This window comes from Geotrypetes seraphini, chromosome 1 (genome assembly GCF_902459505.1).
Source record: "Geotrypetes seraphini chromosome 1, aGeoSer1.1, whole genome shotgun sequence".
Classification (NCBI taxonomy): Eukaryota; Metazoa; Chordata; class Amphibia; order Gymnophiona; family Dermophiidae; genus Geotrypetes; species Geotrypetes seraphini.
In genome coordinates, this window is record NC_047084.1 from 44,900,052 (window position 1) to 45,853,060 (window position 953,009).

The following is a 953,009-nucleotide window of genomic DNA, read 5'->3' on the forward strand; positions in this document are numbered from 1 at the left end:
CAGGCCAGAAGGGAGCCCAAGCCCTCCTGGCCCCGGCGACCCCCCCCCCCCCCTCCGACACGAACGGGCTAGGAGAGAGCCCAAGCCCTCCTAGCCCCGGCAATCCCCCCTCTGACACAAACGGGCCAGGAGAGAGCCCAAGCTCTCCTGGCCCCGGTGACCCCCCCCCCCCCCCGCCGATGTTCTCTGTGTGTGTGGGGGGGGGGGGGTTGATGTATCGCGGCAGGAGAGATGCCTCATCTCCCCTACCGCGATGCATATTCAACGTGCATTAAAATAATAACATTGTTTCCAGTGCAATAGGTGAGACATTCTAGACATGTCAGAATGTTTCTGTTCTGTCTGCATAGAGAACATGTAGACTCCGGTCTATAGCTGACAGGCCGATCCCTGGTGGTACCTGTTAGCCAGCCTGCATTTGTTTCTTTGGAGTTTGGTGCCATCTATGCTTTTTCCTCATCTTCTGTTTGGCAGGGGTTTGAGCGCAGGCTGTTAGGCCTCGTTTGGAGGCTCAGCAGTGTCTTGCAGGACACTGGCTGTGTTTTTGCCTCCACCCTTTCCCATAATGCGTCCGTGTGTTCTCTACGCAGGCAGAGAAGAAACACTTCGACGTGTCTAGAATATCTCACCTATCTACTGGAAAAGATATTATCAAGGCATATAATCTTCCAATATGACAGCCATTATTTCAGGTGTAATTAATATTAAATTATCTGCTTCTATTTAACCTTTCTTCATAAATTGTCTTATTTATGATACTCAAAAATAGCTGATGAGTAAGACTGATAATCTATCAAATTGTCTAAATTTCACTCAACTGCTAACTTGTATTTTAAGCATTCAATTTTACTTGCATACTGATTGGATTAATAGATTGCAATTTTTAAAATCTGTTTAATGCAAACAGCTTTTAAATACTTGAAAATGTTACACACTGGAGTCTTTCTTTATTTTGAAACAAAATATTAATTTCTTATCTCATTACCTTGTAAAATTATATCCTTGTCTCCTTTATTTTGTGTAAAATAAAAATGTTACAAAACTATACTATTTTCAGCTCACTTATAGTTATGTTTAGAGTGTTTAGGATGTTTATATTCTAGTTAAGTCTTAACAAACTCAACTAATCAGATACCCTCATTCCACATCCAATAAGATAAAAAAGTCCATCCAATTTGCTAACACCTGTCCTGCCACTTAAATAAAAATTCCTTGGAACCTAGCAGCTCCCCACCCCCCAATCTCCTAACACTCCTCTCCCCCTTTACAGGGTATACCTTCAAGAGGCAGGAATGATGTCCATTTACTCTGGCCTCAGTGCTGCCATCTGAAAAGTGCTGCCATCTGAAAAAAGGAGATTCAACTGACTAATACAATTGTTCTGATTTCACATGCTAGCAAGATCATTCCATGGAGACTATAGCCGTATCTGAATCATGAACTGCCTGAAGTTGAAGCAGGGTTCACGAAAGGGCAAAGAACAAGAGACACACAGATGTGATATGGATCCTTGAAAATACAAAAGAATAACAAAGTATATCTATGTGTTTGACTACAGTAATACCTTTGACTGAATAAATCATGAAAAATCTGGGCCACAGAACACCTGAGTTGTCATACACAACCTTTACATTGATAAAAATACAACAATTTGAGCAGAATAAGGAGAAATAGAATGGATCAAAATTGTCTAAGGTATATGACAAGGTTGCATACATTCTTACCTATTTACTGTATTACCGAGATTTTTGGAAACCAAAAATGGGGGTCACTGCTTATATTCCGATCATCACCCACCCGCACCCTTCCTGGACTTGATGCAGGCTGCCGCCAGGCCTGTCGTATAGCCTGGTGAGGTTGACCAAGACAGGAGGGAATCCTTCCTATCTCCTGTCCTGGCCAACTCTGCCAATTTTTTTATTTCCCACCTCCCTCCACATACCTTTTTGAATCCCTGATGGCCATTAATGTACTGGGCAGGAGCAAACTTTCTGCAGTCCTGCCCTGTGCTGTGCCCCTCCCTGAATGGCCGCCTCAAGTTCTCCCGGCCCAGCGGTGTGCTGTGCATGAGAGCTCTCCTTACTCCTGCCCGGCGCTGAGCCATACGCTGAATGGCTGCACTGAGATTTCACGATTTTTGTATATATTCCCAATAAGGAAATAGGTCTATAACTGGCACAGAGTGTATTGTCTTTCCCTGCTTTAGGTTGGATTGTAATTCCTGCTAGTCTCATAAAATATGGTAACTGTTCCCTATCTGTTAGATTATTAAACAATCTTGCCAAAAGATGAGTTACAAAGGATATAAACTTTTTATAAAACAGTCCCGTAAATCCATCCATTCCTGATGATTTACCTGTCTTAATATGACGTATTACTCCTCGTATCTCATCCTCTGTTATATCCTCATCCAATCCTTGGGTTTCTGATTCTTGCAACTTCTTCAATTTTATTTGAGACAAGTAATTTGATAGAGAAGCGTCCTTTCGCTGGTATTCTGATGTATAGAATTCCAAAAACCTATCGTAAATATCCTTCTCTTTTGTCAAAATATCTCCATATTTAGATTGTATACTCATAATATTACCTTGCATATATTGTAAACTAAAACTAAACTAAACTAAACCTTAAGTTTGTATACCACATCATCTCCATAAAAATAGAGCTCGGCACGGTTTACAGGTAAATTCAATAAATGAGGGAAAGACATAATAAGAAATTAGAGGTTACATTTTAAATAGTTAGCTTTACATCTTGGAGAAAAGCCAGGTTTTCAGATGCTTTCAGAATAATTGGAATGAGCCTAGGTTCAGCCGCGGGGCAGGGAGGTTATTCCAAATCTCAGTGAATTTGAAGAAAAGGGATTGCCCTAATTTACAAGCATACATGACACCTTTTAACGAAGGGAAAGATAGTTTGAGTTTGTGGGCGGATCTGGTAGTGTCAGGTCTCGAAGAATTCCAGGATAGTGGAATTAGGGGAGGAAGAATGCCATGTAGGATCTTGAATATTAGGCATGTTGTACCTTAATATGATGTGCTACTAAATTCCCTGCCCGGTTACCAGATTTATAATGTTTAAGTCTAAGGCGGTTTAAATTAAATTGAATAGCTTTGTCTTCCATTTTTCCCCAAACCATATGAATCTCTTTTATTTGAATCCTAAGCTGTTCCCCTCCCCCCTTCCCTTCTTGTGTTGCGTTACTAATCCCATCAATTTCTCTCTCAATTTTTTTTCCTCCCTTTCTTGGATCTTTTTCTTATGTGAGGCTATAGAAATTAGTTATCCCCTTAAAAGAGTTTTTAGGGATTCCCAAATCGTAATATGTGAATAATGATCAATACTATTATTATTCAAAAAAGTTCTGATAATCTGTTCTATCTTCTGAACTACCTTAGGATCTTTTAATAGATTATCATTTAATTTCCAATACCATGTCCCAATCTTAAAATATCCCCATGTTAAATCATATTGGGGCATGATCTGCCCAGCTGGATTCCTCTATTTTAACATCTATTAGTTTACCTCCCAACACTTTATCCAAACAGATCAAATCAATACAGGAATAAACTTTATGAGGGGAAGAGTAATAAGAATAATCTTTTCCTAGTGTATGTAATCTGCCATCCATCTAATAAATTTAATACTTCTAAAAAAAATTTTCAGTTGTTTCCTATCTTTTTTTGTTCCAACGAGGATCCAAAACCTAATTAAAATCCCCTCCCACCAATAGTAATCCTTGATTTTTCAAAATTATGCTCAGAATTTTTCAAAGAATTAGGATCATACAAATTCACCAGCGTCACCTTTTCCCCATTCAACTCCTCCACTCATATAATCCATCTCCCTTTATCATCCTTGTATTCAGCCTTTGTAAGGACTTTCAATTTTTTGTCAAATAGTATCCCCAGTCCTGCTTTCTTTTTCTCCTTCTTATTAGAAGCCCAAATTTGCACTGGAGAGTCTTTAAAATTAATCATCTTTTCTCCCAATTTTTGTAAATGTGTTTCTTGTACATAACAAATATCATAATTCAACCTTTTCATCTCCTTTAAAAACAATTGATGTTTTTGAGGTATATTAAGACCGTTCACATTTAAACTTCCCAATCTTATCTTTTTCCCATTCATTCCTTCAGTGACCTTTTTATCCTCTTAGCTTCCCTATCCTTATCCTGCCCAGCTCCAGTTCCTCCTGTTGCCTTTTTTTGGATCCAGCAGTAGTCTCCTGCCAATAATACCTTTCCAATTTTTGTAATGCTGTTGAACAAGTATTCGGCCTAGTTGATTCCATCAAACCCTTTTTATTTAAATAGTCCTCTGCTTCAGTCACAGTAACAACTTTCTTATGAGTACCATTAATTGTAATCAAAAGGCCAAATGGAAACAGTCATTTATAACGCAAATTCTTCTGTTTCAAAACTGTAAGAATTGGATGAAATTCCCTCCTCTTTTGTAGAGTAATAGCAGATAAATCCTGAAATATCTCGATGTTATGTCTGCCGGGTTACCGTACCCAGTTCTCTGGCTTTACGGATCAATCGCTCTTTATCCAAAAAATTATGCAAGCTCACACTTATATCCCAAGGCTTTTCAAACATTCTAGAACTTGCCAACCTGTGGGCCCTGTCTATTTTCACTGTGGCTAAGGAAACAACTTCTACGCTCTCGGATGTTAACATAAAGGCAAATAATTCCTGCGCCACTTTCGCAGCGTCTTTATATACCTCAGTGTCAGGAACCCCTCGTAGTCTCAGATTCTGCTGCCGGGATCTATTTTCCAAATCTTCTATATGATTTACACAGTCTTTCAGTTGTTTTTGGGTGCCCCCCACCTGGCCACCTATGGTTTTCAACAATGTCTCTTGCTCACCAACTCGCTGCTCAGTTTCCTCTACTTGCCCCAACAGGTCCGCCAAATCTTGCCTTATTTCTTTTACAGCATCTTTAATTTTCCCTTTCACTGCAGCAACATCGTTCTTTATTTCCAGAGCCCACTGCTGAAGTTCTTCCATTATGGCCGAAACCACTAGATCATCATGTCTACTCCGGGGCAGAACCGCTAGTTCTATCTCCTCTGATGCACTCTCTCCCAACTCACATGGCGTCTCATGGGCAGCTCCCGGTCCATGTCAGAGGCCACCTCTCTCCTGCTCTTCTTCCCAGGGGCAACTCTCCTCGGGGGATTTTTTTTGCTGGCATTTTTTCTCACAGTTCTCTTCAAATACTGTTTTTCTTTATTTTTTGCTTTCTGTATCGCTTAAGCTTCACATAGAGGGGGGGGGGGTTTGGAAACGCAGAGGTCAGCACTCCCTCCTCAACCCGCCATCGAGGTTGGTGACATCACCAGAGAAAAGATAAAATGTTAAGTAAAACTTGGTCCACTGCAGCCTCTAAACTAGGGGTGTCCAACCTTTTGACTTCCCTGGGCCACATTGGAAGAAAAAAATTTGTCTGGGGCTGAACAAATACTAACGCTAGCTGAAAAGAAATACGAGTGTATCTAATAATAAACCTTCATTAAAGGGACACTGTAGAGAGGAACCCAAAAATGCAGTAGTACCCTGACTGAGTGATCCTCCACGTGTGCCGCTAATAGTAGAAGCCTAGTTCTCCCATTTACTTCTATTACAGCTACAGTGAGACTCTTCATAGGCGAGCCTCATCAGAGTGGGGGTCTCCTGCCAATTTGATGTTTTCTTCTTTGTGCTCACCATTCATCTTTCATTTCTGTACCATCCCTTCCACTGCCATATCCAACATTTCATTTTCCTTCCCACTGTCTACCATCTCTCTCTCCCTGCCTTGTGCCATGTGTCAAATCTCTCTATCCCTTCCATGCACCATCTCTCCCTTCCTCCCCTCCATTATTTGCAATTTCATCCTCTCCCCTCACCATACATGTCTCCCTCCCCGCCCCCTGTGCCACCAACTTTCCTTCCTCATATCCCTTCCCTCTCTCTGTGCCACCAGCTTTCCTTCCTGAAGTTCTTTTCACCTCTTCCCTTCCCCTGTGCCACCAACATTTCTTCCTTTCCTCCCCTTCCAAGGTTTGTGTCTTCGGGTCGCAGTATCGACAGTGACTCTCACATGCTGCCTGCCTCTAACCTGTAAAATTCCCCCCTGCTGTGAAGAGACTTCCAGGTCAGTGACAGGCAGCATGTAGGAATTACTGCCAATACCGCAACCTGAAGCAAACCTTGGAGTACAGGGGAGGAGAGGAAGAAAAGTTGGTGGCACAGGGGAAGGGAAGAGGTGAAAGGTACGACGAGACTGTGACACGGTCGGCATGGCAAGATTGGTGGCTGAAAAGGGAATTCCATTCCTTCCTCTCTCCTTATCCCCCTGTGCAGAAGTTTTTCATCTCTCCCTCCCTTACCCCACCTCCACCCCCGTGAGACTGCAACTTTTGGGCCTCCTTAAATAGCAGCGGTAAACAGGCTGTTCTCGGCCTGCCCACCAGGGCTTCCCTCTGCAGCATCATCAGTGATATGGCAGAAGGAAAGCCCCGGCTGGCAAGCCAAGAGCAGCCTGTTCACCACCACTGCTGCTTTAGGAGAAGAGACTCACTGAATCAGTGAGTCTGATTTTATAAGGAAACAAATTGATTTGAATCAATTCACCAAAGTGAATCAGGCAGCATTAATTTCAAACCAGTCCGCACAAAACATCTTGCTGGGCTACGGGTTGGACACTCCTGCTCTAAACAGTTGGTAGCTTTCTGATATTATCCATAAAACCCAACTGTGTTTCAGTAATTGGTAGTTTAGGGACATCTAAATAAGCAACAGCAAATATAATATTCACCAAGTTCTCCTTCTACACCATTCAGTTTTATGAACTTCTATTATGTTATCTGTCACTTCTCTAAGCTGAAGAGTGTTTCCTCATAAGGTAGCTGTTGATAATCTTTGTCATGTTTCGTTTCTCTAGACCAAGGCTGCCCAAGTCCGGTCCTTGAGATCTACTGGCAGGCCAGGTTTTCAGGATATCTACAATGAACATGCATGAAAAAGATTTGCATACCAAGAAGGCAGTGCAGGCAAATCTCTCTCATGCATATTCATTGTGGATATCCTGAAAACCTGGCCTGCCAGTATATCTCGAGGACTGGACTTGGGCAGCCCTGCTCTAGATCTTTTCTACTTCTGCTATCATTTTTATAATACAGCAAACAGATCTGCAAACAGTACTTAAGGTGTGGTCATTTATAGAGTTATTATAATGATCTGTTTATTCTGTTATGAGTGACTACTATGTAAAGGTTGTATATGAGAACTCAGGTGTTCTGTTTCTTTAACCAGTGCTGAACACTTCAGCTGAAGTTATCAAAATACTGCTTGCAGTGATTCCAAGAGTTTTTTTTTTAATTAACAGCAATGTATAATCTAGGATCCAGTATTTGCTGATGTTTGTATTAAAATGTTTCTGCCATTTAGATTTCCCAGTCTCACATGGTCTTTCAAGTTTCCAAGTTTTATTTAAAATGTGATAAAACGCTTACAAAAACTTTCAAAGTGATTTGCATTAATAAAATAGATATATAGAAACATATAAAGAGACAGATGTAAACCATGATTAACTTGAAATTTGGGTAAAAGGGCAGAACTTTGTTAAAAAAGAGAAACGGGAAAAACATTAAGGAGAGGAATAACGGATTGCCTAAAAAGGCTAATTTATAAACATCACAGAATAATGATCGTGTTTACTCTAAATAACACTCTGTAAATTTTATTATGTCACTCCTTGCTTCCTTCTTCAGATCATTAATGGGTAAGTAAGAACATAAGAATTGCCGCTGCTGGGTCAGACCAGTGGTCCATCCTGCCTAGTAGTCCGCTCCCGCGATGGCTTCCAGGTCAAAGACCAGTGCCCTAACTGAAACCAGCCCTACCTGCTTATGTTCCGGTTCAGCAGGAACTTGTCTAACTTTGTCTTGAATCCCTATAGGCAGTTTTCCCCTATAACAGCCTCTGGAAGAGCGTTCCAGTGTTCCACCACTCTCTGGGTGAAGAAGAACTTCCTTAAATTTGTACGGAATCTATTCCCTTTTAACTTTAGATATGCCCTCTCGTTCTCCCTACCTTGGAGAGGGTGAACAACCTGTCTTTATCTACTAAGTCTATTCCCTTCAGTATCTTGAATGTTTCTATCATGCCCCCTCTGTCTCCTCTTTTCAACTACTTGTTTTTCTTCATTGGGAGAACAGACCAGCTCTACTCTGTTTTCTATGCTTTAAATCAGTTACCACTTCACAATAGAACATGCCAGCACATTCTTTGACTTTTTAATTTCCTCATTCTCTCTAAAAGACATCTGAAAATCATGTTATACTTTTTCAGTTGGTGCAACATTTTCTCCATACTGATTTACAACCTTAAAGATCATTAATAAATGCTGTCTTTGCTAAACCCATACTGGCTATTCCTCTTTAACTAATGTTTATATGTCTAACGATCTTGCAATACATTAAGGACTAGATTCACTATGCAAACTGATCATGTACTGATCGGTTTGCAAGCTCTTGAAAACAGAGAAACATAGAAGATGATGGCAGAAAAGGGCTACAGCCCATCAAGTCTGCCCACTCTGCTTACCCACCCCCTGTCTATGCCCTAATGACCCAATTTCCTTATCTTGACCCTCGTAGGGATCCCACATGGGTATCCCATTTATTCTTAAAGTCTGGCATGCTGTCTGCCTCGATCACCTGCGCTTGAAGCTTGTTCCAATGATCAACCACTCTCTCTATGAAGAAATACTTTCTGGTGTCGCCATGAAATTTTCCGCCCCTGAGTTTGAGCGGGTGCCCTCTTGTGGCCGAGGGTCCCTTGAGAAAGAAAATATCATCTTCCACTTTGACATGTCCTGTGAGGTACTTAAATGTTTCGATCATGTCTCCCCTCTCCCTACGTTCCTCGAGAGTGTAGAGCTGCAATTTGTTCAGTCTCTCTTTGTACGAGAGACCCTTGAACCCCGAGATCATCCTGGTGGCTGTCCGCTGAACCGATTCAATTCTGCGCACATCTTTACTGTAATGTGGCCTCCAGAATTGCACACAGTACTCCAGATGAGGTCTCACCATGGCCCTGTACAACGGCATTATGACTTCAGGCTTTCGGCTGACAAAACTTCTATTGATACAACCCAATATCTGCCTTGCCTTAGATGAAGCCTTCTCCACTTGATTGGCAGTTTTCATGTCTGCACTGATGATTACTCCTAAATCTCGTTCTGCTGAAGTCCTAGTTAAAGTTTCTCCGTTCAAGAAGTACGTCCTGCATGGATTTCCGCTTCCGAGTTGCATGACCTTACATTTCTTAGCATTGAAGACTAGCTGCCAGGTTGAGGACCAACTTTCCAATGTAAGCAGGTCCTGCGCCACATAATTCTGTAAACTGCATTCACTTACTATATTACATAATTTGGTGTCATCGGCGAATAGTGTTATTTTACCTTGAAGCCCTTGAGTCAGATCCCCTATGAATATGTTGAAAATGAGTGGACCCAGGACCGAGCCCTGCGGCACTCCACTGGTCACCTCCGATATTTTAGAAAGGGTACCATTAACCACCACCCTCTGAAGTCTGCCACTTTACGACCAGATTTCCCTCCAACCCGATTCACTAATGCCTGTAGCAATCTGATCCCGATCGTCCCATGCAAATTAGTAAAACCCCATGCAAAATAGCCAAGCAGGAGGACCCGGGCACCTCTCCTGCTCCAACGTATTTTACAGGTACCAGTTGGGTGGGCCGGGCACCTCTCCTGCTCCAAAGTATTTTACAGGTACCAGTTGGGTGGGCCGAGCCCGACCGCCTGGGCCGACCAGGGGTGGGCCGGGGGGTGGTTGGCCTAGGAGCAGACTGAGCACCCCTCCTGCCCCCAATATTTTGGTGCCGGGGGGTGTGGGGAGGGGGCAAGGGAGGGCCGTGCCGGTCGGGGGGGGGGGGGGAGGCACAGCAGAGCAGGGCAGGCAGGAGAGATCGGGGCCTGGGGGGGTGTCGGGCAGATCTCTCTTGCCTGCTCCCAGACTCTTCTGCTTTCTGTCGCCATTCTCCACAGTGCGGGCCCACTTTAAAACCACGGGCTTGCACTGCAGGGAACAGCAGGAGAGTCCGGGAGCAGGCAAGAGAGATCTAGGCTGGGCTGAGCCCTGACAGCAGTGATAAGAGGCTGCTTCTCCTGTCATTACTATCAGGGGTGTGTGCATGAGCGGGGATCGCTCTGGCCGTGTGTAGGGGGCATGCTAACGGAAACAGATTGTGTGCGGTTTGGAGGTTCAGTGAATCCTGCCCTAAGTTGTTACCAGTACAATTGTTGAAGTAAAATTTGTGAGCTTTTTCACTTCACTTTTTATCTTTGTCGTGTAGGAAATAGGTTTAGGTTCTGGAAACCAAATTTAGGGCTCCTTTTACTAAGCTGCGTTAAGGCATAAACGCGTGGAATAGCTCACGCTAAATTGCCCCATGCGCTAGACCTTAACGCCAGCTGGCATTAATTTTCCGCGTAGCGCACGGTAATTTTCTGTGTGCGCTAAAAATGCTAGCGCGCCTTAGTAAAAAGAGACCTTAGGCTTTCAGGTAGAAAGCTGAAATTTAGAATCTCCAATGTAGTGCCCTTAGAAATGCTGCTTATTTCATGCATAGGACCCAGAGAATGCAAGATTTGGTAGAAGCATGGAGACCACTTGACAAGAAATCATAACACAATCAAATTTGACTTGACTTAAGAGGAAATACTCTAAAGCAGGGGTGTCCAATGTCGGTCCTCGAGGGCCGCAATCCAGTCGGGTTTTCAGGATTTCCCCAATGAATATGCATGAGATCTATTAGCATACAATGAAAGCAGTGCATGCAAATAGACCTCATGTATATTCATTGGGGAAATCCTGAAAATCCTACTGGACTGCGGCCCTCGAGGACTGACATTGGACACCCCTGCTCTAAAGAAAATTACTGTGCTAGCATTTAACTTTCAAAAGGGAGGCTATGATTTAAAAAAAAATAAGAAAAAAGGTTAGGAAACAAAATTAAAAAGAGTAGCTGCAGTGGTTAAGAATGTTTCTGTGAGGACAAGCAGGCATTTATGCTCTCACATGTAGGCGACATCATCCATGGAACCTGATTTGGACATTACCAAGTGTACTGTCACTTTAAATTTTTTAAGGCAGTGCCCATACCACAAGCATGCCAGTGTCTGTGCCTTCCTTCCCAACTTTGGCTCCCAGGACCATTAGTTCTTGGTGATTTCTGCAGAGCTGAGAAGCTGTGTCTTTAGCATGTTAAGCTTTTCAAAAAAATTTTTTTGTGCCTTCCCATCTTTTTTTTAGTACTTTTGGTCATACATCTTTGTTTTTACTGTGTTCTGTTTTCATACTGATTTTGGTTTAATTTTGTAAACTTTTTCATTTTTGGCCTTCGGGCCACTTTGGGCCCTTTTTTCTTCCCAGGAGCATCATTTGTTTTGGGGAAACTATTTTACTTGAGCTCCCTGGGCCACTAAATATTTTAAGTGTAGTTATCAATCTGGGTCATTGTTAAGATGAGTTATTTTATCACTATTGTGTCCAATTTGATCATAGACCCTATATTATGCAATGAGACCTAGTTACTAATGTCGCACTGTTAATTCCAGTTATATCTTAACAATAGTCCACATTGATAAATTCTACCCTCCCCTTACATGTATGATGCATATAAATGTGGCACCAAAGTTATAGGATTGCCCTGTAAACGTTTTGTTACCTTTAAAAGTTATTGCATGGTCCTACTTTTCTTCAAAATTAACATTTTCCTAAAATATTACAAATACACAGGAAATACTAGTGTTTCTTCCGAACAGACAATTGTGCAAGGTTGACATGAATCAGGAAAAGTATCTTGATGCAGCAGAACAAGCACAAGGAGATTTGCTTGCTCTATCCTTTATGACTCAGGAATGGTTGGTGGCATTTCATTTCTTGGCAACAAAGGCTTTCCTATATCTGCCTGAAAGTAAACAAACATTCAAAATCAGGCATATACATAAATAAATTTATACATTGTAACTTAAAAATCTACTGGTAGCAGCAGCGTTGTGCTAATAGTATTTGTGCAATCCCATAATCATATACTGTATTTTCATGCATATAAGCTATGGCTTATTCTTGCTTTTACACTTTACCTAGAGGGGTTGTGGCTAAAATACATGTTCCTGTTTACATAAATGAGCGGTAGACTATGCAATGTGCATATCAAATTTAATGTGTGGTTAAATTGTGCTATTAAACCAAAAAGGGGGGGGGGAGGGGGATAGACACATGCCTGGCACATGCGCATAAAGGTTTTGTAGTAAGTGCGGCTCTTGTGTGCAAGCCCAGACAAAAAACAGAAGTGTCACCACATATCAGCACCTGATCTGTGCCTAAATATGTGTGCTTTCATTTTCAGTTTTGTTCAGACATACGTACATGGGTTTTTTGCTTACTATTTGCAGCTCTCTGTACTGCACATGTTAACACCTGCACTCCAGCATTTGGCACACAATAACACGTGCACACCCAAGCAGTGGCTAATACATAGCTGTACCCTATGCAGAGGTTTATACAGAAAGGCAGATAATCCACAGCTTATAGTTAAATTTGGTATTTAAACTTAGGCTGTGTAACATTTTTAGGAGCCTTCTAATAGAACACTACAGAATATAGGCCTAGACAACATCCCATAGGAAAACCCTCCATAGAAAGGCTCCACACAGGAAAATACAAGGGCCAGATTCCAACGACAGTAATAAATTTTGTTTGGTGGACCGATGTTAAAGGATAAAGTGGATGAGACTTGATATATCGCTTTTTCTGTGTGGTGACAATCAAAGCAGTTGGTGTATTTTAGACAGGTTCTTATTTTGTACCTTGGATTATGAAGTGTTATGTGACTTGCCCAGAGTTGCAAGGTGTGGCAGCTGCTCTAACCACTCGGCCACTCCATCTATTCCATCTGGCATTGACATTTTCCATTCCATTTTCTGTCTTCATCTTGATATAATACCAGATTACAAATCACTAACCCTTGAAAAAGGTTCTATGGTGGGTTAGTTATCTACTTAAATTGGATTTGTTTTGATATTGTACTCAGGTGTGCGGTCATCTCTTTTTTTTTTCAATTTTGGATGATAATGGGCTCCTTTTACTAAGGTGCGCTAGTGTTTTTAGCGCACGCTGAAGATTAGCGTGTGCAAACCACGTGCTAAATGAAAAATACTAACGCAAGCTCTATGGAGACATTAGCGTCTAGCATGCGGCATTGTAGCGCGAGCTAAGCACGCACTAAAACCGCTAGCACACCTTAGTAAAAGGAGCCCTATATGTAGGAATTGCTTGATTTTTGGTTTATTGGTGCTTGATATATCATATTTTCCATCTTATGGATCAATGTACATTTAAAATAAAACACTTTTTTCTACCTTTGTCGTCTTGATATTAATTCCCTTTCCAGTGGTTGCTGTCCATATGTCTTTTCTTTCCTGTTTTGTTTCATTCCTTCACTACTTCTCTCTTTGATATATAGATTTTTCTTTTTAGCTCTTCCTGCTCATTTTTACTTTTCTGCCTCTCTGTCCACTCAAATTTCACCCTTGTCCTCCTTTTTACTTTTCAGCTACTTACCAACTTTCTATCTCCCTTTCTCATGCTGTAGCTCTCCCATTTCCCATCTCATGCCTTCACCAGCCTATTTCCTTATCTTTCATCTTTGCCTCTGTATTTAATATCCTCCTCTCATCCATCTCTTTGTCACTCCCTCAGTCTCTCCCACATGATTCCCTAATTTCCAGTATATCCCCTCCCTCCATTCTTGTAACCCAGTATCTCCTGTTCCTCTCCACTTCATGGTCTGACATCTTCCTGTTCTTTTTCCTCCACCATCTTCCTATCCTATCTCTCTTCCCTTCTGGCCCTTCCCCCGTCCATCATCTCACATCCTCCCTCTCTCCCTCATGGTCCAACATTGCTCTTGCTCTCTTTCCTGATGTTCTTCCCTCCTCTTGCCCATGATAGAACATCGCTCCCACCACACCACACCACTGAACATTTGTCCTTCTCATCCTCTGCTCCAACACAATTCATGTTCTTCCCAACAGCCCTTGCATCCAGCCTGCTTTTCCTGGGTCCAGCGTCTCTGCTATTCTCTTTTCTTTCCAAGGGAAGGTCTCAGGGACCCAGCCTCCCATTCATAGCTAAGGCTCCCCCAAAGGCAGTGCATATACTATTCAGCATTCCCCCCACCCTACAGACTATGCAGTCCAGTTACTCTCTCTTTTTTATTCCCTCCTCCCTGTGGTGTGATGTCTCTTTCCCCTCCCCCACACGTTGCCACTTCTCCAGAATCAGCTCTTTCAAGGCAGCCTCACCTCTTGACAACCTAAAAGCTTTTTGCAGCACTGTACAGAGAGATAGCTTCCGGGTCAGCAAGAGGTAGGTTATCTTGAAAGAGATGATGCTGTAGAACTAAAGCACCAGCATGTGGGGTAGGGGAAAGAGATGTTGGGCCGAGGGAGAGGAGGAAAGAAGAGAGACACAGGGCCATAGGAAGTGTGAGAGAGAAAAAATGCATGACCACCTGTGGGAGAGGGAGTGGAGGAGAGAGGAGGAATGTTCTGCCCCACACACAGTCTACCATTGGGGCCCCTGCCCATCCCCCAAATTTGGAGGGCTGCCTAAGTCTCTATAAAATCTCTCCCTCCATCTCATTGCCCACCATCTCTTGGCCTCTCTCTCTCTCTCCCTCACCCCATCCCCCTTTCATAATTTGGTTTTTTTCTAGTCCCTCCCTACCTGTGATCCACATTTTCCCCTCTCTTTTTCTCATCCCCTGAGCTAATTTAAAATAGCTCCAGAGTAGGATTACCATATGGCTCCAGAAAAAGGAAGACGGATTGAGACATCCAGGTTTTACTTCCAGTGCTTTCAATGGAATTAAACCCAAATGTCTCAGTCTGTCCTTTTTTCCATAGCTTTCAATGAAAGTTAAACCCGGCTGTTTCAATCTGTCCTCCTTTTTCTGGAGCCATATGGCAACCCTAATCCAGGGGAACCCACGGTCTGGGCATCTCCTCCCCTTGTTGGTCCAGCTCCCTCTCTTCCCTTTACCTTTGTGGTCGTCTTTGAAGATCAAGCTTTTCCTTTTCAGAGGTGAGCTGGTGCAGCAGACACTCTCACAAGCAGCTGGTGGCTGCTCCAAAGCTTTCCCTCTACTGCGATCCATCCAAGTGGAAACATGAAGTTGCATCAGAGGGAAAGCTTCAGCACAGTGATCGGCTGCTTGTGAGAGTGTCTGCTGTGTTGATGCACTTGTGAAAAGAAAAAGTTTGATCTTTAAAGATGACTGTGAAAGTGAGGGGGGGGGGAGGGAGGGAGCTGAACCAACAAGGCAGAGAGATGCCCGGACCATGCAACTCCCTGGAACGGTGGGGCCCAGAGCAGCTGCCCTCTTTGCCCTCCCCTAACGCCGGCCTTGGCTTCCAGGCTGCTGCTCTGTTACCTGTCCGAAGGCTTTTTCCCAAGGTTCATTTAGCTAACCCCTTCCCCTTCCAGCCTCTCTTTGGCTCTAGAAATATATTACTTAGTCACCTAGGGAAACTGAGCCTCATTTGAACTCCTCCCCCTGCTCAAAGACTGACAGCTAAGGTTTGGGGGAGTCCTGGAGTGCTGCACCTGAATTCTTTCCTTGAACAGGCCAGATCTTTCAGTCTGCCTTGGATACTACTCTGTGTTTGGGGCAACTTAATGCACTCTCTGCTGGGTAAAGATTCTATATTCTGAGAGCTACCCCTCTGGTTATTACATTGAGCAGGTGCATGCTATCAGGGCTGAGAGTCTACTTAATAAAGGCAGATGCATGCCTATGTTATCTTTTATAAAATAGACACCTTTAAAATCTTTCAATATACTGTAAGTGTCCAAGATTAGTAAGAATCACAGAACAAATGATGCACAGCAGAATCTATATGCAGTTCTTTTTGACAGACACCGGTTACAGAATCCAGCTTTTAGGTGAAGGACTGGCTCCTCCTTCACCTAAAATCTTTTGTGTTGGGCGTTAGGCTTTTTTTTGTTGATTATATGTTATAAGTGTAGACGTAGTGGTGGTCTGGGCATTTAAACAGCTGAACGTAGAGGCAGGCCATTATAAAAAAAACCTCCTTTTGGAAGTTTTTTTTTATTTTTTTGAGAATGGACATTTTCCCTGCTTCTACTTTCAGCGTTTAGGGCCTAGGCCAAAAGGGGACGTATTTTTTTTTATTATGCCCCTCCACATGTTCATAAATAAGCCAAATCTTATATGGTTCATATATACCTTCATACCCTTATTTTGTATTATGAACACCTAAAATCCTATTGTACCTAACTATACACTACAGAAGCCCTTAAGTCCTCAGGTGTCTCCTATCTATAGGTGCAGTTGTATTTTGTGGGTTTTAGATGGCTCATGATTTCCACTACAAATATACTTGTTAGAGTGGTAAATGTTCCTGGGCCCACCACCCCCTTCCGATTTAGATAAACTGCAAAAAAAACTGTCTCAAATCTGAGCCAGAATTGAAATTGTGAGCTGTTGGTCCTGAGCACCTTTGCTTCCTAGCCAAATAAGAGCTCAGATTTTAGGAACTATCCAAAACTGCATGATTATGTGCATAATTGCATTATTTCCTGGGGTACAGCTTATGGAGGATGTAATGAAGTCACTTAACATAGAACAAAGGCATAGCTTACCTGCTTTCTATTTGTTCGGTTGCCTTTCCTGGCTGTTCTTCCTCTTATTCCCAATAACGGTATATTTATTCTTGTGTGCTTTGTTAAATCCTGTGAAATGATATAATTAAAATGCAGTTAAACTTAAGGTATATAATACTAGAATTTACATGAGGAAGTGTACATTTTCACGTACTAGGTGAGCACTCAGTACTATTTTATAAATGAGGCTTTGAACCCATTTAGATGGTAGCTTAGTGAGGGTGAATGATGCCCTTCACCTGCCCACTTCTCTGTTCCCCCCACTTCTTCCACCCCCCATGCCGCACGCACCCCCTTCCCTTCCCCCATACCTGTTGGATTTTCCCGGCGCGAGCAACATCATGAACTTGCTGCCTGCGTTGTCGGCTGTCCCTCTGACATCACTTCCTAGGCACATGACCCGGAAGTGACATCAGAACTGACGTGGGCAGCAAGTTTGAGATGCTGCTCGAGCCAGGAAAATTAAAAAGGTATGGGGGAAAGGAAGGGGTGCATGCATGTGGCAGGAGGGGGGTGGGGTGGATGGGTGCCAGTGCCCTCCCACCTCCCCTCCCCTTTATTACGCCACTGCATTTAGCATATAAGTGCAAGGGAGTGTTCATAGTAGAGGAGCATTTACTTCTGCTGTTGAGATGGTGTAAGTGCGAGTACCTAAATATAGGCATGTAGAGGCTGACTTAAGCTAGCATTTGGTGATGGAATCTTGGCATTCAAATGTTTTGGGTTTCGCCCAGGTACTAGTGGCCTGGATTGGCCACCATGAGAACAGGCTACTGGCCTTGATGGGCCATTGGTCTGACCCAGTAAGGCTATTATATTGTTTATTTATTTATTTAAAAGATTTCTTAACCGCCTATTCCTAGGCGGCATTACAAATAATAACACATAAAATAAAGCAAACAAGACTTGTGCAAACAAAGATTACAGATCATTCAATATAGCTCTCCATAATATATTAATCCAAAAACCAGAATTAGTCAGAAACATCATTCATTGGAATGCTTCTATAAAAAGAGTAGTTGTAAGCATTTTCTTAAACTTCTGAATATCAGTCAGCGCTCTTTGCGGTCCACTTAATTTGTTGTTATAGAATTAGCATACATTGCACTGCCTTATTTGTGATAGTCATTTATGGAATTGCCACCTTTAGTTTTAAAAAGGGGGGAAGGAAGGCCAAATGGTAGCCAGTATGATTAAAAAGTGAGGTAAAGGAAGCTATTAGATCTAAAAGAAAATCCTTCAAAATGTGGAAAAAGGATCCAACTGAAAATAATAAGAAACAGCTTAAGCAGTAGTGTACCAAGGGGGGGGGGGCCGGTCCGCACTGGGTGCACCCTTAGGGAGAGTGCATAGCCGGCCTGGTCCCTATCACGCTCCCACCCTCCCAGTGAGAGCAGCAAACCTCCCTGCAGTATCGTCGGCTGCTTCGCGGCTCTCTCCTCCCTCTGCTGCATCACTGATGATGTCATCAGTGACGCTTCACCGGCAGGAGAAAGCCGCGAAGCAGCCAACGCTACTGGAGGGAGGTTTGCTGCTCTCGCTGGGAGGGTCGGAAAGGTTCACTTGGGGGGGGAGAGATAGGAGGGTCAGCGGGGGTTCGGCTGGGAGGAGGGAGAAGCAGTCTGCCTCAGTGCTCCAAGGCCTGGCGCCATTACCTTCTTCGGGCAGCAGCAGCTTTTACAATTCGCTGCTGTTGCTGGCTTCAGGCCTTCCTCTCTGCCGGGTCCTGCCTACATCCTGTTTTCATGAAGACAGAACCCGACAGAGAGGAAGGCCTGAAGCCAGCAACAGCAGTGAATTGTGAATGCTGCTGCTGCCCGATGAAGTTCAGGACACCAGGCCTTGGGTGACAGAAAGAGGAAAAGGAGCAGAGGGGGAGAGAATTGGGGAGAGTGTTGCTGTACCCAACTGGAGGGATGAAAGGAGATGCCAGGGCTTGGAGGGAAGAAGAGACGCAAGGGCATGGAGGGAAGGAGGAAGGTATGCCAGATCATGGGAAAAGGAAGGAGGAGATGTCAGAGCATGGAGGGGGAGGGAGAGATGGAAGAAAAGGAAAGGAGAGAGATGCCAGGAATCAGGGAAGGGATGATGCCAGACCGTGAGATGGGAAGGAAAGAAAGGGCAAGAGGGAGATGCCAGAGCATAGGGGAGGGGGTAGTGACAGAGAGAGAAAAATGGAGAGGTGACAGAGTTGAAATCAATCATGTACAAAGGAGAGAAGGGGCACGGGATAGATAGTTTATGGAAGGAGCATAGAAAGAGGGAAGATGCCATATGGAAGAGAGAGAGAGAGAGAGGGTGCACACTGGATAGAAAGAGCACAGAGGGCAGTGTATGGAAGGGGCGAGATAGAGGGTGAGCAGTAGATGGAAGGGGAAGAGAGAGGGAAACAGACACTGAATGGAAGTGTGGGGGGAGGAAGGACAGCTGCTGAATGGAAGTGTGAGGGAAATGGGGAGCAGATGCTGGAAGGAAGTGGGGAGGAGAAAGAAAAAAAGGGCACATGCAGGATTGAGGGAAGAGGATAGAGTTAGTTACTGGAAGGGGTGAGGGAAAGAGGTGGTAAGCTATAGGTAGACACAGTGAAAGAGGGAAATTGAGGACTGAATAGTTAAAAAGAATTTAGACAGAGGCAGAAAATAAATTGAGAAGGAAGACCAGGGAAGAACAGGAGGAAGGGAGCGGAGAGAGAGATGCCAGAGCAGGGGGGACGGAGAGGAGACAGATACCAGATCAATGGGGATGGAAGGGGAAGGCGTACAGTTTCTGGAAGGGGCATAGAAGGAGAGAAGATGCCATATAGGGGAAGAGAGATGGCAGACAGTGGATGGAAGGAAGAGAGTAACAAGAAGATGAGGAAAGCAGAAACCAGAGAAGACAAAGGTAGAACAAAAATTTTCTATTTATTTATTGCTTTAGGAGACATGTGTCACTGTTTCTGTGGTATTGCATTGTATGCAGAGTCCAGCTTCTTGCTGGTTCAATTTAACCTTTGTCTATGTATTTCTATTTTATCCTCCCTTTTACAAAACTGTGGAGCGTTTTTTAGCACCAGCCGTGGTGGTAGCAGCTCTGATGCTCAGAATTCTATGGTTAAAATCCACACTACAGTTTTGTAAAAGGGGGAGGGGTAAGTTTGTGATGACATTCCATACTAGGCGAAGGTGTTTTCTGTGTCTTCGAAAGACATGGTTTTCTGTTAGACTGCAGGATTGATCTGTACTAGTCTGGCTTTAGTTTTACAATGGGTGTATTGCTGTTGTACTTCTCACTGCAGTATGTAAGAGTCTGCCTTTTCCTAGGTACTCATGTGTGACGTGTAGCTTGTTACTAAAAATCAGTATAGAAACCAAACCAGGTTGTGCATGTGCAAGACCGGAAGGTTAGGACTTAGATAGGAAGACAGGACTTAAATGAGAAACCAAGGTGGCAAGGGAGCCTCTTCTGGTGATACAGACAGGTCGTGACCAGTTTGGGCCGCCGCGGGAGCGGACTGCTGGGCAGGATGGACCTATGGTCTGACCCGGCAGAGGCACTGCTTATGTTCTTATGTTCATACAGATGGAGAGGGGGGAATGCCAAAAAATGATGGGCCCCGGGTGTCACACATGCTAGGTACGCCACTGAGCATAAGGAATGATAAATCAAATGCAGGCAATACTTTTCCTGCCAGTAGGGGTTGCTGTTTCACTATCATATTTTTAGTAGTGAGAGACATGCAAAATTTGCAGAAATCCAGGGTATCTTCTCAACCCGAGCAATTGAGAACAAAATATTGAAGCACCACCACCCACTGGCAGTAATACAGTTAGAGGACTTCCTCTCAGCTTAGAGGATCAATGGTTGTGGCACAGGGCTTTTTACTTATGGAGATTGGATACTTTTTAAACCTCTTTAAATATTTAATTATTAGGATTTCTTTACTGCTTTTTTTCAAGGAGCTCACTCAAGGTGGTGTACAGCAAGAATAAGTCAAACATAAGCAATAGACAATTACAACAATAATAAAAAATTTTTTTAAAAATTCAGATTATAATACATAGTATGCTCCTCTCTTCCCAGTACTCTAATTAGCTTGGAGGATTTCTTGTTCTGTGCACACTCTGGGGTTTTAACTTCCTCTCTGCCCAAGTCCTGCCTTCCTAAGTAGGTAAGTTAGCTTTCTTCCCTTAATGTGACCCCGTGAAGGAATGCAATTAAGGAAATCCAGGCTTATTCAAGGCACTCCATCATAGTATGCTTATGGTAGAAAGCAGAATCCCAGCTGGGGTTGTTTTTTTTGGGGGGGGTTTCATATTTTTACTCCTTGTATAAGTTAATCTATAAAACTATAGAATAAATAACCATGCATGAGCTATATGTATAGCAGGGATGCCCAAATGGTCGATCGCAAAGTCAACGTGAGTCAATCACATTGCCTTTGTGATCTTGTTCTTCCTGCCTCTAAGCACGTACAAGCACCAGACCCACAAGCCTTCACCTCTGACGTCAGAATTGACGTTGGAGGTAAAGGCTTCTGGGTCTGGCGCTTGTACGCGCAGGCCTGGCTCGGGGAAGCAGGGAGACATCGGAGTGGTAGCTTGAGGAGGGGCAGGGGGAGGGAAAGAATCAGGGAAGTAGAGAAATCAGCGCAAAGGCTTAGGGGGCAGGGGGAAAGAGAAAGACAGGCAGGCAGGGGAAGAGAGAAAGAAAGACAGAAATAAAGAGGGGGCAGGGGGAGAGAAAAAGAAAGACAGACAGAAAAAGTGGGGGGGGGGGGGGCAGAAAGAAAGATATATTGGATTTACAGTCAGAAGAAGAAAGTGCAAACAGAGACTCATGAAATCACCAGACAAAAAGATAGGAAAATTGATTTTATTTTTAATTTAGTGATCAAAATGTGTCCGTTTTGAGAATTTGTGCCTGCTGTCTATATTTTGCACTTTGGCCCCCTTTTACTTAACTGTAATAGTGGTTTTTAGCGCAGGGAGCCTATGAGCGTTGGGAGCTGAAAGGGGCATTCTGCAGAGCTCCCTGCACAAAAAACCGCTATCGAGGTTTAGTAAAAGGGGAGGGGGTATATTTGTCTATTTTTGTATAGTTGTTACTGAGGTGACATTGCATATTTTGAAGTCATCTGCCTTGACCTCTGAAAAAAACCCCGAATACAAATGATAATTAACATTTTCTCTGTGTACAGTGTACTTTGTGTTTTTTAAAAAATTTTATTGTTGGTAGATCATTTTGACTTGGTCATTTTAAAAGTAGCTCGCAAGCCAAAAAAGTGTGGGCACCCCTGATGTATAGAGTTTAAAACCTTACCTTTTTTTTATCTGGCTCATCCACCAGGTTATTCAAGGCCTCATAAATGTCATTCCTATCTATTGACCTTACAGCTCTCTTTAACTGGTCGAGACTAGCATTTTCTTCCCATTGTGTCCAAAGTCGAAGTGCTTCTAAGGCTTGATTGTATATGCCTCTATGTTCTTCTCTCAATGTTCTCCAATCTTTGGTATATCCAAGTTCTCCAAGTAGTTTTGACCAGTCACTGCCAATCCTGTTAGCTATCTCATGTAAAGCATTCTGTTTTACTCCTGAGGAAAACAAATTATACACACCATTTTGTAAAAATATCAGAATTATGAAATATGGGTTTATTTCAGGTATGTATACAGGGTACTGCAAAAAAAAGAAAAGAAAAATCTCTCCTAGAGTTTTTAAAAAAAATGTTTTCTCAGCAACCACTTGGAATTTCATCATTAAATTTCACAGCTTTATTTGTTGATGGACGGAAGATAGCAAATGGGACACTGTGATACCAGGGTACAAATTATATTGCAGGGATAGGGTGGATTGACTAGGTGGAGATGTAGCATTATATGTTAATGAGGCCTACAAATTCTACAAGAATCAAAATCACATCTTGGAGTCAATATGGGTAGAAATTTCATGTGTAAAGGGGAAAAGGCAAACATTACGGTAACCATGAAAATATTCACAACCATGAGAAAACTGAAACAAATTTGATATTGCTTCAAAGAAAATTTTCAGATCTTGGTTCAGTCACTGGTACTATCCCAACTAGTGTACTGCCATCTGCTTGACCAAAATAAACAGACATGCTGAAATGTTATCAGAAATTAGGGAGGCTAATGAACTAGATAACACAATAATAATGGGTGATTTAAATGACCCCTATATTGACTGGGTACATGTAACATCAGGGCATGCTAAGGAGGCAAAATTCCTTGTTGAAATCAAGGACTTCTTTATGGAGCAGCTGGTTCAGGAATCGACAAGAAGTGAAACAATTCTAGATCTAGTTCTTAGTGAAGCGCATGAATTAGGGAAGGTAATAGTGCTGGGACCACTTGATATCAGTGATCATAACATGATCAGATTTTATATAATCTCCAGGAAATCCAGTACAATAGCCTTTAACTTTAAAAAAGAGATCCATGAGCACAAAGGTTAAAAAGAAACTTAGAGGAGCAGTTGCAAAGGCCAAAAATTTACATTAGCTGTGGATGTTATACAAAATACCATCCTGGAAGCTCAGATCAGATATATTCTATGCTTTAAAAATGGAGGAAGGAAGTCCAAATGGTAGCCAGCATAATTAAAAAGTGAGGTAAAGGAAGCTATTAGAGCTAAAAGAAAATCCTTCAAAAAGTGGAAAAAGAATCTGACTGAAAATAATAAGAAACAACATAAGGAATGACAAATCAAATGCAAGGCAGCGATAAAAAAGGCAAAGAGACCTTGAAAAGAAGTCTAGGGGACACTTGGTGAGGATACAAATAAATACTTTTAAAACCAATAGGAGGAAATTTTTTTTCACTCAGAGAATAGTTAAACTCTGGAATGCATTGCCAGAGGTTGTGGAAAGAGCAGATAGCGTAGCTGGTTTTAAGAAAGGTTTAGGCAATTTCCTGGAGGAAAAGTCCATAGTCTGTTATTGAGAGACATGGGAGAAGCCACTGCTTGTCCTGGAGTGGTAGCATGGATTGTTGCTATTCTTTGGGTTTTGGCCAGGTACTAGTGACCTGGATTGGCCACCATGAGAACGGGCTACTGGGCTTGATGGACCATTGGTCTGATCCAGTAAGGCTATTCTTATGTTCTTATTGTGTTGGAGGCAAAAACACTTAATAAAAACTTTGTTAGATATATTAAAAGCAAGAAGCTGAGAAAATAATTATTTGGAACACTAGATGACCAAGGGATAAAAGGGGTGCTCAGGGAAGGCAAGGCCTTAGCAGAGAGATTAAATTAATTCTTTGCTTTGTTCTTCACTGAGGAAGATGTGGTGGAGATACTGGTGCCAGATGTGGTGGAGATACTGGTGCCAGAAATGGTGTTCAGTGCTGATGAATCAGAGAAACTTAAACAAATCTCTATAACACAAGAAAATGGAATGGGGCAATTTAACAAACTGAACAGTAACAAATCACCTGGAGAAGATGGTATACACTTTTAAGAAAAAATCTTAAAATTTATGTCTTTCAGAGATTCTTACCTGATCTAATTTATTGAAAATTTTTCTATTACCTTCATTATTGTTTTATATTATATTCTTTTAAATCTTTGTTAACTGGCTCGAGTCCTTGTTGAAATGATCCGGTATATAAGATGGAAATTAGATTACATTACATCCCACAGTACTGAAAAAATTGAAAAATTAACTTGCAGAGCTATTGTTAGTAATTTGTAATTTATCTTTAAAATCCAGCATGGAACCGGAAGATTGGAGGGTAGCAAATGTGCCGTTGATTTTTTTAAAAGGGTTCCAGAGCTGATCCGGGAAATTCTAGACTAGTAAGTCTGACATTATAAAGAACAAAATTACAGAGCATATACATAAGACATAAGCATGGATTAATGAGATAAAGCCAACATGAATTTAGTCAAGGGAATTCCTCCCTCACCAATCTACTACATTTCTTTGAAGGAGTGGATAAAGGTGAGACAGTCAATTTTGTATATTTTGATTTTCAGAAGGCATTTGACAAAGTACCTCATTAAAGACTTCTGAGGAAATCAGAAAGTCATGGGATAGGAGGTAATGTCCTATTATGAATTAAGAACTGTCTATAAGATAGAAAACAGAGTAGGGTTAAATGGTCAATATTCTCAATGGAAAAGAGTAAATAGTGGCGTTCCCCAGGGATCTATGCTGGGATTGCTGATTTTCAACATATTTATCAATGATCTAGAGATGAGAATAACTAGGAAGATAATGAAATTTGCCAATGACACAAAGTTGTTAAATCACAACAGGACTGTGAAAAATTGCAAGAGGACCTTGGGAGACTGGGCATCAAAATGGTAGATGACATTTAAAGTAATGCATGTGGGAAAGAAGAACCCAAACTATAGCTACATGATGCAGGGTTCCATATTAGGAGTCACCACCCTGGAAAAGAATCAAGGTGTAACAAACACGAACATTAACCAAGAAAATATGCACAACACTGAGAAAACTGAGACAAATTCAGCATTGCTTCATCAAAGAAAACTTTCAGATCTTGGTTCATTGCTACTATCCCAACTAGATTATTGCAAAGTTCTTTATGTAGGACACCAGACTACATATTGAATTTAATTGAAATATCACCCAAAGACAAATACAACCTGATCAGCAACCATATGAGCATGATTCCCAAATCCTAGAAGAATCAAATACAAAACTATTACCATACCATATTGTTTCTTATACCCAGCAAATATCAACTGGGAATCATTGTGGCTTACAAAGGGTTAATAAGGTTAGCAACATAGACATTATGAATCATAGCAAGACTTTAATAAAAACACCTATCAAGTACGTTTTTAATTACGATCTCTCTGATACCTGGAACAATCCATCTGGCATGCTGCAGGGGTCACCATTATCCCCATTGCTTTTCAATGTTTACATGACTTCATTAGGTGCATAATTGACCCAGCTGGGGATAAAACGATTTAGTTACGCAGATGACTTTATGATCATTATCCCATTCGCTACCTCTCTCTCGGAAGTTACTCCTAAGGCAACAGAAGTACTAAATTTGATGGAACAATGGATGACTGAATTCAGACTAAAACTTAATTCAGAAAAAACAAAAATTTTTTTAGCTTCGTTACACCCACTTGACACTAAAACATCACTGTGCATCAATAAACTTAGTTATCCTATTCAATCTACTATGAAGTTATTGGGTGTAACATTGGACCAGAGCCTAACCATGAAAGACCAGGTGGACTGCTTGGTTAGAAAGGGTTTTTTCACTCTCTGGAAGCTTCGGTCCATTAGAGCATATTTTGATGCTTTATCATTTAGAATTCTGATAGAATCCCTTATACTGAGTCAACTTGATTACTGTAATATTGCCTACTTGGCAATTTCCCAGAAGAATATGCGACAATTACAACTGGTGCAAAATACGGTGGCCAAGCTAATTTTGGGGTTGAAGAAGTTCGATCATGTAACACCTTCCTACCGACTTCTGCATTGGCTGCTGATGGAGGCACGTGTTAAGTTTAAGTTTGGATGTTTTTGCTTTAAGGTACTATTCGGTTTAGCCCCTAAAATATTTAACTGACCTTTTATTTTTCTCAACCAACAGACATAAGAGAAGCTCACACATGAATTTTGTTTCTCCACCGGTTAGAGGATGTACATTTAAAAAACATCATCAGCATCTTTTCTCATATCAGGCAGCATTATAGGGTAAAGATCTGGAACAATTACTTATGCTCAATAATACTTATGGGGAATTTAGGAGACACCTAAAAACATATCTATTCCTGAAGTATTTAGGTAACTGATCTATACTATCTTATTCCATAATAACTGATCTCTAGAGCTGTTAATCACTAGCTTTTAACTTTGTTAACTCTACTCAATTTGTAGTACCTTTTAATCATTGTAAATCGCATAGAACTTCATGGTCCTGCGGTATATAAACTTTTATTATTATTATTATTTTTTAGCACCTTCCTATTCACGCCACAACCTTCCCATAGCTGGCAGAAATCTGGTTGAATCCTTTACCAGCACAATTAAGGAACACCCCCTCCTATCAAAACTTTTGTAAAGACCTAAAAATCTATTTGGAAAATACCTTACCCCCCCCCAAAAAAAAAACAACAACAAAAAACAGGCTATGACCACCAGAAACCAAAAAAATCTATCTCAATAGATGACTAAGCTCCATACAAACTGGGAAAGTAAAACCCACACCAGAACCTGTAATAGCAAGACTACAACACCAGATATAGGCTATCTTCTCTCCAAACCATACATCATAATCTTATGTCTACATGAGCACAAACCAAGTTATCTGTGTCATGAACCCTAATGATATAATGGAATCCCTGTATATGACCAGGTTCTTTTAAATTGTAAATCACATTGAACTTTTTCTGGAGCATATTAGTGATCCATAAATACTAATGAAACCGAGTAGCCAGAATCCTATCTAAAGTATTAAAGACTGACTGTGATGGGCTGTCTGATGATTCCCTAATTAGAAGATTTTTAAGAAGGGGGGGGGAACCATTCATAAAGAAGTGGTTGATGGGAGTCAAGTGTATTTTCTTTTTGTGGTAAAGTCTAAACTGTCAAGCTTGACCCAATGGCGAAATATGTTTGATATATGCAGGGGAGTCAAAGTCCCTCCTCGAGGGCTGCAATCCAGTTGGGTTTTCAGGATTTCCTCAATGAATATGCATGAGATCTATTAGCATAAAATGAAAGCAGTGCATGCAAATAGATCCCGTGCATATTCATTGGGAAAATCCTGAAAATCCGATTGGATTGCGGCCCTTGAGGAGGGACTTTGACACTCCTGATAAATGACAATGAAACTGAAAATAAGAAAAAATGCATCTGGACAATGAGTGATGTTCCAGAAAGTTTGGAAGCCCTTTTATTGGCCTCCAACAGAAAGCCTGGAGTGTGGTTTTAAATTATGAAATGATGTAACTGAGAATATAGGAAAACAGTAAGAGGACTGGTACAAGACTGCTAAGGGTTAGAGAAGGAAGGGTTTGATGACTAGTGATGACCTAGAATAGGGGGAGGGACTATGTTAGTGGAACTAGGCTTACATTAGTCCAACACAACAGAGACTGCTTTCAGTGCTACTTCTAAGACTAATACTTGATTGGACAGAAAGTGTCACTTAAATACTTCTTTCTCTTCCTCATTGCTTTCTAATTCCCAGGATGCTGGTGATACTTTAGCAATATCAGTTGCAGCCAGCATAATAGACAGGGCCTGAAGGTCTCTTGGGTCTCTATTTTAGGTAGTACAGAAAAACATTTAAATTGTACTCTAAGTAGCTAATGTTAAGAGTTTGGAAATGGATCTTTTGACTCACAAGATATACTGTACATTCCACATATAATCGATGTCCTTCCCCTTCAGAACCCAACACAACTTAGTGAATCATCTGTCTTGAGTGCAAACAGCGTAGATTGAATCTCATCTTAGTTAGCCTGCAGAAGCCATTACTGATCATTGACACAGAGACTTGCTTATTTAAATTTTGACTGCTTTACCAATCAGCAGATTACAAATATAAGCTGGACAGTGCTAGATGGTTCTGTGGTTTGAAACACTGAAAATGTACATGCTTACCTGTTCCTCGAATGTTAAATTTCCAGTCCTTATCAACTGATTGCAAGGCAGATAAGTATTTACTCATGTTCTTTGTCTTTTTAAAAAACATGCACCATCCAAAGCTGGAGATCAGTAGAATGGTAACCATCCACACAAGATCTTTTGTGGTTAAGCAGTAAATGAACTCTCTGGAGCATCCTGTGCAATGGTGGCCAACATTATCTGTAGTCTTGGAGAGGGTTGTTTTGAAAGTAAATGGTTCACTTTTCATTTGAGTAGTAGGTTCTTGATGATGGCCTGAAAATATAAAATTCTGTTTACTATTTTGTTATGTCTAAAGTCTAGGTGTGAAACAGGGGCCTGGTTCAATTTCTTTTTTCTTCCACCAAACTTTTAAAAACATTTTCAGTCTCTGTGGCTTGTCCTTAGTTAGGGTTTAGGCCTTGGAATAAACAAAACCTTGGCTATTTTTTTTTTGGGGGGGGGGGGTTCTGAGCACATTTAGAATGAAGGAGAGAAATAATCATTGAAAAATACATTTTTATTGGTCTTGTGGCCCAAAACATCCTATTAGAATATTAAAATCACAGAATTCTGACAGGATCTAGTTTATGTGGTTTCTGTAAGGATAATTTGGAACAGTCCTGTCATTTTAAATTTTGCTTTTTTAGGCCTAATATTTTTTCACCTCTACCTATGGATAATTAATGTCTTTTTGAAATACCAGAGAGTTTTTTCTCTCTTTTATATCCTGTCCAAATTCACTTATCATAGTTATTACAGTAATAATCCTTGGCTGAGAGTTGGGTATCAGAGTACCTTCTGAAGACCAGCAATCAGTCTGTTGGCTATTACTGTTGCACAAGGTCTGGGACTACATTTCCCTAGGAACTATAAACAGGGCTTTGCAATATCCCCAGCCCAGAGCTCAGTATTCTAGTTTGGGACTCCAGTCCAGGTTCTCTACATGACAGTACCACACAATGAGCTACTAGGCTGACCCTAATCCCAATTCTATGTCGGTTCCCTCCTCATATCATGAGGCTGACAATGATGATTCCAAATCGACAAAGCAGGGCTGCAATTACTACAGTACATTAGGCTGGATGTTCAAATCCAGGCAAAGCAGAAGGTTTCTCAGCCAAAACTGGGTTATATTCCAGTCGAGTAAATTTTTGATAAGGAAATAACTTTCATATAATGTAATCCTATAACGTCTCCTCCTAAAAGGCTCAGCAGAACATTAAGAACATAAGAATAGCTTTACTGGGTCAGACCAATGGTCCATCTAGCCCAGTAGGTGGCTAAGCCAGGTCACTAGTATATGGCAAAAACCAAAATAGTAGCAACATTCCATGCTACTGATCCAGGGCAAGCAATGGCTTCCCCCATATCTGCCTCAATAACAGACTATGGACTTTTATTCCAGGAAATTATCCAAACTTTTCTTAAAACTAGTTACATTAACCGTTCTTACCACAACACCTGGCAACATGTTCTAGAGCTTAACTATTCTCTGAGTGAAAAAATATTTCCTCCTATTGGTTTTAAAAGTATGTTCCTGTAAATTCATTGAGTGTTCCCTAGTCTTTGTAATTTTTGGCGGAGTAAAAAATTGATCCGCTTGTACCTGTTCTATGCCACTCAGAATTTTGTAGACTTTAATTATATCTCCCCTCAGCTGTCTCTTTTCCAAGCTGAAGAACCCTAACTTTTTAGTCTTTCCTCATATGCAAGGAGTACCATCTTGGTCGCTCTTCTTTGAACCTTTTCTAGTTCCGCTATATCTTTCTTGAGATAAGGCAACCAGAACTGAACACAATACTCCAGGTCAGGTCGCACCATGGAGTGATACAGCGGCATTATAACATTCTTAGTCTTGTTAATCATCCCTTTTTTAATAATTCCTAGCATCTTGTTTGTTTTTTTGGCCGTTGCTGCACATTGAGCAGAAGGTTTTACCTAGGAAAATCCTGCAGCCTGTTAAACATTACTGTATTCTGTTCTTAGGTTAATAGGTTTATATTTTAACTTTCTCCCAGGGGATTAAAAGTAATTTATAATAATACTAGTCTTTAAGCCCGTTACATTAACGGGTGCTAGAACATATGTGTGTGTGTCTGTCTTTATTTCTTTCTCTCTCTCTCCTTAGCCGCTTTTTTTCTTTCTGCCTTTCTTTTTCCTTGGCTGTCCATCACCACCCCTTGCCTGCTCCCCCTGTCCATTTTCCCTTCCTTTTACCTCCCCTGTGTCCACCACCACCCCTTCACTGCTCTCCTTATGCAGCAGCAGCCCTTCTCCCTTTGTTTTACCTCCCCCCTGTCCAGCAGCACCTCTTTCCTTCTCCCCCTGTCCAATATTAGTCCTCCATTCCTTTTTCTTCACCCTCCCTGTCCATCAGCATCTCTTTCCTTCTCCCCCTGTCCAACAGGTGCTAGAGTAGACAATTGTTTTTTTTTCCTTTCTCTCTCTGTGCTTGGATGCTGTCTGTCTGTCATTCTTTCTGTCTGTGTCTCTCCCTTGCCCCCTGCCTGCCTGTATTTCTCCATTGCGCCATGCCTGCCTATCTCTCTGTGGCCCCCTTCTCCTCCCCGCCATGATTGGTGTGTGCCCCCAGCACACCCTTCCCCTCAAAGCAGCCCCGTTTCCCAATGCCCCTGCCCCCTTTTGTGCCATGCCTGCCTGCTCCGTGGTCCCCTTCTGTTTCCCCCCTATGATTGCTGTGTGGCCCAGCAAACTCCTTACCCCAACGCAGCCCCCTTTCCCTCTCCCCTTGTTGAGCCATGCCTGCCTGCTCTGTGATCCCCTACCCATGATTGCTGTGTGCCCCCAGCACACCCCTACCCCCAAAGCAGCCCCTTTCCCTCTCCCCCTGCTTGCCTGCCATGCCTGCCTGCTCCCTGTGCATCAGCATTTCCCTCCCCCTCACCTGTTCCTTCGTAGCAGCATGCAGGTAAAATGGTTCCCTTACTTCTTTGCTGGATTTTTATTTTAAGTTTAAAGACGCCGACGCGGCTCCTCTCACGATCCTGCCTGCGTCAGAAGCCTTCTCCGACACAGGCCGGGATCATGAGAGGAGCCACGGCGGCAGCTTTAAACTTAAAAAAAAAATCCAGCAAAGAACTAAGGGAGCCGTTTCAAAGCCGCCGCCGCGGCTCCTCTCATGAGCTGCACTTATATTATGTCGGAAGATGAGAGAGGAGTCACGGCGACGGTGGCAGATTTCAAATTAAAATAACTTAGGCCAGGGAGTTTAAGGGACAGGATTGTACAGCTTGTGCAGCTTAGAGGGACTGAAGGGGACGGAGAAAAAGAAAAGAAAGGTGGCGCGAGCTGGAGCAAGTCCGTCCTGGGCCCGCGTCTGCCCTCCACCGACAGCCGGCTCCCTCGAAGCCCTCCTCCCCCCCTTTCCCTTCCCAAGGTCCGGACTACAAACGTGGTGATTCCCCCACCCCCCATGATTGCTGTCTGCACTGAGCACAACCCTCCCACCAAAACAGCCCCCTTTCCTGCCTGCTCCAAAGCTCTTCTTTTTTCGCTTCCCCTCCCGTTCTGCGAGGTTCGCTACAGCCGGCGGCGAACCTCAGCAGGCCGTTTCAAACAGGAGCGGGAGGGGGGGAGTCGTCGACGTGTTCCGTACCGGACACTGCCGCCGCCAGCGCTGCTCCACACCGCCTTCATCCTGCTGTGGCAGCCGCCCCCTCCCCTGGAGCGACTCCGACCTCTACCGGGCCCTCCAGTAGCTCACACTCCCACTCCCAAAGCAGCGGCGCGAGGTGGAGAGCAGGGAGGCTGTGGTGATGTAAAACGCGCGCATGCGCACTCGTGTTTCCGTGACGGATCAGGGAACATGACTTTTGAGTGCGCATGCGCGGCCTAGAATTTTATTATATTAGATACTAATAAATTACAAAAGATATAGAGATGCTAATATAAAAAACAACTAAGCTCGCATTCCTAAGTGCCTAAATTTGTTACCTAGTTTCAAACAAATTTAGAATCTTAAGCTTTCAGCTAAAATTTATCTAAATTTAGGATTGCCATTCATTAATTTAGATTTAAGCTCCTAACTACCCCCCCCCCCACACACACACACACAGAAAGAAAAAAAGCAGCTAAGGAGAGAGAGAGAAAGAAATAAAGACAGACACACCTTTCTGAAGCCAGCTTAGGGTGTTTTATTGCTGGCCGCAACTTCATAAAAGGGGAGGGAGGGGGTTTAGGTATTTCATGTTGAAAATCAGTGCCAGGCTTCATTTTTTCCCTGCCCTACATCTTTCTGTTGCTATCCATTTTTAGGCTCCTAAATTTAGGAGCAGGTCAACCTTATCGCTAGTAGGACTAGGCTTCTGCCTAGCATGAAAACATTTGGAAGGTGGTGCAGTGGCAGTAGAATGATATCTCATTTTCTCCTCATCTCTTTCCCCTAAGTTTCCAAGTTTATTGTAAATTTGATTAAACACATCAAAATACTAAGCGTATTACAACAATACCTTTTCTTTGCTGAGCCAAAGGTAATAAGTACCGGCATGGAATCTTTCAGGAGAGGCCCTTGCTCAAGTGCTGTCACATTTTGTCCTCCCCAGTGTTCAGGCCTCCCTCCATATTCGCAGGTTCAGCATTCGCGAGTGCCCTGAGCACTAGTCTAAACTCTCTCTCCTGGAATGGACAGCAATATCCAGTCCTGGTTTATATTTTACTGCTTTGCTCCTGTTCTGGTTTCCTTTTATTAAGTTAGATGAGGTCAGCTTGGGTTAAGTAAGAGGTCAGATATAGTAGCTGTACAAAGTTGACTTGAAGAAACAGAAGTTTTGCTACTCTAATCCAAGCTAGATGCTTGTCCCGTAGCTTGCACCTATCAGCCAGCAGAGGGCAGACCAACTCAGGAGCTTCAAAGAAAGGAAGGGGGTACCAAGCCCCTCCCCCAATGGCTGGGCTTGCGCTCTGTGCCCACAAGGTGCAGCAACAGTGAAAAGGAATGCATGCATGAGGGGGCGGCAGCACTCATGGCTATGGCGCTGCTGGAGTTGCTCTTTCACCAGGCAGGAGGGAATTAAGGTTTAGGGACCCTAAAGTTATTTGTGAATTTATGGTATTCATGAGGGGGCTGTGCCCCTAATCCCCGTGAATATGGAGGGTGACCTACTTCCTTTTGGGGGAGAGGGCAGCATGTTGTACTGCTTGAGCATGGACCTCCATTGCGAAGTCCCACACCAGCAGTAACTACTTTTGGGGCAGAGGGGAAGGTTGGTGGGGGGGGGGGGGGGGGCAGTGGTGACAATGAAGAGATGTTTGGGGAGTGGGAAGATGCTGGACATGAGGTTAGGTTAGAGAAGGGGAGATGAGATATTGTGTCTAGGAAGAGAGGTAAGGATGAGAATGGGAAATTCTGGACCAGAAGCTGGTTGAGATAGGACCTTGCGATACTTATGGGGGCATGGGTGTGTTGAAGGTTTGACTACAGCTGTGCTTCTCAACCCCCTTCTGGAGGCACACCTTGCCAGTCAAGTTTTCAGGATCACTATAATTTATGTGCATGAGAGTGATTTGCACATAATAGGTCTATACTTTATGTACATTTGTCATGTATATTCATTCTTGTGGTCCTGAAAACTAGAATAGCAAGCTGTGACTCCATGAGAGGGTTGAGAAGCACTAGGCCTATGGCAATAAATTCTCTTAGGTCTGGCCTATGATTAGGAGACTAATTAAACTAGGAGTATAAATTCTAATATTTTTATATAGGTCATCATTTGCTCATTTCTGAATTTCTGATCTGAAGAAGGAGGGTTATCTTTGAAAGCTCATCACAAAATGGATATCATCTTTTTTTTCTTTTTTTTCTACTTATTACATACCCTTCCAAATGTGCCTATGCATCTTTATTAAATCTCCTGCCTAACAGCTGCTGCACAAAGTTATAGCAAACACTTGAATAAGGTCAAAATCAAAACTTATTGAAGAATAAATTAATCCGTGTTCAAATATAAGAATTCTTCATGAATCACCAAATATATTTGGAGATTTGCACCGAATCCCCAAAAGAAGGGAACAATAATGAAATAACAACTTAACTATAGTGCAAGGTCCTTAGTTAACAAGCTCAATTTATCAGTACAAGCCCTGTGAAATGAGTTGTAAGCTGTTTAAACTCAAAAGGGTTAATCAAGCATGTTACATCCCCGGGCCTTTGTGCTCACGTGTTCAAAATTTAAAGTTTAAAGTTATATTCTACTATTCCACAAACAACAGCTTTGGAGCTGGTTAAAACTATTTTCAGGAGTCAAGTGCTTGAATATCCGCTGACTTTCTTATTACCTTTTCTGATTTGGGGTTAAATCACAATTATTTTTGTTTTGAGAAAAGGTTTTTTCTTCAAAAACATGGGGTTGCAATGGGCACTGCTATGACCCCTAGTGTGGCCAACTTATACGTCGCCAATTTTGAGGAACAACATCTTTATCCTTCTCAGTGGTTTAGCTACATACAAATTTGACCACGTTTCATTGACAATGTCTTTTTCATTTGGTCTGGCACTGAGACAGCTTTGCATGATTTTTTGCAATGGATAAACACCTTGGATATGCATCTGAAATTCATCCTGACAGCTGACTTGAACCAAATTGCTTTTTGGATGTACTTGTGATTAAACACCCCCCTGGATTGTTCACTACGGTCTATAGGAAAGAGGTGGATACAACTACCTCAAATTTAACAGTTGCCATCCTTCTTATCTCAAGAAATCTCTTCCCATAGGTCAATTTCTCCGTATTCAGAGACTGTGCACTACAAAACAAGAATGCAAGAGACAGGCTCAAATCTTATATGACCGTTATATCCAACGGGGGTATTCCCATTCTGTCCTTCAAAAGGCTTAGCTGAGGGCTTTATATGCAAATCGGGAGTTACTTTTATATCCAGTTAACAGAGAACCTCAGGAGAAACCAGTTTGCATTATTACTTTTTCAGAACAAGCTCCAGTTATAGCCAACAGCATTAGACAACATTGGCATGTGATGCAGTTGACTGAGCTGTTTATGGACCTACCATGCATTGCATATACCAGACCCAGGAACATTGTGAATCATGCTGTGCATTCCACTTTTTCTGGTGGGGAAAACAGTATCATACCACCTTGTGGAAGCTGTGAGATGTGTAACTACACTTAATCCTGTAGTCAGTGGACTAATCCAGGTACAGGAAAATCCTACACACTACGGGCAGTAACAAATTGCAAGCCCAGCTGGGTGGTGTATGTCATCATCTGCCCGTGTGCCCTGGTGTATGTGGGGCATACAAAACACTAAGTATGCATCTGTTTAATTGAACATAAAAGTAGAAATAGCACAGGGTCGCTTATATCTCCTATGATACCTAACTGCCAACAATTTCAACATACATTTTGAGATATGAGATGGTTTATTATTGAGCAGATTCTAGAGGACTATCAGGGAGATAAGATGCAACGATTAGCCCTCCGAGAACAATTTTGGATTTTTCATCTGAAATCTGTTCACCCTATGGGACTGAATGACTCTATAGAATGGCATTCTATTATTTAACTGAGTTCTTTTGCTTTACAAGCTCCACTTGACAGACTGATTTTAATGACATCACGTTCTGATGACATCATCACATTGCCTCTTGGTCAGCAGCAGTTTCAGTGGGCATTTCCACGCCAGAGTGCAATTTTCCTTTGGGACTCTACTCAGCTTTCCTTGTTGCTACGCTTCCCTCTTCAAAATTTGGAGAAGTTTAGTGCCGCTGCTCTTGAGGAAAGAGGTTCGCTGCCTCCGAAACAGAGCTCTGTTGAGCCTTATCATCGTTGCACGAACTATGGACTGCTCATTTACCTTGATTTGCTGTCATTTCGTGAGATAAGTACACAGCTTTTCCATTTTAAAGTCTGTTTGCCATCGTTGAGAAAAAGCGTTGTGGAGGGGAGAACATTGTGGGAAGCTAACCCCCAAATTAAGAAAATAACATAGCAATTTATATTGCACAACTAATATATTGGAGAGATTATAGCACCTTTTTAATTGTTGTGTGTGTTTTTGCACTTTAAATTTTGAACACGTGAGCACAAAGATCCAGAGATGTAACATGCTTGATTAACCCTTTTGAGTTTAAACAGCTTACAACTCATTTCACAGGATTTGTACCGATAAATTGAGCTTGTTAACTGAGGACCTTGCACTATATTTAAGTTGTTATTTCATTATTGTTCCCTTCTTTTGGGGATTCGGTGCAAATCTCCCAATATATTTGGTGATTCATGAAGAATCCTTATATTTGAGCACAAAGTTATAGAGCAGAAGCTAGCAACCAGCGATTGTTCCTGCCCTGCCATTATACCACCATGGAAATCTCCAATAAGTGCCAGTGAAATGGTTGGCTACTTCTTCTGTGAGGGTAGGGGAATGATAATGAAATTTGGGGGGGATTGAAGGGTAAAGGGGTATTGATGGTAATTGAGGTGGGGATCTGATGAATTTGTTAAATTTTGTAGCACATGGCCACATTTGGTTATTTTTGATGCATTAAATTACCTTGGATTTGGAGACCTGGACTGCTCTGCTTCATTTATTTAGATGCCATATAAAATGCAACAGCAGGCAGCACAGAAGCGCATACTGTGCTATCTGCCAATGTACTTACCACATGGTAGGTGTCTGCCCTGTGCAGTCAAAACAGGGCATACACTGGACTTACTCCCAATATTTAGTGCACACGCTTTGCGCTCATCATGGATTGAGTGTTACACTCCCAGGAACACATACACATATATCACATACAATAGGTATCCGAATCACTTTTAAAATAGCACTACTAATCTTTAAGACTATGGCATCTAATGAACCACAATTTATTTCCAAAATGATTATTCCTTATCATTCTTCTCGCTCCCTTCGATCTATATCCCAAGATTTATTATCAGTCCCTTCTCTAAAAATAGTAGGCACAAGAAGAAACGAAATGTTCTCTGTTTTAGCACCTCAAACTTGGAATTCCTTGCCCCTCTATATAAGAAAAGAAAAAGACCTCAATTCCTTTAAAAAATCTTTGAAAACTTTTTTATTTAAAGACGCTTTTACTATTTAATAATTTAAATTCTGTTTAAAAAATTTTTGTTTTTCAAGCTCAAATTTTTAATCTTCTAAATTTATTTTTGCCCCTTCCCTATGTGTTTACCTTTAATGTTTCTTCCATCTTAGATTGAGAAAATTGTAACTGTTCCCCTTTTTCCCTAATGTACCTAGTTAGTGATGTAACCCCTTAAGTTCTAACATTGTATGTCATAAATTTTTGCTTTTCAAAAATTTGTTAAGAAGTTTTGTTTTTAATACTGTTTGTTATCATATATGATATTTTAAAATGTACATCGCTTAGAAAGTGTTATAGGTGATTCATCAAATAAAATTGAACTTGAACTTGAACTTGTTCCCAATGCTATTTTAGGGCCCCTTTTACAAAGCCATGGTAGTGATTCTTCTGTGGCAAGTGCACTGAAGCCCTCAGGAATCGAATGGGCTTCGGTGGACCTGCTGCGAGTGAATTGTTACTGAGGCTTTGAAAAGGGGCTCTTAATGCATGTACATCTTGGGGCAACTTTATAAGCACCAATTTGAATGCATGTGATACTGTCCTATGCACAGAAGTCACCTATAAAATTACTCTCTGAAAACCTATACAAAAGATTAGCATACAATTAAAAGTAACTGGTCTATCATAATACTGTATTTATATAATAAGGACTAGAAAACAATAACAGCCACAATGATAGGAATAAAATTAACTGCCTGTTAACAACAGCCAAATACATCGACCCCAAAAATAAGGTTCCATGCACTGTTTGATAAACCTGAGCTACATACCTGGCTTGTAGGTCATAGTTTGTCGTTTCTTACCACAGATGGTGTCATGTGTAGTATTTCCTGGCACGTTTACATGAAAACCTTTCAGGATGCAGTTCTGATGTCTTTTGCATGATACAGTACTGGAAATTTCATCAGAGAAAAAGCCAGGCAGACATCGAACACATATAACATTATGTGTTGCAGTTCCATGTATCCGCACACCGTATCCTAGGCTACATTTTTTGTGCAGTTCACAATGACCATCCAGTTCATAGGTATTGTTTTCACAAACACAAACTGTGTTCCGAATTCTTTCACATGGGGTGACCTCTCTAGCATAATTTCCACATTCAAGACAGGGAAAACAGCGTGATAGCCCATTGGGATGGTCCATGTAAGTATCATCTTCACATACAACACATGTTGTGTTGATGTCTTTTGTGCATTCTCTCTCCACTCTTGTTCCAGCTGGGCACATCTGGCAGTCAAGTTTATCTCCATCACGGATCACTGTGTAAAAGGATTCCCGAACTGCTGAACTGCAGAGCCATCTACTGCAGAGCACACAAAACAGCATGACAGAAAACTTCTCCATCTAGGATACAAAAAAAAAAAAATACCTAAAAAAAACTTTGCCAAGAATTGCAAATTAAACTGGTTATTTATTTATTTTAAAAATTTCTTGTCCGACTATCAACTAGTTCACACGTTCACACATTCAAATACATAATGAAAATGACATACTTTTTTTTTTTTAATCTTTATTCATTTCAAATCTTAAATCAAGTACAATATTGACATTTATCAATTAAGCATTAAAATACACTTGAAATCCTATAATTGATCATCATAATATAAAATATTACCCCCTTCCCTTATTTATTTATGACAATGATTTGTTTCAATAATAATCAAAAATACCCACCCCCCTACCCCCTTAATGTCTTAAAATTTTATACAGGGAAGAATATTTTTAATCTTTACAATAATCTATTAATGGCCTCCACACATCTTGAAATTTGTTATAATTTCCTTTTTGGACAGCTAGTGTCCTTTCCATTTTATATATAAAGGGCGGTAGGGTAAACAGTATATAATGGAAAGTCAGGAAACTGCACATGCTAGTACAGAGAATTGGCAGTATCATCTAAGCATCCAGATCCAAAATCAGGAGCCAGAGGGAACAATAAGTCTTCCAGTGATCTTGTGGGCGAGATGCATAAGTGTCCAGCTCAAAGCGGGCTTGCTGTTTCATCATGGTGACCCACAAGGTGTAGGAAGGTGCCTCTTCGGAAGTCCAATACTTCAGGATAAGCTTTTTCCTTACAAGTATCGCATGGAGAACAAATTTCTGAGAGGGAAAATCCAAGCCATGGTGTTGCAGGTCATGGACATCCCCCAACAACAGAGCAGGTGCATTCCAGGGCAACGCACAATGTAGGAGAGCAGCCAGACAACTTTTCACCGAGTCTCAAAAAATCAGTTTTAAACAGTCAAAAAATGAATGAATAAAATTACCCCTGTGGGACTTACATTTAAGACATTTATCATCGGGCCATAGCCCCATAACATGTCCCCGAGCTTGTGTGAGATAAGAGCGATGCAATATTTTATATTGGGCCTCCTGCAGGGTTGCCGCTTTCACATTAAGGTAAAGCATTTGGAAGAGGAGTCGTATATCGTGGATGGAAACATCCAACTCAAGTTCGGCGGTCCATTCATCGACCAGAACATGGAGACAACTCTCCCCAAGGCTATCCCTCCCCTCCCTATACCAAGTGGAAATTTTATTAGTCGCAGCGGGGGTGGAGAGGAAAATCATGTCCAAAGTGCCATAACCCCATCCCTCCCCGTGAGAGCGCACCAAGGAATGATAGTAGTGATGAATTTGGAGGCAGGTGTAAATATTGGCAGGAGGTAAAGACCACGAGGCCTGCATTTGAGCAAAGGAAGGAAACAATCCGCCCCCCAGAGCCAGCGCAGAACCCAGAGTCGTGTCACGCTCTGGACGTCCCAGCAGACCCATCATACCCCCCAGCCCGGGAACAAAATCAGGGTTACGGAGTAGAGAAAGAAAAGGGGAAACAGCGGGCAACTTACCCTGTTGCATGCGCCACCAACACCAAGCTCTTCGAAAAGGAAGAAGGAATGGGAGAACAGGAGTACCCGACCCCCCGCTTCCCGCCCCATGAATGAAGGAAGAAAAAGACCAGGGTAAAGCAGCAGTCTGCAAGTAAAGCTGCAGGAGAATAACGACGCGATGAGACCAGTTGTTCATGAATCCAGCGGAGAAGCGCTGCAACGTTATAAACACGAAGAGCGGATAGGCCTAACCCCCCCCCTGTATATATATATTAATTTTAAGAGAGGAGATACAGTATAGCAAAATTCAGCAATCTTAAGTTACGAGCTCTAGAGAGATTCTTCTGAGCTTCTAATTGTAAATGAATCAATAAACAGTCCTTTGTAGTTGCTGACTGACAATGGGATGACTACTAACTTTTTCCAATTGTTTATCCATTTGAGAAATCTTTAAATCCTGATCCATTGACAAGCTCTCTAAGAGAGAAGGGCAGAGTGGCTGAAGACACGTGGGATGCGTGTGTGTCTGAGAGGAGGGCAAAGTGGCTGGGGGAAAATGGGGTGTGACAGAGAGATGGGCAGATGGCACATGGGGGTGGGTGGGTGGCTGTCTGAGAGAGCGAAGGCCAGAGGGCACATATGTGTAAGTGTGAAAGAGAGAGAGAGGCAGAGTGGCTCAGAGCAGTTGGGATGTGTGTGTAAGAACTTGCCCATAATGACTAATCAGATTTCATATTTCATTTTCCCACAGAAAAGACGAAACTATATTGGTCACTAATGGCAACTTTTGTTGAGGTCTTCCTTTTCCCTTGTTCATTTTCACTCATTTTGTAAGAATGACACACTATCTGTCAAGGGGACAGTTTATATGAGACTGAAATATAACAAATCGTGCCAAGAATGCCTTGGTCTGTATGCCAGTTTCAGTGACCTATATTTGTTACATATGTTGCCTAGTTAGTTACTATTTAAAAATAAAATGTCTATTTCAAAATTTCTGCTGCTCAGAGCTACTCAATTGAAAATATTTTGATCTAGGGGGTACCTGGCTAGAAGAAGTTGACAAATACTGCTCTGTGGCCCCTCCATTCATTCTAGCCCCCCTCCCCAATGCTTTCCTCTACAGCCCCACCCCCTGTTCGCCAGTCCATTCTCCGATATTCTCCCAAAGAAGCCCATAGCCCAATAAAATCTTCTCAACGGTGCGGCCTGCAGAGACCCTGCACTGGAACCACCGTCCCAATGCGGCTTTCCTATTAGCTGCTGAAAGCACCCATGGTCCCATCACTTATCTGGGAGATCCAGAAGCTGCCTCATATTATTGATTGCCGAAAATGCTGGGGTGCAGCCAAATTGAGGTGGAAAGGCACTTCCCTCCCCTGCCAGAGAAAATCAGAACCCTGAGGGGAGGGAGCCAAAGGAATCTTCTGCTGCCATGCTAGTGCTGAAACTTTATTCGCTGCCCTCCACTGCCGGAACCGAAGCTGGGCCCTGAGGGGAGGGAGACAAAGTACCTGCTGCTTAGCCGGTATTCACTCCGTGCAGGCGCAAAGCTTTTTATTTTTTCCTTTTTGTAATAGATGAGTCGCTGCCAGTGCTAGGGTGTTGTTATCGACCCATCTACTTCCCTCCCCTGCTGGATCGAAGCAGAGACCTGAGGGGAGGGAGCCAAAAATAACTTTTGTTTGCCGGTGTGCTCTCCATTCCGGCGTGAAGCTTCTTCATATGAGTTGCCGCCGGTGCTGGGACCTTGTTATCAGCCCAGCTGAGGCAGAACAGCACTTCCCACCCCCGTCGAACCGAGTCAGAGCCCTGAGGGGAGGGAGCCAAAGGAATCTTCTGCTACCTTGCTGGTGCTGAAACATTTTTGTCAGCATTAGCAGATATACGCTGCCCTCCCCCGCCGGCCAAAGAGGGGCCCTGAGGGGAGGGAGCCAAAGGAATCTTCTGCTGCCTCACCGGAGCTGAAACTTTTTTGTTAGCATTGGTGGATGTACGTTGCCCTCCTCCGCTGGACCGAAGCAGCTTTTTCTTCGCAGGCATTTTCTCCTTGCCGGTTTATAGCAACATCGGAGGTGTAGGCATCTTAACTTCCAAAGTCACCATGGTAATAGCAGCCGCTATGTGAGAAAGTGGGGCTCACTATGTGAGAAAGCGGGACTGGCAAGTCAGTAGTGAGAAAGCGGGGCTGGCGCTTGTTCTGAAGAATGGTTTGTTAGGTTTTCATTCTGTCTTTTTTTTTTTTTTTTAGCGATTGTTGTTCTAGCCAAAAATACTTGCGATTAGTTGTCACAGTCAAAAAACTGGCAGTTGAAGAAATCAGTTTCCCTGTCACTGAAGAACTGTAAGAAACAGGTCAGAATTTCACACTTTTTTTTTTTTAATTACTGCCCTAAGGGCTAGAAAGCCAAGGCTTTCCTGACTAAAAACTACTTTTTCTTTTTCCTATTAATATTTTTCTCTGAGAAAGGGGAGAGCCATGATTGTACAGGAACGGGTCAGAATAAAACTGACAGACAGAGGGGAGGGGCTCGAGTAGTAGGGCAATCCTGCACATGCTCAGTAAGCTCAAAGGACTACTATAGCTAGGGGAGAGTACCAATGTCATTAGGCTCAGTCAGAGACTTCACCATCAAGTGGGGTTGCATATCCCCTACCTGTCTCCAGAGAAATGTGCAGACTTTTGTTTTTGGAAATGAGTCCCTTTCTCATGGTTTCAAAACATGCTGAAGTGTTAATGGCCTGCTGCTCTCCAGTGAAATACCTCTGACTGTTTAACTGCTTCCTTGAAGGTAAAGTTACTAGGATTAGCTGGGGTCTGTCCCGTCCACGTCATGCTCCATACTGTCCCAAAGACAGAAACTTTCTCTCTGTCCCAACAATTAGGGATCAAAAATCATCCCCCTCCCCAAAAAACAAAACATAAAAAACAAAACTCTACTGACCCACGGTGTGTTCTGGCAGCCTGCAGTCCCGAGGAATGGAATACTTTTCCTTTCGTCTTCATTTGTCCAGAGTCATTGGCTCCTGTATTCTTTTATATGTACCTGCCTCTGTGTCATAGGCATGAGTCACTCTGTTGGAACGCACCCTGGCTCTACAGTATCTCTCCCTAAAGTTTAATAACCTGAGTGATATAAATAACCAGTATAATGCAATATTCTATAATCCACTCAGTTGGAAAGGTGCATATACAGTATCTCTACCACAGGTTCAATCAGCTGAATAGCACCTGTTAAACCAGTGTTCCTCCAGAACCTTTTTAATGGGCAGACCATCTGGTTGATTTTACTAATTATCTGAGGATGCATTTAAAAATAATAGAAAAATTTGAAATACTGTGCATTCCTGCCCTTCCCCCACCCGACTGGCAAACGTTCCTTGGGAGAATACTGCAAATGTTAGTATAATCATGAGTTGGCAAAGACTTTACATTACTCAGGTAAGTATTTATTAGAGCAGATCAAATAGATGATATAGTGGGTTGCTGCATTGGCTGACGTTTGGGGCCAGAGGTTTTTTTTTTTTATTTGGGTGTCTTTGTTACAAGGCTCTTTTTGGACTATTACCCTCTTATCTGGTATCATATCTGAAACTGTTTAATTCAAAAAAACATACCAGAAATTCGGGTATGTTTATCTTCCCTACCCCATGGGCATGTCGTTATAAAACATTCTATGACAGGACTCTAGAATATCAGGCGAGGAAAGTGAATTCCTGGATAAGCCTAATGATTGCTCTGGCTCATTCTTACCCTATATTTAGGAAATTATTAAAAACTCATTTATTTGATAAACAAGAATGTTGATTTTTATTATAAGTTTACAAATATATTTTTATGTTTAAATCATTTTTATTAAACACCACAAAGGCAATACAAAGCCAACAGAAAATATTGTCATAAACATAATACAACTCCAATCCCTACCCTCCCACCCTCCACCCCACCCAGGCAGCAGCGGCAGCAAGCAAGTCAAATAGAAGTAAAGAAATAATGCAAAAGGTAGACTCATTAGATTTTCCAAATTTGGTTTTGAACATAGGGAGTAAAAGTCAAACTAAAAGGATGCCAGCATTGATAGAACAATCGTCCAGCTTTGGTTGACATGTCCACAATATCTCGGCGCTCCAATAATATTTGTTGTAACATTAATGCTCTCCATTGGGGGATAGTTGGAGGCTGCGGCGAGAGCCACTGTAACAGAATACATTTCCGTCCCAGCAACACAGTTTTTCGAAGGAAGGCTGCGCAACCTGGTCTAGACGGGTGAAAACGAATTTGTAAGGTGAAGAGGAAACTTGGGTGCAACCTTCAAGAACAGCTCCAAAGCCGCGCCACCAAAGACACCAATTGTATCCAAAAGGAAGATACCAAGGGGCAAGTCCAAAACATGTGTCCAAAGGATGCCATGGGGTATGCACACTTACCACAGCAATGTCCCGTACTGATCCCCATCACATGTGCTCTCTTAGGTGTGTAAAAAGCACGTAACAAGAACTTGTAATTTCTCTCTCTCTCTAACGCTGACATGGTAGAGGCATTTCCCAGACGGATACCTTTATGAATCATATCAGCTGAAATAGGTATCTGGAGATCCATCGACCACTTCTGGGCCAAGGTAAGAAAATCCAAGTCGCCAGCACGTTCTTGCAAAAAATTATGATAGAATCTTAGCAGTATTGGCTCCTGAGCTGTGAGGCAAAGCGCCTCCTGTAATCTGTCCTGAACTTCATCCCGCAGCATTGCCGGAGTCAAGGTCTGTAAATAATGTTGAAGTTGTCGATACGCAAACCAATCCGTAGGCAATAGACGAAACTTCGTCTGCAGTTCAGTGAAAGAGACAGGAAGACCAGTATGTTGCACAGCCTGAGACACATATTGAAGGCCCACACTGGACCAACGCTGGAAAACTGTAGAATCCAAGCCAGGTAAGAAGTCTTCATTACCAACTATAGAAAGGCAAGGTGTTCTGTGTGGAGAAATCTGCAACATCTTACACAACAGCTTCCAGGCTTTGCGCATAGCAGGTAAAAGCGGGTGGTAATGAAATCTCAGGTAATGAAAAATTAGTAGTATTACAAAACCAATCATGGATATGACGTAATTGACATGCAAGGTTAAACCTAAATGATATCCCCACGTAATACTGCTTTGGCTGCGTCCCAGAACAAGATAGGTTGGTCTACGTGTTGGGCGTTGTAAGAGCAATAAGCCTCCCACTTCTCAATCAAAAATTTCTGGAAATGTACATCCTTATGTAAATAGGAGGGGAATCTCCAACCAGACCCCGGGCCTACTGGACCACCCATCGCTACATCAATCCAAATCATGTTGTGATCTGATATTTCAAGGGGGCCTATTGTGGCTTCAGAGACCCGAGCAAACAATGTTTCTGAAATTAAAGTGTAATCAAGCCTAGAAAAGGAACCATGTGCTCTAGACTGGTGGGTATAATCTCGTTCAGTAGAGTGAAGCAATCTCCAGGGGTCCACCAACCCCAAAGCTCGACAAAGATAAGGAATACCCTTAGTTTGCTTTATCGTCGCCACTCCAGAAGTCCCAGAGCGGTCCATACTGGAGTCCAAGACTTGATTCAGATCGCCCACCAAGATTAATGGGCAATCAGAGTCTTGCAAGCAAATATTAACCAAATTCTGAAAGAAAGAGTGCTGATAACCATTAGGGCCATATCCCACCAACAATCGAAACGTCCCGCCAGGTCCAACCACCTTCACCAAAAGGTAACGGCCCTGGGGATCACATCGTAAGACCTGTATCTCGCATGGGAAGCCCTTTCGAATCAGTATGGCCACCCCCGCCTTCTTCCCCGGTGATGAGGCATAGTATAGCTCCCCCACCCAACCTCTCCGAAGTTTCTGATGTTCAAGATCAGTAAGCCTAGTCTCCTGGAGGCAAGCTATATCTGCAGAGTGATGTTTTAATTGAGATAGGATTTTTGTGCGTTTAATAGGGGACGTGATTCCCGACACATTCCAGGAGAGTATATGTATCTTCCGATCACCCATAAGGAGCCTCACCATAAACGCTAAAGCAATTGATCTGTAGAATAGGAAGTGTCCCAGGGCGCCCAGCCTCACCTCAAGACTCCACATGCATACTCCAGTCATACCAATCAATCAGCTCTATATAGAGATACCTCAAACAAAAAGCAAAATAGAACACAACATACCAATACCATACCGCTGCTGCCCCCCAGAAATCAACCCCCTCCCAATGTCCCCCAACTTCTCCCAATGTCCCCCAACTAACCCAGAAACCCCCATCCTATGGGAGAAATGCAGGTCACGAAAGACATCTCTCCCAGGGCCACCCTGACCAGCAAGAAATAAAGCCTCATAAGGCTGATTAGACAAATTTCCCATCAAATATATACCACAGAACTGTCATGTCCCACCAATTAACCCCTCAAAATAAGAAAAAGTCCCGTCAGTCAATGTGCCCCAGAACCGGAGCCGGCAAGCTGTTTAATGTATTCAGCTGCTGCCTCAGGGGTTTGAAAGGATTTCCAAACTCCATTACATTGAATCCGTAGCAGGGCCGGGTAATTAAATTGATAGTTCAGATAGTTGTGCACAGATGGGGTAGTATGGTCTCCTCCGCTCCTGCAACGCCACGGAAAAGTCCTGGCTCATACGGATCAAATTTCCATCATATTTTAATCCATCTTTCCTGGCTCGGTATTGTTGTAATAATTCCACTTTGTGCCTGAAGTTTAAAAGCTTCAGGATGACCACTCGCGGCCGCGATTCCAAACCAAGGAGGGGGCCCAAGCGATGCGCCCGTTCCAGGCACAAAGGCCCCACTGAGGTCGAAAGAGGGAACTCATCCTGCAGCCAGCGTTCCAATATCTCCAACAACAGCCGGTCAGCAATCGTTTCGGGGATACCCATCAAGCGCAGGTTAGAGCGTCTTGATCTATTCTCCAAATCGTCCAGCTTTTCAGCCTGAGCTCGTACCTGCGCCTGTAGTGTGCTGAGGTCTGTGCCACGTGTCGTAGAAGAGTCTTCTAAATCAGATACCCGTTGTTCTAACTCCGCCGTGCGAGCTGTAGCAGCAGCTAGCAATAGCTCGATGTTTGATATTTGTGCTGTAAGTGATTCCATTTTAGGTCCCAGCACTTGCGCCAGCGCCTCTTTGATGTCACTCAGCGCGGTCTCGGTGAGATGGGAGACTGCCGCTGCGGGGCTCGTCGCCATCTTAGATTCAAGAGGCCGCGCTCGCTCGCGATATTTCCGTGCCGATTTTGCCAGCATGGAGTCTTGTGACCTAGTTAAATATCTTTCAATAAAGTTAGGGTATCTCACGGTAGATCACGCTCTCGTTAAAGGTAGGGAAATGGTCTTGAATGAGCAAAAATAGGCAGGGTAGCCCCGGAGCGAACGAGGAGACGTCTTTACTCGTTCATGACATCACGTGACCTCTGACAAATATATTTTTATTAAGTTGTGCTTGTAACCTTTCCCTCTAATTAGGTTGTATTTAACTTAGGTATTAACAGCTGTATGTCTGAAATTGTATTTTAACCATGATATATTAATGTGCTCATAGTAGTGTGTATGTGATTGTATTTATTAATTGAAATGTTTTTTAATATCACTGTTGTGAACCGCCTAGAACTACTGGCGGGGCGGTATACAATAAATAAATTATTATTATTATTTATATCCAGTCTATTTTGCTGTATCTAAGTGGGTTACAGTCAACAAACGCAATAAAATATCATAAACAAATAGAAATAAACAAACCAAATAGATGAATACAATCAAAATGAATTAATGTGCATTTATTTTAACTTTAAAACAAAGTTACTACAATTACATTGTTGTCTTCAAAAACTCATACATCAAACTTCCAGACATATGAACCTGAACAGATCAGTTTTTAATCTCCTCTTCTGGAAACACATCAAATAAGTTTCCTTTCTAATCATAATTGGCAGATCATTCCATAACTGAGGACCTAGTACAGAGAAAATCTTATATGGTGTCATAGCTTTCCTAACCAAATGCACAGCTGATCTCACCAAGATTTCTGTATTGAATGCTTATCATGCTTCCTTCAACTCAGACAGTGCCAACATTAGAGGAGGGCAGCTGTCCTGGGCCCCACAGCTCCAGGGGGGCCCTTGGACCAGGCATCTCTTCCCTTTGTCAGGCTATCTCCATCCCTTCCACTCACCTTTGTGGACATTTTTCAAAACCAAAGTTTTCTCTCTCAGAAGCTCCCTGTCTGAAACTGGCTTTATCTGAAGGCAATGACATAGGCTGAACAGAAAATAAGAAATCACTGGAGGGAGGTATCCTGAGAGGAAGCATTAATCTGATAATGTTTAAAGCATGGGCATCTTTGGTAGGCAGAACTCTCCAAGCAAGTGTAGGAGAAATAACACCCATATGTGATGCCATATGTGAGGTTTTTATCTGCCATCATCTACTTTTACTATGCAATAATTTATTCCAAAGAAAGTATATTATTTTTGTTAGCTCCAGGGCTGGCCCAACCATTAGGCAAACTAGGTGGTCGCCTAGGGCAGCAACTTCTGAAGGCAGCAAAGAGCAAATGTAGTCAAAGTAAAATAACATTTTTTAACAGCCACGCAAAGAATCATCAGAGATTACCTGCAGGAAGAACAAGCAATTTTCAAATAGCCTATTTGTCCTTTAGTATTTATAGGTATGATATCCAAATATGCTTTTCATAGGGCTGTGGATTATTCATGTTAACTAATATGATCAACATGTTAAAATTTTCTGTAATCAAACATTTTGGACCCAATATTCAGCCATCACTAGTGTTAAACCCGGAAATCCAATGCTAAGCCATATATTCAGTATTTAACCAACTATGGGTTACTGCATAAAGATAGGACTGACTTATGTGGTTAAACTGACGGGTTAAGTTCTGAATATCAGCACTTAAGTAGCCAAGTGTTGACTCCACCCCAGAACATCCCCAAAATAGACAATTTTGTGTTTGTTGATAACTAGTTATTTTCAGCAGCACTAACTAGTTCAGTCTGATTGAAATGACTGGTTAGTGTGAATACATGGTTTTTACAGTGGCTGACGTCTTAATTTTTTAAAGATATATTTCTGACATATGATTTCTTTGTCATTGTAATCCCTCAATGGAAAAACTCTCTTGCACGCTGAAAACCAGTATAACTGCAGATAGCCTAATTACCGTATTTTCTCGCATATAACGCATGCGTTATACGTGTTTTTTACGTACCACGCATACCCTTGCATGTTATACGCATGAGCGCGTTGTACAAAATTTTTTTTACATAGTTTCCCCCCCCTGACGTCCGATTCACCCCCCCCCCCGCAGGACCGCTCGCACCCCCACCCCGAAGGACCGCTCGCACGCACCCGCACCTCTACCCCGAAGGACCGCTCGCACGCACTCCCACCCGCACCCGCACCCCCACCCTGAAGGACTGCTCGCACCCCCACAGCCTCCCGACCCCCCCCCATCAAGTAGAAGCTCCTACCGGTATACTGCTGCTTCCTCTTGGCGGTCCCAACACCCGACACGATCGGGGCAAGAGGGAGCTCAAGCCCTCTTGCCCCAGCCAACCGCGGCACCCCCGACACGATCGGGGCAAGAGGAAGCTCAAGCACTCTTGCCTCCCCGACTCCCCGACACGATCGTGGCAAAAGGGAGCCCAAGCCCTCTTGCCCCGCCGACTCCCCAACTCCCCGATAATATCGGGCCAGGAGGGAGCCCAAGTCCTCCTGGCCCTGACGACCCCCCCCTTAGTTGTTCGGGCCAGGAGGGAGCCCAAACCCTCCTGGCCACGGCGACCCCCTACCCCCACCCCGCACTACATTACGGGCAGGAGGGATCCTATGGCCCTCCTGCCCTCGACGCAAACCCCTCTCCCCCCAACGACCGCCCCCCCAAGAACCTCTGACCGCCCCCCCAGCCGACCCGCAACCCCCCTGGCCGACCCCCATGACACCCCCACCCCCCTTCCCCGTACCTTTGTGTAGTTGGCCGGACAGACAGGAGTCAAACTCGCCTGTCCGGCAGGCAGCCAACGATGGAATGAGGCCGGATTGGCCCATCCGTCCCAAAGCTCCGCCTACTGGTGGGGCCTAAGGCGCCTGGGCCAATCAGACTAGGCCCGGGAGCCTTAGGTCCCACCTGGGGGCGGGGCCTGAGGCACATGGGAGTTGGCGGGGCAAGAGGGCTTGGGCTCCCTTTTGCCCCGATCGTGTCGGGGAGTCGGGGGGGCAAGAGGGCTTGAGCTCCCTCTTGCCCCGATCGTGTCGGGGAGTCGGGACCGCCAAGAGGAAGCAGCAGGACATCGGTAGGAGCTTCTACATGATGGGGGGAGGTCAGGAGGCTGTAGGGGTGCAAGCAGTCCTTCAGGATGGGGGTGCGGGTGCGGTTGGGAGTGCGTGCGAGCGGTCCTTCGGGGTGGGGGTGCGGGTGTGTGCGAGCGGTCCTTCGGGGTGGGGGTGCGAGCGGTCCTGCGGGGGGGGGGGGGTGAATCGGACATCGAGGGGGTGGGCATCAGGCTTTCAGGGTGGGGACAGGACTTCAAGGGGGAGAGGAGAGTCGGTGCGGGCGAAAGGAGAGTCAGGGTGGCCAGAGGAGAGTCGGGGCGGGCAAAAAGAGAGTCGGGCAGCATGCGCGGTATACGGGTGTTCGCGGTATATAAAAATTTCTGTACATAAATTTGTGTTTTTCGCGTGCTATACCCGTGTGCGCGTTTTACACGGGTGCGCGTTATCTACGTGAAAATACGGTAATGGGGAATGCAGGATGTGTGTTTGTTATCAGGGCCTCAGGGGAACTGAATCTTAGAAGAGAGAGATCACAAGATTAGACTTGAAGAATGGTATAATAAAACAAGCATGTTTATCCTTCCCTTTTCTTATAAATCCTTTTCTTATAAATCTTTCTTTGTCTTTATCAAGCTGATATTCTTTCATAGCTACAATCAATAATTACCTAAAGCTACCAGTTTCTGGATTAAGGTCTCTTCCTCCCTCCCACTTCTTTTTCTACTTTCTTTCATTCTGATATTTTTTTTTCCTGATAAGACACTGCACACAGGGTTCACTGGAAGTGCAGGGGTAGGGTTACCAGATTTTGAGTCCAAATATCCCTGACACATGGCCACTTCTCATTCCATCCCCAGCCACACCTTGTTCCGCCCCCGTTTTGCCTCTAGTCCCGCCCTGTTCTGCCTGTAACCCCACCCCATTCTGCCAATAGCCGCATTCCCAGCAAGTCTCTTCTTTTAATCCCTGACCTCCGGGCCGCATCCAAGGGTCTCAGAGTATGAACGGAGAAGTGTTCCAGCGCTAAACACGATGGAACAATGGACCTCAGAGTTCAAATTGAAGCTCAATCCGGATAAAACTAAACTCTTTATAGCCTCGCCACACGCACATAAAACGACAAAATCACTACACATAAACAATCTCAACTACCCCATTCAACCAACGATGAAGATCCTAGGAGTAGTACTAGACCAAGGTCTAACCATGAAAGACCATATAGACTCCCTAATCAAAAGAGAGTTTTTCACTCTCTGGAAACTTAGGTCCATCAAGGCGTACTTCCACACTTCAGCTTTCAGAATTCTAGTACAATCCCTAATACTAAGCCATCTGGATTACTGCAACATCACCCATCTGACAATCACCCAGAAGCAAATGCATAGACTACAACTGATACAAAATACAGCAGTCAGGATGATTTTCGGGCTGAAGAAGTCCGACCACATAACCCCTTCCTACAAACTCCTACACTGGCTGCCGATGGGGGCACGCAACAAGTTCAAGCTAGGATGTCTCTGCTTCAAGGTATTAAATGGACTAGCCCCCAAATACATTACAGACCTCTTCTCATTCCCAACCAACAGACATGAAAGAAAAACACACCTGAAATTTGTCTCCCCTCCGGCCAGAGGGTGCAAATATAAGAAATACCATCAACAACTGCTATCGTACCAAGCAGCCACATGGGGTAAAGAATTAGAAAAACTAATTGCACACACAAACAACTATGGAGAATTTAGGAAACACCTAAAAACCTACCTGTTCTTAAAATATCTAGATAACGAACCAGGACAGCAACCCTTGTAACACCATCACAAACCTGATCTTGTAAACTGCTAACCCTAACCCCTAATCACCAACTACGATCACTCCATTCAATTCATGGAATATTTCTACTTCTCTGTAAGCAGCATGGCACTTCTTGGCCTTGCAGCCCACAAACTGTTGTTACTACTATTAATGTTGATACTATCAAATGTACACAGCAATACTCCTTAATTCGTTGTATGTACAGCTTCTATTTATTGTATTTACAGTTTCCCTTTATTGTTAACCGCCTAGAAGTCGCAAGATTGTTGGCGGTATATAAGAATAAAGTTATTATTATTATTATTATTATAAGTGTGACTTCCTCCATGCATGCTTAGAGCTCCTGGAATAGTGTTAGGGGAATGCAACTAGGGCAATTACCCCTGGTCAGAGAGAGCCCTAAGCCAGCTGGAAGCTAAAGCAGCACAGCCAGGACTTACAGTCCCCAGTTATGCCTAACACCAGCTCTAGCAGAATACATATTTCAAATCTAATATATTCTAATCATAAAATACAAAATAATTTTTTTTCTAACTTTTGTTGTCTGGTCATCTTATTTTTCACATCATATTGGTCTCACGGCTCTGGTTTCTGTTTCCATCTGTCTACTCTTAACTCACTTACCAGGGTCTCCTAACCATTTGACATTTTTTCTTTCTCCATGCTCACCATTCATCTTCCATCTCTGTGTATGTTTTTTCCCTTCTCTTTCTCCAATACTTCCCTTTCTAGTATTTCCTCTGTGCCCATCTCCTTGCCTTCATCATCTCACCATTCTATGATCCCCTCCTCCTGTGTATAGTATCACTCTTCTATATCCCTATGCCCTGCCTGTCCAGCATCTTCCTTTTACGTTCTTATTCTCCCCATGTCTAGCCATCTTCTGTGTCCATATACCCTCCATGTCTACCATTAACCCTCTGTTTCCATATACCACCCCCATGCAGATGCAGCATTCCCCTTTTTGTCCCTGTTCTTATGCTCCCATTCATGCCCACCAACTTCCCTCTTTTCGTATATTGTAGCGGAGCCGGTACCTGTGGTTTCACGCTAGTCCGGCCACGCTCACATATGCGCTGCTCCGACGTGCCTCCCTAGCCGGAGGGAGGTCCTGCTGGATAATATGCACTGTCTTGTCAGCAAATCAAAAAAAAAACAAAAAGAAAAGTCACTTCCTTAATCCTTAAATTTCCCCTTTATTAGGTGGTATGATTAAGGTGCATTCTCCAATAGAGTGACACACTCACAGTCTTATAACACAATCCTTTATGTCAGAAAACTCAGGCTAGGGTAGCCCAAAACAAAAGAGGCCAACCTGGACCTTTAGTCAGGTAAGTAATCACCAAAACAAATCTTCAATCGAAAAGAAAAAACATTCACCAGTTCTCTTTTGTGGCACACAAAGTCCATAAGCACAGCGGTGCTCAAAAGAACCAATGCACAAGCCTTAAACTTGTTCTGGCTTGTTTCCCAGCCAGATCAACAGGAGCTGCTGGGGGAGGGGAAGGAAGACAGCGAATCCACTAATTAACTAATCTGATTTTCAGACTTGCCACTAATGGCCCCACTAACCCAACCTGATGTACAGTGGATTCTCCCCTTCTGCCTTCCCTCAAGACTTTCACCATTTGACAGCCCCAGCCAGGCTTAACTGTAGCTGAGACCATTACACTTGCAAACACAAAAAGGAAAAACGTTTTTTTTTTTCTTCTTCCTGCTTCTCCCAAGCAGGACAGGTACAGCCAGCACAAGTCCCTCAAGGGCATACAGGAATCAAACACCCTTTTCCCACACAGTGCAAACTCAAACCCAGGAGGATTATAAACTTTACAACTCCCAGCCCTGCCACTTAGCTGATTTCCATTTGCACATCTTCAGGCAGACTGAAAGTTTCTCCAAACTCCATAGCTTCCTCACTGGGTAACTGGTTGGCCAAAGGGTCAGTGTCAGGCTCCTGCATTTGAGACTCAGGAACACCTTCAACAGGAGAGACCCTTTCCAGGGCTGGCCCCGGATAGACTGCCTTCCTCCTTCTCAGAGCAGTCTCTAAAGTACACAGGGGAATCTGACCTGCCCTTTGAGGGGGTGGAGCTTTCTGCCGATTTCCCCTAGCTGTCTTTGGGAGCCTAATCATTCCCTTCAGCTGGGAGAAGCCAGGGGGAGGGAGATCTCTCTGGGGCTGTTGTAAGCTGTTCTCAACCTCCTCCTCTCCTCCCTGGAGCTCAGCCCCGACTGAATTAAAGGGCAAGCTAGGTTTTTCCTTAGGCTTGGTCACAATCCTATCCCCATGGTTGGCCCTCTGAATCCCTGGGACAGGTTTAATTAGCTCCTGCCCTGGTGCAAGATGCACTTTAGGGATAGGATTGTGACAATATCTCCATGTGTCCAGCTTCTCTCCTCTCTTACTCCCTTACACCAATGTCTCTCACATTCTCTCTTTCCTCTCACCTTCTGCTATGTTCAATATGTCACTCACTCTTCCTTCATCCCCCTTGGTTCAGCTTTTCTCTTTCCCTTTCCTTCTCTTTCTTCCTCCCTGCAGGTCCTGCACCTCTCCCCTTTCCCTCTAGCCCCCTTCCCATGGGTCTACCACATCTATCCTCTCCCTTCAGCGCACAGGTATAGATTTTGCATCTCTCCCTTCCCTCCAGCTGCACTCCAGAGCACTGGTCTTTGACCTAGGGGCCGCCACATGAGTGGACTGCTGGGCACGATGGACCACTGGTCTGACCCAGCAGCGGCAATTCTTATCTTCCACCCCACTCATCGCATGGGCCCAGCACCTGTTTCCCTTCCCCCCCAATCCCCAGACTAGACCAGCAACTGTCTCCTTTCCCTTCAGCTCCAGCCGGTCCATGTCCAGCAGCCCAAGAAACTTTCTCCCCCCTTCACACCCCTCGCACCTTCCCTCCTGATGGTGGACAGCAAAATTTTTTTCATATTTTCATTCATAAAAGGCAACAGATGAATCACAATTAACATGTATTGAAGTTATACAAAGATGACCACAGAAGATTTAGATGTGAGTAGTTTTTTTGAGATTTGCAATTATATTGTACATCACTTTCATGCATCAGCCAGCAGATGTAGACTCCCATCATGTTCTCATTATATTGTCTTTAGTAGTGACGTTCAAAGTCAAGTATATCCTGGTGGAAGCGCTCACCTTGCTCCTCTGACTATGCTCTCATTCTCTCTTTGAATGCCTCAAGATGAGCATCCAAAACATGGACTTTGAGAGACATCCTACAGCCCATTTTACTGTAATTCCCCTGAGCCACTGCAACAAAGCTTTCCCAAGCCACTTTCTCCTTCCTAGTTAGCTTCTTGGGAAATTCTTTGCACTACAGAATCTTCTTTAACTGTGGTCTGATGAAGACACTAGCTTTGATCTTTACCTCAGACAGATTAGTGAAGCTGTCTTGAAGATACTTGAAGGCTGCCGACTCCTTATCTAGAGCTCTGACAAATTGTTTCATTAGGCTCAATATGATGTGCAGTGTGACATCAGCACCTTCCGGGGGTCCACCAGTGGTTTCCATTTGATATTGTTTCCCCCACAGAGAACTCGGTCTGCTGTGGCCAGTCCCACCTTTAGCAGTGCACCTTTGTGTCCCTGCTGTCCCAAAGGCAGAGATATCAGAGAAAATTGGTAAAATCACCTTGGAGATCCATTAGGCTTGCCACAATTTTGAAGTCTCTGATGACTTCTCATCATACTTCAAGGTGCCTAGTAAGGTCTTGATGCTGTTGTAATCCTCTTTGAGGTGCACTAAGTGAGCCAGTGGAAGAGACGGGTATTTGTATCTGTTATGGAGCAGCACAGCTTTGATGCTTCTTGATGAGCTGTCAATGAAGAGATGCCAATCTTTCAGGTTACAGGCAATTCTAATTGCCTCAAACAGACTTATCACATTGTGGCAGAAACAGAGTCCATCTTGATGGGTGAAGAAGGTGGAAAAAGCTTGGTGACACTTCTGTGACTTGCACACTTTCATCCAACAAGTTCCGCTGCTTAAGCCTAGATGTCAAAAGCTCAGCATTGGACTTGGTGAGACCATGATCTCTGATCAAGTCATTGAAGTCTTTTGGTTTGGATAGTATGAGTTTCTTTCATCAGCTACACCACTGATATTGTACACTGGATCTACATCTGCCTCACTCTCTGACTTGCTGCTCTCTTCTGAAGATAGTTGCTCTTTCTCTAAGGGAGTGGGTATGGGGAGCTCATGACAATGGAATATCCGGATATATGACTGCAGATGCATGCTTGTCAGTTCGATATTCGGAAGGGTCCGCCATGCAGAAGTAGCAGTTGCTTGAGTGGTCAGTGGGTTTCTGCCAAATTCTTGGGAAAGCAAACTTAATGGCTCTGTTTTCCCCTCTATACCATCCTGTAGATGAACAAAATTTATTTCACCTATAACTAATGGGGCTCATAATCAAAAAAATAAAGACGTCCAAAAACCGTCATAAGTTGACATTTGGATGTCCGAATCACTGGGGTGTGTTATGGGTGGGCTTTGGACAGGTTAGACTTGGATGTCTCGTGGTGATAATCAAACCTTTCCCAGGATGTCTGAGTTGGAACTTAGCCATTTAGAAACATCTAAGTGTCATAAAGGTACCCAAACTTACCAGATAACCACTGGAGCACAATTCTATATATAGTGGGAGCCTTTATAAAATCACACTACATGCTATTCTGATTGATGCCAATTTTTTTTTTTTTTTTTCACTATATATAGAATCTGGTTCTAACTGCAGTTAAAGTACAGTTTGAATTACTGTATAGAGGCCATTGGACTCCAATTAGGGATTTTAAAATAGAATTCCTGACTAAACTCTATGCAAAAAAATGCAAGAATAGTTGGGTACCATTAAACAATGCTTCTAAGACTGTGAGTTCATCCAGTAGTTTTGGGCCTACGTGGAGAAATTCATGGCTAACAGGTAAGGCCCTTACTTACTCTTTGAAAGGATATTTTTATTCCTAGTCTTCATTTAGAAAGGGCAAAGAGCAAGTTGGAAGTACATTTTATTCTTTTGTGAGTAAAAAGAAGCATTCTTATCAAGTAATTAGAAGATAGAGCTCTGTCTTTTAAACATGTGGGTCCTTCAAATGAAGCAACTAATGCATTTGGATAGAATGCCAATATACATATCTATAGAAAAGAAACAAGTTAATTTCCTGTTCAAGCAGAGATTTTTTATTCAGACCCCAGCAGATACAGATAGAATCTCCCTAGAAGCTACCAGAAGAAATAATAATTTGAAATTAATCCAGACATGGTGGGAATGACTAATTTTTTTTTTTTTTCAAATGATCTGTCATGTTTCCAAAGTAATATTGCCATTATTTCAGTCAGAACAAAAGTTAACTATAGAGATTTAGATTTAGAGATTTGTTGCTTTTGGTTTAGGCCATTTAAAAAAAGAACAAAATCAAAGCCAAAGGCACACTTCAGGGCGTTTGTGTTCCTAAAATGCATTAGGCAGTTAAGAAATGAATTAGCACCTGGTAATCTCTTAAGGCTGGATTTACTAAATGGTGCCATTGTCAACGGCCACCTTAAAAGTAGCCACCGATCACATGTCAATCACGCGACAGCACTGTTTAATGAATTACGCCTCTGGCAAAGATAGGCGCTGGAAATGTAGGCTAGGGTTTACAAGACCTACATTTCCGGTGCCTATCTTTGATGTGAATTAGGCCTAATGCTACTTCCAGCATTAGTCACACCTACAGTGGTATTAGGCACGATTCTGGCACTTTCTTTTAAGTGCCAGTAGGCGCCTTGAATTTTTTTTCAAGTAGCGATTTAAATGGCATTTTTTCACTTAGGCACCTACCGATGCCTAAGTTAAGGCACCATTTAGAGAATCCGAACCTTAGTGCCTCTTGCAACTATGCCACAAAAGGCCCCTTCCCCATATAACCATCCCATAAACTTACACAACTCCCCACAGATGCAATATATACAAACACATGCACATCATGCACAATAGAAATGCAGACATAAGCATCACACACACATGGATTGAAAATAATTCCCTAGCTGTGATGTGCTGCTTTTTAAGTTATTCAAATATATATATGGGGGTCGATATTTAAAGTGATTTAACCAGTCAGGAAAGGCTCTTGGGCAGTTAAATCGCTTGTGTGGGCTTATTTGCTGATATTTAGTGGCTTTTAACTAGTTAGTGCTACTGAATATCAGCACTAAACACTAAGGGGAAAATTCTGTAAAGGACATCTAACTTTAAGCATCCATCGACTTAGGCGTCCAAATAAAGTGGATAATAAGCCCAATTAATGATTTTAACAAGCATTAATTGGAACACTGGACGCAGTTCTCAAAATAGACGTCCACAATTTTGTGGATGTCTATGAGAAAAAGTCACGCCTACCAGGATGAGCGTGGGCGTGGCTTCAAAATAGACATCCATTTACAGAATCACATGTTGCTTAACATGCTAACATGTCTACCTAACGCCTAAAATGTAGGCATTGCAAAAACAGGTCTACTTTTGAGTATGAGCTGGGCACTAGGTAGATGCGAGTTAGGTGGACGTCACTTAGGTGTCACTTAGGCATGCCGGAGATATCCACATATAGATGAATAGGGCTTTATTTTTGGGGCAAAAGAGGACTCCAGTTTGCTATAAAGGTCAACATATGTTTAATAATGCATTACTTAAGCAAAATACATTAAAAATATATATATATATATTGCATACTAGATGGCACAATGTTACTAAAAAAATAATAGGAACCCCTGCCTAAATGAAAGCTCCTGTAGCTCAGTGGTTAAAGGCACTTCTTCCATCTTCCACAGGTCATGGGTTTTAATTCCCCCTCCCCCGCCCAATACCTTAACAGTTTCTTTTTGGTCTCATAAGAGAGTAAGGATTGTGGATTTTGCCATTTACATTTGTATTTTGCCCTTTCCTGCGTCCAGAGGGAAACTTATTTTTATCTTGAGATGGCTATGATCTCCTAAGGTACCATCTCACATGGCATAAACCTCTGCCTAAAAGAAATCTCCTGTGGCTCAGTAGTTAAAAATTATTCCATCTTCCACAGGTCATGGGTTCTAATCCCCCTCCCCTGGTACCTTGACAGCTTTTATTTGGTCTCATAAGCAGGACAGGATTAATTCATCGAGGGCCCCTAGGCACACAAGTACACTAGGCCCCCTGCCCCGCCCCGCCCCACCCCACCATGCGCCCAGGCAGAAACAGGAAGCTGCGTCAGAGGGAAGCTTTGGGCAAGCAGCATCGCTTGCAAAATTACAGTTCCCATTACCTTTCTTACCTGCGTTGCTTACTTGTCTTACTTTCCGTCGATGGGGGGGCCATGTTGCCGATCGGGGGGGGGGGGCTGCATTAACAATCGGGGTGGGGGTGCCTGCATTGCCAATCGATGCTGGAGGGGCCCATCGCCATTTGGAAAAAAAAATGTTGATGCCCTCCTTCATCGGGCCCCCCCTGACCATTTCGGGCCCTAGGCACGTGCCTACTTGGCCTACTGGTTAATCCTGCCCTGCTCATTAGAGAATATGGATTGTGGACTTTGCCATGTACATTTGTTCTATCTCATTTCCAGGATGCAGAGGGAAACTTATTTTTTCATGAGATGGCTATGATCTCCAAGGGTTCCTTTTACTAAGGTGCACTAGTGTTTTTAGTGCGCTAACCATGCGTTAAATGAAAAATACTAACGCAAGCTCTATGGAGGCATTAGCGTTTAGCACGTGCGGTATTGTAGCGCATGCTAAAACCGCTAGCACACCTTAGTAAAAGGAGCCCTAAGTTATTATCTCACAATGCAGGAACCCCTACCTAAAAGAAATCTCCTGTGGCCCAGTAGTTAAGGGCACTTCCTCCATCTTCCCAAAGTGGTGGGTTCAAATCAATAGTTTGGTTAGGAACCCCAACACATATTCCTATTATTTCTTTGTGACTTTCTGCCATCTAGATGTATATTGATAATGTCACAATGATGTCAAAATTGTGCATCAGACATGTCCACTTGCTCTGAACCACATCCATTGTGACTAGGGATTCTCTTCTTATTTTCTTAGCCTTTTGGGAATGAGGATTAGTATGCAATATATATATATATTTTTTTTTCATGTGCTTTGCTTAAGTAATGCATTATTAAATATAAAAAATAGAAGCCCTATTCACCTGTATGCAGATGCCTCAAGCATGCCTAAGTGATTTAGGAGTGATCATTAGCGACGATATGAAGGCTGCCAATCAAGTAGAGAAGGCTTCGTCCAAGGCAAGACAAATGATGGGCTGTATCCGTAGGGGTTTTGTCAGCAGAAAACCTGAAGTCATAATGCCACTGTACAGATCCATGATGAGACCTCATCTCGAGTATTGTGTTCAATTCTGGAGACCACACTACCGAAAAGATGTGTTGAGAATTGAGTCGGTTCAGCGAATGGCTACCAGGATGGTTTTGGGGCTCAGGGAACTCACGTATGAAGAAAGGTTAAAAAAACTGCGGATGTACTCACTGGAGGAGCGAAGAGAGAGAGGGGACATGATTGAGACCTTTAAGTATATTACTGGGCGTATAGAGGTGAAAGATGATATCTTCAGTCTTACAGGGCCCTTGGTAACCAGAGGACACTCGCTGAAAATCAGGGGAGGGAAATTTCAGGGTGATGCTAGGAAGTACTTCTTCACTGAAAGGGTGGTAGATCATTGGAACGAGCTGCCTCAGCGGGTGATTGAGGCCAGCAGCGTGTTAGATTTCAAGAGAAAATGGGATATTCATGTGGGATCTCTAGGAGAGTAAGAATCAGGGAGTGGGTCATTGGTATGGGCAGACTCGATGGGCTATGGCCCTTTTCTGCCGTCAATTTCTATGTTTCTATGCCTAAGTCACATCCACCTAACTGAAGCCTATCTAGTGCCCAACTCACGCTCAATAATAGACCTGCTTTTGCAAGCAGTCCTTTTACTAAAAAAATAGAGGATTTAGTATGCAATATATATATTTTGTTTTTTTCATGTACTTTGAGGAACATAGAGGCCATAAGAGGAATTGGACAAGTGTTGAAGATACATGTTTGATATTTATCCTAGAGAAATGACTGTTTCTAAATCAAGAGGTTATAAACTTGGCTTTGGAATTAATATGAAGTTTACTACCTGAGTATGTATGGTGCAATGCTTAGAGCTACAACCTTAGCACGTTGTTGGTTTGAATCCCCCTCTTCTCCTTGTGACAGTAGCAAAATAATAATAAAAAATAAGGATTAAAAGATAAATAAAATATAATAGTAGTGCCAATATTTCACTGCATACAATTTTAATGAAAAGCAGCAATAAAATCGTCATTCTATTGATCTCATAATAATGAGACGTGATAATGTTACAGACTATGTGATGCCTAAAAGGCGATTCTGTAAAGGACGTCTAATTATATAGATGTGTCTAGACTTGCTGAGCGCAATTCTCTATAGTACGTCTATGCATTATAGAATCGCGTTCAGCATTTTCCTACTGGACATCTAAATGATGCCTAATTTTCAGACATCTTTGTACAGAATTTAGCCTATTTAATACCTGAAGAAAAACTAGTAAAACATAGAGAGGGACTTGACCTTTTCAAAGCACCGTTTGTACAAGAATGTTTGTCTGATTTAAAAAAACAGAAATTTATGGTTTATAGAAGAAAAAAGAAGATTGTGTTGTAGGAAAGGTTTAAAAAAAAAATAATCTTTATTAATTTTCCAATCTTACAACAGTGCTTGAAATTAATACAGAAATAATTTAGTAAACAACACTTGTATCTTTCCATCAATACTTGAAAAAACATTTTCTCCCTCCCTCCCACCCATTTCCACAAACTCAAGAAAAACATATAATACATACATTCCTTTCTTAAAACCTTCTCAATATAGTATCTTAAATATCTAATATATCCCCCTCCCTCCCATCCCCCACCCTGGATGTGTAAGTTATACCTATTAGTATATTACTAAACCATTCAATTATTATTATTATTATTATTAAAATTAGTTAACGGACTCCCACATTAGCTGAAATGTCTTAGTGTCACCCTTTTGGTCAGAAATCATTTTCTCCATCCTATAACCATACATAATGAGTGCCACCAAAAAGTAAAGTTCAAACGATCAAAATTTTTCTAATTTTTTGTGATCATTTGAATGGTTATCCCAATCATAATACTCAACAGTCTATTTTTATGCCTATCAATTGGAGGCTTAGTAGATAATAAAGTTCCACAAATTACCGTATCATAGGATAACAGAACCATAGTCTCCATAATCAGATTAATATGTCCCCAAATAGATCTCCAGAAGTTGAGTATCAAAGGACAATAGAATAGTAAATGATCCAGTGTCCCTATATCAAGATGACAGTGCCAGCATCTATTAGACTTAGAACAATCCAACTTTTGTAAATGAACAGAGGTCCAAAAACGTCTATGTAACAAAAAAACCCAACATGTTTGTCTCATAGATACTGATGCTGTACATCTCATCCTCCAAGTCCAAATACGTGGCCATTGAGACGCAGAAATCTGCTGTTTAATCTCAATGTTCCAAATATCCTGAAGGTTCATTTTTGGTTTCTTATTCATATAGCCAGATATTAATTTATACCACTGGGCGGCCTGATGCCATAGGGAATCCGTCTGGAAGCACAGGACCGGCAAGCTATATTGAGTTTTTAAATTACGCCAATCAGGAAACCCCTTCTGAATGGCCTGCTTCAACTGCAATCACTTATAAATTTGAGACTTTGAGATACTGAATGATTGTTGCAGTTGTGAAAAATCAAGCATTCTCCCATTTGATAAAATATCATATAGTGTACGTATACCTGCCTACATCCAATGCTTCCAGAAGATCTTAGAATCGCCAATTTGAATCTTGGAGTTTAGCCATATAGATTGACACATGGATTTTTCTACTGGGATATCTGTTAAGTTGTTAATAAATTTCAAGGTTTTCCAGGTGTCAAATAAAATACTGTTGTCCTTAACATATCTGGACAACTTGATACTCAACGCATGAAACAACCGTAATGGGGACATGAGCTGACATTCTAAATAAAGCCAGTCAGGAAGATGTTCCATGAGCTCACGGAGGATCCAATACACACCCTGACGCAGTATATAGGCCTGATGGTACCTATAAAAGTTTGGGAAATTTACCCCACCCGCTGAAATTGGTTTTTGTAAAGATACTAAAGCAATACGAGCAGTTTTACCCAGCCAAATAAATTTGGTGAGAATACTATTCAATTTCTTATAAAAGAACCCCTGAAAATAAACTGGCAACATACCCATTTGATAGCTAACCACAGGCAAAATCATCATTTTAACCGTTTGGACTCTCCCCCACCATGACAGATGTAATGGGTTCCATTGTTCACACATTTCTGAGACCTTTAGCAATAAGGATTTTTCATTTACTCTCATTGTGTCTTCCAATGTTTTTTGAATCCAAATACCTAATTTTTTTTTTTAATGTTTAAAATTTTTATTGGTTTTTCAAGCATAAAGAAACAACCATATATCCACATACAAATTTCAACAATAAAGCTGAGAACCACAAACAGTACCATGGCACAAAAATAAGCAAAACAACAATATTCCTAACAAACAACTCTACAATACCCCCTCCCCCCAGACAGCAGAGGTAAATCCTACCAATCCCTCCCCCAACCCAACCAACATCCTAGACAAGAGACAACCTAAATATTTTATACCCTCTTCCTTCCAGAGAAAAGGGAATGAGTCACATAATCCGTTTGGACAATGTACATTTAGCGGTAGAACCTCAGATTTACTCCAATTTATTTTATATCCAGAAAATGTTCCAAATCTGTCAATGAAATCTAGTAAATGCGGTATGGTAGATTCAGGATTCCTCAAATGAAACAAAATATCATCCGCATAAGCAGAGACCTTATATTCCCAACCTGCTTAAGGAATACCCTGTATTTCCTCTACCTGTTGAATAGCCAATAACAAGGGTTCCAGTACAATATAAAAAAGCAAAGGGGATAATGGACACCCTTGTCTAATTCCCCTCTCCAGACAAAAATGTTTTAAAAAGTATTATTAATATATAATCTGGCAGAAGGGGAAGCTATACAAGGTTTGAATCATTTGTATAAATCCAGAACCAATACCAAACCAATCCATTGCTTTATACATAAAGATTCACTCCACATGATCAAAGGCCTTCTCTGCATCCAAAGATACAGAGAAGGCCTGATCCTCAATGGCTTATGTTAAATTTAACATAGGTAAGCCAGTCTTGTGTTGTTTGAAGAATGTCTTTGAGCAACGAAACCCGTTTGATGCATACCAATAATATAAAGGAGAGCCTTGGCCAAGCGTAAAGCCAATAACTAGCCAGAGGTTTTCCATCTACATTAATCAAAGAAATAGCCTGTAATTTGAAACCAACATGGGATCTTTATTTGGCTTTGGTAAAACAATAGTTAAAGATTCTGCCATAGTACCTGAAATGCAACCTTTATTTAGTTGAATCTGATATAAATTTAAAGATGAGGTAATAATGTAATTTGGAATGATTTGTAAAACTCTACAGTGAACCCATCACCACCTGGAGCAGATCCAATTCTAAGGGACTTCAACGCTGCCTGAAGCTCTTTCAGCTATATAGGTGCTTCAAGATTTCCTTTTATATGCTCAGGAATTTTTGGCCTCTTAATTAACTTTAAAAATTCTAAACCTTCAAGTTCTTCAGGGCCGTTAGCACAGAGAAGCCGTTAGCGCAGAGCAGTAGCTAGCGCTGCTTTGTAAAAGAGGCTGTAAGCCTGCTAAGCAAATTTCCTGAATCAAATACATTGCATAAAACAGGCAACATACAAATTTTTCCCTCTAAGATCTAACATAGTTACAATGATTACATAATAATGAAATTGACATAGAATTATTCTAGCACCAAGGCCCTACAATCAATTACCTCTAAACAATTCATAAAATTAGATTACCCTATCTAAATTAAGAATATATCATCTACATTTGATTATTAATAACCTAACCTATAAATTTCTACCTAGAGGGGTAAAGTTTTTAAAACCAAATAGAATAGCTTAATTCATCTTCCCCTTATTAAGTTCAATAATATATTAAAATATTAAATTATAAATTTAAACCAGAATTCATAACTTCAATAATGGGATATGATAGTCCATTGAACATATATAGACACGTGGAGGGGCATAATCAAAAAAAGCGTCAAGTCCCCATTTGGCCTAAGTCCTTAAACATTCAACGCAGAAGCAGGGAAAGTGTCCATAACCAAAACAAACGTCCTTGTTTTGATTATGGCCTTCCTCTGCCTAAATGCCCAATCTCCACTACGTCTACAAGTACACCTACATGACTTCTACACTTTTTAGCCATAATGAAACAAAAAAACGCCTAAGCCCCAAACAGCCAGTCCTTCGCCTAAAAGCTGGATTCTGTAACCGGTGTCTGTCAAAAACAACACCGGTTACAGAATCACCCCCCCCCCCCCCACAAACATCCAGGCAGGAGGGTGCCCAAGCCCTCATGCCATGTCGAACCGCGACCCCCCCTCCCGACAACATCAGGGCAAGAGGGAGCTCAAGCCCTCTTGCCCCGCCGATTAACATCGGGCCAGGAGAGAGCCCAAGCTCTCCTGGCCCCAGCGACACCCCCCCCTGTGACTGGCTTAGGCCAGGAGGGAGCCCAAGCCCTCCTGGCCCAGGCGACTCCCCTACCCCCACCCCGCACTACATTACGGGCGGGAGGAATCCCAGACCCTCCTGCCCTTGATGCAACCCTCCCTTCTCCCCAACGACCGCCCATCCAGAATCCCCGATCGTCCCCCACAGCTGACCCGTGACCCCCCCGGCCAACCCCACGACCAACCCCTATCCCCCCTTCCCCATACCTTTTTTCAAGTTGGCCGGACAGACGGGTGCCAAACCCGCCTGTCCGGCAGGCAGCCAATGGCAGAATGAGGCCGGATTGGCCCAGCCGTCCCAAAGCCCTGCCCACAGGTGGGGCCTAAGGCGCCTGGGCCAATCAGAATAGGCCCGGGAGCCTTAGGCCCCACCTGTGGGTGGGGCCTGAGGCACATGCGCCCAATCTCCTGCCGTGATGGTTGCGGTGGATAGGTTGCCGTGCCGCTGAACTGATGGCGCCAACGGCCATCAGCTCAGTGGCCCCTTTTTCAGCACTTAGACCTGGTTTGATTACGTCTAAGTCAAAAAGGTCTAAGTGCCGACTAGGCAACCTGTAAATGTTTTGCTTATACCTGTTGTACGCCTAGGTGTAAGTCGGCCCACCTCCCGCCCACTGCCCGCCCTTTCCCCTCCTCTAAACACACCTCTTTTCTCTCTATGTGTCTAGAGGCAGGGGAAAGGCCTAAGCTGTTTTTAGATATGTCTAAAAACCAGCTTTGGTTATGGGTACTTGGACGATCAGGCTTTTTGATCATCCAAGTAGCCATTTAGGACACTTTTTAGACTTTTTTAAAATTATTATTACCCCCATACGTATTAGTATGAGCACATAAATAAAATCCTATACTGACATATTAAGTACTATTATGATACATGGAGCTTAGGCCCCTTGCATAGACACCGCTTTTACTCAACTTTACAACTTTGAGGAATTCAGACTGCCATTATCTATCCTTCCAACTGAGAGGAAAACAGACTCATTAAGGGCTCATTTTACTAAGCTGCGATAGCATTTTTAGCACGTGCAGAATTTTAGCATACACTAAACCCACGCTACGTGGCTAGAACTAACGCCAGCTCAATGCTGGTGTTAGCGTCTAGCGTGCATGGCAATTCTGCATGTGCTAAGTGCGTGCTAAAACCGCTATCACAACTTAGTAAAAGGAGCCCTAAATATCATCCTATCATTCTCACATTTTCCTTGACACACAATTTCCGGAATTTTACGCCTTCATTATCCAGATATTATCTTCATTATGTCTTTTTAAAAGAAAATAAGATAAAATAAATTATAGATCTTCTACATCATTCAACCCTTTTCCTTTCTGGGGGGTGCTAGAGGGCGCAATAAGAAATAGTAGCGTAGTCCTTGTGCTCCGGTCAGTGATCAATCAATCGAAAATTCATCAGTGTTTTTCTCAACGGAAAAAATTTTGCTTTAGATACTTATCTTTCTAAATCCTAATGGCTGCTTCCAAAGGTGGGCAAATGCAACAAACCCGAGCCCACATCCCCCCAAAAGACGATGGAAGACAAAGTGGACCCCGATTCCATACAGACCCTCCTAACAGAGAAACGGGCCATGAGAGATACTATCAACGAAATGAAAGAAGACACCTCTGAAATCTGAAGCGAGTTAGCTTCTTTAAAACAGGAACTGAGTCAATTGTCTAACCGTATGGATGGGGTAGAGGCTGAGCAAGCTGCTTCTCAAGCCGTCATCAAGTCTCTCCAGACTCAATCTAAGAAAGTGGCCCAACTAGAAAAGGACCTCGAAGATTTTAACCTCCACTCGAGACGTAACAACTTACGAATCCTTGGGGTCCCGGAGGGCAAGGAAGGAGTGGATGTATGGAAAAGCTTATCCCCAAAATCCTGAACTTACAATTCACATGCGAATTTGAACTGGAGTGGGTCCAAAGAGTACCAGCGTTCAGACCAGCTAATTCAAGATATCCCAGAGCCATCATAGTTCGTTTCCTTCGCTACACACAATTGACAGAGGTGATGCAAAAAGCGAAGCTTAAGGCTCCAATCAAGCTGGACACCCACACTATATTATTTATGCCAGACCTCAGCAAAAATGCGGCTCAACGGCAAAAACAACTATTTGCCTTTCGGCCTAAACTCCAAGAGATTAAAGCGCAATTTGGTATGTTTTACCCGGCCACGATGAGGATCACTTTCAACAATCAGACCTGGAATTTCATAGATCCTAAGCTACTTTAGGACTACCTAGAAGAGCTACAGCCAACAAGCATTGACAGGGTTTAATCTTCCAAGCACCACCCGGCTGGGCTGCTGAGAGGTTCACAGCGTTCCTGTTACACGAAATAGTATGGCGGCCATAACTCTGGAGCCACGTGGAGTCCAAGCTTCTCCCTCCGCCATTCTCGTCCAGCCAATAGTTGACAATATTCAGTTCCTTTTTATACTCACTTGATAAGTTCTAGCTGTACTGATCTATTTGTTCTGTAACCAGTACTGTGGTCCGACCGGGACTCCACAGCACCACCAGTGGTTACAAGAACAAATAACACTAGCATGTGACCCGGTCTGGAGTCACCCTGCAGGCCTGAACTGACACCAATCAGAACACAAAATCAAAATCCTCCCAAAAAGGGTGTAAATGAAAATGCTTCACTTTTATTCCTTTCAAAGCATAAAAGTCAGGGTATTATGAGTCAAAACGAAGCAGGTAGGTAGACAATAAAACTTCAATAAGTCCAAACTCAAAAGAGAGAGAAACAAACAGTTCAAAAAAAAAAAAACAAATGAAGTCTCAACTGCTTTCTTCTTATTTTCCTCAATTTCTCATACCCTGAGTATTGGCTCACCTCAGAGCTTAATGCAGCCTGCTCCCAAACAGGTTGTTCAGTTCATCAACAACAATAGGGTTCGGGGCACTGGATACCCTATACACAATGTTCAAAAATAAAGCCTCTGGCAGCCATTCATTATACTGCCAGGCAAAGGAGAGTACCTCAGGTTTGCTTTAATTTAGCTATTACATAGCCTACAAAATTCCCTCCCAGGTAACTGCAAACCTCTCCCTACTGACACTTCCAGCTTCATAAAAGGAGGAAAAAAAAGAAGTCCCAAAAGATTCAGCTCAAGCAAACAGTTTCTTCAAACAAACAGAGCTCAAAACACACTCACAGTGTTAGGATTAGTGCTTGCAGCTGGTGCAAAAACCAACCTCCATTGCTTCTTCACAAGGGCTCATTTCTTCTGGCAGGTTGTCCAGTTCCATCGGGAGTTTTAGCTCTGACACTGCTTCATCCAGAATGTCTCCAGCCTCCTGCACCTCCATAGGTGAGGCTGGATTGCTCCTGTTTGGCCCAAGGAGATTCTCAGGGAGAAAAGGTTTCAACCTTTTCCCTAGCCTGCCTGCCTGCTTGTTCCCCACTGCTGGCTTTTGTATTCAAGGGCCACGCCCTAACCTAGCTGACTCATCAGGGAACAAGTTAGCTCTTGGGCTCCTCCTGTGGTGACCTGAATACTGCTTGTCTAGGAGGTTCTTGGTGATTTCAGGCTCCCCCTGGTGGTCAGCCTGGAAATCATCCAGATCCACACTGGGACAGCCTTTATACACTCCCTTCCTGGGTTTACTATGTGTCTTGGCTTTGGTCTTAGCTGGAACCTTGGCAGGCACGATGCTTGGTTGGTTACAGTTCGTAATATCTCAGCACTCTCTCTGAATGCTGTTCGTTCTTGTTGTTTGACCAGCACCATCGTTGCAGTGCTATGACCTAGGATTCTGCTTTATTTAGTGCAATCAATACATGTAGCTGTTAACAAACCATTAACTATGCTTATCTAATAGTGTAGGCAAATCCGACTCAAACTCCCGTTACTATCATGCACTTTATTATTAGTTTTTTTTTTAACCTATGACACAGGAATTAATTTCTTCTATGATTGTTCTTTCCCCCTAGCTTAGAACTTGAATGCAGCTTTAAATTAACACCTTTTTTTATGTCTTGCTATGAATTGTTATATGAATTGTTATTTCTAGTTTGCGCTCACTAATTTTTACTTTCCAAGACCAACAATTTATATATGTTATACCTTTACTCCCATATTTACTGACTGCTTGTTTAATTTTATCGCACTGGATGCAGTTTTATGGCATAATTATTTTATTGTTATTAACTGTTCTCTTTCATCTTCGCTACGTCGTAGACTGATCAATTCATCACATGTATCCCCTAGCGTACTATTATCAACATTACATTTCTAACATGATTTATAGCGTCCATTAGTAACATTCCTTCTTCCACATTATTTGATGGTTTGACAACTTTTGAGTTAGTGGATTTTTGGTGTGCCTCTATTATTTATTAACTATCTCCAATCGCTTTCCCGTTTAACAATCTGCTCAAATTAAATCCATGTTGCACCCAGCTTCTGCTTATCAATTTCACACATTATTATTAGATCTATTTGTGGCAAAATGTGCACTGCACCGTCATTCGCATTAATAGTGCGCAGGTCGCAGCTTCATGAAGTGATGATAATATTTAACTAACTGTCCTCAATCACTTATACTGTTTCGCTGTCTGCTTAAATCAATTATTTGTCTCATACAGTGCACGCTCTCCGTTTTGGTATTCTAATGTGGCTGCTAGTGGTGTTATGTAATGTAATGCACCTTTTTTTTTATTTGATGGAGTGATTGATTAATTTTTGTGCACTGGAAGCAGTTTTATGAAGAGATCGCACTATTTTATTAACTGTCTTCATCCATCTCTGTTGTTTAACAGCCTGCTCAAATCAACTCCGTATCTTACTCAGTGCATGCTTATCAATTCTGCATTCTATTGAATTTACCGGCAGCCCTATGTAATTAACTCAATGCTACACAATTTTAAATGTTGGTCGCAATTTTATGCTTTGTCTGTATTAATCTACTTTATTCATGGAGTAATTTGAACCCAGTGGTGCACAATCATCATTAATTAATTTCACTGTTTTGGAAGTGTGATACTTTCACTTACGTATCATATGCATTTTAGTATAAGTACAGCTATGCAAATGGTTACTTAAGTGCATTATCTTTATAGTGGATGAATAACTTTATCTGAATGCCTACCTTCTCTTTAATTTTTATTTGTAGTACAAGCTGTGGATCTCTCCAAATTTGAGTATAATTAAGTTTATCTGTTAGGATGGCTTATGCCATCTTACACCCACTTTGTTCCTTGGATATTTGGACTATTTGGACACCATTCTTGGTCATACACATGCAATTGTCACATTACATAGGCAGCACTCATAATATGCGTCTTTCCAAATGCAGCTGTCTTGTTATTTAGATGTTCCTATAGTTCACATCTTGTTGTTCTTATGTATTATGTCATCTTGTTCTAGAGGGATTTATACCATATTTTGCACATGTTTTGCTCATCTGTTTGCACACTGATTCTGATGATGAAAGATATTTAATTATACATTGCCGGCCATATGACTATGCTACCCTTATGCACTCTCTACCCATGGGGGTTCTCTGTTCACTGTCTTTGTTAAGACTGAACAGTGTACAGGTACATCTATATGTTGTATTACATTTGTTGGGTATTGTTTGTTACTTCTTGTTCCTTTGTGCTCATGTTGAGGTTCTAACATTATCCACTATCACATATGTATGCTACTCCAAACATTATAGATGGTGAAAATATTGTCTTTAAATGTCAAGGGGTTTAATAATCCTATCAAATGCAAGAAGATTCTGGAATATATCTCTAAGAAATCCCCTGACATAGTTTGTTTTCAGGAAACCTACTTAAATATGGTGGGATCGGCCAAACTAAAGACAAAGTGGTCCTTGCCAGTTACTGTTTCTCCTGCAATGCAAAAGAAAAACGGCACAGACGTTCTAATCAGAAAATGTGATAACATTCAACTGATATCTCAAACAACAGATTCAGAAGGTTGTTGGATCAAAATCAATATTCTCATTAATCAGATGGAGCTGTCTCTGGTTAATATTTACGCCCCTAATCAGGACAAACCAGAGTTCTTCAATGGCCTATTGGCTTCTATACTAGAAGACAAAGCGAAAGCCTACATCTTAGTTGGTGATTTTAACCTAATATTAGATCCAGTCATAGACAGAAAATCGACTGTACAATACAAACCTATTCATGCATGGAAAAGTTAGATAATATGATCATGCAATTAAAATTGGTAGATGTCTGGAGACTTATGCATAAGAAACATAGAAACATAGAAACTGATGGCAGAAAAGGGCCAAGGCCCATCTAGTCTGCCCATACCAATGTCCCACCCCCTAACTCCCTCCCCGAAGAGATCCCACATGCCAATCCCATTTTTTCTTAAAATCTGACACGCTGCTGGCCTCAATCACCTCCAGTGGAAGACTATTCCAATGATCAACCACTCTTTCAGTGAAGAAATATTTTCTGGTGTCACCATGAAATTTCCCACCCCTGAGTTTCAACGGATGCCCTCTTGTTGCCATGGGATCTTTTAGAAAAAATATATTTTCCTCCACCTGGATACGGCCCATGACATATTTGAACGTCTCGATCATGTCCCCCCTCTCTCTGCGTTCCTCGAGTGAATATAGATGCAACTTATCCAGCCGTTCCCCATACGGGAGATCCTTGAGTCCTGAGACCATCCGGGTGGCCATTCTCTGAACCGACTCAACTCTTCGCACATCTTTGTGGTAATGTGGCCTCCAGAATTGTACACAGTATTCCAGATGGGGTCTCACCATGGATCTGTACAAAGGCATTATGACCTCGGGTTTACGGCTGACGAAGCTCCTACGGATACAACCCATGATTTGTCTAGCTTTGGATGAAGCTTTCTCCACTTGATTGGCAGACTTCATGTCTTCACTAATGATCACCCCCAAGTCTCGTTCTGCTATAGTCCTTGCTAGGGTCTCACCATTCAGGGTGTAAGGCGTGCATGGATTTTTGCTGCCAAGGTGCATGACCTTGCATTTCTTGGCATTGAAACTTAGTTGCCAGGTCCTTGACCAATGCTCCAGTAGGAGCAGATCATGAGTCATACTGTCAGATATTGAGCCTTTGTCAGGCACTGTGCTTTTGTCTGTTGTGCTCTCGCCCACTATGTTGCATAGTTTGGCATCATCGGCGAATAACGTAATTTTACCTCAAAGACCCTTAGCCAAGTCACTTACGAAGATGTTGAATAGGATCAGGCCCAAGACTGAGCCCTGCGGCACTCCGCTGATCACCTCCATTGTTTCTGAGGGGGTGCCATTTACTACCACCCTTTGAAGTCTACCTCTAAGCCAGTCCTTAACCCATGCAGTTAATGTGTCGCCTAATCCCATCGAACTCATCTTGTTCAATAACCTGCGGTGTGGGACGCTATCAAATGCTTTGCTGAAGTCCAAGAACACGATGTCTAGGGATTCCCCCATGTCCAGCTTTCTTGTTACCCAGTCAAAGAAGCTGATCAGATTGGATTGGCAGGACCTTCCCTTTGTAAATTCGTGTTGACGGGGATCTCGTAGATACTCCTCGGACAGGATCGTGTCCAATTGACGTTTGATTAGAGTTTCCATTAGTTTGCTCACTATCGATGTTAGACTCACCAGTCTGTAGTTCGCAGCCTCCGCCTTGCATCCCTTTTTGTGGAGCGGGATGACGTTAGCCATTTTCCAGTCCAATGGGACTCTTCCGTTACTTAGGGAAAGATTGAAGAGTGCGGATAACGGTTTTGCCAGGACATCGCCCAACTCCCTGAGCACCCTGGGGTGTAGTTTGTCTGGTCCCATAGCTTTGTTCACTTTGAGTCTTGATAGCTCATAGTAGACACTGCTGGGCATAAACAAGAAATTTCGAAATGGGTCTTCCATGCTTTCCCTTGTCTGCAGCTGATGGCCGGATCACAATGTCTCGCAAGTGAAGACTGAGCAGAAGTATTCATTTAAGATTTTGGCTTTATCGGAGTCCAATTCTACATAGTTCCCGTCAGGTTTCTTAAGGCGTACTATCCCACCTGTGTTTCTGTTTCTATCACTAATATACCTGAAGAAGGATTTATCGCCCTTTTTGATGTTCTTCGTTAGATTCTCTTCCATTTGAAATTTGGCCTCTCTGACTGCTGTTTTGACCGCTTTTGACTTGGCCAGATAGTCTTCCCTAGATTCCTACTTACCTGATTGTTTGTAGGAGATGAATGCTCTTTTCTTCTTTTTTATGAGGTCTGAGATCTCTGCAGAGAACCATTGTGGTTTATTGTTTCTGCGCCGTTTACTAACTGATTTTATATAACGGTTGGTTGCTTCGTGTATGGTTGTTTTCAGAGTTGACCACATTACCTCTACATTGTCTGTTTCTACTTGGTTTTGCAGCGCCTGATGGACGAAGTCTCCCATGCTTTCGAAGTTTGTGCCCTTAAAGTTGAGGACCTTGGTTAGTGTGGTTGATTTAGTGAAACCTTTCCTGAGGTTGAACCATACCATGTTGTGGTCACTGGAGGCCAACGTGTCTCCTACCGAGACTTCCTTGACGCTTTCTCCATTGGTAAGTATCAGGTCCAGTATCGCCTGATCCCTAATGGGCTCCAGTACCATTTGCCTAAGTCTTGCTCCCTTTATAGAGTTTAGTAGCCATCTGCTGCTGCCGGTTGCAGAGGTAAGATTGTTCCAATTCACATTAGGCATATTGAAGTCTCCTAATAATACTGTGTCCCCACGAAGAGTGATATTCTCTATGTCTTCGATTAATTCAATATCTAGGTCATCCTGTTGTCTTGGAGGTCTGTATATTACGCCAAGATACAGGCATTTGTCCTTCCCCCTGGCCAAATTCACCCAGAGGGATTCCCCGGTGTACCTGATATCCGCAATTCTTGTAACTTTAATGTCTTCTTTAGTATAAAGAGCTACTCCTCCTCCCATTTTGCCCTCTCTATCCCGACGGAGTAAGTTGTAACCCGGTATGACCATGTCCCATCCATGGGAGTCCGTGAGCCAGGTCTCGGATATCGCCACTACATCTAGGTCAGCGTTCCTTATTTCTGTCTCTAATTCTAGAATCTTGTTGCTCAAACTGTGGGCATTGACGTACATAGCCCTCCATACCCTATGTTTGTTATGTCCTTGTCTAAATATTCCTGCCTGAGCTAACTTGCCCCCTTCAGTACCGTTTGCAAGGTGTGTACCCTCCCTAGAACCAAAATTACAATGTGTACATACCCTAGACTCAGAAATGTGTGTACTCACCTCAGACCTAGAGTTGCAATGAGTACTTACCCCAGACTTGGGAATGCAATGAGTACTTACCCCAGACTTGGAAATGCAATGTGTACTTACCTCAGACTCAGAAATGGATTGGCAGCTTACCTCGCCAGGTTGGTTGTTTGTGCCAGTACCCTCCCCCAACTTACCTAGTTTAAAGCCCTATGTAGTAGGTGGGCTAGTCGGTGTCCAAAGACATGCTTACCTCTTCTGGTCAGGTGTAGTCCATCCGGTCGTTGTAGTCCTTGCAATGCCTCTCCATGGTTCAGGAACCCGAAGTTCATCTCCTTGCACCATCCGTGCAGCCAGTCATTTGTTCTCTGGATATGATCTTCCCTGGCTCTTCCCTTGCCCCTCACCGGGAGGATTGAGGAGAAGACCACCTGCGCATCCATCCTCCTCAGCTTCTCACCCAGGGCTCCAAAGTCTCTTTATACTCTGCCCCACATAATTCTTATTCGAGAATTGATTTTTTCTTGGTAAGCAACAATCTCATTAATAGTATATCACAATCTGCAATAAATGAGATTTCAGTCTCTGATCACGCCTCCATTGAACTTACTTTTGATGATTCTACACTTACCAAGAAAGGGTCGACATGGAGGTTCAACAATATGCTACTACAGGATCCTGACTTTGTAGAGACTATACGCAAAGCCATCGTTGAATATTTTGAATTTAATAAGATTGAATTACAGGTTGGCCAACCTTGTGGGATGCCTTCAAGGCCTACATAAGAGGGGTTATTATTTCATATTAAGCTTGTAAAACAAGTGCACTAAACAAACAATTGTTTGATTGTGAAAAATCCATCAAGGAACTAGAAACATGTCATCAAATCAACTCAGCTGATATGATTACTTTAAAGAAATTACATCAAGCAAGAATTGATTACAACTTATTACTTAGTAGGAAGGTGGGTAATGCCATCTTCATGCAAAAAGCAAATTACTATTGTGACAACAATAAAGCTGGGAGTGCGTTAGCAAGATACCTGAAAATTCAGGAGGAAAGACTAAATATATCAGCAATTGTTGCGTCTGATGGCCAACTCACTTCTGATCTAGGTAAAATATCCCAATCATTTCATAAGTTTTATGAAGACCTATATACATCTGAAATTTCAACTCCAGACACTTTCTCAATATTGACTTATATGCCGCATCCCATGCTTTCAATGGATGATAATGCTACTCTATCCTCGAGCATTAATGATGGTGACATTCGCCTAGTCTTGAAAAAGATGCCTCACCGGAAAGCGCCTGGACCAGATGGTCTCACGTCTGAATTTTATTCAACCTTCCAGGATCTACTATCTCACCATCTTATCTCATTATACAATTACTTCATTCAGACCGGAAAAGTAAGGGGCTCATTTACGGAGACTAGTATCATAGTTTTACCCAAACCTGGGAAAGATCCCCTTCATGTTTCCAATTATCATCCGCTATCACTCATCAATGTGGATGCGAAAATATACACAAAAATAATAGCTATTCGCCTTCAGAATGTGCTCCCCAAACTTATTGAATTAGAACAAAATGGTTTTATGATGAACAGGCTTTTCAGTGATAATACACGAATGTTTGACAATATAATATACCATGCAAACAACTGCAAAACCCCTCTACTAGTGTTAGCTCTAGATGCTGAAAAGGCATTTGACCGAGTTAAATGGGAATATCTTTTCTTGGTTTTGAAGTGGTTTGGATTTGATGAATCGTCTATGTCCATGATCAAAGTTCTGTATACAGCACCCACTACTGTCAGGATCAATGATATGGCGTCAACTCCCTTCAACCCTACCAGAGGCACGAGGCAAGGATGTCCGCTATCACCACTCCTCTTCAATCTGGCTCTTGAGCCCTTTCTACATTCCATCCGCACAAACCCTAGCATTCAGGATGCTCAATGTGGAAGCAAAGTGGTTAAGTTCTCAGCCTATGTGGATGATGTACTTATCTATCTACCCCAGAGACCGAACTCATGCCTTTGAATTCACTGGTTCATCATTTTGAGGTCAAGCACCATAATTTCAAATGGTCTGATAATATTTGGGTATATACTTTGGAAATACCATTGAGTCCACCATAGAATCCTGCTCTTCTCACATACTACAGCTCATCAAGGACCAAATTAGTAAATGGACTCCATTAAACCTCTCCTGGTGGGGAAGGCTAGAATCCATCAAAATGGTGCTATCACCCAAGATAATATACACTCTGAGCATGTTGCCAATACTGCTTCATCCTTCTTTATATAAAAAAAATAGACAAGGCTTTGTCTCGCTACTTGTGGAATAACACTCCCAGAATTGCACTTCATAAACTAAAACAAAGCAAAAAAGATGGAGGTGTCAATTTCCCAGACTATTTTGATTATCACTACGCATTTCTACTCAGACAGGGCTCACGCTGGATTCTTTGTGATACCCCCCTCCTGATCGATAATGTCTGATTACCTTTTGGAAAAGAACGGCTCTACCTTTATCTTCTACAATATCTGCCCTTCATGGACCCACCTGGTCATAATCATGTCCGAGACCATTTACTTTTAACAATGAAAATGGTTTTCTAACAGATAGAAAGCTTACTTGGTCTCCACTGGCTTGATACATTATACTCTCCTATATGGCGTAACAACCTGATTAGAATTCAAAAAAACATAGTTGATTGGAAACTTTGGCAAGAAGCAGGAGTCTGGCAGATAGGTCAACTATACAAAGGGTCTGAATGGGTCGCATTTGAACAGCTGTGCAGGACCACTGGTTTGCCATGCACCCAACAATTTCAATGGATTCAACTCAAACATGTCATACAGGACCTGCTCCGCTCTAAATCAATAGTGGACGACACACCGGATATACTTTCTTTATGTCTCTCTATTGCTTGCAACAAGAATGAAGCGTCTAAGTGGTACAAGCTTATAAGACTCAAAAAATCACTGAGACCGCAAGAGTGGTCTGACGAATTACAGCTGAAACTAACTGAGGAAGATTGGTGGTCTCTATGGTCTCGCACAGCCTCAGTATGTAAAGCTGCGTCTTTTCTTCAAACCTCCTTTTTTCTTCTGCACAGGGCCTACTGGACTCTCAGCAGACTTGCCAAGTTAAATCACAATCTGAGTGACAAATGCTGGTCATGCGGTAACTCAAGTGGCACTCTACGTCACATGCTATTTGATTGCCCACTGCTTCACTTCTTTTGGTACAAGGTATGGTCGGACATCTGTTCCTTGCTTCAGGTGTCCACCCCCTCGACTTTTAACATTATCATTGTGGGTAGTATAGGATCATCGGAGCCACTTCCAAAGGAAACTGATAGCCTGCTGCATATACTCGTCCTCACAGCTATAAAACTCATTCTCTCTAATTGGAAGAATTTAGAGGCGGTGGATTATAATATGTGGTGGAACATTGTTAGTATGATAGTTAAATTTGAACACATTGTGGCGGAACGATCTTGCTCGTTGAAAAAATTTGAGCGCATCTGGGCTCCTTTGTTGGAACTTGCTAAACTTCCCTACTCATCTACATACTGATTCCTCATGTCCTTGCGTTTTTTGTACATAAATGAGCATGAAATATTGTCTGTTCACCAATATGTTAGAACTTACTGTTATTCTTGTACTTTTGTTGGAAGTAACAACCTGATTCTTACCTCTATTTGACTTATAGATGTTGCCTGCTTACTTTTGATTTACACTCAGGACTGCATGTTCTTCCTATTTTCCATCTATTTTCATCTTCCTTTCCTTCCCTCTCCTCTTATTCCTTTTTATTTCTTCGCATTATGAGCTTCAGAGAGGCATTGTACGATTTTTCTATTCCATAACCTGATTTGTATCTTTCATTATGATGCCAAATGTATCCGTATGTTTTGTACCAAATTTTAATAAAACTTTACTGAACTTAAAAAAAAATCCTTGTCCTTTCTCATTCAAATGAAGGACTGAGGTACAGTGTGAACTAAAATTATTATATAGACATCTGTTCTATTTGCTGAGATATATATTCACTCAGTTTATCCGGGTCTTCAAAGTTTATAATTTTGTTCCCATGTGTAATCCACATTACTGCAGGATAAAAGAGACCATATTTGATGTCCAGATCCCTCAGCTTTGGTCTTAGTAGCAGGAATTGTCTCCTCAGGCTTGCTGTCATCTTAGCAAAGTCTGCAAAAATTAATTTAGAGTCTTTATACCTTAAATTCCTGTCTGCCTTTGCCAATTTCAGTATTTAAAGCGCCTGTTGGAACCGCAGTACTCTACATATCATTGGTCTTGGGCCCACTTGACTGTTGGTTCTCCTCGCTGGAATTCTGTGGAAGTGTTCAATTTCCAATGGAAATTTTGAAGTCAATGGCAGCAATTTTGGCAAAATCTGCTCTAAAAAGGCAACAGCATCAGACCCTTCCAAACCCTTTTTAAGTCCTAGTATCTGTACATTGTTTCTTCTAGCCCGGTTCTCATATTCCTCCAGTTGTTTTGCAACACCGTTTAAAATTTTATGATCTTTCCTGCATTGTATGATCCCATCTTCCACTTTCTACATACTATCTTCTAGTTGTGTTACCCAAACGTTTGCAATTTCCATTTGTTTAGCCAGATTAACAACTTCTTCTTATACTTCGGACAGCATCTGTTGAATGCTTCACAGTTCCGACAGGAGCTCAGAGCTGTCAAAGGCATTGTCTCCAGCTTCTTTGGGTAGTGGGACTTTTGAGGGAGTCAATGGATCTGCTTTCAACCTTTTAGCATTGCCTCCTGCCATAAAAGCCGCTTCTAGTTTTGATTGTCTGGTAGAAGCCATCATACCACTTACAGTTTACACTTGAAAGAAGAGAAAAAGCTTCGAGTGACTGAAAAAAGTTCATTTAAAACACCCGGAGCTGAGGAGTTTAATGATCAGCTGTCCATTACAGTGCACTGCCAAGCCAAGGAAAGGTTTTATAAGTGTTCAGTCACAGTAATGGTTGTTGCACCAGCCTCAAAGAAAACTGCCTCAGCCTTTAGCAGGGTTAAATATTTTCAGAGCAAAGAATTCCAGAAGACGAGTAAAAGATGGTGTGTGTTTGGGCATGTCTGTGAGCATTAACAGATGATCTAGCTTAGCTCCTCCTGCACTAACTTTGAGCTATACAGGTCATTTTTCGTTTTCTGTTAAGTATCTTATGAAATTTCTTCTTTCATGACAGTTGCTATTCAGCAGAACCAATGCATCTCTCACTATATGCTCCTTAGGGGCCAATAGGAGTTTGGATGAACTGACTCAATTCAATGAAATATCTTACACTGCCATAAAATCCAAAGGATGAGTGCAGTCTAGTTTTATTAAAGTCATAAACAAAATCATTTTGCTCCAGCAAAAGAGAAAGAAAGAAAGAACATAAGAACATAAGCAATGCCTCCGCTGGGTCAGACCTGAGGTCCATCGTGCCCAGCAGTCCGCTCACGTCGCGGCCCAACAGGTCCAGGACCTGTGCAGTAATCCTCTATCTATACCCCTCTATCCCCTTTTCCAGCAGGAAATTGTCCAATCCAATGCTATAATTGTGGTATACTTGGTCAAATACTCATAACACTCAAAATTAGTTGCTGCTTCCAGTTCCTTTCCTCCTTTCTAAATGGACTCTCAGGTGGCAAACCTGGCAGGTACAGTGCATTCCCTGCTGGCTCAATCCTGAGTTGTACAGAATGGGTACAAGTGGATCAATTTTTTTACTCCATTGAAAATTACAAACATAACATAAAATTTTATTTCTATCCCATAGTACTTTGTAGTTCAATACAGATAACAAACAATAAAAGAAACCGTTTATTTACTGTACAGTGAATTACAAGTATAACTCACACTATTAATAAATCAACAATCATAAATGAATATTTAAATACTGTACATCTAAAAAATTTCATAAACAAGTAGGTTTTAAGCAATTTTATAAACTGGAGATAAGATGCAGAATTTAATAAAACAGCATGAATTTCTGATTTCCAGCTTGCAGCCTGGTCAGAAAGCAATCTACTCTGAAATTTCTTAAACATGCATCCTCTGGCCAGGGCAAAGACAAAGAATGCCAGATTTCATGAAGAGGGAAGAGAATTATTAAATACAAAGTAATCTAGTAAATAACCAGGCAGCAAACCATGAAGTGCCTTATAACAAAACCAACCTAAATTAAACATAATGGGCCTGATTCTGTATAGGACGCCTGGTCTCGGAAGCTGCCTAACAGACAGACGCCTAACTACCCTGATTCTCTAACCAGTGTCCATGTCATAGGCGCCATTTAGAGAATCGCGTTGCCGCTGAGCTGATTGCTGCAAGGGAGTCTCCCTGCTGCGATCAGATGAGTGGCGGCAGGAGGGATGCCTACTCCCTTCCACTGCCACCCCTGAAACCCCCACCACCACCATACTCTCTGTGGCATGAGGAATGCCTACTCCCTCCTGATGGAACCCCTGAAACAAGCCCCGACAGGAAGGATGCCCAATCCCTCCTTCCTCAAACCCTGAAACAATCCCCGACAGGAGGGATGCCAACAGCACCCCCTGAATACATGACCCCCAGTACAAACCTTTATCAGCAAGGCAGGACAGAGGGATGTCTACTCCCTCTGGCCAGCAGGCTCTCCTCTTCAGAATGGTGGGCCTTCCTCTTCCTGGTGGATCCTGGGATGCAACAGGGAGGGGCCTAAGGTCCTGATTGCCCAAGCACCTAATCTCACTAGAATCTTTATTAGAAAACTGAATCAAATAAACCCAAATGATTTGGATTGCTTGAGCTCTAAGTTCCCAAAGGATTTTCTTTCATTTCCTCTGGTTGATCAATCTGCGGTCTGGGTCTCTACTCTCAAAAGACAAATTGATATGATAGCCCCTCTTGTGTAGATAGATCTAACACATAATAGAAGTAATAAATGGTATCACTCGGGGTTGACATTACTTAAGCGCCAAATTCGTCATCTTTAACATGCATGGCAGAAATCAAAATCATCTGATTTATATGCACAATTAAAATCCAGTAGGTTGTACTATAATGGACAACATAAGAAGGCAAAGCATGAGTTTTTAAATTGAATTGTAAATGAATGTGGCAACAAACCAAAGGCATTGTTTAGACTTTATCATTCTGTTGTTCATTAAGGTGATGTTTCTTCAACTGTTATGCTCTCTGCAAGAGCTTTAGCATCTTTTTTTTGGACAGAAAGTAAATGATTTGAGAAAATCATTTACAGAGGATTTATATGAACATGATCTTGTTCCAGAAATGACTGAAGCCTCTTTGCAGTCAAAATTTAATAAATTTGATTCCTGTTCATTAATTCAGTTTACTAAAGTATTGAACAGTACTAAAAAGATTTATAAACTACATGATCCAATACCTAAAGATTGGTTAAATAGGGATAAGCATTGTTTGTTACCATATATGCTGCATATGGTTAATCAGAGCTTGGAACAATGGTTAGTTCCAATTGCTTGGAAACATGCATTTATCTCATCAGTGTCAAACTCTAATAAATTAGATCCATCTGTAGTGGAGATTTACATCCAATTTCTAATATGGGGAGTGTGTGGTGCAGTGGTTAAAGCTATAGCCTCAGCATCCTGGGGTTGTATGTTCAAACCCATGCTGCTCCTTGTGACCCTGGGCAAGTCACTTAATCCCCCCCATTTCCCCAGGTACATTAGATAGATTGTGAGCCCACCAGGACAGACAAGGAAAATGCTTGAGTACCTGAATAAATTAATGTAAATCATTCTGAGCTCCCTTGGGAGAATTGTATTGAATAAATAAATAAATCTTTGTCTTATGATGAAGATAACTGAACAGATTGTATTAGGGCAGCTTACAGACTTTATAGAGAAAACTAACGTTCTACATACCAAACAAGCAGGCTTTAGAACTGGACATAGCACAGAAACTATCGTATGTAGGTTTATAAGTGATGTTCATGAAATATTGGATAATGGCTTCCTTGCATTTGCGTTGTCATTGGATATCACAGCAGTCTGTGATCTTGTAGATTATCAATTGTTACTTAATAGATTACCTACATTAGGACTAGGAGCTACAGTATTTAAATGGTTTGAGTCATTCTTAAGAGATAGATCATATTCAATTGTTCTATAGAGTGTTCGAATAAGTTAGGATTACAATATGGTGTCCCACAGAATTCTGCGCTATTGCAGAATGGGCACAAATTCCATCTTAACACATTCAAAAATGCATGGTGGAGTGCTAAGAACCTGGGTTCCCCTTATCTGCTGACTTCGGTGGTGTACACGCATTCCGGAATCAACAGAAATGGGGAGAGGACCTGTTGATGAACAATCAGACAATGCTCTATAATATGGAATAGGCTTTAAGCCGCTCAAAGGTCTAACTGCATAATAATAAACAAATAAATTTGACAGAAGCACCCATAACACCCCAAAGAGTGAACCAGCTCATACAGAGCAACAACACTTTACAAAGCTCCATTTCTATCCTCTAGATAGAATTTACCAAAAGGGGACAAAATTACAACTCCTACACCCTACTACTAGAGAGTAGTACATGGGCTTGTCATGCCACTGGGGATTGTGTACATCTGTGAAGCTGAAAACTATTCAAATGCCTTCTATAATCACAGCTCAAAAATGAAATAATATTGTATTTAATTTAGAATTGTGAAAACCTCAGACCCTAAACCCGTGACTGGTGATAACACCAAACTGGGGTTCATTGGGGGACCATCATCGTTTTCACTGTCCCCTTTATCATCCAATAGATATTGTGTGAAAAATAAGAATAAAAGTAAAAAAATAAAAAAACTTATCTGTATCGGATGGTATGATCTCTTTAATGATCCTCAGCGGTGACGGTGAATAAATTAACTCGTGCTTATAGTGAACTAAAAACGCCCACTTATTACTCCTCCATAATATGTCCTTGTCCCCCCGACTCGAGTTTCGAGGATTGTCTTCTTCAGGGAAGGACTCTATCGGATCAAACATATAGTGAAGTAAATCAGTGTGGAATTGTCAAATGTATTTAATCTTAAAACCAGTATAAACGGGAACCTACTACTGTATCCATAACATCAATATATACCATACTATATCTGTCCTTAATTACCAATCTCATACCTGTTACAGGCTCCACATGTGGAGTCAATATACAGGACTGATGAGATTCAGAATGGTTTTAAAATAAATTGAGTGTGATATTCAGAACCTAACTGGAAAAAGATAAGACTGTTTTATGCTGTCCTGTTTATCCAATTAATTGCTGAATATCAGAACTTAACTTGATAAGCGCCAACTAGGCCTCCAGAGCTACAAAATAGCTGGTTTCAGCTTAGATGTTAATCAGGTATATTCAGCAGTTAAGTCCTACTGGATATACCCAGTTAGCATAAACAAGTGATTTCAATGACCAGGAGTATCAACCACAAAGTTTATTGGAGACTTGACATGGCCTATGTTTTGGCACAGTGCCTTCATCAGAAGTCAGTCAATGATCTCACTGTGGATTTTTCTCCTGGATTCAATATTACTGATATGTTGAAATGTAAAAAAAATATGCAAAACACAATGTTGCACTTGACAAATGTTTTGCAAGAGTAACACAAATATGTTTTGCATATATTTTGTCTTCATTTCCTCTTCTTGTGGCCAAAAACATTTCTTTGGTATGGAAATACATTTGTGCTGGTGTTGCCCCTCTATCTTGATCTTCCGTTGTGCATTTGAAAGAAAAGGGTAATGGTCAATGGAGATTACTCTGAGGAAAGGGATGTAACTGGTGGTGTGCTTCAAGGTTCTGTTCGTGGGCCTGTTCTTTTTAACATTTTTATAAGTGATATTGCTGAAAGGCTGTCAGGTAAGATTTGCCTCTTTGCAGATGATACCAAAATCTGCAATAGAATAGTCTTAAATTTGGCAGCTAAAATTTTATGCTAAGAAATGCATTTGGGCTACAAAAAACCCGAGGGAACGGTGCAGTTTAGGGGTGAAGAATTTTAGTGTATGACAGAGAAACGGGACTTGGGTATGGTTGTATGTGATGATCTTAAGGTGGTCAAACAGGTTGAAAAGGTGACGGCGAAAGCTTGAAAGATGCTAGGATGCATAGGGAGAGGTATAGCCAGTAGGAAAAAGATGGTATGATGCCCCTGTATAAGACCCTGGTGAGACATCATTTAGAATATTGTGTACAATTATGGAGACCGCACCTTGAAAAAGATATAAACAGGATGGAGTCGGTCCAGAGGAAAGCTACTAAAATGGTCGGTGGTCTATGTCATAAGAATCTCTTCATAAAGGCAGTTAATAAATCCCAATAAATAATTGTACTAGATGCCTCCTCATATCTCAACTTTAGAAAGCAGATCAAAACTCAACTCTTCAACAAACCAAATCCTTAACGCACCCCCTCCCTTAACTTCCTCTTCCCCTTCCCTTCCCTTTCTTTTAAGATTGTTACTCCCCACCTCCTTAAAGCTTGTATGAATCTTCTCTTAAATGCATGTATATACTGCATGTACTGTATATAATCTTTTCCCTCACTTAAATTGTAAACGTATAACTAGTATGCATCTGCCTCCTTCTCTTAAATTCATTGTATATACTCACTGTATGTAATGTACTTAATCTTTTCCCTCACTTAAATTGTAAACGTATAACTAGTTTGACTTCATGATTGCTTTGTTATGTTCCTCAAATTCAACCGCATTGTCTGTATTTCATCTAACTGTTGTGAACCGCCTAGAACTCCCTGGGTATGGCGGTATTATTAAATAAGGCATATGGGAACAGACTCAGAAATCTCAATATGTATACTTTGGAGGAAAGGTAGGAGAGGGGAGATACGATAGATACGTTTAAACACTGACCTGAACTTTGAGAACACTGGAAGCATAAATATGCATGTGAGTCTCAGTTGAAAGGAAACTCCAGAGTGAGAGGGTATGGGGTGAAATTGATATGATAGGCTCAGAAGTAATCTAAGAAAATACTTTTTTTTACAAAAAGGGTGGTAGATAAGTGGAATAGTCTCCAGGTAGAGTTGGTGGAGACAAAGACTGAATTCAAGAAAGTGTGGGACTGGCACATGGTATCTCTTAGGGAGAGGAGGAGGTAGTAGATGCTGCGGGTGGGCAGACTGGATGGACCATTTGGTCTTTATCTGCCATCAAGTTTCTAGGTTTCTCCTTACTGGCTGGCTAGTACTCCCCTACTAACACCTGGACATCCCCTGAATAAAAACTCCAACTCCCTTTCACCTTGGTTTCCTCTTCTCCCCCTTCAAGTACCTGAAGGTCCTCCCCACTGGAACTTCCAATAGCAAGAGCATCCCTCCTACTGCCTCACCCTTGAGTCCAAAATGGAACATATTACACTAAAACTAAATGAGACCATTATAGCATTTTTGATTAGGAAGCCTTAATTTAACATGCACTAGGTTAACAGTAACACACAAGGAGGGCAATTATCATATCTCTAGCTTAGCTGCAAAATACATAGGTACTTTTTATCCCAACCCTATAGAGAGAAGTGTGTCAATGACACTCACATCCCCTTTCCCTTACCTAAAAGAGAGGGCTGGGTTTAATCACTGGGAGGCTGTGTAGCTCTTCTGCTTTCATCACACATTCAGAGCTCCCAGGGGCACTCTGAGCAACCACTCTACTTGTTCTATCCTAAAGTCTGCAGAGATCTGTGGATACTTCTTTGACCAAACAATGGCAACACTTTGACTCTCAACACAGGTAAAATAAGGCATCTTAGAAAATCACAGGCAATTTCTGGGCTATTTTAAAACTAACTCTTTGGGTACTAGCCTCTGTAATAGGGCTTTAGTACATTGTCAACTGCTAGCATACACATTATACTGGGTTTGATATATGCATTAGCAATAACACTTATTAATTCACAGACCTTTTAGCTTCCAGTTACTGCATGTGATTCATTTTGCTTGGTTGCCTAAGGAACATATTCCGTGTTCCAAATTCAAAGAATAATTCTACACTTTGATACAAAGGTTGCAGCCTGGGAAACTGGAAATCATAACTTTCAGCTCTTTTGAGCTTTTCTGAAGCTGTCTAGAAGTTAAACAGACTCCGTAAGAAAGTATTAAACTACAAGCAGCTTTCAGTACTGATATTTGTTGATTCATTTCTGTCTACATGTCCTATGAAATGCTCTCACCCCTCTTGTTGCTCTTCTCTGCTAGCAGATGGATTATAATCAATTGATCTGTCAAAGGGAAAATAGCCTTTTGCTTAAAAGGAGACTTTTAGTGACAACCTGAATATAAGGTTTGTTTTGTATGTTCCTTTTCAAAAGAATACACACTGCCCAAGGCAAGTTTAATAAACCCTTTCCAATCTGGCAAGCTTGTTTGGACTGTTTAGGGATTTAAGAGGCATCACAGAGGACTTTACTAAGGTTTCATTGTATTTGAAACCAGAATCCAGGGGTTGATATAACTTTTTAAGATTTCTTTCTTTTTGTAATTATTATTATTATTATTATTTTTGTTTGTAAGGGCAATTTATTGAAAAGTATTTACTCAAATATGCAGATATGGAGGTAAAGAAGCCAAACTCTTCCAGTGACATCGCTGGTAAAAGGAGTGATGCAGTCAGTACTCATCCCAAAGCAAGAATAAATACAAAGTATACACAGCACTTATAACAATGAAAAACCCTTAGGCCTACTGGAAAACTTAGAAGTCGGAAATGAAGGAGCCATGGATAACACAGGCTGATGACTCCATGATGGTTATCCAATTTGCATTTTTCCAGGTGGGCCCTGGAATGGTCTAGCAGGACTAAAAAAAAAAGAAGGAAATTATTATATAAGACAAAATTCCATCTTCCTTTTCATGCTGCTAGACCAATCCAGATTAATGGGATGTACAAAAGTTTTATCTCTATGGGTGGAAGGAAGACAAGGCCTCCTTCATCACTATTCTACCAAAGGCACTTCCATCTGGCCAACACATCCATCTTGTAGTGTATGACAAAGATATGCAGTGATAACCATGTTGCTGCCTTACAGGTATCTTTTGGAGTGACCACCCAGTCTTCTACTCAGGAAGTCACTTGAGATCATGTGGAAGGAGCCTGAAGATCTTCAAGAACTACTCTAATATTGAAAATATATGCGCCCTCAATTACTGCTTTAATCCAATGTGCCAAGGATAGTAGCTGTTTCAAGCTTGCGCAGGCCCATGAACAGGACAAAAAATCTGATCAATTTCCTGAAGGTATTTGTTACCTTTAGATAGTCAAAAAGAACTTTGTGAACATCCAGCTTATGCAAGACCAAACTGACACTGACCTGAACTTTGAGAATGCTGGAAGCAAAATTGCCTGATTCACATGGAAAGAAGAAACCACCTTTAGAAGACAGAAAGAAACCATCTGACTTTTGTCTGAGTCAGATATAAAGAACAAGTAAGGATCCCTACATTAGAAGGCCTGCACGTCCACACCAACACTGCCAGAGAGCTATTAGGAAAACTAATTAAAATGTAAGGCCATTAAAAGAGGCTTGACTCAAGGTCTTCAAGAAGGATTCAGTGGACATAAGAACAGCTATATTGAGTCAGACCGATAATTCATCTAGCCCAGTATTCTGCTTCCATCCCAGTCACCGTGTTGGTAAGGGTGCCAACACCCCTTCTCTTCCCATTCCTCCCCTCCATGTGCGTACCCCCTTTCCTTCCCCCATACCTTTAGTTGAAGTTGTTGTTTGCAGCAGTCAACAATGTGCCCTTTGTGACCCCATTGGCTCTCCTGCTAACTTTACTTCCGGATGCCGCTCATAGGAAGTGACATCTTGAGCTCTTCCTGAAGAAAGGCTAAGATGGTCCCTGAGTCCATCTGTCAAGGTAGCACACTATGAACTGAACACTAACACCCAGTCTTCATGCTCAGACTTAAGCAAAGGATGTAAACATCTGAGGAGCTTACAGTACAGTGGCAATAACTTACGCTGAGTCCCATTTAGGAATCAGAAGCTACTTCTCAAGAACTGAGCCATAAGCCAAATGAGATACATGTCTTCGATCACCACTGGAACCTGACACAGAATATCTGGACTTCTTGGAAATAGCAAGGGGGCACCATAGCAGATGCACTAGGTGTGCATAATAAGGACATAATAAGGTGTGACCAGTACAGAGAATAGATAACAAGAAATGGATACCTGGTCACTTTCTGGTAAATTCTATATACCGTATATATTCAAATATAAACTGATCTGAATATAAACCGAGGTTCCTCCAAACCTTTTTTCCTCCAAAAAGGAGGAAAAAAGGTTGAGTCGAATATAAACAGATTAGAAATTTAGGTGATCTTGCTGTACATCATGCCAGTTCCTGGGGAAAATAGGAAAATTGGGTTGTTCTATTTTGATAGTCATTCAGTATTTCACAGCACAGGATCTTTAAGTTTGGACTTCTTTTAAAGACTATTTTGTGTATGTGTGTGTAAATGTAATCAGTTCTACTCCACTTTTCTCTTTGTCCTTTCACTCATAAACAAGTTCCTTTTTATTATAAAACCATTCTGGCATTTACATAGACGTGGAATTGGAAATGAGATAGTCTCCCCCCAGAAAATTTAGAGAAGGAAAGAATAGAAATATAATAAAAATACAAAAAGTTCACTCTCTTCTGGTGTCAGGAAGGTAGTTCAGGACCAAACATATAACAGTTTAAACAAGTGGAGAAAAAAGAGCTCAGTTAAAGCCAGAAATGGCTAGGGAAACACTAAAGCAGCAAGCACTTAGTCGTACAAGCACAACAAGTGATCCCATAACAGTCACAGGTCACAAAAAAATTCCATTTGCAATCCGTTATATCAGTATAATGATCCCCTCCTCACCTGACATCAAGAACTGCAGTCTTTCATATAATCTTGAATAGATCCACACAGACATTAATAACATCCAACAGCACAGAAAAATCACTACTTATCTTGTGCTAGTCTTCAAAATGGCGATGCTAGGCATGATTCTATGTGTACCTAACTTTTATAGAATCACACTTACAGGATCTTTTACTAAGGTGCACTAGCCAATTTAGCGCATGCTAAAGGCTAATGTGTCCCTAGAATATAATGGGCGCATTAGCAATTAACGCGCACTAAATTGGCTAGCGTGCCTTAGTAAAAGACCCCATTAGTGCCATACTAATTGGCACTGATTATACAGAATCAGGTCCTCTTTGAAGGGAAAAGACATAGAAGGGCTCTTGCTTAGGCCAAGGTTATACCAGTGCATTTAATTCTACCAACCCCAACTCCTTTCTGTGGCTGAAAATTCCAGATATTTCACATTATGTCTTATCACTATGAGATAAAACTGAAGGGTTCCCCTTCAGATCAGTAGGAGATGAAAGGCTGACATATTCAGTTCCAGTTTTTATCTGTACATTCTGCAATTCCATACTGACATCATGTGAGATTCAGTTCTACCCAGCTGCATTGCTTGCTGATCTCCTAAGACATATGAGTAGTAAGGCTTTTAGGGCCAAATTCTATAAACAGCATCAGCAGGTTCTACTGCTGTCTAACCAGCCAATTGGGATACACATTAAAAAACAAACAAACACCCCAAAGCAGGCCACTTACACTGTAGGCTTCTGTCATGGTTGAGGAAGATGTGTATGGACGCTTAAGCTCACCACCAAGGCTGGACGTGAGCATGGTTTCACCTGGAAGTGACCTTGGGTGAGCTTAAGCGGCCCTAGGCATCTCCCTAGGGCCGCAATAGATGCTGGCCTACATTTCAATTAGACGTGGATACAAAACTGTGGCAAGGAAATCTCCCTCACTACAACTGGAGTATTACTTCATAATACCTAATTCTTTCAAAAACTTTCTAAACTTTCTACAAAAAAAGAATTAATATTTTTCAAACAATGCTTTAATTTAAATATTGATTAAAAACATCACAGTCAATATACTATACAAACTCATAAACACAGGATGCCTAGAATTCTCCAGCAGTTGAAATAAGCAATCAGATAAGAGTTCTAACAGTCCATCACAATGAAGGAGTACTTATCTCTTAAAAGTTCTTATCCAAAATTCTTGTTTTCTGAAGTCATCAGATCATCCTGGGCTCAGCTGCATCTTCCAAAGTGCTCAGTGCTCTCTCACAAAATTGCAAATGAAAAAAACACAAGTGAAAAAAGTTCATTCAAAAAAGCTCAATTTTAAAACAGTCATAATCCAAAATCATCAATTCAAGGTTTTTGAATTATATTGACTTCCTGGATTTATGAATAAGATGTGTTGGAATGATGCAAAGGGTTTGAGTTTGAGACCAGTGATCTAGATCTATGGATAGAGTGAATAATAAGTATTTTAAATAATAAGAACAATAAAAAAAAAAAATCAATGCCTTTTTTGTATGCCACTTTTTACCAAATTCTGCATCAGTTCTGCCATCTAGTGCCATCCTTGCCATCTATTATCTCTTCTTTCTCTTAAGAAATTCAGCGTACTTGTCCCAAGTTTTCTTGAATTCAGATACAGTTTTCATCTCCACCAGGAGGCCATTCCATGAATTCACCACCCTTTCCATGAAGTATTTGCCCACGTTACTTCCATCTGTCCCCTTTCACCTTTATCTTATGCCCCCTCATTTGCCTTCTGTGCATTTATTCCACATACAGCATTATATTTTAGCACACTGAGAGAAAAGCCTTCTTTAGGGTACACTAGGAAAAGTTTGATTGTGTGCACTAATTAATTTGATGCACATGAGAGAAGAGAACTCAGGGGTCCTTTTATCAAGCCGTGCTAGCGGGGTTAGCGTGTCAGACATTTCATCATGCATTATGTGGTACGCAGCCTATGCCTGCTAGGCGTGTCCCCAGAACAGAGTCTAGTTTAAAGGTAAACCCTTTCCCCAGTGAGTCAAGTAAACCTCTTTTTGATCCTCCTGATGCTGTTTCTTCCTTGAACTCTAGAGGGAGTCAGAGAGCACGAGTGCAGAGCGCCCATCCCCCTCTCATCTCTAGGGTTACTGACAGGAAATCCTTCTCACCTGAGGGTTGGGGGCAGGGCTGCAAACTGTTTGCTCAGAGAACAAAGCTCCTGAAGAGTCAGTTAAAAGGAGGAGAGGCACAGAACAGGCAGCAGTGCCCAGGGCTGGGAGATCCTGATAGTGGTCAACCACCGGAATGTATGGACCTGGTGGAAGCTGGAGAAGAAGTACCTTTCAGTGTGAATGAGGAACCTCTGGCTATGGAAATTGACCTGGATCCAACTGCTGCACCAGTGATGGAGATTCTTCCCATGGAAGTTTGCTTCATGGAAGGCAAGCCGCTCGTGGAATCTGAGTGAGTAGCTGTGACCTTACTGTAGGAAGGACTTCCAAGTTTATGTTAAGCCCTGTAGGAGCTTTAGGAAACTAAGAGCTCCAGAAGATTTAAAGGACTTATTTGAATGTGGTTTTTTTGTGTTTCTCTTTTGAGAGAAAAGGACTGTAGCCAGCCCAGGTAGTGGGGGTTCGCCTCACGTAATTTAGTGGTGGGATAGTGGGCCTTTTTGGCAGTTTGTCACCACGTGAAGCGCACTGCCTGACCAGTATTCAAGCTGCTGGAATAGTCACAGCCGTAGCTGCAATAGTCAAATTCAAAGACTGTTTGTGTTTTGAATGTTCTTTTTCATTGCATGGAAACAAATATGGGCTGAAACCAATAGCCTAAGTTTTGGAGAACGACTTGAACTTTGGGACATTTCCACTTTGGAGCAGTTTGCTGTTTTGGTTTTTTTTCTTTTTACTGTTGTTTTGAAACTATTTGCAAACGCAGAAATCATCCTGTCAAAACTTTAATGTTTATTGCAAGTGCAAGAATAAATCCTGAGTTTTTGTTTAAAACCTGTACTTACCTGGTGTGACAGTATTTCTCTTCCGCCCTTTTCCCTTGTGCAGCTCATCACGGCTCACAAGAGCACAATTTTCTTGTCCCAGCAGCTCAATGCAGGTGTTAGCGGCTAGCGCGGCAGGCAGTTTAACGCACGGTATTACATTAGATAGATTGATAGCCCACCGGGACAGATAGGAAAAATGCTTGAGTACCTGATTGTAAAACCGCTTAGATAACCTTGATAAGTGGTATATAAAATCTTAATAAAACTTGAAACTTAAACCCCTACCGCAGATTGATACAAGGACCCCTCAGTATTGGATTCTGGGACTACGAGCACTGCTGAGTCTCATGTACTTAACACACTCTTATTGTTTGATCTTCTTTTTATATTTTCCTACTCATGTTTGTAAATATTTACTTTTATGGAAATTACCTATGAAAGTTATTTTTCATAATTTGAGAGTCCATGTGATTTTTGGCTTGCCCAGTGGTTTTCTTAACGAACTTAGTGTAACCCCATCCCCCAGGGAGAGTACTGTCCTATCTTTACCTCAAGTTTGTAATTGTTTTTTTAGGCCGATGCCTTGCACAGCACTTCCCCTGAAGGATAGGATACAATAACATAGGGAAGGGGAATAGGGAACACAGCAAACAAATCTTATAATAAATTACCAGATCAAACACAATGAATTTTAAATTTTCTTATAGATATATTTTTTCTTTCTAGCAATCCTAACTGGATCCAGTTTACAGATCTAACAGACAAAATACAGGGGTCCTTTTATCAAGCTGTGGTAGGGGTTTAACGCATGTAATACCGCGCGTTAAACCACCTGCCGTACTAGCCGCTAACGCCTCAATTGAGCAGGTGTTAGTTTTTTAGCCGGCCGCAGGGGTTAGCGCGTGATGAAATGTCCGACGTGCTAACCCCGCTAGTGCAGCTTGATAAAAGGACCCCACAATATCAGATAAGTATTATAATTTTTTAATACATCAGCAATTCTAATCTTCCAGTGTCTTCCTTTAAAATCCTATTTTCTAATAAAAGGTGATGCTTTGTGATTTTTTTTCTTTCAGTTTAGGAGTGGCAAAGGAATACCAAATATAGGTAAGTATGTGGAGGGGCATAATAAAAAAAAATGTCTAAGTCCCCTTTTGGCCAAAGGCCTTAAACGTTGAAATTAGAAGCAGGGAAAATGTCCATTATCAAAAAAAGTCCAAAAGGAGGTTTTTTTTTATAATGGCCTGCCTCTACATTCAGCTGTTTCAACGCCCAGACAACCATTACGTCTAAACTTATACCATATAATCAACCTAAAAAAAGCCTAAGCCCCAAACGTCCAAAACAAGGGCTTTTAGGCGAAGGAGGAGCCAGTCCTTCGCCTAAAAGCTGGATTCTGTAACCGGTGTCTGTCAAAACTAACACCGGTTACAGAATCCACCCCCTCTCCCCCCGACGACATCGGGGCAAGAGGGAGCCCAAGCCCTCTTGCCCCGTGGCACCCCTGACCTCCCCGACACTATCGGGGCAGGAGGGAGCCCAAGCCCTCCTGCCCTTGACGCATGGGCCCCCGTGAACCCCGATCACCCCCCGCTGACCCTTGACCCCCCCGCCGACCCCCACGACCCCCCCATCCCAAACCCCCCTCCCCATACCTTCAATAACGTTGGTCGGATGGACGGATGCCAAGCCCGTCTGTCCGACAGGCCAGCCATCCGTTGAATGGCTGGCCTTAGGACCTGATTGGCCAGGCGGCTCAAATCCTGCCCACAGGTGGGGCCTGAGACACCTGGGCCAACGGGAATAGGCCCAGTAGGCTTAGGCCCCTCCTGTAGATGGGGCCTTAGGCACATGGGCCCAACCCGGCACTTGGAAGAACATTGTCAAAATACGTCCAAGTGCCGATAATGAAAACGGGTTTTGGACGTATTTCTAAATGACCTAGGCCTTCATAGTGCCTCTGAACGACCAAAGCTTAACGGGGCGTTTCAGGAGGAGGGTCGAGGGCGGGAGTTGGGCGGGACGTGGGCTGGCTTAGACTTAGGGCTCCTTTTACGAAGCTGCGTTAGCGGTTTAATGCATGTAATAGCGCGTGCTAAACTGCCGGCCGCGCTAGACACTAACGCAATCTCAATGCTGGCGTTAGTTCTAGCCATGTAGCACAGGTTTAGCGCGTGCTAAAAAGCTGCATGCACTAAAACCACTAACACAGCTTCGTAAAAGGTGCCCTTAGTCGTATAGCATGTATAACTGAAAATTATACAGCCTTGCATAGACGAAACTTGGATGTTGTGACTTAGACCATTTAAAACATGGTCTAAGTCACAAAACCCCACCTAAAGTCACCAGATAAGCACTGAAAACACATAATACAGACCCCCACACACTACCCCAGTGATCACCGACCCCCCTCAACCACATAAAAATCGTAATCACACCTTTAAAATTCAGCCTCCAGACCATCATCACCTGGCAGCCCGGTATAGGAAAGCTTAGTCGTCCAGCACAGAGGCGGCTTGAGCCATCTTGGGGGGGGTGTTAGGGACCCATGGAGCGGAGGACCCATGCCCATAAGCTCCTGTAATCACTGAATTGATACTTAAACATGTGCACTCCCCTATACACCCCCAAAATCCTTTTGTACTGCCATATAAGTGGCTCCTGCAGCCATAAGGGCTATTGGGGTGGTAGATAAGTGGGTCTAGGGGGTTCTGGAGGTGGTTTGGGGGGCTCACCATAACCTATAAGGGAGCTGTAGTGAGAAGAAGACATGGCACCCTTTTTGTGAAGTTTATAGCAGTGCCCTGTAAGGTACCCCACTATTTAGTTGCCATGTCTGGGTGTTCAGTCCATCAATTTGCAGACCCCTCCCACATCCAACAGGACTTGTTCTAGGCGTTTTTGACTTGGACGAAAATGTGGTATAAAGATTTAGTAACTTGGATGATCAGATCAGCAGGATGTATAGTTAGATGATTTTCGAAACAAAAAATTTTGGACGTATTTTTCAAAAATGTGTCCTAAGGTGTTTTTTTTTTACTTTGGATGACTTGTGACTTAGTCGAAAACAGACTTAGACGTTCCTTTCGATTATGTCCCTCCACATGTTCTTCCCAATTAATATTTCCAAATTAATAAAGTGTCTTTGCTTTTTTGTAAATGGGTCTCTACCAGAGCCTCTAATTCAGTAGCATAATTAAATCAAATAACTACCTCTGGTTTATGGTGATGGTTGGGGACGGATTCAATTACTTATGGGGATGGATTTAATTCCAGTGGGATAGGTTTGATTCCATTAAGGATGAGCGGGGACAGGTTTAATTAATTTTTCTACGCAAAGAAAAGAACAGTGTTACTTCATTTATTAGGAATATAAGAATGATTGTTGGGGTCTGCAGTTTTTTGTTGGTTTAGACAGAACAGACCACAATTAAATATATTTTGACCAGTTTAAAGTGATTCATTACATATTGTGGTCGTTCCTGGATTGGCTATCATGGCTCAGCTTGAATTAGAAGTGTTTGGTTATTCGGATGACCAAATGGCTACATTAGTACAGTACAAAGAACTGCTTTATTCAGTCCAGATGGGGAAGGTTCTTCACAAGCCTCCTGGCAGCTAAAAAGTGAAGAGAAGAGAGAAAGCCTTGTGACCCTGGGCAAGTCACTTAATCCCACAAAAATACCTCTCCTATGTAATTATTTATGTAATTCTTTTAGATGAAACAGTAATGAATGCTCTTCTCTCAAATCTCAGATTTGTTATTAATATAGTTTAATTCAAAGGGGAAGGGGCCTCAGATCCCTGTGCGTTGCAAGTATGTTAACTGGACAACCGCACTGGAAAGGGAAGATACCTCGTTGGCCCCACACCCCCTCCTGCCAAGTTGAAATAGTTCAGTGCTAACTTAAACTTTAGCTATTGTTCGTTTGAAAAACACTTCACTTTTCGAAAAACAAAGCAAAGAACTTACAACCTACTTGGAAGGAAGGAAAGAAGCTAAGCAAACCTATACCTGCCCCAAAGACTAGCCAACTGAAAGAGCTAGGAGTCCATTGCCCTGACGCAGCTATACAATGAAGTACCTGCTAGCTCACGTTGGCAAAAGCGGACTGGCAAAGCCAGCAGGAGATTTATTACACCGGCAGCACAACTGAAGCCATGCCTAAGCTAAGTTCTTTGCTTTGTTTTTCGAAAAGTGAAGTGTTTTTCAAACGAACAGTAACTACAGTTTAAGTTAGCACTGAACTATTTCAACTTGGCAGGAGGGAGTGTGGGGCCAATGAGGTATCTTCCCTTTCCAGTGCGGTTGTCCAGTTAACATACTTACAATGCACGGGGATCTGAGGGCCTTTCCCCTTTGAATTAAACTATATTAATAATAAATCTGAGACAAGTTTTGAGAGAAGAGCATTCATCGCTGTTTCCTCTAAAAGAATTACATATATAATTACTTAGGAGAGGTATTTTTGCGGAATTAGATTATTTCTCTTATTCCTGTATACATTTGTATTGATACAAGTCACTTAGGGCTCCTTTTACAAAGGCGCGCTAGTGGTTTTAGCACGCACTTAACACATGCTAAAATGCCACATGCGCTAGCCGCTATACTGCCTCCTTTTAAGCAGGCGGTAGTATTTTAGCTAGCGCGCACTATAGCACGCGCTAATATTGTGCGTGCACTAAAAACACTAGCGCACCTTAGTAAAAGGAGCCCTTAATCCCCCCAGTGCCCCAAGTACATTAGATAGTGTGTGAGCCCGCTGGGACAGATAGGGAAAAAATGCTTGAGTACCTGAATAATTTGTAATTTGCATAGAATTGTAGGATATGCGGAATATAAATAATTAAAATAAATAATGTTCCACAAAACTTTCCAGTTCTATGCGTTACACTTGGGACTGGTGAAAGCAGAGTTACATGCTGATACATTGGCACAATATATCAAAAACCATATGATTCCTTGGGGGTTATGTATGAATAATGCCCCCAAGATTTACTCATTGGACTTTATAACTTAGTGGAATGATATTTATATCTAAGTGGAATGATATTTTAAATCGATGCAATAGAGATCCGATGTTGTTAATTATAGAAACGACTGCACAAGTTGAGAAAGATCTGAAAACGGAAATTGATGCTAATTTGAGTCAATTACAACAAATTTTTCCTGCAGAGGAGATTTAATAAACAACTTAAGCATGATGAAAAAGATTATGCATCTAATCAAGTTTATTCTTGGATGTACACTGACACCACACGCTCGTATAATATGGCTCTCATTCAACTACATGACAACAGAGATCTTGTGATATTGAAAGTCGATAAAGGTGTTGGTACGACAGTTCAAGGGGTTGGATTATATATGCAGGAAGCCCGGCGTCAATTGAATGACTAATCAGCATATTGCCTATTATCACATAACTCTCTCAGAAGCTTACAATCTTAGATTAAGAAAAAGGTAGAAAAGCATTTCGTATGGGGATGGTAACATCAAGAGAAAAATCTTTTCTTTGTCCTCCTTATCTAACTATGTCTCAAATCTATTTTCTTCCAAAGGTACAGAAGGACTTGTTAACACCTCCTGGGAGACCCGTGGTCTCAATGAGAAATTCAGTTCTTGAACCCTTAGCTCAATTTATAGATGTATTTTTACAACCTAGAGCAAAGCAAGTAAAATCTTTCCTACAAGATACTACTCATTTATTACAGCTAATTGGTGATAGTGTACTTCCACATCAAGCGATTTTGGTGTCCTTTATTATTGTTTCCTTATACCCCAAAATACCTCAGTAGGCAGCACTAGGGGTGATCTATAAAATTTAAATGGGAAGACCGGCCCCTCAACACATTTCAGCGGTGTTTACATGGAGAGTGCTAGAGGAAATTACAGTTGGGTGGGAGGGTGGTGACATAGAGTCACTTTTGAATTATAAAGAGCAGGGATGGATTTTTGAGCATTGAACCGCATGGGTTAAATGCTGAATTAGATTGGATGTCACTTACTTGATTCAGCAGTTCAGTTTTGAAGGTTTTTTTTTCTAAATTCATTTACTAGCAAGTTTTCCCCTTTAAATCCATTCAGCAGTGAGTCTTTTGGGGAGCCAATCAGGTTTGCCCGTGTCTTTTATGTCGCGGTAGTGGCAGTGGCTGCCTTCAAAAAGTTCCTTTAGGAAACGAGGGTTTAACAAATTTTCAGCTAAGCAGGTAAAAGTCAGTACATTTTCTTAGATTAGGAAGTAGTTTTGAATGTCAGGTGAGGTAATGCGTTCTTTTCTTCTTTTTTTTAGATAACCACACCCTGAAGCAATGATGTGCATTACGAAACATGCGTCTTGGTGGGCACGCCATCACCTCTCCACCCCAATGCCTCACTCCATGCCTCCCTTCCCCATTTCTCTTTAAATCTTCATCAGTGCGAGCAACTTCTCCGGCCTGCTGCTCGCAATGACCTGCCTGTTCTCTGAAATCACTTCTGGGTTGTGGGGCCAGGAAGGGACATCAGAGGGAAGGCCAACTCCAGCATGTGCAGCAGGTCGGAGAAGCTGCTCCCTCTGGCGAAGATTTAAAGAGGTACGGGGAGGGGGGCACAAGTGTGGCATGGGGGAACACGGAAGTAGCAGGGGGTGGAGAGGATGGCATGGGGCGGGGGTGCTACCACCACAGGTGCGTCCTACCTTCACTACACCACTGCACCTAACTGTAAACAAATAAGTAGATAAATGCTAGCTCCTTCTTGTGACCCTGGGCAAGTCACTTAAGCCTGGATGCACTAAAGATACCGAGTGGATCGCTGTTGGCCGATTCTCTAGCCAATTGTGGACCAGTGATTGATGCGCTACCAAGTTTGCATGTAAATAATTTGAATGCAAACCCAACAGATCAATCGCTTAGTGAGCAATTGACACATGCGCAGAGCCCTAACAGCAGTGACAGGGGAAGCAGCCAACTGTCACTGCTGTTAGGGCTTCTTTTTTTTTTAATGGCACACATACAATCTGCCCTATTTAAAAAAAAAGAAAAAAGCCCCCCATGCTGATGGCCTTCTCCAATGACGCCCCTACGAACCAGCACCGTGACCCCCCACGGGTGCACCAGGGAGTTGAAGGCCCGTCATTTTCGACGGGCTGGCCTTGGAGCTGAAGGGATTGTATTTCCCTCCAGCTCCCATCTACCAAATGTACGGTGGAGGGGGTTGGGGTTCGGGGGAGCATCTGGTGGCAGGAGTGAGTAGACATCCCTCTTGCCTCTTTTTTGGGGAGAGGGTAGGGGATGGTTTTGGGGGGATGGCTCCATTGGCAGTGGTCATCCCTCCTGCCAATTTTCTCTTGTGGGAGGGTGTGGGGTTGGCATGGTAGGAAGGAGTGAGCATCCCTCCTGCCAATTTTTCTCTCGTGGGGGAAGGATTATTGGTGCTGCGTTCTTCAGAGGTTGTTAGGGAGGGCTGTTATTGCTGGTAGGGGACTTTTTTTTCATTTTTTTTAATGGGACAGATATTCTGCTTGTGTAACATACAAAATATCTGTGCCATTGGAAAAAAAAAAAGAAGAAACCAGGCAGACCTGTCGTTTTTTCCCAATAGCTAAAATGCCTGGTATTTTTTTTTTTTTTTTTGGCATAGCCAAGCAATGTTAGTGCATTAATCGCTTGGCTACTTTGCATGGGGTTGTAGCTAATTTGTATGGCCAGATCGTAAAATGGGTGATGAAGGAGAAAAACACATGGTGAGCCATTTTTTTTGCATCGGGTCGATAAAAGCAATCGTCGCTAAAGCAGTGAAAACAGGTTTAGCGATGATCGCTGACTTTAGTGCATCTAGCCCTTAATCCTCCATTGTCTCAGGTACAAAAACTTAGATTGTGAGCCCACTAGGGACGGAGAAAGAACCTGCATATAATGTGTACAGCGCTGCCTATGTCTAGTAGCACTATACGAGGGGGTGCTGAAAAGTTTTCAGCCCTGAGATTTCTCTTGGGCCTGATACCACTCTCTGCCCGGAGATCAGAGCACCGCCTCCTCCACCAGTCAGCCAGTTCTCCTAGGGGTAAGGAAATCCCGAAGGAAGGGGCGGTCCTATCCCCAGAGGCAGACGATACAACAGCAGAGAGTCTGGAAATGGAGATCCTGGTTCGGGGAATCTCTGAAGAGGACTCTGTGGTAATTACAGCAGTAGGAGGAGATTTGATCCAGAAGGAACAAAGCCACGGACATTCCAAAGAAGGTGAGAGACTATGCACTTCAATACAAGCTTCTTTTTGGGATAATAATAATAATAATTTATTTCTTATATACTGCCAAAGCCATGGTAGTTCGAGGCAGTTTACAATAAGAGGAGCTGGACAGTCAGCAATATAGTTACAATATAGAATTAATGAATACAAGTACATTGAATGCAAGAACAAATAAGGAAGGCTGGACAGTCAGCGACAAGTTACAGTGTAGAAGCAATGAATTCAGTATACAGAGTATGAGAGATAATGAACAACAAATTCTAGGTGACAAAATCGGTTGAACAGCTTCGTTTTTACTAATTTTCTAAAACCTAGATAGGATGAGGAGAGCATGATAATGTTACCCAGCCAGTCGTTCAGTTTACCTGCCTGGGAGGCTAGAGTTCTGTCCAGGAATCTTTTGTAATGGCAGGCCTTTATTGTTGGGTGTGTAAATATGTGGAATTTACGTGTGGGCCTAATAGTGCAATCCAAATTGAAGTGGGAGACCAGGTACATAGGGGCCAAACCAAAGATTGATTTGATAGGCCTGCTGAAGTGATCTTAGAAGCCCTTTGGGACCTGATAGCAAACTTTGGGAAGACAATTAGCACCAATTTCCAGCAAATTGAAAATAAATTGCTTCAGCACTCAGAAGAGTTAGAAAAATTAAAGTTGGACATGACTTCTTCCAAAAACTCATTTCAAAAGACTCAGCAGGATATGGTTTCAGTAAAACAAATCCAATTAATAATTAAAGATAATTTGAATCTTAGAAGAAAAGTAGAGTCGTTAGAAAACCAGGTGCATATTAATAACTTGAGATTGATAAATTTCCCAAGAGTAACTATGGTTACACCTAGAGACATGCTTAGGAGATACTTATTAGAAATTTTGGAAGTCCCGGAGGGAAATCTTTCACCATTCTCTCAAGTGTATTATCTCCCTAGCAAAACTCTGCATCAACAGCAACCTGAACCTACTGAAGGACAAGCATTGAATATCACTGAGATTCTGGAGAAGTCAGACACGGAGGTGGCAACACCAGCAACATTAGTTATTACATTGGCTCTTTCTATTGACAAATCATGATTATTGAGACTGTTTCTTAAGAATAAACAGAAGGAATTCCTTGGTTGTAAAATTCAAATTTCCCTGATGTTTCAAGGGAAACACAAAAATGCAGGCGTGACTTTCTTCTTTTAAAACCAGGGGTTATCTCACTAGGGGCTACATTTTATTTAAGACACCCCTGCAAGTGCATTGTTCGCTATCACTCAACTAAATATGTATTTTTTTGAGCCTCAACAATTGATTAATTTTGTGGCTATGTCCCGTTTGGACAGGGATAAATCTAAATCTTGAGCTCTAAAAGTAAAATGGTAGCTCCGTTCCCGATGTATAGAAAACAGCATTACTTTGTTGTATTGACTACATTTTTTCCTTAGTTCCCCAATCTAACTTCTTGGATCCAAAGAGGACTTGAGTTAATTTCACCATAATAATTCTTCCTTTACTTTTGCTTAACTTTTGTTAAGTATGGATTTATTATCTAATGGTTGTAAACCTGCTTTGGTTAAATTTGCCTTCTGTACAAGTTATACTTGATACTGTATTTGAAATCAATAAAAAAAAAAAAAAAAAAAGAAGAAAAGTTCTCAGCCCAACCAACTTCCTAAATTCTGATCTTTTTTGCCACGGTAGCTGAAAAGGAGTTATCTTATTTCGTTAAGTGCAAATTTGCAGAAATGAAATTCTATGTCTTGACATTGTTTATGATCATTGATTGAACCATATCCAGGTGATTCTCGGTCGAGCTGAGAACTTTTCAGCACCCCATTGTAAATGATCTGTAGTAGTAGTAGTAGTAGTAATCTATAACCCATGAGCATAACTGCCTTACATGTCCCTGACATGCTTATGCCCCTCTCAGGTTCACGCCCCTTTAAAGATGCATGTTCACAAATTTGAGCGTTCAATTTATAGAATACTAAGGACAGTTATCTGCAATGGCGTAGTGAGGGTGAGTGGCACATTATCCAGAAAACTTAACATTATCCAGAAAACTTAACTTTTCCTCTAAAAAATAGGGAAAAGTTAAGTTTTGTCTATAATTTGGGGTTCTAACCCCCCACCCCCACCCCCAACGGCAGCATGAACACTATTAAGTAAACTGGGGGGTTCCCGCCTCACACCTCCCCCTCGGAGCTCTTTACCATAAAGTTTTACAGCGGCACACTGAAGGCTTGCACTCAATTGTCTGCTCTCTGCGCGCTTATGACTGTGAACCATGGTGCCCCTCCCCTGCCCCCTCCCACCCCCACCCCCTGCCGCACACGTGCCCACTTCCCTTCCCCTGTACCTCTTTAATCTTCCCATCGCAAGCAGTATTACAAGCTTGCTGCCCGTGTCATGTCGTCTCTTCCTCTGACATACTTCATAGGTGTGGGATCTGGAAGTGATCCAAGAGAGAGCTGACACAGATGTGGGCAAGTTCGTGATACTGCTCACGCATGCGAAAATGAAAGAACTACAAGGGAAGAGGCGCACGTGTGTGGCGGGGAGGAGGACGGGTGCCCCACCTCCTCTTACTATGCCACTGGTTTTGTGTGTTAACTGGTGCCAATTATAGCGTATTATTGCTCATTATTAAATTGTAACATGCACAACTGACCTTATTCTATAACTTGTACATGCAAATCTGGGTGCACACTTTCTATTCTAGGGAGTTTGTGGAAGTTGGCAATTAAAATCCTTTTTTCTACTGCTTGTCTACATCAGAACAGTTAGTGATCTTCCCCCACCAAGGAAGTTGCTTTTGTCTAATTGAATTTGGGGATATTGTATGATGGTTTCTGCTGTATTCCTGTCATTCTTATGGGCTGTGCACTTTTCTCTGCCACTAGCTGCCCTGGCAGTTGGAGCAGGCTTAGAGCTCATATATATTACAATAACACACGAAACTACCAGGCTACTGGCCAGGAAAAAAATTATACCAAACACTACCATAAATGTCAGTAAGATGCAGTTTGAGCAAATAAATGTGTGTGATGTCTGTAAATATTTGCATGGCTTACTCAGTGAGAAACCTGAAGACATAACAGAAAGGGAGACACAGTACAAGTACAGACTCTTGCTTTGTTGAGAAAAAACATTTTGAAAACCCCTCAAACAAATCATGTATAAGTTCATTTGTCCTTGTCCAGGTATCTCTTCAGTCATTCAGCCTAAAGCAGTCATACTGTAGGTGTTATATCTGAAGCTGAATTTGTAATTCTGGTGACATGATTTCTTTAGATCAGTTCTAATTGTTAATCCACTTTGAATCTAATTATTGGGAGTTGGCAGATCACGTTGCATCTATATAAAGCTAGAAACTAAAATTAACATTTCTCCACAAAACGTATAGATATAGGAAACAGGTTGTAATGTTATCCAGAGAAGATATGTGGCGGTAGGGGAGACTGGGGTGATGGAATGAACACTCGTCTGGAGGGGTAGGGGTGTTAATGCTGGTTATGCTATTTGTTAAGGAAGATAAAGGTCTGTGTAATTGGGGCTTGACTTGTTCTGGGGAAATGACGGAGTTGATACTGTTTTCGATCGGCAGGCTCTTAAAAATAAATTGTCGAAAAAAATTAAAGACACCTAATTGCACACATTTTTTTGGTGGGGAGGGGGGAGATCTCTCCTATGAATTGCCCAGGAATTAGTCTTTGGAAGTCATTCTATAAAACTTAAAATATAGCAGCGTGATGGCTCCCGTTTTAACTCTGTCAGCATTGAACTTACGGTGTTAATACTGTAACACCTCGACACAGACTCTTGGCACCTTAAACGTATTTCGTTTTTTTTAATTAGTCTTCATTTGTTGTGATTATAAGGTATTTTGAGGAAAAAAAACAAAACATTGTGACAAAATTCCTGTGACTCCAGGAACTTGTGTTGCCTACAACACAGCAGGCCAAAGAAACCCCCGTCACGGCACAGGTGCCACAGGCACGCTTTGCATGCTCAGTTGGGTTCCTGCAGGCTGTGCCCAGGTGCTGCTCACACAGATCACCTGCTCTTCCTCCTTTAAACAATGCAGTAGTGTGATCCCTGTCGGTGCCGGTGCTGCGGGAAGCGATCCCAGATAAGCCGCTCGACGGCTGGGATAGCTTTGCCTTTTGGTGATTTCCCCGCCGCCGCCGGACTCGCAGCTTTCTCGAGCCACTTTTGTCGGGGGAGCGAGCTGATTGGCCGAGCCCCGCTCTCACTTTCACACAGCGCAGCTCGGCGCGAGGCCTGGCGCTGCTTCGACTCCTGGTTGGGCTGTTACCCCCCCACCCTCGTCTTCCCCAGCCGGTTACTGCGTTTCCAAGACGGTGAGTAAATTCTGGCTTGCTTTTTATTTTTTATTTTTTTTAAACTTGGCAAAAAACAAAAAAAAACAAACGAAAGGCACGAGGCAGTCGCGGGGAAAGCTGGTAATTAGGGAGGAATGCAGCTGCCACTGATTAATGCTAAGAGGTAAAACGTTCAGCCGCTGTCAAGATCTCGCCCGCGATTAAGCACTTTAGCGAGGGCATTAGACGGGTTTGTGTGGAGAAGGTGGCGTGCGTTTTCTCACGGGAAGTTGAAGTTGATTGTTCGAGCCTTGTTGACTTTTCCTGACTTTGAGGCTTATAATAGGGCTATCCGGGACAAAAAGACTTTCTAGTGTCTGGCTACCACAGCAGTGCCCACGCTGAGTAAATGCGCTGTTTCGAGGAAAAAGGCGCGCTTACATTTTTTTAAAAGAGTACAAGTGCGTTACTCATGTATCTATCCTATTGCTGTAACTTTGGATTAGGTAGTTTGGTGCCAAATGTACATAAGAACAGCCTTACTGGGTCAGACCAATGGTCCATCAAGCCCAGTAGCCCGTTTTCAAGGTGGCCAATTCAGGTCACTAGTACCTGGTCAAAACCCAAGGAGTCCAATATTCCTTGCTTCCAATCCAGGGCAAGCAGTGGTGGGAAGGGGTAAAACACGGACCTCACGGATCTAAAACCGCACGTCCTTAAAAATCTGAGGTCCGTGTCCATGCCACTTGTAGCTTCTGTCTTTGACAGACCTCTATGAGATTTTAGCGCTGACGGATCCTAATACTTTTCCCTCCCTATGCTGAGACGGTAGAGAGGGACAAATTTTTCAAACTTTCAAAACATAAAAGAACAAGAGGACATTCGGAAAAGTTGGAAGGAGACAGATTCAAAACGAATGCTAGGAAGTTTTTCTTTACCCACCTGGAATGCGCTTCCAGAGGACGTAATAGGACAGAGTACGGTACTGGAGTTCAAGAAAGGATTGGACAATTTCCTGCTAGAAAAAGGGATAGAGGGGCATAGATAGAGAGCTACTGCACAGGTCCTGGACCTGTTGGGCCGCCGCAAGAGCAGACTGCTGGGCAAGATGGACCTCGGGTCTGACCCAGTGGAGGCATTGCTTATGTTCTTATGAATCCATCAGCGCTAAAATCTCATAGAGGTCTATCAGAGACAGAAACTACAAGTGGCCCGGACACGGACCTCAGATTTTTAAGGATGTGCGGTTTTAGATCCGTGAGGTCCGCGTTTTACCCCTTCCCAGCAGTGGCTTCCCCTATGTCTTTCTCAATAACAGCCTATGGACTTTCTTCCAGTAACTCGGAGGAGAGTGAGGCAGAGTGGTTAGAAATACAGCCTCAGCACCCTGAGGTTGTGGGTTCAAACCCTGTGCTGCTCCCTGTGACCCTGGGCAAGTCACTTAATCCTCCACTGCCCCAGATACATTAGATAGACTGTGAGCCCACTGGGACAGACAGGAAAAATGCTTGAAGTATCTGTATGTAAACTGCTTTGAGTGTGGTTGTATCACTACAAAAAGGCGGTATGCAAGTCCCAAACCTTTCTTAAAACCAGCTGGTATCCTCTCTTACCACATCCTCAGGCAATGCATTCCAGAGCTTAGCTATTCTCTTAGTGAAAAAAAATCCTCCTATTGGTTTTAAAAGTATTTCCCTTTAACTTCATCGAATGTCCCCTAGTCTTTGTAATTTTTGACGGAGTGAAAAATCGATCCACTTGTACTCGTTCTACTCCACTCAGGATTTTGTAGACTTCAATCATATCTCCCCTTAGCCGTCTCTTTTCCAAGCTGAAGAGCCCTAACCGTTTTAGTTTTTCCTCATACGAGCGGAGTTCCATCCCCTCTACCATCTTGGTTGCTCTTCTTTGATCCTTTTCTAGTGCCACTATATCTTTCTTGAGATAAGGAGACCAAAATTGAACGCAATACTCCAGATGAAGTCGCACCATGGAGCGATACAGGGGCATTGTAACATTCTTAGTCTTGTTAACCATGATCCCTTTTTTAATAATTCCTAGCATCCTGTTTGATTTTTTTGGCCACCGCTGCACATTGGGCGGAAGGTTTCTTCATATTGTCTACTATGATACCCTTAAAATCTTGGGCGTTAATCCCCAAGGTGGACCCTAGCATCCGGTAACTGTGATTCAGGTTATTCTTCCCAATGTGCATCACTTGGCATTTGCCCACATTAAATTTCATCTGCCATTTGGATGCCCATTCTTCCAAATTTCCTAAATTTCGCCTGCAAATTTTCACAATCCACAGACGTCTTAACAACTTTGAACAGTTTAGTGTCATCTGTAAATTTAATCACCTCACTAGTTGTTCTAATTTTCAGATCATTTATAAATAAGTTAAATAGCACCAGTCCCAGTACATACCCCTGTGGCACTCCACGGTTTATTCTCCTCCATTGAAAAAAATAACCATTTAACCCTACCCTCTGTTTTCTATCCGATAACCAATTCCTAATCCACAACTGAACTTTGCCACCTATCCCATGATTCTAATTTTTTCAGGAGCCTCTTGTGAGGAACTTTAACAAAAGCTTTCTGAAAATCTAGATACACTATATCAACCGGCTCACTTTTATCCACATGTTTATTCACACCTTCAAAGAAGTCAAGCAAATTGGTGAGGCAAGATCTCCCTCAGCTGAACCCATGCTGACCCCCATCTCATTAAATCATGTTTGTCTATGTGTTCCACAATTTTATTTTTTATAATCGTTTCTACTATTTTGCCTGGCCCTGAAGTGAGGCTTACCGGTCTGTAATTTCCCGGATCTCCCCTGGAGCCCTTTTAAAAAATCGGCGTAACATTGGCCACCCTCCAATTTTCAGATACTACAGACGATTTTAGCGACAGGTTACAGATCATTAACAGCAGGTCAGCAATTTCATGTTTGGATTCTTTTAGTACCCTGGGATGTATACCATCCGGTCCTGGCAATTAATACAGCTTCCAGATTCACTGAAATTTCTTTCACTTCCTCCGCATCATCACCCTTGAAAACCATTTCTGATTCAGGTAGATCTCTTGCATCTTCTTCCCTAAACACAGAAGCAAATAATTCATTCAGTCTTTCCTCTATGGCCTTATCCTCCCTGAGCGTCCCTTTTGCTCCTTGATCATCCAATGATCCCATAGATTCCCTCACAGGTTTTCTGCTTCTTATGTACCTAAAAAAGTTGCTATGAGTTTTTGCCTCTTTTGCAAGTTTCTCTTCTTATTCTTTCTTAGTTGTCTTTATCAATGCTTTGCATCTAACTTGCCAGTGCTTGTGTAACAAAACAGCTCTAGCACTATGTTAAAAATTATGCTGGAGTTGTTGGTTAAGGACCGCTGCTGGTTTCTTTGTGTGTGCTCTTGTTTGATTTCCTTCTAATAAAATCGGAGAACCCCCTCCTCCCCCATGTATTTAGTTTAGAGTAGACTCTGCTGTCTGGTCAGAAGAGGTTGTCTAGTGGAATCTACAGTATATTTGCTTCATATAGTTCAGTATAAAATGACTCGGCAATTTATGAATAGATAATGCCAAGAGCAAAACCCTCTTATCAAAGACCAGCAAACCCTCAGGCAATGTGAAACCAGATTGCTGTCAATAGACCTAAAGGTATTCTGGGGGTCGGTTTAATAACTTGGTTCTGAACTAAAGTTACTATATGACCAGCCAAAATCTTAACATTAGAGGTATTTAGAGCAGTTTACCGTTCAATTGAGCTTTTTATGGGTTTGGTTTTTTTTTTTTTTTTTTATATATTAAGTTTAAGGGTGTAGGCCCTACCCTTTAAAAATTTTTTTTTAACCTCTTTTGCTAAAGTGTAAAAATAATAGTAAAAATAGTTGTCTCCTCATATTGTTTTGTTAAACTTTTATTTAACAAAAAATGCTTTGTTAGTCAAAACCCCCTGTCCAAAGGTCAAGACAGAGTGAGCAAAAAGATAACACTATTAAATATATAATTTATTTATTTAAAAAACATATATTCCGCTTAGACCTAAGTAGATTACAAAAAAAAAAGCATAATCAGAAGATAAAACAATTAAGTGTTCTGATGATAATTTGGTCCTTTCAATACACTAATTTCATTTTACCCTTCAGAGAAACTGCTAGGCACCATGCTGAACTGTGTCAATTCCCATTTTGACAGCTTAGTAAATAGGGTCCTATGTGATGCATGTGTACACATACACCATTTAGGGCCTGTTTTACAAAGCCACACTAGCGGCTGCAGGGCGGTAACGGGCCCAAAGCACATAGAGATTTAAAAGGCGTCAGGGCTGTTGCTGTGCGGCTTTGTAAAACAGGCCCTTAGAAATATTTTGTCTATTCTATGAGGAAATGTATGCTTACTAATCCATAAATGAAAATTGTAATAATAAGCTATTTTTGCTTTAGAGTTGTACAGTTATCCTGTGTTCAAGAACTATTTATGAACATTCAGATAATTGCTTTTACAGAGTTTTTGTGTTTTTATTTTTGCATTTCTTTCAATTTTTGTGTGCGCTTAGAAGTTTAGACACTCTTTTTTTTATACAATTTTTTTTATATATACCACTTATATCCCAAGTGGTTTAAAAACTAAAACACTGCTTTTTCAGTTTTTCCTATCTTGAGCTACCAAAACTACTGTAATTAGAAACATCTACTGCAGTGTCACCCAAACTTTTTTTTTAGTTACGGCGCACTAACCCTCTCTTCTTCGAAACTGCGATGGCGGTTTTTAGCGCAGTGAGCGGTGCTGAATGGCCCGTTCTGCTTCCAACACTCATAGAGTTCCTATGAGCATCGGGAGCAGCGCGGGCAATTCAGTGTGGCTCTCTGCACTAAAAACTGCTAGCACAGTTTAATAGAAGAGGGGGGGGGGGTAAATGGAGCAAATGTTTTTCATGGGACATTATTATAAAATTACAAAACCAACAAAAAATGAAAATTGAGAGTTAATTATTTAAAGTTCTTTAAGTTGTATGGCAGTGTTCCACAAACTTTTCTGGCCGGACGGCCAGAAGGCACCTGGAAGTCAACGTGATAACATCACATGCATGCGTGACATCATCGCATCACCGTCCATGTATATGTGGAGGTCTGTCTTGTCACATCCCCACCATTAGGGATCTGGGAGGTACAGGGAGAAGAGGAGAGACGCTGGCCAAGAGGAGAGTCGTCCACGCTGGCTGACTTCCTATAGGACATGCCTCTCACCGTGGCAGACTAGAAATCTCAGGAGGCACATGGGTGTGTGTATTACTATTTAAAAAGGCAATAGAAGACCTTCAATCACTATCCTCACTGGAAGAATACCAGGAGATCAAAATAGTATACAAATTAAGTTTTATTACATATATATACAAATATTTCTAGCCATAATCATTGATTAAGTACAGAGTTTGAATCAATACGTTACCGGTTATTGCATCACTCCGATGGGGGACCACAATCAGGAGGCTTATTCAATATGTCATCACACAGCTCGTCAGCAATGGAAAAAAATGTCCCTGCTTTACAGGTAACTTTCCTCCCTTAAATTGTACTTTTTCCCCATCCCCTTTTTCCAGATTGGATTTACAAACGCGTGCTTACCTCATGTTGAGAGGGTAATCCCCAATCAGCATGTCTTGAAAACAACTAGCTTAGCTCGTGGGTTGTATACCCAGCCCCTCTTTATGGATTGGATACTTTTTCCCTCATCCCCTCTAGCCAGATTGGATTTACAAACGCATGCTTATCTCGTGCAGGGAGGGTGTGATTCTGTCAAGCACCTATCATCAAGTGCTGAAGACTCCTGGCTTTGCTCGTGTGCTGACAGTGACCTGCTCTCATAATAGGAAACTTATCAGCAGGTGCTGAAAAATTTCTGGCCTTGCTCGTTCTCATAATACTTGTGTTTCCCTGTAACAGCTATCATGGATCCTAGGCAATGTCATTCAATATTAATAATCCTTTCATACCATACGTTTCACATTCGTATCACAGTGTGCCACAGCACACAGTTTGCGATACACTGTTGTAAGGATAATTGTAACAACGGTGAAACTAAAGTAGATAGAATAGAATTGCTACTCAATGTGATGAATGTGTTTGTTCTTGAGGGCAAATTAGCTCAAAACATTTCATCATCCACCATTTGTAGCCATTCTCTTTTTTTATCAATTTAATTTCTATCAGAGCTGAAAATCCAAGTTTGCAAAGATAAGAAGATCCAAATGGTAACAAAGTCTTGATTGTTTTGTTGTTCAAGTTAGGATAACTACTGCGCAAAAAATAAAAATAGAGCTAAAATTACTTGCCGTTAGTTTTCAAGGACCAATCACATCAAAGAAGAATGATACTTGTCTGGGTGGTTGTATCCTTATGCACACACATGCTCATAACACTGACAGGTTCTTGTATACGCAATGCATCTATTTTAGTGTATATTTATGAAGGGGATTTTTAAAAATAAAGTAAAATTCTGGAATCTCTAGTGGCACACCTGGAATCTCTTCAGGGTACACCACTGTGCTGTGGTACGCAGTTTGAGAGACGCTGATCTACTGTAACTATTGCATTGTGGATCAGCCACAGATGTCGTCTTTAGGATCTTTGTTTTATGTCCTCTGCTGTAGTGGAATACAGGAGTGTTTTGTTAACTGCATGAGTTATGGAAAGACAATGCACACCTGTATGGGCACTCCTTCAGAAGTTAAATCTTGCGTAGCCTGTAACCTTAGATGCCAGCAACGCACATTATTCAGTATTTTATTTTTTTTTGTAAGGTAATATATGCTTAACAAAATTGTTGTGAGAGTAAGTGCTACAGAAAGAGCTTATCTACCCTAATCTGAGTAAAGGGAGCATTGTTCCATATCGTACGTCACAACAATCTTAGTAAACACAGGTAGCGCTTTCAGTGGATTTATGCAATGTGAACATAACAGAACTTTTTTTTTCTTTTTTTGCCCTGTTTGGATTTGTCACCACTTCCTATATTTTATGGTTCATTTAAATGCCATTTGAAACAGCATGTACTTTGACTTTGAATTTTGTTGCTGAAGATTTGTCTTTAGTCACAATAATTATATTACTTAAATATATCCCTCTTGATGATTTGTGGGAAAATGAAGTTCATCCTCCACTGAAAGTAGAAAGTTTATTTAGATTATTAAAAACTTTTGGTGATGTAAATCATCTTTCAATATCATGATAGAAAAACTATAAGCACAAAAAGGGTTGCAGAGCGGAGGCTGCGAATTACAGACCAGTAAGTCTCACATCAATAGTGTGTAATAGAGAATGACACGGTGAAAAAATTGGTCCCCGTCACCGCCCCGTCCCCGTCTCACCATCCTCTGCACCGCCCCGTCACCGCCATTCCCTTCACCGCCCCGTCACCGCCACTGCCACCCCATTCACCGCCCCATCACCGCCGCTGCAACCCCATTCACCGCCCCGTCACCGTCACCGCTGCATACATAAAAGCCTCAAACGGGTACGATTTTATATACTTTTCTTTATTTACATATAAAGGAAACATTCTTTAAAACTTTAAAACTTAGTTAAATATTAGTTAATAACTATACAAAAACAAAACACACAGAGAAAAAAATTAATTAATATAAATTCTCAAAACTGACACATTTTGATCACTAAATTTAAAATAGTTATTTTTCATACAGTTTTTCAATCACTAATCTTCCACCACCCCTGGGGCTAGCAATGCAAAAACAAACACGACATGTACTTTAAATGCTTACAATGTTAGCCTACATGGTAAGTAGACGCGGCCGCTGTACCTAATCGCGGAAAAGATCTCCCTGCCGTGATTAGCATAGTGACCGCGGCTACGGCTGCAAGTCTCCCCTCCCCTCAGCGATCACGGCAGGAGGGCACCCAACCCCTCCTGTAGACCCCCCCCAACGGCCCTCCCGACAATCGCAGCAGAAGGGTACCCAACCCCTCCTGCCGGTCCTCCCAATGGCCTCCCCTAAGATCGCCGGCAGGAGGGTACCCAACCCCTCCTGCTGGACCCCCCCCCAACGAACCCTCCCACCCCGGAACCCCCTTAGTCTTACTTTCCAAGTTGGACCGGACGGCTCCTCACACGTATGGCCAGCAGGCTTGCCTCCGTCCAAATGAGGCGGGCCCGCCCCTACCCTGCCCAACCCACAGGATCCTAGGGCCTGATTGGTCTAGGCACCTAAAGCCACTCCCGCTATAGGAGGGGCCTTAGGTGCTTGGGCCAATCAGGCCCTAGGATCCTGTGGGTTAGGCAGGGGAGGGGAGGGGCGGGCCCGCCTCATTTGGACGGAGGCAGGCCTGCTGGCCAGACGAGCGAGGAGCTGTCCGGTCCAACTTGGAAAGTAAGACTAAGGGTGGTGTTTCGGGATGGCGGGGTTTGTTGGGGGAGGGTCCGGCAGGAGGGGTTGGGCACCCTCCTATTGGCGATATAGGGGGCCGTTGGGGGTGCCGGCAGGAGGGGTTGGGCACCCTCCTACCAGTGATCATAGGGGGGCTGTTGGGGAGCTGGCAGGAGGGGTTGGATATCCTCCTGCTGCGATCGTCGGGGGGGCTGTTGGGGTAGGCAGGAGGGGATGGGTACCCTCCTGCCGCGATCGTTGGGGAGGGCTGGTTCTGTCGGCATGAAGGGCTGAGGGCGATCGTCGGGGGGGGGGGGCGAGTTCTATTGGCAGGAAGGGTTGATCTGACAAATGAGGAGCACGGTGAAACACAAGTAAATAGCGGTTCCTAGAAGGGGGGACATTGGCCTGCGGGGACAAATCTATTCACCGTTTTTGCGGGCGGTGAAAGGATTTGTCCCCGCGTCTGCGGCGATTTGCTAATGAGGTCACCATAACCCGCAGCCACGCAGCGGTTCGCTGCGGGGATCGCTCCCCGTGTCATTCTCTAGTGTGTAAACTCATGGAAACTCTACTTAAAGGGAAATTAGACACGATATTGGATGAGGGGAAACTGAGGGATCCCTGTCAACATGGATTCACTAGGGGCAGGTCATGCCAATCCAATCTTATCAGCTTCTTTGACTGGGTGACAGGAAAGCTAGACTCGGGAGAGTCTCTGGACATAGTGTACTTGGATTTCAGTAAAGCGTTTGACAGTGTCCCACACCGTAGACTATTAAACAAGATGAAATCGATGGGGTTAGGTGAGAAACTAACGGCGTGGGTCAATGATTGGCTGAGTGGAAGACTTCAGAGGGTGGTGGTCAATGGCACCCTCTCTAAGACATCAGAGGTGACTAGCAGAGTCCCTTTTTAACATATTCATAAGGGACTTGACCCGAGGACTTCAGGGAAAAGTAGCGCTGTTTGCCGATGCCGCCAAACTGTGTAATATAGTAGGTGAAAGCGATCTCACGGATGGTATGGCGCAGGATCTGATCAAGTTGGAAAATTGGTCCTCAACATGGCAGCTGGGCTTCAACGCAAAGAAGTGTAAGGTGATGCATCTCGGCAGCAGAAATCCATGCAGAACATACACCTTGAATGGAGAAACACTAGCTACGACCTCAGAAGAACGGGACTTGGGAGTAATCATCAGTGCAGACATGAAGGCTGCCAAACAAGTAGAGAAGGCCTCATCCAAGGCAAGGCGGATGATGGGATGTATCAATAGAAGCTTCGTCAGCCGTAAACCTGAAGTCATAATGCCACTGTACAGAACCATGGTGAGACCTTATCTGGAGTACTGTGTGCAATTCTGGAGGCCACATTACCGTAAAGATGTACTTCGAGTTGAGTCAGTCCAGCGAATGGCCACTAGGATGGTCTCCGGACTCAAGGGTCTCTCGTACGAGGAAAGACTGGGCAAGTTGCAGCTCTACTCTCTAGAGGAGCGCAGGGAGAGGGGTGACATGATTGAGACATTTAAGTACGTCACAAGTCGTGTCGAGGTGGAAAACGACATATTCTTTCCTAAGGGACCTTCAGTCACAAGGGGGCACCCGCTCAAACTCAGAGGAGGGAGATTTGGTGGTGACACCAGGAAGTATTTCTTCACAGAAAGGGTGGTGGATCACTGGAACAAACTACCGGTGCAGGTGATCAAGGCCACTAGTGTGCTCGACTTTAAGAATAAATGGGACATCCACGTGGGATCTCTACGTGGGTCGAGCAGCACTCTGACTTAATGGGGTGGGACAGTAGAGTGGGCAGACTTGATGGGCTATAGTCCTTTTCTGCCGTCATCTTTCTATGTTTCTATGTTTCTAGGAAGGATTTATGGTTTATTAGGTACTTAATAAACACCTTTAGTATACTATACAAGAAAGTGGTAAACATTTAAAATTTAACAGTAAAAGAAAGGAATATGCCTTATTTTGATAGGAAACCAGACCCAAGAACAGAGAGAAAAATATATCCGCACACACAGAATAAGAGAGAAAACTGCTAATTATAAACTCTACTCAGATAAGCATGGCCACTGTTAGACACATTCTCTTATGCATGTCCTACTAAGTGCCATTTTAAACTTTATGAAAAGAAAGGTCCCCTCTTAGATCCTGTAATAAAGAACTCCCTAAATGCAGGGTCAAAAAGAACATTGGCACATAGAATCCAGCAGAGCTCGATTAAAGCAGTGGCAGTCAGAGGGGTGTAACTGATGAAAAGGCCTATGAGTTATAAGGGCAAAAGAAGGAAGGTAGATAGTGGAACTCCTAAGTGAAATGCTTTCTGAGCTAAGAAATTTTGTGTTGAAACCAATATTGCACTGGGAGTCAGTGCTATTGAAAAAGCAAAGGGGACACCTGATTATGATAATGTGCATGACAGAAAATTCTAATTGCTGTTGTCTTTTGACCTGTTGTAATTGTTTTAAGGAAGTCTGAGGCAATCTTGACAAAATGACATTGTAGTAGTCATACCCCAGGAGTAGCCAAAAGTTCATGGGGAGGGGAAACATTTCTTCTCAGCAACCCCCCACCCCCACCACTACCATTACTGCCATTCCCACATGTGCTCCAACCTACCCCCCATCCTAGCTTTGGTAGGATTTCTCAAGCCCTGCAGACAGTTTTTCGCTGCTGGAACCTTGCAGGTGCTGCCTGGGAAGCAGGCAGGGTTCTCCAGCCTCCAATGCCAGGACTTGTGCATTTTCAGTTCACAGTATCTGGCAGTGGAAGAATTTTGTTTTGCTGATACTGAGGTGACACCAGAATTTGTTTGAGAGATTTGAATATATATTTTGCTTTGTTGTATGATGAATGAGAAATCTGGGACTGATGTGTTGCATACAGGAGGAGAGTGTGGCCCAGTGGTTAGAGCTAAAACCTCAGCACTCTGAGATTGTGAGTTCAAACCCCGCACTGCTCCGTGTGAGTCAGGGCAAATTAGTTAATCCTCCATTGCCCCAGGCATATTAGACAGAGTATGAGCCCATTGGGACAGATAGGGAAAATGCTTGACGTGCCTGTATGTAAACCACTCTTGAGTGTGGTTGTATGACAAAAGGTGGTACACAAGTTCCAATCCCTTCCCCCCCTTTTTGTTATGGGATGAAATATTTAGGTGTGCTTTGTTCAGCTATATTCATAAATTTTAATGTTCAGTGTGTCATAGACAATGTGCGTGTATATCAGGTGTGTCGCAACAGAAGAAAGATTGAGAACTACTGGTCTAGAGATCGGTCCTACAAGACTTTACCTGTTGAAGAGAATCTTTGAAGCGGTAGCTTCAGTGGCGTACCTAGCATATGTGACACCCGGGGCCCATCATTTTTTTGACACCCCCCCATCTATATGAAAAATATGATTTTTAGTAACAATCTACATATTGCACAACAAGAGTGTACCTAGGAAAAGGCAGCATCTTAAACACTGCAGTGAGCACTAGAACACCAACACATGCATTGTAAAACTAAACAAACCAGATCCTGCACAGTCAATTGACCCAGTACAGTCGATGCTATCAGAAAGCCATGTACCTTTCATACACACAGACAGATACACCTTTGCCCAATATGGAATATGTAGACAAAAGTTAAACTGAACTGCCAAGAAACCAGACTCTGCATACAATGCAATACCACAAAAACAGTAATACATGTCCTCTAATACTGTGCAAAATATAAAGACAGTAGATGTAAATTTGAAAATCTGATACATAACAATCACCACTTTACAAATTAACAAATAAAAATAAAACACATAATGAGAAATATGAAAATACCATTTTATTGGACTAATCCCCATAAGCTTGGTCCTCATCCCCACAAACCACCTGATTCCATCCACACAAGCCTTGAATTGTTTTATATTGAACTTATTATATTAAAGTATAAAAAGAAACAATATTCTGTACAATTGTCAATTTATAAATCAGCGTCTTCTCCCCACTCTCTGTTTCCCATTTCCCTTCAGCGTCCTCAGCCCACTCTCTCTCCACTTTCCTTCAGCGCACACACATAAAAACAAGCAAGTAATTTTATATCATTTTCATTCTATTCATTCATAGAAATTAAAGTCTAAATAATGCCAGTCACATAACAAAACATGATTTTACCAAAATAATTCCCTGCAGTCAAGCCTGCAAGGATTACTAGATGTCTTTCAGCAGCTCCCCTCCCTCCCTCCCCGTTACCTTCGTGGCCAAGTCAAAATGATCTACCAACAATAAAATTTTAAAAACACAAAGCACATTGTACGCAGAGAAAATGTTAATTATCATTTATATTCCGCGGGTTTTCAAAGAGGTCAAGGCAGATGACTTTATGCAATGTCACCTCAGTAACAACTATACAAAAATAGACAAATATACCCCTCCCTTTTTATTAAACCGCGATAGAGTTTTTTAGCGCAGGGAGCTGCACTGAATGCCCCACGCTGCTCTTGACGCTCCCTGCGCTAAAAACTGCTATTGCAGTTTAGTAAAAGGGGCCCATAGTGCAAAATATAGACAGCATATATAAATTCTCAAAACGGACACACTTTGATCACTAAATTGAAAATAAAATCATTTTTCCTACCTTTGTTTGGTAATTTCATCAGTCTCTGGTTGCACTTTATTCTTCTGACTGTGCATCCAATATTTCTTCCTTTCTTTCAGCCTCCTGTATGCTTCCTCTCCTCCAGACTTCATTCCCTCCTCCAACTTTTTCTTTGTTTCATTCTGTCCCTTCTTTCTTTTCTCTCCGTACCCCCTTTCTTTCTGTATGTCTGTCTTTCTCTCTCTTTCCATGCCCCATTTCTTTCTTTCACCCTGCCCCCTTCTTTCTTTCTCTCTCCATGTTCCCTTTCTTTCTTTCTGGATCCCTGTCCCCCCCCTTGCTTTCTTTCTGGCTCCCCCCTTTCTTTCTTTCTCCCTTCCCTCCCCCATGCCACCGCCGCTACCACCACCATGCTGCCACCACCGCCAGGGAAAGGCTGCCACTTGCCATTGGAAACAGGCCGGCGCCGAATTCTCCCTCCTTCTTTTTCCGTGGGCCGACCAACTCTGGCTGCCCGACGTCAATTCTAATGTCAGAGAGGACGTTCCGGGCCAGCCAGGCAGCGATTGGCTGGCCCAGAACGTCCTCTCCGAAGTCAGAATTGACGTCGGACGGCTAGAGTTGCTCAGCTCGGGGAAGAGATGCAGCAAGGAGGGAGAATTCGGCGCCGGCTTCTTTCTGATGACGGCAATGGCAGCCTTTCCCCAGCGGCAGCCTATTGCCCGGTAAGTGGCCAGCTGTACACCCCCTCGGGCCTTGCACCCGGGCGGACCGCCCCCCCCTTGGTACACCACTGGGTAGCTTGTTTTTTGTTTTTTTTTCCAATTATTTCCCCTGATGCATCAATAATGTGAAACAGGGCCTTGTCGGAAATTCGATGTTTATCATTCTTCTCCCGTGCGTTACAGTTATAGCAGCACTGGGAGATTAGGATCGTAAACTGCTGAGATTTTTTTACCAATACCAGAGGCAAGAGTGTCTCTAAAAAAGATAAGTGCTGGTTTCCTATTTCTATATGAAAGTTTATAGCAATAAGTTTTTGAGAAATGGTCAGAGAAATTTAAAGTATTAAAATGGAGTTTTTGTGGCCAAAGAATGTTTTTCCTATGACAGCTGCAAAGTAGTCATAGAGTTTTTCCAGGCAATAAGAATCCCCAGAAAGAACTGAGGTCTTTTCTCCGTAAGTGATAGGAAGCCCTATCTAATTAGTCCCTGGTTTGGTCAACTTTTGTGAATATCTTTTTGGTGGTTTAATTTAGGTTTGATAGACAGCAAAGTACAGTAATTGCTTACATACTGTGACCAGTCAGGCTCTGTGCCTGCGCTGGTCCCAGCGAAGTGGCATAGAAAAGGTGGAAGTAAAGACAGAAAGCAAGCTTCACAGGCTAAACCACAGGGCCAGAGAGAACAGCCTGGTGATTGGTTGGACCCTGAATGGGAGGAGATGGAAACCCTCCCCAGTCAGGGCCCTGCTGTAAACCTACCTAGCAACATAGGTTATACAGTAAATCTAGTCCTTTTTCTAGGAAGGCAGGCATTCTCCCTAACAGCCACCGAGGGAGCCCATGAAAGCCACAGGCTAGAGCAAGCAGGTTAGGGTGTGGCTCCACTACAGTACTGAAAAGCCTGCAGAGTGGACTAGGTTGTTGGAGAGGATCAGGAAGAGGAATAGGCAGGTTCCTCTACTGAAATTTCAGCTCCAGCCCTGGAGGAGCACATGGAAACCCAGGAAATGCTGATTCCACCAGAGCTGTTTCAGGAGCCAGGAACTGATGGATATAGGTTTGGCTATCAGGCCAATGATTGTTTATAAGTGATGTATTTATTGTTAATGTGAAGGAATATATTTTACACTTAATGTAATTTTGAAAATGAATAAAGAATTTACAAAAAAACAAACAAACAGTGTTTGTTTTTGAGCTGGCTAATTTTAGGTCATGTTATTCTTTTTGAAAGACTGTTTTTTTTTTTTTTTTTTTTAAATTTAATATTTTATTGAACAAAATGAAAACAATACACAGGCAGCATGCCAACAGCAAAAGTACATTGCCCATATGAAATAACATAACCCCCCCACCCCCCCACCGAGTGATACAATATAGTATAGGCCTGAAACAAAGGAAGATGAAAATGAAAATAAGAATAGTTCAAAGAAAACCCCGCCAGGAGCCATAACGAGACCACTGACGATGAAACGTACCACAGGAATCATTATTTAAAGCAGTCAGTTTAGACATCAGGTAAATTTGGTCAATCTTATGTAACAGTTCAGTACGAGAAGGCAAAGAGACACGCTTCCAATATGTAGCCACAGTGAGTCTAGCTGCCGTAGCAACTAGGGCCACAAAATGATTCTGATCCACATCCAAACTCCCCAAAGGATAGTTAAGTAAAAATATTTCCATACGCAATAGAATGGGTAGGTGTAATACATCAATCATCAGTTGTTGAACCATCTTCCAAAAAGGTACAATCTTAACACAATCCCACCAGATATGCCCAAAAGTGCCCAGACACCCACAGTTACGCCAGCAGTGTCCATCTCCACAGTGATAGAAACGGTGCACCTTTTCCGGCGTAAGGTACCACTGAAATAGCATCTTATACCCTTGCTCAACTAAGGGGGATGCTAAAGAGACTCTCAGCAATGTACCATAAAGGCAGTCCCATTGCTGATAATCAAAGGCCTTCCCCAGCAAGAGTTCCCAACGATGTTCATATGTGCGGGCCTGTGGTCTAGTGTATAAAAGAGCCCTATAAAGACGTGAAATAAGGCCCACCCCAAATCCCATCCTAAAAACTTGAAGAAAAGCAGAGTCTGCCCCTTCCCACTCAGGGATCACCCTCTTCACCATAAAATCTCGAAGTTGGACATAGGCGAAAAAATCCGTCGAGGGGAGGTCATATATAGATTGCAAGGCAGCAAAGGGTACCAGTTGTCCACCCACTATCAGCTGACCTAGGACCCTAAGTCCCTCCATTTCCCAATGCCGAAAAATCACAGTATCTCTAGCAGGCAGAAAATCAGGGGCAAATCTAATGGGAGTAGCATAGAAATAGCGCTGACGTGGGAACCAAGCTCGTCGAACCCGGCTCCACGCATGCAAAGTACACTCCATCCCATAAGATGTCCCAGTCTGCAGATCCCGAAGGATATCAAAAGACAGCCAGGGCACTGCTGCCAATGGGTAGGTAGGTTGTAAAGCCTGTTCCAGAGAGACCCAGCGCTGGGAGGGATATGCCCAATGAAACAGTCCTTGCAGTTGGGATGCATAATAATATGTAGAAAAATCAGGGACACCCATTCCCCCGTGTAACCTGTCCCAATACATACGTTCCCTCCGCACCCTAGGGGGTTTACGTGTCCAGATATAAGCAAAGGCCCGCCGTTGTAGCCTAAGCAAGAACCGTTTAGGAATTGAGAGAGGCAGGCAGGAGAACAGATACAAAAAACGAGGCAGCACATTCATACGCAAAGCACTAATCCTACCCATCCAAGACAATCTCAATCCCTCCCATCGATCCAGATCAGCAAACACAGTTCGTAGCAACGGAGGGTAATTCAATTCAAAAAGGTCAGAAAGTCTTCGAGATATACGCACACCGAGGTATTTAATGGATTTAGCCGCCCATCGAAACGAAAACGTAGCACGTAAGTCCGTTACCAACAATTCCGGAAGGGAAACATTAAGCAATTCAGATTTTTCAATGTTAATTTTAAAGCCAGCCACCACACCAAACATAGTCAAAACACGAAGCACTTCCGTCAAAGAATGATGTGGGTGGGTCAAGGTAAATAAAATATCATCAGCATACAGTAAGATCTTATGTTCCTCGTCACCCACCACAATCCCTTGAATATCAGCATTCGCACGTATAGCAGCTGCTAAAGGTTCCATAACCAACGCGAAAATCAGCGGTGACAAAGGGCACCCTTGCCTAGTTCCTCTACGAATCATAAAATTAGCAGTATATCTTCCATTAACCCTTAAACAAGCCTCCGGAGCAGCATATAATAAGGTCACCCAATGTAGAAAAGCACCCGAAATGCCCATCTTCTTCAAAGCTGCTAGCATAAACGGCCAATAAACCCTATCAAAGGCTTTTTCAGCGTCAACTGATAACAAGACAGCTGGAACAGAATTTTGATGGGCCACTCCAATAAGATCTAACACCCTTCGAATATTATCACCAGGCTGCCTCCCTGAAATGAAACCACACTGATCTCCATGAACTAGGAAAGGCAAAAAGCGTTGCAACCGGACTGCCAAAATACGGGTAAACAGCTTATAATCAACTCCTAACAACGAAATAGGGCGGTAAGACCCACAAAGGAGGGGATCTCTCCCAGGTTTAAGAAGAAGAGAGACCGCAGCCTGACGAAACGAGTACGGCAAACAATCCCCCTCCAAAAAAGAATTAAACAATCTAGTCAAAGGAGCGACTATATGGGCCTCCATTTTCTTATAAAACAGGGGCGAAAAACCATCAACACCCGGTGCTTTGGAAGCAGCCAAATGATGTATAGCCGCCACCACCTCAGCGGGTTGAATAGGGGAAGAGAGCCACTCCGCATCAACTTCCGCCAAACAAGGCAAGGTGACGTTAGATAGAAAAGCATCTATCTCCCCCCCCGTGGTTTCAATTTCCGGAGTGTACAGAGTCCGGTAGAAGGATAAAAAAGCCTGATGGATGGCCCCGTCATCTGCACAAAGCTGTCCCGATTCATTACGAATCCGAGTTATGGAATGTTGTGCCTGAGTTTGCTTGATCTGTGCAGCTAACAAGCGACCCGCCCTACCACCCCATTCGAAAAACCGTTGTTTCCGTCTCTGTAGGGCCCAAGCCATGCCCTCTAAATCAAGTTCCTGTAAATCCCTCCGGCACTCCGTCAGCGCTACCCCCCCAGCCACCGACGGAGCTCTCTTATGAGCATTCTCCAGGCGTCGAAGGCGGGACACCAGCTCTAATCTACGAGCCACTCGACATTGGTTACGATACGACCCTCTCGAAATACAACAACCCCGAAGGGTGGCTTTAAAACTTTCCCATAGAATCGCAACATTAATACCAGCCACGTCGTTAAAAACAAAAAATTCCTTGACATCGGCCTCTAATAGAGTCAAGGTATTGGGATCTTTCAACAAAGAGTCATTCATACGCCACAAACGACGACCACCTCTAACCTGTCCAACCTGTAACTCCAGAGTCAAGGGAGCATGATCTGACCACACCCGGGGTTCAATACTGGAGGCCAGGGCTCGAGGCAGAGCAATACGAGGCAGCAGCCACATATCAATTCTAGTATATGAATCATGTTTCGATGAATAAAAGGTGTAATCCCGCGTACCAGGGTGTAAATAACGCCACACATCTATCAAATCCTGCCTACGCAGGAAGCGCAGAAAAGCCCTTCTGTCGCTTCTAGCATAGCGGATGGAAGAATTGGAATTATCCTCCTGAGGATAGCAGGTAAGATTAAAGTCTCCACCTACAAGGAGAGTACCTTCTACATGATCTAACAGCACACGTTCTAACAACGTAAAGAAGGCCCCCTGACCAACGTTTGGGGCATAGACATTCAGTAAACTATATAAGGTGCCATCCAACTCAGCCTTGACCAGTATGTAGCGGCCCTCAACATCCCGCACCACCTCTCTCAATACCACCTGGACACGTTTATGAATTAAAATACCCACCCCCTGGGTCTTTTTCCGGACCTTATTAGAAGAAAGGAAAACATGTGGATAGCTATGGTGTGTAAGCAATTTCTCATAGTGAGATTGAAAATGGGTCTCCTGAATAAATCCAACCGCACTATTCAGGCGGCTCATTTCTTTAAATAACAAGCGTCGCTTTTGTGGAGAATTCAGACCATGTACATTATAAGACAGCAAAGTAAGTTTATCCATTTATACTAGAGAAGAAAAAGCACTTCATCACCAAATCAATATCCTGTTCCAAAGCAGCCAAATCAACCAACCCCAGCAATCGCAACCCTAAGAGAAACAATATACAAACATACTTCCATACAAACATACAAAAAAGCACTCGGTCACAACCCTTCCCAACACCAACACCCCCTCCTCCCCCCAACCCCCCAACAATACCCCACATGGTCCAGCTACCAAAGCACCTGGTAACCACGGTACAGGAAGTGTAGAGAAACAGATCACAAAGGGACCCCCAGAACAAGCCCTATAAACAACCTTCGCGACAGAAGCCGCTCAGCAAAAAGAAGAAGAAACATACACAGCACAAAATTTCAGGAACACATCTCATAAATACAAATGTTCAAATGGATGAGGACGTGGCCGCTTCCAAAGGGCGACGGGCTGCAGCCGACCTAGCCACTCTCTGCCATCCCAACCCTCTTCCTGATTTGGGTATAGGTGACCTCTGAGGAAGTGGAGCCATTTCTGAAGCCGTCATCAAACCTGCTTCCACCAGTCGAGACTGAACATCCGCCACAGATATTGCAGTGTAGTTCTTGCCTGCATGTGTAAAAGCCAGTCCGATAGGATAAATCCATCTATACCGAACACTGCGCTCCTGCAGTATACGGGTACAGTCTCTGTACGTGCGGCGGCGGGCCAGGGTTGCTGGAGCTACATCAGGATAAACATCAATGTCCGCTTCTTCCTATTTAACAGTTCCCCCAGAACGCCTTACCGCCCTAAGCACATGTTCTTTATCCATATAACGATGGAAACAGGCCACAACATCACGAGGGCGGTTCACATCACGAGGGCCAGGGATGCGGTGAGCCCTATCCAGCAATGGTTTCCCCACTTCCACAGGTAAACCAGCGGACTCTAGTGCCTGTATGCATATATGATCAATCACCTCCATACAGCGAGAGTCAGAAACAGTGTCAGGCACACCCCGAAAGCGAAGGTTGCACCGTCTGGAGCGATTCTCCAGATCTTCCAGCTTTAGGGTGCTCACATCAGCTTTTTCCTCCAGCGCTGCAATCTTGTCTCTTAACTGTGTTAGTTCAGAGCCATGTGCCTCCACTGCAACCTCTGTCTCTCCCACTCGATTCCCGATTTCACCCACCTCACGTTTTAGCTCAGCAACAACAGCATGGATATCAGCTCGAACTGCAGAGATTTCAGATTTCAATTCCTGGAACCAGCCACGCATCTCCAGCTGTAAAGTCGGCAACGTTGCATCAGCATGTGAGCCCTCCGCAGCCGCGGTCGGGTCGGGCGCCATTTTAGAGCCAGTCTTAGGAGGCCCATTCGGGATCGGGGAAGAAAACGCTTTTATATCGGTTTGTTTTTTTCGCGTCGCCATCGAGACGCAGCAAAGCAGCTACACAAACAAGCTGAGGGAAGTAGACAGTGCAGGCACGCGAAATCGCGCGAAGATAGCCGAAATCAACACGGGGGTCCGCGGAGCTATCGCTCTAGGCTGCCATCAGCCACGATGACGTCACTTCCCTCTCGGTCTTGAAAGACTGTTTTTATGGGTTTTTTTGCTGCAAATGTGCTGTTTCCCTATGAGAGAATGTTTTGGGGCTTTTGCATTTGCTGTCTGAACTGGGTTAAAGATACTGCATTTAAAACCTTAGCTGTTTTTCTGTTTGGACTTTGTGTTGGGGTTGGGCTCTAGTTGGTGCCTGGAAGAGAAACTGTGTTGGTTTTTTCTTCTGGTTTTTTTGTGCACTTTGGAGCTTAAGCCCATAGGAAGCTAAATTTTGCCATGAACTTTGGGGAGAAGTTTGCTGTTATCCTGGGAGGGAATTTTGAAAGTGATTGATGAAGCTTTGAAAGCAAACTTGTGGCAAACTCCCTGTCCCCAGCTGTACTTATTAGCAGCTGGAGGCTTCTACACTTTTAGCTGTAGTGTAACCAAGGTTTAATTTATAGATATATATTTTTTTATTTACCTGGATGGATTTTATTTTAGTTTGATATTTGGCTGGTTTAACCTTTTCCTATCGTGTATCCCGGATGACGGGACATTCCAAAAATGACATAGACAGTGGATAAACAGTCTGTATGGACTAATAAAGAGCCAGGAACACAAAATATTTGAATTTACAGACTTATGACTTATTTACATTATGTTTACAATAGCCGTAAAGGTGAATAATACAAAACTTTGCTAAAATAATTATGATTGGAACCAGCGTAACGTAAAATTTAATTTGATAGGAAAAGGTTAATGTTGTTTTTGCATGAGTGATTGTTGGAATTCCAGACTGCTGATGTCTGCAACAGGTCTGATGACCTCATGTAGAAGTCAGCAGTGCCAGAGAGAGCAGTTGAGGGGTTGAGTTGGTTTGTGGCAGAGACAGGTGTCTGTTTTGTGTTGTCTCTGTGGAATTGGTTTTTAAGGATAAATTTGATGTTTATTAGATATTGGAAATTGGCTATTGATTGGATATTGGATGTTTATTGATATTTGGATATTTATTGATTATTAATTAAACCTTGGTTTACTAAAAAGTGGTTGGGATTAGTTTTTAGGGAAATTTAAATTATCCTTTGATTTATTTGGGTAGCTAGTGATTACAGTGTTTATTATTTTTTAGCCATCAAATAGGGATATAGGGTTTTGTTTCCTTTGGGTTTTTTAGTTAGGGAGTAGGTACACCATTTGTTGAAGCTGAATCTCCTGGAAAGAAGAAGCGCTGGTACCCAACAGCCCTGCAGAGAAAAAAAGGAAGAACAGCTGAACCCTGTGAGGAAAAAGAACATAAACAGTGCCTCTGCTGGGTCAGACCAGAAGTCCATCACGCCCAGCAGTCCGCTCACGCAGCGGCCCATCAGGTCCAGGACCTGTATAGTAATCCTCTGTTTATACCCTTCTATCCCCTTTTCCTTTCCTTGAACCCCAAAATCGTACTCTGTCCTATCACACCCTCTGGAAGCGCATTCCAGGTGTCCACCTGGACACTGTGAGAAAAAAAATTATTACAAAGAACTAAATTCTTTGAGAAAGATTTTATTTGGAAACTTAGTCTAAAGCTGTATAGATATATGCATTTTATTAGACTTGTATAAATAAACTAACAAAAATTTTTAAAATTAGTATTTGTTTAAAAGGTTTCACTTATTGTTCACCCGGTATCTTTTATTTAGGGTGAAATATTATATTTTATGCTAACTTTTCCCTCTCTTTAGAAACATTCTCACTTTGACTTGTAAGGTAACCTAACTACAGAAGGTGAAGTAAGTGAGAATTGATAATCAAAGAGGGAGGGGTTACAGTAAGAAAGGTTTAAAGTTGGACCGCTACAGCTGAAGGAAGCTGGACTTACCTGTAATCTGCATTAGGCAGGCTAGGGAAGAAACTTTGGAAAAGACACTGTGTATAAGAAAAAGTAAAGGTTTTTTTTTTTTTTTTTTAGAAAATCCTGAAGGCTGTTCAGGAATGTTCTCTAGTGTTTATTTTTGATGAACCTGAATTTATTGAAGGGCTCAGGCTTATTCGGACCATTAAAACCTTTGTAAGAGTTTTCTGGAAAACCAGGGTTTTGTGTTTTACTTTATTTTAGTCCCTACAGGGTTGACTCCATTTTGAGTCATGCGCCCGAATCGTTTTTGCTGTGGACACTAGGGGCACTGTTAAAACCTGCTTGGAAGCTCTGGTTTTGGCTACATAACATAACTGCCTAATGTTTAAGTAGCTGTCTTAATGCTAAGATGAAATCTGGGAAAGGCAATATTGAAGTGATAACATATAAGGAGCAAATGAGTCTGCATATTGAACCAAAAGAATGTTTGCCAGCATAGAAATAGGCATTTGATGCTTGTATACTGATTTATAGAAGCCAATGGACTAATGAGAATACTGAACAGGAGAGGTGATAACGCTGATCCTTAAGAGACACTGGAGAAAAAGTTAACAAGAGTGATTTTGTAGAAATGATGAAAACCAATTCCAAACTTGGCTTTTGAAGCTAATAGATGTATCTCTATCAAGAAGGAGATGTGATGAACTAGATCAAAGCCTGCTGAAAAGTCAATTGATACTGTGGAAATAAATAAACAGTAGCCTGTGCTCAGTTTAACAATTGTTTATTAATATGCATTTAAGACTTGTATGCTCTGGTCAAAAGCCAGCTCCTAAAATAGGGACATGGGTATCTAAAACAAAAGGCATCATATGAATACATAAAAATAGATTCATTATTACAGCTACATAGGCTAGTTTACTTTTCTATGATACTCTCCTTCACACTTTGACCATCTGGATGCCTAGTATTAGGGTTATTAACTGGTCATGACCCAATATACGAATGACTTAAAATGTTTGCTTTTTCAAAAGGGCAATAAGGTTAATGCATATTCAGCTAAGGGATCATACATAGTGTAGTTCCAGATGAATCCTAGTCTAATACTAGTGCCAGAATAATTATTTGTAAGATAATTTTTTTTCCAGTTCCTCAGTACCATTAGTGCAACTTTTCTTGAATCTAAGACACTGTGGACTTCTCTAAGCAGAGAAGTAAGAACAGTTTCAGTGCTGAAGTATTTCCTGATTGTTGTGGGTAAATAATAATCAAAAAACAAAGCTGAATGTCAAACTTAATGTTGCAAGTTCCAGAGCCAACAACTTAATCCAATATTTATTAAATGGACCTCAAAATCCAAAGGATGCCGCTCCCTAAAGCACCAAGACTTAGAAAAGGGAGACTTACGGATTGTCACTGGTCTGCTCCAGGTAAACAACCAACCAGGGAGAAAACCCAAAATGGGAAAAAAACTACCCTAGGTTTCTAAAAACCAAAAAAGGCTCAGGAACTGCTGCCATTAAGGGAAGTAGTATCAGGAGATAAGTTGGAAAAAGCTCAGAGAGACAGCTTATGAGCAGCGTTCTATAAATACAAATGTAAAGCAGCCAGTAGACACAAGAATATGCACTTAACTTGACTGCAGACTTCACGTTGCTGTCATATATAGCACGCTACACGGCTCTCCAACCATAGTTTAAAAAAATGCCCTGAGCTTCTGGGCGTGGTTCCTGGCAGGAAGTCCAAAGAACGCTGTCAGCTGCTAACAGCCCAGGTTCTCACATCTTCAACAAGAGAGTCCTTGTTTTGCCATATGTTTGCTGCTTCAGGAAAAAAACTGACTTCTCTGCTAACAACTGTTGTGGGTAAATGGCATGAACCCGCCTGTAAAACTGAATGTTTTTGAAACACTATTTTCTCAAATATTTTATATTTAAAGTAGTAGATTAGATATAGGATGATAATTGTCGCAAATAGATGCTTCATGATTTGGCCTCTTAAGTGGATAGACATGGGCATGCTTTCCACATGTCTGGAAAAACCCTTATGTTTTTGATCAGGAAAACAAGGTTGGGCTTGCTGATCCAGGCAGATAGCCCAAAGTATATGTGATGGCTCTCTTGACCCTGCTGCCCACAAACAGAAAGCCATGAATGGCTTATCGAGCCTGCCTCTGAAACTGTCACTTGTGGCAACCTTAAGCAGGTGGTTGGCACCATCCCAAGGTAATTGGGGGAGTTAAGAGGCTCGCTCAAGACTACAAAGAACTGCTAGTTTCTAACCAGCTGCTCTAACCATTAGGTTACTCTTCCACCCATATAACTTGGCTCTAGAAAAGTAACAAGGTTTTAAAGAACATAGATTGAAGGAAGACCATTTAACACTCAAATTATCACTTATCAAAAATCCAAATAAACCTAAAGGTAAATCTATAGTAGAAATGATATTAACTATTATCCCAGGACAAGCAGGCAGCCTATTCTCACATATGGGTGATGTCATTGATGGAGCTCGGATGCAGAAGCCTCGCAAGCAGACTTGCTTGAAAAACTAAAAGTTTTGAGTCGACTGCACCGCGCATGCACAAGTGCCTTCCCGCCCAGCGTAGGGCGCGTCTCCTCAGTTCTCAGTTTTCCGCGGAGCCGAGAAGTCAGTCTTTGACTCTCTGCATTTAACTTTGTTACTTCGTGCCTTCTCTGAACTGCAGTTTGTATTTTTTTCTTCACGAATCGCTGTTCTTGTTTTATTTCTTTTATTTCTAGTTTAAAAAAAAATAAAAATTTTTCAATCTTCTGTCCATCTGCCGGGGCAGGCCACTCGGCCGCAGCCCAAGGGCTTTGATCTTGCGGTGGCTATTTTTCCTTCTGTGTCCCAGCCTGTCACGGGCTTCAAGAAGTGTAGCCAGTGCCAGCGTGCGATTTCCCTTATGGACCCACACTGTTGGTGCCTCAAGTGCCTTGGGCCGGAACATCACCCGAAGTCGTGCGAGCGCTGTGCTACTCTTTAATCTCGAGCCCTTAAACGTCATCATCTTTTGGTGAGAAGCTGTTCGGAATGGATTCTTCCTCCGATCCCTTGACATCGAAGGTGCCCTCGGCCTTGCCTTCGACCGAGACTCCTCCTGCTTCTACCGCTTCCACCTCGAGCCTCATCAGACCTTCGTTGTTTGCAGTGGCTCTCTCTTCGACGACACCTGCTGTATTTTCCCCTGTTTCCTCAGGTCAGATAGCTCAGCAGAAAGTTCTAGCGGTGGTGCTTAAAATGCCTAAGACTTCTAAGTCGAAGCACATTTACACTGCCTTAGTGGAACCTCCAGCCAAAGCAGGTGGTCTGGTTTCAGAAGCTGATCCATCCTTGCCGGCTTCTTTCCAGATCCAGAGAAGCAATTCATTTAGTTCCTTACTAATATGGGACCGAAGCTTCTTCCTCTCATCCAGCCTGGGCATTCAGCAGACTCCCGTGAGGTTGAGCCGCTTCCTTTGCCTCAGTCTGAGCTTACACACTCTTTGCAGGGAGCAGAGTCTCTGCGAGTGTCTGGTCTGGCATCCAAGCACATGAAGCAAGGAGCAGAATCTTTGCAAGTGCCTCGGCAGGAATCCTCACACTCTATCCAAGGAGCAGAGTCTTTGGGAGTGCATCGAGGTTCCTCCATCAAGCCTCTGGAGCTTTGATCTACAGCCTCCAGTCCTATCCATTCTTTGGTGGCATCAGCTGTTTCTGTCTATGAGGCGAAGTCTCCTCGATCTTCAAGATCTGCTTCCAAGCACCGTTCTCAACGACGATCGAGGCCTTCATCGAGGCATACTTCCAGGCATAGTTTTTCTTCTAAAGAACGTCCCTCTTCAACTAAGCCTCGCTCTATTCCTACTTCGACTAGACCGCCGACTCCTCGCTTGAGGTCTCCACTTCCGAACCTCGAGGATGCAGTGGTTTCATTGGCCCTAGGGAGTGGAACAACCTTCCAGGATACATTCACCAACAGCAAAATTTACAAAACTTTAGGAAAATGCTGAAAAGACACCTGTTCTGTTAGATGAAATATAGGGTCTAAGTTAGGCTGAGGGAGGAGTGATGACTGTTGGGTGCTGAGTGCTGGTCACGGAGGTGTTTGATGGTCTGGTCTGTTTTATCTGGCATAATGATGTCTGCCATTGAGGCATCTTGTATGCTTTATGTAATTTTATATTTTGATGTATAATAGGGTTTTGCTAGTTTTTGCCTTAAATGATATTCGGGTATGTCATATGCAATTTGATTTTATATGTAAATTTGTAATTTGTTATAGTGTGTCTTGTATTGATTTATATGACAAAGTTAATGTCTTATTTTGTATGTTCATATATAATTTGCCCTGGATAAGGGTGGGGAGAAACAAGTAAACAAACACTGTCATATAGCTCACACCAAAAAAGCGCTCAAATAATAGTTTTCACCTCCTTTCTAAAATACCAGAGCATATCAGACGGGTGCAGAAACAAAGTTAAAGCATTCCATAAGCCTCACCACAGCTAAAGATTGAACTTTTAAACTCGAGCTATTTGAAGACCGTAACTCGCACAAAGGACAATACCACTGCAGAAGCGAGTGGACACTTGACGGGCAATTATGCTGAACAACCTTAAATTCGACCCGCATGCCAATTGGCAACCAGTGAAGCTCTTGAAGTATCTGTGTAATATGATCAAATTTTGAAGCATGACCATTAAGGCGTGCCGCAGCGTTTTGTGCCAGCTGCAATGCTTGTAAGACATATTTCGGCAGACCTAAATAAATGGAATTACAATAGTCGAGCAAAGGCGTTATTAACGTGATGACTGTTCGAAAGTTATCATCTGAAAGATAGTCGCGCAACCTCTGTAATAAATGCAACTTGAAAAACATGGCAGATATAACAGCCTTAATTTGAAGTTTAAAGGTCTGCATGGAATGAACACAACTCCGAGGTTTCTACACTGCTTTTGTACAGGAACAACTTCACCTGCAAGTGAAATCTTTGAAGGACAAGCTTCCAAGTTCTTTCCACGGCCAATATATAACACCTTGGTCTTATCAATATTTAGTTTTAATTGATTTTTGAGCCATCCATTCCTGAATAGCAGAAAAATAGTCATTCAGGTGTGATAAAGCTTCAGCCTGTGATTTTTTCATAGGAACAAGGATTTGAATGTCGTCAGCGTAAAGATGAAACATGACAACCAACGAACGTAACACCTTACACAAAGGGAGCATGTAGATATTAAATAAGTTCACTGACAGGGCAGGTCCCTGAGGAACCCCACAGGACAAAGGAACCCAATCACAAAATGAACAGTTTCCCAAAAAAGACCCAAACCAATCCAACACCGTACCTGAAATGCCTGTGGCCCATAATCTTGTTAACAAAATTTGATGATTAGCGATATCAAAGGCAGCAGATATGTCCAATAACACCATAAAGTATGAAACCCCATAATCCAACCCACCCCCTAAGGTGTCAAGCACAGAAAAGACAAGAAGCTCGGTGGACTGTTTTGGTCTAAAACCAAACTGATAATCATCTAAGATTACGTTCTTGTCCAAAAAAAGTTGTAGCTGCTTTAACACAGCTTTTTCAAGAACCTTGACCAAGAATCCTAGAGATGAAATTGGTCAAAAATGTTCCAAAGCAGTCCTGGTCATACAATTTTCAATAAAGAGAAGACTAAAGCCTTCTTTAAAGAATGTGGAACGCACCCTTCACCTAACGATTTTGAAACTAACCAAGAAATTCAAGGCGAGATCAAATCCATCATAGAAACTAAAACCCCAGGAGAACAAGCGGCCTTACTCAACCCTGACTCGGGCACAACTTCAAATTCCGTCCATCTCTTAACACACTGTATCTCAACTGTTTCCAGAAAACAACATGGCAACTTTCTGAACTTTATTAATAAAATAGCACAAAAAATCTTGACAATCAAAGGCAGCTTCAATATCCCCAAAGGGAGTAGCCGTAAGTCGATGAACAACCTGAAACAGTTCCTTAGAGGAATTCCTTGCTCCACCGATTTTACAATTGTAAAATGTTTTCTTGTTGTCCAGTGTCAAACTTTTATATACTTTAGCAGTTAGCATGCACTATTGTGGCTGTGTGTGCAAAATGTGCTTATTGCCTTTTGATAAATCATCCCCTCTCCTCAAACTGGCATTAATGAGGCAAAAGCATCGGAGGCACATCTAGATTTGAATTCATGTGATAATCATTGCTAACAAGGAAGGAAACTAAGGACTCAATGAAGCGAATGTTGATGAATCCACCTGACAGGTTCCTAGATATAGTGGAAATAGAAGATAAGTAACTAATTAACTGCAAGACTGAATAACAGTAGAAAATGATCAGATCAAGAAACTGGTGACACTGTAACATAGAAAAATGTAAAACTAAAATAGGAACTACTAAAACTAAGTTAAGTTTGTATTGGTTGAAGTAGGAACTGAAACATGTTGACACAAGTCTAGGTTAGTGTTTCTCAAATTGGTCCTGGAGTACCCCCCCCCCCCTTGCCAGTCTGGTTTTTGGTGTTTCTCAAATTGGTCCTGGAGTTCCCCCTTTTGCCAGTCAGGTTTTAGTGTTTCTCAAATTTGTCCTGGAGTTCCCCCCTTGCCAGTCAGGGTTTTAGTGTTTCTCAAATTGGTCCTGGAGTATCCCCCCTTGCCAGTCAGGTTTTTAGTGTTTCTCAAATTGGTCCTGGAGTAACCCCCCCCCCTTGCCAGTCTGGTTTTTAGTGATTCTCAAATTGGTTCTGGAGTTCCCCCCCTTGCCAGTCAGGTTTTTAGTGTTTCTCAAATTGGTCCTGGAGTAACCCCCCTTGCCGGTCAGATTTTTAGTGTTCCTCAAATTGGTCCTGGAGTACCCCCCCCCCCCCCACTTGCCGTCAGGTTTTTTAGTGTTTCTCAAATTGGTCCTGGAGTACCCCCCCTTGCCAGTCAGGTTTTTAGTGTTTCTCAAATTGGTCCTGGAGTACCCCCCCCTTGCCAGTCTGTTTTTTAGTGTTTCTCAAATTGGTCCTGGAGTACCCCTCCCTTGCCAGTCAGGTTTTTAGTGTTTCTCAAGTTGGTCCTGGAGTACCCCTCCCTTGCCAGTCAGGTTTTTAGTGTTTCTCAAGTTGGTCCTGGAGTACCCCTCCCTTGCCAGTCAGGTTTTCAGAATATCCACAATGAATAAGCATGAAAGAAATTTGTTTATAATAAAGGCAATGTATACAAATTGAGTTTATGCATATTCTGAAAACCTGACTGGCAAGGGGGGTACTCCAGGACCGAGTTGAGAAACACTGATCTAGGTCATTAGATATAAAAATAAATGCTTATGTTTCAGACTAGTGAAAAAATCCTCAACACAAGTGGTTCTTAAACCTGTCCTGGGGTCCCGCAGCTAGTTGGGTTTTTCAGATACAGTACAATGGAACTCCTGAAAATTTTGAAAAAACACGAATATGGTTTTCAGCAGGGGAGTCAAGAGAGGGCAGCTGGAGAGGCAGGAGAGAGCAACCGGAGCACCAACGAGTGAAGGAAATCACTCACGGTATGCTCCGACCGCCTCTTCCTGCACTAATATCAGGCCTCACCAATCAGGAGCTGCTTTGACATGCAGCTCCTAATTGGTGAGGCCCGACTTTAGTGCTGGAAGAGGCGGCCAGAGCATACCGTGAGTGATTTCCTTCACTCGCCGGCACTCTGGCTGCTCTCTCCTGCCTCTCCGGCTGCCCGGTCATTCGCGGTCAGACAATACTGCGAATGACTGGGACCGCGAATGACCGAGGGAGCACTGTATTGCTAATGATTACGTATGTGAGAAAATAGGTAGCAAGCATGCAAACTTTTAGGCAAATCTCACTTGTGCATATTCATTAGGGATATCTTGAAATCCCAATTGACTGGGGGTCCCCCAGGACAGGTTTAAGAACCACTGTTCTACGCAATACGGTGACATGATTAGTTTTTGGAGTCAATTGTTCTGACAAGGTAACTCCCTTTTGCTAGAACTTCAATGGCTCCCTTTTGAAGCCCATTTTTTATTTAAATAGATAACTTTTGCTTTTAGAGCAATACATGACTTTTAGCCCCTAGTTCTATTCCAATGTTTTCTTGATCTAATTGTTCATGTATTAGAGACTTTATTACTTTTTTCCCTCATTGTGTAATGTTATAAAGATTTTCATACTTCTTTTTCTTATCAGATTGTGTGTTGAAATTCATTGCTATTAGCATTAAGACAGGAATTTTCATACCTGACATTTAGGAAAATGCTAAAGATTTACTTGTTTAAGAAATATTTGCTAGGCTGAAAATGTCCATTTTTTTTCTGTACCTGTATTATGTTAAAGTGATTACTTTTTATTCATTTTTTAGTATATTGATTGGAGATGACCGTTTTCTTATCTCTTAAATTTTATAATCCACACTAGACCTTTGGGTAAGCTGCAGAATATACTGTAAAATTCTATATTGTCAAATCTGCCACGGCACTTGTTGCTCCTGCCCCGACTACAAGATACACATAGTATGACACGGACTCAACTACTCATCAACAAGTGTGGATTTATTAGTGGCCACAGCCATAAATGCACATTACAAGAGATCTTTTGATCTTATACAACCAACATTTCAATGTCAATATTGAACATTTGAACAGAACTGAAGACTTCTTATACATGCATCAATTACTACCTTACATCAGTACCAGCCAACATATCAGTAAGTTGCACAGCATATTCCGCCCTGTCAGCTCTCATTTGGGGGTGCTGTACAAGTTGCTCTCTTCAATCCTTACCTAACACAGTAAATGCAGTAAATGCCAGATGGCCTGGCCTCCCCACCGTTCAAGCAGGGAGACATGCCTGTTGAATGATCACCTCATCTGCTATGCTGCTATATCTATCCTTTTAATTTTCTTCACCAACAGCAAATGTAACGGTATTTTCTCTCTTATGCTGTGCATGTGACCTCCATATAGTACCTCTCACTACCCGGGATAGCGACACCTTGCTTATCACGGGTTTCCCATCGAAGGATTATGGCTGCGGCCCACGCCTAATAACAGGGCCTCTATGCAATCTTGGGGTGTGTTAATGAATATGGCTGACAAATGAATGCCATCGGGCCGATATATGCACGGGCAACTATCTTCTAGCAATTCGTGTGGGAGGGACACCCCCCTGATTTTTAACAAGAACTTACTCATCCATTTGTTAATCTTTTTCCTGATTCTTCTACTGCTTGATACAATCTGGCACCCTTCAAAACTAACCTGGGAATGATGTGGGGCCATACTAGAGTTGTACTATGTAGCATGTTGACTAGTGCAACACAGTCGTTCTGCATTTTCTTGACCAGTAAATACACTTTGTGGAAGTAAGGTCATTATCACCCAAAAGTATAATGATGGCCCTAGGGGGCGGGTGTATCCTCTGCGCCCACATGATGGACCGTATCAGTTGCTTCCATCCCATCCCCCTCAACCCGAACCAAGTAACAGTCACTTCTGATCTTGGCATTCCTAAATTCACACCCACTGCTCTTTCATGAGTTCTTCTCTGTGCCCAATGAATAAATGTGTATCCACATATCCGGACCTGTGTCTGTCTCCCATGGGCACCTGCAGTACATACAAGGAAGAAAGTTAATTAAAGAGGAGTGTGATATATTTGCTCAAGCCTGATGCCTGATGTATTTCCTATATGCATTGGACTTCTATCTTCTGAGTGCCTTGATCTGCTGCTCAGATAGGGGCAGCCACTTCGGTGGCGCAGGGCCTATCCTGAATGAACGTGTACTGAAATACATATTATTCTGCATCCCCAACTTGATCAGTGACAGGTATAGGACCTTGGTGAATTGAAACCGCGTAACCAAAGTGTCATTTCGGTGTATCAACAGATGTAGGTGGCCAGTGGGCCTGTGCCTCATGTAATCCCAGTGATTACACCTACACTATGCAAGCCAGGACTACTCCACAAACATTTAAAATGAACAAGGTACCCCTGGCCAAATGGTCCATCTTGGATCGGGGTATTGCTATTTCCAGGGTGATTTCGGTGAGCAGTCCATTAGAAAGGCCCGATGTTTGCGAACCAAGATGGCGACAGTATAGGCTGGCTGTGCGTTTACTCCTGACAACCCTCTTGGAGAAGTTACTGTTTTTGAAGTCAATAATTTCCTACTTCAGGATGCCGAAGCGGAGAGGGAGAAGAGTCGTTGGTGCCTCGCGGCGCTCCGGGACTCCCATGGTCGGCGGTATAGAGGAGCTTATCCGGCGCATGCAGGGCATGTCGGATGAGTTGGGGCTGCCCCTGCTGGAGATGCTGCAGGGGAACGGCACGCAGCAGTCCTCCTTGGGCTTGAGATGACCTTCAGCCCCGACACTCGAGCACTGCCCCCGCAACCTCGAACAACCAGTTCCCCGAGGGGGTGGGGGGAGTTTGCAGGAGCCAGAGTGCTTCCTCCCCCAGAGGCAGTCGAGATCAGTTCAGGGAATGGAGATTCAGGCTCCCAGCTTTCCATGGGGAGCCTGAACGTGGAGTTGTAGATATTAACAGCTGGGGGAGTGGGTTTGCTCCAGCCTGAACAGCAGCCAGAAGACTTGCCAGTGGGTGAGCATAAAACTATACATTTTCAATTTCCCCAACTTAATAAACCCCAGGAAGTAACACTGGACGCTCTGTGGGACTTGGTAGCCACTATTCCTAAAACTTTAGCCTCTCAACTTCATCAAGTAGAAGAACGATTTAAAGAGCATGATAAGGACATATCTGGACTGCAGAAAATCACTAATGATTTTAAATCACAAATAGAAACCCAACAACAAAATATTAAATCCTCTAGAGTAATACAAGAGGCACTAATTAAGGGCAATACAAATCTAAGAAGAAAGCTTGAATCGCTCAAAAAGTTCTCAAGAAGTAATAATCTCAGATTAATTAACTTTCCTAAGATCCCTACAACTCCTAGAAATGGTGAACCGATATCTCACGGAGATACTGGAAATCCCTGAGTCTTCCATTCCACCTTCTACACAGGTTTATTATCTTCCTATTAAAGACATTAAAAACATCAAAGACCAAAAGAACTCTCAAGAAGTGATTCAAAAACCATTGGATATATCAGCCTTATTAGAATCTTCTGATAGAGAAGTAGCCACCCCGGCTACTCTGCTTCTCTCAGTTGCTCTTACTTTGGATAAAACATGACTTTTGAAACTATACTTTAAAAATAAACATAAAGAATTTTTGGGCCTAAAAGTTCAAATGTTTCCTGATTTGGCCAGGGACACACAGAGGCGTAGAAAATAATTTTTATTGTTAAGATCAGCAATTACTGCCTTGGGAGCGACCTTTTTTCGTCGATATCCCTGCAAATGTATTGTGCATTATAAGTTACATAAATTTGTTTTCTTTGAACCCTCACAACTGACAGCATTCCTGTCTCTGTCAAGGCTGGAGAAAGCTCATGATGGATAGATGACAGCCTTAGCACAGTTTAACCTATAATTGTTTTTTCTTTCTTTAATTGATTGCTTAACTCTGTTTTAATTCAATCATGGATCCCATATGAGGACTTGAGCGAGATTGTAAGATAGAAATTATCTCTTGAAACTTTATGTATTATGTTAGATGTTATTTATTTATTTCTTGAATCTTGCTTCTCTGTACAAGTTTTAACTTGATCGTTTATATTTGAAAATCAATCAATAAATAATAATAAAAAAAGAAAGGCCCAAACCCCCTTTTGCACTAGGCCACTTAGAATTTGGGACCAGTTCACCTATGTGCAAGTGCCTGTGGAAAACCTGTGAGTAAGCGCATCGGAATAGCCTAACTTCACACCCATCCTAGCATATTTCGGGCAGAATGTTGAGAATTCTCAGAAGATGATCCAATGTGATAGGGAGCCTACGGTCAGGTAGGGATGCTTGCAGATGTTCCCAACCCTTCATCATGTGTCTGGTGACAAAATCCTTAGTGGGGTTTAGAAGGCCTAGTGCTTCTGTGAAAAAACTTATACTGGAAAGCGTGGCTGCCACTCTGCTCTTCTTCATTCCTATCCATTTGCATTGAAGAATGAACTGAACAATGGATGGGACTGTAAAATCTGCCACTGTGCATCCCTTGGCTGAAGCTTGCTGGTAGTCGTTTAACAATGGCAGAAGTGAAGGTTTCTACCAACTTACAATTGAAGGAAAAGTGTTTGCTTACTAGGAAAATAGAAAATTTGGAGAATGCAAACAGAAGTTTGAACTTGAGACTTTTAAATTTTCCTGTCTCTAAATTTCAAACACCTAGAGATTTATTTCATTCCTTCTCAAACTCAGTTTTGAAATTTCTTGAAAATAATATGCCACCGCTACAAAAGTTATACTATTTGAACCTTCCAAAAGAGGATAAAGAAAAAAAAGGAGAAACATTACCAGGAGATTTGGATCTCACTGGTATTTTGGAGACATCTCAAGAAGAAATAATTACTAGAGCCACTTTATTGGTGACTTTTGTTTTTCTTCAAGATAAGTAGGCAATTCTTCATCTATTTTATAGGACTGATAATGTGGAATTTCATGGATTCAAAATTTCAATATTTGCTGATGTATTGAAGTGGACGCAAGCCAGACGTAAGAAATTTCTGGCTTATCATCAGTCGGTTTTGAGTATAGGAGCAACTTTTCAGTTAAGTTTTCCTTGCAAATGCTGCATTACTTATCAGAGTAATATATATATTTTTATGAACCTGATCAGTTGAACTTTTTCCTTGAGGGTAAAGCAACTAAAAGAACTTCAGAGGCTTCCATGGAATCTTCCAATTAGGCCATTAATTAATTGACTCCAACTGCACTCTGTAATGTGATTTGATTTTAAATTATTTCCTGAAAACCAACTTCCCTTGGAGGTGATGGATTCTCTCTCCTCATATTGTGGACTTTGATTAGTTACTAATGTGGAATTATTTTATAATTTGATTTGTTTCCTATTTCAATTGTTGTTTAACAATTTGTAAAAGAATATAAATAAATTTTTTAAAAAAGAGAGCATCAGCAATGGAGTTTTAGACCCCTGCTATATGTTGTACCCTGACCGTAATGTTGTACTGCAGGCAGTGACATGATTTCTCTAAGGAGGTTGATTGTGGGCAGGGTGTTGACTGATAGCCTATTGATAGCATTTACTACTGCCTAATTATCGGATCTGAATAAAATGGACCTACCTGCTAACCTGTTTCCCCATATGCGCAATGCTGCCATAATGGGGAATAATTTGAGGACGTAATGTTCTTCATTACCCCAGCCTGAACCCATATATCTGGCTACCTGGCTGCACACCATGCCCCCCCTTGAAATAAATTCCCATACCTACACTCCCTGCTGCATCCATAAACAATTGCATTGTGTCAGAATTCAGAAATATGTGGAATAAAAAGAGGATTTCTAAATAGAAAGAAGATGGTATCAAATCAAAACTTTAAAAACTTGAATGACGTCATCACTGTTATGATGGGTAGGATGGTGCTTTGTTGGCAACTTCAACAGCGGAGAAATAAAACCAGTGCCAGGAAAACTTCTACAGTCTGTGTCCTGAAACTGACAGAGAAGAGGACAAACTTCATATTTTAAACTACAGCACATATGGAGCATCTGTACTCTTGTCATATGATAAATCTCAATGAGGGAAGGAAAGAAACCCTACAATTGAATTTAGTGAATAAAATTTTAGTAATATTGTTGGTTTAATCATGAATTGATAATGAACATGACTATTGAGCTGCCTGAATGAACCATAGAGGCCTTATCTGTGGTAATTTACTATGTTACTCTAGCACTATCCTGTTATTTCAGCATTTAAGTGCTCGTGTTGTCTAATGCAGTGTTCTTCAACCTTTTGACACTTATGGTGGAAATAAAAGAATTATTTTGTGGACCAGCACTGGTCTGCGGACCAGCGGTTGAAAAACACTGGGCTAAGTTGTAGACCAAACTCCGCCCAATCTCCGTCCCAGACCCTGCCCCCATAATAGTACTTATTGTAACACCATTTTTTCCATTCATTTTTCATATGTACATACAATATAATCTTATTAACACGTTATGGTTAATCACAAAATTAAACTAGACCAGTGGTCGGTAAACAGTGGCTCGCGAGCCGCATGTGGTTCTTTAGCCACTTGAGTGCGGCTCTGCCAGTAGCCAAAATTTTCCTGCACAGAAGAGCCCCGACACAGCAGCTGTTCTCACAAGCTGCTGGCAGCTGCCCTAAAGTTTTCCCTCTGCCGCAACTTCCCATTTCTGACAGGGCAGATCACCGCAGAGGGAAAGCTTCGGGACAGCCACCGGCAGTTTGTGAGAATGGCTCCATCAGAGCCAGATTAAAGGATAAGGCCCCAAATGGTCAGGGGAGCCCGCTGGATTCACAGCAGAGTCATTGCCTGGCCCCCCCCTAGCATCATCGTCCCGGGCCCTCCTTGTCGACCCTCCCACTGCAAGAAGACCGACAAACCTCCCTCCAGTACCTGTCGGCAGCTGCAGCATTCTAAACAGGCTGCTTCACACTTCTTGGCCTTCTGCTGGTGATTCCCTCTACAGCGTCACTGATGACATCATCAGTGACGCGTCAAAAGGAATCATTTGTAGAAGGCTGTGAACTGCAGAGCAGCAGGTTTAGAGTGCTGCGGCTACCAACAAGTGCTTGAGGGAGGTTTGTCGGTCGTTTCGTGGTGGGTCGGCGGGGTTCGCATGAGAGGGAGAGCTAAATGTTCCTTTTCAGAGGGGCCCCGGCTACAGGGAAAGAAGTGGTCTGCCCTGGGTGCTCCAAGGCCTGGCATCTTTAACTTCTTTGGGCAGCAACAGCGTTTACAATTAGCTGCTGTTGCTGGCTTCGGGCCTTTCTCTCTGCTGAGTCCTGCTTACTTCCTGTTTCCATGAAGGCAGGACTCAACAGAGAAGAAGGCTCGAAGCTGGCAACAGCAACAAATTGTGAATGCTGCTGCTGCTGCCTGAAGAAGTTCATGACGCCAGACCTTGGAGCACCTGCTTAGGGGCTGCACTGCTGACCAGGGACAGGGTGACAGAAGGAGGAAAGGGAGCAGAGGGGGAGAGAATTGCTACACCCAACTGGAGGGAAAAGAGGGAATGAAAGGAGATACCAGGGCATGGAGGGAAGAGAGGGAGGGAGGAAGAGATACCAGGGCATGAAGGGAAGAGAGGAAGGGAGGAAGAGATGCCAGGGCATGAAGGGAAGAGAGGAAGGGAGGGAAGAAGAGATGCCAGGGCATAGAGAGAAGAAAGGGAGGGAGGAAGAGATGCCAGGGCATGGGGGAAGAGAGGGAGGGAGATATGCTAAGACATGGAGGGAAGGAGGAAGGTATGCCAGACCAAGGGAAAAGGAAGGAGGAGATGTCAGAGCATGGATGGAGAGGGAAAGATGAAAGGAAAGGAGAGAGATACCAGGGAATCAGGGAAGGGAAGGAGAGAGATGCCAGACCATGGGGTGAGAAGGAAAGGGGAAAAGAGATGCCAGAAAAATGGAGAGGTGGCAGAGCTGAAATGAATCATGTACAAAAGAGAGAAGGGGCACAAGATAGACAATTTATGAGAGGAGCATAGAAAGAAGGAAGAGGCCCTATGGAATGGGGGGAGGGCGGACAGTGGATGGCAGGGGCAGAGAGAGAGGGCAGACATGGAAAAGGCTGATGCTGCATGGAAGACAGAGAGAGGACTGATGCTCGCTAGAAAGAAGTGAGTGACGAAGACAAGATGATTAAAGCAGAAACGACAAAAGGTAGAAAAATATATTTTTTTCAATAAATAAAATTTTTATTATTATGATATCTGGTTTTATTTAATGTTAGTAGCTAGTTTAAACTGACTCCTAAAAACATGATTCTTGAAAAGAAATGTAGCTCTAAAAAGAAATCTTAATCGTTGTACTGCTGATCTTTGGCTCTTTTGACCGAGTTTGCCTACCACTGAACTAGACGAAGCACACTGTATGCTTCTCAACATTCATTCCTACCAGAATACAGATAAACCCTATGCAAATACGGGACCAAAAACTAAAAGTACTAATATACTGTATACAAACAAACCCTAAGATGCAAGACTCTGTGTGCAGTTACAATCCCATAGAAAAAGAAACAAATGCATTACTTCCTGAACAGTGCAAAATACAGACAGCAGATGTAAATTCTCAAAATTGACACAATTCAATCACTAAATTTAAAAGTAAAATAATTCCCCCTATCTTTGTTGTCTCCCTCCATCCCACCTTCTGGCCTGCTCCCGCCTGGCCGTTTTATGCCACCCCTGGTATTATCTTCATGCTGGCTCCCTCTTCCTCACTGACGCAGTGCACAAAGCCGCGGGCAGCGGCTCCTCGCGTGTGTCCCGCGCCTCATCTGGAAGCCTTCCCTCTGATGTTGTGACATCAGAGAGAAGGCTTCTGGTTCAGGTGCAAGACGCACTTAGGAGTTACTGCCCGTGACTTTGTGCACTGCAGCACTGAGGAAGAAGGAGCCGGCCTAAAGATTACGCCGTATCGATTGCACTGCGGACCGGCGATTGAAGAACACTGTCTTGGGCCCGATGCACATGCCGGTCCTGCGGACCAGCACCGGTCCGCAGACCGGCAGTTCTAGAACACTGGTCTAATGCATATTTTTGACCTATTAAGAGGCCAAAGCCCTGCCATCCATGAATAACGGTTGCTTTACTTCTTGAAAATCCTTATTTCTGTCTTTGGGGAAACTGATTAGTAAATACTTTGACATAAAATGAATAAAGCATAAAAGTCTTTAGTTCAGGTCAGCATTAGAGTCTCAAAGAAAAAGCTAAGCACTGCATTTTTAATGTTAGATCTAGAAGACTTAAGAGTTGGAACAAAATATCCTTAGGGACATTTAATAGAGCATTTTGAAGAGGTACCTTCATTCCAGAATGGTGTTGTACCAGAGGGATGTAGGTGTGACACTTCATAAATTTGTGTATTGCATTCTTTTCTGTACAATGAAGTGTTCAAAGCCAGCCTGGCAGTAAGGGTAAACTTTAAACAGGAAGTCCCAGGACACTAGGTCCTGTAACTGTCGCACCTAGATTCTGAGCCAATTAAATCAAAAGCCCTAGTCAAATGCTTAAGGCACAAATGGTCTGAAAAACCTTTTAGAGTCGTGTTTAACTTTAATCTATTCTTGTGACTGTCTGGACGTCTAAACAGAGGTTCTGGTCCAGTCAGAAACTGCCACAGCCCTGCTCAGTGAAGCAGCTTATTTTAATTGATGATGTGTGGGTTTTTTTTTTAAATGTTTAAAGTCCACCTGTTTCATCTGTCATTTTGTGCAGATGTGTGCTTTTTTTGTTGTTTTTTGTTTGTTTGGGTTTAAAAAAAAAAAAAAAGATGGTAGAGATAGTGAGGTAATTTGAATAACAGATTACCTAGTTTTATGTACATGTATTCTTCTTGAAGATTCTCCAACTACCCACACACATTCTTACACTTGGCCCATCTCCCCACACCTTATGTACTGGGTAGTTTTTTAGTGACGTTTTTTCCCCCTTTCTTTTAGCATTTATTTATAAATTTTTCAACACATATACAAAAGAATAAATATAAGAAACAGATACAGAGCTCAGATTATAGTAAAATTGAGAGCACTATGTATCTAAAATATGCCAACCTTTAGTAAATGAAGATAAATGATTACGTTTTAGTGCTATAATTTCTTCTTATTTTCAGTGGGCACATATAAAGTATTTCACCATTCATGATATGAACTTTTAAATTATTTTTCTAGTAAAGAACAATAATATGTAAGGCTAAAGCATCATAAAATAAAATAATCTAGAATAGGTGGGGCCTATAGTAATATTGGGATCGGATGACCGGAGTATAACAATTCTGTAAATAATGGGACTAGATTCAGCAAATACATTTGGTGGGGGATCCAAAATAGCTGCCACAAATTAGGATGCTGCCATGGTCTCCCTTTCTACTTTGGTTTTCTTTGGAGTTACATTTATTAGAAAATGCAGCTGTACTATCAGTCAAAGCTGGAAAAATCTTTGAATGGTAATGCAGCTGCTGCCAAAATTAGGTACAGTGGTTCTCCTTGCCATCTAGTCCCATTCCACCCCCCCACAGACTCCCCCCCCAACCTTAAGAAATCTGTCCCTGGGACCTTCCCAGAGTTATTCAGCTGAAATCAGGCAAAGAAGCACTTGTTCTGCTCCTGCCCAGAACTGTGGCAGGCTCCAATAATAATAATAATAATTTATTTTCTTATATACCGCCCCACCAGCAGTTCTGGGCAGTTCACAACAAGAATAAAACTGAACAGTTCAGCGAATAATATACAATTCCACAATGGTAATGCATTGTAAACAATCAATACAGCAGTAGCTAATATACAATTTAAAATCTTATAAACTAATAGAATAGATGCATAATATAAAAAACAGCCTACAAGTTCTACTAAAGACTGGTTCAATTCTAGTTAAAAAAAACAGTTTAAAAAATTTTTTAAATTTGAAGGTAAAAAAATACTAATTAAAACATCGTAGTTAAAATCATCATTCTAGTTTATCAAATAAATACATTTAAACAAATTTTCTAAATATAAAATAGGAATAAGTTTGAGCAATCAGTGGGTGTAAGCAGGAATTCAACTTCCTAGCCTGATACTATCTAAAAAAAAGTTTTATAATGGCAGGACCTTGGGGCAGTGAAAACGAAAATGCCTGAATTTCTGGTATCTTTTACTGAGTGAGACAATTTCAGGTATGATACCAAATAAAATGGCAATGTTCCAAAAAGTGCCTTATAACATATACACCCAAACAATATGGTGCTAATGCCCTTTAGTGATAGATGGTATTACCACCAAGAGAGGGATATTTCTTTTGGGGGAGCTTCTGGAAGGGGTGATGTATTTGAATGGGATGGAATGAGACTGATGGGACTTTGGAAAGGAATCACTTTGGAGATGATTGGACAAATGAGGTCACCACAGCTGTCCAGATAGTATGGGTGATGTGTGGTAAGTGTCTGCTCAGTGCATCAAAAGCAGGGCAGATCCTTAGCATGACTCCTGCATTTATTACACAGGCTTTGCACTCATTTTTATAACTGAAGCATGCTAAATGCAAAAACTTACTGCACTGTGGTAAGAGACCTTTGTGTGCAGAAAAGTAACTTCAAAAGTAAATGCTAAGCCACCTACAGAAACAGAACAGGCTGCTTGGCAGCGCAGCTTTATTAAAGGATCCATAAACCTATACCTCCACTTGCAAGTATACATAAGTTTATCACATTAAGCAGATTCTGTGACCAAGAGGTGTGTAAAGGACAGAGCATTGAATCCATTATTTCCTTGTCATCAACAGCAGATGAATCTAGAGACTAGTGGGATTAGGTCCACCAACCAGCAGGGGCGATAGAAAGCACTGAATTGACCTTGGGTATATCTTGGATACCCATCCTCCTGGCCAATCAGTATACTCTATTTCCAGCAGGTTGAGGATGGCTTACTTACTGCTCCTGAATTCTGTAGTGGATTTCAGCCAGACTTGGCTGCAGCTACCAGCACCAGTCTCCTAGATCTGAAAAATGGATGCTTGGCTTAGGCCTTAGTAGAGAGAAATGTTCCTGTGGCTTAGGCCACATATCTCAGTTGAGAAATGTTGCTGCGTATGTTCTGGGGCTTTAGGCTTCAGTTGAGAAATGCTCCTGGGGCTGTAGGCTTCAGTTGAGAAATGTTCCTGGGGATTAAGGCCTCAGTTGAGCAATGCTCCTGGGGCTTTAGGCCTCAGTTGAGTTGTAGTCCTGGAGCTTCAGACTCAGATGTGAAATCTTCTTGTGAACTCAGTGAAAATTTCGATGGCTTAGGCCTCAGTTTAAAAAAGCTTAAGCCTAGGATGGGACATGGCACTATGGCGTAGGCCTCAGTGGAGGTCGATTTCTGGGGCTGGCCTCAGTTGAGAGCCCTTCCTCTGTGGCCTCAGAGGTTAAGATCTTCCTGTGCCTTTAGGCCTCAGAGGTACTATCTTCCTGTGGTTTTCGACCTCAGAGGTGAGATCTTCCTGTGGCTGTAGGCCTCAGTGGTGAGATCCGGTGGTTTGGGGTCTCAGAGGTAGGATATTCCTGTGCATCCAGGCCTATTCTGCATGTATGTGGGGGTGGGGGGAGGGGGGCATGAAATTTGCATAATCTCAGTTGGAGTGAGGGGGGGATTGGAGTCCTGTGACTGGGAGAGGGGGGGCGGAGAACTGAAGGGATTTAGCAATTCTATTTTCCTTAGCAACAGCAGCAGATAAATCTAGAGACTAGTGGGATAGCACACATCTACCAGCAGGTGGAGATAGAGAAACTGATTAACAGGTGGTCCTATTGGCTGGCATGCCTCCTGTATGCTCAGTATGCTCTATCTCCCAGCAGGTGATGGTCGCTATTCAACTAGCTCCTGGATTCTGGCTATGACTGGGCAATTATTTTCTCCTGTTGAGGTTTTCTCTTCAGTGAGACAGTGGTGTCCGGCTGAACAGTGACGGCTTTAGGGGTTACACCTGGGCCCCCCCCCCGGGTCCCTGCCTCACCTCCATCCACTTTTGCAGCGGCCTATTTTGGCACGGGAGTGAATGTTTGCTGAGGGGAGCTCCAGGTATGTAATTCCCAGAGCATGGAAGGAACTGCTATTTCACGTGCAAGGGAGCCATGCGCTTCTTTTCATACGCTGTCAGCAGTACCGCAGCGTTCAAGCAGTTCTCCCCCAGGCTGTTTTTCCTCCACTTTTGAAGTGGCCTATTTGTTAGTGTTAGACGCGTTGATGATATTACAGTAGTTGTCAAGTATAAGGCAGTCAGGTTTGTTTTCTCCCGAGTTGCTGATTTTCATATCATACACGTTCTACTGGCATGGGGCCCATCTTAAATGGCCTGAGGGCCGTTTTAGGGGGTGTTTTAGCTCTGTGCTCATCTGCCCAGTTTCGGATGGTATCTGAATTGGAGCGGCAGGAGGCACATTGCAACACAGTTTTATCAATGCCAGCAGAGTACCCTGTGATTAGTCCGGGTTTATCCTAGTTCCTATCTCACTTTTTCAATGGTGGTGAAAGTTTCCTTATTACTTCTCCCTCTGTACAGCGCTAAGTTTGTTTGGTAGCGTTATAGAAATAATTTCTAGTAGTAGGAGTGCTGTTTCTTGAGTTCGGGGAGACTAGTGGCAGTCCTTGGTGGCCTGGGGACACTTCATTTTTTCGTGTGGACAGCACGGTATTCACTTTTAGGGTGGAAGTGTCTCCATGTTGTTCAGGCTGTAGCACAGGATTCTGAAGCTGGCATCTTCTCCTACCGCGTGCATGACAGTTCCCTAACTTAACAGTAAGAGCAGTACAGTTACTTTTAACCTTGGACAAGACACCTTTTTTGAATATCAAAGGCAATGAATAAGTCAGTATACAAGTCCCCTTTCCCAAGTTGGTGCCTCTTCACATTACTATGCTAGTTCTCTTTGAGGCTCCGAGCCACGCTTTAGACAGGTTTCAGGGAGGTGAAGGCTATGTGTCACCTGAGTCATCCCTGAAATTCTCTTTCAGGATGTGAACCTTATCTTATAGGTATCAGGATGAATATAGCTTCTCATTTGCGCCTAGGGCATCTTCCCTTTAAGGGCAGTTTGTTTTTTGGAGAAGCTTGGGTGACGTTGGTAGTGGATTTTAAGGATTCCGGATAACAGAGATTAGTATAAGTTAATCCTAGGAGTTCATCTTATTTCCTTCCCGTCACATCCCTCTTTTTTAGAATTCTCAGAGATTGGCACTCCTTATTATGTTCCTTGGATTTTTCACAGGTGAGATCCGTTATTTCATCCAGGACTTACAACTCTCATCCAATCTGTACTCTGACCTCCCATGCTTCACTCGGAAAGGGTCTTATCTCCCTCTCGCAGCTCTTTAGGCTTTCTCACACAGGGGTGGAGGTGATGATGTCCGGTCAATAGGCTTGGCATATTCAGGATGATTGCAGCTTTGAATCCTCCTCTCTTATTCCAGATTCTTTCATGGGGTCACCGAGTATTGAGCAGCCAAAAGGTGGAACTTGGGGCAGTAGTTCCAGTTCCTGTGGAACAAAGGGGCATGGGATGTTATTCTATTTCCTTTATGGTACCCAAGAAGAGGGGATTGGTCAGAAAACTGTGATATTGGTCATTGCAGCGGTTCAACTGGGGGAGTTCCTTTCACCGCTTGTTCTAGAAGAAGATTGCTTACATATTGACTTATAGCCACTGCATCAGCAGTATCTTCCTATGCTGTCCTTGGGCAGCACTACCAGTTTAGGCAGATGCCATTTGGCCTAGCCACGACTAAACACACTTTTTCAAAGGTAATGACAGTAGTGGTGCCGTTTCAATGCAAAAAGGGGTTTCAGGTACATCCTACCTTGGATGACTGCTTGATTTGACCATTTTACAGACAGGACAGTTTCAAAGTGAAACAAATTGGTGACTTCTCTTCTTCAATCTTTGGAGTGGATCTTCAAATTTCCAAAGAGTTCTCTTATCCCAACCCAATCATTGGAACATCTGAGGGAGGTGTTCAACACGAAGGTGGGGAATGTGTTTCTTCCCAGATATAGAGGCAATAAGTTCCAGGGTCAGGTTCGCCGCCTTCTCCTTCAGTCACCCAGACCGATAGTATGGGATTATCTATCTGGTTCTAAAATCCAGAGTGGTGACTCTAGAAGTGGGACCGCGGCAGCATTCACTTCTGTCCTAGTGGTTTCCGCTAACTCAAGGCTGTAATCGTAGTCTCCAGTGGTCTCCTCAAACATTGATCAGCATGAATTGGTTACTCAGCAAAAGTATGCACACGTTGCTGTACCTCATTGTTTCCAAGAATGCCATCTGTTGGGTTGGGGAGTTTAGTGCCTTCAATCTTCAGCGCAGCAAGTCTGGTCTCAGGAGGAGACTCAGTGCTCGCTCAATCTTCTGGAGTTGTGGACAATCAGGCTAGCACTTCAGGCGATGCTTCAGGGATGGCCGATGAAGATCTTTTATTCAGTGTCACGGCGATGGCATTTCTCAATAGCCAGGGAGGTATGCAAAGTCCTTTTGAGCAAGGCAATAGTCCTGCTTCGGTAAATGGTACCTCATCTTCTATCGGCGGCTCACATTTCGGGACAGGAGAAGTGTTTAAACCCACTTATTCAGCAAAACTCTTATACATCCTGGAAATTCGGAACTGTTAGCTCAGCTCTTCCAGCTCATTGTGTAGAGGTGAGATCTCCTAGACTTAGACCTCATGGCCTAGTTCAAAATGCAAGCTTCCTCCAGCAGATGCAGGGAGTAGGAGTCAGAGGGAGTTGACGCATTTGCTCTTTACTGGCCTCTGGGTCGTCTTCTTTAACTGTTTCCCCTTGGTCGATAATTGGGTGTGTGTTACATCTCATGGCTTGCTTTAATGACATGGTGATTCTGGTTGCTCCTGTTTTGTTGCGCTGTCCAAGATAATGCAGATCTGAGGAGTAGGTGATTCCCGGTTCCTCCGGATTTGATCACCTAGGGGTCGATCAACAAAGAACTTTGTTCCACATGGTATTAAGGCCTAGCTCTTCAAAAAGTAATGGCTGAGCCAGGAGGCTTATTCAGAACAGGTTATTTCTACTCTTCTCCAGGCAACTCAGACATCTACATCTGTGGCTTATGCTAGCATCTGAAGGGTTTTAGATTCTGGGCTATTTCTCGGAGTATTTCGCCCTTTCAGACTTCTCTGTCTGGTATTCTTGCTTTCTCCAAGAAGGGGTAGCTAAGGGCTTAACATATGCTTCACTTCATCTTCAAGTGGCAACCATTGATTGTTACAGGGGCCAAGTATCTCGTTTTTCACTTGATTCTCGGTCTGCTGTAGTTTGGTTCCTGAATGGACTACAGCATATTTGTCCATCTGTTAAGAAATCCTGTAAAGACTCGAGTCTTAAGAGAGTTCTTGAGAGTTTACAAAAAGCTCCATTTGAACCTTTCTCTAATGAGGCTCTAAGGATGTCAGGTTGAAGACGGGGTTACTTGGGAACATACCTTCAGCTCGGCAGACTTCTGAGTTGCAGGCCTTGTCCTGCAGGGATTCTTTTTTGGTGAATTACAAATTCTGGTAGTGTCAGTTCGGACAGTATCAAAGTTTCTTCCTAAGGTGGTGTCATCCTTTCTTCATTGCCACTCTCACTTTTCGTTCCTGCTTTGTGAGAAGAGGAATGGGGAGGCGAGCTTTTCTTCACTGCATTTCTTAAAAGTGCGTAGACTAGTGCTGCCCAATTCATGATTCAAATCAATTCACTGATTCATTTCGGGTGAATCGATTTGAATCGATTCAAAACACAAAAAAATCAGCCTCCCAATTCACTGTCTGACCCTCCCCCCTCCCCCCCTAAAGCAGGATTGGCAGTGCTGGTCGGCGCTGCTGCTCCTGCTTTAAAGGGCGAGGGGGAGGGTCAGTCGGGGGAGAGTCAGTTGGGTCAGTGCTGTAGTATCCGGCTTCCCCCCTTGCCTCCCCCACCTCCCTTTACCTGATTGCAGCAGAGAGCAGCCTGCAGAAAGGATCCCAGATACTTTAGCGATCCTTGCAGGTTTCCATAGGCCTCCGGAGTTGTCGTCCCTCTGCCGCGATCCTGCCTCTGATGTCAGAGGAGGGATGAGACCACAGCAGAAGGACGACAGCTCCGGAGGCCTATGGCAACCTGCAATGATCACTAAAGTACCCGTGATCCTTTCTATAGGCTGCTCTCTGCTGCAATCTGGTAAAGAGAGGCGCGGGAGGCCAGAGGGGAACACACAGACCTTCCAGGGGGGGGAGGTACAGTCCTTTGGGGGAGGCACAGGCCTTCAGGGGTGGAGTGTAGGCCTTCGGGGGGAGGAACAGGCCTTCAAGGGGGAACAGGCCTTCATGGGGGACAGACCTTTGGGGGGAGGTACAGGCCTGTGGGGGGTGGGGTGCAGGCAGGCCTTCAGGGGTGGGGTGCAGGCTTTCAGGGGGGGATCAGACCTTCAAGAGAGGGGGCCCTGGTGTAGAAGTACACAGAGGGAGGGAGGGAAGGAAGGGGGGTTGTTCAAAGAGATGTACATAAGCCGGACTTTGGGGGAAAGAAATAATGGGTCTAAAAACAGAGGAGTGGGAGAGAGATGGTGGATAATGGGATTTAGGGAGGGAAGGAACAGAAAGGGAGAGAAGTTGAACACAAAGGATGGTGTGGAGGGGGGATAGAGATACTGGATAGGAGGGTAGTTGGGAACAGAAAGGGAGAGATGGTGGACCCTGGGATGTTGGGGAAGAAGGGAGAGATGCTGGATGAAAGGGTAGTTAAGAAAAAGTTGATCTGTGGAGGGAGACAAACAAAAGGAAAGATGCCAGACTTCCGGGGGACGGAAAGGAAACGGAAGGGGAGGACAGAGATGGCAGATGGATGGTTAGCACGGAGAAAGAAAGAGACCCTGGCAAGCAAGTTATCAGAAGACAACCAGAGCCTGGGACCAACAAGATTTGAATATTGACCAGACAACAAAAGGTAGAAAAAATAATTTTATTTTCTGTTTTGTGATTACAATATGTCAGATTTGAAACGTGTATCCTGCCAGAGCATTTGTTAGACCACAAACGTGAGCTAGAATGTATCAGAGAGAGGAAAAGTCTTTTTTGTTTGTTTATTTTGTTTACACCACAGCACCAGTGTGTTTAGGAGAAGGCAAAGTGGGTAAAGAGGCTATAAAATAAACCCACCAGGATGTTTTATAAAAACACCCAATTGAGCAGGAAAATTGAATTGAAAAATCGATTCAATAGGCTGAATCGAATGAAAATTTTTTTTCCTGAATTGGGTAGCACTAGCGTAGACTGCTTCTACACTATCCGTAGGTTTCTAACGACTTTAGTCGCTAGAGTCATCTCTTTGTATTATTCAAGGGACGTGACAAAGCCTCTAGCGCTTGAGGGGTTATGGAGGACATTCTTTCCGCTTGATGGAAGGGAAGCAGTTGGTGTAAGAACTTCATCACCATTCTGCCAGTGCGATGGCTACTTCTTGGACTCAATCCAGATGTTTTTTCCTTGGAGGAGATTGTCATGCAGCTACTTGGTCTTCCAAGAATACCTTCTCTAAGCCTTACAGGTTAGCTGTGGTTGCACGCGTGGAGGCTGCGTTTTGGTTCTTCGGTTATTGTGGAGGCGGCGTTTGCTTCCCACCGAGATTGAGGATTGCTTTGCTACATCCCACTAGTCTCTGGATTCATCTGCTGCTGTTGCTAAAGAAGGAAAAATTATGTTCTTACCTTTAATTTTCTTTCCATTAGACGCAACAGATGAATCCAGAGCCCCACCCTTTCTGGATGTTTCTGTTGGTTTCTGTTTCGAGATTTCAGAAGTTTTCTTATGGTTGGTGGTTGTGTTCTGTATTATTATCTTTGAAATTTGTTATGGGAAAGAAGTTTTTTACATGCTAAGCATATTACTGGTTCTTGGGCAAGGAGCAATACTGAGGATACAGGAGGCATGCCAGCCAATAGGACCACTTGTTAAATCAGTTTTTCTGTTTCCATCTGCTAATAGATGTGTGCTATCCCACTAGTGTCTGGATTCATCTGCTGCGTCTAAAGGAAAGAAAATTAACAGGTAAGAACATAATTTTTTCTTATATTTTTTATGTGGTGGCCAGTATAACTATTTTAGGCGGGCCCCAGCTAAATAACATGTGATGGTTTTTAGTGCTCTAGCACACTGTTCTTCAACTGCCGGTCCGCGGACTGGTGCCGGTCCGTAGAAAATTTCTGCTGGTCCGCATAGGGCCGGTGAGATCAAGTTGGCAGTTAAATTTCCTGCCGACTGCGGTTCCTCCCGACTGCGGTTCCTCCCAGCCTCAGGCGATCAAGACAGACTGCCGACGTCGGGGCCTTCCCTCTGTGAGTCTCGCCTGTTAGGAAACAGGAAGTTGAAACAAAATAGGCGGGACTCAGAGAGTGAAGGTCCTGACGTCGGCAGCCTGTCTTGATCGGTGCCCCTGCCGAGTTGTTGAAGAGGGCCGCGGGGAAGTTGCAAGTAGAACGGAGAGAGCTGCAGATACAAGTGCAGGTGGAGGGAGATGGTCAGCGGTGCGAGCAAGATCCTGAGGAGCCTTCACAGTGGCTGTCTCCCCTCCCACCAGCTCTCCTACTTGCCAGGGCAGTGATTTACCGGCAACTTCCTGCAGGCAAGTACTGAGAGCTGCTGGAAGGGGAGGAAGCCACTGTAGGAGGCTGGGAAGCTGGGATAAAGGGAGAGCTGTTACTGGACTTGGAGGGAGTTAGAAGGAGAGATGCTGCTGGGAGGGGAGGAGGGAAAGGAATGGGAAGAGAGTTAATGTTGGATAGAGGGAGGAGGGAAGGGAGAAGGAAAAAAGGAAGGAGGGAAGGGTGAAAGAAAAAAGGAAGGAGGGAAGGGAGAAAGAAAAAAGGAAGGAAACAGCTGGCAGGGAGATAACAGGAGGGGAAGGGGGTCAGGGTGGAATGGAGAGATCAGATGAGGGAAAGGGGAGAGAGAGGAATGAGAAAGTAGAGAGACATTGATGCTAGAAATGGGGTCAGCAGAGAAATGAGAGAGGAATAAAGATGCTAGATCTGGTGTAGGAGAGATAAAAATGAAGAAGGTAGTGAAGCTGGAATGAATGATGTAAAAAGGAGAGAGGAGGCACAGGCTGGATGAACAGGGGAGAGGGACATAGAAAGAAGTCAGATACATATGGAAGGGGGAGAGGGCAGACATTGAATGGAACTCGCAGATGCTGGATTGAAGAGACAGGGCAGACGCTGGAAGGAAAAGAGTGAAAAGAAGATGAAAGCAGAAACCAGAGACAACAAAAGGTAGAAAAAAATAATTTTATTTCTATTTTGTCATTAGATTATATCAGATTTGAAATATATATCTGCTATAGACATAACTGGGGGACTGCAATATTCTGTTAACATGATATTTCTATGTAGCATTCAATAATAATTTGGCTTGTTCAGTTTTCTTGATAGTAGAGGGGATATATGTGACGGGGAGGGGAGACAGGGGTTTTGTTGGTCCGTGCTCTGTATATTTGTATTTATAAAATCACAATTGTTCAGAATATTTTTTCTTTTTATACTTTAATAAAATACGTTCAATATAAAATCATAACTGCGTCTTGTGCAGATGGGATCAGATGGTTTGTGGGGACCGAGCTCACGGAGATGGGGCGTAAACGGGGTTTTTAAATTTTAGTCCTAGTAGTTTGTCGGTCCACAAAATAATTTTTTTTATTTCTGTCGGTCCACGGGTATAAAAAAGTTGAAAAACACTGCTCTAGCACTTTAGTTTGAGCAGTAAATCAAGTATTAAAATCAAATCAAACCCCCATAAGCTCCAGTGGACACCACTGGAACAGCTGAGCTTTGCATATTCAGTGCCAGTGCCTGCACATGGCTTGACACTAAATATTTAGGACTAATTTTAATGGTCAGCGTTTACAAAAATGGTAATGTATAGAATAACTATTAACTACCCATGTCACTTGGTGCAGCAGTGCACGCTTACAAATGGGCATATCAATGCTGACTGTATGCTAGTACAGTATTCTATAATAGAATCTTGCCAATAAGATGTCATGTTTGGAATTTAAGAGCTAAGTGCATGGCATTGGGGCCTGTAGACTGAGGTGCCAATTTATAGAATTACCCTTTATGTAAATGGGAAGCACAATTACTTCAGTGAATGTTGGCCATGATCATTGTAATAGTAACAGCAGATGACATATCTTTATGGCTCACAAAGGATTTGGCAGCAAAGGAACACCTTTTTTCCCACTTATTATTATTATTTTTTTCAAGAGGACTTAATCAGAACAGAAAGAAACAAGGAAGATTACGGAAGCAGTAAATAATTAGTTGGTAATCAGTAGAAAACATACTGCCTGTCTTTCTCTTTTTAATTTTCTTTAATATACATTTCAAAATGTAGGTAAAAGTGGGAACAATTTTTTTTTCCTGCAGCTGGAGAGTTGTTGATTCATTATTTTTAAAAGATAAATCCTCTCGTTTTTTCCTTAGGAAATCACCTTTCCACATAACCATGATACTTAAAACAACCTGCATTACCTCATTTATCATGGAAAGGTCATCTGTGGTTTGGGTCAAAACACCAGGTGCAGCTTAGTATGAGCAAATGAGGGTCTGAATCAGCTTCAGAGATGTTTATAACATACAGTGGAATGACATAACCTGTGATGTGTATGAGTAGACTTTTTTTTCATGTTTTCTATTTTTATTTGACTTGAAGATATTTTGCTTTTCAGATTACAGTGGAACCTTGGTTTACGAGCATAATTCGTTCCAGAAGCATGCTCGTAAACCACATTGCTTGTATATCAAAGCGAGTTTCCCCATAGGAAGTAAGGGAAACTCGCTTGATATGTTCCACCTCCTCCTCACCCCCCCCGAGGCTACCGGCGCTGCTCCATCACCCCCCCCTCCCGCTCAAACAGGCATCGCACCCCCCGCTCGTGAACGCCTCCCCTGAGAACCGAATCGCACCCCCATGCTGGAAGCGGCATCCACCTGCCCTCCCAAACAAGCTCCTTACCCCATCTCTGCTTGCCGGTGCCAATTAAGGAAAGATCCCGCCTCTTGCCTGGGCTGGGCCTTGAGCATCTGCGCATGCTCAAGGCCCAGCCCAGGCAAGAGGCGGGATCTCTCCTTAACTGGCACCGGCAAGCAGCAGATGGGGTAAGGAGCTTGTTTGGGTGGGCGGGCGGGCGGATGCCTCTTCTGGCACGGGAGTTTGATGCCGGTTCTGGGGGAGGGGGGGTGTGATGCCGGTTAGAGCAGAGGGTTGCTCGTTTATCGGGACATGCTCGTTTTGCGAGTTAAGGTTTGCGGGAGTATTTTGCTCGTCTTGCAAAACACTCGTAAACCTCGTTACTCGCAAACCGAGGTTCCACTGTATATGGCTAATCCCCAGTTTTGAAATGTTCCCTTAAGTTTATCAGCCTTTATTAAGGTTAATCCTAGACAGGTTTTTAAGAAGCATGCAATAGAACCTTATGAAAGATGCCTGTCATTTTAGTTCATTTCCTTGACATTAGTCTCCCACAGATTTGCCCAAGCCAGTGAGAATAGAAATAATATCAACACGATTCCACAAACTTATCTGTGCCTCTGGATGCCACATACGTATGCTGTTCTCAATTTGAAAAAATTAAGGTGCCTGTTAAGATCTGGCTCTTTGCCAGAGCATTCCAGTGAGCAGATGCAAACACAATGGCTCTCGCTGCCTATTTTCATTGTGTCCTTCCTGCCAACTCCTTTATTCGCATGGTTATGAGCTGATCGTGTTCTACTTGCTACCCTTCCTTCTTTAATTTGTCTAAAAGCTTGTCTTGGATTATTTGACTTTAGTATGTTTGATTTTGGTGATTTTAATCTCCTTGGTGCCTTTGCGGAGTAGTATATCAAATACCAAAATAAATAAATAAATTGGCTTCTGTTATCTGTTACAAAAGGTTGTATGACAGTTTTAATTCTTCTTGGTGCAGGGGGTCAGTTAAATTATTGATATGAGAACATTTATGGATTTGCCTAATTAGCTATTTGCCAAGTCGGTAATAAATCTTTATTGGTAAGGAAGTTTTCATATTGTGTATGTGGTACAGTGGTTAGAGCTATAGTCCCACACCCTGGGGTTGTGGGTTCAAATCCCGCACTGCTCCTTGTGACCCTGTGCAAGTCACTTAATCCCCCAGTGCCCCAGGTACTTTAGATAGAGTGTGAGCCTGCTGGGACAGATAGGGAAAAATGCTTGAGTACCTGAATAATTTGTAATCTGCACAGAATTCTAGGATATATGGAATATAAATAAATAAAATAAATAATGCCAGCCTAAGAGAGTGAATATGGAACCTGGTATTTGTGGATAGTACATTTCCCTACATGGGAAGTGGGGAGAAAAGGCGAAAGTCAAGAGAAATAAGGTAGACAAAAAGGAAGATAACATATTAAAATATCAATTGGTGAAGAAAGCTGAAACAGAAAAGAAAAAAATTAGGATGATACCAATTAGAGAACCAAAAAAGAAATAGAGACTAGAGAATGACACGGGGACAAATTTTTCCCTGTCCCCACAGGAGCTCATTTTCCTGTCCCGTCCCCGCAAGTTCTTTTCCTGTCCTTGCCCCATTCCTGCAAACTCAATCTTCATCTGCACAAGCCTCAAACACTTTAAAATTATAAGTGTTTGAGGTTTGTACAGTTAGAATCGAGCTTACAGAATGGGGCAGGGACAGGGACAAATCTCACAGGGACGGGGAAATGAGTTCCTCCGGGGATGGGGCCAAATCTATCTCCTTGTCATTCTCTAATAGAGAATACCAGAGAGAGAGTGTGTGTGTGTGGGTGGGGTTGGGGGCTGGGGGGTGTTAGAAGATAGAAAGGAACAGAGCTATAATATCAAGCCAATGATATAAAAAAAATTGGGAATTTTTGTCTAATAGAGATTGGCATTAAGTCTGATCCCTAGCCCTCTGTATATAATGTACCTATATATAATAAAAGTATACTGCTTAGGTTGTAATACAGAAAAGCAGTTCATGACTCTCTCTAAAATGTTTTTGGGGTCCCAATTCAGAGGCTCAGGACCTGAACACTGGGTTTTGTCAGCTTTTCTGCTGCATGATTCTTTTCTTCTACTTGCCATCCTAAAATTCTATTTTTTAATGTTAAATATTTGTGACTTGTACTTTGATATTAAAAAACCGACTATTTTGAGTACATATGTGATAAATTATGAGGAAGGTCAGCTAAAGGAGATGTCTCCTCTGCCCTGCTCTGGTGTCCAGATTCGCACCAAGAGTCTGGTAACTTTACCTCAGACTTACCATGTCATTAGTTTTGAACCATTTAACCTCCATTATGTAAAGTGAAAAGTCTTGAATTCAAGTGGTGGTATGTACAGTCATTAGGATCAATCTTAAAAACATGGCCTGTCTGCAGTCCTTGGTCCCTGGTATAGAATCTGTAGAACAGGGTTGTCCAACCTCGGTCCTAGAGGGTCACAGTTCAGTTAGATTTTCAGGATTTCCCTAATTAATTTGCATGAGATCTATTTGCATATAATGGAAGTAGTACATGCAAATAGATATCATGCATATTCATTGAGGAAATCCTGAAAACCTGACCTGGCGAGGGATAAGGTTGGACACACCTGCTGTAGAACCTTCACAGACAGTAGCAGTAGGCAGTGGTGGATATGTTTTTAAGTGTGAGGAACTGATATAAAACCATTTATAAATGGGACACAAGATCATCCCTCTGTCCCCTCTTGGGCGTGGCCAGGGCTCAGGAGCTGCTGGACTCCATGGAGTGAACCCAGTTCACAGAGAATGTCAGGCCAGCCTGATTTTCAAGATATCCATAATGAATCTGCATGAGAGAGATTTGCATGCACTTCTCCATTGTATGCAAATGTCTCTCTTGTCTATTTATTGAGGATATCTTGAAACCCAGACTGGCTTGAAGTTCCCTGAGGACTGGGCTGAGAAACTCTGCAATGGAGTGGAGTTTTTGGGCTGCCCAGAAGGGGAGGTGCAGGAAACGTTTAATTCAACTTATTTTACAAGCATCATGGGGTTTTTATTTGTCAGAAGTGCAACATGTTGTTTTGCAAGTTTTTATTTTTTCTTCTTATGTGTGCTTTTATATTCTCTATGTACACTATAATGCCTACTGTTATGAGGCTTAAGAAGTGGATAAACAAGACAAGTTTTTCAGAAATCCTGGCCCTATTCCATTTTAGAAGAGAGGTTTATTTTTCTTTTATGCCATTTTAATTAGAACAATAGCCTTATACTTAGAAGACAGATAGGGAAAATATCCTGGTTTTAACCCCTTTCTGTTTTTAACCCTTTTCTTTACTGCATGGATGAAATTTCAGTTTCAATCTTTCACTTAGTAATTTAGCTATGTATTCACCTGTATGATTAGGATTTGGTAGCAACAGCTTTCAGGAAGATTGGTTCAGGTGCTACAAATATACAAGGAAATCTTTGACTAAATGTTTACATCTGTCTGATATCAGTTCATGATTCTGTTTGGCTAATCCTTTGAATAAACATTCACAAGAGTTTTAAGCATGCATTTTATTGCCACAGAAATTGCTCAACAAGAAGAAAAGTAATGTCTGTGGCAAGACTTGAAGACTGGAGTTCACAGCAGATCCCTAGCCAGCTGAAAAAAGCTTGAGCAACTATGAAAATGAGTCAAAATTACACATTTTCATAGTAGCTCAAGCTTTTACACAGTTCCACTGTTCAAAATTGGTAGACACTTAAAAGTGCAACAAAAGGGGTTGCCACCAAATATTATTACATCAAGGGATGTAAAGACTTGTGCAATCAACAATTTGTTGGTTTTTGGTTAATAACTATTTAATAAATTTTTATAATCTTTACAATAACAGTGGAACCTGGAGTGACCTGCTTCCCCATAACAATCTACCTCCCACCCAACATACCTCTAACCCTTCCCAAGGAGACAAATACTCTTTAGTTGGTAAAACCTGGCCGCAGCCCTGTTTATTGAACAGTAAACATATTCATATAACATTTAACATATATTAAATATATATTAATTAACAGCCATAAATAACACATTAACCAATTACCCAGAACAATGGTATCACCATTGTGACCTTGATCCCGAGCTACCTTAACAGATGTAACTGGCCCCCGACCCCGACATCTAAGCAAGGGTCCGAGGGGTGCATGTCCCACACATGACCCATTATCCAGGGTCATCCGACCCACCAGGCACAGCTCCCTTGATGAGCCCAGTAGCCAGTAGCCCGGGATACCACCACAGGCCTGTAACCAGTTACAGCCCCCCCCCCCAAGAAACAGAGCTGCGGCTAAGGGACCAACACACGCTCGCAACAGGATGCGAAGTCGTCCAGCAACAGATCCCACCCAATATCGGAAAGATGCACCTGATCCCTGTAGTATAACCCTGAACAAGATACATCCACCCAGTCGTGTCTAATCTGCATACCACCCCGAGCCACCACCCATCGTCCCATCTGGCGAGTAACCTTAGCTAGCCCCCTGGTACACCGCCGAGACACCAACTGGCTTGGCCGAGGAATAATATCCGACCAAGCCAGCCGCGCCCCGTGGAACCAACCCTGAACCACCCCTAAATCACTAATGATCATATCAATGAGATGTTTGCCGCTAAGGGCATCGACATCATTGCCACCTAGGTGAAGTAGCAACAAGTCCGGCGACGAGGACGCCGCCGAAGATCCTCCATAAGAGGTAGCAACTGATGCCAGTGCATGCCCCTCTGTCCCCACCAAGAGACAAACACTCCATGACGCCCGAGGCTCAAGTGCTTACTGCCTGGCCGGACAACGGCATGCTCCCCAGCCCAATGTATGAAGGAGTGCCCGATAATCCAAACAGACAGGACCCGCTGCACGGCATCTGCAAAGCAAAATCCCGCAAGTAAGTCACAGTCCCCAAAACCGGAATGTTAGTAAGGAGGGAGCCATGCAGTGACCCCCACCCCACCCACCACCACAGAAACAATCCCTCTACTGGAAAGCCCATCCCATCCACCGCCCAGTACAGACACTCACCCCAGAACTCGCCACTAATCCAACCCACCCGACCGAGAATCACCACGAGCATAACCCGATGGACGAATATAGCCACGATAAGCATCTGACGACCACCGACTGAGTTGTCGAATGTCCGCCTCGGGAACCCCTACCGCAAACGCACTGGTAGCCGCCCCGATGCAAAAGGAATGAGTGTCATAACGTTCCGGCTCCTCACCACACTGACCCAGGGCAAGACGCAACACTGCCAGGAACTGATAACGCAAGAGAAGAGCGCCATTCTCGTGCACCAACAATGCCAAGGCAGAGTGAGGACAGACTGCCATATAGGCATCCAGAGAGCGGACGTGGCACGACGCACAACCCTCCACCTGATGCAGGATCAACGTGCGCCCCCTGCCCAGCTGGTCCGACTTAGACCGAGCAATGAACAATCGCAACGTGTTCCCAGCTATACACACCTGGTTACGCAGCAGACCTCGCAGACCTCGAACGTCCGACGGATGGACAAGCAGCTCGCCCACCCACAGCGCTCCAAAAAAGGACAAGGAGAAAGCTGCCCGAAACAAGCATGCCTCAAAACTAGAACTCGTCACCCTTGGCAAAACACCGACGAGACGGACCAACAGAAGTAAGGATCCATCCTGGAGAAACAAATAAAACCCACACTTCTGAGCCTAAGGTAAGTACCCATAGCATACACAAAAAAACAAGTGCCACACTAACGGGGATAGGCATATCATCACAAATTTGGAGAGCAATGTATGTTAATGCACACAGCTTGGGCAACAAAATCCTGGAACTAGAAACAGAAATAAGGGATGCTGACCTTGACATAGTAGCGATATCCGAGACCTGGTTCACAGACTCACATGGGTGGGATATGGTTATACCAGGATACAATCTACTTCGTCGGGACAGAGAGGGCAAATTAGGAGGGGGGGTAGCACTATACACTAAGGATAATATCAAAACTACCAGGATCACAGAGGTTAGATACACAGGGGAATCACTTTGGGTAAACCTTGCCAGAGGGAATGAAAAATGCCTTTACCTCGGTGTGGTGTACAGGCCTCCGAGACAAAAGGAAGACAAAGACAAAGAATTGATTGAGGACATAGAGAACATCACTTTGCGTGGTGACACAGTACTGTTAGGCGACTTCAACATGCCAGATGCTGACTGGAACACCCTCTCAGCAACTACGAGCGGTAGCAAAAGAATAGTAACCTCCATTAAGGGTGCACAACTAAAACAAATGGTATTAGAGCCCACCAGAGAAAAAGCAATACTGGACCTGGTACTCACAAATGGAGACAGTGTCTCGGAAGTATCAGTGGGAGACACGCTGGCCTCCAGTGACCACAACATGGTATGGCTCAACCTCAGAAAAGGCTTCTCTAAATCAAACACAGCAACGAGGGTCCTCAACTTTAGGGAGGCAGATTTCAACCACATGAGAGACTTTGTCCATCAAGAGCTGCAAAACCATGCAGAAACTGACAATCCGGAAACTATGTGGTCAAATCTAAAATCCATCCTGAACGAAGCATCTAGCCGATACGTAAAAACAGTAGGCAAAAGCCGGAGAAACAAAAAACCACAATGGTTCAACAAGGAAATTTCGGACCTCATTAAAATGAAAAAAGAAACATTTATCAACTACAAACATCTTGGGAAAAGGGAGGCAAAAGAAGACTATCTGGCCAGATCTAAGGCTGTCAAAAAGGCAGTCAGGGAAGCCAAACTTCAAACAGAGGAAGATCTAGCACGGAACATTAAAAAAGGGGACAAATCCTTCTTTAGGTACATTAGCGACAGGAAGAGAAACAAAAATGGAATAGAACGCCTTAGGCAATCAGATGGAAACTACGCAGAATCTGATACTACCAAGGCAGAACTGCTAAACGAATACTTCTGCTCAGTATTCACCTGTGAAGCGCCAGGAGATGGTCCACAACTACAAATAAGAGACAGCCAAAATGACCTGTTTCGCGATTACGAATTTACACCTAGTAGCGTCTACCACGAACTTTCAAGACTCAAAGTTGACAAAGCCATGGGGCCAGACAATCTACACCCCAGGGTACTCAGAGAGCTGAGTGAAGTTCTGGCTGAACCACTATCTGTACTCTTCAATCTTTCCATGCGCACGGGAAAAGTACCCCTAGACTGGAAAACAGCTAACGTAATTCCACTCCACAAAAAGGGATGCAGAACAGAGACAGGAAATTACAGACCGGTGAGTCTTACATCCATAGTGTGCAAACTCATGGAAACACTGATCAAACAGGAACTTGACAAAATTCTAGACGAAGAAAGTTTACGTGATCCACATCAACACGGATTTACCAGGGGAAGGTCCTGCCAATCTAATCTGATTGACTTCTTTGATTGGGTGACCAGACATCTGGATGCCGGTGAGTCCCTTGACGTGATATATTTGGACTTCAGCAAAGCTTTTGATAGCGTCCCACACCGCAGGCTGTTGAACAAACTAAAATCAATGGGATTAGGGGATACATTCACTACATGGGTAAAGGATTGGCTAGATGGTAGGCTTCAAAGGGTGATGGTAAACGGTACCCCCTCCAAAACGTCAGCAGTGATGAGTGGAGTACCTCAGGGCTCCGTCTTAGGGCCGATTCTATTTAATTTATTCATAGGAGATTTAACCCAAGGACTTAGAGGAAAAGTATCACTGTTTGCCGACGATGCCAAACTATGCAACATAGTTGGCAAAAGCAGTGTGCCTGACTTTATGACGCAGGACCTAAGACAGCTCGAGCAGTGGTCATCAACTTGGCAGCTAGGCTTCAATGCTAAAAAATGTAAAATAATGCATCTAGGCAAAAAAAATCCACACAGAACTTACACACTAAATGGTGAAACCTTGTCCAGGACCACGATGGAACGTGATTTAGGAGTGATCATTAGCGACGATATGAAGGCTGCCAATCAAGTAGAGAAGGCTTCGTCCAAGGCAAGACAAATGATGGGCTGTATCCGTAGGGGTTTTGTCAGCAGAAAACCTGAAGTAATAATGCCACTGTACAGATCCATGGTGAGACCTCATCTCGAGTATTGTGTTCAATTCTGGAGACCACACTACCGAAAAGATGTGTTGAGAATTGAGTCGGTTCAGCGAATGGCTACCAGGATGGTTTTGGGGCTCAGGGATCTCACGTATGAAGAAAGGTTAAAAAAACTGCGGATGTACTCATTGGAGGAGCGAAGACAGAGAGGAGACATGATTGAAACCTTCAAGTATATTACTGGGCGTATAGTGGTGAAAGATGATATCTTCAGTCTTACGGGGCCCTCGGTAACCAGAGGACATTCGCTGAAAATCAGAGGAGGGAAATTTCAGGGTGATGCTAGGAAGTACTTCTTCACCGAGAGGGTGGTCGATCATTGGAACGAGCTGCCTCAGCGGGTGATTGAGGCCAGCAGCGTGTTAGATTTCAAGAGGAAATGGGATATTCATGTGGGATCTCTAGGAGAGTAAGAATCAGGGAGAGGGTCACTGGTATGGGCAGACTCGATGGGCTATGGCCCTTTTCTGCCGTCAATTTCTATGTTTCTATGTTTCTATGTTTCTATGCATGGGTAATCAGCTGCCGGGAGTCCGGCGGCCGCGGAGCCACCCGCCCCCAGGCCGCCAGCATCCGGCGCGGCAAAAACCCCGACGAAGGGCATGTCCAACCGAAGGCCTTACAAAAGAACACAAATGCCAAATGCCAAATGCCAAATGCCCCGCCGCCGCACTCTGGGAACAACCCCAAAGCTGAGCTGATGCTAAGAAGTCCGCTAGCAGGATCTCAGCTACGGGTCCGGGAGTCCTACCCCGAGACTGAAGAAATACGGACACCGTAACAAAACCCCGATTGTACTGGGTCCATGTAGACGGAGCTACGGATCATTGCAATAAGCACCAGATCTGTTCTCCACCAGGCTCCACAAATGCTCTGGCATTGGCGATCCCACCATCTTCGCTGTCGGTGCCAGATGCCGAAACTACAAAAAGTGGAAACGAGAAAGAGCATCAGCAAGTCTGTTCTGAACCCCAGGAACGTGACGTGCCCGAATGAACAAGCTGAGACGCAAACAGCGCACGACAAGTTCACGCATCAACGCAGTCACCTGTAAACATTTTGCAGCCTGCCTATTGGCCACCTCAACCACGCCCATGTTGTCACACCAAAACACGACATGCCTATTCCGTAACCTATCCGTCCACAACTCACAAGCCACCAGCAACGAAAAAAGCTCCAGAAGTGTTACATTACGGGTAAGCCCGGCATGCCGCCAAGACTCCGGCCAAGCCGCTGCGCACCAATCACCCTGGAAATAGAGACCAAAACCCACACCATCTGCCGCGTCCAATTGCAGCTCAAGATCCAAATTAGAAACTTCCGGTTGTTGAATTGGAAGCGATCCATTGAAGCGTTCAAGAAAAAGGGACCACATATGCATATCTGCGCGAATCCCAGCCGAAATTCGCACAAAGTGTCTGCGGTCTCGGACACCCGCCATCACTACCGCCAATCTATGAGAAAAGGGACGACCCATAGGCAACATAAGAACATAAGAACATAAGCATTGCCTCCGCCGGGTCAGACCATAGGTCCATCCTGCCCAGCAGTCCGCTCCCGCGGCGGCCCAAACAGGTCACGACCTGTCTGAATCACCAGAAGGGGCCGCCTTGCCACCTTGGTTTCCAATTGAGTCCTATCTTCCCATCGAAGTCCTAACCCTCCGGTCTTGCACATGCATGACCTGGTTGGGTTTCTATACTTATTACCTGGTTAGCTTTCTCAGTATCCCACGATCCCTTTATCCCTCAGGAATCTGTCCAGTCCCTGTTTGAATCCTTGTACCGTACTCTGCCTGATCACTTCCTCCGGTAGCGCATTCCAAGTGTCCACGACCCTTTGGGTGAAAAAAAACTTCCTTGCATTTGTTTTGAACCTATCTCCCTTCAGTTTCTCCGAATGCCCCCTCGTACCTGTTGTCCCCTTCAGCCTGAAGAATCTGTCCCTATCCACCCTCTCTATGCCCCTCATGATCTTGAAGGTCTCTATCATATCTCCCCTGAGCCTCCTTTTTTCCAGAGAGAAGAGCCCTAGCCTATCCAACCTCTCGGAGTATGGGCAGTGTTCCAGCCCTCTTACCAGTTTCGTTGCTCTCCTTTGGACTCTCTCAAGTACTGCCATGTCCTTCTTGAGGTACGGCGACCAATATTGAACGCAGTATTCCAGATGTGGACGCATCATCGCTCGATACAATGGCATGATGACTTCCCGTGTCCTGGTTGTTATGCCCCTCTTTATGATGCCCAGCATCCTGTTGGCTTTTTTCGAGGCTGCTGCGCACTGTGCAGATGGCTTCAGTGATGCATCCACCAGCACACCCAAGTCTCTCTCAAGACTGCTGTCTCCCAACAATGCCCCCCCCCCATTTGTAGTTGAACAACGGGTTCTTTTTCCCTATATGCATGACCTTGCATTTTTCCACGTTAAAGCGCATTTGCCATTTGTTTGCCCAGTCTTCCAGCTTGTCTAGGTCCCTTTTCAGGTCCTCACACTCCTCCCTGGACCTAACTCTGCCGCACAGTTTGGTATCGTCTGCAAATTTTATAACCTCGCACTTTGCTTCCTTTTCCAGGTCATTGATAAATATGTTGAAGAGTAACGGCCCCAGCACCGATCCCTGTGGCACACCGCTCGTGACTCCCCGCCAGTCAGAATATTGGCCCTTTACTTCGACCCTCTGCAGTCTACCCGACAACCAGTGCTCGATCCATCTGTGCACATCCCCTCCCACCCCGTGGTTCCACAGCTTCCTAAGCAGCCTTTCATGTGGCACCTTGTCGAAAGCCTTTTGAAAATCGAGGTAAATGATGTCTATGGGTTCCCCATTGTCCACCCGACTGCTTATTCCCTCAAAGAAGTACAGAAGGTTCGTTAGGCACGACCTTCCCTTACAGAATCCGTGCTGGCTTGTTCTCAGTAGGCCATTTCTCTCGATGTGCTCGCAAATGCCGTCCTTGATCATAGCTTCCACCATCTTCCCTATAATTGAAGTCAGGCTCACCGGCCTGTAGTTCCCGGGGTCACCCCTTGATCCCTTCTTGAAGATAGGTGTGACATTCGCCAATTTCCAGTCCTCTGGTACCTCTCCAGTTTTCAAGGATAGGTTGCAAACATGCTGGATTGTGCCCGCTATTTCTTGTCTTAGTTCCTTCAGAACCCTTGGGTGGATCCCGTCCGGGCCTGGTGATTTGCCGCATTTTAACCTGTCTATCTGTTTGAGGACATCCTCCTTACTTACCTCTATGTGCTCCAATTTTTCAGCCTGTTCCCCACTCATGAGCTCATCTGAGTCCGGTATATTAGATGTGTCTTCTCTCGTGAAAACCGACGAGAAGAACATGTTCAACCTCTCAGCTACCTCTTTATCCTCCTTAATCACTCCCTTCCTATCCCCATCGTCCAACGGCCCCACCTCCTCTCTCGCTGGTCGCTTCCCCTTTACGTAACTGAAGAATGCCTTGAAGTTTTTCGCCTCCCTGGCCAGCCCCTCTTCGTATTTCCCTTTTGCTTTTCTAACCTCTCGGTGGCATTCCTTTTGGCATTTCCTGTGCGCCTGGTGATTTTCCTCCGTTGGGTCCTTTTTCCATCTCCGGAAGGATACTTTTTTGTCATTTATTGCCCTCTTTACTTCTGTTGAGATCCAAACCGGGTCCTTTGACCGCTTGTTCTTGCAGCCTTTCCTGAAACTGGGGACGTACATTCTTTGTGCTTCCTGCAGGGTGTCCCTGAATAGGGTCCAGGCGCTTCCTACAGTCTCCATCCTAAAGATGTTTCTGAGCTTCCTCCCCACCATTTCCCTCATAGCAACATAGTTCCCTTTCCTGAAGTTGAGCGCAGTTGTTGCGGTCCTCCTTACTATGGGTGTCCCCCTTTCTAATGTGAATCTGATCGCATTGTGGTCATTGTTGCCTAGTGGTCCTCCCACTTCTACCCCTCTTGCAGGCCCCCCTAATCCGTTTAGGATGAGGTCAAGAGTAGCACTCCCTCGCGTCGGTTCCCTGACTAGTTGCTCCATGAAGCAGTCCCTTACAGCTTCTACAAATCCTGTTTCCCTAGTGCAGTTGGAGTGACCAGTACTCCAGTCTATCCCCGGGTAGTTGAAGTCTCCCATCACTGTTACACTTCCAGTCCTACACTCCTGTCTCAGTTCAGCTTCCAAGTCGTGTCCGACTCCTTCCGGCGTACCAGGTGGGCGATAGTACAGCCCCAGTTTTATGCCTGCACCCTTGTTTCCCGGCAATTTGACCCATAGCGATTCCAGCCCCTTTGCCTTCGTTGCCATATCCATCCCGACCGAGTAGATAGAGTCCTTTATATATAGTGCTATGCCTCCCCCCTTCTTGTGGGTCCTGTCCCTCCTGTAGAGCTTGTACCCCGGCAGCGCCACATCCCATTGATTCTCCTCTGTTCACCATGTTTCTGTAATTCCAATTATATCCAGGTGTTCCCCCTTGGCCACGACCTCTAGTTCACCCATCTTGGCCATGAGGCTTCTTGCATTTGCGTATAAGCACCGCAGGTCCCGTCGTTTTTCCTCCACCTCTGCATTTACCTGGGCCGCCTCTCCTGTTCCCTGTGCTTCTGCTTTGCCCTCAGCCTTAACCCTCATAGCTTTCGGCTTCCCCACATTCCTGCCACCCCACTTCCCCGCTTTTCCTCTGGGTTTTCTAGCCCCCTCCTGGGCCCTGGCCTCTGTTCGATCCCCTTCGCCTTGTGGCACCCCTATATTGCCCTCAGCTTTCGCCCTCGTGCCACCCAGTCCCCCTGTGTCTCCATGCCCCTTAGTCTCCTCCCAGCAAGCTCCCTTTACCTGATGTTTCCCTCGCTGTCTGATCATAAGATCCACCGGTCTCTCTACTTCCTCCTTGCTGTCAGCCCGTTCAGCATCTGTTCTGGATACTGTTGTCCGAAGCGTCAACATCAGATCAGCTGTCGGCTTTCCCCCTCTCCTCAGTTTAAAGCCCTCTCGATCTCCTTCCTCACAATGGCTGCCAGTAGTCTAGTTCCCGCTGTGCTCAGATGCAGGCCGTCCCGCCGGTAGAGCTTACTCTTTCCCCAGAAGGACATCCAGTTCCTCACAAAGTGGAAGCCCTCCTCCTGGCACCATCTCCTCAACCATGCATTCACAGCCTGGAGGTCTGCCTGCCTCTTTGCATCTGCTCTCGGTACAGGCAGGATCTCTGAGAATGCTATCCCCCGGGTACTCCGCTTCAGCTTTCGTCCCAGGACCCTGAACTGGTCAGTCAGTGTGGCCATGCTGAATTTCCTCCGGCTCACATCATTCGTTCCGACGTGGATTATCACCGCAGTCTCCTCTGTCTCTGCTCCGTCCAGAATCCTCTCGATCCTATCAGTGACGTCTCGTGTATTGGCCCCTGGGAGACAAGTCACTAGCCGGTCCTCCCTTCCTCCAGCTACGTGACTATCTACCTCTCTCAAGATCGAGTCACCCACCACAATAGCAGACTTCTCTTTCCTCAGCAATCTCCTCTGTCTCAGGTCCGTGTCCTCGGTGTAGTGCGGTGTCTCTCCCTCGGGGTCCCGGTGAGTCACGGTCTCCTCCTCTTGCGTGGTTCCTCCGCTAGGTCCTTCCCCGGTGTCGCCTTGTGGATCCTGGGTCTCGTCTGCCGACATCTGTCTGTACAGCTGCTGGTCTTGTCCCTCCACCTTCCTATAGGCCTCCTCGATGAATCTCTCGAGGTCCCTCACCTGGTCCACAATGGGGCCTGCTCCGTCTGTGTCCTTGGTAGACCAGCTCGTCTCCTCTGTGGTGCGCAGTCCCTCCAGTTCCTGGACCCTCTACTTCACCCCAATTTGATATTGTGGTAATTGAAATCACCCATTATTATACTGTTGCCCAATTCTCCAGCTTTCCTAATTTCTGAAAACATTTCTTCATCTGTCTGCTCATTTTGTCCCGAGGGACGGTAGTATAACCCTGCCTTTATATTCCTTCCCTTCACACATGGAATTTTTAGCCATAAGGATTCCACACTGCTATGTCATGCAGAATGTTTATTTTATTTGATTCATTCCCTCTTTAACATATAGTGCAACCCCCCTCCTTGCAAATTGATCTACTCTATCCTTGCAATATAATTTGTACCCAGATAAGTGTCCCATTGATTGTCCTCCTCCCACCAGGTCTCTGAGATGCCTAGTATATCTACCTCATCATTCAGTACTACATACTCTAACTATCCTATTTTATTTTTTAGGCTTCTAGCATTTGTGTACAGACACTTCAAATTGTGTTTTTTCCTTATAACTACAGGCTGCTGAGAAGACTGAGAAAATCTGAGTCTTTTACTCTGCCTTCCTTTTAAACCCTCCTGGCTTTCTTTCACCATTATTGGAACCTATCTACTGGGACTCCCTAAATATCCTATTTCAATAGTATCCTCCAAGGATACCTTACACCGAACCATCCGCTCCTGGGCCACTGCCTGCTTTCTTCCGAATCTCAGTTTAAAAGCTGCTCTAGCTCCTTTTTAAACTTTAGCGTCAGCAGCCTGGTTCCATCCCAGTTGAGGTGGAGTCTATCCTTTTGGAACAAGCTCCCCCTTTCCCAGAAGGTTGCCCAGTTCCTAACAAATTTAAATCCCTCATCTCTGCACCATCGTCTCAAGCACACATTGAGACTTTGGAGCTCTGCCTGCCTCTTGGGTCCTGCGCGTGGAATTGGGCGTGTTTCTTAAAATCTTACCATGGAGGATCTGGATTTCAGCTTTCTACCTAAGAGCCTAAATTTGGCTTCCAGAATATCGCTCCCACATTTTCCTATGTCATTGGTACCTATATGTACCAAGACAGCTGGCTCCTCCTCAGCACTATCAAAAATCCTATCTAAGGTCCGCCACCTTCACACCAGGCAGGCAAGTGACCAGGCGATCCTCACATCTACCAGCCACCCAGCTATCTATATCCTTTCAACCCTTTTGTTCTGTAAATGTTTATGGTATGTTGTAGTGGAAGCCCAATCTAAGAGTTTGTATAAGGTGTTAGGGAACAGGTACTTGCGGAGAGGCATGGGAGAAATAATTATGCTGAGGGGTGGGAGAGGTAAGGATTCATCATAGAACAAATTTGCATGTTGGGGATTGTAGTGTGTGGTAGAGGTAGCAGATGACCACTGGAAGGTGTCTGCACTGAGGCTAATTAGAGGGTTTACTGAGAAATTGGGAATGACTTTGGGAGTATTGCAGCTTAATTTTTTAAATTTGTTATTTCCCCGTTAATGGAGTAGTCTCATTAAATATGAGAGAATTAGGGAGAGATGGGAGAAGGGGTGGTTGGGATAAACAAGATGGTAAGAGGGACAATGGTATTCCTACATTTGTTAAGTTTCAATAATAGCACATGCTGTATGCGGAGACCTGAACGCATTCTTCAGTTTTCGCTTTGTTTCTGCCTCCCCCACCCCCCAATTATGTATGTTTCCATAATGTGCTGAATAAAACAAGTCTTGGGCATGATAATGGCTATAATGTTTTGTCCTTCAACTGTTCCACCTGATATTTTTCAGTCTGCATGCGTTTTGTCCAGTTGATCAACTTGGCTCGCACTTCCTGGATGGGGAAGTTTTATAATCAGTAACATGATTTGTTGTGATTCTTGTTCTGTGCATCATGCTGCACCGCTCTTTTCACTTTAACCCCTTATTTGGCATTGTTGCTCAGAAGCAACATGTGTTTTCTGTGGCTCTTATGGGAAATTTGCATCGACAAATGCCTGTTATTTGGCACTGTGACTCTCGTTCAACAGCTGCCAATTAAAGGGTTAACAAGTTTCTTCCTTTTCCCTGTTAGCTGTGGATTTTTTTATACCTTGTAAAAAAATGTTTGGACTTCTAGCTGTCATGTCTTTGTCGGTGGTATGAGCTAGTGATGTCATACTGCTTGAACAAGTGAGCGATCCGTGCAAACTGCTGCTTGTTAACCTGGAGCAGCCGCTTACATTTTTTAATTTGTTGGTGTGTAATGTTCATGCCCTCTTGCTTTATGTGAGAACGAGAATGTCAAGAAGTTTTATAGGGTACTTTTTGTAAACCAGAATAGCTTAATGCAGAGTTTTATAGCTTCAAAACAAAGATGCCAGTTTCTGTTTTTTTATTAATATAAAATCAATACAGAAGAACTGTTTTGGTGAATGGAAGGTGTTTTCTAGTAAAGTAAATTGATACATTTGCCTGTTTGTGAGCTCTTATTCTTCAGGGAAACTACCACCAATTGGCAACATATAAAATATTTGTTAATTACTGCTCTGTAATTTCAGGAAAGCTTGTTTAGAAATAGCCTGTTCCTGATCAGGCTATTTGATTTCTTCAGTTGTAACTTGAGTTCCCTCAACTGGGAAACCTGTTTCTTTGCTACTTTTAAGAGAATGAGTGTTTACAGAAACCTGTTTCTTTGCTACTTTTAAGAGAATGAGGCCCTGATTCTCCAAAGTGTGTCCCGATTTTAGGCAGCTGTAGGCATCCTACAGCTGTCAAATTGGCCAATCAGACCTTAGACTTAGTAGGGATGGGTGGACCCGCTATGCCTAAGGCCTGATTGGTCCAGGCTTCTAGAGCCTGGGCCAATCAGGCCTTAGATTTAGCGGGGATGGGCCGGGAAGGGGCGTGCCCATCTCATTTCCACAAGGCGGGCCCGTCGGCTGGACGGCAGCAAGACCCGTCCAGCCGACCAACATGCAAAGGTTAGTTGGGGGAGGGAGGTTAGTTTTTTTTGGGGGGGTCGTCGGGTCATCAGGCTTTCCGGCAGGAGGATTGGGTATCCTCCTGCCAGCGATTACCAGTTTGGGGGGAGGGGGGTTCCAGGGGGGTTCCGGCAGGAGGATTGGGCATCCTCCTGTCGGTGATGGGACAGGCGGCCTCAACTGCGGCCGCTATACATATTGCGGCAAGGAGATCCCTTGCTGCCATAAGTATAGCGGTAGCGTCTAATTTAACCCGATTCTCTAACTGGCGTCTGTACCATGGACGCCGGTTCTCCTGGGCATCCTATACAGAATCAGGGCCTGAGTGTTTAGCATATTTGGTATGTGTGTTTATTTGAGAGGTATCTTGCATTTGGCTGGTTTTCCTGTAAGATTTATTGTGTTGTCATGACTTCTATAATTGTTCTTTACTGACCAGCAGCAAAAACATATATTTGTAAGGGTGTTTATTTGTTTTGGACAAGTTCCTGGAGGAAAAGTCTATAGTCTGCTATTGAGACAGATATGGAGGAAGCCACTGCTTACCCTGGATTGGTATCATAGAATGCTGCTCTCTTTTTGGGTTTTTACTAGGTAATTGTGACCTGGATGGGCCACTTTGAAGAAGGGATACTGGGCTAGATGGACCTCTGATAAGAACATAATTGCCATACTGGGACAGACTGAAGGTCCATCAAGCCCAGTATCCTGTTTCCAACAGTGACCAACCCAGGTCCCAAGTACCTAGCTAGATCCCAAGTAGCAAAACAGATTCTATTCTACTTATCCTAGGAATAAGCAGTGAATTTCCCTCAAGCCATCTCAATAATGGCCTATGGACTTCTCTTGTAGGAAATTAGCTTAGCGGGGTTTAAAAAAGGTTTAGATAACTGATATGCTATAGATCTTAGAATATGAGGGCTATTTGTGCATAAATTGGCACTTAAATATTTATCTTGCCTAAATGTCAAGTCTTCATTTTAAAAAGGCAGGATATGCACGTATGAAACCCAAATGGCAAGGGGGCATGATATGGGTGTGTCTTGGGCAGGGGACTAAACATCTATGTCTTAAAAGATCTCAATGTTGGGAGTTACACCTGCTACCAAGCATGTTCATGATTTTGGGAAAAAGCTACTATTGAGCAGCACTCCACTGGAGGGATTAGGGAAGGAGTTCACCCTTAATTTTCCCCCTCCCTGTGGATTTTGTCCTTTCAAATGCCAAACTGGCAAAAGAAACTGATCAATGTGACATGTTGGGGATAATAACTGATTATATTTCCAAGGTGCGAGGATAATTAGTTTGTGCTGGCCTTGAACCCATCAAATTTTTTATACATTTGATTTTCTAAAATGGATGACACCTGGTACATAAATGTTCATTTCTCTTGTATTTTAGAACAAGCTCTACATCAGCAGATTCTGTTCTAAATGCTGGTGAAACTTGAGATGCATTGACCTGCACATCTGAATTTCTGCTTCTATGAGTTATCTAAAGTGGTGATGTTCTGCTGCCCTGCCTTCGCATCACTTCATGTGGTTCCCCTCCCTCCCAAACAAAATGTAAAGACAGTTTCTCCCATGTGAGGTTCTAATATAGGGGCAGTGTAGGAGTAGGTCAAGTGAGTAAATAAAGTAAATGCTTGAGACAAGACCTGATGGGTTTAAAAAATCTGCTTTTTAAAGCAGGCTAAATAAGGATGCTGAAGAGGCAATCACGTATGTGGTAAGCCACCAAGCCCTATTTTGCCCTATCTCAAGCCATCTTCTGACTATTAAACTCATTGGATAAGATCCTTTTCCTGACTCTATTAATAGTTTGTTACTGGAAGCGTTTACTGAGGTATATTGACAAACATTTTTCTAATAACAGTGGGATCTGGATAACCCTGCTGTCTGCCTATATACTCACATACACCCTTACCATCATAACCTTCCCTCACCCACTTTTACCACAAACACACTAGTCTTTATGATGGTAAAAATTAGCTGCAGCTCAGTTTATTAATCCATAACACATAAAACATATCTTAACTTCAATTAACATCATAACCAATAGAGTTCCTCCCGAGCTACCAAAAAATACATAGCCCCTCTTCTATGAAACTGCGCTAGCAGTTTCTAGTGCGGGGAGCCGTGCTGAATGGCCCCTGCTGCTCCCAACGCTCAGAGGAACTTTATGAGCTTCGGGAGCAGCACGGGTCATTCAGCGCAGCTCCCCGTGCTAGAAACTGCTAGCGCAGTTTTGTAGAAGAAGGGGATAGTTTCAGTGCCCTCGACTCCACCACCACAGCAAGAGTCACCTGACCCACCAGGAACGGCTTCCCTGATGAGCCCCATGACCCAGTAGCTCGGGAGATCCACACCCCTGAGCTACCAACATCTGCCAAAAAATAATGGGTGGGCGGGTGGGAAAAAGCTGCCCTATAGGACCCTGGAAGGAGCCGAGTCCTCCAGGGTCCTGGCTTTATGACTTCACCCCTGTGCCATTCCCTGTCTCCCACCAATCAATCTCAAATTCCTAATGTGACAGACCCTCTATCCAATCATACCCAATTACTCTCCCCCCCACACAACTAACCTAACAAACCTCGGCCGATGGGTGACACGAGGCTCTACCAGCCCCGTGTTACATTCTGCCCATTGACACGGAGGTCTCAGGCTCCCATGTACAGAGCAGGAATGGTGCAAAAGAAGTGAAAAAGGATAGAAAAAAGCTCTGCTCTTTGACCACTGGCAATCCCATGATAGTGTAGTTGTATGGAGATGGCTCTGCAGTGAACGAAGACTTGATCCACAAGCTCAGTGAGGTGGTTGTCAGTGCATTAGGCACTAAGTTTGATACAAAGTTTGATATTATTAATGCAAATCTGCAATTGTTGCATTCTGTAGCTGATTTTAATGGCTGAGTTGAGGAGCTGGAAGGCCAAGTCAGAGAAATAGAAGATCAGATCTTCCATCTCTTTGAGCTAATCAAGATATGTAAAAGTGGTGGCACCTTACACAAACTAGATGATTAGGAAAACATATTGTGGCAAAATAATACTGGAATACTAGGCCTGCTGAAAGCCCTGAAAGACAATGTTGGTGGATTTCTTGGAAAACTGATTAGCTGTTGAATTTCTCCACAACTCTCATCTTAGGCCCATTGAGAATCGAGTGAGCCCACTGCATGGGTTTGGTTCCACCAGACCTCAAGCGGTGAAAGCATGAATTCTAAATTGTGCACTGGCTGTTTAAATATTAGAGTAAAAGACCTAATATCAGAACAAAAGACCAAAAATATGAGAACATGAAGGTTTTACCTTCTTCAAGAATATTCCCATTGAATTTCTAATTTAAGATGCAGCTGGTGGGAATGCAAGATGCATTTAACCTTGTAGTATCCATTGAGACTATGGGCTTTTCATAAAGGCAAACCATTCTTTTTGATAAGCCAAGAAGCTTAAAACAGATAGTGGAGTGTAGGAATGCAAACACACACACGCAGTCTAAGAGTCGGAATGGAGACGCTGCCAGAGGCTAGCTCCGAGTCCCTTTTATTATGCTTCTAAGCTAATGACATCATAGTAACTCCCTCGTTTACACATCGAATGATTGGTAGGTACAAAGGTACATGCTTTTACACAGGTACATGCTTTTACATCGTGATCACCCTCCCTTTACCTCGTGCTTTGCCTCGTGATCATCCTCCAACTCGGCACTTAGACAAGGGCCTGATTAACACGTAGACAGAGCCTGAGTCTTTACACATATGCAATGCTTGTCAGCTGATGTCCTTTCCAAATAAGGACAGCTCAAATAAGATAAGAGTTAATATGTGACAGGGGTCTTGTGACAAAAAAGGAGGGGGGATTGCCTCAGCATTCTGTCACAAGGTGCTAGCACCTTTTCCTTTCTGTAGAATGTGTACGTGGCAGGAGGGGAGAGAGAATGAGAAAGGATTCATAGTTCCACAGGACCTCAGATCCTTACACAGGGCCTGAGATCAGTGTGCTGACCTTGCCCTGGTTCATAGCTGCATCCCTTCAGTGGAGTAGTCTTTGAAGACTGCCAATGAATCTACAAGAGCAGAGCAGGGCTGGAATTGATTTTTCTGCTTGAAAATTGGTGCATACCATGTTAAATTTTAACTGCCAAGAAAACTGCACATCTACATAAAAATGGTCACTGCAATCTGCTTTGCTTAAGAATGCAGGTTAAAATTTTACCCATCTGAGAAGCAGCTGCAGGACTGCTATGCCCTGACTACTCCACAATCTGTTTTTTTTATACTTGTTTATTTTAGATGGTGGAACCTTGGCGTGGGCCAGACCGTCTTCAGGGTCCTGCCATGGTTTGCAAGCAGGACTGAGCTGGGAGTAGGGCCTGAGACGAATGCACAGGATATCTCCCAGCAGCAGCAGCATTGATTTAAGCACCAGCTGCTGGGAAGGAAGAGGAGGCCTGTAGGCACACATGTGGCAGAGGAGGCAGCCTGAATGGCGCGCTGGTAACGCACGCTGATAATGGGGCAAGGCCGGTGCACCAAAGTTTAGGCCGCAGGCCTGTAACAGGGCATGGAAGAGCAGAATTAGGCCCAGACCAGCACCAGTGTGTCGACGGGGACATGGCCCTGGCTCTGTAGTGGCCAGGTCCTGAATATTAAGGTGGGCCAAATAAGGTTTAAGCCAGCTAAGAGGGAGTTTTAAATGGGCACAGGGATGCATTGGAATGCATGGGAGTGTGCCAAAGAATGCGGTGGTGCCCACGGGTTTGCCCCAAAGTATGGCCACATCGGAACCCTAGGAGGAGCCAGGGTCCAGAAAATTGTTTTTGAAGGTCACAGAGCCTACATTAAGGCTTCATGCACGTACACAGTTAGTGTGTACATGCATGCAGGGAGAGAAAACAGAGGCGCAAATTTTGTGGGCCCACGCCTAGGAAGTGACATCAGAGGAAGAGCAGATGCTAACGCGAGCAGTAGTTTGGGGTTGCTGCTTGTGCTGGGAAGGTGCACACGGCAGGAGGGGTGGGAAAGGAGTGGATGGGGGGCGGAGAAGAAGGCGGGGAGGGGCGCCATTGCCATGGGTGCCTCCCACCCTAGCTATGACACTGAGTGTGACCATAAGAGAGACATGGACAGGTCAGGGAGTTCACTAAAGATATAGATGGTATTATAGAATTTGAAGAATCCACATCTAACTTAGGTGCGTTGATTTACACCAGGTTTTAGTTGGTGTGAATCCTCATGCCCACAGTGGGGTGAGTATCTCAGCACTACATGCTATTCTATAAGCAGCACCCAACTTGGAGTGTGCTTTTTTTTTTTCAGTTCCATTTACTGATTTGGTTCATTATGTTCTAACGTTGCATTTTTAAATATGGTCATTAAGGTGTATGGGTGATTATTGAGGACAACTCCCAGTAGGTGTTCATGTTTGTGGGTATGGAAAGCTGTGGCTGGGGAGATTTGTTTGAGAAAGTCAGAGACTTAAAAAAAAAAAAAAAAAGAAGGGGCGTGTGTGTAGGTCGAGCGGTGCTAGAGTTCTATGAAAGGTGAATGCATATGAATGTGTAGGAAGATTGTTTTACTATGCCAGGAGAAGACTGCACAAAATCTGTTGGCTAAATTCTTTATAAACCCTTCTTCAATAATTTGGATGTAAATTAAAACCTCATAATAAAGAAATCTAATATACAACAGTCAATTTATTCATTTTTTTAGTTTTTTTAAATTTTTTAACGGATCTCAGCAGTGTGACCCAGATCCGACTTTCATACACACAGAACACAGAAAATACCTCCGCCCAATATGGAATATGTAATCACAAACTACCCCCCTTTTTTTTTTTTTTTTTTACAAACTTGTAGCACGTTTTTTAGCACTGGCCACAGCGTAACATCTTTGAAGCTCATAGAATTCCTATGAGAGTTAGAGCTAATATCACAGCAGTGTTTTCCCTAGGGCCTTTTATCCGGGCGGTCCGCCTGAGTATTTAGATGACTGCCCAGCTAAATTCTGCTGCTGCCACCGCTGCTCAACATTTAAAAAAAAACCAAAAAAAACCCGTCTTGGAGATTTCAGCCTTAGCCCGTAGCGAACTTATGCTCCGGGGCTCTAACGTGTGTGTTCTGGCTTCCCTTCTCTTCCCTCTGAAATTGGAAATTATGTCCGGGGGGTGGGGGGAAGAGAAGGGAAGCCGGCACGCACATATTAGAGCCCCGAAGCATGCGTTCGCTACGGGCTAAGGCGGGAGACAGGTCAGTGAAGCTTACAATTTGCTCTTCTTGCTGCCGGGTCCTGCCTACTTTCTGTTTCCAAAAAAAGCAAACAGGATGCTGGGAATTATTAAAAAAGGGATGGTTAACAAGACTAAGGATGTTGTTATGCCCCTGTATCGCTCCATGGTGTGACCTCATTTGGAGTATTGCATTCAATTCTGGTCTTCTTATCTCAAGAAAGTTATAGTGGCACTAGAAAAGGTTCAAAGAAGAGCAACCAAGATGGTAAAGGGGATGGAATTCCTCTCGTATGAGGAAAGACTAAAATGGTTAGGGCTCTTCATCTTGGAAAAGAGACGGCTGAGGGGAGATATGATTGAAGTCTACAAAATCCTGAGTGCAGTAGAATGGGTACAAGTGGATTGATTTTTCACTCCATCAAAAATTACAAAGACTAGGGGACACTCGATGAAGTTACAGGGATGTGGTAAGAATGGATAGCGTAGCTGGTTTTAAGAAATGTTTGGACAAGTTCCTTGAGGAAAAGTCTATAGTCTGTTATTGAGAAAGTGGCTTCCCCTTTGTCTGCTTGCCCTGTATTGGTAGCATGGAATATTGCTACACTTTGGGTTTTGGCTAAGTACTAGTGACCTGGATTGGCCACCGTCGTTCCAATTTCCACCCTTCCCCTCCCTGCCCCAGAGGTCTGGCATCTTTCTTTTTTCCCTTTCCATCCCCTTGGTCCAGCATTTCTCTTCTGGGCCGCCAAAGGCAGTGTGTGTTCACTCACGCTGCCGGCTGCCTGAAGGATGAGAGAGCTGCAGCGATGGATCCCATGGAAGGGGGTGGGGATGGATGGAACCCTGGACTGCTGTAAAACATAGTCATTGTGGGACTTTGCTATATTTCCCCGCGGCTGCTGGCTCTGCTCCAGAACAAGGAAGTGACATTGGAAGGGGGTGGACTGGCTGCCATGGGGAGGTGCAGAAAGGTCCTGCAATAACTCCTGCTGTTGGTGGTTCAAGAAAGCAGCAGTGGCAGAGTAGGGAGGGTGGTTCCGGGCCCAGTGGGCCGGCTGTCACCCCCTTAAGGCGTGCACCCAGGGTGGTTCGTCCCCCACCCCCCTCTTGGTACAGCACTGAAACCATGCCCAGCCTTGGGTGAACTTAAGCGTCCCTACGTGTCTCCCTCAACCGCAACAGACACCTACAGTGGAGGCGCCTGCCTCGGGTTGTATTTGTTTGTTTTTTTAGAAAATGTGTGTCCCGATTGGCTGGTTAGACAGCAGTAGGACGCTTACAATTGGGACACCGTTTATAGAATATGGTCCTTAGTGACTATGCAATGGAAGTTGAAGTCACTACTGTTGTTAGAATGCAACATTGAGGATTTCAATGGCCAATCAAGAAGAAACAACCAACAAATTGTTCCTGAAGATAATAGATTTGTGAAGAAGCAGCTCCCAAAATAGCCAGATCTATCCTTTCGACTGCCTGTTTGAAGAAAAGCAAGACCCATAAGGGAAACCCCTCCAAGTATCCTTAATCTATAGTGCTTAATCATCTGAGATGTACCGTATGCAGGCATTGAAGACTTTACAAGTATCCTGAATGAAGGTCCCAGTCAAATACCAAAGATATACCATACTCATAATTCCAAATACTCATAGCAGCATAAGTAAGTGCTGGAAGCAGTTGCTGAAGAGACGACAAAACAACTTAATGCCAGATATGGGGTTTCTAGCCATAATGAGAGATCACAGTAAATGTTGTCTCTGCTTCAAGGATCAAGCTGTATTAATCAGCAGGCCTGAACTAAATCAGCAGTCACACTGATGGAAACCAAGTGAGAAGGATTTGTATTTTCAAGACAGTCCTGGAATGCATTTAATTAGACTCAGAATGGGCAAGTGTTAGTATGATGGAAGATAACTAGGCATGCTTGTCCTCTGGATTTAATACTGACCAGCAATAGTCAATTCTTGTACCCCAAAGTATTTTCACTTAATTGTTTCAGACTCATGAGATATGATTAAAAAGGTGGCATAGCAGCTTTGAATTGATATCTGTTAGTTATTTAAAATCCTATGTGCTTCTAGCTGGAGAACAAGTGAGTTGTTATCCTTGGAACTAGAGTGAACAGCTTCACTTTTGATTAGCATTGCAACTTAAGTACTGGTGCAAAATAAAATTTAGCTGTTTACATATTTGGCTCCAAGTGAACCTAAAGATGTCTATTCTGCAAGATTTACTGCACCATTTTTTATCCCTTTGTTTTACTTTCTTTGCAAACCATTGATCACTCCACTCTAGTTCCAATCTGTGATCAGGAAGGATGCAATTATGTGAAAGTCCTTGTGTTTTTTTTTGTTCATTGAGTTATCTAATAAAAGTTTAGAGGTAATATATTGCCTACATGACAAAAGTGAGAACCTAAGTGTTGGGGGGGGGAGAAGGGAGGGGGATAATTAGAAAACAAATTGCTTTAAGTGGGCAGAATATTTCTACATCTGGCTCAGGCATGCTCTCCTTAGCACAATTATCTTGTTCAGAGTTGCAAATGTTACTGTCTGTATCAAGCCACTGCCCATAATCCCCCATCACATCATCTATATTCCACTTATTTCTGGCTGCAGTCTTCCCCATTTTATTTTTGTAAGACATTTGTTCACTCCAGTGTAACATTAACTTGTCTTTTGAAACCCAGAATTATTTCTTCCATTTCAGACAATGATTGATTGATTGATTACCTTTTAAAAAATTTATTTTAGCAGATCTTTTTATCTGCACCAGTTCTACAGTCAGCGACTGCAGCATGACAGCCAACTTTTTAGCTCTCGGCATCTTAACTAGGGAGAGGTGGTTAAGTTTCTTTGACTGTAGATTTGGTGGAGGACATTGTCCAAATCTTTTCGGCTCACAAGTAGGATCCTACTGCTGCTCAGTTAAGAGTAGAATTTGCTGGATAATACCTGGATTAAATGGAGCACATGCTCCAAGCATTCATCTTGGGCTGTGCTCAACAGCACCTCTCACAAAGTCTGTATTTGAGACATGTACATCTCTGTGGACTTGGATGCACAACTGAATATCCTTGAAAATGTATCCCCTATATAGAACAAGCAAGCAATACTGATATTGGTAAAACAAAGAGAAACAATAGTTCCAGAGCAAATAGGGAAGAAAAAAAGGAAGGATTTTCTTTTCTGAAACATACCTGTGTTTATCCCAAAACATTATGACACACATCAGATTCTGGTAGGTGCCCTTATGAAATCAAATACTTGTTTAGACATAGCACAACCAGCAGTGTTTGGACTGCATCTGGTTTTGCTGAGTTATGGAGATCACTGCCACACTTTTGTAAGCACACCTGTATTTCTTGAATACTCTACTGCTTCATTACTAAAAAGCGCTAACAATTCATTTTAATGAGGGATCTGCTTTTAATTTTCTTTTTCTAAATAGTGATGTTTATCAATATGTATCAAAAAATAATCACGGAAATTACCCTCCATGCTTGCCTTCATTTTTCAAACAGTTTTACCATCGGTTGCAGCTAGAAAACATGGTATGCAGGAAAATTTGGAAAGATTTACAAACAGAAGCGTTTATTCCCATATCTTTCTTTCAAGACTTCACATCTAGTCCCCCCCCGCACACACTTGCGCTCTAGTTTAAATATTGTCATGGGAGTGTCAAACAGTATACAGCATAACTTGGAATATACTATATATAAATTTGCTGCTCCTTATGAAGGAGGTGTCTTTTGGCCATCTTCACCACAGTATGTATTGTGCATCACCAAGTTAACTTCTATACCCTATTATTCTTAAATCAGAAATTGACAGTTGCAATGTTTTTCCATTTGGTATATCTAGAGAGTTTGCAACGGTGTCTCACAAACTTTTTTGAAGCAGCGGCACACTAAACTTGGGTACCAAAGCTGGAGGGCCTCCGGGCATGTGCAGATGTCAACGTGATGATGTCGTGCACATGTGTGCTGTCATCAAGTCGATGTCCTCGCATGCGCAAATACCCTCCAGATGGGGTTCTGAGCTTGCTAACCATGAAATTGGTAAGCCAGTGGAGAGGTGTGGAGAGGAGGAGAGGTACTGGTAATGGCTGACTTCCTATAGGACGTTCCTCTAGCCGTGAGAGGCACACCCTGTAGGCAGACAGCCGGTGCCTCTCCTCCCCACCAGTGTTTTGCTGTACACCTGGAATCTCGTCATGGCACACAGTGTACGAAACACTGGTTTACAATAATCAACTAGAGCAGGGATGTCAAAGTCCCTCCTCGAGGGCCGCAATCCAGTCAGGTTTTCAGGAATTCCTCAATGAATATGCATGAGATCTATTAGCATACCATGAGAGCAGTGCATGCAAATAGATCCTATGCATATTCATTGGGGAAATCCTGAAAACCCGACTGGATTGTAGCCCTCGAGAAGGGACTGACACCCCTGAACTAGAGTAAAAAAGACACAGAAAGGGGAAAACAAATACAAAGAGAGTCAAAATTAGTCTCAGTTTTGCTGAAGACTGTCATTTCTTGGAGTCTCTTCTTATCCTGTACCATGAGTTGATTGTTTTTGAACCCTTATGATTTTTTGTTTGAAATAATTTTTATTAAACAGAAAAACACTGAACAGCCAAGGAAAACATTGCATTACAGACAGGACTAGGAGTGAGCAAAACATCAAAGCAAACAGGGGAGCACCCCCCCCAAAGGAGGGGGAAAACCAACCCCACAAGGTCCCGAAAAGGGCAAGTCAATTCAAAAGCCACCCCGACTCAGTCCGCATAAGCAAGAAGCACAAAGTGCATGCAAGCTGAGCAGTACAATTCAACGTTTTGTAATGAACAGAACCCCCAAGTGAAACACATGGAAAGAAAACCCCAATATCCAGCCAGCTCACACGCACCACATCTTCCATACTCCAGTCATACCCCAGTCACACCGACCCGCACACTCACACACCATCAACCATCCACGCAAGCGAGGAAACAGATATCCCCCCCACCCCCCCAGTCCAGTGAAAGTGAATGTGGGCAAGACACACATCCAGTCACAGAGAGCCAACCTCCAATATGGTAGCATCCCATAGAGAGCGGTACAGGCGCCGGGACGCTGACAGCGGCTCCGGTCTAATGCGAAGCTCCCAGCAAGCCACCTCGAGTAAGGAGCGCTTCCATCCTAGCACCTCAGGCGCATTGACATCCATCCAGAGAAGGAGCACTCCACGCTTGGCCACCAACAAAGTGGTAACAGAAAGCGCCAGTGCTCCGAACTAAGGCCCTGGTCTAACACCTCCCCCTCACACCCCAGTAGAATAAGTAAATAGGACCACTGAAAAGGCAACTGCACAACCCGAGCCAAGAAATCCAACACCCCATTCCAGTAAGTTTCCAGCTGCGGACATTCCAATAACATGTGTACAAGGGTGCCACGCATAAGCTGACATTTAACACATAGATCAGATCCCCAAAGGCCCGCTCTCCTGCCCCGTACCCTAGTAAAGTATGTGCGGTGTAGTATTTTAAATTGTATTTCCTGCAGGGAAACGTTCCGCGCCCCTCTAGGGATGCTGGAAAAGCAGGCAACCAACATCTCAACCCCGACCGGCTCCCCTAACTCCTCAGTCCATTGGGAAGCCAAACCAAGGAGCCGAGGGTCCGGTCGTTCCACCCGGGCCATCCTATACCAAGTAGAGAGAGAATTCATAGAGGCAGGAAGAGAGAGAAAGATGTGGTCAACCTTCAAGAAACGATAGCCAGTAGGGGCGCATTTCCGAGAGGCCTCATAAAAATGACGCAACTGCAAATAAGCAAAGAAAGGCATATCAGGGAGAGACCAGTGACGGCGGAGGTCAGCAAGGGGAGGGAAAATCCCATCCGCAGATGGCGATGATTCAACATGCCCCAAGCAGAAGCAAGTGCCAAAGCTGGCCTCCAGGCCTCGTGCTCCACCGACACCTGGTGGGAACGCAGGGTTACCCCTAACAAATTGAAAAGCCCAGTGGTCCCGCGATCCCCCCCTATCCGGCGCCGCCACCAGAGCAGCGCACGCCTCAGCGGATCCATCCAAAGAGAATTACAACCCGTCCTGGGGCGCCGCCACCTAGGGACGTCAAGACAAGCCAGCGCACAGTGCGGGGCCACCCAAGAATCGAACAATATCGGGGGAGCAAATCGGGAACCTAGCGTGTAGAGTTCATGCACCCAGCATATCAGGGCCGCCACATTATATAACCAGAGATCCGGGAGCGCTAAACCACCCCGGTCTCTGCTCTGCGTGAGTCTCCAAAACCCGACACGGGCCCTCCGGTTCCGCCAGATAAAAGAACCAACAAAGGACCTGTAGGCCCTCTCCTCAGTCGTTCGCAACCACAGGGGAATCATCTGTAAAGGGTAAAGAATCTTGGGCAACAGAACCATTTTTACTAAGGCAATACGGCCAAAGAGCGACAGGGGGAGGTCCCCCCATCGATGACAAGCATCCCGAAGTTGGGCAAGGCGATTCACAATGTTGCTTCGATAAACCACGGCCCAATCAGCGCTAAGAAAGATCCCAAGATATTTAAGCTCTCCCACCGCCCACCTAAAAGGGAAAGAGGGCAGAGCTCGCGATGCGCAAGGCAAAGTGACAGGGAGCGCCTCAGACTTACTGAAATTAATACACAGTCTGGAGAAAGCCCCAAAAGAGTCAATGAAGGTAGTTATGCAAGGGATAGAAACCCGGGCATTGCCGACAAAGAGCAGCATATCATCCGCAAACATGGTAATCTTGCATACCTCCGCCCCCATTCGGATGCCCTCTACACCCGGGGCATCTCGTATCTTAGCCGCCAGCGGTTCAAGCGAAAGTATAAACAACAACGGCGACAAGGGGCACCCCTGCCGGGTCCCTCTCCGCAAAGGAAAGCCGTGCGCTGGCGGTTAATAAGGAGCTGAGCGGTAGGAGCCGTATACAAACGGACCACCCATTCAAGAAAAGAGCCTGTAATGCCAAAGCGGCGCAAGACCCAGAAAAGGTAAGGCCAAACAACCTTATCGAAGGCTTTTTCTGCATCTAAACTAGCCAGCAAGTCGTCCCCAGGGCGTCCCCTGCCCTCCCTCAAAGCCACCAGTGCCTTGAGAATGTTAGCCGAGGAAAAACGACCAGGCACAAAACCCACCTGGTTAGGATGTACAAGCCAAGATAGCCGTAAGGAGTTTCATATCCTGATTAAGCAGGGATATGGGTCTATAAGAGCCCACCAAGGTGGGATCCTTGCCCGGTTTAGGAAGCACCACGACATGAGCATGGTTCTGCTCCGGGAGAATTCTATCCGAGGCTTGCATATCACCAAACATGGCGCATAAGGCAGGGCCCACATGATGTTGTAAAATCTTATAAAACTCGGACCCCATGCCGTCCGGTCCTGCAGCCTTAGCAAGTTTCAAACGACCAATGGCCATGGAGATCTCCCGACAAGTAATAGGAGCATTGAGTAAGTCACGGTGTGCCTCCGAGGCAGATGGGAGGTTCAAGTCTCGAAAGAAAAGGTCTCGAGCCTCAGTATCATACACGCCCGCGCTATATAAATCGCTATAAAAACGTACAAATTGGGTCTGGATAGCCGTCTCCGTCCGATGCGACACATTCGAGGAGTCCTGAATATGGGAAATGCACGCTGCGCGACGGTGTGGGCGAACCAGGTTGGCCAGGAGCTTCCCCGCCCGGTTAACCCACCTATAAAGTTGAAACTTGTACACATCAAGATGAGTTAAAGCCCGCGCAGAAAGAATGGCATCAATTTGTTTACGTAGACGGAGATACGACTGTCGAGCTTCCTCAGAACTGTGCCGCAGATGATATAACCGACATTCCCTCATCTGTTTTGCCAACGACGTAAGTTCAGCATCCCGGAGCTTGCGCTTGCGAATAGAGTAGGCTATTATGCAACCGTGGAGAAAAGCCTTCGCCGCTTCCCAGAATATGGTGTCCGAGACCTCGGTCCCTTCATTCGTCTGCTTATACTTAGACCATTCCTCGATGAGATAGGTGTGAAATTCCTCATCTAGATACAAGGAGGGATTAAAACGCCAAATGCGATCAACCAGAGAGCCACTTCCCCACTTGAGAGTCAATGTCACAGCAGCGTGATCACTGAAAGGGACATCCAATATGTGGGTGTGCACCGTCCGCCCAATGGAACGAGAGGGGAGTAAGAAGTAGTCCAGACGGGAATGACAGTGGTGAACCCCTGAAAAAAAGATAAAGTCCACCTCCCCAGGGTGGTAAACCCTCCACACATCCTGGAGGTCCAACTCTCCCATCAGGAAGTTCACCCCCCTACGCTCATTATCCGCCGCCACTGGTCTCGGAGGCTTACAATCAATGGAAGGATCGCTAGTGATGTTGAAATCCCCGCCCACCAGGAGTTCATAATTCGGTAATGCTATCAAGTGGGCCACTAGAGTAGAGAAGAAAGAGGGAGTGTAGACATTAGGAGTGTAAACATTGCAGAGCACCACAGGTCTATCATTCAAAGTCCCCGCCCAGATGATAAAGCGGCCCTGAGGGTCCCGGATAACCCTGTGTGTGACCGCTACCACCGCCTTATGGATGAGAATAGCCACCCCCCTCTGCCTAGATGAAAAAGAGGACGCCACTACTTCCCCCACCCAGTCACGCTGCAACTTCTGATGTTCGCAGGCCGTGAGGTGAGTCTCCTGTAGAAAAGCCACAGAGACTTTTTCCTTCTTCAAGAACGACAGGACCTTCGTGCGCTTCATTGGAGAGTTGATGCCTACCACGTTCAACGTAAGACACACCAAGTCAGCCATAGCCATGGGAAGTACCCAGCACCAATGCACCGTCCCAAAGATACATCACAGAATCCCTGAGGGTCTCCCAGCCAAACCCCCAAGAACAAGCAATTGAGCCCCAAACCCTCCACTGAACTAGAGAATCGCCCCCCCACAGCCAAACCCCTCCTCCCCGCCCCATGTCCACAGCACGCAAACATGCACACCCAAGCACACCCCACACAAACAGTCCACAGCCCACCAGACATACAATACCCCATCCGTTCACCCTCCCGCTCCTCCCACCCACGCCCATCCAACACCCCAGCCATTCCCTCCCCCCCACACTAAAAACATATTTCTGAAAGCCCCCCCAACCCCCTCACGCAAAAAGACCCAGAAAGCCTCAAAAACCACCCCACCCCCAATAGCAAACCTCCCAGCACAAGCATGTCCAAAGGCAACAAATAAACAAAGCAAACAAAAACAAGGGGCACAGTTTGGAATACCAGACACCCTAAGTCCAGAGTCCAGGATCCCTGTGTGCAAAATAAGAAAACAGCAACCTAGTCCAGGGATCCGGATGGGCATGTCCTGAGCAGGTGTCAAAGCTGAAGTAGCAGCAGGTGCAGCAGGATATTACACCCCGAAAACAGCCATCAGGGCAGCCATGTTTCCTAATGTGTTTTCCTATGTTTAATCTTTTATATAACGAATGTATTTCACAACCCTATTTTTACCCAATGTAGTTTAATAAGTTTTAACCTCTGTAAGAATTGTAAATCCCTATGTTTGGTTTGTTTGTTTGTTTGCTCTCTTTTAACTAAATTTGGATTTGTACATCGCTTTGAATTAGAGAAAGCGATTAATCAAGAATAAATAAAAAACTTGAAACTTGAATGAACCTGACAGAAAAGAAAAACAATGTTGGCCCCAGAGCCCCCCCAAAAGTGAAACACAGGGCAAAGGTTCAAGACTATCCAGCCCCGGGTTCAGTCACCAGAGAGACAGGATCTGGAGAAAGTCTTAGGGAAACAAAGCAAATCTTCTCAGGGGTCCGGAGGTATAGGCGCCAAAGATCTTATATAAGCCTGTAACGCCTCCACGTCCTCGCAGGTCTTCGGTCCCCCGGCCTCAAAGACCCGGACCCGTGCAGGATATTGCACCACGAAGAGTAGGCCTCTGTTGCGGAGCTCGGTGCAATAAGGCGCCAGGGCACACCGGCGAGCAGCCACTTCAGCGGAGTAGTCGTTGAACAGTAGGATCTTTACGCCCTCACGCTCCAGCTCACCCTTTTTTCTGTACAGAGCCATGACCTGGGCCTTGTCAGCAAAGTTCAGATACCTGGCAATAACAGGTCGAGGCCTGCCCGCGCCCTCTCGGCGCTGGCCCAGACGATGCACCCTCTCCACCAAGGTGCGCGATCCTTCTGGGGTAAAACTCACCGCGCCAGGCAGCCACCTCTCCACCAACTCACGCAGCTCAGCATCTCAGATGTTTTCCGCCAGGCCCACCAGTCGAATATTGTTGCGGCGGCCGCGGTTCTCCTGGTCTTCCAGCCGCTCGTGGAGGGTCACGCACTGAGCCTGCAGGGCCCGAACCTGTGTCTCCAGCGCCCCAGAACGATCCTCCTGGGCAGCTATGCGGGACTCCGCGGTCTGAAGTCGCTGACCATGTCGCTCCAGGCAATCCCGCACATCCTCCACAGTTGCCTGGAGCTTAGTGAGCCGTTCATCTATTGCCGCAGAGATGGTCCGGGTCAATTCCTTGACCGCGTCGTCCTGGAGTAGCACTCTCGGCGGGGTCGTAGTTCCGGACGCCATCTTGGGAGCTCCGTGCACACGCTGAGCCCGAATCGGCCGCGGGGTCTTAACGGGCATAACTTGCCCGAAAACTGCTGCAGAGAGCCGCCGAAGCAGCTGCTAGCTCCCCACAGCGTTCCGCTCCGCCCTGCACCGAAGAAATGATAGGAGCAAAGCAGGAAGGCTTTAAAAAGCGAAGATTTAAGCGCGAGAGGGTCGGAGCACGAGCAAGGAGCCGCCGCTCAGCTCAACGTCATCACGTGACCCCCACCCTTATGATTTTAAATAGGGAGACAAGTGCAGAAGAAAAGTCTTCCTGTATAGAAACCATTATAACTGTTTGCCCCATTATGTTAAGGATATTCAAAGTCTAGATCCCTTTTAATGAGTGTAGGATAAAGCAGAATTTGTCAACCAGTGTGTACCTTCAGACCTGTATATGTGGTCTATTTGTTTAAAAAAATAAATAAATATTGGAATTCTGCACTCACTAACTGGAAGAAACACGATATCAATGGTTACTCTTAAACGTGCACAATTTGTTTTCTGATAACAGCATGCTATAGAATGATTGCCAGGCTTTGCTTACATGCATTCTCTTAGCACTACCTCCAGCCTCTTTAAGTCCTTATAGACTTTGATAAGACTCGGTGTTTCCCTTGCATTTCTTCAGGTAATTTGAGGTCTCTTCCATGTCCAAACAGTGTACAGTATGCCGCAGCCTCAAAGAAAGCAAACAGAATGTAGGGTATTATTAGGAAGGACATTACAACCAGGACGAAGGAAGTCAACATGCCGTTGTATCGTGCGATGGGTGCGCCCGCATCTGGAGTACTGTGTCCAGTATTGGTCGCTGTACCTCAAGAAGGACATGGCGATACTTGAAAGGGTCCAGAGAAGAGCGACGAAAATGATAAAAGGTATGGAAAACCTTTCATACGCAGATAGGTTAGAAAGGCTGGGGCTCTTCTCCCTGGAAAAGCAAAGACTCAGAGGAGACATGATAGAGACTTTCAAGATCATGAAAGGCATAGAGAAGGTAGAAAGGGACAGATTCTTCAGACTATTGGATACCACAAGTACAAGGGGGCACTCGGAGAAACTGAAATGGGAAAATTTTAGAACCAATGCTCGGACTCCTGGAATACGCTTCCTGAGGTTGTGATAGGACAGAGTACACTACGGGGGTTCAAAGAAGGATTGGATAAATTCCTGAAGGATAGGGGGATTGAGGGATACAGATAGGGGTAGAGATATGTTATAGAAAGAGTATAGACAGAAGATAGGAGGGATTAAAAGGCTTAGGAAAGGATTACCGTACAGGTCATGGGCCTGTTGGGCCGCTGCGGGTGCGGACTGCTGGGCGCGATGGACCTCTGGTCTGACCCAGCGGAGGCAATTTCTTATGTTCTTATGTTTGTCATTTCTGGAGAGGTAAAGAGTAGGTCATGTAGTTTCTGTGTGGCGGGAAAAGGGAGGGAGGAAGGACGGTAAGTTTGATGTTAGGACTGTTTCAGAATTTCTTGAAGAGTATAGTTTTTATTTCTTTTCTGAACATCTTGTAGTCTGGGGTCGTTATCAGTAGATTGGAGATTTGGTTATCTAGTTTAGCTGCCTGAGTGGCTAGGAGGCCATCGTATAGTTTTTTCCGTTTTACTTCTTTAATCGAGGAGTGTGTGAATGGTGTGTGTTTTTCTATGTCTGACTGAGGTAGTTTGGATGAAGCGGTTGTTTAGGTAGGTTGGGCTGTCTCTGTTTAAGTTTTTAAATAACATACAGTAAAATTAAAATAGTATTCTTTCTTGGATTGGTAGCCAATGTGAGTTGATGTATGCTTCTGTAATATGGTCATGTTTCCTCAATGAGTAGATGAGTCTTAGAGCAGTATTTTGGATTGTTTGTAGTTGTTTAGTCATTGTAGCAGGGCAGGGGAGGTAGAGGATGTTGCAGTAATCTAGTAGACTTAGGATTAGGGATTGTACTATAAGCTGGAATTGTGTTCTTTCAAAGAATTTCCTGACTTGTCTTAGGTTTCTCATAACTGCGAATGATTTCTGTATTGTTTTATTTATTTGTGGTTGCATGGTACAGCAACGGTCTATAGTCATTCCTAATAGTTTTATGGTAGTTTGAATGGGATAGTTGATTGAGTTGATTTCTATATTGATTATGGTTGGAACTTTGTCGTTTTCGAGGAGGATGAATTTAGTTTTGTCTGTGTTGAGTTTCAGTTTGTGATCTTTCATCCAGGTCGCTACTGTTTCTAGTGTTCGGTGTAGTATATTTGTCATGGCGGTCTTTGGCTGATCAAAAGGTATGAGAATGGTGATGTCATCTGCATAACTATAGGTGGTTATGCCTAGGTTATCCAAGTATGTTCCGAGAGAGGCAGTGTATAGGTTGAAGAGAGTAGGGGATAGTGGGGATCCTTGTGGAATGCCGCAGGGGTTGGACCAAGGTTCAGAGATTTCTTTATCTGATTTTACTCTGTATGTTCTGGATTTTAGGAAACCTTCGAACCAAGAGTATACTTTATCTCAGATACCTATTGCATCCAAAATTTGCAGTAGGATGTTATGGTGTACCAGGTCAAATGCTGCGATCAGGTCCAGTTGTATGAGGAACATTTTTTTTCCTTTGCTAAGGTGTTGTCTGGCTGTGTCAATGAGGGAGCTTAGTAATGTCTCTGTGCTGAAGTTGGATCTGAAGCCAGATTGCGTGGGGTGAAGTATATTATGGACTTCAAGATAGTTGGTGAGGAGTTTGGCTACTAGTCCTTCTGTCAGTTTGACATATAGAGGTATTAAGGCAATGGGTATGTAGTTGGATGGTATGTCTGTTGCTCCTTTTGGAAGTTTTTGGATTGGGGTGATGATGATTTTGCTGAGGTCAGTTGGGAAGAGGCAGTCTGTGAGCATGGTTTGTAACCATTGTAGAAGTAGAGTACGGAATTATGTGCTGGAAGTTGTAAGGAGATATGATGGGCAGTGGTTGAGGTCACAGGATACGTGGCTGTACTTTTTGTAGAGTTTATTGAGTTCAGACCATTGTATGTTGGGGAATTGAGACCATGTTCTGTCTGCTGCAGTTGATTCTTTATCTGTGGGATGAATTGTGATTTCATTTAGGTGGGATGAGGTACAATTGAGGGTGGCTCTGGCATTTGTAATTTTGTTCTTGAAGTGTTCTGCTAAGAGGGTGGCTGAGGGGAAGGGGTATTGTTAGTGGTCATGTAGGGTTTGGTGTCTGTTAGGTCTTTTAATATTTGGAATAGTTTTTTAGTATCTTGGGTTTCTGTGCCTATTAGTGTAGTGTGTTTTTCTCTTGTCCTTTAGTAGTAGTTTGTATTGTTTGTTAATTTTTTTCCAGGCGGTTTTTATGTGATCTAGTATAGTTTTTCTCCATTTTCTTTCTAGTTGTTTGCATTGTCTTTTAAGTATGAGTAGTTCATTGTCAAACCATTGATCTGATCTTCTGCTGATTCTAGTTTTGGTTTGTAGTGGGGCTAGTTCATCAATGATGTTAGTGGTCAGATTGTTCCACTGTGAGATGAAGTCCTTGGGGTCACAGTCTTGGATTGTTTCATCTATTTTTGTCCAGAATTTGGAGGGGTCAATGTGTTTGCCTGAGGTGTAAGTTATTTTTTTGTGTTTAGGTATGGTTTCGTTCTTGGTCCAGTTGATGTTGAAGGTGTATATGTAGTGATCTGACCAGAGGGATTGGGACCAGGTTCCGTTAGGTGTTTTAATTTATGGGTTGGATGGTTGATGGGTCATGAAGACTGCGATGTCAAATTGGTGTCCTTTTTCATGCATGGTTTGTGGATTTAGGATTTCGAAGGATAGGGCATTGAGAAATGATAGACAGTTTTCTGCTGGTTTGGATGCTTGGTCTTCAAGGTGAATGTTTAGATCTCCTAGGATGAGGTTGTATTCTGCTGTTAATGAGTTTTGGTATATGAAGTTTTCAAATTCAGGTCTTACTGTGGTCCAGTTTCCTGGTATTATGTAGCAGAGCATGCAGTTTAGTGAGTTTTTAGAGTGGTGCTTGAGAGATGGAAGGCAAGGAAGTCAATTTGTGGGGTGGATGTTTTTCGAGTAAATTTAGGGTTAGAGAATCCTTGATTAAGATTGCTAGTCCTCCTCCTCTTTTTTTCTCTCTGAAGGTCACTGTTATTTTGTATCCTTGAGGGCAGACTTCTGTTATTCTAAGATCTGCGTCTGAGGTTAACCAGGTTTCTGTGAGGAAAAGACAGTCTAGGTTTTCGTTTTTTATCCAGTTTTTTGTGTGTTCTGTTTTAGGTCCTAAGGCTCTGTTGTTTAAGTAGGCACAAGTTAGAGTGGTGATATCTGTTTGGAAATTGTGAGTCGTTTCAGGGTAGATGTGTGTTTTAGGAGGAGGTTGAGGTTTGGTTTTGGGAAGTGTTGATCTTCTTCTCCAGGCTAAGGTGATGGGATGTTGAGCGCTAGTTTGGTGGTTTGAGCTTCTAACTGTTAGGGTTCTCCTGTTGTGGTGTTGGATTTTGTTTGCAATGGAGCTTGTGGGTGGGGTTGTTAAGTTGTTTGCTATTGCTTTCCAACTGGTAATGAGGAGGATTATCAGTAGGGTGGCCAGGGTGTGTGTTTGTGGGATTAGCTTCATTTTGGTGTGGGGGTAATGGAGAACGAGTGGTTGGCTGTGAGAAAGTTGTTGTTCTTGTGTTGTACCTGGATGGGTAGGAGTAAGAATTACTTTAGTGTAGATGCTGTAGAGAGGCTTGGTGGTGTGAGAGGATATGTTGGGAGTGAAAACTGGTTGAGAGTAACAGTTGAGAGAGATCCGACGGTGTAGCGTCGAGGGGGTGGGACGGAGCTTGCTTCCAAGCCCTGGGTGCCTTCTGCACTGCTCCCGCTCTGCCTCTACTGCTGCTCCCGGTCCAAGTCAGGAGGTGGAGAGATGAAATTGAAACAGTTGAGCAGAGATCCGACGGTGTAGCGTTGAGGGGTAGGGACGGAGCTTGCTCCCACGCCCTGAGTGCCTTCTGCACTGCTCCTGCTCTGCCTCTGCCTCTTTTGAAACCTTTTATGTTAGTAATGCCACATCTTTAGCAACTGATTTCATGGCTTAGTTGTGCATTGTGCAAAAACTTCCTATAATTTTGTGTTCATTTAGTTTCATGGAGTATCTACTTGTTTTTAATATTTGAAAGGTTAGCAACTATTAACTGTTTAGCAGTTCCACTCCCACTTATGTTTTTATAAATTTCTATCCTATTTCCTCTTAGGGCTCTTCAAGCTGGAAAAGAGATGACTACAGTGGTACCTTGGTTTACGAGCATAATTTGTTCCAGAAGCATGCTCGTAAACCAAAATACTTGTATATCAAAGCGAGTTTCCCCATAGGAAATAATGGAAACTCGCTTTGATATGTTCCCTCCCCTAGGCCAGCGGCGCTGCTCCCCCCCCCAAGAACCGGCGTTGCTCCCCCTGTTCATGAATGCCCCCCGCGTGATCCGCCATTCCCCCGCTCATTTCGCCCCCCCCGCAATCCGGCGACACCCCCTGCGATCCTGTGACCCCCCCGCCCGCATCGCATACCTCCCCGCCGGGATCCGGCAACCCCCAGGCATCCACTCATCCACCCGATCACATTTCTTACCCCTGTTTGGCACCGGCACCAACGCACAGGACTTGCCGGTGCCGGTGCCTGAAGATCTGCCTCCTTCACGCTTGGCCTTGAGCATCTGCGCATGCTCAAGGCCTTTGGGTTCCCGTTCTCTCCGATGCTCAAGGCCCAGCGCGAAGGAGGCAGATCTTCGGGCACCGGCATGTCCTGTGCATTGGTGCCGGTGCTGGTGCCAAACGGAGGTAAGAAATGTGATCGGGTGGTTGGGTGGATGCCGAATCGTGGCGGGGAGGGGGTGCGATGCGAGTGGAGGGTGCCGGATCGCGGGGGGGGGGAGGGTGCTGGATCGTGGGGGGGGGGGGGTGCGCTCGTATATCGAGGCACGCTCGATTTCCGAGGTGCCGATTTTGCAAATGTTTTGCTCGGCTTGCAAAACACTCGCAAACCGGTGCACTCGCAAACTGAGGTACCACTGTATTTTGCTTTCTATGTTCACATAGAAAGGCTCAACAACTTTTCAAAATGATTGGGGTGCTAAACTCCATAGAAATTACTTCTCCGTGGAAACAATTAAGATGTTTTGTTCAATATTGAACGAAACAATTAAGATGTTTTGTTCAATATTGAACGTGCTCAGTCACCCACAGAACTAGCTCCTAATTCTGTAAGGAAGGTGTTTTCATCCCCTTAATCATTTTTGTTGCCCCTCTCTGAACCTTTACTAGCTCTGCTGTATCCTTTTTTTTAGTTAACAAAACCAAAGACAAAAAAACTCCACAAAGAAAGTCCAAAAATGACAAACTGCAAAAATGTGGAGTGAATAATTGTTATTAGTAAAAATCACAGTATCTTATTCATCATTATGGAAAAAGGAGGTATGACTAAACCTTCTTGTTGTTGTTCTTCTACACATTAATGGGTTGAATGGTGGTGAGACCTCAGATATTTTTAATCCAGCTCATTACAGAACAACAAAAGCTGAGCTACTTGGCAGGTATCACTATAATCATTGGTCTATCACCACCTCCAATCAGATGTTGACTTCTTTTTCATACTAAAATAATAAACATCATAAATATTGTAAATGTGGAACTTAACTTCAAATAATAAAAAGGCTTCAGATCGACCACGATCCCAAAGGGGCTGTTTCGCCCTTGGCTTCCTCAGGAGATCATGTAAAACAATTGTATACAACCATATTCCAACAATGTTTGACATGCAACCACTATCTGCAGAACTCCATTTTAATCTCTTATTTTTTTTATTTTTCATACGATATTCCTTCTAGGCGGTTTACACTAAAAAGAGCTGGACAATCAGCAAAATACAATAAAAAAAATACAAATATTTGTAAAATAGAATTTCAATAATAAAACTCATTAAGTAATAAACTTATCGAACAAAGTGGTCTTAATTAATTTCCAAAAACTGCAATAGGATAACATAGCTTGCTGAATACATTTACCTAACCAAGATTGTTTGTTGCCTACCAGCTTGAAATGCTAGGGTCCTATCTAAGAAGGTCTTATATCTACACCCATTAATTTTTGGATAAGCAAATAAGTAGAAGTTTCTAGTTTCTCTTGCTGGTCTATGCAATGAGGAAAAAGTTAAGCTGGAGACAATCCCGATATCAGTTTAAAGCAGATACCGGAAAATTTGAATAATACTCTTGCCTCCAAAGGCAGCCAATGAAGTAAACGATAATATGGACTAATATTAGTTGTTCTTTTTTTAAACCAAAAATCAATCGAACAGCTGTATTCTGAATTATCCTTAATTTCCTTAGAATTTTTTTGGGTGCTCCTAAATAGATGATGTTACAATAGTCTAAAATAGATAAAACTAATGCCTGCACCAATAGTCTGAACGATAAAGGATCAAAATATTTTTGCATGGTTCTTAATTTCCACAATGTAAAAAAGCATTTTTGTACCACTAAGTTTGTGTGTTCTGCTAGTGTTAAATGTCGGTCTAGTGTGACTCCCAGAATTTTGATAGATTTAATAATCGGGTAGCCATGACCATTAAGATGAAGCAATGAGTTTGTTATTTTGTCATTAGGACTAGCCAAGAAAAGTTTGGTCTTTTCCGTATTGAGTTTCAGTTTGAAATTAATTGTCCATTGTTCTATCTGAGTCATAATAACTGCTTGCTAAAATGTTTTATTTTTATAGGATGACTCACTATAAACTTCAGTCATACATTCATGGATCTCCTTTGGCTTTTCCTCTTCTTTTGTGAGAAATTTTATTACTGAACAGTGCTCCAAATCTAGCAGTTTCGTACTTTATTTGCATGAGGACTCTCTTGACATACTTTCTCTTGGAATGCTAGACTCACACTGAGCCACAGCTGTTAATGAATAACCTTGAGACATGTGACAACATGTACAAACTTGTTTTAACATGCTTACTACTTTCTTTTGTACTCGGGTAGATAAATTATTGAATGCCCCTCATAGATAAGTAGTTTTAGCATGTGTGCTAAACTATCACCTGTGTTCTGAGGCAAGTACTGAATTGCATGTTTGTGAGTATTCAATGAGTAGTGTGTAGGGAAAACATATAAGGTTTTCAAGGGTGGTAAGGTGGAGAAATTGAAAGAAATCTCGGTGGACCTGGAAGACATACTAAGCCAAATCTACAAATTAAGAGTGATAAATCACCTGAACCAGATGGTATACATCCCAGGGTACTGAAAGAACTCAAACATGAAATTGCTGATGTGTTAGTGATCTATAACCTGGCCAATCAGGGACTTCCTTAGGCTCCTTCTAAGGAAGTCCCTGATTGGCTCAGACGCCTCAGGCCCCTTCCAAGGGAGGAGCCCGAGGCGTCTGAGCCAAATCAGGGCTTTAGGCCCCTTCCTATGCATCACGTGATGTACCGGGGAAGGGCCTAAGGCAAATTGTTGTCGCAGAGGAGCCGGATGTGTTTTCAGTATTTCCTGCTCCCAACATCAAAGGTACGGGAGCCTGGAGGCTTCCGGTGTCAGAAAGGAGTAAGTGAGCATCCCTTCTGTCTTTTTCTTCAGGGGGCGAGGGAGGTATTTCCAGGCAGGAGGGAGTAGGCATTCCTCCTGCCTTTTTCTTTGGGGAGAGGGAGGTATTTCCGGGCAGAAGAGAATGGCATCCCTCTTGCCATTTTGGGGGTTCGGGGGGGGAGGGGGAAACGATGGCTCGGGAGTGCTTGCACTGGGGGATTGGCTTTTTTAATGGGACAGATGGTGCGCAGAACATCTGTTCCATTAAAAAAAAAGCAGAAGCCCTGACAGCAGGGACAGGAGGCTACTTCCCCTGTCACTACTGTTAGGGCTCTCCATTGTGTCAAACGCTCACTGAGCAGTTGAGTCGGTGAGTTTCCATGCAAATGATTTGCCCCTCCGTGCAAATCATTTGCATGTAAACCTTATAGTGAATCAATCGCTGTTGGAAAATCAGCCAGCGAATCGGCCAACAGCAATTGAGTCATTATTATTAGTGAATCTAGCCCTTTGTACCTGAGGCTTTTTCTCCACCTTTGTTGTATCTGGTTCTCCTTGGTTGGGATTTTTTGAGTGTTAGTGTGTCTGTAATTTTGCCCCAATATGGAATCCTTATTGGGTTTAAGAATTACAGTAATTATTGCTTTTGCAAAGAGACTGTTCTCTATAGTTTCAGGAGTCATTACAAAAAAAAAAAAAAAAAAAGAATGGAACAGAGGCAAAAAGTCCAAAAGAACTCTAAATTTTTTTAAAATTCCAGCTATGCTTTTTTTAAAACCTAACTATGCTTTCAAAAAAAAAAAAAAAGGTTTAGAGAAGTCCCTGGAGGGAAAGTTCATAGTCTGCTATTGAGACAGATGGTATTTTTAAAACTTCCATACAATACTTCATAACCATATCTCCAGGAGCATATATTCTACTTTCTTATGTAGAAAAAAATTATCTCTAACAAGTCTGAGATAATGATTAAGCTCCTCATCTTTAGATTCAACAGAATGTATTTGGGTTCTTGAGTATGTTCCACAACAGTTTGGGAAACAAGCCTAACTTCATGTTCCTTAACCAAAAGCTTCTGCACTGAAGAATTCAGTTCATAGAGTTCTAAAGTAAAGGATGCAGGTTTTGCCAATCTTTTCAGCATTCCTCTGGAGGATCCTTGTTCCATATCTGGGCCCAATGTTTTCTCCCAAGGCTGGTTTTTCCCAAGTAGAACTTTCCACTCTACTCTCTTGGAAATAGCCCCTTCTCTTAGGGTAGAGTCTGCAGGTAGCAGACTCTCCAGCAAAAGCCCTGGCACCCTTTGGATCACAGCTATTGCTCTGACTCCATGGTTTCACTTCCAGGCTGATGAGAGGCAGTTCTCTGCTCAGGGCTAAGTAATGCTTTGTCTTCTCTACTTACTGAACACAATAGTCCTGGCTGAGCAGAAGAAATCATGGGGTTGTGTTCTGTCTGAGCCTGAAAACTCCCCAGTGTCATTTGATGGCATGGCAGTAGTAACCTCAATTTATTTGGAGCCACCTGGGGTAACCTTTTTCTCTTCCCCATTCTGAGAAAACCGGAACATACCATCAGCAGCAGAGAAGAGTGAAAGGGTGTCTGATAAAATCCACAATGATGTCGTCTTGAAACCAAAGCTGACTCAGTCTTTGAAATATACCTTCATGATGTGAAACATAAATATAATTTTGTCTGTTCTGAAAAATATTAAATAATGCCCTGTACAAATGGTAGAAGACTAAATTTAGTAAAAACGTTCTCAGGTGTTCTAAGGTCAGAAGATTTAGACTTTGTTTCTCATGCTTAACAGCCAATTATCCCAGGACAAGCAGGCAGGTATTCCCACATATGGGTGATGACATCGACGGAGCCTGGATGCGGACGCCTCACAAGCAGACTTGTTTGAAGAAACTCAAAGTTTCGAGTTGCCCGCACTGCGCATGCGCAAGTGCCTGCCTGCCCAGCACAGGGCGCGTCTCCTCAGTTCTCAGTTTACCGCAGAGCTGAGAAGTCCGTCTTTGATTCTCTGCGTTTAACTTCGTTCACTTTGTGCCTTCTCTCAACCGCGGTTTGTGGGGGTTTTTTTCTTCACGAATCGCTGTTTTATTTTATTTCTTTTATTTTAGTTTAGTTAAAAAAAAAAAAAAATTTCTTCTTCCGTTCGTTTTCTGGGACAGGCTGCTCGGCCACAGCCCGAGGGCTTCAACTTTGCGGCGGCTATTTTTCCATCTATGTCCCAGCCTGCTACAGGCTTCAAGAGGTGCAGCAAGTGTCAGCGCGCGATCTCTCTTAAGGACCCTCACGGACGCTGCCTCAAGTGCCTTGGGCTGAAACATCATCCTAGATCATGCCTGCCTTGCCAAACACTTCAGCCTCATGCTTTCAAGCGTCGTTGCATTCTGGTGGACAAGCTTTTCGAGATGGAGTCTCCTACTAATCCCTCAACTTCAAGGCGTCTTCGGCCTCGACTTCCATCAAGGCTCCTTCTGCGTCTACTGCTTCCACCTTGAGCCTCATCAGACCTTCTTTGTTTGCAGCGGCTCTTGCTTTGACATCATTTGCTGTATCCCCTGTTTCCTCAGGTCAGGTAGCTCAGCAGTCGGTTCTGCGGGTGGTGATTAAAGTGTACAAGACTCCTAAGTCGAAACACACTCACACTACCTCGAAGGAACCTCCAGCCAAAGCAGGTGGTCTGGTTTCAGACGCGGATCAATCCTTGCCGGCTTCTTTTCAGACTATGTTAGAGAAGCAGTTTAATCAGATCCTTACTAACATGGGACCCAAACTGCTTCCTCTTATCCAGCCTGGGCATTCAGCAGCCTCCCGCGAGGTCGAGCCGCTTTCTTTGCCCCAGTCTGAACTTACACACACTTTGCAGGGAGCAGAGTCTCTGCGAGTGTCTGGTCTGCCATCCAAGCACAAAAAGCAAGGAGCAGATTCTTTGCGAGTGCCTCAACGAGAATCCTCACACTCTAAACAAGGAGCAGAGTCTTTGAGAGTGCATCGAGGTTCCTCCACCAAGCCTCTGGAGCTTCGACCTACATCCTCTAGTCCTATTCATACATCGGCATCGGCTGCCTACGTCTCCGAGGCGAAATCTCCTTGATCCTCGAGATCTGGTTCCAGACACAGTTCTCACCGACATTCGAGGCCTTCATCGAGGCATCCTTCCAGGCATCATTCTTCTAATGACAGATCATCTTCCTCGAAGCCTCGATCTACTACAACTTAGACCAGACCACCAACTCCTCGTTCGAGGTCTCCGATGCCGGACCTCGAGGATGTTCCGGTCTCGATTGCCTCGTCCAAGTCACCAGGTTTCTTTGATGCCTTTTTCCCTGCTGAAGCTTCTTCTACACAGGCTGCCTCAATGTTCTTGAGTCCTTCTCGAGGCAAAGCATTGGCAGATCAGCTATCTTTCTTGTCTTTTCTGCGACAGATGGCTGTAGACTTGGATATTCAATTGGATACTGGCTCCAAGTATTCTATGGAGTATCTAGAAGTCATGCATCTTCCTCAACCTCCGGCACAGTGTCTTAAGCTTCCACTTCATAAGCTTTTGAATCAGACTTTTGGTCGATGTATGGAAACACCTTTTTCCATACCGGCTGTTCCAGGAAAATTGGACTCTAGGTATAAAACTGTGCATCGAAAGGGGTTGACAACTCAAGTTATCTCATCAATCTCTGCTTGTTGAATCCTCCTTGAAGAGGTCCCATCCTTCCAAGGTTTATGCCACAGTTCCTCCTGAAGGGAAGGGAAAACTATGGACAAATTCAGATGTCGCATCTACCAGAATGCTATGATGTCCTCTAAAGTCCTCAATTATAATTTTTATTTCATCACTTACTTTGAATTTCTTCTTTCTCTTCTACCAAAGTTTTTGGCTTATTTGGATAACCAAATGCATTTTGAGTTTCAGGAAGTCATTGCTTCTTTCTCTCAATTATGTCTGCATCTCCTCCAATCATCTTATGATGCCTTTGAGTTGTCTGCCTGAGCGGCTGCTTGCTCTGTAGCTAGGTGTCATCTTACCTGGCTTTGTACCATTGACATGGACTCTAACCTTCAAGATCGCTTAGCTAACATTCCTTGTGAGGGCAACGACCTCTTTGATGAATCCATTGAGGCAGCCACCAAGAAATTATCTGACCATGAAAAATAATTTGCTTCTATAGTCAGACCTAAACCAAAGCCAGCTCCTGCCAAGCCTGCATGCCCTGCTCTTATCTATCAAAGGCGTTTTGCTTCAAAGCCGGCTCCTTATACTCACCCTCCTCTGAAAAAACAACAACCTCAGAAGCAACAGAAACCCCAACCTGCTGCACCTAAGGCTTCTCAGCCTTTTTGACTGTTTACAATAGAGCATAACCTCCACTGTTCTGTCTCTGTCTCCTTTTCCCCCTATAGGAGGTCATCTCCATCATTTTTACAACCAATGAACAATAATTACATCTGACCTCTGGGTGCTTACCATCATCAGGGAAGGATACTCTCTTCATTTCACTCAGGTTCCACCAGAGCTTCCTCTAAGAGAGTATCCTTCCAATCCATCCCAGACCACCCTTCTTCTTCAGGAAGCTCAAGCTCTGCTTTCTCTCCATACCATTGAACCAGTTCCCTTGGAATAGCAGAACAGGGGGTTACTTCCTTGTTCCGAAGAAGACGGCATCTGCGGTCCATTCTGGATCTCAGGACTCTCAACAAATTTCTAGTCAAAGAAAAGTTTTGAATGTTGTCCCTGGCATCTCTTTATCCTCTTCTCGAGCAGAACGACTGGTTATGCTCTCTGGATCTCAAGGAGGCCTACACTCATATCCCCATTCATCCGGCCTCCCACCAATACCTCAGATTTCGGGTGGGGAATCTGCATTATCAATACTGAGTACTACCCTTCGGCCTGACCTCGTCTCCCAGAGTGTTCACCAAGTGCCTGGTAGTGGTAACAGCAGCTCTAAGGAATCATGGTCTTCAGGTATTTCCCTATATCAACGACTGGCTCATCAAAGATTCAACATCTCAACGGACTACCTGGTTCCTACAAAGTTTGGGATTCGAAATCAACTTTCCCAAATCTCAACTTCAGCCCTCACAGAATCTACAATTCATTGGAGCTGTTCTGGACACTGTCCAACTCAGAGCATTCCTTCCACAGCAACGTCTGGAAGATCTTCTTCAACTCTGTCATACAGTGTCTTCCCGTTCTTCCATCTCAGCGAGACACATGATGGTACTTCTGGGTCACATAGCCTTTACAGTACACGTGACTCCTTTTGCCAGTCTTCACCTCAGAATTCCTCAGTGGACCCTGGCATCTCAATGGACGCAAGTTTGCGACCCTCCTTCTCGACACATGTCAGTCACTCCTTCCTTGAAGAAGTCTCTCCGTTGGTAGATGCTCTCTTCCAATCTTTCCAGAGGCTTGCTTTTTCAAACGCCCCCTCATCAGAAGATCCTCACGACAGACTCTTTGACCTACGCTTGGGGCGCTCATCTCGATGGTCTCCGTACTCAAGGCCTCTGGACCAGTACGGATCGTCAGTGTCATATCAATCAGTTGGAACTCAGAGCGATCCTCAAAGCTCTTCATGCTTTTCAACATCTACTTCACGACACAGTAGTCCTCGTTTGGACGGACAACCAAGTCGCCATGTATTATGTCAACAAACAAGGAGGGACAGGGTCTGCCTCCCTTTGTCAAGAAGCTCTGGAGGTTTGGGACTGGGCAATCCGCCACAACACTTTCCTCAAAGCTGTCTATATTCAAGGGGCAAAAAATTGCTTGGCGGACAACTTGAGTCATCTACTGGAACCTCACGAATGGACTCTCCATTCTTCGCCTCTTCGTCACATTTTTTTCAGAGTGGGGAACGCCACAGATAGACCTCTTTGCAGCTTCCCACAACTACAAACTGCCTCAGTTCTGCTCCAGGATATACTCTCCTCACCGCCTCAAGGCAGATGCTTTTTTTTTGGAATGGATGAATCTTTTCCTCTACGCATTTCCTCCATTCCCTCTCATTCTCAAGACTCTGGTCAAATTGAAGAACGATCATGCCACCATGTTTCTAATCGCTCCTTGGTGGCCGAGACAACCCTGGAACTCCCTTCTACTTCAACTCAGCAGCAGGGAGCCATACCTTCTACCAGTTTTTCCTTCTCTGCTTACACAGAGTCAAGGATCTCTGCTTCATCCCAACCTGCAGTCTCTACACCTGACAGCCTGGTCCCTCTCAACATAACCCTTCTTCAGTTTTCTCAATCTGTAAGAGACGTTTTACAAGCTTCTAGAAAGCTTACAACTAGACAATGCTATCACCAAAAATGGACTAGATTTTCTACATGGTGTTTTTCTCATCATAAGGAGCCTCAGCATTGCTCCTTATCTTCTGTTTTGGACTATCTTTTGCACTTATCCAATTCTGGCCTCAAGTCTACATCTATACGAGTCCATCTCAGTGCAATTGTGGCTTTCCATCAGCCTATTGAAGGGAAACCCCTCTCTGCTCATCCAGTGGTTTCCAGATTCATGAAAGGACTTTTCAATGTCAAACCTCCTCTCAAACCGCCTCCTGTGGTTTGGGACCTCAATGTTGTCCTTACTCAACTCATGAATCCTCCATTTGAACCAATTGATAAGACTCATCTGAAGTATCTCACTTGGAAAGTGGTGTTTCTCATTGCCCTCACTTCTGCTCGACGAGTCAATGAGCTGCATGTTTTAGTTATTAACCCACCAGTGTTCCATCATGACAAAGTTGTTCTTCATACTCATCCAAAATTCCTACCTAAAGTAGTCTCAGAATTTCATCTCAACCAATCCATCGTACTTCCAGTGTTTTTTCCAAAGCCTCATTCTCACCCTGGAGAATCAGCTCTTCATACTCTGGACTGTAAACGTGCTTTGGCCTTCTACTTGGAACGCACCAAACCACACAGAACTGCTCCTCAACATTTTGTTTCCTTCAATCCAAATAAGTTGGGCCATCCTATTTCGAAGCGTACCATCTCCAACTGGATGGCGGCTTGTATCTCTTTCTGCTATGCCCAGGCTGGATTACCCCTTCTGAGTTCTCCTCAGGTCAGTTACCTAAGCAGAAGGTTCCGGCGGTGGTTCTCAAGATAGCCAATCACTTTAAACCGAAACATCCTCTGCCACCTCGGAGCCTTTAGCCTCAGCAAGTGGTCCAGTTTCAGATTCGGATCCACAATTGCAGGCTACTATCCAGACCATTTTAGAGCGGGAATTTGTTCAGTTACTGAGCAAATACAGTCCTGCCTCAACTCTGCTTCCTGCAGTCCAGCCTGGGCACTCAGCAGTCTCACAAGAGGTCAAGCCCTTGCCTGTGCCTCGAGCTGAATCTACACACTCTATGCAAGGAGTGCAGTCTTTGCGAGTGTCTCGACTGGAATCCTCATACTCCATACAAGGAGCCGATTCCTTGGGAGTGCTTCGAGATTCCTCGATCCAAACCACTGAATCTATGGGGTTTTGATGTACAGCTTCCAGCCCTATACCCTCTACAAAGGCATTGCCTGTTTCGAGGCACAGGGCAAAGTCTCCTCAACCTTGCACGAGACCTGCTTCCAGGCAGCACTCTCATCGCCGGTCGAGGCCCACATTGAGGCATTCATCGAGGCACAGATCCTCTTCCAGAGAGAAGCCTACCTCGTCCAGACCTTGCAGCTCTTTGAGGCCTCCAACTCCTCGATCAAGAACACTGATTGCAGAACCCGAGGACTCAGCTGATTCCAATGCTTCGTCTATCTGTCTATTTGTTGGGATACAATATTCCAGAGAGGCCTCACCTTTGTTTTCCACTTGAGGCGCCTCGAGGTGATCGAGTCCCTCTCGAGGCCATGCTCTGGCAGATCAATTGTCTTTTTCCTCCTTTCTCCGTCAGATGGCTGAGGACCTGGACATTAAATTGGACACTGGATCTAAATACTCTAAGGAGTATTTAGAGGAAATGAGTATGCCTCGGCCTCCTGCAGAATCTCTCAAGCTTCCTCTTAACAGACTTCTGTCTCAAACTTTCAAATGAAATCTCGAGACTCCTTATGCTATTCCTGCTGTTCCAGGCAAGTTGGAATCGAGGTACAGAACTCTACATTGCAAGGGCTTTGAGAATTCACAGCTATCTCACCAATCCCTTCTTGTGGAATCTTCATTAAAGAGGACCCATCCTTACAGGGTCTATGCCACCATACCTCCTGGAATAGAGGGTAGGACCATGGATAAGTTTGGCTGTTGTCTTTATCAAAATTTGATGATGGCCTCCAGGATCCTCAATTATAATTTTATTTTCATTACTTATTTAAAATACTTGATTGATATACTGCCTGGTTTTTCTAAAGACCTTGGTCAGCATAGACATTTGGAGTTTCAGCAAGTCATTGCTACCTTGGCAGTTCAGGTTGCATCTTCTCCAGTCATATTATGCCTTTGAACTTTCCTCCATGGTCACTGCATTCTCAGTAGTGATGTGCCGCCTGGCCTGGCTTCACACCATCGATATGGATCCCAATATTCAAGATCATCTAGCTAATATTCCTTGTGACGGCAATGACCTCCTTGATGAATCCATAGAGGCTGCCACCAAGAAGTTGTCTGAACATGAAAAAGCTTTTGCTTCTATTGTCAGACCAAAGCCTAAGCCAGCTCCTGCAAAGCCTCCTCGACCTCTTCCATCCTACCAGAGGCATTATCCTCCAAGGGCAGCTCCTTATACTCGAGCAACCCCCAAGAAACCACCACAGCAGAAGCAACAGAAACCTCAGCCTTCTGCTACACCTAAGGCTTCTCAGCCTTTGACTGTCTCATACAGAGCTTAACCTTCATCGTTCTGCCTCTGCCCTCCCCTCTCCCCATTGGAGGTCGTCTCCATCATTTTTACCATCGATGGGAGACCATTACATCCGACCTCTAGGTTCTGTCAATAATCAGAGAAGGATACTCTCTTCATTTCACTCAGATTCCACCAGAGCTTCCTCCAACAGAGTATCCTTCCAATCCATCCCAGACCGCCCTTCTTCTTCAGGAAGCTCAAGCTCTGCTTCATCTCCGTGCCATTGAGGAAGTTCCTCTGGAACAGCAGAACAGGGGTTTTTACTCCTATTACTTCCTAGTTCCAAAGAAGATGGGCGATCAGTGACCCATTCTGGATCTCGGGGCTCTCAACAAATTTTTGGTCAAAGAAAATTTTGCATGCTGTCCCTGGCATCCCTTTATCCTCTTCTAGATCAGAACAATTGGTTATGCTCTCTAGATCTCAAGGAGGCTTACACTCACATTCCCATTCATCCAGCCTCTCGTCAGTACTTCAGATTTCGGGTGGGGAATCTGCATTTTCGGGTGGGGAATCTGCTACCCTTCGGCCTGGCATCATCTTCCAAAGTGTTCACCAAGGGCCTGATTCTCTAAAAGTGCGCCCCGATTTTAGGCAGCTGGAGGCGTCCTACAGCTGTCTAATCAGCCAATCGGGATGCACGTTTAAAAAAAAAATGCTCCCCAGGCAGGCCGCCTATATTGAAGGCGAGGCCCGCAAGACACCTAGGCCCTGATTCTGTATAGGACACCCGGGAGAGGCGTCCTATTCAGAATCGGCCTAAACTAAACCCCGATTCTGTAACCGGCGTCCATGTTTACAGACGCGGGTTAGATTAGACATGGCCCGCTACACTTATCGCGGCAAGGGATCTCTCTGCCGCTATAAGTATAGCGGGCCGTGGCCCCCTGACCGATGTTGGCAGGAGGGTGCCCAAACCCTCCTGCCCGAAGACGCACCCCCCTCCCCGACACTACCGACCGCCCCCCCGACACTACCGACCGCCCCCCCCGACATTACCGATCTCCACCCCCCCGACAATATCAGTCGCTGGCAGGAGGGTGCCCAATCCCTCCTGCCCGAAGACGCACCCCCCCCCGGCACTAACAACCCCCACTCCACCAAACCTGTTCTTACAGATGGGTCTTGCACGTCGAGCAAGCAGGCACGCCTCGTCGAAATGAGGCGGGCCCGCCCCTTCCTGGCCCATCCCTCCGAAGCCTAAGGCCTGATTGGCCCAGGCTCTAGAAGCCTGGACCAATCAGGCCTTAGGCATAGCGGGTCCGCCCATCCCTACTAAGTCTAAGGTCTGATTAGCCAATCAGACCTTAAGTTTATCAAGAAAAGTTTGATTTTAAAGACAAGCATTAAAGTTTTATAGGTGATGCAGTGGGTGATGGATAGCCAGTGAGCTTCTCGCAGAAGAGGAGTAACATGATCATATTTACCAATCTTATAGATAAATTTGATTGCCGTATTTTGAATGAGCTGCAGATGACATAATTCTTTTTGAGTAATTCCATTGTATAGGGAGTTGCAGTAATCTAAATGAGAAATGACCAGTGAGTGATTGAGGGTTGTGATAGCATTAGTTTCAAGAACTGAGGTTAAAGAATGAATGAGCCGAAGTTTGTGGAAACATATTTTTACGACGGAGCTTATCTGGTCATGGAAGGTTAAATCTTTGTCTAGAATAACTCAGAGCAATTTCTTCACTCTCAGCGAGACACATGATGGTACTACTCGGTCACATGGCCTCGACCGTTCATGTAACTCCTTTTGCCAGACTTCACCTCAGAATTCCTCAGTGGACCCTGGCATCTCAGTGGACGCAGGCTTGCAAACCACTCTCTCAACACATTACAGTCACTCCTTCGTTGAGGCAGTCTCTCCACTGGTGGATGCTATCTTCCAATCTCTAAAGAGGTTTACTGTTTCAGACACCCCTTCATCAGAAGGTCCTCACGACAGATTCCTCGACCTATGCTTGGGGGGCTCACCTCGACGGTCTCCGTACTCAAGGCCATTGGTCCAGCATGGATTGTCAGTGTCATATCAATCTGTTGGAACTCAGAGCGATCTTCAGTGCTCTCAAAGCTTTTCAACATCTTCTTCACGACCAAGTAGTCCTTATTCGAACGGACAACCAAGTCGCCATGTACTATGTCAACAAGCAGGAAGGAACAGGATCTCTCCCTCTTTGCCAAGAAGCTCTGAAGGTTAGGGATTGGGCAATCCTTCACAACACCTTCCTGAAAGCTGTCTACATTCAAGGAGAGAAAAACTGTCTGGCGGACAAGTTGAGTTGTCTTCTGCAAACTCACGAATGGACACTCAATTCCTCGCCTCTTCACATTTTTTCTCAGTGGGGAACTCCTCAGAGAGATCTCTTTGCATCTCCCCACAACCACAAACTGCCTCAGTTCTGCTCCAGGATATACTCTCCGCATCGCCTCGAGGCTGATGGTTTTCTGTTGAAATGGACAAATCTCTTCCTGTATGCATCTCCTCCATTCCCTCTCATTCTCAAGACTCTTGTCAAACTCAAGAACGATCATGCCACCATGATTCTAATAGCTCCTCGGTGGCCCAGGCACCTTGGTACTCCCTTCTACTTAAACTTAGCAATAGGGAGCCATACCTTCTACCAGTTTTTCTGTCTCTGCTTAAACAGAGTCAAAGATCTCTACTTCATCCCAACCTGCAGTCATTTGACAGGTTGGTACCTCTCAACGTAACTCCTCTTCAGTTTTCTCAACCTGTACAAGACATTTTAGAGGCTTCCAGAAAGCCTGCCACTAGACAATGCTACCACCAAAAATGGACCAGATTTTCTACGTGGTGCATCTCTCACAACAAGAAGCCTCAAGATGCCTCCTTGTCTTCCGTTTTGGATTATCTTTTGCACTTATCTACCTCTGGCCTCAAGTCGACATCCATTTAAGTCCATCTCAGTGCAATTGCTGCTTTCCATCAGCCTATCGAAGGGAACCCCTTTCTGCTCATCCTGTGGTTTCCAAATTTATGAAAGGACTTTTCAATGTCAAACTTCCTCTCGAACCACCTCCAGTGGTTGGGATCTCAATGTTGTTCTTGTTCAATTGATGAAGCCTCCTATTGAATCCAATGGCTTCGGCTCATCTGAAATATCTCACTTGGAAAGTAGTGTTTCTCATTGCTCTCACATCTGCTCGAAGAGTCAGTGAGCTGCAAGCTTTAGTTGCTGATCCACCTTTCACAGTTTACCATCATGACAAGGTGGTTCTCTGTACTCATCCTAAATTCTTACTTAAAGTGGTTTCAGAATTTCATCTTAATTAATCCATTGTACTTCCAGTGTTTTTTCCAAGACCTCATTCTCATCCTGGAGAATCAGCTCTTCATACTCTGGACTGTAAACATGCTCTGGCCTTCTATCTGGAACGCACCAAACCACACAGATCTGCTCCTCAACTTTTTGTCTTCTTCGATCCAAACAAGTTGGGACATCCAATTTCTAAGCGTACCATCTCCAACTGGATGACTGCTTGTATCTCTTTCTGCTATGCTCAGGCTGGACTGCATCTACAGAGCCGAGTTACAGCCCACAAAGTCAGAGCCATAGCAGCTTCTGTAGCTTTCCTCATATCCACTCCTATTGAGGAAATTTGCAAAGCTGCCACCTAGTCCTCGGTTCATACTTTCACCTCTCATTATAGTCTGGATGTTTTCTCCAGACAGGATGGCCATTTTGGCCAGAGAGTATTACAAAATTTATTCTAAGTTGCCAACACTCCCACCATCATATTCTGGTTAGCTTGGAGGCCACCCACATGTGAGAATAGGCTGCCTGCTTGTCCTGGGATAAAGCACAGTTACTTACCCTAACAGTTGTTATCCAGAGATAGCAGGCAGCTATTCTCACAACCCACCCACCTTCCCTGGTTGGCTTCTCTGCTAGCTATCTGAATTGAGGAGACGCGTCCTGTGCTGGGCGGGAAGGCACTCGCGCATGCACCGTGCGGCAGATTCAAAACTTCCAAGTTTTCTACAAGCAACTCTGCTTGCGAGGCTGTCTGCATCTAGGCTCCGTGGATGACGTCACCCACATGTGAGTATAGCTACCTGCTGTCCCTGGATAACAACTGTTACTGTAAATAACTGTGCTTTTCAGAAAAATGAAGAAAGAAAATCTTATGATGAGGATCAAATATAGCAGAAGTGATATGATGATGGAATAGATAGACCAACAGTGCAGACACTGCAGGCTTAAAGACTTACTTTTTAGACATTATGTCTCTGAACAAGGCTTGACTATTTTGTTGTATATGTAATGCATGATGCTCTTTCAACAATGATTGTACAGTGCAGGCTCCTTTTTAGCTGCCTCCAATATGGAAGGCAAGTTGCCATGGTAACCCATCGCAGTTCCATTGATTTCAATATTGCTAACTGTGGATTGTCTTGACAAACTACAATGCCATAAATTGCAAATACTTTTTAACCACCATCAATGTATGTTCAATACAAATCAGAAAGCCAGTAGTTGGTCTAAACTTTATTGCAAACTCAGCTAGAATGCTTTGTTTTTCAACTCAATAAATTGAACATTTGTGTTATTCCTAATGCTGGTTCTCAGATTTCCAAAGTACAAATAGGGTTTCTAAAATAATACCAGTGTGTCCTAAACTTTTCAAGCCCAAGGCACATCTACAGTACATTAACAAAACTATTGTGTGGCAAATAAGCTCCATGGAGCAGGTAATGGGGACATGGAAGTGATTCATGAGGCAGGGGTTGAGAATAAGAGACTGGAAGGACTTCAAGAAGAGTCTGTAGAGGAAGGGGAGGAAGTGCTACTTCACAAAGTATGGCCCATCTATCCCTTCCCTGCATTCTGAAATTCTTGCACTGGAGGCTGTAGCAATAAAGGTGAGGCATACATGACAATATGTGTTCAAAAAGGAGCTTCTGCATATGTGAAAGCCTGTATTAGTCTGGTTTTTTTTTTTTGTTGTTGCTATGAGATGTTAAGATCAGAGACCAAGTATTGGCCTGAACATGAAGATCAGGCAGTGGTCACAGTTTTTGGTTTTTTTTTCCTCCATAGCATATTTTTGTCAGGTCTCAAGGCACACCAGCATACCATGGCCTAGGACCATAACTTAGTGTAGAGAAATGGTGTATACAATTCTGTTACAACATCCCCTGCTGGGATGGCTGCAGTGCTTCAGCCTGACCTTAAGTAAGGTAGAAGACCCTAGTGTGTGATATGGAGAGTAAGTAGATCTTCTGTGTAAAACAGTGTTCAAGGCTTGGCCTTTTTTGATTAGTTTAGTTTGTGTGTTGTGTGAAATCTCTCGAGTTTAAAGTTTCTCTTATGTGAAAGTAGATACGGAATTTAGAGGTTTGGCTAAGGTGACCATATGTGCTGTTTTGAACGGGACGGTCCCGTTTTCAGACCTCCTGTCCCATTGTCCCCACAGATAGCTTCAGGTTGCCGAAATGTCCCGTTTTCAGGGACAGCGTCCCGAAGCTGTGCTCGGGGACAACGGGACAGGCGATCACTTCCTGTCCCTCCCTGCTGCAAAAAAATAAAAAAGCTTCCCCATCTTTCCCCTTGTCTGCTGCTCTTACTGCCACTAGAGCTGCTAAACCCGACAGAAAGTCTTCTTTCTGACGTCAATTCTGACGTCGGAGAGGACGTTCTGGGCCAGCCAATCGCTGCCTGGCTGGCCCAGAATGTCCTCTCTGACGTCAGAATTGACGTCGGAAAGAAGACTTCCTGTCAGGTTTAGCAGCTGTAGCGGCAGGGCAGTAAGAGCAGCAGACAGGGGGAAAGATGGGGAGGCTTTTTTATTTTTTTTTGCGGCAGGGAGGGAAGGAGATAGGTAGGCAGGCAAGCAGGCTGGCTTTGGCCAGGGAGGGAGGGAGAGAGGTAGACAGGCAGGCAGGCAGGCAGCCTGGCTTTGGCCAGGGAGGGAGGGAGAGAGGTAGACAGGCAGGCAGGCTGGCTTGGGGGGTGGGGGTGGGTCAAAGTGTGGAAGGCAGTGAGAGGGATATAGGAAGGGGGCACTAAAGACATGGGAAGGAGGCACTGGGGGCACTAAGGACGAGAAGGAGGCACTGGGGGCACTAAAGACATGGGAAGGGGCACTAAGGACTTGGGAAGGAGGCACTGGGGGCACTAAAGACATGGGAAGGAAGCACTGGGGGCACTAAAGACATGGGAAGGGGCACTAAGGACTTGGGAAGGAGGCACTGGGGTACTAAAGACATGGGAAGGAATTACTGGGGGAACTAAGGACAGGAAGGGGCACTAAGGACACAGGATGGAGGCACTGGGGACACTAAGGACACAGGATGGGTGGGGGCACTAAGGACATGGGAAGGAGGCTCTGAGGGCACTAAGGACATGGGAAGGAAGAAGGGAGGAAATAGAAAGGGACAATTGTTGAGCCTGAGTGCAGAAAGAAAGAAACAAAAGAAAGGATACACAGACAGAAGGAAACGCAACCAGAGACTCATGAAATCACAAAACAACAAAGGTAGGAAAATCATTTTTCCTACCTTTGTTGTTTTGTGATTTCATGTCTATTTTTCTTTAGTTTCTGAGGTGACATTGCATATTTGAAAGTCATTTGCCTTGACATCTTTGAAAACCCTCCCAAATATAAATGATAATTAATATTTTCTCTGCGTATAGTGTGCTTTGTAGTTTTTAAAAATTGTATGGATACCATTATGAATTAATAAGATATGTGTACATGAAAAATGAATAGAAGAAATTGGGGGCGGGATTGGGGGGGGTGGGGCTAGGGCAGGGTTGGGGTGGGGCTAGGGTGGGATTGGGGGCGGGACTGACAATTAATAGATGTCCTCTTTTGATGAAAAAATAAATGGTCACGTTAGGTTTGACCCATACTGCTGACTGAAGGGAACGGGGACTTGAATACTGCCTTTTTGTGGCGTTGGCATTCAAAGCCAACATTCAAAGCAATGAGCACTAGAGGATTAAATGACTTACCCAGGGTCACATAGGAGTAGCACTGGGATTTAATCTCGCAACCTCTGGGTGCAGAGGCAGCAGCTCTACCAGAGAGCTTGAACCATAAGATAGAGAGAGAGGGAGAGAAGCACCAAGCAGGAGCTAAACTACAGGAGAAGGTACTGTGGGTACAAGATTCTTATGCATAGAGAGTCTGTGCAGAAGGTGATTTCATAGTGGAGGGAAAAGCCCTGTGAAGTTTCAGTGAGAAGGGACTAGGTGTTGTTCAGCATTCAAGGGAAGCCATTATCCCACAAGAACTGACAAACAAAGGAATCAGACATCGACATTGGTATATGATGTGTGACTAAATAGCTGGGGAGTGTACTGGGCAGACTTTTACAGTTTGTGCCCTACTACTACTATTAATTATTTCTATAATGCTACCAGACATACGCACCCATGAAAATGGAAGGATAGATCAAGACCAAGAATATATGTTTTATTGCAACACTGGATGGACTGTGAATGTCTCTACTATGTTTAGTGCTTGTACAGTATTAGATAATCTCAGGACAGAAAGATGACCTCAAAGCAGGTGTAGGGCAGTTCTGTAACAGGGCACCTGGTAGGAGCCCATTCTTTTAAAATAGGCGTCTACTTTCTTTTATAGAATAATAACTTAACTGGGCACCTGTATGTGTAGTATTTAGGTATGACCACATGCCAGCCATGAAACTGATATAAATGCTTGATTTGATTTAGATTTATTAAATTTGATATACCGCTTGTACAAGAGTATTAAGCGTTTACAATACTAATACATTAAAAATGAAGTAATCCTCACTGTCCCAGCGGGCTCACAATCTAAATTATAGTAAGTGTGGAAGTAAGAGAGAAGAAAAAGAGAAGTATTAGATACAAGAGGCATGCAAAAAGGTCGAAGAGAAGCACTGCAAAATGCAATATCAAAACATAAATAAGAGAAATAAAAACAGAAGAGAAGGAAAATAGCAGTGGTGGATACATGGAACGCGCTACCAGAAGAAATGATAAACAGGAGCACGCTACAGGGCTTCAAAGAAGGTTTGGATAGGTACCTAGAGGACAAAGGGATTGAGGGATGCAGATAGGAGTAGAGGTAGGTTATAAGGATAGACTTAGAGGATTAGAGGTAAGTTACAAAATTAGTCTGGGACCACTGTTCAGGCGATAGGCCTGATGGGCCACCGCGTGAGCGGACCGCTGGGCAGGATGGACTTCTGGTCTGTCCCAGCGGAGGCACCTTCTTATGTTCTTAAAATAAAATGGATTATTTAAAAAATAAACCTCAGTCAATCACAGACTTCCCAAGATCAGTATTCACAGACCAGTGTGATTAAACTAAACAGCTCAGCTCATCTCTTATCTCAGATGGTGAAGAATGTGCATTGACTGAAAGCATAGACCATCTGAACTGGTGCTGTCAGTCTCCCATTCCAGACCAGACCACATCAGATGAAGCAGAAATCGGAAGACGATGGTTGGAGCCAAACACAAAAGCTTGTGTCCAAATGCTGGAGATATGCCTGCAACTTTTATAGTACTCTATAAATTGTGTGTGTGAGTCCCGCCCAGGCTCTGCCCCTTTGTACTTGCCTCTTACATACGCATTATGCAAGATATTCATATATGTACAGACTAGTGCTTAAGCGGAACATTGGCTTATGCATACATGTTTATGTACAAGTATTCCAAACATGTACACAAATAAATTGTAGCACCTGTTTTATAGACTTGCTTATCAACACTTTTTAAAAATATTTATCCAGAGAAATTTAAAAGCTGAAAATATGCATAAAAGCAAAACTGGATGCTCTTTTGATACAAAATTACTGCCAGAAGTCGAAGGTAGATGTTAAACAGGTGAGGCAAAATTGCTGATTCTTGAGATAGCCCAGATACCAAAAATCTCCAGACAGAGGCACTCTCCCCAATCAACATCCTCTGTTGCCTATTTACCTAAAAAAAGAAGTAAACCATCTCGAAACAAAAGCACCAACATCCAGAGATTGTAGCTGTGTGGTCAGTCTACAGAATCAAATGCAGCGGTTCTGTTCCACAGTACCACTAACATCAAACCCCCTGAAGTCTACATCCTGATGTAAAATATCAAACACCAAAATAAGTAAAGTTTTCAGTCCCTTCACCTTTCCTGAATCTGCTCTGAAAATCATTGGTTAGGGCGGAATGGGAGCGGTGGGTCTTGGGAAGGGAATAAAAGGCCTGGACCTCCGAGGCTTAGTACCTGTTCCTGATCCTTGGAGGCAGCTTTCCCTCCCTCCCACCCTTCTTTCTATTTGGTGTGGTGTATATGGACACCAGGGCCTGACATGTCACAGTGGTGGTGATCTCAAGCTACTGGGTACTGGGCTCACCCAGCGATGAGTGGCTGTCTGGCTGGCAGTAAGCTATGGAGCTTATGCCATTGGATCGGGTAACCCAGAAATAGGGCATGAAGGTCCATTCCATCCCCAGGCCCCTGCTGACTTGGTGGGGCCAGGGGTTTATATATTTTGGTTTCATATGGCACATATGTGGTAGCTCACGAGTTATTATTCTACTGTCAATGTTTGTACCAATTTTGGTTTCCAATACACAGAGCTGCAGCCGGCTTTTCCCAACAGAAAGTGTCTGTGTTTGTATTGCTGCGCGTATATTGTCAAGTGGCACATGTTTATCATGTAGGAGGGGAAGGGAGAAGAGGCATATTGCTGATAAGAGTTCAAAGGGGGTGTATGGGGACTGAGGTTGAGATGCCAAACAGGGCCTTTCCAGATCCCAGTGTTAATATTTTGCAACATTTGGAGGGCCTAAACATGTGCTGTCATATTGTACAACATGTTTCATCAAATAGTGACAAAATAGAACGGTGCCTTGGCCCCTCTCCAGTCTTACCTACGCACACTCAATTTTTTCTTTCTCTCGTACACCCTCACTCTGTCTTCACCCAGTCTCTTTCCTCTCACCTGGTTTCAGATGAAGGAGAAATGGCAAGATTCCTGCTCCCCCCACTGTGAGAGCTCTCTGCAACCTAGAAATATGGGGTGCCAGGAATTGGGGTTGGTCTTGTGGTTTCAAGTCTCTTTGAAAAAAGAGGACACCTGGCCTCGCCCCATTCCTCCCCAGCCCCCCCCGAACCTCCCCAAGCTTGAAGGCTAAATTTGGAAGCCTTTGCGCATGTGCGGACGTCGACACAATGATGTCAAACGCTTGCGTGCATATGACATCATCACAGTGACAACTGCACATGCGCAAAGGTATCCAGATGTGACCTTTGAGCTCAAGATTTCTAAAACCTGGACAAGCTGCCAGGTTTTGGAAATTTCTAGGCGCCTGGATAGTCCTCTAAAAAGAGGACATGTCTGGGTTTTCCCAGATGTATGGTAATCCTATGCAAGACCAATTTGAACTACCAGCACTGCATGGCTCAACCTTACAAAGAACTGAATTGTGGTAGGGAGCAGGAATCTAGCTGTAAGCACCACAAGAATTGTTAAGCATCTGAGGGCCAGGAGAAAAGCACTTGAGCTGGATTCTGGCCCATGGATGTGGGTTGGACAAGCCTGGCTGGTCTAGTACCTCCCTTTTTTTTTTCTTCTCAAGACTAGGTGAATCACAATCTGTTTTCATGTTACATGGAGTAAATCACAAATAAGGAACACATAAAAAGCCATGAGAGAGACTAATGAAATTTTAGTTTTTAGTAGTGACTATGATTGGACGTTTTTACCATCCTATTTGATACTGGTGGTCATTTTTTTTTTACTGTAAATATTTTATGTATATTTGTTAAAATTTTATATACCTCTTGGTTTCTGATGGTCACAGCGGTTTAACAATCAATACATTTACAAGAAGCAATATATAAGAAAAAGATTACAATAAAACTAGGGAAGACTACCAAAAAAATTATAGTAAAACAATTAAAACATTGTTTAGACTTTATTTTAGATTTGGTGGAATAGGAAGACTGTAATAATAAGCCATAAATTATAATGCAAGAATCAATGCTTTAAAACAAAGCAAATAGTACTGCAAATATTTTAAATCATATTTTATGCAGTATATGCACAAAGCCCAAACATGATTGCACAAAATTTTATCTCTAAAGGAGCAATAAGGAAACTATGTAATATTGATGTAGTTTTTCATATTTTTTTCTGTGACCACAGGATAGCACTGTTGCAACATAAGTTCATGATCTACACTATTTTTCTATTTTTAGCAAATGTACAACTGATTAAGTTTCCCTTCATGTAGCTCTCTTCTTTTATTTTTATGGGTCACTTAGCTGTCAAAGAAATGTTGATTGCGCGTATGCTCAAGTATTTGCAGCTTCTTTCAGGTAGTTGAATTGCAATTTAAGGATTTCTTAAGAACATAAGAATTGCCATTGCTGGGTCAGACCAGTGGTCCATCCTGCTCAGCAGTCCGCTCCTGCGGCGGCCCCCAGGTCAAGTACCAGTGCCCTAACTGAGACCAGCCCTACCTGCATGTGTCCGGCTCAGCAGGAATTTGTCTAACTTTGTCTTGAATCCCTGGAGGGTGTTTTCCCCTATAACAGCCTCCGGAAGAGTGTTCCACCACTCTTTGGGTGAAGAAGAATTTCCTTACGTTTGTACGGAATCTATCCCCTTTTAACTTTAGAGAGTGCCCTCTTGTTCTCCCTACCTTGGAGAGGGTGAACAACCTGTCTTTATCTACTAAGTCTATCTACTGAATGTTTCTATCATGTCCCCTCTCAGTCTCGTACGGCAACTCCTCCAGCCCCTTAACCATTTTAGTCGCCCTTCTCTGGACCCTTTCAAGTAGTACTGTGTCCTTCTTCATCTACAGCGACCAGTACTGGACACAGTATTCCAGATGAGGATGTACCATGGCCCGGTACAGCGGCATGATAACTCTCTCTGATCTGTTCGTGATCCCCTTCTTAATCAGTCCTAGCATTCTGTTTGCCCTTTTCGCCGCCGCCGTGCATTACGCGGATGGCCCCATCTACTTGTTGACCAGTACTCCCAAGTTTCTTTCTTGGGGGTCTTCTGGATTAAGTGGTCTGTAGAAAGTGTAGTTTGATTTGAGGTGTGTTTGAATAGCAGATTGTGCCTTTATCATCTTTGCTCCTGGGACCTAGCACAGAGGTTTGGAACCCTTGCTGTTGCTGTTATATGATAAACTAAAGGATCAAAGATGCAGTAGTTCTTGAAAGCCTAAAGCGGTCACAGCTCCTGATGATGCTGATTCAGCGAAACGCAGTTCTGTGTTGGGTTGGCTGAGTAAAGTACATTCAAAGATCAATAGTGAAATATGTGAGCGAGGACATTGCTCAATCTCAGCAATACAGGGACCATCATATCATCTTGTAATACAGCAAGTGAAACTTGAATAAGGAACTGGTTGTGATATATTGGAAGGTCTAGAATTTCAAGATCTTTTTTTATTCCAGGTTTTCTTTTTCACTGGAGAAATACTCCATTGGATTTTTATTAGAAGTTGTTTAGATTCATAGCATGTGGTTCATTGAAGCAATATTTATGATCGTGTGGTATATGATAAATTGACTTTTGTTAATAAAATATTTATTGTTACACAGGAGGCTTCTTATACGTATTGAGAATTGATTAAATTTAGCAGAAGCTAATTTAAGTTTCTTTAAAGCCCTGAATGACATGGTGACAAAATTCATCACCATCCCCATCCCTGCGGATAACCGCGGGAAATAATCCCATGTTATTTTCTAGTGTCTATTTCAACCTCAGTCCTTCTACACCAGCATTCTTCAAAGCAAAGCATGTGGGTCAGTGGTTGTGGCCATTAATACTCTGATTCTTCCCTCTCTCCTTAAAGAATGACATGAAGATGGTTTCCCGCGGTTATCTGCGGGGACGGGGACGGGAACGGTGATGAATTTTGTTACCGTGTCATTCTCTAGCCCTGAATTGTATTGATTGGTAAATAATGAATATGCATGAGGTAGATTTGCATGCCTGTCACCTCTATTATGTGCAAATCTGTCTCATGCATATTCATTAGGGATATCTTGAAAACCCGATTGGCTGGGGGTCCCCAAGGACAGGTTTAAGAACCATTGTTATAGAATACTGTCATTTAGGAAAAGGGGAATGGGGACTTGTATACTGTCTTTTTGTGGCTTTGATGTTTCAAAGCTTATATTCAAAGCGGTGGGCATTTGAGGATTAAGTGATTTGCCCAGGGTCACAAGGAGCAGCACCAAGATTTGATATCACAACCTCTGAGTGCAGAGGAAGCAGCTCAACCAATTATCCAAAGCCCTTCCTCATTTAGATGCCTAACTGCCAGTACGTTGGTGTGGACATTTACACCACCCCGCCCTTTCTGCAGGTATAAATTCTCACACCTATATTTAGGCATGTAAATGCACTCTTGCCAGTATTATAGAATAGATGTTTTTGAGCACCATTTACTGAATCTAGCTCCATATGCAAAATGAAACTGTAAGCCTAATGGAATAATTAGACTTTTGTAAGAGTTACAGCTGGCAAGTCTGGTCTTGTGGATTGTAGCAGAAATTATTCAATTGCAAATCAAAGGTCTGCTGTGAAGTGGGCTTCTAAGATTTTCTTGAATTTTAAAAAGGATTGTTTCATACATATGAATGGGGTTAAATCATAAATAATAAAAGGCGGAGTGTCTGGTACGTTCATTGTGTGCCAACCTTGGTCCGGGTAAAACTTAATCAATGGGCATGAAGTAAGCGAATTGCTCTAGTGTTGTATATGGAATAGTTAGAGGCAAGATATGGTAGTTGACGCAGTTAATATGCCTTGTGTGTCAGAGGATTTTAAGAAGAATACGAGGTGCTACCCAAACGTTCAGGGAATGTGAACAGTGCACATGAACTGGATATGATGCACGACCTACTACTACTGGAGCGCTGGTCTAGGTCTTGGCAACTCAGTTTCAGTGCCAAAAAATGCAAAGTCATGCACCTGGGCAGCCAAAATCCATGCAAAACTTACACCCTTAATGGTGAGATCCTAACAAGAACTGAAGCAGAACGAGACTTAGGGGTGATCGTCAGTGAGAACATGAAGACTGCCAATCAAGTGGAGCAAGCTTCATCCAAGGCAAGGCAAATCATAGGTTGCATACGCAGGAGTTTCATCAGCCGTAAGCCTGAAGTCATTATGCCATTATATAGATCCATGGTGAGGCCTCACCTGGAGTACTATGAACAGTTCTGGAGGCCGCATTACCGTAAGGATGTGCGGAGACTTGAGTCGGTCCAGAGAATGGCTACCAGGATGGTCTCGGGACTCAAGGATCTCCCGTATGAGGAACGGCTGGATAAATTAAAGCTATACTCACTCGAGGAACGCAGAGAGAGGGGTGACATGATCGAGACATTCAAGTATCTCACGGGCCGCATCGAGGTGAAAGAAGATATCTTCTTTTTCAAGGGTCCAGCGGCAACAAGGGGGCATCCATGGAAAATCAGGGGTGGGAAACTGCACGGGGACACCAGGAAATTCTTTTTTACTGAAAGGGTGGTTGATCGCTGGAATAGTCTTCCATTCAGATTATTGAGGCCAGCAGCGTGCCTGATTTTAAGGCCAAATGGGACAGACACGTGGGATCTATTCACAGAGAAAGGTAGGGGAGGGTCTTTGGGGTGGGCAGACTAGATGGGCCGTGGCCCTTATCTGCCATCTATTTCTATGTTTCTATGCTTTGTGAATCAGTGTGCCAATGGGCGTGCAGCTGAGTGGTCGTGTTCTGTGCGATTTTGTAAGGTTGTGTTTTAGTGACTCGGCGGATTTTGATATGACAGATTTTACCGAGCAAAGAATCTGCATCAAATTTTGTTTCAAACTTTAAAAACTGCTGCAGAAACCCATTGTATGCTCCAGGAAGCCTTTGGAGATAATGCCATGTGCCGAAGCCTTTGGAGATAATGCTATGTGCCAAAACCTTTTTTTGGTACAAACGCTTCAAGGACAGATGAACATCTGTCCACGACGATGACCGTTCCAGATGACCATCAACAAGCACAACACCGGAAATCATAGCAAAGGTTTGTGAGACTATCCTTGCAGATCGTAGGCAAACCTATCCACGATGTTTGTGAGATAGAATAGTCATAAAGGACAGTTCAATGAATTTTGTTGGATGAATTGAACATGAGATGCATTTCTGCAAAATTTGTGCCAAGATTGCTCCATTGTGACAACACGCCTGCTCACACATTGCTCATTGTTCGACAATTCCTGACTTCCAGAAACATTACAGTGATTATGCACCCTCCCTATTTGCCTGAGCTTGCCCCCTATGATTTTTTTTCCTATTCCCCAAAATGAAATTACGATTGAAAGGGTGCCGTTTTAGCACGATTGAAGAGATCTAGGCAGAATCGTAGGAGGTCCTCAAGGTACTCACCCAAGATGACTACATAGATGCATGGACTCATTGGAAAAACGCTGGGATCGCTGTATATATTCTCAAGGGGACTACTTCGAATGAGACAGTGAAAACTAGGAGTTTCAGTAAGCAATTTTTTTTTTTTTACAATTGAATTCTCCGAATTTTTGGGTAGCACCTCGTACAGTAGTAAATCAGCTACCAGTGTAATTTTTAAAAATTTTTTATTTTATTGAAATTTAACAAATTCAACAAGATAAACTCTTGCACAAGAAATGCAGAAAGAAAATCGAAGTAGTGAAGGAAATCTTCAATTAACATGAAAATTGCTATCTTCCTTAGACTCCAATAATAGGAGGACAGATCTTGGTAAAGAGAAGAGAATTGCATTTAAGACCCCAAAAGAATAGGAAAAAGGCTTAACGGAAGGTCCCAGTATCCATATGAGCAGTTCTTAATCTCTCCCAAACATTCACGTCACCAACTTCTTCACAGTTGTTCAGGTGCATAGAAGATGTATTTCACTCCCAAGTACTTAATCATACACTTGCATGGGTATGCCAGAAGGAATGAGGCACCAATACTCAATGCCTCGGGTCTCATTACAAGAAATAGTTTTCAAATTCTTTCTTGTGTTTGGCGGGTTAAGTCCGGAAACATCCAAACTTTTTATCATAGAACAATACTTGTGAATTACGATAATACAATTTGAATATAGCGTTAACATCTTGCTTGAATACATGAGAAACCAATAAAGTAGCTTTTTCATTTGTTTCCAATACCATTGTACTTTTAACAAACATGTGTAATATGGTCACTTTTATTGGCTCTGTGTAGTAGCCAAAGAGCAGTATTGTGCACTGTCCAAGATAGATTTCTTGTGAATATGGAATGCCAGCATAAGACTACATTATAGTAAACAAGCTGGGATATAAAAAAAAGGTTTTTAAAGTGTAAAAACAAAAAGACCAAAGAGAATTAAGTCGGTGTTAGGCTGTGGTAAAGAACCCATTATTCAACAAGTTATTGTCTTTTCTTGGTTAAGTAACAGCCATTGCTTAAGGGAATCCAAATATTGCTGAAGCAGTGTAAGTATAACTTTGTCAGTTGATGCTGGAAAAACTGGGAGAATGTCTGTGTAGAAATACACTTAATATTAAATGATTGTATGAATAATGCTAATGATTGTATGAACAATGCTAAAGGACTGAGGGACAAAATAATAAAGGGGAGAGGATTGAGCCCTGCAGGACACCTTGGATAAATGGGTAAGAGTTAGAAGCCTGAGAATGAAATGAGTAACCTACTAAAAAAGGAAAAAGAAGGAAACCAGTTTAGTCCAATTTGCGATAGGCAAGTTAACAGAAGATCATGGTGAAATAAGCCAAAAGCTGCAGAGAGACCCAATGATACTGTGAGAGCAACATTACCAGCACCATGTATTCTACCTAGTCTATTCAGAAGAGCTGAGATCAGTTTCTGTGCTATGCAATGGGTGAAAAACTCCTTGAAAAGGGAATTGTCTACAAGCAGGGAAAGCTGCTCAAAAATCAACTTTTTGAGAAGCTTAGAGATAAATCATTAGTCAGAAACTAGATGATAGTTTAAAGGATTTGTAACATCAAGGGAAATTCTGGTCTCCTTATCTCAAGAAAGATATAGTGGTGCTAGAAAAGGTTCAAAGAAGAGTGACCAAGATGAAAAAGGGGATGGAACTCCTCTCATATGAGGAAAGACTAAAACGGTTAGGGCTCTTCAGCTTGGAAAAGAGACGGCTGAGGGGAGATATGATTGAAGTCTACAAAATCCTGAGTGGAATAGAACGGGTACAAGTGGATCGATTTTTCACTCCGTCAAAAATTACAAAGACTAGGGGACACTCGAAGTTACAGGGAAATACTTTTAAAACCAATTAGAGGAAATTTTTTTTTTCACTCAGAGAATAGTTAAGCTCTGGAACGCATTGCCAGAGGATGTGGTATGAGCAGATAGCGTAGCTGGTTTTAAGAAAAGTTTTTACAAGTTCCTTCAGGAAAAGTCCATAATCTGTTATTGAAAAAGACATGGGGAAAACCACTGCTTGCCTTGGATCGGTAGCATGGAATATTACTCCTTGGGTTTTGGCCAGGTACTAGTGACCTGGATTGGCCACTGTGAGAATGGACTACTGCGCTTGATGGACTATCAGTCTGACCCAGTAAAGCTATTCTTATGTTCTTATGACAAGATTCAATTTGAGACAATGTCTATTCTGCTTATTCTTCTTGACTTACTACTGCTTTCTCTTATTAAATTGAAATATCTGAGTGTCTGGATTGACTCAAACTTAACCTTCTCTGTCCAAATTTCTTCTGTGTTTAAGGCTAGTTTTAATGCACTTCAAAAAATGAAATCTGCTTGTACAAATTTGGATTTCAGTTCACTTCATACTCTGATATACTCTTATGGGATCCGACATTGACTTTTGTAATATAATCCTACTCTGGAATTTAAAACAAAGCAGAACTAAAAAGACTCAAACAATTCAGAAGACCTCAGCGAGATTGCTTTGTAGTGCAGGTAGACGCATGTGATCATCTATCTCCATTATTGATTTAAGCTTTATTGGTTGCCCATCAAATACTAGGTGTAGTTTAAAATTCTGATATTAGCATTTAAAGCACACTACCAGTATCCCAGCTTACCTGGTTTATTTAACCGTTTCTTATACTCCATCATTCTCCTTCTGTTCCATTAATGATTACAGGTTAGTACTATCCATTCCCAAAAAGTCTATTAGAAATCTGCTCATAAGAGTGCTTTTTATTTTACAAACCCATTTCTCTAGAAATCACTGCCAGGTTACTTTAGGACAGAGATGCATACTGACAATTTAAAACCAGAATTAAAACTTATTTCTTTGGCTTGGCATTTGGAGAACCCCTAAGCAATTATCTTTTCTTAGGAGTTGTGTGGATTTGGCCTGTACAGGAATTTAGAAGAGCTAGACTATTTTGTTAAAATGTTGGCATATGTTTGAAAGGTCTTTTGATTGCTGATTATTTCCAATTTAGGGCTCCTTTTACGAAGCTGCGTTAGCGTTTTAACGCACAAAATAGCGCATGCTAAACTGCCGGCCGCGCTAGACACTAACGCCAGCATTGGGCTGGCGTTAGTTCTAGCCACATAACGCGGGTTTAGCGCACACTTAAAAGCTGCATGTGCTAAAACCGCTAATGCGGCTTTGTAAAAGGAGCCTTTAGACTTTGGCATTCCTTTACATTAATTTTGTCTTATTTTAGTATATTTTACTAAAGTTAACCTTGACTCTTGATTCTTTCAAAAAATCAAAACTCATGTATCCAAAAAAATTGTGAATAGAGGTAGTTAAGGAAAAATAATCTGAACATCAGCATAAATAAAATAAGACAAACCTAATGCTTTTTACTCTTTTCCAAAAGAACTAAAGAAAAATACATTAAATAAAATCTGAAACAGAGATGAGCTTTAGGGCACTCTACAACTAGGTGCCCTTACTGATGAACATTTCCCATTATTAATGACTTTATAACTTTTTCTATTTTTTATGAATGCTGAAACCTCCTAACTGTTCCTGAAATTCCAATCAAGTCTAATTTGTCCAAGAGCAGATCATGATCAACAAGATCAAATGCTGCAAAAAGATCCACCTGGATTAAGATAGAAAAGGGATATTCAGTTATCACTACTCTTAACTTCAGTGACTAATGATATTGTGTTTCAATGCTATGTTTTAACCAGTACCGTATTTTCGCGGATATAACGCGCACCATTGTAAAACGCGCACAGGGGTATAGCGCGCAGAAATCACGATGATATGTACAAAAACTTTTCTATACCGCGCTCAGGCATATAACGCGCATGCTGCCCGACTCTCCTCTGGCCACCCCGACTCTCCTTTCGCTCTCCCCGACTCTCCTCTGGCCACCCCGACTCTCCTTTCGCCCTCCCCGACTCTCATCTGGTTGCCCCGACTCACCCTGACTTTCGGTGCACTGCCCCGACTCTCCTCTGGTTGCCCCGACTCACCGTTCACCCGCCCTGACTTTCGGTGCACTGCCCCGCCTCTCCGTGCCTGTCCCCCTTGAAGTCCTGTCCCCCCTTGAAGGTCTGCCTGTCCCCCCTTGAAGGTCTGCCTGTCCCCCCTTGAAGTCCTGTCCCCCTTGAAGGTCTGCCTGTCCCCCTTGAAGATCTGCCTGTCCCCCCTTGAAGTCCTGTCCCCATCCTGAAAGCCTGATGCCCCCCCTCGACGTCCGATTCTTCTCCCCCCTCGGCAGGACCACTCGCACCCCCACCCCGAAGGACCGCCGACTCCCCGACAATATTGGGCCAGGAGGGAGCCCAAATCCTCCTGGCCACGGCGACCCCCTAACCCCACCCCGCACTACATTACGGGCAGGAGGGATCCCAGGCCCTCCTGCCCTCGACGCAAACCCCCCTCCCTCCAACGACCGCCCCCCCCCCAAGAACCTCCGACCGACCCGCGACCCCCCTGGCCGACCCCCCCACCCCCCTTCCCCGTACCTTTGGAAGTTGGCCGGACAGACGGGAGCCAAACCCGCCTGTCCGGCAGGCAGCCAACGAAGGAATGAGGCCGGATTGGCCCATCCGTCCTAAAGCTCCGCCTACTGGTGGGGCCTAAGGCGCGTGGGCCAATCAGAATAGGCCCTGGAGCCTTAGGTCCCACCTGGGGGCGCGGCCTGAGACACATGGTCGGGTTTGGCCCATGTGCCTCAGGCCGCGCCCCCAGGTGGGACCTAAGGCTCCAGGGCCTATTCTGATTGGCCCACGCGCCTTAGGCCCCACCAGTAGGCGGAGCTTTAGGACGGATGGGCCAATCCGGCCTCATTCCTTTGTTGGCTGCCTGCCGGACAGGCGGGTTTGGCTCCCGTCTGTCCGGCCAACTTCCAAAGGTACGGGGAAGGGGGGTGGTGGGGTCGGCCAGGGGGGTCGCGGGTCGGTCGGGGGTTCTTGGGGGGGGCGGTCGTTGGAGGGAGGGGGGTTTGCGTCGAGGGCAGGAGGGCCTGGGATCCCTCCTGCCCGTAATGTAGTGCGGGGTGGGGTTAGGGGGTCGCCGTGGCCAGGAGGGTTTGGGCTCCCTCCTGGCCCGATATTGTTGGGGAGTCGGCGGTCCTTCGGGGTGAGGGTGCGAGTGGTCCTGCCGGGGGAGGGATGTATCGGACGTCGGGGAGTCGGCCGGGCAAGAGGGCTTGGGCTCCCTCTTGCTCCGATCGTGGATGCGGGTGCGGGTGGGAGCGCGTGCGAGCGGTCGTTCGGGGTGGGGGTGCGAGCGGTCCTGCTGGGGGGGTGAATCGAGCGTCGGGCGGGGTGGGAACTATGTTTAAAAACTTTTGTATACCGCGCTCAGGCATATAACGCGCGAGGGGTATGCGCGGTACGTAAAATCACGTATAACGCGCGCGTTATATCCGCGAAAATACGGTAATTGGGTTACTTGGTATACAAAATTGCAGAAACTATTTGGGTCAGTAGTGATACCCACTCACGTGACTTTGCTGGTGAACACTGGTTTCCATTTCAGTCAGAACACAGCAAGTTTTATTGGATATTTATGGACAACTGGTTACGTAGAAGGCAACAGAGGGTAGTAGTCAATGGAGATTGCTCTGAGGAAAGGGATGTTACCAGTACGGTGTTTCAAGGTTCCATTTATGGGCCTGTTAGTGGTATTGCTAAAGGGCTGTCTGGTAAGATTTTCCGCTTTTTGGCTGATACCAAAATCAGCAATAGAGTAGATATCCCTGATGGTATGAATAACATGAGAAAAGACCTAGTGAAGCTTGGCAGCAAAGATTTAATGCTAAGAAAGGCAAGGTCATGCGTTTGGGCTGCAAAACTCTGAGAGAGTCGTACAGTTTAGGGGGTGAACTTTTATGCATGAAAGAGGAGCAGGATTTGGGTGTGATAGTATGTGATGATCATAAGGTGCCAAGCAGATTGAAAAGGCGACAGTGAAAGCTAGAAGGATGCTTGGGTGTATAGGGAGAGAAATGGCCAGTAGGAAAAAGAAGGTATTGATGCCCCTGTATAAGACTATGGTGAGACCTCATTTAGAATATTGTGTACAATTCTGGAGACCTTCAAAAAGATATAAACAGGATGGAGCTGGTCCAGAGAAAGGCTATTAAAATGGTCAGTAGTCTTCAGCATAAGCCCCATGGAGGCAGAGAAAAGATCTCAATATGTATACTTTGGAGGAAAGGCGGAAGAGGGGAAGAAATATGGTAGAGATATTTATGTACCTATATGGCATAAATGTGCATGAGGTGAGTCAATTGAAAGGAAGCTCTGGAATGAGAGCACATAGAATGAAGGTAACCTCAGAAAATACTTTTTCATGGAGGGTGGTAGATGCTTGGAATAGCCTCCTGGTGGAGGTGGTAGAGATGAAGAGTGTATCTGAATTAGAGAATGACATGGGGAAAAATTTTTCCTTGTCCCCTGCGGGAACTCATTTTCCCATTCCGTCCCAGTGAGTTCTTTTCCTGTCTCTGCCCCATTCCTGAAAGCTCCATCCTCATCTGCACAAGCCTCAAACAATTTAAAATCATAAGTGTTTGAGGCTTGTGTGGATAGGGACAGCGACAAAACTCACGGGGACGGGGAAATTGAGTTCCCTTTGGGGACGGGGAAAAATTGTCTTTATCTGCTTTCATTTTTCTCTGTTTTTAACCCCCTTTATAGTTTAATTGTAGTTTCCTAGCAGGATTATGAACCTGTACAGAAACACTGTGAAATTATTGTGTTATAGAATCTTCTAGCTACCACCTGTGGCTACAGTTGCATGTTTTTCTTATTTCATCATTGCAAAAACATGTCTTTCGAAAATATTTTACAATTATAATTACTTATGAAGACACTTTAAAAATTATAAAATGGTGTTACAAAGTGGATTGTGCATTGGTCAGACTGAAAGGACCGTACAGATCTTTATCTGCTATGTTGTGTGTTGATGATGTCAAGGCTTGTTTCATAACCTATAGAGGTGTATTTCCTACAAAAAGTGTCTTGCTATGTCTAAATAAAGATCCACACATTATGGGGCATTCTGAAAATGAATCACAGGTTTGATGTCTTTTGTCTGTTACAAAGTATTTTATTAAAAACAGTTAATATTACACTTTTGTTCATCTGTGTCTGTTGAAAGTTTTATTTTTTTTAATTTTTTTAAGGTAAGTGCTTTAGTTTTCATAAGTATTTTTCTTTTCCTCCCAAGAGGAATGGTGCTTTATTTAGATTTTAGGTTCTTATTGCTGACCACAGGAGGGCATAATGAGTTCAGCCAAGAATTGTATGAACTTTTCCAACCCTCTAGGTTTCCTCTGTTGGGAAGAAGTGTGGGTCTGAATAGTTCTGCAAACCAGAAATAGCAGGTTACAATCACTGACTGGGTATCCTTTGTGTACAACATTCCTGTTGGTATCCTAGGACACCATAACCTTGTGCTTAGATTGCTTATTGAGCAGCATTTCTGCACTTTTCCTGTAACTAATGCTGATTCCTTATAGCTCTGCTTGAAGAATTAGGTTGGGCTGCATTTATCTAGTGATGCTGTTGTCTATATCCTTGTTTAAGCAGGTACAGGCTTTATATTTCTTTTTTTCATTTCACCTTGTCTGGTGAGAAGTAGCTTTTGTAACACAGTACAACAAAATCTGGTACTTTCATAGTAGGTCAGGCTGAAGAATTGAATACCTCATTTCTTAATCTATTGTTTGAATGGCATCTGTTCTAATATTTTCTTGGGGTCAAGAGGGCCTCTGAAATGATCCAAGTTGTTGCCTAGGGACCAAGTACATCTTTTCAGTGTATTGTATGACTGAATAAACTCATAATCAGTGGCAAGGCAAAGCATAACAGGTGTCTGATAAAACTCACAGATTGCATCACGAACCTCTTTGTTTTAAAAGATACCATTATTATAGTATCAGATCAGCAGGGATGAAAGGGTATGCTATCTTTCAGAGTGTTTAGGGCAATCTTGGCTACTGCCACTAATAAGTTGTCCAACAATGATGCTGTAGATAACCTTTCTTTGCTGGAGTGAGACCTGAAATAAAATTGGTCCAGGGAAGAGTTGGTGTGAAAGGTGTTAGCGCTCAGGCTAGTTGGGGTGTCCTTGAAACAGCAATCTGCCCTGAATTGGTAGCATGGAATATTGTTGCACCTTGGGTTTTGGACAGGTACTAGTGACCTGGATTGGCCACTGTGAAAATGGGCTACTGGGCTTGATGGACGATTGGTCTGACCCAGTAAGGCTATTCTTATGTTGGATTAATTAACCCCTGACCAAGCGATTCAAACTGATAAGTGCTTATTTCTTATAAATATGGCATGTTAGCTGGTTTTGGTAGAAGGAACCTAAAAGCTAAGCAAGTGTTAATCTAAAATGAGTCAAAGAATATATGGACCAGTGACGATGAAAGCTCTAGGACTATGAGAGTAATCGAGCCCTGAGTGGTATCGCTGAGGTCCTGGAAAGTTGATCTATATGAGCTCTTATACTTATTAAATTGCTGATAAAACTATTAAAAGCACAATTTTTCTCTTAAGGTAACTAGATATGTTGCTACCTGAGGCAGAGGCACTGTGATTGTTTATGAGGGAAAAGGGTGTCGGGTCAAAACTGCGGAAGATAAAGGCGCGCGCCGACAACTGAGCGCAGCGCGGAGGCGCGCGCCAAAGAAAATAACTTTTTAGGGGCTCCAACGGGGGTGTGTGTGGGGGAACCCCCCACTATACTTTATACAGATCGTGCCGCGTTGTGGGGGCGTTGTGGGGGGTTGTAACCCCCCACATTTTACTGAAAACTTCATTTTTTCCCTAAAAACAGGGAAAAAGTTAAGTTTACAGTATAATGAGGGGGGTTACAACCCCCCAAACCCCCCACAACGCCGCCGTGATCTGTATTAAGTAAAGTGGGGGGGCTCCCCAACAAAACCCCCCGTCGGAGCCCCTAAAAACTGTCATTTTCTTTGGCGCGTGCCTCCGTCTTGCGCTTAGTTGTCGGCGCGCGCCTTTGTCTTCCGCGATTTTGTCTATGAACCAGGGAAAAGTGGTAACTAGTCATGTCCTTTTTATAGGTTGTCTCTGCTTTCTCATAATACTTGACCATCAACATGAAGGGAAGGATGTCCATCTTCAATATAAGCTTCAGGTGCCAAAGTATTCAAATCCATGAATAACAATCCTTGAATGCCTTGAGAAGAAATGACTTACTAGGGTAAATTTGATTGAGAACCACTGCTTGTTTCCAGAAGTCTTAAAAGTACCACATATTTGGTATTTGAGATGATAGTGTCTTGCTCTCCCTTGGCAAAAATGATCTGGATAATTTAGCTTCTTTACAAGTCAAATTTAAATATAAAAAAATAACATAAACATATAAGTACAGTTCTGATTAATTTTGTGATACTGGTGAGGAGGTGCCTGTCTATATAAGGGGTCATTCAGTGCAATCCATACAAGATTAGTCAAAGAAGATACACCAAAACATGGACCATGTCGGGTCCTTTAATAGATTTTTTGCTCAGAACTTGAAGGCCCTTTGTGCTTCTTTTTTGTGCTTCCTGTTTGGTCTGTACTTCGACCCCCCCTCTCTATTTTGATTGTGCTATTATATATGATCATATCATGTTGTATTATAGTTGCTTGTAATCTTAGTATAAAGAATGGCGAAAATGAAAAGTGCACAAATGCGTACTCAATTTAATACTTTGTGTGTTTTGTAATCTGCCTAAAAATTTGTATAGTGTGGAATATTAATAAATAAATAATGTGAATGACCTGAAAGACTGGAGAGAGGATGAAAGGCATTGAAAAGGGATGGAGGTAGTGGGGAGGGGTATGGGAGAAAGAGGATGGGTCTGAAGAGGCTGAGTAAGGGTGGAAATGGGGTTGAAAAGACTTGGCAAGGGAAAGAAGGAGAGAGACAGGGATGGAGCTGCAGCGTATTGTATGATGAGATTCAGCAGAGGGTAGATGAGGGATAAGAGGGCAAGTACAGAGCAGGGCTGTGGAGTTGGTACACCAAACCTTTGACAAATTTATTTTTCTACTGTCCGATTCCAGCACTGACTCCTACTGATACTAAGTTTTAAATTTTTTGTTCTGGATCTAAATCCAGAATACACACATATGATACATTATAATATATGTCAAATTTAAGTTTATGCACATTTTATTAACTATTGACTCCACCCAAAATTGCTTCTGACTCTGACTTCACAGCCCTGCCTCAGAGGATGAGAATGGGGGACTATGGAAGTGGGTGAAAAATGAAGGTGGGTAGGAGACTGGGGATGGGAGAGTTAGAAGGGGAAATGGAAAAGCTGGCGAGGGAATGAGAGAGAGAAGGAGAAAAGCCAGTAGATGAGAAGTGAAATGAAGACTTAAGGTCTAGAGGGTGTGAGAAAAGGAGATAAACACAGAAAAGAGAAGAAAAAATGGGGAAAAAGAACATAAAACAAAAAGTTGATGCCAGACAGATTTAGAGAAGGAAAGGAAGATGACAGGAGAGAAAAGAAATGGAAAAAAATTTAGAAGACTGACACATTGGAAGGGACTGGGACCAGCCCAATCAGAAAAATAAAGTTCTCTGACAACAAAGGTAGAATTTATTTTATTTTTAAATTTAATACTTTTTAATGACTTTTTAATGATGTGCTGCTTTGTGACATGTACATTTTTCTAGTTTTGTATTTTGCAGAGTACAGGAGAAAATACAGTTCTGTTTCACTTTTACCAATATTGCCCTACTTATAAAGTCTCGCTTTCTTGGTTGGAGGGGAGGAGGGTCATAAATTCAGTTTTTGTACTTTTTTTGTGGTCACCTATTTTGTATCAGGTGAGGATCTGTCCATGTTCTGCATGTGCAACTAAGGTAAAGGATTCTGCTGGTATGTAGTGCATGTGTAGGAACATGCAGCAGTCCAGCTTGTTCCAGTTTCCTAGTAGCACGTATAGTCTCACATCTGGTTAACATCATGGAACCCGGTATGGATAGTCAAAAAGTGTACTGTCACTTTAAAACATTTTTTAGGACCACCTGTAACACACATTTTCCAGTGCCTTCTTATGTTATTTTTTTTCTTCAGTTTTGTCATAATTTGTATTTTTATATTCCCTCATTTTTTGTTTAAAAATTCATTTTTATCCAAACTGGGTTTTTGGGTCTTCATAAGAATAGCCATACTGGGTCAGATCAATGGTCAATCCAGGTCACAGGTACCTGGCAAAAACTCAAATAGTAGAAATATTCTATGCTACCAATTCCCATGCTTGTCTCAATAGCAGACTATGGATTTCTCTTCCTGGAACTTGTCCAATACTTTTTTTAAAATCAGCTATGTTTAATCACTGTTATCTTTTGGCAGTGTGTTCCAGAGCTTAACCATTCTTTGAGTGAACAAATATTTCCTCCTATTGGTTTTAAAAGTATTACCCTGAAATTTCATTGAGTGCCCCCTAGTCTTGTCTTTTTTGATGGAGTAAAAAATAGATTCATTTGTACACCACTCAGTATTTTGTAGACTTCAATCATATTTCCCCTCAGCTGTCTCTTTTCCAAGCTGAAGATCTAATTAAATGGAAAAAGCCTGTTTCCTCTATAATGGGGGTTCCCCCCCAACCCTCTCCCCCCCCAATGACAGTGCCAACACTACTAAGTTAAGTGTGGTGGTTCCCCCTACAACTCCCCTCGGAGCCCTTTCAAATTGAGTTTAAATCTGGCGTCCTGATGTCCTGTGCGCAATTGTCGGCCTGGCTTTGTCTGCGCATGATTGTCTCATGTGGTTTTAACTATGAACCCAGTAATATACTTCCAAATGCGATCACTCACAGACACTCCCAAAATTATACCCCTCAGCTTCTGAAGGTGACCCTCTCATCCCATAGAACATAAGCCATATGGAATACTGTATCCTGAAAACTCCCAGAAAACATTCTGTACATACAATAAAATGCAAAGAGTAATAAACCCCCTTTAAAATCCCTCTCCCCCAAAACCATTGCCATTATATAATAAAGTAAGTAAATGTAAAAATAACTTTACGCACACAGCACATCTCCAGCTGGACAGAAAAGGGCCCCACAATGTATAACAGAATATCAAAATCTGACAGAAACGCGTATGCATTCAACTCGTATTACATCAACTCACTAGAAGTAATGACAAGGTAGCTAAATCGTTACAAAAACCCTGAAAAGCTATATGCTGACATATTAAAAATTAGTTTAACAAAAAGTGAAGAATAGAGACCTCCACCAAAGTCAGCATGTTCTTGGTTTCAACTATTGCCACACCTCATCAAATTTTTACCTTCCCTCTTAGCATCCAAGTCAGCTTATCATATGTAATCATTTCCTGCTTAATCACTTCTCAGTGTCTCAGTTGTGGGCCTTTAGCTGAACACCATTGGCTTGAAATATTAAGTCTAACTGCCAACAATAAATTCAGCAGAAATTATTTTTGACCTCCCAGCAAGCTATCACTTATACCCAACCCCAAAAGACAGAGCTGAGCCCCCCAAGAGAACCTCCCAGAGATACAAGATGTAAGAAAGCCTTGTATGGTGGACCAAAATCTCTGTATCACGTCGCAAGACCACCACATATGTTCAAATAACGAAGCTCACCACATCCTCTCCAGTAGCCCCCTGTAGGCTGCTTCCCCATATGAAACAGCTGCAAAGAACAAGTGTAAACTCTATGAATTACCTTATACGAAACTGTATTTAGTAGCCTATGAACATTTGTGTATATGCTACTTCCCATTCAGGCTTTGCCAACGGAATCTCCCATAATTCATTCCATTGAACTTCATGGGTCCTGTCTGTTTGCTTGCCTTCCTCCAACAATGATCAATATACACTTGAGAGCAAATTCCAGGAGCATAAGTCCATAAAAAGAGATTTCTCAAGTGATATAGCAGGATGGGTCAAATTCCTAACCTGTGTTTGGGAAATAAAATACCTGAGCTAAAAAAAGGAATTGAAACCTTAACAATCTCCTCTTACTTTTTGTAATCATTATCCAGTCTTCCAACAAATGTTTGAACTTGTCCACCCCGCCCTCTGCATCTGAGGTCTCAGTAACTCCTATTCCAGCCTGGAAAAGGGGGAATATGCAAAAATGTTACTATCTGGAAAAACCTGATCTTATCCCCACGCTTTTCCTCTGCAACCCCCATTCTTTCAATAATGGGCCCAAAAAAAGTTGCTCCCAATCCACACTAGATCTAATTTTACTAGACATCAATTGACCCCCTGCTTCAAAAATGCTCCTAGGGTGCAAAATCATTTGTTCTACAATTTTGTAGAATTTTCAGAAAGCTGGTGTCAAATTTTTGCAGTGATTAGTCACTGTTGATAAAACATACCACTGTGATCCTGACCCCAAATCTGGAACTCCCTGCCCTCTTATCTGAGGGAAGAATCAAATATTGATAAATTTAAAGGAGCATTAAAAAGCTTCCTCTACAGCAGTGGTCTCAAACTCGCGGCCCGCCAGGTACTATTTTGAGGCCCTCGGTATGTTTATCATAATCACATAAGTAAAATAAAACCATCTCTAAAATAAAACCAATCTCCAAAACCATAAAAATACTGGGTATCACTCTAGATAGTCACTTAACCATGGCTGACCACACAAACCTACTGGTGAAGAAATGCTTTTACACACTGTGGAAGCTAAGGACTATTAAAAAATACTTTGACACAACATCCTTTAGATTACTGGTGCAGTCGGTGATCCTATCTACCCTAGATTACTGCAACATCACCTACCTGGGTTTCGCCCCAAAAAACAGTACAAAGATTAAGATTAGTGCAAAACACTGCAGTTCGCTGAATCTTCGGACTGAGAAAAAAGACCACATTAGCCCCTATTACAAAAAATTGCACTGGCTACCAGTGGAGGCGCAAATACTGTTCAAATTTGCATGTATCTGTTTCAAAGAAGTCTGGGGCCTAGCACCTTCCTACTTGCAAACACACTTCACTCTATACAACCCTACACGAACAACCAGAAACAAAAACATCTTTACATACCCAAAGATCACAGGCTGCAAATACAAATCATTCCTAGACAGAACCTTCATGTTCCAAGCAAACAGACAGCAATCCTGGCTGGGAAACCACATAAATAAAACCAGACAGACCTACAACACATTCCGAAAATCAATTAAAACCGCTCTATTTGACAAATTCCTTGCCTAATCAGATGACCTCTCTCGGGTATTCTTTCCCCTTATAACCCCAATGTATCATGTAACATCTTTCTTCTCTCATGTATTCTTTCTCCATATTTCTCCAATTATTATGTAACATCCTTCTTCTTGCATTTTGTAATTCGCTGATTGTCCAGCCTTCTTTCTATGTGAACCGCCTAGAAGTCACTTTGACTATGGCGGTATAGAAAAATAAAGTTATTATTATTATAATAAAATAAAATATTTCTTGATCATATGTCTCTTTAGCTATAAATTACAATATTATTATTAAGACTTAGCCAAAAGGAAAGATTTATAACTATAGAGAGTTTCACCTCATGCAAAATTGTCATTTCTTTAATAAGACATTAACTATTTTTTTCTGAGGCCCTCCAAGTACCTACAAATCCAAAATGTGGCCCTGCATAGGGTTTGAGTTTGAGACCACTGCTCTACAGAGACGCTTTTACTCCATAATTCAGGACTCTTTTACAATCTATGAAAAGGCAGCTCTCAACTAAATTTCCCCTACCCCTTTGTGTTATCCTTAACTGTTTTCTTTTCTAAAATATTGTATTTCACCCTCTACCCTCTTGTTTTCCGTTTGTCTGTGGGTCTTGTCCTTGTTTTGGTTCTCGTTAGTTATTTTAATTTTGATCTCAATTTAATTGTATTTTATATTGCCTAGAACACACATGTCAAACACAAGACCCGAGGGCTAAATCTGGCCCGCCTGGCTATTTTATGCAGCCCGCGGTGACTGTGCTGCACCTAAGTGATTGACTGTGCAGCCCTAGTCCCAGCGGCGCTCCAAGCGCCTGAACGCACTGCCCCACTCCCAGCAGCGCTCCAAGTTCCTTACCACGCTGCCTCAGTACCCATTTGCAGGCAGAAGGACCCAGTCCCAGTGTAACAGCTAGGTTGGAGCAGGGCGCTCCACACAAGTGCCTGACCGCGGCACAGGTGTCTAAGGTTAAGGAAGGATCTACAGTATACCTCTACTAAGACTAGCCCCCTCTTTTACGAAACTGCGATAGCAATTTCTACAGCGGGGAGCCGCGCTGCTCCCAACACTCATAGGAACTCGGTGAGCGTCTGGAGCAGCGCAGCTTCCCACACTAGAAACTGCTATCGCAGTTTCATAGAAGGAGGCCTAAGTATCTTAATAAAAAATTTGGCCCTCGACTTAGCCTGTGTGTTAGATTTTGGCCCCTTATGTGATTGTGTTTGATACCCCTAGCCTAGAATGTTAATAGGTGATTAATCAAATTTTTAATGAAACCTTGAAACATACCACTATGATCCTAAGACAAAACAGTCTATGCAATGGTGGCACTCAGGATCTCCAAGGCCAGGGAAATTGAAGACCCAAAAGTCATCAGTGTTTGACAAAAAGGAATATGTTGTAATGACTGATTATATCTTCCAAGGGGCCAAACAGATAATGAGGGGGAGCAGAATATGAGGGGGTGCTGAAAAGTTGTCAGCCCGCCCAAGAAGGAAATGATGCGGAACAATGAAACTTACAAATTATTCTACACATTCACCCCTAAGTTCAACACACTTGGCACATTATGTCTGAAGTTTCTGTAACTCTTCCAAAAAATACTCTGATGTCTTGTCATTGAAATACTGCTCCATTGCTGTAATTACCTCCTGAATCATTCAAAAATTTTCTCGCTTTCAAACTGTTTTTAAGATTTAGAAACAGAAAATAGTCAGATAGAGCAAGATCTAGTGAGTTAAGGTGGATGGTCTATGCATTGAAACCTCAACTGCATCAAAACATCCATTGTTTTGCCAAACTTGTGAGCAGGTGCACTGTCTTGCAAAAAGAGAACTCCTTTCCGCAGCTTCCCTCTCCTTTTTTTTTTTTTTTTTTAATTTCAATGCAAATTGGCACTCTTTTTAGCTGTAGTAGAAATATATTGTTCAGAATTTAGGAAGTTGGATAGGCTGAGAACTTTTCAGCACCCCCTCGTATTCTGCATTAATGTTTGGTCCCTTGTAATTCTCTGTGAATGTAAAGTTCTCTTTATGTTAATTTCATAGAACTGTGAGGTGTTTGCAGAGCTGGTTTTAGACATGCTGGGGCTCAGGGAGGGGACCCCTGTTCTACCTGGCCCCTCTCCCAATTTCCCCACCTGCCATCACTACCACGTATAATATCAACTTTGAATGACTTTTTCAGGAACAAAATACACACAGACTATCAACATATACAGAATATAAGAATTGCTTCTGCTGGGTCACACCAGTGGTCTATAGTGCCCAGCAGTCCACTCCCGCAGCGACTCTTAGCTCAAAGACCAGTGCCCTAACTGAGTCTAGCCTTACCTGCGTACGTTCTGGTTCAGCAGGAACTTGTCTAACTTTGTCTTGAATCCCAGGAGGGTGTTTTCCCCTATAACAGCTTCCAGAAGAGCGTTCCAGATTTCTACCACTCTGTGGGTGAAGAAGAGCTTTCTTACGTTTGTATGGAATCTATCCCCTTTTAACTTTAGAGAGTGCCCTCTCTTTCTCCCTACCTTGGAGAGGGTGAACAATCTGTTTTTATCTACTAAGTCTTTTCCCTTCATTATCTTGAATGCTTCGATTTTGTCCCCTAGAAGTCTCCTCTTTTCAAGGGAGAAGAGGCCCAGTTTCTCTAATCTCTCACTATACGGCAACTCCTCCAGCCACTTAACCATTTTAGTCACTCTTCTCTGGACCCTTTCGAGTAGTACTATGTCATTCTTCATGTATGGCGACTAGTACTGGAAGCAGTATTTCAGGTGGGGGCGTACCATGGCCCCGTACAGCAGCATGATAACCTTCTCCGATCTGTTTGTGATCCCCTTCTTAATCATTCCTAGCATTCTGTTTGCCCTTTTTGCCGCCGCTGCGCATTGCGTGGACGGCTTCATTCACTTGTCTACTAGTACTCCCAAGTCTCTTTCCTGGGGGGTATCTCCGAGTATTGTATCGGACATCCTGTATCACAAATTAGAAATAGAAATATGAATACCGAAACTGAACTGGAGACCCCAAAAAGTTAAACTCAGCAAGTACTTCATTTTGTACTGAACATATTTAGTGGCACCATGAGAGGGGGGCTGGGCCCCCTACTTTGAGCTTAGGCCCCCTCACAATGAACATCTTCCTTGCTGTAGCTGGTGAGGATCCCCAAGCCTCATCAGCTGATGACCACCACCTCTCCCTCCTCAGGTCCAGTGATCAGAACTTCCTAAGTTTTGCAGCTGCTATCAGTATTTCAGAGCTGTTGCTGCTTCTCTCCAGCCCCCCACCCCATCCCCTGCTGCTTGGCTTTCATGCATGAAAGCAGTGGCATCTTGAGAATACTTCCACTAGCTGCAAAGTTTGGAGATTTCTGATTGCCAGACTGGAGGTCTTCAATTAGCAGGGCCACTGAATACATTACAAATATATTTGTGAAACACATATCCCAAAGCTAAAATATTCCAGTTAATAAATTCAAAATAAAACACTTTTCTTCCTTGTTGACTGGACATTTTGTTTTTCCATCATCTTGGTCCCAGTTTTTCTTTCTTCTTTTTGTGTGTCTTCTACTAATTCTCTTTCCAAGTTTCAAGTTTCAAGTTTCAAGTTTGTTTATTATTTGATTAATCGCTTATCATAATTACTAAGCGATTTACATTAATAAAAAATACAGAATAAAATAATTAACAATTATATAAAAATCATTTTAAAAAATAGACAGATTTGATTTGAACAGGACACATTGGGAAAACAGGGGAAGAAATACAATTTAAATAGGAAAGGAGGGGTCTATAAGGATAAAACATAAAGGACAGGGGAAACAATATTATTGATTAAAGTTAGTATAGATATATATATTTATATATATATATATATATAGCTGACTAAAATGAAACAGAGTTGTAAAATAGCAATTATCGTTTTGATTAAAGATTGAAGGCATCTTTAAACAAAAAACTTTTGAGTTGGCTTTTGAATTTATCTAAATTTTTCTCCTCCCTTAAATAAAGTGGGAGAGTATTCCATGTTTGTGGCGCCGTGACGGAAAAGATAAACTGTCTACGGGTATTTATAATTTTTAGAGAGGGAATGACCAATAACAATTGTTGATTGGATCGTAAAGTTTTTTGAGAGGTGTATGGAATTAAATCTTTATAAATGAAAGATGGAGTTTTGGATAGTAATGATTTAAAGTGTCTGCTGTTCATTTTTTCTCCTCTCTTTCTTCATTCCCTCACTATGCCTATTTCCAACATATTGATTTTTCCCTTTCTGCTTTCCTTCCTTTTTTCTGCCCTCTTTCTCACTCTTCTTTTTAAGTTTACAGCTAGATTATTGTAACTCAGTTTATCTGGGCATTAAGCAGAGCAGTCTAAAATGACTTCAGTTAATACAGAATACTGCAGCTAAGCTCATTTTTGGGAAACAAAAGTATGATCATGTTTCCCCTTTGTTGATAAAGCTTCACTGGCTCCCAGTTCGCTTTAGGATCCAGTTTAAATGCACATTCATAATCTTCAAGCTTCTCTATGGAATATTTGATCCTTTTGTCCCCTTATGTTGGAATACCCTTAGACTTTGCCATTTGAGAAACACACAAAGATATAAGTTAGCCTTCCCTTCTTTTAAGGCAGGGGTAGGCAATTCCGGTCCTCGAGAGATGGAGCCAGGTCACGTTTTCAGGATATCCACAATGAATATGTATGAGATGGATTTACATGAATTGCCTCTTTGAGATGCAAATCTATCTTATCCATATTTATTGTGGATATCCTAAAAACCTGACCTGGCTCTGGATCTCGAGGACCGGAATTGCCTACCCCTGCTTTAAGGGAATTAAATCTGCTGGGAAGCTCAGTCGATCTTTTGTTTTCAAGTTTGTAGAGATCCGGAATGAACTTCCTGACTCCATTAGGCTTTTAGGCCAGCTGCAATTATTTCGTAAATTCCTGAAAACTTTGTTATCGCAATTTTAAATGGTCTTAACTACAGCTTCAATGAAATGATAATATTATTGTTATTTTTCTTATGTTTTCTTATGTACTTTAGTTTTTAATTAGTTCTTCCTTCTCCTATGTTTTCTGCTATGTACTCTAGTCTTAATTATATGTGAACCGAGTCAAGCTCCACTAAACCAAAGATTAGATTAGAATTTTTCATCTTTTCTCTGTCCTTAGCTCTCCCATTTCCTATCTCGCTAATTTTCCAGTCTCCTATTTCCTTCTATCTACTCCCCATTACCACATTCCTACGACTGTACTCATTGTTCTCACTCATCTTACATATCTTACAATCTTATACATTCCTACCACTGTACTCACTGTTCTCACTCATCTTATATATATGCAGACAACATCACAATCATCATCCCCATCTCCACCCTATTGACCGAAACCAGAACCTTAATCTCTTCAGTCATCAACCAGGTATCACAATGGACAAAAAACTTCAAACTTAAACTAAACCCAGATAAAACCAAATTCTTCATGGCAACCCTGTCAAACAAAACTATCAACCAACAACTCACCCTTGATGCCCATACCAACATCTTAATAAATGTTTTGGCCTAATGTGGAAATTATGCATGCTTAAACCTTACTTTGACTTTGCTGCGTTTAGGCTGCTAGTTCTAAGCTCACTGGACTACTGCAACATAATCTACCTAGGATCTCACAAAAAAACCATTAAGAGACTAAGATCGATCCAAAACACGGTGGTAAGACTGATGTTGGGCCTGAAAAAGTCCGACCACATCTCCCCATACTTCAAAAAACTGCATTGGCTACCAATCGAGGCCAGAATTCTCTTCAAATTCACTTGCCTCTGCTATAAGACACTATTCGCCATCTTGCCCACCTACCTCATGAAACACTTCATTCTACAAGACAATCCCTGCCCCTCCCACAAAACACTCCTAAGGGATGTCGATACAAAAAATTCCTTGACAGGACATTATCTTTTCAGGCAGGCATCTGGAAAAACCTAAGCGCCCTTCTCCTGAATTCTCCATCATACCAATCCTTCAGAAAAACTCTGAAAACCCATTTATTTGACAAGTTTATCTGATCCTTCAAACTCCCATGCAGCCTGAAACTTCAAACTCCCATCCAATCTAACTACACTCCCAACACGCCCCTCCTCCTTCCTTGCATCCCACCCTCTTCTCACCCTCCCCTGCTAAACTAATGCGGTTATCTCCCTGTTCTCTACACTTGTATCGATACCTGAGATATCCACATTGTATTTCTACTTTACTGTTTATCGTCTTGAACTGAAAAGGTATGACAGGATATAAAAAAAGCTATTATTATCTTCTTGTCATCACCCTTTTGACCACTTCCAGAATCCTCCTTCCTCTCTCTGCTCTTGTCAAGCTAGATCTCCCTGTCCCTTTCTCTCCATCTTCTTATCCCACCTCTCTTCCCTCCTGCCCTCCCATGGGGTCCATCTGTCATCCTCTCTCCCCTCCTCCCTTGATGCTGAACAATGAGAGGGAGGGAGGGAAAAAGATGCTTTATCTCTCTCTCCCTTCCACCCCCAGATCTAACATTTCTCCCTCCCATCTTCAGATCCAGCTTCTCTCCCTTTCTCTTACCAACTGCCCTTCCATCCCATATTTCTTCCTGCGTGTCTTCATCCCCAAGGTCCACCATCTCTCCTTTTCTCTTCCCAACTCCCCTTACCTTATTCTCTCTCCCTCCCAGATCTACCATCTTTCCCTTTCTCTTTTCAACTACCCTCCCATCCCATCCTATCTCTCCCTCCCTCTGCACCATCCCCAGGTCCACCATTTCTCTCTTTCTCTTCTAATTCCACTACAGCAGGGAAGAATTGCCTGTATATTGTAACATTCATAAAGATAGAGCGTGAAAAAAGACTTATCTTCAAGCAGTCTGTCTGAGGCAATCCATTTCTGAATTCTTCAAAGATCGCCTCTTGCTTTTAAGGAGAGAGGGAAGAATCAGAGCATGAATAGGCACATCCACTAACCCGCAAGCCTTGCATTGAAGAATGCTGGTGTAGAGGAACTGAGGTTGAGATAAACACTTAAGAATGACACGGGATGGTTTCTCACGGTTATCCATAGGGACGGAGACGGTGGCAAATTCTGTCACCGTGTCATTCTTTACTCTTCTTTGCATTGAATTATAGTTGCCATTAGACCATTCTTCCAACTTTTGCAGATCCTTTTTCATTTGGGGTGTCCACTCTGTAGCTGAGCCTTTGGGTGGTTTGGGTTTTAAATATTGGATTTGAGTAATCTCTAAGTAGAACAAAAAGAATAAAAAACAAACCACTTTTGTGCTATCCATAGACTTAAAAAAACAACAATCTATATAGTTGATGTTGGCTAAAAATATATCTATAGCAGGGGTTCTCAACACAGTCCTGGGGATATAAGTAGCCAGTGTGGTATTCAAGATATCACCAGTGGATATGCATGAGAGAGAGATTTGCATGCACTGCCTTCATTGTATACAAATCTATCTCATGTTCACTGGGGATATCCTGAACATCAGACTGGCTAAGCGTTTCCCTAGTAGAGAATGACATGGGGATAGAATTTGTCCCTGTCTCCTCAGGAAACCATTCCATGCCATTCTTTAGTGTCTATCTCAAACTTGATCCTTCAACACCAGCATTCTTCAATGCAAGGCTTGAGGGTCAGTGGCTGTGCCCAATCATACTCTTGATTCTTCCCTCCTTAAAGAATAACCCGGAGATGGTTTCCTACGGGGACGGTTTAACCATGTTATGGGGACAAATTCTGTTCCTGTGTCGGTCTCTATGATTGGGTTGAAAATCCCTGCTATATAGAGAAGGGGAAGAGCTAGGGTGACAATTGAGGATATTCAGTTTCTGTAAAGGTAATTTTAAAAAGCTACACCCAGTGAATATACATTTCATAAGCCTCTCATTGTGTCTGTAACATTAAGTACACACCTACTTGAGATGATAAAATACTAAAGTAGGTACAAATGGACATATTTATAGTGTTGGTGACAGTACTGAAAGGTCACTTTGGTCAGCCACAAAACGTAGAGACTTGAAGAAAGCACAGATGTTTTATTCAGCATATGCGACTCCTGAGCCCCTAAGCTGGCAGCTTCAGAAGTGCCAAAACCAGGAAGTTACAGTGATATTTATACAATTTTCTGGCTATACAACTGAATTCTAGAAAAAACTTCTCACGTGTTACTTTTCTTAACAATCATTGGTCCTAAGCTCACACTAGCAGGTCACTAGCAGGTCACTTATCTAAGCCCTGCAGTCTTTCTGTTACATGTCCAAGAGGGTGGAATACAATATCGTGTATGCTGAGATAACCATAAGAAGCTAAAACGCCTAACTTAAACACCCAGTGTAGGCAGGCTAGAACATGAGATAAGTTAGGTCTGCAATTAAACATAATTCAGCATTTTATTAAGGAGAAAACTTAGTTCAACACTTAGGAAAACCAGTCCCAGATTCCTTCAGTACTAGTGTGTACTTTATGCACATGCAAATTGAGGATTTTTGTAATCCATGTGCAGGAGTGCAGACAGTGAAAGTAGGAACATTAAACTTTTGCATGTACTTTGCACAGTAGTTGCTATTTTGTAAGAGGTCATTTAAGCATGAAGTGACCACCTGTGTACTCATAAGTGACTAAAATGTCCATGCTTTCCTAGTATAATTACCCCTTTTAGGATAAGCTATATGTTTTAGTTTAGGCTTTCCAAATAGCAAACTTAAATTTAAATGGATGATGGAGGCAGCAGTGCTGACTGCAGTGTATGTATATTCAGTACTGCTGAATATATTTATTTAAACACCATTACTTTCATTTAAATTATTACATTTATTGCCACAGCAGCAGAAAATTACCCCCATATTGTGTAATAAATTACCAAGCTGTACTATATATGAGCATATTGGTATAAAACAGTATATCTGAACTTTAACATAGAATTGTTCTATATTAGACCAGACATATTTGCATAGAAATGCATTCTTATTGCATCATTAATCAAGCTTTAATATAAGACATGTCTGTGGAAAGAGTTCTATGGTAATGATACACATCAACCATGCAGCACTTTTTTCTTAGGATGAAGTTCTCATTTTAACTAAAAGGGAAAAGTACAAGGTTACATTTAAGTGACTGTCAGTATCATTTATCATGCAGCTTTCTCATTGTCTGACTATGATTGACCCAGTCTTTACTGCCTATCTGCAGTTCATGTTCTGCAGATGTGAGTGCCTATTTGTGCAGCCAATACTATCTTAGATAAGATATAAACAAGATAATATGTTCCTGCAAAAGGTTTGAAACTTGAACCAATCAAGTTGTGACTCTAAATGATATTACTGCAGACTTACTGGGACACTTGACATTGCATATTTCTAACCAGCAAAGCATGATTAATTTTGCTTTTATAGGGAACCAACAGCCTCCACCCTTCCCAATACCACTGCATGTTCCACGTTTTTGCACATAGGGCCTGATTCTCTAAAAGTGCGTCCCGATTTTAGGCAGCTGTAGGCGTCCTACAACTGTCTAATCAGCCAATCGGGATGCACATTTAAAAAAAAAAAAAAATGCTCCCCAGGCAGGCCGCCTATATTGAAGGTGAGGCCCGCAAGACACCTAGGCCCTGATTCTGTATAGAACGCCCGGGAGAGGCGTCCTATTCAGAATCGGCCTAAACTAGACACGGCCCGCTACACTTATCGCGGCAAGGGATCTCTCTGCCGCTATAAGTATAGCGGGCCGTGGCCCCCTGACTGATCGCTGGCAGGAGGGTGCCCAAACCTCCTGCCCGAAGACGCACCCCCCTCCTCGACACTACCGACCGCCCCCCCCGACACTACCGACCGCCCCCCCACCTCCGACATTACCGATCGCTGGCAGGAGGGTGCCCAATCCCTCCTGCCCGAAGACGCACCCTCCCGACACTACCGACCCCCCCCCCCCGACATTACCGATCTCCCCCCCCCCGACAATATCGGTCGCTGGCAGGAGGGTGCCCAATCCCTCCTGCCCGAAGACGCACCCCCCCCCGGCGCTAACAACCCCCACTCCACCAAACCTGTTCTTACAGATGGGTCTTGCACGTCGAGCAAGCAGGCACGCCTCGTCGAAATGAGGCGGGCCCGCCCCTTCCCGGCCCATCTCGCCGAAGCCTAAGGCCTGATTGGCCCAGGCTCTAGAAGCCTGGACCAATCAGGCCTTAGGCATAGCGGGTCCGCCCATCCCTACTAAGTCTAAGGTCTGATTGGCCTTCTAGAGCCTGGGCCTTCTAGAGCCTGGGCCAATCAGGCCTTAGGCTTCGGCGGGATGGGCTGGGAAGGGGCTGGGCCGCTTCATTTCGACGAGGCGTGCCTGCCGGCTCAAGACGTGCAAGACCCTTCTAAGAACAGGTTTGGTGGAGTGGAGGTTTGGGGGGGGTTAGCACCGGGGGGGGTGCGTCTTCGGGCAGGAGGGATTGGGCACCCTCCTGCCAGCTATCGATATTGTCGGGGGGGGGGGATCGGTAGTGTCGGGGGGGGGTGCGTCTTCGGGCAGAGGGTTTGGGCACCCTCCTGGTCAGGGGGCCGCGGCCCGCTATACTTATAGCGGCAGAGAGATCCCTTGCCGCGATAAGTATAGCGTCCGCGTCTACTTACAATGTAGGCCAGCATTTTGCTGGCCTACATTTTAAGCTTCTCCTCTACTAGGGAGACGCGTAGGGCCGCCTAGGTTCAGCCTAAGGCCCTTAGACGAGCTTAGGCATCTTGCGGGTCTCCCTAGGATCCGGGAGGTGCCTTCAGGCTTGCCTGGGGAGCATTTTTTTTTTAAAAACGTGCATCCCGATTGGCTGATTAGACAGCTGTAGGACGCCTAAAATCGGGATGCACTTTAGAGAATCAGGGCCATATTGTCCAAATGAAAAAGATCTGCCTGATCTTCTGGGGCTTTGTTTTGAAGAGTCTGTTCAGAGAGAAAGACAAGGGCATCCTGTGGTAATGCTGTGGTGTAGATTGTGAAAGACTAGTTCTGACGGGACCAGTGAGAGCCAAGCATATAATTTTAATGGTATTTTTTTACCTGACAGAGTTATAATTGTAGCACAATAATAAATGGATTTCTTGACTATAAACTTGAATGTTAGGGAAAAATGGGCAAATAAATTGTACAGTAATTCTGCCTTTGTAGGATCAAGGGAATTTGATAGACTTTAGAGAAGAAAGCCCCCTAGTCTACTTAGTTTTAGCAATTCTGAATTTCGTCACCAGCTTTGGATGGGTGCTCCAGAATCCTTTTCTGTCCTCATAGAAAAACATGTACACTTCAGTGGAATACTTCCTTGAATCAAATAAGATAGCAAGTCTTCACTAGAGCTGCCTGATTAAGGGAAAAAAAAATTTCGATTTGATTCGATGTGGCCTATTGAATCGATTTTTTGATTCACTTTCACTGACACAGCTTTTTAAGTTTAAAGTTGAATCAATTTTTATTGTAAAATTAAACAAGCCAGATTAATAAAGATTGATCCAGCACAGTCAATGCTAACAGAAAACCATGCCCTTTTCATATATACAGAACACAGATATATCCTCATCTGGTATGGAATAAGTAATCACAAACTAGAAAGATAGAAATATGTAGACAAGTTAAACTAAACAGCTAAGAAACCAGACTCTGCATACAATGCAATGCCTCAGAAACAGTTAACTCATGTCCCCTAATACTGTACAAAATTAAAAGATAGCAGATGTAAATTTAAAAAAACCTGACAAATAACAATCACCACTTTTTATAAATTAACAGATAGAAATAAAACAAAAATGGAAAATAAGAACATAACTTTTTATTGGACTAATCCATTAGCTTTTAGGGGTCAAACCTCATTTTTCAGATCAGTACAGTATACTGCTGTTACGGTATCCTGTCCTAACCCAGTTAGTAAAAAAAAAAAAAAGGTATTAAAATTAGTCTAATAAAAAGATTAAAAAGATTACTTTATTTCAATTTTCTATTTAAAAACATTTATCAATACAGCTACAATAAAGCAACAGAAATCTTTTTCTACCTTTTGTTGTTTCTGCTTTAATCATCCTCTTCACTCTTTTTTTCCATCCAGCGTCTTTTTCCATCCTCTCTGCCATGTCCTGCCTACTTCCTTTTTCTGCAAAGGCAGGATCTGGCAGAGAGGAAGGCCTGATGCTTGCAAGAGCAGTATGCTGTGAAGGTTATTGCTGTGGAGAAGTTCCCAGACCATGACACTGGGCCTGCACTGAATCTGTGAGGCCAGTTTTTTTCCTATATCAAATCGATTCAACTGAAGTGAATTGGTAAATCAATTTGAATTGGACAGCTCTAGTCCTCACATCTGACTGCACTATCACTCTGCATAGGAGAATATATCACAGTTTTGCTGCACTTTTTGAGGGTTTTCTTAAACACACTGTACTTGCTCTGCATTTAACACACTTGTATCATTATGCAGGACCTCCTTCAGTCTTGCTTCTGTGGAGCCAAATGGATGCTTAATTTTCTGATTTATCATTTTTTTTTTGTCAAGTCTCAACTTCACATGTTTTAGGTTCATATTATCTGTCTTCTGTACTTCACCTAAAGTAATCATAGTTTAGTTTCAGTTTACTCAACAGGTGTAGTTTAAAATAAGAATTCTTTATCACTGTTTGAATTATACACTTGTTCCGATATCTTGATTAAATTGCCAAAAAAATTCCAAAAGTACAAGTCTAATCATGAGTAACCAACAAAAGTTTTAATTTAGAGGTATTCAATAATAATTTATTTCTACTCATCCAAACAGAGATCCCACCAAATATCTCCTGCAGATGAGCAACCATAACTGGAATAGATGACTAATGGAAGGATAAACTGAATATCTTCTGTATAAACACAATATGAAGCCACAAAATAACTTTACTAAATGACATAATGGTACCAGATAAAAATTTAAAAGGACTGCTGACAGAGAGGAGCCTTGTGGTACTCCATTTCTTAATTTAGGTACAGGCCTACATATACTTCTTGTCATCCAGTTACGAAACACAAGGAACACAACATATTTCAGAACCAGACATATACGGCAACAAGAAGAACAAAGATTGAAGATTGATTTTAAAAGTAAATTATTCACCCCCTATTCATGTTTTATTGTTGTGTGGAACTCCTTTCTTCTCTTTGGATTCCTAGTTAGTTTTTGTGGCTGAATTTATTGACTGTCTTTCATCTCCTTTAGTATCATTCATAGAGAGGCCTTTCGGAATGGACATCAACTGATCTCTGCCCTAAGCAGCAAGTGATTCAGGAGGATGTGGCCTTGCCTCGACATTTATAGTCTTTTAAGGATTGACCGGACAAGCGAATCGATAAGGTTTGCAGGATACTTTACTCAACACTATGCTTCAGCGGCACTGATATTGATGCAAAGATTGAATGGCTGGGTATTGATCCTGAAGATTGAATGGCTCTTGGGTTTAGATGTCCACCAACAAGTCCTACTCTTGCTGAGGTTTTGATCTTTAGCCAGTCACAAACCTAGACTTCTCCTCTGAAGTATTTCTCGTGAGTCCAAGTTGGAGCATGTTTGAGTTCGAGTGTGAGCTAGTGGAACTTTATAAAAGGAGATCTCCACTGGCTTACCCTTGGATCCATCTCAACCATGGGAAATGAAAAAGTTTCCTGCAGAAGACCTCTCCCTCATTGGTTATTTTCAGGGAAATAATTTGTACTGTTCCATTTAGGTTAGAGATGGAGAAGGAACCTAATGTAAAAATATTGGATATTCAATTCCATAAACCCTTCCTTCCCTTGATGAAGGTATTACAATTCTATTCACAAGATTCTTAGAGATGTACAAATAAGAATTTGGGAGTTCTTCCCCCCCCCCTTCTACTATATGTTCCGGTAATAAGAAAGTGGACTTCCGTGTACAGAGTCCAGAAGACTCTTAGATTCAAAAAGCAATAGCTTCTTTACCATTTAGCAGTAGTTAAATCTGCTCTCAATTGATCCAAAAGCTCCAAGTTGCAACTTCTTTGCCCCAATGAGAAATTCTAAGTACTTTGTGGGTTCTCTTGAGAAAAAATATTTTTCAGAATGCTCTGCTTTCTTTCCACAAATGTTCCTCTCCATTGTTGAGATGTTGAGAAGATAACCATATGTATCTTTTATCTGATTCATAACTTACCACAGTCTCTTCTGGCTTCTAGGAGATACTCCACTAGACAATCCTGTGGTTTTAAATGGAAGAGATTTGCTATGTGGTATTTTGAAAAAACCTTAGATCCTTTGTTTCTCTCCCACATAAAGCTTCTTGAATGCCTTCTATATCACTTTCTGGTTTGAAAACCAACTCTGTTGGGGTTCACCATCATGCAAAAGGGTAACCCATCTCTGACAGTCACTACTTTGATTTCTATGGGGCTTGGCTTCTACTTAAATAGGATGAATATACAGTACACATTACTAGAGCTATTTAGGATGCATGTAAATATAGAGTACTTAGTTGCAATGGTTAACCTATTTAGGAGGATGTAAATATAGCATACTTAGAATGGTTAACTGTAATCTTGTGTGAACATAGCATACATATAAAATGTAACAGTGCAAATGCAAACATGATACCCTAGTCAAGCAGCTAGGGGGCCGATATCAATCGCAGTGAAATCCATCTAAATCTGTATTTAAAATCCATTACAGATGTCTTTAAAAACTGCTCTGAATTGACTCCCCAGTCATTAGTAGTGGTATAGAAGCTTCCAATAAGAACATAAGAAATGCCTGCACCGGATCAGACCAAGGGTCCATCTAGTCCGGCGATCCGCACACGCGGAGGCCCAGCCAGGTCTACCCTGGCAAATACCTTAATTACTCAGTGTGTCTTTCAAGAAGATATGTATCCAACTTGCCCTTAAATCATGGAATGGTGGTTTCCTCCACAACCTCTTCCGGGAGAGCGTTCCAGGCATTCACCACTCGCTGTGTGAAGCAGAACTTTCTGACATTTGTCCTGGCCCTGTCTCCCCACAGCTTCAGTCCATGACCTCTTGTCCGAGTCACCTTCGACAATGTGAATAAAGGTGTTTCCTGTTCTATTTTGTCGAATCCTTTCAGTATTTTAAAAGTCTCGATCAGATCCCCTCGCAGTCTCCTCTTCTCGAGGGTGAAAAGTCCCAGTTTTGTGAGGCGATTTTTGTAGCTCAAATTTTCCATACCTTTTATTAGTTTCGTCGCTCACCTCTGCACCCTCTCCAGTAGTAGTATATCCTTCTTTAGATAGGGAGACCAATGTTGGACACAGTATTCCAAGTGTGGTCTCACCATCGCTCTGTATAACGGCATTATTACATCCTCTGATCTACTCTTGATACCCTTCTTTATCATGCCCAACATCCTGTTTGCTTTTTTTGCCACCACTGCGCATTGAGCCGACGGTTTCAGGGTCCTGTCTATCATTACCCCAGGTCCCTTTCTTGTTCGCTTTTGCCCAAAGTTACGTCAAATAAGGTATACTGGTGCTCCTTGTTTTTCCTGCCTAGGTGCATCACTTTGCATTTTTCTACGTTAAACTTCATTTGCCACTTCTCTGCCCATTTCTCCAGTTGTCTCAGATCTTTCTGGAGTTCCTCGCAATCTGTCTGTGACCTGATTGCCCGACTCAGTTTTGTGTCATCTGCAAACTTGATGATTTCACTTGTTGTTTCTTCTTCCAGGTCATTTATGTAAATATTGAACAAGATGGGCCCAAGAACCGAGCCCTGAGGCACTCCACTAGTTACTTTCTCTCAGTCCGAGAACTTTCCATTTACGCTCACCCTCTGTCTTCTCTCTTCCAGCCATTTTCCTATCCATCTTAGTATGTCCCCTTCTATTCCATGACTTTGAAGTTTTCTGAGAAGTCGCTCATATGGAATTTTGTCAAAAGCCTTCTGGAAGTCCAAGTATATTATATCCACCGGTTCTCCGCTATCAATATGTTTGTTCACCGTTTCAAAAAACTGAAGTAAATTTGTTTGTCCTCTTTGATGTATCCTTTTCTTCCTTGATCGTCGAAAGGGCCCACTACCTCCTTGGCTGGTTTCTTCCCTTTTACGTATCTAAAGAAAGGCATTCCAAAGTGCCGATCCCTGCACAGAGAACATGGATTTGCGGTTCCCTGTAAGCCTTACAGCTACTAGTGATGGAATTTCTAGTTTCAAACTGTCTTGAAGGCTATAGCTCACGAGAGGGGCAATGCTACTGCAAAAGAGAGTGGACATTTGATGGGCAATTATGCTGAAGCACCTTAAATATCACACAAAGAACCTTAAATTCGACCCACATACCAACAGGTAGCCAATGAAGCTCTCGAAGCATCGGAATAATGTGATCGAATTTTGAAGCATGTACAATAAAGCATGCAGCGGCATTTTGTGTCAACTGCAGTGGTGCAAGACACATTTAGGCAAACCTATTTAGGAGGGTGTAAATATACTCTTAATATCTCATTGCTGTTTGGAAAGGGATTTCCTATGTAAGAATAAGTTTGATCAACGTATCATCTGGAATCTCTTTGAGGTTTTACTTCAACCCTCCTAGAGTACATTATTTTCCTTTCTAGGTTAGGTTTGAAACAAAACAAGTTAAAAATTCACAACCTGAAAATAACTTGTTAACAGCAAAGAGACTGTTGTCCACCCATTGGACAAGACTGATTAAGGGGATGGAAAGCCTTTCATATGCTGAGAGATTGGATAAACTGGGACTCTTTTCCCTGGAAAAGAGAAGATTAAGAGGGGATATGATAGAGACTTACAAGATCATGAAGGGCATAGAGAGAGTAGAGAGGGACAGATTCTTCAAACTTTCAAAAAATAAAAGAACAAGAGGGCATTCGGAAAAGTTGAAAGGGGGCAAATTCAAAACGAATGCTAGGAAGTTCTTCTTTACACAACGTGTGGTGGACACTTGGAATGCAATTCCAGAGGACGTTATAGGGCAGAGTACGGTACTGGGGTTTAAGAAAGGATTGGACAAATTCCTGCTGGAAAAGGGGATAGAGGGGTATAGATAGAAATATACTGCACAGGTCCTGGACCTGTTGGGCCGCCGCGTGAGCGGACTGCTGGGCGCGATGGACCTCAGGTCTGACCCAGCGGAGGCATTTCTTATGTTCTTATGTTCTTATGTTCATTGGCAGGCTCTCTTCCATTTCTCCTCTTTTTTTGTGTTAAAGGAATCATATAGCTAGGATGTAGCAGATTTTAGGAAACATAGAAACATGATGGCAGAAAAGTCCAAATGGCCCATCCAGTCTGCCCAATGGGCAATCTCCTCCTCTAAGAGATCTCACGTGCCTGTTCCATGCTTTCTTGTATTTAGACAGTCTTTGTTACCATCACCTCTACTGGAAGACTATTCCATATATCTGTCACTTTTTCTGTAAAAATGTATTTCATTAGATTACTCCTGAGTCTATCACCTCTTAACTTCATCCTGTGCCCTCTCACTGTGGAGTTCCCTTTCAAATGAAAGAGACTCACCTCGTGAACATTTATGCCAAATAGGTATTTAAACATCTCTCAAGAATCCAAATCGCAATAACAAAATATAAATACAATCAGCAAAAAAATTATTAGCCTAGTGGTGGAGATACCCCATGAAAGTACATTGATAATAGGTGGAGAAAAAGCCTCAACTTATCAACAATATACGGACGGCAACCCAATGAGTTCTTAAGCCAGTCCTGCTCTGTATCATAGGCAAAAAACTCCACACATTTCAAAATGTAACTTTTCAAAACGGGACCAAAGCCACCATTGTGCACAGGGAGCCAGAAAAAGAACAAAAAAGTTCACTTATCTTCTGATAGATCTTCCTGCTATAGCACTTCTCACGCTGAAAGAAGACAAGAAACTGGATGTCACCAACAAGGCTCTTGTTTCCCCGAACAACGGCTGCGTCAGGGCAATCACATTCTCACCTGCTCCATCCACACATGGCTCAGAAAGGCGCTGGAATTTATACTTCCGGGTTCATAGGGGTCACTGTTAAAAAACTTTATTTACTGGAACAAACGATCTCACCATCAGTAGAAGGCACACCATTCTACTTTCTGATTAAGTCCATTAGGCCAGATAGTTTTCAAAAAGAAAATAGACCGCTGTTCAATTTGATATAACAATCTTTTCACATCCCCACGATGAGCTGTAAGGGGAATATGATGTAATACAAAGCACCTAAATTCCTCAAAAGAGTGATTTTTTTCAACACAATGTCGTGTGAGTATGAAATGTTAGAACGATGTTCAAACAGCCTTGTTTTAAGACTGCGTGTCCTATGTAGCACAGATCACAAGGGCAGAGTATTGCATAAACTACTCCAGTGCTTTCACAAGTAACAAACTGGGTCATCCTGAAATATTTTCTTCTGGGTATGCAAATTTGGTCTCCCTCATTTAATAAAGAACAAGCAGTGCACTGGTTATACTGAAAAATCATACAGGATAATGGTAGATTTGTAACATCTGTCTTTACGAAAACTTCAGACAGGAAAACCTTGTTACAGTACACTAGTATGCACCCTATCACGCTGAAGAACAACTTGCCGGTGTCACAATTCTTCCAGTATAGAAGAATATGTCATTCTGCTGAAGATTTTGTGAATAATGCACAATTGTTACACAGTAAATATGAACAGTGAGGATACCCAAAGTCTGTCATCTCTAAAGCCTATAAAAGGGCGAGGTTTAGTGCTCAGGAACAATTGTTACAATATAGACCAAAGAATGACAAGAGTGATTCTACAGCATGTGTTATATGATATTCTGGCATATCACTGTGGCTTGGTAGAAAGATGAAATCTTTATGGCCCATGCTGCAAACTAAGCAAAACTGTCAGGATTTGGATTGTAAAATTGCTTTCGCTCGGAATAGAAATTTGAAAGATTTGCTATGCCCTGCGGATGTTTGGACAAAGAAGGAAAGAGGGAGGGTTGGACTTTTTTGGTGTAACCAGTGCCCTGACGCAGCCGTTGTTCAGCGAAACAAGAGCCTTGTTGGTGACATCCATTTCCTTGTCTTCGTTCAGCGTGAGAAGTGCTATAGCAGGAAGATCTATCAGAAGATAAGTGAACTGTTTTGGTTTTTTTCTGGCTCCCTGTGCACAGTGGTGGCTTTGGTCCCGTTTTGAAAAGTTACATTTTGAAACGTGTGGAGTTTTTTGCCTATGATACAGAGCAGGACTGGCTTAAGAACTCATTGGGTTGCCGTCCGTATATTGTTGTTAAGTTGAGGCTTTTTCTTCACCTATTATAAATGTACTTTCATGGGGTATCTCCACCACTAGGCTAATAACAATTTTTTTGCTGATTGTATTTAAACATCTCTATCATATCTTTCCTCTCCCACCTTTTCTCAAGCATACATATTGATATTTTTAAGTCTATCCCCTTACACCTTATGACAAAGACTTTCAACAATTTTAGTAGCCTTCCTCTGTACCGACTCCGTCCTGTTTTTATCTTTTTGATGGTGCAGTCTTCAGAATTGTATACTTCCCCCTTTTCTACAAAGCCACGCTAGCGGCTGCCGTGCAGAAACGGCCCTGAAGTCCATAGAGATTTAAAGGGCTTCGGGGCTGTTGCCATGTGGCAGTAGCTAGCGCGGCTTTGTAGAAGAGGAGATTTATGTCCTGCTTGTCTTTAGCGAAAACCATGTCCTCCTGTTTTCTTGGAGCTTAATACAAACTGAAAATAGTCCTGCTTGATGATACAGTGGGAAGTGTAGCACATGCACGGTATGTGCAAGAAAAGCTTCTAGAAGTACAGTAAAACTCTGTAACCATTTCCCATTTGGGCTCTGTCAGATGATGTCAACCTGATGTGAGGAGATGTATCCTTCTTTCCAAGGAATGTTTTTTAAACATTGCAAAAACTATCATATTTAAATTTCTTCAAACAAATGCTAGTTATGTCAAGTGGATGTGCATTACTGTCTGCTTAGAAACTCAGTTAATGAAACACATCTATGATTTTATCCTGATATATTTTTAAATACTGCACAAGACTTTCTTTGTAAACAAATTAAACAAAATGCAATTCTGATTAGTCAAATGGGATGTTGAGCCATGAGACATAAGTTAATTTAACCCGATTATCTTAATTATAAAAGAACATCCTGGGACATTAATGCAAAATCAACCACTGAGAATGCATTTCAATATATTGTACATCTCATGTTTAATTCAACAAGGATTTAATGTCCCTTCTATAAGAGGGTTGAGGCTGGTAAATACTACAGAGTTCTCCTCTACTTGGGAGAAGCTTAGTTAGAGGACAATTTTCACCCTTTAGATCCCTGTTTAAAAACTTGGCTTTTTGGAAAATGCATTTTATTTATTTAAATATAACAATTATAATACATACAGTATTCTAAAGCAATATGAGTCTACATCAAGGAAAAGAAAGAGGTCATTCTTGAACATACATAACCAACAAATAAAATAAAAAAAGCCTGTATATCTCTAAAGTTTTAGTTTGAACACCCGTTTCCCTATCTATCAGGAATCTTTCCAACTGATCAGGTTCAAAAAAGGCATGACATATTTGAATAAGTAATCATGCATTTAGCAGGAAATTTTAAGAAAAAAATTTGCTCCCAATGATAATACACGAGATTTGTATTGAAAAAATTTTTTCCGCCTAAACTGAGTAGCTCTACAAACGTCTGGAAAAATTTGCAGTTTCTGCCCACAAAAAAGGAAATCTTTTTTCAAGAAATAATTTTTCAACACCATACTTTTACAATTCTCTGAGGGAAAGGTAACCAAGAGGGTGGCACGATCTGAAATATCATTGTAACTTGTTTCAAGAAATAATGTTAAATTTTCCAATGGATCTTTCCTCTGGTTAGATTCATCGGATGCACCATCCTTTTGGTTAACCGATCCCCTCATTCGGAGATAGAAACATCTATTCAAAATAATAGTTTCAGCATTGTCTAATTCTAGAACCTCTTTAAAATATTTTCTAAGTAGTATCTCAGGAGAGAGCAATGAACATTTTGGGAAATTCAAAATTCTTAGATTAGAAGCTGTCATATGATTTTCCATAATCTCACACTGTCTGTGCAACCAAAGACTATTCTTGATTGTAGAGGTACTAGTTTGTTGTAGAGTACCCATCTGAGATTCAAATTTTTTAACTGCTCCTTCCAACTGAATAATTTTTTCATCCGTTTTTTCCAATTTAGACACTACTTGATCTGAAAAAAACACAAAGATTTTGTACTTGATCCTGTAGTAAAGCTTCAGACCTTTTAACCACTGTCCATATATCTTTTAAAGTTATATTCTGAGGAATTTCCTCATTAGACAAGTTTCCAATAGGAAACTCAACTGGTTGGATTTTATTACACTCTAATGGGGATTTTATCTGTGGTTGTTGTACCAATAGGTCTGAAGCTGTGTTTTCTCCTAAAGGAAGACTACCATTAGATCAAGTCTTCTCTGGAGAAAAACAGGAAACAGGTGGACCCGGGGAAATTCTTTCCCCAGAACTTAATGAAGCACCCGATACATTTCCTATGATAGGAGATGAAGGAGTAGGCTTAGATGCCAAAACTAAGTGTCTCTCAATAGGGCCTGGGAGAATTGAAGTACTAGTTGGTAATAATTTAGGCTTTATCTTACGCTTCCCCATACTCACAACAGGAACAAAAAATAGGCAAATTTCTCAAACCATTTTCTCTACTGCAATGGAACTCCACCAGGACTCCAAAGGGGCATGCCCCTTTGTCCATGCCCTGCGGCCGTGCCACAGAAAGTGGCAAGTTCTTAACTCTGATGTAGCCCCGCCTCTTGAAATAAGCATGGGGAAGTCAGGAACAGCTGACAGGATGAAAAAAGCTGCAAAGCCACTGGGTCTCTCCTCTCTCTCAGGCAAAAGGGCCTCCTCACTCTCCGGAAAATGCATTTTATTAAACTAGTTTTGCTTGTTTTGTTTTGCTTTCCTTTTTATTTCTGTTCTCTTGATATTCATTTATGGACTTAAGTACTTGTCTTCTATGCATGTAAGAAAAAATATAAGGCACATTTCATATATGTGATTGTAAGTTGGCAAGGGATAAAGGTAGGAACACTCAAAGTAAAAGTATGTTGAGTAATAGGAAAGTTAGACCCCGCTCCTTGAACACTAGGGGGAAAATAGAGTTGGTGCAGTGACAGAAGAAATAAAGGAGCTGTAGCTTTGGGCAAGGACGTGGCCAGGCTGCCACTGGGGACTCAACTCACAGCAGTAGGTAAAATGAAACCATTCACAATCAGTTGTATTGCCTTCCACTCTACTATGTGTATTTTGCTAATTGGGCTTCATATGCTAGATTCTGATATCTTATAAAGATTTAAAGGGTCCTTTACAAAGGTGCGCTAATGGATTTAGTATGCACTAAATGCTAATAAGCCCATTTATACCTATGGGCTTCTGACTATTTAGCATGCACTAACCATTAGTGTGCACTAAATCTTTTAGCGCACCTTAGTAAAAGGACTCATGGATCACTGAAGATAGATGCTGAGATAGACGGTTGGCCAAAATTTTAGAAAGAATCTTGAGATCTACATTGATTAAAGAATGGGCCTAAAAGCTGCTGGAGTGTCCAGGAGATGCTATATACCAGGGGTGTCCAACCAGCGGCCCCGTGAAGTATTTTGTGTGGCCTCGGTTGAGGGCAATGATGTAGGATTACTTGTTGCAGTTTTTATTTATTTATTTATTTATTTATTTTGATTTATATCCCGTTCTCCCAGTAGCTCAGAACGGCCTACAAGCAAACATGCACAGTGGTGTAAATTTGGACAGTACAAAGATTATACAGTAGTTCAAGTACAAGGATTATAAAGCAATTTAGGTACAGGTTAAGAATGGACTATACAGCAGTTTAAGTATAGGTTAAGAGAGGACTATAAAGTAATTTAAGTAGAGGTTCAGGATGGAGAGGGGAGAAGGATGGGGGAGCTTAAGGGGTAGATCACAGTTGTTATTTTAGTTGAAGAGGAGGGTCTTTACCGCATTCCGGAAGGTCATCAATGAGTTCTGTGATCTGAGTTGCGGGGGGAGTTGGGGGATAAAGTGGCTGTAGGAGCGTTTGCGGACGGTTTGTGACAGGAGAGACCTTCCTGGGGGGATGCATAGGCGTGTCTCCATTTCCGAGTGGAGGGGGTGGGTGTGAAATATTCTGTTTGTTATATTGTAATCCGCCTAGGTTGTAGGTGGAAAAAAATGTTTAAAATAAAAATAAATAAATAAGTGCATTTTGTGTACATTTCTTCTTTGCCTTGTATCACAAACAGAAGGTAACTGAAGTTTAATCTAAAATTTTAATGACTCTGGGCACATTCATTTTTGAAGAACCGCTTAGAAGATCAGACAGCATAACAGCATCCATTAAGATTCAATTAGTAAAAATGAAAGAATCATAAAATTCCTAATAAAATTAGAGCATGCAAAGTGTTTAGTGTTGTTAAAAGGAATGTTTAGAATACTGACGGTTCATAATAGGCAAGGGGGAAATGTTTTCAATTACAAACATTTGCATTTCTCTCTTTGTTCCTAATATAGTGGAACCTTGGTTTGCGAGTATAAGTATGCTCGTAAACCCAAGTGTTCATATATCAAAGCGAGTTTCCCCATAGAAAGTAAGGGAAACTCGGATGATTCATTCCACATCTCAAAAAGACCCCCCCCCCCCAAGGCCACTGGCGCGCTTCCACCCCACTCCCGGGAACTGGCTTCACCTCGCCCACCCCAGGAACTGGCTTCTCCCCCCCCCCCGTGCCCCCCTAACCCTTACCTCGAGCGGACACTGGCATTCAATACCAACCCATAAGAAGTGCTGGTGCCAAAAGAGCCTGCAGCTGATCTCTGCTGGGCTGCTGCGGGGCATTGAGCATCTGTGCATGCTCAAGGCCTTCTAGCTCCTACTCTCTCTGAGATTTTCGAGAATGCATAGATGCTCAAGGCCCTGCAGCAGCCCAGCAGAGATCAGTGGCAGGCCCTTTTGGCACCGGCACTTCCTTCATCCTTTGTCCGAAGTTTGTACTCCCTGCCTTTCTTCTGTTTCAACGTGACCCTATTTCCCTCTCTTCTGGTCCAAATGAGACCCTCCTCCTCCCTTCCATGTCCTAATGTGCCCCTAGTCATCTCCCCACCCCTCTGGTTCTCTGTCCCAGATTTGTGCCTCCTACGGGTGTTTACCTCCTCTGGCTGGCTCCTTTCTCCCATCGCAGTTCTCTTTACAAAACTGGGGCCACAGTTCCTGCATGTGACTGACCCGGCAGCCTGACGCTTCGTGCCTCCTGCAGGTGTTTACCTCCTCTGGCTAGCTTTCTCCTCCCAGTGGTACTTCTCTTCGCGAAGGCACAACCCGCTGGTTACTGCATGCAGCTTGAGACTGACCCCGGAAGCCTTCTTTCTGATGTGAGGGAAATGGATCTCATTGAACCTAAATCTATAGTTCATACAGATACAGACACAACAATCATTGGAAAATGATGGGAAATACTTTAGGAGATATCAAATGGCGTATTATTGATACTATACAAGTAGGGTGGGAGGGAGGTAATGCTGAATATTTTTTAAATGTAAAGGAACAATGTTGGATTTTTTTGACTTAATTATTCGACCCTGGAGAGCCTAAATTTAAGAGACTGATTGGAAGCCTAGAGTGTAAGGATTGGTCCAATGATCGAGTCCCACCTCAGAGTGACGTTTTTCCTTTGATAAGAGCTGACATCAGACGCTAAGAGCAACCGTGAAAGGAACACAGCTGTGATTGAATTGAGTTAAAATGCAAGGATGCTTTTTGAAATATGGTAATGTAGAAGGTTTTAATCTCTGTTCTGTTTGTAACAGTCTTGTGTGTGGCTATACATCTAAGAATGAATTAAGATGATACTCTCTGTGCTGATTTCTTATAATGTAGATTCTTATTGTGCGATGCCTTTTCCCTGAAGAAGAATTCATGTCAGGAGAGGTAGTTCTTAAAGCATTCTAAAAACAGATAAGTGCATATGGAATAAATATATCAAGAAGGTTATAGTATGAGAAAAGTAATATGAAACAAAAATAGTTTGGACCAAAGAAGTTGGATATGAATTGATTATATTTTGTTTATAAATCTTTATTGATTTTTAAAGCATACACAAAGTGCAACAATTATACATTCAAGATACCAAAAAACAGCACTTACATACTTTCCTATAACTGAAACAAATTATCCATCCCCTCCCCCCACCTCTCCCTCCCTCCCCACCTGGATGTGTGTGTAGATCAAATGAATTCTGTTAACTGAGTTATTGTTTAACAAACGATTCCCATGGATTCCAAATAACTTTAAAAATTTTACTATTCCTAGATTGTTTCGCTATCATCCTTTCATATCGATAATATAAACAAAGTGTTTCCCACCAAAAAGAAAAATTCAATCTATTTCAATTTTTCTAATTCTTAGTTATTAATTGTATGGCTACCCCAGTAATTATAAGAAGAAGTCTATCTTTATGTCTGTCAGTTGGACTTTTAGGTTTCAACGATGTTCCAAATAAAATCACGTCATATGACAATGGGATAGAGACACCTAAAACTAAATTAATTTTGCCCCAAATTGACTTCGAAAAGTTAAGTATCAACGGACAATAAAATAAAAGATGACCCAAAGTCCCTACTTCAAGTTGACAGTGCCAGCATCTAATAGACTTGGTGTTATCCAATTTTTGCAAACGAACAGGAGTCCAAAATATTCTATATAACAAAAAAAAAACAAGTTTGTCTTATGGATGCTGACGCTGTACATCTTATTCTCCAAGTCCAAATCCGTAGCCATTGCATAACTGAAATATGCTGCTTTGTTTCTATATTCCAAATATCTCTTAAGCTTGTTTTAGTTTTTTCTCTAAATATTCAGATAATAATTTGTACCACTTGGTGGCCTGATGTCCTTGGAAATCTACCTGGAAACATAAGCCAGGCAAACTATACTGACTTTTAAAATTATGCCATTCAGGGAACCCCTTCTGAATGGCCTGTTCCAACTACAACCATTTATAACTTTGAGACTTTGAAATATCAAATGCTTGTTGTAACTGCAATAAAGAGACCATTTTTCCATTCAAAATTACATCATTTAGGGCTCCTTTTACTTGCGTTTTTAGTGCACACTAGCCAAAAAATTACCACCTGCTTAAAAGGAGGCGGTAGCGGCTAGCGCGCGTTATTCCGTGCATTAAGGCCCTAACACACCTTTGTAAAAGGAGACCTTAGAGTTCAAAAGCCTGCCATCAACCAATGTTTCCAGAGGATTTTAGAATCACTGATTTGTACCTTGGAGTTCAACCATATGGATTGACATTTTGTTTGCTGTATTGGGACAGGAGATAAACAATCTATAAATTTTAACGTAGTCCAAGTTGAATGAAAAATAATATTGTCCTTGTAAATTCTAGGAAGCTTGATACTCAAAATATGGCTAAGATGAAGTAGGACTAAAAGAATTCAGGAATACAATCGTAAATAATAGATAAATATTTATGATGAAGATGAAGTGGGGCCATAAGATGACTTTCAAGAATCAACCAGTCCGGTAGATTTTCCATGAGTTCAGAAAGGATCCAATACATATCCTGACGCAAAATAAACACTTGATATCTGTAAAAATTTACCCCTCCCATCGATTGAGATTTTTATAAAGATACTAAGTCTATTCTAGGAGTTTTACCAAGCCAAATAAATTTTGAAAGAATCCCATTTTATTTTTTATAAAAAGATAACTGAAAATAAACTGGTAACATACTCATTTGGTAACAAACTCCAGGCGAAATCATCATTGTGATGGTTTGGACTCTCCACCACCAAGAAAGATGTAATGGATTCCAATGCTCACACATTTCTTTGACTTTCAACAATAAGGATTTTTCATTTACTGTAACTGTATCTTCCAATGTCTCTTGAATCATTATACCTAAGTATTTTATTCCTTCTTCCTTCCAAAGGAATGGGAATGGATCAAATATTCCTTTTACACAATGAACTTCAATGGAAGAACCTCTGATTTACTCCAATTTATCTTATATCCGGAAAATTTACCAAAACGATCAATCAATTCCAGTAAATAAGGGATGGTTAATTCAGGATTTTTCAAATGAAGCAATATATCATCTGCATAAACCGAAACTTTATCATCTTGACCTGCATATGGAATTCCCTGTATTAGATAATGACACGGGGACCGTTTACCACGGTATACCATGGTCACTGCAGTAAATCCACAGGAATGGGGACATTTACAACTGGTTTACCGCAGGGACGGGGACAAGATCTTTTACCGCCTCGTGGAAGCGGTGAAAAGTCTTGCTCCTGTGGTAAAACAAATTGCACCTTTGTCAGACTCTACATCACCTCCCCAGCTCCTCTTGGGCCTATTTTACCTTCAGGAGCCAGCCATGCCGCGATGAAGACAGAAGGAACCCCAAACCATGTGATTTGAAGAATAAAATTACCAGACAACAAAAGGTAGGAAAAAAAATTATTTTATATTTTGTGATTAGTATATTTCAGATGTGAAATATGTATCCTGCTAGAGCTGGTATTAGACATAACTAGGGACCGCAAAGCCCAGACTTTACTTCTTTAGCTTCCAGCTGGCTTAGGGCTCTCTGACCAGGGGGCAGTTGCCCTAGTTGCTCTCCCCTAACACTATTCCTGCCTTGTGTGACTGAAGTATTCTGTTAGCTTGATTTTTCTATGTAGCATTCTGTAGTAATTTGATTTGTTCAGTTTTCACAATAGTGGAGGGGATATTTGTGAAAGGGAGGAGGAGACAGGGGTTTTGTTGATCCTTGCTCTGTATTGTTTGTGTTTATAAAATGACAATTGTACAGAATACTCTCTTTTTATACTTTAATATAATAAGTTCAGTATAAAATTATAACTATTCAAGGCTTGTGTGGGTGGGATATGACAGTTTGCAGGATGGGGACTGAGCTCGCGGGGACGGAACGGGGACTGAGCTCATGGAGACGGAGGGGGGGAACGGTGATAATTTTTTCCCCATGTCATTCTCTACCCTGTATCTCCTCTGCCTGCTGGATAGCTAACAACAAGGGTTCTAAAACAATATCAAAAAGCAAAGGAGACAAGGGACATCTTTGTCTAACCCCCCCTCTTTAAACAAAAATGTTCCGAGAATGTATTATTGATGTATATTCCTGCTAAGGGGGAACTGTACAAGGCTTGAATCATTTTAATAAACCCAGAGCCAATCCCAAACCATTCCATTGCTTGGTACATGAAAGTCCATTCTACTTGTTCAAAGGCCTTCTCTGCATCCAATGATACAGAGAAAGCCAGATCATCCATATTTTTTTTTTGCTAAATTAAGCATATGAAGTGCCAATCTAGTGTTATTTGCAGATTGTGAGCAACAAAATCCATTTGGTGCATTCCAATAATATAAGGGAGAGCTTTAGCTAACCTCAAAGCCAATAGCTTACCCCCAAAATTTTCCACCCACATTAAAGAAATGGGTCTATAGTTTAAAACCAACATGGGATCTCTGTTTGGCTTTCGTAAAACAATGGTAAGGGCTTCTGCCATAGTACCTGATACTTGACCTTTCGCCAACTATGATTGATATAATTGAAAAAGATAAGGTAACGGTATACTTTGAAAAGATTTGAAAAACTCCACTGTAAATCCATCACCACCCAGAGCAGACCCAGCTCTGAGAGACTTCAATGCTGACTAGAGCTCCAAAAAAGATAAAGGTGCCTCAAGATTTTCTTTTATATACTCTGGAATTTTGGGTCCAAGAATAGATTTCAAGAAATCTCTTCCTTCATTCTCTTTATTCAAATTGAACTCAGAAAAGTATAAGGCTTTATAATAATCCAAAAATTGAGATAAAACATCAGATATATGGGTATAAATCTTACCCTTTTCATCTTTAATGGCTGCAATCTTTTCTCTTCTCTTTTTAGCTTTAAGATAATTAGCCAATACTCTTTCCGCTTTATTCAAATTTCCATAATACACTGCTTGCAGAAGAAACAAATCTTTCTTGCCAATTTTGAGCTTATCTCATTATATTGGTATTTAACCTTCATCAGGGCAGTTCAAGTTTTTTGCTCCCTTTTTAAAGCCAATTTTGATTCTAAATCCAAAATAATGTTTTCTAAATTGGAAAACTACATTCTAAGTAATTTTCTAACATGAGCCAAATAGGATATAATTTGCCCTCTTAAAGTTGCCTTGAAGGTATCCCATAGAGTTTCCAAAGATATTTCCTCCGAGGTATTAAACTGGAAAAACTCATTCATATTTATCTGAATTTCCTCAAGATATTTTGAGTCAGCAAGCAGTGTATTATTAAACCTCCAAACAGGTCTCTGAGAATCTTCTCTATTAAATTGATATGTAATCCAAATTCCAGCATGATCCGTCAAAATGATAGGATCTATTTTAGCCTTTGTAACCTGTTGAATTAGATGATTTGAAATTAAAAAAATAATCAATTCTTGAAAATGATTTGTTAACTTGGGAGCAAAATATAAACTCGAGCATTAAAATTTAAAATACGCCATACATCTTTTAACCCACAATTATTCATAAGATTATCCAGACCTAAAGATTTAAATTGTCTGCTTGGTTGTTTATCCATAATTGGATCTACTACTGCATTAAAGTCTCGTGCTACAATTAAATTAGGCATAGCAAGTGAAAGAATTACTTGGAGTTTCTTGAAGAATTCTGCCTGATTTGTATTAGGTACAAAATCAATTTCCTTCAGGAATCGTAGGGATGATACTAGTTGAAAAACTAGTAGAAGTCAGAAAAATGCTTAGATTCAAAAATATATAAACTGACCTCACATTCAAACAAGTAACCTAAATATGGATCGTGGCCAACAATTTATGAGTCACTCAGAAACGTGAAACTCTTCAAGGAAGGAACGCTCCCCCCTAGAGATGAACCAGAGTTTGCCTTCCAGTCATTGCAATTGTTTCAATGCTGGTCACGCTCCATGTTTGGTTACAAAAATAAATAAATAAAGGTTACAATTTTGCAACTTCTTGTGTAAGAGTTCTTTCTTTTTTCTTTTTTGTCAAACAAACATCACTCTATAAGTTGTAATGTAATGACTTAGCTTCATAACGGGTTAGGGGTCACTAAACGAAGCACGCCTCGATGAACTGGCGGCCAAGCGCCGATCCTCCTTAAAGAGGCAGTCTGTTTAGCGAAGTCCAGAAGAAAAAGGAGTTTTCCGTTTTGCCACTTTACAGTTTTTGCCAGCTTTGCTGCCTCAAGGACTTCCATTACTTGCTGAAAATGCAAAATCTTAAAAATGAGTGGTCTAGGTCCATTTTGTTTACTGAGGATATGAGAAGGCACGCAGGGTGCTCTCTCTGTTTCAAATGGCAGTACAAATTTCAGAGAGAGGACTTTTGGGCCAAACATAGTAAGGAATTCAATTGGGTTTGTACCTTCTAATCCTTCTGGGAGTCCCAGAAGACAAATATTGTTACATCTGCTGTGGTTGTTAGCCTCCTCTAACTCTCTAGAAAGCCAGGAAATAGTGGTATGAGTGTGACATTGATTCAGATTGTCTTCAACAGCTGAAACCCACTGCTCTAACTGCTCAGTATGAGCATTACTCACTGTCATTTGTTGTGTTAAATTAGAGACCTCCATCTAAACAACATTAAGTTTTGTTGTATTTTCTTTAAGCATATCTTTAATCGTATGCAGATCTGCTATTATTTGTTCAAGCAGTTCTGCTGAATCCTTCAGTAACGGAACTTTTGATGGTGTAGGAGGATCTGGCTTAGGTCTTTTGGCAGTTCCCATTGCCACAAATGTAGCATCCAACCTGGTTTGTCTTCCTAAAGACATAATTAAACTATTAATCTGAGCTTCGTTAAAAATCAAAAGTAAAAATGCTTTTTAAACACTTTCAAAGTAATCGATATTGCAAGGCAGGGGAAAGCAGTGAATTCACGCATTCATCTTCCTATGTGGCCAAGCTCTGCCCTCATGAATTGAGTATAGAAACATTCAACTCATGGTCACCATCTGAGGATCCATGTTATAAATCTGTTTGAGTTGACTGACATTAGGTATTCATAATTTGGACAGCTCAATTTATTTTTGTAAAATGAATGTTCACCAGCACATGGACAACCATTTCTCATATATTTTAGAACAGGCTGTATGTTGAGAAATAGACATGATGTACAGGCTTGGATGTCCATATTCTGAGTTGGACATCCTTTCTAATATACCTCTTTTAGTACCAAGGGCAACATGGTGGTTAGGGTAACTGAGCAGCTTTTTGAAGTGATACTCAAATGGTCCAAACATTTCAAAATCACTTTTTTTATTTTTTTATTTTTATTTATAAGTTTCATAATTTACAAACCAAGTAAATAAGCACTTGTACAGAAAGTGAATTAGTGAAAATAATACTACATACATTGTAAATCATACCTTAATGCCATTTACAAAGAAGATTTAAAATTAAGAAAAAGAAAGATTAACTAAGTCACTCAAGTCCTCAACCTAGGATTTCAAGATTACACATAGATGAAAAATAAAGGAAAATATATTATAACTAGTCTTTAAGCCCGTTACATTAACGGGTGCTAGAAAGCAGCCCCCTTTCCCCCTCCAGTTCCTCCCTGTCTCTCCGTAGCCCCCCTTCTGTCTTCCCCCCCTAAGCAAAATGATCTGCCTCCCAGCACACCCCTCCCCCCGAAGCAGCTCCCTTTCCCTCTACCCTGCCAATTCCTCCCTGACAGTGTCTCCGTGGTCCCCCTTCTGTCTCCCCTCCCAAGCAAAGCTGTCTGCCTCCCAGCACACCCCTCCCCCCCAAAGCAGACCCCTTTCCCTCTACCCCTCTAATTCCTCCCTGACTGTCTCTCCGTGGCCCCCCATTTTTTCTCCCCCCAAGCAAAGCTATCTACCTCCCAGCACACCCCTCCCCCAAAGCAGACCCCTTTCCCTCTGGCCCTCCAGTTCCTCCCTGACTGTGTCTCCGTGGCCCCCCCCTTCTGTCTCCCCCCCCAGCAAAGCTGTCTGCCTCCAAGCACACCCCTCCCCCAAAGCAGGCCCCTTTCCCTCTCCCGCTCCAGTTCCTCCCTGTCTCTCTGTGGTCCCCCTTCTGTCTCCCCCCCAAGCAAAGCTGTCTGCCTCCAAGCACAGCCCTTCCCCAAAGCAGGCCCCTTTCCCTCTCCAGCTCCAGTTCCTCCCTGTCTCTCCGTGGCCCCCCTTCTGTCTCCCCCCCAAGCAAAGCTGTGTGCCTCCAAGCACACCCTTACCCCAAAGCAGGCCCCTTTCCCTCTTCCTTCTTCCCAGTTCCTCCCTGTCTCTTCGTGGCCCACGCGATTTTCTCTTCTCGCGGTCTGGCCAGCTCCCCTAGTCCTTTGCTGCCGCCGCCACCCCCTTCCCTTCCCTACCCGCGGTCGACAAAACTCTTGCCTCCAGCAGCCGCCGCAGCACTGTAAACACGCTGCTTCGCGGCCTCTACTGCCCCGATTTGCTCTTCCATGTCCCTGATTACGTCATCAGAGAAACGGAAGAGCAAATGAAGGCAGTAGAGGCCGCGAAGCAGCGTGTTTACAGTGCTGCGGCGGCTGCTGGAGGCAAGAGTTTTGTCGACCGCGGGTAGGGAAGGGAAGGGGGTGGCGGTGGCGGCAAAGGACTAAGGTAGCCGGCCAGACCGCGAGAAGGGTAGGCTGAGAGGAGCCCGGGACCGTGGCAGAGGCTCGTTGCACAGTGTAAATACAGTTGCTCAGTGTGAGGCTTCCTTCGCTCTTCCGGGTCTGCATTCCGACTCCTCAACGCGCCAGCCTGAGCCTGCATAGGCGGTTGAGGGTGGAAGGTTGTGGTCGGAGTTGCTAGGCTGCAGCGGATGTGTGAGTTGCGAGTGTGGGGCCTGCAGCGGCGCGAGGTGGAGACGGAGAGCAGGCTGTGGTGACGTTGTAGGCGCGCATGCGCACTCGTATTTTCCCGACGGACCAGGGAACACGTTTTTTTTAGTGCGCATGCGCGGCCTATCATTTTATTATATTAGATTAGCAAGATATCTACAGATAGTGCTGAGGTAGGAGCATCTCTATAACTGTTGAGCACTTGATTTTCCTTCATCCAGCCGAGATATTGCCAAGAAAGCACTTAATTGTTGAGGTTCAAAGAAAACATATTTAACTGAACGGTGGCAAATAATACACTTGCAAGGGTGTCTCAAGTAGAATGTTGCCCTCAGTGAAGTGGCTCCTGGTCTCAGGAGAAGAAATTCTCTATGACGCCTTTGAGTTTCCCTTGAAAGATTGGGAAACATTTGAATTTTACACCCAAGAAATTCTTTCTGTTTATTTTTGAAGAAAAGCCTCAATTACCACATTTTATCAATCGAAAGAGCTAATGTTAATATCATTGTAGATGGTGTAGCAATATCACTGTCTGATGTTTCCAAGATTCCCGATATATTTAATGGTGCTTGATTAGTTACTTTAATCTGTAATTTATTCCCTCCTTTATGAGGTAAATAGTAAACTTGGGAAAAAGGTGGCAATGTTTCCTCTGGAATTTGTAGAATTTCCACCAGGTATCTCCTAAGCATCTCCCTAGGAGTTACCATAGTTAATCTTGGAAAGTTAATTAATCTCAAATTATTATTCCTTGTGCTGTTTTCTAATTTTTCTAACTTCTTCCTAAGATTCGCTTGATCTTCAACAAGGGTCTGTTGTATTTGTTTAGTTAATGATAGGTCCTGGTCAAGCTTCTGGACAGAAGATTTTGAAACCGTTAGATCCTCTTTTAACGCCTTGAGCTCTTTAGTATGTTGAATCAATTTTGCTTCAACATACTGAAAATTAGGGCTAATAGTCTTTGTAAAGTTAGTAATTAGATCCCATAAGGACTCAAGAGTCACTTGTGCTGGTTTTTCCAAAATTAAAAGCTTTTGCTGAGTATAGAAATGTTCACTGTCTGTAGAAGCTGATTCTTGACTTTGTTCCAGCTGATTTTCTTCACCTCCGATAGCTGACTCTCTCACAGTTTCTCCTACAGAAACTCCCTGAACTAGGAGTTCTGTTCCCAAGCTCTCCAACAGTGGACTTTTCTCCTCTGGGGAGAGTTCTCCCCCTATCTCTGGGGTTCTCTCTACCCCTGGTGAGCTGGTAACTCGGGGTTGCAGGGGTAGAGAGGCTAAGTGTGGGGCTAAGTGTGGTGTCTTGCCCAGGAGAGGCGACTCTGGTTTCATCTAAACCAGGCGTCCTCAGTGGGCTGGCTTCCAGCGTCAAAACAACCGTTCCCTGCATCCTCCGCAGACATTCTTCAATGCTGCCGAAGGTCGGGATACAGTGCTTAAATAAAGGATTTGCCACCACCATTCTGGTTCTTCTGTGTGATCTTTCTCAGTGCTTCTTATTTGCCCTGATTTCCTTGTGGGAGTGTTTGTTCTCTCTGTATGCATATTTTGTATCTACTCCTATATAGATGCACAGAGTACCTAGGTATACATGTACTTGCACTGTGGCTGCAGGTAGCATTTTTAATTTATTTAAAATATTTCTATACACTTCCATTGGCAAGGAGAAAGTTTCCTTTGTAGGGGTGGCAAGAATCACAATTGCTCTCCCCATGGACTGAGATAAACATTAATATCATGGATAGTTAGCATTGGTGATCTAAAAAAAATAAAAATAATGCAAGTCTGATATAGAAAGTCTAAGATAACAAGCAGAGATGTCTAACTAGCAGAAGAAAGGAAGTGTTGATGCATTTGTACAAATTCTCAGTGAGACCCCCATTTGGAATATTGTATTCAATTTTGGAGCCTGTATCTTGCCAATGACATAAGACTTGAATTAGTTCAGAGAAGAGCAACAAAGATAATATGGAGTTTGTACCAAAAGATTGTGGGAAAAGGCTTGAGGATCTGAATATGTATACCCTAGATTCAAGGAGGAATAGGGGTGATATGATAGAGGTTTTAATATGCAAACAGATCTTTTCCAGAGAAGGACTCACTTTTGCTATCTCGGTCTTCAATGACTCGAGGACAGTTCAACACTGGAAGCTACTACTCCCTTCCCCATGCCAGGTCCAGAGAAAAACTCTCTTCGAGACCACCTTTGAATTCCAAGGACCCAAAGTCTGGAATGAACTCCCAAGCAACTTACGATGACTTACCACATACTTTCAATTCTGGAAGGCACTGAAAACGCATCTATTCTCTTCACTGCACTGAGCTGTTATAATGTATTCAATATGTGGTCTATACCTCTGTATCATTTCTAATATTATATAAGCCACAATGATTCCTAGTTGACATTTGCCGGATACAAGAATCAGTATGGTATGATAAGCAATGGAACCAAAGGATATGAATTGAGGATACAGGAGGGGGAGAGGGGCGGGACTTGTTTACAGAGAGGGTGGTAGCTGCCAGGAATAAGCTCCTGTGTAAGATGGTAGACATAAAAACGGTAATGGATTTCAAGAATATGAAGGGATGCTGAAAAGTTCTTGGCCCACCCAACAAAGTTGGGGCAGTCTTCATTGAGGGCTATACATTTAATGCAGCGATCTTCCACTTTTTTTGTTCCATATTTTTCCAATGTAACAAAAATAAGTGGACAATCACTGGACCAAGTTTATAGCCCTCAATGGAGACAGCCTCAACTTTGTTGGTTGGGCTGAGAACTTTTCAGCGGACCCTTGTACATGAGATAAGCACAAAGGATTCCTAAATGGAAAAAGAAAAAAAAACAACACAACCATACTTAAGTGGCAAATCCCCATAGGTGTAAAGTAAGGTTAAGATTAATGCAAGAGGAACTTGTGAGACTGGAAGGCTGGGCATCAAAATGGCAGATGACTTTTAATGCAAGCAAGTGCAAGCTGATGCAGTGGGAAAGAAGAACCTGAACTATAACTACCGTATTTTCACGCATATAATGCGCGCGTTATACGTGTTTTTACAAACCGTGCATAACCTTGCGCGGTATACGCGTGAGCGCGTTGTACAAAAGTTTTTTTACATAGTTCCCCCCCCTGACGTCCGATTCACCCCCCCCCCGCAGGACCGCTCGCACCCCCACCCCGAAGGACCGCTCGCACGCACCCGCACCCCCACCCCGAAGGACCGCTCGCACGCACTCCCACCCGCACCCGCATCCCCACCCTGAAGGACCGCTCGCACGCACTCCCACCCGCACCCGCACCACCACCCTGAAGAAACGCTCGCACGCACTCCTGTCCTCTTGCCCCAGTCAACCGCGGCACCCCTGACACGATCGGGGCAAAAGGGAGCCCAAGCCCTCTTGCCCTGCCGACTCCCCAACTCCCCGACAATATCGGGCCAGGAGGGAGCCCAAACCCTCCTGGCCACGACGACCACCTACCCCCACCCCGCACTACATTACGGGCAGGAGGGATCCCAGGCCCTCCTGCCCTCGACGCATACCCCCCTCCCCCAACGCCCGCCCTCCCCCAAGAACCTCCGACCGCCCCCCCAGCCGACCCTCGACCCCCCTGGCCGACCCCCACGACACCCCCACCCGCCTTCCCCGTACCTTTATGTAGTTGGCCGGACAGACGGGAGCCAAACCCGCCTGTCTGGCAGGCAGCCAACGACGGAATGAGGCCGGATTGGCCCATCCGTCCCAAAGCTCCGCCTACTGGTGGGGCCTAAGGCACCTGAGCCAATCAGAATAGGCCCGGGAGCCTTAGGTCCCTCCTGGGGGCGGGGCCTTGGGCACATGGTCGGGTTGGGCCCATGTGCCTCAGGCCCCGCCCCCAGGAGGGACCTAAGGCTCCCGGGCCTATTCTGATGGGCCCAGGCGCCTTAGGCCCCACCAGTAGGCGGAGCTTTGGGACGGATGGGCCAATCCGGCCTCATTCCGTCGTTGGCTGCCTGCCGGACAGGCGGGTTTGGCTCCCGTCTGTCCGGCCAACTACACAAAGGTACGGGGAAGGCGGGTGGGGGTGTCGTGGGGGTCGGCCAGGGGGGTCGCGGGTCGGTTGGGGGGGCGGTCGAAGGTTCTTTGGGGGGGCAGTCGTTGGGGGGAGGGGCGGTTTGCGTCGAGGGCAGGAGGGCCTGGGATCCCTCCTGCCCGTAATGTAGTGCGGGGTGGGGGTAGGGGGTCGCTGTGGCCAGGAGGGTTTGGGCTCCCTCCTGGCCTGATATTGTCGGGGAGTTGGGGAGTCGGCGGGGCAAGAGGGCTTGGGCTCCCTTTTGCCGCGATCGTGTCGGGGGGGGGGCAAGAGGGCTTGAGCTCCCTCTTGCCCTGATCGTGTCGGGGGTGCCGCGGTTGGCTGGGGCAAGAGGACGGGAGTGCTTGCGAGTGGTCCTTCGGGGTGGGGGTGCGAGCGGTCCTGCGTTGGGGTGAATCGGACGTCGGGGGGGGATCAGGTTTTCAGGGTGGGGACAGGACTTCAAGGGGGAGAGGAGAGTTGGGGCAGGCGAAAGGAGAGTCGGGGAGGCCAGAGGAGAGTCGGGGCGGGCAAAAGGAGAGTCGGGCGGCGACGGGAGAGTCGGGCAGCATGCGCGGTATATGGGTATACGCGGTATATAAAAATTTCTATACATAGGTTTGTGTTTTCCGCACGCTATACCCGTGTGTGCGTTTTACACGGGTGCACATTATCTACGTGAAAATACGGTATGTGATGCTAGGTTCTATGTTAGGAGTCACTCCTCAGGAAAAGGATCTAGGTGTCATTGCTGAGGATATGTTGAAACCCTCAGCGCAATTTGTGGCTGCTAAGAAAGCAAATAGAATGTTAGATAGGTTTTATTAGGAAAGGAATGGAAAACAAAGATGAAAATGTTATATTGCCCTTGTATCTCTGTATGGTACGGCCGCAACTTGAATACTGTGTGAAATTCTGGTCGCCATATCTCAGAAAAAAGATAGAGCAGAATTAGAAAAAAGTACAGAGAAGGGCGACAAAGATGTTAAAATTTTTGGGATAACTTCCCTATAAGAAGAGGCTAAAGTGGTTAGGGCTTTCCATCTTGGAGATGACACGGCTCAGGGATGATATAATGGAAGTCTATAAAATACTGAGGGGAGTGGAAAGGGTAAATGTGAATTGCTTGCCCTGAAAATGGCAAAGGCAGCTCAAAAGATTCAAGTATGCATATGAGCGGTATACAAAAAATAAAATTATTATTATTGTCTACCATGCTGCTATGATTTTCTTAAAATTGGCTTTGCATTTATGAACCACTTGTTCAGGTTCTCACTCTGTTCATGGCAGCAAACAATCAACAATAAAATCAATGAAACAAGTTATGGAGAATAAAAGAATAATGTTTCTGGGATCCTGAGTAATAATTTGGAATACTGCAGTCAACTTCTCCAAACATCTACTGTCAGAATGGATCTTAACATTTGACAGTTTGTTTATTATCAAGATGTCTGTACTTGAGATTTTTATAAGGAAGCTAGGTCTGTATAATATGTGTAACTGAGCCTGTGAGTGAGTGAGTGAGCACATAGTTGTTTATGGAACTCAAATTCAGAGCATTAGGCAGACACATTGAATGATTTTTCAAAAGCAGCTAATATTAACTTCAGGCTGTACCAAGTAAACACGTAGAGGAAAAAACTTGAACATGTACGTATAATGTTAAAAGGCATTTTCTAACTACAAAAAGGAAGTGTAGGTTGGGAGTGGGTATAGAGAATAACTTCATCGAAGAACATAAGAAGTTGCCACCACTGGGTCAGACCAGAGGTCCATCGCGCCCAGCGGTCTGCTCCCGCGGGGGCCCATCAGGTCTGTGACCTGTGAAGTGGTTCCTGACCATTTCTGTAACCTACCTCTACATCTATCTGTAACCCTCAATCCCCTCATCCTTTAGGAACCTATCTAAACCTTCCTTGAAACCCTGTAGTGTGCTCTGGCCTATCACAACCTCCGGAAGCGCGTTCCATATGTCCACCACCCTCTGGGTAAAAAAGAACTTCCTCGCATTTGTTCTAAACCTGTCCCCTCTCAAGAAACCTTTTTATTTTTATAGCAGAAATGTGATGGAGTTATTTGGCATCATTATCCTTAGCAGTAGTGACACAAGACTACCACTAAGGGATCAGAGGAGCCACTATGAACCTGGCCACCAACCAAGCATGAGCATTAAGAGATTTCTCCTTCCTCTCCCTCCTCCCTTCCCACTAGTCACCAGGGACTACCAGGTAAGAGCCAAGGAGAATGCATAATTGGGGTGGGAGGGTAAAGATGTTTTGGACCTGCTCCATGATTGTTGCTTGTAGAGTCCAGGTCTAAACAGACAATAGGCAGTTGTTTGTGCTTTGGATTGGTATAAAGACCAATTGGGAGATTTTTTTTCACATAAACATGTTGCAACACTCAAATCACATTTGCTTTTAATCTCTGCATCTTGAGGAAATAGAGACTTTCACGTGTTTGTGATCTGGACTTGTGAATGCCTCTATTTACCATTCTAGATGCTTCTAAAATGACCTTGTTTAAAGATGTGTGCTGTCCCTTGACATTAATTGGTTGCTTGACTTTTTCTCTTTTCATGTACTACATACTAGGAATGTTCTAATGGTCTGGCAAATATGTTCTCTGTCATATGCTAATATCAGTCAAAGATACGGTATTCAAACTTTAAAATCCACAAACTTTGTACATTTATACATTTTAAAAACAACTTTAATGACAATTGACACCTTTTTTAAAAAAAAAAATAAAAATTTATTTTATGGCAGACATAGCAACAACAATAACCAGAACAATACAGTGCAAAACAGCAACTATAAACAAAAGCAACTAGTAATCAGAAGGAGGGTGGCCCCCTCAGCAGATGACATGTTGCTCAGAAAATTTTTTTACAAACATAACCATTGCATTAGTACATTCATCAAGGCAACATTAGCGAGAAGGATTAAGACCCGGGGACCTTAGTCAATAAGCCAGGCTAAGAAAATAGGGATAAGCAGAACTATCCACAACTGCCCATTGTAAGTTTTTTCAATTTCCATAATTTTTAACTGGATTCCTTTCTATCTTATAAAACTGCATCTAGAAATAAATGGTCACATCACCCTCCACAATTCATGGAAATAATGCCAAAATACTTAGGAGACAGCTTTTCATAGGAACACAAAGCTCTATGGTACAATCGAGACCACATATAGACCTGGTATTTTAGACCTTGAATAGCGCTCAAGATGTTCTCCTGAAATATGTTCTCAGAAGAGCTGGTTGTTGTGGAAACGAAAGATGCAATTTTCTTCTTTGCATTCATTTCCAATGTCATAATTGTGAATCACACTGAGAGCAGGGTTAAAATTAATTGGAGAGTACAGGAGTATGAATTTTCAGAAATAAATATGGTATTTTTCCTCTGCCTTTCTGTGACTCATAAGCATTTGGAGTTGTGCTACAAATGCTGTTTGCATGTACTAAATTTGCACATAGGGAGCGTAGTTTTTAAAAACATTCTCGTGGGTGAAGCTGCCCTACCCATGGAATGGGCGTTTATGAAAAACTGCCCTTCCTTTGTTACACATATGTAAGTTGAGCAAGTGGAAGTGTATGTTTTATTGGACTGCATGAAGTTGTTTCTTAAGATAGGGACAGTATTACGGAGGGGGGTTTCATTACTACTACTACTACTACTATTATTTCTATAGTGCTACCAGATGTACACAGTATTGTACAGAGTCACAAAGAAGAAGAAAAAAGTCCCTGCTCGAAAGAGCTTACAATCTAAACAGACAAGACAGACAAACAGGATGTCATGGGTACAGTTAAGGGGAACAGTTAGTCAGCTGGCTGGGTTGGTGGGCAGAGGAGTAGGGTTAAGGATTGAAGGCTATGTCAAAAAGGTGGTTTTTCAGTCTTAAACAAGGTAAGGGACAGGGCTTGGCAGAAAAACTTGGGTAATTTATTCCAGGCACAGGGGGCAGCTAGATGAAAGGAATGAAGTCTGAAATTGGCAGTGGAGGAGAACATAAGAACAAAAGAATAGCCTTACTGGGTCAGACCAATGGTCCATCAAGCCCAGTAGCCCGTTCTCATGGTGGCCAATCCAGGTCCCTAGTAGGTGGCCTAGTACCTGGCCAAAACCCAAGGAGCAGCAATATTCCATGCTACCAATCCAGGGCAAGGAGAAAGCAGTGGCTTTCCCACTTCTTTCTCAATAACAGACTATGGACTTTTCCTCCAGGAAATTGTCCAAACCTTTCTTAAAATCAGCTACACTATCCACTCTTACCACAACCTCTGGCAATACATTCCAGAGCTTAACTATTCAACGAGTGAAAAAATATTTCCTCCTATTGATTTTAAAAGTATTTCCCTGTAACTTCAAGTGTCCCCTAGTCTTTGAAATTTTTGATGGTATGAAAAATCGATCCACTTGTACCAGTTCTATTCCACTCAGAATTTTGTAGACTTCAATCATATCTCCCCTCAGCTGTCTCTTTTCCAAACTGAAGAACCCTAACCTTTTTAGTCTTTCCTCATATGAGAGGAGTTCCATTCCCTTTTTATCATGGTCACTAAGAGCAGCTTATCTGAGGAACAGAGTTCTCTGGGAGGTGTATAAGAAGAGAGGAGAGATATTGAGGGGCAGCAGAATGAACACTTAGAAATTTGAAGAATATGCACATAATTTGATGGGAGATGAGTGATTTGGGTGGGGTTAAGTTTGTTTATTTCTCTTTATGACAGTGCAGTCATTTACACCAGTTATAGGGCTGGTATAAATAATTTTGTCTTAAAGCATGTTTTGCATCTACCCTAATGAAAGGTAGATGTTTACTACTCTTTATAATGCAGGCTTGAAGCCTTGAAATAGGTGTACTTTTGCCGCCTTAAATTATGCTTCCAGTTATAAAATTACTCTCCTTGGAGTAAATTCAAGAAAGCGTGCCAAAAGTTAGGCACACCAAAGATATGAATACTAAAGGCCTGATTTCTTTATAGGATGCCCAGTCTCAGCAGCTGCCTAAGTGGTTTTTGAAAATCGCACATGGGCATCCTATACAAAATTGAGTCTGTATTAATGGACAGGCGCCTAACCCTGCCTAACCACCTCAATTCTCTAACCAGTGTCCATGTCACAGGTGCCATTTAGAGAATCATGTTGCCATTGAGCTGATTGCGGCGAGGGAATCTCCCTGCCGAGATTAGCTGAGTGACAATGACAAGGAACCCCTCCACAAGCTGGCTGGCAGGAGGGATGCTCACTCCCTCCCGCCACCACCCCTCAACATGCCCGGCAGGAAGGATGCCTACTCCTTTCTGCTGGCTCCCCCTCAAGCACATGACTCCCCCACCCGGACCCTTATAAGCAAGGCCAGCTGGAAGGATGCCTACTTCCTCCGGCCAACAGGCCCACTTCTTCAGAATGGTGGGCTTTCCCCTTCCTGATGCATCCTGGGATACACCACGGAGGGGCCTAAGGCCCTGATTGGCCCAGGCGCCTAAGGCCCCTTCCATAGGAGGGGCTTTAGGCGCCTGGACCAATCAGGGTCTTAGACCTCTTTCCCAGTGCATTCTGGGATGCACTGGGATTGGCCAGATTCCTAAGCCAGATTCCGATTGGCCAGATTCCTAAGCCACGCATCCCTCCTGCTGCTCTTAATTTAAAGGTGTGTGCGGGGGGGGGGGGGGGATCTAGGTTACTGAGGCAGAAAGGAGGGGTTCCCTCCTTACCATTTTTTTTTTAAAGTTTGGGGTGTGGGCTTTCGGGGGGGCAGTCTCAGCACAATTTTTAAAAATATGGACACACATATGTTATGCATGTGTAACACACGCATATCTGTGCCCATTAAAAAAAACCCTACTCTTCGTGCACCGATCAGCTGAGTGGCAGGAGGCTTAGAGAATGACATGGGAAAAATTTGTTCCCGTTCCTGCAGGAACTCAATTTCCCCATCCCATCCCCATGAGTTTTGTCCCTGTCCCTGCCCTTACCCCATTCCTATAAACTCTGCCTTAACTGCACAAGTCTCAGACACTTGTGATTTTAAAGTGTTTGAGGCTTGTGCAGATGATGACAGAGCTTGCAAGAATGGGACAGGAACAGGTAAAGAACTCGCCGGGATGGAATGGGAAAACCAGTTCCCATGGGGCTGTGGAAAAATTTGACCCCGTGTCATTCTCTGGGAGGCTACTTCAGGGCTTCCCCTGTCGGCTTTGTGCATGTCTGTCGCTTTCTCCACCGTCTGATCATGTGGGATTGAGGTGGAACTCTGAGAAACTCATTTGCAATCAAAATTGATTGAACATCAATTGCCATTTTCAATTTATTGGCCCCTAGAGCAACACACAGGATTTTAACGATGATTGCTGTGCATCCGGGCCTGAGTGGAATGGAAAGAGTAGATATGAATTGCTTGTTTATTCATTCCAAAAATACTAGGACTAGGGGGCATGCAAAGAAGCTACTAAATAGTAGATTTAAAACAGACCAGAGAAAATATTTCTTCACACAGTGTGTAATTAAACTCTAGAATTTGTTACCAGAGAATGTGGTGAAATCAGTTAGCTTAGCAGGGTATATATGGCTAATAGTGTCAATAAAATACTGGCTTATACATAAGATTGCTTTCTCTTCCCTGCACCCCACGAACATGATCCTCGGCTCCATATGCACTCAGGGCAGGATTAATTCGTCGAGGTCCCCTAGGCACACAAGTACACCCTGCCCCCAAACCTACTCTGCCCCGCCCCCATGTATTTACCCATTTTCTTATCTACTTTATCTACTTCTTTTATTTTAAAATTCAAAACAAACAACAAAGATTACCATACCAGTGCCAGTGTACAGTTTTTCTTCTATGCAACCTCCAAACATCTCTCAACAAATCCCCCCTTCCTTCCTAGATGAAGAGATCTTCAGCTGGCAGGGCTTTGGGAAGCCCACAAATTTATATTTTGCATATGGGTAGGAGGCATGGGGCATGGCGGGAAGAAAATTTAGTGCCCATCATTTTATTGGACAAATACATTTCTCACTTAGCTTTCAGAGGTTAAAACCTCTTTTTTCAGATCAGTAAACTATACTGCTGTTACAGTATCCCTGTCCTGACCTGAGGAAAGAAGTTATGGTCTCTGAATTAGTAAAAAAGTATTAAAATTAGTTCAATAAACAGTATCATCTTATTTTCATTTTCTATTAATAAACGATTATCAATACAGCTACAATAATACCTTATCCTAAAGCAAAAATAAATAAATAAAAAATAGAAATTTTTTCTACCTTTGTTGTCTGGTTTCTGCTTTCCTCATCTTCTCATCATTCTCTTCCTTCCATCCACTGTCTGCCCTCTCTCTGCCTCTTCCATATGGCATCTTTCTATGCCTGTTCCAGAAATTGTCTGCCTCTCCCTTCCAGCTCTCTCTCCCTCCCCCCCATTGGTGTGGCATCCATCTTCTTCCCTTCCCTCCTCCAGTGGTCTGGCATCTCTCTCCTCTCCTTCCCTTTCCATCTCCCACACCCCAATGGTCTGGCATTTCACTCTCTCTTCTCCCTACCCCTCCCCCTTCCATCAGCATCTGCCCCCTTTCTTTCCTTCCAACCCAGTTCCATCCAGTATCCTTTCCCATTATGTTTCTCTTCCCTTTCCTTGCACACCAATTCCATCAGTATCTGCCCCCTTTCTCTCCCTCCACCATCCTTCCATACCATCCTTCTCATAACCCTTCCATACCAACCTGCCCCCTTTCTCTTCCTCCACCACCGTTCCATATCATCCTTCTCACAACCCTTCCATACCACCCTGCCCCCTTTCTCTCCCTATACCACCCTTCCATTCTCCTTTCTCTCTCCTCCTCTAAACATTGCAGCTGCCAGCTCTGCCCTCTGAGCTCCTTTGCAAAAGGCAGCCCAAAAGCAGAATTAGAACAGCTGATGTCAATGGGTTACCCCCCGCATCAACGGCAATGGGCCCCACCCGCATCAACGGCAATGGCTCCCCCTGCATCAACGACAATAGGCCCCCCCCACATCAATGGCAACGCCCCCCCTTGCATCAACGGCAATGGGCCTCCCCCCCCTGCATCAATGGTAACATGGCTGAATCTGTTACAGGAAGGTACTGCGATGACTGCGTCTGCCGGTCCATCCCCCTCTGACGTCACTTCTTCCGGAGCAAGTAAGTGACGTTGGAGGGGAAATGACTGGCAGACGCAGTCATCATGGGACCTTCCTGTAACAGAGCCAGCCGCATTGCCGTCGACAGGGACTGGGGGGGGGGGGTCCGTTACCACTGATGCCGGGAGGAGGCTGTTGCTGTTTTAAAAAAAATGGCAAGGTGAGTCGTCCTCCTTCAGCGGGCCCCCCTCACAGTTTCAGGCCCTAGGCACGTGCCTACTCAGCTTATTGATTAATCCGGCCCTGTATGCACTCTTTCTCTCCCTTTCTATTCCTCTTAACCAGGGCTACTCAGTTCTGGTTCTCAAGGTCCACAGTAGTGCTGCCCGATTCAGGGAAAAATGTTTTGATTCGTTTCAGCCTATTGAATCGATTTTTTGATTCGATTTTCCTGCCCAATTGGGTGTTTTTTTGTTTTTTTAAAACATCCTGGTGGGTTTATTTTATAGCCTCTTCACCCCCTTTGCTTTCTCTTACCCACACTGACGCTGTGGTGGAAACAAAATAAACAAACAAAAAAGACTTTTCCTCTCTGTTAAATCCTAGCTCACATTCGCAGTCTAACACTAGCTCTGGCAAGATACACATTTCAAATCTGACATATTGTAATCACTGAACAAAAAATAAAATTATTTTTTCTACCTCTTGTTGTCTGGTCATTATTCAAATCATGTTGGTCTCATGCTCTGGTTGTCTTCTGATAACTTGCTTGCCAGGGTCTCATGCTCATTTGTCGTTTTCTTCATTTCTAAGTTTCAAGTTTATTAAAAAAAATTTTTAGACCGCTTATTCAGGTTTCTAAGCGGTTTACAATGTAAAATTACATAAAAACACATAAAAACAAGGGATATTAAATAACATCCAAATATAACAAAAGGTTTTGATGGAACGAATAGAACTACCTCAAACAATAGGGTAGTGGGGAAGAACTACAATTATTATAGAGAAGGAGCGACATAAAAGTAAAAAACAATAGGTTAGGGTAAAAAAAACCAGTTGTTTTAAATTTTGCCCTTAAAAGGACAGTTGTTATCCAAAAGCGTCTTGGAACAAGAATGTTTTTAGTTTTGCTTTAAATTGTTTTAAATCGGATTCACAGCACAAGTGGTTAGGCAGCGAATTCCATAGGGTAGGGGCAGTAACCGCAGTGTCCTCCCCTTCCATTTCCTTTCCCTCCTCCAGAGGTCTGGCATCTTTCCTTTTTTTTGTTTCCATCCCTGCAGCTGAAGTGATTGATCCCACCATCCCCAGATCTCTCCTTTTCTTAACTACCCTTTCATCCGGCATCTCTCCCTCCTTCCCCACCACCCCAGGGTTCACCATTACATTACATTAGTGATTTCTATTCCGCTTGTGCCTTGCGGTTCTAAGCGGATTACAAATTAGAAGATATCTGGACATTACCGAGAGAATTATATAACAGTGATTCTTGTACATTACATAATATAGTTGAGAAATTACATATAAAGATTCAAGTAGTTATAGGATACAGTGGAGAAAAACAATATGTTCGGGTAATAGAAGAAGAATACCTAACATTGAAGGAAAAAGTTTATTGGATACTTGTGGTAGATGCTTTTTAAGGAATCTGAATGTTTGTTTTTTTGTTTGTTTTTTTTTGTAGGTGAGGTTCGAGGGAATGACTGAAGTGCTATTCGCAGGGGAGAAAGCATGTGCGAGTGGGAGGAGATTAGTGAGTGAGGACGTGTTTTTTGAAAAGGACTGTTTTGATTTCTTTTCGAAACACTTTTATGTCTGTTGTTTTGATCATCAGTTTGGTGATGGTGGGGTCAATTTTCGCTGCCTGTGTCGCCAGAAGGCTGTCGTAAAGTTTCTTACGTCGGGTACCATTATGAGGGGGGAAGGTTCTGAGTTCTCCTTGATCTGGGTGAGTGGTAGCGGTGTAGGCGGTTGCTTAAGTAGCTGGGGGCAGTGCCATGGGTTACTTTAAATAGTAAACAATAGAATTTGAATTGAGTTCTTGCTTTTATTGGAAGCCAGTGAGAGACTACATAGGCGGGAGTGATGTGGTCAAATTTTCTAAGAGCGTAGATGAGTCTGATGGCTGTGTTTTGAACGGTCTGCAGTTGTTTTATCATGTTGTTTGGGCAAGGTAGGTAGAGGCTGTTGCAGTAATCTAAGGTACTAAGTATGAGGGATTGTACAATGAGTTTGTAGTGTTCTTTGGTAAAGAATTTTCTTATTTTTCTTAGGTTTCGCATGGTGAAGAATGCTTTTTGTATGATTTTGTGGATTTGTGTTTGCATTGTGTAGCATCTGTCTAGTTGTATTCCCAGAATTTTGAGAGTGCTCTGAATTGGATATTTGGTTGCGTTTACTTCGAGTTCTGTTAGGGATGATTTTTGTTCCTTCTCTAGTAGTAGGAATTTGGTTTTCTCTGCATTCAGTTTCAGCTTATGGTTCTTCATCCATTTTTCTACAGTTTCCAGTGTTGTTTTTAGGCGTCCGTTGGAGATGGGGTCTTGGATGTCGTAGGGGAGGAGGATGGTTATGTCATCCACGTAGCTGAAAGATGTTATGTTTAGGGCATCTAGGGCAGTGCCTAAGGAAGCTATGAAGAGGTTGAAAAGTATGGGCGATAGAGGGGATCCTTGTGGTACTCCGCATGGGTTTGTCCAGGGATCGGATAGATGATCTTTTGACTTAACTCTATATGATCTCTCTATATGATCTCTCCCATTCTCTTCCCAACTACCCTCCTATCCAGTATCTCTATCCTCCCCCTTCTACACCTTCCCTTGTGTCCAACTTCTCTTCCTTTCTGTTCCTTCCCTCCCTAAATTCCATTGTCCACCATCTCTCTCCCTCTCCTCTGTTTTTAGACTCATTACACAAGAACTGTTTTGGTTATTCCACGTAATCTTTATGTTTTTTGGTGTGCTAAATCCGAAAATGACCTCTATTTTGTCATAGGACATGATGTTTCCTGACAATTTAGGTAACTATATTAAATAAGGCAATACCTCAAAATAAATGGAAAAGACTTCTAAAATTAAAGTTTTATTACAATTTTTTTCATGAAAATCCTTTTTTGAACTGAAATGAGCTCATCTACACACTAAACTTGATTCTTCTTCCCTGTGAGGCTCCTCTTGGTGCATCTACGCTTGTAAGTATTATCTGGAATCTCTCTCTGAAGCATCCTCATATACACTGTAAAGAGATTATTGGTCTAGTACTAACATATACTTCATAATATATGTACATGTATATATATATTAATTCTTTATTTTTTCATTTGTATGGATCTTCGGATATCAACTGGACCATGAATAATGCCCAGCAATCTCTTGTCTTCATCAGTCCACTTTATTGTTTATTTACTCAAAACTCTAAAATTCATTTAGTTTCATGCTTATTCTTAATTTCATAATTCCATAACTATTTCTTCATTGTATTTCATTTTAATTTCCTTCATTTCCTTACTTAATGTCTTTTTCTTTTAATTTAATCATATTACTTAGCTACTTAGCTTCGAGGTTAGCTCTCAAATGTTCATCAATGCCACCTCTCCCGACATACATGTTTCAAACAATGTTTTTCTTCAGGGTCGAGGGGAACTGCAAAACATACAAAACTTTTAAAATCCAACTCTCTTCTCAGTTTTTCCTTTTTTAAAAATTCATTCAAACCTTGCAAACACTGGTGACCTCTCAAATGTAAACACATTATACTCTGCTTAAATTATGTTATTCATGGTCCAGTTGATATCCGAAGGTCCATACAAATGAAAAAATAAAGAATTAATATATATATACATATACATATATTATGAAGTAAATGTTAGTACTAGACCAATAATCTCTTTACAATGTATATGAGGGCGCAATATATAAACAGGCAACATATAGTTTTACAATATTAGAGATTTAAAAAGAGTACAGAGAATAGTTAGTGATTTAGAGAGAAGTGAATAAGGACTACACTAACAATTGGTTAAGATTTATCAAGTCTCTGAAGCATCCAACAGTAGTCTGCCATCATTGTAATGATCCATTTTCCCTGGTATCTCCTTTCCATCTCTTTAATGTCTTGATGGAATTGTTCACCTTGTTCCTCACTCACAGCTCCCAAATTTTCAGGAAAGTAGTCAAGGTGGGACTGGAGGAAATGCACTTTCAAACTCATCAGGCAACCTAAAGCTTGAAATGCTTTCAGCATTCGTCCGATCTTTTTGTAGTGAGATCTTTGTTATTGCCTAAAAATTTCTGTATGACTTCTTTAAATGCAATCCACCCTTCTTTTTGAGGATCTGTCATGGTATTGACAAACTCTTGATCAACTATAAGCCTTCTAACGTCTGGTCCGACGAATACACCTTCTTTCAATTTTGCCTCTGACAGGCATGGAAACTTGGTGACCAAGTATTTGAAGCATTCTCCATCTCTTGGAAGATTTACGAATTGCTTCATCAATCCCAATTTTATGTGGAGAGATGGTAGAAGAACTTTATGGGAAGGTACCAAAGTTTCTCGGAGGATATTTTTTTCACCGACTGTTAGCACCCTCGACTGCCAACTCTTCTTGGTCCAGTGATTTTGTCGGTCTCAACTGTCCCATAGACACAGAAAACAAGGGTATTTGGTATACCCAGCTTGTTGCCCAAGCAGCATGCACAAGACCTTCAAGTTCCCACACACTTGCCAACCATGGTCTTCATATTTAAGTTTACGAAGAACCAATTCCAAGTTCTTGTAGGTTTCCTTCAAGTGTATGGAATAACCTACAGGTATGGAAGTGTAAAAGCCACTGTTATGGAGTAAAACTGCTTTGAGACTTCTTTTTGAAGAATCTATAAAAAGTCGCCATTGCTCTGAATCGTATTGGATTTTAAATTGACTCATCAGACTTTTTTTCATCGATGCAATAAACCAACTTGTCTTCCTGGACGAAGTAAGGAACGAACTCCATTTCACGATGACTGAACCATGAAGATGACATTCCTGGCAACAATAAATTCCTGCTTTTCAGCCTTGATCTGAGTAAGTCAGCGGCATCTTTGGGAAGATTCAAGTCTCTTACCAAATCATTCATCTCCTCCCGAGAAAACAATTTTGGTCTTGTATCATCTTCAAAGTAAGAACTTGATTCATCTGGTTCAGGTATGACTTCACCTTCATCGGAGCTAGGTATCTCTTCTAAGGTAGCAGGGGACTTGGGTACTGGTATATCTGTGCCATGGGGGATGGGACGAATTGCTGAGTGAAGATTGGGGTATGAAATGGAATGCTTCCATTTGGAATTAAACTCTTTCACATCGCATGAACAAAAGTAACAGTCGTCACTATGGTTCTTTTGCTCTCTCCATATCATAGGAATCCCATAACGGAAAGATTTTTTCTTACCCTTGAACCAGTTTCGGAGGTTCTCAACACACCATTTGCACACTTTATGAGGCGCCCAAACTTTATCTTCATCTCCAATTTTTAGTCCAAAGTATGCGAAGTATTCTTTTTTCACAAAGTCTGTAATATTCTGCTGTTGCTTCAACACTGTATATTCACCACAGATGAAACAAAAACTGGCGAATTAATACACTTTCGTGGAGCCATAACATAACGGTTGAAGAATGACGAGCTAACTAGAGAGTTGCGCGGGGACAGAAATCCCACCCATCCCCACCCGTCCCCACCAAAGTCCCACCCGTCCCCGTGAGGAATCACACCCGTCCCCACCCGTCCCCGTGAGGAATCACACCCGTCCCCACCCGTCCCCGTGAGGAATCCCCTCCGTCCCCATGAGGAATCCCCTCCATCCCCGCCCATCCCTATAAACTTCAGAAATAGTTATTTCATTTAATTATGCTACTGAATTAAAGGCTCTGGTAGAAACCCATTTACAAATAAGTAAAAATACTTTATTAATTTGGAAATATTAATTGGGAAGAATACATACTTTGTAAACGGGTTTCTACCAGAGCCTCTAATGTTTATACATTTTTATAAACACAACTAATATACTATTTTATCCTGAAGCAAAAAAAAAAAAAAAAAAAAAAGAAATAGAATTATTTTCCTACCTTTGTTGCCTGGTTTCTGCTTTCCTCATGTTCTCATTCAATTCCTTCCATCCACTGTCTCTCTTCCTTCTGCGTCTTCCATTTACTGTGCCTCTCCCTTTCTCCCCCCTTCCAAATTGGTCTGGCACCCATCTTCTTCCCTCCACTTCCCCAAAGTCTGACATCTCTGTCTTCTTCCCTGCCAGCGTCTTCTTCCCACTCTCTCTTCCCCATTCCTTTTCAGCGTCCTTCTCTCCCCCCATCTTCCCCATGTCCTGTCAGCGTCCTTCTCCCCCCTCTGTCTTCCACATGTGCTTTCAGTGTCCTTCTCCCCCCTCTGTCTTCCCCATGGCCTTTCAGGGTCCTTCTCCCTCTCTGTCTTCCCCATGGCCTTTCAGCGTCCTTCCACCCCCCCCCCCGTCTTCCCCATGGCCTTTCAGCGTCCTTCCACCCCCCGGTCTTCCCCATGTCCTGTCAGCATCCCTCTGTCTTCCACAAGTGCTTTCAGTGTCCTTCCCCCCCCCCTCCTTCTCTCCTGCCCCGGGTGCAGCACAGCCGGCCAGGTCCCCTTACTTTTGTGGCGCTTCCCCGACCGACCGACAAAGCCCCGGTCCGACAAACCTCCCTGCCCTTAACCGCGAATCTAAATTACCTTCTTACAGCTGCTGTAAGAAGGTAATTTAGATTCGCGGTTAAGGGCAGGGAGGTTTGTCGGACCGGGGCTGTTGTCGGTCGGTCGGTCGGGGAAGCGCCATAAAAGTAAGGGGACCTGGCCGGCTGTGCTTCACCCGGGGTGGGGCAGGGCGGACCGCCCCCCTCCCTTGGTAGCCATTCGAGCCGCGAGGCTATTCTCCTTCTCCTTACTTGCCCTGCCTGCAGCACAGAGCCGAACGGAAGTCTTCCTGACGTCAGAGCTGGACGTCGGAGGGAGGGAGGGCTCAGGCTTTCAACCCACTCTTTCAACACATCAGAGTGATTCCGTTGAGACAGTCTCTCCACTGGTGGATGCTCTCTTCCAATTTCTCCAGAGGTTAACTGTTTCAAACACCACCTCATCAGAAGGTCCTCACAATAGATTCTTTGACCTACACTTGAGTGGCTCATCTCAATGGTCTCCATACTCAAGGCCATTGATCCAGCATGGATTGTCAGTGTCACATCAATATGTTGGAACTCAGAGCGATCTTCAATGCTCTCAAAGCTTTTCAGCATCTTCTTCACGACCAGGTAGTCCTCATTCGGACAGAGAATCAAGTTACTATGTCAACAAGCAAGGTGGAACAGGATCTCTCCCTCTTTGCCAGGAAGCTCTGAAAGTTTGGAATTGGGCAATCCTTCACAACACCTTCCTGAAAGCTGTCTACATTCAAGGAGAGAAAAACTGGTGGATAAATTGAGTCGTCTTCTACAACCTCCCGAATGGACACTCAATTCCTTGCATCTTCATCGCATTTTTTCTCAGTGGGGAACTCCTCAAATAGATCTCTTCGCATCTCCCCACAACAACAAACTGCCTCAGTTATAATGTATTTTTTGTCTTTTTTCTGCATTTATTTTAGTTGATATTATGTTATCCTTATTCATTAGTTTTAATGCTTATATTAGTTACTCAGATTTTATTATGTATGATGTTACTATTATGTTGTATGCTGAATACCTAATTGTGTAAACCTCTATGAACTGCTGGTTAGGTGGTATATAAAAATAAATTATTATTATTACCGACTGGAGGCAGATGCTTTTCTCCTGAAATGGACGATTCGGTTTCTCTATGTGTTCCCTCCATTCCCTCTCATACTCAAGACACTTGTCAAGCTCAAACAGGAACATGTCACCATGAGTCTGATTTCTCCTCGGTGGCCCAGGCAACCTTTGTTCTCCCTTCTACTTCAACTCAGCAGCAGGAAGCCACTACTTTTACCAGTTCCCCCCCCTCCTCTGCTTACACGGTCTCTACTTCATCCCAACCTGCAGTCTCTACACCTGACAGCTTGGTACCTCTCAATCTAACAGTTTTCTCAATCTGTACAGGACATTTTAGAGGCTTCTAGGAAGCCTACCACTAGACAATGGTACAATCAGAAATGCACCATTCATCACAAGGAGCCTCAATCTACCTCCTTGTCTTCAGTTTTGGATTACCTGTTCCATTTGTCTCAATCAGGCCTCAAATCCACATCCATTTGAGTCCATCTCAGTGCAATTGTTGCTTTTCATCAGCCTATCAAAGGGAAACCCCTTTCTGCTCATCCTGTGGTTTCCAGATTTATGAAAGGTCTTTTCAATGTCAAACCACCTCTCAAACCTCCTCCAGTGGTTTGGGATCTCAATGTTGTTCTTGCTCAACTGATGAAGCCTCCTTTTGAACCAATGGCTTTGGCTCATCTTAACTATCTCACTTGGAAAGTGATTTTTGTCATTTCTCTCACGTCTGCTCGCAGGGTCAGTGAGCTACAAGTTTTAGTTGCAGACCCACCTTTCACAGTTTTCCATCATGATAAGGTGGTCCTCCATACTCATCCTAAATTCTTACCTAAAGTGGTTTCAGAATTTCATCTCAGTCAATCCATTGTACTTTCAGTGTTTTTTTTCCATAGCCTCATTCTTATCCTGGAGAAACAGCTCTTCATACTTCTGGACTGTAAGCGTGCTTTGGCTTTCTACTTGCAAAGAACTAAGCCACACAGATCTACACCTCAACTTTTTGTCTCCTTTGATCCAAACAAGTTGGGATATCCGATTTCCAAGCGCACCATCTCCAACTGGTTAGCTGCATGCATCTCTTTCTGCTATGCTCAGCCTGGACTGCATCTACAGAGTCGAGTCACAGCCCATAAAGTCAGAGCCATGGCAGCTTCTCCTATTGAGGAAATCTGTAAAGCTGCCACTTGATCCTCGGTTAATACCTTCACTTCTCAATATTGCCTGGATGCTTTTTCCAGACGGGATGACCATTTCGGTCTGGCAGTATTACAAAATATATTCTCCTGAATTGCTAACACTCCCACCATCCCATTCTGGTTAGCTTGGAGGTCACCCACATGTTGAGAATAGGCTGTACTGGGATAAAGTACTTACCATAATAGTTGTTATCCAGGGACAGCAGGCAGCTATTCTCACAATTCACCCACCTCCCCTGGTTGGCTTCTCTGCTAGCTATCTGAATTGAGGAGATGCGTCCTGTGCTGGGCGGGAAGGCACTCGTGCATGCGCGATGCGGCAGTTGCAAACTTTCTAAAGTTCTTCAAGTAAGTCTGCTTGCGAAGCTGTCCGCATCTGGGCTCCGTGGATGATGTCACCCACATGTTGAGAATAGCTGCCTGCTGTCTGTGGATAACACCTGTTATGGTAAGTAACTGTGCTATCTGGCCTGCCTATAGATCTTGAGGACTGACATTGAGTAACCCTACTCTAGTCTATGTGCATCTTTCTCCTCACAGGCTCTAGGGAAGCAACTGAGCAGTTTGTACATATACTACTCTCCCCTGGGATCTTCTGGCTCCACATTCAATCTTTTTTTCCCAGCCATATGGAACTGAGTCTGCAATGCTTTTATTCAATCTGCATTCATGTGGCAGTCCCAACATCACTTAATAGCATTTCCCACTACATAAAGCAATACATATACAGATTCTGTAAGCAAGAAATATGAGTTATACAGCTTCTCATATCTGTAGAAAAATTTAAGCTTTTGATACTTTTCAAGTTTTATTTCTCAGATGCATTAAATCCACACAATCTATGTTAAACCCACTTAAAACATTAATGCTGTTATCTAAAATCTATTTATGAAAAAAAAAAAAAAAAGCCTTAGTATTGCATTCAGTTAACCTTGATCCAAAACTCTGATCCAAGATTAGAGAGCAAGTTTATGCATCTCGTAGTTTTTCTGAGAAAGTAAAACTGAATTAGACTACTCGATCAGTCTAATGGGGCCCTTATAATTCATGAATTCAGTGAGTTTAATCAGGCAATTTTTTTCAACTGATCCACAATTTTCCATTGTTAGTTTAATAAACATATAAGTGATTGGCCATACTGAGGAACTGAAAAGCGTTAATTCCAGGAAAATACAATGAGAGATGATTGAACATTTTAGGATAATGATGTCAAATCATTCATTAAAAAGAACTACTGTACCTTCTTCCAAGGGAGATCTGTCACTGTGCACCTCATAGTTTGTCTTCTGTCATTTCAATCCTTTTAATATAAAATTAGTTATGAGCAAGATGCTTTTATTATAATTTCAGTCTTGATGACTACTCTACATGGGATTTGTAATATAGACCTGACCTCAGTCTGGCCCTCATCAACGGCCTATTTGTTCCCATATTGCTGAAGTTTCACACAGAGATCCACATGGAAATAAATGAAAATCTAATTATAATTCAGAGCTTTGAATTCTTAACTAAATTTGGCAGTATACTCTTGGCCTTTTAGAACAATTACTTGTACAGTCCCTGCAAGTGTTAATTTACATTTTAATTGAGTTTCAAATCTCTTTTCACAGATGGCACATTGCAAAACTCTAAAACCATATCACTACTCATATACTAAGGGAATTCCTTTTACGTGAGGCATAGCCAGTCCTAATACAACTGATACTTGCTTTTTCTCAATATAATTGCACTTTTCAAATTACATATAAAGGGATAAGCCATGTTGCCAAAAATGCATATCTTTAAAATACCAGGCCCTGGGAGAACATAATATAGTTTTAACAACATGGGCATAGGAAACCAAAATATTAAATACAGTATTGTGATAACTTTATCCTATAATATTTTAAGAATACATAGCACAAATTTTATATCTTTTTAAGGAAAACTTTATTCTATAAGTCTATTGAGCAGACAAGTTTTATTTTAGGAGAATATGAAGTCATAAAAGAACTGGTAGGTTGTAGAGATGGGCCTAACCTTTGAAAATATATTTTAGCCAATTGGGTACATAAAGAATCAGATTTAAATTAATTTTCTGGAAGGATAGATTTCTAGAAACATTGTTTCCTATGTTTCTCTGTATTGAATGCTTTATAACGGTATCTTGAATTTGCTCCTTGAACGCCATAAAACAGTCTAATTTTCATAATTTTCAGTATAAATATTGTGAAGGCCTGAATCCTTGAGGTCTCTAAACTTTCCTCTTTACACTATTTGATTATTTAACTTATCAAAAACAACCTGAATTTTCTTAATTTAAGAATTTACACATGAAATAGACCTCAATAAAATTTCCAACCTAAAAATTAATCTTACTTGGGTCCCCTTTTATCAAGCCCCATTAGGGTTTTTTTAAAAATCAAAAGCCACTGTGGTAAAAGCTACGACGCTCATAGAATTCCTCTGAGCATCAGAGCTTTTACTGCAGCAGCTGTTGATAAAAAACCCTAACATGGCTTGATAAAAGAGGGCATTCATCTTTAAACTAAGTTTTTTAAACCTTTTAAATTCCTATAGTATTGAATCTGATGACGGTCTGAAGGTAGGGTATTTGACAATTTTGGATCTTGTACGCCAAAAGACCTTTCTACAAGTAATTAGCACTTTAACATTGTTTGATACTTCAAGAAATGAAGCTGAGATGGCCTAAGTTGTCTAATAGGCTTGTAAATCTTTATTAATTCCTGTAAATATAAAGGTTCCTTTTGATTGTAAAGTGGGACTCTGCATTATCTTATAAGTCCACAGATCACTCAAAATTGAGATCCCCAAAAGTTAACCACAGTTAGTGCTTGTTCTTCTAGCTTAACCCTGAAGAATTCTACTTTCTTGGTAAATATTGGTTCTTCCTGCTTGTTCAGCACACTAACCCCCTCTTTTACGAAACCGCGCTAGCGTTTTTAGCGCAGAGAGCCGCTCAATGAGCGTCAGGAGCAGCGCGGGCCATTCAGCCTGGCTCTCTGCGCTAAAAAACGCTAGCGCGGTTTCCTAGAAGAGGGGGTAAGTTTATTAGCCCAACATGATGAACAAACAAGCAAACCCTTCTGTGTTTATAATCTTCTCTTGATAACAGATGTTTTTTGTTAACATTGGGGCCTAGATGCACTAAAGTCAGCAATCCTCAAACAATCATCGCTGAATTGTATTAAATACAATGCTTAGATTTGTGTGCAAATGCTTAGGTACCCTCTAAGTGATACAACATAGTAACTTAGTAAATGACAGTAGATAAAAACCTGCGTGGTCCATCCAGTCTGCCCAACAGTCACATTCATTATGAAGTCAACGTTGAACCAATAATCCAACAATTGTTCATTTTACTTGCTAAGTTTCCCCTATAAGATGTTTTCCCCGCTCCCCGAGATAGCAAAACCAGATGATGATAATTAATGTGGTATAAAATATGCATACTCATTCCACATTCAGGACACAGACCATAGAAGTCTGTCCAGCGTTGGCTACAGTGCCCCCACACCTGGGGTTGCCATCAAAGCTAACTCCAGCCCATCTGGGTATGGCGGTATACAAAATAAAGTTATTATTATTATTAAAGCTAACTCCAGCCCATCCTGATCCATCTTGCCATATATGGGACACACACTGTAGTTTTGTCTGGCATTGACTTCACTTCTCCACTGCTGGGGCTTCCATTTAAGCACCACTCCTGCGCCTCATAAACAAAGTTATAGTTGCTGATCTGCTGAGTTTTGTGTCAATACTTATCCTCTTCCTATTTAGGGCTTCTTTATGTCTATCCCACACGTTTTTGAACTTTGTCAATGTTTTGCCTCTACAGGGAGGGCATTCCAGGCATCCACAAAAGTATTTCCTGATGTTACTCCTAAGTAATTTCATATTATGTCTTCTAGTTTTATTGCTTCTCTGTTTCTGAAAAAGATTCAAGTACCATTCAAGTATTTAAACTTGTGCATCATATATTTTCTATTCCTTCTATGCTCTGGGTATTCAGTACATAGGTATTTAAACCTCTTCTCATATGTGTCTCGACCAGTGGCGTACCAAGGGGGGAGTGGGGGGGAGGTGCGCCCCGGGTGCCAGCCCTGAGGAGGTGCTCCCGGCCTTGCCGTTCAGTCCCCCCCTCCCCCCCCGAAGGACCGCTCGCCCCACTGACCTTCCAGAACCACCTTTGAAGCAGCCCGCAGCAGGATCGCTACGTCAGCGATCTCTGAGCTGCTTGGGCACTGCTTCCTGCGCCGCGGTCCCGCCCCTCCTCTGACGTCAGTGGAGGGGCGGGACTGCGGCGCAGGAAGCAGCGCCTAAGCAGCGCAGGGGTCGCTGACGTCACAATTCTGCTGTGGCTGCTTCATAGGTGGTGCAGGGAGGCCAGGGGGGCGAGCGGTCCTTCGGGATGGGTCGGGCGGGCAGGCAGGCAGGCTTTCAAGGGGGAGGGGGGTGACAGGCAGGCAGGCAGGCAGGCCTTCAAGGGGGGATGTAGGCCTTCGGGGGGGGGTGCAGACCTTCAAGGGGGTGCAGGCCTTCAAGGGGGGGGACAAGCCTTAAAGGGGGGGGGACAGGCCTTCGGGGGGGTGCAGGCCTTCGGGGGGGTGCCGACCTTCAAGGTGGTGCAGGCCTTCAAGGGGGGGACAGGCCTTCGGGGGGGGGGGTGCAGACCTTCAAGGGGGTGCAGGCCTTCAGGGGGGGGGGACAGGCCTTCAAGGGGGGGACAGGCAGGCAGGCCTTCAAGGGGGGACAGGCCTTCAGTGGGGGTGCAGGCCTTCAAGGGGGTGCAGGCCTTCAAGGGGGGGACAGGCCTTCAAGGGGGGGACAGGCAGGCAGGCCTTCAAGGGGGGACAGGACTTCGGGGGGTGCAGGCCTTCAAGGGGGTGCAGGCCTTCAAGGGGGGGACAGGCCTTCAAGGGGGGGACAGGCAGGCAGGCCTTCAAGGGGGGGACAGGCCTTCAAGGGGGGACAGGCAGGCAGGCCTTCAAGGGGGGGACAGGCCTACAAGGGTGTGGGACAGGCCTTCAAGGGGGGTGCAGGCCTTCAAGGGGGGACAGGCAGACCTTTAAGGGGGACAGGCCTTTGGGGGGGACCCTGGTTTAGAAGTACACAGAGGGAAGGGGGTGTTCAAAGAGACGTGCATATGCCAAACTTTGGGGGGGGGGGAAATAATGGGTCTGAAAATAGAGGAGAGGGAGAGAGATGATGGACCATGGGATTTAGGGAGGGAAGGAACAGAAAGGGAGAGAAATTGGACACAAGGGATGGTATGGAGGAGGGATAGAGATACTGGATAGGAGGGTAATTGGGAAAAGAAAGGGAGAGATGGTGGACTCTGGGGTGGTGGGGAAGGAGGGAGAGATGCCGGATGAAAGGGTAGTTAAGAAAAGGTGGATCTGTGGAGGGAGATGAAAAAAGGAAAGATACCAGACTTTCTGGGGAGGGAAGGGAAATGGAAAGGGAGGACAGAGTTGGCAGATGGATGGTTAGCATGCAGAAAGAAGGAGACCCTGGCAAGCAAGTTATCGGAAGAAAACCAGAACCTTGGACCAACAAGATTTGAAATATAACCAGACAACAAAAGGTAGAAAAATTAATTTTATTTTCTGTTTTGTGATTATAATATGTCAGATTTGAAATGTGTATCCTGCCAGAGCTGGTGTTGGACTGCAAACGTGAGCTAGGATTTAACAGAGAGAGGAAAAGTCCTTTTTGTTTCTTTATTTTATTTACACCACAGCGCCAGTGTGGTTAGGAGAAGCCAAAGGGGGTGAAAAAGCTATAAAACCCACCAGGAGTTTTGAAAAAAATCACCCAACTGGGCAGGAAAATCGAATTGAAAAACCAATTCAATAGGCTGAATCGAATCGAAATTTTTTTTCCTGAATCTGGCAGCATTAGTTTGCGCTACTGTCTTAGACTTTAGGACCTGGGATTGGGGAGAGATGGCATACTCAGTACTTTATAATGCAAGTGAAACGAGGATTTGGTCAGACTTTTGAAGGGTCTGCAGAAAAAAAATATTGTATAGGCCGGGGACATGAGACAGCAGGAAATGGGAACTTTTCTTCCTTCTATTTTTGTGAATGGAAAGGCTGAGGATGTCAGAGAGTTCAGTTAAAATATGTGCTTTATAAGAAAATATAATAATGTGTTTTATAAAGTTTATAGCATAGCTGGCCTACCCAGTGAGGTGTTCCTAGTGGTGGTGGTGACAGCGTGTCAATGTGTTGAGAGGAAGAGGTGGTCTGGGAAATTCTGCTGAGCAAACTCCGGGCCCATTTCCACCCCCCCAGTTAGTCCACTCCACTCCACTCAACTGGTTCACACACTGAGTGGGTCTTTGGGTGTTGTTTTGGGATCTCTTCCAGTGGTTATCAGTATCTCCTTCTGGTCCAAGGAAGGAAACTTTGTTATCCTTAGCATTGACCTACAGAATATGTTTGTAACAGCGCTGCTTGTGTGGCATTAGGCTATGCAGTGATCGAAAGAAAAAAACAGACCTTTGCACATTTTTGCACTATATGGTGGGTTTATGAGGAGATTCACATTTCCTGCACAGCTAAGTCCATGTGAAGTTACCTTGTGCTGTATTTGACATCTAGCAAGGTCTCTGTTTGAAAGGAAAGATCTAAACTTAAAAATGAAGTGGCCAGAAGTTATGGTAAAAGCAGATAGTGTAGCTGGTTTTAAGAAAGATGTGGACAAATTCCTGGAAGAAAAGTCCATAATCTGTTATTAAGACATGGGGGAAGTGTCTGCTTGCCCTGGATCAGTAGCATGGAATGTTGCTACTCTTTGGGTTTTGACCAGGTATTAGTGTCCTGGATTGGCTACCATGAGAATGGGCTACTGGGCATGATGGACCATTGGTCTGACCCAGTTAGGCTATTCTTATGTTATGTTCTCATCTGTAGGGGCCTTTGTTTTCACTTTTTATTTTAATGTATTTTTTTTTCTGGGAACTTATCAATGTTTTTTTTATAATGGAAGAGAATTAATGTGTGTGGGATGAGGGGGTAACTAATTTCTTCAGCTAAATAATTCAATCCACCTCAAACAGACATAGGAGAACTCACGCACCATTCACACACCCTCCAACCAAAAACGTCAAAAGAAAAAAACTGTTCGACAACCTCCTAGCCATTCCAGCTGCAACACTCGACCCCCAACTCTACAACCTATTGACCTCGACCACAAACTACAAAACCTTCAAAAATGAAATAAAAACCCTTCTATTCAAAAAACACATAAAACCGAACTAACACAATCAGAACTGTCCCAAGCATCACCTGCAACTACTCCATATATACTTCTGATGTCATGACAATTCAAACATAATTTATGTTATGTTATGTTATGTTTGGAATATAAGAAAATTTTCACTGCCTGTTTCTATTCTGACCATTTATTCCGTTTCATGGTCATTACAAAAACTATTTTTTTTACATGGGGGGGGGTGTCAAAAAATGATGGGCCCCGGGTGCCACATACCCTAGGTACGCCACTGGTCTCGACAATCCAGATATCAATTTTGTTGCCTTCCTCTGGACTTTTCAAGTCTTCTTACATCTTTAGCATGATAAAGCCTCCAGAACTGAACACAGTATTCCAAGTTGGACCTCACCAATGACTTGTACATTAACGCCTGGCGATTCCTCTCTCTATACAGCCCAATATCTTTCTGGTCATGATCACTGCTTTGTCACATTGTTTTGCAGCCTTGAGATCCTTAGACACTATCTCGCCAAGGTCCCTCTCCTGGTCCATGCATATCAGCTTCTCAACCACTAGCATATACAGCTCCTTTGGGGTTTTACTCCCCAAGTGCATCACTCTGCACTTCTTCGCTTTAAATTTTAACTGCCAAACATTAGAACATAAGAATTGCCGCTGCTGGGCCATCGCGCCCAGCAGTCCGCTCACGCGGTGGCCCCTAGGTCGAAGACCTGTGTCCTAAACGAGACCAGCCCTACCTGCGTTCATTCCGGTTCAGCAGGAACTTGTCCAACCTTGTCTTGAATCCCAAACCTCCAAATAACTCTTACTATCCACAGTTACATATTACATAAAAACATTTAATTCCCCAACCCTACTCCCCACTATAAAACTCCTAGCAAACCTCCAACTGTACATCCAAACTAGAAACAATGGCTTCAAAGCCCCAAAAGATTAGCAACAATCTTTAATCTTTCATACACTTGTTGGAATAAAACCCCCAAACCAGTCCTTACCACTTGTTTAAACTTCCAATAATCTTTCACCCAAGCTATTCTATAACAAAGAGCCATTAAAGAAAAAAAGCTGGTTTCCTAATTGATGCCAATAGCTGCTATCAGCCCTAGCAATTGTTCTTTTTGACTCATGTGCAACATTCAATCTGGAACATACTTCATTAACATAAGACCCCTTTTTACAAAGCCATGGTAGCGAGTACCAGTGCAGCAAATATGAAGCAGCCCATAAAATCTGAAAGGGCTGCTTCCATTTGCCTCATGGGATTCGCTATTTATTCTTTCTTTACTTTAATTATTTTATTTTGTATTTTTTGTTGTTTTTTCATTTTCTATATATTATATAATTAGCCCCTTTTTTAGAAAATAAAAAAAAAATACAAAATAAAATAATTAAAGTAAAGAAAGAATAAATATTCTGAAGGAGATTTTGCCTATGATCAGATCAAAAGCTGGGTGAATACATCACCTTTTGTGACCTGTATGGGTTACTGGCTTAAAAACTCTGAGGCTTTTTTCCCCTGAAGAATATTAATATATATAGGGGAGGTGAGATGATAAAATAAAGTTAATTGACATTTGCTGACTAAATAGATTATTATAGTGGATTATATTAGTGTCACCTATACATTGCCATACAAACTTTTCAGGTAGCTGTTTGTAGTGATCTGTGGCTTCTCTTTTGCAGAGCTGGTGGTTTCTGGGCAGTCTTAACATTTTATTTGGTCTTCCAGATCTTAGAAACATAGAGAAATGAAGGAGGATAAAGATCACATATATAGCCTATCTAGTCTATCCATGCTATCCTTTCCTTTCACTTATAGGAGAGTGTGGTGCAGTGATTGGAGCTACAGCCTCAGCACCCTGAGGTTGTGGGTTCAAACCCCGTGCTGCTCCTTGTGACCCTGGGCAAGTCACTCAGTCCTCCCTAGCCCCAGGTATGTTAGATAGATTGTGAGCCTACCGGGACAGGTAGGGAAAATGCTTTGAGTACCTGATTGTAAAACCGCTTAGATAACCTTGATAGGTGGTATATAAAAAACTTAATAAATTTGAAACTATACTTGTCTTAAGCTTTCTTGAATTCAGATAGCCTTTGTCTCTACCACCCAAATTTGGGCACCATAAAAATCAGTGTCCAGTGCTATTTTGTAAAAGTTACTCCGGGATGAGAACTCTTTATAGAATAGTGTTGAGTGCCAAATTCTTCTCCCAGCTTTGGGTGTAAGGACTTAAAACAGCTGAAACCCAGTGTAAATCCTGATGTGCAAGTTAAGTATGCATCCGCAATATTCCATAAAACTGGGTGCAGTTTTCCGGAACCTTCCTGACCTATCCATGTCCTTTTATGGGCATGTCCCTTTGCAGTTACATGCAAAAACACTTAGGGCTCCTTTTAGTAAGCTGTGCTAGTGGTTTTAACGCGTGCTGAATTGCCGCACGCGCTAGATGCTAACGCCACCACTGAGCTGGCATTAGTTTTTGGCGCATAGCGCGGGGGCAGCATGCACTAATCTGCAGTGCGCGATAACGCTAGCAGCTTAGTAAAAGGATCCCTTAGGCACTATCCTTTAAATTGGCACATAAGTGTATTTGTGCACCGATCTGTCGTTTCAGTCCTGTTTCGGCACCTTGCATTGCTTAGAACTCATTTCCAATGCAAAATGGGTGTCCAATTAGCATTTAACTTAAAGCACTATTTATAGAATTCCTCTGGTGATACAGTCAAAGAAATTAGATTAGTCTGACAAGACCTGCCTCCTGTGAAAGCAGGAAGTGTGAGTGTTTTTATGGAAAGCATCCATAACATGAGAAATGAGGAGCTTATATCAGTAAATGTGTTCATTAACTCCAGTGGTAAAATAAGATCTATTACAGTATTTCTGTGCGCTATCAGTAAAATTCAATACAGATATCAATGGTAATTAAACAATTAGAAGTGCTATTTGCAGTTTAGATGTACATATGATGCTGGGATATACATTACATATCTAAAATTTTAAAAAAATATGCATATGTTTTGGGCAGGACTAGGACGGGCCTAAAAAAGTGTATGCCCCCATTTCAGATGGCACATACACGCCTATGACCAAAAAGATCGATATCGGGACATCCATGTTCTGCCCCCTGTCAGCCTTGCAATATTTTTTATAGTGCAGCTCTAAAATGTATCTAACTCTTTAATTGGCAGATGGTGAAACATCTGCTTTGTGTAACTTGATGTTGAACGAGAGTCACAGTGCCAAGTAACAGTAAGTTAAGTGCAGACCCTCCCATAAGAGCCATAGAAAACACATGTTGCTTCTGAGCAACAATGCCAAATAAAGGGTTAATATTTTTACTACTTAGGATTTAATTGCTGCAGTTACTTCCTGTCATAGTATGTGAGAAATGAATTGTGTGTATTGTAATCCCATATATACTGCAGCCACTCCTGCTAAGTGTTTAAGCTTTGCTCCTAGTGGTCTTTTCTTCTGCAAGGATCTCCTCTTTCCCTTGGTCTACCTGCTATTTCCTGATCACTTTTACTATTTTTGTTCTGATGGGTCAGCCAGGGTATGGCCTTCTCTGTGACCTGGTCTCAGGCTCTGTTTTTATTGGTTCCTTCAACTTGTGGATGATGATCTTGTGCTCTACTGATCCTGTGAGTTAGTCACACCCATCTTGCTTCTTTTTACCTACTATTGCACTACCCAGTACCTTACCCCCAAAACTACTTCCATCTGTCTGCCAACTTTCCCACCTCTGCCATGAAGCCTTTTTCTCTTCAGAATTCCACTTCACCTCCCTGAGGCAAGAGAGTTCACAGTACTGAAAGCTACAATTGGAGGTAAGCTTCTGAATTCCTTACTACAAACTGTGAGTAAATTAGCTACATTTATTCAATATAGTACATTTCAGAAAAGAACAGGAACTTGTGTGTGCTGATATGCAAGGTTTATCTGCCTGGATATTAGAACATGTGTGCATTCTAAGATAAGAAAAAGAAATCCCTGAAGGGTATATACCACAGAACAATGCTATAATATCAGAGCAATGTACTCAAATTGCAAAGTTAGAAATATTGTACAAATTTATTAATTTAAAATTTGCAAAAATGTCACAAAATTTTCATAGAATAGCATACACAGAACACCATACAAACACTACAAACAAACCAAATAAACCAGACAAGGTATAACAAAATATAACATATAACAAACACTATCAAACCAAGCTGGAAAAGGCCACACAAAAAATCATACAATGATATATAAATATAGCTGTGTTCAAAAGTTCATAAATCACTTAGCTTGAGAATTTGAAGTCTTCCTGGAACAATGTCCACGAGGAATAAAGCAAGCAAGATAATTGTGGGCCATCCAGAAAGGAAAAAATAAAAAAAACAACATCCCAAACAGATTAGAGTTCAAATCCAACCTCCATATCACAAAGTGCAGGTGCTAGTGCAAACGTGCTGTCAGTAAACAGTATAATAAGTTAGATAATCAAAAAAGTCTCAAACCAAGAGGACAGAGAGCATTTTCAAAGTCTTCACAAGCAGAGGTGAAATGCCATAACAGGCAACCGATCTTCTAACATCTCCTCACACTACCTCACTTCCTCAACACAGGCCGTGTTTCAATGAAATCTTTGTCAAGAGGAAGAAAGCAACAGGCAGGGAGCCAAAACCAAATGCAAAGGGCAACGCTGAGTACACAGCTCTCCGTTTTATTTTTTGCATTTTAAGAAGGCCACGAACAATCCAGGTTTCAGGAAAATGCTTATTGTGAGCAGCTTTTCACTGGATGAATTAGGGAAGCTTACTACCTTAGTGGTGGTGGTTCCCTCTGAATGCAGAGCTTGCAAGGGATAATGAACTCTGATAGTTTATGAAAAAATTTATTTGTTTCTAAAATGTTTGACATTAAAACAGTTATATTCTACCACCTAAATATATATGTTAGTATTTCAGTGTAGCCTGGGGGTAGATTTATGCATCAGGATGGAAGTGTTGGTAAATAAATCTCCCCAGACTATGTAAGGAGTATTAGCAGTCAGCAGTCTCTGGGTGTAGGGCTGCCTATGTAGTAAAGGTGGTAAGAGTGAATGTGAAATCTGATATACAGTATACTGGTAAGGCAGTATAAACATTGTTCAGGAGGCAATTGGAAACCCAGCCTTTGGGTTTCCAGCAACTTCTGGAAGCCTGCAGTGAATGAGCCCCAGGCAGGGCTTGGATCTTACTGAATGGTGAATTCAAAGAAATACATGAGTGACATCATCAGAGATTTCTTAAGCTCCTGCCTTCAGCGGGAGTATGTATTTTGGATGATCTCCACCTTAAGATCAGGATCCTTAGGAGATATTTACAGGATCCTTAGGAGATATTTACAGGCTCTTCAGGAGATATTTACAGGCTCTTTAGGAGATATTTACAACTATCATGCCAAATCTACTGAGATGAACTTTGTACATAGTTTGTTGATTTATTATGCAACTTTTCTGTCAAAGAAGTGCCTCTGTCCCATTTGGAGAGAAGGAATAAAGGGCCAAGTTCAGTTTGTGCAGAACGTCTATGTGTGATCTTAAATTCTTCAGATGAGTGACTGATGGGAGAGAATTGCTTGCTACGGCCTGCAAGAGGCATCTGGTCCCAGCAAGGCAGGATTAATTTGTTGAGGGCCCCTAGGCACACGTCCACTGGACCCCCTGCCCCACCCCACCATGCCCCGCCTCCTGCCCACCCTACCCCTCCCGTCCCCAGTCCACCATGCCCTGCCTCCATTTATTTACCCAATTTCTTATTTACTTCTTTATTTCCACTTTATTTCTTTTTTTTTCTTTTATTTTAGAACTCAAAACAAACAACAAAAATTACCATACCAGTGCCAGTGTACAGTTTTTCTTCTATGCAACCTCCAGACATCTCTGAACAAATCCCCCCTTCCTTCATAGAGGAAGAGATCTTCAGCTGGCAGGGCTTTGGGAAGCCCACCAATTTATATTTTGCATTTGAGTAGGAGGCATGGGGCATGGCGAGAAGAAAATGTAGTGTTCATCATTTTATTGGACTAATACATTTCTCACTTAACTTTCAGAGGATAACACCTCTTTCTTCAGGTCAGTCAATTATATTGCTTTTACAGTATCCGTGTCCTGACCTGAGGAAAGGAGTTATGGTCTCTGAATTAGTAAAAAAAAAATGTATTACAATTAGTCCAATAAACAGGATCTCCTTATTTCCATTTTCTATTAATAAATGATTATCAACACAGCTAACAATAATAATTTATCCTAAAGCAAAAATAAATAAATAAAACAAAAAAAAATTTTTTCTACCTTTGTTGTCTGGTTTCTGCTTTCCTCATCATTCTCGTCCTTCCATCCACTGGCTGTCATCTCTTTGCCTCTTCCATATGGCATCTGCTCTCTTTCTATGCCTCTTCCAGAAACTGTCTGCTTTTCCCTTCCATCTCTCCCTCCCCCCCCATTGGTGTGGCATCCATCTACTTCTCTCCACTCCCCCCATGGTGTGGCATCTGTCTTCTTCCCTTCCATCTCTCCCTCCCTCCCAGCAGATTTTAGCATCTCTCTATCTCCTCCTTTCCTCCCTTCAGATCTGGTATCTGTCTCCTTAGTTTCCCTTCCCTCCCCCTATGTCCTGGAATATTTCTTCTCTCCTTCTCTTCTATCTCTCCTTCCACCTCCATTATCTGACATTTTCTTTCCTTCCTTGCCCCTGGCCTTGCATCTGTCTCTTTCCCTTCCCTCCCCCTCAATGGTCTGGTATCTCCTTTCCTCCTCCTCTCCCTCTCTCCCATGGTCTTAGCATCTCTCTTTCTTCTCCTCTCCCTTCCTTGGTCTTCCTTCTCCCTCCTTCCCTCTCTCTCCTTAATTGGGTGCAGCAACATGCCACCCCCACCGACTGTCTGGTGAGGTCAGCTTCCCTCCCTCTCACTCCCTTGCTGCCCTCTTGCCCGCCATCTGTAAGCAAACTGAACCCAGGTCTCGGGGCTCTAACACTGTGCATGCGGGCTTCCCTTCTCGTCTGAAACAGGAATTTACATCATGAGGGAGAGGGAGGAGAAGAGAAGCTGGTGCGCAGTGTTAGAGCCCCACAGTCTGGGTTCATTGTGCTCTAACATTGTGTGGCCCTGAGATCCCTCACTATCCTGCCCAGATGAGGGGCCACCTTGTGCTGGACAGAAGAAATGAACCCTCTATCCTCTTGGCTGTCGACCAAATGTATGGGAATTGTAGACGGAGGACCAAATGCACAAGGCAGCATGAATGAGAAGCCTGACAGCTACCGTAGCGTTAGCGAATCGATTCCCTCTAGCAGCCTCGAGGCCTGTCTCTGAGGAAAAAGGAAGTTGCATCATCAGAGGTGGGCTGGCCTAGGAAAGGCACTGATGCTACTGGAAGGAATCGATTTCCTAACATTACAGAAGCTGTTGGGCAAATTGCAATAAAGGGAGAGAGCCTGCTAGTTGGGGTGGGCAGTAGGGAGAGATGCCGCTGCTAGACTGGAGCACAGAAGAGACAAAATTATGACAATGGCGGCAGGAATGTGGAAATACATATAAAAAGAGGCAAGTGAGATGTCTGAAAGCAATCGAATGAGACACATTTATTAGTCCAACAAAAGAAACACTCATTTGTAGTGGTCCCAACTAGGATCCCAGTTTCGGCACAAGCTTTCCTCAGGGGACTAGTGAGATACTAAAAATCATAAACAATAAAATAACATAAACAATCATATCTCATATACACGGCTTAATACATTTATAATAAGAATGATGACATCAGAACAATCCATAAAACAATCTTGTATTGAAAAGTAATAATAAGTCAAAATGCAAAATACATATTGAATAAAAAAAATGCATATTGGATAAAAAAGAAAAAAAATGAAAATAGAAATGAAAGTAGAGAAACAACAGACAAAATGAAATAAAAGATAAAATGGAAAATAAAAACTTTGAAAGCATACCTCTATGAGTGCAAGTGTAGATTTATTTATTTAACTTGCAGCAAAATGCAGACTGAAAACCCAAAAAGGTTAAGAAATGTGCAGGCAACACTATACTACTGTATATACCTTGTTAATTAGTTGTATGCAAATAGCCTATGTCATAAAAGATATGTGTATCTTTAAATAATGAAAGTTAAAACATCTGGGCTATAAAATAGGAGACCAATTAAAAAATGAATTGAAAAGGATTCAGGTTCCAATTCCTGCCCCATACTTTCTCTGTCTCTGTCATATGTAAGTCAGGTACCTGGGGACACATCTTAAAGACCAGAAACCATCTTTCAAATATGTCCGTCTTTTATTATGAGTTTCACATATTTATACGAATCAGGTTTGCCAGCATGTGTCAGCATGTGACGTAAGGTCACATGAAACTTTAAACACATCAGCATTTTTCCTATCTAGAGATTGAAGTCCAAAAGGTAAGAAAAAGCCTTGACCAGCAGAGCTTCTTAACTAAAGCTGTCTGTAAATACGGCTTAACAAAACAATTGAATTCACTTCACATTATCTCTGTTTAAACACACCTGTCCATATACCGTCTTCAAAGAAGGGAAAGATAAACAGGGCCTACCTTTGCATCTTTAAACAACATATGCCTAAGGACACTTACTAAAGTTCTGATACGTGTCCGTTCAATTCCCCTCTTACGTCATGTAAATGACGTCACAAATACACAGCATGAGCTGGAAGGGAGTGATACCCTAGGTATGTCTCTCAAGGAGGGGTTTTTTAGGAGCTGTAATACGAATAACACAGTACATGAGCAGTCAAGACAAGAGTGCAAATAATAAGAGATTATGCATTCAACTAAAGTGCTGATCCCAAAAATTAGATAAATCAGAGTTACATTTGAACTCAGCAAAGAGGTCTGCTAATTTCTGAATGTCCATAGGAGGACCTATATTGTCAGAAAGAAAAGTACAACAGCTTAAAGTACTGAGGAGAATTTTTCAGAATTCTCAGCTAGAATCATATCTAGGGCCATATGATTTTGAGAACCATCTGAGAAGTGGAGCCTAATTGATCAGTAATACTTTGCAAGGCGTTCCTAGAATAGTTCACAAAGCGTTGCTGATTATAATAATTTTAACTAATCCGATCAACATTCTTATTAATAGTAATAAAGGGAATAAGGAACTCAAACCCAGCCTTAACCTGAGCTCGGGCCTTAAATTCATCTGGGACCCCTCTTGGGACCCCTATAGCATCTATGTATACATGTGATCAGATTTATATCAAGACAAATAAAAGGAAAAACCATGTGAATAGGAAGGATGCCTTTCAGAAACAATATGCAGAAGCATAGTAACCTTAACTAAAGTGCACTGGCCTATCCACTGGCTGGGTAGCTTAACAGGGAGCCAAAAGTCTCCATAAAGCCAGTAAATATCAAATCTGATGCAGCAACAATAGGGCATACCTATGAGCCAAGACAGAACAATAACCTGGGGGTAAATTACCTACAAAACTACTCTGTGTCAGATTAGAAACATGACATATGTAATTGCCCTTATAGATGATAACGGCAATATCAAGCTTTTGCTGTCCTGGCAACAAAGGGTATTTAGAACACTGCAGTGCACAAAGAGGATAGGTAAATAACCCAAAAAGGCATGGTTGGATACCAGGAGGGAGGTCCAGATGTACGGTTCCTAGATGGGGTCTAGCTTGAGCACATATGTAACAATTACTCTTATTATGTTGATCAGCAGTGAATTTCATCCATTCTAACCAAAGGTTACGTTCTGAAAACCCTACCTCAACAGCCACAATATCTTCAAAAGTGGGATTGGCAATAGCCATCATGTCAGTAAGTTTATTGAATGTAGGGGCCAGTGGGTTAGTATTTTTTGAGGCCCCCTCAAGATGGCGGGAGAGGATGAGTGGAGGTAGATAGATCCCGTAAGAAAACTGATGATAGCTAGACCCACCCTTAAACCACATGTTCATAATGTACATACCTTCATCAGTAGGTCTAGGGTTGTCAATAGTAAGAGAAAGCTTAATAATTTGTACAGGAACACTTTTCCTATAACAGTGTCCAACCTTATGAAAGGTCATACAAGTAAGCAGTGATTTACCATTTTGGTCCACTGTTTTTTCAGAGTATTTTCTAGTTTATAAGCCCAGTCAGTATCAATATTCCACCCTACCACTCCCCAGAATGCACACTTATCCCCCCAACGTAAGTTAGTAACATATATATATATATGTCCTTAGTTTTAGGAATCTCTGAGGACCAATGGCACAGCCTTGGGATATCAATTGATGAACAGTCCACAATGTCACAATACTCAAAGGAGAAGGTGGCAACTTGCACACTGTTGGAATTATACCAAAGGGTAGCATACTATCGGTCTTTTCTGGATTCCAATTGAAGGACAGCCTTTGCGAGGGAGTAGTCCAGCTTGACGTCGTGTTCGCAAAGAGGTGTCGGGGGTGCTGTTTACAGCAGGAATGTCATTTACAGATGGGTATGGGCAGAAAGTGTCGTGGACCCAGAACACATCATCCCTGTAGACCCAGTTAGAAATGATCCATACAGGGAGAAAAACTAGCAGCAGCAGTGCCAGTAAGAGAATGATAAAGTTGGTAGAATGCTGCAATGAGATCATTATGTTGTTCCACTGGAGGAGGTGAAATCTGCGCAGGGAAGACTTGCTTCTGGGGTTTTAGGTTAACCCTCTTCAAGCGACTTGCGTGGATCCAAACAGGAAACTCCTCAGTGAGTGCAGCGGGCCTGGGCACAGCGATCACAGTAGTGGGAAGGCCAAAGGGGAAATCCGTCTGCTTCCGATCCTTGGAAAGCTGCTGGATAATCACCAGGCTGGAAAAAATGGGTAGGAATCTGTGGAGAGAAAGGAGAAGTGCAAGACACGTTTCTTTGAACAAGCCCTAATATTTCAATTAGCTTTTGGACGTATTCCTCCTGTATCAAGGGAAAATCTACCCATGGGGCGGGGAAAGGTCATCCCGTGAGAACCTCAAAGGGAGAACAGCCAGATGTCTGTGCATACAGAAAGAGATACTTGAAAAGAAATGCTTGGAAAGCATTCCAAATATCATTCAGCAGCTGTACTCCAATGTGATCCAAATAAGAGATAGAAAACAAGAGAAACCATGTTGCCTGTACTGAATGTGGCAACATGCACAATACCAATTCATTCACTTAGCATAGCCATGGCAAAAGAGAGACAATACTCACTTACTTAAGGTTCTTAATTGAACAATCCAAAAGGATATGTTTTTTCGTGCTTCATATAACTATTATGCACTTCAGAGAGACCATACTGATGTACTGAATGTATTCAGAAATGTATATTGAATGGATCATATGTAGGGAACACCACGAAATAAATGCTGTATAAAATAAAGCTTTTTCTTATAACCCCTAACTAAACTATATTCAGAATATAAAAGCTATAAGTAAAAGAACATTGCGCAGTTAGGCTAGTAAGAAGTGGAAAAAGAGCTCTAGAAATGGCCAATATTATGTATCCTGGGGTACCCACTAAACTAAAACAAGTAAACATGACACAGACAAAACATAAAGTTTTAAGCGTGGAGCTATTACTCCATCTGTCAAGTGTGCAGGGCTGAATTTAACTCTGCAAATAAACACATTGATATAAAAAAACCAAAACAACAAATAATGTATATCATAACCATCTCATATTTGGAAAAAGGCATAAAGCCAATGTCTCTTTGGAGCGTCTCTATCTCTGCAGTGATAAAGAGGACCCGTGGAAAACATTAGAAATATCTGTGCCAAAATGGATCTGGGATGGCTATGTATAAATCCGGAAAAAACCATTTTAAATTAGCAACATCCTAATTTCAGCTAAAACAATAGAAAGGAATTGTATTTTCCAATTTATTTTCAATTCACAACCGTGCCAGCTGTAATTATTGAGCTATATATCTCTGTATCAAGGAACAAAAGGTCAAGAATGAAGATATCACTAGCAAGAAATTAAAATGTCGAGCGAGCACTACGATAACCAATACCATGATATTGGGCAATGAATAAGGGAGAGCTAGCAGCTGGTATCCAGGGTTTCCCCTCTTTGCACCAAAGTCCGTCCAAAAGGGCGGCTTTGGGCACCTGCCAAACGCCAGGCATCAAATTCAGAGGAGGGGGTGGTAACAAAGGACTGAAGCTGTGAAAAAAGAGAGGAAGAGAATCCTGTTCACCCTTGAGACCCAGAAGCCTATTTAAAAGAAGGGCTTGGACATCGTGAAAAGTATGAAGGGTAATGGGGTGACCTAGGATCAGAAAAGTAACCATCTCTACCACCATAGCACAAGCAGCCAGGGAACTTGAACAGGAGTGACTATAAAAAAAGGCAACAGAGCGTAATTTACCGCCATGTTCTCCCTTCATGGTGTTACAATAGTCCCAAACAAAGAGATAAAACATGTGGGCATAAGCAGGAAAACCCAAACTTGAGCTAGAAACCAAAGCACATCTTAAATGTCCAACATTTCATAAGTCCATCTGATAAGAGCAGTCATTTCAGAAACCAGGGTCTGTCTCAAAATCTGGTCATAGAAGGAACAAGCAGAGATCCATTGGCGGCAGTGACCAATCATAGCAAGAAAAGTAAGCATGTCTTTCTTGGTAACTGGGAGGGGCCGACCCAGAATAGCAGCAATGCAGAAAGTGCAGATTTTCCTTTGACCATGAGACAGGACAAAACCCAGGTATTTCACTTCAGATGTACACCAGTGCAGTTTATTTCATGACACCGTGTGACCACACACAGACAATCATTATAAAAGGTACAAACTATCAGCCTGACAGGTCTCCTGGATTATGGAACACAAAAAGTTGTACAAAATGAGAATAGGACCATGAGGGGCAGTGCATGACTTTGTAGAATAGCCCGAAGGACATTCCACACTAGGTATACTGTTGCTTAAAGGTGAAGGCAAAAAAAGAGCTGAAAAGCCTCACCAAAGGGACTAAAAATAAAACATTCTTTAGGACAATGATAGAAAAAAAAATCATTGGCTGCCGGTGGAATGGTGGAAGAAACATAAGTGCAATGAGAATTACCAAAACTCTAACAGCCCTAATAATGCCATCAGCTTTGGCAACAAGAGCGATGGGCGTATTATAAGAAGAGATGGTGGTTTTGATAATGCCGGAGAAAAGTCAAGAGACGAGCAGTGGAATCTCACCTTACTGCTTTATAAAACCAAGAATGAGTAACTTCAAAGAAGCACTATAGGGGGTCAGTGGAAGCCCAAACAGAGAAGTCTGGGGGAAGGGACAAAAACATTCATGCACAGACCCTGATAATGAAAGCAAAGAACAGATTAGCTTTGCTCTGCACAAGAAAGAAAACCTTTAAAACGGAATTTTTTCTTTTTCTTTTTTTAACTACAAGGGAAAGATCTTAGACTGATTCAAACAGCGCATTCAATTCATTCCACATAACAGCCTGTCCTACCTCAGTATTAAACATTGGTGACACAGAAAGATGGGAGCTGAAGGAAAAATGTCATACACACACACAGCCGTACAAGTCTCATTTGTCTAGGAGTAAGTGCCTTTATGACTCATTACAAAAGCAATATAACAATGCAAAAATATTCGCTTATCTTACCTTATAAGCGAGGTACAGTAATAAGAGACAATGAAATCTTATACTCTATAAAAGTTTTAACCTTACAAATGACAGAGTGGGCAGGGGGGTTCTATAAATAATTTCATTCTTTCCGAAAGAATGGCAGCTGCTTATATATATGAGGGGTGCTTACCAAAAGTACCCCGAGATTTTTCCCAAAAAAACTCCATAATAGAACCCAAAGCTTGAACTTAAAATAAAGGGTGGGTACAGGTCACCACTACCCAGTGAGTATTAAAGAACAGAAAAAATTCAGAAATACTCACAAAATACCGGTGATATCATCTGCCCATCGCGGACGTGCCCCCAACTGAAAAGGATTCAGGTTCCAATTCCTGCCCCATACTTTCTCTGTCTCTGTCATATGTAAGTCAGGTACCTGGGGACACATCTTAAAGACCAGAAACCATCTTTCAAATATGTCCGTCTTTTATTATGAGTTTCACATATTTATACGAATCAGGTTTGCCAGCATGTGTCAGCATGTGACGTAAGGTCACATGAAACTTTAAACACATCAGCATTTTTCCTATCTAGAGATTGAAGTCCAAAAGGTAAGAAAAAGCCTTGACCAGCAGAGCTTCTTAACTAAAGCTGTCTGTAAATACGGCTTAACAAAACAATTGAATTCACTTCACATTATCTCTGTTTAAACACACCTGTCCATATACCGTCTTCAAAGAAGGGAAAGATAAACAGGGCCTACCTTTGCATCTTTAAACAACATATGCCTAAGGACACTTACTAAAGTTCTGATACGTGTCCGTTCATGAATTAATCAAAATTATGAAAGTCAATAGGAACCTATAAGCATAAGAAAACAATAATAACGCTTAAATAATAATAACGCTTAAAACATACATTAAAACATTAAAATAGTATAATGAAAGATTAAGAAAGTAAACAGCTGACATCATGGAAAGGTAAAAATAATGAACTGCAAAACTCCAAAATAACTTTAAAAGAAGATAAAAACACAAATTGAAATAAATATGTACAAAGTTGCAGGAGTTGCAAGGATGTAAAGTGGCGTGTGAGCGTTTGAATGGCCATGGGAGCCACGCAAATGGCAGGCATACTAGAAAAAACTCCAACCAATATAAAAAGCTTTCAAGCATACAAACAAAAGGGGGCTCAAAACCACCCTATAAAAGTAAAGCAAATAAATATAAGATAAAAATGTATATCCACCTCAGAAACAAATACAATTAAACAAACTTTGAACCTTGGACAGTGTAATATACTTGTGCAGAAAAATTAAGACACTAATAGAACTGAAGCCCAGGAACTTCAAAGCTTCAGCTTGAAGACTGCCGTTACAAAGAAAATATTCTACACCAAATGGAAGCATTAAAAGTCAAACCTTACCTTGTCGGCATGTTGTACTCTGGAGCAAAACCAAAGTGAAACTAAAAAGCCGCGCTTGTACACATGTTTATGAAGGAAGGAGGAGAGAGCCAATAGGTTACTATTTGGAACTGTGCATGTGCAGGGTGAAAAAACAGGATTTAAAGGAATGAAGTAAAACACAAAAAAACCATAAGATCTCTATCAGCCAACTGAGAAACAAAACCTTGACATACAATTTTATGATATTAGAGAAGCTTTTAAATTGCAGAATAACAAATATCCATAGAGCTTTAAAACAGCTACGGAACCAAATAGAAAGTGAAAGACAGCTGGTTACATAACATTAGCGAGCTTTACATCTTGAATGTGGAAGGCATTGCTTGGTTGTGCATTCCTGCGTGTTGGGAATCTCTGCAGTAGACAATGTGACGTCATCGTAGCAGTGTATCGGGCCCCCCTGAACTCATTGGGTCCGAAGCACATGCCTACTGGGCCTACCCTTTAATCCAGCCCTGGGTCTCGGTTCACAGCCCAAATCTACAAGTGAATTGTTAGGGCTCCCTACCCAGCAGCCGGGTAAAGAAAGGAATCATCCTTACATCAGAAAAATCACACAAGTGAATAAAGCTTTAGCAACTGATTCTGCACCAAAAGTTATTTTGGTTATCGCGAAGGAAGCGGTGGGACTTTTGGATGACCATGGAATAAAGGGAGTGCTAAAGGAGGACAAAGAAATCACAGACAAACTGAACATATTTTTTGCGTCTGTATTTACTAAAGAAGATATACACAGCATACCGGAACCCATCAGACTATACGCTGGAAACAAAGATGGGAAACTGACAGGGTTGATAGTCAGTCTAGAAGAGTTATGCAGGCAGGTTGATAGACTTAAGAGTGATAAATCCCCGGGACCGGATGACATCCATCCGAGAATCATGAAGGAACTGAAAGGGATTATAGCTGAACTGTTTCAGCTAATAGCCAATCTGTCGATCAAATCGGGAAAGATTCCGGAGGACTGAAAGGTGGCGAATGTTACACCGATCTTCAAAAAAGGTTCGAAGGGCGATCCGGGAAACTACAGACCGGTGAGTCTGACTTCAGTACCGGGAAAGATGGTACAGGCCCTGATAAAGGACTCTGCATCATTGATCACCTTGATGGACACGGTGTAATAAGGACCAGCCAGCACGGTTTCAGCAAAGGCAGATCTTGCCTGACAAACTTGCTGCACTTCTTCAAGGGAGTAAACAGATGGATAGACAAGGGCGATTGAGGCCAGCAGCATGCCTGATTTTAAGGCCAAATGGGATCGACACGTGGGATCTATTCACTAGGCAAAGGTAGGGGAGGGTCATTAGGGTGGGCAGACTAGATGGGCCGTGGCCTTATCTGCCATCTATTTCTATGTTTCTATGTTTCTATGACATTGTATATCTGGATTTTCAGAAGGTGTTCGACAAGGTTCCACATGAACGACTACTTTGTAAAATTGCAAACCGTGGAATCAAGGGTGAAATACTCACATGGATTAAAAAGTGGCTGGAGCATAGGAAACAGAGAGTGGGGGTAAATGGACAATACTCGGACTGGAAGAGTGTCACTAGCGGGGTGCCACAGGGCTCAGTGTTTGGACCCGTGCTCTTCAACATTTTTATAAATGATCTGGACATTGGTATGACGAGTAAGGTGATTAAATTTGCGGACGATACAAAGTTATTCAGAGTAGTGAAGACGCAGGGGGATTGCGAAGATCTACAGAGTGACATAATCAAGCTCGAGAAATGGGCATCGACATGGCAAATGAGGCTTAGCGTGGATAAATGCAAAGCGATGCATGTCGGTAGCAAAAATCTCATACACGATTACAGGATGTCCGGGGGCGGTACTTGGAGAGACCTCCCAGGAAAGAGACTTGGGAGTTTTGATGAAGTCGTCTTCACAATGCGCGGTGGTGGCAAAAAGGGCGAACAGAATGCTAGGAATAATAAAGAAGGGGATCACGAATAGATCGGAGAAGGTTATCATGCCTCTGTACCGGGCCATGGTGCGCCCTCACCTGGAGTACTGCGTCCAGCACTGGTCGCCGTATATGAAGAAGGACACGGTACTACTCGAAAGGGTCCAGAGAAGAGCGACTAAAATTTAATAAGGGGTGACTAAAATGTAAGAAGGGGCTGGAGGAGTTGCTGTACAGTGAGAGATTGGAGAAACTGGGCCTCTTCTCCCTTGAAAAGAGAAGACTGAGAGGAGACATGATTGAAACATTCAAAATACTGAAGGAAATAGACTTAGTAGATAAAGACAGACTGTTCACACTCTCCAAGGTAGGGAGAATGAGAGGGCACTCTCTAAAGTTGAAAGGGGATAGATTCCGTACAAACGTAAGGAAGTTCTTTTTCACCCAGAGAGTGGTGGAGAGCTGGAACGCTTTTCCGGAGTCTGTTTTAGGGGAAAACACCCTCCAGGGTTTCAAGACTAAGCTGGACAAGTTCCTGCTAAACTGGGACGTACGCAGGTGAGGCTGGACTCATTTAGAGCACTGGTCTTTGACCTGGGGGCCGCCGCGTGAGCGGACTGTTGGACAGGATGGACCACCGGTCTGACCCAGCAGTGGCAACTCTTATGTTCTTATTCTTTATCATTGGCAAAAGAAAAAAAAGAAACCTTCCTTAGAAACTTTAAAGTTCTTAGCTTTTTTAATATAAAATTCTTTATACATTGTGTTCACTTGAGTATCTTCTTATATTATATACTCATTTAAATATTTTCTTTTCAGAAACACTTCATCGGTCAGTGATTAAAAACAAATCACTTGTCTGAACAGCTTTCCTCATCAGGGAGCAACTTCAAGGCTTGTCTGAAGCTTTTTTAATGACCATATTCAAACTGTAAAGAAACATAGAAAAATGAAGACAGATAAAGACCATATGGTGTATCTAATCTGCCTATCTATGCCATTTATTATCCCTTTCTTTTCCTTAAAGATTCAGTGTATTTAAAAAGGGGATGGGACTTGATATACTGTTTTTTTCTGTGTGGTTACAATCAAAGCAGTTTACATATTTTAGACAGGTACTTGTGTACCTGGGGCAATTAAGTGTTAAGTGACTTGCTCAGAGTCACAGGCAGCTGCAGTGGGAATCAAACTTACAATCTTAGGCTGCTGAGGCAGCTTCTCTAATCACTAGGCCACTCCTCTATTCCAAGCTTTCTTGAATTCAGATACATTTTAAATTTCCACCAACTCCACCGGAAGGCCATTCCATTCATTCACCATCCTTTCTGTAAAAAAGTATTTCCCGAGGTTACTTCTTAGTTTACCCCCTTTTACCTTCATTCTATGCCCCTTTATTCCAGAGATTTTCGTAATCTGAGTCCAGCTGTCTTCTTTCAGCACAGCCTCTTCTTCCCCACTGCTGGAAATCTTTGATGGCTCGTGAACCATTTCATTGATGTACTTCTCATTCTCTTAGATATTTTGCAATCTTACCATCTCCTCTCTCAGTTCCTTCCTTAATGAGGGATTCAAGCTGAAGACAGCTCGCACATGGAACCACTCCCTCTGCCTGCACAGAGACAGAAGCTGTAAACTGAACAACAGCTTCGGTGGCACAATGCTTTCCAGCCATATTGTGTACTTACACCTGTAAGAAAAAAGAGAGAGCAGAAAAATCCTACCAAAGCAATGCCCTATCCTGATTGGCTGAAGAGCCAAAAAAACTCTGCCTTGGGGTGGGCAGTGTGACAAACCCAAGTCCATTTTGGGTTTTGTCCATAACAAACCCAAATCCGTCCCGGGTTTTGCCCCAAGAATCAGGAGAAAACACAGTGAGCCTAGATGCAGGAGAGCTGATCAGGTGACAGACCTATTAACAGATCAAGCTGACTTCTGCTCAGACAATGATATGGAGTTAGAAGAGGCAGGGCAGGAAAAGGTTAGGGTGAAAAGCTGCACCCAGTGCAAACCTGTCCCTGCCACTGTCAGAAGTTTGATACCGTTTGAGCAACCTGTGCCTATGAGAATTAGGACTAGCAAGAATCCTGCCTCTAGTAATAGGGAGCAGGCTGGTGTGTGGAAAACCCTTCCCCCACCTACTCAGAGGGGGAGTGGCTCTCCACAGGATATAACGTGGCTCCTCAGAACAGGAAGAGGAAGGAGGCACACTGGAGAGGAGCAGCCAAGAAGGAGACAAACAGCAGGGGAGGATAAGTTCCTCTCTACCCTAAATGCAGTAGCTGGTGACAGACTGGCAAATGTCCGATGCAGAGGAGGTGTGTTCTGCCTCTGAAGTTTTGAAGCAGCAGGAAGAAGAAGCCATGGAGACTCAAGAAAGCTGGGTAGGAATTGAGGCTTACCCCATAGCAATGGAGGTGCAGTGAATCTTTGTAGTGGTGTTTGCCTACATATTCGAGTGCCCAGTTAAGCTATACCTTTTTTGTGCAAAAGGTTAGGTTCTCTATTGAGCATAAACTTTGCATTGTTCCTTAAAGCCTTAAGGTTTGCTGCCTACAAGTGTGTGCATGTTTTCTCAGCTACTTACCAAGCTAGGAAATCATGTTTCTCCTTCACAGATATGCATGATTACTGCAGCAACGTTTCAGAGAGAAACATATGCATGATACTAGGATTTGATCAGTACAGTGATTTTGTTTGGTATGGACTGTGTGATAAAACATTTCATGCCTAAAGTGTATCTGCTCTGGTGAAGAGGTCTTAGTTATATTATACTGTTAAAGCCCAGAAGCAGGGGACTACACTTAAGCCATTGCTGGCGGACTTGAACACTTTGGTTTTTTGGGGGATTTTGATGTTTTTGTTTCTTATGATTTCATGTAATGAATGTTTTCTGTAACTACCAGGCAGAAGCCTGCATTTTTGTTTATTTGGCCAGTGGCTGAAATAAAGCTATTTTGTTTTGCCATTTCTGACTTGGATTCTTTACCTTGCATGCTCATGAAGCAGATACTGTGCCTGAATTAAGACCTGAAGGATCCCTTGGTAGTATGGGACATGCTGGATCTGAGGTTCTGGTCACGTCCCCGTGGGCTCGCTGCACCTTACAGGAGCGCAGGTGTGACAGCAGGAAGAAATTAACCTCAAAGTTTACCTGTAAAGTCTGATCTCTAAGAAAGCCCTCAGAGTTTAGTCTCAAACTGAGAAGCTGAAACCAGCCAGAGGTCTCTCCTCAAGGAGCATTTTTTAGTTAGAGTGAGAGGTTTCAAACCCCCATGAAGTATAGCACGCTTGGTCTGACATAACAGTTTTCCAGGCCTCTCTTCCACTTACTACTCCCCAAAATCTTTAAAAGGTCCTAAACTGATCCAAAGAAGCCTTTTAGTCAATAGCTCTCTACTCTTGCAAATATATGCAAACTAGCTGATGCCCCGGCGTTGCACGGGTATTTAATTATAGCAATAACACTGTAAATGGATTCAAATAAAGATACTTTATAGTGGTGAATGAAATTATTTTTTTACAGCTTAATAAAAAGTACAATATTCAAATTATAATGTGAAATATTTGACAAAATGAATACAATACAACTAACGCAAAACGTGATTATAAACAACAATTTTAGTTTCACCTCCTGGAGCAAGAACATATAAATTACTAGCTGATTACCCGGCGTTGCCCGGCTATTTATTTATCCCAAAATGTCCAACCCCCTACATGTCCCACCCCACTATGTCCCACATGTCCCACCCCCCACGTTACCCCCCCACATGTCCCATATGCCCCACCCCCATGTCCCAACCCCCTACCCTCCACATGTCCCAAAGGAATGTCCCTCTCTATGGGGCTGAACTTAGACTTAAACGGCATCGGGAGTGTCGGTATTCATCTCTGCGAGCCCGAAAACTATGGATTGGACATTAATATCTGTCGCTTTTGATAATTTTAACATATCACCCCCTTCCCACCCCCCACAGTATTTTACCCCATCCCACCTGCACAATATTTTTCCCCAGATAGTAAGTCATATGTGTACCAAGTTTGGTTGAAATCTCTCCATGCGTTTCAGAGTTATGCTGAGTATTCATCTGTGAGCCCGAAAACACTATGGGGTAGATACTAAAATCTGTCATTTTCAATCATTTTTACATATCCCCCCCTTCCCACCCCCACAGTGTTTGTCCTCAGATAGTAAGTAATGTGTATGTCAAGTTTGGTTGAAATCTGTCCATGCATTGAAGAGTTATGCTGGAACATACATACATACACACACACACATATATTCAACTTATAATGTGAAATATTTGACAAAATGAATACAATACAACTAACGCAAAAGTTGATTATAAACAACATTTTTAGTTTCACCTCCAGGAGCAAGAACATATAAATTCTTGGGTGAACCCACCCTTGAGCAAGCAACATAGAGTTGTGGGCCGCGAGACCCCCAGAACATATCACCCCAGGTAGTGAGGGATCTGCATACCAAGTTTCGTTCAAATCGGTCAAGCCGTTTTTGATTTACTGTGAGAATGGCAGCTGTTTACATTTTTTCCATTGACATGAATGGGTGAAATCTGATTTTCTGTTTGTAGCTCCGCCCATGTGTGCAGGTGGGCCGCGAGACCCCCAGAACTTATCACACCAGGTAGTGAGGGATCTGCATACCAAGTATCGTTCAAATCGGTCAAGCCGTTTTTGAATTACTGTGAGAATGGCAGCTTTTTACATTTTTTCCATTGACATGAATGGGTGAAATCTGATTTTCTGTTTGTAGCTCCGCCCATGTGTGCAGGTGGGCGACGAGACCCCCAGAACATATCACCCCAGGTTGTGAGGGATCTGCATACCAAGTTTCGTTCAAATCGGTCAAGCCGTTTTTGCGTGATCGCGGCACATACACACACACACACATACATACATACATATACACATACATACCTCCGATTTTATATATATAGAAGAAGATAGATTAATTATATATGCAGTTCACAGGTTGCTGTGAAAACTATCATTAATGCTGAGCCTCTACATCCTCTCTCTTAGAACCAGGCTTACTGAGGGTTAGGCACTAGGCCAGTATTGAATACTTGTTGGCCTGATTTCTCCTCTGCTCTCTCCTCCCTCCCTCCAAAACAGGTGTGAACTCCTTTTCTGGTCTCTTCACCCAATGTCTTCCCCCCAGAGGGACCACATCAACCTTTCTCAAATCCTGTAGAATGACCCATTTCCAAGGATAAATTAAACACATTCTTTAGAGGACCAGACAGTATCTCTGAGATGTATTCAATTGGGTCCCATGGCTTTGTTCAGTTTGTTTTTCAAGCTGTTCATAAATAGTCTTCCATGAAGTGTGGTATCTACACCGTCTCTATGCACATCTTTGTCGATCTGTAGAACTTATCCATGTTATTCCTTAAATACTGCAAAAAAGTATTTGCTGAGCATTTCCATTTTTCTCTCATCACTTTCCATACACACTCAACATCTTTGAGTCACAATTTCTTCTCTGGGTTTCCTCCTTTCCCCAATATACATACAAATTGTCTTGTCACCTTGCTTTTAGTACAGAGTATTCTATTTGAGATTCGCTCTTTCATAGCCTATGCCACTAGACCACCAGACCCTTAAAAGGTAGGCTTGGAGCCTACAGGAATGACAGATGGAGCTGGTGGTCAGGCTGGGTTTTCTTTTGGGAGTGGGAGGCTGGCATGGGGGGTGTCTTGCAATAGCAGCAGGGGAAGGTCACAGTTTTGATTTTGGTTCTGATTCAGGCTAAAACCAATTTGAGGAGTTTAGGTCCGTCTCCATCAGAAGCTAATTAATTGAAAGGCAACAGAGTGGTAACCAGAATCCACTTGAAAGAAAGAAAAGTGAGTAGTGGAGTGGCTGAGAGATCTATCCTGGGTTTTATTCTATTCAGTATTTTTGAGAGCAAAGATTAGCAACAGCGTTGATACTTCAGAGGGAGTAGAAAGCACAAGAAGAGATCTATGAAAATTAAAAGCATGGGAAAATGCTTGGCACTTAAGCTTTAATTCAGTGTATTGCAAACTATGTGCCGTGGCACACTAGTGTGCCTCCTGAGATTTCAGGTGTGCTGTGAGAGGCTAGAGAGGTGACAGCTGACTGTCTACAGGAGGCTGTTGTGTATGGACTTGGAAAGGTACATTGAAGTAATAGTGTATGAGGATCTCAATGTGAGAAAATAATGCAAAAAGGTGGTGGCCAAGGTCAGAAGAATGCTTGGCTGCATGGAGAGGGGCATGACCAAAATAAATAAGTAATTCATGAGACTACATTTGGAATACTATGTTTAGTTTTAGGAGCTGTACCTTGCAAGGATATAAGATTCAAAGCAGTTCAGAGAAAAGTGACCAAAATAGTATGGGGTGTTCATCAGAAAATGTATTAGAAGAGTCTTGAAGGCTTGAATATTCCCCGGAGGAGATGAGGGACAAGAGAGATGACTTAGAGGTTTTTAAATACATGAAAGATATAACTCATGGGTGCCCACACTTTTTGGGCATGTGAGCTACTTTTAAAATGACCAAGTCAAAATGATCTACCAACAATAAAATTTAAAAAAGCACAAAGCACACTGTATGCAGAGAAAATGTTAATTATCATTTATATTCTGGGTTTTTTTTCAAAGAGATCAAGGCAGATGAATTTATGCAATGTCACTTCAGTAACAACTATACAAAAATAGACAAATATATCCCCTCCCTTTTTACAATACTGCAATAGCGGTTTTTAGCACAGGGAGCTGTGCTGAATGCCCTGCGCTGCTCTTGATGCTCATAGGCTCCCTGTGCTAAAAACCGCTGTTGCGGTTTAGTAAAAGGGGGCCATAGTGCAAAATATAGACAGCAGATATAAATTCTCAAAACGGCCACATTTTGATCACTAAATTGAAAATAAAATAATTGTTCTTACCTTTTGTTGTCTGGTCATTATTCAAATCTTGTTAGTCCTAGGCTCTGATTGTCTTCTGATAAGTTGCTTGCCAGGGTCTCCTCCTTTCTTCTTTCTCCGTGCTAACCATCCATCTTCTATTTCTGTCCTCCCCTTCCGTTTCCCTTCCCTCCGCTGGAAGTCTTGCATCTTTCCTTTTTTTCATCTCCATCCACAGATCCACCTTTTCTCAACTACCCTTTCATCCAGCATCTCTCCCTCCTTCCCCACCACCCCAGGGTCCACTATCTCTCCCTTTCTTTTCCCAACTACCCTCCTATCCAGTATCTCTTCCCCCCCCCCACACCATCCTTTGTGTCCAACTTCTCTCCCTTTCTGTTCCTTCCCTTTCTAAATCCACCATCTCTCTCCCACTCCTGTTTTTAGACCCATTATTTCTTTGCCCCAAAGTCCGGCATATGCATGTCTCTTTGAACCCCCCTTCCCTCCCTTCCTCCGTGTACTTCTACACTAGGGCCCCCTCCCCCAAAGGCTTGCATCCCACCCCTGAAGGCCTGCACTACCCCTTGAAGGCCTGCCTGTCCCCCCGAAGGTCTGTACCCCCCATTAAGGCCTGCCCCTGCCCCCAGGAAGGCCTGCGTGTTCCTCCTTGCCCTCCCACATCCATTTACCTAATTCCTGCAGGGAGCAGCCTGCAGAGAGGATCGCTGGTACTTTAGCAATCCTTGCAGGTTGCCATAGGCCTCAGGAGCTGTCTTCCCTCTGCAGCGGTTCTGCCCCTCCTCTGAGTCAGAGGCAGGATAGGGGCAAAGGGAAGACAGGTCCTGAGGCCTATGGCAAACTGCAAGAATGCTAAAGTACCGGGAGGCCAGGGAGAAAGCCAAATGTCACCCAGCGGCAGCTGCTTCCCCGACGGCTATGGCAAGATGTGGACCAACGGGGCCAACCCCAAACTCTCCATTTAGAGCAACGAGGGCAAGCTGCCCTGCACCGACTACATCAACATGTCCCCAGACAGTGGCTACACGACCAGCACCTCTCCCGATTGCTACCTAAACCCGACCGACGACCCGCACAAACCCATCTACTCCTACTTCTCCCTTCCCCGCTTTTTCAAGCACGTCCACCGCCAGAAGGACGAGAGCACGTTAAGCCCCTCCACCACCCTCTCCGGCCGCCTGTTCTGCTCCGAGGACTCCTCTTCCTCCTCCACCAGCAGCGACAGCCTGGGGGGCCCGGAGGGCGGTGGGGCACAGCGGGGACTGAACGAGCTGACTTCCTGACTGACCCTCCCCCCTCGCCCTCTAAAGCAGGAGCAGCGGCGGCCAGCCAGCAAGAGGCAGCACTGCTGATCCTACTTTAGGGGGCAAGGGGGGAGGATCAATCACAGAATAGGGAGAAAGATTTTTTTGGTGGAGGGGTTAAATCGTATCGATTCACCCGATGTGAATGAATTCGAATCGTGCAGCGCTAAGAAGTCCTCGGCTCTAACCTCAACAAGCTTCTTTCTCCTGTAGTGTGCTAAGCTTCATCCCCCACCAATCTTCACCCTGCCCTGCCAGCACTCTGATTGGCCGGCGTACTTCAAGAGGTGAGCCAGTCAGGAGGGGAAAAAAAAAGAAGGGAAGGGAACCCGGCTCTGCGATCGACTAGGGTTGCCTGAGCGATCGACCGGTTGATCGGGATCGACATATTGGGCACCCCTGATATAACTGAATAAACCTTTTTTCCCCAAATACAGAGAGGTTATAGAACTAGGGAACATGAAATGAAATTGCAAGGAGTGAAAGTTAAAAGCAAAATCAGTATGCCTGGCATGCTGTTTCACAGGTTATGGTGGGGATTAAAATGACGAAATTCATAAACATGAGATATACACAGAGGATCTCTAGGAAGAAGATGGAATAAAAGTAGAGTTATTTCCAAGCAAGGTAAAACATACCAATTAAAAAAAGAGAGATAATGAGCATAGAGGAGGATAAACTGCACAGAGTGGCAGATACAAGCCTAACAATAAAAGGAAGAAGGTAATGTGCTTGGAATGGCAGGTGCAACCTTGGTCACCTTTCTAGGCAGTCTGGATCAAGCTGTTTTTAATCTGTCATAATGTACTATGTAACTTTATAAATAAAGAGCCTCACACATGTTTAACAAAACTGGTTACATGGTACATGCTGGAGAGGGGGGTAGTATGCCTAGTTCAAAGATGGCAGTCTTGGAAAGGCTGTCCAAAATGTAGGCAACGAGTAAGCAAATCCATTTTTTTCAGAATTTTTTTCTAACTGTAAAACTTGGGCTGACTCATGTTAAGCAAAAAAAAAAGTGTGCCTAGTTTTAGAAAGCCGTGATCCCATATCCAGTGCCACCAAGCACTAAGATTGCTATATGTAACTTGAAGAAATAAGATGTTTTCTTTAGTTTTAGGAACTCAAGGCACTGAATGATTTCCTTCTGCATGCTGCTAAATATACTTTTGGTAAAATGCTATATATCACACTAAGAATTCTCGTTCAATTTAAGCTCAAGCTGTTCAAACTTGACACTTAGTCAATACATAGGGACTGTTCAGGAGGCTTCTTATTTTTCTCAGCTGTAAACTCAATTACCTTCTAAATGATTTTATAGCTGAAGCTAAATGGTTCGTGAAGCATAAGAATGAAAATGAGTGCAAACATTTCATGCTTTAATGGCTATAATAGTAGTCTGTGCTGTGGTCTGGAGCTTCAAAAATAACCTGTGACTAATTGCTTTGTGGCTGCATCGGTGTGCTACAAATATCCCAAAAGAGAGCATTTCCAGAGTGGCCTACCAGGGCAAGCTTATCAAGTTAGGGTACTGAAGGTTCATGATTACTCCCTCATTATATGCAAGCAAGTGGCTTGCTTTGGAGCAAAAGCCTCTGTGGAAACAGAGTAAAAAATAACTAATGTGTTTCCTCTTATTTATAAATGGTCCTCAGGTTGCCGTTATTTCCTGGGAAAACATGATTTGAAACTGAATTATTGTAGCATGCCAGATAAGATGAAAAATGTTCTTTCATGATGTGAATGGCTTCCAACTAATTTTCTCATCCCTAGAGGTAGCAAAGGACTTGATTTTAATTAAATAAGAGAATGAATATGGCGAGGTATTTCACTGCTTTTGGAAAGGTTTCTTAAAATGCAGATCTTTGTAAATATACAAACCAAACTGAGGGCACTATAATCCAGTGGTCTCCAACATGCAGCCCCTGACATTCTCCATTGCAGCCCTCAAACAGCTGAAATGCATTAATTTCAAACTTACCCACTTGATATAGTAGCTTCAAACAATCTCTTAAGTGTGTTACTCAGGGTCTCGATTATGGAATTTGCTACTCTCGACAATCCAAAATAAAGTGAGTTTTTAAAATATATCCTTGAAGTGTTGTAGAATCATTAGTAGCATTAATTTTTAATGTTTAATACCTAGTCTAAACAAGCAGGTCAAGGCAGTTTACAAAATTAATAGTTTGTGTAAGTTTGAAATCTTTTGATGGCCCTCAGAGCTTTTTTGTATTCACACTATGACCCTTTACATAAGAAAGGTTGGAAACCACTGCTATAATTCATTTTAATTCCTATGATAGAGGGTTTTTTTGGGAAAAAATTTTCAGCAAGAGAACGCAAATGGCCTAAGAATTTTATTATTTTGTACAAATGATATTTTAAAAAATGAAATTAATATTGTCATGGTGTTGGTAACTTCAAGAGGGCTGTAGCATGATATATGAAGTACCCTGAGGAATGGCTCCAGAGACATATAAATGCATATAATTTCCCACAAAAATTAATAAAAACTATTGGGTAAATTTTCAGTGGCAGCATACCTGATTAAAGAGATGTGGATAAATTATCCATATATCTTTATGTAAATATTGTGTGGGAGATATCACTGCTGCTGAAAACACATAAATAAGAGAGATCTGAACAACTTATCCATATGTAACCCAAGTTTACCTGGTGAGCCCAGGATGGGCTTCTATTAGTATTTTTTGGGGGGACTGTTGTATGAGATCAGGGCTAGGACCAGAAAACTGGGAAGATGAGACATTCCAATCTCCTTTCATCCAATGTCAGTCCAGGATCATTTGCAAAGGTTAGGACTGTAAACCAGGCGTAAATGTTAATTTTCCGATAGCTAGGTTTATGTCGCCACTGGAATTTTTTAAGAACTTTATGTTAACATTCTTAAAGGTTTCAGAATCAAGTTTCTCACCAATACAGAGAATTTACTATTTAAAACAAATGCAAAAGGAAAAAGCTTTAGTAGCTGAAAGTACACAATTGGACGTTTCTGCTATATTGCAATCTTCTGATATTGAAATTCAGGGGCGGGTGACATTGTTAGTCTCTCTTGTATTTCTACAGGATAAAGAAATGCTGTTGAAATTATATTTTAATTTAAAACAAGTCACCTCTTTAGGCACAAGGATATGTATATTCTCAGATGTCTCAAAATGGACGCAAGCCAGGAGGAAAGAGTTTCTTTTATTTGGTTCAAAAGTGATTTCCTTGGGGGCAGTTTTTCAATTGAGATTTCCTTGTAAATGTTTTGTTTCCTATCAAGGGAATCATTTTTTTTTTTTTTAACCTGCCCAATTAGGTTTCTTCTTAGAGGTTAAAGGAGTCATGACGCAGCCAGAATGAAACATGCTATTTAGTGTGGTGTTTAATTAAATGAGCAGGTTAAACAACTAATTTACTGCTCTATTTCTTATCTTTATTATTGTATTTGAATCCCCTTTTTCCCTGAGGGGTTTTCTTTATTTTTGCTTCCTTCTCCTCAGATTGTGGACTATATAAGATACATATTGCATAGTACTGTTTTCTTGTCCTTAGCTTGATTGACTAAGTTATGTTATATTTTCTATTTCTTTTATCATCTATGTATATTGGATGCACTGAAATGATAAATAAAGAAATAAAAACTAAATAGATTTAGTAGTAGAATAAAGAAGTATTAACACACAACATTATTAGGTTTCCTTATTAAAATATGTACCTTACCCAAATGTAACTTGCTTTGGAGAAAGACATAAGTTAAATGCTTAGGACACCAGCCATTCAGAGTTTTCATGACAATTTTTTAAATAAATCTATTTTTACCTATTTTTGTCAGTCATAGCTATGGTTTGAGACCATTTGATTCCTTTTAAATTTGATTTATATGGTGCCTTTTATATATATTTTTGTATTCTTATGATTTAATATGATTTTTGTTCTGTCGGTTTTCAGGCACCTAATATAGCCCAGTGGCAAGGGTGAAATATGGTCATGTTGGGCACTATTTTGTAAGCCTCCACATGTTGTAGTTATTTTATAAAATCATCAGCAGAACCATCTTTCTCTAATCTGCTTCTTTTTTCCTACACTATACATTGATATTGGGGAACTGGTGTAAATGTTGGCATGTTGTGTACATGTTAATGGTGACTCAGCCCAGATTCTGCCCTAGAACATGGCTGCATGTGGGTTGCATAACTATATGCCTTCTACTTTCAGTGTAACCTATTGGGTAATTTTATAAAAGCCCTTTTACTTGTGTAAAAACAGAGTTGTTTATAGATGAGAACAATTTCTAGAAGTATTCCCTTACTGACTACTTTTTAAGAGTTTTGGCTGGTAATTCAAGAAGGGAATGCAGCTCTCAAATCTTATAAAGTTGTTCATAATAAATTAGTGATGGTCAGTGGTTTTTAAGTTGCTGATGGACATGGGCAGAACTAAGCCTGGATATTTAATGCCAAGGCCATGTCCAGCATTGGGAGTGAAAATAGGGGGAGAGTGTGACGCAGTGGTTAAAGGTACAGCCTCAGCACCCTGAGGTTGTAGGTTCAAACCCATGCTGTTCCTTGTGACCCTGGGCAAGACACTTAATTTCCCCATTGCCCCAGGTACATTAGAAAGATTGGGAGCCCACCAGGACAGACAGGGAAAAATGTTTGATTACCTGAATAAATTAATGTGAACCGTTCTGAGCACCTCTGGGAGAATGGTATAGAAAATAAATATATGGGTTGGCCATTGAACCTATGTAGGTGCTAGCTGATATAGAACACCAACAGCTGCATAGCTAAATGTACAAAAATAGTACTGCTTTTTTGCTATATGAGTACTGGCATTGATTATGGCCAGTATCCACATAACTAGTGGCTCTTTCTCTATTCCACCCACAGACCATGCCAGCACTAATCAAGCAGGCAATAGGGATCAGAGCTAGAGAATGACACAGGGACAAATTTTTCCCTGTCCCTGCCCCATTCCTGTAAGCTCTGCCTTAACACAAGACTCGAACACTTATGATTTTAAAGTGTTTGAGGCTTGTGCAGATAAGGACAAAGCTTGCAGGAAAGAAGCAAGCTAAATGCAGTCAGGTCCATGGTGAATTTTCTGCTAAGAGAAGTTAATTGTAGGCTGCAGCATGGTTACATCACAATAAGCAATACAGTAGTTATCACTAGCTCACAAAACTTAATTCCTCAATAGGCATAACAATTCTTAGTACTAGCAATAACTACTTATCTATCACTAATTTCTACCCTGGCTATTAGCTGTCCTAATATAGACCCGGGAGGCCACACCATCAGATGAAGAAAGGGGAACTGTTGCCATTTACATTAATCATTTCAAAACGTGTAGCTGATTGTGTAAGAGTAGGCACTGCTGTTCAAGCCGTGCTCTCCTCCCATTTGACCCGAGCCGCAGTCCAAGCTTTTTGGGTCCTGCTGACTGCTCATACCCCCTTGCGCCATTCAAGCGAGTGGGTACCGCTGTTTACTTCTTGGGTGTGCCCCTCCATCTAAGAGGGGTTTATCATTTGCCATCAAGGGGTAGGAGCCCTCACTTTTAGAGTGGCACAAATCATAGTCCCCCTTCTTCTTACATGGACCCCCCTGGGTCATCAATCCTGCCTGCTGCAACGAGCTTGGCCACTGCCTTGCCGGTTACACTGTCAGTGCGCTGATATGTAGGTCATTGGGTGGGAGAGCGGGTGTTCTCTTCTTCCTGATGTTCTGCTGAGAATATGGCTGCGGCGGGAGAGAATGCCCGCTGCTCATCTTGCCCCACCCCTTTGTCCCCCCTTTTGCTGCTCCTTCCTTCCTGTCTGCCCTGACCTGCAAGGCCCCCCCTTTTGTGGCAGGCCTCGTGAGTTACTCCAGCCTGCTTCTCAAAATTAGGAAGGCCTCAGCCAGTTCACCTTGGGAGGCAGGGTAGGGGCAAGATCAAGGTGACCCGGCTGAGGCCTCCCCAATTTTGTTGGGCAGGGACAGGAAAATGAGTTCCCACGGGAACGGGGAAAAATTTGTCTCCATGTCATTCTCTAATACATACCATCCAGTCCAGGCTATTTGCTACTGTTCAATTTGTCAAACTGATCCATTACATTTTGGAGAGCATTAGCCCCCAAACACCTGGAACTGCAAACAGTAGTAATGATTTTTAACCCACTATAACCTGGTGTTAACTAAATACTTAGCAGATAAAGAAACACATGCACCTACTTTCCACTCTCCTGGTGTATGATATTTTTGTCCAGCTACATCCTCCCCCCCCACCTGTGCACCAACAAATTGTTTCCAAATTATTGGTTTCTATTTGGGGTGTCCTCTCCCTTAATTTCCACCAAATCCATAACTGAACACACTATCCCATAAAGGCAAATATGCAAAAATTGGACCGGGGTCCCAGCTAACCGCAGTGGATGGCTAGTCCACTACAGTATATGGGAAACCAGTAGATGGAAAATTTTGTACTATTAAGTGGTGGTGAGTTGCAAAACACTAAAAAAAATTCTCAGGCAGTGGCACTGGGCTGCTGACCACTAAAATTTCTCTACGATGCTGCACATACACCATAGTAAAAAAAAACACTGAAAAGTTCAGGTGAACTAAACCATTCACATGCTAGAGTCAAACATTTCAGATTAACTCAATGTTTCTTTTTTTATTATTTTTATTAATTAAACAATTCCTTTTCACACCTTCCATGGAGTTACAATATACGTGACTAGCAGTTTCAAGTGATATCCACAATAATCACTCTAGTAAACCAACTGTATGGTGTACCCCAGAATGGAGAGACACAAAAAAATTAAACAAAGTAGGTATTTTCATCTTCATGCTTGGCATCATCTACAAAACATTCCTCATACTTCACAAAATGTTTGGTTGCATATGTAAATACAAGAAAGAGGAAAGCAAAATAAAAGGAAAAAAGAAGAGAAGAAAAAACAGATAATCTAGGACCTGGGACCTCCAAGTCCTGTTTATATGGAATACCACTTCAGGTCAGGCTTTTTGGCACTTTGCCTCCAATCAACATCTCATTTACTGAAAAATGTTGAGCTTTTCTCATGCTGTTCACCAACCTTACTGAGTTCTTTAACATGGAGTAGCCCAGGTTCCACTCTGAATGGCAACATAAGATGGAACTTTGAACACCAGCCTCCTGATCTGTTGGGAGGTGCCAACAAATCTCATCTCTCACCCAGATATCCTGATATGTCTTCACCACGGCCATCACCGACAAAGGCATATAGGGGTAATTTAGACACCACAGTTCATACACTACTTCCTTTACATACATGTCTGCCTGGCTTGAGGCTGGCAGATGTGATTGGCCCCCTTGACCAGGTGGCACCCAGGGATCCCTCACATAAATGTCAGGCCCAGGTGACTTAATTCTTGGTAGCAATCGTCAGGGGATTCCTTCTGCTCTTTCCTGACAAGCCTGCTGCTGTGTTCAGCTCCCTCAATCACCAAGTCATCTTGTCTGAAACCAAATATGAGATACATTTTCATAAGGCCCAGTTGTTCTCCCTTGGGATCATGTACTACATCTCACCCCAGGCCAAACAATTAAACTGATACAAATTGGCTGGGACTGGAATGCTCGTGATGGGATCCTGGGCTATATGTACATTGTATCCCCACGCCACCCTAGGTATGCTAACAAGGTTTCAAGTTTCAAGTTTATTAGGATTTTATATACCGCCTATCAAGGTTATCTAAGCAGTTTTTACAATCAAGGAATTAATTATTGGGTTTCCAAAATTGTACCTGAGCTTGCAATCTCAGTGGCACCAGTGCAGCTGCATGGGACTGCCATCCATACCTTGCTGACGAATGATGCTGGAGATGCAGTTCCCATACTACTCGGGAACTATGTTAAAATTCCTGCCGAAGAGGGCCAGACCGCACTCTCTGCTTTCTCCCTTGTTGAAATGGTGGAAATTACAGGGTCTGAGCTGCTCTGCAACTGCAAAATGGCTGCAGTCCATGGGTGGCAGTCCACCTCAACCCTTTTCATGTCCTTTCGGTTTTACTGCTTGATCACATTCAAGAAATGGTGAGCATTCTCTCATGCTGTATCCAGCTATCTATGGAACTCCAGAGGGTGAACCTCGAGAGGTGGTGCTGGTGTGCTTCCCACTGCTTTGTCTGTCTTTGGCTTTGAATAAACTTTTGGAGCAGCTGTGCACTTGGTGACAATTGGCACAGGCATGTGACAATATTTACATCACTTGCTGCATCACATCTGACCCATCAACTGGCCTTTGACTTTTGCAAGAACAAACTTGCCCTTTAAGCAATAGGCCCCCCTTGTTCTTCATGCCAAATTTGAGGGCAGCAATAGTGGTCTGCTGAGAATTATGACCAATGTTTGAACCCTCTGGGGGGCACAGCAGCCTCTTGGTCCTTGTCTGTGCTTACTCTTGACACCGCTTAAATAGGCCACTCTCCTGCCACGCATAGTATGTTTCTCCTTAAGTTGGATGTAATTTCCATTGGCACACTCTTCTCTCAAGCATACAAAATTCCCTTCCTCCTAGAGCCTATTGGTCTGGCATGGAATAGCTCTGCTGCCGAATCTTTACTATTAAATAATCCTGTGGTCCATTGGTAACACTCAGCATTTGTATATCATATTGTTCTAAAGTATCGGCACTCAAGGTTCATCTATCACTGCTCCACCTGCTCTTGGCCAGGAACTATAGTCCAACACAAGCCAAATGCCTCTGTTAAAGTCCACCAGATGGTCAGGAAGGGTCTTAAATTTTTCCTATTTAGAGATGCATTTGAATTGCACTGAAAAGCATGGTAGCAGAAGGAGATTGACAAGACCAGCTGAAGTCCTGGGATACATAATATGATTACTGTTACAAGTCATCTTTAGAGTATGATAGAAATATAATTTTATTTTCTGTGTGTTCTTTTCTCTGAATTTTTATTTTTTTAATTACAATATTCATTTTAATTTATTCAGGTAGTAAGCTATGTTGGTATGCTCTATATAGCAGAATATAAAATTACTTAACACAGAGACCAATCTGGTTTAATGGGACAGGGTCAGCAAGGACTCAGCCAAGGGAAATCTTGCCTCATCAATTTACTTCATTTCTTTGAAGGTGAGCTGGTGAATGTAGCATAGCTAGATTTTCAGAAAGCTTTGGAGTTATAGGATAGGAGACTATATTCACTTGTGGACTAAGAATTGGTTATTGGACAGAAAACAGAGGGTAGGGCTAAATGGCTATTTTTTTTCAGTGGAGAAGAGCGAATAGAAGAGTGCTGCAGGGATCTGTGCTGGGATCGGTGCCATTTTAACATATTTATAAATAATCTGGAAATAGGAGCGACAAATGAGGAGATTAAATTAGCAAATTACACAAAACTATTCAAAATTGTTGGCGCACACACACAAACTGTGAAAAATGGCAGGAAGGCCTTAGGAAATTGGAAGATCGGGCATCCAAATGGCAGATGGAATTTAATGTGGGCAAATGCAAAGTAATGCTTATTGGAAAGAATAATCCAAATCATAGTTACTAGATGAGTTAGGAGTCAGCACCCAAGAAAAAGATCTAGGTGTCATAGACAATATGCTGAAATTTTCTGCTCAGTGTGTGGCGGGTGAGGCCAAAAAAGCAACAGGATGCTAGGAATATTTAGGAAAGGAATGGTAAATAAGACCAAAAACAATATTATAATGCCTCTGTATCACTCTATGGCTGTGACCTGACCTTGAGTATTGTGTTCAATTCTTGTTGCTATATCTCAAAAAAGATATAGCAAATTTAGAAAAGATTCAAAAAAGAGCTACCAAAATGATAAAGGGGATGGAACTCCTCTCAAATGACAAAAGGCTAAAGAGGTTAGGGCTGTTCCGGTTGGAAAAGAAATGGCTGAGGGGAAATATGATTGAGGTCTACAAAATTCTGAGTGGCATAGTGTGAGTAGAAGTAAATTAGAAACATAGAAACATAGAAACTGACGGCAGAAAAGGGCCATAGCCCATCGAGTCTGCCCATACCAATGACCCACTCCCTGTTCTTACTCTTTCAAAAATTACAAAGACTAGGGGACACTCAATGAAGTTACATTGAAATGCATTTAAAAAGAATAGGAGGAAATATTTTTGAATTCAATGAATAATTAAGTTCTGGAACTCATTGCCAGAGGATGTGGTAACAGCAGTTAGCATAGCTGGGTTTAAAAAAGATTTGGACAAGCCCATGGTTTGCTATTGAGACAGACATGGGGGAAGCCACTGCTTGCCCTGGGATCAGTACAATGGAATGTTGCTACTATTTGGGTTTCTGCCAGGTACTTATAACCTGGATTGTCCATGGACTGGAAACAGAATGCCGTGCTAGATGGACCATTGGTCTAACCCAGTATGGCTATTCTTATGATGAATAAACTGTAATAGGTCATAAGATAAATGCTATTCATTCCCGAAACTCTCATTTTAATTGACAAAATAATAATAAAAAAAAGTAACCAAAAGCAAAATACCATTATGCATACGCATTTCACAGTAAAAATACAAATTTTCCAAGATTCTCTCATTTGGTGGGAGTCCATGTTCTGCGCTCCTGCACATGAGTGGGGATTTTCATGCAACGTGGGAAACTGAGGAGGCAAATGGTAGGAATTTGGGAGTGGTTGTTTTATAAGGTAAATGAGCTCACAGGTGGAGCCTATTGAATGGCAGCCCGCTGTTCCTATATCCTTTGTGGCACTGCTCCTACAAGTAAATGTAAATCTATTAAGAGGAAGTATTGATGCTAGATTTTGAAGTTGCTCACTGTGGTGGTTTTCCCAAGAAAAACTGAGGGTTGTTGAGAGGGTCTCTGATCATTCAGCAAGTGGATAAAGAATATGTTGATCAAGCAGTGGAAGGAACAACTTGTATACTGAATAGTCTCCCATTTCATAAGTTTTCTCCCTTTGCTAGCTCTGGCAACAGGCAGTGGGTATTGGATGGCTCTGATGCCAGCTCTTTATTTTTCGTCTGTAAATTCAGACCACTTTTCCTTTAAGTTAAGTGGGAGTCCTCCACCTACAATCCTGCTAATGGGGGATGCTACTTCACTATTACATTTTCAAAAGTGAGGCATAGACGAGCTTTGCAGGGCTTTAGGGAATCTGCCTGTCCCTAGCTGTTGAAAACATAATATTGAAGCAGCGCCCTCCACTGGCAGCAATACAGTTGGAGGGCTTTACACACAGGGAATAGTGATTCATCCTCTATATAAGGTACACATGCATAGCTGTAGATTGTAGGTGAAACTTAATTCTGTCAGATTGCTTTCTTCTTTATAATCCTTCTTGAACTAGAACAGAAGCATGAACTGAAGTGCTTTTCAGTATGAGTCATCTGGTCCAAGAGGGATTAGAGGTGAGAAGGTGTTGCAAAGAACAAAAAACAGTTGCACATTTCCCATAGCTTTTGGGTTTAGTTTCAGGAAAATGTAACCTGCGGCAGAACTGATTTACTGTGTAGATAGTGTGATAGCTTAAGCACAGAACAGACAGCTCTGAGCAGTCTATTACCACTTTCCTTTGGCTTTGACAGATTTTGTGCTAAATACTAAGATGACATAGTGCGGAATATAAATAAATATCCATATAGTGTTTACGTTTTCTGTAGCAACACAAAATGTGGATTGTAGAAATAGGGAAAGCCATTACTGTTGCAAAGCTTTCCTATTTCACTTGAACTAGAGCTAGAATAAAAGTATAGTGAACCACTTGTTACATAAAGGCATTATGGTTGCAGAAACTTTGTAGAGCAAAATTTTACTAGTTGTTCATGATACCTTTTTATCTAGTTTTGAGACATGTCATATCTTGGAATGCCTTCTTGTTCAGGTGCTCTTTATAGAGGAAGAAGACCAGATCCAAAGGCTTTTTCAAGGTATTCTGAAAACTGCTGCCAGTTGTTTCTCTTTCCTTTATGTATACAAGGATTTAAAAGTATATCTCATCATGTTAAAAAACAAACAAACAAAACCCAAAAGATTTCAAAAAGGGTGAGTTGCCTTTCACATCCAAAGCTGCTTAGTCTTAAGGCCTTTTGAATTGCAGCACATAATCTGTAATTGTCCTACTTTTGAGTAGCAATGCTTTAAATCAGTGTTCTTCAACTGCTGGTAAGGGAACTGGTGCTGGTCCGCAGAAATTTTCTGCCGATCTACAGTGCCGGCATGTTCATCGGGCCCAAGACAGTGTTCTTCAGCCGCTAGTCCACAGTGTGATCAACTCGGCATCTTCAGGCTGGCTCCCTGAGTGCTGCAGTGCACAAAGCCATGGGAAAAGGCTCCTACGCGCATCCTGCGCCTGAACCTGGAAGCCTTCTCTCTGACGTTGCAACATCAGAGGGAAGACTTCCAGATGAGGCGCGGGACGCTCATGAGGAGCCGCTGCCCACAGCTTTGTGCACTGCAGCACTCAGGGAGCTGGCCTGAGGACACCGCGTTGATCGCGCTGTGGACCGGCCTGAAGATAACACCGGAGGGCAGGCCAGAAGGCAAGGTACAGCATAGAGGAAGAGAGACAACAACGATAGGGAGAATGCTTTAATTTTTTAATTTAGTGATTGATTTACATCTGCTGTCTGTTCAGGAAGAAATGCATTTGTTTCTTTTCCTCTGGGGTTTTACTGCTTGCAGAGTCTTGCATCTTAGGGTTTGTTTGTAAATATTAGTACTTTTAGTTTTTGGTCCTGCATTTGCATGGGGTTATCTGTTTTCTGGTAGGAATGAATGTTGAAAAGCATACAGTGTGCTTTGTGTATTTTAATTTTGTGGTTAACCATTATGTGTTGTTAATATGATTATATTGTGTGTGTGTGTGTGTGTGTGTGTATATATATGGAAAAAAAATGGGAAAAATAGTGTTACAATTAGTACTATTATGGGGGCGGGGTCTGGGGCAGAGATTGGGTGAAGATGGGCATGACTTAGCCCAGTGCTCTTCAACTGGCGGTCCGCAGACCGGTGCCGATCCACAAAATAATAATTTTTTTTTGCCAGTCCATAGGTGTCAGAAGGTTGAAGAACACTGCTTTAAATCATGGGGCACGAATATTTTATAATAATAATAATAACAGTTTATATACCGCAGGACCGTGAAGTTCTAAGCGGTTTACGATGATTAGAAATGTTACAGATTGAATGGAATAAACAAAGTACAGACTTAGTGATTGATAGTTCTAGCGATAGTTTGTTGAGGACTAGGATTGTATAGGTTGGTTTCCCAAGTATTTCAGGAACAGATCACAAATCTTTGAAACCATCATCCAGGACCTATTTATTAAAAAGCATTAATGCATCCTAAATTATTGTTTTAGTATATTAATGTAAAGAAAACAGAAAACCACAAGGGGCCCTTTTACTGAAGTTTAGTGTGCACTAATGGAATTAGCATGTGCTAAATGCTAAAAAGCCCATAGGTATAAAATGGACTTCTTAGTGTTTAGTGCATGCTTAGCTTTAGTAAAAGAACCCTTAAATGAATAGAGGTAAAGAGAAAAGACCTCAGAACTTCACCATGACGGAACATAATATTACCATTGCTCATACAGCCCTGTTTTCTTTATATCATTTTATTTCCCAGTAATATCTTATATATTTCTGAATAAATACAAATTCCTGTTTCACCTGGCGTGCAGTGTGATCTGGCACATTTCACGTGAAACCCAGCCTCTAACCTGAGCCCTAAAATAATGGACCATTCTACATTCACATGCAAAGAAATCAGATTCCAAACAGAATGCTCCAAAACATAGTAATCCAACCATCCCGTTTGTAGGATATCTATTCTAAAGTCTGCCCAGTAACATCCTCATGTTACAAGTTAGTGGAGTTCCCATTGATGCCCTCCCCAGCCCATCCTACACCGAATCGCCATATATGGGACACAAACCATACAAGTCTGCCTTAGTTCTTTAATTTATACCATTTGTTTTCTAATTAGAGATCATCTTGTGTTTATCCCACACTTTTTTGAATTCCATCACCATTTTCCTCTCCACCACCTCCCTCGGGAAGGCAATCCAAGCATCCACCACCCTCTTCGTGAAAAAGAATTTCCTAATATTACTCCTATGTCTTCCTCCCTACAACCTCAAGTTATACCCTCTAGTTTTACCATTTTCCCTTCTCTGGAAAAAATATGGTTCTGTATTAATACCTTTCAAGTATTTAAATGTCTGTATCATAAACACATCAGGTGTTTTAAGAAATATATTTTGTTTTGGAGCATTCTGTTTGGAATCTGCTTTCTCTGCATCACTCTGGTGCAGATCTGAAGATCCTTTCTGTTTCCATGTTAGATTTGGTTAGAGGTTAGATTTGCTCTTATTAGTGAGGATTTACATCTTCTTTGAAGTAGTGCAGTGCCTCACTTCTCTGCATTTTGGTCTAGAATCTGCATTAATATTTTAACACTTGTTAAAAACCTCCAGACTGCATTAAATTATGTTAAAACTCTGACTTTAGAATCCTATTTATGTTTTACATGTGTAAATATCAGAATTTAAATATAAATGTAGAAAATCCAAATTTAGAAAGCTGAGATTTATAGTTATGCATCTTCACTTCATGCTTGTAGCAAGAGGGTGAAGTTTGGGTGGGATAAGGCAGCACCAAAATCTACGTCTGTTCCCAATTTCAGAAGAGGAATGCATGACTGATTATAGAGCTCAGTCAAGATTTTCAGCTGTTCTAGGCACCTATTTTTGTAAAACTGCTAGAGCGATTGGCCCCAAGGCGGACCTAATAAAGGACTGGATAGTGAAAGAGTAGCTAGGATGCCTGTTCCTTGCAAAAACCTGGCTAACCTCCAACTCAGACCCCCACATAACAGAATTCTGTGCTAGGGGATACAAACTAGAGGTGGTCTGCCAAGAGAAAAAGCGAGGGGGAATACTGGCCATCTTAGTCAAAAACAACCTAAACATAAAAATACTGGAAAACACTCCATACCTCACATGGATCTTCTTGCCTGCCAACTATCAAATGACACACTAAAAGGCTCTGTGACCTGCATTCTCTGCTACATAACACCAGGAAAATGGAGCGCCACTAAACAGGAACTCGAAGACTTAATATTCCAAAACTCATTAGCGTCAACACATAACCTGCTCCTTGGAGACTTAAACCTTCACCTCGATGACCACTCCTCCAAACAAAGTTAAAAGCCTACTCTCATACCTCAAAGCCCTATCCTACCTGATACTTGACCCCAAACCACTCACAAAAAAGGCCACCAACTTGAAATTGCTACATACATGACCCAACTCCCCACACACCCTAAATCCACATCTCAAACAGGGCTTGGCATTGTTCCCTCTGGTCAGACCACTACATGTACACCTTCAACATCAATTTGGCTCAAGGCAAAAAACTACCTTCAAAATTCGACAAAAAAATCGAGCCCGCCACATTCTGGATCAAAGCAGACTCCGGGATCGAATCCATAGACTCCCAAAGAATTCGTAACCCAATGGCGCTCTCTAAGCGAAGCATTCCAGGATGAGCTAGCACCAGTACACATGAAGAACAGAGTCTGCAGGCCATTCAACAAATGGTTCGATACTGAACTTCTCCAACTCAAAAGGCAATGCAGACAACTGGAAAGAGACTGGAGGAAAAAAGAACCAAGAACATACCAAAGTAGCTTGGAGAAGCCTAATAAATACATGCAGCTCCTGATTGGTAAGGCCCGACTTTAGTGCAGGAAGAGGCAGTTGGAGCATTCAGCGAGTGATTTCCTTCACTTGCTGGCGCTCCGGCTGCTCTCTCCTGACTCTCCCACTGCCCTTTCCTGTCTCACCACAAAAAAACGTATTTGCGGTTTTTCAAGATTCGCGGGGGTTCCTGGAACGGAATCCCCTTGAATTTCGGGGGAGTACTGTATATCATTCTTTTAGACTATTTTTAGAAGTTCTTTTAGTATATATCTGGTGCATTCGTTGCTATACACCTCTTGCTGTAGTTTAGACCAGTGTTCTTCAACCGCTGGTCCACGCAGGGCCGGCGAGATAGGATTGGGGCCATCAGTGTCTGGGCTGCAATGGCGATGGGCGGCATTGGCATCGGGCCCTCCCCCCCCCCCCCCCGCGATGCAATTCAAGATCGGCAACGGGCCTCCTTCTCTCCCCGGCATCAATAGCACTTCAGATCGGCAACGCGGTGCTCAACCCAAAGCTTCCTCTCTGGCACAGCTTCCTATTTCTGCCCAGGCAGTTCAAGTCAGAGGGAAGCTTTGGACTGAGCACCGCATTCCAATCTGAAGTGCTGTTGATGCCAAAGGGAGAAGGAGGCCCATTGCCGATCTTGAGTGTCATCGCAGGCGGTGGGGGAGGGGGGGCGTTGCCAATCTTGTTGCCAAAATTGGAAAGAAAGGTGAGAGGAAGGGGGAGAGATGGGCCTGTGGTGGATGGAGAGATTGAGAGAAGGGGCAGATGATGGAAGTGGGGGGAAAGAGAGAGAAGGGGCAGATGATGGAAGGGGGAGAGAGAAGAGGGCATATGATGGAAGTGGGGAGAAGGGGCAGATGATGGAAGTGGGGAGAAGGGGAGAGAGAAGTGGGGAGAAGGGAGAGCAAATGCTGAATGGAAGTGGAGAAAGAAAGCACATACTGGTTGGAAGGAGGGATAAAGAAAAAGGACATATGCTGAATGGGGGAGAAGATAGAGTTAGTGAGATAGTGGAGGGGTGACGGAAAGGGATGGCATGCTGTGAGAAGACACAGTGAAAAGAGGGAAACTGAGGACTGCATAGTAAGAAAGAATTTAATTTAGACGGAGGCAGAAAATAAAGAAGGAAGACCAGAGAAGAAAAGGAAAGGGGAGAGAGAGATACTAGAGAACGGGAAAGGAGACAGAGATATCAGATCTGAGCAGAGGAAATGAGAAGAGAGAGATGCTAAAAACCACAGTGGGGAGGGAAAGAGAGATGAAAGGAGAAAGATGCCAGACCATGAGGGAACAGAGGGAAGATGATGATGCCAGGGGAGGGCCTAGAGGAGAGATGGCAGGGGGAGACAGACAGTTTCTGGAAGGGGCAGACAGTGGATAGAACGGGCAGATGCCAGATTGAAGAGACGGGGCAGACGGTGGAAGGAAAAGAGTGAAAAGAAGATGAAAGCAGAAACCAGAGACAACAAAAGGCAGAAAAAAATCATTTTATTTCTATTTTGTCAGAACATATCAGATTTGTAATATATATCCTGCTAGAGACATAACTGGGGACTGCAAAGCCCAGGAAGTGCTTCTTTAGCTTCCAGTTGGCTTAAGGCTCTCTCTGACCAGGGGGCACTGCCCTAACACTATTCCTGTCATGTGTGATTGCAGTATTCTGTTAGCATGATATTTCTGTGTAGCATTCTGTAATAATTTGGCTTGTTCAGTTTTCTTGATAGTAGAGGGGATATATGTGAAGGGGAGGGGAGACAGGGGTTTTGTTGGTCCTTGCTCTGTATATTTGTATTTATAAAATGACAATTGTACAGAATATTGTTTCTTTTTATACTTTAATAAAATACGTTCAATATAAAATCATAACTGAGACTTGTACGGATGGGATCAGATGGTTTGCGGGGACCGAGCTCGCGGAGATGGGGCGGCAATGTTTTTTTAAATTTCAGTCTTAGTAGTTTGCCGGTCCACAAAATAATTCTTTTATTTCTGCCGGTCCACTGATGTAAAAAGGTTGAAGAACACTGGTTTAGACCATACATCTGAATAAACTAGTTTTCCTTCTATTCAAAATAGTACTAAATGGTACTTAGCTTGGGTGTAAGTTTTCTACCCAGCTATCCGGAAGTGATATTAGGTTTTTCAAAAGGCAGATTGCAGCATTTTGCACCCTTTGGAGGCGGGAGAGAGTTTTGGTAGGCGGGCCCACTAATAGAGTGTTACAATGGTCTATGCGGGATAGTACAAAAGCGTAGAGCAGTTGGGCAAATTCAGGTTCTGAGAAGTATGCTCATATGGTTTTTAGGTGGCATAGATGTAGTAGAAGGAGGATGATACTAGTTTGGACATGTGATCTATCATTGATAAGTTAGAGTCCAGAGTTACTCCTAGGTTGCGGACGTTGTCTTTTGGTGTAAGAGTGTTTGTGCCCCAGGAAAAGGATGGACGGGGTATACACGTGGAGGGGCATAATCAAAAAAACTATCCAAGTCCCTTTTTGGCCTAAGTCCTTAAACGTTCAAAGCAGAAGCAGGGAAAGTGTCCATAACCAAAACAAACATTCTTGTTTTGATTATAGCCTGCCTCTACTAAACACCCAGATCACCACTACGTCTACAAGTACACCCCCACGATGTCTACACTTTTTGCCCATAATGAACCAAAAAACGCCTAAGTCCCAAACGTCCAACACAAGGGCTTTTAGGCGAAGGAGGAGCCAGTCCTTCACCTAAAAGCTGGATTCTGTAACCGGTGTCTGTCAAAAACAACACCGGTTACAGAATCCCCCCCCACAACGATCCAGGCAGGAGGGTACCCAAGCCCTCCTGGCCTGTCGAACCGTGAAACCCCCCCCCCCCCCCCGACAACATCGGGGCAAGAGGGAGCTCAAGCCCTCTTGCCCCGGCAATTCATCTGCTGCGTCAAAAGGAAAGAAAATTAACAGGTAAGAACATAATTTTTCCTTTTAAAAAAATTCTCCATCCCCGTGGTCCAGCATCTTTCTAATAACCAACATCGCTGCAGTACCCCTCCACAGAGCCCCTGCATTCCTCCCCTCCACAGGATCCAGTAAGGCAGGCGCTCTTTCACTCTTTGGGCTGATGGCAGCGTGAGTAAAGTAAACATGCAGCTTTTGGCGGCTTGGAAGCTTTTCTTCAGCTACTGCTTCCTGCCTTTGTGGGGACAGGAAACAGTAGCAGAGAGAGAGCTTCCAGGCCACTGAAGGCAGCGTGTTTACCTCACTCATGCTGCTGGTGGCCTGAAGAATGAAAGAGTGGCTGCAGTGATGGATCCTGCAAGGAGGGGGGATGGTACCCCAGACTGTAGCATGAACTACACAACAGATCTTTGTGGGCAGCCATTGGCTCGTGCGCCTTGCAATGAAGGTAACTGCCCTAGTGATTAAAAAATGGCCATAACATGCAGGAGTAACCCCTGTAAGGGCGTTCTAAGACCACTTTTTACTGCTGTTTGCTAAAAGGTCCCCCTAGGCTCCTAAGTTTGGCTGAAAATAGTGCACACATTTGGGAACTTAATATAGGAACATATATTTAGAAGCTCACCTTTTTTGTGTATTGGACCTTCTTTATGTACTTTTTAGATGTAGCCGAGGAAATCAGTTTTCTGACATATTTCTGTATCTCTCATATATAACATATTCATGAAAGTTAAAACTAAAATACAATTTATGGTCTGTTCTTTAAAGGAAAATGCTTTGTGTCATAATACCAGATATTCTTTTTGATTCTCACAAGTCTTTTTGTCAACTGGAGATACAAAGAGATATTTTCTTTTCTTCATAGGAGAATTAGACAGGATGACTGTAATCTAATTTGCATCTTCTAATAGGGAAATCATGGCCAGTAGACCTCTGTAAGCAGCATTAAATATAATGAGGCATTTCATTCTAGTAAAAGAAGCTAGATGGGCTTAGTGAGGTAATGTTTTTTTCAGAAGAAATTTAATCTTCTGCTCCGAGAACAGGCTTGATCGTTCCCCTGCAATGAAAAATACAGATCCGTGAATGGAAATTGTTTGGAATAACATCTGTGGATGATGGTAGAGAACAAGGTGATCGTTAAGCTCTTTATGCCCGTATGGGGAGGTTTTGTGTGATTTTATAAAGATATACTTTATGGACAATATTTACATGACTGTACTGGCAATAGATTTTATAGCAATGCAGAAAGGTTTTACTGTAAATAGAGGCAGCATGTTCTTTAGTAAATAAAAGCTTTCATCAATGCTAGTGAGTATTATATTAACTGAAATAACATTTCAGGTAGTTTTACATTCTGTTCATTCAAACATGCAGAACTCCTCATTGTACTTGTTCCATCTGAAACAGGGAGACCTATATAGTCCTGAAAACATTTGTCAAGGTTCTGTTTTCTGTTCTTTCCCAATAAATTGTCATGAATTAGTTATGGTGATTTCCCTCGTATATATAAAAATATGCAGGATCTCTGACAAAAGATATTGTGTTTGGGAGCATTATCCTACTGGATGGGAAGCCCACACAATAAAAAAACAAAACCTCAAGAAGGCATTACTGCATCAGAAATGAGAAGATTAGCTGGGTTTTGTGGTCTTGTATGCCACCATAATATGTTTCTCCACTTCATTGAATGTAAATCCAGATAAAACTGCACAATTTCACACTGTGATGGTCAGCATCAAGGAGTTGGAGAACCCGAAGCATAATTGTAAGGAGTTAGAATTATGGATATTTTGCAGCGTGATACGAATTTTGATATAGGGGAAACAGAGGGAAAGCCATGAAATTGTTATAGCCCTGAGGGGAGCTCATTAATTTTGTATTGATTTACCCTCTATGTAGAGTCTAAGGAAACTATTTTGCACCAAATGCTATTTTGACTCAACTGCTCAGGGCAAACAACGGTATTGGGTAGAAACACCTTTACTCACTATATTATCCAATTGAATATGCAAATTATTGGCTCAAAATTTAACAGTATCTGTGATATGTATTATCAAATCAAAATTATATTCAGTTTGTTTTGGAAGGTGTAAGCAGATTTAAAAAAATAGCAACAAAAAATAAATTTAGGAAAAGTGTACATTTGGGGGAGGGAGAGGAGAACCTAACTGGGGCTTAATCCTGGGAGCAGTAGGAACCAGGCCCACTTAACAGAGAGGCAGTTTTGTATTTTGGCGGCGGCAGCAGCACTTATTTGTGCCATGTACTGGCGATGAGGGAGAAGAGACATTGGTGTTTGGAAAATGCATGAAAATTGTACATGTGCAAAGTGAGGCGCTGACATGTAGGACAGGTACCAGTAGTGTGCAGAGTATGCTAAAATTGATAGTGTGGCCCTAGGAGTGCATTGGCAGCAAAAGAGCAGAGAGAGGCTGCCAGAGGTTGTGGTGAGAGTGGATAGCGTGGCTGGTTTTAAGGTAGGTTTGTACAATTTCCAGGAGGAAAAGTCCATAGTCTGTTATTGAGAGAGAAATAGGGGAGGCCACTGCTTGCCCTGGATCGGGCAAGTCCAATTAAAGCCGATTGTGAGGTGTTAAGTACCAATATTGGTACCCATTAAGCCTAATCAGCGCCTATGTAAATTTCAGTGACATGAGTTAAACTGCATACGTATAGAGGATTTCTGAAGGCAAGAAAGAGTGTGGCGCTGTGGTTAGAACTACAGCCACAGCACCCTGAGTTTGTGAGTTCAAACCCTGCACTGCTCCCTGTGACCCTGGGCAAGTCACTTAATACTTCACTGCCCTAGGTACATTAAATAGATTGTGAGCCCACCAGAAAGGATAAGGAAAATGCTTGAAGTACCTGTGTGTAAATCGCTTTGAGTGTGGTTGTAAAACTACAAAAAGGTGGTATACAGGTCCCGATTCCTTTCCCTTTCCCATTTTAGAGCTGCCAAGGGGGTGTTGTGGGTGTGTTGCTTGGTGGCGGGAGAGAGTGAGTATCTTGCCCACTGCCCAGGGGGTGCTGCTTGGTGGCAGGAGAGAGTAGGCATCTCTCCCACTGCTGAGAAGATGTTGTGTGTGTGTGTGTGTGGGGGGGGGGGGGTTGCTTGGCGGCGGGAGGGGAGATGCAGCTTTTAACAAGCACGCATAAGACATGCCTTTTCTTCTACAAAAACAACTATAATTCATAAGGCACGGCTATAATACGTACACACGCTCAAGAAGCTTGCTTTTACCACTCCCCCTAAAAAAGAAAAAGACTATAATTTATGTGAATCATGTAATTTTTTTATTTTGTTTCATTAGCCACAGTCAAAATACACGTCATGAGATGCACTTTTCACAATGCTGGCACTGTACCAGCACTCCCAGACCAGTCGTTGATTTTTTTGTCACCAAAAGCCGACGCCGCACTTGGAGAATGACTTGGCGATGTTTAAGAATCCACAGGCGTGCTTGTTTATATTCAAGAGCCCATTTGCATGGCAGTGTCAGAGACTGCTAGAAAGCTCACAATAAGCTGTTTTGGTAATCTGCTGCTAAAATGCATACAGGCTAATCTGGCTGGAACCAGTTTAGCGACTGCGTTAAAGGCAACCTTAAGTTTTGAGAATCTGGCTTTCAGTCCTTATACTTACAAATTTCCTCCTGCAGGGCCACAGTATATATTACTGTCTCTCAGAAAACATTATGCTCAGCTTGACTCTGAATTGAATCCAGAGTTCAGTTCAGTTTTACACAAGATAGCATCCCACAGCTAACCTCCAGCCGGATTGTCATACAAAGTTTGCAAGATTAAAGATGAATTTGGCCTATTTGAAGGTAGCATCTGTCTCTGGGAGTTTCGTACACGTGGTGGAGGCATGGGCCATAAGGCTCTGCTTCTTCCCTCTGGGCCTCCTCAACCCAGCTGTACCCTGAGCTTTTATACTTCCTGGGCCATGTCCTCCTGGTTCTGGCTTTCCTGTGTCGTCTGCCCCCTCCCCCAGACAGGGGTCTGAGGTTTAAGATGATTCTGTAACTGTGAGGGAAGTACCATTAAGGAGGAGTGACAGCTTCCCTCACTTTATCATTTATGTTTGAATATTTTTATTAATGCTAAATCTTCATAGAGTCATACAGTATCATGTGACATCACGTATTGTAATAACTCTATTACATTTAACATAAAATATGAAAACATCCCCCTTCCCCTCCCATTTTTGTCCCACAAATTGCATATTTCAACATTCTTTTGCCTTACACATTCAGTATTCTACTGTAAGCCAAGTGTGGGAGTGTGCTCCAAAAAAACCTCCATACTTGCTTCCTTCCATTTATCCAGTCTTTTAGTTTAACTTGGCCCCATCCCCCAGAATGCCACCTGGCCATTGGAATGCCTTGCCAAAAGTTATTTTCAGCTGAAATAATTAAAGTAGCTAATGCTAAAATAAGCTGCATAAATAGTTTTGAAATTAACCTCTATGAAACTGTTACTTTAATCATGAATCTAGCATTTTTTAACCAAAACTCTGCTCTGCTTTGTTTTTTTCACTTTCCTGAAACTGAATGAAATGCTATTGATGGGAAAGAATAAGAAGCAATATTTCTGAGGAAATCAAAGTTGTATGAGTGACAGTTTGAAGATAACGCTTAATTAAAGCTGTGTGCTTAAAAATGTTAGTATACTCAAAATTGACTGTAGGCACATAAACCTCTGAATTAATATGCATACAATTGCTTTGAATATGTAAAAACATTTCAGTGCCCATCCATAAGAGTAATTAAAATGAATGTATAAAATGAATTAAAAAAAAAATTACCTAAAATTTAGGAAAATATATGAAAGTGACCCCCCCAAAAAAAATTTTGGGACTTGCACACCTCTAGTAATTAGGCAATTTTTAGTATCACAGGTGGGCAAGCAAATTTTTGTCCCTGATCCTCCCTTCTCAGTCTCTCAACTCTCTGAGCTCATGTTTTACTGTAGAAATTAGAAAAGGATTTAGGCATTTTAAGCATGCCTCTGGCTGCTAAGATAACCATAAAAAGAATACTTACAGTAATTTCAGAGAAAGCTCTGTGGGATATCACTGTGTATTTCCAGTATTGTGGTTTGACTCAGTGTGGCAGTACTGAGCATGAATGAAACAGGCAAGTGGGTTTTGGTCAGATATAAAGTAAATGATGTGATATCTTAGCATTTAGGTAATGAATAAATGTCCTGATAAGAGTACTTGCTGGCAGAGAGGTGCAAATGTTTAAGTTCACATCCATCAATCCTGAGCTACTCAGCAAGTCTTCAGATTCCTAATCCCCTGGAGGACTATTAAATGTTGAAATTGCCACCATCAATGGAAAAAGGATATAAAGCTGCCTGTAATTTTCCAGGAATGATAAGAAAGATGGACTCCCTTCAGACGCTTTCGAGGTATGATGTGCAGAACATTGCCTCATGCCTAATTTTCTTTTTAAGATGTGTAGAACAGTTCCTATATAACTGTTTTATTGTGAGAGAGGTACAGGGAGGCATGCTAAGGGTGCTGTCATGTTCACAAAAGATCCTTTTGAACAAAACCATAGAGAATAACTGCCTTCTCAGGAAAAAAAATTGCAATAATCACAGGTTATAGACTAGAGCACATTGAGAGAGAAGACCTTTTCTGGCTTGGCAAAGTTGAGATGAAAGCACTCCCCCCTCCCAACCATGACATGAAAAACCACTGGTAAAAGTGGATTTGTGTTGAGGCAACAATTTATATAAGTGTATATATGGGTTAGATTTAACACAAATAATTATTTATGACATATCTTAAGTCCCATCCTTTTCCCCTCGGCAGTCAGTAACCTGGGTAATATTTTCAAATGATCTCAAATTTGGTAGAATTAAAAATAAATACAAACCAAGGAATGGGAAATGCAGATGTTGATGTGCCATGATTGAGAGCAGGTTCCAAATAACATTGCAGTATTGCAAAGACACTACAAGTTCCAGCATCAAATAGAGATCTATCCACTAAGCTCCCAAAAGTAACATAGAAACATAGAAAATGATGGCAGAAAAGGGCCACAGCCCATCAACTCTTCCCACTCTAATGACCCACGCCCTAACTTCCTCCATGCCTATCCCATTTTTTCTTAAAATCTGGCACGCTGCTGGCCTTAGTTACCTGTAGTGGAAGATCATTCCAGTGATCAACCACCCTTTCGGTGAAGAAGTACTTCTTGGTGTCGCCATGAAATTTCCCACCCCTGATTTTCAACGGATGCCCTCTTGTTGCCATGGGTCCTATAAGAGAAAAGATATCTTCTTCCACCTCGATACGGCCCATGACATATTTGAACGTCTCAATCATGTCTCCCCTCTCTCTGCGTTCCTCGAGTGAGTACAGCTGCAACTTACCCAGTCATTCCTTATACGGAAGATCCTTGAGTCCTGAGACCATCCTGGTGGCCATTCGCTGAACCGACTCAACTCTCAGCACATCTTTTTGGTAATGTGGCTCAGAATTGTACACAATATTCCAGATGAGGTCTCACCATGGACCTGTACAACGGCATTATGACTTCGGGCTTTCGGCTGACGAAACTTCTACGGATACAACCCATGATTTGTCTAGCCTTGGATGAAGCTTTCTCCACTTGATTGGCAGCCTTCATGTCTTCACTAATGATCACTCCCAAGTCTCGTTCTGCTGCAGTCCTTGCTAAGGTTTCACCGTTTAGGGTGTAAGTTCTGCATGGATTTCTGCTGCCAAGGTGCATGACCTTACATTTTTTGGCATTGAAACTTAGTTGATCAAAATAAAGAATCCTCTATAGGAAAAACATTCTCATTATAATCAAATACAAAATTGATGTACTGCAATACAATAATCTAATTTATAAATAATTTAAACATTTTATTGATTTCATTCTTATCATCAAAATTTCATCAGAGCACATACATATAGAAAAACTAGACAAACAATAAGCTAAAAGTCATAAATAAGTGCAAATACCAAGACAGCTAAAGGTGTTCACACTGTTCATAAGTTAGATATTCAAAAAGTCACTTAGCTTAAAAGCAGTAGAGCCAAGGCAACGGGTGAACTCCCAGGCCGTCCAAGAGTCAGGTGAAGCAAATCCAAATCCAAATTAAATCCAAATCCAAAACAGGATAAAGTGCTGAAGTGCAGGTGCAAATGCAATGAATGAACAACAGTATCTCGATATAGTGCAAAAACAAATAGCTCAAGAGGAATAGAGGAATAGAGCAAGCTTTAAACTGAGAGGAAGGGGAAAGCCGACAGTCAACCAGATGTTGATGATTCGGAAGACAGTATCCCAAAAGGATACTGAGTGGGGAAAGTGCAGGGAAGACACCAACAACGTCAAACAAGCAATGGAATACCAGCAGAGCCAGACAAATCAGGAAAGGGATAGGAGGAATCTACTACATGGGGAAGTCAACAAGGGGCAAGAAGAAGAAAATGAACGTAATGAAGAAACACACCACGCCCCACAGGAGGAAGACAAGAGAGACAATAAACAAAAGTCTGCAGAACAAGAAGGGGACGGAAAGGAAAATGGATCGCAAGGGAAACCAACAAGAAAACAAATCCATCGAGACTTAAACTGTATGTACACTAATGCAAGAAGCCTGACAAACAAAATGGGGGAACTAGAAACCAGGGCCAAAGATGAGAACCTAGACATCATAGCAATCACGGAAACATGGTGGAACGAGGACAACAAATGGGACACAGCACTACCAGGGTACAAGCTCTACCGAAGAGACAGGACACATCAGAAAGGAGGAGGAATAGCACTTTATGTAACGGATACAATTCAATCGATCAGAGTGGACACACCAACAATAAATGAACAACTGGAATCAATATGGGTTAAAATACCAGGAAGAAAGGGAACCGAGATAAAGATGGGGCTGTACTACCGCCCGCCCGGACAAACAGAAGCAATAGATGAAGAACTGAGAGCTGAGTTGAGGCGAGAATGTAAAAACGCTAACACCATAGTTATGGGAGATTTCAACTACCCAGGGATAGACTGGAGCCATGGAGTTTCCAATTGTTCAAAGGAATTGGAGTTCCTAGAGGCTGTAGGGGACTGTTACTTGGAACAGCTCGTCAAAGAACCAACGAGAGGGGCAGCTATTCTGGATTTAATCCTTAATGGGCTGAGAGGACCTGCCCAAGAAGTGGAAGTAGCGGGACCTTTAGGGAACAGTGACCACAACACGATCCAATTCAAAGTGGAACTAAGTATGCCAAAGGGGAAGAGAACCACTGTAACAACGTTCAACTTCAAGAAAGGGAACTATGATGCCATGAGACACATGGTAAAGAGAAAACTCAAGAACAGCACCAGAAAGGCACTGACGGTGGACCAAGCCTGGACCCTTTTTAAGGACACAGTGAACGAGGCGCAAAGCCGATATATACCCAGATTTAGAAAAGGGGGCAGAAAGAATCAAGCAAAGGACCCAGCATGGTTAACAAGAGAAGTTAAGAATGTGGTAGGAGATAAGAAAAAATCCTTCAGGACATGGAAAAAGGATAAAACTGAGGAAAATTGGAAAAAGCACAGGAAGCACCAAAAAGAATGCCACCGCGTAGTCAGAACAGCAAAGAGAGAATATGAAGAGAAACTTGCAAAAGAGGCACGGAACTTTAAACCTTTCTTTCGATATGTGAAAGGGAAACAGCCGGCGAGGGAGGAAGTGGGACCCCTGGATGAGGGGGATAGGAAAGGAGTGGTAAAGGAGGAAAAGGAAGTGGCGGACAGATTAAACACGTTCTTCTCGTCGGTCTTCACAAAAGAGGACACATCCAATGTTCCGGAACCGGAAAAATTCTTCAAGGGGGACCAAGAGGAAATATTATCGTGCATGGAGGTAAGCCTCGAAGACGTACTCAAACAGATAGATAGGCTAAAAACTGACAAATCGCCAGGCCCGGACGGAATTCACCCAAGAATACTAAGAGAACTTAGAAACGAAATAGCGGAGTTACTGCAACAGATTTGTAACCTATCCCTGAAAACAGGGGTAATACCGGAAGACTGGAGGATAGCAAATGTTACACCTATCTTCAAGAAAGGAACCAGAGGCGACCCGGGGAATTATAGACCGGTCAGCTTGACCTCAGTTCCGGGGAAGATGGCCGAATCATTGATCAAGAACAGTATCAGTGAGCACATAGAAAAAAATAAGCTGATGAGAACAAGCCAGCATGGTTTCTGTACTGGAAGATCCTGCCAAACGAACCTACTGCACTTCTTCGAGGGGATAAGCGGACATTTGGACAAAGGTGACCCCATAGATATAGTATACCTAGACTTCCAGAAAGCCTTCGACAAGGTACCTCATGAGCGCCTTCTAAGGAAACTGTGGAACCACGGGGTGGAAGGGGACATACACAGATGGATCAAGAACTGGTTGGCAAACAGGAAACAGAGGGTAGGAGTAAAGGGACATTATTCTGACTGGAAAGGGGTCACAAGTGGCGTCCCACAAGGGTCAGTGCTGGGACCGCTGCTATTCAATATATTTATTAATGACTTGGAAACAGGGACAAAGTGTGAAGTTATAAAATTTGCGGATGACACAAAACTCTCCGGTAAGGTTAGATCTGTAGAGGAATGTAAAAAACTCCAAAGGGATCTGGACAAACTGAGTGAGTGGGCAGATAAATGGCAGATGAGTTTTAATGTGGAGAAATGTAAAGTTATGCACATAGGGAAAGGGAACCTGATGTACAACTACATAATGGGGGGGATGACATTGGGAAAAGGCAACCTAGAAAAGGACTTGGGGGTTTTGGTGGATAAAACAATGAAACCGGCAGCACAATGCGCAGCGGCCTCAAAAAAGGCGAACAGAATGTTGGGCATTATCAAAAAAGGTATCACTACCAGAACCAAGGAAGTTATCCTCCCGCTGTACAGGGCAATGGTGCGACCGCATCTGGAGTACTGCGTCCAGTACTGGTCGCCGTACCTAAAGAAAGATATGGCGATACTCGAGAGGGTCCAGAGAAGAGCGACAAAAATGATAAAGGGCATGGAAAACCTCTCGTATGCTGAGAGGCTGGAGAAGTTGGGGCTCTTTTCCCTAGAAAAGAGGAGACTTAGAGGGGATATGATAGAAACTTATAAGATCATGAAGGGTATAGTGAAGGTAGAGAGAGACAGATTTTTCAGACTGGCGGGGGCAACAAGAACTAGAGGACACTCAAAAAAATTGAAGGGAGATAGTTTTAGAACAAATGCTAGGAAGTTCTTCTTTACCCAGAGGGTGGTGGACACCTGGAATGCGCTTCCAGAGGGGGTGGTTGAGCAGAGTACGGTTTTGGGTTTCAAAAAGGGATTGGACGAATTCCTGAGGGGTAAGGGAATCCAGGGGTACAATTAGAGGGTTACTATACAAGACAAAATGCTCTTGAGTAATAGATCACTACAGGTCATTGACCTGGGGGGCCGCCGCGGGAGCGGACTGCTGGGCATGATGGACCTATGGTCTGACTCGGCAGAGGCCATGCTTATGTGCTTATGTGCTTATAATAGGGTGCAAAAACAGGCTCAATAAAGAATCCACAATATTTTCCAAGCACAGGATAAGAACCGGAAAGGCAACCAATCTTCTCACCCTTCCTCGACACAGGCCGTGTTTCGATGGTATCTTTGTCAAGAGGAAGAACATAGCCCTCCATACCTTATGTTTGCTAGGTCTCTATGGAGATTTTCCCGCCTGAGTTAGTTTGACTCCTATAGTACTGTTTGCAATATGTTTACTTACCTCACACTCAGAAATGGAGTGGCAACTTACCTCGCCAGGATGGTTACTTACCACGCCAGTACGTGAGTGGGTACCCTCCCCCAACTTACCTAGTTTAAAGCCCTACGAAGCAGGCGGGCTAGTCGGTGTCCAAAGACACCCTTCTGGTCAGGTGGAGCCCATCTGGTCCCTGTAGTCCTTGCAGTGTCTCTCCATGGTTCAGGAATCCGAAGTTCATCTCCTTGCACCATCCTCTGGATACGATCCTCCCTGGCTCTTCCCCTCACTGGGAGGATCGAGGAGAAGACCACTTGCGCTTCCATCCGCCTTAGCTTCTCACCTAGGGCTCCAAAGTCTTCAGGTATATTCTCCGGGGTTTTGCTGGCAGTGTCTTTCGTTCCAACGTGGATGAGAAGCCTGGGGAAGTGGTCTTGGGGCTTGATAAGTCTTTCTAGACAGGTGGTTACATCTCGGATCCTGGCTCCTGGTAGACAGCAAACCTCTCTTGATTGCATATCTGGTCTGCAAATTGGTCCCTCGGTGCCCCTCAGCAGGAAGTCCCCAATGATTACCACTCTGTGTTTCTTTGGGGGGAGCTGGTCTGTTGTCCCCGAGACCAGAGCCATCTGCTGGACAACTTCCTGTACCTCATTGGCAGTTCCTTCCTGTAACAGCTGGAATCTGTTCCTCAAGGTGATTTGTGGGGTTGATGTAAAACTGCCCTGTTTGCAAGAAAAAGAGACAGAAAAAGAGGAAGGTCTTCTGTGTTTGCCTGTGGAGGAGGTTACCAGCTGCCAGGAGTCAGCGTCTCTAGCCTCTTCTTGTACCCCAATCGTTGGTTCTAAGGCTATAGGTTTGGTCAGTTTGGGCGTCTCGAGGATGGTCTTATCTGGCGCCTGCTCGGTGATCTAGGACAGCTCCTAGATGACTCCGTCGATGAAGGCCTCATCTTCCTGGATGCTTCTCAAGCGCTTCACCTCTTCTCTTAGGCTTCTCAGCTCCTGCAAGATGTCTCCGTCTAGCTGATCCACCTCTTCTGTCTGTGTGGAGACTGTAGTCTTCTGCTGAACAAGGATTTTTGATGGGAAGAAACATCCATATCTAAAAAGAAGGGTCATTTTTATTTAGACCTCTTTTAGTCATGTCCAAGTTAAAAAAAAAAAAAAAAGTTGCTGTAATTGAGCAGCTGACCACTGGAGGGATTAAGACATAATCCCTCCTCTCATTAATCCTCCAGTGGATGCTGTCCCCCTCCTTCATCCCTGAAAGTGAAACTGGAAAGGAAAACAGGATCTGTGCCAACTGCAGGTACTATATCCATTCTGAGTAAAACAGCAAGCAGGTCAGAGAAATAGCCTAATGGCTAGTATAAGTAGAGTTACCAGTCATATGGATTTACCAGGAACATGTCCTCTTTTTAGAGGACTGTCAAGGTGTCTAGATGGCTTTTCAAAACCCAGCATTTTGTCCGGATTTTGAAAAGCATTGAGATTGGGGCCGTGTCTGGAGGGCATCTGCGTATGCGCAGTTGTGACACGGTGATGTCACATGCATGTGATGTCATTATATTGCATGCTTTGAAAATCAGTATTCTGATTTTATGGCAATATTTTTAAAATACTTTTAAAATAAATAAAAGGAATGTTAACCCTTACAGAATGTGCTTAAGAATTACAAAGAGGCCTGAAAATAAATCACACAATTTCTACACAATGCCCAAAAGTCTATGTGCGAGTCCAAAAAATTAGAGTTCTCTATTACTGTTACCATATTGGGAGGAAAAAGACTTCAGTGGATTCAACAGCACTTTAATACTAGATTCACTTACATTAAACACACATCGGTCTTAAAAAACCCTCCCTTCTAATTTTTCTTTTTCTTTCACTTTTTCAATCTTATATTGATTCCAGCATTATTCATACAGCCAACAAAAAGCACAGTACGGGTATAATTGCAATCCAAAACAACTTGTCTTATGAAACTTTTCTAAGGGAACTCTCTATTTTCATATACATCTTGCCAGAATGTCCTGAAATTGTATTTCCCATACACTCTGCTAATCTGCTAATGTGCGGTGAATTGGCACTGGTGTTAAGATGCTTTTGAAGCACTGAAGTCTTTTTCTTTCCAGTAGGTTAATAATGATAAAGGACTCAGATTTTGTTTGGACACGCGCACACACTTTTGGGCATTTGGCATTGGTGTATGGTCACAAGTCATATTTAAGCATAGCAATTTCTCCACAAGCTGTTATTTTCCCAATGTGCTAGTTTTCTTTCATATTGTATTGAATTACTAATAGGGCTAGTTGGACACCAGTATAATTTCCAAATAAATTACTCCAGAAAACAATAAATTTTGGTTCAGCTATGTAGTGCAATGAATATGGACTGCTGAAAAAGCCAGAGGTGAGATAATTTGGAGGCCTTTAAGAGGGAAGTTATGGAAGTGTGGCATTTACCATACCTTGATGTATCTGTCACCTTGATGTTAGTTCATAGGCCTAAAAGCTTCGGACTGTCAAGCCAGTGGCCCAATGTATCCAGGCTTTCTAAGGATGAACAACATATTAAGTTCAAAATACTGAAGGGAATAGACTTAGTAGATAAAGACAGACTGTTCACTCTCTCCAAGGTAGGGAGAACGAGAGGGCACTCTTTAAAGTTGAAAGGGGATAGATTCTGTACAAACCTAAGGAAGTTCTTCTTCACCCAGAGAGTGGTAGAAAACTGGAACGCTCTTCCAGAGTCTGTTATAGGGGAAAACACCCTCCAGGAATTCAAGACAAAGTTGGACAAGTTTCTGCTAAACTGGAACATATGCAGGTGAGGCTGGACTCATTTAGAGCACTGGTCTTTGACCTGGGGGGCCGCCACTTGAGCGGACTGCTGGGTACGATGGACCACTGGTCTGACCCAGCAGCTGCAATTCTTATGTTTTTATGTTCTTAGACTTATACATGCCTCCCCAAGATTACTTTCTAACCATCCACACCTGCCTGATGCCCCCCCCCCCCCAAGTACAAACCATTCCCCATCTGGAAGCCCTTATACCTATGGTTTCCTCTCTCAAAGAATCCCCCCCACCTTTAAATTACCTGATATATAATGGGCAGGCAAGAGCAATCCCTAGTTGTCCTGCCCTCAGCAGCACCAGGATCCAAAATGGCACTAGTGACCCCTACCAGTAGTCTCACAATATTACAATTAAGGGAGTTTTGTGGGGCAAGTAGGAATCTACATTGTAACATGTTACTGGCCCCTTTAAGAGATGGCCTGGAAGCATCAGGCTGTGGCTTGGTGGCTCAGTACTCCTGGGCAGTGAAATAATCCTAGCCTTTAGTTTGGATGTGGCCTTGGAGGACTATTATTTGCTTAGAGGTGGGCTTCCAGGTGGGTAGATTGTACTTTGAGGGGGGGGCTCTTCAGGTGCGATAATCTTGCAGGGTACACACTGCAAGACACAGTATTGGATTTATATACTGAGCAGCTTTAAAGGCATTTGCATGTTTTGAATCTCATTACTGTTGGTGTGAGGTGACTTGTTTAACACAGTCTTAGGACACTGCATCCAGCCCTAGAGCATTAAGGGGCAAATAACAAGGGTTAGCACCTTAATGCAGCTTGATAACTCCCCCCCCCCTTAGAAATGTGGATTGATAATGTAGAAGATTCCTTGCTGGATCCTTTAAATACATATTTAAGGGGCATAAGAAGTCATACTTGGTCAGACCAATGTTCCATTTTGCCCAGTTTCCTGTTTTCAATACTGGCAGGTCACAGTACCTGGCAAAACCCCAAATAGTAGCAACATTCCTTTCAATCAATCCAATGCAAGCAGTGGCTTCCCCTATGTCTGTTTCAATAAGAGTATGGATTTTCCCTCCAGGAACTTGCCAAACCCTTCATAAACCCAGCTATGATAATCACTGTAACCACATTCTCCGGCAGCGAGTTACAGAACTTAACTTTTCTTTGAGTATAACATATTTTCTCTTATTTGTTTTAAAAGTATTGCCATGTAATTTCATTGAGTATCCCCCTGGTTTTTGTTCTTTTTGAAAGGGTGAAAAATTGATTCACTTTTAGCTGTTTTATGCCACTCAGGATTTTGTAGCACTCAATCATATCCCCCTCGTCAACTCTCTCTATTCCCAGATGAAGAGCCCCCAACCTCATATGAGAGGAGTTTCATCCCCTTTATCTGTTGGCAAATTTTGGTCGCAAATGTGGCACAACGAGGTTAGAGAATCACTTGTTGATTATAGAGAATTGCTCAGAGTGCTCATTTTAATATTAATGACCTCGTTGTACTACATTTGCATGGCAGTATCAGAGATGGCTAGAAAACTTGGAAAAGACCTTGGTAAGCCATATTGCTAATCCGCCACTCAAATACATGCACACTAAACCAGCTGGAACTGGTTTAGTGAGCACGTTAAAAGCAGATTTTTAGTTTTGAGAATCTGCCCCTCAGTCTCTCTGCTATTGCCTTATTCTTCCTGAGTGCCCTTTCCTTGTCATCAACAGCAGATGAATCCAGAGACTAGTGGGATTACGTCTATCAACCAGCAGGGGGAGATATAGAGCACTGAATTGACCTTGGTATATCTAGGATGTACATCCTCCTGGCCAATCAGAATACTCTTATCTCCAGCAGGTTGAGAATGGGTTTCTTACAAATCCTAGATTCTGCAATGGATTTCAGCCAGGCTTGGCTGCAGCTACCAGTACCAGTTTCCTAGATCTGAAAAATAGCTGCCATTGTTCTGGTTCCTGGTTTCGGCTCCTGAGGACAGAAAGCTATTTGCTCCTGTTGCTGAGGCTTCAGTAGAGCCTAGGGGTGTTGGCCATATTGAGCCAACTTTAGGGGAAACAGCTGGGCCCACCCAAGTCCCTTCCCCAGCCACCCAGCCGGTGGAGAGAAGAAGAAGCTGATGTGGTCGTTGGGTCCTTTTCCATAAGAAGAAAAGCCCGACCACAGGTGCCAGTACAGTTCCGTGTGTGCTGCAGCACTAACACATCTCCCTTTGCCGTCCGGTAGTGCAGGAGCATGTGAGTACATGGCTTAGGCCTCAGTAAAGAGAAATGTTCCTGTAGCTTAGGCCTCAGTAGAGAGAAATGTTTCTGTGGCTTAGGCCTCAGTAGCGAGAAATGTACCTGTGGCTTAGGCCTCAGTAGCGAGAAATGTTCCTGTGCGTTTTCCTGGGGCTTTAGGCCTCAGTTGTGAAATGTTCATATGTATGTTCCTGGGGCTTTAGGCCTTAAGTGAGAAATGTTCCTGCACATGTTCCTGGGGCTTTAGGCCTCAGTTGAGAAATGTTCCTGGGGCTTTTGGCCTCAGTTGAGAAATGTTCCTGTGCATGTTCCTGGGGCTTAGGCCCCAGTTGAGTTTTAGTCCTGGGGCTTCAGACTCAGATGTGGAAATTTTGGTGGCTTAGGCCTCAGTTTATATATATAAAAAAGATTCTGGTGGCTTAAGCCTAGGATGGGACATGGCCCTATGGCTTAGGCCTCAGTGGAGGTTGATTTCTGGGGCTGGCCTCAGTTGAGAGCCCTTCCTGGGGCCTCAGAGGTTAAGATCTTCCTGTGGCTTTAGGCCTCAGAGGTATGATCATCCTGTGGTTTTAGACCTCAGAGGTGAGATCTGGTGGCTTGGGGTTTCAGAGGTAGGATATTCCTGTGGATTAGGCCTTAGATGTATGATATTCCTATGGCTTTGGCCTCAGTGGTGAGATAGTCTTGTGGCTTAGGCCTCAGAGGTACGATATTACTATCGCTTCGGCCTCGGTGGTGAAATATTCCTGTGACTTAGGCCTCAGCAAGAAAAATATTCCTGTGGCTGAGGCCTCAGATAACACGATATTCCTGCGGCTTAGGCCTCAGATAACACGATATTCCTGCGGCTTAAGGCCTCAGATGAGATGTGTTCCTTTGGCTTGGGCCTCAGTAGAGGAAGATTCCTGAGGCCTCAGTTGAGAATTATTCTGGTGGCCTAGGCCTCAGAGGTGAGTTTTTCTGGTGGCCTAGGCCTCAGAGGTGACATCTGCCTGTGGCTGAGGCCACCGATGAGTAATATTCCTGTGCTTTAGGTCTCGGAGGTGAGATCTTCCTATGGCTTAGGCCTCGGAGGTGAGATCTTCCTGTGGCTTAGGCTGCAGATGAGTAAGTTTCATGCAGCTCAGGCTTCATTGAAGAAAATTTCCTGCGGTTTAGGCCTCAGATGGGAAATGCTCCTGTGACTTGGTCCTCAGTTCAGCAATTTTCCTGTGGCTTAGGCCTCAGTTGAGTGATATTCAAATGGCTCAGACCTCAGTGGAAGGAGGATTCCTAGGGCTTAGGCCTCAGTGGAAAGAGAATTCCTGGGGGCTTAGGCCTCAGTGGAAGGAAGATTCCTGGGGGCTTAGGCCTCAGTGGAAGGAAGATTCCTGGGGGCTTAGGCCTCAGTGGAAGGAAGATTCCTGGGGGCTGAGGCCTCAGTGGAAAGAAGATTCCTGGGGCTCTGGCCTCAGGGCAAGAAGGTTTCCTGGGGCTTAGGCCTCAGGGCAAGACATATTCCTGGGGCTCAGGCCTCAGAGCAAGACATATTCCTGGCTCCTGTGACATGGACCTCAGTTGAGAAATTCTCCTATGCTCAGGCCACAGTGGAAGGTCGATTCCTGTGGCTCAGGCTGCAGTGGAAGGCCGATTCCTGTGGCTCAGGCCACAGTGGAAGGCCAATTCCTGTGGCTCAGTCCGCTGTGGAAGGCTGATTCCTGGGGCTCAGGCATTGGTGGAGAAAGATTCCTGAGTGAGCTGCAGGATATGAGCTGTACGGTGCCTACCTTGGGTGTGTGTGTGTGTGGGGGGGGGGGGCATCACCTGGGCTCCCAGGTCCCCTTTTCCCCTCTCGCCCTGAAGGATTTGGATACTTCAGTTCCATAAGCTCACTTGGACTATGGGCGTGGAGTTACAGGGGTTGCTGTTCTCTTCAGGGAGGCACCGGTATGGGGAGTGTTTTTACTCCTTTCTCGCTTAGGGAAGCAGAAGCTGCTTCAGCTGTAGTAGCAGATGCCCATTGGCTTGCAGCCAGGTCAGGCAGCAGCAGGCGATAGGAGGCCCTAAGGGCAGTCACTCGAGGCCCTTCCCTCCCACCATGGATCGGGGGTCACTGCAGTTGCATCTGACGTCGGCGCCGCTGTCAGTATTTCTACTCTCGGAGTAGGGACGCCGCTTCCGGCAGTACTGCCTTTGCCAAAACTAACCGGCTGACCCTAGTTGCTGCCACAAGGGCAGTGGGTTGGCCTTGGCTGAGGAGCCATTTCACTTGCAGCCTGGTATACCGTGTTTGGTCCCAGCTGGATGGCAATTAAGCTATGGCTAGGCTAATTATGGGCTAGTTGATAGCTTTCGCTATTGTTCTGAGTTATTCTTTCCACTTCTAGGTTCATTCATGTGGAGGAATGGACAGGCGGTTGAATAAGCTACCTCAGTGACTGAGGCTGTTACTCCTTGGGACATTGGGACAAGCACTTGTCACTTCGTGGCTCAGGTACAGAGTAGTGTCTGGTTACAAGGGGATACCTTGCCTCTCCTCTGGCATTATTCTTGACTGGGGTCAACAGTGTGGCCTCCTGTGTCCTAGGGACTTGGTACTTGAGAGGGCTTCAGTCAGATAGAGAATCTTCATTTGTCACGAGTCCAGGATGGCTCCCCTAGAACCTTCCGAGGGAAGTAGGTCTGGTTTACAACGAGGCTCATAGGGTTTGCCATCAGCCGAGGACCATTGCCAGACATGTTGGTTGCATTCAACAGGAGGTTATTTGAAGCCTGGTGATCGCATTAGCAGGCTGCTTTGCACTCATACTTTTCGTGGAGGGACAATATAGCTGGGGTTTTCTGCAGCATGGTGCTCTTAGGCAAGGATTGCTTCTGCTCACATGGGCTAGAGGGGTTACCCTCTGTATGTTCATAGGATACATACTTTCTGGGTGTCATATCAACTTAGACATGTGCTGCAGGGCAGGTTTTCAGTTCACTTGTTTATTTCCCTCCCTAAGTTTGGACTGCTTTTGTACATCCCACTAGTCTCTGGATTCATCTGCTGTTGTTGACAAGGAAGGTAAAATTATGTCCTTACCTGATAATTTTCTTTCCTTTAGTCACAGCAGAAGAATTCAGAGCCCCACCCTGGTGCGGGGTTTGTCACTTTCAGGAGCCGTTTGGGCTTGCCTTTAGACTGAAGTTGAAGTCTTGATTTTGATGTATCAATGATTCGGGTAGTGCATGTGACGGAAGAAGTTCCATAGGTGTCTTATGTCTCATATGTTTACTGCGGTTGATGTGATTTACTTTTATATGATTTGCTTCAACTGCTTTGAGATGACCAGGAGGATGCGCATCCAAGATATACCGAGGTTAATTCATTGTTCTCTATTTCCCCCTGCTGGTTGATGGACATAATCCTACTAGTCTCTGGATTCATCTGCTGTGACTAAAGGAAAGAAAATTATCAGTTAAGGATATAATTTTACGTTTTGCTCCTTGTTCCAACGGTCCCACTGATTCCCTCCAGGGTTTTTACTTCTGATGTACGTGAAAGAGTTGTTACTATGAATTTTTGCCTCGTTGGCAAGTTTCTCTTCATATTCTTATTTAGCTGCCCTTATCAATGCTTTGCATCTAACTTGCCAGTGCTTATGTTGCTTCTTATTTCCTTCATTTGCATCCATTTTCCATTCTTCAAAGGATTCTCTTTTGGCTTTAATAGCTTCTTTTACTTTACCTTTTAAACATGCCAGCTCTCATTTTCCCTTCTTTCCACTTTTGTTAATACATGGAATACATTTGGTCTGGCTTTCATGAAAGCATTTTAAAATAACATTCATCCTGATTTAAAGTCCTAATCTTTGCTACTGATCCATTTAGCTTCTTTAACCATTTTCACCATTTTATTGTAGTCGTCCTTTTGAAAATTTAAATGTTGTTAAAAGAGATTTTTTTTATTGATGTTTAGGGCAGCTTATAGAATGTTAACATTTACTCAGGTATGTGTATCCATGCACACATATATATTAGGTCACTGGAGCCATTTGCAGAAAGCAGTCAGGAGGCAGGAGTGAGTTTTACTCCTGCCCCATCACCCCTCCCCCACTGGACCACCAGGGCTTACAGGTAGGCCTGGGAGTGATCTGTCTATACTACTGTGGGGTTTGGATGTTAGGGGTATGTTCGGACAGTTGGGTGGTTAAAATGGCAGTGAGCTGGGGGAAGGAAAGGATGCAGGCTTTGAGAGACTTGATGGATTTGGAAATTAACTTTTTTTTTCCTTTTTTTAAAAGTGGGTCCTGGCTGATATACCATAAAACTGTCTTATGGGGTCGGGATCTGCATAAGTTCTAGAAACCAGTTCAGGACCATTTAGCCCTGGATATTCAGTGCCGAGGCACTCATATCACACATATTATATAGTTCAATATTGAATATCCAGGGCTAATTTAACTGGCTATGATCAGCGTTTAAAAAAGCGCTGACCACCGCCAGCTGAGAATCTACTCCATTGTATACAATTCTGATCATGACATCTCAAAAAAGCTAATTAGTAAAAGTGCAGAGAAGGGCTATCAACATGATAAAGGGGATTGAATGATTCCTGTAGAAAGAAAGGCTAAAGAGATTAGGGCTCTTCATCTTACAGAAGATTACAGCTAAAGGAAGAATGATAGAGATCTATAAAATGAGTGGAAAGGAACAGATAGATGTGAATCATTTGTTTATATATATTCTTTCCAAATGTACAAGGTCTAGGGGACATGTAATGAAATTACTAACTAGTACATTTAAAACAAATCAGAGAAAATATTTCTTCACTCAATGTATAGTTAATCTCTGAAATTTGTTGCCAGAGAATGTGGTAGAAGCCATTAATGTAATAGGTTTAAAACAGGTTTGACATGTTTCTGGAAGAAAATTCCATAAACTGTTAGACAGATTGCACGAGGACAATCTGTTTCTTATTCCTGGGATAGACAGTAAGAAATCTATTTTCTCTTTTGGGATCCTGCATTGGCCACTGTTAGAAAAAGGATACTGGACTTGATGGACCTTTTGGTTGTCCCAGTTCAGTAATATGTACATACTTGTGTACTTATTTAGCCTTTTCTTATAAAAGAAGCCTGAAGAAGAGAAGATTAAGCAGAGACGGGACATAAGTCTATAAAATCTTGAGTTGAATGGAAAGTTTAACTGAAAATCGATTGTTTACTTCTTCAAAGAAAACAAAGATTAGGGGAGGATGTTGTAAAATCATTTTAGCATGGACGAGTTTAGAGAAGGTTTAGGCAAGTCCCTGGAGAAGGTCAATAGATTGTTACTAAGATAGACATGGGGAAAGTTAATACTTATAATTGGAGGTATGTAGCTTGGATTCTTGCTCCTTTTTGGGATCCTGCCAGATGCTTGTAATCCAGGTTAGCCAATATATAATTGTATTGGAAATGTCAACAAAAGAGCCTGTGAGAAACAGCATTCATCAAAATATATAGAGAAATAAGATGATTCCTATTATTTGTGTGTGTTATGTTGGATTCTTTTCTATTTGGTGTTCAAAGAAGTGCACAGAACATGGTTTTACTTGCACTACTGGTTTAATTAATAGTGTGGTAACTGAAAAGAGCACAGAAGGTTGCTCTTATCATAGAGGTGGTGCTCTTGCATGGTTCTGTCCTTATTTTAGATTGATATACCAACTGATAGGGAGATATACAATGTTATTCTGTGATGATTATTAAATCTCTATTTATTATTATCACAGCTCTATAAATAATAATTAAATTTAATTATAATTTGTGAAGTGTTCAGACCAATACCCGTGTATTCTGTGATCTCACCGAACTGGGGTACATTTGGGACCATCATCACACTTCTAATGTCCCATTGCCAGCCTCCTTCTTCTATATAATTGGTAAGACTCTTTAATACTCATTATATATGTTTGTAGATAGTTTTTTTAAAACCACACTTATCTTGATGGCTGTTCCAATAGGCTTAGCATTAATCTCTTTAACTTCCAGCTCCAGCGAGGTAAAGTGCTTAAATCATAAAGTGCTTGTGCATATAGTGTTAACTATTAACCTCCGTGTTCGCTAAAATTTATTCTTAAGCCCGGCCCCCCCGACTCGAGTTTCGGGTCCTTCATCAGGAGGGGTCCCTATATGGCTTACTTCTGTGTTCATTTTGAGGTGATAACCCAGCAGAAGTAAGCCATATAGGGACCCCTCCTGATGAAGGACCCGAAACTCGAGTCGGGGGGCCGGGCTTAAGAATAAATTTTAGCGAACACGGAGGTTAATAGTTAACACTATATGCACAAGCACTTTATGATTTAAGCACTTTACCTCGCTGGAGCTGGAAGTTAAAGAGATTAATGCCAAGCCTATTGGAACAGCCATCAAGATAAGTGTGGTTTTAAAAAAACTTTCTACAAACATATATAATGAGTATTAAAGAGTCTTACCAATTATATAGAAGAAGGAGGCTGGCAATGGGACATTAGAAGTGTGATGATGGTCCCAAATGTACCCCAGTTCGGTGAGATCACAGAATACACGGGTATTGGTCTGAACACTTCACAAATTATAATTAAATTTAATTATTATTTATAGAGCTGTGATAATAATAAATAGAGACTTATTTTAGATTGGCCAGCCAACACTGTGTTGTAAGGGGTCTGCTCCAGGCCTTCATTCTTCATATCAGTGTGGAACCCCCCCTCCTCTGCACAACTTGTTCCAATGCTTATGAAGCTTGAGAGTTAAATCCACTTGTGGTCACAGCTCTTTATATGACTTTGGGTCATGAAGGACAAAAAATGAAATATGGTTGACTTATGTAATAAGTATGTTGCACTAATAAAAAGCATAAATAATTATGATACATAAAATAAAGGTACATGGGCTTGTCATGCCACTGGGGCTTGCACATATCTGTAAAGCTGAAAGCTATGCCAACGGTAGTTTCACTACCAGCAGGGCTTCTCAAGGCAGACAGGTTTCAGCTGAGATGTTAGACTAATGATATACCACCCATATTTTTGTAAGTGGAACAGAATTTTCCAGATTAAGGATATGTTAGCTTCTGAATTTTCCCCCTTTAATTCATTCCATAATAAGAAAATATTAGAATCATCTTTTTCCTATCAAGCAGTTCAGATGAGCTTATCACCATTGATCAAACAATCATCCTCTTATTCTGTGTTTCAAAAATACTTAAAAACTTATTTGTTTCAAAAATATCTGTTCAGTTCTGACAATTGTTAACATTTATGGAATTTATTTGTACATTTATTTTTAATCTGTATTATTCTAAACTACATTGGACCTACATTGTTGAAGATAAGACAGTCTAGAAATGTTGAGATTAGATTAGGATCCACCTATCTATTTTCAAAACCCAGGCAATGCTGAGGGTCATCTATTTCACCCTGGAAAGAAGGCTAATTGAAAAGGGTCAACCAGCTCTACAAGGTTCATTAGGAAATAGAGTTAAACAGGATAGCAAAATTTGAAACAGTATGACTACTGATGTCTACAGGCTTGGAGTTGCAAGGCACTCAATGAAGGAGTGCTGCCACTAATACAGAGATACCAAGCAGAAGCTTAAGTCTAGGTAGAAAGGAGCTGCTTTCTGTGCATTTCATTAACTTTGAGGAAAGGCTGTAGGATGTCATTGGATAAGAAATATTTGAAGCACTGAAAGATGATTTAGGGCTGAAGTATAAACAGTATGGGGCCCATAATAATTTTTTAAAAAAGTCTACAAAGTGGCCTAAAAGAGTACTTGGATGATCAAAAAGCCTGATCGTCCAAATACCCATAACCAAAGCTGGTTTTAGATGTATCTAAAACCTGTTTAGGCCTTTCCCCTACCTCTAAATGCATAGAGTGAAAAGAGGCATTTTTAGAGGAGGGGAAAGGGCGGGAGGTGAGTCGACTTAGACATAGGCGTACAGCAGGTATAACCAAAGATTTTGACATGTGCCTAGATGGCACTTATACGTTTTGACTTAGACCAAGTCAAAACAGGTATAAGTGCCGAAAATGGGGCCACTGAGCTGATCGCAGCTGTTGCGATCAATTCAGCGGCACTGGCAACCTGCCCACCCCCCACCACAACTATCATGGCAGGAGAGATGCCTCATCTCCCCTGCCTCGATAATGATTTCCCGAAGTGCCACCAACCGCGGAAGTTTGGATCGCTATCGCGGCAGGAGAGATAGTCAATCTCTCATGCCGTGATCCACACCCCTGATCGGATCAGGCAAGAGGGAGTCTAACCCCTCCTACCCCGGTGACCCAAGACCCCCCTACACGATCGGGGCAGGAGGGAGCCCAACCCCTCCTGCCCCAGCGACCCAATAACCCCCCGACATGTTCGGGGAAGAAGGGAGCCCAACCCCTCCTGCCCGGCGACTCCCCACCCCCAACCCCCCGCGACAAGATACGGCAGGAGGGATCCTAGGCCCTCCTGCTCTGATGCAGCCCCCCCCCTCGACTACCCCTCCCACGAACCCCCGATCGTCCCCCCCGAACCACCACCCCCACCTGCTGACCCAGCGACAGCCTACCCCACCCCCCTAACACTCCCTCTTTACCTTACAAAAGTTGGCCGGACAGACAGGTCCCAAGCCGTCCATCTGGCAAGCCCAATCAGGCCCTAAGGCCCTCCATTCTGCGGATGGCGGGCCTTCCGGATGGATGGGCTTGGTGTCCATCCATCCGTCCAACTTTTGTAAAATTAAGGGGGGTGTCAGGGGGTGGGCTGTTGCGGTGTCGGCGGGGGGTGTCGTGGGTCGGCGGGTGGGGGTGGTGTTCAGGGGGCCGATTGGGGGTTCGGGGCTGTGTCTGGGCAGGAGGGTCTGGGATCCCTCCTGCCCGTATCTTAGTGGGGGTGGGAGGTAGGAGGGTCGTCGGGGCAGGAGGGGTTGGCCACCCTCCTGCCCGGATCTTGTCGCCGGGGCAGGAGAGGTTGGGCTCCCTCCTGCCCTGATCGTGTCATGGGGGTGGGAGGTCGAAGGGCAGGAGGGGTTGGCAGGAGGGCCTGGCCTTCCTCCTGCCCATATCGGATCGGGCGGGTGTGGGGCTGCGTCGGGGCAGAAGGGTTGGGTTCCCTCCTGCCCGCATCGATTCAGTGTGTGTGTGTGTGTGTGTGTGGGGGGGGGGGGTGATGGATCGCGGCAGGAGAGATTGGCTATCTCTCCTGCTGCGATAGCGATCCGAAGTGCTGCCGTTGGCAGCACTTTGGGATCGTTATCGCGGCAGGGGACATGAGCCATCTTTCCTGCCGTGATCATTGCTGGGGGGGGGGGGGGTTGTGTATGGATTCTGTAACCTGTGTTGTTTTTGACAGACACCGGTTACAGAATCCAGCTTTTAGGCAATGGTCTAGCTCCTCCTTCGCCTAAAAGGTCTGGTTTTGGGCGTTTGGGACTTAGGCTTTTTTTTAGTTTATTATATGTTTTTAGTGTAGATGTAGTGGTGGTCTGGGCGTTTAAACAGCTGAACCTAGAGGCAGGCTATTATCAAAAAAAACCTCCTTTTGGACTTTTTTTTTTGAGAATGCATATTTTCCCTGCTTCTACTTTCAGCGTTTAGGGCCTAGGCTAAAAGGGGACTTAGATGTTTTTTTTTATTATGCCCCTACATGTGTATTCCCCATTTCAGAAAGGAAATGCATGTCCAAGCTCACTGTTCTGAACATTGGGATTTACAGTTGCTCCCAGGGATTTAAAAATGCTAATTTATGGCAGTGTTCTAAAAGAGTTTGCTAGCTTAATCTCCCTCCCCTAAAAAATTCAATTATGTTTAATGCATATGTAATTAGTTTTAAATGGATCACATGAACAGTGGTATGCAAAAGTCTGGAACCACTTGTAAATGTTGCATTCTTTCAACTTTCTGATCTTTTTATTTTAATTTCTTTGTTGATCCAATAGATCTATCTGTGTACCATGTTATAAGGAATACATTTGGCTATTAGAATCAACTTTTTATGATCACAGGTTTCTAATTTTACAATTTTGTTGATACTGGAACACTATAACTTTTACAGATCATGCTTCTAAACTGGATTGAGACTGTCCAATCAGCACACGTTATTTCTGACCAATCAGGAGGCTGCTTTCATCAACCAATCACAGTTGAGACATCTAGGTAACAGGGCTGCTATATAAAGCGCTGGCTCTTTGTGTTTAAAACATTTTCTGCATCAACCATGAACAGGACTCGGATCCTGACGTTGGTGGAGCGTGTTTGTGTCGGTGATGAGTGAGGAAAGATCTTCATGCTGCCAGATCACCAGCAAAGTCAGCTGCAGTCACAGTGTGATCGTAAAGATTATACAAAAGAAGAAAGCGATGGGTTCAGTGATAGACAAGTCTCAGTATGGTCATCCACATGCATCAACATCATGCCAAGATTTTGCACTTAGATGCATTTAATAGGCCAATTGCAAGTTGACCTCACCTCAGCTACTTCATGAGTGATCAGATAAGTGTTAGGTCAGTGTCAGCTCATCAGCAGTTCATTGCCAATGCCTGAAGTTTGATCTGCAAGACTGCAAACATGGAAAAAGCAACTGATGACTGATGTCCAAAGGCACAACCGGATTGAATGCCTACTATATTACATTATGTAGATAATATTTTGTGATTCTTTGCATTGGTACGGCATGCATGTTTCTTGCCTTGTTAACATTTATTGTACTTCATCTACTAAACTCAATAAAAAAATTTTTGAACTAAAAAAAGCTGGACATATGATGTGAAATGTGGGAAAAGGTACTTTTCAGTGATGAAAGCACCTTCTCCCTGTTTGGTAACCAGGCCCATACCTACATGAGGAGGTTTCCTGGAAAGAAGTTCAAGCCTGAGTGGCTCAACCTCACTGTTACGCATCCTTTGAAGGTCATGGTCTGGGGATGCATGGCTGCCAGTGGCGCTGAATGTCTGCACATCATTGATGGAATGGCCAATGGGACCAAGTATATCACAATACTGTAAAAGTTCAGCAGCTATTTCCGGGCCAGTTCCTGTTCCAAGGTAACAATGCACGTTGCCGTTGCTCCAAACAGGTGATCAACTGGAACCGTCAGAGCAACATCGAATCAATTGACTGGCCTGCCCAATCTCTGGCTCTAAATCCAATCGAGAACTTATGGCACAAGATAGCCTGGGAGATATCCAAGAGACATCCAACATTAAAACGTGAGTTGATTGAGTCACTCATTAAAGCCTGGAACCATGTCATCACCCATGATCACCTCATCATATTGGTTCACTCAATGCCAACACGATGCAGAAAGATCAAGAACAGAGGGTGGCCCACCAAATACTGAGCTATCACCGACATACAAAATAGCCACCTCCATGAATATGAAGGATAGATTACGCTCAAATGTACTTTTTTGCCAGCGAGGTACTTTACTTGATTTACGCAGGAAAACAATTAACATGGTAACCTTAAATTCAGAAATTTAAGGTCAAGCTAGAATAAAAAGTTGATTCTAACAGCCAAATGTATCCCTTATAATGTGGTACACAAATGTGGATCAACAAAAATATTAAAAGGTCCGAAAATTTGAAAAAAATGCAAAATTCACAAGTGTTTCCAGAGTTATGCACACCACTGTAGGTGTGTAGTTTTCTAAAATGGCACACATACACATCTTATGTGTCAATATACTGACAAGACATGTTAAGCATCGACACGTTGGTGTGTATTTTGCTGTGTAAGCCTTATTGGTATTTTAGACATTGAAAATTGAACATAAGAATTTCCATACTGGGAGAGATCTAAGCTTCATCAAACCCAGTATCCTGTTTCCAGCAGTGCCAAACCCAGGTCACACGTACTTTACAAGATCCCAAAGACTAAAACAGATTTTATGCTATTTATCCTAGAAATAAGCAGTGGATTTTCCCAAGTCCATCTTAATAATGGCTTATGGACTTTTCCTTTAGGAAGTTAGCCAAACCTTTTTTAAACCCTACTAAGCTGTTTTCACCACGTTCTTTGGAAAAGAATTCCATAATTTAATTACACATTGAGTGAAAAATATTTTCTCCAGTTTGTTCTAAATTTGCTTGTATGCCCCCCCTAGTACTTTTGAAAAGAGTAAACAGTGATTCACACCTACCTGTTCCACTCCACTCAGTATTTTGCAGACCTCTATCCTATCTCCTCTGTGGTGTCTCTTCTCCAGATTGAAGAGCCCTAGCTGCTTTAGCCTTTCCTTGTAGGGAAGTTGTCCCATCCCTTTTATCATTTTTGTTGCCCTTCTCTGTACCTCTTCTAATTCTACTATATATTTGTAAAATGAATACTGCTGCCAGACATAGCCAGCGCATACACAGTCATACCTGTTTGAATTTGAGAAAAGACTCTTCATTGACAGATCCTTTTCTAAAATACTATGGAACTTGACATGTCTTGACCGGGATGTCTTAATTTGTTTCTACTTTCAGTCTAAAATGGGTCCTCAAGACATGGAGAATGTTTTATTGAGTTTAAGCCTAAGGGGATGGAAGTCAATCCCTCCCCTTTCCATTCATGCACGTGGGGGTAGGTGGGAGGTATTAACACATGATTGCATATATCTGTATTATATCATACCTTCACATCTAAACAGAAGAGTCCCAGGTCCAATATTCAAAGTCATGTATATGTTCACCACTTACTAGTAAATGTATTATTAGCTATCTCTCTGTTTGAATAGCCCAGTATTAGCCATGGTAGAGGAAGGGTTAAACAAGAAATTATCCGGATAAGTGATATGCAGCCTGAAAAACAGACCTTGCCTAAACGGATAGTGCTAGCCCAGTGACTATATTACCAGATATTTAGTACAGCTACATATCTCTATCTAATCTATAGATATCACTGGCAATTCTGAAAAGCTGAGGTAAATTAAATGCTGGTTCCATTGCTTAAATTAAGAACTGGCTAAATATTGATCTTCTGGTTATGTTTAGCTTTTCTATGTATGGAAATTGAATCATATCTTTGCTCATTTCTGTTATGCTTCTTTGCACTATTTCTAGAATTTATAGTTTCTTGTTGAAATGAGCTGATTAGAACCACACACTATTCAAGGATATGAATGAGATTTATCAAGACAAAGAATAACAATTGGGCTGACTCAGTTTGTTATCAGGGCAGACTGAATAAACTAGTTATGTTATCTGTGTGTGTCTTTTTAAAATAAAAAATAGTAGCTGACTCATGAGCACTCTTCATTGTATCAATGATAGAGTGGCTCTAAAGTGAAAATGCTAATGATTTGAAATCCATGTTTAATTGATTTCTCAAAAAGCAAGAAGAATGAATACTTCTGAAATATGATTAATATTTCAGTGACAATGTTATTATATATGAGGTTCTTCAAAAAAGTTTCTGCACATTCATATTTTTTGTGGAAAATGGTAGGAACATGAGAAGAGTTAAGAGGACATGTCATAGCATGCCATGTGACTAGTCAGGCAATGGTGATTATGTAGAAAAGTGATATAATTTGCTTATGAGATATTTAATAAATAGTGTTTAAAAAAATAAATGCAGAAATGTTTTGAAGATCCCTCATATGTTGAGTATGAGATTTTAATCTTTTACATAAACATGATTTTGTAGGAAAAAATTATTAGAAAAGAAAACCTGTATAAATGATTTAGTTTATCATCTCAATAACTTGCAATGAGACTAACTTTATAAATTATTTTTTTAAATAATCTCTGTTTTTGGACTAGTATGCTAAAATTGTTTTAGTTAGTACATAGATATTTGTAGGCTGACATATGACAATGCAGGAAGAAATGGCTCCTCACAGAATAGAAACTATGAAAAATAAAAAAATTTTGTACAAAAACATTGAAAAATGAAGGCAGATAAGAGCAATGTGGGCCCATCCAGTTTGTCCATCCATTCTGTCTACTATTCCTAATTCTCCCTTAGAGATTCTATGTGTGTATATTAAGCTTGCTTGAATTCAGACAGATTTCCATCTCCACCACCTCCACTGGGAAGCCATTCCACAAATTCAGTACCACAGTAACAAATTCAGTAGAACATAAATCTTATCTCATATTTGTGTCATTGTAAATCTGTCGTCTTAGCAATTTTGCACTCAGAGATGAAGTGGATACTCTTTGGTATGCCAGTGTCCTTGTGATAGCAGTCAGAATATAGATGCAGGAAACAGGCAGTCAGCCATGATAGTCTGGTTCAGGCCTAATCGGAGATTTTCATAGGCCTCAGTTTGTGACCAGGTGTGGCCGGACTGGACGCATCTAAGGACTAGGCTGGTATCACACAAACCTCGGCCAAGTGTAGACGAGGTAATTGGTAGCTTGGGGAACCCATAAGGATAAGGCTCAGAAATAGTCCAAGATTCAACTAAGCAGTCAAACTTATCTTTTATTCAGTTCCACGTATAGGCAACCTCCCCAAACCACAAACAATAATGGCTTGGTTCAAACAAATACCACATAACAATATCTATTTACCATCACAAAATGATTGCTTTTGGTCTCTGAGTGGTGGGACCGTTGGATGACCATGGAATAAAGGGAGCGCTAAAGGAGAACAAAGCAATCGCTGACAACTGAACACATTTTTTGCATCTGTATTTACCGAAGAAGATGTACACAGCATACCGGAACCCATCAGGCTATATGCTGGAAATAAAGACGGAAAGCTGACAGGATTGACGGTCTGTCTAGAGGAGGTATGTAGGCAGATTGATAGGCTTAAGAGCAATAAATCCCCGGGATCGGATGGCATCCATCCGAGGGTCATCAAGGAACTGAAAGGGACCATAGCTGAACTGCTTCAACTAATAGCCAATCTGTCAATCAAATCAGGAAAGATTCCGGAAGACTGGAAGGTGGCGAATGTAACACCGATCTTCAAGAAAGGTTCGAGGGGAGATCTGGGGAACGACAGACCGGTGAGCCTGACCTCGGTACCGGGAAAGATGGTAGAGTCACTGATAAAGGACAGCATCATTGATCACCTTGACGGACATGGGCTGATGAGGACCAGTCAGCACGATTTTAGCAAAGGCAGATCGTGTTTGACGAACTTGCTGCATTTCTTTGAGGGAGTAAACAGACAGATAGACAAGGGCGATCTGGTCGACATTGTATATCTGGATTTTCAGAAGGCGTTCGACAAGGTTCCGCATGAAAGACTACTTCAGAAATTTGCAAGCCATGGAATTGAGGGTGAAATACTCATGTGGATTAAAAACTGGCTGGAGCATAGGAAACAGAGAGTGGGGGTAAATGGACAATACTCGGACTGGAAGAGCGTCACCAGTGGGGTGCCGCAGGGCTTGGTGCTTGGACCCGTGCTCTTTAACATCTTTATAAATGATCTGGACATAGGTACGACGAGCAAGGTGATTAAATTTGCGGATGATACGAAGTTATTAAGAGTAGTAAAGACGCAGGGGGATTGTGAAGATCTGCAACGTGACATAATCAAGCTCAAGGAATGGGCATCGACATGGCAGATGAGGTTCAATGTGGATAAGTGTAAAGTGATGCATGTCGGTAACAAAAATCTCATGCATGAATACAGGATGTCCAGGGCGGTACTTGGAGAGACCTCCCAGGAAAGGGACTTGGGAGTTCTGATCGACAAATCGATGAAGCCGTCCACACAATGTGCGGCAGCAGTTAAAAGAGCAAACAGAATGCTAGGAATGATAAAGAAGAGGATCACAAACAGATCAGAGAAGGTTATCATGCCGCTGTACCGGGCCATGGTACGCCCTCACCTGGAATACTGCGTCCAGCACTAGTCGCCTAACATGAAGAAGGACACGGTACTACTCGAAAGGGTCCAGAGAAGAGCAACTAAGATGGTTAAGGGGCTGGAGGAGCTGCCGTACAGTGAAAGATTAGAGAAACTGGGCCTATTCATAGTAACATAGTAGATGACGGCAGATAAAGACCCGAATGGTCCATCCAGTCTGCCCAACCTGATTCAATTTAATTTTTTTTTTTTTTCTTCTTAGCTATTTCTGGGCGAGAATCCAAAGCTTTACCCGGTACTGTGCTTGGGTTCCAACTGCCGAAATCTCTGTTAAGACTTACTCCAGCCCATCTACACCCTCCCAGCCATTGAAGCCCTCCCCTGCCCATCCTCCTCCAAACGGCCATGCACAGACACAGACCGTACAAGTCTGCCCAATAACTGGCCTAGTTCAATCTTTAATATTATTTTCTGATTCTAAATCTTCTGTGTTCATCCCACGCTTCTTTGAACTCAGTCACAGTTTTACTCTCCACCACCTCTCTTGGGAGCGCATTCCAGGCATCCACCACCCTCTCCGTAAAGTAGAATTTCCTAACATTGCCCCTGAATCTACCACCCCTCAACCTCAAATTATGTCCTCTGGTTTTACCATTTTCCTTTCTCTGGAAAAGATTTTGTTCTACGTTAATACCCTTTAAGTATTTGAACGTCTGAATCATATCTCCCCTGTCTCTCCTTTCCTCTAGGGTATACATATTCAGGGCTTCCAGTCTCTCCTCATACGTCTTCTGGCGCAAGCCTCCTATCATTTTTGTCGCCCTCCTCTGGACCGCCTCAAGTCTTCTTACGTCTTTCGCCAGATACGGTCTCCAAAACTGAACACAATACTCCAAGTGGGGCCTCACCAATGACCTGTACAGGGGCATCAACACCTTCTTCCTTCTACTGACTACGCCTCTCTTTATACAGCCCAGAATCCTTCTGGCAGCAGCCGCTGCCTTGTCACACTGTTTTTTCACCTTTAGATCTTCGGACACTATCACCCCAAGGTCCCTCTCCCCGTCTGTGCATATCAGCTTCTCTCCTCCCAGCATATACGGTTCCTTCCTATTATTAATCCCCAAATGCATTACTCTGCATTTCTTTGCATTGAATTTTAGTTGCCAGGCATTAGACCATTCCTCTAACTTTTGCAGATCCTTTTTCATATTTTCCACTCCCTCTTCGGTGTCTACTCTGTTACAAATCTTGGTATCATCTGCAAAAAGGCACACTTTTCCTTCTAACCCTTCAGCAATGTCACTTACATACATATTGAACAGGATTGGCCCCAGCACCGAACCCTGAGGGACTCCACTACTCACCTTTCCTTCCTTCGAGCGCCTTCCATTAACCACCACCCTCTGGCGTCTGTCCGACAGCCAGTTTCTGACCCAGTTCACCACTTTGGGTCCTAACTTCAGCCCTTCAAGTTTGTTCAACAGCCTCCTATGAGGAACTGTATCAAAGGCTTTGTATTCTCCCTCGAACAAAGGAGATTGAGAGGGGACATGATAGAAACATTCAAGGTAGCAGTAAATTCGAGAGACTGATTTCATATGTCACTTACCCTGGCTTCAAAGTGATGTTCAATTCTGTCATGTCGTATGCACAAAACAAACCTATTATCTGCCGTCATGTTTCTATTTGAAAATATTGTCCTCCTAGAGCAACCAAGTAAAGCTACTAGTGTAACTTCACATTTTGTAGCATCAAATATAATCTGGATGTCATTTCTTCCACATAATTAGAATTTCAGTTCTTATACACAATCTTATAAGAATTTATTTGGGTTTCATTTGAGAACTCATTTGAAAAACTAGATTAATAAGTATTCACAATAAATCACTTCAGTGAAGCTAAATGCAATTTACCTAAGGGTATTATAAAATCGAATGAATTGATTGCACAATTTAATATTTGGAGTTAATCAGGGCTGGTGAAGGGCACATTAATTTTCATATTCTAAAGAGGTTCTATACATCAGTTCTGGAGAATATCTAATACCTAAGGTATGGTTTTATACATTGAGGGGAGATACATGATTAGCAAGATTAAGGATGAGTTTAATAGTAACAGTGTGTCCCTTCAGCAAAAAGGGGAGCAATGTACTAACCTGCACTCAAAATCACCTGTGTAAGTTAATAAATCTAGATTTAGAACTGATGATAATGGCATATAAATAAGCCTATTAGATATGGACATATGTTAGAGACACTTTTAAAGCCAGCTGCATGAGTGGATGTGATGGGTGTATAAGGTTTGTCTTATAGATAAGTGGGCTAATACTTAAGTTAGCCAAAAGTTGGCTTTTGGGATCTAGTGCATCAAGATATTAATACAGTATTTAACCATGGACAAGTGGACTAAGCTAAAAGATGATGGTTTTCACAGATGTTTGGCCCAGTTGTCCATGGGGTTAATGAGGCTAACCTATTCATTACATTACACTATTGATTTCTATTCCGCCATTACCTTGCGGTTCAAGGCGGATTACATAAGAGTTGTCATGAAGTTATAAGATATATAGGCGGATTACATAAGAATTGTCGTGAAATTAGGTAATACATGTTAGGTAATTTGAACATTTTAGATTTTATAAGGAGTAGACAATATAGTAGGTGGAGCTTGGGATGGATCTGGTTGTGTTAAATAGGTTTTATGTATTTTTTTGAAGAGTAGAGTTTTTGTTTCTTTTTTGAAGGTTTTGTAACCTGTGATCGAAGACAGCAGATTGGTGAGTTGTCTGTCTAGTTTTGCTGCTCTGGTGGCCATTAGGTTGTCATATAGTTTTTTTTTGTTTGACATTTTTGGTTGGCGGGTGTGTGAATAGTGAGTGGGTTCTCCTGTGTCTGGTTGAGGTGGATTGAGTTAGTCGGTTGTTCCAGTAGATTGGGCTCTCTGTTTATAGCTTTGAATAGTAGGCAATAGAATTTGAAATGTACTCTTGCTTGTATTGGGAGCCAGTGTGAGTCGTGGTATGCCTCTGTGATGTGGTTGTATTTTTTCAGTGAATAGATGAGTCTTAGGGCTGTATTTTGCATTGTTTGTAGTTGCTTTATTCAATAATGTGCAATCACCTCATACGTGAAAAATGGGTTAGCTCACATGTCCTTAAGACCATCCATATATAAAAAGCAGCTGTTTCAGAAACAGAAAGTACACGCATGTTGTTTTCCCTTCTAAAACTGGCTTACATGCCTGCTCCAGAACAGATGTAAGTATAGGCATATATTTCTGCTGGATTATCCATGCATACATAGTAAATGACAGCAGATAAAGACCTAAATGGTCCATCCAGTCTGCCCAATAGTCACACTTTTTATACATTCATGGTTAAATTGTTTTTTCTTTAATATTTCTGGGAAATAGACCATAGAAGTCCTCATGGTACTGTCTTTAGGTTCTCACAGTTCGCGTTTCCATTGAAGCTCACTCAAGCCTATCCTGACCATCCTGTCACTGGAGCTTCCATCAAAGTCCTCCCCAGCTCATCCAAAACCAAATCACTATCTAAGGGACACAGACCATGCAAGACTGGCCGGTACTGGCCTTAGTTTGTTTTATACTACTCATTTTCTGATTTGAGGTCCTAAGTGTTCATCCCACATATTTTGAATTTCGTCACCGTTTTCATCTGCACCACCTCCTTTGGGAGGGCATTCCAGGCAACCACCATCCTGTCCGTGAAAGAGAATTTCCTAACATTACTCCTAAGTCTGCTGCCCCACAATCTCAATTCATGCCCTCTAGTTTTACCTTTTTCCTTTCTCTGAAAAGATTTGTTTCTATATTAATACCTTTCAAGTGACAGCAAAATTATTAGATCTCAAGGTGTTAATTAACTTTAAGGACGGTATAGTAAGGAGATTGTGTGACATAGAACACAGAGATTTGGATGGGCTATAAGGGATTATGAGTCTATCGATAAATTCTGGCTGGTTACTCAAACGGATTTTAAAGGTAAGAAGTAAGATTTTGTAACTAATTCTGTGTTCTGTTTTCAGCACAAATTATTGTTGGCTGCAAGATTGTTTAATAAAATTAAGCTGTCATATCACAGTTATACAAAATACAATCAGCACATTTTGAGGCACCAACCAGTAGAGGTCACTTTAATAAAGCTTGATAACAAAATGATATACTGCATAACAATCCATTTTTTTGGTTTCAGTTCAGAATATTTTTAAAATCAGGGGTCTATTTGCCATAATTTTTATTGCAAAATATTTAACGTGAGCAGTAACGTTTTGGTCTTGCCCCTTCTGCTGCTGATATTGCAAACCAATATCATAGCGATGCCTGTCATGGTAGGGAGTAGTTTCCAAAGTTGCTAACAGAAAAGATAGTTTCTCCTTTACAAACTCTGGGTGGACTTTTTTTTGTTTGGGTTAAAGTGGAGGTCAGGGCTAGACTATATTGGCTGAATCAGACCAAGGTTCATTGAGCCCAGTGGCATAGTGCCGGGGATGGGTGGGAGGGTATTGTCTTGGTGCGGTCGCAGGCATCCGTCCTCCTCTCCGCCCCCCACTCCTGACCCCCCCCAACTGCTTCATGTGCATGCTACTTCCCTTCTCCCATATCTCTATAATATTCCTGGTGCGAGCAGCAACCCCCCAAGTTGCTGTTGTGTCAGCGTCGGCTCTTCTTCTGTCGTCACTTCCAGGACCTGTGGCTAGGAATTGATGTTGGAGGAAGAGCCGATGTTGGCATGACAGCAGCTTGGGGGTTGCTGCTCGCACCAGGAATGTTACAGAGGTACAGGGAAGTGGAGTGCGTGCATCGGGGGGGGGGGGCGGGGAAGGAGCATGTGGAGGAGGGGAGAGGGACGCCACCTCCCCGGGCGCCTCTCACCCTTGCTATACCACTGATTGAGCCTGCCAGCACCGTGTATCCACCAGTGGCCTGTTTGGGTCACAAGTACCGGTAAAGCTTGGGGAAGGGGGGATAGGGAGCGGGTGAATTATAGTAGAAGGCAATGTTCATCTTAACAGATATTGTTTAATCGGCTGTTATTGTAAATGTTGTAGTGTTTTGCACTAATAAAAATATTTAATGTATAAAAGAAAATTGTGTTAAAACTTATGGTAAGGATGTCTAGTCTTTGTAGACTGATACACCAGGATTACCTAAGTTTCTAATCTCGGTTTATATTCAAGTTAACCGTTTTTCCTCCTCTTTTTGGGGAAAAGGGTCACCTCTGTTTATACTCAGATCAGTTTATATTCAAATATATACGGTAGATTTTGGAGTTAGTGTGCTACAGCCAGCACACTCTAATACCATTACCATGCATTATTATACCACAGGTCCTATTTTATGCAATGTAATCTACTTGATGATAATGCATGCAAATTTCATTAGTGTACATTAGTAGTGCTAGATGATAGTTTTAACAAGGCAGCATTATTCTTCCAAATGCATAAGGGGTGGTTTAAAGATATCTATATTGTATCTCCTCGATGACACTCAATATTTTATTAAATTATTGTAAAACTACCTTAATGATACCGTCATGCATACATGCATGAACGCACAAGTTAGAATATAATAATGGGTGATTTCAATTTCTCTATGAGGAGAGGCTAAAGCAGCTAAGGCTCTTCAGCTTGGAGAAGAGACAGCTCAGAAGTGATGCGATAGAGGTCTATAAAATGCTGAGTGGAATGGAAAGGGTAGATGTGAATCACATGTTTATTCTTTCTAAAAATACTAGGACTAGGGGGCATGCGATGAAACTACTAAGTAGTAGATTTAAAACAAACCGGAGAATATATTTCTTCACACAGCGTGTAATTAAACTCTGGAATTCGTTGCCGGAGAATGTGGTGAAATCAGTTAGCTTAGCAAGGTTTAAAAAAGTATGGATAATTTCCTAAAAGAGAAGTCCATAGGCCATTATTGAGATGGCTTAGAGAAATCCATTGCTTATTTCTAGGGTAATCAGCATAAAATCTGTTTTACTACTTGGAATCTTGCTAGGTGTTTGGGACCTGGTGTTGACCACTGTTGGAAACAGGATACTAGGCTTCATTGACCTTTGATCTGTCCCAGTATAGCAATTCTGGGCTTTTGGTTATTCTGACCCTTGCCAGTGTACAGAGGGGGACTCTTAGAAGTATCAGCAGCCTATGGCTGTAAGGATCCAGGTGGGATTGCCAGGGGGCAAAATAGTGGATTGTTAGCTCAGTTTGGCAGGGAAGAAGTAGGCCCAAGCTAAGGGAACCTTGCATCCTAGGACTGTTGCCAGGAGGGGACATGGAAAAGACTTTATGGATACTAATTTCAGTTGGTAAAAAGCAGAGTGTACAAGACTCTGTTTACTGCAGAGCCCAGATGGAGGGATTCAGCTTGGAGAGGCAGAAGTGGCCCTGGGCTGTGGCATGTGGGTTAGACCTGGAGTGGCTCATCATAGTAATAAAAAGGATTTGTTGTGAAGGGATTGGGAACATGGAGAGGGATTGGTTCATAAATGTTTTTATTGGAAACATTACTGAACGTTGATTTGAATGCCTCCATGTAAGTAGTTTTGGAAGTTTAGAATTGCAACCTGGATTTTCAAGTAAAGTTAACATTATTAATTTTCATCATTATTGATCCGGGAAAGTAACCCTTTGGCCTACCAGAGTTAATCCAGTCCTGTCCTGCACCCAGCTCGAAAATAGATCCTGGTGCCCAGGACAAATGGAGAGAGATAAGGGTTACAGTATGATAGAGAAAGCAGGACTTTCTCTTCCCTTCCCTTTCCGTCCCAGACATGGAGCTCTTATGGTTACCCAACTGAAAATACACCTGAGCTACAGTCCAACCGACAGGTAAAGTAATTTTTATACGTTGATGATGTAGGATAACTTAGCATTTTACATGTATGTTTGGTGAGTATGTGGCACTGGAAATTCAAATCTAGTTTCAGTATTTAATAATATTTAGTGAAGACTTATAAGTCTGCCAATCTAGGGGAAATTCCTCACTCTTGGCAGATTACAATTACAGCATCCAACATTAAAACAATTCATAAAACAAGAAAACTAAAAATAATCCATTTAACAAGCAGACAAGAACTTAAACAGAGATATGCACACTTTCAGTTCAAATAAAATTAAACATGAAAGCTGCTTAGAATAAAACCCAGGCAAATAAACCCCTTCTAATCAATTTTGTAACCCATTCTGAGCTTGTTGGGAAGGGTGAAATATAAAACTAACCAAATAAATAATAACAATCTACCCCATTACCCCTCCCAAACAGTACATTATAGTCTATCATATATCCATATGCCTCAATAGTTTTGTGTGAACTTCCCACACAAAACTATTGATTTATGTGAAACTATTGTTTATTGATTTTATTTAGAGAACAGTATAGAGCAGTGGTCCCCAACCTTTTTGACACCAAGGACCGCGTGTGAGTGGGGGGGTTGGATTTGGGGCGGGTTCATAGGGCAGTTTTATACACAATACATATTACATTTCTATTATAATTAAGTTATAATATCATAATAGAAATTATACAACTTACCATAATGCAGAATCAGTGGGAGCCTTAAGCTTGTTTTCCTGCAACTGATCCCATCTGGGGACAATGGAAGACAGATGACCCCCACCAACCCATCCCCCTGTGTACCTTTCCATCTTTCCCTCCCATCCCCCTAGTGCAGCAGAACACCGACGACCCCGCCAACCCATCCTCCTGTGCACCTTTCCATCTCTCCCTCCCATCCCCCATGTGTAGCTGAACCCCGATGACCCCGCCAACCCATTCCCCCTGCGCACCTTTCCATCTCTCCCTCTCATCCCCCACGTGCAGCAGAGCCCTGATGACTCTTCAACTGCAAGGCCCTGCCGACCTCCGTTCTGAAAAGCAGCAGCTGCGGCAACACTGAACAGGCTGATTTGCTGCCTTCCCTGCCAGGGCCTTCCGTCTGCCACCGCATCACTAATGATGTCATCAGTGATGTGGCGACATAGGGAAGGCCCCGGGGAAGGCAGCGAAGCAACCAGTTCATTGCTGCCGCTGTTTTTCAGAACGGAAGTTGGCAGTCGGCGTGGTTCTGCTTAGAGATGGAGGATATCTCACAGTCCGGCTGTCAGACAGCCATGGCCCGCTAGTGGGCTGCGGACCGGGGGTTGAGGACCCATGATATATAGTACACTGGAACATTATAGCAAGTTTGAAATTTTGCTCTTTTGAGCAACAGAGGTATTCATAAGTTTGGCTTTTGCTTTGCGTGTGGTTTTTACTTGTATAGCATATTTGCTGATTTTAAGGGTCAAATATAATTTCTTTATAATGTCACTGGGGTACTAATAGTTAAATATTAGTGGAAGTCAGAAAAATATTAGAGTTCAAATAAAATAACTGTCTTCTCATTCAAATTGGTAACCAAACTTCAGGATTGCAACCGTCACGTTTGAAAGTCACTCAGAGGTTACCTGAGGATACCTCTGAGTGACTTTCAAACGTGACGGTTGCAATCCTGAAGTTTGGTTACCGATTTTAAGGGTCAGCCTAGAGCCAAGTTATACAGTACCCATCAGGGCTCATATGTCAATGAGTGTGATTACACTTTGTGATACTGGACTAGCTTTGTAGAAGCCTTCAGAAATCAAAACAAAGTAGGAAACCAATTTGTTATTTATTTAGCTCATTCCATCCAAGTGAGGTGAATGCCTGATATCCTATCCACCTCTTGTAAAAGGAGCAAATGTGTTACACTGTACAGTATTTTACACTGAATAATCTTAGATTTTTAGGTGTATTTCTCAAGCCATAAGATCTCTTGAGAAGGGTCAGTTCAGCCAGTTGCATGCATAATTTGGTTTGCACCTACACAAAAGACTCCCATGAGTGTTCAAATAAAGATGGGTGCTTACCACCCTGATGAAATCATGCACATTGAAATGAGGGCCTGATGGAGAGAATAAACTCCACCTGCAGAGATGTTGCTTTGGCAATGAGGTCCCAGGTTTCTGGCAGGGAGCCTAGCTCTCACCAGCAGGAAAAATAAGTTGTTGCGGCTGTGGCAAAGAGTTCCAAGGAATGCCCAAGAGGAAAAAGCCACTACTATAGCGATGAGGTATGGACCTACAAAGGGGAGGGAAAAAGGACATGAGACTGTTATGGCACAGCAGTTAAAGCTACAGCCTCAGCATCCTGAAGTTATGGGTTTAAACCCACGCTGCTCCTTGTGACCCTGGGCAAGTCACTTAATCCTCCCATTGCCCCAGGTATATTATTAGGAAGATTGTGAGCCCACCAGGATACACAGGGAATAATGCCTGAGTACCTGAATAATGTAAACCGTTATGAGCTCCCTTGGGAGAATGGTATAGAAAACTGAATGAATAAATAAATGAGAGAGAAGAGGGAGCATGCAAAGTAAAGAGAGGATAGAGAAATGGGCCTAGAATGCAAGGGGGAAGAGAGGAAAGAGTGAAGGACAAGGAAAGAGGTGGAGAAGAAATGGAAAAGAAGGAATGAGAGAACTGAGGATAGTATAAGGCGAAGTGGTACTGCATGAGGGGTAGAGAAAAGTCAGAAGGGGGGGGGGATAGAAAGAAGGGTGAAAGAGTATAATTGGCAGGGAAAGGTCAGGTGCGTCTCCTGTAAAAATGTAATATCCACCCTGTGACGATTCAAGGTCTGCAGTATCTTTTGCCTCTTAACAGGCAAACTAACCCCGTTAACATTCCAAGAAATGAGTTTAACCATTAGGATCCGGAAAGGCCCATAGCAAAAATTAAACAAAATTCACAGCCTCCAGACTCACCAGACCCACCACTCCATCAGAGCGGTGAACAAGAACTCCAACTGCTTAGGGGAGCAGTGAGCCCTAGGAGAGCCCCTCCCCCCAGCCAGACCTCCATACCAAAACAGAAATGACAAGAAAGGCAAGAACAAATTAAAAAACGCAGTAGACAAGAAAAGGAAAACAACCATCAACACCATACACATACCCAGCTTCCCACAACCCCCATCCACCGTAGGGACAGCCCCCATACCACCCCTGGAACACCTGTGCCCTAAGGACAATATGGGGCTGCCCCAAGCCCCCCCATAGCCCCTCCCACCAAACCAATTACCTTGAAAAAACAATGACAGAGAAAACAGCAGCAGATATCCCCTCACCACCCCAACAAGAAACCCAATGGAACTGCCAGAGTATAACTGAAGAACAAGGAAAATACCAACTGCAGCGCAGAACAACAACCACCCCCCACACACTCCACTCTCCAAACAGCACTAACATGCAACAACCATACCCAGGGAGCAGATTCTCCCACCCCCCTTCCGTAGGAACCCAAACAAATCCCGTCCAACCCAGTCATCACGACCACTCACCCCATCACCAAGCAATCCATAATGTACAAGGATCGGAGAAATATCGATAAGACCCCGACCCCCATCCCCGCAGCCCTACTGCAACAAACCCAGCCAGTCGTCCAGTAGCACACACAACACACCCAAACAAAAACTCAACAAGCAGAGCACCCCCCGGAAATATCCCACAGTTGCCCAAAGGGCAGGGAAAACTTTTCCAATTGTTAAGTATTATCGTGAATTCATTCAACTGTAAAGTACAATTACTAGCTCTCAAAAAAAAAAAATTAATTCCACTGTAAAGTATAATTACTAGCTCTCAAAAAATATATATAAAATAGGCAAAAGCAAACAAAAATTGTGCTAAATACTTGTTGACTCTTATAATCTGTTAAATGCTTGCTGTTTTTCTTAATATTTGATAACTGTTGTCGATTCTTAAATAATCTGTTAAATGCCTATTGTATCTAACAGTCTATGCTAATTTGAGCACTGAATCAATAGCCGGATTATCTTCACTCCCCTTCCACTAGATCAATTTCAGAATTTTTCCAAATTTAGAAATGCTCTACTAGTTTTCTTCTAATATCGTCTGTGCTGATACCTAGTATGTCATTATCTAGCCGCTCCTCTATCCTTAACCTCTCACACGCCCCAAACAGGCCCCTCTAGCCCATAGGTCCCCCAACTCTCATCATGAAGGCACCTTCTTCTCCTACTCTGCTCTTCTCTCAAACTCTCCCCCTGCCTGACACCCCCTTCCCCCAACCTCCTTGACCCTGCAAATGCCTGCAGTACCTACCCTGGCCTCAGAATCCCCATGCTGATACGCCCCAAACACCACCCATCCTATAAAAACCCTCGTAAAGTCAACCATGCCTCCCTAAAACCTGTCCCCGCTTCCACTCTCTCCGACTCTGCCTCTGATTTTCTCACCCCAGTCTTGACACTTTATTGCAATGCCAGATCCGCTTGTAATAAGATTCAAATCTTGAAGGACCTACTCGAGGATTCAGACCCCGGATTCCTATTCGTTACAGAATCTTGGATCACAAAAGATGACCAATTTACTCAAAATGAACTTTGCTCCCACGGCTACCAAGGCCTCTTCTCTCCCAGAACTAACCGAAAAGGGGGCGGCCTGGCTCTCCTTTTCAAATCATTCTTCGATGTCCAGCTCCTTGAAAAGGGCAGCCTCTCCTCATTAGAATACATTCTAGCCTCAGTTAACGATGAGTACCACCCTCATCCACTGGGTATCCTGCTCCTATACCGCCCACCTACCCCTTTGAACAATTCCTCAGAACTCGTCTTTGAAACCATAACAAACGCCTTCCTCAAATTTCAAAGATCACTGATCATTGGAGACATCAATCGCCACCTTGACGATGTCACCAGCAAGGACGCATCCGAATGTAATAGCTTCCTCTCCTCTTTAGGCTTTCCCCCTCCCACTCTCTCCCCTACCCACGAAAAAGGCCACACACTAGACCTCATCAGTTTTCTGGATCTCACTACTCACAAAACCTCAACCACTGACATTCGCTGGGAAATTGTTCCCTGGTCTGATCACTTCCTAGGGGCTTTCTGTCTCCCAATCTTCATGTCACATTTTGGGCCCCCATCCCGCACCTCAACTTCTGGACCAATTTTCTTAACAAATTCCCCCCACCCCCAAACCTGCAGAACCAGAAACAAACTGGCAAAACTGGGTCACCCTCTCCGAGTCCACCTTCCTTTAACTTGCCCCTCTCTCCACTAAAACCATCTCCTATTCCCAAAAGGCCCCTTGGTACCTCCCATACCACAGAGAACTGAAACAGAAATGCCGAGCTCTGGAACGAAAATGGAAAAAATCTAAATCCCCTACAGATAGACACTCCTGGAGGGTCAATATTAAATTCTACAATACTGTTCTAAAAAAAGCAAGGAAAAACTTCTAAGGTGACAAAATCTCCAAATCCAACAACCAGACTAGCACATTATTTAACATCTGGCATTCCTTAACCTCCAAAAATGCCTCCATCCTCCCCTCCTCCCCCTCAGTCGATTCTCTGGCAAAGTTCTTCAGCGACAAGGTCTCCACCTTGAGGTGCTCCTTCCCTCCTGCAATCTCCTACAAATCTATGATTCCAATCGACCCCAACCCTATCTTTACAGACTCCTATCCTATCCCAGCTGACAGATCCTGGTCTTCCTTCGAACTTGTTTCTGAATCCCTGGTCCATAATCTCTGCCTCAAATTGAAATCCTGCAATTGTACCTTGGATCCATTCCCCGCCTACCTTTATGAGAACACTCCCCCTCAGGCCATCTCATCTCTTACCATTCTCATAAACTCCGCTCTCCATTCGGGTCTATTCTCCCCAGAAATGGGCCATATCTCCTTAACCCCACTACTGAAAAAAACTGATCTAGACCCCTCTACACCTTCCAGCTACCGCCCAATAGCAAACATTCCTCTCCTTACCAAGATGCTAGAATCCATCATATCTACTCAACTATCTTCCTACCTTGAAAAATTCACCATTCTGCTACTCTACCAATACGGCTTCCGTCCCAACTTCAGCACCGATTCCCTTCTGACCTCCTTAATCTCAAAAGTTCAACATCTCCATTCTCGCAACAAGTTTGCCGTCCTTCTTCAATTCGACCTCTCTGCAGCTTTTGATGTCGTCCATCATGATATCCTACTTTACCAACTCACCGAGATAGGTATTAATTCCACAGTCCTTGACTGGTTCTTGAAGTTTTTATGCTCCCGCTCCTACACAGTCAACATGAAGGGCACTTCTTCCTCCCCCTGGAATCCGATCTGTGGAGTCCCACAAAGCTCACCTCTCTCCCCTATCCTTTTCAACATTTATATGTCCTCCCTTAAACTCCTCCATCTCTCTCCCCTTGAAACACTTTACACTTACGCAGATGACATCTTTGTCCTCCTTGAGACCGACCGGAACCTCACCAAACTCTCTGCGAACATATCCTCATGTATATCGAACCTTCAATCCTGGGCCCACACTGTGCAGATGAAACTGAACGAATCCAAAACAAAACTTCTCTGGCTCGGCCCAAAATTGGACCAACTGCCCACCACCATCCCTCTGTCCTCTGGCCCCTCTCTGCATCTTGAATACTCAAGTAAAATTCTGGGAGTCATCATTGACTCTACACTTTCCTTCAATGATCACCTCAACTCCCTAATAAAAAAATGTTTCTTCAGCCTTCACATGCTGAGGAAAGTGAGAACCTGTTTCCATCAAAAACACTTTGCCGTCCTTGTCCAATCCACCATCCTTTCCAGACTGGACTATTGCAACTCTATCTACCTAAGCCTAACAAAGAAAAACCTTCAAAGACTCCAGCGGATTCAGAATGCCGTTGCTAAGCTTATCTTCGCAAAAAGCAAATTCGACCACGTCTCACCGCTTTTATCCAAGCTCCACTAGCTTCCAATAATCTCCAGAGTCCACATCAAATGTGCCTGCCTTACTTTCAAGATCCTACACGGCATCCTCCCCCCCTTTATTCCTCTTTCTTGGAATTCCTCTAACCCCAATTCCACCAGATCCACCCAAAAACTGAAACTCTCCTTTCCCTCTCTAAAAGGTGTCTCCCTTGTAGGAAAACTAGGTTCCTCCCTCCCTTTTAGAATCACTGAGCTCTGGAACAATCTTACCTCCCCTCTTAGGAATCAGAGCTCCCTCCAACTCATTCGTAAACATCTGAAAACCTGGTTATTCTCAAAAATGTAACTCTTCCTCCCTCTCTGATTATTCTAGTCCTCTAAATTTCCTCTTCATCCTTCCCTCCTCTGGAGTTTCTTTCTACCCTAACTCCTGTTAACCGTGTTGAGCTTTGCGAATGTAGAGTTGATGCGGTATACAAACCTAAGGTTTAGTTTAGTTTAAAAAGTGAAATGGAGGCCAGGGAAAGTCAATTCGGCCACAAACCCAAGGTCCAAGCAGGTTGTTGGTCTTCAGGATGCAGCTCCAATGAACAGTTAATAAGGGCAACCAGCAACCTGGAACTCCACAGACCGCAGCAATAACTGAATCAAAAGCTCCGCGGGACATTAAAAAGTCCATCTGCTACTAACTGCCTAGACTGCTAGGTAAGTTCGAGGAGCACCAAAGCAGAGGTCCACTGAAACCACTCGCCCGGCTTAGGGCTGCTGGACTCCAGCCTGTTATGCCCTACTCGCTGCCCCCAGTGGCTGCGTCTTCCTAGCGGAGTCCATTGGAATCAAAACAGGGTAGCAACTGCCCCAACCCAGGCAGCCATAACACTTGACGGGCTGTCCAGCAAGGGCAGTCTGAGACCGCGACACCAACAGAATTGGGGGTCGCTACACCAGCAGTCCAGAAGAGATCTCAAGGAGGCGAGCAGCCCGCCGCAGTGTAATAAAATGAGTCAAAGAATTGAGGAACTAGTAGACGGGGTAGCCATCTGGGCCACAAAGTGCGTGGCATCAGGCAGATTCTCAAAAAAGTATGGCTTACCCTCATAGAAGATTTTAAGGTTGGCAGGGTACAACAAAGCAAACTGCACATGCTTGCGGTGCAGATCCGCGTAGAGGGAGGCATAGGCACGCCATTGACCTGAGACCCGAGGTGAGTTATATTGAAAGCCTAGGACCCAATGGTTTTCATATGTGAGCGGTCCCTTCTGTCGGATGGCGTGGAGAATCTCCACCTTATGCATATAGTTGAGAAGTTTAAAGATTACCACCCGTGGTTTTTCCGAAGGGGCACGTTTGGGCCCGAGCTGATGCACTCGTTCAATCCTGAGTGGGCCCGCCACTGATCACAGAGCCAAAGTGTCCACCAATCATCTTTCCAAAAAACCTCGTAGCTCTGCGTCGAAAAGGAATTCCGGTAAGCCTACCAGGCGGAGATTCACCAAGCGTGAGCGATTCTCAATATCGTCGAGCTTATCCTTGAGGCTCCGGATCCTGGACTGCAGCTCAGCCTATGTAGTAGTCACCTGAGCCACGTTATCCTCAACTGGCAGCACCCCGAAAACTCTTCCGTTAATGATTCCAAGCGATTACCCACCACTTCCATCTTGTCTGTAATCGATTGAAGACGCAGATCCAGGGAGGAGTTAATAGCTGCCTTCACTTCTGAGACGATTTCCTGCAACAACACGGAGCTCACCATGGGTCCCTCTGGGCCCTAACCCTCCACCATTTTAGGATCCGTGGGCTTCAGCTTCTCCTTCTCCTTACATAGAGTTTTAGCCATAGGTGCTCGTCGGATGCTAGAAGCAGCAGCAGGCAGGGGTTTCTCTGCCAAAACCATGCAAGAGCAATGAAAAAGGCTAAAGTGGAGGAGGCAAGATGCCGATAGAGAGTGGCTCAGAGCTCAAGGCACACACGTCTGCTCTCTAGCTCACATAACGTGACCCCTCTACTCTAATTTATACTATGTATGTAAACTTGTAACCCATTCTGGGCTCTTCTGGAAGGACGAGCTATAAAATTGAATAAATAAAATAAATAAGTAAAAAACTCAGATGATTCTACAGAGCTGGTTAAAGCATACATAGGGCCAGATTCACTAATCTCTTGTTGCGTGTCCGATCCATGGCCGAGTTTTCCTGGACGAACGATCCACGATGCATCATAACGCAAATCAGCTCGATCGGAGGCATGCCCCACCGCAACTGCATGGATCGCTGTAGAGCGATCCTGACGCATGCGCAGATCATCTTGTTTGCTTTTAGATGGTCTGCGCATGCTCTCCACACAAGGAAGGGCTGTTTGCTATTTTTCATGAGCTGAAACTTTTCTCACGAGCCTGTTTACTCTCCCGTGTCCCAGGCTAGACTGCCCTTCTCCGCAGTGCAAGCCCGTGGTTTTAACCTGCGGTTTAGAGTGGGGCTGCACTGCGGGGAAGGGCAGTTCTGATGTACTCTGGAAAGGAAGGCGAGGGGCTGGGAGTGGAGCTGGGGAGCAGCTTGTGGGGCTCAGGTTAGCCTAGGACATGGGAGAGTAAAACACATCTGCCCCTACAGCTTGGAATTCAAATCTCCAGTGGCTGATTTTGCTTCTTCTACTTTTCGCTAGCCCGTGCCACCCAGACTCTACTGCTGCCCCAACTCTCCAGCTTTTTTTTCGGCCCTTCCCCTTGAATGTGCAGGACAGTGGAAAGGATGTGAACCGACTGGTCCCCAGCAGTCGCTTCTTTCTTGGTCAGCCAGCCCAGTTGGTGTGACTGAATTTTGTTAGTGAATAGCGTCCTTCCTACTTTGCATGCCGTTTCCCCTCATTTGCATGTACGGATCGGATTGGGTGTGGATACGAGCGGGAGGAAGGTTAGTGAATTGGGTCAGGGTCACTAAGTGGTCAGGACATGATCGGTGAGCTTAGTGAATCTAGCCCTTAGTATAGAATACTGTTTGCAGAATGCTATAAGATAATGTCCTAGCTAATGAATGGAAGTCTAAAGTAAACCGCTTCCTTCTAAAATTGCTTTCAACATATATGCACTCCCTTTATTATTTTAGTCACTGTGACTCATTGTTACACCCTCAGTCTTTCAGTCCTTCAATACCTACTTAGAATTTTTCAAGCATGGATACTAAAGGTGTGATTTTATTACCATTATCAACTTTTTTCAAGGACTTCAATGAGTACTAAATTGTTTTTTTCAAGTAACATGGTAATTTAAATTCATAACACATTAACATTTGCAAAAAAAAAAAAAAAAAATCTAGTTCTTTGCAAGTATCATATTTTGCCTTTATATGTACCAAACTAGAGGATTAGCAAGTTGACCTTGACTGTCATCAGGATGTGACTGGAATACAAAGGAAGACGTTTCTCTTGAGACAGTATTTTAAAGAGGCTTCCTAGAATGAAATATGTTCATGTTAAGTATATGATTGTTTAAGAAAAACTTGCTGAACAATTATCATTCAATAGAGGTTAATTTTATTTGGGTTTTGAAAGTTGTGCATTCCTCCTGTTGAGCACATTTCTTTCAAACTAATTTGTCACTATATAACCATGGGGTTTATATGCTATATTTTAATTTAAAAATATTAAACTGTACCATTCCAATCAAATTCCAGTCGCAAATCTGGCATCAAACTGTTGTGCTGCATATTGATGAGATAACACTAGCTTTGTATGAAAACAGAGGAGAAAAATATGAATTGAAGCAATTCAGCATTTAGGGATTGATTTTACAGTATGCCTATATGAAATGTCAGGGGAGCATTTTTTATGACTATTAAAAACAACGTAGGCATCTACTGTATGTGCATTTATAAATAAGTATTCAGAGCTAGCACACACATCTCACAAAATGTTACACCTGTTCCAAGGCAGGTATAAATGTGCACATATGCACAATGATGAATTCACAACATTTATGACATATGCCTAATTTCGTCCCAGCTCCAACTATACCACTGAAAATGCCTAATGTATATGCCACTTGTAGAACAGTAGGGACACTATTTCTTTTGTGCTTGCATTATCTGCATATATAATCCTGAATGATTTAATTATAACTCATTTTTTAGCATTGTGAAACATGCATTACATGGGTGTAGCCCCTCCTCGCACCTTCAGATCTATTACTCCTTGCAAAGAAATGGGGTGCAAACATCAGGAGAGGCAGTTATTTATTTCTAGAGCTACAAATGCTGAGGTACAGAGCTAAAATGGATGGACCTGCTAGACTTCGGAGGCTATTGGCCCCTAGGATTGATCATCCTCTTATTTTCTGTTTTTAATAATGCACAGTCCAGCCTGGGTTAAAAGATAACAATTTGTAAAATAGCCCTCATTTGCCTTGAGTAAGCTTGCTATGTCCTTCTGCTCCCAGATTTCCTGATACTTTTCTTCAACCTGACAATTTCTGCCTGCCTTTCAACCCCATATCAACTACCTTTAAACAAACTGAGCTTGGACTCATGTACAGGTCTCTCTAAATCATGAACCTTTGGTCTCCTGGAATCAGCTCCTGAGATTTCATCTGATTATGCCCACTTCTCTACCAGGGTCCAGAAAAGCACTGTTCTAATTTTTTCTCCAAAACCTTATTTAGCCCTTTACTCCTTATTTAGTTACGTGGCCGTAGTATATTGGTACACTAGTGGCTTAGCCAGCCAAAGACAGAAATTGGCTTAGCCAGCCAAAGACAGAAATACTTATAGATTCACACTTCCAGTTTGATGGAACATATCTTGCTAGTGGTGAACCCTTTCAAGTATGGAAGGTTCCTTAGGATTGACAGTGTTAACTCAATTTGGTAAAAAAACAAAACCAACAAAACCCCCCCACTAGAGGTCTCTATACGTGAATAAAGCTTTATAGAATTATCCCCACAATGTTCCATTATGCTATGCCATAGTTCTGATTCACAATGCTGTTCAGGAACCTATCAAGAAAGAGCATCCATAAGGAAACCTACTAGAGAAATTACTTTTTTACTACATCCAACTGTGTATTCCATTACTATTAAGCATTTTCCCATTTTGCTGACGAATCCAAGTTTAAGTTCACCCTTTTTTGGTAGAACATAAATTCTGGCCTGGGCTCATAAAAACATAAAAATAGTCATACTAGGTCCATCTAGCCTAGTATCCTTTTTCCAAAAGTGGCCATTCCAGATCCCAAGCTAAAGGCTTAAAATTTTGGATGAAGATTTAAGAGGAAGTTATTTGCTCTTCTGATGCTGCAGTTTTGTGAAACAGGTTTCCTTTCAGGATATTGATATGGACTTGATGTGAATTGAGTTTGGACAAAAAAGCAATTGAACTTTGATATATAGAGGTATTGTGGATATGTGCTTGTGAAGTATTATTCAATTTGACTGGCAGTTGCCTCCCATAATAGAATGTCTTTGGTCCTTGTGGATTTACCTTTAAGTTGTATTGTAATTTTTAAAGACTTAGGGGCCAATATTCAGACTGCAGGAGGCAGCCTGCATAAGTCCTACAGTTGGCGCTAACCCCATATATTCAACACTGAGTTATTTCCAGTGACTTGCATTGAATATCCAGGGCTTTTTTTGCTTGGCATTAGTTCCCCCCCCCCACTTTTTACAAAGCTGTGTTAGGCTTTTTTATCATCAGCTAGCTCCGACTCTCATAGGAATTCTGTGAGCATCGGATCTAATACCGCCATGACTGGTGATTTAAAAAAAAAAAAAAAAAAAGCCTAACGTAGCTTTGTAAAAGTGAAAAGGGGTGGGGAGGGGGTGAGTATTAATTGGCTAAGCTAATATTCAGTGCTGGCTAGTTAAGTTAATTGCAGCCAAAGATAAGACTGCTATTTATGTGACCCAATTTATCTGTTGACTTGGTCTGTCAGTACAGAATATTACCGATTATTGTGCGATACTGCCAGTTAACTTTTTGGCACTGACCACGAATATTCAGCAGAGAGAACCAGTTATCTTGTACTGAATATTTGTGGTTAGGCACTGAAACACTAAGGGCTCCTTTTACAAAGGCACGCTAGGGCCTTAACGTGCAGAATAGCGTGTGCTAAAATACCGCGTGCGCTAGCTGCTACCGCCTCCTTTTGAGCAGGTGATAGATTTTTGGCTAGCGCGCGCTAATCCGGTGCATGCGGTAAAACCCTTTGTAAAACGTGCCCTAATGGTAAGTGGCTATGTCCAGCAGATTAAATAGAAAACATAGAAAAACATAGAAACATGATGGCAGATAAAGGCCAAATGGCTCTTCTAGTCTCTTTCTCTCTCTGAGAGATCCCACGTGCCTATCCCAGGCCCTTTTGAATTCAGACACAGTCTCTGTCTCCACCACCTCTTCTGGGAGACTGTTCCATGCATCTACTACCCTTTCTGTAAAAAACTATTTCCTTAGATTACTCCAGAGCCTCTTAACTTCATCCTATGCCCTCTCATTGCAGAGTTTCCTTTCAAATTAAAGAGACGACTCGACTCATGCGCATTTACATTACATAGATATTTAAATGTCTCTATCATATCTCCCCTCTCCCGCCTTTTTTCCAAAGTATATAGATTGAGATCCCTCAGCTCCTACCTAGACAAACATGGCATAACTTCATACAGCTATGCAGATGACATCACTATTCTCCTCCCCTTCGACCACCCAGAACCCACCATGACAAGCACAATATACAGAACATTCGAAACAGTAGCAACAGGGATGACAGAACACGAATTAAAACTTAACCCTGACAAAACAAACTTCATCCTCCTAGAAAACAACAAAACTCCAACCTTAACAAATCTAGTAATAAACTCGATCTCATACCCAATTCAACCCACACTAAAACTTCTGGGAGTAATAATTGACAGAAGTTGTACCATGCAACCACAAATCAACAAAGTAATAAAAGCATCGTTCGTGACCATGAGAAATCTAAGACAAATCTGAAAATTCTTCGACAGGAAGTAATTCCTACTTTTGGTCCAATCTCTTATCCTTGGACTAATAGACTGCTGCAACATACTACATACCTCCCATGCCCAGCGACCATGATAAAACAATTACAAACAATACAAAATACAGCCTTGAGACTCGTCTACTCACTGAAAAAATATGACCACATCACAGAGGCATACCATGACTCACACTGGCTTCCAATACAAGCAAGAGTACATTTCAAATTCTACTGCCTACTTTTCAAGGCTATTAACGGAGAAAGTCCAACCTACTGGAATAACCGACTAACTCAGTCCTCTTCAACCAGGCACAGGAGAACCCACTCACTGTTCACACACCCATCATCCAAAAATGTCAAACGAAAAAAAACTAAGCAGCTAAACTGGACAGACAAATCACCACTCTGTTATCATCGACCACAAACTACAAAACCTTCAAGAAAGATATTAAAACCATACTCTTCAAGAAATATATAAAACCCATCTAGCACGACCAGTCCCTACCCAACCCCCCCAACCCTCTCTATACCCTTAATACTCTCTAATGTGCTTCATCTACCCAACAAAGTCTAAAATGCTTCTAATTTACCCAATACTTATAATAATAATAATAGTTTTATTTTTATATACTGCCATACCTATCTCCTTAAGATCTCGACTTCTCTTTGGTAATTCATGTTGCCTCCAGTCTTGTAATCCACAGGATTCCAGAAACTTGACCATTCTCTGTTTTAAAAGTTTTTCCATTAATTTTCTTACCACAAAAGTCTTACTTACTGGCCTATAATTCCCTACACCTATCCTTACTTCCACTTTTGAATATATTGGAGAGTTAATATCTATTTTTTTAATGAAACTGAAACTTTTGAATACCTATCAAAATTTGGATTATGTTTGTAGTTTTTGAAAGATGATTGATAATTTAAGCTCTAATCTTGTATATGGTTTATACTTTTGTGGGATAGGGAGCATTGCAAACTGAGGTTCCACATTTTTATTTTTATATTGTTGGGTTTGATTTAAACCATAGTGACTTGGACAGTTCTTAGAGTTGTGATTTACATTACATTACATTAGTGATTTCTATTCCACCTTTATCTTGCGGTTCAAGGCGGATTACATAAGAGTTGTTATGATATTAAGAAATATATATTGAAAAGATATTAAGAAGTACTTAAGAATAGTTTAAACATTTTCTAATTTGCTAAGGAGTAGTTGGTAATGTAGGCGGGATTTGAAACATTATTGGTTGTGTTATAATGGTTTTATGTATTTTTGAAGAGTAGGGTTTTTGTTTCTTTTTTGAAGGTTTTGTAGTCTGTGGTCGAAGTCAGCAGGTTGGTGAGTTGTTGATCCAGTTTCACTGCTCTGGTGGCCAATAGGTTGTCATATATTTTTCTTCGTTTGACATTCTATTTAGATATCACAGCTTTCATCCTCGCAAAATTAAAGATAGCCTCCCTAATAGTCAGTTCCTGCAACTTTGCAGGATCTGCTATTCTCTTGAGGAATATAAGATTCAGGCTCGTGTAATAAAGCAGCTTTTCCAGCAGAGAGGGTATCCTAAACAAGTGATACATCAAGCTTATTTGAGAGCAAAGTACGCCCATCTATCTTTGCTACTTGAATATAAACAGAATAATTCAATTGAGAGCACTTTGGTGTGTGTTCAACAATCCTCCTCCCTGGCTATGAATATAAAAAATATTATTCTCAAGCACTGGCATATGGCTAAACTCGTGCTAGGTCCTACATATGATACCCCTCTTTTTGCATATAAGCGGGCTAAAAATTTGGGAGAAATTATTAAATCAAGGCGCAGATATTTCCAAGATGCTGAGCAACAGAAGTGGTAGGAGACAGCTGGGCACACCCGCAAACAGGAAAAATCTATCATGCTAAAGATAGAACAGATTGTAAATCTTCACATGTTATCTTTATGATCCAGTGCCCATGTCTGAAATTATATGTAGGATGCACTGTTCGTTCCATCAATATTAGAGTAAATGAGCATAAATCTAGGGTTTATACTGGTAATGAAACTGCACCATTGGTCCGTCATTGGACCTTGTTTAAGCATACTGTGTCAGACTTCAAATGGAGAGTAATTGATACTGTGCACATCGGGTGGGAGGGTGGCAATACCGAACGTACTCTGAACCTTAAAGAACTCCGCTGGATGTTTGAATTAAATATTATAATTCCCCAGGGGTTGAATGAAACCAGTGAGTGGATGGCATTAGCTGATTAGATCCTCTATGGGGTCGTGTATTTAGAACTAAGAACGAGTTTGCCTTGTTCTGATTGGTTGTTGGGCTCCCTGCAGGTCACGGGGGTGTTTCCTTCTTTAGCACTGCTAGCAACGCCACGGCCATATTGACAGCCTGGTAGAATCTTAAAATGGAATAAGCTAAATGTTAAATGCTTGAACATTTTGGTAAGTTAGCATTTAAATATTTTGATAGGTGAGACTTAGGAAGTCACAATGAAATTAATTGCAGCACATCTAATATCTCCAACCCTGAGGAAGAATGAAATACGTCAGAGGGAATTGATGCAGTGGAGGGGCATAATAAAAAAAACGTCTAAGTCCCCTTTTGGCCTAAGGCCCTAAACGTTGAAAGTAGAAGCAGGGAAAATGTCCATTATCAAAAAAAAAAGTTCCCAAAGGAAGTTTTTTTTTTTTGGATAATGGCCTGCCTCTACGTTCAGCTGTTTAAACGCCCAGACCACCATTACATCTAAACTTACACCAACCTAAAAAAAAAGCCTAAGTCCCAAACGCCCAAAACAAGGGCTTTTAGGCGAAGGAGGACCAGTCCTTCGCCTAAAAGCTGGATTCTGTCAAAAACAACACCGGTTACAGAATCCACCCCCCCCCTCCCCGACAACATCGTGGCAGGAGGGAGCCCAAGCCCTCCTGGTCAGGCGACCCCCACCCTGGCTGACTACGATCTGGGCAGGAGGGCATCCTGCCCAGGCGACCCCCTACTCCCCACCCCCAAAAATATTCCGGGCAGGAGAGATTCCAGGCCCTCCTGCCCTTGGTGCACCCCCCTCCCAAGATCACCCCCCCAAACCCCCGATTGGCCCCCCACCCGCCAACCAGGCTTTTTGATCATCCAAGTATCCATTTAGGCCACTTTTTAGACTTTTTTTTAAATTTTTATTATGAGCCCCAATGTTTTGAAGTTAAGTTTCACTTCAAACTAAATTATTTAAATTATTATCAAAATAGTCAAATGTTTTAGGCATAAGCACTGCCACTTTAAAAGAAAATAAAGCTATAAAAGATATATAAAAAGTTAAAAATAATACACACCGATTCAAAGGTTCCAGTGAGGAGTGCTACCACACTAGCTACATTATTTAAATGTTTTAATGTGATGTTCTGAGGACCTTTGGTGTGAGAAAATTGCTATATGATATATGAAATAAGGATTTGTTGCTAAAGAAGTGTTATTTCATATTTGGCTTATAAAATAAGACATTTTTATTCAAATTCTGTTATCCACATGTGGTGCAGCTGCTGACTTTTCAGCTTCCACATAATATGCTCAGTGGTGCAGCATGTTTTCAAAGGATATTGTCCAAATGTCATGGTGATTCACAGAACCAGATACCCCAGGAGCTGTCTGTAGTCATGAATAGGAAGGGCTCTTAAAGTCTGTCATTTAATTAAATGACAATGACAGACTTTAAGAACTCTAGCCATTGTTTCTATAGACAGAAGTAATGCATTCAAGTGGTTATAATTTATGTGTGTACAGTACTTATTCACTTGGATAGAAAACCCCTTTTGTTACAAGGCAATCAGAAATGTCAATGAATGGAACAATACATTTATGGGAAGGACAGGAGTTCTGCACGCAAATACATTATGTAGGTGGGGAGTTAAGGTTGGAAAACATGAAAGACATGGGAAACAGAACAGCAAAGATGACTTACACCCTCTTGTATGCTGTTCAATTTGAGTAAAATGGATGGGCAAAAATATATTTCAACTTCAGAAAAAACTGCTTCTGACTAGATTTGAACTTAAGCCTGCATTTCCAGTTTATAGTTTTAAAACAAGTTTCCAATACTCAGGGTAATGGCTCGCTACTGTACTGTGAAGATCTTCATGGTCAGTCTTTTTCTTATTTTTTATGTTGCTTTTTTTTTTTTAAAGTATTTTATAGTTTGATAGATTATAATCATTAATTTAACTCTTCAGTGGTGGGTTGATTTTTTTTTTTTTTGGGGGGGGGGTTCCATTTTGATAGATATATATTTTTGAAATTTTTCCCCAGTATTCTTTTTGATCAGTCTGTGTTTGGCCTTGAACTCATGTTTCTTCATCTACCTAGAGCTGCAGGCAGTGCCTTCTCTATACTGAAATGCTTAAAGGCCAAAAGGTGCTACAAATTAAGAACAGAGGGGAAAGAGGGGAGCAAACTGAACTGACATTTTTCCAGACTATGCCAATCCCCTACCTATCCCTCATATGACAGTATGCATCTTTCTGCCAAGGCCATGCATGTTGGAGATTGAGCAAGTTATTTAAGGACAGAGGAAAACCTGTTAGTTTGAACAATTTTTCATCATAATTCCCATGGATTCCTGCCATCTCTTAAAGCTTTTGCATTTTTCTCCACCTATAAACCTCCATTAATCAATGAACTTCTGCTGCTAAGGCTGAATAACACTCGGGGCTCCTTTTACTAAGGTGCGCTAGCGTTTTTAGTGCACGCAGGATATTACCGCTTGCTACGCAGCTAGAACTAACGCCAGCTCAATGCTGGCATTAAGGTCTAGCTCGCGGGGCTTTTCTGTGCATTAAAGCCCTAATGCAGCTTAGTAAAAGGAGCCCTCAGTTTCCTTCTCTTGTATGGATTTAGCTGGGCCCACCTGTTACCTTCTTTCTTTGTAGATCAATGCAGGTGTCCTCAAGGTCCATAACCCAGACTGGTTTTAAGGATTTCCACAGTGAATATGCATGAAAAGATAGGTCATCTCATTAGCGAGGTTACAATAGAGACCATAGTTAACAGGTTTCCTTGAATACAGAGCAGATGTATAATTTGCAATCTTTAAAATCTATGTCTGTTACCGAGCAAGATGTAATTAGGAATGCCAAATGTGGTTTGAAATATATGTGTGCAAATACAAGCAGCCTAAGAAACAAGATGGGAGAGTTTGAAAATATTGCACTGAAGGCTCCTTTTACAAAGCCACGCTAGGGCCTTAATGCGCGGAATAGCATGCGCTAAATTGCCACACGCACTAGCCTCCTTTTGAGCAGGCGGTAGATTTTCAGCTAGCGTGCGCTAAAACGCATAGCAAATCTTCAGAAAAGGAGCCCTAAGTGAAAGGATAGCTATAATAGACATCTCTGAGACCTGGTGGAAGAAAGATGACCAATGGGACACTGTGGGGTCCTTTTATCAATCTGTGTTAGGGGTTTAACACGCGTAATACTGCGCGTTAAACCACCTGCCGCACTAGCCACTAACGCCTGCATTGAGCAGGCATTAGTTTTTTAGCCGGCCGCGGGGGTTAGCGCGTGATGAAATGTCCAATGCGCTATCCCCACTAGTGCGGCTTGATAAAAGGACCCCTGTGTTACTGGGGTACAAATTATATTTCAATGATATAATTGGAGAGGTGTGTGTGTATGCTATATGTTAAAGAGGGAATTGAATCAAACAAAATAAACATTCTGCATTCCAGAGCAGCATGGAATCCATATGGATAGAAATTCCATGAGTGAAAGGAAGGAATATACAGATAGGGCTGTACTATATTCTCCTGGAACAGAATGAACAGGTAAATGAAAAAATGTTTACAGAGATTAGGGAAGCTGGCAAATTAGGCAACAGTATAATAATGGGTGATTTCAATTACTATTTAGAAAATGAGGATAAACATGTACTCAAGGAGGAAATATTTTTTCACTTGGAGAATGTTAAGCTCTGGAACGCATTTTCAGAGGATGTGGTAACAGTTAATATAAATGGGTTTAAAAAAGGTTTGGACAAGTTCCTGTAGGAAAAGTCTATAGCAAAGACAGACATGAGGGAAGTCACTGCTTGCCCTGGGATCATTAGCATGGAACATTTCTACTATTTAGGTTTTTCCCAAGTACTTGTGACCTGGATTGGCCACTGTAGAAACAAGATACCGGGCTAGTATGGCTATTCATATGTTATGCCACTTCTGCCTGTCCCCTTATTCTCTTCCTTGCTTCTCCATTTTACTTTTGTTGCTCTCTTCCTTTTTCCATCCATTATTTAATTAGTTTTTCCTCCCGCTGAGGTTGTCAACTATCAAGGGAAAAAAGTAAGTAAAATTAACAGGCCTGATTTTCAAAACTAAGCTAAGCTCCTAAATTTGGAGCTCTTTTACTAAGCTGCGGTAATCAACCCATGTTACTAAGCTGCGGTAATCAACCCATGTTAGTTATTTAACCACCCAGCACTCTCCCTTGTACCTTCATCTAATCACTCCTACTAATTACAAAATTCAAAAAATAAGAAAAGAAATAGAGCGGAGAAAAAGACCTCGGTTTGTCTTCCTTGTTCAGAAAAAACACTCTAATATTAAAAAAATATACAGGGTAATCAAATGCCTTTGATACTGAATGTTATTTCACTTTTTCAATATTCACAATATTTATATAGGGCAGTTGTCAGTCATAAAGCAAACAAAAACACAGTGAGCACAAATCTGGACTTAGCTGCACGTCGCCATAACGTCAATGTCCAGAAATTTCAGTATACTCCAGATACACCAGATGCATGCCTAAATCCAACTTGATTGAAATGAATTTTTTGCTTCGGTCTTTATGGAATAAGATGTAAGAGAGCTACCTAAACTGGAAATGGTTTTCAAGAGTGATGATGCAGAAGAACTGAAAGAAATCTTAGTGAACTTGGAAGACGTACTGAGCAAAATTGAAAAGTTATTGATGTCACCTGGACCGAATATCGCAGGATACTGAAAGAACTCAAACATGAAATTGCTAATTTTTTGGCGCTGGCTGATTTAGGCGCAATTTATAATCTGTAACATCTTTAATCATTGTAAACCGCTTAGAACTTCATGGTCCTGTGGTATATACATTGTTATTATTATTATTATTTATAATAATAATAATAATTTTATTCTTATATACCGCCAAAGCCATGGAAGTTCGAGGCGGTTTACAGCAAGAAGCGCTGGACAATCAGCGAAGAGGTTACAATCAAAGTCAACAATACAATCTTACATAATGAAAGAATTGGAAGGCTATATAGTTCTTAGGGTTACTGGTTGAATAAGCAGAGCTGTATGGATGGAACGAAGTATGGCTATACATCATGGACATTATAATAAGTTTCTGAAGATATAGAAGTCATTGACAAAATTTTGCAAAGAGTGATTAGTGATTATGCCCTTTGATCATACACGTCAAGGGTGGGAGGGCGGGTTGGAATGCATTTTTCAATTTGAGTGTATTTTTGTGAATATAATTGGGGTGGGGGGTGATATATCTATTTGTCATAAATTATTATTGTAAATGTATTTAAGTGCTTTTATAGAGTTATAGGATTGTATTATATCCTGCACTTAATCATGGCTTTTAAAATGAATAAAGAAATTTAAAAAAAAAAAAGAAATTGCTGATTTGCTGTTAGTGACCTGTAAACTATCGCTAATATCTGTAATACCTGAAGATTGGAAGGTGGCTAATGTTACACTGATTTTTAAAAAGGATTTCAGGGGTGATCTGGGAAATTTCAGACTGGGGAGCCTGACTTCAGTGCTGGAAAACAAAGTTGAAACCATTACAAAAAAAGGAAATTATGGAACAAGTAAGCAAATATGGTTTAATCGAATAGTCAGCATGGGTTCAGCCAAGGGAGATCTTGCCTCACTAATTTGCTGCATTTCTTAGAAGGTATGTGAGATAGAGTGTGAGCCCACTGGGACTAATAGGTGAAAATGCTTGAATACCTGAATAATTTGTAATCCGCATAAGAATTACATTACATTAGTGATTTCTATTCCGCCTGTGCCTTGCGGTTCTAGGCGGATTACAATATAGAAGATCTCTGGGCATTTCCAGTAGAATTGCATTACAGGAGATGAGTAAATTACAGGTTACAGTAGAGAATAACAATACATTCAAGATTACAGAAGATGTTACTTAACAACAGATTCAAGTTACAGAGGATGGAGAGTAACAACATATTCATGTTACAGAGGGTGGTTGATGACGTTGGTTACATAATGTTGGTGATATAGTCTGAAGAGGTATTTAGCTTGAGGATTGGACTAGGTGTTACTATAGGGGTGGTATTCCTAAGGGAATGATCGTGAGCTAATAAGATGGAGGTTAGAGTGATGGGAGGTATTTTTTGAATAGAAGTGTTTTTATTTCTTTTCGGAACACTTTTATGTCTGTTGTTTTGATCAGTATTTTAGAGATGGAAGGGTCAATTTTAGCTGCCTGGGTCGCTAGAAGGTTGTCGTATAGTTTCTTATGTCGAGTACCATTGAGAGGTGGGTAGGTGAATTATAGGATATGCGGAATATAAATAATTAAATAAAAGATAAAAAAAAAAAGGTAGGAATAAATATGTGGATAAAGGTGAGCCAGTTGATGTAGTGTATCTAGAAAGCTTTTGACAGAGTTCCCCATGAGACACTCCTGAGAACATTAGTCATGGAATAGAAGGCAATGTTCTGTTGTGGATTAGGAATTGGTTATTGACAGAAAACAGAGGGGAGGGTTAAATGACCATTTTTCTCAGTGGTGGAGGTGAATAGTGGAGTGCCACAGGGATCTGTACTGGGACCTGTGCTATTTGGAACAATGAGTGAGGTGATTAAATTCGCTAAGCTGTTCAAAGTTGTTAAAACACACATGGAATGTGAAAAATTGCAGGAAGACCTTAGGAAATTGGAAGACTGGGTATCCAAATGGCAGATGAAATTTAATGTGGACAAATACAAAATGATTCACAATGGGAAGACTAACTCAAATAATAGTTAACAGATGCTGGGGCTTACCTTAGAAGTCAGCACCCAAGAAAAAGATCTTAGTGTTGTAGGCAATATGCTGAAATTTTCTGCTCACTGTTTGGTAGTGAAAGCCAAAAATGCAACAGGATGCTAGGAATAATTAGGAAAGGGATGGTAAATAAGATTGAGAATATTAAAATGCCTCTATCACTCCATGGTGCTACCTCATCTTGTTTGTGTTCAATTCTGATCGCTGTATCTTAAAAAAGATATAGCGGAATTAGAAAAGTTTCTAAGAAGATCGACCAAAATGATAAAGGGATGGAACTCCTCTCAAATGACAAAATGCTAAAGAGGTTAGGGTTCTTCAGCTTAAAAAACAGATGGCTGAGAAGAGATATGATTGAAGTCTACAGAATTCTGAGAGGAGTATAACGGGTACAAGTGAATCAAATATTTTTTTACTCCATCAAAAATTACAAAGACTAGGGTACACTTGATGAAGTTACAGGGAAATACTTTTAAAATCAATAGGAGGAAATATTTTTTCACTTGGAGAATGTTAAGCTCTGGAACGCATTGTCAGAGGATGTGGTAACAGTTAATATAAATGGGTTTAAAAAAGGTTTGGACAAGTTCCTGGAGGAAAAGTCTATCGCAAAGACAGACATGAGGGAAGTCACTGCTTGCCCTGGGATCAGTAGCATGGAACATTTCTACTATTTAGGTTTTTCCCAGGTACTTGTGACCTGGATTGGCCACTGTAGAAACAAGATACCGGGCTAGTATGGCTATTCATATGTTATCACTTTTATAAGGAGAGATATAATTCTTGAACTGTGATATTAATTTAAACCTTTCTATATTATAATCACAGTGTCTTTATAAATTCTAAATTAAATATAGTGAATATCTCAGAACCAACACCCGTGACTGGTGAATTCACCAAACTGGGGTTAATTGGGGGACCATCATTGAAATTCACTGTCCCCTCACCATCCTAATTAATATAATTGAAAGTTCCAAAGTTCTAAAGTTCCAAAATATGGTTACTTATCTTGTGTAAAGGATGGTTTGGTCTTGATGTCGTTCCCCAGAGGTGAAGTAATAAACTTATGTGCTTAAAGTGTTAAAAACCACTGTAGTAACTCCTCCAAACATTATCCGGGTCCCCCCGACTCGAGTTTCGATAGATATCGTCTTCAGGGAAGGACTCTTGTATTAGCTCCTTGTAGAGGCTTGGGCTAAAGCCTCAGCAACAGATTTTAGCCCAAGCCTCTACAAGGAGCTAATACAAGAGTCCTTCCCTGAAGACGATATCTATCGAAACTCGAGTCGGGGGGACCCGGATAATGTTTGGAGGAGTTACTACAGTGGTTTTTAACACTTTAAGCACATAAGTTTATTACTTCACCTCTGGGGAACGACATCAAGACCAAACCATCCGTTACACAAGATAAGTAACCATATTTTGGAACTTTAGAACTTTGGAACTTTCAATTATATTAATTAGGATGGTGAGGGGACAGTGAATTTCAATGATGGTCTCCCAATTAACCCCAGTTTGGTGAATTCACCAGTCACGGGTGTTGGTTCTGAGATATTCACTATATTTAATTTAGAATTTAGAATTTATAAAGACACTGTGATTATTCATATGTTATGCCACTTCTGCCTGTCCCCTTATTCTCTTCCTTGCTTCTCCATTTTACTTTTGTTGTTCTCTTCCTTTTTCCATCCATTATTTAATTAGTTTTTCCTCCCGCTGAGGTTGTCAACTATCAAGGGAAAAAATAAGTAAAATTAACAGGCCTGATTTTCAAAACTAAGCTAAGCTCCTAAATTTGGAGCTCTTTTACTAAGCTGCAGTAAGCACTAGTGCGTGCTTACCACAGCTTCCATGGAGGGGGCTTGTCTGCCCTAATAAGTGAGCACAGCTATGTTATCACATACTAAGAAATTAGTGCGTGATCACTTACCATGTACCATGCTCTATCATGTGCTAATTTTTTTTAATGGCCACACACTAATGTCCACCTTAGCGTATTGCCATTAATAAGGAAAATGGAAAATTGGCTATTTTCTGACAGTTGTAAAAACAGCCTCAGTGCTTGGGGAAGAACCTGTATAAGGGCACGCTAAAACCACTTTCTACTACAGCTTAGTAAAAGGACCCCTTTTGACCTATTTTCAACCAAACATTGAAGTCTAACCCCCCCCTTTTTTTTTTTTTTTTTACAAAACTTTAGCACAGTTTTTAGCATCATCCGTGGTGGTGGCAGCTATGATGCTCATAGGAATTCTGTGGGCTTCGGAGCTGTTACTGCCAAGGCCGGTGCTATGGTTTTGTAAAAGGGGGGAGGGGGTAAGTTTTTAGCTGGAAATTCATCTTAAATTAGGAGCTTAATAGTTAGTGTATAGGTTTCGCCTCTGCGTTGGGGCTACATATCAAAACTAATTTTCAATAAAAATCTGGAAGTAAAACTGTTTGTCATGTACACACCAGTACTGGTTAAAACTCCTATGTTTTAAAATAGGACTGGTCTGGTGCTGATAGTAGAGCAACAGGAGAGGGAGACAGAATTTGAGTGTGTGACTGCTTTTCCTATCAGCTTGGTAGTTCTTTCTCCATAAAACTAAATAAAATAAACTTGAGGCAATGAGTGCAGGAAGCGGGAAAATCACTTAGGAGTGCTTTCTGTTACTCTTGTTTTTGCTACTCATTACATATACAACTCAATGCCTTGTATATTCTTTTGTTCCTCACCATTGCTATGGGGTAAAGTGGGTTATTAGTGGGGTTTTTTAAAGGGAGTACTTGATCTTCCTTGATCTCACTATTGATGTTTTTATCGAGAGTAAAATAATTACCCCCCCAGATCCTTTAGATTTTATAATTTTCAAGTATATGATCATGCTTAATAGATATCTCACTTTTGGTAGTTAAACATATGGTGATACTTAAAAAAGAAAAAGAAAAATGGAGACACCTCGACAGACTCTCCGCCTGTGTTTCCAGATTTTACTGGCATGAATATTGTGCATGCTGCTGAAAGGCACATGTTAATTTTCTTTGGAAAACAGAGACAGATGTTTCTTTAAACAAAAGCATAACTCATGTTTTCTAAAACCTCACAAAATACAGTTTTCAAAAACAGAAGAAACATTTTCCTTCATAAAATATTCCTACCTCAACCCCCATCTTCAACCTGAATCCAAAATGTCAAACTAGAGCATAGGTACACGTACCCCAAGTGGTACATGAACCATTAGCAAGGGGTACATGGCACCCAAATGTATCCTACCCTCCTCTTCCCCCACCCCAACCAGTGCAACAGCAGATACTGCCACCATTTTGCTTTTCTGTCTTCCCAGCCAAATAACAATTCTCTCTTTTTATACTTCTCCAAAATAGCAGCAGTTCGCTCTCTGTTTTAACTTGACTGCACCACTGCTGGTAGCATCAGAAAACTGATTCAGATAGTTTCGGGGTCTTTGCTAGTTTGCAGCCCACTTCTGAATGTGCAATTTCCTTTTGCTTCGGAGGCGGGCCACATCCTAACAAATGTCCTAATGCAAGCTGACAGACTCACTGCTACCGGCAGTGGTGCAAGCAAGTTAGAGAGGATACTGCTAGTCAAGGGGAGGAGAAAAGGGAAAGCTACCGCTAGTTTAGGGAGAGAGGGAGAGAGGGAAAGCTGCTGCTGCTAGTGTGGGGGGAAAGAGGAGGATGGGAGCATTGCTGTATGCATGTGTGTGTGTGTGTTTTTGTGTGACAGAGAAGGGCAGAATGGCTGAGGGTAAGGGGTGTATATGTGTGTGAGAGAGGAGGGCAGGTAGGATGTGTGTGTGAGAGGAGTGTGTGTGTGTGTGTATGTGTTGGAAGAGAGCAGGTGTGTGTGTATGTGAGGAGAGTGTGTGTGTGTATGTGAGAGAGAGAGAGGAGAGCAGGTGGGATAGTGTGTGTGAGAGAGAGAGGAGGGCAGGCGGGGATGTGTGTGTGAGAGGAAGGCAGGTGCGATATTATAGTAGTTAAAAAAAGAGGGACAGTATGGAAACATATATACTTGTAATTACGTAATTATATTGCTAGAATAGACAAACATGTATCGTTATCTATCTATCTTCCTACTTGTTGAGAAGCCAACCTTACATTAAACAGCATGCGAGTAAGAAATGAATGTCTACCCCTGAGGAAGAGATGAAACGGAACTCCATCGGGTAATTTTGGATTGTATTGCACTTGGAAATTTATTCAGCTAAGTAGTTCCTTTACTTTACCCCATATATAATTTGTGGGGTGAAGAGAACAAATGAACTTTTCATTAAAAAGCACATTCTTTATAAGTATTATAAGAAACTTCTTGAAAAATGCACTTTTGATATTATATGTTAAAATTTTTATTAAAAAGTTTTGCTTCGCAAGATATGCGTGGTATCACCGGGGGAGGGGGGAACCTGAAACGGTTAGCTCCCACTACTGAAATTCTCATCCATTATCATTATTGTCAATTGAAGATAAAGTAGTAATCTTCAAGGAGTCTCCTACAAACAAGGTTTTTTGTTAACTGGTATTAGACCATGACATAAATGTGGTTGATTGGCACAAATCTAGCATTTCCTTCCCTAAGGAAAATAAAATATCACAGAGGGATATCACAACAATGGCAGCTAGTGAAATAGTTACCAGAATTACATCAAAAATTTATTGTGCAGCTTTTTTCAGATCTTATTCATGACTCCTTTTTTATCAGCTTTTTTCCCCACTACCTTTACATGTCCTGAGATGTTTATACACAATAACCCTTTCAGGTTTTGGTTCTCACATTTAAATGTTAGTTATCTCTTGATTTCTGACTTAACACTTGGTATATGTCATTGTGCATACCGTAACTAGATCTTATGTCTGTGTATCTTGTTATTCTACCTTGTATATGATTTTACACATACTTCATAAATCGACAGAGGGGAGACACCAGCAGCCACACCAGCAAGCAGAATAGAGGGGAGACACCAGTAGCCACACCGACAGAGGGGAGACACCAGCAGCCACACCAGCAAGCAGAACAGAGGGGAGACACCAGCAGCTGCACCAGCAAGGAGGGAGAAGCCATTTCATACGGACCAGCAAGCGGACAGCAATGGAAGCAGCGGATGGAAACACGATGTTGAGCTACCCACTGCACCGCTTGCCATATGTATGACTACCTCCCCTCTGGGAGGCGGTCTTATGTATGCACTCGATGCGGGGAACTGGAGCGCCTGAAGAAACAAGTTAGACTCCTGGAAAGCAGAATACTGGAACTAGATGCACTTTGAGCAGTGGAGGAGGAGGACAGAGACGCAGACAACTTCAAGACAGAGGACACCACTGAGAAAGAAGTCCGAGAGTTAGAGAAATTTATCGAGAAGGCGTACAGAGAGGCCATGGAGAATCACCAGCAACAGTGGAACAGCCGGGACACACCCACAGTGAGTGAGGACCACCTAGAGGACAAACACAAGGAAGAAATGGGTGACACAGCAGCGACACCTGGAAACAGCGAAGGGAACCCACAGGAAGATGCAAGACATCACCAGGTTGAAGGAAGATGAAAGTACACAGAGGAAACGGAACTACGACTGGAGAGATGGACGTACACCAGGGACACGGACCTGAGGCTGGAGAGGCCAGAGAAGTCAGACAGGACAGCAATCATCGTGGGGGACTCCATCATTAGGCAAGTTGACAGCCACATAGCAGGAGGAAGACAGGATCGGCTGGTGACTTGCCTACCAGGAGCCAAGATAGAAAACATAGTAAGCTGCATCGACAGGATCATCGACAGCGTGAAAAAGGAAGATACGGCGGTGGTGATCCATGTAGGAACTAACAACGTGAGCAACAGGAATTACAGCAGGGAAGTACTGAAGGAACAGTTCCGGATGCTAGGAAGGAAGCTGAAGACCAGATCACCGAGGGTAGCGTTTTCAGAGATCCTGCCAGTACCCAGAGCAGATAAGAAGAGGCAGATGGAGCTGCAAGCAGTCAACGTGTGGATGAGGCCCTGGTGTGAGGAAGAAGGATTCCACTTTGTGCGCAACTGGACAACGTTCTGGGGTAAGAACAAGCTATACAGGAACTCCACCTCAGCAGAGACAGAATGAGGCTTCTGGCAAACAACATCAAGAGAGAAGTTGAGAAGTTTTTAAACTAGAAAGAAGGGGAAAGCTGACAGTCGACCGAGTGAGAGAGTCGATGGTTTGGGAACCGTTATACCCGGAGGATACCGTGCAGAAAGATAGCGGAGAAGACTCACCAGATCTCAGGCAAGACAGATCTAAAGGGACACAAGAGGGAAGGAAATGAAAGAAAGGAACAGACCACATACTCAAGTGTATGTACACGAACGCAAGGAGCCTAAGGAACAAGATGGGCAAATTAGAAGCTATGACACAACAGGATAACATTGACATCATCGGCAAACATCTGGGACACTGTGCTACCGGGATACAAACTATACCGCAGAGACAGAGTGGGTCACAAAGGTGGGGGCGTTGCCCTATATGTCAAAGAGGGAATCGAATCTACTGGATAGAACACGCCTGAAAGTATGAATAAGTTAGAGTCTCTATGGGTTAAAATTCCGGGAGCAAATGGATTGGAAATGAAAAATGGCATCTACTATCGACCCCCAGGGCAGCTCGAAGAAATAGATGGAGAAATGATAGATGAGATCAAATGCAACTGCAAAGGAGGCAACACAGTTATCATGGGTGATTTCTACTACCCGGGAATAGACTGGAATCTAGGCACCTCCAGCTGCGGTAGGGAGACCAAGTTCCTGGATACTGTAGGCGATTGCTTCCTGGAACAACTTGTCAAGGAAAACATGAGAGGAAATACAATTCTGGACTTAATTTTAAATGGACTTCGAGGACAGGCACAAGATGTAGAAGTAGAGGGGATGCTGGGAATCAGTGATGTCAATATGATCTTCTTCGACATAGATGCAGGGGCGAAACATAGATCCAGAACGACAGCCACGGCACTGAACTTCCGAAAAGGAGATTATGAAGGGATGAGACTCATGGTGGGGAAAAAGATCAAGAAGAGGATAAGCACTGTTAAAACGCTAGAGCAGGCATGGTCCCTTTTTAAGGACACAGTCACCGAGGCGCAAAATCTATATATACCGCGTATCAACAAGGAAGCCAAGAAGAAAAAGATCAAAGAACCGGCATGGCTCACTGTAACGGTAAAGGAAGCGATCAGAGACAAGAAGACTTCGTTTAAGAAATGGAAAAGGTCAAAAACGGATGAAGACTGGAAAAAGCACAAATAGCATCAACGCAAGTGCCATAAAGCAGTAAAAGGGGCCAAAAGAGACTACGAGGAAAAAATAGACAAGGAGGCAAAAAACTTCAAGCCTTTCTTTCGATACATTAAGGGGAAACGACCCGCAAAGGAAGCGGTCTGACCGTTGGATGATAATGGAATAAAGGGAGTGTTAAAGAGGACAAAGCCATCGCCAATAAACTGAACACATTTTTTGCGTCTGTATTTACCAAAGAGGACATACACAACATACCTGAACCCGACAGGCTATACGCTGGAGGCGAAGACGAGAAACTGACAAGGTTGACAGTTAGTCTAGAAGAAGTATGCAGGCAGATTGATAGGCTTAAGAGCGACAAATCCCCAGGACCATATGGCATCCATCTGAGGGTCATTAAGGAACTGAAAGGGACTATAGCTGAACTGCTTCAACTAATAGACAACCTATCAATTAGATTGGGAAGGATTCCGGAAGACTGGAAGGTGGCGAATGTTACGCCGATCTTCAAAAAAGGTTCAAGATAAGATCCGGGAAACTACAGCCGGTGAGTCTGACTTCGGTACCAGGAAAGATGATAGAGGCTCTAATAAAAGACCGCGTCATTGAGCACCTTGACGGACACGATCTGATGAGGACCAGTCAGCACGGCTTCAGCAAAGGACGATCTTGCTTGAAGAACTTGCTGCACTTCTTTGAGGAGGTAAACAAGCAGATAGACAAGGGAGACCCAGTCGACACTGTATATCTGGATTTTCAGAAGGCGTTCGACAAGGTTCCGCACGAATGACTACTTCGAAAAATTGAGAGCCATGGAATAGAGAGTGAAATACTCTTTAAGCCCGTTACATTAACAGGTGCTAGAATATATGGCTGTCTTTCTTTCTATCTGTCTGTCTCTCTCCCTGGCCCCCTTTGTCTGTCTGTCTTTCTGTCTCTCTCCCTGCCCCTGTGTCTTCCTTCCTTTCTTTCTGTCTCCCTCCCCACTTCCCTGTGCAGCAGGCGCAGCATTCCCTCTCCCTCCATTTCCCTTTGCAGCAGCATTTTTTCCTTCCTCCCCACTTCCCTGTGCAGAAGCTGAAGCAGCATTCCCTCCCCCTCCATTTCCCTGTGCAGCAGCATTTTTTCCTTCCCCCTCCCCACTTCCATGTGCAGAAGCTGAAGCAGCATTCCCTCCCCCTCCATTCCCTGTGCAGCAGCATTTTTTCCCTCCCCCCACTTCCCTGTGCAGAAGCCGAAGCAGCTTTCTCTCCCCTACATTTCCCTGTGCAGCAGCATTTTTTCCCTCCTCCCACTTCCCTGTGCAGCAGCTGTAGCATTCCCTCCCCTTCCATTTCCCTGTGCAGCGGCATTTTTTCCCTCCCCCCCACTTCCCTGTGGAGCAGCCGCAGCATTCCCTCCCCCTCCATTTCCCTGTGCAGTAGCATTTTTCCCCTCCCCCCACTTCTCTGTGCAGCCACCACAGCATTCCCTCCCCCTCCTTTTCCCAGTGCAGCAGCAGAATTTCTCTATCCCCCCTTCTTGTCCTGCGGTCTGGCCAGCTCCCTTGCCGGAGTTATTTTTAAGTTTAAAGGTGCCGTGGCGGCTCCTCTAACGATCCCCGCCTGCATCGGAAGTCTTCTCCGATGCAGGTGCGGTTCATGAGAGGAGCCGCAGCGGCACCTGTAAACTGAAAAATAACTCCTGTAAGGGAGCCAGCCAACTGGCAGTTCAATGAGAGCCACAGCTTCCTTAAACACATTCTCCCCCCCTTCCCTTCCTTCCCGCTGTCAGGCCGGCTGCTTTAGTCCATTGGCAGAATTATTTGTAAATTGGTCCTGTTGTTCGGTCTAGCCTGCTCCCTGCTCCCTTAGTGCCTTGCCATAGTGTATTTTTAAGTTCAAAGATGCAGCGGCTCCTCTCACGATCCCTGCCTGTGTAGGGAGCAAGCCAGACCGAACAACAGCACCTTGAGGTCCACGAGTGTGCTTACAGGAAAACAGCTTCCTTAAACACATCCTCCTCCCCCCTTCCCTTCCTTCACGCTGTCTGGCCGGAACTTAAAAATACACTACGGCAAGGCAGTAAGGGAGCAGGTCAGGCCGATCAACAGCTCTTTGAGGTCCGCAAGTGTGCTTACAGGAAAATAGAACCCTAAGCGCGCAGGCGCACTCCTACCTGCCGGGGACCTACTGATCACGGAAAACGGAACAAGCAAGTAGGAGTGCGCATGCAAGTAGGGTTTTATTATAGTAGCATGCATATACAGTATGCTGTATATATGTAATGCTTCCTTCAGGGTTGCTCTGGGTCTGGAGCTCAACCTAGCTGGAGTCCCCCAAAGGCAGTATCAGTTGTTCTCTCACTCGATTAGTTCTTGTTGCCTCCTCTTGGGGAACAGAAATGTTAGCGGATGGATTCACCCTCTCTACCCTCAGGAAAAATTTAAAAAAGCTTCTGTGAACAAGGTTAGCTAATAAACTGATTTATTTGAACTACTGTATGTACATAGGCTTAATCATAAAACAAATTGTCAGAAATAGCTTTTAACAATTCCAATGCTAGTGCAGTTAATTCAACAGTGTTTATATACTATTCAGATATTTAAACCCTTTGTTTATAGTCTCTTGAACCTTTAACTCTCTGTTCAAATCCAGCATTTCCAAAACCTTTTGAGCCCCTTTCAGTTCTGACTGCCAACACTGTGGTTGTAGGCTCCTCCCAAGCTTCTTAGCTTAGTCACTAGGTAGGCATGGCTGTGTACCAAGATCCCTCATTCCATTTCCAATCCCTCCTCATCCAGTCCTCAAATTCTTGCCCAATCCATGGGAGCTCTTAAGGGGTAGGCGGTGCTATCCTTCCTGACTGCTGGGCCTGCCCCTGTGGCAGCCTCCTGGTGGTTATTCCTTAGCTCAGAGGGCCCTGAGCTGCCCAAGAGCACTACACCTCTGTTGCTAATTTCCAGGGAGCCTTCTCCCTTGTAGACAGCTGGTACCAATTGTATCCCCAGCAGCCTATCACCTATGTTGGGCTACTGGAATCAATTTGTACTCCGGTAGCCTTCCCCTCCTTTGAGAGGAGCCTCTGGGTTAGTACACTGCTGAGGTACTGATCTGCTTCCAAAGACCACTTGCCTTGAGCCTAGCTCCGAAAGACTGCTGGCCTTCTGCCCTGAGTTCTCTGCTCCTAAGAGCTGCCCCTATTGGTATACTTCTGCTGATACACAGCATACCAGCTCTGAAAAGAGCTTTGTCAGCCAGTGACAAAAGTTTTCCATTTAGGGAGCTTCCTCTGGAATGAGTATAATACACAGATATGGCTCTATGCAGTGCAAACTCAGATTCCAGACACTCTTTTTCAGTATACTGGTTCTATTATCCCCATCATTTCTTCTCCCTTCTGAACTTGTGGGGAGTTGATATCTACTTCTGTTGTTCTGATTCAGCTCTGCTCAGCTCACATCCCCACAAGTTTTATTCCTCTTTATTAGATAACATCTTAAAATGTATAACATTTCTCCCAAGTGTTTGAGTGTTCATCCCTCTGTGTATGATTTGCATATAGAGTTACTGACCCCCTCTGCACACTCAGCCCTGCAATTTTCATAAATTGGCTACAATCCTCCTGCAGTCATATAAGTGGCAGACAGAAACCCCTTTTCAGTTTTAAAACAAACAGATAATTGCTGGTTTTAAACCCATTGTTCACAAATCTTTATATCTATAAAGGTTTTATATATTACAGAGGGTATATTATATATATGGGGAGTGTGTGGTGCAGTGGTTAGAGCTACAGCCTTAGCACCCTGAGGTTGTGGGTTCACATCCCACCCTGTTCCTTGTGACCCTAGGCAAGTCACTTAATCCCCCATTGCCCCAAGTACATTAGACAGAGTGTGAGCCCATCAGACAGATAGGGAAAAATGCTTGAGTATCTGAATGTAAACCACTTAGGCTATAAGTGGTATATAATACTAAATATGAATAAATATATACGTATACCCCCTCCACCCTTCACACTCTTACCATTTTCTCATAATCATCTTCACCCTTGTGAATGGCTCCTATTCTGAAATTACAATTACATGTGTGGGCCACTCTAGATATTTATAGGTTCTTATAAGCTCTCAGCATTTTGTTGTTTGTTTTACTAGCTACAGCTTATTTTCTGTGAATAGTTCTCTTTTTGAGCTGTGTTCTAAATGATCAGTCGATATCATCTCGACCAGTGAGTTTGTAAGGCATGTTTTCCTCCACCTGATTAAGGCTTACCAGCCGAAACACGGCCATGTTGAAAGAAACTACAGTGGTACCTTGGTTTACGAGCATAATTCGTTCCAGAAGCATGCTCGTAAACCAAAATACTCGTATATCAAAGCGAGTTTCCCCATAGGAAATAATGGAAACTCGCTTTGATACGTTCCCACCTCCTGAGGCCAGAGGCGCTGCTCTATCCCCCCCCCACGAGAACCGGCATTGCTCCCCCCGAAGGCCCCCCCCCCACAATCTGGCACCCTCCCCCCATGATCCGGCAACCCCTCCCCCCCCCCCCGCTATGATCCGGCACCCCCCCCCCCGCCGCGATCTGAAGTCCCCCAGACCCACCCGAACCCGCTTCTTACTTTCTTCTCGGCCTCGGCACCGGCATGGGCATGTCCTGTGTGTTGGTGTCGGTACCTGAAGATCGGCCTCCTCTACTTGCTGGGCCTTGAGCATCTGCGCATGCTCAAGGCCTGCGAGTTCATGCTCTCTCCGAGACCGAGAAGAAAGTAAGAAGCGGGTTCGGATGGGTCTGGGGGACTTCAGATCGCATTGGAGGGGTGCCGGATCGTGGCTGGTGGGGGGTGACGGATCGTGGGGGGGAAGGGTGCCGGATCGCGGGGGGGAGGGGGCGATCGTAAATCGAGGCACGCTTGGTTTCCGAGGCGCCGATTTTGCGAATGTTTTGCTCGTCTTGCAAAACACTCGCAAACCGGTGCACTCATAAACCGAGGTACCACTGTATTTGGAATTGAGAGAAAGTGACTGCTTTGAATTGAGTTAGTTCTCCCAGAAAGCAGCTTGTTATTATTTGGACTGGTTTTTTTTTGCTTTATTCAAGGTGCTTTGGACTCCCTAGTGTTCCAGTTTATTTGTTCATTTGTTGACATCCCATGGCACTTTTTTTGCTCCTTTTGTTTGATTAAATGCTTCTATGTACATATGAAGATGCTTCTAAAATAGCCACTTTAGTTTGCTTGAAGAACTGTTTTTCATATACTTCATTCAGGTTAGATGCATGGATTTATTTGTGTCCTGGTTTTTTCTTTTCCTATTACACTAAAGGAATCAAATGTTCTTTAAAAGCATGTCAAGCTGAGAGAGAGAACTTGACACACACTGCTTGCCAAAACCAGTTGTGCTGACTCATATAACTCATGGTGAGAGTCTGAGTCATGTTGGTTTCCCTTGGGTTTTAAACTGCTAATATCTGACTACCTTTGAAATTCAAATACAGGAAAGCAGCAGGTTTGACATCATTAGACAGTTATTTTTATTGATAGACAGTTTTATTGTTTTATTGTTAGACAGTTTTATTGTTAGACAGTTATTTTTATTGATAATCTTTCATGTTGCATTTAAATGGTATTTAAATTATATATATTGAAATATTACAAAATTTACCTTGTGTGTGTACTTTTTAACAAATAAAGATTTGCAACAAATTGAAGACTTTAACAGTAAAATATTACCCTTGTCCTGAGTGAAAACACTGGAGCCATTCATTTTGTACCTTCTTGGGGAAAGTACTTATCTTCTTAAAGTGTATATGTCCTGAAGTTGTGCTTAGCTTCAGCAAAATGTCACACCACGCTATAAATAATGAAAATTAATGAATTAAATTTAAGCGCTGGTCCTATGTCTGAACAGCATGCACTGTACTGAGCTGTGCTGTTGAGAAAATCTGCCTTTTATTCTAAGGTTAGACTTTTGCACCATGAGTTGGGAATGCTGCAGAATGTATAGCTTGGGGTGGGCGTGTGTGGGTGGTGGTGGTGGTGGGGGGGGGGGGTTAGTGCAGCATAAAATATCAATATGACTTCCTTAATTCTCAACTCCCTTCTTTCCCCCTTAAAGCAAGGGCATGTTTTTTGGTTGGAAGGGCTAAACAACCCAATCCATGCTCAGCCTCCACTGCTGCCTCCGAATTCTCTAGTTGCTGATTCTGGGCAAAATATTGATAGGGTCATAGTTTGCTACCTACTTCATTCTTTTGCCTATGCTATACAGTGTTTGTAGCCTGTTTGTTGACCCCCCTCCCCTCCCCGGCAAACAAAAAGGCTACAAAGGAAGAAGATGAAGGGAGTGTTTCATTGTGCAGTGATGGTGCCTAGTGGCAGTATTAGTATACTGTACACAATTGCAGGATTTTGAAAGGAGTCTTGGAGCTTTGCTTCTGAAGAATTGACACACCAACTGGGCTGAGTGAGTTAGAAAAATTATAAAACAGAGGAAAATTCCATAGTAGTTGCACATGTACTCTCTTGGGAGACAATTCTATAAAGGTTGCTAAAATTTATTAATATGATGGTTTGTTTGTGTTTATTAGATTCTTGATATTCCATAATGCCATATGGGCACCCAAATTCTATTGTAGAATAGAGCCTAATTTGGCATTTGGGTGCCAATATTTAGGTGACACACTTATACCATATACAAGGCTGGTAGGCATAAATGTTAGCACCTAAATGATGGCACCTCAGCACACAACATACAGTATTCTATAAGTCTGGTGTCTTAAGTGTGCAACCTGTTTATGCCCCGCCCCTTTTTCAGTTATCCACTATTCTATAAGTTAATGTATAAAGTCCTTTAGTACTAAGTACAGTTAGGTACACAACTGCCATGTACCTCCATTTGAGAGCCTAAATTCCTTTTGAGTGACTAAAGTTCAGTGCCTAATTGATGCTTAACTTGTGGTATACTGTATAGAATTAGGGGGCTGATGCCTTGTCCCACAGAGACTTGTTTTGACTGAGAATTAAGCCAAAACAGAGTAGAAGAAATCACTTAGCCAAAAGTGTTAAGATATACATTTTTAAATATTGAATAAATTAAAAGAACAGACCGGAGGAGAGTGGTAGAGAATATGCTGCTGGATGTGTGTGTGAGAGATCTGTTCTCTGAGGAAGAAGCTAAAATAGCAAATCCTACAAGTAAACCTCTCTTCTAAATACTTTACATTAATCTATTTATTTATTAGCCTGGCTGCCCTGAGTAGGCCCGCTCTTACTATCGGAAGTTAAGGGTCAGGCCTGGATGGAAGACCACCTGGGAATACTAGGTGTTGTAGGCTGAGGAGCCCTATGTTGGAAAGGAGCAACAAAGTGGAGCTGCATGCTATGTGAGAGAAGGCAATGGCAAACCACTCCTGTACTCTGCCATGAAACATCACATGGTGGATTCCTCACTGTGTATGTTGACATGGCATAATCCATCCATTTGTTTATTTTATCTAACAGATATGGCTTGTGCTCAATCAGAAAATCAGATCAGTCCAAATTGCAAAGCCTCTTATTTAAAATGGCAGCAGTTCTTGCTCACAGGCGTATTCATCTTTGAACAAGAACTGCTGCATTTTAAAAAAGCTTTGAGTTGCTGTGTGATACAGAAGTGCTGATGCGCAGGGGTTCATTTCTTGTTGCTTTCCTATGCAGTCTCTACCCCTGACACAGCCTGTGGATGCTTTGGCTGGTCGTGCCCTTCTTTGCCTCTTTCAGCTCCCAAAATGTCAGTGCCTGGTGGGGTGCTGTGGAGCGGTGCAGTGGGGAGTGGCCTGATGGTGATGTCTGCACATTGGGGCGGTGAGGGTGGCACATCTTGGAGGATGCTGAGCTGGATTGGACTGGAGCTGCAAGTCGGCAGAAATCAGGTGCTGCTGATTGATGTTTGGTGCAAGGATTAGCTCTGGGGTTGAAGTCGTCTTCTTGGTGACTGTGTTGTGGAGTCACAGTCTGCTGCCTTCAGTTACCTCATACCGGAGCCCTTCTTGCCAATGTCGGGTATGATGTGCTGCTCCCCTGTATTTGGAGATGCTGATGTTGCTGGCTAGACTTTCTGGACACAGCCATCGACTCCTTCTTTCCTAGTGAAGTCCAGGGCTAGGTTGATGATGGGCGTCTCCAGAGTTGTCCTTGCTGCTATACAGGATTATTTTTCTTTGTTTGATTTGATTCTTACTGAATTCAACTGCTTCATCATTCGGTTGGCTGATGCTGAAGTCTTGACTGGATTTAATGGCAGGCTTCTCCAGAGATTATTGTTTCTTCAGGACTATTTTCTGAGGTTTTTAAAAAAATTTACTTTAATTTTATTCTTATTATTTCTTCTTTTTTTAATTGAATTGTACCTTTCCCTCACCATTCTTGGAATTTTGTTATATCTTTACTATTTTAATAATTATTTACTCAGGTACTTTAGCTAGATTGTAAGCCTTCTGGACAGATAGGGAAGTTCTAAGTACCTAATTTTATTTTATTGTAAACCGCTTAGGTCTGTAATATGCTTAAGCAGGATATCAAATGTTAATAAAACAAGCATTTCAGGTCATTGATATTAATAAATAGAACTTTATTTGGACTAATCTGCTTTTTTTGTCTGTATGTGTTTTTGTCAGTTTGTGGTAGATCCTTACCTCTTATTTGGGGTGGTGTGCTTAATCAGCATACAAAAAGAGGAAAATTCCAACCACAAGGGTAGATATGAGTGGGAGGGAACAGAGGACTAATGTCAGCCTAATGAAAGCCAAAAAAACCCAAAACCTTTTCATAAAAATTTAACACATGCATAATAAAACATACCAGAGTGATGGGAAAATGAGCCCCACAGAACTCAAAACAGTCCAGTTGGTTCAATTCAAAACAAAGCTTGACATGTTTTGGCACTTTTGCCTGCTTTAGGGGCATATAAGCTAGATTTTCATGATCTGTACATAATCCCCCTAATTTTATTTAAAACACTGAAAATTGTGTGTACAAATTTGGGCATAAACCTATTTGCGTGGATAAGTTCATTTGAAAAATGAACTAATTTGTTCAAATAATTGGCATTTTAGCAAACAGTTATTGGTGTTGATTAGAATTAATTACAAGTTACATACATAAATTTAAAATCAGGATCCACACCTAAATTTTATGTATGAGTCAAAAAAAGGAATGGCCTATCCTGACTCCCTTGGCTCGCAGCCGATTGCTTAACTGTTGATTTCTTCTTCATTTGTATTTTTCTGTTCCAGTTGGTATGTCTGTATCATTTGTATTATATCTTTGCCTGTGTTGGTGTTGTGGTTGGAAGGAGGACCTGGGGGTGGGGAGGTGGATTGGGGGGACTTGCTTGGGGAGCGGGGTGGTTACATAAGGGGGGGGGGGGTTGGGGGGGGGGTTAATCAGTAAAATTTGAGCTTGTTTGCACTTCCTCTTATGTATTCTCTTGCTTTTCTTGATGAGCTCAATAAAATATATTTGAACTTATACTATCCTTTTTTGATTCATCTCTATCTAACTCAACATTATTTGATGTTCCATTTTTTTCCCCTTGACCATAAAAGTAAAATGTTTGAGAGAAAAAAAAATCAGCTAGCATATCTCATTCAGGTCAAATTTCATTGCCTATGAAGATCTTCCTACATAAATTAATTGACAAGGGCACTGGATGATATAAAAAATGTTCAATCAGTGTTGAATGCACTGTTGGTCACTCATTAGATACAAGAAAAACACATGTTACATTGCGAGATATATGCTGGAGAATTATTGAAGTGAGATGGGAGGGTAGAAATATTAGACAATTATTAAATTACAAGGAACAAAGGCGAGTTTTTGTTCTTGACAATGTGTTCCCTAAGGATTTGAATGCAGAGTTGGATTGGTTCTCGTTATGAAAGTGAAAGTAAGAAAGTCATTGGATCTGATTTATCATGTGATATATAAGTTTGGCATTCTGAGTCTGCACCATTTTGCAAGAAAGGGGGTATTGTATGGATGTGATTTTCAGATCAGCGTATCCTTTTAAGTTCAAGGCTACTCCTTGATGCAGACTGAAACAAGGCCCATGTTGGCATTGGTCCAGAACATTACATCTTAAGGTAAGTGGTTAAAAAAATAACATAAATTAAAAAATGTTTAAGTGAGATTAAGGGCTCCTTATACGAAGGCGTGTTAGGGCCTTAATGTGCAGAATAGCGCACGCTAGCCACCACCACCTCCTCTTGAACAGGCGGTAGTTTTTCGGCTAACACGCACTATAGCGCGCGCTAATCCGGTGTGTGCGCTAAAAAAGCTAGTGCACCTTTGTAAAAGGAGCCCTAAGTCAGCTTAAGGATATGCATTTGAGTAGCAGCTAATGATAATAGCAAGTAAGCCACAGGCTGTGTACTTGTGTGAAGAGAGTCGCTACTGAAGGCTGTGTTTTAAGAATCAAGGTAAAATAACAAGACAAAAGAGGTAGTGGGATTACAGATACCATTAGCATGTGGTCATTAACAAAAAGAAAATTATAAGCAGCTCACAAATGTGCAGCTCACAAAGTCAGAACAAGAGCAAGTGGAAGTATGTGGCTTGAAGGACTTTAAAGTTAGCTGCCGAAACATTGTGGTCCAGATGATCTGACTATGCATCTGTTTCTTTGCTCTACCTTATGCTATAATGTTACTGCTGCAATTTGAATTTGTTCTGCGAGAGTGGACAGGGGGCCCAGGCTCCCCCAGGGTCCTAGGCCACAGTCTAGGGAGGGGGCGGGCCGCCCCAGGTGCACAGGAGAGAGCTGGAGTTCAATACATCTCGAGCCGCGAGGCTCGTCTTCTGTTCCTACCTACCCTGCCGCTCACGTCGGAGAATACTTCCGGTCGGCTATTTGTGCGCGGTAAGGCAGGCAGGAAACAGAAGACAAGCCTCGCGGCTCGAGCTCCGTTTTGCTGAAAAAATTGCAAAGATGGGCTGAGAGGCAAACGCGGAACACAAAAGGGGGGAGGGAGTGCGTTTTGGACACAAGGCATGAACTTGGGAGAGAGGAAGGGAGGGAAAGAGATGCTGAGGTGGGGGAGAGAATGGGTTTTTGGACACAGATGGCATGGACTTGGGAGAGAGGAAGGGAGGGAAAGAGATGCTGAGGTGGGGGAGGGAATGGTTTTTTGGACACAGAAGGCATGGACTTGGGAGAGAGGAAGGGAGAGAAAGAGATGCTGAGGTGGGGGAGGGAATGTGTTTTTGGACACAGAAGACATGGACTTGGGAGAGAGGAAGGGAGGGAAAGAGATGCTGAGGTGGGGGAGGGAATGGGTTTTTGGACACAGAAGGCATGGACTTGGGAGAGAGGAAGGGAGGGAAAGAGATGCTGAGGTGGGGGAGGGAATGGGTTTTTGGACACAGAAGGCATGGACTTGGGAGAGAGGAAGGGAGGGAAAGAGATGCTGAGGTGGGGGAGGGAATAGGTTTTTGGACACAGAAGGCATGGACTTGGGAGAGAGGAAGGGAGGGAAAGAGATGCTGAGGTGGGGGAAGGAATGGGTTTTTGGACACAGAAGGCATGGACTTGGGAGAGAGGAAGGGAGGGAAAGAGATGCTGAGGTGGGGGAGGGAATGTGTTTTTGGACACAGAAGGCATGGACTTGGGAGAGGGGAAGGGAGGGAAAGAGATGCTGAGGTGGGGGAGGGAATGGGTTTTTGGACACAGAAGGCATGGACTTAGGAGAGAGGAAGGGAGGGAAAGAGATGCTGAGGTGGGGGAGGGAATGGGTTTTTGGACACAGAAGGCATGGACTTGGGAGAGAGGAAGGGAGGGAAAGAGATGCTGAGGTGGGGGAGGGAATGGGTTTTTGGCACAGAAGGCATCGACTTGGGAGAAAGGAAGGGAGGGAAAGAGATGGTAGTGTACACGGGGAATAGAAGAAAGGAGAATTTTTGGTCATAGGGAGGGAGTGAGGTACAGATAGTGGCATACCAAGGTGGGGGAGGGTGGGGGGGCGGTCCACCCTGCTCCGCCCCGGGTTTATGTCACAAGGGGGTGCACAGCTGGCCACCCTCCAGTGTTCTCCCTTGGCCGGCAAACTGCGGCTCTTTAGCCACTTGAGTGCCACCGCCGCCTTCGGGAACAGGCCGGCGCCGAGTTCTCCCTGCTTTTCCCTGTGGGGCCGACCAACTCTCGTCACTCATGTCAATTCTGACGTCGGAGAGGACGTTCTGGGCCAGCCAATCGCTGCCTGGATGGCCTAGAACGTCCTCTCCGACATTAGAATTGACGTCGGGTGGCGAGAGTTGGTCGGCTCCGTGGGGAAGAGAAGCAGGGCAAACTCGGCGCCGGCCTGTTCCCAATGGCGGCAGTGGCAGCCTATTCCCCAGTGGCGGTGGCAGCATTTTCCCAATGGTGGTGGCATAGGGGAGGGCAGGGAGAAAGAAAGAAAGGGGGGGGACAGAAAGCCAGAAAGAAAGAAAGGGGGCAGGGTGAAACAAAGAAAATGGGGCACGGAGAGAGAGAGAGAGAAAGACAGACATACAGAATGAAAGAGGGTGTGGAGAGAGAAAGAAAGAAGGGGGCAGGGTGAGAGAGAGAGAAAAACAGACATACAGAAAGAAAGGGGGTATGGAGAGAGAGAAAAAGAAAGAAGGGGCAGGGTGAAACAAAGAAAAAGTTTGGGGAGAGAATGAGGTCTGGAGGAGAGGAAGCATACAGAAGGCTGAAAGAAGGGAAGAAATATTGGATGCACAGTCAGAAGAATAAAGTGCAACCAGAGACTGATGAAATTACCAAAGGTAGGAAAAATTATTTTATTTTAAATTTAGTGATGAAAATGTGTCTGCTTTGAGAATTTATATATGCTGTCTATATTTTGCACTATGGCCCCCTTTTACTAAACTGCAATAGCGTTTTTTAGCGCAGGGAGCCTATGAGCGTTGAGAGCAGCGTGGGGCATTCAGCGCAGCTCCCTGCGCTAAAAACCGCTATCGCGTTTTAGTAAAAAGGGAGGGGGGAAATTTGTCTATTTTTGTATAGTTGTTACTGAGGTGACATTGCATAAAGTCATCTGCCTTGACCTCTTTGAAAACCCGCGGAATATAAATGATAATTAACATTTTCTCTGCATACAGCGTGCTTTGTGTTTTTAAAATTTTATTGTTGGTAGATCATTTTGACTTGGCCACAAAGGTAAGGGGGAGGGAGGGGAGCTGCTGAAAGACATCTAGTAATCCTTGCAGGCTTGACTGTGCAGGGAATTATTTTTGTAAAATCATGTTTTGTTATGTGACTGGCATTATTTAGACTTTAATTTCTATGAATGAATAGAATGAAAATGATATAAATTACTTGCTTGTTTTTATGTGCGTGCGCTGAAGGAAAGTGGAGAGAGAGTGGGCTGAGGACGCTGAAGAGAAATGGGGAAGAGAGAGTGGGGAGAAGACGCTGATTTATAAATTGACAATTGTACAGAATATTGTTTCTTTTTTATATTCATCCATAGCTGCATGTTAATGATGTGCTCATATGCACTTATTTATCATCATAACATATACATCATCATTAACATGCAGCTGTGGATGTGTAAGGACAGGCTGAGGAGGATGGATGGGAAGGAAGAAGGTGCACATATCAACATATCATACATTTTTAACATGCATGATGCAGCTATTGGCAAGCTGAGGAGGATGGGATCATACAGATGTGTATGTTCAGATATGCGCTCAGATGTGTAGTTTTTTCTGATGTATTTATTAAGCTTACAGTATTTATAAAAACACATTTAATACTTGTTACAAAAAATATTGTGCAATTGTGATCTACTTCTGGCCTACAAAGGTCAAAAGAAATCCTTAACTGAGATTTTACATTCATAAGTGAATTATAGCTACTAGCACTATTATTTATTAGTTATTTATTATGCAGATGTTTGTTAGTTTGTTATTAGTTCAGTATTAGACATATGTTAGTTTAGAATAGATAGGTATAGATTAGTTTAGTTTAGGTTAGGTTAGGGCCCTGCTGAAAGAATCTACCTTGACGTGGTTGTAGGCTTACAAATATTTTGTTCAAAGAGTGCGGTGACAGAGAAAAGTATGTGTGTATTCGGCCCATGGAAGAAGGGGGGGGGGAATGGGTGCGTGGGGGGCCCAATAGGATTGCTCAGTAAGGGGCCCAGAAATTTCTGATGGCGGCCCTGTAGGTATATGATCTAGTCTTTCTGTCAGTATTGTGGAAACAGAAAGAAGCATCTGGTGTTGGAAGCCTCATTTATCTCATTAGCAAGTAGATCATCTGTTTTGTCTGAGCTGTTCTGGAAGTGCCAGGAGATAAATTCACTGTATTGAGCAGAACTGTTGTTGGGCTTTAAGCTTTATTTATTTATGGAGATTTATTAACTGCCTTTATGAAGAGATTCACCCAAGGCGGTGTACAGGAGGTTTGCCTGTGCATTTACTACAGTAGAACAGGCAAACCTTATACTCAGGACATACCTAGCCACAGATTTTCAGGATACCTGCAATGATTGTATAAGAGATTTCCATACATTGGAGACAATGGATGCAAATGTATCTCATGCATGTTCATTGTGGGTATTCTGAAAACCTGGTAGGTGCATCCCAAGGTCTGGGTTGAAAAACCCTTGCTCCAAATCCGATGGTAATTTTGGAGTTTTTAAGAAATCCTGTTTTCCTTTCATTATATTTATCCGTTCATTATGTGTTGAACATACAAACTGTCTTCATACAGCAGTGAAAGTGTAGTATTTGTAACCATTTGTTAGTGAGGTCTTCCATACTTATTAGGCTTATTAGAGTTCTTTAGAAACTGGTTAAGCAGCTAGTATAGGTGGGCATGGCCCTCACATGATTTTTTTCATAGTAAACAGACACTTTCCTCTATGTCAGTGTTTCTCAACTTGTGGTATACATACCCCAGGGGGTTCATGGGCCGCCTGTTGGGGGTATGCGGCCTGGCTGCCACCAGGGATCTCCCTCTGTCTCTCGCTGGGAATCCCTGCTTGGGTCTTCCGCTGAAGCCCCCATCATTGAGATGCCTCCCTGCTGCCATCAGCATGCCCACTGCAAAGCTGACCCTGAGCCGAAACTCTCCATCCTTCCTCCAGCAGAAACTCTGTAGCAGGGACTGGCCGTAGCAGGCCTATGAGAATTCCCCACAACACCAATTCTGACGTCAGAGAGAAAGTCCTGGGAGTCATAATCAATCAAAAACTGAATTTTCACGACCAAATCAGTGCTGTGGTCAAAAAATGCTTCTTTAAATTACGAATGATCTGTTCTCTGGAAAGCTTCCTAGACTGCACATCCCTTAATACCTTGATCCACTCCCTTATAATATCAAAACTAGATTACTGCAATTCTTTATACAAGGGCATTTCACTGAAAGAACTCCGGCGCCTACAAATACAAAATACCGCCATCAAGATTATCACTAATTCCAGGAAATTTGATCATGTCACCCCTCTTCTGAAAAAGGCCCACTGGTTACCAATTGCACACAGAATTACATATAAAACAGCGCTCATAATGTTTAAAGTTCAAATTACGAATGCTCCTAGGTTCATTGATAAGCTTCTCATATCACATACTTTATCTCGTTCATTAAGATCCTCTTCTCGAAATCTATTGACAGTTCCCTCCCTGAAAGTAATCAATACATGCCTTAAACACTGTTTTTGGTAACAGCTCCCCTTTTATGGAACTCATTGCCTGCTTTTTTAAGGGAGGAAAAAAGTCCTGACAAATTTAAAGGATCTCTTAAATGCTTTCTTTTTAAAGATGCTTTTGAATTCTAACTCGGATATACCTCCACAAAGTTAAACATTAATTTGCTCTTTCTACTTTTAGGTCTTTTTCTCTCACCTTTCGTGCTGCCCTTATATGTTTCTTTACTATACAAATTGTAGATCTTCCTATATAAGTGATTAGTAGTAGTTCTAGTTTGTAATTGAAGTCTCTGTCTTTTGTCATATTTTATATGATTACTTCTTTCCCCCCATTTTAATTGTAAATCGCTTAGAATTTTATGTAAAGCGATCAATCAAATTTTAATAAACTTGTAAACTTGACAATTGTTGAGCCTGAGTATATGAGTGAGAGGGAAAGAGATGGTACATGTGGGGAAAGGAAGAGGAAAATTGGGCATAGAGAGAGGAGTGAGGTAGAGATGCATGGGGAATAGAAGGATGAAAGGGAGAAATGTTGGATATGGTGGTAGAGAGGGAACAGAGGGATAGATTGAAGGGGATGCAAGGGGGAGGAATGTTGGGCATAGTGATGGAGGGAGAGATGTGGCATGGTGTTAGAGAAGGGTGATAGAAGGAGAAATGGGCATGAGGCTGGTGAGCAGTGGTGAAAAATGATCTAGGGGATTAGAGAGGAAGAAAAGTTGGACTCATGGAGGGACAGAGAGAGAGATGTTGGTTGGGGAATGGATTGAGGTCTGGAGGAGAGGAAGCATGTAGGAGGCAGAAAGAAAGAAATATTGGATGCACAGTCAGAAAGAAGTACAACTAGAGACTCATGAAATCACCAGACAACAAAGGTAGGGAAAATGATTTTATTTTCAATTTAGTGATCAAAATGTGTCCATTTTGAGAATTTATTGGATATTGTGCCATTCATAGAATAGTGTTTGTGAACAACTTGAAAAATTGTAGGTGGGCAAAGCCTTGGGACTGGATGGGATCCATCTCAGGATATTGAGAGAGCTCAGGGAGGTTCTGGTAGGCCTTCTTAAATATTTATTCAATAAATCTTTAGAGATGGGAAAGGTTTTGTGGAACTTGGGACTAGAGAAGAACAGATATGGTCCTTCTTTACAAAAGTGGTCGCAGAGATGAAATGAGAAACTACAGACTGGTAAGCCTCAGTTCAGTTATAGGAAAAATAATGGAAGCGTTGCTGAAGGATAGTGAATTTCTTAGAATCTAATTGATTACAAGATCCCAGACAACATGGCGTTACTACAAGTAAATCGTGCCTAACAAATCTGGTTGAATTCTTTGACTGGGCGACCAGAGAATTGAATAGAGGACGTGTGCTAGATATAATTTACTTAGATTTAAGCAAAGCCTTTTACACAATTCCTCATAGGAGTCTTGAATAAACTTGACGGGCTGAAGTTGGGGCCCAAAATGGTGAATTGGATTAGAAACAGGTTGGACAGATGCCAGAGGGTGATGGATTTATTGACTTTATCCACTCCCTAATTATTTGGAATAGGCAGCCTGAACATATTCATTTGATTTCTTTTCATTTGTGATATTCTTTTTGTTTTGGTTAGTCTTCATTTTCATTTTGAAACAGTCATAAAGAGTGCATCCTCTTTAATGCATATTATTGGGAAAAAGTGCCATTATCGACACACAATAAAACACAAAATGTGTTCATTTGATGTTAAGTAATGAATGGGATATGTCCTTGCAAACGACAGTCCATCCCTACTAAATATAAAATGTGTGACTATAATGATGATTTCTTCCTTATGTACATGTCAGACTGTTCTACGTCAGTTTTATGAAACAGTCATATTTTTAGACATCTTTTCTGTTTTTCAACTTACCGTATATGTATTTATTAACTGCTTTCACTTTCGTTTTAGTATATCTGCAGGCGATTGATTTGGGCAGGAGTGGGAAAGCCAGCTTTTTGAAATATACTCTTCTCAGTTCAACATGAAAAAGAATACGTGTGCTTTGTATACCAGGAGTAAAAGTGTAAGTAAGAAGGATTTGTAATCCTTATTTTCTTTCTTTTGTTATAGTTTGTCATTTTTAGTGCTTTTTTTTCCTACCAAAGTTTACACTTCCTTTCATTATATTTATGTTTTTAATTACTTATGAACAAGAATCTCATTAACATGTGTGTCCCATAATATAAAACAAAACACAAAAGCAGTTTTCATATGATAGTATGACATTTACTATTCTACAGTACTGTATATTCATTATTTAATTGCAGATGGATATACCTTATATTTTCTAGTTTTGATATGAAATGGTGTGATTTTGATAAGTATGTGTTGGTGCTGTATTTTGTTCCCACAACAGTATTCTTCTTCACTCAGAATTACTGAAACTAGTCGACTAGAGAATGACACGGGGTTGGTTACCCACAGGGTACCTGTGCCATTCACTAAAAACTTGAGGCTAGTATCAATATGTAAAAACATACCTTAAAATAATTAGCAACTGAATTCAATGATTAAGAAAAACTGCAGAAGCTGCTTTGGATTTCAATGAACTACTGTTAAATGACATCATATGTGTCTTGTCTGCCATCTGCAATGTCCTTCTATCATGTGCCCAGCTGCTCAAGAATCTTACTGTTACTGGAACAGATTCATTTTGCTGGCATCAAGGAACATTTCTAACATATAATAGACACTTAGAGGCTGATTCTGGAAGTGGTGCTTGCTGCGGCAGGTGCCTACAAAACGGGTGCTTGCCGCTTATCAATCACAGACAGGTGAGCTTTCCAGAATTGCGGTGGGCAGGGACCCTAGGCACTGGAAATGTAGGCCAGGGTTTAACAGGCCTATATTTCTGGCACCTAGGGTTTTGTCAGAATCGTGGGCAGTGATGCATAGTGACGCCGAAGTCCAGCACCACCCCTAAACATGCCCACTGCCAGGCTTCAGCGTCACTATGCACCACTAGCTGCCAGGGATCTAGGCACCAATCCTAGAGGCCATATAGCGGTGGCCATATAGAGTGAGATTTAAAGGAAATATGTACATGTAAGTCTTCAAAAGTACACGAAAATGAGCACATGAAGATTCCAAGCGTAAACTTGCCGGTAAAGAGTTCCATAAAGCTGGCACAATAGCAAAGAATGCTGATTTTGGGGGTTATCTCCCATTATATTTTTGAGGGGTGTGGAATCACCAATCTATTAATGATTAGAGGGCCCTTGATGGAGAATATGGAATAATTAAAGATGCCAGATAATCTGGAACACCCGAGTGTAATGTTTTATAAGACAAGGTTAGAATTTTAAACTGTATCTGGGAATATACAGGTAACCAATGTAATTTTCTTAATAAAGGGGTTACATGATCGTATTTGCGAGCATTGCTTAATATTCTCACTGCTGTATTTTGTAACATCTGAAGGCATTTTAGTTGGAATTTAGGAAACCCCGCATAGATCACTTTACAGTAATCTAATTTCAAATTTATAAACGCATAGAAAAGTTTCAATAGTGATTCTTTAGTGACAAAGTTTTGAATCGTTTTAAGCCTTCATAGGGCATAAAAGCCAGATTTTACCTGTTATCTGTGCAGTAAATAATAACTGAGAATCAATAATTATTCCCAGATAGTGAAACAAATCAAGTACCTGAATTTGTGTATTCCAAAAAGTGAGGATCAAAGAAAGAATAGATCCTCACCTGTTATCCAACTAGTAGTGGTTTTTTTCTGAATTAAGGACCATTTGATGATCTGTCAGCCAAAGTGATATCTTTGATAGGCAGGTTTATAAACAAGAAAGATCCAACAAATTCAGCGAAGTGTAATAAACTAACAATATATCAAGAAAAAAAAATCTTATGTTATAAGATTGAATAAGTAATGCTAATGGACTGAGAAATAAATTTAACAGAGGCGAAAGTACTGACCCTTGTTGGACACCACATTTTAATATATGAATAGCTGAACTATCTTCAACTCAACATGAAATGAATGATTGGAGAAAAATGATATAAACCAGTCTAACACTGTATTTGTAACTCCCAAATTCTTAACCTTTTCCTATCGTAATAAATTTTACATTTCGCTGGTTCCAGTCGTAATTATTTTAGCAAAGTTTTGTATTATTCACCATTATCATTCAAGGCTATTGTAAACATAATGTAAATAAGTCATAAGTCTATAAATTCTAATATTTTGTATTCCTGTCATGTACTGTATGTCCCATGCCATGGGACATACGATGGCAACAACATTTTTGGAATGTCCCGTCAGCCGGGACACACGATAGGAAAAGGTTAAGTTGATTCAAAAGCAATGAATGATCAATTAGATTGAATGCAGAGGAAAGGTCCAACGAGACAAGCGATGCTATTTGATCCAGATGGCTGTGGAGCTCACTAACCAAATTTGCCACTATCGTTTCAATACTATGTCCTAAAACCTGAGCATTAACAGATTTAACATGATTCTGTAATTGATCAAAAACCACTTTTTCTGTAATTTCACAATAAAAGGCAAATTAGAAACTGGACGATAGTTAATTAAGCAGGAAGAATCTGCTTTTGGCTTCTTTAAACATAGTTTAACATTAGCCTCTTTCAGTCCTGATGGAACAATACCCGTTTGCAAACTCTGTGACATAATCAAATGAAGATCTTACGAAATTGGAAAATTGAGCATCCAAATGGCAGATATAATTTATTATGAACAAATGCAAAGTGATACATGAGAAGAAAAATCCAAATCATAGTTACTAGATGCTATGGTCTACCCTAGGAATCAGCACCCAAGAAAAAGATTTAGGTGTCATCATACACTGAAATCTTCAACTCAATGTGCAATGATAACAAAAAAATAAACAGGATGATAGGAATTATTAGGAAAGAGATGGTAAATAAGACTAAGAATATTATAATGCCTATGTATCACTCTGTGATGTGACCTCACCTTGAGTACTGTATTTAATTTTCATTACCGTATCTCAAAAAAGATAGAATTAGAAAAAGGTTCAAAGAAGAGTGACCAAAATGGGGATGAAACTCCTCTCATAAGAGGTAAAGCTAAAGAGATGGCTGAGGTGAGACATGTGGTCTACAAAATCCTGAGTGATATAGAATGGGTAAAAGTGAAATTTTTTTTTATTTTTTACTCTTTCAAATCTACAATGTCCTTGTTGATTTCTTCTATGTGCCTTTCTGTGTTCCTCAGCTCCTCTAAGTATGCTACTCCAGGTTCAAGAGAAATAGATACATTTTCTGAGAGCTAGGAGCTCTTTGCATTATGCATACACATATAACCCTCTTGCTAATTGGGAGATATTTTATGATTTCTTGAATTCTGTTATCATGGCCCCATCAACTACATTTGGAGGCCCCCATGAACCCATACTTCTTTCTGTGAAGATCTACATTGTTAACTGTTTCCTATTATCATGACTCTTATTCTGGAATTGTTTTTCCCATTGAAGATATGTTTGACATATTTTATTTAAACCTTTGCTTTTATGAAAATAACTTTTGAATACCTTATAGAAAATGACAGAAGATCAGTATTGCAAGTTCTGTTCCTAACAAAACCAATGTGATCTCAGATTTTACTTTCCTGTCTGTTCTATACTTAAATTCTGTTCCTATTCTTTTCTACCTTCTCTCCTCCAGAGTATACAGAAAATTCCACATCTTATCCTCTGCTAGCATGTATCTGAATGCATTGCCTGTCATGGTTTCTTGTTAAAACTGATCTTAATGGTTCTGTAATTTTTCACATCGTGGGTGCTGTTTCATTGTGGATTTCAGTTGTACTGTAACAAGACATTTTTTCTCAAAGTTGTGTTTCTATTCAAAAAGCTATGCATTTAGAAAAGCAGTAAGAGATAATTATGTAGAGAAGCAATCAATTTAGATGCCATTTTAACCATATATTACCTTGCAACTTCATTTTACTGACAAAATATTTAGATGATTATTTATAAATTGTTGCTGCTGTTTCATGAATGCCAAATACTTTCTAGTATACTAGCTTAACTTTATACAATATATAGGGCGGTAAAATAGCCCACATGCTCCTATTTTAGAACGTAAGGCACAATAAATCATATGGATAAAGAAGTAACACTTTTTTGCTTCTGCAATGAACAAATCTCAGTTCTTCAAACTAGGGGAATTTAAAATAAAAACTTGTTCCCCACTCTGAACTGTTCACCTTTTTAAAGTGCATACAAGAAGTAGTGATTCACTTTTAGTTATTATTTTAATCTAAATTGTGTTTGAAATTCTATAAATATCTGGCTTGAAAATCATCTGAACTCCCAGGAGTGGCTAGCTTCACAAATCACTAATGGCATTGATCTGATTGGTTCATGCAGTATGCATGATATCATTTATGGCATCAAGGACAATGCAATAATCAAACCTTAGAAGCTACACTATTAAACTGTATTACTATCAGATGGAAATACACATGAATGGCTCTTGTTAATGACAAGCAAATTGATTAATATTGAGCATATAAAGGGTTGTGTGTGTGTGTGTGTGTCATTTTTTTGCATTAATGACTATGTTCACTTTTGTGTGTTTTAATTTCTACTGTCATATGTGCTAATAGGAAATGAGATGTTTTGCACCTCATGACCTCTGCATAAGGTTTGGTGGTAAAACTCTCCTAAGTTAAAATGCCTTAAAATGCTACTAATCCATATAAACACACAATAAAATGACTGTTGGTGTGCAATGATTACTGCCGGATGATGTCATTTTTCTCAGTACATGAAGATCATGCTGAGATTCATAATTATGCACATAAATAATCATGCCATATTTCCTTTTTGAAATATTTATCACTTGTCACAGCAATGTGCTGGAAAATGGTTCAAGGCAAATAAATGATTTTTGGCAAATGCATGATTTATTATGAGTCCTATTCTGACCTTCCTCCCTCAACCCACGTACTGTTTCTTGTCAACAAAAGGAAAATGGCATTCAAAGAGGGACCCAACACCTTCTCCAGAATGCTTTAACTTTTCATGAAAGCTGGCTGTATCTTTTTGGTAGTGTTACCTGTGTGCTGGAGTCCTTACATTAGCTGTTCATATTTCAATATATTGTTTTATAATTCTGACTCTAACTGTAAAAGCATTATATGGACAGGGACCAATTTATCTTCAAAAACATTTGCCTCGATATGCCTTGGTTCGCTGTGAAACTTACACTTAATGGTGAAGTTCTCCCTAGGGTATATTCCAAGAGGGAGGTGAAACTTGTAGAAACATGAAGCAGAGATTTCTCTTAAAGTATGTATTGAAATATGCAACCTTATATGCTCTGCTGTGTATATTCTCTTGTAAACCACCAAGAACTATGGATTGTGTAGAATATAAGTGTAAGTAAATAAGTAAAGAATTACTGTATATAATTGACTGCAGATTAATAGTGAAGCATATTAAAGGCACTGTGTTTTTATAAATGCATATGTTTTTAAAGAGAGAATAGTTGGTTTTATATAGATAGATAGATAGATATTTATATAATATTAAAATGAATGATGTCTATCCAATACACTCTCTAGAATCTAATTGCTAATTATAATAACTGATCTCAATCTTCTCCATGTACAGTAATTATCAGATCTCTATCCAATACGCTTTCTAGAACCTAATTTTAATGTAATAACTGATTCCAATCTTATTGTAAGCAAGTTTCAAGTTTATTAAAATAATTTTTAAATATCTAAGCGGTGTACAATATAAAATTTACATAAAAAGCCGTGCTGAAATTTGTGGTATATTAGAAAGTATATGGTATGGTGGGTGAGTGTGTTTGTATTTGTGTGTATATGTATAATATGTATATATAGAACCCTAGGGTACTGCCTTTTTCCTGGGATCCTGCTGTTCCCCCCCCCCCCCCACATACATAGATGAAACTATTATTAGTTTTCCTGTGGGTTCAGATGGATTGAGCTCAAGTCTCTCTTTGTCTGTTTCTCCTACCACCTACTCATGTATAGAATATACATGTTGTGACAAAATTTGGTATACAGTATTTATTCATTATTCCTTTTTATTGTACAGGTATTGAATGATAATCAAGTAAAAGCAAATCAATTTATCATAACTGATGCAAAAACTTCACACAGATGTTATTTGACACCAGTAAAATAAAAATAAATAATGGATATATATCTACTTTTGGCCTAGAAACACTTAATTTGGTCCAAAGAAGGGACATGCAGATGTCCTGAATAAATGTTGCACTCATTTATAAAACAAAAATAGAAGGAAACCATATGCTAAGATTCATGTATGTCTACTTACTGGCCAGTTGGGTATGTTTATGCATGTACTTGCTGTAGAATATAGTGATGAAAAAGAGTAGTACTACTTAGAACAGTGTTTCACAACATGCAGTACGCGTATCCGTAGGAGTACTTGAGCTGCTTGTATGTTGGTGCTGTATGTCTCCCAACTTCCTTCTGCCATCATGTATATTCATCACCGGCGCTGTAAGTCTCCCTTGCTCCTGCCGTCGCGTATCAACTGCCTTCCTCGTCTTTTCTCCCCAGCCTTCCTCCCCCGAACAGCAATATCAGCTCACTGTGTGGCCTTTGCTAGGTCAGCCTGCCTCTGATGAAAGAGGAAGTTGCATCATTGGAGGTAAACTAGACTAGCAAAGGCCCCGAGGCTGCCTGATGGAATTGCCAGCTCAGCAGTACCTCTCCTCTCCCTAGCGGCAGCTGACTGTGTGCTTTTAACTTCCCCATGCAGCTGCCACTAGTGTTAGTTTAACCATGGTTCCATCAGGCAGCCTTGGGGCCTTTGCTAGGCTGGACCACCTCTGACGAAAGAGGAAGTTGCATCATCGGAGGTGGACCAGTCTAGCAAAGGTCCCAAGGCTGCCTGATGGAACCGCGGCTAAACTAATACTAGCAGCAGCTGCGTGGGGAAGTTAAAAGCACATCGTCAGCTGCCGCTAGGGAGAAGAGAGGTACTGCTGGATATGAGGAAGAGAGAAGGGGTACTGCTGAACATGGGGAGAAGGAGAGGTGCTGCTGGACAAGGGGGAGGGAAAAGGAAGGGAGAAGAGATGCTGATGGACCTAGCAGAAGGGGAGGGGAAAGAAAAGGTGATGTTAGACTTGAAGGGGAGGGAAAGGAAAGATGCTGCACATTGGAGGGGAGGGTGAGATGGTGCATGGGGAGAAAACATATGAGTGGGAAATAGGGGATGGAAGGAAAGAAAATTGTTGCAGGATGAGTGAGAGTGATGAGAGAGGGAGAAATGCACATGGTGTAGAGGAGAGGGAGAAATTACATGGGAGTGAACATTTGAATGGGGTTGCAAAGAGATGGACTGGGGGGTGGGAAGGAGGGATGTCACACTTGAGGGAAGGGGTGAGGAGAAAAAGAGAAAGCATGCAGGAGGCAGAAAGTGTTGGACTGATGGAGAGAGAGAGAGATGGACGGGGAGGGCAGAAAGAAGGGAAGGCGAAATGTCACACAAAAGTGGAGAGGGCAGAGAGTAAAAAGTTGGACTCCTGGAGGGGGAGGGAATGAAGGCCGGAGGCAAGGAAGCATGCAGGAGACAGAGAGAAGGAAATGTTGGACTGGTGGAAAGGAGGGAGAAATGTTAGATGTGGCAGTGGAAGGAGTGGGAGAGATGCACCCTGGATCTTTTTATCTCTTTCCCCATTCCCTTTGTAGAAAGGGAGGGAATGAGAGAAGGACAGTGAGAGAGGGAGTCATGTTACCAATGGGGGTGGAGGAGAGAGGAAGAAAAGTTGGAAGTGCAATCAGAGACTCATGAAATCACTGGACAACAAAGGTGGGAAAAATGATTTTATTTTCAATTTAGTGATCAAAATGTGTTCGTGTTGAGAATTTATATCTGTTGTCTATATTTTACACTATATTTGTGTTGTCTATATTTTACACTATATTTGTCTATTTTTCTATAGTTGTTATGAAGTGACATTGTATATTTTAAAGTCATCTGCCTTGACCTCTTAGAAAAAAAACCTCCATTGAATATAAATGATAATTAAGATTTTCTCTGCTCATGGAAAAGTTCCCAGATTGGTTGACGTTGGAATGGCAACTCATGTTTCCTCTGCGATTATGCCACGTTCTTAGTATCAAAATGCCTAGGTTATGTAAAAAAAATAGAATATTACTGGATACATGGAAAACTTTAAGATATGTGAGTAATTTAACACCTATTCCAATACACAAATCAACGAATCAGACAATATGGCTGAACTCCATGATTCAAATTGGCGGATTTAAGGTCATTTGGAAGTATTAGATGATTGTATTTTAGATGATGTTATTTCTAATGGAAAGCTGCTTGATTTTTCACAGTTGCAACATTGGGGCCTTTGCTAGGCTGGACCACCTCTGATGAAAGAGGAAGTTGCGTCATCGGAGGTGGACCAGTCTAGCAAAGGTCCCAAGGCTGCCTGATGGAACCGCGGCTAAACTAACACTAGCAGCAGCTGCGTGGGGAAGTTAAAAGCACATCGTCAGCTGCCGCTAGGGAGAAGAGAGGTACTGCTGGATATGAGGAAGAGAGAAGGGGTACTGCTGGACATGGGGAGAAGGAGAGGTGCTGCTGGACAAGGGGGAGGGAAAAGGAAGGGAGAAGAGATGCTGATGGACCTAGCAGAAGGGGAGGGGAAGGAAAAGGTGATGTTAGACTTGAAGGGGAGGGAAAGGAAAGATGCTGCACGTTGGAGGGGAGGGTGAGATGGTGCATGGGGAGAAAACATATGAGTGGGAAATAGGGGATGGAAGGAAAGAAAATTGTTGCAGGATGAGTGAGAGTGATGAGAGAGGTAGAAATGCACATGGCGTAGAGGAGAGGAAGAAATTACATGGGAGCGAACATTTGAATGGGGTTGCGAAGAGATGGACTGGGGGGTGGGAAGGAGGGATGTCACACTTGAGGGAAGAGGTGAGGAGAAAAAGAGAAAGCATGCAGGAGGCAGAAAGTGTTGGACTGATGGAGAGAGAGAGAGATGGACGGGGAGGGCAGAAAGAAGGGAAGGCGAAATGTCACACAAAGGTGGAGAGGGCAGAGAGTAAAAAGATGGACTCCTTGAGGGGGAGGGAATGAAGGCCGGAGGCGAGGAAGCATGCAGGAGACAGAGAGAAGGAAATGTTGGACTGGTGGAAAGGAGGGAGAAATGTTAGATGTGGCAGTGGAAGGAGTGGGAGAGATGCACCCTGGATCTTTTTATCTCTTTCCCCATTCCCTTTGTAGAAAGGGAGGGAATGAGAGAAGGACAGTGAGAGAGGGAGTCATGTTACCAATAGGGGTGGAGGAGAGAGGAAGAAAAGTTGGAAGTGCAATCAGAGACTCATGAAATCACCAGACAACAAAGGTGGGAAAAATGATTTTATTTTCAATTTAGTGATCAAAATGTGTTCGTGTTGAGAATTTATATCTGTTGTCTATATTTTACACTATATTTGTGTTGTCTATATTTTACACTATATTTGTCTATTTTTCTATAGTTGTTATGAAGTGACATTGTATATTTTAAAGTCATCTGCCTTGACCTCTTTGAAAAAAACCCCCATCGAATATAAATGATAATTAAGATTTTCTCTGCTCATGGAAAAGTTCCCAGATTGGTTGACGTTGGAATGGCAACTCATGTTTCCTCTGCGATTATGCCACGTTCTTAGTATCAAAATGCCTAGGTTATGTAAAAAAAATAGAATATTACTGGATACATGGAAAACTTTAAGATATGTGAGTAATTTAACACCTATTCCAATACACAAATCAACAAATCAGACAATATGGCTGAACTCCAAGATTCAAATTGGTGGATTTAAGGTCATTTGGAAGTATTAGATGATTGTATTTTAGATGATGTTATTTCTAATGGAAAGCTGCTTGATTTTTCACAGTTGCAACATAAATTTGGCCTTAATAAATCACAAAGTTTTAGATGGTTGCAATTGAAGCAGGCCATTCAGGTAGGGTTCCCTGAATGGAAAGATCTCAATAATCAGTATAGTCTGGAATTCTTGTGCTTTCAGATTGACTTCCTGGGACACCAGGCCGCTCAGTGGTATACAATGATAGCTGGATTTATAAAAAAGAAACCAAAAACTGGTCTTAGGAATATTTGGAGCATTGAGATTAAGCATCAAATTACTGTGTCTCACTGGCCACGAATTTGGATTTGGAGGATGAGATGTACAGTGTCTGCATCTATGAGACAGACTTGGTTTTTTCTATTACATAGAGCTTTATGGACCCCATTTCGGTTACAAAATTTGGATAGCTCTAAGTCTAATAGATGTTGGCATTGTCATCTCGAAGCAGGGACTTTAGATCATTTATTATTCTATTGTCCATTCATTTTGGCTTTTTGGAAATCAATATGGGGCCAAATAAATTGTTTATTAGAAAATCCAGTGGCATACTTCTGCTCGGTCTTCACCTGCGAGGCACCGGGGCACGGTCCGCAGTTGCAGGCAAGGCCCTGCGTGGAAGATCCGTTTCAGAATTTCGCGTTCACACCTGGCGACGTCTACTACGAACTAGCAAGACTCAAGGTGAACAAAGCCATGGGACCGGACAATCTACACCCCAGGGTGCTCAGTGAGCTGCGTGATGTCCTGGCAGAACCGCTATCAGGACTCTTCAATCTCTCTCTAAGTTCGGGGAGAGTCCCCATAGACTGGAAAACAGCTAACGTCGTTCCACTGCACAAAAAGGGTTGCAGGGCAGAGGCTGCAAACTACAGACCGGTGAGTCTCACATCAATAGTATGCAAACTCATGGAAACACTAATCAAACATAAATTAGATGCAATCTTGGATGAGGAGAATCTACGGGATCCCAGTCAACATGGATTCACCAAGGGTAGGTCCTGCCAATCCAATCTCATCAGCTTCTTTGACTGGGTAACAAAACAGCTAGACTTGGGAGAATCCGTGGACGTCGTATACCTAGACTTCAGCAAAGCTTTTGATAGTGTCCCGCATCACAGGCTGTTGAGCAAGATGAAATCAATGGGGCTGGGAGAAACACTAACTACATGGGTCAATGACTGGCTGAGTGGCAGACTTCAGAGGGTGGTAGTTAACGGTACCCTCTCTAAAACATCGGAGTTGACCAGTGGAGAACCGCAGGGCTCATTCTTGGGCCCGCTCCTTTTCAACTTATTCATAGGGGACCTAACTCAGGGGCTTCAAGGTAAGATAACGTTATTCACTGACGACGCCAAACTATGCACACAGGACTTACATTTGTTGGAGCTTTGGTCTTCGACCTGGCAGCTGGGCTTCAACGCTAAGAAATGCAAGATCATGCACCTCGGCAGCAAAAATCCGTGCAGAACTTACACCTTGAATGGTAAGACCTTAGCTAGAACTTCAACAGAACGAGACTTGGGAGTGATCATCAGCGCAGACATGAAAACTGCTGATCATGTGGAGAAGGCTTCATCTAAGGCAAGACAGTTGTTAGGTTGCATCCGCAAGAGTTTCGTCAGCCGGAAGCCTGAAGTCATAGAGCCAGCTTTGCTCCAGAAACTATACCCTTTCTTGTGAAGAAGGTGATTAATTATAAGAACATAAGAATTGTCATACTGGGACAGACCAAAGGTCCATCAAGCCCAGTATCCTGTTTTCAACAGTGGCCAACCCAGGTCCCAAGTACCTAGCTAGATCCCAAGTAGTAAAACAGAGTTTATGCTGCTTATCCAATGGACTTCTTATCCTATGGACTTCTCTTTAAGAAAATTATCCAAACCTTTTAAAAAAACAACAAAAAAACCCACCCCTGATAAGCTAACTGATTTCACCACATTTTCTGGCAAAGAATTCCAGAGTTTAATTACACATTGAAGAAATATTTTCTCTGGCTTGTTTTAAATCTATTACTTAGTAGCTTAGTTGCATACCCTACTATTTTTGGAAAGAGTGAGCAAGTGATTCACATCTACCCTTTCCATTCCACTAATTATTTTATAGAACTCTTTCATATGACCTCTGAGTCATCTCTTCTCCAAGCTGAAGAGCCCTAGCCGTTTTAGCCTATCCTCTTCCCATCTTTTTTTATCACTTTTGTCACCCTTTTCTTTACTTAGGTGCAGCTGTATCAAAGAGTGATACAATATTTAGAGTACTTTGGTCTGGTATGTTTTCCTTGTCTATGCCTCTCTACTCTGGTGTTCCACAGAGCTCTATTCTTGGTCCAATGCTATGTTACATCTTTGTAGCCTCTTGCACTTCTCCTTTAATCTCTTGGGTTCACATTTTTCACCTATGCAGAAGACATTCAAGTTGCTTTGTTCCTTTGATTTCTCCACCCAGACCATCTCAGCTATGTCTGCTAAGCTCTGTTATCTAAAAGTCCTTGGTAGGCCAGGTTCCACCAAAGTCACTGCTTGCCATAAAATATCTAGCAGGACATTTATACCAAACTGAATGCCATCTTCCATGATAACAGAATTTGCTGACAAAAAAATGGAGAGATCTGTTGTAGCTGAAAAGGCAGCCAAAGTGCAAGAGAGACTTTCTTGCCAGGTCACACTATCCTAGATAGAGCACTAGTTCCTATTCACTCGAAATAGTACTGTTGTTTCTAGGATTAGCCAGATGGATAGTTGTAAGGAGGATGCGGAAGACGTTCAGAACCCAAGCTGTTACATTGTCGCTTCTGTCACTGCTTCTCTATGAGGACGTGCATTGTCATGGTGCAACAAGACTGTTTTGGACAACATTCAAATTCTTTTGCTATGAATTGCAGGTTTAAGTTCATTTCACAGCGATGCACAGTAATTTTCACTGTTCACCGTTTCCCATGCTATCTCCATACTGAGTCAATATCCGATGGTGAATTTCCACAGGTTTCACTCCCTCTGCCCAAAGAAAGCATACTACTGCACAATGTTCTTTGATGGTGCAATCTTGCAATGGAGTGTGTCCATGTTTTTGACTAAAAAAAAACAAAACAAAAAGCAAAACTTTTTTCCCCTTTACTCTTCACTATGGTGATTGAACTATAAACAAACAAAAGTTTATGGTCCTGGCAGAATTTCTCATATACTTTGAGACTTTGTCTAGCAAGAATAGGGAATACACATCTGGCAAAATATGCCCTTTATTGCATTTCATTCTTTAGGGATTATTGAGAAGAATGCCTTGCATCTGCATGCAGCCCTTGTTTGCCTTTCTTTTATATAAAATCAATCCAGATATTTGCAATGCTTTTGTAACAGTAGCAGCAATGGCATTAGACATTCTATATTTACGTACAGAATAGCTACAACATGACAGGAACAAAGCAAGTTTTCTTGCTCTCCTTACTTTGTGTCCCAGCCTCTCTCTGGATGAGAGGATAATTTCACTCCATATTCCCATTAAATGTCATTTTCATTCATTTCAATTTAGATAGTATCTCTTTTTTTTTAAGATTATCAAATTTGTTTACAGTAGAAATAAAACTACTAAGAAATGAAAGCCTGTTTCTCAATAAATTATAGTCTTGATATTTAGTGAGGGCTGATACCTATATTATCTCCCCTTTTACAAAAGTGTAGCATGGTTTTTAGTACTGGATGCAGCGGTAACAGCTCTGATGCCCATATGAGCGTCTGAACTGCTACCGCTGTTGCTAGAGCTTTATAAAGGGAGGGGGTTAGTTACTACAGTCAGGGACATCTAAAATAATTTGAATTTAGGCATCTGACTTTAATTTAAGTTAGGCCTAAAGGCATCTAAGTTATATGTCTAGTGCTGAAAAATCAGTGCTGAGCTATTCTCTTAATCCCTCTTCATCCCTGTCCTTTTAAAGTACCTTTATTTAAGAGCTAACAGATTTTTAAAATTTGAATTTAGGAATTTAACTCTTAGAATTTTTATAACAAAAAGCATAATATTATAACCACAGTAACACAATTAACACAGCATCATGTAATGATTTCACTGTTAGATTACAGTCCGTCTTCCAAATCAATGTCACGGAATGAGAACTGACAGGCAGCCATTCGGAGTGCAGTGAGGGACCAAGCAAGCAAGCAAAAAGCGCGCGCCTGCCTTGTGCACCGCTGTGCCGCTGCTGCTGCCAGAAGAGAGCATGGGAACTTGTGGCGAGGCCGGTACCTGTGCTTCAACGGGGCCGGTCCACGCTCACCTTAGAGCTCCCTCTGCGTGCTTCCCATAAAGGAAGGAAGTCCTGCTGTACGACATTCACTCATAAAAAAAAATAAACAGGCAAAAAAAGAAAACCAGAGTCAATTTATTTGTTCCTGCGATGACTACTTTATTATGTGGTATATTGCTGGGAGTAAACTTATAGTCAGTCCAAATTCCCAAGTAGCAAAAATCATACCAAACAAAAATTATATAGCCGACCAACAGGTCTAGGTTTTCAGCCGTCATCTACATCCTGACGGTTCAGGTAAGTAAAAATAAAACCAAAAAGAGTTGCTGTCTTTACATTCAGACTAACAACCAACACTACTGTTAGCACTTCAGATAGTTTTGTGCACAAGCCTTTTAGTTATTGAGGCTTGGGCCCCAACCAGCTCAATGGGAGTTGGTGGGGGAAGGGGAGTAAGCGAATCCACCAATTTACTTGTCTGTAACACAGAATGCCACTAATGGCCCCACAATCCCAACCAGTATGGACAGTGGATTCTCCCCAAACATTACTCCCCAGGTTCACAATAACACAGTAGAAAAAACCAAGCCAGCCTAACCAGGCTGGAACCCGGAAGTTCAAACAATAAAAAAAAACGCTTTTTTTTTTTTCTTCCTGCTTTTACATAAGCAGGGCAGCACAAGTCACATTAAACTTTCAGCCCCACAGAACCTTTCCTTAGCAACACACAAACGGGCAGAGTATGCTATAACTCCCCCAAACTACCCAGCCCTGCCACTTAGCTTTCCTGCATCAGGATGTCTTCAGGCAGACTGGGAGTTTCCAAATAGTCCATAGGTTCTGGCTGGGCTGGCTGGCTAGCCACAGGGTCAGTGTCTGTCTCCTGCATTTCAATATCCTGGTTCACAGGAGAACAGCCTGGATAGACCTCTTCCTGGGCTGGCCCAGAGTGAACTGCCCTTTTCCTCCTAAGAGCAGCCTCTAAAGTGTTCAGCCGACCACACCCTGCTCTCTGAGGGGGAGGAGCTGCCTGCAAAGTTTGCCTAGATTTTCTCGGCTTCCTCATTATCTCCCTCAGCTGAGAGTTTGTGGAGGGAGGGAGGTCCCTTGGAGGCTGTTCAAGGCTATTCTCCTCAACTTCCTCTCCTCCCTCACAATCAGCATTTTCAGGTTTAAAGGGGAAAGCAGCAATTTCCCTGCTCCTGGTCACAACCCTATCCCCATGATTAGCTCTCTGTATGATCGGGCTAGCTTTAGTGAGAGCCAACCCCGGTACAGACAGAGCATCGGGGATAGGATTGTGACAAACTGAGGAAGGAGTGCGGAAAGCGCACTGGACCGCCGGGATGGGGAAAAATGGTACTGGGGTTTTGGGTTTTTTATTACATTCGCTCCTTAAGACGCACCCTTATTTCCACCCCCTTTTTGGGGGTGGAAAAATGGCATCTTATGGAGCAAAAAAATACGGTAAGTAGATGAACCCATGTGAATTAATACTCAATTAGACAAACAATGTTCATGAACAGCTGAATATATCTATACCAAATACATTCAAATATGTCTCATAAAATCATCAGGCTTGTATGTGGCCTGTGTTGGAGAGAATAGAGCTGACCACCTCTCTATTAAGTGAAATGTGTATATAGGTAGATGAACCCATTGTTCATCTCAATTGTTTGCTTATTTCTCACCCGCCCTTATCCGGGGTGAATTACATATTAACATACAAAATAAAACATTTACATTTGTCGTACAAAACACTTCAAGGACACATTATAACAAATTACATACTTACATACCAAATCAAATTACATATAACATACATGTTGCATCAACGACGAATATCATTTAAGGCCAAAACTGATCAAACCCACACATATATCAAAATAAAAAGACATCATTAAACCAAATAAAACAAACCAGATCATCGAATGCCTCCGTGACTAGCAGTCAGCACTCAAGAGTCATCACTCCTTCTCCCTCAGCCAAACTCAGACACTATATTTCATTTTATATAACAGATGTCTTTTCAGCAATTTCCTAAAGTTTTGTACATTTTGCTGCTGGCGAATATATCCTAGAATATATTCCATTCCCAGGGGCTGATGCAGTGAAAGACACTGTTTTGGGAAGAGGAAAGCCTTAAGTCCCGCACAGATGGAACAGACAGATCACAATGCTCAATTGAGCAAAGCAGTCAAGCCAACTCATGCAGCAAGATGCCTGGACCAGGTGTTTAGAGGCCACCTTCTGTAAGCACATGAAAACATTTATCAAGAGCTTGTAATATATCTTGTCCCTTACTTTCAACCAATACAACCTTATAAAATATTCACTTACATGCTCACGTCTATCCAATTTAAATAGAGAGCACACCACTGAATTTTGAGCCACCTGAAGCGCCCCCAAAACTGGTTCTGGTACTCCCAAGAATACCAGAATGCAATAGTCGAAAATGGACAAAACCATCGACGGTAACACCATCCTAAACAATGTGGCCACTAAATAAGGTCTCAATCCATTAACTAACCGAAGACAAACAACGTTCATGAACAGCTGAATTAAAGAATATCATTCACCTTTTCAACCCAACTTAGGAGATTACTACAATCCCTCAAGCTAGCCATGCTAGACATCTTCATCAGACAGGGGTTGATGAACGATAAGAACCTTGTTTGCTATGAGAATGCAGATTTATTAAGATATTCCATATAATCAAAATGATGGTTATGCCAGTAATCAACTATATTCTGAGTATGCTACCCATACTGTTTGCTAAATCAGTATACAATAAGATAGAGAGATTTTTGTGGAATGATAAACCACCTAAGATAAGTTTAAAATAACTCAAAGGAAATAAAGACAGTGGAGGGATAAACTTCCCAAGTTTTTATGAATATCATTTGGCATTTATTCTTAGGCAAAGCTTTAAATGGGTATTATCAGATTTGCAAGATTCTATACCGGCTTGGATTAAATTTGAAGAAGCAACTTTTGGAACCCCATTATGGACGTTCCCATTTGTTGAGGTCAAAGGAGAGATGAGCAGTAATCCTGTGTTAATAGCTACCAGGGAAGCAATTCACGAAATAGAAAAGACTGTAGATATTAAATAGAATGATTCTTTATGGGCTTCAATTTGGAATAACTCAAGATATAAAATTCAAGGAATAATTATTGATTGGAAAATATGGAGAAGAGCGGGCATTTGGCAATTGAGACATAAACAAGAATGGGTGCCCTTTTCTGTTTTGGCGGAGGAATATAAACTACCTATCCAACAGCATTATAGATGGATTCAGCTGTTGCATTGTATTAAAGCTGCTCATCTGCAAAATAAAGTACAAGATGCACAACCAGAACTTATATCACTTGGGTCCTCTTTAGTGAACTGTAAAGGTGCAGCGGCTAAGTGGTACAAACGGTTTAAGTTTCAAGTTTCAAGTTTATTGGTTTTTGATATACCGATCATAAAACAAATATCTGACCGGTTAACAATTTAAAAACAATTTGTTTAAAATAGGAGAATAAGAATTAGTTATTGGTGTGTTAGGAAAGTTAGTGAAAACATATTAGACATATACAGACAGACGTGACTGTGAGGGAAAAAAGGGAAGGTAGGGAAAAGTTACATAATATAAGAGGAAATGAGATAGAGGGGGAGGATAGGACATAAAGGGAAAGGGTGCTTGGTAAAAGAGTTATGCGCAGGAATATAAGAGAAATTTAGGCTAGAGTGAGTATATAAGAGGTTAGAAAAGATTAGGATTTATTAAAGGCATCTTGGAATAGAAAAGTTTTAAGATTGGTTTTGAATTTAGTTAAATGAATTTCATCCCGAAGAAATTGAGGGAGAGAGTTCCATAGCGTAGGTGCTGTTATGGCGAAATTAGTCTTTCTTGTATAGTAGGATTCTTTTAGGGAGGGGATGAAAAGGAGTTTTTGGTCCGTAGATCGTAAGATACGGGGAGAACTTTGAGGAATTAGCAATTTGTCTAAAAATAGGGGCAGATGAGAAAGTTTGATTTTGAAGGAGAGTAGTAGGATTTTATAAATTATACGGTGTGTGACTGGGAGCCAATGAGCCTCTTTAAGAAGTGGAGTAACGTGCTCGAATTTACCTGTTTTGTAAATGAGTTTAATAGCGGTGTTTTGTATTATCTGCAAACGGCGTAGTTCTTTTTGGGGTAGTCCATTTAGTAATGAATTGCAGTAATCTAAATTGGAGATAACTAATGAGTGAATAAGGGTATTGATCGAATCGGTATTTAGGATAGAGGTAAGTGAACGAATAATACGAAGTTTAAAGAAACAAGTTCTTACTATTGTACTTATGTGATCATGGAAGGTGAGATCTCTGTCTAGAGTGACGCCCAGTAATTTTATTTTAGTGTCCATATGTAAGGGTGTGGATTTGATGTAGATAGTTCCAGGCAATGTTTCGGATTTTTTAATAGGAAGGAGTAAACCACAAGATTTAGATACATAATATATATGGAGTGCCTAGAGGGATTCAGGGTATATGGGAGTCTGAATTAAATAATAAATTGGATGAAAATCATTGGAAAGTAGTTTGGCAATCAGCTATATCATCATTACATTCAGCAAATCTTATGCAATCGTCCTTCTTTTTATTGCACAAGGCATTTTGGACTCCAGTTAAACTAGCTAAATTAGATAAATCTAAAGGAAATATTTGTTGGTCTTGTAAAGTAGAAATTGGTACTTTAGAGCATACGTTATTTAAATGTCCAAATGTTGTGTCATATTGGAATAAGATATGGTCAACAGTGTCAGATTTACTATCCATAACAGAGCCATTAACTTATCAGATTATTATTTTTTGGTGATTATGGTTTAAATCTACATGAAACACGTATAATAAACAGTTATTTAAGAATTTAATAGTGATTGCAATCTAAACAATTTTATTTAATAGGAAAGACTTCTCTAAATTGGATAATAACATATGGTGGAACACGGTTTGTTTATATAGTAAATATGAGAAAATATATGCAATTAAGGACTCCTTTTACGAAGCTGCGTTAGGGCATTAACATTGCTGCGCGCGCTAGAGCAATGAGCTGGGGTTAGTTCTAGTCATGTAGCGCGTGGTGTAGCATGCGGTAATATCCTGCATGTGCTAAAAATGCTAGTGCACCTTAGTAAAAGGAGCCCTAAGTGTGACAGTATGAAGAAATTTAAAAAGATTTGGAACTGCTTATTGAATATGAAGGAGTAAGGTTTGTTATTTTTATGCTTTCATTATGTTATGACCACCCTGATATTTAGCTTATTTATATAGTTATTTTCTCAATTAGTTAATTAGCTAAAATGTATTAGTATCTTTATTATCATTTTATGATTCAATTGTAATGATTTATTTAAATTCAATTAAAAAAATTTTTTTTTTTTTAAAAAGGAGGACTGCTATACTTTTGAAGCTGCAAAAAAATTTTGCTTCTTGGAAGAAATACCAGTAGAAGCTCAAATGTAAATGTCCAGTAGAAGTATCCCAGTTCTTTTTTAACAATATGACGTCCCTTAAATTGTACATACAATTTTTAAACAGATTAGGAATGTTTTAAAGTTAACATCAGTCAAACTTTTTTCAACATCAGTTTAAATCAAAGACTAAAAGTTATTGATTAAAAAAGTGTTTAATTTAGATAAACAACTATTGGATTGTCAATCGTAGTTATTATATCATACATTCCTAATACACATGCGCTGGTGCTTTTGAGAATATAAGCACCATTTTTAAAGCATTCAAGAGCAGTAGAAGCTAATGCTTATGAAAGAAAAGTAAGTGCTTATATGGTTTTCCTTTATTATATGATGTCAAGATGCAAATGTATTTGAATGTTTTTGGATGGAAATATTCTGATAGTTTTAAGTTTAATATAGAAGAATATTACATCATTGAGCCCCGACGTTAGGGCGCCGCCCCCGCAACCTCAGCTTAGCAGCTCTCCAAGGGGTGAGGTAACCCCGGAGGTCGGGGTCTTGTCTTCCCCTGAGGCAAGTAGTCCATCACAGAGCCTGCTGATAGGAGCTCCTATGGATAAGAGCTCCTTTGGAGAAGCTGAGGGGGAATCATCTGAGAGGCGAGTTAACCTTCAGGGACAGCGTCAAGTTATTCAACTGGACGGTGAGCACTATGACTTTTCTTTACCTCTAATTTCTCTGGAAAAACCCTCAGAAGTAACTCTGGACTCACTATGGGATCTTATGGCCGGACTAGTGAAGACCATAAGTCCCAAACTTCAGTTAATTGAGGGGAAATTATCTCAACATTCTACTGATCTTAAAGAACTGAGAAAAGATATGACTGCCTCTAATTCCTCTGTTCAAAAGCTTGAACAAGATATTAAATCATCCAAACAATTACAGGAATCTTTAATGAAAGACAACATCAATCTTAGAAGAAAAATGGAGAACTTAGAAAATAACTCTAGATACAATAACTTAAGAATCATTAATTTTCCTAAGCTTCCACTGATACCTCCTAGGGAAATGTTTAAAAGATATTTTCTTGAAGTTTTGGGGGCCTCAGAAGATTCATTACCTCCTTTATCACGAGTCTATTATTTACCTAATAAGACTAAATTACCAAAAAAGCCGTTGGATCAAGGACTGTTGGATGTATCAGAGTTATTGGAAAAATCAGATAAAGAGGATGTAGAATCGAGTACTTTGATTATAACAGTAGCTCTCTCTATTGATAAAGTATGGTTGTTAAAACTGTTCTTTAAAAATAGACAGAAATAATTTATGGGTTGTAAAGTCCAGGTATTTCCTGATTTATCACGAGAAACGCAAAGGCGTCGTCGTGAATTTCTTTTGTTGAAGCCAGGTGTTATATCTTTGGGTGCTACCTTTTATTTGCGACACCCTTGTAAATGTATAGTGCATCACCGATCAGTTAAATATGTTTTCTTTGAGCCTAATCAGTTGACTTCTTTTTTAGCGCTCTCCCGATTGGAGGTAGAGAAATCATAAGCTCTATGACTATTGGTTAATCCCAGCAATCAGCCTTCCAGCTAACTTTATGAAAGAATGTACTTTTAGTTCAATTCTTCAGTTTTGGTTTTATATTATAAGAAATCTTGGATCCAATTTGAGGACTTGAGCATTTTGGTTAATATATGATTTAATGTTATTGGAATGTTTCTTGCTTTATGTAGAATTGCTAATTTGCTTTCTGTACAAGGTATTCTTGTTTATATGATTTGAAAATCAATAAATATATTTAAACATAATATAGAAGAATATTGACAAGATCGTGAGCATTGGTAACTACTTCAGAATCTCTAACTATGCATGTGCTGGTGTTTTTGAGTATCTAAGCGCCAAGTTTAAACACACTGAGAAGTAATAGCAGTGAATGCATATAAAGGAAATGTAAATACTTACACAACATATTTTCATTTATATGACTTTTAGAAATAAACTTATTTGGATTATATTTTTATAAGCAGCCTGACTTTTCACCCTAAGGAAGCCCCTATTATGGGGCAAAACGGGTCCTGTTGGACACGGATTTTTTGATCCTTGGATTGAAAAACATGATCCATGGATTTTTGGGAGCTTCTTATCCTGGAGTTTTCATCAAGTAATGGCATCAATGAAGAGCACAAAACACAAGATAAGTGGAATGATTTTGAGCTCTTTTTTTATTATTTTTGTTCCTTTCCTGTTATATTGGGTTTTAGTGCAACAAATTACCGGTAGGTTAGCCTTTACATGGCAATAATATGAAAGAAGAATAGGGTTTAAAGAGTAAGATGGATTGATTTTCAATGCAACTTTGTTATTGCAATTGTTATTTGGTTTTGTTGTCTTGTATATAAGACTTAGAATGTGATTCATGGTTGGGAAAGGCGCAATAGTCCTTTTGGAAAAAAAAAAATCACCAAGTCAACAGTTTTTTATTGTTAATATTTTAAAAACTTTTGAAAAAATTAAAAAAGTTGGAATAAGTAAAGTAGAATAAAAATTAAAGACTAGAGATATACACAGTTAATAAATGGTGAAGGTTTTTGATAGATGAACGATGCCCTCCACCACGATAAACCGAAGGAGAAATCGATGATTCTTGGTGTGGTGCTATGAGATCTTTTCCTTCACTTAGGCACAAGTAAAGCATTGTTAACCTTTCTGAGTATCTAATACTTTGAGCGGTTATCTTTTTCTTATTTTTTCTAAGAGTATTGAGTGAACAAAACAAACATCATTAGGTTCTTGCTCATGCTCGCTGTCTGACATCAGCTCTGGCAGGATACACATTTCAAATCTGCTCACTGGTCAACAAAAAAAAAGTTTTTCTTTGCTACTGAGAACTTAAGAAGTGTTCTTAATTAATTTAATGATGCTGTTTTCAGATCTGTAATTGAAATTCAGCTAGCATATCAGGTTTCTGAGATACATGTTAATGATTTTTTTTAGACAGTTTGCCATATTGGCACAATATTGTGAGTATGAATTGTGTCCCATCAAACTTGTGTTAAAAAGTTTACTCTGGAAACAAATATGAAGACAATAAGGAGACATGTTACAGCTCGTATATTTATACCACTCTTAACTCACACAAAAGTGATGTCAGCATGTTCAGAAATGTTTGAGACACTTGCTTTTACGCTTGTACTGTACATTTGCCTCTCTTTGCAAGAACCAACAATAGTCTCCCATCACCTTGATATCTTGATGAAATCTTTCCCCATGCTCATCTCTGACATCACCAAGATTGGGTGGGAAGAAGTCGAGGTGAGAATGTAAGAAGTGCATTTTAAGTGATAATAGCTGATATGCTGTCAGCATGTTCTCCATAAGCTCAGCATAATTCTCTGATCTGTGATTACCAAGAAAATTCTGAACAACCAGCATGAATGTTTCCCATGCTGCTGATTCAGCTGGGTTCAGTTTCTGTTTGAACGCATCAGCAAGGATCGGTTCATGGATTTTGGATCCAACATAAACACCTTCTTTGATTTGGGCTTCACTTTTCTCGAAACCAAACATACTTCTTAGGTGCTGAAATGCATCACCATTTCTGTCCATCGCCTTGAAAATTTTTTTCAGCAGATCCAATTTTATGTGAAGTGCTGGAAGGTAGATTTTCTCACGATGTACTAATGGCAGGTGCTTCACATTGTATCTGCCAGGGATGGATTCATCTTGGTTTGGCCATTGTTTCTGTCTGTAGTGGTTGGCATCATCACAACTGTTCCAAAGACATAAGAAGCACATGTATTTGGTGTACCCTAGTTGCAGACCCAGAAGGAGTGACATAACTTTGAGATCACCACAGAGGTTCCACTGGTGATCTGTATAGCATGTGAGTTTTAAAAGTAACTCCATTGACTCATATGTTTCCTTCAACCCAACTGCATAAGCAACAGGAAAAGATGGCTTCTAGTTTCCATTGTGTAAAAATACCGCTTTAAGACTTGCTTTGCTCGAATCAATGAATATTCTCCATTTGTCAGAAACATGTTCATATCCCAATTCATGCATGAGACCATTAATATCAGTACAGAAACAAATATTTCCTTCCATTTGGTTAAAGGAAGCCAGGATGGTGTGACAATCACGGAAAAAAAGATATTTTGGTGTCCTGCCTTAAAAGATTCCATTGCTTCAGCCTTGAACCCAGCAATTCTGCTTTCTCCTTTGCCAGTGACAAGTCTCTAACCAGATCATTAAGATCTTCTTGAGTTAGCAGGTGAGGTTATTTTTCATCCACTTCAGGTTCATACAACTCCTCCACATCAGCAGAGGCACATTCTTCATCTGAACTTTCGGCACATTACATAGAAACATAGAAATTGACGGCAGAAAAGGGCTATAGCCCATTGAGTCTGCCCATACCAATGACCCACTCCCTGACTTTTACTCCCCTATAGATCCCACGTGAATATCCCATTTTCTCTTAAAATCTGACACGCTGTTGGCCTCAATCACCTGCTGAGGCAACTCGTTCCAATGATCAACCACCCTTTTGGTGAAGAAGTACTTCCTAGCATCACCTTGAAATTTCCCTCCCCTGATTTTCAGCGAGTGTCCTCTGGTTACCGAGGGCCCTGTAAGACTGAAGATATCATCTTTCACGCCCCGTGATATACTTAAAGGTCTCAATTATGTCCCCCCTCTCTCTTCGCTCCTCCAGTGAGTACATCCGCAGTTTTTTTAGCCTTTCTTCATACGTGAGATCCCTGAGCCCCAAGACCATCCTGGTAGCCATTCGCTGAACTGATTCAATTCTCAACACATCTTTCCGGTAGTGTGGTCTCCAGAATTGAACACAATACTCGAGATGAGGTCTCACCATGGATCTGTACAGTGGCATTATGACTTCAGGTTTTCTGCTGACAAAACCCCTACGGATGCAGCCCATCATTTGTCTTTCCCTGGACGAAGCCTTCTCCACCTGATTGGCAGCCTTCATATCATCGCTAATGATCACTCCTAAATCACGTTCCACCGTGTTCCTGGACAAGGTTTCACCATTTAGTGTGTAAGTTCTGTGTGGATTTTTTTTGCCTAGGTGCATTACTTTACATTTTTTTGCATTGAAGCCTAGCTGCCAAGTTGATGACCACTGTTCCAGCTGCCGTAGGTCCTGCGTCATAAAGTCAGGCATACTGCTTTTGCCTACTATGTTGCATAGTTTGGCGTCGTCGGCAAACAGTGATACTTTTCCTCTAAGCCCTTGGGTCAAATCTCCTATGAATAAATTGAATAGAATCGGCCCTAAGACGGAGCCCTGAGGTACTCCACTCGTAACTGCTGACGTTTTGGAGGGGGTACCGTTTACCGTCACCCTTTGAAGCCTACCATCTAGCCCAGTGTTTTTCAACCTTTTTTGGGCAAAGGCACACTTGTTTCATGAAAAAAATCACGAGGCACACCACCATTAGAAAATGTTAAAAAATTTAACTCTCTGCCTATATTGACTATATATAAAGTAATTCTCTTGAATAGGAATCAAATAAACACAAAGAAAGTATTTTATAATTACTTTATTACGAAATAAAAATTATAAAAATTATAAAATACTTTATTCAGTGCGAAACCTGGGCCTGTTTGGCTGAACACAAAGCTGATATTCTGGCTGGAATCGAAGAAAGACGCACACGTAGCTCTTCGTCAACAGCTCTCAGTCTCTCTCTGTATTTGGTTTTTATAGCATACAAAAATAGACAAATATACCCTCCATCCTTTTTATTAAACCACAATAGCAGTTTTTAGCGCAGGGAGCTGCGCTGAATGTCCAGCACTGCTCTTGACGCTCATAGGCTCCCTGCGCTAAAAACCACTATTGCGGTTTAATAAAAGGTGACCATATTGTAAAATATAGACAGCAGATATAAATTCAGAACTGTGCATAGGAAGTGAAGGGAAGTTTTCATCTCTGGGAATTTACCCAGTTAACTATTAAGTTATTTGGGCAAATTCCTTTGAAAACTGTGGTAATACTGCCTCCACTTTGCTAAATTTAAAATAAAATCATTTTTCCTACCTTGTCTGGTGATTTCTGGTTGCACTTTCTTCTTCTGACTGTGCATCCAATCTTTCTTCCCTTCTATCAGCCTGTATGCTTTCTCTCCTCCACACCTCATTCCCTCCCCCAACTTTTTCTTCCTCTCTCCCTGACCTTTCTTTCTTTTTTTCTGTTTCTCTTCTTTCCTTCTGTTTCCCTGCCTGCCCCCTTTCTTTCTTTCTCCCTGCCGTTCCCCAAGCCACTGCCACTGCCGCTGCCATCGGGGAACAGGACCCACCAATGGATAACAGGCCCCAAAGCCGACGCCGACGCATATGCTCTCCCTGACGTCAGTTCTGCAATCGGAGAGGAAGTTCCGCCCAGCCAGGCAGCGATTGGCTGGCCCGAACTTCCTCTCCGACTGCAGAATTGACGTCGGGGAGAAGAAGACTTATCGGCTCGATAGATTAGATCGCCAAGACAAAGTGAGTCCTGGGTGATCGACTCACTTTGCCTTGGCGAGCTACTGGCGCCCCTGCCTCGGGCCCCCTGTCAGCTCCGGGCCCGGCGGCCCTGCGGCACACCAGGCAACATCTCGCGGCACACTAGTGTGCCGCGGAACAGCGGTTGAAAAACACTGATCTAGCCAATCCTTTACCCATGTAGTGAATGTATCCCCTAATCCCATCGATTTTAGTTTGTTCAACAGCCTGCGGTGTGGGGCGCTATCAAAAGCTTTGCTGAAGTCCAAATATATCACATTCAGGGATATATTTGCAGATGTGGCAGGAGGAATTGGAACTGGATTCTCCGAGTCATAAGGAACGAGTTTAAGTGCTGACGAGCAAGCAGGATAAACAATTTTTTATTTATTCCTCTTTGTGAATCCAGCAATTTTTGTCATGCAAAAATAACAGTCTGAGTGATGATTTGTTGGTTCACGCCACACCATGGGTACAGCGAAAGGCATCATCTTCCATTTCCCATTCAGCCACTGTATTAATCTGAAATAGCAGACAGTGCAGCACACATGAGGTGCCCATGCTTTATCTTGGTTGCCAACTTTACAGCCAAAATAATGCTTGTATGTACTTGAAGTCTGCTGGACAGATTCTTTCACTGATCTTGTGCAGTTAATTGTCCATACTTAAGAAGTGTACTTAACAAATTTTCAGGATGGTTAACACAACTTCATCTGTTCATAATAATTGTGGAGGGGCATAATAAAAAAAAATGTCTAAGTCCCCTTTTGGCCTAAGGCTTTAATGTTGAAAGTAGAAGCAGGGAAAATGTCCATTATCAAAAAAAAAATGTCCAAAAGGAGGTCTTTTTTGATAATGGCCTGCCTCTACGTTCAGCTGTTTAAACGCCCAGACCACCACTACGTCTAAACTTATACCCTATAATCAACCTAAAAAAAGCCTAAGCCCCAAAGGTTCAAAACAAGGGCTTTTAGGCGAAGGAGAAGCCAGTCCTTCGCCTAAAAGCTGGATTCTGTAACCGGTGTCTGTCAAAAACAACACCGGTTACAGAATCCACCCCCCCCACGACATTGGGGCAGGAGGGAGCCCAAGCCCTCCTGCCCCGCGGTCCCCCCGAATCCCCGATTACGTTTGGAGCAGGAGGGAGCCCAAGCCCTCCTGCCCCATGATCCCCAATCCCCCCCCTGAGTCCAATGGGGTCAGGAGGGAGCCCAAGCCCTCCTGGCCACGTGACCCCCACCCCCTACAAGATCGGGCAGGAGGGAGCCCAACCCCTCCTGCCCAGGTGGACCCCTACCCTCTACCCCCACTAAAATGCAGGAAGGATCCCAGGCCCTCATGCCCTCAAATCGACCCCCCTCAAACCGAACCCCCCAATCGCTCCCCCCCCGCCGACCCCATAACCCCCCTGCCGACCCCACGACCCCCCCACCCCAATCCCACCCCCCATACCTTGTAAACGTTGGTCGGACAGACGGGTGCCAAGCCCGCCCGTCCGGCAGGCCAGCCGGCTCAGGAATGGGGCTGGATTGGCCCAGGTGGCTCAAACCCAGCCCACAGGTGGAGCCTGAGGCACCTGGGCCAGCCAGAATAGGCAGGTACTCAAGCATTTCCCCTATCTGTTATGGTGTGCTCACAATCTATCTAATGTACCTGGGGCAATGGAGCATTGAGTGACTTGCCCAGGTTCACAAGGAACAGCGCGGGGTTTGAACCCACAACTTCAGGGTGCTAAGGTTGTAGCTCTAATCAAAACTTAGAACCTAAAATTTGATTGGTGGCTCCCTGACTCCTTTTTTGTATTCAGCAGGGGGACCTGCCAGATTTGCCCTTTATCTAAGCTTCTATTGAAACTCTGGCCTCTCCTATTAGGAAATGTGACAGTTAAAGGAGTACTGGTAGCTTGGGAAGCTACCACACATGCTACCACAGATCATTTCTCAATATTTCTGACAAACACCATGCAATTGGGCCTGGTGCTCATGGATATATTGGGTCAATTTAGTGAGGCCTTTCACTGTAGAGTTAGCTTTTCTATATCAGAACCGTTCAGCCTTTAGAGGAGAGGTGGCTGTTCCTGCCTGCTTATCGAATAATAAGCGAGTGTTTCAACTATTTGAATATCAAACTTTTACTTGAATATAGGGAACTATTCAAAGCTAAAGCTAATTATGTTTATGTAGCTCCTAATATTAAGAAAAATCTCCAAGAGTTAATAGAACTTCTGATGAAGTGGGCAGACAGAAGATTAATCCTGTAAAAACGAGCATTCCACAGCTCTTGTACATGTTTCAACATGTCCCATCTGAGTTCCCAAGGAGGATTTTTGCAGAGCTACAAAGTGCAATTTCCAGCTTTATATTGTGTTAGAAACTGGCTAGGGTGAAAATGAGCATCTTCTGGGTGCCTGAGCATCAAGGCAATATGATGTTATCTAACTTAAAATTGTTTTATCGATGAACATACATGAATTGTTTAGGTTGGCTGCAGACCAGGTTTAGAATGATGATACCTTTTTATGCACCTAACTTTTCTTTTCGAACATCACCTCTGGCTCATGGCATTAGTTACAATAGCCCTGTCTTGGTCCCCACTTTAAAATTTGGGCCTGGTGTATAAATATCTAGCGATGCAGAATGAATTGGTGTTACCTGCCTAACCACTATATATGAATTCACTTATTTCTCCCTTCACATAAGTGCACTGTGAGGATTAGGGAAAAGTATACATGGACTGATGACGGCATGAAATCTTTCTGAGCTCTATAACAGGAATTTGAACTTAATGTACGCATTACTGTACATATAACATGGATCATTCCTTTCTTGCCCTTAATACATATTGTAACCTTCCCTGCCCCATCTTGTAAGTCCTGTGATGTTACTTATTTGTTTTATGTGCTTGTGAATATGTCTTCTCCCTCTGGCTTTACCCTGTAAACTGCTTAGATTTAACATTATTATATATTTGCAGTATATCAAATAAACTGAACTGAATAGTGATTATCCCAGCAGTACATAAACCTATATTGTCCTCAACCTTTGTGTGAATAACTGAAGTACACATTATCAAATTTTTATTTGGAGACTAATGTGGAGGATTAGCTTAATGGTTAGTGTACTGGCCTGAGAGCCAGAGGAACTGGATTGATTCCTACTGCATCTCTTTGTTACTTGTCTCAGGTATAAAATAGGGGTGTCCAATAAGAGTGCAAGATTTGAATTGGGCACCATTTCTGTTCTGTTTAGGCGAGGCTGAAAATTTCACAGCTGTTGAGTTAGATACACTGCGATTAGTAGTCATGGATCACTAAGGGCCTGTTTTACAAAGCCAAGCCCATAGAGACTTCGGGGCTGTTGCCGCGCGGTAGCCACTAGCGCGGCTTTGTAAAACAGGCTGTAAATGAACAGACAACACATTATTATTGTGAAAACTTACTACAAATGTGGGGGAATGTTTTGGTGAAACAGTTCTCAAATTGCGTGCAATATGCACCAAATCAGTCTACAGTTAAAAGGTTGATCAACAAATTCAAAGAAACTGGTATGGTTGTGGTTGTGGTTATGATAACAGGAGGGTACCCTCCCACTGGCCAGCCTATTAAAAACATTGCCACAGTGAGTGAGTGTTGCTGAGAGTCCAGGAACTTTGATTCACCATTGTTCACAGCAATTGGACATTTTCAGAAGCACCATACAGTGAACTCTCATGAAAGATCTGCATCTGCATGCTTACAAGGTTCAACTGATGCAAAAACTGTAGCCAACTGACCACCCGCAGCACTGTGCATTTGTCAATTGGGTGTTTGTCAGCTGAAGGAGGAGATTTGGTACGTCATTGTAGGAACTGAGTTGCAGTTATGCAAAAATGGAATTGAAAATTTCATCAAAAGAGTAAGCGTGTGCAAGCAGAGTCATGGAAGACATTTGTCAGATATTGTGTTTCATACTTAATTACAATGTGAATGCTTTATATTAAAATAAAAATGTAGCACTTTTCAAATTATGCCTTTTATAAAAAAAAAAAAAAAAAATCTTGCACTTATTGGAATACACTGTATGTATAACCCCCTGGCCCAAATAGCCCCAGGGGTTGGTGGAGGCATCGTTTGAGTACCAGCTAGTTAAGGGTATCCGTGGGTTAGGAAGTGAGTCTGGAGCCATGAAGACATTTTTACAGCTAGAGGATAGGGGAAATGGATAAGTTTGGAGAGTCTGGCAAGTCTTTATTTTTTCTCCTTTCCTGTCTATGTGTGAACAAGTTCCTACCCATAAATGATGATGAGGGATACATTTTACTTGAAATGCAGCAAATGGCTCTACAGTGGTCCTGAAATTCTTCACAAACCGTGAATTCACGAATAACGAAACAATAAGTCTATGGTAAAATAGATGTTAGTTTGTGGTTCCTCTAAACTGCAGAAAATGAATAATTGATCTTATAGGATGCATGTTTCTTTATTTTTGGAGTAGTTGTTTGCAATTCACTCCCTGGATGCTTGGTGGCCATTTTCAGAAGCAAAAATGAAAGCAAAGATGATCAATTTTTAAATGTGCAAGTCAGTGAATATGTGAACACAGCGGTGTGGATGATGAATTGCAATTACAATTTGTGCACTTGTGGATACACAAAATTGTGAATATTGGATGCAGAAATAGCAAGAATGCACTGTATATTACTGTTGTAATATGCACTGCTTTTCTGGCAGCATACAGTTCTTAATGCTGCAGTAATTTCCATGCCATTAGTTTATTGCATCATTAGTAAACTATTTTTATAGCCTGTGCATTAGAATGCTATCTACTGAAGCTTAGTGGGATGACTAAAAGGCAAGGATCTGCAATGCTATAACAAGCAAAAATGACAGCAAACTAAATAAAGCTGTGGTAGAAGTAGAGGCGTAAATGCATAAATAAAATCGCAGGACCTGACATTTGCCACGTTTTGTCTACAAGGCTGTGTCAGGGACAACTAGAAGGGAAGGAAGCAAAGCATAGCATAAAAAAGCAAATAGCCGTCATTGTGCAAAGGGATTCTGCAAACAGAGCTGAAGCTTAGTGCACCACTTATTTCATTAAGGACTGACAGCAGGATTCTCAAAACTTTCCATGCCCTTAACATGGTCACTAAACTGGTTCCAGCATTACGCATTTTACCTGCCGATTATCAGAACGGTCTTTACCAAGCTTCCTAGCAGTCTCTGACTTGGCAATGCAAATGTAGTACAACAAGGTCATTAATATTAAAATGGGATGATGAATATTTAAAGGAGCACTCTGGGCAATTCTCTTAGCATTGCTGGGCGATTCCCTAACCTCATTGCGCCACATCTGCGGACAAAAATTTCTGACAGGATCTGACCTGTCATTGACGTACTTTCCAGTCACTGACTGAGCATTGATTGGCTCAGTCACTAACAGGAAAGTAAGGCTTGACAGTTCAGACCCCCCCCCCTTAAAAAAAAAAAAGACTCCTGAGTTGGACAGCGGGAGGAATGTCCACTCCCTACAACCCCTGATATCCCCTGCAGGAGGGATGCCCACTCCCTCCTGCCACTGGTGATTCCCACCCCGATACCCCCAGCAGGAGAGATGCCCACTCTCTCCCACCACCACTGTCCCCTGCATCCCCTCTGACACCCCCGCCTCTTTCCGTCGATGGACGGATGGCTACTCCCTCTGGCCGGCAAGTCCACCTCTTCAAAATAGTGTGCCTTTGTGGTGCATCCTGGGATGCACCAGGGAGGGGCCTAAGGCACTGATTGACCTAGGTGCTTAAGGCCCCTCCTATGGGACAAATCAGCATCTTAGGCCCCTCTCCAGTGCATTCCAGGATGCACTGGGAAGGGGAAGGCTGGTCATTTTGAAGAGACGAATTTGCCAGCTGGAGGAAATAGACATCCATCTGTCCATCGTCAAAAAGGTGCAGGGGTGTTGGGGGGCAACCCCGGCAGTGGGAGGAAGTAGGCGTACTTGCTGCCAGGGGTGTCAGGTGTGGTGGGAATCACCGGTGGCATGAGGGAGTGGGCATCCCTCCTGCTGAAGGGGTTGTTGGGGGAGGGTGGATCACCGGCAGCGGGAGGTAGCATTCCTTTTTCTGGGAGTATCGGGAGGGGGCTGGCAGGGAGGTTTGTGGGGTGCTGGTGGGGGTGGCAACAGGGGACCCTGGTGGTGGCCGCAGGCGGGAATGGACATCCCTCTTGCCAATCTTGTTCAGTGTATTGGGGAGGTCGGGGCAGTGGCGGATGAGAGGGGTGTCGGCTGGAAGGGAGACTCTTCTTTCTGCCACTCTCATTGCTGGTTAATCAGCTGAGCCGGCAGGACTTGGGGAAACCTGCGGCTCAGTTGATCAGGGTAGGGAGAACAGCTTTTATAGGAGGGAAGAGCTGTGCTTAATGATTGCTCTTTTGAGCAATCGGGCACAGTTCCTCCCACTCTTTACCAGTGATTCTCCGCACAGATAGCATACATATAATTTGCATGCTATTATGTTGAGAATCACCTGTAAAATATAAGTCACTCCTACTACAGACATTATATCGATTTGCTGGATTTTACCAGCAAGTTTTGAGAATCTTCCTCTCAGACTCTTAAGCATTACGCAATACCTCACAATGTAACAAGACACAAAAAACAGCACACTGATGTGGAAATAGACAGGCTTTAAGGTATTGACAAAATTCTCATGATTATTAGTTTAATCCTGCAATGGATGGTTAACAAGCCTAAGAATGTTATCATGCTTCTGTATCGCTCCATGATGCGACCTCACCTGTAGTATTGCATTCACTTCTGGTCGCCTTATATCAAGAAAGATATAGCAGAACTAGAAGAGGTTCAAAGAAGAGCGACCAAGATGATAAAGAGGATGGAACTCCTCTTGCATGAGGAAAGATTAAAAAGGTTAGTGCTCTTCAGCTTGGAAAAGAGATGGCTTTAGGGAGATATGATTGAAGTCTACAAAATCCTGAATGTATTACAAGTGGATTGATTTTTTTTATTCTGCTATTATTTGGGTTTTTGCTAGGTACCTGGATTGGCCACCGTGAGGACAGGCTACTGGGCTAGATGGACCATTGGTCTAACCCAGTAAGGCTATTCTTATGTTCCAAAAACTAGGGGTTGATATTCAGTGATTTAATCAGGTAGAAATTATTCCTGGCTTGTCACGAGAAATTGGATCCCAAGAACCTTAGCATTTGAACCTATCCCAACCTACTTCTCATGGGATAGAATCACTGGGCCTGAAAAATCACGTTGCCCCCCTCGTGTCCTCCATGACTACATGGAATCTGGCCCCTTCCCTATCTCCGTGGTTAATGCCACTCGCCACTCCTCCAGACCATCGCACAAAAGAAAACGACTCCTAAAAACATACAACGTGCTGAGCCCTCAACACCTTCGGAACATCACACTATTTCCGGCGCTTATCTGAACATTCGTTCGGTTAGGAACAAAGCCCAATTGGTCAAAGACTGGCTAGAAGAAACCCACCTAGATATCCTACTCTTAACCGAAACATGGCTAATCTCTGACCAGGATGCTATCATTGGTGATCTACTACCTCCAAATTACAAAATTATTCCCCTATCAAGAAACTCAAAGAGTTTAGCAATAATCCTCCAAGATCATTTTCAGTTTCAAATCCTTGACTCTAAATTAAACAATGACCTGGAAATCCTCACCTGCAAAATATCCAAAGAGGACTGTAAAGATAATTTGATCGCTAAAGTATTTTACATACCCCCTAACACATGGAACCTAGCTAAAGAAGATCTCTACGAATTCCTCCTTACAAACTCAGCAACCGGCCCCTATAATCTTCTAGCCAGTGATGTCAATCTACACCTCAAGCAGGAAGAGAATTCCAACGTTGCAGATCTACTTTCCTTCCTCACATCTCTAGGCTTTTCCAAACCACCTCCGACCAAAACTCACAGGAAAGGTCACCACTTAGATCTGATCACATTTCTTTCCAATGCCCCAACTACCCCCAGTGTAAGTTTTAAAGGTGAAACCTGGGCTAACACCCCCTGGTCAGACCACTTTCTATGCAACTTTGAATTACATTGGCTCAAAAAACAACCCAAAAAGAAACCAAGGACCACTCTTAAAGAGAAAATGATATGGACAAGAGGATAACTAAACCCTGCAGAATTCTGGTCACACTACAGCTTAATATCCATCCCTGACTTAGACCCAGATTTCATCCTAGGCTGGAAAAATTTCAGCAATCAGGTTCTAAATGATATTGCACCATTGAAAGCCTGTAAGAAAAGATAATGACAGATACACTTGGCGACTAAAAGTCAAAGAGTACAAAACAATGATTAAAGATAAGTGCAGTAAACACTACTCCCAAACAATTAACTCTCTCGCTGAATAGCAAAGAACTCTTCAAAATAGTCAATTCCTTATTTGATATTAACCTACATAAACGCTCTCTTACAGATCTCCCACCCTCTACAGCAAACCTAGCCGACCACTTCACCACAAAAATTCTCAACTAGCACAGACCTATCAATCAATCTACCCACTCTAGGTAATGAAGGCTCAACTGCTGACATGATCTGGAATCATTTTGAAAACCCAGACTGGAACCAATTCCTTAAGCTCTACTCCAAATATGCAAAATCCAACTGCCTACTAGACAACTGTCCTCCGATTATCATGAAAACAGCCCCCTCCCCATTCAAGGCTGAACTCTTCACCTGGGTCTCTCTTTGCCTGTCCAGCGGCTACTTCTCGTCGGAACTCGGCCACATTCTAGTGACTCCTATTATCAAAAACTCCAAGGAACCAGTCTCTTCGGTTTCCAATTACAGACCCATTTACAAACATTCCTCTCTTCCTCAAACTAATGGAAGGTCTAGTTAATCTTGACCTCATGACATACCAAGAGAAGTTTAACATTCTACACGACTCCCAGTCAGGATTTCGCACAAACTACAGTATGGAAACTGTCTTAGCATCGTTAACTGATCACCTCTTCCATCTGTTTTCTCTGGGAAAAAGCGCACTGGTACTTCAGTTTGACTTAAGCAGTGCCTTTGACCTTGTCGACCTTGACATTCTGATCAGATGCCTCGATTCTATTGGCATTTCAGGACAGGTACTAACCTGGTTCACAGGCTTCCTAATAAACTGCACCTACCAGGTCCACAGTGATGGAACCTTTTCCCATTCTTAGAGTAACCCTGGCGGAGTTCCACAGGGCTCCCCTCTCTCTCCTTCTCTGTTCAACATCTACATGGCATCACTGGGATATAAGTTATCCGACTTGAAATTGAAATCATACATATATGCAGATGACATTACAATTATCATCCCCATAACCTCACTGACACAAGAGACTGAACAACTCACCTCATCTGTTCTCACTATGGTAGAACAAAGGACTACACAATTCAAACTAAAATGAAATCCAGAAAAAACTAAACTTTTCCTCGCAAGCCCCAACCACAAACTAATGAATACCTCTCTGAAATTAAACGGGTTAACTTACCCAAGTCGTGGCATGAGAGGCAAGGTTCTTTTGTGGATTAGAAATTGTTTATTGGACAGAAAACAGAGGGTAAGATTAAATGGCTATTTTTGTCATTGGTGAAGCGTGAATAGTGCAGTGCTGCAAAGATCTATATTGGGACTGATGCTATTTAACATATGTATAAATAATCTGGAATTCAGAGTAATGAGTAAAATGATTAAAGGCTCCTTTTACGAAGCCACGTTAGCGGTTTTATCGCACATGACTTTTTATCACACGCTAACCCCTGCGCTAGCCGAAAAACTACAGCCTGCTCAAGAGGAGGCAGTAACGGCTAGCGCGGCCGGCAGTTTAGCGCACGCTATTACGCACGTTAAACCGCTAACGCGGCTATGTAAAAGGAGCCCTAAGTTTGCACATGAGACAAAACTATTCAAAGTTGTTAAAACACATGCGGTCTGTGAAAAATTGCAGGAAGACTTTATGAAATTGGAAGACTGGGTATCCAAATTGCAAATGGAATTTAATGTGGACAAATGCAAAGTGAGGTACGTAGTGTATATTGGGAAGAATAATTTATTGCCTAATGCTAGGGTTCCTCTTAGGAGAAAAAGATCTAGGTATCATTGTATGCAGTAAACTGAAATCTTCTGCCCAGTGTGTAGCAGCGGCCAAAATAAAACAAACAGGATGCTAGGAATTATTAGGAAAGGAATGGTATATAAGACCAAGAATATTATAATGCCTCTGAATTACTCCATGGTGCAACCTCACCTTGAATATTGTGTTCAGTTATGTTCACCGTATTTCAAAAAAGATATAGCAGAATTTAGAAAAGGTTCAAAGAAGGGTGACCAAAATAATAAAGAGTAGGGTTACCAGATATCCGGATTTCACTGGACATGTCCTCCTTTTGAGGACATGTCTGGGGGTCCAGATGGCTTTTTAAAACCCGGCACTTTGTCTGGGTTTTGAAAAGCTTCTGATGTCGGGATGGCATCCGCAAACGTGCGGATGCAACGCGGTGATGTCACTCCTGTGAGAATGCCGTCTCGATGCATGAACAGGTTAAGGGGGCGGGATAGAGCTTGATGTGGGCGGAACTGGGCGGGTCTGGGGGCATGGCCATAGGTCCGGATTTTCCTTTGGGAAAATCTTGTAACCCTAATAAAGGGGATTGAACTCATTTCATATGAAGAAAGGCTAAAGAGGCTAGGACTCTTCAGCTTGGTAAAGAGATGGCTGAGGGGTCTATGCTTTGAGGTCTACAAAATCTTGAGTGGTATAGAATGGGTAAAAGTGATTGATCTTTTGAAAAGTACAAAGACTAAGATTTTTGATTTGATTTATTCTTGATATAGCACTATGACATCAGTATTAAGCAGTTTACAATACTATAATTCAGTATTCTACAAAAATTGCACAATACTACAATTCAGTGGTCTAGAAAGTTACACAATATTCACAGCCACATGTACGTAAAATTACATGGAAATATTTTTAAAACAAATAGGAGGAATTTTTTTTCACGCAAAGAGTAGTTAAGCTCTGGAACTTGTTGCCAGAGGATGTAGTAACAGCAGTTAATATATCTGGGTTTAAATATAGTTTGGACTGGATCCTGAAGGAAAAGTTCATAGTTTGCCACAGTAGCATAGAATGTTGTTACCATGTGGGTTTCCTGTCAGGTGCTTTTGGCCTGGATTGGCCACTCTTTGAAACAGAATACTGGTCTAGATGGACCATTGGTCTTACCTAGGGTTATCAGATTTTACTTGCATAAAATCCGGACACATAGACCCACCCCCAGGCCTGCCCAGTTCCACCCATCCCCGCCCTGTTACACTCACACCACACTCTGCCCCACCTCACCCATAGCCCCGCCCCCTCAGCCTATTCTTGTCAGGCATGCGTGGATGGGACACCGTGCATCATCGCATTGCATCCGCACAAGCGTGGATGCCCCCTCCCGGGGAGGAGGTAGGTGGGGGAATTGGGAGAGCTGGCATTTCCAAATTGGGTGGGCTTGTAGACCAGATAAACCTGGACAGACCCCCCCCATTAAAAAAAAAATGTCCAGGCACATGGACAGTCCTCTAAAAACAGGACTTATCCAGGTTTTCCCGAACGTATGATAACCCTAGGAAAGGAGAGAGGTGCTGGGACCTGAGGGGTGCTTGATCTGCAGGGGTAATATTACTGGACGTGAAGAGAAAGGAGAAAAATTGTGGTGGTGGTGGGGAATTGGAACTGGAACTGGAGGGAAGGGGCAGAGGTGCTGGATTTTTTTTTTGGGGGGGGGAGGTTCTTGACTTGCAGGTAGGAGAGAAAAGGAAAGAGATGCCGATGAACAAAAGGGATAAAGGAAGAGGGCATTAAATACATGTACATACATACACAGCAGAAAGATGGAGGGAAGAAGGGGGAGACATATAGTGAGGTATTCAGAAACAGAGGGGAATAATGGACATGGAGGGAAGCATAGGGACAGGAACACAAAGGGAAATGCTGCATGGGGATTGCACATGTACACAGAGGGGCAATGACAGGTGTGGGAGGGGGATATAGACAGAGAGGGAAGATGCTAGATGGAGAATAGGATCACAGAAGGGAGATGCTGGACTGAGGAACAGGGACACAGAATTGATGCTTGGCACAGGGGAAGGGGATAGGGACATAGAGTGGAGGTGACTGATGCAGGAAAATGGACAGGGAAATATAGGGGACTCAGAGAAGGGAAACATAGGTACACAGAGATGGAAGATTTGTAGATAGGCGGGTTATAAATAACTTTAAATAAATAAGATGGATGGTAAGCACAAAGAGAGAAGAAATGTAAAATGTGCAGGAGACCCTGCTGAGTGATTTAAGAGAAGATAGAGGGAAACAGAAACATGCAAGAGTGCACATGTGTTTGAAGGCATGTGCAGTGGGAGCAATATGTATTTTAGAGAAAAAAAATCAGGGGGGGGGAGTGGCAACTTCAAGTGTAAATGTGTGATATACTGTACATATTTGCAACTGCTAATAAAATAAAGAGACCACAATCTTTAATTTGGGGAGGGAAATAAGAACAGGGGATTAAGAAGAATAACTCCCTTAATCCCTCCTGTAAAGAGCTGGTGGAAACATGTATTAAAGAAAAATAAAATATATATATATATATATATGTCCACTGATGGTAAGATTAGGTCATACATGTACATTACTTTTATGAAATGGGGAATGCATGTATAGTTCTTTTTGGGCCCATGTAGGCTATGACTAAACCACACATCCTTGCAATTTCTATGACTTATGGACATCCCCATGTAAAATCTCCATTTATACGTTGATGTCATTTTCCAAGTGTAAACGCCAGAATTTCCACATGGAAATTGTGAATAAGGCTTCTAAAAGACAAAACAATTTACCAAGTGAATGAAGTAGACTGCCTGAAAATAAAATAACAGCATGGAAAGTGGAGCCTGATACTGATCACAGCATGATAATGCTTTTGGAGGTAACAGTGAAGAAAATCTACTGAAATGTTCTGAAAGCTAAACCATTCAGATTGCATTCATTAACAGAGAAAAGATGAAGGTCTTGACCTGCATGGAAATAAAATAATAGAGTGTCAAGACAAGAAAACTTAACTGAAACTCTATAGACCAGAGTGACATCTGTAATATTCATGACACAGTAGGCAAATATGGATGAGTCAAACCTATATGATTTCATAGATCAATGTTAAGTTATTGGGTCCATGGTTTTATGTTTGTTTGCTTTGTAGTCTATGTGCTACTATCAGCATAGAAAAAGAACAGACTGACGAGTTAGAAACTATATAGGAGGGCCAGAAGGCCAATTAAGAAAATATGCCCTCCTGTTCAGAAGCATTTTAGAGTACATAAGACCTGAACAAAAGGAAATAATGTTTAAAGAACTCAGAATTTTTTGGACTTCATTAGTTTAGTTCAAAGAGGGCTGATGCTAGCATATTGGATATCTTAGGCCTCTCTTTAGCCTTGCAACTTCTCCACCTTCAGGTTCAATTCCTTCCTATTTTGAATATTCAGAACAGAAAGGAATTGGATCTGAGGGTCTTATATATGTATCTAGTGCAGTATTTTATATGTGGATCAATATGTACAGTATATGCCCATAAAATTTTCTCTTCTGTAATAGCAACATGAAGTATGTTGAAGAACTTAATTGTGATGGTGGGGGAGAGACTTTAACATACTAATGAATCACTTGGTTATACTGGCAATTAAGAGAGGCAACCAACAGAGAGATTAGAAAAAAAGAATAAATGTAAAGAGAGATAAGTGTATGTCTGTGTCTGCATAGGTGGTCCCCATCAGACCTGTAGAGTGAGGACGATTCATGAATGTGTGGTTGACTGGGTATTTTGAGCTTCTCTCTAAGCATTAGAAATTTTGATATCAGAAGTCTAGTGGGGTGAGAGTGATATTTTATCATTCTGCAGTGCTCAGTTTGCTAAAAAATGGCTGCTCAGACATCTAGCAGTAATATCACCTGGGGGAGAATATTTTCAAAACTTTAATCCTCAGTTGAGGGATTCACATGGTGAGCAGTTGCCCACATGTGGAGAGGGGCTACCATGGGGAATGCCATTGGAAGGGAGCTGATACAGAAGAGATTGGCATGGGAGAATCTCAATCATGAGGATTGGCACAAGGAGGGGAGACCTTAAATTGGGGTGTGGGTGGGGGAGGTGTTGCCATAGAGAGCATGATTGGGAGGGCTGATATTCTGGGGGCTACCATCCATATGGAGAAGGCTGGCATCAGGATGACTGTTGCGGGGGAGGACGGCATAGAGAATTGGATATTAGGAACAGTTATTGTGGGAGTGGGGTTCTAACATCTGTGGGGCCAGATGTTGAAATGTATAGATTCTTCTAGAGCAAGTACTTAGACATTCTTTGGATCAGTTGTAAATTCCAGTCTTTTTTTTTCAATACAGATGTGGATTCCCTAAGTGAATCCACATCTGTATTAAAGGCCTGCCCAGACCAAGTCTGAGCCCTAACTTACCCTGTACCTACTTGACATCTCCATGTAGTTAGCTTCCCTAGGTGTGAATGGCCTCTGCTCTGAAATAGTATCTAAATTAGAGAATGACACAGGGACAGAATTTGTCTCTGTCCCCACTGAAAACTGCTGGAAACCATTCTGTGTCATTCTTTAGTGTCTATCTCAACCTTAGTCCTTCAGCACCAACATTCTTTAATGCAAGGCTTGAGGGTCGGTGGCTGTGCCCATTCATACTCTGATTCTTCCCTCTATCCTTAAATAATGATATGGGGATGGTTTCCTGTGGTTAACCACAGGAACAAATTCTGTCCCCATGTCATTCTCTAAATATCTGGGCCTCTCCTTATTTTTAAATGCTGTCATTAGAAGCATGATTGACTCTTATTCATGCTAGTAGTTAAATTTTCAACAGAAAAGGAAGGAGATAGCTAAAGAGGATATGGAATATTTTTTCTATCCATTTGTGTTACTAATATGAGTGTGAGGGAGGTGCACTAAAACTTACTGCTCATAGTGTGCATTATTAAATAGAGGAAAAACAATGAAATTTTGGAAATTCACATACGTGCAAAATGTAGTAGGGCAGTGGTCTTCACAAATTTTTAAGTTGGGGCTGCTTTGGATTCAAATGAGCTGAAGGAGAGTCATCAAATATCTTACCATGCAAGACCTTAATACTGCTGACCAGTGTGAGTCAATGCCATCTACCCCACTAGTCTGCCTTCATACTTTTCTATTGAGTACATCCTCGAAGAGGTAGGTATTTTCCAATACATTATCTTCATCTGTTGAGGAATGCCTTGTCCTTCAAGCATATGGCTCTTCCTCCCATCTACTTCCCCCTTTCAAATAGTTAAGCTCTGGAATGCATTGCCGGAGGATATGGTAAGAGCAGTTAATGTAGCTGGCTTTAAAAAAGGTTTGGACAACTTCCTGGAGGAAAATTCCATAGTCTGCTGTTGAGACAGACTTGGGAGAAGCCATTGCTTGCCCTGAACTGATGGCATGGAATGCTACTACTATTAGGGTTTTTGCCAGGTACTTGTGACTTGGATTGGCCTCCGTGAAGATGTGATACTGGGTTAGATGGGCCATTGGTCTGACTCAGTAAGGCTATTCTTATGTTTTGTTATGATGATGAGGGCATCCCAGAGGTCTTTGGGGCTACCGTTGGCCCCAGGCTTTGCATTGAAGAACAGTGCAGTAGGGTCATTAATTGATTCATATCTGGAAAGTCAAGAATTAGAAAACCCATAGGGACAGAGCCAAGATGGTCACTAGAGCTTGAGCTACAGCTGGTCGCTTCTATTCATCTCTTTGCTATTTCCTTTACCTTTTTTATTTTATGGTGGATCACGAAGGGAACTTTTCCAGTTCCTCCTGAAGTTTCACAGATGTCAATTACCCAATTTGCAGTTTCCTGCCAAGGTGATAATGGAAGTCTTCTTACTGAATGGGAGGAAGGAGGTACCTCTGTTCTTGTGGAGGTAATTTCACTTAGCCCGCCTGCCTGAATACACTTGTAGGTCAACAAGAGGAGTTTAAACTGTATGTGGAAACGGATAACCGCCTTCAAATTTGAAGGTCACAGGTTCAGGACTGGGTTGGTCTCTTTTGAACAATGGAAAAAATACTGAAATTTAAAGGCATTGAAACTGAACTGTGAGTTTATTTCTTTAAGTTTATCAAAGAAAACTTGTTTAAGGATTACAGAGTCCAGTTTGATGATATTGGCTTCAGGTTCAATAGGTTTAGCTGCATGATAATTCTCTGAATTTAGAGTAAAAGTATTTTCAGTGAGATGAGAACAACTACCACTCCTTGTGATCTTGAGCAAGTCCCTTAACTGTCCACTGCATTAGGTACACACTCAGATTGTAAGACCTCCAGCAACAGAAAAATATCTACTATATCTGAATATACACTGCTTTGACAACTTTTGAGTTTGCAGGTGGCATACAACAAATAATATTCATAAACCACAGAGTAAGCTGATATTATCTATCTTTTACAGTTATGTAGTTCAGTGCAGGACAGAATGGAGCATAACATTTTAATTAGCTAAACATAACCTCTCTCACCCTCCCCCCACACACAGATTTTCCCTTTGCTGCTTGTCTTTGGCTTCCATGCTCTGAATTTTCTCTTGCAACTAGATATCACATTCAATCAAAAATTATTTCAACTACTGTGAAATAGTACACCATTCCAAGGTATAGTCCAATTGACCGATTTGTATCCTACTTGCTCCTTTGCCCTATCGCTTTACTCCATCTGAGTTTTCCACGATTTCTCTTTTCCGCTCTGCTCTCGGCCTACTGGAATAGATGTTCTGTCCAGTGCCCCACTCTCGCTGATTGTTTGCAGCAGGCTCCTGCTCTCTTTGTCTTGTTTCCGCTCAATGTACTTTAAAAACCTTCTTTGTACCTATCTTCGCTGATTGTCCAGCTCCTCTTGTTGTGAACCGCCTCGAACAACTGTGGCTTTGGCAGTATATAAGAATAAAATTATTATTATTAAGCAGTAACAGTACTGAGGAAAATCCTAAAAGTCATTTCCATGGATAAAACTACATTGCCAATTGAGAATAGGACGCTTATAAAATTGACCATAGCCAGTGGCATAGTAAGGTAGGTGCAGGAGGAGCAGTCTTCCCCGGGCGCGGTCTTCCTAAGGGTGCGGCACCCCTCCTTCTCTTTGCACCTCCCGCTCCTCTCCTTGCTGTGTGCCCCTTGCCTCCCCCATATCTTTTTTACTTCCCCGGTGCAGGGTTGCTACCTGTGTCGGCATCGGCGCTCTATCTGACGTCACTTCTGAGACCTGTGCCTAGGACGAGCAGACACTGATGTGGACAGGAGTGTAAGGGATCAGAGCCCGGAAAGAATCCCCCAAAGCATCCTATTCCCACTTTGTTTTAATTTGGCTGGTTGGACTGGCAGAAAATCTGAGCCTGTCAAACCGATCAAATTAAAACAACAACAAAAATGCCCTTGGGGATTCTCTTCAGGCTCTGAATCCTCTGCATCGATAGCATGGAATATTGCTACACCTTGGGTTTTGTCCAGGTACTAGTGACTTGGATTGGCCACCGTGAGAATGGTCTATTGGGCTTGATGGACCATTGGTCTGACCCAGTAAGGCTATTCTTATGTTCTCATGTTCTTATGACTGTGCTGGTTTGGGTTTGTACTATTGCTCTATGGCTGCCCCGTCTGTATGGACCCAGAGCTGACAGTAGGAACAGCGCAGCCCAGATACCATCTGATGAGCAAGTACAGCAGCAGCAGCCTGTGCCATAAAGGGGCATGGCTTTCCCAATGCGCACAGTGGAGTGGCAGCAGAGACAACTGCAGCTGCTGGCACCGGAGGTGGGTGGTTTGCAGTGTGGGCGGCTAGTGTGTGGTTGCTGCTGCTGCTCAGACAGCTCTCAGAGCTCTCCTGCTACACCATTGATCTCTTATTTATTTATTTAAAATTTATAAACTAAAATCTAGACGGTGCACAGAAGAACATGCATAATATTTTAAACAAGCAGTTCACAAAACAAGCATCGAGTAAACCTGAAAGTATTATAATCACATACTGCTCTAGATATCTTCAGCATCTCTCATCCCTCGAGAACATAATGGAACATCATAAAAATCAGTAGAAACCCTATAAACATCACATAAAGGCATCTATAAATGTGTCTTTATCTGTTTCTTAACCACATATAAACTGCAGGAAGAGGTGACTGTCCTGGAACAGTATGGAACCCATGTGGAGCACTGTCCAGTCCAGGACTGGAGGTAGTTCAGACTGAAGCTGCCTTAGCTGAGCTCACTGCTACTTGGAGCTTCATTTGTTAATGTAGAGGGACACAATCAGCCTTGAGAACCAGAAGAAAGGCAGCCCCATGTACAAGAGCTGCGGGCACACCACACTGACACAGCTTGGACACGAGCAGAGACAGCCTGAGCTTCCTCACAACTTTAGCTAGGAGGCAGAGGGTAATTCCAGGCTCAGAGCAGGTGCAGTGGGGGCAGAGTGACCAGTGGGAGTGATAAGCTGCCCCAGCATGAGCTAGAAACCATGAGTGGCAGGGCAGAGGTTGGCAATTGCCCAGCGCCCCAGGGTTCCTGTGATGAGAGCCTGGTCAATTTATAGCTTTGACAGCAGTGCAAACACAGCCTGCAGCAGCTGGGGTTACTGGGGACACCCCGACCAGCACCCCGAGCTCGGCCACTGACTCCTCTGCTTCCTACAAGCGCTGCTGATGACTGCAGAACTCCCTGTACAACGTGCTGAGAGACCACTGAGCTGGGCATTCATCTGCCACGCCTTCATGGATGTACCCCTCATCCGGGCCAGGGCTCCTCTGGGCAAATAATCCCTCCCCTGATACCCCACAGGGCACACCTGGGTCAGTAATACCCTTCTCTGGCATTCTGTAGAGCTCACTTCTCTGCAACCTCCTTTCCCCTGCAGGGCTCACTCTGGGTTAGGACTCCTGTACCAGTTAATCATTCCCTAGCACCCTGCAGACTTTTGAGGTCATATCTGCCAGAATTGTTTGAGTTGGGAAAACAAGTTTGAGGGGTGGGACACAATTTGTGTTACTTCATAATGTCTATTCATGAGCTCTCAAAACAATGAAGTCAAAAAGGTCCGCTCAAAATAATATCAGCAGATAACACCACATCAGTGGAACCTGACCAACATGGGAATCAACCAATTCAGTTCCTTCCGAGTTTTTAGACATTTTTTTCTTTTTTAAATGTTCAATTTATTCTAAAAAAAAAAAAAAAAGGAGGGGGGGGAGCGGAGACCTCATACAATGAAGTATACCCTATGGATCTTCAATGGTACTGCCTTTTTTTACTCTAGCGATTTTTACTATTCACAGTGACTCTCGGCGTTACATAACATCAGTTTGGCTTTATTATATACATTTGTTGTGACATATGTTTTTTCCTTTTTCTACCATGGACCCCTGATGAAGGTTGTCCAAAACACGGACCGTGTTGGGTCCCCTGTTTGGTAAAAAGGTTTTAATATATAGTTTGGTTGTCACAATAAATTTTGCCTACATCGTTGTACATATCTGCAGTTTTGGCTTGTTTTTACTGCCTTGGTATAATCATAAGTCAAAACCCCCCATTTCCATCCATATAAGTCCTCTTGCCAGGGGACTTTGCGGGAAGGATTTGGGGGTTCCGGTGGAAGGGAGTGGGTATCCCTTCTGTCAGGGGAATTCTCAGAGGAATTCAGGGGTTCTGGTGGGAGGGAGTGGGCATCCCTCTTGGGGCAATTCTCAGTGGAGAGTCAGTGTGAGTGAATGAGCATCGGTCCTGCCAGGAGCATCGGTCCTGATAGGGGGTTCGGGAGTTCCAGCGGCAAGGAGTGGGCATTCCTCCTGCTGGGGGGAATTCTCAAAAGGGGGGGGGGGTCAGAGGTTCTGGCAGGATGGAGTGGGCCTCCCTCCTGCTGAAGGAATGCTCTGGGGGGTTCAAGAGTTCCTGTGGGAAGGAGTAGGCATCCCTCCTGCCAGGGACTTCTTGGGGGGAGGAGGGGTACTTGCCGCAGCCACTCAGGTATCTGTCACAGCCTTAAGGAGACACCTAGAGCCAATTAAGCTTATCCAAGGCCACTTCCGGGTGAAACCATACACGCCTATAATGTAGGCGACATTCCTTGGGGTTTTTATTTTTATTTTTTTTTAAAAAGCATGCATTCTGATTGGCTAGTTAGCGGTAGGCCGCCCACTGTCACCTACAATCTGCCCCTTAATGCATGAATTAGTGTGTGCTAACTGTGATTCAAAATTCAGCAGCTCGATTGATAGTGGGACGTTCTAAATGTAAACGCGCTATACCAATATTGAAGCAACTCCATTTGTTGCCAGTAATCTATAGAGTCCAATATAAGGTTCTAACTTTTATTTATCAAACTGTTTATTGGTCTGTTCCTTTGTACTATTGCAAGCTTTGACATCATATCATCCCGTATGCCATTTGAGGTTGGAAAGTGTGAAGCAGCTCTGTTTTGATGCTGAGCAGTATGCATTATGCAGAGACTAGGGTGACTGCCTTTTCTGTGGCTGGTCTGCTGTTTAAACTACCAGGATATTTACAGTACCTTAGTGTGCAAATATTTTGCAGTTTAAGAAACTGTTGAAGATGCACATCTCTTTTTACAAACTTTTGCTGGTAAGTAACTCTCCTAGACCATTTGTGATAAATTAAGAATAGTATGTTGTATCCAGCAAATGGGCATGTGTTTTGTTTTTTTATTTATTCAATCAATTTTCTATACTGTTCTCCCAGGGAAGCTCAGGTTTACATGAATTTATTCAGGTATTCTATAATTTTTCCCTTTCTGTCCTGGTGGGCATACAATCTGTCTAATGTACCTGGGGCAATGGGGGGATTAAGTGACTTGCCCACGGTCACAGGGAGCAATGTGGGTTTGAACCCACAACCTCAGGGTGCGGAGGCTGAGGCTGTAGCTTTAACCACTGTGCCACACTCTCCCCCTATCTGTATGTATGTTTTTAGGATAATCCACCTAAGTACAGGCAGGCTATAAATTTTATAAATAAAAATAGAGTAATACAGTTTCTGTGTTTACATTGTTATAAGTAGAGAATGACGTGGGAACTCATTTTCCTGTCCCGTCCCTGTGAGTTCTTTTTGTGTCCCTGCCCCATTCCTGTAAGCTCCATTCTCATCTGCACAAGCCTCAGACACTTTAAAATCATAAGTGGTGAAGACAGAGGTTACAGGAATAGGGTAGGGACAGCGACAGCAACAAAACTTGCAGGGATGGGACAGGGAAATTGAGTTCCTGTGGGGATGGGGAAAAATTTGTCCCCATGTCATTCTCTAGTTGTAAGCTTGCTTTAGGCACTGGTAAAATGGAAAGGTTATTTTACATAAATATTGAGGATGACAATTGAAAACCCTGCTCCCAGAAATTCCTTTCCTTATATTATGCTATGTTATGTTTTATGTCATATCCCACCAAATCCTCATTAATTAGAGTTCTAGGTGGGTTACAGGCAACATATTGTTGCATAAAATTTTGTATAGAGTTAAATATGTTACAAAGAATTATACATGCTATATTAAGTTATCAAATTTTTATCAAATTATACATAGAGTCTGACGTAATGTATCATAAATAGCAGATGACCATTAACATTATCTTTGTTTCCAAGACTTGTACTATTAGTCTGAGTCTTTTTGGATCCCTGGTAGAGATTTCTTAAAAATCCATGTTTTTAGATTTTTGCGAAACAGTGTGTATACTGTGATTTTACGAATTTCAATGGCAGGGGTGCCCACACTTTTTGGGCTTGCGAGCTACTTTTAAAATGACCAAGTCAAAATGATCTACCAACAATAAAATTTTTAAAAACACAAAGCACACTGTACGCAGAGAAAATGTTAATTATCATTTATATTCTGGGTTTTTTTTCAAAGAGATCAAGGCAGATGACTTTATGCAATGTCACTTCAGTAACAACCATACAAAAATAGACAATAGCGGGTTTTAGCGCAGGGAGCTGCGCTGAATGCCCTGCGCTGCTCTCAATGCTCATAGGCTCCCTGCGCTAAAAAACGCTATTGTGGTTTAGTAAAAGGGGGCCATAGTGCAAAATATAGACTGCAGATTTAAATTCTCAAAATGGCCACATTTTGATCACTAAATTGAAAATAAAATCATTTTTACTACCTTTGTTGTCTGGACATTATTCAAATCTTGTTGGTCTCAGGCTCTGGTTGTCTTCTGATAACTCACTTGCCAGGGTCTCCTGCCCATTTGTTGTTTTCTTCTTTCACCATGCTAACCATCCATCTTCCATCTCTGTCCAACCCTTCTGTTTCCCTTCCCTCCCCCCAAGTCTGGCATCTTTCCTTTTTTTCATCACCATCCACAGATCCACCTGTTCTCAACTACCCTTTCATCCTTCATCTCTCCCTCCTTCCCCACCCCCCAGGGTCCACCATCTCTCCCTTTCTCTTCCCAATTACCTTCCTATCCAGTATCTCTATTCCTCCCTCCATACCACCCCTTGTTTCCAACTTCTTCCCTGTCTGTTCCTTCCCTCCCTAAATCCCATTGTCCACCATCTCTCTCCCTCTCCTCTATTTTTAAGACCCATTATTTCTTTTCCCCAAAGTCCGGCATATGTACGTCTCTTTGAACCCCTTCTCTCCCTCCCTCCATGTACTTCTACACCAGGGCCCCCAGAAAAAGAAATGTACATGTGTTTCACTTTACACCCCCCTCCCCCGAAGGCCTGACCCCCCCCTTGAAGGTCTGCACATTCCCCCCCAAAGGTTGACTCCCCCCCTGAAGGCCTGCACTACCCCTTGAAGGACTGCACCCCCCCTCCCGAAGGCCTGCCCTCCCCACATCCATTTACCTAATTCCAGCAGAGAGCAGTCTGCAGAGAGGATCGCTGGTACTTTAGTGATCCTTGCAGGTGGCCATAGGCCTCAGGAGCTGTCTTCCCTCTGCCCCAATCCTGTCTCTGACTCAGAGGAGGGGCAGGACCAGGCAAAGGGAAGACCTGAGGCCTATGGCAACCTGCAAGAATTGCTAAAGTACCACCTGCCACCGGCTGTCTCCCATTCGTCCCCTTTGGAGATCCCCACAGGAACAAGGAAGTTAAATTAATAGAATACTTAGGCATAGGAAAACAAAGAAATGCAGAAGAGACATACCTCCAAGAACTGCCCCATGTATCACAATGCTCATTAGTGGAACTGAATAAAAGACAAGTACAATGGATTTAGAAGGGGTGCACAGCCGGCCAGGTCCGGGTCATCCTGCCCTTCCTTTCCCCCGGTCCGCGCTCGGGGCTCGCGCCTGCCTGGTCCCGCACCGACGCTCAAATGGTGCCGTCAACTCCCGCGAGTCTGGCAATAACCAACAGCACAATTTGGGCGGCGGTACAGGACCAGGCAGGTGCGAGCCCCGAGCGCGGACCGGGGGAAAGGAAGGGCAGGAGGACCGGACGGCTGTGCATCCCTCCAAGCCGTGCACCCGGGGCGGGGGCAGATCTCCCCCCCCCGGTACGCCACTGATTGGGAGGCCAATTTTGGGGGTTTTAAAATTGTATATCGGGCAGCACTAGGCCTCATTACAGGCGCTTCTATTTCTTGTGGTGCGCTGAGCTCCATCCCCCACCGACCCTTCACCCCGCCCTTCCAGCACTCTGATTGGCCTGCGTTCTTCAAGAGGCGGGCCAATCAGGATGGGAAAAAAAAGAAGGGAAGAAGGGAACCCTCTCTGCGATCGACTGGGGTCACCTGAGCGAACGACCTGTCGATCGCGATCGACGTGTTGGGCACCCCTGTTCAATGGGAAGTGAATTCTAAACTTTTGTTATTTGGTAGTTGAATGATTTGCTGTGAAATGTCTTATATTTTATATCTTTCAGAGTTGGAAATGAGAGTCAGGTTGTTAGTTGTGTTGGTCAGCAAATCTACTTAATAGTTAAGTAAATCTGGGGAACAGCTTCTCTTCAGCCTCTTTGGAACCTGAGCTCTCTCCAACTCTCCAACTCTTCCGCAAACATCTGAAAACCTGGCTATTCTCAAAAATGTAATACTTACTCCATCTCTGGCATACTAAGCCCTCTAAATATTCTTCTTACTTTATCCTTTAACCTTCATTGGAGTTCCTTTCTCTCCCAACTCCTGTAAACTGTGCCGAGCTCTACAATTGTGGAGAGGATGCGGTATACAAACCTAAGGTTTAGTTTAGTTTATTTTAAATGCTACAAAGCATACGTAGTTTGAATTCTTTTCTGTCGGTGATCAGTGTAGTTCTATAAGCAGTGGTGTGACACAGTCATATCCTGATTTGTAGTATGAGTTTTACTGCAGAGTTTTGTATTGGTGGGAGTTTTTTTTTCATTAATTTCATGGACATTACCTGAAAGTAGAGCATTACAGTAGTCTATTAGTGACAATATTGTTGACGGCACTAATATCCCGTGGTGCTGTTGGAAGAAGTATGGTCTTACCCTTCTGAGTGTGAGAGAGAATTTTCAGACTAAGGGCTCCTTTTACAAATCCGCACTAGGGCCTTAATCCATGGAATAGCGCGCATTAAATTGCTACACGCTCTAGCCGCAACAGCCTCCTTTTGAGCAGGCAGTAGATTTCCAGCTAGCACGCGCTAATCAGGTGCGTGTGTTATAACCGCGAGTGCAGCTTTGTAAAAGGAGCCCTATGTTGTTAACATGATCTTCAAAATTTAATGAGATGTCTAAAGTGACTCCAAGTACTTTGGATGTTTTCTCAGTGTTGAAACTGGTTCCAGTTGTCAGAGTAAAAGTAGATGGGATTAGGTGTGTGTGTCACAAACTATAATAGTTTTTTAATTTTTTCACTGTTTGCCCCCCTCTTTTACTAAGGCGTGCTAGTAGTTTTAGTGCTCGCTAAACGCTAACGTGTCTATTATATGCTATGGACGTGTTAGCATTCAGTGCGCTAATATTTATCGCATGCTAAAACGGCTAGCGCACCTTAGTAAAAGGACCTCTTAGTTAGAGATGGTATCTCCCTGCCCTTTCTTGCACTTTAGTTAGTGTTCTGGGCAATATTGTAATCATACTTATTGAGAATAAAAGTATTTGTTGTGGTCCTACATACCTCCCCTTACCAGCATACTGGTTAGGCAATTTTGAAGTCCATTTTTCTACATACAGTACAATACTGTTTTACTTGTGAAAAAGGTTTTTAAAATATTTTTCTTCAGTTATTGCTATACTTTCTAAACAGAGACACCCAAACCTGTGCTTTTTATTCCTCTTATTGTTATCAGTTAATTCTTACAACTCAATTCACATTTTTAGGCCTCAGTATATAAGAGGTTTTGCAATAGGCATAAGATAGAAAAAATATTTTAAACTGGGCCTTTGAAAGCATATGTTCTATTACTCATAAGATGGACTGTACAAATTACTATAGTACACTAAGAACAAGATCAATTTTGAGACATTATTCTGAGAAAGAAAGATAGCTCTAAATGCTGAAAATAAAAATGGAAGTAATGATGCTTTCTTGATGCTTCTTTTCTGATGTCTTACTGGCATGCCTTTTATACTTAAGGGTCCCATTACAATGTGCATTTCTGTAGCTTCACGTTTGACTTGACACAAGACTTCAAAATTACATATGGTAATTAAAAAATTAGGATAGTAAATTTCATGCCAGACTTTGTCGCCACATACACATATCTCTAGGGCCTCTTTCCTTTTGTGTCAGCACAATTAGGGCAACCACAGCACAAATTAATTTAATAATTCATTGCATACTATATCCAGGTGAAACCACAGCTGACACATTCATTGCAAATATGATATATAAGAAATTGCTTTTTGATCTACTCAAGCAAAAGAAAACCATGAACAAAATTAGAAACCATGATAATTTATGGTTCCATGTAAAAAGGGCCAAATTGGTAACCAGTTTGTACATAACCATGTGAAAAGCTTATGGAGTCTTCAATGTTATGTTATGTAGGAAGGAAAAGAGTCTGGAAGTTCACAATTTTCAACTTTTTAATTTTTTTTTTTCAAAAAGCTCACTGATCAAGTAAATCGTATTGGTTGGTATCTTTTATCCTAGCATACCTGTTGGAAGATCAGCCTAATGGTTAGTGCAGTGGCCTGAGAACCAGGTTCAATTTCCATTGCAACTTTGTGACTGGGTAAATCACTTAACCCTCCTTTGCCCCAGGTACAAAATAAGTAATTGTATATATAATGTCCTTTGCTTTTTTGGAGTTCTTTTCCTTTTAACTATTTTTCTGACCCTACACCATTTTGATTTGTCCTAAGCTGGTTATTTCCTGATTTTGAGGGGCAGAATCGAGACCAGCAGAGCCTATAGTGACTTGGCAAGAGGGGATGTCCCCTGTCCCCTGTGGCGTCTGGCTGCTTCATCGCAATCCAGATGCATCGTTGACTGCTTACTCCCCCCTCCTCTCGGCAGCCAGCAAACAGCATGGAGAACCGCCATGGCTATCGGCAGGAGGAATCAGCTGCCTGTCTCGCATTTCGGGCCTGCCCTGGACCCGTGACTTTGTTCTCCGCAGCCAGACCCCTGATAGGTTTAAATTTAGATTTTTTATTTTTTTTTTTAGTTAGAGAAGTACTCAAGTGTAGCCTCGAATATAAACTGAGACCTCCATTTTTGGGCATTTTTTGGGTCCAAAAATCTCAGTTTATATTCAAGTAAATGCGGTATGTCTGCGTTAGTGAATTTGAAGACAGATCATTATTATAGTTGATTGATTCATATGGATGTTTCATCTTCCTGCAGCTGCATCTTTGAGGCTCCTGTCTTCAAGAAATAAAATTGTTTAGCTTTGCAGTTGCAGTACTGTGGAATCAATTAACTCACACAACACAAATTACATTACATTACATTAGGGATTTCTATTGGGCCATTACCTTGCAGTTCAAGGCGGATTACAAAAGAATTATCCAGGATGTATTACAACAAGAACTTACAAAAAAATAAAATTAAATAAATAAATAAATAAAAATTGGCCATTTTCAAAGAGAGTAAGAAATGGGTAGGTTATTTGTTTGGGGTACATAAGAACATAAGATCATAAGCAGTGCCTCCGCCTGGTCAGACCATAGGTCCATCCTGCCCAGCAGTCCGCTCCCGCGGCGGCCCAAACAGTTCACGACCTGTCTAAATCACCAGAAGGGGCCCCCATGCCTCCTTGGTTTCCTAATTGAGTCCTATCTTCCTATCAAAGTCCTAGCCCTCCGGTCTTGCCTGCACGACCTGGTTGGGTTTCTGCATTTATTTTCTGGTTAGCTTTCTCAGTATCCCACGATCCCCTTATCCCTCAGGAATCCATCCAGTCTCTGTTTGAATCCCTGTACCGTACTCTGCTTGATCACTTCCTCCGGTAGCGCATTCCAAGTGTCCACAACCCTCTGGGTGAAAAAAAACTTCCTTGCATTCGTTTTGAACCTATCTCCCTTCAGTTTCTCCGAATGCCCCCTCGTACCTGTTGTCCCCTTCAGCCTGAAGAATCTGTCCCTATCCACCCTCTCTATGCCCCTCATGATTTTGAAGGTCTCTATCATATCACCCCTGAGCCTCCTTTTTTCCAGAGAGAAGAGCCCCAGCCTATCCAACCTCTCAGCATATGGGTAGTGTTCCAGCCCTCTTACCAGTTTTGTTGCTCTCCTTTGGACTCTCTCAAGTACCTCCATGTCTTTCTTGAGGTACGGCGACCAATATTGAACGCAGTATTCCAGATGTGGACGCACCATCGCTCGATACAGTGGCATGATGACTTCCCGCGTCCTTGTAGTTATGCCCCTCTTTATGATGCCCAGCATCCTGTTGGCTTTTTTTGAGGCCGCTGCGCACTGTGCAGATGGCTTCAGTGATGCATCCACCAGCACACCCAAGTCTCTCTCAAGATTGCTTTCTCAAGATTGGCTTTAGTGAGAGGTGGAATTTGGAACTTGCGGTATTATTTCTTTTTCAGGGTTTTCTTAAAGAGTATGGTCTTTATTTCTTTTCTAAAAGTCTTGTAGTTGAGGGATGCTGTCAGTAGATTGGCGATTTGGTTGTCTAGTTTGGCTGTTTGAGTGGCCAGAAGGCCATCATATAGTTTTTTCCGTTTGACCTCCTTAATTGGGGGGTATGAGAATGGGGCGTGAGTTTTCCTATGTCTGGTTGAGGTGTTGTGGATGAGGCGATTATTCAGGTAGTTTGGACTGTCTCCGTATAAAGTCTTAAATAGTAGACAGTAGAATTTAAATTGTATTGTAGCTGGGATCGGAAGCCAATGCGATTGGAAATATGCTTCTGTAATGTGGTCATGTTTCTTTAATGAGTAGATGAGTTTTAGTGCTGTGTTTTGGATAGTTTGTAGTTGTTTTGTTATGGTTGTAGGGCATGGGAGGTAGAGGATGTTAAAGTAGTCAAGTAGGCCTAGTATTAAGGACTGAACTATGAGCTGGAATTGTGTTTTCTCGAAGAATTTCCGAACTTGTTCCGAACTTGTCTCATGACTAAGAATGACTTTTGTATTGTTTTATTGATTTGTGGTTGCATGGTGCAGCATCTATCGATAGTTATTCCTAGCAGTTTTAGGGTGGCTTGTATGGGGTAGTTGATTGCGTTTATTTCAATGTTGGTTATGGTTGGGATTTTGTTGTTTTCTAGGAGGATGAATTTAGTTTTATCTGGGTTCAATTTCAGTTTGTGATCTTTCATCCAGGTTGCTATTGATTTGAGTGTTTGGTATATTGTGTTTGTCATGGAGAGTTCTGGTTGATCAAAGGGTATGAGAATGGTAATGTCATCGGCATAGGTGAAAGCTGAGAGAGGCTGTATAGAGACTGGATATTAGACTGGAACAGAATTACTTAAGGGGCCCTTTTGCAGCTGTAGCAAAAAGTGGTCTTAGTGCATTTTTAAGCAGCTCTTTCCTACGTGCTAAGGCCATTTCTACCGCAGCTGGAAAATGGCTGATTTTCCAATTAAAATATAAAATAAAATAATGACCACATGCTAATGCTTTCATTAGTGCTCAAATATCAAAAGGTAGGCTACGTATCTAATACACCTTAAATAGATATTTATTGGGCCCTCAGAGGTGAACATTTCAAAATACTATAGATGAGAATATTTATTCACCAAAACTCTTCATTAGGCCAATTGCAATATTTTATACACTATGAGGCTCATAATTGAAAGAGAAAAACGTCCAAAAACCGGCCTAAGTCGGCACTTGGATGAACATTTCTCAAAAACGTCCAAGTACCAATAATAAAAACGGGTTTTGGACATATTTCTAAACGACTTAGGCCTTCATAGTACCGCTGAATGACCAAAGCTAAACGGGGCGTTTCGGGAGGCATTTCGAGGGTAGGGGTTGGGTGGGATGTGGGCTGGCTTAGACTTAGTCGTACAGCATTTATAACCGAAAGTTTTACAACAGAGCCTAGACGGAACTTGGATGTTGTGACTTAGACCATGTAAAACATGGTCTAAGTCACAAAAACCCACCTAAACTCACCAGATAAGCACTGCAAACACATAACACAGACCCCCCACCCACTACCCCATGATCACCAACCCTCCTACCCCCATAAAAATTTTATTCACAACTTTAAATTTCAGCCTCCAGACCATCATCACCTGGCTGCCTGGCATAGGAAAGCCTAGTCGTCCAACACAGAGGCAGCTTAAGTCATCTTAGGAGTGGGTTAGGGACAAATAGAGAGGAGGAACCATGCCCATAAGCCCCTGTAATCACTGCATTGATACTGAAAAATGTGCACTCCCCTATACACCCCCAAAACCCTTTTGTACTGGCATATAAGTGGCACCTGCAGCCATAAGGGCTATTGGGGTGGTAGATACGTGGGTTTAGGGGATTCTGGAGGTGGTTTGGGGGGCTCACCATAACATATAAGGGAGCTGTAGGGAAGAGAAGACATGGCACCCTTTTTGTGAAGTTCACAGCAGTGCCCTGTAAGGTACCCCACTATTTAGGTGGCATGTCTGGGTGTGCAGTCCCATCACTTTGCAGACCCCTCCCACGTCCAACAGGGCTTGTTCTAGGCATTTTGGACTTGGATGGAAAGTTGGATGAAAATGTAGTATAAAGATAGACGATTTAGTGGCTTGGACGATCATATCAGTAGACCGTATAATTAGACGATTTTCAAAACTAAAAAAAAGTTGGTCGTATCTTTCGAAAATGTGTCTTAGGCTGTTTTTTTACTTTGGACGACTTGCGAGATGGATGTAAACAGGCTTAGACATCCCTTTCGATTATGCTCCTCCACATAACTTTAGTATTTTAAATTCACTTATATTAGATAGCATTAGGGGAGTAAATGGTTCGCTGACATGAACTCATGTTTCGCCTAAAAAGGCTGTTTCAAGGTGATATTCCCCTGAAAATAACAGAGCACAAAGCACATTTTAATCAAAAAGAATCTTTATAAATAACTTCTTTTATATAGACTGATATATTTAGAAAAATTGCACTCCTCCTAGGACATATCTCATAGCAGGATATCTGAACTGTGTATATACCAAGGTTTAACATGGTCGCAGCATCTTATTCATTTATCTGAAGCTGAGGTAATCATCTTAGGGAATCATATTAACAACATCCATTCAACTTTTTTGTTTAAAACTTAGGGCTTGAATGCACGTAGTTTAAAGATCCAGAACTGTTCTTTGAAATTTATTTTATGTTGCATATAACCACCCAGCCTCCCACTTTCCACAGATTCAATGATACACAATCTTATATCGGAAATACCACAATGTTTAGACAGCCAGTGCTGAACTAATGGAGCTTCAGTGTTAATCTTAGATTTATGCTCAGTAAGGCAAGTTTTAATGAGTTTACTGCTCCTTCCCACATGAACGTTATCACAAAGACAGAGAATCACATAGATTACATTCTTGGTGTTAAAGGATACAGTCGACCTTAACATAATAATTTTACCTGTCTGAGGATCACTCCAAGAGGGTCCAATCAGTGCTAACTCACACCATTGGAAAGAGCCACAGGTCATTTGAGAACCAGTTACATCCATGTTATAAGGTGTCATCTTAGACTTAACCATTTCTCCAATATTATATTACATTAGTGATTTCTATTCCGTCATTATCTTGCGGTTCAAGGCAGATTACATATGAGTTGTCAGAACATTTAAGAGTACATTAGGAGTCTGGACATTTTCGTAGGTGCTAAAGGGTGAAGTGGATTGCAAATGGGGATTGAGATGGATCTTGCTATGTTAGTTTGTCTTTATGGAGTTTTTGAATAGCAGGGTTTTTATTTCTTTTCTGAAGGTTTTGTAGTCTGTGGTCGAGATCAGTAAGTTGGAGAGTTGGTGGTCTAGTTTTGCTGCTTGGGTGGCTAGGAGGACATCGTACATTTTTTTTCATTTTACGTTTTTGATTGGAGGGTGCGTGGATTCTCCTTTGTCTGGTTGTGGTAGTTTGAATTAGTCAGTTGTTACAGTAGGCTGGGGTGTCTCCGTTTATGGCTTTGAATAGTAGGCAGTAGAATTTGAAATGTATTCTTGCTTGTATTGGGAGCCAGTGTGAGTCGAGATATGCCGCTGTGATGTGGTCATATTTCCTCAGTGAGTAGATAAATCTTAGAGTTCTGTTTTGTACTGTTTGTAGTAGTTTTATCATGGTTGCGGGGCAAGGGAGATAGAGGATGTTGCAGTAGTCTAGTAGACCAAGGACTAGGGATTGGACCACTAGCTAGAATTGTTTTCTGTCAAAGAATTTTCAAACTTGTCTTAGGTTTCTCATGACTGCGAATTATTTTTGTATTGTTATGTTGATTTGTGGTTGCATGGTACAGCCTCTGTCTATCAGCATTCCCAAAAGTTTTAGGGTGCGTTGAATGGGATATGTGATATAGTTTATTACTAGGTTTGTTATGGTTGGGATTTTGCTATTTTCGAGGAAGATGAATTTGATTTTGTCAGGATTTAGTTTCAGTTTGTGCTCTTTCATCCATGTTGTTACTGTTTCTAGTGTTCTGTGCAGCATGTCTGTCATGGAGGGTGCTGGTTGGTCAAAAGGAAGGAGGATGATGCCATCTGTGTAGCTGTAGGAGGTCAGGTCTAGTTTGTCTAGGCAGGTGGTGAGGGAAGCAATGTATAGGTTGAATAGTGTGGGGGATAGAGGTGATCCTTGGGGCACGCCACGGGGATTGGACCATGGTTCTGATTTTTCATTGCTTGTCTTTACTCTGTAAGTTCTGGATTGTAGGAATCCTTTAAACCATGATAGTACCTTGCTTTTGATTCCTATTGAGTCTAATATTTGTAGTAGGATGTCATGGTCTACTAGGTCAAAAGCTGCAGTGAGATCTAGTTGAATAATTAGCATTTTTTTGCCTGTGCTGAGGTGTTGTCTAGCAGTGTCCATGAGGGATCCTAGTAGAGTCTCAGAGCTGTAATTGGTTCTGAAACCAGACTGTGTAGGGTGGAGTAGATTGTGGTTTTGTAGGTATACGGTTAGGAGTTTAGCTATGAGGCCTTCCATTAGCTTGACGTAAAGTGGTATTGAGGCTATGGATCTGTAGTTGGAGGGTTGATCAATTGCTCCTTTGGGGTCTTTTGGGATTGGAGTGATGATGATTTCGCTGAGGTCTTGTGGGAAAAGGCCCTCTGTGAGCAAGGTTTGTATCCATTGTAGAAGGAGGGCACGGAATAACGTACTGGCTGTTTTTAACAGGTATTGGGGGGGGCAGTGGTTGAGGTCACAGGCTGCATGGCTGTATTTGTTGTAGAGTTTGTTTAGGTCCGACCAATGTATAGTGGAGAAGTGGGACCAGGTTCTGTCTGCTGCAACTGATTCTTTTTCTGTGGGGGATATTGTGATCTCTTCTAGGTGGGTAGGGGTTCCAGTGAATGTAACCCTGGAAGATGCAGTTTTGTTTTTGAAGAATTCCGCTAAAAGGGTGACTGAGGGAGGGGAAGTATCGTTATTGGTCAGGTAGGGTTTGGTGACTGTGAGTTCTTTTAGTAGTTGGAATAGTTTTTTTGTGTCTTGGGATTCTCTTCCTATTTGATTTGAGTAGTATGTCTTTTGTTTTTCTTTCAGTTTTTGTTTGTATTGTTGATTTAGATTTCTCCATGCTGTTTTAGTGGGCTCTTGATTACTTTTTCTCCATTTTCTTTCTAGTTGTCTGCATTGTCTTTTGAGTATGAGTAGTTTGTTGTCAAACCACTTGTATGATTGTCTGCAGATTCTGGTTTTTGTTTGTTTTGGGGCTACCTCATCTGGGGTTGCTGTACTTTGACTGCACCATTGTGAGATGAAGTCCTTGGGGTTGTAGTCTTGAATTATTGTGTCTGTTTTATTCCAGAATTAGGAGGGATCGGTGTATTTACGTGAGTTGTAGGTTATTATTTGCGTTTTTGGTTTGCTTTTGCTTTTGACCCAATTGATATTGAAGGAGTATGTGTAGTGATCTGATCAGAGGGAATGGTACCAATTTCCATTTGAGGTATGAATCTCTGGTTGAAAGGGTTTTTGGGACATGAAGACTGAGATGTCAGGTTGGTGACCTTTCTCATGTGTGGGTTGAGGGTCAAGGATCTTGTATGTTAAGGCTTCAAGGTTTGATAGTGTATGCCATTGTTAGATGTTCTGAAAAAATTGTATAGTTGAAACACATTCCAATGAGAATAAACACTCATAGATATCGGAAATGAAATTTCTGAATAGGGTATCACACAGACCAACCTGTCATCCTCAATAGGTCTTTGGAACTGAAACATAAAGAGCACTGAGCATAACACGCTCTTAGATAAGCACTTCTTAACATTTATCAAGGATATCCATGACCAAGAAAACATTAAAACAGATCTTGAGCATGTAAAACAAAACTATCATCTGTCGAACAAATTTGACATATTTGTAGAAATTGACTCTCTGGCAAGCTCTTTTTGAGTTTCTAGGGATGAAAGCTGTGGAATTTTAAGTAATTATTATGCTTCACTTCCTTATGAAAGAGGGAGGTTTCAAAATGGTCACATTTCTGCATGATATGTGTATTAGAGAATGACATGGGAATAAATTTTTCCCCGTCCCCACGGGAACTCATTTTCCCGTTCCTGTGAGTTCTTTTCCTGCAAGTTCTGTCCCTGCCCTATTCCTACAAGCCACATCCTCGTCTGCACAAGCCTCAAACACTTTAAAATCATAAGTGTTTGAGGCTTGTGTGGTTAAGGCAGAGCTTACAGGAATGGGATAGGGACAGCGTCAAAATTTGCGGGGATGGGATGATGAAATTGAGTTCCTGCACAGTTTAATTGATGAGCAAGTCAATTAGTGCCAGCAATTGGATGCTAATAATCATCTGCACTAATTAGCATTATTTAAAATTTTATGCACACATCTTTAGGTGCCAGGATCTGTGCATAAACTGTACACATTGATCCGAAAAGGGAGCATGGATGGATAAGGGGCATTCCTGGAGTTTGCATGCAGTTTTAGTGAATAAGAGAGATCTGTGCCTAATTTGTGGTTATTAGGTGCCACTGACTTATGTTCAAGTCCTGGTGACTTGATGAATTACAGAGCTAAAAAAAAAATCATTTTTGTGCTAGTTCAGTAAGGTTTTCCAGCGTCATTCCCATGGTTGTTTTCAACATGTCCAGCCATCAGATTGCAGATCACCCTCTTCACCTGGTTCCTTCAATCTTTCCAGAAACCAGTAAAAGGAGATGTCAAGTTGATCTCTCCCTAGCCGTGTTGATACTAATGATGAGTATTAACTTTAAATAATTTATTAAATAAAGTTTAAAACATAGAAGAAAATATAAAGTATATCTAAAATACTAAAAATAAAAAGACCGATGACGATCTAGGTTCCATTAGCCTGTGTGTGAACACTAAATACACACAGCGGTACTATAGAGGTCTATGAATGGTCTACTTAAGGTATAAGCTTTGAAGAATTTACTTTGCATATTGCCCTTAAGAAAAATACTGTGAGATTTCTAGTGCTAACCAAAAGTGTGTTAAATGTATGCCAGCATCTTGTAGGCCTACATTTTAAGATGTCTGTCTTGTGCCTACAGAGACGCATAGGGACTTTTAAGCATGCCCGCGGACACTTCCAGGAGAAAGCACACCCATGCCCTGCTTTGGGTGTGCTTAATTGTCCCTATACATCTTTGTAGACGTGTGACACATGCCTACAAAGTAGGCATCCTTCCTTTTAAAACGTGCATCCTGATTGGCCTACTGCTGCCTACCATCAGGATACACATTTGCAGAATCCATTATCCTTACCTTTAACTTAGTCTTCATGTGTACCATCTTCAAGGGCTTAGCAGGCATATTCATAGAAGTTACTATACTATCAATTATTTCTATAATGCTACCAGACGTATGCAGCGCTGTACAGTCACAAAGAAGACAGTCCCTGCTTGAAAGAGCTTACATGCTAAGCATACAAGGCAGACAAATAGGATGTCATGGATACAGTTAGGGGAACGGTTAATCTGCTGGCTAGGTTATGCAAAGAATTAGTGCTGCTGAGACCCTTTTACATGTATATATTGTAAGTGGTTTGAAGTAGAGAATGACACGGGAACAAATTTTTCCCCATCCCTGCAAGAACTCATTTTCCCATCCCGGTGAGTTCTTTTCCTGTCCCTGCCCCATTCCTGCAAGCTCCATCCTCATCTGCACAAGTCTCAAACACTTTAAAATCATAAGTGTTCAAGGCTTGTGGGGTTAAGGCAAAGCTTACAGGAATGGGGCAGGAACAGGGACAGCGACAAAACTCACAGGGACGGGATGGGGAAATTGAGTTCCTGCAGGGATGGGAACAAATCTGTCCTCGTGTCATTCTCTAGTTTGGTCATTGTTAGATCATCTAGTTTGATCTTTGTTAGATCAGAAAAGTTGAACATCGGGATGGTCAGTTAAAATTGAAAAAAAGGGGGACTTAATCTTGAAAAAGTCTCACGGCGAAACATGTCGATATGACAGGTCCCTGACCCGATCTTACCAAGGAAACAACGCTTTTAAGATAAGTTATTTCTTTATAATTATTTGTGAAAGCGTAAAGCACTTTATATAAAAAACCAAAAAACATAAAAACGTTAAAAGTTTTCAGCAAGTGGGCGAATGAAGAAGCCACAGCCATAGCCACTAAGATTGTTGTATCGCCAAAAATTGGGGTGAACAACTGGCATGTCTGATGCCCCCAAAAATAGAGAGAGAAAATCTTTTGATATAGAAGATACATTGACTGATTGATATTTGGTATTCTCTAGTTTGAAGCATTTATTCTGAATTGTCGTGGTGACAAAGCTGTGCTCAATTCTAAATAGTGGATGATATGAGAGGCTATCAATGTTTAACAGGAAGGGGATAATGAAAATCATGTACAGTATATTGTGTTTTAATGAAGTTTGCATTGTATTCTGAAAAACCCTATTCCAAGATTAAATAGAAAGGAGGTTCGTTTAGTTTTTTAAGAATATATTAAACTTTTATGGTTGCCAGTTGATTCCAGATTTGCCCAGCAAGATTAAACCAGTTCTAGGTGTAGCAATAAGCGCATTAGGGTTAGGACCAGGGAGGAATGTGAGGACCTGCAAAGGGACCTGGACAAGCTGGAAGACTGGGCAAACAAATGGCAAATGCGCTTTAACGTTGAGAAATGCAAGGTCATGCATATAGGAAACAAGAACCCGTTGTTCAACTACAAAATGGGGGGGGCACTGCTGGGAGACAGCGGACTTGAGAGAGACTTGGGTGTGCTAGTGGATGCATCAATGAAGCCATCCGCACAGTGCGCAGCAGCGTCGAAAAAAGCCAACAGGATGCTGGGCATCATAAAGAAGGGTATCACAACCAGGACGCGGGAAGTCATCATGCCACTATATCGGGCGATGGTGCGCCCGCACCTGGAATACTGCGTTCAGTATTGGTCGCCGCACCTCAAGAAGGACATGGCGGTACTTGAGAGAGTCCAAAGGAGAGCAACGAAGCTTATAAGAGGGCTGGAAAACTGCCCATACGCCGAGAGGCTGGATAAGCTGGGTCTCTTCTCTCTGGAAAAAAGGAGGCTCAGGGGAGATATGATAGAGACCTTCAAGATCCTGAGAGGCATAGAGAGGGTGGATAGGGACAGGTTCTTCAGACTGAGAGGGACAACAGGTACGAGGGGGCACTCGGAGAAACTGAAGGGGGATAGGTTCAAGACAAATGCAAGGAAGTTTTTCTTCACCCAAAGGGTCGTGAACACATGGAATGCGCTCCCGGAGGAAGTGATCAGAATACAGTACAGGGATTCAAACAGGGATTGGACGGATTCCTGAGGGACAAAGGGATCGTAGGGTACTGAAACCAAGGGGTGATTCAGACAGGTCGTGACCTGTTGGGCCACCGCGGGAGCGGACTGCTGGGCGGGATGGACCTGTGGTCTGACCCAGCGGTGGCACTGCTTATGTTCTTATGTTCTTATTATCTTGCTTGTTTTAGAGAAATGCAATTGGGAAATCAGAATTACAAATCTCTGCATACAGCGAGGCAAACTCGAGACTGACTAAACTCCCTCAACCAAATCTGGAGCCAGCTGATAACCTTAACAGCTTCTGAGTCATTTGTTATAACATACTATTTGGTTTATTCACTAATGGCAAAGAATAACTTCGGAAATGTTTCTAAATTCTGAATGTGGGCAAAAGTTGCTGTAATGTGGATTAGAATACATCAAAAGGAACAAATATAGGACAGCAGGTAGCCCCAGTAGAATAACAGGCACCAAGAACACAAGACAAATGAAGCATAAGGTTGGGGGGGGGCAATACAGGGGTGTGTGTGTGAGTGTAACATAAGAATAGCTTTGCTGGGTCAGACCAATGGTCCATCTAGCCCTGCAGCCCATCCTCACGGTGGCCAATCCAGGTCATTAGTACAATATCTGGCAAAAAAACATTTTTTGCCATATAAGGGTTGCAGTTTAAAGAAAAGACAAAAATTTTTTTTCAATTTTTTGGAATGTGACACTAATTGCTATTCATTACCACTTTTTAGATTAAAGACACATTTTGCTACACAGTTATAAGAAATGGGATGGAGGCAGTGATATAAATGATTATATATTGCAAAAAGGACAGAATGTGGACTTGGGATAACGCATGTTATGTGAAGTTATACAATATATGATATATCACCCTCCTAGTTTATTAGTCACCTGGGATCCCACTTAAATAAATATTTGTTCCTAATATACTAAAAGTTTCAGCTAGCAAAGGGAGTTATGATTATGTAATATGATGACATTTAATTATGCCAAATATCAGTAGAAAAAGATGAACCATTAAATATCCTTATACCTTTTTATCTTTATATATAAAAACCCAGATAGTAGCAACATTCCATGCTGCCCATCCAGGGAAAGCAGTGACATCCCTCCATGTCTGTCTCAATAACAGACTAAGGACTTGTCCTCCAGGAAAATGTCCAAACCATTCTTAAAACTAGCTACATTAACTGTGTTTTCTGGATGGAGTTCTGGAAGACAGATGAAGAGAGGTCCCCTGGAAAGGAAGTATGCTTGGGCAGTAGTGATGCACACAGGGAAATAATTATCAGTTTGTTTTTTTATCTTTGTTTTTTCCCTGATTATTGGGCTTTTTATCCTTTGTTTTGCATATCTTGTAAATATATTTTTTTCATAGTATGTCATACCTTTTTTTAATGCATGCATCTTTGCACCTGTTAACTCCTAGGATAATGCATGATAAATTGATTTTGTATGCACTAAATTTTGAATAGTTTGTTAACAAACTGATTTGTATGCTTCGAATTGCACATTCCTGCTTGGCAGACTAGGGGCCTGGAGAAGTAAAGGGGCAGGAACCAAAGAAGGACAATCTATTCAAAACAAATAGGAAAGAAGTTCTGGTAAGGGAATAAAGGCATGATAAGTGGACTGATGGTGGAAATGAGATGGAGGAACCTGAGGAGGACAGATCAGAGAGGGTATTGGGGTGCTTGAGAGAACCGTCTAGATCAGTGTTCTTCAACTGCCGGTCCATGGACTGGTGCCGGTCTGCAGAAATGTTCTGCCGGTCCGCAGGGCCAGCTCGTCCATTGGACCCAAGACAATGTTCTTCAGCCACTGGTCTACGGTTCAGTCAACGTGGCGTCTTCAGTCTGGCTCCTTGAGTGCTGCAGTGCATAAAGCCATGGGAAAATGCTCCTAGGAACGTCCTGTGCCTGAACCGGAAGTCTTCTCTCTAGCATCGCAATGTTAGAGGGAAGGCTTCCAGATGAGGTGTGGGATGTACACGAGGAGCCACTGACCACAGCTTTGTGTAATGCAGTACTGAGGGAGCCAGTCCGAAGACGCCGCATTGATCACACCGTGGATTGGCCCAAAGATAACACTGGGGGGGGGGGGGAAGGGAGGCAGGCCAGAAGACAAGGCACATGGAGGGAGAGAGACAACAACGGTAGGGAAATGCTTTTAGTTTTTTAATTTAATGATTGATTTGTCTGTTCAGGAAGAAATGCATTTGTTTCTTTTCCTCTGGGGTTTTACTGCTTGCAGAGTCTTCTTGTATCTTAGGGTTTGTTTGTAAATATTAGTACTTTTAGTTTTTGGTCCTGCATTTGCGTGGGGTTATCTATTTTCTGGTAGGAATGAATGTTGAAAAGCATACAGTATATTTTGTGTATTTTAATTTTGTGGTTAACCATTATGGGGTCCTTTTACAAAGGCGCAATAGTGGTTTAACAAGCGGAATACCGCGCGTTAAACCACCTGCCACGCTAGTACCTAATGCCTCCATTGACGAGGCATTAGGATTTTAGGCTGCTGCGGGGGTTAGCGCGTGATTAAATGTCTGACGCGCTAAACCCCGTAGCGCGCCTTGATAAAAGGAGCCCTATGTGTTGTTAATGCAATTATATTGTGTGTATATATGAAAAATGAATGGAAAAATGGTGTTACAATGAGTACTATTATGGGGGCGGGGTCTGGGGCGGAGATTGGGTTGAGATGGGCACGACTTAGCCCAGTGTTCTTCAACTACCGGTCTGCGGACCGGTGCTGGTCCACAAAATAATTTTTTTTATTTCCGCCGGTCCATAGGTGTCAAAAGGTTGAAGAACACTGGTCTAGATAGCTTTCTGCCTCATTGTATTGTAGATGCTGTGAGAGTTTTTAATAAGTTACTTCAGTCTAGACTGATGCATACCAAAAATCAAACTCTTTTATTTACCAGCAAAATTATGACAATTTTCATTCTGTGCTTATGGAAAAATTGCTATTGAATGAAATTAATTGATAACCATGAACTATCATTTAGATCCCTTGAGCCATGCTTCCATGTGATGAATTTATTTGAGCTAAATTTGATGACGCTATGTGAGCTAATTTTGAATGTTTGCCCTGTTTTCCAAAGAACTGATGACAGAGATTGCATTTACTTTCAGCAGTGAAAGGTGACATGACGCATGAAAATAAGCAACGAACTCTTTATCTGCCTTGTTTAATATTCCACTTTGGATCAGGTATAAACTGGATTTTGATAAGAATCTTAGTTTAAGCATTTTGCTAGTTAAAAAAAAAAGACCAGCAATAAAAATAAAATATAAAAACAAGTTGACAAGCTACTGAAGGATGAAATTTGCCAGCACTATTTTTACATTGTAACTCCTTAGGATGAAGATAAATATTCAGTTATTAGTCAGACGATTGAAAATAGAGCTCTCGGAGTCTCAGATGCTACTGAAAGGCCTAATAACTGTTTCCTGTTGAGCATTTTCTTTTTATCTATTTTTTACTTATATATAGTATCTCGGGTAGGAAAGCAGAGACCCTTTTGGTATGCTGATTCATTGCCATGTAAAAAGAAAATATTGTCACAAAATAGCAAAGCAAGATATGGTTGATGACCTAGAAATAATATCTGATGTATTGCATGATTTTTGCTTTTAGTTGATGAGGGAGAAAAAAAACATCAAGCAGCTAAACATAAAATCACAGGTGTGGAAGAAATTGTGTTTGTTCAAGATAAAGCTAGCTCTAGGCTTGGATGTAGGCTTTTAGTCCAGTGGATAAGCAATTAAACTGCGCTGACTCTATTAATCAAGTACTGCCTTTTTCTTGCCAGGAAGTAGTCCTTCATATCTACCACAAAAATTGCTTTGATAGAAGAAAATAGGTCAACACAAATATTTTGATTAGTTTTACAAATAGAAACATAGAAAGATGACGGCAGATAAGGGCTACAGCCCATCAAGTCTGCCCATACCATTGACCCCCTTTTAAGTCTACTGGCCCCCTTAACTCTACTGACCTGCTCTATTAAGTCTATATCCTAGCGACCCTATTCATTGGTATGACTCTCACAGTGATCCCACATAGGTATCCCATTTATTCTTGAAGTCTGGGATACTGCGGGCCTCGATCACCTGTACTGGAAGCTTGTTCCAATGCTCTATCACTCGTTCCGTGAAGAAGTACTTCCTGACGTCTCCACGAAACTTCCCTCCCCTGAGTTTGAGCGGATGTCCTCTTGTGTTCGAGGGTCCTTTGAGAAGAAAGATATCATCTTCCACCTCGACCCGTCCCATGATGTACTTAAATGTCTCAATCATGTCTCCCCTCTCCCTAAGCTCCTCGAGAGTATAGAGCTGCAATTTGTTCAGTCTCTCTTCGTACGAGAGACCCTTTAGCCCCGAGACCATCCTGGTGGCCATCCGCTGAACCGACTCAATTCTGAGCACATCTTTACGGTAATGTGGCCTCCAAAATTGCACACAGTATTCTAGATGAGGTCTCACCATGGCTCTGTATAATGGCATCATGACCTCAGGCTTCCTGTTGACGAAACTTCTCTTGATACAACCCATCATCTGCCATGCCTTAGATGAAGCCTTCTCCACTTGAGTAGCCCATAACTGTGCCCTCCTCTCATCATATTGAGATGCTCAAGGACTAAGGATTTTTGAACACAAGGAATATTGTTTTCAACTGAGAGAGACAGAAAAGGCAGCAATGTGGTTACTCGAGGTCTAGAGTGAGGCAGTCTTTTTTGGAAGGAATGCAAGAGTGTTTGAGCTAACATTCAAATTCACTTCATGTCTGTTTGTTAGAACATCTGAATTGGAAAGACAAGATTATTAAAGTGTGAGTAATTTTTGTTGAAGCCTGATCCTTACAGTTTAAGGGCTCCTTTTACTAAGCTGTGCTAGCATTTTTAGCATGCGCTAACCCCACGCTACACAAAAAATATTAACGCAAGCTCTATGGAGGCGTTAGTGTGTAGCACGTGTGTGCTAAAACTGCTAGCGCAACTTAGTAAAAGGAGCCCTAAATCTCATTAGTCTTTCTAATTCTGGTGGTTAAAAAAAATAAAATAAATTGGTCTTATTCACTAAAATTTATTCCATTTATCCACTTTTATATTGTATCCTCAAGAGGAGGCATTAAGGCTCACATTCTCTAAACTGCACTATAAGTTAGGCCACGGTAGGTGCCCTACCACTTCCTAACTTGCCCCCTCTTACAAAACTATAGCGTGATTTATGGTGCCAGCCACGGCGGTAACAGCTCCGATGCTCATAGGAATTTTATGAGCATCAGAGCTGTTACTGCAGTGGCCAGTGCTAAAAACCAAGCTATGATTTTGTTAAAGGGGGGTTAATTATTTTAGTTGGGGGTTAATCGGTGCAGTAATTGACCACATTATTTTAAACCAATTAAAATGTGATTTAAAAAAGTAGGTTAGATGTGGTGTATTTAGATTTTAGAAAGTCTTTGACAGTGTACCACACAGATGGCTAATAAATAAACTGAGTGCTCTTGGGATGGGCCCCAAAGTGATGTCCTGGGTCAGGAGCTGGTTAAGTGGAAGACAGAGGGTAGTGGTCAATGGAGATCGCTCTGAGGAAAGGGATGTTAACAGTGGTGTGCCAAGGTTCTGTTCTTGGGCTTATTCTTTTTAACATTTTTATAAGCAATATTGCTGAAGGGCTTTCAGGTAAGATTTGCCTCTTTGCAGATGATACCAAAATTTGTAACAGAGACGAGACTTTGGATGGTGTGAATAACATGAAGAAAGACCTAGCGAAGCTTTAAGAATGGTCTGAAATTTGGCAGCTAAAATTTAATGCTAAGAAATGCAAGGTCCTGCATCTGAGCTGCAAAAACCTGAAGGAATGATACAGTTTAGGGGGTGAAGAGCAGGATATGGGTGTGATTGTAAATGATGATCTTAAGTTGGCCAAACAGGTTGAAAAGATGATGGCAAATTCTAGAAGGATGCTATGGTGCATAAGAAGAGGTATGACCAGTAGGAAAAAGGAGGAATTGATGCCCCTGTATAAGACTCTGGTGAGACCTCATTTAGAATATTATATACTATTCTGGAGACCGCACCTTCAAAAAGATATAAAAAGGATGGAGTTGGTCTAGGGGAAGGCTACTAAAATGGTTTGTGGTCTTCATCATAAGCCATATGGGGACAGACTTAAAGATCTCAATATGTATAATTTAGAGGAAAGGCGGGAGACCACTGTAATGCTTTTTTCCTCAGGTACACCACATCCTGCCCTCGATGCACCCCACCCCCGAACCACTGATCGGCCCCCCGCCAACCTGCGACTCCCCCACCCCCAATCCCCCCCTTACCTTGCAATTATTGGCCGGACAGACGGGTGCCAAGCCCGCCCATCCGGCAGGCCAGCCAATCCAGGAATGAGGCCGGATTGGCCCAGGCGGCTCCAACCCCGCCCACAGGTGGGGTCTGAGGCGCCTGGGCCAACCAGAATAGGCCCAGGAGCTTTAGGCTTCTCCTGTGGGTGGGGCCATAGGCACATGGGGTTGGCGGGGGGGTCGCAGGTCGGCAGGGGGGCCATATGGGGGGGGTACGTCGAGGGCAGGAGGGCCTGGGATCCCTCCTGCCTGTATTTTAATGGGGGGTGGGGGTTAGAGGGTGCTCCCGGGACAGGAGGGCTTGGGCTCCCTCCTGGCCGGATCGTGTGGGGGGAGGGTGGTTGGAGGTTGCCGGGCCAGGAGGGCTTGGGCTCCCTCCTGGCCCCATCGGACTTGGCGGGGGAGGGGGAGTTGAGGATCACAGGGCAGGAGGGCTTGGGCTCCCTCCTGCCCCAAATGTAATCGGAAAGTTGGGGTGCCGCCCTACTGCCCCGAATGTAATCGGGGAGTTGGGGGTGCCGCGGGGCAGGAGGGCTTGGGCTCCCTCCTGCCCTAATTGTTGTTGGGGGGGGAAGGGTGGATCACGGCAGGGGAGATGAGCCATCTCTCCTGCCACAATCATTGCTTTAGGGGGTAGGCAGGTTGCTGGAGCCGCTGAGCTGATCGCAGCAGCCACGATCAGCTCAGCAGCCCCTTTTCGCCACTTATACCTATTTTGACTCGATCTATGTCAACACGTATAAGTGCCGACTAGGCAACCTGCCTAAAGTTTGGTTATACCTGCTGCACGCCTAGGTCTAGGTCGGCCCACCTCCTGCCCACCACCCGCCCTTTCCCCTCCTCTAAAAACGCCTCTTTTCTCTCTGTGCGTTTAGAGGCAGGGGAAAGGCCTAAGCTGGTTTTAGATACGTCTAATCCAGCTTTGATTATGGGTAATTGGACAATCAGGCTTTTTGATCGTACAAGTACCCATTTAGGCCACTTTTTAGACTTTTTTTTTTTTTTAAATTATGAGCCCCATAGCATAAAGTATGCATACTTGATCTTGATTTGTCCTTGCCTTTCCAGGGCACAGACTGTAAAAGTCTGCTTGACATTGGCCTTCTCCAATTACTGAAACTGTCATTGAAGCCCCACTCCAACCCAGCCAAATCTGTCCAGCTACAATGAGGGCACAGACTGTAGAACTGGCACTGGCTTTGCTTCCTAATCACTACTAAGTTTGTTTGATTCCATTCTTTCCATACTGGATTTCTTTGTGTTTATCCCGCACACTTACGAATTCTGTTACCATTTTTACCTCTACCACTTTCCGCAGAAGGGCATTCTAGGCATCTACCACCCTTACGATTAAAAAGTACTTCCTGATATTCCTGAGTCAGCCCCCCCTGATGTTCCTGAGTCAGCCCCCCTGCAACCTCTAGTTCTACCATCTTCCCATCTCTGGAAAAGATTTATTTGTAAATTAGTAATACCTTTTAAATATATCAATGTTTGGATCATATCACTCCTGTCTGTCCTTTGCTTCAGGTTATCAAGTCTTTCATACATCTTGTGGTGCAAACCACCATTTTCGTCTCTGTTCTCTGAATCACTTCAAGTCCTTAGGAAGTTATGACCTCTAAAACTGAACACAATATTCCAACTGAGACCTCACCAATGACTTGTACAAGGGCATCAATACTTTCTTTCTTCAGTTTATATACCCTCGTCTATGCAACCTAGCATACTTCTGGCCATGGCCACTGCCTGGTCACATTTCATCATCTTGAGATCCTCAGACACCATCACCTCAGACACCTCTCCCTCTCCTGGTCCCTCTCCTGAGCTGTGCTCATCAATCTCTTGCAACCTATCTCATGTATCAACTTTGGATTTCTGCACATAAGGGGCCAAAATCTAAAACATAGGCTAACTCGTGGGCCACATTTTTTTTTTAAATACTTAGGGGTCCTTATATTAAGATATGCTATATGCACACCTTAATAGAAGGATTCCTTAGTCTTAGTAGAAGTATAAGGTTACAACATCTCCAACCCCCATGCCAGCTCTGTGATGTAAACAAAATAAAAAAGATTTTTCCTCTCTCTTTTAGGTCCTAGTTCACGCTTGCTGTTGTCTAACACCAGCTCTGGCAGGATACACATTTCAAATCTGACATAATGTAATCGCAAAACAGAAAATAAAATTATTTTTTTTACCTTTTTGTGTATGGTCATTATTCAAATCATGTTGGTCCCAGGCTCTGGTTATCGTCTGATAACTATTTTGCCAGGGTCTCCTTCCCATTTGTCGTTTTCTTATTTCTCCGTGTTAACCATCCATCTTCCATCTCTGTCCTCCCCTTTCTTTTCCCTTTCCTCCCCCGGAGGTCTGGCATCTTTCCTTTTTTTCATCTCCATCCCTGCAGCTGCAGCGAATGACCCCACCATCCCCAGATCCACCATCTCTCCTTTTCTCAAATACCCTTTCATCCAGCATCTCTCCCTCCTTCCCCAACACCCCAGGGTCCACGATCTCTCCCTTTCTCTTCCCAACTACCCTCCTATCCAGTGTCTCTGCCTCCCCTCCATACAATCCCTTGTATCCAACTTCTCTCCCTCTCTGTCCTTTCCTCCCTCCATCCCATTGTCCACCATCTCTCTCCTGTTTCTAGACCCATTATTTCTTCCTGTCCCCCCACCCTCAGTCCGGCATATGCACATCTGTTTTGACCCCTCTTTCCCTCCCTCCGTGTACTTCTACACCAGCGCCCACCACTGCAGCCCCCTCCCCGAAGGCCTGCATCTTCTTTCTAGTGAGGTCTCACCTTCAAACAGCCTGTAGAGGATCGCCGGTGCTGTAGCGATCCTAAGCAGGCTGCTGTGGACTTCTGCAGCACATTCCCTCTGCCACAGTCCTGCCCCCCTTCTGACATACACAATTGCTGCAGAGGGAACGTGCTGCGGAGGTCGATGGCAGCCTGCTTAGGATCACTACAACACCAGCGATCCTCTTCAGGCTGTTTGAAGGTGAGACCAGGATGGAAGGAGGGAGGGACAGAGGGCTAAATCGTGGGCCAAATCTAATTACCCTGTGGGCCAAATTTGGCCGTGGGCCTGAGTTTGATACCCCTGATGTAGACAATGGTGTATGAAGAAGTGGGTGATGGATATGTTGGTTGAGGCTAAGGATGAGATTATTAGAGCTACATTGTTGGTGCAATGTGTTTTCCTTCAGGACTATACTTTTGTGAATGTTTGGCTTCATATATAGGTTTCCTAACTTTTGTGAGAACAAAGTATTTTGGATGCCTTGTTTGCAAATGTTTCTAATGTACAGTATGCAGTGGTAGCAGTATTACAAGACCATTGCTAGGGATCAGCAGTGTCATTTTCAAACCTGGCATAGTCCTGGGTGGAATTGGAGGAAGATTCTCTGAGGGTAGGTGAGAGAGTTGCATTCCCAGAGGAGTACTTATGGCTATGGGGTGGAATTAACTTCAGGGGTGTGGTTTGGAAATTGGTTTGTCATCTGAGGGGGGATCAGATAAGGAGGGATTTATGGGAATTTGGCATTTGGAAGAACTGGATCTGGGGAGATGGAGAAATGGGATTTTGACATCTGGGAGAGTCAGGTCAGGAGGAGAGCTTTGGGTTGGTGAATCACTGTGGATCTTGTTTGCACAGCAGGTAGCAGTAAATGCAGCTGCGCTATCTGTAGTTGTAACAGTACCAACCTGTGCACTAACTGTCACAGCCTGCCATCCCTCCTAACCGCCCATATCACATCTAGCTGCTGTACACTCCCATGTTAGTAGCTAACGTGGGATTTTTAGAGAATGACACGGTGACAAAATTTGTCACTGTCCCTGTCCCTGCAGATAACCATGGGAAACAATCCCTATGTCATTCTTTAAGGAGAGAGGGAAGAATGGGCACAACCACTGACCCTCTAGCCCTGCATTGAAGAATGCTGGTGTAGAAAGACTGAGGATGAGATAAAAGCTAAAGAATGACATGGGATGGTTTCTAGTGGAAGTGTTTTGTTTAATTACTGTGGTTTTCATAATATCCGAGTTTTTTTTGCTATAGTTCTAATGGGGACAGTGACAGAATTTCTGAGGCCTCAGTTGGAATATTGTGTGCTCTAAAATTTTTACCTCACTGGTTGGGTTTTTTGCACAGGTTCATCTGCAGACTTTAACAGAAGGTTCATTTAAAACATTACACAGCATCAATATATGCTGCTCCTTATGTTTTGGAAGATACTATCTCTATTTTTTTGTCCTCCCTGGTGGTTCTGTTATTGAATCAAGGTGTAGTGCAGTTCGTCTTTCCTCAGGATCACAAGGGTAGGTAGTCAAAGAAATCATCTCAGATTGTTTTGAGACTCATAATTCAAGGTTGTTACCATCAGACCAAGTATCTCCTCTCCCGGAAACATTTAAATGCATTTATTCATGCATTAGTTTATAATACTTCGGTATGCAGTTTAAAACACATTGAAATGTTTTTCAAATGGAGAGAGTGACAGAAAGGTTAAATGTGGCTGTATTGGCTTTGTGTTCTGCTGGGATAAAAATAATTGAGCTTCTAGAATAAGCTTGTGAAAACAATAATATGTTTAAAGTATCAGCTTTCCATCTAAGGAACTTGCTATTAGTGTATGAGTGCAGTATGTGGCTTTTAAGTGCACTTTTACTGGCTACAATTTGTCAGCAGATAAGAATATAATTGGGAGTTGACCATGAATTTACAGTGCTCTCCACTGAATCGGGTTAGAAATCTTTATCAGGTCACAGATTATGGTGCAGTCAACCGTGGCCAATGTGCAGACAGCTTCCTGAAGTCAAGTGGATTTCCACGACTGTGACAGATGGTTTTGCACATGGAGCATCATTATCTATACCGGTACACGATAAGGCAGCCAATAAGTTCTGTCATGTTTTTACTAGCTGCGACCTTGAGCTTGTGGCCCTGCTTTTATTTATTTATTTTTTAAAGACAAGCTGGACAAACAGATTAAGGCAGTCCTAGATTTATAATATTCAGTGCTGTCAGTTCTGAATCATAGGTTCCATAATGGATCCGGTTTTCATTAGAATGCCTACAATAAATATTCATGAGAAACATTAACTCTTTGAAAATGCTTTATGTATAAAGACCTTTCTTTAAACTACCTCCAAAAAACACCTTTCTATCAAATTTTTATTACTTAAATTATTAATTATATGAGCCTCAGTCCCACCACTCTACCGCCTCAATTTATTTCATCACAGTGAGCTTTATGTAGTCCTATCATCACTGGCTCAAAAAAACTTTAAATCTCTCATTCATTTATATATTCCTCATCTTAAAACTTATTTTTCTATTCATTTTTGCTGTTTTCATTAATTTTTTTGCCGTTTTTTAAAGTGCTTTGTTCTTTATGTTATGTGCTTTTTATACTCCCTAAATAAATAAATAAATAATAAATAAAGTTATAATCTTAGCATTAATTTCATTTCATTTAGAACTTTAACTTATCTGAAAATGATTTTTTCAAAAATCTTTCAATTCAGACTTAAGCGCATTGTGGAAGCAGTAGATCCAACATGTTTCACTTCCAGCTTTTTCAAGGGTCCTTCCTATAAAACATAAAAGTTCTATCAATATTTATAAATTCTACTTACATTTTCAACATAATACCATGCACCTATCAACTCTTTTAATCTATAATTTTACCCCGTCTTACATTAGTGCCGGTGTCAGCCACCTTCCCAAAATTTCTTATGACAAAAATGGCCGCAGCGTCTTTTTTCTAACAGATTTATACTGGTTTCAATCCTAGTTCTCTCCCCCTGTTCAACCATTGGATAGAGCTCAGCCAATTGAAGAATCCCATTCTATCTCAGCATTCGGCCCGTTCGGTTCTACCGTATTCAAGCGGTCCACCGCCCCCCCTCCCCTTCATTTAGTTGGTCAATAACTCGCCATCTTAAATTTTCTATTGAATGACCCTTCTGAATCCAGTGATTAACTATTGAAGCTTATAGATTTTGAGTTGAAATCTGAGATTTATGTTCTGTTAATCTATATTTTATAGATCTACTCGTTCGCCCAATATATATTAAGTCACATGGACATAAAATAGTGTAGATTACTTGTTTACTATTACAGTCTGAATATATCTTAGATCTAACTATATAATCTTTATATGGTATATTCCATTCAGAACCTTCTATTCTACTATCGCACCATTGGCATCTACCACATTTAGTATGGATCCTCTTTATATTTTCTAAATTTTCATTTTCATTTTCACCATAATAAAACTTTTGAAAATTAAACATCTGACCTATAGTCTTTCCTCTGCTATAAGCAATCAGAGGAAATTGCTGAAATACAGAATGAAGTTGCATCACATGTCAGTAGCCCCGCATTATAGCCACCAGCCTTGTGGCTGCTTGAGAATAAGGTAGGACACATGTAAGTCGCCCATCAGTTTCGGACTTATTAGACTGTTCTAGAAGTAAAAGTTCCCTTTGAGCATATCTTGCTCGTAAATAAGCCTGTTTAATAGATTTTTTTAGGATAACCTCTTGCCAAAAATCGTTTTTCCAAATTTCATGCTTGAACTTTAAACCCCGTAATTCTGAGCATATGCGACGTGCCCTAAGGAATTGACTTATGGGCAGGTTAAATTTCAACTTATATGGATGAAAACTATAAAAATGGAGAAATGTATTATGTGCCATAGGCTTATGATACAAGGTATTAGAACATTGCCCATCTTTCAACATTATTAAAAGATCCAAAAACTCAATATGATTCTGATAGTTCATTGTAAACTTTATTTGTTGATCTATAGAATTTAAATATTGTGCAAACATGTTTAGTTCTTCATTTGAGCCTTGCCATATAAACAGTATATCATCCAGAAACCGGATCCAGATCAAAATTTTAGAAAAATATATATCTTTGTTTCTTCAATCTTTGCCAAATACAGTGTGGCTACTGACAGTGCCAGAGTAGCCCCCATTGCCACTCCTTGTGTCTGCTGGTAAAAAGTATGTTGATATTGAAAATAGTTCTCCTATATGACCCATTTAGCAATTTGATTCAAAAATTCACTAGAAATTCGTTGGGGGGACCTTCCGTTTTTGAAGGCAACTTCAACTTCATTCTGTATTTCAGCAATTTCCTATGATTGCTAGAATTTATAAATATTGATAGAACTTTTATGTTTTATAGGGAGGACCCTTGAAAAAGCTGGAAGTGAAACATGTTGGGTCTACTCCTTCCACAATTCGCTTAAGTCTGAATTGAAAGATCTTTGATAAAATCATTTTCAGATAAGTTAACATTCTAAATGAAATGAAATTAATACTAAGGGCTCCTTATATCAAGGTGCGGTAGGCGGTTAACGCGTGGAATACCATTGACGAGGTGTTAGTTTTTGGGCTTGCCATGGGGGTTAGCACATGATGAAATGTCCGACGCGCTAACCCCCGTAACGCACCTTGATATAAGGAGCCCTAAGATTATAACTATTTATTTATTTATTTTGGGAGTATAAAGAGCACATAACATAAAGCACAAAGCACTTTAAAAAACGGCTAAAAAATTAATGAAAACAGCAAAAATTAGTAGAAAAATAAGTTTTAAGATGAGGAATATATAAATGAATGAGAGATTAAAAGTTTTTTTGAGCCAGTGATGATAGGACTATGTAAAGCTCACCGTGATGAAATAAATTGAGGCGGTGGAGTGGTGGGACTGAGGTTCATATAATTAATAAATTAAGTAATAAAAATTTGATAGAAAGGTGTTTTTTGGAGGTAGTTTAACGAAAGGTATTAGGTTGTTACCTCTAAAGAAAAGGAAAAAGAATAACACATCATTTCAGTATAGAAAGACGGTTATGTATAAAGATGGCATACAGGCAGGCTAATTCTGAACATGGTTTGGGTGTTCCTACAAAATATATATGCATTTCATATTTTAGAACGCTTCCCCATCAAATATTCACAGCTACATCAAGTTCCATATAACTTCTCATTTGGACATAGGGTATGGAGAAGAGCATGATATATAATTGCACTTCCCTCTCTGACATTCCAAACCACAATTGGAGACTTGATAAAATGACCGCAATTAATCATCCTAGACCCTTGGAGGGGCCCAGAGATGAGTTGAGAACCACAAACCTACAATATACTCAGCTGACAACCTAAATATACAGCCCAATTTGTTTCTCTAGCAAAAATGTGTATTTTGTTATGTACTATGCACGCCTCACAATGCATTTTTGTAGGTAGTAAAGAGTCTAGCATTGATAAAATACTAATTTGGTAGCAGTGCTTTTAGATTTATGTATTCCATTTTGAAATAAACCAAATTTCACCTCTTTTCTGATGTGTGATTATTCAAGCTTACAATAGTTAATGTACAGTGCAATAACAAAGAAATTATTTTTTAGATTAAATAATGGAAAAAGAAAAAAATCCTTAATTTTAACTGCTACTTATGAGTCAGAAAACGACTGAAGGAGCCTATTCATGATCAATTATTTAGACAGGCTTTATGTGACATTTTCAAAGAACTACTATAGTGCATGAGAGCTGGGGACATCTTGATTTCTAAGTAGGCAAAACGTCATTGTTCTAATTTTACATAAGGGCAAGCAGGTAAAGTTTTTTATTTTTTTATTATTTATTTATAGAATTTTATAATATTACCAAGCATATACATCTTGTACAGTAAAGTGAGATCAAACAACATAATAAACTAAATTTCTGAAATTAAGATATACCATAATACATAATTCAATTTGAAAATAAAAATAGATAAATGAAGTAATAAATGATCTAATTGATCACAATTTGTCCTCCATGTATTGGATCCAAAATTTAAAGAGTAGAACAAATATAAATCAAATAAGTTAAAAGGAAATCCATGTCATCCTACAGTGCGGGGAGCTAACCTTCTATGGGCGCTGTTATTCCTTTCTCAAGACGTTTCGCTGAGAGAAAACTAATCAGTTGAGACGGCTCTGTAAAAATATACTTCAAAGATAAATATCTGACTACACATTTACATGGGTATCTCAGAAAGAAAATACCCCCTATTTGAATCACTCCAGGTTTTAGAAGTAGAAATTATTTTCTTCTCTTTTGAGTCTCTCTGGAGAGATCAGGAAAAATCTGAATATGATGTCCCAGGAAGTCTTTGGACCTATTTTTAAAGAAAAGTTTTAATATCCAATCCTTGTCTGGAGCCAAAGCCACAGACAACAAGAGAGTGGCTGGAACCAGTGGCGTACCAAGGGGGGGGCGGGAGGGGCGGTCCTCCTCGGGTGCCAGCCCTGAGGGGGTGCTCCCGGCCTTGCCGTTCAATCCCCCCACCCCCAAAGGACCGCTCGCCCCACTGACCTTCCTGCACCACCTATGAAGCAGCCCGCAGCAGGATCGCGATGTCAGCGATCCCTGAGCTGCTTGGGCGCTGCTTCCTGCGCTGCGGTCCCGCCCCTCCTCTGATGTCAGAGGAGGGGCGGGACCGCAGCGCATAAGCAGCGCAGGGATCGCTGATGTCGCGATCCTGCTGCGGCTGCTTCATAGGTGGTGCGGGGAGGCCAGGGGGGCGAGCGGTCCTTCGGGGTGGGTCAGGGCATCAGGCCTTCAGGGTGGGGCGGGCGGGCAGGCAGGCTGGCTTTCAAGGGGGAGGGGGGTGACAGGCAGGCAGGCAGGCCTTCAAAGGGGGGGGCAGGCAGGCCTTCAAGGGGGGGGCAGGCCTTCGGGGGGGGGTGCAGACCTTCAAGGGGTGCAAGCCTTCAAGGGGGAGGGACAGGCCTTCAAGGGGGGACAGGCAGGCCTTAAAGGGGGGGGACAGGCCTACAAGGGGGTGGGACAGGCCTTCAAGGGGGGGACAAGCCTTCGGGGGGGTGCAGGCCTTCGCGGGGGGGGGGGGGGTGCAGGCCTTCGGGGGGGGGGCGGTGCAGACCTTCAAGGGGGTCCAGGCCTTTAAGGGGGGGTCAAGCCTTCAAGGGGGGGACAGGCAGGCAAGCCTTCAAGGGGGTTAAGGCCTACAAGGGGGTGACAGGCCTTCAAGGGGGGGGGTGCAGACCTTCAAGGGGGGGGGCAGGCCTTCAAGGGGGGAACAGGCAGGCAGGCCTTCAAGGGTGGGACAGGCCTACAAGGGGGGACAGGCCTTCGGGGGGGGTGCAGACCTTCAAGGGGGTGCAGACCTTCAAGGGGGGGCAGGCCTTCGGGGGGGGTGCAGACCTTCAAGGGGGTGCAGACCTTTAAGGGGGGCAGGCCTTCAAGGGGGGGACAGGCAGGCAGGCCTTCAAGGGTGGGACAGGCCTAAAGGGGGAGACAGGCCTTCGGGGGGGGGTGCAGACCTTCAAGGGGGTGCAGACCTTCAAGGGGGGGACAGGCAGGCAGGCCTTCAAGGGGGGGACAGGCCTACAAGGGGGGACAGGCCTTCGGGGGGGTTCAGACCTTCAAGGGGGTGCAGACCTTCAAGGGGGGGCAGGCCTTCAAGGGGGGACAGGCAGGCAGGCCTTCAAGGGTGGGACAGGCCTACAAGGGGGGGACAGGCCTTCGAGGGGGGTGCAGACCAGATCTCATTCACACTGGCGTCCAACTACAGACCCATAGCGAGCACCCCCTTTTTCACCAAAATGCTGGAAGGGCTGGTCAACTTGGAATTAGTAAATCACTTAGATAAGTACTCTTTCCTAAATGACCACCAATCTGGATTCAGAAAAGGATTCAGCATCGAGACAGTCCTAGGCTCTCTCCTTAACCACCTATACGACCTTTTCAATCAAGGTTCCAGCGCCTTGATCCTACAGTTAGACTTCAACAGTGCCTTCGATCTCGTGGACCATGAAACTATGCTTAGGTGCCTCGACGAAATGGGAATATCAGGAAGAGTGTGGACCTGGTTCCAAGGTTTCCTAACCAAACGATCTTATCAAGTGGTCCATGATGGAAATTACTCTGAACCCTGGAAAAGCCCCTCAGGAGTCCCACAAGGATCCTCCCTATCTCCCACCTTGTTCAATATATACATCTCTTCTCTAGGCCACCTTTTACAAAAGCTTAACCTAACTTGTATACGCAGACAACATCTCCATATTAATACCAATAACAAATGTGACCTCAACCAACTCAAAACATATTTCCTCCATCATGCTCGAAATAGAAAAATGGACTTTAAACTTCAAACTGAAATTAAACTCAGAAAAGACAAAGATTTTCCTTGCTAGCCCAAACGAGAAAATCTCCGCAACTACAATATATGTAAACGGCCATGATCACCCAATACTAAAAACCATAAAAATACTGGGAGTCACCCTGGATACCCATCTGTCCCTGACCGAGCACATAAACTCGGTGACTAAAAATGCTTCTTCATCCTTTGGAAACTGAAAACCATAAAAAAATACTTCGACCCGCTATCCTTCAGAATATTGGTACAATCACTGATTTTATCCACCCTGGACTACTGTAACATTGTCTACTTGGGAATATCTAAAAAAAATGTGAGAAAACTGAGAATAGTTCAAAATACGGCCATCCGTCTAATATTCGGACTAAAGAAGAGCGATCATGTTAGTCCATTCTACAAACTTCTTCATTGGTTACCAATTGAAGCACGAATTCTATTCAAATTCTCCTGCCTCTGCTATAAACTAATCTGGGGACTGGCCCCCAGCTACCTACTACCTCACTTCGAATTCCACTCCTCTATTAGGCCTACCAGAAACCGTAACCTCTTTACCTACCCAAATATCATAGGCTGTAGATATCGCACCTTCTTTGATAGAACATTCAAATTCCAAGCAGGTAGACTGCAAACTTGGACAGGCTACTTCACTTATGCCGCCAGAGAATCATATAGTATCTTTAGGAAAGAACTAAAAACCACATTGTTTAAGAAATTTATAACCTAACCAGACTTCTCCCCTAAAATCGGAGCCTCCTCCCATCCCAAGGAGTCCGTCTACCCTCTTCTGCCAAAATTTCTATCTTTAATTGTTACCAGTTTTTCCCACTGGTGCCCGTCCTTCGTTCAAATGTACCAACTTAACAACTTACTTCTCATCAACATCTTATGTTATCTTTTTCACCTTCGCAGCCTTGCACCTTTGTAACTCAAAGCGCAATCTCCTTTCTCTTCTCCTACTTATGCTCTGAATATCGTCGACTGTATAATGCTACTCATTGTGAAACCATGTAATACACAGCCCTGTAACTCTCCTGTTACTATCACTAGATGTTCAATGTTATACTCTGTAATTCGCTGTCTGTACAGTTTCTCTTCATTGTAAACCGCCTAGAAGTCGCAAGATTGTTGGCGGTATATAAGAATAAAGTTATTATTATTATTATTATTACAAGGGGGTGGGACAGGCCTTCAAGGGGGGGACAGGCCTACAAGGGTGTGGGACAGGCCTTCAAGGAGGGTGCAGGCCTTCAAGCGGGGATAGGCAGACCTTTAAGGGGGGACAGGCCTTTGGGGGGGACCCTGGTTTAGAAGTACACGGAGGGAAGGGGGTGTTCAAAGAGATGTGCTTATGCCAAACTTTGGGGGGGAAGAAATAATGGGTCTGAAAATAGAGGAGAGGGAGAGAGATGATGGACCATGGGATTTAGGGAGGGAGGGAAGGAACAGAAAGGGAGAGAAATTGGACACAAGGGATGGTGTGGAGGAGGGATAGAGATACTGGATAGGTAGGTAATTGGGAAAAGAAAGGGAGAGATGGTGGACTCTGGAGTGGTGGGGAAGGAGGGAGAGATGCCGGATGAAAGGGTAGTTAAGAAAAGGTGGATCTGTGGAGGAAGATGAAAAAAGGAAAGATACCAGACTTCCTGGGGAGGGAAGGGAAATGGAAAGGGAGGACAGAGTTGGCAGATGGATGGTTAGCATGCAGAAAGAAGAAAGAAGGAGACCCTGGCAAGCAAGTTATCAGAAGAAAACCAGAGCCTTGGACCAACAAGATTTGAAATATAACCAGACAACAAAAGGTAGAAAAATTAATTTTATTTTCTGTTTTGTGATTACAATATGTCATATTTGAAATGTGTATCCTGCCAGAGCTGGTGTTGGACCGCAAACGTGAGCTAGGATTTAACAGAGAGAGGAAAAGTCATTTTTGTTTCTTTATTTTATTTACACCACAGCGCCAGTGTGGTTAGGAGAAGCCAAAGGGGGTGAAAAAGCTATAAAACCCACCAGGATTTTTGAAAAAATTCACCCAACTGGGCAGGAAAATCGAATTGAAAAACCAATTCAATAGGCTGAATCGAATCGAAATTTTTTTTCCTGAATCTGGCAGCATTAGTTTGCGCTACTGTCTTAGACTTTAGGACCTGGGATTGGGGAGAGATGGCATCCTCAGTACTTTATAATGCAAGTGAAATGAGGATTTGGTCAGACTTTTGAAGGGTCTGCAGAAAAAAAATATTGTATAGGCCGGGGACATGAGACAGCAGGAAATGGGAACTTTTCTTCCTTCTATTTTTGTGAATGGAAAGGCTGAGGATGTCTGAGAGTTCAGTTAAAATATGTGCTTTATAAGAAAATATAATAATGTGTTTTATAAAGTTTATAGCATAGCTGGCCTACCCAATGAGGTGTTCCTAGTGATGGTTGTGGCAACGTGTCAATGTGTTGAGAGGAAGAGATGGTCTGGGAAATTCTTCTGAGCAAACTCCGGGCCCATTTCCACCCCTCAGTTAGTCCACTCCACTCAACTGGTTCACACACTGAGTGGGTCTTTGGGTGTTGTTTTGAGATCTCTTCCAGTGGTTTATCAGTATCTCCTTCTGGTCCAAGGAAGGAAACTTTGTTATCCTTAGCATTGACCTACAGAATATGTTTGTAACAGCGCTGCTTGTGTGGCATTAGGCTATGCAGTGATCGAAAGAAAAAAACAGACCTTTGCACATTTTTGCACTATATGGTGGGTTTATGAGGAGATTCATATTTCCTGCACAACTAAGTCCATGTGAAGTTACCTTGTGCTGTATTTGACATCTAGCAAGGTCTCTGTTTGAAAGGAAAGATCTAAACTTAAAAATGAAGTGGCCAGAAGTTATGGTAAAAGCAGATAGTGTAGCTGGTTTTAAGAAAGATTTGGACAAATTCCTGGAGGAAAAGTCCATAATCTGTTATTAAGACATGGGGGAAATGTCTGCTTGCCCTGGATTGGTAGCATGGAATGTTGCTACTCTTTGGGTTTTGACCAGGTATTAGTGTCCTGGATTGGCTACCATGAGAATGGGCTACTGGGCATGATGGACCATTGGTTTGACCCAGTTAGGCTATTCTTATGTTATGTTCTCATCTGTAGGGACCTTTGTTTTCACTTCTTATTTTAATGTATTTTTTTTCTGGGAACTTATCAGTGTTTTTTATAATGGGAACAAAAATGGAAGAGAATTAATGTGTGTGGGATGAGGGGGTAACTAATTTCTTCAGCTAAATAATTCAATGCACCTCAAACAGACATAGGAGAACTCATGCACCATTCACACTCCCTCCAACCAAAAACGTCAAAAGAAAATAACTGTTCGACAACCTCCTAGCCATTCGAGCTGTAACACTCGACCCCCAACTCTACAACAAATTGACATCGACCACAGACTGCAAAACCTTCAAAAAGAAATAAAAACCCTTCTATTCAAAAAACACATAAAACCGAACTAACACAATCAGAACTGTCCCAAGCATCACCTGCACCTACTCCATATGTACTTCTGATGTCATGACAATTCAGACATAATTTATGTTATGTTATGTTTGGAATATAAGAAAATTTTAATTGCTTGTTTCTATTCTGACCATTTATTCCGTTTCATGGTCATTACAAAAAATATTTTTTTACATGGGGGGGGGGGGTGTCAAAAAATGATGGGCCCCGGGTGCCACATACCCTAGGTACGCCACTGGCTGGAACAGCCAATTCTCTATCCGATTGTTCCAGAATTGCGGAAATGTCTAATGGTCTGTCCCGGGATTCCTCAATTTTTTCTTCTTTGGATTGGGGCTTGGCAGGAAGATAGTACACTCTTGTAAGAGGTGGTAAGGAGCTTTCAGGAATTTCCAATATTTCCATAAAATACCTTTTCACCATTTCTCTAGGAGAAGTTGACAAGATCTTTGGAAAATTTATAAATCTCAAATTGTTAACTCGGCCATTATTCTCCTGAGCTTCCAGCTTCCTCCTGAGTATTATATTATCTTTAATCAGCAAATCTTGATTTTGTTTTAAAGATATTAGTTCCTTACTTGTATTTTGTGACTCTGTTTTTAATTGAGATATATCCTGTTTTAACACTTTTATTTCTTCTTTTTGTTCTTTTAATTCCTTGTCCAAACTTTTTATTTGAGGATTTAAAGAATTCCCCAAATTCACTACCAAGTCCCATAATACTTCAAGTGTAACTTTAGGAGGTTTTGTAGGTGAAAAAAGTTGTAATGGTGTAGTGTCTAACTGTTCTGAAGTTAGCTTTACCTCAGTGAAGTCTTGTATTCCCCCAACCTCTGTTGTCCCAGTCGCAGGTCCTAGCAGAGAGAGCATGTCACTCTGCGTTGTTCTGTTTGGCGAGCCCTCCATGCTAGCCTCTGGAAACAAAGAAGCTACCTCCTCAGGTGCATTCTGGTCCCGTGGAGAGCTGGCTGCTTGCGGCGTCGGTTGAAGGGGTGGCGTCCTGACGTCGGGGCTAAGGGTGACATCGAGCCCAGGGGATCTCACCACCGCGCTACTCTCCGGCGGCGTCCCTAATGAGCTGGCACCCGACTCTTCCTGTTCCCGCTGTAGGCATCGGAGAAAATTATCTATGGTAACCGCTGGGGTTAAGGGTCGCCGGGAGGCTCCTCCGACGTTCCTACCCCGTCTTTTCGGCATAATTACAGGTAAATCTCGAAGGCGTCCTCACTGCAGCAGAGATGCAGCGGCCATCTTGGATCCAGCAGGTAAAGTTTTAAGCATGTGCAAGTTTTATACTTACAGTGCTATCAAGTGAACATCAGAAACCACCTTTTTGTGCATTTAGAAACATAGGGGTGCTTTTACTAAAGCCAATGCAAAATGGTCATGGAGGGCTATAATCAAAAGATACATCTAAATCCGATTTAGACGTAGGGCTCCAGTCGCCCAGAGTCAGCAGCGGCAAAATGTCCATTGTCGAAAAGTACATCTAAAATATTTGTTTTTCTAAAATCGTCTATCTGTAAGTCCATGAGTTTGATCGTCCGGACTCCAGACCGCCACTACGTCTGTCTCTTTATACCACAATCTTGACCAAAAATTAATCCAAGTCCCAAACGCCCAGAACAAGACCTTTTGGATGTGGGAGGGGTCAGCATTGTGATGGACTGGCCACCCATACATGGTAAGAGAGCAGAGGGACACCTTACAAGGGCACTGCTGTGAACTTCACAAAAAGGATGCCACATAAACATCTTACCAAAACTCCCTTATAGGTTATGGTGAGCCCCCCAAAACCCACTATATCCACCTGTCTACATCCCCAATAACCCTTATGGCTGCAGGCGGCACCTATGTGGTAGTACAGTAGGGTTTTTTGGGGGGGCTTACATTTTCCACCATGTTCTGCTCCGGTTTGTTTGTTCCTTTGCAATTGTTAATAAAGATAATTTACAAAAAAAAAAAAAAAAAAATTGCAATGGTTAGAGTGGCTTATGGGCCTGGGTCCTACTTAAGACACCTCTGTGCAGCTCTACTAGGCTTTCTTATAGCTGTTGTTCCAGAGGCAGGTATGTATGTTTTTATTCTAAACTTTGTGGGGGTGCGACGGGGTCAGTGAACATGCAGAGAGTGTGTGTGTATGGGTCTTTACTTTGTCCCTGCAGTGGTTATCTGGTCACTTTGGGTACCTTATTGGCACTTATACCTGCTTTTACATCGTCTAACTCACAACGTATATGTTTTGTCTAGCAAGTCTTGTCAAACATTTAATTATCCCTGCAGGACGACTAAGTCTAGCTCTGCTCACATCCCGCCCTAAACATACCTCCAGAAATGCCCCTTTCAGCTCTGGGCGCACAGCAGGATTCAGAGGCCTAAAATGTCCCTGGATACGTCCAAAAAGCCATTTTGATTATCGGAACTTGGACAACCTATCTTTTAGGATGACCAAGTGCCGACTTGGGTTTTTTTTGTTGTTTTTTTTAGACGTGTTTAAATTTTGATTATGAGTCCCTTAGTGTGCTGCTTAGGCTTTTCTTTCCCACATGTTAAGACCACATTTGCTGCAGCTGAAAAATGTATCATTTTTCCATTTTTCAAATTAATGGTCATGCACTTCGTCATTGGTGTGCGGCCATTAACAAAAAGTTACTGTGTGAGCTCCTACTGACACCTACTTTGTAGATAGTAAGGGCTCACATACTAACCCTGTACTAATCAGTTAGTACATGCAGTGCCTCATGCATTAACTGATTAGTGCTGTCACTCCCACTCTCCACCCCAACATACCCCCTCTTTTTAAAAATAGAAAATGCTTTTTTTTACTACAGTGTAAGCCATTTTCTTTACTTCCATTTATTTTAAAAGGCTTGGGTGTCAATCATATTGCCCACATTGGTACAAATTCTGTAGGTTGATTTTACCCACAGGGTTTGTACTGATAACCAACGCGTTTCACTCTGCTTCATCAGGGCCAGTGGACAAAACTGTTTATAACTACGGCCGGGCTTTATATTAGTAGAAGACCCTTAAATACTATAGTTATAAACAGTTTTGTCTATTGGCCCTGAAGTAGCAGAGTAAAACACTGGCCACCGTTGGTCACAGGCTTGTGCTGTTCTGGATACTGAGAGAAATTTAAGAAATCCTATGCACAATGCCAGTTAAGTGGGGGGTTTAAAAAAAAATGGGTAAATAAATAATGTAAAGGATTGAAGTTATACTTGTACAAGGGGTTCTGAAAAGTTCTCAGTCCAACCAACTTCCTACATTCTGAGCATTATTTTGCCACTGTAGCTGAAAAGAGTATTGTTTAACTTTGTAAAATGCCAATTTGTAGATTGTTTCAGATCAAAGGATAAAATGATAAGAGGCTTCCAAAGGGGATGTGTGAGATGTCGCAGCTCGTAATGCAGATGGGAGATAAAAGTGGATCCATGCTTTAGAAGAAACCATTCTTTGGCACACTCTTTAGCTTCTGGGTATAGATTTGGGGTTTGTTCCCAGTGTTTAGGATTTTGATAAGAAACATGCAGAATCTGATGCCTATTTGCAACTTTTGATAGATCAGCTAATGAAAATTGAAACACTGCATTGTGTTGCTGCAGATTGCAAAATTAATTTTATTTATTTATTTCTAATTTTTCTAGACCGCCTAAAACTAAGTGGTTACCAATTGAAAAAAGTTAGCACTCCTTCTTTTCGGCCCTGTTAAAAGGGCCAGACGATCGACTCCAGCACAGTGAGGTGAGGGGGAAGGGAGGCTCAATTGTTCCTCCCCCACCACACTGGTCTCATGGCTCTCGGTTGCCCCACCCACCACAACACTCCTGCTCTTTAGCCCTGTTAAAGGGCTGCCTTGCAGGTGGGCTTCACATGCCAACGGGCTACACCAGGGGTAGGCAATTCTTGTCCTTGAGAGCCGGAGCCAGGTCAGGTTTTCAGGATATCCACAATAAATATGCATGAGATAGATTTGCATCTCAAAGAGGCAGTGCATGCAAATCCATCTCATATATATTCATTGTGGATATCCTGAAAACCTGACCTGACTCCGGCTCTCGAGGACCGGAATTGCCTACCCCTGATCTACACGAAAGGGTCCTTTGAGCGGCCCTTTGAGCGGACCCAGCAGAACTCAACATGCCGTTCCCCCTCTGCCAAGTAGCTCCATCCACTCACAAAGAGATTCCATACACCTCAGATGGCTCCAAGACCAGCATATAAAGGAGTAAGGAAATCCCCAACTGATCCCTCTTCTCCACACAGTCCAGTGGCACACAAGCCAAACCCCGCAACAAAAGACCTAGTTCCAAACAAGAGCCATCAAAGACTTCCATCCACCAGCAGACAACCCCAGACCAACACAGTGAGGAGGACAGGAACCACCAACCCAACCTTCCCTCCTCCAAGCTCTAGCCTGAAAGCAAAAAAAACTCAGCCTCTCCCTCCCACCCTGCACTCTCCATTACTTCCCTCAACATTCTCCCTCTCCAAACTTATTCAACCATCCCTGCTTCACTACCCCTACCACCAAACAAACACTATGAAGACCCTTACTACAAAACAACTATTCATAATTCTGCTACTCTCCTTGTTTCTCACAAACTGGAATGTGGCGGGGCACAACATCTTCCCAATATCAATAGTACTAGCAACTAGTAGACTTCCCACCACAGTCAGAAAAAGTTACACAGACAGACACCTGTTAGACTGCTCACACCTCATGCCCTATAGCATCCCTCAAACATTGGGGGAGAAGGACCAATATTCACACCAAGGAACACTCCTCCTCCCAACTCATACCACAACCAAAAAACCTCCTCAACCCAAAAAGGGACACATCCCAATGACCTGCGTTTACATGAACATCAGAGTGATAGGTCCTAAGGTAGACCTAATAAAGGACAGGATAGAAAATGTAAAGCCAAGATTCCTATTCCTCACTGAAACCTGGCTAACCTCTGACTCAGATCCACGGATAACAGAATTTTGCCCACAAGACTACAAGGTTGAGGTGGTCTATCAAGAAAAAAAAACGAGGAGGTGGCCTAGCCATCATAATCAAAACAACATAAATATACATATCCTGGACAAACCTCTATGCCCAACATGGATTTACTTGCCTGCCAATTTTCTGGTGACATGCTAAATGGCTCCTTGACATGCCTTCTGTGCTACATAACTCCAGGAAAATTGGGCACAGCACAACCAGAATTCGAAGATTTTGTATTCTGAAACTCACTATCATCAATCTACAACCTGATCCTAGGAGATCTAAACCTTCACCTTGAAGACCAATCCTCTAAACAAGTTGATAACCTACTATCTTTTCTCAAAGCGCTATCCTACAAGATACTTGACCCATAAGCCACACTTGAGAAAGGCCACCAACTTGACAAAGCAGCCTACATGACTCAACAAACCATCTTACCTGAAATCCATCTCACCAGTGTGGCATGGCACCCCTCCCTATAGTCAGACCACAACATGTACACCTTCAACATAAATTGGGTTCAAGGCAAAATCAAACAAGAAACCAAATATCAACCTACAAATCTCATCCTATCATCGACCCTTCCGCATTCTGGACAAAGCAGACTCTATGATCGAAGCCTGCAAATCTAAAGAATTTATATCCCAATGGTGTTTGCTAAGTGAAACTATCCTGGACAAATTAGCCCCAGCACAAAAAAAGAACAGAATCTGCAGGAAAGCCGACAAGTGGTTCGAAAAATAACTACTCGTACTCAAAAGGAAATGCAGAGAACTCGAAAGGGAATGGAGAAAGAAGAACATAGAGCACACAAACAGAATGTAGAAACCTTATCAAACAATACAAGATTAAACTAAAGAAGAAGTGGAAAGTGTTCTACTTCAAACAAGTAGGCCTGGAAGTTATAGACACAAAAAACTAGTAAGAGTATTCAAACTAGTAAGAGAGCTCACAGATACCAAACTCTATTTAGCCACCACTGGAAACCAGCCCCCCCTCAGCCATCCAGCTAGCTGAATTCTTCAAGAGCAAGATCACAATTGTCAGGAGCACCTTCAATGACACCCCAAGACTCTTGTATGAGGTAACAATATATCCCACAGCAGAAGAGTCAGTTGCAACAGACAGGACATGGTCAAACTTTCCAACCATACAATGGCTAGACCTGAACTGACTCTATAAACAATATAGCCAAGCAGCATGCAACCTTAACAACTGCCCTCCTTACCTTTTAAAAGCCTCCACACCAAAATTTAGAGCCCACCACTGCTCACAGAGGGCCAGTTCCCACAAGAACTCAGCAAAATTATCAACACACCTATCATGAAAGATCCAAAGGGCGCATCACATCACCCTTCTAACTACAGACCTATACCCTCAATAGCCCTGTACATCAAACTAATAGAAGGCCTAGTAGCACAATACCTCACAAACTATCTAGAAGAGCACAACCTTCTTCACCCTGCACAATCCAGTTTCAGGACCAACAACAGCACAGAGACGCTACTAGCGTATCTCATGGACACAGCCCGACAGCACCTAAGTAAAGGCAAGAGGGTCCAATCATACAACTTGAGCTCTCTGTGGTATTTGACCTGGTAGACCATACCATCCACTCAGAGGGTGGTGGATACCTGGAATGCACTTCCGGAGGGTGTAATAGGACAGAGTACTTTATAGGGTTTCAAAGAGAAATTGGATATAATCTTGAAAGAAGTTATTGAGGGATATAGCTAGGGAAGATATAGGATGAAGAAGGGTACAGTTAGAAGGATATAGATAAGGTAGAAAAAAAAAAAAGATTGAAGGGATAGAGGGGTACATACAGAAGACTACTACGCAGGTCCTAGACCTGATGGGCCGCCGCGCGAGCGGACTGCTGGGCACGATGGACCTCTGGTCTGACCCAGCAGAGGCACTTCTTATGTTCTTATGTTAAATACTAGAAGCCACAGGAATCACAGGAAGGGTACTCACATGGTTTCAAGGATTCCTGCAATCCAGATCTTATAGAGTCAAGACAAATAAGGAGAAATCTGAATCCTGGTCCAACCCCTGTGGCATACCTCAAGGATTGCCACAATTATCAACACTTTTCAGCCTAGACCACGTAGGCATTACATCACACAGCTATGCAGTGACATTATCATTTTCCTACCTTTTGACCAACCAACTCTCATTTATAATAAGAAACTGCAACAACTTTAGAAATAGTTGAAAAATGGATGACAGACCACAAACTAAAACTGAACACAGACAAAACAAAATTCCTACTACTTGAAAAAGACAAAACTCCAACCACTACAAAAATAGAAATAAACACTGTCAAATACCTCATAAAACCCATCCTAAAAATTATCGGGGTGATGATAGACAGATGTTGCACCATGCAACTACAAATAATAATCCTTCGCAGTAATATGCAACTACGGCAAATTTGAAAATTTTTTGACAGGGAACAATTCCAAATCCTAGTTCAGTCCCCAATCCTGGGTATTCTAGACTACTGCAATGTTCTCTACTTATCATGCCCTGCTGGCATGATAAAAAAAAATTACAGACTGTTCAAAACACAGCCCTCAGACTGATCAAAGTAATGACCACATTACTGTATATCTAGATTCACACTGTCTCCCAATGCAAGCACAAATATTATTCAAATTTTACTGTCTGCTATACAAAGCCCTAAATGGTGCTGCCTCCACATACCTGAATTAACTCCTCATCTGGAACAACTTAACCAGATCAAGAGGAACCCAGTCACCATTCACTCACCCTCCATTCAAAAGCACTTTGCGTAAAAAAAATGTACGAAGCCTACTAGCAACATAGGCAGCAAAACTTGACCATCACCTCTCCAACCTGCTAATAACAACACCAGACTATAAAACCTTCCAAAGGGAAATAAAAACTATACTGTTCAGAAAATGTAACTCCTTTGGTAATGTCCAGCTTATATCTTTTGTAATCTGCCTAGAACTGCGTGCCCCCTCCCCCTCTTACTATGCCACTGAGGTTCAATCCCATCACTACTCCCTGTGACCCTGGTGAAATCACTTAACCCTACATTGCCCTAGGTAGCATAGTTAGATTGTAAGCCCACCAGGACAGTAATGGAAGATTCTTAGAGTATTTGATTACTGTTCAATGTATTGTAAACCACTTTGCTATCCAAGGAGAAAAGGCAGTATATCAAAGATGACCAGAACCATTTAAATATGACTATGGTTCCTATTTTGTAAGAAATTATGTCAACACTATACTGTATAGCTGAAGTCATTTTCAAATAACAGTGAAAACAACTGATCATTCAAAACAAACACAATGATTCATCACAATGGTTTGATAAACTGAAGGAATATAATAATTTATCCCAGGACAAGCAGGCAGCATATTCTCATGCATGGGTGACGTCACCGACGGAACTCTGGTATGGACCACTTTAAAAATGCATCGCCACTTTAAGATCTTAGAAAGTTCACAATAGCCTGAACTGCGCATGCGTGAGTGCCTTCCCGCCCGATGTAGGGCATGCGGTCCCTCAGTTTTCTAGTTTCCACGGAACTAGTAAGACGCGCTTCAGCTTCGGTTGAACTTTTTTCTCTTCGCTTGCCTTCCTGTTCTTGCGGATTGTAAATTTTTTTGTCTTACTTTCTTCGTTCTTTCTCTTTTAAAAAAAAAACAACGTATAGTTTTTAATTTTTTCCATTGCGAGCTTTGGCCTTCTGGGGCCTTATGGATCCTTCTAGCCATAGAGTTCGATTTGTCAATGACTGTCTTCCTGTCCATGTCACGCCCGTCGACGGGTTTCAAAAAGTGCGGTCACTGTGCTCAGGCCATTTCGTTAACCGACCCTCACCGTTGGTGTTTGCAGTGTCTGGGACCCGAGCACCATGCCGACTCTTGTTCCCGCTGCTCATCCCTTCAGAAGCGCACCCTCAAAACCTGGCTGCTTCAACAAAGACAAATGTTTGGTGCTGCAATGGACATGGAGCCCAGCTCATCTCCGACTCCATCTGCACCGATGGTTCTTTTAGACCACATGACCTCAACTGTCCATGTAACATCATTGGCAAGACTGCATCTTCACACTCCTCAGTGGACCCTTGCTTCTCAGTTATCTCAAGTGACAAATCGTCTCTCCCAACATATATCTGTGACATCATCTCTTCTGCTGTCGCTTCACTAGTGGATGACCTCTTCCAATCTCTCCAGAGGTCTCCTTTTTCACTTGCCCCCTCATCATAAGATCATCATGACAGATGCATCCCCTTATGCTTGGGGGACTCATATGGATGATCTTCAGACTCAGGGTCTTTGGACCGTGAGGGAGCGGAAATTTCACATCAATTTCCTGGAACTCAGAGCAATGTTCTACTCCCTCAAGGCTTTTCATCATCTACTCTGCCCTCAATTCCTCCTCCTTTGCACAGACAATCAAGTAGCAATGTACTACATAAACAAGCAAGGAGGCATGGGCTCTCTCCTGTTGTGTCAGGAGGCCCAAAAAATCTGGACTTGGGCGACAGCTCACAATCTGTTCGTGAAGGCTGTCTATATTCAAGGGGAGAAGAATTCCCTAGCAGACAACCTCAGCAGAATTCTTCAGTCTCACGAATGGACTCTCAACTCTGCAACTCTCCAGTCCATCTTTGCTCAATGGGGCACTACTCACATAGACTTGTTTGCAGCTCCTCACAATCACCAGTTACCCCAGTTTTGCTCCAGACTTTACTCTCCTCTCTGTCTGGAAGCAGATGCTTTTCTCCTGGATTGGACGGGCCTGTTTCTATATGCATTCCCTCCAATTGCTCTCATGTTGAGAACTCTGTTCAAGCTCAAGAGAAGAAGCAGCCACTATGATTCTCATTGCCTCACAGTGGCTCAGGCAACATGGGTTCTCCCTTCTACTTCAACTCAACTCTAGGGAGCCCATACTTCTTCCAGTATTTCCTACTCTCCTTACTCAGAATCATGAATCACTTCTACATCCCAACCTGCAATCTCTACACCTGACAGCTTGGTTTCTCTCGGGCTGAATCCATCTCATTTACATCTTTCTCAGCCTGTTCGACAAATTCTTGATGCATCCAGGAAACCAGCCACTCAACAATGTTATCAACAAAAGTGAACTAGGTTCTCTTCCTGATTTTTCTTCATCACCATGATCCAACTTCCTTATCAGTGGATTTGGTATTGGATTATCTACATTTTCTCTCTGATTCTGGACTCAAATCTACATCTGTCAGAGTCTATCTCAGCGCTATTACAGCTTTTCACGTGCCAGTTGAGGGTAAACCTCTTAATGCTCATCCTTTGTTCTCCAGCATAATGAAGGGACTTTTCAATGTGTAACCACCTCTCAAACCTCCATCTGTTGTCTGGGACCTTAATGTTGTCCTTTCCAGTTTAATGAAGCCACAGCTTACCTGGAAAGTGGTTTTCCTTATTGCTCTCACCTCTGCCAGAAGGGTCAGTGAATTACAAGCATTAGTAGCAGATCCACTCTTAACCATTTTTCATCATGACAAAGTGGTTCTGCATACACATCCAAAGATTTTTTCCAAAAGTTGTCACTGACTTTCACTTCAATCAGTCAATTGTTCTACCAGTGTTTTTTTTCCTAAGCCTCATTCTCCTCCTGGAGAAACCACTTTGCATGCTTTGGACTGTAAACGAGCTTTAGCCTATTACATTGACCAGACAAAGCTTCATCGAACATCTCCCCAATTGTTCATATCTTTTGAACAAGTTGGGGCATCCTGTTTCCAAAAGAACAATTTCCAACTGGCTGGCTGCCTGCATCTCGTTCTGTTATGCTCATACTGGCCTAGCACTGGAGAGTCGTGTCACAGCTCACAAAATTGGAACTATTGCAGCTTCTGTGATTTTCCTCAGATCTACTCCTATTGAGGAAATCTGTAAAGCTGCCACCTGGTCCTCAGTTCATACATTCACTTCTCATTGTCTGGAGTCTTTTTCCAGACAGGATGGGCACTTTGACCAATCTGTAATACAACATTTATTTTCTTAAGGGCAACTCTCCCACCATCCCTTTTCTGTTAGCTTGGAGGTCATCCATACATGAGAATATGCTGCCTGCTTGTCCTGGGATAAAGCACACTTACCGTAACAGGTGTTATCCAGGGACAGCAGGCAGATATTCTCATAACGCCCCCTCCTCCCCGGGTTGGCTTCTTAGTTGGCTTATCTTAACCCTATGTCGGGCGGGAAGGCACTCGTGCATGCGCAGTTCAAGCTATCACAAACTTTCTAAGATCTTAAAGTGGCGATGCACTTTTAAAGTGGTCCATACCGGGGCTCTATCAGTGACATCACCTATACATGAGAATATCTGTCTGCTGTCCCTGGATAACACCTGTTACGGTATGTAACTGTGCTTTTTAGATAGAACACAGAGCCATGAAGCTCCCAGATATGTCAGTATAGAGTTGTATACAAGCATAACTTATTTTGTGCACTTTTTAAAAAAAAAATAAACTGAGCATTATATGCAGCACAGAGGTACTTGATTTTCAAATGTAGATGGTTCTCAGGGGATATGTAAGTAGGCTCCAGATTCCCTGAAGTGATTTCTAATTGCATATGTATAAATCATTACTGCAGATTTGTCGTCATTTAGGTATATAGTAGGAATAGAAAACATATTATATGTGAAACAGAAAAAAAGGAGAACATTGATGTTAATATGGACACTTTACAGTACATGTATTTGGTAACATGTTTATAAGTTAGAAAATATCTTACTAATCTTTTTATATGATTTCATTGAGACATGTTGGTCTTTATTCAATGAAGAGATTTTATTCATAGGCATAGGCAAAAAGTCAATTTGGAACAAAGCCCTCTGGTTGTTATATTAAGATGAATTTGGTCTAGAAGAGATAGTAGATTATTACTCAATTAGGCAGAGGTTTTGCTTTTGAAAGGAGTCCAAAAAGACATTAAATTAATGTTCTCTTCAAGCCCATCACTTAAGGATCTATTGACTGGGGACCTTACTGAAAATGTTTGTGCTACAGTAGTTACAAAATGATAGGAAACCATTAAGATGATACTTCTGTGACACTGTTGCAGTTGAGGTTTGCCAATTTGTTCCAGCTGCTTCTACCTGTGCATTGACCTAATGCTGGATTCTCCCTGCTTCTGTGTCATCTGGGGGACCCACAAAGGCCACCCTTGCAGTAAGGGTGCATTGCTTGCAGGTAGTTTGCTCTCAAAGGGACTAGGGAGTCAAGGATATGGTACTGATTACAGTTTTACATTGGGAACTGGATTAGATAATATAAAGATCTGTTAAAATTGGAGATTCTTGACATATTTCTCTTTGAGTTGGGAAAGCAGTATGAACATTTATTAGGATATATTTACTTCCTTTTTGAAGGAGTTCACTCAAGGTGGTATATAGCAAGAATATAGCAATAGACAATACAACAGTAAAAATATTCAAATTGCAATCAAAGTATGCTACATTACAGTGTTGACCCAATACATAGTAATACATGGTAAAACATTTTAATAGACAGTATAGTATGTAAGTAAAGTTGGAGCATATAGATAGGATAGAGTAGCAGGAATAAGAAAATAAGGAAACTAATTTAAAGAAGTTGCATATGATGTCAGAATGGTGCTTGAGAATACTCAGCTAGAGTAGGAGTGGATAAACATGTCCTGCTATAAAATGTGCAGCTGCCGTCGCTTCTGTGTGTATGTGAGAATGTCTAGTAAGTTAGTTACATCTTCCATTAAAGGCCTGGTTGAAGATTCAAGCTTTCACCTGTTCCCTGAAGTAGAGATAATCTTGTGTTAAGCGAAGGCTTTCAGGGAGTGCATTTCAGAATGTGGGGGCTACTCTGGAGAAAGCTCACTAGAGGGTATCACATCACATAATATCCTTTGGAGAGATCCCGGTTAGGGATATTCCCTGGGAGAACTTTGGTGCCCTTGGAAGTGTGAAGAGGGAGATGCTGTTCAAGTACTCTGGACCATTTCCTTTGAGGACATAGAAGATCAAAGAGTTCTAAATTTCAAATTACAGTACAACCCGATATTCGCGGGAGTTCCATTCCAGGAACCTCTGCGAATCTCACAAAACCGCGAATACGGTTTTTCATGGGGGAGCCTGAAGAGGGCAGCAGAAGAGCAGCCAGAGTACCGCGAGTGCAGGAAATCACTCGCGGTACGCTCCGACCGCCTCTTCCTGCACTAAGTCGGGCCTTATCCAATCAGGACGGGCTAAATAATTGAGCAAATAAATAAATGTTTTGCCCTTAGGCTGTATCAAGGCTGTCCCCTTTCATTTTCTCACTCCTCCATCTTAACATTCAGTTTTTTAGTCATAAGGAACATCTAGCCAAAGGGCCACCTCCTCTCAGCTTACAGTGTTGCAAAAGTTATCAATTTCAGCACAGCACGTAGCCTGAAAAGCACTTATAAACAGCTTAAGGTAAAAGGGGAAAAAAAGTTTATTTTTATTCAGTGCATCATGGCAGCACAGGTTATTGATCCAAGCTTATCACCAGTCCACCCTGACAGTGCAAGAGACAGTAGCACAATAACAAAAACTTATACTCTAACTGAAAAGCCCAAGAGAACTATGAATCAGAAGTGGAAAAATATCTCCTGCTCTTAGAGAGCCTATGGAGCAGAGTAACACATGAGATAAAGTAAGAAAGGCCAAGCCAGTTAATTACAAGCTGTTTTGAGAAATATCAAAGAACATCAATTGAGTTCTGTTTTTACTTGGATAGAAAGCATACAGAAAATAAATCTGGCTACAGATCAAACACGGCAGACCATGGTAGAGGTTCTTAAAAAGACAGAGAAATACACAGAATCTCCGGCATGAGACACAATCACAGTATTCTGTCAGCTCTAGACACTGTCAGGAGTTCTAGAACCAATAGAACCTCCAAATCACACTGGACAAGCCAATCCAGCAGGTCCTCTACAGCAGTAGTTCCCAACCCTGTCCTGGAGGACCACCAGGCCAATTGGGTTTTCCGGCTAGCCCTAATGAATATGCATGATATAAATTTGCATCTAATGGAAGCGACAGGCATGCATATTCATTAGAGTTATCCTGAAAACTCGATTGGCCTGGTGGTCCTCCAGGACAGGATTGAGAACCACTGCTCTACAGCATCCCTGGCTATTAAATTGTGAATGGAAGCAGAGTCTGTGAAAGCAAAGGTTCTGTATAGCCTTAAAAAGCAAACCTAAAAAAGGAGAAACTTAGGATAGAGAAGGAATAACAGAAAAAGAGGCTGAGGCCACTGCACACAGGGCAGCAGAAGAGACTGAGGCCAATGTGCACAGGGTAGCAGAAGAGCATAAAAAGGCAGAGATAGACATTGCTTTGGAAGTGTTCCAGCAAGAGAAGGAAGCAGTCACCATTGAGACTCAGATTAAGGTGCCAGAGGAAGCCACAAGGTCTAAAGCTGGGGAGAGTCAACTTAGCCATATCATAGTGGAAGATTCTGCCCGGCGCAAGGCAGAATATATAAAGGCTCAGGCCTCAGTACAAGAGAGCAAACAATCACAGTCTGACTCCAAAGAGTCACTGAATTTAGGGAAAACACATTCCTCTGCAGTAGAGTCCAGCGCTTCTGAGAGAAGCAAGTCTAAGGTGAAGCATGACACTAAGACAAAACTCCATTACAGTGAACCTTATGCAAGCATGCACACAGATGCATTCCTATTGGCTCTTGCTCCAGGAAAGCGCACTGAGGGAAATGCTTTATTTCAAAACAGATTCTGGCACCATACAGAAACTTGGCTCAAGTAAAGACTGAGCAGCCATGCTGTGATTAAGCAAGAAGCACCCCACATACCATACTCTGCACCTGACTCCAGACAGATAGCAGCAAGTAGTCAGCCACAGATATCCACTGATAGTATGCTAAAGACCTGAGAGAGAGAAGATCTAGTGATGTACATGGCACGTAAAAAGTTGATGAATATGGGATTCACTCAGTTTAACGATCACCCAAAGAGGTATCAAAGGTGGAAAGCTAACTTCAAAGATGCCATAGCTGTCATGAAGCCCACACCCAAGGCAAAAGATGAACCTGATGATAAGATGGTTAGAACCTGAATCATCAGAGAAGATAGTGGTGAAAAGATGCTTTTCAGCATGATAATGCTCGAGGCCTGCAAGAAATGTGGGAGAGGCTCAAGCAGCAATATGGCAATCCAGAAGCCATCTAGCAAGCATTGATGAAGATCATGAGCAAAGATAATGACAAGCTGCTGGATTTAGATCTTCAAGAAATGGAAGCACTCAAATCTGATCTGAGTCGTCCAGGCCTAAACTATCTAGATACATAAAAAAGTTTACAGAAAAGCTGTCGTATGATGTCAAAGAAAAATGTTCATCTGTAGGCATGCAGTATAAAAAGGACAATCAAGGGAAGTTCCTTCCATTTACTGTCTTCATGGATTTCATCAGAAAACTGGTGAAAAGAAGAAACAATTCTAGTTTCTGCGATGAATGAGCTACTTCCAGAATGAGAAGCCACTTAAAAAGTACGGCAACCCTACCAGGAAGTTTGTAGCTGTGCACAAGACAGACGTGTTACCCATAGCAGCTCAATCAACTGATTGTCCTCCTACTATAGAGAAAGTAGAGACTCCAAAGTGACAATGTCCAATACATTAAAAAACCATATCCTCTCCAGAAATGTTGAAGGTTTAAGAAGAAATCCTTAAGAGAGTGAAAAGAACTGCCATGAAAATATAGGATTTGTTGTAGGTGTTGCTCTTCTAACAAGCACATGGCTAAAGACTGTAAAGCAACCATTAAATGCACAACACATAAGTGCCTTACATCCTGACAGGAGCAGGCTGACCTTTCTGAACCTCTGCCTCAGAGGTAAGCCACAACAGGGAGAAGGAGACAAAGCAAATGTCACCACTGAATGTCATACACAAACAAAAAAATCCAACAGAAATGCAGTGATATGTTAAACAAGGAACAAAAGAAAAAAACTGCAGGAATGGTGTACGAGACGCCAAGGGGCTCATAATCGAAATGGAAATGCATCTAAAATCCCACATAAATTGACACTTGGACGATCAAAAAGACAAGTCATCCAAGTGTTGATAATCGAAACAGATTTTAGATGTATCTAAAAACAGCATAGGCCTTTTCGGTGCTGCTGTACACACAGAGCTGAAAGGGGTGTTTGAGGAGGAGTGGTGAGGGCGGGATGTGGGCTGAGCTAGACTTAGTCATACTACAAGTATAAATGAAAGTTTCACGAGACTGCCTAGACGGAACTTGTATGTTGTGACGTAGGCGATGTAAAAACAGGTCTAAGTGCCCAGAAGGTATTTAAAGTGACCAGATAACAAAGTACAGACCCTCACACACTGCCCCAGTGATCACTGACCCCCCCACAACACCATAAAAATCAGAATAAAAACGTACATATCTGCCTCCAGAACATCAGCACCTGGCATAGAAAAGCCTAGTAGAGCAGCACAGAGGTGGCTTAAGTATTCTGGAGCTATTGAGGTTGTAGACGGGTGGGTCTAGAAGGTTTTGGGGGGCTCATCATGACGTATAAGGGAGTTCTGGTGAGATGTTTGTGGCACCCTTTTTGTTAAGTTTGCAGCAATGTCCTATAAGGTGCCCCACTACTGTGTTGCCAAGTCTGGATGTCCAGTCCATCATTTTGCTGGCCCCTCCCACATCCAAAAGGTCTTGTTCTAGGCATTTTTGACTTGGATGAATTTTTGGACACATAAGAGGAGCAAACAAAAATAAATGAAACATTTGTGAAACTGATATGGGAAAAGGCACTAAACAAAAAATTGTCTGTCTACCCTTCCCTATTAATAACTGTGCAATCTGCAAAGCACTTTGAATGATAATGTATGATAAGGAAAATATTATTGCTACATTTAAAAACAAATGCAACAGCTGTTGCTAACCACCTGCTTAAATCTTGTATGAGGTCTTCATTTGCCAGCAAAATCTTAATTCTGCTGAAATGGAATATAAAAGGACATTAGTGATGATCTGTCTTTTGCTATTTTTGCAAGGCTTTTCTATTTTCACTTTAATCAAAGAACTTGTCAGTAATCACAAGTCCTTGGTTGGACCTTAACTATGTTGCTGGTAGAGGAGGGGCCTCTCAGTAGGAGAGGACTGAAAAGGGATATAAGACAATTAGGAAGAATACATTGTTTTGCTAGTAGAAGACAGAAGCATCCAGAGTATGAACAAAGCAATATGAAAAGGAAATGAGTATGAATTAAATCTGTGATCCTGATGCAGGAAAGAACAATGAAAAATATACAGAAGGGAGTCTTTTCTAGATAAGAGGGTATGAGATAGGGAACTGAATAAATGTTGGACAGTCAAAGGTTTGCATTTCATTTGTTTTATTTGTTAGCCTGGGAGAGAAAAAAGAAAGACAACCTCCAGGTCTGCAGTACTGTACTTTATGATGCCAGTTTTTGAAAGTTAAACGTGTGTGCATGCCCACTCCAGACACATGTTGCTTATTTGCAGATTTTGTGCTGAGTAAAGAGATACATGCACAGCAATTTGCATTCTAAAAATACACATCAGATCTTGGGCTTACGTTCATAGCACAATTGATTTGTGCCTAAATATAATATGAATTTGATAACTGATTTCCCTATACTGTAGTCATTCTACATTCATTTCAAGAGGCTAAAGTAATTTGGCTGACTGTTTGTAAGATAGGAGATTTGCTGAAAAGGAGTTTATGATGCCATGCAAGGTTTATATAAACTGCCAATTAAAAAGTGACAAGGGAAAAATAAGGCAGAAAAGATGAGCTGCTACACCACTGTTTGAGAGAATGAGTATCAACCATGCACCCTAGTGTCAGCAAAAATTGTCAATTTTATCAAATCAAAATAAATGAAACAACTGTTTAATTTTTGCCTTTTTAAGTTAAACTAATTTGTTATTTGGAGAGCATGTGTTCTATTGCAGTGGTTCTTAAACTTGTTCCGGGGATCCCCCAGCTAGTCAGGTTTTCAAAATATTCCTAATGAATATGCATGAGGTAGATTTGCATGCCTGTCATCTCTATTATATGCAAATCTGCCACATATATATTCTTTAGGGATATCTTGAAAACCTGCCTGGCTGGGGGACCCCAGGACAGGTTTAAGAACCAATGGTTTATTATTCAGAGCTACTAAACTCTATGTAAGCTGTCTCTAAACCTCCACCCCCCCTAAAAAAAAACCACACACTTTTGTGATCTAGATCAAATTACTTACCCAGTGGGGCTTATGTCGTAGTATTGGGTTTGGGCTTAGTTCATCCAGTTCAGGGGTTCTCGGCTTATCCAGGCCAGTCAGGTTTTCAGGATATCCATAATGAATATATTCATGAGAGAGATTTGCATACAATGGAGTCATTATGAATTTCCTGAAAACCTGACTGGCTTGGTGTATACCTGAGTCTGGATTGAGAACCCCTGATCCAATTAATGGCCAGAAAAGGGAGCATGAAAGACAGCTGTTTGAGAGAGATGAGTGACACTTGTAGATAATATTCTGAAAACCAGAGTTGGCCTTGGGTGGCTAAATAACACTGAATAGGTCAAGTCTGCTCAATTTCAACCCTCAAGGTCCACAGGCAGACCAGATTTTCAAGATACACTTCCCCCTCCCCATTCGCGGTTCCTGCACTCGCAGTTTCATATAATCGCAATTTTTTTCTGGGGAGGGGAAAAATTTTAAAAACAGTCTTTATTCCTCCCTGCCGCCTTCCCGGCCTTACCTGGTGGTCTAGAGGGTTTTCGGGGCAGGAGCGATCTTCCTACACTCCTGCCCCGTGCAGATCGCCATCAGGAAATGGCTGCTGGGAGTTCCCGTAGTCTCTCGAGATTGCTCCTGCCCTGAAAACCCTCTAGACCACCAGGTAAGGCAGGGAAAGCAGCAGGGAGGTGGGGGTGGGTCAGAGCCGGATAATCGCGGGTTTTCGGCATTCGCGGTCCGGCTCTGCCCATATCCCTCACGAATGTCGAGGGAGAAGTGTAGTCACAAAGAATATGCATGAGAGAGATTTGCACACACTTCCTCCTTGGTACGCAAATCTCTCTCATGCATATAAATTGTGGATATCCTGAAAACCTGACCTGCCTATGGACCTTGGGGACTGGAACTGAGTAGCCCTGCAGGATGTGATGTTATCTGTGGGGGTCAGTCCTTCTTGAGGCATGGAATACATCAGGCAAACAGTGGTGTGTGTAGTAAAGGGTCAGACTGCCCTGGGTGCCACCTTTGCAGGGGGTGCTGGTACCTCTCTGCCTCTACCTCTTTAAATGTTCACCATCGCAAACAGCATCTTACACTTGCTGTTTGCGCTGACCTCTGCTCTCTTATGATGTCACTTCCTGGTCCTGCGCGAACAGCAGGTGGAAGATGATGCTTGCACTGGCAAACATTTCAAGAGGTATGCGGGGGGGGGGGGTGAGGGAGGGAAGATGCCACTCAAGCGGTGGGGAAGAGTGGTAGGATGCATAGTGCGGTGAAAGGCCTAAGCTGGTTTTAGATACGTCTAAAACCAGCTTTGATTATGGGTACTTGGACGATCAGGCTTTTTGATCATCCAAGTACCCATTTAGACTACTTTTTAGATGGTTGGTTTTTTTTATTATGAGCCCCACAGTATATATTCCATTGCACATATTTCACCTGCAGTTTATTATCCTTTATTTATACTTATTCAAATAGACCAACATGGCAACTATAGTGATTTATATAAAATAGAAAATATAGAATGATGATCAGTATCTACCAGTTTTAGAGGCCAAAAGTAAACCTTGCTTTTTACTGAAATGCTTTAATGTTCATTTTATGGAGGAAAGTACTACAATGCATTTGTACATAGTACGCTTCTGCTCTGAAGGGCAGATGAGGTGAAACTTGAGTGCTATATCTTAGCTGCTGTTGCTTGAAGATTGATGATTTGACAGCCTCAAAACATCTCTGATTCACCAGTAAAGTGCTCCTCTGTACTACTGCATTAGCCACTTTGGAAATCAAAAGAAATCCATGAAAGAATGTCAATCACTTCTATTTCTTATTAATCTTTTCTGCCAACATTTGTTATTTTCATCAAATAAATTAAAAACAAACTACTGAGAGAAGACCCTTTCAATCCAGGCTTTTCTCTTCAAAATATGTTGTGATTTAATCCCTTTCAGCATGACAGAGCATATATTACAATATATTAATTAGCTATGCATGAAAAATGGAAGAGTTATCCTATAATACTTATGGTGAAAGGGATTGGGACTCATATTCCATCTTTTTGTAGTTATACAACTACACTTAAAGTGGTTTACATATAGGTACTTCAAGTATTTTCCCTCTGTGTCTCGGTGGACCCCCAATATATCTAATGTACCTGGGGCAGTGGATGATTGAGGAAAGGATTCTAAAAACTTTGTGGTAAAATCTGATGAGCCACTGTCACAGGCGTATATATAACATTTTGCAAAAGATGAGTCATTCTCAAAAACCCGCTCATGCAAATGAGATTTGCAGAGAGTCACAAAGGGTCGCTATATTTTCATGTGATGAGTCGCTGGTGATAGCGATCGGCACATTAATAGAATACACCCACACATTAAAAAAAAGACCCCCAAATTAAAGGATGGCAGGAGGGATGCCCACTCCTGCCTGTTGCTGGGTCCCCATCCCCCAAAACACCACTAGCAGGAGGGATGCCCTCTCACTTCTGCTGCCAGTGATTCCCCCCCAATGGACCCCCCCAGCAGGAAGGATGCCCACTTCTTACTGCCACCGATGATGCCCTCCCCGACACCCCATACCTCTCAGTCCAATGCCGGATGGAGGGATGCCTACTTCTCTGACTGGCAGGCTCGCCACTTCAAAATGACAGGCCTTCCTGTCCCCGATGCATCCTGAGATGTGCTGGGGAGAGGCCTAAGGCTCTGACTGGCCCAGGCGCTTAAGGCCTCTCTTATGGGAGGGGTCTTAGGTATCTGGGATAGTCAGAACTTTAGGCCCCTCACTGGTACATCCCAGAATGTACCGGGGAAGGGAAAGCCCACCATTTTGAAGTAGCAGGCCTGCCGACTGGAGGGAGTAGGCATTCCTCCGTCCAGTATTGGACTGAGAGGTATGGGGGGTGGTCATCACCGGCAGCAGGAGAGTGGGCATCCCTCCTGCCGGGCTTATTGGGTAGATGGGGCAAAATTTTCTGGCAGGTCTGAGCTGTCAAAAGCCTTACATTCCTGGCAATGCCTGAGCCAATCAGCACTTGAGCACTGACCATAAAGTAAGGCTATGACAGCTCAGACCTGGTGGAAAGTTTTGCCCGCAAATGTAGGATAGCGAGGTTAGGGAATCACCCGACAAAAACAGAGAATCGCCCGGAGTGCTCATTTAAATATTAATGACCTCATTGTGATACATTTGCATGGCAGAGTTGGAGTCTGCCAGAAAGCTCAGAAAAGACCATGTTGAGCCCTTTTGAGAATTGGCCAATAGAATACTTCCACGGTAAACCGGCTGAAACTAGTTTAGAAACATTTGTTAAAGGTATGGTGGGTTTTGAGAATCTTTCCCCCTAAGTGACTTGCCCAGGGTCACATTGAGAATTGTGAGGTTTGGAACCCACAATCTGTGGCTGCTAAGGCTATAGCTCTAACAACTACACCACACCCTCTTGTAAGTGAATAGTTTAACAGGTTCAGGGCAATATTCATGGCACTACTAAACTCTTAGGAAAATAACAGCAGAACCTTTACTGTTGGCTGTCATGGTAAGAGTAAGAAAAAGGGTTATTAGGAAGGAAACTCCTGACCACCCTCTTTTCTATAGACACTGGTTTCCCTACGTGCTAAAAGTGCAGCTGCCAAAGGGACAGAAGAAAGTATGATACATGTAGAAATGTGGCAAATATGGTAAGAGTCCTTTTCTGCTTCCTTGTCACCCTTCACTTCATTCAAATCCGATATTCTGCTTTTATCAAAACCAAGTCGGAGCAAATTATATAAGAACATTAAAACAATTTAGTAGCAAAAAGAAACTTTAAAATACAGACCTATAAAAAGGAAAGAGGACAAAAGGAAAAAGTCGATTCTGGAGCAGGTGTTATGTGGTGGGGAAAAATGAGAATACTCCCTGCCCTTTGGGTGTAGCAGTCTCCAGGGATCAACAAGGGAGAAAGCATCTTTAAGAGCATGCAAAGCTGAGAAGGACTTGGATTTGGAAGGTTTGCAAGTCGACGATCTATCAATGTAAATATCTTGAAGTTGATTGAAATTCACCGCCCCCCCCCAGGACTAGTGAACAAGACCCATACTCTAATAGAGAAAGTTGAAGATCTCTAAAAAATTCTGGGTGGTCTAGAACAGGGGCATAGATATTGAGGAGTACGAAGTCTACTGAATGCAACGCAGCATGCACCAAACACCATCTACCTTCAGTATCTGTTTTGTGGGAGTGAATTAAAGGTGATAATTTATCATTAAAAAAAATGGATACACCATTTTTCTTACGTTGGGTGGCAGGAGAGTTTAAATGAGTGGAATAGCCCTTCAGCTGGAATTTTCGAGCTGCAGCAGGAAGAAGGTGAGTTTCTTGTAGGTAAACCACATCCGGGTGTTTGGCAGTTATATAGTTAGCTATTTTTTTTGTTTGATAGGATGGTTCAAACCATTCACATTGAAAGAAAAATATGTAAGTCAGCCATATGAAAGGTTATACATTACAGAAAGGCGATGATCACTCTTACTGCACCATATGAGTGAAGCACAGGTCAAATCAGAGATAAGGACACTCCTGTCAGAAAAGAAGGATAGAAAAGATGAGAGGGAGAAAGAATAGAAACTAGAGAGAACAGCACAAAGCATAGCCAAAGCCGACCATACATTCGTGCACACGAATACACAATTAAAGGGTGCTCCTGTGAGCACGAAGAGGAAACACATGTAGGAACAACTAACACATCTCCACACCTATAAGTGAACAGGCAAAATAAGAAAAAAACCAGGCTATTCAGGCATGTATATAAACAGCATAAAGGTAAAGCCTAGCAAACAGCAACACATCAACGCATTTTCAAAGATTCCAGAAACGCAGCTAGCTTATCTGGATCCTTGTATGAAGTGGTACGGTTGTTGTAGGTTACTTTCATTCGTGCCGGGTACATGAGACCATATTTAGCCCCTATATCTTTAAGCTCCTGCCGGTGAGACAAAAATGCCTTCCTCTTCAGCGCAGTGGATTTGGCCAGATCTGGAACAATGAAAAATTTCTTGCCCTGATGAAGCAGTTGCAGTCGAGATTTTGCAGTTGTAAGGATCTGGAGCGCATACTGGAATCTGAGTAGTTTAGCCACTATGGGTCGAGGCGAAGAGGCTTCTGGAGAGAGATGGGAGGGCACACGGTGAGCACGTTCTATCTCCAGAGGAGGCGAGAAGGTAAGGCCCAGAGTTGCAGGCAAGAAAGCAGACAGAAAGGAGACCATATTCGAGCCTTCTGACGATTCAGGCAGCCCAATAATTCTTATGTTGGATCTTCTGCTGCGGTTAGATAGGTCTTCAAGGTCCCGTTGAAGGGAAATAAGCAACTTATCATGTTTAGTGACCAGCGCCTGTGTCGCTTGCATAATGGTGGCTTTTTCTTCCAAAGCATCGAGGTGGTGGTGCGCATCTGAGAGTTGAGCGCTTCAATCTCGCCCCGCAGGAGCTTAATTTCTTCAACCTGCTCCTGAACTATATGTCATACGGAGCACATTTTCTTAAGGAGGAGGTCGAACTGAGTGTCGTCAGGCTTCGGTGCCATCTTGTCGGGCGAACACGGGTCCGGCTTAGATCTCTTACCGCTGAGTGGCACGGGCGAAGCAGAGTCCCCTTTAGCTGGTTTTGGAGGAGTCATAGCTAGCGTAATGGGGAGCTGCAAGCTATATTGAGGTAAAAAACAACACCCGAATAGCCGTTAGATCTTTATGTAGGTGTAGGTGTAGAGGAGCAGTCACTCCATTCGTCCAATTCTCGCGGCAGTCAGGCTCCACCCCCCAATAGCCCTCTCTCAACCAGGAAACTGGGAGAGCCCAAGAAATTGGGAGAGCAACTGTGGTTGCAATAAGAATACTAAAGAAGGGGTTGAAAAATTGGTGTGGTACATTGCTTTCTATAAGCGTGCATTTGGCTAAATCATAGATTACTGGCTGCTGTACTCCAGAACAGAGAGAAGAGAAGAACAAGAGGGTCTGCTGCCCAGCATGCATAGAATGCAAGAAACTAATAGGAAGTGTCCCATAATCCACCTGCGCTCTGAAGCAGCCTTATTGTAGAGAGAACAAATGCACAATTTTGTAGTTCAAGATCACAATCTCAAAGCTTAAAGGCACAAGCAATGAATGTATACAAAATAAACAAGATTCTAGGAATTAAGAAAAAGGTGATAAATAAGACCAAGAATATTATAATGCCTCTGTATCACTCTATGCTATGACCTCAACTTGGATATTGTGTTCAATTCTGGTCATCATATTTCAAAAAAGATATAGTAGGTTCAAAGAAGAACAACCAAATGATAAAGGGGATAAAACTTCCCCTATATGAGGAAAGGCTAAAGAGGTTAGAGCTTCTTCAGCTTGAAATAGAGACAGCTGTGGGGAATTTGACTGGGGTCTTTTCCAGATAAGCCCCGCCACTAATGCAAAAAGTGCACGGGCGAAAACTTAAGCCCCGCCACCTTATAAATTATTAAACTATTGAAGCCCTCCGAGGAAATTATTCACATGATCTGAATAATGACTCGGGGGGGGGGGGGTTTTCAAAGGGGGGCTCCGTCCCTCCTTGTATATCACTTTCCCCAAGTATTCACTTAGCATGGTGTTAAACTGTGGCGGGGGTTAACTTTTTGGCGGGGCTTATCTGGAAAAGATCCTTTGACTGAGGTCTACAAAATCCTGAGTGTTATAGAACAGGTACAAGTGAATCAATTTTTTACTCCATCAAAAATTACAAAGACTAGGGGGCACTCAATGGAAGTTTCATAGAAATACTTTTAAAACCAAAAGGAAAATATATTTTCACTCGAAGAATAGTTACCGTATTTTCGCGGATATAACGCGCACCCGTGTAAAACGCGCACACGGGTATAGCGCGCAGAAATCACGATGATATGTACAAAAACTTTTGTATACCGTGCTCACGGGTATACCGCGCATGATGCCCGACGCTCCTTTCGCCCGCCCTGACTTTCCGTGCGCTGTCCCGACTCTCCGTTCACCCCCCCTGACTTCCGTGCACTGTCCTGACTTTCCGTGCGCTGTCCCGACTCTCCGTTCACCCCCCCCTGACTTCCGTGCACTGCCCTGACTTTCCGTGCGCTGTCCCGACTCTCCGTTCACCCCCCCTGACTTTCCGTGCACTGTCCCCCCTTGAAGTCCTGTCCCCCCTTGAAGGTCTGTCCCCATCCTGAAAGCCTGATGCCCCCCCCAACGTCCGATACATCCCCCCCCGGCAGGACCACTCGAACCCCCACCCCGAAGGACCGCCGACTCCCCAACAATATCGGGCCAGGAGGGAGCCCAAACCCTCCTGGCCACGGCGACCCCCTAACCCCACCCCGCACTACATTACGGGCAGGAGGGATCCCAGGCCCTCCTGCCCTCGACGCAAACCCCCTCCCCCCAACGACCGCCCCCCCCCCAAGAACCTCCGCCCGTCCCCCAGCCGACCCGCGACCCCCCTGGCCGACCCCCACGACACCCCCACCCGCCTTCCCCGTACCTTTGTGTAGTTGGGCCAGAAGGGAGCCCAAACCCTCCTGGCCACGGCGACCCCCTAACCCCACCCCGCACTACATTACAGGCAGGAGGGATCCCAGGCCCTCCTGCCCTCGACGCAAACCCCCCCCCCCCCCCCAACGACCGCCCCCCCCAAGACCCTCCGCCCGCCCCCCCAGCCGACCCGCGCCCCCCCTGGCCGACCCCCACGACCCCCCCACCCCCCTTCCCCGTACCTTTGGTAGTTGGCCGGACAGACGGGAGCCAAACCCGCCTGACCGGCAGGCAGCCAACGAAGGAATGAGGCCGGATTGGCCCATCCGTCCTAAAGCTCCGCCTACTGGTGGGGCCTAAGGCGCGTGGGCCAATCAGAATAGGCCCTGGAGCCTTAGGGCCCACCTGGGGGCGCGGCCTGAGGCACATGGTCGGGTTGGGCCCATGTGCCTCAGGCCGCGCCCCCAGGTGGGACCTAAGGCTCCAAGGCTTATTCTGATTGGCCCACGCGCCTTAGGCCCCACCAGTAGGCGGAGCTTTAGGACGGATGGGCCAATCCGGCCTCATTCCTTCGTTGGCTGCCTGCCGGACAGGCGGGTTTGGCTCCCGTCTGTCCGGCCAACTACCAAAGGTACGGGGAAGGGGGGTGGGGGGGTCGTGGGGGTCGGCCAGGGGGGTCGCGGGTCGGCTGGGGGGGCGGTCGGAGGTTCTTGGGGGGGGCGGTCGTTGGGGGGGGGGAGGGGGGTTTGCGTCGAGGGCAGGAGGGCCTGGGATCCCTCCTGCCCGTAATGTAGTGCGGGGTGGGGTTAGGGGGTCGCCGTGGCCAGGAGGGTTTGGGCTCCCTTCTGGCCCGATATTGTCGGGAAGTCGGCGGTCCTTCGGGGTGGGGGTGCGAGTGGTCCTGCCGGGGGGGGGGATGTATCGGACGTCGGGGAGTCGGCCGGGCAAGAGGGCTTGGGCTCCCTCTTGCTCCGATCGTGGATGCGGGTGCGGGTGGGAGCGCGTGCGAGCGGTCGTTCGGGGTGGGGGTGCGAGCGGTCCTGCTGGGGGGGTGAGTCGGGCGGGGGTGGGAACTATGTTTAAAAACGTTTGTATACCGCGCTCACGCATATAACGCGCGAGGGGTATGCGCGGTACGTAAAAACGCGTATAACGCGCGCATTATATCCGCGAAAATACGGTACTCTCTGGAACACATTGCCAGAGGAAGTGGTAACAGCAGTTAGCCTATCTGGGTTTAAAAAAAGGGTTGATGGAGTTCCTGGAAGAAAAATGAATAGTCTGCTATTGATACAGACATGGGAGTAGCCACTGCTTGCTCTGGGATTAGTAACGTGGAATGTTGCTACTATTTGTGTTTCAGCCAGGTATTTGTGCCCTAGATTGGCCTCTGTGAGAAATAGGATACAAGACTAGATGAACCATTGGTCTGACCCAGTAAGACTATTCTTAGGTTGAGAATAAACAACTTCCATGAATATTGGGACAGAGCAGAATGAAAAATGTATAGGATTTAGAGATAGTAAATATGATTCAGATATGGAGAGAAGAGCTGGAGAAATAAGAGATGAGGATGGAAAGAAAAATATGTCAGAATAAAAGATGACAAGAAAAAATGAAGATGCTAAAGGGTCATTTAAGCTGTGAAATAATGATAGAAGAATAAATGTATTTTACCTTGAAAATATATTTGATTTATTATCCTTCCTCTTTCACCTCCAATAAGAGTATTTCTTCCCAACTAGAGCAAATCCAAGGGAATTCATGTGTACATGTGTTCATCAATTGATGACATGTCTAGTCTGGAGTACATCAGTCTTCTGGAAAGGCTGCTGCATGGTTTGGGTAGTTAGGTAAAGGTGGGAAGAAAGTCTGATAGAAAAGGCTAATGGTTACACTTCTAGGCTTCGGAAAAGAATGGAAAGACAAGATACACAGAACAGAATTGGCGTAACCAAGAAAGATAAAAATAAACAATAGACTCTTAAGGGAAGACAGAGAAAGCAAGCAATAAAGCAAGAGGGTGTACTATAAATATATGGATAGATCATGGGCTGGCTATAGACATATGTTATATTTCCAACTTGGAATACTTGCACAGCATATAGAACTGGCTTTTCTCTCTTTGAAAACTGCACCTTTTTTTTGTCTAATGTGGTATGTATTACTACTCAATATGTGACACAAAATCTTTTTTTGGCATGTTTACAAAATATTACTTTGAGTAGAAGCCTAGTTACCATTGAGCAAGCCTGGCAAAAAGCTGGGTGGCCAGTTGTGGCAGAGCAGAGAGGTTAGGGCAACATACATTGCACTTAACCTCTAGCAGTCTTCCTGCTGTGCCACCTCCATATCCAGCCTTCAGCACTACTGCTACTACTACTTATCATTTTTAGAGTGCTTCTAGATATATATAGTGCTGTGTACATTGTAAGCAGGTACCTGTCTCTAGTGGACTCTCGGGCAATGGGGGGGTTGGGCAACTTGTCCCAAGATCACGGGGAGCTACAATGGGAATTGAAACACAATTTGCCAGGACCAAAGTCCACTGCACTAACCATTGAGATAATCCACTCTGCTTCTCCCTTGAGGCCAGGTAGCTCGTAAAAAGCTAAAGCATTTCATTTCAAGCTGCTGCTAGGGTCTGAGCCCATGATGTCACAGCTCATACCACAAAATTTCAAACCATGTGGCAATCTGGATAAAACATTTAAGAGCTTTATCAGCTGCCTGCCGAATAGAGAACAGGGGGCACACAGTAAAGACTTGCCCTGGAAGGTGGTGCAGCAGCTGCACTTCTAGAAGTAAGTTCAGTGTGACATAGTAACATAGTAGATGACAGCAGATAAAGACCCGAATGGTCCATCCAGTCTGCCCAACCTGATTCAATTTAAATTTTTTAATTTTTTTTCTTAGCTATTTCTGGGCAAGAATCCAAAGCTCTACCCGGTACTGTGCTTGGGTTCCAACTGCCAAAATCTACGTTAAAACCTACTCCAGCCCATCTACACCCTCCCAGCCACTGAAGTCCTCCCTAGCCCATCCCCCACCAAACGGCCATACACAGACACAGACCGTGCAAGTCTGCCCAGTACTGGCCTTAGTTCAATATTTAATATTATTTTCTGATTCTAGATCCTCTGTGTTCATCCCACGCTTCTTTAAACTCAGTCACAGTTTTACTCTCCACCACCTCTCTCGGGAGCGCATTCCAGGTATCCACCACCCTCTCCATAAAGTAGAACTTCCTAACATTGCCTTTGAATCTACCACCCCTCAACCTCAAATTATGTCCTCTAGTTTTACCATTTTCCTTTCTCTGGAAAAGATTGTGTTCGACGTTAATACCCTTCAAGTATTTGAACGTCTGAATCGTATCTCTCCTGTCTCTCCTTTCCTCTAGGGTATACATATTCAGGGCTTCCAGTCTCCAATCATTTTCATCGCCCTCCTCTGGACCACTTCAAGTCTTCTTATGTCCTTTGCCAGATATGGTCTCCAAACTGAACACAATACTCCAAGTGGGGCCTTACCAATGACTTGTACAGGGGCATCAACACCTTCTTCCTTCTACTGGCTACGCCACTCTTTATACAACCCAGCATCCTTCTGGCAGCAGCCACTGCCTTGTCACACTGTTTTTTCACCTTTAGATCTTCGGACACTATTACCCCAAGGTCCCTCTCCCCGTCCGTGCATATCAGCTTCTCTCCTCCCAGCATATACGGTTCCTTCGGATTATTAATCCCCAAATACATTACTCTGCATTTCTTTGCATTGAATTTTAGTTGCCAGGCATTAGACCATTCCTCTAACTTTTGCAGATCCTTTTTCATATTTTCCACTCCCTCTTTGGTGTCTACACTGTTACAAATCTTGGTATCATCTGCAAAAAGGCACACTTTTCCTTCTAACCCTTCAGCAATGTCACTCACAAACATATTGAACAGGATTGGCCCCAGCACCGAACCCTGAGGGACTCCACTACTCATCTTTCCTTCCTCCGAGCGACATCCATTAACTACCACCCTCTGGCGTCTGTCCGACAGCTAGTTTCTAACCCAGTTCACCACTTTGGGTCCTAACTTCAGCCCTTCAAGTTTGTTCAACAGTCTCCTATGAGGAACTGTATCAAAGGCTTTGCTGAAATCTAAGTAAATTACATCTAACATATGTCCTTGATCCAGCTCTCTGGTCACCCAATCTAAAAATTCAATCAGGCTCATTTGGCACAATTTACCTTTTGTAAAGCCATGTTGCCTCAGATCCTGTAACCCATTAGATTCAAGGAAGTACACTATCCTTTCTTTCAGCAACACTTCCATTATTTTTCCAACAACTGAAGTGAGGCTCACCGGCCTGTAGTTTCCTGCTTCATCCCTGTGACCACTTTTGTTAATAGGGGCCACATCTGCTCTCCTCCAATCCCCAGGAATCACTCCCGTCTCCAGAGATTTGTTGAACAAGTTTTTAATAGGACTCGCCAGAATCTCTCTGAGCTCCCATAGTATCCTGGGATGGATCCCATCTGGTCCCATTGCTTTGTCCACCTTCAGTTTTTCAAGTTGCTTATAAACACTCTCCTCCGTGAACGGCGCAGAATCCACTCCATTTTCTCATGTAACTTTGCCAGACAATCTCGGTCCTTCTCCAGGATTTTCTTCTGTGAACACAGAACAGAAGTATTTGTTTAGCACATTTGCTTTTTCCTCATCACTCTCCACATATCGGTTCCCAGCATCTTTTAGTTCAGCAATTCCATTTTTCATCTTCCTCCTTTTACTAATATATCAGAAAAAAATTTTGTCTCCCTTTTTTACATTTTTAGCCATTTGTTCTTCCATCTGTGCTTTCGTCAGATGTATCTCTCTCTTGGCTTCTTTCAGTTTCACCTTGTAGTCCTTTTTTCACTCTTCTTGGGTTTTTTTATATTTCATGAACGCCAACTCTTTCGCCTTTATTTTCTCCGCCACTAGTTTGGAGAACCATATCGGCTTCCTTTTTCTCTTGATTTTATTTATTTTCTTCACATAAAGGTCCGTAGCCATTTTTATCACTCCTTTCAGCTTAGACCACTGTCTTTCCACTTCTCTTATGTCCTCCCATCCTAACAGCTCTTTCTTCAGGTACTCTCCCATTGCATTAAAGTCTGTATGTTTGAAATCTAGGACTTTAAGTATTGTGCGGCCGCTCTCCACTTTAGCCGTTATATCAAACCAAACCTTTTGATGATCGCTACTTTCCAGGTGAGCACCCACTCGAACATTAGAGATACTCTCTCCATTTGTGAGGACCAGATCCAATATCGCTTTTTCCCTTGTGGGTTCCGTCACCATTTGTCTGAGCAGAGCCTCTTGAAAGGCATCCACAATCTCCCTACTTCTTTCCGATTCCGCAGACGGAACATTCCAGTCCGCATCCGGCAGGTTGAAATCTCCCAACAGCAGAACCTCCTCTTTCCTTCCAAACTTTTGGATATCCACAATCAGATCCTTATCAATTTGCTGCGATTGAGTCGGAGGTCTATAGACTATACCCACATAGATAGAAGTTCCATCTTCTCTTTTCAGAGCAATCCATATCGCTTCTTCCTCTCCCCAGGTCCCTTGCATTTCGGTCGCTTGGATATTGATCTTTACATAGAGAGCTACTCCTCCACCTTTATGACCATCTCTATCCTTCCTAAAAAGATTATATCCCGGTATGTTTGCATCCCATCCATGTGATTCACTGAACCATGTCTCTGTGATAGCAACAATATCTAGATCTGCCTCTAACATCAGGGCTTGCAGATCATGAACTTTGTTGCTTAGACTGCGAGCATTTGTGGTCATCGCTTTCCAGCTATTTTTCAATGGTAATCTCATTTTTCTTATAGATTTTTGTTTCTTTTCACTTTCCGTTGCAATACTAAGAAATGAGTTGCTGATATTGTTTATGTTGCAATCTTTACTACTATCACATACATCTCCTCTCTGCATTCACTCTGAAAATCTGTTAAGTTCAATGTATTTAATATACTGCAAACATAAATCCCAAAGTTAAAATTGAAGCGGTTTACAATGAATATAAATTGGGGAGGTAAAACAATACAAAAACAATAAGGTTAGATTACAATAAAATTTGCTCTAAGGCAGTGTGTCGCAAACTTTTTAAGTTGTGGCACACTAATCTCGCGGCCACGGCTGAAACACACCCTGAAATGTGCGGACATTGATGCAATGACATCAGGCACATGTGTGCCATTGTCACATTGACATCTGCGGCCCTGAGCTTCTTATTACCGCCGGTCGGGGGGGGGGATGCATCTCGTGGCACACCTGAAATCCTCTGGGGCACACTAATGTGCAGCGGCACACAGTTTGCTCTAATGGAAGGGAGAAAGGCAGGTAGTGTTCTCTAAACTCTTTTTAAAAAAATAGTACCACCCTTTGCAGACCCAGCTCTCTAAGCTCCTTCCTTGGCATCTCCATTCTTTTCAACAGATGTACCCCAAGCTTCCCTACATTTCGCTCCTACTATCCCTGCATATTCATTCTAGATCCACACTTTCCCTTCCTCCCTGATGCCCTCCCTGCACATTTGCATCAGAGATATCATTCCTTCCCACACTCCCATGCATCACAGCCCCACTGTGCCCCTGACATACACAAGCACCTTAGACATCTCATCTACAGGAGACATATCCATTCTTCCCTATCGTCTTGGGTATCCTGCGTACCTCACATGTAACTCCATGCAGAACATATCAAAACTCCAGTTCCTCCCTCCCCTCCCACACTCCTATTCCAGATTTCTATCTGTATATCCCTAAAATTCTGCACAAACCCCCTTCCTCTGCTCCCTGACTAGAGCTCTGAAAAGGATCCCATGGTCCTCACAGTCTAGGAAGAGAATGTGTGATAGGAGCCTGTTTTAAGTTTTCTACCTGGGGCTTCTTCAATCCTAACTATACCACTGTTTGAGAGCATATATAAATTCTGATTAACCTTTGCATTAAGCTTTACTAGATGAAATTTAGAAAAAATATAAGATTTCAAACACAAAAGAAAGATCTAAAAAGTAGACCAATACAAGGAAGAACCACATCATCTGTCAGGTTATGGATATATGAGCTCCACAGGCAGTTCTGTTGCCTTGAGGGCTCAGTATTCTGAAAAGACTTTGACAGAATTTCCTTGGATGATGGGAGCATAATTGAATGTTTGGGATTTAGAGTTATTTTTACTGGATGTTCAGTTTCCATGATGATGCACATAGGATTTTAAATATAGAGGAAAAACGTCAAACCATTTCTGTGGGTAGAACAAGGCTTTTCATGTAGAAATGGGCTTTTTTTAAATTGACCTGACAAGTACAGGTATATAGCCTGTATGTGTATAACTTTATCTAGATTGTGTGAAAGCTTGCCAGGAGAGTGAATAGGATGGGGGGGTTTCACATGTATCATATTTTTTAAAAATTCAAATGTATGTGTGTAAATTGAGTCTGAAAAACATATGTACTAAAGAGTTGGTGCTAATCAAAGTACATAGTTTCCCTGGGACAAATTTCAGAGCAGAAGTGTACAGTGGCATAACCAGACTTGCTTTTATTGGTGGGCCCTGAGTTAACATGGTTGGGCCCTCCTAACTCCCCCACCATCATCACCGCTTCCACCACCCTAGCTCAAAATCTCCCCTGCCATTAAGTATAGGTCTTTTTTAAACCTTTCCCTCTGCCCTGCATCCAACATCTCTCCCTATCTTCCCACCTAAACCCTTTGCCCTTGGCCCAAATGTGACTGCTACTACCCTCCCCTCCCCGAAACACTTGCCAACTCCATTATACCTCTCAGGTAGGCAGTGGCGTACCAAGGGGAGAGGCGGGTGGGCGGGGCGGGGGGGCAGGCCTCCCCAGGTGCACACCTGAAGGGGGTGTACAGCCGGCCACCCTCCCTATTCTGCCACTGCTGCTTTCCTTAACCAGCAGCAGCGGCAGTAAACAGGGTTGTCCGTGGGTGCTCACTCCAGTGGCTCTTCAGCTTCTGGCCGGCTCCCCCACTTGAAGCCACCGGCGTTGGCTCCTCACGCGATCCGCAGCTGCATTGGAAGCATTCCCTCTGACGTCATGATGCCAGAGGGAAGGCTTCCGACGCAGCCGTGAATCACGTGAGGTATAGACGTCCACGACTTTGAGCAGGGGAACCGGCCAAAAATGCTGGGCAGGGAAATATTGTTGCTGCACAGGGAAGGGGGGAGGGTAGAAATGCTGCACAGGAAAGGGGGGGGAGACATGCTGCTGCTGCACAGAGAAGGGGGTGGAGAAATACTGTGCAGGCAAGGGGGGGAGACATGCTGCTGCTGCACAGGGCAGGGGGAGAAATGCTACACAAGCAAGGGGGGAGAAATGCTGCTGCTGTACAGGGAAGGGGGTAGAAATGCTGCACAGGCAAGCGGGAGAGAAATGCTGCTGCTGAACAGGGAAGGGGGAGAACTGCTGTTGCACAGGGAAGGGGGGAGAGAAATGCTGCTGCTGCAGCATCCAATTGGGGAGAGAGAGGGAAGGAGGGAGAAGAAAAATAAGGGAGAGGAACCAGAAATGCCAAGTCTATGGGAGGGAGGGAAAGGAAAAAAGGAAAGGAGATACCAGACCATGGAGGGGGAGGAAGAGATGCCATGGCATGGGGGGCGAGGGAAGGGAAGGAGATAGAGATACCAGACCATGGTGTGGAGTGGGAAGGAAGGAAAGGAAAAGAGAAAGAGAGAGCTGCCTAAGCATAAGGTAGGGGGTGGAGACAGAAAAATGGAGAGGGGTGAAGCTGAAATGAATCATGTGTAAAGGAGAGAAGGGACACAGGATATACAGTTTATTGAAGGGACATTGAAAGAGGGAAGATGCCATATGGAAGAGAGAGAGAGAGAGAAAGAGAGGGTGGACAGTAGATGGAAGAGGCAGAGAGACTGTGGGCAGTAGATGGAAGGGGTAGAGAGAGAGTGTAGAAGCTGGGTGGAAGGGGTAAAGAGAGGGCAGATGTTGCATGGAAGGGAGAGAGGACAAATGCTGTATAGAAAGAAGAGAGCAAAGAAAATGATTAAAACAGAAACGACAAAAGGTAGAAAGATTTTGTTGCTTTACTTAGAATCAACTAGAATTGTAACTGTATTGATAAAAGTTTATAAATAGGAAATGGAAATAAGGCAATTTTTTGGACTAAACCCCTTTCCCAGGTCAGGATAGGATACCATAACAGTACTGTTCTGAAGAAAGATTTGGCTTCTGAAATCTAATTGAAAAATGGATTAGTCCAATAAAATAGTATTGTCTTATTTCTCATTATTTGTTTTATTTTTATTTGTTAATTTGTAAAGTGGTGATTGTTATGCATCAGTTTTTTCAAAATTACATCTACTGTCTTTATATTTTGCACAGTATTGGGGGACATGTGTCACTGTTTTTGTTGTGTTGTGGTGTTGCATTGTATGCAGAGTCTGGTTTCTTGGTTCAGTTTAACTTTTGTCTACGTATTTCTATTTTTAGTTTGTGATTATTCCATATTGGGTGAGGGTGTATCTTTGTTCTGTGTGTATGAAAAGGACATAGTTTTCAGTTGGCATTGACTGCAGGATCAATTGACTGCGGGATCTGGCTTGTTTAGTTTTACATTGTATATGTTGGTGTTCTAGTGCTCACTGCAGTGTTTAAGATGCTGACTTTTCCTAGGTACACTCTTGTTGTGCGATATGTGGATTGTTACTAAAAACCATATTCTTCATATAGATGGGGGGGGGGGGGGTCAAAAATGATGGGCTCCGGGTGTCACATATGCTAGATACGCCACTGCAGGTCTTGTCAGACAAATCTGATCAGTTTCTTTGACTGGGTGACCAGAGAATTGGATAGAGGATGTACGCTAGATGTGGTGTATTTAGATTTTAGAAAATCCTTTGACAGTTTTCACACAGACGTTTAATAAATAAACTGAGCGCCCTCAGAATGGGTCCCAAAGTGATGGGCTGGGTCAAGAACTGGTTGAGTGGAAGGCAACAGATGGTAGTGAGCAATGGAGATCGCTCTGAAGAAAGGGCTGTTACCAGTGGTGTGCCTCAAGGTTCTGTTCATGGGCCTGTTCTTTTTAACATTTTTATAAAAAATATTGCTGAAGAGTTGTTGGGTATGATTTGCCTCTTTGCAGATGATACCAATATCTGCAATAAAGTAGACACCCAGGATGGTGTGAATAACATGAATAAAGACCTGGTGAAGCTTGAAGAATGGTCTGAAATTTGGCAGCTAAAATTTAATGCTAAGAAGTACAAGGTCATGCATTTGGGTTGCAAAAACCCGAGGGAACAGTACAGTTTAGGGGTGAAGAACTTATGTCCACGACAGAAGAGCGAGACTTGGGCGTGATTTATGTGATGATCTTAAGGTGGCCAAACAGGTTGAAAAGTTGACAGCGAAATCTAGAAGGATGCTAGGTTGCATAGGGAGAGGTATGGCCAATAGGAAAAAGGAGGTATTGATGCCCCTGTATAAGACTTTGGTGAGACCTCATTTAGAATATTGTATACAATTCTGGAGGCTGCACCTTCAAAAAGAATGGAGTCGGTCCAGAGGAAGGCTACTAAAATGGTATTTTATTTATTTTTTAAAATTTTATACCATCAAAAGTCTCAGTGGTTTACAGAATTAATGCACATAAAAATATAAAATACAAATACACTGAAACAAAAAACTCAGAATCATCATACATATAACTTCAACATCAGATGTCGTCCATGGCAATATTATCAGTAAAATTATTTGGCAATTTCAGAATAAAAGCTATTAAACCATGTCAGAAATAAGCTTCAAGAAATAACTTTGTCTTAAGCAATTTCTTAAAAGTCAAATGTTCAGCACATAAACTTATTTGGCCAGATAAATTATTCCATAGGGTATGTGGTCTTCATCATAAGGCGTATGGGGACAGACTTAAAGATCTCAATCTGTATACTTTGGTTTTGAGACTTTGCTTCAGGAGGGCATTTTTATACCTTATTTACCATGGTCCCCTGAGGAAGGTGTTTTGTCCGAAATACGGACCGTGTTGGGTCCGTAGATTGGTAATAAGGTTGTATATTCACTGCATTCTTTTTGGGTATAATAAACATTGCCTGCATCCTGTACACAGTCTGCGGTTTGTTTTGGTTTTTGCTTAGGTACACTCACTCACAAAAGTGCTATTCTGTAATTTTATGCTTACAAGTAGCACATAAATATAGATGACCTGTTTATGTCTGCTAGATTTAAGTGACAGGCATAAAAGCAAAATTACTTTTTCTGCTCTTACTCTCCCAAAAGTCTGTTTTTGATATATCACAATGGTATTGTCTCTGTAGCTGTTGTTCACGTGCGAGTGTGATATCTACCGGTACTTTTTTTCTGCTTAGCCTGAAATATTTACTTTCTTGATCTTCTTCCTGCTCCTCAGTTGGCTATTTGGCCACTAAATTACACAATTTTTTGAGACTAGATTTTTTGATTTGCTAATACTCTTCTACTATTCCGTGTCTATGAGTCAAAAAGAGCTTAGAAAATTAGGCCTGTAAGGTCAGTTCATCTGTCTTCTGATCAATTGTGGTTGTGTTTTGGTTGTTTTTTTTAGTAAAAAGTTAAGTGTACTGTTTTAAAGGTTGCTACTTGATTAGATGCAATCAATATTCTAAAGTTCAAGAACCTATTAAGACTTTGATTAATTGAATTGAATTCAGCAAACATACCTTTCAAATCTCCAAGCAAAACAACCCAATTTGTAGATTAGCTGAAAAGTGAAAAAAGAAAATAGTTAAGTAGAAAGTTGTCTTGGGCTTGCTGAGTCAACAGAGATAGCAGTTTTATTTGGGCGGAGCAACTTAGGACCGAGAGTGGTCTTTTTAACCAAACAGCATAAGAACATGAGTTGCCAAACTGGGACAGACCAAAGGTGTCTCAAGTAGTACTGCCAGATTCAGGAAAAAAAAATTTCGATTCGATTCAGCATATTGAATCGATTTTTCAATTCGATTTTCCTGCACAATTGGGTGTTTTTTTCAAACATCCTGGTAGGTTTATTTTATAGCCTCTTCACCCCTTTGCCTTCTTATAACCACACTGGTGCTGTGGTGTAAACAAAATAAACAAAAAAGACTTTTCCTCTCTCTGTTAAATCCTAGCTCACGTTTGTGGTCTAACACCAGCTCTGGCAGGATACACATTTCAAATCTGACATATTGTAATCACAAAACAGAAAATAAAATTATTTTTCTACCTTTTGTTGTCTGGTCATTATTCAAATGTTGTTGGTCCCCAGCTCTGGTTGTCTTCTGATAACTTACTTGCCAGGGTCTCCTTCTTTCTTCTTTCTGCGTTCTAACCATCCATCTGCCATCTCTGTCCTCTCCTTCCGTTTCCCTTCCCTCCCCAGGAGGTCTGGCATATTTCCTTTTTTTGTCTCCATCCATAGATCCACCTTTTCTCAACTACTCTTTCATCCAGCATCTCTCCCTCCTTCCCCACCACCCCAGAGCGCACCATATCTCCCTTTCTTTTCCCAACTACCCTCCTATCCACACCATCCCTTGTGTCCAACTTCTCTCCCTTTCTGTTCCTTCCCTCCCTAAATCCCATTGTCCACCATCCCTCTCCCTCTCCTTTGTTTTTAGACCCATTATTTCTTCCTCCCCAAGTCTGGCATATATCTCTTTGAACCCCCTTCCCTCCCTCTATGTACTTCTGTACCAGGGCCTCCTCCCCTGAAGGTCTGTCCCCCCCCCCCCCCCTGAAGCCCTGCATCCCACTCCTGAAGACCTGCCTGAAGACTCCTTCGTGTTCCCCCTGGCCTCCCGTGCACCATTTACCTACTAGCAGCAGCCTGCAGAGAAGATCGCTGGGGCTAGCAATCTCTGCAAGCTGCTATAGGTCTTCGGAGCTGTTTCTTCTGCCACGATCCTGCCTCTGACGTCAGAGGAGGGGCGGGACCGTGGCAGAGGAAACAGCTCTGAAGGCCTATAACAGCTTGCATAGATCGCTAGCACCAGCGATCTTTTCTGCAGGCTGCAGCTAGTAGGTAATAATAATAATACTAATAGTTTATTTTTATATACCACCGAACCATCAGTTCTTGGCAGTTTACACAATACAGATCCAAATAACAGTGTCTTATAAAAGAAAATAACACAATTCAATAAAAATACTGACTAACAAAATGCAACCCTAACTTAATCAAAGTAAAACATGCACAGTACAATATACTAAAATGAGTAAGAAACTGTAAACATTATTCCATAAAATTAATTTTAAAAATCTGCTTATCATGATAATTTTGAAATTGATTACATTTTTTACTGTTTAAATAGATAAGTTTTAAAATCTTTCTGAAATTTATAATAAGTAAGGGCTGGAGAAATAAGAGCATTCAAACATGAATTCATTACTCCTGCTTGAAACGCCAGAGTCCTATCTAAGAATTTCTTAAAGCGGCAAGCTTTCCTGAAGAAAAATAAAACCAACCAGATCTACGTATATTTTTTTTATATGTAAAAAATATAAAATGAGCAACAAGATAAGATGGTGCTAACCCAAATAAAACTTTATAACAAATGGATCCAAATTTAGACAACACTCTAGCCTCGAATGGCAACCAGTGAAGTTTTTGATTATATTAACTAATGTGATCGTGTTTTTTAAATTAAACATCAGACGAATTGCTGTCTTTTGAATTAATCTTAATTGACTGAATGTTTTTTTATGAGCACCCAAATAAATAACATTACAATAGTTTAATATTGAAAGAATTGACAATTGAACCAGTATTTGAAATGATATAAAATCAAAATATTTTCTAATGGTACACAACTTCCAAAGAGTAATAAAACATCTTTTTAACCAATAAATCTGTATGAGCCTTAAATGATAAAGTACAATCTAATGTAACACCTAATATTTTTAAAGTAGGTAAATGGTGCACGGAAAGCCAGGGGGGAAGCGGGAGGCCAGAGGGGAAGCCAGACACCAGCACTTCCCAACTGACCCTCCCCCTTTTCCTCTAAAGCAGGTGTAGCAGTGGCCAGCCAGCAAGAGGCAGCGCTGCTGCTCCTGCTTTAGGGGGGGGGGAAGAGGGAGGGTTAGTTACTGAATCGGGAGGCCAATTTTTTTCCTGTTTTGCTTTGTTTTAAATTGATTCGAATCGATTCACCTGAAGTGAATCATTGAACCGATTCAAATTGTGAATCGGACAGCACTAGTCTCAAGCCCATTTCAAGCAGTGGCCAACCCAGGTCACAAGTACCTGGCAAGATCCCAAGGAGTAACACTGATTTTAAACTGCTTATCTTTGGAATAAGCAGTGAATATCCCAAAGTCCTTTTTAATAATGACTTAAGGTAAGTAAATTTGTGACACAGGACTAGCAAATCAGGTTCATCCCATGTTCCATCACGTTATTGGCCGTATATAATAGTGTTATGCTATGTATCTGAATCTGCATTTGGTCAATGACTCATTATATGTTATAAAATGAAAATGTTAATAAAGATGATTGAACTGAAAATAATGACTTAAGGACTTTTAATAAATGGTCCAAACTGGTTTTTAAACCCTGCTAAGCTAACTGCTTTCACCACATTCTCTGGCAATGAATTCTAGAGTTAAATTACATAAGAACATAAGAACATAAGCATTGCCTCTGCTAGGTCAGACCTGAGGTCCATCGTGCCCAGCAGTCCGCTCATGCGGCGGCCCAACAGGTCCAGGACCTGTGCAGTAATCCTCTATCTATACCCCTCTATCCCCTTTTCCAACAGGAAATTGTCCAATCCTTTCTTGAACCCTAGTACCGTACTCTGCCCTATTATGCTCTCTGGAAGCACATTCCAGGTGTCCACCACACGTTGGGTAAAGAAGAACTTCCTAGCATTCGTTTTGAATCTGTCCCCTTTCAACTTTTCTGAAAGCCCTCTTGTTCTTTTATTATTAGAAAGTTTGAAGAATCTGTCCCTCTCTACTCTCTCTATGCCCTTCATGATCTTATAAGTCTCTATCATATCCCCTCTAAGTCTCCTCTTCTCCAGGGAAAAGAGACCCAGTTTCTCCAATCTCTCAGCGTATGAAAGGTTTTCCATCCCCTTTATCAGACGTGTCACTCTCCTCTAAACCCTCTCGAGTAACACCATGTCCTTCTTAAGGTACGGCGACCAATATTGGACGCAGTACTCCAGATGCGGACGTACCATCGCCCGATACAATGGCAGGATAACTTCTTTCGTTCTGGTTGTAATACCCTTCTTGATTATGCCTAGCATTCTGTTTGCCTTCTAAGCGGCCGCTGCGCACTGTGCCATCGGCTTCATTGTCATGTCCACCATTTCCCCCAAGTCCCTTTCTTGGGTACTCTCATTTATTAACATCCCTCCCATCGTATAGTTGTACCTCGGGTTTCTGTTTCCCACATGTAATACTTTACATTTCTCAACGTTGAACTTCATCTGCCATCTCATCGCCCATTCCCCTAGTTTGTTCAAGTCCCTTTGCAATTCTTTGCAGTCCTCTTTAGTCCGAGCTCCACTAAATAGTTTGGTGTCATCTGCAAATTTTATTATTTCGCACTTCGTCCCTGTTTCTAGATCATTTATGAATATATTAAATAGCAGCAGCCCAAGCACCGAGCCCTGCGGGACCCCACTCGTGACCCTTCTCCAGTCCGAGTAGTGGCCTTTCACTCCTACCCTCTGTTTCCTACCCGCCAAATAGTTTCTGATCCATCTATGTACGTCTCCTTCCACCCCATGGTTCTTCAGTTTCCGGAGTAGGCGTTCATGGGGCACCTTGTCAAAGGCTTTTTGGAAATCTAGATATATGATGTCTATGGGGTCTTCTTTGTCCATCCGTTTGTTAATTCCTTCAAAGAAGTACAATAAGTTCATTAGGCACGATCTCCCCTTGCAGAAACCATGTTCATCGATGTTTTCCATTTTCCCCGGAACCGAGGTCAGACTCACCGGTCTGTAGTTTCCCGGGTCACCTCTTGATCCCTTTTTAAAGATGGGCGTAACGTTGGCTATCTTCCAGTCCTCCGGGATCATGCTTGTTTTCAGGGATAGATTGCAAATTTGCTGCAGTAGTTCCGCTATCTTCTCCTTTAATTCCTTCAGAACCCTTGGATGGATTCCATCCGGACCTGGGGATTTGTCAGTATTTAGTTTTTCAATCTGCCTGCGTACATCTTCAAGGCTCACTTCCATGGATGTTAATTTTTCTGCTTGATTTCCATTGAAGAATTGCTCAGATTCTGGTATGTTGAATGTGTCTTCATTTGTGAATACAGACGAAAAAAACATGTTAAGTCTTTCTGCCACTTCTTTCTCCTCATTCACCACTCCCTTCTTCTCTCCATCGTCCAGCGGTCCCACCTCCTCCCTAGCTGGTTGCTTCCCTTTACCATATCTAAAGAACGGTTTGAAATTTTGTGCTTCCCTGGCTAACCTCTCTTCATACTCTCTTTTGGCTTTTCGAACCACTCGGTGACATTCTTTTTGATACTTCCTGTGCTCTTTCCAGTTTCCCTCAGTTTTGTCCTTTTTCCATTTCATGAATGAATTTTTCTTATTGCCTATCGCTTCCTTCACTATTTTAGTTATCTACGCCGGGTCTTTTGTTCTACTCTTTTTGCACCCCTTTCTGAATCTGGGGATATACAGATTTTGCGCCTCGCTAACCATGTTCTTGAGAAAAGACCAGGCATGTTCTACCGTTTGCCATTTTTTTGGAAGTGTTCCTAAGTTTCTTCCTTACCATTTCCCTCATTGCTTCGTAGTTTCCTTTCCTGAAGTTGAAAGTTGCCGCTATGGTTCTCTTTCCTTTCAGTATTCCTACCTCAACCTTGAACTTGATCATGTTATGATCGCTATTTCCCAACAGATTCCACTACCTCTACTTCCTTTGCAGGTCCCCTTAACCCATTTAGGATTAGATCCAGAGTGGCATTTCCTCTTGTTGGTTCTCTAACAAGCTGCTCCATGAAACAATCTTGTATAGCCTACAGGAATTTTGTCTCCTTAGCGCATTTTGAGCTTCCAAGACTCCAGTCTATCCCGGAGTAGTTGAAGTCTCCCATAATAACTGTGTTACCGCTTTTGCATTCTCGCTTCATCTCGGCTTCCATTTCTTCATTGATATCTCCGGTTTGCCCGGGTGGACGATAGTATAGGCCCATTTTTATTTCAGGCCCTTTCCATCCCGGTATTTTAACCCATAGCGATTCCAGTTTGTTGGTCGTCTCTGCTGTGTCCATTTTTGTCGACTTTATGCTTTCTTTTATGTATAGGGCTATTCCACTTCCTTTCTGTCCTGACCTGTCCTGGCAATAGAGCTTGTACCCCGGCAGTGCTGTATCCCATTTGTTTTCTTCATTCCACCACGTTTCAGAGACTCCAATGATGTCTATGTCCTCTGCATTGGCCATGGCTTCTCATTCTCCCATTTTGTTTCTTAGGCTCCTTGCATTAGTATATATGCAATTTAGATCCTGGCATTTTCTTGTCTTCATTTCCTTTCCCAGTGCTTCTGTCTTTAGTTTCTTCTCTTTTGTTACAATCCTTCTAACCTCCTCTTCTGGGTTAGTCGACTCCTGTAATTTGTCCATTGTTTCTTCCCAGCCTTTTTTCCTCTCGGAATCTTCATGGGATACCTTATTCTGAATCGTCAACACTTGATCGACTGTCGGCTTTCCCCTTCTTCTTAGTTTAAAGCCTGTCCTATTCCTCTCCTGATGTTGTTTGCTAGAAGTCTTGTTCCCGCCACGCTCAGATGCAGTCCATCTCTCCTGTAGAGCTTGCTCTTGCCTCAGAACATTGTCCAGTTCCTCACGAAGTGGAACCCTTGTTTCTCACACCATCTCCTCATCCACGCATTAATTGATTGTAGTTCCTCCTGCCTTTTCACATCTGCCCTTGAGTGAAGAAACATTTTTTCTGGTATCCTTTAAATTTACGTTATAAATTGTTGTTGATGGTTTTTCTTTGCATACATAAATTATCACCTAATTGCCTAGTGGATAGCATTGTGCCATATGTTCCGCTTCGAAGGCTGTAATCTGTAGATCGTGCTGATCTTCATATTCCAACAGTTAAGCAATTAAAGCTAAAGGTGTCCAGGACAAGTATGTTTTCCTGTATAAGCCCTCAAAAATGGAATGAGATCCCATTGTATATACGACAATAGGAAAATCTGAATAATTTTAAAAGATTACCGAAAAGGTATTTATTCTGTAATATGAAGTACGGGACTTGAGTATCCCATTGTATGTTCGAGTGGTGGTCGCTTATATGCGCTTTTTTTTTACTGAGTGTATTGTTGGCTTTATTTTTATGTATGTACTTGTTGTGAACCGCTTTGTATAAAGTGGGATACAAATAAATAAACTATAAACTTCTACTTAGTAGCTACATTGCATGCCCTCTTGTTCTAGTAGTTTTGGAATGAGTAAAGAAACAATTCACATCTACTCGTTTCACTTCACTTAGTATTATATAGACCTCTGTGCTGTTTCTTCTCCAGGCTGAAGAGCTCCAGTTGCTTTATCCTTTCCTTATAGGGAAGTTGACCTATGTGGCATGATCATATTTCTGGGCATAAGATTGTATTCTGAATGATATGCAAACACTTCACAAATCATTTTCACGAATAGATTATGTTTTTGTATCAGATAAATTAGTACAGTAGGTAACAAAAGCCACCATAGATCCAATTATTTTGTCAGACCATGATTTCCTTACACGTCCAGGGTGGGAATGTATTACTACTTTAAATAAAAATGGGTTATTGGAAGAATACTTGTATTTATATTATTGATTAAGTAAAGGAGGTGGGGGAAAAGATTACTTTTGAATATTAGTAAGTTCAAAGTGCTTTTCTTGATTTGTTATACATCCAGATTCATATGTATTGCACTGTTATTACTTGAAAATCAATAAAGATTTATTTTTTTAAAAACCCAAAAACTACTTCATAGATTCATTTTTAATATCACGGCAGAGTGAATTATGGTAACGTGCGAGAGCCTCTAAATTCTAATAGGGATTAATGGCTTGAATATGTCTCAGGGCTAGAAAAGAAGATTAAGGGGGGAAATTTATCAAGGGGAATTATGACTTTAATGCGCATTCATGGAATTAGCTTGTGCTAATTGTCAAATCCCCATTCTATATCTATGGGTGTCTAGAATTTAGCATGTGCTAATTCCATAAATGTGCATGAAAGCCATTATGCCTCTTGTTGAATTTGCCTTTAATCTATCAAGAGACCTGAGGAATAATTATTAACTCTCTATCCAGCAGGACATCCAAAATAAGTTGAATCAGCAACTAGAGTCTGCCTTCTGGAACTGTTCTATTCCTCTGTGAGAGAAGACTGTGTACACTGAATCATAAAAACCACTGAAACAGGGTTCGGATCCTTTGGATCCTAAGAGCTGTAGACTAATTTCATTGCTTTGCTCCCTTACTTCAGTCCATGGGCCCTGTTGTAGATAACATATGATAAGAACATAAACATAAGAACATAAGCAATGCCTCTGCTGGATCAGACCTGAGGTCCATCGTGCCCAGCAGTCCGCTCTCGCGGCGGCCCAACAGGTCCAGGACCTGTGCAGTAATCCTCTATCTTTTCCCCTCTATCCCCTTTTCCAGCAGGAAATTGTCCAATCCTTTCTTAAACCCCATTACCGTACTCTGCCCTATTACCGTATTTTCACGCATATAACGCGCGCGTTATACACGATTTTACAAACCGTGCATAACCGTGCGCGTTATACGTGTGAGCGTGTTTTACAACTTTTTTTTTTTCAATCCGATCGTCATCCCCCCTGCGAACCGGCATCCTACCCCCCGCTCGCGTCACTCCCCCTCCCCCGCGATCCTACATCCCCCCCAGCACCGCAAAACATCTCTTACCCGATTGGGCACCGGCACCAGCACCAATGCACAGGACGTGCCAGTGCCCGAAGATCCTCCCTCGTTGGTTTGGGCTGGGCTGGGTGGTGCGGTGCGGGAGAGATCCTCCTTCTTCCTGCGCCGGGCTGGACTAGGCTTTGAGCATTTGCGCATGCTCAAAGCCTTCTAGTCTCGCTCTCTCCGAGATAATCTCAGAGAGAGCGAGACCAGAAGGCTTTGAGCATGCGCAAATGCTCAAAGCCTAGTCCAGCCCGGCGCAGGAAGAAGGAGGATTTTTTTCCGCACCGCACCGCCCAGCCCAGCCCAGCCCAGCCCAAACCAACGAGGGAGGATCTTCGGGCACTGGCACTGGCACATCCTGTGCATTGGTGCTGGTGCCGGTGCCGGTGCCCAATCGGGTAAGACATGTTTTGCGGTGCTGGGGGATGTAGGATTGCGGGGGAGGGGGGGTGATGCGAGCGGGGGGGGAGGATGCCGGTTCGCAGGGGGATGCCGGATCGGATTGAAAAAAAAAAGTTGTAAAACGCGGGTAAACGAGCGGGGGGAGGATGCCGGTTCGGAGTAGGTGGGAGGAGGTTTTAGCATGCGCGGTATACGCATGTGCGCGCTATATTAAATTTTTTTTAACATAAATTTGTGTTCCCCGCGCGCTATACCCATGTGCGCGTTTTACACGGGTGCGCGGTATATGGGTGAAAATACGGTACGTCCTCTGGAAGCGCATTCCAGGTGTCCACCACACGTTGGGTAAAGAAGAACTTCCTAGCATTCGTTTTGAATCTGTCCCCTTTCAACTTTTCTGAGTGCCCTCTTGTTCTTTTATTTTTTGAAAGTTTGAAGAATCTGTCCCTCTCCACTTTCTCTATGCCCTTCATGATCTTGTAAGTTTCTATCATGTCCCCTCTAAGTCTCCTCTTCTCCAGAGAAAAGAGACCCAGTTTTTCCAATCTCTCAGCGTTCTGACAACACTCGTAGTAATGAGCATTTCCTCTGCACTGATACTTAATGATTTTAGGAAAGCAGTTCATCCCCAACTACATTGTCTTTCAGTTAGAAAAGTCTTGTTTGGGCCAAGTTCTGATCCGATAGTCTGAGAGTGGTTTGAGAAATGTCAATTACTAATATTGCTTTCATTGACCTCAAAGTGCTACTCAAGATGTTCATATCAAATGTTACTTTGGATGATCTATGGCAGACAAGACAATAGACATATGATACTTGTATTCATCAAAAACCACTGCCTTTCAAAAGATAACAAATTAATGATTTCTTTTTTTTTTGCCTAGAAAAGTTGTGCAAGCCTCAAAGAATGAGGATGCCTTAGGCAATATTGGATCTTACTGAATCTTTTAATTTGACAAATTTATAAGATTAGTTTATAGAAGGTGCCACCCTTCTAATGACCTTTATATGTGAGACAGATAAGATCATAGTGGTTGTAAAGTACAGATTTTTCCTGATGTGGCTCATGCCATGTAAAGTCATTGAAACCTTTTTTTTTTTTTTTTTAAAGCCATGAGTACTTGCATTAGGTGCAAGTTTTTCTCTTGAAGTTTCCCTGTAAGTGCTTAGTTAAATTTCCTGATATGTTATTTTTCCTTTGGTTCTAGTCAGTTAGAATGTTTGTTGGTAGACAGAGATCTCTAATTTATAGAAATTTCTATAAAGTCAATAAGGTTGGTGATTTGGGCTTTAATAAAGATCAGGTACAAAGGTGCAGTGCATAGTTTCAGATTGCATGGACTATTATCTTTCCCCCTTTTTCTCTTATTTTTTGTTTACTCCCCAATAATTTGGTGTTGGATATTTTTATATGTTTAAATGTATGTAAGAATTTTAAAATGCAAATAAAGAAATAAACACTTCTCTCCTGCTGCTTTTTAGTACTTAAATGAATGACCAACCAATCTGTTCTAATACACAGCTTTATTTGTGTCAGTGAAGAATGTGAAACCTGTGCAAAATACTATAATTTAATTCTTGCCACCTTGTTGGGTACACTGGATGGACCATTCACGGCTTTGTCTGCTCATAGTACGATATCAAAAATTACTGAAGCAATAGTGTATATACAATTACAGGACTATGTGGATAAAACCCATTCATTTATACCCCCATCAGATGGCATTTCACCATTATCACAGTACAGAGACTGCCTTAATAGAAATTACCACTTATATACATCATGCTTTTGATCATTTTAAAAAAGTTGTGAAGATATCGTTGGATTTATCTTTAGCCTTCGATATTGTGGATCATTCTTTATTACTTTTATGATTATAAGAACTAGGTATAAAGGATATAGCACTAAAATAGTTTGGTAAGCCACCCAGAAGGGTAACCAATGGAGCGGGGTAGCAAGATTTTAATAAACTTGAACACACCAACAAGCTGCTTTAACTGCATAGATGCCATGTCTGGCCCCCTTATGGTATATTAAATTGTAATAAATAAATATCATTAATCGACTTCAGTCAGACCCAAATAAGACACTAGTCAGCCTTTTCTGCCTATGTATTTGGAATACAAATAAACTAATCATCATCTGGAATCAGAGAAGCCTGTTTAATTTCCCCCTGTCAGCCATGGTGATCTTGGGCAAGTCACATAATCTTCTATTGCCTCAGGTATACACTTTCCAGGGACAGAAAATACCTAGTGTACCTGGACATAATTTAACTTCAGCTACAAATGAAAAAGACATGAACTAAATCCAGGCCCCCTATTATTCCAATACTACATATGGTTGAATGATTAGGAGACAAGGAGTCTTGGGCAGCAGAGGACATGAGATACCTACAGTTTAAAACCACTGTGGGGGGGGGGGGGGGGGAAGCCTGAAGTTTGGACAGAAATCTCTTCATAACAGAAATAATGCTACACTTTTGAATGATGTGACAGGTACAACTTGGCAATCTTTCCACTGAGAATAGAAATTGGCATAACCGAGCAACTCCCTAAAGGACAGAAAAAAAATGTTCTATTTGGAAAGCCATAAATCAGCTCCATATCCAAACAGGCAGGTCAAGACTCAACAACACTCAATAACAGCACCCCATTAGGCCTGATATTTATGATTGTAGTGAGAGGTAAGTCATAAAATCCCTTTTGCTGTGCAAAATGCAATAGTCTCTGTGTTGTGTAGAAATCTTGAGAGGCCGACTCATGATCATAAACTATGCTTGTTAGTTTCATTTATTCTCTTGTACTCTTGAATGGTTCACAACAAGCATATCAAATAGTAATACAAAACAAACCCAATTTAAAAATACAAATAGGAGCACAAATAACATTTAAAACAGCAGCAGTCAATAAAACATAAGTCTGGTAAAACAACTCTAATTGGTTAAAATATGGAAAGAAAAAAAAAATAATTAAATAGGTCTTAACTTTTTCCAGAAGATCAGTAGGTAGGCCAGAGTCTAACGTAATACCAGGAGGTAACTATTCTATAGTTTTGACCCTGCAACTGAAAAAAAGAATGCCATCGAGACAGGTGTTTAATGGCAGCTTTACCAAAGCAAACTTCCAACAGGCATTGAGAAGGTGAGCGAAGACGGTGCAAGGCCGAGTAGAGAAGTGTAAATCCAAGAAACATGACCTTGATGGATGATCACGAGAAGATTCAGGAAAGCTTTTCATGAATATTCTCACAATTGGAAAAAATGCATTTTTGAAAAGATTCTCTGGCAGCTTAATTTCCTTAGCACTGGAAAATTGTACTTACTTGCATACAATGTCCTTAAGAAAAGTAGGACTTTCTGTTTCCACAGCAGATTGGTAATTGGCTATGTTCCATATAACTTGACGTAATCGTATGAAAAATTAACATTCAAATTGCAGCTAATGCTTCAGTGGCTATTGCTCCATGCCTTTATCTTTTCAGCATTGTTGCACAAATCAAAATACTTGAGCAATGAAAACAAATGATGTTGAAAACTGCGATCAGATCCTTTGGCAACTGAGCCCTTTTGTGAGACGTGTACAAAGGGATTAGCGTTTTAAATGTATGAACAGCCGTCACGCTACGCTTGTATCTCTTTCTCAGTTGGTTTACTTCTAGTAATCCCTGTGTCACTTAAACTTGCAATTCTAATTTTTAACACTTCTTTTGGCTACATATACCAGCACAATTATTTGATATACTTACTCTTAGCAGTGCTGAACTGTCTTTCCTTCCATTCCACCAAGTACACTAGTCTGTCCCAGTTTGATTACATTGTTGTGTATTATTAACTGTGCTGCATTCATTGTGGCTGTAGTTTTTCATAGGTCAGGGACCATTAACTACATTGTTTGGTGCATTGACTGTGGTCTGTTGAGCTTATCTCAGTACTTTCAATGTGTTTGCTTTTGTAATCATTTGCTTTTGGGGACAGTAAATCCTGATCGCCTAAGCAAAATTGTAATATGGATTCAATGCAAAACAAATCATTTATAGAAAACCCTGCACAACCTTTCAACTGGGATGAAAATAAGTAGAGGACATTTTAAATGTGTTTTTGTGGCATTCTTTTCATACTGAATAAACAAAAGTAGCAGAGAAGACCATACTCCTGATGCAGGCTTTGTAGCTAAAACAGGGTCCATGTTGGACCCATTTTTTTTGTTCCACTTCCATTGGTGACATTAAAGCTTCAGTTTGAAGGTCTGGTCTTCTCTTCTTTTGTTTTTTCCATTTAGTTTTGTGCAGAGTTTTGTCATCATCTTTATGCTTTTCATATTTACACCTGAGCCTAGTAATTATTTCTTTTTGATAGATAATTACTTTCTGGACTTAAAAATAATCCAAGCACATTTTGTAAGTGTGATTGTCTGGGTAAGTGAAATTTTAAATTGTTTGGAAGAAATGCTTCTCCTCATTCTCTAAACATGTCTTCTGTACTTATCAAAATTAATGTCTCATTGATTAAGAATGGTTTTACTAATTTATTTAAGAGGATTATGATTCAGCCAATTTTTAATAAATCTTGACGCCAAGTCTGTTGATTATCTGGTTTTTAATATGCCTTCTTGGCAAAGTTAATTGAGAAGAGGGTTTTGTGTCAGCTGAAAGATTTCCTGAAGCACCAGAATAGCAATTTATTTATATTTTATTTACCCTTTTCATTGGTCGCTCAAGGCAAGCCAGATTCCGGTACAGTTGATATTTCCCTATTTCCAAATGGTCTAAAAAGTACCTGTATATAATAAACTGTTTTGATTATAACCACAGAGAGGTGGCATCAAATCCCCTCCCTTCCTCTATGTTCTATTAGCTTCATTTACTAACCTATGTTAACAATAATCACAGTATATGCTCACCCCCAAATTTTGTATTTAGCGCCCTAAATTGTCTGTGAAAATCAGTGCATATAGCCAGTGGTGTAGCTCGCACCAGCAAACATTTAAAGGGGTATGTGAGGGGGGGCAGAAAGGAAAAGAGGTGTTAATGCCCCCCAATGAAGATGGCATATGGAGCAGTTTGCCCCGCCCCCTTCCTATGCCACTGCATGCATGTCCAGCAGCAGTCCCCCCCCTCGCGAGTCCAGCAGCCCCCCTCCCTCCATATCACTGATCCAACAGTCCCCGAACCCTCGCACCCTCCCTCCCAATGGTGGACAGAAAAAAAAACCCTGCGAGTTGGACTCCTAGGTCAGCCCCTTTGCACCAGTGATAGGGAGGGAGGCTGCTGCACCCGCGAAGGGAGGAGTCAGTTGCATGGTTCTGCTGAACGTGGACCGGCTGGAGCTGAAAGGAAGGGAGACAGTTGCTGGATCTAGTCTGGGGATTGGGGGAAGGGAAATAGATGCTGGGCCCATGTGGTGGGTGGAGTGGAGCTGGAGGTAAAGGAGATGTGCCAGATCTACACTTGGGTGCTGTAGGGAGGAGATAGAGGTGGTGGACTCATGGGAAGGAGGAGAGGTGCAGGACCTGCAGGGAGGAAGAGAGAGAAGGAAAGGGAATGAGAAAAGCTGAACCAAGGGGATGAAGGAAGAGTGAGTGAAATATTGAACATAGGGGAGGGAGGGAGGAGAGTGTGAGAGACATATTGGTGTAAAGGAGTAAGAGGAGAGAAGCTGGACACAGGGAGATATACAGAAAGAGGGAAGATATTAGGCATTGGTGGGAGCATAGGAACAGGGACAAAAAGGGGAATGCTGCATCTGAATGGGGGTGGTATATGGAAACAGAGGGGTAATGCTAGACCTGGGGGGTATATGGACAAGGAAGATGGCTAGACATGGGGAAGAATAAACGCAGAAGGAAGATGCTGGACAGGTGAATCATAGGGATATAGAGGAGTGATACTCTACACAGGAGGAGGGGATCATAGAATGGTGAGATGATGAAGGCAGGGAGATGGGCACAGGGGAAATACTAGAAAGGGAAGTATAGGAGACAGAGAATGAAGCTGCTTGCTTAACATGGGGGAGAAACATACACAGAGATGGAAGATGAATGGTGAGCATGGAGAAAGAAGACATGCCAAATGGTTAGGAGACTGTGGCAAGTAAGTAAAGATTGTAGTTCATCCCCTTCATCTTCTGTACCAGTCATGTATTAGAATATATAGAATTTGAATGTAATTGTATAAAAGAGTTTTGTTTCGCCCCCATTTTTAAAAAATGTTATACGCATGGAAGCATTTGACATTGCGTACATAACACAATTTAATAAAACTTGAAACCAATGTGATGTGAAGAATAAAATGACCAGACAACAAAAGATATAAATTTTCTATTTTGTGATTAGAATATATTAGATTTGAAATATGCATTCTGCTAGAGTTGGTGTTAGACATAACTGGGAACTGCAAAGTCCAGGCTGTGCTGCTCTAGCTTCCAGCTGGCTTAGGGCTCTCTCAGACCAGGGGGCAGTTGCTCTAGTTGCACTCCCCGAACACTATTCCTGTCATGTGTGACTGCAGTATTCTATTAGCATGATTTTTCTGTGTAGCATTCTGTAATAATTTGGCTTATACAGCTTTCTCGATAGTGGAGGGGATATTTATGAAGGGGAGAGGAGACAGGGGTATTGTTGATACTTGCTCTGTATTATTTGTGTTTATAAAGTGACAATTGTACAGAATATTGTTTCTTTTTATAATTTAATAAATATAAAATCATAACTATTCTAGGCTTGTGTGGATGGGATCAGATGGTTTGCGGGGATGGGGACCGAGCTCGCAGGGACAGGGTGGAGATGGGGACCAAGTTCATGGGGATGGAGCGGTGAAGGGGACAAATTTTTTTCCCCGTGTCATTCTCTAGTCCTGAGCATAAGCAGTATTCTATAAACCATGCCTAACTTTTAAGCATAGTATATACAATACCGCTCAGTGGGGGTAGGGGAAGGGTTTTGGTACTAATTGTTTAGAAACTATGGGATTCATAATAATAAAAAAAAAAGTCTAAAAAGTGGCCTAAATGGCTACTTGGACGATCAAAAAGCCTGATCGTCCAAATACCCATAATCAAAGCTGGTTTTAGACGTATCTAAAACCAGCTTAGGCCTTTCCCCTGCCACTAAACGCACAGAGAGAAAAGAGGCGTGTTTAGAGGAGGGTTAAGAGCGGGCGGTGGGCGGGAGGTGGGTCGACCTACACCTAGGCGTGCAGCAGGTATAACCAAAACCTTAGGCAGGTTGCTTAGTCGGCATTTATACGTTTTGACTTAGACGAAGTCAAAACAGGTCTAAGTGCCAAAAAAGGGGCCGCTGAGCTGATCGTGGCTGCTGCGATCAGCTCAGTGGCCCCAGCAACCTGCCTACCCTCTACAGCAATGATCGTGACAGGAGAGATGCCTCATCTCCCCTACCCCGATGCCATCACTCCTCTACTCGAACTGCCATGACCCGTGGCAGAAGAGATGCCCTATCTCTCCTGCCGCGGGTCGTGGCAGTTCGGGTAGAGGAATGATGGCATCAGGGTAGAGGAGATGAGGCATCTCTCCTGCTGCAATACATCACCCCCTCCCTGATAACATCGGGGCAAGAGGGAGCCCAAGCCCTGTTGCCCCGCAGCACCCCCGACCTCCCCGACAACATCGGGGCAAGAGGGAGTCCAAGCCCTGTTGCCCCGCAGCATCCCCGACCTCCCCGACGACATCGGGGCAAGAGGGAGTCCAAGCCCTATTGCCCCGTGGCACCCCAGTCCTCCCCGATGACATCGGGGCAAGAGGGAGTCCAAGTCCTCTTGCCCCGCAGCACCCCCGAACCCCCAATGAAGATCGGGGCAAGAGGGAGACCAAGCCCTCTTGCCCTGTGATCCCCAACCCCCCCGATTACGTTCATGGCAGGAGGGAATCCAAGCCCTCCTGGTCTCTCGCCCCCCACCCCTACAAGATCGGGCAGGAGGGAGCCCAACCCCTCCTGCCCAAGCGGACCCCCTACCCCCCACCACCCACTACAATACGGGCAGGAGGGATCCCAGGCCCTCCTGCCCTCGACACAACCCTCCCCAACGACCGAACCCCCGATTGCCCCCCCCGCCAACCCCACGACCCCCCCGCCAACCCCATGACCCTCCCACCTCCAATCCCACCCCCCCCATACCTGTTAAATGTTGGCCGGACGGACGGGTGCCAAGCCCGCCCGACCGGCAGGCCAGCTGGCTCCAGTTTGGCCCAGGTGGCTGAAACCCTGCCCACAGGGGTTAATCATCTATACAGGTACACATACACAAATATTCTTCTTGTCCCAATTTAAAGAATGTTTATTTTAAGTTAATCATATATTTAATTTCATAGATTGTGTATTTTTATTGTCACTGGTACCTTCCTTGGGGTTCTTTTACTAAAGTACATTAAGCAATACCACATATGCCTTCCTTGGGGGTCTTTTACTAAAGTACATTAAGCAATACCACATATGCCATGTCAAAGGCTGGTGTAAATGCTCAGGCCTCAGTGCTGTCAGTTACACATGTAAATGACAGTGCTTTACATATTAGCATGTACTATAAAAGCTAGGCATTACTCTCCGGGGGCAGGAGAAAACACAGTACCCTTTTAAGCTTAAATGGGAGGAGGATTTGGGTATTACGTTCCACCTGAAGGAGTGGGCCCAAATATGTATTGAAGATCAGAAAGCTTCTCAGTGTGTCCTTGTGTAGGAGAATGCTTACAAAGTGCTGACCCACTGGTATCTTACTCCTGACCAGTTGTACAGCATGTATCCACAAACTAGTGATATCTGTTGGAGATGTGGCGGGGGGGGGGGGGGGGAGAGATGAGCTCTTATTTTCATATTTGGTGGGATTGTCCAGATATTTGGGTGTTTTGGTTGCATGTCACTTCTACCTTGACCGCTTGGTTCAATTTTTGCCCCAGAGTTGTTTTTTGGGACTGCATAATGTCCGTTCTGGCCCTTGGCAGACCGCGTTGGTTCGTTTGGGCTTGGCTGCTGCTAAATATCTCATAGCTGGTCAGTGGAAGAGTAGAGCAGCTCCAGCGGGGGAGGCCTGGAATCTCAAATTATGTAAGCTGGCGCAAATGGAATGCCTTACTGCTCAGCATTATGGTTACTATGAAAAACAGGAGTGGACCTGGAAGAAAATCTTTGCTGTTTTTTGATCCTTTATTCTTTTGGGTTGTGTAATGGGGATGGGTTTGGAGAGGGGGTGGAGGAGTGGGGGGTATGCTGAAGGGCACCCTGCATGTTTCTCCTTTTGGAGTATTGCTGGGGGGGGGAGGGTTTGGAGATTCTTTTCATGGGGAAGGATAGGGGAGGGTTGGGGGTGTTTTGGGGATTGGGGTGACTGTGATAAGGCTTGCCATCAAGGCTAGTAAAGAGTTAATTTTTGTATTTGTTCAGCAAGGCCTTGGATAGGGAGCCCTATTTGCTGTGTATTGTTTTGTCCAATTTTGTTTTGTTTTAATGTTTAATAAACATTAAAAAAAAAAGAGCTAGGCATTACGCTGACCCACCATTTCCTCCACTTCCACACCCCCTAACAGTTATATGCTAAAGGATTTACATACCAGGGTTACAGAATTATGACTAAGCGCAGTTATGCATATAACTGCAAATCTTTGGCAGTCTACACCAATTAACTCCAAATATTGCCAATTATTGGTACTTAATGGCATTTAGTGCCTAATTTATCAATAAAGTTACACATGTAGCTAGCATTATTCTTTAATCTGTACTCCCAATTTTGCGTGCTAAGGATAAAATTGTGCCCACATGATTATTGGATGAGGGGGCAAGTTATGACTTAAAAACTCCCACTATAGTTTATGGGAGTAATTTTTTACCCCCACTCCCCCCTCCCGCACACATACACTCTTCTAATTCAAAATTGCCTTTTCTATTTATAAGAAGCCAGGTCATTTTGCTTTATAACGAGAGAAGAAACTATGGAAAAAACATTCCCTTCTCTGTATTAAAATTTACTTCTCAACAGGGCTGATGCAAGAGGTACTGGGCAACCTAGGTAAATTAGCCTTGCACCTGCTCCAATAACCCCTTCCAATGACCCCAACTTGCTTGCCACTCTTCCTTGAGACTAACACAACAAACCCATTTAACATACACAGCCATGGGACCAAAACTCGATGATGCTGACATATAGGTTTCTAAAAGGATTTTCTAATTTTTCAATATTATAATAAAGTAAATAAGGAGAGCGATTTCCTAATGTAACTATATATATATATATATATATATATATATATATAATTTTTTTTTTACAGGATGTAACAATACAATTGTAGAGTAATTCAGAATTCTGGATGTTTGTTTTGGGCCCAATTGAGCATCTAACCAGAAAATCAATATGTTTCTGTTTTCAAATTATTTGTGTATTCTGTAAAGTCCTCTAGGAGTTTAATGTTACGAGAGAAGCATGCACAGATATTACAGTAGAACCCTGTCTTGTCAGTTTTATTCATGGTAGTCTGCAACAGTAAACTCCTAGCTGTAAAATTAATGAAACGATGGAAAGTGTCAGTTTGAGAATGGGGAAAAAGTGCTTCATTAGACCTTGCAGTGTAGGAATAGTAACATGAAGGAGAAATGTTAGCAATGATAGAAAAATCTATATATGTACAATGTATATAGCTAAATAAGTAGATGGCAGATGTGGACTGGAATGGCTTATCCAGTCCTCTTATAAGGGATTTTGGGTTGTCCCATGCATGTTACCCCACTCCCCAATAGTTTTCTGAATGACAATAATCACACCAGTGATCTTCTGAAATAAACATGCAGGTTAACATATGAATAGCTTTACTGGGTCAGACCAATGGTCCCTCTAGTCTAGTATCCCATCTTCACAGTGGCCAATCCAGGTCACAAGTACCTGGCAGAAACCCAAATAATAGCAATATTCCATATTACTGATCCAGTGCAAGCAGACTATGAACTTTTCCTCCAGGAACTTGCCCAAACCATTTTTAAAACCAGCTACGTTAACCACTCTTACCACATCCTCTGCCAATGCATTCCAGAGCTTATCTATTCTCTGAGTGAAAAATGTTTCCTCCTATTGGTTTTAAAAATATTTTCGTGTAACTTCATCGAATGTCCCCTATTCTTTGTAATTTTTGATGGTGTAAAAAAATCAATTCACTTGTATCTGCTTTACACCACTCAGGACTTTGTAGACTTCAATCATACCTCCCCTCAGCTGTCTCTTTTCCAAGCTGAAGAGCCTTAACTTCTTTAGTCTTTAGAGTTTCATCCCCTTTATCATCTTGGTGGCTCTTCTTTGAACCTTTTCTAGTTCCTCTATATCTTTTTTTTAGATATATCTAGTACAAAAATTTAAATTTAAGGTTACTGCAAAGCCTAAGCCTCTTCACAGTTGCAGGAGATGTGGACCTTGAATCCTGCATCCAAGGTGAGGATCCAAAAGAAGAAGAAAAGGTAACTAACTCTTACTGGTATGAAACTATAACTGATCTTGCTTTGTTGGAGGACCTAAATGATCACGCCAGAAAAGTGCTGATCGATAGATGGCCAGAAACCTTCCACAACTGACGTTGCAAATATCCAGACTCAGCTAGGAACTATGGGCTCATTACTTAATAATGAGCTGCTACACTGTAGCTTGCAGAATAGGTAAATAGTACCAAGGGAGTGGGCCATTTATTCTCCATCTACTGGCAATATACTTTGTTTTGCATGTACATGTGACACATTTCCATCCTATAATCATTAAGGAATCTTCTGAGTTGATTGCATATCTTTTTGAATTCTTCTACTGTTTTACTTCTATCGTTTCCTCCAGGAAGGCAATCCAGGCATTCACTACTCTTTTCTTTAAAAACATATTTCCTGATGTCCCTGACTCTTTCTTTACAGCTTCATTTCCTATCCCCTATTTTTTATGTATACATATATATATATATTTTTTTTAGTATTTGTATTGCATCTTCCCTATTCTTCCATTCTTCAAGTATACAGTACATGTATTTAGGTTGTCTGATCTCATATGTATTTTGACCATTCTGGTTACCTTTCTGTGAACCACCTCTAGCCTCTTATATATCCACAACTGAGATAATAGCCTCCAAAACTTAACAAGGCATTCTAAATGAGAACTCAGTAACAACTTGTAAAGAGGCATGTTCACCTGCTTCTGCAGGTTATTCTCTTTATACAGTTCAGCTTCCCTCTGCTTTAGCTGCCTTTAGATTACTGGACACCATGACCCCAAGGCCTGTGGCATGCTCAACATACAGTACTTCATCCTCTTCCTTCCTATCACAAATAGCTCTGTAGTAAGATTTATGATTGTACTAATCAGTTACATAAACAAATACGTGCCTGTTAGTTTTCTATGGAAGACCATAATATCTCATCCAGGTTCAGCAAGCTTTGCCTACTTACACGACACAGAGACCCAGGCTATGAGAAATACTTTATTAGAAATATAAAAATATAATTCATAAGCCAGTAGCAAATAATGATCATTGTTCACAAAATATCCGAATACATATATGAAACTCAGTACATAATTATCACACCACACTTGTTAGATAAATGAGTAAAACTAATTCTTACACACACTAAATAATTCCTTATAATAATACTTCCTGATTAGCAGCAACTAAAAATAGAGCTTATCACCACAGGTGCTTAAGTAACCTTGTCCCAAAGACAATTGAATTCTCTCTCTAACCCAGCTGAAAAGACATATAATTCCTTATTCTCACCATCCAATTAGGCTGTAGTACAGAATCAGGTGAAATGGAAGACGTCTTTCCTCCGCTTAGCTGATATAGAAATTCTTCTATTTAGGAAAAGTCCGTCAGCAACTGGAGAAGCTGTAAATTAGGTTGACTGCAAAGGTTTCTTTTATGTGATGGAATCCAGATGTATAAAAAGTACGGTTCTCTCTCTCAGGCAGAGAGTCACAAGAGGTAACTTTTCAGGTCTTAATTATTATAGAAGATGTGCAGAAAACGCCTATGATAAGATGCGAGCTCCCTCACATCCTAACACAGACTAAATAATTAGGCACATTCCACTTGGTTCATCAGATGACCTCTCAGGACCAATCCAGAAACATAACTTAGATGAATAGCCTTTCTGTATAGAGTCTCGCTCAGGCCATGAAACAGAGGCGCTTTCATTAGATAAGAAGCACAGGAGCAATTCCCCTCCCCAAGATTCACACAGGCTGAGCATGTAGGCATTTCTGGTACATACCCAGAATGCATCAGGCATCATAACAGCAAAGATGTTTTCTAATTTCTCTTCTTGCATTCATGGTTCATGCTGGAAAGATTTCTTGCAGACAATGGTTCAGGCTTGATGATATCAGAGAGGCCTAACCTTTAGGTGCAAATAAGGAAACACCCCTACAGCTCTTTTGGATTTTCATGTGAGGTTTGCATTCACTGCCTCCATTGAGAGGTTTGCATTCACTGCCTCCATTGAGAGGTTTGCATTGCATGCAAATCTTTTTCATGAATATTCATTGTGGATATTCTGAAAATCCGACTGGTTGTGGTGCCTCCAGGACCAGGTTTGGCAACCATTGATGTAATCTTTAGATTAGTAGTTCCCTAAACCGCCAGCCAGTTGGGTTTTCAGGACTTCTAATCTTGCCTAAGACAGATTGTTACAGTTGTCTGGGTTTACCCTGAAGAAAGCCACAGCATGATGGCTGAAATGTCAGTTCTATTTAGATGCAACAAGACAATCTGTCTTAGGCATGTTTGAAAGTCCTGAAAACCCAACTGGCTGGCAGTTGAGGAACTACTGACCTAAAGGTTAGATTTATTTAATTCATTTTCTATCCCATGTCCCCAAAGAGCTCAGAAGAGGTTACAGGTTAAACATACATAATTTCAGTACAAGCTTCCAATACAAGTTTTTATCCTAATTTGACACATACTAGGGGGTCTAATATTAATATACATAATATACACTTTACCGGTCTATTTGGCTATTTGTGTACTGACAGAGTGGGCTCTTGTGAATCTGCTTTTTGTGGAACAGCAAAATATATTTCAGTGCTCATATTTCTATTTTCTCACAGCCAACTTTGTGAAAGGGATGAAAGCACATTCTTTCCTTTGCCCAGCACAGTATCAGCGTACCAAAGAGAGCATGTACTTGAATCTTTTTGTGCCTGTCGAAGAGGTGCAAATAGATTTCAGAGGAAATAGCATTGCAAACACCCACATATCCATATGGAAATAATTTCTCTGAGCTGTTCATTAAATATTGCACAAGCTATTCATCTCTACACTATTTACAAAAATCTTTACAATGGGCAGCAAGTGAAAATGGAGAAACTTATTCACAGATGTCCACTGGACTGCCATTGGCATTGTAGGTGTCCTGTTTTGATTTCTTTGTGTGGCAGTAGTCCCAACATAATGTCTGTCTAATTTGTTTGTTCGTTGCATTTCCAAATAGCTTAAGGCAATGTACACAGTATATCATAAAATACAAACTGATTATATAAAACCAGCATAATACAGATAAATATTCTCTTTGCATCGGTCAACTAATATAGTAAAAAGTTATAATCAAACACCAGCAGAGAAACGTATATAAGGAAAATTACTTAAAAGCTTAATTGAAATTCAAAATGCCTAGAACCCCTTAATGCGAGTAAGTCATGTCTGTAGGAGTAATCCATAGAGCTGTATTCTTTTTTTCCCCAGAAAGCAAGTCATGCATGGGTATTGTATATTTATTCCACCACTCCTGCTGACTTATCATTTGCAGGAAGAAAAGCCTAATTCTTGTTTCTGTTAAGGAGTTGTACTCATTGAAATAACTCGTCTTTTGACGTTGGTAGCCCAATTCTCTTTAGGAAAGGATAGCAAGCTCATATTTATTTACTGACATTTATCTTCTACCTTAACATGTACCTGGGGGTAAGTTTCAATCATTGAAAGTAGCATAGAAATAGAAAATTTAGTAGAGCAATAACACTAAACTAACAATAGCATGGACTTAACATACCAAAACTTAACATTGCCAATGGGAAAGGGAAGTAAGAAAAATAACAGGGGTGTCAAAGTCCCTCCTTGAGGGCTGCAATCCAGTCGGGTTTTCAGGATTTCCCCAATGAATATTGTGACAGGGAAGCTCCTGTCACCAGTTTAAACCCGGTTTTAAACCCTGCCATGCAAAGGGCTGTCCCTATTCCTAAGCCCAGGAAGCTGCCCATTAACCCTGTTCCTATTACAAAGAGCCAACAGGCAGGGCAAGGCAGAGAGAGAAGTGCAGAAACCACAATATCTGATTTAGGGCACTATAATCCCTTTTATAATTCCTTGGGCAGTTCTCCAGTAAAGCCTCTGGTAAAGAAAACTAGCCCAGGAAGGGTTAAGGAAAGGGGCGGAGCTGACAGGCAAGACAAACCCAGAGGGAGAGTGGGAACGAGCCTGCAGCATAAAACCAACACACCTGGGAACACTCGGGGGAACTCAGGAACTGCAAGAGAGAGACGTGCCGTGCAGAGCAGGAAGGAAACAGCTGGGACTTTTCTTTCCCAGTCCAGGGCTAAAGAACAGGCTGCCCTACAGCCCTCACGAATTAACAAACTTCTGGCTCCCAGGCAGAAGCTCAAGGGAGGAGAAAGACTTCCAGAGCAGGGCTGGCCAGTAGCTGCCCCTGAAGGGAATTCCTATCCAGCCTCAGAGAGCGGGGAGTCCCTAATGGAGATAGAGATAGAGGTCTCTGACGTAAGTGAAATGGAGTGCAGTCTGGCAGCCTGGGATCTCCTATCTAATTACAGTCAATAAGGTAATGAATGGGGGAGGGGAATGAAAGTTAACGTCTTTCTGTGCAGCGTTCTTTCTCCCTTAGGCAGGACTGTAAGGAAGTGTGAATGGGTCAATTAGAGCCCGAGAAATAGGCCTTGCAGAGAGAGTGAAGGAGGTGGGAACCCTAATTAACTTCCAAGAAAAGCCTGAACGGGACTTCGGTGACCTGACGTTACATAACCCTGAATAGGGGAACTTTTGGGTGGGGACTTAGACCAGTCAGAAAAGGGTTGATGGTTCCCCAGCCCCTACCCCAGGAGCATACGGGTAGTGGGGGCATGGTACTTCAGGTGGGTCATGAATCGTGGCTCGTGGTGGCTAGCGTGCTGTTTAATGGGACGATATTGAAATGGATGTCAGAAGCATGATAGTGCAGTATTTTTGTAGCGCCAGTTTTTCGTATGATTCTGGGTAATTCTAGTTAGACAAACATCTGTGTTAGTTAAGGACCGCGCCCAAATAGAAGCGTACGAAAAATAGGTGAATAAAACATTTAAATATAATGTAGCTAAGGCCAGAAGAAAAAACACACTAAAGATTAATATAAGGAAAAGAATGGTGTTTTCTTGTGTACTTTGCTGTTGAGCTAAATCATGGTGGAAATCATGATTACATGATTACATGGAGGTTCTTTTGTATGTGCTATAACTGTCCTGTCTTAGGCCAGCATCTTGTGCCAGTGAATAGTTTCTGTTCTTTGTTCAGCTTCCCGCCTTTAGCCTCGTGGTTCTAATTGAAAACAGATGTGCTCAGGCCAGTTAGGAAAAGCATATTAGATTCCTTATTCCAAACTGAGATATAAAATGTATGAAGTATGAATGGCCAAGATATGAATGAAATTATGAATGTTTGGGGCCCATGGATGTGATATGTGGTAATATAAATGGTTTATAAGCAACAACACTAAGAAAAAATCCTGAGCACAACATCTGGAAGTGATTAGAGTCAGTCTCAAGAATAGGGAGAAGGGGGGCATTGGAAGCCCACGCTTCAGGAAGAGGAGAGGGGGATTTAACCCCCCCTTTTTCTCCTGAGTAAGATTTCTGTGTAAGGCCATGCAATTTGAATCTGTCAGCTTAGGAGTTTGTTTTTCCTTTAAGGCTCAGAACTTGTCAGCATGGAAGGACTGAGAATTTACCATGTTAATAATTGTGAATTCTTTTGAATGTTAATGTTAATTCAGAAATCATCTGAAACTTTGACTAACTTTTAAACATGGAGGAATGTTTCTTTGTTTAAACTTTAAGACCACCCATAGAAATGTTATTGGTCGTCAAACTTGATGATGTCACTAAACCAAAAGTTATATAATAGACTGTAATGAGATAGAAAGACGAGACCATTGTGAGAAGGCCAGTCTTTGGCCACGATGATGATCTCCCATGAGCGCAACGTAAGCAATTATGCTGTTCTTTTGATCTAATAATGGGAAAATAGAACCAATAATTCAATAAATCCTGGTTATAATTTTAAAACCTTGCGCTGGTGTCATTTTGCATGTAGAATTATTTTCAAACCTGAAGCTTTCACAAATGGCGTCAATGCCCCATGCTCAGTCAGGTGGGAAAAGCTTCCTGAAGTATCCACAGGCACAATTGGTGAAACTGAAGAAGAAAAAAACGTTTTTGTTTATTTGTGGTTTATGTGCCTGAACAGCAGTCTGGACTCTCTTATAAAGGAGAAGCATTGCTGATGTATCATTTGTTTCAAGTCCACTCAGCCAAGAGGGACTATTTGAGTCCCAGTGCCCTGAACTGGGGATAATAAAAAGAAAAATCTGAACTTTACCAAGTGAGCAGTGTATGCTATTTTCTACTGGGATTATCTAGCGGGAGTCCTCCAGGGAGCGCTCCGTCCTGCGCCTGGGGCGGGAGCCGGGTTGCCAGCACTAGGCTTATCCCTGGCCCCACCACAATATGCTTGAGATCTGTTTGCATGCACTGCTTTCCTTGTATGCTAATAGATCTTATGCATATTCATTGGGGGAAAATCCTGAAAACCCGACTGGATTGTGGCCCTTGAAGAGGAACTTTGATACCCCTGAAATATAAAATAGGACTTTTAAACCAGCTACAAGCTACAAAATATTTTAGGGTGGCCCACTAGGAAAGCATTTCTGTAGTCTAAATGATTATCGTTGCACACACCATTTCAAGAGCTCCAATAACTTTAAAACCAGATGGTGTGGAGAATTGGCCTTAAATAGAGAAAACAGACATGGACAGGTTCTCAGATCTGAAGTTTCATGACGCAGCCTTCAAATAATGTGTAGAATAAAGGAAAATGGACCAATCATCGCAGGCGAACTGAAGATAATCAATCATAGTAACAAAGTTGCAAAGAACGCTAATATTAAATAGACACATCAGTCACAAGAAAAATGGAATTAACATTGTATATCACTACTAATGTTCCACCTCCAATACTGCATTTAGTTTAGTTATACTGTACCTTTGGAAATATTTGATAGCATTGAACTAGTTTGCAGATAGACAACACATATGTATCAGAATAATTCTATAAGCTCACACCTCCAAGTACACACCAATAATGTTCATCAAAAGTACCTTTAGTATTTTTTGCACATAAGTGCATTAGGCTTTACACTATATATTTGTACCTAAGTGCTATAATAATAATAATAATAACAGTTTATATACCACAGGACTGTGAAGTTCTATGCAGTTTACAATGATTAAAAGGTGCTACAAATTGAGTAGAGTTAACAAGGTTAAAAGCTAGTGATTAACAGCTCTAGAGATCAGTTATTGTGGAATAAGATTGTACAGATCAGTTAAATACTTCAGGAACATATATGTTTTTAGGTTTTTCCTAAATTCCCTATAAGTATTAGGCTTAAGCCATTGTTCCAGATCTTTACCCCATAATGCTGCCTGATGTGAGAAAAGATGTTGATGATGTCTTAAATTTACATTCTCTAACCGATGGAGAAACAAAATTCAAGTGTGAGTTTCTCTTATGACTGTTGGTTGAGAAAGAGAAAAGGTTAGTTATATATTTAGGGGTTAAACTGAATAGTACCTTAAAGCAAAAACATTCAAACTTAAACTTCACATGTGCCTCCAAAGACAGCCAATGCAGAAGTCGGTAGGGAGGTGTTACATGATCGAACTTCTTCAACCCAAAAATTAGCTTAACTGCCACATTTTGCACCAGTTGTAGTCATCGCATATTCTCCTGGAAAATTGCCAAATCGGCGATATTACAGTAATCAAGTTGACTTAGTATAAGGGATTGTTCCAGAATTCTAAATGATGAAGCATCAAAATATGCTCTAATGGACCGAAGCTTCCAGAGAGTGAAAAAACCTTTTCTAACCAAGGAGTCCACCTGGTCTTTCATGGTTAGGCTCTGGTCCAATGTTACACCCAATATCTTCATAGTTGATTGAATAGGATAACTAAGTTTATTGATGCACAGTGATGTTTTAGTGTCAAGTGGGTGTGACGAAGCTACAAAATTTTTTTTTTTTTCTTAATTAAGCTTTAGTCTGAATTCAATCATCCATTGCTCCATCAAATTTAGTACTTCTGTTGCCTTACTAAATTTGTTCACGGGTTTCCTAAAAAACGTACTTACCAGGTCTACAGTGAAGGAGCCTACTCTCAAGCTTAGTCCAATCCCTACGTAGTACCACAGGGCTCACCACTCTCCCCCTGACTTTTCAATATCTACATGGCTTCACTGGGAAATATGTTATCCGATTTAAAACTGAAATCATACATATACGCGGATGATATAACAATTATTATTCCCATAACCTCATTGACCCAAGAGACAGACCAATTCATCTCATCCATCCATACCAAGGTATAACATTGGACTATGCACTCCAAACTAAAACTGAATCCCGATAAAAACAAGATTTTCATGGCAAGTCCCAATAATAAGATTGTGAACACCTCCTTGAGACTAAATGAATCAGACTACCCAATTAATCCCACAACCAAAAACTTTGGCCTGTCGTTTGAAGATCACACTAATGCTCAAGTCAAAAAATGCTTTCTCACTCTATGGAAACTTTGTACCATTAAACAATACTTTGGTTTTCAACCTTTTTACACCTATGGACCGGCAGAAATAAAAGAATTATTCTGTGGACCGGCATCGGTCCATGGACCGACGGTTGAAGAACACTGGGCTAAGTCGTGGGCTAGACCCTGCCCATCTCTATCCAATCTCCACCCCAGACCCCGCCCCCATAATAGTACTAATTGCACCTTGCACGTCCCATGCCTCATCTGGAAGCCTTCCCTCTGACATTGCAACGTCAGAGAGAAGGCTTCAAGTTCAGGCGCAGGATGCCCGTAGGAGCCACTGCCCATGGCTTTGTGCACTGAATCAGTTAGGAAGAGGGAACTGGCTCGAAGATAACGCCGCATTGATCGCACCGTGGACTGGCAGTTGAAGAACAATGTTTTGAACCTGATGCATGTGCTGGCCCTGTGGACCGGCAGGAAATTTCTGTGGACCAGCACTGGTCCATGGACCGGTGGTTGAAGAACACTGCCTTAGACTACTGCAATATTATATACTTGGGATCTCTCAAGAAAACCATCAAATGACTGAGAGTCATCCAAAATGCTGCAGTCCATCTCATTTATGGCCTCAAGAAATCAGATCATGTAAGCCCATATTACAAAAAACTACACTGGCTGCCTGTGGAAGCAAGGGTCATTTTTAAGTTTGCTTGCCTTTGCTTCAAAATCATGACAGGTTCATCCCCAACCTATCTGTCTCACCAATTCGAATTCCCAGGCACAACTAATACATGCAGTACCTACTTGTTCACTTTTCAATCTCTAAAGGGCTGCACCTACAAGAGATACCTCGATAGAACACTATCATTCCAAGTAGGCAAATGGAACAAATGTTTAACCAACTTCATCTCAAATGCACTTTTGTACCAAACGTTTAGGAAGTCAATAAAAACTTATCTCTTTGACAAATTTCTTTGACCCCACTTCAACCTGATATACCTCAACCTGATGTACTTCCAAAACACTTCCAGATAAATCTGACTAAACTTAACATGACAATGTAATTTTGAAAGTTCCCTATAATGTCGCTGTCTGTATACAGTCTCCTCCCTTGTAAATCTCTTAGAACTGTTTGTGGTATGGCGGTATATAAAAATAAAGTTATTATTATTATTAGGAGTAACTTCCGAGAGAGATGTAGTGAATGGGATAATGATTGTAAAGTCATCTGCGTAACTAAATAATTTTATCCCTAGCTGGGTCAATTGTGCACCTAATGAAGACATGTAAACATTGAAAAGCAATGGGGATAATGGTGACCCCTGCAGCACCCCAGATGGATTGTTTCAGGTATCAGAGAGATCGTAATTAAAACGTACTTGATAGGTGCGGGACATAAGGAAACTTAAAAACCAGTCTAACACCTCTCCTCTGATACCCATTGCATCTAAGCATTGTAACAGTTTCCCATGGTCCACTAAGTCAAAGGCAGAGCTCATATCAAATTGCATGATCAGGGCATTAAGGCCCTTACAAAACAAGAAACACAAATTATCCAAGATAGCCGCAATTACTGTCTCAGTGCTAAACAAAGGTCTAAAACCAGATTGAGTTTCATGTAAAAGAGAGAACTGATCAAGATATTCCATCAATTGGGTATGTACCAATCCTTCTATGATTTTTACAATAAAAGGAAATGATGCTACTGGTCTATAGTTAGTTACTAATGCTGATGATTCTTTATGATTTTTTTGGAATTGGGGTTATTATAATATGACCATTATTAGTGAGGAATTTTCCATTTTTTTAAGTTATCGGTTAAATTAATTCAGCAAAGATAGTTTAAAGTCTACTGGAGCTGCATTCATTAACAGAGAAACAGGGGAGATAAGTGATACAATTGCACCATTGCCACACAGTAAAGGTCTCCTCTCTTGCTATGTGCAAAAGTGCCTCACTGTCCTCTTACCACTGGCATAGATGTTTCCCCGCCAGTCCAAGGATTTTAACTTGCTCTATTTTTTCCACTCCAATACCGCTGACACTATAACCTTACCCTAGCCCCATCCTCTCCAAATTGTTGAGTCTCCAACTACCTAGGGAGAGGGTGTGTTTTGTGTTTTTTTTGTTTTTTTTAAGCAATGATCAGATGTGACAAGGCACCACTTGCATCCTGTCCTAGATTACCATCAGATAATCAGAGCACTCACAAATTATAGGCAGGAGGACTGAAACAGTGGCTTTTCTTCCCAGATTCATACTTCACAGCTAACAGGTAGCACAAGTTCTATTATTGTATTAGTACAATTTTACCCTTCCAAGAGTAAGGGTTTTACCTTGGATGGATTATAAATATTTGCAAATAAAAGAGATCACGTTAGCATCAGAAATGCATTTTGTCATTAGTAGATCCCAGATATATCCTAGATTTGGATTCTTCTCCCTGCCCTGGCTATACATAGACACCTTAATGTGCACCTTGAACTGTGGAGTCCTTCGGTTCATGTTTGATGTTTGTCATTCCACAACCCTGTCTGATCAGCCTTAACTTGGTCTTGTAAACACCCTCCCCCTGCCCCAGAAGCACATTACTACCTTTACCCAAGATTCTTTAGTCTTGTTTCAATTTTTTTCTCATCACCCATACTTCTCTTTATTCCTGGTAATCCCTCTAAGCCAGTGGTCTCAAACTCAAACCCTTTGCAGGGCCACATTTAGGATTTGTAGGTACTTGGAGGGCCTCAGAAAAAAATAGTTAATATCTTATTAAAAAATGACAATTTTGCATGAGATAAAACTCTTTATAATTTATAAATCTTTCCTTTTGGCTAAGTCTTAATAATAATATTGTAATTTATAGCTAAAGAGACATATGATCAAGAAACTGTTTTATTTTACTTTTGTGATTATGATAAACATACCGAGGGCCTCAAAATAGTACCTGGTGGACCGCGAGTTTGAGACCACTGCTCTAAGCTGATCTATGTCCCGCTTCTCCAGGATATCATCATCCAGAAATTTATAGTGACTTTTCTTGTCCAGTGCCTTCCAATACTGAGGCAACAGTTAAGCAAATGCAAAGAATCTTCAGCATGTACATTTTACCAACAAAGAGGAAGGGCAATTTTCAAATATCTCACTTATGCTGATCGTGTTAATTTTAAGATGATTCAAATCTTATATAGTTCCCCTTATGCAAGATTATATATTAATAATTATTTTTCTGAACGTTTTTGTCTTAGAAGGGGAGTTAGACAAGGGTGTCCATTATCTCCTTTGCTTTTTGACATTGTATTGGAGCCCTTGCTATTGGCTATTCAACAGGCAAGGGAGATTTAGTGTATTCCTTATGCAGGTCGGGAATACAAAGTCTCTGCTTATGCAGATGACATATTGCTTCATTTGAGGAATCCTGAAACCACCATTCCACATTTACTGGATCTGATTGATAGATTTGGAAAATTCTCTGGTTACAAAATAAACTGGAGCAAATCAGAGGTTCTTCCACTAAATGTGTGGAGGGGCATAATCGAAAGGGACGTCTAAGTCCGTTTATGTCCATCTCTCAAGTTGTCCAAAGTTAAAAAGAGCCTAAGACACATTTTTGAAAGATACATCCAACTTTTTTTTACTTTCGAAAATCGTCTAATTATAATTCCTGCCTATCTGATCGTCCAAGCCACTAAATTGTCCATCTTTATACCACATTTCCGTCCAACTTTCCATCCAAGTCCAAAACGCCTAGAACAAGCCCAGTTGGACGTGGGAGGGGTCTGCAAAGTGATGGACTGCACACACAGACATGCCATCTAAATAGTGGGGTACCTTACAGGACAATGCTGTAAACTTCACAAAAAGGGTGCCATGGTTTCTCCTCACTACAGCTCCCTTATAGGTGATGGTGATCCCTCCAAACCACCTCCAGAATCCCCTAGTCCCACTTATCTACCACCCCAATAGCCCTTATGGCTGAAGGAGCCACTTATATGCCAGTATAAAAAGGGTTTTGGGGGTGTATAGGGCAGTGCATATGTTTAAGTATCAATGCAGTGATTACAGGGGCTTATGGGCATGGGTCCTCCTCTCTATGGGTCCCTAACCCACCCCCAAGATGACTTAAGCTACCTCTATGCTGGACGACTAGGCTTTCCTATGCCAGGCGGCCAGGTGATGATGGTCTGGAGGCTGAAATTTAAAGTTGTGAATAAAATTGTTATTGGAGGGGGGGGTTGGTGATCACTGGGGTAGTGTGTGGGGGGTCTGTGTTATGTATTTGCAGTGCTTATCTGGTAAGTTTAGGTGGGTTTTTGTGACTTAGACCATGTTTTACATGGTCTAAGTCACAACGTCCAAGTTCTGTCTAGGCTCTGTTGTTAAACTTTCGGTTATACATGCTGTATGACTAAGTCTAAGCCAGCCCACGTCTCGCCCAATTCCTGCCCTCGACACGCCTCCCAAAATGCCCCGTTTAGCTTTGGATGTTGAGCGGCACTATGAAGGCCTAGGTCATTTAAAAATACGTCCAAAACCCGTTTTTATTTTCGGAGCTTGGACGTTTTTGAGAAATGTTCATCCAAGTACCGACTAAGGCCGGTTTTTGGACATTTTTCTCTTTCGATTATGAGCCCCATATTGTACAAAAGGATTATTTGATACATTCCCTTTTCTATGGAAGGAAGAGGGTATAAAATACTTAGGTATTTGGATAAAAAGTACAATGGAAGAAACTATGAAAGTAAATGAAAAATCTTTATTGCTGAAGGTCACAGAAATGTGTGAGCATTGGAACCCATTACATCTGTTTTGGTGGGGGAGAGTCCAAACAGTTAAGATGATGATTCTGCCTGTGGTTTGTTACCAAATGGGTATGTTACCATTGGTTTTTCAGGGGTCCTTTTATAAAAAATTAAACAGTATTCTGACAAAATTTATTTGGCTGGGGAAAGCAGCAAGAATTGCCTTAGTATCTTTACAAAAGCCAATTGTGGAGGGTGGGGTAAATTTCCCAAATTTTTATAGGTACCATCAAATCTATATAATGCGTCAGGGTATGTATTGGATCCTCCCTGAGCTCATGGAAAATCTTCCAGACTGGTTATGGTTGGAATGACAACTCGTGTCTCTACAGCGATTAGGCCACGTTTTAAGTATCAAGTTACCTAGATTGTATAAGGACAATAGAATTTTACTAGGCATGTGGCAAACTTTAAAATTTATCAATAATTTAACACCTATTCCAATCCATAAATCCATGTGTCAGTCCCTCTGGCTGAACTCCAAAATTCAAATTGGCGGGTTTAAGGTCATCTGGAAACACTGGATGAAGGCAGGTATACGTACTTTGGATGATGTTATTTTTGATAGTAAGCTGCTTGACTTTTCATGATTGCAACATAAATTTGGTCTTAACAAATCACAAAATTATAGATGGTTGCAGTTGAAGCAGGCCATTCAGGAGGGGGTTCCCTCCTGAATGAAAAAATCTTAATAATCAGCATAGTTTGCTGGTCTTATGTTTTCAGGTGGACTTCCTGGAACACCAGGCCGCTCAGTGGTATAAATTAATATCTGGATTTTTGAATAAGAAACCAAAGACTGGTCTGCATGACATTTGGAGCATTGAGATAAAGCATCAAATTACTGCGTCTCAATGGCCACAAATTTGGGCTTGGAGGATGAGATGTACGGCGTTGGCATCTATGAGACAAACTTGGTTTTTTTTGTGTTACATAGAGCAGTTTAGATCCCAGTTTATTTACAGAAATTAGATAGCTCTAAGTCTAATAGATGCTGGCACTGTCATCTTGAAGCTGGGACATTAGTTCATTTACTATTCTATTGTCCATTGATACTTAGTTTTTGGAAATTCATTTGGGGCCAAGTGAATAATCTACTGGAAAATCCGGTGTACTTTTCCTTTGTATTGCTTTACTATTCCTAATTGTATTTCACAATCCCTTCCTTCCCTATGTTCCCTAAATGATGTCTTAGTTTTTAACCCAATGTTATTATTTAAAGTATGTATTGTATTGTTCATTCTGTATTTTTTTAATGAATGTATTTTAAATTGTTCATCGCTTTGAAATTTGACTAAGCGATCAATCAAGAGAATTATTAAACTTTCAATGAGAGCCAAGAGTTAAATCTCTTCTAATAATAATAAACTTTTGCTCATCATGACAGGGGTTGCCATACAGCAAATTATGAAAAATTGGAAAAATTGGGATTGGCTAAATTATAATTTTTAGTGGAATTTGTTATGCCAAATCTTTAAAATGGAACAGGTAATAGCCATACAGCAGGGGCATTTTAAGAAATTTAGGAATGTTTGGGAGCCATTAACAAAATATTGTACAGAATGATTATTATTTTTTCCTTTTCTTCATACATGTCCAGGGTGGGGAGGGGGGGAGGGAATACTTTATGATTTATTATGCTTAAGTACAATTGTTGGGTATAAGGGGGGAGAGATATTTGATGTGAGTTAAGCTTTGATGATATATTAAGTGATGTTAAAGTATAAAATGATTGTATCTTGTGTTACACTTGTTGAAAGTTTTAAAAATGAATAAAGACTTTAAAAAAAATGATGTTTCAGGGGGTCTGGGAAGAGGAAGGGGTTTCTCTGTTTTCTTTGGGATCATCAAGAGAATCATGTGATGGAAGGAAAGGAAAGGGTCTTTTTTTCTTGCCTTTAGGGCCAATGAAGGGGTTCGATGCAACCTGAAGAAAGTCAGACAGATCTCTCTTAATCTTGTCTAAAATGTTAGTAGCATGGGCATGTTTGATACAACAGATCAGAGGAAAACAGTAAATTGGAATAGAGGTTCTAAAACAGAACAAATAGCTGAAATGACAGTCTGCCAGGTGGGTGAATCAAAGATTTATTCAGGGCTGTGGAGCCAGAGTTGTGGAGTCTGTATAAATGTATTGACTCTGACTCCAGTTTTAACATAAAATAATTACAGTTATATAACATATGGTAAATATGCTTTAAGTGGACAGAAGTGGGGGGTGTCAGGGCAGTTGATGGGTTTTTTTTGTTATATGTAGAATGTATTTGTTTTTAATGTTTTGTATGTTTTTTTTGGAAACCGATTAGTTTATGGGCTGAGTATAAATTTTTAAATATATAAAAAAATGTCCTCATGTAAATACATACAAAACAAAGTATGATTGCTCTGTGAAGGGTGATTGTTTAGTTAATACGATCTCATGAAGAGAGAGACTAGGGACTCAGCATTCAGTGGAGGGAAGATGAAGCGGGCTGTAAAGCTGAATGGTTCTCTAGGGTGCATAATAGTTTTTCACCATCTGCTACTTTGGTTGGTGGTCTACTTATATTCCCAGAATGTTTCAGACTGAGAGAGCTCACTTTATCATGATTTGTTGAGGTATTTCAAAGAAAAGGAATCCTGCAGGCATGACATGCAATATTGATGGCTGGAATTTATTCTTAGTGCAGTGGGTAGGTGAGGAGAGGGGAGACGAGAGGTCAAAAAGGCTGTTCATCTCAAATCAAACAATTAAGTGAAGTTAAACTTTTGTGATTGACAGCTGGGAGATACCTTCAGCAAGAATAAGTGTGGTTTGGAGGAAATGGGTAGACTGAGTAGGACATATAGTTCTTTTTTGTTATCTGCTGTATTACTATGCAGGCTGCTCAGGCAGAAAATTGACTTAACTAGAGAGGGTTTATATATATATATATATATATATATATATATATATATATTGTATAATAAAGTACTGCAGGACAAAATTGCTCAGTGCAATCCAATGTTCCTGCCTTTGCCTTCAGTTAAATGATGTAAAAAAAAATGAAACTACAATTCACTTTTTAATGTCTGATAAGCACTGACATGACCAATTTTTGTTCTTTTCAAAAAACTTATTTTAACAATATGGTGCTCCCCCACCCCCTTTGAATAACAGATATCTAATTTTACAGTGCCTGCATGTTTAAATGTGTGTAATCTGGAAACGTTTTTGTTATAAATGGATAGAAATGCCTTATGAATGAGAATTGCAGTTTTAATACAAATTTACTATATAGTAATGATATGGAAAATAAGTTCTAATGAATTTGGCAGTATCAGCATTTGTAATGCCTTTTTATTGCAAATATTAGAGCTGGTATTTTAGAGTGAAAAGATAAATAAGCACAAAGGATTTTTTTTTTTTTTTAATTGGGATTTATAATAGATTAAGCTTCAACTAGTAAGATGTGTTTTCAGTGGAGCCTATGACACACAAAACAGCATGGGCACTTTGACTAATGAAAGATAAGATTTTTTTTTCCTCCCATGATTTTATCTATAGCACCTTAGCAGGAAGTCCAGATTAAAAAAAATAAATTAAAATAAGCTAATGTTAAGAGTTGTCTCTTTTTATACTAAGGGGCCCCAAAATAAAAAAAAACCACAGACATTCAAAAAGCATCCTAAATCAGCACTTGGATGTCCTAATTGCCAGGACATTCAAGTGCTGATGATCAAAACCGTCTTTTTGTACGTCTAGTAAGGTGTTCCATTCTTTGTATGTTCAGAGCACGAGATGGGCATGGTGGAGGTGTGTTATGGGCGGGCTTTGGTCATGCTCAAGGGCGGATTAGACATGGATGTCTTGCAGCGATATTCAAACATTTTGAAAGACATCCTGGACAGAATTTATATATTTGGACCTAGACCTGTTTTAGAAGGGTCTAAGTGCCACAAAGGTGCCCAAACTGAACAGATGACCATTGCATGCATCAAAGTAAGACACCCCCATGCTCCCCCAGTGCTCACTGACCCCCCCCCAATACTGGGAGTGTGTGGTGCAGTGGTTAGAGCTATAGCCTCGGCACCCTGAAGTTATGTGTTCGAATCCTGCACTGCTCCTTGTGACCCTGGGCAAGTCACTTAATCCCCATTGCCCCAGGTATGTTTAGATAGAGTGGGAGCCCACTGGGACAGTTAGGAGAAAATGCTTGAGTACCTGAATAATTTGTAATCTGCATAGAATTGTAGGATATGCGGAATATAAATTATTAAAATTTTTTTTTTAAAAAATTGTGTTGGTATTCTTCAACAGAATCTGGGCACCCAGATGCCATTATAGAGCAGGCTTTCCTTGAGGCACCTAAATGGAAGTGTCTAGTTATAGAACTGTCATCATAGGACACATAAATATAAATTAGACATGTTTCCTTATGCCATCTGCATATCTGACTTAAATCTTACAGCATAAGAAAAGCCATACGGGTGGAGAATGGTCCATCTAGGCCAGTCTCTTGTTTCTAATAGTGGTCAATCCAGGTCACAGTATCTTGCAGAAACCCAAATAGTAGCAACATTCAATGTAGAGAATGACACGGTGGCGGTTTACCCGCGGCCACCACATTTCGCCGCGGGTAACCCGCCGAAACGGGGAACGAAAAATAGCAGTCGCTGCTGGGTCGGGGACAAGGCCGTTCACCGCCCGTGGAGCGGTGAATGGTCTTGTCCCCGCAGTGAGGCATGAAGGATCACGCGGTCCCCGCTGCCACCACCCGCCTGCCCAATCGATCCTAGTGTTTAGCCAGCTCTCTCCCTTCTCCTCACCTTAGTATGTAGGCTTTCTTTTTCGGCGAACCGCACGCTATCAAAGAGCCGCGCACCCGCTGTTGCTCAGTTTCGATCTAATGCTCTGACGCAACCGGAAACAGGAAGTTGCAGCAGAGCAGAAGATTGAACACTGAGCAGCCTCGCGTGCGCGGCTCTTTGGGAAAGTGTGCAGGTCGCCGAAAAAGAAAACCTACAAACTAAGGTGAGGAGAAGGGAGAGAGCTGGCTAAACAGTAGGATCGATTAGGCAGGCGGGTGGTGGCTGCATGGACCATGCGATCGCTTGTGTTCCCGGCTCAAACTGGAAGGAGCGAGTGAAGGGGAAAAGGATTATGGGCCAAGGGGATGAAGACGGAAGAAAAATCCACAGCAGGAAAGAAAGGGAAGGACAGGCAGGTGAGCCAGATGCTAGAAGCAGGGGGGGGGAAGAGGGGAAAAAGCTAGATGGGGTTGAAAAAAAGAGACACATTGGTATGGAAGAGGAAGATAGGGGAAATCTGGACACAGGAAGGTAACAAAAAGAGGGGGAATTATGTGCATGGGGCATAGGGACAGAGACATAAAGGGGACATGCCATGGGGATGGTATATGGACACGGGGGGGGGGGGGCAATGGCAGATACATAGGGGAGATATTAGAAATGGGGAAAATAGGAGCACAGAAACGAGATGGTTTGTGGGGATGGGACAGGGACCGAGCTCGCAGGCTCCAGTGGCTTGCACAATGTAACGTGCCATGAAAATAAGAGGGGGGAAGGTAGATAGATAGATAGGCCACGCGAGAGGAGCTGAAGGGTAGTAGAAAGGAACAGATGGTAAAGGAGGGAGGGAAGGGTGGTGGTGGAAAGGAATAGGACAGACATTGAAGGAGGGTGGAGAGGAACAGACCCTGAAGGGAAATGTGGAAGACAGAGTGGGAAGAAGACAGATGCCAGACTATGGGGGAGCGGAGGGAAGAAGATGGGTGCTAGACCAATTGGGGGGGGGGGGTGAAGGGAGAGGCACAGTAACAGCAAATGGAAGACGCAGAGAGAAGACACACAGTGGATGGAAGGAATTGAATGAGAAGATGTGGAAAGCAGAAACCAGACAACAAAGGTAGAAAAAAAAATTATATTTATTTATTTATTTATTGCGTTAGGATAAAGTAGTATATTAGTTGTGTTGATAAAAATTTATAAACAAAGCCCTGCCAGCTGAACATCTCTTTCTCTAGTTCAGCAGCAGGAACTTTGATTTATAAGAAAGTAATAAGCTAAATATTACAGTACTAAGGCTTATATGGATGCAGCGGGGACGGTGACAGGGCGGTGAATGGGATGGCAGTGGCGGTGATGGGGCGGTGAAAGGGATGGCGGTGATGGTGACGGGGCGGTGAAGGGAACGGCGGTGACGGGGCGGTGCAGAGGATGGTGGGCCGGGGACGGGGCGGTGACGGGGACAGATTTTTTCCCCGTGTCATTCTCTAATTCAATGTAACCGATCCAGGGCAAGCAGTGGCTTCCTCCATGTCAATCTCAACCGCAGCCTTTGGACTTTTCCTCAGGATCTTGTCCAAACCATTTTTTAAAACCTATCTACGTTAACCACTGTTACTACATCCTCTGGCAATGAGTTCCAGAGCTTAACTATTCTTTTGAATAAATAAATATTTCCTTCTATTTGTTTTAAAGTATTCCCATGGCATTTCATTGTGTGTCCCCTGTTTTTTAGAAAGGGTGAAAAATCGATTCACTTTTACCCGTTCTACACCACTCAAGATTTTGTAGACCTCAATCATATTTCACCCTTACCCATCTCTTTTCCAAGCTGAAGGGCCCCAAACTCTTTAGTCTTTCCTCATACGAGAAGTGTTCCATCCCTTTTATCATTTTAGTCACTCATCTTTGAACCTTTTCTAATTCCACTACTATACATACTTGAATATAAACTGACCTGAATATAAACAGAGGTAACTTTTTATCCCCCCAAAAGGAGGAAAAAATGGTTGACTTGAATATAAACTGGGGGAGGGGGGTTTATATTTAAGTGCCCTGTCCACCTCCCTCCCTGCCCTGCCAGGCTCTGCACCCTGAACCCCATCCCTCCCTCCCTCCCCTGTCCTACCAGGCTCTGCACCCTGTCTCCATCCTTCCCTCCCTCCCCTGCCCTACCAGGCTCTACACCCAGCCCCCCTCCCTCCTTTCCCTGCCAGGCTCTGTAGACTATTCCCCTCTCTTCATGCTCTGCCAGGCTCTACAGCCTGTCCCCTTTCCCTCCTGATGCCTCCTGACACATCTGCAAAGCTCTGGAGCTGGGCAGGTACCCCTGGAGGCTAATTCACCTTTTCCTTTTCTTCACCCTCGAGGGGTGGCATGTCTGCCTAGGTGTCCTCCTGTGCCTGTGGGCCATGGCATGGTACCTCCCAGGCCCCCTGGTTAATCTCCAATGCCTCCTTCTTCTGGCTCCCCTTCTGACATGCCTCCTGACTCTCCTTGGTCTCCTGGCCCTCTTCCTCGGCCTGCTGATGTTGGCATGTGTGTGATAAAGACGTGGAGGAGCATAATCGAAAGAGACGTCTAAGTCCGTTTACGTCCATCTTGCAAGTCGTCCAAAGTTAAAAAGAGCCTAAGACACATTTTCAAAAGATACGTCCAACTTTTTTTTACTTTCGAAAATCGTCTAATTATACGTCCTGCCGATCTGATCGTCCAAGCCACTAAATCGTCTATCTTTATACCACATTTCCGTCCAAGTCCAAAATGCCTAGAACAAGCCCAGTTGTACGTGAGAGGGGTCTGCAAAGTGATGGACTGCACACCCAGACATGCCACCTAAATAGTGGGATACCTTACAGGGCATTGCTTTGAACTTCACAAAAAGGGTGCCATGGCTTCTCCTCACTACAGCTCCCTTATAGGTGATGGTGAGCCCCCCCCAAACCACCTCCAGAACCTCCTAGACCAACTTATTTACCACCCCAATAGCCCTTATGCCTTCAGGAGCCAATTATATGCCAGTACAAAAGGGTTTTGGGGGTGTATATGGGAGTGCACATGTTTAAGTATCAATGCAGTGATTACGGGGACTTATGGGCATGGGTCCTCCTCTCTATGGGTCCCTAACCCACCCCCAAGATGACTTAAGCTACCTCTATGCTGGACGACTAGGCTTTCCTATGCCAGGCGGCCAGGTGATGATCGTCTGGAGGCTGAAATTTAAAGTTGTGAATAAAATTGTTTTGGGGGTGGGGAGTTTGGTGATCACTGGGGTAGTGTGTGGGGGTCTGTGTTATGTGTTTTCAGTACTTATCTGGTGAGTTTAGGTGGGATTTAGTGACTTAAACCATGTTTTACATGGTCTAAGTCACAACGTCCAAGTTCTGTCTAGGCTCTTTTGTTATACTTTCAGTTTTACATGCTGTACGACTAAGTCTAAGCCGGCCCACGTCCCGCTCAACTCCTGCCCTTGACATGCCTCCCGAAACGCCCCGTTTAGCTTTGGATGTTGAGCTGCACTATGAAGGCCGAGGTCATTTTTAAATATGTCCAAAACCTGGTTTTATTATCGGCGCTTGGACATTTTTGAGAAATGTTCATCCAAGTGCCGACTTAGGCCGGTTTTTGGACATTTTTCTCTTTCGATTATGAGCCCCATAGAGTTAGGGTGACCACATCATACATGGGTTGCATAGTAGTGCTGCTGAGGGTCAGAAGGCAGGGAATGGCACAGGTATGTATTTTTTTTCAGGCACCAGGGAGTGCCTGAGGGGTCTGAGGGGTGGCTCCAATGACATGACCATTGTATGTGGACAGGACTGTGGGAGCAGGCATATTGGGAAACATATATATTTTGATGCTGCCTGAAACCCACCAGGGGAGCATATGGTACTGCCTGAGTGTTGCCCCAACTTTGGAGGTCTCCTTTCAAAGATGTCACAGTTGTGGAGAAGGGAATGTGATCTTTGGGTGTGTGTTGGAGTCATGCTAACTGTTGGCCAGCTGAGTGGTGTTTGGGTTGACAATGTAGGTCCTTACTGAGGGAGAATCTTTTGGGGTGCATGGGGATGGGAAGAACACAATAGATATAGGTGGGGTAGGGGGGAGGAAGGAAGAGAGAGAAATTATTTATTTATTTTATTTTATTTAGGTATTTATATACCACCTAAAAATGTTTTTAGGGGAGGCTCTGTGCTATGAATAAATACTAGACTGCTGTTTTTGGACTTTCAGGTATGTTCTACAAGGCAGCACCCTAATGTGTGGAGCTGACTGTGGTGTATACAATGAGTGTGGTTTGGGAATGTGAGGGGTTATCAGTATAAGGGCCAGGGATATAGTGAGTGCCCACTGATAATATACTGTCCTTCAGCCATTTCCCTTCTGTTAGCTAATAATGTGGTGTGGTGTAGTGGTTTGGGCTGAGCTATTGGCAGTTTTAAGGTTTGGGGGTTCGATACCCACTGTTGGTGTTTGTGGTGACTGTGTTTATTTTTTCCCACACCTGCAACAATGAGGATATGGGAGATTATATCGTTTAGAACTGATGGGTACTAGTGGATATATGCCTTCCCCCTCCCCCAATCTCCCATTTCTTCTCATTGTTTGAGGGCCTGAGGGGTAGCAAGTGCATAGAACAGGTGGGTGCTTCAAATTAGGATATGATGGTGGACCAGGAATGTTGTGTGGAGGGTACTTATGTTGAGTTCTAAGGTGCTGTCTGAGACACCGAATGAGGGCCGGGTTGTTACTCCACACCTGCATATAGCGGCACTTAAGGGATTCCAAGTCCCGGTGGATGCCAGATCTGCTGATACAAGTTGGTGGAGAATGGAGTCAGGTGATGGGCCTGGTTTCACATACATGATTGTTACTTGTGACATGTAGTACAATGCTCCACACATAGCTTTAGACAAATAGTGACAGGCTGCTTGCTGGAAGGGTGGCTAATGGGGGCCGACGACATTGGTGCCCCTCATATTAGGAGACCATTGGTGTTGTGTGCATCCTGATAGCTCTTGAAGCCCTAAAGAGCACAGGCTGCCTGTGTCTAGGTTTAGATAGTGGAGGCCACTAACTGACTCTCACCTCTGGAGGTGCTTCTGATTAGAGAATGACATGGGGACAAACTTAATTTCCCTGTCCCATTCCCACAAGTTTTGTTGCTGATTTTAAGGTGTTTGAGGTTTGTGTAGATGAGGATAGAGCTTGCAGGAATGGGGCAGGGACAAGAAAAGAATGGGAAGGGATGGGAAAATGAGTTCCCGTGGGGACTTGGAAAAATTTGTCCCTGTGTCATTCTCTACTCCTGATAAAGCACCAGGTCCTCAGGGAGACACAGCAGAGGGGTCTTCTGTCATAAAACTGGAAGAGGTGCCCCTATAACAGAGGTGCAGCTCCACAAGAGCCTCTGTCTTCCATAGGGAGTAATTTGGCTCCCATATTTCTCCCATCACACCTTTTTAATTACACTCACTCATACACTCTGGGTTCATTATCTCTCACATCCTTTCTCACCCTCTGCCTATTACTCTCTCATACTCTCTCACACTCTCTCATGCTCTCACTTTCACAATCTCTCTGTCTCTCTCTTACTCTCACTCTCTTTTTTTGTTATCAAACTACCTCTTCTCTCTCCAACACTACTCCTCACTAAACCCACAAAGAATTGTCATTTCACATGCTGTGCTATATACATGTAGAACATGTAGGACATCTGGAATGTCCTGTTACTTCTGCGGTAATGTTCTGACATCATCCAAGACATTTTCAACTTTTTATATCCAGCGGGTAATATAATCGGAACTTCTGGTATGTCTACCTTAGACATCTTAGAAACATAGAAACATATTGTTATTTCCCACTGTATCCTGTAATTACCTGATTCTTGCTATCTAATTTTATCGGAAAAATTCCCCACTGTATCCTGTACCTCCTGTATCCAATACCTCTACTCCGTCAAAGTTAGATAATTTTCTTCTTTCACCCGAATATACTGTTATTCCCCTCTGTATCCTGTAATTACCTTCAGTGTTAGGTAACTCCCTTCGGTTACCCGAATATATTGTTATTTCCCACTGTATCCTGTAATTATCTGATTCTTGCTATCTAATTTTATCGGAAAAATTCCCCACTGTATCCTGTACCTCCTGTATCCAATACCTCAACTCCGTCAAAGTTAGATAACTTTCTTCATTCACCCGAATATACTGTTATTCCCCTCTGTATCCTGTAATTACCTTCAGTGTTAGGTAACTCCCTTCGGTTACCTGAATATATTGTTATTTCCCACTGTATCCTGTAATTACCGGATTCTTGCTATGTAATTTTATCGGAAAAATTCCCCACTGTATCCTTTAATAACCTCAATGTTAGGTAACTCTCTTCTGTTACCTGAATTTAATGTTATTCCCCACTGTATCCTGTAATTACCTGAATCTTGCTATGTAACTCTCTCGGATAAATTCCTGATATCTTTAAATTTGTAACATTCTACCATAACATGTAACTTACTTGAATCATTGTTTATGTAATTCTCTCGGTAATGTCCAGATCTCTTCTAATTGTAATCCGCTTAGAACCGCAAGGCACAAGCGGAATAGAAATCACTAATGTAATGTAATGTAATGGCAGATAAAGGCCAAATGGCCCATCCAGTCTGCTCATCTGTAGTTTCTCTTCCTCTCTCTAAGAGATGCCACGTGACTATCCCAGGCTTTCTTGAATTCAGACAATCTCTGTCTCTACCACCTCTACCAGGAGACTGTTCCACACATCTACCACCCTTTCTGAAAAAAAGTTTCCTTGGATTACTCTTGAGCCTATCACTTCTTAACTTCATCCTATGGCCTCTCAATCCAGAGTTTCCTTTCAAATGAAAGAAACTCGACTCATGTGCATTTACATTACGTAGGTATTTAAACATTTCTGTCATTGCTCCCCTCTCCCACCTTTCCTCAAAAGTATACAGATTGAGATTTTTAAGTCTGTTCCCAATACGCCTTATGACTAAGACCATGCACCATTTTAGTAGCCTTCCTCTGGACTGACTCCATCCTTTTCATATCTTTTTGAAGGTACGGCCTCCAGAATTGTACATAATATTCTAAATGAGGTCTCATTAAAGTCATATACAGGGGCATCAATACCTCCTTTTTCCTACTGGCCATACCTCTCCCTATGCAACCTTGCATTCTTCTAGCTTTCGCCATCACCTTTTCAACCTGTTTGGCCACCTTACTAGGTGAAATTAAATTGCAAAAAGTAAAATTAATAAATCTTTAATTATTAACACAGATCTGATTTTCCAATTATTCTATCTTACTTTCAAGAAGGAACTTCCTTTAATCAAAGTAGAGCTAACTGCTTCCATAGAGTCCAAGGGCCTGACTCTGAAAAAGGATGCCGGTATTGGCGGCCACTGATCACTTGTCAAATCATGCACTGACATCCTATGTAGAATCGTGCCTACACTCCCGAACAGAAGTCTGAAATGTAGGCCAGCATTTTGCAGGCCTACATTTCAGGCATCTGTCTCCTGTCTACTGAGATGCATACCAATGCTTAAGCCCACCCAAGACCACTTCCATGCAAAGCCATGCCTTGCCTTGGCTATTCTTAAACATTGCTACACATCTCCATAGATGTGCTCCACAAGTCTACAATGTGGGTATCCTGCCTTGAGGAAGTTTTATGAGGAGGGTTTTGTTTTTTTTAAATGTGTGTTCCGATTGGCTGCTCAACGGTGGTAGCACATCTACAGTCGCCTGCCATCAGGAAGCATGTTTTTGAGAATTAGGCCCTAAATGTTTAGTATGCTGTTGTAAAGACTGATCTTGTTTCCTAAGCTCATTCTCAGTTGCAGTAATTTTGGAAGCAACTTCTCCAGAGCATCTATACAGCTGTGATACACATCCTGAAAAGGTTGCCTCCATTTTAGAAAGAATCTTCCAGATCTTTAAATTAGTCACTTCCTAACAGATGGTAGATATTAACAAGGGGCTGCGCTAATGTCTACAGCATGCACTAACTGGTTAATACAGCTTTAGTAAAGGACCCCCTAATCTAAGAGACTTACCCCCTCTTTTACTAAGGTGCGCTGATTAGCGCACACAAATTTAATTAGCGCGCGCTAAACGCTAACACGTCCACAGACTAACATGCACATGTTAGCGTTTAGCGCACGCTAAATTGATTAGCGTGCGCTAATCGGTTAGTGCACCTTAGTAAAAGAGGGCCTTCGAATAATTTGGAAAGAAAAATGAATTACTACTGGGGATTATTCATTTATATACTTTAGTATTAAGAATTTTCATTTTTGAGTGTTTAAAGTAAATCAGTGTACCAAATAATTGTTCTTCACTGCAACCTTTTCTAAATGTTGTTGCATGAATTATCTTCCTTCAGTGTTGCTACAACCATATAACCCCTCTTCTCCCCATCTGCTTCTGCATACGTACAAGCTACAAATGCATTCATGGTGCAGCTGCTCATTACTGATCATCTCTCTCCCTACAGTATTCCTCTTGAACTGCATTCATCAGGCATGTGTCCTTCATTACAAGAACCACGCTTTCCATCTTACTGCACCATATGCCCAGAACAGACTTCCCGAGTCAGTGTGTCATGATCCTTCTCTGGGAAGATTCAAATCCAATCAAAAAATTCACCTTCTTGAGGCTCTTTTAAAATCATAACCACTTCTCTTTAATAAATACATTTTTTTCTAGGTTCTTGTCATTAAGGCTAGGATGGGGTAGGGATATTTTAAGGGGCAATTTGCCTGCAGGAAAATAAAAATACTCTCAAACTGCAATTTATACTGGGAATATATTGAGGGGCACTGAGAGATTCTTCTAAAATGCTGCTGCATGACTCATTCTGTGAGAGCTGCCACTCTCATATTACCCCTCTCTTCAAGTCCCTTCATTGGCTCCCCATACATTTCCAAATACAGTTCAAACTCCTCTTACTCACAAGTGCATTCACTCTGTAGCCCCTCAGTATCTTTCCTCACTTCTCTCCCCCATGCTCCCTCTCACCCCCTGAACTCCATTCATTGGTTAAGTCCCTCCTATCTGTGCCCTTCTCCTCCACCACCACCAACTCCAGACTCCGTCCCTTCTTTCTTGCCTCGCCGTATGCCTGTAACAGGCTGCCAGAGTCAATACATCCTGCTATGTTTCTAGCAGTATTCAGATCCAAGCTAAAAGCTCACTTTTTTTGAAGCTACTTTCAACTCTTTAAGTCCCACTCAACTTTCAACTCTTTAAGTCCCACTCACCATCAGATACCTATACCCATTGTAGAATTCTTTCTGCTAGAAACTTCCCAACCCTGAGATGTCCTGTCTGTCCAGATTAGATTGTAAACTCTTCTGAGCAGGGACCATCCACTGAATATTAAATGTATGGCACTGTGTCTGCCTTTCAGTGCTATAGAAATGATAAACAGCAGTAGTAAATGGGACTGGTGGTATTTAGACTCAGTGGTAACAATTTCTGTAACTCTCTGCCTTATTATCTTGAGCTGATTGTTCCTCTTCAGACTTGATCATTTTCCGACTCTCCATAAAGAATGAGCAGAGACTGTCTCTCACATACTGTATGTCTGTACAATGCTGGATATATCTAGTACCACCATAGAAGAGATTAGTAGTAGCAGTTCCTGACTAACCAATCAGGATTTCCCACCATTTATTCCAGTGGGAAGTCTTATTGTTAATGGAAAAATTGTTGTATCTGTTATACTGCTTTCCCCAGCATTTAACTTGTCATCATTCCAATGAGATGACAAGGTATAGGTTGCAGATAATTATTGCGGCTCCTTAATTACAATATCAGCTTCTTATTTTTTGAGGATAGTTAAATTTATCACTAAGTGCAATCACATATTTGTATTATTGTTGTTAGTAATTTTTGCACAAGAATTGTGATTTGTTAGCATGCTTTAAACTATGAGACAAATTTCGACCCCCTTTTACTAAGCCACAAGAGCGAGTGCCATGCGGCAAATGCTCCGATGCCCATTCAATCCCTGTGGGTGTCAGAGCATTTACTAGCAAAAGAGGGGGGTTAATGCACTGCAGAAGGTAAAGATGAAATTTAAAAAAAAAATTTATATATACTCTTTTAGGTTGTAAATAGCAAGAGCAAGACAGAGAAAAAAAGATAAGGGTTAAATACAAATAACCTATCTTTAGCATTTAGTACTGTAGAACTGCATTTGATGAGTCAATCTGTTTTAAAAAAAAACCAACAACAAAAAAAAAAACCCCAAAAAGGCACAGGTGATCTCCAAGCAATTTTCTTGCCAAGTATCTGCTCTTTCTATCACTGCATGAGTCAGGCAAGTCTAGAAATCTGAGCAATTCTCTGTGTAGACTCGTGCATAGGGGATGAGGAAGGGCAGCTTTTCTCGCACCGTGAAAGCTTTATCTATAGTGCCTTTAAAATAAATCATTGGGTCTTCTCATTTTGAGCAACCAAAATTAGTAGCTTATATTCTACCTTCTCACAATGTGCAGATCAGAACTAGAACATTTCTCCGTGGAAATCACCATACAAAATAAAAATCCTGATTTTCATGTTATCTGAGCAGTAGCAACACAAAGCTCTCTACTACCAGGCACATTGTAAAATACAAAACCTGAAAAGGGACTCCATATTTTGTACTGAATTCAGTACAAAGACATCCCAAAGTTAACATATTTCAATTAATAAATTCCAAATAAAACACTTTATCCTACCTTTGCATTCTGGACGTTTTCAAGTTTCAAGTTTATTATTTTTCTTGATTGATCGCTTAATCAAATTCTAAGCGATGAACATATTAAAATATAGTCAAATAGAGACAATACAATACAGACTTTAAATAATACCACGGGTGGAAAAACTAATACATAGTACATTATACTCATTACATAGGGTAAGATAAGGGTTTGAAATACTATTCTATTCTGCTGGTTCCAGTTACTTGTCTGCATTTCTGTCTTTCTTCTGTTTTCAGTGGCTGTTGTCTCTTTTTCAGTTCTCTTCTCTCCTCCTGCCTTGTTCCCTCAATATACAATATTTGTTCTAACATACTGATTTTTTTCTTTTTAGTTCTCTTTCCTCTTTTTTTTTGCTCAGTCCACTCAAATATCACCCTACTCCTTTCTGTTTTTCACCTACCTATCAACTTTCAATCTCCTTCTTTCACTCCCTAGCCCATTCCCCAGCCTCCTATTTCACCTATTTCCAATTACCACATATCTATCCTCTGTACTACTACTGTCTGATTCAGGGAACAATTTTTTGATTTGATTCACTTTCAATGATACAGATTTTTATATTTAAACATTTTATTTAACCAATGCAATATCATGTCAAAAATAGGAACATCCAATCTATAACATAGTTTATCCCAGGACAAGCAGGCAGTATATTCTCACACATGGCTGACGTCACTGACGGAGCCCCAGTATGAACACTTGGAAAGTGGATCGCAACTTTAAGAGTTTAGAAGGTTCGCAGTTAGCCCGCACTACGCATGCGTGAGTGCCTTCCCGCCTGATGTAGGCATGCAGTCCCTCAGTTTCTTAGTTTCCATGGCGGTAAGAAGACGCTTTTTCAACAGCCGTTGAATTATCTTTTTGGTAAAAAAAACAAATTAGTTATTTTTTCTCCCTCATGGGTTTTGGCCCAGCAGGGCCTTTTGTCTATCTTGGCCATCAATTTTAATTTGGCTGAGACGGTGTTCCCGTCGATGTCACACCTGCTGCCGGGATTCAAGAAGTACGGGCGCTATTCTCGGCCCATCTCTGTGACTGACCCACATCGCTGGTGTCTCCAGTGTTTAGGGCCAGAGCACCGTCCTGAAACCTGTACATGTTGTTCCTTTCTTCAGAAGAGAACTTTGAAAAACCACCTTCTTCAACAGCAACAACTGTTTGGTGTTGCTATGGAAGGGGAGCTGACATTGCTACTGACACCGATGGTGCCGACCAAGATGACACTGTGCATTTCGACACCGGCAGAGATATCTCCGGTGTCGCAATATCCAGTGAGTAAGTCAGCTAAGAAGCCTTCCCCTACTCCATCAGGGACTCAGGTCAAAATGACATTGAGTCAAGTCATGCCAACCTTAAGCACCTGGTCCCAATCTCGGTGAGTGCCTCGACATTGGCTTCCTCATCCCCGGACCAGAGCACCACTCCAGTGGTACCGGCGAAAAGCCAATGGTACTGGTGCTCTCCCTTAAGCAAAAGATTGATAATTTGCTTGGGGAGGAACTGGGTGAGAACTTTCAATTGTTGGTGCCGACACAGCTTATACCCATGACGACACCGACTCTCCGGGTGCAGGTCTAGTCTGAGCAACTCACGACACCGACCGCACCTCAAACTGATACTCCACCAGTGCAGAGACCTTTGACACGGGAGTTGATTGATCCATCTCCCTGGCATGCAAACATCTAGAGAGGTAACTCCGGTGCGGTCCCAGAAGTCCTCTTGTAAGATCAAGCACCTCGAGGCTTCGACTTTGAGTCTTCCACACCGTTCTTATTCCATTCAGGATTCTGACTTACTTGGAGACTTTGAGCAGGAACCACTCTCCACTGATGATGAGGATTCTTCTGGTTCAGATTCACCTCAGCATTCTCAAGGGCCTGCTTCTTTTTCTGAGCAGTCATCTTTTTCAAGATTTCTTCATCAAATCTCTGAGGATCTTTCCATTCCGCTGAAAGCGGACTCCAAACATAGTAAACAGTTCTTGGAGGCTTTAGATTATGACCAACCTCCTAAGGACCTGCTGAAGCTCCCGCTCCATGACATCTTGAGGGAGACTTTCTATAAAAACCTCAAAACTCCTCTCTCCATTCCAGTGGCATCTAAAAATTTGGAGTCTTTGTACATGGTGGTTCCTCTCCCAGGTTTTATCAAACCTCAACTCCTCCATGAGTCTCTTGTGGTAGAATTTACTTTAAAAAAGTCTTCTGCAGCTAGTATCTATGCGTCCGTACCTCCTGGCAGAGAGGGTAAGGTGATGGACAAATTTGGAAAACGCCTTTATCAGAATGCCATGTTGGCCAATCGAGCTGGTAATTATAATTTTCACTTTTCTTTTTACCTGAAACATCTACTCAAACAGTTTTCAGCTTTTCAAAAGTAGATTCCATCATGCAAGTCACAGACGTTCCAACAGCTTCTTGCTTCTGCTTTCCAACTGTAGAAGTATATGATCCGCACCACTTATGATACTTTTGAGCTCATCTCATGAGCAGCAGCTATGTCAGTGGCTATGCATCGCTTGGCATGGCTTCGGTCTCTGAGCTGGATGTTAATAATAATAACTTTATTCTTGTATACCGCATTACCATGGAAGTTCTATGCGGTTAACAGAAGAAGAGACTGTACATTTACAGCGATGTTACAATTTCATTAATATTAGGTTTACATTTTGGATGATACATATTTACAGCGATGTTACAATTTTGATAATAGTAGGTTTACATTTTGGATGATACATATTCGGTCAAATTACCTTTACATTTTTGACAGTAAATATCCTGTGAAGTTATTTTGGAGCTAGGTTATATATTCAGAGCGGTTACAATTGCTATACAATTGCTATAGTTAGATACAGCAGCGTTACAGATAGCAGTGTTGCATGAGGCGGTAAGGGTCTAGGGAGGGGAGGTCAGGAGGGAAGGGAGGAGGAGGGAGGGTTAATCAGAGGAACTTGTCAAAGAGGTAGGTTTTGGTTAGTTTCCGGAATGTTTGATAGTGGGGGGAATTGGAGATGAGGGTAGAGAGGCATTTGTTCCATTTGCCCGCTTGGAATGCTAGAGATCGGTCAAGGAATTTTTTGTAGAGGCAGCCCTTCAGGGAGGGAAAGGAGAACAGGAAGGTGTTTTGGGTGCGAGAGGGGCGTGCAATTTCAATGTATTCAGATAGGTAGATTGGTGAAGAGCCTGCTAAGGTTTTGAAGCAGAGGCAAGCGAATTTAAAGGTGATTCTTGCCTCCACCGGCAGCCAGTGGAGTTTAGCATAATAGGGGCTAACGTGGTCGTTTTTTTTGAGGCCGAAGATGAGGCGGACGGCGGCATTTTGTACTATTCTTAGGCGTTTGATGGTGTTTTTGTAGGCTCCTAGGTATATGATATTACAGTAGTCCAATATGCTTAAGATTAATGATTGGACTAGTAAGCGGAAGGAGAGGTGGTCGAAGTGGTGTTTGATAGTGCGAAGTTTCCAGAGGGTACAGAAGCATTTTTTGACCTGGGCATTGGTATGGTCTTCGAAAGTTAAGCATCTATCTAGGATGACTCCGAGTATTTTTATGGAGGGGTTGATAGGATAAGCTAGGCCGTTCAGTTTTATGGAGGTGTTTGATATTTTATGGGTAGGGCTTGCTAAGAAGATTTTGGTTTTTTCAGTGTTCAATTTTAATTTAAATTGTGAGGTCCATTGTTCTAACTTGGTGAGGATGGAGGATGTGAGTTGTTCCGTCTGTGGGGGTGAATGAAGTTAAGGGGATGATGATGGTGATGTCATCAGCGTAAATGAATGATTTAAGGTTAAGGTCAGCTAGTGTCCGTGCTAGAGGTGCCAAGTAGATGTTAAAGAGTGAGGGGGATAGTGGGGAGCCTTGTGGGACTCCACAGGAATTACGCCATTGCTGTTGGCTTGATAGGTACGGCTAGTTAGGAAGCTTGAGAACCAGTGTAATACTTTGCCGGAAATGCCGATGGAGTCAAGGCAGCGGAGCATGATATCATGGTCGACCAGATCGAAAGCGCTGCTTAGGTCGAATTGGAGTACTAGGGCGCTTTTGCCCAGGGAAAATAATTGGAGGTGGTAGTTGGTTAGAGCAGCTAGGACCGTTTCCGTGCTGTGGTTTGAGCGGAAGCCGGATTGGGAATCAGGAAGGATGTTGAACTTTTCTAGGTAGTTCATGAGGTCATGGTTAATGAGGCCTTCCATAAGTTTTTGGAAGAGTGGTATGTTGGCGATAGGTCTATAGTTGGTGGTGGAGGAGATGGGTTCTTTGTTGTTTTTGAGGCGGGGGGATACGAGAATGTGGCCGAGTTCCGTCGGGAAGAGGCCAGTGGACAGGCATAATGAGACCCAATTGAAGAGTTCGGCTTTGAATTGGGGGGGGGGGCAGATTTAATAATGGTGGGTGGGCAGTTGTCTAATAGGCAATGTCCAGTTTTGGTCACCATACCTTAAGAAGGATATGGCGTTACTCGAGAGAGTTCAGAGAAGAGCGACACGTCTGATAAAAGGGATGGAAAACCTTTCATACACTGAGAGATTGGAGAAACTGGGTCTCTTTTCCCTGGAGAAGAGGAGACTTAGAGGGGATATGATAGAGACTTATAAGATCATGAGGGACATAGAGAGAGTAGAGAGGGACAGATTCTTCAAACTTTCAAAAAATAAAAGAACAAGAGGCTATTCGGAAAAGTTGAAAGGGGACAGATTCAATACAAATGCCAGGAAGTTCTTCTTTACCCAACGTGTGGTGGACACTTGGAATGCGCTTCCAGAGGACGTTATAGGGCAGAATACAGTACTGGGATTTAAGAGAGGATTGGACATTTTTCTGCTGGAAAAGGGAATAGAAGGGTATAAATAGAGGATTACTGCTCAGGTCCTGGACCTGTTGTGCCGCCGCGTGAGCGGACTGCTGGGCAAGATGGACCTCAGGTCTGACCCAGCAGAGGCATTGCTTATGTTCTTATGTTCTCCCTGTCTCGGGGATGAGCTTTTTGGACCATCTATGGACACAACCACTGAGAAGCTTTCTGCCCATGAGACCCGTTTGGACACAATGATCAAACCGAAGAAGAAGCCTCAAGCTCCTCGTGCTTTCAAGCCTGCTCCTTCTTACCAGCATAGGTATACTGCTAGAGTTGCTCCTCCTGCTCCTCCTCAACCTAGGAAACAAAAGCAGCAACCACATCAGCAACCTAAACAACCGGCTGCTCAACAAAAGCCTACACAGCCTTTGTGACATGTTCCTGAGGAGCATAGCTACAGTTCCCATTCTCCAATCGCTGCCTCAGTCGATTGGAGGGCGGCTTCAACATTGCATAAACCATTGGGAGCTCATCACTACAGATCTCTGGGTTCTAGACATCATTCGTCAAAGGTATGCTCTCCATTTTCATACCCTGCCTCCGGATCATCCTCCAAGAGAGTCAGTTTCGAGCCCTGCACAGTCCTCTCTTCTTCTTCAGGAGATTCAATCCCTCCTTCTTCTAAATGCTATTGAAGAAGTTCCTCTATCTCAGTAGCATCAGGGATTCTACTCCCGCTATTTCTTAGTTCGAAAAAGACGGGAGGACTGCGACCCATTCTGGATTTCAGAGATCTCAACAAATTTCTAGTCAAAGAGAAATTCTGTATGCTCTCCCTTGCCCTGCTTTATCCACTTCTGGATCAGAACGACTAGCTATGCTCTCTTTATCTCAAGGAAGCCTATACTCATATTCCAATCCATCTGGCTTCCAGGCCATATCTACGCTTTCAAGTACAAGGTCCTTCATTTCAACCTGGCATCTTCTCCCAGAGTCTGATTGTAGTGGCTGCATCCCTCCGATCCCATGGTTTTCAAGTTTTTCCTTACCTGGACGACTGGTTGATCAAAGCTTCTTCGGGTCAGGAGGTGGTTCTAGCAACATCTCAGATCATTTCTTTTCTTCAAGCTTTGGGATTCAAAATCAGTTTTCCTAAATCCAACCTTATTTTGTCTCAATTTCTTTAGTTCATTGGGGCTATCCTAGACACTGTTCTCATGAGAGCATTTCTCCCTCCAGATCGCCTGCATGCTCTCTTCAGCCTCTGTCAACAGATGTTCCCTGTTCAGACCATCTCTGCAAGATGCATGATAGTTCTCCTCGGCAGGGCCTATAGGCTAACTAGGCTTCAGCCTAGGGCCTCAAGATTCATGTCACATTTTTTATAAAGGTTAGTACCAATAACAACATGTTTCATTTAACATATTGATATCTCCTTTTCCGCTGGCCTCCTCATCAAAATGTAATCACGATGGATGCATCTCCTTATGCTCTTTGAGTCTCTACTGCTGCCCAGCAAATGCTGGGCGGTGGCGAGAGGGTGGGAAGAGAAGGGTGAAAGGGTTAGGTGTTGGGAAGCTAGTGCTTACTGCAGCTTAATAAAAGGATTCAAAGTTAGTATTCTATAAAGAAATGTAGATTCCTACTTATCTTTATAGAACAGACTCAAAAAACTAACCTTTTTTGTCACCTAAAAGCAAGTGTCCCATTACAGAATTTTCTCCTTAATGTTTTTAATACATTTTGTATTAAAACATAATGTGTGGAACAAACCGAAAATATGGTCTGAAAATCAGGGGGAAAGCCCAAACAAAATTTACATTAAAAAAATATATGTGTAATTTTCATACAAAAAGCCGCATATAGAAGTTTTGCTCTATGAACATCTCTAATGGAAACGTGTTTCAGTGATTGACCTTGTCATTACTAGGCTAGTTGATCTGTGATTCTCTATATTGGAAGGTAGATTTATTCATAACAGTCACATTTGTTGCTTTTGTATAGTTTTGCCACATCTTGAAACTCTAACTTATCCCCTCCCCTTTTTTTTTTTTTTATCAAGCTGCGCTAGAGGTTTATATCGCAGGCCAGCAAGGTGAGTGCTCCAATGTTCGTAGGAATTCGGTGGGCGTCAGAGCATTTACCGTGCCAGCTTGCACTAAAAAACCTTTAGCGCAGCTTGATAAAAGGGACCCCTAATGCCCTCAGTTAAAAGCTAAAGGATGACAATTTCTAGACATAGTTTTAATTGAATACGATAGCTTTGTTATTAGAGAATAGCTCTGGATTCAGATCTGTGACCTTTTAGAAATCTCTCAATCACATTATTAAAAGGTTTTAAAATGATGAAAGCATCTGTTTTCTTTTCTACTTTCAGCAATAAGAAAATTAAATTACAGATGCAGGTTTGGCATGAAAATTGCAAATATATTTTCAGTTTGTATTTTTCTATGATGTCAAAGAATTTCATATACCTAAAATGCAGAGGATGTTTTGGGAAAATGAAACAAAACTAATCCTATATTAAAAAAATAAAAATAAATAATTATCCTTTCTAGCCTTTACAATGTTTTGCAGGAAAAAATGTCAAACTCATTATGTGGAACTCTGTTGTGGCTTAATATAGGGCCCCTTTTACAAAGGCGATTATCACGGTGGGCCACAGTATTCACTCCCATGCCCATAAGGGATTCAATGGGCACTGAAGCGTTTGCTGCATGGCAGCCAATACCATGCCTTTATAAAAGAGGGGATAGTGAATACATTTCCACGAGTCATTGCTCCTGATTCTTTCACTGAAACAAGGCACTAGAATCTCCTGTTATCATGAATGGCCTTCAATGCTAACATGAAATATGCTGCATAGAAGCACTAACAGAGGACATTTTCAATGCTAAATCAGTGTATCATTGGAATTAGTTCTCAAACATGGCGTACCTAGCATATGAGATAACCGGGGCCCATCATTTTTTGACACCCACCCATCTATATGAAAAATATCATTTTTAGTAACAATCCACATATCACACAACAAGAGTGTACCTAGGAAAAGGCAGCATCTTAAACACTGCAGTGAGCATTAGACCACCAACACATACATTGTAAAGCCAGATCCTGCACAGTCAATTGATCCTGCAGTCAATGCCAACTGAAAACTATGTTCTTTTCATATATACAGAACAGAGATACACCCTCACCCAATATGGAATAATCACAAATTAAAAATATAAATATGTAGACAAAAGTTAAACTGAACCGCCAAGAAACCAGACTCTGCATACAATGCAACACCACAAAAACAGTAACACATGTCCTCTAATACTGTGCAAAATATAAAGACAGTTTCCCAATGGCGGTGGCAGGGGGGACGGCAGGGAGAATTTGAAAAAACTGATACATAACAATCACCACTTTACAAATAAAAATAAAACAAATAATGAGAAATAAGAAAATACCATTTTATTGGACTAAACCATTTTTCAATTAGCTTTCAGAAGCCAAATCTTTCTTCAGAACAGTACTGTTATGGTATCTTGTCCTGACCTGAGGAAAAGAGGGTTTAGTCCAAAAAATTGCCTTATTTCCATTTCCTATTTATAAAATTTTATCAATACAGTTACAATACTACTTGATTCTAAGTAAAGCAACAAAATCTTTCTATCTTTTGTCATTTCTGCTTTAATCATCTTCTCTTTGCTCTCTTCTTTCTATAAAGCGTTTGTCCTCTCTCCTTTCCATGCAACATCTGCCTTCTCTTTGCCCCTTTGACCAAGCTTGTGCCCTCTCTCTCTCTCTCTCTACCCCTTCCATCTACTGTCCACCCTCTCTCTGCCCCTTGCATCCACTGTCCACCCTCTCTCTGCTCCTTGCATCCACTGTCCACCCTCTCTCTGTTCCAGATGGCATCTTCCCTCTTTCTATGTCCTTTCAATAAACTGTATATCCTGTGCCCTTTCTCTCTTTTGTACATGATTCATTTTGGCTTCACCACCTTCCCTATGCTCTGGCATCTCTCTCTTCTCCTTTCCTTCCTTCCTTCCCACTCCACCCCATGGTCTGGCATCTCTATCTCCTTCCCTTCTCTTCCCCCATGCCCTTGTCAATTTATAAATCAGCGTCTTCTCCCCACTCTCTCTTCCCCATTTCCCTTCAGCGTCCTCAGTCCACTCTCTCTCCACTTTCCTTCAGCACATGCACATAAAAACAAGCAAGTAATTTTATATCATTTTCATTCTATTCATTCATAGAAATTAAAGTCTAAATAATGCCAGTCACATAACAAAACATGATTTTACAAAAATAATTCCCTGCACAGTCAAGCCTGCAAGGATTACTAGATGTCTTTCAGCAGCTCCCTTCCCTCCCTCCCCCTTACCTTTGTGGCCAAGTCAAAATGATCTACCGACAATAAAATTCTAAAAACACAAAGCACACTGTACACAGAGAAAATGTTAATTATCATTTATATTCCGCGAGTTTTCAAAGAGGTCAAGGCAGATTACTTTATCCAATGTCAGATGACGTTTACTATGAGCAAGTGCAAAGTGATGCATGTGGGAAAGAGGAACCTGAATTATAGCTACATGATACTGGGTTCTTTGTTAGGAATCATTGCCCAGGAAAAGGATTGTTGAGGACACGTTGAAATCCTCAGCTCAATGTGCAGTGGCTGCTAAGAAAGCAAATAGAATGTTAGGAAATATCGGGAAAGGAATGGAAAACAAAGATGAAAATGTTATAATGCCCTTATATTGCTCTATGGTATGACTGCAACTTCAATACTGTGTGCAGCTCTGTTCACTGTATCTCAAAAAAGATATAGCGGAATTAGAAAAGGTACAGAGAAGAGTGGCAAAAATGATAAAAGGAATGGTCCAACTTCCCTATGAGAAAAGGCTAAAGAGGCTAGGGATCTTCAGCTTGGACAAGAGACAGCTCAGGAGTGATATGATAAGAGGTCTATAAAATACTGAGTGGAGTGGAAAGGGTACATGTTAAACACTTGTTCACTCATTCCAAAAATACTAGGATTAGGGAGCATGCAATGAAGCTACTAAGTAGTAGATTTAAAACAAACTGGAGAAAATATTTCTTCACACAATGTGTAATTAAACTCTGGAATTCATTGCCAGAGAATGTGGTGAAATCAGTAAGCTTAGCGGGGTTTAAAAAAGGCTTGAATAATTTCCTAAATAAGAAGTCCATAGGCCATTATTGAGATGGCTTGGGGAAATCCACTACTTATTCCTAGGATGAGCAGCATAAAATATGTTTTACTATGTGGGATCTAGCTAGGTTACTTTGGACCTGAGTTGGTCATTGTTGGAAACAGGATACTGGGCTTAATGGCAGTATGGCAATTCTTATGTTCTTCCAAGATATGCTTGTCGACTAATTGCTCATTTTGACCTTGGGTTTCTACAAGGATTGAAGGAGCACTTATGCACATCTCTTTGACATTTGAAGATCACTTATGAAGAAGGAAGATCAAACTTTATAGTCTGGATCCTTAATTAGTTCCCCTTGGACATTCCAAAAAATATGTACAATCTGTTCTCGTTATTCGTGGTAGTAAGGTTCCCAAAAATGTTCATGAACCATGAAATCACAAATAGCGAAATGTTGAGTCTATGGTAAAATAGAGGTTAGGTTCCAGCAGTACAAGTTGTGCCTCAAAATAGTGGAAAGTGAACAGTGGATCCTATTGAGAAAATAGGGTTAGGTTCCTGCAGGGGACAGCACTGTAGAAGCTTGTAATTCACTCTCTGGACTCTTGGGGGCCATATTTGGAAGCAAACACCAGATGTGAAGTGAAAATGAAAGCAAAGAAAGCTGGGTTTTTGTAGAGCAAGTCCACGAATACGTGACCATAGTGGTGTGAATGGGGAATATTGGTCATAATAAATGCAACCATGGATATATGAAATCATGCATCGGGAACACATGAATAACGAGAACACAGACTGTACATAAGTGGCAACATTCATGTGTCAGTTTCAAAGTTACCACACAGACATGAAAGCACTGGTGCTTGCTTGTTCAAATTTTTGACTGTTGCTACTTCTTTTTTGAATGTGTTTTGTAAAACAGCTCTTCCCATCGTATATGCAGCAAACTACACATTTGTTTTCCAAGTCTTTGTACATGTGTTGTAACAGTAAGCCTTTGTGAAATATCCAGGGAAATTGTGCACCAGATTTGGACATTGCTTTCCCTATCTGGATTACCTGTGCAAAACTGGCTTTCCATTCTATAGTTTAAAACACTCCTTAAGACATTTCTCTTTAAAGTTGCTTATCAAAATTCCAACTGAGGTCCCAAATAAAAACGGGACAACAAAAACACTTCCAGGAAGCGATACCCCATTTTTTCCTCTCATTTTATCCTCTCCTCTCCTCATTTTATTTTTATTTATACAATGTAATTTAAAAACCTTCCCTTCCCTTTTCTCCCCTTTTGTCTCCCTTCGTAATCAAGTCTTTCTATCGACCTTATCCCCCCTATTTTTATTTTGTTTTTTTATATACAACTTTTTTATAATTTTTATCTCTTATTATTGTAAACCAACCAGATTCTTGTGATGGTTGGTATATCAAAATATTAATAAACTTGAAACTTGAAATAAGTCATTTATCACACTGTGACAGAAACATGTTCTTTATTTTCATGATAGGCATCAGATGAAGCTCTGCACACTAAAACAGAGGAGGAGGGGACTTTACAGGGAATGGAACCATTTTTGGTACGAAGACTTTCTTATCGCAATGTTCAGCTGCCTCCCCTCGCCTTCAGACAATCAGAACAAGCAGACTGGGATAAAAAGCCAGAAACTACTGAATCTATACCACGACCAACTAGTCTCCCATTGAGGATCCCTCCGTTGATTGCTATCACCTGTGCAGAATCCAGCAGGTAAGTACAGGACATTAATGGTTCTGAAGTATAAAGGTTCTGAAGTATAATTACATGTCTTCTAAACTGATAAAGTTGTGACTCTAATGAATTTTTTAGATGCAATGCATGGTTCCATACTAATTAGCCAATGCACTGTAAATACATATATATTTATGCACATACTATTTGTTCCTGTGACTCCTCCATTGCTACTTTTAAATGGAGTAAAAATATTTGCTTCTTAATATAGGTAATACAATAATGAACATATTTCTGTTATTTATATGACAGCTTGTACCATAATAGTACTAATTGTAATGCCATTTCTTCCATTCATTCTTCATATACACACAATATAATCTTATTAACAATACATAATGGTCACCACATAATTAAACTACACAAAGTACATTGTATGCAGAGAAAATTTTGTAGGATTTTGTAGACTTCAATCATATCTCCTCTCAGTGATTTCTTTTTCAAGCTGAAGAGCCCTAACCTCTTTAGTAGAGAATGACACGGGGACAAATTTTTCCCTGTCCCTGTGGGAACTCATTTTCCCGTCCCCACAAGTTCATTTCCTGTCCCTGCCCCATTCCTGCAAGCTCCATCCTCATCTGCACAAGCCCCAAATACTTTAAAATCATAAGTGTTTTGAGGCTTGTGCAGTTAAGGCAGAGCTTACAGGAATGGGGCACGGACAGGTTTAGCGACAAAACTCGTGGGGACAAGATGGGGAAATTGAGCTCCTGTGGGGAAGGGGACACATTTGTCCCCGTGCCATTCTCTACTCTTTAGTCTTGCCTCATACGAGAGGAGTTCCACCCCCTTTATCAATTTGGTTGGGACAGCACAGTCTGGTGGCAGTGAGCACACCAGTATGAAGAGGATCCTGGACCTGGGGGCAGTCTGGAAGTGGCAACAGTGCGTAAAATGCAGGAGGTAAGCATTAGAGAATTACACAGGGACAAAGTTTGCACCCGACCCCATGAGCTCTGTTCCCATCCCCACCCAATTTCCGTGAGCTCTGTCCTTGTCCCCGAGAATTTAGTCAGATCTCGTCTGCACATGCCTCAGACAGTTATGATTTTATATTTAAATCATTTTATTAAAGTATAGAAAGAAACAATATTCTGTACAACTGTCATTTTATAAATCACAAATATAGAATAAGGATCAACAAAACCTGTCTCCCCTCACAAATATCTCCTCCGCAACTGGGAAAACTGAACAAGCCAAATTACTACAGAATACTAGAAAATTCATTCTAACAGAATATCATGAACACAAGTGCCAAATACATAATAGCTGACCAAAAATGGTAAACATAAATTAAACCAATTTCCCAAGGAGCCACACCTTCCATGTGTACAAAATATAAAGATCACAAAAGTCAGGGATGGTGTTAGGGGAGTGTAACTAGGGCAACTGCCCCCTGGCAAGAGAGAGCCCTAAGCCTGAGAGTGAGCTTTGGGGTCCCCTCCCAAATTTTTGCCCATATCTAACACTAGCACCAGCAAGATAAACATTTCAGTTCTGACATATTCTAGTCACAAAACAGAAAATAAAAATTTATTCTACCTTTTTGTTGTCTTGTCATTTTATTTTTGAAGTCATGTTGGTCCCCGGCTCTGGTTTCTGTTTCCCTCTGTCTTCTCTTAATTCTTAATTTGATATTTCTTCTTTCTCAGTGCTTACTATTCATCTTTCATCTCTGTGTACCTGTCTTTTTCCTTCTCTGTGTCCCCTTCCCTGTCCAGCATTTACCCTGTGTCCATCTCCCCACATTTATCATCACTATTTAATGTTCCTAACCCTTCCCCCTGCATACCTATGCCCTCCTCCCAAGTTCAGCAACTCCCTTTTGTTTTCCTATTATCCCCCATATCTAGCACCTTCCCTCTGTGTCATATATCCTCTTCCAAGTCTGGCATTGCCTCTCTATGTCCATGTACCATCCCCATGCAGCATCTCCCTTTGTATAGTCTGTTGTCATTATTTGTAGTAGTGCAGTTCCTGAAAATGTTCGTGAAACGTGAAATCACAAATAATGAAATGTTGAGTCTATGGGAAAATAGAGGTTAGGTTCCAGCAGTACAAGCTGTGCCTCAAAATCACAGAAAGTGAACTGTAGATCCTGTTGAAAAAATAAGGTTAGGTTCCTGCATGGGACAACACATAGATGCTTGTAATTCACTCTCTGGACCCTTGGGAGCCAAATTTGGAAGCAAACACTAGATACGTCCCTATTCTCCTACCCATGTCCATTATTTCTCCTCTGTTTCTGTATATCTCCCTATGTGTATTTCCCTCTCTCTTCTTTCTCTCCCTAGGCTGTATGTTCAGTATTTCACTCCTGCTTCCTTTATCTGCTTAGTACAGCATTTCCTTTCCCTTCAGCTCCCCTTCCCCACAGGTCCAACACCTCTGTACCTTCCCTCCAGCTGCAGCTCTCTCCCTTCCCTTCTGTTCCAGCCCCTCCTCCTCCATGGGTCCAACACCATTCTCCCTTCCCCCCAGCCCCCCTCCAGTTCTAGCTCCCCCCTCCTATTCCCTTCCCTTCAGACCCAGTTCTTCTCTACCTTGCTTTACATTGTCTTCCCTTCTGTCCCCCCTTACTGCAGGTCCAACATGTTGCTGATTTCCAGCCTCCTCCCTTGCAGGTCCGATGGCACCAGCCTCCCCTTCTTATATTGGGCATCTCCAGCGCCTCTCTTGGTGTCCGACACCTGCTTCCTGTATGCAGCACTGCACCACTCTATCCCTGCCATGAGTCATCTTTCCTCCCTTTCTCCCCTGCCTACTGCCAGTGCATACCTTCTGGAGCCAGCCAACCCCACAAAGGCATGCTTGTGGCCTTTTCTCTGCCAGTTCTCTCCATGTGATGGAATTTCTTGTCTTTACAAAGTTGCATCATAAGTACAGGACCCGGCAAAGGGGAAGCTACAAGCAGGCCTGTGTGGGATTGGTTGGCTCCAGAAGGTATGTGTCAGCAGTAGGGAGGGAGGAAAGAAGCACATTTCCCCCACCTCCTCCATAAGAGCAAGTATTTTTACCTTTCCTTTTAGGGTGGTAAAAAGCTTTGCTCCCACATCTGCAATTTTTGGGGAGGCCATGCCTCCAACTCTGTTCTGATGCCTATATATAATGCATACATATTAACAAAAACTAAGTTTGCTCTGCATTGTGTGCTAAAGTTTGCACCTTTAGCTCACATTTAACTAAATTGTCTATAATTCATTACTTTAAATACATTTTTGCCTCCTTCAAGATATATACTCAATTGAAACGCTCTCTGAGACCAGTATTCTAACTCATGAAAACTTTTGTGGATTAATGGCTGATGGTGCAGTATTTAGCTACAAGATACAAATAAGATAATGACTTATCCGCCTCCTCTACAAAGGTAGTGGTCTGAATATCAACTGGTGCCCAGTTAACTTTTGGGTGATCACATATACAGTACCCTCATATTCAATGCTGGAGCATGGACATGGCTCGGCATTGAATACTTGGAGTTAGTTCTCCATGCAGCTGGGCTGAGCATCTTCTCCTAATAGACCAGGTGCTGGGCTGTAAGAGGAAGCTAATTATAAAGCTCCATTCCCTGAACAGAGATAGAGCCAAAGCTTTGAATCAAGTGAAGATAAAAATAAAAGCAAGAGAAACATTACATTTTGCTGGTTTGTATTTTGCCTCAGGAGTTCTCATTCTTATTATTGAAGATGATTCTTTATCTTGACTGAATTCAGGAATTCAGACAGGGTAGCTTTCTCTTATATTCTGTTCCTCTGGAACTCTCAACCCTTAAGTCTCAGAATAGGTCAGATCCATTCCTCTTAATAATAATAATCATCATCCTAAAATGAAAACAGCTCTTCCAACAGGAGGTTGAATTCAAGCTTGGTGTCTTATGGGTCCCTATGGTTTTCAGTTTTGAATTTTCAATTTCCTTCTCTTTTGTGTTGTTTTTTTTTTTTGTCTTAATCATATTTTTATCTGTAATTCAGTAGTTTTATTATTGTTGATTGTAAACCACTTTGACAAGTCACAGAGAGGTGGTATATAAGTTAAACTTCAAACCTGTTTTGGGACTCAACTGCATTATCTTTGGGACAGTAGGCTGCTCCGGAGTACCGCGAGGCCCCAGCGGTACTTCTTACTCTTCGCTTCAGCATTTCAGGTATTGCTAGCCACGTAGAAACTGTTCAGTTTAGAATGAGTTCCCGCAGCATGTTGCTCAGTTAAGTGAGCCCGTAGCCATCTTGGATCCCAACTGAACCTGTCTGAGGATATTTTGTCATCATAAGGTTTGAAATCAATTCCATTTTGTCTGTCTTCTGAAACCTTCTCTTGTGTTTCTTTTTTGTTTTATATTTTCTTACGTCTTTTTTTTTCTTTTTCACTTCCTCCTCTATCTGTTACAAACATTTATTTCTTTTACCTGATTTCATCATTATACTCTTCTCTCTCTCATTCTTCTTTCCAAAAGCTCTTCAATTCTTTTTATATTGCTTGCCTATTTTAATAGCACACCCATTTATCTTCTGTATCTTGCTAGGCCTCTTATTTGTAGGGACGCTTAAGGCAAAATTTTTCATTTTGTTCAGTTTTACATGTCATTTATGACATTTTTGGAGTATTTTTCTTTTTCAGAGCAGTTTTATCAATAGTGCATACTATTTCATAACATACTATTTCATAACGCTGGTGCAAAATAGTTTTTACTATTGTGAAATAGTTTACCCTGTTAAATAACATACGCTGCTGATGACACAGGAATAAAATGAACAACAAATACAGTGAAGTTAACCTTGTGGTGTTATGAGTCTTTAATATAAACATAGAAACAGGACTCAACATGGTCATGTCTCATCCACTTGGCCTGCATCAGGAGTCTTATAAATCTTTGAAAAAGTGTGAGATCCTTATTGACTGCGAAGCTGGAAATACACCCGTAGGTTGATAGAATAATTCTATAATAGGAAGTGTTTTAGCAAAGCCTAGAGTCATATAGAACAGTAATAGAATCTCATATACAGCAATATTCCAAACACTGCAATTCTATTTCAGATGAAGCAGTACTTCTTAAATCAGACGCTTCACTTTGTCTTCATTTAATAAAAGCTGGTCAGCTATTCTGGTACACGGTACCTTATCTGATATATATCAAATGTAATTCATTATAGCTTCACACAGTATTTATATTATTGGGCAACATCTAACCTCGTATATTGTGTTACATGAGTGTAATTGTATCTGGAGCTTGTGCTATGTCATTCTTATTGTTATTATGCTTCCTGCAAACCTACTGTTCTTCTATTCCAATGTTTCCTTATTTTTGTCTGGATGTTTGATTATATATTTCATTCTTTTGTTAAAATAATAAAAAGACTGAACGCAAAAAAAAAATCAGATGCATCAGAAATAACTGTAGCTAAAAAGAAGAAAAAAAAAAAAAAAACAACCCAGAATTTTTGGAATGGGGGCTTCTTGTTGTTTCAGGTTAAAAATGACTTGATGTCAACGTTCCCAATATTATTTCATGTCATTTCCCATGGGCTCCTTTTATGAAGCCGTTTTAGCGGCTTTATCGCACACACCTTTTTAGTGCACGCTAACCCCCGCACTAGCCGAAAAACTACCGCCTGCTCAAGAGGAGGCAGTAGTGGCTAGCACGGCCGGCAAACTATCGCGCGCTATTATGCGTGTTAAACCACTAACGCGGCTTCGTAAAAGGAGCCCATGGTGTTTCAAATAAATGCACATCCCTGCTTGTTTTCCTTTCCCACCCCTCTCCATCTCTCCCCCTTTATATTTCTGTTTCATATTCTCAATATTTTTCCCATTTCAGTTGCTTCCAAACTTCATCTCTGTTTTCTTAATCCATCTTTAGGTCATTTTTATAATGCCACTCCAGCCATAACACATGTTCCTTAGTGGCCCTTCATGAAACATCAATAAATTCTTCCCAGTAACTCCCCCCTTCCTCCAGCTTCAGATCCCCCTAACTGCCATGAGGCTCAGTCATTGTGATCAGTTTCATTAAACAATATTATTGAAGAAATCCTCTTAGGAAACTCTATTAAAACTTTATTTATTTAAAAAATGTATTACTCCCTACATCCTATTATTCTGAGCGAGTCATACTATAAAACATACATAATGTCCACACAAATGCATAAGACATGTCGTACAACTATATACAGTATCATCAATAACCATCTCTGGCTGATATAACCATCCACAAATTGAAAGTATTTCAATGGTCAAACTATTTGGCCATTGTCATGCCATTGTCAGCCAAAATATCTCTGGAATAAAATTGTTTTCACCTGCTTTCTAAACGGAACCAGATTACGGTACTAACATTTTGCATTCCTTAGTATTGCTCCCTACACTTCTAACATCGACTGACGAGAACTTACTTACCTCACATTTTTTTACAGATGGCACCTCCAGGCACAAAGAGTTCTCAGAACGTAAAGACCTAACTGGTTGATGTATTTGAAACAAAGATCTAACCATGGAGGGGCCATCATCCTTGAGGGCCTTAACACTTATATCTAGATCAGCACAAGACATCCAGTATCACGAGTTCACATGTCTATTTTGTAACACTATGTTACAAAAAGCAAGGTCTTGTTTTACAAGATGTAATCTTGGATTTAAATTTGAATTACTTAAATATAATCAGGTCCTAGTTATTTGAACAGTATCAGGTTATAATGTATAAACGCATTATGGCCTAGTGGATTTTCTGTTCTGTACATGTGAAAATAAGAAGGAAGGCATATTTGTGTTATACAAGGAAATAATATTAGCATCCAAATGAAAGGTAGAAAATGCCTTCTTGCAAGAGTGAGGAAGGATGGGAACCTGGAAATTTTAGTAATGAATCTGACATCAAATGGTATAAAATGAAAATTTAGAAAATATTTTTCATGCGATATCAGATTTTACTCTGTTGAGGATTTAATTATTTTTTTTTTAATTTCCATATTCCATAGGATGTAACTGAACACACGAGCTAACTCTCTTGAAAGTATAGGTCTTAAATACTGTGTAGATGATCAGCACTCCAGGGAAAAGACATTTTGAATCTGATCATTCCCCTATTTCAATGGAGGAAGAAATCTGCTAATTAGAGCTATGTTTCAACTCTCCATGTCCAATGGTCAAATCAAGTTTCAAGTTTATTTATAGCTTGATATACTAACCATCACGAGTATCTGGTTGGTTTACAATAATAAAAATTAAGATATTAAAAATTGCTTAAAAAAATAAATTGAAATAAAAATAGGGGGGGATTGAGGCCAGGACAAAGACAAAATTAAGACAGGTTAGAGACGAGAGGCGCAGGGGGGGGGGAGGGAGATGTTAATTACATTGTGTAAACTAAAATAAAAGGGAGGGAAGAGGGAGAGGATAAAACAGGAGGAAAGAGGGGATGTCGCTTCCTGAAAGCGTTTCTCTATTCGGTTTTATTTTCCCTTTATCGGGTTCTTAATTGCAATTTTGATATGCGTCTTTGAATAAAAATGTTTTAAGGTTTATTTTAAATGTATTTAGAGAATTTTCACTGCGGAGAACAGGGAATGTAGAACAGGAAATGTAGTTTATGGCAAATCTCTTGTGTAAAAAAAATGCTTACTTTAGAAGGACAATAAACAACAACAACAAAATAAACCCACTTTCAATCTCTTTGTATCATCTATCCAGTCAAGTCAATCAAAGGACTCTTATTTCCTTTGTGATGTGTGACTTTTGTTTTGTGGACCTTTTCCTTCAAACTGTGCTTCGTATTGATACCTATCTAGAACATTTTTTAAAGGACCATCATAAATGAAGAAAAAACTTGTCCCTGCGCTATTGCTTCTAAAGTCTAATCATCAGTTCAATTTTTTTCTATATTGTTAGGCCTTAAAAATTAATTGTTTAATGCAGCTGCTCTATCACTGTGCACAATGTAATGATTTATGAGCTTCTGTGGCAGCTTTTAGGTCTCTAGAGGCTGGGTTAGATGTGGAGGTCCATTTTTCTTTGGCAGTGCCTATTTGGCATAGTCTCCATTTTAAGAGTAGTGAAAGGCTGTATGGGTGGAGGGCTTAGCAAATGAGGAATCTGGCCATTGGGGCATTTGTTGATTGCTGGCAATTTTAAATCTTTCTTGGAGCTGCCAAAGGAATTTCATCTTCCCTCCTTTCACTATTTTAAATGGCTGTAGCTGAGATAGTCTATCTGTAGTAGTAACATTGATTTAGCTACCCTTGATGAAAATTGTTTTGTAGAGAAAGTTAATTTGAGAATCATTGCTTTTTCTAATGCTGAATCATGCTTCTAAAAAGGTTTAGGAGGTTCCAGTTAAGTAGGTTGTTTACATAAGGTATGGAAAATGAGCTAGGAGATTAACGCCAAATCAGTGGAATAGATACTAGTCTACTGTAGTACTTGCTTCTCTTTCCAGCTCTGTTATGCAATCCATGTTTTATTTCTTAGAGTATTGTGGATGCCAGTTAAATAGCAACTTTGCTGCTGATACTGATAGTAAATATAAGCTTTGCAGTGCAGAGTCTGGTACTTTATTTCATGTGTTCTCTGTGACTTTTTGTAATCATACTGGAGGGAAGTTTGGGCAAGGATTATGCATATTTTGCATATTGTTGATCCTTTCACAGTTAAAATTTGAATATAGATATTGCTGGCTGTTGACACAAAACTAACTAAAATTTTTCGCTTCTAGACTTTGGGCTTGATTCTATAAATGGCACCCACCGCATGTCATTCAAATGTAGATGGTCACAAAAAGAGTCCAACAGGAGACAAGCCCATGAGCATAATAAGTAAAACAGCAGGAGTGGAATGGGACAATGGTTTTTCAAATAAAGAAGAGCCAAAAGAAAGGATCAATAAAAATATATTGATTTATTCTGTCCATCCACAAAGATAATGACCTGACAGCACTGTGTTTCGGCATCTAATATGCCTGCCTCAGGAGTTAAGCATGCATTGAGTAAAATATGATAATACAAAAATAGAACTCGTAAAAGAGTGAAAGCTTTGTGGACCTCAGTGATATGAAAATACATCAAAGAACAAAAAGGAGGAAATTAACGTCACTCTCAGACCAAAGTTAGATGCAATTTGTAGAATTGTGCCTAGAGGTGTCTAAATTGAGTTACACAAGAGTAGGCCTCTATAACTTTGTATCAGTATATTAGGCCAGGGTTTTCCTGGCCTGAAATGCTGGTGCCTAATGCAATCTTTGCCCAAACTCTGCCCCTAACCATGCCTACTTTCCAGGCAGGTGCCTTGGTGAAGATACCTACCACCAGGTGTTAGGTACCTACTGGCTAATTAATATTTAATTTTTTTTAAAAAATCTGTTTTTAGTAGTGCTTTTAATTATCAGCGCCAATTAAACAAAAAATAAGTTAGGTGCCTACATCAGTAGTCACTCTTTATAGAAATCAGGGCCTTTATGCTTACAATAGTCACCAAAATCCAGATCAATCACTGGAAAAGCTCTGCCTCTCCATAAATAAGCCTATGGTAAAATGAGTTAACATGCCTCTATAGAAAATGCGATGGACCGACATTGGACACCCCTGCTCTAAGGGATCCCACATGGGCATCCCATTTGCTCTTAAATTCTTGCACGCTGTTTGCCTCAATCACCTGTACCGGGAGTTCGTTCCAAGGATCAACCACTGGTGTCGCCATGAAATTTCCCGCCCCTGAGTTTGAGCGGATGCCCTCTTGTGGCTGAGGGTCCTTTGAGAAAGAGAATCTCTTCTTCCATCTCAATACGGCCGGTAATATACTTAAACGTCTCGATCATGTCTCCTCTCTCCCTACGTTCCTTGAGTGAGTACAGCCGCAAATTTTTCAGCCTTTCCTCGTACGATAGATCCTTGAGCCCCGAGACCATCCTGTGGCCATCCGTTGCACCGACTCTACTCTCAGCACATCTTTTCGGTAGTGTGGCCTCCAGAATTGCACACAGTATTCCAAATGAGGTCTCACCATGGTTCTGTATAATGGCATTATGACTTCAGGCTTCCGACTGAAACTCCTGCAGATGCAACTTAACAAATGACTTGCCTTAGATGAAGCCTTCTCCACATGATCAGCAGTTTTCATGTCTGCACTGATGATCACTCCCAAATCTTGTTCTGTTGAAGTTCTAGCTAAGGTCTCACCTTTCAAGGTGTAAGTTCTGCACGGATTTCTGCTGCCGAGGTGCATGATCTTGAATTTCTTAGCGTTGAAGCCCAGTTGCCAGGTCGAGGACCAAAGCTCCAACAAATGTAGGTCCTATGTCATTCTATCGGGTGAATTGCCGTCTCTCACTATATTGCATAGTTTGGCATCGTCAGCGAATAACGTTATCTTTCCTTGAAGCCCCTGAGTTAGGTCCCCTATGAATATGTTGAAAAGGAGCGGGCCCAAGACTGAGCCCTGCGGTACTCCACTGGTTACCTCCGATGTTTTAGAGAGGGTATCGTTAACTACCACCCTCTGAAGTCTGCCCTCAGCCAGTCATTGACCCCTGTAGTTAGTGTTTCTCCCAGCCCCATTGATTTCATCTTGCTCAACAGCCTGCGATGTGGGACACTATCGAAAGTTTTGCTGAAGTCTAGGTATATGACGTCCATGGATTCTCCCAAGTCTCTGAAAAATGAGCAAGTCCTGGTATTAAATGCAAAAATAGACATAAATGGACAAGTGTACACCAAAGTAGTATTAAAATCAAGATCTTAGTTCTATTATGTCAGCCTGTAGATGCAGTTTTGGCTATTTTGTATTTGTATTTTTGTTAATAAGAACATAAGAATTGCCGCTGCTGGGTCAGACCCATGGTCTATCGGGTCCAGCAGTCCGCTCATGCAGTGGCCCTCTAATCAAAGACCAGCGCCCTAACTGAGACTAACCCTACCTGCGTATGTTCTGGTTCAGCAGGAACTTGTCTAACTTTGTCTTGAATCCCTGGAGGGTGTTTTCCCCTATGACAGACTCCGGAAGAGCGTTCCAGTTTTCTACCACTCTCTGGGTGAAGAAGAACTTCCTTATGTTCTTACGGAATCTATCCCCTTTCAATTTTAAAGGGTGCCCTCTCGTTCTCCCTACCTTGGAGAGGGTGAACAACCTGCCCTTATCTACTAAGTCTATTCCCTTCAGTACCTTGAATGTTTCGATCATGTACCCTCTCAATCTCCTCTGTTCAAGGGATAAGAGGCCCAGTTTCTCTAATCTTTTGCTGTATGGCAACTCCTCCAGCCCCTTAACCATTTTAGTTGCTCTTCTCTGGACCCTTATGAGTAGTACTGTGTCCTTCTTCATGTACGGCGATCAGTGCTGGATGCAGAACTCCAGATGAGGGCATGCCATGGTCCGGCAAAGCGGCATGATAACCCTCTCCGATCTGTTCGTGATCCCCTTCTTTATCATTCCTAGCATTCTGTTTGCCCTTTTCACCACCGCCGCACATTGTGTGGACGGCTTCATCGACTTGTCAATCAGAACTCCCAAGTCTCTTTCCTGGAAGGTCTCTCCAAGTACTGCCCTGGACATCCTGCATTCGTGCATGAGATTTTTGTTATCTACATGCATCACTTTACACTTATCCACATTGAACCTCATCTGTCGTGTTGATGCCCATTCCTCGAGCCTGATTATGTCACATTGCAGATCTTCGCAATCCCCCTGCATCTTCACTACTCTGAATAACTTTGTATCGTCCGCAAATTTAATCACCTTTTAGCTTTAGAGAGTGCCCTCTCATTCTCTCTACCTTGGAGAGGGTGAACAACCTGTCTTTATCTACTAAGTCTATTCCCTTTATTATCTTGAATGTTTTGATCATGTCCCCTCTCAGTCTTCTCTTTTCAAGGGAGAAGAAACCCAGTTTCTCTAATCTCTCACTGTACGGGAAGTCCTCCAGCCTCATAACCATTTTAGTCACTCTTCTCTGGACCCTCTCGAGTAGTACTATGTCCTTCTTCATGTACGGCGACCAGTGCTGGATGCAGTATTCCAGGTGAGGGTGTACCATGGCCCGTTACAGCGGCATGATAATCTTCTCTGATCTGTTCACCCTTTTCGCCACTGCCACGCATTGTGCGGACAGCTTCTTTGACTTGTCGACCAGTACTTCCAACCTTATAGGAATGCTCTCTAAAGTGGTGGTTCTCACTTCTATTAAGTGAATTTCAAATGAGGAGCATGAGCTGATCATGGGCATACCTAAAAATTAGGCAAACTGTCAAAGAATATGTTTGATCTTTGCACAACTTTAGCACATATATTTAGGATTCTTTTTGGCCTAAATGAATGCACCTAAATGTTATGTCTCTTACAGTTGCTGAGCGTGATTCTGTAAATTTTTATTTGTTAAAAATATATCACCCACTTAAAACCTAAGTGAGTTACATAAAAGCAATGCCAAACACATGACATCAGATTCTAAAAGAGAAAATCTACTACATATCATTTCTTCTCATGTTTCCTCATATTCATATATTCCTCTTCAGTGTCAGCAATAAATTCACACAAGCACCCTCACAAAACATCACACAAGCACCGTGACAAATATGTTTTATGTGTATTATGAAACTGGTCATAGTTCTTATGTAACCACCTGGCAGCTTATTCCACATTTTTGCTGCTGCAATTAAAAAAGCAGATTGTACCGTTGTTGCATATGTAGCATCCTCAATCACTAACTGCATTGATGACTCAGATCTTAAGTTTCTAGGAATATACACAGCCAATACTTGCTTCAAATACGAAAGTGCTTGATCATAAATAACACGATGCACAATCATCAACACCTTAGACTGAACTCTGGAAACAATTGGAAACCAGCAGGAGCCTTTTACAGAATCACACTAAGCGCTGTTCTTAACACCATTGCTTAGGAGTGCCTGTATATAGCTCACATAAAACTCATGCAATCTTGTTGCTATACACACTTTTATGCATGTATTCTCCTATGCATTTTTATAAGAGCCATTTTTCGCACACCCACTCTGTTTTGCAGTCTGGATAGGCCATATGGTCTTTTCTACTGTCATTTTCTATGTTTTATGTGTAGAAAATTGTTTTTAAAATTATTCAGAGTTAGCAAATTCAAAATTTGTAAGCAGCTGGTACAACGTAAAGATGACACCTAGAGCATAAATTGATTTCAGTGGAGTCTGTAAAAGCATAAGGTTCAATGCCAGCTGAATTTAATGATAGATACTGCAGGGACCTAGATCACTATGGATTGAGGAATTGAAAAATGCATTAGAGGAGATGGCCCCTGAAGAATAAATTCATATGTGAGCAAGCAGAAAAGCTCTGTGATTTTCACAGGATCTTAACGTGGGAAAAACAACAAGAGCGATGCTGGCATAAGGCAGAGAGAGCAGAAACAAAAATGACTTAAGAATTAGACCACCAATTATTCCAGAGCTATGAAAGATGCAAAAAGATTCATCTTGGGCTCATATGACCATACAGAATCTAAATAGTCAGTAAATTCCTCACTGGAAGAAAATATGTTCCTAACTATTAAAGCATGAAGGGCAAAGTAAATTAGAGGCCAAATTCAAACTTGCTCTATTTATGCTAGATGATGCAAGATTCCATACTATGAGTCATCGCCCTGGAAAAAAATCTAGCTGTCATCACCGATAATACATTGAAACCCTCTGCTCAGTGTGCAGTGCTGGCTAAGAAATCAAATGTTAGGAATTATAAGGAAAGGCATGGAAAACAAAAATAAGAATATTATAATTCTTTTGTATTGCTCCATGATGCAACCGTACTTCAGATACTGTGTGCAATTCTGGTCATCGCATCTCAGAAAAGATATAGTGGAATTAGAAAAGGTACAGAGAAGGGCAGTAAAAATGATAAAGTGAATGGAATGACTTCCTTTTAGAGAATGACACGGGGAAAAAATCTGTCCCCTCCACCGCCCCATCCCCGGCCCACCATCCTCTGCACCGCCCCGTCACCGCCGTTCCCTTCACCGCCCCGTCACCGTCACCGCCATCCCTTTCACCGCCCCGTCACCGCCACTGCCATCCCATTCACCGCCCCGTCCCCGTCCCCGCTGCATCCATATAAGCCTTAGTACTGTAATATTTAGCTTATTACTTTCTTATAAATCAAAGTTCCTGCTGCTGAACTAGAGAAAGAGATGTTCAGCTGGCAGGGCTTTGTTTATAAATTTTTATCAACACAACTAATATACTACTTTATCCTAAAGCAAAAAATAAATAAATAGAATTTTTTTTCTACCTTTGTTGTCTGGTTTCTGCTTTCCACATCTTCTCATTCAATTCCTTCCATCCACTGTGTGTCTTCTCTCTGCGTCTTCCATTTGCTGTTACTGTGCCTCTCCCTTCATCCCCCCCCCCCAATTGGTCTAGCACCCATCTTCTTCCCTCCGCTCCCCCATAGTCTGGCATCTGTCTTCTTCCCATTCTGTCTTCCACATTTCCCTTCAGGGTCTGTTCCTCTCCACCCTCCTTCAATGTCTGTCCTATTCCTTTCCACCATCACCCTTTCCTCCCTCCTTTACCATCTGTTCCTTTCTACCACCCTTCAGCTCCTCTCGCGTGGCCTATCTATCTACCTTCCTCCCTCTTATTTTCATGGCACGTTACAATGTAATTTGTGCAAGCCACTGGAGCCTGCGAGCTCGGTCCCTGTCCCATCCCCACAAACCATCTCGCTTCTGTGCTCCTATTTTCCCCATTTCTAATATCTCCCCTATGTATCTGCCATTGCCCCCCCCACCTGTGTCCATATACCATCCCCATGGCATGTCCCCTTTATGTCTCTGTCCTTATGCCCCATGCACATAATTTCCCCTCTTTCTGTTACCTTCCTGTGTCCAGATTTCCCCTATCTTCCTCTTCCATACCAGTGTGTCTCTTCTTTTCAACCCCATCTAGCTTTTTTCCCTCTTTCTTCCCCCCCCCCCTGCTTCTAGCATCTGGCTCACCTGCCTGTCCTTCCCTTTCTTTCTTGCTGTGGGTTTTTCTTTCCGTTTTCATCCCCTTGGCCCAGAATCCTTTTCCCTTTCATTCCCTCCTTCCAGTTTGAGCCGGGAACACGGGCGATCGCACGGTCCTCGCAGTCCCCACCCGCCTGCCCAATCGATCGTAGTGATTAGCCAGCTCTCTCTCTTCTCCTCACCTTAGTTTGCAGGCTTTCTTTTTCGGTGACCTGCACGCTTTCCCAAAGAGCCCCCACCCGCCTGCCCAATCGATCGTAGGGATTAGCCAGCTCTCTCCCTTCTCCTTACCTTAGTTTGTAGGTTTTCTTTTTCGTCGACCTGCACGCTTTCCCAAAGAGCCGTGCACGCGCGGCTGCTCAGTGTTCAATCTTCTGCTCTGTTGCAACTTCCTGTTTCCGGTTGCGTCAGAGCAGAAGATCGAAAATGAGCAGCAGTGGGTGCGCGGCTCTTTGATAGCGTGCGGGTCGCCGAAAAAGAAAACCTACAAACTAAGGTGAGGAGAAGGGAGAGAGCTGGCTAATCACTAGGATCGATTGGGCAGGCAGGTGTGGGCTGCGGGACCGCACGATCCTTCATGCCTCACTGCGGGGACAAGACCAGTCACCGCTCTACGGGGCGGTGAATGGCCTTGTCCCCGTCCCCGCAGCGACTGCTAGTTTTCGTTCCCCGTTTTGGCGGGTTACCCGCGGCTAAATGCGGTGGCCGCGGGTAAACCGCCACCGTGTCATTCTCTACTTCCTTTTGGAGAAAGGATAAAAGGGTCAGAGCTTTTCAGCTTGGAGAAGAAATGGCTAACGCGAGATATGTTAGAGGCCTATAAAATACTGGAATTGAACAGGTATACATGAATTGCTTGTTTACTCTTTCCAAAAATACGAGTATAAATGTCCACATCTAGATGATTCAACTCCAAAACAAGGTAGTCTTTTGCTATATTGGTAGATAAAATCTCTGGATATGCTTTAAAGAGACCCTCATGATTCAGCTACAATAGTGAAACATTAATTTTGGAAGTGCTAAAGATAAGTTAATCAGTTTCTAAATATATTTAAAATGATTGAGAATAAATGTATTGCAATACAGCATATATGGGTCTCTCCTTTTCCCTCCCAAAGTGCCTCCAGTTGATCCAGAACACAGCTGTTAGGCTACTTTTCCATGCTACGTGACTTAATTGAGTTAGAGTTCAACTGAACCCAGAATCTTTAGTTTCTCTCGAAACTGAATCTGCAACTGAAATTTGGTTGCTCAGTTTCAGCAGAAACCTAAATATAAACAAAACTTGCCCTATTTCCTCTCCCATGCCCAACCATGAAAATCCCCCTCCCAAGCCGACCCCCTTGGTGACAGCCCCCTCTCATTCCCTCCTCCCCCCCACCACAATCACCTCTTGTCTCTTTCCCTTTCCACCCATACCTTAGGAAGGCTGGTAGTATAGTGGTATCTTTGGAGTCAGGAACAAAACCTACTTGTTCCTGCCCTGAGCCACTGCTCCATAGCAATGGCTGCTGAGGTCACATGACGTTTAGTTAGCATTTCATTCAGTGTCCTATGTTCCACAAGCAAAAATGAACCCATGTGCTCCTACAGGGCTTTTTATTCTAGAATGGCTGCAGTTTGGCAATTTTTCTCCCAAATCCAAGTGAGGCAGCTTACTATTGCAAATAATTATTTTGGCCTCTTTAAATTCTGTACGGTCATATGAGTCCAGGATTAATCTTTATGTATCTTTGATGCCCTGGAATAATTGGTGGCCTAATTCTTAAGTCATTTTTGTTTCTGCTCTGTTTGTCTTATGCTAGCATCCCTTTTGCTTTCTTGTTGCCTGTTTCATCCACGTAAGATCTTTTGTAAATCACAGAGCTGTATTGTATACTTAAAAATGAATTTATTCTTCAGGAACCATCTCCTGTAATGTATTTTTCAGTTCCTTATTCCATAGCTTTACCGTTCCCTGCAGTATCTTTATCATTAAATTCAGTTAGCATTGAACCTTATGCTTTTACCATTTCCACTGGAATAAATTTATTCTCTTTGTCTCTCATCTTACTTGCACATTTTTTATGCTGTACCACCTGCTTACAGATTTTGAATTTGCTACGTCTGGATAATTTTATAAGCAATTTCCTGCACATAAACATAGAAAATTACAGTAGAAAAGACCATATGGTCTATCAAGACTGCAAAACACAGTGGGTGTGCAAAAATGGCTCTTATAAAATTTCATAGGAGAATACATAGATTAAAGAATGCCACAGGAGATCCTGGCAGCCATTTTGCGATTGGCTCAGTAGGCTGCCATTGAAAACTCGGCAGCCATTGCAATGGAGCAGTAGCACAGGGCAAAAACAACTGGTCATCAAACATGCCACTAGACCACCAGACCTTCTTAAGGTAGTCCTAGGGAGGGCTTATATGTGGGATGGGAGTGAATTTCAGGTTTTGGTAGAATGTCAAATCTAAAGTCAAAAGTCAATCACCTCTAGATCAAGTTCCCCCTATAATGTACAAGCACCATACACTTCCAATTATATATTTAATTGTTGATTGAGATTTATTAACTGCTTTTTCATGAGGAGATTAACTTGAATAGTAATCAGGTATTTTTAAGCATATGATATTGAACACAAGATTTTGACTTTGAAACACAGATTCTTCAGTCTGGTTTACCTCCTTATCTGAATTCTCAGGTAACCTCTTATCCTTCTCATGTTCTTTACCTATGAATGCCGATTAACATTTCCATCAGTATTGCATGCCCCTTTCCTTTGAAATTCCCTTCCTGCCATCTTTTGAGCAGAAGTTTCTTACTCTACCTTTGAAGTCTTTCTTTTTAGCCAAGCCTTCCCAGACACAGAATGGTAGTGCTCGTCTGAGTTGCAGCTTTTTCTTTTTCTCTTCTGTTGCTGCAGTACTTTTCCTTTTTCTCTTTCTGATTGGATTTTAGTTCCTTTCTGATACATTTTTAAAAAAATTATAAATAGCTTTGATTTATTATGTGAAAAGTGGTATATCAAACAAAAGGATATGGTATCCAAGATGGCGTTCTGAACAGACGCTAGGCAGTGAGCATCACGCTAACGCTGTTCTACAAGCCCTCTTTCCCCTTACCTCTGCGGTTTGTCCGCACGATTTTGATAGCACCGGTGGGTGCTTGTCTCTGCCGGCGTTGGACTTTTTCCTGCAGGCCTCAGATGGTGCTGTGGGACCAAGCACGGAAGAGTCCCGAATGGGAAAGAGGAAAGGAACTACCCGGTCTATTCCTCCGTCTGCCGGGAATTCCAAGACCTTGGTGCAGACAACGTTGGACGGTGAGTTCTCTCGCCAGCCTAAGGAGATGCTTCTGACTCTGGCAGGTAAGCTGGGCTCAGTGAGCATTAGTGACAATCGGGTTTCTTTAAGCTCGATTCAGGGCCGAAGTCCTGTCCAACCAGGAAGCAGCCCTGCAGAGAGAATGCCTGAATAGCTTACCCTAGAAGGTGGATTGCTGACTAGCCCCAGAGGAGTAGTGGGAGCAGAAGGAATGGAGGAAGAAGTCCCCACTGGAGCCCAGATATCAGCACTCAAAGCAGAGGCAGGAAAAACTTCTGAGTAATAACATTCAATTTGGACAATTGACTAAGCCAGCAGTAGTGAATTTAGAGGAACTTTAGAGGGCTATAGAAATCATGGACTCTAACCTCCAGAAGACAATGATTAAGATACAGACGGACTGTGTCTCTGTCAGCTCTCAGGTAGGGGTTCATGAAGTAAAGTTAAGAGAACAAGCAGATGAAATTAAAAATACATGAAAAACAGATTTCTCAAATAAAGAAGGTAGAAATGGAGATTATTAAAGAAAGATCCTTTATTCAAAAAAACCTGGAATACAGTCAAACCTCGGTTTACGAGTGCACTGGTTTGCGAGTGTTTTGCAAGATGAGCAAAACATTCGCAAAATCGGCACCTCGGAAACCAAGCTTGACTTGATTTACGAGTGCCCCAGCCCCGTGATCCGGCATCCCCCTGCTCGCGTTGCCCCCCCTCCGTGATCTGGCATCCCCCACTCACTCACTCACCCACACAAACACATTGTCTTACCCCCATCTGGCACCGGCCCCAGCACCAACGCACAGGACATGCTGGTGACGGTGCCCGAAGATCTGCTCTCTTCCTTGTGCTGGGCCTTGAGCATCTGCGCATGCTCAAGGCTTTCTAGTTCTCACTAGATTCGGAGAGAGCGAGAACTAGAAGACCTTGAGCATGCGCAGATGCTCAAGGCCCAGCACAAGGAAGAGAGCAGATCTTCCGGCACCAGCACCGGCATGTCCTGTGCGTTGGTGCTGGTGCCGGTGCCAGATGGGGGTAAGACAATGTGTTTGAGTGGGTGGGGGATGGCAGATCGCGGCAGGGCGACGTGAGCGGGGGGATGCCGGATTGCGGTGGGGGTGTGGAGCAGCGCCGGTGACCTCGGGGGGGAAGGGGGGGTAAGGTGGAGCAGCGCCGGTGGCCACGGGAAGGGGGGAAGAGGTGGAACGAATCAAGTGAGTTTCCCTTACATCCTATGGGGAAACTCGCTTTGATATATGAGTAACTTGGTTAACGAGCATGCTTCTGGAACGAAAAATGCTCGTAAACCAAGGTTCCTCTGTATATGGAAAATAAACAAGAGAAGAAACAATTTAAGACTTTTAAATTTTCCCAAATCTCCAGTATTATCTCCACTTGAGATGGTGCGTAGATATTTAAAATAAATTTTAATGATTCCGCAAGATAACTTACTGCCTATCACCGCAGCTCAATATATATCTACAGGAAAGAAACAGGAGAGTTCTACTCCTGCTGAAAGGGGAGAAACGGAAAAGGGAGGAATGAACTTAGATTTTTTGGAGAATTCCCTGGAAGTAGTTACAGAAAGGACAAATCTATTGGTAACGTTTGCCTTGGAGCATGACAGAGACTTTGTATTTAAACTTTACTTCAGACACATGAATGATAAGTTTTTTGGATCGGCAATTTATATTTTTCCTGATATTTTTCAAGTGACACAGAAGAGATGGAAAGAATTTCTTCTTTATAAACCTAGAGCTTTGGCCCTAGGTGCATCCTTTATTTTGAAATTTCCAGCAAAATGCTGTGTTTCACTACAAGGAAAACACTTTTTATTTTTCGAACCAAAGCAGTTGTTGGACTTTATATATGCCAAGGAAGGGGGGAGTAGTGATTGGTCCAATAGCTCTACCAGCAGTCTAAGTCCAGGCTATTGGGGGTTTCCATCATTGTCTCCTGAGCTGTTCTTGTAATTAATAAGTATATTTCCTTTATTATTATACTAATAATTGGATCCACATTTTTAAGTTTGAGGACTAAATAATCTATACAATTCTTTTCCTTACATTACCATAAAAAGTGATGTTAGGTTTATTAAGTTTCTTTGATTCATGATGTAAATCTGTACTCAAGTATTGAAGTGCTTGTTTAATAATTTGAAAAATTGAATAAATAAATATATTAAAAAAAAAAACAATTATCACAAATATATACAAGTAAACTAGCATATATAGTCCTAAACCATGCCAATGTGTGTCATACTTTTATTTTGGTTGGAATATTATAACAAAGCATATACAGGGGTCAGTTTGTAAAGCCTGTTTTGCACATGAAAAATGGCTCTTCTGAAATTGTGTGGGTGATACAGTTATCGATGTGGGTTATGGTTAAGACGTATTTTAGCACAGGTCCCATTTTCTGAAATGACCTACCGTATTTTCACGCAGATAACGTACGCGTTATACACGATTTTACAAACCGTGCATAACCTTGCGCGTTATACGCATGAGCGCGTTTTACAACTTTTTTTTTTCAATCCGATCGGCATCCCCCCTGCAAACCGGCATCCTCCCCCCCCGCTCGCGTCACCACCCCTCCCCCGCGATCCTACATCCCCCCCAGCACCAAACATCTCTTACCCGATTGGGCACCGGCACCAGCACCAATGCACAGGACGTGCCAGTGCCAGTGCCCGAAGATCCTCCCTCGTTGGTTTGGGCTGGGCTGGGCTGGGCTGGGCTGGGCGGTGCGGTGCAGGAGAGATCCTCCTTCTTCCTGCGCCGGGCTGGACTAGGCTTTGAGCATCTGTGCATGCTCAAAGCCTTCTGGTCTCACTCTCTCCGAGATAATCTTTACATAAATTTGTGTTCCCTGCGCGCTATACCCGTGTGCGCATTTTACACGGGTGCGCGTTATCTATGTGAAAATACGGTAGTTATTAATAACTGGACTTAACAGTAAAACAACACACTTTAACAGTAACCCATGTTGATAACTTTCCCCTAAGTTAAATTATAAATTTGTTAAAACCATATTTTGAAAATAACTAATATGCCTCAGAGGGAGTTCAATGCAATTTACAGTTTAGAATAGCCTGGTCATATCCAGAGGTTACATTATTTCATTAGGGTTCATGACACAGATAACTTGGTTTGTATTTGTGTAGGAATATAATTATGGCATCTGGTTTGGAGAGAAGATGTAGTAGTAAGTAGTAGTAGTTCTTAATTGTACTGGTAAAGGATTCCACCATTTTGCTGCTAGTAGTGGGAAGGCTGTAGAGTGAATAGTTTGTATTCGATTCCTCTAGATTTGGGAATCTTAGTCTCTCATATGGTTGCTGGTCAGCTTATATTTGGCTTTGGGTGGTATTTTGATTAAATTCAACATGTAGTCTAGTATTTTGCCATAGAAGATTATTACAAAGACCAGTGTACATAATTTAAAAATACACCTTGCTTCGAAGGGGAGCCAGTGTCGTTTGAGGTACAAGGGTATCACTTTGTCATATTTGGTTGCTGAGAAAAGTCTGGTTGCTACATTTTGAATGGTTTGTAGTTTTTTTCCATATATTTTCTTTATATCCTATGTGAAGGACATTGCAATATTCTAGTTGGGATAATACCAGTGACTGAACCAAGATCTGAAAGTTTTCTTTGATGAAGCAATGCTGGATTCATCTTAGTTTTCTCAGTGTTGTGAATATTTTCTTGGTTGATATTTGCATTTGTGCCTCTCGGGATATGTTCTTGTTGAATATAATCGCTAAGATTGTCAGTTCTGATTAGTGTCAGTGGGGCATTATTCTGTGTTATTTGAGTGTCATCGTTGGTGATTCTGGGTGGGTTTATTAGTAAAAATTTGTTGGGTTTTTTTTAGTTTGTTTCATGATGTCAGCTCAGCCGGCAACTAGACGAGTGTCTTCCTCTGTCTTCCTGTTGATCTTGTTTTCTTTCTTGTGGAAAGGAATGCATATTGTAATGTCTGTGTAGGAGAAGTGAGTGAGGTCTTTCTTGACTAGGAAAATAGTGTACCATAGAATAAATTATGGAAGAAATAGTAATGCTTGGAATCAATGTTTTCAGGGTCATGGTTTGAGCAGATTTGGGATAGAGTTTGTGTGTGCATGTACATGCATATTTAATAACTAACAAGCTTAAAGTGTGGCTCTTTGTAGAAATTGACTTGTGTAGAGCTAGGTTTTGGGTGGGGGTTTTTTGTTTGTTTTTTGCAGTATACTCATATTGCTTATTCCTCAGGCTTTCTCCTGTTTTCTCTAATAAATTCACTTGAAGAACTATAAAGTTGGACACCTTTTAATGCTTGTCCTGGATCCCAAAGAGCCTAACATTCTGCGATCCAAGTGCAGAACTGCAGTGATAAAGTTGTACTTCTGCCCACCATTAATAAGCCATGAGCTTATTGTGAAATGGTTAAGGGTGGTAGTGTATATGTAGAATAGCACAAGTGAGATGAGGAGTGACCTAGTGGTAGAGCTTCTGCTTCAGCACCCTGAGGTTGTGGGATTAATCCCAGTGCTGCTCCTTGTGACCCTGGGCAAGTTACTTAATCCTCCATTGCCCCAGGTACAAAATAAGTACTTGTATATATGTGAACCACTTTAAATGTATAACCACAAATAGGTGGTATACAAGTACCATCCCCATTTGTTTCCTAATTGAAAAGCAAGATCTCAGGAAGCAATATTAGGTTCTTTAAAGTTAAAAAGCGTGGAAAATTATCTGGGAAATTACCCAAGGGTCATGATTATCCTTATATCTTTAAAAGCTCTAACAAAACCCCTCTTTAAGCTCATCAAGGAAGCAGATTTTTAAATATCTGTTTGCTGATGACGTGCAGATATTGAGCCTAGTAGTAGGTAAGGGGGGAGTGATGGTTTCTATGATATTGGTCATTTAAAAAAGGTAGTAGTGTGGTATCAAGTTCATAGATAAAAGTAAAAAACATTCAAGTCAGAGACACGGTGGGTAGTTGACTAGGATATTTAGCCATACCAACATGTAATACTGGATTTAGGAGTTTGGTTAGATACAGAACTAATAGGAGTGCAATCATGGTTATTATCCAGATGTCATTTGCCAATTGCAACCCTGTCTGCCTTTGGTAGCCCAGTCTTTGTTGTCTAATCTGGATCTCTGTAACACAGTCTCGCAAGACTGCTGCACAAAGTCTTGGTAGCCATCTTGAAAATCTTCAGAGTAGGAGTGGTGGTTATAGCGGTGGCAGGGGCAGGAAAGAATTGGATTCTTTCCTGCCCCTGAAGAGGCCACTAGACCACTAGGGATGTTAAGGTAGGGCATGGGGGGGGGGCGGGATAGATGGAGGCCAGTGCAGGGAGGGAGAAATGAATAGATGCAAGAGCAGGGAGGAAAGAATGGGAGAGGGGCAGAGCAGGGAGGGTAAAAGGAGAGAGCTGGGAGGGAACTAATATAGAGATGGCAGGGGGAGGGAAGGGAAGGAGATATGCCTGGGGGAAAGGAAGGGAAGGAAATAAAAGAAGAGAGAAATGACAGAGCTTGGGGGAGTGGAGATAGGAGAGAGAAAAATAGTGAGGGACTGAAGCTGAAATGAATTATATATAAAAGAGAGAAGGGGCACAGGCTGGATGGAAGGGGAGAGGGTAGATAGTTTATTGAAGGGGCATAGAAAGAAGAAAGAAGCCATATGGAAGGGTGAGAGAGGGCAGACAGTGAATACATGGGAGAGAAAGAGTATATCCTGAATGGAAAGGAGAGTGTGAAGAGAAAAGTAGGAAAGCAGAAACCAGAGATGACAAAAGGTAGAAAAAATATTTTTTTGTTGTTGCTTTAGAATAAAGTAGTATTGTAGCTGTATTGATCAGGCCTTATATTAAAGATATCGTTATTCCTTTTGTATTTTGCGTCCCCTTTCTTTTATTTTAAGCAATGTATCCTCCCCATCTGCCCATATGTATCATGTTATGTCCTTACCGTAACTGTGAATTTTAAAAAAACTTTTAATACTTTGTATAAATTGGAAACTGCTTTGTTTATAAAAGCGTTATATCAAGATCTAAATAAACTTGAAACTTTATAAATAGAAAATGGAAATAGGCAATCTTTTTATTGAACTAATTTTATACTTTTTTTATACTAACGTTTGGAGACCAAAGCCCCTTTCCTCATGTCAGGACAGGATACCTAACAGCAGTATACAGCAAAATGGTGAAAGCTTATTGAAACATGTATTAGTTCAATAAAATAGCACTATTTTATTTTCCATTTTTTTGTTTTACTTCTGTTTGTTAACATGTAAAATGGTGATTGTTATTTGTCAGTTTTTTCAAATTTACATCTGGTATCTTTATACTTTGCACAGTAGTAGGGATAGTGTCATTGTTTCTGTGGTGTTGCATTGTATGCAGAGTCTGGCTTCTTGGCAGCTCAGTTTAACTTTTGTCTACATATTTCTATTTTTAGTTTGTAGATACTTATTCCATGCTTGGTGCGGGCTTGTTTGTGTGAAAGAGGCCAGTTATTCTGATTGCACTGAGGCCCTGATTCTGTATAGGATGCCCGTGAGGGGTGTCCTATACAGAATAGGGCCTACACTAACCCCGATTCTGTAACTGGCATCTAGAATTGGGTTAGAGTAGATGCGGCCGCTACACTTATCGCGGCAAGGGATCTCCTGCCAGAAGGCCACCCCCGATTCTCCCGATCGCCGGCTGGAGGGTGCCCAACCCCTCCTGCCGGAGGGTCGCCCCCTCCGAAATTCCCGATCGACGGCAGAAGGGTGCTCAACCCCTCCTGCCGGAAAGCCACACCCCCTCCGGACTCCCACGCTAACGACTCCCCTGGGCTACCACTACCCCCGAAGACCCCCCTAACCTCCCCCCAACTAACCTCTAAATTGTTGGCCGGCAGGACGGGTCTTGCTGCCATCCAGCTGGAAGGCCCGCCTCATCGAAATGAGGTGGGCCCGCCCATTCCCGTCCCATCCCTGCTAAGTCTAAGGCCTGATTGGCCCAGGCTCTAGGAGCCTGGACCAATCAGGCCTTAGAATTATCCGGTCAGCTCATACCCAATAAGCCTAAGGCTTGATTGGCCCAGGCTCTAGGCGCTTGGGCCAATCAGGCCTTAGGGTTAGTGGGGATGGGCGGACCCGCTATGCCTAAGGCCTGATTGGTCAGACACAATGACAGAATAGTTCTATTTGTATATATCTGGACAGAAAAAACAGGCCAAAATTCATTCCTGGGTTTTCTCCCCCCTCAAGTGACCTTCTAGCAGGTGACTATGGGCTAACTGTACAACTTGGCCGTGGTAGGGCTGCAGAACTAACTGCTGCTCTACCACCTCCTCCTCCTCCTCCAGGGTTCCCTTGACCACCCTATACAGCAGATTCCCTTTAATTATGAAGTACTAGGGTGCTATCTTGGAGGGATCTTGATTGCCCAGAGGCTTCCCATCCAAGCTTGAGCTTGGTCAGTCCTAATGGAATACATCCTTGGCCTGGGCTCTCTTAAAATCCCCTGGGGACCTACCCCCAATCCATTCAGGGACCCAGCCCCAAATCCATGTCTCCACCCTGGACTTCCAGTTGCAATTTCTTTCAGTCTGTAGAAAAAACTGTGAGGGGTCTCTTTCATCTGGAGGGTGCTTTTCCAGTTCCTCTGCCAGTAGAATTCCAGCGTATAGCCCACCCGTTCCAATATGGCTGCCTTAACATCTTTATAGGGAGTGTGGCTATCTGGGTTGGCACTCTGGAATGCAATTTGGCTGATGCCTGTTAATAGGTTTCACAGATATTTAGTCCATGTGGCCTCTGGCCAGCCAGCTAAGTGAGAAGGACTTTCAAAGTTCACCAGGAAGTGATCTGGATCATTTTCTGTTGTCATCTTAGGCAATATTGGAACAGTCACAGTCATGTGAGACCTTGTTTCCTGTAGTCTGGGAGAGGACTGGGCTTGAGAACCCTGTTGGAGTTCCACCAATTTCTATAGCACCTGCTGCTTTAGCTGTTGCTTCTGTCGCTGCTGCTCCAAGTGTGCCTGCATAAATTGCTGCTGCTGCTGGGACTGTATAAATTGGTGGTGCTGCTGCTGTTCCACCAGGATCTCAGTGGAGGAGAGTAAACAGTGGACTGCAGCAGGGGTCTGTACTGGAACTGGTGCTATTTAACTTATTTATAAATTATCTGGAAATTGGAACGACGAGTGAGGTGATTAAATTTGCAGATAACACTAAACTTTTCAAAGTTGTTAAAACACTTGCAGATTGTGAAAAATTGCAAATGGACCTTGGGCATCCATAAGACACTTAGGCCCTGATTCTGTATAGGGCACCTGGGAGAGGTGTTTCTAGAACCTGGGCCAATCAGGCCTTAGGCTTCGGAGGGATGGGCTGGGAAGGGGCGGGCCCGCCTCATTTCGACGAGGCGGGCCTGCCGTCTGGACGGGCAAGACCCGTCTGGCCAACAAGAAAAGGTTAGTTTGGTGGGGGGGAGGTTTGGGAGCTGTTAGCACGGGAGGGGGGGTGCGTCTTCCGGCAGGAGGGATTGGGCACCCTCCTGCCAGTGATTGGTAGTGTCGTGGGGGGCGGCAGGAGGGTTTGGGCACCCTCCTGCCAGCGATCGTTAGCGTTGAGGGGGGCGGTTGGTAGTGTCGGGGGGGCATCCTCCGTGAGGAGGGTTTGGGCACCCTCCTGCCGGCAATTGGACAGGCGACCGCGGCCCACTATACTTATAGCGGCAGCGAGATCCCTTGCCGCAATAAGTATAGCGGCCGCGTCTACTTACAATGTAGACCAGCATTTTGTTGGCCTACATTATAAGCGTCTTTTCCTCTACTAGGGAGACGCGTAGGGCCGCCTAGGTTCGCCTAGGCTCTTAGGCGAGCTTAGGCATCTTGCGGGCCTCCCTAGGCTCCAGGAGGCGCCTTCAATATAGGCGGCCTGCCTGGGGAGCATTTTTTAAAAAAATGTGCATCCTGATTGGCTGATTAGACAGCTGTAGGACGTCTACAGCTGCCTAAAATCGGGACGCACTTTGTAGAATCAGGGCCTTAGAGTGTGCGACGCAAAACTAGTAAAACAAGGATACCATACAGATGGCTGTTTTATACCTTTTATTGCGGTTTACTTTATACCTTAGCAACCATGGACCTCTGAGGAAGGAGTGTTTTCCGAAACATGGACCCTGTCAGGTCCCTTGATTTGTTATAAGGTGGTATTTTCAACTGCATAAAATATTTGGAATAATAAACATTGCCTGCATCTGGTACATAGGAGTCTGCAATTTGTTTTTTGTTTTTGCTTTGGCTGGTGATATTGCAGTTTTCGTTGGATTCCTTTGTGTTGAATGTGAGCATTCAAACATGAATTCATTACTCCTGCTTGGAATGCCAAAGTCCTATCCAAAAAATTTTTATAGCAGCATGCTTTTACTGAAGGAAAACAAAACCAACCGGATCTGCAAATGTTTTTCTTAATAGTAAGAAATCTAAAATGGGAAGAAAGATAAGATGGTGCTAGACCAAATAAAACTTTAAAACAAATGCAACCAAATTTGAATAACACTCTGGCAACCAGTGAAGCTTTTGATAATATAAACTAATATGATTTTTTTTTTCAAGTTAAAAATTAGACAAATTGCTGTATTTTGTATTATTCTTAATCAACTGATTGTTTTTTTTTTGTATGAGCCCAAGTAAATAACATCACAATAGTCCAATATTGAAAGAACTGACGATTGAACCAAAATTTTAATGATATAAAATCAAAATATTTTCTAATGATATGTAACTTCCAAAGAACAATGAAACATCTTTTAACCAATACTTTTTTTCACTCAAAGAATAGTTAAGCTGTGGAACGCGTTGCCAGAGAATGTGGTAAGAATGGATAGCGTAGCTGGTTTAAAGGAAGGTTTGGACAAGTTTCTGGAGGAAAAGTCCATAGTCTGTTTTTGAGAAAGAAATGGGAGAAGCCACTACTTGCCCTGTATCGGTAGCATGGAATATTGCTACTACTTGGGTTTTGGTCAGGTTATGTTCTTATCTGGAGTAGCTTTTCCATGTTTTCCTGGCTGCCCTCAAGCAACCAGGATCACAGGTATTCAGCAAAGGAAAGATTGGCTTACCTAAGCCAAGCAGTTGTAGTCAAGGCACCTCTGGGAACAACCGCTTCCTTCTCCTCCCCTGGACCTCCTTACTCTAGCAATGACCTTGCCTATTATACATCCTGTGGTAGAGAATGACATGGCAACCCGTCCCTGTAATAAACTGCAGTAAAACCATGGGAATGGGTATAAATTTTGTCCAATTACCACAGGTGCCTTTCACTGCCCCGCAGCAGTGGTAAAAAGCTTTGCCACAGTGGGATGGGTGGGAGGAAAAAAACCTTCCAATTACCATGACTCCTCCTCCACTGTGACATCCATGAAGGCCCAATTAGTCTTGTCTTCCTCCTCTATGGTGTCAGTGAAGAGGGCCTTATTAGCCTTGTCCTCCCTCTCCTCAACTCCTCCTTTTCTGTGATGTTAGAGAAGAGGACCCAATTGCCACCACCATTCACATTTTAAAAGTCTGTGGCAAAAGTGCCATTTTGTAGGGTTTAGTTTGCAGCGACAGGCAGGCATGCGAGGAGACTGAGCATGTGGTTGAGGAGTTGAGGAAGCCAGGACTTAGGACTAGTAGGCAGGCAAGCAAGTGACTGAGGAGGCCAGGTGGCAGGTGAGTGAGCGACTGAGGAGTAGAGATGGAGCCAGAGTGGGTGACTGAGGAGCACAGGAGGAGCAAATTAGTGGTACTCGACTACATAATAAGGCAGCTTTTTAAATTAAAAATACTTTTCCTTCCTTCTGCCAATTTCTTCCCCACCTACCTGCATCAAAGACTTGATACCAACTGACTGACTATGGGTGAAGGAAAGACAGTGTCTGACCTGTGCCTTTATACGCCAAAGCCACGTGGTAGAGAACCTGGAATCCGGTGTGCAGTGGATTGTTTAGGCTAAGTTTGACTTTGCTGTCAGTGGAATGCCATCTGTTTTATTGATGATCTGCAATGCACTCATCTGTGTCTGAGAAATAACCCAAAGAGCCCTTTATTCTCAATGGCATTCCACTGTCTTATTTCAGGATGGTTTATGAATAGCTAAATCCTGTACTCTAATTTATTGATGTTCTGTAAATGAGCATAGGTATGACTGTTTTGTGATAGACTATTAGCTGTTCAATGACTAATAGTCCATGACAAAACAGTCATACATTCCCTTGGGGGAGGATGCTGTTTGAGTAAGGATGATAGTAGCAGAAAAACCCATATACTGTAGTATGGGCAGAGAGAAGTATTAAAATTTAGAGAACAGTGTGGTAATCCTTTTAAAATGTTAAAATATAGGACATAAATAGAGTTGGTTAGGATCATGGAAATTTACTTGTAAATGAATGGGGTTTTTATTCTGTTCTTATTACCTCTATGTATAAAGGCAACATTTTAATTTCACAGATATATTTGCAAATATGCTGCAAAATTCATAAATAAGTGAAAATGTGTGAAATATGACTGGATGTGCAAATTCCACAGGACCTGTTTGAGGCTTGTATAGATGAGGACAGAGCTAGCGGGGACAAGGCAGGGACGGAGACAGAGCTCACAGGGGATATGGACAAATCTTTTCCCCATGTCATTCTCTGCTTCCTTGACTCCGCCTTCCCATGTCACCTCCCCTTAAGGAGGAACACCCTATAATAAGGTGGTTCCGACATTGTAAGGGAGTATCCAGCAGGGGGAGTGGTAGCATCCTTTAGACTCCCTCGCACAAGGTAATAAATATAGTAAATTATATAGCTTTCATGTAACCTATTGGTTAATGCAATGGACTGGGGAACTGGGTTTAATTCCTACAGCAGCTCCATTGCCCCAGGTATAAGAATATAAATTTATGAGCCCAGTAGGGACAGAGAAAGTACCTGAATATAATAAATCCATTATTTTTTATGTAGTTGAGGAAACATTAATGATTTGTGGTATGTTGTCTTTACCATTGACTTAGTGAGAGATGCAGCTGACTTCATGCCATGTTTTTAACTTCTAACTCCAACCTGCTTGTAAAGTACCCATTTCTATGTTGTCACTCCCTCTGTAGTTGTCTACCTCAATTGTCCTGATTGTCTGATTAGACTGTAAGCTCTGTCAAGCATGGATTGTCTTTTCGTGGTTAATGTACAGTGCTATGTGCATTAGAAGTGGTGGTGGTAGTAGTAGTAGTCTGTGTTTGTACAAAGGCATGTTTTGTTTATACTGATGTGTATGGCACACATAGAGCATGCTTGTAGCAGGATCTGTTGAATTTCAGTGCTATTCACTCAACCATGCATATATTTAACATTTAAGGATTCCTGTAATAGCAAACATACAGTATACTGTACTTATTTTGGTTAAGGAAGATATTATCAAGGTGGGCAACATTTAAGACATGTTATTTCATTACTAACTCATAGTATTTTATCACAGGTTCCATTTTATGTAATGAGACCTAGTTACTAATGGCACAGGTTAACCACACTAGCCTTTTAAACCAAGTTTAATGAAAAAGAATCTAAACAAGTCTTGTCTATAAATTTCCAATGGCCTTCTTGATATTGCTGTATTGTAGGCAATTAATATGTACCATTCCTTGAATACTAGGATGTGTTTGAAGATGACTCTTGATTGATATAATTACATGTTAGTGATATGCTGTACTTCAAAAACACAATTGCATGAGATACTAATGTTCTGAAATATAGAACTCATTGGCAGTAGACACTGAATTGCATTAAATGTGATAATTTTTTTTTTTTTTCAAATGAAAGCTTTTATTGAAAATATGCATAAGAATACAACAATGTCACAGAGTAATAGCCAAGCACAAAGAAAAAGATCAACAGTGATGTCAGCAAAATATACAGTAATTATAACTCCAACAGTTCAAAAACCAACCGCAAATCCATCAAAACCATGGCAAAATCCCCCCACCCACCCCCCCCAGGGATCACACAATGTCCACATCACCCCATTGGGTACAGGATCTCCTAACCCCACCAATAATACTAGTAATGATACGGTCTCTCCAGTCCCAGACTCCCAATTTAAACATTTAATCCAACCTCCCCCCACTCCCCGCTCCCACTAAGCCCTATAGAAGCCCGAAACCGATGCCAAATATTAGCATAGCCATGGTGTTCGCCATGTCTTAAAGCCGTTAACTGATACAGAAGCTGCCAGTTAGTTAAGCACTGTTCCACCATATGCCAAGTGGGGGGTCGCCCCTGATTCCACAAAGATGCTAGGGCCAGCCGGGCAGCAGTAAAAGCTAACTTACAGAATAGAGAGTCACCCCAATCAAGATCCAAATGTGATAAATTAACATAAGCTAAACCTCCAAATGGCAAACAAAAATTGTATCATTCTCACTTTCAGTATTATATAGACAGGGTCATATTTGATAGATTTTATGAGCAATGTATCATGTAAAAATTGGACAATCAAAATTGGAGGCAGAATCTTAACAGAAAAGCACAAACTGGAGCATGATAGAGCAGGTAATTGTGATCTTTATATGATGATCAGTGTGATTTGACCACAGATTCCACTTAATTTTCTGGGACATTTATGTGATAATTTTCTACTTTAAAATTGGAACTGCCCTCACTTTGGAGGGTTCTAGAGGGCTAGCTGCAAGATGGCTACTTGAGAGAGATCCTCTGGAGGACTTTTATAAAATATTGTTTTTCCCTGGTCCCATACCTCCCATAATTTGATTGACAACATTGCAACAAAGCATAATGGCTACCCACAAGTCCAGAAAGTTGGATTTTGGTAGTTCTGCTTTACATACTGCCAAGAGACCAAAAGTAGACTCGTCAAGCACAAGCAAAACTGTAGTGAAGTCACAGTGAAAGATGTGTGATATCTTCAAGATGAAAGCCCTACTAACTGATAATCGTCAATGTTTTAAGACGTAAACATCAATATTTTATAAGTAAAAGAGCAGCTCCAGGTACATTCTGCTAAAATAGACTTTCTTGAGAAGTAACCAACAGAATATTCTGACTCCAGTCTGGTGCTACAGTATAATGTTAAAACTATGCAACTGCTAGAAAAGAACAAATCCTAGTGGAACAAGGGGTCCTGGGATTTTTTAAGGAGTTAGGACCAGCCTTAGTCAAATTTACAGAACAGACCCATATAGAAATTCTGGGCCTTGCATTGGAATGAATCTTGAATGTGGTGAGAGCCCATCAAATTCTAGCCCATTTTGGGGCTTTCCCACATCCAATGATTATTCATATACTATAGTATCAGCACATCTTTCAAATAATGTAAATGACTAAGATAAAAGCTCCTTTGTAGTACCAGAGTAGGAACAAATTGAAACTGTTGGCTTGTAGAGACCAAATGAAACAAACTGGAGCTTGACCTCTTTTGTCCCTCTCAGATTCAAGTGACTTTGTGTAATACAATGCAATCCTTTCATGATCCTGAGGCAGCTCTGGCATTCATCACAGAAAAGATGGGTCAACAAATGAAAATACACTAGAAGTTCCTCTGGGGTCTTTTTCATATATATCTAGAAGTATGGCTTGTTCACTCGGTCTAGATGTTGAATATTTTGAGGATTATAGGTGCATGACAATTGCTGCACCATTTCTAGTCCTTGCCCTCAGTGTTGTAATCTGAAGTACATGAGCATTTGCAGTAAAACTTGTGTACTTCTGTTTTCTAATCATTATGGACTTTGGTTCCTGATGTGTGGCTGTTCCAAGGTGTATGCCTCATCTAATGTTATGGTTGTATTAGCTTTTTATTTTAAATTCTTTTTATGTCATGAACTCTGTACTACTTCTGTTACTGTAGAGAACAACAGGTTTGGGACTTCTTGACAGCAATTAGTTCTAATGGCCTCAACTCTTTACAGTACTCTGGCCTGTGTATTAAGCTTATGTCCTGACCAGGTATACCCCGAATTCTCTAGGTTATGAGTAACATATTTTTCTTTGGAAGGCACATTCTTCTGAGAATGATGCCATATCTACTCTATCCCCATATATATGGCTGACAGTTATATATGAGGATGGAGTAGATATCACACTGTTCACAGAAGAACAGCTTGAAAAACTGAAGATGAACAGAGCCATAGGATTTATTCCAGGATATTGAGGAAAGAGATGGTCTTCTTAAAGATTTGTTTAATAAATCATTGGAGATATGAGAGGTTCTGAGTATGGAGAAGAAAGAATGTGGTCCCTCTTCACAAGAACATAACAATAACCATACTGGGTCAGATCAATGGTCCATCTAGCTCAGTATCCTGTTTCCAACAATGGCCAATCCAAGTCATAAGTACCTGATAGTAGCAACAATCCAAACTGGTGACAGAAGAATTGGGAAACTACAGGCTGATAAGCCTAACTTCTGTGGTTGGAAAACTAATGGGACTCTGCTGAAAGAAAGGATAGTGAACTTCCTGGAATCCAGTGGATTACAAGATCTGAGGCAACATTATTTTACTAAAGGAAAATTGTTACAGATAAATTTGATTGATTTCTTTGACTTGTTCACCAGAAAATTGGGTCAAGGACACTCGTTAGATATGATCTACTTGGATTTCAGCAGTTTTGACATCACTCCTCATAGGAGGCTCGTGAATAAACTCACCAGTTTAAATTAGGACCCAAAGTGGTAAACTGAATTAGAAACAGGTTGACTGACACTGAGGAAAAGGTGAATAGTAGAGTGTCTCAAAGATTAACCCAGGGATCAATTCTATATGAGCAACATTGCCAGAAGTTTAGAAAGAAAACTTTGCCTTTTATGGATGACATGAAGATTTGCAACAAAGTGTATACCACAGAGAGAATTGACAAAATGAGAAGTGATTTAGAAAAATTATAAAAATGGTCTAATGTTTGGCAGTTAATTTGATGCAAAGAAGTTGAGAATGATGTACTTGAAGTACAAATCCAGAAGAGCTTTATGTGCTAGGGAGCAAAAGGTTAATATGCACGGACCAAGAGAAGGACCTTGAAGCGATTTATTTTGATGCCTTGAGATCCTCAGACACTATGCACTCATTTTCAAAAGAGAAAAACATATCAAAAGTGATGCAAAGTGGCAGATGGATGTTTTTCCTGCCAAAATGTCTAAATTACGGATTTAAAAAAAATTTTTTTTTTTAGGAATAATTGGGACATTAATGGAGGGCATCCAAATAGCAAGGAGACATGTTGGAGATGTGTTTTGGGTGGGCTTAGAATTTGCATGTTTTTCTGCTATAATGGAACAGAAAAAAAGGTTGAGGGTAGAAAAAGAAGTTTGTTTTTATAGTGACCTGTTTCAGGTCAAAAAAGGTGCCCTAACTGACCAGATGACCACTAGACGGATGAAGTTATGACCGCTCCTTTAGATCCTGTTACTTCACAGGGCCAGGTGAACAAGGACCAAGTGTGCAGAATCAGGTGTACAAGTGACAGTCCCAAGTATTATGGTTATTCCTAAGAAAGCAGCAAGCAAGTTAGGTGGAATAACGGTCAGTGAACAACAGGACCCAAGTTCAATTCCCACTGTTTCATTTCAGTACAAATATGTGTGCCCTCCTGGAACATAGAAATGACTCCTGCACCTAAATACTTCGTAAGTAATCTGCAAGCCTAAGGGCTATTGTAATGGTGGACCTTTACAGTAGATTTTTTTTCTGTTTTTCCAGGGATAGATGTTTGTCTAGGGTGACTCCCAATACTTTTAAGGTTTGTTCGATGGGGAAGGCCATACCTTTCACTTGGATTGTGGTGTCTTTGATTTTGTCATTGGGGGTAGCTAGGAAGAATTTGGTTTTGTCAGGATTTAATTTTAGTCTGTGGGATAGCATCCAGAGTTCTATCTGAGTAAGTGAGCTTGAAAGAGAGGTGAGCAACTCTGGAGTGAAGCTGATTAGTGGGATGACTATTGTAATGTCATCTGCGTAGATGAAGAATTTGAGCTTGAGGTTTTGCAGGAGGTTTCCCAGGGAGGCATGGTTATGATTGCATGGTTCATCTACAATAAGATTCTTTAAATATAAGGGGAAGTCCCCTTTTTACTTTGGAGAGAATAATCAGTTTAATCAATTCTATTGTCATCTATAGAATACATCATCAAGAATCAGTTTTTCCTCTGGCCTATCTCATCTTTGCTGACATCACTTCCCCTGTTTCTGCATGGAGCAGGCTGGAAATAGCATATGTGCAATGCTGCTGCAGTTGAGGACCAGGAAAAAACCACTTTTAAGGCAGACCAGTATGTGTGCGTGTCAGGGGGTAATGTTGGATCATGGGTGTGGGGAAAGATGCTGGATTACACATATGACAGGAGTTGGACATGGAAGAGAACAGTAAAATATAGGTAGGTAGGTGATGCTGCAATATGATTAATTTTTTAAATCAAGTTCATCACAATCATGTATTCATCTGAGTTAAATGTGATTAACTTGCAGCCCTAGTTATTTTATGTTTTCTATGTTAGTACAACCTTATGTGTTTGACATTTTCAAAAAATGTCTCAGAGCAAGAGAATTAGATATGTATCATTTTGATCTGGAATGATATTCTTTATGGAAACTAGAAAGTCATACTTAGTTTAGTGTTCTGCTACAATCACAGACACACTGATATCTTCATTCACTGTGACTTGCATTTAAAGCAGCTTTCAGCAGCAGTTCATGAGTACAAACAACAAAAGAAAGTACGAGTGCCATAGACCTACACATCTAGAAGAATAATTTATCACACATCACATCTTGCAAATGGAGTATTTTAACTGAATCTGAAAATAGCTTTTAAGCATCTGTTATTGTAGGAAGAGTTTGGCCGTGCTTTTATATATCACTTTAACTCTTAGCATGGAAGAGTTGAAATTAAATTAGAAATTTTCACTGAACTGTTTTCAACCATTAATTGTATAGAGACTGGAATTGAGACATCTAGGTTGGGATATGCTCTGTTCTCCTGTATTGACAAAAGGCTTTGCATTTGGGTGAATAACTTCGCTTGCAGTGTTCAAATCAAGCTGCATTATTAAAATTATGTAGCATTGAAATGTTTTGTGTGTATTTGCTTGCTTTAGATACCAATATCCTGTAGTAACTAATTTTTAATCTGCAGTACATTGCAGTAATATATTGCACACTAGTGTTAAGAGTCAAATAACATGAACTGGAACCATAACATTTGTTAATAGTTATTACTCTCATTGTTGTACTGAGATTGTCATTGAAAATTCTAGTTTGGTCTATTATGCTTTATTTGCACAGTGATAACTACCGTGTTCCATACTGGCCAATGAATAGCTCCTGGTCATTACACTGGCACTGCAAACTAAAGATGATATTAAAAAAAGTTTTTTTTATTTAAAAAGTGTGCTCTGTCCCTTTCTTCCTATTCTGGCATACCTGGTGCTCGATTCAGAATTCTTGGGTTAAAATGCAGCAGTGGGGATTTTAAAACTTAAGTTTCCCAAGCTGAAGGGCTACTGCCATATGTTTGTGTTGTGCCTTATCTTCAGTCCCACTTCTTTCCATTTCCAAAAGCGTGGGATTGATTATAACGGTCATTGACTCAAAAAACATATTTGTATATGATAAATAGTATTTTAGCGATATGAACGACAGGAGTGTTCTCTGACTCATATGGGATTAAAGCAGCCTTCTGCAGTAGTTTTCTCTAAGCAGTGACATACATAACACACACCACCTGAAACTGTTATTAGCATAGGGAGTAATATAAAGAACAGAATTTCTATGGTGATTCCACCCCAAAGTACTCAGAGCTCAGCAACCATGCTGAAAACAGAACACTTAAATTAAGCAATCCATTATGTTTTCTGATGAACCACTCTTCAGCTTGCAAAGGAAACTTATATTCCTTAATTACAATTTAAGTCTGAGTAAGGAATTTACATCGCTGGTTAAATATGACCCATGCTTGCTAATTCTTTTCTCCTAATTTAAAAACCATAGCAAGATATAGAAAATGTTTTTGGAGAAAACTAAGAACTGAAAATATGGTTAACAAATGATGTCATGGAACTTTGTTCAGAAAGGGATTTCTAAATTCTGTACCTTTTAAGGACCAATGTGATCAGTAAGTGACTTCAGACGGAGAGTTGAGTCAGGCACAAGTAGCAGGTTGAAGATGCTGCTCATGTCACTGAAAAGATAGAAGTACGAGGAGAGGGGGAAGGTGCACATGTGGTGGGAGAAGGGCCGGGGGGGGAGGAGAGGTGCTGGTGCGCCCACCATGATGGTGCCTGGAATGGTCCATCCTCCCCCTCTTACTATGCCACTAGAAGGCAAATCCAAGTCCAAGTACCTAGCAAAAATCCAATAGTAGCAGCATTCCATTCTACCATCCCATGTCTATCTCAACATCAGACTATGGACTTTTCCTCCAGGAATTTGTCCAAACCTTTTTTAAACCAGCTATATTAACTGTTCTCATTACATCTTCTGGCAATGCATTTCAGAGCTTAACTATTCTCTGAGTGAAAAAATATTTCCTCCTATTGGTTTTAAAAGTATTACTCTGTAATTTCATTGAGTGTCCCCTAGTCTTTGTAAATCTTGTTGCAGTAAAAAATTGATTCCTTTGTACCCATTCTACACCACTCAGGATTTCGTAAACTTCAATCATATCTCCCCTTAGCCATCTCTTTTCCATGCTGAAGAGCCCTAACCTTTTTAGTCTTTCCTCATTTGAAAGGAGTTCCATCCCCTTTATCATCTTGGTTACTCTTCTTTGAACTTTTTCTAGTGCCGCTATAACTTTCTTGAGATGAGGAGACCAGAACTGAATGCAATACTCCAGGTGAGGTTGCACCATTGAGTGATAGGCATTTTAACATTCTTTGTCTTGTTAACCATCCCTTTTCTAATAATTCCTAGCATCTTGTTTGCCTTCTTGACTGCCACCGTACATTGGGCAGAAGGCTTCAGTGTATTGTCAACGATGACACCCAAATCCTTTTCTTGAACGCTGAGCCCCAAGGAGGTCCTAGCATCCGCTAACTATGATTTAGATTATTATTCCCAATGTGCATCATTGTGTTTGTCCACATTGAATATAATCTGCCATTTGGATGTGTATGGTTCCAATTTCCTAAGATCTTCCTGCAGTTTTTCACAGTCCATGTGCATTTTAACAAGTTTGAACAGTTTAGTGTCATCTGCAAATTTAATCACCTCGCTCGTAGTCCCAATTTCTAGATCATTTATAAATAAGTTAAATAGCACCGGTCCTAGCAAAGATCTCTGCAGCACACCACTATTTGCCCTCCTCCACTGAGAAAAATAGCCATTCAACCCTACACTCTGTTTCCTGTCTGATAACCAGTTCTTAATACACAATTGAACATAGCCTCCTATCCCATGATTCTTTAATTTTCTCAGGAGCTTCTCATGAGGAACTTTGTCAAAAGCCTTCTGAAAATCTAGATACACTACATCAACTGGCTCGCCTTAATCCGCATGTTTATTCACACCTTCAAAGAAGTCAAGCAAATTGGTGAGGCAAAACCTCCCTCGGTTGAACCCATGTTGACTCTGTCTTATTAAATCATGTTTGTGTACATATTCCACAATTTTATTTTTTTTAAACTGTTTCAACTATATTGCCCGGCACCGAGGTCAGGCTTACCGGTCTGTAATTTCCCAAATCTCCCCTGGAACCCTTTTTAAAAATCAGCATAACATTGGTCACTCTCCAATCTTCAGGTACTATGGACAATTTTAACAACGGGTTACAGATCACTAATAGCAGATCATCAATTTCATGTTTGAGTTTTTAGTACCCTGGGATGTATACCATCTGGTCCAGGTGATGTATCACTCTTTAATTTGTCAATTTGGCTTAGTACATCTTCCAGGTTCACCAAGATTTCTTTCAATTCCTCCATTTCATCACCCTTGAAAGCCATTTCCGGTTCAGGTAGATTTCTTACATCTTCTGTAAAGACCCAAGCAAAGAATTAATTCATTCTCTCCGCTATGGCTTTATCCTCCCTGAGCACACCTTTTACTCTTTGATCATCTAAAGGTCCCACAGATTCCCTCAAAGGTTTTCTGCTTTTGATGTACCTAAAAAAAATTGTTACTATGAGTTTTTGCCTCTTTAGCAAGTTGTTCTTCATATTCTTGTTTAGCTTTCTTTATCAGTGCTTTTATATGTAAGAGCTGACCCAAGTATGTCTGCTATTTAAGACATACATGGGCAAATGTTCCTAATTAAACAGAGGGATGCACTTTTTGTAATTTCAGTTTTGAGGGGAGAAAAACTATAGGGGAATAAGGAGGAGATCTACATTAATATTTCTTATAAAAGACTGCCCAAGTCAAACACTTAAAAAAACTGTACATGGCTAGGAGCAGCTATAAAGTTTGACATTGATAAATTAAGCAAAAATGAACCCACTAGTAAAATAATATTAGATACAAAAAACAAAATCACATTCAGAGCTAATCAGCTGACAAATGAAAAATTAACTCTGTACTATACTTGTCAGCAAATATTTTGGACACAGGATGATTTACCATATTCCTAATTGTGACTTGAATTAAGAATATAGTATATATTCAAATTTGCACAGAACGAAGAACACTATTCTAATTTTTATACATTGAGAGGTCCTGGGATGTTTCACATGATTGTACCCTGCTGGGTTAAAAGTGATTCAGCAACCTTGAATAATGGAATTCTTCATGAGTTCCCATTAAATTTGCCTACATGTGATTTTGATAATGTGGTTTTGATATGTAGCTCTCTCTGTGCCAATTTATTAAATATTTTGAGTTATAACCCATAGTATATTTATAGTCTTATTCTCTTTGGAAGAATTTTTTTTGTTTATTGATAAATTAAAGCATTCATATGCATTCCCTTTTTGAAATTCAGTATACACGCATAGTTTTTGGTCCAACCCAAACCCTTGCCATTTGCACGTAGTGCAGCTTTACATGTGCAAATGTGTTGTATTTTTAATTGTCACTGCTTGCCCTGGATCGGTGACATGGAATGCTGCTACTGTTTGGGTTTTTGCCAGATACTTGTGACTTGGATTGGCCTCCGTGAAGATGGGATACTGGGCTAGATGTACCATTGGTTTGACCCAGTAAGGGTTTTCTTTTGTTCTTATGTAAATGGCAGAATTAACAGATGTCCCTTAAGCAGAACCTTTACTGGGTGCCCTGTTATAGAATTACCCTGCATGTGCTGATTACTAATAACTATTAGCATTCCTGGTTTTCCTGCAATGCATGCTTTTAGCAGTCTCCGGGGTTGTGGGAAGGACACAATAGAATTAGTACTATTTTCAGCATCATGTCCACTAGGGTACAAGCAATTGACCAGTTCTCAAGATCTAGGATTGCCACTGGGGGAAAAAGTGACCCTGTGGATAGGGGTCCTCTGTTGTTGGAAAGTAGGATGGTGTTGGGATTGAACATTTGTTACTGTAGGAGGGTAACGAAAAGAGGGGGGGGGGGGTTTAGATGGGAACAAGAAATGAGGGAGTGGAAGTAATTGAATACTCACACTTGACCAAAGGAAGCAATCAAAATTCTAGGGCTTAAGTTAATTAGGGGTTAACAATGCATGTAGGTCTTTAAGTGATGGTTGAGGGCCTTTGTTGTGTTCCCCCAGATTTATAAATGATGCTCAAAATTGTGCACGCAAATTTGGGCACATGCCCAATATAAGTGAAGAATGAGTCAATTAGCTCCAATAATTAGGCCTAACAATCACTTATCAGTGCTAATTGGATTCAGATGTTACATGTGCATATTTATGTACCAGGATCTATGTGTAAATTTTACTTATGGCTTCAAAAAGGGGGCATGGCCATGGGGGCATTCTGGGCGGATCTGGAGCATTCCTGTAATTTATGTGTGCTGTTATAGAATAACAGGGATCTATGCCTGCTTGTGGTACAACCAAAGCACAAAAAAACCCCAAGAATATTTCTGGAAAAAAGTAGAAATCACCAAAGTGACAAGAAACAAATAGCTATAAATGCAATAAACATTTTTAGTATGTAATTTTTTTTCTTGTTAATGAGATGCCCTCGGATAAAAAAAGAAATGACTCACGTAAACATGCAGACATATTGTGCACCTATGTATGAGCGCCATTTTTTAGTTGGTGCTACTTATAGAATTCAATCCATAATGAGAATTTAATATTAACATTTGTTTTGATTTAGGTGATTTAGTTTTCTGTCTTCAGAACGTATGCCAAAAGATTACAATTAACTGCCTTTTTTACAAAGCCTTTAAATCTCTATGGGCTTTAGGGTTATTAGCGCAGCACAGCCGCTAGCGCGGCTTTGTAAAAGAGGCCGTAAGTTTCAAGTTTTATTTGAGTTTGACGAATCGCTTATTTAGTTTTACTAAGCGTGGTACAAAATCGATAAAAATGTAAACATATATTTAGACATGCAATTTTAAAATTTAAAATAATGGGTTAGACAAATAGACTTGCAGACCAACTAATACAAAAGGTAAGAGGGAACAGAACTACAATTCAGTATTTTTAAAGTACAGAGGAGAACCATATATGGAAAAAACAATAGGAAGAGAAGAGTGTAATCAAAGAAAGAAACAAATATAAAGATTAAACATAATTTAAAGTTACTGATATTTCATAAAAATACTGAGACATCTGAATAAAGCTGAGCATGCTCTGATTATCAACCGTATGGATTACTGTAATGTACTTTTAGATGACCAGAGACTCACTTGAATTGATTAGAAATTGTACAGAATATAACTGCATGGCTATTAGAATAGAATATTAAAAATCATTTCAGCCCAACTTGGAATGAGTTACAGTGGCTGCTAGTTAAGGGTAGATCCAGCCTTAAAATCTGTTTGACTCATGGTCTACAGTAGTATGCCTGAATTGAATATTTAGCTGAGTGGTTGGTGCGTTCTGATCCAGATAGGGTTTTGCTGCTGACTGCAACTATCTGCAACCTCATCTATTAAACTAGTGAATACTGAAAAAAATATCCTTCTCTTTAATTGCTCCCGGTGGGTGGAATGTTTGCCAGTAAAGTTAGAATAATGTCAGAAACATGTCAAAGCTTAGTTACTTCAGCTTTTAATTGCATTACTGTTTCTGTGGATGCTATGGGGAAGATTTCATGAATTATCTATTATGTAGATTTTAAAAAATTGTTTAATAAATTATTTGTTTCTTATTTTATCATTTTTATGAAGTTGGGTGTTTTTATTTTTGTTTTGTTTTTTTTAATTCAAAAGTTTTTAAGTTTTATACATAAAGTATAGAGGGTGCAGTAATACAAATGTAAGACACATACGTACAAATAAATCCCAGCATTTTTTTATGAGGTAGTCCAAAATGTTTAATATTATTACTTTGTCCTTCATTCTGGCAACTCCCCCTCAGTCTACACCCAACCCCCTTAAACCCCACCTCTACCCTTCTTTCTCCATTCTAATCTGCCTAAATTTCTGTATAGTCCCCTCTCAGCCTATACTCAAATAACTTGTATCTAAACTAAACTACTTATATTTAAACTACTGTTCTTAATTTGCTGTATAATCCCTATTTCTAAACTGCTGCACAGTCTTGTATGTCCAAGTATTTAAATCTACTGTATAATTTTTTATGTCCAATTCACTCCATTGTGAATGTTTACTTGTAAACCGTTCTGAGCTACTGGGAGGACGGGATAAAAATCTAAATAAAATAAAATAATTTAACACATAATCCAAAATCAAGCTTTTACCGTTGCTTTTCTCTTTTTTATATCTATGGTTTTCTGTGTGCATCCTATGCCTTGAAATATTACTATTTTAGCCTCTGCCATCCACTCCTGAAGGACCCTCAGCTAAGCAGATAACCTCTGTTTGACTGTTTATTTGAGGGTTCTCCAGAAGTAGATGGCTGCCATGAAAGAGCCTTCAAAAAAAGGCAAAATTGACAAAAAATACACCAAAGCAAGGTAAACTTAATAAATGTGAATGACACCCACATTTTCAAAAGATTAGCAGAATGGGGGAAAACGGACCTCAAGTGCCCACCAATCAAAAAACCCCTTACCTTACATTATCTACAAAACAATAAAAGTTACTTAGCTTTTATAGCCATTGGATGAACAGCTGGAACCGTAAAAGTAATAATTCTCTCAATGGAGTATCCCCGTTTCACCTCAAAAGGGCTTTATCAGGAGATATGTCCAGTAGTTCCCCATAGCTTTTAGGGAACACAGCAAGTTTTCCTAACCGAAGCAATATATAACACCGCCGCCCCCCTCCTCCCCCAGTAGTCTGACATTTCTCTCCTTCTCTTTCTTCCTTCTCATGGTCCAGTATCTCTGCCTTCTCTTCCCTTCTCCTCCTCCTTACCATGGTCTGGCATCTCTGTCCTCTCCTTCCCTTTCCCTTCCCTGCCCTGGAAGTATGGCATCTTTTTTTTTCCTCCCCATCCCTCTGGTCCAGCATCTCTCTAGTAACCACCTCCTTGCAATCACCCCTGCACAGGATCCAGTAGTTCCTCACTCTTCTCCTTCCTGACAGTTGCTCGTGCACTTTTTGGGCTGCCAGCAGCATGAATGAAGTAATCACACTCCCTTTGGTGGACCAGTAGATTTCCCTCTGCTACTGTTTCCCACCTATACAGGTACAGGAAGCAGTAGCATAGGGAAAGCTTCTAGGCTGCCGAAGGCAGTGTTTACTTAACTCATGCTGCTGGCAGCCCGAAGATTGCAAGAGCAGCTTCCAGGAAGGAGAAGTATTGGATACTGTGGGGGAGGAGGGATGGAACCCTAGACCTGTGTTCTACAACCTTTTTACACCCGTGGACCAGCAGAAATAAAAGAATTATTTTGTGGACCGGCAAACTATTAAGACTGAAATTTAAAAAAACAATTTCCGCCCCGTCTCTGCGAGCTCGGTCCTCGCAAACCATCTGATCCCATCTGCACAAGCCGCAGTTATGATTTTATATTGAACATATTTTATTAAAGTATAAAAAGAAACAATATTCTGAACAATTGTGATTTTATAAATACAAATATACAGAGCAAGGACCAGCAAAACCCCTGTCTCCCCTCGCCTTCACATATATCCCCTCTACTTTCAAGAAATCTGAACAAGCCAAGTTATTATAGAATGCTACACAGAAATATCATGCTAACAGAATACTGCAGTCCCCAGTTATTTCTCTAGCATGATATATATTTCAAATCTGATATATTCTAATAACAAAATAGAAATAAAATGATTTTTTTCTACCTTTTGTTGTCTCTGGTTTCTGCTTTCATCTTCTTTTCACTCTTTTCTTTCCAGTGGTCTGCCCTGTCTCTTCAATCCAGCATCCGTTCCATCCTCTCCCCCATCCATATGTATCTGACTTCTTTCTATGCCCCTCTCCCCTGTCCATCCAGCCTTTGCCTCCTCTCTCCTTTTTACATCATTCATTCCAGCTTCACTGCTTTCTTCATTCTTATCTCTCCTACACTAGATCTAGCATCTTTATCCCTCTCTCATTTCTCTGCCGACCCCCTTTCCAGCATCAATCTCTCTCTACTTTCTCATTCCTCTCTCTCCCCTTTCCCTCATCTGATCTCTCCATTCCACCCTGACCCCCTTCCCCTTCTGTAATCTCCCTGCCAGCTGTTTCCTTCCTTTTATTCCTTCTCCCTTCCCTCCTCCCCCTATCCAACATTAACTCTCTTCCCATCCCTTTCCCTCCTCCCCTCCCAGCAGCATCTCTCCTTCTACCTCCCTCCAGGTCCAGTAGCAGCTCTCCCTTTATCCAGCAGCTTCCCAGCCTCCTACAGTGGCTTCCTCCCCTTCCAACAGTTCTCAGAACTTGCCTACAGCAGTGATTTTATTTAGGCAGCCTTGGGTCCGTTGCCGCCTCTGAGGAAAGAGGAAGTTGCCGGTGAATCACTGCCCTGGCAAGTAGGAGAGCTGCTGGGAGGGGAGAAAGCCACCATCGAAGGCTCCCCAGGATCTTGCTCCCCCACACGCTGACCATCTCCCTTGTACCTGCAGCTCTCTCCCTGCAGATCATTGATTGAACCATATTCCTGTCATTCCCTTCTTGGTTGGGGTGAGAACTTTTCAGCACCCCTTGTAGAATGAATTAAATGTATCCCACATGGAATTATTTATAAATCCTATTTGCCAATGTGGGGGGCTAGGTTTAGTTTCAGGGGGTAGTTTAGGGGTGGGACAGATGGTAGAGCAAATGCAAAGAGTAGATTTGTGGGGTGATAGGATTTGGGGTGATGGTGGTGTGGGGTAGAGGTTTGAGCTGTTAGAGGGCTAGTTATAGGAGTGAGGGGAAATTGCTGGGGGTGTTTTGTAGGTTGAACAATTTGGGGTAATGGGATAGGTGCAGGATGAGTAATTGGGGGGTTGAACAGTTTAGGGGAGTGGTGGGGCAGTTGCATTGGTAGTTTTAGGTGTGGAGCTCTTTGGGTGTAGTAGGAGGGGTAGTTGCAAAAAAGTAGTTTGGAGTGAGGATAGTTTGGGGGGCTTGGGAAGTTTTAGGGTACTGCGGTTCCTCCCATCTTCGGGTGATCAAGACAGGCTACCAACATCGGGGCCTTCCCTCTCTGAGTCCCGCCCATTTGGTTTTAACTTCCTGTTTCCGAACAGGCGAGACTCACAGAGGGAAGGCACAGACGTCGGCAGCCTGTCTTGATCGCCCGAGGCTGGGAGGAACGGCAGTCGGCAGGAAATTGAACTGCCGACTCAATCTCGCCGGCCCTGCACAGACCGGCAGAAATTTTCTGCGGACCGGCATCGGTCTGCGGACCGTCGGTTGAAGAACAGTGCCCTAGACTGTTGTGTGGGCCAGAAGGTCTCCATGGGCCACCATTGGTTCACAGCCCTTGCAATGAACACCACTGTGCTAGGATATAGCTTGCCCCTGGCTATTGCTCTCACTTCATCCTGCTTGGCCACTGTTCCTCTTCAGCAACTCAAGGTTTAAACCTTATCTTTTTCCCATTCCCTTTCACAGTTCTCAGGGTCAGTATTTCCCTCTTTCCTAACTGCTATTATTACAGTCACTTTTGCAATAGTGGCAGCTTCAACTTCATATGCCGATACTACCATTCTTCCATTTTAGAAACATGGAAAAATGAAGAAGATAGAGACTATATGGCCTATCTAGTTTGCCTATCCATGCCCTCTACTATTCTTTCCTCTCCCTTAGAAATCCAATGTACTTGTCCCAGGCTTTCTTGAATTCAGTTCTCATTTCTACCAGTTCCATCAGGAAGTCATTCCATGAACCTTTTTCATGAAAAAGTATTTTCTGAGGTTACTTCTGAGTATATTCCCTTTCACCTTCATCCTATGCCCCCTCATTCCAGAGTTTCCTTTCAACTGAAAAAGACTTACCTCATGTCCCCATACGCTTTATGATGAAAACCCCTGATCATTTTGGTAGCCATCATCTGGTCCAACTCCATCCTGTTTATATATGTTGAATTAGTGTCAACATCCTGTGTCTCAATTAGCTACAGTGTCTGAATTAGCTACAGTGAAGAAAAAAAGGGAAACGGAGAAACATGAAGGCAGATAAAGGCCAAATGGCCCAACCAGTTTGAACCATCCACCAGATGAGAAACTGGTGAAAAAAAGGAGAGAAAGGAGACTGGAAGGGAAGGGATGAGATGACTGTTGGGGAAAAGGATCAAGGTCTGGTGGGGAAAAGGCAAGAATGGATCAAGGTCTAGAGAGGAAATGCATGGGGAGAGGGGAAAACAAGCTTGTCCACTGAACAGAAAAGAATAAATAAAGCAGCCTGGCCATTGAGGAGAACATGGGGAAGAAACAAGGCATGAAAAGGATGAAAACGGAGGAGGTGACTAGAGAAAATAATTTATAGGGAGAAAAAGACCAAATAAAATAAACAGTGTAAAGGTGAACAAATATTCTCTAGAAAAAAATAAATACAGTTTGAAAAATGTCAAATAAATATGGCTTTTGGTTTCTATTGTATAATGTTATTTGCAAATATGTCATAGAATCTGGAAAAATTAATGTTATTCCACAAGTTAACACTGCTCGCCAGTTTTATTAGAAGATGCTACAGAATATCTGGGGCTTTGACTAGAAACATTTGTATAGCTAAAAATAGCCTGCTGCCTGTGCCAGGTCAAAATAGTCTAGATTCTTTCAAATATACATGTTTCACTTGATCTTCTCCTTGAATTTTGTTTATATATATATATATATTTAAATATGTAGTTTTTATTTACACAGATTTTTATCTGATGAATCACTGCATTAATGCTCCAGACTAGTTATTGTAAAGCACACGAAGTGGAATCTGAACTTGGAACCAGGATTGGATAATAAAATAGTTTATTGGATATCAAGTATAAACTAGGCAGTCTCTGTTGAACAATGCAACAAATACACCCTGGACCCTACATGGGCTGTGTTTCGGCAAAAAATTGCCTTCCTAGGGGTCCTCTATCTGTCTCAAACTGACAAATGGTTCCTTGGGGAATTTAGAGCTAATGCCAGTCAGTTTTTTCTGCCTAAGGCTCTGTTTCTGGCCCTGCATCCGGACATTAATTCCAAATTCCCCACAAAACCATTTGTCAGTTTGAGATGGCTAGAGGACCCCTAAGGAAGGCAATTTTTTTTCCAAAACATGGTCCAGGTTTTTGTGTGTATTTGTTGCATTGCTCAACAGAGACTGCCTATCTTATACTTGATATTCAATAAACTATTTTATTATCCAATCCTGGTTCCAAGTTCAGATTCCACTTTTGTGCACTTTTTGGTCACTCCTGTTTTGTGTTGTGGGATCTTGTTGGCTCACTGCCTTTGCTGTGTGCCCTCTCAGGGGATCTGTGGATTGTGCTTCCAGACTAGTTATTGTACAGAAATACAAAAAACAAGCAAGACCGTATTAAAAAAAAAATACAATAATGTAGCAAAGATCCTCAATTATTAATAAAATCCAGTGAGTCTGTAAATAAGAAAATGAAGTTCAGATCTGTTAGTTGTTTTCTCAGCTGTTGAAACATATAGTTTATGCTGTATGAACCAGTGAATTTTTGACCCCTCAGTGGAAAATGAGTCTGTGTATTCCCTTGCTTCCAGAGGTAATTAGTGTTCCTACTCTTAAAACGGCTATAAGTGCTAGTGTACTGAAAGGGATAGTAGAATTCTTAATCCTGAAATGAAAGAAGCCTGGATTTTATCTCTTAACCAGTGTGAGAGAATAAACTGACCAAAGGGGGGAGAGGAAGCATATTCTCACGTGTTAGTTTAAGAAAATGCAATGCTCAAAATCTGAGCTACTTATTTTTTGCTAGCTTATTTCTCAAAAATCTGACCTTCAATTTGTATTTTTAGCACATGCACCTGAACCACTCATAAGCAGAGCTCTAATCACCCTCAGCCCTCTTCAAGCTACCTACAGCTATGAAATTTGCACTGACAAAAATATTGCAAAGATTTCCATTGACTGCAATTAACACAATGTTACTTTCATTCTCCATTCAAAAGTTAATCTCAATCTCTGTAATACTTCTCAAAGGAACAATAGTATTTTCCTTTATACTTTGCTGTTTAATTCTTACCTAGGTTTTTCTGAATTGTTTTGAGGATGCTGTGAAATATATTACATTGTGGGATTCTTTTACCAAGGTGTGTAATAGCGCACACTAAACCACTGGATGCGCTAGCTGCTACCGCCTCCTCTTGAACAGGCGGTAGTTTTTCGGCTAGCGTGGGGGTAGCGCATGATTAAAAGTCACGTGGGCTAAAGCCGCTAACGTGGCTTCGTAAAAGGAGCACTGTATGTTAAATCAAGCAATGGATTTTCTATTTAAAAGATCATTCTGGATGTTTCTGTGTGTGTGTAATGCAATTACAAGTAAAGCAGTTATGATCTTGCATAGTGGTTTATATGGTAAATAGAATGCTCCAAATAAATGCTTCTTATAACGGTTTAGCAGGAACAATAGTATTTTCCTTTATACTTTGCTGTTTAATTCTTACCTAGGTTTTTCTGAATTGTTTTGAGGATGCTGTGAAATATATTACATTGTGGGATTCTTTTACGAAGGTGTGTAATAGCGCACACTAAACCACTGGATGCGCTAGCTGCTACCGCCTCCTCTTGAGCAGGCGGTAGTTTTTCGGCTAGCGTGGGGGTAGCGCATGATTAAAAGTCACGTGGGCTAAAGCCGCTAACGTGGCTTCGTAAAAGGAGCACTGTATGTTAAATCAAGCAATGGATTTTCTATTTAAAAGATCATTCTGGATGTTTCTGTGTGTGTGTAATGCAATTACAAGTAAAGCAGTTATGATCTTGCATAGTGGTTTATATGGTAAATAGAATGCTCCAAATAAATGCTTCTTATAACGGTTTAGCAGGAATTTAAATCTATACATTTGGGATGATCTCCTTTAGAATTAGCCTTTCTGTGGAGATATAACATCAGCTCTCACTCAAATGTGACATATAGTCGGGATCCGGAAGGTTCGCCCCCCACATTTCGCCCCCAGCAATTCGCCCCTCACATTTCGCCCCCCACATTTCGCCCCCAGACACATTTCGCCCCCACACATTTCGCCCCCACACATTTCGCCCCCCCGGATGTTTCGCCCCCACACATTTCGCCCCCACACATTTCGCCCCCACATTTCGCCCCCACACATTTCGCCCCCGTCTCGGAGCGCAAATCCTTACCTCGGAGCGCAAATCAGTCCAGCTACTGTTGTGAGCGCGAGAGAAGCCAAGGGGGATCGAGGCTTGGCCAAAGCGAGACAGCGTCCCGCGAGAGCTGTGCGCGAGCGAAGCCAAGGGGGGGAGGGAGTCGAAGGCCAGAGCGAGACAGCGGAAAGGGATGAAGGGGGATCGGGGCTTGGGCCGAAAGGGAACATGAGCTGTGCGCGAGCGAAGCCAAGGGGGGGTAGGGAGTCGAAGCCTGGGGATGAAGGGGGATCGTGGCTTGGGCCGAAAGGGAACATGAGCTGTGCGCGAGCGAAGCCAAGGGGGGGTAGGGAGTCGAAGCCTGGGGATGAAGGGGGATCGGGGCTTGGGCCGAAAGGGAACATGAGCTGTGCGCGAGCGAAGCCAAGGGGGGGTAGGGAGTCGAAGCCTGGGGATGAAGGGGGATCGGGGCTTGGGCCGAAAGGGAACATGAGCTGTGCGCGAGCGAAGCCAAGGGGGGGTAGGGAGTCGAAGCCTGGGGATGAAGGGGGATCGGGCCCAAGGCCAGAGCGAGACAGCGGAAAGGGATGAAGGGGGATCGGGGCGAAGCCAAGGGGGGGTAGGTCAGTCCAGCTACTGTTGTAGCTTCGACTCCCTACCCCCCCTTGGCTTCGCTCGCGCACAGCTCATGTTCCCTTTCCGCTGTCTCGCTCTGGCCCAAGTGCGCGATCCCCCTTCATCCCCAGACTTCGACTCCCTACTCCCCCTTGGCTTCTCTCGCGCTCACAACAGTAGCTGGACTGACCTACCCCCCCTAGGCTTCGCTCGCGCACAGCTCTCGCGGGACGCTGTCTCGCTTTGGCCAGGTGCTCCTGCTTGGATAATCACTGGCGTGTATGGGGGGAGGGGAAAGTAGCCGTGTTCAGCACACACATCCCACCCTTCTCTAATACAGCTGTCTAATGCTGCAGTTGATTGCATCTCTCCAGAAGCCTCGATCCCCCTTGGCTTCTCTCGCGCTCACAACAGTAGCTGGACTGATTTGCGCTCCGAGGTAAGGATTTGCGCTCCGAGACGGGGGCGAAATGTGTGGGCGAAATGTGGGGGGGCGAAATGTGGGGGCGAAATGTGTGGGGGCGAAATGTGTGGGGGCGAAACATCCGGGGGGCGAAATGTGTGGGGGCGAAATGTGTGGGGGCGAAACATCCGGGGGGCGAAATGTGCGGGGGCGAAATGTGAGGGGCGAATTGCTGGGGGCGAAATGTGGGGGGCGAAACTTCCGTGAACCCATTTTCCAACTGGTATTATTGTGAATAGCATATTACATAAATAATTTTAGTAGGTTTTATAATCAAAATTGATCTAATATCTGGTCTATATGGAGTTTTTATAGCTGTCTGTGAATAAATGACTTCATACAAACTTTGGACTGATAACAGATGCTTTTAGTCCTCTCTGCATCTATGATTTGATTGTAAGAAACATTTTAACTGTATAATATCCTTGATTTTAATTTATTTATGATTTGAATGTAAGTGATATCTTAACTGTAAAATATCCTTTATTTATGTTATTTGTACATTTTATATGTTAAAATCCAATAAAATAGTTTTAAAAATGAAAAAAATAGGTATCACATTTTCACACTCAGTAATGATACATTGATAAAAAGTCATTTTATGCAAAAAGTCTAGCAGTATTTTATTAAATTAATCTTCAATATCTGCACTTTACACTTTGGCTTTGTTACAGTTTGGATCTGCTTATCTTTGTGCCTTGGATTTTCAGCTCTGACAGAAATTAATTTGAAAAAAAGAGAACGACAGATGGTGGATGAAGAAATGTCTTTGCTTGTCGACTATCAAGTCACATTTTGAGTTGATTTGCACTCAAAAACAAGCACATCCATCACATTGATTAGCAATTCTATTCTATCTACTTTAGGTTCACCATTGTTACAATTAAACATACATAGCTTAAAGAACTTTAAAGAAATAACTCTCAAATTTATTTTTTGTTGGTTTTGCAATTTTATAATTTCAATTATAATGTGCTGCGAAAAAACATTTTCTCTGTTTAGAGTACTGGAGCTAAAATGGTTTGAGAGACACCGCCCTATAGAAATGATTAGTAGTAATGTAAGATTTTTATAAGGCTCTAAAAACATATTATTTCAACATGTTAAATTAAACATAGCACTTGAATGATTTTCTTTGACTGGTTATTTGTACTCAAAGACTGGTTGGTGTCTATTTTGAGTCATAATCTGATTGGTTGTTACGAGCCATATGAATGTTTTAAAATACTGGCACCATGTTTCTTTTCTAGATGGTGTGATTATGCTGAAGCTTGCTGCCAGAGAAAAATTTTCTAAAATAGGCTAGTCTTATGTTTATATGAACTAGGATTACTAGATGCAGACCTTTCTTTCTCAGCAGTATTTTGCAGATATTTTCAAACTGAGTATTTTTTCATCATAGTTTTGCGAGTGTAATTTATGGCTGATGAGGTTCAGTAATTCTTGTGAAAGTTTTGTTACTTTGCCCATTGATTTATTTTATGCATTACATTATGTATGTTTTATTGCTCCTTGTCAAGAATAGAAGATTATATGGGTTATAAGTTTCTAAGCAAATAAAATAAATAAGAATACATACTGTGGTTTAAGTGGCATAGAAAGCTTCTGCCCAATTAAAGTATGCTGATTGAGTTGGCTGACGAATATAGGCTTTGAACACAGTAGAATTGTCCAGTTGGTTCTGAAGTAGGCACTTTATACATCTGCTTAACTGGTTAATAGACTGAATGGAGTTAGGACATCCAAAAAGACCATTCTAAATTTATCCACTGAGCTACTTCAGCACTATTCTGATTACAGCCAGTGCCTGATTAACATCAATGTGACCAACAGTAAATGTGGAGCTGGACATGGTATACGTCCAGATTGACAAATTAAAAAGTGATAAATCCCCTGGACCGGATGGAATTCACCCGAGAGTATTAAAGGAACTTAAGGTAGAAATTGGGGAACTATTACAATCCTTGGCTAACATGTCAATAAAAACCGGGCAAATACCGGATGACTGGAAGATAGCAAATGTCATCCCAATTTTCAAAAAAGGAACAAGAGGGGAACCAGGAAATTACAGACCCGTGAGTCTCACCTCAGTTCCTGGAAAGATAATTGAAGCACTAATTAAAGATACCATCATACAACACTTGGAGGGTCACAACCTGATAAGAGATAGTCAACACGGCTTCAGGAAAGGGAAGTCATGTTTGACAAATTTACTACAATTCTTTGACAAGGTGAGCAAACCAATGGATAGGGGGGATCCAGTGGACATAATTTACTTGGATTTCCAGAAGGCATTTGACAAGGTCCCGCATGCAAGGCTCATGACTAAATTACAAAGTCATGGAATAGGAGGAGAAGTGCACAGATGGATCAGCAAATGGTTGGAAAACAGAATACAGAGGGTGTGCATAAATGGGAAATTTTCAGACTGGGAGAAAGTGACTAGCGGCGTGCCTCAGGGCTCGGTTCTTGGGCCTGTCTTGTTCAATATTTTTATAAATGACCTGGAAGAGGAAACAACATGCAATATAATCAAGTTTACAGATGATACAAAGTTATGTCGGGCGGTTGGCACTCTAAGAGACTGCGAGAATCTGCAGAAGGATCTCAACCAGCTGGGGACGTGGGCGAAAAAGTGGCAGATGAATTTTAACTTGGACAAATGCAAGGTGATGCATTTGGGAAAGAAAAACAAAGAACATAACTATAGGATGTGGGGGGTGACTTTAACCAAATGCGAACAAGAAAAGGATCTGGGGGTAGTGATTGTTAGAACCCTTAAACCTTCGGTTCAATGTGCGGTGGCGGCGAAAAAAGCAAACAGGATGTTGGGTATGATTAAGAAGGGGATCACGAGTAGATCGGAGGAAGTTATAATGCCACTTTATAGAGCTATGGTTAGACCACACTTAGAATACTGTGTCCAGCACTGGTCTCCATACCTTAACAAGGATATAACTCTGCTGGAGAGGGTGCAGAGGCGAGCCACAAAACTAGTCAAAGGTATGGAGAAATTGAGCTACAGAGAACGCCTCAAGAAACTGGGATTGTTCACCCTCGAGAAGAGAAAACTGCGAGGAGATATGATAGAGACTTTTAAAATATTAAAAGGATTTGACAAAATAGATCAGGAACCCTCATTATTAACATTTTCAGACGTGACACGGACAAGAGGTCATAGCCTGAAACTGAGCGGCAGCAAGTTCAGGACTAACATCGGAAAGTTCTGTTTCGTACAACGAGTGGTGGGCACTTGGAATGCTCTCCCGGAAGAGGTTGTGATGGAGACTACTGTTCTGGGTTTCAAACGCAAGTTGGATGCATACCTTCTTGCTAATCATATTGAGGGTTACGGGAAAACCGGTACCTAACTGGGCCTCCGTGTGTACGGATCGCCGGACTAGATGGACCTAGTTCTGATCCGGAGAAGGCATTTCTTATGTTCTTATGACCACTCTGACTTGACTCTTCAGTGCCGATGTCTGGACATGGTTGGGCATTGAATATCTAGGCTTAATTCAGTCTGTGGCTGTCAAATGACTAAAAAAAAACCCCATATATTACTGCAGGCTGAATATCAGACACACAGACTGTATAGTTATATTGCTCATTCTTTCACAGCAAAATTACATATCTATTGTTTTATCTATTACATTTAATAGTAACATAACTTAATTTGTCATGCTAGCTAAAATGATTTCCACCGCCTGGAAGCATCGTTCATCATCTTGTAATCTCTAGGGAGTTAAGATTTCTCACTATAAAAATCCAATGTGTTCATGTGCAGTGAATCTAGTAGATAAAGTCAAGGCATGGAAGATGCAGAATTTGAATGATTTAAATCATGAGTTGTTAACACAGCTGCATGTTACTATGGCTCAAATATAGCTACCAGTAGTTAAAAAGGACTACACGTGTAGAACTAACAGCATTTTCTAAAGAGGTGTGTCTCAAACCATTGATGTGTAATGCATTTTTCATTTAAATTTACAGCTTCAGTTCTCACTGAACACATTTTCAATAATGTTGTTCAGCTGTCATCACTCATCTCAACTAGAGAAGAAAAAAAGAAGATTCAAAACATGAAAACTAGGGGTTCTTTTTACTTAACTGCGATAGCGGTTATAGCACGCGCTGAATTGCCGTGCGCGCTAGACTCTAACATCAGCATTGAGCTGGCTGGCATTAGTTCTAGCCGCGTAGCGTGGGTTTAGTGCACGCTACAATTCTGCGTGCGCTAAAAACGCTATCACAGCTTAGTAAAAGGAGCCCTTAACATCTAGTAAAAAGGACAAAGTGTTATCTTCATTCAGATTATCTACTGGCAGAACTAGAATCTGTAGCATGTCAAGCCTGAGCAATGATATTTGTTCTTGAAACACTGGAAACTTTTAGATTAAACTTTGTTAAAAAGTAGTACAAACAAGGTAAAGTACCTGAGCTTTCTAGACTGTATAGGCAGGCTATTCCCCTCCCCTCCATTTTCTATGATTTTGTGGCTATAGCAATCACATAATTTACTTTTTCCCCTCATGATTTTGCATAAAACAGGCCCTCTGCACTTTCCTGCCATTCCCTACTAGGTATCACCCTCCCCCCTCCTACTTTTTCTCTTGTCTTCAGAAGTATCCCTGGCTGCCAACATTCTCCCTGAACTACGATCATCACTCAGATTCTCCACTCCAGTACATCACAGATTTTAAGGCACATATAGCACCACTGAAATTCTGAATTATTCTGTCATGCAAAAAGGATTAAAACAATGATTTAACACATTATTTGAAGCTGGATTCTCTTTATATAATCGAACTGACTTTGCATATTAAGAGAATATGCAATCATATGAAAGTTTCCAAATGTCAAAACAAGACCATATCAGTCCAGGAGTCCCTAGATGAAAATCTTAGCCATTAGACCAAGCAGTAATTTAAAGCAAGAGAAAGCCACAAAGATAAAAACTGAGGGGCCCTTTAACTAAAGCAGTGTGTTGCAAACTTTTTAAGCTGTTGGCACACTAATCTCGGGCCTGTGGCTGGAGGGCACCCAAAAATGTGCAGATGTCAATGTAATGACATCACATGCATGTATGACATCATCACATCAACCTCCGCGGTCCTGAGCCTCCTATTACCACTGATGGAAGAGGAGAGGTGAGGAGAAGGAGCAGAGCTGCCGGTGAGGAGGAGAGACACCAGCACTGGCTGACTGACTATAGGATGTTCCTATTGCCGTGAGAGGTACATCCTGTAAGCAGTCAGCCGGCGCTGGCACCTCTCCAGCATCTCGGAGCACACCTGGAATCCTCCAGGGCACACAGTGTGTGATACACTGGACTAAAGCTTAGCACGCATAATAATGGACATTAGCATGTGCATTCTATTTTATATATAGGGGCCACTTAGTGCACACTGATGTCCGTTGATGCATAGTAAGCTTTTAGAAATAAAGTCCTAAGCTAGATAGCCATCAAAATGACATGCCTAGGTATCAGGGGTTGTCTAGGGCTCAGCTACAATAGATTGCTGAAAATCAATTAGGGGCTTCTTTTACAAATGCCGCACGCACTAGCCGCTACCGCCTCCTTTTAAGCAGGCGGTAGTTTTTCGGCTAGCACGCGCTAATCATGTGCGTGCGCTAAAAACGCTAGCGCACCTTCGTAAAAGGAGCCCTAAATGTTTGCTGTAACCTGACGGCTAATGAACCCACTGATCAAGCCTCCTGTATACATAATCCTTCCTGCGCAGTTTTGCTGCTCCAGACTTCTAGTTCACTGTCCGTTCCTGTAAATGTTTTAACTGCATTCTTGACATTTTATCTCTGCAAATAAATTTTACGGTTTCCATGCATTTTTCCTTCAATGACAGGCATCCTAATCTTCAGAAAGCAGTATGGAATTTTTGGCAGTCTTTTTATTTTAATCACTTTAATTTGACCTGTAAAAGTCAGGGGCAGAATGCTTCATCTTTACAAATTATGCTTTCATTTTTCAGAAAACACTGGAATAAGTTCCGTGTGTTTATATAATTGAGTTTCTGGGATACCCAAATATTTGAATGAATCCTTTGCCCATTTAAACCCATGTTTTCAGAGTTCTAATTTGTCTGCTGTGCCAGATTTGATTAAAGCTTTGATATCATTAATCTTGTTCCCGACACCTACCATCCGCCTCTGCTTGCCCATATATTGGCAATGGCCTTCAATAGGTTTGCCAAGTACAACACATTATTATTTATTTTGACTTTAAATTGCCTTTCCAGAATGTTCAAATTTCAGCACACTACAGCAAAATACAGGGAAAAAAAGTTTAAAGCACATTATGTTGAGACTATGGGGGTCTTTTACTAAGGTGCGCTAACCAATTTAGCACACGCTAAATGCTAATGCGTCCATAGAATATAATGATCACCTAAAATGGAGCTAATTATAATATATAAATAGTGTTATCTATATATACCATATAACCATTCAATGCACACTATTATTAAAACTCTGATAAATTTTCAAACATTTATTAATTTAATATTGTATATACTTTTTTTTGTAATAATACAATACAATACATTATATCAATTACAATACAATACATTATATCAATCACCCGACATTTATCAATGAAACCCACCCTTTCCTTTCAATCCCCTCAATAAAATTGATGCACCCCCTAGTAGCTCACTGGAATCAATTGCAGCATAAGGTGGAGGATTTAAAATTCATAGTGCTAATGACAATTAAATTGTGGCATGGGGGAAATGTATCAGATTTTATTAGCTAAGGAACAACTGATACATCAATGGGATACCAAGGAGCCTGGGGGCCTCAATAAAGAAGTTGAGTGGAATTCATTATGATAATGAGGTGATTGATAAAAAGGAAGGAGATGGATTCTGGGTAAGCACTGTTTGAGGCAAGATGGTGGAAACAAAGCACATCAGCTGATTACCTGTTTTGGAATTACACCCGATTTCAGGCTGCAGAGTTTTTCATAAGATTGTTGATGATAATGTATTTAAAAGAATGTTGGAAGGAAATTAAAATGAATGTTGAAACTGTGGGTGGAAGGGTAATGATATTGTTTTTGTTGTGTAGTAGGAGGAGAGATCCTCCCGACTTCAGCTCCTGAAGATGCATTGATTGCGAAACATAGCACTATGTCGGGCTGAAAGCTGAATTGATTGTGGTTGCTTTTGAAGAGGAACATGGATGGAAAATCGAATTTGGAAATGTATCCATAAACTACAATTGAGATTGGAAGACTGTGGGTTCCTTTTACAAAGGTGCGCTAGCTGTTTAACGCCAGGGGTCCATCCTGCCCAGCAATCCGCTCACGTGGCGGCCCATCAGGTCCAGGACCTGTATAATGATCTCTATCTATACTCTTCTATCCCTTTTTTCTTCTATCTATACCCTTCTATCCCTTTTTTCTTCAGGAATTCATCGAATCCCTTCTTGAACCCTGATACCATACCCTTTCCTATCACACCCTCTGGAAGCGCATTCCAGGCATCAACCACCCTTTGGGTGAAGAAGAACTTCCTAGCATTGGTTCTGAATCTGTCCCCTCTTGCCTTCTCTGTCCCCTCTGTCCCCTCTTGCCTTCTCATTCTTGTAGTTTCTGAAAGTTTGAAGAATCTGTCCCTCTCCACTTTCTCTATGCCCTTCATGATCTTGTAAGTCTCTATCATGTCCCCTCTGAGTCTACGCTTTTCCAGGGAAAAGAGCCCCAGTTTCTCTAATCTTTCAGCATATGAAAGGTTTTCCATACCTCTTATCAATCGCGTTGCTCTTTTCTGAACTCTCTCGAGTATCGCCATATCCTTCTTAAGGTACGGCAACCAATATTGGACGCAGTACTCCAGATGCGGGCGCACCATCGTCTGATACAATGGCAGGATGACCTCTTTCGTTCTGGTACCTTTGATAATACCTAGCATTCTATTTGCCTTCTTAGAGGCCGCTGCGCACTGTGCCGTCGGCTTCATTGTCTTGTCCACTATTACCCCAAGTCCTTTTCTTGGGTACTTTCACCCATTACCAGCCCTCCCATCGTATAGCTGTACTTTGGGTTTCTTTTCCCTACATGCAAGACGTTACATTTCTCTACATTAAACTTCATCTGCCATCTCGTCGCCCACTCTTCTAGTTTGTTCAGGTCCCTTTGTAAATCCTCACAGTCCCCTTTAGTTCTAACTCCACTAAATAGTTTGGTGTCATCTGCAAATTTTATTACTTCGCACTTCATCCTTGTTTCTAGATCGTTTATAATATATTGAACAGCAGTGGTCCGAGTACCGACCCCTGCGGAACACCGCTCGTGACCCTCCTCCAGTCAGAATAGTGGCCCTTCACTCCTACCCTTTGCTTCCTACCTGCCAAACAATTTTTGATCCATCTATGAACGTCTCCTTCCACCCCATGGTTCTTCAGTTTCCATAGTAGGCGTTCATGGGGTACCTTGTCAAATCCATGGGGTGCCTTTTGGAAATCCAAGTATACGATGTCTATGGAGTACCCTTTGTCCATTTGTTTGTTAATTCCTTCAAAGAAGTGCAATAAGTTCGTTAGGCACGATCTTCCCTTGCAGAAGCCATGCTGGCTTGTTTTCATCAATTTGTTTCTATCTAGATGTTCATCAATGCTTTCTTTTATCAGTGCTTCCGCCATTTTCCCCGGAACTGAGGTCAGACTTTAGCACACGCTAAACCGCCGGCCACACTAGCTGCTACCACCTCCTCTTGAGCAGGCGGTAGTTTTTCGGCCAGCGTGGGGTTAGTGCGTGATTAAAAGTCGTTAGCACGGCTTTGTAAAAGGAGCCCCGTGGTTTAACAACAAGGCAAATTTTGCACAAGGGGTTCATAGGAGGCTTTGAACAATGAATGAATGAACTTTTTTGAGGGGATTGAAAGGAAAGGGTGGGTTTCATTGATAAATGTTGGGTGATTGATATAATATATTGTATTGTGACATAATTTATTACAAAAAAGTATATATTAAATTAATAAATGTTTGAAAATTAATTTATCAGAGTTTTAATAATAGCAGTTATTGAATGGTTATATGGTACACATAGAATATAATGGGCGCATTAACATTTAGGGCACACTAAATCGGCTAGCACACCTTAGTAAAAGACCCCCTATGAAATTTGCCTTCTCAGTGGCAGGACCAACTATGTGGAATATTTTGCCTGGGAATTTAAGATTATGTAGCAATATTTTGCAGTTTAGAAAATTGTTGAAAACTTACCTTTTGTTTCAGACATTTTGTTAAAAAGAACCATGTATTGAAAAAGTATTTTGCTCATTGCTGCTATTTTCATGGCAATTTTAGAAGAGTCTTAAATGTTGTTTCTTTTAATACAATTATATATGCACTTTTGTGAGCTACCTAGGCTTTAGGCAGATAATAAATATTTTATATAAATAAAATAAATAAAAAGTCAATACCTAAATCCATTTAATATTAATAGTAATTTAATGTTAGTTGTTAACCCGCCTAGATTTTAGGCGAGAAAGACATTAAAATAAATAAACAAACTGGAAAGCAGCATATATAATAAAACAAATGAAGACACAAGAGTAGAAGTGAGTACTCATACAAGTCCTTTTTAGAATCCCTGCTTGATGCCAGATCGACAAAATGCATACTTAAGCAATTCATTCATTCATTATACACCTAATCCTTCGATATCCTTTTCCAAGTGCACAAACTTTGATATAAATTCCCACAGGATTGTGCCGAAACAAGCCCAAGTCTTTTGCTGAGGAGGAAAATACAGAATTTTATATGTGCTTTATTTTTGTTGTGCTTGTTTAATTATGCTATTTTTGTCCTGTGTTTATTTTTAGGATTTTTCTTTGGGGTTCTTTGATATTGAGGTTTTCCCTTCTGTTGAGCCTTTTATGAATCTATAGTATTGAATTTATTGTATTATCTATTCCAGGGGTGCCCACACTTTTTTGGCTTGCGAGCTACTTTTAAAATGACCGAGTCAAAATGATCTACCAACAATAAAAATACTAAACATATACCCCCCTCTTATACTGTGGTGCGCTAGCCGATTTAGCGTGCACCCATTGTATTCTATGGACGCGTTAGCATTTAGTGCACGCTAAATCAGCTAGCGCGCCTTAGTAAAAGGCCCCCATATTTATTTATATATATATATATATATATCGAGTGCACCTCTTCTGTCCTCCAGACCTCACTCCATTCCCCAACTAACATCTCTCTCTGTCCTTCCAGCTTTTCTTTCTCTCTTCTCCACCCCTATTGGCAACATGTCTCCCTCCTCTGTTCTGATCTTGCAACTCTTTGTTCTTCCTCAGGGTCTCTCCCCTTCTGTCTCTTCTGTCCCATAGTCCAACATCTGCCCCCTCTCTTCTACCTCCCCTTTGTTTCAGGTTTCTCCCTCTCTATCTTCCTTCTGCTAACATTTTGAGTCCTCCCACCTTTGGTCCAGGTCTTTGTGTCTCTCACTCTCTTTGTCTTCCCCCTCCTCAGGGCCTGGCATCTCTCTCTAAGCCCTCTAGTAGTCCAGGATCTGCTTTATCTGCCTTGTCTTCCCACTCCCTTTTTGTTCAAGGCTGCTTTCCTGCCCCTCCTCAAGGTCCTTTTGTCTCTTCTCTCTCCCCCCCTCCCCGATCCAGCGTCTCTAAGGCAATCTCCCTCCTGCCGGGGCCCTTGCAATGGGCCCAATTTTACCTCGACGTGTGTGACCTTATCTCCGCTGCTTCCCTCAGACTGGATCATCGAGCTGCTTCCCTTAGACTGGATCCCTCACCTCCGTTCTTCCCTCTGGGCCTACCACAGTTGAAAGTTCATTATGGCAGCCTGCAGAGCGAACGTAGCATGCTGCCATCAGCTTCTGTAGCACATTCCCTCTGCCATGGTCCCGCACCTCCTCTGACGTTGGGGGCGGGACAGCGGCAGAGGGAACGTGCTACAGAGGCTGACGGTAATCTGCTACGTTCGCTCTGCAGGCTGTCATAATTCCACTACTTTAAAGGTGAGACAGTGACCGGGGGAATGCTAGGGAGAACATTGGCTCTGCAAGCTACCGGCGTTGCCTTTGCGATCAACCGGTAGATCGCGATCGATGTTTTGGGCACCCCTGATCTATTCTCTCTTCATATAGGTAAATGCAAGTAATTATTTCTTTCTTAGGTACTATTGTGAGCCCATTGGGAAATTCAAAGTACCCAATTAGATTTTTGGCCATTACTTAAGTCAATTTAATTGTTTTATAAACCACTCCAAATCCTTTGGGAGATTTGAGTGGTATATATGACACCACATTAAGGGGATCTTTTACTAAGGCCCACTAGCAGATTTAGCGTGTGCTAAGTGCTAACGCGCCCATTATATTCTTTGGGAAAAAGGGAGTGTATAGTGCAAATGGATAAAGTTATGAGGCTGGATGGGACACATCCTAGATATCAAGAGAGATCAGGCAGATTTATGCTAAATCCACTCTCCTGAAAGATCTTTTCAATAGATCTCCCATAAGAGTAATCCTAAGGAATAAGAGGAAAATAAACGGACATTCTACTGACATTAAAATAGTGTAGAGAGTCAAGTGGATTGTAGGATCTAAGGTAAGGAGTTTAACCAGAGGGAGATCACATCAAACAAATCTTGTCAATTTCCTTGAATAAGTGGTGAGAATTACATGAAATCTAGGTGCTGAAAGCAATAAGTTCATAAATATATTCAGTAGGCCTCAAGGTGGTAGACTAATTTAAACACTGATCAAGTGAAAGACAATGGAAAATAGTGCTAAATGTGGCTTCTCTGAGGAAGAAAGGTAATTAGTGGAAAGTTTCATGGATCTTTTCTAGGGCTGGTTCTGGCTAACATCTTTTAAAAAAATATTGTAAGAAGGCGTGAGGAAAAGTTTTCTTCTCATAAGTAATGCTAAAATCAGCAACTAAGGGAACAGACAGAATAAAAAAGTGATAATGGTTACTGCAGATGGGAGGACTAGATGGGCCATTTGGCCTTTATCTGCCATCATGTTTCTATGAGTGAAAGAGGGCTTTCCATTTAGGATTTACTATAAAAATGTGAAGATACATTCATTTGAAGTTCAGCACACAATGGACATAATTTTATAAAGGATTTTCATACATTTAAGCCAGTGTATGTTCATAAAATGTAGAATTCTCATGAAACTATTCCCCCACATACAAGAACACAGTATGACAAGTAGACACATGATTGTCTGTGACTTGGGTGTAGACCTGTTTGGGGGATGAATTTGAGTGGTACATGAACAGTGTTACATGTATGTACATAGGTTATATACCCTACATGCATACATTACCTCTGTGCATTTGCAACAGTTCCAGGTCTGATGTAAATGCAAGCAGCCACATAGGTTCCTATATGCCTTTATCAAATGAGTGCCTAACTTGACCTCCTGCCCTAGGCAATTTGTTAAATATTATCCTCCAGCCTGAACCCATTTGATTAAAACAGGTTTACTATTTAGGCATTCTGAGCTACCTGAACAACTTTGAGTAGCCAAACGTCAGTGCTGACCACTCAAAGTGCAAAAGCTTCCCAGAATGCCTCCCGCAGTGCCTTTCCAATTGAATAAGTTTTCTTCAGGCAACAAGTTTCCTGGACAAAATTTATCTGCTTTGGGAAGGCAGGGCAATTTCAGCCAGCAGGGTTTGTTCAGAAAAAAAACTTGTATAATTAAGGACCTCATAAGGAGTTTGAGAAAATGATGTATACCAGCTAGGAGGAGCTCAGAGAGATCATGGCAGTGGAAAAGAGTGATCTAGTGGTAGACACTGCCTCAGGACCCCTAAAATAGGGAAGGTAGGGCAATGCTGCCCCAGAACTAGAAAATCTCACACATTTTCATCCACTTAGCTCCCTACTCCATTATAAAATACATATACCCATGCCTTCAACAGCCACCTGACACCTATCAACCTACATCTCTAGAGTAGGCATCTCGATAGTAGGTAGGTAGAAGAGTACACATTGAAAAGATGGGTGGACTGTTAGGTAAATGGGTTGGCATGTGCATTAGTGGGTAGAAAGAAGGTTAGCTTAGAAGGAACAAGTGAAAGGATGTGATAGGTAGATGGAGAGAGTATAGGGGGTACAGATGACTCAGATTTAAGTGGTTGGGTGTGGGAGCTGTTGACTCAGGGGTCTCAGGTCAGAAAGTAGAAGGTCTAACGTCTATGGGTCCTCAGCTTGGATCAGACTTGTTCCTAAAGCATCTAGACAACTGATCCTCTCTTCTCTCTCCCCTCTATAGCGATTAACTTGTCCTTTTGATCACTCTCTCCTCAACAATGAATTTCCTGTCCTATTAATTCTCTTTCTTCCTCCCCTCTTAAAGTCAATTCAATTTATTACCTTTGCTTAATCTTCTGTAAACCGCATAGAACTTCACGGTATTGCGGTATATAAACTGTTATTATTATTATTATTTGGGGTTTTTTTGTTTGTTTTTAACTTCTCTTAATTACCAATTGAAGTAACCCGATGGGTTGAACTAAAATTTCAGCATTAAGCTGGAAGTTAAAAAGTGTTCTAATTTTTAACACTCCCTGTATTTGAAGTAAAACCATATAAAGGCCATTGTTATGCATTAGCATATAAAAGGCTTCTTCTGACTTTCCTATCAATAAATTGTAGTCCCTTTTTTTTTCTTGCAATTTTGTAAATCACTTTGTTTATATTTGTTAAAAAGTGGTATATCAAATACTGCTGTTCCATTTGCCTACCTGCCTGCTGTGTGTGCTTTCAAGATTTTTTTTGCTGAATGCTTCCCTCATTGAAGTGAATTATTTCTATAGCGCTACCAGACACATGCAGTACTGTACAGAGTCACAAAAAAAGATAGTCCCTGCATCTAAACAGACAAGACAGATAAAAAGGATGTCATGGATACAGTTAGGGGAATGGTTAATCTTTTGGCTAGGCTGGTGGGGAGTAGAGAGTAGGGTTATGGACTGAAGGTTATATCAAAGAGGTGTGGTTTCAGTCTGCTTTTAAACAAGATAAGGGAAGGGGCTTGGCGGACAAACTCAGGTAATTTATTCTAGGCATAGGAGCAACTAGATAAAAGGAATGAAGTCTGGAATTGGCAGTGGAGGGGAAGGGTACAACTAAGAGCAGCTTATCTGAGGAACGGAGTTCTCTGGGAGGTATATAAGAAGAGAGGAGAGATATTAAGGGGCAGCAGAACGAACACACTTGTAGGTCAGCAATAGGAGCTTGAATTGTATACGAAGGTGGATAGGGAGCCAGTGAAGTGATTTAAGGAGAGGGGTGACATGAGTGTAGCGAGAGTGATAGAAGATGAGTTGTGCAGCAGAGTTTTGCACAGATTACAGGGGGCAGAGGAAGCACAATGGGAAACCAATTAGAAGTAGATTGCAGTAATAAGCGTGAGGTTACGAGAGTGTGGACAAGGGCAGTGTTCTTAAGAGAGGAAGGGGTGAATTTTGGTGATGTTGTAGAGATAGAAGTGACGGGCCCTTAGTGCACAAAAATCTAGGGTTTAATATCTAGTGCTGAGTGGAAGTGCCTCTATGCCTACATCAGCAGAATCTGTAGCAGCTGTCACAGCATTGCAGCAAATTAAGGGCCCTAATCATAGCTGAGGAAGCGCAATGTCTTCTGATATAATGTGATTCAAAAATAGATCTAAATTACATTTCTGTTTCACTTGGGGGGAGACAATTTTGTAGATTTAACATTATATAGTAAATTAGAGAGTGAAAAATGTGTATTCCTTTACCTAAAAACTGAGGAAAAGTTAAGATTTTTGGACACATTATTTAAATGTCAATTACTCTTAATTTAAATCCTACAAGATAGCATCATTTTCTCTTCTTGCCGAATGTAGTTTTATTCCTTACATGTGCTAGTAGGCATATTTGCTTTCTTCATATATCATATTTTCCAATGAAGTAAATGTCAACTGGATAACATTTTACTTCTATATTATTATTAAGATTTTACACTAAAATCTGCGGAGTGCACTAAATTCCCTACACTGCATCTGTTGTTTAAAATGAAATGCTTCAGGTTTTTTTTTTTTTTGGCATGTTTAAACTATCTCACTATTATCTGGCATTGTCATTTTTGCATAGCTTGGAGCAAATTTATCTGGCAGAATGTTTAAACTTTTCTACTAGACTACATTGGAACTAGGGCGCATCGATGCCATCCTTGACTCAGACTCAATGTACACAACGTGTAATTAAACTCTGGAATTTGTTGCTGGAGAATGTGGTGAAATCAGTTAGCTTAGTGGGATTTTAAAAAGGCTTGGATAATTTCCTAAAAGAGAAGTCTATAGACTATTATTTAGAAGGCTTGGGGAAATTCACTGCTTATTCCTATGATTAGCAGCATAAAATCTGTTGTACTACTTGGGATCTAGCCAGGTACTTGGCCACTGTTGGAAACAGGATGCTAGGCTTGATGGACCTTCATTCTGTCCCAATATGGCAATTCTTATGTTTGGTACATTTCTACATTAAATAGGAATGGAAACAACATCAAAGGGTATGCCCCAGACACTTAAACACACAATTCCAGAGGGAAAGAGCAGCTGCTACAAACACAACATAGTTGTCATGACCTATTTTCAGCAATGTTGTTATAAAACTTATCCATTTGAGAGAGCTGCATAGGAAAGGAGGTTGCAGGAATCCCACAAGGATAGAAGAAGTTGCTGCAAGATTCCTGCAGAAGTGCAGTCAAAATCTTTTGTGACATCAGAATGCAGCTTGGAATGCATTGAGAGAGGCTACAGCTACACCAGAAAAACTCTAAATGCCTAGAAAGGCAGCAAGAAAAAAAGACTGAGGTTTAGAACTCCCATTGTTTGAATAGTGAATACTACCCAAAAAATACACAGAGGGCTGTTTGAGATTGGGAGGAAATGGAGAGTTGTGAGCGAGTAGGTAATAGTGTCAACTTTCAAAGATAAGTTATGGAGGAATGGAGATAAGATAAGAATGGAGGAAGATAAGATAAGATAAGATAAGAATGGAGGAAGTTATTTGTGGGAATGGAATGGATCATAGTGGGTATGGGTGGGGATAGGTGAAATTTGCATCCCCATGCAACTTTCTAGTCATGTGTCATAGCAAAGATTCTTCAGTAGAGCGGTACAAAAACAAACTAAACATTAGGCTTTTCATTAGAGAAAAAATGGACAGTGAAAAATCAGTTATGACATTCTTTCTGTAGTACCCATTAGAGAATGACACGGGGAAAAAAATCTGTCCCCGTCACTGCCCCATCCCCGGCCCACCGTCCCCTTCACTGCCCCATCACCGCCATCCCCTTCACCGCCCCGTCACCGTCACTCCCATCCCATTCATCGCCCCGTCACCGTCCCCGCAGCATCCATATGTGCCTTAGTACTGCAATATTTAGCTTATTCCTTTCTTATAAATCAAAGTTCTGGCTGCTGAACTAGAGAAAGAGATGTTCAGCTGGCAGGGCTTAGTTTATAAATTATTATAAACACAACTAATATACTACTTTATCTTAAAGCAAAAAATAAATAGAATTTTTTTTTCTACCTTTGTTGTCTGGTTTCTGCTTTCCACATCTTCTCATTAAATTCCTTCCATCCACTGTGTGTCTTCTCTCTGCATCTTCCATTTGCTGTTACTGTGCCTCTCCCTTCACACCCCCCCTCCAATTGGTCTAGCATCCATCTTCTTCCCTCCGCTCCCCCATAGTCTGGCATCTGTCTTCTTCCCTTCCAGCATCTTCTCCCCACTCTGTCTTTCACATTTCCCTTCAGGGTCTGTTCTATTCCTTCCCACCACCACCTTCCCTCCCTCCTTAACCATCTGTTCCTTTCTACCATCCTTCAGCTCCTCTCGCATGGCCTATCTATCTACCTCCCTCCCTCTTATTTTCATGGCACATTACAATGTAATTTGTGCAAGCCGCTGGAGCCTGTGAGCTCGGTCCCTGTCCCATCCCCACAAACCATCTCGCTTCTGTGTTCCTATTTTCCCCATTTCTAATATCTTCCCTATGTATCTGGCATTGCCCCCCCCCCGTATCCATATACCATCCCCATGGCATGTCCCCTTTATGTCTCTGTCCCTATGCCCCCATGCACATAATTTCCCCTCTTTCTGTTACCTTTCTGTGTCCAGATTTCCCCTATCTTCCTCTTCCATACCAGTGTGTCTCCTCTCCCTCTTTCTACCCCCCCCTGCTTTCTACCCCTCCTCACCTGCCTGTCCTCCCCTTTCTTTCCTGCTGTGGGTTTCTTTCTTTCCCTCTTCATCCCCTTGGCCCAGAATCTTTTTCCCTTTCACTCCCTCCTTCCTAGTGTGAGCCGGGAACACATGCAATCGCGCGGTCCAGCAGCCCCCACCCCGCCCGATCGCAGCGTTTAGCCAGCTCCCTCCCTCCACTTCACTTTATATGCCGGCTTTCTTTTTCCTGAGCGGCACGCGTTCAAAAAGACGCGCATGTGCGGCGTTAATCAATCTTCTCTCCTACAACTTCTTGTTTCCGGTTGCGTCAGAGAAGATTGATCAACTCGCGCAGCCGCACGTGTGTGGCTCAGGAAAAAGAAAGCCGGCAAACTCGGCATTTAAGGTGAGGTGGAGGGAGCTGGCTAAACGCTGCGATCGGGCGGGGGGCTGCTGGACCACGCAATCCTTGATGCCTCACTGCGGAGACAAGACCATTTACTGCTCCACGGCGCGGTAAATGGCTTTGTCCCCGTCCCCGCAGCGATTACTATTTTTCTTTCCCCGTTTTGGCGGGTTACCCCGCGGCTACTCGCGGATAGCCATGGATAACAACCACCGTGTCATTCTCTAGTACCCATGACTTTTAGAGAAAGATTTATCAATTACAAGAATACTTTTCAAATATATTTAGGAAGCTAAATATTTATGAGATTTATGAGCACACATTGACTTTGGCTCAAATCTTCAACAGTACACATGCTTTCACCAGCTCAAGGGGAAACACATCCAAGGGGAATGGTATAGGATATTTTAAGCACTGCGACAGGGACCCTGCACTGCGCAATCCCCACTTGGAGTCATGTGCTCATCAGTTCCCCCAGTCCTACCCCTGAGCCCAGTTTAAAGCCTAAGGTACGTCAGAAGAAAAGGAGACCACCACCTAGAACCAGGGCAGGATTAATTCGTCGAGGGCCCCTAGGCACACAAGTACACTGGGCCCCCTGCCCCGCCCCACCCCACCATGAGCCCAAGCGGAAACAGGAAGCTGCATCAAAAGGAAGCTTTGGGCAAGCAGCACCGCTTGCAAAATTACAGTTCCCGTTGCCTTTCTTACCCGCATTGCTTGCTTGTCTTACTTTCTGTCGATGGGGGGGGGGGGGGCTGCGTTGCCGATCAAAAGGGGCCTATGTTACAGATCGATGCTGGAGGGGCCCATCACTGTTTGGAAAAAACAATGTTGATGCCCTCCTTCATCGGGCCCTAGGCACGTGCCTACTTGGCCTATTGGTTAATCCTGCCCTGCCTAGAACTGGGAGTTTTAATACTATCCCCCTATTTTACTAAGATGCGCTAACTGATTAGCGCATGCTAATCCAATTAGCACACGCTAAACGCTAATGCATCCATGGACTAACATGCATGCGTTAGCATTTAGCACGTGTTAAATCAATTAGAGCACGCTAATCGGTTAGCACACCTTAGTAAAAGAGGGCCTTTGTCTTTAAGAAGCATCAGAAAAGAACCCACGCTAGGAAGTGGAAGCTCCTTTAAGAAACTGCCAGGGGTGACCAAAGGGGTGGGGTGGGTTCATACAGAGTCCTTTTCCTCAGCAAGCTGGGAGGAAGAGGGTGGTGCTTGAAAGAGGCCGAGTGGAAACAGAAACCAGCCCTGCTCCAGAGACTGGGAAATGTCTGAGGAATTAATTCCAAAGGAAGAAAACATGGAGGAAAGTAACTGCCAGGCCACAGAAATGGAGTGGGAGAATTCCTCTTATCCAAAGCTCAATGCCAAGGAAAGAATAGACCTGTGAATAACCCACTTGCAGGTTAGAGTGTTTTGGACTTTAATTTGTGCTGCAGTGTTTTTTTGTTGGTATTTATTTTTCTTGCTACACGTTGGAAAGTGTTCCTGGGGGGCTTCTATCTGAGTTGTCTGGTCGGGGCATTAATGACTGGATTTCAAGTGTCTGTGCAGCAACTGTCTTATCTCAATAGGAGGCTTAAGTGGTTTGGTTTTTTTTTTACATTGCTCTCGGACATTACAGCAGTGGCGTACCTAGCATATGTGACACACAGGGCTTATCATTTTTTGACACCCCTCCCCCCCATCTGTATGAAAAATATGATTTTTAGTAACAATCCACACGTCACACAAGAGTGTACCTAGGAAAAGACAGCATCTTACATACTGCAGTGAGCAGTACATCAATATACCCATTGTAAAACTAAACAAGCCAGACTAGTACAGATCAATCCTACACAGTCAATCCTAACAGAAAACCATGTCTTTTCGAACACACTGAACACAGAAAACACCTTTGCCTAGTATGTAATCACAAACTAACCCCTCCCCCTTTTACAAAACTGTAGTGTGGTTTTTAACCATGGTGGTAACAGCTCAGATGCCAACACTAAAAAAAACGCTCTACAGTTTTGTAAATGGGGAGATAGAATAAAAATACGTAGACAAAGGTTAAACTGAAATACCATGCAACACCACAGAAACAGCGATGCATCTCCCCTAAAGCATAAAAAAATAAATAGAATATTTTTCTACCATGTCTTCTCTGGTTTCTGCTTTCCTCGCCTTCTTGTCACTCTCTTCTTTTCATCCACTGTCTACCCTCTCTCTGCCCCTTCTATATGGCATCTTCTCTCCTTCTATTCCCCTTCCAGAAACTTTATGCCTCCCCCTTCCATTTCTCCCTTCACCTCCATTGGTCTGGCATCCATCTTCTTCTCTTCCCTCCTCCAACGGTCTGGCATCTCTCTCAATCCCTTCCCTCTCCCACACCCCCATGGTCTGGCATTTCACTCTCTCCTCTCCCTTCCCCCCACTTCCATCAGAATCTGCCCTCTTTCTCTCTCTCCAACCCAATTCCATGCAGTATTCTTCCCCCTTATGTCTCTTTCCCTGCAATTCCATCAGCATCTGCCCCCTTTCTCTCCCTCCACCACGCTTCCATACCACCCTGACCCCCATTCTCACCCTTCACGATTCCATACCAACCTGACCCCCTTTCTCACCCTTCACCACGCTGCCATACCACACTGACCTCCTTTCTCACCCTCCACACCCTTCCATACCACCCTGCCCCCTTTCTCACCCTCCACACCCTTCCATACCACCCTGACTCCCTTTCTCACCCTCCACACCCTTCCTTACCACCCTGACCCCCTTTCTCTCCCTTCACCACTCTTTCATACCACCCTGACCTCATTTTTCTCCTTCCACCACCCTGCTATGCTCCTTTCTCTCTTCATTCAAATCAGCAAGGTCCCACGATGACTACTTCTGCTGCCTCTGCTCCAGAAGAGGTAAGTGACGTCGGAGGGGGACTGGACCGGCAGACCCAGGGAGTTGTGGCAAGGTTCCGCGATGACTGTGGCTGCCGGTCCACCCCCCACCCCCCTCCCCCCAATGTCACTTACCTCTTCTGGAGCAGAAGTAGTCATCGCAGGACCTTCCTGCACTTCAGCGTGGCTGCCGACTCTGCTCTGGAATAAGTACGGCAGCCACACTGAGGTGCCATTTTGAGCAGCATGGGAGGTTCCGGACCCGGCCATCTGTGCACCCCCTTGAAGCATGCACCTGGGGCGGACCGTCCCCCCCCCCCTTGGTAAACAACTGCATTAGAGACACTGGGTAAAAGTTGATTACCACAGTCTGGTGAACTCTTGGAATGCGTCTTTACTGTTTGCATTACAATTTGGGAGGGGAGGTATCCAAATGAGAGATTGGCTCTTCCTATCCAGACTGCCTGGTGATAAAGGGCTCCTTTTACTAAGCTGTGCTAGCGTTTTTAGCGCGCACTGCATTGCCGCTACCCCCCACGCTACGTGCCAAGAACTAATGCCAGCTCAATAGTGGCATTAGCATCTAGTGCACGTGGCATTGTAGCGCGTGCTAAAACCGCTAGCGCAGCTTAGTAAAAGGAGCCCAAAAGGTCCCATTACTAGCAAAGCAAAACCAGATCCCTAAGAGCAATATGAAAGTGTTGAGAAAGAAAAGTTGGGTTTTTTTAAAGTATGGAAGCCAGAGGATGGGATTGCTACGCTCGGCTTCCCAGAAAGGCAGGAAATAAATTCAGAATATTTATTTTTCTTTTTCCCTCTTTGAGGGAGTGTATTAAAGTGTGGCTATTTGTTTGCCTGAGCGCCATAGATTTGAGGGGAACCAGTTTGAACTGATATCTGTGCAAGTATTTTTTCCCCCTTTGGGAGGGACTAATCCTGTTATTCTTACCAGAACCTTGTGGATTACAAAAGAGAATTTATGTGGTTTTTTCCTGCTTGTATATTTTTGGTTACCTGACATGAAGGAAGAAATGAACTTTGAAGCATTCTTAGACTAAAGTTTGTTTTTCCCATAGTGGTTTCAGTGGTGATTATGCACAGCCAGCAAAGCTGCTAGCCATACAACCTCTGAGTAGTGCACAACAGTGAAGATAAGAACATAAGAATTGCCATACTGGAACAGCCCGAAGGTCTCAAGTCCAGTATCCTTTTTTTTTTTAATTCTTTATTCATTTTCAAAATTACATTAAGTGTTAAATTTAATCAAACACATTAACAATAAATATATCACTTAAAAACAATCATTGGTATATTACATAAATTTTTTGCCCTTCCCCTTTCCCATCCCTCCTAATCATATATTCCATTATCATATAAAATATGCAATAATAAAATATCCCCCTCCCCACCCCTTAAACTGATAAATATAAGGGAAACAATTTCAATTAATCCTTACAATATTTTGTTAATGGTTTCCACACATCCTAAAATTTCTTAAAATATCCCCGTTGTATTGCAATAAATCTTTCCATTTTATAGATATGGCATAAAGAGTTCCACCAAAAGTTATAATTTAATCTCCTCCAATCCTTCCAATTATATGTAATTTGCTGAATGGCAACACCAGTCATTATAAGTAATAATTTATTGTTGTTCCGCCCCTTTTTATTTACCTGATTTTAGATATTTTTTCAGTTGACAAGGGTTTTTTTAAAATCTGTTTAATGCATATTATAAAGTGCACTGACTAACATAATGAATGTTAACTTATAGGCCAGTGTGTGTTAAATTAATTTACACTAATGATGCACATCCTTACTTATCGCTTTGTCTCTACTCACCAAGCTATATCTTGTACATACTCATATGCATTTTTATGCTTTTTCCTTCTTAGCACCCTAAAATGGAATAAACTTCCCAAGATGTCGAGACCATGCAGCTACCCATAAAACCAGATTTCAAAATTCACTTTTAAAATCTCATGCACATTTTTCTTCATTATTCTCCTCCTCATTTGGAAAATTGTTTGAGATGCATGGTATTAAGCTGCAAGGTAAATCTTGAATTAAAAAAAAGTATTAATGTACATAGTTTATACAGTGAAAATGCAATTAAAGGAAAGTCAATATGGACTATAAATACTACCATTAATCAGATACAAGTTTACACAATCCAGTTTATACCCACCTTTCTAAATGATCTGATAAAGGTGAGGAATATGATCAGTCAATACAATAACTACAAGCAAACATATGCTAATATAAAATATGCTAACATCAAATATGATTTTAAAAAGAACCTACTAAATCCATTTGTAAACTTACATAGTAACATAGTAAAGGCAGCAGATAGAGACATGAATGGTCCATCTAGTCTGTCCAACATTCACACTTCTTATACATTCATGTTTAGATTGTCTTTTCTTTAATATTTCTGGGCAACAGACCATAGAAGTCTGCCTGGTATTGTCATTAGGTTTTCACTACCAGAGTTGCTATTGATGTTCACTCCAGACTATGCTAACCATCCTGTCACTGGAGCTTCCATCAAAGCCCTCCCCAGTCTATTGTAAACCAAATCACAATAGACTCAGACCATGCATGACTAGCCAGTACTCACCTTAGTTAGTTTTATACTATTCATTTTCTAATTAGAGACACTCTGTGTTCATCCCATGCTTTTTTGAATTCCGTCACTGTTTTAATCTTCAATGCAAAGAAGTGCAGAGTGATGCATTGGGGGGGGGGGGGCTATGTGCTGGGAGGTGAGAGGCTGATAAGCACTGATGGAGAGAGGGACCTTGGGGTCATTGTGTCTGAGGATCTAAAGGCATCTAAACACTGTGTTAAGGCGGTGGCTGTAGCCAGAAGGATACTAGGCTGTAAAGAAAGAGGAATAACCAGTAGAAGAAAGGAGGTGTTGATGCCCCTGTATAGGTCGTTGGTAAAGCCGCACTTGGAGTATTATGTTCAGTTTTGGAGGCCATATCTGGTGAAGGAAAAGACTTAAAGTGGTCCAGAGGAAGGTAACAAAAATGGTAAGGGGTTTGAACCAAAAGAAGTATGAAAAGGACTGGAAGACCTAAATATGTATACTCTGGAGGAGACGAGAAACAGGGGAGATATGATACAGATGTTTAAATACTTGAAAGGCATTAATATAGAACCAAATCTTTTCCAGAGAAAAGAAAATGGTAAAACTAGAGGGCATAATTTGAGGAAGACTCAGAAGCAATGTTAGAAAATTCTTTGTCATAGAGAGGGTGGTAGATGCTTGGAATGCCCTCCCGAGGGAAGTGGTGGAGAGGAAAATGGTGATGGAATTCAAAAAATGCATGGGATAAACATAAAAGATCTCTAATTAGAAAATGAAGGATGTAAATTAAAGCAGGATGTAAATTAAATAACTCAGGCTGCTACTGGACAGACTTGCATAGTCTGTATCCCATATGTGATGATTTGGTGTAGAATGGGCTGGGGAGAGCATCAATGGGAACTCCACTAACTTGGAACATGAGGATGTTACTCGCCAGACTTATGGTAGATATCCTGCAAACAGGATAGTTGGATAGGCTGGTGAGAGCTTGGATGGCAACTTCAGCATTTGGAACGTAGAACAATACCAGGTGGACTATACAGTCTATTTTCCAGAAATATCAAAGAAGAGACAAGTTAATTTAATCATTAATTTTGAATAGGTATAACTAATAGGTAGACTCAATGGACCATTCAGGTCTTTATCTGCTGTCATTTACAATGTTACTACCTTCCTTGGGAGGGCATTCCAGGCATCCACCACCTTCTCCATCGGAGATGTTACTGCGGCTGCCAGCGCTAAAAACACTAGCATGGCTTTGTAAAGGAGGGGGGGGTTAAGCACTAGCCGGCCAAGTTTAGTGGCCAAACTGGGCCATGCAAAAAGCAGGTCTATGTGGCTAAGTTTGAGCTGGTCCAAAATAAACTAGTGCAAACCATAGAGGTAAATTGGCTTGCCTCCTGTAGTTTGATCACCATCTCCTATCTATATATCTTAGCCCAGGGGTGGGCAACCTCCATTCTCAAGGGCCAGAACCTAATAGGGTTTTCAGGATTTCCCCAATGATTATGCCTGAGATCTATTTGCATTTACTACTTGCATTGTATGAAAATATCTCTCATACATATGCAATTGTGGAAATCCTTGACATTGGACTAAGACATGGCCCTCATGGACTATGGCTGCCTGTGCTGGCTATCCAGTGGATTCTACACAGATAAATTCATTGAACTAGCAGCTTAATAATTTCACCACTAGATTCTGCAGTTCCTTAAACAAGCTTGCATTTACTTAAAACTAAGCAAATGAATTTATAGTTCTGTAGATCTAAAGATTTCTTTTCTCTTTGAATCCACACTTCTACCAGGGCTGGGGAATGGGGAGAGTATCTTCACTACTCTCTATGAAGATGGTGATACTTTACATCCTGGAAGCCTAGACTAGATATAGTCCATGTATTGAAAAAGGAGGAAGGAAGACCAAACAGTAGCCAGCGTGGTTAACGAGTGAGATGAAGGAAGCTATTAGAGCTAAAAGAGAATCCTTCAGAAAGTGGAAGAAGGATCTAACTGAAAATAATTGTAAACAACACAAGAAATGTCTAGTCAAATGCAAGGCATTAATAAGGAAGGTGAAGAGAGATCTTGAAAAGAAGATTGTGCTAGAAGCAAAAACAGACAGTAAAAACTTTTTTAGGTATATTAAAAGTAAGATGCTGGAAGAGAATCAGTTGGACAGCTAGATGACTGAGGGATAAAAGGGACTCTCAGGGAAGACAAGCCCATAGCAAAGAGAGAGATATAGTTAATTCTTTGCCTTGGTCTTCACTGAGGAAGATGTCTCAATTCAATTCTGATGAATCAGAGAAACTCAAAACAAATCTTTGTACAATGGATGATGTAATGGGTCAATTTGACAAATTGACCAGTAGCAAATTGCCTGGACCGGATAGTATACATCCCAGAGTGCTGATAGAATTGAGAAATGAACTTGCAGAGCTATTGTAATTTGTAAATTTTCTTTAAAATCCAGCATAATACCCGAAGACTGGAGGGTGGCCAAAGTGATGCCTATTTTTTAAAAGGGTTCCAGAGATAATCTGGAAAATTATAGACCAGTGAGTCTGATGTCGGTACTGGGCAAAATGGTAGATATTATTATAAAGAACAAAATGACATAACATATACACATAAGCATTGATTAATGAGAGAAAGCAAACATGGATTTAGTCAAGGGAAATCTTACCTCACCAATCTACTGCATTTCTTTGAAGGGGCGAATGAACCTGTGGATAAAGGTAAGTTGGTTGATATTGTGTATCTGGATTTTCAAAAGGCATTTGACAAAGTACCTCGTGAAAGACTTCTGAAGAAATTAGAAAGTCATGGGATGGGAGGTAATGTCCTATTATGGAATAAGAACTGGTTGAAAGACAGAAAACAGAGTAGGCTTAAATGGTCAATAATCTCAATGAAGAATGGTAAATAGTGGAGTTCCCAAGGGTTCAGTACTATAATCACTGCTTTTTAATGTATTTATCAATGATCTAGAGATGGGAATAACTAGTGAGATAATTAAATTTGCTGATGATACAAAGTTGTTAAATCGTACAAAGACTGTGAAAAATTTCTAGAGGACCTTGTGAGCTTGGAAAACTGGGCATCAAAATGGCAGATGACGTTCAATGTGAGCAAGTGCAAAGTGATGCACGTGGGAAAGAAGACCTGAATTATAGCTACGTGATGCTGGGTTGTATATTAGGATTTACTGCTCAAGAAAAGGATCTAGGCGTCACTGTTGAGGATATGTTGAAACCCTCAGCACAATGTGTGGCGGAGGCTAAGAAAGCTAATAGAATGTTAGGAATTATCAGGAAAGGAATGGAAAACAAAGATGAAAATGTTATAATGCCCTTCAATCGCTCTATGGTATGGTCGCAACTTGAATACTGTGTGCAGTTCTGGTCACCATATCTCAAAAAAGATATAGCAGAATTATAAAAGGTACAGAGAAGGGTTACAAAAATGATAAAAAGGAATGGGACGACTTTCCTATGAAGAAAGGCTAAAGCAGCTAGGATTTTTCCACTTGGAGAAGAGATGGCTCAGGGGTGATATGATAGATATCTATAAAATACTGAGTGGAGCAGAAAGGGTAGATGTGAATCTCTTGTTCACTCCTTCTAAAAATACTAGCTGCCTCTTTTACAAAGCTGTGCTAGCGGCTGCCACGTGGCAACAGCTTTGAAGCCCTTTAAATCTCTATGGGCTTCGGGGCCATTAGCACAGGGCAGCCACTAGCGCGGCTTTGTAAAAGAGGCCCTAGGACTAGGGGTAATGTGATGAAGCTACTAAGTAGTAGATTTAAAACAAACTGGAGAAAATATTTCTTTACACAACGTGTAATTGAACTTTGGAATTCATTGCTGGAGAATGTGGTGAATTCAGTTAGCTTAGCGGGGTTTAAAAAAAGTTTGGATAATTTCCTCAAAGAGAAGTCCATAGGCAATTATTGAGATGGCTTGAGGAAATCCACTGCTTATTTCCTAGGATAAGCAGCATAAAAATCTGTTTTACTTGGGATCTAGCTAGATAGTTGGGACCTGGGTTGGCCATTATTGGAAATAGGATACTAGGCTTGATGGACCTTCGGTCTGTCACAGTATGTTCTTACTTTAAACTTACCACCATCAGATTAATTAGAAGCTGACAAATTCAATGTGCAAAATCAGAAGGCGGCACCATCCTGCTCTAAACAATGCGCTCTCTGACAAAATGGATTCTCATCTCACACAGAGGCAGAGAGAATGGTGGGCTATAGTCAAAGGCTGCAGCAAAGCCCTCTAGGAGCTTGAGTCCATTACACACACTGTTTACATGGCTAAGATAAGCCCTCTGCATTGCAGCTTTGCACACTGAGAGCCAGGGGTTCCATTCATTAAGCCCAGAACAGAATACATTATCTATATCTTAACAGTACTCTGTTCACATGAATATAGGAACATAACACTGCCCACCCATGTCTTAGCCTCTTATTTCACTTGGGCCATTTAAATTATGAACACTGGGTTAGGAGTCAATAAATGAAAGAAATAGCAATCATCAGTTTGCAGGCAAAATCAATGTAATACACATTGACCTAACATACATTATTAAAAATAACCTGTAAATTAAGCACTATGAGCCAGATGTCTGTAAAGAAAAAAGATAAAGTTCCCCATAAGTAAGCAGCTTTATAAGAAAATGACTTTTCTAAGAAACACTTGAAATGAATGCCTGTGAAGGTGCCAAAATGCTGAGAGCTAAGTGTGAATTTTATGATGGGTTCTGGGTATCCAGATTCCATTATAGAATACTAGCATAAGTCAGCAATTATGCACCAACATTTAGGCATGCCCACTTATACTATTCTATGGAAGGCATAAAGATGTGTTGCATTAATCTAAAAGCTGCACTTTGGCTCATAAATTATACTATTCCTGAATATGTGTGCACATGTCCCACCCATGTAAACCCAACTCTGAGCTATTTAAGTTGCATACCATGATTATAGAACATGATTATGATTTAGTGCCCTACTAGCACTTACATGCAATCTATAACATTTGTGTGCATAAGTGTTAGGATTTTATCATCTGAGCGCTCAAATTGACGCTTAACTTTAGGTGACCTGATATAGAATGAAGGGAAAAAACCTGCAAAGGCATCTACAACCTAATTTAAATGTTACTCTGAATCCCAGCACAGCTCAAAACCTATCAACCTATGGCTTAAAATACATATAATTAAGTTGGAGAAACCTGGTGAAATTGTAATCTTTAAAGCATACCTAAATCCAGAAATGTTCAGCTAGGGGAGGGAGAGAGTGTGGCACAGTGGTTAAAGCTACTGCCTCAGCACCCTGAGGTTGTAGGTTCACACCCACACTGCTCCATGTGACCCTGGGCAAGTCACTTAATCCCCCATTGCCCCAGATACATTAGACAGATTGTGAGCCTGCCATGGACAGACAAGGAAAAATGCTTAAGTATCTGAATAAATTCATGTAAACCATTCCGAGCTCCCCTGGGAGAACAGTATAGAAAATTGAATAAATAAATAAATGTTCAGATATAAAAATACCACTTTTAGAATTGTATGACAGACTTATGACTGCTGAAAACGGATGTAAATCCTAGCATCCAAGCTGGGCTCCGAAATTCAATACACTGCACTTTACCTTTTGGAATGCCCATGACCTACCCATGGCTGCACCCCGTTTTGATTTAGGAACCCAATGTTAATAGATTAGCATGTAGCCAGATGCATGTGACAATCCTAATTGGTGCTAGTTAACATCAACAGTTAGTTGTTAGTATCCATTCATTGATGGTTACCAGCTCATTAGCCAATTAGGTTATGCAAGCCATCTCAGAAGCACACCCAAATTTAGCCACCATAAGCATATATGAATAGCCTTACTGGGCCAGACCAATAGTCCATCAAGCCTAGTAGCACATTCTTACGGTGGCCAATCCAGGTCCCAAGTACCTGGCCAAAATCCAAGGAGTAGCAACATTCCATGGTACTGATCCAGGGCAAGCAGTGGCTTCCCCCATGACTGTCTCAATAATAGACTATGGACTTTGCCTCCAGGAAATTGTCCAAACCTTTCTTAAAACCAGCTGTGCTATCAACTCTTACCACAACCTCTGGCAATGAGCTTAACTATTCTCTGAGTGAAAAAATATTTCCTCCTTTTGGTTTTAAAAGTATTTCCCTGCAACTTCATCGAGTGTCCCCCCTAGACTTTGTAATTTTTGATGGAGTGCAAAATCGATCCACTTGTATCCGTTCTACTCCACTCAGTATTTTGTAGACTTCTATCATATCTCCCCTCAGCCATCTCTTTTCCAAGCTGAAGAACCCTAACCTTTCCTCATAGATAGAATCAGAGGGATTTTGTTTGGCACCAACAATCATTTTGGAATGCTTGGACCTATGAGTCTTTGTAATGTGTTTAAAGTCTGTAACAACATTCTAGATTATGCACAAACACTAAACAGAAACTAATATAGGCTTTTTGAAGTACAGTAGCTATAACTGAACTGTCAAGTTAACCAAGGAGGAGATTTTAGGCTATTTCTGATGTACTAGTGGGCTCGCTGCATTGATTTTGATGGCAAGACCAAGAATTAAAAATACCAGACTGCTTCTGGGATGTCAGTTCAAACCGGGACTGACCAAAGAAAAGGCTCCCACTTGGAAATCAATAACCTTGCATCTCTAGTGAAATGATGTCCTTTAATTCTTGCTATTTCAGCCTCCCTATTTTCTTCTTGTGATCCTCTCAAAGCTAAATTCTAGCACCTATACTCCAATATCTTTATTACCCTATTGTCAAGTTTAGTACAGACCTTAGGACCCTTCCATTCGTTGATGTGGATGATATTCAGATAGTGGTCATGCTAGATAAAAATGGCTCAATGGGCAATCCTTAAAGGAAAACCTCTCGACCATCACTGATTGGCTGCATATAGAAACATAGAAATAGACGGCAGATAAGGGCCACGGCCCATCTAGTCTGTCCACCCCAATGGCCCTCCCCTACCTTTCTCTGTGAATAGATCTCACATGTCTATCCCATTTGGCCTTAAAATCAGGCATGCTGCTGGCCTCAATAACCTGAAGTGGAAGACTATTCCAGCGATCAACCACCCTTTCAGTGAAAAAGAATTTCCTGGTGTCCCCGTGCAGTTTCCCGCCCCTGATTTTCCACAGATGCCCCCTTGTTGCCGCGGGACCCTTGAAAAAGAAGATATCTTCTTCCATCTCGATGCGGCCCGTGAGATACTTGAATGTCTCAATCATGTCACCCCTCCTCTGCGTTCCTCGAGTGAGTACAGTTGCAACTTATCCAGCCGTTCCTTGTACGGGAGATCCTTGAGTCCCGAGACCATCCGGGTGGCCATTCTCTGGACCGACTCCAGTCTCAGCACATCCTTACGGTAATGTGGCCCCCAGAATTGCACACAGTATTCCAGGTGGGGCCTCACCATGGATCTATACAATGGCATAATGACTTCAGGCTTACGGCAGACGAAACTCCTGCGTATGCAACCTATGATTTGCCTTGCCTTGGATGAAGCTTGCTCCACTTGATTGGCAGTCTTCATGTTCTCACTGACAATCACCCCTAAGTCTCGTTCTGCTTCAGTTCTTGTTAGGATCTCGCCATTAAGGGTGTAAGTCTTGCATGGATTTTGGCTGCCCAGGTGCATGACTTTGCATTTTTTGGCATTGAAGCTGAGTTGCCAGGACCTAGACCAGTGCTCCAGTAGGAGTAGGTCGTGCATCATGTTGTCGGACATTGAATTTATGTCTGTTGTGCTTTTTCCCACTACATTGCTTAGTTTGGCGTCATCGGCAAATAATGTTATTTTGCCTCGCAGCCCTTCTGCCAAGTCTCTTATAAAGATGTTGAATACGATCGGGCTCAGGACCGAGCCCTGCGGCACTCCACTGATTACCTCCATCATTTCGGAGGGAGTGCCGTTCACCACTACCCTCTGAAGCCTACCTCCAAGCCAGTTCCCAACCCATTTTGTCAATGTGTCACCCAATCCTATAGAACTTATCTTGCTCAGCAACCTGCGGTGTGGTACGCTATCGAATGCTTTACTGAAGTCCAGGTATACGATGTCCAGGGACTCCCCAACATCCAGCTTCCTCGTCACCCAGTCAAAGAAGCTGATCAGGTTGGATTGGCAGGATCTCCCCTTAGTAAATCCATGTAGGCGGGGATCCCGTAGATTCTCTTCGTTCAGGATCGTATCCAATTGGAGTTTGATTAGAGTTTCCATTAGTTTGCACACTATTGATGTGAGACTCACCGGTCTGTAGTTTGCTGTCTCCATCTTGGAGCCTTTCTTGTGGAGTGGAATGACGTTAGCCATCTTCCAGTCCAACGGGACGTTACCCGTATTAAGGGAGAGATTGAAGAGCGCGGATAGCGGTTCCGCCAAGACATCACACAACTCCCTGAGCACCCTGGGGTGTAGGTTGTCAGGCCCCATTGCCTTGTTAACCTTAAGCTTTGACAGCTCGCAGTAGACACCGCTGGGTGTAAACTCGAAATTACTAAACGGGTCATCTGCATCAACCCTTGTCTGTAGCTGAGGGCTGAGTCCTGGCGCCTCGCGGGTGAAGACTGAGCAGAAGTATTCATTTAACAGTTGGGCTTTTTCCGAGTCCGCTTCTACATAGTCTCCGTCTGGTTTCCTAAGACGTACAATCCCGCCTGAGTTCTTATTTCTGTCACCTGAAGAAGGATTTATCTCCTTTCTGGATGTTCATCGCTAGAGACTCCTCCATGTGGAATTTGGCCTCCCTAACTGCTGTTTTGACGGCTTTTGACTTGGCCAGATAGACTTCCCTAGAGTCCTGTTTCCCTGATTGTTTGTAAGAGATGAATGCTTTTTTCTTCTCCTTGATGAGGTCCGTAATCTCCGCAGAGAACCACTGTGGCTTATTGTTCCTTCGCCGTTTACTTACTGATTTAACATAACGGTTTGTTGCTTCTTGTATGGTGGCTTTCAAAGTCGACCACATTTCTTCCACGTTATCGGTTTCTGCTTGGCTTTGTAGCGCCTGGTGAACGAAGTCTCCCATTTCTTTGAAGTTTGTGTCCTTGAATTTGAGGACCTTGGTGGTAGATTTAGTGAAACCTTTCCTGAGATTGAACCATACCATGTTGTGGTCACTGGAGGCCAATGTGTCACCCACTGAGACCTCTGTGGCACTTTCTCCATTGGTAAGTATCAGGTCCAGTATTGCCTGATACCTCATCAGGATTTGGGGGGTGATCTTAGACAATAAATTTAATTGCCAATTATGTCTTTCTAATATGGTCAAGAAATACTTCTACAACTGAAAATCATTTGTTCAGTCCACAGCATATTCACTACAAGAGCACTATGCCATAATCCCATAAATGGCACCTAAAATATAGGTGCTAAGGAACGTGGTGCATAGCACATGTCCGTCTTAAGTTAGGCACCATTTATAGAATCGTGCCTAGCAGTGCTTAAGAGGACTTAGTTGCTGGTAGGTATCCAAACCTTAGGTGCACCCTATTTATGACAGGGATTTCTTGGCCTAAATACCAGTGCCTATGTCCAAAATAGGCATCTCACAATCTAGGTGCCTACCATTCAATTAATCTTCAGTCAATGATGAGGAACTAATTGCTTGTTACTGGGCACTGATTAAGCCTTTTAAATAATTATGTTAGACACCTGGATTGGCTAGGTATGCAGATCAAGGCGCCTAACTTGAGGCATCTTTATTGAATCTGGGCCTTTGGATATTAATCTGTGTACTTGTAATAAATAATTTAGATTAATGCAACACATTACTTAAAGGAATAAGAGCAGCAGATCAGAAGGTTATAAATGATTCATGATATAACGGTCAAACTAATTACTAGGGTTAAAAGATATGAGCCATGTAACCCTACTTTTGAAAGCAAAGCACTGGGTACTAATCTCCTTGACAATTCCTTTAAGATCTTGACACCAATTATATATGATTTATTATACTGGCTTACTCTCATTCCTATTGCATGCTATGATCTTTCTCACCTCTGTGAGATTCTTAAGGTCCTCTCTAAAGAACTTACTTTTAGTGCCTTTATTTAGAGACATTAGATTTGACTTCATATGAAAATCAGTCTTTAGTGTCACGGCTTCCATTCTGTGGAATAATTTACCACTAGGTCTGAGAGTTGAAATGTCCTTTATGAAATGTAAAAGCAAACAAGACATTTCTTTACATGGTTTTAACTTCTAATCCTTTTGTAAACTGTCTCACAATAAGTGTGATAAAATGTCCAAACAAATTAACATTAAATATATAACTTAATGATCAATGGTACAAATGAAATGCTTTTATCCCCCCTTCCCCCCCTTCCTATCATATAATCAATACCTTATACAATATGTAACAATAAAATTACCCCCTCCCCCCTCACTATTGAACTTGTAAATTTAAGGGGAAAAAAATGTCATCTAATCAGTACAATATTTTGTTAATGGCTCCCACACATCTTGAAATTTCCTAAAACATCCCCGCTGTATTGCAATAAATCGTTCCATTTTATAAATATGACATAAGGAGTTCCACCAGAAATTATAATTTAATCTACTCCAATTTTTCCAATTATACGTAATTTGTTGAATGGCAACCCCAGTCATTATAAGTAATAATTTGTTATTATTTGTAGAAAACTGACTTTTTGCTCTCAATTCCATACCAAACAACACAGTATCATATGATAATGCCACTGGGTTATCTAATAAACAATTAATTTGGTCCCAAATTGATTTCCAAAAATTCATAATAAATGGACAATAGAATAATAAATGATCTAAAGTCCCTGCTTCGAGATGACAGTGCCAACATCTATTAGACTTAGAGCTGTCCAATTTTTGTAACCGAACAGGGGTCCATAATGCTCTTTGTAACAGAAAAAACCATTGGATTAGATTTGATGAATGACAAATGACCAAACACGCCCTTAAAATTTCATGAGACAGATGGATGATGATATCACCAAAGAGATGGGACTAGAGGTTGGCCGAAACTGAAACTGCCACCAAAACTGTCCAACGACTTTTGGCCAAAACCGAAACTGTAGCTGCGCTTGTTGCCTGGTTTCAGCCAGAACCAAAACCAAAAACTATAGTTTGATTGTGTGAATGTGAACCAATAAGGTCCACTGGGGATCATCATAGCTTGCAATTGGCATCGCTCTGCTAAACCCACAGGAGATTATTTCCAGGAACTGTAAGCACAGGCTGACAACTGGGAGATCCATTTTAACAAATACTTCTCAATAATTCTGGCACGTTTAGGTTCCCAATTCAATACAGATGTACTCAACAGAACCTGGAAATTCTTTAGAATCACACAAGTAGCATTCAGGTAAGAATATGTATAATAATTTAAATAGTGAAACACCATATCTTACCTCCAAGCAAAATTGCACATATGAATTTCAGCTAATGAAAACTGAAACTAAAAGCTGCAGTGCTTTTAAAACGGCTGACTATATGGGTTCACGGAAGTTTCGCCCCCCACATTTCGCCCCCAGCAATTCGCCCCTCACATTTCGCCCCCGCACATTTCGCCCCCCGGATGTTTCGCCCCCACACATTTCGCCCCCACACATTTCGCCCCCCGGATGTTTCGCCCCCACACATTTCGCCCCCACATTTCGCCCCCCCACATTTCGCCCACACATTTCGCCCCCACACATTTCGCCCCCGTCTCGGAGCGCAAATCCTTACCTCGGAGCGCAAATCAGTCCAGCTACTGTTGTGAGCGCGAGAGAAGCCAAGGGGGATCGAGGCTTCTGGAGAGATGCAATCAACTGCAGCATTAGACAGCTGTATTAGAGAAGGGTGGGATGTGTGTGCTGAACACGGCTACTTTCCCCTCCCCCCATACACGCCAGTGATTATCCAAGCAGGAGCACCTGGCCAAAGCGAGACAGCGTCCCGCGAGAGCTGTGCGCGAGCGAAGCCTAGGGGGGGTAGGTCAGTCCAGCTACTGTTGTGAGCGCGAGAGAAGCCAAGGGGGGGTAGGGAGTCGAAGTCTGGGGATGAAGGGGGATCGCGCACTTGGGCCAGAGCGAGACAGCGGAAAGGGAACATGAGCTGTGCGCGAGCGAAGCCAAGGGGGGGTAGGGAGTCGAAGCTACAACAGTAGCTGGACTGACCTACCCCCCCTTGGCTTCGCCCCGATCCCCCTTCATCCCTTTCCGCTGTCTCGCTCTGGCCTTGGGCCCGATCCCCCTTCATCCCCAGGCTTTGACTCCCTACCCCCCCTTGGCTTCGCTCGCGCACAGCTCATGTTCCCTTTCGGCCCAAGCCCCGATCCCCCTTCATCCCCAGGCTTCGACTCCCTACCCCCCCTTGGCTTCGCTCGCGCACAGCTCATGTTCCCTTTCGGCCCAAGCCCCGATCCCCCTTCATCCCTTTCCGCTGTCTCGCTCTGGCCTTGGGCCCGATCCCCCTTCATCCCCAGGCTTCGCCTCCCTACCCCCCCTTGGCTTCGCTCGCGCACAGCTCATGTTCCCTTTCGGCCCAAGCCCCGCTCCCCCTTCATCCCTTTCCGCTGTCTCGCTCTGGCCTTGGGCCCGATCCCCCTTCATCCCCAGGCTTCGACTCCCTACCCCCCCTTGGCTTCGCTCGCGCACAGCTCATGTTCCCTTTCGGCCCAAGCCCCGATCCCCCTTCATCCCCAGGCTTCGACTCCCTACCCCCCCTTGGCTTCGCTCGCGCACAGCTCATGTTCCCTTTCGGCCCAAGCCCCGATCCCCCTTCATCCCCAGGCTTCGACTCCCTACCTCCCCTTGGCTTCGCTCGCGCACAGCTCATGTTCCCTTTCGGCCCAAGCCCCGATCCCCCTTCATCCCTTTCCGCTGTCTCGCTCTGGCCTTCGACTCCCTCCCCCCCTTGGCTTCGCTCGCGCACAGCTCTCGCGGGACGCTGTCTCGCTTTGGCCAAGCCTCGATCCCCCTTGGCTTCTCTCGCGCTCACAACAGTAGCTGGACTGATTTGCGCTCCGAGGTAAGGATTTGCGCTCCGAGACGGGGGCGAAATGTGTGGGGGCGAAATGTGGGGGCGAAATGTGTGGGGGCGAAATGTGTGGGGGCGAAACATCCGGGGGGCGAAATGTGTGGGGGCGAAATGTGTGGGGGCGAAATGTGTCTGGGGGCGAAATGTGGGGGGCGAAATGTGAGGGGCGAATTGCTGGGGGCGAAATGTGGGGGGCGAACCTTCCGGATCCCTGGAAAATGTCCATGAATTAGGTTAAAAAGAAAAAATTGCTATTGGTGACCAATTTTTTTTTTTTATTTGAAGCTTTTATTAACAAGGGAGTTGGATTTGCACTCATAAAGTTATCCCACCAGAAAGTTATACCTGTAATACCTAGACATTTGCTCCATTAAGCAAAAATAATAGCAAATTTTAAGAAAAACGGAGCTTTGTAATCAGTGGCTTTGAGCAACCCCAGGATAGGCTTTAAAAATTGTCTTAGTTATTTTCTGTTAAAGCACAATAGAAATCATGGGAAAAATTTCAATTTGCACAGTTTTCCAACTTTAGGTTTTCCTTGACAACCCTACTGTACCATACTGAAATTTGCAAGCCTTTTTGATATGAACACTTAAAGAAGTACAGCACATTGCAAATAAACATTTGCAGTGCAATGCCGACCGTGAAGTTTTACTTCCATAATGAATACATCAAGTAATTGGAGGCAGCATATGACAGGATGCCAGTGCTTTTTAATGATAATTCTAGCTATAAATGGCATAGTCACCAAATAACACAGAAGGCTGGTGCAAGTGGCATAAGATATTGAAAACTTTGGATACAAAGGGTCACTGAATCAGGATGCACAAAATGTTTAGAACACCTGGCCCATTGATTGTGCTTTTCTGAAGTACACCACCACCATTATTTTGTTAAGTACTAGAAACCATACAGTAGTTTGTTTTTCCACAGTTGTGGTTCATTTTATTGGCAGTGCTATCCCCACAAAAATAAAAGAATAAAGTAAGTTACCATAAATTGTTTGTTTGGAATGACCTAGACTAGCTTAACTTCCATAACATCAGCATTCGCATTCCCGTCACCTGCAACTGGAATCTAATCATCATCAATCAATAATCACACAACTCAGTTTTATTGGAATAAATATTTGCCCGCAGCTTTATTATCTATCTGAATATTATCTTCACTTACAATACAATCTGTGTCCAAAAACCAACAAACCCCTAATGCCGATTTCACACACCCCCAGGGAGCTATTCGGTGTCGAAACTAGCTCCCGTTAAGTCTTTAAATTTATAACATTCCCCCAAAACATGGCCCATGGTGACGCAAGGCCATGCTTCCCCTCCCCTCCCCCCAAACATGACCCACGGTGATGCAAGGCCATGCTTCCCCTCCCCCCAAACATGACCCATGGTGACGCAAGGCTTTGCTTTCCCTCGTAGCGGTATCGCATACGAGTGTAACATTTATTTATTTATTAACTGCTCATTTCCCAGATTCAACTGGGCCAAGTCCCATTTTCCGCCCCACCCAAAGCTGCGACCACCTCCCCCCATCCCCATAAGCTCCATCAAACCCACCCAAGTTGACATATAACCTGTACACCCCCCACCCCACCCCACAATGCTGACACAAAACATAACACCAGCCCATATAAGAGGGAGGAAGAGATAATCTTTTCCTGAAGAGACTACTCTACTGTTCCCCTTTCCTCACAGAATTCACTCCAGCCTGTCACAACATCCAACCAATCACGTGACTGCTCCATCCCATCATCTTAGAAACCTCCCTAATCATTTTTCTTTCTTACAAGCTCTGTCTATTAACCCTTTCTTACCTCCTCTTATAAACTTGTCAATCCTAGGATAGTAGACATGGGGGGTGGGTCAGTAGAGTGGGCAGACCTGATGGGCTATGACCCTTATCTGCCGTCATCTTCTATGTTTCTATGTTTCTAATCCTTATTCTACAGACCCTTGACAACACCTCATATATTCCCTTCACCCTCTGCCCCCCCCCCCATTTTACCCAATTCATCATTCAATAAATATCACCAGCAGGTGACATCAGCTCAGCTAATGTTATATCACACCAGATGAATCTGGTGTTCTTCTTAATGCTTCTTGGGAGCTTGTGAAATGGTAGAGAACATTTGTTACAACATCACATCATTTGCATCTTGAGTCCTATTTATACCTTGTAGTGGAAGAAATGGTATTAAACTAAAATGTTGCCAAATTATGCTGAAATTTACATTTGGTCTTTTAAAAAGAAAAGTTTAAAATATGTTCTATTTGGTCAAAGTCACAGAAAAGTTTTACAAATGGCTTGAAATTATTTGGGCTAAATTTAATAAAATGCAGTGCTGTGTTAATGCACATTGGGGTCCTTTTACTATGCTGTTAGCATGTCCTTTCACAGATCTTTCCTGTACAATAAGGACATTTTTACCACAGCTATAAAATGGCCAATTTTCTATTTAAAAAAATAATAGCCATGTGGTAATGTTGCCAAAAGTAAGCCAAAAGAATTTGTAAAAATTACTGTGGGATTGCTTTTTGTAGGTGGTAAGGGCTCACATGGTATTCCTGCACCACCCAGTAAGCCTGTGCTAATGTAGATACCCTAACTGTTTAGTGCAGGAACACCTATTTTCTACCCTCTCAAAAATATTTTTTTAGCACACAGTTAGGGAAAGGGAATGGAGACTTGTATACTGCCTTTTTGTGGCTTTGGCATTCAAAGCGGTGGGCAATGGAGGATTAAATGACTTGCCCAGGGTCACAAGGAGCAACGCCAGGATTTGATCTCACAACCTCTGAGCTACCCGTTTCCCTGGTTATATAAAGGTAGGATACTTCTAATATTACAAAACTGCCACTACATGCATTTCTTTATATAGGGGATTGTGTGGCACAGTGGTTTATATAGGGGAGTGTGTGGCACAGCCTCTTTTTCTCCCTTTCTCCCCCCCCCCCCCCCTTGGACCTACAGCCTTAGCACCCTGATGTTGTAGGTTCAAACCCACGCTGCTCCTTGTGACCCTGGGCAAGTCACTTAATCCCCCCATTGCCCCAGGTATATTAGTTAGACTGTGAGCCTACCAGGACAGACAGGGAAAAATACTTGAGTACCTGAATACATTCATGTAAACCGTTCTGAGCTCCCCTGGAAGAACGGTATAGGAAATTGAATAAATAAATATATAAGAATCCTTAGAAGTGGCTACTACTGAGCTACTTTGAACTTCAGCAGTAAACAGCACCTAGCAGCACCTCATCATCGGTTCATATAACAATTTGACAATTCTCACATATCTTTTTCTGAAAAAAATAAAAATAAATAAATTACTATAGTGCAAGAATATTTTTAGTGGAAAACGTTCAATATCAACTTCAATAGATCCAGTTCAAAAATGAAAAACAAAAAATCTATCTGAGATGAGATTGTGCAGGAGAAGTCTGTGTGTTTTGTGTGGAGAAGTCATTTAAAATTGTTTTATACATATATGGTAGTAATGGTGGGTATGGAAATTGGGAGAGGGGCCCCCTCCTTAATTTCTACCCTGGGCCCCAGCATGTCTAAAACCGGCCCTGGGTCTGTCTAACCCAGTAACCCATCCTCACAGTGGCCAATCCAGGTCACTAGTACCTGGTAAAAACCTAAATAGTAGCAACATTCCTTCTCTCTCCATCACAGTATCCAATATTTCTCCCTCCCTCCCTCATCTTCAAAACCATGTCCAACAATTTTCTTTCTTTCTTTCCCCATGTGCACCATTTCTTTCTCCTTCCTCCTCCATGCTATGTCCAAACATTCTCCCTTTCTCTTTTCCTCCCTTCCCCCCCCCCAACCTGTGCAGCATCTCTTTCCCTCCCTTCTCATCCCCCCTCCCAGCTCGTGCAGCATCTTTCTGGACCTTACAGGCCTTTCTCTTCAGGCCACTGGCAGCATTTCTTCCTACACATTGCCGGCAGCTGACTTGGAAGTCTTTCCTCTGACGCATTGTGCATCAGAGGGAGGGCTTCCCTCTAACATGCTTTGCTTCAGAGGGAAGGCTTTCAGGTCAGCCACTGGCAGCATGTAGAAAGGAACGCTGCTGGAGGACTGAAGAGAGCAAGTATGGAGGGGATCCCCGCAGATTCCCATTGACCCTGTTTCTGTGCAGCTCTCTTGGGGGAGTCGAGAGAGCCAGCTAAACCTGGACAGATTTCCCCAATAAAAAACAAAACAAAAAAAACCCATCTGGGAACCTGGACAGTCCTCAAAAAAAATAGGACATATCCAGGTTTTCCCAGATGTATGGTAACCCTATTAATAGCTAACCTGTGGTAATTTCTGCATTGTAGACTTAAGTCGCTTCAAAATATTTTAATACACATAAGCAGGTGTTGAATTAATGCAAATTTAAAACATGTGAGCAGTGCATTTCAAGATTTCTTGGAAAGTATCCTCAGTGTTTTTAAGGCTACACTTACTAATCTGTATTAAGGTTTTGCAATTACTGCACACTAATTGCTTAAGTAATGCGTGGTGATTGCAAACTCTCTAGGTTAACTGTTTGGCAGCATTTTCATCATTTTGCTAAGCAGTTAGCACGGAGAAAAAAAATCTGCACTTTAGTGCATGGTAGATGATTGATGCAGCAGCTCTTGAGATGACATTATCTGCTACATTAATGATCTAATAATATATACCGTATTTTTCGCTCCATAAGACACACTTTTTTTCCACCCAAAAGTGGGTGGAAATGTCAGTGTGTCTTATTCAGTGAAGATACCTTTTTTTAAACACCCTCCCCAAACCCCGTCATACCTTTTTAAATGCCCATACCTGGTACAGCTCTCCCTAGCATCGGTGAGCGCCCGGCTGTCTTCCTCAGCTTCCCCCTCAGCGCCTTCCAGATCCCCCCCTTTAAAGCTAATTATGGCTGTCCAGATCCAGTGTCCCACCAGGGCCCTCGCGACGGTCGGGGGTCTTATCTCCAAGCTGCTTCCCGCACCTAGCGAGAGAGGTCGTCTGTGACCGCCGCTGAGCTAATTACAACAGCTTGCAGAGTGAACCTAGCAGGCTGCCATCTCTGAAGCACGTTCCCTCTGCCATGATCCCACCCCTTATGTCAGAGGAGGGGCAGGACCACGGCAGAGGGAATGTGCTTTGGAGCCCAGTGGCAGTCTGCTAGGTTCGCTCTGCAGGCTGCCATAATTAACTCAGCAGCAGTCACAGTGCGGAAGATGATCTCTCTCACTGGGTGCAGGAAGTAGCTTGGAGATAAGGCCCCCACCCGTCGCGAGGGCCCTGGCGGGATGCTGAATCTGGACACCGGGGGGAGGGGGAAGGGAAAGACAGAAAAGGACCTTGAGGAGGGGCAGGAAAATAGACTTGAGGACAAGGCAAATGCTGGACTAGAGGGGGTAGAGAGGGAAACACACTCAAAATGTGAACAAAAGGAAGATAGAGGGAGAAACCTGAAACAAAGGGGAGGCAGAAGATAGGGGGCAGTTGTTGGACTTGGGGGTGTATAGAGGGAAGAGAGAAAAGAGACTGCAGAGAGGTGGAAAGATTCTGGATAAGGGAGGAAGGAGAGAGAGAGAAGCAGAGGAAGACCTGGAAGAAAGGAGAACAAATGCTGGACATGGGGATGGGTTGAGGGGGGGGGGGGTTGTAAGCAGAAGATGGACAGAGAGGGAAAGAAGCCTGGACCAAAGGGGAAAGACAGGAGGCAGATGCAGGACTATGGGAGGTGCAGACAGAAGAGACAGACCCTGAGGAAGAACAGAGAGATGGAAGATTATAACAGAGAAGGGAGAGAGAGGGAAACCTGGAACAAAAGTGGTGGTAGGTACAAAGGAGAACTGACACTGGATCTGAGGAGGGTAAGCAGAGCGAAAAGAGATAGAGACATGGACCCAAAGGAGCTGGGGCTGGATTGTGAAAGAAATGTTGGATATACAGTCAGAAGGAAGTCCAACCAGAAACGAATTAAATCACCAGACAACAAAGGTAGGAAAAATTATTTTATTTTCAATTTAGTGATCAAAATGTGCCAGTTTTGAAAATTTATATCTGCTGTGTATATATGAAAAATGAAAGGAAAAATTTGCATTACAATTAGTAGGGGAGGGGGACAGGGTGCAGAGCCTGGCAAGGAGTGTGGGGTTAGGTACAGAGCCTGGCAGGGAGTGAGGGGGGATGGGTGCAGAGCCTGGTATATGTTAGTACACAATTTGGTTCAGAATGTTGTTTTTTCTTGTTTTCCTACTCTAAATCTAAGGTGTGTCTTATGGTCAGGTGCATCATATGGAGTGAAAAATGTGATATGTGCTAAAAAATATATGTGGAAATTAAGGTGTGTGCCCAATTTCTGCATGCAATTTAATTGAATAACCTGCCAATTAGCACTGATAATTGGCTGCTAATAATTATTGATGCTAGATAGCATTCATTTAAAATTTTCTTGCACATTTTTAGGCCCCATGATCCGTTTGTAAATTTTATGTGGTTCCAAAAAGCAGGCATGGTTATGGGTGGGTCATGGGTGAATCAGGGGCATTCCTGCAATTTATACATGCTTTTTATAGAACAAGGGGAGATCTGTGCCTAATTTAAGCATGAGGATTTACACTAAGATTTAGGCTCCCTTTTATCAAGCTGTGTTAGTTTTTTTTTTTTAATTGCCATCCCTTCTACCTTGCTGCACCATATGCCTGGAACAACCTGCCTGATTCAGTTCATTAGGCTCCATCTCTGACGGCATTCAAATCCAGGCTGAAAGCCCACTTTTTTTGAAGCTGTGTTTAAGTCCTAACACAACCAACTTGTAAAGCATCCATATCTGTCTGTCATTCCCTCTCTAGTCCCCTAACCTATCTGCCTCATCATTCCCCTTATACAGAGCCGTCCACAAGTTTTGCATCACCTCTGAGTAATACATTATTCCGTTTTTCTTGCTGCATCACAGAAATATTTCTGACGCCTAATGCTGCATATTATATTCTGACGTGTTCAGAATTTTATGCCCTATCACCCTGCACATTTTGAATTGATTTAGAACTTCAGATTTAAGACTTGTAATGCATAAACTGCAGAAAGTCAAAAAATGTTGATATTTCATAAATGGATTACATTAGCTATTTCAATACGTACTAAGTTTATTTGTATTTTAACTGTTACCCCCTTCAAGAGGAGGTAGCCCTGAAAAGGGCTAGTTGTTTTCTGCTATTCTAATAATGTATGGGCCAGCTTATGTTCTTGATAACAAGCTTGCAGCATTGAGGCATGGAGTGAACCAATTTTCGAAGTTCATCTGGCTGTACAACATGGTGTCAAGCATTAATCAGTGCTTCAATCAACTCAACCTTTGTTTTTTGGTGTTTTCTGAACACCTTGACAGCAAGATTATTCCCCAAATTCTCAATTGGATTAAGATCTGGTGACTGCCCATGGCCATTCCAGTTGCTGAATATGGCTCGATGTCATCCACTTTGTCACCATCTTTGCTCAATCACAGAGTGCATTGTCATCCTGGAAGTGGAAGTCACCCTGGAAGAGACTCCTTGAAGACGGAACCATTATGTTTTGCAAAGTGGAGAAATACTTGGCACCATTTATCAGTTTTTCCAATTACGAGTAATCATTTGCATGGCTATCCCAGTCATAATAAGGAAAATACGACATTTATATATATCCAATGAGGATTTAAGATGCAATATCATCCCACATATGACTACCTCATCATATGATATATAGATGATCTTTAATTTCTTATACCAATGCAGGATTCTGTTTCTTTTACAAAAGACTGTTATTTTGGTATTACAATGTTTCTCAACATTTTCAAGCTAAGTATCCCCTATGTCTAATAAGTATCAGCTGAGTACCCCCACCCTAGCTCCGCCCCAGACCCATCTAAGCTCCGCAACTGACCCCAGCCTCATAATAGTATAATTGTAATGCAATTCATTCCATCCATTTTTCATATACACTCAATATAATCTTATTAACAATACATAATGGTAACTACAAAATTAATAATAATAAATTATTAAAGTATATATGAATGTATATTTAAATTATGTATATATGAATGTATATATGAATATATATTTAAATTACTTGTTGAAGGTTTAAAAATGAATAAAGATTTAAAAAATAATAATAATAATAATAATAAATTTATTATTTTATACCGCCATTACCCAAGAGTTCTAGGTGGTTTACATCATAAGAAACTGAACAGTCAGCGAAGCATATACATATAAAAAGGTAAAAACAGAATAAAAGATTAAAAAATTACAATCTTAAAACAAGATAGTTAAGTGAAAAATTTATCAAACAAAGCAGATTTTACTATTTTACGAAAAGAGCAATAAGACATGGCTTGATGGATGCATTCACCGTGCCAACATTGTATTTTACCTGCCTGAAATGCTAAGGTCCTTTCAAAAAAGGTTTTATATCTGACTCCATTTGGTTTAGGATAAGTAAATAAGTTGGAGCCAAAATCCATGCAAGACTTACACCCTAAATGGTGAGATCCTAACAAGAACTGAAGCAGAACGTGACTTAGGGGTGATCGTCAGTGAGGACATGAAGACTGCCAATCAAGTAGAGCAAGCTTCCTCCAAAGCAAGGCAAATCATAGGTTGCATACACAGGAGTTTCATCAGCCATAAGCCTGAAGTCATTATGCCATTGTATAGATCCATGGTGAGACCACACCTGGAGTACTGTGTGCAATTCTGGAGGCTGCGTTACTGAAAGGATGTGCTGAGACTAGAGTCGGTCCAGAGAATGGCCACCCGGATGATTGCGGGTCTTAAGGATCTCCTGTACGAGGAAAGTCTAGATAAATTACAGCTCTACTCACTCGAGGAACGCAGAGAGAGGGGATACATGATCGAGACTTTCAAGTATCTCACGGGCCACATCGAGATGGAAGAAGATATCTTCCTTCTCAAGGGTCCCACGGCAACTAGGGAGTATCCGTGGAAAATCAGGGGAGGGAAACTGCACGGTGACACCAGAAAATTCTTTTTCACTGAAAGGGTGGTTGATCGCTGGAATAGTCTTCCACTTCAGGTCACTGAGGCCAGCAGCGTGCCTGATTTTAAGGCCAAATGGGATAGACACGTAGGTTCTATTCACAGAGTTAGGTAGGGGAGGGTCATTGCGGTGGGCAGACTAGATGGGCCGTGGCCCTTATCTACCGTCTATTTCTATGTTTCTATGTTACACAAAGCACATTGTATGTACTGAAAATGTTAATTATCATTTATGAGTATATTCAGGGGGGGGGGATCAAAGAGGTCAAGGCAGATAACTTTAAAATATGAAATGTTACCTCAGTAACAGCTACATAAAAATAGACAAATATAGTACAAAATATAGACAGCAAATGTAAATTCTCAAAACTGACACATTTTGATTACTAAATTAAAAATAAAATCATTTTCCCTACCTTTATTGTCTTGTGATTTTATTTTTTTAATCATTCTTTCCCAGTCTCTGGTTGCACTTTCTTCTGACTATGCTCTTAACTGCGTTTCCAGGGCCTTCATATCCATTGACTGTTTTACTCTCTTCACTTTCTGCCCTGCTTACATCTTTGCAAATAACTAATAGTACTTGTGAAAGGATAAGAGTTACTAGAGCATCACTCCTATATCCAATGAATAATATTTATCTAACCTTAATATTAATAATAAGTATATGTGTAGCCTCAATGTGATTGTTAAGCTATAGGGGCTACTGCCACTGCAAAATCCCAGCTTTAATCAATCGGAAGGCTCTATTGCAAGCCACGTCCACACCACCATAGGCGTACACATGTGTGATATAACACAAAAGTGCTTGAAGTGCTTTGTGATAAATCAATAAAATGTCTCTTTAGTGAATCTAATCCAAAGTTAATAAATTATTAAATGTCCACCTAACATTCATATTAAATAGTACTTAGCTTAACAATGGCGTTCAAATTAGTCCAAAGTTCATTCTGTCAATATGTCAAATCCTTAACTTTTCTTTTTCAATAGAACAATCCTCACTAGTGAAGTAACACAGGCTCAACTAAGCCTAGTTTCGGGTGAATCCCTTCTTCAGAAGCCTTCCATTTTTCACCATCCAGCCAAGAGCTTGGAAATTCAAAGCGTGTCTGCTTACATCTTTAAGATCAATTTGCCACCTAAGCTGAGAAATTTCAACACACAGGTTCCTCAGAATGCCACACTGGATGTTCGTGTGGTAGCCGTCCTCATAGGAACATTTAAGTGTGTGAATTTTTTGTTATTTTATAACGTTTCATAAAGTGCAAGTGCTTCAATAAATAGTTATCATTTTTGTTATATTTTTAAATCGTTATCATTTTTTGTTATATTTTTAGAGAATTACTGCAAAAGCAAATACTTAGCTTTATAAAAACTGGGTCTGCCTCAATCCCCACCAAAGGCAGACCCAGTTTTTATAAAGCTAAGTTTTTGCTTTTGCATTAATTCTCTAAAAATATAACAAAAAATGATAACGATTTAAAAATATAACAAAAATGATAACTATTTATTGAAGCACTTGTACTTTATGAAACGTTATAAAATAGCAAAAAATTCACACACTTAAATGTTCCTATGAGGATGGCTACCACACGAACATCCAGTGTGGCATTCTGAGGAACCTGTGTGTTGAAATTTCTCAGCGTATGTGGCAAATTGATCTTTAGCATTGTTACTTTGGTGCACACTTAGATTTTGCTTACATCTTTGGCATTAACTTTTAACATTCAACTTTTTTTTTCCATTTTTTCTGCTTTCTTCTCAAAATCTACTTTTCCATATCTTCCCTTCCTATCTCTCTCCTTTCCCTCCTCTACTCACAGTGGCATCTCTCTCTCCTTCCTTCCCCTCCTCACAGTGGTTCAACATCTCTCTCCTTCTTTTCCCCCTTTCCCACAGTCTGGCATCTCTCTCCTCTCCACAGTTTGATGTATCTGTCTTCCTGCAGTCTGGCATCTCTCTCCTCTCCGACATCACTTACTTGCTCTGGAAGAAGTGATGTCGGAGGGGGATGGACCGGCAGAAGCAGTCATCGCGGGACTTTCCTGTAATAGATTCAGCCGCGTTGCTGTTGCTGCGGGGGGCCCATTGCCATTGCTGCGGGGGGTGGGGGGGCTGTTGCTGTTGCTGCGGTGGGACCCATTGCCATTACTGTGGGGGAGGGGCATTGCCATGGAGGAGTAATCCGTTGCGGGCAGAGCCGACAGCTGCAATGTTTGGAGGGGGAGGGAGAAAGGGGCATGGAAGGGTGGTGGAGGGAGAGAAAGGGGCAGGGTGGTATGGAAGGGTTGTGAGAAGGATGGTAGGGAAGGGTAGTGGAGGAAGAGAAAGGGGACAGGGACTGCAGAATCAGGTATTACATTGATTTGTCCCCCATATCAATTTCCAGCTGAGTATTTTTTTTTTAATTTCTGGTAATCTTAGTTCCCGTTTTCCTGATTGGCATTGTGGGAACCAGTTCAGGGCAGGCTTGGCTATTTCATTCTCAACTCAGTGTTCCCTCCTGGTTCATTTTTCTTGTCTTGCTTCAGTTTTGTTCTCTTTGCCAGCCCTTCCTTTTTATCCTATTATTTTTTGCTTTGCTTCTGATGCCTCAGAATTCAAACATCTTGTCAAGTAGTTTGTTTCCCGTAATCCTTCCTTACCCTTTTATATTGGATATACTTCTTAGAAGTACAGAGACATTTAAAAGTTGCCTTGAGCAATCCTATTTCTCATTTTGTTCTTATCCTAGTATTCAAGTCTTTGGAATTCCTGTCTAGTAGCTGCCTCGGCTAGGAACTCTGGGAACTCAATTTTGACATGAACCGAGTCAAGCTCCTTTTGAGGAGATGACACGGTATATAAATCCAAGTTTTAAAAGGAAAAAAAACCAAAGCCTGTGACTGAATGAATTAGCTAAATAAAACTTACTGATAGTCTGACTCAATCACATAAGTAAAAAAGCAGATAGAAGGATTTAGCTAAATTTGATTGCCCACAACAGCTTAAGTAAGTGATGCCAAGGTACCAATTTATAGGAGGGAGACAGTGGATGGTGTAGATGTGAAGGCTAAATGGGCCATTTGGCCTTTATGTGCCATCCTTTTTTTGCATAAAAAAGTAAATATTGCATGCACTTAATAACCATTACTAATGGCTATTTGGCTTGGCATGACTTTTGCAACATCTTGTTGTTTCTAAATGATAGCAAAACTAAAGTATACATTCAATTGTTATCTTTATTATACCATAATTTATCCAAGCTGAAATCAATTGCAGTCTAACTTAAGAAAAGTAATGCAGAGTCAGACTAAGATCAATCGAGCCCAGAATCCTGTCACTGACAGCAGCCAATTTGGGTCACACACACCGAGCAAATTCCCCCAAATATATCTCTTTCTCATAGCTCATTTGCAGGGATAAGCAATTGCTTTTCCAAGTCTACCATATGTATGTCTTTTTGCAGCCTTTATTTTACAAGCCTGGCTATTCAATCTAGCGTCTTCATTGCTTTTCAACATTGCCTTGTAAAAGCAGAGCAGCCTTCCCAAGCCTGGAGCTTTCTCTTGGCTAGCCTCTGGCTGCCCAGTTAATTTGTGCAGGCTGCTTGCACAAGCAAGCAATAGCTAATACAAGCCCGAGGTAAGCAGCTGGCAGTTCAGATTCAAGCCTGCTGAGTCCCAGGTCCCGGTTTATTCAAGAGCTGGCTTTGAGGCAGATCCAGCTTGTAACAGGTTTACCTTTAAGAATTAAAAATGCTTTTTGTTGCAGGGTTTTAATAACAGGAGAAAAATGTCCATAATGATTCCACCTTCCCTCTCTTCCTCTCTCCAACCACTGACCTTTATTCAGGAAGACCCAATCCATCTTTCCTCCTCTGCTTTCCTAAGTGGACACAAGGTTGCCATTTTCAACCAATTTAAAAAAAAAGTGATTAAACTTATTACATTTGTGACAAACTTTCAGAGTATAAAACCTTGATGAAGTTACAGGGAAATACTTTTAAAACCAATAGGAGGAAATTTTTTTTCACTTAGAGAATAGTTAAGCTCTGGAATGCATTACCAGAGGTTTTGGTAAGAGCGGATAATGTAGCTGGTTTTAAAAAAGGTTTGGACAATTTCCTGGAGGAAAAGTCAGTTTCTTATTGAGAAAGACATGGGGGAAGCCACTGCTTGCCCTGGATTGGTAGCATGGTATGTTACTACTCTTTGTGTTTTTGTCAGGTATTAGGGTCCTGGATTGGCCACTGTGGAAACAGGATACTAGGCTAGATGGATCATTGGTCTGACCCAATAAGGCTATTCTTATGTTCTTATGACTGACTGACCAGAGATTTAGATAGAGGGAGTGCGCTAGATATGGTGTATTTAGATTTTTGCAAAGCCTTTGACAGTGTTCCACACAGACGTCTAATAAATAAACTGCCCTCGGGATGGGCCCAAAGTGACTGGCTGGGTCAAAAACTGGCTGAGTGGAAAACAACAGAGGGTAGTAGTCAATGGAGATCACTCTGAGGAAAGGGATGTTACCAGTGGTGTGCCTCAAGGTTCTGTTCTTGGGCCTGTTCTTTTTAACATTTTTATAAGCAATATTGCTGAAGGGCTGTAAGGTAAGATTTCCCTCTTTGAGATGATACCAAGATCTGCAATAGAGTAGACACCCCGTGTAGTGTGAATAACATGAAGAAAGACCTAGCGAAGCTTGAAGAGTGGTCTGAAATTTGGTAGCTAAAATTTAAGGCTAAGAAATTCAAGGCTGCAAAAACCCAAAGGAACGATACAGTTTATGGGGTGAAGAACTTATGTGCATGACAAAAGAGCGGGACTTGGGTGTAATTTTATGTGATGATCTTAAGGTGGACAAACAGGTTGAAAAGGTGACTGTGAAAGTTAGAAGGATGCGAGGGTGCATAGGAAGAGGTATGGCTAGAATAAAATCAACACCATTCGGCAAGACTTGGTCAACCAAGGCTCCCTTAGCAATGACCCTTCTGAGGAGGATAACATTCCCTTATGTTCTACTTTTTCTAATTTACAATCCCTTCAAATAATGAGCTTCAAAAAATCATTCAATCACTCAACATAAAAGGATGCAAAGCAGAGGCTATTCCTCCATTCCTACTTAAAAAATACTTTGCTAATTTTGCCCCATTCATCTCACATTTTATCACCCAATGTCTAAGTATCCCATTTTTCCCAAGGGATTGGAGACATGCAACCATCCATCCCATCAATAAAAATCCCAAAACATCAAATCAGGACTGTAACAACTTTTGACCCATCGTTTACCATTTTTTTTGCTAAACTGACCAAGAAGATAGTATATAATCAAATTCTAAGTTTCATCAAAAAAACTAATATTCTTCACCCTAATCAAACACCCTAATGGTGTTTTCAGCAATACCATTCCACTGAACATTCACTACTAGGCTTGACCAATTCAATTCAATACTTTCTTGACCAACACAAATCAGTAATTCTTATTTCATTAGACCTATCGGCCGCCAGTACACAGTATTGCTTAACGGTATTTCCTCCAAAACTTACACTAACAATTTCGACATTCCTCAGGTTTCAATTTTATTACCGCTGTTATTTAATATTTATTTAGCCCTACTTCTGACATTATGCCAATCTATAGGCTTTACATCCTATGCTGACGACATTCAGCTACTTCTTCATCCTCTAGATCCCACAAACCCCACTGAAATTCAAGCCATTAACTAAAACTATCCAAGATCAAAAACTGGCTCAGAGACAATATGCTTTCCTTAAGCACATCCAAAACAAACTGCCTACTCTTTCCCTGGAAGGAGGGCATATAACTGTCAACCCCAATCTGCATCGATAGGTTACCAATCACTGAGGTATCCGCAAAAAAAATCCTGGGTGTGATCATAGAAAGCAAGTTCAATTATCAGCAAATCAGTGCTGTGGTCAGAAACTGTTTTTATAAAATTTGACTGATCAGATCTCTTTCTAGGTTCCTGGAGCCCTCTTCACTATATATTCTAATTCACTCGCTAGTTATCGCTACAATTTATTATTGCAACTCTCTCTATAAAGGAATTATGCAAAAGGAAATCAGACAGCTACAATTAATTCAAAAGAACCATTATTAAAATTATTAGCAGTGCAAAAAAAATATGACCATGTTACTCCATTATTAAAAAATACACACTGGATTCCCATTCTACATCGTATCACTTTCAAAATCGCACTTCTCACTTTCAAAGCGCTCAAATCCAGACTACCAGCTTTTATCGATAAGCTATTGATTCTGCACACTCCAGCTAGAATTGAAAGATCTTCTTCTCAAAATCTACTTTTTGTTCTCTCTCTCAAAACTTTTCATATTTACCATTGCAGCACCCCAAATCTGGAACTCCCTGCCCTTTTATCTGAGGGAAGAATCAAATACAGTATTGATAAATTTAAAGGTGCATTAAAAAGCTTTCTCTACAGTACAGGTGTCAAACTGAAGGCCTGCAAGCCAAATCTGGCCTGCCTGGTCGTTTTATGCGGCCCGCGGTCTGAAGCCCCCAGTTTTACCTTGTGGCCGGCTCCCTCCTACTCACAGCCGTAATGTGCACGGATCCGCATGCAGCAGCTCTTCGCGCATCCCACACCTCATCCAGAAGCATTCCCTCTGACGTTGCGACATCAGAGAGAAGGTTTCCAGTTCAGGTGCAGGATGCATGAGGAGCCGCTGCATGAGGCTACATGCACACAACGGCTATGAGGAGAAGGGAGCCGGCCACAAGATGACACTGGGCTGCATAAAACGGCCAGGTTGGAGCCGGCCAAAAGGTAAGACACCCACTGGAGGGAGGCACAGCATGGAGGGAGGGGGGCCAACAAATCTAAGGGGAATTATTTTATTTTCAAGTTAGTGTTTGAATTGTGTCAATGTTGAACATTTTAATTTGCTGTCTATCTTTTGAACTGCTCAGGAAGAAATACATTAGTTTCTTTTTCTCTGGGGGGTTGTACTGCATGCAGAATCTTGAATCTTAGGGTGTTTTAAAAAATATATTAGTACTTTTGCATAGGGGTTATCTGTGTTCTGGTAGAAATGAATGTTGAGAAGCATACAGTGTGTTTTGTATAGTGTAATTTTGTGGTTAACCATTACCATTATGTGTTAATAAGATTATATTGTGTGTATGTATGAAAAATGAATGGAAAAAATGATGTTATAATTAGTATTATTATAGGGGTGGAGTCTGGGGTGGATATTGGGCGGGGTCTGGGGTGAAGATTGGGTGGGGTTTGGCCCATGACTTAGCCTGTGTTTTGGATTTTGGCTCCTTAATGTGATTGAGTTTGACACTCTACAGAGACACTTTTACTCCATAATTCAGGACTCTCTTACAGTATGAAAAGACAACTCTCAACTAACTTTCCCCTACCCCTTTGTGTTATCCCTAACTGTTTTCTTTTATAAAATATTGTATTTCACCCTCTATCCTCATGTTTTCCATTTGTCTGTGGGTCTTTTCCGTGTTTTGGTTCTCATTAATTATTTTAATTTGGATCCCCTCAATTTAATTGTATTGTATATCACCTAGAATGTTAATAGACAATTAATCAAATTTTTAATAAAACCTTGAAAAAGGAGGTATTGATGCCTCTGTATAAGACTCTGGTAAGTCCTCATTTAGAATATTGTGTACATTTGTGGGAAACCCTATATCAAAGTTATAAATTTGAATGCATGAATTTGACACAATTGGGACAGTATAATAAATTTAAGAAGGTTTGGGATCCATTAACAAAATTTTGTAAGAATTGATTATATGTATTTCCCTTTGATTTCTGTTATGCACATCCAGGAAGGGTGGGTGGGAGGGTATAGGAGGGGGTGATATATATTTATTTTATCAGTTGAAAATATGAAGTATTGATTATTGTAATATTTGTTTGTTAATCTGTTGCACTTAATGTTGGATTTTGAAAATGAATAAAGATTAAAAAAAAAAAAAGAATATTGGGTACAATTCTGGAGGCTGCATTTCAAAAATATATAAAAAGGATAGAGTCGGTCCAGAGGAAGGTTACTAAAATGGTATGTAGTCTTTGTCATAAGGGGTTTGAGGACAGACTTTAAGCTCTCAATATGTATACTTTAGAGGGGAGATATGATAAAGACGTTTAAATGCCTACGTGGTGTGAATGTACATGAGAAGAGTCTCTTTTTCAATTGAGAAGACACAGGATGAAGTTAAGAGGTGATAGGCTCTGAAGTAATCTAAGGAAATACTTTTTTACAGAAAGAGTGGTGGATGCGTGGAACAGTCTCCCAGAAGAAGTGGTGGAGACAGACTGTATGAATTCAAGAAGGCATGGAATAGGCACGTAGGATCTCTTAGAGAGAGAAAGAGACGATGGTTACTGTGGATGGGCAGACTGAATGGGCCATTTGACCTTTATCTGCCATCATGTTTCTGTGTTTCTGAAAGGAAAAATGGTGTGAGTATTCTCTGACAACGCCACGGCGGCGGAGTATGTAAATCATGCTGCCTTGGGAAAGGAGGCTTGCATGCTGTTTCACTGGGCAAATGCTCATTTTCTGTCTCTCTCGGCGGCCCATGTAATTGGAATCTTCAATGTTCAGGCAGAATGCATTCTGTCTGATTATATAGCGCTGGGATCAGCCCCAGATGGACTTGATGGCTTCAGCAGAGAACTCGAAGGCCAAGAGCTTTTTCAGTCAATGAACTCAGCACAGAAGCCTAGGGCTAAATGCCTTGGTTCAGCCCTGGCTGGCTCAAGAGCTCTTGTATGTGTTCCCTTCGTAATCTCTGGTCAGTCGGGTCATCTGCTGGATTGCAATGCATCCTAGCCTTGTGAATCTAGTAGCTCTGGACTGGCCTCATTGCCCATGGTATGTGGATCTTGTCCATCTTCAGTGGGATAAGAAACTTCAACTTCCCTCTCTGTCGAGACCAGTGCCCATGGAGTGGTTTGGTCTAACGGCATGGCTCTTGAGCGCTCAGCCTTGGTGAAGTGCGATTATTTAGATGAAGTTATCTTGATTCTTTTGCACTGAAAGAAACCTCTACTATGGCTGCCAAGGCCTGGAAGGCTTTCAAACAGTGGTGTACTAAGGACTAGGTAGAGCCTGAGAGGGCTCCCACTTTGGTAGTCCTGGCTTTTCTTCAAGCAGGCTTAGAAAAGAGTATAGCAATGACCTCCCTTAAAGTTCAGGGGCCTTTCATGCTTCAGAGCATGCAGAGGCACTAGTTCACATACTGCTCATCCAAATGTGACCAAGTTTAAGAGAGGGGCGCTTCGCTTGCTGTTTCCTTTGCGTCATCCTTTCCCTTCATGGAATCTCTTAACATCATTCTGCAGGGCCTTGGGGAAGCCCCATTCGAACCCCTGAAGGATGTTTCTCTTCTGGATATGACAATCAAGATTTTCTGGTCGCCATTGTCTCGGCATGGTGTATTTCGAAGCTTCAGGCTCTTTCGTGCAGGGAACCCTTTCTCCGTATTATGGATACAGGAGTTGTCCTCCGTACCTTCCTTTCTACTGAAGTGATATCTGCCTTCTATGTCAACCAAGAGGTTCATTTGCCTACATTTCATTCCACAGGTTCAGAGCGCAAAGATCAGATCTTGCGCAAGTTGGATGTCAGGAGAGTTTTGCTCCACTATTTGGAGAGGACTAATGACTTTTCTGGCTGGCTGATCATCTTTTTTTCCCTGATTTCTGTGCCTCGCCATGGTTGACTGGTGTCCAAGTCCTCAATCACTCAATGGATTCAAATGTGTGGGGTGTGGGGGTGCGGTCCGCCCCGGGTGCCAAGCCCTGAGGGGGTGCTCCCGGTCCGGTTCTCCCTCCCCTGCGCCGGGTGTCGCGTCTGGAAACAGCTTGCAGCAAGATCGCTATGCCAGCGATCTTTGCCTGCTTCGGCTGTTTCCTCCGCCACGGTCCCGCCCCTCCTCTGACGTCTGGCATTAGTCTAAGTAGTGATCGAAAGAAAAAAACAGACCTTTACACATTTTTACACTATATGGTGGGTGTATGAGGAGATTCACATTTCCTGCACAGCTAAGTCCGTGTGAAGTTACCTTTTGCTGTATTTGACATCTAGCAAAGTCTCTGTTTGGAAGGAAAGATCTCAGCTTAAAAATGAAGTGGCCAGAATTTATGGTAAAAGCAGATAGCGTAGCTGGTTTTAAGAAAGATTTGGACAAATTCCTGGAGGAAAAGTCCATAGTCTGTTATTAAGACATGGGGGAAATATCTGCTTGCCCTGGATCGGTAGCATGGAATGTTGATACTCTTTGGGTTTTGACCAAGTACTAGTGACCTGGATTGGCTTCCATGAGAATGGGTTACTGGGCATGATGGACCATTGGTCCGACCCAGTTAGGCTATTCTTATGTTATGTTCTCATCTGTAGGGGCCTTTGTTTTCACTTCTTCTTTTAATGTATTTTTTTTCTGAGAACTTATCAATGTTTTTTATAATGGGAACAAAAATGGAAGAGAATTAATGTGTGTGGAATGGGGGGGGGTAACTAATTCTTCAGCTAAATAATTCAATCCACCTCAACCAGACATAGGAGAACTCACGCACCATTTACACACCCTCCAACCAAAAACATCAAAAGAAAAAAACAGTTCGACAATCTCCTAGCCATTCGAGCTGCAACACTCGACCCCCAACTCTACAACCTATTGACCTCGACCACAAACTACAAAACCTTCAAAAAAGAAATAAAAACCCTTCTATTCAAAAACACATAAAACTGAACTAACACAATCAGAACTGTCCCAAGCATCACCTGCAACTACTCCATATGTACTTCTGATGTCATGACAATTCAGACATAATTTATGTTATGTTATGGTATGTTTGGAATAATGGTTACATATATGAGGTTCAATAAAAGAAAATTTTCACTGCCTGTTTCTATTATGACCATTTATTCAGTTTCATGGTTATTACAAAAAAAAAATTTTTTTACATGGGGGGGGTGTCAAAAAAATTATGGGCCCCGGGTGCCACATACCCTAGGTACGCCACTGGGGGGAAGAGTATGTACTCAGAAAAGTGTTGGATTTCTGCAACTCCCAGATTGTGGGTTGGGATTGAATACCTAGCATATGGAATCCTACAGGGACTAAAAGAAGATTATCGAAGGTAAAAAGCTAATCTTCCATTTAGTGCAATATATTCTAAATCTTCATCTTGTTTCTTAGGCTTCTGGAATTTGCATACAGACATTTCAAACAATGTTTGTCATATCTATTTACAATTTCCTCAACAGTTGGCAATCTTCAAAATTAGCCTGCTCTGAATTTAAGGAAACCTGGTGTACTGTGGCCTGTATTGCAATCTTGCTTTCAAGAGGTTCTGTCTTCCTTTTTATGGTAGTATCTTTAAAAATATCTTCTTCTGAACCATGCTCTTTTGAGTGACTGTTGGCCTTCCCCCCACTTTCTAGTTTAAAATATGCTCTATCTCCTTTTTAAATATTGATGTCAGCAGCCTTGTTCTACCCTTTTCAACATCTACATGACTATTTTGAAGCTTTTTCATTTATCCCCCTATGAAACACTGTTTACGTACGCAGATGACAATCTTTGTTCTCCTTAAGATAGACTCGAATCTCACTAACCTTGTTGGGAATATAAAATAATGTATAATGAAACTTCAGTCTTGGGCCCTTTCTGTACAAATGAAACTGAACGAATCCAAAACAAAGTTACTTTGGCTTGGCCCCAAATTAGAGCAGCTACCTTTGTTCATTCTGATGCCTTCAGGATCCTCACTGCAGATTGAATTCTCTAGTAAAGTTCTGGGTGTCATTATAGATTCAACACATTCATTCAATGACCATCTTAATTCTCTGGTTAAAAAAAATGATTTTTTAGTCTCCATATGTTAAGGAAAGTGAGATCCTGTTTCCATCAACAACACTTTGCTTTCCTTGTTCAATCAATCATCCTTTCGAGGCTGGATTATTGTAATTCGGTCTATTTAAGCTTGACCACAAAAGCTTTCAAAGACTTCAACTGATCCAGAATACTGCTGCTAGGCTGATCTTTGCAAAAAGTAAATTTTATCATGTTTCTCCGCTCCTATAAAAACTTTATTGACTTCCAATAATTTCTAGGGTTTATTTTAAATGTGCCTGCTTAATATTTAAGATCTTGCATGGCATCCTTCCTTCTTTAATTTCCCTGTCTTGGAATTCTGCAAGATCTGATATTACCAAATCTACTCAAAAATTTAAATTGTCCTTTCCTATATTGAAAGGCATTACCTACATTGGCAAACTAGGGAAGTCTCTACTTTTCAAAATTACTGAGCTGTGGAATAATTCTCGTATTCAACTGCGCGATCTAGGCTCTTTTCAACCATTTTGAAAATATCTGAAAACTTGGCTATTTTCAAAGTTGTAAATTCCGCTCCTCTCCATACTATTCCAAATCCATAGTGTATCTGTTCTCCTTTCTAATTTATTGTAAACCATGCCGAGCTCTACTGTTATAGAGAAGATGCGGTATATAAGCCTAAGGTTTAGTTTAGATCTACAGGCAAAGAAGATGGTCTGCGCATGCATCGGGATCACTCTTCAGCGATCCATGTAGTAGGTTTGAGGCATGCCTCCGATTGCAATAATTTGTATGAGGACACTTCGTGAATCAGCCCCCGGCCACGAATTGCATCGGATCCGTGGGCTTAGTGAATCTAGCCCTTAGTATGTTACCTGTTATCTTGGATAGGTTAGTTTACAATATGCTTGAGAGAATGTTATCTCCTACGATAAGCTTTAAAAAATTGAAGGGTGATAAAGATATGGGAGGAGTCAATTTTCCAACTTTTACGAATATCATTTAGCTTTTATTCTTCGTCTAAGTTCAAAGTGGTTGCTTTCAGATCAATTGTCGTTATTTCCTGCTTGGTTTAAATTTGAAGAGTCTTTATCAGCTCGTACTCCATTATGGATGACACCATTTGTTAAACTTAAGAATGAAATGTCCCAAAATGTAATTTTTCATTCAACTCAAATTGCAGTTTGTTTCCTTGTTGAATAAAAAAGGTGCAGCTTCTTGTTGGTATAAGCGTTTTAAAACAATTAATTGTAGGCAACCTAAGGGGTTGCAAAGCACATGGGAGTTGGATATGAATATAACATTGAATGAGACACAATGGAAAAGGATTTGGTTATCTGTTTCAAAATCGCTGCATTCGGCAAGTATGGTACAGTCTCATTTTTTTCTTTTGCATAAAGCTTTATGGATTCCTCTGAAATTATCTAAAATAGATTCTAATTGACAGAATCTTTGCTGGTCGTGTAAGTCAGCAGTTAGAACTTTAGAGCACATGATTTTTTCGTGTCCTTATGTGGTCTGTTTACTGGGGTAAAATATGGTCAACTATATCTAAAATAGTCTCCATATCTGAACCTATATAACTTCAAATAATAGTTCTTGGTGCTCATGGTTCGCGTTTTGAATTAGAAGCTTATAAAGGACAATTATTAACAAATGTAATAATGATAACTGTTAAATCTATACAAACAATTGGAAAGAATTTTCAAAATTAGATTATGTTAATTGGTGAAATATATTGTGCTTATATGTCAAATATGAAAAAATGTTTGCTATTAGATGTGGAAACTTGAAGAAATTTCATAATATATAGCATCCCTTTTGTAGTTATGGTGGTTGAATATCAACATTTCACAATATGTGGGAAAAAATTCTATGAGCTTGTATAACATTCCAGGACTAATTATATTTATAATATCTTGTATTATTAGTATTATTGTTATTTGTATTGTTTTGTTTCTGTATATTCAAAAATTTCAGTAAATTATTTATGGGCAGAAGAAAAGCCTTTTACCTCCTTTTTAAGTTGAACCTTAATTTTATCAATACGAGGACAAACGTAAAGCTTTTGTAAAGCTTGTGTTCTGTTGTGCAGAGAAATATTGCAGGGCCTGGCAGGTACTGTAGGTTCAGTGCTCACATTACCGCAGATAGTCACAGTGAGCCAAAGGGATGTGGTAAAAAGCTATTTGGCATTTACAAGGTCTAGATATTTGAAACTGTATTCAAATGATGAAGATGTCAACCACAGGAGGCTAAACAGAGTAGAAAAAGCATGAAATGTGTGTATGATGAGGTAGTTAGGATATGTTGGCTTTGAAATGTGACTTGCATTATCAGCCTCATTGTACTGAAAAGATGTCAGAGAATTGTTTTGTGTGTTAGCAGTAACTAAAAGTGTTGACTACATTGTCTTCCAGACCACTCTGCCCACAATAGCCATACACTGTGTGGAAAAGAGAGAGGCAGTCAATAAGGTAATCAGTGACTGGAAGGGTGTATGGGTTGTAGTGTTGTTTTACTTCATTGAATGACAGTTAAAAACATAAGAATAGCTTTCCTGGTTCAGACCAATGGTCCATCAAGCCCAGTAGCCCGTTCTCATGGTGGCCAATCCAGGTCATTAGTGCCTGGCCAAAACCCAAGGAGTAGCAACATTCCATGCTACCAATCCAGGGCAAGCAGTGGCTTCCCCCATGTCTTTCTCAATAACAGACTCTGGACTTTTCCTTCAGGAAATTGTCCAAACCTTTCTTAAAACCAGTTGTGCAACCTGTTAAGTTGCAACATTAGACGTGCACAAGATTTACTAGGCCTTTGTACTAGCAGTGCTCCAATGGTGTCACATCTTGCCTTGGCCTTCAACATGTGACAGGAAAAGACAGTGTGCCTTTAAAGTTATTATAAACAAGATACAATACAATTAACAGAATGCACAAAAGTCTTCATTTATTAAGCTGTGTGTAAATGCATGCAAAGGTATGTAAGAAAATCAAATGTCATGAATTTCACTAATGGTGTCAAGTCATATTATTTATATCCAGAGGTACAGTTAACTTCTCCCAATGGCTGTTCCCAGAAAAAAAAAAGTTCCCTTTACCATGCAGCAACCACCCTGCTCTCCCAGTGGAGAAAGTTCTAACAAATCACATTTTCCAAGGCCTCTGGCCTTTTTTGAAAATATGGCAAAACTCCCATCATGACTAAGGTGACCATATGTCCCGTTTTCAACGGGACAGTCCCGTTATTGGTCCGACCATCGCGTTGTCCCGAGCCACCATTTCAGGATGCCGAAATGTCCCATTTTCAGGGACAGCATCCCGAAGCTGTGCGCGAGGATAAGGGGACAGTCGGTTCAGCGCCAAACCCCGCAGTGTTCTCTGCGCCTGCTTGCCACCGTGTTCTCTGCGCCCTAATCCTGCTGCTGCCATTGATGTTCCTTCCCGGGCTGACTCCAGCATTCAAATTGGACCCACGCTGTGAGGCTCTAATGTGTGCATGCCGGCTTCCCTTCTCTTCCCTCCGAAACCGGAAGTTATGTCCCGGGGGGAGGAGAAGAGAAGGGAAGCTGGCACGCACACGTTAGAGCCTCGGAGCAGGAGTTCACTATGGGCAGCGACGGAGGGAAGCTTACAACTTGCTTCGGGCCTTCCTTGCTGCCGGGTCTCACTCCTGCCTACTTTCTGTTTCCGTGAAGGCAGGACCTGTCAATGAGGAAGGCCCAAAGCAAGGAAGAGCAGCAAGTTATAAGCTTCCCTCCATCGCTGACCTATGAAAGATAGGTCAGTGATGGAGGGAAGCTTGTGACTCTGCCGATGGGAAGGATGGGAAGAAAAATGATGCTGTTGCACCCAAGGGGGGAGGGGGGAATAGAAAAGCTGCTGCTGCTGCACTCAAGGGGGGGGAGGGGGAAGAGAAAAGCTGCTGCACCCAAGGGGGGAAGAGAAAAACTGATGCTGCACCCAATTGGGGAGGGGATAGGGGAAGAGAAGTGCTGCTGCTGCACCCAATTGGGGAGAAAGAGGGGAAAAGAAAGACCAGGGAAGGGAGAGGAGAGGAAAGAGATGCCAAGACCATGGGAGAGAGGGAAAGGGGCTACCAGACCATGGAGGGGGGGGGAGAGATGTCAGGGTATAGGGGGGGAGGGGGAGGAGACAGATGCCAGACCAGGAGGAAGGAAGGAGAGAAAGGAAGAAGAGAAGCCAGATAATGAAGTGGGAGGGGGAGATGGAAGGAGAGGAGAGAGATGGGAAGGAGATAGAGATGCCAGACCATGTGGTGGAGTAGGAAGGAAGGAAGGAAAGGAGAAGAGAGAGATGCCAGAGCATAGGGGAGGGGGTGGAGACAAAGGCTGGAAGGCAGTGAAGGGGACATAGGAAGGAGGAACTGAGGACACTAAGGACATTGGAAGGGGCACTAAGGACTTAGGAAGGAGGCACTGAGGGCACTAAGGACACAGGAAAGGGCACTAAGGACATAGGAAGGAGACACTGAGGACATAGGAAGGAAGGAGGGAGGGAATAGAAAGGGACAATTGTTGGGTCTAAATGCAGAAAGAAAGAAATGAAAGAAAGGATGCACAGTCAGAAGGAAACGCAACAAGAGACTCATGAAATCACCAGACAGCAAAGGCAGGAAAAATGATTTTATTTTCAATTTAGTTATCAAAATGTGTCCATTTTGAGAATTTATATCTGTACTATATTTGTCTATTTTTCTATAGTTACTGAGGTGAGATTGCATATTTTAAAATCATCTGCCTTGACATCTTTGAAAAACCCTCAAATATAAACAATAATTAACATTTTCTCTACGTATAATATGCTTTGTGGTTTTTTTTTTAATTTATGGTTACCATTATGAATTAATAAGATATTATGTGTACATGAAAAATGAATGGAATAAATTGGGAGCGGAGCTGGGGCGGGGCTAGGGCGGGATTGGGGTGTGGCTAGGGCGGTGTTGGGGGTGGGACTGAATATTAATAGATGTCCCGTTTTGATGAAAAAAATAAATGGTCACGTTAATCATGGCAGGCCTCCAATTCCCATATTAACAATCAAATTTCCTGGGTTGGTGGGGAACATATCCTTCCCAGATTTGTTCCTGAGGTTGAATTTAGAGACCTAGGATGAGTCTAGGATAGTGCCCCATTAGAAACCAGTGGTTCCTTCGTTACTATGTGGAAAGGGATAGAGGGTGATTTGGAGCTTGCCTCGAGGCAGATTTTGCAATATGTTTTAAAAGGCCATATTCCTGGGGGGTGCCTCTTTAAGGACAAGTTCCATAAGGACATTTCAACTCTTTAAAAGATAGTGGGCCTTAGATGAAGACTCTGTATCCTGCTATAATACTGCTAGTAATGCATGATGTACCCAACTGCTTTAATGCAGAGAGGGGAGTGATATAATAAGGGGGGTTGCAGACCACCCCATGCACCATATTGGCGGGGACACTTGCACCTCTCTTCTTCTCCACTCCTCGTGTACCTCTTGAAATGTTTGCTGGCGTGAGCAGCATCTTCCACCTCCTGCTTACAACGTCCTCAACTCTCTCCTGAAGTCATTTCCTGATCGCAGGACCATGACATGATGTCAGAAGGGAAGCAAAGCTGGCACAAGCAGGAAGTAGAAGATGCTACTCGTGCTGGCAAACCTTTCAAGAGGCATATGGGGGTGCTCAAACGGTGGAAAATATATATCTGTACTATATTTGTCTATTTTTCTATAGTTACTGGAGGGGCACAAGGCATGGCGATACCAAGCACCACCACCCCAGGTGCCTCCCTCCCTTGTTAAGCCACTGCATGCACTCTTATAGTATAGTGTTTCATTGTTCTGATATCACTTAAGAACACAAGAATAGCCTCAGATCAATGGTCCAATCTAGCCCAGTATCCTGTTTCTAAAGTGGCTAATCCAGGTCAAAGGTACCTGGCAGAAACCCAAATAGTAGCAAAATTCCATGCTACGATTATATGGCAAGTAGTAATTTCCAACTTTTTCGAGACAAGCCTCAGAGACCTTACATTCAAGCAGTATTCAGCTGCGTACATATAGCAGGTCAGAATCTCAATCACTGCCTTGTACCAAAGAATGTACTATAATTTTAAATGTTATAAATACTTTTTTTAGATAAGTTATTTAATTAGATTTTAAATTCTAAATGTGTCTATCATTCAAAAAAATCCCACTTTCAATGATAGTGCATAAACTGAAAAACAACACTTATCTGTGAAATAGTGAAAACAGCACTGCAGTTCAAACGGGGCCCCCGTTTCACCATTACAGGCTTCATCAGGGGAATTGCCAAAACAGTGCCCAGCAGTCCGCTCACGCGGCGGCCCCCAGAACAAAGACCAGTGCTCTAAATGAGTCCAGCCTCACCTGCATACGTTCACTTGTCCAACTTTATCTTGAATCCCTGGAGGGTGTTTTCCCCTATAACAGCCTCCGGAAGAGCATTCTAGTTTTTACCACTCTCTGAGTGAAGAAGAACTTCCTTATGTTTGTATGGAATCTATCCCCTTTCAACTTTAGCATGAAAAGCTGGGAAAAGTAATGCATTTGCTTTCATACCTTGATAAAACTATTGCAGATGCTATTGTCAGAAAATGAAGTGAATAGGGTTCAATCCCCGTGGTGTTCCTCGTGACCTTGGGCAAGTCACTTAATCTTCCGTAGTTAGATTGTGAGCCTGCTGGGACAGATAGGGAGAAATACTTAGAGTACCCAAATGTAAACCACTTCAAATAGAAGCAGTATATAAGAAATGTAAATAAACCTGGATGGCAATACAAATACAATGGACCAAATCGTGCACTCAGCACTTGTTGCTCTATCCCACCCCCCCACCAATCACAAGACAATACCAATACTACAGTATTCGTCAACAAGTGTGGAATTTATTTTGGCCGCAGCCATAACTGCACAATACAACAAATCATGAACCGTAATCAACTGGACAGTACATCAAATCATGAACAATAATCAACTTTACATCAAGACTGAATATATGAAGATAACATACCACTATAGTACATATCACTTGTTACTAGTATGCAATATAACGACCACATGATCAGGCACAGCATATGCCTCTTCATCAGCTCACATTGTGGGGTGCCGTACAAGCTTCCTACTGCTCACCCTGACCCAGCCTGACCCATATGCTGTACTTTGCTGTGAATACCATGGCCTGGCCTCCCCACCGTCCAAGCAAGGAGACATACCCCTTTTTCCTAACCTATGTGAAGGTATATCTCTGTTATTCATATGCTGTGCCTATGATCCCAATCACGGGTTCCGGTGCCGGTTTCAAAAGGGGTGACTTCTCTTCTGCCCTCCGCTATCCTCTCTCCCTCTCCTATCTCTGCTCTTCCTTGATTGGCCCTCCACCCTGCCCCTCCCCTCCCCTATCCTGGCCTGCCCCTCTCTGCCTCTCTCTAACCCTTCTTCCTACCCCCATCTCTGCAACGGCTTCGGCCGATTTGGCCGCGCTCTCCCCTAAACAGGATGGGAGCTTGTTTTAAACCTTCCTAACACAAAAGACAAATTACAGATAGCGTGCAATCACAAACAATATACAGTCCTCTTTAGGCTATAGCATGTGGGAACTTGAAAGACAGCTTGTATGTTAAAAATTAAACACCTGCTCCAAGACAGGTGTTAAATTTAATTTTATAACAGTCAACTGTGAAATATCATCAGGAGGACAGCATTTGACACTACATCATGCATGCCTGCTAAAGTCTAATTTACATGCTGTGACCCCTTAGGATTCACTATTTTAATAAAGCATGGAAATATCAAATAGATTAGAGGTTATGCCATGAATTGAAAGCATACCAATGGCAATAGTTCACTTTTCCTTTAATAGTGTGGGATCCTTAATACATGGGTTCTAACAGGATCACTCTGTTTCCCAGTAGACATTTTGGGTTCAGATGCGAGTACAGATTTTCTCTTTCCTATTCTACTATTGATAAGTGGATTTTCATTGAGTGAAAATTTCTGAACACTTCATTGGTTTGATTTTAAATTCTTAGAGAATTAGGATGGAAATGTAGTGAAAAAAGAGTCCTTTCTCCTTTGCTGTTATTTATTTATTACTTTTACTAGTGTTTAAGCCCATTACATTAACAGGTGCTAGAATAGAAGTGTAGAATTTCTTTCTTTCTGTCTCTCTCCTTGCCCCCGTCTTTCTTTCTTTCTTTGTTTCTCTCTCTCTCTGCCCCTTCTATCTTTCTTTCTCTCTCTCCCTGCCCCATTTCTTTCTTTCTGTCTCTCTCCCTGCCCCGTCTTTCTTTCTTTCTGTCTCCCTGCCCCCTGTATGGCTGTAAGTCTCTCTTTCTTTCTTCAGTGGCAGCGCTGTAAACAGGCTGTTCGCGGCCAGCCCCGACAGGGCCTTTCCTCTACCGCATTCATAGTGATGCGGCAGAGGAATAGCCATGCCAGGGTTTGCCGCGAACAGCCTGTTTACAGCACTGCCACTGCTGCTTTGGGTAAGGAATGGGGGGTTGGCAGGTCAGGACTGCTGCCACTGCCCTGAGACACTTCCCTGTTCGGCGGTTCCTCCCTGCTCAGCAGTTCCACTGCGCTGAGAAGCTTCCCTGCTTGGCGGTTCCTGCTGCCACTGCGTTGAGATGCTTCCCTTGCTCGGGAGTTCTATTCTACTGCGCATGCAGAGGCATGGAGTTTCAAGTGTGCATGCGCAGCTGGGGTTTATTAGCACCGTGCACGCGCTGAAAACCACCACCCGTGCACTAGCCATTACTACCATGTCTCTGCCTACTCTGCCATGGAGCTACGGATCATGGAGGCAGGGATCATGGAGGTAGGAGTGTGCATGTGCGCTTAGGGTTTTATTATCATTGATGGGAAGTAGATTTCAGTCTGCTCCTTGGTGTCTGAAGAAACTGGGAATTTCTCAGGTTCTAAAAGTAGAGATACATATAGTTGATTACTGAATGAAACAAAAAGGAAAAGGAGGTACAGATACTTCCCAAAATGGTGCTTTCCCAATGGAGAAGCTGAAGGAGGTTACTCCAAGATACTAAAAGGTATGACAGAAGAAAACAGGGAGAGTCCGAGGGAGCAGCCACTGAATCCAAATTATGAGAAGAGAATTCCTAAAAGAGGATTGATTTATTCAGAGATCTGAAGAGATCCCAAGAACCAGCAAGAAACATTATTGTTTTATTTTATTTATTTTATTTATTGTAGAAATTTTATTAATATTTTAAATGTTTTACCCCAATTGTACATTTTATGTAATTCGCTTAGAAATATTAAGCGAACCATCAAATTTAAATAAAACTTGAAACTTGATTAGACTTGGGGACTGATTTAAATTCCTAGAGATTGCAGACTCAGATCTTGCTTATTTCTAGATTCAGCTGTGGAAAATTTTCTGTAAGGGAAACTGCATCTCTGATTCTTCTCCTTCTATATATTTTCAATAAATCTATACTAGAACACCAATCCAGCTACCCTGCGACTTTCTTTAACCAACTTGTAGTCAGGTGTACACATTCTTCTGCCTAGGACCTAGAAAAAGAGTCCCCTTGCCCCAGTAGAAGCCACTTCTAGGATAAGAGCTGCCAGGTGAGTATCAAATATCCAGCCCTAATTTTATGAGAAGCCATGTTTCATAAGAGCTAGGTCTGATGACAGCCTGAAACAGGACTTATAGGGGTAATTTTTTAACTTGGTGCCTCAGTACCACATGCTGGCTACCAGTTCTAAATGGACATCTTAGTTCCAAGGTTCCATTATAGAATCTTAGGGTAAGTCAGCATCAACATGCCTACATTGAGGCCCACCCACCTATGGCAGTTCTATGACGTTCATAAGTTGGTATGCCTAAGTGTGCCCTGCAGTGAGTATTCTATGAGCTGCACATGTAAGTAGGAGACACACCCACATCCTGCCATGCTCATCCCATGTGTACACCCCTTCGCTGTTGTGCTACCTTAAGGTTAAACATTATAATGCTTATATGCTCCCTTTTACACGTGATTTCCAGTTAGGGCACCACTTAACACACACAAAATGCATATAACTGCATGCCCCCAGTTATAGAATTGCCCTTTAAATGCATATAAATAGTGCTCCAAAATGGATGGCTAAAACTAGCATTATTCTATAAAAGAATGCATACTCTTTATAGAATAATGCTTACTGCTGATTCTCATGTCAAACTGTAGGCACTGGATTTTCTCTTGCTGAAACCTTGTATAAATGCTGGCTCTCAAATGAGGCATACTGAGACACTATTCTGTAACTCTGTGCTGTCACACCCACGCTCTCTGAGAACACCTTGAGCCGTCGGGTAGTGACATGAAGCTTGTTACTGGCGTGGTCCCTTTAGAATTAGGGTCACCTTTCAAGTTGGTAGTCGCTGGCAAATGCCCCACTAAGCTTATTCTCCAAGGATTTTGAAAAAAATCACAATTTGTCAGAATGGCCTTGGTGAAAACATAAGCTTTTATTCGGCCACCGGCCGTGGAATTACTGTGCCGCTCCAGGTTTTCCTGGTAGCATGAACATCATACAAAAACAACCAAAAAAGTTCATTTCATTCCTGGTCACCAAGCAAGAAGCTCTGGACTTGATTGGTAAAACACATACAGTCCTTAATATGCCATGAGGCTAGGCAGGGAAACAGTTAACACAAATAACTTTCTCCTGTAGCTTTGACAGAAGAGGCATTCCTGTTCCTGACTGAGGAATATGTTGTGCTGTCCTGCAGTGCATTCACTCTCTCTAGCTGGGTTGAACTTTCTCCCTAGTCCCGAGCAGGCTTTTCCCTGAGAGGGTTAATTTCCTTCTTCCTACGAGGCAGGCAGACTAATTGAATTAGTTAGTTGCTAAGGCACTATCTTAACAGCTGGGCACTTCCAGGAGTGTGGAAGTCAGGAAATTCTGGGCTTTAAACTAGCCAGCATGGCGTTTGGTTCAGCTGAGACCATAACCTGAAGAGGAGGTTACTGTATCCTTTATCAATTTCAGCAAACCAACAGGTGAAATTGCAGTACAGGATTATTTCCCTAGTAACTCCCACAGTCATTAGTTCAAAGAGCCAACAGAGAAATACAGCCAAAACAAAGCTCTGTTCACAGACCTTTTCAGGATATTCAGCTCTCCATTTCCTCTGGCCAGCTTTCCTGTATAGCCCCACTTTCCTCCAACACCATGGGTTCTGGGGGAAGGAATTCAGTGGCCAAATTACCAGCCTGTTCCTCAGTCATTTCCCAGTCAGTGCTGAGGAACTGCTCAGCCCCGTCCTGCCTCTGCTCTACTGCCAAGCCTCGTTCTGCTCCTCCTCCTTCCTCCCTCTGCTCTCTAACGAGCCTGGCTTTAAGCTGAGTGGAAGAACCACTCCCCCTTGGCTTTGGATGGGGGAAGGGAATTCCTTCCTCAGCCCATGCCGTTCCTCTGAGGGGAAACTGCCTATGAGCTTTCTGCCTTACAGGCAATGGACAATAGCAAGGCAGCTTCTTCCTGCCTGGCTCTGGAACTGCTTCAGGTAAGTCTAAGCCTTCCTGTTCTATTTCCATTTCATTGTCACTCACCAGGTAGTCAGCTGGTTTATTGTCCTGGGCACTGACCTGGTCAGCCCTTCTGCACTGGGGTTTATATACTTTCCTTAATTTCCCTGTGGCAAACCTTGGGAAAGACGTCCGTTTGTCACAGTGCGCAACTTTGGAATACTCCTGACACACCAATGGCCAAGTCCTGTTTTGAGTTGTGCGCTAGTGAAGTTAGGAACCATGCCTTATAGAATGGTGCATAGCCAGATGAACTTCAATAACTAGTTAACACTCAATTATTGAAAGTTAAGTGCTCATCGCTCAGTTAATTTATTTGTATAATTTGAACATGCAAATCAGGGTGCCATATATAAAATCTGGAGGATTAATTATGCTTTGTTTAAATGCAGATTTTAGGTTAACATTGATTATATGTGAGGGAGTCAATTTCTGTACATGATAAGCTATCCCATGGATAACATGCAAAATTTTGTGGCACATGGTGAATGGCTTTAACAAGCATGATAACCTCTTTTACTTATACCCCAAAGAGATCACATGTAGGCTTGCCATCTGAACTATTTATAGAGTGTATGACAGAGAAGGAGAATGAGACGTCTAAACAGAAGTCTGAAATTTTTTTGACCAACAGAGAGCATGTCATGAGCAGACATTTTCATTTGCTCATTTATTTAAGATTGAGGCAAGAGAGCCAACTGAGGCAAATCAATCTTGTTTTCCATTTCAATGGTGAGCAAAATATCAGCAGGACATCACACATTTTCCAAGCAGTATCTTCAGTGTAATAGTTCACAGTCAGTGTAAACAGAAGTTATAGTGCGCTGTTATTTGGCAGAGCTATTTGCATGGTAATTTAAAATGCATATATCTGATTGGTTGATGGATAGTCAAAACAAAGTCATTTTGAAATTGCAAACTACAACAATATATATACATTTTGACATTTTGCATCATCTTGTTAGCTCTACCCTAGTCAGGCTTTTTAAAATGCCAAAGCAAGAGAATGGTGAAAGAAAACATATATAGATCAATTTTATTTAAAAAAAAAAGCAGCCCAGATAATCTTTTTTTTACCCCTATATTCACATGTGGTCAAAATCACTCAGGCTTCTTATCATGCACCTTACCACATATCTGAGATGTATATTGAAACTATACCCTCCAACCATGAAGGTGCTGGAAGCCAAAGTACTATTGGAATTCAAGAAAACATAGAACAAGTACAGACAGTCCTTAGCAGCAGGGAAGGAAAGCTAAATCAGAGGAGACTAGACAGAGACTAGGTATGGCATCAGGAAGGGAAATATATATTTAGAAGCACACAATGACAGTGATGTGTGCTGTGTAAATTAGTCATGCAGTTACATTGATTTTCACCAGCTAATCCCAAGAAAATCAAATTATATCACAGTGCCATCTCTGTAGTTGAGGATCACATGATAAATTGAATGCTGGAAACATCTTCCTGAAAATTATATAGCACAAAGTTTTCAAAGAAACAGGTCTTTTCAGAATTTCACCAACATTGAACTGACTTGACACTATTTTTACTTGAAAATCCTCATAACCCTATAAGACTATCAAAACAAATCAGCTGCTTAGGGGGAGGGGGAACTCTCTATCAAAAAGAAAAAGAGAAAATCTTTAGACATTCCTGAGATGTAGTGCATTACTGATGGGGTTTTTAAAAATAGTATCATGCAATAACATAGAAGTAAATTTAGCTTTTTCAAGTAATAAATGGCTGAGGGCCAGATGCACAAAACTCCAGACAGCAGGGTAAAAAACAAGGTAGTGGGAGTGGAGTGGGTTTTTTTTTTTGTTTTTTTTTACTAGCGATGCTCAGCACAATAGCATACAAATTATACGCATGCTAGTTGTGTGAAGAATTGCTGGTAAAGGGGGAGAGGAACGGTGCCTAGCACTTGTTCAAAAAAGCAATCGTTAGGAACAGGTCTTCCCTGCTGTTACAATAGGGTTACCAGATATCTGGATTTCTCAAGACATGTCTCAAGACATTTTGAGGACATGTCCAGGGGTCCGGACGGCTTTTCAAAACCTGGCACTTTGTCCAGGTTTTGAAAAGCTTCCCTTCAAAATTGCGTCGGGAAGGGGCATCCATGCATGTGCAGGGCATGGGGGAGGGAAGGGACGGAGACAGATGTCAGACCAGATGAAAGGAATGAGAGGAGATGCCAGATAATGAAGGGGAAGGAGAAGGAGAGGAAAGAGATGCCAGGACATGGGGGAGGGAAGGTAAGAGAAGAAGAGACAGATACCAGACCAGGAGAAAGGAAGGAGGCAGGGAAAGGAAGGAAGGAGAAGAGATGCCAGATAATAGAGGGGAGAGAGAGATGGAAGGGAAGGAGAGGAGAGAGATGCCAGGGCATGGGGGGAGGGAAGGGAAGAGAAGGAGACAGATGCCAGACCAGAGGGAAAGGAAGGAGAGGAGATGCCAGAGCCTGGAGGGGGGGGAAGAGAGATTGAAGAATAGGAGAAGACAGATATGCCAAGACATGGAGGGAGGGGAGAGAAGGGAGGAGATAGAGATGCCAGACCATTGGGTGGACTAGGTAGGAAGGAAGGAAAGGAGAAGAGAGAGATGCCAGAGCATAGAGGAGGGGGTGGAGACAGAAAAATAGAGAGGGGATGAAGCTGAAATGAAATTATGTACAAAGGAGAGAAGGAGCACATGATAGACAGTTTATGGAAGGGACATAGAGGGAAGATGCCATATGGAAGAGAAAGAGAGAGAGAGAGAGAGAGAGAGAGAGAGAGAGGGCGGATGATGCATGGAAGGGAGAGAGAGCAGATGTGATATAGAAAGAAGAGTGAAGAGGTGATGATCAAAGCAGAAACAACAAAAGGAAGAAATAATTTCTTTTTGTTGCTTTAGAATGAAGTATATTGTAACTGTATTGATAAAAGATTGGCTTAGGCACCTTGGACCTAAGGCATCTGAGCCAATCAGGGACTTCCTTAGGGAGGAGCCTAAGGAAGCCACTAATTGGCCAAAACAATGACTTTTCTTTTTCTTTTTTATTGGGCAGATATTTTGTGTGTGTAATGTCACTACTGTCAGGGCTCTGCGCATGTCTCAATTGCTCACTGAGCGATTTAGTTGGTGAGTTTGCATGGAAATGATTTGCACCTTTGGGCAAATCATTTGCATGCAAACTTGATAGTGAATCAATCGTTGTTTGAAAATTGGCCAGAGAATCAGCCAACAGCGATTGAGTCACTATCTTTAGTGAATCTGAGCCATAGTTCTGAATCAGTCATGGGACCTACTTTACTGCTCCTGCCATGAGACCTAATATACTGATGAATTCCATATTCTGTAACCTGTATATTTATGAAACCAAATTTAAATTGACTTTTTTAGGAACTCAAAAGGGTAGTAATATGTAAGGCATATGATAATACTTTACATAACATTACATTAGTGATTTCTATTCCGCCATTACCTTGCAGTTCAAGGCGGATTACATAAGAATTGTCATGATATTATAAAATATATGTGGATTACATATGGATTGTCGTGAAATTAGGTAATACATAATGGGTAATTTGAACATTTTAGATTTGATAAGGAGTAGATAGCACAGTTACTTACCGTAACAGGTGTTATCCAGGGACAGCAGGCAGATATTCTTAACACATGGGTGACGTCACCGACGGAGCCCTCGGTACGGACCTTTTAACTAGAAGTTTCTAGTTGGCCGCACCGCGCGTGCGCGAGTGCCTTCCCGCCCGACGGAGGAGTGCGTGGTCCCCAGTTAGGATAAGCCAGCTAAGAAGCCAACCCGGGGAGGTGGGTGGGACTTAAGAATATCTGCCTGCTGTCCCTGGATAACACCTGTTACGGTAAGTAACTGTGCTTTATCCCAGGACAAGCAGGCAGCATATTCTTAACACATGGGTGACCTCCAAGCTAACAAAGAGGGAGGAGGGATGGTTGGCCATTAGGAAAATAAATTTTGTAACACAGATTGGCCGAAGTGTCCATCCCGTCTGGAGAACGCATCCAGACAGTAGTGAGTAGTGAACGTGTGAACTGAGGACCAAGTGGCCGCCTTGCAGATTTCCTCGATGGGCGTGGAACGGAGGAAAGCCACAGAAGCAGCCATAGCTCGGACTCTGTGGGCCGTGACAGATCCTTCCAGAGAGAGACCGGCCCGAGCATAACAGAAGGCAATACAGGCAGCAAGCCAATTTGAAAGTGTCCGTTTGGAGACAGGACGGCCCAAACGGTTGGGATCGAAAGACAAAAAGAGCTGAGGGGATGTTCGGTGAGCTCTGGTACGATCAAGGTAGTAAGCAAGGGCACGCTTACAATCCAGCGTGTGCAACGCCTGTTCTCCAGGATGCGAGTGAGGCTTAGGGAAGAAGACGGGAAGCACAATGGACTGGTTGAGGTGAAAAGCTGAGACCACCTTGGGAAGGAATTTAGGGTGGGTACGCAGAACAACCTTGTCAAGGTGAAAAACAGTGAACGGTGGGTCGGCAACCAGTGCATGCAGTTCGCTAACCCTCCTGGCAGAGGTGATGGCAATTAGGAAAAGCACCTTCCAGGTAAGAAGCCTGAATGAAGCTGTGGCAAGAGGCTCAAACGGAGGTTTCATGAGAGCAGAGAGAACCACATTCAGGTCCCAGACGACGGGAGGAGGCTTGAGAGGCGGTTTGATGTTGAAGAGCCCTCTCATAAATCTTGAAACCAGAGGATGAGCCGTGAGGGGTTTTCCGAGAATAGGCTCGTGAAACGCAGTGATGGCACTGAGGTGGACTCTGATGGAGGTGGTTTTGAGGCCAGCGTTGGACAGCGAGAGCAAATATTCCAAGACAGTTTCCACCGCCAAAGAGGTGGGTTCTTGCTGATGCCGGAGACACCACGAGGAGAATCTGGTCCACTTCTGATGGTAACATTGGAGAGTGGCCGGTTTCCTGGAGGCGTCCAAAATGAGGCGGACCGGTTGAGATAGATTCTCCGGAGAGGTCAGCCCGAGAGAAACCAAGCTGTCAGGTGGAGGGAAGACAGGTTGGGATGTAGTAGAGACTGATTCTGCTGTGTAAGTAGAGTAGGAAACACAGGAAGAGGAATGGGCTCCCTGGAGCTGAGTTGAAGCAGAAGGGAGAACCAGTGTTGACGAGGCCACCGAGGGGCGATGAGGATCATGGTGGCATTGTCCTTGCGGAGTTTGGACAAGGTCCGCAACATCAAAGGAAGTGGAGGGAAGGCATAGAGGAACCGATCCCTCCAGTTGAGCAGGAATGCATCCGGGGCCAGACGGTGAGGAGAGAAGAGTCTGGAACAGAATTGGGGCAGCTGATGGTTGTGAGGTGCTGCAAAGAGGTCCACCTGCGGAGTGCCCCATCGAGCAAAGATGGAGAGTAGAGTCGGAGGGTCCAACGTCCACTCGTGAGGTTGAAGGATGCGGCTGAGATTGTCGGCCAGAGAGTTCTGTTCGCCCTGGATATAGACCGCCCTGAGAAAGAGATTGCGGTCCGTGGCCCAGGTCCAGATGCGCAGAGCCTCCAGACAAAGGGGGCGAGATCCGGTGCCGCCTTGCTTGTTTATGTAGTACATGGCGACTTGATTGTCTGTGCATAGGAGGAGGACTTGAGGACAGAGAAGATGTTGGAAAGCCTTGAGGGCGTAGAACATGGCTCTGAGTTCCAGGAAATTGATGTGATGACGACGCTCCTGTGGGGTCCAAAGTCCCTGGGTGCGTAGATCTCCCAGGTGAGCTCCCCACGCGTAGGGGGACGCATCTGTGGTGATGATCATAGAGTGGGGGGGCAGATGGAAAAGAAGACCCCTGGAAAGATTTGAGGAGTTCAACCACCATTGGAGAGATTGCTGAAGAGATGATGTCACAGAGATGGGATGAGAAAGAAGATCCGTAGTCTGTGACCACTGGTTGGCGAGCGTCCACTGAGGTGTACGAAGGTGGAGACGAGCCAGAGGAAGGACATGCACTGTCGAGGCCATGTGACCCAGGAGGACCATCATCTGTCGAGCAGGAATGGAGGGATGCATGAGTACCTGACGGCAGAGATGGAGCAGGGTCTGCTTGCGATCGGAGGGGAGAAAAGCCCTCATTAGCGTGGTGTCCAGAACTGCTCCAATGAATTGAAGTCGCTGGGTGGGAAGCAGATGCGACTTGGGGTAGTTGATCTCGAACCCCAGGAGGTGGAGGAGAGAGATGGTGTGATGAGTAGCCTGTAGCACAAGTGGAGACGTAGGTGCTTTCACCAACCAATCGTCCAAATAGGGGAACACCTGGAGGTTGTGAGACCTGAGGAAGGCCGCTACCACTATAAGGCACTTGGTGAAGACCCTGGGTGAGGAGGCGAGGCCGAACGGTAGCACCTTGTACTGATAGTGGTGGTGCAGTACCTGGAACCGCAGGTAGCGGCGAGAATGTTGATTGATGGAGATGTGAGTGTAGGCCTCTTTGAGGTCCAGGGAACATAGCCAGTCGTGTTGAGAAAGAAGAGGGTAGAGCGTGGCAAGGGAGAGCATTCTGAACTTCTCCTTGACCAGACACTTGTTGAGGTCCCTGAGATCGAGAATGGGACGGAGGTCTCCCGTCTTTTTGGGTACCAGGAAGTAGCGGGAGTAGAATCCCTGCCCCCTTTGATCTGGAGGTACTTCTTCGATGGCATTGAGAAGGAGGAGGGATTGAACCTCCCTCAGGAGGAGGGGGGTTTGAGATGAGTTTGAAGCAGACTCTACGGGAAGGTTGTCCGGAGGCAGAGTCTGGAAGTTGAGAGAGTAGCCGTGGCGGATGATGTTGAGGACCCACTGGTCCGACGTGATGACTTCCCAACGGCTTGAGAAAATGGTGAGACGACCCCCGATAGGCTGTGGAAGAGGCAGCGAGGGTGGATGACTGGCTATGCCCTGGAGAGAAGAGTCAAAAGGGCTGAGATTGTTTAGCAGGCTGAGGAGGCTTGGAGGGTTGAGTGGCCTGAGACCGAGCCTGGGCATGGTGCTGCTGTTGACGGGGTCGCCGAGATTGTTGGGGAGGCGGATTGAGTGGCCTGGCTGAGAACCTCCGCTGGTAAGATGATTGAGGCCGATAGGGTCGAGCAGGCGGAGCCTTCTTTTTCGGCTTGATCAGGGTGTCCCACCTGGTCTCATGGGCAGAGAGTTTCTGAGTGGTGGAATCCAGTGACTCTCCAAAAAGCTCATCCCCGAGACAGGGGGCGTTGGCCAGGCGGTCCTGGTGGTTGATGTCCAGGTCGGAGACTCTGAGCCAGGCCAAGCGACGCATGGCTACAGCCATGGCAGAGGCCCGAGAGGTGAGCTCGAAGGAGTCGTATATCGAGCGGACCATATACTTGCGCATTTGGAGAAGGCCAGATATGTGCTGCTGGAATAGCGGGACCTTGCGCTCAGGTAGGTACTTCTGGAGGGCAGACAGCTGCTGGACCAAGTGTTTGAGATAAAAGGAAAAATGGAAGGAATAGTTGTTTGCCCTGTTGGCAAGCATGGCATTTTGGTAAAGTCTCTTGCCAAACTTGTCCATGGTCTTACCTTCTCTGCCAGGAGGGGTAGAGGCATAGACACTGGAGCCCTGAGTCTTTTTTAAGGTGGATTCCACCAGAAGGGACTCATGGGGCAATTGAGATTTGTCGAATCCTGGAATAGGGATGACACGGTAAAGGTTGTCCAGTTTACGGGGAGCTCCCGGTACCGTGAGGGGATTTTCCAAGTTTTTGTAGAATGTCTCCCGTAAGATGTCATGTACGGGAAGCTTGAGGAACTCTTTAGGAGGTTGCTCAAAGTCTAAGGCTTCTAAAAAGGCTTGGGACTTTTTGGAGTCAGATTCAAGGGGAAGAGACAGAGCAGCAGACATTTCCCTCAGAAATTTAGAAAAAGAGGATTGCTCAGGTTTAGAGGTGGCATCAGGTGCCGATGGTTCCTCATCAGATGAGGAGGGATCCTCCTCGGTACCGAGAGGAGTCTCCTCCCATAAATCAGGATCCCTGACCTCTGGTGCGTGTCGGGACACCGGGGTGGAGGGTGCGGTGTGGCGAGTCTTGGACAAAGATTTACCAGAGCGCACCGAAACGGTACCAGGGGAGGACGATCGGCGTCGTTCTCGGTCCCGAGAAGAGTGCCGTACCGCCTGGTGCCGAGTAGGATCCACTGTGGGTTGAGAATGAACCACAGGATCATCAGGAAGTTGTTGGGCCGAAAGGATCGGCATCGAGGTGTTTACCGGTACCGAAGGAGTGGACACCGGGGGCTCGGTGCGGGGCTCGGGCCGGTCTGGTACCGGAAGGAGCGGTGCCAGGATAGAGGGTAGCAGTTGTTCAAGCTGTTTCTTCAACTGCTCCTGAAGCTGAGTTTGTAGAATGGCCGAAATACGGTCATCTAGGGGTGGCATCGGAACCGCTTTCTTTTTCTTCGGTTCCTTGGATGCCGCTCCACGCCCCGGCGATGAGGAGGCCGATGACGAGGCACTCACCGTTATCGGGGCGGAGCGTTTACGGGACCGGTGCGATGCCGGTATGGACGGTGTCGTCACCGTAGCTGGAGGGCGCTCGAGGGAAGAGGAAGGCTTCTTAGCCGGCTTACCTGGCGCCAGTGGCGCCGATGCGGGATCGGTCGGTGTCGAGCTTGACGGTGCCGATTTCTGCGGTACCGCCGTTGAAGGTGATGAATCCATCGCCGACTCGGAGCCGAAGAGCAGGGTTTGCTGGATTCTTCGGTTTTTAAGAGTACGTTTTTGTAAAGTGGCACAGCGGGTGCAGGAATCTGCCCGATGCTCCGGACCCAGGCACTGCAAACACCAATTGTGTGGGTCAGAAACGGAGATCGGGCGTGCACACCGCTGGCACTTCTTAAAACCGACCTGCGGGGGCATGAAGGGGAAGATAGCCTCCGCAAAATCGAAGTCCGAGGCCTGTATAATGGCAACAGGCCCCGCCGGGGCAAAAACGAAAGAAACAAGAAAAATCAAAGTTTTTTTTTTTTTTTTTTTTTGCAATTCAAAGAAAAAGGAAACCCGAAGGTAGAGGAAGAAAAATTTAGAACAAAAGCGCGAGCGGGAAGGCAAAAAGTGATTTCAACGGCCGTTGAAAAAATACACGCGTCTTCTTCGCTCCGCGGAAACGAAGAAACTGGGGACCACGCACTCCTCCGTCGGGCGGGAAGGCACTCGCGCACGCGCGGTGCGGCCAACTAGAAACTTCTAGTTAAAAGGTCCGTACCGAGGGCTCCGTCGGTGACGTCACCCATGTGTTAAGAATATGCTGCCTGCTTGTCCTGGGATAAAGTATAGTAGGTGAAGCTTTGGACGGATCTGGTTGTGTTAAATAGGTTTTATGTATTTTTTGAAGAGTAGGGTTTTTGTTTCTTTTTTGAAGGATTTGTAATCTGTGGTCGAAGACAGCAGATTGGTGAGTTGTCTGTCTAGTTTTGCTGGTCTGGTGGCCAGTAGGTTGTCATATAGTTTTCTTCGTTTGACATTTTTGGTTGGAGGTTGTGTGAATAGTGAGTGGGTTCTCCTGTTGAGGTGGATTGAGTTAGTCGGTTATTCCAGTAGGTTGGGCTGTCTCCGTTTACAGCTTTAAATAGTAGGCAATAGAATTTGAAGTGTACTCTTGCTTGTATTGGGAGCCAGTGTGAGTCGTGGTATGCCTCTGTGATGTGATCGTATTTGTTCAGCAAATAGATGAGTCTTAGGGCTGTGTTTTGTATTGTTTGTAGTTGTTTTATCATGGTCGCTGGGCAGGGGAGGTATAGTATGTTGCAGTAGTCTATTAGTCCAAGGATTAGAGATTGTACCAAAAGTTGGAATTGTTTCCTGTTGAAGAATTTTTGAATTTGTCTTAGGTTTCTCATATTTGCGAATGATGTTTTTATTATTTTGTTGATTTGTGGTCGCATGGTACAGCCTCTGTCAATCAGTACTCCAAGAAGTTTTAGCGTGGGTTGAATGGGGTATAAGATCGAGTTTATTAGTAGGTTTGTTAAGGTTGGGGTTTTGCTGTTTTCTAGGAGGATGAAGTTTGTTTTGTCAGGGTTAAGTTTTAGTTTGTATTCTGTCATCCTTGTTGCTACTGTTTCAAGTGTTCTGTGTATTGTGCCTATCATGGTGGTGTGGCACCGCTGGCGCCAGCTTCAACGATGGCCCCGGTCAGCGCCCAGAATAGCCTGCGCTCCACGTGCCTCCAGAAGACGCTGGAGGTCCTGCTGGGTTTTTTTTAATCAATAAAAAAAAAAAAAGTCAGGAACAATAAAGTTCTTATAGCAATAAGTCTCAATTTATTGAGTGCCTTGTCCTCTAAGTCTGGGGTTTAAATCATTGACTTCATGAATAAAACAAAACATGGAAAAACAAAAATATCCGGGCTGTAAAATCATAAAGCCCTCACCTTCCTTGCAGGTATTAGCAGGTAAACCCTGCAACAGTCTCTGGTAGTCCAGTCCCAATAATCCTGTGATTCTAGGCAGGGTAAGAATCAGACTATTAGCCCTTCAAAATTGTATGCAAGAGTTCAATTAAACCTGGCTTGCAACAGGCCTGCTCTAACCAACTCAGTAAGCAGTTGGTGGGGGAGGGGAGTAGCCGAATCCACTTCTTTAGTAAGCTTGCCAGAAATGGCCCCACAATCCCACCCAAGGATCTTGTGTGGATTCTCCCCAACTACTATCCCTTCACACAGTTCCTAACATAGTCCACAATCAGCCACCAAAAAGGCAAAAAGGAAAAAATGTTAGAAACAAAATGAACCTGGTTTTAAGGCTTCCAGATTCTGGCACCTTTACAGCCTTGAGCCTAGCACTGCTCAACGGGCTTTCAATCAGGTGCATACAGGTTTCAAAATAACACAAAATCAGTAACAAAGTTCATTCAGTTAAGCACAGCCAAAAAGATAAAGTTACTGCACTTAACTCATATCCATGGCTGTGGCATCTGGTTCCATGGAAGCGTCCAAAAACTCCATGGGCTCCAGGCTGGCAAGCTGGCTGGCTTCAGGAACAGGGGCTGTATCTACCATCTCGATGTCCTGGTTCCTCTGAGGTTCAGGAGACTGGTCCTGAGCACCTCCTTCCTGGGCTGACCCAGGGTAGACTGACTGGTTCCTCCTCAGTGCTGCCTCTAAAGCACTGAGGCGACCACGCCCTGTTCTGTGAGGGGGAAGGGCAGCCTATAACTGTTGCTGGGATTTCCCTGGGCTTCTAATTAGGCCCAGCTGCTGTGCATTACCTAAGCTGGTGTTCTTAGGCCGTTGCTTTGAATGAGGCACCTCCCTCTGCTGCAGGCTGTTCTCCCCATATCCCTCTCCTCCCTAGGGTTTTGTAACCTGAGTTTTAAATGGTAAAACAGAACTTTCTGTTTTCTTTCTGTCTAACCCATCACATTGGTTAGCCTGGGTCAAAGCCACACCAGGGTTAGGAGGAGCCTTCCCTGGCACAAGCCGAGTCTTAGTGCTAGGGTTGTGACAATGGTCGAAGGGAGGAGAATGGTGATATCATCTGCATAGCTGTAGGAGGTTAGACCAGCATTTAGCCTATAGTGTATTAATTCTATGATAACAAAAACCATTCACAGAACTCAAAAAAGAGACACCGATTCTAAAGCTATTTATTAAAATTTACTATAAACCTTAAATCTAATTGTTTAAAATATTTCAATTATTAATTAATTATTACAGTTAAATGCCTCAGACTTAGGAGTAAATCTTTCCAGCTGGAACTATTCAAGAGAAGAATGAATTAATCTCTTGCGTCCTTATAACATCACAGGCTAATTCCCCACCTCCCTACCAAAATATTTATTTTATTACTTTAATTAATTAAATAACATAACTTTTGATCTAATTTTAATTAATTTAGTAGAGAATCAACATACAACTTATAGTCTATTTTAAATTAATTTAATTTAAAAATTTTAATTTAAGAATCAGCATTTCCTATTAGTAGAATGCCAGCCATTTTGTGGAAGTGAACTGCCAGGCATGAAACTGAAGACACAACATATGATAAAAAGTTGTCTCATATATGCAGGTCCCAAACCTAAGCCCCACAAAGGAAACTTGTTAGTAGACAAATGTTATATTACTCTATTAAGGAATAGTCAAAACCCAGATAGTGTTAATGTTAGAGTACTCCCATTTCTTCCTAAGGAGTTGAGACATAATGGCTATCTTTTGTTAGAAAAAAATACATTAACTGAAAACAAAAATAAACCTTACACTAAAAATTTCATTCTAGATATGAATCAAAACATAAATAAATATCTGGATTTTAGACAGCTTGAATTTCTTACAAAATGATTAGATGGAAGCAGAATGCAACTTTGAATAAATGAGTGAACATAACCTTGAGATGTCTTCTAATGAAGAAGAACCACAAGTACACAGCTATATATCAACCAGTCACTTGAAACGAAGATGAATCCTTTAATTGATCATTACTGACAATCCCTAATAGAAGAAATATCTTCCAAAATTCTTGGTGGCTGATTATTGGCTTGAATAGTCATTAAGAATGTTGATACATTGTTTTTATATTAATGAACTCCTAATCAAATGTACATTTCTGATATTATCAGCATGAAAAAAGAATTAAACATATAAAATTACTGTATATTGAGAAAATTGTAAAAGGAGGATTTCATAATATGAACACCAGTGGATTTATGAACTCAGTATGGCCTCCCACAAAGGCCTTGGATTATTGATATTTTTGTGAAGTTCCCTTTTTACTGGTCTTGCAATATATGTGGGGGTGCTGTAAAATTCTCAGCCCAACCAACTTCCTAAATTCTGAGCATTATTTTGCCACTGTAGCTGAAGAGTGTTATTTTATTTTGCAAAGTGCCAATTTGCAGATTCATAATGCTATGTTTTGACATTGTCTCAGATCATTGATTGAACCATGTCAGTGTAAAGTGTGGAATTTTCAACTGTGGAACTCCAAATCATCATGAGAGTCCTATTCCAGCAGAAGAAATCTCCAAAGAAAATCCATGAATGTACAGTATGATTTCTATCCCTTCCTCCCCAAAGAGCTAACATACATAATATGCAGTTAACAGTTTACAATTTGCCATAATTATAGTACAAGTTTTTATCCTAATTCAACACATATTTATATAGATGACATCTTATTAGTCTATAGACTATCACCTGCAACATTAGATTTAGGTCCTCTTTTAGATGGTTTAATTAGAATAGAAGAATGGTTGAGTGAACATAAATTGGTTCTAAATATGTCCAAGATAATAGCATGCTGTATCTCAGGAGATAAGGCAACACTATAGTATAAAGCTAGTAAATAGTTCCAGGTATTTGGGGATTATAATCAATTATCATCTGAATTTTGAGGAACAGGTTTCATCCGTGGTTGCTAAAGGTTTTGGGGCACTAGGACAGCTTAGAGCAGGGGTGTCCAACCTTTTGGCTTCCCTGGGCCGCATTGGCCGAAAAAAATGTTTCTGGGGCCGCACAAACACTGCAGCAAGACAGAGGAGGGAGCCAGCAAGACAGTAAACACCTGGGGGCAGCAGAGGAAATCACTGCATCACCCTTGACTGGGGCGGCCCTTGGCCACAGGTTGGACACCCCTAGCTTAGAGCCATTCAAGATATTTTGGATGAGAAAGCATTGCATATGTTAATTCAAGCCTTTGCATTATCTAAGTTAGATTATGGTAATTTAGGGCTCCTTTTACGAAGGTGCGCTAGCATTTTTAGCGCGCACTAACCCCGCGCTATAAGGAAAATACTAACGCCAGCTGTATAGAGGCATTAGCATCTAGCAAGTGCAGCATTCGTAAAAGGAGCCCTTATATATTAATTTATAGGATCAGGACAGTGGAAGCGCTTACAAACAGTGCAAAATGCTATGATTCGATTGTCAGGCCATTGACACCTTTGTATTTAAAATTCTATTGGTTACCAGTGGAATTTAGGATCAAATTTAAGATCTTGATGCTGGCACATAGAGCATTATTTCAGTTACAACCTTCATATAAATTGGTGTTATTTTATGCCCCAAAGCATTTATTACTATCTTTGAATGACAATTGGGTAGTCGTTCCCCATATCTCGAAGGCACATCTTGCTTCAACTAGAGATTGTGCGTTTTTTTAATCTAGTTCCACAGCTACGTAATAATTTGCCCATAGAATTGAGAAAATAAGAATCATATATAAATTGTAAAAGACATTTAAAAGCACATTTTTTTCAATTGGCTTTTTCAAATTGAAGAAATGAGTTTGGAACTGCAATCTGTATTTATGGAATGATTGATTTTTTAAAGAAAATTTTCTGTTTGAATGTATTAGTTATGGTTCACTATTGATATTTTGATTGTTATAGAATTTTATGATATTTTTTTTAATTCTTGCTTTTATTCTTTCCTTTTCTATTTTTGAATGGAGTTCTTTTCTTAATGGATGTGAAATATATATTGTAAACCATTTGGATCATTTTTGGTTGTTAAGTGGTATATAAAGTTTTTAATAAACATAAACATTAGGGATCTAATAGCAATATACATAATATACAGTTTACAGGTTGCAATTTTCCATAGTTACAGAGGCATATGAAGAATTTATAGGGCCATAAAGAGAGGGTATTAGAGAAAGAGATGGTGGGCAATGTTGTGGAGGGAGAGAAAAGGAAAGTAGTTGGCATGGGGTGCTGTGAAGGAAAGGGGAATGAGCTACTTGAAGTGAAGACAGTTGGAAAGAGAAAGGCAGAGATGGTGGACCTGGGGATGGTGTAGAGCAGTGGTCTCAAACTCAAACCCTTTTTAGGGCCACATTTTGGATTTGTAGGTACTTGGAGGGCCGCAGGAAAAATAGTTAATGTCTTATTAAAGAAACTAGTCTTTAAGCCCGGTACATTAACGGGTGCTAGAATAGATATCTGTCTGTCTTTTTTTCTTTCTCTCTTTCTCCTTGGTCACTGTCTGGCTGTCTGTTTTTTTTTTTTTTTGTCTCTATCTCTTTTGTCGCTGTCTGTCTCTCTGGCCCCCTGTCTGTTTGTCATTCTTTCAGTCTGTGTCTCTCCCTGGCCCCCTGTATGTCTGTCTTTCTTTCTGTCTGTATCTCTCCTTGGCCCCCTGCCTGCCTATCTCTCTCTATTGCGCCATGCCTGCCTGTCTCTCAGTGGCCCCCCTTCTGTTCCCCTCCCCAGAGCAAACCAAGATTGCTGTCTGCCCCCCAGTACACCCCTCCCCCCAAAGCAGCCCACTTTCCCTCTCCCCCTCAACTTCCCTGTGCAGCAGTAGCAGTAGCAGCTTCCTTTACACCGGACGGCTCGCAGCAGTCGCAGGAGACAAACCGCCGCTGAAACCACATACCGCAAAAAGCCACTTGCACCACATGCCATGGCCACGGCCGCATGCCATGGCCATGGAGGCACACATCATGGAGGCAGGGATCACGGCCATTTCAACTGCACATGTGTGGGTAAGGGTTTTATTATAGAGGATGACAATTTTGCATGAGGTAAAATTCTTTATAGTTTATAAATCTCTCCTGCCCTCCTTCGAAGGCCTGCATGTTCTCCCCTTCTTTGCAGTGTCCTCCAGCTTCCCCCTGGCCTCCCGGTCTTAGTTTCAGCTAATTACCGCAGCTGCAGAGAGGATCGCTGGTGCTGTAGTGTTCCTTGCAGGCTGCCATCGGCCTCCACAGCACGTTCCTTCTGCTGCGGTCCCGCCCCTCCTCTGACATCAGTGGCAGGATTGCGGCAGAGGGAACATGCTGCTCAGGACAATGGCAGCCTGCGAGGATTGCTACAGCACCGGCAATTCTCTCTTCAGGCTGCGGTAATTATCTGAAGGTAAGTGCAGGAGGCCAAGGGGGAAGCTGTAGGATGCTGCAAAGAGCGGGCAGCACTAGTACAGACTGCGGGCCGCAAAATAGTATCTGGCGGGCCGCATGTGGCCCCCGGGCCGCGAGTTTGAGATCACTGGTGTAGAGGGAGGGAGATATATAGAATAGGAGAATAGGATAGATGGAAAGGGATGGATATGGCATGGGAGGGCAGTTGGGAAGAAAAAGGGAGAGAATTTGACTTGGGGATGGAAGGAGGGTAAGGAGGGAGGGAGAAATATTAGATCTTGGGGTGAAAAGGATAGATCTGGAGGTAGAAAGGAGGTACATGGGGATAGGAAGAAAGAATTATTGGACATGGTGATGGGAGAGGAGTGAGGTAGAGAGAGATGAGAGGGAGAAATGTTGGATGTGGTAGTGGAGAGGAAACAGTGGGACAGATGGAAATGGATGCAAGCGGGAGGAATGTTGGATATGGTGGTAGAGGGAATGGAGGAAGAGATGTGGCATGGAGCTGGAGAGGGTGATAGAAGCAGAAATGTTGAACATGGGGCTTGTGGCCAGAGGTTAAAGATGCTGCACACAGTCTGGGGGATAAGAGAGGAAGAAATATTGGATGTGGCAGTAGAGAGGGTGGGAGAGAGGTACCCTAGATCCCTCTCTGCCTCTCTTTCCTCATTCCCTTTGCAGCAAAGGAAGGAATGAGAGAGAGAGGAAGATGTTGCACATGGGGGTGGAGGAGAGAGGAAAAAATGCTGTGCAGTGGTGGGGAAGGGAAAAAAGTGTGCTTTGTGTAGTTTAATTTTGTGGTTACCATTGTGTATTATTAATAAGATTATATTGTGTATATATGAGAAATTAATGGAAGAAGTGGCGTTTACAATTAGTACTATTATTATGGGGTATGGTCTGGGGCAGAGCTTGGGCAGGGCTGGGGCGGGTTCTAGGGCAGAGCTTTTGGGTCCCCCCCCAAACAAAAAAGTGTTCCGCTGCCTATGATATGCTAGATCATACTTTTTAGAGGTGCATTTTGAATTATGAGTCCTAACAACTTGTTCTGCCTATACTAGATTATTGTAACTCTGTATCTGTTAAAAATTGGAGAAGAATTTAACTGTTGCAAAGTACATCCGTGAGACCGATTTTTGGGCAATCAACATTTTATCACGTTGCTCCATTATCAATGTCACTGCACTGGTGTCCTATGGTGAATTTCAAAACTGTTTTCTTTGTGGTCTGGAAATTATTTTACTTTCAAATCTCATTATTTTTCCTGCTAGTAACAGAACCATAAGATCTTAGGATTTAACAAAGAAAAAGATATATGGAACTTCTTTTATGTTTCGCTCCGTTCAGTGAAACATAGAAGAGATATACACAACAGCATGTACAACAGAGACTGAGCATAGATATGAGGTGGATTCCCTGAAGCAGGCTATCGAAACATAGTCCATGTCGGAACCCCTAACCCAAAGTTAAGTTATTTCATAAAACTTTTTTTTAATTATTCAAATTTCAAAAAAGGAAACCCAAGGAAAAAGTTAAATTGATGTGTGGTCTGAAATGGCAGAAGAGGTTAAATTCAAAAACTCTGTCTCTGGGTTTCTGAGCACACACTATATTACCTATCCTAATTTGCAAAAAGTTTGAGAAGATTGAGTTAAAAGTTTTTTGTTTTTTTTATTAACTTCCCCTAGCTTTGATATTCACAGCATAATATACATTTGTTTGTAATTAGATTCAAACAGTTTTTATTGATGCAAACATCATCAAATATAACAAATACAACATCAAAGCACATCAATAATGCATCAACTATAATAATATAATATACATAATAAAAGACAAATTCCACTTTAAATAACCCCCCACTTTATCTATATGTGTTTGAACCTCTACCATCCCTCTCCACACCCACCCCTCCCCACCCAATACTACTCTCTTACCAATAATACTCTCTTCATTTAACTAAATACAAACCTGGGATTCATATTTGCAAGATTTGGATCCTAAGGGCCGTAGTGCGATTTTAAGTTGGGCCTCTTAATTGGGCTTTTATTTAGTTAAATGAAGAGAGTATCATTTGTTTGTAATTATAAAAATTTGAATAAAAGATTTAAAAATGAAAATGATATTCAGCTACCCATTTAGGATTCAGAACACATTTATAAACTTATTTCTTTGAAAAAATATTTACTGTAATTGACTATTCTTGTCATATTTTCTATGCTATAGTATATTACTTTTTTTTCTGTTGTGAGCTGCTTTGATTCTTCTTAGAGATCCAGCAGGATACAAGAGTCTAGATTAGATTAGGACACCTAATTGCATTCCACAGTACACAATTTTAAGCTGAGTTAGCATTTAACACAGATGGTAAAAGGACCACCTGTATTTCTAAAATCAGTGACATTTACTTCCTAGAGTTAATTTCTATACCTGCCTTCTCTCTATAATTGTAAACCGTATTGGGTTTGTACATTTCGTCAAACCCTCTAGATCAGGGATCTCAAAGTCCCTCCTTGAGGGCCGCAATCCAGTCGGGTTTTCAAGATTCCCCCAATGAATATGCATTGAAAACAGTGCATGCACATAGAGCTCATGCATATTCATTGGGGAAATCCTGAAAACCTGACTGGATTGCGGCCTTCACGGAGGGACTTTGATACCCTTGCTCTAGATATTGTACAAACATATACTGAGGGTGTCTTTTACTAAAGATTAATGCAAGTTATCTGCAACAGGGCTCATAGGAATTCTGTGGCAGATAGCTAACCTTTAATAAGAGATCCCTTTAGTGATACCCAAATATAAATTGGGTTTGTCAGAGAGTAGTTTGTGTGTTAATGAGGCTGACATTTTGATCTGTCTAATTTTTCCTGTCAGTACTTGATGATGTCATTTTGTGAGACAGATCAGGATGTCAGCAAATGTACTGATTTGTCTTCTGCAGGGCAACTAAGGCTGTGAAGAAGGGGAAGGAGTTTTCTGAGGAGAGAAATATCAGTGGGTGTTCCTTGGCACAGGAAGAAAGTTTGTGCGATATCTGTTAGAATGAGCAGACATAGATGACAGAGGTGTGAAGGATTTTCAGAGCTAGTTCTGTAATCTCTATCAGTGTGAAGCAATCACAAGTGATAGAGCTATGGGAGCTGTTAGAGTGGACAGAGGTTAGTGATGAGGGAGAGCTGTGAGAAATTTATGAAAGTTGCACTGATGTTTTGTAGTAGTTCTTGAGCAAAAGGTAGGGAATTTATTCATTTACTTTAAAAATGTATCACCCCTTAAAACCTAGGCGAGTTACATAAAAACATACATAAAATAAATTACCACAACCAAAGACATCAAATTCTAAAAGGGGAAAAATACAACTAATTTATTTATTTTATTCTATTTAAAATATTCATTTATTTATAAACCGCTTATAATCAAAGCAATGTACAAAATCACATACATATTATTGAGACACACCAAGATCCATAATATAAACCAAAAATGTACATTAGGTTGGAGTTCTTACTTTGTCTACTACTTCTGCAACTTCTCTTATTTCCCCAAATACACATATTCCTCCTCATTGTCAATAATAAGTTAACACACAAACAAAATGTGTTTTAAGTGCGTTAAGAAACTGGTCATAGCTTTTATATTATGTTACCTGGCAGCTTAATCCACATTTTTGGTACTGCAATTGGAGAAAAAAAAAAAATTGTTTTGTTGTTACATACTCATATGTAGCATCTTCAACCACTAATTGCATTGATGATTCAGATCTTGGATTTCTTCTAGGAATATACACAGACAATGCTTGTTTCAAATATCAAGCTGCTTGATCATAGAGTATATGATATACAGTCGTCAACACTTTAATGTGTGTTAAGAAATATTTTCTCCTGTTTGTTTTAAATCTACTACTTAGTAGCTTTATCACACACACACACCCTAGTCCTAGTATTTTTGGAAAGAGTGAACAAGCGTTTCACATTTACCCTTTCCACTCCAATTGGTATTTTATAGACCTCTATCATATCACCCCTGAGCCATCTCTTCTCCAAGCTGAAGAACCCTAGCCGCTTTAGCCTCTCCTCATAGAGAAGTCATCCCAAACCTTTTATCATTTTTGTCACCCTTCTCTGTACCTTTTCTAATTCCGCTATATATATATATATATATATATATTTTTTTTTTTTAGATATGGTGGCCAGAACTACACACACTATTCAAGTTGTTTGCATTGTTGGAGCTCAGAATGCCCTAAGTTCCTGGCATAGTAACACATATATTTTGGGCACCAAGTCAGGTGTGCTATCTTTACATGGGCTGGACTAGTGGTTTATACAAAAGATTCTCCTCTTCTTGATCTCCTTTGCACATGCATTCCCTCCCTCTCAATCACCCTACTCCAGCATCTCCCACTAGAGTCCAGATTATAAAAGGAGTGTGACCCCTAGCTGTACTCCTGGAGGCCGCCATTTTGAAGCAGGGAACTATTTGTGCAAGAATGCCTAGAGAACGCTTTGCCTCCTCACCCCTAATATTCCCTAGAAAGTCCTTTATAGCTGCAGGGGGACCCGATATAACAAAGGTTATATGTAAAGGGGAGTAAGAAGCATTGTTCCCTCTATGCTGAGCTGGAGTCCTCCACCTGGAGTCCTGCCAGTGGAGTGTGCTGTTTCACTATCAACATTTTCAATAGTGAGGGACAGTCAAGTTCTGAAGGACTCCAGGGAATCTACCTGTCTCTAGCAATGGAAAACAAAATATTGAAGCAGCACCCTCCACTAGCAGTAATGAGTTGGAAGACTTCCACTCAGCGTAAAGGGAACAGTGGTCAGAAAGATCAGGGGGTTATGGGTACAAGGACAAGATCTGGGTGAAAGACCTTTTTTTTTTTTTTTTTTTGCAAATCACTGGCTCCTATAAGCTACTCACCAGGGACATTGAACCATATATTTAATCACCTGATATTCCTGGGGAAGAAAGATGGCAACATCTCTTGAGATGATGGTATATTTCCAAGAATAGCACAGCTCATGAGGTATACTGAAAGACATTTTTTTCATTTTGCTTTGTATCTCAATATTATTTATCATGTGTTATGGTACAAAAAAATAAATCCCACTTAAGATGTGTTATTGGCAACCCCCACATGCTATTGCCAAGAAATGTGTTTTATTGACATAACACAGCTTAATAAAGAGACCCCTACAGACCTCAGAAGTGCAAACATTTTCTTGCAGGAAGCTAGCCTGCTATTAAGCGAAGTCACTGATGGACTATCACTAATAACAAACTCTTCTGTAAGCTTTCAAGCTACAAATGTTGTCTTAACATTCAGTCTTGAATCGGTCAATAATATCAAACCACATCAAACTATAGCATCGCAACAACTTTTGCAAAAAGCTCATTGAAATATCTTTTGTCTTGCATTGTAATGGTATGCCATTTAAGTTTTTAACTCGCTGAAAGACGCAACTTATGAGCAATCTTAGCAGAGTTAATTGAAATACCTACATCTATCTACCTGCAGTCATACACTTAAGGAGGTTTATGTATCTGTATAATTATGTAGATTGAAGAAAAAAAAAAAGTGGTAAACATTAAAAGATCATTTAAATAAGTAATTTAAGTAGAAAGACAGACATTCATCTCAGTTGTCATCAGGAGCAGGCAAGCTCTGCAGGACTCCAAGATTTTTTTCTTGTGTGTGTGATGCTTCCTATCTCAAAACCAAGCATTTTATATCTGTAGTTGGGATTATTTTTCTCTTGGTGCATCACTTTGCACTTTGCCACATTAAGTTGGCAATTCTATAAGTGGGCACTTTCTTTTAGGCACCCCAAAACAATGCAGTAAAACATACCAAGTGGACAGAAAAAAAGTCTTCTGGAGACATGATTTGACAAGGTTTTTTTTTTATGCTTACTACCATGGACCACCATAGTGTTACATGGCAAATTAAGAAGCTAAGTGCAAATTTTTTTCACAAATTCTTGATTTTGATTTAAATACAAAGAAAGGCAAGCACAATTGCCCCATCCAAATGAGGGTTTGCTGACATTTTAAATGATAAAAACAGAAATAAATGCATACTTCATCAACCTACCTAACCCACACCCACATCACATCATATGAATATAAGAATTGACATACTAGGAGAGACCGAAAGTCCATCAACCCCAGCATCCTGTTTCCAACAGTGACCAACCCAAGTCCCAAGTACCTAGCTAGATCCCAAGTAGTAAAACAGATTTTATGCTGTTTATCCTAGGAATAAGCAGTGAATTTCCCCAAGCTATCTCAATAATGGACTATGGACTTCTCTTTTAGGAAATTATCCAAGCCTTTTTTTTAACCCTGCTAAGCTAACTGTTTTCACCACATTCCCCAATAATGAATTCCAAAGTTTAATTACATGTTGTGTGAAGAAATATTTTATTTGGTTTGTTTTAAATCTACTACTTTGTAGCTTCATCGCATGTGCCTAGTTCTAGTATTTTTGTAAAGAGTGAACAAGCATTTCTTATCTACCCTTTCCACTTCAATTGATATTTTATAGACCTCTTTCATATCTCCCCTGAACAGTCTCTTTTCTCCAAGCTGAAGAGCGCTAGACACTTTAGCCTTTCCTCAAAGGGAAGTCATCCCTAACCTTTTATCGTTTCCGTTGCCCTTCTCTGTACCTTTTCTTTTTTCTTTTTTCAAATGTTTTATTGATTTTCAAAATAGATATACAAAATTGACAATAATCATTAAAAATGTGCAATAATCACAAGAAATATACAAGTATACAGAAGTTAATTAAAGCAAGAAACCAATCATCGATGATCTTCTATAGAGAATCGTTGATTATAAGACAATACAATTAGGCCCTGATTCTGTATAGGACGCCCAGGAGAGGTGTCCTATACAGAATCGGTCCTACACTAAACCCCGATTCTGTAACCAGCATTCATGGTACAGACGCCGGTTAGAGAATCGGGTTAAATTAGACACAGTCGCTACACTTATCGCTGCAAGGGATCTCTCCCTGCTGCAATAAGTATAGCGGCCGCGGCCACCTGTCCCATCACCTGCAGGAGGATGCCCAACTCCTCCTGTCGGAACCCCGAATCCCGAATTCCCCCTCCCCCCAAACTGGTAATTGCCGACAGAGGAGCATTTTTAAAAAAAACGTGCATCCCGATTGGCTGATTAGACAGCTGTAGGATGCCTACAGCTGCCTAAAATCGGGACGCACTTTGGAGAATCAGGGCCTCAGTGTCTCCTGTCAAATGTATACAGCAAAACCAATACATGTAAATTCAATAGAAAATGGGCAAGAAGATTTCCCAATGAGCATCACTAAGCGATGTAAGTTACAATAACGTGGAGATTTACACTGAGGCCCTGTATGTCAACGATCCAAATCACAATAAGATTGGACAGGACTCCATATTCTGTAGAATGAACTAATGGAATGGTGTTTGTCAGCAATAACGCCTTTGTATTTTATAGTTATGCAGGCAGTATTCCACCATAGAGTAAATTCAACTTTGGATAGATTCTTCCAGCAAGGCAAAATATTTTTTATAGACAAGAACAATAAGATATTAAGCAGGCGAGCATTAGGTTCAGGCATAAATTGTGTAAGTTGAAACTGCAAGGGAACTCACTTATCCAAGGTGACAACTATTAACAAACACTTTCACTAATCACCTTGCTTCTTTATATAGAACATTATTAACTTAGATCAACAAGTAGCTGATGTTGTGTAAGCCCATGTTGTCCCAGAATGATAATTTTAAGGTGCAAAAGTTCATGAATGTTTAAGATGGTGGATATAGTATTTCAAACTTTGTTCCAATATATCTTAAGATTTGGGCAATGAAATATCATGTGAGGCAGTGTACTTACGAATTTTCCACAAGAGCAGCATAGATTGGAGCCTTTATTGGAAAATTTGGTGAGTTTCTGTGGAGTCCAATGAGATCTATGCAATAGAGAGTATATTGATTGAAGGACTGACGCCAATCGAGTAGATTTAAATACCCTAGTCCACACTTTTTGCCACAGCTTGTCATCAGCAATAATTTCTATATCCGGGTGCCTTGCACTCAACAATTGTGAAATGGATGTGGAATAAGCAAGCCCGAGAGCTAGTCTCGACGGGCGACCCTAACGCGGGGCTGGGTGGCCCGCTGAGTCGCTCGTCGGGTCAGTTAGTGGTGAGGTAGTCGGGTTAGGCAGGGAATGAGAGAGCGGGGGGGGGGGGGGGGGCGGTCCGTGGTCGCGCGATCTCTTCCCTTCCTCTCCTCGGGGCGTCGCAGCCGAAGGGGATTGTGGGTGGGAGGGGTTATAAGGGGAGCACGCTCGGAGGACTTAAACGGTTTGGTCCTCCGAGTCAGCGTGCAGCTCACCTCGTGTCGGGTTTTGTTGGGGAGCACGCAGCCTGCGGATTCGGGTAGAGAGGATTCCTCGGGTGCGTGGTAGTATCCTGATCGCATGATGCAGCGCCAGCCTTCAGTTTCAGCCGCGGACCAAGCCGAGTTGTCCCTGCTGGCGGGGGACTCTTTTGATGAAGGAGAATTAGCCCCGGTGAGTGTGGCTGAGGGTGTGGGTAGGGCCTTGCCTCCCAGGCGGTCCCGTTCGGCAGCGCGAACGGCGATCGCGCTGGAAGTAGCGGGGGAAGTGCCAGCGGTTCAGAATTGCACGGGTTCGACCCGCAGGGGCAGGGGCCAACTTCCGGGGTCGCGCCCACGTGGCAGGGCCCCGGCAGGGAGAGGGGCGGTTGTAGCTGTGCCGGCTGTGGCTTCGGAGCCCCGGGGGGTGACTCAGGGGGCTGGGGATGTATTTGCTGCTCCAAGGGAGGACCGGCCCGGTTTGGGGACTTCACATTTAATGGGGAGCGTGAGCACTGCTAGCGGGTTGCCGGGGGATTCCGTTCTTCCTTCTACCTCAGGGGCCGCTAGTGGTCCGCAGGTAGGTATGACAGGTGGTTGGTCTCCGTGGGGTATGTGGGGTTCTCCATGGGCGATGGGCCCGTGGGCTACGTTCCCCCCTTCTTTTCCGGCGGTGGGTCCTCCGTCGCCTTGGGGAACGGGTTTTCTGGGAGGTGTTAGAGGGGGTGAGTTCCCTGGTGGGGCTGCTATTTCTGCGGGGCTAACTTACCCTCCTGCTGTTCAGGTTGCTGGCCCCTGTCCGGATTTCTCCCCACAGGATGTCGCCGCGGGATGTGATGCTACGGCCGGACCTTCTGCTGCTGGACCGGTTCCCGAGGGATCTACTGGAGCCGTGCGGATGAACGTGGAGGCTGCTGCTCGGACTACTCAGCATCCTGCTATGGTGGTAGCTGCGGAAGGCGCCGCTTCGGAAGCTGTGGATGGCGGATGCGGACCGGGAACAGAACGGACTACGGGTAACAAGGCCCTAGGGGCTGGGGCAGATAACCGGGGTAAGCGGGGGAGGAAGAAGGGTAAGGGTAAGAAGCGCCGTAGGGGCAGGGATTCTTCCTCGTCCTCTTCCTCTTCATTAACATCCTCTTCCTCTTCTTCCTTGTCTTCCTCTTCGGGGTCCCAGAGGCGGGTAACGAGTGCGGGTCCTGCGCAGGAGGGTGGCGATAGGGGGGCGCCTGCCCTGGTAGCGTTGTCGGAATTGTGGGAGAAGGTCCCGCGGTCCTTGCGTCGAAAAATTAGGAAGCGGACCTGTGTGGACGTCTTCGCGCTTATGGAAGGCCGGGTTCGCGGTAGGAAGAAGAAGGGCAAGAAGGAGGGTGAAAAACCCAAGGTGGGTGCAGTTTCGCGCAATATTGTTAATTGGACGCGCGCCTTTTTGCGGTTGGCCAGTGTCTGGGGGAGAGAGAGACCTCAGGATTATGGCCTTCTCTTGGCATACGCGGACTCCGTATTGGATGCATACCAGCGCTTCGGGGGCTGGGCGTGGTTAAATTACGACGAAGCGTTCCGTGATAAGATGGAGGAGAATCGGCACATGTCCTGGGGCACACAGGACATCAATCTCTGGCTCACCCATATGGCGAAGCCGGGAAGCTCGGGTCCTGGGACTTCGGGCAAACAGGTTCCGCTAACGACGGTCGGAGGTCGTTCCTTTCGTCCGCCCGGAAGTGCGGGCGCTGGGGGAGGTCCGGGCCTCTGCTGGCTGTTTAATAAATCAGCCTGCTCTTTTACCGATTGCCGTTTTCGACACGCTTGTTCCCTGTGCGGACAGGGACATCCGGCTACCAAGTGCCCCAAGAAGGGAGTCGGCTTGCCTCCGCCCACGACAAAATGAGTTGGAGTCCCGTGGCTTGCCCACTCCGGTTATGGTGGGTGCCATGCGTCCGTGGCTGGTTCAGTATCGGGATTTGAGGGCTGCGGACGTTCTGCTGAGGGGGTTTAGCGAGGGATTTGTGATACCGTGTGTTTTGCCTTTAGTTAATGTTCAGGCTTCCAACGCTTCCTCCGTGTGTCACCTTCGTGGAGAGGTTCGCCGGAAATTGACGGAGGAAATCGAGTTGGGTCGGGTAGCGGGGCCTTTCCACGCTCGACCGTTTCCGGTTATGGTGCTGTCTCCTCTAGCTATTATTCCGAAAAAGGAGCCGGGAAAATATCGCTTAATTCACAACTTGTCCAGGCCGGCCGGGCTTTCGGTGAACGACGGTATTCCGCGTGATATCTGCTCTGTACGTTACGCGTCCTTTGACAGTGCCCTCGGTCTCATTCGTCGGGTTGGTCCTTCGGCTCTGTTGGCTAAGGTGGACATTGAATCGGCTTTTCGGTTGTTGCCGGTTCATCCGTCCTCGTACCCTTTGTTGGGCTTTAAGTTTGAGGGTGCCTTTTATTTTGATAGATGCCTTCCGATGGGGTGCTCCGTTTCCTGTGCCTTTTTTGAATTGTTCAGTTCCTTTTTGCACTGGGTCACAGTACGGCGCGTGGGAAGGGACTCGGTAGTGCACTATTTGGATGATTTTCTTTTTGTAGGGGGAGCGGCTTCCGATGAATGCTTGCTGTTGAAAACTACTTTCGAGACCATGGCTGCTGAATTTGGTGTTCCGTTGTCGGTTGAGAAGTCTGAGGGTCCGTCCACGTGTCTCACGTTCCTGGGTATAGAGATCGACACTACAGCAATGGTTACCCGGCTTCCACAGAGCAAGGTGCGGCAGTTGTTGGATTTGATATCGCTAGTAGGGGGTGCTAGTAAGCCTACTTTGCGATTGGTGCAGTCCCTATTGGGGTCTCTGAATTTTGCTTGTCGGGTGTTACCGATGGGTCGCCCCTTCTCCCGGCGCTTGGCGGCATCGACTGCGGGTGTTCGTGATCGCAGACACTTTGTACGGCTTTCGGCGGGGATTCGGGCCGATTTGCGGATGTGGTCGTTGTTTCTTGAGTGTTTTAACGGTTCGCTTCCCATTCAACAGCTGGAAGTTTCTAATTTGGATCTCGAACTGCAATCCGATGCAGCGGGTGGTGTGGGTTTCGGTCTTTACTTCCAGGGCGATTGGTGCGCGGCGGCTTGGCCCGAGGCTTGGCGGCTGGCGGGAATTACCCGTAATGTCACTCTGCTGGAGCTTTTTCCGTTGTTGGTGGCTTGTGAGTTGTGGCCGGACCGGTTGCGAAACAGGCGGGTAGTATTTTGGTGTGACAATATGGGGGTCGTGGAAGTTGTCAACAGGCAGTCAGCTAAATGTTTGCAGATAACCGCGTTGATGCGCGAGCTAGTCGTGCGTTGTTTGCGGCTTAACCTGTTCATTCGGGCGCGGCATGTTCCTGGGGTGCATAACAGCCTGGCTGATGCTCTTTCTCGTTTTCGCTTTTTGCAGTTTCGACAGCTGGCTCCGGAGGCACAGCAGGAGGGATTGCGGATGCCAGAACATTTATGGGGCCTGGTGGGGATCGGATCTGGTTCTTCTTGCAACGCTCGGTAGCTCCATCTACGTGGGTCCGGTACAACAGGGGCTTTGTAATGGTATCTGGTTTTCTGCGGTCACGGGGTTGGGCCCCGGGTCCTGTGTCGGAGATCCAGCTGGCAGACTTCTTGGCATCGTCACAGCATCAGGGCTGCTCTCGAGGCGCGGCTGCGGGTCATCTCGCGGGCTTCGCATTCTTTTGCAGGGCCTTTGGGTGGCCTTGCCCTAGGTTTCTGCCTCGTCGGATGCTGGCGGCTTGGGGCAGGATGGCTCCGCGAGTGCCTGACTCTCGTCGGCCTATTACCCATGATCTGTTGGTTGATCTCGTCAATGCGTTGCCCCAAGTGACGAGGTCGGGTTTTGAGGCCTGCTTGTTTCGGGCTGCGTTCTCCTTATCCTTTTTTGGAGCGCTACGGGTGGGTGAGTTGCTGGTACACCCGTAGGATGTACGGGGACTGCGTGGCCTGCTGCGCAGCCATGTGTGTATCTCCGGTCCCACGTTATGAGTGTTCATTGCTCGGTCTAAGGCGGATCAGCTGGGCAGGGGGCGTACGTTGATTTTACATCAAGTGGAGGGTAGTACGTCATGCCCCGTCCGCTCGCTGGCTGCCTATATGGCGATCCGCCCTTCCTCGGCCTCGGTGTTGCTGGTGCACGAAGATGGTGCTCTCCTATCACGTTATCAGTTCCTGGCGGTGTTGCGTTTGGCTTTGGGTGTGTGTGGTGAGGACCCGGCCAGTTACGGAACCCACTCATTTCGCATTGGGGCGGCTACAAGCGCGTTCGCGGCAGGTGTTCCAGCCGAGGCCATTCGGCAGCTGGGTAGGTGGTCTTCGAACGCCTATCGTGGCTATATTCGCCCGTCAGGTGCTACTCGTCATGATTTGCGGGGTGAATGAGACTAGCGGGTGGCTGGAGTGGGCTGGTAGTCGGGACGGTGATCTTATTGTAGGGGGTGGGGTAAAGGTGGGGGGGGGGGAGCCTCAGCATGATCCTCTTTTACTAACGATAGATGTTTAGTGGTCGATACCTTACTTCCGGGGGTTTGTTTTGCAGGTGCTGTGCAGCGGGTCTTATCGGTTTGGATTTTCGGGCATTCCTTCATCCACTGGGCCGGGGAGCGTGCATCGGTCCGGCCCGGCGGTCGACATTTGGGTCTCGGGCACCGCGGCGTCTTTGTCTCCTGGTGGGGACAGAGGGGCATGCGCTGGCACCAGTTGCTCCCACTGCTGAACGATATTCGGCGGCGTCCTCGGCGTCCAGACCTGTTGATTCTACACCTAGGGGGCAATGATGTTGATGCACTTAGTGGCAAGCATCTTATTGACTCGGTCATTAGGGATTTGGGAGTTGTTCAGGGCTGGTTTCCCGGGGCGCGGGTGGTCTGGTCCGATATCATTCCTCGGCCCAGCCGCTTGGCGTCTTGGCGATGGACCCGAGGGCTTGTTAAGGTTAACAGGCAGGTAGGTCGATGGGTGGAGTCACGGGGAGGTATTCAAGTTAGACACGACTGGGTGGATGTGGCTTGCGGGGGGTTGTTTTATAGGGATCGGGTCCATCTGTCCGATATAGGTTGGGATTTGTTATTAGATGACTTTGCCTCCTGTTGTGAGCGAGTGTTGGTCTCCTAGCCGCAGCTCCGTGCCTTGTGGGTGGGGCCTGTAACTGGTTACAGGCCTGTGGCGGTATCCCGAGCTACTGGCTACTGGGGCTCATCAAGGGATGAGCGGTGGGCCGGCTGGGAGCCGTGCCTGGTGGGTCGGTTGACCCTGGATAATGGGGCATGTGTGGGACATGCCACCCCTCAGACCCTAGCTTGGATGGCGGGGTCGGGGGCCAATTACTTAGGAGGGTAGCTCGGGATCAGGTAACAATGGTGATACCATTGTTAGGGGGGTTTTTGTTAATGTTTTGGTTTTGCTGTTAACTTATGTATATTTAATTATGTTGCATTTCTTGAATATGTTATTATTCAATAAACAGGGCTGCGGCCAGGCGTTTACCAACCAAGGTGTGTTTTGTCTTCTTGGGATAGGTAAGAGGTATACAGGGACGGGGGAGGGGTGTCGAGTAACAGGAAGCGGGCCACTACAGGTACCGCTGTTATAAGCAAGCCCGAGAGCTAGTCTCGACGGGCGACCCTAACGCGGGGCTGGGTGGCCCGCTGAGTCGCTCGTCGGGTCAGTTAGTGGTGAGGTAGTCGGGTTAGGCAGGGAATGAGAGAGCGGGGGAGGGGGGGCGGTCCGTGGTCGCGCGATCTCTTCCCTTCCTCTCCTCGGGGCGTCGCAGCCGAAGGGGATTGTGGGTGGGAGGGGTTATAAGGGGAGCACGCTCGGAGGACTTAAACGGTTTGGTCCTCCGAGTCAGCATTCCCACCCGCCCGCCCTTTAGGCTTTGGGGGTGCCTGGGATTGGATGGGGTTGCGGTATCCCGAGCTACTGGCTACTGGGGCTCATCAAGGGATGAGCGGTGGGCCGGCTGGGAGCCGTGCCTGGTGGGTCGGTTGACCCTGGATAATGGGGCATGTGTGGGACATGCCACCCCTCAGACCCTAGCTTGGATGGCGGGGTCGGGGGCCAATTACTTAGGAGGGTAGCTCGGGATCAGGTAACAATGGTGATACCATTGTTAGGGGGGTTTTTGTTAATGTTTTGGTTTTGCTGTTAACTTATGTATATTTAATTATGTTGCATTTCTTGAATATGTTATTATTCAATAAACAGGGCTGCGGCCAGGCGTTTACCAACCAAGGTGTGTTTTGTCTTCTTGGGATAGGTAAGAGGTATACAGGGACGGGGGAGGGGTGTCGAGTAACAGGAAGCGGGCCACTACAGGTACCGCTGTTAGAGGTTTGTCTCAATAATGCATACCATTTGGAGGCTTCACCTTTAAGTGGAGCTATCGTGATAATATATTGAAGGAGATCAGGTGTGGATTTTAACTCTAGAAGGTCCAGGATTGAAGCAGAAACACAGTGTTTCAATTGGAGCCAGTTGTTATATTGATTGGCTGGTAAACAAAATTTATCACAAACCTCTTCAAAAAACAGCCAGCTGTTATTATTAAAAAGATTGTCCATATATCACATTTTTGCCATGTAGGCCAATTCAGAGCAGTGTTTTTGATTTTAATGATATTATTCCATAAAGAAATAAGAGTGGAGTTCTTCCATTTGACCTTCATCACACTATCAAATTGCAAGAGTACCTTATAGGTTGAATGGAATATATGATTATACTGTTTTAAAAGAGAAGATATTGACAGAATAAGAGATATATTATTGATACCATGTATAACTTTTTCCAGTGACAACCATGGAGGTGGGTCAGATTAGAGAATGACACAGGGAAAAATTTGTCCCCGTCACCAGCCCGTGACCACCAACCCTGTCCCGGTGACAACTGTTCCCACCCCGTCCCCATCGCTGCAACCACTGTCCTCACAGCATCCATACAAGCCTCAGTACAGCAATATTTAGCTTATTCCTTTCTTATAAATCAAAGTTCTGGCTGCTGAACTAGAGAAAGAGATGTACAGCTGGCAGGGCTTTGTTTATAAATTTTTATCAACCACAACTAATATACTACGGTACTTTATCCTAAAGCAAAAAAAAATATATATATATATATATATTTTTAATAAATAGAAATTTTTTTTCTACATTTGTTTGGTTTCTGTTTTCCTCATCTTCTCCTCATTCATTTCCCTTCATCCACTGTCTGCCTTCTCTGTCTCTTCCATATGCTGTGTTACTTTGCCTCTACCTTCCATCTCTCCCCCCCCCCCAATTGGTGTGGCACCCATCTTCTTCCCTCCGCTCCTCCCTTTTTCTTTTAGTGTCTTTTCCTCTCCACCCCACCTTCCTTCCCTGTCTCCCTTCCCCAGTTCCCTTCAGCATCTATTCCTCTGCACCCCACCTTCCCCAGTTCCCTTCAGCATCTGTTCCTCTCCACCCTACCTTCCCCAGTTCCCTTCAGCGTCTGTACCTCCCCCTCCTCCAGTCCATCCTCGCTATTCCAGTTCTCAACAGCTGTAGCCACCTTCTCCCAACCTGCACACTTCCTGCCTCTTAACTTCAGCCATGCAAGCTAGCACCTAAGGCCACTCTTCTCTGGAGCTGGCATGTCGGTTGCCTCTTCATTCTGGTCCACATGCATTGGCGCTCACTGCAGCACCTCTCCCAGGCAAGCGGGCAGCAACCTCTGCTGATTTGTCTGAGCAGACTATCCCCACCTTTCCTCCCTTTCTCCCTCCCTGCCCCTTACCTTTGCGGCAGGCAATTTCTAAATTTCCTTCCTATGAGCAGCCGGAGCGTTGAAGTCGCATGTGGCTGCAGGAAAGGTTGTCTCTGATAAAAATTCCAGTTGTGTAAAAGATGACCTTTACGGCAGCCACATGCGACTTCAACACTCCAGCTGCTCGTAGGAAGGAAATTTAGAAATTGCCTGCCACGAATGTAAGGGTCAGGGAGGGGAAAAGGGAGATGCTCAGATGGGGCAGCGGCGATTGGGCAGCGATCAGTAAGGAGGGAGGAAGGGAGATGCTTGGACGGGGCAGCGATCAGGTGGCGGTAGTGGCGATCAGTGAGGAGGGAGGGAGAGTGATCAGAGACCATGCACGTTCCCTCCCTTAACTGCAGAGAGAAGGCCGTTCACCGCTCCAAGCGGTGAATGGCCTTGTCCCTGTAGCCACAGTGAACACTGTTTCTCCCCCCCCACACACACCATTTTGGCGGGTTACCCGCGATCACCCGTGACTTACCAAGGGTAACAGCCACCATGTCATTCTCAGATATATTCTCATTAAGAATCCACAAGGATCCTTGGCCCATCATAAAAGCTTGATGGTATTTCAAAAAATCTGGGAAGTTGACTCTTCCGTTTGACATAGCATTTTTGAGTTTGTATATTGCAATCCGTGGATTAGAGAATGACACGGTGAAAAAATTGGTCCCCGTCACCGCCCCGTCCCCGTCTCACCATCCCCGTCACCGCCCCGTCCCCGTCTCACCAACCCCGTCACCGCCCCGTCCCCGTCTCACCATCCTCTTCACCGCCCCGTCACCGCCACTGCCACCCCATTCACCGCCCCGTCACCGCCACTGCAATCCCATTCACTTTTCTTTATTTACGTATAAAGGAAACATTCTTTAAAACTTTAAAACTTAGTTAAATATTAGTTAATAACTATACAAAAACAAAACACGCAGAGAAAAAATTAATTAATAAAAATTCTCAAAACTGACACATTTTGATCACTAAATTTAAAATAGTTATTTTTCATACAGTTTTTCAATCACTAATCTTCCACCACCCCTGGGGCTAGCAATGCAAAAACAAACACGACATGTACTTTAAATGCTGCCGTGATTAGCATAGTGACCGCGGCTACGGCTGCAAGTCTCCCCTCCCCCCAGCGATCACGGCAGGAGGGCACCCAACCCCTCCTGTAGACCCCCCCAACGGCCCTCCCGACAATCGCAGCAGAAGGGTACCCAACCCCTCCTGCCGGTCCTCCCAATGGCCTCCCCTAAGATCGCCGGCAGGAGGGTACCCAACCCCTCCTGCTGGACCCCCCCCCAACGAACCCTCCCACCCCGGAACCCCCTTAGTCTTACTTTTCAAGTTGGACCGGACAGCTCCTCGCTCGTCTGGCCAGCAGGCCTGCCTCCGTCCAAATGAGGCGGGCCCGCCCCTACCCTGCCCAACCCACAGGATCCTAGGGCCTGATTGGTCTAGGCACCTAAAGCCACTCCCGCTATAGGAGGGGCCTTAGGTGCTTGGGCCAATCAGGCCCTAGGATCCTGTGGGTTAGGCAGGGGAGGGGAGGGGCGGGCCCGCCTCATTTGGACGGAGGCAGGCCTGCTGGCCAGATGAGCGAGGAGCTGTCCGGTCCAACTTGAAAAGTAAGACTAAGGGGGTTCCGGGGTGGGAGGGTTCGTTGGGGGGGGGTCCAGCAGGAGGGGTTGGGTACCCTCCTGCCGGCGATCTTAGGGGAGGCCATTGGGAGGCAGGGGAGGGGAGGGGAGGGGCGGGCCCGCCTCATTTGGACGGAGGCAGGCCTGCTGGCCAGACGAGCGAGGAGCTGTCCGGTCCAACTTGAAAAGTAAGACTAAGGGGGTTCCGGGGTGGGAGGGTTCGTTGGGGGGGGGTCCAGCAGGAGGGGTTGGGTACCCTCCTGCCGGCGATCTTAGGGGAGGCCATTGGGAGGACCGGCAGGAGGGGTTGGGTACCCTTCTGCTGCGATTGGCAGGAAGGGTTGAAATGACAAATGAGGAGCACGGTGAAATAGCGGTTCCTAGAAGGGGGTACATTGGCCCGCGGGGACAAACCTGTTCACCGTTTCCGCGGTCGGTGAATGGCCTTGTCCCCGTCACCGCAGCGACTGCTATTTTTCTTCCCCGTTTTCGGCGGTGACCCGCGGCTTAAATGCGGTGGCCGCGGGTAAACCGTCACCGTGTCATTCTCTACCGTGGATGTCTGTTTTTCCACATAAATTTGCATATGTTTTTTTTCCCCAAGTCATTGTGTAGTAGGTAGGATAACATACTAAGTACATAATTGATTTTAGGCTGTATCATCGTTTTAATCATTGCCAGGCACCCCCACCAGGTGATTTTTAGTGGTGACCATCTATGTGTTAAGTCATTAATTATAGATAGCAGGTATTCCACATTTAGTTTTTCGGTATCCTTCAGAGTAGGACCTATAAAGAGGCCTAGGTATTTCAATTTGTTGACACTCCAAGCAAATCCAAAGGAGTTGATGTTTTGTTTATCATCATTGTGGTTCAGTGGCATTAATTCTGATTTGGTCATGTTTAATTTGTAGCCAGAAACCCACGCATAGGACTCAATTTCCTTAACGCCTTGAGGGATGGAATCTGGTATTATATAAAGCATAACGTCATCTGCATATGCAGATAGTTTGATTTCACTATCACCTAGTTTAAAACCATGAATGTTTGAATTTGCTCTTATAGCTCTCTGTACCTTTTCTAATTCCACTATATCTTTTTGATTCTTGCTCCAGCCCCAAATGAGGAAGGACGCTTAAGGAGAAGCTCTTTTATGAACCCTTGAAAAAGCCCTTATGGGCGAAACGGGTCCCGTCAGGGCATGCTAGAGACACTGCATTAAAAGGATAAGTAAAAAACAATGCTGTTGTTTTTGAAAAGGAATAGTAAGAAATACAGCAACAGACAAGCAAGCTGCATGTAAAGAGGAGGCAATTAGATGAGCCAAAGCTGGATCATTGGCTTTGTTAGCTCTCTTGCCATCTTATCATTGATCCCAAATAAGTGAGGGTTGTGATTGCTTTGGTTGAACCCCAGTAATTACCCTTCTCCATTGAGAATATTGACCATTAAACTCACTCTCTTTTCTGTCTTTCAACCAGTTCTTAATCCATAAAAGGACATAACCTCCTATCCCATGACTTTCTAATTCCCTCAGAAGTCTTTCATGAGGTATTTTTGAAAATCCAAATACACAATATCAGCCGATTCACTGTTATCTACATGTTAATTCACCCCTTCAAAGAAATGCAGTAGATTGGTGAGCAAGATTTCCCTTGACTATAAACCATGTTGGCTTTATCACATTAATCCATGCTTATGTATATATTCTGTCATCCCTCCCCTCCCCCTTTTTACAAAACTGCGGAAGCATTTTTTTAGCACAGGCCAGTGTACTGAATGCTCTGCGCTGCTCCCGATGCTCATAGGAACTCTATTAATGTTGGGAGTAGCGCAGAGCATTCAGCATGCCTGCCTGCACTAAAAACTGCTTCCGTGGTTTTATAAAAGAGGGGATATGTTCTTTATAATAGTCTCTATCATTTTGCCCTGCACCAACGTCAGACTCACCGGTCTATAATTTCCCCCTTCCATACTGTAAATACTGCAAACCTAAATAGGTAAAATAGCATCATTCTGAAATCACAATGTACATATGCCACTGACATGCAAAACCATTTTAAAATTGTCTCTCTATCCCTAAAAATAGAAGTGAATTCTAAAAGGCACTGCATGGGGGAGAGGGAGATTAGATGATCAAAAGGTTACAGACACTATAATTTTGTGTCTCTGAAGGACTTAGGGCTACTTTTACTAAGCTGAGATAGCAGTTTTAGCGCATGCTTAGCGCACGCACAATTGCCGTGCGCGCTAGACACTAACACCAGCATTGAGCTGGCGTTAGTTCTAGCCACGTAGTGCGGGTTTAGTGCGTGCTAAAATTCTGCGCACGCTAAAAACGCTATTGCAGCTTAGTAAAAGGAGCCCTTAGAGATCTGGACTTTCTAACACATTGTTTCAAAGCTGCTAAATGTGACAGTATTCTTGATTTTTATAAAATTTGGTTTCAGTATAATACCTATCTTGAGTTGATTTTCTTTTTTTGTTCTCTTTCTTCCTCCCTACTGGTGTCAGTGTGTTTATATTAATTTATGATGCCCAGGCTATATTTTCACAGACCTGTTATATTTCTGTTCCATGTTTGCATTGAATGTATAAAATTTTTAAAAAAATACATTAGACCATAAAAATATAATAATGAGAGAGGCGAAAGCAGATCTATGGTAGGTTATCTTGGCTGTGCTTATCAACTCTTCCACACCGAGCATTCCAGGTGCATCTGGGAATGACTAGTAGGTGAGGATTAATGAGAACAAATATTTGGCAGTTTGATTTAATTATCACATGTTGGAGATGGCTTGGGACATGGTAAGGGATGAGGCAGAAGGTTTGGTTGAGATTTGATACACGACCTCAATTCAGTTCTGAAAGTGATTTACAATAACAACCTGTGGCAAAGAATCAGCTGACAGGTGCTACAGTAGGTAAAGAAGGTCTGGTGTACAAGCAACACAAGATGAGACAAAGGAATCAGCTAACAGGAAATAGGAGAGTCTAAAACAGAGCAAATATAGGAATCAGATGGACAGAAGCCAGGGGCATAGGGATCCTTTGGCAAGGTTTTAACACCTATTCATCCAGTACTGAACAGCACTCCTAGCAACTTAGCAAGTCCCAAAGTTGTTGGGGAAGTGAGGATGGAGCCAAGAAGCTTATTAAATGGTCATAATTATGCAAGTAGCGAGGTAACTGTTTCAGGGTGCTGAAACTGTGTGTCCAAAAACAGTAAATGCTGGCTTTAACTTGTATATTCTTTTAAAACATAGTTAACAGGTTCAGTAGCAAAAATATGGATGGCAATCACATGGCATCAATAAAGATCACTGACCATAACAATAAAAAGGTAAAAGAAAGTTTGTGTTTGTATAATAGTTAGAGTAGGGGGAATTTGGGGAAGGATTGGATTTTGCAGGCAATATTGATTACAATTCATTTACTCAGTATATGAGTGGTCTTGGAAAGGCACAATGAAAGTTGTGGATCAGGTCCTAGTGCAAAATGTGTGTACTCAGATGTCATTAGAAAGCAACACTGGCCTAGTGGTAGACAGTCAGATTAGTTGTAAAAACAGCTCTCTAGGACTTAAACCAGAGTTTTTCAACCTTTTTACACCTATGGACCGCAGAAATACAAAAATTATTCTGTGGACCGACATCGGTCCATGGACCGGCGGTTGAAGAACACTGGGCTAAGTCATGGGCCAGACCCCGCCCACCTCTACCCAATGTCCACCCCAGACCCCGCCCCCATAATAGTACTAATTGCACCTTGCATGTCCCTTGCCTCATCTGGAAGCCTTCCCTCTGACGTTGCAATGTCAGAGAGAAGGCTTCCAGTTCAGGCGCAGAATGCCCGTAGGAGCCACTGCCCATGGCTTTGTGCACTGAATCAGTTAGGAAGAGGGAGCTGGCTCGAAGATAACGCCACATCGATCGCACCGTGGACAGGCAGTTGAAGAACACTGTTTTGGGCCTGATGCATGTGCTGGCCCTGTGGACCAGCAGGAAATTTCTGTGGACCGGCACTGGTCCATGGACCGGTGGTTGCAGAACACTGACTTAGACCACCAATGATGGCTGGTTGGAGCCAATATCAGTACTATTAAAGAGTTATTCATACCATATGTATATGGTGTATACAGGAATTTTTATATGATGAAATGGATAAGGACTGCATAGTATGGCTGTTCCTTGTCCCAAACATCCTGCCTGGTGCAGCTGATTAACCCTTTAATTGGCTGCTGGTGATGCAGCTGCTTTACGTAACTTGATGTTAAACAAGAGCGACAGTGCCAAGTAACAAGCATTTGGAGATGCAGCTCTCCAATAAGAACCATAAAAAACACATGTTGCTTCTGAGCAACAATGCCAAATAAAGGGCTGAGAGGCAAAATGTTTAATAACACTGTCTTTGACTGTGGCCCGACAAATGCGTGCAGGACAATCGCACCCCATCAAATGTGCACACCAAGTGCGCTCCATACAGCAGATACTATTTTGTCTTTTTGAGGGTTACAAAGTGACCCTCTTTTTTGAAGAGGCAGAAATAATCAGGCATAAAAAAGAAAGGTTATGAGCATAATGTGAATGTTTTTTTAGTGAGGTAGGTTGGATTTTTAAATATGGAACATTGCATTAGAAAAACTGTCGCTGTGCTAAAGGAAGCCGTTTTACCCCCTTCCGTTAACATTGACTGTTACTATGAAAGCAGCAAAACAAGGTCTTCAAGAGCTGTGCGCTTAAAACCTGAAGATTGTTCCGCCTTCTGCCCCACCTCTTTCCACTCCTCTCCCTGCCCCTTGCTTTTGTCGGCCAGTTTCAGCCCCCAAAGTTTGAAGAACCGGAAACTGGAGTGGAACCTCAACCTTGGCATCAGCCAAAGGAGGGGGGGAAAAACAACAACAAAAGCGAATCAAGTGACGAGCTGATTAATCCTGGCATCGCTGATCCTTGGACCCGTCTCAAAACTTTCGAGCGGTCGCGGCACTTCGGCGAGGATCGCGGAAATCCGATCCTGCATACGGCGCTGGCTTCGGCTCCCGCTGACTCTCGGCAAGATGAAAGACCAAAGCAAAGAATGAATGAACCGAGATTGAGCCGATGGGGGAGATTTTGCTGCTCTCTGCAACTCCATCGCCGATGCCTCTCACTCGTTCACAGCTGCTCACTGGAAAGGGAAATACCAGCAGTTTCAGACAGAACGACTTAAACCAGAACTTTGGATCACTGCGAAAGAAGACGGGCGCTCTTTTGGCTGGTAAAGTTTCCTGCGCGGGAGAAGAAGAACTTGCATTTCAGGCAGGGAGCTGTCCAGCGCCCATGTGGTTCTGAATTCTCTCGCTGGGAGAAAAGGCTCCTTCCCCGGTCACTTCTTTCTCTTGTGTCCTTTACATCCCTTCTGCTGTTATAAAGAGAGTCATCTTTCTTTTTTTTTTTTTTTTTTTTTTAGCTATCTGCCTAGGGGCAGGATGGAGGCAGAGGGCAGCAACGTGTCTGCAGTGCTAGTAAACAGTAGCAGCAGCGCTGGAAAGCCGAACGCGCCCAAGCATCTGTGGAGACGGGAGCAGCCCCAGACTCCATACGAGCCCTGCCTGCCGCAGCATCGCCTCCTCCTCTTGTACCAGTCGCAGCCGCCGCCGCCACCCTCAGCGCAGCCCCAGTCCCAGCCGACCGCGCCGGCCCCGCCGTGCGCGCAGCTGCCAGCCCGGGCTCGCTTCTCGCTGAGCAGGGGGAGGCACCGCGGTTTCTCGGACACCGAGCGGTACCTGCACTGCCGAGCCATGGATCGCTCCTCGTACGCTGTGGACACGGGGCACAGACCCGGCCTGAAGAAATCGCGCATGTCCTGGCCCTCGTCCTTCCAGGGATACCGACGGTAAGGGCACCTAGGCTCCCGTGCCCACCCCCCGGTCCGGCACGGGACCACTGCAAGCGAAACCTGGGAGAAGCGAGGGTGGGGGCCATCAAAAAAGTCATGCTTGAAAATGGTATCATTTTTTGTTTGTCGTTTGGGATAGATTGCAATGCTTTGTGCCCAGCGAGCTTTTCTTTTTCTTTCTTCAGGCTCGTAATGGGTTAATGGGCTGCTGTTGTGTTTTCTGTTTGTGTACACTACAGATCGGGTTCTGATAATAGGAGACTTTGCTTTTCATTTCGTGGGTGGGAGAACTTATTTTACGAAAGTCCTAGAATATGGAAAGGGCAAATGCACCTACGAAAGATGGGGTAACCTTTCTATTGCGGGGGAGGGGGGAAATCCGGGATTAGCATGTAGTCCAATGCTGTGTATTAGCTTGCTGTTTGGAAGTAAAGTTAGAATTTAAGACACATAGACTTCGTGGTTTTTATGCCCAGTATAAATATATATTAAGGTGGTGGGGGGATATATTAAGGGCAAGAGGATAAGTTTAAGAAAGCAGATCTGTTGGTTGGTGGTTGATTTATGGAAAGGATCATGTAATGACTAGAGGGGTTAATACATCTGTTTCCAGTATAATGAAACAGTGATTCGTTTGCAGCAGAACGAAATAACCGAATCCTCTTATCCCCTGCATAGTCATTCACTGCCTGCAAAATACGGATCCATACGGAAAAGCTGAACAGACACGAATGTGTATCAGTAATAGGATTTGCTAAAGATCAAGGACAATGACTACACGATTTAAGTACAGAAGTACTTTTTTTTTTCCTTTCTTCAAAATACAGCCGCTGCTTGCCAATGAATATTCTTGTAGTAGAAATGCAAAGTTGCTGTAAAAGGCAGTAAGAATGTACTGCTTTAGGGATAATCAACATCGTTTCTAGGAAGCAAACGCTGTTTAGGGCAGCGGTGCCTTCTTTCGGTTCCACGACCTTCGCCATGTCAATTACGGTGCCTCACTTTCAGTCTCATTAATACAGTGCATATACATTTTTCGATTAAATCTTTTTCCCAGTACTGTCTGTTCCATAATTGTACCGATGCACGTTTAGCGTTTTCTAGAGTAATCTAAATAGGCCAAGGTAATAAAGTCTTAGGGTAATAAAGTCTTAGGGACAACATATTTTCTTTGCTTTAACATTTTGCTTTAGTCTTGCATCTCTGTACAGTATGGTGGCTTTATGGAACGATTTTGATATTTATCTTCCTCTTCACTATAGGATGTACTTGACTTTTTGAAACAGAATATGCATGTAAAAGCAAAAAAAAAAAAAAAAAGCGGAAAATTGTAGCCATAGAAAAGCTATTTCATTTCTTCCTTTATTAAGTTTGGGATAGGATACTTTCACTATATTCATCATTTCTTAGAAATTTTGGATTGCCAAGGGGGCAGGTTTTTCTGAAGGTTTACATCAGAGTGTGACAACCCTGGGAGTTTGGTTTCTTGGTGCTTCAGTCAGTAAATTAATAAATAAAACAAGCAACCCTGCCTACCTGCCTGCCTTTTCACAGTGAGAAATCCTCCAACCCTTGCATCTGGCCAATGATAGGGGCCTGTAGGATTTACATTTTTCAGCTATGCTGCAGTGGTTCAGTCCCAGTGTTCTGCTGTCTCTTTGGGACTCTCTGGGCCCTGATTCTATAAAAGTCTGCCTAAAGAAATAGGCTTAATCAGCGCTAATTGGCACTTAACATCTCATAATTGTTTTTAACATAAGAATAGCCTTATGGGTCAGACCAATGGTCCATCAAGCCCAGTAGCTCATTCTCACGGTGCCCAATCCAGCTCACTAGTACCTGACAAAAACCCAAAGAGTAGAAACATTCTATGCTACCGATCCAGGGCAAGCAGTGGCTTCCCTCTTGTCTTTCTCAATAACAGGCTATGGACTTTTCTTCCTGGAAACCTTTCTTAAAACTAGCTATGCTATCTATTTTTACCACAACCTCTGGCAATGTGATTCAGAGCTTAACTATTCTCTGAATGAAAAAATATTTCTGCCTATTGATTTTAAAAGTACTTCTCTGTAACTTCATTGATGGTCTTTGTCATTTTTGACAGAGTGAAAAATCGATCCACTTGTACCCATTGTAATCCACTCAGGATTCTGTAGACTTCAATCATATCTCTCAGCTGTCTCTTTTCCAAGCTGAAGATCCCTAACCTTTTTAGTCTTTCCTCATAAAAGAGGAGTTCCATCCCCTTTATCATCTTGGATGCTCTTCTTTAAACCTTTTCTAGTGCTGCTATATCTTTCATGACATAAGGAGACCAGAATTGAACGCAATACGCCAGGTAAAGTCGCAGCATGGAGCGATACAGAGGCATTATAACATTCTTAATCTTGTTAACCATCCCTATTTTAATAATTCCTAGCATCCTGTTTGCTTTTTTGCCTGCCGCTCACATTGGATGGAAGGTTTCATTGTATTGTCTACAATAACACCCAGCAACTGTGATTTGGGTTATTCTTCCAAATGTGCATCAATTTGAATTTATCCACATTAAATTTCATCTGCCACCTGGACGCCAAGTCTTCCAATTTCCTAAGGTCAGCTTGCAATTATTCACAATTCACATGCATTTTAACAACTTTGAACAGTTTAGGGTCATCTGTAAATTTAATCACCTCACTCGTCATTCCAATTTCCAGATAATTTATAAATAAGTTAAATACCACCAGTCCTAGTACAGATCCTTGTGGCAGTCCACTGTTTACTCTTCTTCATTGAGAAAAATGACCATTTAAACCTACCCTCTGCTTTCTTTCTGATAACCAATTTCAAATTCACAACTGCCACCTATCCCATGACTCTAATTTTCACAGGAGCCTCTCATGAGGAACGCTGTCAAAAGCTTTCTGAAAATCTAGTTACACTACATCAGGGGTGCCCACACTTTTTGGGCTTGCAAGCTACTTTTAAAATGACCAAGTCTACCAACAATAAAATTTTAAAAAAACACAAAGCACACTGTACGCTGAGAAAATGTTAATTATCATTCCTATTCCGAGGTTTTTTCTAAGAGGTCAAGGTAGATGACTCTATGCACTGTCACCTCAGTAACAACCATACAAAAATAGACAAATATACCCCCTCCCTTTTTACTAAACCACAATAGCAGTTTTTAGTGCAGGAAGCTGCGTTGAATGCCCAGCGCTGCTCTCGATGCTCATAGGCTCCCTGCGCTAAAAACCGCTATTGTGGTTTAGTGAAAGGGGGGCAATAGTATAAAATATAGGGGGCCATAGTACAAAATATAGACAGCAGATATACATTCAGACACATTTTGATCACTAAATTGAAAATACAATTATTTTTCCTACCTTTGTTGTCTGGTGATTTCATGAGTCTCTGGTTGCACTTTCTTCTTCTGACTGTGCATCCAATCTTTCTTCCCTTCTTTCAGCCTGTATGCTTCCTCTCCTCCAGACCTCATTCCATCCCCAACCTTTTCTTCCTCCCTGCCTCCCTTTCTTTTTTCTCTCTTCATGCTCCCTTTCTTTTTTTCTGTTTCCCTTCATTCCTTCTGTCTCCCTGCCTGCCCCTTTCTTTCTTTCTCCCTGCCCTCCACCAAGCCACTGCTACCACCATGAGGAACAAGCACCCAAGCCACCGCCATCGGGTAACAGGCCCTAAAGCCGCTGCCACCCCAAGATCTCCCTGCTTCCCTGTGTCGGGCCGACCAGCATTCCTCTCCCCAACGTCAATTCTGCCATCGGAGAGGAAGTTCCGGCCCAGCAAGGCAGCGATTGGCTGGCCCCAACTTCCTCTCCGACTGCAGAATTGACATCGGGGAGAGGAAGGCTGATTGGCCCGGTAGATCGCCAAGGCAAAGTTAGTTTATCACGGAGCCCGGGATGGGCTCGCGATCGTCTCACTTTGCCTTGGCGATCTACCGGTCGATCGCGATCGACCTATTGGGTACCCCTGCACTACATCAACCAGCTCACCTTTATCCACATGTTTATTAAAATTAATCAAGCAAATTGGTGAGGCAACATCTCTCTCAGCTGAACCCATGCTGACTCGGTCTCGAAAATGCTAAAAACTTTGATCACATTACACCCCTTCTAATAAAATCCCACTGGTTTCCTATACCCCATAGAATAACCTATAAAATCACACTCCTAACATTCAAGTGATTCATAATAACCAACCAGATTTGCTGAATAATATCTTATACCCCTTCCAGAACACTGAGATCACAATCATGAAGGGCTCCTTTTATGAAGCCGCGTTAGCGGATTTATCACACACACCTTTTTAGTGCGTGCTAACCCCGCACAAGCTGAAAAACTACCACCTGCTCAAAAGGAGGCGGTAGCAGCTAGCGCGACTGGCAAATTAGCGTGCACTATTACGCAGGTTAAACCGCTAACACGGCTTCATAAAAGGAGCCCAAAATCTTTAATCATTATACCCCTTCCGCTTAAACATCAACAGTCCTTCTTGCTGTGGCTTTCAGATGAGAACCCCCCTTTTTGTATTTCCCCTAGGTGGCTAACTTTGCTATTACACAATGTATTTCCTACCTCCAACCCTATTGTTCCAATAAGTCCCCTTTGTCTAATGTTTGTTACCCTGTTTAATGATTTTATTATGTAAAACCGCTTGTTTGTTTCAAGGGTTTTAAATAAACAATTATTTTTTTAAAAAAGAAGTTTGATAGGCAGTATATCAAAGTTTTATTAAACTTGAAACTTTGTCTACGTCACGTGTTCCACAATTTTATTTTTTTATAATTTTTTTCACCATTTTGCCCGGTACTGAAGTCAGGCTTACAGGTCTTTAATTTTCCAGACCTCCCCTGGAACCCTTTTTAAAAATCAACATAACATTGGCCACTCTCCAATCTTCAATACTACAGATGATTTTAGTGACATTAACAGGTCAGCAGTTTCATGTTTGAGTTCTTTTAGTACCCTGAGATGTATACCATCTGGTCCAGATGATTTATCACTTTTCAACTTGTAGATTTGATATAGTACATCTTCCAGATTCACTAACATTTCTTTCAGTTCCTCCACATCATCACCCTTGAAGACCATTTCCGGTTCAGGTAGATCTCTTACATCTTCTTCCATAAAGACTGAAGCAAAAAATTAATTCAGTCTCTCTGCTATGGTCTTAACCTCCCTGAATAGGCTTTGAAATCCATGATGCTGGCTATTGGAGCAACTTTTTTCTAGCAATTTCCCGACAGGTATATTGTTCACTTACATTGAAAGCAATATATTTTCTTTGATTTTTCTCATCTTGAGAAATTAGTTTTGCAGTATGAAAAGGGCAAGTGAAATTCATTTAGGGGTAATAGTTAATTATAATCCAAGATGATGGATAATTAATCTGACCGTTGCCTTTAATTATATTTGGGGATATATTTTCATTATTTCTCTCACTCTCTTTGTAAAATTGAGTTTGTGTTGTTAATTTACTTTGTGTTGTTAATTTACTTATTGATTCTTCTTATTGATATTTTTTTCTTGATTATACATATTTTATGATGTATATTAAAATAGTTAAATAAAAGATAACTTCAGGATCAGAAATCATAAGGAGAGATGTTCTGCTGGATCCAGTTGCTATCTGTCCTGTTCAGCATTTTTGACTTGGACTGTGACCTCTTCTGAAGGGAGAACAGTATAAGATGTGCTCAGCAGAAACACCAGTAGACTGTGACAGAAACACCTAATTCAATTGAGCAAAACTATTTCAGTGTGACCCTGAACACAAAAGATGTTGAAGCACAGAAAAAAAGGACAAAATGTGAGAGGATGGACAGAGAAACACACAGATCTACATTTTAAATATCTGATTCCATGGCTGTGGAATTTTGAATGTCTTATAAGACTTCATTGTTAATTCAGAGGGAGAATGTTTGTTACTACTTTCTTCAGAAATGAAACTGGATAGGAAGCACAAGGAGTGAAAGCATAGGTATAACTCCCTGAGGGAGTACTAAAAGAGCAGGTAAAACCTCTGAGGGGAAGAGCACATCACTTTGTGCGAAATGTGATGATTTAAAATTTGAAATAGAAACTACTTTATGGGTTTATTCTTAAATTCTATTCTTTTATTAAATTAAGAAACAAAACTGAGATGATATTTTGTTTAAAGGGATTGTAATGAGTATCTCCTAGCATTTTTTAGCCTGTTATAGATTTAGAACAAAAACAAAGTAGTTATAGTTTGTTTAAAGGGTCTAAAATCAATTTAATTCTGTTTAGCGGAGATGTTATCAAGATGTAGGAAAAAGTGAGCTTTTACCAAACCTTGATTTATCACAAAATTCAGCAACCTGTGGGATAACAGTCTTATAGATTGCTGACTCCCATGGTAAATGAATAACACTGCTTGTGAACCACCTCACAAGCAGTGTTGTTCCGGTGGCCCAGGACAATTGGACCTCAAATCTGCAGTCCGATGCTCCCAGGCTGCATCTGATAGGGCCATCATAGCTTCCCCCCTACCGATTGATTAACCCCCTTGATCAAATCCCTCCCAACCTCCAAAAAAAACCTACCAAGAGATTCCCTAGTGGTCTTATCAAGGTCAGTACTGTCTCTAAAATGGTGCACTTAGTAATAGTCTCATGTTACTTCCACTAGGGGTGTCATTTTGGAGATGGCACTGGCTGGAGCAGGAGCAACTAAGGATCACCCCTGCCCAGTCACCACAGGATCTCCAGGAAATCTCTTGGTAGGTTCTTACCATTTTGAATGTAGTGCCAACAAGGGCAAGAGTGACTGCCTTACCCCAAGGAACTGACAAGATAGGCCTAAGGAGCCCTTCAAGAGGGTGGGGGGTCGGATCTTTGGAGTCTGGAAGAACTTTCATTTGAGATGGTATTCATTTGGAGAGGAGTTTCAAAACAAGTAGGAGTCTAGATTTGGAGGAGACTTCTGGATGAGGATATATTTAACTGAGGAGTGTACTTTGGGAGGAATGGTTTTTTTCGGATCTGTGGGCATCCATTTTGGGTTTGACATCTTTGAGGGGAATTCTTTGAGGGCTTTCTAGGGATAGTATACAGTGCCTTTTGATGACCCCTTTTGAACATGACTTGGAGCATTGGGTTGCATTTTTACAGCCCAGTGTTGCCAAGATGGTAGAAAAATGCTGCTTGTGAGATTGCTTGCAAGCACCGTTATGAAAGCCAGTTAATTTATCACTCTCTGATCATATCTCTCAAGTGATATCCACCTCATTCTACTATCTCTGGCAACTTTGGAAAATCAGAAGATATTTTTTTCAGAACCAGACTTTTTGCAGCTACTCTATGCCTTTGTCCTCTCCTGCATGGTCTACTGCAACATACTACTAAACGGTCTCACACCAAAAAGCTCCATCAACTATGACAGACGCAACCCAATTGCACAGCTCACTGGCTACCTAGCAACAAGCAATGTGTATTCAAGGGCCTGTTAATGGCCTACAAAGCCTTCCACAACATGGTACCAACCTATGTGGCCTCCAAACTACCACCTTACAACCCAAACCGGCAACTTTGCTTGCAAGAAGAATAAAAGACTGTTCACACCTTTGGGATGCTCTCTCCGCCTTGAGAGATCCTACTTACAATACCTACCTTGCCTCTGGAACCAATAACCACCTCACAACAGATCATTAGAATGACTACTGAACTTCTAGAAGGCAATAAATAACTTTCTTGGAAATAACTCCAGTTGAAATGCCATTGTCCACAAAACAAGATCAACCATCACTGATAATACCATGCCCTGCCATACATTCCATACTATATCATATCTAACACACATTATCATGTTTTGTTATATGTTACCTTGCCATTCCACATACTTTCATGTACTGTCATTGCTGACACTTCCACACTATGCCAGTCATTCCATGCTATACCATGCCTAGCATATATTATCATTCACACTTATGTATTATCCTCCTAGACTATACACTGTTATGTTCCTGACATGCTCTTATACATATTGTGTGCCATACCATGTACTGTGATGCATCATAATGCACTGCCATGCTCTGCTATGTACTGCCTTACCACACTTTGTACTGTCAGGCAATGTATTGTATTGTATTGCCAAGCTCTATTAGTTATTGCAATGTCATATCAAACTCATAACATCTCCAAGCCTAAAAACTAATACCTCATCAATGGAGGTATTAGCGACTAGCGCAGCAGGCGGTTAAACGCGCAGTATTCCGCGCGTTAACCGTCTACCGCACCTCGATAAAAGGAGCCCTTAGTACATTTACCAAATTCAAGGTCCCTTCTTTGTCTGAAATTCAAAGAACAATACAAACTATCAATGCATCAGGGTGCCGTTCTGATCCCTTTCCACCCTCTCTAATCAAAAAAATACTTCTCTATCTTCGGACCATATATCCAAAGCTTAATATGAAACAGCCCCTCCAATGGCACTATGCCAAAACAATGAAAAATAACTAGCATTAGGTCAATCATGAAACTACTTCAAGCAATCCCAAAGATTGTTCCAATTATCACCCAATGGCTAACATTCCTTTCCTTGCAAAATTAACTGAAAAGATTGTTTTCAATCAACAAACACCATTCCTGGTACAAACCAACGCCTTGCATCTGAATCAAACAGGCTTTAGACCACATCATTCTATAGAGCTTTCAATTCTAGGATTAGTTACCACTATTAGGAACTACCTAGATCAAAGAAAATCCATTCTCCTGATCTCCTTAGACCTAACTGCAGCTTCGACATGATCGACCATTCAATTCTCCTTAGTTGTCTCTAGTCTTTAGGGATATCAGGGACTGCCCTGGAGTGGTTTATCTCTTATTTCATCGATAGGCGTTATCAGATCTGCCTTCCAGCCTCATCATCAGAACCTTACATGCAGGATTTGGGTGTCCCCCAAGGCTCTATTTTATCACCTCAGCTGTTTAATCTTTTTCTTGCTCCTCTTCTGAGTCCTCTTCTGAGTATTTCACAATCTATTGGATTTACAGTTTTCGTGTATGCAGATGATATTCATCTTATTCATCAGGTCCATTCTACCAACCCATTGGAAATTCAGAAAATTAACTGTTGTTAGTAACTGGTTTTGCCAAAATCTTCTCTCTCTTAACATCAATAAATCAATGGCCATGTTATTTCTGGCCAAGGAGAATAAAACCCTTACTTCCCCATTATACATTTCTTCAATCCCAAATCAGCTTGTTCCAACTATTAAGCTTTTAGGTGTGATCTCTCCTTCGAAGCACAAATTAGTTCAGTAATCCAAAAATGCTTTTTCAAACTTAAGATGATCAAATCTTTTAATATACTTATTCATTCTTTGGTTATTTCCACTTTAGACAATTGCAACTCTATTTATTATGGAATCACTCAAAAAGAGATCAGGAGATTGCAAATTATTAAAAATGTTGTTATAAAAATTATCTTTAAGGCTAAGAAGTTTCACCATGTGACTCCTCTGTTAAAAAGGCCCATTGGTTGCCCATCTCCCATAGAATTGCATACAAAAAATTTTTTCTCACTTTCAGTGTTCAGGTCAATCACTCCCCCCTGTTTATTGACAAACTTTTTTGATCCTGTATGAAACTTCACAGTCACTAAGATCATCTCAACAACATGTTCTTACTGTTCCATCCGTTCGACAGTTATTTTATGACTCAACACGTAAACCATTTATTCTGTAGTTGCATCCACATTATGGAATTCTATCCCAATAACTCTTAAGACAAGAGACTAATTCTAATCATTTCAAATCTAACCTTAAAACCTTTCTCTTTAGGAATGTGTTTGAGATTTAGATAGAAGGGTTCATTTGAGTCTTTTCCTTTACCATATTCTGTCTATTACCTCCTCAAGCTATAATAAACTTTAAACTTTGCCTACATCAGGGGTGTCAAAGTCCCTCTTCGAGGGCCTCAATACAGTTGGGTTTTCAGAATTTCCACAATGAATATGCATGAGATCTATTTGCATGCACTGCTTTCATTGGGGAGCTCATGCATATTCATTGGGGAAATCCTGAAAACCTGACTGAATTGCATCCCTCAAGGAGGGACTTTGATACCCCTGGTCTACATGTTCCACAATTTTATTTTTTATAATTGTTTCCACTATTTTGCCCAGCACTGCAGTCAAGCTTCCCGGTCTTTAATTCCCCAGATCTCCCCTGGAACCCTTTTTAAAAATTGGCGTAATATTGGCCACCCTCTAGTCTTCAGGTACTACAAACGATTTTAGTGACAGATCAGCAATTTCATTTTTGAGTTCTTTCAGTACCCTGGAATGTATACCATTTAGTCCAGGTGATATATCACTCTTTAACTTGTCGATTTGGCTTAGTATGTCTTTCAGATTCACCAAGATTTCTTTCAATTCCTCCACCTCATTACCCTTGAAAACCATTTCCGGTTCTGGAAGATTTCATATATTTTCTTCCATAAAGACCAAAGCAAAGAATTCATTCAGACTCTGTGGTATGGACTTATCCTCCCTGAGTAAACCTTTTACTCCTTGATAATCCAATGGTTCCACAAATTCCTCCACAGTTTTTCTGCTTTTGATGTACCTAAAAAAAATGTTACTATGAGTTTTTGCCTCTTTGGCAAGTTGTTCTTCATATTCTTGTTTAGCTTTCTTTATCAATGTTTTGCATCTAATTTGCCAGTGCTTATATCTCTTCTTATGGGATCTGTTTTCATGGCTGTAATAGCCTCTTTCACTTCGCCTTTTAACCACGCCGGTTCTCATTATATCTTCTTTCCACCTTTTTTAATACATGGAATACATCTGGGCTGGGCTTCCACAATGGTATTTTTAAACAAAATCCACGCCTGGTTTACAATTCTGACCTTTGCCATAGACCCTTTTAGTTTCTTTTTAATCATTTTTCTCTTTTTATCGTAGTTGCCCTTATGAAAATTAAATGCTGCTAGAGTAGATTTCTTTAGCGACGTCACTCCAGTTATCAACTCAAATTTGATCATGTTATGATCACTGTTTCCCAGTGGACAGTTACCTCCCATACTATGTGCTGCATTCTGTAAAGGCCAAATCTAAAATAGCTCCCCATCTTGTCAGTTCCTGGACCAGTTGCTCCAAGAAGCAGTCATTTATGGCATCTAGGAATTTTACATCCCTAGCACTCTTTTATTTATTAAAAAATGTGTTGTCTTTCAAACATGTGACTCTTCTGTCATCCACTTTCCCCTTTCTGTCCAGAGCCTGGATAGCGAAGTAGAGTAACAGGAAAACAAAACAGGGTACAGAAAGACGATGGGAGCCACTCCAGAGGTGTCCTTTGGCTTGCATTGAAGAACACTTAGCTAGATTGTGCTTGGGCCTTCTGTGGATGGAGCAAGGATGGTCCTGAGTTATCTGGTTAGTAGCAGTATTCAGTCCAGTAACTGAATAATTATCTAGACAGGATTGCAAAATAGTCTGTCCTAATTTTATCTGGTTAGCTATCCAGATATTATGCTGAATATCACTGATATTCAGATATTACTGGCAATCAAAATTGAAGCTAGATACCAGTTCTGAATATCCAGATTTAATTCAGCCACAGCACCTGACATGTTAAAAAGTACTGACCACCCTGGCTGAATATTGACCCTCATAGATATTAGTTTATTTAAAGGGTCTAAACCCGAGTTATCCTAGCTGTGTTTTAAGGGGAAAGTTATCAATATGGGCTACTGTTAAGATTTTAAGGTTATTTTACTATTAACTCAGGTTAATAACTAGATCTTATTGTATAAACTGGGGCCTGTTGTAAAATATCATGTTAGTGGTAAAACAATCTGTCTTGTTAGTAGCCCACATTGATTATTTCCCCTCCTTAGTCTTTTACCACCCTAGAACAAGAAAAACAGGTATCAAATTGTTTAAATGGTCTAAAATCAATTTTAGCTTTAATCTCTTACCCCACCCTCTCCAGACACATGCCTTAATTCATAGTCTGTTATCCCAATTAAGAAAGCAAGAAGAGGATTTGTCAACTACTGAGTTCTTTAATCAGTAAGGGGGTAATTCTATAACTGGGCAACACGTTTGGTGCCTAGACGGACCATGCTGACCACAAATTCTGTAACAGCATCTGGATGCCAAGATTCCATTATAGAATACCAGTATATTTGGGCATCCACATGCCTACAATTACTGTACCCACTTACACCATGTCAATAGTGTTTGCTTATTAATGTATGTTCTGTGCATTCAGAGACCACATTAATAGATCATTATTTAATTAATTATCAATCCATTCTTTTTTATTTTTGCATAATGGAAACATGATTGCATTCTTCCAGGGCACATTGTCTGCAAAAGTTATGTCCCATCCATTATGAGATTGTCTGAAGAGATGCAGTAGTGTTATGTTTCTTGCAAAACAGTCCTTAGTGGATGCTATTGATTGGACCATTTGTTTATTATTGAAGGATTGCTGGAAGTGCTTTGGGCAAGGAATCTAGATTTCACTTCATTTTTCAGTGTTAAGTGACTCCAACCTCCATATTTTGGGGAGAGCAACCTCCAAAGAGACTAATATTTTTTTGCTTGCTATGGGCTCCTTTTACTAAACGGTGCTAGACGTTTTTTAGCGTGGGCCAGTGAGGTAAATGCCCCAATGCTCATAGAATTCCTATGAGCATCGGAGCATTTACCTTGCCGGCCTGCGATAACAACTTCTAGCACCGTTTAGTAAAGCTCACCATATGTTAGCTGTAGGCTTTGACCAAGCTATGCAAGAACTGGCATACTTAACCTTTTCCTATCATGTGTCCCGGATGACGGGACATTCCAAAAATGTCATTGCCATCGTATGTCCCATGGCATGGGACATACAGTACACGACAGGAACACAAAATATTTGAACTTACAGACTTATGACTTATTTACATTATGTTTACAATAGCCGTAAATGATAACGGTGAATAATACAAAACTTTGCTAAAATAATTACAATTGGAACCAGCGTAACGTAAAATTTATTACGATAGGAAAAGGTTAAAGCTTTGGTCCTGGGCTTTTTGATTTTAAATGTTCAACCCTGTAATGTTAATGAGGCAATTTTGGTACCATAGTCATATTACCAGGATGTAGCTTTGCCTAGACTGCCTAGATGTGCCTAGACTGTGGAACAAATAGCACCCTGTAGACCATGTAGAGAGGAAGCCTAAAATTTCACACTATGAACATTTGGCTGAATTCCTCTGAAATCATTTACTCTCATCAGGTAAAGCTAGTCTTGATGATTGGAATATCAGTGTTGATTCTCTTACAGTCGATTACGGTATTCTCATCTCTCTTGAGGTCCAAAGCAGGTTAATAAAAAATAAAGAAAACTGATTCATTAATCAGGAACTGATAGTAAACAAAGGATTATATACCTCTAACTCAAATGTCATTTTGGAGGAGGTTAAAATGCCTGTTGATATACATATGATCTGTTAAAAGAGAGGATTACATCAACTTTAGGGGACAATGGAGTTGTATTCATGATTCAGATATGTATGCATATATATTTTGCTAAGCAACTCTGTGTGGTATCAAATAAACCCCATGAATTATTTTTATTAGGAACCCATACTTGAAACAATGCAAGCAAAATGATGCTTGTCCCTTGCAACCTCAGGAAATAGCTAATTTTTTATTTTTAGTTTAGTTTTTTTTACAAGTAAGATCGGCAGGACATCAGTTATTGTGATTGCTTCATGGATACGAGAATGGTATGGTATACAATACTGATGTAAGAAAAAAAAAAATAGAATGAATTTTGTCAATCAGAGCCCAAACAAATTAAGAACTTATTTTTGGGATTCCAAGTAGTGGTAGATCCCTAATCAAGGACAGCTATTTATTCAATAATTAATTCTGTAGTTGATTACTTTCAGTGCCTGGTCAATCTGTCATTAGCAGAGAATGGCTTTTATCAATAACACAAACACATAAGCAATGGTGATTTAGTAGAGCTGAGTGTATCTAGATTTTAGAAAGCTTTGGGAAAAGCTCCTCATGAGAAGCTCCTAAGAAAATTATAAAGTCTTTGAAATAGGAGGCAATGTTGTGGTTTAGGAATTGGTTATCAGACAGAAAACATAGGGTAGAGTTAAACAGCCATTTTTCTCAATGGAGGAGGGTAAATAGTGGAGTGCTGAAGGGGATGGTGCTATTTAACTTATTTACAGTATAAGTGGTCTAGAAATTGGAACGACGAGTGAGGTGATTAAATTTGCAGATGACACTAAACTGTTCAAAGTTATTAAAAAAACATGCAGACTACCTGGCTTTCTACCACCCATGGCATTTGTCATCTTTGCTTCATGCCCCGAGGAATTCCCTTCCCTCTTATTTACATTCTAGTTTTCTCTTGGGATCCCTCTGTGAGATTTGGAAGATTTTGGTGTTGCGTCTGTGGGAGGGGGGGGGGGGGTCAGCCAGGGATCTCAGATCAATTACCTATTCAGGAGAATTTACAGTTTTCACCGGACCAAATTTCTTCTCCTTTTCGCCGTTGAGCGCAGTTGGATATGACTTTGTTGGCACATGTCCTTGGTCCCAATGGTGCCCTACCCCTGTGGCTTAATTTTCAATTTAAGGAAGGGATTCTGGCTACTGATTCCTTCGCTTATTTTCAACTGGGCCATTATGTGTGATCCTTGGCTGGGGAGGGCCTTTAGATGGGTTTGGAGAGTAAATTTCGTAATTTCTTTGATCAATTTGTAGACGTGGGACTCTCGGTTTCGGCGCTCCATAAAGCTTTCTGTCTTCTTGCTCCCCCTCAGTCTTGGGAGGCCTTGTGTGCTCGTTGAGCACCGGAATTAGGTCTGTTAATGACTGATTTGGATATAGGTTGCCTTATTAAACTTATCATAACCCTTTCAGTGTCAGCTGACCTCTGGGAGTGCCAATTTTGAGTTTTACTCCGTGCATATTTTACCCGGGTTCAATTATATCATTTTGGTTTTGCTGAGTCAGATCAGTGCGAAACATGTAACAGCGCTCCTAAGTCCTTTTTTCATGCTTTTTGGAGCTGTCCGGTGGTTAAGTCTTTTTGGCGGTGGATGGTCCGCTATTTGGAATTTCTCTTGGGATGTCCCGTACCTTTCACTCCGATGGGATTTCTGTTGGATAAATATGAAACCTTTCAATTTCCCCCTGGGGTTGGACGGTTATTTGTGCGCAAGGAGGGGTTGGTGGCTAAGAAAATTATTTGGGGGGAATGGGTATCTTGTCATTCTCCCTCTTTCTGGTCTTGGCGTAATGCTTTAATGTTGCTGGAGAGGGGTTGGATGTGTAGCTCCATCCGCCAATCTAAGTTTTTCTTGCAGGTTTGGGGTCCTTATATAGATTCCTTATCTCCTAGAGTTCAAGGTCTGATCTGCCTTGAGTGGTGGTGGTGGTGGTGGTGGTGGTGGTGGTGGGGGAACCCTGGATTTGCCCATATTTCCAGGCTTGGATCTCCTAGTTATTCCTCCTGTTGTTTTTTTTTTGTGTGTGTGCGTTCGTCATTGTCTTCTGTGGAAGAGGAGGGGGTGGGGGGGGGCATAGATCCTTTTCTTCTGTCTTTTCCTTTGGATACTGTTTGGGACCTTCCCGATTGACTGCTGTGGGATATTTGCTCTCTTTGCCTTTCCTATTACTTGCTGTAATTTTCCTTGTTATTGATATTATTGGGGGTGGGTGGGGGAAGGGGAGTTGTATTGGGGGTTTTACAATTGTCTTTTGAACAAATACTGTATTTTTATGCTGTATTTATTGTTCTTTTCTCTTTCTGTTCAATAGAAATTGTTTTCCCATTAAAAACACACACACACACACACATATGCAGACTGAAAAATTATAGGCAGACATTAGTAAATTGAAAGGATTGGGTGTCCAAATGGCAGATAAAATTGGGAAGAATAACCCAAATCATAGTTACCAGATGCTAGGGTCCACCTTGGGAGTCAGCGCCCAAGAAAAAGATCTGGGTGTCATTGTAGACAATATGCTGAAACCTTATTTGAAACTGTTGTCATTGTAATCAACTCTGTCCACTTTGGTCTGCTCATCCATTCGCTTTAGCTATTTGCCCTTTTTACAGATTGCTCAGATGACTTCTATTCAGTAAAGATTATTTCCAGTTGTAGCAACATACACTCCATAGCCTTAGGAGCTAAAGGAAAGATGTTACAAGGGCAGTGCCACAAAGGGGAACAGAAGGTGCAGAGAGCATGCTGGCAATGGCATAGACATTTAACTGTTGAACAAGAAAGCAAATGTGTGTGTGAGGTGGGAGGGAGAGCAAAGGATTCTGTGAGTTCAAGAACATGACCCTTGCACCCATAATTTTAGTGGGGTCACACTTTTTATACTTGAGCTATCAGGAAAAAAATGTGTTATTTCATAACTGTGCAAGCACAGTTTATCATGATTTTGCAGATTTAGGTGGAATTCTCCACACTATTAGTATTGTCAAAAGGATTGTTAAAGGGTATATATGCTTTTTAAAGAGAGATTTCTATCACAGTCCTGCCCATGCAAGCATTTTCATGGCACAGATGTGATTTGCATTCTTTTTATTGTTTAGAAGACAGCATGCTGTTTGCCACATCCACAAACATTACTTCTAGTAAAAGAGGGGCTAACTTGTGCTGCTGAACTGGGTTCTCGGTTATGATCCCTTGTCTCTCAGGTCCAGGTTATAGAATTGCCTCAGGCAAATATATTAAAAAAAGGTGACCATGCTGCCATCTAGATGTTATGTACAGCTATCTGAGGACACTTTCTTTAACTGTTATAGCATGACTGAGGATTATGGGATGGATGTTATTTAAAAATTCCATCCTGGAAACCCAAACTAGATATATTCCATGTATTAAAAAAGGAGGAAAGATGACCAAATAGCAGCTGGCATGGGTAACGAGTAAGGTGAAGGAAGCTATTAGAGCTAAAAGAGAATCCGTCAAAAGGGGAAGAAGGATCCGATTGAAAATAATTGTAAACAACACAAGGAATGTCAAATCAAATGCAAGGCGCTAATAAGGAAGGCAAAGAGAGATCTCAAAAAGAAGATTGCACTGGAAGCAAAAACACACAGCAAAAACTTTCTTAGATATATTAAAAGCAAGAAGCTGGGAAGAGAATCAGTTGGACCTCTAGACGACCGAGGGATAAAAGAGGCTCTCAGGGAAGACAGGGAAGAGATTAAATGAATTCTTTGCCTTGGCCTTCACTGAGAAACTCATACAAATTTCTGTAATACTGGATGATGTAATTTGACAAATTGAACAGTAGCAAATTGCCTGGACTGGATGGTATACATCCCAGAGTGCTGATAGAATTGAAAAATGAACTTGCAGAGCTATTGTTAGTAATTAGTAATTTTTCTCTAAAAATCAGTATAGTACCAGAAGATTGTAAAGTGGTCAAAATGACACCAATTTTTAAAAAGGGTTCCAGAGGTGATCCAAAAAATTATAGACTGGTGAGTCTGACGTCATTGACCGGACAAAATGGTAGAGACTATTATAAAGAACAAAATCACAGTACATAAACGTAAGCATGGATTAATGAGAGAATGCCAATATGGTTTTAGTCAAGGGAAATCTTGCCTTACCAATCTACTGTATTTCTTTGAAGGGGTGAATTAACATGTAGATAAAGGTGAACCAGTTGATATTGTGTATTTGGATTTGGATTTTCAAAAGGCATTTGACAAAGAACCTCATGAAAGACTTCTGAGGAAATTAAATTTGCTGATGACACAAAGTTGTTCAAAATTGTAAAATTGCAAGAGGATTGTGAAAAATTGCAAGAGGACCTTGTGAGGCTGGAAGACTGGGCATCAAAATGGCAGATGACATTTAATGTGAGCAAGTGCAAAGTGATGCATGTGGGAAAGAGGAACCTGAACTATAGCTATGTGATACAGGGTTCTCGGTTAGGAGTCACTGCCCAGGAAAAGGACCTAGGTGTTATTGTTGCGGCAGCTGCTAAGAAAGCAAATAGAATATTAGGAATTATCAGGAAAGGAATGGAAAACAAAGATGAAAATGTTATACTGCCCTTGTATTGCTTTATGGTACAGCCACGTCTTGAATAGTGTACAGATCTAATTGCCATATCTCAAAAAAGATATAACAGAATTAGAAAAGGTACAGAGGAGGGCAACAAAAATGATAAAAGGGATGGGATGACTTCCCTATGAGGAGAAGCTAAAGCGGCTAAGGCTTTTCAGTTTGGAGAAGAGACAGCTTAGGGGTGATATGATAGAGGTCTATAAAATAAGGAGTGGAATGGAAAGGGTAGATGTGAATCACTTGTTTATGCCTTCCAAAAATAATAGGACTAAGGGACATGCGATAAAGCTACTAAGTAGTAGATTTTAAAACAAACTGGAGAAAATATTGTTTACACAATGTGTAATTAAACTCTGGAATTCGATGCTAGAGAATGTGGTGAAATCAGTTAGCTTAGCGGGGTTTAAAAAAGGATTGGATTATTTCCTAAAAGAGAAGTCCATAGGCCATTATTGAGATGGTTTGGGGAAATCCACTGTTTATTCCTAGGATAAGCAGCATAGAATCTGTTTTATTACTTGAGATCTAGCTAGGTACTTGGGACCTGGGTTGGCCACTGTTGGAAACAGGATACTGGGTTTGATGGACCTTCCGTCTGTCCCAGTATGGCAATTCTTATGTTAAAGGAATGGTGGGAGGGAGGGAGTGTTGGAAAGGGTTTTATTTTTTATCATTATTTTAAAATCTTTTTTTTCTATTTTAAAGACAGTTTGCAATATATGTATTTTGTAAATTGTTCTAAATCTTATAATGGAAGTACTTTATAAATTGAACTGAATAAACAAAGGCCCCCTTTTATCAAGCTATATTAGGGTTTTTTTATCGCTGGCTGAAGTGGCCGGTGATTAAAAAAAAAACCTTATGTGTGATGAAAGGGGTCCAAACTTATGTTTATAAACTACTTTTCTTGACCTAAATTCAACCCAAATCAGTTTTCAGCAACAATAATGCAACAAATACTGTATGTACATAGCACATTGTATCAATAAACATGTATACAGTCAATAAAACAAAAAAGGCATTATTCATGATTTCTATGTGATAATCTTGGCATTTATAAATATATATTGCACATTCATATAAAAGCTGATTTTAGAAAGCTCCTGTATACCCTGGGAGATCTACATTACCTAGACATTTCAAAGGGGCTTGAGTGGGAGTAAAATCTACTTTCCACATTTCACTAAGGGAATGCCCGCTTAAGGGAAAAAAGTTCCAGGGGCAAATATGGGCTTTTTAACAAGTGGGGTGTTTTAGCCAGGGCTATACACAAGGGATTAAGAGAGTCGTTTTCCTTAATTCCCTGTAGTTGATTTCTGTCTGTAAAATGAAACTGTGTTTAAACTGCAACCTCTCTACTTAATTAGCGGCACTTATACACATAGGTTTATAAAAGGTTGTTGGTAATTACACTTGAGAGTTTGCAGAATTGCCACTTCCGTGTGCCTTAAGTGCTGACACCTCCACATGGAAGCTGCCAAGTCCATTCTGCACTTTTCTATAATGTATATATTTGTAAGTTGGCTGTCAGATGGCAGATTCTTTTCTAAAATACCACCAGAACAGAGCTCATCCTAACCTGGGTCTTTTAGTTCTAATCTATATACATCCTACATAAAATTTATTTATTCAATTTTCTATACAGTTCTCCCAGGAGAGCTCAGAATGGTTGACATGAGTTTATTCAAGTACTCGAGCATTTTTCCCTTTCTGTCCCGGCGGGCTCACAATCTATCTAATGTACCTGGGGCAATGGGGGGATTAAGTGACTTGCCCAGCGTGGGTTTGAACCCACAACCCCAGTGTGCTAACCACTGCATCACACTCTCATACTTGCAGAGAATTCTTATTAGTCAATACCTGTTGGGTGACTGATGAATCTTGTGTGGGTGGGGGATATGGATTATTGTAATCGTCTTTCAGTACATTTGTTTCATTTGAATATTTTAAAGTCAGTGGTGGAATCAATTTTTGATTAACAGTGGGGATTCCATCAATCATTTATAGAACTTATTTAAAACTTGCTAGCAGGCACTATTTAAAAAACAAACAAACCCAACAACCACAGGAAGGCAAATAAAGACCATGTGGCCTGTCTAATCTGCCTATCCATGCCATAGTAGACACAAGAGTCTCCCAAACATCATGAACCCTCTGTGGCACCCAAGCAAGGACAGCCCTGACTTCAGCATCCTGACTCAGGCTTCTAGCCCTCATGCAGAGATCCATAAATCACCTGCCCCTCCCCCCCCAATTGCTTTGGCAAAGTGCGTTCCTTGATCCTACTGTGTCACTTCTATCTTGCAGATGGTGGCAATCTAACTGATACTGAAGCATCCTCCCTGGACTTCATCTCCTTCCATCTGTGTGTTGGAGATCTAGCTAATATTAATGACGTTAACTCAGAGCCATACTAGAACAATTCTGAACCATCTCTAATGCACTGACTGCCATTAAAGGCATCTCTTCTCACACATCATTGCAATAATCCAGGCCATTAAGAACCAAGGCTTTCCAGCCAGAGCAAATTGTTGTAAAACTATTAGTTTGCTTCTCTAATACAGTACTGGGAATAGAATATCCTTGAACAGGAAACAACATTTCTCTTTGAATCTATTAAGCAGAAAGTAGTTTGTAATAAGTTTTGTTTGAATAACTGAAAACCAATGCTTAGCAGGATGTTGTGCCTCTCTGAATATGTTTCAAGATATTGGATAAATAATGGAAAAGTAATGTGTTTCTAAACTTTTGGCATCTGTCGATTTAAATCCCAAGTGAGCCATTTATAATGATGTTGCTATTGAAAATAAATAAATGCTTGGCAGGCTAGTTCCTTCTTGAGTGCCTTGAATGGGCATTAAAATATTGCTCTCAAGAGAATTGCTATGTGAATTTATGCTATTTAACATTTAATGACCTGTTGAAAATATTGTTTCATATTTGGGGGGTATAGGGAGAATTGACAAGAATGCTACCTGCACACCTGACTGCTTCACCCTCTTTCCCAGAGCCACAAAGTTACTTTTGATACGTTCAGAGGGGTACCTAGCGGTATCATTAGTGCCAACATGGATGAGCAGCATCAGATAATAGTTATTAGGCTTGATGAGTCTCAGCAAGCTGTTTGTAATATCTTGGATTTTGACACCAGGCAGACAGCATACCTCCCGGGACACCTATGTGCCCTTCAGAAGGGAATCATCGGCCACCACTACTTTATGCCTCCTAGTGGTGATGGATCCAGCAACTCTGGGGATTTTGAGCTTTGGTCCTTCCTCTCACTGGGATGTTCTCATCTCCTCCACTTCCAGAGCTACATACCAGTTCTTCAGTTCAAGAGCAGGTGGAATCACAGTATAAGTCCTGCAGGGTCCCATAATTTGAGTCCAGCTGTCCTCCCTCAGCACAGCCTCTTCTTCCCTACTGCTGACTGTAACTCATCTTGAGCTACTATTAAAACAGATGTGAGCTAAATCCAAATAAATAAATAATATATGTAGCTCAATGGGGTGGAAGAGGGTGCATTGTTGAATATGAGGGGGGATTGTATAAAATATGTATGTAAGTACTGTTGCTGTATATTTTTGTGTATGTGGAGAACTTGTGTGTGTGTGTGTGTGTGTGTGTGTGTGTGTGTGTGTGTGTGTGTGTGTGTGTATATCAGGCTGTATATTTCTAATTGGAGATGTATAGACATTCTCCTTCTCTTTCCCTCCCTGCATCCACTCCTTTGCCATTCACCTTTCCCTCCCCAACTCTTCTACCCATTCACTCTTTCTTCCTTCTTCCCTCATTGTCTTTCCTATCCCTCCTCACTAGTCACTCTCCCTCCCCTCAGCCATCCAGCTTTTTCTTTTCCTGTCCCATTCACTTTGCAGTCACTCATCCATTTCCCCTGCAGTCATCCAGCCTTTCCTCTCCTTCTCTTTTGCCCTTGCAGTCATTCCCCCTTTCTTTGCATTCCCTCTCCCATTTGCATCCACTCACCCTTTCCTATTCCCTACTGTCTTGGAGTCTCCATCATTCTTTATCCTGCACATTTCTTCATCATGGCTGTAGCTCTGTTTCTTCTGTCACTAGAGGTTAGGTCTCTGGCAGCAGCAACTTTGGAATTTTTTCATTGACGTTTCTGCTCTTTTCTGCTGCTGGGGTTGGGATTTTGGTAGCACTATGTCACAGCTTCTCTCCTCTTTAGCTTCTGTGATTAGGTCCCCAGTAACATACAAAAATGTCACTGCTGCTGGTTTTCTTTTGTGCCATTGGGGTTAGGTTCCCCATGGCCCCCATTACCTTCACCAAGTTCTCGTCAGATAATGGGTCCCAATTTTCCTGACACTAATCTATTCTTCCCTATTTAACTCTAGTTTGCACAAACAAACTTACATATTATACAGATGGACTGACAGAAGTAAAAGGCACTTTAAAAAAATCACCAAAGTAAGTGAGTGGAGCCCAGTCTGAGGTTCCAGCACTTTCACAGAGATTATCTACCTTCTTCTTCCTCCTATTAGAGAATGACTTGGGAACAAATTTGCCCCCATCCCTGTGGGATCTCAATATCCCCATCCATCCCCATGAATTCTGACCCTATCTCATTCCTGCAAGCTCTGCCTTAACCACACATGCCTCTAATACTTATGATTTTAAAGTATTTGAGGCTTGTGCAGATGAGGACGGAGCTTGCAGGAATGGAGCAGGGACAGGGACAGAGCTCGCTGGGATGGAATGGGAAGATTATTCCAGCAGAAGGAGGTAGGGCTGAGCTATGATGATCAGAGAGGGAAAGCAGGATAGAAATTTTGCCTCTGAGAGAGAAGTGGCTGGACTTTGCAGATTCACTGTAGTTTCATAATTGTTTTGTGCTTTTGCTTATAGTATTTGTTTAAAAAATGTATTTATGTGCTATTTTATTTGTCACCTCTTCCTCCTCTGTTCCTCCCCCCCCTTCCCTGTCATACTTTGATACACTTGAGCTATGTCTTATAAGAACATAAGAATTGCTGCTGCTGGATTAGACCAGTGGTCCATCGTGCCCAGCAGTCCACTCACACAGCGGCCCTCTGATCAAAGACCAGTGCCCTGAGTCTAGCCCTACCTGCGTACATTCTGTTTCAGCAGGAACTTGTCTAACTTTGTCTTGAATTCCTGGAGGGTGTTTTCCCCTATGACAGACTACGGAAGAGCATTCCAGTTTTCTACCACTCTCTGGGTGAAAAAGAACTTCCTTATGTTCGTACGGAATCTATCCCCTTTCAATTTTAGAGAGTGCCCTCTCGTTCTCCGAGAGTGAATAACCTGTCCTTATCTACTAAGCCTATTCCTTTCAATACCTTGTATGTTTCAATCATGTCCCCTCTCAATCTCCATGGTTGCTATAGCAGCTCTAAGCTATGAGATAAAATAGAGAAATTCCCACAAATAAAAATGTGATCAAATGCATAAAGCGGCAGTAATATTTTTCCAACCAAAGATCTTCAGTGTTTTACCTATGCTTTCTTGAATTCTGTTGCTGCTTTGCTGCCTATTCTACTTACACTAGAAGACAATTCTGTGCATGCACCAAGTTGAAAAGTGCTAAAAATCAATGCAGACTCTAGGGTTTCTCATCTGTTTATTTTTTATTTGGGAATCAAATTGTCAAAATTTTGAGCATCTATTTCAGTATTACATATCTTGAACACCAAATATGAACTCATTGCAGTTTTAGCACTTTAAAATAAAATGTGCTCTAGTGGCATTGGAAAATAAAGTTCTCAGTGATGAGCACTTTGACTTGCTTTTAATATTTCAATGCTATGTCTAATGTGCATTAAAGTTCTTCTGTTATGGTACTGTGCCTAACTTCTGTTGAAAAGGATGATTCATCTTCTATTGTTTGCATTTTTCAATGTCTTAAGGAGCCCATTGGAAATTGTGACTGCAAGAATAGGCCATTAGTTGCAGGAAAATAGCAGTAGCTCCTTGGAACATTTCCTTCTCCTAGTGTTATCAGGACACAGTCAAACTAGAACTAGTATGAGGCATTATAGAAACACCTTGAAGAACACAGTTCTGCAAGCATAAAACGTTTACATGAAACGGTCTCTTTGGCTTCCTGAAGCAGCTGTTTGTGAAACGCAGCCTGCATCGGAACCAAAGTGTAGTTTTCCTTATAAAATTTGATACTTCTATATGCTGCAGATAAGTGATGGCCTGATATACACTGTGAACTGAAAAAACCCCACCATAAAGTCTTTTTGTCATATCTTCCACAGAACTTGGCCAATTCTTATGAAATTTAGTGTCGTGTCCTGAATGAAGTTAGTGTGTCGTGTCCTGAATGAAGTTTATGTAAAATATAAATATTTCCCTCTGTGCCACAACACTACCTTTTGAAAATTAATTGTTGCTATGGGATATGCACAGAAGCAGATGATCATTTGTAAACAGTCTGTGTATCAAAATGGTTTTCACTGCAGAAGACCAAATTCTGATAAAGAACTTGGTACTGATAAAAGGTTGCAGCCATTGATGATTGTTGAAAAAGTTCCCACGGAAGGGTTGGAACAAAAACAGCCTTGATGTGCTGCTATCAAAAAACAACTCAGATCTTTAGAATGGAAATGGAGACATTCTAAAACAAGAGAAAGCTTAGTTAAATATAAAGAACAAATGCAATACTATAAAAATAAATTAAATTTAGCTAAGAAAACATACTACTCTAACAAAATAGCTAGTGCCAAAAATTCATCAGCCCTTTTTGCAATATTAAAAAATCTCACCACCACAAAAAGCATTGAAAATCCATCATTAGAAATTAGACCTACTGCACAAAATCTTGCCGATTATTTTGTTAATAAGATAAATCAAATTAGAGATAGTATCAACTGTAATACTAACTCATGCCAAGATGAATTACGAGAACAAATAATACCTGTTTCAAAATGTGCTAAATTCAATATACCAACATTAGAAGGTCTTAAAATATTTTTACAGAACACTAATATAAAGGGTAGAGCCATTAACTCAATCTCTCCATCTTTTCTAAACCGATATTTCTCTTTTTTTGGACCTTTCATTCAAAAAATGATAAAAACCAGCCTAACAACAGGAATCATTCCTAAAGAATGGAAAGAGGCAAATATCAGACCAATTATAAAAAATCCAAAAGAAGCAATATCAAGCGAATCAAACTACCGACCCATAGCCAACCTTCCTTTTCTTGCCAAATTAATAGAAAAAGTAGTTTTTAATCATATAACTAACTTCATAGAAAACACCCACACATTACACCCCAATCAGACAGGTTTTAGATCAAAACATTCAACTGAACATTCCATGATAGGACTCACAACCAACATACAGTACTATTTAGATCATCATAAATCAGTTCTTCTGTTTTCACTTGATTTATCCTCGGCTTTTGATACCATACCAATTGGCATTTCCGACCAAGTACTAAACTGGTTTGAATCATATTTTCAAGAACGTTCAACTAAAGTCATCTTTAATAATTCATCATCTAACAACTTCATTAGCTCTTTCGGGATCCCACAAGGTTCAATCCTTTCTCCACTTTTATTTAATATTTTCTTATCGCCTCTCCTAACCCTCAGTCAGTCTATTGGATTTTCCTCATTCGCATATTCAACTTTTGTATCCTATAAACTCAGCAGATCCAACAGAAATAATAACCATAAATAATAAATTAAACCAAATCAGCAAATGGCTAAAGGACAATATGTTGGCCTTAAACACAACAAAATCTTCAGTAATGTTTTTTCCATGGAAAAAAGATCTTAAACTCTCACCACATATACTCCTAAATAGTACCCCTCTTCAAATAGTAACTACAATAAAAATATTGGGAATAACACTAGATCAGGAACTCTCTTACCATAACCAAATTAGCTCATTAGTCAAAAACTGTTTTTACAAACTACGACTCATCAGATCACTATCAAAAGTCCTAAAACCAGAAGCTCTTAACACCTTAATCCACTCATTAATCATTTCCAGATTAGACTATTGCACTACTTTATACCATGGCATAACCAATAAGGAAATTAGGCGACTACAGATAATACAAAATACAGCAATAAAAATTATAACAAATTCAAAAAAATATCACCATGTTACACCACTTTACAAACTGCTCATTGGCTACCAATCACACACAGAATAACTTTTAAAATCATACTCTTAACATTTAAAATTCAACAATCACATGTGCCATTATTTTTGGACCATTTTTTGATACCATATTCATCATCTAGGACACTCAGATCAACACAACAACATCTATTAACTATTCCGTCTTTAAAAATAATAGGGACCAGGAGATCTACCATTTTTTCAGTCATAGCACCTCAGCTCTGGAACAATTTACCACTATTTATACATAATGAACCTTCTTTAGAAAAATTTAAGCGTTCCCTTAAAAGCTTTCTGTTCAAGGACGCTTTCAATATATAGAAAATATTACCTACAAATATTAAATCCCAGTTTTTAATGAGTGTTATGTGTAGGTCGCCAAAATACTCTTTATTTCACTTTATATCTTGTTTTCCATGACCCCTCCATATGTGTTTTTTTCCTTAAATGTTTCTTTTTCTTTTCTTAAAAAATTTGTAGTTCACCCCTTTTGCCTTTTGTACCAGTTTGTTTTTTATAAATTTATTTATTTATTGAAATTTTCAATATATTACAAGAAACAAACATTCTTGCTAAGGAAATACAGCCGAAATAAATGGTAACACATCATATCAGATTATATGAAAATAAAAATAAAATTCTCGCTTCCTTAAACCACTAAATAATGGGGAGTAATGGCAATTAATATTAAGAAGTTAAACAAAAAGGAAAAAGAATCAATCAATGAAAGGCTATAACATGCTCTGCATTATAATAATAATTCCCCGCTAAACAACAGCAATTTTCTTAAGCTCCAGAAATGATTTTAGCTGCTCCGGCTAAAAAAAAATATATATTTAACCTGAGCAAATTTTACTACACATTTACAAGGGAACGCCAGTAAAAAGGACGCCCCAAGTGCCCTGGTCTCCTGTCGCAAAGACAAAAATTGTTTCCTCTTTTCCTGGGTAACCTTAGTTACATCCAGGAATACCCATATCTTTTTACCATGAAACAGTTCTTTTGATAAGCGGAAATAAAGTTTCATAAAGGAGTCCAAATCTTGTTGAAAAATAAATGAAATCAGAAGTGTCACTCTCAATGAAGAGTCAGATATTGACTCTTCCAAAATATCCGATATATTGTTAATATCCAATTGCGGTGTAACTGGTTTAATTCCCTCCATTGATTCCCGAGCTCTGGTGGTTTGTGGAAGATAATATATTTTATTTAATGGAAGAATATGGTCTGGTGAATATTTTAAAACTTCCAACAAATATCTTTTAAACATCTCGTATGCTGAAATCCCGGGTACTTTGGGGAAATTCAAAATTCTAGCATTAAGTCTGCGATTAAAATTCTCAATGTTTTCCATTTTTCTTTGAAGCATAATATTGTCTTTAATCGCAGCTACTTTGAAAGTTTGCAAAACTGGAACTTCTGATTGTACTTTTGTTATGGAGTTTTTCATTTCTATATTAGAATGTTCCAAGGTTCTTGATATATCATCGATTTTACTAGCCAAAGTTTTTACCTCTTCTGATGTCTTTGAAGCAGCCTCTGATGTTTTAACTGCAGCTTTATCCAATTTCTGGAGCATTTGCCAAATTGCTGCTAGAGTCACCTCATTAGAGGGGTTCTTCTCCCCAATGTTGACTTCCATCGGCACAAACTCAACTGCCCCTGCTGCTTCCTCCACCGGAACTCCAGGCGCATCCTTAGCAACACTGGCTGTTCCCTCCTCCAGCGCATTCGAGTTCGCCGGACAAGGAGGTGGCTCCGCTTGCGGTGGTGAAAGAGAGATCTCATGCCCCAGTGAGGTAAGGCCTTCTTTACCTTTCCCCAGCGCGGGGCTAAATTCGCCAGGTCCAGTGCAGATGCCGGGCAGTAACTGCTCAATCGTCTGCTGTCCGGTAGGCGGTACTGGCGTCGAGGAAGAAGGCGCCTTAACCAAACCTTTCCTTTTATGCGGCATATTTCTTGCTCTGGGAAAGAAAACGCTGACAGCCACGAGAGCTCGATCTCAGAGCCCGGTCGATGCCGCCATCTTGGCCACTCCCCCCTCCAATTTCACCTGTACCAGTTTGTCTATATTATCTTGTTTTGTCTCCCCAATTTGTTAATTGTTATTTTTAAAAACAATTGTTATATGCATTGAAATATATGATATTGCGTACATAACAAATCCCAATAAAACTTGAAACTTGATCATAAGCCAGGCAGCGGACAATCGTGCTTGATTCGCAAACAAGAGCATATTGACATTGTACGCGATCTTGTACTGAGCCAGGAGGATGCACCACAAACACACCAAACAACTCACCAAATAGCAAGAGAAGCAGGAATAAGCCAGACAGCTGTGGTTAGGAATATTCATGATGATTTGAAATTAGTGTCTTAAAAGCATCATGCCCAAGAGTTAACTTTACACAACAAAGACACGTGCCCAAAAGGGTGCAAGCAGCTTTTGACCAAGTACCCAGAGCACAGCGTCAGCTTCATCTGGTTTACAGTTGAAAAAAATATTTGTAGTAGCTCCACCGATTAACACACAGAATGATCATCTGTATGTGCCTTCAACAACACTGAAGCATGAGGTTAATGCCAAATGCCTACTATGGACCCACCCAACCTTCAGCCAATCAATCATGGTTTTGGTCGCAATCTCGAAACTCGGATTCACAGAGCGGTTCATCAATCCAGGGGTTAAAATCAATGACGCATACTACCGGATGACCTCTTGATGCAAAAGCTTTTGCCAGAGATCCGTCGCATATCAGAAGACTACTTTATCTTCAAACAGGAGAGTGCCCCAGCACATCGGGCAAAGGACACCATGGAACTGCTACTTTGGAGACCCCAGACTTCATTGGTACAGACTTCCGGCCTGTGAATTCACCAGACCTAAACCCAGTTGATACAGGAACACATCTACCAGATAGCAATATTTGACATTGAAGACTTTAAACAGCACCTCATCGCTGTTTGGGCTGAGCTGAAGCAGAGCATCGTTGACAGTCCATAGATCAGTGGTGGCCAAGGCTAAGGATGTGCCTTTATGCAAAGGGAGCACACTTCAAACATCTGCTTAATTGAAACATTACTTTTTGACTTTATATTTTTCTGCAAGATACACCATAAAACTTTTTGATGTGTTTTTATTTAGTTCATAATTTATTTTCACAAGGTAGTGTTGTGATGGGAAATATTTATTCAATATTCATCAAATGGAATACAAAATAATAATTATCAGTCCTGTAACTACAGGCAAATCCATTGTTTAAAGATTATTACCTTAGGTATATAAACAAAACAAGAAAATTTATGAAAACAAAACAGAGAAAAATGAAAATTCAAAAATGCCTGCAAACAACATAAGGAACTAGGTTTGGGCACTTCTGCCTCACCTCTGGGCTTGTTTGCTGCTATTTTTATAGTTATTTTTCTGAGACTCGAATACTAGACTAGAACAAGACTAGGATAGCTTGAGTATTCTTCTTTCTTGTCCTTTGGAACAACATACGGATTTATTGTTTAAGAAATGTATCTCTGTGCTTTTGAAGCTTCGTACCATTAAGAAGTATTTCGACAAAATTTCCTTTCGTTTGCTGGTACAGTCTTCTATCTTAAGTATTCTCGATTATTGTAACATTATATACCTAGGTGCTTACAAGAAAATTTTCAAAAAATTGAGAGTGATTCAGAATACTGCCATTCGCCTCATTTTTGGTTTAAAAAAATGGGAGCTTATCACTCCTTTTTATTTAAAACTCCATTGGTTGCCGATAGAGTCAAGAATTCTGTTCAAATTTTCTTGCATTTGTTATAAATCAGTTTTGGGTTTGTTACCAGGTTATCTTGTGTCTCATTTTTCTTTGAGTCACGCCAAAAAGACCACACGTAGAGTGCACTTGTTTTCATATCCCTACATAAAATCCTGTCATTTTAAGAAGTTCCTTGAGAGAACCCTCTCATTTCAAGCAGCTAAATTGAATGTATGGCTTGGAATAATTATGTTAGAGGTCTCTTCCTATTTTGATTTTAGAAAACTGTTAAAGACTCAACTCTTTGAAAGGCTGGTATCTTAATGCATTCTGCTTCATTTTTTCAATCAAGTTCCTTATATTTAACTTAATGTATTTTATCTGTTCTATGTATTACTTCTTTCCCTGCCATGCCTGTATTTTCTGAATTATATTGTAAATGCTTTCTGTCTTTATCTGTTTTTAAGTCCAGTATTCTAATTTGTATTTTATCTGTATCCCATGTAATAGCTCACCTTGTTGTGAACTGCCTAGAACTTTTTCGGTATGGCGGTATATAAGAATAAAATTATTATTATTATTTATTTGCTTTTTAATGCAGTTCTTTACTACCCTTACACCCATTCTGATTTGTTTCCCTCTTCATTCTCTCCACTGTTTTTTGCACCTTTATTGTCTCCATTTATTGATCCTCTTCCCAAAATACCTGAACTGTGCCACTTAGCTCACTGCCTGCTCTTTTAAGGTCAGATCCCTCAATATGCTGTGAGTGTTTTGGGGAAGCCAGGACACTGAAATAAAGACTTTATTTAATGATAATACTCTGTGTTTGAGGCCTCTTTATCTATCTGTATTTCCTATAACAAACAATCCAAATCCAAATTCCCTGTGCCCATAGGAGTACTGACACGCAGATAGACCACGCTTGGTGGTAGAAAAAAAATATAGAATTTATTTTTATTAAAATGGCAAATAATAATAATTAGGCAAAACGCATGGAGGGACATAATAAAAAAAAGCGTCTAAGTCCCCTTTTGGCCTAAGTCCTTAAACGTTCAACCCAGAAGCAGGGAAAGTGTCCATAACCAAAACAAACGTCCTTGTTTTGATTATGGCCTTCCTTTGCCTAAACGCCCAATCACCACTACGTATAAAAGTACACCCACACCACGTCTACACTTTTCAGCCATAATGAAACAAAAAAACGCCTAAGCCACAAACGTCCAACAGAAGGGCTTTTAGGCGAAGGAGGAGCCAGTCCTTCGCCTAAAAGCTGGATTCTGTAACCGGTGTCTGTCAAAAACAAAACAGGTTACAGAATCCCTCCCCCTCCCCCCACAACCATCCAGGCAGGAGGATGCCCAAGCCCTCCTGCCATGTCAAACACGACCCTCCCCTCCCGACAACATCGGGGCAAGAGGGAGCTCAAGCCCTCTTGCCCCGGCCAATCGCGGCACCCCCGACGATATCGGGGCAAGAAGGAGCCCAAGCCCTCTTGCCCTGCGGCAGCCGCAACCCCACCCCTGCTTAGACATTGTTGTTTTTTTTTATTATTACTCCCATAAGGAATACAGTTACGCACTATTGTTGTGAATTACAGTGTTCCCCTATGAATTTGTGGTTCGCGAATCACGGGTTCAGTAATTCGCAGTATGCTCCAACTGCCTCTTCCTATACTAAAGTCAGGTTACACTAATCAGGAGCTGCATGTCAAAGCAGCTCCTGATTGGTGTAGCCTGACTTTAATAACATGAAGAAGTGGTTGGAGCATACCGCAAATGATTTTTTGCATTCGCCGGCGCCCTTGCTGGCCTCTCCTGCCTTTTGACAGATGCAAAACCACATTCACAGTTTTTTTTAATTTGCGGGGGTTCCTGGAATGGAATCCCCCTGAATTTCGGTTGAGTACTGTATTAGGAAAGCAAACACACATTTTCCCTACAGGCTAATGTTTGGGCCGCCTAACTACTCCCACTAATACACAGAAACTTATATGACCTGTGCACTCAGGGGATGTTCTCAGCTAGCCTGAGCTCTGGCATGGATGCAGGAAAACAGGGACACTGCCCAAACACAGTCTGTGTGGGAGAGATGCCTCTTGGGTAGCAGGAACTTCAAGGGTGTTTGGGAGGCATAACTTGCTGTTTGGGAGGCATAACTAGAATGGCTGTAGTCTGGGTCCGGCACTCTCTTAAGGTCTCGGTCACATGCAGGTCTCAGGATCAGGAACCAGCAACATGGAGACGCCTCTTAGAGAATAGTTGCCAGGAACTATGAGCCCTCTTGGAAGTTTATTTTTATAGTCTTTTGGATTCTGTTTCTATCTGGGCAGATTTTTTCCACACCTCCTGTTCTGACCTTTTGACCTGAGCATCTTCCAGAAATATCCTTTAGACATTATCTTAGGGAAAATTCCAGTAATCTTGCTCCTCCTGGTTGCCCCAAGAATGTTTGGGTTCCAAGTTGTCTGAAAGGACCAGCATGTCCCAGATAAGACTTCACATCTGGAGCATGTGATAAGTCTCAGTTACTTCACTTCAGTGCATCACTGCCAAGACAGTGTAGGAACAGATGTGGGCCAGAGGTTTGTCCTTCCTCAGGCATAGACTGAATTTCAGAGGTGAAAGGTATTCAGCTTCTGTGTAAAAATATAGGTGCAGGCCTAACTCCTACAATGCTACACATCTACTGAGTTCTTTTAAACAAATACAGTGAGTGAGGTAAACTCAAAATCAGCAAATTGAAACTTAATAATAGGACTACCATGAAACAATTTCAAAAGTATTCTTATAGCAGCACTTAAATTCATATAAGAGAGATATAATACAATATCAGCATAATACTCTTGAAACAAACTAATAAATACACATCAGAACATTCAAATAACATAGATCTGATGCTAATGCTTTTCTACAATGCAGCTTATCGCATAGCTGAGGAGCCAGGTGCAGTTATTAGATGGGGATAAAATGGGTGATCCATTGGTTTAGTGGTGTTTCATATATACCAAGATTCTGAACTTCTTTTTTTAACACAAGAACAGTGCAAGTAACCTTTTATAAAATGATGCATCCATATTGCAAATTTAAGGTCATGTATGTGGAAGCTCTTAGTGACATGCATAAAACTGTATTATGTAGCAGTATATACCCTCAGAGGAAATCACAACTGTGTAAAGATTAGTCATGGCAATTATTCCTCAGCTTGAAAGAAATCGTGAGCTCTTTTTGTTTGACAAATAGAGTGACTGAAATGAAAAGGGCATCTAAAATGCTGTTGATGTCAGGATGTGATGCGCTGATTAACAAAATTCCACTATGTATTGAATGGCTGATGCGTTTACTTCTGATCGATTCCTTGGATATGACGTAGGTAGCTTGCAGCATGAGACAGTGTCAAAATGAAGTATAAAAATCTTGCTGCTATGTGGAGATTTTAGTAACGAGAAAGACAAATGAGGTTTATTTTTAGAAACAATTAGTTTTGCAAAATAAAACCTCCCCTCTCTGGAAAGGCAGTGATTGGAAGTTTTATATAGATTTTCTGAATGCTTTTACTGGGTGAAAATACGCTGTTCTTTTGCTAAACTTAGTTGATTCCTTTGAATACATATCTTGGAATTAAGTAATAACATTAGGATTTAGAAAATTGAAAAAATCTGTTCCTAGTTTAAATGGAAACAGAGAAAAATGACAGCAGATAAAGACAATACAGCCTATTCAGTCTATACAGTCTATACAGCCTATTCAGCCTATACAGCCTGTCCCTGTGACCTATCTTCTAATTCTTGATTATTATTCATTTCTGGAGTTATGTAAAGTTTTATCCCCTTATTGGTTCCCTCAGTCCTGTTGGAAGGCTCTGATATTCCTAACAGGCCTTGGATTGGAGGGATTGCTTGACATTAAAGTGGAATCTTTATGCTGCTAGCTGGCTGACTGGTTGGTCAAGATCTACCAATTTTCATGGTACCGTATACAAACACACCTGCCCACATTTCAACAGTCCCAAAATTATAACCAATTACCAATCGCACTAAGGATTAGTGGCAAAAACTTGACTGCAGCTTTATTTAACACAAAATTTCTTTAATATTTTATCAATATAAAAAAAGAGAAGGTTTATACAATGTCAACATATATGTTCTGAAAACTTGTCCATAGTAACATAGTAACATAGTAGATGACGGCAGATAAAGACCCGAATGGTCCATCCAGTCTGCCCAACCTGATTCAATTTAAATTTTTTAGCCTTTCCCACCCAGCCTATGGTGTGCAAGGCTAAGTTCTTCACATGCCAACAAAGCTTATCAAATTCTTATTCAACTTGTATGAAAGCATCACCCATGCAGTAGTATATTCTCTCGCATGCTTTGATAGCCCATTTCATTTCAAACTCAAGAATATACCAGACCTCTTTCTGCTGAGCATGGAGGGGTGGGTGTGCAAACTTGCTCATTTTAATACCCAGCCTGTCATAAAACAGGCCTTCTCAGGTCATCATCCGTTAAACCAAAGCTCACTAAGCTGAAACCTTTGTACCCAAACTTCTCCTACCCTTCTAATACCCCTCCCACAATTCCTCATTCCACAGCTCTAGCAACTTATTGCTATGGGGATTTTTTCAGCCATGATAATTGCACCCTTCTCCAACCAAATGGGTTGCAGGTTATGTTAATTACATCAAATATTTGTTTATAAATAATTATCTGTGTATCATTCAAACTAAATTGTTCTGCCTTGCACCTCTGTTTATGGATTGCTGATGCAAACATTGAAATAGAATACAACTCTAATTATATATTTGACAATGTCTTAGATCATTTAGCACCAAAGTTCTGTTTTAAATGTATTCATTATTCCCATGTTGGAAAAGTAAACCACTGTGTTTGCCTGGGGTGGAAAAGGGCCAGTGAACAGTTTTAATTGAAACATAAGACACACTGTAAGTATTATGCATTGTAGTGTAATCATGATTTGTTTTCTTAAATTAATCACTAGTCTTATAGCCCGTTACATTAACGGGTGCTAGAATATGTGTGTGTGTGTGTGTGTGGTTTTATTTCTTTTTCTCTCTCCTTAGCCGCTTTCTGTATTTCTGTCTTTCTTTTTTTTCCCTTATCTGTCCACCACCACCCTTTCTCCCTTCCTTTTACCTCCCCTGTGTCCTCCACCACCCCATCACTGCTCACCTTATCCAGCAGCAGCCCTTCAATTGATGTTTTTATTTTATTCTTGTCTCAGTTTCCGGGTTAGTTTCCATTCTTTCTTCTCCTCCCACGCTTTCTGCAATTATATTCTTTTCTCCTTCTAAAAATGCATTTCTTGTTGCCTGTCTCCATTCTTTGAATATTATTACCAGACTGCAACCTTCCACTATTCTATTCAATTTTCCCCTCTCCTTCTAGTTTTTCCATTGCTGTCTCCTAGTTCCATTTCTGCCTTTTCCTTCAGCCTCATCATCTAATTTCTCATCCCTTCCTCATTTCTCCTTATCTGACCCTTTATCCTGGTCTTTCCTTTCCCCTACTTCATTGCTTTTTCCTTTTTCCCCATCTTATTCCTCTCCCCCTTTCCTTACCTCATCATCATTATTACCCCCAAGCCAATTATCTTCCTCCCTTCCCAGATCGGATCCCCCATGAAGAGTAAGAGTGCTTCGTTACATTTTTGCCTTTTACAGCTGCCCAGGCCAGAATTTCACTTTAACAGTGTGTGACACTGTCGTGCTGTGCGACTCAATGTGCCAGGTGTGAGCGGGGCTGGGCCGTGCTTTTGCTCACGCTTCACGAATGGGCGAGGAGGGTCGAGCGGCTCCAGCTCGCAGCTCTGTCCCGGCGGTTCGAACGTGCATACGTTAAAAATTGTTATGGCGACTGTTGAACCGGAAGCCTTCGCTCGGAGGGAGTGACGTCAGCCTCAGGTTCAAGTTCAGGCATGGGAGGCGCGGCTGAGGACCAGCTCGTTCGCCGACTTGGGCTCGAGGCCTTCCGGTGTTGCAGGAGCGGAGCAGACTCCTGGAGGCAATCGGGTGGGAGGCTCAACGGGGATTGTGGGGGGCAGGGGCGAAGACGATGACGATGAAGAAAGAAACGTAGGCGCGCATGCGCACTCCTGCAATGCCACAGACCTACATCTCACAGATCAGGGATTACAGATCACGCAAGTCTTAGTGCGCATGCGCGTTTAGCGTTTTATTATATAGGATATTTTGTTTTCTTATATTAATCTGCACAGGAGAATAAGAATAAAAAACTGAATTTTAAAAAGTGAATGCTACTAGCTGCTAGAGAAATCCATACTTTCCATAGGTCGTCTGAAAGTTGGCAACATGTCTCCTGTTGAATGTTCTTTCTAGATAAGCATTATTCAATCAATTTTAAATTGGGAACCAGTGATGGTGAAAAAAAAGAAAGGAAGGCATGGTTATATTTATGTGCATGGGACAGAAGATGGATCTCAGATTTTGGACCACCTGAAGGCTTTTAATTTCAGGCACAGATTTCAACATAAGCAATGTTAAAATAGTCAAGGTGTGAAGTAATAAGGGTGTGTTGAGCATTCTCATCAAGATAGTTGCATAATGCACAAAACTGGTGTAGACCTAAGAAACAGATTCTTACAACGGAAGAGATGTCAGGAGCAAAAAAAAAAGGTAGAACTCTATCATAAGCCATATCATATATTTAACAACAGAGACACTTAAGAGAGTAAGTACAATAGAGGGCTTTTGGCTGATGATAGACATTTATACTGTGTTAGATTTTCAAAAGCATTCTAAGCCCTCTTATCCTCTCAAGTACTCTGGCTCTTCTCCTGCTTCTTACATTGCTCAGCATATAGAGAGAAATTCTATAAAAGGCACCTACAGATATGTGCAAAATAGGTGCCTAAGTTAGGCACCCAACTTAATTAGTAAGTTGGTTTCAATTATGAGCTTTAATCGCATAATTGAAAAAAAAAAAACCCCACTAAAAATCTAATTGGGCGATAGGCATCTTTCTTCTTTGGCATGATTCTACAAAAGATAGGCACCTATCTCATGACACTTAATGGATCCTAACTCCAAAGTAGGTGTATTTAGGGGGTGGAGAAAGACTTAGGCACTGCTAGGTGTGATTCTCTAAAGCACTTAGGCATCTATAATGTAAGCCTTTAAAACCCTGGCCTACATTGCAGGTGCCTAAGTTTTAAGTTTGGCATGATTCTGTAATAGGTGCCTAAGTGTGATTGACAAGAGATAGGTGCATATCTTTTTAGGCGCCCAATTAACAGAATCTGGGTCTTAGTGTCTACCTCACCCTTCTGGAATACCCTACTGAAGGTCCTGAAAGCTTCCAAGTTCCAGAGGGCTCAACCCAAACAGAAAGAGAATTGCTTATAGGTGAAAGCATACCACCTTGACTCCTGGTGTTTCACTGGAGTGAGCCCAGCTGAGACACTACCCAACAGTGCTCAAACAACCTTTAGGCAGTGCAACCTTTGTGACATTCCTATTCACATATTACAGTTATGGAAAACTGTTTTTGTACAACTGCTCCAGTTCAAAGGGGACTGTGAGTAAGATAATCGCGATGAAATGTAGCATACATTTTGCTGTGTGTCTTTTCCTAATCCTTCTCTCCTGCTTTCTTTCCCTGAGTGGCAGCAGCAGAGTGGCAAGCGGGCAGGTGTGAGTTTCTCACTTCCTGCCTTGTCCTGCGCCCCTCTGTGAATGGCTCTCCCAGTTCTCACGAGAACTGGGGCATCCATTCATAGAGCGGCATGGGGCATGGCAGGAAGCGAGAAACTCGCACCTGCCTGCTTGCTGCGCTGCCGGTGACGCTTGGGGAGAGAAGGGCAGGAGACTGAAAGCTCCTGCCCTTCAACGTTGGACTGCCATTCACGGAGCAGCAAGGCAGGAAGCGAAAAACTCGTGCCTGCCTTCTTGCCGTTCCGACTCTGCCGCTGCCTGGGGAGAAAGCTGGATGGAAAGGCAGGAGGCTGAAAGCTCCTGCCCTACCTGCCTTTCTGTCACTAGGCCTACCTTCCTGTCACTAGGCCGCTAGGCCTGCCTGACTGCCACTAGGCCACTAGGCCTGCCTGCCCTGTCCCGGCCTAGCACTAGACCACCAGAGGGGGGACAGGGTACAGAGCTTGGCAGAGAGGGGAACAGGGTGCAGAGCCTGGCAAGGAGTGTGGGGGTGCAGAGCCTGGCAGGGAGAATTTGGTTCAGAATGTTTTTTTTTTCTTGTTTTCCTGCTCTAATTCTTGGGTGCGTCTTATGGAGCAAAAAAAAAATATGGTAAGTTCTCCTGGGTCTCAAGCCACTGCACTAAACATTGGGCTACTTCTCCACTCCACATAGCACAGTTGTAAAGGGATATAGCCAAAAGCACAGTAACTAACCATTGCCTTGTTGATACAGTGCTATATAGCCACTGTGAAAAGTGGGTGTTCCCAGGGGGATTTAGTTAAGAGGTTTAAAGAGGTTGTGGTAAAAGCGGATAGCGTAGCTGGTTTAAGAAAGGTTTGGACAAATTCCTGGAGGAAAGTCCATAGTCTGTTATTAAGACATGGGGGAAGCCTCTGCTTAACCTGGATCGGTATTATTACAAATTATTCCTAACAATATTGTATATAATATATTGAGAGATTACTGGAAAAAGTGAATAAATAATATGTATAAATTGATAAACTAAATTTTCGTATATAATGGGTCCTCAGTTTTCACAATTCGATTGTCAGGCCTAGCCTGTAGCATCGGGTTGAGAGTTGTATCATCCCTGGACCCAATTATTTTATAGTGCAAAAGTGCAAAATCACACAACCAAAATCAATAACCATTTATCTCTCTAATATATTATAGTGCACGCAAATGCTACTAAGTCCAAAGTTTATTTGAGATTCAGGGTCTGCCTCTGTTGTCCAAAATCAAAATCAACAATTCAAATAGTTAGAAGAGCAGGTACTTATCCTTGCGGTGTAAATGCCTCAGATACGACATATTCAGTCCATAGTTCTTGCTACGATACTGAAGCTCCAGTATCGTAGCAAGAACTATGGACTGAATATGTCATACCTGACGCCTTTACACCGCAAGGATAAGTACCTGCTCTTCTAGCTATTTGAAATTTTGACATCAGAGGCAGACCCTGAAACTCAAATAAACTTTGGACTTAGTAGCATTTACGTGCTTATAATATATTAGAGAGATAAATGGTTATTCATTTTGGTTGTGTGATTTTGCACTTTTGCACTATAAAAATAATTGTGTTGTGAGTGCTTTCCCTTCTCCCCCCCCCCCAGTGCTGGCTGGAGGTGGAACTTGGTGACTCATTGAAAGAAATTTACCTTCTCTGCAGGAGATAGGTCTGCTCTAAACAGTGAAAAGTTTACCTGCAAGAATTCATTTATGTGCTTATATTGGAAGACCTGGACATAAGTCTGTGAAGTGCTCTCTTGATATTGTATTCTGTTTGGTGTACTCTCTATATATCTAATTGTGGTATACTGTTCTGCTTTCTAACCTAGACCTCTCTATTCATTAAAAAAAAAAAAAAGGGCTTTTCCTTCCTTTTCTGGCTATCCCTGGTACAAGAATCTTTCTTGAGCTGTTAACTTTTTCTAAACTTTCCTAACTTGGGTTCTAGATAAGCTCTGTAAGCTTTTATTTTACATTGCCATAGCTTGGATAGGGAACAGATTATTTTTTGCTGCTGGTTTATTGGACAGAAACTTGGAATATATATATCAGATAGCCTACTTCCCTCACATCTTGACTGTAGGCAGGCTCTATTACAGTGTATAGAAAAGTATTTTAATAGAAAAATTAGACTGAAGATAGGTTTCATTGCTAACACAGCTCACAGATCTCTGGTACATAGGAGGATGGGGAAATACATGGAAGGGCATGGAGAACTTGGAATATGAGGAACCACTTAAGAGACTGGGATTGTTCTCCCTTGAGAAGAGGAAACTGCGAGGGATATGATCGAGACTTTCAAAATACTGTAAGGAATCGACCAAATAGAGCAGGATAAAAAATTATTTACAATGTCCAATGTGACACAGACAAGAGGACATGGACTGAAGCTAAGGGGGGACAAGTTCAGGATAAATATCAGGAAGTTCTGCTTCACGCAACAAGTGATGGACACCTGGAATGCTCTCCCAGAAGAGGTAATTGCGGAATCCACCGTTCTAGGGTTTAAGGGTAAGTTAGATGTACATCTCCTTATGAGTGGCATAAGGTGACATAGGTAAGGGTAAGCTAGATGCACATCTCTTATGAGAAGCTTAGAGTGATATGGGGACTAAAACTATGCCAGGGTACACCTGGCGGGGCCTCCGCGTGTGCTGATCGCCGGACTTGATGGACCTAGGGTCTGTTCCAGAGATGGCACTTCTTATGTTCTTATGACAAGAAGCTATATTGTACTGACGGGCTACATATTACTGCAGCAGGAAAAAAAATCCTTGCGGAGAAATTTAGTCAATATGTTTCTAGGCATTTAAACTAGAAGGTGGGGGTGGCGTATGTATGAAGGAAAATTATAGAGACCACCCCCAGCAAAAGACAAGATGTGATGGTAGTAAAGATTGCAACACAAACAATATTAGCAACTCACTTCTTAGCGTTGCAATGGGAAATGAAACAAAACAAAAAACTATACAAAAAAGATCACTGCTGAAATAGAGCTGGAAAGCGATGACCATAATGCTCGCAGTTTAAGCAATAAAGTTCATGATCTGCTAGCCCTGATGTTAAAGGGAGACCTGGATATTGTTGCTACCACAGAGATATGTTTCAGTGAATCCCATGGATGGGATGCAAACATACCGGGATATAATCTTTTTAGAAAGGACAGAGATGGTCAAAAAAAGTGGAGGAGTAGCCGATCCTGTTCAATATGTTTGTGAGTGACATTGCTGAAGGGTTAGAAGGAAAAGTTTGCCTTTTTGCGGATGATACCAAGATTTGTAACAGAGTAGACACTGAGGAGGGAGTGGAAAACATGAAAAAGGATCTACAAAAGTTAGAGGAATGGTCTAAAATCTGGCAACTAAAATTCAATGCAAAGAAATGCAGAGTACAGTACTCCCCCAATATTCGCGGGGGTTCCGTTGCAGGAACCCCCGTGAATCTTGAAAAACCGCAAACACGTTTTTTTACTGGGGGAGCCAGGATAGGGCAGCCGGAGAACAGCTGGAGCGCTGGCGAGTAAAGGAAATCACTTGCAGTATGCTCCGACTGCCCCTTCCTGCACTAACATCAGGCCTCACCCTGACTTTAGTGCAGGAAGAGGCGGTCAGAGCATACCGTGAGTGATTTTCTTCACTCTCCTGCCCGGTCATTCGGAAAATACCCCGAATGACTGGGACCGTGAATTGGTGACCACGAATGACCGGGGGAGCACTGTAATGCATTTGGGGATTAATAATTGGAAGGAGCCGTATATGCTGGGAGGGGAGAGGCTGATATGCACGGATAGGGAGAGGGACCTTGGGGTGATAGTGTCCGAAGATCTAAAGGCGAAAAAACAGTGTGACAAGGCGGTGGCTACTGCCAGAAGGATGCTGGGCTGTATAAAGAGAGGCGTAACCAGTAGAAGAACAAAGGTGTTGATGCCCCTGTACAGGTCGTTGGTGAAGCCACACTTGGAGTATTGTGTTTAGTTTTGGAGACCATATCTGGCGAAGGACATAAAAAGATTTGAAACGGTCCAGAGGAGGGCGACAAAAATTATAGGAGGTTTGCATCAGAAGACATATGAGGAGAGAATGGAAGCCCTGAATATGTATACCCTAGAGCAGGGGTGTCCAACCTGCGGCCCGCATGCAGCCCTGTGAAGTAATTTGTGCGGCCCCGGTCAAAGGTGATGCAGTGTTTCCTCTGCTGCCCCCCGGTGTTTTACCATCTTGCAGGCTCCCTCCTCTGTCTTGGGCCCCAGAAACATTTTTTTCGGCCAAAGCGGCCCAGGGAAGCCAAAAGGTTGGACACTCCTGCCCTAGAGGAAAGGGGGGACAGGGGAGATATGATTCAGATTGGCGCCTGGGCCAATCAAGCCTTAGACTTAGTGGGGATGGGCGGACCCGCTATGCCTAAGGCCTGATTGGTCCAGGCTTCTAGAGCCTGGGCCAATCAGGCCATAGGCTTCGGCGGGATGGGCCAGGAAGGGGCGGGCCCGCCTCATTTCGACGAGGCGGGCCTGCCTGCTGGACGGGCAAGACCCGTCAGGCCAAAAGAAAAGGTTAGTTTGGTGGGGGGTAAGTTTGGGGGCTGTTAGCGCGGGGAGGGGAGGATGCATCTTCGGGCAGGAGGGATTGGGCACCCTCCTGCCAGCAATCGATATTGTTGGGGGGGGGGCATCTTCTGGCAGGAGGGTTTAGGCACCCTCCTGCCAGATCGGTAGTGTCGGGGTGGGAGGGAGATCAGTAATGTCGGGGAGGAGCAGTCGGTAGTGTCGGGGGCGAGCATCTTTAGGCATGAGGTTTTGGGCACCCTCCTGCCTGCAATCGGACAGGGGGCCGCGGCCCGCTATACTTATAGCGGCAGAGAGATCCCTTGCCGCAATAAGTATAGCGGCCGCGTCTACTTACAATGTAGACCAGCATTTTGTTAGCCTACATTGTAAGCGTCTCTTCCTCTACTAGGGAGACGCGTAGGGCCGCCTAGGTTCGCCTAAGGCCCTTAGGCGAGCTTAGGCGTCTTGCGAGTCTCCCTAGGCTCCCGGAGGCGCCTTCAATATAGGCGGCCTGCCTGGGGAGCATTTTTTTAAAAAAAACGTGCATCCCGATTGGCTGATTAGACAGCTGTAGGACGCCTACAGCTGCCTAAAATTGGGACGCACTTTGGAGAATCAAGGCCTGAATGCTTGAGTGTTTGGAACATCATTTGTAGATGACTACACCAAAGTGTACGTGCCGGATTCTCTAAACAGCACCATTGTCAGTGTCTGCCTTAAAAGCATCTGCTGATCATGTGTCAATCACATGATGGCACCGTTTAGAGAATCGTGCCTTTGGCAAAGGTAGGTGCTGGAAATGTAGGCCAGGGTTTTCCAAGCCCATATTTCCGGCGCCTACTTGTGTCATGAATTGCGCTTCCTGGTGCACCGAGCAGCGCCTAACGTTACTTCTGAGATTAGCCAGGCCTATAGTGGCATAAGGCACGATTCTGGCACTGTTTATTTAGGCACCAGAAGTAACTTGGAATATGTACTTAAATAGCATTTAAAATGGCGTTTCCCTCTTAACTTAGGTGCTGTTTATAGAATTTCCTCCAAAATGTATTTTTATCATTATTTGTGACAGGAGAATGTTTTCCTATTCTTTTGTGGTTGTAACCCCTACTTGTTATAGTAAGCATATTGGAGACTCTAGTGTTATTTCTGTACTGATTTATTGTTCTTTTTCAATAAAAGAGACTTGATATAAAATCTATTTTTATCAATGTATCATTGCTGAGTGTGGAAACAAAAAAGTTATACCTATAATACCAAGACATTTGCTCCATTAAGCAAAAATAATAGCACATTTTAAGGAAAATGAAGCTTTATGTGACCCCAGATGGATTAAAAAAAAGTCTGATCAAGCACAATTAAATTATTTGGGAAAATACCTTCAGTTTGCACAGTTTTTCCAACTTTAGGTACTTCTGGACAACTCTACTGGCCAGTTAAGTGTTTAACATTAGTTGTTAACCAGCCAAGTACCAACCCCTACACCCCCAGACCCTCCCCCCGCTTTAATAGCCGGTTTTTAGTTTAGCACTAACCAGTTATTTTCAGCAGCACTAACCTAGCCCTGATCAAGTGAATTAACTGGCCAGTTAAATCACTTTCAATATCGAATCCCTAGTTTATAGACTTGTCCTTTACATTTCACTTTATTTTTCTATTTTATTTTCCCCTCCCTCTGTTATGCTTTTGATTACTCTTGTCTTTCTCTTTTGTTTCTCTGCTTCCTGTGAAGATCAAGCTGCCAGTCCCTCTCTTAGTCTTCTCCTCTCCTCTCATTCCTGACTGTGAGCTCATTGTTTGATCCCAGAAACAATCTCAGCATGTTGATCCATTTAAGCAATCTAAAATCAGACCTTTCAAGCCCTTAAGCAATTCAGCAAAGGAGTAGGACAAAAACAGAATCACAGCATTGGCATCTTAACCACTGGCAGTCCTGGGAAAAGCCAAAGACTGGCAACATCAACTCAAATGACATATCAGGAACATCATAGCAGTCTGGGGATGAGGGTGATGAATATTTTTATCAATGATCTAAAGAAAAAAATGAATCATAGCATAGCAACTCTGATTGATAGACCTATCTGTGTTGTACTGTCATACAGCTGTTAGAGTGATACAATTAATGTGTAGGCAGAGAAGTGGTGAGGTTTAATTTTGACCAATGTATAGTAATGCACTTTAGTCACAAGTGAAAGCAAGTATATCAGGGGACAATTCTATAGAGGCCATTGAAAGTTAGCTGCCTAAAATGTATTAAGGTATACTATAACGGGAAGTTTGTGCACCAAATCTGTTATAGAATTATAGCATACGTTGGCAATAATGTGCCTAAATTTCAGTGTACATGTTTTAATTATCAATTTATATTTGTGTCTGATTTACAAAACCAGTGACCTTCACTAATCTACCTAATAAGTCTAATTCTAAGTCAATAAAGTCCAAACAAAAATTTTGGGGTCTATGGCAATTGGTAGGACAACAATTGCTAGGATCTTCCTACCAATTGTTGTCCTACCAACTGCCATACCACATTGTCCTATCACTACCAATGACATTGAAACAGGAAGGGGGCTTCTCTCTCATGCACATAGGCCAACTCCACACACTCCAACATCACCACTGACAGCTCCCCTCTAAGTATAGCTCCCTTTCCAACCCTCCAACACCCCTCTGACATCCCCACACTCCCCCGTATCTTTTTCTCTCATAGGTAGTCTGTGTAAGCCAACTCCTTATCCAACACCCCTCCACATACCCTGACATCACCACTGATGACCTCCCCAGTAGCGTACTAAGGGGGGGGGGGGCGGTCCGCTCCAGGTGCACGCCCCAAAGGGGTGCACAGCCAGCCACCTTCCCTATTTTGCCGCTCACCACCGTATCCCGGCACCGGCTCCCCCGCAGCATCATTCCTTAACCCGGCTGGCCGGTAACTGGTAGGTGCAGACAAAAGGTGGGCAGGGAAAAGCGTTGGGCCCACAAGGCTTCACCTCCGGCGTCAATTCTAACGTCGGAGGGTAAGTTCTGGGCCAGTCAATCACTGTCTGACTGGCCGGCAACTTCCTCCCTGTTAGAACTGACGCCGGAAGTGAAATCTTGTGGGCCCGATGCTTGTACGTGTCGAGCCTAGCTCGGGGAAGGAGCAGGGAGAAATCGGCTGCCGGTTTGGGGGTGGGGGTAAAGAAAGAATCGTGGAAGTGGAGAAATCGGCACGATGGCTTTGTGGGGGCTAGGGGGAGAGAGAAAGAAAGGCATAAATAAAGAGGGGGGCCAGGGGGAGAGAGAAAGAAAGGCATAAATAAAGAGGGGGGCCAGGGGGAGAGAGAAAGAAAGGCAGAAATAAAGAGGGGGGCCAGGAGGAAAGAGAAAGAAAGGCAAAAATAAAGAAGGGGGCCAGGGGAGAGAGAAAGAAAGGCAAAAATAAAGAAGGGGGCCAGGGGGAGAGAGAAAGAAAGGCAGAAATAAAGAGGGGGCCGGGGGAGAGAGAAAGAAAAAGGGGGGGGCCAGGAGGAGAAATAAGGAGGACCAGAAGAAGGACCAGAGACTTATGAAATCACCAGACAACAAGGTAGGAAAAATGATTTTATTTTCAATTTAGTGATCAAAATGTGTCCGTTTTGAGAATTTATATCTGCTGTCTATATTTTGCACTATTGCCCCCTTTTACTAAACCGCAATAGTGGTTTTTAGCGCAGGGAGCCTATGAGCATCGAGAGCAGCGTGGGGCATTCAGCACAGCTCCCTGCACTAAAAACCACTATCGCAGTTTAGTAAAAAGGGTGGGGGTATTTGTATATTTTTGTATAGTTGTTACTGAAGTGACATTGCATAGAGTCATCTGCCTTGACCTCTTTGAAACCCCCCCGAATATAATTGATAATTAAAATTTTCTCTGCGTACAGTGTGTTTTGTGTTTTTTAAAAATTTTATTATTGGTAGATCATTTTGACTTGGTCATTTTAAAAGTAACTCGCAAGCCCAAAAAGTGTGGGCATCCCTTCTGTAAACAGTGGTGTCCGTCGCAGCTTGTGCTCCCTCTGGTGGTTGTTTCACTTCTGGCTGGCTCCCCTGCTCAAAGCCGCGGGTATCGGCTCCTCACGCAATCCGCGGCTGTGTCAGAAGTGTTCCCTCTGATGTCACAATGTCAGAGAGAAGGCTTCCAACGCAGCCGCGGATCGTGTGAGGTGTAGACGCCTGCTGCTTTAAGCAGGGGAACTGGCCAGACATGCTGGGCAGGGAAGAGATGCTCCTGCTGCACAGGGAAGGGGGGAGAAAGAAATGCTGCACAGGGGAAGGGGGGGAGAAATGCTACTGCTGCACAGGGAAGGGGTGAGAAAAATGCTGCTGCTGCTGCACCCAATTGGGGAGAGAGAGGGAAGAAGGGAGACGGAAGACAAGGGAGAGGAACCAGAGATGCCAAGTCCATGGGAGGGATGGAAAGGAAAGGAGATACCAGACCATGGAGGGGGAGGAAGAGATGCCATGGCATGGGGGGAGGGAAGGGAAGGAGATAGAGATAGAGATAGACATAGAAACATAGAAGATGACGGCAGAAAAGGGCTACAGCCCATCAAGTCTGCCCACTCTGCTTACCCACCCCCTGTCTATGCCCTAATGACCCAATTTCCTTATCTTGACCCTCGTAGGGATCCCACATGGGTATCCCATTTATTCTTAAAGTCTGGCACGCTGTCTGCCTCGATCACCTGCACTGGAAGCTTGTTCCAATGATCAACCACTCTCTCTGTGAAGAAATACTTTCTGGTGTCGCCATGAAATTTTCCGCCCCTGAGTTTGAGTGGGTGCCCTCTTGTGGCCGAGGGTCCCTTGAGAAAGAAAATATCATCTTCCACTTCGACACGTCCCGTGAGGTACTTAAATGTTTCGATCATGTCTCCCCTCTCCCTACATTCCTCAAGAGTGTAGAGCTGCAATTTGTTCAGTCTCTCTTTGTACGAGAGACCCTTGAGCTCCGAGATCATCCTGGTGGCCATCCGTTGAACCGATTCAATTCTGCGCACATCTTTACTGTAATGTGGCCTCCAGAATTGCACACAGTACTCCAGATGAGGTCTCACCATGGCCCTGTACAACGGCATTATGACTTCATGCTTTCGGCTGACGAAACTTCTATTGATACAACCCAATATCTGCTTTGCCTTAGATGAAGCCTTCTCCACTTGATTGGCAGTTTTCATGTCTGCACTGATGATTACTCCTAAATCTCGTTCTGCTGAAGTCCTAGTTAAAGTTTCTCCATTCAAGAAGTACGTCCTGCATGGATTTCCGCTTCCGAGGTGCATGACCTTACATTTCTTAGCATTGAAGCCTAGCTGCCAGGTTGAAGACCAACTTTCCAATGTAAGCAGGTCCTGCGTCATATAATTCTGTAAACTGCATTCACTTACTATATTACATAGTTTGGCGTCATCGGCGAATAGTGTTATTTTACCTTGAAGCCCTTGAGTCAGATCCCCTATGAATATGTTGAAAAGGAGTGGACCCAGGACCGAGCCCTGCGGCACTCCACTGGTCACCTCCGATGTTTTAGAGAAGGTACCATTAACCACCACCCTCTGAAGTCTGCCATTCAGCCAATCATTGACCCATGCAGTTAGTGTCTCTCCTAACCCCATCGATTCCATCTTGCTTAGCAGCCTGCAGTGTGGGACACTGTCAAAAGCTTTACTGACGTCCAGGTACACGACGTCCAAAGACTCTCCCAAGTCCAACTTTCTTGTTACCCAGTCAAAGAAGCTGATGAGATTGGATTGGCAGGACCTACCCTTGGTGAATCCATGCTGACATGGGATCCCGAAGATTCCCTTCATTCAAGATTGTGTCCAATTTGCTTTTAATTAGTGTTTCCATGAGTTTGCACACTATTGATGTGAGACTCACCGGTCTATAATTCGCAGCCTCTGCCTTGCAACCCTTTTTATGCAGAGGAACGACATTAGCTAATTTCCAGTCCAGGGGAACTTTCTCCTTACTTAGGGAGAGATTGAATAGCTCAGCCAACGGTTTCGCCAGGACATCGCTCAATTCTCTGAGCACTCTTGGGTGCAAATTGTCTGGTCCCATGGCTTTGTTCACCTTGAGTCTTGCCAGTTCACTGTAAACTTCACCTGGTGTGAACTCAAAATTCTGAAACGGGTCTTCTGTGCTCTGTGTTGCCTTCAACTGCGGACCGTATCCCGGTGCCTCACAGGTAAAGACTGAGCAGAAGTATTCATTCAGTAGTTCGGCTTTATCGGAATCTGCTTCCACGCAACTTCCGTCCGGTCTTCTAAGGCGTACTATTCCGCTTGTATTCCTTTTTCTGTCACTAATATACCTGAAGAAGGATTTGTCCCCCTTTTTAATGTTTTTTTTGCCAGAATTTCTTCCACTCGAAGTTTTGCCTCCCTAACTGCCATTTTGACCGCTGTAGACCTGGTCCTATATTCTACTTTTGCCTCTCTTTTCTCCATGCGCTTGTAGGAGAGAAACACTTTTTTCTTCTCCTTAATGAGGTGCGAGATCTCCGCGGTGAACCATTGGGGTTTATTGTTTCTTTGTCGTTTATTTACTGATTTTATGAAGCGGCTAGTTGCTTCATGTATGGTTGATTTCAGTGTTAACTACTTAGCTTCTACATCATCGGTCTCCGCTTGGTCCTGCAGCATCTGATGGACGAAATCTCCCATGCGTGCGAAGTCTGTGCCCCGGAAATTGAGTACCTTTGTTTTCGTGTTTGATCTAGGGAAGCCTTTCCTAAGGTTGAACCATACTATGTTGTGGTCGCTGGAGGCTAGCGTATCTCCTACTGACACCTCTGAGACGCTTTCCCCGTTGGTGAGTACCAGGTCGAGGATCGCCTGGGCCCTAGTGGGCTCCGTTACCATTTGTTTGAGACGTGCTCCCTTTATGGAGGTTAAGAGCCTCCTGCTACCGCTGGTTGTCGCTGAAAATGAGTTCCAGTCTGCATCAGGCATATTGAAGTCCCCTAGCAGTACAGCTTCTCCTCGTGTGGAGTGGGAAGGAAGGAAGGAAAGGAGAAGAGAAAGAGAGAGATGCCAAAGCATAGGGGAGGGGGTGGAGACAGAAAAATGGAGAGGGGGGTGAAGCTGAAATTAATCATGTGCAAAGGAGAGAAGGGACCCCGGATATACAGTTTTTTGAAGGGACATAGAAAGAGGGAAGATGCCATATGGAAGAGAGAGAGGATGGACGGTAGATGGAAGGGGCAGAGGGAGTATGGGCAGTAGATGGAAGGGGTAGAGAGAGAGAGGGCAGAAGCTGGGTGGAAGAGGAAAAGAGAGGGCAGATGTTACATGGAAGGGAGAGAGGACAAGCGCTGTATAGAAAGAAGATAGAGAAGATGATTAAAGCAGAAACGACAAAATGTAGAAATATTTTTTTTGTTGCTTTACTTAGAATCAAGTAGTATTGTAGCTGTATTGATAAAAGTTTATAAATAGGAAATGGAAATAAGGCAATTTATTGGACTACAACCCTTTCCTCAGGACAGAATAGCATAACAGCAGTATACTGTACTGTTCTGAAGACAGATTTGGCCTCTGAAAGCTAATTGAAAAATGGATTAGTCCAATAAAATTGTATTTTCTTATTTCTCATTATTTGTTTTATTTTTATTTGTTAATTTGTAAAGTGGTGATTGTTATGTATCAGTTTTTTCAAATTTACATCTACTGTCTTTATATTTTGCACAGTATTAGGGGACATGTGTCACTGTTTTTGTGGTGTTGTGGTGTTGCATTGTATGCAGTCTGGTTTCATGGCGGTTCAGTTTAACTTTTGTCTACATATTTCTATTTTTAGTTTGTGATTATTCCATATTGGGCGAGGGTGTATCTTTGTTCTGTGTGTATGAAAAGGACATAGTTTTCAGTTGGCATTGACTGCAGGATCAATTGACTGTGCGGGATCTGGATTGTTTAGTTTTATAATGTATGTGTTGGTGTTCTAGTGCTCACAGCAGTGTTTAAGATGCTGCCTTTTCCTAGGTACACTCTTGTTGTGCGATATGTGGATTGTTACTAAAAAAATATATTTTTCATATAGATGGGGGAGGTGTCAAAAAATGATGGGCCCCGGGTGTCACATATGCTAGGTACGCCACTGGACCTCCCTCTAAGAATAGTTCTCCTTCCAACACCCCACATACCCTTGACACCCCTCTGACATCCACACACCCTTTCCCTCTCATGGACAGTCTGTGTAGGCCCTGACGTCCCCACCCCACCCCCATACCTTTTGCTGAAACACCAGCAAAAGGAGTGCCCATTCCCTTCTACTTATAGATCTGCCTCTTCTCAATGGTAACCCTTCCCCTCCCATTTTATCTTGAGATGCACTGGGAGGTGCCTATGACACTGATTGGCTTAGTCTTCTTGCTGAGTGATGCCAGGTTGTCTGGATTTTACATACAGCGCTGCAGCATTACATGGAGTTCATTTGCAGCACTATATATAGCACTTTTATTTCTGATATTTTTCATGTATTTCTGTATGACAAATCCTGGTATATCCAGTGAGGTTGACAGACAGGCTAAGTGCCAGAAATCAAGGTTTTATGGTTAGCTGTGTAAAATGCAGACAATCTGATTTACCATATGTGTAATATCAAATAAGACTTCTGATGCAGGCCAAGAGGCTGAAATATGTCCATGTGAAGTCTTGATTTAACTTACCAATTAAAAGATTTCTGCAGCACCTTGTGTTCATCTCCACTGAGATCATGTCTATTGCATGGTACACATTTAGACCTACTCTCAAGGAGATACCTATTAACCCTAGTTCCTTGTTATACAATTATCCTCGAAATGGGTAGTAGAATGAAGAAATGAGGATTTCATCCTACTGCTATATGTGACATTTTCTCAGATCAAGAAAATGTAAGAAAAAGTTTTACTAAGTTTGTACAGGGGAGACGAGGACTTAAATGTACTGAAATAAAATATGTTGGTGAACATAGACGGCAGATAAGGGCCAAGGCCCATCTAGTCTGCCCACCTCGATGACCCTCTCTCTATCTTTTTCTGTGAATAGATCCCATTTGTCTATCCCATTTGGCCTTAAAATCTGGCACGCTGCTGGCCTCAATAATCTGTAGTGGAAGACTATTTCAGCGATCAACCACCCTTTCAGTGAAAAATAATTTCCTGGTGTTCCCGTGCATTTTCCCACCCCTGATTTTCCACGGATGCCCCTTGTTGCCGTGGGACCCGTGAGATACTTGAATGTCTCGATCATGTCACCCCTCTCTCTGCGTTTCTCGAGTGAGTACAGCTGTAATTTATCCAGCTGTTCCTCATACGGGAGATCCTTGAGTCCCGAGACCATCCGGGTGGCCATTCTCTGGACCGACTCAAGTCTCAACACATCCTTACGGTAATGCGGCCTCCAGAATTGCATACAGTACTCCAGGTGGGGTCTCACCATGGATCTATATAATGGCATAATGACTTCAGGCTTACGGCTGACGAAACTCCTGCATATGCTGGAAACCTTTAAAGTAACTCTAAACAGAACAAGGGGTCCTTCTCTAACATTAAGGGGTATCAGATTTCACTGCCTTCCAAGAAAAGTATTTTTTATTCCAAAGACTGGCAGAACTGCAGATCATTATGGGGCTTTTTTACTAAAGTTTAGCATACACTAAATGCCGCATGTCCTTTTTTATACCCACGGGCCATATGGCATGTCTGTTAGCATGTGCTAAGCTTTAATAAAAGGGCTCCTATGTTAGCAGAGTCAATAACTGTAAGAATAAACCAATTCAAAAGAAATTGTACAAGTTTTCAGATGAAAGCCTAACTTGTCAGGTACAAGGATGCATCTGATCTAGAGAGTAATGTTTAAGCTGACACTGTAGCTGAATTAATAAGCTGCAGTTTGAGTATCATTTCTATAAATGCAGGAAAAAGAAGCTTCAACACAGATACAGATGAGTTTTCTACTATTTTTCATGTTTTGTTTATGCTGCATCAGAGGACATAACTTGTAGGAGCTGGTATTTAATAGCAGGTTTGCAGTATATGAATATTTGTTAATGAGACACTAAAAGAAAGGGCACAGATATTACCACTTTTAGTCGCATTCATTTTTCGATAGCTGGGCTGTCGTGAGGGAATGGGGCATTTTGAAGAATCCTGTAATTGACAATACGGAACAGTGCCAAAATTGGTTGATCATATTTGTCTTGAGTTCTGAATCTAAGGATCCCTTTTTTATTTTTGCAGTGGGAGTTTTTTGTTGTTATAATAATATAGCTGCATGCCTGCAATTAAGTCAACCAGCATATTTGATAGGGGGGGTGCCCCATTTGCTTATTTTTTCCTTTATTTTTATTTTTGTTTCTTATTCCATTACATTTGTTTGAAACAAAGTAATGTGAATGAAAAAGCCATAATAAAGCAAAAAAAAAAAAAAATGATAAAATGTGATCCTCCCTGTCCCAGCACAAAAAGCCAGCACTACAGGAAAGATAGCTGCCAGAAATGCAGGCCAGGAATTTCCAGGCCTACATTTCTGGTGCCTATCTTTGCATGAATCACACCTACATAGGTGCTTTAGACCGGTGTTTTTCAACCTTTTTACACCCATGGACTGGCAGAAATAAAAGAATTATTTTGTGGACCGGCAAACTACTAGGACTAAAATTTAAAAACCCTGATTCGGCCCCGTCTCCACGAGCACGGTAACCTCAGTAACTATAGAAAAATAGACAAATATAGTGCAAAATATAGACAGCAGATATAAATTCTCAACACTGACACGTTTTGATCACTAAATTGAAAATAAAATAATTTTTCCTACCTTTGCTGTCTGGTGATTTCATGAGTCTCTGGTTGCGTTTCCTTCTGTCTGTGTATCCTTTCTTTCTTTCTGCACTCAGGCCCAAGAATTGTCCCTTTCTATTCCCTCCCTCTTTCCTTCCTATGTCCTTAGTGCCCCCGGTGCCTCCTTCCCATGTCTTTAGTGCCCCCAGTGCTTTCTTCCCATGTCTTTAGTGCCCCCAGTGCCTCCTTCCCAAGTCTTTAGTGCCCCTTCCTTTCTTTAGTGCCCCCAGTGCATCCTTCCTATCTCCCTCTCACTGCCTTCCACACTTTGTCCCACCCCCACCCCTCCGAAGGCAGCCTGCCTGCCTGTCTACCTCTCTCCCTCGCCAAAGCCAGCGTGCTTGCTTGCCTACCACCTTCCCTCCCTGCCGCGCACAAAAAAAAAGCCTCCCTCCTTCCTTTCCCCGGGTCAGCTGCTATCTTACCACCCTGCTGCTGCTACTGCTAAAGCCGACACAAAGTCTTCTTTCCAACGTCAATTCTGACGTCGGAGAGGACGTTCTGGGCCAGCCAGGCAGCAATTGGCTGGCCCAGAACGTCCTCGCTGACGTCAGAATTGACGTCAGAAAGAAGACTTCCTGTCGGCTTTAGCAGCAGCAGCAGCAGGGTGGTAAGATAGCAACCGACCCGGGGAAAGGAAGGAGGGAGGCTTTTTTTTTTTTTGCGCGACAGGTAGGGACAGAAAATGATCGCCTGTCCTGTTGTCCCCGATCACAGCTTCGGGACGAGGTCTTAATCTTGCCGGCCCTGCGCAGACCGTCAGAAATTTCCTGGGGACCAGCGGTTTGAAGAACAGTGCTTAGACTGCCTAACACTACTTCTAGCATTGGCCATGCCATGCTACCTGGGTGTTCAGCAGCCTAAAGTACCTACAGTTGGCACAATTCTGGCACCTTTTTAGATTTACACATACATACTTTTAAACCTCAAATTTAATAAATACTAAAACATTTGAATTAATAAATTAATATATAACATCTAAAAGTTAATCTAAATAAATATAAGGATCCATTAAAAGGATTGTAATGTGCAAAATTGTGCTGAATGTGCAAATCTACCCAGACCCTGAGAAACAAATACCTACAGTACGATAACAAATTGTATGCTCATGAAAAGTGCCAGTGCCAGCACCAATACAGAAATTTCTATCTAATAGCAGCAAAATCTTTCTCATTAAAATAAAGTACAATGACTCAAGTACCAATTAAATTTCAAAATTCAAGTGCAAATATAAAAAATATATGTGAATATCACTCATATAACCCAACTATAGTGACTAATAAAGCATCAGTACTATAACAATTAACTATGACATATAACCAGGGGCTCAGACTATTACCAACCCCACACATTTATACACACAGTACCACTCAAACCAAGAACATATCATCATTCATCGTCATTCATCACCACTCGACAGAGCTCCGTTTCGTGTCTTCATCAGGAGCAGGATGCCAAATAATATAATATAATGGCCCAGTGGAAAACACCGACAACCAAATTTCACAGTTAGTCGGTCCAGAGTTTCAAAATCAGAAATCAAGAAAAATACTCAGAGCTAGCGTGTACAAATCAAACAACGCTGCTGAAAAACATGGCGTCTGTGGGGTTTAAGAACGCCTTGGAGAACCAGCCATGGACGCACCCACAAGCTGCGTGGTAATGCAAAAGAATGGCACCCGAGGAAGGACAAACATAATAAAAGCAAAATTATGTACCATAAGAAAAACATATAAAAAAATAAATGAAAAAATTATTATGTGAAAGAAAAAAGGGGGAAAAGTAATAATAATATAATATACTAAACTGATCCATGTAAAGAACTGACCAGACAGGTTTGGAATTAACAAGTGAAACATTTGTCAACATTTTCATTTAACCCTATGGGACAATATGCTTGAAGACAAAATATCCAGAAATTTTCAACGAGTCAGCAGATAAGTATGTCTGTCCCCTTCAAATGTAGTGGAAATCTGTTCCAAAATACACCAACGTAATTGAGAAAAACTATGTTGATGGACATATTGTGAGACACCATAGGGGCTGTAATTTTACCAGTTTATAAACAACTCCGGTGTTCAATTAGGCGAGTGCGAATACTTCGAGTAGTGCAGCCCACATAGATGAGTCCACAAGGACAGGAAATCACATACACTACAAAACTTGAACCACAAGAAGTCCTAGATTTCAAATTGTATGCGCGTTTAGTGATGGATGTACCACTGATTGCCAGAGAGAGACGTATCACAAACAGAACACTTCCCACAGGGGGCATGCTGTCCCATGCCCAATATAGAGGTGGATCTAGGTGGAAAAATCGAGGAAACTAAATATTCAGAAAGATTCCTTCCCCTGGTGAATGCAATGCAAGGGTTCTCCTGAAATATTGTATGGAGTTGTAACACATGCGAATGCGTTCTAATAACAGCAGCCCACTGTAACCGTGTGTTGAGTGAGAAAGAACGCATATATGATTCGAGGATGTTCTTTATTAGTACCTTGCAGCATAAGCTCCCTGTTTGCATGCTTGGCCCTGAGGTAAGCCTTCCGGATCACCCTTCTAGGGTAAACCCTGGCTAAAAATTTCTTCAAAGGGCATCAGCTTCCATCTTAAATGCTTCTTCTGTAGTACAGATACGTCTCACTCGAAGAACTGGCCAATGGGAATTGCAGCTTTGAGACGTCTGGGGTGACAACTGGAAAATGCTAACAAATTGTTCCTTTCTGTAATTTTATGATGGACTTTAGTTAAAATTTTGTTTGATTTGTACACGCTAGCTCTGAGTATTTTTCTTGATTTCTGATTTTGAAACTCTGGACCGACTAACTGTGAAATTTGGTTGTCGGTGTTTTCCACTGGGCCATTATATTATATTTTTGGCATCCTGCTCCTGATGAGACATGAAACGGAGCTCTGTCGAGTGGTGATGAATGACAATGAATGATGATATGTTCTTGGTTTGAGTGGTACTGTGTGTATAAATGTGTGGGGTTGGTAATAGTCTGAGCCCCTGGTTATATGTCATAGTTAATTGTTATAGTACTGATGCTTTATTAGTCACTATAGTTGGGTTATATGAGTGATATTCACATATATTTTTTATATTTTGCACTTGAATGTTTGAAATTTAATTGGTACTTGAGTCATTGTACTTTATTTTAATGAGAAGATTTTGCTGCTATTATAGATAGAAATTTCTGTATTGGTGTGGCACTGGCACTTTTCATGAGCATACATTTTGTTATCGTACTGTAGGTATTTGTTTCTCAGGGTCTGGTAGATTTGCACATTCAGCACAATTTTGCACATTACAATCCTTTTAATGGATCCTCATATTTATTTAGATTAACTTTTAGATGTTATATTTAATTTATTAATTCAAATGTTTTAGTATTTATTTAGGCACCAGTAGGTGCTTTTACCTCAGCGGGTACAAGTGGATCAATTTTTTTACTGCTTCAAGTTTTACAAAGACTAGGGGACACTCGATGAAGTTAGAGTAATACTTTTAAAACCAATAGGAGGAAATATTTTTTCACTCAGAGAATAGTTAAGCTCTGGAATGCGTTACCAGAGGATGTGGTGAGAGTGGTTAATGTATCTGGTTTTAAAAAAAGATTTGGACAAGTTCCTGGAGGAAAAGTCCAGAAACTGCTGTTGAGATAGACGTGGGAGAAGCCACTACTTGCCCTGGATTGGTGGCATGGGATGCTGCTACTATTTGGGTTTTTGCCAGTTACTTGTGACTTGGATTGTCCTCCGTGAACACGGGTTGCTGGGCCAGAAGGGCCATTGGTTTGACCCAGTGAGGCTATTCTTATGTTCTTAACTTAGGTGCCTAGGTTTGGACACCAGTTTTAGAATTTCTTCCTAAGTGCCAGTATTCAGCATTGGACCACATAAACCCCCAGGTTCTATATATAGTGCCTAAAGTTGAACACGCAACTGAAGTGGTCTAAGCAGGTATTTAGTAGCACTAGGCTGGTAGAGATTGACACTAGGACAGAATTTGCCCCCATCCCCACAAATAACCATGGGAAACCATCATGTGTCAATCCCTTGTCATTCTTTAGTGTCTCACCTCAGTCCTTCTACACCAGCATCCTTCAATGCAAGGCTTGAGGATTGGTGGCTGTGCCCATTAATGCTCTGATTCTTCCCTCTCTCCTTAAATTAAAGAATGACATAGGGATGGTTTCTCGTTAACCACAGGGACGGGGACAAACTCTGGTTAAATGTTGCTAAATTTCATTTTGCAGGCTTAACCTGGTAGGAGCTGCTCCCACCTAATTCACTCAAATTAAACATTGATGACTTTCTGTTGTTTCAGATCAAAGCGTATACCTAATAATGAAGGTTAAGAATAAATTTTGTATCTTGCCACACAATTAGCTAGTGATTTTTGCTTTTCTTGCATAACTTTCTCTCTTTTTCTCATATATACATGCAGAGAGAGAGAACATTTTTATATAATGAAAGACAGGTTGCATTCATCCCAAATCAACTATGCAGCTATGAACCCTAAATGGAATAACTGTCATAAGTTTTCATTCATGACTCACCAGGGTTTTTCCAAATTGTTTATGCCTTCATTCTTCCTTTCTCCCACCTTAACCATACAGCGTGGCCATTTCATGAACAGATGAACATTGCTATTCAGTGCACTCAGGACCTGTGAATGTTGCTTGTTTAACATCCCCAGCTCCTGTCACCTTGAGAAGCAGAAGTTGGATCTGGTAGTAAAACCTAAAATCTTGTATCATACAAGAGTGCACCTTTGCTGCCAAGTCATTAACTGGCCCTGTGTACATTTTTTCATGTTTAGATTTTTCTTAGGAATTAAATAACATTGTGGAGCGATGACAAAAACCATGTGAAATATCAGAAGAACTCTTTGCCCTGATGAAATATTACAATAAATGAAAATTGTGGATGTCTAATTAAAACTTTTAAATAATTAAAACTATTGTGTTAACAAATATGCTGAGGACAACAACAAACAGTATCTTCACGCAAAACACACAAAAAATGTTTAATCATGGCCACTGAGGAGCACATGGCACCCAACACACGAGGGAGAAAAAAGTCTCAGATTAAAGTAGCAGTACGTACACCAATAGGCACAATTTATCTGCTATAATTACTATCACAGGCAAAAAAAAAAAAACCTTCCTCACATACAGCTTAAGTTTAAAAATGAGAACTGCCGCTCAGATCGCTTGTTGGGAGGTCTGTGGAGACATGTCAGCGTTGGAGCTGAACTTGTCCCTATTCAGTTAAGTCCTTGAGCATGCTCCTGAGCGGCAGTTCTCATTTTTAAACCTAAGCTGTGTGTGAGGGAGTTGTGTTTTTTTTGCCTGTGATAGCAATTATAGCAGTTAAAATTGTGCCTATTGGTGTACTTACTGCTACTTTAATCTGAGGCTTTTTTTCTCCGTCATATGTTGGGTGCATGCTGGGTTTGAAGTGGGGCGCTCCTCAGTGGCCACGATTAAACAACATTTTTTGAGTGTTTTGTGTGATGATAATTAAAACTGCAATCCACATATGTTGGCACAAAGATGGCAAGCTCATTACATACGAAAGGAAGCAAATACTGCAGTGTGTCTGAAGTAAGCTACTAGAGGACAGCCTGCTGCAGGTTTTAATTCTGTCAGGACTTAAAAAGACATTCATCCTTGCCAAGTCAAACATTGTTATGAATCATCCACGTGACATTATTTTTTTCCCAATGTTTCTTCTATTATGCTGTGTTTTATGAGCATCTTCCATGCTAATTATCAGCCCCTGCATGTTGAGCTGTCTTTCTAAGTAACCCCTCATGTACCCCGTTTTGTCTTTTTCTGACAATAAATGCAAACGTACTATTTCTGATCCAGCTTCCTGCAGTTAGCACCATGCTTCTAAAGGTCGCCTGCCTTATTTCATACATTCATACTCAATGAATGAAGGTGGCATTAACATTCCATTTCATGAGGACAATAAAACGGAACACAGAAGCTTTCTTTTAAAAAGAGGATTTCAGCATGTGAGATGAGATCTAGCCTTTAAATTAAGAGAGAAGAAAGCTGCCTTTCAGATGGTTTTAACATCTGAAAACTGAAAAACAGTGCTAATATCTAAAGGACTGTAGAAAAATGATTTTCTTTTTACACTGCATGATCTGCACATGTGGTTTTAAAATTGGTGTGTCTGACTCTAGTGTTTGAAAGGTGCAACATTGGTCTTTATATGTATGTATGTATGAGTTGTAAGGACTGTTACAGTAGATGATGATGATGGCAGATAAAGACCTGAATGGTCCATCCAGTCTTCCCTACCTGATTCAATTTAAATTTTTAAATTTTTTCTTCTTAGCTATTTCTGGGCAAGAATCCAAAGCTTTATCTTGTACTGTGCTTGGGTTCCAACTGCCAAAAACTCTGTTAAGACTTACTCCAGCCCATCTACACCCTCCCAGCCATTGAAGCCCTCCCCAGCCCATCCTCCACCAAACGGCCATACACAGACACAGACCGTGCAAGTCTGCCCAGTACTGGCCTTAGTTCAATATTTAATATTATTTTCTGATTCTAAATCCTCTGTGTTTATCCCACGCTTCTTTGAACTCAGTCACAGTTTTACTCACCACCACCTCTCTCGGGAGCGCATTCCAGGCATCCACTATCCTCTCCATAAAGTAGAATTTCCTAACATTGCCCCTGAATTTACCACCCCTCAAACTCAAATTATGTCCTCTGGTTTTACCATTTTTCCTTTCTCTGGAAAAGATTTTGTTCATATCTCCCTGTCCCTCCTTTCCTCTAGGGTATACATATTCAGGGCTTCCAGTCTCTCCTCATACGTCTTCTGGCGCAAGCCTCCTATCATTTTCGTCGCCCTCCTCTGGACCGCCTCAAGTCTTCTTACATCCTTCGCCAGATACGGTCTCCAAAACTCAACACAATACTCCAAGTGGGGCCTTACCAATGACCTGTACAGGGGTATCAACACCTTCTTCCTTCTACTGACTACGCCTCTCTTTATACAGCCCAGCATCCTTCTGGCAGCAGCCACTGCCTTGTCACACTGTTTTTTTGCCTTTAGATCTTCGGACACTATCACCCCAAGGTCCCTCTCCCCGTCCGTGTATATCAGCTTCTCTCCTCCCAGCATATACGGTTCCTTCCTATTATTAATCCCCAAATGCGTTACTTTGCATTTCTTTGCACTGAATTTTAGTTGCCAGGTATTAGACCATTCCTCTAACTTTTGCAGATCCTTTTTCATATTTTCCACTCCCTCTTCAGTGTATGTGCATTCATTAGTTTCTACTCAGTTTTTAGTGAATCTTCAAAAATATAGGGGCCTAAGCTGTGTTAAACAGCTAACATTTCAGTGTCATCAGCATAGTAGACATTAGTGCAGATGCGTGGTGCTGTCTGCTCCTCTGAAACAGGGGCTTTTGCAGTATAAATGCCATATTAGCTGCCTAATGCAGCAGTGGGCCAGGTCTGAGCAATGAGCATGACAGGGACAGCTGTGACTCTGTGCTAGCTATCCCGACTGCCAATAGCCTCAAAATTGTGCCAGGGGATCAACAGCTGTGGTGTAGGGATTGCAGATTGGAGGCAACTATAACAACTGAAACTGTGCAGATAGGGCCCTCATCCTTACAGGATCCTGCAATTCACAACTTTCCATTTCACAGTCTATTACAAGTATGCAAATTACTACTGTAGATTATTCTCAATGACAAACTGCAATTTAGTCACCCGTTTCGTCAATAGTGCAGAGATCATTCTGTAATCTAAGGTAACTTCATTCAGGAACAGAGATCTTTCTTTGGTCAAATAGCTTTATGAAAACTGACTCACACTCTAGTGCTTAGCCAACTGAATTATTGCATCTCATTGTTTTCCGGTCTTCAGTTGGTCAATATGAAATGATTACAACAACCCATTGAGAACATAGCAATTAAATTAGTTACAGGAACAAAGATATACAACTACAATAGCCCTTTATTTAAGGAAGAACATTAGCTTCCATATCTGTTCAAAATCCTTATCAAATCCTCATCTTGATTCAAAAGATCCTACATTTATTTTTTTTAAAAAGGGATGGTTAACAAGAATAAGAATGTTATAATACCTCTGTATCGCTCCATGATGTGACCTCACCTAGAGTATTGTGTTCAATTCTGGTCTCCTTATCTCAAGAAAGATACAGCGGCACTAGAAGAGATTCAAAGAACGACCAAGATGATAAAAGTGGCCTCACAGCTTAAACTGTGGGGCTGATAACATTGGGCAAATTGAAGCCATTAAAGGAAAGGAAAGGAAAGTAAGGAGGGGGTGGGGGTGGCTGGAGAGTAGGTAGTGATAGTGAGGGAACAATTCTGATTGTTGAGCGAGGAAAGGAATTGGATTGGTGCACGGGTGGAGTATCAAGTTTCAGGCAGTGAAGAGAATTGGTGGGCAGTGATGTTTGAATGCTGAGGGAAGGAGGGAGAAGTGTGGAAGAAAATTTTATGTCAGCAACAGGTGTATTTTAAAATTTATTACTGACATGGTGCAGATTTGGGGGTGGGGGGTGGGAAGTAGGGGTAATAGGTGGCAGTTTGTGCTGTAACGGGTGCTGCTGTCACGAAGTGTTGCTGACTGGTAAGGGCTAGGTAATTGGTTCGGGGGGAGTTGTACTTCAGTCAGCACGGTTCTTTTATTTTCTGCCGGCGTGTATCTCAGCTGAGCTGGACATAAATTGATGTGAAGGATCGACCACGTCATTAATTTTTTTAGGTATTGAATTAGGTTAGGATGGAATCTCGTCTACCCATAGCAAAAGTGCAGGCCTTGTTAGCAACTATTAGGTCAGCCTGTCAGAAGCGTAAGTTGAGTTTACAATAAATACAATCATTGGTGGGACATTTTAATTTTGCATCTCGCATGATTACAATGGGACGAGTTTTCTCTCGGCGTTTAGCACTGTTGTCAGTGGGTTTGCAGCAACCACATTTTAAAGTTCATTTTACCCAAGCAGTTCGAGAAGATCTACAGCTGTAGAATTCCTTTTTAACAACTTAATGGGGTCTGTATTTGGCAGGAGCCATTTGTTTTGAAAGCTGACTTGCAGTTGTTTACAGATGCTTCTGGGGAGATTGGATTTGGTGTGTATTTTGGGGCACTTGGTGTGCTCATCCATGGCCAGAATGGTGGAAAAGCCAAGGGTTGTGTTCAAATATCGCACTTCTGGAATTGTTTACAGTGTGGGTGGCACTGGAGCTGTGGGCGGGGTACTTGGCAAATAAGAAGGTAGTTCTCTTTTCTGATAATACTGCTGTTGTTCAGGCTTTGAACTGGCAGTCTGCTAGGTGCCCTTTGTTGATGGAATTGCTAAAATTGATTATTCTGGCCTGTTTGCATCTGACCATTGCTCTATAAAGCGGCATTATGACTTTCTCTGATCTACTCGTGATTCCTTTCTTTATCATGCCTAACATTCTGTTTGCTTTCTTTGCTGCTGCCGCGCATTGTGCCGACGGCTTCAGGGTCCTATCTATCAGTACACCCAGGTCCTTTTCTTGTTCGCTCTTACCCAGAGTTGCGCCTGACATTCTATACTCGTGTTCCTTATTCTTACTACCTAAATGCATTACTTTGCATTTCTCCACGTTGAACTTCATCTGCCATTTCTCTGTCCATTTCTCTAACTGATATAAGTCGCTCTGGAGTTCCTCGCTATCCTCCTGGGATCTGATTGCCCGGCATAGCTTTGTGTCGTCTGCAAACTTAATGATCTCACTGGATACTCCTTCTTCCAGGTCATTGATGTAAATATTAAATAGGATCGGCCCAAGAACCGAGCCCTGGGGCACACCACTAGTCACTTTCTCCCAGTCTGAGAACTTCCCATTTATGCCCACTCTCTGCTTTCTGTTTTCCAGCCATTTGCCTATCCACCTGTGTATATCTCCCTCTATTCCATGGCTTTGTAGTTTCCTGAGAAGTCTTTCATGTGGAACTTTGTCGAACGCCTTCTGGAAGTCCAAATATATTATGTCCACCGGCATTCCACTATCAATTTGCTTGTTCACGGTCTCAAAAAATTGAAGTAAATTCGTTAAACATGATTTCCCTTTCCTGAACCCATGTTGACTGGGTTTCATCAAGTCGTGTGTATCTAGGTGCCGAACTATGCTATCCTTGATCAGTGCTTCAACCATCTTTCCAGGGACAGACGTAAGGCTCATAGGTCTGTAGTTGCCCGGTTCCCCTCTCGATCCTTTTTTGAAAATTGGCGTGACGTTCGCTATCTTCCAGTCTTCTGGTATCTGTCCAGTTCTGATTGTCAGATTGGCAAGTTTTTGCAATAGCTCTCCGATTTCAACCTTCAATTCCTTTAAAACTCTCGGGTGAATTCCATCCGGTCCAGGGGATTTGTCATTTTTAAGTTTGTCGATCTGGTAGTATATCTGGTCCAACTCCACTTCAACTGTGGTGAGGCTGTCTTCTATTACTCCTCTAAACACTTTCACTGCTTCTGGTATTTTTGCGGTATCCTCCTCCGTAAAGACAGACGCAAAGAAGGAATTTAGTTTGTCTGCAATTTGTTTATCCTCTTTGATGTACCCTTTTCTTCCCTGGTCGTCCAGGGGTCCCTTTCACGTATCTAAAGAAGGGTTTGAAGTTTTTGGCCTCTTGCACTATTTTTTCCTCATAGTCCTTTTTGACATCCCTCACTGCCTTGTGACATTTCTTCTGATCATCTTTATGTTTTTTCCATGCTTCGGTTGTTTTCATGTGTTTCCATTTTTTGAAAGAGTCCTTCTTTTCTTTTATGGCTTCCCTCACCTGTCTGGTAAGCCATGCTGGTTCTCCCTTACCTTTTGTTATCCCCTCTTTGGAGATCCTCGGAATGTGGAGATTTTGTGCTTCTGTGATAGTATTTTTCAGTAGGGACCATGCCTGGTCTACCGTTTCAAGTTTGTCCACCTTTTTCTTGAGTCGTTTTTTCACCATGGCTCTCATGTGATCATATTTGCCCTTTTTAAAGTTTAAGGTTTTGGTTAAGGTTTTGGCATGTTTTCTATTCCCGATGTCAAGCTTAAAGCTGATCACATTGTGATCGCTCATCCCCAGCGGTACCGTATCTTCTACTTCTTTTGTCGGACCCGTGAGGCCATTTAGTACCAAGTCCAGGGTGGCGTTGCCTCTTGTCGGCTCTTTTACCATTTGTTCCAGGAAGCAATCCCCTAGCGCCTCCAGGAACTTGGCCTCCTTGCCGCAGTTGGAGGTTCCTAGTTTCCAGTCTATCCTCGGGAAATTGAAGTCTCCCAATATTATTACATTGCCCGTCTTGCATTCTTGTTTGATTTCCTCTATCATTTCTGAGTCAGTTTCCTCCGCCTGTCCTGGGGGACGATAGTAAAGGCCAATTTTTGTGTCTGCGCTGTTTTGGCCAAGAATCTTGATCCAGAGGGACTCTAGCTTCTCTTTCATTTCCGTCGTAGCCACTTCAACAGATTCTACTCCTTCCTGAACATATAGGGCAATACCTCCACCTTTCTGCCCTACTCGATCTCTTCTATATAGTTTGTATCCCTGTAGCACTGTGTCCCATTTGTTTTCTTCATTCCACCATGTTTCTGTTATGCAAATGATTTCCAACTTATCATGTCTTGCTATTGTCTCTAGTTCCCCCATTTTGTTTCCTAGACTTCTAGCATTCGTATACATACATTTGAGTTCTCTTCGTGTTACCTTTTTGGACTTCCTACTCTTTACTGTCTCTACTGTTTCTTTCACGGTTTCCTTAACCGCTCCAGTGTTGTCTCCCTTGTTTGCTGTACGGTCATCCCCTCCTGTGTCTGAGTTGTCCCTTCCTGCCTTGTCTTCCTTATTTGCTGTGAGGTCGTCCCCTCCTGTGTATGAGTAGTAGCCCATGGTTTCTTCATCGGGGCATCCTGTCGTCCGTGCCATCGACTGGTGGTCGACTGTCGGCTTTCCCCTATTTGTTAGTTTAAAGCCTTCTCGATGGCTTTCTTCATGTTGCCTGCCAATACTCTTGCTCCTTCCTTGTTGAGGTGTAGTCCATCCTTTCTGTAGTACTTGCTTTTTCCCCAGAATGCCGTCCAGTTGCGCACGAAGTCAAAGCCTTCTTCTTCGCACCATCGTCTCATCCAGGCATTAATAGTTTGCAATTCCCCTTGTCTCTTTCCATCCGCTCTTGGTACTGGGAGGATCTCGGAGAAGGCCACCTTCACCTCCCTGATCTTCAGTTGTCTTCCAAGTGAGCGGAGCTGGCCCTTCATCTCTTCCCTGTCATACTTCCATCCGCTCACATCATTTGTTCCCACGTGGATTAGCACAGCAGTATCCTCTCCCCCTGCGCTGTCTATGATCACTTTACACTTATCCACGTTGAACTTTATCTGCCATGTCGATGCCCATTCCTCGAGCCTGATTATGTCACATTGCATATTTTCGCAATCCCCCTGCGTCTTCACTACTCTGAATAACTTCGTATCATATGCAAATTTAATCACCTCACTCGTCGTACCTATGTCTAGATCATATATAAAGATGTTGAAGAGCACGGGTCTAAGCACCAAGCCCTGCCGCACCCCACTGGTGATGCTCTTCCAGTCCATTTACCCCCACTCTCTGTTTCCTATGCTCCAGCCAGTTTTTAATCCACGTGAGTATTTCACCCTCGATTCCATGGCTCGCAATTTTCCAAAGTAGTCGTTCATGCAGAACCTTGTTGAACGCCTTCTGAAAGTCCAGATATACAATGTCGACTGGGTTGCCCTTGTCTATCTGCTTGTTTACTCCCTCAAAAAAGTGCAGCAAGTTTGTCAAACAAGATCTGGGAGAGGAGGTAGAAAGGGATGAGGGAGAAATCCTGCATATGGTGAAGGGGAGGGAGACATGCATGAAGAAGAGACCAGGAGAAATGTTGGACATGGGGAGGGGGGAGAGGTTGGAGAGGGAAAAGGGGGGGTAGAAGATTGAAAAAATCGATTCAATAAGCCAACTCAAATCAAAATTTTTTCTCTGAATTGGGCAGCCCTAGTGAGAAGAAGGCAGTTATATACACATACCCTTGTAGGAACTTTAACCATCTCACCATAGTGAGGGGGAAGAATACCACCTCTTCCTTCCCTACTATTATATAAATGAAAATTTGCTAAATGTTATAAACCAGAATTTATACCTGGAGGAAGGAGCAAGAGGACAAGACATATGACATGGAGGGAGAGAATAAAAATAAAAGGTGAGAAAGGGTTAAATGACTAGGAAGTGAGGTCTCCCTTGCGGATTATATGGTAAACTGTGGGCTATTCTCCTCTCTCTGCAGGAAGAACTTGAAATGTCAATGCTGAAGTTCACTTTTTCACTGTAACATTTATAGTAGCCAGCTGGCCCTTATTCAGCAGGTTTGTCAAATATATTGCTTCTTAAATTAAACCTTACTTTACTGTCTCTTAGGATTCAGTGCTTAATGCATTAATGAAATTCTCCCATTATGCAAATTAGGGAAAATCTATAACAGTTGAACCTTCATTGCAAATACTGTAAATTCCAGCACATAAAGTCAGTGCAAGTATCTGTTGTTGACTTAAGCTTGCTTTTTTTTTTGCACAACATGGGATAGAAAGCATATCATATTTTCTTTCTGTCCAAGTCAATACAATACAATATAGTGTCGTGTATACCACAATTTTCTGCAAGGAATCTATGTGGTTTACATTAAAATTTGGATCAAGATCCTGAGTTACATTATTAGCAGGAGAGTTGGATTTAGAAGAAAGGGGTGACAAATCAGAAAATGGCTATATTGAAAAGAGTTGTGTCTTTAGTTTCTTCTGGAATTCAAAGTAGATGGTGGATTGTCTTAGATATATTGGCATTTTGTTCCAAATGAGAGGTCCCTGGTATTCAAAGGAAGTTTCAAATATCTTCTTCTGCCGTACTTATTGAGGTGACGGAAAGGATAGTTTGTAGTGCTGCATAGTGCGTGATTTAAAGAAGGAGTGTGGAATTTTAATATTAGAAGTTAGTCCATCCGAGTTTTTCCATAATCACTTTGTGAACCATGTAGGCTATCTTGAACTGGATTCACTTTTTCACCAGCAGCCAGGGCAGTTGATCTAATACTAGACTTGCCCTCTTGTTTCAGCTCCTTTTGAGAATTAGGGCTCCTTTTATGAAGGTGCGCTAGCAGTTTTAGCGCATGCACCGGATTAGCGTGTGCTAGCCGAAAAACTACCGCCTGCTCAAGAGGAGGCGGTAGCGGTTAGCACATGCGGCATTTTAGCGTATGCTATTCTGTGCGTTAAGGCCCTAACGCGCCTTCGTAAAAGGAGCCCTTAGTCTTGCAGATGTGTTTTGAAGTAATTGGAGTCTTTTGTGGGGGTTTTTCTGTAATGCCACAATATAGTAAGTTGCAATAGTCCAGATATGGTATTAGAACCAATTGTGCTACTGTCCTGAAACTAGTCTCAGTCAAGACTGGTCTAATAAGAACATAAGAACTGCCATCTCCGGATCAGACCTACCGTCCATCGAGTCCGGTGATCCGCACACGCGGAGGCCCAGTCAGGTGTACACCTGATGTAGTTTTAGTCACCCATATCCCTCTATGCCTCTCGTAAGTAGATGTGCATTGTGGCTCTGCCGGTGCCGGCTTGTACGATGGCCCCGGTCAGCGCCCAGAATAGCCTGCGTCTCACGTGCTTCCAGAAGAGGCTGGAAGTCCTGCTGGTTTCATATTCAATAAAGAAGCACAAAAATGGTCAGGAACAATGAAGTTCAAAGTAAAATAAAGTCCCAATTTATTGAGTTCACAAACCCTGGACAGGGTTTAGTTCATTCTTTCCATGAACAAAAGCAAACATGAAAGAAAAACTGGGTTGCAAAAACAAACAACCTACACCTTCCTTGCAGGTATAACAGGTGAGTAATTCCAGAGTCTGGGCTAGTCCATTCTTAATAAGTCTGCCTTTAGTCAGCAGGCAGGCATAAGATTATGCACTTTCTTTGTGGAATGGAAGTGCTGCAATCAGGCCTGGGTTGAAGCAGGCCTGTCCCAACCAACTCACAAACAGTTGGTGGGGGAGGGGAGTAGTTGAATCCACTTATTTAAATCTGCTTTTAAACAGTATGCCACAATTGGCCCCACAATCCCAACCAAGGATCTTGTGTGGATTCTCCCCAATCTACCACCCCTATATAGAGTCCAAATTGCAGTCTCAATCAGCCTCCAAAAGGCAAACACAAAGAAAAAACTTTCAAACAAAATAAACCTGATTTGAGACTTCCAGGTTTAGGCACCTTTGCAGTGTGAGCCCAGCACTGCTCATCGGCTCCACACAGGTACATGCAGGTTTTCAAAATCCCCAACAGTCCACAAAACTAAGCACAGCAAACAGTAAAGGAATTGCACTTAGCTTTCATCCATTGCAGTGGTTTCTGAATCCATGGCAGTGTCCATAAATTCCATGGCCTCTGGGTTGGCTGGCTGGCTGGCTGGCTTCAGAGACAGGGGTAACATCTGCCATCTCCACATCCTGATTCTGAGGGTTCAGGAGCCCAGTCCCTTGAGCCTCCTTCCTGGGCTGCCCCAGGACAGACTGAATTGTTCCTCCTCAGCTCAGCTTCTAAAGCCCTGAGCTGGACACGCCCTAACCTACAGGGGGGAGGGACGATCTGTAGCTTCTGCTGGGCTTTCTGATTAGCCCTAATTGGGCTCAGCAGTTGTGCCTTGGCTGTGTTGTGAGCCTGCCTCCTAGGCTGTTCTTTTATCAAAGGCACCTCCTGCTGCACCGGGCTATTCCCACTCTCATCTTTCCCTCCCCAGTCCTCTTGTTGTAGGGCAACCTTGCCATTGACTGAGCTCTGGGAACTGTTTGTAGGAGGGCTGCTGTACTGGTCTGCTCTCCTAACAGTCAGGGGTTTTTGTCCCTTCTCTGGCACAAACCTCACTCTGGTGTCGGGTTTGTGACAGCATCTAATTTGCTTTTGAATCCTAGAACGGTGGATTCCGCAATAACCTCCTCTGAGAGAGCATTCCAGGTGTCCACCACTCGCTGCGTGAAGCAGAACTTCCTGACATCTGTCCTGGACTTGTCCCCCCTTAGCTTCAGTCCATGTCCTATTGTCCGTGTCACATTGGACATTGTAAATGATTTTTTTCCCTGCTTTATTTTGTCGATTCCTTTCAGTAATTGTCCTCAGTTGCCTCATCGTAAAGAATAATTTTTTCACTAGAGAGGTGATGTGTGTGTTGAAGTTTAAGTTCGATTCTAGTGTAACTCTCAGAATTTTGGAGGTATTTTCTGACTTTAGGCTCTCACTTGTGGACAGCTCTAGTTTTATGCTAGGTAGTGAATTGTAGTCTCTGAACCATAATATTCTTGTTTTAGATTTGTTTAGTTAAAGGAAGTTTCTCATCGTCCGAGCACTGAGGTAATCAATAGTATTTTTCAGGTAATTTAGGGTGCTATTCAGTGATTCTTTGACTATGCAGAGAATAAAGATATCTGCATAAGAGAAGATGTGATCCTCGGTTGAGGGCAGGTTATTCCCCAGTGCTCTTAGTTGGTAAATTGCACAGGTGATAGCGGTGAGCCTTGTGGAACACTACAGTTGGCCTTCCATTGTTGAGATCTCTTGTCATCTTTCCAAACTTCGTATGTTCTATTTTTTTAAGAATTGTGAAAATGGCCAGTTGGAAAAAGAAGGTATTGATGCCCTTGTATAAGACTCTGGTGAGACCTCATTTAGAATATTGTGTACAATTCTGGAGACCACACCGTCAGAAGGATATAAAAAGGATGGAGTTGGTTCAGAGGAAGGCTTCTTAAATGGTGCATGGTCTTCGTCATAAGGCTTATGGGGACAAACTTAAAGATCTTAATATGTATACTTTGGAGGAAAGGCGGGAGAGGGAAGATATGATAGAGACATTTAAATACCTACATGGCTTAAATGCACATGAGTTGAGTCTCATTTGAAAGGAAGCTCTGGAATGCGAGGGCTTAGGACAGGGGTAGGGAACTCCGGTCCTCGAGAGCCGTATTCCAGTCGGGTTTTCAGGATTTCCCCAATGAATATGCATGAGATCTATTTGCATGCACTGCTTTCAATGCATATTCATTGGGAAATCCTGAAAACCCGACTGGAATACAGCTCTCGAGGACCGGAGTTCCCTACCCCTGGCTTAGGATAAAGTTAAGAGATGATAGGTTCAAGAGTAATCTAAGGAAATACTTTTTTACAGAAAGGGTGGTAGATGCATGGAACAGTTTCCTGGAACAGGTGGTAGAGACAGAGACTGTGTCTGAATTCAAGAAAGCATAGGATAGGCACGTGGGATCTCTTAGAGAGAGGAAGAGGTAATAGTTACTGTAGATGGGCAGACTGGATTGGCCATTTGACCTTTATCTGCCATCATATTTATATGTTTCTATTATAGCAATACACCCTGTACTTCAAGTTCATTTAATTTGAGAAGTAAGAGAGAGTGATCCACTGCATCAAACGCTGCAGAGATGTAAAATTATAGCAGTATTGATTGTTTGCCTTTGCTGAATTGATATCTTATTAGATATTAGTTCAAGTAACAGGGCTTCAGTACTATGCCTTGGTCTGAAGTCATGTTGTAATCTATGTAATCCATCGGTTTGGTATATAAATTTAGCTAGTTGCGTATTTACACGTAATTCAAGTAGTTTGGCAGGATATGGAATCCCCGCTACCAGCCTGAAGTTTTCTACTTTTGTCAGTTCAAGGTTAGCAGTTTTGGATTTAGGTGTCAATGCTATAGCTGATATTGTTTTGGAGTTTATTCCATTTCCTAAGCATCTGTTTACTAGGTTCATCAGCCATAGCAGAAAGTTAGGGGAGGCCTGAGTTAGCAGGCTAGCTGGACATATACTGTGTCTTAGTAACAGTGCTTTTTGGATATTCTCTTCTGCCAGGTTAAGATCTCTTGTGTGTTGACTGTGGTGAATTTTGACCAGCATCTGTCAGCCGGGATCCCTTTGTTCCCATTGTATTCGCTTGGTTGAAGATCTGTATTATCATTTGTGAATGATGTCCTTACAATTCTGATTTTTTTTTCCTGAAAGTAATATGCTAGGTTGTCTGCATCTGGTTGTTGTGGATGTTGTTCATTCTGTTATATCTTTCGTGGAAATCAGTGAGTTGAAGATTTTGAAGAGTCATTTGTAGGAATTTTTTGATTGAGTAATCAGGTTATCGTAGTATGATATTTTTTTTTCTTCTGTTACTGCTAATTTCTAGTTTTATTTTTTTCCTCCGGTTAATGTATAATTTTCTTCAGATTCTTTCTGCTCTTCTTACTTCTTTCCTTTTGGCTTTTAGTCATTTTGTATACCATGGATTTACCGTTTTAGTTTTCTTGTTTTTATAGGTGCAGTCTTATCTAGAACCATTTTTGCTAGATTTTGCCAGGTTGTAATGCCGTCATCTATGTCTTCATTCATTGGTTCTAGTTTTTCATTAATTTCCATTCAGAATTTTTATGTTGGTATTTTACCACGTTTTATAATATGTTTTGTTTCTTTTGTTGTTTGTATCATTGTTTTGGGTAGTTTTAGGAAGAAGTTCAAGAGATGATGATCTGACCATATAACTGGCTCCCACAATATGTGGTCTATCAGCTTGAGATCTGGTCTATTTGCTGAGTATGAGGCAAAATCTAGACAGCGTCCACCTTTGTGAGTAGGTACCTGTGGGGAAGTGGTGAGATCTAATTGTTCTATTAAGCTTTGGAAGTTTTGTACTTTTGGATCGTCTTGTACTTCTAGGTATAGATTTAGGTCCCTAATGACTAACAGATTGGGTTGTTAGTGGCATAGTGAGAGATCAGGTTAGTGATTTTATTTTCTACTGCATTCCAGTTATCTAGCAGTCTGTATATTAATAGCAGTTTTATATATTTTCCATCTTCCTGGTTTTCAGTGTTGCAGATCATGTATTCTAATCTTTGGTCATTACCGATCTCTTGCTTTTGTAAAGGAATGATTTGTACATTAGTAGGAGGCCCCCACCTCTTCTGTTTTTTTTCCTTGGTAAGTGGATTACTTTGTATCCAGACGGGCAAAGATCAGCTAGTACTGGGGAATCTTCAACCTATATCCACGTCTCTACTATGCATATTATCCTTGCTTGGCTATTTGTTATCAGTTTTTTTAATATTAAGGTCTTGTTGCAGACTGAGCGTGCGCTCATGTACATCAGGGGTGCCCACACTTTTTGGGCTTGCGAGCTACTTTTAAAATAACCAAGTCAAAATGATCTACCAACAATAAAAAAATTTTTAAAAAAAACATAAAGCACACTGAAAGGCAGAGAAAATGTTAATTATCATTCATATTCCGGGTTTTTTTTCAAAGAGGTCAAGGCAGATGACTCTATGCAATGTCACCTAAGTAACAACCATACAAAAATAGACAAATATACTCCCTCCCTTTTTATTAAACTGCGATAGCAGTTTTTAGCGCAGGCAGCTGCGCTGAATGCCCCATGCTACTCTCGACGCTCATAGGCTCCCTGCACTAAAAATCACTATTGCGGTTTAGTAAAAGGGAGCCATAGTGCAAAATATAGACAGCAGATATAAATTCTCAAAACGGACACATTTTGATCACTAAATTTAAAATAAAATCATTTTTCCTACCTTTGTTATCTGTTGATTTCATGAGTCTCTGTTTGCACTTTCTTCTTCTGACTGTGCATCCAATATTTCTTCCCTTCTTTTAGCCTGCTGTATGCTTTCTCTTCTCCAACTTTTTCTTTCTTTCTCCCTTCCCCTTCTTTCTTTCTGTCTCCCTTTCTTTCTTTTTCTCTCTCTCCATGCCCCCTTTCTTTTTGTCTCCTTGTTCCCCCTTTCTTTCTGTTTCCCTTCTTTCTTTGTCTCCCTGCCCCACTTCTTTCTGTTTCCCTGCCCTCCCCCAAGCCACTAGGTTTGCTACCGCCGCCATCGGGGAACAGGTCCCCAAGCCACTAGGTTTGCCGCTGCCGCCATCGGGGAACAGGCCTCCAAGTTGCCCCAAGCTCTCTGCAGAAGCATTGCTCTGACCAGCATTCTGCTCCCCAACTTCAATTCTGATGTTGGAGAGGAAGTTCCGGGCCTGCCAGGCAGCGATTGGCTGGCCCAGAACTTCCTCTCCAATGTCAGAATTGACGTCGGGGAGAGGAATGCTGTTCGGTCTGATGCTTCTGCAGGGAGAACTTGGGGTGGTGGTAGGGGATGTTGAGGAGAGGAAGGCTGATCGGCCCGGTAGATCGGGACAGAAACACGAGTTTATCACGGAGCCCAGGATGGGCTCCGCGATTGCTTTGCCTTCCCGATCTATCAGTCGATCGCGATCGACATATTGGGCACCCCTGATATACATATTCTCTATTGCTACATATTCATCTCTTGGCGGTAATTCTGTAGTGTATACTATTTGTTTTAGGTTCTTACAGTCTCTGTTCTTGAATTGGTGGAGAATTTTGGGTTTTGTCTTCCTATTTCCTACAATTACACCTGGTATCTCTAGGGTAACCATGGTTAATAGTGGCTGGTTGAATTTAGGTTCTTGACTCAAGAGGGAGCTGTGTTTGCTTTTTAATCTTCATTTCTTATTGAGGGGTATCTTATTGTTAGGGTAGCGTTTTGAATTACATCTATTTTGGGAGACTCTTTCCATAAGTCTTACTTTAATCAAGATTATGCTTACTAGTGTCAGGTTTGCAATCGGCATCCAGATTATTTTCAGCTTACTATGTAGGCTGTAGTTGCAGGATTAGAGGCTTTAAGTGAGGGAACTGGTTTTGTGGCTCATCTATCCTCAACAAAAGCCAGACCCTATTTTAAGAAGAAGTTACAGCGTGCCCATTCAGAAAACTAAATAATAGACCTAGAAACAAAGTATTTAATTATAATGAGGAGAGAACAAATGAGGAGAGAAGTAGAAAGAGGATTAGGAATTATTTGGGCGATCTACATACATCACCTTGAGTAGTCCAGTTGAAATATCTAGACCAGAACCACAAGAGAGGGTGACTAGTCCATCTTTTATAGAATGGATTTGGAACAGAGAGCCACTAAGATCTATCTGATACAGTGACAAAATCCTGCTCTCACGAACAATGCTACGTGTAAACAGCTGTTCATGAAAAATATTACTTGTAAATCTCCATTTCCAGAAAGACTATGTTAAAAATTTTAAATGGTTATTATCAGATATTATTTGTATATGAGCTCTATGTAATATGCAAAATATCTGTAACCTGCCTAGACTCCAATCTGTGAGGATTCGGTGGGATATAAGACTACATATAACACATCATATAGAATAAGAAGTTCCCAGTCACAGTCAATGATGAGATATTTGTAATCCTCATGTGATGAAAAAGTGTATTTCACAAAACCTCTTGATCGAGCAACAGTATTGGTAAGGTAAATTACAGTTTAACCTCCCATTATTAAATATCAGAACCACTGTATATCTGAGTATCTGGGAAGGAGGACCAGAGCCAGGCAGACTTCTTCAGTCTGTGCGCCAAAATTGGCAGGAAGATAGAGATTAATGAAAAAGTGGAACCTGTGCAGAGTGCCAGATTCATCTCTGGCCACCTTGTTGGGCAGAGTGATGAACCATGCTGGTTTTCATTTGCCGACATTTACTATGTTGCTATGAGCTGGACTTTCACCAGAATCTGATTTGATGCAGCGAACAAGCATCATTGTCAGATGCTAGATATCAATAATACAGTAAATATCCATTCTGACAGGTCTTCTAGTGAGGGGCACAAAAAAAACAACGAAGGAGACCAGATGGTTCTCAATCCTATTTATTAAACAGTGATAAAAATACATGATGTACCAATCCAAATGTCCAAATATTGCAATAAAACACTGGAAAAATCAAAATGATGGCTGACCAATGATTGCAGCGAACACTGCAATGTGGTCAGCCATCATTTTGGGTTTTTTCAGTGTTTTATTTGGACATTTGGATTGGTACATCATTGGTTTTATCACTCAGTACTTCGGCCCTTCTGTTTAATAAATAGGATTGAGCACCATCTGGTCTTTTGTGCCCCTTTCTGGTGTGAAGGCAGTTTCTCCTGTTTGTCTTGGTCTTCTAGTGAATCATCTCTCCAAAATTAAGTGAGACTTAGCTTTCACCACCACTGCTAAACCCATATAACCCTTCCCTAGTCATTTTATCGACTCTGTTTCTGCTTCCACATGCAGTTCAAGCTTTCTCTTACTCACTAAGATAATTTATTCTGCAGCTTCACAGTCCTCCATTTTCTGTATACACTTTCCTTCTTATAAATTCTGCTCACTGGCTGAGTCACTCTTATCTTCCACTTTCAAGTCTGCACATTCCACCTTTTTACATGTGTATTGTAATAGCTGAATTGGTTGGCCTTGTTGCTTTAACTATCTTCCTTGATAATTTAACAGGCCAATAATCCAAAGGATTTATCCAGTTAGCAGGATCTGCTAATCGGACAAGCCCCTGGTGAACTCTATGTTCAGCAGTTCTCTCCTTCTGCTATCTGAACAGCCACAGAGCCGATCACATAGCTACTGCCCCTGAATATCTAAATTTATTTTAACCAAAAGCAGTCAGCATTATTAAAAAAAAAAAAAAAAAATGACAACTACCTCAATATAACTCCTGAGAAGGAAATATTTTTTCACTCAGACAATAGTTAAGCTCTGAAATGTGTTACCAGAGGTTATGGTAGGAGCAGTTGGTTTTAAGAAAGGTTTGGACAATTTTCTGGAGGAAAGGTCTATAGTCTGTTGTTGAGACAGACATGGGGAAAGCCATTGCTTGCCCTGGATTGGTAGCATGGAATGTTGCTACTATTTGGGTTTTTGCCAGGTACTGGTGACCTGGATTGGCCACCATGCAGACTACTGGACTAGATGGACCAATGGTCTGACTCAATGAGATTAGTCATAAATTCTTATGGATTTTTTTTTTTTTTTTTTTTAATCTACAAGAGCCATCATTTTAAAAAATGCTGACCTTAATATTAACCCTGAATTTTCAAAGTATCTTGTCCTGCATATTTCTCTTAGACTGTAAACTCTACAAAGAGGCTCCCTTATGTGGCTTTCTGAAGCGGCGACACCCGGACAACTGTAACAGTTACATCTTAACTCGCCCGAGCTGACTAAATGATAAATAGTAGAGTAGTAGTAGTACTAATTAATATTGCCAAAATTCTCACTTTGGTTTAATGGAAGTAGAGTATGCTTTTGAGTGTTCAGAGGGTCTGTTTAAGCCAAGTAAAGAACAGCAATGTTTAGCAAACTTATGATGGACTAAATGGGGACTCTAGGTTACTGAGCATTATAGGGCATGTTACATGTTCTTGGCTTTTGGGTCTTTGAACTAAAACTTTATAAAACTATGCTGAAACCTTTATAAGTGAAATTGTTCAGTATTCAAATAAGGAGAAAGCATAAAAAGGCAATTGTCCTAGATAAAAATTGGAGAACCACAAAAGCGTTATTAAAATGGGACCTGTGATGCATTCTTTGGGAATCAGTTCCAATATTTACTTGAGCAGTATAGAGCTTATAACATATGTACAGTATACTGTTTTGTCTATGTAAGTGAATCTGAGAGATACTAACCCTAATGCAGACACTGCATTTACCATCTCTTCTGCTGTTATTGTTCAGTATACAAATAAAAATTAAAAATAAAATGGCAATAAAATATAAGTGTATGCGGTAAAATATCATACATCAGATCTTAGCTGCAGTCACTCCAGACACTGCCCTGTAAGCATGTGCCTTAATAAATGATGTATTCCATTTTTTTTGCAGTGCTACTTGTGTTCTGATTTATATTCTGGGGCTTGATGTATGACCTGTCACTTGCCTTACAGGAACCTGGCAGAGCAAGCAGGGATAATTATTTAGCATTTATGTAAATGGAACTTGAACTAAAATACTAAAATGTTTTGTGTAATATCTTCACCTGCTATGAAAAGCATTTAGTCACCTAGGAGCCAAGATTGGAGGTGCAAAGCTCAGCACTAATCAGTGACAGAGCTTGTCCATAGTGACACAACGGATGTGAACATGTAAAAAATATTGGTTTCTTTTAGATTTTCCTCAATTTTGGGACTTTTTTGTGGTTCATGTCACACATTCATTTTAATAAGTTGATTTTCTAGTGTTAGAAGATAAGCATTTTGATTTGCATATTAATGCCAATTTTTATTAATGATCTTTCAATCAAAATAAAAGTCAGAACCACCATACTCTCCCCCCCCCCACTCACATACACTATAGGCTTGACATGGTTATTTGCAATGCCTTAGGCCCATAAAATTGCATAAAATCATCTTTCTGCTTTGAGCATGAAGATGTGGGGAAGAAAATTAAGACAGTGGGAACTGTGAGGGGAATAGTGGAGTGATACAAGAATTTGTAATGGGACTGGTGCTATTTAACATATAAGAACATAACTCTACCCTTTGATTTCTGTCCAATAACCAGGTTATCTGTCCTATCTTTTCCTTTAATTTAGCTCACATTGAACAGATTGATCCCTTAGGGCACATGTGTCAAACACAAGGCCTGCGGGCCAAATCCGTCTCGCCTGGCCTTTTTATGTGGCCCGCAGCAACGCTCCTGAACTTCTCCTTCTCAGAGCCTAGCGTGTCCTCCCTCCCACGCTGGTCCAACATCGCCATCACGCCAGAAAGTCTGCCGGCTTCGGCAGCGATTTGGCAGTGTTGTCTGTGGCTCCCCCTCCTGCCTTCTGCCCGCCATGGTCCATCAGGGCGGAAACAGGAAGTTGCATGGCAAGCAAAAAGCATGAGGAGGAGCCACGTACAACACTGCTGAATCACTGAGGCAGGCAGACTTGGTGGCGACTTCAGACCAGCGCTGGAGGGAAAGACATGCCAGGCTTTGAGGAGAGAGGGACCGGCACTGGAGGGAAAGGCAAGCTGAGCTGTGAGGAGAGAGGCATGCTGGGCTGTGAGAAGAGAGGGACTGGCGCTAGAGGAAAAGGCTTGCTGGGCTGTGAAGAGAGCAAGATGAAAGGAGAGAGGTTGGACCTGGGGTAGTGTGGAGAAAGAGGGAAAAAGATACTTGAAGGGAGAACTGTTGGGAAGAGAAAGGGAGAAATGGTGGACATGGGGGGATGGAGGGAGGCAGACAGACAGGGGGAGAGACAGGATGGGGGGCAGTTGGGAAAAGAAAGGGAGAGAAGTTGGACTTGGAGATGGAGGGGAGGGAGAAATGTTAGGCTTGGAGGTGGAAGGAAGAAAGAGATGCAGCATCTCTTTTTTTTCCTTCCATCTCATTGTTCAGCATCAAGGGGAGAGGGAAGAAGAACAACAGAAAAGAGAGGGAGCAAAATGTTGGACCAAGAGGAGAGATAGAAGGAAATAGGAGGCTGGGAAAGGAGTGAGATGGGAAATGGGAGCACTACAGAATAAGAGAAGATTAAATTTGCGGACAATACAAAGTTATTCAAAGTAGTGAGGACACATAAAGATTGCGAAGACCTACATAGAGACATAAATATGCTCGAGGAATGGGCCGCGAAATGGCAAATGAGGTTCAGTGTGGATAAGTGCAAGGTGATGCACTTATCCACACAAAATCATATGCACGAATACAGGATATCCGGAGCTATACTCGGAGAGAGCCCCCCAGGAAAGAGACTTGGGAGTACTTGTAGACAAGTCAATTAAACCATCTGTGCAATGTGCGGGAACGGTGAAAAGGGCAAACAGAATGCTAGGAATGATTAAAAAGGGGATCACAAACAGATCTGAATAGGTTATCTTGCCGTTATACCAGACCATGGTACACCCCCACCTGGAATACTGCATCCAACATTGGTTGCCATATATGAAAAATGACATAGTACTACTCCAAAGGGTCCAGAGAAGAGCAACAAAAATGGTTAAGGGACTGGGGGAGTCGCCGTACAACGAGAGGCTAGAGAAACTGGGCCTCTTCTCCCTTGAGAAGAGAAGACATGAGAAGGTCATGATCGAAACATTCAAGATATTGAAGGGAATTGACTTAGTAGAGAAAGAGAGACTGTTCACCCTCTCCAAGGTAAAGAGAACGAGAGGACTCTCGCTAAAGTTAGAAGGAAAAAGATTCTGTACAAACGTAAGGAAATTCTTCTTCACCCAGAGAGTGGTAGAAATCTGGAATGCTCTTCCAGAGGCTGTTATAGGGGAAGGCACCCTTCAGGGATTCAAGACAAGGTTGGATAAGTTCCTACTGGAACAGAACACACAAGTAAGGCTAGACTCAAATATGGCACTAGTCTTTGACCTAAGGGCCACTGTGTGAGCAGACTGCTGGGCACGATGGACCACTGGTATGACCCAGCAGCGACAATTCTTATGTTCTTATGAAAATTGATAAGAAGCTGAAAATTTTAAAAGGAGAAGGATGAGAAAGATGGCGAGATTTGAGTGGACAGAGGCAGAAAAGAAAAAAGGAGAAAAGTTGAAAGGAAAAATCAATAAGTTGGAGACAGGGACTGGAGCAAGAGGGAAGAGGAGACACTGGAAAGAGAATTAGAAGATAGACAAAATCAGAAAGAGAAACTGGGACTAAAAGCAAAATGACCAGACAACAAGAGGTAGAAAAAAATAATTTTATTTTCTATTTTGTGATTACAATATGTCAAATTTGAAATGTGTATTCTGCCAGAGCTGGTGTTAGACAACAAGCGTGAACTAGGACCTAAAAGAACGGAAAAGTCTTTTTTATTTATTTTGTAGTCAGCGTGGGGTTGGAGAGGTTGTATCCCTATACTTCTTCTAAGACTAACCCCTTCCTTTGCTGGCATGCAGCGTGGGTTTTTGCGGTGGCGTCGGCAATTGATCCGACGCTCACTGAAGTCCTATGAGCATTGGAACTGCCACCGGTGCTGGGGCCCATGCTGTGTGTTAGCAAAGGAGGGGGTAAGTATCTTAATAAAAAATCCAGTCCACGACAGCCTATGTTTAGCCCCTTATGTGATTTGAGTTTGACACCCCTGCTTTAAGGGTGACTGTTAATAATGATGTTTTCTCAGGATCAATTCTGGTGCCTGTGTTATTTAATGTATTGCATAACTCTCTTGCTAAACCTCAAACCATCCCTGGGTCTTAGTACATTTTTCTTTTCTGATGATGTTCAACAACTTTATTACAGAGATTCCTAATCTATGAATCTTGCTCTACTCAGATTGTCTTTCCTAAGTCTTCTCCTCGCCACCATCCATGTCAGGTCATGTGTCTCATGGGTTCTACTGTTACCCGTTATCTGTAGCTCTGATGCTGCTGAGAAAATCTATTGCTCTAACAACTACTCTCAAAACTCTCCTCATTACTGTTGACACTGAGCTCTCTTTCAATCACATGTTGCCTTAACATGTAGGACCTATTTCTTTGCATTTTAACAAATTAGATCTGTTCAGGCTTTACTGTCAAAACATGCAATATACATATACTATCTGCATGCAGTTGTTAATAGTCAAATTGATTACTGTATCTCTGAGATAGCTACAGTTAGCAGAATACATGGCTATTTGTCTTTACCATGAGAAACTCACTGGTTTCCAGTGAGTTATAGAATCAAGTTCAAGAGTATGACTATGTTTAAAGCCACACAGTTGGGTTTACGTGCACCGTTTTCTTAAGTCCTCCTTCCAGTAGTGTCTCCTCAGTACCTATATCCTCTAATGACATATTAATAATGATTTGTCCTCCATCCCAGTCACAATGTGCTTCCTATGAGGGGCTCTGCCAACTAAAGTCTTGCTTTGCTCTTATGGAACTCTCTCCTAAATATATACAGCTAGATTCCTTTAAATCTTATTTATTTTGCCATGCGCTTGGGGAAGGTTGATTTGCTGTCTTGGAGTAGGTAAAGTACTTAATGTGAAGTAGTTAGAGCTACAGCCTCAGCATCCTGAGGTTTTGGGTTCAAATCCTACATTGCTCCGTGTGACACTGGGCAAGTTGCTTAATCCTCCACTGTCCCAGGTACAATAGATAGAATGTACTGGGACAGATATGAAAAAATATTTGAGTACCTGATTGTAAAGTGTTTAACACACCTTGTCCAAGCATAATATAAAAACTCATTCCATTTCTTTTCATCCCAACTAATTTTTAATACTGTAAACTGTTTTGATATATAGTATAACGAATTGAAGTATATCACGTTTAACAATAAATATAAACAGTCCCCTTAACTCTTAATAGTACAACACTGGTTGATTTGATGGTCATCATTATTTTCCAGTCCAGCAGTTTGATCCAGGTACAGAATAAGAGGGACATTCTATAACCAGCGCCTAAATTTAGGTCAGAAATGGCAGGGTTGAAACACCTACTGACACCTAAATAAAAGGTGGCTGAAATGGCTGCTGGAATCACAGCTAGTAAGCCGCTTTAGGCCGCGGAATGCCAAAGTAGGCATGGCCAACCCCCCAATGTGTCATTAGGCAATCTAAAGCAGATACCCAGCCGCGAATCATGCCAAGATAGGCAGCTGAAATGTAGGCCTGGGAAACCCTGGCCTATATTTCAGCCGCCTATCTTTGCTTAAACTGCAGCAGCTGATTGCAGCAGGGAAATTCCCACCTCCCCCCATCAGTTGAGCATCAGGGATTCCCAAAAGCTGCGATTCTGTAACCGGCAGCCAAGTTCTCAGCACCGGTTACACAATCATGGCTTTGGGGAATCCCTGCTGCTCAGCTGATGGGGAGGGGTAATTCCTTTGCCATGATCATCTGAGAGTGGCTGCGGCAGGTAACCCCTGAATCCCACCAGAAATCAGCTGGCAGGAGAGATTCCCGCTCCCTCCTGCCAGCTCTCATCTCCCCGCTAAAATCCCAGGCATGAAGGATCCCTCCTACAATCCCTCCTACTGCCACCCCCACTAACATCCCCGGTAGGAGGTATGCCCAATATCTCCTGCCGCCAACCCCCACTAATATCCCCAGCAGGAGGGATGCCCAATCCCTCCTGCTGGTGTTATAAAAATTATTATTAAATGGATGGAACTCCACCAATATATATCCATCTCTGGCTTAGAGAAACATAATTTGAGGAAAGTTAGCTTGCTTGATTAAAACTTAGCTCTGTAACCATAATTAAATATATAATATATGTGAATGTTTATTCAAGAACTAAGACTCAGAACATTTATAAGCAAACTGAAAGTTTATTTTCTTTTTAGAGCAAGTATAAAATTAAAATAAAGCAAGTAGAAGCTGTTACAGATGGGGTCTTTCAGCAGAGATAATAGAATTAAACTAGACAAAATTTCTCTAAGGTTAAAGGATCAAGTTTGCTGGTTGAAAAGTCCTTAGGAGGAGTAGCCCCGAACTAAGCAAATGTGCAGGACGCACATGGTGAAGTTGTAGAGATAGTGATGTTGCAGCATGGTGATCCAGGAAAAAGAGACAGATCATATCTGTCCTTTATAGATGGGGGGTTTCCCAGGATGCATCAAAACTCAGGGGCAGTCTCTAGCATCACATCCAGTCATAGAGCAGTGCATCACAGAGCAGGGTAGTCTTATCTTTCGTGATGTCATCTGATTAGATTTTCGTGCAGACTGGATGGGGCAAGGGTATTGGTACATCCATGCTTTTGTTTATTCGTCTGAGCTGCATCTGTCTAGCCATGTCTTTGTCCTTTAAAATGGCTCAGTCCTTTTACTCGTGTTCTCCAAAAAACAGTACTTCACAGCATGTTTACTTATAGCTTTTTACTTATTCATTGGTCTTCAGAAGTGCCAGTATTAGCCAATTGATTTGAGTGGCCAAATACTATGTGGCACTAGCCTCCTCATCAGACTGTTGTGTTTTATATAAAGTGTTTTAGTGCATTAGTGTTTCAATACTTCAGTAAATAATTAGTCTTTCAACTTATCTTTTTTTTCTTTTTCAGTTTTCCCTTTGTCAGTAAATATCGTGAAGGGACCTGTCATTCCGACATGTTTTGCCCGAAGGCTGTATCAAGAAAAAAATCCCCTGCAATAAAATACATTCATTAAACTCAGTATAAAATATCAATTTAGTAAACAAGCCTTTCTGCTATTACAAACCTCTCTAAAAACATCTTTAAAGAAAGGGGCACTCCCAACCGACAAACCTTTTAGTAGTTGAATACTTACCCCTTCTTGATACAGCCTTCGGGCGAAACATGTCGGAATGACAAGTCCCTTCACGATATTTACTGACAAAGGGAAAACTCAGAAAAAGAAAAAAAAATAAGTTGAAAGACTAATTATTTATTTACTGAAGTATCGAAGCACTAATGCACTAAAGCACTTTATATAAAACACAACGGTCTGATTAGGAGGCTAGTGCCACATAGTATTTGGCCACTCAAATCAATTGGCTAATACTGGCACTTCTGAAGACCAATGAATAAGTAAAAAGCTATAAGTAAAAATACTGTGAAGTACTGTTTTTTGGAGAACACGAGTGATAGTATAACAGTACAAAGGATTGCTGCACACATTACTTATTCAGTCCTTTTACTGGCACACCCTGTCATGCTTTTGTAATAGGTGCCTTTAGCACAGCACCTGGATAAGATGGCTGGGGCAGGGCTCAAAACTTTTCTTTACTTTAAATAATTTCAAGAAACTTAAATAATTTATCTCCAACAACTACATATAATAATTGGGAATAAAAGCACACATTCTACTATGGATGCAATTACTATAATAAACTATATACAAAATACTTATTAAACCTTGAAAGAAAGGAAAAGAAAGAAAAAGGGGGGAGGGGAAAAGAGAGACCATTTTGTGTACATAGTATGGTGAGTAGTATAGAGACCATTTTGTGTACAGAGTGTGGTAACATATGACAAAGTGGTATTTGCAGATAATATGCTACACCGGCACCCCTAAGACTCCAGTTGGCCTAGGTGCCTAACGCCCATCTTATAGAGGAGGCCTTAGGTGCCTGAGCCAATCAAGGCCTTAGACCCATCCCCGGTGCATCCTAGAATGCACCGGGAAGGGGAAGGCTTGTCATTCGAAGAGGCGGGCCTGCCAGCCAGAGGGAGAGGGCATCCTTCCAGCCGGCCTTCTACAAAAGGGTCTGGGGAGGGTCCGGGTGGGTTTTGGTGGTGGGGGTGTTAGAAGGGGTGCCCAATCCCTCCTGCTGGCACCCCCATAAACACCTCTTGATTGGCCCAGGCGTCTAAGGTCCCTTTCATAAGAGGCGTGTTAGGTGCCTGGGCCAACCGGAGTCTTTTCTAGTGATGTGATGAACTTATGTTTTACTTTGTGGTATTTTGGTTTGGGTTTATTTTATATGCTTTATTTTACTACTGTTTTTTAAATCTCTATTTATACAACAATTTGTGCAGTCTGTTGGGCCAGGAGACAGTTTTATACATAAAGTGTGGCTCTAACAGTTGTATTTCTGATTAAATGAATGTTAATTTGACAATTAGCAGCATATCAGAAGAACATAGTTCATGTACAGCACCTGTGAAAGATATAGCATGGAATTAGAGACTTAGGCAGTCAGGCAGCAGGTCTCTGGATGTGCAAGCAGCACTCCAGAGTAAAAATTTAAACTTCTTGATGATAAATCAGAAGTGTAGGTCTCTTTAACTCTCATGGTATTTCTTCCCATCTTGACATCCTTGTATCCATTTGCATATTTTGTGTTTGTGGTTTTATGGCTTTAACCCACATCTTTTCAGTAGGAGCTTAAAGCAAGTTATATTCATATATAGTAAGTTCTCTCCTGTCTCCCGAGAGCTTACGATCTAATACCTAGAGTTACGAACATGCATTATTACTGTATTAGTATGGGCTCAGTATTAGTAACTTTGCATAAAATTTTGCATAAAATATTTGCATAAAATAACACATCAATAACAAAGGCATCACTAGCTGTAAATTTGTACTTGAGGAAGGGTTTAAACAACTTTCCCAAGGTCACCAGGAGTACTAGCAGGGTCTGAACCCTAGTTTCCTAGGTTCCCAGCCTTCTCCAACCACAAGTCTACCCTTTCACATCACATTCATCATGTAGCATTTTAAATTCAAAATTTAAATTATCAGTTCATTGAAACTATTATGGTTTTGCAAACACAGTGAATATTTTATGTGTGGAGTTCAATGCTGGCATTTGGAATGTCTCAAGGTTATAAAAAGAGATAGCAGGAACTACTGAAATGAGCCAGGCAGAAAGGGGAAAAACCCAATGGCATAACTATACTTTGACTCAGCTGCTGATCTGATAAAGCTATCTCCTTTGAAATACATATAAAATAAATATTTCAGCAATTTAGTTTCCATGACCAAAGCACATATTGATTCCAAAAAGAACTCCAAAATGCTTTAGTACTGCATAAGTATGCAGCTATTACTGTGGTGATGGTCATTCTTGGTACCTTAACTGAATGAAAGCTTTTCTTCCCAGGAAAAGAGAGGTGGGAAGCAACAAGTGTGATTTAGAGCTGCAGCTACTGCAGAAAGATAACTTGATGATTTCTCTGCTTGTCTCTATGCCCAATATTCAGTGGCCATTTCTATTTACAGTTGGTAGGACTGCAGAATATATGATCCTAAATCTCGATGGATAACTTATTCATTTTAACTAGAGGTGCAAACATTCACCTCTTAAGGGTGGCAAACAGATTGGTTTCTCAGGATATCCCTAATGAATATATCTAAGATAGGTCTGTATTATCTCCATCATATGCAGCTGTGGTTCGTGTATATTCATTAGGGGTATCCTGAAAACCTGACCTACTGAGTCTTCAGGGATGGGATTTTAGCACCCTTAATCTAAAATAAATAAATTTATCCAGGCACCAGCTATTGGGATACATTTTGCACTTCCCCCCAAATGCCCCTAGCCCCTCCTAAATGTACACAGCTAAACTTTGCCCAAATTGAGTTGTGCAGACAACATGTTGCTGTTAGGCCCAAATTTTAAAAGGATAACAGGGAATAGGACTTGTATACCACTTTTCCTGTTACATAGTCAAAGTGGTTTACATATTTTAGACAAGTACTTATTTTGTACCAGGAGCAATGAAGTGTTAAGTTACTTGCCCAGAGATGCAAGGAGCTACAGTGGAAATCGAACTCACAACCTCAGGGTGCTAAGGCAGCTGCTGTAACCACTAGGTTGCTCCTCCATTTAATGTGGCTCACACTGATTGTTGACTGGATAAGTACTTTTGACAATTTACCAACTGGGTCCTATTAGTAAGCATATTCTAATTATTTTCCAATTTCATTTGTGCGTATTATCTATCTTGCTTTCTTCTGTGCCTCCCAGCTCACTTTCTCTCTCACGCTTGTTTGTTGTTGTTTTTCTAGCTGCCCCTAATTTTTTTGGTCTACCTGAACACATATACAGTCGCAGTCTGCCCTCGTGTCGTGCCCTTTTTACTTGGAGCCTTATCTTCGTCACTCACGTTTTACCAATACATCTTAAGGAGACTGAGAGGGGACATGATCAAAACATTCAAGATAATGATAGATAATGGTAGCTAGAGACAGGTTGTTCACCCTCTCCAAGGTAGGGAGAACGAGAGGGCACTCTCTGAAGTTGAAAGGGGATAGATTCCATACAAATGTAAGGAAGTTTTTCTTCACCCAGAGAATGGTGGAAAACTGGAACGCTCTTGCGGAGGCTGTTATAGGGGAAAACACCCTCCAGGGATTTAAGACAAAGTTGAACGGGTTTCTGTTGAACCGGAACGTATGCAGATAGGTCTGGTCTCAGGGCACTGGTCTTGACCTGGGGGCCACCGCTTGAGCGGACTGCTGGGCACGATGGACCACTGGTCTGACCTAACAGCAGCAAATTCTTATGTTCTTATTTTTTACCCTTAGCAACCTGGTTTAGTTATGACGAAATGTCTACCCATAGGCAATCTCTCACATCACACACGGTTATGTCCCATGGCGTTTTCTTTCATTAATGTTCATTGTGCCTAAATACAAGAAAAGCACGTTTGATATGTTTAGCAAGATAGTTCTTGTGCTTGCCTTTGCCTATATTGGTATTCTGTTTTTATCTCTTTTACTTGTTATTGCTTCATACTGTATCATATTCATTTTGTGCCCGCATTTTTGGTTCCCTGCTTGTTAATAAATTGCAACATTTCTGGCCAATATAACATAACATAACATAACATAACATAACCTTTAACATAACATAACTTTATTTTTCCACAAAAGAGAAAAACTGGACAATCAGTGAAATACAAAATAATAATGATAAGAATACAGTCTATTATTTAAAAAGACAGTAAAATTTAAATTGACACAGTAAAATTATTGTGTTAAGAATAAAAGCACAAATTAAGAGATAAATTTATCAAATAACTGTCTTAATTTCTTTTCTGAAAGCGCCATAGGACAGCATGGCTCCGCTGATATAGTTACTCAACCAGGACTGTCGTTTGCTTGCTTGAAATGCAAGCATTCTGTCTAAATAAGACCTAGGTTTACAGCCTAAAATCTTTGGGTAAGCAAATAGGTTACAATTCCTGGTTATCCTCATGGGATTATATAGCATGAAATGAGATAGCAGGTAGGTAGGTGCCAATCCCCAAACTGACTTAAAACAGAGGCATGAAAATTTAAACATTACTCATGCCTCCACTGGCAACCAGTGCAATGATCGATAATAAGGACTGATATGATCGCTTTTCTTCAGTCCAAATATCAAGCGATATGTTTGTATGAGGTTCGCATACGCCGACATGAGCCTCCTTTGTGTTAGGATTATGCTAGCTTATTGCTTTCACATTAGATCTCATGGCAGCTGTTTATTACTATTATTGTCTTTTGAATTGCTGCTGCAACATTTTCCCCTTTTTATCTTGCTATCTGTACATGATTTGTATATTACTCTTACATTATATATCCTTTTATCTATTATCTTTTAAATTGTTGTTGTATCATTATTGCTCCAACTTGCTGTTTTCTTCAAATGGTATGGATTTGACTATGTATGCATTTTTCATCTTGCAATGTGTAAACTTGCTGCTGTTTTTTTGCAAGATGATTATGAATGGATGTTTTGTGTTTTATTATGCATGGCTCTCTTAATTGTGCTGGTGTTTATATATATATATATATTTTTTTGTTATATTTAGACATGATGTTTTTTGAACCAATGTTTTATTTCAACCATTGTCTTGCATGCTTTGTTTCCATTATGTTTTTATCATGCATGTTTTTAATTGTTATTTATGTTTTTATATGGATTCCTAGACTCTTGATAAAGGCACATATGCCAAAACGTTCCAGTGTCGAGTCTACGAGCTCTTGTGGCACCCTCATAAATAAAGTAACTTTTGAACTGCATATTCCTAGCTGGACATTTAACATCTTTTCCTCCTGACTTCTTTGTTGTGTATGTTTTGCTTCCATCATCGAGGCTGTTCCTTGGCTTCCGATTCAGTGTAAAAACTATTTGTTCCATAATTTTAGAAAGATAAGGAATATTTTAAATTGGACGATAGTTTGCAAGAGAGTCTGGATCAAGTGCTGTCTTCTTTAAAATTGGACATACTAATGCTTGTTTCCACACATCTGGTCCCCAAGCCAGTAGATTACAGACCATTGGAAAAATGTATGGGATAAAACAATGACAAGATTCCGAGATCCCAAGAAGATGGTATAGAATTAAAAAGACAAGTAGTTTTTCGAGAAGTATTGACTAACTGTGTGAAAAATGTCAAGTTTGGAAGTACCAAAGAAGACTACTGTTGGGTCATCATACTATTGGAAGAAGCAGAAGGAGATCCAGGCACAATGGATGATCAGAAGAATCAGATATGTGCTGGTTATGATATAATGTTACTTTAAAACAAAAAAATTAGCAAGAACATTAGAAGTAAAACTAAGATCTGATATAAGAGCAACATTTGGAGATATAGTAAGATTTCAAAGTATTGAAAATAGTTGTTTTTGTTTATTAATGGCATTTTGAATTTATAGAGAATAATACCATTTCTTAGCTTGTTTAATCTGAAAATGACAAAAAGAATAAGTTTGCTTATAGAAAATAAGTGACTGAAAAGTTTTCCATGTCCTCCAAATTCTTTCAGCATGTTGAGTTTATTGACGTAAAAGTAATAGACCATTATGAAACCATTGAGGTCTAAAACTATGAGAACAAATTTTAGTAGTAGATGCTATAGTTAGACCCTGATTAAGTGATTGATACTAAGTACTAGCCTGTGAATTTAAAGAAAGACTATTGAAATATGAAGGTAAATAGGTACATAATGGAGGAACAGTAGAATGATTTATTTTAGGAATAGTTAAGGAACACTTAAAGTGGCTGAAATCATCATAGTGTCAAACTGTAATTGAAATTAAATCAAACAATTATCAGACCAATGAACATTAAAATAATGAAAATCTGTAAGAGAAATATTAGGTGGGTTTTTGGATATCTGGATGTTTTGATTGAGCCCCATAGATCTTAGGTTCCAGGTTTTCCAAGGTTAGTCAGCTTTTGATATACCACTCATTCAGTAGACTATCTGAGTGGTTTATAAGATAGATATAGATATGTTGTGAAAATAGGGAAATAAAAGGAAAGGAAGTTAACATCATGAATAAAGCAAATAGAGAAATATACAGGCAACACAACAGTGTGATATCTCTACCTTTCTCCCAAAGAGACAAGAAGAAGTAGGCCAGGACCACTGGAATGTCAATGTTACAGTCTATAGGAATCTCTAAAAAGAAATGATTTTAGGTCTTCTTTAAATTTCTGTAGGGAATATTCCAATTGGAGATGCAAAGGTAATGCATTCCAGAGGATGAGGCCTGTTACACCAAATATTCTAGCTCTTATGGAAAGTGTTTGTCATCAAGTTATCTGGATAGAATTGAATGTGGCCACACTGGTTGTACTAATAACCACTGTCAGATTTGGATGTTTTACTGCAGCATTAAGATCTGATAATTTCATTACTTTGAACCTTGTGATCTGTGAAACATACCAGTGCTCTTGCCAGGAACAGCCACTTGACAGCTCATATCCTCACTAGAGTAAGCGATTATCCAGCTTATGAAGTCAAGTATATTTTTTCCCTCTGGATTGATTTTGGCCATTCAAAATCAAAATACAGGCTGAGAGATGGTGAAGACATTAGATAACCAAATGTAAAATAAAATGACCATATATGTTATGGACTTTAATTAGCAACTTTTATCCATTTGCCATGACTTATAGGGAATACTTCTAAAAGGAACTATCTAGATTCAGGCAACAAGAATTTTTTAAATGCCTGTATTCTGGTCATTTATATATGTGTTTGTGGCAACTATGCTCTTACATGGCCATACTCTGGCCATGCAGTATTCAGTAAGTTCCTTGCAGAAGGTGTTCCCATAGGCAAAGTTTCAAAATAGCATAATTGGGTGCTCCTCAACATACAGTACATAGATTGTTAAAAAAGATGCTTAAAATATAGTATTTTACTGTATAATCTAGATGCAAGCTTCTGCTCTAGGTCTACAGCTGGTTTAAGTGTTCATTCCTACTATGTAGACATATATTTGACCAGTTAACACTGGTATTCTAAAAGAATCGGTTCCAAATAGACAAATTCATGGTGCCTAAAAAGAGTGCCCCTTTTGTAAAATTATCCACATACAGTGTAATCTTATATCATAGGCAGTAGCATTTAAATGCATACATATTTAGAATAATTCTATTTATTTATGTTTAAGAGCACATATGCATATAACTTTTACTTAGGGGTTCTTTTACTAAAGTGCACTAATAGATTTAGCATGCGCTAATTTGTATGCATTAAGAATCTGATTCTGTATATGGTACTTCAGACGTTGACAAGTGCAGCACTAAGCTGATTCTATAAAAGTTGGACACATTTTATAGAATCACGCATAGACATTGCTAAGCATCCTAGACACACCTTATTTTTGCCAGAGTTATCTTAGCCTAAAAGCATATGCCTAGGTTAGGCGCCTACCAGTGTCTAAGTCCAAAACAGGTGCCTATATGCAAAACACACCTATGGATCTACTTCCTATTCACCCCTACTTTGTAATAGACATCTACCAAATTAAGCACCTAACATCCAATTAAATACAATTTACATCAAGTTGCGAGGTGCCAATATAGGTGTCTAATTTTAGGCAGACTGTGTAGAATTTGCCTGTAATTCTATGCAGCCCATAGGTATAGGTGTACAATGAGATGTGTGGCATTTAGGCCCTGATTCTGAAAAGTGCCGTCCCGATTTTAGGCAGCTGTAGGCATCCTACAGCTGTCTAATCAGCCAATCGGGATGCACGTTTTTTTAAAAAAATGCTCCCCAGGCAGGCCGCCTATATTGAAGGCAAGGCCCGCAAGACACCTAGGCCCTGATTCTGTATAGGACGCCCGGGAGAGGCGTCCTATTCAGAATCGGCCTAAACTAAACCCCGATTCTGTAACCGGCATCCATGTTACAGACGCGGGTTAGAGAATCGGGTTAGATTAGACACGGCCCACTACACTTGTCGCGGCAAGGGATCTCTCTGCCGCTATAAGTATAGCGGGCCGCGGCCTGTCCGATCGCTGGCAGGAGGGTGCCCAATCTCTCCTGCCCGAAGACGCACCCTCCCAACACTACCGACCGCCCCCCCGACATTACCGATCTCCCCCCCCGCCGACAATATCGATCGCTGGCAGGAGGGTGCCCAATCCCTCCTGCCCGAAGATGCACCCCCCCCCCCCCCGGCGCTAACAACCCCCAAACCTCCACTCCACCAAACCTGTTCTTACGGCGAGATGGGTCTTGCACGTCCAGCCGGCAGGTACGCCTCGTCGAAATGAGGCGGGCCCGCCCCTTCCCGGCCCATCCCGCCGAAGCCTAAGGCCTGATTGGCCCAGGCTCTAGAAGCCTGGACCAATCAGGCCTTAGGCATAGCGGGTCCGCCCATCCCCACTCAATCTAAGGCCTGATTGGGCACCCTCCTGCCAGCGATCGATATTGTCTGCAGGGGGGGGAGATCGGTAATGTTGGGGGGGGCGGTCGGTAGTGTCGGGGGGGGGGGCGGTCGGTAGTGTCGGGAGGGTGTGTCTTCGGGCAGGAGGGATTGGGCACCCTCCTGCCAGCGATCGGACAGGCCACGGCCCGCTATACTTATAGCGGCAGAGAGATCCCTTGCCGCGATAAGTATAGCGGCCGCGTCTACTTACAATGTAGACCAGCATTTTGCTGGCCTACATTTTAAGCTTCTCCTCTACTAGGGAGACGCGTAGGCCGCCTAGGTTCAGCCTAAGGCCCGCCTAAGGCCCTTAGACGAGCTTAGGCATCTTGCAGGTCTCCCTAGGCTCCCGGCGGCGCCTTCAGGCCTGCCTGGGGAACATTTTTTTTTTTAAAACGTGCATCCCGATTGGCTGATTAGACAGCTGTAGGACGCCTACAGCTGCCTAAAATCGGGATGCACTTTGGAGAATCAGGGCCTTAGTGCACCTAAGTAAAAGGACCTCATAGTGTGTATTCACAAAGGGGGTGAATTTGGGTGACCTACTTTCAGGACTCAAACTGATGCATACGACTTACAGAATACTTTAAGTAGCTTGGATATCTGTAGCACTTAGCTGCTAATACTTACACCAGCTGGCATAAATGCTTATAAGTAACCCCCATAGAGTTATTTGCAATTTTCTCAGCAACTGCTTTGAATTTCAATGAGAAATTTTACATACATATTTAGTCGTCATACTTACATATTATTATTAAACAACATTTAATTATTTTAAGCTATTTTGATGTTACTGACATTTTAGTGTTACTGTCTAGCGATTTTTGCATGTTAAAAATGTTCAAGCTAAAACAAAGTGAAATAACAATATTTAAAAATGATTCAATTAACAATGTGTCATAATTTTACAGTCATTATAAATGCTCAAAGTGTCCACCCCCATCTTTAACATAGGCTGTCTTGGGGAAGTTCTTAACAGCTTTGTTGATTAGTCCATGTGGCAGGCTGTCCCAGATCACCTGCAGTGCTTCTTTGAGATTGGCAGTTGTTTGCGGCTTTTGGTGGAGTTTGTGATAGGCCTCCGACATTGTTCCCCAGACAAAAGTCTGTGTCACTGTGACATCATTAACAGTAAGCCGGTACCCTATAGTTTGTGCAAATAATGATAGTTTTACAGAGCAAACATTTTTTGAATGCACAAAAATCTCTAGGTAGTCCTGCAAAAGAGTCTGTAACGTCACCATGTTTAATGATAATCTCATGCCACATGGCACATACTGTAGATAGTAACAACAAATACAGCTGTAAAATTTCACATTGAAATTCCAAGCAGCTGCTGCGAAAACAGCAAAAGCCTCTGAGGGGTTACCCTTTTAGCCTCACCTAGCTAAGCTAGTATTTGATAAAATAAAATAAGCACTTACATTTATTTCTAAGCCTAATTTCAGCTTTCCTAATGTAATTGCTCCCCTCCCCCATGGTACCTATAAAAAAATATATGTTTCTCAGCTTCTTTTTGGCTTCCAGTGTAATCAGAACTGGCTTCTATCGCTCTTATATTTTGTCTTCTTTTTCTAACTGCTCAGGGATTTCCTTCATTTTAACCCTTTTCTTTCACCTATATAGAAAGTTATTCATCTCAGGCTGGGGCGATAGACCAAAGCCGGCTCCTTTTAAGAACATAAGAATTGCCATACTGGGTCCATCAAGCCCATCATTCTGTTTCCAATAGTAGCCAACTCAGGTCCCAAATACCTAGCTAGATCCCAAATAGTAAAACAGATTTTATACTACTTATCCTAGGAATAAGCTGTGGATTTCCCTGAACCATCTCAATAATGGCCTATGGACTTTGCTTTTAGGAAATTATCTGAACCTTTGTTAAACCCTGCTAAGCTAACAGATTTCCCCACATTCTCCTGCAATGAATTCCAGAGTTTAACTACACCTTGTGTGAAGGAATATTTTATTCTGATTTGTTTTAAATCTACTACTTAGTAGTTTCATCATAGGCCTCATAGTGTTTTTGGAAAGAGTAAACAAGCAATTCACATCTACCATTTCAACTCCACTCAGTATTTTATAGACCTCGGCACCTTAAATTCTTCACTAGATGTCACTTTTGTGTGATGGCCAGAATTTCTTCATCCTATAGAGGCCACATTCTCAGCATTCTGAACCCCAACTGCCCTGAGGAACAGAAGCCAGATTCAGGCATCAAACGGAACTTTCCCATTTGCCAACAGGTAGCACTGAAACCAAGCCACTATGCTGGTTCATTTATTTACTTTTGAAAGCAACAGTATTAGGTAGAATTCTCAAAACATCAATTTGTTCCTATTGATTTCTGCTGCTAAATCATTCATAAGAACATAAGAATTGCCGCTGCTGGGTCAGACCAGTGGTCCATCATGCCCAACAGTCCACTCACACGGCGGCCCTTAGGTCAAAGACCAGTGCACTGAGGCTAGCCTTACCTGCATATGTTATGGTTCAGCAGGAACTTGTCTAACTTTGTCTTGAATCCCTGGAGGGTGTTTCCCCTATAATAGCCTCCAGAGGAGCGTTCCAGTTTTCTACCACTCTCTGGGTGAAGAAGAACTTCCTTACGTTTGTACGGAATCTATCCCCTTTTAACTTTAGATATTGCCCTCTCGTTCTCTCTACCTTGCAGAGGATGAACAACCTGCCTTTATCTACTAAGTCTATTCCCTTCATTATCTTGAATGTTTCAATCATGTCCCCTCTGAGTCTCCTCTTTTCAAGGGAGAAGAGGCCCAGTTTCTCTAATCTCTCACTGTACGGCAACTCCTCCAGTCCCTTAACCATTTTAGTCATTCTTCTCTGGACCCTTTCGAGTAGTACCGTGTCCCTCTTCATGTATGGCGACCAGTGCTGGATGCAGCATTCCAGGTGAGGGTGTACCATGGCCCGGTGCAGCGGCATGATATCCTTCTATGATCTGTTCGTGATCTCCTTCTTAATCATGCCTAGCATTCTGTTGCACGTGTGGCTTCATTGACTTCATCTGTCATCTTCCATTTTTTATTCTAATACATTTTTAAAATAATTTTTGGAGTAAAAGGTAGGTTTTTATTCTGCTTACATTTTCTTTTCTTAAAAGTCTCCTTTCTTAAGTTTGATCTTTCTTCATTTGTGTGATATTCATCATTGCCTATCAGTGTGATTCCTATATGGCAGTGGTTCTCAGCTCTGTCCTGGAGGACCACCAGCCAGTTAGCTTTTCAGGATAGCCCTAATGAATATGCATGTGGCAGATTTGCATGCCTGTCACCTTCATTATATGCAAATATCTCTCATGCATATTCATCAGGGTTATCCCAAAAACCCAACTGGCTGGTGGTCCTCCAGGACAGGGTTGGGAACCACTGCTATATATGGTTTTCTGATAAGTGAGCACATCAGCATACCCAATTAGATTCAGAGTGCTAAAAACGGCTAAGAGAGAATCAACAACTTCAAACATGATTATCTCTGATAAATTAAAAACAAACTAGAAGAATTGTGATTGCTTAAATTTTTCATTCTAGTAGGCAAGTCTTTGTTCCAGTTATAAACTTGAAAGGATGAATGCTGATAGTTCGGGGCATAGAAATATATTTAATTTGATATGGGGCCAATTGGCATCTTATATTGCATCTTTATAATTGTTTATCGATGTGAATTAGTTAATGTTTATTTAGGTACATATCCTGGGAAGGATGAGAGGGGGGATTATTTATGTTTCAAGTTGGTTCTAGGATACTTGCATTTGGGGGTGGGTGATTGGATGGAAAGTTATGTAATTGTGTTTTATTGAATAATCATGGGGTGGGTGGATGGGTAAAAAATGGTTGATTAAAGAGCATGTGTAAGTTGAATGTATTATTATATGTGATATTTGTTGTATTGCATTATTGAAGATTTAAAATCAATAAAGAATTGAAAAACAAAGCTAGAAAAATATAGATGAATCTTAAGGATTTTCTTTTGTTTTAACTACATTTTCCTTTTCTTGGCTCCTTTTATGGTGGGTGTGCTATTGGATCCTAGGTGCCTTTATTTATGATCTGGGGGGAGAGGGAGGTGCCTCCTCCTATGAGTGGATTCCCCCCCTGCTTCTACAAAGAGAAGAGCAGCTTTTCATGATGGGATGAAAGAAATAAAAGGTTTATTCAGAAAAGTTGCTCTAAAAAAGAAGACAGAAATAGTGCAATAGAGGAAAGGTATCATAAGATAAACTAAGAAAATATGAAAGAAAAATACAGAAATGTTCCCACTTTTTTTGGCTGCCATTCAAGTGATTTGAATGAATTTACAAGTACAAGTATATCTTGATATGATCTCCATAGGTATCACATTCTATGAACTCCAGAAGAAAGCTCTTTGGCACAATGCAAGCATTAAGTCAAGTATTCATGCTAAATATGAGACAGATCATACTCAACAAACCCTAGCTTGAAATTAAAGTATATGGTATTCCCTTCATAGTATGTGCAAAACAATCCATTTGGAAATATTGTTCCCAAGAGATAAAACTTATGGTATGCATGCATTCGTGATAAGTTTGGACTGGAAAGCTCTTGCTGAGAAAATATTTAATGTTCTGTGTAGACATAAGGAGAAAGAAGATGAGCAAAAATGTAATATACGAGAAAGAAATAGTTAAACATATCACATGCATTTATGCTTTGATTCTGTAAGTAGTGCCTAGGTCTGCAGCACCTAGAACTTCCACATAGAACTCAAAATTGTTTAATTAGCTTATTTTATTGAGTAATTTATACAATACTTATAGCCTAAGCAGTTTGCATTCAAGTATTTCTCCCTATCTGTACCAGTGGGCTTACAATCTGACTAATGTACTTGGGACAATGAAGTGTTAACTGACAAGGTTCACAAGGAGCAGCACTGGGCTTGAACCTGCAACTTCAGAGTGCTGAGGCTGCAGCCCTAAGCACTAGGCCATGCCATTAAAAAAAAAATTATATATATATATATATATATATATATATGTATATATATATATATATATATATAATTATGAGTTCCACACAAACTTGGCGAGATGCCTACCTCTCCTACCTGAAAAGTAGGTGTAGTTATGGGTGAATAGGTGTTGTATGACTTAGGTGTTGGTAGGAATCTGTGTTAGGTGCAAGTAAATTAGGCCAGAAAAATCCTGGTCTAATATACCTAGGGTTACTGGATGTCCGGATTTCCCCGGACATGTCCTTCTTTTCGAGGACATGACTAGGGGTCCAGACAGCTTTTCAAAACCCGGCACTTTGTCTGGATTTTGAAAAGCTTCCTCGAAATCATGTTGGACATGAGGGCATCCGAGCATGCGCAGATGCCCTCTGCCTGATGAGAGCAGGCAGCAGGGGGTAGGGCTATGTCAGGATTGGGGGCGGGACTGGGGCAGGGATGGGTGGAACTGGGCGGGCCTGGGGATGGGTCTGGATTTTACTAAAGTAAAATCTGGTAGCCCTAAATATACCAGCACCTAAAATTATTTTTCATTTTTAAAATTTGTTCATTGAAATTTTTAACAAATACAAAAAACAGAAAAATAAAAGGAGATTGTACATCCAATATGATACATACAACGATATGGATGCAACGAAGGAACAATAAGCATCCATACATATTGACTTTAGATAAAAGTGTATATGAAGCTATATAACTATAAAGCTATATGACTCTCTACGTTGGTATGGTTGTGGTAATGATTTTGTACAATGGATTAAGATACTTTATACATCTCCCATTGCCTAAAATTATGACGCTTACCAGCGCCTAAGTCAAGTTAAGCGGCTGCTAGGTGCAATTCTATACATGGCACCTAGCAGTTGATTAACAACTGCACTGAACGGTACCTCGGAGTTAGGTGCCGTTAGGTACCATTTATAAAATCGGGTCCTTATAGTATAGCAGAAAGACAAAATGCATTGGAAAGTAATGAAATATCTTAAAGAAAGAACAGTTTGAAACCACATGGCAAATACCAGCCGGTAAACAAAGAACAACACATGCTTTTCCTTTGCATGCATCAAGGGACTCTGAAATAGCCGTGACATATATACACACATGAACAGAGACAAAGGCAGTGACAAATCATTGCTGATAAGCTGGACTAACTCGTAAATGTTGCACAGAAGAAAACTACAACACAGAACTTGCCAAACCAGTAATCAAAAAAGAAATAGATATAGGTACAGTGCAGTGGCATAACTACGGATGAGCTTAGACTCATCCAGAATTACACCATATACAATAAGGCTTGGATTTTCTAACTGGTGCCATTGTTGGCAGCACCTTAAAAGTGGTCGCCAATCATGTGTCTTGACAGTGCCAGTCAGAGAACTATGCCTCCAACAAAGGTAGGCATCAGAAATGTAGGCCAGGATTTTCGAGGCCTACATTTCTGGCACTTACCTTTGATGTTAATCGTGCCTCCATAGGTGCTTTATGGTGCCTAACACTACTTATGATGTTAGCCACACCTACAATGCTGTTAGGTGCCTTGAAAATCAGTGAGAAACTTTGTTTAAACAGTGTTTTTCACTGAGCTTGGGCACCTTCTGGCGCCTAAAAATCTGGTGCCATTTAGAGATTCAAGGCCTAAGAGATTAGCATGTATGCAAGAAAGTGTGCATGACAATTAACAGGAAACTGGGAGATAGCTATCTCATAAGTTCAACTTGATTGTTGGTTCAAGCAGTAGCCTCAGAGGAATTGGAGCTTAGCTAATTAGGAATAGAGCTGGATAGAAGAAACTTGCTGTCTGTAAGGAAAGCTCTTTTAGGTAGGAAAAGTTTCATTTCAGGTTCAACTGTGAACGGTGTAGCTGGAGACAGGTACCTTCTGATGGCTATTATGTGGTGTGGGTGCCGAGAAGATTGAAAGTATAACCAAAGGATTGATTCCAGAATCAGTCTTTCTCAACAGAGCCAGCTCTTTAGTTGCTGTGGGTGCTTGAACCCCTATAATATTGAGCAAATTAATTGACTGTGTTCAGGGAGAGCTAATTTCCATTGGGTTTAGCACCCCCAATCATTTTGAAAAGTTGGCTCCTTTGTTTCTTGTTGCCCATTTCCTGGAATAATTTTGTATGAACTTTTTCTACAGAAACTTGTCCAAACCTCTTTTGAATCCCACAATGTTAGTCACATTGGTCGCATTATCCAGCAACAAATTTCCCAGCTTAACTATGTGCTAAATTGGGAAAATAAGCCTTTGTTATTATTTTCATGGATTGTCCTCTTGTTTTGTTATTTGAAAGATTAAAAAAATATTTCCCTATTTAAACCAGTCAACTCATGATTTTTATAAACTATTAGACTTATAGCCCGTTACATTAACGGGTGCTAGAATATATGTGTGTGTGTCTGTCTTTATTTCTTTCTCTCTCTCTCCTTAGCCGCTTTCTGTATTTCTGTCTTTCTTTTTCTTTGGCTGTCCACCACCTGTCCATTTTCCCTTCCTTTTACCTCCCCTGTGTCCACCACCACTCCTTCACTGCTCTCCTTATCCAGCAGCAGCCCTTCTCCCTTTGTTTTACCTCCCCCTGCTAGAATATATGTCTGTCTGTCTTTCTTTTTGTCTCCCTCCCTCCCACTATCTGTCTTTCTCCCTGCCCCCTATGCAGAAGCATTTCTGTCCCCCCCCTGCAGCTTTAAAAAGGTCTTACTTCACCACCCTGGCACCAAGGGAGGGAACCGGGCAGCCTCACCTCGATGGTAGAAACGGTGCTAGGGCAAGGGCAGAGTTTATTTATTTCAGTTTGCATCTTATGACTGGCATCAGAAGGGCAGGTTGGAGCCACTCCCCGTGCTTCCTAGTTCGGCCGGACTGGGGAACCTGCAAGGACTGGAATAAAAGAGGAAAAAGTTGAGGCGAACGCACTCCTAGACCCCCTGCAGGCGACAGCCACAGTGATTGACAGCTCCCCTCTATCGTCATCGGTGTGCAGCGCCCTGGCGTGTGGGGGCAGGGGGAACTCTCTCTGCATTGCCGGATGAGAGGTAATCCTGGGTTGCCGCTGTGCGAGATTTGTCCCGATCCCTTCCCGAAGCTGGAGAGGGGCGGGAAAAGCTCGTGATCACCTCCTTGCTCCATATTGTGCTCGGAGTACCTGAATTACCTGCCTCCCTGTCTGTGTGCACGCGGCAGTTCTCATTTCTCGGTGTGGAGCCCGGGCTTTTTTAATTTTGAAGTTGCCATGGCGGCTATCCTCAGTCGCAGCAGCTCGAGATGGAGAGTATGGAGATTTGTCTGGCGTGCATGCGCACTCCTACCGCCACAGCCTGACAGATCAGGACTCAGGGAACACGCGGTTAGAGTGCGCATGCGCGCTTAGCATTTTATTATTATTATAAACTATATGTCTTTTCTGCTAGCTGAAAAGCCCTAACTTATGCAGCGTCTCAACATAAGGGAGGCATAGTCCTCCCCCTTGTTTTCTGTCTTGCAGAACACATATGATTTGCATTGATCATTTAGGAACTCAGTTTTTGCATTCTTCCCACAGTATAGGGTGGGTGAGGTTTGCTTTAGTACCTGAGTTCTAAGCATCAGGTCCATAGTGCACTGTTAATAACACCCAGAATCTTTACATGCATGAAAGTATATACAGTACTATTTAATGTTACTATTTTTCTTATTTTTAAGTACTTTTTTTGGCACTTTTATTCTGAAACAATATTCTGATTTGGTCCTGCCTGGACTGCTTCCATATTCCATATTCACCGATCTGGTTCTAAATGGTATGGCCACAGGCCAGGCAATGTATAAGCATGAGCTCACTGGGCCTTATTCAATATTAAAAAAAAAAAAAAAAATTCACAGTCTCAGTAAGCCTAGTGCCATGTTGGTTGTTGCTGTGGCGGTGGAAAAGAGTGAACTCCTTTGAAGCAGCAGTAACAAAACAGGGATTTCCTGTTGGATTTAAATGTTTGCTACAGTCAAAGTGAGATGATAATGTTTGGAGTGATGAATGTGGAAAAAAAGAAAGCCACTACAGATTAAAATAAGTCAAATATTCTCATGTTTCTTAGAAGAGTTCACACATCTTAAAGTAATCTGGCTGCCTATCTAAAAATAGCAATTTCACTAAAACTCCAGCGTTGTACAGAAAAAAAATATTCCTGACTCTTCTGTTGATGCTGTTTTGTAAGAAGTTGGCTCACTCTAGTGTTAACGTAAGGAACTGCTATTTTTCCTACAGAAAATTGTAAATTATAAATTGTAAACGCAGAGCAATAGAAGAACATTCAGAACTAAAATTGATGGGGCAGTCTATATATATCAGCTGCTGCTGTATTAGATACCAAATAAAACAAAAAAACCTCTGTGGAGTGACGATGTTCCTAAATGGACTTTATTTGAAAGTGTCAAAGTTCTAAAGGTACACTGAAATCATCCACATAAAATAATTTCATCCACATAAAAATAAATCATCCACATAAGAGCCTTAAAGAACCTAGTCCGCTAGGGATACAGGACCCAACACGGTTCGTGTTTCGACAAAAAGTCTTCTTCAGGGGTCCCTGGGGGTCCTATAAAGGTGAGTACTTGGGAAACAATTGTGTGGTGAGCCAGAAGTGAGACACTGCTTGCAGGATTCAATCGAAATTTGGACAAGTTCCTAGAAGAAAAATCATTAAAAAAAGATTAGCCAGGTAAACTTGGGAGAGCTAGTGTTCATACCTAGAAATGAGCTAAGAGAAATAGATGTACTTGTTATCCAGAATGGCCACAGTTGGATTTTGGTCTGAGTCAATATGATTTTTCTTATGTTGTTAAATACATTATTCCCCTCTTTATTTTCTTTATCTTGCTGTTAACGAAAAAGCAGACAAAAATATTATCATTATAATTTGATAATGGCCCATATCAGTGCCTGCTATATCTTGTTGAGAGAGGTACAAGCTTAGGTGGCAGAGCATTGGCAAACACACAACACAGTGACGCATGTAGTAGATGATGACAGAAAAAGATCAGTTGGCCCTTCCAGTGTTATTTGCCGCTTCTGTTCATAATATAAAAATATATCCTAGTTTGCCAACCACAAAATGTAACTACATTTGTAGGATACCCTGCCTCAGTTAAGTCGTTTTATTTTACTTCCTCACTGGTTCTCCACCATCCTGGATGCATAACTAAGCAATATCTCCCAATTTAATTTCAGACACACAGGCCTCACCTCTTAAGTTTATACCATCAATGTTAGGGATGGACTTTGAAGTCAAATAACACGGTCCATACTCTGGGCATATTGTTGAATTTTTCTCTAGCCATAAAAACCTAAACGGAAGCCCTAATGTGGCAGCAGTCACCATTGGACTCCCCTATATATATCAAGCTCCTACTGATTGGTAAGGGTTGATTGCCCTCTCATTTTTAGTTCTGCTCGTTCTTCTATTGCTCTGAGTTTATATTATGCTATGAACCAAGAAGATCCTTTAAGTTCAAGTTTCAAGTTTATTAGGTTTTGATAAACCGCTTATATAAAAAACATCTAGGCGGTGCACATTAAAATGTTTAAAAATATTTGACAATACAAATACATGGTAGGACTTTTTACAGAAACAAATGGGGGAGAGGGGAAGAAATACAATGTATATAAAGGAAGGAGGGGGAAAGAGAAGAATACAGTAGGAGGGGAAAAAATGCTGCAAATCATAGTTCTGCTGAGTCCTAATAGCTGTAAGCGTCTTTAAATAGCAATGATTTAGCGGGCCTATGCTTCCCAGAGTCAGGCTTACCATATGGGTTGCATAGATACTCAGTTATGCATCCGCTGTACGGTGGAGGTCAATTCTTATTTTCATGGTATTTGGAGTTGTGAGGGGATTCAGACCTTCTGGACGGAAGTGGCCTCCTTTTTACAGGGCTTGTTGCAGACCCCTGTGCCAGTATCCGTGCAGTCTATGCTGTTTGCCCATTTCTCATTCTTGTAAATGTACTCTTCTTATGAAAAATTATTTCTTAGTAAATGTTTTATTTTGGGGAAGAAATGTATCTTGTGTTGCTGGCTGTCATCTGAACCACCTTCATTCTGGTACTGGAGGAATCGCCTTCATGAACTTATGGGATGGGAGGCCCGTTTGGCTCGTCCTTCTCGACGCCGGAGCAGAGATTTTGTTCATACTTGGACTCCATATTTGAACATTTTGACTCCTGAGAGTCGTAGTCGGGTCTTGAATAGACTCCACCTCTGAACCTGTGATTTGCGGTGTCTATGCTGTTCCCTGCTTACGAGTTTATATGTATCTGTGGGGGGATGGGGAGGGGTGGGTGGGGGTAGAGGCTTCTTTGTTGGGGGGTGGGGGTATGGTGGGTCCGGGGAGGACATAAGAGTCCAGTCCTCCGCGGGTGTTTGATGAAAATGTATCCCATGGTTGTTATTGCCGTTGTATTTACTGTTGCTTAATACAATAGATTTGAACTAAATAGCAATGATTTTAGTTCTGATTTAAACTTTGGAAAATAATTTTGCTGTCTGAGGTAGAAAGGCAGGGCATTCCATAAAGCTGGAGCAACAACAGAAACGATGGATTTACGAATAGTGTTGTAGACAAAAGTACGCAATGAGGGAACAGTTAAGAGGCTTTGATTAGTGGAGCATAGCAGTCTAGAAGTAGAGTATGGTATGTTCAGTCTATCAATAAAGGCAGGAGAATGAGCATATTTTGTTTTAAATATTAGAACTAGAATTTTTAATGTAATACAGTGAGGAATTGGTAGACAATGAACTTTTTTCATTAAAGGAGTTACATGATCACATTTTTTTGCATTGTAAATAAGTTTTATAGCCTTATTTTGGATGATTTGAAGCCTTCTGAGCTCTTTCTGGGTAATACCATAGTAGATCTTGCTAGGCTGGGCTTTTATCAGACATTGGGCATTTATATTATTTTTTCCCGTCTTACAGAAATCCATCTTCTTTGAAGCCAGAACAGAATTAAAATTAGAATTATAATATGGCTCTTTAGCCTGTTTTTTAAATTAATATCCTTTGAGAAGATGGCTGGCTAACTATTTAGATTATGAATCCTCTGGCTGCTTTCCTGAAATGTTATTTTGTTATTTATATGATGTATTTATTAGATATTTGTATGTATATTATACCCAACTGTGGCTTGCTATTTTAAGGTAAGCAATAAAATTTGAATATAAAATAAAATGATAAACTAGTCAATATTAAGCTGGTGGCAGTGAACATTTTTAAGCACTGAGGATATTCTATGCTTTGCTGCATCTGAGCATTGACATAGAATATCTGGGCATATGCTGGCTGCGGGCACATGCACGACCCATATGGTTGGGACTCAGTACAAGGGAATCTGTCATTTCCCCCAAGCTGTCAATACCCTCCCTCAGTTCTGAACCCCCACCCCCATCCCTACCACCATTCCCAGCCTCCCTCCAGATCCCTTGCCACCCCCAAGACATACTTGGAGGTAATTCCTGATAGTCTAGTGGGAAAGTACAGGAGTGGTTCCCTTCTACTTAAACACATCTGGCTATAAGGTTCAAAATTAACTAAAAAAATGGGATGATTCATCTATCTTTCTGACATTCATTACATGACAATAAATAAATATATAATGCCCTCTTATTAAATTTAAGGACTCCTTTTACTGCTGGGCTGGGCGTCCGAGTTAGCTCCGCCCCCCTAACAAACCCTGCCGGGACATCTTAAAGACTGCCTCCAAACGGCGCGTGGAGCCATTCCTTAGCAGCGGCTGCTGCCCCTTCGCGCACCCACCGAGCCCGCCTGCCCTCCTCCCGAGTGGGGCCCGCAGAGATCGTCTCCTCCAGCCTCTCCCGAATTCAACCATCTTACTGCTGGGCTGGGCGTCTGAGTTAGCTCCGCCCCCCTAACAAACCCTGCCGGGACATCTTAAAGACTGCCTCCAAACGGCGCGTGGAGCCATTCCTTAGCAGCGGCTGCTGCCCCTTCGCGCACCCACCGAGCCCGCCTGCCCTCCTCCCGAGTGGGGCCCGCAGAGATCGTCTCCTCCAGCCTCTCCCGAATTCAACCATCTTACTGCTGGGCTGGGCGTCCGAGTTAGCTCCGCCCCCCTAACAAACCCTGCCGGGACATCTTAAAGACTGCCTCCAAACGGCGCGTGGAGCCATTCCTTAGCAGCGGCTGCTGCCCCTTCGCGCACCCACCGAGCCCGCCTGCCCTCCTCCCGAGTGGGGCCCGCAGAGATCGTCTCCTCCAGCCTCTCCCGAATTCAACCATCTTACTGCTGGGCTGGGCGTCCGAGTTAGCTCCGCCCCCCTAACAAACCCTGCCGGGACATCTTAAAGACTGCCTCCAAACGGCGCGTGGCCGTTCGGCGCGCCGGCGAAGGCGCACGGCAAAGGCGCGTGCCTTGCGCCTTAGCACGCGCCTTCGCGAAGCGACCAAGCGGAGCCCAAATCTACCTCTCCACCCTACACCACCCTCTCCCAGCTCTCCAGACCTGCCGCCTCAAAACCGGACCAGACAGCCTCGAGCCGACGACGGCTCACAAATTTTCCAACCTGACCAGGATATCCCAGACCGGCCTAACAGCTAAGTATTTGCATGACCACTCCTTCACCTATCTACACGCTTTAACAATCACTCTCCCCCCCCCGCATGACTTCAGCCCCCAACAGTATACCCCAACTGCATACTCCACCAGCTAGACTCATCAACCTCGGATTCCCCTCCTACCAACCACCGCAGAATCAATCTTCCTCAACTCTTTACATCTACCTCAACTCACCCCATCACCACCAATCACCCCCTCAAACCCCTACTCAATCCCTTCACCACTCTCCATCCAACCTCGGCCAGGCCCAACATGCCTAACTTCACAGGAAAACTGCTAACTCTCCTCCTCCTTTATCTACTCAGCACGAGAAATTGGATCACCAGAACCTTAGCATTCGAACCCATCCCCACCTACCTCACCTGGAACAAAACCATCAAACCAGCTAAACCACTTCTCCCCTCCAATACTCTCCATGACTACAAGGAATCAGGCCCATTCCCGATAACTGTAATCAACTCCACCCGACACTACTCCAGACCAACACAAAAAAGAAACAGGCTCCTAAAAAATCTACCAAGTACTCAATCTATCACTCCCTCGGAACACCAAACAATTTCGGGTGCCTATCTGAACATCCGCTCAGCTAGAAACAAAGCACAATTGATCAAAGACTGGCTAGATGAAACCCACCTCGACATCCTACTCCTCACCGAAACATGGCTAATTTCCGATCATGACCCCATCATCAGAGACCTACTCCCTCCAAACTACAAAATCATTCCATTATCAAGAAACTTTAAAAGAGGAGGGGGCCTAGCAATAATCCTCCGCGACCACTTCCAGTTCCAAATCCTCGATTCTAAACTGACTAACGCTCTGGAAATCCTCTCCTGCAAAATCTCCAAAGCTGACTGCAAAGACGATCTAACGATTACACTATTCTACTCCCCCCCCAGCAAATGGAACCAAGCCAAAGAAGATTTCTACGAATACCTCCTCACAAATTCCGTCGTGGGCACTCACAACCTTCTCGCAGGCGACGTCAATCTTCACCTTGAACAAGAAGAGAATGCCAACGTGACCGATCTCCTCTCCTTCCTAACATCCCTAGGTTACTCTAAACCACCTCCCACAAAAACCCATGACAAAGGCCATCACCTAGATCTAATCTCCTTCCTCCCCAATACCCCCTCAATCCCCAGCATTAACCTTAAAGAAGAAAACTGGTCCGCCACCCCCTGGTCTGATCACCTCCGTTGCAATTTCAAATTACACTGGCTTATAAAACAAACCAAAAAACAACCAAGAACCATCCACAAAGAAAAAACAAAATGGTCTAGAGGCCAACTCAACCCAGAAGAATTCTGGTCCCACTACAACCCAACATCCATCCCAGATCCTGACCCCAATTTCATCTCAGATTGGAACAATTTCAGCAATAAGACCCTAAATGACATTGCTCCACTGAAACTCTACAAGAAAAAACACCGCTCCTCTGCTAAATGGTTCGATTCAGATCTTCTTGCCCTCAAACGTGAAGTACGCAAACTGGAAAGAACCTGGTGCAAATCAGGCACAAACACCGACAGACACTCATGGCGAATCAAAGTCACAGAATACAAAAAAATGATCAAAGAAAAGCGCCACAAGCACTACTCTCAACTCATCAACACCCCATCCCTAAACACTAATAAACTCTTCAAAATAGTTAACTCCTTATTTGACACCGTCCCACATACAAGCTCCCCCACAGATCTACCACCCTCCCCAACAAAACTAGCTGACTACTTCGCCAACAAAATTCTCAACTTGAAAACAACACTCACAATAACTAGCACTTACCCAAATATTCATCCACCCTCTCCAGAAAATGATGGCGCACCAGCAGACATGACCTGGTCTCACTTCAAAAACCCAGACTGGAGCCTATTCCTCAAGCTATACTCAAAATATTCCAAATCCAACTGCCTACTAGACAACTGCCCTCCAACCATCATGAAAACTGCCCCCCTCCCCTTCAAAGCAGAACTCTTCAACTGGATCACCCTGTGCATGTCAACCGGCCACTTCCCACTGGAACTTGGACACATCCTCGTATCTCCAATAATTAAAAACCCTAAAGAATCCCCCTCTGTAACCTCCAACTACAGACCCATCGCCAATATTCCTCTCTTCCTAAAAATCATGGAAGGACTTGTCAATAACCATCTCACGTCTTACCTAGAGAAATTTAACATCCTCCATGACTCCCAGTCTGGATTCCGCACCAATTACAGTACGGAAACTGTGCTAGCCTCACTAACCAATCACCTCCTCCAACTATTCTCACTGGGAAACAGCGCACTGCTACTCCAGTTCGACCTCAGCAGTGCCTTCGACCTAGTAGACCATGACATTCTGATCAGCTGCCTCGACTCCATAGGCATCTCCGGACAAGTACTAACCTGGCTCACAGGCTTCCTAAAAAACCGAACCTACCAAGTCCACAATGACGGAACCTTCTCCCATACATGGAGCAACCCCTGTGGAGTCCCCCAAGGCTCCCCCCTATCCCCGTCACTATTCAACATTTACATGGCATCTCTGGGTCACATGTTATCGAACCGTAACCTGAAATCCTACATTTACGCAGATGACATTACAATCATCATACCCATCACCTCACTGTCATATGAGACAGAACAATACATCTCTACGGTCCTCACCATGGTAGAAAATTGGACCACTTGCTTCAAACTGAAACTAAACCCAGAAAAAACCAAGTTCTTCCTTGCAAGTCCCAACCACAAACTAACGTCCACCACCCTGCAACTCAATGGTTTAACGTATCCAATCAACGCTACCATAAAAATCCTCGGAGTCATATTGGACCGATGCCTCACTCTAGAAGATCACACTAACACCCAGGTCAAAAAATGCTTTTCCACCCTTTGGAAACTCCGCTCCATCAAACATTACTTTGATTTCCCCACCTTCAGTTTACTGGTCCAATCCTTAATTCTAAACTCCCTGGATTACTGCAATATCATATACCTGGGCTCCTACAAGAAAACCACTAAACGACTACGACTTATCCAGAACACCGCCGTCCGCCTCATCTACGGGCTCAAAAAATCAGACCACATCAGCCCTTTCTACAGGAAACTTCACTGGCTACCGTTCGAAGCAAGGATCATCTTCAAATTCGCTTGCCTCTGCTTCAAAACCCTAACTGGCTCAGCCCCGATATATCTGTCACGCCACTTCACCTTCCCAGGTTCTAACCGTACACGTAATGCACACCTGTTTGCCTACCCCTCCCCAAAAGGATGCATCCACAAAAGATTCTTCGACAGGACCCTCTCCTTCCAGGCTGGCAAATGGAATGACTGCCTGTCCACTCTCATCTCTCTTGCCCCTACTTATCAATCGTTCAGGAAATCGCTCAAAACATACCTCTTTGACAAATTCCTCTAACCCCCGCTCCTCCCCTACCGAACTAATTATCCCTTGCCTATCTCCCCTTCCCTTCCCCTCCCCCCATGCAACAGTTACTAAATCTTTTTTGTAATTATCACTGGTTTTTTACCATATAATTGCTAACTAACTCTCTACACCTACATTGCATAAATCGCCCTGAACTGTCTTCTTGATATGCTGTAACCTCAATGTTAACTTCGCTGTAACCTTGATGTAACTTCACTGTTAATGTACAGTCTCTTATCCTGTAAACCGCTCTGAACTGTTTTGTGGTATTGCGGTATACAAAAATAAAGTTATTATTATTATTATTATTATTACTAAGCTGTGCTAGCGGTTTTAGCGCAAACTTAGCGCGTGCTACATTGCCACGCGTGCTAGATGCTAATGTCACCATTGAGCTGGCGTTAGTTCTAGCCACATAGTGCAGGGTTAGCGCACGCTAATATTCTGTGTGCGCTAATAATGCTACCGCAGCTTAGTAAAAGGAGTCCTAAATAAATTAACATAGTAGATAACGGCAGATAAATAATAATAATAATAATAACTTTATTCTTATATACCGCCAACAATCTTGCGACTTCTAGGCGGTTTACAATAAAAGAAACTGTAAATACAATCAAGAGAAAAACTTTAAATACAATCAAAGAAATTGTAAATACAATCAAGAGAAAACTTTACGTACAGCGAATTAAAGAGTATAGCAGTGTATATCTCGTACAATGAATTAGAGAGTATAGCAGTGTACATCTGATAACTTTAATAATGTTAACGTCAGTTTGTGTGTTGCAAGGCCAGGAAGTGCCAAGTTGTTTACATAGAAGTAGAAATATTCCGTAAGTTCATAAAGACCCGAATGGTCCATCCAGTCTGCCCAACCTGATTCAATTTAAATTTTTTAATTTTTTCTTCTTAGCTATTTCTGGGCAAGAATCCAAAGCTTTACCCTGTACTGTGCTTGGGTTCCAACTGCCGAAATCTCTGTTAAGACTTACTCTAGCCCATCTACACCCTCCCAGCCATTGAAGCCCTCCCCAGCCCATCCTCCATCCTCCAATTATTTAGTAAACACTGTGGGACTCATAATCGAAATGGAAATACGTCTAAAAACTGGCCTAAATTGACACTTAGACGATCAGTGAGACAAGTCGTCCAAGTGCTGATAATTGAACCAGGTTTTAGATGTATCTAAAAATGACTTAGGCCTACACAGTGCTGCAGTACGCCCAGAGCTAAAAGTGGCATTTTAGGAGGAGTGGTGAGAGTGGTATTTGGGTGGAATGTGGGCCGTCCTAGACTTAGTCGTACTGCATGTATAACTGAAAGTTTTACAACACTGTCTAGATGGAACTTGGACGTTGTGACTTAGGCCATCTAAAACCAGGACTAAGTCACAAGAAGGTATCTAAAGTGACCAGATAACCACTGTAGGGACAAAGTACAGACCCCCCACATACTGCCCCAGTGATCACTGACCACCCTCCACCCCCATAAAAATCATAATAACAACTTTACATATCTGCATCCAGAACATCAGCACCTGGCAGCCTGGTAGAGCTGCACAGAGGTGGCTTAAGTGGTCTTGGGGATGGGTTAGTGAACCATGGAGAGGAGGACCCAGGCCCATAAGCCACTCTAATCACTGCATTCATGGTGAAACATGTGCACCCCCAAAATCCCCCCAAACCCTTTTGTACTGCTATATAAGTGGCACCTACAGCAATAAGGGCTAGGTCTAGGTCGGTCTAGTCGGTTCTGGGTTTTTTTTTTTTTTTGGGGGGGCTCACCATGACCTATAAGGTTGTTGTGGTGAGATGTATACTGTATGTGGCATCCTTTTTGTGAAGTTCACAGCAGTGCCCTATAAGGTACCTCACTACTCTGGTGCAATGTTTGGGTGTCCAGTCCATCACTTTGCTGACTCCGCCCACTTCCAAAAGATCTTTTTCTAGGCGGTTTTGACTTGGACTAATTTTTGGACGAAAATAGGATATAAAGATGGATGACTTAGCAGTCTGGACGATCAGAAGGCTGGATGTACAGTTAGACGATTTTTGGGAAAAAAAATTATGTTGAATGTATTTTTTGAAAATGGACCTTTTTTCATGTCTGACTTTGGGCGACCAGCGACTTAGGCACAAAATAGACTTAGTCGTATCTTTTGGTTATGCCCCTCCACTTATTTAAAATTTCACAATATACATAATACACATAACATCATTACATTCATAAAGTGCAAGCTAAAGTGCTAATTAAAATGCTTTATATACTTTAATATGAATGTAATGATGTTATGTGTTTTATGCCTATTGTGAAATTTTAAATAAATAGAGGGGCATAATAAAAAAAAACGTCTATGTCCCCTTTTGGCCTAAGGTCTTAAACGTTGAAAGTAGAAGCAGGGAAAATGTCCATTATCAAAAAAAACGTCCAAAAGGAGGGTTTTTTTTGATAATGGCCTGCCTCAATGTTCAGCTGTTTAAATGCCCAGATCACCACTACATCTAAACTTACACCATATAATCAACCTACAAAAAGCCTAAGTCCCAAACGCCCAAAACAAGGGCTTTTAGGCGAAGGAGGAGCCAGGAGGGGCCTAAGATAACTGGGCCGATTCCGGTTGGCCCAGGCACCTCAAGCCCCACCTGTGGGCGGGGTTTGAGCTGCCTGGGCCAATCAGGCCCTAAGGCCAGCCATTCCAGAGATGGCTGGCCTGTCGGACAGACGGGCTTGGCACCCGTCTTTCCGACCAACAATTTTTGAGGTACGGGGAGGATGGGTGGGGAGTCATAGGGTCGGCAGGGGGGCGATCGGGGATTCAGGGGCGAACGTGGGGGGGTTGCGTCGAGGGCCTGGGATCCCTCCTGCTCATATTTTGGTGGGGGTTAGGGGTGTTGCCGGGCCAGGAGGGCTTGGGCTCCATCCTGGCCCCATCAGACTCAGCGGGGGGTGGAGGGAGGTGTTGGGGATCTCGGGGCAAGAGGGCTTGGGCTCCCTCTTGCCCCGATGCTGTCGGGGGTTCAGGGTGTTGCTGGGCAGGAGGGCTTGGGACCCTCCTGCCCGATCGTAATAGCCGGGGGGGGGGGCTGATCGCTGCAAGAGAGATGGCTCATCTCTCCTGCCAGCGATGGTGATCGCCCACCCCCTCCGAACCGCGGCACTTCAGGGTGAGGATCGCCGGCAGAGGAGATGCCCTGCCGTGATACTCACCCCGAAGTGCCACGGTTCGGAGGGGGGTGGGTGATCACCATTGCGGCAGGAGAGATGAGCCATCTCTCCTACAGCAAACGTTGCAGTAGAGGTAGGCAGGTTGCTGGGGCCGCTGAACTACAGCGATCAGCTCAGCAGCCCCTTTTTGGCACTTATACCTGTTTTGATTTGGTCTAAGTCAAAACGTATGAGTGCCGACTAGGCAACCTGCCTAAAGTTTTGGTTATACCTGTTGTACGCCTATGTGTAGGTCGGCCCACCTCCCGCCCTTTCCCCTCCTCTAAAAACGCCTCTTTTTGCTCTATGCGTTTAGAGGCAGGGGAAAGGTCTAAGTTGGTTTTAGATATGTATAAAACCAGCTTTGATTATGGGTACTTGGACGATCAGGCTTTTTGATCGTCCAAGTATCCATTTAGGCCACTTTTTAGATTTTTTTAAAAATTATTATTATTATTATGAGCTTCATAGTGTTTAATAAATAATTGATTTAAATTTAATAAGAGGGCATTATATATTTATTTATAGGTTCAAAATGGCAGCACTAACTCGTAGCAGTATTCTCATGGTAATATCACTAGGAGTCAGACTTCCATATAAGGGCAAATTGTCTTTATATGGAAGCTGGACCCCCACTATTACAGGTCAGTGCCACTAGTTTGAATTTAGTGCCAGATGGGGCAGGGGCAGAAGGGAACTGCTGCCCAATCTCACTAGACTATCAAGGAGGTATATCAGAGTGGAGGATCAGAAAGCAGGAAGATGGAGAGGGGATTGCAACGGGGAAGGCAGTCTTGGATTAACCATTAAACAAAATAAGCATATGTTTATGGCACCAAGGGAAGGAGGCACCACAGAGTTATTTTCTCCTAGTTATCATGCTCTTAATTCTTTCACTACCATCTTCCATACCCATTATCCAACATTAATTTAAATGTTTTTCTAATCATTATATATTGTATATATATATATATATATATATATATATATATATATATATGATTTGTTTCATATGATATTTCAAAACAACTACTGAGTCTTTATTTTAAAAACTTATATTACACTTAAAACCTAAGTAGATTAGAACTAGAACATACAAAATCAAGGTATAACAATATCATTACAGATATCTTTTTTTTTTTTAATTTATCCATTTATCATTATTTCAACAAAATAAGCTTATTGAACAAGCAAAAGCTTTCCCAAATTAAAATATACAAAGAAAATACAATACTCATTCAAAATTCAAATACATACAAACTTTTGAATAGTCCACATTAGAAAGAGAAACAATTCACATTCATGAAAAAATAAAGAGTTAAAGTAACAAAATCAAATGGTAGCTCGTTGTCTTCATTTTAAATCAGACCAGTAAATTGGAGTCAATTGGAATTCTGCATTGTCACTCCCTTCTCTTCCAAAAAAATACTGCAATTGGGAAGATTCATAAAAAACATAAGTATTCTGATCCAAGTAAATGACACATTTACAAGGAAAACGCAATTGAAATTTGGCCCCCAGAGTTTTAACATTCTCTTTCAATTCCAAGAATCTTTTCCTTCTTGCTTGTGTTGTTCTTGAGACATCAGAGAATACAGAAATTTCCCCATCCATGAAGGAGACTTCTTTCAACCTAAAAAATAGGCAAAGTGCTTCTTTATCTTGAAGAAGTACAAATGTCACAAGAAGTGTTGTTCAAAGTACAACTTCTTCCTCTGAGGTTTCTAAAATTCTAGATATATTGATAGGGCGTAAATCCACATTAGATTGAACAGCTTCTGAGGAGGAAGGCTTTTTAACAGAAACCGGTATAAAGTATATTTTATGTAGAGGAGGAAGCCCTTCTTCGGGGTATTTAAAAACTTCTTTCAGAAATTTATAGCACAAATCTTTGGGGGACATTGTAAGTGTTTTTGGGAAATTCAAAATTCTTAAATTCAACTGTTTAGTATAATTCTCCATATTTTCCATTTTCCTCAAACACACCAATTTGTCCTGAGTAAATAAATTACAAGAAGATTGAACTCTTTGAACAGATTGCTCTAAGGATTTAACTTTCTCCCTTGGGCTTTTAAATCCTCTTCAAATTTTTGCATATTCACATTTTGATATTGAACAAGTGGTAAGATTCCCAGACAAACCTTGTGGAGGGAGTCCAGTGCAGTCCAAATTGATTCCAAAGTGATTTCAGCAGGTTTCTCTAGGGGTTGAAGAGTTGGTAATTCCCCCTGCTGGAATTGCTATAGCCGCCTTCGATGAAGATGAACCAGTCAGAAGGTCCTGAGGAGTCAGTAAGCCTGAAGGCTGCGTTAACAGCGTAACTTCCGCTGTCTTCGTAGCTGCCAACATTCCTTCACCACCCGGCCGCGAAGGAGGCTCTGGTCCCGTGGGGCTGAACAAAGTCTCGCTCCCTAACAACGACACTTCCCTAGCATTCAGCTCAGCAGGATCGCCCCGGGGCGAAGACGCAAAAAAGCCGGTGATGGCTCCCTGCTGCTGCAAGGTAGGCTCCGGCGGACGGGCTACTGCCGCTCTACCTCTTCTTTTTGGCATATTAAAAATTAAGCTGAAGAAGCAAGAAAATACTTTAGGCAGGAGCTATAATCCCCATGTCTTATTACCAAGACGCTATCTTGTTTCTTCATCATTACAGATATCTAAAACACACCATATTTATCAGTTATCAGTCACGAATCAAAATGGCAGAGGTTTTTACAAACAGATGAGTCATCTTTATTTTTTTCTTAATGTTCCCAAATTGCTACATAATCCAAGTGCTCCATATTTAGCATAAAAATAGCCATACTGGGTCAGACCAATGATCCATCTAGTCCAGTATCCTGTTTCCACAGGGGCCAATCCAGGTCACAAGTACTTGGCAAAAACTCAAATTATAGCAACATTCCATGCTACTGATCCTAGGACAAGCATTGGCTTCCCTCATGTCTGTCTCAATAGCAGACTTTAGGAGTTTTCCTAAAGGAACTTGTCCAAACCTTTTATAAACCCATCTACATTAACTGTTGTTACCACATCCTCTGGTAATGCGTTCCAGAGCTTAACTATTCCATGGCAGGTGCCTGGAGAACTGGCGCCTGCAGCATGTTTATCAAAGACAGATGCCACTTCCAGAATCAGGGATACAAGTTCCTAGCAGGAATTTACAGGCCTACATTTCCTGCACTTGGGATCATTGCAGAATCAGACAGTGATGCCTTGTGACACCAAAGAATGGTGTCACCCCTAAACATGCCCACTTCCGGGCTGTGATGTCACTAGGCACCATGGACTCTGGCATTAGTCACAGAGGGTACTTAGTGGTACCTAATTTTTTTAATGAGTTTCTAATTGGGTATTGATGGCACAACCAATTATCACACCACTTAAAACCAATTAAAACACTTATGTAAGGCCCAGCAGGCACAATCTAGTCACCTACTGGCGCCTAATTTTTGGCAGCTTCTTTGAGAATCTGGCCCAGAGGGTCTAAATTATTTTTCTTTTACAAAGGCTTCACAGTTACAATTTTGAAACTTTCTGGCATTCAACTGTCTGAAGAGATTTATGAACAATTCTTGTCAAAACTTGTACTCTTCATTCATCAAAAATTTCAGAAGTGAAGAGGAACATGATTCAGACTATGATCTAGTAGATCTCAACCTTCCAACCACAGCTTTCATATCTTCATCAGATATTGTATCAAATTTTGTCCAATCACTAACCCTCACAGCACCAGCATCTGTAGCATTATTCTTATCCAAAGCACAGATCCCACCTAACCCAATGTGCGGCGGCCATAAAAGAAAACAAGATGCTAGGAATTTATTAGAAAAGGGATGGTAAACAAGACAAAGAATGTTATAATGCCTCCATATTGCTCCAAGGTCCAACCTCACCTTCGTTATTATGTTCAATTCTGGCCGCCGTATCTAAAGAAAAGATATAGCAGAATTAGAAAAGGTTCAAAGAAGAGTGACCATATGTGAGGTAAAACTAAAGAGGTTAGGGCTCTTCAGCTTGGAAAAGAGACAGCTGAAAGGAGATATTCTTGAAGTCTACAAAATCCTAAGTGGTATAGAATGGGTACATGTGGATCAATGTTTTTACTCCATCAAAAATTACAAAGACTAGGGGACACTCAAAGGGAAATATTTTTAAAACCAATAGGAGGAAATATTTTTTTTCATGCAGAGAATAGTTAAGCTTTAAAAATAGTAAAGTTAATTAAAAGAAAATCCATATCTTACTACAGTGCGGGTAAGATATGGATTTTCTTTTAATTAATTTGATTTATATTTGTCCTACTCTTTAAATCTTGGATCCAAATATATGGAGGACTAGTGTGTGTTCAACTAGATCATTATTACTTTATTTATCTATTTTTACTTTCAAACTGAATTATGATTTTGGTATATCTTAATTTTGGAAATTTAGTTCAGTATGTTTGTTTGATCTCACTTTACTGTACAAGATGTATATACTTGGTAATATTATAAAATTCTATAAATAAATAATTAAAAAAAAAAATGGTAAAGTTTTTAAAATGGTTTGGATATGTTCCTAGAAGAGAATTTCAGGTGATGGGACTAAATTGTGCGAGACAACAGCGCGCCGACAACTGAGCGCAAGGTTGACGGTGCGCCGAAGAAAAGCACTATTTTAAAGGGCTCCGACAGGGGGTGTGGGGGGGAACCCCCCCACTTTACTTAACAGACATTGCGTTGGCGTTGTGGGGGGTTTGGGGGGCTGTAACCCCCCACATAATACTTAAAACTGAACTTTTTCCCTAAAAAACAGGCAAAAAGTTCAGTTTCAAGTATAATGAAGGGGGTTACAACCCCCTAAACCCCCCACAATGCCAGCGCGATGTCTGTTAAGTAAAGTGGGGGGGTTCCCCCCCACACCCCCCGTCGGAGCCCTTTAAAATAGTGCTTTTCTTCGGCGCACCGTCAACCTTGCGCTCAGTTGTCTACGTTCAGTTGTCGGCGCGTCATTGTCTCGCGCGATTTTGTCTATGAACCGAATTTCATAGTCTGCTATTAAGACAGACATAGGTGAAGCCACTGCTTGCCTGGGATTGATAGCATGGAATGTTGCTACTATTTGTGTTTTTGCCCAAGTACTTGTGACCTGGATTGGCCACCATGAAGACTATTGTTCTAACCCAGTATGCATTTGGATCTGGCCCTTCCAAACTTCATTCCTAATGTACCCTTGTACCAAAAAACATGCAGTATGAAACAATTCCTTAGTATTATGCATGGCCAGTTGCACCTTATTTTTATACTATTTGTTCCTTTCCTCATCACATATCCACAGATATTCCTTCAACTTAATTTTAAACTATTAAAATATTGTCAGTTAAGCAATGGAAGAGCCTTAATCTGGCCCTGGATGACACTTTGAGGATCAGAATAAATCTTTTTATGCCTCGATGGTGGAAGAAGCAAAACTTGTTGTGAAAAGTGTGCATGTGGTATTTTGGTGCCCTCAGAATGGGCCTAGGATAGCATGTGTATGTCTGTTAGTAGACTAGAGGTTTAATATAGATTCAGACTAACACTATTTCCTGTAAAGCTCTAGTTGCTTGATGAGCAGATATCCTATGCTGGTCATACTGGACTGAATAGGTTCATCTGAAATCATCATGTTTGCTAACAACAGTAGTACATGTAAATATCAGCTGTGAAAGCTGACAGAAATCCAAACTGTAGCATGCTAAAATCACTACCCACAATCAATATTTTTTGAGCTAGAGCTGAGGGACATGTAGTGGGTAAACAGAATGATTAAGTTTCTACAACAGCTTTCTATTTGTGCAAATGTTTTCCATTTTTGATTCTTGTAAACAAGAGAGTGTAATGTTTTATTGGCAGAATGAGCAGCTTTTTACTAGCTCTCAGGATTTCCCACTTCAAATTGGCCATCATCAAGTTAACACTGCCACTTATGAGCTACCTTCTTGAAGCTACCAGTTAAAGCTCTTCCCAGTTTTGCTTATTAGCTATTTATAAAATCGATGGTAATTGGGGCCTGTTGAGGAGCATTTAATTATAGTCATAGGCAATGAATAGATTTGGTTTACTGCAGTTTGAACTGAAGGCTACCACCCATGTTGCCCTGTTATAATGTGTGCTGACTTATGTGGATCCTGGCTGAACATATGCTGAGACCCGCATAAGGCCAGTGGCCAGTATATATTTGATCACACTTATTGAAAAAAAATGCTGATCGCCATTGACTAAATATTGATAGAGTCTTGAGTCCAGCATATACTTCCATCACATTGATTCAAAACATAATTGTGTTTCTGAGGCCATCAAAAGACTATTTTCTGTATAACAGGTTAAAGAAGAAAAAATACTGAATCCAATAGCTCTCCAAGAACACAGTTTAGTAGTACAAGCTCTCCTAGAGTCAGCCCAATTGACAGTCAGAAAATAGGAACACGAGCATTCAACTTGCTTTAATATACTGTATAGCTAAGCACATACCTAAGAGTATGTGGGCAATGATTGCCTGTAAGCTGATTCCAAAAGAAAGCAAATATAGTTGCCCAACAATTCTTTGTATACTGTAATTAGTGTTTTGTATATAGATAAACAATACCTGCCCTCATTGTAGACTGCTATGAAATCTGTTTTTGTATGTTATAGTACTGGCTGGCTCTAAAGCATGAGAAACAGGAATTCTTGTCTACAGGGGAAAAGATAGGGCTGGCATTTAAAGGCATCTGTTCAGATAATGGCAGCCATTATCTGGATCAGTGATTCCCAAACCTGTTCTTGGAGAACCCCAGCCAACCAGATTTTCAGATGATCTACAATGAAAATGCATGTGATCAATTTGCATACCAAAGAGGCCTCATGAATATTCTTTATGGATGTCCTTAACATCTGACTGGCTAGGGTTTCCCCAGAAAAGTATCAGGGCAGCCGATCCGCAAAATCCAGTGTGGTAAAAAAAACAAACCCCAAAACAAAACCAAGCAGCAGATCAGATGGAAAAGTCCTTCCAACAGATATTAAGAAACTACACTTAAAACAGACAGTAACCCGACACGGCCATGTTTTGCCCCTTCCTGGGGCTACATCAGGAGCTATAATAACTGTTAATAAACATATACAAAATTGTATTAGTATAAAATCATTAAAACTCAAAATATGCAAAACTAAACCCATTGAATGCATAAATAAATATGAGGGTAGTTTGAAAACCTTGTTAAAAAATCAAGTTAAACAAATTTCTTAAAAAATAAAACAACCCAGTTATATTTCTTAACATAGTCTCCATCGCAGTCTGTATATTTAGTCCAGTGAGTGTCCAGTTTTTCCATCCTGTAGAAAAAATAGGTAAAATTTTTTTAAAAAATATTTGTTTAACTTGTTTTTTACCAAACTGCCCTCATAATACCACAGACCGAATAACCCACCTCCCTTTTACAAAGCTGTGCAGCAATAGCACCAAAGCCCATTAATTCCCAATGGACTGTGATGCAATTACCAGTTTTCCATGGTAATCAGCTTAGTAAATGAAAGCCTAAGTTGAGAGCACCAAATCGGTAATAGGGGATGGAACAATTAATACATTAAAATACTATTGGAATTGGCTAAGTCCCCTTGTGCCTGAGCCAGAAGTCTGTAAAAGTAATAAACACTAGGAAAACACCTGAGTTGAGACCAAGGACATCAGAATGAGCCCGCCATAAATCGTGGGAATCTTTGGCTCAGGCTAAGTCTCAAAGGTGACTAGCACCAGACATACGTCTAAATGAGAATTGCCTCATACATCATAAAGTCTATGATCATCTCCCGTGAAACAAACAATTTAGTTCCAAGTGACAAAATACAGGCTTATAATTCAGGAAAAAGGGGAATATAAAGACATAACACACAAATACCCCTTCAAAGACTAAACCAACACAATAAATACAATAAATTGCAATGAATAAAGAAAATATGTGAATGGCAGTTGAAAATTTACACAGTTGAAAATTTACGCATAGTTCTAAATTTTGATTTTTATAAATATATACAAAAACGTTAAGATTAATAAATTAATATGTAACATCTAATGCAATAGTACCTATCCTAATAAACAGTACCTCCTAAATAAATATGGATTAATAAATGCCACCTATATCATAGGCACCTAGAAATGCGACACCTAGTGCATGTCAATCTTAAGTTATGTGCTATTTATACAATAGAATTATGCCTAGTGACAGCTAAAGTAGACTTAGGCACCGATGGTGGTAGGCTAACCAGAATTTGAGAGCAAATTTAGTGCAAGGTTCCAAACTCATATTAAATAAAATAAAACAAGGCATACAGTTTCCATGAACCAACAGTATGCCGACATGGTAGGACATTTGAGAAAACCACAATTTTTTAAAAATGAGCATACACAGAGGGATAGGGAATCTCCAAATGATTGTTCCTAGGCGTGTGCTTGCCCTTCAGAAAGGCACGTGTATACCAATATTACTATTCAGTGGTTAACATAAGAATATAAGAATAACCTTACTGGGTCAGACTAATGGTCCATCAAGCCCAGTAGCCCGTTCTCACAGTGGCTAATCCAGGTCACTAATACCTGGCCAAAATGCAAAGAGTAGCAACATTCATGCTACCGATCCAGGGCAAGCAGAGGCTTCCCCCATGTTTTAATAACAGACTATGGACTTTTCCTCCAGGAATTTGTCCAAACCTTTCTTAAAACCAGCTATGCTATCTGCTTTTACCACAACCTTTGGCAATGCGTTCCAGAGCTTAACTATTCTCTGAGTGAAAAAATATTTCCTCCTATTGGTTTTAAAAGTATTTCCCTGCAATTTCATCGCGTGATTAATGGTTCCCTAAGGAATTAACACAAACTGTTTGAGGAAGGTGTGGTGCCTGTGTTGGAAGTACAGTATCTCCACCTTCTGGTAATAGATTCTTGCTTTTACATTCTAAATATCTATTCATCAAAGAATAACTTTTTCTCTGTTTATAAAACTGTATCTTGGCTTCTTGTGTTCATCTAACACCCTTCATTAATAGAAAAACACAATAAACTCAGAACTTGAAGGGTACTCCTGCTGTGCCCTTGAAATTTATAATGGCTTCTGTTTTATTATGCCAACAAATCGAAGTGGATACACCTTACTAGAATGTAGACATCTTCAGGGCCTTTATTCCACTAGATGGAAAAATACAGGGTTACAAATGCACAGTAAAGTGTTGTTCATTCTATGAGAAAATATGACACTAAGGAACAATATACTGTACTTCCTCTTACTGAAACACATGAGCAATGATAAAAATGCCTAATAAATAGCTTGAGTTTTCACCTGGGGAAAATGAAGTTGAAGCAAATTTAAAAATATCTTTGTATCTCAAGTTAATCATAAAAATGAATGTATGTCATCTTTATAGACACTTTGGGCCTGATTCTCTAAAAGTGCGTCCCGATTTTAGGCAGCTGTAGGCGTCCTACAGCTGTCTAATCAGCCAATCGGGATGCACGTTTTTTTAAAAAAAATGCTCTCCAGGCAGGCCTGAAGGCGCTTCCGGGAGCCTAGGGAGACCCGCAAGATGTCTAAGCTCGTCTAAGGGCCTTAGGCGGGCCTTAGGCTGAACCTAGGCGGCCCTACGCGTCTCCCTAGTAGATGAGAAGCTTAAAAATGTAGGCCAGCAAAATGCTGGTCTACATTGTAAGTAGACGCGGCCCCTATACTTATCGCGGCAAGGGATCTCTCTCTGCCGCTATAAGTATAGCGGGCCGTGGCCCCCTGACCGATCGCTGGCAGAAGGGTGCCCAAACCTCCTGCCTGAAGATGCACCCCCCTCCCCGACACTACCGACCGCGCCCCCCCCCCCCCGCCATTACCGATCGCTGGCAGGAGGGTGCCCAATCCCTCCTGCCCGAAGACGCACCCTCCCGACACTACCGACCGCCCCCCCCGACATTACCGATCCCCCCCCGACAATATCAGTCGCTGGCAGGAGGGTGCCCAATCCCTCCTGCCCGAAGACGCACCCTCCCGACACTACCGACCGCCCCCCCCCCCCGACATTACCGATCCCCCCCCGACAATATCGGTCGCTGGCAGGAGGGTGCCCAATCCCTCCTGCCCGAAGACGCACCCCCCCCGGCGCTAACAACCCCCACTCCACCAAACCTGTTCTTACAGATGGGTCTTGCACGTCGAGCAAGCAGGAACGCCTCGTCAAAATGAGGCGGGCCCGCCCCTTCCCGGCCCATCCCGCCGAAGCCTAAGGTCTGATTGGCCCAGGCTCTAGAAGCCTGGACCAATCAGGCCTTAGGCATAGCGGGTCCGCCCATCCCTACTAAGTCTAAGGTCTGATTGGCCAATCAGGCCTTAGATTAAGTGGGGATGGGTGGACCCGCTATGCCTAAGGCCTGATTGGTCCAGGCTTCTAGAGCCTGGGCCAATCAGGCCTTAGGCTTCGGCGGGATGGGCAGGGAAGGGGCGGGCCCGCCTCATTTCGATGAGGCGTGCCTGCTTGCTCGATGTGCAAAACCCATCTGTAAGAACAGGTTTGGTGGAGTGGGGGTTGTTAGCGCCGGGGGGGGTGCGTCTTCGGGCAGGAGGGATTGGGCACCCTCCTGCCAGCGATCGGTAATGTCGGGGATGGGGGGGGCGGTCGGTAGTGTCGGGGGGGGCGGTCGGTAGTGTCAGGGAGGGGGGTGCGTCTTCGGGCAGGAGGTTTGGGCACCCTCCTGCCAGCGATCGGTCAGGGGGCCACGGCCCGCTATACTTATAGCGGCAGAGAGATCTCTTGCCGCGATAAGTGTAGCGGCCGTGTCTAGTTTAGGCCGATTCTGAATAGGACGCCTCTCCCGGACGTTCTATACAGAATCAGGGCCTAGGTGTCTTGCGGGCCTCGCCTTCAATATAGGCGGCCTGCCTGGGGAGCATTTTTTTTTTTTTTAAACGTGCATCCCGATTGGCTGATTAGACAGCTGTAGGACGTCTACAGCTGCCTAAAATCGGAACGCACTTTTAGAGAATCAGGCCCTTTGAGCTTTAATATTTTTCCTTCTTTCTTCTTTATTGAATTTCAATTTTTTTATGATTACAAGTCATATTGAAAATAGCAGTATCACAGGAATATTTTTCTTAATACAACACAAAGGAAAATATAATGCGTTCCTACTATACATTAGTCCACAATAAATGGAGAAAGAGTTTACAATTAGTCAGATATTATTAGTTCATCATAAATAAAATAAGGAAAAAAAAGAAAAACAGCTTGAATTGGGCCCAAACTTCCCAATTACAAGCGTTATACTTGTCTAGTGATAGGAGTACTTGCTATCACCACTGAATTGTCTACAATAAATCTAGATAACTGTGTGGACTCAAAGAAAATATATCTAATTCCTTTCAAATTAACCAAACACTTGCATGGAAATCTTACTAAAAAAGTTACAAAATTTTAAAACCTGAGGTCTCAAAAGCAAAATTGTTTCCTCTTTTTTTGTGTTGTTCTAGAAACATCTGGGTACATTCTAATCTTTTGATTTAGAAAAGTTACATCTTTATATTTAAAAAACATTTTTAATAACCACTCTCTATCTGAATCAAGTGCTAATTGAACAAAGAGTGTTGCCACACTAATTTGTTCTGACTCTGATGTTTCAAGTATATTTGTCAAGTCCAGTAAATCTAATTGTGGTTCTCGCTGATCTTCCGGAGACTCCTTCTTCCCCAAGGAAATATAGTAAATTTTTGAAATAGGCGGAAAATAATTTTGTGGGACTTACAGAACCTCCAGAAGACATTGTTTAAACATGTCTATTGCTGTAACTGGAGGTAGTTTAGGAAAGTTAATTAATCTCAAATTCTGTTTTCTTGTTATATTCTCCAACACTTCCATCTTAAAGTTGATATTCCTATTTTCCTTAATTAGGAGCTGATTTTGTGCTCCCAAAATCTCACACTTTTTTTCTTGATCCAACACTTGTTTTTCTAATTTATCCACTCTTTGCTGTAATTTTAATGTCTCAGAAAGTACCCCAGAACAATTAGTTGTTAACAATTGCATTTGAGTTCCCAGGGATAGTTGTAGATTGGAAATAGCTTCCCAAATTGAGTTTAAATCAATAACCAATGGTTTAAGCAGTGGGGTAAAAGAACATTTAAATTCCATATCTTTGAGTTCCACAGTACCTGTAGGTAATTTCCCCAGCAGTGAAATTACCATATCCAAGGTTCCCTGTAACAGCAATGATGAAACAGAAGCTGCTGAAACCTTCCTCACTTCTCGCTCTTCCCCCTGATCATCTTCGCAGCTCTCAGGGGCCGCTGCTAAACTTCCCTCATTCTCCATATCCAACGATATGGGCTGAGGGGATGGCTGACCAGGGTTCTTGCGCTCTTCCGGCGATAAGTTGGTCTCCTCGAATGAGGTGTGAGGTCCTTCCAACTCGCCTCCACCTTGCGCCGAGGACATCTCCGCCAGTTATCCTTTGGGCCCTCGCTTGACGAACGCGTCCATCGGGCCAGGTAAATTTGCTTGCGACCCGGGTTCCGAAGGGAAAACCCGGGTCTTAGATTTCCTTTTAACCATAAGTTTGTAGAAAAGCCCGATAGTGTTCAGCCAAGCGCCTTCATGCCGCCATCTTAGTTAATATTTATATATCTACTCTCCAGAAACATAAATTTCCTCCAATGAAAGAAATATGTAGTACTGTGAGAGTAACAGTAGAGATCATTATTGTCATTTTGATAACTGGAGCTAGCCAGGGTAGGAACGGAAGGAGGACCCTGGGATTGGAACGGAAGACTCGCTGTTTCCACTGCTTCATCTTTGATGATAGTTAGGGCAGTAGCTGCACTACCAGGCTGTTGGTGATGCAGCTACACTTAATGGATGATTGAGCCAACTCAACTGTGTTTTGACGCAATGCCTACAACAGGGATCGTTGTTTGTATATAAAGTAGATAAACTTACCACAATCATGGTTCCCAAATCAAATACTTGAGAAGTATCTCAATATGTAGAGTAGTGTGGTGCTCTGATGAGCACTTCTCTCAAGTATAAAGTAAAATTATTTCTCACATACATAACATTAGCACTCGCACTGCTTCCTTCACACACTTGATCGATTAATTAACCACTCCCACCAAATTTGTAACAAAGGTATTCTGCACTCTCTTCCAGAGCAGTCTCTTGACCCATATCCCTGACAGCTCTTTGGTAACAAACTAGCCTTCTGCCCCAAAATCCGCACTGTGCTTTACACTCAAAATTAATCCAGTCATTGCCCTCCCCCTCCCATGAGACCTGCAGTGTTGTCAGGCCTCACCAGTACTTGTGGTGGTATCGCACATAAGTATCTCCCATCCATTAATTAATATAGCAACACCAGAAACATATTATTGACTGTCTGGAAGAATCCCCATCTCTGCTCTGAGCTGTGACCCCCCTCTCCCTGACACCCCACCCAAAGGCGCTGGTAAAACCAACAAGTAACACCCAAACCCACCATACACCACCAAATCCGTACACCCCAAAACAATGGGTGGGACTGGGCGGGCAAATTTCCTATCCTTTCCTGCCCAATCCTTCCTTTTCACCCCACACACAACTCCCATTACCTAACCACCCTCTCCTTCTCTACCACTGAAATTCGAACACTTGAATCCGGCTCAAACCTCTTCCAATCCAAAAAGACTTTTCTATAACCAATCACCCACAACCCTTCCTCAGCAACATCCACACGCACTGCACAAACCATTCCCTGTCACCAAACTACCATATACAATCCATAGCAACATCCCTTATCCCCTACCCACATAACCCCCATGTGCACACACTATAACTTGGCAGCAGCTCAGCCAATGTTATTGGCCCACTTCTTAGTTAGCGGGTCTCTATGTTAGAATTGTAAACTGCTATAACAGCTTTGTTTTTAAGCAGTAAATTAAAAACAAATCAAACTTCTAGCATGGTTCTGGTGCCAAGAGCCTTTATTCTCAAGTATCCAGGAATCTGTCTCTTATTTTATATTGACTTCCAACTTGCACATTTTGAAGCCTTGAAACCTTCAGCAAGGTAATTGGTTTTTTTTCTTTAGCATTGCAGTGGGTAAGTTCTGGAATTATACATAGAGCTGTTCTGATAGCACAATACTGAACAATTTGACAGTACTCTAAAGATTATGACCCTAGAGGCAGGCAACCTTCATGGAAACATGGCTCCATGTCAGCTCTGTTCAATTGTGCTGCTCTATCACAAAGGGCTCCTTTTACGAAGGTGTGCTAGCGTTTTTATCGCACGTACTGGATTAGTGCACGCTAGCCAAAGAGCTATCGCCTGCTCAAAAGGAGGCAGTAGCGGCTAGCGTGCGGGGCAATTTAGCGTGCGCTATTCCGCACGTTAAGCACCTAGCACACCTTTGTAAAAGGAGCCCTAAACCTCTTGCTTTGGACCTCCCTTCTGGAGGTCCTTTTTCCATTGTCCATCCCTCCCCAATTCCTCCCTTGATGCAGGATGTAGTTTGTGGCACAGTAGTTAAAGCTACAGCCTCAGCACCCTGAGGTTGTGAGTTCAAACCCACACTGCTCCTTGTGACCCTGAGTAAATCGCTTAATTCTTCCATTGCCCCAGATTAAGATAGATTGTGAGTCCATCGGGACAGACAGGGAAAAATGCTTGAGTACCTGAATGTAAACCATTCTGAACTCCCCTGGGAGAACAGTATAGAAAATTGAATGAATAAATGATCAAACCCATGAACATTTTTTATATTGTATGCAAGACTGGAAGTCTGGCCAGCCAAATAACGTAAGAAATTTAGTGTGAACAAGTGCAAAATGATGCAAATTGGGTAGATTAACCCAAATTATAGTTTTACATTGCAAAGTTCTACATTAGGAGCCATCACCCAGGAATAAAACCTAGATATTGTCATGGACAATATATTGAAAACTTCTCAGTGTGTGGAGGTGGCTGAAAAAAAACCAAGTAGAATGTTATGAATTATTAAGATAGATATAGATCACAATGCTTATGTTAATTCTATGATATGACTACATCTTGAGTATTGTGCGCAATTCCTGTCATCTCATTTCAAGACCAAGTAACATCAGAAGAGCTCAGGCTGGCATGAGCAGCAGATAGTAGGTGCTCTTCGCTGATGCCAAAGATTTTGAAAAGTTGGGTGGGCAGAGAGGAGGAGAGTTACCAGTGCCTACCCCAAGACGGTGCTCAGGATGGTCCACCCTTCTGCCCCTTTCACTAAGCCACTAGTGGCCTCTTTTACAAAGCCACACTAGCAGCTGCGCTAATGGCCCCGAAGCCCATAAAGATTTAAAGGGCTTCGGGGCTGTTGCCGCACGGCAACTGCTAGCGCGGCTTTGTAAAAGAGGCCGTAGGTGGGGGAAAGGTTACTGATCTGAAAAAATCCAGACTGATGTCTGTCTGGTATTGCAGTCTATTTGGAAGGGATCAAAACAAGCATAACTCTCAGGGAAACACATAGATAAGAAATTGATTCTTCTTTGAACAACTGTCCTGTTTTCAGTAAAATCTTTTGTGAGTTCTTTTATATGGAGGGTACTCTGTTCCTGCTGGCATCACAATGCCCTGAAATTCCACTTCCTATCTCTCTCTTCCCCCCAAAAGGAAGGAAATTCACAATATTTCCTTTGTAGTATAAACAGAAGAAAAGGGGCTAGATATGCATAAATCATTGTGTATATATTGAAAACAACTAAATTAGAAACTTGTGACAAGAAGGTTAAATAAGCATTGTTCAATATGGGCTCCTTTTACAAAGGCGCGCTAGGGCCTTAACGCACGGAATAGCGCCCGCTAAATTGCCGTGTGTGCTAGCCACTACAGCCTTCTTTTGAGCAGGCGGTAGATTTTCAGCTAGCACACGCTATAGCACGTGCTAATCCAGTGCGTGCATTAAAAACGCTAGCACACCTTTGTAAAAGGAGCCCTATGTGTTTTTTGATCATCAACTTTTCCTTTTTCCCCACTGATTTAATTTCATTTTGGGAAAGGTTTCAATACTTTAAATTTCCACTAGATGGTGCACTCTATCTTGCATTTTCACACAGAAAAAGCCATAAGACTTTAGTAAGTAGAGTAAATATCAAATATTAGAATAAGGATGTTTATCCCAGTGTATCCCCATATGAGTTGTGCTTACAAAGTTTCACTTATAAGAGTTATATTTATCAAGTTTACTGGTGTGATTAAGGTTAATTGTAATCAGCATTAAATAGGACAGTATTAATTTTTTAAATAGAATTGAAATAAATAGTACTGTTTTATTACATATTATTTACATTTATTTGGGATAGATATGGCAAAAAAAGTACATTTTTTTTCTTTTTATTTGCATGTGTAAATCGATTGTGCATGCAGTAATTCAGAGGTACAAATGGTTTGCACACTCTAAATTAGAGTGACACGGGGGACACAGATTCATTCCTGTCCCCACATTTTTCATCCCCATCCCCTCACCGTTCCCACAATCTTCATTTTCTTACTTGTATCTCCCTGCTCAAAGCAGAAAGATATTATGCAATTTTATGGGCCAAAGGCATTGCAAATAAACATTTTAGGCCTATAATATGGAGGGGGGGGGGGGTTCTTTTATTTTAATTGAGAGAACATAAGTATAGCTTGTGAGGCATGCTGTGTTCTGCAGTGGCTATATCAGTGACAAGAGCAGGAGAGAGTTGAATTTATTTCTACCCCCGAAGAGGCCACTTAGACCATCAGGGATGTTAAAAGGTAGGTTTGGGAAAGGGGTCCAGTGACCCCATTACCATGGTATTACCACAGCAGAGGTTCCTATTCCCATGGCACTACCATAAAATGGTCTAATGCTACCATGGTAATACTGGGCAAAATGTTTTAACTCCCCTGTTACCGCAGAATTACCATAGTAATGATTACCCTGTCACTCTCTACTTCAAATTTTTAGGCACCCAAACTGAATGCACACTTATGCAGTTTCCTAATAATATTTAATAACAGGGATAGATGGCATAATAATAATAATAATAACTTTATTCTTCTATACCGCCATAGTCGTGAGACTTCTAGACGGTTCACACTGAAGAGAGCTGGACAATCAGCGAAGTTACAATGTGTTGAGATCAGGGATATAGTATACAGAAACTTACAAAAACATATAGAAACTTACAAAAAAAGTCCGGGATACAGCGTGTAGTAATAGTTACATTTAAAAAAGCTTTAAACTTGAATTTAGGTGAATAGAAGGGTGGAATACAAGTTCAAATTTACATGTACAGAATGACTGGATGCCAAGTAATGCCGAACTTTCAATAAATTGGCCAAATATAAAGGATAATTTACATATAAAAAGTGGAGTTCCTTTAACAAACTTGTGCTCCTTTCAAACCTAGTTTTATACAGGAAGATCCTTGTCACTGTATTTTGCAGCAACTGCAGACAAGATAGTAGCGATTTACAAATTCCAAAAATGCAAAAAAACCATTATAGTAGTCTAGTCTTTGAAAAGATCAGTCCCAAGACTAGCTTCTGCAGATCTTCCAGGGAAGCAAATTTAATTGTAAAAAAGAAAAAAAAAAAAAAGAGAAAACTAAAATGGTTAATCTGAGCATTTTCATCTAAAGCAGAATCTATCCACACTCCTTAACCATGAACAACTGAGTAAAGAGGGAATAATGCAAAGAGCCCAATCCCTTACTTTAACAGCATAATAACCAAACAAATCAATCATCCCCCTCTTACCCATCATCCCCAGTAAATCTTCATGACACTATTCAGTTTGATTAGACAACCTGACACAACTTTATTTGATAGAAACAATCACATTAATTTGAAATGCAAATGAACCTGAGCCAATGGATATAACTGAAAACCTCACTGTCTAAAAGATAAAATAAATATCACCCATCATGTGACATAAATACGCATGAGGTGATTCGCTTTCATTTGAAAAGAAGCTCTGGAATGAGATGGCATAGAATGAAATTAAGCGGCTCGAGGCTCAGGAGTAATCTAAGGAAATACTTTTTTACAGAAAGGGTGGTAGATGCATGGAACAGTCGCCCCGAAGAGTACACCATGGAGATAGAGACTGTCTGAATTCAAGAAAGTGTGGGATAGGCACGTAGGATCTCTTAGAGAAGGGAAGAGATAATGGTTACTACGAGTGGGGCAGATTGGATAGGTCATTTGGCCTTTATCTGCCATCATGTTTCTATATCACATTCATTAACCAAATAGAAGGTGAGCTTAAAACTGTTTCTAACAAACAATAATTTGGAGTCAACTTCCGGGAAAGAACTGTATAGGTTTGCGGACCTTGGGAAACAGGTAGAGGATATACAAAAAACAGAGATTCCTTGTATAGGACTGTATTACCATCCATTAGAAGCATGAACAGCTTGAAAATGGCTTGAGAATGGATAATTTGAGATACCTGAATTTTCCACAGTTTCCATATTTGTCAGCAAGAGACTTATTCAAGAAGTATATGAAGGAGATCATAAAACTATCAGAGAATGTTATTCCTCCAGTGGTAAAATTGTATTATGTTCCCTATAAGAAAAAACAGTTGGAAACTCAAGGAGATAAAAAGAAGTTTTAGCCCCTTCACTAGTGTCACCAGATAGTCTCAGTGTATCTGAAATGCAGTATTTGAAACATCTTTGTAAATAGAGGAAGAATGGGCTACTCTGCTTGTTTCATTTGCTTTTGAGTCTGATAAGGATAATATTCTAAATTTCTATTTCAGACAATGTATGGATATATTTCTAGGAAAAAAGAGTGTGTTGCTTTTCAAATGTGTACAAAGAAACCCAGAAATGCCATTGGCGGTTCTTGGCTTTGCATACAAGAGTAGTTAATAATGGTGGTACTTTCTAAGATTTCCTGTAAAATGTAAGATTCATGGTGTTCCTTACATTTTTGTTGACCCTAGTCAATTATCCGCATTTCTGAATAAGTTTTCATTACAAATCGACTTGCCTTCTTAAACTAATTTTGGAGTTATAGGGTAAGGGAATTAGGAATATATGCTTAATTGGCTGCCTTTTGCTTTATCGTTAATTTCAATTTGTAGTTCACTTTCTTGATGATTTCTGTTGGAGTAGAGTCTCCTTCATATTGTGGACATACTTATACAATTTAAATTTCTTGATATCCCCTATATCGTGGATTGCTATATATTTGTTTAATTATTCTGTATCAAGTATTTTTTTGGATATTTTTTTGAAAGTTAAAAAATATATATTAGAATAGAACCAAGGAGGGCAGCAATCTAAAAGACACTTGCTATTGGCAAATCATTAGGCAAGTCTTCCTCTCCATGTAAGGGAAATGAAAATTTTGTCAAGACTGTACAAAGGACCTAGACCTCTACTTGTCAGTAAGGGGACTCATGCCCACTAGGTATGCCTTCTATTGTAGTGCCTCAGAATCAGGGTGAAATCTGTACTGCAGTCTCCAACTTCTATATCAGCATAATTTGCTGATATACTAGCTAAATCATAGGGGGTCTTTTTCTTAAGGTGCACTAACCAATTTAGTGCACACTAAATGCTAAGACATCCATTATATTCCTATGGGCATCTTAGCTTTTAGCACGTGCGCTAAATTCGTTAGCTCACCTTAGTAAAAGGACCACACAGATGTTATAATCTGCTTTTGCATTAGTTATAAATGCTGTGAGTAGACATCTTGTGCTGTGGAATTTAATTTGTGCTCTTCTGAAGTTCATAGAATATTATTTAGAAAAGATTTGCTAGGTGTACAGCTTGATGTTTCAATGTAGTACTGCATCATAACCAGTCTTATTATCATGGCCATTTTATTTCCATGTTGTACCATTGCCACATGCTGCAGACATGATTTGCTAATACTGGAGAAATATATATTAAAAAAATGCCAGGAACACATTAGGTATTACTGTGCCCTCTGCATCACAGAATTGGTCCTATAGTTAGACATCAACATTCAGTGTTATTTCTTTTGAAAGTACTCCGGAGTTCACTGTTGCATAGGGTCATATTTTAACTGCAAGTTCCTCAGTACTAAAAGCAACTGAAAACACAAGAAATGTCTTTTCCTGAACAAATAAAACAGTGCCTGCTTCACTAAAAATAGTTTGACCTCATGGTTAAATATCACCATGTAGTGTTCATTGTAAGCGTGAAGCCATAACCTGTTGTCAGAAAAGGGACCATTGCATTTGTTATTTGTTGAAATAACTGAAATGTTCAAGGCTGGCAGTTCTGTGGTTATCATCATTGCAGGATTGATATTTGAAAATGTAAGCCATCTTGCAGCGAAAGTCTGTGTTTACTGCCGAGATCTGCAGTGTTAACAAATATGTCATCCTAGAAGTCAGTTGTAGCTAAAAATGAATTTGTCCACTGTTCTTTGCAGATTCTAACTAGTCTTTACATCTTTCGATGTTCTAATATTGTTGGTTTTTATTGTTTGTTTACCGTTTATTACAGCAAAGGCATTTAACATATGCTTACAGTCTATTTGCTTTAAGATCTTAGTATCAACTAGAAAGAGACCTAATCTAATTACAACAGACTGTTTCAAACAATCACGACCCCAATCCTGCTGCTCAATGACATGGATGAGAGCATCCAGTAAAAACCCCCAACCAATTCATAACTAACTTTACCCCATATCCAGGTCTCATATACTTCATAGTCTGCCTCAAAACCTTTTGAGGTATCCTTTCTTTGGGCTGTCAATTTACTTATTAAATGAATATTCCCTATCTGACCATCAGCCCCACTCAATCAGATTAACCCGCATATTTCCCAATAGATGGGATTTCAAAATGCGTAGTCACATTATAATGTTTTAGCCAATCTCACACCCTCTGCCGGCAGGGAAGCAGGGAGAGAGCCCAGGCTCTGCAATCGCCTGTCCCATTGTCCCCACGCACAACTTTGGTACACTCTCTCTGAAAACGGAACATTTCAGCATCCCAAAGCTGTGCATGGGGACAATGGGACAGGGGATCTAAAACGGGACAGTCCCGTTCAAAACAGGATGTATGGTCACCTTATGCATACCACTGGTAACATTCCTTTCCTCAGAGTGATCTCCATTGATCACTACCCTCTGTCGCATTCCACTCAACCAGTTCTTGACCCAGTCCGTCACTTTGGGATCCACGAGGTTACTCAGTTTATTTATTAGATGTCTATGTGGAACACTGTCAAAGGCTTTTCTAAAATCTAAATATACCACATCTAGCACACAATCTCTATCCAATTCTCTAGTCACCCAGTCAAAGAAATTGATCAGATTTGTCTGACAAGACCTACCTCTAGTGAATTCATGTTGCCTCTGGTCCTGTAATCCACAGGATTCCAGAAACTTGACCATTCTGTTTTAAAAGTGTTTCCATTAATTTGCTTACCACAGAAGTCAGACTTATCGGCCTGTAATTCCCTACTTATTCCTTACTTCCACTTTTGTGAAGAAGGACCACATTCACCCTTCTCCAGTCCTCCGGTATTACTCCTGACTCTAGAGACTCATTGAAAAGGTCAGTCAGCGGAGCTACCAGAACTTCCTTAAGTTCCTTCAGCACCCTCGGATGTACACTATCCGGCCCCATCACTTTGTCCACCTTTATTTTAGCTAGTTCCTTTCGACCACAGCTCTCTGAAAATCGATCAGGATTTATTACTCCTCCATCCCTATTCATGTTTGTCTTCTGTGGTCCCGCTCCCGGCACTTCAGCCATGAACACAAAACAGAAATATTTGTTAAGCAATTTGGCCTTTTCTTTATCAGCTTCTAGATATTCCTCCCCTTCACCTTTGAGTCTCATAATGCCATTTTTGCACTTCTTCCTATCACTAATATATCTAAAAAATGTCTTGTCTCCCCATTTTACCGTGTCAGTTATTTTTTCTTCCATTTGCATCTTTGTTTTCCTGACTACACAACCAGCCTCTCTTAATTTTTTCAGATATTTTTGCCTGTCTTCCTCTTTCTGTGATCTTTTGTAGTTTATGAAAGCTAACCTCTTATTCCTTACCTTCTCAGCTACTACTTTTGAGAACCAAAGTGGCCTTCTTTTCCTTACTTTTACTTACTTGCCTCACAAAAAGTTTGTTGTCCTTACAATCGCTTCTTTCAGTTTTGCCCACTGCATTTCCACTCCTTCCAGATTTTACCATCCAGACAATAAATCCTTGATGTAAACCCCCATCTGAACAAAGTTAGTTTTTTTTAAAAGTCTAGAACCTTTGCTTTTGAATGAGCCCTCTCTATACTGTAACATCAGAAACATTTTCTCCGTTGGTAAGCACTAAGTCCAGTATGACTCCATCCCGTGTGAGTTCCATTACCAACTGCTGGAACAGTTCTCCTTGTAGAGAATCCAGATTCTCCCTACTTCTAGAAAATCCTGCAATAGGGATATCCCAATCAACATCCAACATGTGAAAATCATCTGTTAGCAAGACTTCCCTTTTTAGATATATTCTGAATATTTACTATTAAATCTCTATCTACCTCTTCCGTCTGTGAAGTATGCCTGTATATCACACAATGTAAATATATTCATCATTCCCTCTTTCTAAATTGATCCACAGTGCCTCTTCCTTGCCCTGCAGACCCTGCAATTGTGTGGCTTTAATATGATCTTTAACAACATGATAATGTCTGGGAGGAAAGGGAAATTCACTTCACCAAACTGTTTCTGACGGTAGCTCACTTGGTGCTGGCGGCCAGTTGGAAACAGTCTGCTGCTCCGGACATGCAATTAGGGCTGGCTAAACTGGACAATTGGTATTCTCTGTTTAGGCTGATGGCCTTAAAGCATCATAGGATGGGGAGCTCCATTAGGAAATGGCAATACTATGAAGAGTGGAGGAACACTGTACCATTTGGGTGATGCATGTTGTATGTGTGATCTTTTTTTATTTTTTTGAGGGGGAGGAGTTAATGTTGCTGGTTGCTTTCTGTACCATTATGGACATCTTGTGTATGATACTTTTCAGTTCTATGGTTCTTTTATTTATTGATCTTACAGATGCATTGTTCTGTATAATGTGCCTTGGCAACAAATGAGATCTATAAGTTAAAAAAAAAAAACTTCCCCCGATAATGTAGTCAGATTCAGGGACAGTGATGAGCTGTTCAGCAACTTCACTAAAGAAATCTGGAACATCAGCTGTAGGCGTATATATATTCATTATTGTGATGTTAGAATTCTGAATGCTTAATCTGAGTTTGATCCATCTCCCATTATAGTTGTGTGATGAGGATATTACTTCAATATCGGTTCTCTTTTTAAGCAGAGTAAGCACTTCTTTTTTTTTTGTCAATTGCTGGGGAATAATAGGGAGGGTCAAAGCCATTCAGTTAAAATGCTTTAGATCAGCGGTCTCAAACTCACGGCCCACGGGCTGCATGTGGTTCTCCCCCCCTCCCCCCCCCCCGGGACCATTATGTGGTCCGTGGTCTGCCCTCTCCACTCCACTTCATAAGTTTTCCGATTGTGAAGTGGAGAAGACTATCGCGTACAGACCGCGAACATTTCATTGCTATAATTGACTTGCTTCTCTCTGGAGCGAATGTTGGTAAGCGGCCGCCTGGTGGCGCTGTACCTCTCCCAGTCTCAGCCGCCCTCCATCCCCTTTGGGACAAATGTTGGTGAGTGGCCACCGGGTTGCACTGTGCATCTCACAGTCTCAGCCTCCCTCTGCCCCCTTCTCAGCCTGGATCCAGAGCGCACAGCTCACTCTGCCCTGCAGCTCGCCCACAAACACTGGAACTGAGCAACGAGGCATCCCAGGCTGTGGCGGCAGTTGCAGTGTTGGGCTGTGGACCTTTGTCAAGTATGTGAAAAATGTGGCATTTCTTCACATAGGCTTTGGTAATTGCAATTGTGAAGAAACACCACCACAGGAGAAATCATAGGGGAGGGGGGGGGTCAAAAAAATTTCTGTGTGACAGACAATTGTAATAAATCAAAGCGTAAGTGAAGAAACACCACCACAGGAGAAATCATAGGGGGGTCAATAAAAATTTCTATGTAACAGACAATTGCAATAAACTTTATTGAAATTTTCTGTCACACAGAATTTTTTTTTTTACCCCCCTATGATTTCTCCTGTGGTTCCACTTGTTTGTTTCTCTGCCAACAGTTCTATTCCAGTCATCCAATATCTCCCTTTTATTCCTCAATTTATTGCATTTCACTTTTTTATTATTTGCCTCGCATACTTATTTCATCATTTCGCATCATCTTCCCACATGTGACGTACACATTTGTTTCCATCAAGACACTCCAGTATCCTACATTCACTAACCACTTATCATGGCTCCCACGCGCTGCACACACTTACCGGTACATATTTTCATTTGTCTAGACAAACACAAGATGTTTATAATAATCACTAGTGTTTTAGACCGTTACATTTGTTACAGTAACAGGTGCTAGAATAGCCCCACCTATACCCTGACCCCACCCATGCCTCGCCTCTACCATGCCCAGACTCTGCCTCCCACTGATCCCAGTCCCACCACCTCACCTTTCACCATTTCCTTAGTCCTCTGTACCCTTTTGGCCCTCATAGATCCTCCACTGCATTTATCACCTGACAGGGCCTTTCCCTCCGTGTGGGTCTGGCCTCCTGGACCCCCATTACGTACCCGAAATGGCAGCAGCGGTCCCGACGTACTAACCCCCATCTCCCTCTGTACCCCAAAGCAGCAGCAGTCCTACCATTTCCATCTCTCCCTTTTCTCCTTTCACACCCTCTACCATCTCTCTCTGACCCTGTTTCACCCCTTTTGCCATCTTTCCCTTTCCTGTCCCTTCTGTCCTTTCCCAAGGACATCTCTCTCTCTCCTACCCCCTCCATCCTCCCTGAAGTCTATCTCTCCCTATCCCCTACCATCTCTCCCTGTCTCCTTTGTAGCTCCTCTATCCTTATCCATTTGTCTCTCTCTATCCTTTCTTCACTTGAGTCCAACATCTCTCCCTTCTCCCACTCCCTCCCCTGAATCCAGCACCTCCTGCCTCTGCAGAGCTCTTGCAGCTCCTCCTCGTCCTCCTACAGCCAGGCTTCAGCCATCTACACTGGCTCCAGGCTCACAGTGTCGCGGAAGGAGGGCGATGTGGAAACCGTCACAGGGCGATGGGAAAGCAGGCTCCTTCTACTGCGCATGCAGAGGTACGGAGGCACAAAGCACAGACGAATGGCGTTTCAAGTGCTCATGCACGCTAAGGATTTTATTATAGCGGATTATTTTATTCTATGAACATAACACATCTGTTGCCATATGTTCACATATTCAATAATTCCTTTTATTTCACTAGCCATATTCTTATGACTGATTTATATGCATCTTCTTAAGTCATTTCATTCACTTTTGCGTTTTTCCCAGAGGAGTACAATTTAAGGTGCCATTTTCAGACTGTTCATGGGGAGAAGTATGAATCTGTGCAAGGGAAGCTACGGGAGGATAAACTTAAGAAACTGAAAGCTGATTTAAATGCTCAACAAAATATATTTCAGAGAGTTAATAAACAGAAAACAGGTAATGTGAAAGTAAGCTACATCTTATCAGGATGTCCGGAGTGGTACTTGGAGAGACCTCCTAGGAAAGAGACTTGGGAGTTCTGATCGACAAGTCGATGAAGCCGTATGCACAATGTGCTGTGGCGGCAAAAAGGGTGAACAGAATGCTAGTAATGATAAAGAAGGGGATCGTGAACAGATCGGAGAAGGTTATCATGCTGCTGTACCAGGCCATGGTGCGCCCTCACCTGGAGTACTGTGTCCAGCACTGGTCACCATACTTGAAGAAGGACACGGTACTACTCGAAAGGGTCCAGAGAAGAGTGACTAAAATGGTTAAGGGGCTGGAGGAGTTGCCATACAGTGAGAGATTGGAGAAACTGGGCCTCTTCTCCCTTGAAAAGAGAAGACAAGATCGAAACAATCAAAATACTGAAGGGAATAGACTTATTAGATATAGACAGACTGTTCACACTCTCCAAGGTAGGGAGAACAAGAGGGCAATCTCTAAAGTTGAAAGGGGATAGATTCCGTACAAATGTAAGGAAGTTCTTCTTCACCCAGAGAGTGGTGGAGAGCTGGAATGCTCTTCTAGAGTCTGTTGTAGGGGAAAACACCCTCCAGGGTTTCAAGACTAAGCTGGACAAGTTCCTGCTAAACTGGGACATATGCAGGTGAGGCTGGACTCATTTAGAGCACTGGTCTTTGACCTGGGGGCCGCCGCATGAGCAGATTGCTGGGCAGGAAAGACCACTGGTCTGACCCAGCAGTGGCAATTCTTATGTTCTTATCAAAAATGATTGCAGAAAATTACAAGCTTTTCACTGACGGTTTATTTTTAAAAGACTTCTTACTCAATACAATAGAGTGTATTTGCTCTGAAAAGTTGAGTGCGTTTAAAGAAATCAGTCTTTCGCCAAACACAGTTGCTAGTAGAATCGATGAACTAGCTTCAGATATAAAAGAGCAACTGGTTCAGAAAGTGGCAAGGTTCCTTTATTTTTCACTTGCAATTGACAAGAGCACAGACTTAACTGATGTTGCACAGCTATCTGTTTTTATTTGCGGCGTAGATGAGAACCTTACAATAACAGAAGAACTCTTCCATCTAATACCAATGCATGATACTATGAAAGCTGATGACATTTTTAACAAAATTAAAGTAATGTTTGAGGAGGAAAAATTGTCTTGGTTGAAGCTAGCATCATTGGTTACTGATGGTGCACCTGCCATGGCAAGTACTAAAAACAGTGTTGTAGGAAAAATAAAAGAAAAACTTATTGATGAAGGGTCAGTTATTTAATTTGTACATTTCCACTGCATCATACATCAAGGTGCACTTTGTGGCCGTGTTTTAAAAGTTGACAACATTTTGAAGCCTGTAGTAAAAATGATTAACTATATTCGCTCGAAAAGCTTGCACCACAGACAGTTCAACACTTTTCTACAAGAAGTTGGCTGTGAGCATAGTGAAATTCTGTATCACTCTCAAATAAGATGGCTTAGTTGTGGAAGAGTATTCAAACGATTTTGGGATTTGAGAGATGAAATAAAGATGTTCCTTGAAAGTAAAAATCAAGATGTCTCACTCTTTGATGATACAAAATTGTTACGTGATCTGGCATTCAGCACAGACATAACTGGCTACTTGAATGATTTGAATGTCAAACTGCAAGGCCAAAATAAGTTGGCCACTGATATGATTGGCAATATTAATGCATTTGTGCGCAAACTACAGCTTTGGAAAGTTCAGCTTAAAGCGGAAAATCTTGCTCACTTCCCAACTTTGAAGTCTGCAATAACGGCAGAAGAGGAAATGAATTTTGCTGAGTTTTCTACAAAAATTAGTGTATTAAAGGAAGACTTTGACAGGCGATTTGAATGCTTCAGGAATATGGAAAAATTCATGTCACCATTTTCTTGTTGATGAGGCACCTGAAGAACTTCAACTATAATTAATAGATTTTCAGTGTAATTCTCTTCTAAAACTAAATTCAACAATTGTAGTCTTACAGAATTATATCAGTGTGTTTCAAAGGACAGATATAAAAACATTCACAACCTAGCTGCACAGGTTCTGTCTATGTTCGGAAGCACATATTCATGTGAACAATTATTTTCAAAAATGAACCAATTGAAATATCTTCAAATGAATAAGTTAAGTGACGCCCATTTGTTTTCAGTTTTAAAAGTTGCATGTTCCAAGGATATTGATCCTAATATTAATAACTTGGTGTCAGAGAAGCGTGCCCAAGTTTCTAGTCAGAAAAGGTCACATGTGTACTGCACTCGGTATTTAAAATACCAATGCTTTACCTACCACATTTGCAATTTTTGAATTAATCAAAGATTCTAACTGTTATAATCTTTTGTTAAGGAAAAGGAAAGATGTTATAGGAAAGATTTATAAAGTATAAAGCGTTCTACCTCATGCAAAGTTGTCATTTCTTTAATAAGACATTAACTATTTTTCCTGCGACCCTCCAAGTACCTACAAATGCAAAATGTGGCCCTGCAAAGGGTTTGAGTTTGAGACCACTGCTTTAGATGCTTCTTAATCCAAGTGTTTTTCCTGTATTATAATTATATCAGACCTCAATTTATTTTAGATACTGAAGAAACTTAATGTGTTTACTTTTATTATTTAACCCCTTGACATTCAATAATATTATCATAAAAGACATGCCACTTGAAAAATGTCAAAATATGATATTTTATCGTGATACACATAGCTAGAAATATTATGATGTTAGTTTATAAATCCGTAGCACAAATTTAAAGTATCCGAGAAGAAAAAAACATGTGACCCGTGTTTGCACATGTAGCTGCACAGCCACATGCCATATCATAGTGGGCTAACGAGTGAAAAAGTTCAAGCAACCATAAACCAACTCTCTTGAATTTGTATGAGATTGAAACTTACCAAACTACATTATAGTGCTTATTTTCCACTTTGTATTGTCAAACCTTGAAAAGATTATTGTATGCAGCGCTCATGCATTACAATTGTTGTAGGACAATGTTCTTTGATATAATTTGTGAGCAATGCAGGCTCGATAAAATGGCGAGTGTGATTTTGATATGTAACACACATCCTCGCTGGATAATAAATGCCCCTTTTTTTGAGTTGAGGTCTGAATTCTAGCAATTTCTTATGTGCTCCTGCTGTATGTTTGCTTAGATCCGGGACACAAAATGTAGTACTCCCTTCAAACTTTAGAGGTGCCTTTAATTTGGCAGTTTGAATTATAGTTAGTAGTTGCTGGTAGCACAATAGCTGGGTGAGGGAATTTGAACAGGTACTTTGGCGGTAGAAGTATGATGTGCTCTTTCGATTTCTAACTCTTTATCAAATTTAACATTGAGAAGGGAGGAGATAAAAGTTTCCAAAAATTTCAGTAAATTCTGTCCTTCCCTACTAGTATCCTCACGTTGTTACATCGAGCTCTATTATTGGCGTTTTCGAGTTTCTGTTCAAGTATGGAGATCCATTTCATGTTTGTTCTGAGAGATTTAATATTTTCTTCATTAATATCGGTCCTGGTTTCTAATGTTGTGATGCGAAGTTTGAACTGTGATACTTCAGTAGTTAGGGTGGAGAGATCTTCTTTAATCATCGATGTATCTATCCTCTTTTGTCTCCTGCATTAGGTCTTTTAAGGCCTTGATTTCTTCGAGGACTTCAGCCATGGTAGCATGCTCCGATGTAGGGAGCAGCGTTTTGGATGACGATTACGGTTCAGGTTTGTGACGCTTCCCGGTTTTATTTCCAGCCATTATATAGAATAGTTCGGATTGAATTTTAGATTATTGTTTTAAATGTTACTTTTCTAGGTTGAAAATAAAAATAAAACTTAAATAGAAGTAGTTTGGTTTGATTCTTAAAAAAATGTTGGAAGAGCTCATGGTAGGCTGCTTTCCTTATCGGACTCACTAGCACCCCCCACAACATGCCTCTTTAAGAAATATGTTTCAACTTCTGTTTGATAACATTATGAAGTTTGGAAATTTAATTATTTTGATGTATCTATGGATAATTTGTTCTTCCTGGAAATTACCATCTTAATATTATTATACTAGGCTAGTCTAGAAATTGGACATTGTATGTAGCTTGGTTTCTGACCTTTATTTTGATTACTTGAATGGACTGTGATGACAGTGGCATCGTTGTCAGGGAAACTATTGACTTTTATGTTGTAAAAGTGTCTTCCAGTTGGCACACAGCTTTCTTGGCCAACAGTATCCAGTAATTATCTGCTGTCTTCCCTCCAAGCACACCCCTTCTATAATTAGCATGCATACCAGAGCATTGATAAAGACAGCTAAGAAAGAATATGAAGAGAAACTTGCAAAAGAGGCAAAAACTCATAACAATTTTTTTTTAGGTACCTCAGAAGCAGAAAACCTGTGAGGGAATCTGTGGGTCCGTTGGATGATCAAGGAGCAAAAGGGGTGCTCAGGGAGGATAAGGCCATAGCAGAAAGACTGAATGAATTCTTTGCTTCGGTCTTTGCGGAAGAAGATATAAGAGATCTACCTGAACCGGAAATGGTTTTCAAGGGTGATGATGTGGAGGAACTTAAAAAAAATCTCGGTGAATCTGGAAGATATACTGAGCCAAATCGACATGTTAAAAGTGATAAAGCACCAGGACCAGGTGGTATACATCCCAGGGTACTAAAAGAACTCAAACATGAAATTGCTGACCTGCTGTTAGTGATCTGTAACCTGTCACAAAAATCGTCTGTAGTACCTGAAGATTGGAGGGTGACCAATGTTACGCCAATTTTTAAAAAGAGCTCCAGGGCAGATCCGGGAAATTACACACTGGTAAGCCTCTCTTCAATGCCGGGCAAAATGGTAGAAACAATTATTAAAAATATAATTGTGGAACACATAGACAAACATGATTTAATGAGACAGAGTCAGCATGGGTTCAGCCGAGGGAGATTTTGCCTCACAAATTTGCTTGACGTCTTTGAAGGTGTGAATAAACATGTGGATAAAAGTGAGCCAGTTGATATAGTGTAGATATAGTGTTATATCTAGATTTTCAGAAAGCTTTTGATATAGTTCCTCACAAGAGGCTCCTGAGAAAATTAAAGTGTCATGGGATAGGTAGCAAAGTTCAGTTATGGATTAGGAATTGGTTATCGGATAGAAAACAGAAGGTAGGGGTAAATGGTCATTTTTCTCAATGGAGGAGAGTAAAAAGTGGAGTGCCACAGGTGTCTGTACTAGGACCACTGCTATTTAACTTATTTATAAATGATCTGGAAATTGGAATTACGAGTGAGGTGATTAAATTTGCAGATGACACTAAACTGTTCAAAGTTGTTAAAATGCACGTGGATTGTGAAAAATTGCAGGAGGACTGTAGGAAATTGGAAGACTGGGCGTCCAAATGGCAGTTGAAATTTAATGTGGACAAATGCATAGTGATGCAGATTGGGAAGAATAACCTGAATCACAGTTACTAGATGCTAAGGAATTAGCGCCCAAGAAAAAGATCTTGATATCATCGTAGACAATACGATGAAACCTTCCACCCAATGTGCAGTGGCCACTGCCAAAAAAGCAAACAGGATGCTAGGAAATATTAAAAAAGGGATGGTTAACAAAACTAAGAATGTTATAATGCCCCTGTATCGCTCCATGGTGCAACCTCATCTGGAGTATTGTGTTCATTTCTGGTCTCCTTATCTCAAGAAAGATATAGTGGCACTAAATAAGTTCAAATAAGAGCAACCAAGATGATAAAAAGGATGGAACTCCTCTCGTATGAGGAAAGACGGTTAGGGCTCTTCAGCTTGGAAAAGAGATGGCTGAGGGGAGATATGATTGAAGTCTACAAAATCCTGAGTGGACTAGAATGGGTACAAGTGGATTGATTTTTCACTCTGTCAAAAATTACAAAAAGACAAGGAGACACTCAAGGAAGTTATAGGGAAATACTTTTAAAACCAATAGGAGGAAAATTTTTTCACTCAGAGAATAGTTAAGCTCTGGAACACATTGCCAGAGGTTGTGGTAAGAGTGGATAGCGTTGCTGGTTTTAAGAAATGTTTGGACAAGTTCCTGGAGGAAAAGTCTATAGTTTGTTATTGAGAAAGACATGGGGGAAGCCACTGCTTGCCCTGGATCGGTAGCATGGAATATTTCTACTCCTTGGGTTTTGGACAGGTACTAGTTACCAGGATTGGCCACCGTGAGAACGGGCTACTGGGCTTGATTTGACCATTAGTCTATTAAAAAAACAACTCTTTTCATAATTGTCTTTTAGTTGTGCAATTCCTAATTTAGTTGAGTTTCCCACAGGTGGAGGGGCATAATCAAAAGGGACGTCTAAGTCCGTTTACGTCCATCTCGCAAGTCGTCCAAAGTTAAAAAGAGCCTGACACATTTTTGAAAGAGATGTCCAACTTTTTTTTACTTTCAAAAATCGTCTAATTATACGTCCTGCCGATCTGATCGTCCAAGCTGCTAAATCGTCCATCTTTATACCACATTTCCGTCCAACTTTCCATCCAAGTCCAAAACGCCTAGAACAAGCCCTGTTGGACGTGGGAGGGGTCGTTTTTAAATACGTCCAAAACCCGGTTTTATTATTGGCACTTGGACGTTTTTGAGAAATGTTCGTCCAAGTGCCGACTTAGGCGGTTTTTGGACGTTTTTCTCTTTCGATTATGAGCCCCTTAATGTTCTTGTAACATTATGATTGTATAATTATAGTTATTATGGTTGATATATCTTAGTAGATCTTGTGTATGATATTATATGTAGCTGATTGAACAATATTATGCCAGTTTACCGTGGCATCAGAATGCTTGAATCTTCATCTTTTAAAATGATAGGCTATATATGCAGCATTGGCACTTTTCCAAGGTATATTATTGAAATTTTACATGTAATTATAGTGAAAACTGGTGAACATCAGGTATATTTTGAAGGCATTGAAATTGAAAGGCATTTCAAAGATACACGGATTGTTCATATTGGATGAGATTGTAGCTTACAGGGGCATTCTTAGAAATGTCCCTCTAGTTCAGGGGTAGGTAATTCCGGTCCTCAAGATCCGGAGCTAGGTCAGGTTTTCAGGATATCCACATGGAGTATGTATGAGATGGATTTGCATGCACTGCCTCCTTGAGATGCAAATCTATCTCATGCATATTTATTGTGGATATCCTGTAAACCTGACCTGGCTCCGGCTCTCGAGGACTGGAATTACCTACCCCTGCTCTAGTCTAATTAGATTTAAGCATGGCACTTGATTCAATAGAGCACTTTTTGCTACTATCACAGTTAAAGAGACTGGTCTTGCAGGTTTGTTAAATTGGTTTCATTCATATCTCTCAATAAGAGTATATCAGATTTCTATTAACAGCTTAGCATCCACTACTTATTGACTGATACGCTCCCTCTCCAAAACAAGATCCCTTATCTAGAAGGACCCCCAAATTGAGATCCCAGTTTATAATCTTCCTCCTCAGAAGTCTTCTCAATTACCAAAAAAAAACCCCACTCCCTCTCATAGCACACACCCCCAGGCCTGCTTTGAAATATTTCTGATGTCTAGTGGAGTTAGGCAGGAATAATCCGCAGCCACTCCTGCCAGGGTTCAAAATGGCTTGTGACTCCTAGCAGTAGTATCACGGTACTATTGTTAGGGGTTAAGTTGCAGTGTAAAGGCCCTTATGCATCCCCATTATGAGTGTCCTGTGCATGAAAATCATTGTGCTGTACTCTTCTCCTTCCTGTGATCTCCTTGTTTATGTCCAATGTTAAAGTAAAACTTGCTGTCTAGTTTATTAACTTGGTCTATACTGCACTCTGATGTTTCTTTGAAGAGCGATATATCAAATTCTACCACTCGTGTAGTCTTCACTCCCAAAATATTTTTGTCAGGAACACTATTGCCACATGAGCATTATCCTTTGCATGCTATCATGCTCTTAGCTGCAAACAAGTGGGTTTGATGAAAACCCAAGAAAACCAGCAGTGCCCCATCACTCTTTATTAGAAAACCTTGACACAAATTTTTTCTTGGCCACGAAGGCCTGCCTCAGGAGTCTATTTTATTTTAAAACTTATACCCCGCTTAAACCTCAGCGATTCACAAGATGCATACACACTTTTTTTAAAAACAATACAATGAATATAAAAAAAACACCTCTCCAACAGTAATATTAAAGTAAGCAGCTTTCAAGAAAAGGCCTCTATAAATAGTCATTTTTAACACCTTTTTAAATCTCTGAATGTCAGAGAGCATCCTAAGTGACCCTGTCAGATTATTCCATAGTAGCATCCCTGCCACTGAGATTACTGAAGAATTTGTGTCTTAATATAATGTAAAGTAATCATTGAGAGAACAAAGCCTTTGAATCCACAAAATGGAGTAAAGTGCAAAGTGTTGCCTTTAAGACTATCAAGGGGGCATGTCAGCATTTCTGAAATCTGTCACACCCGTTTTGTTTGTATTCGTGACCACCTGTGGTGGATTTGTTCCCCTGTTGCTAGTGTAGTTGCCTTCTTAGCTGGTCATATTAATCCCAATCCTGTTCCTGTAGACCAGTGGTTCCCAACCCTGTCCTGGAGGAACACCAGGCCAATTGGGTTTTCAGGCTAGCCCTAATGAATATGCATGAAGCAAATTTGCATGCCTATCACTTCCATCATATGCAAATCTCTCTCATGCATATTCATTAGGGCTAGCCTGAAAACCCGATTGGCCTGGTGTTCCTCCAGGACAGGGTTGGGAATCACTGCTGTAGACAACCCTTTCCCCTGAAACAAAACACTCCCAACCAGTCCCCATTCACCTTCATCCTTTCTCATTCCCTTGTTCCCTTTGTCACACCCAATCTGTTTCCAATAATCTTGACTACATTCACAATTTCTTTCTCTCTCTCCTTCTATACCTTTGGCTTTCTTCCACGTACAACTCAGTTGCTTCTTTCCATCAGCAAGGCCATGTCTTCTCCCATACGTTTTGCTTAACAGGGCTTGGTGTTTATCAACAGTAATGTTAGTAGTCATGGCCTTTCATAACTTCAATGTATTTCTCCTCTAATAAAAGATCCTATTACAGATTCTCCAAAAGGTTTCACCACAATCAAACCATCTGCTATTAAGTGAAAGCAAAGAAGAGAAAAGAAATACTGGCCTCATTCCCTGAGTACACTTCAGGATCCATGTTTCTTCCTTATTGTCTTTATCCTTGATGCCCGTCTATTGACTAGAAGTAAAGGAGCAACCTAATGGTTAGAGAAGTAGCCTGGGAACCAGGGGAATCTAGTTAAAATTCAATACTCCAAAAACCTAGGGGATACACTCACTTGTTCCCTAATCAAAATAAATTAAATTTCAATATAATTTTTTGTATACATACTATAATTTCATGCTATATTCAGCTCAAAGGATGCCATAAGGAAAAGGAGGAAAGAGCCTCAGACTCCCAGCCTGCACCTGCTCATTAGCTATCCAGCAGGCTGTATTTGTGAGCTACCTCATTGGCTCAAAAAACTTTTCCTCCCAATGGTTCAACCAAATAATTAATTTTATAATTTTTAATACATTTTTTTGATAAGTTATTTTCTGATTTTTTAATTAAAAAAAATTCCTCAGAGCTACATTCCAAACTTTCTTAAGCTTGAAAGGGCCTAACAGAAGTACTCGGGAGTGACCATAAAATCACTTTCCGCTAGTGTATTAGAACTGCGGTCGGGTGAGTGCTAGCAGAAAATCCCACTGCAACTCATAGGGCTCCTTTTACGAAGCCGCATTAGCGGTTTTAACGTGCGCTAAACCCGCGCTACGTGGCTAGAACTAACACCAGCTCAATACTGGTGTTAGCATCTAGCGCAGCCGACAGTTTAGTGCGCGCATTAAACCGCTAACGCAGCTTTGTAAAAGGAGCCCATAGTGGCTTTATACAAATCATTTAACTATTCATTGTTCAGTACAAGCTCAGACTGTGTGCCCTCTAAAAGCAGAAAGTTACCTACTGTACTTAAATGTACTGTACACTGATTCAATTGGGCTTGCAGGTGGTATATAAAAAAAGAAAGACCATAAGCTCCCTTAAGAAGGGGCTCTTTATGTGTCTGTTAAGTACTGTTAACAATCAGTTTTTCATATTACCTGGCATTTGCTTGGACATGGGTGCATCTTCCTAGTTTATAACACTGCATGCCCAAATTATGTGACATGCAACTCAAAAGGGGGTATGGCCATGGGCGGTGCATGAACGGGTCAGGGGTGTTTCATGAACTTAGATGCAGTGTTATAGAATACCAGGGTTACATGCCCAAAGTGTGTGGCAGGATTTGTACCAGGTTCCAGCAAGTATAAGACTTATACCCATAGTTGGGTGTGAGAATCCATGTTAAGTGCTATTCTGTAAAGGGCACTCAGCCTGGAGTGACTTTCATAGAATAGCATTTAGTTTAGATTGATTTCTGGAACGATTTGCTGGATCTGGTTCTATATGCTCTTTTTAATATCAGTATTTTTAGGTGAACAGCTCTCAGATTTCCTCCCCCCCCCCCCCCCCCCCCCCCCATTTACTAAGCTGTGGATGAGGTTTCTACTGTGGCCTGGAGTGCGAAATGCTTCAATACTCATATACATTCTGTTAGCATTGGAGCATCGTCAGAGCATTTAGGGCCCCGGCCCATGGTAAAAACCTCTACCGCTGCGTAGTAAAAGAGGGTCTTAGTTAATAGCAAGCATATCTGCAGATGCATGTTCTCTGCCAATACTTCATAATGGTCAGCAAATTTGTATTCTATTTTTACACCATCTAATTCTTTCATTTCCTGTTGTGTTTGTTTTTTGGCCTTTATAGGTAGCAGAACAGGCCCCGTGGTATTTCCTAAACACCTGAAATTGAGGCATTTTAAGAAACTATGCAGCCTTGCTACTTGTACCATGCCATATATTCTGCTCTGCCTTTTCATTTTAAAGCCCACAGAGCCTATAAACTGTTATAACTGCACTCAGATCTGCTGAACGTTGCCAAAATTGATTTTGGCTCCAGATTTGCAGCCATTTTAATATATTTTTTATTAGTTAATATTATATGATGTCACACCAGTGAATTCCCTTTCTGCTTTTGCAGAGTTGTGTTAGATCTTAACTTTAAAACAGAGTGTGTGTATATAGTCTTCTATTATCTGCCTTACCCAAGTACCCTCATCACCCACAAGTCCTATCTGCACTTTGACATTTGGGCTTCATGAAAGTCAAATTACAGAAATATAGCATGGATAGAATGCTTCCACATATATTTCATAAATATCCATTCTGAGAATCCTTAAAAAACTAGAGAGCTGGTTCTAACCATCCCAATGATATCACCACAAAAACTCCTCCTCTAAGTTATATATGGCATTAGATCAAATATGAGCTAAATAATATCACCATGCTCCTTTTTAAATGTGTTATTGAAACATAAAAGAATAATAGTTATTTCTAGAGCACTGATTTAGAGAATGACATGGGGACAAATTTTCCCCATCCCTGTGGGATCTCTCTATCCTCGTCCTGTTCCCACGAGTTCTATCCCTGTGTCTGTTCAGGAAGGATGCGAACCAGGATAGTACTGTATTCCTGATCCCAATCTCAGATAGTCTGGATAGTAAGATTTTGTGGTTGAGCATGTCAGAGGCTGCACTCAGGTCTAGTTGGATAAGGAGTACATCCAGGGCAGGATTAACCAATAGGCCAAGTAGGCATGTGCCTAGGGCCCGAAATGATCAGGGGGGCCCAATGAAGGACAGCATCAACATTGTTTTTTCCAAACGGCGATGGGCCCCTCCAGCACCGATCAGCAACACGGGCCCCCCCCCCTCCAATCGGCAACACGGACTCCCCTGATTGGCAACATGGGCCCCCCATTGATGGAAAGTAAGACAAGCAACCAACGCAGGTAAGAAAGGCAACGGGAACTGTAATTTTGCAAGCGGTGCTGCTTGCCCAAAGCTTCCTGTATCCGCCTGGGCACATGATGGGATGGGGCAGGGCAGGGGTCCCAGTGTATTTGTGTGCCTAGGGGCCCTCAATGAATTAATCCTGCTCTGAGTACATCCTGGCCTTTGTCCATGTAACTCCAGCAGTCATCTGTTATATCTAGGAGTACTGTTTCGGTGCTGTGGTAGCTTCTGAAACCAGATTGGTGTGTGGAAAGGGCATTCTGGTTCTTGATGAATGTAGTTATGTGGTGTAGCATACTTTTTTCTAGGAGCTTCAATGCGAAGGGGAGGTTGGAGACTGGCCTATAGTTGTTTGGTGTGTCTGGGTCCAGGGAAGGCTTCTTCAGCAGAAGTTTTATCACTGCAGCTTTCCAGGATATTGGTACCTCTCCCTTGTGCAATTAGGGGAAGGATCAATTTGATGAATGGCCTTTCGCTGAGTATAGGAGAGAGTGTGGATCATGGGTTGTGGTGGTAGGGTGAAGTAAGTCCAGTGTTTTGAGTTCTGCCAGTGAGACTTCGGTGAAGTAATCAAGGATTGCCAATGAGTTTGTTATAACTCTTTTGAGCAGGGACCATCTCCGTCATGACTCTTTTCAGCACTGCATACATCTGGTAGTGCTCTAGAAATAGTTAATAGTAGTAGTAGTAGTACCTCCATTCACATCCTTTCTGTAGATAGAATACCAAAATGCAAATTAAATCAGCTTATTGAAACTTTTGTGAAATTGCCTGTCCTCAATTAATAACATTGCTGTACCATAATTCCTGTTAAATAAATGGACCATTAAATAGCTGGAGCACAAATGTCATAACTGTCTTCCTCTCAAATGAACACCAATTCAATTAACTGGGTTGGAAACAATTTGATTCAAAATAGCTGTAGCACAAATTCCATCAACTCAAGAAAACATAGATACAATTTATTTTGGTTGATAACAATGCAATGCAACAATTTAAAAAAGCTTCTTTTTTTGTAAAATTTATCCAAATGCCCATGACCTAGGTTTTCCCCCTTTGCCTCCTCTTAGCATGAAAATAAGCCTGCCCCATATCTGACCCTGTTTCCATAAGGCTACTGAAGCCTTGCTGGATTGCTTAAAATGGATGCATTCTGCTGCCCATCATCGACATAGCTGCCCCTATCTGACCCTCATAAACATGTCAACCCTCCTATGCCCCTCTTCAACATGGCCGATAAGGGATGCCATACGCTTCTAGTTCTAGGCCCAATAAATAGAAATACGAACACTGAAATAGCCCCTATTATTTATTTATTTTATTTATTTCTAAAATTTCTTAACCACCTACAACTAAGCGATTTACAGCATAAAACATTTACAATGATTCAGAGGCCAACATATAACAATATTTTCAGTACACACATTTAACCCACTAAAAATAGCAGGAAACATATCATCAATCATTAATGAATCAAAAGCCTAATTCATAGTTCAGATTCCTTTATAAACATCTCCCTTCCACATAGCATCAGAGGAAGGTATCTATATACAATTGAGTTTTTAACATTCGCTTAAAGCAGGGGTGTCAAAGTCCCTCCTCGAGAGCCGGAATCCAGTCGGGTTTTCTGGATTTCCCCAATGAATATGCATTGAAAGCAGTGCATGCAAATAGATCTTATGCAGATTCATTGGGGAAATCCTGAAAACCCGACTGGATTCTGGCCCTCGAGGACCGACTTTGACACCTGTGGCTTAAAGTGTAATCAATCCAAACAGGTCCTCCTTTCCTAGTGAAATTATAATAAATTACCCACTCCCCAAGCACTGTTAATTGCCACCATATTAAACTACTTTTCTCCTCCCACATGTCGCTTACACAGCCGCTAGCTAGGCACAAGGGAAATCTAGTCAAACCGCCACCCAGGCACCTGGGAAATCTAGTCAAAAATCAACATGCAACTAACAATGAACAATTAGTCTACAGTTGACTCATCTTATAGATTTTAGATTACCCCCTGCATTCTCTCAGTATTAAATGCTGCTGCTTGTGCTGGTGCTCAATCCCACTCTGTGCACACTGCTTACTGCTCCTGTTCTCCTTTCAAGTCCATTTCTGTGCTCTGACTCTGATAGCAAAGGGGGAATGACTAAACTGTCTGACTGCTTCTGAATTAGGTCTTCTTGGATGATGGAAAAACCAGCTCAGGGTAAAATGGTGGTTTGCATCATGGGTGAAATAGGAAGAGAAGAAACACTGCCATACTGCTTAGGGAAAGTCACTGGTGATGGGCCGTCTTTTGCTTCGGCGATCCACTGCCTTTGCTGCTCCTGGATCTGGCAGTGGTGCCTTCTTCATGAAGATTTGCTGTGCTGCTTACAGAGGTTGTCTTAATGACAGATTTCAAATTACCTCCCTCTTATTATTATTTTTTTTCTTTTTGATTTGTTTTTGTTATTATTTATTTTATACATATTTCATATCACAGTTGTATTTAAGGCCTGCACTAAAATTTGATTAATTTGTCAGGTTAATGAGAAGATTTATTAATATTTTATTTCTTTTTAATTCTCCTACATTCTGATTCTTTTCCAATACTGTTTCTTTTTCCTCTCAACTTTCTTGGAATTTTGTTATATCTTTTTTTTTTTTTCTTTATCTTAATAATTGTTTGTTCGGGTGCTTTAGATAGATTGTGAGCTTTTGGGACAGCTAGGGAAGTTTTAAGTACCTGTATTTTATTGTAACTTCTTATATCTGTAATAATCATAAACGGTATATCAAATATTAATAAACATAAATATGGCAGAAAAAGATCCTCAAGGTCCATCCAGTCTGCCCAATAAGATAAGAACATAAGAATTGGCATATTGGGACAGACCAAAGGTCCATCAAGTCCAGTATCCTGTTTCCAACAGTGGCCAACCCAGGACCCAAGTACCTAGCTAGATCCCAAGTAGTAAAACAGATTATATGCTGCTTATCCTAGGAATAAGCAGTGGATGACCAGAGCCTCACCCACCACTCTGTCACCCATGTTTAAATGTTGGTTGTGAAGTCACCACCATGCCAACCACGATGGGGTTGATACACAGTGTATAGCTGGCAGTATTCAACTACTAGTAAAGATGCCTTGTCCTCCCAACCAAGCCGCAAAGTTCCCCCATTCGCAGTATGTGACACTGAAATGATCAACACACTGGAGTTATTGAACGTTCACCCATCTCTCACCACTTGCAGCACACAGACTATACAAGTCTGTCCGGCATCAGGCTCCATTTCCCCATGCTGGATTTGTCCACTCTTCTTTGTCTCTCATCACTAGCAGAACACATAGAGTTACCATATGGCTCTAGAAAAAGGAGGAGAGATTTGAGACATCTGGGTTTTACATCCATTGTTTTCTTTGGAAGTAAAACCCAGATGTGTCAATCCATCCTCCTGTTTTCCTGTTTTTGGAGCCATATGGTAACCCTAGAGACACAAACCATACTAGTCTGCCATTGGGCTCCATCTCCCCATACTGGATTTGAGCACTCTTCTTTGTCTCTGTTTCCCCATTCGGGATTTGGAATTCCCCTCTTTGTGTGTACTTTGTACTTGCCAGTTTTGTAGCCAGATTTCTTTTATTTTACTTTGAAACATACTACCAGTTAAAAATATGTGCATTTTTTTGCTTTTTTTTGTGGGTAGATGTTTGCTGGTAAATTTGAATAATGATGTGCTTTCATTTGAAATACATGACATGTACCATATACTAGACCAGGGGTAGGCAATTCCGGTCCTCGAGAGCAGGAGCCAGGCCATGTTTTTAGGATATCCACAATGAATCATGTATGAGATGGATTTGCATGCACTGCCTCATTGAGATGCAAATCTAGCTCATGCATATTTATTGTGGATATCCTGAAAATCTGACCTGGCTTCAGCTCTCGAGGGCCAGAATTGCCTACACCTGTACTAGACCAACAAACCCGCATTTAGAAGGTTAGTACATACTGAACAAACCACACTTTGTTTCATTCAAGGTTGGATCAAAGAGGTCTTGTTTGGGGAAGAAACAAGTTTGATGTTGGTTAGTCTTACGTCACTGCTGTGTGCTGCACAGTTATCACACAGCATTACAATGTGCCTCCTATGCCTTCTCATCAGATTGTCAAGCTTTTGCAACCAATCAATCCACAGTGTCACCGTCATCCATGCATTTTTGTTGCTTTCATATTCAACAGGCAGGAGTTTAATGTTTTTGAAGCACTGAGGATTTAGATTCTTCCCAATCACCAGTGGCTCGAGTTTTTCCACTACCGTCCTTATTGCAACTGAGCAGCAATGTCAATCCTTCCTTTGGCACCTTGAAGCCAACAGTTTTGCTGCATTTGAAAGCCAGTGTTCCATCAGGGATGGCACACCAGTACAGGCCCATCTCATCGGCATTGAAAACGTCACATGGTTCATATCTACCAATGACTGATAGCAAAATTTCCAAGACCCATCTTTCTGCACCAAATTCATCCGCACCTTGTTTTTCATCATGCTACTTCTTTAATTTTATGTCGTTATGAACTTTCCACCTCTCTAGCCATCCATCTGTTGCTTTGAAGTCTTCTATGCCCAGTTCTTAGGATAGCTGTGCTGTTTTCTCCATTAGCAGAGGCTCACTGATTGGTAGTTGACAACTTCTAGCTTCAGTAAACCATCGCAGCAACGCCTGTTCAATATATCCAGCCTTCCCAATTCTTTTCTGTTTTCTGGTAGGATTGCTGTTGTTTTGCCAGTCTTTTAATATGGCTTGTTTTTTTTTTGTTTTTTTTTTTGTAGATCTGAGAAATCGGGCTAGGATGAACGCGGTAATGTTTTGCAATAGAAACATAGAAACATAGAAAAAGACGGCAGAAAAGGGCTATAGCCCACCAAGTCTGCCCATTCCAAATACCCGCCCCCCTTAATTTACTCCCTTAGGGATCCCATGTGAATATCCCATTTTCTCTTAAAATCTGACACGCTGTTGGCCTCAATCAACTGCAGTGGGAGTCCGTTCCAATGATCCACCACTCTTTCAGTGAAGAAGTATTTTCTGTAGTCGCTATGGAACTTCCCTCCCCTGATTTTCAGCGGATGCCCCCTGGTGGTCGAGGGTCCCCTGAGGTAGAAGACATCTTCTTCCGAATCGATACGGCCCGTGATATACTTAAACGTTTCAATCATGTCTCCCCTCTCTCTTCGTTCCTCAAGTGAGTACAGCCGTAGTTTATTCAGTCTTTCTTCATACGTGAGATCCTTGAGCCCCAAGCCCATCCTAGTGGCCATACGCTGAACCGACTCGATTCTCAGCACATCTTTCTGGTAGTGTGGTCTCCAGAATTGAACACAGTATTCCAAATGAGGCCTCACCATGGACCTGTATAGCGGCATCATGACTTCAGGTCTCCTGCTGACAAAACCTCTACGGATACAACCCATCATTTGCCTTGCCCTGGAGGAAGCCTTCTCCACTTGATTTGCAACCTTCATGTCATCACTAATGATCACCCCTAGATCACGTTCCGTCGTGGTCCTGGCCAAGGTCTCACCATTTAGTATGTAAGTTCTGTGCGGGTTTCTCTTTCCCAGGTGCATTACCTTACACTTTTTAGCATTGAAGTCTAGCTGCCATGTTGCTGACCACCGTTCCAGCAGCAGTAGATCCTGCGTCATATTATCAGGCATGTTGTTTTTACCTACTATGTTGCAAAGTTTGGCGTTGTCAGCGAACAGTGATACCCTTCCTCTAAGTCCTTGGGTCATATCTCTTATGAATAAATTGAATAGAATCGGGCCCAAGACCGACCCCTGCGGCACTCCACTGATCACGCCTGACGTTTTGGATGGGATACTGTTTACCACCACCCTCTGAAGTCTATCACTCAGCCAATCCTCAACCCATGTAGTTAGAGTGTCCCCTAATCCTATCGACTTCAGCTTGTTCAATAATCTTCGGTGTGGGACACTATCAAAAGCTTTACTGAAGTCTAGATATACTACATCCAGTGACTCTCCGGCATCTAGTTGTCTAGTAAAAAAGCTGATTAGGTTAGATTGGCAGGATCTGCCCTGGGTGAATCCGTGCTGGTGGGGATCACGTAGGTTTTGCTCGTCTAGGATTGTGTCAATATTTCGTTTGATCAGTGTTTCCATGAGCTTGCACACTATAGACGTGAGACTCACCGGTCTGTAGTTTGCCGTCTCTGTCCTGCAGCCCTTTTTGTGGAGTGGGATAACATTTGCAGTTTTCCAGTCCAAGGGGATTCTTCCTGTGCGTAGGGAAAGATTGAAAAGAACAGATAGTGGTTCTGCCAGGACTTCTCTCAATTCCCTGAGCACTCTGGGATGTAGGTTGTCCGGTCCCATGGCTTTGTTCACTTTGAGTCTTGATAGTTCGTAGTAGACGCTACTGGGCGTAAACTCGAAGTCTAGAAACGGGTCCTTCTGGCTGTCTCCCATCTGAAGCTGTGGACCAGCTCCCAGCGCTTCACAGGTGAAGACTGAGCAGAAGTATTCGTTTAGTAATTCTGCCTTGGCAGAATCTGATTCTACAAGGTTACTGTCCGATTTCTTCAGGCGTTCTGTCCCATCTTTGTTTCTTTTCCTGTGACTAATATAGCTGAAGAAGGATTTATCCCCTTTCTTAATGTTCCGTGCTAGATCTTCTTCCATTTTGAGTTTGGCCTCCCTTACTGCTATTTTGACAGCTTTTGACCTGTCCAGATAGTCTTTTTTCACCTCTTGTTTTCCTAAATGTTTGTAGGTGATAAATGCTTCTTTTTTCTTTTTTAACGAGGTCCGAAATTTCTGCGCTGAACCATTGGGGTCTTTTGTTCCTCCTGCGCTTACTTACTGTTCTTATGTGGCGGTTTGTTGCTTCGTGTAGGGTGGACTTCAGAGTCAACCACATATCCTCTACATTGTTAGGTTGTGCTTGTTTTTGTAACTCCTGATGGACAAAAATTCCCATGCGGTCGAAGTCTGTGCCTCTAAAGTTGAGAACCCTCGTTGCTGTGTTTGATCTTGAAAAACCTTTCTTGAGGTTAATCCATACCATATTATGATCGCTGGAGGCTAGTGTATCTCCAACTGAGACATCCATGATGCTGTCTCCATTGGTGAGTACCAGGTCTAGTATTGTCTGGTCCCTGGTGGGCTCTAGTACCATTTGCTTGAATCTTGCACCCTTTATGGAGTTCAAAATTCTTTTGCTGCCACTCGTAGTCGCGGAGAGTGTGTTCCAATCTGCATCGGGCATATTGAAGTCCCCTAACAGCACTGTGTCTCCCCGTAGAGTGATGTTCTCTATGTCTTCGATTAGTTCTATGTCTTTGTCTTCCTGTTGTCTTGGAGGTCTGTATATCACCCCAAGGTATAGGCATTTTTCATTTCCTCTGGCCAGATTCACCCAGAGGGATTCCCCAGTGTATCTAATATCTGTAATTCTGGTAGTTTTGATGTTATCCTTAGTGTATAGTGCTACCCCTCCCCCTAACTTGCCCTCTCTGTCGCGACGCAGTAGGTTGTAGCCTGGTATAATCATATCCCACCTATGCGAGTCCGTGAACCAGGTTTCTGATATTGCTACCACGTCTAGGTCAGCGTTTATTATCTCAGTCTCTAATTCTAGAATTTTATTGCCCAAGCTGTGTGCATTGATGTACATAGCCCTCCATATCTGTGAAGAGATTCCCTTTTGGGTTAGAGTGACTCCTAAATTTTTATTGATCCCTTTAAATTATCATGGATAGCATGGGTACTTACCTTAGACTTAGAAGTGTGGGTGTGACTCGCCTCCTCAGGGTGGTTTCTTACTGCTCTGGGATATAAGTATGTACCCTCCCCCAACATACCTAGTTTAAAGCCCTGCGGAGTAGGTGGGCCAGGCGATGTCCGAATACATTCTTACCTCTCCTGGTTAGGTGGAGTCCGTCTGGTCCCTGTAGTCCCTGGAGTGTCTCACCGTGGTCTAGGAATCCAAAGTTCATTTCTATGCACCATTTGCGGAACCAGTCGTTAGTCCGTTGGATCAGCTCTTCTCTAGCTCTGCCTTTGTTTCTTACTGAGAGGATCGATGAGAACACCACCTGTGCTCCTTTCTGCTTCAGCTTCTTTCCCAGTGCTCCAAAGCCGTTGGGAATGTTCTCCGTGGTACTCCTGGCAGTGTCATTTGTGCCTACATGGATGAGAAACATGGGAAAATGATCAGTGGGCTTTATAAGTTTGTCTAGCACAGCACAGCACAGCCCAGCAACAACGAGGGAGGATCTTCGGGCACTGGCACTGGCACGTCCTGTGCATTGGTGCTGGTGCCGGTGCCCAATCGGGTAAGAGATGTTTTGCGGTGCTGGGGAGGATGTAGGATCGCGGGGGAGGGGGGGTGACGCGAGCGGGGGGGAGGATGCCGGATCGGAATGAAAAAAAAAATTGTACAACGCGCTTACGCGTATAACGCGCATGGTTATGCACGGTTTGTAAAAATTGTGTATAACGCGCGAGTTATATGCGTGAAAATACAGTATATTTCTGAAAGTTGCCAGTTTACATTCCATTGCATTCTTTACGCTTACAGAATGAGAGGCATTTTTGTGTTCCTCCAGCTAGACTGCTTTGTTTGAAATCTCTTGTAAGCAAATCTACTCTGTCTTTGTCTGAGATATGGAACAAGCTCCCCTCTGATGTTAGAGCTTTAGATCAAATGTTAGCATTTTGTAAGTAAAAACTTATCTGTTTTAACATTTTTCTTTTTCAAATTTACTGGATTATGAGATTTACTGTTTTTTGATTGTATATGTTTTTAGATGAAAATTGTTACATTTAGGTTTATATTTGTTATACTTAATATATTTTATTTCGTTTAAAGTTGTGCATATTACCTGATTTATTGTAAATGTCTTACTGTAACCCATTCTGGGCTTTCTGGGAAGATGGGCTAAGGAACTAAATAAATAAATATTCAGCAATCCAATAGGACTGCATAAATAGCTCTCCTGTCTTTAATTGCTGAATATCGGCATAACCGATTAATCTTTTAGCAGTTAAAAAAAAAAAACCTGGATATTCAATGCTGCTAACTGGAAACGGCCCAACATTGAATATATAAGTTTAACCCTGGTGGCCTGTCACCAGCTGAATATTTTGAAAGACAGAGTCAATAAAGCAACAGAAACATGTATGTATAGGTTCATTTTGGAATTTCAGAACATACTGTACACCTGTATGTGGCAGCACATACATGTTTACATCTGCCAATTTAGAAACCTGCACATCTATATCTTCCCAAGCTGTTACAGCACTCAATAATATTTGGCAGTTTAATTTTGGTGAAGGGAGACAAAAAACACTGGTGTATTAAGCGGTGACTACCCTGTATTGCTTCAGTGGAGCACTGCACAAAACAAGCAACGTTGTATAAGCTAGATGCAGTATATCTGTCTAAAATCTGTCCTGACTAGGATTGGAAGCAGGTGTAATTTCTAATGTTGATAAATGTGTAATTCCCCTTCTTAAATGGGGATTGCATGTGTACTTATTTTTGGTTGGTTTGTTCTGCTCCAGTCCTGCCCAAAATACATCTAGACCAGTGGTTCCCAAACCCTGTCCTGGGGGACCCCCAGCCAGTCGGGTTTTCAAGATATCCCTAATGAATATGCATGAGAGAGATTTGCATATAATGGAAGCGACAGGTATGCAAATCTCTCTCATGCATATTCATTAGGGATATCTTGAAAACCCGACTGGCTGGGGGTCCCCCAGGAAAGTGTTTGGGAACCACTGATCTAGACCATAGGAGCCAACTTTTTAAAATTATTGGGGGTGATAAACCCAATGGAAATTTCCTCTTCCTGGACACATTCAAGGAGTTTGCTTAATATTGGGGGTGTTCATACACCCACAGAGCTGGCTCCTATGATCCAGACTATTTGTCCCTTGCAAAATAAGTATGTATTTTTGATTTGAATATGTAAAGCCAACTTTCTAAAATCAGAATTTGGACACATATGGGATGTACACATCTAAATGATGGTTTATGTATATCCAAATTAGAGAGCTGCACGGGAACGGGGATGACGGGAATCCCGCGGGACCCGCGGGGATCCCGCGGGTTCCCCCTTTGGGTCACGGGGATCCCGTGGGGACGCCTCCGAGGGTCGCGGGGTTCCTGCGGGGTTGGATCGCAGCGGGGTTGGTCGAGCCGCGAGGGTAGTCTCCTTCTCCTTACCTGCCCTGTCGCAGCACACATCCAAACGGAAATCTTCCCGATGTCAGCACTGACGTCGGAGGGAGGGCTTAAGCAAAGCCCTCCCTTCCTCCGACGTCAGCGCTGACATCAGGAAGACTTCCGGTCGGCTGTGTGCGGCAGGGCAGGTAGGAAGAAGGCAATGGCGTACGAAAGAGGGGGGAGGGGGCGGACCGCCCCGGAGAATGTGCACAGCCGGTCAGATCCCCCGATCGACCGACAACAGGCCCGGCCGACAAATCTCCCTGCCCTGTAGCCGCGAATCTAAATTACCTCTTACAGCAGCTTCACTACTCCAGCTGCTGTAAGAAGGTAATTTAGATTCGCGGCTACAGGACAGGGAGATTTGTCCGACCGGGCCTGTTCTGTTGTCGGTTGGGTGCAAAAGCGCCACAAAGGTGGAGGCAGGGAGGGAGGAAAGGTGGAATGGAGAAGAAAAGACGCTTAAGGGGGGAGAAGGCCGCTGAAAGCACTGGGGAAGACAAAGGGGTGGAAAAGAACGCTGAAAGGACATGGGGTAAACGGGAGAAAGGGGGGGGGGAAGGACCCTGAAAGCACTGGGGAAGACAAAGGGGTGGAGAATGCCACTGAAAGGACATGGGGAAGGCAGAGAGGGGAGAAGAATGCTGCCTGACAGGACATGGGAAAGATGGTGGGGGAGAAGGACACTGAAAGGAAATGGGGAAGAGGGAATGGGAAGAAGACGCTGGCAGGGAAGAAGACAGAGGTGCCAGACTATGGGGGGAGCGGAGGGAAAAAGATGGGTGCCAGACCAATTTGGGAGGGGGGAGAAAGGGAGAGGCACAGTAACAGAGCAAATGGAAGACACAGAGAGAAGAGAGGCAGTGGATGGAAGGAATTGAATGAGAACATGAAGAAAGCAGAAACCAGGCAATAAAGGTAGGAAAAAAATTATTATTATTTTTTTTTTTTTTGCTTAAGGATAAAGTAGTATATTAGTTGTGTTGATAAAAATTTATAAACATTAGAGGCTCTGGTAGAAACCCGTTTACAAAGTATGTATTCTTCCCAATTAATATTTCCAAATTAATAAAGTCTTTTTGCTTATTTTTAAATGGGTTTCTACCAGAGCCTTTAATTCAGTAGCATAATTAAATGAAATAACTATTTCTGTAGTTTATAGGGACAGGCGGGGACGTAGGGGATTCCTCGCGGGGACGGGTGGGGACGGAGGGGATTCCTCGCGGGGACGGGTGGGGACGGAGGGATTCCTCGCGGGGACGGGTGGGGACGGGTGGGAGTCCTCACGGGGACGGGTGGGGACGGGTGGGACTTTGGCGGGGACGGGTGGGGACGGGTGGGATTTCTGTCCCCGCGCAACTCTCTAATCCAAATCACAAACAGAACTTCTAAAATGATAGGAAGGGGTAAAACGCGGACCCGACGGATCTCGCAGATCTAAAACCGCACGTTCTTAAAAATCTGAGGTCCGAAAACGGGAAGGGGTAAAACGCGGACCTGACGGATCTAAAACCGCACATCCTTAAAAATCTGAGATCCTTGTCTGTGCCACTTGTAGTTTCTGTCTCTTACAGACCTCTATGACATTTTAGCTCTGATGGATCCGTCTCAGCATAGGGAGGGAAAAGTATTAGGATCTGCCAGCCCTAAAATGTCATAGAGTTCTGTCAGAGCTAGATTCTAGTGCTGGAGTGGCAGAGCAGAAGCCTTCTTACATATAGGTTTAAGTCTCCAGGATCTTATTATAGTTAAAAGTAGGGGTGCACTATAGTGAATCAGGCTTTCTGGATCACAAATTGGAGGTCTCTTTCAGGAGATCCAGAAAACCCGGCGCTTAACAGGGCTGTTTAACTGTTTTGCGCTCTGCTTATCCTTTAAGCCTGACATAGAATTTGCCATCATTGAGGCCCTGGATCTTGTAGCCCCTCTGGAGTTCGGGGGTTAAGAGGTAACTTGTGATCTTCGTGGGGAGACTGCTGTTAAACATTCCCGTGTACTGCAGTTTGCTTTCCAGACATCATATTTTATTACTGAGCTGCCCAATTAATGCTCTGGCATAGTCCAGGAGGTCCCAGGGGGGAAGAGCTAAGGATAAATCTTGGACCTGGCATCTGTGTGATTCTGATTGTACAAAAAACTCATCACATACTAATCTTACCCTTTCTTTGTCACCTTTCTCACCTTTTTTCTCTCTTATGGTTCCCTTTCCTCCTTTTCTTTGTTTTAGGTTTTCTCATTCATGATTCTCTGTTTTTCCCACCAGCTTGCTGGACTTTTCCTTCTGGCCTTTTAATTCTTTTCTGTGTTTATAATCTCTGGTCTGTCAGAGCCAGAGACTAGTGCTGGAGCGGCTCTAAAACAAATCCTTTAAACAGGTTTCCTAAAATCTGAGGTCTGCGCCACTTTTAGTCTCTGGCTCTGACAGACCTCTATGACATTTTAGCGCTGATGGATCCTAATACTTTTCCCTCCCTATGCTGAGACGGATCCGTCAGAGCTAAAATGTCATAGAGGTCTGTAAAAGACAGAAACAAGTGGCACAGAGACTAGAGAGTTGCGTGGTGACAGAAATCCCACCCATCCCTGCTCGTCCCCGCCAGGCTCCTCTCTGTCCCCACCCAACCCCGCCAGGATCCTCTCCGTCCCCACCCATCCCCATCAGGATCCTCTCCGTCCCCACCCATCCCCGCAAGGAATTACCTCCATCCCCGCCCGTCCCCATAAAAAGCAGCAATTACTTTTGACAGGATCATCAATTCCACAGTTTCTTTTGTGTTTGCGCTGCTGTTTTCCTTGTGGAATCTCTTTGGTGGAACCATTTTTTTGTTTTCTGTTCAGGTAATTAACTTATAAACCCTCTCTTTTACTAAGGCTGATGTGTCCATTATATTATATGGTTAAACCCTGCTTCCAAAGCCTTCCGTCCCGTGGGAGTCCCATGGGCCAGAGGGGGATCCCCATGGGAGTCCCGTGGGTTAGGGGGGGATCCCCCCAATCCTCGTTCCCGTGCAGACCTCTAATGGAGACGGACCTCAGATTTGTAAGGACGTGCAGTTTTAGATCCGCGAGGTCCCTCAGGTCCGCGTTTTACCCCTTCCTTAAAATGATTGCCTCAAAATGAAAAATGCAAAACAAAGATTCCCATAAAGAACACAAGAAACTAAACAACAAGGAAAATGTTTGGGGTACACACACCCCTACTGAAATTGCATAAGTTAAATATGCATTCCACACATATATGTCACTTTGCATAAATCTAAGCACATACCTGGAAAGACTCTTCCCAGTGCAACTGACAGTTGCATGTTAGGAAAAGAACATATGAGAGGAGGAAATTTCAGAAAGCGGAAAGACACTTCTTACCCACATAAGTCATTATGAAAATTGCCCTCATTATGCCTTTTTTTTTCATTGCAGTTAGAGGTTGATTCATTCAATATTAATTTCACAGTTCTTTATGGTCTGGCTTTCAATTAATAATTGATGAGGTTAGCTATGAAAACTGATGTTAGAATGCCACATTGTTTTTCCTGTCGGTATTTACAGCATCTAGCCACATTTAACTATGAGTTAGGCACCGTTTGTGCTAGTATTTCCTCCAACCACATATAGTACACTAATACGAAATGGACTGTCCAGATTGAAGTTGAAGTCCTGCCATCTGATCTAATCGATACAGCAGCACTCGGTGAATCACACAGTTTTCCTAAAGAAAGACAATTAAAAAGTTATTAAATAATGTTATCTGGGCAAAGTATAAATATCAAGAACTGAAGAAGGTGCCATTCTACTGATGATGCCTTCAAAGAAGAAAATCTACATCTAATGAGTTGCCTTTTACTTGGGTAGAATACTGAACAATCTGGCCTAAGCTGATTGGGCAAATGGTAGGTACACCAGCCTTTACAACTGAAATCTTCCCAGACTCAGGCAGAGCCTTGCTTTAAGTAGCTTCCATGACTCAGGATCACATTGCCAGTGCAGTGATCCATCTGTCAGTCATCCCCTTCTTCCTCTTTTCCCCGACTTAGGTAGATGTGCCCTTCTATTGTCACTAGATTATGGATGCAAAGAACAGAATGTGTTTTTAGAAGAAAATCTAATGCACAAAGCTCAAAGATTTAACAATAGGCACTCAGCTGAAGCATTTTTGTCAAAAGACAGTAATAATCACATCAAAGTGTGCATCTCACTCTCCTTACCATTATGCTGTAAGATAACCTTTGAGGTATCATTCATGATTCTCTGGATTTGCAAGGAGGCCAGTATGAGCACTGGCAGTTCAAAAGTCAAGATTTCAGAAGTAATTTCCTCAGTCAGGAAAGAACAATCGTTGTGTCTTCCTCTTTGCAAAAGGAAAAATTGTTATTCCACATTATCTTTATATAGACTTATTTCATTTCAAAATGAGTAGTACATGCAGGCCTGGATTTAGTAATAGTCAACTTAAGCAACTGCTCCCAGTACCAAATTCAGAAAAGTGCCAAAACACTGCCACTCCTGTCATGCCACCATGCAGGCCTCCAGCTACTGTTACTGTCATCTTAGATACCTGAAAAGCTCATGTTACTCCCATCCTCAAAAACTTCATTGGCTCCCATTCAGTTCAAGATTGTGATATGGACCCATAACGCTCTTTACACTGGACAACCAGCATACCTTGCTTCCTTAGCTATCCCTTATACTCCTACATGTTCGCTTTGGTCATTTGATTCATATCGTTTGGTATTACCAGGTCTAGAAATAGTTCATGTGTCATTCAGCTCTTTTCTTTCTTTCACCAAAATTGTGGAATGAACTCCCTTCCCATGTTTGCAGTGAGCTTTCTCTACCATAATTCACTTCCTTGCTTAAACACACTTATTTACAATTGCTTTCCCTAACTATTCAGTAAGCTGAAGCACTGGCATGGATAGCGGATAGCTACTACTGAAAGTGAGTTATTTTGATGTGTTAAGTGATGTATTGTATATATGTTCTCTTAGGTGACTGTTGACTTCTTTCCTATCTGAAATTGGTCTTCTTTTCCATTTTGTGTTTGTTTAGAAATGTACACCACCTGATCTGATAGCAAGTTATGGCAGTATATCAAGCTTTATAAACATAAACACACAGCCTAAGAAAGGGTGTGCGGTCAACTATTCTGCAACACTCCTTCTCATCCTCCTCTGCACAAAATTCCTTTTACTGTGGAAATCCATCCAAGGGATAGAACTTTGGAGGGCCAATGACTGTGTTCAGGCTGTTTTGCCATGCACTGAGTTTTTACAGGTAGTTAACATGGAACGCTTGTTACTGCAACCTAAGAAGACAGCAGCAGCAGTATGCAGAGTTGAGGAGAAGAGGACTATGTGGACTGAATTGCTGGGTCTCTTTCCTATGCTGATAATTTCTGAGAGATGGAAGGGTATTCTGCCACCCATGTTCTGCACACATCCACTGACACTTAGCTATATATGCATATTCTATGGTACAGTCCATTTAAGCAGGGCCTGGGCCACTATAACCCAGATTCTATAAAAGATGCCTAAAGTTTGGGGCCTAGATTGGTGATTAGAGCTGATCTAGGTGCCTAACTTAATTATTTAAAATTGGTGCCTTTAATTGAAAATGTGCAATTAAATTGCAATTAAATCACAATTAGATGGTAGGCACCTACCACTTTGAGGCTGGCATCTACTCCAAGGCACCTACTAGAAAGCAGACATGGTTGATTACAGGGTAGATTATGGGCATATTGTGACATAAGCACACTCATTTAGGCCGAGAAAACCCTGGCATAAATAGACCAGTTTAGGTGCCATTAAGCGCAATTCTGTAAACAGCGCCTAACCTATGACTAACCTGTGCTCCTCAGCACCTCCATGTTAGGTGCCATTGATAGAATCAGGGCCTGTTCATGTTTAGGCCTGCTATTCAGCAAGCCTACATTTAAATGCATAAGCAATCTATTTAAAAGCTGAACACTGCCACACAGAGGGTTGCTTTATACGAGGTCTCCTCGATAGGGAGGACTTGTGATTATAAAGTGGGCTAACAGCAGGCAAAGATATATAGGCATCTATATACTTTTATAAAACTGCTCCGTTAAAGCAGCCAAAATTGTAGCTAAAGAACAGTTGTGGAACGTACATGGCTGGAGTATGCCCATGGTAGAAACTTAGAAACATAGAAACATGACAGCAGATAAATGCCATATGGTCCATCCACTATCTCCTATTCTTCCTAAGAGATCCCACATGCCTATCCCACACTTTCTTCAATTCAGACACTGTCTTTGTCTCCACCACTTCTGCCAGGAGACTATTCTACCATCTACCACCTTTTCTGTAAAAAAAGTATTTCCTTAGATAACTCCTGAGCCTATTACCTCTTAACTTCATCCTATTCTAAAGCTTACTTTCAAATGAAAGAGACTTGCATGGTGTGCATTTATGCCATGTAGGTACTTAAATGTCTCTCAAGAAAAATAATGATAACAAAATATAATTCAAAACATAGAAAAAATGTTATTAGCCAAGTTGTGGGAATGCCTCAACCTTGTTTAATATACAGACGGCAACCCAATGAGTTTTTAGCTGTTCAAATTCTGTATCATAGGCAAAAATCTCCATAATTGTCAAAAATGTAATTTTCAAAATGGGAAATCATCCCACCACTGTGCACAGGGCAAAAGGAAAAAGAACAAGAGACCTGTGCACAGACCTTCCCTCTCCCTCTCGCATTTCCTCCAAAGTATACATATTGAGATCTGTAAGTCTGTTCCCATATGCCTTATGATAAAGACTACCACCATTTTAGTAGGCTTCCTCTGATTTGAATCCATCCTGTTTATATCTTTTTGAAGGTGCAGTCTCCAGAATGGTACACAATATTCTGAATGAGGTCTCACCAGAGTCTTTTACAGGGGCATCAATACCTCTTTTTTCCTATTGGCCATACCTCTTCCTATGCACTCTAGCATCCTTCTAGCTTTTGCTGTCACCTTTTCAACCTGTTTGGCCAGCTTAAGATCATCACATACTATCAAATCCAAGTCCTGCTTCTCTTTTATGCACAAAAGTTCTTCACCCCCTAAACTGTACCGTACTTTTAGGTTTTTGCAGCTCAAATGCATGACCTTCCATTTCTTAGCATTAAATCTTATCTTCCAAATTTCTTCATGTTTCACTAAGTCCTTCCTCATGTTGTTCATACCATCAAGGGTATCTACACTATGGCAGATTTTGGTATCATCCGCAAAGAGACAAATTTTACCCAGACTCTACCACTGAACATGGCTATATGTTTACAGGTTTAATTGTCATAGTCCATGCTTGTATGTGAGGATCATTTACTAAGAAGCCTTTTATGTGTATATAAAGGGATATACATGGAAAAATGCCTATATACACTTATAAAATCATTTTGTACGTATGTATTCCATTAAAAATTGCCAGTGATGTTCAAGTAAAGTGTGTTGACATGATGGCACCTACTTTGCCAATAGATATGTAAAGGGATAGAGCACAGGTAGAATTCACAAATATACACACCTGCATTGGAGACATGATTTTGGCTGCTTATACTGCTAGTATTTTATAAAAACAGACAGGAGCCTTCTTAAACTAGCTGCACCCTTATAAAGTAACTCTCCACATGTCTATATGCCAACTCTACCTTCACCCCTCCCCAATTATTGCCCTATATTATATGATTTAGTGAGTTAACCCCTGTTTTATATGGATAACATCTGGCTAGTGTGGGGGGGCTTGTTATCCACCATTGGCTACCATTGATATGTGTTATTTTACCACTAACTCACACTAACGCACCTACGCCAGCTAATTTCACCAGATGCTAATTTCACCAGATGCATATGTTTTATTGTCATGTCTATATTGTAAATTATTGTCATATCTATATTGTAATTTATGTAAATTATGTCATCTCTGTCCTATCTCGATTATTATGGATGTACTTTGTAACCCGTTCTAGGCTCCTTTGGAAGGACGGGCTAAAAAATTGAATAAATAAAGAACTCACACTATTTTAGCACAGGGTTTACAATAAAATAACATATTTATGTATTTACTAGTCTTTTAGCCTGTTACATTAACGGGTGCTAGAATATATGTCTGTCTATCTTTCTTTCTTTCTCCCTCCCTCCCGCTGTCTGTCTCTCTCCCTGACCCCTATGTAGCAGCAGCATTTCTCCCCCCCCCACTTCCCTGTGCAGCAGCATTTCCCCCAACCCACTTCCCTGTGCAGCAGCAGTATTTCCCTCCCCCTCCATTTCCCTGTACAGCAGCATTTCCCTCCCCACCCCATTTCTCTGTGCATCAGCAGAATTTCCCTCACCCCACTTCCGTGTGCAGCAGCCACAGCAGCATTCCCTCCCCCTCCATTTCTCTGTGCAACAGCATTTCCCCCAACCCACTTCCCTGTGCAGCAGCAGTATTTCCCTCCCCCTCCATTTCCCTGTACAGCAGCATTTCCCTCCCCCACCCCACTTCTCTGTGCATCAGCAGAATTTCCCTCCCCACACTTCCCTGAGCAGCATCCGCAGCAGCAGCATTCTCTCCCCCTCCATTTCCCTGTGCAGCAGCATTTCACTCCCCCACCCCAGTTCCCTGTGCAGCAGCAACAACATTTCCCTCCCCCATCACTTTCCTGTGCAGTAGCCGCAGCAGCATTTCCTCCCCCTCCATTTCCCTGTGCAGCAGCATTTCCCTCCCCCACCCCACTTCCCTGTACAACAGCAGCAGCAGTATTTCCCATCCCTTCCACCTCTGTGCAGCAGCAGCATTTCCCTCCCCCCACTACTCTGTGCAGAAGCTGAATCAACATTCCCTCTCCCTCCATTTCCCTATGCAGCATTTCCCTCCCCCCGCCCGCTTCCCTGTGCAGCAGCTGTATTTCCCTCAACCGCCACTTCTCTGTGCAACAGCAGCAGCGGTATTTCCCTCCCCCTCCACATCCCTGTGCATCATCATCAGCATTTTCCCCTACCCCTTTCCCTTCCCACAGTCTGGCCTGCTCCCTTTAGTCCCTTGCCGCTCCCCCCCTTCCCTTCCCTTCCCTTCCCACAAACTGGCCGGCTCCCTTAGTCCCTTGCCAGAGTTTATTTTTAAGTTTAAAGGTGCCGTAGTGGCTCCTCTCACAATCACCGCCTGCGTCTGAAGCCTTCTCCGACGCAGGTGCGGCTCGTGAGAGGAGCTGTCGCGGCGGCTTTTAAACTTAAAAATAAACTGAAGTGAAGTGTAAGGGAGCTGGCAAGACCACACATCACCTTGGGGTCTGCAAGAGAGGGACCGTTGTATGCGCGCATGCGCACTCCTGCAGGTAAGAGTGCGCATGCACACTTAGTTTTTTATTATAGTAGATTTATTCAATTTTCTATGCCATTCTCCCAGAGGACATGTCTGTCCTGGCACGCTCACAATCTATGTAATGTACCTAGGACAATGGGGGATCAGGCGACCCACCCAGGGTTGCAAGGAGCAGTGTGGGTTCATACCCCAAACCTCAGGTTGCCAAGTTTACAGCTCTAACCACTGCGCCACACTCTCAGATGTGGAGGGGAATTTTCAATAGAATGTCTCACATCAGGTCATTCGAATGAGGACGTCCAAAATCTGGACGATAACCGAAAAGATGTCTAGAAGCAACAGAGCATTTCCGTTATTGCCAAGTTATACATCTAAAAAAACAAACATCCAAAGTGAGTTCTGCAGTAGAGAATGACACGGTGGCGGTTTACCCGCGGCCACCGCGTTTAGCTGTGGGTAACCCGCCAAAACGGGGAACGAAAACTAGCAGTCGCTGCGGGGATGGGGACAAGGCCATTCACCGCCCCGTGGAGCGGTGAATGGTCTTGTCCCTGCAGTGAGGCATGAAGGATCGCACGGTCCCCACAGCCCACACCCGCCTGTCCAATCGATCGTAGTGATTAACCAGCTCTCTCCCTTCTCCTCACCTTAGTTTGTAGGTTTTCTTTTTCGGCGACCCGCTCACTATCAAAGAGCCGCGCACCCGCTGCTGCTCAGTTTCGATCTTCTGCTCTGACGCAACCGGAAACAGGAAGTTGCAGCAGAGCAGAAGATTGAACACTGAGCATTCGCGCATGCGCGGCTCTTTGGGAAAGCGTGCAGGTCGCCGAAAAAGAAAGCATGCAAACTAAGGTGAGGAGAAGGGAGAGAGCTGGCTAAACACTAGGATCGATTAGGCAGGCAGGTGGGGGCTGTGGGGACCGTGCGATCGCCTGTGTTCCCGGCTCAAACTGGAAGGAGGGAATGAAAGGGAAAAGGTTTCTGGGCCAAGGAGATGAAGACGGAAAGAAAAACCCACAGCAGGAAAGAAAGGGAAGGACAGGCAGGTGAGCCAGATGCTAGAAGCGGGGGGGCGGGGGGGGAAGAAAGAGGGAAAAAAGCTAGATGGGGTTGAAAAGATGAGACACACTGGTATGGAAGAGGAAGATAGGGGAAATATGGACACAGGAAGGTAACAGAAAGAGGGGAAATTATGTGCATGGAGCATAGGGACAGAGACATAAAGGGGACATGCCATGGGGATGGTATATGGACACGGGGGGGGGGGGGGCAATGGCAGATACATAGGGGAGATATTAGAAATGGGGAAAATAGGAGCACAGAAGCGAGATGGTTTGTGGGGATGGGACAGGGACCGAGCTCGCAGGCTCCAGTGGCTTGCACAAATTACATTGTAACGTGCCATGAAAATAAGAGGGAGGAAGGTAGATAGATAGGCCATGCGAGAGGAGCTGAAGGGTGGTAGAAAGGAACAGATGGTAAAGGAGGGAGGGAAGGGTGGTGGTGGAAAGGAATAGGACAGACATTGAAGGAGGGTGGAGAGGAACAGACCCTGAAGGGAAATGTGGAAGACAGAATGGGAAGAAGACAGATGCCAGACTATGGGGGAGCGGAGGGAAGAAGATGGGTGCTAGACCAATTGGGGGGGGGGGGGGTGAAGGGAGAGGCAAAGTAACAGCAAATGGAAGACGCAGAGAGAAGACACACAGTGGATGGAAGGAATTGAATGAGAAGATGTGGAAAGCAGAAACCAGACAATAAAGGTAGAAAAAAAATTATATTTATTTATTTTTTGCTTTAAGATAAAGTAGTATATTAGTTGTGTTGATAAAAATTTATAAACAAAGCCCTGCCAGCTGAACATCTCTTTCTCTAGTTCAGCAGCAGGAACTTTGATTTATAAGAAAGGAATAAGCTAAATATTACAGTACTAAGGCTTATATGGATGCAGCGGGGACGGTGACGGGGCGGTGAATGGGATGGCAGTGGCGGTGATGGGGCGGTGCAGAGGATGGTGCGCCGGGGACGGGGCCAGATTTTTTTCCCCGTGTCATTCTCTATTCTGCTGGACGTACAAAAAGTTTGATTATTCGCCTGCAATTGCGTCCAAGGCAAGACATACAGAACTGTCCATTATTTAAAACGAATCGACTAGCATTGTCTTGCAGGACTTTGAGCATAGGTGATCTATTAATTGTCCTAGCAGATGTACATGAAGTTATCATGTTTGCATGTATATTCTGCACAAGAATATAATGCTCTGCACATGGAATGATGATTTTTGTGGGTGTGGTGAGGCATTGGAGTATCTTAACAGTAGCCCAAATTGATAACTATCTCCCCCCCCACACACATCTAGCCAGTGGTTATCCATATAAAACAGGGGTGCTCAATGTTGGTCCTCAAGGTCCGCAACCCAGTTGGCTTTTCAGGATTTCTACAATGAATGTGCATGAGATCTATTTGCATACAAATAGATGGAGGCAGTGCATGCAAATAGATTTCATTAAGCACCACCAATATAAAAGCTGAAAATTAATGAATTTTTATTTTTATTTATTTATTTAAGAATTTATATACCGCCATCTGCCAGCCAAAGTATATCTTGCTTAGAATATTAGGCAGTGATAATATGAACATAAGAAATTAAGTTTGTAACTAATTTATCAAACTTTATTGACTGTGCCTAAGCTGTGATCCCAACACTCAGGAATTCAGATGATAAATGAGAGGAGAAACTTTTTTATAATGAATTTTATTTTTTCATAAATCAGTACTTTGTTCAGAAATTCAAGTTCCCCTTTTGGATCTTGCATTTATTAAGAATGTCCTTTATAAAAATACTGACTCCATTTTATGCTCATTTCTGCTGGTTTAATTTTTAAACTAGTGTCAAGGACAGGCAGTCCCTGGGTTAAGAACGGGTTCTGTTTTTTTGACCCATTCTTAAGTTGAGTTTGTATGTAACTCAGATCCTAGTATTCTTCCCACCTCCTTGAGGCCCCTCGTGCATCCCTTTCCAACCATCCCACTGTTCCCTCTACACCACCAATTCCAACATTACTCTCTCATCTCTCTCTTCCCCATGCATCTCTACCTCACTCCTCTCCCATCACCATGTCCAATACAGAATCCACCGTTCTAGGGTTTAAGGGTAAGTTAGATGTACACCTCCTTATGAGGGGCTTAAGGTGACATAGGTAAGGGTAAGCTAGATACGTATCTCTTATGAGAAGCTTGGAGTGATATGGGGACTAATACTATGCCAGGGTACACCTGGCGGGGCATCCGCGTGTGCGGATCGCCGGACTTGATGGACCTAGGGTCTGTTCCGGAGATGGCACTTCTTATGTTCTTATGAATATCTTGTATGTGCTATGCAAATCATGATGATATTAAAATAATAAGGGTTGTACAGATCAAAAGATCTAGATACATAGTATTGGGTGGGGATAGGTAAATTATTTCAAAGATTAAATAACAGGTGATTCTACATTAAATGTAACAGTGTTTGTTAGTCTTTTGGTGTATGGGGAATATGTTTAGTATTAGTGGGAAATGACTGCACTGATCTATTAGTAGAATGTCTAGGAGCTTTATGGCATTACATTTCTAACTTTATAGTCTTATGGGACTTCAATTTGCATGTGAAGTGTGAGGAATCTCAGCTGCTAGTAGAAGATTTTCTTTCAGCTGTGTGCTCAATCAGCTTAGTTCAGATTGTTCAGTATTCTACTCATGTAAAAGGCAACTCAGATGTAGTTTTTCTTCCTTGAAAGCATCAGTAGGATGGCATCTTACTCAGTTCTTACTATTTATGCTTTGAACAGATAACATTATTTAATAACTTTATAATTGTCTTTTTTTTTAAAGAAAATTGTGTGATTCACTGAGTGCTGCTCTATCAATTAGATCAGATGGCAGAACTCCAGCTTCAGTCTAAAGCTAGATGAAAGCATTGAACAGTCCATTTTGTATTACTGTATATGGCTGGAGGAAGTACTAGCACTAGGAAGAAAGCCTTGGTTCCTCAAATGGTGCCTCGTAGGTGTCATCAAACGTAATTGTCAATCATCTGCTAGGTGCTGTTTATAACATCATGCCTAGCGGTGACAAAGCATTCTTAGCCATTGGTAGGCATTTAATCCTTAGGTGCACTGCCATTTAGGCCAGGCTCCTAAGGTAAGCGCTAGAGAATGACACGGGGAAAAAATCTGTCCCCGTCACCACCCCGTCACCGGCCCACCATCCTCTGCACCGCCCCGTCACCGCCGATCCCTTCACCGCCCCGTCACCGTCACCGCCATCCCTTTCACCGCCCCGTCACCGCCACTGCCATCCCATTCACCGCCCCGTCACCGTCCCCGCTGCATCCATATAAGCCTTTTTCCTTTCACTCCCTCCTTCCAATTTGAGCCGGGAACACTAGCGATCGCACGGTCCCCGCGGCCACTACCTGCCTGCCCGGTCGATCCTGGTGTTTGGCCGGCTCTCTCCCTTCTCCTCACCTTGGTTTGTGGGTTTTCTTTTTCGGCAACCTGCGCGCTTTCCCAGGGAGCCGCACACGCGCGGCTGCTCAGTGTTCGATCTTCTGCTCTGCTGCAACTTCCTGTTTCCGGTTGCGTCAGAGCAGAAGATCGAGGCTGAGCAGCGGCGGGTGTGCGCGGCTCTCTGGTAGCGTGCGGGTCGCCGAGGAGGAGGATCTGCGGACTGGGGTGAGGAGAGGGGAGAGAGCTGGCTGGACACTGGAATCGATTGGGCGGGCGGGTGTGAGCTGCGGGGACCGCGCGATCCTTCATGCCTCACTGCGGGGGACAAGACCATTCACCGCCCCGCGGGCGGTGAATGGCCTTGTCCCCGTCGCCGCAGCGACTGCTAGTTTTCTTCCCCGTTTTCGGCGGGTGACCCGCGGCTAAAATGCGGTGGCCGTGGGTAAACCGCCACCGTGTCATTCTCTAGTAAGCGCCTAAGTCAAACCATGCCCCAAATCCACCCCTAACCATGCCTACATGCTGGTAGGCATCTTGGTTTAGGCACCTACCTCGAAGTGGTAAGCAACTACTGAGGTAGACACCTACCAGCAAATTAATTTTTGTAATCATTTTTTGTTTTTTAATGCCGCTTTCAATTATCATCATCAATTAATAAAATTAATTTAGGCACCTAGATTGGCTCTCTCTCTCTCTTTATATATATATATATTATCTTGTTATAGTTCATCAATCCACAAAACAAGAGAAGAGGGAAGTAATCCAGTATCACATTGTGAAAAGAAATAGAAACAAAAAGTAAAGGTAGATTACCTAAATCAGGGATGGGGAACAAAGGCCGCAACCCAGTCGGGTTTTCAGGATTTCCCCAATGAATATGCATGAGATATATTTTCATGCACTGCCTCCATTGTATGCAAACAGATCTCATGCATATTCATTGAAGAAATCCTGAAAACTCAACTGCATTGCGGCCTTCGTTCCCCACCTAAGTGATGGTGTTGCTTATTACATCCTAAGTGCACCAGCTGCAGACATCAGTGCTGACCTAAAGTTAGTTAGCCTATTCTCTTACCATAACTGGGAATGTATTTGAAAGAAATTTGGTAAGTTGATTAGGCTAAATATGATACCCTAGCCAACAGCTAGGAGGCCAGCAACAATCACAGTGGAATCCATTTGAATCTATATTTAAAATCCATTACAGATGTCTTTGAAAACTGCTCTGAATTGACTCCCCAGTCATTTGTAGTGGTATAGAAGCTTCCAAGATAGTACAATTTCAGCACAGTGTATGACACTGTTAAATTTATATGACAGAATTTTTTTGTGAAATGAGAGGAAGCTTGCAGTGAAGACCAAGACAAAAAATGTATTTAATCTCTCTGCTATGTCCTTGTCTTTCCTGAAAGCCCCTTTTATCCCATGGTCATCTAGCGGTCAAACAAATTCTCTTCCAGGCTTCATGCTTTTAATATACCTATAAAAGTTTTTACTGTGTGTTTTTGCTTCCAGCACTATCTTCTTTTCAAGATCTCTCTTCGCCTTCCTTATTAGCGCCTTGCATTTGACTAGACATTCTTTCTGTTGTTTACAATTATTTTCAGTCGGATCCTTCTTCTACTCTCTGAAGGATTCTCTTTTAGCTCTAATAGCTTCCTTCACCTCATTCATTAATCACACTGGCTGTCGTATGGTCTTCCTTCCTTCCTCCTTTTTTAATACATGGAATATATCTAGTTTGGGCTTCCAGGATGGTATTTTTAAATAACTTCCATGCCTGATGTATATTTTTGACCTCTGCAGCTACACATTTAAGGTTTTTTAAAATCATTCTCTTCATGTTATCATAGTTTCCTTTTTTAAAGTTAAGTGCTGTTGTATTGGATTTCCTGTGTAAACTTATTCCAGGGTTTATGTCAAATCTGATCATGTTATGATCACTGTTATCAAGTGGTCCCAGCACCATTACCTCCCTCACCAATTCACGTGCTCCACTAAAAACAAGATCTAGAATTGCTTCACCTCTTGTTGGTTCCTGAACCAGCTGCTCCATTATGATGCTCTTGATTTCATCAAGGAATTTTATCTCCCTAGCATGCCCTGATGATACATTTACCCAGTCAATATCGGGTAGTTGAAATCAACCATTATTACTGTGTTAACCAGTTTGTTAGCCTCCCTAATTTATGATAACATTTCAACATCTGTGCGTTCATCCTGGTCAGGCAGATGGTAGTACACTCCTATCACTATCCTTTTCCCCCTTATACATGGAATTTCTACCCATAGGGATTCCAAGGTATGTTTCTGCTCCTGAGGAATTTAGTCCGTTTGATTCAAGGCCCTCCTTATTATATAACGCTACGCCTCCTCCAATTCAATCTGCTAAGATGCTCATTATATTCCTATGGGCATCTTAGTATTTAGTGCACACTAACACAGCACTCCTTGATGAATTCCCCTCTAAATCACTCTCTTCTAATAAGTCTTCTGGGCCCAATAGGCTTTCTGCTGAATTCTACAATTAATTTAATAAAACCAGAACCCCTCTCCTAACTAGAGTTTATGGAGCTTTATATCTTTCTCCTGTAAAACAAAGAAGATTTGTAAATGCTAATTCATTTTTATACCAAAACCAGGCAGCCATCTAGCTAAAGTTGGTAACTACAGACCCATATCATTGCTGATAATGATTATAAGATTCTCACCAAACTATTTTCATTTAAATAAAGTATTAACTTATTTAATTGCAGTCAATTAAGTTGGATTTATGCAAGTAGATTCATTGGTAAAAGTATTAGACTTTCTTTATATTAATTGTATTGTTAGGAATCAGAAATCTCTTATGGTGACCTTTTTATTAGATGCTGAAAAAGGCATTTGACTGAATAGAATGGTTTTCATTGACTGGTTTAATCTGGGGTCAGAATTTAAGCAATGGGTTAAAATTCTTTATCATCCTCCTTTGAGAATATTAATAAATGACACTGACTGAGCCCACTCATCTTAGCATAGGAGACAGGTTAGTTTTTCAGTTGTGGGTTTGGGGGTTCCGTTTAGGCAGAAGGATATCGGTGTTGGTTATATGACAGCATCCAGGTGGGAACATATATTTATTTTGTCAGCGAAGTAGTCTGAGAGTAATTTGCTGTCGAGGCTGGTGTTCAGGTGTTGAATGTCTCCTTGTGGTGCTGAGAATATCTTTCTGGATAATGTAAAAAGATTCTTTGATTGGTTGGGGATTTTTAATAGTTGTTGGGAGTAGTAGGCCTTTTTTGCATCTAGTATAGCTGGTTTGTATTCTTTATGCAGTTTCCTCCAGTTGGATTTGTACCATTTGGCCTGGATTTGTACCATTCCCTCTCTGCTTTTCTTAGTTTTCCTTTCTTAGTTCTTAGGTTGTCAGTGAACCAAAGGGAGGAGAGATTGTGGGGAGGGTAACATTTAATTTCTTTGACTGAGGCTAAGCCCCCTTAGAGGTGTTTTTACTTGGGTGTGACAGGTTGTGGCAGCTTCATCAATGGATTTGTGATTGAGTTCAGTGTTCTTGCTAGGTTAGAAAGGCCTGAGGAGAGATCCCATAGGTTGATTGAGGCATTGTTATAGACCTTCTTCTGCTGAGGTTGTTTTTTGGGGGTGATTGTTTAATCGTGTATGGGTAGTTGAATGTGATAATATGGTGGTCAGACCAGGTACTGGTTCAATGGAGCAGTTGGTGGTTGTGTTGGTAGATGAGTCATTTTGGATGAAGATTAGATCTAGGGCATGACCTGCTGAGTGGGTCGGTGAGGAGACTATTTGGTGGAAGCTCACGTCAGAGTGCTAGGAGGAAATCTGCTGGGGATCCAGTTTTGTTTGGGTAGTTTGTGAAGTTGGTCTTCTAGGATAGCGATCTGGTTGTAAGAGATTGTCACCTTACCAAGGATGATTGAAGGTCATCTAGGACAGTCATCGGTGAATGGGGAGCTCTGTATATCAAGGCTATTGTAAGATCTATGTTGTGTCCTACTAAAAAGATGAGGCATTCAAGTGTGTTTATTGTGATAGTGTCTATTAATCTTGGGTTGAGATTGGGTTTGATGATGGAAGGTACACCTCCACCTCTGGTGTTGGCGCGTGAGCATGCTAGGTAGCCTGGAGGGGAGGGGCAGAACATGCTTAGGGTGGCTCCATCACTGTCTTTAAGCCATTAAAACCCAATTAAACCCTCATTACAAAAAGATAGCTGCTGCTATGTGGGGCCTCTGGGACCGGTGCCTAGATCCCTAGGGCTAGTGGTGCATAGTGACCCCGAAGCCCAGAAGTGGATGCATTTTGGGGGCAGCGCTAGATTTTGGCATCACTATGTACCTCTGGCCACAATTCTGACAGAATTCTAGACACCAGAAATGATGGCCTGTTAAACCCTGGCCTATATTTCTGGAGCCTAGGGTCACTTCTGGAAGCAGCACCTGTTTGTGATTGACACACGTCATATGCTGCTTCCATAATCAGCCCCTCAGGGACTAAGAACAGTGTCAATGTGTTAATTATATCTTAAATATATCTAGCCTTTTCTTTTCATATTCATAAATTAGATATTGTATTGACATTTATCCTCCTCTTTAAGTTTTTGTCCTGTTTTTGTATTTATTCATAAAAAAGCTTTCAATAAATTGTTTGAACTGAATGTTTTTCAATTGATGCAAAACATACTGGCTCAACTTCTGATGAGTGCTATCATTTGTTAGCATATCTCCAGCCTGAATGAGATGATATTGGCTTCCAGTGATAGATTGACAAGTATACAAAATATTACTCCTAATAATTATAGCACTTAGGTTATCAGTAGCTCTTGTTTTCCTTCCGACTAAATGTCAATCAAAAATAGAACTGATTGCTGTTAAATGGCTAATTTTACCCTCAATGTGATTGGCACAGAGAATGAGACCCATAAAAATGCTTGTTCCATAATTGATCCATTACTATAAAATTTCCTCTTGACAGATGTTTGGCAGGAAAATGACATTTTACTGTTTGCAATAAGCTTAAAATGTTTCAATTTAGAGAAAGTTTTAGTAAAACAACAGGAATTCACTTACAAATTTACCTACAGATAGACGTGCCATGAGTAGTTTTCTTAGGTTTGAATGTGTGCTTATTCTAAGAAGTACGATGTTTATTTTAGAAGGATTGTTCACCCGTGGCAATTCTTTCAAGCCTCTATGAAAATGCTATATTATAAACTAGACTTTTAGAATAGTGAATGTAATCACACATTCATATTGCACCTCATAACCTTAATATGTTAAATGTCTGTCTTCATGATCCACAGCAGGGCCACCAAGCACTCAAATATCTTTCACAGTGCTTGGCTTTAAGCTCCAAATCGTCATCAGATCTTCTCCTTTAAATTAGCATTTTTCTTTTTACTTTAGTACATATTTATTTAAATAAGTTAAAGTGGTACTTCACACAGCTGATTTAAAGGAGATGATCCGATGATGATTTGGAGTTTAAAGCCAAGTACTGTGAAAGATATTTGAGTGCTTGGTGGCCCTGCTGAGGATCGTGAAGACAGACATTTAACATATTAAGGTTTTGAGGTGCAATATGAATATGTGATTACATTCACTATTCTAAAAGTCTAGTTTATTTTAGAAGGGACATTCTTATTTTAGATGAGTATAAACGGGCTCTTAAATGTTTATCTTGCATAAACCTCTATGTTCTGATTTTACAAAGGCAAGACAACAACATCTAAAACTGAAAAACATGCCAATGGCAAAAGTGTGCGATCTAAGCATGTTTTGGGAGGGACTAGGGTGATGTAAAACTAAAAACTAAACACTTGTTCTGTGCTTAAGAAGGGAAGTGCATACGTATGCCCTAACAGATCAATGTCAGGATTTACATTTGCTACCTTGGTCATCTAGGTTTCAGAAAAGTGTTCTTGAGCAGAACTCCACTACAAGGATTAAGGGAGGTCACACCCTTTATCCACAAAAGCTAAACTGGCAAAGGGATACCTTGCTCTGTGACTTCTTAAAGATATCAATATGTATAATTTGGAAGAAAGGTGGCAGAGAGGAAATATGATTTAAATACCTCTATGATTATGATAACATGAGAGGAATGGTAAAACAAACAAACAAAACACCCAAATCTTAGAGGAGCAGGTGTGAGCAGCTGCGAAGGTCAAAACTTTACATGATGTGTGGAGTTATTCAAAAATATCATCCTGGAAGCCTAGACAAGATGTATTCCACTTATTAAAAAAGGAGCAAGGAAGACCAAACGGCAGCTGTCAGGGTTAACAAGTTAAATGAAGGAAGCTATTACAGCTAAAAGAAAATCGTTCAGAAAGTGGAAAAAAGATCTGACTGAAAATAGGAGGAAACAGCAAAAGAAATGGAAAGTCAAATGCAAAGACAATTGCGTGGGAGGCAAAAACACAAAGAAAAAAAAACTTTTTTAGATATATTAAAAGCAAGAAGCTGGAACAAGAATCAGTTGGACCTCTAAATGACCGAGGGGTAAAAGGGGTGCTCAGGGAAGACAAGGCCATAACAGAGAGATTAAAGTAGTGGTATTTGATGCAGATGAATAAGAGAAACTGGAACAAATCTCTATAGACTGGAAGATGTAATAGGGCAATTTGACAAATTGAACAGTAGCAAATCACCTAGACCAGATGGTATATATCCCAGAATTCTGACAACTAAAAAATGAACTTTCAGAGCTAATGTTAATAATTAATAATTTATCTTTAAAACCAACTTGGTACCTGAGGACTGGAGGGTGGCTAAAATAACACAGATTTTAAAAAAAATGTCTTCTAGAAATGATCTGGGAAATAATAGACTAATAATAGGTGAGTCTGACGTCAGTGCCATCCAAAATGGTAGAGACTATTATGAAGAACAAAATGACAGCATGGGTTAATAGGACAAAGCCAACATAGATTTACTTAAAGAAATCTTGCCTCACCAATCTATTACATTTCTTCAAAGGGGTGAATAAACATGTGGATAAAGGTGAGCCAGTTGATATTGTATATCTAGATTTTCAAAAAGCATTTGACAAAGTACTTAAAAAAATTAGACACTTGTGAGATAGGAGGTAATGTCCTATTATGGATTAAACTGGGTAAAAGATAGCAAACAGAGTAGAGTTAAATGGTCAATATTTTCAATGGAGAAGAGTAAATAATGGGGGTATCCCGGAGGTCTGTGCTGGGACTGCTGGGTTTTGTTTTTTTTTAGCATATATATCAGTGATCTAGAAATGGGAATAGCTAGTGAGACAATTAAATTTGCTGATACCACAAAGTTGTTAAATTGCAAGAGGACTGTGAAAAATTGCTAGAAGACCTTAGGAGACTGGTCATCAAAATGGTAGATGACATTTCATGTGAACAAGTGCAACGTAATGCATGTGGGAAAGAGGAATCTGAACTATAGCTACGTGATGCAGGGTTCCACGTCAGGAGTCATCACCCAGGAAATGGACCTATGTATCATTGTTGAAGATATGATGAAACCTTCAGCTCGGTGTGTAGTGGTGGCTAAGAAAGCAAATAGAATGTTAGGAATTATCAGGAAAGGAATGGAAAAGAAAGATGAAACTGTTATGCCTTTTGTATTGCTCCATGGTGCAACCGCACCTCAAATATTATGTGCAATTCTGGTCGCCATAACTCATTGGGCATATAAGAACATAAGAATAGTCTTACTGGGTCACTCGAATGGTCCATTTTAGTAGCCTGTCC

General features: G+C 42.3%; 2 protein-coding genes across 3 annotated transcripts; one reads left to right on the forward strand and one right to left on the reverse strand.

Moving 5' to 3' along the window:
* Positions 1 to 10,964: 10,964 nt before the first annotated feature.
* On the reverse strand, positions 10,965 to 54,363 carry LOC117352634. The gene is made up of 6 exons (XM_033929208.1): positions 53,463 to 54,363; positions 38,233 to 38,809; positions 28,376 to 28,654; positions 22,072 to 22,343; positions 16,750 to 16,839; positions 10,965 to 11,989 (listed from the first exon to the last, which is right to left on the reverse strand). Exons 2-6 carry the CDS (start codon positions 38,807 to 38,809, stop codon positions 11,927 to 11,929), a joined length of 1,281 nt encoding a protein of 426 aa, XP_033785099.1. The 5' UTR covers positions 53,463 to 54,363; the 3' UTR covers positions 10,965 to 11,926.
* Positions 54,364 to 105,427: 51,064 nt separating this feature from the next.
* On the forward strand, positions 105,428 to 766,743 carry LOC117354000 (cAMP-specific 3',5'-cyclic phosphodiesterase 4D-like). Of its 2 annotated transcripts, XM_033930694.1 has the most exons (5): positions 233,245 to 233,361; positions 429,710 to 429,824; positions 612,073 to 612,311; positions 684,992 to 685,105; positions 685,810 to 685,925. In XM_033930694.1, exons 2-4 carry the CDS (start codon positions 429,783 to 429,785, stop codon positions 685,062 to 685,064), a joined length of 354 nt encoding a protein of 117 aa, XP_033786585.1. In that variant the 5' UTR covers positions 233,245 to 233,361; positions 429,710 to 429,782; the 3' UTR covers positions 685,065 to 685,105; positions 685,810 to 685,925. The 2 variants fall into 2 exon arrangements, with proteins under 2 accessions (XP_033786594.1, XP_033786585.1); XM_033930703.1 differs by lacking the exons at positions 233,245 to 233,361; positions 684,992 to 685,105; positions 685,810 to 685,925 and adding exons at positions 105,428 to 105,871; positions 766,716 to 766,743.
* The last annotated feature ends 186,266 nt before the right edge of the window (positions 766,744 to 953,009 follow it).

Excerpts from the sequence above, each read along its gene's own strand:
- LOC117352634 (XM_033929208.1), bottom strand. The coding sequence starts at position 38,809 with ATGGAGAAGTTTTCTGTCATGCTGTTTTGTGTGCTCTGCAGTAGATGG. Across the intron at positions 16,840-22,071 it reads ATGAGCCAGATAAAAAAAAG|GATTTAACAAAGCACACAAG; the intron begins GTAAGGTTTTAA and ends ATCATTTCACAG. Across the intron at positions 11,990-16,749 it reads ACCGAACAAATAGAAAGCAG|GCAGATATAGGAAAGCCTTT; the intron begins GTAAGCTATGCC and ends GTTTACTTTCAG.
- LOC117354000 (XM_033930694.1), top strand. The coding sequence starts at position 429,783 with ATGAAAAAGAATACGTGTGCTTTGTATACCAGGAGTAAAAGT. Across the intron at positions 429,825-612,072 it reads TGTATACCAGGAGTAAAAGT|GCATCAGATGAAGCTCTGCA; the intron begins GTAAGTAAGAAG and ends TTTTCATGATAG. Across the intron at positions 612,312-684,991 it reads ACCTGTGCAGAATCCAGCAG|TGGTTTCAGTGGTGATTATG; the intron begins GTAAGTACAGGA and ends TTTTTCCCATAG.